Source organism: Manis javanica, chromosome 7, assembly GCF_040802235.1.
Source record: "Manis javanica isolate MJ-LG chromosome 7, MJ_LKY, whole genome shotgun sequence".
Lineage (NCBI taxonomy): Eukaryota > Metazoa > Chordata > Mammalia > Pholidota > Manidae > Manis > Manis javanica.
This window is the reverse complement of record NC_133162.1, coordinates 41,115,474-42,155,056: the sequence shown is the minus strand read 5'-3', so window position 1 is coordinate 42,155,056 and position 1,039,583 is coordinate 41,115,474. Positions and strand designations below refer to the sequence as shown.

The following is a 1,039,583-nucleotide window of genomic DNA, read 5'->3' as shown; positions in this document are numbered from 1 at the left end:
TGAGAGACGGTTGAACTAGGATATGGTTGTCCATCAAGTGAACTCTGGGATCAGACTGCCTGGCTTGGATTTCCGGGCAACTCATTGACCCAACTGTGTGACTTTAGGCAAGTCACTTAATCTTTCTGTGTTTCAGTTACCTTATCTGACAATGGAAAAGAATAATGGTATCTACCTCACAAGCGTGTGAGTATTAAGTGGGCTGAATCACATAAAACACTTAGACTAGTACCTGGCACCTAATTAGAACTGTTAGCTGTTATTATTTGTTTAATATTTGCCTTCCTACTAAATTGTAGGTTTCAATAGGGTAGGGCCTCTGTCTCCTTTGTTCACCATTGTATTCTTAGCCCCAGACCCTCAGAGAATATCTGTGGGATGGAGAGATTCCTTGGGGTCCTGGCAGAGGGCCTTCCTTTGCCTTCCTCTGTCCGTCCTCTGTCCCCACTGCCAGTGGATAGTAGGACTGAAACACATAACTGTCTCCATGGAGGAGAAACAGGCTGTGCAGGTTCCTGACCTGCCCAGGCAGCTGTATCCCAAGTCAGTGGCCAGCCCCAACTGGGCAGGGCAGAGCACAGCCAACTGCTGCAGCTCAGTCTTGATTACAGCAGGATGCCCACTGGGAGTTAGGCTTCCATTGTCAGCAAGCTGGCTTGCCTGGAGAAGGCAGCTGAGAGACTGAGAGGCATCCCAGCCTCCCAGGCTGTCTCCCTGAGGGGGTGGGTGAAGCAAAGTTCCTAGAGAGGTCTCCCCTCCTTTCCTTACCCAACAGCCCAGAGAGCTGGTCCAAGAACCAGATTGCCCAGTGGGGGTCATTAAGGGAATAGAAGAGGAAAAGCATTAACAGATTGCCTGAGAAGAGGGGAGAGAGGGCCAAAGGAGAGGACTGAGGTGACAAAACACCACTCCCCACGCTTCCCCAGGGCAGCAGGAAGTAAGGTTCTGGGGAGTAAGACTGCTTCCTATCTAGAAGCACCAGGTGAGAGCCTGACTCCGAGTCCGGGCGTGGGGCGGGGCAGTGAGAATGTACACAAATGACAGAAGGGCTGAGTTTTGTTTCCACCTTAAAGGCAGAAGTGACAGCTGGCATGCCCTCCAGAAATAGGGGCTGCATATTAGTTAATCCTCACTGTGCCCTTCCTGAGCCCTCAAGGAGGCTTAGTTCTTGACCTCCAGATGCTAAAACTTTATATTCATTAATGGAAGGTGGGTTGAGAAGATGGAGAGGCCAGAACTAGCACAGACTAGGGTTGCCATGGAGTCCCTAGGGTATCCCAGGGGAAAATGTAAAAACAGGACAACCCTGACCTTTCTCATATGCCCAGTGTGAGAGGGGATCTCTTCCTGGCCGAGGGTTCTACACTGGGTATTTTAGGGTAACCATATAAAGGACTTTGAGTCTATGGTTAAAAGAAAGAGAGGCAAGAAAAATATTGGGATGAAGCCTTGGTGATAGCTCAGGATACTGTGTAAGTGGAACTAGCTGCCTTTCAACAGATATTTATCAACTGCTTACTGTGTTTGGCACTGCCTCTCACTTTTCGAAACATCCAAATAAAGTGGAAAATTAGACTTTACACAATTAGAGTTGTTTAATTATTCTCTCCCTTTTCCTTTCTGTGTCTACCTCACTTCTTCCTCACTCTCTCACTGCTTGTCTCCACAGCTCAGACTCTGATGTGATTACAGTGGCTCTTTGGAACCTAAGGACACTTCTATGTGCACATACAAATACACACCCTTGCACACACCCTCCTTGATCCCCACTGCTATAGCACCCACACAACCTCCAGCTACCCCACAGCAATTAGTGGGAAGATACACATAAATAATAAAGAGTTCACCAGTTCCCTGTGCATCAGTACCTATGGCAACCTCATGGGGTCCGCTATCTGCGCTGTTCCGGTTGCAGCAGGTCCCCTGGGCAGCGCCTGCACTCTGGCTTTGCCCACAGCACAGGGAATGGAGTTAATGGGGAATTACACAGGAAATTGATGCCCTGATAATCACCAGCGGGGCCCCACTGGGTGGGAACCTCTATCATTCTGCTGAACTTTCTCTTTGAAGGCTCTGAAAATTACACCATGGGTCTGCTCCCTGAATAAGAGAACCTTCCCTACATAATTCTGGAATGCAATTTTAGAGTATAAAGATACTTATTCTTCAGACCGAAGGAAAATGGGACAGTTGAAAGAGAGGTATTTAAATGCAAGGAGGATGATGCTCTTGGAAACAAAGAATAGTTACCTGCTTCTTAGGGGATGTTGTAAAATACATTTGAAGAGAATTCAGTCTTGTGTCCATGAGGAGTTTTCAATTCATATTCCACAGAACCTTGTAGGTTATATGGTCAACCCCAGTAACTGCTCAACATATATATAGATATTCCACATAAGATTTTGTTGAAGAAAAGATTCCCTGACTAAAAATAGTCCTTGAAAATAAGTTTGAAACCCACTAGACCAGTGGCTTATGAGGTACCCTCCAATTTGAAGATTATATGACTGGTTTTGGAGAATTGGGGGCGATGAGGTCATGGCCTCTCTCCAAGGATTCTGAGAGATTATTAGTGGTGAGGCTTTTGAAACTAGTGAGAAGATGTGATAATGGGGATAGGAAAGAGTGAGAAAGACAAATGGAAACATTTAAATAAGCAATCCTCAAACTAGAAGGGGGTGAAAGGTATTCTCCTCCCCTGAAAGACACATCAAATCACAACAATACACAGAAAAGTTCATATGCCCTGTCAGTAGTGAGAGCCACTCCCAACCAAGCCATTGTCCTTAGCGGGAGTGTCTGAGAGCCACCCATCCCTCCCATGTCTAAGAGCTGAAAAGAGGATTAAGCACCACAGATTAAATTAATGACTATGATATTTCTTCTTTTTTTTATTAAAGTATCATTGATAAACAATTTTATGATGGTTTCACATAAACAACACAGTGGTTTCAACATTTACCCATATTGTCAAGTCCTCACCCCCTCTATTGTGGTCACTGTCTATCAACCTACTTAGATGTTATAGAGTCATTATATATGTTATATATATGTTATAAAGTCTTCTCCATACTGTACCTATATTGTGATTGTGAATTATAGAGCCCCTTAATCCCCTTCTCCCTCCCCACCCGCCCTCTCCCAGCCCTCCCTTTTGGTAACCACTAGTCCCTTCTCAGTGTCTGTGAGTCCACTGCTTTTTGTCCTTTCAGTTTTGGTTTGTTTTCATACTCCACAAATAAGTGAAATCATTTGGTATTTGTCTTTCTGACTATGGCATTTCTTAAAAGAGGAGCTGAAATGTTTAAGGTGAGGAGCTAAGTTCCTAAAGGACTGGGCAATAGGGGATGAGATTTTGAGGTGAGAGGCTAAGAACATTTGGGGTGAGGGCTGAAGCATTTGGGGTGAGGAACTAAGCTGTTTGGAATAGGGTCTGAAGTGCTGCGGATGAGCTGAGTTCAGAGTGTCAGGTGAGTTATAAGAGCGTGTAATGTGAGGAGCTAGGATATTTGGAGTGAGTGGTGGAGGGGCTCGCAGGGAGGAACTCCCTTCCAATTTCCAGCTAGACGGCTGGTTCCAAAGGGCATTCTGATTCCTGCCTTCCCACCCTCAAGTCCAGGTCAGGGCTCACTCTGCCTCCCCACCCCTTCACCATCCCCTTAAACACTGTGTGTTCCACGAAGACAGAAGGCACCTGATCTTTCCCCTTGTATCTTGAAAACCTCGCATGAAGCCTTGCATATAGTAGGCACTCAATAATTATTTGTGGGATGAATGAAGTATTGGGGGCGAGAGGCTGAGATATTTGGGATGAAGAGAGTACCAGTGGAGAGGTGACAGCTGTCATCAGAGGAAAACAGGTACTGAGGTCAGAGCGGGCTGCCTGCACCAGCGGGTTGGCCGGAGCAGGAATAGCGGAGTATGGGGCCCCCTGGTGGGCAGGTCTGAGGCTCACAGGGTGCTGGGAGTAGGGATGAGACCGTTAAGAGGAATGTGAATGGCAAAGGGAGAAGATGTTAAAAACCACAATTGCAGCTAAGAGTTAGAAAGAGCTTGTTGCTGGAAAGGCAAAGGCACTAAGTCCTCTACGTAAGCTGTTCCATTTCACTCTCACCACCACACTGTGTGTGTAGGAGCCATCAGCCCCATTTTACAGAAGAGGAAACTGAGTTTAGAAAAGTAAAATAGCTGGCCTAAGGGCAAACAGCTAATATGTGGTAGAGCTGGAATGATGTGATTGGAGGGAAATGAATAGAAATGGGTATGGGGGGGCAGTAAATGGCAGTGGTGTATGTTGGGGGGTAGAAATGGATATGGGAGTAATAAATGGCAGTGGTGTATGTTGGGGAGTTCAGTTCAGATGTGCTTATGTCACCACTGGGATCTAGATTGGAATCTTAAACCCAATGTGGACTTCCCCAAACTAGTTGCAGTCTGGATTCCAGGCACTTAATAGAGAAGACCCTCATTCATTCACTTCTCTATTTTATTGAGCACCTCCTCTGATTCAGTCACTTGGGAAATAGAGAACAATCTGACAAAATTTCTGCCCTCAGGGAACTCACATTCTTGTAGACAGGCAATGAACCTAAAAAGGCATTTTAGCTTACAGTAAATTCTACAGAGAAAATAAAATAAAGCCATGAGATAAGAAATCAGGGAGGCGGATAGAGAATTCAGTTAACAGAGGTGCTTAGACATGGCTGCCCTTAGAAAGTAATTTTTAAGGGAGACCTAAATGATGACAGGAGGTAGTCATTTAAAGATCTTGGACAAGAGCATTCCTGGTATAAGGAACTGCAGCAAAGGCTTGAGATAAAAATGGTCACGGTATATTTGAGGGGTAGAAAGAAGTTGGTGTGGCAGGACAAGAGTGGACAAGGTGGGAAGCAGTAGGAGAAGAGGACCTAGAAGCCCTAATAAATCCCACTGTTCTGGTACAACCACCCTAGCACTCCAACCAAACCCTATAGGTCACAGGGAGTCCACAAAGGCAGGCTGCCTCTATGCTCAAAACGGCACCCCAGTTCAATGCCAGAAGATACCTTCACCAAGGGCAGACATAAATCTGGGCCTGAAGCTGGAGGTGACGCTGTTCCTTATCTACCACAAAGCTGGGTGTTGCAGATGGACTCAGGATGACCTCTCAGAGAACCAGGGGCTCTGGAGATGGTGTAATGAGGGTTCTGCAGAAACAGCCAATGTCCCCTCGGTGTATTTAGACAACTCTCTGCCCTGGGTAAGCTTCAGGTCTAACTCTTATAGGGGATAGAAAGATTGGCCAGAAATAGGCAAGAAGAAAAGCATGGCAATAAAAACAATGATATAAAACATATGATTAGTATCGTTGTACAAATAGCTGCCTGAATCGCATTTCCCTCCCCTCTGCCAGTTCCCTCCTATCTGCCACTTCTCTGTTAAGAGTAAGAGTTTTTCCAGCAGCAGACTCACAGAACCCAAGAATGGACTAACAGTTACCAAAGGGAAAGGGACTGGGGAGGGTGGGTGGGAAGGGAGAGATAAGGGGATTAAGAGCATTATGATTAGCACACATAATATACGGGGGAGCACGGGGAAGAAAGTATAGCACAGAGAAGACAAGTAGTGACTCTATAGCATCTTACTAATGCTGATGGGCAGTGATTGAAATGGGGTATATAGTAGGGACTTGATAATAGGGGGGATGAAGTAACCACAATGTTGCTCATGTGAAATCTGAGCATAAGATTGTATATCAATGATACCTTAATAAAAAAAAAAGAGTAAGAGTTTTCCTGGACTCTTGACCAGATCAAATCCCTGTAATGGCAGCTCTGAAAGTTCCATCCCCCACTTCTTCAGAGCACTTGTCCCAAGTGTAGTCTTCCAGATGTTTGTGTGACTGTAGACCTCATGAAGGTAGGGTCTGTTTTTGTTTATGTTCATCTGGGTATCCTCAGTGTCTAAGGTACCTGGGCATTGTAGGTACTCAATAAATGCATGGAAGGTAAAAGCAAAGTATGCTATGGGACTTTTAAGGGGAAACAATCAGATCAGATGGAACAATCAGAAAAGACCTGGAGGAGATGGAAGGAGGGGAAGGATGTTGGCAGATGGAGATGGAGGTAAGAAGGCACTAGAGGCAGAAAAGAAAGTGTGACTCAAGCCCTGAAGCACTGTGGGCTTGGCAGATGTTTGAGAAACTGGGTAGTCAGGTGAGCTGGAGGGTCAGGTGGAGAAGGGAGAAACAGGACATAAAGCTCAGGACCAGCTGGAACTAAATACTGTCTGGTGGTGGGTGGGTTTAAAGGCCCGGCAGGTGTGGCCCTCAGGAAAGACCAATGTCCAACTTTTTGGACTCTTGAGCAGCACTTAGATCCCAGACCTGGGCTACCAATGATTACCCATCAGATATTCCCATTTGAATGTCCTGCTGTCCTCCCCAAATTCAACATGATCCAAAAACAAATTAGATTGAGAGGCAGTCTAACATGGTGGTCTGGAACACTGAGGCCAAATCCTGGCTCTGCCTCTTACTAACTGTGGGAGGCTGCAAGTTTTATAACTTCTATGTGCCTCAGTTTACTCATTTGCAAAATAGCGCTCACCTCAGAGGGTTTTATGATGAGTAAATTATTAGTACATAAGAAAAATAAAACGGTGCCTTGCATAGTAAGGACTCAATAAATATCGACTATTATAATTATTCTCCTTGCCACCCTTAACCAGTTTTCTCAGTTTCTTTGGCTCTGACAGTGACATGACTCTCCAGCCAATGATCTAGGTTCAGAATCTTGAAGTCAACTTTGACTCATCCCTTAACTCACTTAGGGGTCAGAGCTAAGTTTGCATTCTACCATTTACTAGTTGTGTGACCTTGGGCAAGTTACTTAAAACTTGATGAGCTTCATCGTCCTCGTTGGTAAAATAAAGATGTCATAGCTTCCACTGCAGTGTTTGTTTTAGTAATTTAATGATAATATTTGCAGGTTAATGGCTCAATGCCTGATGCTAACTAAATGGTAGTTGTTTATTATAATCCTGTGTGTTATCAGGAACCAACATCGGTATACTTTCCCTTTTAAATGTCTTTATCCATCCCTTCTTTTCCATTCCCCTCTCACCATCCTAGATTAGGTCTACCTCACCCTCCATAGTTATTGCAGTAGCCCTGCTAACTTTGCCAACTCCATTTTATAGTCCTCGTTCTTTTCTTTCTGAAATATTATTTGAACATTTACTCTTTTTCAGGCCACTGTCTAAGTACTGGGGGTAAAGCAGTGAACAAAATATATGTTATCCCTGCCCTCAGGAAGGCTACCTTCTGGTGAGAAGGACAAAGTATGCACAAAGAAGCAACTAAATATTTACTATGTCAGGAGGTCATCAGTGCTATGAAGAAAATTAAACCAGGGAAAGAGGATGGAGGTGCTATTTAATATGAAATGGTCAGGGAAGGCTCCTTTGCTGATGTGAACATATATGCAGAGATCTGCAGGAAAAACATTGCTTTTAGTAGGATACATCTTTGCCGAAAAGCTATCCCCTTCAGAATTAAGTATGAATGCTCAGGTATGACTGTCTAAATCCTGTGTAATTGTTGTCAGTCTTGTGATTTCATACCATTCCCAGAATGCCTCTGCTTCTACAGGCTTGCTCAACATGCTCAAGAATCTAGATCATTAGATTAATAGCACTTATCTTTTAGTGGTATTAATGTGTACTTTCCCTCTTCCTTAAATGTGATTTCTAAATGTTTTACGATGAACACAGATTACTTGAATAACAGCAACAACAATAATGAGGTATTTTCTCCCCATCATCTTATTTTAATCTTCATATAACCCTAAAGTAAATTTTATTATCCCCATGTTACAGATGAGGAGACTGAGGCACACAGAGCAGTTACACTAATCCTCTGAACTCAGCTCTTGAAATACTTGGCACCTAATTGTATGTTCCCTGCTTGCTTTTTTAAAATGTTGGTTTTGCCTTCTCAGTTAGATCATCGGTTTCTTAAGGGCAGAACCTTGTTTTATTCTATATCTTCCTTTCCCCTCTCCCTATGCTTTCATCAGAGTACTATGTACTGTACATAATGAGTGCTTTTTTAATGGATTAATCTGTTGAATGACTGGTCTATTGTTCTGATATAGTCTATTGCTGTGGTGCCATTTTGTATGTTCTGGACCATGGGACTAAGAATGGAGAAGCTGGAGATCCTGGGGGCAGAGATGAGGAAGCTGGACCTCTACCCCAAAAAGGCAGTGATTCCGCTATCCACTAGAGGCCGCGGTAGGCCCGGTTTTAGAGAGCCAGCAAGGCTGTGGATTACTCGGCGGACCCCGCCCCAAGAGTCATTTCCAACACCAAGTCTCCCAGAAACAAAGGCCCCGGAGGCAGCTTATCAGTGTCCCTGGCTTCAGTTTCTTCCAATAGATCAGACTTGGAATGAGTTAGCTCCAGAATAAAAGTGGCTGATGGCAGCTAAATAGCAGGAGTGTACTGGCAGGTTCCAGATGCCCCTCAATTAGCCAGATCAACAAACATGTATGGAGCACTTCACTGAGCACCTGCTGTGTATCAGGAAGTGTGCTAGACTCTGGGACTAGCTCAGTGAACAGGACAGACTCTGTTCCTGCCCTCCCAGCTCTTACCATCTAAGGAGGAATGCAGATAATTAAACCTAAAATTATTATATTGTGTGATAAGCTGCTGACATGATTTCTTTTCCAGGGTAGTTCTCCTTGGGTCTCATTTCACTGTGGATTATCCCATGGGATATCTACCTGCTTTCAAGAAAGAAAAAAAAACAAAAGAAAGAAAGGTAGGAGGCAGAGCAAAGAACATTTGCCCACATTTGGAGAGTCACTGCAGAGCCCCCTCCTCTCTCGAGGTGGAAGGATTCCCAGTGGCTCCTGGTAGATCTGAGGGCATCTGGTGCTGGGGCGGGTGCTGGCGTCAAAGGAAGTGCCAGACTACCTCACCATCGATTTGCTGTCCTTCGTCCAAGTGGCCTTGGAACTGGGAGGGGAAGCAAATTCCCCAGATTTTGGAGTGTGACTCAGATCACTGGCTTTCTGAGTGATTTCTCTTGCCTCTTTCTTTTCTTAGTTCTTTTTTCTCAGAGTATCAGTCAATAAATATGTTTATCAAATGTATGTTATGATTAGGGCACCCATTTTCACACAGAAGCATGAAGTCAAGGTAGTTACAACAGAGTTAGGGAGATAACTAGACAGGAGTAGAGACAGACACCCACGCAATGCAGCATTTCGGTAAGTGCAAATCGGTAGCTGTAGACAATCATTGCTGGGGTTGATCCCTGGAAGTTGAAGTGGTCTGGGGTGGCTTCCTCCCTGGACAAGGTGACCAGGGTCTTCCAGGGTGGGCCCTTAATCTGCCCCATGGTGGGGTTTCTCTGGAAGAGGTGTCCTCAGAGAAGAGAGAGGACATCCCCCACACCCCAGCTGTTCATTCCACTGTGCCTGGACAAGGGGCTCAGAGGCCCATTGGCTTCACATTCCTGAGAAGCAGCTTCTGAGTCAGAGCCCCAGAAACAGCTGAGGCAGCTTCATGCTGGAGTCTTGGCTCTCTTTCCCAGATTTCTGTCCAAAAGCAACTCCCTCCCCAGCTATTTGGATGTGACCAGAAACCCAAGTCAGTCTCTGGGATAGCAGTCTGGATTGGCAGTCTGTAAAATGTATTTTCCCTGCATCCTCTCTTGGTAAAAGTGTGTGCCCAATGCTACCTGTGCCAGGAAATCCAGGGGGTGAGGGAGACGACCTATGCCTACAAGTAGAAGCTCCCAATGCAGCCATTGTTGGGCTGCTTCCTGGAAGGGGGTCCTAACTAGGACTTGGCTTGAGTTAAGACAGCAGTATTCCCTGGGCAATCTGCCAGAGCCGCCTCACTGCCTGGGCGTGGCGCCCAGGACATGCCAGGACAATGCTAGAGGGCTGACTCAGGGGGCTGCCTAAGGGGAACTGAAAAATCCTTAGCACCCACCAGCTAAGCGAGGAGACAAAGCTGCCCTGAGGCCCTCTGTGATTGCCCTGTAGTGCCAGACCACCAACAGGCTCTGTGGGTGGGTCCAATCCTTGGCCACTGATCTATGAAGCCCGACATTTCCCGGGGCTGCCCACAGAAGTCCAAGCCTTCCCCTCTCTCCCTGAGCTCCTCTCTTCCAATGAAGACCTCTAGACATGCAGAGCTAGGTTCCCCGACCCCCTTCTGCAACCGATTCAGGCACTGACATTGTCACTTCCTCATGACTGTGACCTTGGGCAAGTCACTTGCTTTGGTGAGACTTAGACTCCTTATATTTAAGGTAGGACAAATACTACCTGCCTGCCTCATAGGGCTGCACCAAGGATAAAATGAGATCATGTCTATGAAGGTACCTTATATACTATAAAGCACATTTGTAAGAAAGTATTACTACTGTCATGGTTATTTCTGATATAGGAATTAAAGCTGCTGGTCCCTGAATGTCAAAGTCCTCCCCTTTGTTTCTTTTGTCTGATACATTGCTCTGAAGCCAGTGCTGGAATCCTAACCCAGTCCTGAACCTCAGAACACTGATACAAGGTCCTTCTACCTGGAGCTATGGGGCCACCTCAGGGAAGCACCCCCCACCTCCTCTGCTCTGTTAAACCGGTTCTTTCCTTTCTAATCAGACTCCTCCAGCCCAGTCGTCTGCAGTGATGACAAAAGAACCTAAAATAGCACAGGCTCTGCAAACACTGCTGGAGACAGCTTAGGGCATAACGTGCTGCCTGTCCACCATGGACCTGTCTGGGCATCCCAGCCAGGTGCAGCCCTCTACCCTCCAGGCCTGGTGTGTCTTCCTCTGAACTGCACCAGGATGACAGTGCCTCTTGTCAGCACTTTGGATGACTGCCTAGAAAGCTGGCTTGGCTAGAGGTGCCAGGGGAGGAGGCTCATGGCTCTCCCACAGTACCTCACACCCACACTCTCCGTGGACCAAAAGGCTAGGCAAGCTGGGCTAAGATCACGCAGAACAGTAGCTGTCTGGTGACTCTTGGAGGGTGGCTGACTGAGAACCAGAAAAGTCTGATCTGAGGACCGTGCAGCCAGCAGGCCCTGGCTTGTCTCTCTTGCTGCAGAGCCAGTTTGGAGCAGGCAGCTGCTGGGCCTGCCTTGGCTCTGAGATCCCCACAGGGCCTTAGCGTGACTTACCCTGATGGGGTTGGTGGCTGCCCAGGCCCGAGAGGAAGAGGCTTGAGCAGAGAGCCAGAGGGAGGAACTGCCATTCCGGTAGCAGCATTCATCACTGCTGAGCCCGTCTCTCGTTGCCTGTATTTTAAGCAGTCACTTCCACACAGCAAGTCAGCCAATTCTTTCTTAAACACTTTTCTTTAGCCAATGTGTTCCTTTCCTGGGTGATTGCTGTTAGAAAGACAGACGAAGTCTTAGTTTATGTTAGGAATCCCAAACTGATGATCTTCTAGCTAAATCCAGTTGACATGCACAATTTTGATTGGGAAGATTCAACATTAAAAAAGTCCAGATTTTTCAAATATTTCTTAACGTTTTGCGTGCTTAGGTTGGTTTCTTTCAGAGGCAGACCCTGAGACAAGGGTTCAGTTACAAGTAGTTTATTTGAAAGAGGATCCTAAAAAACTCCAGTTAGGAAGTGGGGAAGTGGGGCAGGGAAGGGAAGGGATAAGTAAGTTATCAAGGAAGTTACTGGAGCTTCTCTTGGGGAACTCAGGACAACAGTGGAGAACATCTGTCTTAAAGTTATCTCACCTGAGAGGCAAGGCATTAGCATATTTCTCTACCAAGCCCATCAGTCACTGGCCAGGAGCTGTTATGGTGTGGGGACAGAGCAGACATGGTAGTGTTAATTCCTGAGGAACATCCAGCCTGCTGTGCAGTAAGAAAGAGTGAGCTCCAAAGGCCAGAGGAAGCTGGAAGTGATAGCATTTGCTACGTATGGAAGACCTAGTGAAATGGGTCCTCGGTTCCCACTTGGCAACAATTAGCAAGAGCTGCCAAATAGCAGTTGCCCCTTTAAACCAGACAAGAGCTCTCCAATCTGCCATAATCCCTATCCACCCTCCCCACCCACTGTCCTGCATTCAGCCTGCTTTACTTTTTATATTACCTGCTTAGTCTCTGGGGTGTCTGCATTTGTGACCCTTGGTTTATACCTATGTGCAGGCTCTTCCACTATAGTTGTAAATCTCACTGTGTCTGTTTCCAATGACTTGTTTCTTATTCTTTTTTGAACCCTATAAGGCAGCTAGTCTGGTGATTGCAAAAAATGATGACTGATTACTTCTGTTTCTCTAGTCCGTTACTCTGAATTTAAAACAATTCTCCGAGTCTCACATTTCCTTAACTCCATGCTGTTATATACACTGCATCAAATTGTGTAAAAGGCCCTTGGTGTGGGGACAGACTTGGGGAAGCCCTTTGCTATCTCTTCAACATATCCAGCCTTATTGGCTTTCATTTCCTAGGATGCACTGAACTCCTTTTTGCCTAATTTCAACTCCTCTGCCTGGGAAGTTCTTTTTCCCTTTGGGACAGGCTAACTCATATTCACCCTTTAGGACTCAGCTTAAATGTCACCTGCTTAGTGAAGGTTTCCATATCAGTCACTTGACCCCTTACTAGGTTATGTCTCTCCACTGTTCATTCTCACAGTGCACTGTATTCCTTCTTAATGTATTTATGTAATTATATACATAGTGGTATAATTTGTATTTAGACTAGAGTGCCATCATTAATGCAATTAATATATGCAAACCCAACCATTCACACTGAGTTGAAAGAGCAAGAAACAATGGAAATTCCATTATTTAAAGTCACATTCCACCATTAAAGCCAAATCTGGACATCTACTGCCCCAGGGTCACACCCAAAGTACAAAGAGAAATAAATGTTATTTCTTGGCTTCTAAATGCCAAGGTCCTGGTGACTTAATGTATTTTCAAGAATAATTTTGCAATCTCTGCTTTGTGAACTGATTTTAGAATGCCTCATCACCCCCACAAACACACACAATGCAGAAGATGGAAATCCACTGTATTATTGGTCTCTCTCTCTAGACTGCAGCCCCATGAGGAGAGACAACATGCTTGCCTCCATCAATGCTGTATCCTCAGGGTCTAGCAAAGTGCTGTGCTGGACACATAGTAAGTGTCCATCAGTAAAACTTTGTTGCATGGATGATGATGGATGGATGGTGGAGAAGGGTCGATCAGAGCTGTGAGAACTAACACTGTGCAGAAGGTACCTAGAAATAGGCTGGTACTTAATATGACATTGCTACCTACCAGGCTGGGGGCAGAAGGCTGAAGGGAATGAGGTGGCTGCACTACTGCAATCGGACTGTGTCTTTCAAGGGCTGCACTTGTACAGATCTCTCAGGGTTTGCTAAGTCCCATACTCTACTTTCCCCAAAGCCAAGATCTCTGAATTAGAGCCTTATCCCCAGCAGTACAGCTGCCTCTGAGTCACCGCCTAGCACTGCTGTGTCCCTCGGGGCCCAGACAGTGCACACCATCCTGCGTGGATTCCCAGCCTAAACCAAAACTCCACCCAACCCCCTACTGTGACCTTGCTCATGACTCCCTCCCTATCCTAGCCCAAAACTCTACTTTGACCCAATGCCAACCCTGATCTTGATCACAGTTGTTTTTCAGACCTGTTGCCAATCCCTGCCTTGATTTATATCTTGATTCTAACCTTGGCCCAGCCCATCCTTGCTTTTGATCCTGAGTACGTTATACACCAGTGCCTTTTTGGTTATTGTATAAAGCTTCTACATATATTATTGAACTTGATATTTATGACTCTATGTAATCCTCTTCATTTTACAAATAAGAAAACTGAGACTCAGTGTGAAAAATACCTAATGTCACACAGCTAGCATAGCGGGATGCCCAGACCAAATTCAGGTCTTCCCACTCTAAACCCAGGGCTCCAGGAGTCTGGGTTACTGAAGCTCCAGATACAGGTCCTCATTGCCCATGTGGCAAAGTGATCCTAGGTAATTAAAGACCTCAGAATAAGTGGTGAGAATAACAATAACCTTAATTTACTGGGTAATTTCTTTGTGACATGCAAAGTGCTACAAATCTCTTTATATATTCGCTCATCTAATCCCCAGTATGAGGCTCTGCAGTCCCATTTTACAAGTGAGGAAACCGTGTCTTTTGGAGGTTAAGTAATTTGCCCAAGGTCACACAGCTAGTAAGCAGCAAACCAGAATTTGTCCCCAAGTCTCTCTGACTTTAAATGCAGTTCACTTCAACATTTACAAAGAAATAGGATGGCAACAGGAAGCACTTAGGAGCCTGGGTCTTGCAATCATGTTCCCAACATACCTTTTGAGCTATAGTGCCAAATTCCAGGGTATTGTGTTTGATCACCAAACTGGGTCAAAAATGAGTCAAGCTTTGGTAGGACTGACTCACTGTGGTGTCTGCCAGTTCTAAAAGGAGACAGGAAGCCTCAGAAGGCAATAGCCAGCTGACCACTGCAGAGTGGACCACTGTAGAGTCCCAGAAGTATCCGCCACAAGCCCTGTGGTGGTTAAACATGGAAACCCATGTGCCTGCCAAAGAAAAGATCCAGACTCAAGACTCATTTTAAAATCAGACATGCCAATCCCCTTTTTTTTTCTCCATACTCAGCCTTACCCCCAATAGGGCTGCGTTTTGGTCAGCATCTCTGTCTTTCATCTCTGACTCTCACACTTTGTCCTTTTTCTTCATGGACAGGTTTCTGTGTCTCCATTCCCAGTCCCCACCCTCATCTCAGTTCACAACTCTGAATATCTGTGCTGTCACCTTCTCATGTCCTGTTTTCTCCAAGTCTTATTCTCAGGGCCTGGTAGATCCCTGGAGTTGCTCAATCGTATGGTATTCTATGCTTAACTTTTGAGGACCTGCCAAACTGTTTTCCACAGTGACTACTTCATTTTACATTTCCTTCAGCAAAGCACAAGGGTTTCAATATCTCCACAGCCTCACCAACCCTTGTTATTTTCCACTTTTTTGATAATAGCCATCTTAATGGGTGTGAAGGGGTATGTAAGGTCCCTCTGAACACAGTACTCCACAAGTCCAAGTGTTCCAGATTTCCTGGGTCTGTTCCCCCTTTTGGGCACCCCATGAACCTCCCTGGCTCTGAGGGTTGGCATTTTCCTGTAGCACAGGAACCACCGTTGCTGATGAGCAGCTAATACGCTTCTTTCTCCCTGTAGCCTATAGTATCTCTGAGAAATAATACAGATTTTTGGAAGAATACAAATTCAATTTCTTTAGGCCCATAATCTTCTGAGCTCCTTTTTCCCTGTAGCCTTCCAGACCAGAGACAACTGTGCTGACTCCATGGGGACTGGCTTTATAGCTTTGAACTGCCACTGACCTCAGAACTAGAACAGCATCCAAAGCCTCGGGAAAAATTGTTCCTTAGTCAAATCAGAACCCAAGGGAACAGCCTATATTCTAGTTACAGCCCCCAGGCTATTTCAGTCAAACCTTCTGTTTGCCCCTTCCTTTGCTGAGGCTCATATTTGGTGGTTTAGGTCTCCAAGACAGATCCTGGGTGTGGTGATTCACCTCCTGTATGAGCCTCATGACTCCTTGAGGGGAACTTGGAGACCTGGAATTTTGGTCAGGATTCCCTGTTCATATTCCCAGAACCCATGCTCTCTGGGGCAACATTTGTTTATGTTGTTGAACACTTACGTCCTCTCCATGGACTTCTGATGTCAAGAAGAGGGCATGTCAAAACCTGGCCACCATGTCCTCATACGTCCTGGGCTTTGCTATAGCCCAGGCCTCAACCCTTTGCTTAAGAGTGCCCGATGGAAATTTCTTTTTCTTTCAGCTATTTCTGTCCTCTGCAAAAGCAGGTGGAAAAATGTCCTTCTACATTCCACAAAAGAGAAAATGGAGGCCTAAAGAGGGAAGTGACTTACCCAGGTTCACAGATGCAGTCAGTGACCCATCTTAGAATGGAGCACCATTTTCTGACTCTTAAACCACAGCCCTCAGCCTGGGCAGTCACCTCCTTCCTCAAGAGGAAGCCCTCAGCAACTCCTCAGAGACAGGGCCTTTGTACTAAATAGGTGCCACAGCGATTGGGCAGTGGGGGGGTGTCCACCCTCAGTCTTCCCACTCCAGTCCATGAGACTGTTGTATTCACAGTACTTTCAAATGCAGATTGCATAGAACATCCCTTTAAAGGAACTTTCTAAGGCTCATTCTGAAGCAAAACATGACCCTGTAGGTATGGAAAAACAAAAGCTCCTAAAGAATAGGAAAAAATGCAGCGGTATATGAGTCCTCATCTCTGTCCTTGCACTTTCCCTTTCCCTCTGGTATCCTCTCATTTCAAACCTCTCTTCCGCTATGCACCCAGAACTTGGGATTTGTCATTATTCCATTCCTTTCCGTCCAAGCCCAGGTAAAATCCAGGTTACCGCTTTTGCTTCTTATTTCAGGTGAGACCAGTAGGAATTTTCAGCTTCACTAAAAGCCTTAAACACATCCTTGTTCAAGAACATGCAGTGCCTTCCTGGAGTCTATGGTATCCTACAGACTTCCACCTGGTTTTTAAGTTTTTACAACCTTTTATAATCAGACCTCACCCTACCTAGCTGTACTTAGTTCTCACTGGTTTTCAATATTAACTCTCCCTAAGAGGGCCAGATTTCTCACTGCTTGTGTACATGTGTACACACATGCACACGCACCCCCCCCACACAGTTAACGACATACAAAGTTTACATTCCACGATACATACAGAGTTTTGTTTATTCCTGTTCCTGTTTTTTTCCAGGACTCTTGTTTGAAACTACCAACCCAGCATGACCCATCCTTTAAGACATATTCAGTTCCAGGAAATCTCTCAGCTTCTACTTCTAGTTCTTCATGCTTCTATTGCAATTATGGTCAGTGGTCAGACTGTTTAACGTTAACAGTTTTTCTTAACTGTGGTAAAAAAACATGCAACAGAAAATTTACCATGTTAATTCATTTTTAAGGGACAATTCAGTGGTATTAAATATATTCATTTTTCTCTGCAACAGATCTCCAGAACTTCTTCATCTTGCAAAACTGGAGCTCTGAACCATTAAATTACAGCTCCCCAGTTTCCCCTCACCCAATCCTCTGATCACCACTGTTCATTGTTTCTATGAATTTGACTACTTTGGACACTTCTATATCTAAAAATACATGTGGAATCATGTAGTATTTGCCTTTTTGTGACTGACTTATTTCACTTAGCATAATGTCCTCAAGGTTCATCCATATACTGTAGCATGTAACAAGATTTCCTTCTTTTTTAAAACTGACTAATATTCCACTGTACATATAGGCCAAATTTTGTTTATCCATTCATCTGTCCACGGACACTTTGGTTGCTTCCCTCTCTGGGCTACCATGAATAATGTCGCTGTGACATAGTGCGGGAATATCTGAGACGCTGCCTTCAATTCTTTTGGATATACACCCAGAAGTGGGATTGCTGGGTCACTTGACAGTTCTGTGTTTAATTTTGAGGAGCCACCCTCCTGTTTTCCACAGCAGTTTGTGCCATTTTATAATCCCAACAACAGTGCACAAGGGTTCCAGTTTCTCCTCATTCACCCATTTTTCTTGCCAACACTTGTTATTTTCTGTTTGTTTGTTTTTTAATTGAACCATCCTGCTTAATGTCTCTTTAGTTGTTTCTTGTGTATTCATTTTGTCTTCCTTACCAGATTTTACACTTGTTTGGGGCGGGGTCAGTTGGCTCTGTGTGCCCTCAGGAGTGAGCGTCATAACGCACACCTTAGGTATTAGAAAGTAATTTTTGGTTGGTTGAGTAAAGTTAAGTCTGAGTTGAGCTCAAGTCTTTTATTTTTAGAATATGGGGTAGAATTTTCTTTGTAAATAGAATAGGCTGACTGTCATGATGAGGCTGAATAAACCTTTAGGATATGATGCCATGGAGCTTGGGGTCTGCACCGGGAAAAGGTCACTGTTGCTTCCTTCATGACTAAAAATACAAGCATTGTGGGCATCCCACAAGCTGCTGGGTCCATTGTTGCTGGGGTAGTTCCCACCCTCACTGAAGAGGGACCATGCCCTGGAAACTCAGGTCTATTCGGGTGGAACCAGAAGGTCCTAGGAAAACAGGCAGCAGCAAAACAATTGACCTTGAGAGGCTCAGAGGGGCAGAGCAGGAACAGTGAGGACGGTCACAGCTAGGAAGGGCCTCGTAAGGACAGGTGTCCTCAGTTCTGTCTTCTCTCACCTCTGCTCAGTTCGTCCCAAGTTTCCTGAGGTCTTAGGGAGCCAGTTTCTCCCTTATGACTGAGGATTACCCAAGCTCTTTTTGTCTGTATGTGGAAAAGTCCCTCTATTAGCCACTCATTTGGCATTTTAAAAATGAAACTATCACTAGGATCTAAGGGGAAAAAAAAGAACTACAAAAGCGTTGAAGCAATGAACTTCCTGAGATTCTTTAGAAAAGTGGCCTCGGGGCAGCTGGATCAGCACCAGGTTTTCAGGTGTACATCCCCTCCTTGATTCATTCCTGTGTGGGGAACTGCCCGAAAGTCGGCCTCCAGCCTGGACCTTTCCACCTCTATGTTCTCCTCTGGCCCCCATCTCAAAGGATAGAGTTGGAGTAGAAGCCCTATTAGATCAAAACTTTGTAATTTAACTGGGCATTCCAAAATGATCAAAATAAACTAATACTCCCTAGATATGCATTGGCTAATGTTACCCCCAAATTTCTTTCATGGACCTAAGAAATCAGAATTTCCAGGGAAATAACCTGAATTTCTGTATTTTTTAAACTTTCAAGCCAGGTGATTCTTATCATCAGACAAGATTGGAAACCATAACATTAGTGAATATTTATTATTATAGATTGCTGGGCACCCACTCACAGGGTACTGTTTTTTCCTCAGGAAGGGCTAAAGAGATAACACTTTTGTAGTGATAATCAGTACAGGCTTTGGAGTCAGGCACCTGGGTTTGACCTGCCAGGTATTGGCTTGGCTGTGTGACCTTAACTTCTCAGAGCCTCAGTTTCCTTGTCCATAAAGTAGGGCTGATAGTGCATCTCCCTCACTGAGGATTAAATGAGATACTGCATACAGAACTGTTACCCAATGCCTGCTAAGTAAAATGCATGCTCAAGAATTGATAGTTATTCCCCTACAGAAAAATATTAGGGTATCCCCAACATAACAATATGGGTGAATAATAACTGTGCAAAAGGAAAACTGGCCATTGATGTTTCCAGGGATCCACATAATAAATAGGCACAGCCAGAAACCCAGTGATCAATTCTCTGACTAGACCCAGCAGACACAACTGTAGATGGCTATGTCAAGCAAAATGAAAAACATTTTGGTAAAAATCTGGCTCGAGCTGGGTAGGCAAGGACCAATGCAGATGTGACTTGAACAGCTGGGGCTACCCTGGAAGGGCACCATGGCTCAGAAGTAGGAAAATTCCCAGGCATAAGGATAGGTACCCTCACCTTCCTGACTGAATGCAATACTGCTTCAGAAATCATTCTCCATGCTGGAATAAACCTGGCCTTGGTGTGAGCTGCACCTCTACCATTTACCCATAGCGTGACCTGGGTAAACTGTTTAAACTCTGTGAGCCTTAGTTTTCTCACCCATAAAATGTATTATTAAAAGTATGTTCCTTAAAGTTTGTTGCCAAGATTGAAAAAGAAAATGAATGTGAAGCAAATAAAGTGGGCTATTATTATCTACTTTAACAAGGGATAGGTTATAATATCCCTTTGGAGAGGACAGATTTCTTTAGTTCGGGCCACACTTCCTGCCATCACTGCTCTTAGAGTAAACAGGAGCCTGGTTAGGTAATCTAGATACTGTTCCTCCTACTCACTCTGCACACACATCTATCTCAGGGGCCCCCTGCCGTATCCTGCTGCTTTTTCTCATAGACATCCATGTATTTCATCCTAGAGTGCTTTCTAAAAGGAGACCGACCTCTCCCTAGGACTTGGCTTCCTCACACACTGTTATCAATCACTTTCTGGAGAAAGAAGTACCTTCTGCAGGTGGGTAGGGAGACAAAGAGACTGAGGGTGGGGATTGAAGGTGGTCAGGAAGGGAGGATTCAGAATAGGAGGGGAGAGGTTGGAAATGTGTCATGAAGTTCCTCACTATCAGTGAATTCTGAATACCATCATTTTCAGCGAATGAACTCAGATGATTCACTTCCCTTCATTAGTCCTCTATTTTCCTCTCTGTGTAATGGAAAGGGAAGTGCTTGCACTTGCTTTAAAGACAGAGAAACACATAGAATCCAGCTTGGGAGAGACAAGAGCATGTGGAATTGTGCATCATATTGGCAATGGCTGTAAGGTGGTTTTCCTCTGAAACAATATTTTTGAATATATTAGCTCCTGGCTGAACGTATTTCTTTAAATGTCATCGACTTGGAAGTTTTCAGCAAAGGCACCAGTCTGATTTCCCATTCTAGGCTCTTCTCCCTGGGTATCCCCTGCAGCTTCCAGGTTAGCAGCCATTGCCATCCAACATGGTAACCTGGGCTCTAAGCAAAAGTTCTAGGACCAGGGCTAGCTTTGGTTCCTGGTGCGGGACTCAGAATCTAAGTTTGGAAAGCCAGGACCAACACTCCTTTAAGGTAATAAGTTCCTGGCTCAGGAAGTAACTGGGTTTAGGTTAGAAACAAAGAAAAATTTGGCCAGTGCTCAAAATATTCATGTAGTGGTCTGAGCTGATTGGCCTGGGTGGGGTTAGAAATTGGGCCAGAGATGGTGAGGCAGTAAAGGGAGAGAAAGGGTAGGGGATTGGGGGCTAAAGCAGAGGGACCTACTTGGTCCCTCTGGCCATGTTGCTATTGGTGACAGAGTTAATACCTCAGAGTGCAGCCCCTGGGCTCTTTGCTTTCCATGAGTAAGGGAGCAAGTATGTGGCTTTCCCCCGCCTTTCCACAGGCCACTAAGGGCCTATCATGTTACAGGCAAAGACGCAGCTTTCAGTGGCTGCTGTGACAAGCAGCATCTTTACCATTAGCACAAAACACATAAGGAGAAGGAGTCCTCAGACCCAAGGAAGCTCTGTGACCAGCATTCAGTACCTCCTTCCCAGAACTGAAGAGGAGTCTGTTTCCCTTTGTATGCGAAAGAGAAGAGCTACAGTCACAGACAACAGAGGGGAGGGGAAAGGAGTGGGGGTTGAGCAGCACATGCAGCTGGCCAGTTGCTGGGAACTGTTGGCTAAGGACATAGCATCTCCATTTAACTGGAATGCTGGGATGGACTCCAGAGAATGGCCTGGTCTTCTGAGCCAGGGTAGCCATAATCAGGAAGGCAAGGCAGGTACTCCGTGTATGGTAGGTGCATGATAAATATTGGATGAATGAATATAGGAATGAATGAATGTTTTTGCATGCAAGCATGACATCATTCAATCTGCAAAGTGAGGCACATTTAAGGCAGGCATTCCCTCATTTTGCAGATAGGGAACTGAGATCAAGAGAGACAAGTGTCTTACCTAAGGTCATTCATCTTGGATGTCACAAGTCTGAGGCTAGACACTATACTCCATAGTACCATGCCCAGGAATACATCTTGTGACTTGATGTGAACTTCCTTCTGGGTCCTGCTGATCAAAAAATAGCCCTTCAAAGGCCTAGTTTCCTGGACATAGTCTCAGGGTCAAGTTTGGACATCCTGGTTCTCCTTGCAAACCTGGCATCTGCCTGCTCCAGGAAAGGGGGCCCCTCCATTAGTCTCTATTGCCACATCTGACTCAGGAGGTCTGGCCCCATGAGACACAGAGGCGGGGGGCTGGTGGCTGGGAATCAGCAGCAGACTGAAATCACACACATTCAGTTCCTTATTCTCTCACCCTTGATAGAAACTTCAGATACCCTCGACCACCAAGTTAGTTTCTAGAACTCAGGCAAGCAACTAACTCATATTACAGTGAGGGCCTCCTAGGAGCCCAGAGGCCACAGCCCAAATAAGTGTTTCTGGAAGGAGGTCTCCAAAGCCATCAGGAGGGCTCTGCTGAGGGAACATCTTATATCATCTGGCCCTTCTCTTCACAACATTGTCTCGAATCTTATGGAGGCAGTGAAGAGCATGGGAACAAGGATCAGAAAACCTAGGTTCTCGTGCTGGCTTTGCTACTCATCAAGTATGAATCTTCTCTCTACCTCATTTTTCTCATCTGCAAAATGGGAATAATAATTCCCAGCCATGTTATGAGGCAGTTGTGAGTTAAAAGAGAAATGGTTTGTATCAAAGTGCTTTTTAGCACAAGGCAGAAATGATAACAGTACTATGTTTTTTAAAATTAAGATATCATTGATATACAATCTTATGAAGGTTTCACATGAGCAGCATTGTGGCTACAACATTCATGCATATTATCAAGTCCCCCCAACAACACCCCTTTGCAGTCACTGTCCATCAGCATAGTAAGATGCTGTAGAATCACTACTGGTCTTCTCTGTGCTATTGCCAGTACTACTTTTTATGGCAAGCAAAAAAAAAAAAAAAAAGAAAGGAGGGAAAACTTCCAGGGTGCCTCAGAGCTCTCTCTTCTTACTTGTTCACTGATTCATTCATAATAAAGCAACTATACAAACAGGCATGTACCAGGTATGAAGGGAGAGACGAAGATATTTCAGATGTGGCTTCTGCTCTCAAAGAATTAAAAGGTTAGTACAGACTCTGCCCCAAAAGATGGCCACAGATTTCAGAGATCACTGAAGATTACAGAATGGAAAGGAAGTTCTGTGAAGCATTGGAGGCGTTAGAATTGTTCAACCAGGTGAAGAAGCCGCAGGGGGAAGGAAGAGGAAGAGGGGTGTCAAACTGTATAACGGTCTCCAAGCCTCTTTGTCCGGGAGGAAATGAGGTCATCCTGCTCTCAGAATCAGCATGACAGCCTCCAGCCAAGTAATCTGGAGTCATGAGAGTTGCTGGGGGAGCTCTGTGAATCACTACAGCAGGCTGGGAATTTCCTGATAACTAACCCAGCAGTTTCGGGGTAAGTCCTCAGGCTGCAACATTTCTGTTTACATTTTGATCACGTTTATTTACAATTAATGGGTTCTAAATCCAAACAAAATATGCACCGTCTTCTAGAGGAGGTAGCCAAGCTGACACTGAGGACTATAGCGCCTGTGACTCAGTCCATCCCCAGGAAGGCTGGCAGGTCAGCTGGGCACAGAAAAGCTCTCCCAGGCAATATGGGTCACCCGTCTCCTGAAAGCTGAATGGTTGACTTGCACTTTTCCCAGGCAGAGGCGAACATCCTGAGACCTCTATGTAGAGCACAGCAAAGAGCTGTCCTCCTTCCTACCCTTCTGGTACCCTCCCTGCCCTCCTCCCGCTCCTCTCAAGTGGACTCAGATCCAAGGTCCACGTTTGCTGGACAACAATGGGCCTAGGCAGGAAGAAGGACCAAGCCTTGGGTCTCTAGACAGTTACAGGGACTCAGCCCCTCCCCTCCCCTTAAGGGAGACAGCCCTGCTGGGTGGGATCAGAGTGACTCTAAGTCCAGGTTCCCAGCACTAGGGGAGATGGAGGAGGATGACTGAACCTCAGAGACCCTCCTGTGTTTCTTCAACTATGCCTGAGGGACATGTGAACGAGCATGCGAGCATGCGTGTGTGTCCTCAACTGTGTGTGCTAGCCTTCAGGCAGAAGGATGGGCGGAGTGCTTTACACGTTGTCTTTCTGGAGGTCAGTTTTATTTGACAAGCAAGTATTTTATCTTATTGGAAACTAGGATCTATGATGAAGTGTACTAAATACACATGCATTAAAAAATCTGTATCTTTTTGGAATGGATGATACAAGCACGAATTTTAAAAAATTTAAATGTCTAAAAGGGCATACAGTGAAAAATAAATCTCGTTTTGTTCTCTGATTCCCCGATTCCTCTCCTCAGGGATGAAAACAGAACTTCCTACCCCTCCACAGCTTGCTATCAACATTAATAAGGCTTTACTACTCCATTGTCTTTATTAACTATACTCTGGTCCAGGCAAATAAATGGATTGTTCATAATAGGAACTTTCTGAAAGACCCATTCATACTTCAATAGGAAGCATCAACGGTTGTGCCCTAAGACTTTGTTTTCCTATCCTACAATATTGTATCATAACCCTTTATCAAGTCCCCACTTTCAAAGACCGCCCTTAAACCAAACTGCAAATTATTAATAAAATCCCACTCCACTCCGCCATCCCCTACCAAACTCCCTTACAGAGGTAAGCAATGAACTCAGTTCTATCTTGTCCACTGGTGGTGGTGATGATTTTTGGGGAGGCAACAGAGACAGCACCTGTTAGGAGGTTTTGTCTATGTTTCAGTGAGCATGTGTCACACGCATTTTCATGTTGAGAAAACAGCTTCACAGCCATATGAGCTGCAGATGATGCCCCTACACCCAGGGGGTCTGAGTCGCTCTCCTACGCCGCTGGGGTCCGAGGGTGGAAAGACTGCAGAAGAGCTGATTTAGGGAACCTGGAAGGAGACATCAGAGCTAGAGGGAGGAGAGGGTCTGCAATTCGGGAGGATCCTCTGTGCTGGGGAGAGACCCAGGCCAGGTGAATGCGAAGAGGGGATGGGGACTTTAGATAACTCTTCATCCCTCAGTTCATTAGTCCTCTCCTCAGGGGACTGCCCGTCAATCTCAGCCAAGGTCGAGGAAGTACAGGGGGTGCAGATCGCGGCGAGCGCCAGGGACCGGCAGGGAAGGGAGTGGACGCGGTGATGGCGGTGGGGCGGGGCCAGGGCCAGGACCGGTCCTAATATAGAGCCCGCGCCTCAGGCTCGAAGCACAGCGGACGAGCAGCACAGCTCGGAGGCTGGGACCCCGGAAACCCGCCGAGTGTCAGTGTCCACCTGCCGCCGCCGGTGAGTGCAGGCCACCCGAAGAGCGCGGGGCCGCCCGCTGCTGCCGGCTTCCCTCCCGCTTCCCGGGCCGCCCGCGCTCCGCCGCGGCGGCGCGCCAGTCACTGCCGCGGTGCCCCTGGGAGCCCTGCTGAGCCCTCAGAGGAGCGACGGCCGGGCCCGCGGAGCCTGGGCACAGCGGGCTTGCCCCTCAGGGGGCCTAGGATCTCCTGCCCTGAAACCCCGCACAGCCCCGGCCCTCCTTCTCGATCCTCCGCGGCTTCCTCTGACTTCTACTTCCCTTGCAGAGCCTCTGTCTAGAGCGCCAGCCTCGCCACCATGAGAAACCTGCTGATGTGCCTGCTCTTCTGTGCCGCTGTCGTGAACGACTCTAAAGTGAGCGGCTTCCCGACTTGACTTATGGCGGTGGGAGGGGGCTTGCACGTCCCGGGACAGCGCCAGAGGACGGAGGGGGCTGCAAAGGCAGCTGGAGTCCTCGGGACTGGGTTAACAGCAGGGCCAGACTCTCCCGGGGAAATGGAACAGGTGTGGCAGTGGGGACCTTGAGAACCAAGGCAGTCTGCACTGCCAGCAAAGTAGGAAGAAGCCGCAAGGACTCTCAGCCTGCCGGCACCTGATGTTTGTGAAGCTTGTTTGAGGCCATCCATTTCTCCCTGTTGGAAACCTGTGATCTTCCATTTGAGGGCTATTTAGATGTGAACAGGATGAGGAGAGAGGGAGCTGGAGGGAAGGGTGAGTTTCGGAATTAGGGCCAGTTTATCCTCACCCTTAACTTTCCCCCTCCTCCCCATATCTTCCAGGGCAGCAATGAACTTCATGGAGTGTCTGGTGCATGTGAGTATTCACCCCTTGCACAATATCTGCTGCACAGACATTTTGGATAAGCCTCAGGGGGTAGCCCCTCCCTGTGCCTGCTGCAGGGCTGACTCCGCCTTTGCCTCCTCCCACACTCCTTGCTCACCCGCACCCCTTGTGCTCTCCAGCAAACTGTGGCTGTCTGAATGGAGGAACATGTGTGTCATACAAGTACTTCTCCAACATTCGGCGATGCAATTGCCCAAAGAAATTCCAAGGGGAACACTGTGAGATAGGTATGACCATCCTGACTCCAGCTAGGGGAGAGGGGGCACCAGCGATTTGGGGGCAGGGAGAGATGGGTGGGGTGAAAGGGCAGTCAGGAGCTGGGAGCTGAAGGTGGGGAGGGGGACATCTTCATTCCTATGTGATATACACAGTCAAATGTAAACACACACTGTCTCATGAAGCTGTGGCTGCACAAATGTGAGGTGGGGATGGAAGGAGAGCCCTCTTCTATTTGTCTTCTGGCGGGCCTAAAATCACGTGAGGCCTGGAAGGATCTCTAAAATGCCTACCCAAACTTCCTCCTCTTTCTAATACTGTCTCATCCTCATATCCATCCATAGATACATCAAAAACCTGCTTTCAGGGGAATGGCCACTCTTACCGAGGGAAGGCCAACACTGACACCATGGGCCGGCCCTGCCTGGCCTGGAACTCTGCTGTCATCCTTCTGAAAACATACCATGCCCACAGACCTGATGCTCTTCACCTGGGCCTGGGGAAACACAATTATTGCAGGTGAGGTGGGGGCATCAAGGACCCTCCCCATGGCCTCCCATAGGCCCTTGTTACATCCCCTTCTGCTTTCAGAGTGCTGGCCGTAGCATGAGAAAAGCAAGGCCTCTGGAGGGGAGGATGCCAGAAATGCATTCTGGGTTGGACTGACACCCCTGCCCCTCTGTGTTGCCAGGAACCCCGACAACCGGAAGCGGCCCTGGTGCTATGTGCAGGTTGGCTTCAAGCAGCAAATAGAAGAGTGCATGGTGCATGACTGCTCTTTTGGTGAGTGAAACTGACCTGTTTATGACATGGGGGGTAAGGGGACAAACTCATATGTCTCCTTATCTCATCACAGGAGGGATGAGGAGGGAGGCTTGCCTGGCCTCAAAAAGCTGGGAGGTCAGAGGCTAAGGAGAGGGACGCTTTAACCCTACCTGCCTCCCTAAGACAGCCCTATCTTTCTCCTACAGGAAAAAATCCCTTATCTCCTCCAGAAAAAACAGAGTTTCAATGTGGCCAGAAGGCTCTGAGGCCCCGCTTTAAGATCATTGGGGGGGAAACCACCACCATTGAGAACCAGCCCTGGTTTGCAGCCATCTACAGGAAGCACCGTGGAGGCTCTGTCACCTACGTGTGCGGTGGCAGCCTCATCAGTCCTTGCTGGGTGGTCAGCGCCACGCACTGCTTCATGTACGTCCCTGTCTCTTCTGCCTGGCCCTCCTGCCCTACTGAAATGCATCCTTTCTCTTTCCCAGTAAACAACTCCACTTCAATTCTACCCCTGTGGTGGGGAGGGGGAAGTGACAGGATCTCAGGAGACCATCTGACACTGTCTCCCCTCCCACAGTAATTACCAAAAGAAGGAGGACTACGTAGTCTACCTGGGTCGATCAAAGCTTAACTCCGTCACACCTGGGGAGATGAAGTTCGAGGTGGAAAAGCTCATTTTGCATGAGAACTATAGTGCTGACACACTCGCTCACCACAATGATATTGGTGAGTGCAAAACAAACCTGCCATAATGTTGATGCTAGGGAAGAGGGGTCCCAGGTGGGAGGTTGAGATTGTAGGGGAACTTGAAGACCCCTCTTTATACAGCAAAGGAAGTGGTGGGGGAGGGTTCAGAGTGACATATGTGAGGGGCCTGTTGCTCCTCTGTAGAGTCCCTGCATTTCCAACAGTTAGCCTCCTCTGATGGCAAAGCCCTGTGGGCATGTGGCTTGGGCTGGGATGCTCCTTCCTCTGTTGGATGCAACTTCTGTCTGTCCCAGGATAAAGAACTTGGAGAGAGCATTAGGCTGGATTTCAGCCTAGCTAACCTCAGCCAGGGCTTCTTGCAGAAAAAGCCATATAGCTTTTGCGGCAGCCCTGGCTCTCCAAGCCTTTGTCAGCAGCTGGAACAAAGCCCTTGAAGCATGGGACTGGGGAGGCTTGTTTCAGGTGACAAGCCACCAGTGGACCCCCAGCATGACCTCTTTCCTAACTGACCTAGGGAAGGACAGCCACTCCCTCAGCATTTGGAGGGGAGAAGTAGTGACCATCTGATCAGGTGCTGATCTTTCCCCTCTGATCCCTCCCCTCTTTCCACAGCCTTGCTGAAGATCAAGTCCACCCAGGGCCAGTGTGCACAGCCATCCCGGTCCATACAGACCATCTGCCTTCCCCCAGCATATGATGATGCCCGTTTTGGCACAAGCTGTGAGATAACTGGCTTTGGAAAAGAGAATTCCAGTAAGTGGCCTTTGAGCCTGGCTGAGAGCGTCCTGGAGGAGTGTTGTGCCCTGGAAGTGAGCTCAGTTTGATCAAGGGAGGACTGTGGAGATAGAGATAGGGACACTGTGGAGGCAACAGATGGCTTCAGGGATAGAGCATGGAGCATTGTTTAGGGTAAGATGGGGGATGAGGAACTATAGATGGGGGAAAAGCTCAGATTTAGATGGAGTAAGGGCTTTCCCTACTAGGGACATTTTTATTGGTCCCCTCCCTGTCAGAGAGTCCCAGTGGGAGGGCTGGAGAGCACATCTTAACATAAATTCCTTCCTCTTTCCTCCCTTTAGCTGATTATTTCTACCCAGAGCAGCTGAAAATGACTGTTGTGAGATTGGTCTCCCACCAGGAATGTCAGCAGCCCCACTACTATGGCTCTGAAGTCACCAACAAAATGCTGTGTGCTGCTGACCCACAGTGGGAAACGGATTCCTGCCAGGTGAGAGTTCCACACATCTCACCCCATCATCCCCAAATTTCCCCAGGGCTCCTGGGCCTGTATCTGCTGGCTTTGGGGAGCTTCTCTACAGCCAAAGCCCCAGGAAGCCAGAATCAGGAGCTCAGGTCTTAGAATCCTTATGTGTTCACCAGACATCTGTCATGAGCCTGGCTCTGTGCTAGGCACTTCAGACTATGGACTAAAACCATAAGAAAGACAAAACAGTAGAAAATTATACAACTCCATGGTCAGGATGTGGTGTGAATTATAAATGATCAGATGCTTAGGAGAGGGAGATTAGTTCCAAGTAAATGGTCCCAAAGGGAAGGCTTTAAAGAGAATGTGACTCAGTAGGGATCTGAAGAAATAGTGGGAAGAAAGGACAGCATTTCAGCTGAAAGATACAAAACTGAGAATGAGTGTGGCGCATTCCAGAGTGGGGAGGAGCAATAGAGTCCTACTGTGTAGATAGAGTATGTAGTGGCAGATAACAGGGCTTTCAAAGCTTGATGTAGGAAATGGGGAGTCGTGAAGGACTTTGACCCTAGAAAACTCTCCCCTCTCCCTCAGTCATGACCACGTGGAAGCATCAGGTAGCACCCCTCTCACTTCTCCCATGGCTCACCTTTTGTGCCTTTGACTTAACAGGGAGATTCAGGGGGGCCCCTGGTCTGCTCTACACAAGGCCGCCTGACTCTGACTGGGATTGTGAGCTGGGGCCGTGGATGTGCCATGAAGGACAAGCCAGGCGTCTACACAAGGGTCTCACGCTTCCTGCGCTGGATCCGAATTCACACTGCGGAAGCGAATGGCCTAGCCCTCTGAGGGCCCCCAGGGAGCCTCGGGAGCAGAGGGGCACCACCCTCTCCCATGCTGACCGTCACATTTGCCACAGGGCCGTCTGCACGGGCCATAGTAAGGGGCAGCCCGAGGAAGACAGGTTCTGCAGGCCTGGTGTTGTTTGTGCTGCCCACCAGGCTGAGCAACACCCGCTTTGCCTGCAGATACGGGCCTGGGTGCTGGATGCCCAGATACCCACTGTCCAGGATGGAGGCGTGGCCCTGACCCAGGATGGTATTGACCATTATTTTGTCTTTTTCTGGCCTGAAGCCTCCTGGAGTTAGAAATGGCCTCTCCTATGCATCGGTGGAAGGAGAGCTAGCTCCCCCAACAGTGGTCATTCACGCAGGCCACTGTTGGGAAATGAATAATTTCCCAATTAGGAAGTATAAGAGAACTGAGGTCTCTTGAGGGAGGCTAGCCAGTGTGGGAACAGTGGTTTGAGGAATTAGAGACACTAATGACTTGAGGGAAGGGCTCTGACATTCCATGAATGTATCAGGAAATATTATATATGTGTCTGTATGCTTGCACAGTTGTGCGCAGGCTGTGTGTCAGTGTGAGGGAGTAAGAGCTGGGCTCCCTGTGTCTAGTTGCAAGTCTAGATATTTCCCTAAGTTGTATGGACTGTGATGCCCCCTAGAATGATCTGGAGAGGTCATGGTAATTTCTGGGGCACCTTGGGTCTCCCATGTGATGATGCCTATGGATGCATCCTTCCAGGGCATGGCCAAAACTAAATTTTCACTTTCACATACATGTCCCTTTCTTGGCCAGTTATCCTTTTTTGACCGTCCAGCTGAGATCATCCAACCCTCACTGAGTGGGGTGAGGACCACTCTTGTACACTGAATATTTAATAATTATATTCTGCTATTTTTATTTATATCTATTTTTGTAATTTTGAATAAATATGATCAATAAAACATGATTTTTCTGAAGACTTTGGCTTTCTGAAGACTTTTTGGGAAAGCCAGTATTTGTATGGGAGGGACTTGGAGAGCATAAAAAATAGAAAATGGTAATGGTGGCATGTACCCCAGAGTTTATATGTGGGGCTGCATCTCTAGACTTAATGGAGCTTTGGGAAATAGAGGCTAGGAAAATTCTTCCATAGCACATAAAGTACAAAAAGGACCCAAGTTAGGGGCCCACATCTTGGTAAACAGTGTGCAGGCTGGGTGTCAACTCCCAATTCCCCCCTCAGCCTTTGTGCAGTGCACATCTTTGTGCACTGTACATGGTGATCCTCTTTAGGATTAGTTCTACCATATTCTCTTCACTCTGCCCCCCAAAATCCTTGGGCTGACCTCAACTAAAGAGAATAACTGCATGAGTGAAAACTGCTGATTGAAAACCCAGCTCAGCTTGAGTCTGTGGAAAATAATTTCTCATCATCTGTACGTGGGGCTGGTGCTAAGTTTTCTCAGTATGTTAATGGAGCTCATGATCAGCCAGTGCTCTCCTTAATATCAGGGGGCTCAGAATCTAAAGTTGGGTGATAATCCAAATGGGAACATGTATTTCTAATTGAAATATAGTTTATATTCAATATTACATTGGTTTCAGGTATGCAGCAAAGTGATTTCACAATTACATACATTACTAAATGCTCACTATAAGCATAGTTGCTTATCATGTGTGTGACTATATGTTTTGAACCAAACATCAGAAGAACTGGGATATAGAAGGCAGACTGGGAGATACAGTTGGATGTTTAAACATTGGAATTTCCAAGCTATGTTAATGGGTTTTGGCAGTGTTTTTTAGCCAAGTCACCTGAGAACCTTTTAAAAATGTACAGTTGCCTATGTGCCACCCATAGAGTCTGTGATTCAGGTCAGGGCTAGTGCCAGGACTGGTGATTTTCCAGGTATTTCTGGTAAATAAACACCTCTGGCTGGGGTCCTTTGAGGACAATTGGCCAGGTTATGTGAAGTTCTCAGTAAATTCAAGATGTGGTCCCCATGTGCTCTCTTCATGAACAGTTTTCCAAGTCAGGTTTGGGTTTTGGGGATAAAAAGCCTTCCTGATCAGAGGTTCCCTAGACCATGGGCCCCTGAAGGGCAAGGGCCCATAGTATCCAGCTTTTAATCACCATAATCTAGCATGTTGTCTCATTCAGTGTGATGCAGTGGTTCAGAGCACGGGTTTTGAAGCTGAAGGTCCTGGACTAGAATCCTGGCTCTAACTCTAGCTGTGTGCCTTGAGAGACTCTCAGACTCTCCATGTCTCAGTTTCCTCATCTGTAAGAAAAGAGATAATATCTGTCTTCCAGGATCATTACAAGAATTCATGAGTTTACGAATTCATAAGTCTCTTAGCATAATTCTGGCATCTAGAAGACACAAAAATGGCTGCTATTATAAAAAGCTATATAGGATTGTATAGGATTGAATGGGAACCCCCTCCCCTCTTCCACCCCAGGATTACATTGGTGTGTTTTGTGGGAACTGAAACTTGGGAGGAAAGAAAGGCATGATGTGCAACCAAAGGACCCAGCCCAGGCTGAGCTGCTGCTCATCCACTCTGCATTCCCCGCAGGGCCCAGGGAAGATCTTGTTCCAACATGACCAGTTCCAACATGAGCAGTTCTAGCATCAACGGCTCCAGACACTGAAAACAGGAAGTATGAACCCCGCTGGTGGGTTTGAGCAACAACACTCCTAACTCTCAGCCGTCACCCAGAGCCCCAGAAGGCTGCTGCTTCTTCCCTGAATCGTGTAGACTTCCCTTGGGTCACAGCCACTTCTCCAGCAGTTTCATGGCTCCAGATGCTTCCCTGTCACTCACTTTAGGGACTGCCTTCTTCTAGTGCTCACTATATATTGGACACTGTGTTGCATTCTTCACATATTATCTGGTTAAATCCTCACAACAATTCTGTGAGGAAGGGGCTATCATTAGTCCCATTTCACAGTAGATAAAATGGAGGCACAGAGAGACTGAGTGATTTGCTTGAGGCAATGCAGCCGGTAAGTGGCTGAGCCAGGGGATTGGATGCAGGAAGCTGGCTCCAGAGTGCATAGGCCCAGCACTATGACTTAAGATTTCCCAGCAGGGCCCAACCTGGGAAAAGGAGAGCAGCCCACCTTTCAAGCTCACTGCTTCAGGGATGCCGGGTGTCTAGACTAAGTGTAACACAGTTTCAACCTGGCCCAAATTATAATTCTTTCCTTTTCAAAGATTCCCAGGCAAAGTAAGGGGACCACATTCAGCCCAAGAGTTTCAAAGTAAAACACCCTTCTCAAGCTAACCTCAGCCCCTTTCGCTGAAGCATGGTTTCATTGAAGTGGTTTCTGTTTTCCCCAGAACCTCTCCTTCTGAAATATTCTGTGGCCCATTCTATTATCAGGACTCAGCTAGATCTCCATTTAAACAGGGCCTTTCCCAAGCCAATCTCCCATAACGACCACACCCCTCCTGTGCCCCTCCACACTCACCCCCAGGGCAGCCACCTTCCTCCCAGCGGCAAACACTTGAGCCTTCCCTTTGAATCAGGCACAGTGAGAAGAGTTGCTGAGGTGTTTTTGAAATTATAGTACTATTGAGGTTTAATTCTCAAACCGTACAGTTCGCCATTTCAAGTCTAGAACTCAGTGATCTTTAGTATATTTACAGAGTTGTACGACTCTCAACATAACTTTAGAACATTTTCACCGCCTCAGAAAAGCAGCCCAATACACGTTAGCAGTCACTCCTTCCCCTTACCCCGCCCCCGCCGTTCCCTCGGCCCCTAGTTGGCCTTCTGTCTCTATGGGTTTGCCTATGCTAGATATTTCATATAAATAGAATCATATATGACTTACTTTTTTTGGGAATGACTTCTGTCACTTATGGTAATGTTTTCTAGTTTCATCCACGTTGCAGCGTGTGTCAGTACTGTTTCTGAGTCTTAAATAGCAAATTGGGAGAAAAGACAGTTTGGGCCTCTTTTTGACCTCGCAGTCCCATCGAGAGTCATTCAACAATCTTTGAAAAAAATTTTTTTAAGTACCTTGACATCAGATGCTGTTTTTACATGCTGGGAATGCAAGAAAGAATCCTGGATTCATTGGGATGTAGTCCCAATCCTTAAGAAGCTCACAATTTTGCAAAGGAGATAGAAACAGGACCATAATTCGGCGTGATATATGCAATAATGAAAGTATGTGTGAAGTGCATGGAACAAATGAAGCTTCAATTCTGCCTTGGGAACTCAAGGAAGAATTCATAGAAGAGGTAATATTTTACGTGGGCCTTTAAAGATGCAAAGAAATTTGCCAAATGAGGAGGAAATAGGCATTCTAGGCATAGGGAAGATCATAAAGGCATGAAAAGGCAAGGCACCCTCAAGATATGATGAATGAACTGCTGTGGTAGAAAAAAGAGTTCGGCAGTCAGTGAGCAGGCAGAGTGCAGACAGGAACGGAGCTCCAGCTGGTAAGCACCCTCAGGCAGGGCTGATTCTCAGCAGCAGCTACTGGTACTTCTCAATTGCTACACAGCTGCTGTCCCAAGGTCCCCTCCATGTGGCGCCCCGCCACCCAGACTCTCTCTACTTCCTCATGATCCAGCAGCCATAGGGTTAATGCCTGGCAGAGGGACCCTAACAGCAGCCTGACATCCCTCCCTCCTCCAGCTGCCATCAAAGTGTGGGTACTCTGAAGTCCTGCTAGTTAAATATTTTGAATGTCACCTCTTGCCCTCAGGTACTGTTTTTCAAAATCTACACAGTTAATCAAGGTCAAGGGCCCATAAACAGTTTTTTTTTCCCCTTCACTAAAAATTTCCACCCCGTTGTAAAAGTAAGTATAAAATTAAAATGCTTGCACTGCGTTTCTCAGCCATTAACATCTCTGGCTTCTTGAGTCTCCTTTGCAACCTCAACCTCCTCTACTAGGTCATGAATATTGGGTTTCCCAAGGCCTGATCCTAGACCTTCTCCTCTTCCTATCCTGAACTTTCTCCCACACAGCCTCATTCACACCCAGGCATAAATTACCCCCAATAAAATAGTTTTTATAATTTACAAGTGCATATCTTCAGCCAGACCTCTCCTCTGAGATCCAGGCCCTTATTTTTCATTATCTACTTGACACCTTTTGGTTGTCACACATAGGGCACCTCAAACTCAATCTGCCCCAAACTGGCCCCATCTTCAGGCCCCAAAGTGACGGACGTCTTCTATCACTCTCTGTCTCAGATGATGGCATCACTTCCACTCACATCCCCAAACCTAGGAATCCTCCTGATGCTTCTCTCCTCTCACCCCAGGCTCCCATCTCACCCATCACAAAATCTTGGCAATTTGCCTAAAAGCTTTCGAAGTCATCCAGTTCTCTCCATTTTCACCACCACCATGAGCTGAGCCCTCGCCACCATCAGCTCTTGCCTGGAATACCAAACAGCTTCCCAACTGGCCTCCCCCATTGACTCTAGCCTCTCTCTCCATCCCCTCCCACATCCTCACCAGTTCAATCTGCTCACAAGTGAGAAGTCTTTTGAAAATGCAAATGTGCGTGATGACTTCCCTGCTCCCAGCTGGCTAGCTTGGGCACTGTCTAGCCCCTGCCTCTTCTCTAACCCCACCTGGCACCAACTTCTTCCAGTCTTGCCTACTCAGCCTTTCTCCTATTTTCCAGTCCCTCATTCTTCACAGAGCCTTCATTTGTAGTATTCCTTCTGCCTAGGTCTTTCTTCCTAACTTTTCTTTGACTACTTAAGTCCTTCCTCATGCTTCAAACGTCATTTCTTCAGGGAAGTCTTTCCTGGGTTGCCTATATCTGTATAAGATCCTGCTATTTTGTCTACAGTCTCATTGCATTATGTACTACCTCTTTGACAAACTTGTCCCTGTTGCAATTTTACCTTGCTGCATCATTATTTGATTAATGTTTGCTTTTTCCCACGGAATTCTAACCTTCATGAAGGACAATGTGTTCTTGATCACTGTATCCCGAGCACCTAGCATGGTGAGTACAATATGATAGATGGTTAATAAATATTTATTAAATGAATGAATTCTGATATATTCCTTTCCATTTTCTTTTTCCCTGCTTCTTTCTTACATAGTTGATATTCACACTCTATACATGATTTTTTTATCTAGTCCTTTTCCTTTGTTTTGTCATTAGCCTTGTCTTATGGTATTACAAATCTCTCCAAGCCTTATATCTGTAACATAGTTAATAATAAAACTCACCCAACCTACCTTTCTGGATTGAGGCATAATAAAGTATGTGAAAGTTCTTTGTAAACTAAATGTCTGTATGAGAGAGCATTATTTGCTCTTAAAAGGAAATGTGGGTGGAGTTTGTCTCCGGTGTCCTCCCACTCTTGCCTTTATATCTGTTTACTTTGGGGATATTTTTTGGTGCCCTTGTTCTCCCTGATCATCTAGTGAAGGTCTAAAATAACTCATTAACTTTAAAATGCTGTCTACCTAAGTAGGTTTGCATTTTTTAAAAGGACTTCTGAAAAAGGGCACTCGGGTCAAGGTAATGAACTTTTGGGGCTAGTTGAGGACTCAAGATGTTCATTGATTTACCCTTCACTCATCATTTAACAAATGCTTATTGACAATTGGTCATGGCCTGGCCTTGTGCTGTGTGCTGGTGTACAGATGAAAGCCCTAGTCTCACCTTCAGTGAGCTAACGGTCAAGTGGAGGAACAGAGACGCAAATGCATAGGGTACAGTGAGAACATAGGTGTGAGGAAGATGGACAAGGAGGGCTAAGAGTGGAGTCTCGGAGGGCAAATATAGAAGGGAGAGATGAAAGTCTGAGCAGAGAAAACAGCAATGTGCAAAGGTAAGGGGGAAGCATGGGGCATTCAAGAAATTGCAGGTAGTTCAAAAGGATGGGGTATAGGGCCAGCTTTGGAAAGGCAACCTGGCTGGAGGGATTGGCAAGAACTGGAAACTAAGGGCCTAGAGGGCCCTGCCTGCCACCTGAAGGACTTTGCACTTTATTGTGATAGAAAATCTAAACATTTGGAAGATGTGATAACACTGTGAAAAATAGATTAAAAGAAAATTCTTGGTATTAGATGAAACTATGGGCTGGGAAAACCAGTTTACAGACTACTACAATTAGCCAGGCAGTTGTTGAAGAGTGTCTGAACCCAGGCGGTGGCCATGGGGTAGGAGAGGAGGGTATAGCTATGGGAGATTTTTGTGGAGATAGGATAGAATTGGCACCTGGCTAGGGGTGGCAGGAGAAGGAGGTTTTAGCCTCCTGCCTTCAGGCAGGTGAGATACTGCATAATTTTACAGGTGAGAAGCTGAGGTTCCAGCCTAAGTGATTTTCCTAAAGCCATATTTAGTAAGTAGTTGACCAAACTAGAGTTACTACTGGTGGAATTTGGGTGATCAGTATCTACAGGTCAAACTAGACCTGCTGATGACCTCTGTGACTCTGCCCACTCAGTTGGAGAACTTCCCCATAATCACCAGGTGGTGATGTCATTCAAATCTGCAGGGGTTGGTGCTTATTTCCTAAACACCCAGGTCTCTTCAGTCCTGTGACCGTGATTCTGATTCTAGGAACTTCCAAACCTCCCAGTACTGTGATGCACTGTCAGTGAACTAGTGGATGGGTCTGTGATGTGTATAGGGGGATCTGAAGATGCTGGATCTAGCTGTCTGCCTCCTGGCTTCCTAGAACTGAGACCTAACTCTGGTGTTTGAGCAGATCAGACACGCTTAGTACATAACCACAGTCTGCATGCAGGGTGTGAAAATGAAGTGGATTTTGTTAGAACTCTGGCTGGTGGGTGGGGTTCCCAGCCTAATCCCTCCACCCCCGCTTTTTCTGTGGTCTGCCAATTGACCTTGATTTCTCACTCCCTCTTAATGTAAAGTAAAGGGAATGACTTTCCTCTCTCACCTGGCTCTTCCCATCTCCAGAGCATGTGGATAAGCTGGGGCCAATGCCTTTGGAGAGCAGGTCTTTACAGTTCCAGCTTGGCTTTCCTCCTATTAGCTTGCTGACAAGGGTCAGCCTCAACCTCAGATTTTCTCTGATTCCTCACTGTGCCTGCATACCAGCCACCGCCACCGGCTGAGGGGCTCTGTCAGGGAAATTCTAAGCTCTTGAGTCCCACTGGGGCTGGATGTATATGTGGAGTTAACACCTATTGCTCAGATCTTTTTTTCTCTCCACTGGAATTTGGGCACCATCCCTGGCCTTGGAGAGCTCTTAGAATTATGCCAGGATGGCCCAGCGATAAGCTTACCAGACGCCCATGTCTAACAATTCCCTCTCACAGCTCCCTCAAGTCAGGACTCCCTTGGGCACTTACCTCAGTCCTTTCTCCTCGGCTGGACCCTTTTCAGGGCTGAAAGAATGAGGAGAAAGGATGGAGACAACATATGGGATAAACACTGCTTAGAATATCAGTCTAAAACGGTGGCTCACCGAATATGATCCTCAAATCAGCAACTTCAGCATCACTTGGCACTTGCTAAAAGTGCAAATTGTCAGACACCACTGCAGACCTACTGAATCAGAAACTGGAGAGGTAGAGCCCAGTCATTTGTGTTTTAACAAGCCCTCCAGGTGGCTTTGTTACATACTTAACTTTGAGAACTACTGATGTAAGGCATTGTTTCCCAGACTTCAGTATGCATTTGAACCACCTGCGGAGCTTGATAACCATAACCTGGTTACATAAAAATGGATTGGTGTCTGGGTGACTATTTTTAGCAAGCTCCTTAGGTGATTCTGATATTCATCAAAAATTGAGACTCATTGATCCAAAGAATTCATTCTATCAATTAGCTGAGTCTCTTGGGGAAGGAGCAGACCGAAGACTATGGACATGTCTCTCAAAATTCCAAATGCCACCTGCATCTGAATCTCTGGGGAGGTTGTTAGAAAAGCAGGATGTGAGTATCGGATGTACTGAACCAGACTCTTTGGGCCGGAGGCTCTGGCATTTACAGTCAGAGTTCTCCAGGTGATTCTTATGCATGTGAAAATTTGACAATTAACAGGTTGGCAGGTGTTCTCAATGATAGATGCACATTAGTCACCTGGGGAGTTTTAACAGTTACCTGATACCTGAGTCCCACCTCCAGAGAATCTGATTTAATTGGTCTGGGCTGGGGCTTTAATATTTTTTGCAAGTCATCCCCCCCCTCACCTCCACCCAAGTGATTTTAATGTGTAGTTAGGGTTAAGGATCACCAGGTTAAAGGATGATGCAAATGTGGGAAGGGTCAAGAAACAGCAGGAAGAGAAGGGTGCCAAGGAAACAACTGGTGGAGCCTGTGGGGGAGTTTAGTTAGCAATGTCAAGTTCAGAGGAGATAGAAAAGTGGAAGAGGCCTCAGGTGGAAGGGAGAGTAGGTTGGCTTGAGTGGTGAGGAGCTTGGTGTGGGCAGATGTTTAGTGTATTAGTTTCCTCTTACTACTATAACTAATTATCACAAATTTAGTGACTTAAAATAACACAAGTGTATTATTTTACAGAACTGGAAGTCAGCAGGGCTGCATTCCTCCTGGAGGATCTAGGGGAGCAGAACACATTTCCTTGTCTTCTCTGACTTCCAGAGGCTCATGACTTCATATCACGCTGACTTTTGCTAATGTCATCACATCTCGTTCTCTCCCTTTGGCCCTGCTGTTCCTTCTTATAGGCATCCCCTTATACACTGTGATTACATTGGCTCCATCCAGATGATCTAGAATAATCTCCCCATTTCAAGATCCTTAACTTAATCACATCTGCAAAGTCCCTTTGGCCATGTGAGATACCATAGTCATGGAGCCCAAGGATTAGGATGTGGATATTCTCCAGGTCATTATTCAGCCTACCACCATCTGCCCTCTGGTCCCCAAGGATTATCATGTACAAAATAACACTCACCCCATTCAATACCCCAAAAATCTCAACCCCTTAGAACTGAACTCAAGGTCTAAAAATCTCATCTAAATCCCATCAGCTTGAAAGCCCCAAATCTCATCATATAAATATTTCAAATAATGTATGGGTGAGGTGCTAGATACAATCCATATTGAGGTCTATTTTTTCTCTACCTGTGAACCTATGAAACTCAAAACCAGTATCTGCTCCCAGGGTGTGGATAAAGTGAAGGTTCCTATGGCCAGGATTCTCACCTGGCCATGGTCGTCTAGCTCACTACACACATGTAGGCAATACATTGCTATTGACTCTACATAAAGAGCTCCACCCGGTGCTCTGGGCAATACGGTGGCATGGCTGCAGGAAAGCAGAGATCAGACTTGAGTGGTGGCAGCAGACAGAGGCAGAAACTGGCTTGCTGCATGCAGACTCTCTCTGAGTGGACGGGATTCTAGTGATTGACCTGCCACTATGGGAATAAAGCTGGGTATAACCCTTTCACCCCAAGAACATTCCACTGTCATTTATTTGGTCTCATTGAATCCATAGTGAACTTGTCTGGGGCTGAAACCCATTGGCAAGACACAAGGACAGGCCCAGGATCATAGTTATAGACATTTTCATTCAAAAAGGGAGAAAGTGGAAGAAAAAAAGAAGTCACTGGTGCTAAGAAATTTCAAAATGAAGCTAGGCAAATTCCTTTAGCTTTCAAGGTCTGGGAATAATTCTTTGTGGCTCAAGGCTCTGCCCCTCCTCTTTCTGTGTCATTCTTCGTTTTTCTTTAAGGGTAACTCATGTTTGCAGCTGAGTAATTTTTCATCCTGTTTCTTGCCTGTAGAATGTTGGGAGTCAGTCAGCCTTCTTTCATTTTGTTTCCTCTATACCCCTTCCAGTCCAAGCTGGCATTGTTCTTGCTAATACAGAATTCTCGAGAATCTTATAGATTTCCTATGTATGTTACAGGTATTCATTCCATTAGACAAGAGGCTCCTCCACAGATTGTTCCTGGATAATCCCATCTCTACTGCAAGATTCTGTCAAGATGTTTGTGGAGACCCATGTGACTCATGTAATCTCCTCTAAAAGCCCTCTGTATGAATGAATACTCTGACCTTTTGATTCTTCCCAGGCATTAGCAAAAAGGTGTCCACCCACACCTTTGGCTCCAGGATATTCTTGCCTGATAGGGAATTGTCTAATTTTAGCATCTTTTCCGATCTGGATAGACTGAGAATCTCCCAGATCACTATCCTGGTTCTTTTTTATTTACAGTTCTTTCTTCAATGTATCTCTTTCCTCTCACTTTTTACCATAAGATTTATTAATAAGTGAGGTTTTACTATAAGGGTTACTAACAAACCAGGGTGCACCTTCAACACTCTGCTTGGAAATCTCCTAAGCTAAATATCCAAGTTCATTCCTCACGAGTTTTGTTTTCCATATACAATGGATATAATTCAGCTAAATTTTCTGTCACTATATAACAAAGACCATTCTTTCCTCCAGTTTCCAGTAAAATATTCCTCACTTCAAAGTCTACCAGCAGCACTCTTTAATGTCCATTTTCTACTGACATTCTGTTTTTGATGATTTAGATATTCTTGAAGACAGTATAGTTTTCTCTGCTGCACTCCTAACTTCCTTCTCATCTCTCACCAGCAAGTTTCTAAAAAGCATAGTTCTACTACCAGTCTGTTCAGGACAATATAGGCTTTTTCTATCATGCTTCTTAAAATCCCTCCATCCACTGCCTACTGCCCAATTCCAAAGCAACTTGGTTTTTAAGGTATTTGTTACACCAGCACCCTATTCCTTGTACCAAAATCTGATTAGTTTCTGACGTCCAAAATGAGTTGGCAGAACTGGAGGCTTTAGGGAGAATCTGTTTCCTTGTCTTTTCTAGCTCCTAAAGGCCTCTCACAGTCCCTGGCTCATGGTCCCATGTCACTCTGACCTCTGCTTCCATCATGGCATCACCTCCTCTCACTCTGGCCCCTCAGTTTTCCTCTTATAAGGACCATTGTGATTATATTAGGCCCACCTGGATAATCCAAGAAAATCTCCCCATTTCAAGATCCTTAACTTAATCATACCCACAAAGTCTCCTTTGTCATGTGAGGTGCATGTGCATGTGTGTGTCCCAGGGATGAGGACGTAGGTCCCAGGGATTAGGATGTAGACATTTTGGGGAGGCCATTATTTAGCCTACTATAGTTAGTTCAGCTTAATGGGAGTGTAATCAGTTGCTACAGGGACAGTAGAAGTCAAGCATAGGTAAAGCTCCCAGTCTTAAGTCTAGCATCTCACAAGGGTTAAGTCGGTCTCCTATGGCCAGCTCTAGGAAGCACCTGGCATGGCTGAGATGTTTGGTCAACCATTGAGGCTGCCTTGGGATTAGCATGCTTATTGGTGCTTCCCAGGCCCTGGACTTTCTCCTCAACTTAGAGAGAAGAGAAGGGAATTAATATTTGTTAAAGGTCCAGCAAGTGCCTGTGTCTGTGGGGACCTTTACCCACACCATCTCAGGAGGTCTATGGCTTTGCTTACAGAAGGCCAGGGTAGCTGGTTCCCCTTGAGAAGAGAGGGATGAGAGGGGAGAAAGGAAAAGGTGTCAGACCAGCAAAGGAGCTCCAGATTCTCTCTTCTCCACCCTAAGGCCTTGCTCATGGCCTGGGACTCCAAAGTCCCTCACAGAGCCGCAGGGGTTCTCCGTCTCCAGGGCCATGCCTGTGGTGGCCCCTGTAGCCCCCAGCAGCCAGCCTCCTCCTTAGGTAGGCAGATGTGTCATGCTGGCAGTACCACTCCTTCCCTGGCACCTGTGCAGTGACTCAGACCCCCAGGTAAAGCCCAACCCAGTGGGAAATGACTAAGCATTGAAGTTTGCTTCCTCTTATTGGGGAGGCAGGAGGAAGCCTGAAGCTGGGCCTGGCCCTCCTCCTCCTTCAGATTTCTCAAGGTAGTGAGGGAGAGGGTGAGGCTTTGCAGGTGACAGCGCTGTGGGGGATGTCCCTTGCAGTGTCCCCACAGCTTCTGCTTTCACTCTTGTGCATGTGCGTGTGAGTGTGCGCATGCATGTCGTGTGGGGGGGGGCAGTTTAGGAGATTTGGGGATGGTGGACCTACCAGAGATCTACCAGATTTTCCCCTTGCCATCACCTCTGTCCTCTGCCACCTCCTACCTTGGTGTCTTTGAGGACAGTCAAAAGTTTGTTTCCTATTCCAATTAGTCCATTTTCTTGAGTATGGAAAGTGGGATTTGGGGAGTGGGAAGGACTCTTGCAGACTACCCAGACTGGACTCCTGACAGCAGCACTTAGGAAAACCTACTACTAAATCACTACAAAGGCTACATTTAAAATGTATAGTTGTGCCTCTCTGAAAGGTTGCATGGTACTGTAGTTGCCTCTAGGAAGATAAACTGGGTGGCCGGAGGATGGGAAAGGGAACCTCATTCCTCTCCATATACCCTTTGAGAACTTACACATTTTGTTTGATTTGCAAGAATGGGGAGAATAATACATGGGAAGGAAGAGAAAATGAGAGTCTTTTTTCATATTAGTGCTAAAGCAGTGACTGGACAAACATTACAGAGTCCCTGTTGGATATCAGGCACCATTCTGGGTTCTAGAGACTTGTCATAGAGCAACACAGCATCCCTCACCATCTAGAGATCCCAGTGAGGAGAGCAATTCAGACAGAGAATAGGCAATGACCACTCAGTCTCAGAAGCCTGATGATGGGGAAGTAGAGAGACCAGGAGGTTCCTCTGCCCAGACTCAGAGAGGTGAAGCCTTCCTGGACCTAGTACTTTCCAAATGGAGACTTGATGGGTATGTAGGAGCCATGGAGGGGGAAAGAGTTCCAGGCACAGGAAACAACAGAACATGTGCAAAGCCCACAGGCCACGAGAAACTTGGCTGCTTCCCTGGAACTGCAAGCAGTTGGTAGGTCTGGAGTATTGAGTTTAGAGGGGTTTGGGGGAAGTGAGGTTGGAGAAGTAAGGTGAGATCATGAAGTGCTGTATAAGCAAGTTGAAGGTCAGTTAGTGGTCACTTTGGAGGAGCCCTGGGGACAGAGGCTAATAATAATCCACAGGCATTGGAATAGTCTTTTGTGCCAAGCACTGTAACCTTTTTACATGAGTTACCTCATTTAATCCTCCCCACAAGCCTGTGAAATATTTACTATCATATTTTGATGAAACTGAGGCTTAGAGAAGTTAAATTCAGCAGGATATATTACAGGGTCACATAAGCAAGAGTATAGATGTCTAGGCACACAGCTAGCCCAGGGCAGAGCTGGGGTCTCACCCAGGTACTCAGTCTGCCACGCTAACTCCTCATGCAGTCAGAGCAATGGTTCTCAACAGGCACTGGTGCTTTTGGCCCCTAGGAGATACTTGGCAGTGTGTAGGAGCATATATGGTCGTCACAACTTGGGGATGCTACTGGCATCTAGTGGGTAATTAACATCTTACAACACACAGGATAGTTACCCACAGCAAAGAATAATCTGTCTCCAAATGTCAGTCATGCTGAGGTTGAAAACTCTTGAGATAGAGAAAAAGCTGTAGAGGACAGACACAGGGAGGTAGCCAGAAGTAAGTGGGAGAGTTTTGGAAGGACCATATTTAAAAAGGGCCGTGTATATACTCTAGTTACAGCAGCAAGAGACAGGGGTCAGCTACAACCGAGCCCAGATGGATCCAGCACATCTTTTTTCCAGTGCATTTCCATTGCTCCCGAGCACCAGTCCTAAGAGCTCAGAGAAAACTGTTAATGATTTATCCTAGAGTTACCCTGAGCTAACTGAAGTTTCCTGTCACCTAACTAAACCAGGACTGTTAAGGGGTACAAGCCACGGTGGCCACCTCCACACAAGCATGTTCTGACAGGCCAGGATTCCCAGCTCTGGTCCTGCTGATACACAGTAACTGAGCCCAACAATTTTGTTAAATTAAAGTATCATTGATATATAATCTTATGTTGATTTCAAATATACAACACAGTGGTTCAACAGTTACCCATATTATTAAATCCTCACCCCCTCTACTGCAGTTACTATCTATCAACATCGTAGGATGTTACAGAATCATTGACTGTATTCTGCATGCTGTGCTACCATCCCCATGACAAATTTATATTGTGACGGAATATTATTGTGCCCCTTTATCCCCTTCACCCTTCCCCAGCAGATCTGCCCCAACCCCTCCCCTTCGGTAACCACTAGTCACTTCTCTATGAGTCTACTGCTATTATGCTCTTTCTGTTTTGCTTTGTTTTTATACTCCACAAATAAGTGAAATCATAATGGTGTTTATCTTTTTCCGCCTGGCTTATTTCACTGAGCATAATACCCTCTAGGTCCATCCATGTTGTTGCAAATGGCAGGATTTCTTTTCTTTTTATGAACCATTTTTGGACATTGTATAATTTCAGTGAATGATAACACCCAGCAGAGAGACCAGAGATACAAAAAGTGTGCTGGAAACACTATTGCCTGAATCTGCTCTTCTCACAAGTCCCTTAATATCCCTTTGCCTGGGTCAAGAGAGGATATTAGGTGGATTAGCTGCCTGCTCACTGATTTAACACACTGGCCAGATTTACTTGTAAATCCCAGAATGGGTGCAGTTCTTCAGAGGAGGCACATAAAATCTCATAAGATGAAGCAAAAATTTGCCTTGGTTTCCAGGATTTCTTGTGTTGGGAACTTAAGACTCCCAAGTGCTTTTATATTCTGTATATCACTTGGTTTCTGACGTTTAGTTGAACTTTTAACTGTTTGCCTCCTGGTTCTTGTCTGGCTCTCTGGTTTGACTTGACATATGCATCTGTCCTAATTGGGTTTACCAGCAGCCCTGTCCCTGTGCCCAGACTGACACGAGTCATCAAAGTCTTGCCTCAGTCTTCCCTATTCTAGCTTTTGTATCCATTCCTAGCCCTGAGTAAGCAAAAACTGTCCCTAGGACTTAGGATCTAGGAGTTCTCAAGAAGATTCACCCTTTTCCTACATCTGAGAGTCCACTGTTAGCTTAATTCTTCTCAACATCTTGAGTTTCCCAAAGGCACCATATGGAAATTCTGTAAAGTGTTAATAGGTGTTAATTAAGTGGAACAAAGAGTTTTGTAGTCCAATAAATTCGGGGAATGCTCTGTAAGATTTAGTTTCCTGTCTGCAGCAGGGCTTCTCAGAGCCCTTGACATGCTACGGACAGGATAAATGTTCAGTGCAGGGATTTGTATAGTTCACCATCCAGTATCCAAAATCCCTGTAGCCAGATATATTTGGAATTGAGAAGTGTCCAGATGTTAATAAGATAATGTGGTAAATGTGCTATTTATTCCACAGCATCCCCAGCAGAGTGGGACAGGCCCTGTAATCACATACTACTGCAGCAAAACATATGGATATTCACACTAAGTAGGTTAAATAAAGAACTTGAAAAACTGTGCATCAATTTAGGTCAGGTTTTGCTTCTGAGTTATGAAAAAACTAAGTTTTCAGAACTTTTTGGACTCCAACATTGTGGATAAAAGGACCTGTATATGATGTTCCCCCAAACGTATGTGACCATAGGACCCTCCTTTCCAGGAGCATCCTGCAGGACTAGCATTCCAGAGGCTCCTGAGCTGTTGGTCTATAATGCAACTGTCCCAGCAGAGGGAACACACTGCGGTCCTTCCAGTCATTCACATTAGCCTTATCTGCTGTGACAACTAGATGAGAATGCAGATTCTGACAGTTGAACAAGGAGGAAGTGGTTGAAAGCACCGGGCACTGACCAGAAACCACAGATCTGGTTGGGGAGTCACTGCTCAGCCTTCAGGCCCTAGGTGAAGAAAAGGGGCATGGCAATATGGGTTACTGTTTTCTTAGCACTCTTCCACATGTTCCAAAAATTATAAAATGGCAATATGGGTTACTGTTTTCTTCTTAGCACTCTTCCATATGTTCCAAATTTTCTTTAAAAACTTACGTTTTTTTCCCCCTTAACTGTTGTTTCTACTGCAAGAAGTTGTGGTTCTGAGTGTTGCTGAGGAGGGCAGGCAGGCCCAGGACTGATCTTCACCCAGAGCAAGTAGCTGTGTCCCCTGGAGGATGGCTTCCTGATGTTCTGGTCTCAGTGTCCCAGCCCAGAGCTGAGGTGGGGTGGGCCGGGTGGGGTACATGCCTAAGGCCCGTGTCTTCTGGGTAAGGAGGAGAATGCCGGATTTCTGGAGGATTTCCAGGAAGACTTCCTGCTCTGACAAAAAAAGAACACAAACACAGGAAAAGGCTCTGGGGTCAAAGGGGAGGGAATAATGGATCAGAGTGGAGACTTTGGGGATAGAAGCTTGTTAGAGGAGAGCTGGGGGCAGAGAAGTCTCCCTCTTGTCATCCAGATATATTACTCAAGCCAGATGAGAGCAGTTTTCCACTGAGGGTAACAGGTTGGGAGGTGCAAGAGGGGGAACAGTAATTTTTGAACCCCCTCTTCTTTTTCACTTAGCATTTTGTGTAATATTTCACTGTGGCCTGGTCCATGGAGGGTGGGGTGGAGACTGGAGCACATACTAGGAGGGCCCTCTGGCTAGGGATTTCCATTTATGAAAAGCCTCAAATAGAGACCGTAATTATATGGGGTTATGTATTCATCACAGAACTATACTCAACCTCACTCACTGAGATGAGCAGAAGATATGCAACCCTAACTCGTTCCATTACCAGACCATGCCAGCTGTAGTGTGCTGTAAATTATTATTTTCATACAGGTATGAATTGAACCATCGTGTTGCACTATATGTGTATGCGTGTGTATGTGTGTGCGTGGGCGGTGGTCACAAGGTTTAATTTGCCAAGTATAAAAATTTGAAATAGACCACAATTTTAATAACTTTTTTTGGCATTTAAAAAAATGTCAGGAGCTGTAACAATGAAAGTAGTAAACATACTTTTTAAAATTATAAAATGACAATAGTCTGGCCCTATCTTCACCTCTGAGAAGGATAAGAGCAGCTCCAAGCAGGGGGCTCAGAGCGCCTGTTCCCCGGCTGGGGTCTGGACTCAGAGCTCCTGAAGGATGGGCTATTGCCAGCCCGTAGGCCCTATGGGAGCCCTTCCCCTGGCTCCTGCCCGCTCTGGCTTCATCTGCATCGCTCTAGCGGCCTCTGCTGGGCTGGGGGTGAAAGGCCAACAAGGACGGGGTGGCGCCCAGAACTCTGTCCAGGAAAGGAAACGCTGGGTGCGATGGCCTGATGGGCAGTGTGAGGACCTTGGTGTGAGAAGGGACTCAAAGAAGCTAAGCTCTGACTACCTCCAGGTTGGTTAAAAGAAATTGTTCTGATAATGGTGCTGAAGAAGGGAGCCAAGTCCAGGTTTAAAGGGAAAGTTGGCTGAGCCCAGGAAGAGAAGTGGTCTATTGCTGGGTGGGGATTAATGACCCAATTTCTTCTCTTCTGATTCCTGCCTGCATATGGTGACCACACAGGATCTGCCCTCTCTGGAGGGCAGCCACCCTCCTGCATGCAGCTGGGTGGGTCATGAACTCTCCAATTTAGAGAGAGGAAACAGGAAGCCTTGCTGAGGCCTCCTGGCAACAGCTGAGTTCTCTGATCCAGCTTTGACTAAGGAACCTTGTTCGGAGGGCATGCAGGACACTTACTCAGCCAGTTAATAAGGATGCTTCTTCTTGCCCATGTGGCATTTATTCCTGTAGGGTAAATGGTAGCATTCAGACCCCCAAACCCTTCTTTGAACATAGTGGTGACCAAGTAGGTCCCAGTAAGTATTTGGGATAAAAATAACACACAGGAGCCCATAGCTTAGTGCAGCTGCCGTGGCTAGTGACAGAAGCTGGTATCAGGTTATTGAGAAAATTGAGCCTTTTAGGTCTAGCAAAAGCTCACTTCAAACAGAGGTTTTAGTCATCATGCATAAAACAATTTATACCACCACAGCTTGCTTTTCCCACTTCACCCTGTTTCTCACCCAATATTGCAGGTGGAAACTTACACTGTAGAAAAAGCGTTTAGTTACATATGGACTAAGAATACTTATAGTGAAGTTTGGTGCCCATAAGTCAGTAGTAAGAGCAGCCTCTGCCAATTCTGTCTTCTTTCTCTTGTTTTGTGTATTACTCAGGGTCTAAGAGCTAACCATAAGGCAGGTTCCAAGATTCCTGAAATCATGCCCTCCTCTACTCATATGCCCAGGTCAGCCCTGGCTGGTTGATTGCACAGGCCCTTGTCGTAGTTGTGGATTTCATAGGACAGAGACTACAGCTCAACCATAATAGGGTAGTTGATTTTATCAATGGACAGCAAAGAGGAAAAGCATATTTGTAATACTTGAAAAAACCCATTTCTGGAGCAGCCTGTGTCTAGGAATCAGGTGTGTACAGACTCAGGATTGCTATCTGGAATGTACTACAGGAAACTGCTGCAGGTTAACAAGAGAAAGACCAGACATCCAATGGAAAAGCAAGCCATGGGTAGATTGGGAAATCACAGAAGGGAAGTCAGAACAGCTAGCAAGTAGGTGAAGAGATGCTTAACCTAAGACACATTCTGAGTGATGCAAACTAATGCATGATACCACTTTGTGTCAGACTGGCAAGAGTTAGACAAGTCATATATTACCTACCAAGTGCTGGCAAGGATGTGGAGAAAAGGAAACCATTGTTGGGGGGAGTGCAAACTTGCAGAACCATTCCAGAAGCCATCTGACTCTATTTCACAAATTTAAATATGTTATACATACCCAAAGAGCCAGCAATCCCACTTCAAGGTATATTGCCCTGGAAAAACTCTTAAATAGGTCCCTAAAGGAAAAGCATATTTGTAGAACATAAACAAGCATTTTGTCAGAGAATTAGGTGTGGAGGCAACCTAGGTGTTCATCACCAGAGAAATGGAGAAGTGTAATACGTGGACTCATGCTTTCCAGTTATGTGCAGCAGTCAGATGTGATGAACCACATGGACTTAGAACCACACAACAATCTTGAAAACACATGTCACGTCAAGAAGAAATACACTAAGATCTATGGTATAATACCATTTATATAGGCTAAAGCCACATCTGTCCACAACAACATTATGTATCTTTTAGGAATCTGTATATGTCAGAAGACATATGAGGATATACATTAAACATACTACACAGTGAGTGCCCCTCATGGGGTGGGTTAAAGGATGAATGGATAGGGAGATGAATGGGAAAAAAAACAAAAGCAGACACCTACCTACCAATAAAGAAGTGATGTGCCATCAACTGAGGAGATTTGTCTGACTCTCTGTACCAGAGACCCAAAAAGAAAGAAAGAAAGAAAAAATTACCCTCAAAAAGTTTTACACAGACGGTCAGTAACAAGGGCATCTGGAATGTCCCCTAATGCTTGGAATAGTTGGTGACTATATAACATTTGGGTGAACATTTCAAAAGGACCACGAAAATCATCACAAAATCTTGGAGGCATTTCAAGGTGTCCCAGAGATTATATAAGTGAGAAAGCAGATAAAGCCTTCTGTGCTCAGGTGACACGCCCAGGAAAATTGTGGGGCTGGAATTAAAGTGGAAGGTACAGGGAAGACGCAGACCGAGGGAAGCCAGAATGCGATGGATCCAGAAACTGAGTTCCGGGTGAGATGTCTCCCAATGGGGGAACCTCCCAGGGAATTACCCTGCTCAAAGAGGGCGTATTGAGCAAGATTTGTTTGACAAAAGGAGTCATTAGGGAGACCTCATATCTGGGGGTCCTCAAACACTGCCTATGCAGAAGCACAAAGGAGAGAAAACATTTAACCTAAAAACAATGAGATAGAAAAATGAAGGAAGGCACTCTGACCCCATGTTAGCACTATATGTGGTAAGGAAAGAAAAGGAGCAACTTAAAAAGCAGGGGAAATTCATGAAAATTTATTTGTCTCAATGCAGTGTGTATCCTGGGATAGAAAAAGGACGTAATTGAAAAAACTGGTAAAATATTCATTATGTCTGAGTAGTACTACACTAATGTGAATTTTTTAGTTTTGACAAATGAACCATTTTTAGGTGCATGTAAGGTGTTAATATTAGGGCAAGCTGGGTGAAGGTTATTTAGGAACTCTGTACTATTTTTGCAAGTTTTCTGTAAATCTAAAATTATTCCAAGATAAAAAGTTAAAAAAAAGTCAAAATCAGCTCCAGTCTAAAAGCATTTAAAAAGAAATAAAACAAGGTAGATATATCAATCAGGATTATTACCAGGATGAGCAGCTATAGGTTATTGATTCTTCCCTTCACACATTTTTGTATTGTCTGAATGTTTTACAATAAAAATGTGTAAATATTATAATTAGGAGAAAAAACCCTGTAGGCCTGCCTGAAAGAATAGGGCGCCAGGCTCAGAAGACCTCTCCCTAGATGTCTTGCACAGATTCCAACCCCCACCGGGCCCAGGTCCATCCTCTCTCAAGGTCAGGTTTAAGCAAATCTGGAGATTGGCAGCTTTCCTCTCCCTCTGCAAGGTCCACAGTCAATGAAAATGTGTGGCCCTCCGAGTGTTCAGGGAAAAGTATGGATGCTCTTATTGGTGGTCAGACAGCTCTGAGTTTGTGTGCATGTCTGCCTGTTACTGTGCAGATGCACAGATGTACAGTATGGACTGTATGTATAGACTGACAGTACTTATTCTTCCTTACTTTTTGATCTTTAGGATTTCTTAATTACAAAAATAATGTATGTGCACTGTAACAGATTCAGAAAACATAAATGTGTTAATTAAAAAAATAGAAACCCCCCCTGTGTGGCTCAAGGACTTTTTAAAAGAAGTTTGAGGTTGACAGAAAAATTGAGTGGAAGGTACAGAGATTTCCTATATACTCCTTGACTCCACCCACACAATTCCCCCACTATCAATACACCAGAGCTGTACATCTGCTGCCATCTGTGAACCTGCATTGACACATCACTACCATCCAAAGTCTATAGTTTACATTAGGGTTCACTTTTGGTTTTGAACCCTTCTATGGGTTTTGACAAATGTATCCATTGTTTTAGTATTATACAGAATAGTGTCACTGCCATAAAAATTCTTTCTGCGCTTTCTATTCATTCCACCCTTGACATTTTTCCCATCAGTGAATGTAAACATTTGTCATTTCTTTGAATGGTTACACAGTATCTCATTAGCTAGATCATCATGGAGACATTTTCTAAACCTCTCCTATACACATGATGCATCCACAATACACTTGCACCTACACCTCAGTGCAGTTGTGCTATTTCTGTAAGATAATTCTTTCAGTAAGATGGCTGAGTCACACAGTATCATATTTACAGTTCTGTGAGGGATACCCCTTTGAAAGCATTCATTCATTCAACAAATACTTATTGGGTACTATTTTGTTTCAGACATTTACGAGATCCTAGGAATTCAGCTATGAACAAAATGGACACAGTTTCATGTGGAGGACATTATCACTAAACAGATAATCACACAAATCAATGTATTACTGCAATTGTGGTAATGTCTCTGAAGGGAAAGGAGGTTGTTGGAGAATGTAGACAGAGGAGCTTAATTTATACTGGGGGTTCAGAGGCAGCCTCCATTAAGCTAAGAATTAAAGGCTGACTAGGAATAGACTAGGAGGACTGGAGGGCAGGAGGATGACTGGAGGAGAAGGAGCCTTCCAGAGAAAGGAAAGACCTATTTGGATGACCTCAAGTGGGCAGAGTGCTGAGTTGAAGGAACACCAGGGCCAGTGTGGCAGAGAAAATCTGGAAGCAAAGCTAAAGGGGAGGGCTAGGCCAGGCTGTGCTTGGTCCTCTAGGCTGCCTAATTTACAGTCTCCCCAACAGAGCAAGAAAGTTCCATTTACTGCAACTTTAAGACCAGCAATACTTAGAGGTGTTTTCTTCCCTCCATTCTTCTACAGGTGAGCATTCCTTGTTTATGGCCATTTCATAATTTTCAGTAAAACTCTTTTTGAGAAATGTGTGAGAGCTCACAATAAGATTATCAGATTCAAAATGCACATCAAATTTATTTCACAACATTCACCAAATTCTCAAAGTCCCTGTGCATCTCAGCATATTTCTTCTATTTTAGGACTTAAAGTATGAGAGAAATTTCCTGTTTCTGTAAAACCAATTTGTTCATGTGAAACAAACTGTGTTTACTCTATTCAGCTCATGTTCTGGAAGCTCCCTCTGGGGGTCTTGAATCCTGCCTTGTTCTGGCCAATGAAATGCAAGGTCTGGGTAGGAGTGCTGGACAGCTGGTCTTTAGAATTCACACGTTCCATTCCATTCTTGCTGCTGTGGGTAATGTCAAGAACAGGCCTCCCAGTCTGTGTGTCTCCTCTGGGCTCTCACAGCAACCTGGGATAAACCTGGCATTATGAGCCCCATATAGTTATTTGATTTTCCCTACTGGTGCTCAGTAAATATTTATTGAATGGATATACTGTATTAGCAAAGGTTAGAAAACATCTAAGTCAAGGTCATTCAATGAAATAGTATGCAAGCATCAAAAAGAATGAGGTAGATATATTTACTGATATAGAAAGATGTCCATGAACTATTAAGGGAAAAAAGCAAGTTAAAGAACATATATAGTATAATCTTCCTTTTCTTTTTAAAAATTGTATACACACATATATGCATACATATATGGAAAGCATCTACCTTTTTGTTTATTTCTCTCTTCTGAATTTGTTACATTGCACACACATTACTTTTGTAATTAAAGTGAATGAAGGAATCAATGAATAAAGAACTTACTAAGGTTCTCAGAGGGGTGAATGGAGAAAGAATCTCAGTCCTTAAGTTTCTTTCCTTGACCTATTTACTAAGTCTGAGACTTGTTATTTCAACTTACATTTGAATAATTAAACAAAAATTTCCAAAGGCTTTTCATGATGTAATAAGTAAAAAACAGGTTCAGAACAGCATGGTACCATTTTTGGAACAAAAATTTGTATTTTTATGGAAAAAAGTCTGAAACAAATTGCTGATAGGGCTGTCCCTGGTGTGGGGTGCATTAGGGGACCTTTACTTCTATTGCTTGAATATTTTACAATTTGTATATATTTATTTTGCTGAGTCAATAATGAAGGCTTAGTTTCCTTCTTTACTATTTCCATATTTCTTTTTCAGTCAAAATGTATTAATTCATTCAATAAATGCTTACTGAGCAACTGCTATCAGCCTGACACAGTGCTAGGAGTTTTTCTTCTTAAGGAACACACAATCTGGTGGGGAAGACTCACAAGAAAACAACATAATGTGAGAAGATGTATAACACCAAGGGTTATGGGGCTATCTATCTGCCAGGAAAGTCAAGGAACAACCAGGAAAGGCTTCACAGAGAAGATACTACTTACACTGAGTCTTGAAAAATGAGGAGGAGTTTGCCAGTTGGACTAGGTGAGGAAGGTTATTCCAGAGAAAGAGAAAACCTTGTGTAAAACATCATTTTTCATAAAAATGTAGAAGAGTAAAAGAGGATATCCTGTTCATGAACATTAAATAGATCAATGTAGAAGAAGCATAAGGTACATGGAAGAAGATAGGCTGAAGAAACAGATACCCTAGAAACAGTAAGAAGCCTTTGAAGAACCTTGTGTGAGATACAGTGCAGACATTATTGCTCCATTTAATAGTTAGAAAATTGAGTCGCAGAAAAGTTAAATCATTTGCCCAAGGCCACATTATGGGATAAGGCCAAGCTGCATCTAGAGTCTTTATGCTTCAGGCTACAGTGCTTTTGGGGCCAGTGCCCATTCTTGAGAATCTTCTGATGTTCTGGCTTGAAGCACTCCAAGTTGTTAGCAATGGAGAACAGGGCTGTCTTCACAGTAGGCTTGGACCACACTAGCCACACATTGGGCATACCCTTGTACCACAAGAGTGCTTTCTTCAAGAGAGCTTTTCCTAGAAAATGGCAGGTACACTCTCAAATCTTGAAGTTGATGAGCACCCTTCAAAAATGATGGAGGAGGCAGATTTCCTGGCACCTAGATGTCTCAAGGAGCCAGCTCTCCATCCTTGCTGGCAGCATATAAATGGTACTTAGGTTACTTTTTCCCACCCAAGACAGAGAGCCATGGATGTAGCAGGAGCTCAGACCCAGAGCCTCATAACATTGTATAGGCTTTGGAATCAGAAAGAGGTAATTCTCATAGTCACTCTAATGGCTACCCCGAAGGCTGACAATTCCATGTGTTGACAAGTATGTGGAGCAACTAAACTGTTTGACAGTATTTAATAAAGTTAAACATATTCCTGCCTAAGATGAATGTTCAAGGCAGTGTTACTCAAAATGGCCTAAAACCAGAAGCTACCTAAATATTCATCAACAAGAGGAGGGATAGATAAATTGAGTGTCATACTCGTAAAATCCAGTACTGTTCAGCAATAAAAGTAACTGCTGATATACACAACGATGAGGACAAATCCTAGACATACATTATACTGAAGAAAAGAAACCAGATGGGAGTATGATTCTATTCATATGAAGTTCAAGAATAGGTAAAATGAATCTATGAGGATAGAAATCTGAATATTGGCTATCTTGGGAGTTAGGGAGAGTGGGTATTTACTAGAAAGGGGCATGAGGGAACTTTTAGAGAGTGATGGAAACATTCTAATCTTGATCTGGATGGTGGCCACATAGGTGTATACGTATTAAGCGTATGTGAGTGATAGCTCAATAAAGTATTGTGTGTATGGGCGTGTATGTGTATAAGTGAGAAAAAAAGGAGAGTTAGAGAAACAAGTCTTGATTCTGGTTCCCACTTCCTACCACTATGATTCCTGGGTAAATTACTTAACATTTATGATCCCCTTGCTTCATCTATAAAATGAGGATAATAATAGTACCCACTCATAGGGTGGTTTTTTAATTAGATTTTTATTTTATTGTGGTAGGAGCACTTAACATGAAATCTACTCTCTTAAAAGATTTTTAAGTGTGCAATATAATATTGTTAACTAGACACAATATTGTACAGCAAATCTCTAGAACTTATTACTTTTATAGTACTGAAGCTTTACAACTAGATTAGCAACTCCCCATTTCCCCCTCCAGCCTGCCCCTGCAATCACTGTTCTGCTCTCTTCTTCTATGAATTTGACTATTTAGGTACCTCATATATGTATAATCATACAGTATTTGTCCTTCTTTAACTGGCTTGTTTCACTTAGCATATTGCTCTTGAGATTCAACTATGTCTCATTTTTTTAATGATTTCTTTCATTTTAAGACTGAATTAGATTCCTTTGTATGTATATATCATGTTTCCTTTACCCACTCATCCTTCACTGGACATACAGGTTGCTTCCATATCTTGGTTATTGTAAATAGGCCATGACAGAAGTACTAGTATCTCTTCAAGATTGTGATTTCAATTCTTTTGGATAAATACCCAGAAGTGGGATTGCTGGATCATATGTAATTGTATTTTTAATTTTTTGAGGAACTTTCACACCACTTTTCTGTGGTGGCTGCATCATTTTGCATTTCCACCAGCAGTGTACAAGAGTTCTAATTTCTCCATGTCCTCACCAACACTTGTCCTTCGCATAAGGTGGTTTTAAGAGTTAAATGAGATAGTGAACAAACATTTCTTAGTCCAAGAGCCTGAAAAACACAAAGAATTTGGCAAAAGTCACCCTCACTGTTGACCCCCCCTCACCTGCTCTGCCAGGAAGAGGCCCCTGAAGCCTCACCCTGAGAGTGACAGTTCCACCACTTCTGGGTTATGTCAGATCCCCAGCAGCACTCTCAAGCCCACATCCCTAAATGCTGTCATGCTCACAGAATCCATGAAGCTCCAGTGACTAAAAGAAGTTTCATCAAATCCTGAACAGGAAGCAACAATGGCAGTTGATAAGCTGTGGCCTGAATATAGCTATCCATTATCTCACTGTGGTTTCCAGCTCCCCTGACAGAGGAACGCCCACGACTTCCTTGAAGTTATTCTAAACACTCAGTTCCTTGTTTAGCTCTGACAGGATAATGTTACCCCTGGGCACTCCTGTGCTTTGGGCTGTGGCCTCCCTGCACAGCAGCCCCATGTGGGGTAGCTGTCCTCTCTTCTCGGGGGCTGGTTATAGGAGCATAGGAGGAAAGAGGCCAAGTATCTATAGCTGTTGGAAGAGAAAAGAAAACAAAGCAAGAAACCTTAACTACAACATCCACGTTTTGTTCATCTTCAAGGAACCAGCCCGGCAGAACTGACAGGCTGGGAGAGAGTGTTCACCAGTTTCTTCCCTTCATCACTAGTTTCTGAAATGCCCTTCTTATCCAGGTGCTTCTTTCTGTTCTGTTCTTCTCAGGAAAGAAAATCTGCCCTTCTAGGGGGGTCTACCCTCCACATGCAGGGCAAAGCTTAGGCCCAAGTCTCAGGTTTGAGCAGAAAAGCCCTGTTGACTTTTGTTCTTATAAAACTCAGAGTCCAGGAGGTTCTCAGCCAAACTGCAAAGGAGACAAAGTTTATTTTGGCTGCTCTTCCCCCTGGCTACCCCCTGCCCAGCCTGCTCTCTACCAAAGCTTTTCTGATACCACATCACTGATCACGGCATCTGGGAGATCATTCATTCTGAAGAGTTAAGGATTTCATGTGTTACCTCTCAGGAGTACTTATATTCTTTTTTTAAAAAATTAAAGTACCATTGATATACAATCTTATGATGGTTTCACATAAACAACACAGTGGTTTCAACATTCACCCATATTATCAAGTCCTCATGACCTCTATTGCAGTCACTGTCAGCGTGGTAAGATGTTAGAGAGTCATTAATTGTCTTCTCTGTGCTAGGAGTACTTATATTCTGAAAGAGAACCCTTGAGATAGTAATACTTAAATCAGAGGACTACATTTCTAATAGACATCAGGGAGCTGTATCTGCGGGGAGGGGAAGGACTCAGGACTCTCTCTGGCCCTCTGGTGGCCAGCACTTCTAGGTCAGTTCTCTAGATGGAGAGGACACAGCATGACTCTACTGTTAAGACTTTTTTTCTGAAAAGGAACAGGAAAGTGGAACTCCTGCAATTTGGTTAGAACAAAATGGGAAAGCTGTAAAAGCAGGTGGCTGCAAAGCCAGGAAAATGTGTTCAAAAGCAGCTCTCACAGGTCCAGAGGTGTGCTCAGAGCTAGAGGGTCCCCAGGAAGGCTGGAGGAGTAAGGGGTCACGCAGAGATTCTGAGACACAGGGGCAACAGCACCAGAGTAGCAGCGATGAAACCAGCCTTCCAAAGGCTCAGCTCTGCCACCAGCTAGATGAAGCCTAAACAATCCTTAACCTCTTGGGGACCCATTTTTTTCTATTAAAATATCTCAGGCAGGAGAATACACACTGAGATGTTGATAGTGGTCCCATCTGAGTATAGAATTACAGATAAATTTGGTTTTCTGAATGCCTGTATCAGTCAGGGCTTAATCAGAGAAGTAGAACTACTAAGAATGACATAGAATAAGAGGTTTATTACAGGGACTTAACATTTGGCAATCATGGGAGCTGGTTAAACAGTCGGTGTATGATTGTTGCCTATGCTTCTTGTGCTAGGCCTGAAGTCAGGAGGGCAGGTAGTCAGGAAGAATAAACAGATATGAAGTGTGGAGGGCAAAGACAAACTGGAACCTGGGAGAAAAATAGGGCATGCACAAGGGTCAACTGGAACCTTTGTCAGTCACTGTTTCCAGGCCTCCGGGTTCCATGATGTGGGTGACCTGCAGGAGGAGCTGGGTCCTTTGTCATGGAGCTAAACACACATTTGGCTCAGGAGCTGAAAAACTTGAAGGACAAGATAGGGTGGGAATCCAAGGAGATGTGGGCGCAGATACTATCCTATGCCCATAAGGAAGCCAGCAGATATGAGACAACGTGTGTGAGTTGCAATAGAACCTGGCTCCACACAGGCAGAGGGCTGCTTCCCTTCTGCCCTCAAAATTTTGTGCAAATTTTCTTGTGGCCAGCTTTCACCCAGAACCAAACAAGGAAAGAAACTCTGAAAGACATAGTTCTTTATAAGACACATAGTTAAAGACACAGTTTAGATAAATTGACAAAGCCACTGTGATTCCTTTCTGTATTTGCCAAACATTCTTCAGTTAGCATGTATTACTTTAATAACCAGGAAAGAAAACCTTAAAAAGTCTCTAGAATATCCAAATGACTAACAAATATATGAGAAGGCATTCAATTCACAAATGCAAATTAAAGCACAGAGGATATCCTTACACATCTACCAGAATGGCTAAAATACAAACTATATGGAGGATATGGAGCAACTGAAACTCTTATCCATTGCTAGCGTGAGTATAAATTGGCACAACCACTTCGGAAAAGTGTTTGGCAATATCTGCCAAAGCTGAACATATGCATACCCTATGATAAGCAATTATGTTTCTAGAAATACATATGTTCACCAAAAGATATGTACAAGAATGTTCATAGTGGCGCTATTTGTAATAGCTAAAAAGCCAGAAACAATCCATATGCCTACCAGCAATAGACAGATAAATAAATTGTGGTGAATTCACATAATGGAGTGAATTGTACAACAATGGGAATAAATAGTTTGTAACTACATGCAACAGTATAAGGATCACAATATATAATATTAAGTGGAAGAAGCCAGACATGAAAGAGTACATACTTTTAATTCCATTTATGTCAATTTCAAAAGCAGGAAAAATTAATCTAAGCTTTTAATCTATGATAAGGATTCCCCTCAAAAGATTAGTGACTTGAATGGATTCTGGGGTGCTGATGGTGTTTCTTTAGTTAGGTTTTGGTTACATGGAGGCATTTGCCTTTTGAAAATTTATGGAGCTGTATATTTATGATTTGTGTACTTTACTGTATATTTTTATACTTTCACAAAAAGTTAACAAAAAGAGAAAGAAAAAAGTTAATAATCCCTGGTTTAGGGAACTAAGGATAATCACTCATATCACAAACTGAGGGGATCAAATGCAGTAATATATATTACAGTGCTTGGGAAAAAAGCCCTGAGGAATATACAGACACAGAAATAAGAAGAAAGAATAGAATATTTAATCTGGGTTAGTATCTTTTTTAAGGGGTTGTAAAATATATGTAACATAAAATTGACTACTTTATGATTTTTTTTTAAGAGAATGCATATGGTTGTGTGTGTGGCAGAGGAGGTGCTGGTTAGGTGGAGTGGAAAGGCAAGACAGGTTTCCTGAGTCCTTGGTTAGCTACTGTCATGCCTGCCTTGATGAGACAAGCATTTGTTCCGCTTGCTCAGCTAAGGTCTCATGACCAAGCAGGGAAATGTCACTGGCCCCCGAAGTCAGTCCCTTCTTTGGCTGTGGGTAACTCTCCAGCGCCTGAAGTCAGGGTGGACCAGATGACAGGAGCGCCTATGAGCTCTGGAAGTGCCATTGAATCCAGGGCCCACTCTGTCACTCCCACTCCCACAACACAGTCAGTTTGGCCTGTGACTTTCTCTGCCCCAAAAGTTTCTCTCTTCATTAGTAGCCACGAAAAAGACCAGGATTTCACACTCAGCAGGGGCTTTAAATGGCTGTTCCAGTCCAACAGTAGTGGCGTCAGTCTCCAGAATGATGACATCTCTGCACTTTTAGGCTCATCAGCGAAGCTGGTTTTCTATTTGGCTCCGACACCCATTCTGGCATCATCTGGAGAGGGAAAGAATCCATAGCTTTTAAATCCCTTCACTGGAGCAGAGGCCAAGGATCACAGAAGAATCTGTCCCTGACAATACCACTGCAGAGAAGTGACTGAGTACCTACTGTGTGCTTGGATGATGCCTCCAGCAAGATACCCAAGCCTCCTGGCAACCAGCAGAGGACTTGGGACTCAGCCAAGTGCAGGTTCCCTGAGCTAGAGCTTTTTAAGAGGAAGAGAAATCTGGATAAATAATAGTGGGTGATTCACTTTCTCTCTTCTTGGAAGCCCAACCAACCCCAGATTTTATTGTACTAAAATCAGGTTAAAATAAACACTGCACACAAGTATGTAAAGACAGACCTGGAAGAACAATAAGTGGTTATCTTCAAGTGACAGATTGGAGTTCAAATGTTCTCTTCCTTGTACTTATTAAGGCAGCATATGTAATACTTAAGCACATGGCCTTTGGAGAGCAAGCACTGGGGGTTCCAATTTCAGCTTTGCCATGTACTAGCTCTGGGACTTTGGGCAAGTCACTTTACCTGTGTGGACTTGAGTCTTATCTGTAAATGGGGATGATGATGAATCTACCAGAATAAAATTATGCACACTGGGTTTTAAAACAGTGTCTTATGCAAAGAAAACACTCCACACATGGGAGCTGTTGTTGTTGCATTTCTATATTGCTTGATTTTTTTTTCAACAAATGTATTTTTTTAATAAACACAATAAAGATTTTTTAAAAAGAAGAACAAAGACTGCCCTCAGTGGGAAGAGAGTTGGCAAGAGGGCATGTGGAGCCTGAGGAGGATGTGTGCGCAGGAGGGAGGTGCTCAGCCCTGAAAATGGGAGGGGAGGACTCTGAAGAGGACCATGAACCTTTTTTTGGCCTCCAGCTGAGGAGCCATCTCCTTCTGTTCTGGGGTACTGCCCCCTGCACCCTCAGCTCAGAGACAAGAGTGATTGCCCCACTTAGACCTACCCTGGCAACATCTGTGATTCCCAGAGACTCCTGGGACACACTGGCTGCCAGAGGGTTTCTGGCCATGATCTGGGTCCAGGGTGACCTGACCAGCTCATCACAAGGCTCGTATCATTTCATCTCCTGTTCTGACATGCTGAGTCTGTGAGCACTGCTCTAAAAGCCTGTAAAGATTGGCCCCTTCAAGATGCTCCTTTTTAGATCCCCGTACTGGGGATTCATTGTACTTTTAACAAGACATTCACTGCCATGACATCATCAGGATAACTTAGAAGAGAGACACTGTCCTTAGGGGTGACAGCCTCCCTCTCCTTTCCTGCAGTTGTCCCTTTTCCTTTAAGTGGGTGCCTGGCCTGGTGCTTGGCACACATTGTGGGTTTTGCTTTTTGTCATACTGAGCCTGCCTCCTGCAGCTGCAGCTGGGGCACACATTCTCCCATATTTGGGAGTAAGCGGGAGACTTGGAGGCATGTGGGTTTCTGTTTAAAATTCCAAAGCCAGCGGGGCGTATATTATCCATTTCCTCAAATCCAACATGCTGTAAAGCATGAGTCAGAGTCGGATCAGCTTCTTCCCAGGGGAAATTGTGTCAGTTGGCTAGTGCAGGTAATTAAACAAGGATAATGTTCACTGGCATTAGCTGCAAATTAATGCAGAGAAAAGCAAAATCTCCATCTTGAGTTTACAATATTCCTGCCAAGACAAAACAACTTCACCAAGTGTCACTGATCAGAGAAGGCAATCCCACCTTAATGCAATTTGAGGGGCACATGAAGGCCCCTCCATCAATACTCTCTTTTCACATAAATGAATAATGCAGATGTTAGGACTTTTGAGGGGAGAGATGCATATTCTGATTATTTTTAAGGTATTTTTGTGAGGGGGTTACATGCTAGCAAATATCAATGACAATTATTTTATCTAATTTAATCCATCATCACCTAGGGTCAGGTGCTCGAGAAGAGACTGGGGGACTGGAAAATGGGGCAGAGAACGTTTGATAAGCAGTGGGGTGGTGGGGTGTGGGTGGGGTGGGATGATATCCAGGTTATTGTGCCTTGCATACCAATGTCCTTTGGGAGGTCTTTCTAGGAAGTCAGGAAGCAACACTAAGGCCCTGGGCTCCGGAAGAGCTGACAGGGTGAGGGTACCAGCAGGGAAGTTAGAAAATGAGGAGTGGGTCTACAGGGCATCAGAAACTCATGGTTTCTATTGCACACTTGAGTCTAGACAAGCCCTTCCCACAATCATGGAAATCATAAAATAGCAAGTCAGTTCTGGAAAGACCATTGGAAGAGGTCTTTTAGTTCAACCCCTCTTCAGAAAAAAGCAAACTGATATTCACTCAGAGAGGTTAAGTAATTCGCCCAAGGTCACAAAGCAAGTTCGTGGCAGAGTTAAGATTTGACTTAAGTCTCCTCTTTTCATCTTTCAACCAAGCTATTCTGGCAATGACAGGAGCTTATAAACAGACTGACCTCACTGGTCCATACTGCAAATATCGGCTTGGTCCACCTTTTCAAATAAAACCTCTGCTCAGAGTGAGAAGAGAAAGGCTAAACCATATCTGAGAAAGTAGAGTCTCTTACCAGGTCCCTCTCAGCTTCGACAGCATAAACAATTTCAAAATGCATTTTATTTTGACTCCAGCAAAAAGTTTGCTAAATTTCCTACAACTGAGAGTCAAAGTCTATTATTAACTAGAACAACATCTGGGGTTAAAGAAAGAGGGATTCATGAATGTTTTTTAAACTCTCCCATGAAGCATTCCTACCCATACCCCTACCCCCTCTACCTTCCACTTGAGCAAAGTATTTAGAAATATGCTTGATCTTTTTGGCATTTCTCTGTGTTTTAGTGTTTTCAAGTGCTCCTTCTGATGTAGGTCAAAACATTTTGTTTTTTTAAATATGAGATTGTATTCTTTCTGCCCAAATAGGATGGAAAAGACTTTTCCAAATAAGGAAATTTTGCTGGGATGTGTGTGGCCCAGGCAGAAACAGTTGCTGGAGTCCTAACTTAATCAAATACAGTAGCTCCACTAAGCTGGTAAGCATTCAGGGACTCATTAGCACTTCTGTGCAGCAGAAGCATTGGGGGTCAACAAATGGTTATGGCAACCAGGGCATGAAAAGAATTGCAGGGACTGCAAAGTTTGGTTTTGGCTCTCCCCATTCCCTCCTTCCCAGTCCAGAGTCCCACTCCATTTAGAATAGAAAGAGGATGCTCTGATTCTTTGGAATCAGATTTGAGTTAAAAATTCCAGCTTTCCACATGTAGTCTGTATGAACTTCAGTAAATTATTTAACTTTATGACCCTTTTCTTTTCTTTTGAAGTATATAATAGTGCTTATCTCATGGTGTTGTTATGAGGAGTAATGTATGTGTATGTTCTAAATTCCCCTTTTTAGTCTCTATAATTACTCCTCCAACCTTTTTAAAGTGCTCCTCCACTATGAGAACACCTTAGTTTGAGCTAACTGTACTTAACCAGGGATTAGGAGGAAAAGTGTGGATATTAAAGTAATTTGTGCTAAGGTGTGAGTGACTACAGTAAAAATTTATTAGCCTATATGAACTTACGACTTTCGTAACCAGGGATGTTGTGCTAAGTGAGATGAAGACTTTCCTTGCAATAATGGGGACATATTTTCTTTTATAACATCTCTTATTAATACCACCATGCCTTGCTCTACCTGCCCCTAAAGCCTGCTCAGCCTCTTAGGTGAGAAGAGGCAAGTGCTCTGTAAGAGCCTATAGAATTCTGGAGACTTAATAAATGGGACCATTCTTTTTCTTTCTAGACAGTAGAATGCTAACCATCTTATTTTAAAAATGGTTGAAAAACACATACTTATGTAGATTGCTAAATTCAGATCATAATATAATGAGAATCTTTGACAAAAGTTTCTTCTCTGCACTGAAAAGACCTGTCCCCGAGGCCTTTGTTCCCAAATGGAACAGCAATGAACCCCTGATCACATACATCTTAAGATAGTCTTAATGTAAAATTGTGCAGTCCCTTTGGAAAACTGTCTGGCAGTTTCTCAAAAGTTAAACATAGAGCTGCCATATTACCCAGCAATTCCACTCCTAGGTATATACCCAAGAGAAATGAAAACATATGTTTACACAAAACTTGCACATGGGTGTTCATAACAGCATTACTCGCAGTAGTTAAGCAGAAACAATCCAAATACCCATCAACTGATGAATGGATAAACAAAATGTGGTACATACATACTATGGGCAATTACTCAGCCATGAAAGGGAACAACACGGATGAACCCTGAAAGCATTATGCTAAATGCAAGAAGTCTGACACAAAAGGTCATGTATTAAATGATGCCATTTATATGAAATTTCTAAAATAGGAAAATTCATAGAGACAGAGAATAGATTAGTGGTTAACTAGGGCTGGGGAAGAAAAGGGTGTGGGGTTTCTATTTGTGGTGATGAAAATGTCCTAAAATTGTGGTGATGGTTGCACAGCTCTGTGAATATACTTAAAACCATTGAACTACACATTTTAAATGGGCAAATTGCACAGTATATAAGTTATATCTCAATAAAGCTATTACATACACAAAGATATCCTTAAGCACAGTATTTGTTAATTTGCAGGTACTTACAGGTTGGTGGGTTAAAAAGCTACAGGTCTCCTGGAGTTTGAAAAATAGCCCTGGTATTCTGTTTGGAGATACTAGCGAACAGCCACTAGTTGAGTCCAAGCTTGGGGGCAGGAACCAGGATGAGGCCCTCACAAACTTCTCATTCTGTGTTCCTGTTCTTCTGGCCAGAGCATGAATAACGCAGTAGAAAACAGGCCAGAAAATGGTTTCTACAGTACATTTTGACAGTTATTTCTAATATTGCTGCTGTTTTCTCTTAAAAATTTAATTTCTCTTTAAGCTCTATAAATAGAACAAGACTTATTAGAGGGATGTGATTATTTAAGATTGGAGTCACTAGAGAAATCATATAATTACTAATTCCACAGGTAATGAATTAAAGTGGAATGCTCACATCAGCTATAGGGAGATGAGACAGGATCTTCGGTAAGATGCTAGATTATTAACAGAGTTCTTTTCCACATAAACAAAAAGCCTTAGGCATCAAAAAGAAATTTAGTTAGAATGGCTTTGCTTCAAATATCCAAATGATCAGTGGAATAATAAAAGTAACTCTTTGTAGATAGGAAATTTAATATTGTTTGTATTTGTTTCAGGATCAATTTTGGTAAAAATGGCGTAACAGCTTCGGAACTTTTTTGGCTAGGAAATTCTCCCTCCTTGATTTATAAAACAGAAAAGAACAACTAAAGCACAATGCAGACTTTAAGTCAGCAGTCTCCATTTCCTTAGTTAATCTACAACACAGACCCCAAGGAAGCAGGGTTAAATCTCTATTTTCCAGTTTAAAGCATGATTTGATCATGTAAGAATGCATTTGAATTAGTAAACATGCAAAATTAACATTGACATCGCACATTTTTATATTGTTTTTAAAATTTCAAAAGCAATGCCTGTTCTTTATTAAAATGTAAAAAGGCAGCAGTATATAAATTGGTAATGATAATTACTAACAATATCAATACATACTTACAATGTGTCCAACCCTAGGTTTAAAGGTAACTGATTTAACTTTCACAACAATCATATCAGGATTTGCAGATGAGGAAACTGAAGTCAAGAGGTTACTTGCCTAAGATCACACATCTCATAAATGGTAGATTCAGAATTTTAAACCTTGCAGTTCCACTTCAACATTAAGCTCTTAAATTCCTTTATACTTTGAATAAAGTTCCCATCAACTTCTCTAATCTTCTTCCCCCAAATTAACTATTATTTGCAGTTTACTATATATTAGAAAGATAAAGTTTAATAACTGGAAAATAATCATTAAACTTTCTCATAAAAATATCAATGGATACAGGTATATCATAAAATATATAAAATTAATTAAACATATAACTGTAATTAAATACAATAAATTTTAATTGACTTTATTAATTTATTAAATTTATAAAATTAATACATTATAAAATATTTTAAAATACTCAGATTGATTCAGATATCAAACCAAGAGAAATGAAAACACATGTTCTAACAAAGATGTGTACATGAATGTTCACAGCAGCATTATTCATAGTAGCCAAAAAGTGGAAACAATCCAAATGCCCATGAACAGCTGATTGATAAACAAAATGTGGTATACCCAAGCAATGGGGCATTATTCAGCAATAAAAAGGAGTGAAGTGCTGATACAAGCTATAACATGGATAACCTTGAAAAAATGCTAATTAAAAGAAGCCAGTCACAAAGGACCACATATTGTATCACTAAATTTATATAGATTGTCCAGAATAGGAAAATCAGTAGAGACAGAAAGTAGATTAGTAGTGCCTAGCATTGAGATTGGGGATGGTGGAATAGGGAGTGACTGAAAGAGGGTAGCATGTTTTTCTTTGGGGTGATGAAAATATTCTAAAATTGATCGTGGTGATGGTTACATAACTCTGTATATATACTAAAAACCATTGAACTGTATACTTCAAATGTATAAATTTTATTGTATTTAAATTATATTCCAATAAAGCTGCTAAAATGTCAATTCATGATAGTGAAAAAACATGATCAAAATCCATTTAGGTAGTCCAACTTGTCCTTAAAATCTAAAGAATTATAATGGTATAATCAAGAACACCTTCATAAATCAAGGTGGTTTGCTGCTCAGATATAACAAGGTTATAATGAGAAGAGAAAGCAGATTTTTAAAAACCACAAGAAACAACCACAGAGCTATGTACTGGTTAGACAGAAGGAAGAAGAGATGACTTATACAGAGTCTCTAGGATTAATCTATTTTGCTTTGGTTCACATTTGGCTTTTAAAGACTACTTATTTAACGTGATTTTAAAATAGAACAATTTCTGGCAAGGAGACAGGTAAATCAGCTATGATGGCACTGTAGCTAAGCTCCAAAGACAGCTTCTCTTATAACCTCTTGTATTCATGCTTTTGTGTAGTTCCTCCCACATAGAATCTGGATCGACCCTGTGACTCATTTTTTTAAATGATTAATACTTTAAGTCAGATTTAAAATGTCATATGAACTTTTGAAGCTAGATGATGTGTACATGAAAGCTTACGTGCCTTTTGTAGTTTGAACATTTCCCTGCTTTTTTGTTTTGTTTTGTTTCATTTTAACCAATAGAATACAGGGAAAGTGACATTGGGCCTGTTTTAGACCTATGCCTTAAGAATACTGGACAATTTCTCCTGTTGCACTTTTAAAGAGTCTTGAACTATCATGTAAGAAGTCCAGCCCTGCTTGAGATACCACGTGGAGCAGTGACTTAGAAGAGGCCATGTAGAAAGGGAGATACACTGAGACATCACGGAGAAAGGGGCCCAGCCATCCCAGCAGCCTGTCTGAGCCCAGCCTTCCAACCATTTTCACCAAGGCACCAGACATGTGCGGGTGCACCTTGGATGTCCCAGCTTAATGGAACCCCCAGATGACTACAGCCCCATCTGACATCACATGGAGCAGAACTGCCCGGGGAAGCCAATCCACCGACGGAGTCACGACAGATAATACAATGAAGCCACTGAATCTTGGAGAGCTCTATTTTGAAGCCATAAATAACTGAAATGAATATTTTTATTTTTATTTTCCTTAAATCCTCCAGTCCCTCTGGTGTTTGGGGGCTTTGGTATTCTTAAAGCTCTTTGGGGAATAAATTGCCCTAGTTTTTCATTTTAAAAACTTTTCATTTGGAAATAATTTAAATTTACCAAAAAAATAAGTTGCAAAACCATACAATGAACTTCCATATACTCCTTACCTTGATCCTCCACTTACTATTTCTGAATCATTCGAGAACAGGTTGCAGACACAATGCCCCATTAGACTTTAATATTTCACTTTGTATTTCTTGAATACAACCAAAATCAGGAAAGTAACATTGATCCAGTAATATCATCCAGTCTATGGGCCCTACTCAAATCTCACCTATTGTCTCAATAATGTCCCTTACAGGTCCAGGAGTCAATCTAGGATCACGTGTTGCATTTAGCTGTTATGGCTCTTCAGCCTTCTTCAATATGGAAGAGTTTCTCAGTTGCTTAGTTATCTTTCATGATCTTGATAGTTTTGAAAAGCCCAAGATAATTACTTTTGAGACTGTCCCACATTTATGGGTGTTTGTCTGATGTTTCTTTATAATATGCATTTTGGCAGGAATATCACAGAAGTGATGCTGTGCTCTCCAGGAATCATATGAGGAGGCACATGATTTGATTTGTTCTATTAATGGTGATGTTAATTTTTATAACTTAGTTAAGGTGGTGTTTGCCAGCTTCTCCATTGTAATGTAATAATTATTTTGTAGCAAGAATCTTTGATTTGCTTGTTTAATATCTTGTTTTTTATTAAGTTTTCACCAGTGTTAGCATCAATTAATGATTTTACCTGAATAAATTATTACTCTAATGATTACCAAGTGGGGATTTCATATCCTATCATTCTTTTTAGATTTATTAGACAGGATAGTTTTCCTTTCTCCCCAGTTAACTGATTAATTAGCTAATATCAGTAGGGACTCAGGATTCTCTTTTACTCACAGGGTTAATCTGTTATTATTGATTTATTTTGACGTTCAAATTGTCCCAGACTTGACCAGCAGGAACCCCTTCAGGCTGGTTACTGTGTTTTATAGACATGTCCTCATCATTTTTTGAGCACTTCTGTTCTTTCTGGTGTTATAAAATGTTGCAAACACATCTTATATTTTCTCTGTCCCAGTCCTGGAGTCAGCCATTTTGTCAAGGAGACCTGGTTTCTTTTAGCAGATAAATGGTATCTAGAAACAAGATCTAAATGTGCTTTGTTATAGGAATGCCATTCCTTTTAGATCCTCTCAGTGAATAGAACTAGAACACACATACACACTCACATATAACTGTATCTGTCTATCTAATCAGACCATGATACTGATAACTCAAATTCTTATGCAACCCTCCAGGGTATATTCTAGACTTCCTAGTTTCCATAATTTCTCTGACAGTGAGAAATCTGTATTTATTTATTTGCTTAACCCTGGACATGCCGACCTCCACCTCTTTCTATGTGCCAGTGGAAAGCTCAGCTCCAGCAAAGGGAAGAAGAGAAAAGGTTCTTTTTTTAAAAATGTGTCAGAAACTTAAGCAACATATACAGCAAACATTTATGTATATTCAATTATTTTGACCAAGCAGTTCACAGACTATTCATTTTCTTAAGTAACAAAAAAGACATGCAAATTTGCTTAAAGCTCCCTGTATTATCATTAATAAAGATTTTGGCAAACTAGATTTTCTGCAGCATCTCTGAAAGCAGTAGAAAGTCTTGAGATTGTGAGCTAGAAGGAACTGGGTCTAATTTCTGTCTCTAAGACTTAGTGGAGCAACCTTGGGTAAATTTCCTAATGTCTTTGAAATGCAGTTCCTCTTCTGTAAAATGGAGTTGAATAAAAGACATTATTGCCTTTAGGATTAAATGAGACAATGCATGTGCAGTGGATTGTCTTGATAGAAATTGGGTCTTGATATTTTTAAAGGGGAATAAAAACTTAGAAGTTACAAGAAGTTTCTTCTTGCTAAGAAGTAAAGATTTGGAGTTACATTGAGACTTGATTGCCTTCTCTTCTGGAAAAGCCATCACTCTGTTTTTAAATTATGCAAATAAATACAAAGTATCCACCCACCGTTCTTGGGAGAAAAATTGAATACAGTAAAGGAGCTAAAATATAGTGATTTTTTAATCAAGAAATTATGGGCTTGATAATGTAAATTGGATATACCTTTTAGTGACCTCAAAGAGACTTGTTCTTTCCTCTATGAATCTAGGTTGCCCTATGCCTATAAATTATTGCTCACTTTTGGAGAGGCATGTAATTTTTTTTCCAGTTTTTTTTTTTTTTCAGTGGTGGGAACTGAGCTAAGGGAAAGGTATTGTGTGTGTGTGTGTGTGTGTGTGTGGGTGGGTGTGGGTGTGGGTGTGTGTGAGATTCTGGTATCTCCAGTTGTTTTTTTATGAGGGAACCCTGAGGACTGTAGGAGGGACTGCAGGCATAAACTTCACTTTACATTCTAGGAGACTGTACACAGTGACAGCTCTGTGCTACTGCTGCCTTTCATATGATAGTTTTTAAGACTGAACATTCCAGAATGTATTGATGCTAAGTGTGTTAGTCTGAGTGCTCTGAATGGCTTTTTTGTTTAAGTTCATTGGATTCCTAAGACTGTCACATGTGGGGTAGAGTGTCTAAGGGGAAAGCAGCACTCCTTCCCTGACACAGACTGCGGGTAAACATGGAGGGAACCAGTGGGGGGCAGAGGTGACCCTGCAGTGGTGATCTTGTCAGGGACTGTGAGAGACGCCAGAGGTGAGATGGCCGGAGCAGCAGAATCTTACAGACCTATTCCTGATTCCTTAATAGACAGCTGCCTCCCACCAGATCACTCTGAAGAGGTGACTTCTGGCAATTAGAGCAATGACTTTTGAGAATTTGATTTAGTATTAATGAATACATGGCTGAAATTTGTAGTCTTAGGCTTATGAAGCTCAAGCATTTGGGTTACCTAGGTAAAATGATTCACAACAGGCCTGTAGTTAATGTTAATTACTTCTTATCACCTTTCCAAGGTTCTCTGTCATACTATAAAATACCATGCTCCAAGGTTACTTTATCTATGACTCCATTCTAATTTCTGAAGCAATCACTCTTGAGCATGTAAAAAATATTGCAACTCCTCATTGCTTAGAATAAATTGTGTTTTAGGAATTTTGCTGCTATATGGCTTGCATTCTTTCATTGACTTCCATTAATAATTACCAGATTGGGGGTTCTAAAAATGCACTGATGATAAGTATCTTTAGAATATGTAATAATATAAAAACAAAACCTCTTTTTTTTTTGAGAGGGCACCTCTCATATTTATTCATCATATGGTTGTTAACAACAATAAAATTCTGTATAGGGGACTCAATGCACAATCATTAATCAACCCCAAGCCTAATTCTCAACAGTCTCCAATTGTCTGAAGCATAACGAACAAGTTTTTACATGGTGAACAAGTTCTTACACAGTGAATAAGTTCTTACATGGTGAACAGTGCAAGGGCAGTCATCACAGAAACTCGGTTTTGATCACGCATCATGAACTATAAACAATCAGGTCAATTATGATTATTCGTTTGATTTTTATACTTGATTTATATGTGAATCCCACATTTCTCCTTTGTTATTATTATTATTATTATTATTGTTATTATTTTTAATAAAATGCTGAAGTGGTAGGTAGATGCAAGATAAAGGTAGAAAAACATAGTTTAGTGCTCTAAGAGGGCAAATGTAGATGATCAGGTGTGTGCCTATAGACTAAGTATTAATCCAGGCTAGACAAGGGCAACAAAACATCCACGGATGCAGAAGATTTCTCTCAAAACAGGGGGGGTGAGGTTCTAAGCCTCACTTCTGTTGATCTCCAATTTCTCGCCTGATGGCCCCCCTGTGACTGTGCCTGTCTTAGGTTGCAAAACCTCTTTTTTAAAAGCAAAGTTTGTAAAGGTCACACACTGGAGAGAATACAAGAGCTCTCAAGAAAAGTTAGTAATATAATTATACGCAATACCCCAAACTATAATAGTTGACACTTGAACAATGCTAGCATGCCAGTCCCCATGCAGTGGAAGATCTGGGTATTACTTTTGACTCCCCTAAAACTTAACTACTAATAGCCTACTATATGTAAAATCGGTCAATTAACCTCAGATGCAGCAAAGTGTAGAAAAGTAAAAAAGAAATGGGAGGGTTGTTGGGTTCAACAAAGAAAAGAGAGCAAGCAGCAGGGGAATTAGCTCTCTCCTGGTCCTTGCCAGGGTTGACACGGGCCTGTGGGTGGATCAGGCCAGGGCTGGGAGGCACTTTGAAGGGGCAAAGGTTTCCACCTCCTTTCTCTAAGTTGCCCCACTGGGGCCTTGGCTCCTCTGTTCTCTTCAGGTTCCAGAGTTTCTATCTGGTCCAGACAGCAAGAGACTCTACCAAAAAATAAACCTTATTTATAGTTCAAAAGAGAATTTATCAAGAAATTTAAAAATACCTTTCCTTTAAACTATAAATAACTTACTGGAAAGGGTAATTTAAAAAAAAAATTCCAGTTACCAACAAACTATGACTACCTGGATATACATTTAATGAAATAGGGGCCTCTCTATTTGAAAAAACAAACAATACATTTTATTGAAGGAACATAAAACAAAACCTTTATAATTATTATATACAAAATCCTTATTTGGAAACACCATTTCCAAATATTTCTGAGGATGAGAACTTGAAGAGTTTCTCTCAGAATCTACCTGACAACTTTAGATCAGAGAAAATCTGACAATGATCAGTTAGTTAGAAAGTTGTGCCTGAGTTTCATAGATTTTGCTTTGGTACCCAGCTTAATACTGCTCAAGTTGATGTCCTCATTTAGTAGCTTTTAGCACATTTGAATGATGTCTGCTGAGATTGGCAAAATGCTGAGTTACGAGATACTGTGGGAGTAGGGCTGTGTGACACATACACATGTTAACATTTTAGTTGGCAAAGATGTAGACATGATAGAAATTTAAAGAAGATTCTAAGAAGCCCTCAAATGATGTTGGCTGAAGGGGGCTGGGAAGTACATGGGTGCTATGTTTGTGTGAAGATTTTACTGAATTCATAAATTTCAGGATTTCTCTTAGGTGAATTTCTGAAAATCATGATATTCCTATACTATCCAAGGACTTTTCTTTATTGAGGCATAGTAATCCACACTAGAGTAAGTATTGTTCTTACAGATGGAATGGGATGCTTCCTAGATTAATGTTTACTGAATGCCAGATCTTGGACTGATTGTGTCAGGATCACCAAGAGGCCTTACTTAACACAGATTCTTTGGCCCCATCACAGACCTACTGAGTCAGAGTATTCTGAACAGGGCCTAGAAATTTGTATTTTGGAAAAGCTCCCTTAGTTGATTCTCAGGTGTAGGCAAATTTTAGAACTACAGACCTAAATGTCTAGAAGACTCCATGCCCTAAATATTTTGCCTATTGTCCTACCACAATGCCTGAAATTCCCATGTTACACTTAAATATTGAAGATTAACTGATGTGCAAATGTTATTGATGTGTATTTAAGGCTCCTCAGTTGCAGTGACAGAAACCCAATTCCTTCAGCTGCCAGTGACAGAAAGCAAACTGACTAACACAATGGAGAAGAGAGAGGAGAGATTTCTCAGTTCACAGCTTTGCTCCGATGATTCAAATGACATCATCAGCGATTGGGTCCCTCCATCTCTTAGAAGAATTCTCTCCACTTGATAGGGAAGAAAGCTGTTGTCAGGCCACAATTCACAATCTGGGAGTAGAAAGGAAGAGAGAGGTTGAGAGAGAGAGAGAGAGAGGAGAGAGAGAGAGAGAGAGAGAGAACTTTCTTATAGTTCAGCCTGAGAATTCCCAAGAATCTCTGGCCAATCATGGGTCACAAGCTTATTACTCAGTGGAAAAAGGGATGTAGTCAGCCTCATGTGAACCATCTTGAATATCTTCTCTTTAGGGAAGAAGGGCTTTGTCACTAAACAAAGATGGATGTGATGCTGGAAAGTCAAAATAAGAGATGATTGCTACAAAATGGTTTGATAGGGGCAAGGAACTCATCAGGTTCTCCAAGTATAGTCTAGGGAGTGCTTTGAGTCTCTAAGATATTTCAGGGGATTCACACTATTTTTCATAAAAGTATGTTATTTATCTTATTACATGAATTAATAAATATGTAAAAGTTTTATCAATTTCCTTAAAGCATGAATATTGATATATAAAATCAGATAAATGAAAGAAACTTGGGGACCTCAATAATTTTTAGGAGTGCGTAGAGGTCCTAAGACCAAGGAGTTTAAGAACTGACAGCATATGCAAAAAATCAGCCATTCAGCAATTTTGTTGTGTAGTAGCTTTACTCGCTAAGGTTAATCTGGGATCTGGAAATTCTCTGCACATAAAAATCTACAAGGCTAAGTCATGAAACCATAAAACTCTTGGAGGAAAATATAGGCAAAAATCTCTTGGACATAAATATGAGTGACTTCTGCATGAACATATCTCCCTGGGCAAGGGAAACAAAAGCAAAAATGAACAAGTGGGACTATATCAAGCTGAAAAGCTTCTGTACAGCAAAGGACACCACCAAGAGAACAGAAAGGTATCCTACAGTATGGGAGAATATATTCATAAATGACAGATCCAATAAAGGGTTGACATCCAAAATACATAGAGCTCATGCACCTCAACAAACAAAAAGCAAAAAATCCAATTAAAAAATGGGCAGAGGAGCTGAACAGACACTTCTCCAAAGAAGAAATTCAGATGGCCAACAGGCACATGAAAAGATGCTCCACATCGCTAATCATTAGAGAAATGCAAATTAAAAGCACAATGAAATATCACCTCACACTACTAAGGATCGCCACCATCCAAAAGACAAGCAACAACAAATGTTGGTGAGGTTGTGGAGAAAGGGGAACCCTCCTACACTGCTGGTGGGAATGTAAACTAGTTCAACCACTGTGGAAAGCAGTATGGAGGTTCCTCAAAAAGCTCAAAATAGAAATACCATTTGACCCAGGAATCCCACTTCTAGGAATTTACCCTAAGAATGCAGCAGCCCAATTTGAAAAAGACAGATGCACCCCTATGTTTATCGCAGTACTATTTACAATAGCCAAGAAATGGAAGCAACCTAAGTGTCCATCAGTAGATGAATGGATAAAGAAGATGTGGTACATATATACAATGGAGTATTATTCAGCCATAAGAAGAAAACAAATCCTACCATTTGCAAGAACATGGATGGAGCTAGAGGGTATTATGCTCAGTGAAATAAGCCAGGCAGAGAAACACAAATACCAAATGATTTCACTCATCTGTGGAGTATAAGAACAAAGAAAAAACTGAAGGAACAAAACAACAGCAGAAACACAGAACCCAAGAATGGACTAACAGTTACCAAAGGGAAAGGGACTGGGAAGGATGGGTGGAAAGGGGGGGAAAAGAAAGGGGGCATTATGAATAGCATGTATAATGTTGCAGGGGAGCACAGGGAGGGTTGTGCAACACAGAGAAGACAAGTAGTGATTTTACAACATCTTACTATGCTAATGGACAGTGACTGTAATGGGGTTTGTCGGGGGGACTTGGTGATGGGGGGAGTCTAGTAAGCATAATGTTCCTCATGTAATTGTAGATTAATTATACAAAAAAAAAATCAGCAAGTTTAATCACTGAAACTGTAGAGTGCTTTACAGCTTATTAGAATAAAGAAACCAAAATTTATTGAAAAAAAAAATCTACAAGCCTGGAATTTCCATTTGCTGGATTAAGAAAACCCAAGGGAATGAGAGAGATATGAAGAAATCTTCTGTACAGCTGAGAAAACAGAATGTCCTCTGATTATTCCTTTACCATTGGAAGTACTTAAAATGTACAAATTAAAGATTGTTTGAAAGTGTTTAAAAGGTGATTGAGTTTGCAGTCATTTTTGAAAGAATAGCAGGATGAGCTAATAAGTAAAACATCAGAGTAGGCAGTAGCATGCAAAAGTTAGAAGAGGCAAGAAATATTACATTTAAAAAATGGCTTCCAAGAAAAATGAGCATGTGCTCAACCAAAACTACATATGAGTATTCATAGAAGTTTTATTCATATAGCCATCATTTGGAAAATAAATCAAACATCTACCAGAAGTAGAAAGGATAAATCTTTGTATGTTCATGAAACAAAATACATACAACAATAATGAAGAATAGACTACTGCTATATGTAAGCATATGGACGAATTTTGCAGATACAATGAGTGGAAGAAGCCAGGCACAGAAGAGTGCAATACTGTATGATTGCATTCATATAAATTTCAAGAACAATCAAAGCTAATCTATGATGATGATAGAAATAAGATTAGTAGATGCCTCAGTGGAGGGGCTTGTTAGAGATCTAATCCTAAATTACCCAATATCTTAGTGACATAATACAACAAAAAAGTTGTCTCACATACATTTTTGTAGGTGAGGGATTCTGAAACAGCTTTTCTGGGTGGTTCTCTTGAGGTTGCAGTCAAGATGTCAACTAGGTTGTAGTCATCTGAATGTTATGCTTTAATAACATTTTTCAAAAAAAGTAATGGCCTTCCTATACATGTTGCTAGATTGGAAGCTCTTTCTTATTTACCACTTCTGTCCACTTCTGGGCACAGTATGACACATAGTAGGTGGCCTGCACCAATTTAGTTTCTTTTGGTTGCAAGTGAAAGAGAAATCAAATCAAACCAGCTTAAACTACAAGAGGTATTAATTTGCTCAGGGTACTTTAAATTAATTTTATGTCTAGAAATTGTGTGTATAGACTGGGCCATGGAATGCCCAGATATTTGGTCACACATTACTCTGGGTATAAGGTTGTTTTGGGGTGAGATTACCATTTAAATAGGCAGACTTAAAAAGAAAAGTAGATTGCTCTCCCCCATTTTTAGTGGGCTTCATCCAATCTCTTGAAGACCTGAATAGAACAAAGAAGGGTGACCTTCTCCCGAGTAAGAGAGAATTCTTTCCTGCCTGCCTGACTACCTTCCAACTGGGCCATTGGCTTTTTTCCTGCTTTTAGACTAGAACTGAAACACGGGCTCTTCTTGGGGTTTGAGCCTGCCAGCCTTTGACAGGAATTACATCATCAACTCTCCTGATTCTCAGGCCTTTGGGGGTGGACTAGAACTAAACCACCACTCTCCTGGGTCTTCCGATTGGCAGTTCACCCTGCAGATCTTGGAACTTGCCCTCCTCCATAATGGCATGAGCCAAATCCTTATAATAAATCTCTTTGGTTCCTAGTTACAGTTCCTACTGGTTCTGTTTCTCCAGAGAACCCTGACTAAACTACACAGCAACTGAAAAATCCTGACGTCAGTCTGGTTTAGGTGAGGATTGAGTCCAAAATAAAAATTTTACTGAAGACACATTTCTCTCCCGCATCCCCACAGTGCTCCTGCAAACTCAAGTTCCCTGTGGTGGTCCTCAGAGCCCCAGACTTTTCCATCATGAAAGCAAAGTGGCTGCAGATGCTTCTCGTGTTCACATCGCACCTTGGTGGGAAGAAAACTTGTCTTTGGTAGCTCCTTTACCTGAGAGACACTTTTTCTCATGTTGGACCAAATCGAATTACTTGCTCATTCTTGAATCAGTTACTATGAGCAGGTGGGTAGACTGCATTGATTGGCTCCTTACTATCAAGGACTACTGGAGCTGTGTTCCCATGCAGCAGAAAGGGGCAAGTATCTACATCCTCAAAATGAAAGGTTTCTTAGATCTCTTAGCTTAGTTTCATTGGGCAGAACTTACCACTTGGCTGTCTACTTGCAAGAGAGCCTAGGTAATTCAGTTTATTTATCTGGGTTCTGATTAGAGGACAGAGAAATAAATTATGGGTTGACAACTAGCAGTGTCTTTCATAGTAACAGCAAAGTGTGGCTTTACCACACTTGGTTCAGACAAGACATGATTCATCCCTTAGGTTTGGGGAGGGGCCCACCTTCTCTGATCATATTTGCCTCTCTGGCAGATTATATTTTCCAAATGTTCTCCTTAAATGTGACATTGATACTGCTCCTTCAAGGAGTGGGGGCTATGTTTCCTTCCTGGAATCTGGGCTGGCCTAGGTATGACTTGGATGGGAAGTTGTATTTGTGACTTGCAAGGTGAGGTTGGAAAAGGTGATAGAGTTTCTGTCTAGCCCTTGATCTCTTGGAAGATGTGTCTTTGGAGTTCTGAGCCTTATATAAACCTGACTATATTGAAGCTGGCATGCTTGAGAGACACAGGACGGACCACATAGAAATAGAAAGAAATGCTTGAAGGTCTCCATTATTTAAGCCCTCATCTCTTTGAGTCTTCCCCATCCAGGCATCAGACATGTGATTGAAGAAGCTTTAGGTATGACACAGCCGTGGCTACCATCTGACGGCAACCTAGAACCTCCCAGCCAAGCCACTTCCAAATTCCTGAGCCACAAAAAGTATGACAGAGAGAATAAAGGGTTATTGTTCCGGAGTAATTTATATGTAACAATCGATAACTAATAGGTCTGTCCAAAATATTAGATTATATAAATGAAGGATGAAGGAGAGAATGCCCATTGAGTAGGGACCCAATGGTGTTTACTTCTGTCATAAAGTAATAAATGTGTTAAAACAACAATTAAATGCTTATAAAAATAAAAGCTCAGGGTAATTTTTCAAAGCATTATTTACAATTATGAAAAATTGGAAACAATCTAAATGTTCAATAATACAGAGATCAATTATGATTCTTGATACTTCAAACATCATGTGGCTATAACTTGACTATAAAAATCAAGTTTTAAAAAATATTCAATGTCATGGGCATATGTTCTTGATATAATAATGTTAAGGTGAAAATAGCAGAAATAAAAATTGAACACTATGCTTTAAAAGGGTGAATTTTATGGCATGTAAATTATCAGGAAAAAATCTGGGAAAAAAATTGAACACACCTATAAAAATACATATGAATAGAAAAAGGCTGAAGGGGAATATATTAAAATATTATTAGTAGTTATTTCTGGGAGCTGGGATTTTGTATGATATTTAATAGCCTTCTTTGTAGCTTTTTCATACAATGTGGAAAGTTGAAATGCAATAAAAAAGTGATAACACTGGAAAAGTTGTAAAGCTGAAAATGATTTAAATCCACATTGAATTTTTAAAAAATTGGTCAAGAAAGAAGAGCAGGTCAAAGGACATCATCAACAGAACAAAAGGCATCCTACAGTATGGGAGAATATATTTGTAAATGATATATCCAACAAGGGGTTAACATCCAAAATATATAAAGAACTTAACATGCCTCAACACCCAAAAAGCAAATAACCCAATTAACAAATGGGCAGAGGATATGGAGAGACAGTCCTCCAAAGAAGAAATTCAGATGGCCAGCAGACACATGAAAAGATGCTCCACATTACTAATCATCAGGGAAATGCAAATTAAAACCACAATGAGATATCACCTTGCACCAGTAAGGATAGCCAGCATCGAAAAGACTAAGAATAACAAATGTTGGCGAGGATGTGGAGAAAGAGGAACCCTCCTACACTGCTGGTGGGAATGTAAGATAGTTCAACCATTGTGGAAAGCAATATGGAGGTTCCTCAGAAAACTAAAAACAGAAATACTATTTGACCCGGGAATCCCACTCCTTGGAATTTACCCAAAGAATACAACTTCTCACATTCAAAAAGACATATGCACCCCTATGTTTATTGCAGCACTTTTTACAATAGCCAAGATATGGAAGCAACCTAAGTGTCCATCAGTAGATGAATGGATAAAGAAGAGGTGGTACATATACACAATGGAATACTATTTGGCCATGAGAAAGAAAGAAATCCTACCATTTGCAACAATATGGATGGAGCTGGAGGACATTATGCTCAGTGAAATAAGCCAGGCAGAGAAAGACAAGTGCTAAATTATTTCCCTCATTTGTGGAGTATAACAACAAAGTAAAACTGAAGGAACAAAATAGCAGCAAACTCACAGACTCCAAGAACGAACTAGTGGTTACAAAAGGGGAGGGGTGTGGGACAAAGGGTAGGGAGAGAGGGAGAAGAGAATTGAGGGGTATTATGTTTAGTACACATGGTGTGGGGGATCACGGGGAGAACAGTGTAGCACAGAGAAGGCACATAGTGGATCTGTGGCATCTTGCTGCACTGATGGACAGTGACTGCATTGGGGTATGGTTGGGGACATGATAATATGGGTAAATGTAGTAACCACATTGTTTTTTCATGTGAAACCTTCATAAGAGTGTATATCAATAATACCTTAATAAAAATTTTTTTAAAAAAAGAAAGAAGAGCAGGATCATATGGTAGTTAATTTTTAATTTTTTGAGGAACCTCCTTACTGTTTTCCATAATGGCTGTCCCAATTTACATTCTCAACAGTGTATCGGGATCCACTTTCCCCCACGTACTTGTCAATACTTGCTGTTTTTTGACTTTTTTATAATATCTATCCTAACAGATGTAAGGTGATATCTCAGTGTGGTTTTGATATGCATTTCTCTGATGATTAGTGATTCTGAGCACATTTTCAATACTTGTTGGTCACGTGGATATTGTCTTTGGAAAATGCAGTCCTGCCTCTGGGTATACATCCAAAGGAAATAAAATCCAAAGATCCTGAAGAGATAGCTGCACTCCTATGTCCATTGCAGCATGATTCGTAATAGCTGAGACATGGAAACAACCTAAGTGTATGTTGAAGGATAAAGAAAATGTGTTATACATATACAGAGGAGGAATATTCTTTAACCTGAATAAAGAAGGAAATTCTGCTATTTGCAGCAAACATGGATGAAACTGGAGGGCATTACGCTAGGTGAAATAAGCCCAACACAGAAAGATAAATACTGCATGGTCTCACTTACATGTGGAATCTAAAAAAGTTAAACTCACAGAAACAAAGAGAAGGGTAGTTAACAGGGGATTGTGTGAGCACAGGATGAGAGAAATGGGGAGTGTTGGTCAAAGGGTACAAAATTTTAGTTATAAGGTAAGTTTTAGAGATCTACTATATAGCATCTTGAAATTTTCTAAGAGTGTCGATCTTAGGTATTCTCACTACACATACAAAAAATTTTTTTACTATATGAGGTGATATATGTGCTAATTAGCTTGATTGTGGTAATCATTGCACAATGTTATACATATCAAAACATCATGTTGTACATCAGGTGTGTGTGAGCGCATATGTGTATGTGCACGCATATATTTTTTTGTTTTGTTTTGTCCTGTTAATTATACCTCAAAAACGCTGGGGTCTAAAAAAAATGAGAAGAGCCAAATTGTTTTCAAAGTGATGGGGGATGTGGTTGTGGTTTTGGGTGGGGTGGAGGTGGGGTTTGGTGTACTTGCAGCATGTGGGGAAGGGAAGGAAGAGCTATTGATTGAGCCACCGTGTGGTTCTGAAGTGGGGAAAGTGTGGGGAAGAGGATGGTGAGGTGGTCTAGATAAAGAATGTACATCTGTGTTGAGTTGAGGGACTGCAGTGTGTGTGTAAGTTGTAGATTCACCCGGTGGGCACTGGACTATATTGAGAAAGTGTAAGTAAATCCTTAGACACATAACTGATATACGGAAGTCCAAAAACTAATCAGAAGGAGAGCACAGAAACATACAGTAAAACCGAGCATCACAACTAAATATGGAAGACTCAGTTTTTTTCTTTTTGTTATTTTTTTTTATTAAGGTATTATTCATATACAATCTTATGAAGGTTTCACATGAGCGACATTGTGGTTACTACGTTCGCCCATATGATCAAGTCCCCCACCCCCACCCCATTGCAATCACTGTCCATCAGCATAGTAAGATGCTATAGAGTCACTACTTGTGGAAGACTGAGTTTTATATCCAGCTCTATTCTTGACTGAAATTTTCATAAATTGTACTCACACTGACAGTTGCTACTATGTTTCAATTTCCTAATCTGTGTAAAAAAGAATGCTGTACTTCTTGTTTTTCCCCTACCTTAGAGAATTGTTATGGACTTAAAAAAAATCTAAAGCTTCCCATATCATGGGGCACTATGTAAAATAATTGCCACTGTCAAAAAGTGTTCCCCAGTTTTTAAAACTGAGAAATACTAAATTTTTACATATTTCACAATGTTCTCTATCAGTAGTGGCCTTCAAAATAATTACATGGCAAAGAGAATGTTGAGCTAGCCACAAGCTCAGGCAAGTGTCAGCAATCCTTCACTTGTGTAGGTTATAATCCTGTGGAAATTTACCGTTTCATCTTTATCTTTGAGTTGTGTGAACATTTACTTCAGTCTGACTACAGTAGTCTCCCTGTATCCATGGTTTCAGTTACCTCAGTTCAATAGTGGTCTTCCTTTTGACTTACTGTCAGAGGGTCAATAGTAACCTATCGCTGTATATCACAATGCCTGTGTCGTTCACCTCACTTCATCTCGTCATGTAGGCATTCCATCATCTCACATCATCTGGAGAAGAGTGAGTACTCTATACTAAGATATTTTGAGAGAGAGACAGACCACATTCACATAACTTTTATTACAGTATATTGTTATAATTGTTTTATTACTATTAGTCTCTTACTGTGCCTAATTTACAAGTTAAACCTTATCACAGGTATGTGTGTATAGGAAAAAACATAGTAAATATAGGATTTGGTGTTATCCTTGGTTTCAGGCTTCCACTGGGGTTCTTGGAATGAGTCCTCTCAGATGAAGAGGGCAGGGTGCACTTTTGTCATCTAATCACTGTTCTAGAACATGCTTCTACCTCCAGGCCTTGCTCATTCTGGACTATTGCCCTTTTGCCTGCCTAACCAAAACATTATTCTTTTTTTGAGGTTAGATTTAGTTCCACATCCATAAATTCTTTCTTACTCTCAGCCCATGTGATCATCTCTTGTTTGGAACTTGACCACATGGTCTTCACTACATAATATTTTTGACATAGTTTCATGGAGTCTCTTAGCCTACCACAGGCTATGAAGTGACCTCTCTTCCTCTGGTAACATTTTTTGAGTGCTTATAATGTGCTAAGTCCTTTGTATTTAGGGAGATTGAAAACATTATTATCCCTGTTTTAGAGCTGAGAAAACTGAAGCTTTGTAACTTGTCAAGTATCAAATTGGAACCATGTAACTAAGTGCCCAGCTTTAAATCTGGGGTTTTATTACTATGGAGGAAGAGCAGAACAGGTATTGGGGGATATTTAGAAGCCTGTTGTAGATAGGAGAGAAATGTAAAATGGTCATGTAATAAAAGGACAATTGAGAAGTTCTGTGAAGGAGAAAGGATTTGTATAAACAGTTCACATGAGCACTTTGTAGAGGGAAGACATAGAGAAAGGACTGGAAGTGGGCTTTGAAGGTAGGCTCATTACTGTATTATTGTTATATAACAAATGATCTCCTAACACCCATTTATTATCTCACGATCGTATATGTTAGAAGTCCTGTCTGGCGTGGTTGTGTTCTCCACTCAGCATCACAGGGTTGAAATCAGTATGTTTCCAAGATCATTCCTGTTGGAAGAATTCAGCACCTTGCAGCTGTGGAGGTCCGTGTTTCCCTGCTATCTGTCAGCCAGGGGACACTCTCAGCTCCTGGAGTTTGTCCGAATTTCTTGACGAGTGGCCTCCTGCATCTTGAAAGCACCAACAGCTTGTCAAATCCTTCTATTTTTTTACTTTCTTTTCTGTGACCAGCTGGAGAAAACTTCCTGCTCTAAAGGGGCTAATGGGAATAGTTCAGGCCTGCCCTGATAATCTCCCTATCTTAAGGTCAACTACATTATAGAACAGTCACCTCATCATGGAAGTAAAATCCATTATATTCACAGTCCTGAGGATTAGCCTAGGGGTGCGAAATCTAGGGAGACATCTTAGAATTTTACCTACCAAAGTAAAGACAAGCAGACAAGTAGACAAAGCTTTTTAGGTGGGGAAATAAATGTAGGTAAAAGCTTAAAAGTGAAAGTTCACCAGTGATTTTTGGAGATTGTAAACATGTCTGTTTATGACTGCTCCAGTAATAATAATAGCTCCCTGTTACTGGGGGGTCTCCTGGGTGCTTTACACAAAAATTCATTTACCAATCCTTACATCAGCTCTCAGAGGGAGTTATTATTTCACTTTTACAAAGAAACACATTTAGGCAGAGAGAAGAAAAGCCACTTGCTTTTGGAATAGAGATCTATCCCAATCAAGTTGTAAAGCTGGGCTTATGGCTTGAGCTCTGGATGACTCTGAGTCTGTGCCCTTTGTACTATTTAACCCACCCATTTGTGGATCAGTCACGGTGGGGAAGCAGAAAGAAGTAAGGTTGATCTGAGCCCTGACTGCGGAGGGATTGATGTTATCATGAGTTAACAGGTATCTTGGAAGATTTTAGTGGGTACATGTGAATGTAGGGGAGAGGGGAACTGAAGTGATGTGGATGTGGATGGAGGGGAGCACATGGGCTGGATATGCAATGTAGTATTTTAGAGAGGTCAGTACAACCAGTCAGGAGTAGCCTGGAGTACAAGATTAGAAGCAGGGATGATATATTACAGTTAAAATACTGCTGAATGATCAAGCCTCTGAATCTTGCTGCCAGTTTGCAGGAAATATATAGGATGCAAGAACATGTTAAACCATCCATAAGTATACAGTTAGCAAAGTGAGGCAGACTACAGAAAAAATCATATATAATTCCATTATCCAAATATTACTATTGCTAATGTGAAATAGTGAGCAGAGAAAGCAGCTTTGGTAGCTGTGGTACACTACACAAAATTTTTTTAGTTTTGATGAGACAATCAGTATAGTTACACAGGGTCCTGCACCAGAAGAGCCTCACTTTTGGGGTCTGGGGCTCTGAGGTCACTGTCTTGGTTCTTAATTTTATCTTCGCATTTGTATTTTAGAACAGAAGTTCAGTGGGACCATGGAGCATGACCAGGGGCTTGGAGCCTCAGCTTTTGCATGTTCTCAGCACCTCTCTTAAAAGGGTTTTCCGCTGCCTGCATTCCCAACTTCTGGCCCCTTAGCCCCACCGAACCTTCCCTCCCCTTCCCTGTCCAGCAGGGTTCTGTGTGTGCTCCCCATAGTGTCTAGGGGTGAGGCATTGTAGTGGCCATTCCCAATCTGAGCTATCAATGGCACAGTGTTTTGGCAGTTGACTTGGTAGGAGGGACGCTCTTGTCCTCCCTCAGTCCAGTTATTGAGTGAGTCTCAGCGTAGAGGTTACAATAGCTTTTGAGTTTACCCATCTGCTGTGGGTTGGGGAGGCAAGCCTGTGGGACGGGGAGATGCCTGGCGGGCCTTCCTTGCCCCTAGCTGGGAAGAGTATGTCAGTTCAACTGCTGGCAGGAGGGGCTAAAGGCAGCCAGTGGGTTGCATGGGCCCCCAAGCTCCTCTGGGGTGGTCTATATTCACCCCAAATATATCCCTCTGCTCAGGCAGTGTGGTGTTGAATGGAAAAAAAGAAAAAGTGCCATTACTAGTTGAGAGGGAGACTGCTAAAGAAAGGAATGAGCTTTATATTTCACTGTCTTTAACAGCATTTTTCCCTGCTTTTTGAACAAGGATCCACATTTTCACTTTGCACTGGGCCCCACAAATTGAGTAGCTTGTCCTATGTGAAATTTTAGACAAACAACAGAGCTTTAATTTCCTCATCTGCAAAATAGGGGAGAATAAAACAGTATATATTGCATATACCTCAATTTAAATAAGGTCTTATACAGTGCCTAGAACTTATAAAGTACTAAACAAATGTTAGCTTAAAGATGTAGAATTCCATTGCTTATGAGGATATGGAAGCAGTAACAAAAAAGTGAAGGTATGAGAAGGAAAAGGGCAGTATTTGGCAACATGCACAGCAGAAATGGGGTATATATTACTAGACAAACACAACTTTGAAATTTGCACAGGACAACCCATGCATAGTTTATTCTCTTGTAAACTGTGGGACCTGGAGAAATATTTTCTTGACTTGAGAAACTTCTGTTTGGAGGTATTAGTCAAAGTGCTTCATCTGGGCATGAAGCTTGGGCAAAGGAGAATTTCAAGTGAGGAAGACATTCAGATGATGTCTTGTACAAAGTACACTATGAGAGGATTAGGTAATTTAGTTCTATTTATCAAAATGAAAATGTACATATTTTATTTTCACTTCATTTCTAGGTATTGGTCTCACATAAAAACATATATGGACTTTGTTCACCATGTAAGAACTTGTTTGTTATGCTTCAGAAGATTGGAGACTGTTGAGATATAGGCTTGGGGTTGATTAATGACTGTGCATTGAGTCCCCTATACAGAATTTTATTGTTGTTAACAACCATTTGATCAATAAATATGAGAGATGCCCTCTCAAAAAACAAAACAAAACATATGAACAACAGGCAAGCACAAGGATGTTCATGCAGAATTGCTTTTTATTAGTGAAAAACAATCCAATAATTTCTTATATAAATTTTTGATTTCATGCATGGAATAGCACACAGATTTTAAAAAAAATGAGGTGGACCTTTATTTACCACTGGTGAAAGATGACCAGAGAATTTTAATTAAGAGGAAAAATATCAACTTCCAGGAAAATGTTTAATCTCAATTATTTAAAAAATACGTATGTACAAGAAAATGAGTAGAGAAAGGTCTGGAAGGCTGCCCACGAAACTGTTAACAGCGACTATCTCTGAGGAAGGGATTGGGTGGGGTGTATGTGAATGAATGGGACACTCATGTTTCCCTGTACACTTCTGTTTGAATGTTTTACCAAAAACATTTCCATGTATTCCTGAAAGGGAATGGAAAGAGGATTTGGAGGGCGTCGTGTGAAGGGAAAAATTGGGGAGGGGCGGGGAGACCTATAGCTCCCTGATTTCGTCAGACTCCAGCACCCCCTGAGTTGAGGGGACGCGGGACGCCGGGACGCCCGCCCGCCCGACAGAGGTGATTCTGCAGAGGGGCGGAGCTCTGCAGAGCCCAGGCTGGAGGCGGCCCCGGGGGCGGGGCCACCGATTCCAACCACACACTCCTCTCCCACTATGTCCTTATAAGGAGCGCCCGGCGTTAGGGCTCGGGAATCCGGTCGCAATCCCTGAGGCGCAGCCCCAATCCCAGGCCCCTCCCTTGGGAATGGGGGCGGGGAGGGGCGGGGTCTTGGCGGCGCGGTGGTGGAGGCGGAGCCTCTCGAAGCGGAACCAATAAGAGTGGCGGCCTAGGTCTGAGCCGCGCTGCCATTGGGCGCGGCGACGCGAGGAGGCGGGGCGCCCCCGAGGCTGGTTACGCCGAGGGAAGCCCAGACTTGGCAGTCACTGCTCCGAGCACCGACTCTTCGCGGGTTCCCGACCCCGCTGTTCCCCGTTCTCTGTAGCCTGCGGCTCGCCGCCCCACTCGCCGCCGCGATGCCGGTGTTTCATACGCGCACTATCGAGAGCATCCTGGAGCCGGTAGCGCAGCAGATATCGCACCTGGTGATCATGCACGAGGAAGGCGAGGTGGACGGCAAAGCCATTCCTGATCTCACTGCGCCCGTGGCCGCCGTGCAGGCGGCGGTCAGCAACCTGGTCCGGGTGAGCGCACTGGGCCTGGGGTGGGGAGACTGGGCAGGAGAACTCCCTGTGGTCCTGGTGGTTCTCGTGGCCCCCACTCGCCCGCTCTCTGCTTGTGGGTTTGCGCGTGGGCGCCAGAGCCAGCTGACCATGGGTTCGAATCCCGATTCCCCAGATCTCTGACCTTGAGCAAACCCCTGAGCCTCTGTGGGCCTCAATTTCCTCATCTATAAAATGGGGCAATCATAATAATGCTTGCTTTTACGGGTTTGTTGTGAGATTCACCGAAGTAGCGTTTGTAAAGTGCCTAGCGCCGCGTATGACCCACAGTAGACACTCCTTAAATGTTAGTTGTTAAGGACGTCTGATGGCTCCTTTCTCTCAGCAGGGTGTCACTCCTCTCGTTGACAGCCTTGTTCTCAGCTCCTTTTTAGGCCTCCCCAGTCTGGCCTATCGGCTGGCGGGCTCCCCTAATGATTCCTTGCCTTTTCCTTGCAGGGATTCTGTTTGAGCCACGTTGCTCACCTATCTAATACTTCTGCCCCTCTCCCCGAGACCTGCCTTACTCAACAGCTCTCCCCGAGTCTGGCCCTTTTGTCCCCTTGTCTTACCGGCCACTCGTCTGTCTCCTCCTCCCTTCCTGGGCATTTCTACTTGTGCACACCTCCGGCACTCTCAAACCCGGTTATTTCTTTATGCAGTAATTCATGACCACGAGATTCTTCTCCCCTTTCGCCTAACTTCATTTTATTCCCTGCTATGGATTCCTGACTACCTGCTGTCAAACGGCTTCCTCCTGCTGGGGCCTTTCCAGATTCAGGGGCCCTCCTCCTTGGCCCCTCCTCCTGGCAGGAAGCAAGATGGAGCTGCTGGGAGAGGCCTGCGAAATCTGGGATCTGCAGCCCCTGCCGGAGCAGGACGGGGAGTCTCCTCCCCAATTCACAACTTTCCGGGGTGGCCGAGTGGCTCTGCAGACCCCTGTAGCCCATAGCTGTGACTAAGAACTGAGGCGATTCCTGGAGGAGGCAGAGCCCTCTTCTGAAATGGGAAAAGAGGTGCTGTGACCAATCTCCTAACACTCCCCTGGCTAAAATCACACTTTTCTTTCCCACCCTGAGTCAGTGACTCAGACTGCTGCTGCCTGTGAGGAACAACTTTGGAAAGTTCATGCTGCTCTCCCACTGAGCTGTGTAAATAGTGCCGTGTCAGGGTAGCTGGGAGGTTGGGAGGCAACTGTGGATCTGGGTGGGGCTTGGGTTACTTATCTGATTAAAGCACTTTAACGTACTAGAGGCACTTCAGCTGCTGAAAAGCCTTCCTCAGTCTTCAGGGGCCCCTCAGTTGTCTCAGGCAGTTCAGAAGACTGGTAACTAGGAAGACGAGGAGACACACTACTTAACTCCTGATCTTCCTTCTGTATAGATTTAGTAAGAATCTATTCAGTCAGAATGCTGTACTCATTCAGAATGTCTAGTTGTAGGGTTCTTGTACCTTTTATAACTAATTTTAATCTGAGGCTCCAGAGTACATTCTTATGTGCTGTTGTCTAACGTGGCTGCATTCCAAGCCTCCATTTTTCATCAAATAGGAAACAATGTAAAGAGACAAGGTAATAATGTCCCTCCATGGAGTACTTCAGGAAATGAAATCTTAAAACCACATGTTGCACTTGGAACAGAGCTAGTGTAGTTTAGGGGTTGCTATCTGGTTAAGCTATTTAGGGAAAAGTTATTTATGAGCTTCAATGCATGAATTAATAAGAGTAGAATGTCCGTTGTATAGGGAACATTGTACTAAATCAGGGGTTTTCAGGTTGGCATATGCATCACAGTTGCCAGTGGGGCTTTTTAGAAATAAAGATGTCCAGTTCCCACCCACACGTACAGAGGGGCTCTTCAGGGGTCGGATCAAGGCCCTTGTATTTTTAAGAAGCACCGTAGGTGGTTGTGATATATACCCTTACTTAGGGAACTGTATGTAATATGTACTGTGAAACAAATACAAAAGAAATACGGCCAGTCATAAAATGAAAAAAATTGCATAAAGTTACATACTTCCCAGTAGATACAAAAGAAATGACTTGAGATTAGTTGTAGATAGGAATTAGTAGAGAGTAAGTGGGGAGGATTGTGCTGATAAATAGTCAAGAACAAAGGTATTCCTGAGTAATTCATTTCCAGGTTACAGCAGGTAGACTGCCTTGATTAGCTCAGGAGTTAAATTGGGCAGAGATTAGAGGCGAAACGTCAGCGCCGGATGTTTAAGAGAAGGCCTTATCCAATATGATGAAAAAGGAAAAGTGGGAGGGAGAGGATGAGAATAGCATGTGAGGGAGACTGCAGGTTGTGTTCTGGGAAGGCCAGATGATTCCATTGCTTGGAATTCTCAGTGCCAGCATATATGCTGCTGGTTATTGTGAAGAATTGTGTATGTGTGTTAAATTCCTAACTAGGTTGAGTTTGGAGAACAGGTCTCATTTGGTACTTCGTGTGCTCCCAGTTCCTATCTTCAACATTGGCACAGAGGATGGTGCTGTAAGTAATGCTAAAGGAAAGAAAGAACTATGCGAAGGAAGATAAATTAGGAGACTTTTAAATTGGTTGGTTATGAAGAAAATGAGGCCTTGGACTTTGAGTGTGGCAGGGAAAATGGAGAAGGAATTAATTCGAAATAGAGTAGAAGAATTAGTAGAACTTGTTAATAGAATTGTCAGTTTTTGCTAGGAAAAAAAACGTGGTATTACCATAAAATAATGAAATCGAATTATGAACAAATATTCTGGAGTTTATATGATTCATGTTTTTCTCAGTTTCCTTCAGTTACCTGGGGAAATTATATCCTATTCCAGTGCTTCCCCTTGGGGAATTTCTTTCAGATTATTTATATACATGTCAAATTAGTGTTATTTTGGTCAAGAAAGTTTTTTCTGAAGTGGGCACTCCTCAGCCCTACTACTTTATGTACCATTCTTGAATCTAAGTGACAGATATTTTCGAAATTAAAATTTACCAGATGAAGATGGATTTCTCAATTGTTAAGCATAGTCATTCAATTATCAAATAGCAATTTATTGAGCCCCCCTTTTAATGTCAAAGCAATAAGGATGATACTGGGCAGAATGAATATAATATTTGATTACAAGGCATAAGTGGCCCCAAGTAAGTGAAGTACGATGGAATTCAGAGGAAAGTGAGATTACTTTTGATGGGAGCATTGGGAAGGCTTCATGGAGGATATAATATTTGAGCAGTCCTTAAAGATAGGTAGGATTAAACATTTAAAGATGTGCTAAGAAAGGGGTTACAAATGGAAAGAACTACCCAAACAGAGGCACAGATTTACTGAGAATCTTAAGACCAAGTTTTGACTCAGGGCAGCATTAAGGTAACTACTTTTTGGGAGGCAGGACTCATTTGGATTTCTAGTGTCCTGTATATTTGTTAAACAAAAAGTTTGGTCACTTTATATACATACCATATGTATACATATAAAAAAATGAGTCATCACTTTTACTTTACCCTTAAGGAGGAGGTGGGATGGGAATATTTGTTTACATGCCCTTGTTTCAACTCAGGAAAAAAAGCTTTGTTGAGATTTAATTCACATACCATATTCACCCATTTAAAATGTACAGTGAAATGTTCTTTAGTGTATTGACTGAGTTGTGCAACATCACTACAATCTAATTTTGGGGCTTTTTTGTCCCTTCAAAAAGAAACCTTCCCATCAACAGTCACTCATTCTCTCCCATCCCCCACCTTGCCAGTCCTCGGCAACCACCGGTCTATTTTCTGTCTCTGGGCTTGTCTACTCTGGACATTTCATATAAATGGAATCATAAAATATGTGGCCTTTTGTGTCTGACTTCTTTCACTTGGCATAATGTTTTCAAGGTTCATCAATGGTGTAGTAGGTATCAGAACTTCATTCCTTGTAGTTGCTCAGTGATACTCCACTGAATGGTCACTTTATATACATAACATATGTATACAGAGTGACTAACACAATAATAAAATGAGGAAGGGGGCTAGGAGAAAGAAGGGTGGGAAAAGAAAAATAGTTCTAACAAGTTCTAAGGGTGGGTTTAGTAAGAAGTATGAAAAAGTCAGAAATCTTAGACTGCCTGTGGTGCGGTACATAAATTTTTTTTTCTATTGAAGTAGGCCACAGAAATCTGTCAGTCTTTGTGGCCATACAATGATGCTGGTTTTATTAATGGGGATCCAGACATTTTGCCTTCTCCATTGCATCTGAGGGCATGTGTTGTACATCTCCTTCGGTTCATGAAATATTTATTTTGGGAGTTTTTGTGTCCTTGACTTTTATGAGCCTCACCCATATATCATACCCTGTTGGGACCAGCTCTGGGACAAATAGCAGCATTGTGTTTATTTTAAACTGCTTTAGATGGAAAAGAGTGCTCTGCTTTTAATAAGAGATCAGCAGTGAGTTTTGCTATTTGTAAATTATCAGCATTAACATCTGAAATTATTTTTGCTTTAATTTCTTTTCATTGATGTAGGACTTCAGTTTAAGTGAGTAATAAACAATTTTGGGGTGATAACCCTGTTTTTCTCTTCTGTGTTCTCCAGTTTTAAAATGAATATGTAATTCCTATAGTAATAAGGAAAAATTAATAAGCTAATAAGAACATTTGTATAATCCTTTATAGTTTATAAAATATTTTCAAGTATATGATCTCATAGCAATTCTTTAAGGTAGGTATTGCTATGATCCCAGTTTTATAGATCAGAGAAATTAAATAACCTGCCTACAGTTGCACAGCTAGTTAGCGGTGCAGCTTGGATTCAAACTCTCTTTCTTTTACTCTGGATCCTCTTTTTCCTCTTTGCCATTATACATACACTAGAGCAAAATTGTTAAATATCTGGAGTTTTTCCATTTAGAATCAGAAGCAACAAGAATGCTGTTAGTCATAGAGTTTCCATTTGTCCTAGGCCTGGCAAGATTATCTTTTTAAAGCCTGGCTTTGGCATGGCCTATATGAAGGGCCTATATGAAAAGAAAGATGTGAAGGTAGGGTTCTGTTTCACAGACACATTCAGTTTTGCAACTTTTTTTTCTAACTCTCTTTCTTTTTATAAGAGTAGATATAGATCAGCACAGAAGTATTTATGTATGCAGCTATATATATATATATATATGGTTACTTAGCTTGAAGCCTATTAGAACTAAATAGTATTTAAAATAGGTAGGTAGGATTTCTGTATTTATAGGTTTGTGGGTTCTTTGGAGAATCATGCATTTCCTTTGAAAAAATTTGTTTCTAGATCAAAAGAGATGTAAGGATGGGACAGATGTGAACTTTGTTCCAATAACTCTTAACATATACTCGTATGGTTGAGAGAATGGAAGCGTTTTGGAGATTGTATGTTTCTATGTTTACAATTTTAATGAAACCCCAATTTATATATTGGTTTATATATATCTGCACAGTGGAAAGCTGGGCTTTTCTAAAGCTGTTTTCTAAATAGCACTGGCGTAATTGCTAAGTGGACAAAGTACAAGTTAAAGTCCTGTAGTCTTAACTACAGGATTGTAAGTTGGCTCTTTCTTTTGCCATCTAGAAGTAAAGGTAGCACTAAGGCAGTTGCTTTTATGGGGATGGGAATTAATTGGATTTTAATATTTCTTTGCATATTTGTTAAAGTAGGTCATTTTGTATATTTATTTAATTACAACTCATTTATTGTGTTTATATAAAATGCTTATGTTTTATGTTTATCACAACTGAGGAGGTCATTATTTTGAAAGCCTTCTGACAAATTCCTCATCTTTTGCTGCACACTTAGGAAGGGGGTAGGGTGGTGGTATCCTCATGATCCAGCATAGCATGTATAGGGTCTCTTGTGACAGTCATCCCACTTGGTTGGCGTTTGTCTTCTCCCACTAGACTGTAAGTTTCTTAGTGGCCAGGATTATGTCTGATGTGTTCTCTGCTTCATTTCCAGTGTCAGGCTGGTCATAGGTGTGTAATTTTTTTTGACTAAATGAACGAATACATAACATTCATTTTTTATGTACAAATTATTGTAGTAGGAATTTTTGTGCAATGAATATATTCCATCCCCAGCTTTCAAACATCTGGTATAGCCAAATTTGAATGGTCCCATAGAATTTATAATGAGCTTTGTCTGAAACAAGCAGAATATTTATTAAGAGAGTGGAATGAATGGCTAACTGCCCATTGTTTAAGATAACAAAAGTGTTCAGGCTATTTTGGGTTGTGGTTCTCTGTTTCACAGTCATTTCAACTATGCATGCCACTTACTAAATTTATAATGTGAGAATATGTTACCTTCTTTCTGAAAGTGGCACTGGGATTTTGCATTCTTTTTCAATTGTGAGTCTTTTTTAAATTTTAACAATTCAGACCAGGTGTTAATACTTTCTTTGAAGCTCTGCTGGCTATACCATGAGTCATAAATTCCTCGTGAAAAGATCCATATTTCCTTAAACCATATGGCAGGAGACAAAGAGATCATAAAATTGATATGTTTAATTTTTGCTTTCTGGCTTTTGTGTCCTTGATCTAGGCCCAGCCTTTTCATCAAAACTTATGTCATGGTAGTAACAGTGGAGTATATTTGTCATAAAAAACCAGCATTAGAGCAGTGTCAAAAGAAGTAGCAGTCCTTAGTGAGCAAATGTCAGAAATTAGCTGGTATCACAGCAAGGTTTCTCTCTAGAATAATGTTCTATGCTCAGGACTCTTGCTGAGGGAGGGTCATTCTGTCAGTTCATGTTGCTTTCAGGCAAGTCTACCCTTAAACCTTCCTATATAGACAGGACTAGAAGAAAAGATAAATTTCAGCCTTGGCTTTTTAAAGCCTCAGTGCTTATAAATACTCAGTGGTATAAATACTTGAGAGTGAGCTTTCAGGAGTAAATTACAAATCTGTAATAAGACTCTGAAACACTCATTAAGAAAGTTGGTAAACTGGAGGAAGGACCTTTAATTGGTGGCTTTTGTCTGTCTTTCTGTTCCTTGTACACTGGACCTGTAGAGTTCTTGTAATATGTGTTTACATGTATTTGGCCAGACATACACAGCTCAGTTCAGATAATGTAAGTTTTGAATTGTCTAAGTGGCTGCTTCTGTTTTTTTCAGCTACTTCAGTACTTACTTAGTTTCCATTGGTTATGGTTATGGAGAGCCTGTCTGTTTTTTCTTAAAAAACGTAGAAACAGGTTTATTAGGGAAGGAAGTTGAGATAAATATGTAAGTAGGGGATTTTTGTTCATTTGTATTTTTATCATAATTAAAGTGTTTTATCTTTAACACAAAATAATACTATTGAACAGTATACAAATCACTTTGTCATGTTGAGCCTTCATATAGTCTTTCAAAAATTTTTTTCTCATTATGAAAGTATTACATTTTTGTTGAAATTTACAAAATCTATCTTTAATCACAATCTTTACAAGTTGAAAAGTTTTTCAGCCTTTTTCAACTTGAACTTTGAACTTGAACTTTTACTCTGTGTTTTCTGTCTTCTCCAAACCACTTGTGTTTCCCTGGATGTAAATACAAACTTAACTGTATAAAGATGAATCAGGTCTTACTCTTTTTCACCATTAAAAAACCCTCTCCAAACCCTTTAATTTACTTTCCTGCTCAAGAATTTACAAAGAAATGTTAGAAAACCCAGTCTGTTACATCATCCCAGCACTTTCTCTGTCATGGGCTGTTTAGGGAGCCATGTTTTATTTAGCTAACTGCTGTTTCAGTAAGTGTGGAATGAAATAACTTTCAAATAATGGGGTAGATCCTGAAAGAGCTTCTAATCTCCACATACTTATTAAAAATATGGGTTCTTTAAAGTGATTAAATCTATTTAACTATGTGCATTGTGTACAAAGGGATAGAGTTTGACAGTAATAGATAAAGGGGCTTGTATAACCAGACAGAGGAAGTTCGGGGTTCATTGCCTTCTTTCGATTCCCTTGGTAAAAACTTCATAGGCTTTGTCCTTGTATGCTGGGCCATCAGTCTTTGGCTGATTCATTTGAATGGGGTTTTCCTTTCCCCTTCCTTCCTATTCCCTTAGGGTTGTCTCCCTTTTAGACTCTTGATTTCTGGAGGGCAAGAACTGGGGTATATTCTTAATCCTGGTGCTGTGTTTATCCCACTCCATTGCTCATGGTATTCCTTTGATAAGTGTGCTGTGCTTTGACACTGTACTAGCTAGTCACAAAGAGGAAAGCTCACTATCTTTTGCCTCCACTGCAAGGCATGGTGATTCTCTTTTCCTGCCCTGTGTATTTATATACACAAATGCCTATGTAAGGACAGAGAGATACAAAGTTTCCCAAATGATTTTATATTGCGTTAGTCACGTATTTGGACTTTCAGATACCAAAAAGTTAAATATCATTTCTGTCAGAAGTCAGCTCAGTGGATTGGCTAGGAGTGTGGGATGTGTGTGTGTGTGTAGAGAGGATGAGAGGTAGTGACTCTTAGAATTAAAATGTTTTATAAATATCATTAAGTTGCAGAAAATAGAGTCTGGCCTTTAGAGCATTTCTCACTGATAAGATTTCCAGTTGAATGACTTTTAAGGGGAAAATGGCTGAGTTTCATTGCAGCTGGCCCCAATCCAAGTCAAAGTCATTCCTTCTTTGAAATAAGCTTAACTTATTCCCACAAATAAGCTTTCTGTGAAGAAAGAGAAATGGCACATTTGTTCTTCGAGTTGAGAGATGAGGGACCTCTATTATCTTGCTTCCTTGTATTTCCACCTTCTCTCTTTCCCCACTCTATCTCTGGAGAACTGGCTCATCTTTTATATGTAAGGTAGAGAACATGTTTTTGTATATACAATTAAAGTAGATGAGGATATATGAATGGGCTAATGAATTTTATATAGAAAAAAAATCTAGACTAGTGCAGTGTTGTGCTTAACTCCGTTCAGGTTCTCGGACCCAATTCCGGTGTGTGTGTTGGGGGAGGAGGAATCTTCCCCCACATACAACACCAAGCAATTCTACACCAGCAGGGTGAGTCTGAGAACTCAACTCAATTATGATGCTATCTGCCCAGAGGCAGCACCAGGATTCCCCTGGTTAAGGGCTCTGTCCTACAAGACTGCACTCTACCCCCTACTCCAGATGCAGGTCACAAGCCCAGGCTGTTACCTGTGCTTTTGACCTGCCAGCTACAGATTGGAGGTTCCCACGAGGTCCCTCTTAGATTGGATTAATTTGCTAGAGCGGCTCACAGAACTGAGGAAAACACTTAGGTTTACCAGTTTAATAAAGGATACCATAAAGGATCCAAGTAAGAGCCAGATGAAGAGATACATAGGGCAGGGTCCCAAATAAAGGCGCTTCTATCCTCATGGAGCTTGGGGCCTGGCTCGGGGGCCTGCGGAGGGGTTCTGATTCTGGTTCCTCAAGCGTAGAAGCTCTCTCTCTGACAGAGAAGCAGGATCCAACGGAGCAGAGAGCAGATAAGCTCTTTTCATGGTTTTTGTGAGAGCTTCATTGCATAGTCATGACTGACTAAATCATTGGCTGATTCAACCTCCAGCCCCTGCCCTTGCATGGGGTCCAAAAGGCTCATTAACATGACAAAACACCTGTGTCCCCTTCAAGACTGCAGTGTTTTCAGGAACTGGATGAAGACCAAACATACCTGGGAAATAAATGACCAAATATGTATTTCTTGTAACTCATTATATTGTAGCTAGTAACCCTTAAATTTCTTATCCTGCCACTCTTCTCCCCAAATAGTAAAATTAGCCTGTTGCTAGGTGTTCTGAATGATAGTGGGATATATAAGATAATGGTCTCTGGCCTCAGGTTGATAAAATGCAGATGCAGTTTATGATCTTATAAAAGTATCTCATCCACATCCTCTCCAACAATGAACTTGTTACAGAATTTAAATTATTCATTTTGAAAGGTTGTACACTAGTACTGTAAGTACAGTTTTTATCCCTGGGAGCCATGGAGAACATGTGAGTGGGTCTGCAGCAGAGTGAGCAGCTGGAGGGTCCCAGCCTTGGCCTCAGCCGCCCTCTGCTTGTGGTACTGCAGGTGCACCCGGGTTTTGTTTCCTGCAAAGCACATGCTGCTTGTGGGCTTTTGCATGTGCTGTTTCATTGGCCTGAACTACTCTCCTGTATTTCATTACTTGGGTAATTTCTACTAATCCTCAGTTTCCATATTCAATGTCAATTTTTTAGGGACACCTTCCCTGACTCTTACCTCCAAAACAAAGTTAGGTCCCTCTATCATATGATTTTTATGTAGTCCCTCTGTCATATGATTTTTACATATTTTTTCCTATTTATGTTAATCACTGTTGTAATTATTTGTGTGATTATTACTTGTTTAACATTTTTTTCCCCACTGGAGCCCTGGGGGCAGACACTGGCCTTGCTGTGTTTGCCCCTGAGTTTTCAGCTCCCATCGTAGTAATTGGCTCGTAATAGAGTCTCAGGGACTTTTGTTGAGTGAACAAATGGGAAGACTGTTTGCTGCATCCCTACCAAAAGCTTTTCATGCTCTTTGGAAAAATACCTACCATGATGTCGGTGAATTTTGGTGAAATTTAACTGCCAGTTAGGAAAGTAGCTGTAAATCATTGCTTAGCACAGGGCTTTACATTCAGTAGGACCATCCAGTTCATTTTACCTGAATACGTAGATTCCAGGCACACAGTCGTGGGGTGCAGATGAAGATAATGCTGCCCAACACAGGAATATGCAGAATATGTAAATATAAATAAAAATATAACATGGATTTGGAGTTCTCTCTTAGTTTTGATCCTTTGCAAATGAACAGAATAGCCAACTTAGACAAAATGTGTCTATTGTGAGTTGCAAATACCAAAGTCAGTCTTTAGATATAGATACAAAGTAAGTCAGCGCACCAAAGTGACAAGAATCTTCAGAGGCAGTAGAGTGAACAGGTGGTTTAGAGTAAAGGCTCCAGAGCTAAACTTGTGTTCAAATCCAACCATTGATTGACATCTGCTAGGTATGTAACACTGGAGAAAATATTTAATCTCTATTTCTTATTGTCCTCTGTAAAGTAAAGCTAATCATAGTACCTGATTCAGTGTATATTATTATGAGGATTAATGAGTTCATAAAAATGTTTAGAACTATGCCTGACACACAGCAAAGAGGTATCTATGAGTGATAGATACCTTAATGTATTTTTCCATGATTTTTAAGGCATACTTTAAATGTTAGTCCAATGAAAAGGCAGTTTTTTGTTTTTTTTTTAACGTCTAAGCATAACTTGTAACTTTTATTCAGTGAGGCAAAGTGCCAGTAAAAGCTTTCAGTAGAATTCCATATGTTATGGAATATACAGTTTTACCAACTGTGGGGAAAACATCACTCAGTTTGAGCCTTTGATTGCCAGTTTCCCATGATTAAAATCAAACATCTCCATTTTTGTTGATATCTCCTTTGTCTGAATCAACAGTGGGGGGGAAAAAGATATACTTTTTTTTAGGGACACCTTCCCTGACTCTTACCTCCAAAACAAAGTTAGGTCCCTCTATCATATGATTTTTATATATTTTTTCCTATATACTTTTCCTCCCACTTTAGGGGAAAATGGGGCTCAGGATTTGGATTTTATTCCAAGCATTCATTATCATCTTACTTTCTAAAAAAGAAAAAAATTGAAGGGGTAAAACAGGCCAATCACTAAAATGGTAAAATGGGATCAGCCTTCCACAGAAAGTTGAGAAGTATGATGCATTTGTGAAATAGAATTCATCTTATTCTGGAACAGCCAAATTAATTTAACAAATATTTAATGACTATATACTATGCCAGGTACTGGATGAGCTTAGTATCTCTTGCCTGGAAGGAGGGCTAGAATCTCTTTCAGATGTCGTATCAACACAGAGTAATAAGAGTTGAACATGTCAGGCAGGGGACTCTGTCAGTTTGGAAGGAATACCTAGTTTTTCTAGTCTTTCAGTGGTTTTCTGAAAAATTTTTAACATACATTTTTAACAAAGTCTTAAATTAATTAGCATCTTTATTGCCTCCTGAGTAATGTAGAGATTTTAAAATACTTCTAATTCTGTTGTTTCCTTATATACAGTTGTCTAAGATATCGTTTCTATTGTGATTCTTTGCCCCATAAATTAGATACTGTTGTTGTCTTATACACTTTTTCCCCCCATTTACCCATGTTTACCATTTTCCTTTGAGATGTAAGAGAAGTGATGAACAGACCTTCCTTCTGGAGACCCTTCTTCCTGATGTCCATCATTCACTAGTAACTTTTTTTTTTCCCATTTCTTTTTTTTATTAAGGTATCATTGATACACAATCTTATGAAGGTTTCACATAAGCAACATTATGGTTACTACATTCACCCCTATTATCAAGTCCCCCCCCAACACCATTCACTAGTATCTTTAGTAGGGTCTTTGGGCTGTATATACTCTTTATATGTATTTGTCTCAAAATATTTTTATTTGTCCTCTTTTTTGAAAGATAATTTCATTGGATTAAAAAATCTAGGCTGATTGATATTACATATAATGTGTATGTATATCATACATATATATTAGTCTGATAATATTTGAAAACACTATTCCAGTGTTTCTGCATTCGAATCAGCCATCAGTCTAATTGCTGTTTTGCTGTAGATTATGACTTTTCTCCCTGGGTTTTTTAAGACCTTATTTATCTTTCTTGGGATTTTTTGGGCTCCTTGATTTTGAAAGTTGATTTCTTTTATCAATCCTAGAAAATTCTTTGCAATTATCTCTTTGAATTTTTGCCTCTTCCCTCATTTTATTCTCCCTTTGGAACTCTAACTAGAAAAATGTTGGACTTTCTCATTCTATTTTCCATTTGGTAACTTCTTCACTTCTTCAGCTGATGCTCATGCAGCTGTGTCTAATATGGCATTTAATCCATCCACTGAATTTTTAATTTAAAGTTTTACTTCTAGAAGTCTGTAAATTTGCTTGTCAGTTTTGGTAGTCTTTTGTTCTTTCATCATAACTTTTTAAGAAGATTGTTATAACTCTTACTTTTTTGGTTTGATTAAAAACCTTTAAGTATAGAAACCAAGAGCTTAATATCAGGATGAGAATAAAAAGGCGCTTTTACAATCTGGCAAAATGCTAGGATGTTACTGTTTTGAGACTGTAAGACTGATTCTTTTCTTTATTTTTTTTATTTCAGTAAAACATACATAAAATTTACAATTTTAACTATTGTTAAGTATAGTCTGTGACATTAAGCACATTAACATTATTGTGTTACTATCACTATCATCTACCTCTAGAACCTTTTCATTTCTGGTGAAACTCTGTACTCATTAAACCCTCTCATTTCTCTCTTCTGAGTCCCTGACAACTACCATTCTACTTTATATCTCTGTGAATTTGACTTCTTTAGGTAACTCTAAACAGAATCATAAAGTATTTGTCCTTTTGTGATTGGCTTATTTTACTTAGCATAATGTTTTCAAGTTTCTTCCATGTTGTAGCATGTCAGAATTTCCTTCCTTTTTAAGGCTGAATAATACTCCATTTGTGTATATACCACATTTTGTTTATCCATTCATCCCTCAGAGGTCTTGATTTGCTTCCACCTTTTGCTGTTGTGAATAATGCTATTTCGTCATTCTTTGTAATGCCATCTGAGGTGTGTTTTCCCTCAGAGGTATAAGCATCTTTGGACTCACGTTGGACTGAACCTATCCACAATGCCAGGGAGCAAACATAATTGAAGACAGCCAAAGGCCCTTTGCACAATATGGTGGTGTTTTCCACAGTATAGCTCCTTTCTGTTACCGGACCTGATTCCAAAGTGGGCGTGTGTGTGTGTTTTCCCAAGCACCAAGCAATTCTCGAACACCAGCAGGGTGTCTGAGAACTCAATTCTGACACTATCTGTCCTAAGACAGCACCAGATTCCCCAGGTTAAGAGCTCCATCCTCCCAAGACTGCCCTACACCCCCAACTCACAAGCCCCAGACAGTTACTTGTGCTTCTAACCTGCAGGCTACAGATTGGCGGTTCCAGTGACCGCCCCCTTACTTTTGATTAATTTGCTAGAGCAGCTCACAGAACTCAAGAAAACACTTATATTTACTGGTTTAATAAAGGGTACTGTAAAGGATATAAAGTAACAACCAGAGGAAGAGATACTTTTGGCAAGGTCCCAAATAAAGGAGCTTCTATCCTTGTGGAGCGTGGGGCTGGCTCAGTGGCATGTGGACGCGTTCTGGTTTCCCAAGCTTGGAGGCTCTCTCCAACAGAGAAGCAGGATGCAAGAGAGATGGGTTTTTCTCCTGGGTTTTTGTGACGACTTCATTGCATAGTCATGATTGACTTAATCTTTGGCCATTGGCTGATTCAACCTCCAACCCCTGCCTTGGGTGGGTCCAAAAGTCTCTCATTAACATGACAAGACCCCCATTTCACTTTAAGGCTCTGCAATATCTTCAGGAACTGTGGATGAAGACCAAATATAGCTGGGAAATATATATTTGGTCATATGAATGACCAAATATGTATTTCTTATAACTCATTTTATCACAGGCAGGAAAACAGGAGGGGAAATTCCTTCTATCTTACAGAGGCAGGGTTTGAAGCACAGGGAAGTTTGCCAGGCAGAGAAAAATGGTTAGACCTTCTGTGCAGAAGAATGCAAAGATAAAACACGGGTTTGAATGTGCAGGTAGGGAGTTGGGAAGCTTTTAGTGATAAGACCACTAAGGTAGATTGTGCTAGTTTGTGAAGGGACTTATATGCCATATTAATCAATAAAAAAAAAAGCTAATTTTTTCAATTTCTGAATAAGTGAAAAATTCACATGGTTCAAAATTTAAAAGTTTCAGCAGGGTATATAATGAATAGTCTCCCTCCTACCCTTGAACTTCAGCCACCTGGTTTCTCTCCTCATAGGAAACCAGTGGACACAAGAAACCTAGTGTCTTGGGTATAATTCTAGAGAAAGTTTATGCATATTCAGGCAATATATATTCACTTTTTACACAGTGGTGACTTAGTGTATTGTCCTATTCTTGATTTTTTCCCCCTGAGCATATTCTTACCAGTATATTTGGAGCTTGCTCTTCTTCTAACAGTTAGATGACTGATGGTTGTAAAGTAATTTATTTAACTAGACTTTTTATGGAAGGACCTTAGGTTATTTGTGATCTTTTGCTATTTCCAACATTGTTGCAATGAATGACACAGATGTGATTTTATGAATATGCAAGTACATTTATAGGATCATTTCTGGAAGGGGAACATTCTAAGCTCTGGATATTAGGCAATGGGAGGATTTTAAGCTGAGGTGTAACATGGGCAGTTTTGGGTTTTGGTAAGATAACCCTAGTAACAATGAGGAAGATAGATTGGAGAGTGAGACACAGCTATTGGAGAGCTACCCATCCAAGAGATATTAAAGGCTGCCTTCAAGCAGTGGGAGAAGTGCAGATAGGGGGGACAAATTCTAAATACAACCTCTTTAGTACTTAGTTTGGATACATTGTATTACATTTGGATACACTGCACTCAATTTTGAAAATGCACCAGCGAAACAATGAATTTTTTAAATTACTAATTATTTTTTAGTAATAAAATAGGGCAACGCTGTGTGGTTATTCCCATTTTACAGGTAAGGAAGCAAAGGCTCCTAGAGCCCACAGCTAGTAAATGGCAGGACCAGAGCTTAAGTATTTAAGTTATGCAAATGAGCTTGCTTTGAATGTAGGACAGAACTAGAATCCATATCAAATGTAAAAGCTGTCAACAGTGATTTTATTGAAGTTGTATATTAAATATCCTACCCATACCTTTTTGATCTTATATGGAAGAAGGAAGAATGCAGTGGCTAGTAGCATGGATCCACCTACAGAGATCTTGGAAGAAAACTGAAAAAAGGTCAAGGTGAAGTGGGAGCTTAAAGGAATACCTATAAGGGAAGGGTTATCCTTGCTCTTAACTCAGAAATGCCTATGGGTTTTTAATCACTCGAATATGTATTCCAAGCTGTCATGGACAGATATGTTTTTAAGGTGTTATGGAAAAAGCAGTAGGGGGTTTATATTTAGATGATTCCGTTTTATATTATCCTATATGGAAGAGCATATACTAAAATGTGATGGGATTGAGTGAGACTAATACCTTACCATAATTATGTTTTTCCGCTAACAATGACTAGTGCTAGTTTTGAAGTAAAAAAGGTAAGTCCAGTATTTCCCTACATCATTTTGTTACTCTTTGCAATGTTCTCACTGCTTAGAATTACTCTTCCTCTCTTGTTAAAATGGCACCAATGTTGATGTCACTTTCTCCATGAAGCTCTTTCCAGGCTGCTGAGTTAAAATTAATATTAAAGTTAAATTAATTTAACTTTGCTGTGTTTGCACAAGGCTTGATTATGTTTCTTACCAGATACTATCATGAATTAGAGCTACTTAAGTACACATCTGTTGGCGTCCCTCCTTCCTCCAACTCTACCCAGTTTACATATTTGAGTTCTAGAAAGCATGGTGTTCCCAGAGTGGGATTACTTGCACTTGGTAGGTACTCTAATATTAAATTGGTTGTATTTGTGGTATTGCTTTTTTTTCCTCTGTCAGAGCAAGAACAAATAGATATAAATTCTGAGTCACAGTGAGCAAAGTGATTTTAAAATTCTGAGGGCATGACATATCTATGTACACCACATGAATACTCCTTTTTCCTAATTTGAGAAGGCTGCTAAAAATTCTCTGAAGTAAAAGGAGCCATAAATAAATAAACCTCATCTGTAAAACTGCTGTATCTGTTGCTTCTCTAAAACCAAAGCATGAATGCTGCATTTTACCTGATATATATAAAAAAACTCATATCTTTGAACTGGAAGCTCCAGCTTGGGTTCCAACTTTAAACTTTCCTAAAAAGGCAAATTCCTCAGTAAGTCTACTGCAGTCATATACTATCCTGCTGGCACTGAGGAATGGGAATGCACAATCACCTTTTTTCCTCTCTCTTGTCCAGAAATTGACCTCTATTATGTTTGTCAGATAAATAAAGTTTTACCCTCTTCTTTTTTTTAAGTAGTAAGTATTCTGTTGAGCTTTCCTTCCATATCTTGTTTCTCCTTGTGCTTCCTCAAAGCTACCTGTACAGATTGTATTTTAATATTTTTCTTCTTTGATAGTTATCTGCTGGTCTCATTCCCATCCATTATTGCCAAGTAAATCTTCCTAAGTTCAGCTCCGGTGTCAACACTTTCTTGCTCAGAAACCTGTACCTCTTCCCATTGTCTTCTAAATTAATCAGATTCCTTATTCTCACTCTTAAGGTCTATCACACCCTACCCTGTTTCTGTTCTGATGGAATGAAGAAGTCAGAAAACTGGTGAAAAAGCCTGTGGGCCAAATTTTGTACTACCCAGGAGCTAAGAATAGGATTTACATTTTTAAGTGTTTGAAAAAAAAAATTGAAAAAGAGTGATACTTCATGACACATGAAATAGTATAACATTAAAGTTTCAATATTTATAAATAAAGCCCTATTGGAACACAGCCATGCCCTCTCATTTACATATTTTGTATGACTGCTTTCACACTACAACAGCACTGAGAAACTGTGACAGAGACCATATGGCCCACAAAGCCTAAAATTTTTACTCTCCGGCCCTTTATAGAAAAAGTTAGCCACCCCCAACCTTAAGTTATAGATTAATAATGTTGGAAATAGACCTCAGAGATGTTCTAATTCAATTCTCTCATTTTAAAAATGAGAAAGTGTATTCTCAGATATAATCAACAATGTGTCTGTCTAAGGCAGGTACCTTTGGCAGTGGAAAAGCCCAAGTCAGAATCCAGTGCTGCTCCTGCCCCCCAGAGTGCCCCTCCTGCAAGCCTGCCCTCACCCAGTGAGACTGCTTGTCATTTCAAGAACAATCTCCAGTCCTCACTTCTGCATCTATGCACATACTGCATTTCCTTCCATCTGAGCTGTCTTCTTCCCTCCAGAAATTATATCCACGCTTTAAGACTCACTCAGATACTAAAGATTACCTTAATCTCAACGGCTGGTTGAGCTCTGTGTCCAGTAGTGCTAAGTTATAACTGCCTGTTGGCATCCACCAGAGTCATTTATGTAGCCCTGATGCTATCTGAGGACATAAACTCCCTAACTACATCTTTGTGTGACCTCAGGAAGCATTACCTGCATATTGCCTTATACACAGAATTCTCAAGACATAAAAAATGAAGTAATCTAAAAATGTCAGGATTCAAGAGATGCCTTCAACATCTCTAGTGACTTAACTTCTATTAAAAAAGAAAATACAGCTCTGCTAATATTTTTAGTGGCATCAGCTATATAGAAGGAGGATTACCTCATTGTGTGATAATAATTTAAGCCTTTTAGGATATTTATTGATTACTAGGCCTATAGAAACTTGCCTGATAAGGCAGGAATTCACACTTTAAGATCAAGTTCAACAGTGAAAACGTTCCACATTCTCAATCTCCAGGGATTCTCTGCTGTTTTATTTTCCATTTAAACTCTGTTTGGGAAGGTCTTCATTCATGAGCAAAATACAGAGTTGGGTTGTTCTGTAATGAACCATTACGATTGAACCTTATATTTAATAAGGACTGAAGATAAAAGAATTGTAGTTTTGTGTATAGGTGCTTTGCCAGCATTGTTTTTGATAACTTTCCTTAAAACAACAACAACAACAAAAAACCTAGATAGACAAATGGACTGTCATTATAGTGTAATTCTCTTGTTTCTGGCTAATTCTGTTCCTTCCTTTTGCCCCACTGGGAATAAGTTATCTAAAATGGAAGAGTCAGAATTTACTAATGGGTTTAGTTGTCCATGGCAGCTGTTTAACTTTTAGGCTGCGGTACCGATATTTTATATTAGTAAGCAAGTGAAACAAAAGAAGTTAAGTATTCTTTAATGTGCCTGTAAAAGTTTTTCTGCTGATTTAGACCAAATTTGTTTCTAATCTATAAATGTTGTATGAAGAGCAGTGATGAGATACAACCTGCAAAAGGCACAAAGACAAATAGTATCGCTGAGGATAGTTGCCAGCTTTTTTCTGTCTATACGTCTCGGCCAGTTTGGTCTGGATATGCTGTAACTGTGCTTATTTCATTTTTCAGGAAGTTTAGAACTGAGTCTATGCTCAGCCCATATGGAGTCACTAAATTATGTTTGTGGTAGTTGAGAAGAAAAGGTGAAAAATATTAGGAAGAAAAGCCTAATGGTAAAACTTAGGGAGTTTATTTAGTATATGTATCATAAAACAAGAGTCTTTTCTATAGGCATTTTAAATTGGCAGCCTTAACCATTTTATACATTAATATTACAAAATATTGAATTTCCAGTCCTGGCTGTTTGTAAGAAATGTGGTTATAGTTTGAGCTAAGAAATGGAAAAATTTTGCTTATGACCCTAATTTAATGGGTCAGATTATCTATTACAGCCTGGAGCCAAATTCAGTTACTGTAGTGTCCAAGTGACTCTGAATGATCTTCAGTTAGCAAGTAGGATGGCTCACAACATTAATAAAGACACTTAAAAAGACACTTTTAACATTGGGTTACTATTTCAAATTTTGACCACAACTGCAATAAAAAAGAAAAAAATTGAAAGCCTACCTCATTGGTTGGTGTGGTTTAATTTTAAAAACTTGCTGAGGCCAAGTTGACTCAGTTGATCATTCCTAAGCAAATAGCAGTAACAGAGCTGAAGCTGCTGAAGCCCTAGTGAGTCTGACTGATCCTGGCTGTGGAAACCTTCCAGCTTCTTGGGAGGAAAACCAGAACAATGGGACGTCAGTTGGTTAGATTGCATCCTGATGATTTACCTTTGACCATTGTGAGCTTGAAGTTTTTCTTGTCCTTCTTACCATATGATAGCTCCATAGAATTATAGAATCATGCAATGTTATAAATAGTAGACAACATTAGACATTACTGAATTCTCTCCTATACTTTTAAAAAACACAGTATAGTAATTTAGGATTAGAGCATGGGTGTGTTGAAGTCCACACCACTATATGATTAGGCAAATCAGTTAACCTCTCTCTACCTCTATTCTTTATCTGTAAAGTGAGATAGTTATGTTTTTTACTTTTTAGTGTTGTTTTAAGTATTTAATGAGCTAATAAAGAGCTCCTGACTTACAGCATGTATTCAATCAAAAAAAAATAATTATTATTTTATTTTATTTTATTTTTATTTTGATATCATTAATGTACAATTACTTGAACAACATTATGGTTACTAGACTCCCCCTATTATCAAGTGCCCCCCACATACCCCATTACAGTCACTGTCCATCAGCCTAGTAAGATCCTATAGAATCATTACTTGTCTTCTCTGTATATACTGCCTTCCCCATGTTCCCACCCCCCTACATTATGTGTGCTAATTGTAATGCCCCATTTTCCCCCTTATGCCTCCCTTCCCACCCATCCTCCCCAGTCCCTTACCCCTTGGTAACTGTTAGTCCATTCTTGAGTTCTGTGAGTCTGCTGCTGTTTTGTTCCTTCAGTTTTTGCTTTGTTCTTATACTCCACAAATGAGTGAAATCATTTGATACTTATCTTTCTCCGCCTGGCTTATTTCACTGAGCATAATACCCTCTATAAAAAAATTATTTTAAAAGGAGAAAACAGAAGTCACAAATGCATGCTGCAATGGTAGAGAGAAAGAAAAAGAGACTGTTTATTTAGCACCTGTTATCTTCCAGGCCCTGGAAGTTATATATGTATTAGGTGCTTTACATATTTTACATTTGTGAGCCATGAGAGAGATTTTACTTTTCCCATTTTATTGATGGGAAGACTGAGATTCAAAGAGATTAAGTTACTTGCCCAAGGACACAGAGCTAGTAATAGCAGAGCAAGGTGAGATTTATTCTAGAGCCCCAATTCTTTTCCCACTACTCTGTATTACCTTCTAGGATGGGGACTGAGTCCCAGTTTCTCTAACATAAAAGTGGGTTGTATTTCAAAAACCATTTACAAATTGGTTTGGAATTATTTTTCTTTAGGGACAATATTGCAAATTGTGGTTACATAACCAGACTTTCTGCATAATATAGTGTTATTGAAATTATACATACTTGTGAACTGAAACTACTAAAATTATCTGGCTATTAAAGTAGAAAAACTATAGCAGAAAAAAATAAAGAGTATATTTTAAATTCTGTGGGATGATAGTTCTTTAATAAATAGATTTGGTTAGAGGGCAGTGAGGAAGGAGATGGAGACTGTTTTGTTGCTGGTAGGGCCTCTAGAATACTTTAAGGGGCTTAACTTTTATACCACGGAGACATCCTACATTTGATAACACTTTGATGGTACACAAAGCACATTCATATGTATTATTTCCTTATAATCCTGTCTGAGACAGGTAGGACAGGTGGTAGAGTTGACTTAATTTCCTTTAGCAATATTTAGCTTCTTTTACATGGTTTTATCCATTTTTTCTTAATTAAATTATCATTAATATACAATCATATTGGTTTCAAATGTACAACACAGTGGTTCAAGTTACCCATATTATTAAATCCTTACTCTCTCTAGTGCAGTTACTATCTGTCAACGTAGAAAGATTTTACAAATCATTGACTATATTCTCCATGCTGTACTACTTTCCCTGTGACCAACTTGTATTGTGGTTGCGAATCATTGTGCTCCTTTATCTCTTTCACCCTCCCCCTGCCACCTGCCAATCCCTCCCCCTTGATAACCTCTAGTCAGTTCTCAGTGTCTATGAGTCTACTGCTGTTCTGTTCATTTTGTTTTGCTTTGTTTATATATTCCACAAATAAGTGAAGTCATATGGTATTTGTCTTTTCTCTACCTGCCTTATTTCACTGAACGCAATACCCTCTAGATCCATCCATGTTGTTGCAAATGGCAGGAATTCTTTTCTTTTTTGGCTGAATAATATTCCATTGGGTGGGTATATGTGCTGCCTCTTCTTTATCCATTCATCTGTTGATGACACTTAAGTTGCTTCCCTATCTTGGCTATTGGAAATAGTGTGGCGATAAACATAGGGGTGCATATATCTTTTCAAATCAGGGATTTTGTTTTCTTCAGGTAAATTCCTAGAAGTTCAATTACTGGAGCAAATGGTATTTCTTTTTTTAGTTTTTTGAAGAACCTCCATACTGCTTTCCATAGCGGTTGCACCAATTTATATTCCTACCAACAGTGTGGGAGGGTTCACATTTCTCCATATCCTCACCAACATTTGTCATTTCTTGTCTTTTGCATAGTGGCCATCCTAACTGGTATGAGGTGATATCTCACTGAGTTTTAATTTGCATTTCCCTGATAATTAGTGATGTGGAGCATCTTTTCATGTGCCTGCTGGACATATGTATTTCTTCTTTAGAGAAATGTCTATTCAGGTCCTCTGCCCAGTTTTTAATTGGGTTATTGTGTTTATTTTTGGTGTTGAGGCATATGAGTTTTTTGTATATTTTGTATATTAACTCCTTATCAGATGAGTCATTTACAACCATGTTCCCCATACTGTAGAATGCCTTTTTGTTCTGCTGATGGTGTCCTTTGCTATACAGAAGCTTTTTAGTTTGATGTAGTCCTATTTGTTCATTTTTTATTTTGTTTCCCTTGCCTGAGGAGATGTGTCCAGGAAAAAAATTGCTCATACTTATGTTCAAGAGATTTTCACCTATGTTTTTTTCTAAGAGTTTTATAGTTTCATGACTTACTATGGTTTCATGACTTACATTCAAGTCTTGATTCTGAGTTTACTTTTGTGCATGGAGTTAGACAATAATCCATTTTCATTCTTTTACACGTGGCTGTCCAGTTTTCCCAGCACCAGTTGTTAAAGAGGCTTTTACCCATTGTATATTCATGGCTCCTTTATCATTTATTAATTGTCCATATATGCATGGGTTTATATCTGGGCTCTCTAGTCTGTTCCATTGATCTATGGGTCTGTTCTGTCAGTACCAAACTCTTTTGTTTACTGTAGCTTTGTAGTAAGTAGAGCTTGAACTCAGGGTGTGTAATCCCCAGCTTTGTTCTCCTTTCTCAGGATTGCTTTGGCTATTTGGGGTCTTTTGTTGTTTATATACATTTTAAAACTATTTGTTCTAGTTAATTGAAAAATACTATTGGAATTTTGATAGGTATTGCACTGAATCTGTAAATTGCTTTGGGCAGGATGGCTATTTTGACAATATTAATTCTTCCTATCTGTGAGCATGGGATAGATTTACGTTTATTGTTGTCTTCTTTAATTTCTCTCATAAGTGTCTTATAGTTTTCCATACATTTTTTTTTTAATGACCTGTGGGAGCCTAGCTGGTCACCTTACTAGTCATGGATGATTAGTTTATAGGTGTATTGAATAAATAATGAATATAAAATAATGAGGGTCTTCCTGAGTTAATTGTGTGGGAATAGGAAGAATTAGAGTGGAGTAAAAAGTATATGTGGGCAGGTATGAAAATGATAGAATTAAATGTTAACTTTTTTGAAGTTAATTATCTTTCTTCATCATTTTACTTATTTCAGTTGGCATTTATGTTTTGAGCACTTATTATGTGCCACTCACAGTGTGTCATGGCTGTGAAGGAAAAAACAGTCCAGATCTTACCCCTATGGAATTTGTTCTCTGCCTGAAGCATCTACTAAATATTACATGCAGATCATGCAATAATCTTTTCTTCCCCACCAGTATTTATGAACATGTGATAATTATTTAATTATAAATCTAGTGGGACTAATACTGAATCCCCACTTAAGTAATTTTTTATATTCATTTTATTATCATTAATCTACAATTACATGAAGAAAATTATGGTTACTAGACTCCCCCCTTCATCAAGTCCCCCGCCACAAACCCCATTACAGTCACTGTCCATCAGCGTAGTAAGATGCTGTAGACTCACTACTTGTCTTAGTGTTGCACATCCCTCCCTATGCACACATTATACATGCTAATTGTAAGGCCCCCTTTCTTTTTCCCTGCCCTTATCCCTCCCTTCCCACCCCTCCTTCCCAGTCCCTTTCCCTTTGGTAACCGTTAGTCCATTCTTGGGTTCTGTGATTCTGCTGCTATTTTGTTCCTTCAGTTTTTCTTTGTTCTTATACTCCACATATGAGTGAAATCATTTGGTACTTGTCTTTCTCCGCCTTTAAGTAATCTTTTTAATAACTAAAAAAATTAGAGAAACTAAAGGAGATTGAATGAAAACCAGTCCTTTTATTTTCCTATTATTATAGCTTGTTTTCCTGTTTGTAGAGAAAATGAAAGTTCCTATGGTGAGGATTCTTACCTGACCCAGGTTGGCTTGCTCACTACACATGTGTGTGCCATATGTTATTATTACTGGCTCTATATAAAGAGCTCTGACTGGTACTCTGGGCTGCATGGCTGCAGCAGAGCAGAGGCTGGAGCCATGGCAGCGCCTAGGACAGAGACTGAGACAGCTGTGGGGGTGGAGAGGCCCAGAGGCAGGGACCCACTTGCTGCACGCAGACTTGCTCTGAGGTGAATGGAATTCTAGCACTTGACCTGCCACCATGGGAATGAACTTGATTATAAACCCTTTCACCCCAAGAGCATTCCATTGTCATTTTTCAGTCTCACCTGATCTTGGTTAACTTGTCCGGGGTTGAAACCCATTGGCAAGACAGTGTCGCAGAAGGCAGGACAAAAGGGTGAAAAACAGGGGGAAAACTTCAAACAGGTATGTTAGAAAACAAAGTAGAAATCACTTTAAGCAGGATTTGATATTCTTAGTGTAGGAATATTTGTCATTTAACAATGACTGGCTTGCAAGTTAGCGGTTATGCAGGAAACACAAGAAAGGGAGCCAAGAGGCCTGGATTCAAATTCAAGTTCTGCAACTTTTTAGAAATATGAGCTTTGTAAGCCTCATATCTAAACTGAATAATTTGGATTAGATTGTCAAAATCTTGTTCACAGTGAAAGTTCTCTGTGACTGAGCATATTTTATGTTCCTTTGAGAGTGTTGGGGAGAAAGTTGGGTGGTGGAAGAAGTTCCTTGTGCTGAGGACCTGCTTTATTATTAGACTAGTGGCCATCCAAAACACAAGTGTAAACAGTTATGAAGTCTACAGAAGAATACCGAATTGAGGGAGAGAATGAAATATCTGCAAATTGGAAGCCTGACCACCAGATATTCATAAGTAGGAATCTGATGAGCAAGGCTACTTTCCTAACATTTATCTAGTTCTAATTGATAAACTCAAGCTCAGGTTGGGTTAAAATAAACAGCTGCTTAACACTAGTTCTAAGGAAAGTGTGTTGCATCAAATGAGCTTGCTTGACATTAGAACTTGCTGCTAACATGGTTCATCTGCTGTTTAACCCCTATTTGATTGTTCTCATTGATGCACATTTAAATGAAGTTTTTGGCATTTGGTCAAATTTGGCACTGGTGATTTCTCATCACTTTATTACCAAGAATATTATGTAATTTAGAAATTTTGTTTATATTTTTCTGATTATGAAGGCAGTGCATACTTATTTTTTTTAATCTGGAAAGTACAAAAAAGGATTAAGAAGAAAATAAAAATTAACTGAAATTCAACTTTCATGTTTTGTTTCCTTCCAGTTACTTTTTTGTTGAAGATATATATTTGGGGGAGAGTGGGACATTTCATTATTAGTGAAATAGCCGAGGCATAAGTAGAATTTCATGTAACACTAATGATATTAGGGTGCTTGACTCATGTACTATGCTAATTAAGAACTGAATCTTTTTGTCATATCAGGTGGCACAAACTGCAGATGCCTGCAGGGACAAACAGGTAATGGGTGAATAAGGCCAGTTATAAGACACTGGGAGCAGTAGAGACTCGTCAACTGAAAAATCATGCCCTGATTGAAGAAAACTGTTGCTATCTCCAGCTTAATGTTGCCATATGGAAACAGGGCCTAGTGTTACCAGATCTTCCTTATATTCAAATCTGCAAATCTTTATTTCTTTTTAATGTGAAATTTCCCATAAAAAAATACTGTGCCGGTCAAACAAAATCGGTGGCACTTGGCTCATACACTGCCATTTTGTCATTCTTGACAGAAATTCTTCTCAGTCTTTCTCACAGCTCTCACAAGAAAATAACTTTTATAAAAGGAAATATTTACAGAGGTGTTGGATAAAGAATTTCTAAATGGCTTCAGGAACTCTTCACTCTGTATAGATACTGAGAGGATAGTCTAGTGTCTCACCTGAGGGGAATTGTCCCTGGGCAAGTTCATTCTGGATTCTGTGAGACCAAATAACAGTAACGGAAGTTAGGGGTAAAAGGGTTTATACCAAGTTTTATTCTCACGGTGGCAGGTTGAATGCTGGAATCATCTCTGTTTCTGGGGCAGTCTGCTTGCAGCAAGCCCATCTCATTCTCTGCCTCTGGGCAGAGCACTGGTTGAAGCTCTTTATATAGTAACACCAACAATAATGGCTCATTGCGGAGGTGTGTGTAAGCATTAGCCTAGCAGTAGGCCAGTTATATCATCAAGTAGTTCAGGGTCAGGTGAGGATCCTGGCCGTAGGAACTTTCATTTTCCCTATGTCTTGTATAGGAATAATTAACCCAGATGCCCACAGGGACCAGGTGGTGACATAAATGAAGTGAAAAGGTCTGAATGTTAAGATTATATAGAATGAAGCGGAGAGTATATTCCCCATATGGGACATTTGGGTTCCAGCAAATTGTTTCCTTGCTGGATTGCAGGTTTAATGTGGCCAAATCTTTTGCTATTTCAGAAGATGTCAGAAATCAGATCTTTGTGAAATGTCTTGATTAAAAGTGTGGATCAAACAAAAATCACAGTTGGTTCAAATTCTGCTCAAAGGTCACTAGTTTGGAACTCCTGGCCTAGATCACTATTTCCCTAAGTATGTTTTATAAATACTAATTCCATCGTAGGTTACTAGCTAAATTAGTTTCCCTCTCAGATCTGGTGTTCCTCCTATATTACCTGTATTGCCAAGTCACTTGATTCAGGAGCCTGGAAGTCATCTTAGATTTCTCTCTCTTATATAGTTGCATCTCTTACATCTGCCCTCATATCCATCCATACTGCTGCTGCTTTAGTTCATCTATTGTTTATCTGTCATGAAGACTCTAAGCTCAGTGAGATCAGGGCTCATGTGTATTTTCTTCCTCACTGTCTATAATACCTGGCACATGGTATGTTATATAAATATTTGGTTGAATGAATGAACTAACAAGTGAACTTGTCAACCTTGTTTTCTTGCTCTGGTTCATTCTTGCTGCTGAATTTTTCTTGTTGAAATGCAAACCTAATAATGTCTTTTGCTTAGAACCATTGAATAATTTCCCATCACTTAGACCATACAGCCTAAGCCCATTGCATACAAGGGCTTGCTTGATGTGGCCCCTTTCTGCTTCTCCAACTTATTTCCCTCTTTCCACCCAATACCCTGTGTTCCAGCCATGTGGATGTTTGTTCCCTCACTGGCCATGCTTTCATGTATGCATACCCACTACTGGGAAGCTCTCCTGTCTTCCCAGGATCCTGTTACTCCTAGAGAACTTTTACCAGCTTTCCTAGAGTTTCTTTTCCACTGTGAAACTACCGCTACCTCACTGATTGCATAGGTGAAACTTGATGTAACTATTAGAGCATGCATTACACTGTGTTACAATGATTTGTTTAAGCATTTGTTTTGTCTGTGAAGGTCAATGACTGAGCCTCACTTATTTTTGTATTTCCAGCACATATGGTGTTGTACATAGCGCCTACTACATAGGAAGTACTCAGTAAGTGCTTGGTTAAATGAATGAGTTGGCTATCAGAGTAGGTTAGAGAGTCCCATTTTTTGGATATATGGCTTTTAAAATGCCTAACTTTGGTGTATTATCTGTGAATGATATAAAAGGTACCAGTAAGGGGGTAGATGGATTACTGGCCCATCACCACTGTTGGAAAACAATCAAAATTGTTGCTGATGGTGGGTCAGATACATTAAGGTATCTGGTGTAGGACCCAGGTGTGGTACTGGACATGGCTGCATATTAGAATGGCTGTTCAGTATAATGAATCGATCAACATGATACTTAAGCCATAAAAAGCATTGATTAGAGCCAAACTAAGTAGAGGCAGATTGGGTGCACATTCCCTTGTCTTTTCAAAATCAGTTAGTCTCAGTCATTGGGCCTGTAGCTTGGCCAACTGTAATTTTAACTTGTAATTTTAGGTTTACATTTTCATCATTTGTATCTTCTTGTCTAAATTAAGAATATCTCTTGATCACCATTTCCCTGCCACCTTTTTAATATGGTGCACTAATACTATACAAATCAGTAACACAAGTGCTCCCTGCTGTGTTTTGTCTTCCTGTTTTCTTATACTTAGTCTAGCTAAAGGAGACATCTACAGTAACCTTTTTTAGTTGGGTAATGACTTGAACCAGTCATTCTTTTTTTTTGCTGGAAAGAAACCAAATCTTCGCATTACTGAGCCAAATGGAGTAGATTGTGATAAAAGGGAGTAGTAAGAACAACAGCAGAAGACAAAAGGCCTCTCACATAGAATTTTGAACCAAAGTCATATATTGAACAAAAGATATTTAAATTAACTACTGAACAAAGTAAGAGCTCTTCAAAAGAAACAGGGCTTTCTGCCAAGCCCCCTAAAAATGCCCTCAGGCCTCTCACTCATTCAATACCATTATTTCAGTTTATATGTCTAAGGATGCTTTATTTCTTATCTCGTTCTCTTCCCACCACCTAGCAGACACATAGTTGGCACTTACTGCCTATTTATTGAATTGAGTGGAACTGGGTCTCAAGAGTTAGAGGCAATTCTCTGAAGAAGAAAATAAAAGAGAAATAATTTTACCAGTGAAAAGAACTAACAAATCTAAGTTTCAGCAATGGAATGAAGTTTGGAAGCATTAAAATGTATTTAAAGCTAGATTACTCTGAAAGGGCTGTTTTAAGTGCTGATCTAGAAAACCTGCTCAGAACTTAGACTGTAACTAAGACTTATTTGACATTCTTCTCTCTGCTTTTTTTTTTTCCTTAACCTTTCACATATAGGGTTTTTTCCCCCCCAGAGGGAATAAAATTTAATGTTAAAAAATATGGCAACTACTTTAATCTCGTAATCATAAAACATCCAGATGAAGTATACAGGAAGTAAAAACTTAAAAATTTTGTATTTACCAATCATTTTATACTTTGTCTTATTCCCAAAAAGAATTCGAAGTAGTAAATGAGGACTTAATGTCAGAAAGATAAATTTAATTTTTCTTTATAAGAGAGCTAAAAGGGAGTTTAGCCAACCCACAGTAACAAGTAAGGGGGACCCTTAAAGAGATCACATAGTGTAGAAGAAATATTTGAGTAATTACATGATTTGAGGTCACATAGCCATTTATTACCTAAGCTGGAACTAGAGACCAAGTCACCAAATTCCCATGCATGTGCTTTTAATATGTATGTAGCAAAAACATTGGGCTTAACCAGCCAAGTGTTTTGATGACCTGTGCTGCACAGATTCAAGAAGCGTTTGTCAGGATTATTACTGACCTGCTTGTTTACAACGATGTAGCTTATATTAGAAATCATATGCTTCCTCATATTAATGTTGACCTCCAGGAAAAATGTTTTTTCACAAGCCGTGACAATTCCTGCTAGTAAACAAAGAGCATTTTGTGTATTAATCCCTTTCTTAATTGTTCTGTTCTTTTTATTTGGAAAAAATGAGTATTATAGAAACTGTTTTGATAGTGTTGGAAGAGAAGAGGAAAGTGCATTTCCTTTCATCTCTTGGTTGATGGCTTAAAAATACAGAGCTTTGTCTTTGGCTCTCCTAGATAGGCTTTGTCATATCTAGTTGTTCGTAAATAGAAGATGCCTGTCTGGCCTGCATATCTTTAGAAACTGGCTTCCTTGGAAGTTCTTGTCTTGATACTTCAGTGATAGGACACTGAACTGGAAAGATCTAGAATAGAGAATGACAGCCTTTGAATAAATGGGCAGTTTAAATTACATAATCCTCTGCCTTCACTTGGCATCCAAAGCCCTTCCCAGGCTGACTCGAGCTTTCCTTTCTAGTCTCATTTCCTTTGCGGAGGTCACACCAGCCTGTTTTTCTTGTCTAGTCAACCATGTGCTCAAACATGTCTGAGGCTTTGCCTGTGCTCTTCTTTCTGCTTGGGCTGTCTAATCCCTCTTTTGTACTTGGCAATGTCTGCCTTTCCAGGCCCAGCTCCTTTCTTCTGCGAAGAGACCATGTACTGAAGGCAATAGTGAAGGTTGATCTAGCAGCTGTGTGAAGAGTGAATTAGAGGGAGGAAGTCTGGAGGTAGGAGGACCAGTTTAGGAGACATTGAAAGTTTCATAGACCTGAGCTGTCCAATAGCCACATATGGCAATTTAAGTTAAAATTAATTGAAAGAAGTCAATCTGGAAAGGCTACAAACTGTATGATTCTAACTATATGACATTCTGGAAAAGGAGAATTGTCTCCAAAACTATGGAGACAATAAAAAGATCAGTGTTTGTCAGGGGCTTTGGGGTGGGGAGGTCTAAATAGGTGGAGCACAGGATTTTAAGGGCAATTCTCTGTATGATACCATAATGATGGATATGTGTCATTATATATTTGTCAAACCTATAGAATATACAACAACAAGAGGGAACCATAAGTAAACTATGAATTTTGGGTGCTTGTGATGTGTCAATGGTAGGTTCTTCAGTTGTAACAAATGTACCACTCTGGTGGGGGATGTTGATAATGGGGGAAGCTATTAATGTCTGGGGGCAGAGAGTATATGGGAAATCTGTATCTTCCCCTCAATTTTACTATGGACCTAAAACTACCATTAAAAAATAGTCTTAATAAAAAAAATTAAAAGTAAGTAAACGTACATAATAGTTCAGTTTCTCAGTTGCACTAACCATACATCAAGTGCTCAGTGGCTACTATATTGGGTAGCACGGTTTAAATAAAACTTAATAGAACATTTTCTATTATGACAAAGTTCTGTTGGATAGTGTTGCCAAAAATCGATTCCTCAAGTGAAAATAGAATTCATTCTACATATATGTATTGTACCTTGAAAACTGCACCGTTCATTGTACCTAACCTTCTAGACTGAGCGTATTGAAGATCAGAATGATTGTGGATACTATCACTGCAAGTGTGAATGTAGCTTAGAACAGTAAATCAGATTTAGTGCCTGTCACTTAAATACTTAAAATAGCTTTTAAATAAGTTGTCCTTGGGAATTTTTCTTTCCTCCCCTACCCAGCCTGCCTGAAAAGAAACATAAAGCAATTAAATAACATTCATTCTTTAGTAACTACCTCTAGTGGGGTGAGAATATTTGCTGTTTACAAAACTGGTTTAATGGCTTTGCCTGGTGTACTCATGAATGTTTTACCTTTGATGATAAATCTTTGCCATATATCAGCCTCCTAGCATTGCTGCATTTGAAGACAGCTCGCTTACTTGATCTAGAAGTCATTTGCTATTATTTTTCTGTACCTCAGTCTACTCCCCATGCTCCATTCCACGCAGCCCAAGAGCAAATTCTACTAGTTCTTCCTCTGGAAGAACGAATTCTCCATTTCTACTTTCATATCTTATTTTAGGTCACTACCATCTCTCCCTCCCATAGATGACTACAGCAGCCACTCACTGGACACCCTGCTAACCCTTGCCCACTAACATCACTTCTCCATATAATAGGCAAAAGGATCTTTTAAAGAGAAAAATCAGATCATATTAGTCTCTTGTTTATTAGCACACTTGCTTCTTACGGTACTTAGAAAAGTTTCTACACGCCTTAACTTAGCCTGGCCTAAAAGGCTCTTTGTGATCTGGTTCTTGTCTTCTTATCCATCTTCATTACCTTTCTTGTTTACTGAGCTCCAGCCACTCTGGCCTGCTTAGGGTTCTTTGAAATACCTAAACTCTCCTCCCTTGGGGCCTTTTTCTTGCTTCTCTCTGGTTTGTTCTCTCCCAGTTCTTGAGTGGTTCCTACTCAGCTTCAGAGTCTCAGCTCCAATGTTACTTCCTCAGAGAAGCTTTCTCTATCCACTCTTTAAAGTAGGGTCCCTCTATGCCTACTATATACTTTTTATAGTGTCACCCTTATTAGTAACTGGAGTGATTTTGTTTGTTTATTTATTTACTGGTGTATTCTCTGTCTACTTCCACTAGAACATATGTTCTACAAGGGCGGTAAACTTATTTTTGTTCCCTCCTCTATTTCCAGGACCTAGAAGAGTACCTGGAACATTTAGTTGTACTCAATACATGTTTAATACACCGAATAACTGAACACTTTGTGAAGGAGGTGTAAAAGGAACTCATTCTCTCTCCCTCCCTTTTCCTCTCTCTGCCTTGTCTCTGTCTTTCTCCCTCTCTGACTCTGTCTCTGTCTCTCATCATTGTCTGTCTCTCTCTGTATGTGTGTGTGTATGTATGTGCAGAATTAAATCTCCATGCGTCTAAATGTGAATATCTTTTGAGGCCCTTTTTTATTTAGTATGAACCAGTGACTGTTGCTGAACTTCATATTTTACTTCGTAAAGTCATGGCCCACAGCTTTTTGAATGGTTGATTTTAGTTGGAAAATATAGTGAACAATACATCTGGAAATATTCTGTCATGTTTTGATCTGGGAAACTCTAGAGAACCAGCTGCTGACTTGAAAGGCGTTTTTTCTGGTACAGACGGTCTATTGTCTACAGAAGCACTGGCTGCTTCACAGTGGTTCATGTGCTGTGCTTTTTTCTGAGCTATTAACTTGAGAGAAAAAACTGTATTCATTAACTTATGTTAGACTTGTATTCCTTGAGAATAGTTTATTGTATTATTATCTTTAGCTGGTTTAATATGCAGTTAGGGATTTTTCTTTCTCATTTTTCTTCAAACTCATTCAAAAATTAAATTGTGAAATAGTGGAATTGAGATTCCATTGTGGGTTTTAAAAACTTCACAGATTTCTCATTATAATGTTTTATGTTTATTATTTAGCATTCCTTGGTGGCTTTATATTGATAAAATGGGTGAATTTCACCATTCATCACATTGTTTATTTCTTCTAGAGTATTTTATAATATATGATATAAGTGAGAGAAACATTGGCATCCAAGCCCTACATAGGAATAATTTTGAAGAAAGTTGACTATGCGTACCATTTGTTGCATAATAAGTACATACATAATCTGGTTATTGTGACTTTTAATTTTTGATATTTAAAAACATTTTTAGCCATTACTATTTGAAATATTTATGTAACAGACAGATTACTACCATCACTAGATAGAAAATCACTGCACTTAAATAACCCAAAATAACATTTTAATACTACTTTTTAAACAACAGCCACTGTTAACATTTTGTTTTGTATTCTCTTGGTGTTTTTGCCTTATACATACTGGATTTTTTGGTTTGTTATAATCATAGTGTGTTTATTATTTTTTATTCTTCCTTTTAAATGAAATATAATATCATAAACATTTTCTGTAGTGCTGAGTCTTTATAACCATTGTCTTAATGGCCCTGTTAGTACTCAATACTAAAATACATCTTAATTTACTTAACTGTTCCTTTTTGTTGGGTAAGTTATTTAAAAATGTTTTAGCTTTTATAACTAACATGATAGTGAATACTTCTGTGAATATTCTTATTACCACATTTGGTATTATTGCTTATAGTGTATATTCTCTTAAGTGGAATTCCTAGATATGTCATTTCTTATGTCCCTTAATACATACATATTAGCAAATGATTTTCCAAAGAGAGTATATCAGTTTACATTGTTACCAGCGGGTATAAAACTATTCAGTTTTAGCACTCAACATTATATATTACTTCTTTTTAAGTTGCTTTATAATTAAGGAAAAAAGTCATGTTGTGTTAATTTGAATTTATTTGATTATTGGTGAAGTTGTTTATTTACACGTTTAGTTTCTAGTTTCACAGTCATAATTGTTTCACGTATTTTTCCCAGTTCCAGTAACATCTCTTTTTTCTGTATTGTAGCCTGCCTACCTTGATTCATGTGCTTCATGTAGCCTTTTAGAGATATTGCAGTTTGTCAGTTAAACATACACACATATTATCTCAATGAGGAATTTCTGTTTTTCTCTCTGTGCTCAGTGATGACTTTGTATTAATGACTTCATATTAATTAAGAGGTAATACATTTTGTTTATACTCCATATTGTTATCCAAGTTTATTATAGAAGCAAAAATGGAAGAAATCGTGATGATTTCAAAAATTGTAGAAATTCTCTTTGAATCCAGAAACTTTTATGTTAGATCCTGGTTAAAGTATATGTTTCAAGTATGTTTAAGTAATGATTTTTAAAAGCCTGAGAATTTATTTTTGAATTGTGAATCTTTTCCCCCTTTAGGTTGGAAAAGAGACTGTTCAAACCACTGAGGATCAAATTTTGAAGAGAGATATGCCACCAGCATTTATTAAGTGAGTGATTAAAACATTCTTCTGCTGCAAAGCAGAAAAATCCTCTTTTTAGGAAAGAAAAATAACTGATTCAAGGAGCAACTTTTTTTTAAAATATAGAAGTGTTTATAATTGAAATTGCAACTTTTCATCTTTCAACACTCAGGTTTCCTACCTTTGACTTTATCAACATAGGCATTTTTGACATAATAATTTTTAATAAAACCATTGTTTCTGAGTTTTGTTTTCCAGAATGGAGAGGATTCAGAAAAATTCTGATTTAGCAGGCATGAATCTGATAGTATAGCAAATGCCTTTGCTTGGAGATAAGGGAATAACAATAGATCCAAACTTTAAAAAAATTACTGTAATGTATTTCAGTATTATTTTAGATTTAACTTATACTTACATATGGCTAATATTCCTACATTTAATTTCCAGACATTTTGCCTTTCCTGAATAAATGCAGAATACTATTGATTAGTTAAAATTTCTGAGGTTCTTGATTATATTGTCTTTGATTAATGGCTTTGTTCCGTGTGCCAGTGAAGTCACTAAGTGAAAGTAAAGGTGGATGCATAAGACAGTAAAAAAAAATGTAGAACCTCTATAAGTCAGTAAGAATAAGATAAATCTATTCAATTAAAAAAAAAAGGTCAAGGGATTTGAAGAGGCACTTTGAAAGAGGGGAAATCCAACTGCCACTAAATCTGTGAAAAGGTGCTATATCTCATTAGTCATCAGAGAAGTGCAAATTATTGTATTATAAACTCCAAATTAAGAAGTCTGATAATATCCATTGTTGATGAGGATGTGAAGCAATTGGAACTCTCATCTGCTGCTGTTGGGAATGTAAATTGATATAGCCACTTTGGGAAACAGTTTTGTATTAGAAAAGTAGAAGGACATACTCCAAGGTGTATTCCCTAGAGAAATTTATGCTCACACACACTAGCATCCATATATAAAAATATTGCTGTTTACATTTTTCTTGAACCTACTGGTCTATCTGCAGTAGAATGGATAAAAACAATCATGGAATAATCTAAATTAGAATATTAATCAGTAACAAAAAGGCATGAGAATTTTTCAATTTAAAAATTGTATGTCATGAATTTCACCTCAATTAAAAAAAAAGAATGAGTGAATCTCAAATAATTAAGAGGAATGAATGATACATACATAGGTTATATTTATTTACAGTTCAAAAACATGTTGAAGTAAAACTGTGGTTTAAGGATGCCTGTTTATGTGATCAAAATACAAAGAGGAATAAGGAACTAATGATCACAAGAGTTCAGGGTATCAGTACCTCTGGGAGGAAGGAAGAGGATTATACTTCGGGAGAGGCATGCAGGAGTTTCTAAAGGGGTAATAATACTGTATTTCTTTACTTAAGCATTGAGTTACATGGGGTGGTTGTTTTATAATTACTCATGCATATGTTTTATACAATTTTTTACATCTGTGTTATATATCACAATTTAAAATAAAGTGAGAAATGTTCCTTTATTTTTATCTTCCTTATGTTCTATTATTTTCATTGAACAGATGCAAAATTTCACCCATATTGATGTCTTCTTATTTCTAACTTACTTGAGTGGGTGGGTGCTTCTACATAACTATGTTTCTGTTAATTCTACAAAATGTTCATGTGTCAGGAAGTAAGGGACCAGAAGCATCTGTTTTTTGTAGAGCCTGTTTCGTGGGAGTATCTTCTTTTGATTTGCCTTTGTTGGACTGGGTAATCTCCAAGGCTTCTTCCAGCTCTAACCAATATGAGCCTACTTCATGTGCCATTCTCTCTGCATGGTGATATTAAGAGGAGTCCTGTGCTGTCAGTTTAACATGCTATACTTAAACTTGCATTTACCTTACATTAAAAAACATAGCTGTAGCTTGTACCTATTTGCCCTTCACTTCCTGGAAGGTACAGAGCATGGTGAGATAGTATAAAGGTGTTTCAACATCAAGTAGAGAGTTGGACTAGATGACTCTACAGAAAGTTTCTTTCAACTCTGACATTCACGTCAATAAGTATCATTTGATTGGTGAGTGAATTTCTTCAGGGAACTCATTAATGTCATTCCCAGAGATATATCCTTGAAATATGCTCTGTGTTCTTACAAGCCTCCTTCAGGACTAAGAAAAACTAAGGAGTGTGCCCTAGTTGTGATAATATTTTTTTAAAAAAATAGGTAATTTTAAAACAGAACAAAACTGCATTGATCACTCCTGGTGGTAACGAGGATATCAACTCCTTACTTTAGTAATTGATAATTTAAAGAAAAGAACTAATTATTTATCCTGCCTTTCCAGAGGTTCCTCAACTACCATGTGATCCAGCAATTCCACTTGTAGGCATTTATCTGAAGGAAGCAAAATCATTGTCTCAAAAAGATACTCACTTGCATGTTCATTGCAGCATTATTTACAATAGCAAAGACATGGAAACCACCTAAGTGTCCCTCAACAAATGGATGGATAAAGAAAATGTGTATACATACACACACACACAAAATGGAATGCTATTCAGCCATAGCAACGAAGGAAATCCTTGCCATTTGTGACAGTGTGGATGGATTTCAGGGCATTATGTTAAGTGAAATAGCTGACAGAGAAAGACAAATACTGATGATTTCACTTACATGTGACATTGAAAAAAAACTGAACTCATAGATACAGAGAACAGATTGGTGGCTACCAGAATAGGGGAGTGGAGTGGGGAATGGGTGAAGATGGTCTAAAGATACAAACTTTGAGTTATAAGATGAGTAAGTTCTGGGATGTAGTGTGCAGCATGGTGACAGTAGTTAACTTACTGTGTTATGTATTTGAAAGTTGCTAAGAGATCAGATCTTTACAGTTGTGATCACAAGAAAAAAAATGTTTTGTAACTATGCTGCCTTTCCTTTATAGACTTTTTCTCAGAGTAGCCTACTCATTCTAGTTGATGAGGGGAATTTTAATGAATAAATGAGGAATAAATGACAGATTTAGAAAGTCATCATTATATAACTTTTAATGAAACAATCAATTTAGGCAAGAAACATCAATGGATAAAAGCATTGAGACATTTTAACCTTTATCACATATCACACCATTGGGAAAAACCTGGTCTCTGTGAGGAATCAGTGAGAAGCATTGTGATATGAACAACTGAAAAATTTAATGAGCAGTGTTTAAAAAGCACACAACTTAATATGCCACACTCTGAAATGTTACTTTAAAATAGCCTATGATCCTAGGTTGGTTGTCAAATTTTGGGGCAAATAAATATTCCACAATTTAAAACATGATGGCTCTTTATGCTTTCTCTAGAATGTAGAATGAAGCAGAAAGTAATTTCAGTTAGATGCCATGTTTTGAAGGGGAGGGACGGAGAGGGAAACAGATGGAAGCAATTAATGACATCCTTGGAACTGTTGAGTCGGACATTCTTTGGGGCTGTTTGGCTGATGTTTAGAAGTTTCCAGGGTATGACAGAGTTTCCTCTGTCATCCACTTTACAAGGATTTCTAAAGAGCATCAGCTTAGACAAAACTAAAGGATATGTTTTAAAAATTTATTCTTAAATGAATCTCTACTCCTAGAATGGGAGAATGTCAAGGCTAGAGAAGAGAAGACTTGTTCTGCAGATAGATTTAAAACTAAGCAATTGATATATGTTTACAGATTTTTCAGGGAGTGATATGACATTTTCAGTATTTGGGGGTCTCAAGTCATAGTTTATTTGTGTGACTGGCATTTAAGGGGCTTTTGGAATGTTGGAGAATGGGTTCGATATTGGTTAAAGATTACATATTTGAGTTCTAACTGTCAATGAAGGACTCTAATGCTTAGGCAATTTCTTTGTTGAACAAACAAAAACCATTTTATAGTACAGAACAAAATTTGCACTGTCACAGGAGAGCTTTCTTCTGGGTAGAGCACAAGTTATCTGATTCCTGACTGCATTGGTAGATAGAGTTTACAATTTACTAATTTTACCCAAGATTGCAGTAATAGCCACACTGTTGTACAAGCAGTGTAGGGTTGCATCGTGATTGCAGTAGAAACTGCCACAATCTTCATAGAAAACTTCAGGAGTTCAATGGCCATGCTGTACTGTTAAAATACTGGTTAGATTCACCCTATAAGAAGTCATTTGTTTCTTTAGACTGTCAGCAGAAATTTCAGCTGCTATCCTCCATGTCTGTATTTTGTATCTTTGTCAATCATCATCATCAGCAGGCAGCAGTATCAGTATTTATGTGTAATTGATTGATTAATAGACTAGACACACTAATTGGCTAATTAAGTATTTATTGATTGCCTTCTATATTCAGCATGCTAAGTGCTACATAGAATAGCAGTTCTCTCCAGTGTTATGAGTGATCACTTGTAAGATATATTACAAATTATTTATTAATAGTAATAAAGTACAACATTTGCACATGCTTTACTTTTTAAAAAGTAAATTGAGCATATTCAAGGTCACATGTATAACAGCATCCTTCTCATTCCTGCTCACTAGGTTTTTTTTTTCCCTTTTAATTTTTATTAAAATATATATTCACTTGCTTTTTATTTTGCTTTCTTTAGTGTGAGAGAAATTAGTGCAATTACAGCTGTTGTGGCTGGATATTGTGCATAATCCCAGATATACCTGGGGGTATGATATGAGGACATATCATATATATGGGAGATATATCCTTCTAAGTATCATTGATGAACAAAGATGGAAAATGGCTCCTGCAGGGAAACTCCTAAAAATTGCTTTAAGAAGTTGCAAATTAAAGAGCAGTAATACATATTGACTTTAATAGTAATTCTGAGAAAGAGTGTGATCATTTAGGTAGGAATAGTAGAAAGAGGGTTTGTGTAGCAGTATGACTTGGGAGGAGAGGGGTAGGGGAAAAGGAAATTACTGGATGGAGATAGGTGTGGGGAGAAAGGCATGAATATTAGAGCAAGTCGTGGGGGTCTGTGACAAGGGGAAGAATCATGTTGGGAGTGAAATTAAGATAGTTTGACCAGGTGGCAAAAGGCCCTTGAGAGCCAGGCAGAGGAATTCGGAATTGGGCAGCAGAGCGGCTTTGGGATTCTTGAGCAGTAAATGATAACATGAAGGTGATGTTTCAGGAAGATTCGTAGCCAAATATGGGATGAATAATAATCATGCTAGCAAAGGAAGGTGAGCTGTATTTCAACCTGATCGCCTTCATTTTCTGTCAGTGTGAATTTACTTCAGATTGGTTCCTTATAGGTAAAAAATGTGATGGCAAACTATTTTATATTTGCCTTGGAAAAATTGTTACTGCAGTATACAATGGAATTTCATTCCTATTCCTGCAGTAGAGCAGAAATGAATAAGGAAGGTGGTTTTTGGACCCAATCCAAATGTGTCAGTATCTGAATGTATCAGAAAGCATCCCTTGTGAGGGTCTTGTGATGTGATCTCCTTAAAAGGAGCCTAGTGGGCTTTGTCAGCTGGCAGGCAAATGATAGTTTCATTTAGAACCGTGAAGTGTTGTCGTTTCTGTCTCAGTGCTGCTCTGAACAGTCTGCTTGAAATAACCAAAACTTGGATTGATTCACCAGTTTGGACTATTTTTGAAACATATTGTAATGTCTAGGCTTACTGAATACAAGAATGTTCCTAAAATGCTATGTGAAAGGGTGTATGTACTATTGGCAAGTCTACATGATTGCCTTAATCATATTTCCTAGAAAATTGCCTTGTTTTAATCTTTAGATGTTATTAGTTAAGCACAATTACAGTATATATTTGTATGATTTTACCTTGATTAATACTCATTTATAAAGAAGAAATTTGAAAAGGATTAAAACATGTTTGTCCTAAGTTAGATCTCCTTTGGTTTAAAGTGGTAATGTCATATTTTTAGATCACCAGGCCTTATATTTAGTCTTTTCTTTGCTTATGATCTTGAGCACTCATAATAATCTGTGATGAAATTTCTATTTTTAAACATGCTTTGTGGTGGAAGTACTCAGCATATCTCTTTTTAGTATGAATTGTTTGATCATTCCACTCAATGCTTGTCTGGGGCTAATGTGTGATATTAATGTTCTGCTTTTTTGACTCAAGTTTTTTGTGAGCCTTTTTAAATGCTATTTTAAGAGAAGATTCTGTCTCAACATAGATGACCAGGTTTCTGTGAAATGATCATTCACATCTGCCAGCTGACTTGCTGCATTTCTGACCTAGAGCAAGCACTCAAACTTAAAATAGTTCACCTTTGAACTCACCACATGAAACATAGTTGGGTAGGACTTTCTCAAACAAAAATGATGTGTTAAATTTTGAGTCTCCTCAGTAAAGAACTCTGAGTCATTTTACCAACTTGCAGAAGAGTTCTAAACAGCTTGGCAGGGATTTAATCCTTGGTTTACTTGTATGTCCTTCGTGGTTAAGAAATTTAAAAAATGTTCAACATGTAATACTTTGGTTTCCATTGTCTACAGAATAATCCAAAAATCACATGATTGAAAAAACTAAAGGGGCCAAGGGAACTCATATTTATTAAGTACATATTATTGAGTACATATTGTAAGTACCTGGGCCAGGTACTTCTATATTCTCATTTTCTCATGTAATTCTGAGAACACCAACTTCAAGATATTAATATATTCATTTTACAGATAAGAAAGCTGAGGTTTGACAAACTAACTCAGAAAGGTTGCTCAGCTACTAAGTGGCAGGACACTTTTGCTATCGGTGGTCTCGGCTTCCAAGTCCATTTTCTTTCCACAGTCTGACCTTCTAAGAAGTCATGTAGGCCATTCTTTCTCTCCAGGCAGTACTAACTTTATACAAGTCTTTTATCCTCTAAGTATTTCCAAAGAAGTGCTATTACAGATATAATTTGTGATGTACTTTACAGTATCTTGCAACTCTTAAGCTGTAAAGAAGTGAAAGTCATAACATTTTAAAGTTAGAAGGAATCATTGAGATTTTTAATCCACCTGCTTTATTTATAGATGAATAGAGGTCATTGGCTGCCCCAACTCTACTGTGCAAAAACAAACAGAAACACTAGAAGTAATTAGCCATGAGTATTCCATTATTTATTACCTTGACTGTTCCTATATAGGTCCAGGTCCAAATGAAGAAATTTTCAAGATTAAAATTTTTTCCCACATCTATTTAAAACATTTATTCTTCTTTCCTTAGGAGAAGCAAAAGAACCTTATAAAAATAGCCCCATTTCAAAGGCATCCTATAGTATGGGAGAATATATTTGTAAATGACATATCCGACAAGGGGTTAACATCCAAAATATATGAAGAATTTATACACCTCAACACCCAAAAAGCAAATAACCCGATTAACAAACGGGCAGAGGATATTAAGAGACAGTCCTCCAAAGAAGAAATTCAGATGGCCAACAGACACATGAAAAGATGCTCCACACGACTAATCATCAGGGAAATGCAAATTAAAACCACAATGAGATATCACCTCACAACAGTAAGGAAGGCCAGCATTGAAAAGACTAAGAACAACAAATGCTGGCAAGGATGCAGAGAAAGGGGAGCCCTCCTACACTGTGGTGGGAATGTAAGCTAGTTCAACCGTTGTGGAAAGCAATATGGAGGTTCCTCAAAACACTAAAAATAGAAACACCATTTGAGTCGGGAATCCCACTCCTTGGAATTTACCCAAAGAATACAACTTCTCAGATTCAAAAAGTCATATGCACCCCTATGTTTATTGCAGCACTTTTTACAATAGCCAGGATATGGAAGCAACCTAAGTGTCCATCAGCAGGTGAATGGATAAAGAAGTGGTACTTATACACTATGGAATACTATTTGGCCATAAGAAAGAAACAAATCCTACCATTTGCAGCAACATGGATGGAGCTGGAGGACATTATGCTCAGTGAAATAAGCCAGGCAGAGAAAGACAAATGCCAAATGATTTCCCTCATTTGTGGAGTGTAACAATGAAGCAAAACTGAAGGAACAAAATAGCAGCAAACTCACAGACTCCAAGAATGAACTAGTGGTTACCAAAGGGGAGGGGTGTGGGAAGGTGGGTGGGGAGGGAGGGAGAAGGGGATTGAGGAGTATTATGTTTAGTACACATGGTGTGGGGGATCACGGGGAGAACAGTGTAGCACAGAGAAGGCACATAGTGGATCTGTGGCATCTTGCTGCACTGATGGACAGTGACTGCATTGGGGTATGGGTGGGAACTTGGTAATATGGGTAAATGTAGTAACCACATTGTTTTTTCATGTGAAACCTTCGCAAGAGTGTATATCAATCATACCTTAATAAAAAATTAAAAGAAAATATAGCCCCATTTCTTGAATACGTGTTAAGAGCTGGTTACTTCAAGTTGTGTTATTCATTTCACCTCATATTGCAGGTGAAGAAGCTGAGACTAAGTTCAGTAACTTGTTGAAAGTTGCCCAGTATGTAGATGGCAGAGAGGATTCAAATCCCAAACTGACTCTGAGGCCTGTGTTCATTCCAGTATGCTAAGATTCGTTCTCACTCATTATAGAAATTTCTTCTTACAATGTGATAGTTATTGTGAGGCTAAATGAGTCAGGTAATGTTTGTGAAAGCACCTGGAAGTAAAAAAAAGAAGACATTTGGTGATTATTAGCTTCCTTCTTTATTAGCTTCTCAATCTTTTTTTCTTAATCATTTTCTTTACATAAACTCAGTTACTTTTTTGAGCATTTCTCACAGAAAAATTTCCCCTAATTTATTGTCTCTTGTAGTAAGACATTCCTTTTTTCTTTTAAATCATGATTGCTTGTTTTTATTTAATGCTCTTTCTGTGTCTGTCGAGATGGTCACATAATTTTTGTCCTTTATAATATTGTCTCTGGTCTGCTGTATGAATGTAGAGTTTCTGATGGTGGACCATCTTTGCATATCTAGGATACAACTTACTTGGTTGTATTTAAAAAAGAAAATACAGTGTTATTTCAATTTGCTAATATTTTTATTTATTTATTTTATTAAGGTATCATTGATATACAATCTTATGCTCAGATTTCACATGAGCAACATTGTGGTTACTACATTCCCCCTTATTTAGTCCCCACCATATACCCCATCACAGTCACTGCCCATCATCATAGTAATCCTCTCTGTGCTATACTTCCTTCCCCATGCCCTCCCCATATTATACTTTGCTAATATTTTTAAAGGATTTTGAAGAATCTTGATCTCTAATTTTCTTGTTCTGCTTCTACCCAGTTTTGGAATCAAGGTTATTTTAATTTCATACAATAAGATCTTTTCTAGTCTTTGAAACAGTTTATGTAAGATAAAGATTATCTGTTCTTGAAAGTTTGGTAAAACTTGCACCTAAACCTTCTGGGTCTCATGTCTTTTGCAGGAAAAGAAACTTTATTACTCATTCATTAATTGATATGAAGAGAACTCTATACCTAAGCAAAAGAGAATATACTTTTCTTTTCATGCACACATATACATTTATCAAAACCAACCACTTACGTCACAAAAGAATTTCCAAGAATTGATAAACCAACCATATTTTGGGCACAATGCAATTAAATTAGAAATACAACAAGAAAAAGATAGTACAAGATTTTTTTGAAATCTTTAAAATGTACTTCTAAATAATGCATATAGTCAAAGAGGACTTGCCAAAATTATAAAACATGCAGAGGTGAACAACTATTAAAGTACTTATAACTAGAAAATTCACAATCCCATTTACAATTTAGCCAAAAAGAACAAAATACCCAGGAATAAATTTAACCAAGGAGGTGAAAGACCTGTATATTTTGTTAACTACCCTTTTTAGAATGACTGTTAGCCTATTGTCGACTTGTATTTCCAGATTTTTTTTTTTTGAACCATATCCTAGTTTTTGGCAGTTTTCTTCATAAGTAAAAATATTCTTTTATTGTGTCTATTCCATTTCATTTGCATTTTGGTATTTACATCTCTAACTCATATGCTGCATGTATGATGTCATCATTTCAGATGTCATCATTTTCAGAATAAGGACCTTCAAATAATAATAGTGAGACTTTTTTTTATTAGTTGATTAAGAATGTAAAATGACTTAAGATTCGATGAATTTGTAATATTTTAAGATACATTTTTGAATTGAGCAGAGTGGCGCAATGGAAGCGTGCTGGGCCCATAAAAAAGTTTTGTTTTATTCATCACACTTGTCACAGCATCAACATACCTTTGAAATCTGTAAGACACACTTACTTATACATTGATCTGTTGCTGCTGTAATTCTAGCATGAAATGGAGGAAGGACCATAGGAGCTGATGGGCCTGTAGGTGGTAGAGTTCTTGACTGAACCTTGCAGGCTCAGAATCTCCTCTTGCCTCTCAGGTGCCAGATTTAAACATGGGGAGAAAGTTTGGACTAGTCATTGAGGCTTTGAGATTCAAAGGTTGTAGCTCTGCTGTTCCTTTCAAATAAGCTGCTTACCAAGATTCATGGATCATATAGCTTGTGCAGCTGTGACACTCTGAACCTTCCTCTGACCACATGCAGATTTGCCTTCAGGTATCCCTTAGCTCTGGCAGAGTCCTGTTTTGTTTGGAGGCAGAGTCAATCTAAGCTCATCTGAAGTAAAATCATTTTTTGTCCCTGTGGTGTTTATGTGTATGTTTTAGCTTTGTTATCTCAAGATACATGTAGCAAAAAAAGAGTTTGCTGTTGCCTTTAAAGGGTTTTGAGTGTTTTGAGTATGACTCAGTGTGGTTTTTAACTTTGCTTTTGGGTGTCCACAAAAGTGTCATAGTGTTCTGTACTAAGTTAGGAAAGGGGTAGGATTAATTTGTGGATGAGGCTGGTTGGATCTTTAAATCTGGGAGCACAGGATTGGAACAGTATGTTTTAGTGCTATCACACGCTGCGCACATGGGTGAGTTGCTGCTCTGCACTTGCCACTTGACCTAGATTAAAACTGGTCACTGTACTCTGTGTTCCTGCCTCCCTCCTAAAAACTGTTACTAAGCTTGTAGCCTTCACTCAGGCTTCTAGATGACTAATATAAAGGCTGAGCATCCTTGACCTTTCTCAAAATGGCAATGCCAGAAGCAAAGCATATTGGCTAGTGCCAGGATGCCACAAAATGAATCTATTTTTTGCTATTTTAAAGTAAAATTCATGCCGGATGGCTAATATGTGAAAAAAAGGTCTATTTTCACATTATCTCCCTGAGTCTTTTACAATCTTCACATCTATTATTTTGTAAATCATATATATATATTTAATACATATATGCTCTCATATATAATTATATATATATTTTTCTACACAGAAAGATTTGAGGACAGAATGAATTGATTATAGAGGCCGTACTTAATATTTGAGGGATACTAGAAAGGCTGAATTACCAGTTGTTGATGCCTGAAATTTAAGTGGAGCTCATTCCTCAGATTAACAATTTAAAGCATAAAGTACCTAGTGAAGGGAGAATTCTTTGAGGTCTCAGCAGTTTTTTCACTTAATTAGACCTTGGCTAATGGTGGGTTCTAAATATGGGGAGGCAGAGAGAGTTTGAGGCCCCCTCTGAACCTCTCACTCAGGCTTATATTTATGAAGGGTCTGGACTTTAAAATTATTTTCAAATATACCACATATAGTCATAGAGAAAAAGAGGAATCTTAAAAGAACATGTTTGTCTTGCAATTAAAATTATTAAGTATAACCCCTTAAATATATACCACTGTTTTTATGACCCTGTTTTGGCATTTCTTTATTTTTATGTATAATGGGCTTCTCAGACTTAGAAAGTAATCTGGATCTTGATCTCTGAGAGAGCCTGCCTAGGTGGGAAGGGAAGAAAAGTCTTAACAAACTGTAAGAAGGGAGCACGAAGATCCCTGACAGTCAGTGTTGGCTGTCACATAATTATGGCAGGGCCAGTCAGGTTGGAAGTGGCAGTGACAGAGATTCTGGGTGCAGTGGCTATAGTGGGCAAAGCCTCACTGACCAGCCGTTCTCTTCCTTCCTTCCAACTGTTCCCTTCCCATCTCCATGTGTTGTCTGTGCTTTGTGTGAGGGAATATGTCTGTGGGCTGATCCACTCTTTCTCTTGAAAGGACAGGTCCTAAGATGTAAACATCTGCTTCCTTAGGTGAGCTCTAGGGAAATATGACTTAACAAAAATGAGATTTTCAGGTGCTGTGCTCCATAGCACTTCATTCTTTAGCAAACGATACATTTTTGGTGACAGTATTTAAAACTGAAATGGCTGTACCATCTAAAGTCAGGTTTTTAAGGTTAAAACAGTGAATTTAATATAGGATAGTTGCCCCCCTTTCTGACATGTTTTTGGGGGTGGGGCTAAGGTTTAACTTGTTGAATGTTTTAGAGTTTTTCAGTTTTAACTTATGGCACAGTATATGTCTAATTAGGCCCATCAGACTGTCTCCTTTGTATTATTGTCCCAAGTACTCTCTTCTTTCCTCAGCTAAATCAGTGAGCTGGGATGTGATGATTGAGTTCTACAAAAGCAGTAGAGATTACTTAGCCTCAGGATGAGTGAGGTACCTGCATTTTGTGATAGTAGACTGCTCTCCCTAGCCAGACTAGGCCTATTGCAAATGCATGTTGTTCTTCACAGAAAGGATTCTAGAGTGTGTATGTGTGAGTGAGAGAGAGAGCAAGAGAGAGAGAATATAGTCCATTGGAAAAACAACTCAAAGAGATATTGTGAAAAGAATCATCTTTATAAGCAGTGCTAAACCTCTGAGGGCAGGAGCAATGTTTTCTTCACTTTCTCCATCACAGCTTTCCTAACCTCTCAGGTCAAAGTGACTACTCCCATTTTTATGTCCTCTCAGCATGTGCTGGACATAATTCTAAATACTAATTTGTATTTGTTTACATGTATGTTTCCTCCTACTAAAGTGGTAGCCCTTAAAGGTAGGGACTTAAAAATCTTTCTATTTCTGGGACTCATACAGCATGTGGTAGGTAGGTCCTCAGTAAGTTAGGTGAACAAATATATGAAAGAATTAAACTAAAGGAATTTAAGATTAGTAACTCACTTCTGGATACAGTCTAGAAGAAGTTTTAAAAATGGCTTGTGTTAATCAATCTTTATAATCTCTGAATCTGTTTTCCTCTTATGCTTCTTAAAAAATTCAGCATATACATAAGCTTCTTGATTAGTGATCATTGAAATCACATGAAACTGGGTGGTTTGGAGCCTTTACAGCTCTTAAATTGTATCAAATTATATTGTATGTAATTCTGGAAAGAATGATTAGTGGCTTATGACTGAAATATATTTTGGGTCCTTTGAGGCTGTCACTGGTCCATTGATTAAAAGCATAAGAATTTTGTATTAATTTAGGTTAAAGACTCCAGGTGGGGAGAAGCCTTAAACCTGTGCTAGTTGATTGATTTAAGGTATCCAAATCAATATTACTAATATATAGTTAAGATATATAATTATTTAGGAAATAGACCTCATCTCTGCTGTCATTTTCTAAAGTGCTTTTTAAAAAATTCATATTTGTATTAAAAAGTAGAAGATCACTTTAAGAAGCCAGGCAGCTTGAATGTTTGAATAAAATCTCATTTTCTCCAGACAAGACAGACTTCTTCCTGTTTCTGACTCTGGTTAGTCATGGTGGGATTTGTTTGGCTTCTATGAATGCCATTAAGTTTTAATGTACAGATCAGATGTCTTTTTATAGAAAAAAAATGGTACAGTCTCTGTTTTGGACCTATCATTTTGCCTCACAAGGGAACCATTAGTGGAGAATCAAATTGATTCCTGCAAAGCTTTTCCATTTCATCCTTTTTTTTTTTTTTGGTTTCTTTTCTCCATAATGGTTATTTCTGACTTTCATTTTGTTGTTGTTGTTTTTTATTCCAAATTTGAAACATATGCAGTGACTAGATTCTTGAAAATAGGTGTGGCACAGCAGTTGTGTTCTGTGATACTTACGTTTGTTTGCTGTAATTTTGTCAAGGTTCACTATTACCTAGAAATAAAAAGAAGTTTGTGACTTTTTAAAGTTAATGATTTCTGTGGGTCAGATGATTTCATGACTGCCTGTGTTTGATGAAAATTCATTTAGCAGGTTTTTATGGAGTATTTATCATGTGTCATGCATTCTATCTGGGAATACATTAATGCACAAGATAGATGAGGTCCTTGGCCCTGCTGAGCTTCTAGTCTTGGAGATGGAGAAAGCTAAACTGAGAGGGCGTGGTAAGTCTCATGGGAGCACATAGGAGACGTGCTTACTGATTTGGGGTGGTTACCTGAAAGAGTCACTTAAAGGCAGAGTCTCAGAGAACAAGTAGGGTTAGTTAGTCAAGCAAAAGATGGGGGAGAGAAAGAAAGAGATGTGTTTCAGTTAGAGGGAATGGCTGTAAAAGACCTTGAAGCAAGAGATCTGTGCTCTTCAGCTAGTCATCTTCAGTGAGTCATTGGCTAGCCTAAAAATCTTCCGAAATACTTGGTTTGAATATTTTTAAGTTTTCATTTAAGTATTTTTTTAATCACAAGTTTAGTTGCAAAAACATATGTTTTCTGCCATACTGTGTTATACACATGTCTTAAATATGTTTCCATGTACATTTAACTCATTTAATTTATGGAAAATCTCTGCCCTAATCATTGGCAAAGTAAGTCCTCGGTGTCTACCTAGCCCCCTGAATAAAACTTACTTTTTTTAGCTTCCTTTTTAAAAAAGTTCTTGCTTTAGTCAGTTGTCTTTTAGATGTGTTTAAATAATAAGAAAAAAAATATTTTTGTGTTTGACTACACAATTACCATTTTGCGTTCTTCATTTTTCTCTATAAACCCAAATTTCCAACTGTTATAGTTTTCCTTCTTCCTTTTAAAAGACTTCCTTTAACATTTCTTATAGTTCAGGTCTGTTGGTAAATTTCAGTTGGATGTCAGTGTCAAACACAACATGATATTTTATTGTACAGGTCTGAAGGTCAGGAGTCCATGATGGGTTAGCAGAGTTGTCTTCCTTCTGGAGATTTTAGGAAAGGATCTGTTTCTTTGCCTTTTCCAGCTTCTAGAATCTGCCCAAATTCCTTAGCTTGTAGCCCTGCATCACTCCAACTCTGCTTCATTATCACCTTTCTTTTTGCTTTCGTAGTCAAATCATAGTGAAAATATCTTCAGTGTGCTGTTAAAATAACTATCAACCTAGAATTCTATACTACTGAAATACCCTTTGAAGAATGAGAACAAAATAGGCATTTTCAAACAAACAAAAATGGATATATTTTGTCACCAGCAGACTCTTAGTAGAAGAAATTCTAAAGAATGTACTTCAGACGGAAGTCAGATGATTCTAGATGTAAGGCCTGAGATACAAGAGGGAATGATTAGTCAAGATACTGGACAATTTGTTAGTAAATATAAACAAACTTTGACTTATGTAACATAATAAGATAATACCTAACAAGATTTAGAGGTCTAAAATAAAAGTTACAACATTTTATATATGAAAACAATCACAAACATGAGACAAAACTTGAAAGCAATGGTATGAAGGTCAGGAAAGCTGAGTGGGAATTAAGTATCCTAAGATCATTCTGCTGTTTGCGAAGGAGGTAAAAATATTGACTCTTTTTAGGCTTTTATGATGCAAGTACGCATGCTTAAAATATTTCAAATAACCACAAAAATAGTAGAAATAAAGTATATAGCCTATAAAATAGGAAAAGGAATAAGAAAAAGATAGGAAAAAACCCTCAGTCTAAAAAAATGGGAAAAGGAGGATAAGGAAAGAAGAAAAAATAAATAGAAATGACAGGAACATACAGAAAATAAATACTAAGAAAAGAAAATACTATAAATATATCAGTAGTATCAATACATTTAAGTGGGCTAAATTGTTAAAAGTTGCTAAGATGGATTAAAAATAAGTGGCTATATGGTGTTTATACAATACACAACTGAAACATATGGACACAGAGAGATTGAAAATGATACACCTGTCAAATAAAATAGAGCAAGCTGGTTTGCAATGCTAATATTAGATGAAATAGACATTAATAAAACAGATAAAACAAACATTACTTGAGATTTAAGAGAGGTGATACATAATGGTAAATAGGTTAGGTCACGAAAAATATAGTACTTATAAATTTATATATACCTAATAAACCTCGGTATATGTAAAACAAAAATTAACTACAAGGAGATATGGAAAAATCTTGTTGTTTTGTTGGGAGATCTTATTATTCAGTAATTGATAGATAAAACACAAAAAAATTAGCAAGGATATAGAAGACTTGAACAGCATTATTAACAAGCTTTAGCTAATGGAATATGTAAAATATTTCACCTAAACATTGGAGCATACTCATTCTTTTCAAGTACATATAGAAAACTTATAAAAATTGATCATGTGTTAAACCATTAAGCTAGCCTCAACACGTTTCAAAGCCTTGTTATCATACAGATCATTTGCTCTGGCACAGTGCATTTGAGTGATAAATCAATAATGAAGAAATAACTACAAAAGCCCCTTGTGTTTTGAAGTCTCTTATATTTTAAAATTTGCAAACAATTCCTTGTCAAAGAAATCATAATGAAAATTATTGGAAGCCGAATAGTAAAAATGCTGTCAAAATTCATGGGACCCATAAATATGAAAAAACCCCCACATACAGCAGTTTTATGAGTAACAGGGAAATGAACATTAAACTCACAATAATTTATCATTTCACAATGACCAAATTGGCAAATTAAAAATTCACAATGCCAGTTGTTTGTGAGGTTTGGAGCAATTGTGAACACTGTTGGTAGCAGTATTAAATTGTACATTCATTTTGGGAAACTGGCTCTCCTTGGTAAAGTTGAACATATGCATTTTCTGTAACCCAGTATTTCTACTACTAGATATATGACTTAAACAGTGCATGTGAATCAGAAGCCAGTACAAGAATGTTCATAGTATTATTATTGGTACTAGTTTTAGTATATAATAGTAGTAGTAGTGTTGATATAAATACCAGTAAAAATTACAATAACCTAGAATACCTCTAATGTCAATCAGAAGTTGAATGGGTGAATAAATTGTGATATATCCATACAGTGGAATATGATGCAGTAGTTATAGTCATCAACACTAGGGGTCTCAAAATCATAACACTGAACAAAAGAACAGTCACAGAAGCACACATAATAGTATGATTCCACTTTTTTAAGATTTTAGTGCAGGCAAAACTGAATCATATATTGCCTAGGTATGTCAATATATGTAGGTGGTAAAGGAATAAAGAAAGTCAAGGAAATAATTAACATAAAATTCAGGATAAAGATTACTTCCAAAAATAAGGAGGAGAATTTAGTTAGGGTGGGGCTTCTAAAGTATGTGGTAATGTTTCATTTCTGAAGTATGATTGTTGGATACATGGTATTGAATATAAAGTGTGTTATGAGTGTGATTTAATTTTGCAATTTAAAAAATGAAATATCCTTAACCTCATTAGTAATGCAAATTATTAATGCAAAGAGGAATGCAAATTAAAACTAAATAGAGTGAAAAGGATTTACAGAATAGGAAAATATATTTATAAATTATATATCTGATAAGGACTTAATATCCAGAGTATATAAAGAATTCTAACAACTCAACAACAAAAAAGACAAACATCCTAACTAAAAACTGATCAAAGGCTTGAATAAACTTTTCTCCAAAGAAGATATACAAATAGCCCACAAGCATGTGAAAAGATGTACATTTTTGGTTATTAAATCAAATCAGAATCACAATGGATATCACTTCTCACCAAGTTGGGTGGCCTTAGCCAAAAACAAAAACAAAAAATAGCAAGTATTGATAAGGACATGAAGAAATAGGAACCCTCATACAATGCTTGTGGGAATGTAAAATGGTATGATGGGTGTGGAAAACAGTTGGGCAGTTCCTCAAAAAGTTAAACATAGAATTCCACTCCTAGGTGTATATACAGGAGAAATGAAAATGTATGTTCATGTAGAAATTTGTGATGAATGTGTTTTTAGCAGCATTATTCGTAATTGTCAAAAGGTGGAAACACCCTAGATGTCCATCATCACATGGCTGGATAAGCACGCCATCAAATTTTCTTATATACATACAATGGAATATTATTAAGCTATAAAAAAAGAGCAGGCTACTCTTATGTGATGGAAACTGGATGAACCTTGAAAATATTATGCTAAGTGAAAGAAGTCGGACACAGAAAGTCGCATAGTAAATCATTCCTTTTTTTTTTATGGTGTATACAGAATAAGTCAATCCTTAAATCAGAATAGTAGTTTCCAATGGAGAGGGGAAAAGGGGAAAAGGGACTGATTACTTAATGGGTACAGGGTGTTTTTTTGAGGGAATGAGAAAGTTTTGACAGAGAGAGGTGGTGGCTGTCCAAATTGTATATACACTAAATATATACATTTAGTTGTACCTTTAAAATAACTCATTGTATGTTATGTGAATTTCACCTTAATTAAAAAACTATATTGAGATTCAGTTTATTTTATTGGTGAAGATATTTAAGTTTAATTACACTGAATTGTTGAGACTGAGGACATAGGCACTCTCATCAATTGTTGTGGGAATATAAATTAATAACTTGTGAATGGCAGTATGGCAACATTGGTCAAAAATATGAATGTCTACACCTTTGACTCAGCAATTTCATATCTAGACTCTATCCTAGATGTATACAAACATACACATTTAAAAATTACATGTATTCAAAGTGATACATTGCAGCAGGTTAATAAATTATGGGCTGTAACTATACCAAAGGATGGAAGCTCTTTCTGTGCTTTTATTAGAACATCTCCAAGTTAAATAAAGTGAAAAAAACACAGAATGCAGAGGTTATGCATAGCGTGATCCTACTTGTGTAAAAAGGATGGAAGCCTGTGTTTTTGTTTCTGTATGCATACAGTGGTGTCTTTTTGGAGAGTATAGAGGAAACAACAACATTGGTTGCAAGTAGATAGATGATGGAATTTCAATCATCTATTGAGGGAGATAGAAGGAAGGAGATTTTTGGCTGTATGGCCTTTTAGTTTTACATATGTGTATATTTTGTGTCATATGTGAATATACATATGTAACTTAAAATTAAATTAAAATTTTAATTAAAAAGTTAAAAATGAACAGAAAACAACTAGTCTTCTAAGAGTAATCAAAAGCCACATCAATGAAGTCTTGCTTTTCACTGGTACTTTATTGTGTACTGTCTTATGTTTGTGACTTAGCTCAGTAAAGTATGCTTCTTGAGAGTTAAAACAGTGCTTTTTGCATCTTTATATACCTACTTGTGTTTCTACTACATAAAGCTCTTTACATAGTTGAAATTCATATGTTGGTTTAATTCTCTTTATTGACAACAATACTGCTTTGTACATGTGGAGTTTTATATTATTTCATTTGATCCTCAGAATAACCCTGTGAAGTGGCTTTTATTTGCATGTGACATTTTCTGTTTTCAAATATGAATGTAGAATTTTGTAATATTTTAACTTTAATATGTTCCATATCTTTATGTAAGTTATTTATTGATAACATAATGGCTTATTAAATATGAGATTAGAGGAGATGATCTGTTGGGTCCTTTTTAGCTTTTTATGGATGAATAATTGAATGAAAGAATACATTTTAGTTGTACAGTGGGGTAAAGGAGAGTACTTGGTTTATGCGTTTCTGGGTTCCTCTTTTCAATGAGTTCTCTGAATTCCCCCCTCCAAACAAACAAACAAAAACTCCTGGGCTGATCAGGTTGCCTATATTAAACTATTAGTAACTGGTTCAGTTATGAATACCAGTGACATTTTAATTAACATAGTTTTCTAGAGCTATTTTCAAACAGTCCAATGGATTTGTTCCATTTAGCTAGATGAATGAGAAATGTGTGCATTACCTCATACTTTTTCTTTGTGTTTCTTCCTATTCCTTTGCTTGATCTGATTATCAAATTTCACTTAACACAGTGCTTTGGCATTTTATTTCCAGATGTTAAATCTGAAACTATTGTTAAGGATTTCAGTTCTCTGTGTACTGTCTTTTAATGACAATATGTATAAGGTGATGAGTAAGGAAACCAAGGAGTTACAGAGATATAGCAACCTGAAGTAAAAGGTGTGAGACATTTTCTCATCATTTTTTGTTGTGAAAACAATAACAAAGAACAGGGCTTAGTGTGGTGAACGAATAATGAATGTGCTGCCCTTAATTGTAGCTTTTAAAAGCTAAAGGATCAGTTATAAGTTGGTCTTGGCTATTTACCATATAGGAAAAAAGAAGTGAATTTATGTCCACTTTCATTCTTTGCATTTGCATGTGCTATTCTTCTGCTTGGTTCTGCCAGTAAGGTTACTCCCTATTCTTCCTCACAGGGTTGAGAATGCTTGCACCAAGCTTGTTCAGGCAGCCCAAATGCTTCAGTCAGACCCTTACTCAGTCCCTGCTCGAGATTATCTAATCGACGGGTCAAGGGGCATCCTCTCCGGCACATCGGACCTGCTCCTTACCTTTGACGAGGCTGAGGTAGGCAATCTGAGGCCCATGCAGGTCTCTTCCAGAAAAAGCCTATTCTTAAAGATAATAATAGATGTTGATGATTGTTTAGGATAAAAAAAATGTTGAATAGCTACACATCTGATTTTCTATTTTTACTGCTTATTATCATTCACTTGACAGAATACTCTGAAATGTATTTTCAGGTTCGTAAGATTATTAGAGTTTGCAAAGGAATTTTGGAATATCTTACAGTGGCAGAGGTGGTGGAAACTATGGAAGACTTGGTCACCTATACAAAGAATCTCGGACCAGGTTAGTTATCTCCACTTTTTACAGTAAAATTATGGATTGTTCATGTTTGACCAAGAGAAAAGGGACATTCCCCCCTACTCTGTACAGAAGATAGACGCACTAGGTTTTTAGGTGTCTGTACTCTGTTGATGGAGCTGACACTGTGCTTCTACTAAGATTATCATTGTCCCTGGAAGCTGAATCTGCTTTCTACAAATCCTGGCCCTGTCTAATGAATTAAACTAAACATTGCAAATGTTGCTGGAGAAAGTAGGAAATACTTCTCTATTACTGTAATGCTTAAGGCCACCCTAAATTCTGACCTCTCCATTCCACATTACACAACATTCCTTCACAGTCTGCCAGCTGGCTTGTAGCTCTTTATTACCTCTTGGCTTGTTAATTAGCCCGCCTCCTATTATGGATTCATGCCCTAGCCCCAGGCTGCATAATATAATCAGACCAAGGAGAAAAGAGCTGCTGTGGCTGAATCTCATCCTGAAATGATTGTTCAGTCACCTGAGAATTTAATATTCAAAATACATGAACAGATACCAGCTTTTGATGTTCTAGACCTATAACATGAGCCTGAGGGTCCTAGAACTTGAGAGAACTAGAGCTAATGACAGACAACACACATCAGATGTTTAACTTGTCAGTATTAAAGATCACTATCACTTTATAAAATTCTTTTGTTTTCTCTGAAATGATTTTTAATTAACAGCCTCTTCATGAGGTTCCAGTGCAGTCATTCTGTAAGCTTATGGTAGTTCAGAATTTATCTGAGTCATCACTGAAGATAATCAAGAAATGGCTTTAGATCACTGCTCTTTAAATTTCCTCATGGCACTGGGAAAGTTTTTTATTTCTTCAAATGAAATCTTATGCAGAATCCCCAAAATATAGAAGACAAAAATGGGGCTACTTTGGAAGAAGCAGGGGCAGCCCTACCTTTTCTACCTCCCTTGAGTACCTTTTGACGATCTGTGTAACTACTTAAGAAATCTTTTTAAAAATCAAAGCTTTAGAGAATCACATAGCACCTTTGAATAGCAATCAAAGTAAGCAAAAAGTGCTAGCAGGCCGATTCCAAAATACCAGGTGCTTTCACATGCTGTCATCACTATACTTATTTTTGTAATATTTCTATTTGTTTTTAATTATAAAAGTAGTATATGCTTATTTTGGACAAATTGAAAACTACAGAAAAATAAAAAGATGAAAACAAAACACATTATTGTAGTTCTTAAGATTTTTTTCAGCCACTGTTTTTTCAGCGCTAGGCTCACATGAGATTCTTACATAGGTAGGCACAGTGGCCTGGCACAAAGCATGAAACCTGTACCTGGTAGACAGACAAGATATTTTTCCCCACTTGTGAATTAATTTTTATAAGTATATACTTACTCATTTCAATATTTTGAAGTATTTGAATGTATTTGTCAAACATGTGAAAATTATGTCACGTTTAGGGTTTACATTTACTATATTACTTTTAAGGAAAATAATAAAGTTGCATAAAGTTAGGGCTGTCATGGAAAATCATGTATCTTGAATGCTAGAGAGTTCAGTGATGTATCTATTGATTAAATAAGGCAGTCAGTTTGGACTTGCATAGTAGTTTATAATGGATTTAGGCTCAGAAAGTCAGACTCTGGTTGTCTCACCACTCCCCCTGCACAATTTATCCCTCGTGCTCCAGGAATGACTAAGATGGCCAAGATGATCGACGAGAGGCAGCAGGAGCTGACGCACCAGGAGCACCGAGTGATGTTGGTGAACTCCATGAACACCGTCAAAGAGTTGCTGCCAGTTCTCATTTCAGGTATTTTCTGCCTATACTTTATCTCACAGAGGAAAAAAAGTTCACATGTTCCAAACCCTGATGTTCATTTTCTTTTGCTGCTGAGTTGTGTGTCTTTCAGCCTGGGTGACAGTGAGACCTGATTGATTGGGTGTGACTTGATGATGACCACCGATTGGCTAAGAACCAGTATTTACCTTCTCTGAGGCTCTCTCTCTGCTGCTGTTTGTTGGACACTGACATTGCTATTGTCCAGTTCTGTTTTCCTGAAGTCTAATAGGCCCTTTATCTGCGAGGTGGAATCCCCTCTAGAAGCTTTAGTTTGGACATAGGAATTTTGACGCCTTCATTTGTGTTATGAAAAAAACAGGAGCTGGACTGGATATTATGGAGCATTGTATGATAAAGAAGTGAATCCAGAGCCCTTTCCAGTGTTATGTTAACAGTTCTTTCTAAAAGTTATGTAACTGTTTTCTACACTGTAGAGTGGGTCTCCACCAACTGGGACCACTTTCCCATTGGGCAGAGCCCAGAAATACAAACATTGTGGATGTTCTCTCAATTAGCAAAAGGGATTTGTACTTACTGAGTATCTAGTATATACCAGACACCTCATGGTTTATGTAAGTTATCTTGGTCAAGTTGCGGGTTAAGTAATTTAACTCTCAGAGGGCAGCTTTATTTTCAAAATCTTAATGAAACCTGTCACTGATTACCATCTCCTGCCTGTCTGCTTTGGCATTTCAGGTAGTAGCTGAAAAAGGAGATTTGAGTGTAAGAGTTCAGAAAGCCCTTACATGGACTAGAAAACAAAAATTTGTTAGTAGAGTGTTATAATCTTTATGGGAAACATGTTTTTGAGGCCAACCATTCTATGTGACAGGGTGTTTGGAAGAGGATTTCTGTCTGATCTTGGTAACTCAATAGGGTGTTGACTAATTTGTGTTTTTAGAATTTTAATTATTCTATGGCAAGATACTCTCTCTAATGCTTCATATTGTTATTATTATTGTTATTATTTCTTCTTCTTCACTTTTGGGGGTTAGAAAGGTCCTGCGACATGTTGAGAGAAATCCTGGAAGGTAAACTCAACGGTTTGGGGTCTTCATTAGGATTGGTGGCAGCAGGATACAGCATTAGGGTTTTGCTGACCATTTTTATCTTGTCCCAGTAGGTACATTTTTTAGATGGGGCCAGTGTTAGGGCCGAAGCAATACCTGATTTAGAAGAGTTTTGGATATTTCGTGATTGTAGGTCATCACTATATGCATGTTAAATTAGTTCTCTGATCATGTTGTGGTGACGTTTTGTACATTGAGTTTTCTTTACAGTGAAGGTTGCTGGTACTGGAACTTTACTGGCAGACCTGCAGTGTTTGTTTCTATATTCTTTTTAAGACCTTAGAAGCCCCAAATCTGTTCAAAGTGTAGCACATCTTGTGTGAATGTTGTCACACATCAAGATTAAATTCCAAGCTTAGTTTCTGATTTGTTGGGTTTTTTTACAGCTATGAAGATTTTTGTAACAACTAAAAACTCAAAAAACCAAGGAATAGAAGAAGCTTTGAAAAATCGCAATTTTACTGTAGAAAAGATGAGTGCTGAAATTAATGAGATCATTCGTGTATTACAACTCACTTCTTGGGATGAAGACGCCTGGGCCAGCAAGGTAAGTATTCCTGGAGGAGAAAAAGCAAAATTATGAATTCTCCCCTCCTGGGGGCTTGATAGTCTCACATTTTATTTTGTAATTATGTGTAGCATAAGACTAGTCAGATATTATGAGAGTAATTTCTTTTTTGCTTTTGTGTCATGGGTTACTTACTGCTTTTGCAAATTTCCTTTGCTTCAAGGTAAGCACAATGAATAGGTATGTGGGGTGAATGTTGGTTGAAGGCTGAGATATGTGGCTTTTCCTTCAGGCTGTAGTCTCACTGCTCCAGCTGGTGGAGGAATTCTGGTGTGGTGTGTACTCCCCTGGGTGGGAGTCCTGCCTTGTATGTGGGCGGTTGTTGCTAGGTGACTAAATAGATACAGAATATGCCTGTGACTGAATTTCATAGAAAACTTTTCCGTAACCAACCTTTGACCCAATATATCTACAAAGGAGACTTTGCATTTCTAGGTGTGTCCCTACGTCATTACATTTTCCTTAAGGAAAGCTTAACTAAAATATTAGGTTTCACATTTTTAGTTAGTTTGAGGGGGTTCCTTCATCCTTTGTCTAGAATGTCTAGAATTTCTTCTTGGATTCCAGAATGGGTTGGTGGCTTCCTTCTGGAGCCCAGCAGTGTCAGTTTTGCGTGCTGCGGCTCTGGTCTGCTTCTCCTTGTCCAGTGACAGTCTGGGGAAACAGACACCGGGTGTATACTTGCCTTGTAGAAGCCCAAGATACAGGCAGTAGTGGGGGGACACTGCATCCAGGATCCAGCTTCCCCACACATCACCCAGTTGTCTCCAGGGCCACCCCACAGGCTGGTAGGAGGCTAAAGAGGGGCTTGTGTTGTCTGACTTCCAGGGGGCGCCCAGTAGGAGAAGGGCTGTGTGTGTTCTCCAGAACACCTTAAGGTAAGGTCAAAGCTGGGGCCTAAAGTCACTAGCCCTCTCTCTTATTGCCCAGAAAGGACATCCAAATATTCTGAAAGAGATGAGTCACCTTATCTGAATTATGGATTTGTTTACACAGGCATGAAGTTCTTGAACAAGTTCTAAGACTGTATTTTAAATCTATATGATAAAATCATTTTAAGTCTTTGATAACTTACTCAGTTTTGCTTTTGCATTTTTGACAACTTTTACTTCCCTGTTATGACTTCTTTATCCATCTTTTTTTTTGTTCTCTTGTTTGTTTTATTCTTTTTCTCACGTTTAGAAGGTAAGCTTTTTCTTGCCCTGTAGTTTCTTTTTTGCTTATAAAGAGAAAAAGCATGTCTGTGAGGTTTTCCTGTGCTGTGTGCCATGCCTTATTCTGTGTGCCGGTGTGTAACACTGTGCTCGGATATGCGTCAGAATGTGATTTAATATGGGGCCGGGGCTCTGCTGGGCAGACTGTTAGGCTCTGGCTCATACTGAGCTATTTCTTGGGGGAAAGCGAAAGGGAAGATGGCACTGTGGGCTGCCAGGCTTCCTCATCTGTGGGTGCTGCTCTCTCTCTCTCTAACTAGGCCCCTAAGAACTATTTTGGCCTTGTCATTCCCACTGGCATCATTTGAGGGGCAAATTTCCCCAGGTAGCTGGGTGACCCCTAAGTTATCTTGTGGCCCCTGCTCGTGGGAAGGGAAATTTCGAGCTGCTGCTGTCTGTTTTGCTTCTCCTACCGGCCTCCTTTGCAGGCTCTGGAATTTTGCTGTTGGAGATGTGTCATCGAGGTTTTATACCATAATGAAAATGGGAAGGCTGGAAAGTTTAGACAGACACTTGTCCTTCACAATAATCCTAGACTTCAAAATCAAAAAAGAAAAAAGTTAGGTGTATCTAAAAGTTTTTCCTAACTTCAGTCCGTGACTCACTGCATGTTCTGCTGTCTAAGCTGTGAATCAGCTTTCGTTCTCCATGACCTCGTGTTCCTCTAACTTGATCACTTTCCATATTTTCTCTCCTTTGTTCTAGAAGATGAGCAATAGTAAAAAGGAGCAGGCATTGCAACTTTAATGTTTCTCTGTTTTGGGAGGGGAAAAGTCACCATTTAGTAATAAATAAGTGTTAGTGAGCTTTATTTTATGCAAGTGCTGTTTAGAGCTGCTGCTTTAAAAAGAAAACGTGGTCAGTTGAGGTTTTCAGGATGAGGCTCTTGGGAAGAGGTACAAGGGAAACAGATCTGGTCCGCACTGTGTACGGCCTTGTAGCTGTGTCAGTTTTATGCTGATCTGGAAGGAAACTGCGAAACTATCAGGATGAGAGAAAGTACATAAAATTAGTTCAGCCAAGAGAAGCTCAAGTACACAATGACATCAGAATGAGCAAGAAATGTTTATCTTTTCTTTCGCATTTACCTGGTTCAAAAGTCAAAATTCTATAAAAAGATATACAAGACAAATCTCAGTTTTATTTCCATCCCTAACCAATTTACCCCCCACTTCCCATGAAGAGTAATTAATTTTTTTTAAATTATAAGAGTATTAAAAAAAATTTCTTTACCTTGGAAATGGAAATTGGTGACTAGGACTTTGGTTATTTTTCAGTTTAGTGGCATTGTGCATCTTTCATTGCTCAGCTATAAGCAGTGAATCAATCAAACCTTGCTTCTGTCTGTGACCACTGAGTCCCCATTCTGTTTAATACATACGGTATCTTTTACCTCCTCTTGACCCTACCAGTAAAGAATTAACTTTGTCTTACCATACTTGTTTCATGCTTCCCCATTGGTGCAGTTTTCTCCTGGAAAGTGATGGTTCCTCTAGAAAAGTGGGGGAAGAAAGTAAGTGGAAAAAATTCTTGGTAAAAGTACATCTTGCCAGATAAGATTTTAAAGAGGCAATGCAATAGCCGATGATTTTACCTTTTACACCTACATTCAAATTGTAGATTAACAATTTTAATGTATTTTGACTTTAAGCACTTCATTTTATTTTGAAAATAAAAATCTTCCCCTCTTTAAATCAATAGTTTTTTATAGTGATCATTAAAAATTAATTTAGCATTTTTCCTGGAATACATTATGAAACAAAAGAATTTGTGAGGTAAACATTTCTAATTCTACCCTTTGTAAATTTAGTTATCTGTAGCCTTATTTTTGCATTTATATGACTTGTATTTTGATGCATGCTGAGAATTAAAAGGAAGTGAGAAAAATTTTAAAAGCATTTCATTGTTAAGGATTTTTGAACTCTACATCGGCATTCTAGCAACTGCACATTGTGTCATTAGATATTATCATTCAGAATTAGCTCCTGTGATGGGTCTCCTGTCACCGTGGGCCTGAGCTGCTGGTGGGTAAATGTATCGACAGACTCAAATGTCTCATACAGAAGATTGCTGTATTCTACCAAAGAAGGAAATATTGATTAGAACATGGGATGCTGTAATATTTGCCCTTACTGTAGTCTATTTTAGGGTTGATTTTATTTCATTAAAAAAAAATTAGGTTGTGAGCTTTTTATGAGTCTTCTAATATTTTTCTTTAGGAGCTAATACAATGAAACATTTCTCTCTTAGTGTTTGAGATAGTTAATTCATGCATTTATGATATTTTATCCCCTCCCCCTCAAAAGAGAAAAGTCCAAAATGTTAGTGGATTTGACGTTTCCCTTGCGATCCAAGTGGTCTTTTAGTTGGTCCCTCTGATTGTGTGTGTGTAAGTGGCATAGAGCTTTAGAGCTGGAAAGATATTCTTAGAGATGAGGAACTGAAGCCTGTCAGGATAACTTGCCTGAAGCCTCAGGGCTAGATGCCTTTCTTGCATTGCTTAAATGTAGTTTTTGTAAGACTGTTTTACTGTCCCGCCTTTTCTTTCCAGGAACATCTTTGTTTAAAACAGTGATTTGGGGGTGGAAATGTGGTCAGGAATGGAATAGAGTGGGAAGGGGAGGTGTAAATGGAAAGGGGAAAGCAGGTTGGGAAGTGAATGAGAGAGGGTTCTGCCCCATATTTAAAATTTTCAAGAGCCTGGTATTGCAGGACCTCACTTTTCCTGCTGCAGTTCCTCTTGATTGTCTGTAGGAAGGACTTAGTGGCTCACAGTAGTATTCAGTGTTCTTTATATCCAAATCTATGTTAAATTTTAGGAGTGTTTCAGTTCCTGGAAAAGCACGTAAAAAGGAGTTCTTTTAGATTGTGCTTCCACTTTTTGGTGTGTGTGTGTGGGAAGGCCAAGGCACTGTTCTTTTTTAATTTAAAATCTGATCTCATATGAGTTTTATGGTAAAAGGGACCCCAGCAGGAGGGGACCAGGCCCCTGTCTCTGTCCTTGCTGGGTGACTGCTCTTTTTCACACACACTCATTAAAAAACAAAACAAAACAGAAAAACCCAGAGAAGAGATTCGTGGAGACTTTTCTTTTTCCCAGATTTAAGAGATTTATAGAGAAAAGTACTCAAATGCAGGGGTAGTTTTTTTTCTCTTCTATTTCATACCCACGTGGTACTCTGGGTATTTAGGCTTACGTGACAAGGTTTAACTAAAAGCTTTGGGGTACACAGTATGGCTGACCACAAGTTTTCACTCTTCATAAATACATCTCAAAATTGACTTTTAGTTTTCATTGTTCAGTGAATTTGTTTGTATCATATCCAGTGTTAATATACTTCTCATATTGCTTATGACAATTCTGTCAATTCCATAATAAATCCTGCCTTTCAAAGGAAATATATATGAGATTCTTAGGAGACAAAAATATTTGTTCTCATAGATATTTTTGTTTTTAATAACACGTTAAAATACATTGTATTTAAATAATTATTTGAAACTTGCCCTATTCCAGAAGGCATATAAGGTGGCCTTTTCAGTGACTTTTAAATATGCAAAATTATATAAAATCCATGCTAAAACTTTGGTAACTACTAAAATTCACAGTTTAAAAATGGAGCCTCATTTCAGATTTACCATTGATTCTTTTTAGGGGAAAATGAACATGTCTTAATTTTAATTTCTTGATCTTGTCACCTTGCCCACTCAGAAAGTAAATTATTTACTTTCTGATAATTAGATTCTTTCCTTGAAGTGTGGTGGCCATTCATGTTTTAATTAGGGAGAAAAAAACAATGTTTTTGAGGATATGGAAGAGAATAAAGCCAGTTTTTCCATTGCGTTTGAAGTCATTTTTGGGCAATGGAGAAAAAAGTCATTTAGGTTAGTGAGGATTGTGAATTTGGTTTCTAGAGCTTATATTCCGGGGTAGTATTAACCAAAGTCAAAATTGGCAAGGCAAAGATTTGCTGACTATTATAGAAGGTATTAATGGACATTTTGGCAACTCTCTTTGGTAAAAGAAAAAAAATTATTGAATTTCATCTAATATAAAATAATGAGGTTTGATGTCAACTGAGATCAGATTGGGTTTCTAGGACTGAGCCCATATTTCTTAATTTGTAAAATTAATTACACTTAAATTTGAGGTTCAGTGAAGTAATGAGGGGAAAAAATGCTTAAAACAGAACCTAACATGCAGGAAATGCTGTTTCCTAGCTAGTAGCCTTAAGTTAGGGTAGACAATAAAAATTTTCTGATCTTTGTTCTTGAATTTAGATTTTTGAAATGTAGTAAGTATTTTTTTTCACTGAAAATGTAAGTGTGTTATGGCTGTTAGCAGATGTTAAATTAAGTATTTTTACTTAGATATAATTTCTCTTCTTCAGAGTATGCACAGACTTCCTAGGTGAGAGACTCTGATTTTTTTTTTTTTAATCTGTACCTACACAAAAGTCCTGTAACTTTGTTAGACCCTAAATGGCTAACCAGCTCTCTGAGGTTGGTAGTTGCCTGAAACTCTCTTTAAAAAGGTATTGATTTGGGCCTTCCTAATTTGGAATTAAGCTAAGGCTGACTTTTGAAGACAGGATTTGCTGTACAGATTAATGTAGAACAAGATGGAGGAGGACCAGATATTTAAACCGTTTGAGAATCAAAGCATTTTAAAAGATGCCACTTACCTATTTGCACTAATTATAAACGCATTTTGAAATAGATCCTCTTACCCCTCTGCCATTTATTGATAGCTACCATTATTCCATATAACTTGATAATAAAAATTTTATTTCAAATTTTTCATAATTTAGTTCACTTCTCCTTAGTTACTGTGGCTGAGATTTTGCTATTTAGACCCTTAGGTAGCTATGGTTACAACAGAACAATGTGTATCTGTTTAGATGGGGAAGTAGGGAATCCTAAAGTTCAAAGTCCAGTAATTTGAATAGGTAGTTTGGAAAAGCTTGGGACCAGGCTGCGGACCTTAAGCCTGAGTGCCCCCAGGGCTTACTTGTGACCCTAGCTTCTAGCCGGGTCTTCTTTGAATTGGAAGTGGGGGATGCTCCTGATGCCCTCATGTGGAAAAGTGGTAGTATAACACCTTAAGGAACCTCAGTTTTTCAGGATTGGAAACTGAAAAAAGTTGGAGATTTAGGACATGGTCTAGAATTATGGAGGTTAACTCTGTGCTTTGATGGAAGACTCTGTACGAGCCAGTTCCCTAGAGCGAAAGGGAGTTAAGCTGTCTTTTCAGGTATTAAGTAAAGACTTAAGAGGTGGCCAGTGTGTCAGTTGTTAGGATGGGTACAGGGGTATTCATTATATTGTTCTCTGCATTTTTCTATGTTTATTTTAAAATAAATGTATATTTTTAAAGTGATTAGTCTGTTGTTGCAACTTCTCATGCTATATGGAGGGATATTTTATGCTAGTTGTTATGAATCTTGATTGTAAACCTACTTACTTTATCCTGCCTCTTCTTCCAGGTTAGGGATGGTAAGGGAACTAAGGATGGAGAAGATGAGGAAAGGAAGATGGCAGCAGAGGCCAGAAAAGCATGTCTTTCTTGTGTTACATTTAGTGGTTTATTTGTAGAATTAAAACTAAATTGCTAGATTAATAGTTTCAACTTTTTTCCAATCAGTAATTTCAGGCTTTTCAGATTATTACGTATAGTGAAGCATAATCCATTGTGTGTGTATTTCAAAACTAGATGTAAAAGAACTGGTTTGTGAGGTTTTCCTGAAGCTGGGAGGGCTTCGCCAAGGTTATAGTAGATGAGTATTGAGGGGTGGAAAGGCTGGTAATGAGGCATGTGATAACAGGGCTTTTTCTGCTGAAGATATTAAAACATCTTTTGGCTTGAGTGACTTTACCAGTTTTCACAGTTAAGCAAGAGGGAGATCTGGAAGCAGAATAGAATTAACTGAAGAGCTGCATGCAAGGGGCTGCATTTTGACAGAAATAAGCATTATGGTGTGATTAGAGTATTTTTAAGGCTGTTGCAGGACTACATTAGTTATTGTATGTTAATGCTATAACTTCTCTCTGTCTTACTTTGATTCACGGTATCTCAATTTTTGCAAAGAGAATAATTGTGGTACTTCTCTTCAAAAGGACACTGAAGCCATGAAGAGAGCACTGGCCTCCATAGACTCAAAACTGAACCAGGCCAAAGGTTGGCTCCGTGATCCCAGTGCGTCTCCAGGTAACCCTCTGGTTCTGCTTTTCTGATTGATACAACAGAAAACTAAAAACTACACAAACAAAAGGAAAAAAGGAAGCTTCCCATAATCTTATATTCTAAGATTATCTACTATGACATTTAGGGGCATACTCCATTAATTATTATAGTTTTGACTATGTGAAGCATAACTGGTCCTGTAAAGGATGAAGGGCATAGACTTACCACCTCTCATCATGGAGGAGTAAATCAAGCGGACCTGAGCATTCTTTGCCATATTATTGGTTTACCTCTAACCTGAGTCAGAAAAGTAATTATTTTGAATAAGAGCTCTTCTCTTCTAGTTCCCATTGGGCATATTTCCATTTATGTCAACAAAGTACTAAATTAAGCAGATTAAATGATGATGTCAATAAGAATTAGAAAGCAAAGTTGACATATAAAGATAAGACCCAAATGAGTTATTGGAAGTAGGCTTTATGGATTTTCTAGTCTAATATTCATTCAGTTCTACATTAATATTTGAATGAATGTGAAAAGCCTAATGGAGGTTGGAGATGCTAAATACTATCAAATTGTTAGGATCTGTCTTCACCATCCATATTCTAACCATAAGCTGCTTGTTATCTCCAGATGGATATGGTTCCAGCTATCTTTTTTAGCAATATCTGTGGTTGAAACCTCACCCTGTGGTTGTAAGGGCATTGCTTGGCTACTAGCTATCAGATGTATTGCTTTCTATTCACTTGTCTTGTTCAAAATCACCCAGTCCTTCATGAATGAAATGACTTGTAAAGCATCCTCTCTAAATAATGAATGTTATCAACTATGTAGATATTGAATATCTCTTTATTTTAGGGGATGCTGGTGAGCAGGCCATCCGGCAGATCTTAGATGAAGCTGGAAAAGTTGGTGAACTCTGTGCAGGCAAAGAACGCAGGGAGATCCTGGGAACCTGCAAAATGCTAGGACAGATGACTGATCAAGTGGCTGACCTCCGAGCCAGGTAAAGTTCCTCTGCTTTTACCTGAGCAGTAGTGGGTAACAGGACCTCATTCCTGACCGATTGATTCAGAAAGCAAGTCTCTGCTAATTTTACTGTGCTCTCTTTGTTAATATGTAAGAGATGTTATATTCTATTAATTCTTTTGAGATTGAAGTGAACTTTGTCTTCACTGAACTTTTAAAATATGCAGATTGCCCTGTAATAAAGTTGAAATAGAAATAGAAACCTGGTACCTTAGTTTCTAGCCATAGGCTTATGAAAAATAAAGATCAGTAGAGAAATGTGACATGGGTAGATATCTTTTTTTGAAGGATCAGTAGACAGAAACACGAGGAGTGAAACACTGGAATTATTGCATGTTATTTTAAAAGTCAGTTCATTAGGTTATCCTTTAAGTTGTTTTTTTTTCCTAGGCTTTTTTGAGTTTCTGTTTCAGCATTATTCATTTGGTTTCATAATTCTTTTACCCACCTCAAGTCTTGGCTTTTAGAACTTTTCCCCCATAAGTGAAAATATATTTTGATACTAAGAAAACTCAGTATAATATAGGGTTGTTTGGAACTCATCCATAATGTAAATGACATTCTAGAAGATCCTCATTTTTATGGAATTTTATGGTATGGACATTGAGTAAAATTGAAGTATGATATGAGGTATTAATATAGATGAAGTTTAACTTTGCTCTGAGGATGTCATGAAACATCTTGAGATAATTGGAATGTACAGTTTGTCCATACAAAGGGGCCTCAGAAACACTCCCTGACATGTTACACACCATTCCGTCTGGTCGCAGATGTATTAACATAATAAGACTTAAGAATTTAGTTCTTAAAAGAATGGTTCTTAACCTTCTTTGGATAAAGATAATTTTTATAATCTGATGAAAGCCATTAATGTCTACCTAAAAAGATGCACGTAAGCATGTCCATATTCTATTCCAGAGGTTTGGGGATTCACTGTAGCCCTAGAAGCCCTAGGGGCTTTGGGCTCAGAGGCTTCACCTTGAAAGGAAGAAGGAGAGTCTTAAATAAATGTAATCTCATTGTGCTCAGTGAGTCTTTCCCCCTGCTTTGAAGGAGTCTCCCCTGTCATGAGCATGACAAGAACTTTATGGAAAAGACAGAAAGAAGCTCTGTTCCTGTTCGGAGAAATGCCAGTGCAGTTTGACACAATTCTTGGCGCTCCTGATTTCTCACTGCTGGCTCTTTTGTCTGCAGCCTTTTCACAGTGTGGTAGACAGTTTTCACTTGAAATTCTCAATACACAGTTGTATGTGTTTAGGGAAAGATGCATTTGAGCAAGAGAATTAGGTGGTTGCTATAAGGGACTGACGATCAGTCTGTAAAGGGAAAAGGCCAGAACAGTGATGAGCAGCAATGGTCTGCTTCACTGGGGAGCTTGCGGTACCCTTTCATGGAAAAAGATCAGAAGGCTCTCCATGTCATCCGCTTTTAAATATGGATGGCTATTTAACACTTTAGTGGCTGAAGTTCAACCATGTCCTCATTGATACTCTTCTAATCAGTCACCTAGGGTTTCTAGGTTGTAAGTATATATTTTTACCTCCATGGGACTTCATGTTCACCCCTCATTTTTTAAGTTAGAAAACTGAAGCCCAATGAGGTTAAACATCATAAATAAGGTTCCACAGGTCCCAGGAGCTGGGATTTGAAGACAGATCTGCCTGGTCCCAGTGTGGTATGCTTTCAGTAATACGCCTGCTGCCTCCTGAAACATTTCAATGTATTCTTGCTCATATGTAAGATAATCTAATGGGCTGTTTATTTCTAAAACACACATTACTATGGTAACAAAACCCTCCAGAGCAAGAAGATCACAGGCACATTTTCCCTCTGAAGTTCAGCTTTGGTTATGTAATCCCCACCAAGAGGAGAATCATTATCAAAATTTGCAGGTTGGTCTTAAAGTGATCACATGGTACCATGAAGTTAATGTGTGTTCTTAAAAAGCAAAGGAGAAAGTAGACAGTTTGGGTGTTTTGCTTTGTTTATCTCTGTGTTTTCTTATGCTATCCTAGATTTACTGGGAAAAAGGGAAAAGAGAAGCATGTTAACAAAAATGACATATTTGTGCTTTTAGTGATATTTTGCTGTTAAGTATTTGAGAGAGTACAATGACAGCCTCTGTCTGTTTCGAGCAGAGGACAAGGAGCTTCCCCAGTGGCCATGCAGAAAGCCCAGCAGGTGTCTCAGGGTCTGGATGTGCTCACAGCAAAAGTGGAGAATGCAGCCCGCAAGCTGGAAGCCATGACCAACTCAAAGCAGAGCATCGCGAAGAAGGTCGATGCTGCTCAGGTAGGAAGGATGGTTTCAGGAGGGCGAGGGAATAACAGAGAAAGCGAGATGGTCCATAAATAACGTGCATCTCTCTCCTTTACTGTGGGTGGATAGTGGGTGTTTCCAGGTGATAACCGATTCCCAGCATTTACCAATGTTAACACTTCCCCAGCCACCACCGGTTCAGATGAACATTTATCTATATTTTGAAATAGAAATCTTTATTTTGAATACTTTGATTAGTTAAGAGAAAATACTCTTGAGTACTAAGAGAATCCTAGTTCCTTGTGTAGACTACAGTATATATAAACTCTTATCAGAATTTACAACTATATTTGCTCATAGCAATGTTAAAGGGTCATTAAAGTTTTCTGATAGTATACTGTAAAATGATTTTCAAGCATTTCACAAAGAAACACAAATGTATGAGAAACTGAAGAATTAGGTGTGATTAACTCAAAGTTAGATAACACTTGCGAAAATATTTTATTCTAATGAGGATAAAAAAGCATTTTTAAAAGAGGAGGGATTAATTTGATTTTACCTGAGCTAAGAACCTATGTAAAACAAAAATGATCAGCATTATAAAAATGATTACTGGTTGCCTTGGGATTACTTTTGAGCTTTCTCTGATGGTCTTGTTAAGTTTAACAAAGTGTGTTTCCTTTCCATTTCTGTGTGTGTAGAATTGGCTTGCAGATCCAAATGGTGGACCAGAGGGAGAAGAACAGATTCGAGGGGCTTTGGCTGAAGCTCGGAAAATAGCAGAATTATGTGATGATCCTAAAGAGAGAGATGACATTTTACGTTCTCTTGGAGAAATATCTGCTCTGACTTCTAAATTAGGAGATATACGAAGACAGTAAGTATTTAATCCTTTAAATTGGATTAATATATTTAATCTTTTTAATCTCTTTTTTGCCCTAAGTACATGTATTATTGAATGCCAAGGGTTAAATGCACGAATGGTGCTCTTTTACCATATTCTAACTGATTCTGTGTGACATGGCTAGGCCAGATATTACCTGCTTTATTATTGACATAACTGAGGTTTAATGATTTATTGCTGACCACATAGTTTTAAATTAATAAATTCAGGATGCTAAGGACTCCTTTACTTAGCTTTGTTTTTTAATTTCTAAGCTAGGACTTTACCTGCTACATTATGTTTGTGACATACCTGTTTCCAGAAATATGAGGAAAATTAATTTTGTGGCTAGCTATGAAAAGATTCCATGTGTGTGGGAGTGGGTGTGGGGGTGTGGTGAGGGAGTGGCATAAGGGGGAGGCATAAGAAGATTCTTCTTTCCCCAGCAATGATCTTTCTTATGTAGCAGTTATAAAAGACCCTTAAATACAACATCCTCATCACAGCTTCTTCCCTTAAAGGCTTTCATGGCATATACTTCGACTATATAGAAAAGAGGTCTGGCTTCCTCTCTCGATTAGGTATTTTTCCCTCAGAAACAATAGCAAACTAAAGCACATAATAAAAGAATGTTAAGAAAGGGCACAAGGTCAGAAGTAGAAATTCTTTCCCACCCTAGACCTTCAGCTGCCTGTTCAGGGATAACTAGTCAAGTCTCTGGTGAGATTTGGCTTTTCATTTAACTTGCATGTTTCAGTTTCTGTTCTTCCATGGGAGAGTGCCTAACATTTTTTCAGTGGTAGGTACTTTATAGAGTTCCTTCAAGTCTTATATTGACTAAGAAAACAAACTCGTGTGTAGGACCATAAAACAGAAAATGGGTAGGAGCAGGGTAGACATACTTCAGGCAGGAGGTTGTGATAGAGACCAACTTAAGGAACAACTCAAATTTTGTCATATATCAAGTTCAGTCATTTGAGGATCAATGTTTTATACCTCAAATTTTGAATAATTTAAGTGGAAAAAATATATAGTTTGACAATTGTAAAATGTTATGTCAACATAGTCAGGTGTGTGTTCATTAACATTAGCTCATTGATGTAGCCTGTTTTCATTTTTATTAGATTTAAAAATACTCAAAGGAGGAAACTGTTTTCAGGACCCTAACGTAAGTCTACATACATAGCAGACACTCATGTTCCTTAATAATGAAGAGAGAAGTAATGGTAATGATGATAATAGCAGACTTTCATGTGTGGTTGGTCACATGCCATAATTACTTGTTACTGTAACATACACATACATACAACCTCCTGGCAGCAAGACTAGCCATGATCAGAACTGAGGTAAATACCTTCTTTGTCCATCTTCATAATGGAAAAGATATAGAAATTTAGAATCATAAAGAGCTCTTACAAGTATCTAAATCAGTCATTTGGCAGGCTAATATTTTCATTTTTTATGGGTGAGACAGATAAGATTAGCCCAAAATTTACTTTTCTATGACTGAAAATGTACTTGAGATCTAAAATAAGTCAGATTCTTTATATATTCATAATGGTTAGAATGTTAAGCCTGGAGTTTTGGGGGCAGTTATCTCCCTTTGTGATGTGATTGTGGTTGTCCTTTGATTTCTGTGTTGAGGTTCTTTGGTTGCAAGGAACTAACTCAAGTAAAAAGTGGACGTTTATTGACAGTGGAGGCATCTGATGGAACCCAGTATCTTGAAGTATGGCCAGGTCTGTGGCACCTGGAAGGTCCTCCCTCCATCTCTTTGAAGCTTTGTGCTGTGCTCTATTTGTTTCACTCTCTGTTGACTGTTGTGTGCTTCTTCCAGCTTTAACATAACATTTCCAGGCTTTGTATGATTTTCTAGCTCCAGATCATACCACTAGTTCACTTTGCAGTGTTTTTATAGTATGGGCTAAGTATTACCTCTCTCAGAATCATCTGGGATGGTTGTTAAAAATGTAAATCCCTGGACCAACCCCAGGCATACTTAATCAGAATCTCTTTTGAAGGTGAGTTTTAACAGTGTTCATTTAAAAATGAGATCCCAGGTGATTTATATGCACACTAGACTTTGAGAACCACCAGAATTGAATCGGGTACCTTGCCTTCCTGTAAGCATGATAATGTCTTTGAGTTAGATAACCACCCAGTCTAATCAGTTCTGGCAAGGATTAGGGAAGTACTGGATCCCAACATAAGGTAATGTGTATAGTTTCTAGGAGTACAGCTGTGAAGTCAGACAAAGTGCCTGCCTTTAATCTTGGTTGCACCAAAGTAAGTGATGGGACTTTTGGTAAGTCATGCAACCTTTTTGTGTCTCTTATGTTTTGAATAATCAGGATAATACTGGTATCTACCTCATGTTATTGTGAGAATTAAGTAATATAAGCATGTTTGTAACAGTACCTAGCAGAAAAAACTGTACTACTACTAGTTATACTGTAACTACTTCAGTTACTGCTACACAACAAACACAGCTGCTAGGGCACCCCCAGTTCCTAGGGAAACCAGTGTTTTCAGAGATGGCAGGCCTAAGGAGTCAGCTAACCTAGTGATTACTGATTGAGCTCAGCTAATAGTTGAGTTTGATTGAGTTAGACTGGCCCAAATTCATATTTAATGTTTTAACTGGGAAAAAATCTGAATGAAAATAATTTCTTATTTAAGGGCCAAATAAATAAACCACTCTTCTTTCAAACCAAGTTAATAATAATCATTAGCCATTTGTCATCTCATTAGCATTTGTATAGCAATTAAGTCATCTCAATGTAAATAGTGTCTGTGTGACAGGAAGCTGTTTTTTTTTTTCTGCAGAGGGAAAGGAGATTCTCCAGAGGCCAGAGCGTTGGCCAAACAGGTGGCCACGGCCCTGCAGAATTTACAAACCAAAACCAACAGGGCTGTGGCCAACAGCAGGCCCGCCAAGGCAGCTGTCCACCTGGAGGGCAAGATTGAGCAAGCACAGAGGTGGATTGATAATCCCACAGTGGATGACCGAGGAGTGGGTAAGGCCATCATTGCACTTAACCCTCCTTAAGCTGATCTCAGTGAAAATAAGCATGTTGTTGATAGAGATTATGTATCATCTGTAATTGGGCCCAGATGGTTCTACAGCCACTGGTGCGTAAGTCATTCTTCAATGTGACTCCATAGCTAAGTGTAGCCAATAAGATTCCTATGATTTAATCAAGCAGAATTAATGGATAAATGATTTTGCTGTGGGCAAATAGAAAGGTTCTCAGGTTGGAACTGAAACTTTGAATGAATTATTTCCAGTCTGTGTATACTTCCATTCTATTGTACTCTGTTACTACAATCCTTATCAAGTACCCAGTTAAATAATATTTTTGAAAATAAGTAAAAGGCACTTAACTACAAAGGTTATTTTCAGCTGTGAGGGCTCCTGTATCATGTAGTCTCCAGTAGAGGTGGTGACCTAAAATTCTATATTTTGGGAGATTTTAGAAATGGATCTATAAGAGTTTAGGTCATACTATGATAGCAAGCCTGCTGAAGCTACAAGATCTATTTACCTTCTTTGCTGTATTAGTAAAAAAAATAATTTTTAAATCGGTTATTACCAGTGTTTGGGGACTCAAACAGATATATAACTTACTAGAGGAGGAATAAATTGGTACAAACTTTCTGAATGGCAGTTTGGTATTATATATAAGAGCTTTAAAAAAGTTCATATCCATTGACTCAGCAATTTGACTTACAGAAAATTTTTGTCAATAGAGATGTTTCTAAGGAGTTAAACACAAGAATGTATATAAACAGCATAAATGTTTAATAATAAGTATATGGTCAATAATAATGATTAATAATACAATATTACAAAAATTTTAGATCATGATTTTTGAAGAATATTTAATGATATGGAAAATGCTCACATTTAATAAAAAGAAACAAAGAATAAAAGTTAATGTATAGTATGATCCCAATTTTGCAAAAGAGAAATATGTGTGTGTCTAGGAGCATGCAGTGCATTAAAAGAGACTGGAAGGAAATGTGCAAATATATCAATCTCTGAGTGATGGGATTATAGGTAGTTTATCTATTCTTATTTATACTTATAATTTTCTGTGTTTTTCAGATTTTTTTTCTATCATTAGGGACAAAATATCCCCCTTATATGTTACTTTAAAAAAAATTTTTTTTTACCAGAATGGCACTGCAGTTGCCTTCTCTGGGTCTGTGTGAATTTCAGTGTTTTCCTATTGATCCAGGACAAGCTGCCATCCGAGGGCTTGTGGCCGAAGGCCATCGTCTGGCTAATGTCATGATGGGGCCTTACCGCCAAGATCTCCTTGCAAAGTGTGACCGAGTGGACCAGCTGACCGCCCAGCTGGCTGACCTGGCTGCCAGAGGGGAAGGGGAGAGTCCCCAGGCGAGGGCGCTTGCTTCTCAACTCCAAGACTCCTTAAAGGTAGAACTCAGGAGCGTGTATCTTGCATTTCTATGCCTACTAATAGAAACTAGGGAGGAAAAGTTTTTTTTTAAATATATGTAATTTCTTGAGTCTAGAGAAAGTAAAAAAAAGTGTGATCAGGGATATAAGAAAATACAGAGCTTGTTTGGAAAAAGCTTGCCAGTGTGTGACAGCAACTAAAGTTGTGTGCTCTAGGTTTCAGTGAGACAACAACTCTTATATATTTGCTCTGCCATGTATCACTTGTACTTTTCTATTTAGTCAATATTTTTAAAAAAACAGACTCTTTTTAAAAACTGATATAAGTTTATTTAAAAGGAAACTATAATCCTGAAATCTTGATCTTGATAAACTGTATTTTTTCTAATATTTAAAAGAAACACATAATTACTAAAATACAAATGTTTGTCTGTGTAAAAACTAAACATCTCAGGTATCACCAGCCAGTATATGCCACTCACCTTGAGAAACACTGGGGGATGATTGAGACTTGTTTGTATGAATTCAGAAAACTTAGATTGGACTAAGTGTCGTAGCTATGAAAAAGACTATGACTTCTAAGAATCCTCTTCTTTAGACCCATGTTAAGAAATGGATACATGTATTGGTTATCACATTTTTCTAGAAACTTAATTGAAAAACGTATCAAAAAAATCCCCATTCTTTATTTCTTTATTCTTAATGTGAGAAAATGCTTAGAAATTTGGTACTGCATCTACCAAACAATCCTTACCATTTTTATGGTTGTTGTTAATCCCCTCCAGCAATTGAGATTGAGGAACTCTGTCTCATCTCAGTGTCTTCTTTGGGTTCCACCCAATGATTCTCAGTATTGTTTCTTAGAGGTTACCTAGAAATGAAGTAAGATTTCTTCATTAGGTGGAATAGTCTCAAGAGAAATGTGGGTCATATCTTACCTCTCCTACTATACACTAATCTCTTAGAGGGTAGGATTCATATCTTAAACCTGTTCCATGCTAGCTCCATGCTTTGTACATAGTTGATGCTCAATAGTATCTATTGATGCTCAATAGATTAAAGACGAACTGTCTGAGTGAATGAATGTGTCAGTGAATTGAGGACATTGGCAGATGTGCTTTTCGATATTTCTGGAATTTTCATTTGTAAATAATGTTTTTAAGGATCTGAAAGCCCGGATGCAGGAGGCCATGACTCAGGAGGTGTCAGATGTTTTCAGTGATACCACAACTCCCATCAAGCTGTTGGCAGTGGCGGCCACTGCACCTCCTGATGCTCCCAATAGGGAAGAAGTAGGTATCTGCGGCCTTGCATTTCTTCGATGGCCAGTTACACACACACACATGCATATATATATACACACACACACACATATAATTATATATTTGTAAAGGTAAAATGTGTTTATAGTATCTATCAGGGGCAGTGGTTGGGAAATTGTAGATGAAGGGTGGAGGGTAGAAGAGGGAAGACCTTGCCACCTCTTCTCTTAGTCACAAAATGTATCAGATAGGAATGTCTTTATGACATGTCTTTAGTTGCAAACTGTAGGAGACCTGACCATCAGAGGTGAAAACAAATGGGTTTTATTTTTATCATATAACAAGAAATATGGAGGTAGGTGGTCTTGGCATCAGTTCAGCAGCTTGAACCACAAAGGCTGGCACTTCTGTGATTGTCTTGGTCTTTCCTTCATGGTGTGAGATGGTTGCTGCAGCCCTAGGTATCACGTTCGAGGCAGTGAGAAGTGAGAGATGGGGCCATTCCAGTCACAACTATCCCTTTTATTAGGGCATTTTATTCTCAACACAGAAGTCAGGGTGATCTTTTAAGCCAGTTGATGTCATTCTTCTCCTCAATCCCTTCTGATGACTTCCCTATCCTAGATGAAGCCAGAGACCTTGCAGTGAACACTAGTGCCAGTGATGTGCCGGTAGACCAGCTCTCCAGGGGAAAACCAACAAAACAAAAGCCCTGATTTGTAATGCTTGTTGGTTTCTATGAAGTGACTGCTCCCATCACAGCTGTTTCAATGTAGGCACTGAGAGCAGAGTTGGGAAGGGATGGGTGCATTTGGCTCCTGTGAGTTGGTGCAAGGAGCTTCAGCAAACTACTGTGTCTGGGCCCCGTCCACTTCTCTGACCTCACATGGTACCTCTCTTCTCCCTGATGTTCCTTTTTACGTAGACCTTGTTTTATTATATTCCCAGTATTCCTTCCTTGTGTTTATATGTTCTAACCTTGCGGCTGTTGCGCTTGTTAATCTCTCTGGTCTTCCCATGGATAACCAAATGTGTTACTCACCTTCTTCCACTGTCTACTGAAATGTCACTTTTGGGGCACCGCCTAAGACAACAATTCTACCTTTATTCCCAGGATTTCCTAATACCTGTGTCCTACTTTTCTCCTTGGTATTATCAACATTTGACATATTTGACTCATTTTCTGTTTGTTTTTCTCCTTCACATTAGCATGAATACTCGAGGCAGTCAGGACTTTGTTTTGTCTTTACTTTATTCCCAGTTCTTAGAACAATGCCTGGCACATTGCTGGTGCTGAATGAATGAAAGTAGAGGCTTTCCCAGAAGTCCCCCAGGAGACTTGCATAGGTCTCATTGGCTAGAACTCTTCACATGGCTATTCTAGCTGCAGAGCAATCTAGGAAAGCAAATATTTGGTATTCTAGTCTCTATAGTGTTGGCAGCAAAGGAGAAGGGGTTGCATCAGACAGCCAAAGCTGTACAGAGCTCTGGTATTCACACTTGCAAATACTGTTTTCTTTTTCTAGCCTAGATAACTGGGTAGTTCACCTCATGGATTCCCTTAGGCTGGGGTGATTTGCTATTTTTTCATTTCAGACTTCTCTGAGTTTCGTATGAGTAGATCCAGCCATCTGCTGGCCATCCCCACCTAGGTGCTTTCTGGGTACCCCAGCATGTGTTGTCCTTCCCCCATTCTCTCTCTCAGAAATTTGTAAGTCACCTTTGACTCTTCCCTTCCCTTCCTCTTCCCACATCAGTAAATAACTAAGGCCGGCTAATTGGATCTCACAAATATCTCTTGAATCCTTATATTTTCCATTCATGTTGCCACAGCTCTAGTTCTGATCCTTGTCCCCTGCTGCCTGTATGCCTGCATGGCTGTGACTGTTCTTTGAATCTGTCACTAGGCTACCAATAAAATAAAAATACAGATCTGACCCTGATATATTACTGCTTAAACCTTTCAGTGGGCCTTCCCTTCACATAAGAGAAAGCCAGAGCTCTGTGATCTGGTTTCTGAGACTCTTGTCTATACCAGTTTCCAACAAGCTCCTGCCTCTTAGTTGATGCCTCAGCAATACTACTGAATTGCTTATAGTTTCCTGCAGACTCTGTCCTTTCTCCCTTCCGTGTCTTTTTTCTTTCTGTCTCTCTGCCTAATTATCTCGCCCTTCTTTTTTGGCTAATTCCTATTTACCCTTTATCCTAATATCCTCTACTTCCCGGACAGGTTTAAGTGCCTTTCCTTTTGTTCCCATGATATCGGTGCCTTGCTTTATTATTATTACACACAGCACACTCTAAGTATCTGTTCCTGGGCCTTTTTTTACATCTTAAGGATGTGAGCTCCTTGAGTTGCAAAAGCTGTGTCCTATTAATTTTTGTATCAGTACCTACTCCAGGGTCTGGCACATAGTAGGTGCTCAGCAAATTTTGATGGAGTGACAAGAAAAGTAAGCTAAGCAGTTAATTAAATCAAAGGGAGTCGGAGACCTGGGCTAGAATTGAGATGGTCACCCAAGGCAGGCAAAAAGCCCTGTAGATCCAGAGTGTGGGAAACAAGCCAAGGCAAGAAACAAGGGCTAGAGCCAGGAGAAGGGGACTAGATGATCATAGGCATAGGCAGAGATTCTGAGCATTAAATAGTGAGAACCCAGGTAGCTGAGTCCAAATAAGAGGTTAGGCTGGGGAAGAGACTTAAGTGGGTAAACACAAAACACGGGCAATGAGATTAGAGGCTGCTCTTGAACCAGGAGACCTTTAGAGATTGTCTGCGAGGAGCCACACCTGGTCTCGAAGAATGGGCAGTTGGACCCCTTTGGGGGAGGCCAAGAAGAGGTATGTATTCTGTCAGTAGTTCCTGACATGCTGTGTGTATAGTACAAACCTGACCCTGTGCTGTTCAGTATACCTTCTTTTTTCAAGCATCAATTCTAATAATGTTATCCAAACAAATGACAGAAAAGCTTTTGTCATTTTAGCTAAGTTAAATATCTATGTGCCCTTCATGGCATGCAACCTTGTGTAATATCCATGTTGAAGGAAAAGTTCTTCAAAATTGGAGACCTGAATGAACAATTCAGCAGATGGTTTTGCATTGGAGTAATAAAAGTCAGCCTTCCTTGCCCTTGTGTCAGTCCTGAGTGTGACCTGTCATTTTTCCCTTGGAGGTCAGGGGCAGAGTTTTTAAGACATTAATGGTAATGAGATCTTGTGAGGGATGCTACCCTGAGGAGGCCAGAGTTCAACTTAGGACTCTGTGGAAATTCTTGGCTTTTAATGTACCCAGCCACCTCCACTGGAGCCTGAAATGGGTTTGTCTGTCTTCTTTAACCTAGAGGATAATCCTTGTGGGAATGGGGATTATTGGAGTCTTTATGTTCTGTTAACTGCTTGTTGCAGAGTACATGGTACTGCATGTCCTGTCTGCACTTGGTAAGCAGGGGTTGAACTGAAATTCAAGGGTATGTGTGGGTGCGCACATGCATGCACATGATGTTGTGTGGAGATGCACATGGCAGGGCCGAGACTTGGCATTTGACTGTTGTCTTATTAATTAGGGTTTGATGTCATCTCTGAAGTCTTTATTGAGCAGTTGCTGCCTCTGCTTAAAGAGAGACTTTGTCAGAGTTGGCCTGAACCCCCTGTTTTATTGAAATACATTTTCTTAATGTCTTTGTTTTTCCTCAAGGTGTTTGATGAGAGGGCAGCTAACTTTGAAAACCATTCAGGAAGGCTTGGAGCCACGGCAGAGAAGGCGGCTGCTGTTGGAACTGCTAATAAATCAACGGTGGAAGGCATTCAGGCATCAGTAAAGACAGCCCGAGAGCTCACACCCCAGGTTGAGTTTTGCTCACTCTTCATTTCAATACTCACCATATAGTATTGAGTAAAGAAGGTTAATTACAGAATAGTTTATATGTTTTTGAACACTTAACTATAAAACAGCACAAAAGAAACACAGACCAACAGTGTCAAAATCATTTTTATAGTGTTTGAATTTTTACAATGATTGTAGACTAGTTTTGAAAGTAAAACCCCTTCCCTCCCCAACATAATTAGGGAAATATTTGGAAAATCTTAAGAGGTGAGTTTTGATTTTAGAGCTTATGCCTTTCCCCACCTCTTTGAGGGTATTTAAAAAAATTCAGTTCTGTCCATAACTTGTTTTCTTTTTTCTACATAGGTATATAACGAAAACATAGCTAGTATGATGTGAACAGTATATTGGAAGAAAACAAACTGAGCAGGAATTCAAGTTCTAATAAGTGATAGATTGTCTCCAAAATATCCATTCAACATCATTTAGTGTGATGTTTGCATGATTTTTCTTCCAATCAAATTATGGAAAGTTCATTATTTTATTCATTTATTCAGCAGATATTTTATTGAGTATCTGTTATATTAGGAACTGTTAGGCTTTACAAATCTATGATACTGGCTTTAATGGGAACTTGCAGGGAGAGACAGGTAAAAGCACATCTCTGAATGTTCAACTTTTGCCCATATGGTATGTCAACAAGTTAAATTCTCTTGAAAAATCATACTTCTTCAACTTAAAAAAAAACTTCCATAAAATACGAACATGTCCAACTTTCTTTAAAAACTTTCATAAAAATGGAACATGAAACAGAATTTCTGTGTTAAAAAAAGAAACAGAAAACTAGACATAGAGCAAGGACACTGGAGACAGAACTGGACTTGAAACTGAGTTTCCTCGTCTGTAAAACAGAGTTAAACTTCCTAAGGGATTGTTTTAAGAGGATGCATGTACAGCCCGTAACTCAACAATTGTAAGTGTTAGTTCCTTCCCAAGTGCTGTAACAGATTAGCTGGAAACTTTTGAGCAATTGAAAAAACTACATTTTCTGAGTCTCAGTTTTTGTATATATAAAGCAGAGAAATTACCTCTTTATTTTTTATAAATATTCACCAATCAATTCTCAGTAATTTTTATTATCTTTTTTAATGGTGCTTTATGAGATGGAAGAGTTCATATCAATGGCTTAAATATATGTCAGTTTTTGTATATTCTAAAGTATCAGGTGAGCACCCACTTACTCTATTACCTTCTTAAAATCAGGTTGTGAATGTAAAACCTTTTGTGAGGACCCATTCTGGGGAGCTTATTTACGAGACTAAGCCTATTTTGTTCAAGAGACTTGCCGATTTTTGGCTTCATAGTGCCATCTGCAGGTAGAGAGGAGAAAGCTTCACTGAAGGTTTGCATTGAAGTGAGACAGTACCCTGGTGGTTAAAGGTTGTTTTCGTCATTGGCAGGTCGTCTCAGCGGCTCGTATCTTACTTAGGAATCCTGGGAATCAAGCTGCTTATGAACATTTTGAGACCATGAAGAACCAGTGGATCGATAATGTTGAAAAAATGACAGGTAGATTTGTGTGCAAAGTTGTTACAGTCTAATCATTGAGGAATGAGTTCTGAGAAACATGAGCAGGACCTGTTGTGTTACTCAGCTGTAATTGGATAAGGGGACAGTCATGTGCTCCACAGCCTACTTGGCCCTGATTAAGGCTGCTGAGCAGCAGCGGCTTCCCATTCAAGCCTTGCATCTTTGTCTGAAGAGAGACTCTTTGAGTCTCTTATTTTAATGCTGCCCTCCTGGTGTGATGTTTATTGTTACAGCTCCTATCTTCCCTTTGAATAGTGTCTTTGCCCAGTCTGAGCCAGAGTTTGGTTTCAGAGGCTGGGGGGTGGTGTTTGTGGATACCGTAAGTGTCCCTGTCATTTTCAGTGGGTTCACATTTCAAGGAGCCACAATAGCTACCATTTAATACAACTTGCCTCAGAGTTTCCTCCAACTTATCAACTTCGTAGTTCAAAAAAAAAGAAGAAATCAGCCTCCAACAAGCCTGTGTCGGTGCAGAAGTGGCATCTCTGAATCTTCTTCCTTTTCTGAGGGGGGAGGGAGTGGAGAGGAGGGAAGAAGTGAGGAATGTAGGCTTTCGGCTTCCCTGCATCACCTGCTACAACAGGGTCCATAGCAGCCAGAGATGAAAGTGGAGCGCCTGAGGTGTCTGAAGAGAGGTAACAGAAACAAGAAACAGGCTGTTAGGTTATTGGAATCCTCCATGTGGCTCCTGTTGGGCCCTGTAGGCTGCCAACAAGCAACAGATGGCCAGGGAGTGAGACGGGAAGGGAGAAAATATTAACAGATGAAGTGGTGAAGGTTTCAGACGCAATCCTTGCTTCTCCCTGATGTCGTTGCCTTTCTGGTTGTCTGTGGTAGAGACAAGGCCAGTGATCACGGGGTCGGTGTCAGTGCTGTGAGTTTATACGGCCCGCTGGGCTGCGTCCTCACTTCTCTTTGCTATGGAATTCACCTGGAAGTGTTTGATTGTATAACAGGGTCTTTGAGCCGAGGGAGAGAATTCTGGATGTTGTACTTTCATGTGAGAAACTTGAGCGGACAACAGGGTTTTGGAGTCTCTTTTGTTCTGAAATTGCAACTAAATTCCATTTCTGTTCTCCTGACAGGGCTGGTGGACGAAGCCATTGATACCAAATCTCTGTTGGATGCTTCTGAAGAAGCAATTAAGAAAGACCTGGACAAGTGTAAAGTAGCCATGGCCAACATTCAACCTCAGATGCTGGTCGCTGGGGCAACCAGTATAGCTCGGCGGGCCAACCGAATCCTGCTGGTGGCTAAGAGGGAGGTGGAAAACTCTGAGGATCCCAAGTTCCGAGAGGCCGTGAAAGCTGCCTCTGATGAACTGAGCAAAACCATCTCCCCAATGGTGATGGATGCCAAGGCTGTGGCTGGAAACATTTCTGACCCTGGTAAGCAATGCATGGTGTGGTTCACCTCAGCTGCAAGGTTAACTTAGGAAGCTGACAGGGTGGTGAGAAATTATGCACCCCACAGTAACCACATACAAAGTCTGGGAGCAAAAACTACAGACACTTAGTTTAGAAATGCTGTATTAATCTCTTTGCTGTCTAAAAAAATGCTGGACTGAAATTTTCTGCAGTATTGGCAAGTTTTTGTAAGTTAGTTTCTCTGGACCAACTTCTTGCTTTCTTAATATTGTCTGATTCACTAGGTTTTGAACGTGTTTTGTCATTGTTTGGAAACTTCTCAAAAGATGTACAAGAACCATTTAACAACTATTTAGCTTATATAACTGGCTTAACTTCTGCTTTTCTTAAAATGCTTTTTCTCTATAAAATATTCTCTGTTTCTGTCAAATCTAGGGGGCTTAAGTCAACCTGTAGGTTTCTTAGGTGATTATCCTGGTCCCACACCAAAGACTCTGGGTTTTCTTTAGCTGAATTTTGATCATGTTTTCAGTACTGCTAAAGACGTTACCACTTCTGTAGTTGGAAACCTCTGAATTCCTTCTGGTTCCAGCATCCAGTGTGCTGGCCTCTTCTGTGAGTGGAATCTAGTCAGTGTGAGAGTGTGGGAAGGAGGGGCTGCCTTATTCATCCTTCACCCGGACAGAATCTTCCTAGTATCCTCAAACCAGCATCACTAAGAACATGCTTAGTTTCCTAACTGGAGTTGCTAATAGTTTGAGTAGATTCCTGAATTCTCAGTGACTGGGTATGGTGGCAGGAGCAGTGCAGGGGTTAAGATGCTTGATGCCAAGTGGAGCAGTGGAGTAGGGAGCAAGGTGAGAAGTGCCCTGGGGAAGGTGTGCACAGCCTGAAGCTGACATCTCCCTTTTCTGAGGTGGGCAGGCTTACTTCTTGACTGCTTCATCACAAGAGGCGATGAGCACCATCTGAGCCCAAAGTGTTCACATCCGGGGATGCCCTGAGTGCTTGTTAGCTGTGCAGGCAGAAGGCACCTTGATCACTACAGGGAGAGCTGGTTGGTGATTTTAGGCTCTTTGCAGGGCTCTGGCCTCTGCCCTGCCTACCCCTCCCTTCCCCTTCAATCACTGCCTCTGATGCCTGCTGGCAGCTTTATATCCAGCTTTTATTAATGGAAACCAGTTCTTCTGCTGGGTAGACAGTGCTCCAGAGCCCTGACCTGCCTGGCTGAAAGTGAGGGCATCTTGTCTTTAGGCCTGCAGAAGAGCTTCCTGGACTCAGGATATCGGATCCTGGGAGCTGTGGCCAAAGTCAGAGAAGCCTTCCAACCGCAGGAGCCTGACTTCCCGCCTCCCCCACCAGACCTTGAACAGCTCCGCGTAAGTAAATTCAGAGATGGGAAGAACTGAGCAGCAGGGTTTTGGCACTGTAGCCAGAGAAAGGTAGACTAGTTTGGAGCCATAATCACTAGGTGGCTTGTTTAGCTTCTACGTGAAGCTTTGGCTGAAGTACGACTTGCCTTTGATTCCTAAATCTCATGCAGTCCGAAGCTGGTGCTTATGCATGGGGCATGCTGGGCGGGTGGGAGTCTCTGATGTTGGGCCCCCGTGGTGGGGCCTGACTGGAGCAGGACAGTGGGCTGTGATAAGTGCAGGCATTTTGAGTGATGAGTTAATGGGGCAGGTTAAGAGGGTGAGAATAATCTGCACAGCTGTCCTGAGGAGTGCGTATGTGTTCCAGTTGACAATGGGAAAACTGAATGGTTTTACTCTTGTGTACATTCCTTTCTTTGACTTTTTTTCAGTAACAAATGTAATACAATTCTTTAAAGTTAATTTTCCCCCAACTGTAAAATCTTTTGATGCCCCCCAAAGTACCATGAATTTATTTGGTAAATGGTTTAGGTTTAGGAGGAGGTAGCTGGGCGTTATCTTACAGATAGAAATCCTAGAATCAGAAACTGATTATTTTTAGACATTTCCTCTAGCTAATAGTATTGCAAAGAGATTTACTTTTGGACTAGCTTGTCAAGGCAACAATTCGATTTACTTTCCTTGATTTTCTTTCCCATATCTGATGTCAGTAAAAGATATGTTTTAAGTCGGTTGAGGACAAAATTGGGTCATTGTGTCTAGGTAAAGAACAGTGCTTCCTGGCCTCTTGTGCTTCGTTTGATTCTCTTCAGCTGGGCTGTTGGCAGGTGGTTAATGGCCCAAGAGAGGGCTGTTCTGGGGAATGGCTCCTTACTTAAGTCATAGAATCATGGCATTTAGAATCAAGATTTTAAAGGCTATTTGGTCTAGCTACCCCTTATTGACAGATGAGAAAACTGAGGTCCAAGGAAGGTACTTGCCTTTGCAGCTGCCGCTCAAGAGAGTCAGGACCAGAACTTAGCTCTTGAGAATCTTGGTCTGACAGTGCTGTACGTGCCTCCCTGAGGTGTGTCCCAAACAGTAGCTGCTAGCTTTTTGTGGAGGAAAAAAAGTAAGAAAGTATGTTTCTCTTGAGATTGAAGCAGGTGGTCTTATGCTCACTGTTGGTGGTCTTCTGTGGAGTGAATGTGGGTGGCTTTTCTGGAGGTGCTTTTAGAGGAAAATAGAGGATTTTGGCAGGGAGTAGTTTCTAGGGCTTTACTCACAACCTGGTTATTCTTTTTTAGCTGACAGATGAGCTCGCTCCTCCCAAACCACCTCTGCCTGAGGGTGAAGTCCCTCCGCCCAGACCCCCACCACCGGAAGAAAAGGATGAAGAGTTCCCTGAGCAGAAAGCCGGGGAGGTGATTAACCAACCAATGATGATGGCTGCCAGGCAGCTCCATGATGAAGCTCGCAAATGGTCCAGCAAGGTAAGTAATGAAACTTTTCTTGGGGAGAAAGGATAAAGAACCATGCACACAGCCCAGAAAGAATCTGTTAGGAAAGTCATGCCCTCTCTGCCTTGACTCCTGTCATTGCCAATAGCATGATCCTCTTCTGGTGGTTTTGTGAGATGTTTCTGGTACTCGATGGTTTCTTCTCACCCCAAAAGTGAGAGCTAGGGCGCCTGTGGTTTGAGAGAAGGACTCCTCTCCGCTGCCCTGACCCCAGACATTTGGGGTTGCTTAGAAATCGCTTTTCTTTCTTGGGATTATTGTATGTTTTTAGAGGCTCTCTTGTAAATCATCAGCACTCCATACATGAAACTGTCTTCTGTCGGCTCTGCTGCAGCGAGATAAAATCTTTGCGTTTTCCTTCTATTTTTTCACAGAAGCAAGTAGTGTCTTGGAAGCCACTTGCCTTTCCCTTTTCTCAGAATTGTCTTACCCCTCAACTCAAGACAGCTCCAGGCTAATTCCAACTCAACCAGTCTGAATGTGTAAATATTTATGTGGTTGGTGAAAATTTGGATGCTGCAGCAGTCCTGTGAATAACTTTTGCCTGTTTTCTCCCTAAATGATGAAACATGAGTGGTAGCTTTTCCAGAGAAGAGCTAAATATTATTGCTAACCTTGTAGTGAAATGTAGTTCCAACTCAGTTCTAAACTGTTTCCAATGGGACCTGAGATCTTTATTCCCACCATCTATTTGACTTTGTTCTTTTCACACCCTCATCCCTCTCAGGCTCTTGTAATGCATATCGTTCCCCAGGGACCTCATGCTTATGCAGCTGATCTTGTTTTTTTCAGATTGGGAAACTGACCTTGGTTTTTCACCTCTGTGTTTTTCTGAAACTGCTAGCTGTGAGCCCAAGTTCTAAGAAGGAACGGTAACCTTGCTATAATCATCTCTCTCCAACTGGCACATACACATCCCTGGGATCATTAGCAGAGTCTTGGTGTGTAGGGGGAGTGGGGTGGGAGTGACACTGGAGGTTGGTTTTACTCAAAGATTTTAAAGGAAATATAAATTCCATTTCCATAAACCCAGATACATTGTGCAGCAGTAGACAAAATACACATGAATTATAAAGGTAAAACTGCAGCAAAGGAGCAGGCAGCATTGGCCTACATACTTACCCTGCTCTGCCATTTGTTGCCAGAAGCCCTTAGGTCTGTCTCTGGGGGGTTGAAGCATTGGGATTATTGGCTGTGAGCCATGTGCAGTCAGGAGCTACTTGAACCGTGTGTGTTTAGGGGGTGGTAATGGTATGTTGTTGTGCATCTCTCAGTCTGTCTTTGCACACTGAGGTACTCTAAACCCCAGCAGCAGTGAGCTAGCCTCTTCTCTAAGGAATGGGGTTGAATCCTGGTTGAGATAAGAGTTTAGGCAAAAGGAGTCATTGGTACCTGAACTCCTTGTTTGCCCTGAATCCTCCAACTTCATTGTCACCTTTTGGAGACAGGTTTGGAGACAGGTTTTGGGGCCATTTAAGCCTCTCGGGGAGCTGTGGATGCATCTCTCAATGACTTGCAGGTCAGGAACCATTGTAAACCATTAAGCAGTCATCTGGCCTGACCTCTGATCTTCGCCTGCCACCCCGTTCCCTTGCTGACCTCTCACCGATGGCTCAGGCAGAGCTGTTCAGGGTGTGTGCAGGGTAAGACTTTTAGGAGTGATAGCATTCTCAAATAAAATTCCACACCAACTCCTACTTACTCCTAGTAAGAGATGTTTGACACAAAGACCCTGTGTGACCATTCTTCATATATATGGTTTGGCTTTGAGGCAATTCCTTTTATTTTCCTTTCCCTGGGCCTATTTTCAGCATTTGATCCCCTTGTCTCCTCCCCTGGCCTTTTGGAATCCCCATCCCTGGTATTAAATTCATTCTCTCCCTCTCATGGGCACCAGTTTTGGGCTCCTCTGAGCTCAGTCTTACCAGTTGCCAAGTTCATGCATTATCTTATCTGTGAAATACATAAATTGAGGTTGCGGGGAGAACCCTATTTTGCCACAGGAGAGATTTAGGTTGTACCCAGAGAACAGCTTTCTGAGTTGGTACTAGTGATGGATGCAACATGAGATTGTGGAGGCATTGTCTCTGAAGACCTCGAGGGGATAGAGTGAGCTGGTTTGACATGTGGATTCTCCCTAAGGGGGAGCCTGGAGGAGGCGTCCTCTGGAGGCTCCTTCCAGCTGGGCGATTGTGGGATGTTTGGTAAATCCTCTTTGCTCACCATTGTGTTTGTTTTCTTGCCTTTTTCCTAGTTTGATATCTGTTGCCCCTGATGTAGTTTTAATTCTGGCACTTTTAACTCCTGAAGGAAATAACGTGTCTGGCAGCTGCAGAGCTGACCCAAGTCACTTCATGTGTCCAGGTGGAGCAGTGTCCATGTGAGCCAGCTGGGTGTTGTTCACTTTGTTCTGTTCAAAGCAGGTTGTGTGGCTGCATTTACTTTTCCCCCCAGGATTCCTTCTAAAGGTAATCAGCTCCTGTTTGGCTGTTAGACTCCTCAAAATGTTCTGACATTAAGTACTACTACTCTTGGCAAATTTAACTCTGGTAGTAGGTGTATAAAAAAGGAATGCCCCTTGCTTTCATGGTATATTTCTGTGGAAACCCTTTGCATTAGGGTGAGTCTCTTCACTTGCTGTGAACAGGGTGGTCTGGGCTGGTGCTGGAGGCAGAGAATTCCCCATGTGGAGCCTGGTCACCTGTTGCCTGGAGATTGTGCCATTTTCTTTCCCATCCTAGGCAAGCTTTGGTTACTAAACCAGCTGAAGCCCAATTTCCCAAGTCCTACTGCTCTTACTAACACTGTCCCTGTTTCTTATCCTTCCTGCTGTCAACAAAGCTGGGTAACCCAGCTGCTGAGGTGGGGAGAGGTGCTGTAGCTGAGGCAGATGTGGCTGATGCTGTTGGGTTCCCTGTCCCCCCTGACATGGAAGACGATTACGAACCTGAGCTGCTGTTAATGCCATCCAATCAGCCGGTCAACCAGCCCATTCTGGCTGCTGCTCAGTCATTGCATCGGGAAGCTACGAAGTGGTCTAGTAAGGTACTGATTAGCACCCCCCAGTCGGGGCTGCTCCATATGCATCTGGCCATGTGCAGCCTTGACACATTGCATCACTCATGATCTGTGCGGGTCCTGTGAGTCTGGGCAGGGTGGGCATCTGTCTGTCTGCACCTTGTTGTTAGGACTGGCTTCACAACTTTGATAGGTCTGCTAATGCCAGATAAATTGGACTGCATTTATGTTTGGGGCATATAGGGAGATGGGGTCACTTTTTGAAATGATTCCTTTTCTTGCCGACCTTGTGGCCACTATTGGGACCTTAAACCTCTTGGGAAGCTGTGGATGCCTCCCTCAATGACTTGCAGGTCAGGAACCACTGAAGACCATTAAGAGGTTACCCTGCCTGACTATTGAGCTTTGCCTGCCACCTGCTGTCCCTGCTGACCTCTCACTGATGGCTCAGGCAGAGCTGATCAGGGAGAGAAGCAGCTTTATAGTGCAGGGCCTTGGGGGAGAACTGCTTGCTGCCCTGCACTTGGCTGTGTGGCAGATGCTGGCCTTAGTGGGAATCCACAGGGAAAGGGGTCACTGACTGCTTGTCCAGGTGTTTTGGTGGGTGGGGGTGGGAGTGGGGAACAAAGAGCACTCATGGCTGCAGGTCAGGTGGCAACAGAGCTTTGGCCTCAGAGACTGAGGAGTGAAGGGTGGGTGTAATCACTTTTTCCCTTTGAAGGTGGCATGCTGCAAGAAGAAAGGGTTTGACGAGTGATGGGTAATAACTAACCTGGGCACCACACTGTCTTCTAATCAAGGTCATGAAATCCGGGCATGATCCCAGGTCTGCACTGGAATAGGTGGGCCCAGATGGCCTAACATGCTCCTGTTCTCAAGACTTTTTCCTGTACCTGTTCTTTCCAGCCTCAATTACTGCCTGAGATGTTACCCACTTCCCACCGTGAATGATCAGCCACTTCAGGAAGCCTGTGGAGGTGCTCAGAGTGCCCCGCAGTGGCGTGGTCTGTGTATGCCTCACTGCATTATTAAGAATCATGAGGGGAAAAATCAGTAGGGCCTGGTCTTTTAGGTAGTTTTGAACATTGCAGTTGTTATTTTTGCTTGTTATCAGCCAAAAGATGAGCCTTTTGAGGGCATAATGTAAACTGTATCTTTTGTTATTATGGCCAATGAGGGTTTTAATGAACCAAAATGCCAAATCTAAACAAACTGCTGTTAGTTGGGGTGGAGATTCCATTTACAACTTGACTCATGATTTTTATTTTCCTGGTGCATCTCCAGCATCCTCTTAGCTGAAGGTTTCTTTAATTGAAGCCACTTAGCTGAGGGGACTGAAAAATTGATTACTGGCCTTTTTTAAATGTGAAAAATTAACATGTTCGTTTAGGTTGACAGGACAAACAAGAGGCAGTAGAGAGAGGGCAGGAGCAGTCTACGTCAGAAAATATCTTTTCTCACCAAGGCTGGAAAGAGATTCTTGGTTCAAATTCCAAGTACAGCAGTGACAGTCCTTGCTGCTATCTTTAACAAGGGTGAGGATAAGGAGGAGGATTTCAGCAACTGGAAAGGCTCCTCTGTATTCTTCCCCTCAGGCCAGCTCTACTGCTTTCCCCCTATAGAAAGAAAAATGCCTGTTTAACCAACCTCTTGGCCCCATCCACATTTTATTGACATGATTAACCTGGAGATGCCGAAGTGCTTGTTCAGTGCTGTGCCTGGGGCGCACATGTTGCCCTTTCAGACTAATATCCAGGTCTTCCTTTTTGCAATCCGGTGGCCCTCTCTTTGCTGAGGCGAGTGCCCTGGCTCACTCTTCTCTCTCTCTCTCTCTCTGTTCCTCCTGTGCTATTCATATCACTCACGAATAATCCTGTTATCCTCTTCTCACCCTTCCAGAGGGCTGCTAGATCAGGCTCCCTCCTCTTTTCTCTGTGTTTCTGCTTCCTTCGAACTTGGCCAGTGTGTGGGCTGAGCTCACACTGTATCTTTGCTTCTCTCTAGGGTAATGACATCATTGCAGCAGCCAAGCGCATGGCTCTGCTGATGGCTGAGATGTCTCGGCTGGTAAGAGGAGGCAGTGGTACCAAGCGGGCACTGATTCAGTGTGCTAAGGACATCGCCAAGGCCTCAGATGAGGTAACACGATTGGCCAAGGAGGTTGCCAAGCAGTGCACAGATAAGCGGATCAGAACCAACCTCTTACAGGTACTCAGGAGTGTGAATGTGTGTGTGTGTCTATGTGTGTGAGAATTGGAGGTGGGGTATGGGAAGAAGAAAGCAGCAGAGAAAATTGGGTGAACAAGGTGGAGGCACTTCAGAGTGGAAATAGCAGAAAGGGGAAATACATGTGTATCTGGGACAGATTTAGTAAAGTTTTTTCCTATTCAAGTGAAGGAATTTTAATGCTTCCATTTCTGGGTGAAGAGACTCCACTGATTCTAGGGAGAAAATTAAGTGCAATCCTAACTTACTGAATGCTTTCTGCATGCCAGCCACTAGGAATGCAGCAGTGGGTAAGTCTTGCCCCAAAGATGCTTGTGGGATAGAAACATACTAAATTTTCCTTTTAGGTATGTGAGCGAATTCCAACCATAAGCACCCAGCTCAAAATCCTGTCCACAGTGAAGGCCACCATGCTGGGCCGGACCAACATCAGTGACGAGGAGTCTGAGCAGGTACGTGTCTGCTGCTTCTGGTTTCTTGCCAGCAGCTCTGTGCCACTTTGTAGCAATGTAATTCAGCTTTGGGGAAATTTTACCTGTGAATATTCAGTATGAGGGATGGAGTCTTCGACTCTCCTAGACCACATTTGTGTTGGAGATGCATCCAAAATGTGAAGGTGAAGTAAAGCTCTTGGGCAGCTTTTGTCATTTTACAGGTGGGAGATTGAGGCCTTGTGAGGCTAAGTGTCTGAGTCAGTAGTAGTTAGGACTCCACTCAGTTCTTGTCCTCCCTGGAATAGGTTTGGCTTTCTCGAGGTCTCCAGTGCCTGTTCACTTCCACCCATGTATCTTTTTGGCTGGAGAGAATTTCTCCATTCTAGCTCTGAGGTGGTAAGTACCTCAGTGAGGATGAATAGAATAGGCTTCTCAGGGACCTGTGCTAAAGCTGCGGTGACAGCTCAAAGGAGGTGCTTCTCTTTTGGTTTCTTTGATAGGAGATTGAAATAAAGATGGTGGGAGGGTTCTCTTATGTATGCTTCTTGTGTATGTATCTTGGCAACCACTTGCTGGGAGTTTGTCCTCCTTTCCTGCTTCCTGGAAATGTGGCCCAGTTCTTTTAGAAAACCCTCATTTGAGCACCTCTTCCTCTCCTTGCCTTCCCTCTAGTAGCCCCTGCCCAGAGTTCCTATTTCTTCTTGGTGTAGGTAGCATTATCTTTTATTGAACTGCCAGACAAGGCTCATCATATGTGGTCTCTGTAACTGGCACTGTATTAGGTCCCATAAAAAAATCACACAGTCTCTCCCCATGGGAAACTCAGGGTTTGGGAGTCTGTGTCCAACTTCTAGACCAGGAGACAGGGGCACTTCAGAGGAGATAAGACCAGTTCCCTTCACGCCAGTACTACTACTTTCACTACCAAGTTTTAATACCAACAGCTCTCAAGCTGCCCTGCTCTTCTCTCAAACCATGGGAACTAGATCTTGATCCCTGACTTCCAAGTATTCTAGACAGGATTTGGGCACTGGACTATTTCCTGTCATGTGATCTGTTCTGTCCCAAGAAAAGGAAGTGGAAAAAAAACAGGATAAGTAAGACTCAGTTTCTGACCTTATCATTTAGTAAATCAATTATCAAAAATGTATCTTGGCAATATCTATGTTCTATTAAATATCCTAATAAAAAAGGTAGAAACTGACTGTGGTAGAATGGAAGAAACATAGGACTACAAGTCTGAAGTTTTGAGTCCTCATCCTGACTATTTTGAGTGTGGTTGGCAAGTCTCCCTCTGGGCCTCAGCCTCTTTGTTGACTAAGTGAAAGATAAACTGACCAGGAATTCAAGCCCCTAGTTATGTCTCAGACTCAATGAAGCCTCTGAAAGTAAATGCTTAAAATTTGCACACATGAGCATTTTTCTGGGGAGAATCCACAGCCTTCATTAAATCCTCAAAAGTCTGTGGCTCAAAAATAGTTAAGAATTAAAAAAAAAAGATTACTGGGCTAACGGATTGGTAAGTTCCTTGAGCTTCTGTGGTGGAGTACCAGTGTAATCCCTAGTCCTGTAAGTTTGTGTATTAGAACATTTATGTATTTGGATTTTCATGGATTTATAAGGTAGTTGGCTCTTTTTAAAACTCAGCAATTAAATGTTTATGAAATATCTCTTATGTGCCAGGCACAGTCCTAATACTGGAGTAGAGCAGTAAACAGAACTGATGAAAATCTCTGCCCCTATAGAACTGAAAGTTTAGAGAAAACCAGGTAAAACCACCAACCTAGGTAAAACATCACTTAGTATATATGGGCTCTACCAGGGAAAACCTGGATGATGAGTGCTGGGAGCTGGGAAGGTGTTTGTGATTACATAAGGTGAGCAGGGAAAAGCCTCACCAAGGTGACAGTTGAGCAAAAATCTGAAGGAGGTGAGGGCAAGCCATGGGATACCTGAGGGAAGGACATTCCAGGTAGAGGGAATAGCAAGAGCCCAAGGCGGGAGCTTGTTTGAAGGCCAGGAAGCTTATATGCCAGAGGTGGACTGAGGGTACAGGAAAAAATCAATGATGCTCCTCTTTTGGGTTTTTTGGTGATCTTCCTAAACCAGCAGTGATGTGACAAGTATAAGGAATGTGACAAGTACAGGGTGAACGGTGGTCCACTCCTGTCTTAAGCCTGTTTTGGAGGCAGGGCTACGTCAGGCACTGAGTAACGGAAAGCTCCTTTTTCCTTGCAGGCCACAGAGATGCTGGTTCACAATGCCCAGAACCTCATGCAGTCTGTGAAGGAGACCGTTCGAGAAGCAGAAGCTGCTTCAATCAAAATTCGAACAGATGCTGGATTTACACTGCGCTGGGTTAGAAAGACTCCCTGGTACCAGTAGGTACCTGGTTGAACCTGGATGGCACAGAAACCCCTACTAAATAGAAAAATTATCTGAGCCCCAGAAGTGCCCAGGATTGCCAGGGGGTGGAAAGCCACATCGTGGCCTGACAAAACAGAAAGGAATGGGGCCTCTTCACATTAGAAAACATTTATGCTATTATCACGGATACTCTGAAATCTGTCTCCGTATAAAGCCTGTATTTTCAAACACAGTTACACTTGTGCACACTCTGTCCCAATAGGCAGACTGGGTTTCTAGCCCATGGACTTCACATAAGCTCAGAATCCAAGAGTGAACACTAGCCAGGCACCGTGCTCCACCCTTGTCCGCCAGCGGACAGTTCCGTCTGCTCTCCTTTTTCTTGCTCCCATTGTTTCTGCCAGGCTCTCAAGATTCAGGGTCCAGGCAGGTCAGTTAAGGAAATCACTGTTGCTTCCAAAATTTGTTCTGGGCTCTTCATGTTGCTGCTGACCCTGCCTATGCTACCTGGGTCCTTTTCAGAAGTGAGCTTTGCTGCTTCAGGGGAAGGTGGCCTCTGGGGAGCCCCAATATCTGGGGCCTGGATTCTCTTTCTGTCCTTCCCTAGTTTAATCCTCTAGTTTCCCACAGTACAGTACAAAACCACATTTCACTGTCAGGTGGAAATCACAGAATCACATGATTGGTTCTGTGTTTACTATGCCCCTGAGCAGTGTCTGTGCTTGGGAAACTGCCCACCCCACATCCCACCTCGGCCTGCCAGGGCAGCTGTCCCACGCACACACTGTGTGTCCTGGTGCGCTCTGCCACTGGAGAGGCAGGGCAGCCAGGCATGGTGCTGCCTGTGCTCTCAGCAGGGCCACTCCCAGGCACTCCATGCTTTGTCACTGCCTGCAGAGGTCTGTGCTGAGGCCTTATCATTCATTCTTAGCTTGTACTGTTCTGAGCTGAGATGCTGCATTTAATTTTTTACCAAATCATGTCTCCTAACTTTTGTATTCTTCCCTCATCTTAAATCTTCCTAAACAAGATTTTAAGATAGGTATTTGTTCATCCTGTAATTTTTTTTTTTTTGGTATCATTAATCTACAGTTACATGAGGAACATTATGTTTACTCATCTTGTAATTTTGAACAATCCTTTTTATTCATTTGAAATTGAGTCCTAAGAATTGGTGCTTGTCCTCCAGGAGTGTTTACCAGAAAGGCAATCCTGTCTGAAAGACACTCCTGCCTAAGGGAGAGTGGTACTTGCAGACTGCAATTCTGGCACTGGGGAGACTCAATGGGAAAGAGTCCTCAGTAATTTCTACCTCCCTCAACTAACTACAGCTAAGACTCCTGCATCCTCTTCTCCCTCCCAAGTATGACTGTTGAAGAGAGTAATGGGTATATTTAATTATCACCATAAAACTTGTAGTAAAGTGAGAGAGAAGGCAGTTTCGCCTTTTTTGCACGTATCACTGCTGTCTAAGTATTCCCCAGCACATGAAACCAGATTTCTTCCCAAAGCCAGAACTGGATGAGTAAAAGTAAGAACCCTTGCCTGAATGTCCTTTCTTCCTACCTTCCCTGTGTTAGATCCTAACATTGAATGTGTAAAACTTAAGTTGGTACTGTACTCTCAGGCTTCCTCTATTTCCTTTACTGATTATTTTCAAGGCCCTCAGCTTATGTGTATAGTTGCTTACCTGATATAAATGCAATATCAATGCCTTTAAAGTATCAATCTATGCCAAAGATCTCCTTTTGTTTTTTACTAAAGATTAATTGGAAATAAGAGAAATCCTGTTTGCTCTCCAAGTTCTTCTGGTGTTTTGAGACACTGGTTTATACTGTGTGCCAATGTGCTTTTCACTAATATCAGTGCTGTAGACACAGTGAAGCAAATAAAAAAAATTCCCTGAATGCAGATTACAGACATCACCACTAAAAAACATTTATAAGCAGAATTTGTTATATGTAAATATTTTCTGCCTCTTCTTCTGTTTAAAACAATAAAGTACATTTATATAGATAATGCTTTAAATAATGCGTATGTTATTTCAGCAAGAACTTTTCAGTCAGGTTTCTCCTTTGTTTTGAAGAATAGCCACTGAAACTAATCCTCAAGATCTGTAAACTAAAGATTTTTATTTAATCTAATGTACTGGTATTAGTTGAAACCACTGGTTGTATATTTCCTTAACAAGGATCTGTGTAATAAAAGACAACTTTGGGGATTATATACTAGAAGGAGCAGAAGTGACAACGGTTAACAAAAGGAGGAAAGTAGCCAGATGAAGTGGATCATCTCCTGGTTGAAGTAATCTGTCTTCCTCTTAGAAGATTCTAGCTGTTATGGAGACCATCACTATCCCCTAAAAGAAGCTGAAGCTGTTAGACGTGCAGGATTACCACAAGTCTGTTTTCCATATTCTAAAGCCTAATACAGAACAATAGGGTTGTCAGGGATCTACCAGGGCAATGAGGCAGAGCTAGCTTTTGGGGACATACTCTACTTGCTTGAGGGGCTGGAAGGATGATGCTTAGAGAAAGTACATACATGGCTATTAACTTCCTGATGTTAAGGAAGGAGCAGTTGGAATTGCTTTGCAGCAACCCATACATCTTGTGTGATGATACAAGACAAAATCTGATTATGTTCAGCCTGCTGGCACTGAGGCATGCCCATCTGAAAATGCTCAATCACTAGTCAAGCTTAAAAAGCTTGCTGCTTTCATCTTTTTATTGACAGTTTAGTTAGAGTCAGAGAAAGGATTTACTGGATTCAATCAAATTAATAAAAAATATAATTTAATTGTAAAAGGAAAGTATACTTGTAAGTTTGAGCAGAAATTGCTAGAAGCAAGGGATTCTTGGCATATAATCTGCTTACATATGAGAAACAGCACAGAAATAAAACTGGACAGTCCAGATATGATATGGATCGTTGAGATCAGAGATTCTGCAGAAAGAAAAGCAATATACTGACTACTCTCTTGAGATATTAACTCTGAAGAGTAAGACATTAAAAATGAAAAGCAACTGAACTGGTTAAGCAGCCTTAGGCAACGGGAATAATTTTTTGGTAACATCTTGATATTGGTTCCCAAGCGGATACTGGTTACCTCCAAAATTTCAAATTTGCGAGTGACCTTTCCTATTAGATGGGTGTCCTGGGCAAGCAAAGGTAAGAATGCTGCTGTATGGAGGGCTTCCTGTACCAGCCCCATCCACTAACCCTTGACAGTAGAATGGAATGAATTTAAGGGCTGGCCTTAGTATGACAAGGAAAAGGGAGTTAGAAGCTGAGAAGAATGAAAAGAATGGGAGTCACAAGGAGAAGAAAACTAACAGAATAAGAACAAGAAGGAAAGAACAAGCGCATATTCTTAACTTTCAGCCTGTCATCATTCTTCATGTCTAAAGAGGCAAGATAACTGGGCAAAGGCTTCTAAGCCTATGAAGATGGGTGAAATGATTCAACTGTAAACTGACTTCCTAGCCATGATGATGAACACGGCTGCATCAGTGTCCCTGAAGATGTTGTTTTTGCCTCAATATAATGTTCTTCTGTCTACTTCGTCAGTATAAAAGAGAAAACTATTCCAGTGACAATTACAACAATAACTTCAGGAAGGAATTTATTGACTACATAGTTGGGAAACACCTAGGAAAAAGGAACTCTCCCTGAAGACAAGGGACACAGGTAAATTCAAGCCCTTAAGAACTACAACAAAAACAAGATTAAAAAAGATTAACAACAGTGAGGCAGGCACATTTTCCTACCTAAGCTGAACAGAGCATGAGACTGTTAGGCTAACTATGGTTTAAATGGTGTTGGATAAGCTTTATAAAACATGACCATGGCAAAGATTCACTTGTTTCTTTTACTACTTTAATTTGCTTAAAATCTCAAATGCTTGTGCTTGCAATAACTTTTTAAAAGCAGAAGTAGTAGTGTTTCCTTTTATTACCTTAAAGCATTCACTCCTTTCATACAAATGATTTTTACTGTGCTATCTTACAGCTGAACCAGTGGCACAAAACTGAGATGGTATTTACTGCAGCAAGGTCCCTGTAAATCAAAATCTGAGCTTTACATAAAAATCTTATTTATAAAAAATACAATACCGAGTGCAGTGAGCATGGAGCATGGAGCAGTAGGGCTCCCAGCCAGGGCCATGTGGAAGTGGCCTTTGCTACAGTGCTTGCTTAATGGCACAAGTGAAAAGCTGAATAAGGCAAACACTTGAAGAGGCAGTTTCTTGTAAACTTCTCAGGGTGGGGGGGATTTCTTTTGTTGGGACAGATGCTGATTTGAGATAGCTAAGATCTGCTGTGACATTTAGCTGCACTTGACATATACATCCCATTACAGATTAAGACGGCTCCTGCTTGCTGAGACCAGTTCACTTGTTATAGGAGAGAGGTTATCACTGTAGCCGTCTGCTTTTACTGTTAAAAAGTGCAGCCTTCAGTTGGTGCCCCTCTATGGAGGAAACTGCCTCCAAAATCTTCCTAAGTGAAAAGACAGAAAATTAGCTAAATCATTCAAAGTTTCCTTAGCTTAAAGCTCCTTAAGAACCCTACATTGATAGTAGCAATTTTGTTCGCAGTGTGTAGCTCAATACGAATGCTTTAAGTAAAATACGTATTCCCACCCTCTTGGTACCTATAGTAATAAACTGTAATGACACTTGGAAAACACAGATCTTGAGGAATTTTGGCCTCTTCTCATGTCCTCACTTGGAACTTTCCAGCTTTTGTGACATATTTGACACCTTTAAATGGCTTATATTTCTCCCCATACATGTCCAAGCGGTTTACTTTTAAGCCTGTGTCAAAAAGAATAGGTAAGGAAAGAATAAATTATTACATTAGTCACACCAACCAATATGATACTTGTTTATCAGTTAGCACCACATAGTACATCTGACATTAACCTGCGTCCCTTCCACCATTTGGAAGCAAAGTCCATTCTACTGTTCACAGATGATAGCACTGTGGGAATATAGTTTTAGTTCAGATTCCTATGTGGTCAAGAAATGTCTTTAAAGGATAATTCTACTTTCTGTGGGTATGAATGACTCCTTCTTTTGTGATTGAATGAGGGTGGGGCTGAGGGAAAGCTGTGTGAAATCAGGTGCTCTCCAAAAGTCATCGTTCCAAGACACTGGCCCCATAGTACAGTGTGAAAGGCAAACTGGAACTGTTGCTCTTTCTAGAGAGGGAGTGTCGGTTACCCTTTTAAGCTCCTAATAAATCAAACTCAGAGCTTCACATAATAATCTTATTTATAAAAAAATAAAATACCAACAGTGAGTGTGGAGCAGTAGGGCTCCCAGCCAGGGCCATGTGGAAGTGGCTTTTGCTACAGTGCTTGCTTAATGGCACAAGTGAAAAACTGCAAAACTCATTTACCCTTAAACACAGGTCAAACTTATCCTTACCTGAAATAGCAAGCTGCTGGATCTTGAACTGTATGTTGAGGCTTGGGTTTTCTTCTGGCTTGGGTGCTCCAGACTGTAAATTTACCAGTCCTTTAAGACTTGGGAGCTTTTGTGGAGTAATTTTTCCCACATCCCATGTTAGTACCTTAAAAAGACAAAAACAGAAACAATCTGAACCATTTACTAAAGACATGTTTTAAGACAAGGTTCAAAGACACCACAAGCTTTTGGAAACAAGACCTAGGACCTTAATGAGTTTTGTCACTCATTAGTTCTGTGACTTTGGAGAGTGAGGGTAGAGAACCAACATTTGTTGAGCCCCTACTTCTGGATATAGCACTATGCTTAGCACTTGTCATTTATTATCTCATGGAAGTCTACAATGTAGATTTTGAGTTCTTCTTACAAATAAGGAAGCTAAGGCTCAGAGGTCGAATGACTAGGTCACACAGCTAGTTAGAGGCAAGGTTGGGATTTGAACTTAAGACTATTTGATTTCAATGTTCTTTACACCATACCACCTTCATTGATTTTGTCTGGGCCTCAGTTTATTTTTCTGTAAAATGAGAAGACAGACTTAAATTGGTGTTTTTTAAACTTTTAGCTATGGAATCTCATTCAAATGGAAACTTTAGTGTGGAAGCTCAGTAATACATAAGAAAGTGAAGCTGTAATGCCTGATGTTGGGGTGAAGGTCCAGAGATCTGGAACTCTCCCTTTACTTCTCAGCATTGTGTGGTTTCTGGGGTAGTTCTTTGAATCCTTATGATTGGACTAGGTCATCTTTATCATTCTATGATTTTATTAAAAACCATGCCTTTTCATTTAAAGGCAACTTCATGACTGTGCTACTGAAAAGATCATATTCTTTACCCAAGCAATAAGCTGAGACAAAACCAGTTTTTATAGTTTCTCTGAAAACTCTGCTAAAAGCACACTTATGTAGGGTGAGGAAGCAGCTTTCCAAACATCCCTTGTGGAAGAATATGAAACAATGCTTATAAAAACAATGCTTTTAAATTAAAAAGGAAGAGAAAGGTCTTAATAATCACTTTCTACAGAAAATTTAACAATTAGTAGACTAAAATAACATCTTATATCCACATAATGCTGTACTCTTTTTGAAAATCTTTTATGTTTTCCTCATCAGTGAGTGAGTCTTAGGGTTATGAATGGATGAGTAAAAGCACACTGAAGAAAAGTCTCACTTTTCTGTTCATCTCACAGCAGATGTAGGATTTTGTCCACAGCCAGTGGCAAAAACACAGCCTGGTATGCTCTCTAGGTTTTGTTAGGAATCTGAGTTTTAACCAAGACATTAAACCCTTGCCTTTGCCCCACCTACCCTCCTGCAGTCATGAAATGAAGACTGCATTAACACTTGCTCACTCTTGACTTGAGTGGGCTGTACCTTGGTAACAGGATCAAATGTATAGCTGCCTTGTGTTGGTGTCAGGTTCATATTCAGCACAACTTTTGGCATGTGAACTGTCACTGTGATTCCTTCAATAGTTTTTCCCATATTCTGCTTTGGTCCAATTGTAATATCAAATCTGCCACAAGAACTGTTCTCCTTAAAGCTGATGCTATGTTTCACATACACTGGTATTGCCACTAGACTAAAAAAGAGAAAAAAAGACAAAACCACAAACATACTTGATCAGTGTTGTCAGACAGCTAGAGATGGCCTGAAAACCTCAGTCTAGAGAATCCTACCTTGCCTCTAACTCCACTATAGGGGCCACATAGCCCAGAATGGCAGATTCAGCATCTGTACCGGTGGGGGCTGAATACAACACAGGTTATGGTACCACTGCACTAGGAATTACACAATTTCTGAGAAGTAAGTAAATGAAGACAGAAATCTGAGGTTTAATTATAGTATAAACAATTAAGGAAAATAGCCTTAGTTTAAGAAAATCAATTAAGATCCCATATAAAGGTAACTTAAAATGATACGAACTAAATATAGCAGCTGTTGCATGGTTAAGAGCCAAGAAATAATTCCTTTGCTTTTGAATCCTTTTCTGATGTTACCCAAATACCGTCTGATATTTTCAAGGGACAAGCCAACTAACCCACACTGCTAAATCATTCTTTTAAATCTCAGCACAGAAAGAGTGGCTTGAAGCTAGCTAGCTAGGAAAATGTCCTGGGGATATACAGGTAGGTCTGTCTCCTTCTGTCAGCCATGAAGTCTACAGACCACGGTACAATTATGGCATGGGCTCAAGGTTTTGCCCACGTCATACATGGGCCAAAATGCTTGCTCTCGGGTATGTACTTTACTATATAGTCTCATTTTACTACTATCTATACTCTTTGATTCAAGGTACACTGATTATTTTAGACACTTATTTTCACCAGTTCTTCCTGGGTCTCCTGGTGAGCCACGGCTGAAGGGAGCAATGATGAATTCAAGTATCCAACTGTCAGAATGAAACAGGGAAAGGGGAGTTCTACCCAGGACATGGATATATGATGGCAGATCCCAGTTGATGTATTAACATACTTTTGTGAACTGACACGATATGATATGAGTCGGAAATTTCCATCTGGAGGAATAAATGACAAAACTCTTTCAGATTCCCAACGCTTGAACCGGATGCAGGGATGGAAACTGACATCATCTAGAAGCCTTGGGTTCTGCCAGGAAAACAGAAGACAGTCATATTCATAGAGTATAATGAATACAGCAACTCAGGTATTATGGGAAATTAACGTGCTCCCTAAAGATAAAGCTGTCACGTAAGAGTTCGTTATAATGACCACATCAATATAACCTTACAGTTTCACAATGCTTTGAAGTTCACTTCATTATTTGAATTTCAATAGCTCAATGAGGTAGAAAACATGAGTAGTTTCATTTTATTTCAGATGAAAAAACAGGTTCTGAAGAACTCAAGGTCAGGACAATTTCCTGGCAGAGAGCACCAGAACTCAGTTCTCTCGATTGTTCTTACTAGTATATCATGCCAAGTCTAAAAAGATCAATGTCCTTTCACATCAGCAAAGCAGTATTTCAGTAAAAGTGACACTACAGATCTGCAGAAGCCAGCCCGCCATTTAAGCCACTTCTGGCACACTTGGTAAAGACCTCTCTTCAGCCTTTCCATAAAGGACATGTTCATCATGTGAGCTTTTTTTTTTTGTCTTAGTGTGCTATGAATATTTCTGAGATAATCTTTTGCAATCCAGTATACAAACATGTCTCAGTATTATTTCATTCAGTACTTCATGTGTATTAGCCACGCAAGGAAATACAGAAAGGAGAATAAAACTTACCATGAAAGAAAGGGAAAGGTCAGGCATTCCAGATAGCTTAATGCAAGCATCAATGACCCCCTGAATTTCTGCAAACACTGTGGATCCTGAAGAAAGAAAGAAGGGTGATAACATCATTGGAGTCTCCATTTCTACCAGAGCTATCCCTGTATATGAGGTGATGGAGATGCCTCCTGAGTGTCAGACATGCTGAAGATTTGCACATTGACTAACAGGTTAGTGGACAGAGGATCCATTATAGCAGTTAAGACAGTTTCTTCACTGATGCCTTGGCCAGTACTTAACTCTGGTTGAAATATGACAGTTGTAAGGAAAAGCAAACCTGTCTCTAACTTTAGAAATCAACCACGCAAGACTTCTGGATAGAAATTTAAAATATTTTTATTTAAAATGAGATAAGTTTCTCACGAAATGGACTAAGCAACCTGTTGACTTTTAAGAAACAGGAGCCATTATTCTGTAATAATACAGCTACTATTCTGTATAATGGAATTTTTATAATGAAAAGACAACTTACTGAAGATACTGGCTATAATTTACAGTCACTCATTTTCACACACCAACTAGCTGTGTGACTTTGAGCAGATTACTTAACTCTTCTGAGCCTGTTTCTTATGTACAAAATGTGAGGGCTGAACTATGGACTAGATATTTTTAATGAAATTGTATGATTCTAGTAGGGTACTATTTTGTGTGGGGGTCTTTTGTAGAAGTAAAGTGGCAGCGAAAGCATGGTATATAATAGGTATAGAGTAAATGTTAGAATGAATACATGGCAAGAGGGAAAGGTATACTGGGTAATAAATAGCTTAAAGTCAGGCAGCATGAGATCTGTTTGGCAGATCTCAACTAGTGGTTATGAAAATTTCATGTAATCTCTGGGCAAAATAAATAGATTTTTAATTAGAAAATGAATGGCTTTCCCCTGAAACCTGTATTGCCAAGGGATTTCAATTTTCTATTCAGCTTACATCAGCTGAACTGTTTTCTCCAAAATAAGACCACATGCACACAATTACCTGATTTATCTATAATTGCATCTATTTCTTCAACGACATCAAAATAGGCTTCATTGTTTGTATACTTCACCCCTGCTCGGCGCCATGGGATGTTGGACAGCTGCCCAGTGGGGAGTGTGTCCCCAACATTACTACTGCCTAGAAATTGGAAAAGAGAAAGAGCTACGCATAAAATGGTCATGAGACAATCTATTAGCAGAAAAAAAAAAAGAGAATGCTTTAGCTCCTTCTTTAATGTATGGGTTTTTCTTCACTGAAGTTGTGGAAGGTTTCCAGAATTGTTGGAGACATATCCATACCAACATGATCAAATTTCTGGAAGACAGAAATAGGCCATGAGGTCCTCTATCTGCCAAACCAGGTTAAATTCTTTTACTTATCTTTTGCTTCCTGTGTGTTAACAGTAACCTAACCTATTTCTGTGGATCAACAACAGAATCTCATCCTGTTGCCACTGATGAAAAAAGAGGCTGGTTGTTTAAAAATCTTCTGCTGATAAAATGTCTCCACTGAGAATAAAATGTGACTAACTAGCCCTTTGGTATTCAGCTTAAATTCTACATGTGTTGCTGCCAAGCAGGCCTCAGTGGAGTAACTGGATGAACACACCTTGGCCTTCTCCCCTTTTAAGGTCAGCACACCCATATGGTGGCACTGTGGCTAACATTCAATATCTGAGTAATTTCCTGATAAAAAAATTGACTTAAGTCTGAAAATAAGTCTGGTTATCCAAAACATATTCTTGAGCTGTGACACATTTTTACATTTTGGTTAATTTACATTTCCAATTCAAAAGCAGTACATGCTTAACAACAATAGTAAATGGAAAATTCTAAAAAGACACTAAAAAAATCTCTCTCTTACCAAAATATAATTACTATTAAAATTCTGGTATATTTCTTTAAACATTTCTCTCATAAATAGGTTGCATTATATTTTTTTCTATTTTGATAATTTTGCCTTTTTCTGATTGTACTTTAAAATATAGTTGCAGTCATACTATACATATAATTTTGTAGTCTAATTATGGGTGGTATTCCTACCTCCAATCTGTTGCCCTCCAGAATTTGCTAAAAATACTGCTTTAATCTTACTTTTTCTTGAACTTGTCCTGACACTCAGCCTTGTATAGAGGATGACTAAAGAGTTGTTGAATGATCACTTTCTTCTCTCCTCTGTTGTCCCATTTTTTAGGTCAGTGAACTTGGGCAGGGGTTTACAATGGTGAACAGTATGGTTGGACTAGCATAAAAAATCTTTCTCCAGAGGACTTTAATACTTTCAAAGGAATATTGTCATCTGGATGTACCTAATTTTTAGCTGTAAGCAAGAATTAAATCAAAATTAGAAGTTTATAACATATGTACAAGGCCCATAACACATGAGATCTCACAAATAGACTAATTTCCTATCTCATTTTGTTTCAAAATATCTTCTGCATGTATAGAACAAAGACTTGGAGTAGATAGTACTTACTCTTTGGTGGAGAGTCTTAAATTTTCTATCCTCTAATACTCTTTCTAATTCTCTAATACTCTAATTGTTGGGTAGTAGCATAATACCAGTGTTATAATGCTATTTTTAATTTAATATGTTCCCTGGCTTTTTGATATAATTGATATAAACATTGTGTTAAGTTTAAGATGTTAAATTGAATTTACAATGTTTAATATGTTGATTTGATACACTGATATAAAATAATTACCACTATAGCATTAACAACTTAAGATGTTAACTGAAATTACAATGTTTAATGTTTATTTGATACACTTACATATTGCAAAATGATCACCACTATAGCATTAGTTAACACTTGCATCACATCACATAGAATGCCATTTTAAATATTAAAATGCCAGTGTATAGATTAGATGCTCTTCTAAGTGGCCTTAGATATTGGCTCATTCTCTTATTTTTTCCAGTTTTATTGAGATAATTAGCATGTAACATTATATTAGTTGAAAGTTATAACATAATGATTTGATATATGTCTATACTGCAAAATGATATCCATAATAAGTTTAGTTAATATTTATCACTATATTGGTTTCTTTAGGATTAACTGGGATAATTTATTCAGGGTTACTGTTACTATTTAGTATTAAATGACAGTAATAATATTGTTGTGGTCTTGTAGAAAAACCTGTAAGAGTAATAACCAAAAGTTCTTTTATCATTTGAGAGCTAGACTTTTTTCATGGAAAGAAATACACATCTGTTTAAACAAATCCACTAACCTTAATTTTGGCCAAATTGGACAATGTTAACAATCTGCCAGATCATAAACAACAATTTTTCTGTTTATACACTTTTAATTGCTCAGTTCCTAATGGAGCATATTTTCACTTACCTGTAATAGAGTTGACGACAGACCGTAGAATTGTTGGTGGTTTAATCAGTTCTTTCAAAATGTTAGATTCAGTAGCCAGTGGAAATCCATTGTCTAACATTTCTTCCAAGAGCTCATATACTATGACCACATTATCCTTAATTGCAGCTTCTGAACACTCACCAAAGTAGTCCTAAAAAGTGTACATGATATTGTACAATGGAAGGCAAGAAGGCTTACTAAATACTTTTTGTTCTGATGGATAAACTTATAGTAGCATAATTCATTAAGATGTTGAAAACATGTAAAACAGAGGAAAAAAAGAACCCTCTATAATTCTATGTACTATTCTTCAATATTTTCTTAATATTTTCATATTGAATTCCTATTACATATTATGCCAGAAAGTACACTGGAACATTAAACCAGAATATGAACTATAAACTTCATTTGCCCTGGTTAGGTACCCCAAAACACCCAGATAAATTTTGCATTATTTTGTATAGTCAGAAGGGTAAGAGAAAATAAATATAAATATTAGAAGATTTTGTATCAGTAAAAATCTTGGGACCATTTGTATGCAGAGGGCACTGTTGTTTCCTGATGATATAATTTGTAGTACATATAGAAAGTAATGGCTCCCATGACCATAAAGTTGTGCTGTTCTAGTGACTGGAGTAGCCAGCTATGTATACTACTATATATCCTAAAAAAAGGTTTATGAACCCGTGCTTAGTTGAAAAGAAGAGATAGACAGCAGACTATACATCAAAGCTGGATAATTAAAGAATATAATCATGTGTCCCACTTCCAACTAACTTGGGTAATTTAAGTTCAAAGGCCTGATGAACACCAACCTGAAAAGTGTCAGCAACTCGATGTAGGAACTCAATTACAAAGAGAGGTGGCACTTCAGACTGTATGACAGACACAAAGAAGAGCTTATCCCGGTAGATACTGATGAGGTAGTGGTGAGGTGTTGAAATGACAGGTGGTACATTTTCAACATCAGCAGCTTTCTCTTGAGCTTCAAAGAAATAATCACAGACAGATTGGCTCACAACACTCTTCCAGTGCTTCTCTAGAAATATGTCACCGGAACAGTTTATGAGGAATAGACTGTGGATCATTTTCTGGGAGGGAAAAAAGTTTAAATTTAGTATACATCAAAAAGTATCCTTTTATTATCCTGACACCAAAATCAGACAAGGGCAAAACAAGAAACTACAGACCAATATCACTTAAGAAAATAGATGTAAAATTCTTCAAAAAACTCTAGCAAACTGAATACAGTAAAATTTTAAAAAGATTATACATCTTGACAAAGTGGGATTTATTCCAAAAATGCAAGGTTAGTTCAACATATAAAAAAATCAATCAACATTAGACAATATTCATGAAATAAGAAAACATGTAATTGTTTCAAAAGATGCAGAAAAATCATCTGATAAAATCTAACCCTCTTTTATGATAAAAATACTAAACAAATTAGGAAGAGAAAGAAAATTATTCAACTTGATAAAGAGAATCTATGAAAATCCCATAGCTAACATCATATTTAATGGTTAAAGACCAAAGCTTTCCCCTTAATATCAAGAACAATGATGTCCACTCTCATCACTTTTATTCAACATGGTACTGGAGATTCTAGTCAGGGCAACAGGCAAGAAAATGAAACAAAAGGCTTCTAAAATAGAAAGGAAGAAGTAAAACTATCTCTATTTCCAGATGATACAATTTTGTATACAGAAAATGTTAAAGAACACACACACACACACACACAATCAGAGCTAATGAGTTCAGCCAAGTTGCAGACACAAGATTAACATAAAAAAACTATATTTCTACACATCAGCAATGAATAATCTGAAAATAAAATTGAAAAAATAATTCCATTTATAAGACCATCAAGATCAAAATACTTAGAATTAAAATTATTTTTATTTATTAGTGATGTTCTATAATGTACAAGCTATATGCTTTTGTTAATTTTAGTCCTAAGGATATTATGCTCAGTGAAATAAGCCAGGCAGAGGACAAATACCAAATGATTTCCCTCATTTGTGGAGTATAGCAACGAAGCAAAACTGAAGGAACAAAACAGCAGCAGACTCACAGACTCCAAGAAGGGACTAGGGGTTACCAAAGGGGAGGGGTGGGAGAGGGAGGAAGAAGGGGATTGAGGGGTATTATGATTGGCACACATGGTGGGGGGATCATGGGGAACACAGTATAGCACAGAGAAGGCAAACAGTGACTCTGTGTGGCATCTTACTACACTGATGGACAGTGACTGCAATGGGGTATGGGGGGGACTCAATATATATGGGTGAATGTAGTAACCACATTGTTTTTCATGTGAAACCTTCATAAAAGTGTGTATCAATAATACCTTAATTTAAAATAATAAAAAAGACCTAAAAAATGGGAGGACATTTTATGTTCATGGATTGGAAAACAATATTATTACAATCAAATACACAGCAAAGAAAATGAATCAACTATTGCTACGTGAAACAAGTATGGTCAAATCTTACAAACACAATATTAAACAAAGCCAGATACAGAAGGATACACACAGCATGATTCCATTTATACGAAGTTCTAGAATAGGCAAAACTATAATCCAAGAAATCAAATGGCTGATTTATGGAGATGGGTGGTGACTGAGTGTGGCTCAAGGGCAGTCTTCAAAGGTAATATTATTTCTTGATCTAGATGATGGTGACATTTTGTGACAATTCACTCAGCTTTATGTTACAACTTGTATATTTTCTGAGTGTTATTATGCTTCATATAAAAAGTTCATTGTCCTTGCAATATGGAGGAATGTGGAAGAATGTTAACTAACTTGTTCCTGTCTTTTATATGGTTAATATCAGTATTAGGAGTTTAGTTTACTGGTCCATTTATAATCTCCGAGTACAGTTTCTATGCATGAAGATAAATCCCAAAGAGGAAAGGAAGACTTTCCAGAATGTTTCTACTCAAATCTGTTGATATAGAAAACAAGAATATCAACCTGACCAATTCTTTTTAAAGGAAATAATTTATTTTATGAAAGCAGTTGACATTTAAAGACTCTTTGGTGATAATTTCCCATTCCCATTTGGCACCTGTTCAATAGTTATCAAGCAAATAAAACAAATTACTAAGATGTATTTTTAATAATTACTGTATTAATCAAGTATGAAAGTTACTAATAGTTTAGGGTCCCTGTTAATTAGAAATGAAAAAATGTTTCTTTGGGGCTTTATGATTAGCACACATAAAGTAGTGGGTGGGAGGGGGGACACAGGAAAGGCAGTACATACAGAGAAGACAAGTAATGAATGATTCTGTAGCATCTTACTATGCTGATGGACAATGACTGTAATGGGGTATGTGGGAGGGACTTGACAATAGGGGAAGTCTAGTAACCATAATGTTGTTTAAGTAACTGTACATTAATGATACCAAAAAAAAAATGTTTTTTTGTTCAAAGCTATCTCTATTAAGCAAAGCAACCAACTTGAGTTGGCAACAATAAACCATGACACTTTGGGCTTCCTAATTTTTTTCGGATTAACATCCGAAGCCTGCTGGATTTTCCTACTTTATCTAGTCAGATGCTTTAACAGGTCTGCTTTATGTTAGCCATGTATTTCTCTTTTGGTGTTAAAATAGGACGATTGTAATTCACAGACTAATTATAATTTCTGCTGATATTCTTTTCTTTTTAAAAATGAAACAGGATATCCAGTGATAAGATGTACAAAAAAATTTCTATTAGGACACAATGGAATACAATCTTTATTTGAAACAAAGTGTGGCTTAAAGTGGAACACTGCAATCAACTCAAGGAGACCCAGATTTATGTACTTCAGGTTAGCAAGCTATGGAACATGGCATCCTCTGCAAAAATTAATCTTCAGTTCCATTCAAAGTGTTTTATTCATTAAGGAAAAATGAATAAATAGTACTGAAAAAGTACTGAGTACTTACTGTGGGCCAGAATCTATGTTAGACACTTACGTACATTATCACACTTAATCTTCACAACTCAGTGCTATAAATGATGGTTTTATCCCCACTTTATAGATGACAATGTCTTGGAAATGTTAAGTCAGTTATCTAAGATCATACAGTAAGTAATCTGAGTTAGGATTCAAACCCAGACCCAGCAAAGTCTAGAGCTCCTATTCTTACTCTACTCTTAGAGCCTAATTTTAGCAGCATGTTCTAATGTAGCACTGTCCAGTAAGCTTCCCTGCAATGATGGACATTTCCTATATATGTGCTGTCCAATATAGTAGCCACTACTCATATGTAGCTGTCGAGCACTTGAAATGTGGCTAATGCAGCTGATGTGGTTATACTACACTGGGCAGTAAATGTGCTGTTTCAGGTTATAATTTAACAGAAAGAGTTGAAGGATACGCTTCTGGTTTAGTTAGAATCCAAAATGTGTTCTAATAAATTATTTGAACAGAAATTGTATTTAAAAGAGCAGACATAGGTTATCCTCTTAGACCATTAATCCAATAGAAAAGTATAGTTCACAAAGATCTGTGGTACTTTACTGCCATCATACACCCCAAAAGAGCTGCTTGTTCTTAAAGCAAGTGACTTTGCAGCTTATTTTAAGGGCCAGGTTTCTACTCATCCTCTTAAGCGCTGAAAAATTCTTTCCAGGACAATTTTCCATGAAAGTTGTTTTCATTGGCAGTAGCTAAAGTCTTAGAAGAATACAATAACTTAAACAGGCCATCTGGATTTATTATTGTTATCCCTATGCTGAGATGAAAGCGTAACACTTGTAGCTCTCAATAGTGCTTAGCTTTAAACTCATCTTAACTTTCTATTATGGGAAAAGACAGCTTATTTCTTCTATCCATATTATGACCAAGGGCCTAATGCATGTAACAAACACCACACATGCAGCCATGTAAATTAGCCTGTTTCTTTAAACTTATCTTTTTAGTGGCTGCAGTTGCTTCTCTCATTATTTCAATAAACTTTTAGGGAAAGCTACAGACTCACCAGCACCACAACTATCTTAGAGTTCCTTGTGATTTTTGAGTCTGAAGACAGAATCCTCCCAGCTTATTTTAAAGCCATTTGAGAAACTTTGTCCAGAAACAGTTCCATTAGAGCTTTTAGAGCTTGACTGCAGCTGAAATACTTCATAAGTCCTCTTTACCAAATGTTGAAAACATTCATCCTGATGATTCACAAGCAATGCAATTACAATACAAACAGTCCCTGACTTATTGATCATTCAATTCAATGATTTTTCAACTTTTTGAGGGTGGAAAAGTGATACAAATTCAGTAGAAACTGTCTTTGAATTTTGTATTGTGTTCTTTTCCTGGGCTAGCAATGAGGTATGATGTTCTCTTGTGATGCTGCAGCAGCAGTGAGCTGCAGCTCCCAGTCAGAAGCATAAACAACTGATAACACCTGAAACCATTTTGTAGCATACAACCATTCTGTTTTTCACTTTTAGTACATATTCAATAAATTACATGAAATACTTAACACTTTGCTAGAAAATAGTCTTTGTTAGAAGATTTTGCCCAACTGTAGGCTAATGTAAGCATTTGGAGCACATTTAAGGTAGGTTAGGCTAAGCTATGAAGTTTGGGAGGGTAGGTCTATTAATGCATTTTCGACCTAATGATATTTTCAACTTACAAGGGGGTTTAACAGGATATACCCGACTGCACATTGAGGAAGATCTGTAGTCAAAATATTTTTGGAAGATAATGTCTAAAAAAGAAAACATATTCCTTCTATATACAACAGAATAGAGGCATAGAAGGGCCTATATCCAAGATGAGAGAATGAGACCAGAAAAGAATCTAGTTCTTCTAATTCTCATTCAATATTTTGACCATTTATTCATTCAACAAGTAGTTGTGAATATGTTTTATATATTAAGCAATGGAGATACAAGGCTGAGCAAAATAGAGTCCGTGAACTTCCAGCGTTTAGAATTCAGCAAAGAAGGCAAACACCTTAATACAATAAGATGTAACTCCTACTATGATAGGAGAAATACAATATGCTATAGAAATCTGTAAGGTTTCGAGGGAGAGGGAACACAAGGCAAAGAAACCCAGTACAAATGAACAACTTTAGAAGGTAGAGGGAAGTGGTGAAATGAGACTGGAGAAGGAGATAAGCAGAAATTGGTTCACTTTATTCTCAGTGAAATATAAAGACATTTTTTATGTTTTTTTGCAGGGGATTTATGTAACCCAATTGACAGTTTTCAGAAAGACTACACTGTGGAAATCAGATAATACATCAATTGGATATCATGACACCAGTTGAGAGATGAATCATGGTGTTTGCCTGGTTTAAAGTGTTGACAGTAGGGAAGGAATAAAATGAAAAGATAAGAGAACATTTGAGCTTGAGCAAAGATTAGGTGGAGATGGGTTAGAGATGAGGGGAAAATCAGGCATTTAGCCCTGGTACTTTATAACCTGACAGAATCTGGATATATTTGACCCAAAGGGATATATTCAAAGGCTATTGTATATATGGGTCTGGTGCTTCAGAGAAACTGGGTTGGAGATAAGATTTATGAGTGATCACATTTTTTATTAATGGGAATTGTAACAAGAACGAGAATACAATTACAAAGCGAGAATGTGCATAGAAAGAAGAGAGTCTACAGAACTCCATCATCTGAGTGGCAGGTTGATCAAGGAAGTGGGCCTAAATGAGACTAAGATGTGGTTTCAGAGGGATAAGAAAAAATGGGGAAGGGTAATGGTTTTTAGTAACAAGACTGTTAGTGTGTTTCCAGAAGAATGGAGTAGTAAACATTATAAACATCACAAAGAGGTCAATCTACAAGAAGAAACAAAACTATTTCTTTAAAGGTGTTTCTCAGCTTTCTTTTTATTAGTATGTGCTATGGGACCTTTTCAGATTCCCCTTCAGTCACTCTCCCATAAAATTTTAATACTGTATATGTATCTGTATATCTCTTTTATACTGTAAATACACTTGTGCCTTATACATTTAAAAAGTATGATTTTTTGGCCTCTCAAGAGGCAAATTTGTCCCCATTGAGAATGTATGATTTAACACATAGAGAACACTAGGGATTTTAGTAAAAGTACTTTCAATGGTAGTTCAGTGGAATGCTGGAAACAAGACAGACTGCATTCAACAAGAAATAAATAGCAAGTGTAAAAAACAGAGGTAAGGAAAGTAGATGTGAAGGGGATAAAAAGACAAGAAAGTAAGTGGGAGTGGTTCATAAAGTTAAGGAAGAACATTCTTTAAATGCTGAAAGAAAAGTGTGAACAGACGGGGAAGGCTGATGATGTAGGAGAGGGAGTAAGTGAAAAAGAGGACCCTAGGAAGGTAGGAGAGGATGTTATTGGGAGACTAGGTGAATGGATTTGCCTTCCTTAAAAGCAGAAGGGACACTTTTTCCTCTAAACAAAATGGAGAAAGATTTGTGTATTTGGCTGCGGGAAGATGATGGCTTTTATTTTCTCTGTGTAATGGGAGAGACCGTTTGTAGACAGAGAATTCCTCTTCTTTACAACTACCATATGCTACTCATAAATTAGGATATTATTGAGCTACTTAAAATATATCTAACCTGCAAGGAACTCCAATAGTATGTTCAATGTTTAGAAACAAATAGTAAAAATCCTAAGATTAAGTAAGAAAAGCTAACCTCATTGCAGAAAGCTTTCCTACTAAAAATATGTAAATTCCAGGCAATTCTTTATTCACCTCGTTCCTCACATTTCCTATGGTCTCAATTCAATGTCATCCTTTCTTTACAAAAGTAATCCTTCTGCTTGTAATTTTTATCCCATTCCTTCCCTCTCTTCCTGGGTCTTACCTCCTCTTTCTTCAATCTTTAACCTTACACATTAGTCACTTGCTTTCTGCCTCAAAACGTTATGTATCTTGTATTCTTTAAAACAAACAAACGCCAAACTTTTCGGGGATCTTGCCATCATCAATAATCTTTTGTTTCATGCTCCAAATGAAGGATTAGTCTACACTTGCAGTTCCTCCTCACAGTAAAGGACTTCATTAAAGAATCTTTCTCAAATGGCCTAATGACTTTCTAATCATTAAATCCAGCGACCTTTTTCCAGACAACTTCCTTCTTTGACCCCTGCAGCATTTCAGGTCACTGATACCTTTCCCCAAAAGAAAATAAATACTTCTTACTTTATTATATGTATCATCACCTGTCTTGGTTCTCACCTTTAAAGGTTTTTTCCAGTTTACCTCCCAGACTTTTTTCTTTTAATTTTTCTACCATCTCCACCTAAGCCCCTGTTTCAAACTAAGGTATCTTTAATAAGATCACAAAATTCTTCTTTCTCATGTGAGGTCTTCTAATTTTATAGTGGCATCACCTTCTTCTCATATAGACTATAAGCTTCAGCTTCTGCTTCAATCGAAATCCACCAAATCCGACCAGCCGCATCGCTCATCCCTTTCCCACACTCACTGCCACCTCCGCAGTTTGGATTACCGTCACCTCTCTCCTGAATAACTTCAACACCTCATTGTGTTCACCACTCCAGGCTCTTACAGGTGCCACCCTAACAGGACGATCGCTCAGGCCAATCAGGGATTTTGTCCCCCAAAGGAGACACCTGTGAGGCTGAGGTCCGAGTCGTCGGTCCTCCAGCTCACTGTGGTGACAAGACCTTTCTCCCGCGCTGGAGCACGGAGACAAACCTTAGTGAGCCTGAACCTCTTGGGCGTGGGACCTGAGGCCACTGGGCTGCAGGTGCACCGCTCCCTTCCGGCCCTGGGGGCCAGAACGCCAGGAAGGCCGAGAGGGAGGCGCGGCCCCGGACCACAGCAGCGGAGACACGCCTGCAGCTCAGGCTGCAGACCCAAGAGCCTCCGCTACTTGGCCTGCTCCCCAGTTTTTGAGCTGTCCCCAGTCCGCAGACTCCCCGCCCCTCACACTCACCCCGACACCTGGGCCAGGTAGTGATTCGGCGCCGGGTCCTCTCCGGACCGAAGCTGAGAGCAGCGGAGAAGGCCGTGAGGGCCCCGCTGCTGGAGTGTCCAGTAGAATGCCTGACTAGCAGCTTCAAAGGAACCTACTCGGTCTACAGTATTGGAAAGGTTAATTAAGCAGGAAGACGTTGAACGAGAAGAAAGGCGATTGTTCAAGATTAGGATCTAAGTGTTAGATCGCCCTGAATCTATATGAGTTTTTCTTTTCCACACCATCTGGACTCAGGCGTTCGGCGCGCGGCCTAACTCAGTCTTGGGTCCCCCTACAGCCGGCCGGGCGGGGCCCGGAAGAAGGGTATATTAAAGAGTGGGTGGGGCCTGCGGGCTGAGCCAATGACTGGAGATGGAAGAGGCAGGGAGGACCCGGGGGAGTGGGGCTAGGGGAAAAGGAGGCAGTGATGAGGGCAGCGGGTGGGGCCAAGAGTCGAAGGGGCGGGGCGCGCGCTGGATCCTAGGTTGGGTGGGAGAGTGAAGATGGCAGCTGCTGAGGAGCCGAAGCCCAAAAAGCTGAAGGTGGAGGCGTCGCGAGCGCTGAGGTGAGCGCTACCCGACGTAGGGTGGAGGGTTACGGCGCCCGCCACTAACCAGGGCCACGTGTGGTTGCGCGGCCCCGCGCAGCATGGTGTCCTCGCTGCCCTCTTGGGCCGTCGCGCAGAGCCGGCCGCCCGGGCACCTGCCCGCACAGCCGTGATTCTCGCCCGGCGCCCGCCCAGTTTGGTGGAGTAGCCGAAGGTTCCGGAGCGGCTCCGGTCGCGCTTGGCCAATCAGAGTGCTGGCCTGGGGAGCGCAGGCCGCAGGCTGCGGGCGCCACGTGGGAGCCGTCCCACGGTGGGCTCTCGCGACCTCGGAGGACCAGACCCCACCAGAGCTGAGTCACACGCGGCCGCCTCCTCTTTCCTGGGGGATAGCGAGAAGGAGGCTCAGCAACTGCCCCGGGGCAAAGACGGAATTCTTGGGGATTTTTTTTGGTAAAGGTCAAGGGCGCCTTGACCCTCCTTTTCGTACACACGCTGAAAGAGTCACTCTGGTGAAGACCCTCTGCCAGGGACCCAGACCCCTCCTTCTAGGCTTTGCCGGGGCGGGATTTGGCCGAACGGATGGGACAGGCTGATTTTTATTTTTTTTGTCTGCACATTTTGGCAACAGTGGAGACAGTTCTGCCGCTGGCACATGGCTCACGTGTGATTGATGTTGCAACTTTTACTTATAAAACGTTAAAATATTCTTAACTAGTAAGTATAAATGCAGCATCGAGGTATAGTCCTCGATGATTTTCAAATGTTCATCGGAAGGCAGTAATTTTTATATCTAAAAATAGATTAAATTGCTTTAAAGCTACCGGGACACTCCTCGTTATACAAATCACATTTTTTCCAGCATCACTCTTTTTCACTTCGGAAAAAAATGAATCATTCATAAATGAAAAAAAAAAAAACCAAGTCACCTAGGGGCCTGTTAGTGTTTTAGGCTGTTTTGAATGGATGGTGGCTAAATCCCTGTCAGTATTAATGTTTTCCTACTACCCTCAGAGGGTTAGTGTGCCTCCCTTGTATGAAGAATATTACTTTTTTTTTTAAACAACTCATGATGTGCTATATTTGAAGATTTCAAATTACAGAATATAATAAGGGCCTTTGAGTCAGAACTACTATGTTCAAGGCATGTGCTTTTCCTACTTGGCCCGTTATTGGAGTATTTCCTTAAAAGGCACCTCCACAAGTTTCCTCTACCAAATTGGAAAACAGATGCAACTTTTCCTTACTGTTCTACTAAACATATACAGCTCTTAGATTTTCTCTTATGTTAATCCATTTTCAGAGCACTTTTCTATTTTACAGATGAGAAAGTTGAAACCCAAATGAAACCCATAAGGACCTTAATTATGAACCTAGAGTTATGTGGGTGCAGGTCCTTTGTTGTTTGACTCTACTATGCCTGCTTTTTTACAGCCACCCAAGATAAATTTCCTTTCTGCTCATTCATACTTGAAAAGAAAAAAATTTAATGCTTGAGTTTGTTTGTGCCAGGCACTGTGTTCAGCACTTCACCTATTTTAATTCATTCAATCCCACAACAACCCTACAAGGTGGATACTATAATTATCTCTATTTTACCAAGTAGGAAACAGGCATAGAGGTTAAGTAACTTGATCAAGGTACCTACCTATTCTAGTAAGTGATGGGGTTGGGATTTTAATCCAGGTAGTCTGATTCCAAGTGTGTACTCTTAATTACCATACTATACTTACTACTAACTTCAAGCAGTTTATCCAAAACCCCAGTGAACTGTTAACTCAGTTTGTGTTTCTCTACTTTCACTTGTTTTTTTTTGTTAGTGTACATAACTTTTTAGATCGTTACAACATACAGGCATATGATACGTTTAATTCTTAAATATAGTGTATTTTCTATGTCATAAGTTTCTGTTTAAAATGTATTAAAGTCCTTAGGCAATTAAAACTCATTTTATTCAATATCTACTTAGTACCACCTGTAGACATGAAATTAAAAGACACTTGAATACTGGGACAAATCTCTTAATTTTGTGTGAAGACCTTTTGGGATTGGCTACTCCTTTCACTGTGCTAGTTTGGCTTTAAGGTGTGCAGCATGAAAATGCACTGAGGGGTTAGTTGTGTGCAGTGTCTCTGATGACTTGTTTGGCAGTTAAGGGGCTAGCTAGGTGCCAGTTCTGGTTAACTTTTAGAGAGAATGGCTTATATAGTTAAGCATAATTTGATGTGTTCCCTACTGATTCTTCAGTAGGGAACAAATAAATATTATCAGGTATGTTTGTGGATGTCAGAGAAAGGACTTAAGGCATGAAAATTTCAGTTAGCCTTAGGGTAGTTCTCAACCAGGGGAATTTTGTCCCCTCCAGGGAATGTTTTTGGTGTGGTGTCAGAGTTCAGGGATGCTGCTGAGTACCCTACAAAGCATAGGAAGTCCCTACAGCAACGATTTAGCCCAAATTGGCGATAGTGTTGAGATTGAAGAATTGTGTGTAGGAAGAGCATCTGGCAAACCTAACCTCCCTTTCTCCAATATCCATTATTTTTCTAGGCTGGATTGCTTTTCAGGTTATAACAATTACTAAAGTTGCGAAGAAATAAGCAGGTTATAACATGTTCACACATGAGGGATCAGTAATGAGTGCTAGGCCTTATACTAGGTGCTTTATCTACTGTCTCATTTAATCTTCCCAGAAATTTGGGAGGTAGGAGTGATGATCTCTGTGTTACTGATGAGGTATTGGGCTGAAAGAACTGGAGAAGCATTTTTTGGGAACTTATCCCTAGATAAAGATGTTCCACGATAACTAACTTTATTTAGGATCACTTAGTTTTCTTTTCTCTCCTTTGGAAATCTCATCCAAGTGCATTTCTTCAGTAGTCACCTCTAAGAGATTACAGTTCCTTCCACGGCTTGTTGAGCAATGCCGTCTTTTCAGTCAGTCTTTTAAGCACCTGCTATTTTAGACATTTTACTAAAAATTAGGTACATATATAGAGAGGTAAGACCCAGGTACCATCCTCCTGATGAGAGATGATTAGGTTTGGGGAAACTACCTGAGCATTCTGAAAGATGACAAGGAGTTAATCAGGTATTAAGTAGGGTGTTTGGCTTTATAGGAAAATTTTTTTGGAGGTAGAAATGGGAGAGAGCTGCCTCTGTAAGGGAACTGCAGATAGTTTTGTCTGACTGAAGCAGTAAGTATAGGGGGTCCAGGCTTTGTGCTGGATGCTTTTATATGTGTGGCCTTTATATATCTTTCAACTCTCAGACCCTAATTTTAACTGCTGAGTATTTCCTTCTGAGTGTTGTACTCACAGTTCAAAGTTATATATATCAAACTAAATCCATCTGTTGTCCTAAATCTGCACCTTCTTCTATGGTTCCTGAATCTGTTAATGGCACCACTAACTTCTCCTTCTCCAAAGTTTGAAACCTAGATACTTGATTCATTTTCCTACACATACCATTATCAAAGTTGGTCTTTTCTTCTTCTGTACTTTCTCACAAATGACTTTCATTTTCCATTCCTGCTGCCACACTCAAGTTTAGACTTTATCTTGCTTAGTCTTTCTTTATATTAGCTTCCTAACTAATCTTTCACCTTCAGTGTCAAGCAGGCATAGCTCTACTTATTTGTCATAGTAAATATTTGTGAGCTCTGAAGTTGATGTTGGGAAGGGTTAGATCCCAAGAGCCCACATCATAATTCTGTTTGACATTAGCAATTAAAAATTGTTCTGGGTCATGACTTTATTAATATTAAAAAGTAAACTGTAATTCTCCAGTTAGCAATACTGAATTTTTCTCAAATCATTGCTCCCTAAACATTTTCACTTGCATGGGCTTCTTTGATTCTTTTCCTCCACCTCCTATATCACTAAGGACCCTGTGCTTCAAAATTATATAGTAAACCTAGGAAGAAAAGTCTACAAGTATCTTAGGTAACCAAGCAACAGCTTCAGTAGCCCCTTCTTTTTTTTTCCTCTTTCAGAGAATTCTCTGAAAGACTATTTTTATTAACTGAGCACACTGTTCCAGGAATGGTCTGTTGTGAGGATTAAGTAAGGAAAATATATGCAGACTGGAAAAGAGAAAGGGTGGTTGCTGGTCCATAGGAGCTATTCCATTCATGTTGAATGAATTGTTAGCACAACATAGAGTGGGATTGATAATCTTCACTTTTCTAGACCTTACATTTTTTTTTTTGAGAGGGCATCTCTCATATTTATTGATCAAATGGTTGTTAACAACAATAAAATTCAGTATAGGGGGGTCGATGCTCAATGTACAATCATTAATCCATCTCAAGTCTAATTCTCGTCAGTCTCCAATCTTCTGAAGCATAACGAACAAGTTCTTACATGGTGAACGAATTCTTACATAGTGAATAAGTTCTTACATGGTGAACAGTACAAGGGCATTCATCACAGAAACTTTCGGTTTTGATTACGCATTATGAATTATAAACAATCAGGTCAGATATGAATATTCATTTGATTTTTATACTTGATTTATATGTGGATCCCACATTTCTCCCTTTATTATTATTATTTTTTTTATTTTTAATAAAATGCTGAAGTGGTAGGTAGATGCAAGATAAAGGTAAAAAACATAGTTTAGTGTTGTAAGAGAGCAAATGTAGATGATCAGGTGTGTGCCTGTAGACTATGTGTTAATCCAAGCTAGACAAGGGCCTTAAAACATCCATGGATGCAGATTTCTCTCAAAACAGAGGGGGTGAGGTTCTAAGCCTCACCACTGTTGATCCCCAATTTCTCATCTGATGGCCCCCCTGCGACTGTGCCTGTCTTAGGTTGTTCCTCCCTTGAGGAATCTTACCCGTCTCTGGCTAACCAGTCATCTTCCGGGGCCATACAGGGAAATGTAAAGTTGGTAAGTGAGAGAGAAGCCATATTGTTTGAGAAGGTTAGCTTTTTACTTCTTTGCAGATTTATGCCCTGTGGCTTCTATGCCCAGCACTTGTCTTGAGGTATCTTTACCACCTGGAGGAATTATGATGCTTGGTAGATTCGATATGAGGCACGAATTCTATTTAAGGGTTGTAATTAGGAAGAAAGAAGAAAAGCTATAGAAGTAGCATATGGAAGAAAACCTGGGAGGATTGATTATTTCTTTGCCATATCTTCTTGTAGACCTTACATTTTTAATAATGCAACCTAAAATTGAGTATAGCTCTTGTGGATGATATTGCACATTCCTCACTAATATTCACAAGCTTAACTCTGTAAAGCTTTGGGCTATGAAGGGAAAATGGAAAACAAATTCTTCTGGGATACTTCATGTAAATGTCCTAATAAGGTCCTTTCTTGGGCATTATATACTAGAGCAGAGTAAGAGTGGTGAAGAGAGGGAACCAGAGGAAAGCCTGTGTGGATAGTCCTGGGAATTTAGGGACAAGCATGGCCTTAGAGGCCAGGGAAAGTGGGAAGAGATGTAGAAAAAAGATAGGCATTGAAAACTGTGTCTCTGATTTTAGGTGTAGCCCTAAACTGAATAACATTAAATAAAGCATGAGGCTGATACGCTGCTTTCTACCTGGAATATGACTCTACTTCCCTCCCATAGATTACAGTCCTACCTGTGTGCAAAATGTTCACAGTTAAGTGGAAAAAAAAAAAGAGACTCGAAATTACGATGAACATTTTGGTCAGGATGGAAGTTAGTAGAGAGCAGTGGTTAAGAGCATGGGCTGTGGAATCAGACATCTGGTTTGACTCTTGGTCTTACTAGCTGGTTATCTTGGGAAGATTACTTACTGGCCTGTGCTTCTCTATTCTCACTTGTGAAGTGGATGTAATAATACTACCTACTTCAAAAGATTGTTGAGAGGATTTCGTGAGAAAATAAAGCAAGTCTTCAATAAATGTTAGGTGTTGTTTTTATGGTACTGTTTATCCTGCTGTTGGTTCCTTACTCTGCTCCAAATGCAGCAATTACAAATAAAAGAAGAAAACAAGAAGAAATGGGTGTACTCAAAAACAAGAAACATCCCCAGAGACTAACATAGAAAGGAAACAAGCAGTTAGACTCTGAGTCAGGACTGGTGGAAATTACTCTGTGTGGGGGAACTAGACTCAGATACCCTGAATAAGACTGGGAGCTGGGCTGGGCTGGATGAAAAAAAGGCTGAAAGCCTCTGCTTTCAGCTGTTGCTTTAAAAAGCTGTGGACCTGAAGTGTCTGAGTTGCCAGGTGGCTGAGAGTTGGGAACTGTGATTTCCCCACCATCACAAGAGCTCCAAGCTTGGAGGTTATGGGCTCTGGAAGAGGGATGCCCTACCTTAAAACCACTGGGAAAAGGAAGGGAGAGTCTAAGCCTGCAAACCTGAGGAAGACCATTACTTAGAAAATAAACACAGCCAACCATGAGATACACTGACTCAAAATCTAATGGAATTATTAGAGCAATTTTAGAATGACTAAGTATTTTAAAGATCCTTAAAAGGATAAAAGAAGTAATAGACATTAAAAACAATGTGTTAAGAATCAAAAATAGGTAAGAAGTGAATGCCCATGTAAAAGAGAAAAATGGAACTATTGAAATCAAATGGTTAAATTCTAGACCAAACATATTTGAAGGGAAAAATCAGTGAATTGAAAGATAGTACTGATTAATTCACCCAGATGTAACACAGAGGAGAAATTAAGAGTGACGAATGTAAATTGAGAGGTGCCAACTTTAACTGGGAGTTCCAAAAAGAAGAAATAATGTGCCAGGGGTAGAGAGACCATAATAGAAGAGATGATGGCTGAGAATTTCCCAGAATTTAAAAAACATCAAAGTCCTCAGGTTGGAAGGGTGTTCAGGTACATGGTAAGATTAAAAACAAATCCACACTAAACCTGTAGAGATTTTGATCCTAATTATTGTATTAATGTGTACAGAAAGAATCTGAGAATTTTGTCACAATTTAATAGTTATCTCCAGGTGGAAAGACGGTTATTTTTTATTTCTTTATTCTTTTTTTGCATTTTCCAGCTTTTCTACACTAACGTGTATCAGAACTCTTGATTTTAAGCTGGAGAAACTTGATGTGTAATGAATACATATTTTGGCTGAGTGCTGGGTGACTAAATAGCACCATTGCAGAATGGACCTCTGGGATACTAAATAAACCTGCAACTTTGTGAAATAACTATTATGATTTTATTTTAGGTTGTAATCTTTTCATCTGTGTTTTCTGAAATCCCAAAAGCTCTGAAAACAAAGTTTTAAAAAAAAAGTTTGAGTTGAGTTAATTTGGCAGCAAAACTTGAACTGATATGTAGCTCTCTGTAGTATTTATTTGTCTGACACAAATGTGTATGTTTTGCTGTAGAATTAATAATATGTTAATGGCATGCTGCATGAAACCCTCCTGGGCGGCTTACAAAATATATAGTACATACAATGTATTACCTTCATAAAATCCATAAACTTCTAAAACTCATAAAATTCTGGCCCCAAAACATATTTTGCCCCAAGGATTCAACGAAAGGATTGTAGACCTTTAATACAATTTTAAATAATCAGTTTTTAAAAGTTGGCTGTTGTGGAGAAGTAATAATTTCTCATCAGTGTCAGTTGCTATATTTTTTCCTGCATCCCTGTTCTACATGTCTGTGATACTGAATAGATGCTGTTTCAAAGATCTCTTCTGGTTAGCCGTGACCATAATACTGGTACTGCTTATGTCATTGAGTCTTTGGTCTTTTCTTCCTCCTTAATTGTCACTAAGGTAAATACTTCTTTTTAACTTTAAGACTTCGAGATTTGCAAGGCTTCACTGATGTGGTCTCACAAACTGAAGGTTCACATACTGCTTGGAGAAGATACTTCTTAAAATACTTTTCAAAGTAGATTTAAAGTTGTTGCCCTTACTTAGAGTGTTTTATTTCTGATGTTTTGATTGTACTTGTTTGTACTTGTGACTTCATACGATTTCTTAAAAAAAAGTCTGTATAAAAGCAATGTAATGAACTTTCAACCTAAGAACTTAAGAGTTTCCATTTGTATTTTGGCTTTTATTTCATGGATGCTGATTACAGCATCTCTAGAATAGGACAAGAAAGTAAGTACAAGAATTATATAAGAAATTCTTATCTTCTCAAGGTAGATCAGTTTTGTTATTGTAAATAACAGGATCTTGTTACTTTGTCAGGAAGCAAGTTACTTGAGAGCCCTGCTTTTTGCTGTTACCTGCAAATGCAGGATTGTAGATATGGAGGTAGCCTGTGATCATCGATCACTGACAAAATTAGGGATTACCAAAAATGATATTGAAGTGATTACTTGTTTTTTTGCCTTCTAGAGGTTGAGGTCCCTAGTAGAACCATTTGAAGTATCCAAGAGATTGAGTGGACTAACGTAACTGGGAAGTCCAACCAAGTATGACTCATTCTAGGAGTACATTTCTTGCTTTTGTTGGCCTTTGGTATGGGATTTATTTCTCAGAAAGACTGTTCCAGTGTATACGAAAGATGGCATTTCTCAACCCCAAATCAAAATCTTTCGAGACCAAATGGAGGAGACTTCCTGTATACATCCCTGTATCAGTTTTGAGAATACTCTGATAGGTCCTGCATGGGTTACATAACTACCATGGAACTAATTACTGTATCAGAGATGGGGATTTGGACCAGCCTTAGCTGTGTTTGTACTCTTCATTCCATGTATATGTGTGTGTTTTTGCATGCCAGTGGTTGTGCATGGGTGTGAGTGGGTGTGTTGAGTCAGTGTTTATATATGTGGAGCTGTGGACGGATGTTGAGGGGAAACTCTAAATCAACACTTCCACCAGGACTTTGTAAAGTGAGGGAGGTGGTGTCATTCCCTCAGCAAAAGAAAAGCCCATTGTAGCATGTATAGAAAATATTTATGAAAACAATCCCCCAGCTCAAAACCTCATTCCTCAGGGTCCAGCCAAAGTCTCTCTTCTCTGTAAAGCTTTTTTGATTACTCAGCTTGGAAATGGCTCCTTCTCTGGCTGCTTGTAGTTTTTACTTTGCATTATTACTTTGTACAGTATGTGCGTGTTGTGCATGTTTTATCTTGTCTACTGCTACTTGAAGTCAGGAAACTTTGAATAACTCTGAATGCCTCATAACTACTTACTGCAACATAACAGGCTCCAAATTTTTGTTGAATGAAGGAATTCTTAACTTTTTAAAGATGTCTTAAGGTTATATTTGTGGTGTTCACTGGTGAAAAATGGATTCATATATCAGCTATAAATTCTTATTTATATTAAAAATTCATAGAACCCTTGCCTTTAAACCCTTCATGGTTCTTGGGCACTCTTATTACGTGGAGTGAGCTTGTATATGGAATAAATCTGATACTGGAGGACAGTAGAGGCAAGAGAAGCACTCCTAGACTGCATTGCTATTTTTTCTGGTGATTGTAGCAAGTTCTAACTGTAACAGTCATTTTCTGGGTTTGTCTATGCTAAAAATTCCCTCAGAATACATATACTTCCCCTATATAAACAGTAACATTTTATTAAGGCTCTGTGGTCTCTCTTTCTTCCTTCCTTCCCTCCCTCTCTTTCTCTCTCTCTCTCTCTTTCCCTTCTTCCTTTCTTCCATCCTTTCTTTCTTTCTTAGAATTACTTATTTGATGGAGGAATAACTATTCTGAACAAGTGAATTTACAAAGAGGATCTCAGTGGCTTATCAGAATGATGAATCTTTTTCCTCTGGGTTAGCAAGTCCTTAATTACTGAGACTGTTTGCGGTGTATGGTAATTAGAACTCCAAAAGTAGTGGAGGTCAGAAATTTTTAATATTTTAATATCTTAATTTTATGAAATAAAACAAATTTTATAAATAAAATATTTTAATATTTAAATTTTATAGCAGGCTGTGTAACATAATATACTGTGTAACCAGTAGATAATACCACAAAACAGTCTTTTAAGAAATTTGTTTTTGTTGACTCATCCAAGAGGGGTCACTTGAAAATAAAATATAGCAAAAGAATCACATTCAGATGTCCTAGGTTTTCTCAAATTATTTTAAGTTTGATATAGCAGAATACTGTTTTACTCTCTTGAGTCCTGGAGCCACAGTAAAAACAAACAATCACATATGTTTTTGAGTAAATAGATTGACATACAAGAAAATTATCACCTTTAAAAATAAGCAGTTTAAATCTGTTGTCTTTGAAGTTAGCTACATTAGAGATGTGAACATTTTCTTGTTTTATAGGAATAATGGAGGGAAGTCCTAGGTTCCTCTTAGAGATTTTAAAAAACTGTTCTTCCTAAACAGAGCATAGACCTTAGTTATCATTTATAGTTTTCAATTTTGTTGAAGATTAAAGATACTAAGCTATAGAAGTGATGCAGACTTACACCCTTGGTTATGTGTCTATTTTCACACACTCAAGATGAACTGGTGACATTGCATTTTAGCATGGATAGCATGTTGATGCACATTAAAGTATGTTGACAAAATTTTACTTTGTCTTGTTTTACTTAGTGTTTGCTTATCGAGATGTATAGATCTGGTTGGTTTAGATTTGAAGTGTTAAAATAAAAATAGTTAAAGCAGTTATATTATTAGATTCAGTAAGTAGTACTAAATATTTAGTATTAAAAATAGTATGTTAGTAAAAAAGACTTAAAAAGATTTGACTTTTTGGAGGGACTGTGGGTCCTCTGTGTGGCAAGTTTGTCTTCTTTGGGTGTGTTCATTCCTGTTTGAATATATTGTAAGGGTGCTCTATAGAGAAATAAATAAATTTCTAGACTTACACTCACAGATCATTAGAATTGAGAGGCATCTTAAGTTATCTTTGCCTAGCCTCCTACATTAGACAGGAATCCCACCTTTAGCACTCCCCTTACCCTATTTGTGTACCATTCCTCCCCTAGTTTTAGCACAAAGAAGGGAAGAGGAGTACATTTGTTCACCAGTGGAAACACACACACACACACACACACACACACACACACACACACACATCAGAGACCTTTGACCTCAGTTCTATGTGAAAACTGAATAAACTACATTCCTGAGAAAACTTATTAGTATCCTGTCTCTATCAAGTCAGATTCAGAGCTCTTTAAATGATTTCTTGTTGACCAGGATGTTGCTCTCTATACTAATAAGACAGGCTGTCTTTTCTGTTCTATTTGGGAACCTACTTTGGTATTTCCAAAGGCTGTTTGGAAATGCTGGTGGGAGTGGGGGCGGGAGCTGGGGTGGGAAGAGATGTCAATGAGTGCAAATTCCCAGGTGGGGTAGGACCTCCCAGAGCCAAGGTTTCCTGCAAATCATGGAGATGGGGTGTGAAAACAGTAAATTTCAGTATGAGTCAGATGTGGCTTTAAAATAGTAGTTCACAATTTCATGTGATTTTTGAAAACTCTTTGAATATGCTTTAGAATCTTTAGATTGCTAGTGCCTGGTGAGGTACTTAGAACCAAAATCTAGTATTTATATTTTACAGTTGAAAGGACTGAAGCCCATAGAGGTTAAGTGGTATCAGTTAAGTTTCTAAGGTAAGATTGGTCCCAAGTTGTGTAACTTCCTATTGTACTACCCTCTGAAACAAGAAATGAAATTATTAATTTCCTTTGAAATTTTTTTAGGGTAAGAATAAAATATTTAAAGACTGTCAAGCACTTTCACTTACCTTTTCTTAGTGATCCTCAGAAGGCGGCTACCAGGTAACTTACTGTCTTCAGCTGAGGAAATAGACCCAGAGAGGTTAAGAGTCTCTACCTATGAAGTGAGCTGTCATTTCACATGCAGGACCTCTGACTCGTATATCTTGCTGTTTTTTATTACACTTGAAGATACAAATTGAGAACTTGTCAAAGTGAATTCTGTGTATGCTAGATGAGAACAATAATTTCTGAGCTAATGTGTTTAGTAATGTTTAGATTTTTGTCTTTCAAGTTCTCTCACAATGAGAGAACACGAATTCCCAAATTCAACAATTTGTACAATATACAATTTGTTCAAACATGTAGTATTTCCCTCCAAGAATAAATATTCCCTTGGGGGATGATATACTTATTAGATGCTTTGCAAATGGATTAACTCATTGAACTCTAATTTTGAGCAGATTGTGTTTTATGATTAAAAGCATAGACAAACCAATTTTCCTTATGTATAAAAATTAAAATGTTCCAATTAAGAGAACAATTTCTAGTAAGTTTTAATTTACTCTGGAGATTTGGCATTTTTCCCTGATAGTAATAATTTGAACCTTATGACTTTAGTGTTGATATAGTAATATGAATTAACTGTCACTGTTCAGAGAGAGTTTAATGTGCCCAATATTACACAGTAAGTGGCAGAGATAGGATTCAAATCTGAATCTGTCTTTTTCTAAGATTTTTAATAATTAGTTGCAATATTCAGGTATTATGTAAACAGCAACAGGAGTCAAAAATGATTTGTATGATTGAAAAAAATAAGCAGGCCCTTCGCTTCAAAAGTATTCGTGAATTATCCATGGAGTTTAGGGTAATCCTCTAAAAAGCTATTTCTCCTTTAATAATCATAGTGATTTAAAATCCTACAAAAATATTCTATCAGATATGAGATGGCAGTGATAAGAATTCTTACTAAAAGTGACCTGCGGTCCCAATTAACCTTGGATCTCACACACACACACAGCAGCCTTTTAAAAGGAATGATGAAATGTTCAGTTGTCCTACTTTTAAGACTAGAACTACAGCATTTTGTTAAATTCAAGTGACACTTAAACATCTCAATTTCATAATACTTGCTAATTATAAGAAAAAGGAAGTAGGGGGAGGGAAATAAATGTGATAGGAAGGGGGCTGTAAAAGGAAGTGATAAGAAAGGAAAAGACTCAGTTCCTCTTTGGCTTTTATGATTTCAACAGCATCTCTAGCCTCAGGTATCTCAGCTTTTCAGCTTTTCACTCAGCTCTGAGGTATGTATGCTTGTGAGAAACTTCTTGTTACAATACCTATGGGCTGTTAGCATGGTGCAAGGAAAAGAGCTTTGGATTAGGAATCAGGACATTTGGGTCCTATTAAGTATTCTGTCTAGATTTGTGTATGCAATAGAGTAATAGAGAGTAAAATGCTTTTCATACTAGATCATGAATGAGTTTGGGTGTAGCACAACTGGTGTTTTATAAAAGGAAAATAAAATGGAAAATATCAGTGCTTTGAATGTGGTTAAGGGTAAGTATTGCTTGGTGAACTGTTTTGGTTAGATGTATGTACAGAATACTAGGTTGCACTGCAAAATAGATTTTCCAATAGGGAGTTTGGCTTTCTCTCCCAAGATTTAGTGGCTTAAAATAATCATTTCATTAGAGTTCTCAATTTGATTCTTCTGCTTCAGGTGGTATAGACTAGGATCACTTGTAGGTATTTAGCTGACAACAGGTCTGGTCTGCAGGGTACAAGTTGTTGTTACTCAGTTTTGTGGTGAGGATGGCTGAAAAGTTTGGCTTAAATGGGCACCTTTCCTTCTCCATGTAGTTTGAGGGCCTTTCCATGTGGTTTATTCAGCTTGGTAGTTGGACTTCCTAAATGGCAGCTGAGGGTTCCAAGAGACGAAGGAAGCAGCTGAAAGTCTTGTTAAGGCCAGCCTGGAATCTGGCAAAGCTTCACTTCACATACCCTGTTCCTCAAAGAAGTCATACGGTAGCCTAAATTTAAGGGAAAGGGACATAGATTCTTTCTCCATAAATTGTAGCTGTTTTTAATCTGTCACAATTATGGTAAAACACTTTTGAAAAACATGACTGAATTATATTTCTGTTTTTAATTCTGTTTTTGTCCTTTGAAAGTTAGTTACTTTTAATAGTCCCCCCTGCCCATTTGGAAAATGTGTTCATTTTTGGTTTCAGAGTTTAGCTTAAATATGTATATTATTTTTCCACAGAGTACTGAGTTTTTAGGTTTCTGAAGAAATGATTTAAGGTTTAAAAATTTCTGTGGGGTCTTAAGTTTGCTATCTAACACTATCTAAAAAAGTCTATTTGGCATGCAAAAGGAGCTGCCTTCTTATAATTCCTGAAGATTACATTGGACTTAGTTACTTCCCCACTTCACATACAGGCATTGTGAGGCTTTTATGTTTTGTTGAAAACTGAAAGAGTGAGAAATGTACTCCCAGGCTTCCCCATCCCTTTAGTCATGAAAACAAAAAAAGTGAATTAAAAAACTTAGAAGGAACCAGATCAAGTATTTATTTATAAAACAACCAGGTAGAAATGATTATTTCCTAGGACATTTTTCAGATAAAACTGCATATTCAATTTGAGACCACATTTATTTTTAATCTTCTATAGAAAATGGTAGGCATTAGGCATTAGAAAAAGGATATATCTAAGGACCATATTAGTCAATTTTTTCTTCCAGTAGAACCTTTTATGAACATTTGTGGTTTCAACTTATGAGTCATAAAAGATCTTGATAAATAATTTATAATTTGCTGAAGCCTAAATTTGATTCACACAAAGTAAATGTCTAGGATTGGGGGTTTACTTAGCTTGATAATAAATTTAGCCACTACATTTTTGTAGAGTGATACAAAAAAATACTCTTGTGTTTTGATAGAAATGAAATTATAGTGGGAGGTTTTTAAAAATGAAAAGATCTAAGAAATGATTATTGATGACAATTAGGAGTCTTGGCTAAATTAAAGACAAATGGCAGATTCATCGGCTGCTCAGATTTAATCCATTTAAGCATATCTGGAAATAAAAGAAGCAGTTTCTAAACATATTTTATATACAGTGCTCCAGCTAATCAGAGAGCTGCCCCTGGATTACTGCATTTTATGGGTGAAATCTTATTATGGTATTCTGAAATTTGCATATTTATAAAAGTTTTAGACTTATGTCAGACTATTCTGGGTTTACTCTAGTGACAGTAAGCATAGTAATTAGCTCTAGTTCTGGAGTCAGACTACCAGAGTTTGGATTTCTGTACTGTGATGTGTAACTTTGGAAAAGTTATTTAACCTCTTTGAACTTTAATTTATTCATCAGTAAAATGATGATAATAAAATTACTTCTGATATTTGGGAGATAATATGGGTTAGTTCTTGAAAGATTATAGAGTGTTAGTGTACAGCACATATTAAGTATGCAGTAATTTTTACCTATACATAACCTGTGGCTGATAGCAGCTGACTGCTAAAGTAGAATGGTTCCTTTTTTTGGGTGCTGTTCAAATGAAACTGCATATGTAATTATGGACATTTATTTTAAGTCTATCAATAGAAAACAGTAGGGACTATGGAGTAAGAAAGACCAGAATAATCTGTTTACCAAGTCTCTGTCTCCACCCCAACCTTTCCCAGAATGCCAGTCTTCTGAGCTTATCTTATGCCTTTTCCATTTATTTCAGTAAACAGTAGCACCATTTACCCAATTTAGTCCACATTTATCCAAATTAGTCCAAAATTTAGTTGCTCTTGATTACTTTCTTTTCCTCAGCTCTCCCTCCCCACTAGTCTGCCAGAAAGTCTTCAAAATGCCCATCTAGTAATATGTTCACCACTATTATTTGTCATTCATAATACTATAATAGGCTTCTAATTTGTTGTTTCTGCTTTCATAATCTTATAGTCCATTCTTTATACTCTAACCAGGGTGATCTTTTAGAACAAAATCAGATCATGCCATTCCTCTGTGTAAACTTAGTAACACTGGCTTCCTGTCATTAGTATAAAAAAATCAAAACTGATTAGCCTCAAAAAATCTAAGGTGATTTGTTTCTTGCACTGTCCGTAAACCTTTGTTCCCTCCCTCATCTTTTTTTCACCTTGGCCTTTCAGTTATCACTTCAATGCTGTCTGTCTGGAATGCACTTCCTCCACTTGGCTTTTCCTTGTCACTCATTTCCCTCCTGCTGTAGGCCTTCCCTGACTACCCAGTCTAAAGGAGCGTTTCTCTATGTTATCTGCTAGTTTTAATTCTTTGCACTGCACTTATGATCATCTAATGTTCTTATTTATTTGATTACTCCTCCCCTAACTAGAATATAAGTTCCATAAGGGCAGGACATGATCTTGATTTTTGCTGAATAGTAGTTGAATTGTCTTGAGTAGTAGAGTAGATGCTCAGTAAATATGTATCGAGTTAATGAATGAATGATTTCCTAAAAAATTGTGAAGTACCATTTATCAGATCTGTGGTGAAATAAAAATAGGAAAAATCTTTTATATAGAAAATACACTTCTTGGATTCTCAAGATGGCAGTGTGAGTAGTGTGGTGGAAATCTCCTCCCCAAACTGTAGATATTTTGAAAACACAGTGAATACAACTATCCTAAAAGAGTGACTGGAAGATACTGTACATGATCCAAGCTACATCTGCAAGAGCCCAACATCTCACAGGAAAAGGGTAGGATACAAAGCCGTGACCTGGCAGTACCCAAGCACTCCCCCCACCCCAGGTCACGAGCGAGAGGAAGGCAATCAGAATGGAGACTGGGTGGAAGCACAGGACTGCTAACTAACCAGCCCTGGTGATCTGCCCTGGGAGCAAAGACATACATTGCATGGTGCACTGGATACTGGAGGAGCCGAAAAGCAAGGTCCAAGATTGAGACTGAATAGGTTCCCACAGCCAGCTGCCCTGGGACAAAAGAAAAGTGGGTGCTTTAAAAGTCTTAAAGGGACAAGGGTTTAACAGGTGAACAAAATCGTCCTAGTACATTCAGCCCAGCAGGCTGGGAACTTTAAGGAACTCCAGGCACCCTAAATTCCTGGGTGGCATCGCAGCTCTAAAGTTCCTCATGGTGATAGGCAGCCTGCCATTCCTTCACCTCCACCGGCACTGCAAGCAAACTGGCAGACCCGCCATTGCTGCGGAACAGCCGGGGAGCAGCCCTCCCTATAGCAATCACACACCTTAGCACAGAGGCTTCTCCCTGTGTGCAGCTAATTGGGCCAGACCCAAAGGCTGGTCCCTGCGTGTGGTTGACCGGCACAGACAGCGGAGACCGGCACTGAGTTCAGGAGGGACAAAGGGGTTTGTTCTTGCGGCAGAATACATGGTGCTTGCCTGAGAACCCTGCCAGTTCCCTAGGCCATTGCCAGGGTCATCCTGCCCACAGCATCTCTGGGGATTAACCAGAGGCTGTTCCTGTGCGCGGTGGAACAGTGCAGACAGTGGAGACAGGTGCAGAGTCTGTAAGGGATGAAGGGGCTCTGTTCTTGTGGCAGAACACATGCCACTTGCCTGTGACCCCCGCCAGTGCCCTAGGTCATCCTGAGGGACACCTCGCCTGTGGCAGGTCAGGGGATTAACCCAGAGGCTGCTCCCTGGGCGCAGTGACTGGCACAGACAGCAGAGACGGGCGCGGAGACTAGGAGGCAAAAAGCGGCTTTGCTCTTGGGGCAGAACACGCCCTACTGCCTGTGACCCCCGCTATTGCCCTAGGCCATCTTGAAGGCCGCCCTGCCCATGGCAGTTCAGGGGATTAACTCAGGCTGCTCCCTGTTTCCAGTTAACTGGCACAGACAGTGGAGACAGGAAGGGGGACCAACAAGCAGGAAGGGACTTTGTTCTCCCAGCTGACACATGTGCCACTTGCTGGCAACCACTCCCATTGCCATGAAAAGGCCGAAGAACCTTGTTCAGTTCAGAATCCCTCAAACACCAGACAGAAGGCTTGGTGAAACTGAAATCTCCAATCTTCCTGAAAAAGAATTCAAAATAAAAGTCATAAGCATGCTGATGGAGCTATAGAGAAATATTTAAGAGCTAAGGGATAAATTGAGGAGGGAGATAACAGAAATGAAACAAACAATGGAAGGATTTAAGAGCAGACTGGATGAGGTAGAAGAGACTGTTAATGGAATAGAAATCAAACAACAGGAATACAGAGAAGCTGAGGCAGAGAGAGAAAAGGATCTCTAGGAATGAAAGAATATTAAGAGAACTGTGTGACGAATCCAAACAGAACAATATTTGCATTATAGGGGTATCAGAAGAAGAGAGAAAAAGGGATAGAAAGTGTCTTTGAAGAAATAATTGCTGAAAACTCCTCCAATCTGGGGGAGAAAATAGTCTCTCACATTATGGAAGCCCACAGATCTCCCAACACAAGGGACCCAAGGAGGACAACACCAAGACATATAATAATTAAAATAGCAAAGGTCAAAGACAAGGACAGAGTATTAAAAGCAGCCAGAGAGAGAAAAAAGATCACCTACAAAGGAAAACCCATCAGGCTATCATCAGACTTCTCAGCAGAAACCTTACAGGCCAGAAGCGTATGGCATGATATAGTCAATGCAATGAAACAGAAGGGCCTCAAACCATGAATACTGTATCCAGCAGGATTATCATTTAAATTTGAAGGAGGGATTAAGCCATTCCCAGACAAGCAAAAGTTGAGGGACTTTACCTCCCACAAACCATCTCTACAATGTATTTTAAAGGGACTGCTCTAGATGGGAGCACTCCTAAGGCTAAATAGCTGTCACCAGAGAACATAAAACTACAGCAAAGAAAGCAGACCAACCAAATATTAACTAAAGGCAAATAAGCTATCCACAAAATCAGTCAAGGGAAACACAAAGAGTAAACAATAAAACACCTAACATAAAGAGTGGAGGAGGAAGAAAAAGAAGGGAGAGAAAGAATCATCAGACTGTGTATATTATAGCGTAATAGGTGAGTTAAGTTAGATGGTTATATAGTAAAGAAGCTGCCCTTGAACCTTTGGTAACCATGAATCCACAGCCTGCAATGGCAATAAGCACATGTCTATAGATAATCACCCTAAATGTAAATGGACTGAATGCACCAATCAAAAGACACAGTAATAGAATGGACAAAAAAGCAAGACCCATCTATATGGTCCCCACAGGAGACTCAGCTCAAACCCAAAGACATATACAGACTAAAAGTGAAGGAATGGAAAAAGATATTTCATGCAAACAATAGGGAGAAAAAAGCAGGTGTTACAGTACTTGTATCGGACAAAATAGACTTCAAAACAAAGAAATTCACAAGAGACAAAAGAAGGACATTATATAATGATAAAGGGGTCAGTTCAACAAGAGGATATAACCATTGTAAATATCTATGCACCCAACACAGGAGCACCTACATATGTAAAACAAATACTAACATAATTAAAGGAGGAAATAGAATGCAATGCATTCATTCTAGGTGACTTCAACAGAACACTCACTCCAAAGGACAGATCCACCAGGCAGAAAATAAGTAAGGACACAGAGGCACTGAACACACATTAGAACAGATGGACCTAACGGACCTCTACAGAACTCTACACCCAAAAGCTGCAGGATACACATTTTTCTCAAGTGCACATGGAACGTTTTCCAGAATAGACCACATACTAGACCACAAAAAAAGCCTCAGTAAATTCAAAATGATTGAAATACTAATGGCCAACTTCTCAGATCACAAAGGTATAAAACTAGAAATAAATTGTACAAAGAAAACAAAAAGGCTCACAAACACATGGAGGCTCAATAACATGCTCCTAAATAATCAGTGGGTCAATGACCAAATTAAAACAGATCAAGCAATATGTGGAGACAAATGAAAACAACAGCACAACACCCCAACTTCTGTGGGATGCAGCCAAGGCAGTTCTAAGAGGACAGTATACTGCAGTCCAGGCCTATTTAAAGAAGGAAGAGCAATCCCAAATGAATAGTCTAAATTCACAATTATTGAAACTGGAAAAAGAACAAATGAGGCCCAAAGTGAGCAGAAGGAGGGATGCAATGAAGATCAGAGAAGAAATAAATAAAATTGAGAAGAATAAAACAATAGAAAAAAAATCGATGAAACCAAGAGCTGGTTCTTCAAGAAAATAAACAAAATAGATAAACCCCTAGCCAGACTTTTTAAGAAAAAAAGAGAATCTACACACTTAAACAGAATCAGAAATGAGAAAGGAAAAATCATGATGGACACCACAGAAATACAAAGAATTACTAGAGAATACTATGAAAATCTATGTGCTAAAAAACTGGATAACCTAGAAGAAATGGACAACTTTCTAGAAAAATACAACCTTACAAGACTGACAAAGGAAAAAACAGAATATCTAAACAGACCAATTACCAGCAACGAAATTGAATCAGTAATCAAAAAACTACCCAAGAACAAAACCCCCGGGCCAGATGAATTTACCTCAGAATTTTATCAGACATACAGAGAAGACATAATACCCATTCTCCTTAATGTTTTCCAAAAAATAGAAGAGGAGGGAATACTCCGAAACTCATTCTATGAAGCCAACATCACCCTAATACCAAAACGAGGCAAAGACCCCACCAAAAAGGAAAACTACAGACCGATATTCCTGATGAACATAGATGCAAAAATACTCAACAAAATATTAGCAAACCAAATTCAAAAATACATCAAGAGGATCATACACCATGATCAAGTCGGATTCATCCCAGGGATGCAAGGATGGTACAACATTCGAAAATCCATCAACATCATCCACCACATCAACAAAAAGAAGGATAAAAACCACATGATCATCTCCACAGATGTTGAAAAAGCATTTGACAAAATTCAACATCCCTTCATGATAAAAACTCTCAACAAAATGGGTATAGAGGGCAAGTACCTCAACATAATAAAGGCCATATATGACAGACCCACAGCCAACATTATAATTAACAGTGAGAAGCTGAAATATTTTCCCCTAAGATAGGGAACAGGACAAGGATGCCCACTTTCCCCACTTATTCAACATAGTACTGCAGGTCCCAGCCATGGCAGTCAGACAACACAAAGAAATAAAAGGCATCCAGACTGGTAAGGAAGAGGTTAAACTGTCCCTGTTTGCAGATGACATGATATTGTACATAAAAAACCCTAAAGAATCCATTCCAAAACTACTAGAACTAATATCGGAATTCAGCAAAGTTGCAGGATACAAAATTAATATACAGAAATCTGTTGTATTCCTATACACTAATGATGAACTATCAGAAAGAGAAATCAGGAAAACAGTTCCATTCACAATTGCATCAAAAAGAATAAAATACCTAGGAATAAACCTAACCAAGGAAGCGAAAGACCTATACCCTGAAAACTACAAGACACTCTTAGGAGAAATTAAAGAGGACACTAATAAATGGAAGTTCATTACATGCTCTTGGCTAGGAAGAATTAATATTGTTAAAATGGTCATTCTGCCTAAAGCAATCTACAGGTTCAATGCAGTCCCTATCAAAATACCGACAGCATTCTTCAACAAATGAACAAATCGTCCTAAAATTCATATGGAACCACAAAAGTCTACAAATAGCCAAAGCAATCCTGAGAAGGAAGAATAAAGCAGGGAGTATCTCGCTTCCCAACTTCAAGCTCTATACAAAGCCACAGTATCAAGACAGTTTGGTACTGGCAGAAGAACAGATCCATAGACCAGTGGAACAGAATAGAGAGTCCAGATATTAGCCCAAGCATATATGGTCAATTAATATATGATAAAGGAGCCATGGATATACAGTGGGGAAATGACAGTCTCTTCAACAGCTGGTGTTGGAAAACTGGACAGCTACATGTAAGAGAATGAAACTGGATTACTGCCTAACTCTATATACAAAAGTAAACTCAAATGGATCAAAGACCTGAACGTAAGTCATGAAAGCATAAAACTCTTAGAAGAAAACATAGGCAAAACTCTCTTGGATATCAGCATGAGCAACTTCTTCATGAACATATGTCCACGGGCAAGGGTAACAAAAGCAAAAATGAACAAGTGGGACTGTATCAAGCTGAAAAGCTTCTGTACAGCAAAGGACACCATCGGTAGAACAAAAAGCCATTCTATAATATGGGAAATTATATTCATAAATGACATATCTGATAAGGTGTTGACATCTAAAATATGTAAAGAGCTCATGCACCTCAACAAACAAAAAGCAAATAACCCAATTCAAAAATGGGCAGAGGATCTGAACAGACACTTCTGCAAAGAAGAAATTCACATGGCCAACAAGCACATGAAAAGATGCTCCACATCCCTAATCATCAGAGAAACACAAATTAAAACCACAATGAGATATCACCTCACGCCAGTTAGGAGGGCCACCATCTAAAAAACAAACAACAACAAATTTTGGCGAGGTTGTGGAGAAAGGGGAACTCTCCTGCACTGCTGGTGGGAATGTAAATTAGTTCAACCATTGTGGAAAGCAGTATGGAGGTTCCTCAAAAAAGCTCAAAATAGAAATACCATTAGACCCATGAATTCCACTCCTAGGGATTTATCCTAAGAATGCAGCAGCCCAGTTTGAAAAAGACATATGTAGCCCTATGTTTATTGCAGCACTATTTACAATAGCCAAGAAATGGAAGCAACCTAAGTGTCTATCAGTAGATGAGTGGATAAAGAAGATGTGTAACATATATGCAATGGAATATTATTCAGCCATAAGAAGAAAACAAACCCTAGCATTTGCAACAACATGGATGGAGCTAGAAGGTATTGTGGTCAGTGAAATAAGCCAGGTGGAAAAGACAAGTATCAAATGATTTCACTAATCTGTGGAGTATAAGAACAAAGGAAAACTGAAGGAACCAAACAGCAGCAGACACGGAATCCAAGAATGCACTAACAGTTACCAAAGGGAAAGGCACTAGGGTGGGTGGATGGGAAGGGAGGGAGAAGGGGAATAAGGGGCATTACGATTAGGACACATAATGTAGTGGGGCTGGGGATGTGGGGAAGGCAGTATAGCACAGAGAAGACAAGTAGTGACTTTATTTTATCTTATGCTGATGGACAGTGACTATAATGGGGTATGTGGTGGGGACTTGATAATGGAGGAATCTAGTAACCACAATATTGCTCATGTAAGTGCATATTAATGATACAAAAAAATCCACTTAATAAGTTTACCAAGAATACTTTGGGACGGGCTATTTATTCTGTGATGTGCTTCGTACATTTCTAAATTCCCTTTTATGGAATGATAGTGATAATTCAATTGGATAGATTAAAAATGTTTTTGGAAGCATAAATAATTGGGAAACACTGTTATCCTGTACTTTTAGTTTAGAGGTTTTCTTTGAGTTTCAGAGATTTGTAGTTCACTGGAAATGAAGCTTTGTGTGGGTGTTCCTGGTAAGAAGTTTTGCTAAGAATGCTTACTAAATAAAGTTCAGTCAATCAAATGTCATATTCTTCAAATTCTCCTGGGAAGTAGTCAGGTTCTATTTAAAGATTTTATTCTGTTTGAATATGTAATGTTAAAGTGAAATTAAGAATCTACAGATAATAGTAACCCAAGTAAAATGAGTATACCTCTTATAATGTCTTTTGGGGAGAAGAATGAATACATTTAGTAATGTTTCTTTGAATAACCTTGTCCATAATAAAAGCTAAATAAAACTGTATGCATTTTATTTCATTAAAAAAAACCCAGTAAGTCCTTTAAAAAACAACCCAATGTATATTGAGAAACAATTAGATATTTTTTTCTTTCATTGTTCAGTAAGAACCAGAAGGGACCTGAAATGTCACCTATAATAAACTTCTTTGTGTTTCAGATAAGGAAACAGATGGTCAAAGGGCATAACGTTTTTTTGGTAGGATTAAGGATTAGAATTACTGTCTCCTTAGTCCCAGGCTCCTGAACTTTACACTATGGCATGCTACTTTTTTTAAAGGAGACAAGTCTTAAGAAATTTCTCTTTATGGAGTATGATAAAGACTGCTTTAAAAATATTATTCTGTCAGTATTTTAATTCATATGAAGAGAGGAGATGTATTTTTAAATAAAATGTGGGGAAGATAATCCACATTCATTATTGTGACAGTTTAGAGGCTAGGCAAAGCTCTAAAATTAGTATTTACGCTTTTAACTTTTGTCAAGTTAAGATTTAAAATTAACCAAGAAAATCAGAAAGACATTTTATTTGTTATTCCTGCCTTAAAGAATCTTTACACATGTAAGGATGAGACATTTATAAAATAAGCCTAATTCCTCTAACAATAAGGGTAGTTTTGATGGTTGTGATTTAAAAAAAAACAAGTTTAAAAAAGGTGGGAGTAGATTTTGTATTTTTAAATAATTTCAGGAAGGTAATTAAAATTTAATAATAATTACAGAAAATTTTGTGCTAATATAGTAGAACATTTATAAGATATATCAATATAAATAAGAAAGTAAAAATTACACATAATCCCACTTTCCAGAAAATCCAATAATGGCATTTTGGTGTGTTTCTTTCCAATCTTTTTTCTGTGCATATATGGCATGTATTTTTTTTTTAAATACAGTCAAGATCATACTCTATTCTTTTTTTTTGCTTTTATCATTTAACATTCTATCATGAGCATTTTTCTACCTCCTTTAAAAAGTCTATGGAAACATTTTACGATAGCTCTATAATAGTCTTCTGTAATTTACTTAAGCATTACTCTTATTTTGGTTTTGTAGGATATAATACATATTTGCTATTATTAATGCTGAAATGAATGGGTAAACAAGTCTGTTCACATTGTTCTATTTTATTCATAATTGCCTAAAAAATGGAGTTGGTGACACATATTGCCAAAAAGCTTTCTAGAAACATACAGGCATACCTCATTTTATTGTGCTTTGCTTTATTGCATTTTATGGATACTGTGTTTTACAAATTGAAGGTTTGTGGCAACCCTGTGTGGAGCAAGCCTATCGGTGCCATTTTTCTAACAGCATTTTCTTGCTTCATGTCTCTGTACATTTTGGTAATTCTTGGAATATTTCAAACTTTTTTCATTATTTATCTTTCATGGTGATCTGTGATCAGTGATTAGGACTTGCTGAAATTTACTCAGATGATGGTTAGCAATTTTTAACAGTAAAGTGTTTTTTAGTTGAATGTGTACTTTTTTTAGACATAATGTCATAGCACACTTAACTACAGTTTAGTGTAAACATAACTTTTATATTCACTGGAAGACCAAAAATTCATTTGTTTCACTTTATGTGATACTTTATTGCAGTGATCTGGAACTAAACCCATAATATCTCTGAGGTATGCCTGTACTTATTTACACTCCCATTAACAGTGTATGAAAGTGCTTGTTTTATTTCAGCCTTAACAATAAACTGGTTGTGTTTGAAGAGAACTTTGCTATTATTTTGGGACTTAAAGCATTTGTTGAAAAATTAGTAGGGTGAATCTGCATATATGTTCCGGTGTTCACAGGCACTTAGCTATTTGGAGTTAATAGTTTGCTTTTATAGTGGCAGACTAACCATGTGATAAGATAAAGTAGATAGAATATTTGCTTATCTATATCCCAAAAGCAAATTGTTCTGACACACTTACATTGATGCAACTATTTAAATTTTAAGGAGGTTAATGAAGGTTAATAATTTCAATTGACTGCTTTTTCCCTAAAGTGAAAAGAATGAGTTTGAAATAAATTACTTTAAAAAACTGATCAAAAGAGTTTAAGTATTTGTTACTCAGTAGCTAACTCAGTGTGTGTGTGTGTGTGTGTGTGTGCGCGTGCGCGCGCGTGCGCGCGCGTTGAGAGAGTGGGTAGAAGAGAGGGTAGGGAAAGACTAAAAAAAGAGCATGAAAGGTTGAGGAAAGAAAGAATAAAGAGAATTTCTGCCTTTACCTGGAAAACATGGCTTTACTTTTGTGCCTATGTGATTGACTCTGAAAGAACAATCATACAAGCCTGTTTGCTGAAATAACATTTTTGTGTCTATACCTGATGAAATGAACTAGTACTTAAATGTTAAAAGATAAACTTCTTAAAGGTTGTGTTGACTGATAATGTATACAAAACATGTAAAGTTTTGATTATTAGATGCCATGTGTGACTTATCAAAAGTAACTTGTTTTTCATCTTTGAATGTGATACAGTTTTAATTTGATTAAATACTTACTTAAATATTATAGATCATTGTCTTCCCTTAATGACATAGACTTTAGTATATTTGTTAAAAACATAGTTTCGTATCTAGCTGTTTTGGTACCAAAAATTAGTTTAAGAAAACTTTACCATTAAAAATCAAAGTGGGAGTTACTTTGGGAGTTAATTAAAGTATTTTAGGCATGAGCAAAAATTCATTTCATTTTTCACAGGGCCAAGTTCATGTGAACTTTCCTATCATGCTGCCCAGAGATGTAATTTTAACTAGTGTGTTAATAACAAAGTAACCATGCCATGTGCCAAGTACTTTACTAGGCACTTCACTAGAATTAATTTTTAATCTCCACAGTGCTCTGAAAAAACTGAGGGACAGATAGGTTAAGAACCAGCCCAAAGTCATCAAGTTAGTAGGAAGCCAAGCAGGCATTCCAAATCACATCTGTCTTGCACAATTGTGAGATGTGGGAACATAATGTATTGTAAAATCTTGGTCACAGAGACCTACTGAGTCAAACCCTTATTTTAAAAAGATCCCTCAAATGACATATGTATGCTTACTAAAGTTTGAGAAGCACCATTATTACATCCCATATTAAAAGTTACATTGAGGTTCTGAAATCCTTTCTAAGGATTATTCCTGGTTTGACTTAAGTTCATGTGGTTATCTATTAACAGTTTTATCCAGAGGAGGGAAACCATTGAATTGGTAGTATCTCTCCCACTTCAAATTGCTATGGTGTTGCTTCTCTGATTCAGATCCTGTTTAATACAGGGGAAGAGTTGACCAACTCTGCTTGTGAACATTTGATCAAAGTCTCTTATCAGCCAAATACAGCTGTTTTTAACAGCCTTTACCCAGGGCCTAAATGCATCAGATTTATAGTCCATGGCTTCACTCCAGAGAGATATTTCCCAAATTAAAGAGAACAATGCTAAAGAAACATTTTTGAATAAAACTTGAAATCTTTTGGAATATTTGATGTTTTAGAATATTTGATGTTCTATCTACCTAGGGTAAGGAACCACAGATCTGTATAAACTGGTCTCCCTACTAATTTCATTTTGTGAACATGATTATAGTCTGTCACAGGGGCAATGATAGGTAAGAAAAGAAGCAAATCTAACTTGGGACAGTAGAATAGCACTGTCCAGTAGAAATATAATGCAAGATGCATGTAAGCTAAAACTTTCTAGTTGCCACATGAATAAAAGAAACTGTTTACATTAATCTTAACAACACATTAACCCAACATAGCAGATATTTCAACATGTAATCAATATAAAAATTATTACTGAGATATTTAATGTTTTTGTACTAAGTCTCAAAAAATCCAGTGTTTTATATATACAGTGTCTCAATTTGGAGGCTAAACTTTAAACAGTTAAAAGGTGAAATAAAGTCCAATGAGAACAAAATTGTATTTAATAGAAAAATATTTTACATTTCTTTGGTTTTAAATTTTAAATTAATTAAAATATAAAATGGAAAATTTAGTACTTTCAGTAACATTAGCTACATTTCAATATCATACCATGTTGGGTTGTGTTTCTAATATAACTGATTTCAGACCTATGTATTGATCACCATCCTGTATGGTCAGTAAGTGAATGCCAGTGGAAGTTGTAGCCTGTTAGTAAGTATTATTATACTAAGAAGAGGAAATAAAAACTAGGTCATAAAGCGTTTACTGTTTTTTTTTTTAACCCTCTTCTGTCCCTGCATTTGGAATTAATTCACCTTTTTTTGTTTTGAGTGGTTCTGAATCAGTTCTTAACTCTATTCCTGTTAAATTGTAAGGTTGCAACCAGGAGTTAGGGTACTTCCAATTTTTTCCCCATGTTGTTAGATGTTTCGTACAGGTACAGAGCGCTACACACTTTTCAGAAAAGTAAGGTAAATTGACAATTAAGTGCGGTAAGCAGGATAGTGCGAGTGGGCTAATTTGACACAGAGGTTTTAAACCTTTTTATGTGTACCTGGATCACCTGGGAACTTGCTAAAAATACCTATGTCCGGGCCTCCCTCTTGATTCTGATTCACAAAGTTTACAGTAAACCCTGGACTCCTACATACTAAACTATTTTAAGTGTCTCTGGAGTCCAAGAACGTTTGGGGTCCACTGGACTCAGCCATTCTATCTTAAAAGCTGCCATTCGAATTTAACATACGCTAATGCTGCCACGCGTCCGATTTTCCCCAGACTTGAGGATTCCTAGGAGGTTGCTGCTTTTCTTCTTCAGGTGGGTTTTGAAGGTTGTTAAACCACATCGCTGTAGACTATCCTGACAACGTCCCTGTCCCAAGCCCTGTTAACGCGACCTGAGCTTGCCAAGGTAGACCGTGGCCATGTGTCAGATAAACCGGTCGCCAATCGCGGCGGCCATTTTTGAGGCGGGCATCCAACCTCATGCCCCGTAAGCCGGGAGCGCGGGCAACGCTGTTACCAGGACTCAAAATGGCCACCGAGCCCGCTAGCCAGCTCACTAGCCCTCCCACTAGCCCGGGCGCCAGCGAGCCCCCGGCCCGAGTCGCACCAGCTCTTCGCCCCTGCGGGCGGTGCCCGGGCTGGTCAGCGGCTGCCGGCCTGGGGCGGAGCGCTCGCGGGGCTCGGCCAATCAGCGCGCGAGGGCGGCTCGGCGGGGACGCCCGCGAGCGGGTGTGTGAGGACGCGCTCAGTCGCTGAGAGCCGGAGCCGAGGTGCGATTGCTGTGATACCTGCAGCCACTGCCAGGGCGGACGCAGAGCATCAGACGCGAGCGCTGTTGGTGTGGTGCAGGAAGGTGAAGCCATGACGTCCGTCAGGTAATCACAGGGGGTGGCAGCCTAAACTGCTGGCTTGCCGGGCGTTAGCTTCTCTGCTGACCGCGAACAGTCGCCCAATCTCGGGTGGTCCGGAGCCTCCCAGGGCCACCGATCCCCGTCATGTTGGAGGTTCTGCCCGCACTTTTCATTTGCTCATTTCTGCTTTCCTCAGAAGTTTTTGGGTCTGTTGCACAAGGCGGATCCCTGAGTAGCCGCCCCGCCGAGGTCACCCTTGCTCGGATTCCAGGGCATGAAGTAGTGGATTTCTCGGAAAAAATGCAGCTACCTTTCCCCCCAGGGGTGACCTAGGGCCCGAGGAAGTGTGACGTGAACCGTGTGTGACTGTGCCCTCGTGTCATGCCTTCTGACAGAAACTTCGTTGGCGGAGAGCAGACCTGCAAAGTTGGCCCTTCCCTAATAGGGTAGATTGCTTCCAACTTGTGAAATTGTCCCTGAAATGATTGCTTATTCCTGGAATTGGTATTCTGGTTCCCCAAGGCACCATCCGTTTACCGACTTTTATCTCATACTCACAAATGAATTGAGTTTTGTAAGATAGTGGTTACGTAATGAAAGCAACAAACGGGAGACTTCCCCCGCAGTTGGTCTTCCAGAGTTTTTGAAGGTTCTCCTTTGTTAATGGCGGCAGGATAATGGGCCTGTCCATTTGCTGCGTGTAGTGTTGACTGTTTATCCTACGCCAATGCAACTATTTATTAAAAAAAGATAAAATGCTTTGTTTACTCAGTGTTCTGAAATGCCTTTTTAAAAGTAGACCTTGGCCTTCATTGTCCCAGTGAGAGGGAGGCCCCAGCACACATGTGAAGAGAATAAAATGAGTTTATTTTTGGTCTGTGAGCTTCCAGCAGCCTAAATCCTGGTGATTTAACGGTTTCTCAGTGATGGTTTTGGCTACACAGTATTTAAGAGATGACTTGAGAACCTAATCTTCAGTTAAATTGGTAAAATGCAACTGTATTGAAATTGGATGCAGTTTCTGTGTCTTAAATTGCATAATTCTATACTAACATAGAAACAGAGTGCTTACCTCATTATGCAGAAGGAGAAATTCTTGTGCTGAAACATGAAGACCCATAGTCAGTTTTCATAGTAAATTATATCGGGGCATAGAAGTCCAATTTTTAATGCTAACAGTATTTTAGGGTGAATTACTATTATGCTTTAATCCAAGTTAATCCCCCCTCTTCCCACTCCTACTTCCATTCCCACTGTCACAGCCTGCTGCTAATTAAGAGTATGAGTCTAATACTCCCTATGTTAAACTTCTTATATGGATTCAATTTTAATTGGCCATTGCCTTCTTTGCTACTCTTCAGTGGAGAAATAGCCAAATCTAAAGCTTTTGCTTCTTGGCAAGTGACAAGGGGGTGCATTTTTTAATGTAGGTAGTTGAATGATGGTTGTGTTAAGACTGATTTCAAGTTGACACCAGCCTTACCTGACTTATGGAAGGTTACATAACTGTTAATAGTTACATTTATGCTTGTTTCTTCAGATGTTTGTCTGCATTTTACATGATAGTGAACTATAGTGACAAGACTGAAACAAAGGTTTTTAGATGTTATCTAACCAGTTAACACATTATGCACCTGAAGAAACGGAGACCAAGAAAATTTGAGTGCCTTGTGCAAAATCACAGTTAGGAACTGAATCCAGATATCCATGGTCTAGTACTCTTCAGATGCTTGTATAGAAACAGTGTACATTTCCTGAAAAAACTGTTTCTTGGACAAAAGTTGTAAAGTATTGTGAGAGTTAACTACTTTCCTCTAGTCTTCCAAGAACTTTAGATAACAGATTCGGGAGTAGTCAGGGAGACTACTGAGGTTGAAGCAACTCTGTATATATTGGGACAGTATTGAATGAGTTGGTAATCCTACAGATACCAGGCAGTTCCCAGTGAGGACTGTATTTAGTGCATTTTGTCATATCTTCAGTTTTCACAGTCACAGGTAGGCATGTTCCCATTTTGGGTCCAGTGTAATAGGAACCCAAAAGATACGTATTATTGACCTACTTTTACTAGTGAGGAGAGTGATCAAGGTCACCAGTTATCAAAATCTGACTTCATGTTCAATGTTGTTTTTTATACCACACTTAAGATACCTTTGTTTTTAAACACAGTAATATGTAACTCTTCAATAACTGCCAGATGTAGAATTGGTAACCAATGAGGACCTGCAGTCAACATACCTGGATTCTAATTGAGGGTCTTTTTATCTGAGTTACTGATCTTCCTTTTCTGTTTTTTTCTTCTCTGGACATCTGTTTAATGAAATAGTGATTGTGATACTGTGTCCCCCACAGCATTGTTCTATAGATATGAAAGTGGTTTAAAATTTTTAAGGTATTTCATAAGTGTATTCTCTTCTTGTTAAAAGCAGTTTGAGCTGTGATGTGATTTGAAAAGAAGTGTTTAAATCTTAAATTTTTATACAGGAAGCAAACTTACTTATCTAATTTCTTCATTTTAAAACTGAAAATGAAGCCAAGAGACTGTGCTTTGTTCAAGTTCACAAAAATAGTTGGAATATCTTGAACTAGAACCCAGATTTCCAGACACCTGGGTCAGTGCCCTTTCCAGTGTGGTATTCAACTAATAGGAATTTCTAAATAATGAATTAAATAAAAAAAAATTTTTTTAACTTAAGATCTGTGAATGAATTTCACTGGACATATATAGTCTCTTTGACTTTCATTATTTGTATTCTATGCTACTATGTCATTACTGATGAAGAGTCTAAATTTACAGCTTCTAAAACCAATTATCCTTGAAGAACAACTTTTATCTTTTGTTCTTTGTATCAATTCCAGCTGGTCTTCATTTGGGAAATGATGGAACATACAGCTGACCCTTGAAAACATGGGCAGGATGAACACCTTCCCCACACACAGTTGAAAATCTGAGTATAACTTTTGACTCCCCCCAAAATTAATTGATAGTAATCTATTTTATATAAAGTGGGTCATTTAACTTGAGATGCAACAAAGAGTAGATAGAAAAGTAGAAAAGAAATGGGAGGGTTGTTGGGTTCAACAGAGAAAAGAGAGCAAGCAGAGGGAGAGTTAGCTACTCTCCTGGTCCCTGCCAGGGTTGACATCCAACTGAGGTAGATTAGGATGGGGCTGGGAGGGGCACACTTCTAAGGGGGCAAAGGTTTCCACCTCCTTTCTCTGAGTTGCTCTCCTGGGGCCTTGGCTCCTCTGTTCCTCTCATATCCCTGCATCTCTCTGTGGTCCAGATAGCAGCCAGCTAGTTCAGTTGGTGTGATGTTAATAATGCCAAGGTTCCAGGTTTGGACATTTATATGTATTTTTTCATTTTTCCTTTTTCATTCCTATCTACCACATCACATTTCTATGCATGTGGAACCTGCTGCCTTACATCCAGTTACAGATACTGTATTGAAAAAAACCCACCCATGAGTGGACCTGCACAATTCAAACCTGTGTTGTTTAAGGGTCAACAATACTTCGTAAATTGATGCTTTGTCATTTTTAATTGGCTCAGTAGGAAAGTTGGTGCTTGAGTTAAATTCAGGATATATATAAAATATAAGAGAGAGATATATATGCACACACATACATAATATATAAAATGTAGAATGTCAAGACTAGAAGAGAATCGTAGAGAACATTTTACTCTTTATCTTTCTTTATACTGGACCTTTAGGTCCACAGTGAAGTGATACATTCTAGTTAGGTAGTGGTAGAGCTTAAAATACAATTCAGGTGTTCCTATTCCTACTTAATGCACTTTTCACTGAGCAATGCTATTTCAAATGCTCTTATGAATATTGCCTTGTTTTCCTCACACCAATGTCTAGTCTGGTTTGGGACATTGCTTATAGCTTAAGTTTGTGCCAGGGTAGACTGGGAAAATGAGATACGGAGACAGAAGAGTGTTTGCTGGAGAGCAGAGGAGCCCTGTTCTTTGGCCTGCCCAGACAGGTTAGATTTGGTTGAAGACTATTCTGGGACTCAACATTGACTATTCGCTATATGATGATTCTGGAACCACTTCTGTGGGTTAGGCCTGCATTGGAAAATTTTTGTGGTCTGTGGGTGGGGTCATGGGATATTTTTCTTCTACAGTCAAAACTTTTTGAGGTACGTCCAATGGGATCTGCCAAGCCACTCAAGTGAGAACATTCATATGAAGACTAAAATCTAAGATCGAAACTGCCTTATTTGTTGAGTTGGTTTCTTTCGACCATTTAAACAGAATTTTCTAACTCATTTCAGGAACTTATAAAAATTGTAAATTTCAGATTACTGCATAAACTCTTTCATGCTGTGGGACTCTTAGGCAAATGAGCTTTTAAAATAAAATGAAATTGCTCATTTGTGAAATATTTTGAATAACTAAAACAGGAATCTTTCTCTTACAGAATGGTGCAATGTTGTCAGTTGTTAATGCTCATATGTATAAATAGGTCATGTTTGTTTGAGAAAGTATACAAGATTTTCTAAGTCCAAATCTTCCCAACCACAATATTGCTACAGTAAGCAGAATATCAAAGATAAAACATAATCAAAGTGATTGTCTAGGTTTTTGAATGTTAACTGTTTCCTGTAACATTGGTTAACAATCATGTCTCTTTACCTCTTCATACCTACTCTGTTTTATATTGTTATTTAAAAACACTGTAATAAGACTTAAGTATGGATTCTTATTTTCAAATAGCAAAGCAAATAGGTGACCATATGTCCTAGTTTGCCTAGGATAATCCTGGGTCATGCCAGTTATCCTGGCATAATTATTAATAGCTTCCTTTATTCTCAAAAATGTCCTATTTGGATAATAAATTATCTGTTCACCTACTTATACACTACAATAATTTGTTGTAGTAGATTTTGCTCATTGAAATGCTATTTGAAATAAAACAAGATAATAAAATAAGACAGTTGAATAATAACCTCTTTTGGGTAGATTTGGTTAATTTTCGTTGGTCAGACATTTTTATTAAGAGAGTTCTGAGTGCTAAATGTAATATATTGAACAAGAAAGCACATGATTCCAAGTTAGGAATCATTTATTTGTTTTCTGACCTTTGGCAGGTTATAGAATTGTTCTGAACCTTTTTTTCTATTAAATAGAGGTAATAGGAATACCCATCCTGTAGGGTTATTATGAGGATTTGAAGGCAGTAGCATATATAAAAATGCTTTATAAGTTGCAAATTGTTATGTAAGTGTTAGTTATTATGATGTCACCCAAGTACTCCTGAAAATGAAATTTAAAATGTATTTTATCTAATTTAGGGGAACTTGCTACTTAACAGGGCATAAACAATCTTTTAAAAGTGTTTTACTGTAATGGGAAGCAGGAAATAATAGTAGTTGGAAATACCTGTGGAATTTTGGGATTTTTTGGGGGTGGTGGTGGAAGGGAGTGAAATTTCAACATATTTGTATGCTGAAAAGAATTTTCTAATAGAAAGCAAAAAAGTAGATGGTGCTGGAGAGAGAGAAGAGATCATGTCCTTGAATGTGTAGGACCTGAATATAAATGGAAGGATTGGCTTTACATAGCCTAAGGGACACAAATATTTCCCTAGTCTGTTGTTGCTGATTTGTGTTTTTGTTTTTTTGTTTTTTTTTATGTTCTGGTTATAAGTTACTTGTTAGATTTTAGGCACATACTTATGTATATATAAGTAGAAAATATTTTCTTCTTGTCTGAGCCATGCCATTGTATTTTGTTAATGTCTGTTTACTTAAAAAGTGCCAACTGATAGAATCTGGACCTGAGTACCACCTTTCGAATAAGCCCACCCACCATCACAGAGACATCTAGGTGTCATCTCTCCTAGGCTACAAGCATTCTCCAGAGGACACGTCAGCAAGTTACAAGCCCACCTTTCCCCTGACCCCTCCCCTCAAAGAGCCCACCAAAAACCCTGGCCATAAAAAGCCTCTTGACTTTTTAGAGATTCTCTTTCCTTTGTTCTGCTGGCTAGAACAGAGGGGTCCCTCTCAGGTTGAGGAATAAACCTACTTGGACTGTTGAGTTCACATCCCCCCTCTTCTTTCACTAACAGTATAATTTATCTACAGTAAAATCACAGATCCTAAGTTACCTGAATTTTAACTGTGTGTGTGTGTGTGTGGTGTGTGTAAATATCACCCAATTAAACGTACAGAACATATTAATTTCCCCAGGAAGTTCTCCCCTGCCTCTTCTCTCAATCAATCCCATTCCCTGTCCCATCTAGGCAACCATTTTCTGACTTCTCTCAGTAGAGATTAGTTTTGGCTGGTCTAGAACTTCATTAATGGAATCATACAGTAAGTACTATTTATGTTTGATTACTTTTATTTAATTACTTTTGGGTAATAATTTTGAGATTCATTCACTGTGTGTTTATCAGTAACTTGTTCCTTTTCATTGCTGAGTAATACTCCATTGTATTAATATAGCCAAGTTTTTCTCTTAATGGACACTGAGTTGTTCCTAGTTTTTGGTTATTATAAATAAAGCTGCTATGAACATTTTTGTATAAGTCTTTGTGTAGCTGTTATGAACATTTTTGTATAAGTCTAGCTGTGTAATTGCTGTCCTAAGGTAAATGTATGTAACTTTAGACATCACCACACTGTTTTCCAGAATGGTAAACTGAAGACATTTGACATTTCCACCAGTGGTGCTATAAGAGTTTCAGTTGTTCTACATTTTTGACAGTGATTGGCATTTTTTATTTTAGACATTATGGTGTGTGTGTGTGGTTATATTTCATTGTGGTTTTAGTTTGTAGTTCCTCATTGGTTAATGGTATTGTGCTTATAATCCATTTGCTTGTATTTTCTTTTGATTTGTCAATTCAAATCTTTTACCTGTACAATTGACTGTACCCCTGACAATGAGGGGATTAGTGGCATTGACCTTCCCCACAGGAAAAAATCTACATATAGCTTTTGACTCCCCCTAAACTTAACAACTTATAGCCTACTCTTGACTGGAAGCTTTACCAATAATATAAATAGTTGATTAACATTTATTTTGTATGTTCATATTTACTTTATACTGTACTCTTATTACATAGTAAGCTAAAGAAAAGAAAATGTTTTCAAATTTAAAAATTTTTCCAATATATTTATTGAAAAATATCTATATAAGTGGACCTGTGTTGTTCAAGGGTCAACTGTATTTTTTTAAATAAAAGTCTGTTTTTATTTTTATATATTAACATTAAACAATTAGAAAACAGTATTTAAGGAAAATAATTCTTAACATAGTAATAAATTCAGTAACAGAAATAAAAATACCTCAATATAAATTAATAAAAGATGCACAAGACCTCCACACTGAAATCTTCAAATATTACTGAGATAAATTAAATGTACATAACTCAAAATTATTGAGCTGTCCATTCCAGAAGGCATTTTTTTAGTAGAAATTAAACAATTCTACAATTTAAATGGAAATAGAGCCTAAAATAGCCACGACAATTTTTAGAAAAAGAAGTTAAGGATATGTATTACCTGATTTCAAGAGCAACTGTATTTTTTTTAATTGAACTATTATTGATATGCAATCTTGTATTGCTTTCAAATATACAACACAGTGGTTCAACAGTTACCTATATTATTAAATCCTTACCCCCCACTAGTGCAGTTACTATCTGTCTACATAGAAAGATGTTACAGAACCATTGGCTATATTCTCAATTCTGTACTAGTATCCCTTTGGCCAATTTATATTATGACAGAATTTTGAAGGGTCAGCTGTATATTGATTGGTTTATCTTTTTGTTGCTGATTTGTAGGTTTTTCTCTTTCTTAAAAATCTGGATACAAGTTATTTGTCAGATTTTGCACACGCACTTACATATGTAGCAGATATATTCTCCTGTCTCCTATTTTCTTAATGTCTTTTTGCAGCAGAAATTTTAAAAAATGATGAAGTTGAATTCATTAATTTGATTTGTTTTATGGTTATTATCTTTTGTGTTCTTAAAACTCTTCCTTACCCTTACTTATCCCAAGGCTGTGAAACTACTCTCTTGTTTTCCTCTAGAAGCTTTATAGCTTTAGTTCCACATTTAGGTCTATGTTCCATCTTAAATTAATTTCTTGCTGTGGTGTTAGGTTTTCTAAGAAGAGTTCTCAAACTGTTGATTAGATTAGGTATAGGTCTTTTCCTGGACGTACTTTTTTGATTCACTGATCTAGTTATATACTGTTATGCCAGTACTAGACTATCTTAATCACTGTAGCTTTGTAAGATTGTTATAATTTTCTGAATTTTTGATAGAATTCAGCAGTGAAGCCAGCTGGTCCTGGAATGCTTTTTGGGTAAAGGTGTAAAAGGTTTTAAATTACAAATTCTATTTCTGTAACTGATAAATGGTTATTCAGATTGTCCATTTGTTCCTGTGTCAGTTTTGGGAGATTGCTTCCTTAAAGGTATTTATTCTAAATTGTTGAGTTGTTATAAAGTTGCTCATAATATTCCCTTAATACCCTATTAGTGGCTCTAGGAATGTGTTTTCTGTCCCCCTTTTCATTCCGGATATTGCTACCCTCTTTTTTTAATAAAATTTTTTTGGATCAGCCTTTCTAAGGCTTTAGCAGTTGCACTAATTTTTTCAAACACTCAGATTTTGGTTTTGTTCAACTTCTGTTGTAGAATTTTTTTCTATTTCATTGATTTTTATAGTCATTTTTTTCCCATTTTCAGTTTAATTTTTATCAAAACAAAATAACTTAACCATATAAAGAGGAAATAAACATTAACCACTAACCAGGAAGACAATTGCTTCCCTGGTTATGAACAATTGTTAGAGTAGTAAGTTCTGAACAGTTGACTGTGTATCTAAGATAGTGAGTCATTCTTTTTATAATTTTTAAATTTTTAAATTTTGCTATCATTAATCTACAATTACATGAACAACATTATGGTTACTAGACTCCCCTATTGTCAAGTCTCCACCACATACCCCATTACAGTCACTGTCCATCAGCCTAGTAAGATGCTATAGAATCACTACTTGTCTTCTCTGTTATACTGCCTTCCCTGTGTCCCCCCCTACATTATACATGCTAACTGTAATACCCCTTTGTCCCCCTTATGCCTTCCTTCCCACCCATCCTCACCAGTCCCTTTCCCTTTGGTAACTGTTAGTCCATTCTTGGGTTCTGTAAGTCTGCTGCTGTTTTGTTCCTTCAGTTTTTTCTTTGTTCTTATACTCCACATATGAGTGAAAGCATTTGGTATTTGTCTTTCTCTGCCTGGCATATTTCACTGAGCATAATGCCCTCTAGCTCCATCCATGTTGCTGCAAATGGTAGGATTTGTCTTCTTATGGTTGAATAATATTCCATTTTGTATATGTACTACATCTTTATCCATTCATCTACTGATGGACACTTAGGTTGCTTCCATTTCTTGGCTATTTTAAATAGTACTGCGATAAACATAGGGGTGCATCTGTCATTTTCAAACTGGAGTGCTGCATTCTTAGGGTAAATTCCTAGGAGTGGAATTCCTGGGTCAAATGCTATTTCTATTTTGAGCATTTTGAGGAACCTCCATACTGCTTTCCACAATGGTTGAAGTAATTTACATTCTCACCAGCAGTGTAGGAAGGTTCCCCTTTCTCCACAATCTCACCAACATTTGTTGTTGATTGTCTTTTCAATGATGGTGATCCTTTCTGGTGTGAGGTGATATCTCATTGTGGTTTTAATTTGCATTTCTCTGATGGCAAGCGATGTGGAACATCTTTTCATGTGTCTGTTGGCCATCTGAATTTCTTCTTTAGAGAACTGTCTATTCAGCTCCTCTGCCCATTTTTTAATTGGATTATTTGCTTTTTGTTTGTTGAGGTGTGTGAGCTCTTTATATATTTTGGATGTCAACCCTTTATTGGATCTGTCATTTATGAATATATTCTCCCATACTGAAGGATACTTTTTGTTCTATTGATAGTGTCCTTTGCTGTACAGAAGCTTTTTAGCTTGATATAGTCCCACTTGTTCATTTTTATTTTTGATTCCCTTGCCCGGGAAGATATGTTCATGAAGAAGTCACTCATGTTTATGTCCATAAGATTTTTGCCTATGTTTTTTCTAAGAGTTTTATGATTTCATGACTTAAATTCAGGTCTTTGATCCATTTTGAATTTACTTTTGTGTATGGGGTTAGACAGTGATCCAGTTTCATAATCCTACATATAGCTGTCCAGTTTTGCCAGCACCATCTGTTGAAGATACTGTCATTTCCCCATTGTATGTCCATGGCTCCTTTATCGTATATTAGTTGGCCATATATGTTTGGGTTAATGTTTGGAGTCTCTATTCTGTTCCACTGGTCTGTGGCTCTGTTCTTGTGCCAGTACCAAATTGTCTTGATTACTGTGGCTTTGTAGTAGAGCTTGAAGTTGAGGAGCAAGATCCCCCCCAGTTTATTCTTCCTTCTCAGGATTGCTTTGGCTATTTGTGGTCTTTGCTGGTTCCATATGAATTTTTGAACTATTTGTTCCAGTTCATTGAAGAATGCTGTTGGTAATTTGATAGGGATTGCATCGAATCTGTATATTGCTTTGGGCAGGATGACCATTTTGACTATATTAATTCTTCCTAGCCAGGAGCATGGGATGAGTTTCCATTTGTTAGTGACCTCTTTAATTTCTCTTAAGAGTGTCTTGTAGTTTTCAGGGTATAAGTCTTTCACTTCCTTGGTTAGGTTTATTCCTAGGTATTTTATTCTTTTTGATGCAATTGTGAATGGAATTGTCTTCCTGATTTCTCTTTCTATTAGTTCATTGTTAGTGTATAGGAAAGCCACAGATTTCTGTGTGTTAATTTTGTATCCTGCAACTTTGCTGAATTCCGATATCAGTTCTAGTAGTTTTGGAGTGGAGTCTCTAGGGTTTTTTATGTACAATATCATGTCATCTGCAAATAGTGACAGTTTGACTTCTTTTTTACTAATCTGGATTCCTTGTATTTGTTTTGTCTAATTGCTGTGGCTAGGACTTCCAGTACTATGTTGAATAGCAGTGGGGAGAGTGGGCATCCCTGTCTTGTTCCTGATCTTAAAGGAAAAGCGTTCAGCCTCTCACTGTTCAGTATGATGTTAGCTGTGGGTTTGTCATATATGGCCTTTATTATGTTGAGGTACTTGCCCTCTATGCCCATTTTGTTGAGAGTTTCTATCATGAGTGGATGTTGAATTTTGTCAAATGCTTTTTCAACATCTATGGAGATAATCATTTGGTTTTTGTCTTTCTTTTTGTTGATGTGGTGGATGATGTTGATGGATTTTCTAATGTTGTACCATCCTTGCATCCCTGGGATGAATCCCACTTGGTCATGGTGTATGATCCTTTTGATGTATTTTTGAATTTGGTGCTAGTATTCTGTTGAGTATTTTTTCATCAGGTAAATTGGTCTGTAGTTTTCCTTTCCGTGGGGTCTTTGCCTCGTTTTGGTATTAGGGTGATGTTGGCTTCATAGAATGAGCTTGGGAGTATTCCCTCCTCTTCTATTTTTTGGAAAACTCTAAGGAGAATGGGTATTATGACTTCTCTGTATGTCTGATAAAATTCCAAGGTAAATCCATCTGTCCCAGGAGTTTTGTTCTTGGGTAGTTTTTTGATTACTGATTTAATTTTGTTGCTGGTAATTGGTCCGTTTAGATTTTCTGTTTCTTTCTGGGTCAGTCTTGGAAGGTTGTATTTTTCTAGGAAGTCATCCACTTCTCCTAGGTTTTCCAACTTGTTAGCATATAGGTTTTCATAGTATTCTGTAATAATTCTTTGTATTTCTGTGGGGTCCATCATGATTTTTCCTTTCTCGTTTCTGATTCTGTTGATGTGTGTTCATTCTCTTTTTCTCTTAATAAGTCTGGCTAGAGGCTTATCTATTCTGTTTATTTTCTTGAAGAACCAGCTCTTGGTTTCATCGATTTTTTTTCTATTTTATTCTTCTCAATTTTATTTATTTCTTCTCTTATCTTCATGATGTCCCTCTGTCTGCTGACCTTAGGCCTCATTTGTTCTTTTTCCAATTTTGATAATTGTGATGTTAGACTATTCATTTGGGATTGTTCTTCCTTCTTTAAATATGTCTGGATTGCTATATACTTTCCTCTTAGACTGCTTTCGCTGCATCTCACAGATGTTGGGGCTTTGTGTTGTTGTTGTCATTTGTTTCCATATATTGCTGGATCTCCATTTTAATTTGTTCGTTGATCCATTGATTATTTAGGAGCATGTTGTTAAGCCTCCATGTGTTTGTGAGCCTTTTTGCTTTCTTTGTACAGTTTATTTCTAGTTTTATACCTTTGTGGTCTGAAAAGTTGGTTGGTAGGATTTCAATCTTGTGGAATTTACTGAGGCTCTTCTTGTGGCCTAGTATGTGATCTGTTCTGGAAAATGTTCCATGTGCACTTGAGAAGAATGTGTATCCTGTTGCTTTTGGATGTAGAGTTCTATAGATGTCTATTAGGTCCATCTGTTCTAGTGTGTTGTTTAGTGCCTCTGTGTCCTTACTTATTTTCTTGTCTGGTGGATCTGTCCTTTGGAGTGAGTGGTATGTTAAAGTCTCCCAAAATGAATGCATTGCATTGTATTTCCTCCTTTAATTCTGTTAGTATTTATCACACATATGCTGGTGCTCCTGTGTTGGGTGCATATATATTTATAATGGTTATATCCTCTTGTTGGACTGAGCCCTTTATCATTATGTAGTGTCCTTCTTTATCTCTTGTTACTTTCTTTGTTTTGAAGTCTATTTTGTCTGATACTAGTATTGCAACACCTGCTTTTTTCTCCCTATTGTTTGCATGAATATCTTTTTCCATCCCTTGACTTTTAATCTGTGCATGTATTTGGGTTTGAGGTGAGTCTTTTGTAAGCAGCATATAGATGGGTCTTGCTTTTGTATCCATTCTGTTACTCTGTTTCTTTTGATTGGTGTATTCAGTCCATTTACATTTAGGGTGATTACTGAAAGATATGTACTTATTGCCATTGCAGGCTTTAGATTCGTGGTTACCAAAGGTTCAAGGTTAGCTTGTTTACTACCTTACTGTCTAACTTAACTCATTGAGCTATTATAAATACAGTCTGATGATTATTTCTCTCCCTCCTTATTCCTCCTCCTCCATTCTTCATATGTTGGGTGTTTTGTTCTGTGCTCTTTTTAGGAGTGCTCCCATCTAGAGCAGTCCCTCTAAGATACCCTATAGAGGTGGTTTGTGGGAGGCAAATTCCCTCAACTTTTGCTTGTCTGGGAATTGTTTAATCCCTCCTTTATATTTAAATGATAATCGTGCTGGATACTGTATCCTTGTTTCAAGGCCCTTCTGTTTCATTGCATTAAATATATCATGCCATTCTCTTCTGGCCTGTAAGGTTTCTGTCGAGAAGTCTGATGATAGCCTGATGGGTTTTCCTTTGTAGGTGATGTTTTTTCTCTCTGGCTACCTTTAATACTTTGTCCTTGTCCTTGATCTTTGCCATTTTAATTATTATGTGTCTTGGTGTTGTCCTCTTTGGGTCCCTTCTGTTGGGAGTTCTCTGTGCTTCCATAGTCTGAGCAATTATTTCCTCCCCCAGTTTGGGGAAGTTCTCAGCAATTATTTCTTCAAGACACTTTCTATCGCTGTTTCTGTCTTCTTCTTCTTCTGTTACCCCTACTATATGGATATTGTTCCTTTTGAATTGGTCACACAGTTCTCTTAATGTTGTTTCATTCCTGGAGATCCTTTTATCTCTCTCTGCATCAGTTTCTATGCATTCTTGTTCTCTGGTTTCTATTCCATCAATGGCATCTTGCATCTTATTCATTCTGCTTATAAATTCTCCCAGAGTTTTTTTTACTTCTGTAATCTCCCTCTGGACATCATCCCTTAGCTCTTGTATATTTCTCTGCAGCTCCATCAGCATGTTTATGATTTTTATTTTGAATTCTTTTTCAGGAAGACTGATTAGGTCTATGTCCTTCTCAGGGGTTGTGATTTTGGTCTGTATCAAATTATTCTGCCTTTTCATGGCGATAGAGATAGTTTGTGGAGCTGGCGCAAGTGTTGGCTGGAAGAACGTCCCTTCTTGTTAGTTTGTGGCCTTCCTCTCCTGGGGGAACAGCGGCCTCCAGCGGCTTGTGCTGGGCAGCTGCGCGCAGACGGGGCTTCTGATTCTTGCCCGGCCGCTATGGAGTTTAGCTCTGCGGTTGCTGTTGGCGTGGCCGGTCTCTGGGTGCTACTCTGATATGGCGGAGTCGCGTTGGAAGGGAAATGGCTGGGAGGCTGTTTATCTCCGTGTGGGGACTCTAAGTTGCCCTGCTGCCCAGGGGGTTAGGGTGCCCAGAGTTCCCTGGGAATCCCAGCTGTTGGGCTAAGTGTCCCAGGTTGCTTCCATCCAGGTGTGGGGTCCCTGTCCCTTTAAGACTTTCAAAAAGCACTCGCTTTTCTTTGTCCCAGGGCTGCTGGTTGTGGGGACCCACTCACAGGTCTTACTGTCCTGTTCCCCTAGTATCCAGCACCCCACGCATGCACTGTGTCTGTGCTCTGGTGCGGTTGGCTAGGGCTAGGTATTTAGCAGTCCTGGGCTCTCTCCCTCCCCGCTCTGACTCCTCTCCTCCTGCCGAGAGCTGGGGTGAGGGGTGGTCGGGTCCCACCGGGCCGCTGCTTGTATCTTACCCCCTTTGCGGGGTGCTGGGTTCTTGCCGGTGTGGATGTAGTCTGGCTGTTGTCCTGTGTCTTCTGGTCTCTCTTGCAGGAAGAGTTGTATTTGTTATATTTTCAAAAATATATGTGGTTTTGAGAGGAGATTTCCACTGCTCTACTCATGCCACCATCTTGGCTCTGCCTCACTGCTGCATTCTTAGGGTAAATTCCTAGAGGTGGAATTCCTGGGTCAAATGGTATTTCTATTTTGAGCTTTTTGAGGAACCTCCATACTGCTTTCCACAATGTTTGAACTAGTTTACATTCCCACCAGCAGTGTAGGAGGGTTCTCCTTTCCCCACAACTTTGCCAACATTTGTTGTTGTTTGTCTTTTGGATGGTGGCCATCTTTACTGGTGCGAGGTGATAGCTCATTGCAGTTTTAATTTGCATTTCTCTGATGACTGGCAATGTGGACCATCTTTTCATGTGTCTGTTGGCCATCTGAATTTCTTCTTTGGAGAACTGTCTATTCAGCTCCTCTGCCCATTTTTTAATTGGATTATTTACTTTTTGTTTGTTGAGGTGCATGAGCTCTTTATATATTTTGGATGTCAACCCTTTATTGGACGTGTCATTTATGAATATATTCTCCCTTACTGTAGGATACCTTTTTCTTCTATTGGTGGTGTCTTTTGCTGTACAGAACCTTTTCAGCTTGATATAGTTCCACTTGTTCATTTTTGCTTTGTTTCCCTTGCATGCGGAGATATGTTGCTCATGTTTCTGTCCAAGAGATTTTTGCCTATGTTTTTTTCTAAGAGTTTTATGGTTTCATGACTTACATTCAGGTCTTTGATCCATTTTGAATTTACTTTTGTGTATGGTGTTAGACAATGATCCAGGTTCATTCTCTTACATGTAGCTGTCCAGTTTTGCCAACACCAGCTACTTAAGAGGCTGTCATTTCCTCATTATATGTCCATGGCTCCTTTATCATATATTAATTGGCCATATATGTTTGGGTTAATGATTGGAGTCTCTATTGTGTTCCACTGGTCTGTGGCTCTGTTTTTGTGCCTGTACCAAATTGCTTTATTACTGTGTTTTGTAGTAGACCTTGAAGTTGAGAAGCGTGATGCTCCCTGCTTTATTCTTCCTTCTCAGGATTTCATTGGCTATTAGTGGTCTTTTTTGGTTCCATATGAATCTTAAAACTCTTTGTTGCAGTTCGTTGAAGAATGTTGTTGGTAGTTTGATAGGCATTGCATTGAATATGTAGATTGCTTTAGGCAGGATGGCCATTTTGACAATATTAATTCTTCCTAGCCAAGAGCATGTGATGAATTTCTATTTGTTAGTGTCCTCTTTAATTTCTCTTAAGAGTGTCTTGTAGTTTTCAGAGTATAGGTCTTTCACTTCCTTGGGTAGGTTTATTCCTAGATATTTTATTCTTTTTGATGCTATTGTGAATGGAATTGTTTTCTTGATTTCTCTTTCTATTAGTTCATTGTTAGTGTATAGGAAAGCCACAGATTTCTGTGTGTTAATTTTGTATCCTGCAACTTTGCTGAATTCAGATATTACATCTAGTAGTTTTGGAGTGGATTCTTTAGGGTTTTTTATATACAATATCATGTTATCTGCAAACAGGGACAGTTTGACTTCTTCTTTGCCAATCTGGATGCCTTTGTTTTGTTTCTTTGTGCTGTGTGATTGCCATGGCTAGGAACTCCAGAACTATGATGAAAAGAAGTGGGGAAAGTGGACATCCTTGTCTTGTTCCTGATCTTAAAAGAAAAGCTTTCAGCTTCTCTCTGTGAAATATGATGTTGGCTGTGGGTTTGTCATATATGGCCTTTAATATGTGGAGGTACTTGCTCTCTGTACCCATTTTGTTGAGAGTTCTTATTATGAATGAATGTTGAATTTTGTCAAATGCTTTTTCAGCATCTGTTGGGATAATCATGTGGTTTTTGTGCTTTTTATTTTTGTGGTGGATGATGTTGATGGATTTTCGAATGTTGTACCATCCTTGCATCCCTGGGATGAATCCCACGTGATCATTGATGGATGATTATTTTGATGTATTTTTGAATTCGGTTTGCTAATATTTTGTTGAGTATTTTTGCATCTATGTTTATGAGGGATCTTGGTCTGTATTTTTCTTTTTTTGTGGTGTCTTTGCCTGGTTTTGGTATTAGAGTGATGTTGGCCTCGTAAGATGAGTTTGGGAATATTCCCTCCTCTTCTACTTTTTGGAAAACTTTAAGGAGGATGAGTAGGTCTTCACTGAATGATAAAATTCAGCCCTGAAACCATCTGGTCCAGGAGTTTTTTTCTTAGGTACTTTTTTGACTACCAGTTCAATTTCTTTGCTGGTAATTATTCTATTCAGTTTTTCTGTTTCTTCCTGGGTCAGCTTTGGAAGGTTGTATTTTTCTAGAAAGTTCTCCATTTCTTACAGGTTATCCAGTTTGTTAGCATATTTCATAGTATTCTTGTGTAATTCTTTGTATTTCTTTGTTGTCCACGGTGATTTTTCCTTTCTCTTTTCTCATTCTTTTTATGTGTGTAGACTCTCTCTTTTTCTTGATTAGTCTGGCTAGAGGTTTATCTATTTTGTTTATTTTCTCAAAGAACCAGCTCCTGCTTTCATTGTTTCTTTCTATTGTTTATTCTTCTCGATTTTATTTATTTCTGCCTTACTCTTTATTATGTCCCTCCTTCTACTGACTTTGGGCCTCATTTGTTCTTCCTTTTCTAGTTTCATTAATTGTGAGTTTAGACTTCTCATATGGGATTGTTCTTATTTCTTGATGTAGGCCTGTATTGCAATATACTTTTTTCTTAGCATGTCCTTGGCTGCATTCCACAGATTTTGTGGTGTTGAATTATTGTTGTCATTTGTCTCTCTATATTGCTTGATCTCTATTTTTATTTGGTCATTGATCCTTAGGAGCATGTTGTGAAGCCTCCATGTGTTTGTGGGATTTTTCATTTTCTTTGTGTAATTTATTTCTAGTTTCATACTTTTGTGGTCTGAGAAACTGGTTGGTATGATTTCAATATTTTTGAATTTACTGAGGCTCTTTTTGTGACCTAGTATATGATCTATTCTTGAAAATGTTCCATGTGTAGTTGAGAAGAAGGTATTCTGCTGCTTTTGGGTGTAGAGTTCTCTAGATGTCTGTTAGGTCCACCTGTTCTATTGTGTTGTTCAGTGCCTCTGTCTCTTATCTTCTGTCTGGTTGATCTGTCTTTCAGCATTAGTGGAGTGTTGAAATCTCCTAGAATGAATGCATTGCATTCTATTTCCCCTTTAATTCTGTTAGTATTTGTTTCACATATGTGAGTGCTCCTGTGTTGGGAGCATAGATATTTATAATGGTTGTATCTTCTTGTTGAATTGACCTCTTTGTCCTTATGTAATGTCCTTCTTTGTCTCTTTTGACTTTCTTTGTTTTGAAGTCTATTTTGTCTGATACCAGTAGTGCAACTCCTGCTTTTTTCTCTCTATTAGTTGCATGAAATATCTTTTTCCATCCCTTTACTTTTAGTCTATGTATGTCTTTGGGTTTAAAGTGAGTCTCTTGTAGGCAGCATATAGATAGGTCTTGTTTTTTTATCCATTCATTGACTCTATGTCTTTTGATTGGTGCATTCAGTCCATTTAAATTTAGGGTGATTATCGATAGGTATGTACTTATTGCCTTTGCAGGCTTCAGATCCATGGTTACCAAAGGTTCACGGTTAACTTCCTTATTGTCTAAGAGTCTAACCTAACTCACTTAATATGCTATTACAAACACAATCTAAATGTTCTGTTCTTTCTCTCCTCGTTTTTCTTCCTCCTCTATTCTTTATATATTAGGTATCCTATTCCATACTCTTTTTGTCTATCCCTTGATTGACTTTGGGGATAATTTCATTTTGTGTTTGCTCAGTAATTAGCTGTACTACTTTCTTTACTGATGTTTTATTACCTCTGGTTACAGCTATTATACCTAGGAACACTTTCATCTATAGCAGTCCCTCCAAAATAGACTGTAGAGATGGTTTGTGGGAGGTAAATTCTCTCAGCTTTGGTTATCTGGAAATTGTTTAATTCCTCCTTCAAATTTAAATGATAATCTTCCAGATAAAGTAATCTTGGTTACAGGCCCTTCTGTTTTCATGGCGTTAAATACATCATGCCACTCCCTTCTGGCCTGTAAGGTTTCTGCTGAGAAGTCTGATGTTAGCCTGATGGGCTTTCCTTTGTAGGTGATCTTATTTCTCTCTCTGGTTGCTTTTAATAGTCTGTCCTTATGTTTGATCTTTGCCATTGTAATTACTATATATCTTGATGTTGTCTTCCTTGTGTTCCTTGTGTTGGGAGATCTGTGGATCTCCATGGCCTGGGAGAGTATCTCCTTTCCCAGATTGGGGAAGTTTTCTGCAATTACCTCTTCAAAGACACTTTCTATCCCTTTCTCTCTCTCTTCTTCTTCTTCTGGTATCCCTATAATGTGAATATTGTTCCATTTGGATTGGTCACACATTTCTCTCAATAGTCTCTCATTCTTAGGGATCCTTTTTCTCTCTGTGCCTCAGCTTCTCTGTATTCTTCTTCTCTAGTTTCTATTTCATTTATTGTCTCCTCCACCATATCCAATCTGCTTTTAATACCCTGCATTGTGCTCTTCAACATTTGGATCTCCTACTGGAATTGCTTCCTGAGTTCTTGAATATCTTTCCATACCTCCATTAGCATGTTAATGATTTTTATTTTGAACTCCCTTTCAGGAAGAGTCATTAGGTCCATATCATTTTTCTCAGGAGTTGTATTAATAATTTTACTCTGTAACAGGTTCCTTTCTTTGGTGTTTCATATTTGTATATGGCACCTTCTAGTGCCCAGAAGGTCTACTCTCTGGATCTGCTCAGTCCCTGAAGCAATGTCAGGGGTTGCAGGGGAGTGGTATTGGTGCCTGTGGGGAGGAAAGAGCTGTTTCCTGCTTCTCAGCTACTATGCGTGTCTCCACTGCCTGAACTTGTGAGCCGAACACACAAGTGTGAGCCTCTATACTTTGCATTTGTAGTTGCTGTAGACAGTTCTTCCCTCTGGCTGGTCTAACACCAGGGTAGGGTTTTCTGGTTTGCAAGCCGGGTGGGGCTGGCCGGGGAAAAAGGCGCAGTAGGCTGCCTATCATGGAGGGGGTCCTTGGAGGTGTGTAGACAGCCAGGGAGCTGGAGCACCTGGAAATCATGAAAGCTCCCAGCTTGCTGGGCAGAGTGCACCCAAACAATTTTTTTATCTACCTGTCCTTTCTCCCGAGCAGTAAATTCTGTGAAATTCCTGCCCCTTTAGCAGCCCTCTTGCTAAGGGCTTCCTTGTTAGGAAGTCTCTCAGACTGCCCACCTTTCTTTTGTCCCAGAGCAGCTGGATATGGATCCCTGCTTTCCACAAGCAGCTGAAATCTCATTCTCTCCAGGAATTCTGCCTGTCTTAGCTTTACAATCCCCTAATTACAAGAGTATCATGAGAGCCCTTTGGAATGTAGGTTTGTGCCCCCAGAGCAGATCTCTGGAGCTTGGTATTCAGCAGTCTCAGGCCTTCCACTCCCTCCCTGTTCCATCTCTCTTCCTCCAGCCAGTGAGCTGAGGTGGGGGAAGGGCTTGGGTCCCGCTGGGCCACAGCTTTGGTATGTTATCCTGCTCTGTGAGGTCTGCCCTTTTCTCCAGGTGTATGCAGTCTGATGCAGCCCTCTTTCCTGTTGCTCTTTCAGGATCAGTTGTATTAATTATATTTTCATATTATATGTGGTTTTAGGGGGAAGCCTCTGTCTCTCCTCTCACGCTGCCATCTTTAATCTCTCTACCCTCAATGACACTTTCTATCCTTTTTCTCTGTCTTCTTCTCTGGTATCCCTATAATGCGAATATTGTTCTGATTGGGTTGATCACGCAGTTCTCTTAATACTCTTTCATTCTTAGAGATTTTTTTTTCTCTCTGTGCCTCAGCTGCTTTGTATTCCTCTTCTCTTAATTTGTATTCCATTTACTGTGTCTTCTACTACATATAATTTGCTTTTAAATCCCTCCACTGTATGTTTCATTTCAGATATGGAATTTCTTAATGATTGAATCTCCATCTTAAATTCGTTCCTGAGTTCTTGAATATTTTTCTGTACCTCTATAAGCATCTTTATGATTTTTATTTTGAACTCTCTTTCAGGAAGATTGTTGAGTTCAGTTTCATTTGGCCCTTTTTCTGGGGTTTGTGAGATTTTGGTCTAAACCGGTTTCTTTTGACATTTCATATTTCTATGTGGTGCCCTCCAGTGCCCTGAAGCTCCAGTCTCTGGAGCTGCTCAGCCCCTAGAGTGAGGCTTGGGGTCATTGGGGAGTGGAGCTGGTGCCTGTGGGGAGGAAAGATGTGTTTTCTGATTCCCATCTGCAGTGCCTGTTTTCAGTGTCAGAGCCAGTGGGCCAACCACACCAGGTGTAAGCCTCTGTGCTCAGCGTCACTAGGTGTTGTACGCCGGGCCTCCCTCTGGCTGGCCTGATGCCAGTGCAGTGGGTTTGTGAACCAGTGTTGTCAGGCCAGGAGGAAGGCTCCGCACGCTGCTTGTCACAGTGGGGGGCCTCGGAGCTGAGCAGCCAGCCAGGGGAATGGAGCGCCTGAAACTCCTCAAAGTTCCCAACCTGCTGGGCAGAGCCCGCTCAGACAACCATGTCCAGCTCTCCCTTCTCCCACGCAGCAAGCTCCCTTGGAAACCCCGCCCCTTCAGCAGCCCTCTTGCTGCTAGGGAGCCTCTCAGACCACCTCCCTTTCCTCTGTCACAGAGCGGTGAGGTGTGGATCCCATCCTCCAGAAACAGCTGGATTGTCAGTCTGTCAGGCACTCTGCCTGTCCCAGCTCCCCAACCTCCAGAGCATCACACAGTGTAGGTTTTTGCTTGCAAAGCAGATCTCCACGACTAGGTTTTCAGCAGTCCCAGGCTTCCACCCCCTCCCAGCCCCATTTCTCTTCCTTCCACCTGTGAGCTGGGGTGCGGCAAGGGCTTGTGTCCCCCTGGGTCAAGGCTTTGGTCTGTTACTCTGTTTCGTGAGGTCTGCTCTGTTCGTGATGTCTGTATGCAGTGTGGTTCAGCCTTCTTTCCTGTTGCTGTTTTAGAGTTATTTGTATTAATTAACTGTATTTTCCTACTATTTGTGGTTTTGGGAGGAGTTCTCTGTCTCACCTCTCACAACGCCATCTTGAATCACCTATATAGTGAGTCTTTTATAGTCATTTTTATTGCTTTTACTCTTGAGTGTAATGTGCTCTTTTCCAGTTTGAGTTAGAAGTTTAAATAATTGATTTTAAACCTTTCCTTTCTAATGCATGCATTTTATGTATAAAATGTTCCTTTCTAATTACTTAATTTAACTACATCATACAAAATTGATGTGTGTTCAGTTCAAATTATTTTTGAATTTCTATTGTGACTTCTCTCATTTGCCGATCATTTAGCTTATTGTTTAACTTCCAAATATTTGGGGATTTTTAAGTCATATCTAAAATTTTATTTTTAATTGAATTCTGTGATGCTTAGAGAATACATTGTTTATACATTGTAAACATATTTGTATTATACAGAAAATCTGTTGTTTATGATTTCAGTACTTTGAAATCAACAGGGATTAGTTAGATTAGTTTTATGGCCCAGCTTTTGATCTGTTTTGGTGAATGTTATGTATGTTTGAAAGTCTTTAATTTCCTCAGCAATATTATGAAGTTTTCAGTATAGATGTTTTACACATCTTTCATTAAATAAATGAACAGTATTGCAGTTGTTATGTGTAGTGTTCTATGAATGTTGATTAGGTCAAATAGTTTGTTTTGTTTTATTATTATTTAATTGAGAAATAATCTACATACCTAAAATCTACCATTTTAAACTGTATAGCTCAGTGGTTTTAGTATATTTACAGAGTTGTACAACTGTCACCACCATCTAATTCCAGAACATTTTTATCATCCCAAAATGGAACCTCATACCTGTTAGCTATAACTTTCCATTTCCCCTGCACATCCCTTGGCAATCAGGAATCTACTTTGTCTTTGTGAATTTGCAATGTTCTAGACATTTCATAAGTGGGGAATCATAATATTTGGGCTTTTGTGTCTAGCTTCTTTCACTGAATGTATTTTCAAAGTCAATCTCTATTGCATGTAAGTGGAATTGCTGGGTCATATGATAATTTTACATTTACTTTTTGAAGAACTGCCAGACTTTTTTTGAAGCTGACTGCATCATTTTACATTTCCAGCAGCAATGTATGAGGATCCCATTTTTTCCACACTCTTGCCAATACTTGCTGTTGTCTCCTGGTCTTTGTTGAGAGGCTGTGTGTGCTTGTTGAGACATATCTTCAGCACTCAGCTAGGCTTACAACTCTGCACTAGACTTCATTTCCTGCTTGTACAGAGTCTCATGCTCAGAGGTGATAGTTTGGGATCTCTTCAGATCTTTCTTGAGCATGCCCCCCAGCCCTGGGCACATGCAAGTGGACTTTCAGATTCCAAGGAATATTCAGAATTTTTCAAAACCCCTTGTGGACACCTCAGATTTGCCCACTTTTCCTTTTAGGTTTTTTGGTTAGCTTGTTTTTTGTCCTAACTGCTTCAAATGCTGGAATGTTAAACAATTGCAGCTGATTGTTTTTGACAAATGTTCCTTGGGGAAAAGACTTAGCACTGGGCTAGCTCTGAGGTCTAATAATGAGAAGCCTTGGCAGTGAGGTTTTTCAGGGGCCTGCCACTAAGCTCAAATAGCAGTTCTTTGAAAGTGTGGCTTTTAAAGAGCTTCAGTACTGTTCTGACCCCTCCAGTAGCTAGTAGACGCATGGTTTCCACTCTGTTGGTGGCTGTTTCTCTTTAAGGCTATCACTGAGCTGAGGAGAGTGAAGTGGGAATGGCGCAAGTTAAAACGCCACAAAGCTTGCTATTTTTACTGAGATTCAGCCATTTAAAAATAAATAAATGCTTTTTGGATCTTTGCAGGTTAATATTTTGAGTTAATATTAGAGTATGGTTAACATTTAGAGTTTTGAAAAAATTGATTTTGGCAATTTTTGCTAGTATTTTTGCTGCTTTTATGAAAGAATTTTTGGAGGCCCTTATTCTGTTTTCCTGGTGATGTCGTTGTAATTGTTTTTTAAACATTTTTAAATATCCTTTCTTTTGAAATACTTTAAGATTTACAAGAAGAGATGATAGTACAGAGAGTTTCTGTGCAGTCTTCACCTTCCTTTCCACAATGATAAATCTTATATGACCATGGTATATTACCAAAACCAGAAAATTGATGTTTGTATACTAGTAAGTTAACTACAAATGTTATTAGAATTTCACCAGTTTTTGCATATACCTTTTTTTATTGATGTGTTGATGGTATATAGTTCCATAAAATTTTATCATGTCCAGATTTGTGTAACCATTGACACAATTATGGTACTAAGCTGTTGTAGCCCCACAAAGAAACTCTTTTGTGTTATTCCTTTATGGTGACCCCCCAAGCCTTCCAATCTTAACCCCTGGCAACTGCTGATCTGTTTTCCATCAATGTAATTTTTTCATTTTGAGAGTTATAACACTCTCACTTATACAACAAGTGGAATTATATAGTATGTAGCACATAGATATGGCTTTTATTTTCACTGTCCATAATGCATTTGAGATCCATCTGAGTTGTGTCATAGTTAATTCCTTTTCATTGCTGAATATTGTCCACTGTACAGATATATCAGTTTGTTTACTCATTTACCTATTGAAGGACATTGGAATTGTTTCCAGCTTTTTACTATTACAAATAAAGCTGTTATGAACATTTGTGTACAGGTTTCTGTGTGAACTTAAGTTTTTGCTTTCTAGGGTAAAAAGCCAATAGTGCCATTCCTTATTTATTACTCTTGTGTCTGTTTTACCAGCTACTGAAAGAAGGGTATTAAAATTAACTAAGATTGTGTGTTTGCTTATTACTTTAGTTTCTCTTTTTTTTTGGTATTTTGAAGCCATTTATTTTTCTTTTCTTGATGAAGTGACCTATTTATTTTTATGAAATCTTTTTATATCTGGAGATACTCCTTGTTTTACAGTCTGCCTTGTCTGATATTAAAATAGCCACTTCAGGTTTCTTATGATTTAGTGTTTGCATGGTGTATCTTTTTATCCAATCTTCTATTTTCGAACACTGTATGTCCTTATATTTAAAGTGTATCTCTAGTAAATAGCATTTAATTTGGCTTTTTAAATCTAGTGTGATAATCTTTACCTTTTAATTGGAATGTTGAATCCATTTACATTTACCAATATGGTTGGTAAGTAAACCATCTTTTTGTTTTCCTTTATCCTGTATGTTCTTTTTTTCTAAGTCGAATACATTTCATTTTTCAATTTATATCCTCTGTTGGATTTTTTTATACATTATTGTATTATCACTTAATAATTGCTGTAGGAAGTGCAATATTCATTTTTAACTTTTCACAAACCTGTCTTGAATTAGTTTTCTGTCTTTTTACCTTTGATGCTAAGTACCTTTATAATCTACCTTTACCCTGCCCTTATCTAGGGAAGCCCGAGAGAAGCAGAAGTTTCTTTGACAGAAAAGGTCAGAACTTAGAATTGCAAGATTGCTCAAAGCCTTGTTGATTATCTTAGGCTAGTAATTGAGAATACAAATGTAATTAAAGTTAAAAAAAATCTTTACCCTTTACGTCTAGCTTACTGAGATAAGTTGATTGAGATAAAGTACAAAGGAACACCTAAATCAATTAAAAAGTTCATCAAAGAACTTACAGAACCCCGGGGGAGAGAATAAATAAAACTTTGGGAGGAAGGGCAACAGACACAACTCCAGGAGCTATTATTCCACATTGTGGACAGCATCTTCTGGAGTTATGCAGGGGACAGACAGATCCAGCTGTTCTTACTTGAGAACCCTTGAGTACGAGTTGAGCAGAGAAGGTTTCCCAAGAGAGGTGGCATATAAGAAATTTTAAAAAGATGAATGGGGGTTTTCTAAGAAAAGAAATAGGGGAAGGACTTTATAGTCATACTTTTTCAGGTAATAGTGAAGTATTATGATTAGAAAATAGATTGTATGCTTCAGAATGGTAAGAGGTAAAGTTTAGGCACTGTATTTCAGTTATTTCAGTATGCTCTGAATTTAGAATGCATCTTTCAATTGAGTGGGTTTTGTCATCACCATGAGAAATTGGAATGTATCTTATGATTAATGGCATCTTAGATTTGATGAAATGTGGTAGGTTTCAGCTAGATTCAATGTCCTTTATATTAAAAAAGCTAAGGCTTTTGAACTTTATCCTGTACGTAATTGGGAGCTAGGCTGATTTTAAGTAGAAAAAGACCATAGTCAAAAATTTGCTAGCTGTCCAACAAAATAATAATTGTAGTTTAGGTTTATGTTGGCTGGGAGCCTGAATTAGGAGACATTTAAAAGTTACTGATCAAAAAAAGGTCATTCAGAATCTTTCATCCTAGCCTCCATTCCAGGAAAAAGACATTGCTAACATTTAAAGCAAAATACTAATCTCAGTATGGGGCAGTCATTGTTTTTGGCCATAGATCAGAGCCCTATCTTGTTCACATTTGTAGAACAAGATAAAAGTAAGTACTTACTTATACAGTATCTTTGTCATTTAAGAAAAGTAATACATGTATATACTGGCCTGGCCACTAGTTCATGTGTATTTAAGAAATTAGTCATTTAAAAAAATTAAGTGTTTTTAGCAGAGTTAATTTGTCATATTGGAATTGTCATATAATAGTTTCTAGTTATGTACAATGATAGAGAAGAAAATGTGACATGAGTAAAGTCATCTGCTTTTGGAAATAATTGTATAGTTTTTCTTACTGTATGAAAATACCACCTAAGTGCTACTTGAAATTCTGTTGTTCCCACCTCTTATACTAGGCACTGTTGCTGCAGCAGGTTCCACACTGGCTTCGGAAAATTGCAACCTGACAGCATCTCTCATCAGTGCACTTCTTGAAGTGTATAAATTCACTGTATAAATTCTTCCTCTTTTGTCCTTTAGACAAGGCACTCTGAATCACATATCATAAGGCTTCCTGAAAATTTTGAGCAACAGTCACCGGTAGTGGTGGAATTGAACAATTTCATCTGTAGTCATGGCCAACTCAATAACACATATTTATAGGCTTTTCTTCCTTGTTTTACTGCCTAATTCATCACTCCTGCCTTGTGGAATCACTTTTCAAATAAATTCTGTGCTTATAAGGCTCTGTGTCAGGCTCTGCTTTTAGGAGATCCTATCTTAAGATGCCATTTAAAAAAAAAGTTCACCCATTTGTTATAAAGGCTACAACTCAGGAACAGCCAAATGGAAGAGATGCATAGGGCAGGTTCAGTATGTGGATTTTTCAATACTGCCAAGCAGTTAATTAAATTCTGACATCATCTACCTGGAGATTCTTTAGTCCCACAAAACTGCTTCCTCTCCCACTTCAGATGCCAGTCACAAGTCCAGGTTTTCCCCTGTGCTTCTGACTAACTGACTGACTGACTGTTGATTCCCCATGACCCCATTCTTTTTACTTACTAGAATTTACTTACTAGGTTACTGGTTTATTATTATCAAATGACAAAACTAAAACAATTTAATATTGAGTTTGATGTTCTTCATTCAAGGGAAAACAATGCATGGATTGGGGAGTCCAGCACTTCACAAGCAGTGGGGTTTTGAGCAAGGTTGACTTTTAATAGATTGTTAGAAGTGGCGGTGGGGAAACAGCACGATGGGGGTTGTCTATCTGACTTTGTTTAGAAAGGTGAGGCAGCAAGGAAATAAGTATAGAGTATACAGTTGACATCTGGAGACTAGCTGACTAGATATACTGCAGATAGTGTATTCCTGGTCAACTGGACTATTATCGGAACATGAAAGTTTGGTTTGCAGATGGGGCACCCTGGGCAGAAGTGGCTCCATCTTGGGCCTAGAAATTTATTTCAACATTGTAAAAGGATATAACTCAGGAAAAGTCAAATATAAGAGATACATAGGACAAAGTATGTGGGAAGGGATGGGAGCTGCCATACTCTGTGTGTGAGCCATTTTCCCCAGCTCTCCACATGTTCACTAACCTGGAAGCTCTTAACCCTATCCTTTTAGGTTTTTATGGAGGCTTCTTTACATTGATACACTTGATTAAATCTTTAGCCATTAGTGATTGAACTCAGTCTCCAGCCCTTATTCCCTCCCTGGGGCTTGGTACTTGAAAGTTCTAATCCTCTGATTGCCTGGTTGGTTCCCCTTGCAACCAGCCTCTCATTAATATGACAAAAGACACCTTTACAGGACTAGCTCAGACCACAGAAGCCTGGCCCTGCTGCCAGGAGTGCTTTATCACACTGGCAAGGGAGGGCAGGACTGCCTCCAAGGAGCCCCATCTCAGTGCATGAAGACGGTGGGAGACCAGCTCTTCTGTTCTAGTCTTTCACGGAAGGGAGAGAATTCCATTCTGCCAACATTTGTAAAAGAGGCTCCCTGCACAGAGATAAGCTCCATTCCCAAGAGAGAAGCGGAGTTCCTACATTTAGGGGCAAGAGTCAAATCGCAGTGAGGTGCCAGACCTGCATGTATGGCTGGGTGCCAGCCTGCCCATGTTACTCCATGGGGTCAGAGTCTAGGATTTCCACCTTATTATTTGACCTTGTTAAAGAGCCTGGTCTGTCCTCTACCCTCAGAGTGGCCTGTGTGTCACACTAGGCTTCTCCCTGGATCATCTGTCCTGCTTTCCCATTAAGAATTCTTTCTTCTCTAGAAAAAAAAACAACAACTTAACTTTGGGTTGCTTTCCAACTATGCTGTTATATTAAAAAAAAAAATTGGAGAATAAAGAAAAAGGATTAAAAAAAAAAAAGACACCTTTATCCCTTTCCTCACTTACAGAATTCCAAGGAGCTCTGTGCCAGAAATCAGGAACTAAATGAAGTCTGAATATGTATTTCTTATCATAAATCCCAGTATCACAGAAAGGTGTAGGAATTGGGGCACAAAGCTTCCCTGCCCTCTCTAGGTGTGCCACCCTCCCAGCATCAGATGTATTCACTACTTAGGAAGCTTCTACACCCTCTTAATTTATTATTATTATTTTTTAAGGTTTATGTTAAATTTTTGATTTGTATTTTCGAATATATTTGTTGAGTTATTCTTGGGGAAGTAGTCTATAGGTATACAACTCAAAGAATTAGAAATAACTTTGTAAGTTAAGACAAAAAGCAGCCTATATGTATGAATAAGAAGGAATTTAAGTGTATGAAACTAATATTACCATTTATTGGAGGTATGCAAACAAAATGTCAAGTGTTGGCTGAACACATTTTTTTCAAGCTCTGTATTTTTATGATGGCAAAACTGTCACATAACCCTCCCCACAAAGGGAAGGAAAAGGGAACTAAGAAATCTGTTTGAGAATTAATAAATTGAAGACTTTAACCTCAGTAGAACTTAAATTAGTAAAATAAAGATTCAGAAGACAAATATTAACAACTTTGTCTATATTACAACATTGTAAAAGGATATAACTCAGGAAAAGCCAAATGTAAGAGATACATGGACAAAGTATGTGGAAAGGAATGGGAGCTGCCATGCTCTGTGCATGAGCCATTTTCCCCAGCTCTCCACATATTCACCAACCTAGAAGCTCTGAATTGCATTACAGAAATAAATTAAAGCAGATTTGTGAAATGAAATATGGTAATTTACATCTGTTAGTAATAGAAAACCATCCTGAATTGGAATAAACAAAATTATTAACCTATATGTCTTAAAAAGTCCACAGAGGGCATAGGTTTCAGGTAAAGCTTAATTTAGTGATCCGACAACTTAATGGCCCAGTTTTTTTTTTGTGGTTTTCCGTTCTGCCTTCTTGTGGTGTCAAATTTATCCCAGCCACCTTGGGACCTTGAGATGCTTCAGGCTGCCAGTACCTTCTGCATTTATATGTATTAAGAAGGAAGATGTTCTGTCTCTGAACATTCCTAGAAAAAAATCTTTTTTGGCTTAGGTTACATGCCCATCTTTGATCACTAAGGCTAGAGAAGTATATTGTGGCTGTGACTGATTAGCTTAGGCTTTGCTCTACCCGAGAGTTAAGCCAATCAGACCCATGAACTGGGGTGGATCAATTCCACCCAGATCTCTTGAGTGAGGAAAGAGGGGTGAAAGAAGGAGGATGGTAAGTAACAGATGACAAGCACACAATTCTAGTTTATTATAAGAATGGCTTTAAATTACCCTAACTGAACCTTGTAATTATTATGTACTTATTTTGTTAACAACAAATAATAAAAGAAGAGTTACTGGTAAATTTTTTCCCAATGATTATTCCTAATAATTCATAAAACATTATTTCCAGCAGTTCAATTCCAGTATATTCTTGTTCTTTGTATAAATGTATTTTCGTCATTTACATTCAAGAAAAAATTTTTGCTGGACAAATAAGTTTAGGGATATGAGTTTAAACGTGGTTACCGTGATTCATTGTGCTCATCTTTCCCCCATACTTCTTTGACCATAAAAACCATTGGCCCAGAGAGAGGATACATTAATTTAGTAATGCTGTCTTCACTAAATTTTCAAATGGAGTGTACTAAACTATTTTGGGAATGCAGGAGATCTTCAAAGGATTGACTCCTTAAAAAGAAGTGTCACTATTATAGTTCTTGAACCAAAGAGGGGACCAGTTGGGGTAGAGAGATTGACATGGGACAGCAGGATACTTGTTTTGTGGTGGTGGAGGTGTTTCATTGTTTGATTATGCGGGTGGTTACATGATTGGGTATATTAAACCGGATACTTAAGAAAGGTGAATAAAAAGAAACAACCAAGTAACCCAGTAACATTTTGTCCAAATGCTTATCTTTTTTTTTTTTTTGAGTTTTTGAGTAACAATACACAGATGAGACAGAGAAGTCCCTAATGAAATGGTTAAGTCTTACTATATCTGCCTGTTGATCCTTCATCTTCTAAGCATTTATTTTCTTTTTATTTAAGACTTTTATGTTGATCATAAATGCAACTTAAATGTTAATAAATAAATGTGTTATCCTCTAACCCTCCCCCATCCATCTTTCTTTAAGTAGAAAAAGAGACCAATATCTCTTTATTATATATTCAACTGTAGTTCTCCAGTCTGTGGTTTTAATAAGACACTGTAATTCAGTCATCTAAATTATTATAGACTGTAATTGTGGGATATACCTCCTTCTCTTCAACTCTGGGTTATGGATCCTAATGATTCTACTCATAGTCTCCAAGTGGTGAAGATAGTAAACTGGTTTGGAGGCAACTAGAAGAGATCTTCAGCAAACTGGAGCCAATGGGAAATTACACAGGCATATTTTATTGAATAAACTAGAAAAATAACTCCCATTGAGGCTGACCCAACCATGGCCACTAGTCCATTTCTTGCTGTCTGTTGGACCCACCCACTTGAGGAGTTCTGTTTTTAACCTTTGTTTTGAGCCATATTTTGATCAGTTATGGAAAACAGACTTCTTCAAAGTCTGTTAAATGTAATTGAAAATTGCACAACCTTTGCTACCCATTGCAAAGGCCCCAACTATAGTCATGCACAGTTTGTCAAGGGTAGGGTTTGTGCCTGGACTCCTCTAGGACTTGCTGCCTGCTCCCTAACAACCCTCAGTAATTGGGTATCTTACTAGCTAGAGAGAATTCGTTATCTGTCATGTTTGTTGAGTATTGAACTTTGTTGCAGTAGACCTTTTAAAAAGAACATTGAAATTAATTAGCTTCAGTCATTAGCTATTGAATATTATGGGAAAAAAATCACATGACCTCATTTCTTCTTTTGTTATATTTTATTCCATCCCATTTAAAAGTCATTCTTTCTAAATGACTTTGTGCTGCCTCTAAGATGTCCTACATGTAACAGGCAAATTAAAGGTTTAATAAACTAGTATGTTAGGTTTATTTTCAAGGTAAAGTGAAGATACTTATTTTTATAATTTGTTTGCATTTTACACATCAACTTACCTTCAGTAGTATTTCTAACTTGTGCTTGTATTTTGTCTGTCTCTTTTTTAGTGAAAATACTCTCTTTGGAATGGGAAATCCCCTTCTTGACATCACTGCTATAGTGGATAAAGATTTCCTTGATAAGTAAGTATTAAATTCTGTGTACTTTGTGAAACTTATATCTAAAGAAAAACTGATGAAAACTTTAGAATTGGATTTACTAACACCTTCAATTTGAGGAAAACTCAGGCAATTTAAACGTGTTAATAGCAAGTGCATTGTCATTATATATTGAGTAAGTGACCACAGTTTTCCCTTGGAAAATTTAGGTATATTTGTCCATTCCTATTGCTATTTTCACTTAAAATTTATTTTTTTATTCTTTGCAAGGAAGAGAGATATGTGATTTACATAATGATTTAATTCCTTGATTTTTAAAGTACTATCAACCACATCTGTAATGGTACCATAACATTAATGATAGAAGAAATTGTATTAGAGAAGATAAGAAGAATATGCAGGACATAATTCAAAGGCCACAAATATGACCTTCTGAGAACTTTGCTTTTGCCTTTCTTGCCAGAATTTTTATAGTCTCTCTTGATGTTTTTTTAGTTGTTTAAGAGTATCTGGTTACTCACCTTCTTCCTGGCCAGGTTCTAGTGACCGATTAAAAAAACTCTGTACATTTCTGCATGTTTACTGTGAGACTAGGTAAATTGAAGTTTAATTTCTCATGTATAGCACCTTAGCAGTCCCAAGCTTAGGGGCTATCTGAGGTCTGTATCTGTAACTATTTCTTAGTTTGTCAATTTTAGATATTATATATTGATTCCCTACTATGATAGCTAAGGAATTAGCTCTCTTTCACCTATCACCATTTCTTCTTCTTCATCTTCATGGTATTGCAATAAAACAAATCAGTAATCATTGTGAACAAAATTGTGGATTAATGAATACTTGTAAAACTTGTTGGTTCTCTTGTAGTTACTTACTGTATTCTTTGTCCATTTGCACCATATCCTATACCCTTCTTCAAATTTTCAGACCATTCTGTGAAGTCTGTGTTATGTGCCTATTAACCTCTTCTCTCTCCTCCTCCCACTCCTTGATTTTGGTAAGTCTGTCAACCTCTTTTCCTCTGGTGACCTCCCTTCTAGAATTCTCCCATGTTTGTGCTCCAAACTGAACTGGTTGTGTTGTTAGAATGTATTTTTTTTTAATAGCAGTCTTCCAGAACTTCCTTTTGATTTTCTCCTGTTTAGGATCTCTTGTTTCTGTATCTCATATCTTCTTTGTTGGTTTCTGGTGTGTGTATGTGTAGCATAAGTAGCTTCCTAAGAGAAAGAGTGTCTGAGTACATAGATAGAATATTTTTTGATGATGTCTTATATATGTCTGATGATCTTAAAAAATTTATTTTCCTCTCACACCTTGTTGATTGGTTAGTAGAGAATTTTCTTTGAGAATTTTGAAGTCATGTGCCCTTGTCTTCCAATATCAAGTGCATCTCCTTCTTTTGTAGATAACCAGTTTTTTCTTTATTGAAGCTTTTAGGATTATTTTATTGTCCTTGGTGTTAGTAAATTATTATTATGTAACATTGTATTCTTGTGTTATGGATTCGGGTTTTTCTCTTGTCTGTGTATCATATTATAGATGGTTTTGTTTGTTTTTTGAAGATTTCTCTTTCCTGTTTTATCTCTGTTTCCTGTCAATTGCTCTTCTGATTGTTTATTGTGGTCTTTCTGTTTCATGATGGAGACTATCTTGCACTCATAATACTGACCAGCTTCAGTTTATTAAGAGCTGTTGGACTGAGGGCCTCAGTTCCTCATCTTGTAGGCCTCTGAGTGTCCTACAGACATGGCACCTGTTTGCCCTATTGCTAGTGATTGTTAGGTAATTTTTGGCTGTCTTTTCTGACTTAAGGGTAAGATATTAAAAAGCTCATTTCATTTACTTGCATAGGAATAAGAAAAAGTCTGTAAGGATATATTCTAAACTCCATCAGTTGTGGGCTAGGTTGGCTGGGGTGGGTACTTTTATTTCAACATTCTGTACAGTTTAAGATTTTTGTAACAATCTTGAATTGTTTTTTAGTTTTTAAAACTACAATAATCTATTGCTGTGTAATAATATTTATTTAAACTATAATAATCTATTGCTGTATAATAATACTTATTTATTGCTGTGTTACAATTTACCCCAAAACTTGCTTGATATAACATTTAGTATCTCACACAATTTCTGAGGGTTAGGAATTTGAGAGTATGGCATAACCAGGTGGTTCTGGCTTAGGGTCTCCTATGAAGTTGCAGTCAGTTTGTTGGCCAGGGTGGTAGTCATTTCAAGGCTCAACTGTGGCTGAAGCATTTGCTTCCAAGGTCACTCATAATACTGACCAGCTTCAGTTTATTAAGAGCTGTTGGACTGAGGGCCTCAGTTCCTCATCTTGTAGGCCTCTGAGTGTCGTACAGACATGGCACCTGTTTGCTCTATTGCCAGTGATTTGAGACAGAGTTGTTTTCCCTAGATGGAAACTATAGTGTTTTTAATAATGTAATCTTGGAAGTGACATGCCATCAATTTTGCCACACACTATTGGTCATACAGACCAAATAAGTATACTGTGGGAGGGTACTACACATGGTTGTGAAAACAGGATGCAGGGATCTGGGGACCAGAGGGCAGACTGTGACAGCCAGCTTCCCAATGATCAATACCTCCTCCTGGTATTCTCTTGAGTAGTCCCCTCCCATATTACACCAGGGCTGATCTATGTAACCAGTGACATATGGCAGTAGTGATTGTATTCTGCTTTAGTGATTCGGTTGTAGAAGACTGTGGCTTCCATTGTGGGTGACCTCTCACTCGTTTGTGCTATCTTTCTCTCTTTCATTTTGACTACACCTGGGGGAAGCTAGTTGCCATGTCTTGAGAATATTCAGAGACAATATGGACAGATCCAAGAGGCTGGACATAGGAGGCCTTGTGGCCTATAGATGGTGAGGAAATGAGACTTACGGTCATGTATGTGAGCTGTTAAATGGATTCTCCATCTTCTGTTGAGTCCTGCAGCTCTGACTGACTCCTTACTGCAACCTCCTGAGAGAGCTTGAGCAAAAATCAAGTCAGTTAAGTCACTTGGATTTCAGATCCTCCAAAAGTGTGGGGTAATGAGTGTTGACCAAGTTTTGGGTGAGTTTTTTACATAGCTAAAGAGCACTAATCAATAGAGAAAAAATTTTTTTTCAAACACACAGCCACCCCCCCCGCCCCCCCACATACCCCATACCCCACATTCAAAAACCTCATTAGAAAGTTGGTATGTATGGGTTGGGTGTTTTACTGGTGGGACTTTACTATGGCTTGATTATGCTAAAAGCTTATTTTGGGGGGGAATGACCCCTCATATTAGTATGTGGAAGTCTGTTTTCTGAGTTCTGTTTAGTTTCTTTACAGAAAGGTCCTCCAATTTCCTTGCTGAAGGTATAAGCCTGACTGCTTAAAACTGGCCAGGAAAAGGGGCTAGTGGTACCTTAATTAAGTAGGCAGTTTCTTCTGTCTCTCCTATTTCCCCTGTTTTGCCTACTTTGCCCAACTTCTAATTTACTTTAGGAGTTGTGAGTTGTTTTCGTGAGATGTTAAGTCAGTTCCCCTACTTTTAGCTCCATGCCTTACCCATTTGCTCTGGAATTTTGGGCTTCTCTTGGTGGACTAGGCTTGCTTATCATATGTAGCCTCTTTCAGTTGCAATTGAGATTTCAGTTTCTAAAATATCTTGAATCTAAAATAGGGCCATGGAGAAATCATCTGAAAACTTAAGAATAAAGAGAAAATTATTACTATTACTATTTAGCATGTATTAGTTGTGCTTTTTATAGTATCAGTTTAGTCTTATGACAAGTTTATGAGGTAAATATATCCTCATAAAGAATAACTTAGAGCTTAAGTTATTATAATTAGAGAAAGCTCTATCAAGTTCCTCATCCACTCTCCTTTTTCTAAAAATTTGTGGAAACCTCTTGACCATTAATGCTTATATTACCATTCTTTTTGATCCTGTAGATGTTTACTTTTTTTTTTTTTTTTTGGTGTCTTTATTATTTTAACAGCCTTGGAAGGAAGAGTAGATAATCTTTCTGCCATATTTAAGTGGAAGTCCAAGGGCTGTGTGTGTGTTCCATTATTATATGTACTGTAGCAGGAAATACATAACTGTAGACTTATAGAATTTTTGAGGTGGTCTGGAAGTTGAAGATAATTTAATCATGTTTAGTCATTTTATAACATAGGAGCAGTCTCAGAGAAGTTTTGCCCATGATTATAATTAGCAGTGCAAGCCTGAGATGTAATCTGTATCTCCTGACTCTTATTTGTTTCCTCTTCTGCTACTCCATACTGCCTTTATTTCTCAATAAAATCATTAAGTTACTGATAATTAAAACATATTGTACAAGCTAATAATAATAACTGCATGCCAGATTTTGGGATTCAAAGTGAGGGAGCCTGGTTTCTACCTCAGAGCAATTGCTAGATAAATAAATGATTATCTTATTTTCCTTTTGTTAAAATCTTTTGTTAATTGTTGGCTGGCCTAATTCTTTCAAGTATTTAACAATTGATATAACATGTTATGATCTTAATTTATCATTTCTGAAAGCAGTGTTTAAAATAAAATTTTTTTCCCTTAATTTACAATTTCCTTAGACTTCCTTGGCTCTCATTTACTTATTTCTGCTTTCTAATCTCTTACTTGAAAGGTAGCTCTCTTTTGAACTGGGTTTATAATTGAATATCAATAGTAGAAGCCTTGCATGCAGTACTAATAAACATTGCTGGAGAGAAAGACAATTAGAGAAAGTATCTTAGTTTTTGGTGCAAAGGAACTGCATTGTTCTTCTGCCATGTGACTCAGCATAGTGCTGAGGACATGTTAGGTAATTGGTAAATAGTGTCTGACAAATTTTTTTTTTTTAATGTGAAGTCTCTTTTAAAGTGAAATTTAAGTGTAGTGTTTAAAGTTAATAAGGGAATTGATACTTTCTTCTTTTATCTTTAGATCTATTTTTCACATGGTATGTTTGTCAAGCTTTTCAGAGCAGATTTTTTAAGAACAAGAACCATCATATACTAGTGATCTTTGCAAATTGGACTGGTGTACCACCAAGAGTTGAATCTAAAATAGGGCCATGGAGAATTCATCTGAAAACTTAAGAATAAAGAGAAAATTATTATTATTACTATTTAGCATGTATTAGTTGTGCTTTTTATGGTATCAGTTTAGTCTTATGACAAGTTTATGAGGTAAGTATGTCCTCATAAATAACTTAGAGCTTAAGAAATTTGTTAATGACCAAAATGTACATTTATTTTAACTGTAAAATATGTATTCCTTTTTTGTTGTTACCTTACTGTGGAAGTATTAATTTGAAAATGAAAAACTCAATTACATACTCAGATGTTTTTTGGTATAAATTATGGTAGATATGTAAAAGTCTAGAACTTAATGAAATTTTATTTTCTTTGAAGTATAGGTATAATGTAGGTGAGAAAAATGTGTGTAATTTGCTCCAAAAATTGTTAATATTTAGTTTTATTAGTGTATTAGAGTAGATTAACAAATCCTTTATGAGAGATTTAAAGACAGCAATTTTTTCTTGATGAAGTTTTCCAAACAATGCACTTCTTGTATTGGGAGGTTGGAGTGCTGCCTGCAATTGACTTGTTTTCAGAATAGAACAGGCATTGCCATGATTAAGAAATATCAATTAGGTAATTATTTGATATTCAAACATTAATTTCTTCTAGAATATCCTATTGTTTATTTGAAGATTGTAAAACTAGTTTTTCCCTGAAATAAGAAAAATTTAGGATCTTTACCTAGTTGAAAGAAAAGCAGAATTAAGTTAGTCAGTTTTGATGAGTCCAATTTGCCAAAATATAACAACTGAAAATAAGTAGGAACACTTGTGGCAGGAAGTTGACTATTGAAAACAGTTTTTTCTAGTACATTAAGAGACACTGTGGGTGTGAAGGGTGGAGGAAATGTGGAACCTGTAAATACTTCCAGAGGAGTGGTGATGTAATTATGGAGAGAAAAGGAAGACACATGTATTAGTAGGGATGGAAAGGGAGTGAGGGAATAGAGAAGACAGGCTTGCCTTAATTTTCCTTGACACAATATAAATACCACAGAAATAAGAGGAATGAGAGAGTTAATGAAATGATAACTGGAAAATAAAAATCATGATTAGAAATGAAAATGCTCTGTTTTAAGAAGGAAAGTTAGAATAGTTGAGGAAATACATGTTTTCTCATAGATCTAAATCTTTAATAATATAATTATACAAACCTTAGGTGAGTTTTGTTTAAGCCTGCATGGAAGATATTATGTGATGTTTACTCCAAAAATACTCAAAGTAATAAGATTTGGTCATAAACTCCTGTGCTGATTATTCAATGCCAAAAATTTCAAACTGAATCATATAAATCAAGATGGATTACTTCTATAAATGAATGGTTAAGTTTGAAAGTGAAATAGTATTTGGAATGTCAACTGACCCTCATATGTAAGGTTAAAAGATGTAATTGTTTTGTTTTACATGTAAGTGTGAAATGCTCTGACACTTGTGTAGTTAATTCTTCAGAAAGCTATTTTGCAATATTTTCTTCTACAGATTTTAACATTATGCTTTGTATATTTAAATCTAAGTTGGTTCAATTTACCTAAATTGATTTTTATATATGATGTGAGGTAGGAATCCAGTTTAAAATTTTTATCCTTATGGGGAATCAAATATTATATCACTGTATTGTGAGTAGTCCAATCTTTATTCACTCATCAGTAATGTTGATTTTTGTCTATAGCTTGGTTTTTAGGTTTCCAATTCTCTTCTGCTGGTCTGTTTGTCCTTGAACCTAATGCAGCCCTATCTTTAGTTTATTACTAAAGCTTTACAATAAGTCTCAACGTCTGAGGGGGCAAGTCCCTATACTTTGTTCTAATTCAAGAATTTTCTTAGTTATTCTTGGCTCTTTTTTTGTACATAAATTTTAGATTGAGCTTGTCAAGTTCTACAAAATTCCTTCTGGGATTTTTTTTAGAATTGTATTATTGGAATTCATGGATTAATTTGGAAAAATGAGATCTTTACCATATGAGGTTTTCTATCTGTACATATATTTCTCCATTTATTTTGTATATTCTTTTATATATTTCAATAACATAGGTTCTAAGTTTCTAAGTACATTAAAAATAGTTACAAAATGGTTACTGTTTTTAGACAAACATCCTATGGTAGTGATCATTGCTAAATTTAGCATAAAAAATTATAAAAATAAAAATTTTTTGGAAAAATTCAAACCATGTGGTAGTTGATTAAATTAAAGATGAAATCTATGATAAGTTATTATATCTACAGTAATGCTGTCCAGTAGAACTCTCTGTGATGATAGAAATGTGTGCTGCCAGTATGGTAACCAGTCGTTACATTTAACTTTAAACATTTGATGTATGTTGAATGGAAGTGAGGTGAATTCAATTTAAAAATTTTAAGTTTGTAGAATTTAAATAGTCATGTGATTAGTGCAGCTTAGGTCTTTCACAAAATTTGAGTTTTCTTCATAGGTGTATATTTTTTGTTAGGTTTATTCTATGTATTTTAAAAATAAACTAGTTATTGTGAGTAGAATATTTTTTCAATAACATTTTCTAGATTTTCTTGGTATTTGGAAATTTTGAATATTTTCTTTTAACTCGGTTATCTTGTGACCTGCCTTAAAAGAAAGATTTGTTTTGGCTGTGCTGATTCTTTCTATTGGAATTCTAGATTCTTAGATTTTGAAATATTCTGATATTCGATTCTGATTCTTTCTATCATTTCACTTATTAAGTGATTGGTCATGAGTTGCTCAAATAAGATCTACATTACAGAAACTAAATGAACACAGACTTATTTATAAAGCCTTCATTTTGCCCCAAATACTGTAAGATGGTGCTCCCTGGGGGTTCTTTGTTGTTCAGACCGGACTTTGAATATTGAAGAAATGGTATTCCTAAAGTTTGCCTCAACATGGATTTGTTTTTAACAGTTCATTTCTGCTCAGTACAAACTTTTTGGAGCACTTGCTTTTTGGTCAGCATTTTGTTTGGTCGGCAGATATTGGGGATACAATAAGTTTTTTGCCTTTAAGCATCCAGTAGTCTAATTGAGGAGGCAAATGTAGAAAGAGCTCACTTGATTATTGTGTTATACAGATTAAGAGTGTGCTCTGGAGCCACTTAGTTATACGACCTTAGTTATGTTTCTAAATCTATGTAAGGTCAGTTTCCTCATGGATAAAATTTGGAAATAAAAAATAGGAAGATTGTAATAGTAATATTGTGAAGATTGAGATAATTTATGCATTTGCCTCATGTTAGCTGATAGTATTGGCTACTAAGATGCTTGGATGTCTCTCACGTCCTTGTTACTGGCAATGGAGAAAACTTGGAGTTTAAGGTGAAGGATAACTGGTTGGATATACGATTTAAATAACTGTCTGCAGCAGAGCAGTGAATTTGAAGAGGCAAATTAGATGACACTATAGCGATAGACCTGTTATAAGAGATGATGACCTCATCAATACAGTTAGAAAAGAATGGTTGGGAGAAAGTTCAATAAGATTTTAGTGTTGTAAAGGTTAAGACTTAATGATTGGTTAATGAAGAGGGCAGAGGAGTCAGGGATGACATTCCAACTTTTAGTTTTGGTGACTGAGTAGATGGTGGAATTTACAACTGAGTTAGGGAGTATGGGAGAACAACATTTTAGAGGAGGCAGAGAGACAGTTCAATTTTGTTCATGAATGAGATGAATATGTGATATCTAGGTGGGCATACTTAGGAAAAAGTTTGATTTATGTTCTGGTGGGTAGATGATTCATGGCTGGAGCGATGTGTGATAAATACATATTATAATTAATTGTACTTTGATACAATGCCATTCAGTAAATATTAGCTGTTATTGCTGACATCAGCAGCAGCATTATATAGGTGGGTATTTAAAGCAACCAATAATGATCCTTCTAGAGAACAGGTAGAAAGTAAAAGAAGAGGGTTCTAAGAACATTTAATGGGTGGGTAGATGAAGCAGAATTATGGAAGGAGATGAGGAAGAAATAGTGAGCTTTTAGTAGAAGTTAGGTAGGGTCTCATGAAGTATAGTGAGTGTGTCTGACAGGGTGGCTAATAATATCAGATGTAACAGATTTCTAGTAGCATAAATCCTACAAAAGTCCACTGAATTTGACAGTATGATTTCAGTGATGACCTCAGCTAGGTAAATCACAGTGGAAGATAGGACAAGAAGCCAGATTAAACCATTTAGAAGTAAATGGAGGGTATGATATAAAGTGGTCCAGTTTTGTTGATGTGGCCCAAGAACCAAGCAGTGGCATTTTACAAATACCAAATTTAAAAAATTTCCTTCAATGAAAATATGTAGCTAGTCATTTTGAATAACTGTCAATGATTTTTAAAATAAAAGGCCTAAGTAAAGAAAAATTTAAGAGTACAAAGAGTATAGTTATATTTGTTTAGGTTTAAATTTATTTTAATTCTTTTCCCTTCAGCTTTCTGTTATTGAGCTTTAATTCTCATCTAGTTTACTAATAAGAATTTAAAAAATTATTTTCATAAACATTATAACTTTGTGCTTTTATTTTCATTCTAACCTTAACCTTGTGGTTTATTCTTAATCTCTTTATAAGCCTCTTAAATTTCAGCTTTCCTCCAAATATTGTGATAGTCATTAACACTTTTGACCTCCCTTTTCTTTCTTTCTAATATGTTTTAACCAACCTTTAGTTTTTAATTGCTAGAGTTAATTAAACATGTTAAATTGTTTAAAATTTCACCATACCCACAATGTCCATCTGGTTGATTTTACCGGTTCTACAAAACTGGTTGCTACTCTTAGGATCCTTTGAACTATGTGGTAATATTTGTAGATTTCTTGAAATTCTACTTTAATTCTTAGAGGGAAATCTTAGTTGCAAGTGTTTATGGAATATTTTATTTTCATCTAATGTAGCAAGTCATAGCTTGGCATTAACTTTCTGTCTAACATTGTGTTGGACATTTCATTTATGACTGGACTGTTTCTGAACTTAACAGTCTCTTCAAGGAGCTTTCTAAGTCTGAAAGTCTGTTATGCTAATCTTCAGGGAAAGAGCACATTTGAGTAAATAATATTTGTTTCAGTCTCTTAGAAAAGGCCCAACTTTTGTTTTATTACTGTTAGTTTTATGCTACTGCTGTTCTGGCATATTTTAATAGTCATCTGTAATGTATTAATATTTATGTGTTCTGATATTTAATTATAAATCTGAATAACAATACCATTTCCCCTTTGCCCAGGTGGAAATCCCATTACTGGATTTTATTCTTTTTTTTGCTTCAAGTGTGTCTTACTTTGACAACTCAGACAAGATTGAAGGAAAGTACCCTCCTTTCCTACTTTTCTCCTACTTTTCCTTCTCCCCTACTTTGTCTTCCCCTCATCCCTTCTTCTCTCCATTCCCTTTCCTCCCTCTCTCCTTCTTCCTAGCTACTTGATACCTGTTGTTGTCTATATTTATACAATAAAAATACTTAAACTTATGTAAAATTTTTGTAAATACTGTAAATTTATGTAAAAGTTTTGAACTGATTTTTGGAGGCTTACTGTTCATTGAAAAGTTTAAGTGAGAACTACATGCAGATAAATATCAATAACCACATCCTTAAGTGTTATATATTACTTGTTTTTAATGTATTTTTTTCTAATTTCCAACAATATGCTTATTATTTACATTTGAAAAAGCACAAAGAAAATAAAAATCACCCATAATGCTATATAATATTTTGATATATATTTTTTCTGTTTCTTTTTGGGATTATATTGCCATCTTCTGTTTTTCTTAAAGTTAAGACTAAATCATTTCCCCTTGTTTGTATGTAATATGTTGATATAGTCTGGTACTTTTTGGATGGTGTAATTGTCTACAATTTTACTTTTCCATAAGTAATCCTTTAATTGACATTCTTGTACATAACTTTGATGTTTCTTTAATGGAAATTTCTAGTCATGCAATTGTTTCAAAACATGTGAACACTTTAAATTGCTTCCCCTTTCCTGCTCCCACACTTTTTGTGCTAATTGAATTAGTCATTTTATAGAGGAAGCTTTCCAGAAAAGTGGGGAGGGATGAGTATTTACTATGTGTTAAATGATGAGCTGGACACTTTTCATGTATTATCTTATTTGATCAACATAGCAATCCTCTGACATAGGTAGTTTCATGCTCCATAGAAAAATAATTGGCTTGCCCACTTTGAAAAGCTAACTGATGGCAGAATCAGGATAATAACAGAGATGCCTTAGATGTTCAGTCTAATGCTCTTTCACTCACTCAAGAGTTCCTTTTTGTGGAGGCTTGAGTTGGATTAAGAGGGCCCTTACCTGTGTGCTCTTTCTTCCTCATCTTCTGAGGGGTGGAGAGTATGTATTTTTCCCACCAGTAAATTCAAGCAAAAAAAGTTGAGAATTACTACTATCCATTTTGCTTTTTCTGGCTTTTCAGGGACTATATTCATGTTTGAATCTCAGCAATGGACATAAGAGCAGAACATCTATCTAATCATGTCTTGAGGAAACAAACCCCAACTAAAAAACAGGCTATATTTAGTATCATTCTGGATAAAAAGACATGGTAGAAAGTTGAGGTCTACTAAGTTGAATTTTCCCCTTGAAGTTTATTAATTTAAAACATTGAATATTCAAAGAATAAATTTAATGTGATAGATTAAAAAGCTTGTATATCATCTGTTCTGCCAACAGCAGTTAGGTTGGCAGAATAGGACATGTAAATGAAAGTAAGACATATATATAATTATAACCCTACATTTAAACATTTAATTATACATTTTAATAAGAAAAAGCTCCATTTATTAGTAAGGATTATGATCCTGTTGGCATATTTACCTTTACATTTATAACTAAATGCTTTGCCTACTTTTCAAAATGAATTTGAAGCACCACTTTTAGTTTATAACATAATTTGTACAATTATAGGTATGTACTATTTTTTTTGTGTACATGTTTAAGGTGTTTTGTAAAGTCTTTATTCCCTTACAAGTAATTATGTATGAATAGAGTTTAGTTGTAGCTTATGAACTTTGGGAATGTATTTAAGTTGCTTGGAGAAACAAATCACCTCTCTCTAATAGTACCTTTTTATCTAATTTGCAAACTAAATCAATGTATTCTTTTAGGCAACAAGATAGATATTTACTAACTATATGTTACTTGCATGGCATTTCAGTTAGTTATTAACCTAACTAAAATTGGGTAAAGTGGGTGTTTAAAAGGGAGAGTTCTATGAAAAATGCCAATTTAGAGGTAAGTTAAAGAAATATACACATGTTAACATCAGTATATTTATAGACATATGTAAACAAACAAACACACACATAATATATGTGTAGTAAAGAGTTTGTGCTTGCCCAGAGACATCTGGCTTTTGCCCTAGGTTTCTGGGAGGTAATTGACATCATACTTGATCAAAGTGCCTTTTTGTTTAGGACAGGGGCTGGCCACACCCAACAGTATGACCAATTATGTGATGTAGGGTGAGGATTTTGGGTCATATATGTTATCAGTCTACCTGGTGACTGGGTTAAACCACTTAGGCAATCATTTGATCAATCTTACCTACATAATAAAGCCCCAATAAAAATTCTGGACCTTGAAGCTTGGGTGAGCCTCTCTGGCTGGCAGTACTCCTTGCCACATTGTCATGTATCAACAATGTGCCATGTGTTGTCACATACTGATATTGAGAGAGTAACATATCCTAACTCCATGGGGAGGAAACAGTGGCAAATTTGCGTTTGCAACCCTCCAGACACACTGCCCTATGTGTCTTGTCCCTTGGCTGATTGACCTGGGTCCTTTTGTGATTTGCAACCACAAGTGTAGTAGCTCTCAGTGAGTTCTCTGAGTCCTTTTACTGAATTATTGAACCCTAGTGTGGTTTTGGGAACCCTCTGAACTTGCATATGTTGTCAATAGTGAGGACAGTCTTGGGTCTTCAAATCTTGCTGTTTGACTAACTCTGGGTAATATATGTACAGGCCAGTTTCCTAAGGAACAGTGTGCAAGAGTCAAGGAAGAAATAAGGAAGATTAAATTGGTAAAAAATAGCAAAGATAAAAATAAATGTTATTGAGATCTGATGGAAAGTTACCTGTTTGGGGCAGTGGAAAAGAAGATCAGAAAAGGCAATATTATTGTAAGAGTGACCACTTTGAAGTTTGTTTGGTATTGGAGAATTAATTTGCCTGTAGAATTGTTCAAAATTGATCTCTCAGATTTATTACTGAGATCTGGAGATGTACTCTGTGAATTAGAGAACACTTTCCCTTTGGTGATATAAAACCACCCTGTCCTTACCTGCATATTGCCTCTGTGGACCCTTTTTTCTGGCCTCCTTCACTATTCCCTTCAAATTCTTACCCGGAGACTTTCAAAGGGAAGATTGTTTATAGGGCAGGAGTAAAGAAGAGAGATGAAGTAGGGAAGGAAGAGAAAACTGGGAAAGAGATAAAAGCTGTCTCTTTTTTGACTCTCTTGAGAAGGAAACATCCCTCTTTAAAATGGACATTATACATTGTACTTAACTTTATTTTAACACTTATCCCACTATGAGCACTTATTTTTATTCTGATTTGTTTACTGAATTATGAGATCCTTAAGGGCAAGAAATGTTTATTTATCACTAGCCAGCTAGAGAAGGAAGGAAAGTAACAGACTGGGTTCTTATTGTATGTACCAAGCAACTTGCTAATAATATAAAGCCACTGCTTTCAAGCTTACTTTCATAAAAATGTTTTGATAAACTTCCTTACTCATTAAGTTAATATTTATAATTTCTTAGTGCAACATTAAATACAACTAATGAGTCATTCTTTCAGTGGATTCTAAGTACAGTAGTGGTTTGATACCTACATCATGCATTTATAAAAATATAAATAAGCTTTTTTTGTGACATTTAAAAATTTTATATTCCTTTCTGTGTAAATTTTTATTTCTTTCTATTATACTTTTACCCACCAGATTTTATCCTTATGTAATGTATTTTTATGCATGAATTATATTTTGCAAGTGATATATTGTGCATACATTATGAAGGCAATATATCTTATGCATTAAAGTCTTTCATGCATATTGCTAATCCTATCATGTCTCTGGAACAAAAATCTGTATGTAAATTGAATTTTTAAAAATCTCCTACCCATTAAATTATAATTAACATACAGTTAGTAAAACAATATATTAAAATGTTGTTTTAAATAGAAAGGAAATAAAGTATTATTGGAAATGCATCTTTTAATGAGATAGGTGAAGCTGATCTTTAATTTTTTTTAACCACTTACAGATAAATGATACTTATTGCTGCAGATAAATGATACTTATTGCTGCAGTAAGACAGTGTTCAACATCAATTTTATTTCCCTTTTTTTCTTTTAGAGATGTACATGCTGAGAAGTCTGTTCATGTAATTAATTGGAAGGTAACAGTTTATTTTCAGCAGTGTCACTCAACTATTTGAACTTATATCTATTTATCATTAAAACTATCTATCATTAAACATTATTTTTATTTATCAGCTGATAATTTGATTAGGTCCTTCTACATTTTTGTTGGAAGCAAAGAATTAGAAATCACCTTTCTTGTCAGCTTTAAAGTCATTAGAGACACACAGTTCTGGGACGTATACCAAAAAAGGGTTTATTGAGGCTCTCAAAAATAGCTGGTAATTATATATATGAGTGTTTACTTATAGGTGTATGGGTACCTTAACATTTCAGGAGGTGTTGGGAAAAGTTAAATATTGTTAATTTCCATATACCTGTCAAAAGGATATTTTTTTGATAAAATGTGTTTGAGTGCCTTAAAAATGCTTTAGTCAAAGCCATTCATTCAGGTTAGAGCTGTTGTCTGCCTTGGAACCTTATTGGGAAAACAGTTTTTCATTGTCAAACCAATCTGATTTACTTTCATGATGGAAGAAGTCTGCTTCACTTTTCAATTCAAGTAAATGATTTGATTTGTGTTTCTATTACAACCATCCTCTGATATTTAATCCTCTATAGATAAATAGAAAGCAAGGAGCCTTGTTTTAAATTTGTTGTCTGGAGGAAATAAGTTGACACTGTCTGTCTTGTTTCTTATTGGAAACTCTCTTAGCTTTACTTCATAGGATTCTTCCTGAAAAGAAATACATTCTTTCATGATGAATATAGAATGGAAAAGGATAAACTTTTTAAATGAAAGTTATCAACTTCAGCCTCATTGCATAAATATATCTGAAAATAGAACATCCTATCACAATTTCCCATTTATAATTTGTAGCTTCAGTCTTTATAGAAATAATGTAAAAACAGGAATTCCTGTAGTCAATTCATGGTACTTTATTTATTTATTTATTTATTTTCTTACTGTATTTTTTAAAATTTTGGTGTCATTAATATATAATTACATGAGCAACATTGTGGTTACTAGATTTCCCCCTTAATCAAGTTTCCACCACATATCCCATTACAGTCACTGTCCATCAGTGTGGTAAGATGCTGTAGAATCACTGCATGTCTTCTCTGTGCTATACTGCCTTCCCCGTGCCCCACACCGCTACATTATGTGTACTAATCATAATGCCACTTATTCCCCTTCTCCCTCCATTCCTATACCCCTGCTCCCCACCCAGTCCCTTTCTGTTTGGTAACTGTTAGTCCATTTTTGGGTTCTGTGAGTCTGCTGCTGTTTTGTACCTTCAGTTTTTGCTTTGTTCTTATGCTCCACAGATGAGTGAAATCATTTGGTACTTGTCTTTCTCTACCTGGCTTATTTCACTGAGCATAATACCGTCTAGCTCCATCCATGTTGTTGCAAGTGGTAGGATTTGTTTTCTTCTTATGGCTAAATAATACTCCATTGTGTATATGTACCACATCCTCTTTATCCATTTACCTATTGATGGACAGAAACTTAGGTTGCTTCAATTTCTTGGCTATTGTAAATAGTGCTGTGATAAACATAGGGGTGCACGTGTCTTTTCGAGACTGGGAAACTGCATTCTTAGGGTAAATTCCTAGGAGTGGAATTCCTGGGTGAAATGGTATTTCTATTTTGAGTTTTTTGAGAAACCTCCATACTGCTTTCCACAATGGTTGAACTAGTTTACATTCCCACCAGCAGTGTAGGAGGGTTCCCCTTTCTCTGCATCCTTGCCAGCGTTTGTTGTTCCTATTCTTTTCTATGTTGGCCATCTTAACTGGCGTGAGATGATATCTCATTGTGGCTTTAATTGGCATTTCCCTGATAATTAGCAATGTGGAACATCTTTTCATCTGTCTGCTGGCCATCTGAATTTCTTCTTTGGACAAGTGTCTGTTCTTATCCTCCACCCATTTTTTAATAGGGTTATTTGCTTTTTGGGTGTTGAGGCATATTAGTTCTTTATATATTTTGGATGTCAACCCCTTGTCAGATATATCATTTACAAATATATTCTCCCATACTGTAGGATGCCTTTTTGTTCTGCTGATAGTGTCCTTTGCTGTACAGAAGCTTTTTAGCATTATGTAGTCCTATTTGTTCATTTTTTATTTGATTTCCCTTGCCTGAGGAGAAGCGTTCAGGAAAAAGTTGCTCATGTTTATATTCAAGAGATTTTTGCCTATGTTTTCTTCTAAGAGTTTTATCATTTCTTGACTTACACTCAGGTCTTTGATCCATTTTGAGTTTACTTTTGTGTATGGGGTTAGACAGTAATCCAGTTTCATTCTCTTACATGTAGCTGTCCAGTTTGGCAACACCAGCTGTTGAAGAGGCTGTCATTTCCCCATTGTATTGAAGTCAGGGAGCATAATTCTCCCTGCTTTATTCCTCCTTTTCAGGATTGCTTTGGCTATTTGGGATCTTTTGTGGTTCCATATGAATTTTAGAACTATTTGCTCTAGCTCATTGAAGAATGCTTTTTGGTATTTCTTTTTAATTTTTTTAAAATTTTGGTATCATTAATGTACAATTACATGAGCAACATTATGTTTACTAGACTCCTCGCATCATCAAGTCCCCCCTACAGACCCCATTACAGTCACTGTCCATCAGTATAAGATGCTATAGAATCACTACTTGTCTTCTCTGTGTTGTACAGCCCTCCCTGTGCCCCCCCAAAAACATTATGTCTGCTAGAAGTAATGCCCCTTTTTTCTCCCCTAATCCCTCCCTTCCCACCCATCCTCCCCAGTCCCTTTCCCTTTGGTAACTGTTAGTCCATTCTTGGTTCTGTGAGTCTGCTGCTGTTTTATTCCTTCAGTTTTTTCTTTGTTCTTATGCTCCACAGATGAGTGAAATCATTTGATACTTGTCTTTTTCCACCTGACTTGTTTCACTGAGCAATACCCTCTAGCTCCATCCATGTTGTTTTAAGTGGTAGGATTTGTTTTCTTCTTATGGCTAAATAATACTCCATTGTGTACATGTACCACATCTTCTTTATCCATTTACCTATTGATGGACAGACCCTTAGGTTGCTTCCATTTCTTGGTTATTGTAAATAGTGCTGTGATAAACATAGGGGTGCATATGTCTTTTTGAGACTGGGAAACTGCATTCTTAGGGTAAATTCCTAGGAATGGAATTCCTGGGTGAAATGGTATTTCTATTTTGAGTTTTTTGAGAAACCTCCATACTGCTTTCCACAATGGTTGACCTATTTTACATTCTCACCAACAGTGTAAGAGGGTTCCCCTTTCTCCACAACCTCGCCAACATTTGTTGTTGTTTGTCTTTTGTATGGGGGTGATCCTTACTGGTGGGAGGTAATATCTCATTGTGGTCTTAATTTGCACTTCTCTGATGATTAGTGATGTGGAGCATCTTTTCATGTGTCTGTTGGCTATCTGAATTTCTTCTTTGGAGAAGTGTCTCTTCAGACCCTGTGCCCATTTTTTCATTGGATTATTTGCTTTTTGTTTGTTGAGGTACATGAGCTCTTTATATATGTCAACCCTTTATCAGATCTGTCCTTTATGAATATATTCTCCCATACTGTAGGATGCCTTTTTGTCATATTGATGGTGTCCTTTGTTGTACAGAAGCTTTTCAGCTTGATATAGTTCCACTTGTTCATTTTTGCTTTTGTTTCCCTTGCCCAGGGAGATATGTTCATGAACAGGGCACTCATGTTAATGTCCAAGAGATTTTTGCCTATGTTTTCTTCTAAGAGTTTTATGATTTCATGGCTTACATTCAGGTCTTTGATACAGTTCCAATTTACTTTTGTGTATGCGGTTAGACAGTGGTTCAGGTTCATTCTCTTACATGTAGCTGTCCAGTTTTGCCAACACCAGCTGTTGAAGAGGCTGTCATTTCCCCATTGTATGTCTGTGGCTCCTTTATCATATATTAATTGACCATATATGTTTGGGTTAATATCTGGACTCTCTATCCTTTTCCACTGGTCTGTGGCTCTGTTCTTGTGCCAGTACCAAATTGTCTTGATTACTGTGGCTTTGTAGTAGAGCTTGAAGTTGGGGTGTGAGATCCCCCCCACTTTATTCTTCCTTCTCAGGATTGCTTTGGCTGTTCCGGTCTTTGGTGGTTCCATATGAATTTTTGAACTATTTGTTCCAGTTCGTTGAAGAATGTTGTTGGTATTTTGGTAGGGATTGCACCGTATCTGTAGATTGCTTTAAGCAGGATAGCCATTTTGACAATATTAATTCTTCTTAGCCAAGAGCATGGGCTGAGTTTCTGTTTGTTAGTGTCCTCTTTAATTTCTCTTAAGAGTGTCTTATAGTTTTCAGGGTATAGGTCTTTCACTTCTTGGTTAGGTTTATTCCTAGGTATTTTATTCTTTTTGATGCAATTGTGAATGGAATTGTTTTCCTGATCTCTCTTTCTATTAGTTCATTGTTAGTGTATAGGAAAGCAAAAGATTTCTGTGTGTTAATTTTGTATCCTGCAACTTTGCTGAATTTAGATATTAGTTCTAGTAGTTTTGGAGTGGAGTCTTTAGGGTTTTTTATGTACAGTATCATATCATCTGCAAATAGTGACAGTTTGACTTCTTTACCAATCTGGATGCCTTGTATTTCTTTGTTTTGCCTGAATCCTGTGGCTAGGACCTCCAGTACTATGTTGAATAACAGTGGGGAGAGTGGGCATCCCTGTCTTGTTCCTGATCTTAGGTGAAAAGCTTTCAGCTTCTCTCTGTGAAGTATGATGTTGGCTGTGGGTTTGTCATATATGGCCTTTAATATGTTGAGGTACTTTCCCTCTATACCCATTTTGTTGAGAGTTTTTATCATGAATGGATGTTGAATTTTGTCAAATGCTTTTTCAGCATCTATGGAGATGATCATGTGGTTTTTGTCCTTCTTTTTGTTGATGTGGTGAATCATGTTGATGGATTTTCGAATGTTGTACCATCCTTGCATCCCTGAGATGAATCCCACTTGATCATGGTGTATGATCCTCTTGGTGTATTTTTTAATTTGGTTTGCTAATATTTTGTTGAGTATTTTTTCATCTGTGTTCATCAGGGATATTGGTCTGTAATTTTCTTTTTTTGTTGGTGTCTGCCTGATTTTGGTATTAGAGTAATGTTGGCCTCATAGAATGAGTTTGGCAGTATTCCCTCCTCTTCTACTTTTTGGAAAACTTTAAGGAGAATGGGTATTAGATCTTCACTAAGTATTTGATAAAATTCAGCAGTGAAATGATCTAGTCCAGTGGTTTTGTTCTTAAGTAGTTTTTTGATTACCAGTTCAATTTCCTTGCTGGTAATTGGTCTATTCAGATTTTCTGTTTCTTCCTTGGTCTGCCTTGGAAGGTTGTATTTTTCTAGAAATTTGTCCATTTCTTGTAGGTTATCCAGTTTGTTAGCATATGATTTTTCATAGTATTCTCTAATAATTCTTTGTATTTCTGTGGTGTCCGTAGTGATTTTTCCTTTTTCATTTCTGATTCTGTTTAGGTGTGATTCTCTTTTTTTCTTGATAAGTCTGGCTAGGGATTTACCCATTTTGTTTATTTTCTTGAAGAACCAGCTCCTGCTTTCATTGATTCTTTCTCTTGTTTTATTCTTCTCAATTTTATTTATTTTTGCTCTAGTCTTTATTATGTCCCTTCTTCTACTGAATTTGGGCCTAATTTATTCTTCCTGTTCTAGTTTCATTAATTGTGAGTTTAGACTGTTCATTTGGGATTGCTCTTCTTTCCTAAGGTAGGCCTGTATTGCAATATACTTTCCTCTTAGCACGGCCTTTGCTGCATCCCACAGATTTTTGCGGCATTGAATTATGTCATTTGTCTCCATATATTGCTTGATCTCTGTTTTCATTTGGTCATTGATCCATTGATTATTTAGGACCATGTTGTGAATCCTGCATGTGTTAGTGGGTTTTTTTGTTTTCTTTGTGTAATTTATTTCTAGTTTCATACCTTTGTGATCTGAGAGGCTGGTTGGTACAATTTCAATCTTTTTAAATTTACTGAGGTTCTTTTTGTGGCCTAGTATATGATCTGTTCTTGAAAATGTTCCGTGTGCACTTGAGAAGAGTGTGTATCCTGTTGCTTTTAGATGGAGTGTTCTGTAGATGTCCGTTAGGTCCATATCTTTTAATATGTTGTTTGGTGCCTCTGTCTCTTTACTTATTTTCTGTCTGGTTGTTTGTCTTCTGAGTGAGTGGTGTGTTGAAGTCTGCTAAAATAAATGCGTTGCATTCTATTTTCACCTTTAATTCTGTTAGTATTTGTTTCACATATGTTGGTGATCCTGTGTTGGGTGCATAGATATTTATAATAGTTATATCCTCTTGTTGGACTTACCCCTTTATCATTATGTAATGTCCTTATTTGTCTCTTGTGACTTTCCTTGTTTTGAAGTCTATTTTGTATCATACAAGTACTGCAACTCCTGCTTTTTTCTCCTTATTAGTTGCATGAAATATCTTTTTCCATCCCTTTACTTTCAGTCTGTGTATGTCTTTGGGTTTAAAGTGAGTCTTTTGTAGGTAGCATATAGATGGGTTTTGTTTTTTATCCATTCAGTGACTCTGTGTCTTTTGATTGGTGCATTTAGGCCTTTTACATTTAGGGTGATTATCAATAGGTATGTGCTTATTGCCATTGCAGGCTTTGGATTTGTGGTTACCAAAGGTTCAAGGGTAATTCTCTTACTATCTAACAGTCTAATTTAACTCACTTAGTATGCTGTTACAAACACATCCTAGAGGTTCTTTTTTTTTTCCTCCTTTTTCTTCCTCCTCCATTCTGTATATGTTAGGTATCATATTCTGTACTCTGTCTATCCCTTGATTGCCTTTGGGGGTAGTTGATTTGATTTTGCTTCTGCTTAGTAATTAATTGTTCTACTTTGCTGTGGTTTTCTTTCCCTTGGTGACATCTATTTAGTTTTAGGAATACTTCCATCTATAGCAGTCCCTCCAAAATACACTATAAAGGTGATTTATGGGAGGCAGATTCTCTCAGCTGTTGCTTATCTGAAAATTGTTTAATCCCTGCTTCAAATTTAAATGATAACCTTACCGGGTCGAGTATTCTTGGTTCGAGGCCCTTCTTTTTCATTGCATTAAGTATATCATGCCGTCCCCTTTTGGCCTTTAAAGTTTCTGTTGTGAAATCTGATGATAGCCTGGTAGGTTTTTCTTTGTATGTGATCTTTTTTCTCTCTCTAGCTGCTTTTAAAGGTCTGTCTTTATCCTTGATCTCTGCCATTTTAATTATTATATGTCTTGATGTTGTCTTCCTTGAGTCCCTTGTGTTGGGAGATCTGTGCACCTCCATGGCCTGAGATACTATCTCCTTCCCTGGATTGGGGAATTTTTCACCAATTACCTTCTCACTGACACTTTCTATCCCTTTTTCTCTCTTTTTCTTCTGGTACCCTTATAATAGAAAGATTTTTCTGTTTGGATTGTTCACACAGTTCTCTCAATATTCTTTCATTCTTAGAGATCCTTTTTACTCTCTGTACCTCAGCTTCTTTGTATTCCTATTTTCTAATTTCTATTCCATTTGCCATCTCTTCTACTACTTCTAATCTCCTTTTAAATCCCTCCATTGTATGTTTCATTTCAGATATGGAATTTCTTAATGATTGAATCTCTATCTTAAATCTATTCCTGAGTTCTTGAATATTTTTCTGTACCTCCATGAGCATGTTTATGATTTTTATTTTGAACTCTCAGGAAGATTGTTGAGTTCAGTTTCATTTGGCCCTTTTTCTGGGGTTTGTGAGATTTTGGTCTGAACCAGGTTCCTTTGACATTTCGTATTTCTATGTAGTGCCCTGTAGTGCCCAGAAGCTAGTCTCTGGAGCTGCTCAGCCCCTGGAGTGAGGTTGGGGGTTGCAGGGGAGTGCTGCTGGTGCCTTGTGGGAGGAAAAAGCCATATTCTGTTTTCCAGCTACAGTGTCTGTCTCCTGTGTCAGAGCCATTGGGCCAAGGACACAGGTGTAAGCCTCTGTCTTTGCCTTGCCTCTCTAGCTGTTGTTGGCAGGGCCTCTCTCTGGCTGGCCTGACACCAGCAGTTACTGCAGGTTTGTGAGCCGGAGCCGGCAGGCCAGGAGGATGGCGCAGCAGGCTGCATTTCACAGTGGAGGCCCTTGGAGCTGAGTAGCCAGCCAGGGCGATGGAGCGCCTGAAGATCCTCAAAGTTCCCAACCTGTTGGGCAGAGCGCACCTGGACTTCCTTGTCCACGTATCCCTTTTCCTGTGCAGCAAGCTCCGTGCAAACCCTGCCCCTTCAGCAGCCCTCTCTCTGCTAGGAAGCATCTCAGACCACCCGCCTTTCCTTTTAACCCCAAGCAGCTGGATATGGATCCCCATCCTCCACAACAGCTGGAATTTCAGTCTCTCAAGCACTCTGCTTGTCCCAGCTCCCCAACACCACCAACCTCCAGAGCATCACACAATGTAGGTTTGTGCTCCAAAGCAGATCTCCAGGGCTGGGTGTTCAGCAGTTCTAGGTTTCCACCCCATCCCCTCTCTGTTTCTCTTCCTCCCGCTGGTGAGCTGGGGTGGGGGAAGGGCTTGGGTTTCACTGCATCAAGGCTTTGGTATGTCATCCTGTTTCATGAGGTCTGCTCTGTTCTCCAGGTGTATGCAGTCTGGTGCCCCCTTCTTTCCTGTTTTAGGATTAGTTGTATTAACTATACTTTCATACTATATGTGGTTTTGGGAGGAGTTCTCTGTCTCACCTCTCACGCTGCCATCTTGAATCCTCTCAATTCATGGTACTTTAATTAAAGAAACTTTTGCAGACAAAGTATTATGAATCATTCTTTGTTTAGCACTTCAGAAGTTTTTACCCCCAAGGCAGTGCAGTACAGTTCCATTGATGATGGGTGGGAGGTATGCTGTTCTTTCTATTGTGAAAGGGAAGGCAAGAAAGGAGAATTTACTTGACCTCTCCACTTGGTGTTTGTCAGGCACATTAATTTTAGGAAAGAGCTGAATACAGGTGGAAATTGAAGACCTGGGAATTGCTGTCTAATTTTATTTATTTCTTTGTTTCTCATAAAGTCTGTTTACCCTCAGCAGTAGAAATATACATTAATTTGAACGATCCCTATTCTTATATTTATAGTAGCCTCTATTTATGAAAAGGGAAACTGAGGCTTTAAGAGATGAAATAATTGCCTGTGTCATAAAGCTAGTAAATGATTAAAGAGCTCCAAATGTACTTTCCTCCTCTGTCACACTATCTAGTATGTGGTCTTGTGCACAGGTGTTTACTATGTATTTAAAGAATGAATAACTGTATATTGTTTTGTGAACTCTTAAACACTTGAAGTATTTTCTTGAATTTTTAACTGCTAAGTGAATGTAACATTGCAGCTGATAACAAAGAAGAATACTGAAGATACCTTGTGTTTTCAAAGCATGGTCAAGTTAATTTCCCTTCAATTCTTGGGGTGGTTCTTTGGAAGTGACTGCTAGAATAGTAAAGAACTTGGGCATTTAAAAATTTTTTATCAACTAAGACAGAGACCTATAACAATGTATAGGCATACCTCTGAAATACTGCAGGTTTGGTTCCAGACTACTGCAATAAAGCAAGTATCACAATAAAGAAAGCAAGTTAATTTTTTGGTTTCCTAGCACATATAAAATTCATGTTTATGCTGTGTGTAGTCTGTTAAGTGTGCAGTAGCATTATGTCTAAAAGAACAATATGCATACCTTAAAAAAAAAACGCTTTATTGGTAAAAGTGCTAATTAACCATCAGCTCAGCTTTCAGCAAGTTGTAATCATTCTGCTGGTCTTGCTAAGATATTGATGGCTACTGATTGATCAGGGTGATGATTGCTGAAGGTTGGGGTGGCTGTGGAATTTTGTCACATAAGGCAGCAATGAAGTTTGTTTTGCCACACCAATGAACTCTTCCTTTAATGAATGATTTCTGTATAGCAGGCAGTGCTGTTTGATGGCATTTTATGTACAGTAGAACTTCTTTCAAAAGTGGAATCATTTCAAACAATATGGCTTCTCTCTCAGTTACCAACTTTACATTTCCCTGTATGGCCCCGGAAGATGACTGGTTAGCCAGAGACGGGTAAGATTTCTCAAGGGAGGAACAACCTAAGACAGGCACAGTTGCAGGGGGACCATCAGGTGAGAAATTAGGGATCAACAGAGGTGAGGCTTAGAATCTCACCCCCCCTGTTTTGAGAGAAATCTTCTGCATCCGTGGATGTTTTAATGCCCTTGTCTAGCTTGGATTAACACATAGTCTACAGGCACACACCTGATCATCTACATTTGCTCTCTGACAACACTAAACTATGTTTTCTACCTTTATCTTGCATCTACCTACCACTTCAGCATTTTATTTAAAAAAAAAATAATAATAATAAAGGGAGAAATGTGGGATTCACATATAAATCAAGTATAAAAATCAAACGAATATTCATATTTGACCTGATTGTTTATAGTTCATAATGAGTGATCAAAACCGGAAGTTTTTGTGACGACTGCCTTTGTACTGTTCACCATGTAAGAACTTATTCACTATGTAAGAATTTGTTCACCATGTAAGAACTTGTTCGTTATGCTTCAGAAGATTGGAGACTGACGAGAATTAGGCTTGGGGTGGATTAATGATTGTGCATTGAGCATTGACTCCCCTATACAGAATTTTATTGTTGTTAACAACCATTTGATCAATAAATATGAGAGATGCCCTCTCAAAAAAAAAAAAAGTGGAATCAGTCCTCTCAAACTCTGCTGCTGCTTTATCAACTTAAGTTTACAAAAGATTCTAAATCATTTCAACAGTCTTTGCAGCATCTTCACCATTCCATCTCAAGAAACTGCTTTCTTTATTCATCATGAGAAGCAGCTCCTCATATGTTAAAAGTTTTATCATGAGATTGCAGCAATTCAGTCACATCCTCAGCTCCACTTCCAATTCTAGTTCCCTTGCTATTGCCACCACATCTTCAGTTATTTCCTCCACTGAAGTCTTGAACTGCTTAGAGTCATGCATGAGGATTGGAATCAGCTTCTTTCAAACCTGTTAATTTTGATATTTTGACCTCCTCCCATGAATCTCAAATGATCTTAATGGCGTCTAGAATGGTAGATTCTTTCCAAAAAGTTTTCAACTTAACTTTGCACAGGTCCATTAGAGGAATCACTACCTTTGCCAGCTCTAGCCTTATGAAATGTTTCTTAAAGACTAGAAGGTCAAAATGACTCCTTGACCTGTGGGCTGCACAATGGATATTGTGTTAGTAGACATAAAAGCAACATTAATCTTGTACATCCCCATAAGAGCTCTGGGGTGATCAGGTGTACTGTCAGTGAGCAGTCATAGCTTTAAGAGAATCTTTTTTGCTGAGCAGTAGGTCTCAATAGTGGGTCTAAAATGTTCAGTAAACCATGTTGTAAGCATATGTGCTGTCATCCAAGCTTTGTTGTTCCATTTATGGAGCACAGGGAGAGTAGATCCAACATAATTCTGAAGGACCCTAGGATTTTCAGAATGGCCAGTGAGGACTGCCTGCAACTGAAAGTCACCAGCTGCATTAGCACCTAAGAAGAAAGTCAGCCTCTCCTTTGAAGCTTTGAAGCCAAGTACTGACTTCTCCTTCCTAGCTATTTTTTATTCTCATTTGATATAATCTGCAAAGATGGCATCTTATTCCAAAGAAGGCTGTTCGATCTACATTGAAGATCTGTTGTTTAATGCAGCCACTTTCATTAATGATCTTAGCTAAATCTTTAAATAACATTCCAGCTTCTACATCAGCACTGGCTGTTTCACCTTGCACTTTTATGTTATAGAGATGGTTTGTTTCCTTAAATTTCATAAACAAACCTGCTGTCTTCAGACTTTTCTACTGCTTCTTCTTCACCTTTCAGCCTTCATAGAATTGAAGAGAGTTAGGGCCTTGCTCTGAATAAGGCTTTGACTTAAGGGAATGTTTTGGCTTACAAGAATGTTGATCTATCCAGACTTCTAAAAGTACATATCAGCAATAGGCTAATTCACTTTCTTATCCTTTGTGTGTTCACTGGAGTAGCACTTTAAATTTCCTTCAAGCATTTTTCCTTTGCATTCACAACTCAGCAAACGGTTTGACACAAGAGGTATAGCTTTTGGCTTGCTCTCCTCAGCTTAATCATTTCTAGCTTTTAATTTTAAAGTGAGAGATATGTGACTCTTCCTTTCACTTGAACACCTAGAGTCCATTTTAGTGTTGTTAATTGGCCTAAATTCAATATTGTTGTGTCTCAGGGAATAGGCAGGCCCTTGGAGAGGGAGAGAGATCACAGATTGCTATAGTAAATATAATAATGAAAAACTATGAAATATTGTGAGAAAATGTGACACAGAGACACAAAGTGAACAAATGCTGTTAGAAAAATGGTACCAATAGACTTGCCTCACGGAGGGTTGCCACAGAGCTTCATTGTGTGAAAAACACAGTATTTACAAGGTGCAATAAGGGAAGTGCAATACATCGAGGTATTTTTGTAGTAGTGCTTGTTTGGTGTAGGGGTTGGCTGACTCTGTATTGGTACCATCAGATATCTCTGAGGCAAATCTACTTGTATGTTTATATGACCAGTATATTTTTATTTCTGTGTTATAGGTATTCTCTTAAACCAAATGACCAAATCCTGGCTGAAGACAAACACAAGGAATTGTAAGTACACAAAACCCTAGGTTACTCTATGGAGTAGAGATATACATAAACAATCTGATTCTTTTAATAATATAAAATATAAAGATATGATTAACACCATGACCTTCATCCTAATAGTATTGATAATTTACATTACATAGGGTTAACATAGGGAATAATTATTCCTTTATTACATTAAAATATACAACATTGTATTCTATTTGGACTAAGGGCATATTGGAAAATATATCATTCAATATTTTTTCCCCAGATAAAATACTAAATTGTTGATTATTGGCTCTTACTCAGTTGACTTCTACACCTTCATGCTTACAATGAAGAAATATAATTTGTTTCTTTATGAAAGAGTTAAATGCCTAGCTGTTGTTAAATATAAGATAAATGATTTAAGTGTAAAGTTTGAAATATGAAAAATAACTGTATAAATGATTTTGAGATATCTCCATTGCTTTTCCTATGGTAGTATTTAAAAGATTACTACCTCGCAGGAACTGAGTTTTTTAGTTAAAGATGACAGGTTTTGGAATTTTTAAAATTTGCCTCAACCTTTTCAGTATCATAAGATTGTTCAGTGAGGGAAGTTAAAAAAAACTTATATGCCTCTATTTTTTAACTGTCTACTTTTTTTTCCCCATTCTGTATTAAGGAAGTTCTGATAACCATAGTCATGGGCGAACATTTCACATCAAATAATATAGTACTAAGAATTTGAGGCTAACTATACCTTCAGGTTAAACCACTCTTATTCCTAATAATAGTAAAGGGTCTATCCTTTTTGTAAATAATGTTCATGAATTTTACAGACTTTCTTGGGAGTTTCCCTAATGTTTGACATTCCCTAACATTAAAGGTACCAGATTTATTTTAACATCTGACTCAGGTCCCTTTGGTTTAGTTTAATGTAATCTTCATCTGTAGCCATCTGTTTGGGAACAGTTTTTTTGTAGCTGGAGTACTTCAAGTTTGTTTTCTTCTCAAGATTAAGTACTAATATTTTGAAGTACTTTTAAACTGCTTAAATATTTTATTGTATTATTATGTCTGTCATAAAGGATAACTCATTACAGGAGATAATTTTAGAATTAAACATGGTCTCCTATCCATGCATGTATCATAGGTGAATAAATATGTATGTCATTAGTGGTAAAATCTTAAAATCTGTGATGGATTAATCCTAAATTGCCACCTTGTGCTTTTGAAGAATGTGCAGTGCCCTGGCTTTAACATTAGAAGAAACTTAGTTTATGTATGAGTTTTTACCATGACTGTTAACGTTGGTATATCAGTTAGCTTTGAGCCTGGTTGGGAGGTGGGCAGGAGTGGAGTGGACTGTTTTTCACTATCTCTAACCATTAACTACCTTTACAGTGAAATGGATGTTTGATGCGTCACTTGCACACACACCCCTCAAACTGTACACAAGTTTTTCTTGTGCTTAATCCTAATCTGAAACCACATAGAAAAGGAAATTCTGGGAAATAGTTCTAGTTGGCACAGTATAGAACTACCACATTTGGGTTAATAACTTATTTTATGTCCTCATTTGTAAAATGGTGATAATTTCATTTTTATCTTACTGGATTTAGTGAAGATTAGATGAAATTGTATATGTGAAAAGGTTTTGAAATAGGAAAAGGTAATATAAAGGTTCATTGTGATGTAGGTTTTTGCCAGTATCATGATATTCATGATAACTTTTTGAACTGGCTTTTGCTCTTAGAGAAGCTATCAGATATCATTATGGGTTTAGATTACTGCTTTGCTATTTTATTATTATCCATTAAGCAACTGATGTAATTAATTAGCAATTTCTCTTGTGATCTATTCAGTAATAACCTCTGGGTATAGTTTTTGAGTTTCCATCATAAAATCTTCAGGAAAATAAATGGTAATAGTCTTCTTTACACTCTAACTCTGATTTTTTGGGTGGAGGGGTAAGATGTTTCCTGAAACTTTATACAGAGGTTTTCAGTCCAAGTGTGGTTCATTGATCCTTTGCTACAAACAATGTACTTGACATTATTTCACTATGTAATACTGTGGGGTGAATAATCATTGGGGACAACATAGTATGGAGAAAGGTATGTTAAATTCTTTTTCTCCTTGGTCTATTACAAACAGGAATATTTTGAGAAACTATGACAGTTATCTGCCTGAAAGATAAAGGAAAGGTTTTGCCAACACTGTCTATAGCCCCTTACGGATTGATTTGGAGTTTTTTGGAATGATACGGATTTAGGAGTTTTGGGGAACTTTTAATTTCTATTAGCAGGTTATCTAATCCTTGAAAATACTTTCTTTACTATTATCAATTTCTTTTTGGAAAGTCTTGAACAATTGAGTAACACGTGTATTAAAGAACAAGCAAGGAGGGCACCATTTCAATTACTTTTATGCTGTAATCCTCACAACAACCCTATGAGGCAGATATTATAATCATTCCCATTTTATGGGAAACTGAGGTTTCGAGAGATTCCATAACTTGTCTTATAGTAGAAAAGGATAGATTGATTTGATTTCTGATCTTTATTGCTTTCTTTTTTGCTAAGTTCAGTGACTTAGGGAAGAATACTTATTTACTCTTTTTGGGAGGAATATTATTTAAAAGAACATAACTACTTCACAAAGTGTTCAAAGATATTTATGATGGATTTTAGTTTTACTATGGTTTATTATAAATATACCATAGTTTGTAGGTAATACCGGTTTTTTGGGTTATTTGATGTCAATATAAAAATCTTAGCGGATAATCTCAGGTCCTATTGATGAATAGAAATTAGATACTTCCAAAAGACTAGGTTGTTCTTGAAGTTCAGTGTATTATATTTATTCTTTGTGTTGCTGGCTCCCTCTGTAGAACATCATTAGGATTGCAACTTGACTTTCTCAGTTATTTAGCAAAGTGATTGAAACATTTAAAAGAGATTTAAAATTTTTCTTGTAAAATCTTAGTTTATATCCTAGTATCTTCCAGGTATTTTCGCTTGTGAAAATGTTCCCTTTATAGAAATGTCTCATTTTGTATATACTAAATTTTAATAGCATATATGAAATGAGACCACCTTCCTCAAACATTTTTACTACTTTATTGCTCTTTTGTTTGGGAAGACCAGACAGACTTGTAATTTCTAGATCTGTAGTTCTGTGTTGGGTAAGACCAAGAAGAAGTAGGAAAAAAAGCCTGATGGAAGATTTGAGGAAAAGAAAAAAGTATTGGAGTTATTTGGATTCGATATATGACATTTGAAATTATCCTGTTTTAGAGTTTTTTAAAAATATTGAATTGGATGAGCAAATTTTCATTAAAATATTTGGTTTTTTTCTTATGAAAAGAGACAAACAAAACTTTTGATAGTAGAAAGAACAAAGAGGAATATTTTAGCAAGATCCCAAAATTCAACAGAAATGTAGAAAATATGTGTTACATATACAATTCCCATAATTTTATGCTCTTCTAGGTAAAATCCTTTATTATCAAATCCTAGCTCCAGTTTCCCTTTGCAGGAATGTGGTTACTACTTTCATACCACTTTTTCTCCTTTCTTCCCCAAACCATTTTATATGTAATTATTAAATTGTATAATTAGCTTTTCAAAGATGTTTCCCTACCAGACTGAGGGCAGAGGGAATGTGATTGGCTTCCAAGATGGAATTTAGAAAAAGGGGCAAACTGATGCCGTAAAGCTAGGGACTGAAGTGTAATAATGAAAATGGGAAAGAACTAAATAAAACATACAGGTTCTTTCAATTTATACAAATTTATATACTCTTCTAAGTAGAAATGAAGGATGTTACCTGGACCACGCACAAATGGGCTTTTAAATAATTTTGTAGGATAATTACCTTTTTCTTTGTTAACACTAAACATTTGTTATTCTATTAAAAATGTAGTTGACACAAACATAGGCATGCATTATGGTGGCACAAAGAAATTCAAAGATTATTATTCTTTTTATATTTGTTGACCTTGACTGAATTTGATGTCAGAATTATAAGAATAGAATTGAATCAGTTTTATTCATATAACAAATCCATCCTTCATTATCTTCAAAATATATATTATGCCTTAGAGTTTTTGTTTTTCTGTATCAATAAAAAGTTGGCATCAATATATGAATATTTTGTTGGGGTTCTTATAGTTTTATTTATATATATATATATTTTTCCATTTTATTTATTTATTTATTTTTTTGAGAGGGCATCTCTCATATTTATTGATCAAATGGTTGTTAACAACAATAAAATTCAGTATAGGGGGGTCAACGCTCAATGTACAATCATTAATCCATCTCAAGCCTAATTCTCGTCAGTCTCCAATCTTCTGAAGCATAACAAACAAGTTCTTACATGGTGAACGAATTCTTACATAGTGAATAAATTCTTACATGGTGAACAGTACAAGAGCATTCATCACAGAAACTTTCGGTTTTGATCATGCATTATGACCTATAAACAATCAGGTCAAATATGAATATTCGTTTGATTTTTGTACTTGATTTATATGTTGATTCCACATTTCTCCTCTTATTATTATTATTTTTATTTTTAATAAAATGCTGAAGTGGTAGGTAGATGCAAGATAAAGGTAGAAAACATAGTTTAGTGCTGTAAGAAGGCAAATGTAGATGATCAGATGATCAGGTGTGTGCCTATGGACTAAGTATTAATCCAGGCTAGACAAGGGCAGCAAGACATCCACGGATGCAGAAGATTTCTCTCAAAGCAGGGGGGGTGAGGTTCTGAGCCTCACCTCTGTTGATCCCCAAATTCTCACCTGATGGCCCCCCTGCGACTGTGCCTGTCTTAGGTTGTTCCTCCCTTGAGGAATCTTACCCGTCTCTGGCTAACCAGTCATCTTCCGGGGCCATACAGGGAAATGTAAAGTTGGTAAGTGAGAGAGAAGCCATATTGTTTGCAAAGGTTAGCTTTTTACTTCTTTGCAGATTTATGCCCTGTGGCTTCTATGCCCAGCACTTGTCTCGAGGTATCTTTACCACCTGGAGGAATTATGATACTCGGTAAATTCGATATGAGGCACGAATTCTATTTAAGGGTTGTAATTAGGAAGGAAGAAGAAAAGCTATAGATGTAGCATACGAAGGAAACTTGGGAGGATTGATTATTTCTTTGACATATCTTCTTGTATAGTACCTTAAGTATGTATAGGTTTTAAACTACTAACTAATTTGCACACATATATTAACATAATAGGAATACGGTGACATAAACAAAGCAAATCTATAATTACCATCCATCTCCAGTGAAGCCAAGAAAACCATTTAGGCACCCTAGGCATTTGTGAAAATTTATCTATGATATGATGGATATTGTCCAACTGTACTTGAACCATCAGACAAATTAAAGCAGCCCTTTTCTGGGATCTGTTCACATCCCATATGTTCTTTTAACCATAGATAGTCTATAGTCATGAGATTTTGGAGTGCTACAACTTGCACCCCTACCAACTCCTGGTTGAGTTCCAACAGTACAGATCCGGTCAAATTCGTTGTCTCACTGTATGCACATGCCAGCCTAGACATCTCCCTTCTCATTCCAATGGCAAGTCCAGGAGACGGTGGGCTGGATGCAGCCACAACCGCAGCATCGTCCGGATCCCTGTGGAGGCTTTTTGATGATCATCCCCTGGCACAAGTCCTCCAGAGAGTGCTGATGCCGGAAGCTCCTCCTCATATCGTATCTTAGTTCATTTTCTGGGTATCCAAGCTAGGCCTTGATCTTCTGCATAGAAACAAACAGACCCTTTGCCCACACTTTGACATGCCCTCTATACCACTGTGCAGAACTCATTGGAGGTCAGCACACAGTAACTGCTTTTTTTTTTTTTTTTTTTTTTAATTAAGAGAAAGGAATATTATCAGAAAAGAGTACCTCCATAGCTGATCATCTGACACCCTTTAAGTGATCAACATTAAGGATATTTAAAGCATGCGTTGATCTTTGATTTACCAATAGTTTTATCCTGTTAAGGAGTAATCCCCCTTTTCTTTCTTTCTTTCTTTTTTGTGTCTTTTTTTTTTTTTTAATTTTTAATCTACACTTACATGAAGAATACTATGTTTACTATGCTCTCCCCTATATCAGGTCCCCCCTAACAACCACATTACGGTTACTGTCCATCAGCTTAGCAAAATGTTGTAGAGTCACTACTTGTCCTCTCTGTGTTGTGCAGCCCACCCTCCCCTTTCTCCCTCCCCCCCATGCATGCTAATTTTAATACCCCCCTTCTTCTTCCCCCCCTTATCCCTCCCTGCCCACCCATCCTCCTCAGTTCCTTTCCCTTTGGTACCTGTTAGTCCATTTTTGGGTTCTGTAATTCTGCTGCTGTTTTGTTCCTTCAGTTTTTCCTTTGTTCCTATACTCCTCAGATGAGTGAAATCATTTGGTATTTCTCTTTCTCCGCTTGGCTTATTTCACTGAGCATAATACTCTCCAGCTCCATCCATGTTGCTGCAAATGGTTGGATTTTTCCACTTCTTATGGCTGAGTAGTATTCCATTGTGTATATGTACCACATCTTCTTTATCCATTCATCTACCGATGGACATTTAGGTCGCTTCCAATTCTTGGCTATTGTAAATAGTGCTGCGATAAACATAGGAGTGCATCTGTCTTTCTCAAATTTGATTGCTGCGTTCTTAGGGTAAATTCCTAGGAGTGGAATTCCTGGGTCAAATGGTAGGTCTGTTTTGAGCATTTTGATGAACCTCCATACTGCTTTCCACAATGGTTGAACTAATTTACATTCCCACCAGCAGTGTAGGAGGGTTCCCCTTTCTCCACAGCCTCGCCAACATTTGTTGTTGTTTGTCTTTTAGATGGCAGCTATCCTTACTGGTGTGAAGTGATACCTCATTGTAGTTTTAATTTGCATTTCTCTGATAATTAGCGATGTGGAGCATCTTTTCATGTGTCTCTTGGCCATCTGTATTTCTTTTTTGGAGAACTGTCTGTTCAGTTCCTCTGCCCATTTTTTAATTGGGTTATTTGTTTTTTGTTTGTTGAGGCATGTGAGCTCTTTATATATTCTGGACGTCAAGCCTTTATCGGATCTGTCATTTTCAAATATATTCTCCCATACTGTAGGGTTCCTTTTTGTTCTATTGATGGTGTCTTTCGCTGTACAGAAGCTTTTCAGCTTAATGTAGTCCCACTTGCTCATTTTTGCTGTTGTTTTTCTTGCCCAGGGAGATATGTTCAAGAAGAGATCACTCATGTTTATGTCTAAGAGGTTTTTGCCTATGTTTTTTTCCAAGAGTTTAATGGTTTCATGACTTACATTCAGGTCTTTGATCCATTTTGAGTTTACCTTTATATATGGGGTTAGACAATGGTCCATTTTCATTCTCCTACATGTAGCTGTCCAGTTTTGCCAGCACCATCTGTTGAAGAGACTGTCATTTTGCCATTGTATGTCTATGGCTCCTTTATCAAATATTAATTGACCATATATGTTTGGGTTAATTTCTGGGGTCTCTAATCTGTTCCACTGGTCTGTGGCTCTGTTCTTGTGCCAGTACCAAATTGTCTTGATTACTATGGCTTTGTAGTAGAGCTTGAAGTTGGGGAGTGAGATCCCCCCTACTTTATTCTTCTTTTTCAGGATTGCTTTGGCTATTCGGGGTCTTTGGTGTTTCCATATGAATTTTTGAATTATTTGTTCCAATTCATTGAAGAATGTTGCTGGTAATTTGAGAGGGATTGCATCAAATCTGTATATTGCTTTGGGCAGGATGGCCATTTTGACGATATTAATTCTTCCTAGCCATGAGTATGGGATGAGTTTCCATTTATTAGTGTCCCCTTTAATTTCTCTTAAGAGTGACTTGTAGTTTTCAGAGTATAAGTCTTTCACTTCTTTGGTTAGGTTTATTCCTAGGTATTTTATTCTTTTTGATGCAATGGTGAATGGAATTGTTTTCCTGATTTCTCTTTCTATTGATTTGTTGTTAGTGTATAGGAAAGCTACAGATTTCTGTGTGTTAATTTTGTATCCTGCAACTTTGCTGTATTCCGATATCAGTTCTAGTAGTTTTGGAGTGGAGTCTTTACGGTTTTTTATGTACAGTATCATATCATCTGCAAATAGTGACAGTTTAACTTCTTCTTTACCAATCTGGATTCCTTGTATTTCTTTGTTTTGTCTGATTGCCGTGGCTAGGACCTCCAGTACTATGTTAAATAACAGTGGGGAGAGTGGGCATCCCTGTCTGGTTCCCGATCTCAGAGGAAATGCTTTCAGCTTCTCGCTGTTCAGTATAATGCTTGCGGTGGGTTTATCATATATGGCCTTTATTATGTTGAGGTACTTGCCCTCTATTCCCATTTTGCTGAGAGTTTTTATCATGAATGGATGTTGAATTTTGTCAAATGCTTTTTCAGCATCTATGGAGATGATCATGTGGTTTTTGTCTTTCTTTTTGTTGATGTGGTGGATGATGTTGATGGATTTTCGAATGTTGTACCATCCTTGCATCCCTGGGATGAACCCCACTTGGTCATGGTGTATGATCCTTTTGATATACTGTTGAATTCTGTTTGCTAATATTTTATTGAGTATTTTTGCATCTACATTCATCAGGGATATTGGTCTGTAATTTTCTTTTTTGGTGGGGTCTTTGCCTGGTTTTGGTATTAGGGTGATGTTGGCCTCATAGAATGAGTTTGGGAGTATTCCCTCTTCTTCTCTTTTGTGGAACACTTTAAGGAGAATGGGTATTATGTCTTCTCTGTGTGTCTGATAAAATTCTGAGGTAAATCCGTCCGGCCCCGGGGTTTTGTTCTTGGGTAGTTTTCTGATTACTGTTTCAATTTCTTTGCTTGTAATTGGTTTGTTTACCTTTTGTGTTTCTTCCTTGGTCAGTCTTGGGAGGTTGTATTTTTCTAGGAAGTTGTCCATTTCTTCTAGGTTTTCCAGCTTGTTGGCATATAGGTTTTCATAGTAGTCTTTAATAATTCTTTGTATTTCTGTGGAGTCTGTTGTGATTATTCCATTCTCATTTCTGATTATGTTGATTTGTGTTGACTCTCTTTTTCTCTTAATAAGTTGGGCTAGAGGCTTATCTATTTTGTTTATTTTCTCAAAGAACCAGCTCTTGGTTTCGTTGATTTTTGCTATTGTTTTATTCTTCTCAATTTTGTTTATTTCTTCTCTGATCTTTATTATGTCCCTCCTTCTGCTGACTTTAGGCCTCATTTGTTCTTCTTTTTCCAGTTTTAATAATTGTGATGTTAGACTATTCATTTGGGATTGTTCTTCCTTCTTCAAGTGTGCCTGGATTGCTATATACTTTCCTCTTAAGACTGCTTTCGCTGCATCCCACAGAAGTTGGGGCTTAGTGTTGTTGTTGTCATTTGTTTCTATATATTCCTTGATCTCTGTTTTGATTTGTTCATTGATCCATTGATTATTTAGTAGCATGTTGTTAAGCCTCCATGTGTTTGTGAGCCTTTTTGTTTTCTTTGTAGAATTTATTTCTAGTTTCATACCTTTGTGGTCTGAAAAATTGGTTGGTAGAATTTCAATATTTTGGAATTTACTGAGGCTCTTTTTGTGAGCTAGTATGTGGTCTATTCTGGAGAATGTTCCATGTGCACTTGAGAAGAATGTATATCCTGTTGCTTTTGGATGTAGAGTTCTATAGATGTCTATTAGGTCCATCTGTTCTAGTGTGTTGTTCAGTGCCTGTGTGTCTTTACTTATTTTCTGCCCGGTGGATCTATCCTTTGGGGTGAGTGGTGTGTTGAAGTCTCCTACAATGAATGCATTGCAGTCTATTTCCCTCTTTAGTTCTGTTAGTATTTGCTTCATATATGCTGGTGCTCCTGTATTGGGTGCATATATATTTAGAATGGTTATATCCTCTTGTTGGACTGAGCCCTTTATCATTATGTAGTATCCTTCTTTATCTCTTGTTACTTTCTTTGTTTTGAAGTCTATTTTGTCTGGTATTAGTACTGCAACCCCTGCTTTCTTCTCACTGTTGTTTGCCTGAAATATGTTTTTCCATCCCTTGACTTTTAGTCTATGCTTATCTTTGGGTTTAAGGTGAGTTTCTTGTAAGCAGCATATAGATGGGTCTTGCTTTTTTATCCATTCTATTACTCTAAGTCTTTTGATTGGTGCATTAAGTCCATTTACATTTAGGGTGACTATTGAGAGATATGTACTTATTGCCATTGCAGGCTTTAGATTTGTGGTTACCAAAGGTTCAAGGTTAGCCTCTTTAGTATCTTAGTGCCTAACTTAGCTCACTTATTGAGCTGTTATATACACTGTCTGGAGATTCTTTTCTTCTCTCCCTTCTTATTCCTCCTCCTCCATTCTTCATATGTTGTGTGTTTTGTTCTGTGCTCTTTTTAGGGGTGCTCCCATCTAGAGCAGTCCCTGTAGGATGCCCTGTAGAGGTGGTTTGTGCGAAGCAAATTCCCTCAGCTTTTGCTTGTCTGGGAATTGTTTAATCCCACCATCATATTTCAATGATAGTCGTGCTGGATACAGTATCCTTGGTTCAAGGCCCTTCTGTTTCATTGCATTAAGTATATCATGCCATTCTCTTCTGGCCTGTAGGGTTTCTGTTGAGAAGTCTGATGTTAGCCTGATGGGTTTTCCTTTATAGGTGACCTTTTTCTCTCTAGCTGCCTTTAAAACTCTTTCCTTGTCCTTGATCCTTGCCATTTTAATTACTATGTGTCTTGGTGTTGTCCTCCTTGGATCCTTTCTGTTGGGAGTTCTGTGTAATTCCATGGTCTGTTCGATTATTTCCTCCCCCATTGTGGGGAAGTTTTCAGCAATTATTTCTTCCAAGAGACTTTCTATCCCTTTTCCTCTTTCTTCTTCTTCTGGTATCCCTATAATACGAATATTATTCCTTTTGTGTTGGTCACATATTTCTCTTAGTGTTGTTTCATTCCTGGAGATCCTTTTATCTCTCTCTATGTCAGCTTCTATACGTTCCTGTTCTCTGGCTTCTATTCCTTCAATGGCCTCTTGCATCTTATCCATTCTGCTTATAAATCCTTCCAGGGATAGTTTCACTTCTGTGATCTCCTTCCTGACCTCTGTGATCTGCTTCCGGACTTCATCCCACTGCTCTTGCACTTTTCTCTGCATCTCATCCCACTGCTCTTGCATTTTTCTCTGCATCTCATCCCATTGCTCTTGCATTTTTCTCTGCATCCCTGTCAGCATGTTCATGATTTTTATTTTGAATTCTTTTTCAGGAGGACTAGTTAGGTCTGTCTCCCTCTCAGGTGTTGTCTCTGTGATCTTTGTCTGCCTGTAGTTTTGCCTTTTCATGGTGATAGAGAGAGTTTGCAGAGCTGTACAAGTGACCGCTGGAAGAGCTTCCTTTCTTGTTGGTTTGTGGCCTTTTCCTGGGAGAATAGCGACCTCTAGTGGCTTGTGCTGGGCAGCTGTGCGCAGACCGGGCTTCTGCTTCCTTCCCAGTTGCTTTGGGGTTTGTCTCCGCTGTTGCTGTGGGCTTGGCCTGGCTGGGGCTGTTCCTTCAAAATGGTGGAGCCCCGTTGGAGGGGGAGCGGCCAGGGGGCTATTTATCTCCATAAGGGGCCTCTGTGCTCCCTGCTGCCCAGGGGGTTAGAGTGCCCAGAGATCCCCAGATTCCCTGCCTCTGGTCTAAGTGACCTGTCCTGCCCCTTTAAGACTTCCAAAAAGCACTCTCTAAACCAAAACAACAACAGCAACAGTGAGAGAGGGAACAGAAAGAAAAAAAAAAGGAAAAAACACGCGATTTTTTTTTTTTTTTGTCCTCAGGTGCTGGTCCCAGGCACCCGCTCACTGGTCCTGCTGCCCTGTCTCCCTAGCACCAGGGTCCCTGTCCTTTCAAGGATTCCAAAAAGCACCCACCCACCGGTCCCGCAGGGAAGGACGCTCGATATTCTTTGTCCTCAGGCTCTGGTCCCAGGCACCCGCTCACCAGTCCTGCCGCCCTGCCTCCCTAGCACCGGGGTCCCTGTCCCTTTAAGGCTTCCAAAAAGCACTCGCCAAAAAGAGAGAAAAAAAGGGGAAAAATGCGCGATTTCCTCCGTGCCGGTCTCAGGCACCCGCCCACCGGTCCTACAGGGAAAAACGCGCGATATTCTTTGTCCTCAGGCGCCGGTCCCAGGCACCCGCTCACCAGTCCCACCGCCCTGCCTCCCTAGCACTGTGGTCCCTGTCCCTTTTAGGCTTCCAAAAAGCACTCGCAAAAAAGAGAAAAAAAAAAGGGGGAAAAACACGCGATTTCCTCTGTCCTCAAGTGCCGGTCTCAGGCACCCGCCCCCCGGTCCCGCAGGGAAAAACGTGGGATATTCTTTGTCCTCAGGTGCCGGTTCCAGGCACCCGCTCACCAGTCCCGCCACCCTGCCTCCCTAGCACCGGGGTCCCTGTCACTTTAAGGCTTCCAAAAAGCGCTCGCCAAAAAGAGAAAAAAAAAGGGGAAAAACACTTGATTTCCTCTGTCCTCAGGTGCCAGTCTCAGGCACCCGCCCGCCGATCCCACAGGGAGAAACGCGGGATATTCTTTGTCCTCAGGCGCCGGTCCCAGGCACCTGCTCACCGGTCCCGCCACCCTGCCTCCCTAGCAACGGGGGCCCGTCCCTTTAAGGCTTCCAAAAAGCACTCGCCAAAGAAAAACCGCTCTGGTTTCTTTCCACCCGCCGGGAGCCGGGGGGAGGGGCGCTCGGGTCCCGCTGGGCCTGGGCTTGTATCTTACCCCCTTCCCAAGGCGCTGGGTTCTTGCAGGTGTGGATGTGGTCTGGATGTTGTCCTGTGTCCTGTGATCTCTATTTTAGGAAGATTTTTCTTTGTTATATTTTCATAGCTCTATGTGTTTTTGGGAGGAGATTTCCACTGCTCTACTCACGCCGCCATCCTGGCTCCACCCCCCTCAGTTTTATATTTTTTAATCAGTTACCTTCTTATGATCCTTAAGGTTTACTAACCTACTTTCTGTTCATCTCTGGAAGAAATCTGGAATGGACTTCCTTTACATTATTATCAACTACTTCAGTCTATGTCATTCCGAATTTGTTTTAACCTGTGTGTCGCAGTCGAATAGTGCTTTCCAATGTTAGTACTTCCTATATTACATATGTAAATTTTTCTTCATGTTAATTTAAAAAATAAGACTCATCTTATTGATACCTGTGAACCAATGAGTTTTATACATTTAAATATAGAATTTCTAAAAAATGTTCGCCACTTAAAATTGTCTCAAATACAAGTTGACGTTCTGTGGTTCCTGACGTGCCTCACAGAGGGCACAATATCCCATGGATAGTGTTCCTACAAAAAAAAGCACAAATCTGATTGTGAGGGAAACTTCAGAAAAACTGAAATTCAACAGAACATCTGGCCTGTACTCTTTAAAAGTCAGTGTTGTGAAAGATAAAGACTGATAAACTTTTCTAGATTAAGAAATACCAAAGGAACATAACTAGTTGTAAAGCATGATTCAGGATTGTGTGCTAGAAAGGAAGGAGGGATGTTATAAGGACATCACTGGGTAAAATCGTTGAATATGAACTGTAGGTTATAGTATTGTGGCAGTGTTAAATATCCTGAATTAATAAATGTTCTGTGGTTATGAAAGACAGTGGCCTTGCTTTAGAAAATAATATACTTATCAAATTGTGTTATAATGTTAATATTAACTAAATGTAGGTGAAGAGTATTAAGTAGTTATTTGTACAATTCTTGCAATTGTAAATTTGAAATTATTTTAAGATAAGTTAAAAAAAATACTGTCTCAGTTATCACCAGAGGTACACATACTAACTATATACTTTGGGAATGACTTGACCCTATGGATCAGCAGTGACTATGCTAAGTATTTTATGTATTTATTTTCTCATATAGGTAAAACATTTTAAAAGGAAAACCATGGAACTTCCTTTATCCTCATTGAATAACTCCTATTCTTCTTCTAAGACTTGCCTCAGATACTCAGTTTTTCTGGTTGTGTTCTCTATTGTACTCTCTTCCTGAATGATGCAAAGCATTCAGAGTCCTCAGTACTTTGAGCACAGGATTCACATTTTATTCATCTTTGCATTCCTAGTGCCTGGCACATAGTAGGTACTTAATAAATATTTGCGGATATTGAAAATTATTTTAAAAGAAAATCTTCAGAGTATCTGTGATGTTTTCAATTCATGTATTTATATATTTAACCATTAAAATTTTGTATATTTTCACCAATTCATATATTTATTTGTATATTTCACCATTAATTATTCACACTAATTTTGGTTATCCTGGTCTTACTATGAAGTTGATGGTTCATTAAACACTTTTGTTTTTTGTATCTAAATGATGTCTTAATGAATGTTATCAAATTTAACAGTAGGGTCCTTTAAGAAAGTCAGATAGACTCTTAAGACACCACTAGGTGTCTCTCATTATTCTTTAAATATTACCAACTTAAATTTTTTCACAGGGAGCAAAAAACATTGTTTTTTCTCTTCCATTTGGATTGACTTTGTATATAAATACTTCTAATTCTGGTAGCCAGCTAGTGTTGGTGATTAAGTTTGGAGAAATTTTTGTTACTGCCTCCTTAGGTCTGGATTCTGAGAGAATTTTTTAATGCTGATTTTTGGTTTCTTTAGTTAGAATTCTTTTCTTCTTTTTAAATATGGTCAATGAGAGCATAAACTTTTCCAGAACTTGTTCTCTCTGAAGTCAGGATGTTTATATACTACTTATATTATGATGCCTTAGTTGTAACACGCACTCAAAACAAAATGAGTTAATGCATAAATGGAAAAATTTATTATTTAACACAATATATCTGGAGGTAAGGTTAATTCAGTGCTTCACCAGGAACATCACCAGGTAGCCCTTTTTGTTTGGACATAATTTTCAGCCCCTTGATTTCATCTTCAGTAACCCAGCAAGATACTTTTAAAAATAAACAAAATTATTTGCTATCTCTAAATCAGGGAAGGTAGGAAAATACACTCAGAAGAATGGTGTATGGTGTGAGTTGCTGCCTTGGTTAGTGTTTTATATTTGAGAAGATATGCTGCATATTTTTAGGGGATTGCAATGGGGAAGCTGATCACATTTTTTTCTACGGCCTCCTTAAAACATTATAGTATAGTTTCCTTTATTCTTTTTCTTTGGTTTAAATTCGTAGTAATTTGTTAATTTTATTCCAGACTACTATAAATCACTCAGGTTTTTTTTTGTTTAAAATTATTTTAACTCATTCATTCAACAAAGGTAGGATTAGATCTTTTCTATAAAATGAAGAATATTATCTCCTGTGAAAAGAGATGTAGATTAGCCATGGATGAAAGGGATGACTGTGGGTTCAATCCACCTTGAAGAAAGAGTAAAAATAGAATTGAATAATTTCTGGAAATTTAATATTATATGCAAGAATGTTTATATGTAAAGTGGTATATAATTTAAAAATATTCTAATTTAGGTGTCTTTGAATTAGTTTGTAATAACAAGCCACAAAAATTAAATTTACTTTGCATGTGAAGAACTTTTCAAATAGAAAGTTCTGCCTTCATTTTCAAGTTTGTATTTTTATACTTTTTATTTTTCTGCAAAGCTTTTTGTTGTTGTTAATGTGAGACTTGGGAAATAATAGTAATAATGTTGCAGTTCCTTAAAAATTATAGTATTATTTAATTTTATAATATTCCTGAGAAGTGGATTATTTTCAGCCTGTCTTCAAAACTTCCATATTATTATTATTTTTTAAATTATTAAAGTATCATTGATATACAATCTTATGTTGGTTTCAAATATACAACACAGTGGTTAAGCAGTTACCCATATTATTAAATCCTCACCTCCTCTAGTCCAGTTATTATCTATCAACATAGTAAGATGTTACAGAACCATTAACTGTATTCTCTGTGCTGTACTACCTTCCCCATGACCAACCTATATTGTGATTGTGAATTATTGTGTCCCTTAATCCCTTTCCCTTTCCCTCTGTCCCTCCCCCTCTTCAACCTCTCCCCCTTGGTAACCACTAGTCACTTCTCAGTGTCTATGAGTTTACTGCTATTTTGTTCCTTCTGATTTGCTTTGTTTTTATACTCCACAAATAAATGAAATCATCTGGTATTTTTATTTCTACACTTGGCTTATTTCACTGAGCATAATACCCTCTAGATCCATCCATGTTGTTGCAAATGGGAGAATTTCTTTTCTTTTTATGGCTGGATAATATTCCATTGTGTATATGTACCACATTGTCTTTATCCATTCATCTGTCGATGGATACTTAGGTTGCTTCCATATCTTGGCTATTGTAAATAGGGCAGCAATAAACGGGGTGCATATCTCTTTTTGAATGTAGGATCTTGAGAAACTTCCAAATTATTTTTAACTGTTACTGTTATCATTTATATCTTTCTAATTTGTTTCCCTTGTTAGTTCTAATAATGACCTCAGGGGTTAGCTAGTATAAGTTTATTATGTTTTCTGTAGGATACCTCATCAGATGTTTGAAAAATTAAATACTTTTTAGGGGTAGAAGCTGTCATTTATATTTTCATGACTCAGTAGGCCTTATATTTGTTGAGTGACTTGCTTGAGAACTTAATGTGTAATGTTTCATTGTCTTCCATTTGTTTGAGTAATTGAGGGAATTTTTTGTTGTTGTTACTTTAGATTTGTGGTCTATAAAGTGTATTCCAAAAGTATGTACTTTCATAATTGTTTTACCTGAGTCTGCATAAAGCAAGTATTTAATTCAAAACTGTAATGATTTTGCCTTGTAAACCCATTGTTAGTTATTTAGAAAACCAAATATTGTATGAGGTGAAGCACTTCTTTTTATTGCTAATACCTGGTTTCACTGGGAAACTCTTATGTGAAAGTTTAGGTCTGTTGACTATCTTCTGTCTGGAATGATTTATTGATATCATAAAACAAAGTTTATCAGTAAGACTGTAGGATTCTGGGGATTCTCATTGACTTTGTAACTGATATTGTTTATAGCATTGTCACTTATTAATCATTATCCTTTGAATGTCCACATTTGTAAGGCAGAGTAAATAAACCTATTACACAGGTTTCATTCCAGTAATGATTCAGCATAAAGTTAAATGTCAATCTGTAGGAATTATATTTAAATCCCCTTGCAACCCTTTTTTTTTTTTTAAGACTTAGGGTGTTCTGGTTCTAAGGCCCTCTGCTCATGACCATTTTGCATGCAAAATTTTTTGGTGGTAAATACTGTGTTTTATCAGCTTAAAATGAATTATTCCATTTCCCATCTACAAAGTTATTCATAGGTTGTTACTTAATGCTTAACATGCCTTTCTCTTCTCCTAACAAGAATGAAAGTGTCCTTCCAGTTCCTGAATATTTTCAGCTATAGAAAACATTTGGTACCATTCCTTAATTTCAGTAATGAATAAACTGAGGCATAGAAATCAGAATTGTCAGGGAAAAGACTGTGTAAGTCCAGGGAAAGGAAATCCTGTGGCAAAATACCTCTAAAAACCAAAATCAGTCAAAAGGAGAAATAAAGTTTAAAACCTGTTTATTGCTTACAAAACTGCAGTCCGGCCCATCTCTCTCTCCTGCTCAAGCAGCCACAACACTGGTCCTCCCCTCACCTCTCAGGTACAGATAAGCCCTCTGTTGCCCAGGTAATTACCCATTGATATGGAGATGAACTTCTCCACCCCTGAGGAAAGATGCAAATGCACTAAAGCCTACTTGTTTACACCTCTGAATGCCTGTTGATATGCAGATGTACTAAACCCAGGAGAGATATTATGGAAATGTTACAATTTTACCCACAGTCCACCCCTCCAGAAATCTCGCCTTACAGTTTACTCGATCCCCCTCTTCCGACCAATCTAGTAACATCCAATAGCAACAGCAATAAAATCTTGATAATCTTCAAGCCAGAGGAGTCAGCCTATACAGATTAAGTAAATGTACTTTACAGCACAATCTCTCACTAAGCACAAAATACGTTTTTACACTTGTTTACTCATTTCTAACAATCATGCTAGGTTGCTCACAAAACTTTTACCAAACATTAGACAGAGTCAAGCCTCTCTTTAAACATTATTTTCTTGACAACAGCAACACAATCATAATTTTCAAGCTAGAGGATTCAGCTAGGTTCAAAGTCCCATGCAGATTAAGTTTAAAGCTCGTTCATTCCAGCCATCACGTGGCAGCTGCAGCCAGGGGGCGCATCCAGGACACAAAGACTGTAGAAGCAAATAACCATGATTGCCAGGGGCCAATTTGCTGTTATTACAGGAATACACAGAAGGCCAGCTTCTAGGCCTTTTCTTCAAGGTGCCAGAAGAACCAGCCATCGCCAGTCTATGTGTTGAAATGTCCAGGGCCATGTCCATTTTACTCCTGATTGCTGCACTTATCCTTGCAACACATGTCCAATTAAGTGGGTACCTCAATCGCTCTCAGTAACTGGTGACTAACAATAGGCTGCAGAGAGATGCTCTAGGCCCCTCCTGGTGGTTTGCTGATCTGCAGAATGTGCAGGGCACTCCTTCCGGGCTCAGCTGACTTCTTCAAAGGTGAAAGACAAGCCACACTGATGGCCCTACATCGTCTTTTGAGGTATCTGTGCCACACCACTATGTGGCCTTTGGGTTCAGTCTTGTACCCACCCTGTGATGGGATAGGAGGTTATTACCTTGGTCGGAGCTGTTCTGGCGATGGACTCTGTAGCCAGCAAGGTCTGGTACACAGCAGCCAGTTGCTTCAAGGTGACCTGGACCTCTCCTCTTTTCTATGGTTGTGGCCAGGCTCTGGCCAGCAGCAAGAGCAGCAGCAATGGCAGAAGCAGTAGCCCTAGGCTTGGGCCACGGGCCAGGTTCAGCATGTTCAGCAGTGGTGGTGGTGCCTCCATGACCACACAAGTGTAGACATATGTCCCTCGGCGTGAGCGCTGCTTCTCCCTATCATTTCTAGGGGCGGCCCTCCCAAAGGTCGCACCCATTATGACAGGTTTCGGGTTCACAGGAATCCTGCCAACTATGCCAATTCTAAGTCCGGGGAAAGGAAATCCTGTGGCAAAATACCTCTAAAAACCAAAATCAGTCAAAGGGAGAAATAAAGTTTAAAATATGTTTATTGCTTACAAAACTGCAGTCTGGCCCATCTCTCTCTCTCTCTCCTGCTCAAGCAGCCACAACACTGGCCCTCCCCCTCACCTCTCAGGTACAGATAAGCCCTCTGTTGCCCAGGTAATTACCCATTGATATGGAGATGAACTTCTCCACCCCTGAGGAAAGATGCAAATACACTAAAGCCTACTTGTTTACACCTCTGAATGCCTGTTGATATGCAGATGTACTAAACCCAGGAGAGATATTATGGAAATGTTACAATTTTACCCACAGACTGTTACTCAGGTTTTCTTTTTAGTCCATTGTTCTTTCCATTTTACCAAATTAGATTCATCTTCTCAATATATGTATAATGAAACACTGAATTCTGAATTGATGCCCTTTCAGAAAAGAAGCAGATTTGTTTTTATTTTTAAACTGTGGATTTTTAGTTTGAATACAGGTTGAGGAAGCTCATGTTGAATAGAATTACCAGTGATGAAGTGTTCTATCCTTTACTGTCTTGACCTCTTTTGAAGTGCTAGTAATGTTTTCTCCCATGAAGAATAGGGGTCTTGAAATTAAAATACTTGTCAAGGTCACAGTGTATTTGTTGAATTGAGAATACTCTTAAATCAATCACAGCTCTTTGGCTCTTTTGTCACTATTAGCTTTTGTATTGTTAATGTAAGGTAATTCATGTGGATTATCTAAGTAGTTCCCATGCATGAGGACACTCAAATGTGAACTTCATTTACATTTGGCCTATTACAATTTTTCTAAACTGATAATCTGATCTTGTTTCTCCGAGATTTAAAACCTTTAAATGACTTTTCTTTGTCTGCACAGTGAAGCCCAAATAACCTTCGCTTTGTACTTCCTAGTTCTGGCATCATTTGCTGTTTATTGAACATGCCCCTCCTGCCCACACTGTACACACTGCTCCCTCTGAAACCCTCCTCCTTGTAGGCCATCTCTCAGCACTCCAAATCCTTGTCAAGATTCAGATCTTTATCTGGAAAACTCTGACCTCTTTAAACACAAAATTCAACCAAGTTTTGAAGTTCTTACTGGCTTTATTTAGTGATTCATTAATTGGGCAGCATCCAGGTTAGTAGATAGAACTCTGAGGAGCTGTACAAAAATGAAAGACTTTTATGGGCAGAAAGTAGTGGGAACAAGGACATTTTACTGGGCAAAAAGCAGTTTGGTTATTGCAAAGTTAACTTTCCTTTAGGGCATTGAAGGGTCCCCACCAGTAAGATGGCAAACTTCCGGCTTCTCTTCAGGGTCCTCAGTTCCCGCTGGCGCCACCTGAAGCCCAATCACCTCTCACCCCCCTCCCAATCCCAGCACCTAGCCAACAGCCAACAGCCCCGTAGAAGTGACACCTCAATCAATTCATGCCCCTTCCTATATAACCCAGCACCTTTCCCTAATAAAGCGGAACTCTCCGGTGAATTGCTGCTATGTGTCGCTCCTTTCCTTTCATTGGTGCCGAAACCCGGGAGACGGGACACCCCAACTGGGCCCCGTCTTCCCCCCGACAACAGCAGCAGCTTGCCCTCGTCCTCTTTTTCCGGCACTAGCTCATCACACTCACCACTCCTCTCTGGCCTTTAGGTAAGTTTTCCCCCCGGAGCGGGCCACTCTTCTCCGAGCTATCGCAGTGCCATTGACTGTGATGGTCCGGCAAGGCCGTGACGCTCAGGGATGAGGAGGGAACGCTCCCCGCCTCAGGCCTTCATGGCTGCGGCGGACACTCAGGCCCTTCCTCCAACAGCCATAAATCCCTGCCTCAAGCCTTTACGGCTGCGGCGGACGCTCAGGCCCCTCCTCCGACAGTCATAAATCCCCGCCTCAGGCCTTCACGGCTGCGGCCGACTCTCAGGCACCCCCCTCCAACAGCCATAAACGAGGTGACTCCTTTGTGGATGAGAACGCTCCCTTTTCCCCCCTCCTTCTGCTCCGTCCGCTGAAAACGCCTAGCGCTAGGTACCTCGTGACTCCGGCACTCTGCCTTCTCAGGGAAGTCTGGGTGACGACCCACACTTCCTAAGAAATTCCGACTCGTATACGAGTTTCCGCAGACCACCAAGGATCATCGGGGACGCCCTTTGTCTCCTTGTGGTCTGCTTCCAGTCCGAGGATCTCCGTTCGTCTTCCCCTGTTTGTCTCCTTCTCTGTCCTTTAGCCATGGGAGCCTCCTCATCCCTCCCTGAAGGTTCACCTCTTGAATGCCTGCTTAAGCATCTGGCTACCCTCTCCCTGACGCCTGATATAAAACCAAAACTTCTCCATAAATATTGCTCCCAAGATTGGCCGACATACCCCCTAGACAATAACAACCAATGGCCCGCAGGGGGAACTCTTGATCCTAACATCACTCGCGATCTTTTTAACTACTGCCAGCGCCTGAAAAAATGGAAGGAGATTCCCTATATCGAAGCTTTCCGCCTCCTCCTCCCCCAGCCCCCTCCCAAGTTCTCCTAGCCTGCAAGCCGCTGCCCCTGCAGAAGCCTCCCGTTCACTCCCTTCCTCTTCTTCTCCTACAACAGCCCTTCTCCCTTCCTCCCCCACCATCTCCTCCCCCATCTCACCTCCTCCGCCTTCGTCCCTCGCAGATTAAGCCTGAGCCTTTCAGCCCCCCCTTTAACTAGGTCCCAAGGGCCTCCTTGGTCTTTGCCCTCATCACCTGTTTCTCCCCTGTTAGGGACCGCCTTTGTCTTCTCACATGTTTGTAGGGAGAATGGGAAAGCACCTTTCCCCATGTCTGAACGCAGCATGGGAAAGCACAAGCTAGAGAACAACCAGTGCAGTCCTTAGAAGTTATCTGTCCACAAAAACATATCTTGCCAAGACTCCTCACTCTGAAAATAGGGAGACCTTAAAGATGTGTAGAAACACCGCCCCTGCTTCTAGCTATGCCCTTCCCCCACTTGCCGATGTGGCAGGAATAGAAAACAACGCATTCCATAAGCAATTAACTGGAGCCCTGCTGTAGCTCAATTAGTAGAGCATGGGACTCTTAACCTCAGAGTCATGAGTTCAAGCCCAACTAAAGCAGCAGAGGCAAGCAGCTGGGCTGCTAGCTGGCGACACATGGGTCTGATTCTATCTTACTTTATTTTCTTTGCCCCCCCTTCTGTACTTCAGGACCTGCTCGACTAGGCATGGCTAGACCACGTCACTCCCCCACAGACTGAGCCAGATCCCTTCAGTCTCCCTCAGACTCGGTCCCCAGGGCCTCCCAAAATTATCGCCCCCCTCTGGGAAGTAGCAAGATCCGAAGGCATCGTGCGCGTTCACATCCCTTTCTCCTTAGGAGATTTAGCCCAACTAGAGAAACGCCTAAGTTCCTTTTCCACTGATCCCACGACATACATCAGGGAGTTTCAATGGACCCTCCAGTCTTACAGCCTCACACATCATGACATTTTCATGCTCCTGGCCAATACTCTCCTCACTAAAGAGCGTAGATGAGTTTGGGACTTCGCCCAAACGCACGCTACCAAAACCCACAAGACTGACCCCACCTATCCCCCTGGCCCCACTGCTGTCCCTGAACAAGACCCACACTGAGATTATAACACCGCCATGAGTCTCTGCTCTCGAAATATTTTTGCCTCCTGCTTAATAGCAGGTCTGAAAAAGGCAGCTCGTAAAGTAGTCAATTTTCAAAAGCTCCAAGACATAATTCAAAAGAGAGATGAAACCCCCTCCGAGTTCTTAGACAGACTCACTCAAGCCCTATTACAGTATACCAGCCTAGACCCAGAAACACCTAAAGGAAGACATGTCCTTATGACATACTTCCTAGCTCAAAGCTACCCCGACATTAAAGCTAAACTCAAAAAGTTAGAACAGGGCCCCGCTACCCGACAGACTGAGATCCTAGCAGTAGCCTTTAAAGTCTTCCATAACCGGAAGGAGGAGAAAGAACGCGGTAAACAAAAGGCTGATCAGGCCAATTTCCAGATGTTGGCCCAGCTGATAAAACCACAACCTGGGTGCCCCTCTACAGACAAGCCCCCCCCCAGGAGCTTGTTTCAAGTGCGGAAAAGAGGGACATTGGTCAAGGGCGTGCCCCTCCCCCAGATCTCCTACCACCCCATGCCCCAGATGCCATAAAAAGGGCCACTGGGGGTCTGATTGCCCAACCACCCGAAGGGGAGGCTGGACGAACAACCCCCATCCTAAGCCCGCCGTAGTGGGACTGGCAGAAGAAGATTGACGGGGCCCGGGGGCTTCTCGCCCGACCATTTCCATCACCAAACAGGAGCCCAGGGTTACTTTAAGAGTAGACGGTCGCCCCATCTCCTTCCTCCTAGATACAGGAGCCACCTTCTCAGTCTTGTGAGAATACCGGGGTTTTCTCCTACCACGCCAGCCATTACTCCTATAGTCGGGATAGGAGGTAAACAGATTTTCCCATTAAAACCCGCCCCCTTTTATGCACAATCCTAGACAGTCCCATACCTTTCTCCCACTCCTTCCTGGTTATGCCCCAGTGTCCCATCCCTTTACTAGGACGAGACATCCTTTCCCTCCTCCACGTTTCCATAACTATCCACTCCCACAGCCCCCAGTACTCCCTTTCTGATGGCCCTCATAGCTGACGACCCCCCTCTACCCAATGAAAGCTCTGGTTCTGCCCTCATACACTCTGTAAATCCCAAAGTTTGAGACATTACAAGCCCCTCCATGGCCCTATGTCCCCCTGCCTCTATCAAATTATGTGACCCCTCTCAGTATATCTGTCAGGCCCAATACCCCCTAACCACTTCAGCCCTCATAGGCCTCCAACCCATCATTCAAGATCTCTTAAACAAAAATTACCTCAGACCCACTCACTCCCCATTTAATACCCCCATATTAGCTGTTAAAAAAAACCAACGGATCTTTCCGCCTTGTCCAAGACCTTCGCCTCATCAACATAGCCATTGTCCCTATCCATCCCTTAGTTCCAAATCCATACAGCCTCAGCATCCCACTTCTCAGTCCTAGATTTCAAGGACCCATTTTTCTATCCCTCTAGACCCCTGCTCCCAAGATTTTTTCATCTTCACCTGGACGGACCCATACACAAGACATTCTGAACAACTCACTTAGACAGTTTTGCCACAAAGCTTCCGAGATAGTCCCCATATTTTTAGACAGGTCCTAGCTCAGGACCTCAAACAGTTTCATCATGATCACTCCAAGTCCACCTTATAATACATAGACAATCTTCTACTCTGCAGTCTCTTGTGGGAACAGTCTCAACTTGACACTGCCTCCCTACTTAACCTTCTAGCTTCCAGAAATTACCGAGTATCCCCTGTCAAAGCTCAAATCTCTTCCCCTCCTGTCACTTACCTCAGATTCCTTCTATCTCAACAAAGAAAGTCCATTACCTTAGACAGAAAATGGCTCCTCTCTGACCTGCCCATTCCCAAAACCAAGACAGAAATCCTTTCCTTTCTAGGCCCTTTCTAAGCCTGGCTAGATATTTTAAAACGTAGATCCCTAACTTCTCCCTGCTCCCTGTTGGCAAGACCCCTATACGACCTCAGCAAGAGCCCCCCCCTAAAAAACCATTATCCTCTTCACCCCGACACTCCTTCATTAAGCTCTGTCAAGCCCTTGTAGAAGCCCCAGCTCTCCATCTTCCTGATTTGTCGAAGCCCTTCTCATTATACATTCATGAGAGGTCCAGTCAAGCTCTAAGAGTCCTAGGCCAATATTATGGCCCATCCTTTGCCCCAGTAGCTTATCTCTCCAAGCAATTAGACCCCACAGTTTGGAGATGGGCCCCCTGCCTACGAGCATTAGCCGCTAGACAGGTCTTGCAGAAGGCAGCTCATAAACTGACATTCAGGGCGCCCCTTACCATTCTGTCCCCACATCACCTAAAAGATCTCTTAACCTACAAAAGTTTATAGACTCTCCCTCCCTCCAGACTCCTGACCTTACTGTCTTGTTTCCTCCAAAATCCCATTCACCCCTTTGCCATCCATACCTGAATCATGACTTTTTCCTCCTTTACTGCTCTCTCACTTTTTTTCCTCATTCCTATTGTCTTCCCTGCCACCCCAGCCTCCTTTGTATGGCGATTCAAAGTCAGACAGACTTACACACAGCATCAAACAAAAGTTACTGCCCTCATTGCCACACCAGACTGCCCTCTGAAAAGCTGCTCTGAGCCTTTATACCTCCACTTTCCTCCCTCCACTGAAGTGTTCACTAGCAGCTACCCTTATTCTCCCTACCTCTGCTTCCTCTGTGACCAAAAACAAGCCTATCGCAGGCGATGGCCAGACACCTACAGGAGATGTCCCTACTAGTCTTGTGCCATTCACTACATGCGTAACTTCCAGTACCCACAGTATTATTCCTCCAACCGTTTCATGAAATATCCCAACGGCTCATTCTCCTTATCAATCTCAGATCCCTGGGACTCTTGATGAGCTGCCAGAGTCACATCCTCAGTTTACTATGGGGGGGGGAGTCCTCGACCCCCCACGGTACCCTTCATATCTCTCAAAAGTATGTTCCCTCTCATTCCCAGATCTCTCAAGTTGCATCAGATAGCAGACATTCCGAAAAAGTCATTATCCAAACTCTTGATGGCGCCTCTTCATCTTCTTATCCCCGCCCCTCTTCCCATTTCTCCTACTCTTCATTACAGCTCATTCAGGATACCACCATCTTTCTCAACCACACCCTTAACACCGCCAATTGTTTCTTGTGTGCATCACTACAGCGTCCACTGCTGGCCGCCTTGCCCCTTAATATTTCCAACTACTCCTTCCATGCAGAAAGACAACCCCTCTGCCCCCTGGCCGACATACCCCTATGGGAACCAGAATACGCAGATAATCTCACCATCCACCACTGTGTAGGCCCAACTCCACCCCCCTCCAGTGCACTTCACTGCCTCTCTATCTACACCCCTACCTCCGGCTCTAAGACTTTTATGCAACCAGGACACTTCTTTTGGTGTAATGGCAGTCTTTTCAACTCACTGCCTGTCAACTCCGATACACCCTGCATTCTCGTCACCCTAATCCCACAGTTAACACTTTACAGCATGGCAGAATTTCTTGAGCTCCAACCTCCCTTGCCCTCGCGCACAAAAAGAGCTGCTTTCCTTCCCATCATGGTCAGTAGCTCTTTGATCACCTCAGCCATTGGGGCAGGTTTTTCGAGAGAAGGCTTGGGTCACTCTCTATAGGCAGTTAGAGATCTCAATGCCAAACTTGAGGGAGCCCTGACATCCACTGCCTATTCCCTAGCCTCTCTCCAAAGACAGGTCACTTTGCTAGCTAAAGTCACCCTTCAAAACTGGCGGGCCCTAGATCTGCTTACAGCCGAGAAGGGCGGCACCTGCGTCTTCCTCTGGGAAGAGTGCTGCTATTACATCAACGAATCCGGCATTGTAGAAACTGACATCACCAAACTCACTGACCTTGCCTCCAGTCTCCACTCTGCTTCCAATTCCAACCCATTCTCTTCAATACTAACAAATCCCCTCCTCACCTAGCTCTGGCCCATTGCAGGCCCCATAATAATCATTCTTCTCGCCTGTCTCTTCTTACCCTGTATAATAAAATTCATCAAATCCCAAGTCAGAAAAATCTCTAATCAAGCTTTCAACCAGCTTTTACTCAGGAACTACCAGCTTCTGGCCACAGAAGATCCCTCACCCTCACGTGACCTCACCACACGCTGAGATGGACCCCTCTCTCCACTGGAAACTGTTCCTGGAAACAGTGGCCGCAGACGCCTGGCTCCTGACACCCATATCCTCTTGGCCAACCTATGGTTACAGGGAACCTTCACTGATTTCCAAACCTGAAGAAGTCCACATCTACTCATCCTTACTGTGGGGAGTCCTATCAACCCTTTCCTCCCAATCCTCAAGCCCTCACTCCCTTCTCTGCCCCTGTTCAGCAGGAAGCAGCCAGAGAGAAAGCAATGTCCACAACCCCATAGAGGAGAAAGGGGGGAATGAAGGGTCCCCACCAGTAAGATGGCAAACTTCCGGCTTCTCTTCGGGGTCCTCAGTTCCCGCCGGCGCCACCTGAAGCCCAATCACCTCTCGCCCCCCTCCCAATCCCAGCACCTAGCCAACAGCCACCAGCCCCGTAGAAGTGACACCTCAATCAATTCATGCCCCTTCCTATATAACCCAGCACCTTTCCCTAATAAAGCGAACTCTCTGGTGAATTGCTGCTATGTGTCGCTCCTTTCCTTTCAGGCATGACAAGGGTGTGGCAGGCAGACACCTAACTAATGCTCATCAGGTGTTTCCTGATTGACTGGTTGAAGATTCCATTTTGGGTAGAGGGGACAAGGGCCAAAACTGTAATTATGTCTTAGTTTGGTGGCATGGTGCTTAGCATAAGTGACTCCATTTTGGGCCTCTTGTCTTGTTTTTCGTACTTCCTAAATCTGGGTTATGCTCAGACTTTGTTACTAGAGTTATGAGATCATTTCTTAATTCCCTGTTTACTTTTATTTAGTCTCCTCTAGATTATGAACAACCCAAAGGTAAGGATACTTGTCTCTTTGTATCATCAGGCTTTGGCACTGTAACCACACAGGTTGCCCCCTTTTGATAAAGTCTCTTGGCTTTTCATTAACAAAGAGAAGCCTGAATCCCTCAAATATGACCCAGAATGTAGGATTTAGACTGAGTAGAGATTAAAGAAGATAGGAGTTTGCAAACCAAGGTAAAGGAAACTGAACAGACACAGGACTCTTAGTTCCCCCTTAAGGCTATAGATAAACTCTTGACTCGTATTCTTGAGTGGCTTTACAGGAATTTAGACCCCCACCAAATGGGCCACCTCTTGAAAATAAGCACACAGACCAGAAGACTGATAGCTAAGATTCGTGAAACAGTCCCCTATCACTTCACCACTGGCTGGTCAGAAGAATGGGCATGAGCTGATCACATACCCTGCAACCCTTTCATGTAATTTTGCCTTTAAAAAATCTTTTGCTTATAAGCCAATGGTTTGTTCAGGGCCTTAAGTATTAGCTACTCATTCTCTTTGTATGGTGCCCAGATGTAAATACCCATTTTCTTTAACTGCATCCTAATAATGTTTGGCACTGTTGTGCATCAGGAAGATGGACCTAGGTTTGTTTGGTTTGGTAACAGCACTATGCCAAGCATATTCTAGGAGTTCAGTATGTTTTAATGAATAAATATCATGTTGAAATATCTCCAATTCTATCCATTCTTCTTTTCATAATTTTTGCCCAGAATGTTACAGTTCCACCTCATATTATCTCCCTGCTTCCAGTTTCACCCCTTCTCCTGTCCATACTTCACATTCTTCTTTTAATATTTGTTGTACTTTTGTCTTTGTCTTACTGATTGTACACCTTTTGTTCTGTCATTTAACTTGTTATTAAAACACTTTAATGGGTCTCCATTGCCTACAGGATGAATTTCAAGTTATTAAGCATGCTACTGGAGGCAGATCTACTCTGGGTTTCCCCATTAGCACTCTCCTATGCCAACAACCTTCCTTAGGCCCTAGTAAGATATAACTGCTTGTTTTTGTATGTGTCTTTGCCCATGCTGTTCTATACCTCCCCAATCTTATTATGCCTGGTAACTTTCAAATTTAGCTGTTTCCTCCAGAAAGCTCCCTCTTCATCTCTAATACATTTACTTCTGTTGTTGTATTATAATTTATCTGTGTTGTCTTCCATATAAGACTGAGATTCTTGAGGCCTGTGATTTTCCCATAGAGTTCTTTTTGTATGTAGTTGATAGGTCTGCTTATTAAGTGCTGTTGAATTGAATTAAATGCCTGCAGGTCATGGAGTATGTATTACTTGAATTGGAAGTTAAATTTTAACAAAGTGATGCTTTAGGAGTTTTAGGAAAATTATATTAGTTTTTAAAGCATAATCCAAAATGATAGTATTTTTGTTTATAGAAATATAATTTAAAAATGATTCTGATTCTGATTTCTTTGTATTGAATGTTATAGGAAAATAAAAAAAGATTTTGATCCATAATTTAAACCTTTTAAAAATAGAGTTAATTATCAAAGTATTTTATAGCATAACTTTATTCCTATGCTGATTTCATCTTTCCATCTTATTTGTTGTCAAGGGGGACAAAAAAAAAGTATGAAGTGAAGTGGGGAGGATGAGAGGGAGAGAGATTGAGTTAGGAAAGAGGGAAGCAAAAGGGAGGAAGTAGGGACATATGTGTATATGACAAGGTTTATTTTACCATTCAGTGTGTGCAGACTTTTAAAAATCTCTCTGCTTTTTAATAAGGATGCATATGCCCTGTCTACAGAAATTTCTGAATCTTTTAACAATTCCACAGATAAATCAATTTGCTTCAGATTTGTTCCTTCCCTTCCTTCTCCTCAGGCTTTGGTTTTAAATTTTCTCTGGTGTGTTCTGCTTCAGCCATCAGTATTTCTGTTACTTTAAATACTTCAATATATTATGGACATTACACCAAAAATTTTGTTCTTGTGAGTTTATTGTCATGTAAGTGTAAGGATCAGGGATGAACTTTGCTTTTTTTTTTCTTTGTCTTTTTTGTTGAAGTAAAAGTTACTAATAGCCAGCATATTTTAAATATAAAAGTTGTATAAATTGAGGGGTTCAATTCCTTTACATTAGGGAACAGCAGCATAGCTAAAACAGAAGAAATTGCTGCATCTGGAAGGTGCTCAGATAGGGGAAAATGACAGCTATATTGAAAGCTTCATGAGGGAGTGGGTTTATATATTTATTTGTATGTTGTGTTTGCTTTCCATTCTATATGCAGTGCTTAGTGTAACAGTGTATAGTTAACCAATAGTTACTGGAAAAATATAGTATTTAATTTTAATCATTTTAGATAAAAGTGCATTTAAGAAATATGCTGCCTTGTTGTTTGACTTTAGTTCCTGCTCTCCTTGTACATTTCACTTTTAAAAGCCTAACAAGAAAATTATCAAAATAAGTAATCACATAGTATTTCTGATTTTTGTCTTCATTTATATTCCTTTCCATACTTGTTATATGTCAATTTAGGTAAATTATGCTTTGGACCATTATCCAGCACACCATTAGGACTCAGATAGTTTTTATTGCTAATAAACTTGAGATCAGCCTTACTAATTTCAGTTGATTATATAGATGCACCAGGTTTTTAAAAAAATCAACACTAAAAATAACAGACAACACTATCTTTTATGTTCTTATGTTCACATCTCACCCTCTTCATTGAATAGAGTAGATGTATTATATCAAAAATATAAATTATTTTTATTAAAAATTGACATTTATTAAGCCAAGATCACAAGGCTAAATTCTGAGATTTTATCATTAATGATATTACAATAACAACTTTTTAGTAACTAAAAAAACAACAGTGCCACAACCTTGGTTCAATTTTTTGCTTGCTAGTCAAGCTACTTTCCATTTTTCATTTGCAGTATTTTATCCCCTGTTCAGTTTTTTTCAGAGTATTACTATGGTAAATGTAGATTATTTTAAAATTAATGTAATACCCACCAGGTGGTGCTGTTCCACCTATTTTGTCTGTGGAAATAAGGAGAATAGAACTTTGAAAAATATATGGAAGATTTCCTAATGTTTTGGAGATAGAGGAGCTCAGTGGAAAGAAGTATACAAACATTGTAAACTTATATTCAGTACTGTTCATCTATTTCTAGAGTCAACATGGCAGATAACCTTCTATTTAGTCAAAATTAAGTCGATATCCTTCTAAGGTTGACATAATATAAATCCTGTCAATTATCATAACTCCATATGCATGAGAAATGTAATTATTTATAAAAGCAGGTGTGTATTAATGAAAATTTATGTTTCAGTTTCTTTACATTTTCAAGTAAACTATTATTATCTGAGTTTACATAGTTATTTACACATTAAGGGAAACATTTTGATTATTTTGTGTTTTTTAATATTTCTCAAATAAAGGAGAGGTAATTAGGTTTGAATTTATTATTTTAACAGGAAAAAGATGAGTTTGAAATTAATTTGCATGTTAGGAAAAAAGCAACTATGGTTCACTATTCATTTAGATGCTGCAGTAGAATGTTACAGTTAAAATGGCTGGCTAATGGAATATAGATACTTCTAAGTGAATTGTTTAAGATTCAAAGATTTAAAATACTTGACTTTTTCTATCTTACTATTATCACCCTATATTTGTGTCTGGCAATGAGATTGAAGCATAAAGGTGTGCAGGTGCTATTACAAGTACTTGCCAAAGTCATTGTTGATTATGCCAACAGTGATTTTATGAGCATGTGTGAATTAAGAGATTAAATTTGCTTTTGTTTCTTACACTTGAATTTTTTCTCTGGAAAGGTTTATGTATTACTTTGAATTCAGTGGATGAAACATATCTAGAATCTAGTCAATAGAGATAGTAGATTTTCTTATATTCCTAGATTTGTGAACAAAGACTTTAGTTGTAATTATATTAACATCCTCATAATACCCTTAAGATTGTGAACCACCATACTGCTTTTTCTTGTTTCATAGTATATGTCATTTATTTTAATTTTGTGTCTAGTTTTAGAGTATACATTAGTTATCTCCTGTGAGAGTATGTAGTTCTTCCTGCTTACTTTCCTTCATTCTGCTTAGCACAGTGCTTTACATATAGTAGATGATCTGTTTATATGTTACATAAAAAAGTAATTTTGTTATGCCAGATATTATTAGCAGTATTAAAATACAAAGGAAATGATGTAGATAGCTTTTCTTCTTTGTAGGAATTTCCATAATAAAAAGAGAATTCTGTATTTTACTGTTTTTATCTTATACTTTTCTGAGATGTCTTTTTTGTAGTTGGTTAAAAAGGAACTTCTAACTGAATTCTCTTAGAATCATAATGGTGATACATTCTGTTATGATGATGATAAGTGTATTTTCAGTTTCTTAAAGAATAAAAAAATCTTGTCATCAGTCTGGTTTCATGTGGACCTTGAGAATTAGAGATAGTCTACTTCTAGTGCAGTTCAGGGCCTCTTGGGAGGGTTCGTAAGACCTTTCCAGGAGGTCAGTTGGGGGCAGAGAAATTTTCAAAATGATACTAAGATGTTGTTTGCCCTTTTCATTCTCATTAGCTCATGAATATATTTTTCCAGAGGTTACATGACATGTGATATTGATCGAATGTATAAGCATATGACAATCTAGCTATCTTCTATTAAGGCAGACATTAAAGAGATATGCAAAAATTATAAAACAATGTTACACTCCTCACTAAATTTTTTTAGTTTTGATCTGGTTTTCAAAAATGTTACTTATGGTGACATGTAGTGGTTCTCTTAAAAAACATATTAATAAACATTTAAAAAATGAATTTTCTAATGTAAGAAGTATAGATATAAAAGCTCTTTGAAATACACAATACTTTTTATGAAGTATAAAGAGGTCCACAGATCAAAGTGTATGAGAACTTCTGATTCTAATGCTTTATCTTCATTTCACAGATAACAGTACTCTGAGGCCCAAAGAAGTTAACTGGTTTTGTCATGTACACTCAGTTTTTGTCCTACGGGATACTTGTATCACTGATTTCTGACTGCTTTAATTAAAAAAAAAAATAAAGTATTGATACACAATCTTTTTATTTTATTTTATTTGGGTATCATTAATCTACAATTACAAGAGCAACATAATGGTTACTACACTCCCCCCATCATCAAGCCCCCACTGCATACCCCAGTACAGTCACTGTCCATCATTATAGTAAGATGCTATAGAATCACTACTTGTCTTCTTTGTGTTGTACAACCCACCCTTCCCCCCCAACCCCCACATTATGCCTGCTAATCATAATGTCTGTTTTTCCCCCTTATCCCTCCCTTCCCACCCATCCTCCCAGTCTCTTTCCCTTTGGTAACTGTTAGTCTATTCTTCGGTTCTGTGATTCTGCTGCTGTTTTGTTCCTTCAGTTTTTCTTAGTTCTCATACTCCACAGATGAGTGAAATCATTTGATACTTGTCTTTCTCCGCCTGGCTTATTTCACTGAGCATAATACCCTCTAGCTCCATCCATGTTATTGAAAATGGTAGGATTTGTTTTCTTCTTATGGCTGAATAATATTCCACTGTGTATATGTACCACATTTTCTTTATCCATTCATCTACTGATGGATACTTAGGTTGCTTCCATTTCTTGGCTATTGTAAATAGTGCTGTGATAAACATAGGGATACATCTGTCTTTTTCAAACTGGAGTGCTTCATTCTTAGGGTAAATTCCTAGAAATGGACTTCCTGGGTCAAATGGTATGTCTATTTTGACTTTTTGAGGAACCTCCATACTGCTTACCACAATGGTTGAACTAATTTACATTCCCACCAGCAGTGTAGGAGGGCTCCCCTTTCTCCACAACCTTGCCAACATTTGTTGTTGTCTTTTTGATGATGGCAATCCTTACTGGTGTGAGGTGATATCTCATTGTGGTTTTAATTTGCATTTCTCTGATGATTAGTGATATGGAGCATCTTTTCATGTGTCTGTTGGCCATCTGAATTTCTTCTTTGGAGAACTGTCTATTCAGCTCCTCTGCGCATTTTTTAATTGAATTATTCGCTTTTTGTGTGTTGAGGTGTGTGAGCTCTTTATATATTTTGGATGTCAATCCTTTATCAGATCTGTCATTGTCATTTATGAATATATTGGATCTGTCATTGTCATTTATGAATATATTCTCCCATACTGTAGGATACCTTTTTGTTCTATTGATGGTGTCCTTTGCTGTACAGAAGCTTTTTAGCTTGATATAGTCCCACTTGTTCATTTTAGCTTTTGTTTCCCTTGCTCAGGGAGATATGTTCATGAAGAAGTCACTCATGTTTATGTCCATGAGATTTTTGCCTGTGTTTTTTCTAAGAGTTTTATGGTTTCATGACTTACATTCAGGTCTTTGATCCATTTTGAATTTACTTTTGTGTATGGGGTTAGACAGTGATCCAGTTTCATTCTCTTATATGGAGCTGTCCAGTTTTGCCAGCACCATCTGTTGAAGAGACTGTCATTTCCCCATTGTATGTCCATGGCTCCTTTATTGTATATTAATTGGCCATATATGTTTGGATTAATGTTTGGAGTCTCTATTCTGTTCCACTGGTCTGTGGCTCTGTTCTTGTGCCAGTACCAAATTGTCTTGATTACTGTGGCTTTGTAGTAGAGCTTGAAGTTGGGGAGCGAGATCCCCCCCACTTTATTCTTCCTTCTCAGGATTGCTTTGGCTATTTGTGGTCTTTGCTGGTTCCATATGAATTTTTGAACTATTTGTTCCAGTTCATTGAAGAATGCTGTTGGTAATTTGATAGGGATTGCATCAAATCTGTATATTGCTTTGGGCAGGATGGCCATTTTGGTTATATTAATTCTTCCTAGCCAGGAGCATGGGAAAAGTTTCCATTTGTTAGTGTGCTTTTTAATTTCTCTTAAGAGTGTCTTGTAGTTTTCAGGGCATAGGTCTTTCACTTCCTTGGTTAGGTTTATTCCTAGGTATTTTATTCTTTTTGATGCTATTGTGAATGGAATTGTCTTCCTGATTTCTCTTTCTATTAGTTCATTGTTAGTGTATAGGAAAGCCACAGATTTCTATGTGTTAATTTTGTATCCTGCAACTTTGCTGAATTCCGATACTAGTTCTAGTAGTTTTGGAGTGGAGTCTTTGGGGTTTTTTATGTATAATATCATGTCATCTGCAAATAGTGACAGTTTAATTTCTTCTTTACCAATCTGGATTCCTTGTATTTATTTGTTTTGTCTAATTGCCGTGGCTAGAACCTCCAGTATCACGTTGAATAACAGTAGGGAGAGTGGGTATCCCTGTCCTGTTCCTGATCTCAGAGGAAAAGCTTTCAGCCTCTCGCTGTTCAGTATGATGTTAGCTGTGGGTCTATCATATATGGCCTTAATTATGTTGAGGTACTTGGCCTCTATGCCCATTTTGTTGAGAGTTTTTATCATGAATGGATGTTGAATTTTGTCAAATGCTTTTTCAGTGTCTAAGGAGATGATCGTGTGGTTTTTGTCCTTTTGTTGATGTGGTGGATGATGTTGATGGATTTTCCAATGTTGTACCATCCTTGCATCCCTGGGATGAATCCCACTTGTTCATGGTGTATGATCCTTTTGATGTATTTTTGAATTTGGTTTGCTAATATTTTGTTGAGTATTTTTGTACCTATGTTCATCAAGGACATTGGTCTGTAGTTTTCTTTTTTGGTGGGGTTTTTGCCTGGTTTTGGTACTACGGTGATGTTGGCTTCATAGAATGAGCTTGGGAGTATTCTCTCTTCTAGTTTTTGGAAAACTTTAAGGAGAATGGGTATTATGGCTTCTCTGTATGTCTGATAAAATTCCGAGCTAAATCCGTCTGGCCCGGGGGTTTTGTTCTTCAGTAGTTTTTTGATTACTGATGAAATTTCGTTGCTGGTAATTGGTCTGTTTAGATTTTCTGTTTCTTTCTGGGTCTGTCTTGGAAGGTTGTATTTTTCTAGGGAGTTGTCCATTTCTCCTAGGTTTTCCAAGGAGAAATATAGGTTAGCATATAGGTTAGCATAGTATTCTCTAATAATTCTTTGTATTTCTGTGGGGGTCTGTCATGATTTTTCCTTTCTCATTTCTGATTCTGTTGATGTGTGTTGACTCTCTTTTTCTTTTAATAAGTCTGGCTAGGGGCTTATCTATTTTGTTTATTTTCTCAAAAAACCAGCTCTTGGTTTCATTGATTTTTTTCTATTGTTTTATTCTTCTCAATTTTATTTATTTCCTCTCTAATCTTTATTATATCCCTCTGTCTGCTGACCTTAGGCCTCATTTATTCTTCTTTTTCCAATTTCGATAATTGTGACATTAGGCTATTCATTTGGAATTGTTCTTCCTTCTTTAAATATGCCTGGATTGCTATACACTTTCCTCTTAAGACTGCTTTTGCTGCATCCCACAGAAGTTGGGGCTTTGTGTTGTTGTCATTTTTTTCCATATATTGCTGGATCTCCATTTTAATTTGGTCGTTGATCCATTGATTATTTAGGAGCATGTTGTTATGCCTCCATGTGTTTATGAGCCTTTTTGCTTTCTTTGTACAGTTTATTTCTAGTTTTATACCTTTGTGGTCTGAAAAGTTGGTTGGTAAGATTTCAATCTTTTGGAATTTACTGAGGCTCTTTTTGTGGCCTAGTATGTGGACTATTCTGGAAAATGTTCCATGTGCACTTGAGAAGAATGTGTATCCTGTTGCTTTGGATGTAGAGTTCTATAGATCTCTGTTAGGTCCATCTGTTCTAGTGTGTTGTTCAGTGCCTGTGTGTCCTTACTTATTTTCTGTCTGGTGGATCTGTCCTTTGGAATGAGTGGTGTGTTAAAGTCTCCCAAAATGAATGCATTGCATTCTATTTCCTCCTTTAATTCTGTTAGTATTTGTTTCACATATATTGATGGTCCTGTATTTGGTACATATATGTTTATAATGGTTGTATCCTCTTGTTGGACTGAGCCCTTTATCATTATGTAATGTCCTTCTTTATCTCTTGTTACTTTCTTTATTTTGAAGTCTATTTTGTCTGATACTAGTATTGCAACACCTGCTTTTTTCTTTTTTTTGTTTGCATGAAATAACTTTTTCTATCCCGTGACTTTTAATCTGTGCATGTCTTTGGGTTTGGGGTGAGTCTCTTGTAAGCAGCATATAGATGGGTCTTGCTTTTTTATCCATTCTGTTACTCTGTGTGTTTTGATTGGTGCATTCAGGCCATTTACATTTAGTGTGATTATCGATAGATATGTATTTACTGTCATTGCAGGCTTTGGATTTGTGGTTACCAAAGGTTCAAGGGTAGCTTCTTTACTATCTAACCATCTAACTTAACTCTTATTAATCTATTATGAACACAGTCTGATGATTCTTTATTTCTCTCCCTTCTTCTTCTTCCTCCTTCATTGTTTATATGTTAGGTCTTTTATTCTGTACTATTTTGTGTGTCCTTTGACTGCTTTTGTTGTTAGTTGATTTTATTTTATTTTTTTGCCTTTAGTTAGTATTTGGTTGGTCTGCTTTCTTTGCTGTGATTTTGTTTTCTCTGGTGACATCTGTTTAGCCTTAGGAGTTCATCCATCTAGAGCAGTCCCTTTAAAATATTCTCTAGAGGTGGTTTGTGGGATCCAAATTCCCTCAACTTTTGCTAGTCTGTTAATTGTTTAATCCCTCCTTCAAATTTAAATGATAATCCTGCTGGATACAGTATTCTTGGTTTAAGGCCCTTCTGTTTCATTGCATTAAATATATCATGCCATTCTCTTCTGGCCTGTAAGGTTTCTGTTGAGAAGTCTGATGATAGCGTAATGGGTTTTCCTTTGTAGGTGATCTTTTTTCTCTCTGTGGCTGCCTTTAGTTCTCTGTCCTTGTCTTTGATCTTTGCCATTTTAATCATTATATGTCTTGGTGTTGTCCTCCTTGGGTCCCTTGTTTTGAGAGATCTGTGGTCTTCCATGGTCTGAGAGACTGTTTCCTTCCCCAGCTTGGGGAAGTTTTCAGCAATTATTTCTTCAAAGACACTTTCTATCCATTTTTCTCTCTCTTCTTCTTCTGGTACCCCTATAATGCGAATATTGTTCTATTTGGATTCATCATGCAGTTCTCTTAATATCCTTTCATTCCTGGAGATCCTTTTATCTCTCTCTGCCTCAGCTTCTCTGTATTCCTGTTCTCTGATTTCTGTTCCTTTAACAGCCTCTTGCATCTTGTCCAGTCTGCTCTTATGACCTTCTGTTAATTGTTTCATTTCTGTTACCTCCGTCTGGACTTCATCCCTTAGCTCTTGCATATTTCTCTGCAGGTCCATCAGCATGGTTATGACTTTTATTTTGAATTCTTTTTCAGGAAGATTGGGTATGTCTATCTCATCAGGCCCTCTCTCTGGGATTGTCTGAGTGATTTGTGACTAGACTAGATTCTTCTGCCTTTTCATGGCGGTAGAAGTTGTCACAGGCATGTGGCGTGTGTGTCAGCTGGGAGAACAAAGTCCATTCCTGCTTGCTGGTTGCCTTGCCCTTCTCCGCTGCCTGTGCCAGTTCCTCGCACACTGGGAACAGCCTCTGGGATAATCTCCTGAGCCTCCGTTGTTGGGGCGGTCCTCGGGATAGCCTTGGGTCCTGTTGGGGGTCACAGATATGCTGGGTGTGTTTTCCTGCTAGAACAGTGCCCCTTCGTGCCTTCCAGATCTTACTCTGGCTTCCTGTGTCTGTACCAGGCAGTTGTGCACTGGCGGCAGCCTCTGTGTCTGTCCCGGTTAGCTGGGTGCTGGGAGAAGACTGTGTGGTTGCTGTGGGCAGAGCTGTTCTTCCGCTGCTCCACAGCTGTCACGTGTTAGCCAGTTTGCGTGCAGCGCCGGCCGGGGGGAATGAATGGCAGTTTACTTATCGCCGTGCAGGGCTTTGGGACTGGGTTACCCCCCCAGGGGGTGAGGGTACTGGAAGTTCCTTAAGATTCCCACCTTGCTAGGCTGAGTGTGTCAGGACAATTTTGTCTAGCTGTTCAGCCCTTGTTCCTTTAAGACTTTTAAAAAGAGCCTGCTTTTCTTTTGTCCCAGGGGAGCCAGCTGTGAGGACCCACTCATGGTCTCCATCTTGGATTTACTTTTACATTTCCCTAATATCCAGTACACCATGCAATGTGTGTCTGTGCTCCTGATGCAGATTACTAGGGCTGGTTATTTAGCGGTACTGTACTTCTATTCCCTCCCCACTCTGATTGTTTTTCCACAGCCGGTGAGCTGGGGCGGGAGTGCTCGGGTTTTTCCAGGTCATGGCTTTTTGTATCCTACCCTTTTCATGAGATGCTGAGTTCTTGCAGATGTAGATGTAGCCTGACTATTGTACTGTATCTTCTGGTCTCTCTTTTAGGAATTGTTGTATTTTCCTAAAGATGTATTGTTTTGGGAAGAGATTTCCACTGCCCTACTCACGCTGCCATCTTGAGCCCCTCCCTTGATATGCAATCTTATATTGGTTTCAGGTCTTCAACACAGTGATTCAACAGTTACCGATATCATTAAATACTTACTGTCAACTAGTGCAGTTACTGTCTGTCAATATAGAAACATGTTACAGAATCATTGGCTGTATTCTCTGTGCTGTACTAACATCCCCATGACTAACTTACATTATGATTGAGAATTTTGGTGCTCATTTATACCCTTCACCCTCCCCACCCACGTCAATTCCTCCCCCATAGTAACCACCTGTCATTTCTTAGTGTCTATGAGTCTACTGCTGTTTTGTTTATTTTGTTTTCTTCTGTTTGTTTTCATATTCCACAAGTAAGTAGTATCATATGGTATTTGTCTTTCTCTGCCTGGCTTATTTCATTTAGCATAATACCTTGTAGGTTCATTCATGTGGTTTCAAATGAACGGATTTCTTTTTTTAATGGCTGAATATTATTCCATTGTGTATGTTTACCACATCTTCTTTATCCATTCATCTGTTGATGGACTATTAGATTGCTTGTATAACTAGGCTATTGTAAATACTGCAGTGATGAACATAGGGGTACATATATCTTTTAGAATCAGGGATTTTGTTTTCTTTGGGTATATTCCTAGAAATGGAATTGCTGGGTCAAATGGTTTTTCTGTTTCTGTTTTTTTGAGGAACCTCCATACTACTTTCCACATTGGCTACACCAATTTACATTCCCACCAGCAGTGCAGCAGGGCCCCTTTTTTCCACATTCTCACCAATACTTGTTATTTCTTATCTTTTACATAGAGGCCATTCTAACTGGTGTGAGGTGATATCTCATTGTGATTTGATTTGCATTTTCCTGATGATTAGTAATGTGGAGGATCTTTTCTTGTGCCTGTTGGCCATCAGTATTTCTTCTTTGGAGAAATGTCTGTTCAGGTCCTCTGCCCATTTTTTAATTGGGCTATTTGTTTTTTTTTTATGTTGAGACATATGAGTTCTTTATATATTTTGGATTTTAACCCCTTACCAGATAAATTGTTTACAAATATATTCCCCCTTACTATCGGTTACCTTTTTGTTCTGCTGATGGTATCCTTTGCTGTACATAAGCTTTTTAGTTTTATGTAGTCCCACTTGTTTTTTTTTTGTTTGTTTGTTTCCTTTGCCCAGGGAGATGTGTCCAGGAAAAACTTTCTCATGCTTATGCTCAAGAGATTTTTTCCTATGTTTTCATCTAAGAGTTTTATGGTTTCATGTCTTATATTCAGGTCTTTGATCCATTTTGAGTTTACTTTTGTGTATGGAGTTAGACAATAATTTAGTTTCATTCTCTTGCAGGTAGCTCTTTGGTTTTCAGAGCACCAGTTGTTGAAGAGGCTGTCTTTTCCCCATTGTGTATTCATGGCTCCTTTATCCTGTATTAATTGACAGTGTATGTGCGGGTTTTTAGCTGGGCTCTCTCTTCTGTTCCATTGATGTATGGGTCTGTTCTTGTGCCAGTACTAAACTGTTTTGATTCCTGTAACTTTGCAGTATAGCTTGAAGTCAGGCAATGTAATACACCCAGTTTTGTTCTTTCTCAGGATTACTTTGCCAATTCGGGGTCTTTTATAGTTCCATGTGGATTTTAGGATTATTTGTTCTAGTTCATTGAAAAATGCTGTTGATATTTTGATAGGGATTGCATTGAATCTGTAACTTATTTTAGGCAGGATGGCCTTTTTGACAATATTAATTCTTCCTATCCATGAGCATGGGATAGATTTCCATTTATTTGTGTGTTCTTTAATTTCTCTCATGAATATCTTACAGTTTTCAGAGAAGAGGTCTTTCACCTCCTTGGTTAGGTTTATTCTTAGGTATTTTATTCTTTTTGGTGCAACTGTAAATGGAATTATTTTCCCGATTTGTCTTTCTGCTGGTTTGTTGTTAGTATATAGGAATGCAACAGATTTCTGTGTATTAATTCTGTATCCTGCAACTTGGCTGAATCCAGGTATTAGTTCTAATAGTTTTTTTTTGTGGAATCTCTAGGGTTTTCTATGTATAATATCATGTCATCTGCAAATAGTGACAGTTTAACTTCTTCCTTACCAATCTGGATGTGTTTTGTCTCTTTGTATCTGATTGCCATGGCTAGAACTTCCTGTATTATGTTGAATAAAAGTTCTTAGAGTGGGAGTCCTTATCTTATTCCTGATCTTAGAGGAAAAACTTCCAGCTTTTCACCATTAAGTATGATGTAAACTGTGAGTTTGTAGAATATAGCCTTTATTATGTTGAGGTGCATACCCTCTATACCCATTTTGTTGTGATTTTTTTTTATCATGAATGCATGTTGAACTTTGTTAAATGCTTTTTCAGCAACTATTGAGAAGATAATGTGTTTTTTTATTCTTTTTGTTTATGTTGTATATGATGTTGATTGATTTACAAATATTTTACCATCCTTTCATCCCTGGAATAAAAACCACTTGATCATGATGGATGAACCTTCTGATATATTTTTGAGTTTGGTTTACTAATAGTTTGTTGAGGATTTTTGCATCTCGGTTCATCAGGGATGTTGGTTCAAATTTTTCTTTTTTGTGGTGTCTTTGTCTGGTTTTGGTATTAGAGTGATGCTGGCCTCAGAGAATGAGTTTGGAAGTATTCCCTTGTTTTCTACTTTTTGAAATACTTTAAGAAGGGTGGGTATTATCTCTTCTTTAAATATTTGGTAGAATTCAGCTGTGAATCCATGTGGTCCTGGACTTTTGTTTGTTGGGAGTGTTTTGATTACCAATTCAATTTCATTACTGGTAATTGATCTATTCAAATTTTTCTCTTTCTAAGTGGGTCAGTCTTGGAAGGTTGTATTTTTGTAGGAATTTGTCTATTTCATCTAGGTTGTCCAATTGATAGGTATTTTATGGATTTCTCTAATAATTCTTTGTATTTCTGTGGTATCCATTGCAACTATTCCTTTTTTTGTTTCTGGTTTTATTTATTTGTGTCCTCTATCTTTTTTTCTCAATATGCCTGGCTAGGGGTTTGTCTGTTTTGTATTTTCTCAAAGAACCAGCTCCTGGTTTTATTGATTTTTTTCCTATTGTTTTATTCTTCTCTATTTATTTCTGCTCTGATCTTTATTATGTCCCTCCTTGTACTAACTTTGGGTTTCATTTGTTCTTTTTTTAGTTTCTTTAATTGTGAGTTTAGACTGTTTATTTGAGATTGTTCTTATTTCTTGAGGTAGGCCTGTATTGCTATGAACATATCCCTTAGAACTGCTTTTCCAGTGTCCCACAGATTTTGAACTGTTGTACTTTTGTTTTCATTTGTCTCCGTGTATGCTTGATTTCTAGTTTGATTTGTTCATTGATACATGATTATTTAGAAGCATATTGTTTGGTCTTCATGTGTATGTGGGCTTTTTTGTTTGCTTTGTGTACTTCTAGTTTCACACCACTGTGGTCTGAGAAGTTGCTTGATACAATTTCAAGTCTTTCTGAATTTATTGAGGCTCTTTCTGTGGCCTAGTAGTTGTTCTGTTCTAGATAGCATTCCATGTACACTTGAGAAAAGTGTGTATCGTGCTTCTTTTGGGTGGAATGTTTGTTCTGTAGATATCTGTAAAGTCCATCTGATCTAATATTTTGTTTATTGCCTCTGTTTCTTATTTATTTGCTGTATGGTTAATCTATTGATGTGAGTGCTGTGTTGAAGTCTGCTAAAATGAATCAGTTCAGTCCATTTCCCCTTGAATTATGTTACTATTTGTTTTACATATTTATGTCCTATGTTGAATGCATAGATATTTATAAGGATTATATCCTCTTGGTGGACTGACCCTTTTATGATTATGTATGTCTTTCTTGGTCTCTTGTTACTTTGTTTTGAAGTCTATTTTGTCTGATATAAATACTGCTACTCCTGTTTTTTTCTCTATCTGTTTTTGGCTTAAGGTTTGTGGTTACCATAAGGTTCATGAATAGCCTCCTATACAGCAGTCTATATTAAGTTGACGATTGCTGTGTTTCAAACACAATCTAAAAGTACTTCTTTTTTGTTTGTCTTCCTCCTCCATACTTTATATATTAGATGTCATAATGTGCATTTTTTGTGTGTATCCCTTGACTGATTTTATGTATAGTTGGTTTTACTACTTTTGTTTTGTTTAACTTCATACTTGCTTGGTAAGTAATTGGTCTACTAATTTTATTGTGGGTTTATTTTCACTGCTAAAGCTAATTAGGCTTAAGAACATTTCCACCTACAGAAGTCCCTTTAACATATCCAGTAATGTCAGTTTAGTGATTATAAATTCCTTCAGCCTTCATTTATCTGGGAAATGTAATCTCAGCTTCAAATTTGAATGGTAATCATGCTGGGCAAAGGATTCTTGGTTGAAGATCCTTCTGTTTCAATACATGAAATATTTTATGCCACTACATTCTGACCTGTAAAGTTTCTGCTGAGAAGTCTGCTGATACTGAATGATTTGATTTAATTGATCAGCTGTTTCACTATTAGATATTCCCCAACACATTACCAACTCTGAACCTGTTAAAGTGTTTTTAGTTCGATATTTTAACCAACTTTATTTAGTATATGAGTAAGTTGAAATATTGATTTGATTATTCGCCTATAATTAAATGGTGTGTATTTTTTTTAACACATAAAATGTCTAGTATAACATTGCTATAAATTATGAACTTTCTATCAGGAGAAAGGAATTCATACATGAAATAATGTAGCCTTAGTTTCATAAATAAAGTTGAGAGGAAAGATGTAGACTCTCATATTTTAGAAACTCTTTTGCCATCTTCTTTATTGTTTTTTTCCCCTCATTACCAATAAAACATTGGTTACAGGCTTCTCTGGACATTTGTGACAGTCTGTTCATAGAAGAACAAGGTATTCTATTCTTTAGGTTTCAAAATTAATAGATAATTTCATATTGTTCTTCTGGTGAATGATTTGTTATGTTGATACTATTAGGGTGGATTTGAAAACATTCCCTTTTAAAAAATTGTTGAAGGAATTTAAAATCATGTCATGAAGATGTATTGAAAACCTGGATAGTTTTAACTTGAAAGAGAATCAGGATACATATGATAACCTTCTTCATTTCAAGGGCTTTCTTCCTGTAAAAGTGAGATTTGATCTGTTGATTTATTTGTGAAGCTCAAGGATTGAAAAACCAATGAGTGAATATTACAGACCAAATCATTTTTGCTCAATAAAGGAATTCTTTCTAGTGGTAAAGAAATAAAATATAATTAGCTTGTATTTTGAAGTAATGAGTTCCCTCTGAGGAATTGTTAAAATATAGGTCAGATTTCTTTGTAGGAATATTGGCAAATGAATCAAGGAGATATTGTTAATTGGGTTAGATGACCTTGAAAATCCAATTATTTTGTGTTTGGGTATACTTGTTGAAAATAAAGTTGTTTTAATAATGAGTTTATTTTAAATAGTCAGTAGTTTAGCAGATATATTCTATTTCTATATCAACTAGTCAATAACCCCAAAGACATTATGGACCTGTGGTGGTCTTGCCATGAGCACTGTAATTGGTTTTCCCAAGAGGAGTCTGTATTTTATTTGTTCCTTATATTGCATTTGAAAAGATTATGGATTTGTAGCAGAAATTTGTAAGAGAAAGGGGTGATAAATGTTAGGAAGGAAAATAAAAGCCATTTTGAAGATGTATATTGAATCTGTGATATTTTGGTATTTATTTTCCAATTTGCTAATGATCACAAATATTTGCTGCCTGTTATCACTCTTTTCCTGTCTGTTCCATATTCTAATAAAGTAAACTATTCCATAACCAATATTTGTGTGAAATTCTCCTAAGTAGTTGGTAGTTTTGTAAGTAGTTAGGGTCCTTTGTAATATAATCACTAAATGATGATGTCTTTAAACATACTGTATTAATTTAACATGGTATTTGGGAAGAGGAGGGAAGGATCTAGCTTAATACTTTTAATCTTTTTCTTGGCATACTAGTGGGAAATACATATTCTTACTATTACTAGAAGTAAATGGATTATAGAAAAAAATTTGGTTTTATTTTCATTTGTGAGTGGGTGTTGTTTCTTTGTCTATATGTGTATCTTCATATATCACTTATATTCTTAATACTTCCTAAAAGAATTTAGATCTTTTTTTTCACAGACTAAAGGTTTGTAAATTTAAATTTATCATTATAAAGGGAGAAAATTTTGGGAAATTTAGACATAGGCAAAAAATAACTTAAAAATTTTAAAAAGGTTATTTTATTTTATTTTTTTTGAGGAACATTATGTTTACTAGACTTGTCCCATCTCCAAGCCCCCTCCACATACCCCATTACAGTGACTGTGCATCAGCGTAGTAAGGTGCTGCAGAAATACTACTTGTCTTCTCTGTGTTGCACAGCCCTCCCCGTGACCTCCCCCCCACATTATACATGCTAATCGTAATGTCCCCTTTCTTTTCTTCCCCCCTTATCCATCCCTTCCCACCCATCCTCCCTGGTCCCTTTCCCTTTGGTAACTCTTAGTCCATTCTTGGGTTCTGTGAGTCTGCTGCTGTTTTGTTCCTTCCATTTTTTCTTTGTTCTTATACTCCACATATGAGTGAAAGCATTTGGTATTTGTCTTTCTCTGCCTGGCTTATTTCACTGAGCATAATACCCTCTAGCTCCATCCATGTTGTTGCAAATGGTAGGATTTGTTTTCTTCTTATGGCTGAATAATATTCCATTGTGTATATGTACTACCTCTTCTTTATTCATTCATCTACTGGTGGACACTTAGGTTGCTTCCATTTCTTGGCTATTGTAAATAGTGCTGTGATAAACATAGGGGTGCATCTGTCTTTTTCAAACTGGAGTACTGCATTCTTAGGGTAAATTCCTAGAAGTGGAATTCCTGGGTCAAATGGTATTTCTATTTTGAGCTTTTTGAGGAACCTCCATACTTCTTTCCACAATGGTTGAACTAGTTTACATCCCTACCAGCAGTGTAGGAGGGTTCCCCTTTCTCCAGAACCTCACCAACATTTGTTGTTGTTTGTCTTTTGGATGGCGATGATCCTTACTGGTGTGAGGTGATATCTCATTGTGGTTTTAATTTGCATTTCTCTGATGACTAGTGATATGGAGCATCTTTTCATGTGTCTGTTGGCCATCTGAAGTTCTTTGGAGAACTGTCTGTTCAGCTCCTCTGCCCACTTTTTAATTGGATTATTCACTTTTTGTTTGTTGAGGTGCATGAGCTCTTTATATATTTTGGATGTCAAACCTTTATCGGATCTGTCATTTATGAATATATGCTCCCATACTCCCAATTTGTTCTATTGGTGGTGTCCTTTGCTGTGCAGAAGCTTTTCAGCTTGATATAGTTCTACTTGTTCATTTTTGCTTTTGTTTCCCTTGCCTGGGGAGATATGTTCATGAAGAAGTCACTCATGTTTATGTCCAAGAGATTTTTGCCTGTGTTTTTTTCTAAGAGTTTTATGGTTTCATGACTTACATTCAGGTCTTTGATCCATTTTGAATTTACTTTTGTGTATGGGGTTAGACAATTATCCAGTTTCATTCTCTTACATGTAGCTGTCCGGTTTTGCCACCACCACTGTTGAAGAGGCTGTCATTTCCGCATTGTATGCCCATGGCTCCTTTATCATATATTAATTGACCATATATGTTTGGCTTAATATCTGGACTCTCTATCCTTTTCCACTGGTCTGTGGGTCTGTTCTTGTGCCAGTACCAAATTGTCTTGATTACTGTGGCTTTGTAGTAGAGCTTGAAGTTGGAAAGCAAGATCCCCCTATTTTATTCTTCCTTCTCAGGATTGCTTTGGGTATTTGGGGTCTTCATTGGTTCCATATGAATTTTACAGCTATTTGTTCCAGTTTGTTGAAGAATGCTGTCAGTATTTTGATAGGCATTGCATTGAATCTGTAGATTGCTTTAGGCAGGATGACCATTTTGACAATATTAATTCTTCCTAGCCAAGAGCATGGGCTGAGTTTCCATTTGTTAGTGTCCCTTTTCATTTCTCTTAAGAGAGTCTTGTAGTTTTGAGGGTATAGGTCTTTCACTTCCTTGGTTAGGTTTATTCCTAGATATTTTATTCTTTTTGATGCAATTGTGAATGGAATTGTTTTCCTGATTTCTCTTTCTGCTAGTTCATTGTTAGTGTAGAGGAAAGCCACAGATTTCTGTGTATGAATTTTGTATCCTGCAACTTTGCTGAATTAATTCCGATATTAATTCTAGTAGTTTTGGAGTGGTGTCTTTAGGGTTTTTATGTACAATATCACGTCATCTGCAAATAGTGACAGTTCAACTTCTTCTTTACCCATCTGGATGCTTTGTTTTGTCTGATTGCTGTAGCGAGGACCTTCAGTACTATGTTGAATAACAGTGGGGAGAGTGGGCATCCCTGTCTTGTTCCTCATCTTAGAGGAAAAGCTTTCAGCTTCTCGCTGTTCAGGATAATGTTGGCTGTGGGTTTATCATATATGGCCTTTATTATGTTGAGGTACTTGCCCTGTATACCCATTTTGTTGGGAGTTTTTATCATGAATGGATGTTGAATTTTGTCAAATGCTTTTTCAGTGTCTAAGGAGATGATTGTGTGGTTTTTGTCCTTTTTGTTGATGTGGTGGATGATTTTGATGGATTTTCCAATGTTGTACCATCCTTGCATCCCTCAGATTAATCTCACTTGGTCATGGTGTATGATCCTCTTCATGTATTTTTGAATTCAGTTTGCTAATATTTTATTGAGTATTTTTGCATCTATGTTCATCAGGGATATTGGTCTGTGATTTTCTTTTTTTGTGGTGTCTTTGCCTGGTTTTGGTATTAGAGTGATGCTGGCTTCATAGAATGAGTTTGGGAGTATTCCCTCCTCTTCTATTTTTTGGAAAACTTTAAGGAGAATTTGTATTATGTCTTCTCTGTATGTCTGATCAAATTCTGAGGTAAATCCACCTGGCCTGGGGGCTTTGCTCTTAGGTAGTTTTTTGATTACTGTTTCAATTTCATTGCTGGTAATTAGTCTGTTTAGATTTTCTGTTTCTTCCTTGGTGAGTCTTGTAATGTATTTTTCTATGAAGTTGTCCATTTCTTTTAGGTTTTCCAGCTTGCTAGTATATAGATTCTCATAGTATTCTCTAATGATTCTTTGTATTTCTGTGGGTTCATCATCCATTGTGATTATTTCTTGTTTCTGATTCTGTTGATGTGTGTAGATTCTCTTTTTCTCTTAATTTGGTTTATTTTCTCAAAGAACCAGCTCTTGGTTTCATTGATTTTTTTCTATTGTTTTATTCTTCTCAATTTTATTTATTTCTTCTCTGGTCTTTATTATGTCCCTCCTTCCACTGACTTTAGGCCTCATTTGTTCTTCTTTTTCTAATTTTGGTAATTGTGACATTAGACTATTCATTTGAGATTGTTCTTCCTTCTTTGAAAAGGCCTGGATTGCTGTATACTTTCCTCTTAGAACTGCCTTCGCTGCATCCTATGCAAGTTGGGGCTTTGTGGTATTGTTGTCATTTGTCTCCATATATTGCTTGATCTCTATTTTAATTTAGTCATTGATCCATTGATTATTTAGGAGCATGCTGTTAAGCCTCCATGTGTTTGTGAGCCTTTTTGCTTTCTTAGTACAATTTGTTTCTAGTTTTAGACCTTTCTAGTGATCTCAGAAGTTGGATAGTAGAATTTCAATATTTTTCAATTTACCGAGGCTCTTTTTGTGGCCCAGTATGTGGTCTATTCTGGGGAATGTTCCATGTGCACCTGAGAAGAATGTGTATTCTGTTGCTTTTGGGTGTAGAGTTCTATAGATGTCTGTTAGGTCCATCTGTTCTAGTGTGTTGTTCAGTGCCTCTGTGTCTTACTTATTTTCTGTCTGGTGGATCTGTCCTTTGGAGTGAGTGGTGTGTTGAAGTCTCCTAAAATGAATGCATTGAATTCTATTTCCTCCTTTAATTCTGTTAGTATTTGTTTCACATATGTTGGTGCTCCTGTGTTGGGTGCATATATATTTATAATGGTTATTTCCTCTTATTGGCCTGACCCCTTTATCATCATATAATGCCCTTCTTTATCTCTTGTTACTTTCTTTGTTTTGAAGTCTATTTTGTCTTATACTAGTACTGCAATACCTGATTTTTTCTCCCTATTGTTTGCATGAAATAATCTTTTTCCATTCCTAGACTTTTAGTCTGTGTACGTCTTTGGGTTTGAGGTGGGTCTCTTATAAGCAGCATATAGATTGGTCTTGCTTTTTTATCCATTCTATTACTCTGTGTCTTTTGATTGGCACATTGAGTTCATTTACATTTAGGGTGATTATTGAAAGATACGTACTTATTGCCATTACAGGCTTTAGATTCATGGTTACCAAAGGTTCAAGGGTAGCTTCTTTACTATCTAACTGTCTAACTTCACTCACCTATTAAACTACTATAAACACAGTGTGATGATTCTTTATTTCTCTCCCTTCTTATTCCTTCTCCTCCATTCTTTATATGTTCAGTGTTTTATTCTGTTGTCTTTTATGTTTCCTTTGACTGCTTTTGTGAGTGCTTGATTTTATTTTTTGTCTTTCGTTAGTATTTGATTGGTCTGTTTTCTTTGCATTGATTTTATTTTTTCTTGTGACATCTATTTAGCCTTAGTAGTGCTTCCATCTAGAGCAGTACCTTTAAAAATCCTTTAGAGGTGGTTTGTGGGATCCAAATTCCCTCAGCTTTTGCTTGTCTGGGAATTGTTTAATCCCTCCTTCATATTTAAATGATAGTTGTGCTAGATACAGTATTCTTGGTTTAAGGCCCTTCTGTTTCATTGCATTAAATATATCATGCCATTCTTTTCTGACTTGAAAGGTTTCTGTTGAGAAGTCTGATGATAGCTTGATGGGTTTTCCTTTGTAGGTGACCTTTTTCCTCTCTCTGGCTGCCTTTAATACTCTGTCCTTGTCCATGATCTTTGTCATTTTAATTATTATGTGTCTTGGTGTTGTCCTCCTTGGGTCCCTTGTGTTGGGAGCTCTGTGGTCTTCCATGGTCTGAGAGACTGTTTCCTTCCCCAGCTTGGGGAAATTTTCAGCGGTTATTTCTTCAAAGACACTTTCTATCCCTTTTTCTCTGTCTTCTTCTTCTGGTACCCCTATAATGCTAATATTGTTCCATTTGGATTCGTCACATAGTTCTGTTAATATCCTTTCATTCCTGGAGATCCTTTTATCTCTCTCTGCCTCATCTTCTCTATGTTCCTGTTCTCTGATGTCTATTCCATTAATGGCCTCTTGCTCCTCATCCAGTCTGCTCTTAAGTCCTTCCAGAGATTGTTTCATTTCTGTATTCTCCCTCCTACCTTGATCCTTTAGTTCTTGCATATTTCTCTGCAGGTTCATCAGCATGGTTATGACCTTTATTTTGAATTCTTTTTCAGGAAGATTGGTTAAATCTATCTCCCCAGGCTCCCTCTCGGGGGTTTTCTGGGTAATTCTGGACTGGTTCAAATTCTTCTGCCTTTTTATGGTGATAGAGGTAGTCGTAGGCGGTTGGCGCGTGTGTCAGCTAGGAGAACAATATCCGTTCCTGCGCCTTGCCTTTTTCCGCTGCCTGTGCCGATTACCCACATATGGGGAGCAGCTTCTGGTTTTATTTCCTGCTCAGTTGTGGGCGGGGCAGCTGTCGGTGCATCTCATTGCCCTGCGGGGAGAGATGGGTGTGCTGGGTGTGCTCTCTTGCGAGAGAGCTACCCTTTGTGCCCTGTCCCGGCTTCCCCTGTCTTTGCTGGGCTGCTGCGCGCTGGACGGTCCTCTGAGTCTTGTCCAGGCATTTGCAGAGGAGGCTCTGGGTGGCCTCTGTGGGTGCAGCCGCTCTCTGGCTGCTCCCCTGTTGCGGTGGGGCCACGCAGCAGCGGGAATGGATGGGAGGCTATTTATCATCATGAGGGTCTTTAGAGCTGCATTGCCTCCCAGGGGGCTGGGATGCCTGAAATTTTCCAGGATTCCCAGCTCCTGGGGTGAGTGTGCCGTGACGGTTCCATCCAGCTGTGGAGTCCCTATCTGTTTAAAACTTTCAAAAAACTCTCGCTTTTCTTTTGTTCCAGGGTTGCTGGCTTTGGGGATCCACTTGCAGGTTTTACTGTTCCGTTTCCCTAATATCCAGTATCGCATCCCGCCACCTAGGGCGATGGCAGAAAAACGATCACCGAAGGCCTGGTTCGTTAGGCATCTTTATTATGGGCGTCCGAGCATCCATCTAGCGAAAGGCAAAAGCAAAAAACAACAACCACTTCCTCCAGGGCAGCAGCTTATATAGCATTTCCCAACCAATCAGCTGACTGATCATGCGCCAGGTTCAGTCTTTTTGGAAGCCTGTGAAAAGCATGCTATGAGCACGAGCACGGAAATGGGGACAAGCCAATCATGGAGACTTCCTTATGCGCTGAGCTGTAGGGCCAGGAAGGGTGGTGTCTAGGAAGCAGGCACCATCTTTAGGGCGTTGTCCAGCTAGAGTGGGGCTCAGCCTCGGCCGTAGGCTGGACCCCCACATCTCCCCCTTTATTGTTTTATAACCAAAGGGCTGTAGGCATCATGCCTGTCTTAGGTCGTCCAGAGTCTGCGGTATTCTTACCCATCCTCAGGCAACAGACAACTTAGGTCTGCGCCCTGTCTTAGGTTGATATGCGCAGCTCCTGATCTTACCCGTCCTTGACTACTGACCCAGCATATTAAGCCATACTCTAGGGGAGATGTCTTCCTCTAGCGCTGCCATGGCCTGCAACAGGACCTTCTGTTCTCCCCGTTGCTATTTTTGTATGGAACAGACTTTCCTCCCAAGCAGGAGGAGGCCCACAATTAGGAATATTCCTATGACACCTACACCTGACCAGGCTTTGGTGGCGTTTAACACAGCTTCAGCTATTTGAGCTACAGAGAGCATCTCTACCTTCTTGGAGCTAACATTCAAAATTTCTAACCATAGCTGAGTGGTGAGCTTGTCAAGCTCACTGGACCAATTTGTGGTTAACACCTTGCCTAACTGTCTGGACAAGTTGGCAGCTTTAGAATAATTATGAAAAGGAATACCAGTAATACACCCCCGTATACGCAGCCCACAGACAAAATCTCCTCCAAGAGGTCCAATTGTTCTTGAAGAAGGTTCATGCATTGATTGACCAAGGCCATCCCATTCTTAAAATGGCCGTTGATGACGTTCTGCATTGTCATTGCTGAGGCAGTGGCCTGGGACAGACCATTCAGCGTCTCTACCATAGGAATGGTGATAGCGCGGCGGTGGCTGCAGCTGCAGCTCGGCTCCGCCGTCACCTGCTGTAGGGTCCACGGCAGGAGCAGAAGCAGTGCGATCATCTTGTACCTCCGCTCCGGGGTTTTCCACTCTGCGTATCAGACGTTCAAGCACCCAAATGGGGTTCTGCTGGTCCTGTGGAAAAACACAAACCGAGCCTCGGGTCCAGATTATCACTGGGTCTGGGCCTTTCCATGTTCCTTCCAACACATCCTTCCACAAAACTTTAGGCATGTGTTTTGGATTGGATTGTTGGCCGTGCCGCTGTGCTGCACTGCGGCCATTTTTGTCCAGTGTTAAAAAGTTTAAAATGAATAATATGATGTTTAATTTGTCTCTGGGGGATCTAAAGTCTTCTCCTATTCCCCCTTTTTGTTTATATAAGGCAATTTTTAGGGTGAGGTGGGTGCGTTCCACCATACCCTGACCCTGAGGGTTGTCTCTAGCTCCCTGCTGCTCTCATGACACAAAAGGATGTCATCCATATAATGATAGATGCCTTAGGCAGGGCCATGGGCAGTGGCAAACCCAGTTGTATTGAGCCCATAAGCACCATCTGCTTATTTACAGCTCTAAGGTCATGTAAAAGCCTCCACTTCCCTGTTTTCTTTCTTATCACAAAAATAGGTGTGTTTCAGGGGGTGGTAGAGGCCTGTATATGCTTGGCAGCAAGCTGCTCCTGTACTAAAGTGTGGGCTGCTTCCTTCTTCTCTTTAGTAAGGGGCCACTGAGGAACCCACACAGGATTCTCAGATCGCCACTGAATCTTTATTTGCTGTTCTCCTTCAGTGGCCCCGAGGAAAAACCCAGCCCGGGCCCTCCAAATCAACTGGGCATCATGTTAGACAAAGGAATGGGCTTTTCTCGACCTGACAAGTTCTTCCCAAGTCCACCTGTCCCGGGGTAGCCCTGTCTTTTCAGAATGCAGTTAGACTGTTCGCTGTAGAAAGTTTCCGTGGTCAATTTGAGATTCATTTGGGTTAGTACATCTCTTCCCCAGAGGGACACGGGTATGTTTAGCACGAAGGGTTGAATTATCCCCTCGTGCCCTTCTTGGTCCATCCAAGACAGTGAAGCAGCACTACATAGGGGCGCTTGGGCTATCCCAAGTCCTCTTAAGGTTTGTGCAGCTCGATTTAAAGGCCATTCCTTCAGCCATTCATCTTCCTTTATGATACTACGGTCTGCTCCTGTGTCCAGCAATCCTGAGAAATGCCTACCTCTGATCTCTAAGGTGTGCATGTGCCTGGTTCCCAAATCCAATGTAAGACAAGCCAGCAGAGCCCCAGAAGACCCAAACCCTTGCTGTCCTCAAACAGCATTTTTATGAGCATACAAATCATGCTTGCTAGGAAGCATAAGAATTTGAGCAATGCGATCTCCTGGGCTAATAGCCATGATTCCTCGTTGGGAGGAGACCATAATTTTAACTATTCCTTCATAGTCTGGATCTATAACTCCTGGGTGTACTATTAACCCTGCTTTAGTAGTGGAGCTCCGGCCCAATAAGAGACCCACTACTCCTTTTGCCAAAGGTCCCTTAAAATCTGACTCTACAACTTGAATTCCCATCTCAGGGGTCAATACGAGTCTAGCGGCAGCACAGATGTCCACTCCTGCGCTTCCTGTTGTTGCTCTCCATGATCCCTCCGTGCTGGGTGAACTCCCTGATCTGTCAAAGGGTGGTGAGTTCTGGGTATCTGTTGAACCACCCCATACATTTGCGGGCCCTGAGGTGGAGGGCCCCTCCTCCCGTTTTTTGGCTCTTGAGGGGGCAGCGGTCGGCCTTCCACATCCACCACTGACCTACACTCACTGGCCCAGTGATTTCCTTTTCTACATCTCGGGCATAATCTTGGTTTGGGCCTGCTAGCAGGTTCGTTGGCTTCCTTCAACTTGGGACAATCTCTTTTCAAATGACCCATTTGTTTGCAGTAGAAACAGGCCCCAGGAGGGGTTGACCTGCCACGAGCATCTCTCAATCCCTGAGTTATGGCTGTGGCCATAACCTGTCCTTGCACCACGCTGTCATTAATGTCCCTACAAACCTTAATATATGTACTCAGATCTTTGTTCTTCCAGGGTCTTATGGCCTCCCTACACCATTTGTTGGCCTGCTCATAGGCCAGCTGCTTCACAAGGGGCATGGCAGTATCAACATCACCAAATATGCGACCGGCTGTTTGCATCAGTCTGGCTAGAAAGTCTGCATATGGCTCATTAGATCCTTGCAACACCTTTGACAGCTGACCCTGTAGGTCATCTGTGCCTTGCAGCGTCTTCCAGGCCCTCACTGCTGCCATGGCTATTTGCATATATACCGCTGGGGGGAATCCTACCTGATTCTGTTGACCCAAATATGGACCCGTGCCCATCAACATGTCTAAGTTCCATTGATGATTACCTGCTGCGGCATTACGCCGAGCCGTGTCCTGTGAAAATTCTTGCCAGGCTGTCTTAAATGTCAGGTACTGACCTCCAGAGAGGGCTGCTCTTGCTACATTGGCCCAATCATCCGGCATCAGATTAAGAGAAGCTACTGACTCCACTAAAGAAACAGTGAAAGCTGCCTGGGGGCCATACGTTGTGGATGCTTCCTTCAGACTTTTAATGACCTTGAAATCTAGGGCTTGATGATACCTCTTGTGTATTAGGGTCTTCAAATACAGGGAAAGTGGCACTTCCTTGTTCTCTCAGCCACTCCCTCCACCCCCCTTCTTTCTAGTCCTTGATTGCAATAACACGTATGATGACAGGGCTGTATGTGATACAGGGGCGGTTCTGCAAATGAAGCCGGAGGAAGAGGGGGGGCTGACAGCACCATTTTCAAGGACGGTTTCAGGGTTGTTGAGAGGGGGGTGTCCTCCGACTCCTCTTCCTCTTTCTGTTGCCTCAACTGCGTTAGGGAGGGATAACTGCGGGGGATAGGGCATTCCTTCCTCTGGGCGATTCTAAGTCTCCTTATATGCTTTCCTAATTCCTCCCCCGATAGCTCTCCTTCCTCATCTGTAGATCCTCCTCGCTTGGAACCCCTCTCTGAGGTCCTAGCGGAGGATCTTTCCACCCGGACATCTTCCAGGACTTCCTCCCCCTCTCCATTAGCCCTTAGGAGTGCCCAGAGTGGTTCCTCCGCCTGCATCCTAGACACCTCTGAACCCATAGTGCGGAGGAAAGGAGGTTGACTCTATTCTAAGTTGAGGTTACGTGCGCCCGCGCTCGTACCCCTGAATTGAGTCTCCTTACAGCCTGAGAGTCCTCGCTAACTGGTTTTCGTCGCTTCCCGCGAACTTTAGTCTACGTTGCTTTAACTGCGAACTTTCCACAGCGCTCTTATTCTTTCGTGAGGAAACGCAGAAACATATACAGACTAAGACAGAACATGACAAGGAACACAAAGGCTAAACACACACACCACAATTGCTTGCATTTGCACGACCTGATGTTGCTTTCACTTTGTCCCTGACCATACTCACCACTCTACAAAATGTCAGTCACTCGTGTAACTCTTCCAAAGGGTGTCCACTCAGATCGCCGCAGGGTGAGAAGTTCCGCTCCATCCTCGGACGCCAGATTTTCGTCCCGGGTTTCGGCAACAGCTATTGCGTCCCGCCACCTAGGGCGATGGCAGGAGAACGATCACTGAAGGCCTGGTTCATTAGGAATCTTTATTATGGGCGTCCGAGCATCCATCTAGCAAAAGGCAAAAGCAAAAAACAACAACCACTTCCTCCAGGGCAGCAGCTTATATAGCATATCCCAACCAATCAGCTGACTGATCACGTGCCAGGTTCAGTCTTATTGGAAGCATGTGAAAAGCATGCTATGAGCACGAGCACGGAAATGGGGACAAGCCAATCATGGAGACTTCCTTATGCGCTGAGCTGTAGGGCCAGGAAGGGTGGTGTCTAGGAAGCAGGCACCATCTTTAGGGTGTTGTCCAGCTAGAGTGGGGCTCAGCCTCGGCCGTAGGCCGGGCCCTCACAATCCAGCACACCTTGCACTGTGTCTGCGCTCCCAGTGCGCATGAGTAGGACTGGGTATTTAGCAGTCCTGAGCTTCCACTCCTCCTTGCTCCAACTCCTCTCCTTATGTTGGTGGGCTGGGGTCGGGGGAGCGCTTGGGTCCCGCTGGGTTGTGGCTTGTATCTTACCCCCTTAGTGAGGTGCTGCATTCTCGCAGATGTAGATGTGGCCTGACCATTGTATTGTATATTCTGGCCTCTCTTTTAGGAATAGTTGTATTTGTTGTATTTTCAAAAATAGATATGGTGTTTTTTTTTAATTTTGCTATCATTAATCTACAATTACATGAAGAACATTATGTTTACTAGGCTCCCCCCTTCACCAGGTTCCCCCCACACCCCATTACAGTCACTGTCCATCAGCGTAGTAAGATGCTGTAGAATCACTACTTGTCTTCTGTGTGTTGCACAGCCCTCCCCATGCCCCCCACTACTTTATACATGCTGACCGTAATGCCCCCTTTTTTTTTCCCTGCGCTTATCCCTCCCTAGTCCCTTTCCCTTTGGTAACTGTTAGTCCATTCTTGGGTTCTGTGATTCTGCTGCTGTTTTGTTCCTTCAGTTTTTCTTTGTTCTTATACTCCACAGATGAGTGAAATCATTTGATACTTGTCTTTCTCTGCCTGGCTTATTTCACTGAGCATAATACCCTCTAGCTCCATCCATGTTATTGAAAATGGTAGGATTTGTTTTCTTCTTATGGCTGAATAATATTCCACTGTGTATATGTACCACATTTTCTTTATCCATTCATCTACTGATGGACACTTAGGTTGCTTCCATTTCTTGGCTATTGTAAATAGTGCTGCGATAAACATAGGGATGCATCTGTCTTTTTCAAACTGGAATGCTGCATTCTTAGGGTAAATTCCTAGATGTGGAATTCCTGAGTCAAATGGTATGTCTATTTTGAACTTTTTGAGGAACCTCCATACTTCTTTTCACAATGGTTGAACTAATTTACATTCCCACCAGCAGTGTAGGAGGGTTCCCCATTCTCCACAACCTCACCAACATTTGTTGTTGTTTGTCTTTTGGATGGCGGTGATCCTTACCGGTGTGAGGTAATATCTTATTGTGGTTTTAATTTGAATTTCTCTGGTGACTAGTAATGTGGAGCATCTTTTCATGTGTCTGTTGGCCATCTGAATTTCTTCTTTAGAGAGCTATCTATTCAGCTCCTCTGCCCATTTTTTAATTGGATTAGATATGGTTTTGGGAGGAGATTTCCTCTGCCCTACTCACACCACTATCTTGGCTCCTCCTATGTGAGATCTTTTTATATAAACACACTCGCGTGCACACACACACACACACACACACACACACATACGCACGCAGTTTTATTTGTTCCCAGACATTTATTGAAGGCCTGGCATAGAACTTAAGTTAAATTACTGTGGTGTTCAGATAGGAAAAGTATTAAATGAGCCAAATTGAAGCAGTAGATATTGATTAATAGATTATAACCTCTTTATTAGATAATATCTGTGGCACTATAGAATCTTGCCCTCAGATATATGGTGTAAATAAGATAGCTATATGTGGGGAAATATTTAAGCAGTTAAACCAGAAATGGAGTCAGGGCTTCCTGGTGAATCCCCCATTTGTGGTATAATGAGTAATGAGAAACACATATTTGGTCATTCAGATGACCAAATACATATTTCCCAGGTATATTTGATCTTTATCCACAGTTCCCAAAAATATTTAGAGCCTTAAAGGTGAAATGAGTGTCTAGTCATGTTAATGAGAAACTTTTGGACCCTGATCAAGGGCAGGGTGCTGGAGGTTGAATTTCTTGTATCATGCTTCCCTGTTGGAAGGAGCTTTCACACTTGGGGAGCCAGAAAGCCTCCAAGTGCCACTGAGCCAGGCCCCAAGCTCCATGAGGATTGAAGCTCCTTTTTTTGGGAATTTGCCCTATCTATCTTTTCATCTGGCAGTTAGCTTGTATCTTTTATGACATCCTTTATTAAACTAGTAAACTTGAGTGTTTTCTTGAGTTCTGTGAGCCCCTTTACCAAATTAATTGAATCTAATGGGGATGTCATTGGAATCTTCAATTGGTATCCAGTTGGTCTGAAACTGCCTAGGGCTTGCTACTCTCATGGGGTGTGGGGTGTGGGGTGTGGTGTGGACAGCAGTAATATAGGATGGAGCCCTTAAGCTGGGGAATCTGATACTGTCTCAGGGCAGTTAGTGTCAGAATTTAGTTGAGTTTTCAGACATCCTGCTGGTGTTTGAGACTTGCTTGGTGTGGTGTGTGGGAAACCCCCTCCCCCTGACATGCACATTGGAATTGGGTCTGGGAAACCGAAAGGAGTTATACTGCTGTGTATGTTATTGCTATATGAGAAAACCCCCACCATCTGTAAATTAAGTGATCATCCCATTTTCCAAAAATGCTCAAGATTTCTTTCATTTATTGACTCATGCATTTATTCATTTAATTAATATTTATTAATATTTTACTATATGTAAAGCCCTACTAGAGACATTGTATACAGTGTCAATTTTCCTTCACTCATAGAATTTACAGTCTAATGAGAAGACAGATTTGACCATAAATTTCTTATTTAGTAAGGACTTTTAATAAAATGTAAAGTAAAAATGCTTAGAACTTGTAGTCTAAAGACTTGAGTTCTTATTCTGCCACTGTTATTTATTAAGTTAACACTTATTATCAAATGTTTATTAATTTATTAATTATTAAACATGTAAATGTTTATTACATATGTACATATTAGAAATGTGGAGGTTAGTGAGATATAAGCCTGCCCTGAAAAATTCAGTCTTTCTAGGATTACAGATTTGCTGTGGCTAACTACACTCAGCTCGATAAAACTGCTATGATTGAATTATGTATAAAACCCTACAAGAGCAGTAAATTCCTTCAGCTGTGAGGGGTGCAAGAAGGTATCTCAAAGAGGTGATATTTGAGCTAAAACTTGAGACAGGAGTGGAAATCAGTTGGGAATGGAGGAATGAATCAACATGAACAAAGGAGGAGGTTACTTGGTGCCCCAAACAGAGGGATCTACATGAACACCCAGAAGCATGAATGAGCAAGGTGCATTTGAAGAATGATGAGGTATTGTATAGTTTGGCTAAAACACTAGATATGTCATGGAAGAAGTGAGAGAAGATGTTACACATGTAAGTAGGAGCCAATTGTGAGAGGCCTTATGTAGTAGGCTAAAGTTGGGTTTTTATATCAAGTAGTTTGGAACTGCAGAAGGTTTTTAAGCTGTTAACATGTTAGTCAGCATTTTACAAAGATAATTGAAAGAAGATAGGATGAAATTAAGAGAAGTTGAGGCTGGAGGCAGGTATACTAGTTTGAAAACTTTATAATACATATGAGCTAATGAGGATCTCATAAGGTACTAGAAGAGACTTCGGAACACAGGGCATAGATTCAAAATATAATTCACAGGTTGAATTGGTAGGATTTAGTGACTGATCAATGAGGAGACAGGACATCCAGGAAGATTTTGATGTTTTGTCATTGTCATCTATATAAATAAATGGGGATGCTATTAACTTTGAGTAAGTGGAAGAAAGGCCTATTAAAGAGAAAGAAGAATTAGGAGAGAGAGAGCTGTTAGGTATGTCACTAAATCTCTTAAATTCTTAGCTTGTTATTTGTAAAATATGGGAGGTGGAATCAGTAATTTTTCTGGTTTGGAAATAAGCAGTGCTTTAGTTGTCACAAATTGTAAACGAGTGGTGCAAAAATCATAATAATTATGTATGTTATAGACTAACAATATTAGTTAACATTTATTGAGTGAGTTAAAATTTATTGAGTGCTTCCTATGAAGCTTAGCCAAAATGCTAGGCATTTTGTATTCATCCTATTCAGTAGCATGAGTTAAATATTACTACTGTGTGGATTTTCAGAAGGGAGGGTATCTGGACCAAGATTTTATAACAAGTTAAGTAGCGAATGGGTATTCAAATCCAGGGCAGTCTGCCTTTAAAACCCAGGCTCTTAACCACTATGTTATTTATTTGTCATACAGAACATGAGAGCTGTAATAGATCTAAAGATATCATCTAGCCCTGCCCTATAATCAAATATATGTCATAACTAAAATCTGTAATGTTAAGATTAGCTATCCAGTTTACTTAATAAAAAGCTTACCCAGCAGCTATTCATTCCTGTTGTTGTCCTTGTGGCAGTGTGTGTGTGTGTTCACCCCTCTACCATGTGACTTGAGTAAATCCTGCTCAGTCTAGGACAATAACTGTCCCATTTCTTTGTGCTAGTTATTAGTTAAGTCATGGGCATGTGAATCATATCTGGCCAATGAGAGATAAGGGGAGGTTGATGAGGGTCTTCTGGGAAAGGTTTTTTTTGTTTTTCCTATTTATGGATGTTATCAATCTGGATGGGTGCTTGGAATTGTGGGAGTTATTTTCTGACCATATGAGGGGCTAGTTGAGTGAAAAATCAAAACGTGTTATGGTAGACTGAAAACAGCAAGGGAACCTGGATTCTTAGTGATCTTGGCAGCTGATAAATTACCCAATCCTGAAGCTACTCTGCCTCAGGTTTAAGTCTTATGTGAAATTAGAGGAAATTTCTTAGTCTAGTAAAATAAAGAAATTTAGGCCATTTTGAATTGTTTTTTTTTTTCATATTTACCACTGAAAGAAACCTAATTGGGGTCTAATGTGTTTATCCTTGATCTGAAGTACAATAAAAAGCCATTATAAGACTTGCATTAATATGGTACAATTAAAACAAATGGTAGGTAATTTTAGTGTCAATGTGCCTCATTTATTTGGCATAGAAGCTAGTAAATATATGTTATGTGTTAAAGTAGCAAAGTGTCATTGAGGAAATAAGTGATTATTTTGATAGTTTCTTTAGGCAAAAGGAATAAAAAATAGGTTTTCAAATTAGGGTAGGAAGTAGAAATGAATTTATATTGTAGTCAGCTAAGTTTCAGAGTCTCTCATCTGCCCTTCCAAGGCCCTGGGAGGATTCCAAGCAAAGTGTTTGCATAGTTACAGTATTTTTTGGTAAAATTTGCAAAAGTTAGATATAACCAGTTAAAACTTTTGTCCCTTTTCATTTTAACTTTCCCTCTATCATACCCTCATGTTGAGTGACATTAGAAGTGCTGAGGCATTTTTGGGGTCTGATTAAGGGGAAGCTTACTAGGGGATACACTTCGATGGAATATATAGTTTGCAGTTGTTTCTGTGTATAGTTAAGTTATTACTAGCCATTACAGCATAGGTATTACTTCCAGGGAAATTTTATCATCCACTGTGTGAAAGGCTTTGTGATACATAGATGCAGGACCAGGGGTCTTAAAGCAATATGAATATGTTCTTGTGTCTGCAAAGAGAAGGGAAACATGCTGTAAGTATATAGAATCAGAGGCTAGTCTGGAAAACTATTCTAAATATTAGAGCTCATCTATGAAAGAAATGGGGTTTTTCTTAAATCTTACATTCCTAAGAATGTATGTGATCTTTCACTAATAAGTTGTAAAGTTGATATAAACTTTTCTAAACTATCACTAATAAAAATTGATCAAACAGATTAGCAGAAAGACTGATTTATCTGTTTTCCTAATATTAAAAAATTGTTATATGAAGAGGCAATCAAAATTGGACAATCAGAATTGTAGGAAAAAGAATATTACAGAGGTTGGACAAACAGTTGATAAAAATATGCCATTCTTTCTGAAATTATTGTCTATGGTACTTGTCAGCTTTAAAAAATTTGTATTTTGTTTTAATTTATTTCCACATTCTATAAAATTATTAACTTCACACCTAATTTCATATTCTTTTACTTAGAGAGAGTTCTTCAGGTTGTAAAATTCTATCCCAGAAAACTTGGGATCCATTCCTCATAGGAAAGAAAAACTAAGATTTGTTTTGTGTAAGTGTTGAAATAGGTAAGTCAGATGACAGTTATGTGAGTACTGTGTTCCAGTATTATGATAGAAGATACAGGTAAAAAGTTTGAAATTAACAGAGAGAATTGGGGTGTGAAATACAATGTAATTATTTTAATAGTTACAGTGGATTAGAGTGGTAGTATCTTCTCAACACGTTATCAGGTTATTTCTGGTACCTAGCTATGACAGCTTTGATGATATTTCCTTCATTAATGTTCTTCGGGAATTGGAATGGGAGAGACCTGATGGGAGGAAGAAGGCCCCTACTGTGTGTCAGCTAATGAACAGACAGAATCTGTCTGTTGTATAATAAAGAATTTGTCTGTTTTTTTACCCTGGGTTCCTAGTACAAAGTAGCTAAAAATCCTTGGAATTTTCCAAGTGACGGAAGTGTCTTTGTTACTCTTCAGCTGTTTGGATCACTGTGCTATCACTATAATTATGCCAATGAGGTGACTCATGGTGGGCCCTAGATAGCTTCAGGATTGGGGATGGTCAGCCAGGAAGACCAAACCATGTGATTAGAGGGTTGGGACTTTGAGCCAGTCCAAATTCTGGAAAGGGAAAATTTGGAGACTGAGTTCAGTCATGTGGCCAATGATTTAATCAGTCGTTGTAAAGGAGTCCCAATAAAAACTCTGGACATTAGAGCTCAGTGGAACTTCCTTGTTAATGAACAGAATACATGCCCGGAATGTGTTGTGCCCTGATTTCGTGGGGAGAGTGCCTGGAGGCTCTGTTTTTGGGAACCTTCCAAATCTTAGCTTATTTGTCTCTTCATTTGGCTGTTTCTGAATTGTATAATTTATAAAAGAACTATAATTGTATGTGTAGCTCTTTTCCTGAGTTATGGAACTCATTTCAGTGTATTACTGAACCTGAGGGGATAATGAAAACCCCCAAATTTCATCAGTCATAGGTGTGGGTGGTGTGTGGTGTTGAGGGAGTCATGTGAACCATGTCCTTTCACTTATGGGATCCATAAGTTTAACATAGGTCCAGTAACTCTGGGTGGTTAGTGCTAAAACTGAACTGCAGTATACCAGTTGAGGTTGGAAGAATATACCTCCAGAAAGACAAATTCTAAAATGAAGTGCCAAAATACTGAACACAATTTAGGACTTGGTACTTTGCAGCAGCAAAACAAAAAATGAACAGACAGTTCACAGAATGTTCAACTTCATCCACAAGAGATGGAACAATATTTTGTTATGGTTTTTATTTATTATTTGGTTTTGAAAATATGTTTCAGTGTTTTATTATCAGGAGATGTTAATTATCAGTTCACTTGTTGTGTCAGTTAGGATTGAGTTTGCATACACTGGAAAGTCCAAATCACAGTGACATAAACAAGATAGAACTTTATTTTTCTCTCAAATAAAAGAAGTCTGGAAGTAGGTAGTTCAGGTTGGTATAAGAGCTTTACAGTCATCAGGAACTTAAGCTCTTATTTTCTCTGTGCTCTCTTATATTTTCAGGGTCTCTTTATGGTGACTGTTACTTGAAGACATGTTAGGTCTTATAGTAGGTCTTGTACTTAAGAGTAATCAATAAAACAGATCCAGTCTCTGAACTTTTTGGATTTTATGAGTGAAGAAGCAGCTTGTAAAAGTGAAGGTGTAATAGGCATCATGCAGTGGCTTCTCTTGGGGGAAGGGTGGAGGGAGCTGAGGAGAATACAATTTCTGAATAGATTAAATTAGAAGCAAAAGTAGTGATAATTAATATAATCAAAGAACTATGAGTAAACTTAAACAAACAACAGTAAGATAATCATATAGTAAGCTAAAGGAAATAATAAAGGAAACTGTTTAAGGCACAGTAAGCTTAGAGAAGGGAGCGATTAACTTTGGGTACGGTCAGTGATTCAAGATCAACAGGACAGTCTTTCAATTGACTTAAATATCCCTATCTAGTTTCCCCCTAAAACTCCTTTTTTTTTTTAGGCTTTAGTTTCCTGATTAGTCTTAGATTTTCTATTTGCAGTTTCTTGATTGTACTCTGACTTAAGTGCTTATTATAATTCTCTGCCTGGAAGTTCTTCTTCCTAGAAGCCTAATTTCTTTTGTTCCTTGAAAGTTCAGGATTCATTAAAGGGTTACCCATTCCCTTCCTGCTATCATGCTAACTTTTCCTGCACTCCCACAACATTTTAGTACTCTTTGCTTTGTATTGAAGTTTTTTTTGGTTTTCCACTTCCTATAAATTGTATATTATTTGAAGACAGAAAATGTGTTTTTAAAATTCTTGTATCTCTTCTTAAAAATAATAAAACATTTGCATGCAAAAAATTTAAATATGCTGTGCTCTCCTGCACATGCTCTTTCTCTATTGCTATGTGCATAAATATATACAGAACTCCTGTAATCTTTAAATATTTAAAAGTATAATTTTCCAAAAAAATCTGGACTTTTAGGCCTCCTTAGTTTCTCATAATTGTAAGTTATATAATTTTATAAAATGTATTTTGAATGCATTTGTACTGAACATGTACATGAAAGTTGTGTTCTATGTTTGAAAAATACTAGCATAACCAAGTTATTAACAGCTTTCTAAGTGTAGTAACTCTTCTATTTCTTATTTATTATTATAAATTATAATTGCAAAATTATGCAAATTCATCATTTTTCAGTTCCTAACAGGTATATTGCATGTTCCTTGTGAAAGATCAAAGTGATTTATAAATATGTAAAAAGCAAAAGATCACAGTTCCTTAGCCATGAGATAACCAATGCTAATAATTTGGTATATATATTTACAACATATTCCTTGAAGAATATTTGATGTAAACAAAAGAATATGTATCATGTTGTGATGTATACTAATGAAACTAATCTTCATGAACCCTCACCCAATTTAAGAAATATATTATTAGTAGCTTTGAGCAGTCCCTGTGTACTCCTCTTAGAGCTCATTCTCCCAAATCCCCCACAGAAATAACATTTTCCTGGATATAGGTGTTTTTTAAAATTTTTTAAAATTTTGGTATCATTAATCTACAATTACATGAAGAACATTATGTTTACTAGGCTCCCCCCTTCACCAAGTCCCCCCCACATACCCCTACATAGTCACTGTCCATCTGCGAAGTAAGATGCTGTAAAATCACTACTTGTCTTTGATGTGTTGCACAGCCCTCCCCGTGCCAACCACGCACTGTACATGCTAATCGTAATGCCCTCTTTCTTTTTCTCCACCCTTATCCCTCCCTTCCCTCCCAACCTCCCCAGTCCCTTTCCCTTTGGTAACTATTAGTCCATTCTTGAGTTCTGTGATTCTGCTGTTGTTTTGTTCCTTCAGTTTTCCTTTGTTCTTATTCTCCACATATGAGTGAAATCATTTTGCACTTGTCTTTCTTTGCCTGGCTTATTTCACTGAGCATAATACCCTCTAGCTCCATCCATGTTGTTGCGAATGGTAGGATCTGTTTTTTTCTTATGGCTGAGTAATATTCCATTGTGTATATGTACCACATCTTCTTTATCCATTCATCTACTGATGGACATTTACGTTGCTTCCATATCTTGGCTATTATAAATAGTGCAGCAATAAACATAGGGGTGCATCTGTCTTTTTCAAACTGGAGTGCTGCATTCTTAGGGTAAATTCCTAGAAGTGGAATTCCTCGGTCAAATGGTATTTCTATTTTGAGCTTTTTGAGGAACCTCCATACTGCTTTCCACAATGGTTGAACTAATTTACATTCCCAGCAGCAGTGTAAGAGGGTTCCCCTTTCTCCACAGCCTCACCAACATTTGTTGTTGTTTGTCTTTTCGATGATGGCAATCCTTACTGGTGTGAGGTTTTATCTCATTGTGGTATTAATTTGCATTTCTCTGATGATTAGCAATGTGGAGCATCTTTTCGTGTGTCTGTTGGCCACCTGGATTTCTTCTATAGAGAACTGTCTATTCAGCTCTTCTGCCAATTTTTTAATTGGATTATTTGCTTTTTGTTTGTTAAGGCATGTGAACTCTTTGTATATTTTGGATGTCAATCCTTTATCGGATCTGTCATTTATGAATATATTCTCCCATACTATAGGATACCTTTTTGTTCTATTGATGGTATCCTTTGCCGTACAGAAGCTTTTTAGCTTGATATAGTCCCACTTGTTCATTTTTGCCTTTGTTTCCCTTGCCCGGGGAGATATGTTCATGAAGAAGTCACTCATGTTTATGTCCATGAGATTTTTGCCTATGTTTTTTTCTAAGAGTTTTATGGTTTCATGACTTAAATTCAGGTCTTTGATCCATTTGTAGTTTACTTTTGTGTATGGGGTTAGACAGTGATCTAGTTTAATTCTCTTACATGTAGCTGTCCAGTTTTGCCAGCCCCATCTGTTGAAGAGACTGTCATTCCCCCATTGTATGTCCATGGCTCCTTTATCATATATTAATTGGCCATATATGTTTGGATTAATGTTTGGAGTCTCTATTCTGTTCCACTGGTCTGTGGCTCTGTTCTTGTGCCAGTACCAAATTGTCTTGATTACTGTGGCTTTGTAGTAGAGCTTGAAGTTGGGGAGCGAGATCCCCCCCACTTTATTCTTCCTTCTCAGGATTGCTTTGGCTATTCGGGGTCTTTTGGGGTTCCATATGAATTTTTGAACTATTTATTCCAGTTCTTTGAAGAATGCTGTTGGTAATTTGATAGGGATTGCATCGAATCTGTATATTGCTTTGGGCAGGATGGCCATTTTGACGATGTTGATTCTTCCTAGCCAGGAGCATGGGATGAGTTTCCATTTGTGAGTGACCTCTTTAATTTCTCGTAAGAGTGTCTTGTAGTTTTCAGGGTATAGGTCTTTCACTTCCTTGGTTAGGTTTATTCCTAGGTATTTTATTCTTTTTGATGCAATTGTGAATGGAATTGTTTTCCTGATTTCTCTTTCTGCTAGTTCATTGTTAGTGTATAGGAAAGCAACAGATTTCTGTGTATTAATTTTGTATCCTGCAACTTTGCTGAATTCTGATATTAGTTCTAGTAGTTTTGGAGTGGAGTCTTTAGGGTTTTTCATGTACAGTATCATGTCATCTGCAATTAGTGACAGTTTGACTTCTTCTTTACCAATCTGGATTCCTTGTATTTCTTTGTTTTGTCTAATTGCCGTGGCTAGGACCTCCAGTACTATGTTGAGTAACAGTGGGATGAGTGCATCCCTGTCTTGTTCCTGATCTTAGAGGATAAGCTTTCAGCTTCTTTCTGTTATGTATGATGTTGGCTTTGGGTTTGTCATATATGGCCTTTATTATATTGATGTACTTGCCCTCTATACCCATTTTATTGAGAGTTTTTATTATGAATGGATGTTGAATTTTGTCAAATGCTTTTTCAGCATCTATGGAAATGATCATGTGGTTTTTGTCTTTCTTTTTGTTGATGTGGTGGATGATGTTGAAGGATTTTCGAATGTTGCACCATCCTTGCATCCCTGGGATGAATCCCACTTGGTCGTGGTGTATGATCCTTTTGATGTATTTTTGAATTCGGTTTGCTAATATTTTGTTGAGTATTTTTGCATCTATGTTTATCAGGGATATTGGTCTGTAGTTTTCTTTTTTGGTGGGGTCTTTGCCTGGTTTTGGTATTAGGGTGCTGCTGGCTTTATAGAATGAGTTTGGAAGTATTCCCTCCTCTTCTATTTTTTTGAAAACTTTAAGGAGAATGGGTATTATATATTCTCTGTATGTCTGATAAAATTCCAAGGTAAATCATTCTGGCCTGGGGTTTTTACTCTTGGGTAGTTTTTTGATTACCGCTTCAATTTCGTTGCTGGTAATTGGTCTGTTTAGATTTTCTGTTTCTTTCTGGGTCAGTCTTGGAAGGTTGTATTTTTCTAGGGAGTTGTCCATTTCTCCTAGGCTTTCCAGCTTGTTAGCATATAGGTTTTCATAGTATTCTCTAATAGTTCTTTGTATTTCTGTTGGGTCCGTCGTGATTTTTCCTTTCTCGTTTCTGATTCTGTTGATGTGTGTTGACTCTCTTTTTCTTTTAATACGTCTGGCTTTTTTCTCTTTGTTGTTTGCATGAAATATCTTTCTCCATCCCTTGACTTTTAATCTGTGCATGGCTTTGGGTTTGAGGTGAGACTCTTGTAAGCAGCATATAGATTGGTCTTGCTTTTTTGTCCATTCTATTACTCTTTACATTTAGGGTGATTACTGAAAGATATGTACTTATTGCCATTGCAGGCTTTAGATTTGTGGTTACCAAAGGTTCAAGGTTAGCTTCTTTACTACCTTACACTCTAACTTAACTCGCTTATTGTGCTGTTATAAACACCGTCTGATGATTATTTCTTTCCCTTCTTTTTTGTCCTCCTCCATTCTTCATATGTTGGGTGTTTTGTTCTGTGCTCTTTTTAGGAGTGCTCCCATCTAGAGCAGTCCCTCTAAGATACACTGTAGAGGTGGTTTGTGGGAGGCAAATTCCCTCAACTTTTGCTTGCCTGGGAATTGTTTAATCCCTCCTTCATATTTAAATGATAATCGTGCTGGATACAGTATCATTGGTTCAAGGCCCTTCTGTTTCATTGCATTAAATATATCATGCCATTCTCTTCTGGCCTGTAAGGTTTCTGTTGAGAAGTCTGATGATAGTCTGATGGTTTTTCCTTTGTAGGTGACCTTTTTTCTCTCTCTGGCATCCTTTAATACTCTGTGCTTGTCCTTGATCTTTGCCATTTTAGTTATTATGTGTCTTGGTGTTGACCTCTTTGGATCCCGCCTCTCGGGAGTTCTGTGTGCCTCCGTAGTCTGAGCAAACTATTTCCTTCCCCAGTTTGGGGAAGTTCTCAGCAATTATTTCTTCAAAGACACTTTTTATCCCATTTTTCTCTCTCTTCTTCCTCTGGTAACCCTCTAATGCAGATATTGTTCCTTTTGGATTGGTCACACAGTTCTCTTAATATTGTTTCATCCCTGGAGATCCTTTTATCTTTCTCTGTATCAGCTTCTATGCATTCCTGTTCTCTGGTTTCTATTTAGTCAATGGCCTCTTGCAACTTACCATTCTGCTTATAAATCCTTTCAGAGTTGTTTCACTTCTGTAATCTCCCTCTGGACGTCTGTAATCTCCCTCCAGACATCTGTAATCTCCCTCCAGAGTTCATCCCTTAGCTCTTGTATATTTCTCTGCAGCTCTGTGAGCATGTTTATGATTTTTATTTTGAATTCTTTTTCAGGGAGACTGGTTAGGTCGGCCTCTGTAGATACTTTCTCAGGTGTTGTTTCAGGTGTCTTGGACTGGACCAAATTTTTTTGCCTTTTATGGTGATAGCAGTGGCTGTAGGCATGTTGCGGGTGTGTCATTTGGGAGAAGAAAGTCCTTTCCTGCTTGCTGGAAGCCTCGCCCTTCTCCACTGCCTGTGACAGTTACCCGCACTCCTGGAGCTGCCACTGGGTTAGTCCCCTAAGCTTCTGTGTGTGGGGTTTCCGTCAGAGCAGTGCCGAGCCCTGTGGGGAGTGGCAGGCATGCCAGGTGCGCTCCTCCGTGCTAGTGGCGCCCCTGCTGGGCAGCTCTGTGCCAGCAGTGGCCTTTGGGTCTGGTCTGGGTGGCTGTGCATTGGGCTGGGATTCTGGTCGGCTCCTGGGAGTGCACCTGCTCCCTCTGTCTCCGCTGCAGGTGCACACTGGCCTCTACCGGGCTCCTCTGGCTCCCCTGCCACCGGTGTGCATGAGCCACGCCCAGGCTGTTTGGTTGTGCTGCTGCAGGCTCGCACAAGCATCTCCTTGTCTGCTCTGGTGCCGGTGGCACACGGATCTGCTCTCGGTCCCTTCCGGCACCACCATCCCCGGCACCCGCTGCCACTCTCCCACTACTGGGCCAGTGTGTCGGAGTCTGTGCCAGTTGGAGGAACGAGTGGCAGGCTGTTTAGTGCCATGAGGGGCTTCAGAACTGCACTGCCTCCCCGGGGTTTGGGGCGCCTAAGTTTCCCCGAGATTCCTAGCTGCTGGCTATGTGTGCCACGACAACTTCGTCCAGCTCTGCGGTCCGTCTCTTTAAGACTTGCAGAAAGCACTCACTTTTCTTTTGTCTCATGGGTGCTGGTTGTGGGGACCTGCCCACAGGTTTTGCTTTTCCGTTTCTCTAATATCCAGCTCCCTGTGCACCTTGTGTCTGTGTTCCAGGTGCGGATTTCTACAGCTGGTTGTTTAGCAGTCCTGGGCTTTCACTCCCTCCCCGTTGCGACTCCTTTCTTCCCGCCGGGTTTTGGGGTGGGGGAGCATTCGGGTCCCGCCTGGCTGCGGCTTTTATCTTACCCCTTTCATGTGATGCTGAGTTCTCGCCATCCTGGCTGTAGTACTGTATCCACTGGTGTCTCTTTCAGGAGTAGTTGTATTTATTGTATTTTCATAAATATATATGTTTTGGGGAGGAGATTTCCTCTGAACTACTCACCCTGCCATCTTCCCTTTGGTCCTGGATATAGGTGTTTTTTTAATAACTCCTTTTCTCTATAGTTTTATCATAAATATGCATTGCTAAACCACATGTTCCTTAGTTTTGTTTGTAACTATGTGAAGTTAATATATTTTTGTGTATTTTTATGATTTATCCTTGTTGATACATGTGACATTCATTGATTTTCATTGTTAAATAACTAGTATTCCATTGCATGAATGTTACTTTATTTTTCTATTCATCTCTTGATGGACATTTGTGTCATTTCCAGTTGTTTTGTGATCATGAGCAATACTGTTATGAACATTCTTATATGTGCTTCCTCTTGTCCATATATGCAAGAATTAAGGTAGTGCTTACCAAAATGCTGTCAACTAGAACTTACAGCAAGAAATACATTTTACATTGAAGTGTGTGCAGAGACCCATACACATGCCTATAACTGAAAGTAACATTTCATGAAATAGCACTGTTTCTTTCTAAATATACTAAAATAAAAATATAAGAAAGTTAATGACAAATATGATTTTTAAATCTCCAAAATGGGTAATTTAAAGTATTTAGAAATATTTTGCTTTGGAAATATTCATGCAGTTTTTGAAATATTAATGATGGATATTCTTGCCAATTCATAACTCATTTCAACTCACTGTATATAAGAACATTGCAGTTTGTTTTTTTGGTACACTGTTGAGCCTGTTGCTTTGCTATATTTTTAATGGAGTCAAAGTTGAAATCCTAGTTCATACTATTAGGTTGTTGTCAATGGTAATAACTCGGTTTCTATGTAGCAATAGAAATTTATTTTTGGTCATAATCTAAGCTCATTCTGTTTGGGCATCAAATTTAATGATGAAATTATTGATTAATGGTTTTAAAAATGGATCTTTTATCCAAAGATTTCCTTTACTGTTTCATATTTCTCTTTCGGAAATTAATCATGAAATGTTTTACACAGAAAAGTAAGAAGCTACAATATATTTCCTTTAGTTCAAAATTTTCTACATTAAAAATGTTCTCTTCAATAAGCTTGGGAACATACAGTAAGTGGGAACATTTAAGGTTTGTTTATTATAACATTAATGTTTTTGGTATCCTCAGATGTGTCTTATGTATTAAATAATGTGGTAGATCATTATTTTTTCCTATATTTTAGCATTTATTTCTTTAAGAGTGTTGAAAATAATTAAATATACTTGTTTTATCCCTTACTTTTTCAACAGTTTTTGCCAGACGAAATTTGAATTCACTTGAATAAAAAAGGATATCTTATTAGTGCATTTCGTACCATCTTCTCTGGTTAGTGGTATCTTTCTCAACAACCAATAAATGCTCTTCAGCATTGTATTCTAAGAGGGTATCGTTAATTTCAATCTCTGAACAAAATATTTTAGAAAGTCAGCTATTCAGTGAGCTTCCTTTCATTACATTAACAGCTTTTATTACATTTTACCCATGAGATTCGGTGAAATTTCTGTGCTAAAATTATATAGAACAATGATTTCAACTAATTCTTTGTTTTAGTAGCCTCCTAATTTTTAAGAATAATTCTGCTCCTTCCCTGTCATAGTTGCTCTTCCATCACTTATAATTCTTTTAAACTTTATTTTATATTGAGCAGGAATGCACTTTATACTTGTATAAATATATTTAAGCCACTTATGAGGTTAAAATTCCTACAATATAAAAATTTTACATTAGATGGTCTTCCCACATGTATCTGATGTAAATTGAAAGAATTCTTTTCAAGTTGTGTCATGAAATTTGTGCCAGATTGAAACTGAGAAATAAATACTGTTTCTTGATATATCTGCAATAGTACAACTTTATGTAAGAGTGTATCATCACCAAAAGACCTTGCTTTTATTTACCTGCTTGTAAGTCTGGGAAAAGGAAATCCCGGGGCAAAATACCTCTAAAAACCAAAATCAGTCAAAAGGAGAAATAAAGTTTAAAACCCATTTATTGCTCACAAACTGCATTCCCAGGCTGTCTTTCTTCTCTATTCAAGCAGCCAAAACACGGGCGCCCCCCTCACCTCTCAGGTACAGATAAGCCCTCTGTTGCTCAGGTAATTACCCATTGATATGGAGATGATCTTCTCCACCCCTGAGGAAAGATGCAAATGTGCTAAAGCCTACTTGTTTACACCTCTGAAGGCCTGTTGATAATGCAGATGAACTAAAGCCAGGTGAGAAATTCTGGAAATGTTTCAATTTTATCCACACTGCTCTTTTAATATTAAAACAAATATGCTGTCAAAAATACATTCTGTGTGCAATGCTAAAAGTAAAAAAAATGTTTAGTGGTATGTGAGTCACTTTTGCCATGAGTTTGGCAAATATAAATGATGATAGCAAGAACGACTAAGAATTTGGTTGGTAACTCCCTTTTCCTTTTCTCTGAAAATATTTCAGGAATGTAGGGCATGTTGTTTTTCTAAGTATCTTTTTACTTTTGAAGATTTTAATCTTTCATTTAAAAAATATCATTACAAATAATGCTTGGGGTTTATCACCTTTATTAATTCTTTTTGCACAGCATTTTCAATATTTACCCTTCCAGATTGAGCAAGAAGTTAGAATATGCCTCCATTTTTTACTTCCTCATTTTTTTCTAAAAATAAAGCCTTTTATTTTAATGTCATTTTGCTTTTGACTGTTTAAAGTTAAAATTGTGAACTTGAAAAATGGTATTCTATAATCCAAAAAAGATTTCCAAGCCAAACAGTTGACACTCTTATGGCCATTGGATAATATTTGTTCCAAACTTTTTCACAACTAGAGTGAATCATGTTAATATAAAATTATACTGTACATTATTAACCTTCCTAATATGGCAGTGGTAAAAATGAACAATCAGAAAACTAGATGACACTTTCGGTGTCATGGTGATCAGAGTCAAGAAAAGCTTCACAGTGGAGATGGACTCAAGTTTAGTTGAAGGAAGAGTAAAATTTCATCAGGTGGAGGTGTCAGAAAAAGTATTCTGACATGGACAGCATGCAAAAAGACAGAGAAGCCTGAGTGCAGCATATTTATTAGCTTTGTCTCCCTGGAGCATTTTGTAAGTTGTATTGAGTATTCTGAGATGACACAGAAGCAGGCAGGCAGTGTTCATATCATGGAGGGTGATACTAAGATTATTTTAGGCAGGTGATGTGTTCAAATTTGAGGGGTTTTTTTTGAGAGGGCATCTCTCATATTTATTGATCAAATGGTTGTTAACAATAAAATTCTGTATAGGGGAGTCAATGCTCAATGCACAATCATTAATCCACCCCAAGCCTAATTCTCGTCAGTCTCCAATCTTCTGAAGCATAACGAACAAGTTCTTACATGGTGAACAAATTCTTACATAGTGAATAAGTTCTTACATGGTGAACAGTACAAGGGCAGTCATCACAGAAACTTTTGGTTTTGATCACGCATTATGAACTATAAACAATTAGGTCAAATATGAATATTCGTTTGATTTTTATACTTGATTTATATGTGGATCCCACATTTCTCCCTTTATTATTATTATTATTTTTATTTTTAATAAAATGCTGAAGTGGTAGGTAGATGCAAGATAAAGGTAGAAAACATAGTTTAGTGTTGTAAGAGAACAAATGTAGATGATCAGGTGTGTGCCTGTAGACTATGTGTTAATCCAAGCTAGACAAGGGCATTAAAACATCCATGGATGCAGAAGATTTCTCTCAGAATGGGGGGGGGGTGAGGTTCTAAGCCTCACCACTGTTGATCCCCAATTTCTCACCTGATGGCCCCCCTGCGACTGTGCCTGTATTAGGTTGTTCCTCCCTTGAGGAATCATACCCGTCTCTGGCTAACCAGTCATCTTCCGGGGCCATCAAATTTGAGGTTTTGAAGGGGTGCTTGATATCTTGGTTAACTTTTGGTAGATTTGACAAGAACTGATTATTTTGATACGATGATGAATTAATACAAAAAGGAATTTAGGATGCTATTTGTCTTCAAAGACCTTCATGAACATTATCTAACCTATCTTCTAACCTATTTAGTGATGTAGATGTCTTGGAGATTATTTTTTTTGAAATTTTAAATATTTACCTTTTCCCAGGTTTAACTTCTCAGATAATTGGACTAATGAATTATGAGCAGAAGTAAAATATGTTTTTCTGGGCCGAAGCATTTAATTACCAATGAAAGACTGTCCAGAGCTCTCTTTTCTTCTGCTATGACGACCGGCAGAATGGAGATGAGGCTTGCTCTGTCTTGGGCACTGAAATGAAAGGACATGGAGTAGAACCCTTAGATGACCCATGAACATCTAGTGTAAGTGAGAAAAAGTGGTTTATGTTTTAATCCACTGGGATTTTATAGTTTTAACTGACACATTGCCTGAGGTTACCTGAACCTTACCCTACCCTGTTTTCACTGGTGCAACTTGCATATTAAAACTTAGTTTAGACATAAAATTATTTTAGAAGGAATCGTTATAGAAATTTAAAAGTTTACAGCAAAACTTTTACCTACTTGATTTAGAGATAGTGAAATCAACAATAGTTAATGTACATAGTAACAAAAGTTTTCAAATTGTATGGAGACTGTGAAATGAGTTATTATTACAAGTGTCTGTAATAAAGTCAAATTTTGAAGGAGCTTCAAATGACCTTATCTTTAATTTGTTAACATACATACAGCAAGACTGATATTAATCCATCAAGTAATTGGGTAAAAATTGAAGACAGCTACATGTTTACAGGTGAATTGAACCTTACACTTGATATTATTTTACAATAAGTATTTACATAATAAGTCACACTTAAGTGTTTTTTGTACTTTGATATTCCACATTCCAAAATAATCCATATGCATGTTTTAAAATGAGTGTAGTGACGTTAATATTCATTTGAAAATGTAAGTTATTAAAGCATTTCATAATTTCTTGATGTAATTATTTTGGGTAATCATCCAATATTATTAGAATAATCATCTATACAGGTGATACATAGGTGATCTATAAAGGTGATAATTTTCTATAAGACATTCTTATGGTGTTTTATTATCATAACTAATTATGAATGAGTAAAAATTATACTACAAACATAGAAAGCAACATATGCTTAAGATTGTTATAATTTAGTGGTAATAAATTAGATTTTTACACTAAATGATTCCTGTTTAGGCAATAAGTTTAAACTGTAGAAAAAATGTAGTGTAAGTTGTACTGTAAATAAACTATTAGCAGTGAGCATCACAGTGAGAGCTGGTAGTATATGAATTATTCACTGCAAACTTATTATCTCTTGTCATTAGCATGTAAGATAATAAACCTAATTACCATGGCTTTAAACTCAGGGGAGTTAGCAATTTATGTGGGCTGTAGTTACTGAGACAGGGACCATGGATGTAGTCAGAGTAGGGTGAGAGCCTCCGGAAGGGGCAGGGCGGGATATTTGCTGTCAGAGCAATGTAACTACATGCACGGAAACCCCCCCTGCTAAAACTCTATGATAACATTGAGCTCTAGAATCATTGTTCAGTGAGATCAGTTAATGTTCCCCAGATAAAGAAGGGTAGCACATGTTTTATCATGCCAATAATCATTTGTAACCATGTGTAAGATTCACTTTAGCATACTGAAAGGCCCAGGCCTATGTGCTGTCTTTCCTCCTTCAGATCTGACTAGGTAATTCTGCAAACTGAGCAACTAACTTAGCATGCAGACCCAGCTGTAAACAGCGTAGTTAAAGGTAGGAGGAATTCCATCTTAAAGATAAGATTGCACTTTGGCACCCAGGAAGTTCAAGAGGCAAAATTCTTTAGCAAGTAGACAATACCTTAGCCCACCTTGGGAGCTGGGCAGGCAGCCTTTTGATATGCTCCCAGACCAAGGCACCGGTGTCCCAGAGAGAAATCAAGGCTGGAGATTCCTTACAGTTAAGTTTTAATATTCAGGGACCACTTAACAAGTCCCCACCCCTAAGTTTTCTCATGTTCTCGAAAAATCCTCAACTGCCTATAAATCCCCCTAGACAATGCACCACTATGGACTCTTGTTAGGGTCTAGGACTCCGGGGTTTCCCAGAGAACAAGACACACGGACACGGAGATGAAAATCTAAGCAAAGTCTTTATTCAGCCAGCAAGCTGGGGTCGACAGTGCCTCCCCTGACACGCAGGCCGAGTCCGAGCTGCCGACCTCCAAGCAACTTTAGGTATGGTTTATATGGGATTTCTATAGTCATTGCACCAGAGCCTGCACATTACCCCAATCAGTGAATTTGAAACACATTCTATACTTTGGCCAATAAAATCGGAACAGGGATACACCAGGTGCCTGACCTTTGCACAAGCATTCTTATGTGACTTATCACGAGTTTCGACCCCAGGGGGGTCGTTTACTTCTAGTTATCTAACTTAGGGCAGGGTCCAGGAATGTTAGCCTCAGGTAGTTTCTACGAAAACTGGGTGGCTCAGCCCTGTTCCCTGCATTCTTCTACATTCTCCCCTTTTCTTGATTAAACTGAGGAATCTTCTACAGTGGCATCCAGGGCTTGATATCTCTGTCGAAGGACCAGAAGTAGGATGGCGTTAACTTTTTCCTGCACAAACTTAAGCAGCCTATTTACTATGCACGGACCAATCGTAAGCAATAACAGCAGGATGACCAGTGGCCCTGTAACAGCCAAGAGTAGGGTAGTGAACTAAAGTTTGTATTTGAACCAAGAGTCAAACTAGCTTTCGCTACTGTCATATTCTTTACGCCTCTTCTCTAGATCTTTTTTTAGTTTGGCCAGGGAATCTCTGACTGCACTTGTTTTGTCTACATAGAAGCAATACTCTTCTTTTAATACTGCGCACAGTCCACTTTCTTTTAAGAACAGGAGGTCCAGGCCCCTTCTGTTTTGTAGGACCACCTCAGCTAAGGAGGTAAGAGATTGTTCTAAGTCTGATATTGTCTGTCGAAGTTGTTCTAGGTTCCTGTCGACAGCCCGCCTCAGAGCTGTGAGCCTCTGTTCTCGAGTTATAAGGGCTGCGACCCCTGTGCCAGCCCCTGCCATTCCTAGGGCAAAAAGGGCTTCAATGGTCAAGGCGGTAATAAATTCTCTTTTTTCCCTGTGGGGGTTTGGCCATTCTTCTCAATAAGAAAGGAGGGTCTCATGAGAACGATATACTAGGCGTGGTAGAATGGCCACAAGTACACAAAACTCACTGTTAGCATTAAACACAGAGGTGCATATGGCCGGGGTGAGGCCTGTCTTTAAACAGAGCCACCAACCTGAGGAGGGTATAATCTACTTGTCCTGCTTCTATGTATTGTACGTGTAGGACGAGCATAACTGGCTCCGGACTATTGGGACTGAGCTTACACACGTTCCCACTACTGAGACTTGAGCGATTGTAAGTCCCCTCGGCCCCCTGTCCCAATAAGTGGGATAGGAGTTGTTAATGGTATAGGAGCTATTTATCTCGATTGCCTCATAGAAGGGGGGTGAACTTGGATAGCATAACTAACAGGGATCGGTGAGGGAGGGAGTGGTGCGGTTCAGAGTCTCTGCGAATGCCTGCACCATTTCTCATAAGGGGTTACCTAACCCGGAGAGACCCAAACCCGGTTTTCTTGCGGGCCCTGGAATCAGCTTCACCGAGGTAGCTTCCTCGAGAGTCCATACGAAGGCACTTATCAGCAGGATCTCCTTCATCTTCGGCTTAGGTGTATTTTCAGGGGATTCACAGGATGCTGCTTTCCTGGTTTTACTTCAGTGAAGTCTATTTCCCAGTTCCTCCCTGGAGCCCTCCCCCTTCCCGGGTACCTGCCGGGTACAGCCCTCTTGGGGTGTATTTTCAGGGGATTCACAGGATGCTGCTGCACTTTCCACTCTTCCTCGTGATCACCCGGGTTTTTGTGAGGCAGGATTTTCCGAATGTGGGTGTGATGCACCCAAGGAGCGATACCGTCAACTTTGAGAGCAGTGGGAGTGGTAAACAATACAACGTAAGGTCCCTTCCACCTGGGTTCAAGAGTCCTTACTTGGTGTCTTTTGACCCATACCATATCCCCTGGGACTATGCCATGTTCTGGGCTCGGAATTTTCCTGCCTTTGTAATATGCTCTGATCAGGGGCCAGATTTCCTGCTGCACTTTGGCAAGAGCTTGCAACACATTCAGATAGTCAGGGGCCGGGTTCTCTCCACCGGGAAGCTGCACTCGCCAAATTATGGGTGGAGGAGCCCCATACATTATCTCAAATGGAGTTAAACCATGTACATAGGGGGAGTTCCGAGCACGGAAGATGGCTAAGGGAAGGAGGGTCACCCAGTCCCTGCCAGTCTCTAATACCAATTTAGAAAGGGTCTCTTTTAGGGTCCGATTCATTCTTTCTACTTGCCCAGAGCTTTGTGGGTTATAAGCACAGTGTAACTTCTAATCTATTCTCAAAGCTCGGGCTAATCCTTGCAGGATTTTGCTTACGAAAGCCGGGCCGTTATCGGAACCTATAGCTTCAGGGACCCCATACCTGGGGATGATTTCTTCAATTAATCTTTTTGCTACTACCTTGCTAGTCTCATGCTTGGTTGGAAAAGCCTCCACCCACTCAGAGAAGGTATCTACCATAACCAGCAAATACTTATATCTGTACTTTCCTGGTTTTACTTCAGTGAAGTCTATTTCCCAGTTCCTCCCTGGAGCCCTCCCCCTTCCCGGGTACCTGCCGGGTACAGCCCTCTTGGGGCTGGTCTTAGTATTGCACAGCTACCACATTCTTTTGTGATCTGACGAGCTGCCTCATTTTGGTGGGGAAACACCAACTGCGCAGACTGAAAAAGGCTGAGCAGCTTTTTCCAGCCTAGATGGGTGGACTTATGCAGATTAGCAAGCATGTACTGTCTTAATGCTTCTGGCAGGATCAACTTACCTTCTTGGTCTCTACTCCAGTTTCCCTCCCCAGACACTTCTCCCGATACTTTTTCTTAATCTACTCAAGATCCTGGGGGGAATACTCAGGTTTGGGTGGCAAGGCGGGCAGTTCAGGTATGGGTATTTCGAGGACTGCAAGTACAAGGGAGTCCGAGAGGGCTGCCCTCTTAGCTTCTGCATCAGCATGGCTGTTGCTGATGGCCTCAGGTGTCTTCTTTGATTGGTGGCCTGGTACATGTATAACTGCTACTGCTTTGGGGTTTTCGACAGCAGCTAGTAGTCTTTGGACTTCTTGCAGATTCTTCAGTCCCTTCCCTTCCGCGGAACGGAATCTTCTTTCTCGGTAGATGGCACCATGGACATGGACAGTGCCAATTATCTGCTATCTGTGTAAATGTTGGCCCGCTTGCCTTCTGCTCTTTCCAGGGCCTCAGCAAGAGCAATAAGTTCTGCCTTCTGTGCTGAGGTGCCAGGGGGCAGAGCTGCGCTCCAGACAACTTCTCCATCGTGGGTTACTACTGCTGCCCCTGCTCTCCTGACCCTCTCCTGCACAAAGCTGCTCCCATCCGTATACCAATTTAGCTCACAGTTTGGTAACGGTGTGTCTTTCAGGTCTGCTCGCACCTGGATAATTTTGGAAAGGATGTCTCTACAGTCGTGGGTGGGGGTCAACAGATCTGGGTCCGGCAGAAGGGTGGCAGGATTTAGGGTTACCAGGTCAGAGAAGGCGATTTGTGGAGAATCTAGTAGGAGCCCTTGGTAGTGGGTGAGTCTTGCGTTCATCATCCATTTTCCTGGAGGATGCCTGAGGATGTCCTCTACAGTATGTGGGGCTGTTACTCTCAGGTTCTGGCCAAAAGTCAGCTTGTCTGCCTCCTTTACCAGTAGAGCGATAGCTGCTAGGATACGCAGACAAGGTGGCCACCTAGAGGCCACTGGGTCTAGCCAGTTGGACAAATAGGCCACAGGTCTCTTCCACCAGTCCAGCTGCTGAGCCAGGACTCCTTTAGCCACTCTCTTCTTTTCATCTATAAACAGGATAAAGGGTTTTTCTGGGTCTGGCAGAGATAGGGCGGGGGCCCGGAGGAGAGCTTCTTTTAGTCTGTCAAAAGCCTCTTGTTGTTCCTGAGTCTGTTGCCAGCCTGGCCCTTCTTTGGTCGCTTCATATAGCAGTCGGGCTATTTCTGCGTACCCTGGAATCCAGAGCTTGCAAAACCCGGCTGAGCCAAGAAATTCTTTCACTCTCCAGGGTGAGGAAGGGACGGGGATAGTCAGGATAGTTTGTTTCATGGCCTGCGTTAGCCACCTGGCCCCATTAGATATTTTGTACTCTAAGTAGAGCACTGACTTCTGACAGATGTGGGCTTTCTTGGCGCTGGCTCGATATCTTAGTTTGCCCAGTTCAGCCAGCAAGTTCCCCGTGGCTTCTTCGCACTCTTCATGGGTTTCTGTGGCCAGCAACAGGTCATCCACATACTGCAGCAGTGTCACATGGGGGTGGCTCCTGCGAAAGGGCTCCAGGTCCTGGCTTAGGGCTTCATTGAATAAGGTGGGAGAGTTCTTGAAGCCCTGTGGCAGTCTAGTCCAGGTAAGCTGCTCTTTTCTTCCCCCCACTGGCTCTTGCCACTCAAAGGCAAACAAAGGCTGACTAACTTCAGAGAGTGGGATACTAAAGAAGGCGTCTTTCAGGTCTTGAGTAGTATACCACACATGTGTAGGTGGCAGGTGGCTGAGTAGGGTGTAAGGGTTGGGCACTGTAGGATGGATGTCTTCTACTTTCTCATTGACTTTTCGCAAGTCCTGCACCAGTCTGTAATCTCTACTGCCAGGCTTCTTCACTGGAAGCAGGGGCGTATTCTATGCAGATTGGCAGGTTTTAAGGATTCCTGCCTCCAACAGTCTATGGATATGGGGTGCTATCCCTTTCTTAGCTTCTTCTGGCATTGGATATTGCCAGACCTGGATGGGTAGAGCTGCGGCTTTGAGTTGAACAACAACCAGGGATAGGTGTTTAGCGAGACCAATTCTTCTGGTCTCGGCCCATGCAGAAGGAAACTTCTGCAACTAAGAGTCCATTTCTCCCTGGCCCCCGTTTTCTTGATCTGCCTGAAACAGATGATGTTCGTCGGCCAGGGACAGAGTTAACACATGCGCCGGTTGTAGGGGCTGCCCTTCTTTGTCCATGATTTTTATCCCTTCAGGTTCAAAATGAATGCGCGCCCCAACCTTGGTTAGTAAGTCTCTACCTAACAACGGCGCGGGGCTCTCAGGTACGACCAGAAATGAGTGAGAGACCTGATGCCTTCCTAAGTCCACTTTTCTGCTAGTGGTCCAGGCACATTTCTTGGACCCTGTCACTCCCTGGACTATACTTGTGTGTCCTGGGTTCAGGGGACCGTGGGCCTGGTTGAGAACTGAATATTGTGCCCCAGTATCTACCATGAACCCAATGGGAGTCCCTTCCACGCACATGGTTACCCAGGACTCGGGGAGGGGTGCCGAGCCCCATCCCCGTCAATCCTTCTCTCCTAGATGCAGGGTTTTAATGGGGTTCCCTCCTCCTTGTTCCCCCCTTTGGGGGCACTCCCTCTTCCAATGTCCATATCTCTTACACAGGGCGCATTGATCTCGTCTTAGTCGGGATTGACGGGGTCCTGTTCCTCGAGGTGGCCTAGGGCCCTCCTTCACCCCGGCCAGGAATATCCTGGCCATCTCTTCCCTCTGCTTCTTGTTCTCCCTCTTCTGAAATTCTCTGTCTTCCTTCCTATTTTTCTCTTGCATTACCCATTTCTCTTTCCTCAACCTTTCCTCTCTATCCTCCGGAGTTTCCCTAGCATTGAAGACCTTCTCCGCCTGCTGCAGCAGTTCCCTAATAGAGATCTCCCCCAGGTCTTCCCGCTTGTGGAGTTTTCTCCGGATACCGGGGGCTGCCTGGTTGATGAATGAGAGGACTACAGCTGATCTATGTTCATCTGCATCCGGGTTTATGGGGGTATACTGCCTGTAAGCGTCAAACAGCTGTTCCAGATACACGGCTGGGCTTTCCATTTCCCCCTGAACAATAGTTTTTACCTTAGCCAGGTTAGTGGGCCGTCTGGCGGCCGCCCGGAGACCGGTCATCAGAGTCTGGCAGTAGACCCGGAGACGCTCCCTACCTTCTGCAGTCCCGAAGTCCCAGTCCGGGCATGTAAGTGGGAACACCTCATCGATGATGGGCTGGAGGGTAGTGGGTCTTCCATTCTCTCCGAGGACATTTCTCCTGGCCTCATTGAGGATACGCTCTCGCTCTTCCGTCGTGAAGAGAGTGCTGAGCAATTGCTGGCAGTCGTCCCATGTGGGACAATGGCTAAACATAGTGGACTCCACTAGACCTATAAGACACTTGGGGTCCTCTGAGAAGGGAGGGTTCTGAGTCCTCCAATTATAGAGGTCACTAGATGAAAAGGGCCAGTATTGATATTGTTGAGCGATGCCTGTACCGATGGCACGCACAGGCAGAACCGGCACTGCTCCTTCTGAGGTGGAGGAGGGAGCCTCCGCTTCTTGTTCCCTGGCCCCCTGAGGCCTTAACTGCATTCCTCCTGCTTTACCTGGCGCCCAGCTTGGGCCCAGGGCGGGGGAGTGTGGGGAAGCTCTTTCCGGCCTCCTGCCTTCCTCTGCTGAAGAGTCTGGGGAAGCTGCGGCCGCCTGGTTCCCGCTGGGTTCCCCAGCCTCGTTTTCTATCTTCCCGGCAGCTTCACCCCTCTCCTCTGCATACGGGGGTGGCTGCTCAATCGGCAGAAGGGGGTAAGGAGGAGAACTGTCAGGGAGGACAGGCGGCGCACTCGGGTTTTTGGCCCTGCGATTAGAGGACTTTAAATCTTCCTGGGTAACTAGGACGGAGGCTCTTGGTGGGTCGGTGTGAGGTTTCTCCACCAAAAAGGGCCTCAGCCAGGAAGGGGAATTCTTAGCCAAATTTTCCCAAACAAGGATATAGGGAAGTTGGTCAGGGTGGCCCTCAGGGTTTGGCAGGGAGATAACGGCTTTGACCTTGTCAATAAGGTCCATGGAAAGAGACCCCTGGGTTGGCCAGCCTACTCCAAAGGAAGGCCACTTGGCCGAGCAAAAAGCATTGAGCCTACTTTTCTCGATGTTAAAACCCATATTCAGGGCCTGTTTCTTAACCTTCGGAAAGTGGGAAAGGTTCAGACCTTTAGGAGTAGTCTGAGTCTGGCCCATAGTGAAAAATACGAGGAAGACAAGGGTAAAAGGTAGAGATGCCACTCTAACAAGATGACTGGTGTATGTGCTTGTGAACGGGTGCCTGTTGTTGCACAGTTTTTCTTCTACGGGGGATGCGAATTTATCTGGGATTCGTGGCTGTGACCCCCTTATCCTGTCATGGGAGTCTCCTAGTGGCGGGCGCCCTAATGGCTCTTAATTGCCCGACCCGTGCCCGCGGGGAATGATTTAGTGGCAGAGAGGAGGAACGGAAAGAACAGGGAACCTTAGAACAGGGAGACTTATAATAAAAAGCACAGAAAGAAATATAAACCGAAACCAAAACACAATAAAACAGTCAATGATAACACTAAGCACACACAGCACAACTGATCGCACTCGTTCGGACCGGTCCTTCTTTCACTCTGGTGCGCACCACACTCACCACTTTCAGGATCCTCAAAAACTCTCATGATTCTCCCGAAAGGCGTCCACTTGGACTGCCGCAGGGTGACGAGCACGATACCTTCCTCCTTGGGTGCCAGGTTCCTGCCGATCGGACTTGCTTTCCTAAGGCCGAGTCACTCAGTCCCTAGGGCCAGGATTAGTCACCTGGACTTCACCCAGGGTCACTAACCCGGGGGCCGGGACTTTCTCACTCGGGGTCACTAACCCGAGACCATACACAGGATGGCGACTCCCACTTTATAATGGATTTATGCAGACACGAGGGGGCGGCCCTCGAATTACACCACCCCGTCCAGACAATTAGACCTTGCCTCTAGCCGTCCTTTGTTCTCAGGGAAGCTGCACGGATCCCGGACGAGCCCCCAAATGTTAGGGTCTAGGACTCCGGGGTTTCCCAGAGTACAAGACACACGGACACAGAGATGAAAATCCAAGCAAAGTCTTTATTCAGCCAGCAAGCTGGGGTCGACAGCACCTCCCCTGACACACAGGCCGAGTCCGAGCTGCCGACCCCCAAACAACTTTAGGTATGGTTTATATGGGATTTCTATAGTCATTCCACCAGAGCCTGCACATTACCCCAATCAATGAATTTGAAACACATTCTATACTTTGGCCAATAAAATCGGAACAGGGATACACCAGGTGCCTGACCTTTGCACAAGCATTCCTATGTGACTTATCACAAGTTTCGACCCCAGGGGGATCGTTTACTTCTAGTTATCTAACGTAGGATAGGGTCCAGGAATGTTAGCCTCATGTAGTTTCTGGCTTCTAGTTATCTGACTTAGGGCAGGGTCCAGGAATGTTAGCCTCACGTAGTTTCTACAAAAACTGGGTGGCTCAGCCCTGTTCCCTGCATTCCTCTACACTCTCTTGTCCCCTCCTGGCGTGAGCCGTGAGCTCTGTCCTTTCACTTTATCTCTAAATAAAAGCCTGTATCTTGCTCTCCTGCCTTGACTGTTTGTGAAGCTCATTCTTCGGCTTCGCAAACAAGAACCCCGGCATCATTACCACTCACAAGGGTATTGAGAGACCTGCAGACACTACTTCTGTGTTCTGTTGCTGAGATATTCTTTCTCTTATTTGCACCTTTGGTCGTAAATTAGGGTTTGTCTATTTTTAGGGTTAGACAGGATTTTCTCTTGCTTGAATACCTTTTAAAGGAGTTATGAGAACTATTTAAGTATTTTAATATTTTTTTAGTGTAATTTAGTATTACTGGTAGACAAGATATTGGTATGTATTCTTTTGTTCACAGTAAGTTAGCATCACCTATTGTAGTAGATTACCATATATAATGTAATTACTTGAAAAATCTAGGCTAAATGGTTAATCAATTTTGTCCTTTTAAAGGATTTGTACTGAAATGATTTACTTTCAAAGTACTTGGTATTAGCATGTAGCCCTTTCTAATGTATAATATTGTATCTCTGATTTTAAAATTTTGATGAACTTCTTGCTTTTATTTTCTCTTACAGTGTAAATTATCTGTAATAAGGCATCCTAATTAAAGTTGGTAAATCTACAACTGCTTCAATTTTACACTAATCAATTGTATACTAATTAAATTATACTTATCACGGTACAGCACATCATTAATTAGTTTCAGACTTAATACAACAGATTAGAAGTAATCAGAATTTGAATCATTTTATTTAGCTGGGAAAGGTGAAGGATCATAATGTCAAGTAATTCACATATCAACTCTTAAAAACTAAGAAGATCATCTTTTTGAAAATGAAGGTGTGCAGCTGCCATTTATACTCATTGAGTCCTTTAGATTGAAATGGTGATAATATAATATCTTTGGAATTATTAATATAATATTCTACTTTTTTCCTTGAATATGTACCTTTTTTAATGGTGTCAAATTATTTTGTATAGCATGGTTGTTATATATATATATATATACACACACACACATACATACATATATAACTTCATTCATTGCTTTTCAACCTTCTTGTCATGGCCCACACAGAATATTTATTAGCAGTTTTATTTTAACATATAAGCATGTGCTCAGATGTATTTTTTTTTCAGAAATATGTTAAATAAATTGATTAGATGTAGCTAATTTGAAAACCCTTAGCAAAGTGATCATCTCTTAAGGTTTTATTCTTGTTGAGCTCGTGATTTAAGTGTGTCTTAGAATTTTTTGAACTGACTTAGGGTTCAGTGTAATAAATTTTTTCAATTAACTGCTCTTTCAATTAAATGATTAAGATTAAATTTCATTACTTAGTCTTTCTCTATATTCTTTCCCTGCCCAGCATTCTTCCCAATAAATTAGTATTTCTTTGTTCCCCTATCTTGTATTTCTTTATAAGAGTGTTCTAGATAGGGGTTTTCTAGGTCATGAAAACTATATTAAATGCATTTCACCCTTTTGAGAAAGTAATTTTGGTAACAAGTTTCAGGAAACCCCATGGGCCTTTGATACATTATCTCTCAAAGCCACTTTTTAAAAACACGAAGGTAATAAATATATGCATATGGTTAGAAATCAAAGAACAGATGGTCTTATAATGAAAGACAATAGAAATCCTGCCCCACATTTCCCCTTGCCACTCCCCCAAAGGCAGCCACTTTTAACTAATTCTGTTCTGAGTTCTTTCTTTGGTTATCTCTACATATAGTAGTATTATATATTATTTCTTGATATTTCTGTTCTTCCACGTTCTTCTATGATTAGAAGAATCTTTATCTCACATCACCTCTACCTTTTCTACACCTTCCTAGTTCTAATCATTGTTTCAGTTCCTAAATTGGTTATATTGTATATCTAAATAAAGAGAAATATATTTCATGTTTTCATTTTAATTCTTTTAATTTTAACATCATCAAAGTTGATAATACTAGAACTTTCTTGTATTTAAGTAATCCTTGCACATGGGTTAAAAAAACATATTACTGCCAAAAGATTTATGATAAAATATAGCAGTCTTCTGCCCTCCTTTTAGTTCTTTAGTAGCAGCCACTTTCAAAACTGTTAGCTTCTTCTTTCTGATACTACCTTATCACTAAATAAGCTTATTCAACTTTACTTGATTAACCAATTTTAGATGTTACCTATTGTTCTTTCTATGATGATTTGGGATTCAGATCATATTACATACCTAGTCCTTGAATTTTGAAAACATATACAATTTTGGTTAAATCTATAAAAAGTCTATACTTGGTATTCACATTGTAATGATCATGTAAGTATTGAATAAAGTATGCACTATATTACATTCGTTTACTTAGATAAGTTTTTTGTCCTTCCCACTCCTGTAGTATTTATTGCCTTTTGTTTAGTTTCTTATGGCCTAAATTGCTTATTTGTCCTCTGTTTCAACAGATCTCTCAAGTACTGCTCATTAATTTATTTTTCAGATGTTTTATTATAGGTCCAAAAATCTCAAATATTTTTTTCCTAGAGTCTTCTCTCCCTCAACTCTCTGCTTGGCTTCAATAATGTTTTTTTGGTTTGTTTTGTAAACTCTATATGGTCTGATCCTGTGTCTTCCTTTAGTTACTCTTTTGGCAGATAATTTGTTTTTTGGTTGTTTTCCCTCTGAATTTATCCCTTTGTTTTACAGAAGCATATCCTCCAGAGATTCCTGAAAAAAGAATGGATGGAAAATTAAACTTTTGAGTACTTGAAAGTTTAAAATGTCTTTATTCTACCTTCACATTAGATTGGTATTTCAACTAGGTGTAGTATTGTAGGTTGAAAATAAATTTTCCTCAAAATTTGAAGGTCTTACCATCAACAAAACCAAAAGGCAACCTATAGTATGGGAGGTATTCATAATGATTCATCTGATAAGGGGTTAACATTCAAAATATTTAAAGAGTTCATACACCTCAACACCAAAAAGCCCACAAATAACCTGATTAAAAAATGGGCAGAAGACCTGAAAAGACATTTCTCCAAAGAAGAAATACACAAGGCCAACAGGCACATGAAAAGATGCTCCAGGTGGAGCCAAGATGGTGGCATGAGTAGAGCAGCAGAAATCTCCTCCCAAAACCACATATATTTATGAAAATATAACAAAGACAACTCTTCCTAGAACAGAGACCAGAGGACACAGGACAACTTCCAGACCACATCCACACCTGCAAGAACCCAGTGCCTCGTGAAGGGGGTAAGATACAAGCCCCGGCCCGGCGGGACCCGAGTGCCTCTCCCCTCAGCTCCCAGCGGGAGGAAAGGAGTCAAAGCAAGGAGGGAGAGGGAGCCCAGGACTGCTGAACACCCAGCCCCAGCCATCTGCACCAGAGTGCAGACACAGTGCATGTGGGGGGTCCTGGATACTAGGGAAACAGGGCAGCAAGACCGGTGAGCGGGTCCCTGAGGCCAGTGCCCAAGGACAAAGAAAAACAAGTGGCTTTTTTTTTTTGGCGAGTGCTTTTTGGAAGTCTTAAAGGGACAGGGACCCCAAAACCGGATGGAAGTGTCCCGGGTCACTTAGTCCAGAGGCAGGGAATGTGGGGACCTCTGGGCACTCTAACCCCCTGGGCAGCAGGGAGCATGGAGGCCCCTCACGGAGATAAATAGCCTTGCGGCCGCTCCCCCTCCAGTGCGGCTCCACCATTTTGGAACAGCAGCCTGAGCCAGGCTATGCCCATAGCAACAATGGAGATAAACTCCATAGCAGCCAGGCAGAAATCAGAAGCCCTTTCTGCGTGCAGCTAGCCAGCACAAGCCACTAGAGGTCGCTGTTCTCCCAGGAGAGGAAGGCCACAAACCAACAAGAAGGGAAGTCCTTCCAGCCATCACTCATCCCAGCTCTGCAAACTATTTCTATCACCATGAAAAGGCAAAATTACAGGCAAACCAAGATCACAGAGACAACACCAGAGAAGGAGACAGACCTAACCAGTCTTCCTGAAAAAGAATTCAAAATAAAAATCATAAACATGCTGACAGAGAGGCAGAAAAATATGCAAGAGCAATGGGATGAAGTCTGGAGGGAGATCACAGATGCCAGGAAGGAGATTACAGAAGTGAAACAAACTCTGGAAGGATTTATAAGCAGAATGGATAAGATGCAAGAGGCCATTGATGGAATAGAAATCAGAGAACAGGAATGCATAGAAGCTGACATAGAGACAAAAGGATCTCCAGGAATGAAACAATATTAAGAGAACTGTGTGACCAATCCAAAAGGAACAATATCCATATTATAGGTGTACCAGAAGAAGGAGAGAAAAAGGGATAGAAAGTGTCTTTGAAGAAATAGTTGCTGAAAACTTCCCCAAACTGGGGGAGGAAATAATCAAACAGACCACGGAAATACACAGAATTCCCAACAGAAAGGACCCAAGGAGGACAACACCAAGACACATAATAATTAAAATGGCAAAGATCAAGGACAAGGAAAGAGTTTTAAAGGCAGCTAGAGAGAAAAAGGTCACCTATAAAGGAAAACCCATCAGGCTAACATCAGACTTCTCAACAGAAACCCTACAGGCCAGAAGAGAATGGCATGATATATTTAATGCAATGAAACAGAAAGGCTTTGAACCAAGGATACTGTATCCAGCACGATTATCATTTAAATATGATGGAGGGATTAAACAATTCCAAGACAAGCAAAAGTTGAGGGAATTTGCCTCCCACAAACCACCTCTACAGGGCATCTTACAGGGACTGCTCTAGATGGGAGCACTCCTAAAAAGCACAGAACAAAACACCCAATATATGAAGAATGGAGGAGGAGGAATAAGAAGGGAGAGAAGAAAAGAATCTCCACACAGTGTATATAACAGCTCAATAAGTGAGCTAAGTTAGGCAGTAAGATTCTAAAGAGGCTAACCTTGAACCTTTGGTAACCACAAATTTAAAGCCTGCAATGGCAATAAGTACATATCTTTCAATAATCACCCTAAATGTAAATGGACTTAATGCACCAATCAAAAGACACAGAGTTATAGAATGGATAAAAAGGCAAGACCTATCTATATGCTGCTTACAAGAAACTCACCTCAAACCCAAAGACATGCACAGACTAAAAGTCAAGGGATGGAAAAACATATTTCAGACAAACAGCAGAGAGAAGAAAGCAGGGGTTGCAGTACTAATATCAGACAAAATGGACTTCAAAACAAAGAAAGTAACAAGAGATAAAGAAGGACACCACATAATGATAAAGGGCTCAGTCCAACAAGAGGATATAACCATACTAAATATATATGCATCCAACACAGGAGCACCAGCATATGTGAAACAAATATTAACAGAACTAAAGGGGGAAATAGACTGCAATGCATTCATTTTAGGAGACTTCAACATGCCACTTACCCCAAAGGATAGATCCACCGGGCAGAAAATAAGTGAGGACACGGAGGCACTGAACAACACAGTAGAGCAGATGGACCTAATAGACATCTATAGAACTCTACATCCAAAAGCAGCAGGATATACATTCTTCTCAAGTGCCAATGAAACATTCTCCAGAATAGTCCACATACTAGGCCACAAAAAGAGCCTCAGTAAATTCCAAAAGATTGAAATTCTACCAACCAACTTTTCAGACCACAAAGGTATAAAACTAGAAATAAATTCTACGAAGAAAACAAAAAGGCTCACAAACACATGGAGGCTTGACAACATGCTCCTAAATAATCAATGGGTCAATGAACAAATTAAAATAGAGATCAAGGTATCGCATCACGCGACCTAGGGCGATGGCAGGAGAACGATCACAGAAGGCCTGGTTCGTTAGGAATCTTTATTATGGGCGTCCGAGCATCCATCTAGCGAAAGGCAAAAGCAAAAAACAACAACCACAACCACACCCACTTCCTCCAGGGCAGCAGCTTATATAGCATATTCCAACCAATCAGCTGACTGATCACGCGCCAGGTTCAGTCTTATTGGAAACATGTGAAAAGCATGCTATGAGCACGAGCACGGAAATGGGGACAAGCCAATCATGGAGACTTCCTTATGCGCTGAGCTGTAGGGCCAGGAAGGGTGGTGTCTAGGAAGCAGGTGCCATCTTTAGGGCGTTGTCCAGCTAGAGTGGGGCTCAGCCACGGCCGTAGGCCGGGCCCCCACATCAAGGAATATATGGAAACAAATGACATCAACAACACAAAGCCCCAACTTCTGTGGGACGCAGCGAAAGCATTCTTAAGAGGAAAGTATATAGCGATCCAGGCACACTTTAAGAAGGAAGAACAATCCCAAATGAATAGTCTAACATCACAATTATCGAAACTGGAAAAAGAAGAACAAATGAGGCCTAAAGTCAGCAGAAGGAGGGACATAATAAAGATCAGAGAAGAAATAAACAAAATTGAGAAGTGTAAAACAATAGCAAAAATCAATGAAACGAAGAGCTGGTTCTTTGAGAAAATAAACAAAATAGATAAGCCTCTAGCCAAACTTATTAAGAGAAAAAGAGAATCAACACAAATCAACAGAATCAGAAATGAGAATGGAAAAGTCATGACAGACTCCACAGAAATACAAAGAATTATTAAAGATTACTATGAAAATGTATGTGCCAACAAGCTGGAAAACCTAGAAGAAATGGACAACTTCCTAGAAAAATACAACCTTCCAAGACTGACCAAGGAAGAAACACAAAAGTTAAACCAATTATGAGCAAGGAAATTGAAACGGTACTCAAAAACCTACTCGAGAACAAAACCCCGGGGCCGGACGAATTTACCTCGGAATTTTATCAGACACACAGAGAAGACATAATACCCATTCTCCTTAAAGTGTTCCAAAAAATAGAAGAGGAGGGAATACTCCCAAACTCATTCTATAAAGCCAACATCACCCTAATACCAAAACCAGGCAAAGACCGCACCAAAAAAGAAAATTACAGACCAATATCTCTGATGAATGTAGATGCAAAAATACTCAATAAAATATTAGCAAACAGAATTCAAAAATATATCAAAATATATACCATGACCAAGTGGGATTCATCCCAGGGATGCAAGGATGGTACAACATTAAAAAATCCATCAACATCATCCACCACATCAACAAAAAGAAAGACAAAAACCACACGATCATCTCCATAGATGCTGAGAAAGCATTTGACAAAATTCAACATCCATTAATGATAAAAACTCTCAGAAAAATGGGTATAGAGGGCAAGTACCTCAACATAATAAAGGCCACATATGATAAACCCACAGCCAACATCATTCTTAACAGAGAGAAGCTGAAATCTCTTCACCTAAGATCAGGAACAAGACAGGGATGCCCACTCTCCCCACTGTTATTTAACATAATACTGGAGGTCCTAGCCACGGTAATCAGACAAAACAAAGAAATACAAGGAATCCAGATTGGTAAAGAAGAAGTTAAACTGTCACTATTTGCAGATGACGTGATTTTGTACATAAAAATCCCTAAAGACACCACTCCAAAACTACTAGAACTGCTATCGGAATACAGCAAAGTTGCAGGATACAAAATTAACACACAGAAATCTGTGGCTTTCCTATACACTAACAATGAACCAATAGAAAGAGAAATCAGGAAAACAACTCCATTCACAATTGCATCAAAAATAATAAAATACCTAGGAATAAACCTAACGAAGGAAGGGAAAGACCTATACCCTGAAAACTACAAGTCACTCTTAAGAGAAATTAAAGGGGACACTAACAAATGGAAACTCATCCCATGCTCGTGGCTAGTAGGAATTAATATAGTCAAAATGGCCATCCTGCCCAAAGCAATGTACAGATTTGATGCAATCCCTATCAAATTACCAGCAACATTCTTCAACGAACTGGAACAAATAGGTCAAAAATTCATATGGAAACACCAAAGACCCCGAATAGCCAAAGCAATCCTGAGAAAGAAGAATAAAGTAGGGGGGATCTCACTCCCCATCTTCAAGCTCTACTACAAAGCCATAGTAATCAAGACAATTTGGTACTGGCACAAGAACAGAGCCACAGACCAGTGGAACAGAATAGAGGCTCCAGACATTAACCCAAACATATATGGTCAATTAATATTTGATAAAAGAGCCATGGACATACCGTGGCAAAATGACAGTCTCTTCAACAGATGGTGCTGGCAAAACTGGACAGCTACATGCAGGAGAATGAATCTGGACCATTGTCTAACCCCATACACAAAAGTAAATTCAAAGTGGATCAAAGACCTGAATGTAAGTCATGAAACCATTAAACTCTTAGAAAAAAACATAGGCAAAAACCTCTTAGACATAAACATGAGTGACCTCTTCTTGAACATATCTCCCCAGGCTAGGAAAATAAGAGCAGAAATGAACAAGTGGGACTATATTAAGCTGAAAAGCTTCTCTACAGCAAAAGACACCATCAATAGAACAAAAAGGTACCCTACAGTATGGGAGAATATATTTGTAAATGACAGATCCGATAAAGGCTTGACGTCCAAAATATATAAAGAGCTCACCCACCTCAACAAACAACAAATAATCCAATTAAAAAATGGGCAGAGGTACTGAACAGACAGTTCTCCATAAAAGAAATACAGATGGCCAACAGACACATGAAAAGATGCTCCACATCACTAATTATCAGAGAAATGCAAATTAAAACCACAATAAGGTATCACCTCACACCAGTAAGGGTGACTGCCATCCAGAAGACAAACAGCAACAGTTGTTGGCAAGGTTGTGGAGAAAGTGGAACCCTCTTATGCTGCTGGTGGGAATGTAAATTAGTTTAACCATTGTGGAAAGCAGTATGCAGGTTCATCAAAATGCTCAAAACAGACTTACATTTGACCCAGGAATTCCACTCCTAGGAATTTACCAAAAGAACGCAGCACTCAAGTTTGAAGAAGACATATGCACCCCTATGTTTATCGCAGCACTATTTACAATAGCCAAGAATTGGAAGCAACCTAAGTGTCCATCAGTAGATGAATGGATAAAGAAGAGGTCGTACATATACACAATGGAATATTACTCAGCCATAAGAAGAAAACAAATCCTACCATTTGCAACAACATGGATGGAGCTAGAGGGTATTATGCTCAGTGAAATAAGCCAAGCGGAGAAAGAGAAATGCCTAATGATTTCACTCATCTGTAGAGTATAAGAACAAAGGAAAAACTGAAGTAAGAAAACAGCAGCAGAATCACAGAACCCAAGAATGGACTAACAGGTACCAAAGGGAAAGGGACTGGGGAGGATGGGTGGGTAGGGACGGATAAGGGGGGGAGAAGAATGTGGGTATTATGATTAGCATGCATAAGTGGGGAGGTGGGAGATAGGGGAGGGCTGTACAACACAGAGGAGACAAGTAGTGATTCTGCAGCATTTTGCTATGCTGATGGACAGTGACTGTAAAGAGGTTCGTGGGGGGGACCTGGTATAGGGGAGGGCCTAGTAAACATAATATTCTTCATGTAATTGTAGATTAATGATAACAAAAAAAAAAACAGTTCTTGTGTGGTGATCTCCAATAAGTTTTTCACAATGGTATAAAGGGCGTATCAAAGTGTGGGCAAAGGGTTTGTTTGTGTTTATACAGAGGATCAAAGCCTAATTTGACTACCCAGGAAACAAATTAAGGTACAATAGGAAGAAGAACTTCCAACATCAACATTCTCTGGAAGAGTCATTCCAGAAGATGATCATCAAAAAAAACAACAAAGATCCTGGTGCTGTTGCAGTTAGAGCTGCATTCATCCCACCGGTTCCTGGAATGAAAAAGGAGATATCTAAGCTGGCCTGTGCATACAGTAAAACAACAAATTTGAGTGGATCTGTAGTGTCAGAACTCAACCAAGAATTAGGAGAAGTGCAAGTTGCAGCGCTCCAATATCTTGCGACTATAGACTATCTACTGTTAAAAGAACATATGGGATGTGAACACTTCCCAGGAATGTGTTATTTTAATTTGTCTGATTTTTCTCAAACTATTCAAATTCAGTTAGACAATATCCATAATATCATTGATAAGTTTTCACAAATGCCTAGGGTGCCTAACTGGTTTTTTTTGGTTTCACTGGAGATGGCTGGTAGTTGTAGGTCTGCTTTGGTTATGTAGCTATATTCCTATTATGTTAATGTGTGCACACAATTTAATTAGTAGTTTAAAACCTATACATGCTTATGGTACTCTACAAGAAGATATGTCAAAGAAATAATCAATCTTCCCATGTTTTCTTCCATCTGCTACTTCTATAGCTTTTCTTCTTCCTTCCTAATTACAACCCTTAAGTAGAATTTGTACCTCATATCGGAATTACTGAGTATCATAATTCTTCCAAGTGGTAAAGATACCTGAAGACAAATGCTGGGCATAGAAGCCACAGGGCATAAATCTGCAAAGAAGTAAAAAGCTAACCTTTTCAAACAATATTGCTTCTCTCTCACTTACCAACTTTACATTTCCCTGTATGGCCCCGTAAGATGACTGGTTAGCTAGAGTTGGGTAAGATTCCTCAAGGGAGGAACGACCTAAGACAGGCACAGTCGCAGGGGGGCCATCAGGTGAGAAATTGGGGATCAACAGAGGTGAGGCTTAGAACCTCACCCCCCTGTTTTGAAAGAAATCTTCTGCATCCATGGATGTTTTGTTGCCCTTGTCTAGCTTGGATTAATACTTAGTCTATAGGCACAGACCTGATCATCTACATTTGCCCTCTTACAGCACTAAATTATGTTTTCTACCTTTATCTTGCATCTACCTACCACTTCAGCATTTTATTAAAAATAAAAAAAATAATAGTAATAAGGGAGAAATGTGGGATTCACATATAAATCAAGTATAAAAATCAAACAAATAATCATATCTGACTTGATTGTTTATAGTTCATGATGCGTGACCAAAACCGAAAGTTTCTGTGATGACTGCCCTTGTACTGTTCACCATGTAAGAACTTATTCACTATGTAAGAACTTGTTCACCATGTAAGAACTTGTTCATTATGCTTCAGAAGATTGGAGACTGTTGAGAATTAGGCTTGGGTTTGATTAATGATTGTGCATTGTGTCCCCTATATAGAATTTTATTGTTGTTAACAACCATTTGATCAATAAATATGAGAGATGCCCTCACAATAAAAAAAAAAAGGAAAAGATGCTCCACATCGCTCATCATCAGGGAAATGCAAATCAAAAACCACAATGAGATATCATCTCACACCAGTCTGAATGGCTACCATCCAAAATGGAATATTATTCAGCCATAAGAAAGAAACAAATCCTACCTTTTGCAACAACATGGATGGAGCTGGAGGATATTATGCTCAGTGAAATAAGCCAGGAAGAGAAAGATAAATATCATATTATTTCACTTACTTGTGGAATCTAAAAGCAAAAAACCAAAATGAACTGAACAGCAGTAGACTCAGAAACACTGGTAAGTGACTGGTGCTTTCCATGGGGGAGGGTTTGGGGTGGGTGGATGAGAAGTGTGAGGGTAATAAGGAGGCACAAAATCTAAATCAGTATATAAGTTGGTCACAGGGATGGAAGTGCCGCATGGAGAATATAGTCAATGATTCTGTAACATCTTTCTATGTTCACAGATAGTAACTGCACTAATTAGGGTGAGGATTTAATAATGGGTTTAACTGTTAAATAACTGTGTTGTATACTTGAAATCAGTATAATATTGTATATCTACTATACTTCAATAAAGATAAAAATGTTGAGCATAAATAATTGAAGGTCTTGATTTATTAGCAACCATTGTTGCCTAAGGGAAGACTGATAAACTATTTCTGAGCTTTTATAGAGACCTACTTTTTGCTCTTTGGAAACTCTTGAATAGGATCTTCTCTTTCCCCCTGGTATTCTGAAATATCTTCATGTGATTTTCTTAGTCTGGCTCTTTTTTTTTCATTTTACTGAGCATGTGATTGACCCTTATAATCTAGAGACTTTTTTTTTTGTTACCCATTTTTGGTAATTTCCTGTTAATGAACACTTTGGGTTTTTCTAGTTCTTCAGTGCCCAAACTACTCATATTTACCATCTTTTTGCAAGTAGTTTTATAGAATTGTGCTAGTTTTTAAATGAATTATAACTAAAAAGAATACACTTTAATTTTTGAGAGATGCCAAATTGTGTTTCATGAAGATTGTATCAGTTACTTATGATAGAGTGTAATAGTGTTTTTTTATATGGTACCAATGTAATAGGTGAAAATGTGACATAACAATTCTAATCTTTCTTTCCCCTGATTATTGCTGTGGTTGAGAGCATTTTTTTTTTAATTGGCTTTTTGTATTATATTTTGGAAAGTCTCTTTTTGTACTCATTCTGCAGGTCAACCTTTCTGGCCATTTTCTTCTGCATTCAAAGGGTGATACTGGTCTCTAGAATCTTAGCATTCTAGTGGGGAGAAATAGCATGGGAGAATCATTTCAGATTAATGAGTGAAGGAAAAGATCCTCTTCCTTTCGGCTGAGAGTGCTTGGCCTAAATGATCCACTCCAGGCCTTTCTCATGGTTTTGTCATTTTTCAGACACAGGAATTGTACCTAAGTGTAAGTGCAGTAGCCAAGTGGAGCACTGATGGAAGACTTTACCTCTTATAAGACATTAGATTTTAATCTTAAAATCAGTGTCTGGCCTTGATCCTGTTTATCAGTGCTTCCTTTGAGAGGTGGAGAATGGGGTGCATGCAGGGAAGGGAGAAGAGGCTTTGAGATTCTTCTACTTGAACCTCAAATTCTGGCATGAAGCTCTAACATTGAGTTAGAATTGCTTTTTTCAAGCATCTTTATTTACAGTTTTTCATATTATTTTGTCTTACCAAGTCATTAAGCATAATAAACCAACATGGAACACATTTGATAGTGATGATAAATAGGTAATTTCATTCATTGATTATTCATTTAATAATTCAATTGTATTGTGTTAGTCTTTGGAGATACAGTAGTGGCATTGTCCTTGCTATAGAACTTAAAGTCTAAGGGATTGGTAGGAGTTTAATCGATAAAACATGTATTTTGTATTTCTCAACAGTAGAACTGACTAATTCAGGAAAAATTTTGAATTAGGAGACAAGCTTTCTTTAAATGCAAAGTGATGTTTGCTTGTTTCTATTTTCATGAATGCGTTTATTATCTTCTAATTTTTAAGACTACGAGAAAGCATATTGTCTTGGCAGAAAGACCTAATATGTGATCTTTATGAGTTTTTCAATTGTTGCAAAATGTAAACATTTAATAAGGGGTTCAGCAAAGTAGATTAAATGTTATTTAAAACATATGTTGTAGTTGACCTCATGGCTAAATGGCCTGGTTCAGGAATCCATGAATTATCCCAAGGATAATTCTTATACAGCTGAATTTTTTGTTTTGTTTTGTTTTGTTTTTCATGCTGAAATACTTGATTTCTACAAATACTACACTGGGGAATTAAATAAGTCAAAAAATCATAAGAAAAAGAGAAACCTTGCTATTTTACTCCTGTTACTAGGATGTGGAAAATATTTTTACTGACAGGCTGTGCTTCATCATGAAAATACAATTGGGTATTTTGGCCCTCACAAATTTGATTTTGTTTTGTTTAGTGATGGATGTTAATAAGCTAAATGAGATGGGGGAGAAGTTAAAGAATAAATAGAACTCTCAGACTTTCAGATGGTTGTGTTTCTATAGTCTGTAGCATGAGTTTTCTTGTTTTTAGATTTTCCTTATGAAATATTTTAAGTATATAGGAAAATTTAACAATACTAAAACAAATACCCATTTATCCAATATCTTAACATTGTGCTATATTTGTTGAAGTTTTGAATGTGATAGGGGAAAGGAATAAAACATTACAGATACAGTTTGGGCACTCTGTATAACTCTCTGCAATCCTATTCTCCCTCTTATCCCGAAGGTAATTGACATTTTCAGCTGTATTATCTTTCTTACTGCTTAATGTGTATGTGTGGATTCACACACACCTTATATATATACATATATATAGCCATAAATAATATGGGATTGATTTGCAGGTTCTAAAACGTGTAAATGCTATTTTACTGTATCTCTCAAGTTGCTTTTTTATGCAGTATTATATTTTTGAGATTTATATATGTTAACATTACTTATATAAGTAATTTAGTTTCTCCTATATAGTACTGTAGGATTATGTTTATTTTCTCATTGAGGACTTACAAGTTTTTCAGTATTAGAAACACTGCTGAAATTAAGGCTCTTGTGTTTATCTGTTATTCATGTGTGAAAGATTCTTTAGGGCTCTACTGTCCAATACAGTAGCTCTAGGCACATGTGGATATTTCAATTTGAAATAATTAAAATTTAATGACATTAATTCAGTTTTTTGGTTGCACTAGCCACATTTCAAGTGTTCAATAGACATATTATGTAACTAGTGGCTAATGTATTCGATATTGTAGATACAGAATATTTTCATTATTCCACAAAGCTCTGCAGGACAGTGCTGCCTGCAGTTTTATACCTGTATATGGAATTATTGGTCATGCACATCTTGCAATTTACTAGATACTGCTGAACTGCTCGTGCCAGCAGTATCTGAGCATTCCTTTTCTCAGTTGTCTTGCTAAGAATTGGTATCAGTAGAAATTTTAATTTATTTCTGTGTTGTGTGTGAAATGTATCTCATTGTGGTTTTAACTTGCACTTTAAAAGTGTCTGGTGAGGTTGAGCATATTTTCCTATGTTTAGTTTATTTGTATAAAGGTCCCTATTTTGTGATTGCCTCTTAGCTTCCTTTGCTCATTTTTTTCTGTGGGGATATTTAAAATTATTTTATATAAGTTTTTATATTTTATCAATACTAATTCTTTGATTTTATTTGTTGCATGTATCTGTGCCCTGTGTATGTAACTTGTCTTTAACTTTGTGGCACCTTTCGTTTCATACAAGTTTTAAAATTTGGTGTAATCAAATTTATGAGTCTTTTTATTTTATGCTCTTACTCCCTATTTAAGAAATTTTTTCCTACCCCAAGGTCAGATACTTTCCTACACGTATTCTACAGTGTTCGATCTTTCATCCACTTGAATGTAATTGTTGTCTGAGTTGTGGGAGTTTGAGACTGAATTTCTTTACATGTGGATAACCAATTATTCTAGCAATTTTTTTAGATGACTGTCACATATTGAGTTTTATGTGTATGTGTGTCTATTTCAGGTTCTAATTCTATTTCATTCATCTTTTTCTGCCTATACCAATATGTCATTTGAATTTTATTACAATAAAAAGCATGATGATGGAGGTTAAGTCTAAGTCTTCCCCCCCAAAATTGATTTAACTGATGATATGCTAGAAGTTTGTAATTCATTATATGAAATGTTAGAAAACGATATTGGTACAACCAGCAGAAGTGAAAAAAAAATTTTTTTTCTTGTGAAATGTGGTATTTATGGGAAGGTTGGTTTAACTTTCAAAGATTTTAAAAAAGGATGATTACTTCTTCAAAGAACTAGCTAGACACTTCCAAGTGGTGAATTAAGACTAATTTTAAAAATCTAATTTTCACTTTTAATGCCTCTTGTTTTCTTCTGAGATATAGCTGAATCACCACCAATTTTATAAATTGGGGTGTGGTTTGGTCATAGTTGAAAAAAATTAAGAAAAAGCAGTATGAGCTTTGTGAGTAGTAATTAAGCAGATAGGTTTTGGAGTCTCTGCTGTCCAATGATCTGTGATCTTGGGCATGTGCTGGGGATACTCTTAGCAGTCACTTAACAAAGTGCTTGTGATGATTGCCTACATTAAATAGCAAGCACCTGGCAGAGAGCAAAGGCATATTAAATAGTTGTTCCTAAAGTAACTGGAAAGTAGTTGAGAGAGGAGTAAGAGGAGACTTAGGACAATGTGGGTGTACATACGAATAAGAAAGAAATGGATTTTGGAAGAATTATTAAAGAGAGTAACCATGGGAGACTAATCTGTGTTCCTTAGCAGCAAAAAGAAGTGGAAATCTGAGTCAGATAGTGACCAGTATGGGACACTAGGTGGTGCCATTAGCCTAGACTGCTAATTTGATGTCTCAGGAGGCTGAAGAGCCTCAGAGTAGATAGAGAGGCAATCCCAAATTAAGGAGTTAGTCAGGAATTGCTTGTATATTAAAGGTGTGAATTGTTTTATGGAGTATATTTCAAAGTAATATGACAGTTCTTGATATTTTCACCTTCAGTATCATTTTGAAAAAATGTCCTGTTTTAGAGCAGATTGTCCACCAAATAAGCTGTATTTTAAAAGTAACTTTCTAATTTTAAAATAAAGATTATATATAACAGTGTATTTCTACTTAGAACTTGTATTAAAACAAGATAACTGAAGTTTTCATATTGAAATGATTTAGTCAGAAGGAACTTGGTATTTTAATAAGTTTTGCTGGCCTTATCCCAGGTCACTGTACAACTCCATTAAACTTTTTAAAATACTGAAAATAGTTCATTGGTTCCTGTTAATTTTTTTCTTAAGATCCAGATTGAAAATAATTAAACGCTACTTGACTTCTGGAGATGATTTATGCCATTAAATTTTTATTTGATAGATGCTCAAACTAGCTTAAGCAAATGGTAATTAATGGGTCACATAATTCAAGAGATCTTGATAGGGCTGAATTTGAGTGAAGCTTAATCCAGCAGCTCAAATAATGTCATTTGTATGCTCTTCAACTGTTAGCTCTGTTTCTCTTGGTATTGACTTATTTTGCAAACAGGTTCTCATCTCCTGAACATAAGGCAGCTGCTTACAATAACATCGTTGCTTGTATCCTTCTCATTATTTTGCACCATTCGAGTGGTTCCAAGAGAAGTGGTCATATTACATCATATTAAGTCTGTTTGGCTTGGACTGAGCTGCATACCTACTCCTGCAATTGGAGATAGAATTAACACTGCTGGAAATTTTATGAATTTAGAGTGTTGGAGCAGGGAAGAGAGGATGGGTGAAATAGGTAAAGGAAAAAAATTAGTGAGAATGTTCGATATCTTGATCTGGGTGATGATTACATGAGTATATACACATGCCAGAATTCATCAAGCTGTATACTAAGATTTGTGTATTTTGTTGTATGTTACCTTAACATAAAAAAAGAATGTGTTGAAGGAATGGTTCCCCAAAAGCAAATTCGAGTCTTGTTATGGGAATAAAGAATTGGTGGTAAAGTGATGGTCATTCCTGTAAGAAAGTTGTCTTAAAATTGTTTATATTCTTTTCATTTTATTTCACTAGAATTTGTTTTTACTTTAATCCCATCTCTGCTAACTATTAGATGTGTGATTTCTCAGAATCTATTTCTTCATTGGCAGAAGTGGGGATATAACACCTATTGATATAGTTATTGTGATGATGAAATAAGATAATGCATATGAAATGCCTAGTTTAGGGCCTGGCATGTATTAGATATTCCAGAATGTTATTTTGTCTCTAAGCATGTTATTAGCCAGACACTTTGGGTTTTATCAACACTTGCTGTATGTTCTATATTAGTCTATAATCTGAATATTACAAATATAGTAGCTTTATAAAAACTTTAAAATAAAAATTATTAATTCAACAGTTGATAGGTACTGTCCTATTCATGACTTACCTATGTTTTTATACCTGTACTGAATGTCTAGATTTAGCTCATGCAAAATTTTTGTAATTAATCTATGTTGAGAAATATAAATTATGTTTAAAGATAGCAGTAAATATGGTGAAATTATTATAAATGGTTTTATTGTTTGGGGAAATAATATAAAACTGCTTCATGTGTTTGAAGAACAGAAGGAAGTTGGCAGCAAGAGAGAAAGATGAATGATTAAATATGGTTTAAACATGTTTTTTAATTAAAGTGCTTCATTGCTGTATATAGTATTCAGAAATGTATTTTAACTGTAATGTAAAATTTTCAGTTACTATTCATCTTTATTAGAAAATATTGCTTATATTTATCATAATTTTCTTTTTACTAACTGTAAGGCTTTTACAGTCCATTTTAGTTAACTGGTGTGTAGTCTCAGGAAAAGAACCTCTATAATAATTTTTAAAAAACTATTTGAATATTAGATTTTTGGTAACTCACATTTCCAGTAACTGGCAATACACATGAAACTCTTGATAGTGGTGGAATAGAACTAATAATTTTCCTTATAAAATAATATAGCAGTACATCATTATTTGATTTATGGTGTGTTACAATGTGGTTAGCTACAAGCTGTGATATATTGGTATCTTTTATTCAGAATTGATAAATATAAATGTAAAATATTAATAAGTTGTTTTTACCAATTTTCACCATATAAAATTTTGTAAACAAAAATAAAGAGCCACATCAGACCAAAGGATGTTGTAAATTGATGGAGCCTGTCATTTTATCATTGGTTATTGTATTCATTATTCTGTACTATGTTTGCTTTGTGTTGCAACTTATTTTTAAGAATACCATATTATGTAGATGTAAAAGCTGTAAGAATATGAAATGCTAATAAGAAAGGAAGCATCTATCTGATAGTAATTAAAAGTAGAGAATTGTTTTAAAAAACTGATAGTGGAATATTGGTTGCTAGGATAACAGGAATTCTTTTGAAGACAAATCCAGTGATTAAATATCTGTAGTGTGCCTAGACCCCAGAAAGCTATTGCTTAGTGGGTTAAATATATCTGTTTGTATTTGCCATATGAGAAATTAAAATGGAGATGTTTGAAAATATTTCTTGATATGTTCAAATAAAATTATAAAAAACTATTATATGTTAACATAACACATTTTTGTGAAAAATTTATTTCCAAAACAAAAGTAATGTAAAAAGAGTGCTGTTGTTCTACAACTTTGCAAATCTCTTTCATGTCTGATGTGATAGAAGGCAGGTGGAGTATCATCTGCTTCTGCATTCAGTCTATTGCAATATATTGTTTTGATTGAAGTATACACATGAAATATGACTTCAAACAGATTTATAGATTATAGCAGGTATAGCTGCTAGAAGTACTGAGAATAAACTTAATCTCTGAAAATGTACATATGAATACCCCAGATCTTTTTATCTTAAAAAATTCTCAAAACAAAACAAAATACACAAATACCCATTCCATTAGCCACTGGAGTGATGCCATCACATCATTTAGCTTTTGGAAAATGTCACTATACAGTCATTCACGAATAACCTTGATAAAAGTAAATAGGTAGTTTTAATCTGTGAATTCCCTGAAAGAATTTTAGAGATACCTGTAATCCATGGCCCATGCTTTGAGAACAGCTAGCCTATGCAATTGAAAGTAATCACTAAGAGACATTGGTAGAAATTCTTTTGAATTTATAGCAGTCTGAGCATCAGTGTCAGATGTCTATTGACCTTATGTTAAAAGACTGAGTTTGAGAATTTAAAGTCTAAAGCAATATGTAAGTTCTACTGATCAAACTTGTCATAGCCAAAGATAGTTCTGTAGGTTTAAGACCCTTTAAATCCATTTGATATCCAAGTAAGTGGCAGGGGCAGCAATTGTGAATATCATAGCTGCTAAAAATTTCTTATGACACGTGCAGAGATCATCAAGAGAATTATCTCTCATGACCAATTTTCAGTGTAGACAAAACTGGAATATTTTGGAGACAGAAGCCCAATAGAATACATGTACTAGCAAATTAGGAGTAGAGGATAACAGTGTAATCTTCTATTTGATAGGACTTTATGTTAGATTAAGGGACTGGTCATGTTAGATTGTCATATTAGATTAAGGAACAAATAGGACTTAACCTACTTATAAATAGGGGCTTCTGTATTGAGAATTTTTTTTAGTATAATATATCCCAATATCAAGTTTTGAGATTTTTTTTTCCACACAAAACTTGTATTTAACAGGTTTTAAATATTGAATTGATATTAAATTTTCATACAGTAGATGCTTAATAGGTGTTAATAAAAAAATTAATCTTAGTCATTTAGTTATTTTAATGTTGTTTTGAACTCCCTGAACTTGTTAATATTGAATGATTTTGAGATAGCCTGTAAGTCTTCATGCTGAGTATTAGTTATTTCATTCACTCAATTGATATTTACATTTACATGGAAATACTGCAGTGATTCAAATGTAAAATAAAATGTTTCTGGTCTTATAACTTGTAGCACCTGGGTGGGTTCTGATCATATTTTAAATGATTGATCCAACCAGAAAAATACAGCATGATGTCTAATTTCCTATCAAGTCTGTCAGTATAGAGTAGGAAAATGAGTATGCAGCAGTGATGGGGTTGAGCTGAATCACTGGGCTTCCACTTAAAAATACATATTGTGAAGTCGTTTGGAAGTTTCTTTGAGACCTTAGAATTTTTTTTTTTTTACGTGAAGAACATTATGTTTACTGGGCTCCCCCCTTCACCAAGTCCCCCCTACAAACTGCATTACAGTCACTGTTCATCAGCGTAGTAAGATGCTGTAGAATCACTACTTGTCTTCTCTGTGTTGCACAGCCCTCCCTGTGCCCCCCCCACACACTGTACATGCTAATCGTAATGCCCCCTTTCTTTTTCTCTGCCCTTATCCCTCCCTTCCCACCCATCCTCCCCAGTCTCTTTCCCTTTGGTAACTGTTAGTCCATTCTTGGGTTCTGTGATTCTGCTGCTGTTTTGTTCCTTCAGTTTTTCTTTGTTCTTATACTCCACATATAAGTGAAATCATTTGGTACTTGTCTTTCTCCACCTGGCTTATTTAACTGAGCATAATACCCTCTAGCTCCATCCATGTTGTTGCAAATGGTAGGATTTGTTTTCTTCTTATGGCTGAATAATATTCCGTTGTGTATATTACCACATCTTCTTTATACATTCATCTACTGATGGACACTTAGGTTGCTTCCATTTCTTGGCTATTGTAAATAGTGCTGCCATAAACATAGGGGTGCATCTTAAGGTTTTTTTGATACTGCCAAATTGGCAATTGTTCAGGCGAAGCAGGGAGATAGGACAAACTGGTTAATATTTTGCATTAATTGTCATTTCTCATGTTGGAAGTTTTGGCTCTAATGGTACTGATTAAGCACTTTAGCCACTTGTATTTTCATATTTAGATATTAATATTTGTTTTTTATGTTTTTATTCAGGTATATTTTAAGGTAGTTTTACTCTAAATATATCATTTGTTTTCTTTCTAGTAGTGTTTACAAAATTGTAATTATTTGGTATGACAAAGACATTTGACATTGTCATATTAGTTTAAGGTCTTCTTTGGTAAGTCCAGCAAACAAGTACTTGTTTTTCCTGAATAAACCCAACTATACTGCAAATCCATTGATACTAAGTTATTTGCAGAGATTTACAATGTTTAATTCTAGTTGGATTTGGTGGAAAAGTCTTTTGCTTATAGAAGTTTTCTGTTAGGTCATTTTGTCAGTTATTCCTATGTAATTACTTATTTCATGTAGGAAAACTTCAATTATTCAGAATATATTTATGATGTGTAGATTTGTTTACTGTCTTTAAATGTGACTCAGTCGAAATATATGTAGATATTTGCACAAAAGGGAAGTACTGCTAATGTCTTCTGCATTACTGAATATAAAATTAATACATATAAAATCAATCTTCCTTGTAAGGGACGTGAGTATTTTTTCATTTCTTGTTTCTTCTCTTCAGTTTCTATGAAAATGCAGATTTAACCTTTTTATAAGTAACTCCTCTTATAGTTAACTGGCAAGATCTGAAAGTGCTTATCCGGGCTGTCTCAAGCCTTTACATAACTCTATAATAAACAGCAGATTAAGTAGGAAGAAGGATGATGTGTCCTGACAATGACACTTGGAGTATGATTCTTACCTTATGTGAGAGCACTTTTGCTCAGATTGCTTCAGTGCTACTGGTACTTGTTTTGTTTCTTGAACCAGGTATGCATTCTTACGTTGGGACCTTTATACATGTTTCCTCTTTCTCGAATGTTCTTCCTTAGGTTTTTTTTGGATTTCTTTGTTCTTAGTTCAAATGACACTTTTCATAGCACATGTCATAATCTGAAGTGACTTTATTTGTTTTCTTGTTTATTTTCTAATTAGAAATGTGAGTTTGTTTCCTTGTTCATTTTCTAACTAGAAATGTAAGCTCCTTGAACGCAGGAGTGTTGTCCTGTTGACTTCTATCTCCAGCTTCTAGGAAGTGGCTGGCACACAGTAGGAATTTAAATATTGTTATATGAAGGAAAGTTACAAAGTACAGTGTTTGATGAAAACATTAAAAGTAGGCCTTGTTTTCTACTTCTGATTATAATTTAAAAGATAGTATTATATAAATGCTTAATTTTATAGCCCAGAAATAGTGATATTTTACTGCTTCTTTTTGTGGTGGATAAATTGTAAGTCACCCTGTGTTTAATTCTAGCTGGGTTTGGTGGAAAAGTATTTTGCTTACAGAAGTTTTCTGTTAGGTCATTTTGTCAGTTACTTCTATGTAATTACTTATTTCATTTACAGCCTTAGCTAGCAACTTAGACAAATAAACTTAGGTCAGCAGGGCTTCTTATTGCTCTGAGTGGGGCTCTTTCTATCCACATCTAGCTTCAGTCTGCCCATGGCGTATAGTGTACCTCTTGTGAGGTCTTTACAGTACAGATCTTCTCTATTCCAGATGCTTGGGCTTTTGCCTTAAGAGAACACTCTGGTATAATTGAAAGTAGTAGCAAAAAGTAGAAGTTGAACATATGAGAGAGGAGAGGGATTTTAGAATGGATGAAAGTGTGACATAAATAAATAACAGTAGATTCGTGCAGCCCAGATCCTCCTTCAAGGAAGACTTGCAGCCCAGTTGTGGGGAGGAAGGTAATCAGAAAGGTGTCAGCTGTCAGCTCCTTCAAGGTCTGCCCCTGCTATGTAGAAGGCCTCCTTGCCTAAGATCCAGCCCTTCCCAGGGCACCTCTCATCCAGCAACTGATCAAAATGGAAGTATAAAGGCCCAGCCATTTTGTTCTTACCGGAGACAACTCTGACAAGTAACATGCCTCCCCGGATCCCTGTCACCTTGCCTGAGCTTGTGATCCCTGTATCATAATTTGACTTCCTGCTTTGCTATCCTGCTTAGCCCCCCTCCCCACCCTTTTCTTTTCACAGGGATTGATCCCTAATAAACCTTTTACACCCCAAACTATCTCAGTGTCTGTTTTCAGAGAATTCAGGGAGGTGTATGGGCTTCATGTTGTCTTTGAAGCTTTTGTAAAATTCTGTACAGATTTTTTGTTGATGTGCATTATTCTGAGAAGGTCTATAACTTTCACTGTATTCTTAAAGAGAGATTGAGAACCACAGGTCTTTTTTTATCAAGGACTTAGGTAGGAAAGCCTTTTGATTATTTATTTATTTTGGATTCAGGGTCAGACTGAATATTGTGAACCTTTGATTTTGGTTAACATACAGGCCAAAGCTCTGTTGATAAGGGAGCATTCTCCAGTGACACAACAATTAATACCTTGGCAAAGGTCACTGGAGCTGGTTCTAACAGACTGTTTTAATGGCTTTTGGAAGCTTGGAAAAAGTGATGGCCCATATTAAATGAAGTAGAAATATCAGAGCTCCATGGCAGACTGTGAAGCAAGGGATCAAAAGGCTCAGAGAAGTGAATGCTAGAATGGATCTCCTGTATAAAGACCAAAAGACACTATCAATAACACAATAAGGATATGCTGTACTGAGGGGAGCACCAGCATCATAGAGAAACCTTAGGAGTGACTATTTACTGTAGGTGGGAGTTGATAGTGGAAGACGCATTTACAAAACTGGACTCTATTAGTGAGGGGCGTGATAGGATCCTGGAAGCTAGGGAGCAATGCTATATGTCAAGCAAGGAGGGTGTATTCATTTTCTGTTGCTGCCCTACAAATTGCCACAAATTTAGCAGCTTAAAATACACCCATTTATTATCTCATAGTTCTGGAGGTCAAAACTGGCACAGTATGTCTCACTCAGCTGGTTTTCTGTTTCAGGTTTCACAAGGCTAAAATAAAAATGTTGGCAGAGCTGCATTTCTCTCTGGGGGCTCTAAAGATAAATGTTTCCACACTCATTCAAGTTGTTGGCCAAATTCAGTTATTAGGAGTTATACCACTGAGGTCCCTGTTGCCTGCTTGCTATTGGATGTGGGTCTTTTACCTGTTTAATCTCTGCTGTATCTGTAGTTATATGTGTCTATATTAAAAATTGATCTCTGTTTTGCCTGTGCTTTCTATTTCATTGATTTTTGCTCTTTTTTACTTTCTTTGTGTATCCCTGTTGTTCATTTTCTAATATTTTAATATGAACACCTAGCATACTCATTTTCAGCTTTTTTCCTTTTCAGAGATTTGACATTAAGACTATACATTTTTCTAAAAATACATTCTGTGTTGTATCATTGAGATTTTGAAAGATAGTGTTTTAGTTTTAATTCATTTCCTAGTATTTCAAATGTCCCGTAAGATTTCTTTTTGATCTGTTAATTATTTGGAAATTGTTTGAAAATTTGAAATAATGGGCTTTTAAAAAGTTATCTATTTGTTTTTTAAATTTAATTGCACATTGTGGTTAGACAATAAGTTCCATATGATATCTTCTCTTAGAAATATTTGATATTTGTCTTAGGTACCAGTCTATGATTACTTTTGTAATGTTTTATGTATACTCGATAAGAATATATATTAACTATTTGTTGGATGAAAAATTCCATATATTCCATGTCATTATATGAACCACTCATGATCTGGCTTGTTAATTGTTATTTCTTGCATATACTTTTTGTTGATTTTTATGCTTTACTGGTCAAAAAGAAAGAGGTTTGTAGAAATCTACTGTGATGATAGATTTGTCATTTCCTTTTCTACATTTATTTATTTTTGCTTAATATAATTTGAGACTAGTTTATTAAACACACATTCTTTTAGAATTACTATGTCTTCCAGGCATACTAGACTTCAGTGACCCTTTTTATCCTAATTAATATTTTTTATTTTGAAGTTTATATGATAATTATAGTTCAACTTCTTTCTTTCTGTTAACATTTGACAAGTATATCCTTTTCCTCCTTTTGCTATAGGACATTGCGTATCCTTATACTGATGTATCTTTTATAACAGCCATTACTTATTTTTCTTTATCTAATCTTAAAATCTTTTAGCATTATTGTCATTTTTTAAATTTTTCCTATTTCTTTTTTTACTCTTCTTGACCTTTTTAAAACAATTGAGTACCTTTTACCTAGAGTGTCTTTTACCTAGTTCAGCCAAAGTGTTGTTCAACTTTTGATTTTTTTTTATGCCGACTTGATCACTTAATAACAGTGTTTCAGCCTACCTCTAATTTTTTGTTAATAAGTAAACTGAAGGACTTATTTTAAAACCATTTGCTTTTCTCTTTCTGTGAATGTCTGTTCCTATATTCTGTATCACTGTTCCTTTTTGGGGGAATTCTTAGTCTTTTTAGTGATTTCTGGTAGCTTTTTATACATTAGGAACATAAGCTCTTTGTGATGTGAGTTGCAAACATTTTTACAATGTTATAATTTGGGTTTTTTGGCTAATTTCATTTTTATTTTTGTAGAATAGAATTTATTTCTTTTAAGAATTTTAAATTCAGTTTTTTACTCTTAAATATTTGATCAATTTATAATTTATTCTCATACAAAGTATGGGCTATAGACCCTACTTCGTTTTTTATAGCTGGTTATTTAATTGTTCCATGCTTTTTATTGACTATTCCATCATTTCCTCATTATTTTAAGATATCACTTTAACTATATATTACTGTCTTATCTAAATTTACATGTTTTTTCTGGTTTGCTTTTGAACTTCCGTCATGTTCCATTGGTATGGCTCATTATTCATGTGCCAGTTTAATTACTGAAGCATTGTAATAGTTTCTTTCTTAGTTGGTCTATTTCCCCTCATATCTTTAATTTTTTAGAGCTTCCCAGTTTCTCTTTGTTTGTTTATTTTTAAAAATTTTATGATGTCATCTCATCTGCACCACTCAGCTCACAAAACCGAAAACCTGAAACCTGTTGCTCTTGATATGTTTTATATGTTAAAGTTAGAGATTAACCTAAGGTAAATTGACATCTTAATATTGAGTTTTCCTAAGCAAGAGCATGGTTTGTCCTTTCATTACTTCAAGTCTTCTGTTAATGCCTTTAGGAGTGATTTAAATTTATTTTCATATAGAAATTATAACCTTTTAAAGTCCTTTTGTTGGTTTTATGAATCAAGATCTTTTTAAACTGGTTTTGCTTTGTATAAATGAAAGTTACTGGCTTTTATATATTACTATGTTTTTACCTATCTACCATACTACCTTCTTTTATTTGTAAGTTTTCTGTTAATTTTTTTGGAATTTTTTTTTTTAGTCTCTTCAATAGTAATAGCTACAATAATAATAACCTGTCAAGTTCCCAATGTCTATATCTCTAATTTCCTTTATTTAATGGTGTTGATTAGTATTCCAGTATGATGTTAACTGGTAGTGGTGATAATGGGCTTTCTTGTATTTTTCGCAAATCAGTGGTATATTTATGCATTTTGTTGTACTCCTCTCACTTTCAAAAAATTACATTTCATACACATTTTTAGTGAATTTCTACACTGAACCCTGTTGCCACTCTGTACTTTTCTTCCTACTACATGGCAGCTGCTTTGACAGAGCTTACAGCCTACATTTATAGTTCTATACCATCGTTGATTACTCCATATTTTTCTAATTAACTTGCAGTACCAGTTGACTATTTTGTCTTCTAATTTTAGTGAAAATAAAGTGCTATTTTCATTATCCTTGATTTTTGCATGGTTTCCAATAGGACTAAAAGTGTTCCATGAACATTAGAAGTCCTAGTCAGAAGTTTATACTGAGAGTTGGGAGCATCCTAAATTGAACCACAACTCCATTTTTCTTGTTCTTTGTAAAGAATCGAAATATTTAGAGTTGCTCAGATTTGAGTGATCTAACAACTCCTGGCTTGGGGTCCTGGCCATTGTAAAACTAGCTTGGTTAAAGCAGGCATTTTTGGTGGAAAGCTATTCTAAGTCTTAGTAGTGTGTTTCAGTTTTGTTATTTGTCAAAATTGCTTTTGCTTTTGTATTTTCAAGACAGTGTTCCATTGTCTCCTGGCCAGTAGTGAAATCTGGTGTCATTCTGATTCTTGATCCTTTGAAACATTTGTATTTTTGTCCTGATAATGTCTTTGTAAGGATCTCTTTTTACCCACATTGCTGTATGTGTTGGTAGTGGATTCTTTTAATATAAATCATATCCATTATGTTAGTTGAGAGAAATTTTCTTGAATCATTTATTTGATTTCTTCCTGTTTCTTTTGTTCTCTCTCTTTTTTTTAACTCCAGTTATTTGGATATTGGACATCATACACTCATGCTCTAAATTATCTTTCTAATTTTTTCTTCTTTTTGAGCAATTTTGATTTTTACTGTAATTTTTAATTTTGAAGGGTTCTTATTTATTCTGATCCTTTTGTTTGTAGCATCTGTTCTAGTCTCATATCTTATTTTCTCTCTGAGGATACTAATAAGAAAAGGTAGGTTTTTTTCTCATGCTGTTTTTCCAATGTGTGTCTCCCTTTCCTCCAAGTTGTCATTTAAAATTTTTGTTTATTTTGGCCCCCTTCACAGTAGAGTTTTTCTTCTTGTCTGGTGATATTTACTTCTTTGCTTATTTTTAAGAGTGGGAAATTGAAGGACAGTAACTATAGGTAGGAGCTGTCAACTCTGTCATTGTTAAATGATCTGGTTGGGCTGTTTTGTAGCAGAATTCCATGTTGATATCTTTAGAGTGTTTATTAGACTAGTTGGATTATAGGAATGTTCCTTTTCCAACTTCCTCCTGCCTTCTGGAACCAAGAAGGAAAAGAAAATTGGAATCCCAAAGTTTAGTATGTCAATGTTCCATTAATCCTCCTGTTTTCAGTATGTTTTTCAGGCCACTTCTTATTCTCTCTAGAAAATCGACCTATAGTTTTCTGCCTGCGTGAGAAAGATGGGGTATTTGTCCAGATGTGCAGAGTACAGGATGTGGGATCTGGAAGTCTAGGGACATCTTAAACTTTTTTTATGACCTACTTGTATTCCCCTTCCTAGAGATTCCTAATGCCAACCTGTGTGGTGCCTTTGGTGGTTTGGCAGTGTAAATTTGATTGCTTCTCACTTTTCTTCTGCTAGCTCCACCGCTGTTTAGGATTCAGTTTTGTGGGGGGGGGGGTCTCTTGAGTTAATCTGTACTCCATACTCTTCTTTCCAGATTTGCATCACCATTGTTTCCTTTTGTACTGTTTTTGTTTTGAGAGTAGTTTAAATGGGGTTCAGGAGAAATGAAAAGTTACATTTTTTTCAATCCATTGGTTTTTAAAAGTCTCACACATATTTTGAATTTTTGCTTTTATTCTATTTTGTCTTTTTAGATGTAAATAGAAAATTATTGTAGTATATAGTCACGTTTTCTAATAAGATATTCAGTTAATCAGAATTGAAGATATTAAGGGTTTCAAAAAAGAGTTTGCCACATTGGTATATAGGATGTAAAAGAAATATTGACTGTTGTATATTATTGTATACAGTGTATGAAAATAGTGTTAACTTGATGCTTCACTTTTGATACAGTTGATTTGATACTTCAGTTTTCAATCACTCATCAGATGCCCATCTGCTGTATGGGAAGCTGGGTTTTTCTTTACCTTTAGGGTCTGAATCTGAATTAATTAATCTAAGCCAATCATGGTTGTTTCAGTCCCTTGGCCAGTGATTGGTTTAGTAATGAGTGGCCAGTAACACTTGAGAAGTTTTTATTGGAAAAGTTTTCCTTCTTTTTTTTTCCTTTTTGTTATAGAGACACAAAGAAAGGGTGGTGTCTCTTCTGATCTTTGGACATGGGATAAAATGAAACTTGAAACTATTGCAGCTATTTTGGAGCATTAAGGAATAAAAATCATCACACTAAAGATGATGACACAGGGAAAACATGTAAAGAACCTAGGCCTATGACAATGAGTTGAATCATAAGTTAATTCTGGAGTCGTTCTAGCTTTGGATGTTTTGTTACATGAGGTTATAATTCTTCTGATTGTCTTAAAAACCAATCAAAATAGACTTATTTGTAAATAGCTAAAAAAATCCTAAGCAAACACTCCAAAGTTTAAATTATATAAATATTAAAGCTCAAAACTGCAAATTTCTGAGAGGTTAGTGATTTTTTTTTTCATTAAAATAAGCTGAATTGGAAATTTATATCATGTCCTTTCATTATTGTTGCCTTTGCCCATAGCTTATATGGATCTGACATTTCAGTTGTTTGGTAAAACTAGTAATTTTAATCTTTCATTTTGGTATGATTCAGGTTGACCTGACATTTTAATAAATCTGGTCCTACTACTGATTAAAGAAACATCTTTTTTGTTGAAATATGTACATTTTCTTCATGAAATTGGTTTTCTTTTTTATCTGACTTGTCTTGACAAAGCTTTTGAAGCATATGTTTTTGATGCTGGCATTATATTTTTAATTAATATTTTAGATGCAAAAGGTGACAGTTTGAAAGATTGTTTTGTTAGTGACTTATCCTTAAAAGCAAGTAGCATTTGGTTTTATTTTACAATAGAATTTAATCTTACATGTTTTTTGTTAAAGTAATGTTAACCAAAAAATCTCTTATTGAACTATTTGTGGTGAGCTTTTTAAGGATGTTTAAGATTTCACATGCAGTTTAACTGATCACAGATGAAGTTGTAAATTAATACCTCATGAGTGTATTTGACTACAGGGCATTGTTTGTGAATCAAAACTGCTTTGTTCCTGTTAACTGTGAAAGAGGTTTAAGCATATGGATTAAAATTGCATGGTGATACCAATGTATGATACCAACTTTATGAAAAGGCACTGTAGTTTGATCATTTAATATGTACTAAAATATTATAAATAGCCATATATTGTAACAATTCCCTTAGCTTGTAAGAGTTGTAAGATTTAGTTTTACTCCTTGCTTGGATTTTGTTACCTTAATAAGAAATTGTTTTTGTTTTTAAAGCTGTACATAGCAATAAGAATTGCCATTGATATAGTATGTTGCTAAGAACAGTTGAAGTTTCCCTGAAAACGTATATTTTTACAGAAGCATTCACAGTTGTATAAGATATATGTATGAAGTGTTTTTCTTAATTTCATTTAGGTTATTCTCTGAGCAGAACCTGTAAAATGAATATTGTTGATTGATATCTTTTCATAATAAGGTTGTTAAGTGAGTGTTGTTTAGTGTAAAATCAGATTTTTTTGCTGTTATTTTTGTTTTACAATATGTGAAAGTCACCTGATGTAGAATGTACTCTTCTGGCCATGACGAACTAGGAAGTATCTTCAAAAAAAAAAAAAAGAAAGAAAGAAAATAGGGAAGTCTTGTTCCAGAAGGCAGTGGTAAGTTAGAGAAAGCAGAAGCAATTTTTAATTAACATCTTTAGTTAAAAAGTCGGACACTACATCACACTAAGGCAAGGTTGTTGGGAAGCTTTTGGAATGTGACCCTTTTACACCCCTTCACATTCTATGAAAACTTTGGTACTTGTTTTACAAATATTCTGTTTTCTGCTATCTTCCTAGTTCCCATGTGGATGACATTTCTAGCACCAATTATCACAATTTCTTAAAGGCATCTGTTATAACTACCTTTATCTCCATTCTATTTGAGCAAACCTCTTTTCATACTCAGAATCTAGTTCCTGCCCAGAGCTTCTTTAAAAAATAAATCCATATATCAGTTTTCTATGTCGCTCCTTCCTATTTTCACTTTATTCTCTTTACCCAGCTGAGTGGTATGATCATTTATTTCAACTACATTTTACCATTACCTTCAATTCTCTGTCCCTTTTTGCCCTGCCAGTTTCTAAACTTGAGTGAGTTTAATTGTGTGCTTTGCTTCCTGACTTTTTATCACAGTTAACTTATTTTGTCATAGTAGATATTTTTATCCATCTTTGATCCTACTCCTTAAAGCTTCATAAGCAAAATTTTCACCAGCTCTTATTACCATCTGAAACAGCTCTCAAATCTCACTCCTCTTTGCCACTTTCATGTTTGTTTCCCATATCCTCATCTCTTGCTGTAAGTACTGTAGCCCTCTATTCTCTGGCTGGTTTCTCTGGCTTATTTCTCCAACGGTTCTGTCTTTGTACCTTTGCTATCCCAACAACACGAGGGATTGGGTCCCATCCACCCCCTTTCCCTCTTAATTAAGATAAGCTCCTTTCAGTAGTAATTCTAGCTGAGGTGCCAAATCTTCTGGGTGTCTGTGTAGTGTGTACTTGATTTGAAATTACCCTAAAAATGATTCTCTTCCTTCTTTCTGATGTCCTGAAAGGCTTATTGCCGGACTTCCTCAATTCCATCTTCTATAGTGCCACAGGAATCATCTTTCTGAAATACAGATTTATTTACTCTACAAATGTGTAGCAACTTGTTTTTTGCTAAGTAATGAATTAGCTGCTGGAATAAGGAAAGATAAATACTAAGGTGAATTTGCCTTTGAGAAATGTATTAATGACACAGTACGTGTATCATTTACTGGAACTTTTATGAAGTGCTGGGCACTTACTGTACTTATCCTTGTAGTAGTCCTTCAGTGTAGATACTAGTAGTCCCTGTACAGATGAGCAAACTGAGTCTCAGAATTCTCAGTAGTCACAGAGCTAGTAATTTGATAAACAAGTAATAAGTATAATTATAAATACTTGAAGAGTTAACCTCTGAGAGCATAGAGAAGACATATTTTGTTCAGGATTAGAAGATTGACAGTCAAAGTAGGCTTCATGGAGAAGGTGATGCCTTAATCTGAGTCTAAAGGCAAATGTGAAGTTAGAGAAAGTTATAGGTAGATAGGTATGTGTGTGGCCTGGTTCTACTTATGAACAGTCTGTAAGAGACATGCAGAGACATGATAAAGCATTTTATGGGAACACCTCAATATGACTGAGGCATAATGTGTATGTTGGGTAATTGAGTCATGTTAGCAGATATAAAGGTATTAAACCAGGTTGTATTATATATATTCTCCCTAATAAGTTTAGATTTGTTTTTAGAAGGTCATGGGAATGATTTAAAATAGTTAATTGATTAAATTGTGGGAAATGGTTTAGAGGAAGTCCTTTCTGCAATCATGAAGACATTAGATTGTTGGAAAAGTTCAAATAAGAAATAAGGCCTAGAAATGTGGCAATGAGATTGAAGAGGGGAAAGGTGGAACTGAAGGCTATTTAGGAGTGGAATTGAGAGACTTAGTGGTGTAAAAAGTAGGAGTAATGATTTCTCAGGTTATACTCAGCTTGGGAGAGTGGTTGTGTCAATCTGAGGTAAAGCATATCAATAATAATATAGTACATAATGTAGGACATTGTTAAGGCTTTAATAGGCTCTAAGTATTGGTATAAGCTGCTTCCTAAATTGTCTCCTAGTTTTTTATTGAAGTGTGTTTTTTAAATACTTCAGTTAGCTGTGGGTATTGAGACCTTTTTATTTATCAAGCCTTAACTGAATGCCCAAGGGCCCAGTTACATTCTGCATCTGGAAAGAGGCACAGTGGAAGTTCTAGGACTTGCACATTTTGTTGAAGTTCTTGAGTTTAAACAGTTTTTGAACTTCTGTTTATCATAATCTCTAGCACTGAAAACAAACTTTTACTAGAAGTCAAGTAAATCAGTATTGTGGTTTAAAAAAATACCTAACAATATACAGAAGTACACTTTTAAAACTTCACTATAGTAGTTTACCTGAAAGTCTTGTTTTTTGCCCAAATTTATAGACTACTAAAATATTATGGTAAAGTTGAGCTACATCAGAGATATCTCTTTACACTGTTTTGGAGTGGAACCTTGGTAACTATTTAATAGAGTAGAAAATGAATCTACAAAGGTAACATTGTTACCTCACTTTTCTTTCTTAATATCCATGAAAGTTATTAGTTAAGAGATTATTTATATGAAAAATAAGTTATGTTTTATAAGCCTGTATTTATTACAGCTGATTGAGGGAGGGCAGGTACTCTGAAATTTATGGCAGTGGGTAGGAAATGAAAATACTAAAATGAAGAAGCTCATACTTTATGTTGCATTGAGCCAATGTTGTGATGTAAAGTCTGGAGTAAACCTTTATTGTAACTTAACATCACACATCACATAAAACTATTTAAACAAACGTACATTCACTGAAGTCTTCTTTTATGGTGTCTTCCATGATCTGCGTATCATTTTTGTTATAACATTCTGCTTCACACGTAGTAGGTATTTGATAAGTATTGGTTGAATTGAATTAAGTAAACATTTTACCTTTCAAAACTATGTGCAAATTAAACCTAAGCAGAGATGTTCTTGAAGCATGGTGGTTAAAATTACTTAATTTGTACCCTTATTTAAAAAGTAATATGTTTTTAATTGTTGAGAATTGAGAAATACATAAAAAAATGATAAATATAAAGATCATCAGAAATTCCATCATGAATAGAATACTTCTGTTCCCATTTTGTATTACCTTTCAAATAAATGTTCTGTTAAAAACAGTACTACATTTTTTTTAATAGGCAAGTACTTCAGGAAAGTTGCTATCAGTCTACTTTCTTAAATTGATGCTTTTCAAAAAATTGGGCTCTGAAGTAGTCTGCTGTAGTGAATCTTACTTTGATGATTTAACAAAGCTCCCCTTCTCCCAAATAAAGAAAAGAAAATTCTCCCCTGTGGAGGAAGTAGAGATGATGGAATGTAGGGTGTCATAGTGAACCCCCAAATTGATACATTTCTGTAGATGTGAGGACGATAGTAGTTTACTCTTAAAATAATATTTCTGCCCTCTATTAGGATTCATGACTACATGTGACAGGAAAACTAGTACTAGCTTAGGCTAAAATGGAATTTAGTAACTCAAGTCACTAAACTTCCCACACACAAAGGTATGGGTACCTAGGGCCTTAGGCATTACTAAATCTAAGCACTGAAAAACTGTCAGATTTTTCTTCTTTCAGTTCTTTCCTTTATCCATCTCTGAGAGTTACCTTCAATTTGTCAGACTGCCTCTTTTACTTCTTTTTTCCTTTGACTTACTGTGTTTGTAATCGTCTCATGCTTGCTTTTCTTTTTGCTTATTTGAAAAGCTATTAGTACTGTTGATTAGTAATTTCAGATATTATTTATACATTTTCATTTTGTATGTAAGATAAATACCCAGAGAAAAATAGTTTGGTTTAATATTTTTGTAAGATTTACAATATATTTCACTGTCCTTCCTCAAAAGAATAATTTCAAATGAAATAACTGTGATTGGATTCTCAATTATTTAATGGAAGACAAAGCCTTTCAGTTTATACTAGAGACCACTAGAGAAACTTTAGTGTTTGTGATCATTATTCATATTGTGAGGTGTTAAATGATTTTATGAAAGAGGTAAGTCTTTTTTTACATAAAGAGAAAAAATTAAATTTCAGTTTTTTTATGATTTACAGTTTTCCCCATTTTTTGCTGAATGACTTTTAAAAAGTTACTGTTCAGATTTTTCTTCTTACTGATCACCTAATGTGCTTAAAGTGTTTTGCTAAGGTGACCCTTTACGATTGCTCTTATAGACTACAGAAGGGCACTGAATTTTCTGCTGTTGTGGAAGAGGTTATATTTAGCTGTTGGTATTTCAAGTTGGAACACTTCATTCTACTGTGCCTTTAGTTAATGAGTCATCTGGAGAAAATGGGCTGCCTCTTCCTTTTAGGATGAGTCTGTACCAAATAATAATAATAACTTAAACGCTATGGGAGACTTTCTGCCAAATAGCAAATTTAAAACGAAAAATGTTTGTAATACATTTTATTGCCCATATGTGTAATACATGCTAAAGGAAACAGAAGCATTTTGTTTATTATTATCTTCAGCTGATAAAACCAACAAAAAATCCTGTTAACAAAAAGGAAGTATTTTCTGTCAAACCTTTGTGTGAATTGTTATGAGTTACAGACAACTGGGAAGCTAGGATAAACTCTGTGAAATTTTTTTTATGTACAGGGTATACAGCAGTGATCAAATCTTGATAATTGTTTCAGTAACAGGTAATTATTGTGATTACTGAGGTATTGATTTTTTAAAAGTATTTTTATATTGTAACTCCTTAATTTTTACCTGGTTTTTTATTGCAGTAAAATACACATAATAAAATTTACCATTTTAGCCATTTTTTTAATGGTATTAAATACATCCATAATGTTGTGCAACAACCAGCACCATCCATCTCATAACTCTGTGTCTTGTAAAACTCAATCTCTGTACCCATTAAACAGTAATTACTCTTTCTGCCTATTTTCCAGCCCTGACAACTACCATTCTACTTTCAGTCTTTGTGATTTTGTCTACTCTAAGTACCTCATAGAAATGAAATTATACAATACTTGTCTTTTTTGTGTTTGGCTTATTCGACTTCACATAGTATTCTCAAGGTTTATCCATGTTGTAGTATATGTCAGAATTTCCTTCCTTTTGAGTCTGAATAATTTTATGTTGAATGTATATACCACATTTTGCTTATCCATCCATCTGTCCATGGACACTTGAGTTGCTTCCATAGTTTAGCTATTGTGAATAATGCTGCTATGAACATGGATGTATAAATACCTCTTTGAGATGCTCCTTTCAGTTCTTTTGGGTATATGCCCAGAAGTCGAATTGCTGGATCGTATGGTAATTCTATTTTTAATTTTTTGAGAAACCACTATATTGTTTTCTATAGTGGCTGTACCATTTTAATTCCCACCAACAGGGCGCAAGATTTCCAGTTTCTCCATATCCATTAACACTTGTTATTTCTGTTTTTTGATAGTAGTCATGTTGATAAATGTGAGTTAGTGTTACATAATTTTGACTTGCATTTTCCTAATCAGTAGTGATGTTGAACATCTTTTCTTGTGCTTATTGGTCATTTGTGTATATTTTTTGGAGAAATGTTTATTCAAGTCCACCTACTTTTGAATCAGGCTGTTTATTTTTTTGTTGTTGAGCTTTAGGAGTTCTTTGTATGTTCTGGATGTTAATCTCTCATCAGATATAGGATTTGTAAATGTTTTTTCCCATTCTACATGTTATCTTTTTACCCTATTGATACTATCTTTTGATGCATAAAGGTTTTAATTTTCATAAAGTTCAATTTGTCTATTTTTGTTGTTGCCTGTGTTTTGGTGTTATATCCAACAAGTCATTGTTAAATCCAATGTCGTGAAGCATTTACCTTATGTGTTTTTCTAAGAGTTGCATAGCTTTACCTCTTAATTTTAGGTCTCTGATACATTTTGAGTTAGCTTTTGTATATAGTGTTCGATAAGGGTTCAACTTTATTTTTTTTGCATGTAGATATAGTTTTTCCAGCACCATTTGTTGAAAAGACTGTCCTTTCCCTATTGTGTGGTCTTGGCACACTTGTCAAAAATCATTTGAGCATATATGTGAGGGTTCTCTATACTATTTCATTGGTCTGTGTGTCTGTCTGTATGCAGTTACACACCATTTTAATGTATCTTTGCAGGAAGTTTTAAGGAAATGTGAGTCCTCTAGCTTTGTTTTTCTTTTTCAGGATTTTTTAGCTATTTGGGATCCCTTGAGATTCCACATGAATTTTAAGATGAGGTTTTTATTTCTGCAAGAAAAGTCATTGAAATTTAGATAAATGCTAAATTTTTACAGTTTTCTTTGCTACTTCATTTAATGTATGATAGCTTTATAATATTTGAAAGTTTTTCAGAGTGGATAGTTGGCAAAGAATGTAGAAGTTACTTATTCTAATATATTCTAATACTCTAGTCATATAAAACATGTACGTCATTTACAATTGCATCAAAAATAATAAAATACCTAGGAATAAATCTAACCAAGGTGAAAGACCTATACCCTGAAAACTATAAGACTCTCATGAGAGAAATTCAAGAAGACACCAATAAATAGAAACACATCCCATCCCATGCCCATGGTTAGGAAGAATTAATATTGTCAGAATGGCCATACTGCCTAAATCAGTATTACAGATTAAGTACAATCCCTATCAAAATACCAACAGCATTCTTCAACGAACTGGAACAAATAGTTCTAAAATTCAAATAGTCAAAAGACCCTGAATAACCAAAGCAATCCTGAGAAGGAAGAATAAAATGGAGGGGATTATGCTCTCCAACTTCAGACTCTACTATAAAGCCACAGTAATCAAAACAATTTGGTACTGGCACAAGAGCAGAGACATAAATCAATGGAACAGAATAGAGAGCCCAGATATAAACCCAAACATATATGGCCAATTAATATACAATAAAGGAGCCACAGATATGCAATGGGGAAATGACGGCCTCTTGAACAACTGCTGTTGGCAAAACTGGACAGCTACATGTAAGAGACTGAAACTAGATTATTGTCTGAATCCATACACAAAAGTAAACTTGAAATGGATCAAAGACCTGAATGTAAGTCATGAAACCATAAAACTCTTAGAAGAAAGCATAGACAAAAATCTCTTGAACATAAGTATGAGCAACTTTTTCCTGAACACATCTCCTCGGGCAAGGGAAAAAGCAAAAATGAACAAGTAGGATTACATCAAACTAAAAGCTTCTGTACAGCAAAGGACACCATTAGTGGAACAAAAAGGTATCATACAATATGGGAGAATATATTTTTAAATGACATATCTGATAAGGGGTTAACATCCAAAATATATAAAGAACTCACAAGCCTCAACACCCAAAAGCAAATAAACCGATTAAAAAATGGGCAGAGTTTCTGAACAGACACTTCTCCAAAGAAGAAATTCAGATAGCCAACAGGCACATGAAAAGATGCTCCACATTGCTAATTATCAGGGAAATGCAAATTAAAGCCACAATGAGATATCACCTCACACCAGTTAGGATGGCCAACATTGAAAAGACAAGGAAAACAAATGTTGGTGAGGATGAGGAGAAAGGGAAACCCTCCTACATTGCTGGTGGGAATGTAAATTGTTTCAACCATTGTGGAAAGCAATATGGAGGTTCTTCAAAAAACTAAAAACAGAAATACCATTTGACCCAGTCATTCCACTCCTAGGAATTTACCCAAAGAAAACTAGATCCCTGATTAAAAAAGACCTGCACCCCTATGTTTATCGCAGCACTATTTACAATAGCCAAGATAGGGAAACAACCTAAGTGTCCATCAGTAGATGAATGGATAAAGAAGAGGTGGTACATATACACAATGGAATATTATTCAGCCATAAGAAGAAAACAAATCCTACCATTTGCAGCAACATGGATGGAGCTAGAGGGTATTATGCTCAGTGAAATAAGTCAGCAGAGAAAGACAAGTACCAAATGATTTCACTCATTTGTGGAGTATAACAACAAAGTAAAACTGAAGGAAGAAAACAGCTACAGACTCGCAGGCTCCAAGAAGGGACTAGCAGTTATCAAAGGGAAGGGGTTGGGGAGGGTGGGTTGGGAGGGAGGGTGAAGGGGATTAAGGGCATTATGATTAGCACATTATGTAGTTGGGTCACAGAGAAGGCAGTATAGCACAGAGAAGACAACTAGTGACTCTATAGCATCTTACTACACTGATGGACAGTGACTGCAATGGGTTGTGTGGGGGGATTTGATAATATGGGTGAATGTTGTAACCACAATGTTGCTCATGTGAAAGCTTCATAAGATTGCGTGTCAGTGATACCTTAATAAAAAAAATATTTACAGATCCCACCAAAAAAAAATGTATGTCACAATGATTGCAATACTCCAGTTTTCTTATGTACACACTATTTTGTTTCTCATGACTTTCCTTGCAGGAATGAAAGAAGGTAGCATGGAATAAAGTGTATCATATTGAAAAGTAGGAAATTTTAAGATCATAGAGTTCAAATATTGACCCAAGATGTTTCTTTTGAAGTAGACTTTCCAGATCTTCCTTGGGGGCACAGACTGAGTATATTACTAGCACCATGAACTGTGGGATTTTTCCCCCCTTATTCTCAAATTTTTCTGCTTAACATGAATCTCTTTCTCTCAGTCTCTCTGTCTCTGTCTATCTAGAACTGTTGTGAGGTTAGTTTTGTCTGCTATTATCAGTCCTTTTCTCATTTTATTCCATTTACAAAGGTCATATGGAATATACCAGATGGAGGGGAATTGGGGCTTTTTTGTTCTTCCTTAGTAAAGTCTGCCTTTTTGGTTCTCCCTGTGCATGGCAGTCAGTATATAAGCCATGGGAAGACAGCACTTGTTGTGAAGTTTCTATCCTTTCTGCCGGTCTCAAGGAATCCTTTCTTTGCTGTGAAGTAGAGTGCATTCCATGATATAACTCGTGTGCCTGTAATTGTAACAACTTTGGAATATTGGAAGAAACAGTCATATTTGAGAGATTGGTTAAGTCATTTGTTCTCTCAGCATTTATTTAATGAATGTGCTTGTATTTTTGATATCCTAAACTCAGCATGTCTAAAAATGAACTCCTATTCTTTCCCCCCAAACGTGTTCCACCTATAGCCTCCCCTATTTCACTTGATGGCAATTGTGTCCTCTGGTTGTTCAGACTAACAACATCAGTTATTCTTGCTTCTTGTCTTTTTCTCATAGTATGCATCCAGTCCTTCTCACATTCTACTGGACCACCTTTGAAATATGTCTTGAATGATCACTTCTTACTATCTACACTATAGCAGTCATCTGTCTCCTGCTTTGTGCCTCTATCCTCTTTTGCCTGAATTACTGCAACAGCTGCTTAACTAGTCTCTCTTCTTCCTTACTGCCTTCATTATACTCTCAACACAGCAGAAAGGTTGACTTTTTAAATACATAGGTCAATCATTATAGTCTGGTAAAAATAAGTAAGGTATAGAAATAGTAAAGAAAGGAAATATTTACAGGTGAAATGATTGTATTTTTTGTAAAACTCAAAAGGTATCAAGAGAAAGATAATTAGAAATGAATATTTACTTGGGTGATTATAGAATTAATATACAAAAACATATTTTACACTTCTCTTTATACCGAGAGCCACAAATGATAAATTTACAGCAATATAAACAGAATACAGCCACATATCAAGATACTAGTACAAATGGCATTTTTCCCAAAATGAAAGGATAGTTCAGAATTAGAGAATCTATTAATATGGTTTACCAGGCTCCCCCAACTGCTTCCCAAGTGGTTTCTACTGCCTAGTTAGCAAGTCCAGACCAGCTAAGACAATGAACTCTGCTAACTGGTGGCTAAACTACACCTTTTCAAATGAGGTCTGATCCTTAATAAGTTTTTCCTTCCTTCCTTGGGTACTCTTCAATCAATCATAGAGTGCCATATGGAATTTTCTTATATATTTTACTCTTTTATCATAGTTAATAATTTTTTTATGTTAAACTTTCACTCTTTAACTTACTGTGTGGTTTTAATCTTTTGATTGGACCCAAAACAATGTACCATGTCAACCCATTTTGGGGAAATTTTCATAGATGCTAAAAATGCATTTGCAAAATTCAAAATTTGTTTTCTTATTAGCTTTTCATGAATTGAAGTATAACACACATAGGAAAGTATACATATATATTGTAAGTGTATAGCTGAAAGAATTACTTCAAAGTAAACACACTTGTTTAACCCACTATCCCCGGCCCTCCTTCTCCTTCCCCAAAGGTATCCACTATCCTGACTTAAAACACCAGAGATTAGATTTGTCATTTTTGAACTTTAAATAAATGGAATCATATAGTGTATATTTTTTGTCTTGGCTTCTCTGGCTCATCTTTGTGTGATTTATCTGCATCTTTGCATGTAGTAGTACTTTGTTCTTATTGTGCCTTATTGTACTGAATAAATCCATTTTAATTTACTTTTATATTCTGTTTTTTATGGGTATTTGGGTTGTTTCTAGCTTGGCTCTATTATAAATAATGCTTGTAAAGATGAACATTCTTGTATGTTTCTTTTGGTGTTCATGTACACACATTTCTGTTGGAATTATGTGTAGAAATAGAAATACTGGACCACTGGGTATGTTTTATATTTGCACTAGCAGGACTGATAGTTCCAGTTGTTCCACTGGTATTTTCAGTCTTTATCATTTTTGTTTTAGCTATACTGGTGGGTGAATAGTGGTATCTCATTATATTTGAATGATTATTTCCTCAAATGAAGTTAAGCATTGTTTATTGACCATTTGGATATACTAATTTGGGAACTGCAAGTCCTTTTTTGCCATTTTCTGTTGGGTATTTAATTATTTTTGGTCAAGTCATAGGAATTCTCTGTATATTCAGGTCATGATTCATTTTGGTTGGCAATGCCTTCTCCGACCTGGAAACTTGCTTTTTTCACTCTCTTAATAGTATATTTTCATGAATAGACTTCTTCATTTTAATGTGCTCTGGATGTAACCAGCAATCATCTCTGGATGATTTTGCCTATTGTTTGCCTATGCCTTAAATATTTGGTAGACTTCACCAATAATGCTATCTAGACCTGGAGTTTTCTTTGTGAGAGCACTCCATTAAAAAATAGTTAAAAGAAGTTTTGAAATTTTCCACTTTTTCTTGTATTGACTTTACTAAGATTTGTATTTATAAGTGTTTGTGCATTGTGTCTAAATGTTAAAGTGCATTAACACACTGCTCATATCTTTCTGTGATCTTTTAATATTTATGTGGTCTATGGAAGTGTATCCTTTTGCATTTCTTCTAATGGTTATTTGTTTCTTCTTTATAGATGCTCATCAGTTTTATTAGCTTTTTCAAAGGACCAACTTTGGCTTTGTTGTTCCCATTTAGACCATGCCTCTTTTCTATTTTTACGTATTCAGCTCTTCTGTTTGCTATTTTCTTCTTTCTACTTTCTTTGGGTTTAATTTGCAGTTCTTTTTTTTTTTTTTTTTTTTACATTCTTACAGTGGATGCTCGACCATATAAAAATATATCTTATTAATGGCAAAAAACTTTGCGTAAAGTCAGAAGACAATTTACAAACTTATAAAAATAATTGCTGATTGTATCAGAGTCTAATTCCTCCTGCCTCTGTGTAAAGAGCTTCTAGAAATCAATAAGTAAAGAGCAACAATTACATATTAATAATGAACAATGTCTGTAAACAGATGATGGATGGAAAAGTTAGTATTAATGGCCCTTAGACCTATGAAAGGATTTTCATGCTCTCTCATAAGAGGAATTCAAAATAAACCTGTTATGGTAATTCCTATATATTAAATTGGCAAAGATATAGAGAACTGTGAACTGTATATATGAGTAGGAATATTTATTCCCATATTACCTGTAATGCAAAAAATTAAAACTTATATGTTTATTCTAGAGATTAGGTTGTAGCTATATAATGAAAAACTATGAAGCCACTGAAAAGAGGTAGACTGTCAGTACTAGTTGTTATAGAACAAGCTCTCTAAGAGATTGATTGCTGAAATACATATTTTATTAAAAGTTTGTGGGTGAAGTATTTGTGTTCTGTATGTACATAGTGAATTTCTGAAGTGCCTTTGTATCTTGAACAAGATAAAGGCTTAGTGTTTGTTTCATGATGCTTATGGAATTGGATTGACTTCATCTAGTATTTAACATAAGCATTCAGTATTTCTTTTGATTATGTTGTAATTCCTCACTTATATTGCAAAGTCATAGAAAATACTAGATATGGTCCATGTTATACATTCATTGTGTGTTCTACTCTGGCATAGTATACTGAATGTTGTACAATCAATATTTTGTGAATGCAAGGTAGAATTAGTTGACACTCATGTATTTGTTTTACAGTTTCAGAACCTGTTCACATTATCTTTGATGAACTTTTTCATTGAATCCTCTAGGTAGATAGGTACAACAATCATTATTTTATTTACATGTAACAGAAAAGTGAACTGAAGCCCAAGTTTGTTCTTGGGCTTCAGTTTCCAAGTGAGTAAGTGACTTCTTTAGAGCAGGGGTTGGCAAACTATAGTCTGTGGCTCAATCTGTCACAACACCTGTTTTTTGAATGGTCTCTAGGCTAAGAATGGTTTTTATATTTTTTAATGATTAAAAAAATTATTTTATGATGTGAAAGTTACATGAAATTCAAATTTCAATGTCCATAATTAAAGTTTATTTGAAGACACTCATGCTCACTCATTTATGTATTGGCTATGGCTGCTTTCCCACCACTATGGCAGAATTGAATAGTTGCAACAGAGATTTGATATGACCTACTCATTGCTCGACTCTGCTGCTTACGACACTACACATCTTAGTGATGCAGTTGTAATTCAGCAGTGTTTCATGTGTCACATGTATTGCTGTACCATAACACTTTATTTTTTATTACCAGTGCATACCCATCATGTCAAAACAAGAAAAGGAGACTGAATCTCATGGTTTTAAGATAGTGGACTGTGGATCATTTTATGAAATTAGATGGTAAAATATAAAGTTTATTATGCTCTATTAGAATACAATATACATTGCTGTTAACAGGCTAAGTTCTTAGAGTATTCCAAAGTCACAGAAAAGTGACTCTCATTAAAATTAGAAAATTTAAAGTATAATGTTTCATCACAGCAGAATTTTTTCACACATAAACAAACAAACAAAAAAAGTGAAAATAAAGCTGCACCCAAAGTAAGCTTTGGAGTGTATCATTTGTTAGGCAAGACTGAGAGCCATTTGTCAATGATGAGTTGATTAAACTATATTTTGTTGTGATAGCTGAAGAAATGTGTTCAGAGAAAATAAGTTTGACTGTTAGCCTTTTATTAACAATAGTTATTTTAATAATTGAGGACAGTGGTAGCAACAATAGTCAATGAAAGATAATGATTTAGAGTGTTTTTTCCTTAACTCTTGATAATTCAGTAAATGTTTACTGACACTGCTCAGTAGTTGTTTATTTTAAAGAGGTAGTGCAGAGTTTCCAGTGATTAAAGAATTAATTAGTCACCATGAAAAGTTAGTAAAACAACTGCAGGCAGAATTATTTTCAGAGAAGTTAAGAACTGTATTTCAGAATAGTCTGAAGTAGAATCTGTTAAGATGTGTTGCAACTGATGATGTTGAAAGTATGTGTGGAACACAAAGAGTTAATTGGGTACATGTACAAAGTTTGTGAAAATATGTTTTTCAAGGCCTATTGTTATTCATTGTATTATTACAGTAACAAAATTGTGGAAAATATTTGATCTGTCATTTATTATTGAACTAGTAATATAAACAGTGAACTTTATTTGATCTCATGAAGAGAGAGCTCCATAAGTTTTAGTCAGAAATTTGAGCTATTTGCTTGCCCATTGCTTTGATTATTGCAGTTAGTCAAGATTCAAATTTTTCTAGACAAGAATAAACTTCTTTAACTACTTTTATGGAACATTGAATGCCTTTGAAAGCACCTTCTGCTTCAGTCTTTATGTTGTTACTTAATGATATTGGCACCATCTCTTAATTGTGAGGCAAAACAGCATGTATATGTGAAAGTTACGGTAGTCATTTGACAGCTACCACTGTAGTTTGAGTCACAAGCAATGCCAAGCTACTTTATATGTATCTCATTCTATATGTCAGAAGTTAAAACAAGAAGTGATATCTCCATTCCTATACACATTTGTATCAGATATATTTTCCAGGTTAAAACTATAGTTCCAGGAGTAGTTTTTAGACCATGAGGAAATGCAAAGGAAACTTTCTTATTTTAAAATACTCTAACAATGCAATTGAAGAGCCTTCACCTAATCTTGAGTTGGAAATGAGTAATCTACAATGTGGTGACATGCTAAAAAAAAGGCAAATATCAAGGGAGCACTGTAATTAAATTCTATGAATGCCATCTAAAGGATGAATATGCTCAATTAAAATTATATGCTTGTAGACTGATATCAATATTTGGCAGTATCTATCTGTGTGAAAAAACATTTCCATATTATTAAAGATCAGTATTAACAGATGAACATTTGCAATCAGTTGTGATGATAGGTAACAGTAACTTCAAATACCAGTTAAATGAAACATTATTCCCTCCAAAAGAATTATATTCATATTATAATATAGAAATACAGAATGTAGACTTAAATTATAAAGAGTCACTTTTTTATAATTTTTAATTTAATAAAAAACTTCTTAAAATTGTTTTCTCTTTTGTTTAACCACTACCTAATTAATATCCTTGAGTTTTTTCTTTACCTACAAAGCCTAAAATATTTACTACCTGGCCTTTCTCCTTTTATAAAAAGCTTTCTGAGCCCTCTTCCTTCCTCAAAGATTGATAGTGTCTTTTAGAAATCAGCTATGCATTGGATTTATTGTCCTTTATTCTCATTTTAGGGTTCTTACATTTACAAAATAACTAAAAATGCTCAAATTTGAAAAAGCTTTTTGTTTACATAGTGTAATTTAAATCTTTTAATTTTTAAGTCTTGGGAAAGAGATTCTCCCATAAATTACATGTTAGTAGAGTGTATTCTGTAGCATATCCTGCAACAAACACTCTTTTCCTGTAGTAGTAGCTGAATCACTTTGGAATTCAGGGCTTTGCCTTTTTTACCTTTTTTTGTTTGCTTCCAAATTGACTGAGGATGATTTGCTCAAGGTATTTTATTTTTGAAGTCCAGTATGTACTGAAGAGGTTTATATTCTACTGAGTGGTAAAACACATTATACCAGTGTTTGCGGTGGTTTAAAAAAACAAAACAGAGCAGCATTGTTTACCGTCGCCGAGATAGGATGCAACCTAAGTGTCCACCAACAGATTAAGTGGTTGAAGATGTGGTATATATGTACAATGGAATATCACTTAGCTATAAAAAGAATGAAATCTTCCCATTTGTGACAACATGGTTGGACCTAAAAGGTATGCTAAGTGAAATAAGGCAGGCAGAGAAAGACAAATACCATACGAATTCACTTAAGTATATGTGGACTCTAAAATACAAAGCAAAACAGAAATAGGCTCATAAACACTGAAAATAGTCTAGTGGTTGTCATAGGGGAGGGATGATAGGGCAATGGGTAAAATAGAAACCAATGTGAATACTTCCTTCAAATTAATAAGCTTCGTAGGCAGTTTTATTGTAAATTCTGTGAGGAATAGGAATATTAGTATCTTACATACCATGCATTGATGCAATCTATATTTTATATTTTGGCAAATAATCCTTTTTATGAAACACATTTACATTAATATTATGTTAATTTGAATCAAAAGAAAGATATATTTCAGACTTCTAAATATAAATTAGCCCATTTGTTCCTTAGAGTAGTTTCTGACAGTTTATTGTTGTCCCATGAAAATTCACAGCTGGGGAGACATCTTTCAGAAAAGAATATTTGTAATCTGAAACCATCAGCCAATATTTTTCAGTTAGTAATTACAAAGGGTTATTGACAGATACCTTCTGATTGCTTCATATCTTTAGTCATTATATTCTCATGATTATAATTAATTTCTGTGTATTTTATAATTGAACCAAAATGTTTATTTTTAAAACTTCCTTTCATGGAACATTTTTGTCTCTCGGCACTTTGCTTCAGAATTGTAATTTCTTTTTTTTCCCCTTTCTTTCTTTCTTTTTTCTGAAGTCTATTTATATTCAGTGGGATTAAAAACATACTTCCACTTTTAGAGCAGATTTATCATCTACCCTTCAGGCTGTTCTTTAACGTGGAGCACTTAAGAATTAATATCTTAAGATATTCCCCAGATGTTTTAAACTTCAGCAGAGTTGTGGTTTTCTTTATTGGAATCTGTTTGTAGTATTCAGAAGATGAAAGAAAACATGTCCTCAGTATCTAAACACTTTTCATATTCATTTTAATGTCTTTTGCTGCAAAGACATGCATAAAATAAAACATATACTGGTAATTTTTCAAAATCCTGGCTTTTAAAAAGTAATATCAAAGTGCAAGTTGCATTAACAATAATGTAAAAAGTAATATTGTGTGTTGTATAGGCTTTTGAATCATCATTGTTATGTGGTTAGTATTTGTTTTGTATAGTGATAACATTTGGTTAATTGTTTAATGGGTTGTGCAACAAATTTTATTCTTCAATACTTAGTAAAGCAGGGATTGAAAACGTTTTACTTTGTGTTTTACAAAATGTTGGGAAGTTTGAATTTTGATTTTTCAAGATGTCGATCATTTAGGTTTTTTTTTAGAGCCTAGCCTAATTGAACATTCTCTGCAGAACCAGCAACTAAGTTATTCCTCCACAATTATAAAAATGATTGGTAACATTTTTTGAGTGCTTTCTGTGTTCAAGGCATTGACATAATCCTCACAACAGAGTGGTAATGTTTTGTATTAGTTGTAAGAGGATAAGAAGTTAATAAATGAAAGAGTGAAAAAGTACACTACACATACACACACACACTTTTTTTTCTCATCTTGAGCCTATTTTAAGGGAAGCAAGTAGGAACACCTTATGTGATTTCACTTGTTAAGAAATAATTTGATTTTCTTCTCACCAAGTAACATTATATCTAAGTGCTAACCTAAAGTTTATGTCTTACAGTTAAACTTCTTCCCAGCTGCAATGTTCTGTGTTCTCATTTCTTTGAGTTCTTTTGCCTTGATATTCTTACCTAGTGTGTAGTGGGTATCCAGGACACAGGCAAAATCCAAATAAATGTCAAATTCTTTTAAAAAATATTTGGGAAAAACTTAATTTTGTTAAATTGTGTATAGATTGGTAGTCAACACTCTTAACAATGAACAATACCAACAATAGCAATAAGATTCTCATTTTTATTCCTTCCACAGTTCCTCCATCCACCCATCCGTTTATCAGTTTTTGTGTGTGTGTATGTATGCAGTGTCTGTCAGTCACGATGCCTAAAATTACGGAATGCAAAAACAGATACAGTCTTCAGTGCCGTGTTTTACAAGTGAGGAAATCTAATCTCAGAGAATTTAAATTACTTGTCCCATGTGAGACAATTGGATGCACATGAAATTAAAGCCAGGTCTGTCTCACACCAGAGCCTTTCCTTTCAACCAGTAAGGAGTGCTGCCTGCCCTGATGACTTGCAATGTCAAATCATGTTTTAAGCATATTGATGTCAAATTTGTCTGATATGTCTTAGTAAGGAATTTGGCTATGCTGGATATTCCTTCCTTCCTTCCTTCTTGAAATCTCACTCTCTCTTGGCCTTCTTATTTTTAGTAAATTGGTGTTTAACCTTTCTCTCTTGCTGGTACCTTTTCCTCTTAAATATTGATATTCCAAGTTTGTGGGTTCTTCTCATGTGTCTGGGCATGGATTTCTTTGGGTTTATCCTATTTGGGGTCTCTGAGCTTCTTAAGCCAATCACAGAAGTGTGTTTTAATAAAATTTGGGAAGTTTTAAGCCATTATTTCTTCAAGATATTTTTCTGCACTGCATTTTTTCTTTTCTCCTGGTCTTCTGATGACGTAAATGTTAGATCTTTTAGTATTGTCTCAGAGGTATCTGGCTGAGTCTTTGATCACTTTTTAGGAGTAATTTTTCTTTCTGTTATTCAGGTTGGGACATTTTTATCGTCCTATCTTCAAGTATGCTGAGTCTTAATTCTGTCTTTTCCATTTTACTATTGAGCCCACCTAGGGAGCTTTAAAATTTCAGTTACTGAATTTCTATTTGGTCTTCTTTATATCTTCTGTTTATTTGCAGAGTCTTTCACTTTTTCCAGATGTTTCAAGAGTCCTAGTACTTTGTAGTTCCTTGGAGTTCTCCTTTTTGGTTCTCTAGACAGAGAACTGGAGCTTTATTTTTCCAGTTCTGTCACACTTCCATGACTGAGCAAATGTCTGGGGTTAAGTGGTAAGAAAATAGAGAATAGTCTGACTTATTCAGTTAATTCTTAAACTCACGTATCAAATTATTCAATTCAAGATATTTATTCTTTTTGTAATTTCAGTTCTCTTTTGAAATTTTCTATTCTTTCATCTAGTTTATGCATTTTTTCCTTTGATTCCTTAAAAATATTAATCATAGTTATTTTGAAGTTCCTTTTGTCTTTCATTGTCTGAATCGCTTCTGAAACTTTTTCTCTTGTCTTTTTTCTTTTGTTTTTAGTCAAATTATTTTGCCTCTTTGCCTAACCACCAGTTGTTTATTATTTGCCAAGCACAGTTTGTGTAAGAACTGTAGATTTTATCTCCTATCAGAATGTTTTTCCATTTCTCTATGAGGCTGATACGGAGTGCCTTGAGGGCTGATTGCCTTAATAAAATCAAGGATTAAACTAGTTCAAAGTTGATTTCTAGCGTTGATTTCAACACTTCAGTCTACCCTGTTTGTCTTTCTGGAGTTTGAACCTCTAGACCTTTTAATTGAGACTTTTGGGTCTTCTCTCTCATTAGCTCTGAAATAGTCCACAAGAACAAGGATACCAAAACTGATCTCAGAGGTTTCAGTTAAATTTTTTTTCTTTTTCTGGATCCACCTTCAAAATTTAGCAAAAATTGGCAAATATCTCAAGTGGGAAACTGACCTTTTGTTTTATTCCCCAGTTTCCAGTTTTATCACTTTAGTATTATTAATGACTGAAATTCCCACTTTTTTTTTTTTTACCCTCTTGCCCTCCACCCCCATCCCAGAGTTCTGCTAAGCCCAAGTCTGAATTTTCACTGTCTAGTATGGCCAGTATAGGTATGTCTGTTCCCAGTGCTCAGAGAAAAAGTGTTTGTGTATCTTTAGCTTTTATTCTCTTTTCCTCCAAAGGATTTAATTTCTTGCCTGTTCTGTTTTTAGTTCATTCCTTCTCTCCTTTTTCTCCTGGCCTGTTTTGTTAGCACTGCCAGACTCTTAAGAACTTTTGCTTTTCAGGTGATTTTGGTTAACCTTCTTGGCTTACCATTCAGTTGCAGAATTCACAGAGTTACAAGACAAACCAGCTGTATGTTTGAGGTTCCCAAAATGTCATGTTTTGACTCTCTAGTCCCTTGCTACTGACTACAAATTCGGACAGGTTGGACAAACATCTGTCAGTTCTAGCCTGCCCTCTGAACAGTTTTCACCTCCTTGGGAATTTATTCATTTGGTCTTTGTTGTTTTTTAGTACTTTTAACAGATTTATGATTTATATAACTTACCTAGTTATTGTCAGTAGGAATGCTGACTATGACCCACTCTATGTTACGTAGAACCAGAAGTTCCACATGTTATGTTTTGATAACCTATTTAAATGTTTGCTGGGTGTTTCCAATGAGTGATATTTTTTTTAAGTTTGGAAGAGAAAAATGCTTAATTATTGCTTGACTACTTTCTCTCCATGTCTGTTACATATTTTTCTAGAATTTTTCTGTGATCAGAGAAACCAAGGCCCCATTACAAACCAAGGGTTCTGTGATAGAAGTAACAGCTAAAACCAGTAAAGGAGGGAAAAATATAATTATTATAATTTGTGTTTTGGAACTGCCTGTGGACATATGAACGACACTGTAGGCTTACCAGGAGGCTACACATCTCATTTTGAGAGCCACTGTCCTGCAGTGTATCTCTTTTTTCTTATATGGGGCTTTTTCTTGTGTGGCTTAAAATTAAGTGTCAGTTTACTATTTAACAAATAATTGTAGATTGGTTTAGTGAAATTCTGTTGTGTGATTTTATAATGGATAAAAATCATATCATATCATGCACTTGAATTTAGGAATAATTCATTTTATTTTAATCATCTAAACTTACAGGGTGCTTTTCAATAGTATATTTTATTATCTCACATGCAAAAAATGTCATTCATATTCAGAATTATACATAGGAAAAACTAAACCTTTAAATGTTTTAGAATTGAATAAGGACTTATGTAAGCAGCACATGCTTTAAACTGCTTTCTTATCAAAGAAAATAAAATTAGAAGTTGGAGAAATACCTTTAAATTACAATCCTTGTGAACTAATAGCTTAACCTTAGTTTTGAATGACTGACTTTTTCCATCTTTTAAAAATATGCTTAAATATAAACACATGTGGGAAATGTTCTTTTGGCTTTTATCAAACTGACATTTAAGTGAATTTTTTTCAACCTCACTAAACATTTGTGGTAAAAGATTTCAAAGCTTTGAATCTTACAGTTTGCCTATGGATCCCCCCACTCCCTCTATCGTGCATTATTCTATTAACATTTGGTCTTAATAAGTGTAACCTGTTTAGAATTAATTATGTTTTTTTATTTATTATTTGTTTAGTTGAGAAGTTTAGGAAAGAACTTCATCAAAAACCCTACTTAGCAGTTTTGAATGCTTTCTTAAGGAAGTTAAATTTTTTGAATTTCACTGTAAAGATTTTATGTGTCTTATCCTTTGTATGTCTTTCTTTATGGGATATTGACATTTTCTGTTTCTTTTGTTTGTTTCTATGCTGTGGTGATGTTAGTACAATGTCAGATCTTCTTTATTCTCTGATGTATGCTGAGCACTTTTTCCCCCCCAAAACTGGGATAAAAAAGGCTTTAGTTATGGTGCAAGTGGGAAGCAATTGCCCTAAAATAGAACTAGAAATTGTAAAGAATGGTTTTGTGGACACTTTCCTATTCATAATTCTTCTCATATTTATAAGACTTTTTTTTCCATTTAAGAATGATTGGGTCTTTGTTGTAGGGTATAATCATGAAATCGTTCTCATTTTTAGTAGTATTTGCTTCATATCAGAAAACTAGAAAAATTTAAAATTTAAAGAGCTATTTTTCTTCAATTTCTTCTCTTTTTTCCTTCCTTAATCATTCTCTTTTTCTTCTGTTTTTCTGGCTTTTTAGGATACATCATCTAGATTCTTCTTAAAAATAATTAGCCATGACTGCCTTTTGTTAAAAAGTACTTCATTTAATTTTGGGCCATAATAGTTGTTTTATTTTAAATAATCTTTTTTAAATTATATGGTTTTATTGTTTTCTTAATTATTGGATGAATGTCCCAGTCCTGAGTCTGCAATTTAGTAATTGTGTGAAATCCATAAAAGAAATCATTTAAGCTGGGCTAGAATAGTGAACTTGAATTCCCTCATCCATCTTAAGCAAGGGACACAAATAGAATCATGTATAACCTGCACCTTCAGATTGGAGATAGAACATCGTAAGAATACAAATTTCTTATAGTAAGAAACATCGTATTGCAATAGAGCTCTTACTGCTTCTACATGTCCATATCTTTAGAGAAGAGGCGTTGAGGCATTGTGAGAAGGGGAAGTGTGGAGAATATAGTTCAAGAACAGATACAATCAGTCCTGGAAAGAAAAAGTGCAACACAGGTCTGAGACCTGTTGTTTTGGCCATAAGCATTATCAGGTGGGCCCTCTTGCCAGTGCACCATCCCGTCCATTCCAGTTAGAGTACTCCTTTTTTGCCTTATTAAGGGGTTTGTTTAGTAGGGGCATTAATCCCTGTTTTGGGCCTCTAAGCAAGGGATTTCACTGTGGAAGAAGAGAGATATATAAGGGGAAGGGAAATAACAAGAAATGGGAAAAGATAGTGGCTGTGGATTGTATTGAATTGGAATTGGAGATATCCATATGAACCCAAAAAATAAAATGATTTCGTAGATAAAAACTTCATCTTAGGAAGTTTTCAGTGAGGTATTATAAATAATACAAGTGCATTATATACAACCTTTTTAAAAAGGATTTGGAAAAGCTAAATATTCATTTATGTATCTGTAGAGAAAAAGGGAGAATGTGAAAAATGATAAGAATTGGTGAATCTTGGTTAAAGGTGTGTAGGTGTTCTCACTGTTATTGCAGCTTTTTCATCGTTTGAAATTATTTTAAAAGCGAAAGTTTTAAAAAGTTACTAAAACTGAATTTGTGTCTTTACATAGAAAATAGGGATAATTGTATTAATCTCACTTGTCTTGCAGGATTGTTTTGAATTTCAAATATGCTTCATGTGTATCTCTGTGTGCCTATGTGGTTTTTTTTCTATATAAGTAGGTAAGCAGATACATACATATGTATATACATACACAGAGAGAAACAGTCTTTTGGAATTTCCTTGATTGGTTCCCTACATAGTATATATTTTTGCTTTAATAAGTCAGGTTCATTGAGATATGTTGAGGTATAATCTCACATAGAGTAAAACCATCTTTTTCATGTGATTCTATGAGTTTTTTTTTATGTCAAAATTCTGTGAGTTTTGACAAATTTATCCAGTTGTGTAACCATCACCAAAATAGAACATTTCCATTGCCCCCAAAAATCATACTTTTTTTTTTAACTCATACATCTTTTTCTCCTCTCTACCTTCAGTTCCTAACAACCACTATTCTGATTTCTGTCCCTATAGATTTGTCTTATCCAGCATGCCAAATAAGTGGAATTATTGTATGTAGCCTCTTTATGTCTGGCTTCTTTCACATAACGTTTTTAAAATTCATCCATGTTCTTGAATGTATTAGCGGTTTGTTTCTTTTTATCGCTTAATAGTATTCCTTGCATGGATGTACCACAATTTGTTTACCCATTCAGTAACTGGTGGACGTTTAGGTTGTTTCAAGTTTTTGGTGATGATAAATAAAGCTGGTTAAGTAGTCATGTTCCTGAGCTGTCTGGTGAGTATATGCTTAATTTTGTAAGAAATTACCAAATTTTTTTCTAAAACATCTGTACCGTTTTCCATTTCCATCAGCAATGTATAACAGTTTTAGTTGATCCACACAGCCTCATCAGCACTTCTTATCACGAGTTTTTTTAAGCCATTCTAATAGATATGTTTCCTTATTTTTTAAATTTGGATTTCCTAATGACCAATGATGTTATAATACATGCTGTTTTGCCATCTGTATCTTTTCTTTGATAGTGTTTTTATTAATCTTTGGCCAAATTTTTTATTGGATTGTTTTCTTGTTACTGAGTTTTGACAGTTCTTTTTATGTTATGGGTAGTATATCCTTCTCAAAGTTAAAATTTACAGTAACTACTTAAAAGTCTGTTTCTGTAACAATATTTTTGAAATAGTAGATCAATCATGTATAATAAGTCAGAAATTGAGAAAAATGTTTTAGTAGCCTAGTTACTAGATTCACCATAACATATTCAGACTGAGCATAGGCTATCAGACTTACTAGGGATTAATGTTATGTAATGTAAAAAAATATTATAGCTTGGTAGGTCACTTAGTTTTTTCAGGAATGTCAGAAAATAAAAAGTTACTTTCCTATTAGAGTTCTCACTTTTATATACCTTTTACATTTATCTTGCCAGTTTATTTCATTGGTTGGGTAATTTATTTGGGGTTAAAAAAATAATATAGTGCTTGTATCTTAGAAGAAATTTCTTAACCTAAAACTGAATGAAATTAAGAATTCAAAATGCCCTGTGTCTACAAATTTTCCTTGAATTGAACTAGACGATACCTGATTCTCAGAATTTGTGGGTGAGACTTTTGCATTCAGATCCTTATGTGTGGATCACAGTTTGTGGAATTAGAAGTCCTGAGATTGTTTTTCTTTGGCATAATGAATATACCTTGTAATTTCATCTTCCAACAAATCCTGTTCTTACTCTTCACATTTGTGATTGTCTTTACTTTTTTTTGTTTTGGTATTCTTTACTCTTGAGTACTAAATTTTCTAAGAAGAACAGGCTTATTTATCACATTGGAAATATTGTGTTAGACCACATGTGTCTCTACTATTATTAATATACCTCTTAAAACTCATTGAAAAATCATTTACTCCTTGTTCCTAACACTAACTTTATAACATAGAAACTAGTTCAATTTTATGAAACAATCATTACACTTTAATGACAAGCAGCAAAATCTAGCTACTCTCTTCAGTATAGTATCATAATTATCTTGATTAAAATGTTCAGAAACTGACCTTCCTGTAGCCTATCTGCCCAGGTGGTTTTCATACAGTACAAATGTTCATGTCTTACATTTTATGTTCTTTTAATTTCATTTTAATTTCCTAGTTTTATTTTTAATGTCATTTTTGTACATTTATTTAATGTGTTTATTCACTATATATTACTCACATCTTCATAAGCTGTCATAATTCCTTCCTAGAATAAAGCAGTATATAAATAATTATATGAGCTTTACTATATTTCCTCCAATGATAATTACTATAACTTATTAATCATTCCCCTATTTTGGGGTTATTTCCCTAAGGTAGAGTCCTAGAAATGGAATTTTATGATAATACGATATAAACAGTTTTATATTGTTGGTATATTTTGCTAAATTACTTTCCAAAAGAGTTCTGTTACTAATGTTGCATGGTTATGTCAGCTTTTCCACATCTCTGCTAATGCTGAGTATTATAATTTTGACTATATATAATCTTGACCAATTTAATGTGTGGAAATCTGTATTTGATTACTAGTGAACAAGGATGGTTGCTTTTTGACTTTTATCATTTTTCTTATGTTCAGTGTTCATTTGTCCATTTATCTGAGACTGTATTTTTATTTCTCATTATAAGAATATTAATGTCTAAAAATATTGGATTAACAAATTCATTAAAATTAATGTTAAAACATAAACTAATGTTTTAAGTGAATACAATAACCATTTTTTGTATTAACATTTCTTCTCCTTTATATTAATTTTTTGTTTAATTTTGGTTTTCTATAGAAAAGCTTTAAATATCTTATATATTATCAAATTTGTTCTTATTCTGTTTGCTTCTGTCAACTGGAAATTCTAATCCAGAGGTTTGATAAACACTGAGTCCAATTTTTCTCTAGCATTTTATTTAAGTAACATTCTTCCTGGAATTTCTTTAGCATCATAACAGCTGTATGCTTAATTAGTTTGTGCTTCACATATAAATTGCTAGTAGAAAAATGAATCAGTTGCTGTTCTTTCAATTCTGTCAGTCTTTTGATTGATGTATTTGATACACCCACCCCATTCAGACAAAGCTCAACCAAAAGGAGAAAGTAAGAATGAATCTGTAAAGTATTAAAATTACTACACTTAACTTCCTGTAAAAAAAATATAGTCACAGAATGGGCATATATAGAAGTTTCCCATAAAATGTAAAGATACCATAAACTCTTTTGTTCCTTAAACAAGTCAGAAAATATTTAATATCTTTAAATAGTTGAGTATTTCCCTATAAAGTTATAATAATAATTTTGAGGCTTATTAATCTTTTTAGCCTGAGCTTCTTTGCTTTTTTTTTTTAAAGAGAGACAGCCCTTCATCTTTTCCTGGCATTTTCCACTGGTTATTGATAAATTTGACACAGACAAGGCATACCATTCATAGACAAACAGAAAATTTTGTATCAACTAGAAAAGTATATAGAGAAAACACGTCACATATGACTTGTGTGCCCAATCCTTCTAAGAAATTAAAAGGAACTAATCTTGCCTCATTGTAATCAGCTCCCTCAACAGAAATGTTTCTTGGTTCAACTACTTAGAAGTTCCCTTTGCTCCATGTGTGTTCTGTCCTGTATTTCCTTTCCTAACACCATCAAAACTGAAATCTCAGAATTGTCATCCCTCTGCCATATCTTTCACTCCCAGTTATTTATCATATGCTATCTGTCTTCCACTTCAGAAACGATTCCTGAGTTTGATCACTTCTCTCTAGTCCCTTAGTTCAGCATCTGATATTTGATAAGAACTATTCTAAAGGCAGTTGATCTGCCTCTCTTTGTTTTACCCTATCCTCCAAAGAGTGCTATCATCATTTCTTTTTAAATGTACTTTTCACACTATTAGTAAACAGATTTAATAATTCCTAGTTGCCTACTGAATAATGTCTAAATTTGTTGGTGTGACAGAGAGTTACTTTTTCTTTGTCAGTTTTTACTACTTTGATTTTACTACTATATTTTAGTCTGTGTTTAACTTGTTTCTCTGAATATGTTGTATTTTTTGTTTTACCTTTAGCCCTGAATAATTTTTCTCCCTTAACTGTCAAATTCCAGTTCAAATGTTAAACTCAAGCTGCCTCTTTCAATTAGAGTCACTTAGTTCTCTGTGCTGTGCTTTTTATTTGGCTTTATTCTGTAAGTTCTTCTTTTTAGATAATTGTGTGGAAAATTGCTACATTCTTCCATTATAAAATGAAGGAAATTTAAAAATGTTTTTTATTATAAAACAGTTTATATGCTTATTATACAATCAAAATAAATGTATATAAGATTCTTATTTCCTTGGTTGAATTTTTCCACATGTATAATTTTTGGTACACATGTATATTGGGTAATTTGTTTGCAATATACAAGTGTATGTTGAAATTTTGTTTGATTATTTGTGCATATGCTTCAGTAATTTAATATTTCTGAATTGATATATATGAAAAATATAAGTAGAGACAGGTCTATAAGATTTTTAAAAGTTTGACTCTTCAGAAAAGTTTATATTGTATGCACATAGTAAAAAATAAATAAGAGTGAAATATTAAACACTTCTCTTTAAGATTTCTAGTTTTTGGAATTAATGTGGATATACAGGATATATCATTCATCAGGATATATCAGGACAAAATTTGGAATAAGACTAACTTTGCCCATTATCACTCACTATTTTTTTAAATTTTGCTATCATTAATATACAATCACATGAGTAACATTGTGGTTACTAGATTCCCACCATTATCAGGTCCCCCCCATATACCCCATTACAGTCACTGTCCATCAGCTTAGTAAGACGCTATAGAATCACTGCTTGTCTTCTCTGTGCTATTCTGCCTTCCCCATATCACTCACTGTTTATTTTGTATGCATGTCATGCTGGAGGTCCTAGTTTCTGGACTAAGTCAAGAAAAAAGGAGAAAAAAATTGTCAGTATTCTCAAAGATGATTATGTATGTATGTCAAAAACAGATTAATTATTAGAATTTATTAGAGATGTTAGCAACTTGTATGGATAAAAGAATTGATATAAAGAATTATATTTCCAAATATCAGCAAGAAATAAAAATTAGGTTTGAACAAATATGACTTACAATAGCATTAAAACATTAAGTGTGAAGTAGTGACTCTAATTAAGATGTGTAGGATTTATGGCAGAAATTATGAAACTGAGAGATATTAAAGATCCAAATAAATATACTGTGATATATACTGCTATCATTAATTGGACTATTTAATATTGGAAAGATATCACATTTCCCTGTATAGATATATAGAATTAACGCAATCCTAGTAAAAAATCCCAACAGGTTATTTTTTGGCATTGACACGGTACATTTAATTGGAGGTGCAGAAGGACTAAGTTAGTCAAAGCATTCATGAAGAATAAGGTGAGGGTACTTGTCCTTTTGTTAAGACTTAAAAGCAATAGTAATTAAGATAAAAATGAAGTTTGTGCAGGGGTTAGGCATACAGATTATTGAGTAAAGAGACAAAAAATGTTAATGATATATATAGTTATCTGTGGTGGTTACACAGGTGTTCACTTTATGACTATTTTTAAAATTCCACACTTATTTTAGATACCCTTAAGAAACTTATAAAAAACAAAACTAAAAACAGAAATATTCTCTTCCTTTCCTCTCCATAGAGCTGCAAACACTAACAGATTTTAGTTTAACATTGTCAGTCTGCATAATGAGTCATGCCCTATTTCTTGAATTAACAAATTTGAATGTCTATTAACTCTCATCTGGAAGATGAAGATTATTTCATCTTTTTCCTTCCTCACTGTCTTATTTATGTTAGTCTATGTATTTAGATTTTTCTACTGATTGACTTTATGACTTTAAACAATATACACACAACCTCTTTTTAAAAACTTCGTTATTAACATTTGAGGTACTTATAGACTCTTCAATTAAAGGAGAGAGAATTAGAAAGCTTTTCATCTCTCTACTTCCCTCTGCTATCTTCAGAATGTCAATGTTATACGTAAAGTTTTTATATCCTGTTTTGCAACTATAAAAATGTTAATGTTTTCTCTCTGCATAGATTCTAAAATTGAAAACCAAACAAAAGATCATTGCCAAATCATTAGGTAAATCTTATTCTCTTCTTATTGTCTGTAGAACCAAGTAGTGTGATTGGATAGATTCATAGAAGAGAAAATGTAATCCTTTGTTGTTACAATTTTTGTTTAAGGGAGAATTTTACATGTAATAAAGTGTATTGGCCTTCTTTTAATTTCTTTCTGGATTCCTTTACTTTTCCAAAGTTATACCCAGTTCTCACATTTTCTTTTCTTTTCTTTCTAAACCTTATGCCATCTTCTATCTTGTTTCTTTTCGATTAGTGTACTTCCTTCTTAGTAATTAATTTTTTTCATAATTTTGAGGCATAATAGCACTTATATTTGTGAAATTTATATTTTTCCTTAACATTGAGTTTACAATCTGAGTGGAATTTGAATTCTATTTTGAAAATAATTTTTTCTTCCAGTATAGAAGACAACATTCACTTGTCTTTAAGATATTGGTGTTACTCTGATTCTTATTCCTTTCTGGGTAATCTGTTAGTTTTCACTGTAGTAGCCTTTCAGGTTTTCTCTTAATATGAGAGTTCTAAAATTTTACAAGGTATGTCCAAGTATGAATCCTACTACCTACTCCGTAGTAGAATTGCTTTTTTTTTTTTTTCACAAATCTGAAAATCATATATATGTTTTCTCTTTTGAAGCTTTTTTTTCTCGTATTTCTTTCTTACCCTTCATTTATCTCTATTCTTACTTTCTGTCAGTCTTGTTAACTGGATATTGGGTCGGTCACCCAATCCATTCTATGTGACTTTTAATTTTCCCTTCATACCTTTCATTTGTTATATTTTCTATCCAATTTCTGAGTATTTTCGTTATCTTGTTTTTTATCTATGTTCATTTTTATTGCTCAGGTCATCTACACAACTATTGATTTAAAAAAATTTGAAGTTAATTTAAAGAAACAAATTACTCTCTAGTTGCTCCTTTTTCATGAAATTAGACAGACAGTGGTTTCCCTATATTGCCTCTGAGGAAAAACTAAGGCAGGTAGTAAAAACAGTATGGCAGTTCGGTAAAAAGTCTGAGTTACCATTTGACCCAGCAGTTCTTCTCCTAAATATATACCCAAGAGAAATGAAAATACTGTGTCTTCACAAATGTTATACATCAGTGTTCATAACATTATTCACATAGCAAACCCAACAAGTAATTCTGAGACACAAGTAATTCTGAGGTTCTAATTTTGACTTACTAGTGTGTCATGTGTGACTTTTGTTTGGAAATCTGCTCAGATACTTCATGCCTCACTTTCCCATTTGTTGAATGAAGGCATTCTATTAGGTTCCTGTCAGCTCTAAAATTGATTATGTTTACTCTGCTTTTTTACTTTGTTTTTGTTATTGAACTTCCTATACCATCCAATAGAACTTTATTGTAATAATGGGAATGTTCTGTATTTGTACCTCCAGTATGATAGCAACTAGCCACACATGGCTGTTGAGCACTTGAAATGTGGCTAGTGTGACTGATTAGCTGCATTTTGAATTTTTTTAACTTTTTTAGCTTAAATTTTAATGTCTATAGCTACGTCAGGCTAGTAGTCACCTTATTGAACCAATATGGTTCTAGACTATTATTGTTTAAAAAATTATTTTTGCTAGATGGTCTAGAGAAAAAGGTTACATGACCAAATAAGCTTAGGAAATGTGTGTACTCTCAATCTTGAATTTTCACAGTGTGTATCAGCATATTAAAGGTCTTGAGGTGTTCTGAAACAAAGAAATATTTTAATTATCACTCCTTTTTTTTTCTAAAACTTTTGGGATCTCAGACCCTCTGAGGTTTTAGTTAGGTTCCATAGCCATCATAGTCGTATTTACTATATGCCTAAAGTAACTGTTTAAAACATTTTATCTAATCTAAATAATCATTTTTTGTGTGCTTTTATAAGTTTATGACATGGGTATTATTAGCTGCGATTTACCAGTGAGGAAAATGAAATACTGAAGGATTCATTGATGTGGCCAAGGTCACACAGGAAGTGGTGCAACTAGCCTTCCAATCTCTGATCAAATTGCTATTGAGCCCTATGCTGTATGCCTTCTAAACAGATGTTTCATTTTACATTTGTCTTTATATTTTCTTAAGTTTTTAGAAATACAGTTGTTTTACTGTAATTTTATTATCTATAACAAATTTAGGCCTATCTACTTCTTCCTGGGGAAGTTGTTTGATAGACTAGGGAAAGTTATGATTTAAGGAAAGAGATTCTTGAGAAAGTGAGAAAGGATGGTGTTGCTGTAACAGCCGCAAACTGGGATGGCTTGCAGCAACAGAAATTTATTCTTTCACTGTTCTGGAGGGTAGAAGTCTGAAATCAAGGTGTAGGCATGGTTGCACTTATCTTCCATCAAGAGAATCCTTCCTTGTCTCTTCCAGTTTTTGGTGGGTGTTGGCATGCCTTGGCTTCCTTGACTTATGGCCACATCATTCTAGTCTCGGCCTTCATCTTCACGTGATCTCCTCCTCTGTGTTTTCCCTTCTGTTTGTTAGAAGACTTGTCCTTTTATTTAGGGCCCACCTGGACAATGCAGGAGGGAGGATCTTACCTCAAGATCCTTAACTTAATATCTGCAAAGACCTTTTTTCCAAATAAGGTTATATTCACAGGTTCTGGTGGGACATCATTTTGGAGACCACCATTCAATCTACTACAAATGTGCCCCAAAACCTTTGGAGGAATTGGCTTTTGAAAGTGGGGGACCTCAAATTATCCTAGCAACTGATCACTCACTCTTTGTTTACTTTGTCCATTCACCCTCCTGTTCTCCTTCAATCTTTAACATCACTCTTACCTGATAACCTAGTTCAGAAAGTAATTAGAACTTCTGTAAAACTACCACAAACTACACACCTATCTGTATCTGTACCTATGTAGTTTGCTTTCTTTAATGATATTATTACATTAGTGTTATTAGTGGTATACAAGTATTGTCAGAGTTCTGAGCAGGTTTGCTAATTATGGTCATTGGCTCTCAAGGTTTTATAGATGGAACCCTAAGACAATTGGAGGTATGGGAGTCAGTTAGCCCCATTCTTCCTACTCCTAATATAACAATATGTACATTTACTTCTTTTTTATATTTTGAAGTTCTGTGAAATGTTTCATTTGAATAAAAGGATCGTTTTCTATACTTAGGCTTGGAAGTACTTTCCAAGACTGAAATCTTTGAATACTCTGCACACATCTCAAGCTCTCTGTTTTTTGACTGGCCTCCTGTAACCCTTGTCAATATTACATACATTTTGTTATTGAATAACTTGGTATTTTCTAATTTTCTCTATTTTTTCATGTGTATTCATCCTTTAGTCCCTCCAAAGCTTGTAAATCCTTTAAAATTAAAGTACATACCTATGCCAGTTGGATTTCCTCCCCAGCATCTAACATGTTAGAGACATGTAGTAGGGAATATTGACTTGTGATCCATAGTAATAGATGATAATCTAATTTGAGACTTACTGAAATATTCATGGTCCTTTGGTTGGGTGTGTATAATAAGAGGACTGTACATGGATCATCAGATCATCTTCTGTGAAAAGTTTCATGTGTAGTGAATGTACGTATCTTCCTGGAGAGAAGTTCTATAGCTTTAATCAGATGACAAAATTCAAAACTTTAAATTATCCCTTTCTGTGCCTTTATTTTGCGGCTACAGAAATTGTGTCACTAAGCAACTTGCCTACAATCATACAGCCCAGTATAGTTTCAGAATTCTATGAATTATAAGTCAGTAGTTTTTATGGAACCTAAAACTTTTAAAACTGATTAGAATATATATAAGGATTCTAGAGATCAGTAATATAGGAGAATATGAATTGCTTATAAGTAATTTATACATTTTGATTTTTACCTTCTGTTTAGTTTAATTGTTAATTATGGGCAGCTTATATATTTTAAATTCTTATAGTTGTACATTTGTGTGGAAAAAATTTCTTAAGTATGGAAATTTAATTAAGTTTTTCATACAATATTTTAATTCATTTATTTCATATAGTTATATAACAGAAAATTCCACTAATTGTGATTTAATGCACTTCTCATCAGAAAAATTTGCATTGTGACAACTGACAGATGCTAACTTACTTTTTTCTACTGTGATTTCCTTATAGGTTTGATGAACTTGTTAAGAAATTCAAAGTCGAGTATCATGCTGGTGGCTCTACCCAGAATTCAATTAAAGTGGCTCAGGTTGGTTAATTATTTTAAAAGTTATAAAGAAATGGTTTCAAAATAATTCTAGACTTTTGGTTATTATCCAAAATTGTTCCTACTATATTTTTTTGCTATAGAATAGTTTTGTTGGTCTTGAATTGTGACTTTAGCAGTTGTTGCTTTTCTAATCAACAAATATTGCTTTATTTTAATTGGTATTCTTTTGGTTATTGGTAAGTTCAAACATTCCTTAATATGTTTATTGTTCATCCCAATTTCTTATTGAATCCTTTGACTTTATTATTTTATAATTTTTCATGTTATTGATTTGTAGAAATTCCTCATTTTATGGATAGTGTTCCTTTTTATTCTCTAAATTGAAAGTATTTATTCCTTATTTATTATTTGTACTTTAAGTCTCTTTATAGTATCTTTTACTGTACCCGAGTTCTTATTTTTCTTAATATAATTAGACCTCATGGCTTCTGCATTGCGTATAGTACTTAGAAAGGACATTGCAATAACAAGATACTAGCTTATCCTTATATACAAATATATACACATATAATTGTGTATATATGTTTATATAAATTTATGTATCTATACCCATATTTATATCTTCCAGTGAGTATATGGATAAATTTATTATTTCTGCCAATCTTTTATATTGAAGTACAGTTTATATACAATATTATATTAGTTTCAGATGAACATCTTAGTGATTCATCAGTCATATACATTATTAAATGCTTACCAAAAATGCAGTGCCATAAGTACCATCTGTCACCATACAAATATATTCTATAATATGAACTATATTCCCTATGCTATACTTCGATCCCTGTGACTAAATTATTTTATAATTTGAAGTTTGTACCTCTTTATCCCTTTCACCTGTTTCACCCATCCTTCCACACCTTTCTATGGTAACCACCAGTCCATTCTCTGTACATGAGTCTATTTCTGTTTTGTTTTTTAGATTCCACATAACAGTGAATGCATATGGTATTTGACCACTGACTTATTTCACTTAGCATAATAGCCTCTAAGCCCATCCATTTTGTCACAAATGACAAGATTGCCTTCTTTTTTATGGCTGAGTAATACTCCATTGTACGTAGGTACCACATCTCTTTATCCATTCATCTACCAGTGCACTAGACATAAGAGTGTATACATCTTTTCAAATTAGTGATTTTGCTTTCTTCCCAGAAGTGGAAATACTGGATCATAGGGTATTTCTATTTTTAGTTTTTTGAGGAGCCCTGGCTGTGTATGAGTGTTCCCTTTTCTCCACATCCTCACCAACACTTGTTATTTCTTGTCTTGATACTAGCCATTCTGACTGGTGTGAGGTGATATCTCACTGTAGTTTTAATTTGCATTTCCCTGATATTTAGTGATGTTGAACAGCTTTTCATGTGCTTGTTGGCTATCTGTATGTCTTCTTTAGAAAAATATCTGTTCAGGTCTTCTGCTCATTTTTTAAATTGGATTATTTGGGTTTTTGGTGTTGAGTTGCATGAGTTCTTTATACATTTTGGATATTAGCCCCTTATCAGATATATCATTTGCAAATATATTCCCCCATACAGTAGGTTGCCTTTTCATTTTGTTGAGAGTTTTCTTGGCTGTGCAGAAGTGTTTTAGATGTTGTCTGCTTGTTTATTTTTGTTTATTTTTTTCTGGGAAGATATACTTAGAAAAAACTTTGTGAAGTTGATGTTTAAGAGTTTATTGCCTATATTTTCTTCTAGGAATCTTATGGTTTCAGGTCTTATATTTAGTTTTTTAATCCATTTCAGGTTTATTTTGGTATATGGTATAAGACAGTTATCCAGTTTTCCCAATACCATTTATTAAAGAGACTGTTTTTTTTTAATTGCATATTCTTGCCTTCTTTATCATATATTAATTGACCACATAGGCATGAGTTTAGTTCTGGACTTTCTATTCTGTTCCATTTGTCTATGTATCTGTTCTTGTGTCAGTACTATGCTGTTTTGACTACTGTAGCTTTGTAGTGCAGTTTGAAATCAGGGAGGATAATACCTCCAGCTTTGTTCTTTCTCAAGATTGCTTTGGTTATTTGGAGTCTTTTGTGGTCCATAAAAATTTTAGGATTCTTTGCTTGTTCAGTGAAAAATGTTATTGGTATTTTGATAGATACTGCATTGAATCTGTGAATTGCTTTCAGCATTATGCCCTTCTTAACACTATCAATGCTTCCTGTCCATGAGCATGGAATAGCTTTACATTTATTTCTGTCCATTTCAGTTTGTTTTATCAATATCTTTATAGTTTTCAGAGTATAGGTCTTTTACCTCATTGGTTAGATTTATTCCTAGGTATTTTATTATTTTTTGTTGCAATTGTAAATGGAATTTATTTCTTAATTTATCTTCCTGTTCATTATTTATATATAGAAATGCAACAGATTTCTGTACATGGATTTTTTTATCCTGTGGCTTTACTGAACTCATTTGTTAATTCAAATAGATTTTTGTGGAGTCTTTAGGGTCTTGTGTATATGGTATCATGTCATCTGCAAATAGTGACAGTTTTACTTCTTCCTTTCCAATTTGGATCCCTTCTATTTCTTTTCCTTGTCTGATTGCTATAGCTAGGACTTCTAGTACTGCATTGAATAAAAGTGGTAAGAGTGGGCATCCTTGTCTTGTTCCTGATCTTAGAGGCAAATCTTTCAGCTTTTCACCACTGAGAATGATGTTATTATCTGTGGGTTTGTCATATATGGCCTTTATGTTGAGATATGGGCCCTCTGCAGTCACTTTGAGAGTTTTTAATCACTAATGAATGTTGAACTTTGTTAAATGCTTTTTCAGCACCTTTGAAATAATCATTTGTTTTATCCTTTTTTTTTTTTAATGTGGTGGCTCACATTCAGTTGTGGAAATTGAGCCATCCGTGTATCCCTGGGATAAATCCTACTTGGTCATGGTGAATGACCTTTTTAAAGTATTTCTAAATATGTTTTGCTAATATTTTGTTGAGGATTTTGCATCTATGTTCATCAGAGTTATTGATCTCTGATTTTCTTTTTTTATAGCATCCTTGTCTGGTTTTGATAGCAGGGTAGTGCTTGCCTCATAGAATGACATTGGAAGCCTTCCTTCCTCTTCGATTTTTTAAATAGTTTGAGTAGGAGAAATACTACCTCTTTTTTGAATGTTTGGTAGAATTCACCTGTGAAGCCATCTGAGATTTTGTTAGTTTTTTGATTACTGATTAAATTTCTTTACTAATTAAATAATTGTAGTAATTGGTCTAATAATTATAATAATCTCTAGTAATTGGTCTGTTCAGATTTTCTATTTCTTCCTGGTTCAGTCTTGGAAGATTGTACTAAGTTGTCCAATTTGTTGACATATAATTTTTCATAATACTCTTAGAAGAATCATTTGTATTTCTGTGGTATAAGTTGTAATTTCTCTTTCATTTCGGATTTTATTTATTTGGTCCTCTCTTTTTATTGATGAGTCTAGCTAAAGGTTTATCAACTTTATCTTTTCAAAGAAAAAGCTCTTAGTTTTGTTGATTTTTTTTTTAGTCTCTATTTCATTTATTTCTGCCCTGATCTGTGATATTTCATTTCTTCTACTAGAAAGGGCTTTGTTTTTCTTTTTCTAGTTTGTTTAGGTATTGGGTTAGATTGTTTGAGTAATTGCTTGCTTCTTGAAGTAGGCCTGTATTGCTATAAACATCCCTCTTAGGGCTGCTTTCCCTACATCCCAAAATTTTTGAGCCATTGTATTTCTATATTCATTATTCTCCAAGTATTTTTTATTTCTTTTTTTCTTTCTTTGGTAAGCCATTGGTTGTTTAGTAGCATGCTCTTTAGCCATTAAGTATTTGTGCTTTTTCCATTTTTTTTTTCTTGTAATTGATTTCCAGTTTCATACTGTTGTGGTCAGAAAACATGCTTAGCATGATTTCAGTCTTCTTAAGTTTATTGAGACTAGCTTTGTGGCCTAACATGTGATGATCTGTTCTGGAGAATGTTCCCTGTGCACTTGAAAAAAATGTATTCTAATGCTTTGGGATGTAATGTTCTGTATATGTCTGTTAATTCCATTTTGTCTAATGTATTATTAAAATCCACTGTTTTTGTATTGATTTTCTGTCTGGATTATGTATCCATTGATATAGGTGGGGTGTTAAAGTCCCCTTCTATTATTGTATTACTATAGATGTCTCCCTTTATGTCTATAATATTGGCATTATATGTTTAGGTGCTCCTCTATTGGGTGCATAGATATTTACAATTGTTCTGTCTTCTTGCTGGATTGTGCCAGTAATTATTATAATGTCCTTCTTTTTCTCTTGTTATAACCTTTGTTTTAAAGTGTATTTTGTCTGATATGAGTGTTTCCATTCAACTTATTTTTTTCATTCCTACTTTAATGGAATATTTTTTTCCATCCCTTTAGTTTCAGTCTGTGTGCATGTTTAGGTCTAAAGTGGGTCTCTTGTAGGCTGCAAATAGATGGGTCATGTTTTTTTTTTATCCACTCAGTTGCTCTCTGTCTTTTGATTGGTGCATTTAGTTCATTTACATTTAAAGTAAATATTGATATGTATGTTGTTATTGCCATTTTGTTATTTCTTTTCTGTTTTTTTTTTCTGATCCATTCTTCCTCTTGTTCTCTCCTTGTATATTATGATTTTCTTCAGTGTTATGTTTGGATTCCCTTCTTTGTTTTTGTATATCCATTACAGGTTTTTGGCTTGTGGTGACCTTGGGGTTCTTATATGACATCCTACATATATAGCAATCTATGATAAGTTGGTAGTCACTCAAGTCTGAATGAATTCTAACAACAGTACATATATTTTTCCCCTACCCGCCCACATTTTATCTATATGATGCCTTCTTTTATACCTTTTTATTTAGTGATTCACTTTACTAATTTTTAGATGTAATTAATCATACTACTTTTGGTTTTTTGACCTTCATACTAGCTTTTAAGTGATCTACTACCTCTGATACATGTTTGCTTTTACCTATGGAATTTTTGCTTTGATATTTTTCTTTATTCTAGTTAGGTACTTCTCCTTTCCTCTTAAAAAAGACCCTTTAACATATCTTGTAAGGCCAAGTTAGTGGTAGTGAACTCTTTTAACTTATGTTTATCTGTGAAGCTCATTATCTCCCCTTCCATTCTGAATGATTATCTTCCTGGGTAGAGTATTCTTAGTTAGAGGTTTCTCTCTTTCAGCCCACCGAATGCATCATGCCACTCCCTTCTGGCCTGTAGAGTTTTGGCTAAAAAAATAAGATGATGATAGCCTTATGGAGTTTTCCTCTTAGGTAATTTATTGCTTTTCTCTTTTTGCTTTTAAAATTCCCCCTTTGCCTTTAATCTTTGACATTTTTACTATAATATGTCTTAGTGTGGACCTTGTTTAGGGTTCTCTCTGCATCTTGTACCTGGGTTAGGGAAGTTTTCAGCCATTATTTCTTCAAATAAGTTTTCTACTCCTTTCTCTCTCTCCTTTTAAGACTTCTACAATGCAAGTGTTTGGATGTTTCATACTGTCTTAGAGCTCTGTTCACCTATCCTCATTCCTTTTCATTTTTTTCTTTCTGCTGAGTGTTTTGCATTACTCTGTTTCCAAATTACTGATCCATTCCTCATCCTTTAATCTGCTGTTGGTTCGCTTCAGTGTATTTTTCATTTTGTATATTTTTGTATTCATCTCTGGTTCTTTTTTATATTTTCTATCTTTTTGTAGATGTTCTTACTGATTTCTTCCACTCTTATCTCAGGTCTGCTGAACATATGTATAATCATTAATTTGATTTCTTTAACTGGTAGATTGCTTAACTCTGTTTCATTTAGTTCTTTTTCTGAAGTTTTGTCATGTTCTTTTGTTTGGAGCATATTCCCCTCCTCATTTTGTTTGACTTTCTGTGCTAGATTCTATGACGTAATAGAAAGAGCTACTTCACCTAGTCTTAAAGGATTGGCCTTACATAGAGAAGGTCCCCTGGATAGACTGTGTATACCTGGAGGTTTTTGTTGGCTGGCTAGAGGCCTACTAAGTATGAGCCAGGGGTATCTTGGTGTCAGGGCTCTCTGGCATGGTTGGAGGCACAGAGGGGCCTAATTGAAGGGTTCTTGAGTGGATACCAATTGGGTCCACACTGATGGGAAGGCAGTGGGCCCAGGCACAGTCTCCAGGAAAGCCCCACCTCTGCACCTATCAGGTCTGCACCTGTGGTGCAACAATGGCTTAGGGGAGCTCTCCAGCAGTGGGCAGCAACTGGCTGTGCTCCTGCAGTGTAGTCCTGGGCCAGGCACAACCTCTGGGGAAGTCTTGTCTTTATGACTACTGGATCTGAGTCCATGGTGCAGCAGCAGCTCCGGCATGAAGTGACTGCTGGCTACAGAGAAGCTCCACCTCCACAGCTACTGGGTCAGTGCTTGTGGCACAGTGCTGGCCAGGGTTCATTCTCTAGGGGCTGGTGGCAACTGTTTCTGGGGCTGCTGTGACCCAAATGCATTGGGGCTGCTGTGGCCCAAATGCACCTGCTGGCTAAGGAAGTCACCTAGACCAAATCTGAAATTGGTGTGTGTGCCCTAACCCTATTTCCCACATCAATATCAATGAGTGCAAACTGTGGTGCTCCCCAGACCTCCAATCCAGAGAGAGTTCAGCCATTCCCCCACCAAATAATAGGCACTTTAATTCTGTAAGTTGGGTTTTTTCACTTTCGTCTAGAAGAACTATCAAGTGTGGCTTTTATTCTGTGCCCCAGGGCAGGAAATCTGTCCAGGTCCCTCAGCATTATCCCTTCCATGGCAGAGACTAGCTCTGCACCCTCAGAACATCTGTAGCCCCAATGTGCTCTCCAGCTGATACATCTGGGTGTGGGCAGGGGCTGGGAAGCTGGCTAGACCAAGTCTGAAATTGATGTTTGCACCCCAGCCCTGCTCCCCACATCACTCTCAATTTGGGGAATGAATGCAAAAAATAGTGGTCGCCAGACCTCTGATCTGGAGAGAGTTCCAGCTGTTACCCTGCCAAACAGTGGCTACTTTAGTTTTATAAATCAGGTTTCTTCTCTTACAGTCTAGGTGCTCTTTAAAGCATGGCCTTTTTTCTGTGCCCCAGGACAGGGAATCTATGTCCAGGTCCCTCAGGATGTCCCTCTCCACTGTGGGTTGTTGCCCTGGGAGTGGGGTTCCCTCTTTTACTGTGTCTCCATATCCCCTGCTGTTTTTTCCTTTTTAACTTCAAAAAAATTTTTTTTTATTTTGGTTTCATTAATATACAATTACATGAGAAACACTGTGGTGACTAGACTCCACCGATTATCAAGTCCCCACCACAAACCCCATTAAAGTCACTGTCCATCAGCATAGTGAGATGCTATAAAATCACTACTTGTCTTCTCTGTGTTATACTGCCTTCCCTGTGCCCTGCCCCCTACGTTATGTGTACTAATCATAATCACCCCTTTTCCCCTTATCCCTCCCTTCCCACCCATCCTCTCTAGTCCCTTTCTCTTTGGTAACTGTTAGTCCATTCTTGGGCACTGTGAGTCTGCTGCTGTTTTGTTCCTTCAGTTTTTGCTTTGTGCTTATACTCCACAGATGAGTGAAATCATATGATACTTGTCTTTCTCCGCCTACCTTATTTCACTGAGAGTAATACCCTCTAGCTCCATCCATGCTGTTGCAAATGGTAGGATTTGTTTTCTTCTTATGGCTGAATAATATTCCATTGTGTATATGTACCACATCTTCTTTATCCATTCATCTACTGATGGACACTAAGGTTGTTTCCATTTCTTGGCTATTGTAAATAGTGCTACGATAAACATAGAGGTGCATCTGTCTTTTTCAAACTGGGCTGCTGCATTCTTAGGGTAAATTCCTAGGAGTGGAATTCCTGGGTCAAATGCTGTTTCTATTTTGAGCTTTTTGAGGAAACTTCATACTGCTTTCCACAATGGTTGAACTAATTTACATTCCCACCAGCAGTGTAGGAGGGTTCCCCTTTCTCCACAACCTCACCAACATTTGTTGTTGTTTGTCTTTTGGATGGTGGTGATCCTAACTGGTGTGAGGTGATATCTCATTGTGGTTTTAATTTGCATTTCTCTGATGACTAGCGACGTGGAGAATCTTTTAATGTGTCTGTTGGCCATCTGAATTTCTTCTTTGGAGAAGTGTCTGTTCAGATCCTCTGCCCATTTTTTAATAGGGTTATTTGCTTTTTGTTTGTTGAAGTACCTGAGCTCTTTATATATTTTGGATGTCAACCCCTTATCGGATATGTCATTTGTGAATATATTCTCCCATACTATAGGATGCCTTTTCATTCTACTGATGTTGTCCATTGCTGTACAGAAGTTTTTCAGCTTGATATAGTCCCACTTGTTCATTTTTGCTTTTCTTTCCCTTGCCCAGGGAGATATGTTTATGAAGAAGTTGCTCATGTTTATGTCCAAGAGATTTTTGCAATGTTTTTTGCTAAGAGTTTTATGGTTTTATGACTTACATTCAGGTCTTTGATCCATTTCAAATTTACTTTTGTGTATGAGGTTAGACAGTGTTCCAGTTCCATTCTCTTACATGTAGCTGTGCAGTTTTGCCAACAGCAGCTGTTGAAGAGGCTGTCATTTCCCCATTGTATATCCATGGCTCCTTTAACATGTATTAATTTACCATATATGTTTGGGTTAATATCTGGACTCTCTATTCTGTTCCACTGGTCTGTGGATCTGTTCTTGTGCCAATACCAAATTGTCTTGATACTGTGGCTTTGTAGTAGAGTTTGAAGTTGGGGAGCGAGATCCGGCTCACTTTATTCTTCTTCTCAGGATTGCTTTGGCCATTCGGGGTCTTTGGTGGTTCCATATGAATTTTTGAACTATTTGTTCCAGTTCATTGAAGAATGCTGTTGGTAATTTGATAGGGATTGCATCAAATCTGTATATTGCTTTGGGCAGCATGGCCATTTTGACGATACTAATTCTTCCTAGCCAGGAGCATGGGATGAGTTTCCATTTGTTAGTGTCCTCTTTAATTTCTCTTAAGAGTTTCTTGTAGTTTTCAGGGTATAGGTCTTTCACTTCCTTGGTTAGGTTTATTCCCAGGTATCTTATTCTTTTTGATGCAGTTGTGAATGGAATTATTTTCCTGATTTCTCTTTCTGCTAGTTCCTCATTAGAATATAGGAAAGGAACTGATTACTGTGTATTAATTTTGTATCCTGCGACTTTGCTGAATTCAGATATTAGTTCTAGTAGTTATGGAGTGGATTCTTTAGGGTTTTTTTCTGTACAATATCATGTCATCTGCAAATAGTGAGAGTTTGACTTCTTCTTTACCAATCTGGATGCCTTTTATTTCTTTGTTTTGTCTGATTGCCATGACTAGGACCTCCAGTACTATGTTGAATTAAAGTGAGGAGAGTGGGCATCCCTGTCATGTTCCTGATCTTAGGTGAAAAGCTTTCAGCTTCTTGTTGTTAAGTATGATGTTGGCTGTGGGTTTGTCATATATGGCCTTTATTATGTTGAGGTACTTGCCCTCTATACCCACAAAATATATATATGTTTTTATGGTACTTCACTCAATATGGTGTGTTGTAAGAATTAAATGATATAATGTGAATACACTTACCTCAGTACTTGCACATAGTGAGAACTCAACAAATTGTAGCTATTTTTTACATTCTGCAAAATGTATGTTCCTGACAAATTCCATTTATTAAATTAAGCTGAAACTTTAATTCCAGCAATTTGATGAGAATGTGTTTAAAGCAATAAAATATTCCAGGCATTTTTCCTTCACAACTATTTATCTCAAAACAAATTCTCTGAAAAATAGAAAATAAATTAATGGGCCTAAAACTGTTCAGTAGATTGGTTCTTAGGTTATTAACAAGTTTTTAGTTAGTTTAATCTTGTTCTAAGCTCCTGAATGTTTCATTGGTTAGGTATTTTATTTTAGTTAGTGGCTTAGAAACTCTTTGTTGTTTTCTGCTAGTGGAAGATTTATTACGTTCATTGGAATCAATAAAACTTATTGATAGTTAATTGCAGAAGAAGAGAAATATGTCTTCATACTGAGTTTGGTATTTATATAAAGATACAGTTACATTCATTTCATGATAATTACATGCTACTTTAAATCCTCTAAATAAATTTTTATTTAAGGAAATTCATAGTAAATTCCTTTGTAGAACAACAGTTTTTTAAGAAGAGGTACAAATAGTTCAAGTAATCACTTATAAGGCAATTTAGAGGGTCTGTATCTGAACGGTAAACAGGAGGTGCATCATGGGTCTTACCTGCTCATATGGGAAAGAATAGTTCATTGCAATAAACCATTTCAGGAGCACAAAGGGGTGGGATTTCTTGAACTATACCTGATTGCTAGGGTTTGGGGTAAAGTTTAACATTCAGAGGGGGATTTGGAAACATGTTTCTAACCCGGTTGTTTTGGTCATTTCCTCTTTATTCTCAGCCCCAGTGCCCCCCTGCCCGTAAGAAAAGTTAGAAATCTCTCTGATTCAGAAAGTCTTAATTATTGCTGAAATATTTAGTCCAGGTAGTTGCTGAAATTATTTTTGCCACAAAATTTCGTTTCCTATTTTTGTTTAGTTTCTCCTCAGGATGATCTTTAGAATCATTTTATGTATATATTTTTAAAAATCCTCTTGAGGTTTTCTTGGAATTTTATACAATTTATAAATTAACTTGGAGATAGCAGACATTTTTATGGTAAGGTTTTGCTCTAGTAGAATGACGTACCTCTACTGGCTCAAATATTATGTTCAATTACCCAACAGAGTTTTTAAAAGAGATCCTAACACTTTTGTGTATATTCTAAATATTGTGTGATATGCTGTCATTCTTATTCTTGTTATTCTGACAATTTTTAAACAAATCTCTTTTTTACCATGCTTTCCAGGTGATTATTTCTGGCATAGAGAGGTACATAATTATTTTATATTCAGATAGATCATCCTTTACTGATTCTGTTATGTTCTAGCTGTTACCATCCTTTTAATTTCTAGATATTTGTTCATATTACCTGAAAATTGCATTTGTTTTCTCTTCCTTTCTCTAACTTATTCCTTTTTTATATGCTAATATTTCATATTATGAAGAATATGAAAACTCTTTGAAGAGTTTCAAATATTAGCTGTTGGTTAAAGGTATGTGTTCCATATTAGGGAAAAAGTATTCTAATCTTTGTATTTTCACAATTTAAATGAAGAATAGGTGTTGAGTTGATTACACATTTGTTTTCCCTTTGTAGTCTATTGCTAAAATATGTTATTTTAAGATTTTTCCTTTTATTACCTTTGCATTTACTAAAATATATGCATGAGGGCAGACACTTTGTTTTCTTCTGTGCTCTTTATCTTCAGCATCTCCAATGATCTCTTACTTAGAACATTTTTTATTGAATGAATTGATTAATAGATATAACCATATATAAGAAAGCTTTTTCTTTACTGCTTGATTCTGTGGTGTCAGTTTTTTTTATATGTATGCATATATTTTATTGTAATATAGTTGATATACAATATTGTATTGGTTTTAAGTGTCCAACATAGTGATTTGACAGTTATCTGCATTATTAAATGCTCATCACAACTGGTATTAATTTTGTTTAGTTTTTCACAGGTCAAAAACATAACTTTTTGTACAAACATAAGTATTTATTTTAATCTGTTTATTACTTTTCTTTGAATGTTATGCATCATATATTTTGACAAGCAATACAAACAAAGCTGTAAAGACTTTGGAGGCAAAGACCTGGATTCTCCTCATGTTTTCTCCACTTACATACTAGTGACCGTAAACTCTTTGAACAGTAGGTTACTCAGAGGTAAAATGAGATGGTAACTCATAATAGTACCAGCCTTGTAGTTTGTTAATAAGATAATTAAATGTGATAATACATGTAAATTACTTAGAATAGCACCTGGCACATAGTAAATGATCAAAAAAGCTTAACTGTATTGTTTCATCATTATTTTAGTTGGGTTTGGTTTTTGGTGTATTATGTCATAGAGTTGTAAAATTTTATTTTTATTCTGTAGAAACAATCATTTCAGTGGTATCCTACAAGTCTGCACTGTCTGTACTTATATAACTATCTCTGATTTGATAAACTCACATGTATAATGCAACATAATGATAATATATCACCTAATTAATAGATATGATAAAATGTAGGGCCCTGATGAATTTCCTTTTATAAGTTGGTATTCACAATGTTTACAGGATACAAAATCAATACACACAAATCTTTTGCATTTCTAATAGTAATAACAAACTATCAGAGAAATTAAGAAAGAATCCCATTAAAATTGCATCAAAAGAATAAAATACCTAGGAATAAATTTAAGCAAGTAGGTGAAAGACCTGTACACTAAAAACCATAAGACATTAATGAAGGAAATTAAAGAAGACACACATAAATGAAAAGATAATCCATGCACATTGAGCAGAAGAATGAATATTGTTAAAATGTCCAAACTACCCAAAGGTATCTATAGATTCAGTGCAATCCCTATTAAAATACTGTTGGCATTTTTTCACAGAAGTAGAACAATCGATCCTAAAATTTGTATGGAACCACAAAAGACCCTGAATAACTAAAGCAATCCTGAGAAAGAAGAACAAATCTGGCAGCATCACATTCCCTGATTTCAAACTGTATTACAAAGCTATAGTAAAACAGTATGGTATTAGCATTAAAAAGGAACACATAGATAAACAAAAACAAAATATAGAGCATAGAAATAAACTCACACATATATTGTCAATTAACTTATGATGAAGGAGGCAAAACTATACAATGGAGAAAGGATAACCTCTTCAATAAATGGTGTTCGGAAAACTGGATTACTTTCTTACACCTATACAAAACACAACTCAAAATGGATTAAAAATTTGAAATTAAAATTAAAACATGGATTAAAGACTTGAAAATAAGACTAAAACCATGAAGTTTCTGGAAGAAAACACAGGCTGTAAGCTCCTTGACATAGGTCTTGGCAATGATTTTTTTAATCTGACATCAAAAATAAAAAAGTTTAATAAACATTAAACTAAAAAGCTTCTGGACAGCAAAGGACACCATCAACAAAATGAAGAGACACCTTACTGAGTGGGAGAATAATTTGCAAATCTGTATCTGATAAGAGGTTAATACCCAAAATATATAAAGAACTCCTACAATTCAGTAGCAAAAAAATCCAATTAAAAAGTGAGTAGAAGATCTGAATAGATATTTTTTTCCAAAGAAGACATACAAATGACCAACAGGTACATGAAAAATTCTACATGAAAAAATTGTCAGGGAAATGCAAAGCAAAACCACAGTGATGTATCACCTCACATCTGTTAGAGTGGCTTTTATCAAACAGACAAGTACTGGCATGTGTTGGTAAGGATGTGGAGAAAAGGAAACCTTCATGCCCTCTTAGTGGGAATGAAAACGAGTGCAGCCGCTATAGAAAACACTATGGAAGTTCCTCAAAAAATTGCACATAGAACTACCATATGATGTGGTGATTCTACTTCTGGGTATTCAAAGAAAATGAAAACACTAATTCAAATAGATATAAGCACCTTCATGTTCATTGCAACATTATTAACCATAGCAAGGCATGAAAACAACCTAACTGTTCAATAGTGGATCAATCGACAAAGAAAATGTGGTATTTATAGTTATACCTGAAATATTATTCAGCCACAAAAAATGAAAGTTTGCCATCTGTAATATCGGTAGATCTTGAGGGTATTATGCTAAGGGAAATAAGAGAAAGACAAGTACCATATGATTTCACTTGTATGTGGAATCTAAAACATTTTTTTAAAAACCCCAAACTCATAGATAGAACAGATTTGTGGTTGCCAGCATCAGGGATGGGTGTGAAATGGGTAAATAGGGTCAAAAGGTATAAACTTCCAGTTATTTTAAATAAGTCAAGGAAATACAATGTACAGCATGGTAACTATAGTTAATAATAGTGTATTGCATATTAGAAAGTCACTGAGAGTAGGTATTAAAGGTTTTCACCACAAGAAAAAATTGTGAGTATGTATGGTGATGGATGTTAACTAGACTTACTGTGGTGATGATTTCCCAAATGGTGAGTTAGTACACTGTACACCTGAAACTAATGTTATATGTCAGTTATGCACTAAAAAATAATTCTACCCCATGCAGTCTGCACTTTGTTTCATTGTCTCAAATTTTAAGTATGTAAACTCCAAATGGTCACAAAGAAAAAAATTGTTTACATTCTTTTGAATACATGCTATCATAAGGTATTCATCATACGTAGGAAAATAATGTCATGATTCAGTTTGTTACTTAGAACAATGGTCAGATTAGCTAACTTCTGAGAGTTCAGTCAAGGTTTGATTTTGTTTAACAACACATTTTGTGCTATATAAATTAGAAATTTTGAAACATTTCTAAGATTTATTCATTCAAGGTCATTGTCAAACCACTGAGTTCAATTGATAGTATCCAGGACAAAGTGTATAGGAAAACAATGTTTTTCTAATTATAAACTGAGTATTATTACAAAAACTTGTGATTTCACTGGGGAAGAAATTCCAAGTATATAAAGAAAAAATTTTTAGACATGGTTTTTATTATAATAGTACTTTGTGATTAGACTTTAGAGTATAATCTCATGGATAGATATCTTGAATAGTAAATGAATTGTGCATCTTTTAAAATATGTTTTCTCTTAAATCTTAGGAAATTGTTCTTCATTTTTCATAGATATAGTCTGGACATTGTAGTACCGTATCAAATTTTGCAGTCTATAATAATGAATTATCTGATTGAGAGCCTGTGATTACTTTCCAGTTTCTACCAATTTACCTGTGAGAAAGTGAGCCAAAATGTTGCCCTCCTAGGCACTAACCTGTGCATTGCTGTTTAGAGGTAACTGGACACTTAAGATCCCCATCCTTTATTTGTCTCTCCGTCTCACCCTCAGAGGCATTGTTGCCTTCCATTTAGAACCAGCAACTTCCTGTTTTCTAATTTCACTCCTTTACAAATCAGGTCTCATTCTATCATTGGCTTTTCACGAGAATGTATTCACATTTATTTATTTATTTATTTACTTATTTATTAATTATTATTATTATTTTTTGGTATCATTAATCTACAATTACATGAAGAACATTATGTTTACTAGGCTCCCCCCTTCACCAAGTCCCCCGCCACATACCCCTTCACAGTCACTGTCCATCAGCGTAGTAAGATGCTGTAAAATCACTACTTGTCTTCTCTTCACATTGATTTTTAAGCTTATTTAAATATGTACCTGTTTAACATTTATATTTTTATGAAATGAGAGGCCTGACTTTTTGTTAATTGAATTTATAATAATTACAAAAGGTAAAGTAAGCCTAGGTACCTTTTCCGTGGTTTTAAAATTAAACTCTGCATATGTTTGGCCATAAAGATAAATATATGTGCATATATACACAACAGTTGGTGAGTAAAATGAACAATTGACCTAAGGAGCCCTACCTCATTCTACTCTCCTTCCTGAATCCCTCCCAATAAAGCATTTATTAGCCAGTATGTAATAGTATAATCCTTTGCTTCATTGTCATAGGCCTTACCTGGTAGTAATTGCTCTTCATCCCATCATGAGCCAAAATTTTCTTCTTTCTCAAAAATCTACATGAAAACCAGTCCCTATGCAGCACTTTTCAAATAATGGAGATTAGTAGAATGTGTGGATATTAGCTGACCACGAGAAACTGTTGTTGGTAGGAGTAGCAGGTGGGTTGCAGGTGATATGTGGTTAAAGAATTTGCCATTTGCTATTTGTGTATTTAGAAATGATTTTAATAACATGTAACAGAAATCTATGAAAATTTTGAGAATTTTATAAATTGGAGATGTGATAAAATAAGAACGGAACTTAGATTTGATTTTGTAAAAGCAATACCAGTTACAGTCATTGATGAAGATGGCATACCACCTATGCAAATATGAACAACTACACTATATTTCATTAAGTAGATCAGATTGCTTTCCAGTTTGTTAAGAATAGTAATTAGTTGTTCATATCTGTTGACTAGTAGGAGTTTTTGCTTTATGTAACAGTTGTCATCTATATTAAAAATCAAATGAAATGTTCATCAGATATACTAACAGAAAGCTAAAATTTGAAATAATGTAAATTATTTCAAAATATTGAGAACTGAAAATAATACCTCTGTAAAGCATTTAAAGAAATGCGTCATATGTCTTAAATGACGAATTTTTAAACTTTAAATATGTAGAGTATATTAAATTATTTAAATGGGCCATTTTTCCTTCCCTAAACTGACAGATTTAATCCTACCCCGAGGAAAATTTTACTAAATGTGGAAGGTCATAGTCACTAATAGGGTAGTCAGTGTTGCAATTTTTTAAAAACAAGAACTATCAATTCTTAACCACCTCCTTTAAACCTCCAAGGGGTGAATCTTAATTTTTTAGTGGCAATGGATGCAAGTAATGTACAGGGCTTGGAACATGTGCAAAGCTCTGGTTTGACAGGGCTTATACTTTTGGAGAGGCTCTACCATAGGTGAGCTCAGCTTTTGGACTCACCTATATAGGCAAGTAAACCTGGCATCTAGGAAGTTGTGGCAGATGTAACACTTTATCTTCACACCCCTGCATCTGTAGGATTCCTTAAAAATTCTTAAACAAGTGGCTTTGATTATTAAACTTCCAACATGTTAGAAAATCAGAAAGTAGAGAAATAAAAAATGACAATAACCTCTTTTTATTTTCTCAGTTGAATGTGAGTCACTGTGTGTTTACATAATTCTGCAATTTTATATTTGGGGGAGAAAATGCTTTGTTTTTAAAAGTAAACTCAGTTTGTGTCATGTAGTTTTACAGAGCCTTCAAAACCCAATCTTAGAAAAAATAGTACTCCAAATAAAGGAAAACAGACTAAATATGGTATATTTCTTGAGTGTGCTGCTTAGTTCTGGGAACCATGTATTTAGAGTGCATGACAAACTTCTTAGTTGCTGCATATGACCTTGGGCAAGTTTAATTAGCTTTCCTGTGCTTCAGTTTTTTCATTTGTACACCGTAATGTACATTGTACATTTGGAGGTGGGCAGAAAAAGTATAAAAGATATGAATAGTAAGTACTAGTAGGTAAAGTGCTGGGTCAGAGAAGCATTATTATGATAGATGGTATTAGATTTCAGTGTCATCATTAAATATGTGATTTAATTTCTCAGTATTTTCATGAAACATTTATATGAAGTAGATGGTGACATTGATAAATTGCACTGGACAAAGTCAGTTTTGAAATAGTCCTATATTTATATTCCCAGACACTTCTAAAGTTAATTTTAGTTATATATTTATTAAATTGCTGCTCTGCCTACTGTCACTTCTCAGAAGTATAGTATTATGGGTGAGTTGAAGTTTAGATGTCAGCATACATTCATCTTAGATTGAAATGTGTGTTGTCAGTTCTTAAAAGTTAAATCTGTGAATACTCTCCACAGTATTGATTAATGATAAACACTTGTTTTTCACAGAATTAAGTGAATCTTTTGATTTACTTCAGTAAAATTATTCTCTCCATATTTTCTAAAATACAAATATGCACAATGTGGTTATTTAAATGTGTATCTATAAGTACTTTGACATTCTTTCATTTAAAAGGTTGAGCCTCATTTCCTTGCTCCCGAATATGGTCCAGACTTAGTGAATTGCTTCCAACAAATACAATATGTGGCAATGATGGTGTGCTGTTTCTGAAACAAGATCATCAAAAGCACTGTTGGTTCCACATTATTTTCTAGGAAAGTCAACCAGCATATCATGAGGACATTCAGTCAGCCTATGGAGAGGCCCACATTGGGAGGAATTAAAGCTTTCTACCATCAACCAGCACCAACATGCTAGCCATATAAAGAAACCAACCCCAATAAAATCTTCAGACAATTGGAGCCCTGGCTGACTTAACTCACTGCAGTCTAATGAGATGCCCTATTAGGACTGCTCTCCTAAGCCACTCCCAAATTCCTGACCCAATAGAAACTATGTAAAATTGTGTTTCTTATTCTATACCATTATGTTTGGCAGAAACAGATAACTAATATGCACAAAGTCCAAGTTTTAAAATGTAGAGTGTATAGTGAAAAGTAGGTTTTTTTCCTATGCCCATATTCTACTCTCCCAGTTCATTTCATTAGATGTGACCCCTGTAACAAGTTTCGTGTGCATCCTTCCAAAAATACTCCATTCTTTTACAGCTATTACATATCTGTTAGTGTGTGTTTTATGTCTGTGTTATACTATTTACAGTTTTATATCTTGGATTGTTTTTTTTTTCCTTAATAACACATCTTAGAAATTGTTCCATATCAGTAACAAAATAGATCTGGCTGATTCTTTTTAATGGCTATGATGATCCATTGTGTGACAATATTATGATTTGTTTAATGAATCTCCTATCTTTGTATATTTATATGGTTTACAAAGATACTTCACTGTGTACCTTAATATACATGTCATTTTCTATCTGTGTAAGTATATCTTTATAATTTATTGCTAGAAATAGAATTGTTGGCTCAAAGAGCATAGGCTTGGTAAGTTTTTATAGAAATTGCCAAATTTGTCCACATAAACATTTTACTAATTTTTATTTCCACCTGAACTAATTGAATGTGTTTGTTTTAATACATCCTCACTAATTCAGGGTATATTCAGGGTTCTTTAGCAATGTGATATGTGAAAAATAATATCCCTTGGAAAATTTACATTTCCATTTCTATTGATGAAATTAATTACTTGGAGTGAACTATTTTCTACATGAAATAAATTGCCAAAATACACTCCAAAAAGAGATGGAAACTCTGAGTGAAATAATGCTCATATAATAAATAGAGCCAAATTATCAAAGAGCTTCCCTCCACAAGAGTAATAGTCCCAGGTGGCTTCACTGGAAAAACACCAAACCTATGAGAAGCAGATAATTCTAAGATATTTCTAAACCATTCAGCAGCATAGAAGAAAAAAAGCTTTCAGATTCTTTTTTTTTCAAGTTGGTCTCACAGTGATACTGTAACCCAAAAAGGATAGCGGAAAGAAAAAGAAAAAAGTAAACATAGAACTAAAAGAAATGTACAGATTAATACTATTTATGACTATGGTAAAAAAATCTCAAAATATTTGGAAATAGAATCTAGTACCATATTAATAATAGTCAATGACCAAGTTGGGAAGTATGGTTCATTCTGGGAATGCAAGGATGGTTCAGTACTACAAAATCTGTTATCTTGGTAACATACCAATAAAACAAAAGAGGGAATAGAATCTCTGGACATGCTAAAACAGCATACATTCATGATAATAGCTACATTCTTCTTAACATGATAGATCTCTCTCTCTCTCTCTCAATTCCAATGTCATCATCATACTTTATATAAAGATGGAAATAAATTAACTGTCTTTGTTGCTTCTATTGTAGAAACCCCAGTAGAATGAAGTGATAATTTATAAACAGAATCAATAAATAAGATGGATTTAAAATTAAAGTATTAAGGCACTTAATAGACTACACAGATATACATACACACACACACACACACACAAATACCACACAAACTATAAACCTCATTTAGAATAGCAAACAAAAGATAAAATGTCTCTTGGACTGATACTCTTTTTAATCCCAGTTTTCTGTAATCTCTGCCCTCTCTCCTTTATATTTCCTGTTTCTATTTAAACTTTCTTTTTCTCTCCTCTCATTTTATTTCTTTGTTTTATCTATCTTCCCAGTGCCATGAAATTTTATATATTTATTTTGTTTTGAGCTATAAGAATAATGTAATACCAGAAACATTACAGATTACAATGAATACTGAAAATACTTCTGATATTATACATTAATATCAGATTAAATTACAAGTACAAAATAAGCTACTCTTTGGCTAACATTTTTTACAGATGCAGGAAAATGCCTAAAATTTAATTACATATGTAACATAATGTATTTTGAATGTTTTGAATCAGGCTTCTAGTTTTGAGGACCACTCTTGATTTTTATTTCTCATAAGCACAGTGTTTTTAAATAGGGTGATAGGTTATTAAAGAAGTCATTTTACTTCAATTGAAATATCATGGCCAGAATAATTTGGTTATGTTTCCCAGAAGAATAACAAAATAAAAATCAGTGGCAATTCTATATAATATTAGTCTTTCTATTTCTTTAACCTCAAAGCATTTGCTGCCATTTAGCTCTATGATATTTCTTGAGTTTTACTTTAGTAGTAATTTTGCTTATGTAATAATCACATAATGGGATTAGTAATGCATAATACTCTTACCAAGCTGATGGCCTCTTAAAATTGTTGATAACAATTTGAGGGATGTGTGTAGTTATTAAAGACTCTGACATGATTGTATATCTTTTTTTTAAGTATAAAGTATACTCATATTGTTTCTATCACCAGTGTTTTTTAAATGGCATAGCACAAAGAACTGCATTATGATGGTGAGACTATGAAAAGGTAAATTTATGATTAGCTTCCAGATCTGCTCTAGAGTTTATTACCATCTGGTCTTTTTGGAGACTATTATAATTATTCATGGGAATGTTTTCAACACAAAAAAATGTGGTTTATATATTGGCAGAAAGTAAAAAATACCAGTGGTTTAAACCGTATGTAGTTGTCTTTGAGGTAGGAACGGAAAAGTAAGTGAACTCAAGAACTAATTGAGAGTCATCAGTAGTGATGTGGCTTGTTTCAACTTTATCAGAATCCATTTGTAATGAACAAAATATTGCACAAGAAAAACTGACGGTAGTAATCAACAATAAATCCATCTTGCATATTATTTTACCATCATTTTAATCAATGAAATGTAAGATGGTCTCAGGTAAATCTTGGTGTAAATCTCAGAAATAAAAAGGAATATATGTCAGATTTTGAGGATTTTTATAAATAAAAACAAACACATACTCATGTTAAAGTAATTCTAGAGTTGAATACTGGAAGAATGCCTTTGTTAAAGGCATTTGTCTTGCATTTAATGCGAACATATTATTTAAAATAATTTTATGTGTATCCTGGACTTATTTATATCACTCTTACGAAGAACTAGTTTATGATGTTTCTTAAGCTTATGTTGATTTAATAGTAAAAGAAATAATCTATTTTTTTTTTTGTTTTTTTGTTTTTTTTTTTTTTTTTTTGAGAGGGCATCTCTCATATTTATTGATCAAATGGTTGTTAACAACAATAAAATTCAGTATAGGGGGGTCAATGCTCAATGTACAATCATTAATCCATCTCAAGCCTAATTCTCGTCAGTCTCCAGTCTTCTGAAGCATAACGAACAAGTTCTTACATGGTGAACGAATTCTTACAGAGTGAATAAATTCTTACATGGTGAACAGTACAAGGGCAGTCATCACAGAAACTTTCGGTTTTGATCATGCAATATGACCTATAAACCATCAGGTCAAATATGAATATTCATTTGATTTTTGTACTTGATTTATATGTTGATCCCACATTTCTCCTATTATTATTATTATTTTTATTTTTAATAAAATGCTGAAGTGGTAGGTAGATGCAAGATAAAGGTAGAAAACATAGTTTAGTGCTGTAAGAAGGCAAATGTAGATGATCAGATGATCAGGTGTGTGCCTATGGACTAAGTATTAATCCAGGCTAGACAAGGGCAGCAAGACATCCACGGATGCAGAAGATTTCTCTCAAAGCAGGGGGGGTGAGGTTCTGAGCCTCACCTCTGTTGATCCCCAAATTCTCACCTGATGGCCCCCCTGCGACTGTGCCTGTCTTAGGTTGTTCCTCCCTTGAGGAATCTTACCCGTCTCTGGCTAACCAGTCATCTTCCGGGGCCATACAGGGAAATGTAAAGTTGGTAAGTGAGAGAGAAGCCATATTGTTTGAGAAGGTTAGCTTTTTACTTCTTTGCAGATTTATGCCCTGTGGCTTCTATGCCCAGCACTTGTCTCGAGGTATCTTTACCACCTGGAGGAATTATGATACTCGGTAAATTCGATATGAGGCACGAATTCTATTTAAAGTTTGTAATTAGGAAGGAAGAAGAAAAGCTATAGATGTAGCATATGAAGGAAACTTGGGAGGATTGATTATTTCTTTGACATATCTTCTTGTATAGTACCTTAAGTATGTATAGGTTTTAAACTACTAACTAATTTGCACACACATATTAACATAATAGGAATACGGTGACATAAACAAAGCAAATCTATAATTACCAGCCATCTCCAGTGAAGCCAAGAAAACCATTTAGGCACCCTAGGCATTTGTGAAAATTTATCTATGATATGATGGATATTTTCCAACTGTACTTGAACCATCAGACAAATTAAAGCAGCCCATTTCTGGGATCTGTTCACATCCCATATGTTCTTTTAACCATAGATAGTCTATAGTCATGAGATTTTGGGGTGCTACAACTTGCACCCCTCCCAACTCCTGGTTGAGTTCCAACAGTACAGATCCAGTCAAATTCGTTGTCTCACTGTATGCACATGCCAGCCTAGACATCTCCCTCCTCCTTCTTATGGCAAGTCCAGGAGATGGTGGGCTGGATGCAGCCACAACCGCAGCATCGTCCGGATCCCTGTGGAGGCTTTTTGATGATCATCCCCCGGCACGAGTCCTCCAGAGAGTGCTGATGCCGGAAGCTCCTCCTCATATCGTATCTTAGTTCATTTTCTGGGTATCCAAGCTAGGCCTTGATCTTCTGCGTAGAAACAAACAGACCCTTTGCCCACACTTTGACATGCCCTCTATACCACTGTGCAGAACTCATTGGAGGTCAGCACACAGTAACTGCTTTTTTTTTTTTTTTTTTTTAATTAAGAGAAAGGAATATTATCAGAAAAGAGTACCTCCATAGCTGATCATCTGACACCCTTTAAGTGATCAACATTAAGGATATTTAAAGCATGCGTTGATCTTTGATTTACCAATAGTTTTATCCTGTTAAGGAGTAATCCCCCTTTTCTTTCTTTCTTTCTCTTTTTTTTTTTTTAAATTTTTAATCTACACTTACCTGAAGAATACTATGTTTACTATGCTCTCCCCTATATCAGGTCCCCCCTAACAACCACATTACGGTTACTGTCCATCAGCTTAGCAAAATGTTGTAGAGTCACTACTTGTCCTCTCTGTGTTGTGCAGCCCACCCTCCCCTATCTCCCTCCCCCCCATGCATGCTAATCTTAATACCCCCCTTCTTCTTCCCCCCCCCTATCCCTCCCTGCCCACCCATCCTCCCCAGTTCCTTTCCCTTTGGTACCTGTTAGTCCATTTTTGGGTTCTGTAATTCTGCTGCTGTTTTGTTCCTTCAGTTTTTCCTTTGTTCCTATACTCCTCAGATGAGTGAAATCATTTGGTATTTCTCTTTCTCCGCTTGGCTTATTTCACTGAGCATAATACTCTCCAGCTCCATCCATGTTGCTACAAATGGTTGGATTTTTCCACTTCTTATGGCTGAGTAGTATTCCATTGTGTATATGTACCACATCTTCTTTATCCATTCATCTACAGATGGACATTTAGGTTGCTTCCAATTCTTGGCTATTGTAAATAGTGCTGCGATAAACATAGGAGTGCATCTGTCTTTCTCAAACTTGATTGCTGCGTTCTTAGGGTAAATTCCTAGGAGTGGAATTCCTGGGTCAAATGGTAGGTCTGTTTTGAGCATTTTGATGCACCTCCATACTGCTTTCCACAATGGTTGAACTAATTTACATTCCCACCAGCAGTGTAGGAGGGTTCCCCTTTCTCCACAGCCTCGCCAACATTTGTTGTTGTTTGTCTTTTGGATGGCAGCTATCCTTACTGGTGTGAGGTGATACCTCATTGTAGTTTTAATTTGCATTTCTCTGATAATTAGCGATGTGGAGCATCTTTTCATGTGTCTCTTGGCCATCTGTATTTCTTTTTTGGAGAACTGTCTGTTCAGTTCCTCTGCCCATTTTTTAATTGGGTTATTTGTTTTTTGTTTGTTGAGGCGTGTGAGCTCGTTATATATTCTGGACGTCAAGCCTTTATCAGATCTGTCATTTTCAAATATATTCTCCCATACTGTAGGGTTCCTTTTTGTTCTATTGATGGTGTCTTTCGCTGTACAGAAGCTTTTCAGCTTAATGTAGTCCCACTTGCTCATTTTTGCTGTTGTTTTCCTTGCCCGGGGAGATATGTTCAAGAAGAGATCACTCATGTTTATGTCTAAGAGGTTTTTGCCTATGTTTTTTTCCAAGAGTTTAATGGTTTCGTGACTTACATTCAGGTCTTTGATCCATTTTGAGTTTACCTTTGTATATGGGGTTAGACAATGGTCCAGTTTCATTCTCCTACATGTAGCTGTCCAGTTTTGCCAGCACCATCTGTTGAAGAGACTGTCATTTTGCCATTGTATGTCCATGGCTCCTTTATCAAATATTAATTGACCATATATGTTTGGGTTAATTTCTGGGGTCTCTAATCTGTTCCACTGGTCTGTGGCTCTGTTCTTGTGCCAGTTGAAATAATCTATTTTTATTCAGCTGTTTTGAAAGAAAAATGCCTGGTGGACTGGGAATATACAGGAAATTTTAATTTGTGATTGAGAATAAGAAATGCATTTGTGGTTTAAAAAAGAAATACCATCATGTCACATTAAAATTATAGTATCTACAGTATTATACAGTTAGCAGGAAAATATATTACATCAGGGGGTATGCTGCACTTTAGAGAGCTAGTGTGGAGATGCTAAATGAAGAGAATAACTCCATAGAAGGCATGAAAATTAATAATCTAGTCAGAAAGGAAGAATTTTGCTGTCTCCCATGTAACATAAAACAGATGTTACATTCTATTAAAAACCTCAACTAAAATGAATGTTTAGATCACTGGTCAATAGGAGAGCCACGAACAATGGCATTTTAATGATTTCAAAATTTATTCTGCTTGTAAGTTAATGTTGGTAGGGAGGGTTGAAGAGAAGCTTGCTAAATATTGTATTTCAGATATTTTAATTTAGAAAGCTGAAGTCAACAGCAAGCTATATTAATTTTTGTATTTGTTTTGTTTTGCAAAATTAAGCTATTTTCTTTCTCAAAAATTCTAAAAACCAAGAGATTAAGGAATTATGAGTCCTGATTTAATGAGTTTGAATAGGTAGTTTAAGTATATTCAAAAATGTAATCAATTAATTTTAAATGAATGCTGGAAACATTAAGTAGTTGGCAACTAAAAATCGACATATGCAGAAAGGGCCACTGGGAATGTAAACACAAGGTCCTAAGTATCTTTTTCTTTTTTTTTCAAGATTTGCTTTTTTTCTCAGTATTTGTTACTATTTTAAAAAACCTAGGTATAATTTACATACAGTTAAATTGACCTTTTACATGTATTGTAGCATGATGCACATGCGCACAGTCATGTAAACAATACCAGAAACAAGATACAGACTAGTTCCATCACCACCAAACTTCCCCATTCCCCTTTGTAGTCAGCCTTTCCCCCCTCTTAGCTCCCAGCAATCACTGCTCTGTTTTTTCTGGCAAAGGCAGCCTTTACTTGGTGTGCCAAGACTGTAAAGCTCTGACTGCTCTTTTTCCTGGGACATTTCTGAGCATTATTTACACAGCTGGTGGATTTAAAATATGAAGTAACTGTCTCTCCCCAGACAAAGAACAGAATCCATTACTGTTTGCTATAAAATTGGTGGATTCCCCAAGCTTGATGTTCCTCACCTGCCCATGCAAACCCCTGCATACATAGCATCTATCTGAACCATATCGTCTTGCCCCATAGGACTTGAGGGAAAGGAAACTGGTGCAAATATGTTTATGTTCTCATGCTTTGTCATGAGTAATGAAGTCCTTTGTCTTTGACCCAAGAGTCTCATGTATTCTGCCCTGGTTCATGAATTAGTAACAGTCTTTTTTGTTAGCTTTTAAACAGGGTAAAATCAAATCTCATATCTCATAATTTTCTGTCCCTATAGTTTTGTCTTTTCCAGTGTTTCATAATGAGGAATCCAGTTCCTGACTGAAAAACTGTGATTTTTCAGTACCACTCATAGACATTTACAAACATTTCACCTGGTGTTCTTCATGTAGGAAAGCTGCTTCCCCATACCAGGTTTAGTGCAAAGCCAGGACATTTCAGTCTCTGAAGGGAGTTGCAGTCAAGGACTCAGCCACCAGCCAGATATCTTATACATGCTCTTACACATGCCTGCATTCCTAGCCCGTACACCTGCATGAAGAGGCCTCTTCACTGAGGCTTTCAGCAAGGCCTGTCTAAGATGCTTCTGTCAAGACTTTCTCATTGGGGAAGTAAGAGGGAACTTTGAAGACACCCTTCTCTACTATGGCTTAGTACTCAGTACTTTTGCATTCCTAGCTGTTGTCCCTCTATCTTCCCTTGGACTCAGGATCATAAAACTGCAGAAACCTTTTGTTAGGGGCTCGCTTGACAATGAAACAACCCCCTCATCTGTGCTGGTCCACCTTACCTTCACCAGTGTGCTGTGCTGTTCTTTGTAGGACAGTGGAACAGTAAAGACCTTACACTTTCTCCACTGTAACCTCTTATATATCACAGTAAGTGATTAAAGACTTGACTGTTATTTTCATTTGGGTTGTAGTTTTAGCAAACTACTCTGAAATTTGATAGCTCAGTTCTTTCCAGCTCACCTGAGTTCCTGACACATATAAAATGGAATCATACATTGCACAGCTTTTGAATCTGGCTTCCTTCAGTTGCAATAAGTTCATCTGAGAATCATACATTTTGTTTATAAGTAGGTTGTTTCGTTTATGGCTGAGTAATATTCTATCATTTTGTATATACATCTGCAGTAGAGGAATATTTAGTCATTATGAATAAAGGTGATATAAATGTTTGTGCATCAGTATATAAGTCAACACAAATTTTTATTTAACTAGAAGTGGGATTGCTGGGTCACATGGTAAGAAACTGTGAAACTGTTCGCCAAATTAACTGTACCATTTTACATTCCCATGGTGTAAGAGTTTTAGTGGCTCCACATTCCTGTCATCACTTGGTACTGTTAGGCTTTGTTATTTATTCATTATAATGGGGTAGAGTACTACTCAACAATCTCATTGTTTTAATTTAGACTTTCCTAATGATGAGTGTGTGTGTGTGTGTGTGTTGCTATCTCTATATCTTGTTTGGAGGAGTATCTGTTCAGATCTCTTTCCCTTTTAAAAAAATTGTGTCTATTTCCATTATTATTGAGTTTTGAGAATTCTTTATATGTTTGAATACCAGTCTTTTATCAAATATGTGATTTGCAAATACTTTTCTTTCAGCTTGTTATTGCCTTTTTCATTTTCTGAACAGTATCTTTCAATGAGCAGAAGTTCTTCCCAATTTACCAGTTTGTTTTTTGTGGATTATGCTATTGTGTGATACCTAAGAATTCTTTGCCTAATCCAGGGTCAGAAAAAATATCTTCCAGAAATGTTTAGTTTTTCTTTCTACATTTATCTGTGACCCATTTTGAGTTAATTTTTTGTATGTAGGATGAGCTATGGAACAAGGTTTTCTCCCACTCCTCTTTGTCATACAGATATCCAATTTTTCTAGCAGTACCCTTTCCTGAAGTCTTTTTAAATTGCTTTAATTGCCTTTGTACTTTTTTCAAAAGTCAATTATATGGTTATATTTCTGTATTCTATATTCTGTTCCATTGATCTGTATGTTTATTTTTTCTCCAGTATCATGCTGTAGTGATTACTGCAGCTTTATAGTACCCTTAATGTGTTTGTTTCTTGTGGTCTTTATAACCATGCTAAATTGAATCTGAAAGTCTAAATTATTGCATTTTACAGGTTGAAAAATTTCTTAAATTTAAAGTTATAGACATAAATTTTCCCTGTTGAGTTTTGATGTAATGTACATAATAGAAATTATCTTTTCAATATGCAGGGGAAAGTGCTCTTAACTTACAGTTAAAGAGAGTTTTGAAATAAGAGTAGCTAATAAGTAGAAAAACTAAATAGATGGAAAAAGGAAACCTTATACATCTTATTGTTACTTTTTTCTTTATATTTTTAAGGAGACTTATTTTGTTGTGATAAGTGGCTTAATTTATATAGATTTTCTCAGCAGCAGAACCTAGGACAAGGATTTTAGAGCAAACGGTCAATGTAGGAGATATAAAGAACACTGGCAGTGGTGGCAGGAGGTAAATCAGGGAAGACAATGCAGCTAATATATACACAAGGGACTACTATTCAGCCATAAGAAAAAAACAAATCCTACCATTTGCAATAACATGGATGGAGCTGGAGGACATTATGCTCAGTGAAATAAGCCAGGTGGATAAAGACAAATGCCAAATGATTTCCCTCATTTTTGGAGTATAACAATGAAGCAAAACTGAAGGAACAAAATGGCAGCAGACTCAGAGACTCCAAGAATGAACTAGTGGTTACCAAAGGGGAGGGGTGTGGGAGGATGGGTGGGGAGGGACGGAGAAGGGGATTGAGGGGTATTGTATTTAGTACACATGGTGTGGGGGATCACGGGGAGAACAGTGTAGCACAGAGAAGGCACATAGTGAATTTGTGGCATCTTGCTGCCCTGATGGACAGTGACTGCATTGGGGTATGGGTGGGGATTGGTAATATGGGTAAATGTAGTAACCACGTTATTTTTTCATGTGAAACCTTCATAAGAGTGTATATCGTACCTTAATAAAAAAAACTAAATTAAAAAAAAGTTACTAAGCCAGCTACCATGATAGGCTGCTGAAGCCTTATCCTGTGGGGAGATTTTGGGAAAAATCACCATCAAAATTGGTTTCAGAATTAATTGTCAGAAAGTGTGAGTGTATTTCCTGTTATTGCTTGTAGAATGCAATCCAGAGAGCTGTGCACCTGCCTACTGCTCAGGTGGGTATAGCAGCTTTCACTGGTTCAGGAGAAAAGCCTTCAGGCATATAGAGGAAGGTACTAGTTGTTGGAGGTAATCTGGAGCAAGGGAAAATGGTTAGGTCCAAAGGGGCATTCACAGCATATGATGCATGTCCTTTGACTTTTAAGTGCCTTTCCTGGGTTATCATAGTAGCTTTAATCAAATCATCCCTATAATGCCATTTTCTAAATAAGTTAGGTTATTTTTTCTATACTTAGGCTTCCTATACTTTTTATTCATACAGCTTCTTTAACTACTTGTATTTTTATCCCTGTTACCATACTATTTAATTGTCTAAAAGTCTAGCTTACTAAATGTCCACTTGGAGGTGTTATTGTATATTCATGCATTTTAAAATGTTAAATGATGAAAGAGGATATATAAGGTGGCAAGTAAGCATACAAAATATCTTCTGTGTAACTCCAGTCATCAGAGAGGTGCAAATTAAAACCAAGAGAAACCCCTGCATGTATCTTCGAATAGCTAAAATTTAAAAATGCTGACAGTAACAAACAAGTGCTGGTAAGAATGCAGAATGACTAGATCTCTCATACATTGCTAGTGGGAATGTAAAATGACACAACTACTCTGGAAAACAGTTTGACAGTTCTTATAAAATTAAATGTATGTTCCCATATGACTCAGCAGTCACATTCCTGATTATTTATCATAGGTGGAAACTTATGATCACACAAGAAGTTGCTACACAATTATTTATAGCAGCTTTTCTTTGTAACTGCCCCAAACTGGAAACATTCCAAAAACCTTAGGCAAATGGATAAGCAAACTGATGTATCTATGTAATGGAATACTACTTAGTTTTAAAATGGAATAAAGAATTGATAAGACAGTTCACATAGATAATCAAGGGTATCATACTGTGTGGAAAAAAAATTTTCAAAAAGTTACATTCTGTATGATTTCAATTATATAACATTCTTGAAAAAAAAAAAACTTAAAATTTAGGAAGCAAAATTGCTGCCCAAGGTTAGGGATGAAGGGGAAAGGGACATAGTGTGAATACAATGTTGTTGCACAAGGGGGTCTTTTGGTGGTAATGGAAATGTATGTTGATTCTGGTAGTGGTTGTACAAATCCATAGTTGATAAGATTTCATAGACTGCACATACACTCACATAAACAACACTCACATAAACAAGAGTTCCTGTAAAACTAGTGAAATCTGGGTAAGGCCTGTAGTATTTTACCAGTGCCAAATGTCTGGATTTGAAAATGGACTATGGCTGTGTAATATGTTATCATTAGGGGGAGCTGAAAGAAGGCCACATGGGAGCCTTCTGTACTGTTTTTGCAACTTGTGAGTCTAAAATTAGTATTTGGTCATTCAGTACTCCTATTTATTCACATCCTTTGCATCTTATATCTAAGGTAATTCTGTCTTCACGACAGAATAATCCCATGATATGTATTTTTTTTTAAAGGAAAAGCAAGGGCTTAAACGACTACAAAACTAAGTGCATGAAAATAAATTTTGTGAACTGTTTTCCTTGTATTACTTTTTTTTATTGAAGTATCATTGATACACAATCTTATATTGCTTTCAAACATACAACACAGTGGTTCAACAGTTACCCATATTATTAAATCCTCACTCTCCCCAGTGCAGTTACCATCAATGTAGAAAATGTTACAAAATTATTGACTATATTCTCAATGCTCTGTTACCATCTCCATGACCAGCTTATATTGTGATTGTGAATTACTGTGCCCCTTTATCCCCTTCCCCATCCCCTACGATCCATCCCAACCCCTACCCCTTCCTTGGTAACGGCTAGTCACCTCTCAGTGTCTATGAGGTCTACTGTTGTTTTGTTCCCTCTGTTTTGCTTTGTATTTATATTCTATGAAAAAGTAAAATCACATGGTATTTGTCTTTCTCTGCCTGGCTTATTTCACTGAGCATAATAGCCTCTAGATCCATCCATGTTATTGCAAATCACAGGATTCTTTTCTTTTTATGGCTGAATAATATTCCATTGTGTATATGTACCACATATTTATGCATTCATCTGTTGATGGACACTTTGGTTGCTTCCATATCATGGCTATTGCAAATAGTATGGCAGTAAACATAGGATGTATATGTCTTTTTGAATCAGGGATTTTGCTTTCTTTGGGTAAATCCTAGAAGTGGAATTACTGGGTCAAATGGTATTAATAATTACAGTTTTCTGAGGAACCTCCATACTGCTTTCCACAGCAGTTTCACCAATTGACAGTCCCACCAACAATGTAGGAGGATTCCAATTTTTTCTCATCATTGGTAACATTTGTTATTGTCTTTTGGATAGTGACCATTCCAATTGGTGTGAGATGATACCTCATTGTGGTTTTGATTTGCATTTTCCTGATGATTAGCCATGTTGAGCATCTTTTCATGTGCCTATTGGCCATTTGTATTTCTTCTTTGGATAAATGTCTATTCAAGTCCTCTGCCCATTTTTTAATCAGGTTATTTGTGTTTTGGGTGTTGAGATATATGAATTCTTTATATATTTTAAATGTTAAACTGTTATCAGATAAATTGTTATGAATATATTCTCACATACTATAAGATGTCTTTTTGTTCTGCTGATAGTGTCCATAGTGTCCTTTGCTGTACAGATTGTTCAATGTAGTCCCACTTGTTCATTTTTTATTTTCCTTCCCGTGTCCAAGGAGATGTGTGCAGGAAGAAAAATTGTTCATACTTACATTCAAGAGATTTTTGCCTTTGTTTTCTTCTAAGAGCTTTATGGTTTCATATCTTACATTCAGGTCTTTGATCCATTTCGAGTTTACTTTTGTGTGTGGAATTAGACAATAATCTAGTTTCATTCTCTTGCATGTAGTGTCCAGTTTTCCCAACACCAGTTGTTAAGAGGCTGTCTTTTCCCCATTGTATATTCATGGCTTCTTTATTGTATAGTAAAGGACCATATACGTGTAGGCTTATATCTGGTCTCTCTATTCTGTTCCATTGACCTATGGGTCTGTTCTTGTGCCAGTATCAAACTGTTTTGATTACTCTAACTTTGTAGTATAGCTTGAAAGCAACAAGCATAATAACCCCAGCTTTGTTCTTCTTTCTTAAGATTACCTTGGTTACTCAGGGTCTTTTGTGGTTCCATATGAATTTTAGGATTTTCTGTCTTAGTTTGTTGAAAAATGCTGTTGATATTTTAATAGGGATTACACTGAATCTGTAAATTGCTTTAGGTAGGATGGCCATTTTGGCAATTCTAATTCTTCCTATCCTTGAGCACAGGATAGAGTTCCATTTATTTGTGTCTTCTTTAATTTCTTTCATAAATGTCTTAAGTTTTCAGAGTACAGGTCTTTCACCACCTTGGTTAGGTTTATTCCTAGGTATTTTATTATTTTTGACACAACTGTAAATGAGTTTTTTTCCTGATTTATCTTTCTGCTAGATCATAGTATATAGGAACACAACAGATTTCTGTGTGTTAATTTTGTCTCCTGCAACTTGTCTGAATCCAGTTATTAGTTCTAATAGATTTTTGGTGGAGTCTGTAAGGTTTCCTGTGTATAATATCATGTCATCTGCAAATAGTGATAGTTTAACTTCTTGCTTACCAGTGTTGGATTCCTTTTATGTTTTATTGTGTCTGATTGCTGTGACTAGGACCTCCAGTACTATGTTGAACACAAGTGGTGAGAGTGGTCATCCTTGTCTTGTTCCTGATCTTAAAGGAAAAGCTTTCAGCTTTTCACCATTGAGTATGATATTAGCTGTGAGTTTGTCATATATGGCCTTTGTTATATTGTGGTATATACCCTCTAAAGCCATTTTGTTGAGAGTTTTTATTATGAATGGATATTGAATTTTGTCAAATGCTTTTTCAACATCTATAGAGATGATCATGTGGTTTTTATCCTCTTTGTTAACATGGTGTATGATATTGATTGATGAATATTGCATCATCCTTACATCCCTGGAATAAATCCCACTTGATCATTATTGTTGATCTTTTTTATGTATTTTTTATTTCAGTTTGCTAATATTTTGTTGAAGATTTTTGCATCTATGTTCATCAGGGATATTGGTCTTTAATTTTCTTATTTTGTTTTGTCTTTGTCTGATTTTGGTATTAGAGTGATGCTGGCCTTAATAGAATGAGTTTGGAAGAATTCCCTCTTCTTCTACTTTTTGGAATACTTTAAGAAGGATGGGTATTAGCTCTTCTTTAAATGTCTGTTAGAATTCAGCTGTGAAGCCAGGTGGTTGTGGACTTCTGTTTGTTAGGAGTTTTTTGATTACCAGTTCAATCTCATTGATGGTAATTGGTGTGCTCAGATTTTCTGTTTCTTCCTGAGTGGGTCTTGGAAGGTTGTATTTTTCTGGGAATTTGTCCATTTCTTCTGGGTTGTCCAATTTTTTGGCATATAATTTTCATAGAATTCTCTATAATAATTCTTTGTGTTTCTGTGGTATCCATTGTGGCTATTCCTTTTTTGTTTCTGAATTTTTTGTTCATGTGCTCTCTTTTTCTTAATAAGTTTGGCTAGGGGTTTGTCTATGTTGTTTATTTTCTCAAAGAACCAACTCTTGGTTTCATTGATTTTTTTTTCTATTGTTTATTCTCTATTAATTTCTGGTCTGATGTTTATTATGTCTCTCCTATAACTTTGGGTTTCATTTGTTTTTCTAGTTTCTTTAATTGTGAGTTTAGATTGTTTATTTGGGATTGTTCTTGTTTCTTGAGTAAGTCTGTATTTGTATTATCCCATTCCTCCTAGAACTACTTTTGCAGCATCTCACAGATTTTGCACTGTTGTATTTTTGTTTTCATTTGTCAACATATATTGCATGATTTCTGTTTTGATTTGTTCATCAATCTGTTGATTGTTTAGAAGCATGTTGTTTAGCCACCATGTGTTTTTGGGTTTTTTGTTTTCTTTCCATTGCTTACTTCTTGTTTCATACCATTGTGACCTGAGAAGTTGGTTGAGACAATTTTAATCTTTTTGAATTTATTGAGGCTCTCTTTATGGCCTAGTATGGGATCTATTCTGGAGAACTTTCCATGTACACTGGAGAAAAATGTGTATCCATCTTGCTTTTGGGTGGAATGTTCTTTAGATATCTGTTAAGTCCATCTGATCTAATGTGTTGTTTGGTTCCTCTGTTTCCTTATTTTTTCTGTCTGGTTGATCTGTCTATTGATGTGAGTGGTCTGTATAGTCTCCTGAGATGAATGAAATCCAGTCTTTTTCCTTCTTTAATTCTGTTAGTATTTGTTTTACATATTCAGGTGCCCCTAGGTTGGGTGCATAGATATTTATAACAGTTATAGCCTATTGTTGGACTGATCCCTTTATAATTTTGTAATGTCCTTTTGTTAGGGCACATTCCATTGTGTATATGTACCACATCATCTTTATCCATTCTTCTATTGATGGACACTTAGGTTGCTTCCATAACTACACTATTGTAAATAATGCAGCCGTAAACATAAGGGAGCATATATCTTTTCGAATCAGAGATTTTGTTTCTTCAGGTAATTTCCTAGAAGTGGAATTACTGGGTCAAATGGAATTTCTATTTTTAGTTTTTTGAGGAATCTCCATACTGCTTTCCACAGTGGTTGCACCAATTGACATTCCAACTAATCTATTTACTTTTAAGATAAATTATTCATAGGTATGTACTTATTGCTATTTCGTTAATTGTCTCCTGGTTGTTTTTGTAGTTCTTTTCTGTTCCTTTTTTCCTCTCTTATATTCTTGTTATCTTATGGTTTTCTTTGGTGTTGTGATTGGATTTCTCTTTTTTAATTGTTTGTGTATCTATTATAGGCCTTAGGTTTTTGGATATCATAAGGTTCATGGATAACTTCCTGTTTTCTTTTTGATCATTTTTATAGTGCTGTGTGTTACTAATTTTAAGTAAGTATGTAATTTTGGAAAATTAAAATGGCAAATTTATACAGGAGCAATTTATTTAATCAATATTTAATTAGTACCCATTTGCAATATATAATTATACCAGGAATAGCACAGTATATAGAATATTGGATATTATCTTTCAAGTACTTTTTTAAAAAACCACAAACTTAATTCTTAAGAAATATTTCTTACTAAGTATTTAGATTAACTTTATTCATACACATATACTGTTATCCTTTATGTTAGAAATTTAGAGGGGAATTTTATTGCTGGCCTGTTTGATGAACACTTGTCCTTATTTACTTTTATTACAGCCTTGGTGACACCCAAAATTAGGGTTTCATTCTTAGAGTTACTGTTCTTGATGGAATACTACCACAAGTACATTCAATGTGATGTCCTAGATTTGATTTTTTTACATTAAAATTTCCATTTTTACTATGCTTTTACCAAAATTCCATATATTTGCTATACAGTATATCACATATATTGAAAGGATTTTAGAAATCATTACTTTTACTTCTTACTGTGTCTGCTTTTGTTTGTTCATTTGAGTTTTTTTGCTGTTTATGTCTTCCTTAAAGTTTTCTATGATTGGACTTCTTTAATCCAAAATTCATTATGTGTTGGTTCTCATGATAGTTTCTCATGTCATGTAGTTGCTTACATAAAACAAATAACTATTCTTGGAGTTCTGTATTTTTTTTTGGCTTTCATTGTGTTGAAAATTATTTTGATAATTGTTCATTTATGAGCTTCCTTAGTACAGCAATATGCAATGTAAGATCAGCATAATCAGGTTTGTCCTATTGTGGTTAATTATTGTTATATGTATATTTTTGAATTTTTAAAGACTTAAAGAATAGTAAAATGTATACTTGCATAAATGTCATTATTTATTGATAACTTCCTATGAAATCCCCTCTCCTTACGGTAATTAACCTTTTCTTTAACTTTCCCCTCATGCTGCTTTTAAAAAGTACTACTTTTTATTGAGCTATAATTCTCATGCAGTATAATTCATCCATTGAAAGGATACAATTTCATTGTTTCTATTATAGTCATAGATATTTGTGACCACTACCATTGTCAATTTTACTACAATTTCATCACCTCAAAAAGAAACTTTGTAGTTATCACAACCTGATTCTCACCCATGGCTATTCTGGTTCCCTTGCAATTTCATGTAAGTTTTAGAATCAGATTGTCAGCTTCTACAAAGAATGTAGTTAGGATTCTGATAGGGATTGATATGGGCAGTATTGGCTATGTTATCAGTATTAAGTCTTCCAATCCATAAACATGGGTTGTGTTTCCATTTTTTAAGTCTTTAAATTCTTATAACAGTGTCTTATATTTTTCAGTGTTAGTTTTGCACTTAAAAAGAATCTGTTCCCAAATATTTTTTCTTTTTGATACTATTGTAAATTTAATTTTTTTCTTAACTTCATTTGTATCCTGCAGACTTTCTGAATTCATTTATTGTAATATTTTTCAGCAGATTCCCTAGGATTTTTTAATATATATATATATGTATCATATATATGATATCTGCAAATAGAGGTAGTTTTACTTCTTCATTTCCAATTTGGAAGCCATTTACCTTTTTTTTTTTCCTTTTAATCAATTCCCTTGTCTAGCACCTCTAGTGTAATGCTGAGGAGAAGTGGTGAGAGCAAACATGCTCGTCTTGTCACTCATATGAGGGCAAAAGCAAACATTCGCTGTGATGTTCACTATGAGTTTTTCATAGATGCCCTTTATCAAATTGAGCAAATTCCCTTCAGTTCTAATTTGTTGAGTGTTTTTAACTTGAAACAATATTAGGTTTTGCCAGATGCTTTTTCTACATCTATTGTGATGATTTTGTGATTTTTATTTTCTATTCTATTGTTGTGATACATTACTTGATTTTTTTTTGTTAAACCAATCTTGTATTTCTGGGATAAATCTCACTTGATTATGTTATATAATTCTTCTAATATGTTGAGGAGAGGGTTTTTGCGTTATATTCGTAAGAGTTAATTGATCTGTAGTTGTGTTTTGTTGCAATTTCTGTGCTGGTTTTGATATGGTAATATTGGCCTCATAAAATGAGTTGGGATGTATTCCTTCTATTTTTTTTTACAAGCGTTTGAGGAGAATTGGTATCAATTCTTCTTTAAATATCCACTAGTACTTGGGAGTAAAGCCTCCTGGACCTGGATTTTGCTTTGTGGGTAGGTTTTTGATTACTAATTCAGTCTCTACACTTCTTTAGATCTATTCAGATTACCTGTTTATTTTTTAGTCAATTTCAGTAGTTTGTTTCATTCTAGGAATTTGTCCATTTCATGTAAGTTACCTGATTTTTTAATGTCTGTTTTGTCTAATATTAGCATATTAGCTCTGTTATGGTTGTTTGCATGATACAGATACTTCCCACTTTCCAGAAGGTTGTAGTTATGCCACTTCATTTCATGAAAGCCCTGGCTTAGTAGTGTAAGAGTTTTTTTTTTTTTTGGAAAGGGATAATTCCTCTTTGGATTTCTTTCAGTTAGCAAAAACAGGCACTAATATAGGTCTTTGGTAAAAAGCAAAGCGCCATAATGAGAACTTTCAGAAAGTGGGAGATATTCTTTACTTTATGTCATTTTGGCTTGCAAAAGCTTTCATTAGGAATGCTCTACTTTTGTATAGTGGGTGACACCTGTATATCTTTTCCCACTCTTATTTACAGTCTATTTGTAACTTTTAATCTAAAATGTGTCTCCTCTAGACACATATAAATGTCATTTATATATAATTATCAGAAATATTGATATGGAAATGTGAAAGTTGTCCCAGTATCTTATTTGCCTGGAGTCACAGTGTGCTATTCCATAAAGCATCTTTAATTCTTTATATAAAACCCAGCTTGTTTTTACTAAGGCCTTTGATAAAAACATTTGAATAAGCTTTTTTCATTGTATTTAAAAATTTCTATTGTCTGTTTAGTCAAAAGGTCATGTTTATTTCCCTTATTTTCATGCCATGATACCTATCACTAAAAACAAAAATAGTGATTAGTATTTACATGAGTATCGCATTTTAATTTTTTTACTAATGAGTATAATTGTATTATATAAGGTTATCTTGTGTTGTGGAGATTTAATATTAAATATAAGTGTCACATAGATTTTTCTCAGTAAATCAAGTTTTTATACTGATAATTTATTGCAGTTTAGAATCATGTACTCCACTAATGATATCGATAGGTGCTTTTCAATTATAATAGAATGTAATTATTACATGGGTGAACCTCATTGAGTATAATTGATTAATTAGCTTATAAATAATGCAAGCTAGTCTAAATTTTCACTGATTTACAGTTTCTAATCAGTCTGACTTTTGAATTACATTTCTTGTATTTTGGGTTTTTGTTTCCTAAAACATTGCTTAGAAGTGGAAAGAAAACACTCAAATCATTTCAATGCAAACTTAGAAGTGTTTCATAATGTAAAAAAAAGTAATCTTGTTTTTGAAATGTTTAGTTTATTTAATTTTGTGTATGAGTTCCTTAGAGATTTAAAAAATGCTTTTCTGAATTAAGAAAAAAACATGAAACAGATATAAAGCTCTAAGTATCCTGAATCTTTCTGCATTAATAAAGTTTTTCATTTTAAAGACAGTTGAAAACAGCATTTAAAAATATATATTCAACATTCAAAAATATATAATCCAATATATATTGGATTATAATACAAGCAACTAAACCTCTGGCTTTGGTTAATCTCTTTACTGATCACTACTGTTGAGTAGAAGTTTCACATGGGAATAGGAAAAAGTGAACTCACCATTCTCAAGAGCATCTGTAATAAGTTCCTGTCAGAGGCAAGATAGTAATTTTATCTTCTTAACAGTATAGCAAATCCTATATTGCACTGAAATGAACCACATACACAGACTCATTGACTCTCCCAGAAATATTCCAGTATCTGTGTGAAATTTTTGCTGCAGAAATTGCATCTCTGTGACTTCTACACAATTCCTTTATAAATGGTAAAAATTTCCCTGCAACACAATTCCTTCAACCTAAATTATATTTGATAATTACCCATAAAGTCCTTAACAGTTACTACTTTTGAATGAGTATCAGCTCTTGAATATTGCTTATAGAAAACATAATGAACTTTAATTCTTTTGTGTTTATTTACAGGGAGATATTTGCAAAGTCTTCAGGAAAACTATATAAGCATCTTGGATGATAGAAACAATCATAGCAAATGACAGATAGGTATGATGAGAGTTCATGAGATAAAAGGTCTACTCTCTGCCCTGCCCCCAAGTAGGTGAATGATCTTGGGCAAATGATTGACCTTTATCAATTAATGATTATTTTAGTCTTGATTACTAGGGTCCATTATAGCTCTAGTATTTCATGGCATCTCTCCATTTTTACTAATATTGCTTTTTATTTAAGTAAAACACCTGTATCAGATTTTTTTTCCTCACATTTCACTCATTTCTTCCATTGTGTATGATTATGATTATTTAAGCCATATGCATTTGTAATGCATAGATTAAGTCCAAACAGAAGACTGTGGGAAATCACTAAAATTTCAGTATAAGTGCTCATTCCATAGATTTGGTTTTACTGAAAATCTTTAGAAGATTTTCAAATCTTTTCTAATTTTATATGCTTAACTTGAGAGTTTGTTATCTGGCCAAGCTCAAATGACTAGATTGTGGTATGTAAGGCTAACATGTTCAACAAAGTTTTCCTGACTAAATTTATTCTTACAGGGTAAACCACCTATTATTTAAGTATTTGCCTTTTCATCATTTCACTTCTTAGAATAATTAACCAAGTATGTATAAGCTGATCTTTTAAGAACTTCTCTGTTACCTGGAGGAATAATGAAATCATCCAAAGGAATTAAAAAAATACATTTTAGGTAATGCATAAAGTACATACTTACCCCAATGCAATAAAGAATTAATGATAAATGTGTATGTACTAAGGCTTAGTTATGTTTTACTGTAAGCCTTTTTCAGGTAGTAGCTGTTTAATATGTCTTTTATCATCTTTAATATTTAGGATATTGCTAGGAATGTAGGGACCAGATGAGTTGGAAAAAATTTACAGATAGTAATTTTAAAAGTTGAACAGAAAGGCATATTGTCCTTAGAAGGTGTTTTAACATTGTCCAACTTCTTTATTAAGATATTTAACCTGTCTCACACAGGAACACCCAATTTTTTAAATTAAGGCATCATTGATATATACTCTTATGAAGGTTTCACAAGAAAAACAATGTGGTTATTACATTCACCCTTATTATCAAGTCCCCCCCCACCCCATTGCAGTCAGTGTCCATCAGTGTAGTAAGATGCCACAGAGTCACTATTTGTCTTCTCTGACCTATACTGTCTTCCCTGTGACCTCACACACACCGTGTGCACCAATTATGATACCCCACAATCCTCTTTTCCCTCCCTTCCCCACCCCTCCCCTTTGGTTACCACTAGTCCCTTCTTGGAGTCTCTGTGTCTGCCTGTTTTGTTCCTTCAGTTTTGCTTTGTTGTTATACTCCACAAATGAGGGAAATCATTTGGTATTTGTCTTTCTCTGCCTGACTTATTTCACTGAGCATAATACCATCTAGCTCCATCCATGTTGTTGCAAATGGTAGGATTTGTTTCTTTCTTATGGCTGAATAGTATTCCATTGTGTATAAGTACCACATCTACTTTATCCATTCATCTGCTGATGGACACTTTAGGTTGCTGCCATGTCTTGGCTATTGTAAATAGTGCTGCAATAAACATAGGGATGCATATGTCTTTTTGAATCTGAGAACTTTTTTTCTTTGGGTAAATTCCTAGGAGTGGAATTCCTGGGTTGAATGGTATTTCTATTTTTGGTTTTTTGAGGAACCTCCATATTGCTTTCCACAATGGTTGAATTAATTTACACTCCCACCAGCAGTGTAGGAGGGTTCCCCTTTTTCCACATCCTAACCAACATTTGTAGGAACACCTAATTTTTTTTTATAGTCAATTCCTTTTGTCTTCAGTTAAAATTTGGACAATTATCCTTTCTAATTTTCATTATATTTAAAACTAAGTTTTCTTCAATTTTATTTTCATAAGCATGTATTTGTCAGAATATGCTAGACACCATTTATAAATTCCCAATTCTTGGATATACTGCTAGTTATTTATATAATTCAGTGCATCTCTGCCAATCCATGTTAATATGCAGTTTTCATTATTGAAAATACACAAGATGCCTGTGTATATGTGTGTATGTGTATATATAACTGAAAATATTTTCATTAAATAATTCTTACCCTTATCACCTTGCAATACACTTTTATTTTTTGTTCTATTCTGTTAGATATAAAAATGATGGTTGTGACCAATTACAATTAATGTTATCCATTAGTGCATCCAGACTACAGTTTGAAATTCACTGCAAAAGAGGCTAATTACTGTAAAAGAATATAAATGGAGGAATCTTCTTCATCTTGTTTGTATAGTAGATATTATTGGACTATTTTGTGATTCTCATTTCATAGGTGGTTGTATCTTATTTATAAACAGTACAGTTTTCCCATTTTTTTCATTTTGTACAAGTGAGTCAAGAGCACTTCCATTCACTATGTTTCTACCAAGTCTATTCTAAGTCTTCCTGTCTCAAACAGTTACTGTGTATGCTAATCACTTTATTAGGCATCTGGCATCTAACCTTATAATACTTTGATGTAACTTCATTGTATCTTTTATTACCTCCATTCAGATGAGAAAATTAGTATTAGGATGTAGTTCATAGATTTTTCTCATTCCTCCATTGTCTGAGTCTTTTAAACAATTACATTTACAAGTGCCAATGTTTATATAAGGAGAAATTCCTGGATAGTAAAACTAGTGACGTGTCCCTTCTTAGAGATATCACAAGTAATTAAAAATAAAAGACCTCACCTTTCCTTTCCCAGAGGAGATTTACTTATATATTAATGAGTAATTTTTCTTTCTGGAGTACAGTAGAGTAGAAACCAGGTAGAAAATTGGAGTTTCTTAATTTTGGGATTACTTTCCTGTGATGCCCTCTGCTGCATGCACATCCAGCCTTTGCTGCATTGCCACATGAGGACTTGAGATCAGGGAAGCAGCACTAAATAAGGCTATCGCTGCTGTTTTTGCCATGGGTAATAAGTAATAAATTGTTTTTGTCTCTGATGTAAAGGTCTCATGTCCTTGTGCGTGTGTGGGTGTGGGTGTGGGTGTACAGAGAGAGTGAGAAACAGTGGCTGAATAATTTGTTAGCATGTAAATAGGGTTAAATATCAGACCTTGATGGTTTGTGAATTAATTCTTGTTTATAGAAGTGCAGGGCTTCAGGGTGAGTAATTAGCAGAACCTAGGCCTTACAAAGGGGATAATATAACCAGAAAATATAGTGCTAATGACTAGAATTTGGTATATGCAGATAAAGTAAATATTTTATATTATCATATTTGCATGTTTATAATCTAAGGCTTATGAGCAGTCTGAATGTTTTTCTCCCCATCCCTGTATATTAAGCTAAAAAAGTGATAGGCTGAGACTAGGATATCTAGGAGTGAATTTTATTTATGTAAATGAAGCTTTGTATAAATACATGCATATATTGAAAAGTAAAATGACTGAGTGAGAAAGACAGAGAAAAGATGGCGGCATGAGAAGTGAGGCAGAAACCTACTCCCAAAGAAACATATAACATGAAAAGACAGCAAGTACAACTAATCCTGAAAGAACAACCCAAAGACTGCAGAACAGACTGCCTACATCTGGGGAAAAGAGAAGGCCTCACAGAAAAAGATATAGTAGCAAAACTGCTATCTGGTGGGACCCAAGCACTCCCCATCCTTCCCCAGCTCACAGGTAGGATGAAGAGAAATTGAGCAGAGAGGGAGTAGAAGCCCAGGACTGCTGAACACCCACTTAGCCGTGGAGAGCTGCTCCAGGAGCATGGACACACATTACATTGTGCTCTGGAGATTGTTGGGGTTGGAAAGCAAAGACAGGTGGAATATTGGTAGAGACCAAGATTCCAGCCACTTGTAGAGAACAGGTACACACAACTGGCTCCATGAGACAAAAAGAAAGGCAGGCACTTTGAAAGACTTCCCAACAGCAAGGGGGGTGCTAAAAGGGCAATGCTTACACAGAGCTCGCTGATCAGGAGAAAGGGCAGGTGGACAAAATCATCCTGGTACAATCAGCCCAGCAGGTTGGGAAATCTCAGGAGCTTCAGACATTCCATTCCCCTGGCTGGCAGCATAGCCCTGAGGCCCCCCAACTGCCATATGTAGCCTGCTGCTCCTTCCTTCTGGCAGGCACTGGTCCACGCCTGCTGCTTCTGCCATCATGCCAGATTAGCTGGAAGGGGGTTCTTCTATGGCAGCTAGAGCCATAGCACAGGGGCTCCATCTTATGAGCTTGGCCCACTGGACTTGGCAGTGGAGGCAGGTACAACAGCAGGAAGCAGGAAAGAGCTCTTTCCTCCCGGCAGGCACCAGTTCCACTTGCCTGTGAACCTTGCCATTGCTACAGGTGATCAACAGCTCCAGAGAGTAGAGCTTCTGGGCACTAGTAGGTGCAGCCTTACAAAAAAGTTATTATTCCATAAAATCACTAAATAAGTGAAATGGCAAAAAAATTTTGTACAAAAATAGAGCAGGCACCAGAAAGAGGGCTCAGTGAAACTGAGATCACCAATTTTCTTGATAAAGATTTTAAAATAAAAAGGTTAGACATGCTTACAGAACTACAGAAAAATATTCAAGATCTCAGGGAGAACTTCTAGAAAGAGGAAGAAACCCAGAAAAATATAGTATCTGAAATGAAACATACAATGGAGAGATTTATAAGTAGATTAGAGGTAAAGGAGACAGTAAATGAAACAGAAATTAGAGAACAGAAAAACAAAGAAGCTGAGGCACAGAGAGAAAAAAGGGATCTCTAGGACTGAAAGAATAATAAGAACTGTGTGACCAATGCAAATGGAATAATATTCACATTATAGGGATACCAGAAGAAGAAGAGAGAAAAAAGAAACAAAGAACCTTTAGATTGTATTTGAATTGGAGTAATAAGTGAGTCAAGTTAGACTGTTACATAGTAAGGAAGCTCCCCTTGAACCTTTGGTAACCAAAAATCTAAATCCTGCCATGTCAATCACTACATATCTGTGGATAATCACCCTAAATGTAAATGGATTGAATGAACCGTTCAAAAGACATAGACTTAAAGAATGGATAAAAAATAAGACCCATCTATATGCTGTCTAAGAGTGACTCACTTCAAACCTAAAGACATACACAGACTAAAAGTGATGGGATGGGAAAAGGATATTTCATGCAAATTATAGGGAGAAGAAAGCAGGAGTAGCAGTACTTAGACAAAACAGCTTTCAAAACACAGAAAGTAAAAGACAGAGAAGGATATTACATAATGATACAAGAGTCAGTCCAACAAGATGATATAACCATTAAACATATCTATGCACCCAATATAGGAGCACCTATATATGTGAAACAAATACTAACAGAATTAAAGGGAGAAACAATGCAATGCATTCATTTTAGGAGACTTCAACAGACCATTCACCCCAAAAGACAGATCAACCAGATGAAAGATAAATAAGGAGACAGAGGCACTAAACAACACATTAGAACAGATGGACCTAATAAGACATCTACAGAACACTCCGCCCAAAGCAGCAGGCTACATATTTTTCTCAAGTGTACATGGAATGTTTTCCAGAATAGATCACATACTAGGCCACAGAAAGAGCCACAGTAAATTCAGAAAGATTGAAATTGTACCAACCAACTTCTCAAACCACAAAGGTATAAAACTAAAAATAAATTATGCAAAGAAAACAAGAAGGCCCACAAACACATGGAGGCTTAACAACATGGTACTAAATAATCAGTGGATCAATGAACAAGTAAAAACAGAGATCAAGCAATATATGGAGACAAATGAAAAGAGCAACTCAACACCCCAAAACCTGTGGGATGCAGCAAAGGCAGTCCTAACAGGAAAGTATATTGCAATACAGGCTTATTTGCTTCAAGGAAGTACATTCCCAAATGAACAGTCTAAACTCAAAAGTAATGAAACTAAAAGAAGAAGAACAAATGAGGCTCAAAGTCAGGGAGGAACGTAAGAAATATTAGAGTAGAAGTTTAAAAATTGAGAAGAACAAAACAATAGAAAGAATTGATGAAACCAGGAGCTGGTTCATCAAGAAAATAAACAAAATAGAAAAACCCCTAGCCAGACTTATCAAGAAAAAAAGGTCTACACACATAAAAAGAATCAGAAATGAGAATGGAAAAATCACTACACACACCACAGAAATTTAAAGAATTATTAGAAAATACTATTAAAAATTATATGCTAACAAATTGGATAACCTAGAGAGAATGGACAACTTTCTAGAAAAATACCCATTCTCCTTAGAGTATTCCAAAAAGCAGAGGAAAGAATACTTCCAAACTCATTCTATGAGGCCAACATCACTGTAATACAAAAACCAGACAAAGGCACCAAAAAAAAAAAAAAAGATAATTACTCACTAGTATTCCTAATGAACATAGATGCAAAAATATACAACAAAATATTAGCAAAACAAATTCAAAAATACATAAAAAAGACCATCCATCATGATCAAGTGGTATTTATTCCAGGGATGCAAGGATTGTACAACATTTGAAAATCCATCAACATCATCCACTGTATCAATAAAAAGAGGGACAAAAATCACATAATCATCTCAATAGATGCTGAAAAGTATTTGAAAAATTCAACATCCATTCATGATAAAAACTCGCATCAAAATGGACATAGAGAGCAAGTACATCAACATAATAAAGGCCATGAATGACAGAACCACAGTTAACATCATACTTAACAGTGAAAAGCTAAAAGCTTTTCCTCTAAGATCAGGAGCAAGACAAGATGCCCACTCTCACCACTTTTCTTCAACATAGTACTGGATGCCCTAACAATGGAAATCAGACAACACAAAGAAATAAAAGGCATCCACACTGGAAAGGAAGAAGTTGAACTGTCACTGTTTGCAGATGACATGATATTGTACATAAAAAACCCTAAAGAATCCACCCAAAAACTACTAGAAAAATTGAATTCAGCAAAGCTCCAGGATACAAAATTAATACAGAGAAATCTGTTGTGTTCCTATATACTAACAATGAACTAGCAGAAAGACATCAGGAAAACAACTCCATTTACAATTGCACCAAAAAGAATAAAATACCTGGAATGAGCCTAACCAAGGAGGTGAAAGACCTATACCCTGAAAACTACAAGAAACTCATGAAAGAAATTAAAGAAGACACCAATAACTGGAAATACATCCCGTGCCCATGGATATGAAGAATTAATATTGTCAAAATGGCCATCCTGCCTAAAGCAATTTACAGATTCAATGTGATCCCTATCAAAATACCAGCAGCATTGTTCAATGAACTAGAACAAATAGTTCCAAATTCATATGGAATCACCAAAGACCCTGAATAGCCAAAGCAATCCTGAGAATAAGAACTAAGCTGGGGGGGATTACTCTCCCTAACTTCAAGCTTTACTACTACACAGCCACAGTAATCAAGACAATTTGGTACTGGCACAAGAACAGAACCACAGATCAGTGAACAAAATAGAGAGTCCAGATATAAACCTGTGCATATATGTCCAATTAATATACAATAAAGGAGCCATGGATATACAGTGGGAAATGACAGACTCTTGAACAAGTGCTGTTGGCAAAACTGGACATCTACATGTAAGAGAATGAAACTGGATTATTGTCTAACTCCATACACAAAAGTAAAATTGAAGTGGATCAAAGTCCTGAATGTAAGTTGTCAAACCATAAAACTCAGAAGAAAAAAGGCAAAAATCTCTTGAACATAAGTATGAGCAACTTTTTTCTGAACGTATCTCCTTAGACAAGGGAAACAAAAACAAAAATTAACAAATGGGACTACATCAAGCTAAAATCTTCTCTACAGCAAAGGACACCATCAGCAGAACAAAAAGACACCCATCTGTATAGGAAAATATATTTGTAAATAACATAGCTGGTATGGGATTAACATGCAAAATATATAAAGAACTCACATGCCTCAACACCCAAAAAGCAAATAATCCGATTAAAAAACGAGCGGAGGATCTGAACAGACACTTCTCCAAAGAAGATATTCATGTGCCAAATAGGGACATGAAAAGATGCTCCACATCACTAATCATCAGAGAAATGCAAATTAAAACCACAATGAGATATCACCTCACACCAGTTAGGATGGCCACCATCCAAAAGACAAACGGATGTGGAGAAATAGGAACCCTCCTACATAGCTGGTGGGAATGTAAATTAGTTCAACCATTGTGGAAAGCAGTATGGAGTTTCCTCAAAAAGCTCAAAATAGAAACACCATTTGACCCAGGAATTCCACTTTTAGGAATTTACCCTAAGAATGCAACAGCCCAGTTTGAAAAAGACATATGCACCCCTATGTTTATCGCGGCACTATTTACAATAGCCAAGATAGGGAAACAACCTAAGTGTCCATCAGTAGATGAATGGATAAAGAAGATGTGGTACATATACACAATGGAATATTATTCAGCCATAAGAAGAAAAATCCTACCATTTGCAACAACATGGATGGAGCTAGAGGGTATTATGCTCAGTGAAATAAGCCAGATAGAGAAAGACAAGTATAAATGATTTCACTCATCTATGGAGTCTAAGAACAAAGCAAAAACTGAAGGAACAAAACAGCAGTAGACTCACAGAACCCCAGAATGGACTAACAATTACCAAAGGGACAGGACTGGGGAGGATGGATGGGAAGGGAGGGAGAAGGGGAAAAAGGGGCATTATGATTAGCACATGTATGTAGCAGGAGGGACACGGGGAAGGCAGTCTGGCACAGAGAAGAGAAATAGTGATTCTATAGCATCTTACTATGCTGATGGACAGTGACTATAATGGGGTATGTCATGTGGACTTGATAATGGGGGGAATCTAGTAAACGTAATGTTGCTCATGTAATTGTATATTAATGATACCAAAATTTAAAAAAATAATTTTTTAATGTTGGATATGTGCATAGATCATATGTGACTATATTGAGCCAATATTTATAATATAGGAAACTTAAGACAGTCCTTATAAGTGTTCAGTGGTAGGGGAACAATTATAGCCATTGATATACCTATGTATGGATTGCTAAGTAGCCAATGATAGAAAGTTATAGCTCCATATCATTTACTGAATGTCAGTTATACATCTTAAATCTACATTTAGAAATCCACTGGTTGACCAAAGTTGACTCAAGATCACAAAGATTTTCTCACATGTTCTTTTGAAAGTTTTATAGCTTTAGATTTTACAGTTGGATCTATGACCCATTTTGTTTGTATTATTTTTATTGAAGATTTTTATTTTTTGCATATGAGTATTCAATAATTCTAACACCCTTTGTTGAAAATGCCATTCTTTCTCTAGTGGAAGCCTTCACACTGAAGTCAAGTTTCACTGTCATAAGATTTGAGAGTCCAGATATAAATCCATTTATTTATGGTCAGTTGATTTTGACAAGAATATTAAGGCAATCCAGTAAAGAATGGCTTTTCAACAAATGATGCTGAGATAGTTAGATATCTACTTAAAAAAAATGAAGTTCTACACCTACCTCACGTAATATACAGAAAGTTTTTTAAGGTTATTGAGAAATTGTGGTGGTGCTATTGTAAAATTGTACGGTTGCTTTGGGATATAGTCTGGCAGTTCCTCAGAAAAGCTGAAGACAGAGTTATGATATGACCAATCAATTCTAGATATATAACCAAGAGAAACGAAAACATATGTTTGCATAAAAACTTGTAAATGAATATTCATTGCAATATTCTTCATAATAGTAAATATATGGAAACTCCCAAATATCCATCAACTGTTGAATGGTTAATCAAAATGTGGAATATGCATACAGTAGAAAGTTCACAATAAAAAATGAGGGCTCATTTATGGTATAATATGGATGATCCCTGAAAATGTTACGATAATTGACATTCAATCTCTGTGAAATGTCCTGAATATGGATATTTATAGTGAAAGAAAATACATTAGTTGTTGCTTTGGACTTGTATGGGAATGTGGGATTAAGGGTATGTTAGCTAAATGATGAGAGGTTATTTTGGAGGTGTTTAAAATGTTCTATAATGGATGTGATGTTTGCATAACTCTGAATATAATAAATGCCATCAAATTGCACACTTTAAGTGTGAATTTTATAGTATCTGGCCTGTATCTCAACAAAGCTTTTATGTGAAAGAATAATCCTTTGGTTTGTAACTTTTTTAACAAGTCATCTGCCCATATGTGACTTCTACTATGATACATTGGTCATTTAGAAAGTTTTTATTCATTATATTGTACAGATCTTGCAAATATTGTGAAATGTCTCATTTGTCAATATCACTACCAATTTCAAGAGACTAGTCTTTTATGTATTGGAAATCTCACTCTGGTGAATATGAGTTTTACTCATGATTATAATCAGTGAAATAAGCCAGACAGAGAAAGACAAGTATCAAATGATTTAACTCTATTGTTATAATTTTCCGTTGAAAGCTCAAATTTTATTATTTGCAATAAATTCTGACAGTTACTTTTTTAAGTGAGAGACTTACTTTTTTTCATTTTCAAGAAAATGTCTGCCAGATACCCAGTCTGAGTATCATTTGTCTGTCAATCATTATTTCAAATAAGAATAGTTTTCCATAGAAAAGGCAACTCATTCACATAGAAACTCAACTGCACAAGTGCTTTCCTCAGGAAACCATTGTATTTCATTCATAATTCCCATTTCCTGACGCATGAATTAAAAGATGTGTATTTAAGGGTCTCTTTTTTTTGGTATCATTAATCTACAATTATATGAGGAACATTATGTTTACTAGACTCCCCCCATCACCAAGTCCCCCCCCACAAACCCCATTACAATCACTCTATCAGCATAGTAAGATGCTGTAGAATCACTACGTGTCTTCTCTGTGTTGTACAGCCCTCCCCGTGCCCCCCCACATTATACATGCTAATCATAATGCCTCCTTTCTTCCCCCCCTTATCCCTCCCTTCCCACCCATCCTCCCCAGGCCCTTTCCCTTTGGTAACTGTTAGTCCATTCTTGGGTTCTGTGAGTCTACTGCTGTTTTGTTCCTTCCGTTTTTGCTTTGTTCTTACACTCCACAGATGAGTGAAATCATTTATACTTGTCTTTCTCCATTTGACTTATTTCACTGAGCACAATACCCTCTAGCTCCATCCATGTTGTTGCAAATGGTAGGATTTTTCTTCTTAGGGCTGAATAATATTCCATTGTGTATATGTACCACATGTACCACATCTTCTTTATCCATTCATCTACTGATGGACACTTAGGTTGCTTCCATTTCTTGGCTATTGTAAATAGTGCTGCGATAAACATGGGGGTGCATATGTCTTTTTCAAACTGGGCTGCTGCATTCTTAGGGTAAATTCCTAGAAGTGGAATTCCTGGGTCAAATGGTATTTCTATTTTGAGCTTTTTGAGGAAACTCCATACTGCTTTCCACAATGGTTGAACTAATTTACATTCCCACCAGCAGTGTAGGAGGGTTCCCCTTTCTCCACAATCTTGCCAACATTTGTTGTTGTTTGTCTTTTGGATGGTGGCGATCCTAACTGGTGTGAGGTGATATCTCATTGTGGTTTTAATTTGCATTTCTCTGATGATTAGCAATGTGGAGAATCTTTTAATGTGTCTGTTGGCCATCTGAATTTCTTCTTTGGAGAACTGTCTGTGCAGCTCCTCTGCCCACTTTTTAATTGGATTATTTGCTTTTTCTTTGTTTAGGTGTGTGAACTCCTTATATATTTTCGATGTCAACCCTTTATCGGATCTGTCATTTATGAATATATTTTCCCATACTATAGGATGCCTTCTTGTTCTATTGGTGGTGTCCTTTGCTGTACAGAAGCGTTTCAGCTTGATCATTTTTGCTTTTGTTTCCCTTTCCTGGGGAGATATGTTTATGAAGAAGTCACTCATGTTTATGTCCATGAGATTTTTGCCTATATTTTTTCTAAGAGTTTTATGGTTTCATCACTTACATTCAAGTCTTTGATCCCTTTTGAGTTTACTTTTGTATATGGGATTCGACAGTGGTTCAGGTTCATTCTCTTACACGTAGCTGTCCAGTTTTGCCAACACCAGCTGTTGAAGAGGCTGTCATTTCTGCATTGTATGTCCATGGCTCCTTTATCATATATTAATTGACCATATATGTTTGGGTTAATGTTTGGAGTCTCTATTCTGTTCCACTGGTCTGTGGCTCTGTTCTTGTACCATTACCAAATTGTCTTGCTTACTGTGTCTTTGTAGTAGAGCTTGAAGTTGAGGAGCGAGATCCCCCCTACTTTATTCTTCCTTCTCAGGATTGCTTTGGCTATTCGGGGTCTTTGGTGTTTCCATATGAATTTTAGAACTATTTGTTCCACTTTGTTGAAGAATGCTGTTGGTATATTGATAGGGATCACATTGAATCTGTAGATTGCTTTAGGCAGGATGGCCATTTTGGCAATATTAATTCTTCCTAGCCAAGAGCATGGGATGAGTTTCCATTTGTTAGTGTCCTCTTTAATTTCTCTTAAGAGTGTCTTGTAGTTTTGAGGGTATAGGTCTTTCACTTCCTTGGTTAGGTTTATTCCTAGGTATTTATTCTTTTTGATGCAATTGTGAATGAAATTCCTGATTTCTCTTTCTGCTACTACATTGTTAGTGTTCAGGAAAGCAACAGATTTCTGTGTATTAATTTTGTGTCCTGCAACTTTGCTGAATTCTGATATTAGTTCTTGTAGTTTTGGAGTGGAGTGTTTTGGGTTTTTTCTGTCATCTGCAATATCATGTCATCTGCAAATAGTGACAGTTTGACTTCTTCTTTACCAATTTGGATTCCTTGTATTTCTTGTTTTTTCCGATTGCTGTGGCTAGAACCTCCAGTATTGTGTTGAATAACAGTGGGGAGAGTGGGCATCCCTGTCTTGTTCTCTCTTAGGTGAAAAGCTTTCAGCTTCTCGCTGTTAAGTATGATGTTGGGAGTGGGTTTATCATATATGGCCTTTATTATGTTGAGGTACTTACCCTCTATACCCATTTTGTTGAGAGTTTTTATCATGAATGGATGTTGAATTTTGTTGAACTGCTTTCACTGCATCCCACAGATGTTGGGGCTTTATGCTGTTGTTGTCATTTGTCTCCATATATTGCTTGATCTCTATTTTAATTGGGTCATTGATCCATTGATTATTTAGGAGCATGTTGTTAAGCCTCCATGTGTTTGTGAGCCTTTTTTGCTTTCTTTGTACAATTTATTTCTAGTTTTATCCCTTTTTGGTCTGAGAAGTTGGTTGGTAGAATTTCAATCTTTTTGAATTTTCTGAGGCTCTTTTTGTGGCCTTGTATGTGGTCTATTCTGGAGAATGTTCCATGTGCAGATGTCTATTAGGTCCATCTGTTCTTGTGTGTTTTTCAGTGCCTCTGTGTCCTTACTTATTTTCTGTCGGGTGGATCTGTCCTTTGGGGTGAGTGGTGTGTTGAAGTCACCTAAAATGAATGCATTGCATTCTATTTCCTCCTTTAATTCTGTTAGTATTTGTTTCACATATAATGGTGCTCCTGTATTGGGTGCATATATATTTATAACGGTTATATCCTCTTGTTGGACAGACCCCTTTATCATTATGTAATATCCTTCTTTATCTCTTGTTACTTCTTTGTGTTCAAGTCTATTTTGTCTGATACTAGTATTGTAACACCTGCTTTTTTCTCCCTATTGTTTGCATGAAATATCTTTTTCCATCCCTTGACTTTTAGTCTGTGTGTGTCTTTGAGTTTGAGGTGAGTCTCTTGTAGGCAGCATATAGATGGGTCTTGCTTTTTTATCCATTGTATTACTCTGTGTATTTTGATTGGTGAATTCAGTCCATTTACATTTAGGGTGATTATTGAAAGATATGTACTTATTGCCATTGCAAGTTTGCGAATCGTGGTTACCAAGGTTCAAGGATAGCTTCTTTACTATCTAACCATCTGACTTAATTCGTGTATTAAGCTGTTATAAATACAATCTGATGATTCTTTAATTCTCTCCCTTCTTATTCTTCCTCCTCCTTTCTTTATATGTTTGGTGTTTTTTTCTGTGCTCTTTTGTGTTTCCTTTGACTGCTTTTGTGAATAGTTGTTTTTATTTTTTGCCTTTAGTTAGTATTTGGTTGACCTGCTTTCTTTGGTGTGATTTTATTTTCTCTGGTGACATCTATTTAGCCTTAGGAGTACTTCCATCTAGAGCTGTCCCTTTAAAATATCCTGTAGAAGTGGTTTGTGGGAGGCAAATTGCCTCAGCTTTTGCTTGTCTGGGAATTGTTTAATCTCCCCTTCATATTTAAATGATAGTTTTGCTGGATATAGTATTCTTGGTTCAAGGCCCATCTGTTTCATTGCATTAAATATATTGTGCCATTCTCTTATAGCCTGTAAGGTTACTGTTGAGAAGTATGATGATAGCCTGATGGGTTTTCCTTTGTAGGTGACCTTTTTTCTCTACCTATCTGCCTTTAATACTCTGTCCTTGATCTTTGCCATTTTAATTATTATATGTCCTGGTGTTGTCCTCCTTGGGTTCCTTGTGTTGGGAGTTCTCTGGGCTTCCATGGTCTGAGAGACTATTTCCTCCTCCAGTTTGGGGAAGTTTTTAGCAATTATTTCTTCAAAAACACTTTGTATCTCTTTTTCTCTCTCTTCTTCTTCTGGTACCCCTGTAATGCGAATATTGTTCCTTTTGCATTGGTCACACAGTTCTCTTAGTAGTCTTTCATTTCTGGAGATCCTTTTATCTCTCTCTGCTTCAGCTTCTCTGTGTTCCTGTTCTCTGATTTCTATTCCATTAATGGCCTCTTGTACCTCATCCAGTCTGCTCTTAAGTCCTTCCAGAGATTGTGTTGTTTCTGTATTCTCCCTCCAGACTTCACCCTTTAGCTCTTGCATATTTCTGTACAGGTCCATCAGCCTGCTTATGACCTTTCTTTTGAATTCTTTTTCAGGAAGATTGGTTAAATCTGTCTCCCCGGGCTCCCTCTCAGGGGTTTCTGGGTGATTCTGGGCTGGATCAGATTCTTCTGTCTTTTCATGGCCATAAAGGTAGTCATGGGCATTGTGTGCATATGTTAGCTGGGAGAACAAAGTCCAGTCCTGCTTGCTGGTCACTTCACCCTTGGAGCCACTTCCAGTTTTATTTCATGAGCCACTGCGGTGGGGCAGCTATCTGGGCAGCCCAGAGCCCTGCAGGGAGGTGCAGGCGTGCCAGGTGTGCTCTCCTTCAAGAACAGCGACTCTTTGCATCCTGTCCTGGATTTCTCTGTCTGTGCACACCGGCGGGGCCTCTGAGTGGTTGCAGAGGAGGTTCTGTGTGGTTGCTGTTAGCATGGCCTCACTGAGGCTGCTCCCCTGCTATGGTGGGGCTGCGCTGGAGGGGGAATGGATGGGAGGCTGTTGTTTGCCGTGAGGGGCTTCAGTGCTGCGCTGCCTCCCTGGGGGCTGGAGTGCCTGAATTTCCCTCAGATTTCCAGCTGCTGAGGTGTGTGTGCCAGGATGCTTCCGTCCAGCTGTTAGGCCCCTGTCACTTTAAGACTTTCAAGAACTACTTGCTTTTCTTTTGTCCCAGGGGTGCTGGCTCCAGTGACCCACTCACAGATTTTACTGTTCCGTTTCCCTAATATCCAGCACACCATGCAATGTCTGTCTACACTTCTGGTGCAAATGACTAGGGCTGAGTATTTAGCAGTCCTGGGCTTCCACTCCCTCCCTGCTGCAACTCCTTTCCTCCCACCGAGGAGCTGGGGTTGGGGAGGCGCTCAGATCCTGCCAGGTCGCGGCTTGTATCTTACCCCCTTCTTGAGGCACTGAGTTCCCGCAGATGTAGATGTAGCCTGGCTGTTGTACTGTATCTTCTGGTCTCTCTTTTAGGAATAGTTGTATTTGTTGTATTTTCAAAAATATGTGTGGTTTTGGGAGGAGATTTCCGGTGCCCTACTCACACTGCCATCTTGGCTCCTCCCCTTTAAGGGTCAGTATTTAATAAAATTCGATGATTTTTGCATCTGCTTCAAAAAATTCTTAAATTGATGTTTTTTGAGTATGATCACAGGGTTTTGAAGAATTCAGTGACTACTAATACAGGTTGGTTCCCTTGGCTTTTTTTGTCTTTAGGTACCAACAGTTTTACCTGCATTGAATTTGCACTGTGAAAGCAAATGTCAACACAGAAAGAAATGCAAATAACATCTTAATATTATTGTGAAAATTTAGTTGATTTTGTAGAGCCCCTGACAGGTTCTCAGGGTCTTCCAAGGGTCTGCAGACCATTCTTCTATAAAAGCTCATACTCAAAGCTTTTTCTCTATATTCCTGACTCTTTCTGGAGCTACAACTCCATTTCCAATGTTTCAGTAGGAATCTCTACATGAATATCCTTGCATTCTGTATGTTCAGACCCAGCTTATGGTTCTCTCGCTTTTCACATTGTACTTGCTCCTATGTTCTTACATTATTTTTCCCTATAAACGATATAATCATCATTGGTCATCCAATTGGAATATTATAGTCATACTTATCCAGTACTCCATGCCTCCCACTCCTAGTCATTCCCAAGGCTTGTCTTTTTTGCCCACAAGAAATGTGTCTTACATCAGTTTCCTACTTTTCTTGGCATCCTTATGGTTGAGATCCTTGTCTCTTTTCTATAATACTGCATGGCCTGATAATGGGTCTTCTTGTCTTCTCTCCTGGTCTTCTTTTTCTTTTTGTCAGTAACTGTGACATGTCTTGGATTTTATCCCACTTGCAAGCTAACAAATTAGTCTGCCACAGTTTCATAGACATTGTTCTCAGCCTGGTCAAATCTTCAACCTTCAACAACCAGATTATTTGTTATTTTCCTTCTGACTTCTTTTTTTTCTCCCCATATTTCTGAATGTTCTCAGAATATTTTGTGCATACCTCTATTATAATACTCATTATATTTTGTTCCATGCTGTCTCTTCCACTACACTGTGGACTCCTCAAGGGCTTACTGAGTTTGTATTCCCTTACAGAGCACTTTACATATAATAAGAGATTAACAGAAGTCTATTGGTTTAATAAGTGTATAATTCCATGGTGGGTACCCATTAAAAAAACATTTTTATTTTGATGAGCTACAATAAGATTTTCCTTGAACTCTTTGCATAAATGTCTCTTTCCTTAAAGAACTGTATACATAATTTTAATTATCTGATGGTACACTGCAAAAAATACAAAGAAGTGTTGTTCATTGCTATTTATTTCATTTTAAGAATAGATACGGGTGGGCTAAGGGATGGTTCCTCAAAAAATACAGATATATGTGGAAAACTGCCCTTCAATTCATTTGACCTCACACATCAGCACTTAGGACTGTGAAATGTTTTCACCACTTATTTATCCCTGGTGGATAGGCAGGCTCAACATTAAAGTCTCTTAATAGAGTCAGTTTGGAGAGGCCCGAAAGGAATAAGCACTTGAGCAGTGTGTTGAGCATGGCAAAGGAACTTCTTGAAAGACCTTATGGTATCCTCACTCAGACCAGGAAATAGCACTAACACATCCTCAATCCAGATCTGAAAACCAATGCAGATCACTCTTGTATTTGCAGATACTGCTGTTTCACCCTGTTGGTATTTTAAATGCTTGTATTCTCTACCTATATTAAAAGAGCGTATGTATTACTGCTGTAACTGTGGGTATTACTCTATCAAGCACTACTATCATTGTGATAAACTTGCAGATCTTTTGCCTTTGATGTTTGAGAGTGCTTCCTACATTAATACTGACCTCCTCCCATCCTCCACCACATATACACACTTCTTTTTCCTGCATAGTGATCTTAAGTTTATATCTAGTCACAGTTATCAGTATTTTCCTTTGTACTATTTGGCATTCATGCCAAGGTTAGGAAATCTGTCTCTGTCTTAAAGTTAATGAAATAAGTAGCTGAATTTTCTGTCTTTCTGTTCTTTTACATTTTGGTTCAAGTGTGAGGGGAAAGAGGTTTTTTCTCCCAAAATCGTTATATAATTATTCTAACTCAGTGTACTGAATGATTCCTCTTTTGCCATCTCATGAAATGTCAGCTGCATCCTAATGCTGTATTGCTGTAGGTAATTGGGTCTGTATTTGAACTTTATTTTTTCCTATTGATTTCTTTTTGTGTCAGTACCGAGTTGTTTTGGTTTACAGTTGCCAAATAGTACATTTTAATACCTTGTAGTTAATCCTCCCCTTTACTCCCCATCATTGTTACTCATCTTTTTCAGAATGTTCTTTTCCTATTATTCTTTCAGGTGAATGTTTTCAAAATATCACATAGGAATTTATAGGTTCACAGTGGAGAAATAACAGTTGTATAATTAATTTTTAGGGTAATTGTTTGTCTTCTTTTTTGTCCTACATCAAGATTTTCATTTTAATTTCCCATTTAAAAAATTTCATTATAGAGAACTTTAAACCTACACAGAAGAGAATAGTGTAATGAACCCCATGTACCTATTTTCTAGCTTCAGTAGTTATCAACATTTTGCCAAAGTTCTTCTCTTACGTAGCAAATTCCGTACATCTTGTTATTTCATCTATAAATTCTTCAGATTACCTTTCCAAAAAGGACACTTAAAAAAAAAAACCAACCATACTATTACCTTAAAATATTTTCTTAGTGTTATTTACTGAACTGTAGTCACACTGATTTTCAGGAGAATATCAAAGTAACAAAATTGAATTGAATTGAACTTGATTATGGGCCTACCTCTTATGGGCCTCAGAAGCTATGCACTTGCTGCTCTTTTTGTTTGGAAAACTCTAACCTCCACCTCACTCTTTGCTTGGTTAGCTCATTTGCATATTTTGTCTCAATTTTAATGTCCTTAGTCCTATTTAAAGTCGTTTCTTTCCTTGCCCTTTTCTCCCACCCATTATTCTTCTCAGCCATTATATTCCTTCATAACATTTTTTACAATCATTTTATTTCTCTGTTTAATGTTTTTGTTTTGTTTGCTTGCATTTTGTTTCATTTGGGATCTCCATGAGGTAGAGACATGTCTGACTTGCTCAACTTTGTGTTCCAGTGCCAACATGGAGCCTGGCCCATATCCAGTAAGTAACTTTAGATGGGATTGACTGACTAAACTCATGGACAAATGAATAAGCAATATATTTACATGGTATGCTTGAGTAGCAGCCCTGAACCTTGCATTTAACAGATTTCAGTTCAGTCTTGTTACTCTGATATTCTCCCATCTTAATACATGCTTATTATAAGACTGTTATAAGTGATTCTTTATGATTAGAAGAATCTTGCCTCATGGAAATTCATTTAGTAACATCTATGCAAATGCTTATTTTTCAGAAGACAACTATACTTACATAGTTATACCACCCATCAGAGAGGAGGAAAGTAAAACAGTCAGGAGGAAAGTAAAACAGTAGCTTTAAAGATGTTCCCTACCCCATCATATCTTCCCCTTGAAGCTATTAACTTAAAAGGAAGAAAGGGCGAAAGAGAAAACTATGGTGTGAGTTCAGGTTTACTACCATAAGTGTTTAAGAAAGGGCCCTGTTACCATGACAACAAATGCATGAATTTCAAGTGGAAAATTTTCAGCATATGGAACTGATAAAATTGTAGCATCCCTGTTCTTTAATATGGAGTTGCTTGTTGTCAAGTTAGAAAAAAATCTGAAAAACCTGTTAAAATTAATTTTTAAATATTACCATTTTATTGTTTTCAAGTCATTTATTATAACTTAAAATTATACCAAAAGAAAATACTTTCATTGTTCTGTCATAAAGTTAAGCATTTGATTTGGCATTAAAAATTACTTTTTTTAACCTGTTCTTGATCTTTGCTTAAATAGTAAATAAAATGGTAAGTAATTTAATGTGTTGGGAGTTTTCAACAATAGAAAACAACCTGCCACTTCATAGATTCCTTTGCCTTAAATGCTTTCCAGCTCCAGTGGAGGAAAGCTGTTAAGCTTTAAATGATCTGTCATATTTGCAGGCTTTTATAGTAGAAGAGAACAGCAGTGAGCAATGATGATGGAAAACGATGGCAGGTAGACTTAAAACATCATAAAGCACAGACAATTGTGTGTAATGCCTTGAACTGAATCCTTTTTCAATGAAATCATCAGCCATATGTGCCACCCTTATGGACCTCTAAGAACAGGAGAAGAAATGTGCCCTAATGCTAACTGTGCATGAAATTGCAGTGTTAAGAGATATTGACCAGATGTTTCAATCTCAACAAATAGCTTGTTATGTGACGGAGTGAAAATATCTTTGCTGCTTTGATCACATACACCTTGAAGGAAAGGGTAATTTAATAGAAGCTGTCATAGTTCATCAGTGTCAATAAACTTTGACTTGACCTTTGCCTTATGTTTTTGATGTTGCTGCTGATAGGTGTTGAACTGCCTCGAGGGATTTTTCTTTTTATAACGTGTATGTTAGAAATAGTAAGAGAGAAGGAGTTTTTTTCCCTCAATTCTCTTGCTCTTCAGCTGTCCAGTTGGCATTCTTCTCTGTGGATTTTGTAGGTTTTCTGGGTCAGTGCATGTGAGTGACATTCTTACCTCTAAAGACCACTGTGGTTTTTCTCTAAATGTTTCTAACTCACCTCACGTCTCTGTTCCAGGTTTAATTGGCCACAATAAAGTTCTGTGGTGATTTTTTTTTAATAGCTTGAAGTGTTGGATCTCTTATAAAAGCACCGTAATTTCCTGTCTTTTACAATTTAGGACTGTGATAGTTAGAGAGGTTAAGTTACTTATCCATGGTCACACAGTTACTCTTTTCTAAGTCAGCTCTATGTCTGAGGTCTGATGACACTCATTCTGGTATGATTTTCTTCTATTTACTTTCTTCTTATGTACAGTAATGATTGTAAATATACCTTCTAAAATCAAACTGACTTGAGCTCTGCCACTGACTATCCTCTCTGTTTATTAGACTAGTGTTTACCTCATGCTTGGTGGTTCAGATTAACTAAGATAACATAATAGGTAAAGAACTGACATAATGTGCAACATATAGTAAGTACTCAAAATTTTGCTGTAAACAGTATTGTTTCTAACTTATCTTTGTCTAATTATAGTGGGGGTTTTTAGCTGAACATTTGGTTTATATTTTGTTTCAATGCAGTTTTTCTTATCAGTGGAAACTGAAATATATGGGGTAAATGATAAAATGATTTTAGAAATTATTTTTAAATTAAATAAAGAGTATGGATGAACAAAAATGTCCTTTAAATTCCAGAGCAACTATTGTTACAATCTCCTTTAATTTGAAGTTGCTTGAGGGTTGTAGAGGAGGAAAAACTTTTCCTCAACTCTCTTAGGGTCTGGAAATTAGACTGCCAAAGCATACTGATATATTTAATACAAGTTTTATGTGACATGGTAGCCTTCATTAGGAAACAAAGACCAGAAAAGAACAGTTTGACCTGAGTTATTTTTATGCTAGGTGAGAGTATGAGGCAAGTGTGGTAAACTGGGGGAAACGTAGCAAGGCCTTTTTGTTAGCATTCTTCTGGGTTTCCCTTTGTCTTTGAGGGATGCTCTTTTTATCAAGGGAAGGCACCACTCACTTTGGATTTTATGACCTATTTCATGGGAGAAGGGAGGGAAGGTCACATTGACCTTCCTGTTTCTGTCGTTTTCTCAAATTCCCTCAGTCAGTGTGCCATAATTTGGAATACTGTGTCCTTAACACTACCCCAGTGTACTGTCATATAGATTTACAACATGATTTCACTATGCAAGGGAATGTAACAAGTTCAATTAATGTTGTGGAAATGCCATATTGGATTCTGTTTCTGAAGACATTTTCCAGAAGTTTTTTTTAAAGGATCCTGTTTCTCCTTAAGAGATCTCTTTTTATGCCAACCTAAAAGAAAGACTTCATTGTGCGTAAGCAAGAAACTAAAAGTAAAAAGTAGTCATGATTTTTTAAATCTTGAGAGAATGTAGAAGTAGAATATATGTTATCCATTTGATAGAAATCTTGTTGCTTAAAGGCTTCTGGTGAAACTCAGATTGAATAAAAACCTAAAGCCTGTTATAACACATACTAAAGCCACTATTATATATTTTTTGTCACCTAGTTTTGGAGACCTATAGAAATAAATCTAAGCTACTTAATTTTGAAAATTAAAGAAATTAACTGATAACAGTTTCAAGTAAGTTATTTTTTTAATACTGTATTTTTTAATTTCGATAAATAACTTTGGGTTAAGTAGTTTTCTTGGCTAATTTAGTGCAGTCAGGTAGACTTGTTACTCTTCTGCTTAAAAAGAAAAAGGCTTCTTCCCTGTCTATAGCTGTGTTTTCCCTATACCTTCCCCCATTCTTCTCTGTGGATTTTGTAGGATTTCTGAGCCAATGCATCTGAGCGACATTCTTCTAAAGACCACTGTGGTTTTTCTCTAAACATTTCTAACTCACCTCACCTCTCTGTTCCAGGTTTAATTGGCCACAATAAAGTTCTGTGGTGATTTTTTTTTAATAGCTTGAAGTGATGGGTGTCTTCTAACAGCACCATAATTTCCTGTCTTTTACAGTTACGGACTATGATAGCTAGAGAGGTTAAGTTATATTAATTAATAAGTAATAATTATAATAGTAGCTAAAATTTGTTCTGTGCCAATGTTATGCCCGATCCTATGCTGAACCTTTAAACTGGACTAATGGTTACATTATTAATGATATCCTTTAGTAGGATATAAATGTATTCAGTATGCATTTATTGTGTACTTTAGAAAAGCTTTCGAATACAAATTTAAGGCACCAAAATCCTTTTGGAATACTGAATTTACTTTTAGTTCTCTAATTCCAATGGTCTCTTTTTTGCTTCTGAGTCTCTTTCATCCTTCTTTGAAAATGAACTGTTCCCTCCAAGATCAGACATACCCCTTTGTTACTATAAGTTTCAGCTTAGATACAGATTCTCTTATTTCCCTTGGGAAATCTTTGGCTATTCTTCAGCGTCTAAGGTAGATGCTGCTCCCATTTGCTGCAATAGCTTGCTCTCTATATATATGTCTTATAAATAGTAATGTACTTTGGTTTGTAATTTTTATATAATCCTTAACTGTAAGCTTTGTGAAGAGAGAATTATGGCTTTCCTGTTCATTCATTTATTTGACAATTATTTATTAAACACATAGAATATGGCAGGCACTCCTCTAAATATAGAAATGTACCCTATAGCTCTTTCAAATAAGCCAGAAAAATAGTGTGTTGAATAGGAAATTATAATTGGGTGGAATTAATTTTATGATGGGATTGATACAATTTGCTGTGGCAACATAAAATATGAGCACATAGTCTAGTGTTCAGGAAGAGCTTGCCCAAGAAAATGAGGCCTAAAACCTAAGTAGAAAGCTAGAAAGAACACAAGAAAGAATATGAATGGAATGAGAATGTGAATGGAATGGTGCTGAAACCATTCAACAGAGTGACTACCATAAGATGAACTTGGAGAGGCAGCTGATGGTTCAGTCATAAAGCTGTTTATGTTTGAATTTTGCTTAAGAGAAATGGATAACTGAAAGACATTTTGGAAACTCAAAGTGTGGTGGATTGGAGGAAAGCAGAACTGAAAACAGGAAGATGGGTTAAGGAGCTACTGCAAATGGTTGTGACAAGTAGGGTGAAGTTAGACTAACAGTAATTTTTATCATATCTCAGTGCCCTGCTACCATCATTGTCAGTACTCTAAAAGGCATTAATTCTCTAGGCACTTACACTTTGCTTACATTATCTTATTCATTTCTCACAAGAGTTCTGCAAGAAATGTAATCTCTGATAGAGTATGTAATTTACTATCACAAATTAGGTGGATATATATATACACACACACACATATGTATCTTAGTCAGACGTTTATGCTTTCTTCCTACTAGGCCAAAGTTTCTCAAAATCTCTTAGGAGAAATAGATGTTAATATGTATTTAAGAAAAAAAATAACTAAAGAATCATTGTTGGGGATAATAGGATTATTGAGAATGAATTTTTGTTAATGGGATGCATGCCAACGGGGGATGTAGGGCAATTTTGGCAGGAAAGATGTCTAGCATAATAGTTATTGAGGGAGAATGATTCTTAATGATATTTATGAAAATTTTACCCTATCTCAGTCATCTGCGAGAATCAGTCCTTCAAGTTACATGATATATGCTGTTTTTCCTAACCAACTACTTAAATTTTGATATCTTCATTACCCTTTGCAATTTGTTTGTTGCTGTTATTCCCAGTTTTGACATTTAATTTCTTTTAGTTGTGCTTTACAGTTTTCCTGAAATGCTTTTTTGGGTTTTCTGATATAAAATTTCTTATCTTTGGTATTTAGGTAACATTCTTCATCATTCTATTATGAAATGAATTATAGTATATTGTGTTATCTTAGAAGTGACAGGCTCTTGAGGATCATTTTCAATTATATTGCCCTAAATATTGTATTTAGGTGACATTCATCTGGAAGGTGAAGTTACTGCTACAGAAGTGTTTCCGTATGTTGTTACACTTTGATGTGAAGCTTGATAGTTAATTTATTTAGCCCCTATTTAAATTCAGTTATAAGTTTTCTCCTGGTTCCTTACCTTAATGAGGCATCAAAGCCCTCACGTGCACCCTTCTACCCACAGAATGCTGCCTAAGTTCTTAGAGTGGCATCTCATGATCTGGCCTAAATCTACTTTTCCCATTAGTCTCTTCCCTCCCTCAAAGTGCTCTGTTATGTTCCTGCTGCATAGTTTTTTATTTCTCTTTTTCATTGCTTTTGTTAACACTATACTCCTTTTTCCCCAAATGGGTGCTGTAATAAACCTACATTGGATCTGCAGAATATTTTTAATTTTCTAGGGAAATAGTGACATCTATCAGAGACAGCATGACCCATTAGTTCTAGATATTTGTGTTAGTTGCTACATTTTTTTTGATGGTTTCATATACTTTGCATAATTGGATTTTTGGCAGTTTCTGTGATAAAAAAAAACAAAACAAAACAAGTACTGCACAAAAGTCACTGTGAAACAGTAAATGAGGGTAGTGGTCATCTGATTTCAAGGTTTGGGAATTTTGCAGTGTGCAACAGGTACTAAATTTTAGGAATAAATACTAAGTTGTTTGGAACTAACTACTTAATAAATAAAATTATTTTTGCTTAGGGACACCATGATAAAATTTCTAAGACAGGAAAGGAAAGGAGGCATATACTATATGCCTCTACTTGCTTTTCAGTTCATAGCCATTTTTGAAAATTATACCCATCCTTCAAAGTTGATAGTTGACTAGTTGGTATTGTCACCCATCTCTAGAAGTCTTTCTGATACCTTCAGCTGCAATTAATCTCCCACTGGGGTGTTTTCTGGTAACATTCTGCCTTTACTATTGCTCTTAAAATTGAATTAAATGAATTCACATACCTATTTGAAATGATCAGTTTCTTTTTCTCCAGTTAGGTGTAGTTACTTTCAGTGTAGTGATAGCCCTTTCATTCTGTGTATAAAAGTGACTCTACTGTAATAAAATGTATCATTTGCTGAACTACAGTACATGTCTTATTAGTCTATTTCTAATTCTTAAAACATCCTTACAAGATCATACATTACATTATTCACATTTTTTAATAAATTAGGGTTTAGCAATGTTGGTTCCCATCACACTGACATACTTCCCAACCTTTGGCTATTTTAGTTCTTGTTCCTATTAATTATAGAATCAGCTTTTTGATATCTTTAAAAACCCTGTTGAGATTTTGATTGTAGCTGCAGTGAATCTCTGAATCAATTTGGGGAGAATTGCTGTCTTAAGAATATTGAGTTTTCTAATCCATGCATACAGTATAGCTCTGCATTTGTATAGAGTTTTTTTTTTCCCTGTCAGCAAACTTGTGTAGTATTCTATCTATAGATCTTACACATGTTTTCTTAAATTTTGTTCTGATATGTTTCAATTTTTTATGCTGTTGTAAAGGACATGGTTTTCTTAATTTTAATTTTCAGCTGTTCCTTGGTAATATGTAGAATTATATTAGGTTTTTGCATATTGATCTTCAATCCTGAGATCTTGATAAACTCACTTTTAATTGTAGAGCATTTATGTAGATTCCTTATGATTTCATATGTTCCTTAAGCATGCATAGATTGGTATCCAGCCAAAACCTCAAGAGTTACGGTTTTAGCACATTCCTCTCTGAAACTCTTTTTCACAATTTCTAGGCTTCTGGCTGTTCTTGAACACTTACCTGTCCCCTCATTTCACTGAGAATGCCAGCTCTTTGGCTTCTTCCTTCCTTCCAAACCCTAGTCTGGAAATTGCCTCCGGGCAGAAAGCCTGCATAATGTTAGGCCTCACCTTGTTTCTTTTCTATCAGAGATCACAGTCCTGCTCTGTCTGTTGTCCAATGCCTGAAAATTCTGTAGTTTTCTTTTGGTTGGTTTTGTTTTGTAGTTATTCATGGCACAAGTGTAATTCAGGACCCTGCTACTCCCTCAGGGCTAGAGTGAAACTTAGGATGTACAATACATATATAAACAAAGAGAAGCTGGGGGATTTGTTTCAGATAAAAGTAGCAGCATAATAAGTTTACAACAAGGCTGAATCTCTTTCCTAGAAAATCTGAAAATATAGTGGTTATGACTAAAGTAGGGACACAGTCATTTCATCTTATCCTCTAGTAGACATGCATTAAATGTTTATTGATTGGATGTCAGAATGGTAGGAAAAGTAGTTGGGTGTTGTGAACATACTGTATTTCAGATAAAATTAGAGATATACTTAAACCTTTAACTCTCAGCAAATTAATTTATAATCTTTTAAAAAATTGATATTTTTAAATCTATTTCAGCTTTCTTAATTGTAACATCTTACTCAGCTAGGTTGTTAAGTGCTTTGAAGCAATAAATGTGGCTTCAATTTCTTTTGTGTTTCTACTTTGGCTTACAAATAATCATTTTATATTGGCAAATTTTTTAGTGGAAATCACTCGTCAAAATTAAAGTTCTAAAATTTTCTCAGTGTCCTGATACACTGATATCAGAAATAACCAGAATGTTAGCCAGTTTCTTGTAATGAAGTATTCAATAGTGAAACCATAACAAAACCTGATGAATATTTTTATTATTTGTCCATTTTTGGCTTGCAGTTTTAAGTAATATTGATTTGTAATAGAGACATTACAATTCTGATTAGGGGAGATTTATAGGTCAGATTTAAGTCTGGTAGTGAGTTGATACAGCCATTTTTCAGACTGTAGTTTGAACATGTGAACTTTATAATTAGGCTGTATTACATTTTAATGACTTCATTTTCACTGAAGTTTCCTATTATTTTGATGGTATATTAAGTTATTTAAATAATTATAGTAATATATTATTGACTTTAAATTTTACCAAATAAAACAGATATGGTTGGTCATTTAACCATTTTTTCTATGAGAATAAAACTAATTTATAGAACACCACTCAGTTATTAATTGCTGTTAAACTTATACTTCCTTCACTAAGTGTGGTTTAAAGTTTTGAAATCTGTTAGGCATTGATACTGATCAGTGACATTTTAAGATGCTAACTGCTTCATATAATTTATTCATTTGAATAAATGGATTGATAATATCAGATTGAACAAATAAATTTTGAATTATTATTATTCTTTAAATTGAATGACTGGTTTAGTTACAATATCTTTGGCCCACCTGTAATTTTGAAAATTTTCTAACAGAAAAGTAGGAATAATAGTGAAATGTACTTCTCTATACCTTTCACATAGATCTACGAATTAACATTTCAACATATTTGTTTTCTCTTTACATAAATATAAATATGTATATGTTTATATATATGTATTTTTTTCCCTGAACCTTTTAAAATTATCCCCATTCAAGAAATTTATAATTGATAGAATTCTCATATAAAACAGGTATTCCAATTTCAGCTATTTTTCTAATAGTATCTTATTTATAGGTGTTTAATTTTATTATCAATCCAGGACCCAATAAGGATGACATATTGCATATATTTGCTATATTACTTTCATTTATTTTTATCTACAACAGTCCTTCCTCCCACCCTTTTTTGGGGGCTGGGGGTCATCTTTCAAGGCCTCCTTTAAGAATCCAAGCCACATTTTATAAAATGTGCCATTGTCTGGACTTACCTAATTTGTCCTGTGTAATTAGATTCAGGTTAAACATTTTTGGCAAGGATACTACATAAGTGATACTGTGTATTTCTCATTGCATCATGCAGGAGGCATATGATAGTTTTTTGCCTTATTGATGATGGATGCTAAGTTAAATAATTTGGTATAGATGATATCCCTCAGATTTCTTACTTGGAAACTTCTTTCCTTGCCTCATCCATCTTTATATACAGTGCAGGCCTAATTCTCAACAGCATGGTATCTGTATGCTTTGACTTATTTATCATGTTCTTTTATGTAATTACTGCAAGTTTTTCCCTTGTGGTTACCATGAGGTGTACATAGAATATCTTAAAATTATAACATCCTATATTAAGCTGATAACACCTTAACTTCATTAGAATTCCTAAATTTTACACTTGTACTTCTCCTCCCCCTCAGAATTTAGGTTATTACTGTTACAATGTACATTATTTTTATATTGTGTAACTGAAAACAGATTATTGTAGTTTTGGTTATTTTCACTATGTTCATTTTTTAACCTTAAACTGCAATTGTAAGTGATTTATACATAATCATTCCATATTACAGAATCTAACTTTGACTGTGTATTTATCATTACCAGTGAGCTTTATGCAATATTTGTATGTTAATTACTGTCATTTTACTTCCACTCAAGGAACTCCTTTATTATTTCTTGCACAGTAGGCCTAGTGGTAATGAACTCCCTCACTTTTTATTTGTTCAGGAATGTCTGTATCTCTCCTTTGTTTCTGCAGGACAGCTTCACCGGGTATAGAATTCTTGGTTGACCTTTTTTTTTCTTTCAGTATTTTGAATATGTTATCTCATTCTCTGGTGGCCTGAAAAGTTTCTGTTGAGAAATATGCCCATAGTCATATGGGAGTTCCTATTTTTGTCTGTTAACTTCTCTCTTTTCTCTTCCTTCCTGCCTTTAAAAATCTCACTTTGTCTTTCTCTTTTGACAATTTGATTATATGTTGCAGTGTAGCCCTATTTGTATTCAACCTATTTGGAGTCCTTTGGCCTATTAGAATAAGGATTTCCATTTCTCTTCTCAGGTTTGGGAAGTTTCTGGCTATTTTTGCTTTAAATATACTTACTGTCCCTTTCTGTTTCTCTTTCTGGAATTCCCACAAGGTGAATATTGTTTCTTTTCTTTGTGTCCTCTTATTGACTTTGGCTTTTATTACTCTCACTTCTTTTTTCATTTTAATCCTCTAACTGGAAAATGTCAAATGTTCTATCCGACAAGATTTTTGTTTTTGTTCCATCTATTATTATATTGAAAAGTTACAATACATTGAGAAGTTATTTGCATTTTTTCTATGTGGTTATAATTTGATATTTCTTTCATTACTTTGTTTCTGTTTTAGTCAACTGTAACATTTTTTCTAATTGAATTTGAAATTCAAGTTGAACTTTATTTTCAAAAATGTGAAATTTTAACATTTCAAAGGCAACTTTATTTAAAATAGTACAGAGAAGTCTTTTTACTATCCCTATTCATCTTCCATTTCCATCTACCCTTATATAAAACTATTTTCTTTAGTTCATTGTTTCTTTTCTTCTTCATCTTCTTTTTTCTTTAAAATAATTTTTTATTGCCTAGGATATTTTTCTTCTGTGTCTTGTTTTTGTTTGTTTTCTTTTTAAATAACTATAAATTCAAGCTTAGGAAAGCTTGCCTTGGTATTGAAAAACAAAACAAAACAAACTTTTTTTATCATTTGCTAACCTGATCTCATTTTAACAGACAGATGGAAGTTATCTTGCAAGAATAAAACTTATACAGGTCTAAGTCTGGTGGTACTAAAAGGAGACAATAGCTTTGTTGACAAATTTATAGTTTGCTGGAGGCATTTGCAGAAGAGAAGACCTTGCAAATTACTTTTTATTTTTTGGTTTTTGTTTTTTATTTCTTTGAAATACATTTTTTAATTGATATACAGTCGTATTTTAGTTTCAGGTATATAAAACAGTAGTTCAGCCATTACCCATACCATATTATTAAATCTTCATCTCCACTAGTACAGCTAATATCTGTCAACATAGGAAAATGCTACAGACTCATTGGCTATATTCTCCATGTTGTATTACTCTCCCTGTGACCAACCTATATTATGACTGAGAATTTTTCTACCTCTTTATTCCCCACACCCTCCCCACCCACCCACCCCAGAACCTCCCTGGTGGTAACCACTGGCCACTTCTCAGTGTCTTTGAGTATAATGCTGTTTTGTTCCTTCTGTTTTGCTTTGTTTCTGTGTTCCACAAATAAGTGAAATTGTATGGTATTTATCATTCTCCACCTGGCTTATTTCACTTAGCATAATACCCTCTAGGTCCATCCATGTTGTTGCAAATGGCAGGCTTTCTTTTCTTTTTATGGCTGAATAATATTCTCTTGTGTATATGTGCCACATCTTCTTTGTCCATTGATCTACTGATGGACACTCAGGTTGCTTCCTTATCATGACTATTGTGAATAATGCAACAATAAACACAGGTGTGCATATCTTTTCAGATCACAGACTTTGTTTTCTTCAGATAAAATCCTAGGATGGAATTACGGGGTTTAATGGTATTTCTAAATTTAGTGTTTTGAGGAACCTCCGTCCTGCATCCCGCAGTTGCTGCAGCAATTGACACTCCCAACAACAGCGTAGGAGGGGTCCCCATTCTCTGTATCATCGCCAGCACTTGTTGTTATTTATCTTTTGGGTAGTGACCATTCTGACTGGTGTGAGGTGATATCTCATCATTGTGGTTTTGATTTGTATTTCCTTGGTAATTAACGGTGTGCAGAATCTTTTCATGTGGCTGTTGGCCATTTGTATTTCTTCATTGGAGAAGTGTCTGTTCAGGTTCTCTGTTCATTTTTTAATCAGATTATTTGTGTTTTTGGTGTTGAGGCTTATGAATTCTTTATATATGGTTTTTTATGTTAACTCCTTATCAGATAAATCATTTACAAATATATTCCTTCATACTTTAGGTTGCCTTTTTTGTTCTGCTGATGGTGTCCTTTGCTGTACAGAAGCTTTTTAGTTTGGTATAGTCCCACTTTTTCATTTTTTGGCTATATTCTCCATGCTGTATTACTCTCCCTTCCCCAAGGAGATACGTCCAGGAAAAAATTGCTCATACTTATGTTCAGGAGATTTTTGCCTATGTTTTCTTCTAAGAGTTTTATCATTTCATGACTTACATTCAGGTCTTTGATCCATTTCAAGTTTACTTTTGTGTATGGAGTTAGACAGTAATCCAGTTTCATTCTCTTGCATGTAGCTCTCCAGTTTTCCAAGTACCAGTTATTGAGGAGGCTGTCTTTTCCCCATTGTACACTCGTGGCACCTTTATTAATTGACCATATATGCGTGGGTTTATATCTGGCTTTCTATTCTGTTCCATTAATCTATGGGTCTGTTCTTATGTTAGTACCGTATTGCTTTGATTACTGTGCCTTTGTAGTAGAGCTTGAAGTGAGGGGATGTAATTCCCCCAGTTTTGTTCTTCCTTCTCAGGATTGTTTTGGCTATTCAGGGTCTTTTGTGGTTCCATATGAATTTTAGAACTATTTGTTCTAGTTCATTGAAGAATGCTATTGGAATTTTGATAGGGATTGCATTGAATCTGTAAATTGCTATAGGCAGGATGGCCATTTTGATAATATTAATTCTATCTGTTAGCATGGGGTAGATTTCTATTTATTTGTGTCTTTACTTTCTCTCATGAGTGTCTTATAATTTTCAGAGTATTATAGGTCTTTCACTTCCTTGATTAGGTTTATTCCTAAGTATTTTATTCTTTTTGATGCAATTGTAAATGAAGTTGTTTTCCTAATTTCTCTTTCTGCTACTTCATGGTTAGTATATAGGAACACAACAGATTTCTGTGTATTAATTTTCTATCCTGCAACTTGCCTGAATAGTTATTAATTTTAATAGTTTTCTGGTGCAGTCTATAGGGTTTCCTATGTATAATATCATATCATCTGCAAATAGTGATAGTTTAACTTCTTCCTTACCACTGTGGATGCCTTTTATCTTTTACTGTGTCTGATTGCCATGGCTAGACCTCCAATACTATGTTGAATTCAACTGGTGAGAGTGAACATGCTTGTCTTGTTCCTGGTCTTAGAGGAAAAGCTTTCAGCATTTCACCATTGAGTATGATGTTAACTGTGAGTTTGTCATATATGGTCCTTTATTATGGGGCAATGCATACCCTCTATAGCTCTGGGGGAGGGGCTTTCTTGCCCAGTGAAAGTTCGCTATGAATTTGTTGAGACCGAAGGACAACAAGGGCAAGGAGTTGGGAATTAAAGGGCTTATTCTCATGGCAAAGTCTCTCCTGGCTCACACCAGCAGCTCTTGCCAGCACCCCTTGGTCCTCCCTCATGTATGGCTCCCAAGCTCACTTGCTCTCTCTGCCACACTCATGGCTCTGAAACCTGGCTCCCCTGTTGTCCCTTTCTGGTGTGCTCAGCCCCTCTACCACAGCAGGAGGAACTCTGTGGGTGGGTCCCTGGTAACTGGCAGCAGCTGACCAACTACGTGTCAGGAACGAGGGGAAGGAGTGAATGGGTGTTTCCTTTCAACCCTACCATAGACTGGCAGTCCTCTTGACTGATCAGCAGCTCTATAAACTTCCCATAAATGTGAAAACATGTTCTTATTATATATACAGTGCACAATATTAATCAGACAGGAATCCTGGTCAGAAAGCACCATTTTCCCCACACCCTCTATGCCCATGTTGTTGAGTTTTTATCATGAATGGATGTTGAATTTTGTCAAATGCTTTCTCAGCATTTATTGAGATTATTGTGTGGTTTTTATCCTTTTTGTTAATGTAGTCTGTCATGTTCATTGATTTACAATCATGCCATCTTTTCATCCCTGAAATCAATTCCACTTGGTCATGTGTTTTTGAATTTGGTTTGCCAATTTTTTTTTGAGGATTTTGCATCTGTGTTTATCAGGGATATTGGTCTATAATTTTTTTTTTGTAGTGTCTTTGCCTGATTTTGATATTAGAGTGTTACTGGCCTCATAGAATGAGTTTGGAAGTATTCCCTCTTCTACATTTTGGAATACTTTAAGAAGGATGGGTTTGGCTCTTCTTGAAATATTTGGTAGAACTCAGCTATGAAGCAGTCTGGTGCTTGGATTTTGTTTATTGGGAGTGTTTTGATTGCTAATCTCATTGATGGTCATTGGTCTCTTCAGATTTTCTGTTTCTTCCTGGGTCAGTCTTGGAAGGTTGTATTTTTCTAGGAAGTTGCTCATTTCTTCTAAGTTGTCTATTTAATTGGCATATAGTTTCTCATAGAACTCTGTAATAATTCTTTGCTGTAGAATCCATTGTGACTATTCATTCTTCATTTCTGATTTTGTTTATTTGTGTACTATCTCCTTGTTTTTTTCGATAAGTGCATCTAGGGGTTTATCTATTTTCTTTATTTTCTGAGAAAACCAGCTCTTAGTTTAATTAATTTTTTCTCTTGTTTTATTCTTCTTTATATTATCCATTTCTGCTCTGATCTATATTATGTCCCTCTTTCTCCTTTGTGTTTCATTTCTACTTCTTTTTCTATTTTCTTGAATTGTGAGTTTAGACTGTTTATTTGGGATTATTCTTGTGTCTTGAGGTAGGGCTGTATTCCATATACTTCCCTCTTATAACAGCCTTTGCAGCTTCCTACAAATATTGGACTGTGATATTTTTGTTTTTACTTGTTTCCATGTACTGCTTGATTTCTGTTTTAATTTGTTCATCAATCCATTGATTATTTAAAAGCGTGTTGTTTGGCCTCCATGTGTTTGTAGGCTTTTTTGTTTCCTTTGCATAATTTATTTCTAGTTTCATACCATTGTGGTCTGAGAAGTTGGTTAATGCAATTTCCATCTTTTTTAATTTATTGAGGCTGTTTTTGTGGCCTAGTATGTAATCTATTCTGGAGGATTTTCAGTATACACTTGATAAAAAAGTGTATCCTGCTGCTTTTGGGAGGAATCCTCTGTAGATGTCTGTTAAGTCCCTCTGATCTATGTATTGTTCAGTGCCTCTGTTTCCTCATTTGTTTTATGTCTGGCTGATCTATCAATGTAGGTGGTGTGTTAAAGTCTCCTACAATAAATGTTTATAATGCATTTCCCCCTTTAATTCGGTTCATTTTTTTTTCTTTTTTTCAGTATTTAGTTGTTCCTGTGTTGGGTGCATAGATATTTATAGTGGCTATATCCTCTTGTTGGACTGAACACCTTTATCATTATGTAATGTCCTTCTTTGTCCCTTGTTACTTTCCTTGTTTTGAAGTCTGCTTCATCTGATATAAGTACTGCATCACCTGCTTTTCTCTCCCTATTGTTTGCATGAAATATCTTCTTCCATCCTTCCACTTTTAGCCTGTGTATTTTTTTCGGTCTGAAACGAGTCTCCTCTAGACAGCATACAGATGGGACTTGTTTCTTTCTCCATTCTGCCACTCTATGTCTTCTTTAAATTTATTTTAAATTTATTTATTTTTTATTTTGGTATCATTAATCTACAATTACATGAGGAACATTATGTTTACTAGACTCCCCCCATCACCAAGTGTCCCCACATACCCCATTAGAGTCAATGTCCATCAGCATAGTAAGACGCTATAGAATCACTACTTGTCTTCTCTGTGTTGTACAACCCTCCCATGCCCCCCCAACTGCATTATGTCTGCTAATAGTAATACACCCCTTTTTTTTCCCTCCTTATAACTCCCTTCCCAACCATCCTCCCCAGTCCTTTTCCCGTTGGTTAACTGTTAGTCCGTTCTTGGGTTCTATGAGTCTGCTGCTGTTTTCTTCTTCAGTTTTTTTCTTTGTTCTTATACTCCACAGATGAGTGAAATCATTTGATACTTATCTTATTCCACCTGGCTTATTTTGCTGAGCATAATACCCTCTAGCTCCATCCATATGGTTGCAAATGGTAGGATTTGTTTTCTTCTTATGGCTGAATAATATTCCATTGTGCATTGTACCACCTCTTTATCCATTCATCTACTGATGGACATTTGGTTGCTTCCGTTTCTTGGCTATTGTAAATAGTGCTGTGATAAACATAGGGGTGCATATGTCTTTTTCAAACTGGGCTGCTGCATTCTTGGGGTAAATTCCTAGAAGTGGAATTCCTGGGTGAAATGGTATTTCTGTTTTGAGTTTTTTGAGAAAACTTCATACTGCTTTCCACAATGGTTGAACTAATTTACATTCCCACAAGCAGTGTAGGAGGGTTCCCCTTTCTCCACAGCCATACCAACATTTGTTGTTTGTCTTTTGGATGGTGGTGATCCTTACTGGTGTGAGGTGATATCTCATTGTACTTTTAATTTGCATTTCTCTGATGATTAGTGATGTGGAGCATCTTTTCATGTGCCTGTTGGCCATCTGACTTTCTTGGGGAAGTGTCTGTTCAGCTCCTCTGCCCATTTATTAATGGGATTATTTGCTTTTTGTTTGTTGAGGTGCGTGAGCTCTTTATATATTTTGGATGTCATCCCTTTATCAGCTCTGTCATTTATGAATATATTCTCCCATACTGTAGGATGCCTTTTTGTTCTATTGATGGTGTCCTTTGCTGTACAGAAGCTTTCATCTTGATCTAGTCCCACTTGTTCACTTTTGCTTTTGTTTTCCTTGCCCAGGGAGATATGTTCATGAAGAAGTCGCTCATGTTTATGTCCAAGAGATTTTTGCCTATGTTTTTTTCTAAGAGTTTTATGGTTTCATAACTTATCTTCAGGTCTTTGATCCATTTTGAATTTACTTTTGTGTATGGGGTTAGACAATGATCCAGTATCATTCTCTTACATGTAGCTCTCCAGTTTTGCCAACAGCAGCTGTTGAAGAGGCTGTCATTTCCCCATTGTATATCCATGGCTCCTTTATCGTATATTAATTGACCATATATGTTTGGGTTAATATCTGGACTCTCTATTCTCTTCCATTGGTCTGTGGATCTGTTCTTGTGCCAGTACCAAATTGTCTTGTTTACTGTGGCTTTGTAGTAGAGCTTGAAGTAGCAGAGCAAGATCCCACCTGCTTTATTCTTCCTTCTCAGGATTGCTTTGGCTATTCAGGGTCTTTTGTGGTTCCATATGAATTTTAAAACTATTTGTTCCAGTTCAATGAAGAATGCTCTTGATATTTTGATAGGGACCACATTGTATCTGTAGATTGCTTTAGGCAGGATGGCCATTTTGACAATATTAATGCTTCCTAGCCAAGAGCATGGGATGAGTTTCCATTTGTTAGTGTCCTCTTTAATTTCTCTTAAGAGTGTCTTGTAGGTTTGAGGGTATAGGTCTTTCACTTCCTTGGTTAGGTTTATTCCTAGGTATTTTATTCTTTTTGATGCAATTGTGAATGGAATTGTTTTCCTGATTTCTCTTTTTGCTACTTCATCGTTAGTGTATAGGAAGGCAAAAGATTTCTGTGTATTAATTTTGTATCCTGCAACTTTGCTGAATTTCAGATAGTAGTTCTAATAGTTTTGGAGTGGAGTCTTTAGGGTTTTTATGTACAATATCCTGTCATCTCCAAATAGTCACAGTTTGACTTCTTCTTTACCTATCTAGATGCATTGTATTTCTTTGTTTTGTCTAATTGCCATGGCTAGGACCTCCAGTACTATATTGAGTAACAGTGGGAAGAGTGGGCATCCCTGTCTTGTCCCCGATCTTAGGTGAAAATCTTTCAGCTTCTCGCTGTTAAGTATGATGTTGGCAGTGGGTTTGTCATATATGAACTTTATTATGTTCAGGTATTATCCTCTATACCCATTTTGTTGAGAGTTTTTATCATGAATAGATGTTGAATTTCATCAAATGCTTTTTCAGCATCTATGGAGATGATCATGTGATTTTTGTCCTTCTTTTTGTTTATGTGATGGATGATGTTAATGGATTCTCGAATGTTGTACCATCTTTGCATCCCTGATGTGAATCCCACTTGATCATGGTGTATGATCCTCTTGATGTATTTTTGAATTCGGTTTGCTAATATTTTGTTGAGTATTTTTTCATCTATGTTCATCAGGGATATTGGTCTGTAATTTTCTTTTTGGTGGGGTCTTTGCCTGGTTTTGTTATTTGAGTGATGCTGGCTTCATAGAATGAGACTGGAAGTATTCCCTCCTCTTCTATTTTTTGGAAAACTTTAAGGAGAATGGATATTATGTCTCCTGTACGTGTCTGATAAAATTCAGCAGTGAATACATCTGGCCTGGAGGTTTTGTTATTGGGTAGTTTTTTGATTATCGATTCAATGTCATTGCTGGTAATTGGTCTGTTTAGATTTTCTGTTTCTTCCTTGGTCAGTCTTGGAAGGTTATATCTTTCAAGGAAGTTGTCTGTTTCTTCTAGGTTTTCCGGCTTGTTAGTGTACATATTTTCATAGTATTCTGTAATAATTCTTTGTATTTCTGTGGGGTCCATCGTGATTTTTCCTTTCTCATTTCTGATTCTGTTTGTGTGTATATATTCTCTTTTTCTCTTAATAAGTCTGGCTAGGGGTTTATCTATTTTGTTTATTTTCTCAAAGAACCAGCTCTTGGTTTCATTGATTTTTTCTGTTGTTTTATTCTTCTCAATTTTATTTATTTCTTCTCTGATCTTTATTATGTCCCTCCTTCTGCTGACTTTGGGCCTCATTTGTTATTCTTTTTCCAATTTCAATAATTGTGACTTTATACTATTCATTTGGGATTCTTCTTCCTTCTTTAAATAGGCCTGGATTGCTATATACGTTCCTCTTAGAACTGCCTTTGCTGCATCCCACAGAAGTTGGGGTTTTATCCTGTTGTTGTCATTTGTCTCCATATATTGGTTGATCTCTATTTTAATTTGGTCATTGATCCGTTGATTATTTAGGAGCATGTTGTTAAGCTTCCATTTGTTTGTGAGCCTTTTTTTTTTTGTACAATTTATTTCTAGTTTTATCCCTTTGTGGTCTGAGTAGTTGGGTGGTACAATTTCAATCTTTTTAAATTTACTGAGGCTCTTTTTGTGGCCTAGTATGTGGTCTATATTGGTAAATGTTCCATGTGCACTTGAGAAGATTGTGTATCCTGCTGCTTTTGGGTGTAGAGTTCTGTAGATGTCTATTATGTCCATCTGTTCTAGTGTGTTGTTCAGTGCCTCTGTGTTCTTACTTATTTTCTGTCTGGTGGATCTGTCCTTTGGAGTGAGTGGTGTGTTGCAGTCTCCTAAAATGAATGCATTGCATTTTATTTCCTCCTTTAATTCTGTTGGTATTTGTTTCACATATGTTGGTGCTCCTGTATTGGGTGCATATGTATTTATAATGCTTATATCCTCTTGTTGAACTGCACCCTTTATCATTATGTAATGTCCTTCTTTATCTCTTATTACTCTCTTTGTTTTGAAGTCTATTTTGTCTGATACAAGTTCTGCAACACCTGCTTTTTTCTCCCTATTGTTTGCATGAAATATCCCTTTCCATCCCTTGACTTTTAGTCTGTGTATGTCTTTGAGTTTGAGGTGAGTCTCTTGTAAGCAGCATATACATGGGTCTTGCTTTTTTATCCATTGTATTACTCTGTGTCTTTTGATTGGTGCATTCAGTCCATTTACATTTAGGGTGATTATTGAAAGATATGTACTTATTGTCATTGCAGGCTTTAGATTCGTGGTTACCAAAGGTTCAAGGTTAGCTTCTTTACTATGTAACCATTTTACTTAGCTCTCTTATTAATCTATTATAAACACAGTCTGAGGATTCTTTGTTTCTCTCCCTTCTTATTCTTCCTTCTCCATTCTTTATGTGTTAGGTGTTTTATTCTGTACTCTTGTGTTTCCTTTGACTGCTTTTGTGAATAGTTGATTTTGTTTTTTGTCTTTAGTTAGTATTTTGGTGGTCTCCTTTCTTTGGTGTGATTTTATTTTCCCTAGTATCATCTATTTAGCCTTAGGAGTGCTTCCATCTAGAGCAGTCCCTTTAAAATATCCTGTAGAGGTGGTTTGTGGGAGGCAGATTTCCTCAACTTTTGCATGTCTGGGAATTGTTTAATCCCTCCTTCATATTTAAATGATAATCGTGCTGGATACAGTATTCTTGGTTCAAGGCCCATCTGTTTCATTGCATTAAATATATCATGCCATTCTCTTCTGGTCTATAAGGTTTCTGTTGAGAAGTCTGGTGATAGCCTGGTGGTTTTTCCTTTGTATATGATCTTTTTTCTCACTCTGGCTGCCTTTAATACTCTGTCCTTGTCTTTAATCTTTGCCATTTTAATTATTATATTTCTTGGTGTAGTCTTCCTTGGGTCTCTTGTGTAGGGAGATCTGTGGGCTTCCATGGTCTGAGAGACTATTTCCTCCCCCAGTTTGGGGAAGTTTTCAGCAATTATTTCTTCAAAGACATTTTCTATCCCTTTTTCTCTCTCTTCTTCTTCTGGTACCCCTATAATGTGAATATTGTTCTGTTTGGATTGGTCACACAGTTCTCTTAGTATTCTTTCATTCCTGGAGATCCTTTTATCTCTCTCTCTGCCTCAGCTTCTCTGTGTTCCTGTTCTGTGATTTCTAGTCCATTCATAGTCTCTTGCACCTCATCCAGTCTGCTCTTAAGTCCTTCCAGAGATGGTTTCATTTCTTTAATCTCCCTCCTGACTTCATCCCTTTGCTCTTGCATATTTCTGTGCAGGTCCGTCAGCATGATTATGACCTTTATTTTGAATTCTTTTTCAGGAAGATTGGTTATATCTATCTCCCCAGTCCCTCTCTTGGGGGTTGTCTGTGTGATCGCTGACTGTACCAGATTCTTCTGCCTTTTCATGGTGGTAGAGGTGGTCATAGGCAAGTGTCTCTGTGTCATCTGGGAGAACAGAGTCCCTTCCTGTTTGCTGGTTGCCTTGCCCTTCTTCGCTGCCTGTGTCGATTACCTGCACAGCAGGGATAGCCTTCGGGTTAATCCCATGAGCTGTCGTGGGAGGGGCAGCCCTCGGGGTAGCCCAGAGCCCTGTGGGGATGGGAAAGTGTGCCCGTTGTGCTCTCCTGCGAGAGCAGCACCCCTTCATGCCTTGCCTTAGTTTCCTCTGTCTATTCCAGGCAGCTGCACGCTGTTAGCAGCCTCTGGGTCTGCTCTGATTATCTGCGTGCTCGGACAAGACTCTGGGAGGTTGCTGTGGGCAGGGCCATTCTCCAGCTGCTTTGCTGCTGTGGCAGGGCAGCACTGGCTAGGGGGAGCAAATCGCAGGCTATTTATCACTGTGAGGGGCTTCAAAGCTGTGTTGCCACCCTCGGAATTAGGACGCCTGATGTTCCTTAGGATTCCCAGCTTGCTGTGCTGAGTGTGCCAGGACAATTCCGTCCAGCTGTTGAGCCCCTGTCCCTTTAAGACTTTCAAGAAGCACTCCCTTTTCTTTTGTCCAAGGGGATCTGGCTGTGGGGACCCACTCACAGATTTTACCTTTCCGTTTCCCTAATATCCAGCACACCATGCACTGTGTGTCTGCGCTCCCAGTGCAGATGACTAGGGCTGGTTATTTAGCAGTCCTGCACTTCCACTTCCTCCCCACTCCAACTCCTTCCCTCCTGCCGATGAGCTGGGGTTGTGGGAGTGCTCAGGTCCGCTGGGCCACAGCTTTGTATCTTACCCCCTTCATGAGATGCTGAGTTCTTGCAGATGTACATGTATCCTGGCTGTTGTACTGTATCTTCTGGTTTCTCCATTAGGGGTAATTGTATTTGTTGCATTTTCAAAAATATGTATGGTTTTGCCCTGCTTATGCCGCCATCTTGGCTCCTCCTCTCCACTCTATGTCTTTTGATTAGTGCATTCAGTCCATTTACGTTTAAGGAAATTATTAGTAGGTATATACTTTGTTTATTATTTTCTGTTTGTAATTATAGCTCCTCTCTATTCCTTTCTTCTCTTTTTCAATTTTTTTGTGTATCTATACGCTGTGGGATTGTTGTTACCAAAGGTTCATGGATAACTACCTGACTATATCACACTCTATAGTAAGTTGCTGATTGCTCTATTTCAAACACAATCTATAAGTACTTAACTTCTTCTCTCTTCTACACTTTATATTTTAGATGTCATAATCAAGATTATTTAACCTTAGGAATGTTTCTATCTACTTCCATCCCTTTGACATGTCTTATATTACTGGTTTTGTAATAAATGCTGGATTTGTTATAAATTCTTTGAACCTTTGTTTATCTGGAAATTGTTTAATCCCTGATTCAAGTTAAAATGATAATATTCCTGGGTAGAGAATTCTTCATCAAAGGTCCTTCTGTTTCAGTACATTAAATGTTTCATGCCACTTCCTTCTGGCCTGTAAAGTTTCTTCTGAGAAGTCTGCTGACAGCCTATTGTCATTTCCCTTATAAGTAATCGTATTTCTCTCTCTCCTTTCAGTACTCTCTCCTTATCCTTAATTTTTGTCATTTTAATTATTGTATGTCTTGCTGATTTTTTCCTATCATTACTTTTTGTTAGGGGTTTTCCTCACTTCCATGCCTGAGTGTCTATTTCCTTCCCCGACTGGGGACATATTCAATGCTTATTTCCTCTGTGAGACTTTGTATCCCTTTGTCTGTCTCTTCTCCTTCTGGTACCCCTATTATGTGAATATTGTGTCATTTGGATTGGTCACACAGCTTGCTTATCATTCTTTCCTAGAGATTCTTTTTTCTCTCAGTTCCATAGTTTGTTCTGTTCTTGTTCTCTAATTTCCATCTCATTGATTGTCTCCTCTACCTGCAGCAATCTATTATTCTTTCTCTCTATTTTGTGTTTCATTTCAGTTACTGTATCTTTCAGCTCGTGTATATCTTTGTTGAAGTCCTCCCTGATATCTTTAATAGGTTTCTGCAGATCAGTGAGCATATTTATGACTTTTACTTTGAAATCTGTATCAAGAAGATTGGTGGTCTCTATTTCATTTAGCCCTCTTTCTGGTGTCTCATTCTGTAGCTTTGTTTGGAACATGTTCCTCTGTCTCCTCATTTTGTCAGAATTTCTGTGTTTCTTCCCTTGTATTAGATGGCTCTGCTATGCTTCTTGGTCTAGATAGTAATGGCTTTATGAAGAACACATCCTGCGTGTCCAGAAGCTCAGGACTCTTTCCTCTCCAGTACCTGGTTCTCCTTTGCTGTGGAACCTCATTTGATGTTGGTGGGCAATGTGCAGGGTCACCTTTCTGTCTCTTTGCAGGCAGTGGTTTGTCTCAGTCTGCTGAGGCTGGTAGTTTTCCTCAGCTAGCCCTTTGTAATAAGAGCAGTGGCACTTCTGCTCTGGTCATTATGGGCAGGGCTTCCCTCTTTCTGCCCTGCAGCAATGGTGGGGCTGCTGAGTTAATGAGGTGGTGGGGTGGTTGCAGGGTGTACTGCACAGTGACATGATGCACAGGCTTACCGGAGGCAAGTCACCTGACTGCAGATCCCTGAAGTGCTTAGCACTGGTTGCAGTGGGAGGGCGCACAGGAGCAATGAGGCAGCAACTGGCATTGTGGAAAGGCTTGCAGGCTCATGTTGGTGGCATGACATGTGCAGTGGAGAGATGAGTGGGCAAGCAGTGGTAGCTAGTTGGGCAGTGGGAGGCCCTGCCCATGGTAGAGGTAGTCAAGCCGCAGCTGCTGCAGCAGCTATTACTGTGGCATCACCTAGCAGCAGTGAGGCATGCAACACCAGGCTTCGCCACCCATGGGGAGGAAGGAGCTCTCAGAGCTGGCTCCTGCAAGCATCCCCTCCCCTCACCCTGTTGGGCCAAAATCAGGGCTGGGAAAGCTGGGAGAGTCCCCCTTTGCCTGCCAGGCAACAAAGTCTGATGTTGCTGGGCCCAGTGGAGTATTGGTATGTCTGGTATGGAGGGAAGCACCTTAGGGCTGAGCTGCCAGCAAGGGGAATGGAGCATCTGTGGCTCCTGAGAGTGCTCTACCTGCTAAGCCAAGGGAGGGCTCCAGAGGTATTGTCCACCTGTCCTTCCTCCTGCAGAGACTGCCCCATCCAACCCTCACCCCTCTGGCTCCCTTCCTACTGCTGGCAAGTCTTTCAAACTGCTCAGTCTGTCAGGTCTCACCAGGACCAGTGGAGCATTACTGTCCTCTATAGAGTGCTCGTGTCTCAGCCTCCCAGAATGCTCCAACTGTCCTGGTGTCCAGTCTTATTAATCACCAGAACCCAATACAATGTGGACCTGTGTTCTCAGAGCAGATTTCCAGGGCTCGGTGTGCAGAGTTCTTGGGAACCTTTCGCTCCCCGCTCCATTCCTCTTCCTCCTGCTGTGGGCTGGGGATAGGGCAAGGCCTGGGGTCTCACCTGGTCAAGGCTCTGCCACTTTATCCCCAGGTGGAGATGGTGTGTTCTGCAGTCTTCAGTTCATTTTTTAGGCTTAGTTGTATTTGCTGTAGTTGCTCCCTTTGTGTGCATGTGGACTAGGTTTCAAACTAGGTTTGCCTCGCTATTCCAACATCTTCGCAAATTTCTAAATAACAATAAACTCTGTTAGGAAATTCTGAAGTGTCTTACAGTCCAAAAAGGGAATGAGGTTAGTAAAGTGCCTCATCAGAGTTTGAATAAAATACTGGATTTGAGAGTTACTGGAACTTGCATATGTAAAAATAGGGTGGGTGGTTGGGTAATGCTTACAATGGCCTCATGTTCAAATAAACTACTGTGACAGTGCACCACTTCACAGGTCACATGCTTTTCCAGGGCCTTTTCTTTCCTCAGTAGCTGCTGGCAGAATGTGCACTCTGTCATTTTCCAATGTAGATGCCTATCCCTAAAGCCAAAACATTAGAAAGGAAGAGAGATGGAATGAGCACCTTAAGAAATTCTGTGAAGAAAATACTCCCTTTATTGATGGCTTCACTTTTTGTCATGCTCAGAGAAATAGAGCATTTGGGGTACCTGAAGTGGAACTTCCTTAGGTAGAATGTTTTCACAGTGACTGGATGAGATGGACACCCAGTCTATACTTTGCTTCAAAGCATCAACCCCTCTCCCTCCTTGTACAGCTTTTTCTTCAGACTGAGGTGTATGGTCCCTGCTAGTATGTATTTCCATATCAAACAATCTGCCCATCTTCTTGTGGGGAAAGGCTGTCACAGTGAGAACTGCTTCTTGAACTATTATGGCCCGATTCATTTTGTGCATTCAAAAGAATCTTCTCCATGTCTCCATTTTGATAGCTGAGGATGGTATATGTTCCAGCCCCCTATTTTTCCCATTGTCATTTTCATTGCCATTGCTGCTGTTTATGGGTTGCTCCATCCAGAAACTGTTGAGGCCAGCTGGTGAGTGGGGAGGGGGGTGGGGGTGAAGGCTGGTCACCTTCTTCACAGTTGTTTTTGTTGTGCATGGCTGGCAGCTGTTCTACTAAATGAAATGACATTGTCAAGACTCAGCCCCAACAGGACTGTCTCTGGATCTCTGGCAGTAACACCTCTGTTTATTCTACTTGTTTCATTTTATGAAATAAGCAAATTTAAAATTATATATATATATAACATCTAAAAGATGCATATATACTAAAAGGATATATGTGTTCCTAATTCTCATTTTTTCTTAAAGCTAATAAGTGGCAGGGTTAAGATTTGAACTCAAGTCTCCAATAAAGATTCTGCTCTTTTTTTTTTTTTTTTTGAGAGGGCATCTCTCATATTTATTGATCAAATGGTTGTTAACAACAATAAAATTCAGTATAGGGGGGTCAATGCTCAATGTACAATCATTAATCCATCTCAAGCCTAATTCTCGTCAGTCTCCAATCTTCTGAAGCATAACGAACAAGTTCTTACATGGTGAACGAATTCTTACATAGTGAATACATTCTTACATGGTGAACAGTACAAGGGCATTCATCACAGAAACTTTCGGTTTTGATCACGCATTATGACCTATAAACAATCAGGTCAAATATGAATATTCGATTTTTGTACTTGATTTGTATGTTGATCCCACATTTCTCCCTCTATTATTATTATTATTTTTATTTTTAATAAAATGCTGAAGTGGTAGGTAGATGCAAGATAAAGGTAGAAAACATAGTTTAGTGCTGTAAGAGGACAAATGTAGATGATCAGGTGTGTGCCTATGGACTAAGTATTAATCCAGGCTAGACAAGGGCAGCAAGACATCCACGGATGCAGAAGATTCTACTCTTTTAATGACAGTGCTATGCCACTTCTGGCTGGGACTCACTGTTATTTTCCTGAATCAAGCTAGCATTGACCTAAGGTTTATATGACCAAATTCTGGGTTCTTAACCAGTATACTTTATTTCTTTCCCCAAACATAGCATAAGAAGATGTTATATGGTTGTTACATCATATTTCTTATTATAAATGTTAGTAAAGGATTGAAAATGCATTCATAACATCCACAGCTTCTAACAAAGCATCACTTTTATTCCACTCTCCATGGCGTAATACTGAACTATGTGTAGCATACTTCTGACTCATTAAAATTATTCATGTTTCTATTTTCCAGTGGATGATTCAGCAGCCGCACAAAATAGCAACATTTTTTGGATCCATTGGGATAGATAAATTTGGGGAGATACTGAAGAAGAAAGCTGCTGAAGCCCATGTGGATGCTTATTACTATGAGCAGACAGAACAACCAACAGGAACTTGTGCTGTTTGCATCACTGGTGACAATAGGTCAGTGTAATTCCAAGGGAAGCCCTGTTCTAACTGGCTATTTAAGCAATAGTAAAATCTGAATTTCAGTCTGAATTTGCAATCCAGATCTCATGTTTAAACTGCTTTAATAAAGTCCTCCCTTATATCATTTTTCCTTTAAAAAAAATTACCTTTGTTGAACCTTCTTTTGTATTCATGAGAAGTATGCAGTGAAAGTTTTGAGATTCTCCAATCCAATCTTTACTCTTTGTAGTTGGGATCAGAAAAGTAAAACATTTTATTCAGTGTCTTTTAGCTAGTTTCTTGCTGAAACTGGGATCAGAAAGAATGTCCTTTCACCATAGCCTGAGATTGGAATATTCAAATACATAAATATATATACAGTATACGTAAGTATTTCTTAACATCTATAAAATACATTATATCCAGTGTCATATGACTTAGGTCATCTAAAGCATTTCTGACAAATAGTCATTTATTCATATGAAACAACTCCAGTCATGGGTAACACACCACTCAAAAATCAGCTCATTACATTTCTATACAACTTTACTTATTAGAAAATCCTTCTTTATGTGAACTTGAAATGTAATTCTCAGGACTTTCCATGAATTGATTGTATTCATGCCTTTTACATGTACACTGAGGTTTTCCTTCAGTACTTTCATGCATTGCCAATATCATTATTACCATATTGTTCATCAGCATAGGCTTTTTCCTCATTTGTAGGGGAAAATCAAAGTAACTTTCCTAGCTAGTCTATTTTTAGAGTCACTGAAGAATATATATCTCTTTTAAAATAGTGAATTGCTAGACATTTTACATTTCATATAGCTAGAAATATTTAGTTTGTCCTCCTCTATTCCCTGTCTTCCTTCCTTTTCCTTCTTTGCCCTTGCTGCATTCCCATTTCTTACCCACTTTATTTTCACTTACTCCTTGACCTTTAAAAACCTGACACTACTCTATTGAGTGGTCATTAAATAACCAAAATATAACTATCACAATTAATTAGGGTGCCAAAGCCATCTTCAAACCTTTTATGTGTAAGAGAAGAAATTTATGATTTTAAGGTTTCAATAAATAAGACCACCCATTGTTCAAACATTGAAATATACTTATTTAGACCTTTCCCATTTTCTGTTTTCCTAAAACCAACTTTAATATGCAGGTGCAGTTTTCCCTTAATGAGAAATAAGTCAAGTTTTTTTTGCCTCTGATACCACTCAGGCTAGAGTAAAAATTGCTAAATTGTTTTTGCATACTAAATTGCTATCTTACACAACAGTTATGATAATATTAAGTCTCCCAGATGTCAAAAGCTTAATTTATATGCAAATATTATGGTTATGGTGGTCAGTATTGTTTAGATGATATTGAAAGTCAGAAACTAGGGGAAACTCTCACTAACTAATTCAGTATCCAAATTGTGGAACCTAATAGATTTGGATAAATTGTTTTAGATAGGGCTGGTAATGTTTACCACCACTATCCAAAATATATGAGATGCTGAAAAATCAGTTCTACATAGCAATACAGGCCTACCTCAAGACACAAGAACAATACCAAATAAATAGTCAAAATTCACAAAGAAACCAGAAAAAGAAGAACCAAATGAAACCCAAAGTTAGTAGAAGGAGAGACATAATAAAAATCAGAGCAGAAATAAATAAAATGGAAAAGAATAAAACAATAGAAAAAATAAACAAAACTAAGAGCTCATTATTTGAGAAAATAAACAAAATAGACAAACCTCCCCAGACTTATTAAGAAAAAAAGAGAAATAGCACAAATATACAAAATTAGAAACAAAAAAGTAGTAGTCGTAACAGATTCCACAGAAATACAAAAAATTATTAGAGAATTCTATGAAAAATTATATGCCAGCAAATTGGACAACCTAGAAGAAATGGACAAATTCCTTCAAGACTGGACAAATGTTAGCCTTCAAGACTGACACAGGAAGAAACAGAAATCTGGACAAACCAGTGACCAGCAGTGAAATTGAACTGGCAGTCAAAAAATCCCAGAACTACATGGATTCACAGCTGAATTCTAGCAAACATTTGAAGAACTTAAACCCATCCTTCTTCAAGTATTCCAAAAGGTAGAAGAGGAGGGAATACTACTAAAATTCCATGAGGCCAGCATCACTTTAATACCAAAACCAGACAAAGACACTACAAAAAAAAATTACAGTCCAATATCCCTAAAGAACATAGATGCAAAAGTCCTCAACAAAATATTAGCAAACCAAATTCAAAAGTACTTCAAAAGGATCATCCATCAGGACCAAGTGGGGCTTAATCCAGGCATGCAAGGATGGTACAATATTCATAAATCAATCATGATACACCACATTAACAATAGAATAAAAACCACATGATCATCTCAATAGAAGCTGAAAAAGCATTTGACAAAATTCATTTATTCATGATAAAGACTCTCATCAAAAAGGGTACAGAGGGTATGTACCTCAACATAATGCAAGCCATATATGACAGACCTTCAGCTAACATCATACTGAATGGCAAAAAGCTGAAAGTTTTTCTTCTAAAATAAGAACAACACAAGGATGTCCACTTTCACCACTTGTATTCAACATAGTACTGGAGGTCCTAGCCACAACAATCAGACACACATAAAAAGATACTCCGTATCACTAATCATCAGGGAAATGCAAATCAAAACTACAATAGGATGTCACTTCACACTAGTCAGAATGGTCACTGTCCAAAAGACAAGAAATAATAAGTGTTGGCAACGAAATGGCAAAAAGGGAACCCTCCTACACTGTTGGTAGAAATGTCAATTGGTGCAGCCACTGTGGAATGCAGTGTGGAGGTTCCTCAAAAAACTAAATATAGAAATACTGTTAGACCCCATAATTCTACTCCTAGAAATTTACCCAAAGAAAACAAAATTCCTGATTCAAAGAGATATATGCACCCCGTGTTTATCACCACAGTATTTACAATAGCCGAGTTATGGAAGCAACCAAAGTGTCCATCAATAGATGAATGGATAAAGAAGATGTGGTACATATATGCAATGGAATATTATTCAGCCATAAAATGGAAGGAAATCCTGCCATTTGCAACAACATGGATGGACCTAGAGTGTATTATGCTGAGTGAAATAAGCCAGGCAAGAAAGACAAATACCATATTATTTCACTTATTTGTGGATTCCAAAAACAAAGCAAAACAAAATGAACAGAACAGAGGTGGCCTCTGAGAAGTGATTGGTAGTTACTATATGGGGGACAATGGGACACAAAAATTCTCAATCATAATATAAGTTGGTTATGGGGATAGTAGTATGGCATGGAGGATATAGCCAGTGATTCTGTAACATCTTCCTATGTTGACAGATAGTAACAGCACTAGTTGAGGGTAAGGATTTAATGAAGTGAATAACTGCTGATCCACTTGAAACCAATATAAGATTGTATAGCAATGATACTTCAATAAAAAAAATGACCATAAAGAGGAAATTTCACAGATGCTTTGTAATTCCCTAAGTAAACAAAATTCAGCCTTAATAAAAAAGAGGAATGATTTGCAAATAATCCCTCATAGTAAATATAGTCTACATTTATTTTGTGTTTTGCAAAATTATTCCCATACTTGGCTTTTAAAGTATTAGACTAAATATCAATGTCTAGAATGCTGATATTTAAAAACAGAAATTTTTAGTTGTATGTATATGTATATATATATTTTTTGCATAATGGCATAGTACCTTTGTTTCTTAACTGAACTTTTAACTATTAAAATGTAGAAAGTAGATAATTTATCATTTTATCATCAAAAGGAAATATAAATTGCAGTTTCAAAATGCCATTTGGTATTTTAGGACAATCTGTTTATCTCAAAGGTAACATGGAACTATCAAAAAGTTCTCAAAACAATTTTATTTACATTTGTTAAAATCGATATACAGCAATTTGAAGAATTAATTAAAATATAACACAATTTACAAAATATTGTGTTAATTATCTAGAAATACAAGAGAAATTCAGCTATAGTATAAGTAAAACCTGTTTGCTTTTTGTTTTTCTTTTAGGTCCCTTGTAGCTAATCTTGCTGCTGCCAATTGCTACAAAAAGGAAAAACATCTTGATATGGAGAAAAACTGGATGTTAGTAGAAAAAGCAAGAGTTTATTATATAGCAGTAAGTATTTACCTAACTTAAATTCTGGTACATATTTACACACTATATTTTAGTTTTGGCTGATGGTATTTTACGTAATTGTCTTATACTTAGCCTGTAAATTATTTACCCATCTCAAACCCTATGTTATTTTCACTAATATAAATGCAGAATAGAAATACTATCATTCTATGGTAACAAAATTTATATTATTTACCTTCATGTCTGCCTCTTTTTGAATACATTATACATAGATGTTTCTTAACCAAGTATTGAATTATATATTAAATCATTTTCTTAAGACCTTTTGAAGTAATTCTGCACATTTTTATTTTATATTTTTAGGCTATTTGTGAATGATACATACATTGTGTGGGAAAATTAGTAGTATAAATATTCACTGCAAACAGTTTGAGCTTATTTGCCTAAAAAATCTTAATTGCTATTTATTCCATAGTAATTACCATGACACCTTTTAATTTAATATTTCAGAAGCATTGGTCCTGACGAATCTCTTAAATCTGGGAATAAGAGCAGCATGTAATTTGAATTATTAAATCTTCTGACATAAAAATAATTGGTTAAGAATTCATTTCTAAAATAAGACCATTCTAAATACCCTCCTGAATTAATCACCACATGAATACCTTATTTTTATTTAATATGAGTTAAATGTGGCTGATCAGAAATAAGTAGATACCCATGAAAAATTAAAAGTACTTCATATGCATATAGTACATGTTTTTGATATAACAGCTGTTGCCATTCACTACCTGTGCTGTGAAACAGCTGGTAAGACATGTACAGAATTGATTATCCAGTAGAAACACGTTTATTCAAAATATAATTATTTCTTTTAGCTTAGTGCTAATGTCTCATACAGCATGTTTGTGTGCACTGCTTTAGGCTTTACAAGATTACTGATTCCTCTATATAGCAAATCCCAGTCCTTTAAACTGTCAAATAAATGCTTACATTTAGAGGGTTATATAGAGGAAAGTCATGTTACCTCTTCTACCAGGATATGAGAAAAAAATTTTCCCCTCTTGACTCTCCTTCTATTTTATTTCCCAAAATGGTCTCATTTTTTTATTACTTTCTTATTAGTATATTTATGTAGTGTGAGTCTTTAGGTGGGATTTATGCACTGTTCCAAGCCATATTATATTTGAACACCTGATTTTCATAGAACACATGCTTAAAGTTTGGGATTGTTTATATTGATGATGAAATATGACAGTATATTGTGATGAAAATGTATTTTTAACTGGACAATTACAATTCTATTTCAATATACAGTAACAGGACCCCAAATTATAAGCGAACTTGGAACTGCTCGTACTTTTAACAGTTATGCACATGTAATGCATCTAGCCAACTTTGGGGAAATGGAATTTTTATAGTAGTATAGACCCAACTTGAAAACAACTCATAGTTTTAACAATTATGTACTATAACACATCCAGCCAACTTTGGGTGAATGGAATTTATATGTAATATTAACTACTCATATACGTTCAGTTTTATATAAAGTGTAGAATGATCAGTTTGGGCCACTAATAAAGAAAACACTTACTTTTGACATTTGGTATATTCAGACACAAATATCAGAAACAAATATTAAATATATTCCAGATAATATCACTTAGCTTATATTTCAGCAATTTCAAAAAGGAACGCTCTTTGACATTGCCAGGTAAATCTATACTTTGCTCAGAGTTTGTCTGTTTTTGAGTAGTTCTGAAAATAGTGGACTCATTAGGTGCCTGGGATGCTGTATATTCTTGGTGAACATTCAATGAGTATTTATTTTGCAAACAACTAAGAGCAGAATTCTTACTAAAACCTGTGAAATCTCTTCTGAAATATGTCATTTCCACAGACATTCTGTAGCGTGCAGAACATCCAGTGTAGTGTTTTCTTACATGTGCTCAAACCACAAGTTTAGATTAAGTAGATACATCTATGCTTATGTTGATAGATCAGGTAAACTCCTCCATACTGGTTCCATAGGGTCAGCAATCTTCTCACATCATCATCATAAACTACTGAGGTTTAACAAGTTGAAATACTGGGAGCTCTTTAATTCCAAAATTCCTTGATCTAAGGAAGAAACTCGGTATCTATTCAACAAATTTCCATAACTAAGAAATCTGCATTACATAAATTAAACCAGCTGTACATATTCAGCTCTTCTCACTATTCTATTAATTAGTAATGGTCATGAGCATTTAGAAAATTAAAACCATGATCATTTTCTCTGTCACATAATGCAGTGAACTTACAATGCAAAGTTCATATCAGAAACTCCTGATAAAAAGCTGAAATGGAATATGCGTTCTGTTTTGATTTAAATAAAATATTGACATCTTTTTTTAAATCTTCACAGCAGATATACTGCTTATAGCATGTGAACTCTGTTTTTCCTTGTTTAAACCAAATTCCCAAATTCCTTGTTAGTAAGTATTTAGGGCTTACTGGTTATGGTGAGAGCTAATTGCATTTTTTTAAAACATGTATCTCAGGTACCCTTCACATTAGCATCAGATTAACATATAACTGTTTCTTCCCTTACAAAATATATTTCTTAAAATGGCTGTCTAAGACTATGATATTTAGGAAAGGTTTATGAAAAAGATAAGGAAGTTGGGGCCATTTACTTTTCTAAACTATGTATTTACTTTTTTTTTGTATCATTAATCTACAGTTACATGAAGAACATTATGTGTACTAGGCTCCCCCCTTCACCAAGTCCCCCTCACAAACCCCATTACAGTCACTGTCCATCAGCGTAGTAAGATGCTGCAGAATCCCTACTCGTCTTCTCTGTGTTGTACAGCCCTCCCCATGCCCCCCCCCATTACACATGCTAATCGTAATGCCCCCTTTCTTTTTCCCCTCCCTTATCCCTCCCTTCCCACCCCTCCTCCTCAGTTCCTTTCCCCTTGGTAACTGTTAGTCCATTCTTGGGTTCTGTGATTGTGCTACTATTTTGTCTTTCAGTTTTTCTTTGTTCTTATACTCCACATATGAGTGAAATCATTTGGTACTTGTCTCTCTCCACTGGGGTTATTTCACTGAGCATAGTACCCTCTAGCTCCCATCCATGTTGTTGCAAATAGTAGGATTTGTTTTCTTATGGCTGAATAATATTCCATTGTGTATATGTACTACGTCTTCTTTATCCATTCATCTACTGATGGACACTTAAGTTGCTTCCATTTCTTGGCTATTGTAAATAGTGCTGTGATAAACATAGGGGTGCATCTGTCTTTTTCAGACTGGGCTCCTGCATTTTTAGGGTAAATTCCTAGAAGTGGAATTCCTGGGTCAAATGGTATTTCTATTTTGAGCATTTTGAGGAATCTCCATACTGCTTTCCATAGTGGTTGAACTAATTTACATTCCCACCAGCAGTGTAGGATGGTTCCCCTTTCTCCACATCCTCACCAACATTTGTTGTTGTTTGTCTTTTGGATGGTGGCGATCCTTACTGGTGTGAGGTGATATCTAATTGTGGTTTTAATTTGCATTTCTCTGATGATTAGTGATGTGGAGCATCTTTTCATGTGTCTGTTGGCCATCTGAATTTCTTCTTTAGAGAACTGTTTATTCAGCTCCTCTGCCCATTTTTTAATTGGATTATTTGCTTTTTTTTTTTTTGAGGTATGTGAGCTCTTTATATATTTTGGATGTCAGCCCTTTATTGGATCTGTCATTTATGAATATATTCTCCTATACTGTAGGATACCTTTTTGGTCCATTAATGGTGTCCTTTGCTGTACAGAAGCTTTTCAGCGTGATATAGTCCCACTTGTTCATTTTTGCTTTTGTTTCCCTTGCCTGGGGAGATATGTTCATGAAGAAGTCACTCATGTTTATGTCTAAAAGATTTTTGCCCATGGTTTTTTCTAAGAGTTTTATGGTTTCATGACTTACATTCAGGTCTTTGATCCACTTTGAATTTACTTTTGTGTATGGGGTTAGACAATGATCCAGTTTCATTCTCTTACATGTAGCTGTCCAGTTTTGCCAGCACCATCTGTTGAAGAGACTGTCATTTCTCCATTGTATGTCCATGGCTCCTTTATCAAATATTAATTGACCATATATGTTTGGGTTAATGTGTGGAGTCTCTATTCTGTTCCACTGGTCTGTGGCTCTGTTCTTGTGCCAGTACCAAATTGTCTTGATGACTGTGTCTTTGTAGTAGAGCTTGAAGTTGGGAAGTGAGATCCCCCCCACTTTATTCTTCCTTCTCAGGATTGCTTTGGTTATTGGGGTCTTTGGTGGTTCCATATGAATTTTAGAACTATTTGTTCCAGTTCGTTGAAAAATGCTGTTGGTAATTTGATAGGGATTGCATCGAATCTGTATATTGCTTTGGGCAGGATGGCCATTTTGACGATATTAATTCTTCTTAGCCAAGAGCATGGGATGAGTTTCCATTTGTTAGTGTCCTCTGTATTTACTTTTTTCAAACAATATCAATATGCTATGAAAAATGAGAAAATTAAGACTGTGTTTCAACCTACTTCTTGATTTTTCAGTTTTATTTTTATGTTATTTTTGCATTTTTGGTGTTTGAAAATTTACCTTCTATTCTAGAACCGTAATTCTTAGTCTTAATTATATATTTAAATGACGTAAATTCTTAACACCAATCACTTTACTCCATTTTCCCCATTCTTTTATTTTTTCTCACCTTTATATGCCCTGACCTGTTATACCTGTCCCTTCTTTCATTATTTATTTATTTACCCATTTATTTATTTTTGTTGAAGTATCATTGATAAACAATCTTATATTGGTTTCAAGTATATAACATAGCGCTTCAACAGTTACCCTTATTATTAAATCCTCACCCCTACTAGTATACTTTTTATCTGTCAAAATAGGAAGATGTTGCAGAATCACTGACTGTATGTTCCATGCCATACTACTATCCCTGTGACCAGCTTTTGTTTGAGAATCTTTTTATCCTGTTCAACCTTCCCATCCAACTACCCTACCGCCTCCCCTACGGTAACCACCAGTCACTTCTCAGTGTCTGTGAGTCTTCTATTTGTTTTGTTTTTATATTCCACAAATAAGTGAAATCATATGGTGCAAAGCACAACTCTCAGTCAGTCAAAAAGTGAATGATACTATTCACCCTACATCCCAAAGGCACAGGAGCCAGGTTGATACGGACTCTGAGGATTTCTGCTGAAACCAGGAGCCCAAATCCACCAGCTCCACCTGTGTATAAGGGCATAGCATACAGTGCTCCATGACCTGGGAAGGGGACTGCACCTCTCCCAGAGAAACCCACGTTTGCTGTGTCTTTATTTCCTTGAATACAATGGAATGATTTCAGTAGAGAGGGTTTGATGCCTCTTGCACCCCCTCCTTGTTTTCCTCCAGTGTATCCTCCACCACATCTGGGGCTGATGGCAACTCTCACTGTTCCACACAGCGTCTCTACCTCTACATCCTTTCCCCTTCTCCACAGCACCTCACAGTGATGCTATCTCAATCTTCAACATATCTCTTACCTTTTCCACAGCACCTCACAGCTTGCATTCTTGTGCTGCCTCTTCTCATGCTTCTCGCAGGAGTATGTCCTTCATGGCCTTTACTTCTTCCACAGGACTTCGTAGTGTTGCCATCTCAATCTTCAACAAACAAATCTCTTATCTCCTCCGCAGCACTTGCAGCTTACATTCTTGTGATGCCTTTTCTCATGCTCCTCACAGGAGTACATCCTCCTCCTTCAAGGCCTTTACCCTTTCCACAGAATCTCACAGATCGCATTCTTGCACTGCCTCCTCACACTTCTCACAGGAGTGCAACCTCATCCACAGCTTTTTTTAACACTGTGATAAGTAGCCAATCCATGGCTTCTACTGCCATGCAGCCACTCTGTTTCTCCAAGGACCTCCCAATCTTGTGGAGGGCATCTATCACTGCCTCAGGCATCATCTCCAGTCCCAGGAAGGGGCCCACTCCTCTAGGAAGAAAGCCACCTTAGTCTGCATGTCCACTGGGGGTAGATACCTTCTCCTCCATATAGGTTTTTGCAGCATTCCCCAACCCATAAAGCAGCCTGCTGAAATCCCCCTCCAATTAGGGCAGATTATTCTGTTTTTTTCAGTCTTCACTTAATCCTGTCAGCTATACCCAAATGTCATGCTGGAGGGGAATTTCAGCTACAGGCAAGTTCACTCTGGATTCATTGAGACCAAGTGGTGACAATGGAACATTGGGGGTAAAAGCTTTATTCTCATGGTGGCAGGTTGCCTGCTAGAATTACATCTGCATCCAGCAGGTCTACAATCCACAATTTGCCTCCACCTCCACCTCCAGGAAGAGCACTGGATGCAGCTCTTTATATAGCAACACAGATAGTAATGGCTGATTGCCAACACATGTGTAAGCATGCGCCTATGCAGTAGGCCAAATACATCATTGCATGTGCATAGTGGGCAAATAGATTAGGGTCAGGGAGCTTCCATGGAACTGGGAACTTCCATTTTCCCTATAGTCTTCCTTTGCCTGCCAGGCAGCAAATTCTGATGTTGCTGGGCTGATTTTATGGTGCACAGGGAAGTTTCTCAGGGCTGAGCCTCCAGCAAGGGGAATGGAGTGCCTGGGGCTCCTTCAGGTGCCTGACTCACCAACCTGAGGGAGGTCTGGGAAAATGCCATCCACACACCCCCTGTCCTTTGGAGAGAGCTCCTTCCAACCCCTGTCCCTCCAGCACCCCTCCCACTGCTGGCAAATCCCTCAAACTGCCACCTCTGTTTTATATCCCAGCAGGACCACTAGTGCATGCCTGTTCTCCACAAGTAGCCAGTCTCAGCCTCCCATAGTGCTCCAACTCTCCCTGGTGTCCAGCCCTGCTAATCACCAATACCCAATGAAAGTGGACTTATGTTCCCAGAGCAGATCTCTAGGGCCAGGCATGCAGAGCTCCTGAGCACCCATCCCCGCACCTCCCCACTCCTCCTCCTCCCTCTTGTGGGCTGAGGTCAGGGAAGGGCTTGGGTCCTCTTTGATGTGGCTCTGCCACTTTACCCTTCTCTGTGCTCTTCTCTTCACCAAGTGTAGGTGTTCTGTTCTCTAGTCTTCAGGTCATTTTCAGGATTAGTTCTATTTGCTGCAGTTGCTTCCTTGGTGTGTGTGAAAAGGGGTTTCTGCCTTGCCCTCCTATTCTACCATCTTTTTCCCCCTTCATCTGTTTATTTTGATTATCCCTCTATTGGCCGCATTTTGTCATCAATCATTTTCCCCCCAAGAAAGGATTCAGAGTTTCTCTCTCTTTAAGCTTTTATTTACTTATTGTTGCTTTATACATAAATGACAACTTCTTTGGAGTAATTTTGAGAAACAGAGTACTTTGTAGACATTATTTTCTAGCACTTTTTATAGGAAACCTAAACCTGGGTTCATTTTTTTTTTTTTTTGACATGGGGAAGTTTCCAATATATTTTAAAATAAAATGCTCTTTACACAAGAATATAAAGCAATGATCTAATTTTTTGTAAAAAAATCATACATGGCTCCAAAGGGTATAAAGACAAATGTAAAAAGCAAATACAGGAATAAAATTGAACCAAAAAATTAAAAATTACTTTACTCTCATTCATAACAATAGAGCAGTTTATACAATAATTTGTTTATAAAGACCTGGAAAAACTCAAAACCTTCATCGTTGAATATTAACATCCCCACGGGAGTAGATGTAGAATAAGAATGCATTCTCAGGGAGCATAAATTTACATCCATTGTGGAATGTACCTAATGCTGCCTTTTTTTTTTTTTTTTTTTGAGAGGGCATCTCTCATATTTATTGATCAAATGGTTGTTAACAACAATAAAATTCAGTATAGGGGGGTCAACGCTCAATGTACAATCATTAATCCATCTCAAGCCTAATTCTCTTCATTCTCCAATCTTCTGAAGCATAACGAACAAGTTCTTACATGGTGAACGAATTCTTACATAGTGAATAAATTCTTACATGGTGAACAGTACAAGGGCATTCATCACAGAAACTTTCAGTTTTGATCATGCATTATGACCTATAAACAATCAGGTCAAATATGAATATTCGTTTGATTTTTGTACTTGATTTATATGTTGATCCGACATTTCTCCTATTATTATTATTATTTTTATTTTTAATAAAATGCTGAAGTGGTAGGTAGATGCAAGATAAAGGTAGAAGACATAGTTTAGTGCTGTAAGAAAGCAAATGTAGATGATCAGATGATCAGGTGTGTGCCTATGGACTAAGTATTAATCCAGGCTAGACAAGGGCAGCAAGACATCCACGGATGCAGAAGATTTCTCTCAAAGCAGGGGGGGTGAGGTTCTGAGCCTCACCTCTGTTGATCCCCAAATTCTCACCTGATGGCCCTCCTGCGACTGTGCCTGTCTTAGGTTGTTCCTCCCTTGAGGAATCTTACCCGTCTCTGGCTAACCAGTCATCTTCCGGGGCCATACAGGGAAATGTAAAGTTGGTAAGTGAGAGAGAAGCCATATTGTTTGCAAAGGTTAGCTTTTTACTTCTTTGCAGATTTATGCCCTGTGGCTTCTATGCCCGGCACTTGTCTCGAGGTATCTTTACCACCTGGAGGAATTATGATACTCGGTAAATTCGATATGAGGCACGAATTCTATTTAAGGGTTGTAATTAGGAAGGAAGAAGAAAAGCTATAGATGTAGCATATGAAGGAAACATGGGAGGATTGATTATTTCTTTGACATATCTTCTTGTAGAGTACCTTAAGTATGTATAGGTTTTAAACTACTAACTAATTTGCACACACATATTAACATAATAGGAATACGGTGACATAAACAAAGCAAATCTATAATTACCATCCATCTCCAGTGAAGCCAAGAAAACCATTTAGGCACCCTAAGCATTTGTGAAAATTTATCTGTGATATGATGGATATTGTCCAACTGTACTTGAACCATCAGACAAATTAAAGCAGCCCATTTCTGGGATCTGTTCACATCCCATATGTTCTTTTAACCATAGATAGTCTATAGTCATGAGATTTTGGAGTGCTACAACTTGCACCCTCCCAACTCCTGGTTGAGTTCCAACAGTACAGATCCGGTCAAATTCGTTGTCTCACTGTATGCACATGCCAGCCTAGACATCTCCCTCCTCATTCCTATGGCAAGTCCAGGAGACGGTGGGCTGGATGCAGCCACAACCGCAGCATCGTCCGGATCCCTGTGGAGGCTTTTTGATGATCATCCCCCGGCACAAGTCCTCCAGAGAGTGCTGATGCCGGAAGCTCCTCCTCATATCGTATCTTAGTTCATTTTCTGGGTATCCAAGCTAGGCCTTGATCTTCTGCATAGAAACAAACAGACCCTTTGCCCACACTTTGACATGCCCTCTATACCACTGTGCAGAACTCACTGGAGGTCAGCACACAGTAACTGCCTTTTTATTTTTTTTTTAATTAAGAGAAAGGAATATTATCAGAAAAGAGTACCTCCATAGCTGATCATCTGACACCCTTTAAGTGATCAACATTAAGGATATTTAAAGCATGCGTTGATCTTTGATTTACCAATAGTTTTATCCTGTTAAGGAGTAATCCTCCTTTTCTTTCTTTCTTTCTTTTTTTTTTTTTTTTAACTTTTAATCTACACTTACATGAAGAATACTATGTTTACTATGCTCTCCCCTATATCAGGTCCCCCCTAACAACCACATTACGGTTACTGTCCATCAGCTTAGCAAAATGTTGTAGAGTCACTACTTGTCCTCTCTGTGTTGTGCAGCCCACCCTCCCCTTTCTCCCTCCCCCCCATGCATGCTAATCTTAATACCCCCCTTCTTCTTCCCCCCCCTTATCCCTCCCTGCCCACCCATCCTCCCCAGTTCCTTTCCCTTTGGTACCTGTTAGTCCATTTTTGGGTTCTGTAATTCCGCTGCTGTTTTCTTCCTTCAGTTTTTCCTTTGTTCCTATACTCCTCAGATGAGTGAAATCATTTGGTATTTCTCTTTCTCCGCTTGGCTTATTTCACTGAGCATAATACTCTCCAGCTCCATCCATGTTGCTGCAAATGGTTGGATTTTTCCACTTCTTATGGCTGAGTAGTATTCCATTGTGTATATGTACCACATCTTCTTTATCCATTCATCTACCGATGGACATTTAGGTTGCTTCCAATTCTTGGCTATTGTAAATAGTGCTGCGATAAACATAGGAGTGCATCTGTCTTTCTCAAACTTGATTGCTGCGTTCTTAGGGTAAATTCCTAGGAGTGGAATTCCTGGGTCAAATGGTAGGTCTGTTTTGAGCATTTTGATGCAACTCCATACTGCTTTCCACAATGGTTGAACTAATTTACATTCCCACCAGCAGTGTAGGAGGGTTCCCCTTTCTCCACAGCCTCGCCAACATTTGTTGTTGTTTGTCTTTTGGATGGCAGCTATCCTTACTGGTGTGAGGTGATACCTCATTGTAGTTTTAATTTGCATTTCTCTGATAATTAGCGATGTGGAGCATCTTTTCATGTGTCTCTTGGCCATCTGTATTTCTTTTTTGGAGAACTGTCTGTTCAGTTCCTCTGCCCATTTTTTAATTGGGTTATTTGTTTTTTGTTTGTTGAGGCGTGTGAGCTCTTTATATATTCTGGACGTCAAGCCTTTATCGGATCTGTCATTTTCAAATATATTCTCCTGTACTGAAGGGTTCCTTTTTGTTCTATTGATGGTGTCTTTCGCTGTACAGAAGCTTTTCAGCTTAATGTAGTCCCACTTGCTCATTTTTGCTGTTGTTTTCCTTGCCTGGGGAGATATGTTCAAGAAGAGATCACTCATGTTTATGTCTAAGAGGTTTTTGCCTATGTTTTTTTCCAAGAGTTTAATGGTTTCATGACTTACATTCAGGTCTTTGATCCATTTTGAGTTTACCTTTGTATATGGGGTTAGACAATGGTCCACTTCCATTCTCCTACATGTAGCTGTCCAGTTTTGCCAGCACCATCTGTTGGAAGAGACTGTCATTTTGCCATTGTATGTCCATGGCTCCTTTATCAAATATTAATTGACCATATATGTTTGGGTTAATTTCTGGGGTCTCTAATCTGTTCCACTGGTCTGTGGCTCTGTTCTTGTGCCAGTACCAAATTGTCTTGATTACTATGGCTTTGTAGTAGAGCTTGAAGTTGGGGAGTGAGATCCCCCCTACTTTATTCTTCTTTTTCAGGATTGCTTTGGCTATTCGGGGTCTTTGGTGTTTCCATATGAATTTTTGAATTATTTGTTCCAATTCATTGAAGAATGTTGCTGGTAATTTGAGAGGGATTGCATCAAATCTGTATATTGCTTTGGGCAGGATGGCCATTTTGACGATATTAATTCTTCCTAGCCATGAGCATGGGATGAGTTTCCATTTGTTAGTGTCCCCTTTAATTTCTCTTAAGAGTGACTTGTAGTTTTCAGAGTATAAGTCTTTCACTTCTTTGGTTAGGTTTATTCCTAGGTATTTTATTCTTTTTGATGCAATGGTGAATGGAATTGTTTTCCTGATTTCTCTTTCTATTGATTCGTTGTTAGTGTATAGGAAAGCTACAGATTTCTGTGTGTTAATTTTGTATCCTGCAACTTTGCTGTATTCCGATATCAGTTCTAGTAGTTTTGGAGTGGAGTCTTTAGAGTTTTTTATGTACAGTATCATATCATCTGCAAATAGTGACAGTTTAACTTCTTCTTTACCAATCTGGATTCCTTGTATTTCTTTGTTTTGTCTGATTGCTGTGGCTAGGACCTCCAGTACTATGTTAAATAACAGTGGGGAGAGTGGGCATCCCTGTCTGGTTCCCGATCTCAGAGGAAATGCTTTCAGCTTCTTGCTGTTCAGTATAATGCTTGCTGTGGGTTTATCATATATGGCCTTTATTATGTTGAGGTACTTGCCCTCTATTCCCATTTTGCTGAGAGTTTTTATCATGAATGGATGTTGAATTTTGTCAAATGCTTTTTCAGCATCTATGGAGATGATCATGTGGTTTTTGTCTTTCTTTTTGTTGATGTGGTGGATGATGTTGATGGATTTTCGAATGTTGTACCATCCTTGCATCCCTGGGATGAACTCCACTTGGTCATGGTGTATGATCCTTTTGATATACTGTTGAATTCTGTTTGCTAATATTTTATTGAGTATTTTTGCATCTACATTCATCAGGGATATTGGTCTGTAATGTTCTTTTTTGGTAGGGTCTTTGCCTGGTTTTGGTATTAGGGTGATGTTGGCCTCATAGAATGAGTTTGGGAGTATTCCCTCTTCTTCTATTTTGTGGAACACTTTAAGGAGAATGGGTATTATGTCTTCTCTGTGTCTGATAAAATTCCGAGGTAAATCCGTCCGGCCCCGGGGTTTTGTTCTTGGGTAGTTTTTTGATTACTGTTTCAGTTTCTTTGCTTGTAATTGGTTTGTTTAACTTTTGTGTTTCTTCGTTGGTCAGTCTTGGGAGGTTGTATTTTTCTAGGAAGTTGTTCATTTCTTCTAGGTTTTCCAGCTTGTTGGCATATAGGTTTTCATAGTAGTCTTTAATAATTCTTTGTATTTCTGTGGAGTCTGTTGTGATTTTTCCATTCTCATTTCTGATTATGTTGATTTGTGTTGATTCTCTTTTTCTCTTAATAAGTTGGGCTAGAGGCTTATCTATTTTGTTTATTTTCTCAAAGAACCAGCTCTTGGTTTCGTTGATTTTTGCTATTGTTTTATTCTTCTCAATTTTGTTTATTTCTTCTCTGATCTTTATTATGTCCCTCCTTCTGTAGACTTTAGGCCTCATTTGTTCTTCTTTTTCCAGTTTTAATAATTGTGATGTTAGACTATTCATTTGGGATTGTTCTTCCTTCTTCAAGTGTGCCTGGATTGCTATATACTTTCCTCTTAAGACTGCTTTCGCTGCATCCCACAGAAGTTGGGGCTTAGTGTTGTTGTTGTCATTTGTTTCTATATATTCCTTGATCTCTATTTTGATTTGTTCATTGATCCATTGATTATTTAGTAGCATGTTGTTAAGCCCCCATGTGTTTGTGAGCCTTTTTGTTTTCTTTGTAGAATTTATTTCTAGTTTCATACCTTTGTGGTCTGAAAAATTGGTTGGTAGAATTTCAATATTTTGGAATTTACTGAGGCTCTTTTTGTGAGCTAGTATGTGGTCTATTCTGGAGAATCTTCCATGTGCACTTGAGAAGAATGTATATCCTGTTGCTTTTGGATGTAGAGTTCTATAGATGTCTATTAGGTCCATCTGTTCTAGTGTGTTGTTCAGTGCCTGTGTGTCTTTACTTATTTTCTGCCCGGTGGATCTATCCTTTTGGGTGAGTGGTGTGTTGAAGTCTCCTAAAATGAATGCACTGCAGTCTATTTCCTTCTTTAGTTCTGTTAGTATTTGCTTCACATATGCTGGTGCTCCTGTATTGGGTGCATATATATTTAGAATGGTTATATCCTCTTGTTGGACTGAGCCCTTTATCATTATGTAATATCCTTCTTTATCTCTTGTTACTTTCTTTGTTTTGAAGTCTATTTTGTCTGATATTAGTACTGCAACCCCTGCTTTCTTCTCACTGTTGTTTGCCTGAAATATGTTTTTCCATCCCTTGACTTTTAGTCTATGCTTATCTTTGGGTTTAAGGTGAGTTTCTTGTAAGCAGCATATAGATGGATCTTGCTTTTTTATCCATTCTATTACTGTATGTCTTTTGATTGGTGCATTAAGTCCATTTACATTTAGGGTGACTATTGAGAGATATGTACTTATTGCCATTGCAGGCTTTAGATTTGTGGTTACCAAAGGTTCAAGGTTAGCCTCTTTAGTATCTTAGTGCCTAACTTAGCTCACTTATTGAGCTGTTATATACACTGTCTGGAGATTCTTTTCTTCTCTCCCTTCTTATTCCTCCTCCTCCATTCTTCATATGTTGTGTGTTTTGTTCTGTGCTCTTTTTACGGGTGCTCCCATCTAGAGCAGTCCCTGTAGGATGCCCTGTAGAGGTGGTTTGTGTGAAGCAAATTCCCTCAGCTTTTGCTTGTCTGGGAATTGTTTAATCCCACCATCATATTTAAATGATAGTCGTGCTGGATACAGTATCCTTGGTTCAAGGCCCTTCTGTTTCATTGCATTAAGTATATCATGCCATTCTCTTCTGGCCTGTAGGGTTTCTGTTGAGAAGTCTGATGTTAGCCTGATGGGTTTTCCTTTATAGGTGACCTTTTTCTCTCTAGCTGCCTTTAAAACTCTTTCCTTGTCCTTGATCCTTGCCATTTTAATTACTATGTGTCTTGGTGTTGTCCTCCTTGGATCCTTTCTGTTGGGAGTTCTGTGTAATTCCATGGTCTGTTCGATTATTTCCTCCCCATTTTGGGGAAGTTTTCAGCAGTTATTTCTTCAAAGAGACTTTGTATCCCTTTTCCTCTTTCTTCTTCTTCTGGTTTCCCTATAATACGAATATTATTCCTTTTGTATTGGTCACATATTTCTCTTAGTGTTGTTTCATTCCTGGAGATCCTTTTATCTCTCTCTATGTCAACTTCTATACGTTCCTGTTCTCTGGCTTCTATTCCTTCAGTGGCCTCTTGCATCTTATCCATTCTGCTTATAAATCCTTCCAGGGATTGTTTCACTTCTCTGATCTCCTTCCTGACCTCTGTGATCTGCTTCCGGACTTCATCCCACTGCTCTTGCATTTTTCTCTGCATCTCATCCCACTGCTCTTGCATTTTTCTCTGCATCTCATCCCATTGCTCTTGCATTTTTCTCTGCATCTCTGTCAGCATGTTCATGATTTTTATTTTGAATTCTTTTTCAGGAGGACTAGTTAGGTCTGTCTCCCTCTCAGGTGTTGTCTCTGTGATCTTTGTCTGCCTGTAGTTTTGCCTTTTCATGGTGATAGAGAGAGTTTGCAGAGCTGTACAAGTGACCACTGGAAGAGCTTCCCTTCTTGTTGGTTTGTGGCCTTTTCCTGGGAGAATAGCGACCTCTAGTGGCTTGTGCTGGGCAGCTGTGCACAGACAGGGCTTCTGCTTCCTGCCCAGTTGCTTTGGGGTTTATCTCCGCTGTTGCTGTGGGCTTGGCCTGGCTGGGGCTGTTCCTCCAAAATGGTGGAGCCCCGTTGGAGGGGGAGCGGCCAGGGGGCTATCTCCGTAAGGGACCTCTGTGCTCCCTGCTGCCCAGGGGGTTAGAGTGCCCAGAGATCCCCAGATTCCCTGCCTCTGGTCTAAGTGACCTGTCCTGCCCCTTTAAGACTTCCAAAAAGCACTCTCCAAACCAAAACAACAACAGCAACAATGAGAGAGGGAACAGAAAGAAAAAAAGAGGAAAAAACACGCGATTTTTTTTTTTTTGTCCTCAGGTGCCGGTCCCAGGCACTCGCTCACTGGTCCTGCTGCCCTGTCTCCCTAGCACCAGGGTCCCTGTCCTTTCAAGGCTTCCAAAATGCACCCACCCACCAGTCCTGCAGGGAAGGAATGCTCGATATTCTTTGTCCTCAGGCGCTGGTCCCAGGCACCCGCTCACCAGTCCTACCACCCTGCCTCCCTAGCACCGGGGTCTCTGTCCCTTTAAGGCTTCCAAAAAGCACTCGCCAAAAAGAGAGAAAAAAAGGGGAAAAACGCGCGATTTCCTCCATCCTCAGGTGCCGGTCTCAGGCACCCGCCCCCCGGTCCCACAGGGAAAAATGCGCAATATTCTTTGTCCTCAGGCGCCGGTTCCAGGCACCCTTCACCAGTCCCGCCGCCCTGCCTCCCTAGCACCGGTGTCCCTGTCCCTTTTAGGCTTCCAAAAAGCACTTGCAAAAAAGAGGGGAAAAAAAGGGGAAAATACGCGCGATTTCCTCTGTCCTCAAGTGCCGGTCTCAGGCACCCGCCCCCCGGTCCAGCAGGGAAAAACGTGGGATATTCTTTGTCCTCAGGCGCCGGTCCCAGGCACCCGCTCACCAGTCCCGCCACCCTGCCTCCCTAGCACCGGGGTCCCTGTCCCTTTAAGGCTTCCTAAAAGCGCTCGCCAAAAAGAGAAAAAAAAGAGGGGAAAAACGCGCAATTTCCTCCGTCCTCGGGCGACGGTCTCAGGCACCCGCCCGCTGGTCCCGCAGGGAGAAACGCGGGATATTCTTTGTCCTCAGGCGCCGGTCCCAGGCACCTGCTCACCGGTCCCACCACCCTGCCTCCGTAGCAATGGGGGCCCATCCCTTTAAGGCTTCCAAAAAGCACTCGCCAAAAAAAAACCGCTCTGGTTTCTTTCCACCCGCCGGGAGCCGTGGGGAGGGGCGCTCGGGTCCCTCCGGGCCGGGGCTTGTATCTTACCCCCTTCGCAAGGCGCTGGGTTCTTGCAGGTGTGGATGTGGTCTGGATGTTGTCCTGTGTCCTGTGGTCTCTATTTTAGGAAGATTTTTCTTTGTTACATTTTCATAGCTCTATGTGTTTTTGGGAGGAGATTTCCACTGCTCTACTCATGCCGCCATCCTGGCTCCGCCCCTCCTGGGTTCATTTTTATTTGTATTTTAGTATTTACTCTTTCTGCTTACTTTAGATTTCATATGTTCCTTTTCTTCTCCTCCTCTTCGTCCTCTTAACACCATCCTCCTGCTATGTTTCTTAAGGTGGAGAAGAATTCATTGGTTTGAAACTTTGCTTTTCTACTGTAGACATTTAATAATATAGAATTCTCTCTAAGCATTGGTTTTGCTCTCTCCCACAAATTTTGGTATGTCATGTTTTCATTTTCATTCAGTTTGTAATACGTTCTTTCTCTTTTGCTTTCATCTTTGACTCGAGTTATTTAGAAGTGTGTTTTTTACTTTCTAAATATGGAGACTTTCAGGAGAGATATTTCTACTACTGCTATGGAACTGTATACTCCTCTTTGTAATTCTCAGATTTTTTTTCCCATATATTTTGAGATTCTGTTGTTAAGTTCATAAAGGTGTAGGATTGATTATTTGACTCATTTATGATTTTGAAATATTTATCCATGATAATATATTTTGCTCCAAAAGTAGTCTGGTACTCTGATGTTAATATAGCCAATCCAACTTTCTTTTGACTGTTAATATCATGGTATATCTTTTTCCAGTGTTTTCTTTATAATACATTTATGTCTTTAAAGTACACATCTTGTAGGCAACATATTATTGGATCTTATTTTTTTGTTCAGCCTTACAATGTCTACCTTTTATTTGGAAGTTTGTACCCATTTAATGTGATTATTAATATGGTTATATTTGAGTTCATCATCTTAATATTTTCCATTTTCCTATTCTTCATTCTATTTTTTCTCTTTCCTGTCTTCTTTTGGATTAATCTGGTATTTTTATTTCTATTGTTGGCTTAATCTCTCTTTTTTTGTTGTTATTTTAGTGATTGCATTAGAGTTTATAGTGTACATCTTTAGTTCATCAAAATCTGTCTTCAAATAATACTTATATGATTCCATGTATAGTATAAGAACTTAAATAGCATGCTTTAATTTCACCTCTTCTAGCCTTTATGCTATCATTGTCACATATTTTAATTTTTTTAATTTCAATTTATATTTTAAACAGCTTTATTTATATATGATTTACATACTATACAACAAACACATTTTACTTCTATGTAAGTTAAACATTATTTTTGTTTAAATTGTCAAACATCTTTTACAAAGACTTAAATAATCTTTTTTAATTACTAATTTAATTACCATTGCCAGTGTTCTCCATTCCTTTTGCTTAGAATTAGATTTCCATCTCATATCATTTTCCTTCTGATTGAAGAGTTTTTTTTAGCATTTCATGTATTTGGGTCTATTTGTGATGAATGCTGGCAGTTTTTTCATGTTTGAGAACATCTTTTTTCACCTTTATTTTTAAGAGATTTTTGCCAGGTATTTAATTCTAGGTTGACAGTTTTTTTGTATTTCAGTACTTGAAAAACATTGCTGTACTGTCTTCTCACTTGCATTGTTTTTAATAAGAAACCTCACACCCTTACCTTTGTTCCACTGGATGTAGCATGCCACACACCCCCAACCTTGGCTACAGTTAAGATTTTCTATTTATTACTGGTTTTATCAGTTTAACTATATTGTGCTTAAGTGTATTCTTTTTTATATTTTTTATTCTTGGGGTTTGTTTAATATCTTAAAGCTGTGGGTTTATAGTTTTTATTATATTTGGAATATTTTCAGCCATATTTCTTTCATATTTCTTTCAATTGTTTTCTGCTGCACTGCCACCTTTTGTGTCTCAAATTACCCATATGTTATGTTACTTGAAGGTGTCTCATAGCTCACTTATTCCACCCTCTTCATTTTTGTGGGTTTCTTTTCTATGTTTCATTTTGGATAGTTTCTTTTACTATGTCTTCTAGTTTACTAATATTTTCTTCTATAATATCTGAACTGTCATTAATCCCAGGCAGTGAATTTTTCATCTCATTCATTTTCATATCTAGAAGATTGATTCTTGTCTTTCATCTCTTTCTTGTCTCTACTTAACTTTGGACATATAAAATACAGTTAAAGAACTGTTTTAAGTCTTTCTGTGTTAATTTTTATTATTTGTGATAATTCTAGGGTAGCTTTGAGTGTTTAATTATCCTCCTCATTAAAAGCTGTGTTGTCCTTCCTCTTAGTGTATCTAGTAATTGTTGGCCATCAAACATCATGCATTTCACCTTTTAATATAAACATTCTTGAGGTTTATTTTGGATACGGTTATGTTGTCAGGTGGGTCCATAATAGTGCTCATTCAGTGGCAGTGGTTCTTAACCAGGAATGATTGGCAAATCATCCTTAGGGATATTTGGCAAAATGAGGAGACAATTTTCATTGTGATGACTGAGAGTTGTGAGTGGGAGGTATAAGACAGGAATGTTGGTAAGCATCTTACAATGCATAGGACAGTACCATATAACAAGGATTAGCCATTTCAAAGTATCAGTGAAGCCAAGGTTAAGAAACCATGATCTAAAGCTAAATATTCCCTACTACTGAGGTAAGACATGCCTGAACTCTATGCAATGCCACATCACTTACTAGTTTTTCTGTTCTAGATGATGAAAGAGGTACTATTCCCAGACTTAATGTGTGCCCCAGGTACTGTTCCCCCTAAATCTTTTAGATGGTTCTTCCCCAGGCTCTGATCTGGGGTGAATATTCAAGGGGAACCCTCTGTAGATTTCTGGGTCCTCTGTAAAGATTTCTCTTCTCTGGTATTCTGCTCTAACTGCTCTGATCTTCCCAGACTCTCATCTCTATCTCCTTATCTGACCGGGCTCTGTTCTAGGTCCCACTTCTTGTGCTATAGCCAGGAGCTCTCTCAAGACAGTAAGGTGATTCAGTCTTAGGGTCCATCTGGATTGTTTCCCATGTTTCAAAGATCACTGATTTTCATCCTTGATATGCACTATCATAAAAACCATTGTTTGATGCATTGTGTCTGTTTTTTGTTGTTGTTTTAGACTGGAGGATAAATCCAGTTCCTGTTCCTTCACTGTCTTCTACCTTGTGCTGTTGTTTGAAAGGAAGTCTGTTCCTCCTTATCTAATATATCTTTTTTTCTTCTTTTAAGATTTTACCATTATCCCTGGTTTTAGGCAATTTCATTATGATGCACCTTGGTATCATTTTATGTTTCTCTGAAAGGAGTCTTTTCAATATAGAAAGCTTTCTGTATCTGACTTTTCTCTCCCCATCCCCATCCACCCTTGGGGTCTCCCAGTTAATGTTAAGCCACTTGAAGTTGTCTCACTGCTCAGTGATGTACATTTCTTTTTTTAATTTTTTTTCTCTGTCCTTCATTTTATTTGATTTGTAGTGCTGTATCTTAAAGTTTACTCATTGTTTCTATTACAATGTCTACTATGCCATTAATCCAATCTAGTATTTTTTTTATCTCAGACAGTACAGTTTTTATCTCTGGAAATTTGATTTGGGCCTCTTTCTCCTGCCATATTTACTTTACATACTCATGTTGCCATGTGCCATATTCAAGTTAGGAAATATAGTTGAAACAAGTATTTTAATGTTCTTGTCTACTTATTCTATCCCATGTGGGTTTTTTTTCTGGTTCTTACCATGGCATTGGGTTGTTTCTGCTTGCACGTGTGCTAAAGATTTGATGGAAACCTCTGCAGATCTCCTTATTTCTTATTTTGTACCTCTTTATTCAAGCAGCTCTCTCCTGTCCAGTATTCCACCCAGTGTGTGCTGGCTACCAGAGCCTCCCCAATGGAAGATTTATGAACTATATTTATATTCTCTCTGCTTTTCCTTGCTCTCTGGAGAAAACAATAACTGACATCCTTAAAATGATGTGTTGTGGTAAATTGTAAGAAATCTAGTCTAAGAGATGATTTATTTGAAATTTTTCATGTTAGAAATGTTTTCTATGAATGTTGGATAACAAATTAGGATGACTGTAAATGAAGTGTGTAATTGCTATTTTCTTAGCAGTATTTGTGTTTACTGAAAGTTATGTTTACAGTAAAACAATTACAAATTTTAGAAGATCATTTTGATTATCTCCAGAATTTATTATGTGTCAGCTAGTATTCTTAGCTCTGCTGTGAAAAGATTTTAAACAGGTTCAAATGGAAGCATATGAGTTTATCTTACAATAGTAACCTAATAGAAATTGGACTAATGTAAAAGGAAGTGAATATAACTATTCCTTTAATATACATATTTGAGACTTAACTCTCTGCCCTTTCCCCTTCAAATCTGGACAGTTGAAGATGGAAAAGTTTTACTAACTTAGGACTCATTAACATACAAGCTTACTCACCACCTTATTAGACCATTGAAAAACCCTTTGTAATATCATCCTTTGAAAGCTGCACTGTTGTAATTAATATACTTTGGCAGAGTAAGTAAACTAATGGATTTTTTTTAATTTAAACAATTTGTGAATGACAGTTGACTTAATGATAAGTCAGTTCTTTATAAAAACATTTAGATAGAATTCAAAGTACTTTTTGGAAGCTTTATAATGTTTTTCTGAGATTATTAGGTAAGGAGGTGGGATTATTGAACCTACCTCTAACTTTTCATTTTATCAGTGTTCTAAATGAAGATTTTGAACTTTTATTTATTAGAATTCCCATTATATTGGTCAAGTCAGTAATTATCATTTGCTTTATTCCTGTATTTTTTGCTCAGTGTTTTTAACTGCTTATTCTAAACTTCATTATTTATACTAAAGTCATTGACTTCATTAAGGGTTAACTATAAATTGTTAAACTTTTATTTGAAAATATTCTTGCAGGTGACCTTAAGTATTACATTTATAAATTTAAAAAGAAAATGAGAAGGAATAGTTAGAGGTCCCTCCCCCCGCCCACCTTATCTGGTGCATTTCGTGTTTGTGTATAATTCCTGACACTTAGTATATATAAATCTGTCATATAGGTGTTTAGAATTTTACATGCTAATTTGCCATTCCTTCAAAGGCCAAAATGCATTAAAAATATCTTTCTTTAACTCAGATATAATGTGGAGAGAAATAATAAAAAGACAATTATGTTGCCTCTTAAGCATTAGCATTAGAATTCAATTTTTAACTTAAAAAAATTTTCCATATGTGTATTGATGTTCAGTGAGTTACGCAAATGATTTCTCTTCTTCCTTAATAGAGAAAATCTTTGATTCTTGCTAGAAGAATTTTCAAATAATAGTGTGATTGTAGCATCCTGTTTGTATTCATTTCTAATTATAACAGTATTATTTTTTTAGATTAATACTTCATGATTTTTATAGTAAATATTTTATCCAAGTTGGACAATTTACTCCTATATTCCTCTATTTTTGTTAAGTCTTATTTTTGGCTGCTATCAAAAGTAAAACTCTCTAAGAAGGGGGAGTATTAAAGTAAGGTTATTTTTAAACAGAACTATCTTAGTAGAAATAAGTATTGGTTAAAGAAGCTCTGACTTCTAAAGATAAAGATTGGGTGTTTTGTGTTTTGGACTTGTGTTATAATGAAGCTTTTGAATTTTATGAGTTTGGAAACCACACTATGTGCTAATTGCCTTAGAATGATAAGAGTATAAACATATGTATAGCACTTAGCTGTTATGACAGTAGGCCTTGTACAGCCCCAAATGAATTAACAAACCATCTACTAAAATGTTTCCACTGCCATTTCCTTTATATATTTCAGACCAATCAGCAATTGCTTGGGAAGATGATTTACTAAAACTGTTTCATAAACATGATTAAGAAAGGGGAAATTTATAAACATTATGACGGCAGTGTACATTTTTATGTGCTAGTTGTGATATCTTTGAAATTGTATGCAACTGGACATAAACAGGCTAGTAGTATCTGTAGTAGTGTATCTGTTTTTAAGCATATTTTACTCTACATATTATAGAATCTTAATAGCTTAATATGATTTAATCCATATGTTCTGTTGTCTCTATCCTTCTAGATTAATAAAATAGAATTTAATCTTTTTAATAGCTTTATTGAGATATTTATATACCAGAAACTTTGCCCTTTTAAAATGTACAATTCAATGACTGTTAGTATATTTAGAGTTCTGCAACCATCACCATAATCTAATTTTAGAACATTCACATCAACACACACAAAAATACTACCCATTAGCAGTTATTCCCCATGGCCCCTGGATTCAATTTTATGTTCACATCCTTTATAGTAGTTTCAATGATACCCAGGTATTATGGCTACAAATGCTATAATTGTTCCTAATTAGACAAATATGTCTTTGTTCTTGGACATATGTAATGGAAGTTGTAATAAGTCTATTTTTATTTCTTCCTGTTACACATTTCTCTTTTGCAGGTGTCTAAAGAGAATCCTTTAAGATTTTGTTGTCATTTGTTTGCTCTAGATGTGTTACCATGTTTGGGGGTCATTTAAAATATCATTTAGCGGTTTGTTTGTTTTTAGATCAATGACATGCAGTAGATGGAGTTTTTCAAAAGTTATATTCGGTAAAGTGGAATGAGTAAATGAGAAAACAGGTTTCTTCCCGTCTATTACTTACTCAGGAGGGCAAGTTTATATATAAATCCATACTTGCCATTACCTAATTTCAGACCAATATAGGTTTCTCAGCTATATAATAGGGCTTATTTGACTGACCTCTTCTGTCTTGCATGTGTTTTCTCTCTACCCCATGGAAATAGCTTCTGGAAGCTGGAGGGGAGGAATGCTCTAAATTTCTTAAATATATTCATATTATCTTTTTCTCTGACATTGTCTTGATATAATTAGGAGCATTAGCAAGTCTTAAATAGTTGAAGATGTTCTGAAACATAGATTGCTGCTTTTCCAACCTGCATTCCTCTTGTCGTCTATACAGATTTCTGGCATCAGTTTTTCTTTAAATGGTGATAAATCCTTGAATGCTTTTCTCTCTAACTCTTTCCCATCTTCCCTTGTAATTCCCTTACCCCAAACATCTTATTTTTGTCCAAACTTCCACCCTTCCTCTGCTGTCCTGACTACTCATTTTCTATATCCATTTTTCTTTTCTTTTTTCTTTTTAGCTATCATGTGATTTATTTTTATTGAAGCATCATTGATATACAATCTCATGTTGGTTTCAAATGTACAGCACAGTGGTTCTACAGTTACCGATATTATTAAATCCTCACCCCCTCTAGTGCAGTTACTATCTATCAATGTAGAAAGATGTTTCTGTATTTGTTTTTCAGTGTAGTTCATTCTTTCTTCATTCTGTAAAGAATTTAAGGCCATGTATTTTATATTATTGCTAAGTTTAAGGGACATCACAGAAACAGTCACAATCAAATAAGATACAAAGTTTACAATAACCCACCAAAAATATTTTAGTTCATCTTTTCCAGAAAAATAAACATAATAAAGTAGAAGAGCACTGTGTAGTCCATTATTCATTCCTCAAAAATAACTATTTTTACAGATATGCAGTTTCTTGTAAGGTTAACATTTGTTTAATTTGACAGCTATGATAAACTAAGTTGAATCTATAAAATAATATTTTACTTAAAAATATCGACTAGTATTTCTCAGGTAGGTTAATATGATTGGAGTAGTGGTTTTAATCTTTCCTGAGTTTTAAAACTTTACAGAAGAATATATTTACTTCTACAGTTTTCATGTAATTTTTCATAAATTTCAAAAGACTTTTTCCTAATTTATGGAGCCCAGATCAAGAACCTCTGTTATAGTAAATAGTGAACTAAAATGATATATAATTCTAGTTATAGTTCCATATTAGAAAATATTCATTCTTGATTTCTATAACTTTTCTGATTGTAAAATATATTTGCTTTCTTATATCAATCAAGAGTTGTTTTTTGTAAAAACCTATTAAAGTGAGGAATCAGACTGTGGTTTAGTGCTACTGATAAGCAGAATTCCAAAAAAATCATTCAAATATCTTTATTTCATTTGCTTTCTTTAAGAATATCTGTATATTTTAACTACCTTAATATAACTTAAAACCTTTTAATAGTGCTCCTTTATATATATTCTCTAATGTTATTTTTATTTCAGTCTGTGGAAGTATTCATTGTGATGTGCTCAGGTAAGCTGTAGCATTTTCACTTCCTCAGATTAGCTGATTTGGGGCTATAGTTTTTAATGCATTATGGAGACATTGGTAAGAGTTGGAATGTCCATTGACTTAACTAGTTTCACAGATGCTTCCATAATACTTAGTGTACTCTTGGGTATATTAAATTATTATAGCCTTGACAGCAACCCTGAAACATGCCAGTCTTATAAAGCCATATTTCTGAGAACTGAAGCAAGGTATCAGTGAACCATATCTGACATGCCATGTTAATTTCCATAACTATCATTACTGGGGGTGGTAGTATTTCTTAGGCATGGAAAATCTCAATAACTCTGCCAAGTAAAAAATGGCAAAAATATCCACCTTATTACTAGGTTCCCATATATAAGGTCTGATTTCCTTCAATCCAAATGGAATCATTTCAAAAATAATGATAGCATCTTTTTTCTCTTACTGATTATACCATGTTATTTAAGTGTACAATATATCAAAACAATATTTTGAATTGTTCTATTTTCATCTTGTCTGGTATTCATGTTGTGAATGAAAACGTCATTCTGCCATATCATAGCTTATTTACATATACACATGATTTTTCCCTTAGGTAGAAAAAGAAATAGCTGACAAATACTTAGGTTAATTTGCTTTTTAAAATTGCAGCAAACTGCTCTGTTATTCTTTTGTGTGTTTGGGGGTGATCTTGTAGAGAAAAAATTTGTCAAGCAGTATTTGAGGGACATTGGCCCTTTGTATCCTTTCCTAAATAAACTTCAACAAAAACATGTCAACTGAAGAATAAAGTATTTCTTGGTAAGTTCTCACCTGCAAATTATTGATAATGGAAAGAGCACCTTTTTAATCCTTATATACCCCTTCTCCTCAACACAGCTTTTAGACTGTAGATAAACTTCCCAGCTCAGTAATTAACTGAGCTCAGTCATTGCACCCCATATCATGTGATTTTTTTTTTCCAGTGGAATACATTATTAGAGCACTTACACAGCCAGTCTAGCTGCAGCAGCCCAGGCGGCAACAGCAGTGCCATTTTTCACAAAGAAAATGTTGAACAGGAGCCAAATGTTTGGTGGCAGTCTGTTGCTAGGAAATCAAGGCCCTGAGGCGATTAATGACAAAGCAAGCAATAACAAGAAGGCAGAATTACAGATTTAAAAGAGAAAAAAGTGGTTGGTGTTATAATTACCCAAAGAAATCCGCACTCATTAAATTGGCTGTTTTTATGATTGACTTTAATTGGAGGTTAGCTCAGATATTTAGCTCCTTTCCCACCCCTTTAAACACACACAGGCACATAATCTGTAGAACTGCAGACTTGTTTTTCTAAGCATTGAGAGGAGCTTGCCCTGTAATTTGATCCCCACTGACAGATGCATTTTCTATGCTGCCATTTTGAATTAACCTATTGTAGAACAATTTTCTTCAGCCCTGTTGAATAAAACATCCAGTCTGATTACCTCCGATGAATTTGATAGAGTAAAAGAATGTACTTCTCATTGAAGTAGATTGTTTGCATAGACTATACTGATTTTGAACCCTGCCAATATGCACAATCATTTGTAATAAATTTTCAAAGAAATTTGTGGGGAGAAAGTAGTGATTCACCCTTTTTAGTTTAATGTTTGGGCCCTTGCATCAAAATCATATTAATCTTAAAAGACTGTTATTTTTCCAATAAGATGTTTATATGCATTTTTTTAAATTTCTGAATTTTCATTTAGACTGTTGATATTTTTAGAAACAGAAGCTTGTATGTATGTACTCTAAAATGACCCCTCCTCCTGCCCACCAACAGTATTTTAATTATAGGACTGAATATGACTCCAAGTACCCTATTGTGAAAGTATTTTTAACACATAAAATATTTAACTAAAGTGATTTTAAGATCTGCCTGTTTCAGTCAATCTTTGGTATGCCTTTCAAATAAAAACCCAATTCCTTTATTTAAATTTTCTAACGTTTAGTAAGCATGTTACCAGAAAAGCATTGATCAGTCCTTTATTTACAATACCAAAGGAAGCATCATAGTTTATTTACCTTTCAGTACCCTTAAGAGTAAAGTTAACATGATGCCACTGCTCTCCAGATTTCTAATCAAACCCTGGAACAAAAGAGCCAAGCACATTCTGTCTGACAATACACACACTGCTAATCAGATGCCAATGCCAAGCTGTCTGCTTTGTTAAATACTTAGCTTCCTAGAGGCAGGAAGACAGCTGCTATAAGTATGATGAAATTTGGTAGTTCAATCTATTTTTACTACCCTTGGGCTACTAAGATACAGTTAATTTAGACCACCCCAATTGGTACACTTTAGGGAGTTTTTTAAAGTTTGTAATTAAAATGATAAAACATCATTATTACATTGAAGACCTTCTGTAAGTTTTACATTTGGCAGATACCTACTGAGATAACCCCAGCATGTAATTTACAATGATGTAATGGTTGTAATTGCATTTTGGGGGAAAAAAAGAGGAACTATAGGAGACAAGTGCTTCCTTTAGAAGTGTTTTGATATCTGCTTCTATTCATTTAAATCTACTTCTATCCCCAGACTGCCTGTCTATAATTGACTGTAGCAGCCATAAACATTAAGATACTATTTGAATATTTTTAAAAACATTAGCACAGACACTACCACCAGGGGGAGAAAGCCAAACTTATACTCCTTAACTAATGATACTGCCAGCAAGTAGATTGTGCTGCTTAGACCTATATAGTTAACCACTTTCCCAGATGACCCTGCCTTTGGGAACATGAATCTCAAATGGTATGTGAAATCTGTACAAATTTAACACATTATTTAAATGTAAATAAATGGAAACTTCCATATCTTGTGTGTTTTTTTAAAGAGAGAGAGTACAAATAAGCAACCTGAAGATTTTAATTTTTCTTCTCTTATCTGTCAAGCTATCCTTCTGAAATTGAATGCTTTAGGTCTTTGACACTGGGCAGCTATCATAGCATATCTAGTAAGACCAAATAATCACATAATTGATACAGATAATTGAATGACCTGTAAGATAGCTTTCTAGTTTATTGTCACTACAATGTAGTTTTGTTTTTAACCATTTCTCTTTTAAACAGTTCTTTCCTATACATTTGTGTGAAGAAGGCTTGCAGTTTCCTTCCTTGCAGAATATTTTATAAGGCAGCAATTAGGTGCTTGGCACTAGAACCCATCTCTCAACCATGAACAACATCAAAATTAATCTTATAGTCTCTCATGTTTTAGAAAAACACCATGGAAAAGCTAATTAAAGAATTTAGGTGTCTTTTCTCCAGTCTGGAACTATGAAGTGATAGATTATAAGCTGTTATTTATACATGCATACTCAGGTTGAGCATGCATATAAATATATGATGGATGGTGGGATTCAAGTTTCCTACTGTCAGAGAGGGATATTGCAGCTAAACAAGATAAGCAAGTGAGGAAAACTATAATAAACCCTGTTGTATTGGATTAGAGTTGGAGATAATAGTATGAACTCGTATTTAGCTTAATATGTATAAATGGGTAAATGCAGAAATAATTGCAGATATGTGTGTATACACAGATTAGATGCATACAAATATTTCCTACCTGCCCACTGAGAAGGCTTAGAAGCAGCAATACACCAGTATTAACAAATACATCCCACACCCAGATCTGGGTTTGTGAATAACATTCTCCAATAAAAGGATTCAGGCTTCATTGGAGAAATGGCTGATTCTAGAGTGGGGCAGAGAAAATACAGCACGAGCAGGGAGTATCTTGTATTCTCCCCCCAAATTCATAGCTTCAGTCTAATCATGAGGAAAATATCAGACAAACCCAAAATAATGTACTTTCTACAAAACCTAAAGAGTACACCTCAGAATTGTCAAGGTCATAAAAAACGCAGAAAGATGAGAATTTGCCACTGACAAGAGGAAACTAAGGAGACATTACTAAATACAAGGTGGTTTCCTGGATTAGATCCAGAACCAAAAAAGGACATTAATGTAAAAACTGGTGAAATCTGAATTAAGTCTGAACTTTAGTTAATAGTAATGCACCAAAGTTGATTTCTTAGTTTGGTTAAATGTACCACGGTAATATAAGATGTTAAGGTTAGGGCAAAATTGGATGCGGGATATATGGGAACTCTCTTATTAAATCTTTGGACTTTTTCTGTAAATCTAACATTATTTCCAAATAAAAACTTTGCTTAAAAATAAGAAAACCTGTGTATCCACCACCTATCTTAAGAAACAGAACATTACCAATATCCTTGAATCTCTGTGTGCCCCTCATGATCCCAAGTCTCTCTCTACCCCAAAGGTAAACTGTTGCCTTGAATTTTATGATTATTATTCCTAGGCTTTTCTTTATAGCTTAAGCACATATATCTCCCTAATCATTGTACCACATCTCTTCATCTCTTCGTAGTTCCCCTATCTTTGTCTTCTTTGCTACAACAAAAAGGACATTAGTATAAAACTAATTAGTCTGGATAATTTCTTCAGCTTTACCTTCTGATATTTCTAAATGTATCTTCAGTGGTGTCTAATATATTCTGTTTTATCTGTCCTTTGAGTTTTAATATCCATTATTTTTCATTTTACTTCTTTCAAATCTGCTGCTTTCATCATTTTGGTAAGCTCTCATTCCTTTCTCCAATTTATGATCCTTTATTTCTTTAAATATATTAAACTTGCCTAATTATCTATTCTGTGCCTACCCTAATATTTAAAACTTTCACAGTTCTGATTTTTCACAGCCTATTGATTCTGCTGTCTCTTACTCAAGCTGCCTTATTTTTTGTACACACATTCTGAAACTGAAGTGAAGATAATGTTTCTAAAGAGTGTGTGTATTTGAATCTGCCAAAAGCCTGGGATACTGTTGGCCTAAGAACATATAAATAGATTTTAGGTGTAAAGTTTTGTGGGCTGCATAGGCAGGCTAAAGTCCAGATCCATAAACTTTCACAAGGGTGGGCTTGTGGTTAAATTTTCAGGAAAGGTATTTTTATCTTCACCCAGCATCAAATTCAAAACAGGCAAATTTCTGCATTGATTCTTTCTGGGATAAAGCATAATTCTCTTTCATTCTTAACACTAAACATGCAGCTCTTTAGAGTCTCAGCTTTGTGTAGAGATCTCCAATTAGACTCCCTATCTTTGATATACTTAAGATTTCTCTCCTAAAACTTGGGCTCAGTATGGTGGTAAATATTTTAAAATTGACACTCCAGAGGAAAAGGAAGTCCTGATTTGTAATATTCTCCTATTTCATATTATGATTGATTTCAAGCTACCAATGTGAAGTCACTGAACGTGGATTTGGGAAAAGATAACATATCATTAGTTTTCACAAGCTGGCTCCATAACACCAGTGCTAGCTCTGTAAATGGCTGTGAAAACTGAAGCTCAATTCATGGGGGTTGGCATATCTGCAGAATGAAAGACATTTGAGTGTTTGCTTACATTTCTGAATTTCCATTTTTACTTTGTTTTAGCCAACTGAGTTATCTGTGTCAACCCTGCAATGTATTTCAATGAAAAAAGATTCTTTTGTTTTCTTTTTGACTCATCATTTGTTACTGTTTTGAGCAAAAGGAATGTGTTATGATAACCAAAATCAGCTTGAGTGCCAGAAATAGAAGTCCTCCTCTTTGTTTGCAAATATGACTTACTGTTTTTATTTTTTATAGTAATCTTAATAAACAATGATTGAAGTTAAGAAATATAAAAAAATACAGAACATATTAAAACCCTCCATAATCCCATCACATGTTTATTTTTGTGCATATGTGTGTCTCTTTGAGTTTTTTTATTTGCATCATACTGTATCTATTATTTCATAGTGTGATTTCTTTATATTAATTTCTTAATGTTTGCTCATATCATTAAATAGTCCTCCATAATATGCCCCATTCTCAATTACAAATGAGAGTGAAGTTTAAAAATCTGCCCAGATACGAATTATTTTAATCCAGGAATCTAATCCTTGTGGCATGAAAAGTTAATTTTACTAATATTATTCATTTTAGCATTATTAATAGTGAATATTAGAAACTACATAAGCAGTCATGGGAGATTGGTTGAACAAACTATAGTACAAACAGTAGAATACTGTGTACCTTTTTATAAACAGATATGGAGTGATTTCTAGGAAATATTACCTGAAAAGTAAAGCACAGATGACCATACGTATGGTCACCTATTATGTAAGAAAAAAAGAAAAGAAAACATACATATATGCAGAAAAGATAAAGCAGAAAGCGATAAAATCATTAACTTATGCATGTCAGAAAAGAAAGTGTGGTGGAAGAGATATAGGAAGAGATGACACTTCTTGGAGTATGTTATTTTGGTATAACAAATTTTGATAACATGTTAATATCCTATTCAAAAGGTTAAATAAAAATGATAGCAGTAGGTAAGGGACCTAAAATTGAGCAAAGTGAAACAAATGAACTTAACTGTCAAAAGTCAAATGAATACCATAACCACACTGAAGACAAAAAAGAAGTAAGTGAAGGAATAAGGGAAGACTAATCCAAGTAATACAGGTTTGTAATATTGGATGATTTATCTTCAGTTTGGGGCAGAATAGGAGAGGAGGAATGTCTTACAAACAAATCCTGAACTCTTTTTAGTAGGTTTGTTTATGTTAGTGGTATGGGCAAACTGATTCTGAAACTATTTTGAGCAAATGAGTTGATATTGTTAGGAACCTGTGTTCTCACTTTGGAAAAAAAGACATATACATATTAATGGGAGAAGACAGGAAAGAACAGTATCAGGATGGACTCGATTAGAAGTATCTGTGTAAATATGTACATTTATGTGTATATATTTTTGTATGTGTATTTTATATACGTGAATGTGTATGTGTATATTTCCTGGCTCTATTGCCAAATGGGCAAAGGAGCAAAGTCACTTAAGTAGTAATTACACAGCCAGCAACATTTCCCACTGTATTAGTTTCCTAGGGCTGCCATAACAAATTAAAACAACAGAAATTTATTCTTTCATAGTTTCGGGGTCCAGATGTTCAAAAATCAGTGTATTCGCAGGGTTGGCTAATTCTTGAAGGGACAGAGGGAGAATTTGTTCCATGCCTCTCCAAACTTCTGGTGGTTGCCTACAATCCTCGGTGTTCCTTGGATTATAGCAGCATAACTGTAATCTCTGCCTCAATTGTCACATGGCATGGTCTTTGTGTGTCTGTGTTCAAATTTCCTTCTTATTATAAGAATACTAGTTATCAGATTAGGGCTCACCCTAATCCATTGTGATCTCATCTTGATTATATCTTCAAAAATACTATTTCCAAATAAACCTACATTCACAGATATTATGGGTAGGCTTTAACCATATCTCTGTGTGACACAATTCAATCCACAATATCCATTAAAAGCAACCAGAAGTCCTTGTTGAAACGGTTGGCTCAAACCGAGGGCCATGTAATACAAGATACATCTTGTAATGTCACAAAATGCTCAAAAGGAATGATGGGAGGTTTATCATAATATATGGGAGCTAGCCTGAAGGGTCTCCCATTGGTCAAATGTGGGACAATTTGGACATTGAAATAATTAAATATAATAATGAATTATAGATCATTGGAGGAAAAAAAGTTTTATGAGACTGTACCAGTAATAGATGGGAAGAAAGAAAACGAAGTTATCTTCTTACAGTAGAATGCCCAAAGTTTATAAATAGCTATGGAGTAATTTCCAGGAAATATTATATAAAAAGAAAAGCACAAATGAGCATATGTTGTGCTACCTTTTATGGTGGCAAATGGGGAGGGTGTGCTAGAGTTGAGAAAAACACATTATTTTTGCAGCTACCAAGGTAAAGATTAGATCAGGTGAAAACATCAATGGATGCAACCTCTAAGAGAACATGTTGATGAAGAGCAGGGTGTTTGCGTGGTTTTCAACTGTCTTTCCATACATTGCTTATTGGTTCTCAGGAAGAAGAGAAAATACTAATAAGGCAATGGAGAAGTTAGGCAACACCTAGTGATCAAAATTGTCATCACTAGTAAGGGTCACATGGCCATTGTATGCCTCCTGATGTGGTTTCCTGAGAAGGACACAACATTGCCTACACAGTATTCTGGTTCCGAATGAATAATCTCAACCTTATCATAGGGAAATTTTAGAAAAATATAAACATAAAAAGACAGACTACTAGCAAATGAAAATAATACATGGGGTAAAAATGTTAACAGGGAATCTGGGTATAGGGCACATATATATGGGTATTCTTATTTTCTAATTGAAAATTTAGATACATTGTCCTTTAGCTGCAAAGGGAAAGTTGAAGGAAAAAAATCTCAAAGTTGACTCATAGTGGAGAGCTCCAAATAACACTTAGCCAACCTTTTTTTTCTTTTTTGCAGGCTTAACAATTTTAATGTTTTCCATTAACTAGCATTTTAATGGTATTTACCTATTCTCTCTTATTTTATTATTTATCATTTTTTATTGAGGTGTAATTGACATACAACATTATATTACTTTCAAGTATACAGCATAGTCATTTAACACTTGTGTATACTGCAAAATAGTCACTACAATAAGTTTAGTCACCACCCATCACCCTAAAAAGTTATGAAAATTTTCTTTCTGTTTTTCCCTTGTGATGAGAACTTTAAAGATCTATTCTCCTAGCTATCTACAAATATGTACTACAGTACCATCGACTATGGTCACATTTGTGCTTTACACCACATACCCATGTCATATTCATTTCATAACTGGAAGTCTGTACCTCCTGACCCCCTTCACCCATTTTGCCCATTCCCCAACCCCTCTTCCACCTGGCACCACCACTTTGTTTTCCATATCCATGACTTTTGTTTTGCTTATTTTGTTTTTTTAGATTCCACGTAAATGAGACCATTGTGGGGTATTCAAGTCCCCTACTATTATTGTATTTCTATCAATTTGTACCTTTAGGTCTGTTAATATTGCTTTATATATTTGGTACTCCAGTGCTGGGTGCATATGTTTACAAATGTTATATCCCCTTTTTGGATTGACCCCTTTATCATTATGTAATGCCCATCTTTGTCTTTTATTACAATCTTTGTTTGAAAGTCTATTTTGTCTCATAGAAGTATAGCTACACTAGCTTTCTTTCTTTTGGTTTCCTGGCATGGAACATGTTTTTCCATCCATTCACCTTCAATCTGTATATATCCTTGTATCTGAATTCGGTCTCTTATAGACAGCATATGGATGGATCTTGATTTTTGTTTATCCATTCAGACACTCTGCCTTTTGATTGGAAAATTTAGTCCATTTACATTTAAAGTAATTATGTATGTGCTGTTCCCATTTTGTTAATTGTTTTGTAGTTACTCTCTGTTCCTTCTCTTGCTTTGCTCATTTGTAGTGTGATGACTTTCTTTAGTGTTATGCTTAGATTCCTTTCTTACTATTCTGTGTGTATCTCCTGTAGGTTTTTACTTTGTAGTTACCATGAGATGCACATAGTATAGCCTATATTTTGAACTCATTCTAAAACTCTACATTTTACCGCTCCCCCATGGTTTATATTTTTTGTATGTCACATTTGACAACTTTTTTTATTTTGTGTATCACTTAACTGATTATTATAGTTATTTTTACTACTTTTGTCTTTTAACGTTCATCCTAACTTTGTAAGTGATTAATCCACTGCCTTTACTATATATTTACCTTTACCAATTTAGATTTATACTTTCATATGTTTTCTTGTTACTAATGTCCTTTCTTCATCTTAAAGAAGTCTTTTTAACATTTCTTGTGAGGCCAGTTTAGTGGTGATGAATTCCTTTTAGCCTTTGCTTGTTTGGAAAACTCTTACCTCTCCTTCAGTTCTAAATGATAATCTTGCTGGGTAGAGTATTCTTGGTTTGAAGTTTTTGTCCTTTCAGTTCTGTGAATATATTGTGCCATTCCCTTCTGGCTTGCAGTTTCTTCTAAAAAATCTAATGGTCTTATGGGGGTTTACTTGTATATAACAAGTCATTTTTCTCTTGGTATTTTTAAGATTCTCTCTTTAACTTTTAGTGTTTTAATTATGTATCCTGGTGTGGGTCTCTTTAGGTTCACATTATTTGGAACTCCATGGGTATGAATATTTCTTTCCTTCCCCAGCTGAAAGAAATTTCCAGACATTATTTCTTCAAATAAGTTTTCTGCTCCTTTCTCTCTTCTCCTTCTGGGACTCCTGTGATGTGAGTGTATTCCACTTGATGTTGTCCCATAGGTCCTTTAAGCTATCTTTACTTTTATAAATTCTTTTTTCTTTTTTATTGATCTGCATGAGTTCTACTGCCCAATCTTCTAAATCACTGACCCTTTCCTCTGCTTCATATAGTTATTTTTCAGTTCAGTTATTATATTCTTCAGCTCTGTGACTTCTGTTTGGTACTTTCTTCTATTTTCTTTCTCTTTGTTGAAGTTCTCACTATGTTTATGCATTCTTCTCCACAGTTCAGTGAGCATTTCTCTATGACCATACTTTGAACTCTTTATTAGGTAAATTACTTATCTCTGTTTAATTAAGATGTTTTTCCTGAGGTTCTATCTTGTTCTTTCATTTGAAACATATTCCTCTGTTTACTCATTTTGTTTGACATTGTGTTTCCATGTATTATGTGAAACAGCTACCTCTTCTAGTCTTGAAGGAGTGGCCTTCAAGATATGGTCAGAGATGAACCATATCTTTCAAACTTACATGAGTTCTTGGTTGTCTCTCAAACATTTGTGATTGTCTAGGCAGCCGGATTTATTCTTTATAAGTCCCAGTTGTTGAGGGTGTGCCAAGAGCTGCTAGTGTTCCAAATGTAGGGATCTTGATTAGTACCATGTTTCAGGCTGATTAGAAGGCATCGGCTTGTAGAGTATGCAAATATATACAATCCTGCGGGACCACAGTTGTAAACCTTGCTGGCCTCCAGACCAGGCAATCTGGAGGTGTTCCCTGGTGACAGCTGCAAATATTGGGACTTCAAATGAGTATATAATTTCCTTTTTGGGAAGTACAGATGAGCCATAGTGAGACTGAGGGAGAGTGCAAAGGTGGTATCCCCAGCCTTTCTTCCTTGAGACCACCTCTGTAGCCTTAAGCATCTCTGGCAAATCTCAGGTCTTCCCTTCATGCTGAAGCTCTTGGACAAGTAAATAGGTTTTTACATGGGAAGACAAGTGGTGTGTTTCAGTCTGCTGTCTGTGTAGTGCCCTGGGTGTGGTTGTCACCTAAGAACAGTCTCTCCTAGTGTTATAGTCCTCCTGTGGGACCCAGGAACACAAGCCCTTCTATCCCCAAAGCCAGGCAAATCAAAGAGCATTTCCAGTATGGACTGCATATACCCACCAGCTTTAGCAATGTGGCAGCAGAGCACAGGACCTGGGAGCACCTGCTAGCACTATCAAAGTAGAGGGAAAGCACAAATATGGTGTCTTCCAGTTCCTCCATCCCTTTAGAGGCCCATGCAGAGGCCCCTGCCCATCTGGCAGACGCTATGATTAACAAATGAATCTCTTCACATACAGTCTAGTCTCTTTTGAAACTGTTGCTTATGTGTTGGTCTCAGGTACAAGTGAGTCTGTGTGAGAGCCCTTTAAAAGAAGTATCTCAGTTCCCTACAGCCCTTTAGGTCTCCTGGATGTGAGCTGTATTGCTTTTCAAAGATATTTTGGGAGCTTATCTCTCCATTGCAGGTCACAGGAGTTGGAGTGCCTAATGTCAGACACTTACTCCTCACTCCTCAGTGAGATGCTCTAGATTTGTGAGATCCCTTCCAGTTTGTGGGATGCTGCCCCAGGGGTGGGGGTTTTCATGAGTGTGTATCTCTGCCTCTTCTACCTGTCTCAATGTGTCCTTTTTTACTGTTTGTTGTAAAGAAGCTGTTCAGCTAGTGTTCAGGTCTTTTTCAGAGAGAACTGTTCCATATGTAGATTTCATGTGTCCATGGGAAGAGGTGAGTTCAGGATCTTCCTATGCCACCATGTGGAATGGCACACCCTTATTCCCAAGCCAGTTTTCCAAGGGAATATTATTCAAACTATTCAGTTAGGAAACCAATTTTGTATTAATTGTGAAATGTCCTATTACAATGACTTTAATATCTCTTACAGCATTGTTACCTAAAATCTCCTTGAGACTTAACACAACAGTTTAATAGGTAGTCAATATAAATATTTTATATATATATATTTAATATATAGTTATATATATAGCTCATATACATTTATCATATAGTTGTATATATAGTTAATATATAGTTACAAGTTGCAACAAGTTATTTCAATTAACTCTGAACAGTTTTTTTATATGCATGAAAAAAATGTTTAGAATTATTTGAAGATCCCTGCAGATTCTTCAGACAAGTGACTTTATTACCAGAATTTTTATCTGTAGTAGAATTAGGGAAGTAGGAGTTCAAAAAATATATCCATCAGCTCTTTCAATCAAGGTGAATGTTATATTAATAGAGTTTTTATAAGAAGGGAAGAAAGAGGAGAAGGAGGAACTCACTAGTACAGAGGTAAAATTTTCTGGTCAACTATAATCAATTATACAAATATAAAAAGAAAGAAAGTTTGGCTAGTGGTGTTCTCAAACTTGGAGATTCAGGAGTGATTTTATCAGTGTACTGAAAGCACATGCATTCCCAGAAGCGTTCATATGTTCATTCAACAAATATTTATTTCAAGTGCTTATAATGTGCCAAAAGTTTTATGCATTAAGAACAAAGCTGTGAATAAGGATCATATACTATAAATAGATATTATTCTCTGAAGAATTGTTACTATTAATAGATAATATTTCTATAGCACTTACTCTGTGCCACATGCCATTCTAAGTTTTTTTTTACATATATTAATTTACCTCAAATAACCCTATGAGGGTAGGCACTATTATCATTTCCATTTCATAGATGAAGAAACAAAGGCACAGAGATGTTAATTAACTTGCTTTATGTCTCACAGCTAGTAAGTGACCAGCCCAGGATTGGAACCCATCAGGTTGGATACTGTGTCAAATCCTTTTTTTTTTTTTTTTAACTTTTATTTTGAGTTAATTGAAAATTCATGTACAGTAAGAAATAATACAGAAATTTCATGTACCCTTTAGTTTCCCCCAAAGGTAACCTCTTACAAAACTGTAGTACAATATCACAACCATCATATTGACATTGATATAATCTAGATACCAAACTCATCTATCACAAGGATCCCTCATTGTCTTAGTTCAGGCTACTATAACAAAATACCATAAACTAGCTGGCTTTAACAATAGAAATTTCTTTCTTACAATTCTGGAGGCTGGTGCAGCATGGCTGAGTTCTGATGAGGGCCCTTTTCCTGGCTTGCAGACTGCTGTCTTCTTACTGTACTTACAGTGGAGAGAAAAGATCATCTTTCTTGTCTCTTCTAAGGGCAATAATGCCATTTATGAGGGCTCTACCTTCATAACCTAATTACTTTCAAAGAACCCCACCTTCAAAAACATCACATTGGGGATTAGGATTTCAACATAATGAATTTTGGGGGGACATAAGCATTCAGTCCATAGTATTTATGTTGCCTGTTTATAGCCATACCCACTTCCTTTCTAACCCAAACCCCCTGACCCTTAATCTCTGGCCACTACTAATCTGTCCTCCGTTTATATATTTTTATCTTTTCAAGAATGTTGTATAAATGGAATCATGCAGTATGTCACTTTTTGAGATTGGCTTTTTTTGCACAGTATAGTCCTCTGGAGATTCATCCTGATTGTTGCATGTATCAATAGTCATCTTTTCTATTAATAAATAGTATTTATTTCTAATAATCTTTATAACAAATAGTATTCCATGGTATGGAAATGCTACAGTTGTTTAAGTATCACTCAGTGAAGGATATCTAGGTTGTTTCTTGTTTCAGGCTATTACAAATAAGCTGCTATAAACATTCATTTTTATTTGTTCTCATTTTTCTGGTCTACTTCTCAGCTTCATCTATCACATTCTACCCTATCTCAATACATAAAATAGGGAATGACTTGCTGGTAAGGTGACATTTAGAAGAGGTCTGAAGCAAGTGAGAGAAAAAGCCATTTAAGTATTTGGGGAAGCATGTTTCAAGAAGAAGGAACAAGGGGAGAGGCCTTGAGGTGGGAATATGCTTGGAGTGTTTGAGTACTTGACACAGCAAGTGGGGCAGAGGCACCAGCAAGGAGAATGGAAAGAGAAGAGTTCAGAGATCTAAAACACACGTAAGGTTTTAAATTTTCCCAAAGTGAGACAAGCAACCATAGGCGAATTTGAGTTAAGGGAGTGACATATTTGTATAATATTTTTATAATAATTTGTATAATATTTTTAAATCACTATAGCTGCTGTATAGAAAATAGATGGTTCTTGGGCAAGAGAGAACAATTAGGAGGCTGTTAATAGTACTGCAGTACACAATCGTGGCTTACACTAATGGTGGAGGTGTTAAAGATGGATCAGTTTCTGGATATATTTTGAAAGAGATCTCACAAAAATTTTTGATGGCTTGATTGTTAGATGTGAAAGGAGAGAAGGCAAGGATCATTAAATTTTCAAAGTTCAGAATGATATGAAAACCAATAGGACACCTTATTCATTTATAGTAGGAAATATAATTATCACATTAATCTGAATGTTTATATCTGCCTAATCTGTGTTTATATCTGCCTAATCTGTATATTCTCTACAGACAAATTTGCATTAATATTTTCTCTGCAGTGACATGAAATCAGAGTAAGGGGACTTGAATAAATTAATCTTTAATAGCATCTGGGTACATCTCATTAGTAGGTACCTAAATAAAGTCCATTGACCAAGGCTTCCTGAATTCTTCTTTAATAGGTAATATTAAATTTGCCTTTGTCCATTTCACAACCTATCAGTACTAACACAACTCTTAACCTCAACATAATCTTTATCTATATTTGTTAATATATTTAAACAGGCCATATTGTATATCTAATCCTACTTTGTTTCATGGTTGGCTGGAGAGCAGTATTAATATTCCTTATTCCATGTTATTGGTATCTCACATTGCATCCTTGTGCTAAGAGCAGTGATAAATGGCTGTAGACCACTTTTTTTATTTCATTTGGATAAATTCAGCACTACTATTAGTATTATTGAAACCTTAATTAGTGATATATCATTTATCCAGAATCATTAAATACAGTAGTGACTCTAAGTAAAATATTGAATAGAACCTTCTTTAAATTTTCTTTCAGATATAGATGTAGCTGTATAGAAATGTTTCAGATTTATAGTCATCTTCCTTCATTAATTCCATGAATGTAATTCAGTTTTTCTGCATGTCTCAAGATCATCATCTACAATATCTATTATTTATTGGACTACTGTATAGGTCTATTTTATGGTACATTTATTTGCTTTTATTTTAAGTGGCTCCAAATTGCTATGTATTTTGAGTACATACAGATACTTTGTAATAATTTTACTGCTTCTTCAGCTGGCAATGTATCATCCTCAAACAACCTCCTTTTTGAATTATTTCTAATTTTTTAGGGTGTAAAAAGTCTAATTGGGTAGGTAGAATTTTTAGAAAAGAGTAAATTGAGTACTAAATAATTAGGTGTTTGACCACTCAGGTACATTTTCTGCTTCCTGATTCTCATTTGTACTCTGCAGTCCTGAGGTTTCCTTTCATTAAGTGTAAGGCTCTACCCTTCAAGGTGACTCAGCAATAGCTCCTTGTATCTTTTAGTTGTTAGTCCTTTAGTTAAGTGCAAGCAAACACTGCCCATTAATCAGAAAACTAAAGTAGAGTTATTCTGTTGATGAGGAAATTAGTGAAATGGATCATCCCTAAGTGTTTATACAGCAAACAGTGCATCACAAATGTCATAATCTCATTTCATTAAGAAATTTACATACACATCAGATTTTAGAGTGCTATTCATGATGAAAGTCTATTTTCACACTGTTTGTGTTTGGAAACATTCAATAGCCAGTCTTGAATTTAAAAATTTAATTGAATGCTTAAAGAATTACAAGTGTTCCTTTCCTTAGCTCTAATGCTAACCAGAGTGCTTTTCTAAACTGCTGAGAATGGACTGAAGATTCTGCTGAGGGCTGTAGATGCTTATCTGCCTAATTGAGCCATCATTTGTTGACATGAGGAAAACCATGTGACCTGCTTTAATGCATTTCTCAGTAACAGCAGGAGGTTAGAATGTAGCTCATCCAAGAATAAAACCAGCAGCAATATTATTAGACGTGTGAAAATAGCATTGGATATGGAAAGATGTAGTAAAAGAATAGTAATATAAAAGCATATAATCATTTAAACAGTGTAGGAAGTGATCCTTTTTATTTTCAAAATTATTTTTAATCTAAATATTTTAATTATTTAAGTTAGTCATTCAGCAACTGCTGATGTTTGCAATTGCTAAATATGTTAAGGGTATTGCTGACTTGGCAAAATTGATTCATGTAAGTGAGCGGTAAGATTTGAAATTGGTGCTGTATCATGGAGTGCTAAAGCAGTGAAGAGTTATTGGTAGTTTTTGAGTAGGTAGGGAAGTAATATGATCAAAACTGTGCTGGCTACTTAACCTGACCTGGGGTAAGAGAGATTAGCTGTAGACACATTAATTAGGAAAGTGTTATTTAATCTAGGTCAAGGCAAGAGAGTAGTAGAAGAAACTTAACTAATTAAGCAGGAGAGAATGCACGTGCCTTTGGAGAAGAATGCATGAGGCAGACTAAAATAAGTTAGACATTACCCTCTTGAATGACATGAAAGAATCATGGCCCCATTAGTAAATCTATAGGAAGAAATGATTGCTACATACATACATAATGAGTTTAGTTTAGGACATGTTGAAATATAGAAATGCCAATAAGATACTCATAAGTAATCTAAAATTTAACTTTAATTCTTGAGAAAGTAGGTCAGTGCTAAGGGTACAAATTTGGGAGTCTGCCATAATGAAGGATTTGGTAAAGCTTCTAGGAGTATTGAAATTATCGGGAGAAAGATAAGAATATCAAAAACACCATTTTGAGGAATGCTTCCTTGAATGGTGAAGAAATCAAAACCATTAGAGGGGATAGAAAAGGATGGTTCTGAAAGGTGAGGTCATTGCTGAGTAAGCTAATAGACTTCAGTTAGACCACTGTGAATTGAAAAATCATCATCACTGCAGCAAAGTGTGGGCTGGGAACATTTGATTCCAGTCTGCAGTGAGTTAAATACAGTAATTGAGAGTGAGTATTTAGAAAGTCTTTAGCAGGCTCACATTGCCCCCAACGTCCAGATACATAATCACAGCATTCCTCATCAAACAGGGAATGGACAATTTTAAATGTTGTGAAGCACCTGTGATGTGTTTCTTGTGTACAATCTGTAAATGAGTCACACACAGTAGTGCCACATATGGGTCCATGTTGGACTGAGTTAAAAGACCCAATTTGTTCTTCACCACAGAGTTTGAGAAGCACTACACTGAGAAATGATGATAGTAGGCAGATGATATAGAAGTAAAGAATGTTCAGTGAGAGGAAAGATTGCTTAAAGACGTAAGAGATTTGAGTTTTGTATATTGTCTGAAGAAGATATAAAATAGAAGAGTGTGATGATGCAATATGGACGAATGATAACTAATGGATGGAATGAAATCAAAGACAGAGATGAAGGCTTTATTTCTGGGGAAAAAGTACACTCATTTAGTATTTTTGGTGTTGTTTTTACTAGGTACCATTCAATTTGGTCCTCATAGGAATCCTGTGAGTTAGGTGGAGTGTAATTGGTAAAAGATATTATCCCTTTACATATAAGGAAATTGAGACAAATTTTAAGTGTCTTATCCATGACTTATATATATAGATCTATACTATAACTACTATAATGTCTGAAATTAAAGACAGAAAGATATTTGAAGAAATAATAGCTGAAAACTTCCAAAATTTATTGATAAATATTAGTCTATACATCCCAGAACCTCACTGAATGCCAAGTTGAATAAATGCAGAGCAGATAAATGCAAAGACACATAATAGTCAAAATGTTGAAAGATAACAACAAAGAGGAAACTGACAGCAGCAAGAAAAAAAAAGTCATCACATAAAAGGGAGCACCAATAAGATTTTTAGCTGACTTCTCATCAGAGTCAGTGGAGACCAGAAGGCAGTGAGATGACATAAACTGCTTAAAGAAAAATTATCAACAAATAATCTTGTTCAGCAAAAATATCTCAAAAATGAAGGTGAAATACTTTCTTAGATAAACAAATCCAAGACACTATGTTGCTAGCAGATCTGCCTTCAAGAAGTACTAAAAAAAAATTGTTCAGGCTGAAAGTGACAACAGACAGTAATTCAAATTACATATAAAACAAAACAAAGAGCACCAATAAAAGTAATTGATTATAAAAGACAATATAATTGCATATTGATTTTTTATTCATTTAAAGGCCAAGGCATACAACAATATGCATATTAATTGTACAATTAACCTATAACATCAGAATATATATATCACAATAACAGCACAAAGGAGGTACATAGCAACAAAGCTGTATTACAGTAAGAAAGTGACACCAGGTACTAACTTAAACCCACAGGAAAAAATGAAGAGAACCTGAAAGAAAAAGTCAATATAACGAACTATAAATACATACTTTCTCGCCTTTCTTCTCCCAAAGACATACAATTATGTAAAGTAATATATATATAAATGTATTGCTGAGTTGGTAACATACATATAGACTTGATACATATAATAGCATAAGTGGGAGGAGGGAATAGAGCTATGTAGGAATAAAGTTTCTATACTTTACTGAAATCATATGAATCTGAAGTAGGTTATGGTAAGTTAAGATGTATATATTGTAAGCCTTAGAACAACCAATAAGAAAATAAAAAGTTATAGTTAAAAAACATTAAAGGGTCCTTACAAATATGCTCAGCTGATTTTTGTCAAAGGTATAAGACCATTTCAGTAGAAGAAGGATAACCTTTTCAAAATATTGCTTGAGGAGTTCAACATCCATAGGCCAAAAAATTGTACCTCAACCTAAACACCACCCATTGTACAAAAGTCAAATCAAAATGGATCACAGAATAAAATGTAAAATGCAAACTATAAAATTTTCATAAAGAAAGGAGAAAATCTTCAGGATATATACGCTAAGCAGATTTCTGTTCTACATTGTCCTAGAGGTTCTAGCCACAGCAATTAAGCAAAAACAATAAGAGGCATCTAGATTAGAATGGAAGAAATAAAACTATCTGCTGTAGACTGTGTCCCTCAAAAATTCATATGTTAAAACCTAATCCCCACTATTAGAGTATTTATAGGCCTTTAGGAGGTGGTTAGATCTTGAGGGCAGAGCCCTCACAAGTGGAGTTAGTGCTCTTAAGAAAGAGGCAACAGAGGATGCCTTGCCCCTTCTGCCAGGTTAGGAGACAGTTAAAAAATGGCCAGCTATGAAATAGGAAGCAGGCCCTCCCCAAACTCTTGATCTTGGTCTCCCCAGACTCCAAACTGTGAGAAATAAGTTTCTGTTGTTTATAAGCCACCAGTCTATGGTATTTTTGTTATAGCAGCCTGAAGGAACTGAAACACTGTTTTTGCAGATAAACATGATTTTGCTTTGTAAAAATCTTCAGGCATCCACTAAGAAAAAAGAGGGAAGGCAAATGACAAATATAAATACAGAAAGTAATGAAACTACAAAAAAAAAAGAAAAGAATGAAATGGAAAATCAAAGAAATCTAAAACCTGACTTTTAAAATTAAATGAATAGACAAAGTGCTGGTAAGATTAGCAAGTGAAAAAAAGAAAAGGCAATATGTCTAATCAGTAAACAATTCTAGGAAGAAATTTTGGCTAAAAAATTTAGAAACTTGACACATTCTGAAGTTTTCTCCTTCATTCATGCAGTATCATCATAAGTGATCTTAGCCATACTCATGGCTCTAACCACCATTTGTAGGGTTATGATTTCCAAATTTTTTTTTAGTACATCTGTTCTGACCTCCAAATGTAATGCCCAACTGGTTACTTGATTAAACATATGCAAACAGAAGTCTTGATGTGCAGCATTCATCCTGTTTCTCCTTCATGTCTAATATATCTCTGTATATGGCATCACTGTAGGGTTTGGCTCAGGGCTCTCTGGTCCAGCCCTAGGAGTAATCCTTGATTATTCCTTTTCCTCCAGGAAGTCTCTATCTTTAAAATATATCTGGGATCCATCTTTTTCTTCTTTTTCAGCAGTTGCCATCCTATTCTAAGATATTATTATTTTACTCCTGGCCTATTGCAATAACTGGTCCCCTTACATTTTAACTCTTAATCAAACCATTCTCCACAGAATAGTTGGAGTTATCTTTTTTAAAATGGAAGTTAATATAAGACACTTTGGTCTTATATTACCCTGTAAGTTGCCAGTGCTCATAGAATAAAGCCCAAACTTCATGCACTGCATTACGGGTCTTATATATCATCCATTTCATTCTACTCCCTTGCTCATTGCCCATTCCTTAAACATCCAAGCTCTTTTCTTTCTTCCTGGAATGCTCTTGACCCGAGTTTTCTAAGGGCTGGCTCTTTGACAGCCTTTAGCTTTCAACTCAAATATCATCCTCTCAGCAAGACTTTTTATGGTCACTTACCTGAAATTACTTACCTTTTTCTTCTATAAACTGCTTCCATTGTTCACTTCCAAACCTGTTCCCGGCTGTTATATAAACATGTTGGTTGCCTTTATTGAGTTATCTCGATTGGTAGTTACCTTGACTAATCCCTCCTAGAATTCTGGCTAGATAAGAAGGTAAACAAAGTCATTGTCTGTCTTAATAACCACGTTATTCTAGCTACTCTAGAGTAGTTGGTAATAACCACCTTACTCTAGCACTCTAGCATTGTGCCTAGTATTTAACATATTTTCAGTGTCTATCTGTAGATTCTTATATTTCTTTTGTATATTCTGTAATGCTGAGCACATTGTAAGCAGCCAGGTATATATAAATTGATAGATGATGTATTTCTCATGATTTTCTTTATTGTTTTCATAGTGGGCCATTTTCTTCTTTTTTAGATCACATAATCATTTGTTTTGTTGTGGTCTTCACTTTCATATGGGCATGTTCAAATGCATACCTATAGCTAGTATTATTTTTTCTCTAATTATGTGACTTCTGCATAAAACTCATCTTCATATCATGATCACCTTTTTAAAAACCATTTTATATGTTCCACATAATGCCTTCTATTTTTTATGTCAGATTAGGCTGCTCAATTAGGTGCCAACTGGATGTGCTGCCTTTGCTATGTGCTCTGTCCGAACCAAAATTTAATTCTAGAGCTCAGGGTCAGCATTTTTCCAAATACGTTAAACTCTAATCCTTCATAAAATGTTATATGTAAGATATTGAACAAGTTTGTACTAAAAGCTGAGAAAATTATTGCTTTAGCTTTCACCAAGATGACTTAAAGAAAGTTTATCAGAGAGGATTATAGAAATAACAGATTTATAGCATCTGTCTGATATATGACCAGAATCCCCATGTTCAACTAAAACAGACTTGCCTTAGGCTTTCTAGAGCATAATGCCCTTAGCAAGTAGCTTTCAACAGCTTTTCCAAGAAGCAATATTTTCCTTCAGTAAAAGGGTCACTGTACTGTTTTTCTTTTTCCTTCTTCTGTCTTATCTTTTTAGTTCAGGAAGTACTTTAAATTTACAGGCAGCTTTGAAGGCATGAAGCAAGTTCAGCCCCAGAAGTATTTCCTGTTATGGCATTAATCTAATTGCATGAAAGTAGAGCTGATTTTTCATCTGTAAAGTAGATAAAGTGCCTAGACAGCCAACCATTATTCTGGGTTATCATGATAAAGAGGTTTAGTTTTGACATGAAAGAGTTTATCAGCCTTACCAGTGGAAGATTTCATCCTTTTTGTTGAAAGATAAATTAATGGATTATAATCTGTCTTGGCTTCTAAAAGAAAGTTTGCCTTTGTATTAAAAATGTTTACTTAAATCAGCAAATACAGTTTTCATGTTTATAAAATGTATAATACACAATAAATCAAGCAAAAAGGGGCATCACATAAAATTAAATCTCTAATGTTAAATCATTTTATGTTCAATGCCCCAGTTTGAAATAATCACAAATTTGCTTTGTAAATCAATATGACTTAATTTCACTATATAGACATGCATAATTTCCTGTTAGCCTACATGTTTGGTGTTAGTAGGCCGTACAAAGTCTTCTATAAACTTAAAATATAGAAATAGTTTTCTCATAATAACATATTCCTTCTAATACTCATAATTTGGTTATTTATGTTTTGTTTATTTGGAATATATAATATATGTAAATAATGTGTAATTCAAAAGGTACAATTTCATCTCTTTCCCATCTTGTCACCTAGTTCCCCACCAAGCTAAGGCATTTAGATTAATCCTGGTGGCTTGGTGTAGGTTAAAGAATTTTTTTATTTGAAAATTGTGGACATATTTGCAATGTTTCCTTGAATAATAACTTACTTTAATACATGCTTACTATATGCTGATACATTACATATTTAGTAATATGTAGTAGCCCTCAATAGCCCTCTGAGTCAAATGCTGTTACCTACTTGTAAAATGCAGAAAGGGTTCATAATAGCATTATTCATAAAAGCCAAAGAGTAGAAACAACTCAAATGCCCATCGACTGATGGATAAATAAAATGTGTTATATCCATACAATCGAGTATTATTCAGCAATAGAGGATGAAGTACTGACGTGCTAAACCTTGTAAACATTAATGCTAGGTAAAAGAAGCCATTTACAAAGTTCAGAGAGGTTAAATAGTGTGCTCAAGGTCAGCCAACTCCTAAGTGATAGATTTGAGACTGGAACTCAGGACCTCATTATGGGTTCATAGAAGTAAACAGTATTCCCCAATTCTGCCTCTTACACTTGAGAGGAACAAAAGACCTCATTGATCACTTATTTCACAGTTAGTGAGAAAATTATTTAAGCTTTAACATATCCTAATGAGATGATACCTAGTTTTATGTTCATTTTGTTTAAAATAAGTGAAATGTGTATTCATGTTCATAAGCCAAATACAGACTATGAATCTCTTAAAACTTAGGTGATCTGAACCTGAAAAAATCTCTGGCTTAATCAAAGGCATACCAAATACTAAATTGGAGATTAGAATATTTGGAATTTTGTAATGGCCTTACTAATTCAAAGCATAATTACATTTGATCATCATTTTTCAGAAGGGGATTGAATATTATCAGTTCATTCTATCTTAGAGAAGGATTTGTGAAGGTAATATGAGGTCAGACCTCAAATTTATTAATTTAAACGTCATTCATTGAGTCTGCTTACTGAGTGTATCCTGTTAAGTAATGGACAAGTACAAAGATGAAGAAAACATGCTGTCTTTATTGAATTACCTATCTTTTAGAAAAGATAAGATTTATTATAATATAAATTAGAGTAATGAGTGCTTACTTAAGTATGTGTGAGGGTCTCTCCAGCTAAGTTGTCAAAGTAACAAGTTAACTAATATTTCACTACCTTTGTACCTATCTTACAGCTGTATAAACTGTAGTCCTTACACCCACACATAAGCAGATATATATAAAACAGAGCTGTTTAAGCACACGGGGGGAAAAGACACTCAACATCATTAGCCATAAAGAGAAATGCAAATCAAAACCAGAATGAAATTTCCACTTCACACTCACCAGGATAGCTATTACAAAAGTACAGAGAATAACAACTGTTAACACCAATGTGGAGAAGGTGGAACCCTCATGCCCTGTGAGCAGGAATATTGGCAGGTCCTCAAAAGCCTAAATGTAGAGTTACCATATGACCCAGCAATTCCACACCTGGGTATACACTCAAGAAAATGAAAGCCTATGTCTACTCAAATTGTACATGAATGTTCATAATAGCATTATTCATAATAGCTGAAGACTAGAAACAAATACCCATCACTGACCAATGGGTAAATGTGTTATATCCATACAGTAGAATATTATTCAGCAATAGAGGATGAAGTACTGACATATGCTAAATCTTGAAAACATTAATGCTAAGAGAAGCTATTTACAAAGGACCACATATATAATCCCGTTTATGTGAAAAGTCCCAAATAGTTCATCGCTCATAGTTAATTGTTAACTAATCCAGAAGTTAGATTGTTAGTTGCCTGGGGCTAGAAATATTGTAAAAGGGAGTATGGTTGGGGAGTGACTACTAATGAATACAGAATTTCTTTCTAGGGTTAGGAAAGTGTTCTAAAATTGATCATGGTGATGATTGTGAATATACATTTCTGTGAATATACTGACAACCACTGAACCGTGTACTCTAAATGTGTGCATTGTATGGTATGATAGATCTTACTACAGCGTTGTATTAAAAAACAGGTGGTATTACAGAACTTTTAGACTATTTCGACCACTTAGAAAACCTAGAACAAAGCATCCAAGAGATTAACATTTAGAAGTATATTTATTTGTTTTATTAAAGATGTAGATGTAGAGAGATGTAGAGAGGGGCACACTGAAGTCTATAACATAAAAGTATTATTGCTCTTTTATTTATTATTTTCATCAGACATCATGGTGATATCGATTTATTTATTCCACTGTAGTCACTATTGGTTAAATACATTATAATATTTATAATAAAACTCAAATGTTGGTAATCCAGTGACGACAACTCCATATCAGAATTTCATAGATCACTACCACTTGCCTCTCCACTTCAGGTATATGCAACTGACTTATCTATTAATATGATTATCTTTTCAGCACTTCATCAGCCCTTTGTCACACCATCCATTTTGAACAAATGAGAGATGTGCCCAAAGTTTATTGGTAATTTGGAGCTTAAAATGCATTTCCTCACAGAAATTAACCCCAAGTACAAATGCTGATCAGTTTCTCACAGTATTACAAAATGCTTAACACTTAATGTAGCTAAATTGAAGCATTAATTAGGTTGGAAACAGGGGAGCTTTAGTGAAAGCAGAGGAAGAAAAGTCTCTTTCTTGAAGATAAATCCTTATCTGAGGTTTTGCATTTTTAATGGGGCTTATTTGTTTTGTAATGAACATGTTCTAGGGAGTTATAGACTTGCTCATCTTCTGTCTGATTGCTATCATATAACCATGTGAACCTTTAAGAGTAAACATCTTTAAAGTGTTCTCTAGTTTTCCCTGTTAAAAATGAAGTGGTTTTTATTTTCTGGAGTATGTTGAATGTTTATTAAAATAAATAGACATGAAAAATAGCAAGGCATGCAGGGAATATAAGGCAGCTTCTCCCTGCAGCAACATCTCTCTTATGTCTAGTATAGACATGTAATTTATAACATGGAAAAAAAGGTTTGGACTTTTGAAGAAGCCATTCCTTTTTAATTCGGAGTTAAAGGGTGTAGCTACTTTTTCATCAGCATCCTCAGTGAGTTCAGGAGGTGATGGTCATTAATATCTTGATCCATTACTTTTCATAAAAAGTTTTTTTCTGTAATGGTTCATTTGTCTAACTGCTTTATTTCTCACCAGAAATCACAAAATCCATTTTTTGTGACAGTATAATAATTTTTACAACATCTGATTATAGTGGTACATACACATGGAAGATTAAAGATATAGATTAGAAAAGAAGTAATAAGAAGACATTGAGAATAAACGTCCCGATAGAATTCATCTTTTTAATGTCATAATCACTAATTAGAAAACATGTAAACAATGAGTTGTAAATAGATTTTTCAATATTTTCATGAAGAGTTAATCATTACATCGAAGATTAGTTTTCATACATTTGCTCAGTTTTTACAAAAAAATGTTTTCTCTATTCCCATATGAAATTTACAGATGTTATGCCCAGCCTCTGTTGGAAAGACCTTTTGTTAAAATCACTTGTCCCTATCTTGACAAATCTTGAGTACTTAGTGATTAACATGTTAATAACAATTGTGAATGTCATTAATGTATTTATAAATAATTTCATTATTAACATCTTATGTTTCTTATTATTCATTCCTCAAATGAAGAATTTTCCAGCCTATAACTAAGTGGCAATTATTATATGATTTTTATTTCATAAAGTAAAGAATTAAAGTGCTGCTGGTAATAATAATTCTTGTATTTGTCTATAAATTGCTTTCATATCCTTTTTCTCATATATTTCTCTACTGTTGTACCATACTTTTTACGTGCCTTTGAGTGAAAGAAATCAATTGAAATGTAAAGGAAGCTACTTGGAATGTCTGTAATATCACGTCTTAGTATGTTTACACCTGCCTAAAGGAAAGAGTAAATTATTTCCTGAGAACCCCACAGTTATATAGCTAGTTTCACCTCTGATCTGCTCTAAGGCATTTAACCTCTTTTAACCTTGGTTTCCTTATTTAGAGGAAGTGGCTTTAGAGCCTTACCTAAATCATAAAGTGAGTGCAAGTAATTGTTTACTGAGAATTCTAAGAAAGGGTAATGGAAAATGTCAAGTATAAATGAGAGTTATAACTGTTCTCTTCTCTCAAAGGAATTCCAGTTCATGCATTGAACCTGTATCATTTTAAAAACTTCTACCTTTTAAAAAATCCATTTAAATATAAATACATAAATGAATATATATAGTATTTTGATTTGTTCAATAGCTATTTTGAATTAATTGGAACATACAGTTTGAACATTTTTTATTTAAATAGTAGGTTAGCCAAAACCCAATAAATAATTTGGGCATAGATTCTGCCAGGTGAATGCTGAAATGAATGGTATATACTTTAAAGGGCTTGAACTTTTTCTTTCATACTGATTTAAGACTGATAATTTATCTCCTTACTCATTCTAATTACTTGAACTTTTTTGAGGGGGCCGGGGATGGCTGCCACTAACTGTGTAATCCTTGTCTAATTTACTTACTTTCTCACAAATCCTTCCTAATCTGCCCCCTCCCCTTAATTGCTGATGTTCATTATGAATTTCCAAGAAGGAGCTATGCAGCTTTTAAAAATCTATTTGCCACTTAAGCCTTTTTTTCTAATAGAGTTTAATAAACTCCCCTCTGAAACAGCTTGTGAAATACTAAGCTAGGTTGCATATGGAAGAGTGGTGAGATACAATGGTGAAAAAGTAGATTATGGTAGAAAAGTAAAAAATCAAAAGGACCTTATATTCCATGTTTAGTTGGAAATATATATAAGCACTTTTGAACCATGAAGTAATTTTTAAGAAAGAGTAATAAGACTGTAATTTGGAAGTGAACTAGCGAGAGGGTGGATAATTGTACATTTGCGATTAACCCCTTATGCAGGGTTCCCAGATACATAACGTTAAAGAAATATAGAAGACAAAGATCTTCAAATAGTCTTCGGTTTCTTGTTGCTTTTAGAGCTCGGAAATATGTTGAAACGTGTATACATTTGTTTCATCAATACATTTGTCATCAGCTGTATATGCTCTAGATCATATATTACAGTGATTTTAAGTACTCCTTTACATTGATTTTTCAAAACACCTCATGTTCCTCACCCATTGGTTTCCATTGATAAAGATTTGGGACTTGTTTTTTAATGCTTTACTGAAACCATTTCAAATCTTCTACCCTCCCAGTAATGATTTCAATTGAACATATTGCATTTCACTCATGCTATTGTTAAATTAGCAACTATACTATTGCTATATTTACTTAACTATCCTTCCACTCCAGTGTTTCCCCAGAAGAGGGTAGATTGGCTACAGACTACTCCCAGATACCAAGGTGCTGAATTAAGATGATTCTTAGGTTTTGGCTAATATCCTGCTATTCTGTGTCAATTTCCCACCTTAGTTTCCTCTTCTGCAAAATGGAGGTTATAATAGCACTTACCTTGAAGAGTTGTAAAAGTCAATTAAAAAAGTGATCCAACACATAGTAAGTGCTCAATGTATGAGTCATTATTCTGTTAAAGAATCATTGCCTACTAAGAGTCTATCGCGCAGAAGCAGAAGTTGGAGCTTTATAGTTAGATAGGCTTGTGTTTAATTCTGATTCTACCACCTATTAGCTATATAACTTTGGACAACTTGGAGCCTTAGCTTCCCCATTTGGAAATAGGAATAATACTATTTACTTCATTAGATTATGAGGATTAAATGGCACAGCACATATATACATATATATACTGTCTGGTATATGGTATGGATTCATTTTATGCCACTTCTTTTTACACTTTTTAGGCCTCTTTCCTTGCTCCAGGATGTTAAGCAACTTTTCATAAAACTATGTCTTCTCTTTCTTCATGACACTTCTCAATGCCTAGTGAAGTGCTATGTTCACAAAGAAAACAAAGTATATGTTAACAGACTGTTTAGTAACTCCTGGTCAATTTTTCTTTCTAACTGTACATCTAATTGAATGCTGAAGTTAAGACCAAGAATTGTTAGAAAACTATATTTGAATTTATACTAGTTCTCACATTCACCTCGATTCAAACTTGTATATACGTCTTATTTTATATACTCACATAAAATAATATATACTAGCTTCCTTAATCAATAATTTGCCCCTTTTCCAATTAAAAGATAGAGACACACATTCTTTAAATATGTATTAGTATAATTATATTTTGGAAAAATGAGATTGTATCATCCCAACCAAAGAAGCAGAACAAATAGGTGAGATACACACAGTACACAGATTTCAAGGAGTTGACCTACATCATTGTAATATAGGAAACAGACTAAGCAGTCCAAAAACCACAAGGAAGGCAGCCAGGAAGTGAGATTACCAGCAGGTCCAAACTTCACAGGCATAGGCTGAAGCTGTCCTCCATTGTTAGAACTTACCCTGTTAGGGAAACCTTCAGCTGATTCAATCTGGCCCTTCCAAACTGTCCACTATGCTCCCTTGCTAGATGGTAACTGAGTAGGGGTTTTAACTACATCTGAGAAATACCTTCATTGCAACAACTCATTTTGTGTTTGGTCGAATAACTGAAGTCTATAACCTAGCCAAGTTGTCACCTCAGAAACACCATTACAGAAGACAAATTTTTGTGAAAGAAATAGCAAATTCAAGATATTTAGTCTTTATTTTTATGTATTATGCATGTTATATCATGTTGGATTTTTTCTTAAACTTTCAGTGTGTTTTTTAACCTGCCTCTGCCCCTAAACTTTTAATTTTTTGAGAATCTGTTATATGCCTAGTATTTTGCTAAGAACTTGAAGGAAACAGAAGGTGTTTTAAGATTTTTCAGATCTTAACATCTTAAAGTTCATTCCAACACTATCTGAAATCATTGTAAGGACTGATGAAAGAGGTAGAACTTGAATCATAAATATGATTTAGACTGACAGAAATGGAGTGCTCTGTTCCAGTGTGATATGATTAAGCATAGATTGAGGCAGGAATATGTAGGGTGACTAATAGGATAAAAAGATGATAATTTTAAGAGTACAACTAGACTGTGAACTTTGTAAAAGCTGGTATTATGTGTTATTTATCTTTGTATCCCCACAGCCTGGCAGAATACATAGAAAAAAATCATCAACAATTATTATTTAAGTGGATTAAGTAATGAACAAAAATATAACTTAAAACCTGTGTTATAGTGTGCTCAGTCATAGGCAACTAGATCTGATTGTACTTGAAGTCAAAGTACCATATCTAAATTAGTATTAAGAATCACTATAGTCCCAATTGCTAAGTCAGAGAAATTCATTTTCTAACTCATCTACTCACACAGAATATAAACCTTTTGAGGGCAAGAATTATTATTCAATTAATTTTGAATCTCTTCTCAGTGCTTTTTTGCTTTACACTGAGAAGATACTTAATAAAGATTGCTTGCTAAATTAATTGAAAACAACTTAAGAAATGCAAACTTAGTTTTGTAATACACCTCCTTTGAGACTAAGAGAAACCAAAATATTTTAAATACGTCATATAACTGAATAAGGAATATGCACTGATTTTTTTTCAGTCTTTTATGTATTTAAAGTTTATGTTGAGTCTTAAAACATTATAAAATGTCTCTAGCTTGGTATCTTTCAGTGAACAAGACATCTTTATAGCTTTTCTGTGGAACAAGGCAAAGCAATTGAATATAAAGGAAAACTGCTATAGTTCATCCTACTGATTACAAATATTTGTTTGAGGATTAAAGGTTTATTAGCTAAATGGCTTAAAGATTAATTAACTATGCTATTTTTTTACCTTTCTAGCTCATTTGTATGTAGGTCAGTGGCCTAGTAATACAGAGAAATTGCTTTACTTCCCACTGTGTTTCTACTTCTGAGTACTAGAAGAATGTCAATGGAACAACAGAACATCCTTTCCATTAGTACTTATAAAACTTTTAAGAATTATGACTCTATTGCTTTTTTTTTCTTCATAGTTAAATTAATTTTTTCCTGGAATTTTGTGAAAAAGTGAAATAACAGTTCTATTTATTTTGTAATTTTTCTTTTCAATTTATTCTGATTTTATAATATCCAGTCAACCAATGACATTCAGTGATTTCTTTGTAAGGAGTAGGAAGGAAAAAGGTGTATCTTACTCTGATGGTTTTTTAATTATTTTATTGCTAGAAAGAAAAACATTGCTTTTTTGTTTATTTTAGCCAATTAAGTTGTCTGCAAACTAGGGAACAAAATGGAAAGCAATGTATTTACTTTTCCACTTTTTCCCAAAGAGACAATAAAAGTAGTGTTCCAATGAAACAGTTCGCTAACTGTGCTCTTTCTTAGGGAGTACTGGTAGCTTTTATCACATGATAATAGATATACTGAAAAATGTTAATGATGAAAGGTGAATATAACTTCTATTCCTTGAAATGTGAACAGTTCTAAAAAGTTAGAAGTGAAACCTATTTTTCTAAAATGATATCCAGATTTGTGGTTCATTTTCATCAAATGACCTAATCTACTTTTTCCAGCAATTCAGGAAAAAGGTGGGAGTCAGAGGGCTAATATTCAGCAGAGCTACTATAGTGAGTGAGTATTTCGTTCCATCTGTCAAAGCTTCTCAGGGATTAAAAATTTGGCACAAAGGGATGTAACTCATTCTCTTTTCATAAAACAGTAAATGATAGGACAAAACTATTCTAAATGCTAGAAAGAGTGAAAGGGAGGAGAAATACAGATTCTTTAAAAGGATATTAACATAATTACTAATGTAAAAATGATTATATTAATAATTATTTGCTTATTCTTTCCTGTATTTGGGAAAAAGGCACTTGAAAGAACTTGATCGGAACCAATATATTAATTAAACATCTTAATTGTCTGCTTTACTTGTTCTTGATGGACCAGCTATAATTAATTGCTCAGAGTGTAAACATATGTGATACAAGAATTAAGCTACCTATAATTACACATGATTAAAGGAGAGATATACTGACCTTGAACAAATAGTAGTTATTTTAATAAATTTGCAACTAAAAAATAAACTTGGTTGACAAGAAAAATATACCAAAGGTATATTTTAGATAAATAAATTTGGAGTATTCAGATTAACATCTAATTTTATCTGCATTTAGATTATGTCATTAGCTAGAATGTGGAAGTAAGCATTCATTCTACTTATTGACTTTTTCTAAAGTACTGAATTTATAGTAAAAAGCTGTGGTGCTGACTTCTTCAGAACTAAGTGATTTGCTGTGTCTTAAAAAAATTTTGAAGTCAGTATGTAATTGATCAATACACATGAATGTGGTGGGAAGAAATGAAGTTACGTAAAACCATGGATTTATAAATAGATATAGAAACAATCCCTTGGATATATACCAGGAATTTCATAGATGCGAGCTTTATACAACTACAAAACAATAATAATAAGAATTCTATTCTGTTATTTTTCAGAACAATCGTTCCTGTCAAGTTGGTTCTGGTTGAACATTTTCATATTGATTCTAGCTTATGATTGATTGACCACAAATTTTTAATATAGACAATTTGATTTTAACTAGTAGTTAGTGGTTATAATTAGAATAGCTCTTAAGTGAAAAAAACCATTTTGAATAAGTAATAGACTTATTCTGGTTTGCTTTAGATAAATAAACTTAAAGTGTTCAGATTAACCTCTACTTTTATCTGCAATGGACTAAATTTCTAATTTTATCTGCAATAGACAAAATTTCTGGTTTGCTTCTTGCCATAGACCATTAGGAATTATTTCCAATTTGGGGGGGGGTTACTATAACCTCTAAAGTTTCAACAGTGATAGTGGTAATATCCTCAAAAAAGGAAGTGTCTAGATTTTATAATAAAAATTAGAAAAGTTCATATAAGTTTCATGCTTTATAGATGTGTATAGCTAATCAGATGTATTAACTTTTAAGTTGTCTTCATTTTACACTTACTTTACTTTCTGATTATTTAGGCAGTCCATGATTTAACATGGGCAATGATTAGTCTCATTGTAATAGTAATAGGTTTAACTAAAATTCAAGCAAATCTTATAAACCTTTCTAAAAATCACACAAATGAGATGATTTCATAAAGGGTCAAGAAGTTACTATGTTTTAAATATGTAAATACTGGGTACCATCCAGATGTTTTACTGATATTTTTTAACAGAAATCCAACTAGTGAGTGGCTAATTTCCTCAACATTCAGGATGTATTTCTCTAGGAGTAAGACCATGCATCCCATCTCCTTGGCCATGGCTCTAATTACCTCAGCTTGGACTGATCAATATTTGATCTTTTTCCCACCCTGCAAACATGTTACTTTGACTCTGTCTCTCTTCCTTTTGGATAATTTTGTAGCCATGTGAGAATGGTTCATTTTGTTTGTTCTCTTTGGCTGGAGGCCAGGGGTCTCTTATTAGTATAATGCAGTTCATTGATGTGAATTTGTTGATCTCCTGGATAGTTTTTCACAAATTTAAGGCAATTACAAGCTTTTATATGGCATTTCACTTGACATTATTAGTGGTCTTTCCCATGATTTTGCTTTTAAAAATTACTTCATCATTTTATGATTATTTCCTTTCCTTCTCATTTCTCTCCCCTCCCCAGCCTATAAAATTCTAGAAAAAACAACCTTTTCATTGATTGATTTCGTAAAAAGTAACAACTTACAAACCTGTAATTCAGTAACTCAGTATTTTAATTAACACAGTTTTTAAATGACTAATGAAATTTTTGGTTTTGTTTTATAAGGCTTGTTTGCTTTAAGCTTATGGATATTCATGATAGAAGCCATAATGAATTTGGAAAACAGTAACAAGAATTGAATCTAAAAATTATTTAGTAATTGCTAAAAGAAACTTTGGAAGAAGAACACATAAAAGAAACTTTATGTGTTATACATATATATGACTTCAAGCTTTTGTGTTTTAGTGGGACAGAACTCTTTCTGAATTGGAGCTTTATTGCTATCATAAAATGTTCTCATACCTAGCAAATGCCCTTATTTTTGGTTCCTTGACTTTTGCAGTGAATGGGCCTTTTCTTTACATCAGAACTAAGGATGTTAAACAAATACCACTTAAGTCTTTAGGAATGCTACACAACCTTGATTAGATAAAAATCATTTAGCTTTTTTTATACATATATGGAAATCATTGGTACCATTTCTCTATTCTTTCCCCATCTAAAAAAAAATTGCTTATGAGATCTATTTTCCTAGTGTTTTGTCAATGGAACAGTTTCAGTTATGGTACTTGATTGTGTTTGTTTCATTAGCTAAATTGATTATTGTGTAGAAACCATCAGTAGAGTGCATTTGAGGTAACTTGTAAAAGTTTTAAAGTATTGCAATGAGTATAGAAATGTCATTTATAGAAACATATTTGATGTTTTAAACTTTCATACTTTTTTACTTGAAAATATATGTAAAAATAACAAATATTTCTTAGGAACTTAACTTCATACTATTTTAAGGCAAGAACATTGTATCTATTGGCCTTGGAATTACACTATCAGGAAATAAGTCCAAGTTTCACTGCTTACTAGGTGTGTGATTTGGAGCAAGTTAACTTTTGATTTAACTTCCCATTTTCTTCCTCTACAAAATGGGGATGATAACACCTTTCATATAAGGATAAAATGAAATAATATGTGTAAGTTGTGAGAACAGTGTGTGGCCCACAAGAAACACTCAGCAGATGTTTCCTATGAAGATAATTTGATCATTTGCCAGACTCTGTGTTAAATTTTATGCGTGTTTGTTCTAAAGTTAGTCAAGGGAATGCCAAAGAGAGAAGTTGGATTCCAATTTAAAAATTTATACATTAAACAAATAGCATATTTGACAAGTAGCTTATTTGGCATAATAAAAGCAGTTCTTTATAGTTCATTAGTAAAGCTATGTACAAAGCAACCTCCTAATTTAGAAAAGGTAGTTAACTCTTGCATTTATGGTCGGGTTGTATTGAGTAACTAGCATCTGCCTATTATTCTTCGATGTTCAGGAACACCTTAGAGAGCTGACATTCTTACATAAGAAATAAAGTAATCTGTTAATTCAAATGATATCAGAAGCTTCAGGTTTGATTTTTTAATTAGTAAGTGACTTATTTGTTTAGCATAAGAAATATTTAACTTTCTTGTTGAAAATATTGCTTCATCTAAATTCAGAAAATATTTCTGAAATGATTTTTATTATTGTACATTGTAATGGCCTGGCTTTAAGATACAGAAAACTATTCTCTGCCTCTTCCACTAAGCAAATCTTTAAGTGAGAATTTGATTTAAAAACCCTTTTGACTTTCAAAAAAGGCCTTTGCTTGTCTGTTCTCTACCAGCCTCTCTTTCCTGTCCTCATATAGAGTTTCTGAGCTCCTGCCACACTAGACTGTTTTCAGGTTTTATTCTTCTCTGCTGGAACAACTCTCTCATATTCCCACCTTCCTTTACATAGTTAACTCTACAGATCCATTTTTATCTCAGTCATCACTTCCCGAGTTGGTCAGTTTCATTTAATATACTCTCTCTCTTAAGTCCATGTGGCATTCATAGGCTCAGCAACCATTGAGCGAGTCCATACTATATGCTAGATACCATGCATACCACAAGGGCGAAAATCCTTGCCTCCAGGAACCTTTCATTCTAGAGAGGCAGGGTAGGTAAATAGGGCATAAATAGAGTGTAAATAGTAAACAATTATATAGTATATATATTCAGGTAGGAGTAAGTACTTTTTGGAAGTCAGGTGGCAGTAAATACTTTATAGAAGGGAAATCAGAGCTTGCTTGGGAGGGATTGGGGTTGTTAAACAGGGTGTTCTTGGAAGATCTCTTTAAAGAAAAGATTTCTCTGTGGTATTCACATATAAATCAAGTATAAAAATCAAACGAATATTCATATTTGAACTGATTGTTTATAGTTCATAATGCATGATCAAGACCAAAAGTTTCTGTGATGACTGCCCTTGTACTGTTCACCATGTAACTTATTCACTATGTAAGAATTTGTTCTCCATGTAAGAACTTGTTCGTTATGCTTCAGAAGATTGGAGACTGACGAAAATTAGGCTTGGGGTGGATTAATGATTGTGCATTGAGCATTGACTCCCCTATACAGAATTTTATTGTTGTTAACAACCATTTGATCAATAAATATGAGAGATGCCCTCTCAAAAAAAAAAAAAGAAAAGATTTCTCATACAGACAGATTATTTGAGGGGCAAGTCACGTATATATCTGAAATACCAGTGTTCCAGTTAGATGGAACAGAGAATACAATATGCTTGATATTTTTGAGGACCAGGAAGCCTTTGTGATGAGAAGGGAATATTTTGTGGCCATAATAAGAGAGGTTAGCACATAATGTGATCAGTAAATATTTGTTAAATGACAGGCTATTTGAAACATTGGCCCAGATCATTGTGTTATTTTCCTAGCAAAACTATTTATTAACAGTTCTCTTGATTAACTTCTAAGTCCCTGCCCTTCAGTCTGGCTTGAAAAATATCAGGGGTATGTCGCATCTTCTTCCATATAAAGTAAGGAGTAATTTTTAAAATTTTGTGTAAAAATATTTTAATGCAATATTCCCATGACTTTTTTTAAATGGATGACCAGGAAGTTTTAACTTCTGATTTATCCCTCAGATCCCTATGTTCCCACCTCCACCACACCCCAGTTTGAAGTTAGTACTCTTTTCCATCATTCAAGAATGATACTTGAGACCTAGTCCAAAGAAAGTTGTATATTATTCAGTTTAGTTTTGGAAATTTTATTATTGCCCCATACTTTTAGTAAGATGATACAGATCCAGTTTGCAATAGAACATTATGTACACACCTGCACTACCAGGTCCCACTTGTCTCAGCCCCAACAAAAACAAAGTAAGTAGTTTTCTTTTCCATTCTGCTTTCTGAAATACTTACACCTACCTTACCTTTAGGACCGGCCTGCAGACCCACTAGTGGTTCTTCCCTAACCATAGAGTTCTTTTGATCAGTTAAAGTTTAATATGAAAAAGAACAAGAAATAATTATGCAAAACTTGACTAAAGGATTTTTTCTTTAAACATATATACCATACCTTAACATATGATGAAAGGCAATTTTTCCCTAAGTATATTCCATAAGAAAATAATTTCACTTCCAAATTAGCTGGGAAATGTAACGATAGGCAAAAGTTTAACAAATTTCTTTACTGTGAGACAAAATCCTTTTTTTCATTGAACATCCTTTTACATCTCAAGAGACATCAGGCATAGTTTGGAAAATACTTGTACAAAAAAATCAGGTCTCTTCAGTCAATAGTCAAATGTTTTCACTGCTAAAATAATTTTTTTTCTCCTTGTTTAATTGCCATACCAATTTTTATTGTCCTTTCTGCCTCTCAATGATCTAAAGAAGAAAAAATATCTAAATATGTCCCCTCATCCCCACTCCCATGATCGCTTCCTATTTTTATAGCTTCCTTCCCCATAATTATACTCACACTTTAAGTAATAGAAGACAGTCTGTTTTATTTTCAAATTTCAGATTAGAAAGAGATTGAGGTTTGGAAGCTTGTTTCTGTCTCTGGCTATCTAACTGTTCCTCTAACTCAAGGGGAAAATACTGTGCAAGAACACCTGCTATTGAGTGCTCTTTGAAAATTATTCTCCCAAGCTTACCCCAGATAAAGCAGTTTTTGATGGAAAAAACAAAAAAGTCCTTGTTATGTGTCTGTGTACCAAAAGGTTCTTTTGATACAAGCTATGTAATACTAATACACAGACACACACACTTAATTCCTTTTGGTTGTTTGCAATGAGACTGGTAAAGCTTGTGCTTATGAGTCTACTATTCTGCAATTGTGAAATTTCAGACATTAGCATATCCAATTTGTGGGTTGTATTTTTATTTCTTACACAGATATATAGTATTGTTGGTATAACAAAAGTTGCATGAATATAAAGAGATTGAGTTTTTTTAGATGTTTATTAGCTCCATTAGATTTTTTTATAATACAAATAACAGAGAGATTCCTATATAAAAATCTTTAGTTTTTTCCTAAAATTTCAGTTGTGTTTTTATATTCAATGTAATTGTTTCCATCTCACTCAGAGTGCCAGATTATCCTGTTTGCCTTATCCCCACCATGTACACTTTAGATAGTCTGCTGCAAACAACCATAGTATAAGCAAAATTGTCCCTAACAAACATGAAATCTGCAATGTTTTTTTTTTGTGTCTTTTCCTCTGTGAAGTTGTCCCTTCAGGGTGAAATGTTCCTTTTATTCCTTGAATTATAAACAGCTTGAGAAAATACTTAAAGTTAAACTACAATGATTAGTCCTGTAGTCTCAATTTTATTGAGAGTGCCTTTGTCAGAAATGATGTCATCACAATGGACTGTTAACCAGGAAGTTCTGCCTAGCAGATGAATGAATTAGGAGTACTGAATTTATAATAAAAGACACTATTGTAATACTGAAGTACTGCTGATGTGGGTTGCCAGTTTTCTGTATTTAAATTTACAGAACATATTCTGTGATTAAAGTAAGGAATACTTAGAGTTAGTTCTTAGAGTAAACCAACTATAAACTTGGGAAACCAGAAATAGAAAATGATATTCCCTTTTAACAATGCCATTTAAGTTCCCAACTTCAGACACTTGTTCCTTTGTCTCAAAAACTGTTAGAAAAAAACAAACAATAAATACACCCTTTTCTTTACTCTGTAATGTCTGATTTTATCTGTACATTGATTCCATTTTAAAACTTTTTCACCTTCTAGTCCAAATGTCTTATGTAGCCCCCTATTGTTATGATTATTAGAACAAAGACTTTGATTCTTTATGTTGGAAAGGAAAGAATTTCTGACTTTTTTGCACTTCATTTAATTGCGTCCTTCTGATTTAAAACAGAATATTTTAGATATTGATCTCTGATCCTTTCCTATCTCAATAATTTTTTGATAATTACTATTGCAGTAAGCATAACCTCTTGCAATCATGTATTCCCTTTATGACTGACATAGAGCTTTACATATAGTAGGTATTCAATATAATGAATGAGGATTTGGAACTCATACACATTCTAGGCTAAATATAACTCTCCTATTGTTTCATCTACTTTTTTAGCTAGATTTATTTTAACAGTTACTAGACAACCATTTTTTCTAGTAGTAAATTCAGTATGCATTATCTTCTGTAGTAAACAAAAAGGTTTTTGCAATATTGCTCCCAAATCTCAGCTTCCTGACTAATAACAAAATATCTATACTAGGGTTTTATTTTACAGTAATTACACCATTTTCATGTGCTACATCATAGCCAGTTAACTAAAAATAAATGGGTACTTCAAATGGAAAATGAAATTTTCCTGTTGCTTGAAATATCTTCACTCGGCTTTTATTACAGGTTGCATATGGTATCTGTTAGAACTTTGAACCTATCTTGGTTGTTGAATTATTATGTGGATTAGCTGTTGCATTTGAAAGTTCTTGACTTTAAAAGCGTATGTCTGTTTTAAATCTTATACAAATGCTTTACAGTTCTTAGGAACAGTCTAATCTCTTTGTTGTGTGTCTTTTTTGTTTATTTTGTTTATATACCAAAACCCCAGGTCCTAAGCACCAGAAAATTTAGAATTTAGAAAAAAATATCATTGCTTTGGATAGTTTTATGGCATCATTAATATATTCTAAAAATTAGGTAAAAGTCTAAATTATCATTATTGTAGGGAACATTAAAATGTTTTCTAACAACTTGGGAAAATCAGAAAGTATACAGCGTATTAAGAAAAAAACTCTTCTATTGTGGTACTTCCAGGAAAAATAAAACTTTTTTTTAAGAGTATATTTGAAGAGCTTTTCTGAAGTTCTGTAAATCTACCTAAAAAGAAAAAAAGTATAAGAAAAAAGTTTTAAAAAAATAGAGAGACCACATTTTCTCCTAAAACTAAATATTGAAGTGTCAGAAAGTAATTCAATAGCTGTTTCATGTTTAATTTCAAAAATCCAGATAATTTAGGGGTTTGCTCATCAGGTATAGTCTTATAATTTAGTCATCCACTCCAAAATGAAAGAACAAGATATTTCCTTGCCATTCACAAATTTAGCTTTCATAGTCTGACTCACATTTGCCATGTTCTTAGGTAGTAAATTTGTCTAGTTCACTATATAGCATCCAATGTGACATATTTTGTTCTCCCATGTTATCAAATACCAGTTGCTATTCTGAAATGATAAGAACTTGAATTGTTTCCAGAAAATTCCTTTTAAATGAGAGAGAAGACTATAGTAGGAATAAAAAACTGATTAGCTTTAAGTTTAGTGATACCCATAAAAATGATTCTCACATAAAATTTAAAATATAAATACATTTTAATTAGCATATCCATAATTCATAGATATAACATTTGTGATGATCTCAAAGCCATCTTCTAGAACTCCAAGATAGTGATGACTCATTTCATCAACAAACATGGAAAACTACAACTAAAATTCTCAGGAAATTTCTGTTGATTATTTTATCTTTGTATATTTTTTAAACAAAGAACTTCTCTAAACTGTTTACCCAGACTTGCCAATCTTTTGCATGTTTTCAGTTGTATCATGACATTTTTCTTTTTTTTCATATGGTTATTAGAAGGCTAAAGGCAAATCTCTGTTGTGCAGCTTATGGTATCACTTAAAGTTTATTCTGTTTTTTTTCTTCTTTACCACCAACTTTTAGTCATGGTCTTATCTTTTTTACATCCTCCTAAACCACCTTAATCCTCAAGGAATTAGGCAAAGTGTAAATAAAATGCTAATAATATTCAGAGAAATGTTCTTAGAAAGAAATTAGGTTATTATTTGAGGACATATCCTAAATAGAAGTCATAAGCAAAAAAAGGAATGTTGCTGAATTAGAAAGGACTGTTGCTTTTATGATTAATCTAAATTGGTGTATTCTTGGACCCCCAAATACATACATGACACTTAACTTCTCCCATGTTCTTTGTGTTCTAGTTTCTAGAAATTTTTGTCTTTGTAAGAACAACGTGTGAGGGTGTTCTTAGTCTATTTAAATAAGAATCTATGAACAATTTTATAGAATGGAATATTATTTTAGAGTTTTACTGTATATTTGTTTCCATCAGACCTTGAAAAAATACTGGATGAACTTTTAATCATTTTTACTCAAGAGATACTGAAACAGAAGTTCCAAAGATACCTTACCTTTAGAAATGTACTCAAATTTGAATGTTGTTTTGTATGCTTAATTCATTCCTATGGTTTACTATGTGTCTGACAATTTTCTAGTTGCTAAAAATACAGCAGTGACCAAAACAGATAAAAATTGTTGCTCCCAAGAAGCTTGCATTTTAGTAGATAAAGACTTTAAACAAAATGTACGTTATATAAGAACTACCAAGAAAAATAAAATAGGATTTTAAGGAGTGCTGGGGGCTGAAGGAGAGGGTTAACACTTTCAAGTAGGACCACTAGGGAAAGTCTCACCAAAGAAGGTAACATTTAAATAAAGTTTTGAAGGAACTAAAGGAGCCAGTTATGCACATATTAGGAAGTAAAACAATATAGTCACAGAATAAATAGCAAGTATAGAGGCATACTTGAGAAACAGGGAGGCTAATATGGCTGGAGTGGAATGAGCAGTGAGAAAAGTAGTAGAAGATACAGTTACAGAGGTAAAGAGTTGAGGGACATATTGAATAAGACTTTTTGGGCCATTGTAAAGACTTTAATTTTTTAGTCTCATGAAATAAAAAGCCATCACCGAGTTTTATGTAGAGAAGATACATAACCTGACATTTTAGTAGGGTTATTCTGACTCCTCTGTGGACAAGGAATGGAATGGGGCAAAGATAGAAGTATAGAGATCAATTTGGAGGCTATTGAAGTAATCCGGATTAGAGATAAATTGGTTTGGACTAGGTCATTGGCAGTTGAGGTGGTGAGAAGTGACCAGGTTCTGAATATAGTTTCCAGGCAGATATAATAGAATTTTCTGTTGGTTTGGAAGTAAGATATGAGAGAAAGAAATGAGTCAAGAATGAAACTTCCGTTAACTGAGATGGGGAAAATGGGGAGAATTTGGTCTCATTTTATATAAAGTATGGATAATTTTAGTTTCATAGCCCATTATTTAATGGCTAATATAATCCCTTGTCCACAGTGTATGAATGATAGTATGATTGACTAATTTAATATTTCTCTGTCTCAGACTTGATTTAGACTTAGACTGACAAATGTCTATGTTTATGAGTGAATTGTTTACTTTTTAAGTTCACTGATTTCATTATTTATATTTTATAATGGATTGTGAAGCACATTAATGGAACACAACTTGAAGTTCCTTTCTTTCCTTACTAACATTATTTTTAAAAGCCTATATAATGTTTTTTGTCTCACTACATATTTGCACACCCTCCCCCTTCTTGGCAAACTTGTTTGAAAGTATAGTGTTACACGTTATGTCATGGGTATACTAGAGCACATGTGTTCAGTACAGTTCATAAATGAAAGCAGCTGGTTTCCTGTGCAGTTAAGAGAAGGCATGCACACAGCTGAGATCCTCAAACTTCAGAATTCATTGTATTCCGTTTCTTTCTTATATAATCATGCTGTGATTTCAGTTAATACAAATGTGTAACAAGCTACCTTAATGGCTTAAAAAATTACTTTGTTTCAATAGTTGAACTGCTAAACTTAGTTAACATTATTCCCCCTGCCCTGTCTCCGCCCACTCATCCTACCTCTTAAAAAAGAAAATTACACCTACAGTCCTAGTTTTTATACTGGATTCTGAAAAGACCTTGGCAAGGGAAAAAAGTTACCATCTCAAAGGGAAAAGCTGAATTCAAACACAGGAACTGCAGGATTACTTTGGCGTTTTACTAGTCCCTTGTAACACTAGCAAGTCCCATAAATACCTAATGGAAAAACAGCAGAAAATGAGATCTGCAGGAGCCTTTTGAGATCAATTTTATGTTGCTGAACATTTTTGGCGGGTTGAGTGTAAAGGTCAAAAGAAAGTGGATGGATTAAAGTTGCTGATTTTTGCAAACTTAAGGCCACATTTAAAGGTTTCTCTTTCTATAGCAAGAAAATTTCAAGATAAATGGCTTTGATTCATTAGTTGAAATGCCATGTCTTCATTTAATATCTGTTACATGAACATTTAATGATTTAGTAGTATTTACATGCAATAAATAAAATCCTCACTCCAGTTTAACAAATCTAGACAAATTAATTTGCAGATCTTCCCAAAAAGATTAAGATAATAAATGAATATATATGCTTTTATTACTGTGTGTGTATGTATGTATGTATATATTGTAATGGTTAATTTTATATATTTTTGGAAAATATAAAGGAAAAGATAGAAATCAAGGTTTTCTTTTTTGTAAGTAGAGGTTATTGAACCAACAATTTAATTACCCACCTTTTTTTTTCAATTATTTTATCTATTACACTATTTCATTGAAAGTAAATGACCTCAAAGAAAGAACAACATCTTTTCTCATTGAAATAAAATTCATGAATGTTTTTACTGGTCCCTTTACTGTGAATAACCTTCTGACCCTATATCGCTTTTGTAAGTCTTTATCAAGAAACTGAGTTACGAGGATACTTCAGACTTGGTACAGTGAAAAACAATGAGCTGCCATTTTTGGACACTCTGTCTTGAGTTGATAGTACAGGAAGCCATAAGTGGTAACCTAAAGTTATGAATTATTTAAGTATTTCCAGGGCTTTAATCCATATTGCCAATCATTAATACATAGAATCCAAAATAATAGGATAAAATGTATTGACTTGCTACAGTCAGTGCTTGATTACAGTAAAAATTTTTCATTGGAAGTTATCCATATAATTTCTTAGTAGAATGATAATATATTAAATCTTTTCTTTTTTATGATAGTTAAGAATTAACAGTTAAACTTCATTTTTACCTCTACAAAGTGGGATTATGAGTGACTTTTCATTTTGTTTTTCTCTATTTGAATTTTTTGTAACATTTCTTTCATAAAGATATTTTCATTATTTATTTTTGTTTACAAGTGTATATTAAACATCAAATGATCTTGCAGTACCCCGAAATCACAATTTATATAAAAAGTTATTTTTGTATGATAGTTTGCAATCTAAATTCATTTCTATTAAGTAAGGTAAGTATCATCTTTATGGAACTACATAGAGAGAGGTCATATATCTCTTTAGACACCAACAGCCAGTTCTCAAACCCAGGTGTCCTATCTTTTTTTCCTTTATACCACATTTCTTCATTAGTTCTCACTATACTGTATAGGCAATTTCCTCTTACCTTCTTTTATTTTACTATACTGTTAAAGTACACCTATAGTTATCGAGTGCCCTTTTCCATTTAGTATCATTTCTATTCAAGGGTCCCAGGTGGTCAGTGATTCTGCCTGAGGAGAGGGAGAAAGTAGTGTTGTAGCTAGTGGTATTAAAAGGCCCCTAGTAGAGTTAGGTGTACAGTTATGACTCTTAAAGGGAGTCTCCCTGCTCCTTCTCCTCAAGACAAAGGCTGTGCCTTAACTAATTTATTGCCATTTTTATTTTTGCGGCCAACCATTAGTGATGTCTTTGGACTAATTTTTGATGTTAATTGAGGTTGAGGAACTCAATAATGAGCCAGTAAGTAATGTCTAGTGATCCTTTCAAAAATGACATTGCTGTCATGTCAGCTTCTAATTATAATTGTTAGTAGAATGATTTTTAATATTTTAGCTAACTACAGAGGCAGTCTGTAAATTCATTACATACTATATGTTCATTAATAGAACTTGTATAAAGGAGTCTCGGTTGTATACTAGTTAGAACATTAGATGGCAAATTGGGTTTCAAATATTAATCATAGTTTTGTCACTAATTTATATAATATGCAAGCTTAATAAACTTCCTGGGTCTACAGTTCTCCTCATAAAATTGGAAGATGAATAGGAGTATCTTTAAAGTCCCTTCTAGCTCTAAACTATAATTTTTTAAACATTTTATTATAAAACATTTGAAATCATACACAAAAATACATAGAGTAGCATATTGAACCCCTATGTACCCATTGTTGATTTTCGTATCTTATCAACATTAACAGTAATCCCTTAGTATATTTGCAATATAATGATCTATAAGGAATATATATTTGGTCATTCAGATACATATTTCTCAGATATATTTGGTCTTCAGTATATTTCTTAGATGTATTTGGTCTTCATCCATAGTTCCTGAAAATACTTCAGAGCCATAAAGGTGAAATGGGTCTTGTTATTAATGAAGGTGAATTTTAGACCCCACCCACAGGTGGGGCTAGTTGCCAGGAGGACCAGCCATTGATTAAAGCTTGGAATTTTCATCTGATCCCTCTGCTCTCCCACCCACTACTTCCCTGGAGGGGAGAGGATCTGAAAGTTGAATTAGCCAATGGCCAGTGATTTAAGCCAGTCATGACTATGTAATAAAGGCCCCATAAAAATCCAAGAGGGCAACTTTTTGGAGAACTTCCATGCTTGGGAAATTAGAATGCTTCCACACATAAAACTGAAACTCTATATCCATTAAACAACAGCTTCTCTTTTTATTTTTCTTCTAGCCCCTGGCAACCATTCTACTTTCTATTTCTAAGAGTTTGGCTATTTTAGATATATAAGTGGATTCATGCAGCATTTGTCTTTTTGTGACTGGCTGATTTCATTTACAGAATGTTCTCATGGTTCACCCATTTATGGCATAAGATGGGACTTCCTTTTTAATGCTGAATAATACTCCATTTAATGTGTATACCACATTTTGTTTATCCATTTATTTGTTGGTTGGAATTTTGGTTGCTTCACCTCTTGGCTGTTGTGAATAATGTTTCAACAAAAAAGGATGTGCATATATCTCAATATCTTGCTTTCAATTCTTTTGGATAGATATTCAGAAATGGGATTGATTGATCATATAGTAATTCAGTTTTTAATTTTTTAAGGAGTCTCAATACCGTTTTTCATAGTGGCTACACCATTTTATATTCCTACCAACAGTGTCCAGGGGTTCTGATTTCTCCTCATCCTTATCAACGCTTGTTATTTGGGTGTTTTGTTTTGTTTTGTCTTCATATTAATCATCCTAACAAGTGTGAGGCGATACTTCATTATGATTTTGAGTTGCATTTCCCTACTGACTAGGCATGTTGAACATTATTTCAGATTTTTTTTTGTCCATTTCTCTATTTTCTTTGGAAAATGCCTATTCAACTCATTTGCTCATCTTTAAATTGGACTTTTGTTGTTGTTAAATAGCAAGATTTCTTTATATATTCTGGATATCAGTGACTATCAGATATATGGTATGAAGTTTGATGTCATCCCATTTGTCTATTTTTGCTTTGTTGCCTGTGCTTTTCTTGTCATATACAGGAAATAATTGCCAAGTCCAGTGTCATGAAGCTTTCCCTGTGTTTTCTTATAGGAGTTTTGTGATTTAGGTTTTATGTTTAACCCATTTTGAGTTAATTTATAGTCTTTAATCCATTTTGAGTTAATTGTATATAGTATGTTAAGGGTCCAACTTCATTCTTTTGCATGTATATATCCAGTTTTCATTTGTTGAAGAAACTATCCTTTCCTCATTGGGTAGACTTGGCACCTTTGTCCAAGATCATTTAATGATATACATGAGGGTTTATTGGTGGGTTCTCTGTTCTGTTCCATGGTCTATATGTCTGTCTTTCTGCCAGTACCATATTATTTTGATTACTGTAGCTTTGTGACATGTTCTAAAATTAGAAAGTGTGAGGCCATCAACTGTGTTTTTCTTTCTCAAGATTATTTTGACTATTCAAGAGACCTTTAAGGTTCCATGTGAATTTTAGGATTTTTTTTTCTTTTTCTACAAAAAATGCCATTGGAATTCTGATAGAAATTGCATGGAATCTATAGATCACTTTGGGTAGTATGGACATTGTGATAATATTAAGTCTTCCAATCCATTAAAATTAGATATGTAATCATTTATTTGTGTCTTTTTTATACTTCTTTCAGCAATGTTTTGTAGATTTCAGTGTACAAGTCTTTCACCTTCTTTGCAGAGTTCATTTCTAAGTGTTCTTTTTTCTGCTTTTGGAAATGAGATTATTTTCTTAATGTCCTTGTTGAATTGTTATTATATAAAAACAGAATTTGTCGTTGGTTTTGTATCTTGCAACTTTACTGAATTCATTTATTAGTTCTAACAGTTTTTCTGTGGACCCTTTTGGGTTTTCTCCATAGAAGATCATGTCATCTGGAAACAGATAATTGTACTTTTTCCTTTCCTATTTAGATGACTTCTCTCTTTTTTTCACCTCACTATCCTGGTAAAGACATCCAGTACTATTTTTAATAGAATTAGATAGAGTGGGCATCCTTACTTTGCTCCTGATCTTAGTGGGAAATATATCAATTTTTCAATATTGAGTATGTTGGGCTTTTCATAGATGACTTTTATTATGTTGAGGTAATTTCTTTCTCTTCCTAGTTGGTTAAGTGCTTTTATCATGAATGGATATTGAATTTTGTCAAATGTTTTTTCAGCATCAATTGAGATGTCATATAGTCTCGATGTCTCATAAAACTCATTTCTGTAACCTTCCTTTTTCTCTTTCCTTCCCCTACTTTTTTTTTTGCATTCTACTGATTTATCAGAAAGTCAAGTAATTTCTCCTATATAATGTTCCATGTTCTGAATTTGGCTCTGTGCTTTCCTGTGGTATTGTTTCTCTATCTCCTGATGTGCACTGTCCAGTATGGTTGTCAATATCTACATATGGCTGTTTTTACATAAAAATTTTTTAATTAAAAATTAAATCCCTCCTTCACAGTAGTCACATTTTAAGTGCTCAGCAGCCACATTTGGCTAGTAGCTAACTGTACTGGACAGGGAAGAGGAACATGTTCACCATTCCAAGAAGTAGAATGATGTAAGAAACTGATACAGTAGTGTCTTTTTCCATATCCCATTGTCATTTTCTTCCATGTTCTTGCTATCTTAATACTATTTTTAGGTATTTTTAGCTTTTAAATTTTATCCAGTTCAATGAGTGTTTAGTGGTATCTAATTGTGAATATTTTTTCTTCAATAGTTTGATTTTGAAATAATTTGAGATGTACAAAAGAGTTCAAAGTGCAGAGAGGTCCCATGCATTCTTCACCCAGCTTCTTCTAATGTTAGCATGTTACATAACTATGGGACCTTTGTCAAAATTACATTAACATTGGTGCAATACTATAACTAAACTCCAAAGCCTTGTTTCCTGAATTTTTCAACTTACATCCTTTTTCTGTTCCAGGGTCCAATCAAGGTTAATAACTGGCATTTAGTGGTCATGTTTTCTTAGTCTCTTCCAATCTAGGACAGTTGTTCTGTCTTGTCTTGTTTCTTATGATTTGGAATCTTGTAAAGAGTATTGGTCTGGTATTTTGTAGAATATCCTTCAATTTGGGTTTGTCTGTTATTTTCTTTTGATTAGACTGACATTATAGATTTGGGGGAAGAATCCAAGTTGCTTTATCAGTGTATTACATCACTGTATATGTCAAATCAACCTGACTTGTTACTATTAATGTTAACCTTGATCACCTGCTTACGATGGTGTCTGTCAGGTTTCTGCACTATAGAGAAATGAGTCCAGCCCACACTCAGGGGAAGGGCACTTAAGTACCACCTCATGGAGGAAGTAGTATTAAAAGATTTGTGGATATATATGTTAAAACCACCACAGTGATTATTAAATATTTGGAGGTAGATATTGTGAAAATAATAATCTTGTTTCTTTTTTAAAGTTTTACTCACTGGTTTTAGCATTTATCATTGGATTCTGTCTACAGCAATTATAATTATGGTATTCTGAGGGAATTCTTTTTTAAGGAAGATTTATCTCTTTGCTCCCAGTTGTAACTTTATTAAATCATTATTTAATAATAGTACTTGAAAATGTTCTCACCACATTAAGAAAAAAAAAGGTAACTGGGAGGCAATAGATGTGTTAACTAACATTATTTTAGTCATCATTTCATAATGTATACTTACATCAATTCTTCACATTGTGCACCTTAAACTTTCACAGTGTTATGTGCCAATTATATCTCAAAAAGTTGGAAAAAATCATTATATCAATATGGACTCAGAGATATTTGTGTCATTCTTTGGGTTGTAATCCAATACTATATCAGTTTTTTAGCTCAAATTCTGGCTTTAACCATTGGAGTTCTTTCAGATTGGCTTCTGTATCTTTGTGACAGACCTCCTATCCTTTTTAGTACTTGCTTACTTTATGACACTACAAGATACCCTCAGGTTGCCATACCCTGGCTTATTTTTCCAAGGAACCCTGGTTCCATTTATTGAAAAACAGTGTTTAGAAATAAACATTTGGACACTAGGTGTGTACTTTGCCTACTGGCTGTTATTGCTTCCCTTAGGAAATAGAGCTAAGGAAATAATATGGATGTCTTCTTGCTCATGTATGCACACATAATGTATTTATTCCTATCTGTGTGTGCATGCTCGTGTGTGTAGCATGAGTTCATAATGGTATCTCTGACTAATCCAGAACCAGAGTTCATTGTTGCATTTCTCTTTCTGCTTACTTGGAACTTCTTTCTCTGATAGTTAGAAAGCTGATGCTCATTATTTGAAATACACTTACTTGCTCAACCCTGCTATACTTGTAGTTGCAAAATTGCTAAATCATACTCCACAGATAAACAAATATAGTGGTTATACAGTTTATACAGTTGACCCTTGAACATTGTAGGTTTGAACTACATGGGTCCACTTACACACAGATTATTTTTCAGTAAATATTTTTTGGAGATACACAACAATTGGAAAAAAATCTTTTCTCTAGCTTACTTTATTGTAAGAATATAGTATGTAATACATACACAAAACACATGTTGTTTATGTTATCAGTAAGGCATCCAATCAACAGGCTATTAAGTAGTTAAGTTGTAGGGCTATCAAAAGCTATATGCAGTTCTCAAATGCACAGGGGCTTAACACCCAACTCCCACATTGTTCAAGGGTCAATTGTATACAGTTCTTTTTGTCTTTCCCTTACAAACAAAACAAAGTATCTAAACAAAGTACCCTTTGCCCAATGTAAGTTAGCCCCTTTCTTCCCTACCACCTTCAGTAACATTGTATCATACATATGTAATACACTTAGACTAATTTAGCATTCCATGCTAGATTTCCCTAGCATTCTGATTGATATTTTAAAATTTGCATTCCTTAAGAGTGTACAATTCTCTAGATTTTGACAAATACAAAAAGCCATGAACAACTGGTATAGAACCATACAGAATAATCCTGTCACTCTAAAAATTGAAGGATATGACTCCTTTATAGACAGACCTTCCCCCTATCCTTGGGAAACATTAATCTGTTTTTCATCTCTATAGTTTTACATTTCCTAGAGTGTCACTTAAATGGATTCCTACAATATGTAGTGAATTAGATCTGGCGTCTTTCACTTAGCAAAATGCACTTTAGATTCATTCATGTTGTATGAATCAATACTTCATGTTTATTATGTAAAATAATGTAGTTAAAACAGATATTTGGGTGCTGAGTTCTGTCATTTTATCTTATACTTTCTGTTTTATGAGGTTTTTTGTTTTTGTCTCAATATGTTTGCATCTCTGTTTCTTCCAATAATTTGTAAGGCTTGTGTTTTTATTCTAATGACTATTTTAGAACTGTGACCTCTTATAAAATCTCTTTTTTAGATATTAAGTATTGATTCCAAAGAGTCATTCTTTATTCCATTTTCATACAAACTGATTCTTTCTCTTTGTATTTTTAAGTATACTTAGACTGCAATCACATGATTTATCAGCTTTTCAGATTGTCTTTAACCCCTGGCTATGAAAAATAAGGAAATCTCATAGTCTCTCACCTTCCTCCCTCAATTACTATATTTTGTATTTATCTTTATTGCCAGGGCTTATAACATTTACATTATGTTCTATTATCAAAACCACTCCCTCCCACCCACAATGTTTGGTCTTATTCTTATTGCCAAACCTTTCATAATAGTTAATTAAACTCTGGTTTGCTAAAGTTTATTCTCAGTGATTTCTTCAGAAAGTCACATAGAAACTATATTCCTCATGTTCTTTTATATTCAAAAGTTGTGTCATTTCATTTATACTTATGTAACAGTTTAGTCAGATACAAAATTCTTTAGCTAGACTTTTTTTCCTTGAGGAGATGATAGGCTTCATTGTTTTGTGGCTTTAGATGATGCTTTGAACAGTCTGGCACTCATGTATTTCTTCCCTCTTCATTGGTAACTCTGTTCCCTTATCTAGCTTTATTTTTCCCGCTTGGCATATATATTCCTTGGCTTAACTGTTTTTTGTCTCTGTATTCAGTAGAAGCAAACAGCATTCTAAAGGGATTTGGTCTAATTTGTTCACTGCTGAATTCCAGAAGCCTAGGTTAGTGCTTACTTAGTATATGTCAATAAACATTTGTTGAATTAGTGAGACCAGACTGATTCTCTCCCATAGTCCAATTTTATAAGTACCTTGATCTTTTTGCTGGTTCACCAAAGCATCTTTTTAAAAATTTAAATTCCCATACCTTTCTTAGGGTATAGATTGTTCTTAACTATTACATGTCAGTGTTGCACTCTTTTCAGCTACAGATTTAGCTTTTACTTCTAGAAAGTTTTTTCAAATATATATCTTTATATCAAGATTGCAACTTCTGTGTTTCCTTTTGTTGTTCCCATAGGCCTGGCAGTTTATCTTTTCTATCCCTTTTAGCCACTTTTAATCACTCTGTTTCACTGTGTCTTTACTATATAGCAGGAAGTTTAGTTTCGCTTCCTGAAGCAATTTAAAAATTATTTTCTCTTCAGTGGGATGCTCATATGTTTGCCTCACCCTGTCATGTTATTTTTTTTATAATCACTGAATGTGTCATGTATACTATTTTTATTTCTATGTAGTATTTCTCTCTGTTCAATTCTTTTTTATTTTGGTATTTTGGAAGGTTTATATTTCTTCTCTTGCAATAGCTTTTTGTTTACCTCTTATTGTGCCCTTATTCCTCCTTCTTAGTATTTTACTATCTGGTCTACCAATGTTAAATGGTATCCTTTCATTCCTTCTGAACAACAGTCAGTGACTTTTATCTTTCTCCCTTCTTTCAGTTTTTCAACTGCAGTGTTTATACTTTGTCAGAATATATAATGTTTATAAACTATTCTTACTTCCATCATTTTAATTTATAATTATATAAATTAAGTATAGTGAATCCTCAGTGGTAGTCCTTTGTTTGAGTTTTTCCCAGTTACCCCTTGCTTAGATGAAGCTCATCTTTTAATTCCTCTGCAGGGGCACATGTGTGTAGTATTCCCTGTGTTCACTTTTTTTTTCCCCGATAGCTTTGGTACTTGAAGGATAGCTTTACTAGACATAAAATTTTTGAATTTATTTCTTGAAAAACTGCTCCACTATTGCCTTACTTTGTATATGGCTCTTGTGAAGTTTAGTGCCTTCTTACCTTACAAGAAATTTTCTTAGCCTTTTAAGTAATTTTTCTTTTTGTCTGGAGGCCCTGAAAATATTTTCTTTGTTGTTAAAGTCTAAAAATTTTACCAGAATATGTCTCACATTTTATTCTTTGTGGTCAGTTTTCCCAGATGTACAGTAAGTCTTTTAAATATGTAGATTCAAATTGCCTTTTCCTCGTTGCAATTTTTTTTCCTACTTTAAAATTATTTCTATTTGGTTGTTTAAAATTTCTTCTTCCAGGGCTCTAATTGTACATACATTCTGTCTTTTTGCCTGTCTTCCATTTCATCCACTTTATCTGTGACCCTTTTTCTTTTTTACCTCATTATTCTCTTTGTTCTTTGCCATAATTTCTTCAGTGTCTCCTATTTTATTTTCATTTGAATGTGTTCTCTGACACTTTGAAATTTATCTCCGGAATGATTTTTATCTTTTTCTTACATTTCTTACCTTAATTCTGTGCCCTACTAATGCTAAAGACATTGTCATGTGTGTGTTTTATTTAACTTCTTGTTAGTGTGCTTTATTGGGAGGATATGAATAGAGATTTGATTTAAGGTAAGTGCTCTTCTCTCCAAATACATTGTAAACTATTTTTCTGTTCTCTTTTATTACTCTAACTTAGGAACATCATTACACTATCTTAGATTTACTTGTTTTTCTTTGTATAATTTTTTTGTAAATTCTGGACTTATTTTAAAGATTTTGTTTTTTAAAAAATAATTTTGGGTTATAGCAAGATTGGGAGAAAGCTGCAGGGATTTCCCACGTATGCCCTGCCCCCACACATGCATAACCTCCATTATCAACATCCCCCCCGTAGAGTGGTTCCTTTGTTACAATTGATGGACGTACATTGAAAAATCATAATGACCCAAGTGCAGAGTTTGCATTAAGATTCCCTCTTGGTTTTGTACATTCTGTAGGTTTGGACAAATGAATAAGGTTATCCATCATTATAATATCATATAGGTATTTTCACTGCCCTAAAAATCCTGTGTTTTTCTATGATTTTCTTACTATTATATTTCATTGCTTTCATTAATTCCCAAATCATTTTGCTTACTTTACTCAATGCTGACCTCTATTTCATTTGCTACATTGTTATCAATATCTTTTGTCCATTTCTGTGATGATTATGTTTCTTTTACATTTCTCCTTTGAACCCAGCCAGTTTATATTTTCACCTTATATTAATATCTTTAATCATATCTTCTCCATGCTTTCATATCTCTGATTAATAGAGATATTTGCTTCATGAAATTTGTGTATTTAGTTATAATTCTTTTTCATTGCTATTTATTTGTTAAATGTGTTTCATGTGTCATTTACTTTGACAGTTTATTTTTTCTTTTACCTGTGTACAGATTCTAAGATGGTCCCCTTTTGATTTCTCATGTGTGAATAAAGTATGTTTTTCTAAGCCAGCTATTTTGTAGGAAGTTCAAATAAGGAAGATCTTAGGGATGTGTTCCATAAAAGCAGGAATTTTTCTTATGAAATATATGTACCGATTTCTTTAATGATCTGAACTTGGTAAAATACTAATAGGAAGTAGCTATGTTTTCTTACTTCTCTCCTCAAGGACTTATATCCAAAAGGATATCACATTCCTTTTTGTTAAGCCTTGGTGACATCTAGGGAAAATTCACCATAGTTATTAGTCACTTCCAGTTATGAAGAAAATGCTTATTTTGATTATAAAGAATTTAAATCTAATATTAAAATATCAGTCATACCATGTTCATAAATTGAAAATGTTAATGTTATTAAAATATCAGTATCCCCATAATGAGCCATAGAGTCAATGCCATTCCAATCAAAATGCAAATAAGATTCTTAGAAACTTTACTGTAAGTTTACATGGGATAGCAAAAAGCCAAAAATAATCAGTATACTCCAGAAGCACAGTACAGGAAGGTGGGACATATCTTACCCTATATCCTAACCTGTTATGATTTTGTGATTTAGGCAATAATACACTATTGGTACAGTGATATAGCATTGAAATAGGATAAGAGAAGACGGTGTAGACAGGCCCCTCATATTTAGTAACTTAATTTATAAAAGAACTGGCATTGCATCTCATGGAGGAAATGGTTGTTTATTCATTAAGTGGTACTGTGGTAATTATTTTTTCATAAAGAAAATAAACCAAATTCCTGTTTTATACTACACAAAAAACAGTTTCAAATGGATTGTAGATCTAAATATTTAAGTTCAAATAATGGTGCTTCTAGAATATAACGTTGAAGAAAATCTGTGTGACTTTGGGGGTAAAAAATTATTTCTTGATCAAGACACAAAAAGCATAAAGGAAAAGACACTTTTAAAGTTTAACAATTCCAAATGCTGCCCAGGAGTTGGATTAATAACTCTTACGTACTTTGGAAAACACTATTGCATTATTTGTTAAAGTTGAACATATGAATTCCCTACAACCCAAAATGTTGTTATTTTTGGACAATAATTGTATGTGATATCTAGAACTTTATCTCATGAACTGTGTACAAGACTTCTGTACAGACAATTGTAAAAATATTGAGAGATCTTAAAGAACATTTAAACAATGTTTATGGATTAGAATACTCATTATCGTAAAGATTCAATATTGTCAGTTCTCAAACTGACCTGTAGATTTAAAGCAATTCTAGTAAAACTCCTAACAAGTACACATGTCTTTGTGTGTAACTTGACAAACTGATTCTTAAATGTTTTTGAAAATTCAAAGCATCAGTAGTGTCCAAGACCCTGTTAAAGATGAACAAGATGGAAGAAGTTAATTACTGGGACATAAAGTTGTAATAATGAAGATATCGGTGTGATGATAAATAATGCAAGAGAATAAGAGAATCCGGAAATATACCAACAGATAGGCTTCCATTTTGATTAGTGTGTTGAAGCTAATGATACATGTTTTAAACATGTGGTGCTTTCAATAAATGTTAAAACTTTATCATAAATATGTGTATATTCTTTTAAATCAAAATCTGTTTCCTCGAGAGACAGAATGCTGTGCATTATAGCCTGTGAGATCAGATCTGAGTTTAGTTCCCAGTTTAGTTATGCACTTTAGTTATTTGTCTGAAGGAAGTTATTTGACTGTTGTGGTCTTTAGTTTCTTTATCTATAACATGAAATAATAAAATTTTTCTCTTAGGATTTTGGTGACAATTAGAAATAACAAATGTACTCCTGCCAGCAATATGTTATGCCCTTGATGGTGGGTACTTGCTATTATGCTATTCAGGAATAATAAACATTTTTCCTTTTATTCCTGATAACAATTCATGTTTTGTCAATCTGGATATACTGTTTATTATATTTAAGCATATCAAATTGTGTCATTTGTTTTGGTTGCCATTGGAGTTTTTTATTATTATAGGAACTCCTTGCAGTAGCTTTCTGATCATAAGTTTTGTGGTTTTAGAAGAGCCCTATTGTTGCCTTATATTTGTGAAATGCTTTTGTAAACATTATCATAGCATGAAAAATTAAAAGCCCTAAAAATCATTAATATTCTTTAAAATAATGCAGTTAAATGTAAAAAAAAGGTTAGCTGTATTTTATAGTAAGCCTTTTTTATAGTAATTAAACTAAATGATTAGAACCTCATTTTTTGTACTTGCTAAAGGTAATAATTGCTATTAAACATTTTTTTCTTGTGTGGATTGATGCTTCAGTTTAGGAGTGAATAGTTGCCAGGATAATAACAAAAATATATAGACTCATAAACACTAAGAAGTAACTAGTGTTTACCAATGGGGAGGGGTTGAGGTGGATAGGTGGGGAGGATAAGGGTGATAAAGGGACACAATAATTCACAATCAGAGTATAAGCTGGTCACAGGGACAGTAGTATAGCATGGAGAATACAGTCACTGTTTCTGTAACATCTTTCTATGTTGATAGATAGTAACCACACTAGAGGGGGTAAGGATTTAATAATATGGGTAACTTGAACCACTGTGTTATACATTTGATACCAGTATAAGGTTGTATATCAATGATACGTCAATAAAATGTTTTAAAAATAAATAGAATAAAAAATGAAATAAAAAAATACAGCACTTGTATTACATTTTTGTGTGTTAAGTTTTAAATGGTTAAAGTGAATTTTAGTCCTAAAATCTTTAGATTTATTTTATGAAAAACTCCATTTTGGGTTTTTTCTGGGCACTTTAAAGTTAGGTAAAACGTGGTAGGTTAGATCAATTTTATTTTTTGGCTATTTCTTTTTAACCTATCTGATTTTGTAAACTAGTTGAGTAATATTCTCCTGAAAATCCTGAAATTGTATTACCTGTATAGAATTTCCACAATCTTTTTCACTTTATTTGTAAATACCACATTAAATATAGGATAAATAAGTTACATATTTTCTTTATCAAAATGTAATCTTTCATTTAGTTTTCCATCACATCTGTTGGGAATGACTCTGAGTATTACACAATGTCCCACACTAAAAAAGTATCAGACCTCTCATAATGAAAATGAGGGAGATGTCAGAGAAAATTAGAAGAAATAGTAGAACAGGTAACAAGACCATATTGAAGCCCCTAACAGAAAATTATCTTTTATACTCAGCATATATTATTTGGCTTATCTAAAAATCATATATTTCTAGCCAGCCAGGACTTGTAGTCATTACATTTAATCATTTAAAAAGGGGACATAATCTACTCTAACTGATTCAGTATAACATCCTAACTAATAATAACTTAATGTCTCCTAGTGACATGCAATGAGAAGTACAAAATATCACCTATTTACATTCTTGATTAAAATACTAAAGTTCCAGATCAGTCTTGATTGTGGAACATTATATAAGTGATGGCCAGGAGTCTTTAAAAATGCCACTTATTGGGAAAGACAGTGTGGAAAGGGTAGATAGAGACTGTTTCAGATTAAGGGAGACTAAAGAGACTTGACAAGCGAATATAATACTTGGTCCTTCTTTGAAACTGCATCCAAAATTTTTTCAATGGAAGAAAGCAACTTGCTACAAAGAATATTTTTGAGAAATTTTAAATGTGGATTTTATATTAGATAATATTGTATCATTGTTATATTTTGTGTTTATTTAGGAAAATGTCCGTGATCTTAGGAAGTACATACTTATGACCTCAAGGGTCATGATGTTTATAACATATTTTCATGGGAAAAAAAAGATGTATGGAAAATGTTTCAATTGGTAAATATAGGTAAATTAATAGTATTTCCTGCATTCAACTTTTTCTGTAACTTTGTTATGTTTCAGAATAAAAAGTGAAGGCAAAGCCTACAAGGAAAAAATCACATTTTTAAATACGGTAATAATAATAATAATAAAATCACACACCAATCATCTTTTTACAACTTTCATTCTCCTTTTCAGAAATCTTGTTAATTAGATGCAAAATTTTTTTCCCTCTTGGTGACTTTTTAAAAAATGCTTTCCAAACTTTGAATAGTGGACGTCAAGGAATCTTTACGGATGTTTTCCATTTCACTTCTCAATGCCAACACAAACAAACCTTTTAAAATATTAAAGACATTTAATTGATCTAACTGGGGTTCAGTGTTTAACTTAGTTCAACAGATATATATTGAACATTTAGGTTCTATAGTAAACTGGCTAATCTTACAGGTTCTCTCAGATTGTCCATATTTATACCTTCACTCCACCACTTACCAACTGTGTGATCTTGGACGAGTCATTGACGCTATCAGTGCCTCAGGCCCCTCAAATATCAAATGGGGTAATAATAGTACCTACATGTAGGACACCCAGTAGACTAGAGCGTGTGTGTGTGTGTGTGTGTGTGTGTGTGTGTGTGTGTGTGTTTACGTATGTGTACATATCTGAAAGAAATCTTTGGAATGTTTAGATTTGAATTAAATCTAATTAGGGTTTATGAGCTAATGATTAAATGAGCTGATATATTTGGAGCACTTAGGAAAGAGCCTGGTATATGTAACATTCTAAAAAGTATAGCAGCTGCTGCTACTGTTGTTATGACCTGGATTCTTTGCTGAGAAAGGGTGAATAAGACTGGAAGACTGGACTACCATTGAGGAGCTCACAGTGTGTTAATTTGACTTGCAGAGAAGGTAAGTACACATTTTACATTAAAAGAAAATTAATATAAAACACTTTGCTCATATGCTTAGTCATCTTTTCAATCAGATACTGAGTTCAATCAGATAATGAGTTCTAGATTTCAGCTCAAAAGACACCTAAGGATATATTTAGAGAGTTTATGTGATAAATGTCAAAAAAAAAAAAAAAAAACACTACTCAGAGCAGTTAAATAAAGGAAGGTCGTGAATTTTGGGAAGAGATTAGAAAAGTGAGGAGAGAAGACTTATTCCCAGCTGGGATAATGACTTGAGGAAGGGTGCAGATACATGTAGGACATCAGTAGACTAGAGCGTGTGTGTGTGTCTGTGTGTTTATGTATGTGTACATATATGAAAGAAATCTTTGGAACATTTAGATTTGAATTAAATTCTGATTTTAAGAATTCATTTTCCCTCTGCATCCTGTTTCCTAAGGCCTACTTTGAAACAAGGATATATCTAGTCCTAAAAATGCTGCTGTTACTGTGCCAAACTCAGATCAGGATGGGATTGTTTTCTGATTACTCTCCAATTGGTTCATAGTAAGATGGCTCACCCTAAGTTCTGTGTATAACTACTAAGTGCGAACTCACAGAATTAAGCCAATTTGCATTTTATCCAGTTAAAATGAAATGCACAGGTTTTTTTTTTTAGACCTGAGGTACAATATTATATCTATTTTAGTGAAACCACCAAATGGCAGGGAGAAAAAAAGTATTGTGTAAATAGGAATAATATACTGGAGTTTGAATTGCTTTTTAAAGAGATTCTTTAAAATTATGTAAAATGATTTGAGTATTACGAGTTTGCTAAATCACAAATAGCCCACATAAATTTTATCTTAATATAATAATAATTTGAGCCTATGTTTTTTAAAACAGCGCATTTAACCAATAGTTCTGAAAATGAGTCATTTTGTCAATCATAATCTATGTACCTAAAAATTCCTCCCCTTTATTCCTTCTTTTCAAATTCATGCCATCTGAATTTGGAAAATATTTTAATAAGGAAGAAAATAGCATGTTTTTTGAATGTTTTAGTAAAGATTTTCTGAATTAGATAAAAATGTTTGAGGAAATAAAAACTTCACGCATTCATTGCAATATTGATTTTATCAATGTGTTTCTGTAAAGATACTTATATAATAACTTTGAATAAGTTCAACATATGGTATATATTATGTAATTAATGATAGTGTAGAAATATGTTAACCCACAAAATATTGCCAGGGATTTACCAACAGCCACAAATTTGATTAAGCAAAAGAAAACTGCAGTTGAAAATGCAGTCTTTTGTCTTTTTTACATTCTTTCTTCATATCTAGATGGTATCAGAGATACTATATCTCAATGCAGTATATGATCTCCAGAATATATTACCACAATTAGAACAAAGCTTCAGATCCTAACTTAAGCTTTAATAGTTAGTTTCTTCATAGTGCTGTTAAATAAGAGAAAAAATCTTTGACCCAGTGTCTTAGTCTAGGTCTTATAACTGAAATGATCCAAAAGCCCAAAGATTTCAGTACCATTCATCTTTACCTAATAACCAATTTTTTATTGTTCTTTTCTTTTCTTTTTTATCCTTGGACAAGTTAGCTAGGTGTTCATCTTAAGTTTCTCCTGTTAGAATTGAACAAGATGATCTCAAGAGCTCTTCTAGCTTGAAACTTATGTTGATTTTTTTGCTCAGTAGCTCACAGAATTGCTTTCCAAGATGGAAATAGTGTTGTACACACTGAGATATTAGGTATTAGATCAGAAAATAGGAGATACTCAGTGAATGCTTGTTGAGTGAATTATCTACTTCATGCATCCCATTTCCTTAAACTTTATTACGAAAGTTTCAAACACACTGCAAGTAGCAAAAATAGTATAATGAATCCCCATCTACCCATTACTGGGATTCAGCAGTTATTAGGATTTTACCATCTTACCTTTATATTTTTCCACTGAGAGATTTGCTCTAATATTTGACCTCTTGCCTTTTTACCCTATATATATGCTTTGTAATTTAAAGAAACTAGCAGTAATGTTTACCTTTTTTTTACTTTTCAAGAAGACCTTGCTTCTAAGGCCCTTGCTTTTTCTGCCCCAAGCTTTTACCTGGGACTTTCTTAACAATCATCTTGAAATCCCCTTCAAAACTTACATATTTGTTCCTGATAAATAATAATGCTGTGGTCTCTTCATTCATTGTGTTAATTATTGGTCCCTGTAAGTCCAAACAATAAGAAAGGTCTGGTGAATTTTTAATGTAATTTATCCTATAATTTCCTTCCTAAAGTTTTCCTGTCCTTTTTTTCTGGAATTTATATTAGTCAGAAGGTTGACTAATAAACTGTATCTGAATGACCCTGAATGGCAGGGCAAAAACATCTTTATTTCTTATTGCCCTGTGAATTGCCCTCCAACCCTTTGAAGCCCTAGGCCCTTATCCCATTCCTTAACTCAGGATGGCATGTATACCTCATTTTACCTTTCTGTCTTTGAACCTCTCATGTATGTGGGGTTCTTGTACATACAAAATTAAATTTGATTTTCTCCTGTAATCTGTCTTATATCAATAATTCTTAGAGCAGCCAGAGGAACCTTTGAATGATAGAGGAAAATTTTTCTTTCCCAATACTCTTCTCCCTATTTTTATTTTAATCATAGATGTATATGTATATATTTTTTAAATGCTCACCATTATTTAAAAACTCCTCCTCTAATAGATTCCTCAAAAAAACTCAATGGGCAGATAATTTTTTAAATTCTGTATGTTGAAAGTTCTTTTTCTATAGTCTTGATATTTAAAAGCTTGGTTGGATATAAAAATCTTTCAGGGAATTCTTTAAAATTTTCTGCTCCATTGTTGCCTTCCTTTGTATGTTACTATTGAAAAGTCTGGTACCAAGTCTGATTCTTTGGCCTTTTTAAGTTATTTTACTGTTGTACCTGGAGGCCTACATGATTTCATCTTTATCCTTGAAATTTAATCATTTTACTCCAATATATTTCCCAGATGCTCATTGTAGGCTAATTTTCTCAGGTGTCCAGTGACCCTTTCAGTGTCTAGGTTCACGTCCTTTCTGTTTTTTCAAAGTTTTCTGGGATTTTAGTTTTAAATATTAATTCAGTTACACAGTTCCCTCATATTATCTTTCTAAGGGAACAAACAATATGAATATTATTCCTCCTTTCACTGACTTTTATGTCCATTATTCTTCTTTTTACTTCCTTTTTTTTTTTTTTCCTTCTCTTTTAGTTTCCTGCCTTTCTTCAGTGTCCCTTATTACCTTTTCATTTCAGTTTATTCTTCCTTGGGTGCCCTGTAATTTTTTTCTTCATTTCTGAGATTATGTTATCTGTCTTCATTTTTTTTTTCCCTGAGTTCAGCCAACTCTCTTTTTGTTGTTTTGGTAATTTCTGTTCTTAGTTTCAGAATTTCAGATTTATGGTAGGTTTTCATATCTTGAAATGCTTCTTTGGGTACATTTAATTCCATTTGTGGTATTGTCTTATTATTTTCTTTTGCTTTATTGTTGATTTTTGTTGGCAGTTTTCTTCAGTGGATAGTGTATTGATTTTCATTTTTGATGTTTGCTTGCTGTTACTCTTTATCATGTTAATTTTGTGTGTGTGCATGTATGGTATTATGGTAGTTCAAATGATCCCTAACGTAACAGTACCCTCTTCCGTTAGTCTATCAAAGCAGATTCTTTAGTGGATTTTGGGTGTGCGTGGGAGGTGGTTCGTGGCTTTTTTTCAGGGAGAAGTTAGGGATTTTGAAATCTCCCTAAAATTTCTCGTCTTTTCTTTTTCATGAATCAATCGCTAAAGGGGTTTCTTTTTTTGCTTTTTTTCTCCTTCCTGAAATGTGCATTTCAAAGCATGCCCATTCAAATTTGTGTACTTTTAACTTCCTCCCCTTTTCTACCTGGATAGCTACTTAACATCTTCATATTTAGAATGAATATCTTTCTGACAGTGGTTTTAGAGTGTGCTTAGGCCCAGTTACCAGCTTCCTTCTCTTTAATCAACAATTTTTCTCAAACTACCTTTGCTCTTCGTAAGGCCTCATATTAAAGTAGGAGTGGAGCATGAATGTAGAGATCTTGCAGTAGAGTTTAGTGATTTTTCTCATTTTACTTATAGTTATTTTGAAGTTTGAGCACTCTTTTTGTCTTCAAGTTATGCTGAAGCCATGGTATTTTTGTAGATTTATTTTTAGATCTTTGTTCTGTATTGTTTTGGAGAGAGAGATAGGATTTAGATATTAACCATAGCTTTAGCTACCTGGTATTCTTAAATTAATTGGTTTTACTTTTATACACCATCTCTTCTTCCACTCTTCTCTCCTGTCTAAGTAGACTCATTCATTCAATAAAATATTTAAAATATTTTTCTCTGTATATGCCAGGCATTGTTCTAGGGATGCAATAATAAAACAGATGTTCTTGTCCTAGATATACATTCCAATAGTAGAGAGAAGAAATAAAATAAATAAGTGGATGTAGAGATAATGTTAGGTAGTGATAAAAACTAGTTTAAAAATAAAGCCAGATAGAAATGACAATGTTGAGGAGGTTTTAGTGCTACCTAGAATGGGTAATAAAGACCTCTTTGGGGAAGTATTAGTTGAACAATTGGGTTACACAACAATAACGTACATACCTTGTATTAACATTTACCTTATATTAATCTTACATTAAAGGTTTACCTTTAATACCACTAATCATATTTCCATGATAAATAAACTGATTAATTCTAAAACTTCTAAAATAGAGTGGGTGACTCAGTATTATGAGACATGTAGCAAATAAGACTCTTACAGAAACTACAGCCCCAAATTGTCCATTATTCAACTAGATTATTTGAATAAATACATAGTCTGTCTTTTCTCTAAAAACTCCACATAATGTACATCGACTGTCACAGAGCTATTTACTTTACCACCAACTGCATTGCTTTTACAGAGTTTTTTTGATATCAGGGCCTTACTCTTCCATTGAGGCATGTTACATAAATGAACAGTAGAGTGAATTTGCTGCTGAAGTAGTTGGGACAGTATAGTCCTCTGTTTCAATGAGTGTTCAGTGTGTGTTAAATATGAGAAGTATATTTTAGAACCAAATGTTTCTCACACAAAAGTGGTATTTTTCATCTCTTCAAGAATGAAAACCGGGTACCTGGATGTCTTATTTTTAGCTTTGGCTGTCAAGAAACTTAGAACTAAATCCAGAGCTAATTCAAGACCCCTATGCCATGTATTTCTTTTTCCCCCAGACTTAATGAATTCTGAGGTATATTCTGAGCATGTTTTAAACTTGCCTCATTAACTGGGTAACATGGTATTATGGGTGTATATAAATAAGTATGCAGGCATGCGAGTCAGTAGACTAGAATTCGAGTGCCTCCTCAAATTATTAGTGGTATGATCTTAGGCAAGTAGAGGCTTTAATTTCTTCATCTGCAAAAAAATGGGTTAATCAAATAATTTTAACTGCAAAACCCTGTCTTCATAGAAAACAACTTGGAAGCCTAATATACCACCCAAATAAAAAACAGAATGGCTATGTTCAGGCTGATGCCATGGTTGCAGGGAAACTAACTCTTTTTTTATCTAGATGCTATTAGAGCTGCCTTGTGGAACAAAGAACCATTTTTTCCTCCACTGTAGTCCAGTTTTATATGTTGGGCCCCTATTTTGCTATCTATAAAGATTTTGAGTTCTCTATGTTGGATATGTCTTTTTTTGACATTAAAAACTTAATTTTTAATAAAATACAATGTGTTCAAATTAAAAAAATTTTCATTTGTTTTTGTTTAGTATCATTAATCTACAATTACATGAAGAACATTATGTTTACTAGGCTCCCCCATTCACCAAGTCCCCCCCAGATACCCCTTCACAGTCACTGTCCATCTGTGTAGTAAGATGCTGTAAAATCACTACTTGTCTTCTCTGTGTTGCACAGCCCTCCCCGTGTCCCCCACGTACTATACATGCTAATCATAATGTCCTCTTTCTTTTTCCCCACCCTTACCCCTCCCTTCCCACCCGTCCTCCCCAGTCCCTTTCCCTTTGGTAACTATTAGTCCATTCTTGGGTTCTGTGCTTCTGCTGCTCTTTTGTTCCTTCAGTTTTCTTTTGTTCTTATACTCCACATATGAACACATAGAATTCTGTGAAATCATTTGGTACTTGTCTTTCTCCGCCTGGCTTATTTCACTGAGCATAATACCCTCTAGCTCCATCCATGTTGTTGCAAATGGTAGGATCTGTTTTTTTCTTATGGCTGAGCAATATTCCATTGTGTATATGTACCACATCTTCTTTATCCAGATGGACATTTAGGTTGCTTCCATATCTTGGCTATTGTAAATAGTGCAGCAATAAACATAGGGGTGCATCTGTCTTTTTCAAACTGGAGTGCTGCATTCTTAGGGTAAATTCCTAGAAGTGGAATTCCTGGGTCAAATGGTATTTCTATTTTGAGCATTCTGAGGAACCTCCATACTGCCTTCCACAATGATTGAACTAATTTACATTCCCATCAGCAGTGTAGAAGGGTTCCCCTTTCTCCACAACCTTGCCAACATTTGTTGTTGTTTGTCTTTTCAATGATGGCGATCCTTACTGGTGTGAGGTGATATCTCATTGTGGTTTTAATTTGCATTTCTCTGATGATTAGCGATGTGGAGCATCTTTTCATGGGCCTGTTGGCCATCTGGATTTCTTCTTTAGAGACCTGTCTATTCACTCCTCTGTCCATTTTTTAATTGGATTATTTGCTTTTTGTTTGTTGAGGCATGTGAGCTCTTTGTATATTTTGGATGTCAATCCTTTATCGGACCTGTCATTTATGAATATGTTCTTCCATACTGTAGGATACCTTTTTGTTCTATTGATGGTGTCCTTTGCCGTACAGAAGCTTTTTAGCTTGATATAGTCCCACTTGTTCATTTTTGCCGTGTTTCCCTTGCCCAGGGAGAGATGTTCATGAAGAAGTCCCTCATGTTTATGTCCATGAGATTTTTGCCTATGTTTTTTTCTAAGAGTTTTATGGTTTCATGACTTACATTCAGGTCTTTGGTCTATTTGGAGTTTACTTTTGTGTATGGGGTTAGACAGTGATCCACTCTCATTCTCTTACTTGATGTGGTGGATGATGTTGATGGACGTTCGAATGTTGTACCATCCTTGCATCCCTGGGATGAATCCCACTTGGTCATGGTGTATGATCCTCTTAATGTAATTTTGAATTTGATTTGCTAATATTTTGTTGAGTATTTTTGCATCTACGTTCATCGGGGATATTGGTCTGTAGTTTTCTTTTTTAGTGGGGTCTTTGCCTGGTTTTGGTGTTAAGGTGATGTTGGCTTCATAGAATGAGATTGGGAGTATTCCCCCCTCTTCTATTTTTTGGAAAACTTTAAGGAGAATGGGTGTTATGTCTTCTCTGTATGTCTTATAAAATTCTGAGGTAAATCCATCTGGCCCGGGGGTTTTGTTCTTTGGTAGTTTTTTGATTACCACTTCAATTTCGTTGCTGGTAATTGGTCTGTTCAGATTTTCTGTTTCTTTCTGGATCAGTCTGGGAAGGTTGTATTTTTCTAGGAAGTTGTCCATTTTTCCTAGGTTTTCCAGCTTGTTAGCATATAGGTTTTCATAGTATTCTCTAATAATTCTTTGTATTTCTGTGGGGTCCGTCATGATTTTTCCTTTCTTGTTTCTGATTCTGTTGATATGTGTTGAATCTCTTTTTCTTTAAATAAGTCTGGCTAGAGGCTTATCTATTTTGTTTATTTTCTTAAAGAACCAGCTCTTGGTTTCACTGATTTTTTTTCTATTGTTTTATTCTTCTCAATTTTGTTTATTTCTTCTCTAATCTATTATGTCCCTCTGTCTGCTGACCTTAAGCCTCATTTGTTCTTCTTTTTCCAATTTTGATAATTGTAACATTAGACTATTCATTTGGAATTGTTCTTCCTTCTTTAAATATGCCTGGATTGCTATATACTTTCCTCTTAAGACTGCTTTTGCTGCATCCCACAGATGTTGGGGCTTTGTGTTGTTGTTGTCATTTGTTTCCATATATTGCTGGATCTCCATTTTAATTTGGTCGTTGATGCATTGATTATTTAGGAGCATGTTGTTAAGCCTCCATGTGTTTGTGAGCCTTTTTGCTTTCTTTGTACAATTTATTTCCAGTTTTATACCTTTGTGGTCTGAAAAGTTGCTTGGTAGGATTTCAGTCTTTTGGAATTTACTGAGGCTCTTTTTGTGGGCTAGTATGTGGTCTATTCTGGAAAATGTTCCATGTGCACTTGAGAAGAGTGTGTATCCTGTTGCTTTTGAATGTAGAGTTTTATAGATTTCTATTAGGTCCATCTGTTCTAGTGTGTTGTTCAGTGCCTCTGTGTCCTTATTTATTTTCTGTCTGGTGGATCTGTCCTTTGGAGTGAGTGGTGTGTTAAAGTCTCCCAAAATGCATTGCATTCTATTTCCTCCTTTAATTCTGTTAGTATTTGTTTCACATATATTGGTACTCCTGTATTGGGTGCATATATATTTATAATGGTTATATCCTCTTGTTGGACTGAGCCCTTTATCATTATGTAATGTCCTTCTTTATCTCTTGTTACTTTCTTTATTTTGAAGTCTATTTTGTCTGATACTAGTATTGCAACACCTGCTTTTTTCTCTCTGTTGTTTGCATGAAATATCTTTCTCCATCCCTTGACTTTTAATCTGTGCATGTCTTTGGGTTTGAGGTGAGTCTCTTGTAAGCAGCATATAGATGGGTCTTGCTTTTTTATCTATTCTCTTACTCTGTGTCTTTTCATTGGTGCATTCAGTCCATTTACATTTAGGGTGATTATTGAAAGATATGTACTTATTGCCATTGCAGGCTTTAGATTTGTGGTTACCGAAGGTTCAAGGTAGCTTGTTAACTACCTTACTGTCTGACTTAACTCATTTATTGAGCTGTTATAAACACAGTCTGATAATTATTTCTTTCCCTTCTTTTTCCTCCTCCTTCATTCTTCATATGTTGGGTGTTTTGTTCCGTGGTCTTTTTAGGAGTGCTCCCATCTATAGCAGTCCCTGTAAGATACCCTGTAGAGGTGGTTTGTGGGAGGCAAATTCCCTCAACTTTTGCTTGTCTGGGAATTGTTTAATCCCTCCTTTATATTTAAATGATAATCGTGCTGGATACAGTATCCTTGGTTCAAGGCCCTTCTGTTTCATTGCATTAAATATATCATGCCATTCTCTTCTGGCCTGTAAGGTTTCTGTTGAGAAGTCTGATGATAGCCTGATGAGTTTTCCTTTGTAAGTGACGTTTTTTCTCTCTCTGGCTGCCTTTAATACACTCTCCTTGTCCTTGATCTTTGCCGTTTTAATTATCGTGTGTCTTGGAGTTCTGTGTGCCTCCGTAGTCTGAGCAACTATTTCCTCCCCCAGTTTGGGGAAGTTCTCAGCAATTATTTCTTCATAGACACTTTCTATCCCTTTTTCTCTCTCTTCTTCCTCTGGTACCCCTATAATGAGGATATTGTTCCTTTTGCATTGGTCACACAGTTTTCTTAATATTGTTTCATTCCTGGAGATCCTTTTATCTCTCTCTGCATCAGCTTCTATGCGTTCCTGTTCTCTGGTTTCTATTCCATCAATGGCCTCTTGCATGCATCTTATCCATTCTGCTTATAAATCCTTCCAGAGTCTGTTTCACTTCTGTAATCTCCCTCCGGACATCTGTAATCTCCCTCCGGACTTCATCCCTTAGCTCTTGCATATTTCTCTGTAGCTCTGTCAGCATGTTTATGATTTTTATTTTGAATTCTGTTTCAGGGAGACTGGTTAGGTCTGCCTCTGCAGATCATTTCTCAGTTGTAGCTTGAACTATCTTGGACTGGATAAATTTTTTTGCCTTTTCATGGTGATAGCGGAGGCTGTAGGCAGGTTGCAGGTGTGTCAGCTGGGAGAAGAAAGTCCTTTCCTGCTTGCTGGATGCCTTGCCCTTCTCCGCTGCCTGTGATGGTTACCCGCACTCCTGGAGCAGCCATCGGGTTAGTCCCCTAAGCTGCTGTGGGCGGGGTGTCCGTCAGAGCTGCGCAGAGCCCTGTGGGGAGTGGCACGCATGCCAGATGCACTCCTCCGTGTTAGCAGCACCCCTGCAGGGCAGCTCTGTGCCAGTAGCAGCCTTTGGGTCTGACTCGGGCAGCTGTGCCTTGGGCTGGGATTCCAGTGGCTGCTGGGAGCGCCCCTGCTCCTTCTGGCTCTGTTGCAGGTGTGTGCAGGCCTCTACCGGGCTCCTCTGGCTCCACTGCCCCCAGTGCGCGCGAGCCACTCCCAGGCTGTTCGGTCGCACCGCTGTGGGCTCACACAAGCCTCTCCTGGTCTCCTCTGGTGCCATTGGTGCACGGATCTGCTCCCGGTCCCTTCCGGTGCCGCCATCCCCGGGCCGCTACTGGGGCCAGTGTGTCGGGATCCATGCCAGTTGGAGGAATGACTGGCAGGCTGCTTAGCGCCATGTGGGGCTTCAGAGCTGCACTGCCTCCCCAGGGTTTAGGGCATCTAAGTTTCCCCGGGATTTCCAGCTGCTAGCTAATTGTGCCGGGACAACTTCGTCCAGCCATGGGGTCCCTGTCTCTTTAAGACTTGCAGAAAGCACTCACTTTTCTTTGTCTCAGGGGTGCCGGTTGCAGGGAACTGCCCACAGATTTTGCTTTTCCGTTTCTCTAATATCCAGCACCCCATGCACCTTGTGTCTGCATTCTGGGTGCGGATTTCTAGAGCTGGTTGTTTAGCAGTCGTGGGCTTTTACTCTCTTCCCGTTCCGACTCCTTTCTTTCCACCGGGTTTTGGGGTGGGGGATTGTTCGGGTCCCGCCTGGCCATGGCTTGTATCTTACCCCCTTTGTGTGATGTTGTGTTCTCACAGATGTAGGTGTATCCTAGCTGTTGTAATGCATCCACTGGTGTCTCTTTTAGGAATAGTTGTATTTATCGTATTTTCATAAATATATATGTTTTTGGGTAGGAGATTTCCTCTGAACTACTCACGCCACCATCTTCCCATGATTCTCCTGGATATAAGTCTTAATGGATATTTCTGTATTCTAGATCAGTGGTTTTCATACTTTAACATGCATCAGACTCACCTGGGAGGCTTGTGAAAACAGAGTACTGTGTCACACCCAGTTTCTGATTCATTTTTACCAAGTTTCTGATGATTCTATAGTTGCTGATTCAGGAACTATTCTTCAAGCACTACTGCAGTGTTAAAAGTACATTTTAGTCACTTTTCTTTTTTTAAAAATTATATCAAATCATATAACCTAATAGCCCAGAAGACAATGTTTGAATAATATGTGAACTGAAAAATAATACTTAGTTAACATAGAAAGCTTCTGACATCATCAAGTTTTCATATGTAGTGTCAAAGGCTATCTAAACCTTTTTGACTTCTTGTGCTACTGTTGTGAGCAGCTAGATACTAATCTGGCAGCAGTCAGGATTGGCTTCAGCAGTAAAGAAATTATTCAAGTCTAAATGCAATCCTTTCCTTCTGACATGCTGGCAGCACCTAAGAAGAAAATGTCAGGGTCAGTATAAGTGCACACACAGTTTAGTTCTTCGTTGTGTCCCAGAAAATGGCTTGAAATTTGGCTTTTACCAAACTAGGAATAATGACCACTTAGAATGATAAAACATTAGCTTTCAGCTTAGTTATTTTCCATTTATAAAGTATGCTTTTATAAAAACAAACAATGTAAACTTAAAGCCAAAACAATCAGAAAAATAGTTGTATTTTTGCCATCCTTGAACTCAGATTTAAAACAATTGTGTCCAGTAGTAGTGGGGATAAATCACTGTGTTTTATATTCCTTTAAGTAATTAAGATCACTTTAAGATAAAATATGTCCAAAAAGAACAACCTTCTCAGTGTACATGCTTAAAGATTATTTGTGTTCTCTATTATTCCTCTTTCAGAGCCTGACCTTTGTATTTCATCAATTTTTCCCCTGTAGGTAGAATTTTGTTTTTGTTTTTGTTTTTGTTTTTTCACCAAAATGTCAATTAATTATATGAATCACAAGTTAAAATTAGTTGCATTTCTGACTCACTAAGATCTGTCCATTTCTGAATAAAAGAGACCCATCCCTTCAGAATATCCCCCTTAAGTATTTTTTTAAAGTGCATTCTTTAATACATACATGTATTTGTTATTTATTCCTTCTAAAAATATTTTGCCAAAAAAATCAGTTATATAAATAAGCCTAATGTCCATAACCAGACAGATAGGTAAACATATTATGATATACCCATGCAATGGAATATTATTGGCCATAAAAAGGAATCAAATATCTACATACTCCAACTTGAATGAACTTCAAAAATGTTATGCTAAGTGAAAGAACCCAGACATAAAAACTCACATAATGTGTGATTCCCTTTATATGAAATATCCAGAATAGGTAAATCTATAGAAATAAAAGCATGTTGGTGGTTGCCAGGGGCTACAGGCAATGTGGAGTAACTGTTAATGAGTAGGGGGTTTCTTTTTGGGGTGAAAAAAATGTTTTGAAACCAGATAAATGTGATCATTGCTCTACATTTTGAATGTACTAAACAGTATTGAATTGTTCACTTTAAAATGATTAATTTTGTTATGTGAATTTCATTCCAATTGAAGAAATATTTTCAAGCTTAACTGAATTCTAAAATTTTCAAGATGGAAGTGATGCAGAAGATCATTGACCTGATCTCCTGTGTGCTTTTTATAAATGGGGACACTGAAGTTTAGCAAGATTAAATGTATCACTCAAATCTTTCAAAGTAGTTTATCTAAAATCTACACCAGAATTTGGGTATCTAAATTTCTAGTTCAGTCATTCTTTAAAAATTATCACATCATGAGAAATTCAAGAAGAAACCAATAAATGGAAACACATCCCATGCCCATGGATAGGAAGAATTAATATTGTCAAAATGGCCATCCTGCCTAAAGCAATCTATAGGTTCAATGCAATCCCTATCAAAATACCAACAGCATTCTTCAATGAACTAGAGCAAATAGTTCTAAAATTCATATGGAACCACAAAAGACCCTGAATAGCCAAAGCAATCCTGAGAAGGAAGAATAAAGCAGGGGCAATTATGCTCCCTGACTTCAAGCTCTACTACAAAGCCACAGTAATCAAGATAATTTGGCACTGGCACAAGAACAGACCCATAGACCAATGGAACAGACTGAAAGCCCAGATATAAACCCAAGCGTATATGGTCAATTAATATAAGATAAAGGAGCCATGTATATACATTGGGGAAATGGCAGCCTCTTCAACAGCTGCTGGTGGCAAAACTGGACAGCTACATGTAAGAGAATGAAACCGGATTATTGTCTAACTCCATAAACAAAAGTAAACTCAAAATGGATCAAAGACCTGAATGTAAGTCATGAAACCATAAAATTCTTAGAAAAAAACATAGGCAAAAATCTCTTGGACATAAACATGAGCAACTTCTTCATGAATATATCTCCCCGAGCAAGGGAAACAAAAGCAAAATGAACAAGTTAGGATGGCCACCATCCAAAAGACAAACAACAACAAATGTTGACGAGGATGTGGAGAAAGGGGAACCCTCCTACACTGCTGGTGGGAATGTAAATTAGTTCAACCATTGTGGAAAGAAGTATGGAGGTTCCTCAAAAAACTCAAAATAGAAATACCATTTGACCCAGCAATTCCGCTCCTAGGGAGCGGAATTTACCCTAAGAATGCAGTTTCCCAGTCTCAAAAAGACATATGCACCCCCATGTTTATCGCAGCACTATTTACAATAGCCAAGAAATGGAAGCAACCTAAGTGTCCATCAGTAGATGAATGTATAAAGAAGATGTGGTACATATACACAATGGAATATTATTCAGCCATAAGAAGAAAACAAATCCTACCATTTGCAACAACATAGATGGAGCTAGAGGGTATTATGCTCAGAGTAAAAGAAGCCAGGCAGAGAAAGACAAGTATTAAATGATTTCACTCATCTGTGGAGTATAAGAACAAAGCAAAAACTGGAGGAACAAAGCAGCAGCAGACTCACAGTACCCAAGAATGGACTAACAGTTACCAAAGGGAAAGGGACTAGGTAAAATGGATGGGAAGGGAGGGATAAGGGGGGAAAAGGGGTATTATGATTAGCACACATAATGTAGCAGTGGTGAGAGGAATAAGGGGAGGGCTGTACAACACAGAGAAGACAAGTAGTGATTCTATAGCATCTTACTATGCTGACAGACAGTGACTGTAATGGGGTATGTGGTGGGGACTTGATAATAGGGCGAGTCTAGTAACCATAATGTTTCTTATGTAATTGTACATTAATAATACCAAAAAAATGATCACATCCTGCTTTATTATCTGTTGATATTTTTGATATTTTATATAAAAATAAAGACAAACCTCAATCATTTTGGCCACTTACTTTAAAATATGGGAATAGTGGTGTTTATTTCAATAATCTGCCAAAAAAACAGGCCAATGTTTGAATTAGAAGAGTATTATTCACTGTATTATTTTGGCAATCAAAGAAGCTACCCTATATTCTAAGTCTACTCCAGAGTTGCCTGATTAGTGAACCCTAAGCTTCTACAGTGATTGTGTTTTTAATTCAAAAACTGTCTTAAAAAAAATTGTTTAGTTTTATTAGCACATCCCATCACTTGACAATGTATGTTTCTTCTAATAGTCAAGAACTCACAGGGTATAAAAGTTATATAAATGATCCTGTCCTGTTTATGGAAACTTGAGGGTCTATTTTCAACAGTTCTTTTCAGAGGTATCAAGGAGAAACGCTGAGTAGGACTGAGGGTTGGAGATGGAGAAGAACAACAACTAAAACAAGATAATATAGTACCCTATGGAAATGGAGTGTTATAATTAAATATAAGGGACTTGTGTTGATTTAGGGCTAGCCTCAGAAAACAGTCATATGTCCTTATTTCAAGAAAGGATATTAGGAAATGTAACTATATAGTTTTCTTCTATCTCTAAACATGCTTTAACTTTCAATTTCTTCATGCCTTTTATTATTAATAGGAAGCAAACTCTCAGTACCACCCTACATTGGATTTCCTGTTAATATTCTCTCCACCATTCTTTTTAACTTTCTGGTTGTTTTCATTTCCACTTAGTTCTATGTCTTTCCAAGTTTTCTTTTAGCTCAGGGGTTAACAAAGTATGTCGGGTGGGCCAGATTAGGCCCCCACTTCCTGTTCTTGTGAATAAAGTTTTATTGTAATACAACCATCCTCACTTTTTTTATGTGTTGTCTATAGCTTTAGTGCTACAACAGCAGAGTTGAGTACTTGCAATAGAGATCATATGGCCTACAAATCTAAAATATTTATTATTGACCTTTAACAGAAAACATTTGCCAACTCTTGCTTTTGTTGACCAAGTACAAGATGAAGAACAGATTCTAGAGAGTGAACGAGTATCATCAGCAAAGGAAAGGATATAGGAACATGTAAGATTTCTACTTAGGGTAGCTGGAAGCCTTTTGTGGTCAGATTAAGAGTTTCATGAAGGTGAATTATCAGAGATAGCATAGGAAATATAGATAGATGACTGTCAGATTTAGAAGACTTTTAATGCCATTTCAGGAACTTGAGATATATTGTTTAGGAAACGAGCCATTTAAGCTTTTTGAGTAAAAAAATTTTGTCAAAATAGGAAACTTGCAGTAGTGTTTAAAAAGTAATAAGAGTTGTAGTAACTGGAAATTAATACAAATGTTATTAATAGGAAAGATGGCAGTTACTAGAGTTACTATAGAGTTAAAATTGATGGGGCATAAGATATTGGATTTAGGGACAAAGAGATAAAAATAATTCTTAGATTCAAACTTCATTAAAAGTAGAAAAATTTATATATATTTGGGAGGTGAAGTGCTAATTTTTATGGAATGTTTAAGTTAATGGAGAGATATTATAATACTACATAGGATAGGAAACAAAAGTTACTACTAGGTAAGAGCATTACTGAAGTTGTTAGGCAAATTTTCATTGGCTGTACTTTACCTTCAGGGCACCGTGCTGCCTTCATCTAATTAGGGTTCATCTCTTTATAAAATTCTCTCATCTCTGCTCTCCACAATGCCACCATTATACTCAGATTACTTCTACTACCTCATACAGAGTAAATTACTTCCATTTTCTAAGTACTCTGAATCATGCCCAAGAAGGGCTTTAACTATCTCAAATAATGCTTATCAAGGTATTTTCTTCAACTCGGGCCACAGTTCCCAAACTGTGTACTAAGATACCCCAGGGTACTGTGGCAAACTCACACGATATTTTATCTCAAGGTAATGCACAGTTTCAACAATAGATTGCAATACATTCCTTTGGGATGTCCTATCTGTGGAAATAGTTGCTGTGATTTAAGAAAAAACAAGTACTTCCTGAAAATCAGTGCAACACAGGAAACAAGGGTTGTACTATTCAATTCAAATCCAAGATTTCAAGAGTAGTGCAGTACCCAAAAGCATCTAACCCATTAAATATTGTGGTTATTTTGAATGAAGTAAAAAGTATATATTTCTTTCAATTTATATGTATTATTTTTTCAGAGTAGGTATTTGGTTAGATTATCAGTACTTAATGAAGATGGTTGGACCTGACTGTTAAAAAAGAGAACTCTTAGCAACATGAAAAAATTACTTACACCAAGGGTGCTTGCTATAACTGAGAAAGTTTCAGACCCTCTGAACCAGAGAATTGTCTGACCCAAATGAATATACTCTTCCCTTAATGTGAAAATGAAGCAGTCCTTTTTTCTTTTTTCAAAATAGCATTTCAGTTACTTGAGAATTCACTTTTAATAAAAGTTTAATCCGATTTTTTTGAATTAACTATACACTGTACTTTGTAGCAAACATAAAAAGTACTCTTGCTGTTAAGATTACAGTCAAGTTAGGAAAGTAAGACAAATGTAAGTTGCTTATAAAGTAAAATAAAATATTCTTGGTTATTTATTTCAAAGTATCACATAATATGGAGGTTCAAAGAGGAATGAGTATATCTGTTGGTGGAAATGCAGTAAGTCTGGGATGAAAGTTAGATTTTAAATGGACCTTGGGTAAAATTCCAACAGGTTAGATGTACTAAACATTTCAGATGAAGGAAGATCATAAAGACTCAGAAGATTTATTTTGGGAGAAGCAAATCATTCTGTGTTACTGAAGCAAGGACATGTGGAGTAGTAGAGGTTACAGCTGGCTTACTATGTCAGTTGGAGTACTGCTGTAGAGAGCTTTGGAAACTGGGGTGTGAGGCATTTGGATTTAATTTACTAGGAAAAGAAGAGTGATTAGGATGATTAATCCGTCAGCAGGATATAGGATGATTAAATCAAGGCGAGGAGGCAGGGAGAGCTTTTGGAAATGGAATGATGGATTTTGCTTTATGTATTTGTCTTTCAAAGGAAATACCAAACTGTTCTGAAGTTCAAGAAATACTTCTGTTCAGCATTGTAACTGGTAGCTATAACCTAGAACTCACTATTCATGGAAAAACACAACAAAATGTTCTAATTTCTTGATATTACCACAGATAATATTAACAAAATGTAAATATTTATGGAGTGTGTACAACATGTCAGATACGTGTATTAAGCATTCATTTAATTCTCCCAACACACCTTGTTAGGTATCACTATTCCCATTTTTCTGTTGATGACAGTGGGGCCTTAGGAAATAATGTAGCCCAAAATCACATAGTTAATAAGTAGTCATATTAGCAAAACTGTTAAAAGTAAGTATACTAGTTTATTTAAACTGTCTAGTGCTGCGAATTGAGTGAATCCTTCCCAGATCTCATCAAATTATTGTAATTAGGCTTAGGCATGACTCCTCTCTTAGTATGTTATTTTTCATATCAGTCCTGGTCCCTAATCCCTTACCTCTCCCCACCATGGGTACTCTAATGTGTTTGATATGAGTCCTGTGTCCTTGAAAAATGTAGCATATTGTTTTAGAGGTATGTACATGTGTTTATATTACATTATATTTACAATAATAAAAGTATGAACTATAAAGTTTATCCAATCTGATATATGTATTTCTAGTTCATTTCTTTTAATCTCTACATAATGGTGTACATTCACATTTTCCTTACCTTTTCCCCTAGAAATGGACTTCCAAAATGGTTCACACTACCTTTCACTTTCAGCAAAGCTGTGAAAAATACCTGCTATGTGTCCCCCTAAATTCCATCTTCTTTCTGCCCTATCTTGTTGCCTCCTATTACATGCTTTTTGAGGGGATTATTTCAGATGGAAGAAAAGCTAACTTCTTTGTTAATGGTACAGTTACAATTACAGGTATTTAATCCTTAAAAAGATTAAAATGTCCGTGGAATGGGTGATTTAATTGATGCTTCCAAAAGGAGCACATAGGGAGGAAGATCGTGGGTGAATTATTCTATTCCATTGATGCATTACATTCAGTTAGTGTTGATAGCTTTACAGCATTTACTAGTATATTTGTTTTGTTTTTCTTCTTTAGTGATTCTGTTGTCATTGGTATGAAGTACTGTATATCATAACATTGTAATAAATGGTTGTAAAAGTCAGTATTTTCCTCACAAGCAGGTAGGAACTATGCTTTGTTAGAATTCATATGTTTTCTTCCCACTCCTGCAAGAAAATACATTTCACACTTTCTGGGAGATTCACAAACCATGTAGGACCCACGAAGAGAAAGAAAACATGCTATATGGTTGTTGTTATTTTTGGCTTCTAATTTATTCATTCTCTCAAACCCAGTTCTCTGACTAGTGTTACTATGGCACCTTTGTTATGGCATGGAAAACAGACTAATTATGTTCTTTAGAACAGACAACTTGAGACATCTTGAGACAGCATCTGGTATTCTTAGCCCTCCTTCATCAGTGCTAGTCTTTGGTGTGGCTTTCTAGTTGTCCAAATATTTTTCTGCTACCACACATCCTTCTTTATTTCCTCTTTTGCTTTCTATGAATAAAGATTTATATTTACCAGAGTCACTAATATCATATTTTTTTTTCCTTTTTCAACCATCAGTCTACTCAAACAAGTAATGTAGATTCACTCTCAGCTGTTTATCTGCTCTTAGTCTTGTTTATTGAATTAAGCTTCTTACTATTTATAAACATCTGTTTGTGCAGAGATTTACTTCAAGTGAACAAAACATTGTATCTTTTAAGCAGTTTTTATCAGAAGGATAATTGAACCACATCACAAAATTTTGAAAAATAAAAAATATTAAAATTAACCATAAGTTTTCTACACAAATTTAATCATTTTTAATTTTGGTGTATTCTCTCATTTTTTTCCTATTGATTTAATATAGTTTATAGCCATATTTTCACACACTATTTGTATGTCATGTTTCATTTAACATGTATGTTATAAGCATTTTCTACCGTACCACTTAGTTGTCATAGTCATAATTTTTAATATCTTTCACACCTCCTGAGCAACACTGTTCAATGGAAATATAATGCAAGCCACATATACGATTCTAAAATTTCTAGTAGCCACATTAAAAAGTAAAAAGAAACAGGTAAAATTGATATTAATAATATATTTTATTTAACTTATCTAAAATATTTCTTATTTCAACATATAATCATATAAAATTATTAACTATATTTGTAAGTATATTTTTTTCATACTGAGTCTTTGAGATCGGTGCCTATTTTACCTTTATAATATAGTTCAGCCACTAAATTGTCAACAGTCAAAATGAAAGTTAGTTCTACCAAAACACTAAAATTGTGTTTAGCAGAAAAAGATTTTGCACTATTTTCATTTTTAATTTTAACTAAATTAAAAATTCAGTTCCACAGCCACATAAACCACATTGCATGAGTTCATTAGCTATATGTGACTCTTAGATTTAAATTAAAATTAAATAAAATTTGAAATTCAGGTCTTAAGTTGCACTAGCCACCTTTTATATATCAATAGCCATATTTAGAGTGGGTATATATGCCAGTTCTTACTTGACTATTCCTCTATCATTGAATATTTACATTGTTCCCAGGTTTTCAGTGAAGTAACCAGTATACTGAATGGTCATGAATGTTCTCTCTTATTTTGGATTATTACTTTAATCTCTGAAGTAGAATTATTGGGACAAAGAGTATGAATTTGCTTATGGTTCCTCATGTGTATTTTCAAATTATTTTCTGAAAAACACTCAGTTTCCTTCCCAGCAGCAATATTAATTTATTAATTTCACTAACCTTCCTTCATCATTATTACCATGTTGTTTCTTTAGTTGATAGAGAGGAATATTTGTCTATATATTTATTCAGTAGTATATTTCTCTTTCTCTTTCAAAGGAATTTTTTCTCGGATTATTGGCTCATTTATCTATTGGTGTACTAATGTTTGTTTAATCAATTTTTTAAGTTCTTGATAGACTTGATAGAGATATTAATGCTTCATCATATTTATTGTATACATTTTTCCTTGTCTTTTCTTTCATTTTATTTTCCCCACCTGGTATTGCAACTGCAGGTTTTAATTTTTCTATAGTAAATCTTTAGATAATCTTCTCTCTTTAAACTTGAAAGTCATCCTCACTCCAGAAGTTTGATATTTACTTCTGTTTTATTACAGATTGTCTATGTTTTTTAAAAAAGAAAAAGAAAGCTTAAGTTTAATCAAACTTTTTGTGGCTCTGTATTTGCAAGAAAAGAAACTAAATTAACAAGTTCTTAACCTTCTCTCAGACCTAATGCTTACCCATTATTTATAGATGAGCCTCAAGGGTAACTAACTCCCCCCTGTTGCCACTGCATATAAAATTCTATGCATATATATGTGGATAGGCCCAAATAGGTTAAAATCCACTGGTCTGAATGTTTTAAAATAATCTAATCTATTTCTGCTCTGTTATATTCAATCAGAGTTTTTTTTTTTTTAAACAAAGGCCTTTGGGTTTTTGGGGTTTTTTATACATCAGTATGTATTCACAATTGATAATTAGAAGGCATGGTTACTTTGCATAGCTTTATTTCATTTTGAATCAATATTCTTATACTTCCAAGAGTTATAAGTCCCTAAAATTTACATAGATGTGTATGTACATACACACAACACACATATTCCTCACATAATTGTTAATGGAAATAATAAAAGGAGTTTATACTCTTTTGTAAAGACAACTAAAAAAAATGTCAAATAATTGCCCGGGATTAAGGTAAACACTGATAAATAATATAAAGAGCAAAAGGAGTAATTTATTTTCTTATCTCTTAGTATATGGAACAGTTTAATTTCTTAATTCCCCTGTGTTTAAACTATCCTGAGAAATCCTTAGACTGGATGAATGACCAATCTATTTGAGACTTCAAAGCAGTAAGTCTGGCCCTGCTAAGTGGTTCTTTGGCTCTGCCTTAAGTCTTTCCCCATCCTTCCTACCTCTGTTTTTTGTTTTCTTTTCCATATTAGTAGATAAAATTTTCTCCCTTCACTCTCAATTCTGATTAGTTTTATCCAACCTCTAAATATTAGAATCTACTTTGCTTTTGGTTGCTCATAGGGACAAAGATTAGTAGGGTTAGCTGTTATGTAGACTGAAATCCCTAATTAGAAAACCCAAGATTTTCCTGATTATATCGAGTATTTTTCTCAACTATAACCATATAAACTATTGGCCTGTTTGTATTGCAAACCTGACACATGAAAAAAAAGAATTTTTATAATAACACTGTTTTTCTTTTTGGTGATACTACAGTCTGGAATATGTGGCCTAGAAAAGGATATAAATCCAGGAAGAAAAATTATGGTTGGCATCAATTTTAAGACTTTGCACTCTAACAGAGCACAAATCCTAAATTGTTTAAATACTAAATATTTACTTAAGGAAAAACAAGAGAGCATTCAAAAATGGGATTAATTTAAATTGTGAATTTGCCTCATTTAAAAGCTGATAGTATTTTGTACATTCTCTATAAAATTAATAAAATATAAGTTATGCAATCCACATCACAATACTTTTGTGTCCCATTTTGGAGTAAAACACAAGTACAACTTACGCATATTTGGAAAGAGGCCAAATTTAGACTCCAGGGGCATAGTGTTCTGTACCTTAAATTACAATCAGATGTATTTTAGCCCAGATCAAATTTTCAGTCTGAAGTTGGTGAGAAGCCTAATTATTTGACCAGGTTACTATTTATGTAGACCATTCTATGGCTGTCTGGTTAATCCACAGCTGGCAGAATGCTAGCTCTGGAAGTTTTCATTACATGCTGGAACAGTTTGGGGAGAAATGGGGAGGGGATGCTTTAAACTCATAAATGAAAGACTAAAAAGCAAGCACATACTATTACTATGGAGACAAGATGCTATATAAACTGTTCATTTTAATTCTCCAAATGACAGAAATAGCAAAGGAAGCAGCTTGGATGCTCACAGTTTGCAAATGACATGGTAGTTAGTTAAAAAAATAAGATGGAAACATTTAAAAAATAATGTTACCTAGGACTAAGACTTGTTACCTTCTGGAATAGTTGAATACCTGTAAAGAACTAAAGGAATTTTTAAATGAGAAAATGTTATGTTACTGTAAAAGGAAAACATTTTTTTTAGAAATTCACTAGCCAAATTTTAAATAAGAGACAATTACACTGTTAAATTTTCTCTTAATATCTCAGAGTTTATAAAGGCAATAAACCCTTCAGAGATGAATCTCAGCATACATGGCTTCAGCCACAAAATTAATTTTTTATCATTCATTTAATACTCAATTTGAAATTTGAAAGTAATAGAAAAAACTATTTTTTCTCTTTAAACTTTAAGCTTGCATTATGGAAGTGCTTATTTAGTCCCTCAGTTGTAAGTATTCCAACATATTTTTTTTGTAACTTTAAAGGAAATTTCCTTTAATTTCCAAGGTTATTTCTTCCATTTGTTAACTTGCTCTTCTCCCCTCTGGCTCCCATTGCCCTCACTTCCTTTGGTTCCTTTCTCTAATTATCCTCCTGCTCTTGCTTCTTCATTTTGTATCCTCCACTAGATGCTTTTTTTTTTTTGGTATCATTAATCTACAATTACATGAAGAACATTATGTTTACTAGGTTCCCCCCTTAACCAAGTCCCCACAAACCCCATCACAGTCACTGTCCATCAGCGTAGTAAGATGCTGCAGAATCACTACTTGTCTTCTCTGTGTTGCGCAGCCCTCCCTGTGCCTCCCCCCACACTATGCATGCTAATGGTAAGGCCCCCTTTCTTTTTCCCCACCCTTATCCCTCCCTTCCCACCCATCTTCCCCAGTCCCTTTCCCTTTGGTAACTGTTAGTTCATTCTTGGGTTCTGTGATTCTGATACTGTTTTGTTCCTTCAGTTTTTCTTTGTTCTTATACTCCACATACAAGTGAAATCATTTGGTACTTGTCTTTCTCCGCCTGGCTACTTTCACTGAGCATAATACCCTCTAGCTCCATCCATGTTGTTGCAAATGGTAAGAATTGTTTTCTTATGGCTGAATAATATTCCATTGTGTATATGTACCACATCTTCTTTATCCATTCATCTACTGTTGGACACTTAGGTCACTAGATCTTTTGGTTGAAAAGCAAAAATGCTCAAACTTTCCCTGTTCTTAAAATAACTCTCCCACTCACCTTCTCCCACTAAAAATATCTTTATGCCCTTTTATTCACTGATACCTGCTCAAACAAGGGGCTCTATCCCTGGAGTCATTTGAATCCAGCCTCCATCACATACAAGCTGTATGACTTGGGAACATTTCTTACCTTTCCAGTCTTGCCTTCTTTATTCATAAAATGAGAATAACAATAACCACCTCGTAGGTTTGATATAAGGAAAAAAAATGACCATGGAGTTAATGCACATAAAGCTTTTAGCATAGTGCCTGCAACACAATAATTGCTTAGTAAATTTCAGATGATTCTATTATTAATCACAGATTAAGCTTCCAAAGTAATTTATTATCCTCACCCTTACTTTCTCTCCATTCTTTCTTAACAACTGTCTGTTTTTACCTTTACACCATAAGTACTTTCTTCTAATCATCAAATCCTGTGGCTTTTGCTCAGTTCTTTTTTTCTCTCCCCATTGATAGCATTGGGTACCTTTAACTATCTTTTTGGAATTTCTCTTGTCACATTTCTCTAAAACTACTGCTATCCTCATTTGCCTTCCTGTTGTTCTCTTCCTCACTGTTTTGTTTTCCTGTTCTCTGAGTTTTGTTCTTCTCCATTCTTTCCTTTACCCTCTTCTTCATCTATATTCTCTTCCTTGGTAATTACAACCCCTCTTTTACCTTCACCTTATTCCATGGTCATTCTCTGAATCCAGCTTTCTGGTATATATTTGGAGATCCCTTAACGCCTCAAATGAAGTATGATCACAAGTAAACACTCCATTACCTAAGCTTGGTCTTGTTTTGGATTTTTCTATTCTGTTAATGGTGGGACCAGAATCAAAATCTTCATCATCTTTTGGCACTTTTCTCCTTTGTCTCCCACATCTTAAACAATTGCTAAGAAACTCCCAGTGTGACTTCCTTTTTACAGAGACAAGGGCCAGCTTTTATTGACTGTGCTGAATTGTTGCTGTTCAGATAAACTTTCCTTTAAATTTTCATACATGCTTGTTATTCCTTTATTTCAAGGAAGACTTTATTACCCATCATCCATTTCCACTCCACCTACCACACTCCTAACCTGCCAAGGCCCTTTGTGTTCTTCACTCGTGCACCATTCAAACCAATTTCCTATGTAAACATCCATACCTTTACTTATACTTTCATCTAGAAAGCATAAATACATTTTTTAAAGATTTTTATTAATGTTTAAGATACAGATAAATAGCATTTTAAAATATACCTTTCCTGACAAGGTATTTCAATAAAAATATTTTTCTGTTTCATTATGGAATTATTTTCTCATTTGAAAATTCTAATTTGGAAAATTCCTAAAAATTTCAGTTAGGTGCTTCATGTGGTAACAAGCTATGATCTTAATAAACTAATTCCATTTTTAAATAAATGCCATGTTACTTACAAGAATCCAAACTATTTATAAGAAGCTAGAAGGATCTAATCTACCTTCACTATTTCTCTAATTTAAAGGTAATTACTGTCTTGAATGAGACCTTTGAAATATTTTTTATGTAGATTCCCAGAATTCTTTCAGTATTGAATATACAAATCTAATATTAAATAAGTGACGTTATACTCTGATGTAATGGCACATATTGAGCATATTGTACTCATAAAACAAATTTTTCTCTTAATCAAATACTGCTATTTTCTGCCTTGCATTTACAATTGTATTTTAAAGTTTATATTAATTAGGCTTTTGTATGTTGTATATATTTTTGTTCTCACTGAGAGTGACTCTGTGGGGATGGCATTTCTCATTTTTGCTCCTTATTTTTGTTTTGCAGGGCTTTTTTCTTACAGTTTCCCCAGAATCAGTACTAAAAGTGGCTCACCATGCTTCTGAAAGCAACAGAATTTTCACATTGAATCTGTCTGCACCATTTATTAGTCAGTTCTACAAGGACTCATTGATGAAAATCATGCCTTATATTGACATACTTTTTGGAAATGAGACAGTGAGTTACTTTTTTTTTTAGTACCTGGTCTTTTTTGGATTGTCAGTGGTGTATAAGTTTGCAAGTATATAAATAAAACTGAAATATTTGCATAAATATACTTGAGAATTACACAACAAAAGTGCCTCAATTTGGATTGCTCTATTTCAGTTATCTCCAGTATTTCTTCAGCATATACTAATTTCTTACATAGTTAAAAATTGGTTTTTTAGAGGATTAGGTTGTTGAGGTTTATAATTTGCATATGGTAAAATTCAGTCTTTTTACTTGACATTTCTGTGAGCTTTTGCAAATGCCTACTTGGCATGTAACCAAGACCACAGGCAGGATAAAAAACTTCCAAAACCCCTTTCAGTCAACCTTTCCCCCTGATCCCTTGACATCAACTAATTTCTTTTCTCACCAGTAAAATAACATTTTCCTCTGAAATTTCTGTGGATTAAGGTAAGGGACATCTAGTCTAAAATAAATGTTTTATGAAGCTAAGGAGCTCTTCAAAGTTTGAGTCTAATAAATTATGAGTAATATTGGTAAATTGTAATTTTTATTAAATTTATTAATAATATCATTGTTGCTAATATTTGTACATTATATTTGAAAGTGATGAAATGGGATTCATTTAAACTTTCACAACGTTTTCTTTTTACCAAGAATATGTTTTCTTTCATTCTACATTAGTGGAAAATTTTTTTCTCACTTAGTATTTATAGCTCCTATTTAAACTATAGATTTTCAAAATTCATGAAATGGAAAAAAAAGACTGTAGGTGTATCTTCATTTGACCTGGGCAGTATCACAGAACTTTAATGAATCTCAGGGTTTTTGTGTGTAAAGTAGTGAAGATGTTATTAATTATGGCAGAAGTCCATTCTGATTCTAATTCTGTGGTTCTAACATAATTTGATTGTATTAACTGATGTTGTATGTGAATAAGATAACTGTGGGTAGCCTAGAATAATATAAAATTTGACCTGGTAATAATTTATGAGATCACCGTCATGATTGGTAGGAATAATATAATGTGAATATCTTCAAAGGCACTAACCATTTGAAGGAAATGCTACACTGTTTACGATTCACAAACTGACACAATGGCAAGAAATAGTGGTAAAGTCTTGAACTCCTAGGTATCTGCTGGAAGTCCCATTTGACTAAAATCCACATTTTAGATTTTCACTATCGCCTGTTTTATTTTCTAGAGGATAAAGGAATTAAATAGGGAAAGTACTACTCTAGCCCTTTAAATAACATGAAATAATAGTCAGCAGTATGGTAGTCTAAGAATCCTCTGGAGAAATTAATACTTTAAGAATTCTTTATAGTCAAGAAAGATCAGACTGGCAATACTTAAATATATGCTCTAGGCTTTAACAAGACAAGCTTTTAAACTTTTAAAGAGGTAAATATGATTCCAAAGAATGAGACTTTGGAAGTAAAGACAATTTGAGAGGATTGAATATAATAAAAAACTCACTTCTGACTTTATAATCTCAAATGACTTTGATTAGGAAGAAAATGAAGTGGAGCCTTTAAAAAAAAACATTGTGTAGCACACAGAAAACTCTTTAATAAGAGCTTATATTTATAAAAAAGATGAAAAGCATTTATACAAACAGGGAACAATGCTGAAAGTTTGACAGAGACTTAGAAGTATAGGAAACAATAGAGGCCCAAGAATGATCAGATTTGAAAAAAAAATGCTGATTGAAACAAAATGGTCTTCATTAAAAAAAAAAGGACTCCAAATACACAGGCAACAACAAAAAATAATTGCACTTCATCAAAAATAAAAATTTTTCTACATTATAGGACACTATCATGAAAGTGGGAAACAAGCCATGAATTGGAGAAAATATTTGCAAATGATATATCTGATAAGGTGTTAATATCCAGAATATATATATCAAAAACAAGAAAACATCAACCCAACTCAAAAATGGTCAAAGGGCTCAAATAAATATTTCTCCAGAGAAGATATAGATGGCCAACACCATCACTAATCATTAGGGAAATACATATGAAAACCAAAATGAGATATCACTTAATACCCATTAGGATGGCTGCTATCAAAAATATGAAAAAAAACAAGTGTTGACAAAGATGTGGAGTAATTAGAACCCTTGTGGTGCATTGCTGGTGGGAATGCAAAACGGCACAGGTACTGTGGAAAACAATTTGATGGTTCCTTAAAAATTTTTTTTAAATTATTACCATATAATCCAGCGATTCCACTAGGCATGTACCCAGAAGACCTGAAAGCAGGGATTCAATACTTGTACACCAATGTTTATAGAAGCTTTATGCATAATAGCAAAGGTTGTAAGCAAATTAAATATTCCTCAACAAATTAATAGATAAAATTTGGTATATACATACATTGGGATATTATTCAGCCTTAAAAAGTAAAGAAATTCTGATACATGATACAACATGAATAATTTTTGAAAACATTATGTTAAATGGAGTAAGCCATACACAAATACTTAACAGAACAGATATGGTGGCATTCACAATTGAGAGAAATGTAAAAAAAAGTAAAGATGCCATATTAAATCATAACTCTAAAATTAAGAGTGGTACATAATGTTGTATACTACTGTAATAATTTTGCAGCCACCTCCCTTTGTGGTGAGCTCAAGTGTTGCAAGTATATGCTTAAGATGCCATGTGACACTAATCATGTCTGCAACAGTAGTTCACCTCTCAAGTGAATTACATATCATAGTAAAAAGGGATCTCTCCCAGTTCTCCTGTATTTTTCAGAGTATTTAATGCAATACCTTAAATGAGTAACACCATGGGGATCCATACGAAGTGCACCAGTGATGCTAGAAGAGCTCCCAAGAAGCAGAGAAAAGTCATGGCATGATAAGGAAAAGTTGAGTTGCTTGATGTGTACCATAGGTTGAGGTCTGCAGCCACAGTTGCCTGCCATTTCCAGATAAATGAATCCAGCATATGAACCACTGCTGCTGCTTTTTAAAAAAGGAAATTTGTGAAGCTATCACTGCAGCTGCTCTAGCAGGCACAAAATAACTTGCACGTTTTGCAAAAATTTCTTATCTTATATTGAAAATGCAGCTTTTATATGGGTGTAGGATTGCTATAAAAAGACATACCTATGGACTCTAATATGATTCAAGAAACAGTGGTCATTATATCACAACTTAAAGATAAAAGAAGGTGAAGGATCTAAAGCTGGGGAACTTAATGCCAAGAAAGGATGGTTTGATTATTTTAAAGGTTTGGCTTTAAAAAGGTTTAGATAATAGGAGAAGCAGCATCCAACCAAGAGGCAGCAGACAAGTTCCCAGTTGCCATTAAGAAAATCATTAAGGGGAAAGGATATCTGCCTGAACAGATTTTTAGTGTAGATGAAAGTGCCCTATGCTGAAGGAAATTGCTACAAAGGACACTAAAGAAGAGAAGTAAAGAGCAAGATTTAAGGCAGGACGGGTTAAGCTAACTCTACTGTTTTGTGCAAATTTGGTCAGGTTTATGAACAGCACTGTCCTTATAAAGCTGCTAATCTTTGAGCCTTGAAGGGAAAACATAAACACCAGCATCTCTACCCCTTTGGCTGTACAGCAAAGCCAGGGTGAGAACTCCTTTTCTGCATTGGTTCTACTGATGCTTTCTTTCTTAAGTCAGCAAGTACCTTGTCAGTCAGGGACTGTCTTTTAAAGTTCTTTTGATGTTGGTCTATGCCCATGGCCACCCAGAACCTGGTAAGTTCACCAACAAAGGTGTTGATGTCATCTACATGGTCCCAAACACAACATCTCTAATTCAGCCTCCTGATCAGGGGATCGTAAGGACCTTTAAGGCTCATTACACGTGGTACTCTATGGAAAGGATCATCAACACTGTGGAAGATAAGAGAACATCATTGTTAACAGAAAATACCATGAAAGCTATCAAGCCCAAAACAATAAATTTCTGCTGGAGAAAACTGTCCAGATGTTGTGCATGACTTCACAGGATTTATGACAGAGCCAGTCATGAAGGAAATTGTGGATATAGTTTAAAAAAAAAAGTGAGCAGGGTAAAGGATTTTCAGGATGTGGATCTTGGGAAATTCAGGAGCTAATAGCCACCACCCCAGAGGAATTAACAGATGACTTGATGGAGATGAGTACTTCCAAACCAGTGCCAGACAGTGAGGAAGAAGACATAGAAGAAACAATGGCAGAAAACAAATCGACATTGGACAATCTGGCAGAAGCATTCTAGATCATTTGAGACTACTTTTGACTTCTTTTATGACATGGACCCTTCTGTGATATAGACAATGAAAGTAAAGCAAACAGTGGAAGAAGAATTGGTACTGTATAGAAACATTTTTCAAGAAATGAAAAAACAAAAGGTCAGACAGAAATTATGTTTTTCCATAGTTACACAAAGTGTGCCTGCCTTCCCTTCTATCTCTTCCACCTCTGCCACCCCTGAAACAGCAGGACCAACCCCTCTTCCTCCTCTTCCTCAGCCTACTTAGCTGAAGACAGTGAGGATGAAGGCCTTTATGATGAGCCATTGCCACTTAATGAATAGTAAATAATTATCATGCTGCACAGTACATAAACTTTTCTGTTGTATATGTATATATCTTCATGTGAAAATCTAATAACTGTACGGCAAGAACTATATGAGACATTTTTATGTCATCATCATTATCATGGCCTAAATACTCATCATGTAGAACATCATGTGCAAGACTTAACATGAAGTGAATAGCCTATCCTTATAAAGACATAAGGTAAGTGATTTTAATATAAAATTAATAATTGTTAGTTTTCTTAATGTTTTATGACTTTGCTTTCAAAGAGTTACATTACTATATCTTATGCCTCTATCTTAATTGGAGAAACAGCATATCATCCTATCATCACAGGTAAATGACTTTTTTTTTAATGTAACAATGTTTCCAGTACTATGATATGAATATGACCATAATACTGTATGCCATAAAACTTCATAATGATTAATTCATTAGTGTATAGTCTAGGCAACCATGAATAAATTGTATGGATTACATTAGATTACCATAAAGCAATCCTATTGCTGCTGCTTCATTATAAATGTGTGAATCATTGTAACTGTAAATAAATATGAATTTTTTTTCACAATATCTTTTCATTTTTGATGTTTAGTGTTAATACATATAATATCTATGGTGTTTTCTTTCATATAAGATAGTATTGACATAAATACTGACAGATGATTCACCTAGTAAACAGAAGATATGAACTTACAGTATTGATAAATATAGTACAGTACTGTAAATGTATTCCTCTTCCTTACTATTTTCTTAAGTACATTTTATTTTGCATACTTTATTGTAAATAGAGTCAATAATACATACACAAAATGTGTATTAATCAATTATGTTAATCATGAAGGCTTCTGATCTATAGTAGGCTGTTAGAAGTTAAGTTTGGGGGCAGTCAAAAGTTATACATGGATTTTCAACTGCACGGGGGTTCAGCATTCCTAACCTGTGCATTAGTCAAAGGTCAACTGTACTATTTATGATAGCATAAAAATATATGACATACATTGGAGTAAATCTGACAAAAGATGTGCAAAACTTATATGCTAAATGCTATAAAACGTTGAGAAAAATTAAGTAAATAAATATGAATGGCATGTTCATGGATTTCAAGACTTTATTGTTAAAGTGTCAGTTCTCCTCAGATGGGTCTATAGATTCAATATAACTTAATCAGAATCCCAGCAGGGTTTTTGGGGGTTTTTTTTGGCAGAAGTCTGTAAGATTATTCTAAAATTTATATGGAAGAGAACTAGACTGGAATAGCCAAACCAACTTTAAAAAAAATAGAAATGAGAGGACCTTATACAATACAGTTTCAAGACTAATTATACAGCTACAGTAACCAGTACAATATGGCATTATCCTAAAGATAAATGCATAGATCCATGGAACAGAGGACCTAGTCCAGAAATAGATACATAAATGATTTTTTAACAAAATTTAAGAGGTCATTCCATGAAAAATAGTATTTTTAACAAATTATTCTGTAACAATTGAATATCCATATCCAAAAAAATCAAACTTCAATCTACACAACATACACCTGTACAGTTATTTGAGAGTCCAAACTTCAAAAGCATGGCCCTACCAAAAACTGGCAGGACATAGAGCTACTAGAACTGTCATATACAGCTAGTGAGTATATAAAATGGTACAACTTCTTTGAAAAAATAGTTTTCCGGTTTCTTACAAAGTTACATATACACCCACCAAATGACCTACTTATCCCACTCCAAGGTATTTATCCAAGAGAAATGAAAGCATATGTCCATGTAAAGACATGCACAAATGCTTCTAGCAGTTTTATTTGTAATAAACAATGTCTGGAAACAACTCAAATTGTCCATCAACTGGTAACTTGATAAACAAATTGTTATATATCCATATAGTAGAATAATACTCAAATATAAAAGAAGTGAACTATTTTTACATGCCTCAACATGAGTGAGCTCAGAATATTTATTCTGAGTAAAAGATGAGATGTCAGATAAAAGTACATTTTGTATGACTCTATTTGAATTAAATTCTAGAAGATCCAAATTAATCTATAGTGACCAAAAGCAGATCTGTGGTCGCCTAGTGATGGAGATGTACTTTGAGGCAGTGATCACAAATAGACGTGAGGAAACTTTGAAGTAATGGATGTGCTTTTTACCTTGATTGTGGTTGTGGTTTCAGGACTTCACACATTGTCAGAGCTTATATAATTATATGCTTAATGTGTATAGATTATTACATGTCAATTATATCTCATAAAGCTTTTTTAGAAGAATATATACTGTGGGATTCTATTTATGTAAATTTAAAAATAGGTAAAGTTAATCTAGAATCATTCAATAAAAAGTTCCAAAGAATTAATGTTAAAATGATTAAGTGCCAACTTATTTTTTTGTTTACCTTGTCTCAGATTTTTATTTCCATGAAAGACCCCCTTAGATTCCAATCATAATATCAAGCCAGAGGAGAGTACTTTGATAGTTCTGGGTTTTAATTTTGACAGACTATTAAAAGTTATGAAATCTGTTAAAAAAATATTCAGCCAAGTAAATTTGAAGATTTAATTGGCTTTATTAAATAACTCGTGAGTTAAGCAGCCTCCCATACAGCAAGTAGAAAGATGCTCCAAAGGGCTACAGAAAGGGAGAGGTTTTTAAACGCAGGACAAGGAAATTATGAACAGAAAAAGAGATAATTTTGGGTGAGGTTACCTTCATTTTGGGACAAGAATGTCTTATTAGATGGATTCCTTTGGGGAATGGAGAGGGCACAGGTTACAGATTATCTTATCTATGATGAAAATTCCTAACTGACTACTTCTGGGGGTGATTGAAACTGCAATTAGGTTAGGTATTAAGCCCCCCTAATTTTGTGACTTTTCTAGCAGAAATGACCCCCATGTGGAGCCTGCATTTTCAACATTTCTTACCATTGAATAATGCTTTAAAGTTACAAAGGGTTTCCACAAAACCATCATTTAATCTATACAGCAATTCTATGGCTGGTTTTACCTCATGTGAAGTTTCAGCTTTATTCATAGAAAGTACTCAGTTTTTGTTCGGTAGTGTAAGTAGTGTTACTAGGAGTGTTGATGTTATTCCTTTCTTACTTACATTTTACTTAACTAGCTTGCTGGGATAACATGCACTCTCCATTCCTTTGATTAGACAATGAATAGTATGTGTGAATGAGGAAAAGCTCATAGCTATTAGGCTATTCTCTGGTATACCACCTTACTTCTCTTCCCACAAGTTGTTTACCAATAGTCTATTTATTTGTTCATAAACCTTTTTTATGCCATTTATCATCATCATATAATTATTTAATTATAATCTGATAAAATGTTTATATTTTATCTGATAAAATTATTATAAAATATGACAAAATGCATTAGAATGAGAATTTAATGAATAAAGTTGAGTACAAAATGCAATGAAGACAAATTGCTTTAAAAAGTTGTGCTTGACAACCTAAATGTCCATCAATAGATGAATGGATAAAGAAGATGTGGTACATATACACAATGGAATATTATGCAGCCATAAGAAAAAAACAGATCCTACCATTCGCAACAACATGGATGGAACTAGAGGGTATTATGCTCAGTGAAATAAGCCAAGCGGAGAAGGACAAGTACCAAATGATTTCACTCATATGTGGAGTGTAAGAACAAAGGAAAACTGAAGGAATGAAACAGCAGCAGAATCACAGAACCCAAGAATGGACTAATAGTTACCAAAGGGAAAGGGACTGGAGAGGACGGGTGGGAAGGGAGGGGTAAGGGCGGGGAAAAAGAAAGAGGGCATTACGATTAGCATGTATAGTGCATGGGGGACACAGGGAGGGCTGCGCAACACAGAGAAGACAAGTAGTGATTTTACAGCATCTTACTACGCAGATGGACAGTGACTGAAGGGGTATGTGGGGGGGACTTGGTGAAGGGGGGAACCTAATAAACATAATGTTCTTACTGTAATTGTAGATTAATGATACCAAAATAAAAATTAAATTTAAAAAAATTTTTTAAAAGTTGTGCTTGAATTACATGTGGGCTGGCCAGTTGTTTTGTAGAATGTCCTTCAGTATAGGATTGACTGATATTTCCTCATAAACTGTAAATACGTGCACTTCATAGATGTCTTCATGTTTTCACTCTGCTTCAAAGAAACTGAGACTAAAATTCATAAAGTATGAATTATGGGTGTGGTTCTGTAAGAAAGACTGTAGAATTACTCAGTCATCAAACACTGGAAGTCTTGACCCTACCTTAAATATCAGTAAATGATGTATCTTTATATATTAGTAAAATGTTTAGATTTTTCCATAATTTAATCAGTTTGTTGACTTACTAGCCAACTAATGTTGCTTCTGTTTCTTCATGTTTAAAGAGAGCAATTTGTGTACAAATACTATGTGATCTTTTAAACTTTTTCTTACGTTTAAAAAATGATTTTTAAAAAACTAAGAATGTATTTACTCACACATCCTAATATTCAGTAACATTGAGCAATTTTATTATAAATCAGAAAAGTCCTTGGTCTGAAATCTAAAATAATACTGTGCCTAAAATGTTAACTTTATATAGTTGTTCTTTTTCATTGTTAAGTGTTACAGGCTTAACAGTAGTACCTTTCAAGCTTGATTTTACCAGTCTCTCACTTCCACTATCTTTCCTCTGATTTGTCCAGGGTAAAAGATATTCTTCTCCAAGGAATATCTGAAAATATTTTGTTGGGCATATTCTGAGACAAAAATAGAAGTGTCCACAAGAATACCATGGCTGAGTTAGTGTGATAAAAGCAAAGTATAACTATTAAATGATGTAATTTACTTTTTTTTTCTTGTCTTTCATTGTGGTAAAAAGCACATAACAAAATTTACCATTTGTAAGTGTACATACAATTCAGTGGCATTACGTACACTCATGATATTGTACAACTATTGCCACTATCTTTTTCCAGAACCTTTTCATCATTCCAAACAGAAGCTCTGTACACATTAAACAATAACTCCGCATCTGCTCTTCTGTGTCCCTGATAAACCACTATTCTATTGCCTGTCTCTGCAAATTTGACCATTCTAGGTACCTCATATAAGTTGGATCATATAACTGCTGTGTGTTTGTGTCTGTCATATTTCACTTAACAGAATGTTTTCAACCTTGAAATGTAACCTCAGAATGTTACATCTATCAGTGTTTCACCTTTGTTTATCCACTCATCTGTTGATGGACATTTAGTTTGTTGTCACCATAAAGCTTTTGTGAATAATGTTGCTATGAACACTGATATACAAGTATCTGTTTGAGTGCCTGCTCTCAGGACTTTGGGATATATACCTAGAAATGGAATTCCTGGGTCATATGATAATAATTCTATGTTTAGCTTTTTGAAGAACCACCAAATTATTTTCCACAGTAGTTACACCATTTTACATTGCAGGTATGCACAATGGTCCCAATTGCTCTGATTCCTTGCTACCACTTGCTATTTTCCATTTTTTAACAATAGTCATCCTAGTGGGTGTGAAGTCATCCTAGTGTCTCATTGTAATTTTAATTTGGGTGGTTTACTTTTAACTGAGATTCAAAAATGCGTAGAAGCAAATTTCTGTGTTGCCTCTACTGTTTGCAACCTGTTAAATTATATTTTGTACTTTAAACTGTGCATCTGAATTTATTACTTGTTCTTGTTAAGATAGTTTTAAAACTACTGTATTAATTCTTTAGATGTACATTGTATTTTTAATTTATTTCTGACATCTTCAAAGTTTAAAACAATTCCCTTCAGTGACAACCATTTGTTAGCTGGATTCACATGTAATCAGCTTAATATAGGACATTCTCCATGCAGGTCATTATATCCATTGGCGCCTGCTAATGCAAGCTGCTTTGTAGTCATTATCTAGCAATACATGACTGAAAAAGTTAATGATTCTTCTTGTTTTTCATTTTTAGTAGGATGTTTTTTTGAATAGTGACATCTTGCAAACAGTTCTTAAGAATAATACCTTTCAAGGCTCCATAATCACTAGATAATTAACCTGCCAGGATTAAGTACACTCAACTTTGCCTTGGGATGTTTAACTCTCAAATAAGGTCAATTATCTTATGATAGTAACTGCTTTGTCAAGAGTTACCGCTGAATTCCACAGTGAAATATCACATCACCCATACAGGGCACTTTAAAATAGTTTAAATAATAAAAATAATAAAATAGAGCTGGAAAATTGGCAGGAGAATTCCATTTAATTATTTCAGATGGATTAAGAATAATATGTTTTTGATAAAAATCCCCCTCATAGGTCTAGTATTTTGACTCTCAGATGATTTCTATTTATAAAGATTACATGTTCCTCTGTTTCATCAGTCCTTTTATTGGTAATATTCCCTCATTATATGTCTTCTTAGAAAGAAATCCATTTACACCTATGGACCCTACAGAGGATTTCGTATACTAAAATCTTTACTACAGATCAGTAAAATTTAAATTGCTGTCTCTTTCCTGAGTGATGATTTAACTTTTTAAAAATACATATTTTTTTATCAATAAGTGAATTACAAAATGTAAGAAATTCTAGCCGAAATAAGCAGGCAATGAGAGGTAACAAAGGGCCAGGCAGTTTATTTGAGCACAATTCCTAGGTGATGTTCCCCGGTCTGGGTATTACAGGCTGGGGAAGACACACCCGGTCAGGGAGGTGGGGGCTTATAAGGGGTTAGGAGGGGGCGGAGTGAGCAAGCTATCTTAGGGGGCGTGGAGAGGTATGATTGGCTAAAGGTGGCATAATAGACAACTAGAAACTTTTTTCCTTCCAAGAGGGAGGAGGCTGACATCTGGGTCTTAGTTGGCACATCAGAAGGATGGAATTCAGGAGGAGCTGTCCCCTTTCCATATAAGGCACGGACCTTGGGGTCTGGTCTGTTCTCCTTTTATATCTCTCTGTTCTGTTTGCATGTCCTTGTTTTTCCTTCCTCCAGCCTAACACGAAACAGTGAACAAAACTCTGCAGTTTGTTTGTTCTTGCTGAGTTACTCAGTCATGTTAGGACCGTGATGTCCCCCCGAAACCATGAATGTTGCTTGACACATCAGGACATTTTTAAAGAAATGTAAAAGTGGCTTTAGGTATTTGAATTTGTATCTTCTAAACCTGAATAATGGCTGTACCTCCGTATAAGTAAACTCTAGAGACCTTTTTACCAAAACAGATGCAATAGGTTAGCATTTCTTTTACATATTTTGCTTGGAGGTGGGGGAGGGAGACTTCATTGATACTTATTTTTACACTGTTAAATCCATTTTAATCTTTCTAATAGCCACTGATTTTTTTAAAAATACAAAAATCAGCGTTTGAAAACAGCAATAATGTTTTTAATTGTAAATAACCTTTGACAACCTCCATCTGAATTATTTTGTCAGTTTCTGTACATCTAAAAAATGGAGGTCATTTGCTATTTTAATATAAAAATCTGTGTAAATCTTTAAATTATGTGTACCAAATATGATAAGTGCTATATGTGCATATATCTTCACTGAGATATTCTCTCTTTGGTTAGGAGACTTTTCCATTCTTTATAAAGTTATTAGTTTTAATTTTTAGATATTTTTGTTTATTTTTCTTTCATGTCTGTGCATATCATACCCTCAGAGAATTCTTTTTTGAACTTTTACATCTCTTTGTCAGATCTAATTCCTTAAGATACATGTTTTCTAAACATATTCAGAGAGCAAGGTTGTCACAGATCCATATTCTGACTGTAGAAGATACGGTCTTTCCTTTCCTCATATCAAGGTGTTCCCAACATGAATGTTGGGGAATAGCGCTATATCTAAAATGGTCATTATACCTTTTTAAGAATTCAAAAGCATTGTGTTTTGTTATGGAAATTGGACCCCGCACGGAAAGAGACAAAGGGCACTCAATCAGGGTTCAGAAAAAACTGGTTTATTACGGTGCCAGTGCCGACTCAGCAGAGTAACCTCCAAAGGCTGAGCATGCGTGATGCAGAGAGCAAGGCTTTTGTACAGGCAGTCGTCTGGGATGGGCAGGGCCTTTGGGCAGTTAAGTGGGCCCCTGGTCAGGGAACCTCCCAAGGAACGTTCCTTAGGTTTAGTGGGAGCAGGGGTCATTCCTTCAGTTTCTTCCAAGGAAAGATGAAAGTCACCCTCCTGAGATTCTCATATAGATCTTTCCAGTCCCCTTTCTTTGTTATAAGCAGTGAAAGGGGAGCATATGCTATAGACAAAATCTAAGATTGCTATGAATCAAGGAAGGTGGAAAGAGTTGTTTTTAGAAAAGACACAGCACCTTAAAAAGAAAAAATGTTCAGTGCTCTTATAAAATCCTGACATATTTATATTTTACACTAAAGATAATGAACTTTCAGTTAAAACAGGGATATGTCATCATGAGATTGCTGTTTAGCTCCTGGATTTAAATTTCTCCTTAGGGTCTTTCTGATATAATTTACTCATCTGAAAGCAGTGAAATTCACTGTAGCACGAGGAAGGTTTGTAATATCAGTGGCATGTTTCATATATGCTGTGGGAAGGATTCAGAAAGAGCCAAGGGCTATTTAATTATGTACTTTACGTCTCTCTTCCTTCCATTTGACTTAACTCTCTCCTTTCTTCCTTTTCTCTTCTGATCCACACCAACATGCCCTTCCTTTTCTACTCCTTTCATCCCCCCCTTACCAACTATATCACAATCCAAAGATGAAAGGTTTTTAATTCATTCCCAAACTAAAAAGCCCAGTAATTTGAAATGGTTTGAATTGCTATGGAGATAATCATATTTTATGCAGCAGTGCTTTCCCATGTTACTCAGAATTTCAATTGATCTTTTTAATTGATTGTTTCAGTTAATGTATTACAGTATCGTGACTGTTTTAATACGATTTGTCTAATATGCGGTGATGTAAAAGTAATGGGTTGATATTTAAAGTTCTTATTTAACGTATTGTAAAATTTCTTAATAAAATTATTTAATGAAATTGATTTATCCTTATAAATAAAAAGTGTAAATTTATGAGAGTAGAAGGAACACCAGACTATATTTAGAAAATCTGGTTTTTGACTCAGCTTGATTCTTTTCTGAGCTTTTCTTCTTTGACATTAGGAGGCTTGTTAGTAAAATTTAAATAGGTTCTATAGATTAGTTAATAGTATTTTAGCAGCAGTAATTTCCTAGCCTTGATGATTCTATAATGGTTATGTAAAATGTTCACATTTGGAAACCTTGTCTTTTTTCTGATCCAGATCCAGTCCAGGATCCTGTATTGCATTTAGTTGTCATGTTTCCTTAGTCTCTTTACTCTGAAACAATTCCTTGATTTTTGTCTTTCATGACTGTGACACTATTGAAGAGTACTAGCCAATTATTTTGTAAAATGTCCTTCAGTGTAAGATTGACCAATATTTCCTCATAATGCTTTTTTGATAAGAATACCTCAAATGCTGTTATTACTTTTTTCATACAGTATATCAAGATTTCAACTTTTCTTATTACTGATGATATTAATTTTGATCACTTGGTTAAGGAGAGGTTGACTCAGTTTATATACTTCGAAGTCATTATTTTTCCCTTTGTAATTTAATTAGTGAGTATCTTGTGGGGAAATAACAAGAGACTTTGTTAATATATTTTACATTAATTATATTTCCCCCACTACTTTTAGCATCCATCGATGATATCGATGATGCTTACTCCAGCAATTGTTGTAGTATTTGACAAATGAAAACTTTTCTATTTCCAGTATTTCTTCTGCATTTATTAATTGGAATTCTGTGTAATGAAAAACTGCCCCCTCTCCCCCATTTAATTAATTTATTTGTTTATATCAGTAAATTTATGGGTATTTTATTCTGTGAGCTACAATTCATTGCAGTCATTATATTGTTTCTCCAATTGTCCCAATTTTGGCCATTGGGAGCTTCTTCATGTTGGCTCCTCTGTTCTTTTGATGTGCCATGATTTATTTTGCCCTTCTTTACTTTCTGGCACCACAAGTTGCTCCAAGTTCATCTTGTATTTTCTTTGGAGACTAGTTTATTAGAAATTGACATTTAGAAACTAAGAGCTGCCAGGCTTGATGGCTCATACCTATGGTCCCAGCTACTAGGGAGGCTTGAGCCCAGGAGTTCTGGGCTGTAGTGTGCCCTGCCATTTGGGTGTCTGCACTAGGTTCAGCATCAATATGGTGACCTCCTGGGAGCTGGGTACCACCAGGTTGCCTAAAGAGGGGTGAACCAGCCCAGGTCCAAAACATAACAGGTCAAAACTTCTGTGGTGATCAACAGAAACCAAGAGCTGGTTTCTAGATGTGCTCAGTGCTACTGGATATCTTTACTTCTGGACATCTCAGCAAACAGATATAAGAAATAGATATACATAGAAATATAGACATCTTTATTTATATCAAAAAACATAAGGCCATAATGATACCTCTGATTGCAATTTGGAACCACAGGGTTAAAACTAACTTTCCTTCTTTCCTTACTCATATTTCTTCTTTGGCAGTTAGAAACCTGGCTTTCATTATCTATAATTTAATTACTTATTTACTTAAAAACTAAAATACCTACTAAGTAGTTTCAGAATTACTAAACCACCCTAGTGAGAAGTTGGGTATATTTTGCATATGGGAGAGACTTGAAATGGGGGCTAGAAGATAGATTGAAACGCAGCCTATAAAATGTTGCCCACTGATACCTTCCTCTTTATCTTCATGATCATATATAGTTCCCTCTCCTTGACCGTGGGACTGGATCTAGAGACTTGTAACAAATATAGTATGGCAAAAGTAATGATATGTCATTTCCAAAATTTGATTACAAAAGTATTGTGGCATCTGTCTCATCTTACCTCTCTTGCTCTCTTTCTTGGAGCCCTTATTCTGGGAAGAGCAAGCTGCCATGTTTTGAGTAAAGAGAGACTAAACTAAAGGGAGACTCACATGGTAAGGAACAGATGTCCCCAGTCAGTAGCAATTGAGAACATTAGGGCAACGAATATCCATGAGTGAGCTTGAAAGCAAATGCTCCCTTAATCAAATATGAATGAGACCACTGCAGCCCTGGCCTACAACTTGGTTGCAGCCTTGTGAAAGACCATGATCAAGAGACACCTAGCTAAGCCAAGCCTGGATTCCTTATCCAGAGAATCTGTGACGTGAGTGTTTGTTGTTTCATGCCACTAAGTTTTGGAGTAATTTATCATGCAATAATAGTTGACTAATATTTGCTATGAAAAATAAATTTCTGAACTAGAGTTCAGTATTGTATACAGCTCTTTTTGTCTTTAGCTTTAGAATACATAGTCAAAATACTTTTTTACAACAAGTTCCTCCCCACCAACCTTTCAGGATAGTTGTGTTATTCAGTTACAGCTGGTCTCATTTATTACTGTTTGCATACCCTTTGGATTCACCAGCATTCTGAATTACTTTAATATTATTTTTAGTATGTGGAATATTTACGTGGTTCTAAATGTCAAAACTATGCTAAAAAGTTTTCTTAGAAATGTCACTTCCCAGGACCTTGTCTCTCATCTACTTCTTTCCTCATTCTCTCATTCTTCCTGCCCTGTTTATTCCTACCTGTCCTCTGCCCTGTAAGTAATCTCATTAGTTTCCATTTAGGCTCACATTCCTATACTTCTTTAGCACAAATTAGCAGCAAAATTTGTATTTTCTTATATCTTCTTTGTTACATGAAATGTCACAAACTGTAGGTTCTCTGTGGTCAGTTTTTTTTTTTTTGGTTCGGTTTTGCTTAATTGTATCTTGGAAATCATTCCATTAAGATCTTCCTCATTTTTTTATAGCTGCATTTTACCCCATTGTGTGAAGCCACCATAGTTTATTCAATCACAGTCTTCTAAGTGGGCATTTGTGTTGTTTCCAAAATTTTGTAATTAAAAATAATCTTTCAATGAATAACCTTATACACACATACATTTTTGTTGTTAGAGGTATTTCTTCAGGATAAATTCCTGAAAGTGATATTGTTGGATCAAAGGGTAAGTGCAGTAGCAGTTTTGTTAGATTTTGCCAAATTCCTCTCCACAGAATTATGACTGTTTTCATTCCGAACAGCAATGCATTTGAATGCCTGCTTCTAATGGGTTATTTTAATGTTCATAAGGCATTGCAAACAAATGGAATTCATTAGAAGGCTAAAATTCTAGTCGTTTTTCAAAACTTTAGTTGCTGCAAGAATTAAACTGAATTAAGATTATAACATGATTCAGCCCTTAACATTACAGTAAAAAAATCCAAGAAATAAAAAGTAACCATTCTTTAAGGTATAAACGTTAAAGGCTTTTCATTTGGTTTGTTCCTTGTTTAAAAACATTAGATGAATACAAATTAATCCCTATTATATACTCTTCAGTCTTATTTCCTGGCCCTATATTTTTATCTTTATTTCCTATTTCTCTCCTACAAACACCTCTTTCTCCTGTACTACATAACCTTTTTTGTTTTCCAGAACCTACCATGTTATTTTTACCTTGATGTCTTTCCATATGCCAATCCTGATGTACTAGTCCAATTAAACTCAATTCAAATATAACTCCCCATCACACCTCCCAGGCTTCTCCTAACCCTTCTACCCCCATTTACTTAGTCATTTTTCAAATGAGATTCTTTGATATTTTGTGTCTCACTGTTGCCAGGAAGCTGTGTCTGGGGAGGTAACTCCCTGTGTACTAAGTGAAGCATTAGGAGAAACCTCAACCTGGATGGGGGACGGTTCTTGACTCTTGACGAGAAAGAATTCTCAAACAGGTCTAATGGGTACAGGCAATGAAGGAATTCATTAAGGCAAGAGTGGCAGTGAATGACAGTGGCCATACAGGCAGCAGAGAGCAAGGAAGAGCAGAGGGATGCTTAAGTCTAGAAAATAGAATGAAATAGCAAAGTAACAAAGACGCTTACCACTGGAAGAGTACAGAGACAAAACTCAGTAAGTTGAGCAGTGAGAAGGTTTTATTTAAAAAGTACACACTCAATGAGGAGAGGCATAAAGATGACGGCATGAGAAGTGAGACAGAAACTTCCTTGCAAGACCACATATAATACGAAAATACAGCAAATACAGCTAATCCTGAAAGAGCAACCAGAAAGAAGACTGAAACAGACTGCCTACATCTGGGGAAAAGAGAAGACCTCACAGAAAAGAGTAAAGTAGCAAAGCTGCAATCCAGCGGCCCTTCTGCCATCCCAGCTCACCAGTGGGAGGAAGAGAAACAGAGTGGGGAGGAGCCAGAAGCCTAAGACTGCTGAACACCCAGCCCTGGAGATCTGCTTGGGGGGCACGAACCTACATTTCATGGTATTCTGGAGATTAGTGGAGTTGGAAAGCAAGACAAGTGGAATACTCAGAGAGACTGAGATTCCTGTGGAAATTAAGTACCCACAACCAACTGCTATGGGACAAAAGGCAGAGACATTGAAAGACTTCCCAACAGTGAGAGGGCTCCTAAGGGGCAAGGATTGCACAGAGCTTGCTGCTCAGGAGAAAGGAGAGGTGGATAGATTCATTCTGGCACACTCATCCCAGCAAGTTGGGAACTTTCAGGAGCTTCAGGTGATCCATCCTTCTGGCTGGGAACGCATGCTGAGGCCCCACCACCACAATTCTGCACCCTGCCGCTACTTCCGCCCTGCCGGCATCAGATCAAAAATCTGCCCTTGCCATTGCACCAGACCAGCCAAAGGGTGGCCACACCTATAGCAGCTACAGGAGCATAACACAGAGGCTTCTCCCTGTGCTCAGCCCACTGGCCCTGGCAGTGGAGACAGGCACTGCAGCTGGGAAGCAGGAAAGCTCTTTCCTTCTGTCAGCTACTGGCCCTACTTTCCTGCAACCCCTGCCATCGCTCTAGGTGTTGGACAGCTCCAGAGAGTAGAGCTTCTGGACACAACAGGGTACTACCTACACAAAGTTATTATTCCATATTATTCATTACAAATATGAAACAACAAAAGAACCGGGTACAAAGCAAAATCCCACAAACACCAGAAAGGTGTAAAAGTGAAACTGAAATCACCAATCTTGCTGATAAAAGATTTCAAAATAAAATACATAAACATGCTAATGGAGCTACAGAAAAATATTCAAGATCTCAGGGAGGACTTCAAGAAAGAGATACAAACTTTGAAAAATACAGTATCCAAAATGAAACATACAATTGAGGGATTTAAAAGTAGATGAGATGAGGTAGAGGAGACAGTAAATGAAAAATAAGAGAACAGGAATACAAAGAAGTTGAGGCATAGAGAGAAAAAAGGATCTCTAGAAATGAAAAAATATTAAGAGAACTCTGCCACCAATCCAAATGGAGTAATATTCACATTATAAGTGTACCAGAAGAAGAAGAGAGAGAAAAAGGGATAGAAAGTGTCTTTGAGGAAATAATTGCTGAAAACTTCCCCAATCTGGGGGAGGAAATAGTCTCTTAGGCCATGGAAGTCCACAGACCTCCCAACACAAGGGACCAAGGAAGACAACACCAAGACATATAATAATTAAAACAGCAAAGATCAAGGATAAGGACAGAGTATTAAAAGCAGCCAGAGAGAGAGAAAAGACCACATAAAAAGGAAAACCCATCAGGCTCTCATCAGACTTTTCAGCAGAAACCTTGCAGGCCAGAGGGAACGGCATGATATATTTAATTCAATGAAACAGAAGGGCCTCGAACCACGAATAGTCTGCCTGGCAAGATTATCATTTAAATTTGAAGCAGGGATTAAAGAATTTCCAGAGAAGCAAAAGTTGCAGGAATTTACCTCCCACAAACCAACTCTACATTGTATTTTGGAGGGACTGCTGTAGATGGAAGTGCTCCTAAGGCTAAATAGCTCTCACCAGAGAAAATAAAACTGCAGTAAAGGAAGTAGACCAATTAAATACCAAGCAAATGCAAAATTAAACCAAATCCCCACAAAGTCAGTCAAGGAATACACAGAGTACAGAATATGATACCTAATATACAAAGAGTGGAGGAGGACAAAAAAGAAGAGAAAGGGAAAAAAGAACCTTTAGATTTGGTTTGAAATAGCATACTAAGTGAGTTAAGTTAGATAGTACAGAAGCTATCTTTGAACCTTTGATAACCATGAATTGAAAGCCTATAATGGCAATAAGTACATATCTATTGATAATCACCCTAGCTGAATGTACTAATCAAAAGACATAGAATTACAGAATGGATTAAAAAACATGACCCGTCTCAAAAAACTTCAACAAAGATCCTGGTGCTGTTGCAGTTGTAGCTGCATTCATCCCACCGGTTCCTGGACTTGCCATGGGAATGAAGAAGGAAATATCTAAGCTGGCCTGTGCATACAGTAAAACAACAAATTTGACTGGATCTATACTGTCAGAACTCAACCAAGAATTAGGAGAAGTGCAAGTTGCAGTGCTCCAAAATCTTGCAACTATAGACTATCTACTGTTCAAAGAACATATGGGATATGAACAGTTCCCAGGAATGTGTTGTTCTAATTTGTCTGATTTTTCTCAAAATACTCAAATTCAGTTAGACAATATCCATCATATCATTGATAAGTTTTCACAAATGCCTAGGGTGCATTGGTTTCACTGGATATGGCTGGTAATTGTAGGTCTGCTTTGGTTATGTAGCTGTATTCCTATTATGTTAATGTGTGCACGCAATTTAATTAGTAATTTAAAACCTATACATGCTTATGTTACACTACAAGAAGACATGTGAAAGAAATAATCAATCTTCCCATGTTTTCTTCCGTCTGCTACTTCTATAGCTTCTCTTCTTCCTTCATAATTACAACCCCTAAGTAGAATTCATGCCTCATATCGAAATTACCAAGTATCATAATTCTTCCAAGTGGTAAAGATACCTGAAGATAAATGCTGGGCATAGAAGCCACAGGGCATAAATCTGCAAAGAAGTAAAAAGCTAACCTTTTCAAACAATATTGCTTCTCTCTCACTTACCAACTTTACATTTCCCTGTATGGTCCCGGAAGATGACTGGTTAGCCAGAGACGGGTAAGATTCCTCAAGGGAGGAACAACCTAAGACAGGCACAGTCACAGGGGGGCCATCAGGTGAGAAATTGGGGATCAACAGAGGTGAGGCTTAGAACCTCAGCCCCCACTGTTTTGAGAGAAATCTTCTGCATCTATGGATGTTTTGTTGCCCTTGTCTAGCTTGGATTAATACTTAGTCTATAGGCACAGACCTGATCATCTACATTTGCCCTCTTACAGCACTAAACTATGTTTTCTACCTTTATCTTGCATCTACCTACCACTTCAGCATTTTATTAAAAATAGTAATAATAATAATAAGGGAGAAATGTGGGATTCATATATTAATCAAGTATAAAAATCATATGAATAATCATAATTGACCTGATTGTTTACAGTTCATGATGCGTGATCAAAACCAAAAGTTTCTGTGATGACTGCCCTTGCACTCTTCACCATGTAAGAACTTATTCACTATGTAAGAACTTGTTCACCATGTAAAAACTTGTTCGTTATGCTTCAGAAGATTGGAGACTGTTGAGAATTAGGCTTGGGTTTGATTAATGATTGTGCATTGAGTCCCCTATACAGAATTTTATTGTTGTTAACAACCATATGATCAATAAATATGAGAGATGCCCCCTCAAAAAAAAAAAACATGACCCATCTACATGCTGCCTACAAATGACTCACTTCAAACCCAATGACATATGCAGACTAAAAGTGAAGGGATGGAAGAAGATATTTCATGCAAATAATGGGGAGAAAAAAGTAGGAGTTGACATACTTGTGTCAGACAAAACAGACTTCAAAACAAAGAAAGTAACAAGAGATAAAGAAGAGCATTACATAATGATAAAGGAGTCAGTCCAACAAGAAGATATAACCACTATAAATATCTACACACCCAAAACAGGATCACCTACATATGTGAAACAAATACTAACAGAATTAAAGGGGGAAATAGAATTCAATGCATTCATTGTAGGAGACTTCAACGCACCACTCACTCCAAAGCACAGATGAACCAGACAGAAAATAAGTAAGAAGACAGAGGCACTGAACAACACATTAGAACCGATGGACCTAACAGACATCTACAGAACACTCCACCCAAAAGCAGCATGATAAATTCTTCTCAAGTGCACCTGGAACATTTTCAAGAATATATCAATACTAGACCACAGAAAGAGCCTCAGTAAATTTAGAATGATTGAAATTGTACCAACCAGCTTCTCAGACTATAAAGGTGTGAAACTAGAAATAAATTACTCAAAGAAAGCAAAAAGGCCCACAAATACATGGAGGCTTAACAACATGCTCCTTAATAATCAATGGATCAGTGACCAAATAAAAACATATCAAGCAATATATGGAGACAAATGAAAACAATAACTCAATACCACAAAATCTGTGGGACACAGTGAAGGCTGTGCTGAGAGGGAAGTATATGGCAATACAGGCCTACCTTAGGAAAGAAGAATAATCCCAAATGAACAGTCTAAACTCACCATTAATGAAACTTGAAAAAGAAGAACAAATAAGGCCCAAAGTCAGTAGAAGGAGGCACATTATAAAGATCGGAGCAGAAATTAATAAAATCAAGAACAATAAAGCAGTAGAATCAGTAAAACCAGAAGCTTGTTCTTTGAGAAAATAAACAAAATAGATAAACCCCTAGCGAGACTTATCAAGAAAAAAAGAGAGTCTATACACATAAACAGAATCAGAAATGAGAAAGGAAAAATCACTATGGACACCACTGAAATACAAAGAATTATTAGAGAATACTGTGAAAAATTATATGCTAATGAATTGGATAATCTAGAAAAAATTGACAACTTTCTAGAAAAATACAACCTTCCAAGACTGACCCAGAAAGTAACAGAAAATCCAAAGAGACCAATTACCAGCAATGAAATTGAATTGGTAATCAAAAACTACCAAAGAACAAAACTCCTGGACCAGATGGCTTCACCACTGAATTTTATCAAACATTTAGTGAAGACAATACCCATTCTCCTTAACGTTTTCCAAAAAGTGGAAGAGGAGGGAATACTTCCAAACTCATTATATGATGCTAGCAGCACTCTAATACCAAAACCAAGCAAAGACACCACAAAAATAGAAAACTACAGACCAATATCCCTGATAAATATAGATGCAAAAATGCTCAACAAAATATTAGGAAACCCAATTCAAAAATACTTCAAAAAGATCATACATCATGATCAAACAGATTTATTCCAGGGATGCAAGGATGGTACAATATTCGAAAATCCATCAACATCATCTACCACATCAACAAAAAGGACAAAAACTACATGATCATCTCCATAGATGCTGAAAAAGCATTTGACAAAATTCAATATCCATCATGATGAAAACTCTCAGCAAAATGTGTATAGAGGGCAAGTACCTCAACATTATAAAGGCCATATACAACAAACCCACAGCCAACATCATACTTAACAGTGAAAAGCTGAAAGCTCCTCCTTTAAGATCAGGAACAAGACAAGGATGCCCACTCTCCCCACTTTTACTTAACATAGTACTGGAGGTTCTCGCCACGGCAATTAGACAACACAAAGAAATAAAACACATCCAGATTAGTAAGGAAGAAGTTAAACTGTCACTGTTTGCAGATGACATGGTATTGTACATAAAAAACCCTAAAGAGTGCACCCCAAAACTACTAGAACTAATAACTGAATTCAGCAAAGTTGCAGGGTACAAAATTAATACACAGAAATCTGTTGCATTGCAAATGTTTGTTTTTAAATTTTCTTTTTACCTTCAGTTTTTCTTAAGACAAAAATTGTATTCTATTCTATACTCATTCTAGTTTACTCTTCATTTTTGAAATATTTTTTTAAAACTTTATTCCTCCCTAAGTTCTGTTACTTTATTTCTGAATTTTTCTCATTGTAATGTGTTTTTTGTTTCATGCTTTGTGTCATTAATCTCTTTTAGCTTCCTTTTGAATAATAGTTTACAATCTTAGTCTATTTTGTGAGCAGTCTTTCTGGCATGCTCTTGTTGTATGCAGGTATTATATTCAGTCATTTTGTACCTTTTCTTGGAACTACATAATACCACCTGTTAAGTCCCAGGGAAGAAAAGCAAAAATAAAAATTCTTGAACCTGAATCTATAAGCTCTCTAAATCTAACTACCATGGGAAATATAAGAAGTAGAGAAGTGTGTTAAATACCATCACAGAGGTACTTTTAGCAAAATCTAGACTGAGTGACATTGTATGAGACAAATAACTCCAATTTTTTAAACCAAAATATTAGAGAAAACCTATAGATTAAAAGAATCCTAATAGATCTGTCAGCCAGTGACAAAGCATATCCCTTATTTGGGCCCAGATATAGGTTGAAACAAATTGAAAAAATAAAACTGGTAAGGCATTGAGTGAGATTTGAATAGTGTTTGGATTATTTCTTGCTATTAAGGAAAAGCTGTTAGATTTTTTAAGTGCATAGTGGTTTCATGGTTATTTTAAAAAATAATCTTTATCAGAACAATTGAAAACTTGTGATATGCAGCACCTTCCGTTCATGTGTCTCACTGGCCTCCATACATAAAATGACTATGGATATTGCCAGTATATGTGTATGTTTATAAAGAAATAGAAATAAACAAAATAGGAAAAAAATAATAATAATCTTTTTCTTTTATACATTAAAAATGTATCTAAAGATATATATATATATATGATGAGCAGAGAATACCCGAATTGTGTGATTTGGTAAAGCAATCTTTATTTTTAAAAACTATTGAGTAATAAGTTTTTCAAAAGAGTAGAATTGAAAGTTTATTTTTTAAAAAAAGAAAGAATAAAAAGTTTATTTTAGCTTTCTCCATTCAGTTTAGAGCACTTTTCTGGAAATTTAATGTCCTTCAATTTGACCACAATTTATTGAGAGCGTATTCCTTGTCAGTTACTGTGTTCTATACTAGGTATTCTAAGATCTCTTAAGACTGTTAACACTGCTATTGTACAGTTAGTTATTTATCACAGGCTCTTTTCTCTCTGCCTTTTTCAAAATAGGAATATGCAGTGTGTTTTCCCATATGTAATTCATGTTTAGCTTAGAGGTGTACACTTTAAGTCAGTTGGGTCTGCTTGCTTGATACACAGCAAAGCCAAACACTGATGTCATGATATAGTGAAAGAAAGAAGGCATTTATTTCAGGGCTTCATGCTAGAAGAATACATGGTTAAGGCCCCAAGTCCTTGTACCTGAGGTTGCAAGCAGGGGGTCATAAGGGCAAAAGTGTTGCAGGGTGTGTGAATATTCATGACCATTCTTCTGATTGGTCATTGGTGAGGTGAGGGGATTGTTTCAGGAATCTTAGCTATCAGTCTTCTGGCCTATGTACTAGGGTCTTGGGTCTATGTGTTTATTGTTTGGGAAGTGGCCCATCTGGTGGGAGTCTAAATTCTTATAAAACATCTCGATTTACAAGAGACAATAGTTTATCTATATACTTGAGGAACCAAGAGTACTATGTCTGTGTAGTTGGCTTTATCTTGGTTTGCAAACTCCCATTCAATTACTCTAATTTCCATATTCTGAGTCATTATTGAGGAACTCAAGTTTCCCTTTGTTACCGAGAAGTATGAGGAGCTTCATCAAAAGGGGCCTACCTGTGCAGTTACAGTTTTAAGGGCCTTAGTTTTGTGGTAACCCTGTAGTAATTTAACAAACCCAAGAACTCTGGTTTCCACCAACAACATTTTGTTAACCCCTTTCCTCTTTGATTTCAGTCAGTTATGTAGAGAGGAAAGACTGGGAGACTGGGACTTAAACTCCCCTACTGTCAAATTTTGCTACCTTACAAACAGAAGTCTTAAATATACCATCTTTTCCTATATTCAAAAGCTTATTGGCTCCTCCTATTTTTAATTCCTTTTCCTTGGAAGGATGATCTAATAATGTTCATTCAGAAGTATGACTGCTCATAGGATTTGTGTTAGATACTTTCAAGGCCAAATAGATAAGGTGTTTCCATTACTGTTGTTTTATTGTTAAACTACTATTCCTTTTGAGCTATAATAAATGATTCATTTTGAGAGGCAGTGTACATTTTCAGTAATTGCCCTGAGTGAAACTAAACATTAAACATGAAGACATTAGTTAATAGAGTGGATATTTAAACTATTCAAATTAAGATAGGATTATTTCGTAAATAGAATTATTTTTTTATAGCATCAAGCCAACTTGGATTGATAGTTTGTAGAAAATTTCTTACAACATGAGGAAATACACAATTTCTTTCTCTCAGTATGGTATTAATTAAAATATGACCTCTTTCAGGAGGGAAATTCTGTTTACTCGTTCATAATCAAACTTCACATTTGTTATGCCAACGTCAGAGTTTGTATTTCCTGTTATGTGGAACCCAGAAGTGCACCACAAGGAATACTGCAAAATAAATTAGTAGAGCTTATACTTATTGTTGAGGACATTTAGACAGCTACAGAATGGGTGATAAAGATGTAAACCTACCCAGCAATGTTATCACAACTGAATGATACTTAGTATAATTTTTCAAATAACAAATGAAAGAAGTGGAAGATTTACGAGACTGGATTGCCTTGAAAAACATGATTTTAAACATTAATTACTATGTGACTGAGGAATGGGAAGATGTAGGCCTTTTCTAGAAATAGTCTCATCTCTGTTTCTTAAGATATTCGCACTTAGATTTATATTAACTGAGCTGAGGATTTTCATCTCTCTTTTATTCTAAGCAATTGGGAAAATTATTCTCAAGATGTCATGATTTTAGTTATCACATTCCCTTTATCTCTATGTATAGTAGGTAACTTGAGTATAGGTGGTATTTTTTTTTTATTAAGGTATCATTGATATACACTCTTATGAAGGTTTCACGTGACCAACATTGTGGTTTCAACATTCACCCATATTATCAAGTCCCTCCCCATACTCCATTGAAGTCACTGTCCATCAGTATAGTAAGATGCCACAGAGTTATTGCCTGTCTTCTCTGTGCTACACTGTCTTCCTCGTGATGCCCCCTATACCATGTTTATTAATCATAATACCCCTCAATCCCCTTCTCCCTCCCTCCTCACCTGCCCTCTCCCACCCCTCCCCTTTGGTAACCACTAGTCCCTTCTTAGGTGATATTTCTAGACAGGTTTCTCATACCTAGATCAATTTCAAGTTAGAGCCTTTAAAAATTACCCATATTATAAGGCAATAGAATGTTCTGGCTAATAGGGTAGAAGAGTAGAAGTGGAATGGTAGATAGACAAACTGATTTGTTACTCACCTTTTAGTACATCTAATTCTTAAGAAAGTAGTTGAGAATGTATTCAGTCTTCTAATTTATTCCATAATGATCATTTAATAAAATGTTTAAAGTAATTTCTTATCCCAGAGATTTATAAGATCTCTATCAATGTGGGACATCAAAATAGAATGATCTGACAAATTAAGTCATGGATTATGTTTTATCAAAGTACCTTTAAGTTTTTTTTTAATTCCTAGCTATATTTATAATGCATGCTCATGTAAAGAATGAAAAATATTTAAACATGCAAAGTAAAAATTAAAATCAATACTCATTGTATTATCCAGCACTACTATAAATTTTTTTCTTTTTTTCCTTGCAGTATTTTTTCTATACACATTTTTTAACTTTTTAGTTTGAAATGATTTCCAACTTAGATAAGAGTTGGAAGAAGAGTGCTATGATTTGCAAGCACACACATACCCTTTCCCACACATATGCTTGCTCACACTCACTCTCTCCCCATATATACATGCCTAACCACAGTACATATTCAGATTTTGTTTGCCCACCCCAAGATCCAATCCAGGATCATGAATTACCTTTACTTGTCATAACTCTTTGGTTTTCTTTAATCTGAAACAGTTCCTTGGTCTTTCTTTTCCTTTCGTGACATTGGCATTTTTAAAGGATAGAGCTAACTGTTCTATACATATCAAGTTTTAACAAATTGAAATTATTTTCATTATTATAATTTTATATTCTTTTCCCACTTAATATTATATTTTCATCATTTTCCAATGTCATTAATTATTTTTTCAATTATCAGTTTGGGTTGCTGTATGCTCCCATTTATTTTCATTAGTCATGTATTGTTGGACATTTTTAATACAGTTGGGCAGAACATATCTTCATTGTAATTTTAATTTCTGAATCCATCTATCAAGTATTTGTTAAATGCTTATAACATGAAGCAACAAAACAAATCCTATAGAAGACAGTAATTAAATGTTAATCTCTATGATTCTGAATATAATTAGAATGGAAATTTGGAAAAGGTGAAAATTACCACATAATGAGGCTCCCAGATTTAGCATATAGAAATACAGGATATCCATATAAATTTGAATTTCAGATGGGACACACAATATTTGGGACATATTACACCAGAAAATTATTCATTGTGAATCTGGAATTCAAATTTAATTCAGCATCTTGAATTTTTCTAGCAACCCTACTGGAAGATTCAGTGTTCAAGACAACTTCAGAGAGAAGGAGAGGTGATGGAAGGGAGTAAAAAAATGTTTTACGTGGAAGGAATGGCTTAAGAATGCCACTGAAACAAGAGTCACTTTAGTTTGTGTGAAGTATGCTCCATAAGGATAAATATTTTGTGTGTCATTGCTACTCTATCCCCACCCCCTTAAACAGTGCCTGTGAACTGGAGACACTTCATTAAATATATTATGAATGAATAAATGAATTTGTACTCTGAATAAAACCAGGCCTTTTGGAACAAATGTTACCTGTTGTAACTAAGTAGATAAGGATCAAATTCCCATGAGGGTGAAAAACCTGGCAGTGGAATTTGTTCTTGCTGCTTTTCTTTATTCATTTATTTCATAATGATTTATTAAGTATCTATTATGTATCAGATGTTGGGCATACCTCAGTGAACAAGAATGGACGTGTTCCCTTCCCTAAGGGATTTTACAATCTAGCGGGAGTGACAGACATTATTTAAGGCACTTATTAAATCATAATTGCAGATGAATATTATACGCAAAGTACTTTGTTCTGAAATCATATAAAATAAGGCTGTATTCTTAAAAGCCTAAGTTGAGGATGGTGTATATTGTGTCATGAAGGGTAGATCCATGATCAGTTTTCTTCTATGAAATATTCATTCATTCACTAATTTCCCCAATGAGTTTATAGAACACTCTTTGGGCTTTCATACTAGGTTTTTATACAGCATTGGTTATCTTTTTATATGTGTGATTTAGTTTATTTGGCAAATGGTGTATTCTTTGAGAAAGGAGAGATTAGGGTAGGCAAAACTGTTTAGATTTATTTTTATCCTCTGCTGTTTCATGTATATAATAAGTATAAGTTACTTATATGTTGACTCATTTGAATTATAATGGAGCTTTTGATAGCTGTAGATATGCCGTGTACATCTCAGAGACTATTTCAGGATCCTTTGAGAATCTTGAAGTTTATGGTGTCTAGTTGTCATTCTTAGATTACAGGCCTTTAATGATAATTTTAGGTCAGGGATGTATGCCCAGTGATTTGCAGTCAAGGAGGTTTAATAACTATTGTCACATTTTAACTTTAATCAAAACAATCACTTTTGAATCTACCTTCAATATATTGAAAATCTGACTACTTCTTACCACCTCTACTGCTTTCCTTCTAGTTCATGAACCCATTATCACTTGCACAGATTATTACAGCCTCATAATTGCTCTTTTTTCCTCCCTTTGCAACAGTAAAATATTGGAGGTTTTTTAAGCAGCTGTGGTAACACTAAATCTATGCTTTGACATAGCAATGTTGTGTTTAATAGATTGGAATAAGTGCATAGTAAATGTAGATTGACTTGGTAAATTGGCAGAACAGAGTCAGGAGTCTAGTAATCAATTCTTAAGGACCTTTTATTTTCTGGGTAGTTAAATAAAATATACCTAGCAATATTAATATTTTTAATTAATTTAAATCATTTTACTTATTAATATCCATCTGAATCTTAGCTTATAATGTGCTATACTCATACATTATACTCAAATATAATTGAATTATTTTTAAGTAAATTTTTTATTATGCAAGAATCATAACAAGAGTAAGACAATGTGGAATGACTTAAGCATAAGCTAATAGACAAAAGATATGAGTTCAGAAATAGACCCACATACGTACAATCACATAATTTACAACAAAGTTACCACTGGTGAATAGAGGAAAGAGGATGCTGTGCGTCAGTTGCATGTTCTTATGGAAAAAATTAACCTTGACCCCTACCTTACATCATACACAAAAATCAATTCTGTATGGATTATGCATAACTATAAAATATGAAACATTATAGCTTCTAAAAGAATTCATAGGAAAATATCATCATGGTCTTGAGTAGGTAAAATTTCTTATGAAGCACACAAAATGATAACAATAAAGAAAATTAATTGGAATCATTAAATTTTTGGATTTCTTTTCACATCAAAAGACATCATTATGTATGTAAACAGGCAAGATACAAAGTAAGCTTAAGCATTACTAGAGGTTCAGCAGGGAAGACTAGTAAAAAGAAATATGATTATGCATAATTTTTTCCCTACACTGTAACAAATATACAGAGTAGAGAATCCTGCATTCAGCTAAAGCCAGAAAATATTTTGAGGTCATATTTGTTCTGATGTTATCCCATTTATTTAGTAAATATAAAACCTTAAACTTACAGATTCAGGCATCTGCATATATATATTAGGCATATATGTATTAGGGTCTTTTTAGTGGGTTGAAAAACTTGTTTTTTTTCCCTAACTCTTTAATTCACAACTATGAGATATGACACAGTTATCCTGATGAAACAGTGAAATGTCTTAGCCCTTTACACTATTTTTTTTACATTGATAGAAAAGATTAAAAAGCAAGGTGGTAATGGTAGATAAAAAAAATTTGTTTTCCTAAGCCACTGCAATCAGCTGTTATTTGAGATTTTAAAATATTTTGTACTTCTTTAATTTTTATATTATGTCCTTCCATTTTAAAAAATGGCTCATTACTTCAATGTCTCCTATGCCTAAAACAGTGGACTGCGAGTAGAAGAGGAACTGACTATAAATAGACACAGATGTATCTTTTTAGGGGTGATGGAAATGTTCTGAAACCGGATTATAATAATGTTTGCACAAAAATCATTGAATTATGCACTGAGAACAGATGATTTCTGTACTACGTAAATTAGTACATTAATAAGTCTGCTTTTTCTTCTTTTTAAGGATGCTATTAAGATAAAGAATAGGCCAACCACAGATTAGGACTAAGGCACTTACAATTCATCTGACAAAAGATTCTATACAGAATAATCTAAGTAATTCCTACAAATCAATAATAAGACAAACAGCACAATTTTAAAAACTGGGCAAAACACTTGAACACTTCATAAAGGGACATGATAAAATGGCTAATCACATGAACTGCGTCTCAACATCATTAATAATTAGGGAAATACAAGTTAACACCACAATGAAATACCATCACCCACCCACTTCATTGGTTAAAATTAAAAGGGCTACTGAGTGTTAGCAAGGATGTGGAATAACTGGAGTTCTCATTCTTTGCTGGTGAGACCACAGATTTGGAAAATAATTTGGTAGTTGTTTTGTTCTTTTTAATAAAGTTAATCATACTTCTACCCTATGACCCAGCAAGTCATTCACCCAAGAGAAGCAAAAACCTATGTCTACAAAAAGACCTGTGCAAACATGTTCATAGCAGGAAACAGAATTCTATCAACAGGACAGTTTGTCTGCAAATTGTAGTATATTCATACAATAGTAAACTACTAAACCGTAAAAAGGAAACTGATACCCCTAACACAGGGATAAATCTCAAAGACATTATGTTGAGAAAAAAAAAGTAAACTACAAAAGAATATAAGTGTTCTATATTATTCCACTGAAACAAGCAAAAACAATCCATGATAAAAATCAGAAGGTTGTAGAGATGAGACAGAGACTTCCTCCTAAAACCACATATACTAACTACAAAAATATAATTTAATACAACTAATCCTGAAAAAAAAAATCAGAAGGTTGTTACCTCTTTGTTAAGGAGGCATAAGGATTGACTGGTATGGGTTGTTAGAGAACTTCCTGGAGTGATGGAAAAGTTCTGTATCTTCTTTTGGGTGAACACTTAAGATCTGTGCATCATACTGTATGTAAATTATACCTCAATAATTGTTACAATACACAATGCTATAAATATATATATATATATATATATATAGCCAATTGCAAGCCAACCAAGCATCTCTACTAATCTTGTCATTTTTTAACAAGAAAAATAAATCTTTCCTCTGTTTCTAGAAGAAGAAAACTTTTATTTATTCTCTTTTACATATGATTATATATGACATACAAATTATGAAAAGATTATCTACACAAATTGACTAAAGATCTTCTATGCAAAAGGGTGGATCTTTTGCCTTATTGCATATGCTTTTATGTTTAGTGAAACAAGGTGATTTTCCATCATAGCCTCTTGTACTCTGTTTTTTTACGCTCTCTGTGGTAAAATGTGAATTGCTATGTTCTCCTCAGGGAAGGGTAATTATACATCAGTCTATTCTTTTTCTCTTGTTTTTTCTCTTTTTTCTTTTATATGAAATATGTAATGTATATATCAAATAATATATGTAATATGTAATACATATTTGTTACAAAGCAGATACCTCTGCCTCCCTTCTCATTTGAAGTACTTAAGGCTCTTGCAAATACTCTGCAGATCTAATGCCTAATCTGACTTCCATATTTTCATTTCCTTGAGTGTGTGTGCATATACATGTATACATGTATAGTCCTTGAGTATATACATGTAAACATGCAAGTATGTATTCATACATGTTTTTATACAATATATTGTGCTTCTCCTTTAACTTTATAAAAATAGTATTATACAGTGTATATAGTCTTCTGAATTCTGATCTTTTCATTCAGTAATAGGTTTATTAGATTTATTCATGTTCCTATATATAGCTGACATTTATTAATTTGCGCTCTGTAATATTCTGTTGTTTAAAAATTATTTTTATCCCTTTTCCTTTCTCATCATTTGATCCCACCTGTAGCAGTACTTAAATCAGTGGTCATCATTGACTTAACATGTATGGAATGCATCTAACAAAGAGTTGGAATTATGACTTGGAAATATAGATACCATTAGAAATCCCTTCTAATTCTATAAGCATAGTAAGCTATTATGATTTGCATTTTTATAGTAGAGTATGAATTATATAGTTATGACAGCTGCAAGGTAGAAAGTTTTAACATACTAGAATGAAATGTATCTCGGAGACAATTTTGGTATCTGAAGATTAGCATGAAATCTAATGGTGCCATGAAATCAATGAGTTTTAAGAATATATTCCTGTTGCTGAAACAGTGCAAAGTATGAATAACTCTTTGTATACAAATTTATTGTCTTTCCAGCTTAATTTCTATATGAATAGTTGTAAGTATACAAGTATTGATTGTAAATATAACCAGCTTTAACATGTACTTTTCTTCCAAGTTCCAATAAAATGATACTATGTTTTCTAAATTAGAAAGCTATTACAATAAAAATAACTTTCTTAGTTAGATTAGTTGAAGTTATAAGATAGAGTAAGGCTTAGAACATGGTTATTCACTATAAATAATAACCATAATTCTGACATGTTTGTTTTTCAGTAGCCCCATTGATACTAATATTTGTTGTTGTGAGTGTTGTTGTGAGAGGAACAAATAGTTCAGAAATTCATATGGAAACACCAAAGACCCCGAATAGCCAAAGCAGCCTGAGAAGGAAGAATAAAGTGGGGAATCTTGCTCCCCAACTTCAAGCTCTACTACAAAGCCACAGTCATCAAGATAATTTGGTACTGGCACAAGAACAGAGCCACAGACCAGTGGAACATAATAGAGACTCCAAACATTAACCCAAACATATATGGTCAATTAATATATGATAAAGGAGCCATGGACATACAATGGGGAAATGACAGTCTCTTCAACAGATGGTGCTGGTAAAACTGGACAGCTCCATATAAGAGAATGAAACTGGATCACTGTCTAACCCCATACACAAAAGTAAATTCGAAATGGATCAAAGACCTGAATGTAAGTCATGAAACCATAAAACTCTTAGAAAAAAACATAGGCAAAAATCTCTTAGACATAAACATGAGTGACTTCTTCATGAACATATCTCCCCAGGCAAGGGAAACAAAAGCAAAAATGAACAAGTGGGACTATGTAAAGCTGAAAAGCTTCTGTACAGCAAAGGACACCATCAATAGAACAGGAAGGCATCCTACAGTATGGGAGAATATATTCATAAATGATAGATCTGATAAAGGGTTGACATCCAAAATATATAAAGAGCTCACTCCCCTCAACAAACAAAAAGCAAATAATCCAATTAAAAAATGGGCAGAGGAGCTGAACAGACAGTTCTCCAAAGAAGAAATTCAAATGGCCAACAGACACATGAAAAGATGCTCCACATCACTAGTCATCAGAGAAATGCAAATTAAAACCACAATGAGATATCACCTCACACCAGTAAGGATTGCTACCATCCAAAAGACAAACAACAAATGTTGGTGAGAATGTGGAGAAAGGGGAACCTCCTACACTGCTGGTGGGAATGTAAATTAGTTCAACCATTGTGGAAAGCAGTATGGAGGTTCCTCAAAAGGCTCAAAATAGACATATCATTTGACCCAGGGATTCCACTTCTAGGAATTTACCCTAAGAATGCAGCACTCCAGTTTGAAGACAGATGCACCCCTATGTTTATCGCAGCACTATTTACAGTAGCCAAGAAATGGAAGCAACTTAAGTGTCCATCAGTAGATGAATGGACAATGGAATATTATTCAGCCATAAGAAGAAAACAAATCCTACCATTTGCAACAACATGGATGAAGCTAGAGGGTATTATGCTCAGTGAAATAAGCCAGACAGAGAAAGACAATTACCAAATGATTTCACTCATATGTGGAGTATAAGAACAAAGAAAAACTGAAGGAACAAAACAGCAGCAGAATCATAGAACCCAAGAATGGACTAACAGTTACCAAAGAGAAAGGGACTGGGGAGGATGGGTGGGAAAGGAGGGATAAGGGTGGGGAAAAAGAAAGGGGGCATTACGATTAGCATTTATAATGTAGAGGGGCATGAAGAGGGCTGTGCAACACAGAGAAGACAAGTAGTGATTCTACAGCATCTTACTACACTGATGGACAGTGACTGTAATGGGGTTTGTGGGGGGGACTTGGTGAAGGGGGGAGCCTAGTAAACATGTTTTTCATGTAACTGTAGATTAATAATAACAGCAACAAAAAAAAACGTAACTGTACTTGCAGATGTAGCTTATCTGGCATAATCATAATCATAATAGCATAGTCATTGTGGTAACCTTTTTATTAATGTGACCACAAATTTAAAACAATATGAAATTGGGTATAGATTTTAACTTTGAAAAATAATTTATTTTAGGGACTGACCTTTGTCTTTACATTTTTAACTCATTAACTTTCTTTTTAAGTCAGTGGTGTGAGGTCCCTTTAGCTGCCCATAAGTCATAAGTGTGGATGAAAGGGCAGGAGAGAGAGAGAGGCAGGGATTGGGAGCAAGAATTGTCAGAGAAATTTGTTATAATTTCTATTCCTAAGTGGCAACATATAGAAAGTTTAAATCAGATATACAATATTATAAGTATCTCATTAAAATACAAGACAGAGACTGATCTAAAAGTAATCAAAGATAATCAAGTCTTGGAAGAATTTTGTTTCTGGTTTTCTCTGGTGAGAAAGCACCTAGAAGACTGAAATAACTGGTACCAAATCAGAGATTTCTTCCCTGTAGTCAACCTAAATGTGTGACTGAGTTGGTTGTAATAATAGACTCAAACCCCTAGAAAAGAGAGGCAGAGCATTTTTCCTGTTGACCCAGACCAAGAGTTCAGTCATCCTTGTATCACATAGGACATTGCATATTCTTTTTTGGAGGCCAAAATCTCTAATGATGATAATAGCAATACTACTACTAATAATAGTTTTCTATGAAGAAACTGAAACTCTGGGATAAAAGACACATTAATTTGTTTTCTTGAATAGGGAAGGTGTTATGGGCAGTGTAGGCTTATTAACCTCATTTAAAAAAATAGAAGGGTAGAATTTTATTCTAATAAGTAATGCAACAAGGAAATTTAAGGTATTATAGCTCCAGGGAAGCAGTTACTTATATACTGACAACTTATACATGTTTTACATGCCCGTTTTTGCTCCTGTTCACTACTGAAATGTAGTTACCATGGCAATGAACACATCACATGGTTCCTGTGCTAGTTCTAAAATAGAGAACAGCAATATGCCATATGAGCCATACTAATTTCTACGTAAGAACTGCATATACAACTTGAGGCTCTTCCATAATTCTTCTCAGTGCAAATAGCTTATCATTGATTTGGAAAGCTTTCAAAGTAAAAAGCAATTGGCAGGTATATTTCAAATTTCCAACCTCTCTCGTTTTATATGGTTTGTATTCTTTGCCACTGAACTAAAAGAACAGCTTCACTAGCTTTAACCAGCAGGGATTCTATTATTCTATATTTAACCAAATATCTCCTATTGGATTATCATTACCATTCAGGAGATTAGGCAGGAAGGGCTAGGTATATAGCATTCATGGAAACATTTTCTCAATCTTACTGACCAATCCTTAACCAATCTTAGCTTTTTACTGTCTTCTTCTATTTATCATGTTTAAAAAATAAATAGGAGTCTGTTTTAAAATTTGAGGAGAGGAGGATGGATGCCAGGCACAACTGGAGGCATGCTATTAGCTCCTCTTTAGGACCATTATTGCTCTGTAAGATTTAAGTTTGAGTTACACAGCAGTGTATCTGTAGAAAAGGACTTGGGTTATCTGTGATTGATGTTGTCACGTCCCTACTTCTGCCTTACTCCTGGATTCTTTAGAGTATGTAGTAGGCGATCAGAACTCAAGAAATAAAATAGCACACCCCTTGAATGTTGTAACCACAATGTTGTTCATGTGAAACTTTCATAAGATTGTATATCAATGATACCTTAATAATAAAAAATAGCACACCCTTGTTTCTGTGGATCTTACATATTTATTTTGAAACAGCCCAAAGTGCTGACATATTAGAGAATGGTGCTACACTGCAGCCATTTCCAACATGTATACAATAAGCAAAATAATTTTCAGTTTTAGTTGTGAGTAACATTCCACCTAATGCCACTGGAGCTTCAAATTAAAAATTTTAAATATTATTTACAGAAACTACCAGGAACAATTATGCTATCAGTCATGGAGGACACTCGTACTTTATTTCCTCATTACTTTTCACTCTTGACTGGAATTTGTACAAGGTGAATCATAGATCTTCAAACACAAATTAGTAAATTTAAGAAACTAAGTGGGCATATGTATTTTATTGGTTACTACTGATGGAGATGTATGATATCGAGTGTATAATATTTGTGCTTGCCTTTTCAACCCCTTTATAGTTAAAAAAACATGTAATTTAGTATTATATAAACTGTGATAGCAGAGTTTTCCGTATGCAACGAAGTAGAAGAAATGACCAGAAATATCATTGTAATCTTGTACTCAAATATTTTTCTTGGTCATTGTTTAAAAATTGGACATTACAAAAATAGATAATGCAGAAAGAAAACTTTCATAATCACACCACAGTTCATAGTGAGATAGGCTCATTAGTTTTGAGTATGCCCTTCCATGTTATTTTTAATGTAAAAAGTATCAAACATCCATTTTAACAAGGTCATACTGTAATTTTGCTTTACAGCTTTTTATCTACCAAAATATCTATACCTCTTTTCCTGTTAGTACAGGCTTAACTTCCTTATTTTTCTATCTTCCTTATTTTTATAGTAACTATTATTGTATGAATACACCATAGTTTATTTTATTGAAGGCTATAGAGTTCTCTGGGGTTTTTGTTGTTATAAATATTTCTGTAATGAATATAAAATGTACTATTGTGTAAATTTTTGTATAGGCTCAAACTCTAGAAGTAAAACTGTGGATTCTTAGGAAATTAATATTTTAAGTTTTGATAAATTTTGCCAATTTCCTTCCTGAAAGTTTCTACCAAATCATATTCCAATTTAAATGTTTTTCTAAGATTTGCAATAAATTTTAAATAACATCACATAGTTTTAATTTGCATTCCTACAGTTATTGTTGAAGCTTCACATCTTTTCACATGTTTACAAACCATTTGTATTTTTGTCTTCTGTTGGCTTCTTAATTCTTTGCACATGTTTTTTTTTGGATGGTTCATTTTTTTCCTACTAACTTTTTGCTTGTGTTTTTCTCTTCATTGAGGAAATAAGTCCCTAGTTGACTTGTAAATATTTCTTCCAGTTTGTCTTTTAACTTCATTTTTGGTGCTTTCTTATATGTGGAAGTTTTTAATTTAGGTATAGTCAAATTTGTTAGTCTTGCCCTTTATATCTTCTGACCTTTATTTATTAATATCAAATGGAACATTTCATATGGATCTAATGTACTCATTCACTTATTTACAAAACCTAACCATTTGAGTCCTACAGTGTACCAAGTAGTCTACTAGTTGATGGATCAATACTGCAAGTACAATCTAAGAATGTAATCATATTTGCAACAAAGATGCTTTAACCTAGCAACAGACCAAATTCTCTAGGAAGGTTAGCAGCTACTTCTGAATATTGCCATAAAGTGAAAGTAACATGTACCATGTAAAACAAAAATTAAAAGCTTCATGTAACATACAATTAGTTTGTCTTTTTCTGACTAAATTTAGTTAGTTTAGTCTTTCATGTGTCTTTATATTTACTATTACTTTTATGGCTAATATATGTACATCTTCCCAAGTTACGGTATTATTATGAAGGGCAGAGCTACTGGTCTTTCACACAGACCAGAAAAAATTCCTTTAGATAAAAGCCAAACCACAATTATCTTCACTTTAAATACTGTTATACAAATTATCAAATCCATAAATATTTATTGGGTACCTGTTCTTTTTCCAAACTCTTACAAGAAAAAGAGGTGGTGGAATTGTTTTTTTAAGAAGGTGTGAGTTACTTGCCTGTCTTCAAAGAGTTCATGATCTAGTTTGGAATACATGACATAAGTACATCGAAAGCTAAATGATAACTAGCCAATGATGTATGAAGATGCCCTCCCAAAATTAAAAAAGTATCAGTCTCTTCTGTAGCAGTAGTATCTGCTAAGAAAACTTTACTCGTGTGGAAACTGGCTGCAATCATTTCTAGAATGTAAAATGAAGAAATCAAAACTGAAAGTTTACAAGTAGACAGAATAAGTGGTGAACTGAGGGTTTGTGAATTTAAGTGTGCCAAAATACACTCATTTCCTTGCTTTTTCCACTATTGCCAGTTACTCTTTTGTGTTAAAACTTTTACTCTTATTAAAGTTAGAAGTACCTTCTGGAAATTTCAACAAACTAAATGTTGTCAAATATTAATACCACAGTATGAATAAGTCTAAGATCCTTTCTTCATCTCAGTTTTGGATAGGAAAGGAAATAATGAGAAGACTTGGGAGTTTGAAGGGGAAATGAACAGTATGATTCTGGGGATAGGGCATCAGAGGTGACCTTTGCATACCTCGAAGTTTCTTCTGAACATAGACTTTATCTGCTCAATATACATGTGTCTACTCCTTTATCTACTCATTTCATTGAAATTGATGGAAACAGTTAAAATATTTTTAAATGGTCACTGTTTATAACTTACAATAGCATTATTATACGCTACAGTTAAAGAAGCAGGACCAGTTAAAATACATAGAGATAGATATGGGGATTTAGTACAGGGAATTGATTTATGCACTTCTGGAGGCTGGCTAAGCAAGTCCAGAGTCTAGTCAGGAAGGGAAGATTATGAGCAGGTTGAAATCCTGTGGAATAAGCTGGTTAGCTTCTCTCAGCTTGGGAAAAGCTCACCTAACTAAGTCAGGCCAACCGGGGATGATCTCCCTCTGATTAACTTAAAGCCAACTGATTAGAGGCTCTCTTTACATCTGCAAAATTCATCACAGAAGCAATTGAATAACTGAATAATTGATTAAGTAATTGAGGAAGGTAATTCAGCCTAACAAAGTTGACACTTCATAAAAAAGCCATCATAATCATTTAGACATAATTGAAACAACTTTTTTTTACTGTAATTCACTAAAAATATTTCCCTACAAGGGGTAACTCTACAAATAATTTTCATTTATTATAATAATTCTACAATTTAAGTGTGCCAAAATACACTTATTTCCTTGCTTATTCCACTATTGCCAGTTACTCTTTTGTGTTAAAATTTTTACTCTTATTAAAGTGCCAGTCACACTCAGAAAATAAGCTTTTTCACTGGTTAAAAAATAGGGTTTAGTACTAGAAGGGTCTCCTTAAGAGGCTATCTGAATTAATCCCTTCATCTTACAGATATAAAACCTGAAGCCCAGAAAGGCTGTGAAAGTTATTTCTGTCTTTTTTTTTTTTTTTATCAAAAAGGGAAATACCTCATTTAAGGACGTATTTTATTTGACTTAGTCTTTCACCCTGAGGCCCTGTAAGATTTATTTAAGAAAGTAAGTAGATAGAACACTGAAAGTACTCCAGTTTTAGCTCAAATACGCTAGTTGCCTCTTCATTTATAGATAAAGATCTGCTATTTATAGATAAGAGATCTGGATATGTAGAAATACATTTCTTAGGGTGCAAAACTGAAAATCTGAATATATAAGGAACTTCGTGCAGATGGCTTTTACAAGAATGAATTTTGTCCTCTTTGGAGGTTCAAAACATATTCTCAGAGGTCTCTCTAGGATTATGACATGGTTTTACTATTTCTCCATTATCTTGCCTCCTGACTTTACTTTGTAATTATTTATAATGGATCCTGAATTTTTGCCCTCTAATATTATGGTCTAGAGTTAAGTTTAAGTGAAATTTGGTTATGAGCATTTTTTTATGCTCAATTGTTTATATCTGATGTTCTTGAGCATTTGCACAACCTTCACATCATTAAAGTCATCTTTTTTCCCTAAAAATCATTTATTAATTCAAAAAAAATGTAAATGCCTACTATATGCCAAGCATTTCTTTTGATACAATGGTGAGACAGACAGTCCAGAAGAAAAGTAAGACAGGAAAACAACTAACATTAATTTTTTAAAGTATCATTAGTGGGGAATATAAGTACATGATTCATATTTTTACTTTATGGCCTACTGCCTGACACATAATAGAAACTTAAATGCATTTTTAATAAGTAAAGCCTACATGGCATTTTTAAAGGAATGTAGACTTTTAAGAAATATATATCTGTAGGGTGCTTGGTATAGAACTAGGGTAACTGGAGCAGGTAGAAAAGAAAAAGTGGAGCAGGTTGTTATTTGGGGATAGATTCAAGGACCAGAGTATATTGTAATAGGAGCAAATACACATTCACTGACTAGCAATTTGTTTCATTTTCTTAAGAGTAGTCTTATTCCCCTTGTTCCTGATCTTTAACCTTTGTTTGAAATGAGTACATCAGTTTGTACTAATTGGAATTGCCAGTGACAAAGTGAATATGACATATCTATAAAAGAACAGAGAAAATGAGGTCCTTATTATGTTACTGCATCACTAATCCAGGCTTCCAGCTAAATGCCAGAATATAAATTAGATCCCTTATCAATTGTGGCACATAAAATTTTAGGATCGTTTTTAGTGTAGTACATGTGCTTTCAATAAATGCCTGCTTTGGCAAGAAATTAAATCAGTGTTCTTTGTGTCAAGTACACTTGCATTATATTTTATGCTGTATAACTTTAAAACTGTCCTTGTGAAGCAGGTCAAGGGCAAAATTAAATTTGGTTCTGGGTTTGGTTTTACATTCAATAAATATCATTCTTTCTTTAGTTATGTTGTGTTATGGATATTTATTTTGTATTTTCCCTTAGAACAAAATTCAGAATCCATAACACTCTCTCTCCACTAAATGTTCTCCTGTAACACTGGCCTATTTTCAGTTTTTAGAAACCATTGAACTCTTTCTTGTCTCTCAGGCTCTTTGCACATGCACTTGCCTCTGTCTTGACCTATTTATACCCATTATTCAGTAGTATTTTTTCCCAGCTAACTTTTATTCATTCTTTAAATCTGAACTTAAATATCATTCCCATAGAGTTTCCTTCTTCATTCACACCACCAGGTCTGTTAGATCCCCCTTAATAGTCTCCTCTGTATTTTTAGTTCCTAATAGGGCCTGGCACATAGTGAGTGCTTGGGAAGTGAAAAAGATAGGTTAATATACTGAGCACTTACAATTTCTGTCACTATAAAATGCCCTCAAGGAACTTCTTTAAAAATATTTTTATTGAAGGATAGTAGATTATGTAATATTATATTGGTTTCAAGAGCACATCATAGTGATTCAACAGTTATCTACATTATTAAATGCTCACCCCAATAAATTTAGTTATGGTCTGTCAGCATAGAAAGATATTACATTATTATTAACTATATTCTCTATGCTGTACTTTTATCCCTGTGACTAATTTATAATATGATTGAGATTTTGTGCCTTTTTAACCCCTTCACCTATTTCACACGTCCTTCTACTCTCTACCCTGTGGTAATCAGCAGTCTGTTGTCTGTACTTGTGGGTCTGTTTCTTTTTTGCTTGTTTGTTTTTCTTTTTAGATTCCATATGTAAGTGAAATCATATGGTATTTGTCTTTCTCTTCCTGGCTTATTTCACCTATCATGATACCTTCTAGGTCCATCCATGTTGCAAATAGCAAGATTTCCTCTTTTATGAAGTAATATTCCATTGTATATATGTACCACATCTTCTTTATCCATTCACCTATCAGTGGGCATTTGGGTTGCTTCCATATCTTTACTATTGTAAATAATGCTGCAGTGAACATAGATATGCCTATATCTTTTTGAATTAGTGATTTTGTTTTCTTTGGGTAAATTGCTAGAAGTGGATTTGCTGGGTTGTATGGTGTTTCTATTTTTAGTTTTTTGAGGAACATCCATATTGTTTTCCACTGTGGCTGGACCAGTTTACATTTCTACCAACTGTGTAGAAGGGTTCCCGTTTCTCCACATACTCACCAACACTTGTTTTTCTTGTCTTCTGGATAGTGGCCATTCTCACTGGTGTGAGATTACCTTATTGTGGTTTTGATTCTCATTTCCCTGATGATTAGTATTATGGATCTGCTTTTCATGTGTGTGTTGGCCATCTGTCTTTCTTCTTTGGAAAAATGTCTGTTCAAGTCTTCTGCCCATTTTTTAATTAGATTATTTCTTTTTGGGGGGTTGAATCATATGAGTTCATTATGTATTTTGGATACATCATTTGCAAATATATCTCTCCTATTTTTTTGCCTTTTCATTTTGTTGATAGTTTCCTTTACTGTGCAGAGCTTTTTAGTTTGATGTAGTCCCACTTGTTTATTTTTGTTTTTGTTTCCCTTGCCTAGGGAGACATTTCCAGAAAAAAATCGCTCATACTAATGTTCAAGAGATTCATGCCTGTTTTCTTGTAAGAGTTTTATAGTTTTTTGTCTTATAAAAGTAAGTCCATCTTGAGTTCACTTTTGTGTGTGATAAAAGACAGTGATCTAGTTTCATTGTCTTGCCTGTGCCTGTCCAGGTTTCCCAACACCATTTATTGAAGAGATTGTTTTTTCCCTATTATATATTCTTGCCTCCTTTGTCATATATTAATTGACCATATGTAAGTGGGTTTATTTCTGGGCTCTCTGTTCTGTTCCATTGATCTATGAGTCTGTTCTTGGGCCAGTACCATACTATTTTAATCACTGTAGCTTTGTAGTATAGCTTGAAATCAGGGAGCATGATACTCAAGGAACTTTCTTAAGTCTGAGTTCCAAAGGACTGTGTTACATTATAAATGACATCTTTAGCTTCACTTGGGGGACAAAATAAGCAATGCTGAGTGAAGTATGTAAGATAAAAGAATATACATTTATATAAATACATGTATACATATGTCTGTGTACAGCAAGTTGTAAAGTCAAGTCACTGTTTCACTGTGGTTGCTGTCAAGAAACCTTGAGCTGTAGTGGATACTGCTGGATAATAATTTCCTAACAGATAGGTCTAGAAAAACAACCTGTTTCACTTATCAACTTCCCCAAGCATCTCTCTACTGTCTGCGTATTTGACTTCTAACAGTTCTTTGCTTAAGAGTCAAAAGCCAAAATCTCAGAAATTTTGGAAAAGTTTATTTAAATTAAATGACCCCACTCAGATTTGGAGGAAAGCCACTTGAAAAAATAAAACACTGTATTCATTATACCTTTAATTTTCAAAACTACAAGACCTTCTCAAGCCCAGGAAAACTGTGTTTCATCTGTCTTTTTTAATGGTCCATGTGATTTTCTTAGCATCCTGTAATACTTTTTGCTTCTATGCTTTCACTCTGTTTTTCTTTCCAGGATCCTCTTTAAAGTACAACAGAAATCTCTTTTCTCCACAAAACTTTCCTGACTAACCCTATTCCATTTTTTTAAAACTCTGAATTTTTCTCATCATTTTGGGATATATTTCTCAACTTTTGTATATTATACTATCATGTACTTGGTCATATGTACATTGTTTTGTATTGGGAGTAGGCTTTTGTGTGCATGTGTGTTGTGTTCTTACTCCTTAATCTCACGTATGCCCTCCACCAGAAGTCACTTTGACCTAATTTTCCTTAAATTAAATGAAATACGATTTCATTTATACAATGTACAATTATACAATTCCCTTTCCTGGGAAATTACATATATATCATTATTGGTGTACTTTTCTTCACCTTCCCAGAGTTCTCAGCAAAGTGAAACATTTAGGGCATCACCATACCCCATCCATCATCTGTCTACTTTGACTCTACTGAAACACCTACTGTTAGCCCTTTCAAGTTCATTGGCTCTGCTGCTTTCTGGGGCATGAGAATATTGGCCCAATCTGATTAGCTTAGATGTAACTTCCTGTGTTGGATATTTTCTGTGGCCCTTCAGGACTGACTTTTACTCATTTCCTTCTCTATTCTGTGCCCTAAGAAAATTGCTGAGTATTAGTAGCATGGAGAAAAAAAATGTATATAGACCTTGTGGGGCCCTTCATTATTTAAAATATGGTTTTAAAGCCCTGGGAGCCCAAAGGTCAGGTGAAAGTAAAAGAATTCAGAAAGGGGGAATTAGCACGTTTTGGAATCCAGTGTAGCCCCAAAAGTGCTTCAGGAACATTACTGTATCCTTAACTGTGCTTATTGAGTTGATGAAACAATATTTGCATAACTATTCCCTAACAACTGAATGAGAGAGTTAAAGATTTTAACAACCAGAGAACAGACTGGTAGTTGCAGGGGAGGGGAGTGGGGAATGGGTGAAATAGATGAAGTGGGAGGCAGCGGGTAGGGGGATAGGAGGGCGGAGGTTGGGAGAATTTAGAATGTTTGATATCATAATCTGAGCGATGGTTACATGAATGTATATGTATGTCAAAATTCATCAAGTTGAACACTAAGATTTGTGCATTTCATTGTAGGTACCTCAATATAAAAAAAGATTTTAACAATTCAAGATTGCTGCCTAGGATATTGGTGATTTTTAAACAAGTGGTCATATCAAAAAAGCATAAACCTTCTTTTAGGAAGGGAAACAATGTTAGGACTCCACTTATAATTCTATTTTTTTGGGTTAATGAATATGATTAAAATTAAGATGAAATAAAAATTTTAGAAGACAGTTAAATAAAATCCAAATTGGATGTGGAATAAAGGCCAAATTGTTATTTTCAGTCATGTGGTGTATATTTCCATATGTTCTAAAAATCCTTAAGAACTTGGCACCAAACTTCTGCTAAAATGATTTCTGCCTCTTAAATGACAGGTGTCTCATCTTTTATTGTGGTATTAATTGAGAATACCATCAAGTAAAAATATGCATAATACAAAAGATAAATTTATAAGCATTTGCCTCCTAACTTTAACCACAAAATTACTATTACTACTAGAGCACATTCACTTTCAGCCTATTTGTATATCCTTTCTCTTCTTCACCTTCTGGCCTCCTTATGTCTTTATTTTCTCCTTTTCATTTCAACCAGTTACTTCTCTATCAGATGGTTCTTGTTTCTACTCCTGAATACATTTAAATACCATTTATAAAATCATAAATTCTTATGAATTTATGTTTAAACCTAATGGGATTCAGCATTAGTTTGAAACTGCACCATAATTATTAAATCTGGCTTTTAATACTTGTGATGATTCACATTTTCCAACCTCTATATTTAACAGTTTGTTTTTCTTGGCAAGGGGTCGTTTTAAATATCCATGAATAAGGTGAAAGGTTTTTTGAATTTTGGCTTTTAAAGAGGGATGAATCTTTCCTGTCTTCTAAAAAGTTAGTTTACCTTTTACAAAAAGACTTAAGCAATAAAAAAATGACAGATACTTAAATCTACTCACTGATTTAGGCCAGTCTTTTCTTCACAGACTCTGGACTTTTTGCTTAAGACACCCACCCTATTAGTTGGCTCTTTGTGGTGGTTAGGTACCTTTCAAAAAAATAATTTTTCTGGTAATCGAATTTTAGAGTCAGAACTTTAGAAAGTGTTATAAGCCTCTCATTTTTCAGACGAGTAAACTAAGAAAGAGAGCTCATGTTTTGCCCAAAGTCACTCTAGAGGTAGAGTAAGCACTGGAATCTCAGTTGCTTGATTCCAAGACTAGGGCTCTTTGTTTTTATACCATTATTTTATGGAAATGGAAAGCATGCTGATTGTTAACCTAAAATTCATTACATTGTGCTTATCTTAGAACCTGTCATTTCTGTACTTCATTCTTCTTCAAAATATTTCTATTTATCACCATCTTTCCTGATCTGCTGTCTAAGAATTTTCACCTTTCTTTTTTTAAATCTAGTCTGCATACTGCTGCTAGATAAATTACCTTTCTAAAATGTAGTCCTAATTATGTAATTTGCCTGCTTAAAACCTTATTATCTCTCACCTTCTCTGTCTACCACATAGCTAAATCAATTCAATCCAAACTCCTAATTCACTGCAGACTTAATCCACCTTCCAAATTTTACTGCTTTCCACTCCTCTACTCATCCCTTATGATCCAACTACTTGCCATTTTCAGGACATGCCTATCATCTTCCATATCTATGTGCCCTTCCTTATATATACCTTCACATAAGGTATCTATCTTTCTAGAATTATATCAAATTGTGCTTCCACCCTAAAGCCTTTTTTCTTTTGTTCTCTTTCCTTTTAATTTCAATTGCAACATACTATATTCTGACTTTAATTTTTTCTTTCATCTTAATTCTTCTTTCCTTATTTTTGATTACTCAGATGAGTCTAGCAGAGTGCCATATAACTATATAAATAGGTGGTATATAATATGTTCATTTGTTGCTAAAATTCTTGAAGCAGATGGAAGACAGTTATTGCTACCCCCTTTTATCTCTAGAACAGATGCTTAAAAATCTGTCCAGGTCATCACAACCAAAAGAAGTCCTGAAATTGCCGTGCACTCAGCAGTGTCTGACTAACATCAGCAGTGAGTGGTTACATGGAGACTAGAGATATTCAACTATTAAACGCCTGTCCTGAATCTATTATAGTTACCAAATCTCACAATTTAGGCAATACCTATAGGATATACACTGTATAAATTTTGCTTTGCAGATCTACTGAGAATGCTATTTTTCTTACACAGTTACACGGAGAACTATGCCATTTTATGTTGCAGTTATTTTCGGATGCTATGACTGATAAAATGCTCATCAATTTAGGTTGTACCAGAAAAACCTTAGATAGACCTTGACACTGTTAGCATTCTTATATATACAATTATATAGTTTTCTTCTAAGAATGTGCCATTGCTTTCTTGAGGCTTTTACCTTTCTTTGCTATTCTTTAAAAAAAAAATATTACCATCCCCTATTGATTAGCAGGGGGTAATGTAAAGGTCACAGAGCAGAAAGAAAAGTTACTGAAAACTGAAAATCTCTATGATGAAAAAACCACTACTAAATATTGGTTGTCCAGGTGAAGGTTAGCCAAGGTAAATTATAGTGAGCTATTCTGTTTGAAGTGGAAGTGGGAGACATAGCACCCTACCCCACAGCAACCCACTCCTAAATCCAGGCCCCTTCCCTTCATCCCTGCTACTACTAATCCAGTCTGCCTAATTACCAGGCTCTACTGGGTTGATGAGCACATCTCAGGCCCTTATTGTGTCTAGACCATCTCTAATCTACTCTGGGTAAGTAAGAATGGACTTTCCTTGTTTGTGAGGTGCAGTGCATATTAATTAGAGAAGTAACTCAGATCATTCCTTTTACAACAAAGTTTTTAGGATTGTCACCATTGCTCCTAGCTTCTATTTCCATGGGGTTTACTATCTGAATCAGATCTTGTCCGTAGAACACTTAACACAAAAGATCAACTTATTATGTATGGTCTCTTCTTTTGAAAAAAGAATTAGGGTTTTGAGCTACACATGTTGTAGAGTATAATCATGTATACACTGACAATGAAAAAATGACATAGATTACATTGGATGTATATTAGCTATATATATATTTGCTAGAGAAAAAAGGTGTCATTTTAAAACTGTTTAAGTGTACCATATTGGGTTAATGTTGGTTATAAACCCATTTAGACTTATGTTTCTATACCACATGCTGTAAATTTTCTAACCTTGAATGTCAGCAAAGTAAAATAGTAGCTTGTCATAAAATTGCTCTTCGTTGATAACTTAGCAAAACTGAGTTGGGGCTTACTATTTACCCATTATTTAATCTGTATGTAGGGTATTGTTTTATAGTTTTTGCTTCGTTATTGTTGCTTTGGTTTTTGCTGTTCTTGCTACTTCAACATAAATCTTTTTGCACTTATCTTTGTTATTGTGCTATATTTTATATTGTACTCTTTGATAGCCAGTATCTGCCAGTAATGTCTGGACTGTATATATCTTTGAAAATACATTTATAATTTCAAAATCTAGAGTAACATAATCTCTCAGGAACAACTATTTCCCTGATTATTTGTGTGACATTTGGAAATTAGACAATTGTGAAAATATTTATGGTAACTTCCCAGAGCAGGACAACTGCAGATGAAACACAGGATATGAATTGTATAAATACTCTCATGGAACACATCAGACCGTCAATTTACTAAGTTTTTAGCCCCAATTCTTAGTTCTCATTCTTGAAAATCTGAGTACACATAGGTAGAAAGATCTTTCACATTTTTAATAAGATTCTTTTAAGTTAATCAGTTTAACTCATTCCAGTGCACATTTAATTTATACTATGTGTCAGGTACAGATCTAAGATATGATATAAAACTCCTCAAGAAGCTCATAAACTAGGGGAGGAAACAGACCATATAAATAAGTTATAATGCAATGCAAGAAGTAGCATAATAGAGGCATATACAGAGCACTAAGTCAGTCAACTCTGATCCCAAAGATAAAGTCAGAAGCATAAGAAATCAAGTCATTGTTCATGTAATGCAGAGTTATTTCTTCTTTGCTTAATGTAGATGAGTGTTTGTCTTTATCATTTGGTGAATCAGGGAAGATTTATTATCTCCTCTATGCGGAGCAATATGTTAGGTGCTTTGAGGATACAAAATGAGTTTCTGCACTAAGAATTTATAATCTAGTAGGAGAGATAAGCTGTCTGTACAAAAGGGTTGTGTTTCCAGTCTGTACATAATTGCCATAAGAAAAACCCTTACAAATTGAGCAAAACTCTTCTGCAATGCAGAAAACTACTTCTGTAGGTAGGGAAAGGAGATACCATGAACAATTCAAGACGGCTCCCCTTAATCGGAAGATGGCTGAACTAACGCTGAAGGGATTGGTAGGATTTTGACAAGGCTGGTTGAAGGGTATTCTAATTCATTTAGTGCCTACATGTGCAAGGTAGCATGAAGGCAAAAAAGCCTGGGGCATGCTCAGAGAATAGCAAATATTTTAGTTTGAGTGGCATCTGGTACATATATAAGGGAATAGTGAAAGATTGGGCTAGAAGTGAAAGTAGGAGTACTTTATGGAGGACCTTTGAAAGTCGAACGAGGGAACCGGGACTTTTATCAGGAAGCAGTAGGTAGCTTTTTGAGCAAAGACTAATCAGAGTTGATATTTAGGAATGTAAATCTAATGATCATATGCAAGGATGCATTCAAACTGAGTGTTACTGGTACCAGAGACTGGTTAAGAGACTACAGCAGTAATCTAGGCCAGAGGTAGTACAGACCTGATCTAGGTTTGTTTAAGTAGGAATGGAAAAGCTGTAGATGGTATAGCTTTTATGCTGATAAAATGTGCATGGCAGAATGTGGAAGCTGTCAGATGCAAAGAGAAAGAAAGTGTCAAAGGGATTGTGGAAGTGAGGCAGAATAGCTGATATTATCTAATGAAAGGAATAAAGGAAATTACCCCCAAAAAATGTAGAGGGAGCAGATTGGAAAGTTGACAACTGAATAGCTAAAGGAAGACTGTTATTTAGGATATTTAACAAATGAGAAAGAAGATAAGCAACAAAAAGATGAGAGATAAAGGGAAAGAAGATATGCAACAGGAAAATAGGGAAGAGAGTTTCTAGTGGAGGGTGGGAATATTCAGACTCTAAAGTATCAGTAAAGTCTTATCTCTCACTTATTAAATTATCCAGTGGAATACTAAGACCTAAACAAGAGAGCTGCAATGTGCAGGAGTTAAGTGGGGGAAATTGAGTAAAGACCCAAAGGAGGGAAAATATTTACTCAGGAAATGAAGGGTAATTGGCAATGCAAAGAAATCTGGAGAGGGATTGAAATTACACCTCTAAAAGAACAGAAGGAAATGAACACTCATTTTATTACTTAAAATAATTATTCCTAAACTTTACAGATTGCAGAAGTCCTCCTTTGCTTGAGAAAGGAGATCGTGTCCTATTCAAAAAGCTCAAGAAGAAAGGCTTAGATTAGTGACCAATGAGGAAACAGTTTCTCAGATGGATGTAGTTGGGAGCCAACTTTTAATGTGTACAATAAGTCAAAATTGCTGTTAACAAGATCCTGTCTATTATCCCATTCACTTTATAATGATCAGTGCAATAAAAATGCCAGTAATTTTTTAAAAATTTTTATTAAGGTATTACTGATATACACTCTTATGAAGGTTTCGCATGAAAAAACAATGTGGTTAACTACATTTATCCATATTGTCAAGTCCCCACCCATACCCCAATGCAGTCACTGTCCATCAGTGCAGCAAGATGCCACAGATCCACTATTTGCCTTCTCTGTGCTACACTGTTCTCCCCGTGATCCCCCACACCATGTGTACTGAACATAATACCCCTCAGTCCCCTCCTCCCTCCCTCCCCACCTGCCCTTCCACACCCCTCTCCTTTGGTAACCACTAGTTCCTTTTGGAGTCTCTGAGTCCGCTGCTATTTTGTTCCTTCAGTTTCAGTTTGCTTCGTTGTTATACTCCACAAATGAGGGAAATCATTTGACACTTGTCTTTCTCCCCCTGCCTTATTTCACTGAGCATAATGTCCTCCAGCTCCATCCATGTTGCTGCAAATGGTAGGATTTGTTTCTTTTTTATGGCCGAATAGTATCCATTGTGTATATGTACCACATCTTCTTTATCCATTCATTTACCAATGGACACTTAGGTTGCTTCCATATCTTGGCTATTTTAAAAAGTGCTGCGATAAACATAGGGGTGCATATGTCTTTTTGAATCTGAGAAGTTGTATTCTTTGGGTAAATTCCAAGGAGTGGGATTCCCTGGTCAAATGGTATTTCTATTTTTAGTTTTTTGACGAACCTCCATATTCTTTCTCTGGATCCTCACCAGCATTTGTTGTTCTTAGTCTTTTCGATGCTGGCCATCCTTACTGGTGTGAGGTGATATCTCATTGTGGTTTTAATTTGCATTTCTCTGATGATTAGGGATGTGGAGCATCTTTTCATGTGTCTGTTGGCCATCTGAATTTCTTCTTTGGAGAAGTGTCTCTTCATATCCTCCGCCCATTTGTTAATCGGGTTATTTGCTCTTTGGGTGTTGAGGTGTGTGACTTCTTTATGTATTTTGAATGTTAACCCCTTGTCGGATATGTCATTTGCAAATATATTCTCCCATACTCTAGGATGCCTTTTTGTTCTGTTGATGGTGTCCTTTGCCATACAGAAACTTTTTTAGTTTGATGTAGTCCCATGAGTTAATTTTTGCTTTTGTTTCCCTTGCTTAAGGAGATGTGTTCAGGAAGAAGTTGCTCATGCTTATATTCAGGAGATATTTGCCTATGTTTTCTTCTAAGAGTTTTATCATTTCATGACTTACGTTCAGGTCTTTGATCCATTTTGAGTTTACCTTTGTGTATGGGGTTAGACAGTAATCCAGTTTTATTCTCTTACAGGTAACTGTCCAGTTTTGCCAACACCAGCTGTTGAAGAGGCTGTCATTTCCCCATTGTATCTCCATGGCTCCTTTATTGTATATTTATTGACCATATATGCTTGAGTTTATATCTGGGATTTCTAGTCTGTTCCCTTGGACTTTGGGTCTGTTCTTGTGCCAGTACCAAATTGTCTTGATTACTGTGGCTTTGTAGTAGAGCTTGAAGTTGGGGAGCATAATCCCCCCAGCTTTATTCTTCCTTTTCAGAATTGCTTTGGCTATTCAAGGTCTTTTGTGGTTCCATATGAATTTTAGAGCAATTTTCTCTAGTTCGTTGAAGAATGCTGTTCGTATTTTGATAGGAATTGCATTGAATCTGTAGATTGCTTTAAGTTGGATGGCCATTTTGACAATATTAATTCTTCCTATCCATGAGCACGAGATGTATTTCCATTTATTGGTATCTTCTCTAATTTCTCTCATGAGTGTCTTGTAGTTTTCAGAGTATAGGTCTTTTACTTCCTTGGTTAGGTTTATTCCTAGGTATTTTATTCTTTTTGATGCAATTGTGAATGGAATTGTTTTCCTGCTTTCTCTCTCTGCTAGTTCATTGTTAGTGTATAGGAATGCCACTGATTTCTGTGTATTAATTTTGTATCCTGCAACTTTGCTGAATTTAGATATTAGATCTAGTAGTTTTGGAATGGATTCTTTAGGGTTTTTTATGTACAATATGATGTCATCTGCAAACAGGGACAGTTTAACTTCTTCCTTGCCAATCTGGATGCCTTTCATTTCTTTGTTTTGTCTGATTGCTGTGGCTAGGACCTGCAGTACTATGTTGAATAGAAGTGGGGAAAGTAGGCATCCTTTTCTTGTTCCCAATCTTAAAGGAAAAGCTTTCAGCTTCTCGCTGTTAAGTATAATGTTGACTGTGGGTTTGTCATATATGGCCCTTATTATGTTGAGGTACTTGCCCTCTATACCCATTTTGTTGAGAGTTTTTATCATGAACAGATGTTAAATTTTGTCAAATGCTTTTTCATCATCTATGGAGATGATCATGTGGTTTTTGTCCTTCTTTTTGTTAATGTTGTGGATGATGTTGATGGATTTTCGAATGTTGTACCATCCTTGCATCCCTGGAATAAATCCTATTTGATCATGATGGATGATCTTTTTGATATATTTTTTGATTCGGTTAGCTAATATTTTGTTGAGTATTTTTGCATCTATGTTCATCAGGGATATTGGTCTGTAATTTTCTCTTTTTTTGGTGTCTTTGCCTGGTTTTGGTATTAGAGTGATACTGGCCTCACAGAATGAGTTTGGAAGTATTCCCTCTTCTTCTACTCTTTGGAAAACTTTAAGGAGGGTGGGTATTAGGTCTTCACTAAATGTTTGATAAAATTCAGTGGTGAAGCCATCTGGTCCAGGAGTTTTGTTCTTAGGTAGTTTTTTGATTACCAGTCAATTTCGTTTCTGGTAATTGGTCTGTTCAGATTTTCTGTTTCTTCCTTGGTCAGCCTTGGAAAGTTGTATTTTTCTAGAAAGTTGTCCATTTCTTCTAGGTTATCCAGTTTGTTGGCATATAATTTTTCATAGTATTCTCTAATAATCTTTGCATTTCTGTTGTGTCCATAGTGATTTTCCTTTCTCATTTCTAATTCTGTTTATGTGTGTAGACTCTCTTTTTTCCTTGATAAGTCTGAAAATGCCAGTATTTTGTTACTCCCAGTACACTGTATTATCTTCAGTTCCCAAAGTGTTGTTAATACCTAATGAACACTCACTCATCCTTTGTCATGAAGATTACAAAACACCACAGGCAAACGCTACGATTGGGTAAAGTGTTATCTGTGATTCTGTCAAGAGGTTTGTGAGGTAGAATGATAGACATTTCTTGATCCTGATTTGTAGACTAAAATGATTGGCTCCCATTTCATTATCAAATGTAGTATGAGCTTTTCAGAAAAATTCTGTATCTTGTACCTGCTACATGCTTTGTTGAGTGTTCTCTGTCATTTTTGCATGTGTGTGTGTTTTAATAGCCTGTCTTGTCCATTTGGCTGATTTCTTTTTCATGCATATTAGATATTTTCCTTCTACTTCTTTGTAGTTTCATTTTGGGTTTTTTTGGTTTTTCTTAAAATACCTGGGTTGATTGTTATTTCCGCAGATGTCCTTACTACTTCTACTGACATTGTGAAAGTTTTAAGTTTGCTTTATTGGACTTATTCCTAAGATAGCAGCGTTACAGTATATAATTACACATACACATATGTATTTTTTCTCTGTGTACATAATTATTGTGAGTCAGCTGGCAAGAATGAAGAAAATAATACTGGTTATTGGTGATATTTGGATGTGATGTGTTATATATATATCCATAGGTTAAAAATTCTGACCTGGGAAGAAATTCTTTTTGTTCCCCATTAGAGATAGACTAGATGCTTCTCTGTTTCTATTATATATTTTTATGTTAATAAATCACAATATAGTCCTATAAATTCCTTTTCTTATTTAGTCCAACAATATACTGGGATTTCCAACTCTACTGCCATTTCTCCCACAAAATACCAAGAGACCCAAGGCATAGGGAAACTTTGTATTAGGTTCTGCAGTTAGACTGAAAACAGCTTATTATTCTACTGTATCTCGTACCTTACCCTTGCCACTTCCCTCACAGTAAAGTTTAGAAAAAAAATTTCCCTGTGTACTTGTCTATTTCTGTGTTTTATATATTATTTGTTTTCATTTTATTTTTACCTTATTTTCTAGAATAAGATTAAATAAGTTAGAGCCATTAGAGTGGCCCTGGAGGGTGGGATTTATAGTGACAGTAATTATCACACATTTACATTGTGCGTGGAATGTGGAAAATGTAAAGGACATTAGTGTACATTTGAACTGAGAGAAAGAAATTATTAGGAAGGCACTTAACAAGAATGCTGATCTCTCCCCTTCTGAAATCTTCCCTTCCTCTTCTTATCTAATGTTTAACACTCGTCAGTAATGCCTGTCTCATTGTATCTCGTAACCGTGTATCTAAATTCACAAGAATTGGTTATTTATCTTGTCTTTTACTGTCTTTTTATTACTATGATTTGGTTTTTAGATTCTTTTTGCCAGTTATTGAGGGAAATAAGATCTGTCAAAAGATATAAAGTTTACTTATCTTAAAGCTAATATGCCTGCTTTCCATAAGGCCTTCAGTTCTTCATTGGTACTCAGTAATAAAGGAAAAAGTCTGTTTTGAAACATACATATCTACTAGTAGCATAATGCAGGGATTGGCAAACTTGTTCTTTAAAAGTCCAGTTAGTATGATGTTTGTTGAACTATTCAGTTCTGTCATGGTAGCATGAAAGCAAATATAAACAATATGTAAATGAATGAGCATTACTGTGTTCCAGTAAAGCTTTATTCATAAAACAGGTAGTGAATTTGACCTGCAGTTGCCAACCCTGGGCATAATGTACTGATCATACATTGTAATAGAGCCCTCTTTTGGCTGAAAGAGAGGATCAGGGGAAAGAAAAAAATGGAATGTTATTATCTACCTGGAGCTTCCTAGTTGGTAAGACAAAAAGCAAGAAAATGGCAGTAATATAGAATATATAAAGTAAAAGAGGGTTTAGAACTGAGTAGAGTTATTCTTCAGAGGCTTTCAATCTTAGAATGCTGGTAAAGTAGAGAGTTAATGATTTAGTGCAGCAGCTGTAATAGGAACTGTATCTTTTGTACAGTAAGATGTAAAAGCAATGTACAAGATGCTTCAGATGAATGGTCAATCTGTTTTAACCTAATAAGCTTTGTTTTTAACCAATAAATACAGTTAAAGGTTTGTTCAATGTGCCAGGATGCTTTAGGATATATACTTTAAGATGTATTTACACTGAATTTCTGCTGAAAGTAATGGAGTAAGAGAGACCAGATTTATCTTCCCTCCCTAAACAATGTAAAACCATACATAATATGTAAACAACAATTTCCAGACACTAGACAACAGGCAGCACAGGACAGTGATCCCTGAGAGAAGGGAAGCAAATGAGGGAATTCCCTGCAATTAACACAGCTTTCTGCTTAAACACAGTTTCCATTCTGCACTGTAGGAAGGGGGAATCTCAAACACAGTGGTCCAATTGAATTGAAACAGAATTCAAAATTGAAGGAGGCCAACATGGCTACAATTTGCAAGAGAGTACCAAACAAGAAAGCTGCACAGAAACAGGGTAAACATTTTAGATACCAGCAGAAGTCTTCAGGTGAATACTGATCAGCAGGTTATGTGTGTGAGGAAACTATGCAAAGTCATAGGTAAAACTATTGGAAAAGAGCAGGCAGAAAATTTCCCTAAATTCACACAGGCTGATAATAGTTGATATCATTAATAGCCAGAGTGGAGAAACCGCTAATAAACAGGACATTTTACATAGTACTCAAAAAGATACTACATCAGTAGGTTACGAGATTTGCTCTAGATTAAAGGCTGTTCTCATCTCACCTAACAAAACCTAAAAATAAGCCTGGAAAAAATCAAACTGTTTTTAAAGTAACCTAACTGAATTTAAAGACCTCAAAAATGTGTAAAGAAATGCAAAAAATCCAGCACCCAAAAATAAAATTCTTAATGTCTGGCAGCCAGTCAATTATCAAGTATGCAAAGAAGCAAGAAAATATAATGCATAATGAGGGAAAACATCAATCAATAAACATGGCACAGATGTTAGAATTATTTGGCAAGGATTGACATTCTAAATATATCCTGTATTTCAAGAAGGTAAAGGTAAGCGTAATCCTGTTGAGAGATACAGAAAATATTAAAACAAATGAACTTCTAGAGATGAAAAATATGCTGGATGAGGTTAAATACTGCAGAAAAAATATAATTAGTGATCTTGAAGACATGGCAGAAGCTTTCCAAAATTAAACACTGAGAGAAAAAAAAAAGACTTGGAAAAACAATAAACAGTGTGTCAACAAATTCTGGGACAACTTCAGTGACCTAACGTACATATTTGGAGCCCTGGGAAGGGAGAGGAGGATTAGGAAAATATATAGATCAGTAAAGGCTGAAGATGTCCCAAGTTTGATGAAAATATAACTCCACAAATCCAAGTAGCTCAATGAACTGCAAGCAGAAGAGACAAGGAAAAAAATATATCAATGAACATCATAATCAAACTAAATAAAGTCAGTGATAAAAAAAGAAATCTTAAAAAAGGAGCCAGGTTTTCTCTTTTAAAGACACATTATACACAGAGGAGCAAAGATAAGAATGACAGCATTCTTATCATATAAAACAATGCAAGACAGAGAATGAAACTGGATTGCTATCTAACTCCATAGACAAAAGTAAACTCGAAATGGATCAAGATCTGAATGTAACTCATGAAACCATAAAACTCTTAGAAAAAAACATAGGCAAAACTCTCTTGAATATAAACATGAACAACTTCTTCATGAATATATCTGCACAGGTAAGGGAAACAAAAGCAAAAATGAACAAGTGAGACTATATCAAACTAAAAAGCTTCTGTACAGCAAAGGACAACATCAGTAGAACAAAAAGGCATCCTACAGTATGGGAGAATATATTCATAAATGACGTATCCGATAAGCGGTTGACATCCAAAATATATAAAGAGTTCACGCACCTCAACAAACAAAAAGCAAATAATCCAATTAAAAAATGGGCAGAGGATCTGAACAGACACTTCTCCAAAGAAGAAGTTCAGATGGCCAACAGGCACATGAAAAGATGCTCCACATCACTAATCATCAGAGAAATGCAAATTAAAACCACAATAAGATATCACCTCACACCAGTAAGGATGGCCAGCATGGAAAAGACTAAGAACAACAAATGCTGGCGAGGATCCAGAGAAAGGGGTACCCTCCTACACTGCTGGTGGGAATGTAAGCTAGTTCAACCATTGTGGGAAGCAATATGGAGGTTCATCAAAAAACTAAAAATAGAAATGCCATTTGACCTGGGAATTCCACTCCTAGGAATTTACCCTAAGAATGCAGGAGCCTAGTTTGAAACAGACATATGCACCCCTATTGTTATCGCAGCACTATCTGCAATAGCCAAGAAATGGAAGCAACCTAAGTGTCCATAAGTAGTTGATGAATGGATAAAGAAGATGTGGTACATATATACACAATGGAATATTATTGAGCCATAAGAAGAAAACAGATCCTACCATTTGCAACAACATGGATGGATCTAGAGGGTATTATGCTCAGTGAAATAAACCAGGTGGAGGAAGACAAGTACCAAATGATTTCACTCATCTGCGGAGTACAAGAACAAAGCAGAAACTGAAGGAACAAAACAGCAGCAGACTCACAGAACCCAAGAATGGACTAACAGTTACCAAAAGGAAAGGGACTGGGGAGGATGGGTGGGAAAGGAAGGATAAGGGGTAAAAGGGGCATTATGATTAGCATACGTAATGTAGTAGGGGGACACGGGGAGGGCAGTATAGCACAGAGAAGACAAGTGACTCTGTAGCATCTTACAACTCTGATGCACAGTGAGTGTAATGGGGTATGTGATGGGGACCTTGATAATGGGGGGAATCTAGTAACCACAGTGTTCATGTAACTGTCTATTAATGATACCAAAACAATTAATTAATTAATTAATTAATTAATGAAATATAATGAAACAATGCAAGACAGACCTTGGAGCATTGAAAGGAAAAAATGTCAACCTAGAATTCTATACCCAGCAAAAATAATCTTTCAAAATGAAAACAAAGCACAGACTTTGTCAGACACATAGAAGATGAACAAGTTTATCAGTAATAGACCATCACAGACCATTAAGAAAGCCTCAATGCTAATGCAAGCTATAACAGTTACATGTGGTCTAGTCTTGGATATATACAGTCATACTTAGACAAAACCTCTCTGAATCTTTAGATTTTCATCTGTGAGGCGAGAAAAATATCTGTTTTATGGGATTTTTATGAGGATCGAATGAGATAAGGAAAATAATTTACATTCGATGTTGAGTCATTCCTTTGTGCCAAGCACATGAGTTATGTCATTTAAAATGGAAGTAAAATACCAGTAAGAGGCCTACTACTCTGAGAATTTTCTTATGCTCTCATCTTTCTTCTTTCTTCAGTAACTGAAAAATTTGGGTTGTTGCAGAAGTTGACCAAATAGCTAATCAATCAAATTTTGATAAACTTCATTTTCTTTTAGTTACCCCTTTTTATATGCTTAAAGGTGAGAACGAACAACTCTCCTTGCTAAAATAGACATATCAGCCAATAAATCACTTTGTGAAAGGATTAAGTATGTCCTAATCTAAACCTAATTTTTTTGGTTTGTGTTTTGTCTGCCTAATTTTTTTTAGTCATGTTTATTGAGGCATAATTTATATTCTGTCTAATTTTTATTATAAACTTATTGGATAGGGGCCATGAGTGTCTTTATAGCTTATACATTGCCAACAAAATTTTTGGCACTCAATAAATATTAAAAAAGATTTCTATTCAGCATTCTGCAGACAGGAAGCATATGGTAATAAATGTCAGAGCACAGGTTGAAAACCTCCATAAGTTATATGTTATATCCCTTAGAAAAGCCAGTACAGATACTTTCTTGAATGAAACTTATTTTAAAAAAAGGTTCCCATGCTCATATTTTACTTCCTATGATCATATTTTACTTCCCATGCTCATATTTTACTTACAAATTTCTCTACCCTTAATTTACTTTACCTAAAAATGAAAATCTTTCCTCTGCAGGAATAAGATAATATTGAAAATAGTGTAACATTAATGCAGTCTCATAAAAAAGTATATAAATGATTTTGTAGATAGCATAAAGAAAAGGCAATTCATAGTCTGAAGGGCAACATGAGGAAATATTTAGAGGCTTAAGCAACATAATTTTTTATGATATATGAGGCAAAATAAATAGCAGGTAGTTCTTTATCATTAAGTATCAACATGACTTAGACTTGTATCACTGCTACAACTGTTGCAGACCTTAGAATGGTATTAGATTTTGATTCCATATTTTCCTTACTGCAAAATTCTAGCAATTTTTACATATCTTAACTCTAATCTCAGTAAAGTAACCATTGCTTCAGAATAACAAGACATTGTAAATTGAAACTTAACTTGGTACCAAAAACTGAATTTCATGCAAAAGATAATATATCCCAGTTTATCTGTGGTTTTCTATGTTAAATAAATGGGCCATCATAATCAGTTACACAACCCATTTTGATAGTAGTTATCTAAGTTATTTTTCCATAATTTGCTGTGATTGATCTTTTGACCACACTTGCTTTGATTTGATTTTTGTGAGGATTTTTTAAGGGTTAATATAGACTGAATGAAAAAATGTCTGATTTTGGCCATGTTACTTAACCTTTCTAAGGCCTAGTTCCTCATGTATAACATGTGGATGGTGGGGTTCCAGGCACAGCTTAGCTGGGTACCTCTAATTTTGAGTCTTTTCTTAAGACTGTAATCAGGATGCCAGCCATGGCTGAAGTCATAGCACTGCTGGGGGACAATCCACTTCCAGATGCACTCACATGGCTGTTGGGAAACCTCAGATCTTCATTGGTTGTTAACCATGGGCCTCTCCATAGGGGTATTCACAACATGGCAGCTTATTTCCCCTAGAGTGAAGGCTCAGAATAAGCGTGTGAGCAGAGGATGGATGAGCAAGACATGCCATCACTTTTATCATATGAAAGAAACCAATCACTAGGTCTAGCCCATACTCAAGTGGAGGGAATTATATAGGGGTTTGAATACCAGCAATCAGGGTCAGTGGAAGCCAGTTGGAGGCTGCCTACTACACATGTGATCTACAGGACAAATCACTGAATGTATGTACTCTGGTTGCTCTGGAACTCATTGTATGATTTTACAGTTTCATATTAAATATTTAATTTATTCCTAGCAATGATCCAGTGAAATAGTTACTGTTGACTTCAATTTTATTGTGATGTACTTAGTGACTTGCTCAAGATTATATAACAAATGAGTCATCAAACTGTGACCTAATATAATTCTTCTGATTCTGAGCCCTGTTCTCTTTAAATCTGGCTGTAACTGCCTCCTGACAAGTACTGTCTTATATTTAAAGCCATTGAAAGAGAGCATCATGCATCTAAATGCATATACAATTATATGAATTTTACATTACAAAGAATTTCATACAAAGAATTATTTAGAGACAGACAGATAACATTCTGACTTAGACTCTCATCTACATAGTAGATTTACATCATTGCTTCAGATATTACTGAGTCAAAGTCTAATACCATTCAGAGGCCCCCAACAGCTGGAGCAGTGATGCACCTCTAGGACAATTATATACTTAGAGGGTAAATGTTGGATGGAAAGATGAGCAAAGTAAAACAGCAGAATTGGTTTGGTGGTTCTGGTCTCCTTTGGCTTTTCCCAAAACTCTGGGCTCCCCTAACTTGAGTGAGGATCATAGGGACTCCCAGTAAATTTTCTGCTTCCTCCATGCGTTGGAGCAAAAAAGTAGTTTGTTTTAGATGGATATGCTGCTTTCTGTGTATAGTGAGAAGTACCTTTCTTTGGTTCTAAGTTGGACCTTTTACCATTTTGTTCACTCCATGAAGTTTCAGCCTACCTCAGAACCCCTCCTGTCTGAGATTAAAAAGATAGTGGTAACATAAGCCAGCAGATAATAAATAGTTCTAACTGGGTTCAAGGCCATGAAGTGCAGAACAGGAAATGGGAGGGCAAGGGTTATGAGCTATCATAGTAGTGATAGTAGCTAGTAGCATACCCTTCAGATTACCCTGGAGAAAAGAGAGGTGAATTTTTTTTAAGACATTTGCTACCTTCTCAAAATAACTTTGTGATATGGTTAGTAGGAATACAGACAGCTATCTTTCTTTACAGAAGTAAAATAATAGCTCCTACAGCTAACAAGTGAATTTGGCAGCCACAATACAAGGTCAATATACAGAAGTCATTTATATATCTATATAATTTATAACACATAATTGGAATTGAAATAAGAATATGGGCAAGTTATGGTTTTAGTTTAATATTGAATACAGATAACTCTACAAATTAAAACTGGGTTGTTATCAGACAAAATGCAGAGAAAATAGTTTTCTCCTCTATTGAATGTAAAGGAGGTAGTTTTCTCATACACACAAACACTCTTGAATTTCTCCTTCCTTTCCTGTGTAGTCTGAGGATTGTGCTTTTTAATAGTGGCTTGCTAATCCCTTTAAGTAGCTCTTATTGTAAGTATTCCATAGTTTTGTTAACAATGAATTTCAGCTTTTTTCTTAAACCACCACTCAAAAAACCATATTTGGTGCTGGTTTCACTAACATCCTTTTTTAGCAGCAAGCCTACAGCAAATCCTAAATAGCATGGTGTAGATGAGAGTCTAAGACTTTAATTATATGTGATTTTATTCACAACACTCATTTCCAGGAAGAAAAAAAATGACTTTATTGCTGTAAAAGACATATTATGTGAGTATCATTCATTGTAAACCAAAAATGATACTGTATTATAGCATAGATAACAATGGGAACTAATTCTGAAAATAACCTGTCTGAGAAATCGAATAATAGTGGAAGTTATCAAAATGGAAAGAAGTGTTAATGTGAAATCCAGCCTCCTCAGAAATACTCTTTCCTAGCCTGTTTGGTTTGCTTTTGTTGCTTGTCATGCATGAATGAAAGTGCTACACTCTCAGGGGAGCAGGAAAGCCTCTGTGTCCGTTGTTTATTTCCTTAATCCCTCCTCCTTTGTGATTTTTGATGTCAGATCTAAAATGGAAAGCCTATAAATATAATGATTATCACATGGATAATCACCTGCATTAGGAACCGCCCTGCTTCTCTATTCTAACCCTAGCTGTTCTCCACATGTCACATCCACTCTGCAGTTGGATTTTAACCTGACTGCTTCATTAGATTTGTGAAACTCAGTACGTGGCGCCCTGGGGCAGCACAGATGGGGACTTGGCTTGTTTTCTTTTCTCACTTTTACTGCAAAGGCACACTAAAAAGTCCTTTTCAATTTAGTGTGATCAGTTCACTTAGAATCACCCCTGATATTGGGAAGTTGTCTTACTCTTCTGCCCACAGTCTATGTTTCTTTTTTATTTCCTACTTTCTGACCTAATGCCTTTTCTTTCTGTCCCTCCATGCAGTAAATCTGAGGACTAAGAGTCTGCTTAAAATTCTTACTGGGTCAAACTGTTCCCCTATGTTGTTTTATTTGTGTTGCTGAGAGGGAAAAATAAATGTTGTTCTATCATTGTATCTACAAACACCTTCAGATCAGAGGTTAGCTGTGGGAAAGTCTACGGTGATGTGAGCCAGCTGCCTTCTCTAATGGAGTGATTGGGAGCACCAGTCCAAGATCAAAGGAAGGTGGGAGGAAGTGAGGAGATAAGATCTTTTTAAGCCATGGAACAAGTGCTTTGCCTTCAGTGATAGGGCACACAGCTCTACAAACCTGTGTGAGGGGCCCCTAAGATAAAAAATTGAGTTGACTTTTCTTCAGCATGTCCTTCCTCAGTCAGAAATATGTTGGCACTTGGAATAGTTTACAGATGTGGAAGTGTCCTAGGGCCCGGTTTCCTTAAAGAATAATGATCTGACATTTATATATGTGTCTTCTGGCAATTGGTCAGTTCTACTATACCATAACAGAACACAGTAAATTGCATCTTACATTTGTGTGAGCAAAACTGGATATGAAAAAAGCAATTTACTGTATGTGAATTTTTAGTTTTTATGTCTTGGTGCAATTTTAGTCAGAGAGAGTCTTCACATTAACTCTTACAGTCATCTGGAGTTCTTTCATGCTCTGATGAAGCTCCATATAAATATGTAGTCCTAGCAGAGCTTTTCAGTTGTTTTTTTCATATAGAATTAGCTTGGTTAATTCTTGGATTAGACACCTTGGAAAAGTACTGCATTGATATATTTTGAACCTTAACCTTTTCCTTGACATCCAGGCCAGCAAATATTGACTATGTGGTGTGCAAAACTCTATTGTAAGTAAACTATCAAAGAGGTTAACCTGGCTTGCACCAATTGTCAAGATCATAATTCATTTTTTAAAATTTATATCACTAAGGCCATCTTGATCAACCTTATGCTTCTCTAGTGAACAGCCCTAAGGAATTGTACTTTCATTTTATCACTTTCTATTAATTTCACTGTTCAGCTATAATCATCCATTTCAGCTATTTCAAACCCTCAAAATGGTTGTTTAAATCTGTAAGTTATTAGTGTATTAGGCCATAAGCACTTACATACTTTTTTCCCCCATGTAGATAGTACCCATATTTGTGCTGGAGACACTGACTGTACTTTCTGCCTTACATGGTTTGGTATAGCAGTCGTTTTTGTTGAGTTGGATCTGCTCACTACTTAGGCTCAAATCCCATCCTTCTATTAATATCTCTTGGCAAAGATAATTTTGGAGGAATGTAAGTTAAGATGTAGAGGCTCTTGACAGTTGTCTGCAATTTTTTCATTTTCAAGAGGGAAGTGGAGTTGAAACGTAATATTGCCTCCATTTTCTGTATCAGTTCTAAAATTAAAATATATGCACAAAGGAGAGTTTAAAAAGACAGGAAAGTTTCGATTATACAGAGTGTTTTTGTTACTTGATAACCTTTTGTAAGAGCATCAGTGTATATAATAATGTTCCAGGTTGTGCCCTTAAGATATTTAATATCTAGAAAAACCTTAAAAAATGTAATGTCTAGAAAAAATTATGTATTGAAATTTTTAACTTTTTTAATCTTCAACTTTTATTACCCTGTCATCTGATATCAAAGAGAATAGGGGGTATTTTTAGACTGTTATAAAAAAAGTAGAAATACTAAATCACCTAGATTTAATAGTTGTTAGCACTTTGCCATTTTTTCTTCACTTTAAATTTTTTTAAGTATTCTGAAGTAAATTAAATACACCATGCCAGTTTAGCCCTAAATATTTCAGGATAAATCTCTAAAATTAAAGATATTTCCTTTAATCAAACTAATAACTTCTAGTGTTATCTAATTTACATTTCATATTCAAATTTTTCCAGTTGTCCCCATGGTGGTTTTTTTATAGCTGGTTTGTTCAAAACAAAATCCAGTTAAGGTGTGTACATCACTCTTGGTCATTTCCCCTCTCCCCAACTTTATCAAGAGATTGCCTTTCTGAAGAAACAAGCAATGTCCTACCTTATGAATTGTCCATTTGCTTTCTTAGTGTATCATTTAACTTGTTCTCCTATCCTCTATATTTCCTGTAGACTGTAAGTTACTGAGTTAAAGTTTGATTATTTTATGTTGAAAATTTGGTCAGAGAACTGTATGGATGATCCTTTTTACTTCATGCATCATTAGAACACACAGAATATTTGGTAATCCCACAATTATGAATAATAAGTGAAAGGATTGATTGCTGTGTTAAGGTGATGACAGCTTGATCCTTCTATTATAAAGTTATACTTCGCTCCTGTGACCAGCACATAATCTGTGATATTTTGATTCCATGAAATATGCAGTTCCCCATCATCTTTTCACCTAATGAATTTAGCATCCACTGATGATCCTTGCCTGGATAAATTTCATTAGGGATTGCAAAATGGTGATTTTTCTGAATCCATACATTTTTTAGCAGACATTCTTCTCTACAGAAGAGCTTTCTGAAAGGTATTGTTTTAAAGACATAACCACCAGTATGTTCTTAGGTTTCAAATGATTGTCTTTTCTTTGCTGTGGTCAAAACACCTGAACTCATTGTGACAGCTACAGTAAAAACATGCACTACATCTTCTTTATTCCAACTTGTGAAGTGTGTTGACATTATACTGCCTTTTTTTATGCCAAGGAAAAAAGAAATCTTTTTTGGTATAAGAATCAAAATTGAACTATGTGAGTACATTGAGATAATTGTGTAAAAAGAAGACTGCTTGAATGAGTTTCAAAATGGATTATTTCTTCATTACCTAGCACTTTATAATTAACTGTTCTTTTTTTTTTATATTCAGGAAGCTGCCACTTTTGGTAGAGAGCAAGGCTTTGAGGTGAGTTAACCCACAATTGTACACTAAACAGATCCTAAAGGTTTTTTCTAGCTGATAATGAAGTTCTTTTGGACAGTGATTGATGTGCTATTATACTCTCAGAGTCTCACAGCAGTTGCCATGGAAACTTGGCAGTCGTCATGGTTTCTTTGTTCTGCCAGCACAGTGTTATGACGCACTCCGCTAGGTCTGCACCCAACATCGCCTACAGATGTTATTTATTGAATTTTGAAAAGCCTCTTGGGAAGCCAAGAGGTTGGGCACGGTTTCAAGCTGCCTCTGAAGATATGGGGCCTGTCAGTTTGTTCAGTTAAAAAGCTACCTCATTAGCTGCATTACATTTCATAAGGATTCACTGCTAAAGCAGTGGAAGAGCAAGACTAAGTAGTGAAATATAATGTTGTTTAAATAATTCCAACCCTACTACATGTAGATTATCATTGTGCAAATTAATTTCCAAAAGGTACTTCACAGTTGTTGGGAACAGATTCATTTAAATCCTGCTTATATAAACTTCCCGGTTGAATCTTTTTTTTATGAAAGCATAAAACATATAAATTTTCTGAAGCTAAACGATGATAATTGGCTTTACTTTCAGGTCCTGATTCTGTTTTCCTGATAGAAGTGTTATCCCGTAGAGATTCAAAACCCCATGTGGTGGTTGTTGGCAAAATTAAGATAACAGACAAGATCTTGTTTTTATCTATATAATATCCATTTTCCAATCGACTGTCAAAAAAACACTGACTTTAATCTAAACCCAGGCTAATTGACAGAGATTTAACTGAGTTTATGGGCTTTATGGCTATCATATTTATTGAACCAGAACTATGTAGAATGCTGTGTTCTGTACAGTGATTTGGAATGTTGCATGGTAGTAATTTTTTAAAATGTAATCTGACTAAATCTGGAATATAGAAACTCTATTTCATACTCAGTATTGTCTACCATCTATTAAAGCTGTGAGCGTTGATTGAATATACTAGTAATCTCTCTCTGAACTCTTTAGAGAAAGGTATTGTATGAGTTCATGATGGAACTACTATTTAAATGTACTAAAGGCAGTACCAAAGTAATATGCATGCATGTTATCTGTCTCATAGAACTTGACAGCCAGATATTGAGCTTCCTCTTCTTGGAGGAAGACAGTGAACATATGGTATAAGCATTCTATTCTCAAGATCCCCAAAAAAAAATATATCAGAGTAGGAAACCTTACATCATCATACTTGATTATTGGGAATTACAATTGTTTCTTAGGAGGTCCCTTATTTTTTGTTTTTCTGTATTCCTGTGAATATAGGATTGAGTCACATGTAGAAAAAGGAATAAAATTTTCCAAGTATTTTTTAATCTAAGTTTAGCTTTATAATTTCCCAAACTGGCAATTGATATTATAGGACTAAATGTAATCAAGGGAATATTCAATTTTAAAGTCAAATGTTTTCTGCAAACATGACAAGAGACTTTAATAGACTTTAATTACATGATGTTTCTACTGGTGATTACATTATGTTTTATATACATATAAAATTGAATAAATAAAACTGAGAAATAGTTACAGTAAAAAAAAATTTTAATATGACTCATATGTTTTGATCATGAGAATATAAGTAAATGTTTTAATCATGCTTTAACATTTCATTGTTGTTAAATTTAAATATTAACAATTGATATTCTATATTGTTACATCAAAATTCTCCATAGATAGACAGGAGCTTGTAGAACATGAATTGTGTCCTATTTTCTGTGCTAACATAAAAAATGTACTTTGGTTCTAGAAATAACTTATTTTATAGATGTTCAGAAATACAACATGTTGCATAACAAATTATGATTTTGTAGTACCTAAATAATAATTTTAAATAGTTTATTAAACTTATTCATGCTTTTATTGTCCCTTTGAACTACATGTTTTGAATAAACCTGCTTTAAATTCAGTCTCAGCAACAAACTACTTTTTCAATTTTCTAATAACCAGCAGCATATTAACCTTTGCATTAGTTCTAAATTTCTTTCTATTTACCATAAATCTACCATAATTGATTATGGCATATAAAACAAAATGAAGATTATAATAGTGTTTCTTATTACCTCCTGACTTAACAAAACTGCTCTATTGGTGATGTTGACAGTGATGTTAGATTGGATAAAGCACACACTGTCTGGTGTGTCACTTCATGGGTTCCCTAAAATATTATAAGCATTGCAAAATATATAAAATCCATGAGTAGAATAAACTCAAGTAAATATTGTTAATAATCCATGTAAGGAATGCTTTCTAGAGAAATTCAGTGATTCTAAAATATTATTAAAGTTGTCCTTAGCCATTAGAAAGTAATGTGAAAGCATAGATTTGAAACTTTGTATTTTTAAAGAATGAAACAAGAATAAAGCACTTTAACTGAACAGTTTAATGTCTAGAAATGTGTCAGTGTTCTCAAGTCTAGTGTGACAAACTAGACAAAATCTGCATTTTATCCCTCTCAACTTCAATTTTACCTCTAAATTTAGTGCATGAATGAGAGGAGAGGGGGGAAAAAAGATTACTAATAAAGAAAAGGTGAACATTTTTTCTTCCCACCAACTCTGCTGTCCTACCCTCATTTTCTGTTATAAATCCCAGTCAGTTCCCAAAGCTACTGAATATTGCCCCTAGTGATCTGTCTGCTAAAAGACCAATCCAAATGCCTCTAAAAATAACCGGTGTTTATTCATCAGGAAATATCCTCAATAGCATTGTTTATGATATTCTGGGTAGCTTCTCTGCAAATTTTAGATAATCTTTTTTTTTTAATCTTTAATCTTTAAAATGAATTGGGCATTTTCAGTAAGAAGAGGCAGCTTAGGAGGGCACTGGAGAATGAGATAAAAACTGGAGCTGGGCAGAGCACAAAGCAGAAGAGAGAGGATATATATGTATATATGACAGAAAATTGCATAGTGCCTGATTTAAATGACAACCTGCTAAGAATTTAAAATGACAATTCTTGGGGTAAAAAGTTTCATGAGGCCTTTTATTATTCTGGAAAATCAGTTCAGACTGCAATGTATTTTTAAAGCTACCTTATCTTGTACTAAACTGATTTATCGGTTTATATTTTTAGAACCTAAATAATACTAAGGTACTTAAAAGCATGTTTCATTATGAAGCCTTTTAAAAGCTGTCTTGCAAATTGATTTGAATTAAATAAAGTGAAGAAAATACCTCCAAAACCTAAATATGAGTATTCCTCATATTTTTCATTCTCTGTGTAATAGAGTATGTACCAAATGGTGGAGAGAATTCGTACCTTCTCCACTGGATCATTTAGCTCAGTGTTACTCTAAGCAACAAATTTTAATTTTCTTACTTTAGATCTCTAAGATATAATACTTCTGATCATAGATGAAACAAAGCAATGACTTTCCCTTTTCCAACTTTACCCTCAGCCCCTGACTCTACCCAGAGGATTCACAGACTTGTCTTTCTTTGACCAATGACTACTCTATGATCTTATACCACTGAGAGAGGAAAGTATTGAATTCTGCTATCCAGTATGACATCTGCTAGCTACAGATGGGTATTTAAATTAAAATTTAATAAAATTCAGTTCTTTAGTCTCACTAGGCACACTTCAAATTTGGTATGGCCTATGTAGATATGTACTACCACACTGGACAGTGCAGATTTAGAACATACACTTCATCACAGAGACTTGTGTTAATCAACACTGGATATAGAAAGCCTCAATACAGAGAGTATTCAGATGGTACTGATTCCCAAAGAATTCTCCAAGTGTTCCTCACAAATAAAAAGGATGCAATGAATGAATGATCACTCAGTTTCTGGAAATCAGGTCCTGCTGGCTACAAAATGCAAGGCTGCTTTTCTTAGTGACTAGAGTCCCAAAGGAGAACAATTTTAAAACAGTAGGTTAACAGAAAGAGATTAGATAGTCTTCTGATTCTCTGCATTTAGTCATTTATTCATTCAACAAATATTCCATGAGCACTATGTATCTAGCACTTTGATAAACTTGGAAGACAAGATAGAACTAACCAGAGAGTACTTGGTGAAAGAGAATTTTTTCAAATTTCAAAAAATTGGAGGGGATCCAATTTTAAATATGATGGTCATGGAGTGACCTTCTAAGGAAGTAAAACTTGAAAAATATGAATATCCATGACAAAAAAGTCAAAGCAAACAAACAACAGAGAAACAAATTTCAAACCGAGGGAACAAGAATACACAGGCACGCAAACTAAGAGCATAATGTATTGAGTATTCCAGGAACTGACAGAAGGCCAATGGGACAGGAACAGAGCGAGGGAGAAGGAGGTAGTATGAGATAAAACTGAAGACTGACACATCATATGAACACCATAATTATTACAGGAGTTTCTATTTGGAAAACAATAGTGTATGGTTAAGTGGTGCAATGTGTGGGAACACCACAATTGGTGTCTTACAGGATTAGGTAGATTGTGGCAGTACTGTTTAACATTTATATCATCAGCTTATTAAAAATGGAATGAAGAGAGTATATTCTTTAATTGGGAAGACAAGTCTAAATTTAAGGTGTGTGATCAATCACCAGTGACAATAAAAGAGTAATTTGACATTTATAAAATGCTTCACAGTTTATAAAACCTTTTCCTACATATCATTAATACATTAACATTCACACAAATCTTTTGGGGTAGGAAGGTCATGTATTACCACTTCAGTTTAATAGATAAAAAATAGACTGCATAATATTTTTCAAGTTCAAGGTCACATAGCTAATATGTAATAGAGCCAGACCATAGCTCAGCTCTCCAAGTCTGATTCTTTACTGTATTAACTACACTTTTTTGTCTCTTGATTCTAACATATTGGAGGAGGAGATTAGATTTCCAAATGTCCTTGGAAAATGAGAAATATCTTGAATTTCAAAAATTGGAATTCACTGTGGTAAATACACATCAGAATAAATAGCAAACAAATGCAAAATTAGCAATAACTTGTGAATGTGGCAGAAAAATGACTTAGGCTAAACATGCTGTAATTTTGTAATAACCACAGAAAGCACATTGTTAGAATTCATAGAAGCCGTAAAATCTGTGGATAGCATGGAATAGCAGTTAAAAGTGTCATCCATGGAGTCAGACTTTGCGGGTTCTAGTCCTAACTCTACCACTTAGTATACTCATAACATAAGGAAGTTACTCAACCTCTCTCTGACTCAGTTTCTTCATTTATAACATAAGGATATAGTAACAGTACCTATGCCTGGAGTAGTTAACATTTTTTTTTATTGAAGTATCATTGATGTACAAGTACACAACACAGTGATTCAACAGTTACCCATATTATTAAATCCTCACTCCACTAGTACAGTACAGTTACTATCTGTGAACACAGGAAGATGTTGCAGAATCATTGACTGTATGCCCCATGCTGTACTCCCATCCACATGACCAACTTATGTATTATGACTGAAAATTTTGTGCCCCTTTATCCCCCTCACCCTTCCTATCCATCCACCTTCAACCCTCCCCTGAGGTAACCACCAGTAACTTCTCAGTGTCTATGAGTTTACAGATATTTTGTTCATTTTGTTTTGTTTTGTTTTTATGTTCCACAAATAAGTGACATCATATGATATTTCTCTTTCTCCCCCTGACTTATTTCACTTGGCATAGTACTGTCAGGTCCATCCATTAAAGTAGTCAAGGTTTAATGAGCACTTTAGAGCTAAATACCTGGCTCTTAGTTTCTTCATCTATAAAATGGGGATGTAGTAATAATACCTACTGCATAAAGAAGTTAAGATTTAATGAGCACTTTAGAGCTAAATACTTGGCTCATATGAGCTCATATATATGAGCTTTCTTCCAAATCTCCTCCTCCTTTTTCTTTTTCTCCTCCGTTCTTAAATACCATAATCGAATTCTCAATACTCAAAACTCTTGATGCCTTTTTACAGATTTGGGGGCAACCTCAGGATATGAAAGTTTTAGACAATATTAAAATGACAGTCATTAGAAGAAAGAAATTAATATTTATTAAGTACTTAGCATGTGCTAAATATTGCACTAAGCTTTTACTTACCTGATCCTCCTTCATCTTTACAACTATTTTTAACTTTTTATATTGAAATAACTTAAGAACTTAAAATTTGCAAAACCAGTACACTCAACTTCTCCTAATGTTAACATCTTACATAATGGAGGTATAAAGATCAAAACCAGGAAATTAGCACTGATATAATACCAATAACTGAATTATAATCTTTATTCTGATTTCACTAGTTTTTCCTCTAATTTCCTTGTTCTGCTTAAGACTCTAATCCAGGATCACATATTGCAATTGTCATGTCTCCTTAGTCTCTTCCTGTCTGTGGCAGTTTCTTGCTCTTTCCTTGTTATTCATTATCTTGTTACTTTTGAAGAGTGAATGTCAATCATTCTGTAGAATGTCCCCGAATTGGAGTTTGATATTTTCTCATAATTAAGTGGAAGTTGTGCATTTTTGGCAGATTTACCAAAGAAGTATTGTGCCCTTCTCAGTGCATCATATCACAGACATACATAATGTCGCAATGTCTTTGTTGGTGATGTTAACCTTGACTACTCAGTTAAGGTGGTGTTTGCCAGCTTATCTTCTGTGAAGTTACTCTTTTCCCATTATAGTTAATAAATATCTTTGGGGCAATATTTTGGAACATGCAAATATCCTATTTTGCCCACTAATTTTAATAGCATTAAATTTGGTCACTGGGGCAAAGTGATGTCCGTCAACTTTCTCCACTGTAACATTACTATTTTTCATTTTGTAATGAATAAGTATCTTTGGGGAAATACTTTGAGACTATACAAATATTCTGATTCTCTTCCAACTTTTGTCCATTAATATTAGCATACTTCTCTCCCAACATCTTTTAACAAAAACATATATTTTTTCTTGGTTTTATAATAAAGAAAATGGCACCTCCGAGAGATTTATTTACCTGCCGAAGGTACACAAATCCAAGTGTGTCATACTATAATTTCATTATTCTGTTAAGATATGTTAGCCCAAGTATAAAGGAGAAGAAATATCCTACGGGATGGAGAGTACTGCAAAACTAGAAATATGTAGCTTTGGGCAAAAAAAATTGAGGTCTTAAGAAAAGTTTTTATGCTAGATGAGGATCATCTATTGAAGACAAAGCAATATTTCTCAAGATACAGTGATACATTTTGATTTGATGCTCACTGACAGTGATCCCAGAGTGACAGAGTGGTTTTAAATGAACTGTGGATGTGGATACAAATAGAATAAAGTTTAACCATTCAGTAAAGGTTTATGTTTTGTATTTGGAAAGTTTACTTCAACCTTTAATTGTCATTTTGATAAGATCTAATTTGAGACACAAAAGTTTCTTCATTTGGTTACCAAAGTTCCCATAAAAACTGTATATTCCTATGGGGTTGGTGGAAGACAACCATGGAATCTCACTCTTAATTTATTCCTCATACCACCTTGAACAAAGACTTCTGTTTTAAAAACTTCCAGTACATATCTACCAGGATGATAAAGTGAATCTGTTTCTGGAATTTGCCTCTTATCTTTATTAAATACAAACTGTACTCAATCATAAGCAAAATTCCTACAGTGGTAAAATACATTTGTTGGTAGAGATCAGGAGGGTATATGTGAGTCACTTTAATTAAATGTGTACATTTATTTGAGGGAGTGAAAACATTTTGATTACATGGCTTTTTTTTCTGTCCTTTCAGCTGTTATGAGTCATTTCTAATAGTCTTTCCCCCAAAACAGAGGGGCTTTTCACATCTTATCAGAGTTTAGACTTAGTTCTCTTCTAAAATAAGTACCCAAAAGAAAAATAGCATGTTTGAAAGGTTAGCAGCATTGTCCTACCAGAATGGCTATTCTTTTCAAAAACAGTTCTCCAGAATCATCATGTTAGATGTATTAGAAGCTCAGCCACATATATCACCTGGAATTTCTCAAATATTTAGTGAACAAACAACATAAAAATATTTCATTTAAAAATCTCATGGTTTCTCATGTTACTTGTAACCATTATGACTTGTCTGTCTTGCTTACCTAAGTTTTTCTGACCTGTCTATCCCAATAAACTTCCTTTGTACCCTCAGATGTATTTCCCCACTGGTATGTGTTTCTCTCTCCATAACTGTTCGAAAGTTAGCAAAGTGATAGAGTAAACTACCAGCAAAGCCCAAACCATGGACAGTTTTAGGCCTACTGAATTCAGACATGGATTTGTAAATTATCTAAAATTATTGAAAATATGATTCTAAAATCCTACCTTTACCTCAAGAGTTGGATTTAAAATTAGAACATTTATGATGTAAAACTTCATGGCCTCTGTGATATGAACAACAGCAACAGGGTTTCTAAAAATAACAGGCTTGTTAACTTTTAAAACAAAAATTAAATCTGTAGGAAATGGTTAGCATCTCTTTCTCTCATTTTAGTTCCTTGAAAAATTTGGCATTGTAACAACTGCATTGTTTCCAATTCAGCATAATTACACTCTGTAAATCTCTACAGTAATTTGATACCCCTCTTTTTAAAAATCTCTCTTTAATTAAAAATCTGAAAACTGACTGGATACTTGCTGATACTAAGGAATTACTGTTAATTTTTAAAAATATAATAATAGTTATATGGTTATGTTTAAGTTGTTACCTTTCAGATATATAAACTAAAACATTTACAGATGACATTATGTGGTATCTGGGATGTGATCCAGGGTATGGGAGGGAAGTAGATGACAGTATAAATGAAATAAAATTTGTCATTCATTTTAAATTGTTGCAGCTCGCTGGTGGGTTTCTTGGAGGTTATTGTAATATTCTATTTACTTTTGTAAGTGGTTGAAATTTTAAAATAACTCTTAATGTTAAACCCTCTTTTATTTGGAACATGAAAAGCTAAATCCTTAATCTATTAATAAAGTTTTCCTTTATTGTACTGGTTATGAGAATTTTTTCATCCTTTCCATTAATAGATTGAGGATATTAAAGAGATAGCCAAAATGACTCAGGCTTTGCCAAAGGTGAACTCGAAGAGGCAGCGAATCGTGATTTTCACCCAAGGGAGAGAAGATACTATAGTGGCTACAGGTATGTATGGAAACTGTGTAAGACACCCAGTAATATGGAGATTAATTATTTATAACTAAATCTGTATTCTTTCTATTGTAATTTACTCAAAACAATGTACTTCCTTTTCTTTACCACCTTTACACATTTTGATCCCACCCCTACCAACCACCAATCTGTTCTCTGTATCTGTGAATTTTTTTCTTTAGATTCCACAGGTGAGATCAGTTTTATCTTTCTCTGTCTGACTTATTTCACCTAGCATAATGCCCTTAGATCGATCCATATTGTTGCAAATAGCAGGATTTCCTTCTTTTTTATGGTTGAATAATTCCACTTATATGTATGTGTATACAGATAACTTTTAAAGTGTTTTCCTTTCCTTTGGATAAATAAATACGCTGAAGTAGAATTGGTAGATCATATGGTAGTTCTATTTTTAATTTTTTGAGGAATCTCCATACTGTTTTCCATATTGGCTGCACCAGTTTAAATTCTCACCAACAGTGCACATATTCCTTGTCCTCACCCCATGCTTATTTCTTGTCTTTTTGAGATGTCATTCTAACAGGTGTGACATAATATCTCATTGTGATTTTGATTTTGTTTTACCTGATGATTAGTTATATTAAGCACTTTTCATGTACATGTTGGCTATCTGTATGACTCCTTTGGTAAAATGTCTATTCAGATCCTCTACCCATTTTTTAATTAGGTTATTCAGGTTTTTTGCTATTGAATTATGAGTTCTTTATATATTTTGGAAATTAACCTCTTGTCAGATATATGATTTGCAAATATTTTCTCTCCTTCAGTAGGTTCTGTATCATTTTGTTGATGGTTTCCTTTGTTGTACAGAAGTTTTTTGTTTGATATTGGCCCACTTGTTTATTTTTGCTTTTGTGGCTTTCGCTTTTGATGCCACATCCAAAAAATCATCACCAAAACCAATGTCAAGGAATTTACTTCCCAGCTTTTCTTCTAGAAACTTTATGATTTAAAACTTATGTTCAAGTCTTATATCCATTTTAAAGTGATTTCTATGTATGATGTATGATACTGGCATGGTTTCATTCTTTTGCTTGTGGCTATCCAGTTTTCCTACTACCATTTAAGAGACTGTCCTTGCCCATTATGTGTTCTTCGTTCCCTTGTTATAAATTAATTGACAGTGTATGTGTAGGTATATTTTAGGGCTCTCTTCCATTGATCTGTGTGTCTGCCCATTTTTATGCCAGTACCATTCTGTTTCAATTATATTTCTTTATAATATACATTGAAATCTGGAAGTGTAATACCTCCAGCCTTGTTCTTCTTTCTCAAGATTGCTTTGGCTATTCAGGGTCTTTTGTGGTTCCATACAAATTTTGGAATTGTTCTATTTCTGTTAAAATGTACCTTTTATAGTTTTTAAAATTTTAACAAACTTTTTCATCTTGCAAATCTGAAACTCTAGTTATTCCCTTTCCCTTTCTCTCCAGTCCCTTGGAAATACGATTCTACTTTCTATTTCTATGAATTTGACAACTTCAGATACCTTATACAAATAGAATTTTGCAGTGTTTGTCTTTCTGACTTATTCATCCAGCATGGTGTCTTCAAGTTTTCACCCATTTTGTGGCATGTGACAGGATTTCCTTCCTTTTTAAAGCTGAATAGTGTTCCATAGTATGTATGTGCCGCGTTTTATTTGTCCATTCGTCCATCGGTGGATATTTGGGTTGCTTCTAACTATTGGCTATTGTGAATGGTGTTGCTATGAATATAGATATGCAAAAACCTCTTCAAGATCCCACTTTCAATTCTTTTGGGTATATATAAGTGGGACTACTGGATCATATGGTACTACTGTTTTTAGTTTTTTGGGGGGCCGCGTGCTGTTTTCCCTAGTGGCTGAGCCGTTTTGCAATCCCACAGCAGACAGAAGTGCAAATTTCTCCATATCCCCACCAACTATTTTCTGTTTCTTTTTTAATAATAGCCATCTTAATAGGTATGACCTGATGTATCATGGTTTTGATTTGCATTTCTTGGTTGATTTTTGATGATGAGCGTTCTTTATGTGTTTTTTGGCCATTTGTACAAATGTCTATTCAAGTCTCCCATTTTTTGATCGGATTATTGGTTTTTTGTTGTTGAGTTGTAGGAGTTTTTTTATATGTTCTGTTTATGAACTCCTTATCAGATATATCATTTGCATTTTATGAAGCTATTCTATGTTTTCTTCTAGGAGTTTTATAGTTTTAGGCCTTTAATCCTTAAACCTGAGTTAATTTTTGTATATGATTTAACATAAGGGTCCAGTTTTATTCTTTTGCATGTGGATATCCAGTTTTCCCAACAACACTTGTTGAAGACCACTGTCTTTTCCCCAGTGCATCTATAACCTTGATGTAGATCATTTGATTATATAAATAAAGGTTATTTCTGGGCTCATTAAAAAAAAATTTTTTTTAACAAACATACCTACCTTCTATCTCAGTAGAAAAGTTTCCATTTTTCATAAAGATAACTTATTAAAATTCAGTTGAATAAATCCACTTTGATTTAGTTTATTTACTTTAATATTTTAGAGATATTGGCAATCTCTAAATGTTGTTCCTGAGGGAAAAAATACATTTTACTTACCAAGTTCCTATGCTCAAATAAAATTAATTTATCCAATTATGAACAAATAAAAGCCAGAAAGAAGTTACTTCTTCAGTTTTAAACTTCAGAAAGAGAAACTCATTTCTATTTTTACTCAACCATCTATTTTATAGTACTTGGGCAAATAAAATAGAAATTCCATCCCATAAACTAACATTTTGTTGGTTAAAAATTATTAATATTGTCAAATATGATGCTACCTGCTATGAAAGCCAAAATAGAAACCTTTTCATTATGTCTGACACATGAAGGTTAAAACCAGTCAGTTAATAATTATTACAAACAGTAACAATTATCACAAATAGTGACAATTCAAATTATCTTTGAACAAATTATTGTTTGTTCGATATTCTGCTGAACACTTAAATTTACAATATGAGCCTTAAAGGTCTAACTGGGAAATAAAATTGATACACATTAAAATATATGGGTTGTATTGACTCAAAAAGAGATCAGTAAAGCTTGAAGAAAGCTCTTATAGTGAATATGAATTAAATTTTTCCTGAGTTAAATATATAAGCCTGAAACAGGTCAAAGAAGAAATTCTTGTCAAATCCCGGGGAGAAGGGACCCTAGAATTAATTCATTACAACTTTTGTTATTTTAGAATTATCAAAAGCAAGATTCAAAGACTTACTTCAAAAAACATTTGTTTCAAAACAAGTCAATGAGTGATAAAGGGTGAACTGGGGTTGTAGATGAGATGAGATTCATGAGTTAATTATTGTGGGAGCTGTGTCATGGATATATGGGGGGGTGGTCAGTATGCTCTTACCCCCACTTCTGTATGTTAAAATTTTTCCATAATTAAAAGTATAAAGAACATAAAGACAGAAAAGTAAAACATAATTTTTCAAACAAGATTCAGAGATATTAAGTGATTTTCCCAGGATATATTGAAAGCCTTGCTAAGCTTTGAATTCTAGGAAGGATTTAAAGAAAGAAGGGCAATCTAGTCAAAGAGGATCATGTGAACAAAGGCACCAGGTATTATGTAAATCTTTTATTGTTGTGACAGAAAAAGCCATGTGGTTAATTTGTGCAAGAGGGAAAAGTAAGTCATGAAAAGATATTCCTGCATTGATAATAACTATCTGAATTGCTGTCTACCTATATAGTATGTGACCTGTCCCTATCTTAGCAATGAACAATGTTTGAAAAAGTGAAAAACATGCAGACCTCTTCTAGAAACTGTAGTACTGCCTTCACATTCATAAAATGCTCTATGTTTGCTATTTATGGAGACTTTTAACGCTTTATAAATTCCATTTATACATATAATACAAATGTATTTCTCATTGTGAATTTGCACAATTTTCCCAAAATTGAAACCTTTAAAGTTAGCCTCCCCTTCCTCTGACCAAATTTCCTTGTCAGCTCATTTTGTTCCTTATTAAAGCTATTAAACCTTTCTTAGGAATGCTTACCAGCAGGAATTTATTTGAGGAAAGATACTAGCTAATCTTTGCCATTCCTGCTATATGAAAATGAACTTAAATTAGAGGATGTAATATATCTGCAATGCATGATAAATACAAGATGGATAGAGAATCTGTTCAGTGGTGTCAGCTACAAAAGCAAACATGATAAATGTTAATGCAGTTTTGAGCCCTGGGATAAGCTATTCAGTGCACAAGCATAGCTGAATTTCTTTGCTATGTTGTTATTCATGGCAGCCAAATAAATGTCAATAATAAAAGAGAATTAAAGATTTTCATTTCCCAGAGGCAATCCTCTAATGCGGCTTGATCTTTCATTTCATTTGTAATTCGTTCTCATGTCAGGATGCAATCATTCGCCAGGCTCTGGGTGTCATGTTAAGTCATTTAATAATGATTAAGAACATAAAAATGCTTGGCCTGTGGGGCAATTCACAGAAGAGATGCCAATTTGTTATTGTTTTTCCTTCTTTCCTCTTGAATATGGATCAGCTCTTTCCCACCTCCTAGCAGTAAAATACTAATGGAAGATGGGGAGGGAAAATGTCCCTTAATTTACCATAAGTGACATTCCAGAATGGCACAAGGCAGTGCTAACACACTTATTAAAACACTAATTAGGAATCATTGTTCCTTAAACCTCACACTGTGGAGTATTTTTAAGTGATCACTGGTAAGTTTGTGGCATTTAGCAATAATGTAACAAAATCAGTCCTTAATTCTAGAAACCTTTCACCTTTTGAGACATGATGCCTATAAACCACTTTCTCTTATTTTATAAATGTAATTCTTTGGGTTCCTCTTCTCTAAGTTGCCTGTGAATCTATTTTTTGGGGTCACCTCTATTTGAGTTTGGTATCTATCCTCTTTATCCATCCAGCCTAGGGGCTTTGTATATATCAATCATTGCTTCATTGCTTGCAGACTAATTGAGTTTCAAACTTTTGGGAGGCTATTATAGGGTTGGGAAAGTAATGAGTAAGAGGTTGGGAATGAAGGACAGGAAAGAAAAGATGATTTGGTCCATTTTAATCCTTTTAATGAATGTTGAATGAACTTATTAGATAGCACGGGAGTCAGGTCAAGGAAATGATTTTTGTGTCTATAAGCTTCAGAAAAACTAAGACTAAAGATTTCCATTATCTGCTAGACAGGAGCTACAAATGAGGCCTTCATATAAAGGGTTGTAGAAAAAAATTATATATATATACACACACATACAAAGATTTACATATATGCACACATATATATTTCTTTATAGAAAGTTTATATTTTTCCAAGTTTCTGTCCTAAATATATAATTAAAAATTGGAGAAAGCAATAGAACTTCTGGTCTAAATTGAGAATAACGCATTTCACACAGTAGCTGTTATGAGACAGTGAGATAGGTCCACTGAATAATAAATTGTAGATGCTTCTGAATTCTTTCTGGGCTGTTTGAATTTAATTTTGCCCAACAGGAGGAAATTGATTAGATCAGAGATTTTCAGCTGCAAGACTAGTGCTATCATATCAAAATCACCTAGTTGACTTTTGGTAAATATAGCCCTGCCTTCATAAAATCACCTTTCCCTTAATCTGATACATCTTTGTGAGGAGCACTAGACTATACCTCCTCAAGAAGATGCATGAGAATGTGGGTGGTGGAGTTTGGGGTAAGAGAAGCGTGAGGTTGTGTATTTGTTGAAAACTCTCTATTAAGTGATAGAGCAATGCTGTCTATCCTCCATCTAGTACTTTGAGAACCATTGGATTAGGTGATTTATAATGTTGTTTCAAGTTCTGTGATCCTGTGGAATGATGGAAGCAGAATCTTTTAGCAGCTAAGCATCTAACTCTTCAGTAAGTTCGGCCTTAGTGAATGCTTCTTTCTTGATCTATCACAAAATATCAAGGACCCATCCACTATTATAAGCAATCTACATATTACTTTAAACGGTCTCTTTCCTTCAAGGATCTTATAATTTAAGAGTCATATCATAGTGCCTTTTGTCATTTCATTATAAGTAAATGAGATTATTGAAGTTACTTATCTTCATGTTCCTGAATCCTTAAAGAAATTTGTCACAGTTTTCTTGTTCTTTGAAAACCCTCAATGCTGTCCATTACTCTATAAGAAAAGGTCAATGTGATTTGTAATTTGGCTAGGCATAAAGCACAGAAAGTGTGCAATAGAAAATGCGAACTCTAAAGGAAAACAATCTCAGCAGCTAGAAGAATAATGTCAGCACATCACAACTCCTACTGCTACAAAATATTATTATAAATCATTTTGAAAATGTTATCTCTCCTACAACCAAACCAATTTTAAATGGTTATGTTGTTGGCATAGGTTGGTGATGGTGTGGATAGAATAAATTAAGTGGCATTCTTTCAGAATGTCTGTAGGGCATTCATAGAAAAAAATTCTTACCAGACCAGTTTTTAAAGAATCTGTGTTTCTTAAGTATGAATATAAACAATTAAGTCACTGACTCATGTTCCATTTTTAGATTTATGTAACCATAAAAGACTAAGTCTTTTAATTAGCCAAGAGGTCAAAAATAATTTAGAATAACATATGCAGAACTGCCACATTCCTGACAAAGTAGTATCTTTGCGGCACAGTTTGTATTGTTTAGAGATCTTAGGCCTGTCAATAAATGAGACTTTTTTCAACTCCCAACTTTCTAACAAAGCTGGAAAGCAAAATGACAGACAGCATACACTAGGTAAATGTTAGCTCTGTCATAGCATTTATTTCTGGAAGGACCACTAAGTCAGATTTATTGAGGTATAGGTTACAGATAGTAAAAGGCACATACATTTTACTAAATAACATGTAACAACCACAATAATCAAAATATAGAACATCTTGTATTATTTGTTTTGAAGCATAATATGCATATACTACTGGCATTACCTTTCATTAAGTAAACACACCTGTGTAACTACCACCAGATCAAGAAATAGAACACTTGTAGCACTTTTAGAAGTCACCCTGTGTGCTCGCCTCCTAATTATTCCCACCAAAGTTAACCATTATTTTGGCTTCTACTCCTAACAGTTAGTTATGCCTCTTTTTGAGATAGAATCACCCAGGATATAGACTTTTTATCTTGCTCTATCACCATCCTTTTCAAATAGTCTCTTACTTTTTGACAGTACTCTAGCTTTTTGTATTTCCCTGTCTCAGTCCTGGAATCAACCACTCCTTCAAAAAACCCCAGTTCCTTTTATTGGCAAATGGTATTTAGAAACCCAGATAGATCTGTGTGCTAGATATGCTCATTGTTATGGGAGTATCATTGCCTCTAGGCCCCTTTCACAAATAGATTGGCTTTATATGTATGTGTGTATGATATATGTATATACAGTAACCCATGCATACACACCCATCTGTATTTCTATTTATCCTTCTGTGTCTATATTTAAATTATATAAGTTCAAACTGATACTTTTAATTCAATTCCAATAACACACAGTTCATTCTGGCCTTCACACTTTCCTTACATAACTTCTCCCTCTGACAGCAAAAGTTGTAGCTCTCATTATCCAAAGTAAATTAACTTATTTGTTCCATCCCGAAGTGGTTTTGAATTACTTACCCACACCCTTGTGAGAAACATGTTTACTTACTAGAGTACTGTGTGTGTTTACAGTTTTCTTTTTCTTTAACTGTATAGTGTCTAGTCAAAACACTGTTATCCAAAGTAACATTATGTTCTTTTATGTTATCCACTTCAGTGTGGTTACATTATTCATTTGTAATGCAGTTAGGTTCATCTGTTAAGAGTTTGTTTTCCAGTTTGGTTTCCTTTCATAGCTGGGTTGGATTTTTTAATAAGTAAAATTCACTTTCATGGTGTCAAGTTCTGGGTGCTTTGGCAAATGCATAAATTATGCAACGACAACCATAATTGTGATACAGAAGAATTTTACTTTTCAGTTACTTTTCCAAAGTGGTGGTACCAATTTATACTCCCACCATATATAGGGTGGCTCTTATTTTTCCACATCTTCACCAGCATTTGCTAGTATTCATGTCTTTAATTGTAGATTTTCTGATGACTTTGTACTGTATCTCATTGTGGTTTTAATTGTAATTTTCATATTATTATGAGGTAGGCTACCTTTACCTGCTTATTAGTATTTGAATATCTTCTGTGAAGTTTCTGTTGAAGTCTTTTGCCCAATATTAGACTGTCTTAATTAATTATTTTTGTAGTCTGCATACAAGTCTTTTGTTAGATACATGTATTGCATGTATATTCTTCACTCTATAGCTTGCATTTTTACTCCCTTCATGGTATCTTTTGATAAATAAAAACTCTTAATTTTTATATAGTCCAATTCATAATGTTTCCCCTTACAAATAGTGCTTTTCATGTTCTTTTAAAGAAAAACCTTGCATATACCAAGCTCATAAACTATTTTCCTACTATTGTTCTTTTTTTCCAAAAACATTTTTTTTTACTCTTTTCATTGAGACCCACAGTCCATCTAAAATTAGGATTAACTTTGATACATGATATGGGTTGAAGGCATGACTCATTATTTTGCCCATTTGAATAACTAGTTGACTCATCATCCTTTATTGAAAGGAATATCCTTTCCCTAACTGCACCCAAAATTGACATCTTTGCCACATTTCATATGACCTTATATCCATGAGACTTTTTCTGAACTATTATATTCCATTTTTCTCTTTATCCTTGTACCAGTTTACATTCTCTTAATTACTTAGTTTATAATCAGTCTTTTTATCCAATAGTGTCAGTCTTCCAACTTTTTCTTGAAGATTGTCCTAGCTTTTCTTGGCCCTTTGCATTTCTACATAAATTCTAGAGTTGGTTTATTGTCACCACTCTCCCCCCAATTCTTTTAAGTCCTTACTAGAATATTTATTCAGATTACATTGAATTTAAAAATCAATTTGGAGAGAACTGGCATCTTTATAACATTGCATCTTCCAATCCGTAGAGTATTTCCATTAATTTAGATAATTAATTTTTCTCAAAATGTTTGTTTTTATGTGATTGTCTAGTATATATACCTTTTGTAATATTCCTAGTGATTTGTTGTCTGATACTGTCCATTTTTAAGTGGCATCCTTTTAGATTTCAGTTTCTATTTGTGTTTTACTGGTATATGGATTTTTTCATAATGACGTTTCACTTATTAATTGTTGTAATGTATCCTGATTTTTTTGGATTTTCTATGTGTATGATGATATAATCTGTGAATAATGACAGTTTCATCTCTTCTTTCCCAATCCTTGTACTCCCTTTTCTTTTCTTTTCCTACTACACAAGCTAGCACAGTAAGGCACACTGAATATGAGTACAATTGAAATGGTTGTAGTGAGTATCTTTGTCTCATTCCGAATCTCAGGTGGAAAACCTTTGATATTTCATCAAAAAGGGTAATGTTTGCTGTAGTATCTTGTACATATTCTTTATCAGATAAGGAAGTTTTCTTCCATTAATAGTTTGCTAAAAGTTTTGTTGTTAAGATTTTTTGTAGTCATGAAAGGATGTTGAATTTTATCAAATAACCTTTCTGCATGTAGTAAGGTTATATGGTTTTCTTCCTCTTTTTCTTTTAATATGTGAATTACAACTTGATTTTGGAGTGGTAAATAACCTTTGCATTATTGGGAAAATCCCAGTATAGTCATGATATTCTTTAAATATATCATTGGCTTTGATCTGATTATGTTTTGTTTCAGATTTTTCAGTGTTGTTTAAGAGTCTGGTAATTTCACTCTCTTGTAACATCCTTAATTGTTTGGTTAGGAACATTATAATAACCTTATAATGTGAATTTGAAAGAGTTCAAACTCTTTTTCTGGTGTGAAAGAGTTCTAAAAGATTGATAAAGATTGATGTTATTTTTACGTAAATATTTGAAAGAGCCCACCCATTGCATGGAGAAGACAAGTAATGACTCTATAGCATCTTACTAGGCTGATGAACAGTGACTGCAATGGGGTCAGGGTGAGGACTTGATAATATGAGTGAATGTTGAAACCACAATGTTCATGTGAAATCTTCATAAGATTATATATCAATGATACTTTAATTTTAGAAAAATTATTCTTCTGAAGAATAATAAGAATCAATGATACCTTAATTAAAAAAAAGAGCCCACCCATCAAAATATCTGTGCCTAGAGAATACTTTTTGTCAGGTACTTTTTAGTTACAGATTTAGTTTCTTTAATTGAACAGGAATGTTCAGGGTTTTTTTTCTTTCTCCCTATTCCATCTTCGATAAATTGTATTTTTCAGTAATGTATCTATTTCTTCTAAATATTCATTGAGACCCACAGTCCATCTAAAATTAGGATTAACTTTGATACATGATCTCTTACATTCAAACACATACTAAAATCACATTTTTACTGTCCCCAACATAGTATGCATTTGATATCATATTTTACATGTTTGTGTATCCCTTAACTAATTATTGGAGATATAGGTGATTTTACTACTTTTGTCTTTTATTCTTCATACTAGCTTTATAAGCGATTGATCTACGACCTTTACTATATGTTTGTTTTTACCAGTGAAATATTTTCTTTCATAATTTTCTTACTTCTAGTAATGGCCTTTTCTTTTCCACTTAAAGAAGTCCCTTTAACATTTCTTACAGTGTTGGTTTAGTTGTGATGAACTCCTTTAATTGTTTGTCTGAGAAACTCTATCTGTCCTTCAGTTCTGAATGATAAACTTGCTAGGTATTGTATTCTTGGTTATAGATTTTTTTTTTCCTTTCAGCACTTTATCATGTTACTCCCTTCTGGCCTGCTGAAAAACCAGCTTATAGCTTATGTGTTATATATAATTAGTTTCTTTTCTCTTGCTGCTTATAAGATTTTTTTCTTTATGTTTAATTTTTTACATTTTAATTATTATGTGTCTTAGTGTGGACTTCTTTGGGATTTTCCTTTTTGGAGCTCTCTGTGCTTCCTAAATCTGTATGTCTGTTTCCTTCCCCGGGTTAGGGAAGTTTTCAGCTTTTATGTCTTTAAATAAGTTTTCTGCCTATTTTTTTCTCTATTCTCCTTTTGGGGCCCCTATAACACAAGTGTTTGTACACTTGATGTTGTTCCAGTCCTCATTTTTTAAATTCTTTTTTCATTTTGCTGTGTCACTTGGATGATTTTCACTATCCTGTCTTCCAGATTGCTGATTTGCTGTTCTGCATACTCTAATTTGATGTTGATTCCCTCTAGTGTATTTTTTATTTCAGTTATTGTATTGTTTAGCTCTGATTGGTCCATTTTTCTATTTTCTATCTCTTTCTTGAAGTTCTCACTGAGTTCATCCACTCTTCTCTCAAGTTCAGTGAGCATCTTTATGACCATTACTTTGAACTCTTTATCAGGTTAATTGCTTGTCTCCATTTCCTTTAGTTCTTTTTCTGATGTTTTTGTCTTGTTTTTTTCATTTGGAACATAGTCCTCTGTCCCCTCATTTTATGTGATTCTCAGTGTTTATTTCTTTATTAGGTAGGTCACTCGCCTCTCCTTGTCGTGAAGATAGTGACTTTATGTGTAAGGCATCCTGTGGGGCTCAGAAGCACAATACTCCCTAGTCACCAGAAACAGGTACTCCAAGGGTGTCACCTGTCTTGGCTGTATGTGCCCTCCTGTTGTGACTAGACTGTGTCTATAGTCAGTGCACTGGTGTGCAAGTCAGGTGGCCCCAAGTTCAGCTTGCTGAGAGGCCCAGCTGTAGCTGCAGTAGGCATGCTGGTGGGTAGGCATGATTAGCACCTCATGTGGCTGACTGCAAGGACTGGTCACAGCTGTTGTGGGTGTGCTGATAGGCAGGGTTCCGACACACACACTGGAATCACTTTGGAAGAGCATTCTCCCTGGCCAAGTTGGGCAGGGCAGGTCCACAGAGTAATTGCTGGGGGCAGGGCAAGCACTGATAGCAAAGTAGATGGAGAGTATGAGAACTGTCAGCATCAGGTCAGCTAGGTTGAAAGAGGACAAGAAAAATGACATCTGCCAGAACTTCTGTTCCCACAAAAGGACTGTACAGATCCCTGCCCCTCCAGAACACACCTCAAATTTAGTTAATAAATCTCCAATATGGCCCAAGCACTTTTCAACCTACTGCCTCTGTGCTGGGTTTTGGAGCAAGTGCAGTTTTGCACAGGCCCTTTAAGAGTGGAGTCTCAGGTTCCTATAGCACTCCAGCTTTCCCACAGTTAAATCCTGATGATTTTCAAAGACAGACATTATGGGGGCTCTTCTTCCTGGTGTGGAACCCCAGGGCATGGAATCCTTGAACCCCTTGCTCTTCAGGGAGAACCTCTGCATCTGTGATATTCCTCCCACTTGTGGGTCACTGCACTGGGGTTTTGGTTCCTGACCAGACTGTATCTCCGCCCCTCCTGCTCTTCTCAATGTGGCTTTTTTGTTGTTGTTGTTATTTGCTGTGGAAGAACTGTTCTGCTAATCTCCAGGTCATTCTCAGAGCAAGTTACTCTGTGTATAGTTGTAGCCTTGGTGCCTGCAGGGGAGGAGATGAGCTCCAGATCTTCCTACTGCACCATCTACCTAGAACATCTTCATTATCTAGATATTACATCCTTTTATTTCCAACTGAGATACCCACTACCCATATCTTAGGATTTTTCATTGTGTCCTAACTGTCTTTCATGCTCTATTTTTCATCCTTTTTCCTCCTGAAGTTTCAGCTTGTGTTTATGCACTGACCTGGTATTTTGGTTCACCAATCCTCTCTTTTGTTTTGTCCAATCTGTATTTTGACACATCTACTGAGTTCTTTATTTTAGTGAATACATTTTTCATTTCCTAAATTATTCTTTTTTTATTGATGCCAGTTCTACACTGTATTCATCTATTTTGTCAGTTATTTTTTGAATGTGTTAATCACAGTAAAAATATATTGCCTTCAAAAAACTATAATATCTCAGTCATCTATGGGTCTGTTTCTTTTTTTTTCTTTTCTCTTTGGTTTCTTTCTTTGTTTTTCTGATAATTTTTCATTCAATGCTAGACATTGTCCATAATTATTTCTTTTGACATTGTTTTACTATAAAATGCAGCTAGAGTAAAGATCAATCAAGGACTGAGCCATATCAAGCTTGGAGAGCAGTTTTTGTAAGGTTCATTCTGCTTCTCATTTGCCTGCATTCCTATACTATAGCTCTCCTGAAATCTCAACTAAAATTCTAGGTATTTACTAAGATCTCTACTTCCAAGCAGGTTCTCTTTGGCACCATACAACTGCCAAAAATATTACTATGACTTTTAGAAGTCTTCTGCTTAGTGTCTTTATCTCTTGTCCTGCTACCTTACAAATTTGGCAAATACCTCAAAGGAGAAAAATCCCTGAGTGTCAAGCTAACTCCACTATGTTCCTCTTCTCTTCAGGATCGTAACGTCTCAATTCTGACTGCCTTGGCAGCCTCAAACTTCAGTTTTTGTCTTACCAACCCTGGAGTTTGCCAAAAGTTCTGTTGGCTTCTCTGCCTTTTAGTAAGAGCCCTTTGCTTAGATTCTTGGCCTCTCTCACCCAGCACCAAGAATTTGAGAATGAAGAGAAAATCAACTTTTAGAAATCAGCATAGCTCTTTAAGGTTCTCCAGTCTCAAGAATCTTGTCCCATTAAAACTTGGTTACTTGAGCAGCTCTCTCAGATTTTCATTTATTTTTTTAAATTCTTATTTGTGCAGCTTTTCTAGCTGTTTGTAATATAGAAGTTGGGTTGTTAGATAAAGTCTAAGCTATAGCATTAGAGCCTAAATAAAGTCCCTCATCAATATTTTTCATTATAAAATAGAAAATACATGGCACAAGAAATTTGACTGGACTCATTTATTTGTTACATAAGGTTCTTAGCTGATTTGGCAATACCACCATCAATAACCCACATTGAGAACTGCTGGGTTAGGTCATTTCTCCAAGATCACAAAGTTAGAGACAAAAAGCTGGATTACAACCTAGCCTCTTGAATCGCAGTCTAGCCTAATTTGTTCTATATCATGTTGCCTGATTTATTTACATCAGTAGTTCTCCACCAGGAGCAGTTTTTCCTGTCACTTTTGGTTGTCCTAACTGGTTATACAATGGAGGGTAGAGGACTTCCTCTGGCATCTAGAGGATAGAGGCCAGAGATGTTACTGTACATCATATAAAACCACCCACAAAAAAGAATTATCTGGTCCAAAATATCAGGAGCACCAAGGTTAGATAAAACCCTGTCTTACAGTATACCCCAGAATGTATATTTGAAGTATCACTCTCTGCTTCCTCATTACACTTTACCATAAGATCAATGCCAAAAAACTTTTAGTAGGGTAAATATTGTAGGAATACATCCTGAGGCCCCTTGACCCGAGAAAGCATCCATGTATGATCTAGTTGATACTTGGTTCACTATTTCTCAGAGCTTCTGCCAAATAATCTCCACTTCTGACTTCTCTTTAGTTAGCATTTGTTACAGCTGGAAAACATTCTGATATGGAGGTACATATACATATCTTATAAATGCGTTTTGTACATGTGATTTGATATATAAATAATAGCTACATTTACCTACACATTTTTAGATATATACTTGCATATTAGTTTAAATGGTTCTTAGACAATGTATCCATCTCTTTTAAAACTCCATATAATCAGTTTCTACAATTGAAAGCTCTTGAAAATACAATACAAATAAATATTTATCCAAGAGATATATTACCAAGTATTTTCCAGAGTATTGTTTGTACCCAATGAATGAGTCTTCTAAAATTCAATTAGACTCCAAAATTCATTTTTCAGAGCATTACAACTTGGTGGCAAAATTTTATTTTGACTGAAAAGCTGCATGCAAGTTTTTAGCTCAGATAAAAAACTTTGGAGGTATAGCTGAAAATTCTAATTCAGATAACAGAACAGCTAAAATTTCCCTCAGTTAAGCAGAATAATGTGTTTGCACATTGAATATTAAAGACTGTACTTAAATGAAGACTTAACTTGCCTTATTTCTTTTAAGCTTTATCTAAAACAGTTTATCCTAATTAAATTTCTTCCAAAGTTCACATCATTTTGATTCATTGATTTTTAAGATAGTCCAATAGAAACCAGCATTTCCTAAGGATTTTCCCTCCTTTGTTTAATCCTGGCCCGTAAAGTTTATTTGGCTTTTTTCTGCTTCTATTAAGCTGTTTTAAGTTCTTATAGCCTTTCTGTTTTAATAAACAATCTAAAGTCTCAAGACAATGTCCTGATTTTGTCATATTATTTTGTACTTAACCTTCTATTTATTTATCATAGTAAAGTTTGCCTCTACTCTTAATTATTTCCTTTAGTCCTAGAAGGGGAAATTTTTAAAATATTTTGTGGATAGGCAATACATTTGCATGACTCAGAAATCCAAAGATGCAGTAATTAGGCTGTTCAGCCATCTAGTACTTGTGAGAAAGTAAGTAGTTTTTCACTATTAAGATGACCATAAAATTTATCATGAAAACCCAGATACCTTTGTGAATGAAAGGGTTGCTATTAATTATACTAGGACTATCCTGAGAAAACCAGTCCATATTGTCACACTAATCATAGATAGTTAAACAAAGGTATTTTGGTAAAATGAATTCTTATATTGGTTGAGGTTTTACACTGTATTATTTCTAACATTTCTTCCAACTCAAGGATTCTTATCATGTGCTAAAAATATGCCAGGTAATATAGAATTCAGACAAGTCTGAGAATCTGTAACCTTAAGCAGAACAATTTGAAGAGGTAAGACACTGATAGATAAAACCAGAAAATAACGTACAAATGAATACAAATCAATATGGTTTTATTGAAAGCCTATGATGTGTCAAGAATTGTGAGTATAAAGATAAATAAGACAAAAATCTCCTTTTCTTGAAATCTAGGAGAGGCATATTCCACTATTAAGTGAGAAGTATTATATATTTTTATGAACTAATTTCTTTAAGAGAACAGAAGGAACAAGAAGTTGAGGGAAGTTTAATAAAGGCAGTGATGTTTGCTAAGTTTTAGAGAATACGTACAGTTTTGGCAAGTCAAGATTACAAAGGAATGTGAATTAATGGAATGATGAGATCAAAAAGCAAAGAGACCTTAAAGTGTATACAATGTATCACAAAGAATGTCAAATATTGGGAAGAGAGGTGTGGATAAGCATGAAATGGTAAATTGTGATAGGCCTTTGAATGCTCTGCTGGGCAGTACATGATTAAGTGCTTAAAGTATGTACAGAGAAGGAAGAGATCACTTAGGCTGAGAAATACCCTGTGGTCAGTTTATCATAATTCCATAAAAGAGAGGAACTATACTTCTATTTGTTTATAAACCCATGTTTCACAGGGATGAACAAATACTAAAGGTGAAAGTCTTTTTTATTTTTTTAGTTGAATACCAAATAATAAAAGCTGTAATAATCTCTCTACAAAGTATTAGTAATGAACAATTCCATGGGTTATAATGAGAAACATTTGATAGGGTTAGAAAAATAGTAGAGGAAAAAGAGCTGTATTTAAATTGTGGTCAAAGCACTAGGGAAAATGCCTTAGAAAATTAATAAAGATTGGCTTGGTATAAAGATGATAAACAAAGACTAATGCAAAAGGCTAATGAATTCAGTCATGGAGAAAGTTTATCCTACTATCCTTTCTAAAAGAATTGCTTCTGGACTTGCTCTTAAGCATTTTTTTTCTTAAGGAAAAAGCAGAAATAGCCTATTAATAAAACTTGCAAATTGATTCTAAATTGGGAGACACTGTAGCTGTTAATAAAATTATAGAAATTCCAATGTATACTGGAAGTTAGAAGTTTAAAATAGTGTTTAAAATAAACTATTTTCATCCCATTTTTACATCTAAATAAATAAGGTAACAGTTCAGTTGCCAGGATTAATTAATGCAAAAGACAATTAAGGTAAACAAAAGCTTTGTGGTCATAATTGGGCCACTGCAGCTTCTATCTGGATGCCTAAAGTAATTCCATGGCCTACTCTTATAATTCCTGCTTGTATTAGGACTAGCAGTTGGTATCCACCTCTGCGAGTGTAGCCTGAACTGTAAAGACCTGGAAAAGATATAAGCAGGGCAAAATGGAGAAGGAGCTCATGCAAGCAAAATTAGGACTTGAAATGTCAGCTGATAAGGTATTTGAACATGTCCATGTTATGAAGCAGGTTGCACCTTGTTTTAACTACTGCAGTACTAAATTGAACTGAGTGCTGCTATGTGTAACAAACTGTGCTAGGGTAATATTGGAAACAAAGATACATGGCCCTTACTTTAAAGAGCTTTTATTTAAATAAGGCAGATGAGATATATGCTAGAAAGGATTATGTGAATTTTACCAAAAAATGTACCATAGAAAATAATGCAAGCATGATGCTAGTGATCAGGGAAACAGTGTATTTTAAAAGTGACATGTAAACTAGTTTGTGGAATGTAAGTGAGATTTTGAAGCCAATAAGAACTAGAAATGACTTTAGAGTACATCTTGGAAATTAGAAAAATAATTGAGACCCACTGCTGGTGGGAGAAATTTTGAGAATTTTGAGGTGACAGCTTGAGAATACATATCAAAAGCCTATAGAATTTGCATATCTTTTGACTCAGTAATTTTACTTACAAGAATTAATCCTATGGAATAATTTAGCATATACACACAAGGATGTTGTATCTTAAATTTTTTATTATTTTAACTACTCATTTTGCAGCAAAGTTGCAAAAATAGTAGAGATCTTCCATATATCCTTCACCCAGCTTCCCTAAACATTAACATTTTATATAACCGCAGTACAATTTTCAAAACCAGGGAATTAATATTGATAGAATACTATTAATAAAGCTACAGATCTTATTCAGATGTTGCCAGTGATCTCATAAATGTTCTTTTTCTGGCCTAGGATACAATCCAGAATCCTTCATTGCATTAGTAGTAGTTAGTCAGTTCCTCTTATTGTCTAACAGTCTGGCATAGTTCTTCAGTCTTTCCTTTATCTTTCATAACTTTTACTATTTTGAAGAGTACTGCCTGGTTATTTTGTAGAATATTCCACAATTTGCGTTGACTAATGTTTTCCCATGATTAAATTCAGTTTATGCATTTTAAGAAAGAATACCACAGAAATAATACTATGCTCTTCTCAGTGCATCATATAAGGAGACATATTATATCAATTTGCCTAATTAGTGATGATATAAACTTTGATCACTTATGAAAGTGGTGCCATATTCATTTCTCCATTGTAATTAGTGTGTTTCCCTTCCTAATAAATATCTTAGAGGAAGATACTTTGAAATTATATGTCTTTCATCTTTTTTTTGTTCTTATCATACTTTTACCCTCTAATTTTAACATCCATTGACTAATCATTAATAATTATTACTGTGGTGTTAGCCAAATAATAATTTTCAATTTTTATGATTCTTCATGAGTTTATTAATTGGAATTCTACTGTCAGGAATAGCTTTCTCTTTCCCCATTTATTTGTTACTCATTTGCTTTTGTCACTAGAGACTCAAATATTTATTTTGTTCTAGGATTAGAATTGATTATTATCATTGTTTAGTTTTTGCTCAGATTGTCATAGATTTCGCCATTAGAGGTGCCTTCCAGTTGACTCTTCTGCCCTCTCAACATGCTCCTGTCATTTTTTGACTTTATTGTATTCTGGTACAAGATGCTCGAGGTTCGTCTTGTACTTTCCCTGCCCTAACATGGAATCAGCCATTTCTCCAAGAAGTCTCAGTTCCTTCTGTTCTCACTAGCTATCCTCATTACTGATGGATTGTCTTTACCTCCAGGCTTCTCTGGAGATGGAATTAGGAAATATATGAATGTATACACAGATATATAGCTATTTCTATATCTACCTATATGCCTGCATCTATTTGTGTACATATTTTAAAAATATGAGTTCATACTGATATCGCCTATTCCAGTACATTATAGAGCTCCTCCCACATCCCAGTTTATTTTAACTGCTTAATGGAATATAGAAAGTTATGTGGTTCTATAGATACCATGTATCTATTCACAAAGATATACTCAGTAAAATGTCATTCTCTCTTCATCCCTTCTTCCCCATTCCTATTTTCCCATCTTTCTATCCTTTTTCTAACCATCTCTTGTAGGCAACTGAACTCATTAGTTTCTGATTTATTCTTCCAGTATTTCATCTTTTATTCCCTTAACAGCTTTATTGAGATATAAGTCATATACCATACAGTTTACTCATTTAAGGATGTGGGAAGTTATTAAAGGGTTTTGAGCAGAGGAATAATATCCAGGATAGTAGTTGAGGAGATATAATTACACACTAGTATATAAAATCAACTGGAGGAGAGGTTATAATCAGGAAGACCCATTTGGACATGCTGTAATAGGGGTTTGAATTGGTAGAAAGCTAATGGAAAAGAAGGTAATAGAATTTATTCAACTTGTACTCAACATATATGTAGGGATTAAGGGGCTACTATGTTCCAGACAATGGGTAATATACTGTATATGTGGTGGTCTCTATATTTAAGGAACTCAGGATAACTGAAATAGAGACAAGGGTAAATAAATAATCACAGCTTGTAATAAGAGCTATAATAGGTAAATGTTTTGGGTGTTAAGCACCCAAGAAAAGGGAGCAACTAACTGTATGGGAGTGTAACAGGTGCTTTATGTAAGATTTAATATTAGGTGGATATTTGAGGTTCACCAAGCAAGGAATATTTTAGGCAGAAGAAATGGCATGTGCAAAGGAATAGGCAAAAAATAATAGAGCATCATGCATTCAGGAGCATAATCCATTATGTCTACATGTACAAGCTAAGTATAGGTACAAGAAACTAGAAAGTTAATAAGGATCACATTACTCAAGGCAAAAGATATCATTGAAGGTTTAATATGATTTACTGACAATATAAAAAGATAAATTGTGACCCTAAGGTTTTGAATTTAAGTGACTAGAAGAATGATATATAAAAAATTGGGAACTCAATATTAGGAATTATATAGCCTACAGCTATTTTTCATCTATGGACATGAAATACCTAGGAGGTATTTTCTATGTATGTGTGAAGAATAATACTTAATGTGCTTCACCAATGAAATTCTGAGTATCAAATGCTCATCATAGGTTCTTAAAAAGCCAACTTGACAATCTAAAATTCATTATTGACGATTGGCACAGCTTGTTTTTCAAAATTAAAATAGAATATAAAAATCGTTTGAATAACATTTCTTAACTCTTAAAGAAAGAAGTCTTTGAATACCTATAGAATTACTGAAGAAGAAACAGAATGGCTATGAATGTTTCAAAGATTTGGTTCTAAATAATCAAATTAATTCCTCTTTCATTTGTTTTAAAATAACTGTTGTTTCAAGAACTGCCAAGTATCAGCTAATGCTGGAAATCTGTAATACATGTTAATATATGACAAGGTTGGCATTCTCCACAAAAGACTGACACTTAGCAAAATGCTGGAAGCTGCTGTTAGCCCAATGAGTCTGTAGCTCAGAAATTTTCTTAGAAAATTACTCTGTTATCCAAATTACATATCTATTTATGGAGAAACCTGTAGAATATAAGCAGCATTACCTTAATGATTACAGAATAATTGATTAGAAATCCAAATCAAACTTTGATATTGTGGATCCAGATGAATAGTTGCCTAGGGACTGAGGGCCAGAAAGAGATGGGAGATTACTGAGAAGCACAAGGAAATTTATTTATTTTTGCCTGATGAGAGTATTTTTTTTAATATAGTTGATATACAATATTATATTGGTTTCAAATATACAACACTGGTTCGACAGTTACACATTATTAAATACTTACCCCAACTAGTGCAGTTACTATCTGTTAACATAAAAAGATGTTATAGTAGTAAAAAAAAAGTAGTTCATAAAAAGAACTACTGGCTATATTCTCCATGATGTATTACCCTCCCCAGAAGCACAATAAAAATTTTAGGAGTAATAGATACATTCATTATCTTGATTGTGTTGACGGCTTCATGGGTGTATACATATTTAAACTTGTCAAATTGTACACTTTAAATATATGCAGTTTATTATATGTCAGTCACACCTCAATAAAGCTGTTAATCAAAGAAATCAATTCAGTCTTAGAATGATCAAATATTTTGAGCCCTGAACCATAATCCATATTTAAAAGTTAGCCATTTTTAAATATATATATACACAACTTGAAACAATCTAGACTACCTGAGTTGTGATGAGTTGAGTGTAGTGATTTTTAACTGTAGTCTTAAAGTAATATACTTCATTAAGATGTAGGTTTGTGTACGTGTGTTTGTAATCTGTGCAGATTCTGGATGTTTATTTTTCTGGAGAGTTGGTATCTACAGACTGGATGTTAAACTGGCTTTAAAGCAGCCTTTAGAATACATCATATACTACATTAGATTAGAATACATCAATACCACATCAGTGTGAATATTTTTTGCTTATGAGAAATGTAGAAAGGTCAATGTTTCAGATCATAATAAATACTTTCAATAAAACTTTTTTTAACCTTTGCATACTTTTGCTTTAATAATGAGCTTTTCTTTTAGAATCAGACTATTAATAACTTTCTGATAGTGTCATCCTGGCTACTGAGACCAATGTGAACTCTAGTTGTTAAAGATTAATTCTACATAGGGACTTTAATAAAGAAGTTCAAATTGGGATATGTGATATAGGAGAATCTTTTAAAAGAATCAGTATTTGATGCTTAAGGTATAATCAGATACCCTTATAATATTATGAGAGTATAAATAGCTGGCAGTATTCATGCCCTTTGATATAGTAATCTCAGATCTTGGAATTTAAATTAACTAATAAAAATATGGGAGCGACTATGTGTGAAGATATTCATGCCATTTTTATGTATTATAATAAAAATTAAAAGCAAATTTAATATAATGGGTAAAGTATGTTATTTACTTGATGCTACTATTAAAAATAATACAGCAATTTAAGAGTATATCTGTTATGTTAGATGGAAAATAAACCAACACAATGGGTTCATTCATTTTGTTAAACTTCATTACTTAAAATTTGAGGGCTTTTCTAGAAGCATTAAAAAATCAAAATATAAGGTTGCCTGCCATTACAATCAAAATAGCAAGAGTGATTATGTTGGGAGTAATATGATAAATACTATGTGCTTTCCATATCTTATTTTCATATTTAAAAATTATTAGTTGTTTTTAAAAGATCATACCCCTTTAAATTAACTGTAAAAATTTACCTATCCTAAAGTAGCATAGACTACTAGTGGCTGAAGCTCTGGGGTTTCATTAGTACAGTGATGACTTAATTAGAAAATTCTCTATGAACAAAACCCCTTTTCCCAAGACTGGTCTTGGTGCAGCAGGCTTAAGGGAAGGATCAATTTTCTCTGAGCTAGTTTGGTGGCAGCAGGGACTAATGAGGCAGGGCCTTGAAAGTGGCTCTCTCTCAGATCTAACTCCTTAGGGGTTGGCTGGAGCTGATGCTGAGGGCACTGCTGCACTCTTGGGACATACACAGCCTGGTTACCCAGGTGTTGAAAAAACAATTTCTAGGCCAAGACCATATGTGGCTTTTAAGAGACTCTGCAGGACTCTTGCTTTAGGCAGAGCATTCCTAGGGTGGAATGAGGAGGCTAGAAAATAGCAGAGGGAATCCCATGTGCTAGGAAGCTTCCATTTGTCTTCTGTGTTCTCCGTGTACTGCTTTTTCCATTCTCTGGCCTTCATTTTATTCAACTGTAAGTTGAAAGGACTGACTAGAAAATCTCTAATGTATCTTTCAGTTCTAATGAACTATGTGTCTAGATCAGGAGTCAGCAAACTTTATATAAAGGGCCAAATAATAAATATTTTCAGCTTTGAGGGACTCATGATCTCAGTCACAACTGCTCAACTCTCTGCCTCTGTAGTGTGAAAGCAGCCCTATGTAACAATATAAGCAAATGGGTGTGTATATTCCAGTAAAGCTCTATTTATAAAAAATAAGCAGGTAGTTAGATTTTTCCCACAGGCCATAGTTGGACTGCCCCTGGTCTATATAGTAATGTAATGGGAGTGTCATTAAAAGAAATCTTTGGGGCATAGGATGTAAAACTTATTTCAGAAGGACCATTCTCTCAGACCTTACTTTTAAAGATTAGTCAAATATGAAATGATATTCACTGTCAGAGTTTAGCACCATGAGGAAAAGGATAAAAACACTCTGTCACCAAACTGTTGTAAATTCTCTGCAATAGAGGAGCCTTGTGCTTTCCCAATAAAGAAAGAAAATTGTGTCTACAACACTTGTGTTGTGATTCTTTTAAGTTTTCAAGACTCTTCAAGCCTAGTAGGAAAGTACATTGGCCTGTGAATTTTATTCCTGATAAAATAGACTAAATCATCCCTTTAAAGGTAGAGTATGGGCTGCAAATCTTCTGTGGGTGTTCGTGTGTGTGTATGCGTGTGTGTGTATTCCAGTAAGGGGCAGCTGCCCTGCTAGGCAGGCTTGAGATCTCCATCTATCTTGAGTTAGGTTTATATCTTGGTCTTAAGTTAGCAGGATTCTAATGTACAAATCAGTCTTCACTTTGGAGACTTTTGTTAGTTCTCTCACACCAGGCCTCAGCTCCTCTACTTCATCTAGTGCATTACATCAGGCTTCACTTCTGTTTGCTGTAACAAGAAAGCGGTCATATGTTCGAATACTTAATTTGTGCCTATTGTTACATAAAGGGATCAACACCATGGCTGGTACTTTACCTGCCTCAAGAAGTTTAAAATGTTTGTGTTGACCAGCTTGCCTTCTCTAAGCATTGTTTGGAATCTTTACTTTCTAAGGTGCAGAGCATTAAATCTTTACTGATCTATTCCACTAAAACCAGCTATGAGCCCAGCAGAACTGACAGATTCTTACAATACAGCTTGTCTAATGTGAGCAGGTCCACCATCCTAGTGTAGTGACAACTATAGTCCTTACTTTAATGCAGCAATTTTCAAAATGGACCCACTTTGGTCTTAGAGACTCCTTCAAGTCATCTCTTCCATGAAATCAAAACTATTTACAATAATGGTAAGATATTATTTGTCTATTTTACTCTCAATTTCAGTGGGGTTTTCCAGAGACTACAAAATGTATCATATAGCAACAGATTGAATATTGGAACAGACATGAAAAATCCAACTGTTTTTTTATTAAACCAGACATTAAAGAACCCAGCAAAACTATAAATGCTACTCTTTTCATTAATATTTTTATTTGGAATATATCATTTTTCATAAAAATATGTTAAAATATAATAGGTTTATTAATTCTTTAAGTTCTCTTTTAATTTCTAATACAGTAAATATTGATAAATATAACTCACATAAACAAAAGCTATTTAGAGTCCTCAGTCCTTAAGAATATAACAAAGGTCCTAGAACCAAAATGTTTGAGATTTTGGTTCTCTATTACTCTAATGTAATACCCTTAGTTGCAATGGTCTGAACTTATGGTTATTAATACCATCTTCAGCATATTCCCATATATAAAATATCCACTGAAATTCCTCTGTTCAGAGATAACAAATCTTAACAACTTATTGATTATCCTTCTAGACATCTTTCAACTGAGTGCTTGTATGCACACATTACATAATTTTACATATGGGATTATACTAGATTACTTTTCCAAACTTTATCTCATGAGACACTTGCATTTAATTAAAAACTTTCTGAATCCTTACAAACTCCTAAGTTCTTGAAAAGAGAATAAACTCAATTTTAGAGGCCTCTTACTACCTAGCAGATCTATTTGTTTCAGTTTTATAAACCCCAAATTGTTAGAAAGGTTTTCCTTCTCTTGAGCGGAAAATTTCCATCTTATAACTTATATCCATTAGTCCTAAACCCATTTTCAGGAACTGTGTAGCATACATTTTTTCCATCTGCATTGTGCTTCTTTCTGGATATTTTCTTCTGATCTATCTTCCAGTTCACTAATTCTTTTCTAAGCTAATCTATCTAACTTTCTGTTTCCATTTAAACCTATCAACTTCTTAATTTCAGTTTCCATTTTTTTTATAATTTGTCATGAAATTCTGCTGAAATACTCAATTTTATTTTTAACTCTTGATCAGTAAGCATAATTACTTAAGAATTTCTGTTTTATAAGTTCAATTTATGACATCCCATTGGGCTACTTTCTATTTATTTTAACTTCTTGCTTTCCTCCTTATATTACTATTTTGTGTTGTGAGCAAAACACTGTATTTGAAAAATTCTTTGTAGAAGTAATTTGAAGCATCAGATGATTCATATTTGCTTTTGGCATGCATGGGACCACTACACACTGAAGTCATTTTGGCCTAAGTTTAGGAACTTCGATGGTTAGAAGCTAAGCTATAGTCCATTGCCTAGGCTTGTCTATTTTCCATTCACATTACTCCTAAGTGTAGCCCTTTAGGTTCCCAATGTAAGATGAGGAGGTTTTACCAGACTTTTCTCTAAACAGGCTATAGATTACAAATTTCATCCTCCTAGCAGTATCAAACACCAGTGTGACCTCTCTGGGCTGCATCATCCTTTATATCCTACCCTGGTAATTCTTCACTCTTTTTAGGGCTTCAATGCCTTCAAGCACATTTTTAAAAATATATTTTGTCTGGATGTTCTCATTGTTTTTCATGAGACAGCTGGTCTAAATTACCTAGTCTGCCATTATCAAAATCCCTTAGAACTTACTTAAATTCATATTAACATTTCTGTGTCCTGGGTTGCTTATAAAGCTGTTAAGAGAGCAGGGTCAGCTATTAAAAAATGGGTGGAGGATATGAACAGACAGTTCTCCAAAAAAGAAATTCAGATGGCCAACCAGCACATGAAAAGATGCTCCACATCGCTAATTATCAGGGAAATGCAAATTAAAACCACAATGAGATATCACCTCATGCCAGTTAGGATGGCCAACATAGAAAAGAATAAGAACAACAAATGCTGGTGAGGATGCGGAGAAAGGGGAACCCTCCTACACTGCTGGTCGGAATGTAAACTAGTTCAACCATTGTGGAAAGCAGTATGGAGGTTCCTCAAGAAACTCAAAATAGAAATATCATTCGACCCAGGAATTCCACTTCTAGGAATTTACCCTAAGAATGCACTTTCCCAGTCTCAAAAAGACATATGCACTCCTGTGTTTATTGCAGCACTATTTACAATAGCCAAGATACGGAAGCAACCTAAGTGTCCATCAGTAAATGAATGAATAAAGAAGATGTGGTACATATACACAATGGAATATTATTCAGCCATAAGAAGAAAACAAATCCTACCATTTGCAACAACATGGATGGAGCTAGAGGGTATTATGCTCAGTGAAATAAGCCAGGCAGAGAAAGACAAGTACCAAATGATTTCAGTCATATGTGGAACATAAGAACAAAGCAAAAACTGAAGGAACAAAACAGCAGCAGAATCACAGAACCCAAGAATGGACTAACAGTTGCCAAAGGGAAAGGGACTGAGGGAGGTGAGTGGGAAGGGAGGGAGAAGGGGAATAAGGGGCATTATGATTAGCACACATAATGTAGTGGTGGGGGAGGGTGCAGGGAAGGCAGTATAGCACAGAGAAGACAAGTACTGATTCTATCGCATCTTACAATGCTGATGGACAGTGACTGTAATGGAGTATGTGGTGGGGACTTGATAATGGGGGGAATCTAGTAACCACAGTGTTGCTCATGTAATTGTATATTAATGATACCAAAATAAATAAATAAATATAAATAAAAATTACAAAAAAGAGAGCAGGGTCCGGGATGCCTTACAAGGGCACACTCGTAGGCACATTTTATCACGTGTACTACAAACATCAGATGCTCTTAAGGGCACCTCTTGAATGTTCAGTCTGATATTTTATTTTGGTTCAGACAAATTGAATGCATTGTCAAATTCAAATAACCAGTTGTTCTCTATCCTTCATCTCATAATTTTGAATTCTGTTAGGATTAAAAGTCACAGTACTGCCTTTTCTAATAAGTTTATTAACCAGGCTAGGCTAAGGTATTAGCCTAAAAACTATTTCCATAATAGATTTTTTTCCTTACATTCTTGCTCTTCACTGAGTTCTTTGATGCACTATTTCATGTTTTCTTCATTTTAGGACCAATTTTAAAGGACAGCCCTTATCGGGCACATGTTAATTGTATTAAAAGGGAAAAGATGTAATGAAAGAACTACACAGTAGTTCTTACAACTCTTGCGTCACTTCCCTCTCATTTCATTAGCTGAAGTAAGTCATGGCCAAGCCGGATTTAATCGGATAGAATGTACAGTCTATATTAACAGATAACAGTTTTCCCACAGGGATGAGCCCAGTAAGGAGGGGTAGTGACTGTAGTATACAGTGGCACCATTTTCCTTCCCAGTTTTATGCTCTTGTCTTCTTGAAATAAAACTAATGCTCAGAATAAAAGGTCTCATTGTACTTTAGTATTTAAATCAACTAAAAACAAAACATGAGAACAAACTATCGTTTAAACCTTGAATTAACCTATAGAATTGGATTTGTTTTAAAAACCACTCTTGTTGCCCTTATTTAAAACATTAATTCCATGTATGCAAAGTTTCTTTCATCTGATATTTCTCTAAATTCCTTTATCCTATCTCTTATCCAGCTAGTTGTATGGGAATTGCCTCTTTGGGGAGTTCAATCTGTAATATTGACCTCTAGGTATTATAGGGCAGCCCAGTTGTGTTTCCCATTTTATATTACACCTTCATTAACACTTAATTTTCCATACTAGCTTTTCTTACTTATTTTCCATACTTATTTTAACATTTTAATTTTTTTACTCTAAATTACGTTTTTCACAGTTTTTGTAATTCTTCTAATTGTTTAATTGCCAACCTACCAAAGGTATGTTTACTATTTGTTTAACTCTAAACTCAGAGATTCTCAGTTCTCCATTGTATTTGTGGTATTTTTCTACTTGTTCTATTACTGTTCAAAATGTTTTTATAATGTATTGGGATTTTCTTCAATGTTTGATGTTTTCTAGTGGGTCATTTAATTTTCATGCATCAGAATTCCTACTGTTCTTACATGGAGTCTCATAGGATTTTTTTTCTTCAGTAAAGTGCTATGTTAAGCAACATTGAAGATTTATTATTTTGTAATCTAAAACATAATATTTATTTAGTAATGAGATGGAAATGCAGGTTTTGTGAAAGGAAGAGCGGTATACAAAACAAAACTGAAGGAACAAAATATCAACAGACCCACAGACTCCGAGAAGGGGCTAGTGGTTACTGAAGGGGAGGAGTGTGGGAGGGTTGGTAGGGAGGGAGAAGGGGATTAAGGGGCACTATAATTCACTATCACAATATAGGTAGATCACGGGGAAAGCAGTACAGCATGGAGAAGACAAGTAATGACTCTATAGCATCTTACTATGCTGAGAGACAGTGACTGCAATGGTGGGGGTGAGGGTTTGATAATATGGGTGAATGTTGAAACCACAATGTTGTTCATGTGAAACCTTCATAAGACTATATCAATGATACTTTAACTTTTTTTAAAAGGAACAGGGATATTTCTCTAAATATAATTCCTATGTCAAAAAGCTAGAAGTACTATGACTGTTTTGTGACCCCTGAATGATGTCTGCTGTCTTGGTAATAAATCTAATAGTAATTGATCCCAAAGAAGATCACAAAATTCCCTATTGTTGGCTTTAGAAATGCATTGCTGGGTAGCTTGTTTGATAAGATAAAAGCTTCAATAAGTGATACCCCCACCTGAGTGGTTAACTTCAAAATATTATTTGTCTAACACATTGCTGTCAGTGACAACTGAACAAGAACTTTTAGGAGCAGTTGGCTGTCCAATAATGGCAAATTTCAAGGCTATGCAAATTGTGCCAGTTCAGCCCAGCTCTTTTCTCTATTATCATATCAATTGAGTCAGTTCACAGTAGACAAAGCAAGGTTATGGGAACCACCTAGAGCATCATGCACCATTTAACATCAATGCAGCATACATGAACATCTGCAACTTCAATCTTATTAACAGAGGATAGAATAGAAGGCTATAAACAGCTTTCTTCACCATTTAATTGCAGAAGAGTATTTCCTAATGTTTGCATTGTTTATCAACAGGAACTTCATCAATAATTGTATAATTATGGTTGCCTAGATTACAGTGCTGTCATGCATCTTGTCATTTAATGCAGGGGTCTGAATTTGAACATACAATTCAAAAATAATATAAGTCCCTTGAAATGTGGGTTGCATAGTACAGATATTTTGTACGGTAGGAGAATGAGTTTACAATTCCTCAGGTCACTTCAGGGATTAAGTTACAGGGAAAAGAAAGAAAAGCAGTGAGAAATGAGAGGAAGCCACTAGTTAAATTCAAACACAGACCCATTGAACATGAGAGTAGGTTATGTACTTGAGAATTAATCATGAGTAATTAGATGTTTGCTTTAGCCAAATCTGGGCTGAATTAAATGAGAATTATTAGGCTGAGATCTTCCTCAGTGTCTGTATTTAAAAAGAGAAAGTGGCAGAAAACTACAGTTGTAATGAGAAAAAAGCTGTGGTGGCCACAGTTAAAAATTACAAATGCAGAGGAAAGATTTGACATATCTGTTCAGCTTTTACCTCTGTTGCTTTTGAAGCCTGATAATGCCACTACTCCTAACTAGCACAATGTTAGCATCTACAAGAAGCAGTCAAGTACATTCTTCAGGCTGTGTGGCAGTAGTGAGTTTCTTTTGGCACACAGTGCAAAATACCCAAGAAAAAATGAAGGACATAATATGACCTCAGTAACAGTTATTGTTATAGTCAGTGGGAGTTGTCTCACAATAGAACAGGAATAGGAAAATGTGTGTTTAAAGCAAGTAAGGCAAGGGGCTTGTCTAAAAATGTTGTGTCTTTTAAACATGAAAATCCCATACTTTCACTTAAATCCATTTTATATTTAAGAAAAATCTGTGGTCTGTTCATAAAATTGCATTTGAAACATTTTAATTAGTAGTTAGGGTTCCTCCCCACCAACAAAAAAAAGTACTAAACTGCACCCCATTTGAACTGGGCTGTTTCTTCCCAATTGAGTAACATAGTAATTTCCTTTTTTTAAAATAAAATGCTCGAGTTAGAGTATTTTCTCCTCCTGATTAGTCTGTGTTTGTGGCTTTAGTAGTTCTCCTTTCATTTTCTAGCAGCAATTTTTTCTTTCCTTCACAGATTTTTTTAAGACCACATAAGGAAGAAGAAAAAAAAACAGCTGCTATAGTAAAGTATCCACAAAGTAGAGGAAAATATAGAGTTTTACCCTTTTTTATGGTTCTTTGGTATAATAAATACAGCAGAAGTATTCTTAACATGATAGCTAACCTATCCTTTCCTCTATCCAAGAGATGCTAAGAACTGGTTTCTTAAAGGTAATAATTTGACCTGTAATTATTTAACATTATGCTAAAAGACTCCTTTTTATAAAAGTAATTACAGCCTCTACTATAAACTTGTAAAAGTTCTAGCTCTGTACAGAATAAGGGTAGAGATTTTATAGGCATACATAGCATTGGTAGACCTCTTACCTGAATACCTCAAGGAGCATTCTTCTAAGCTTGGGCTTTGCAGTAAATGTTTGTGCAGTACCAATTCTGATACATGTATATGTTTCCTTTAGAGAACTTACATGCAGACATTATTCAGGAACCTTTTCTAGAAGTTTTTTATCAAAACTGCAGTGATAATTACCATGTCCTAATGTTTAGGGAGTAATTGATAAACTACAAATTAAATGTTCATAATTCATATTATAATGCACATGTAATTATTTTGAGATGAGGCAAAATCTATGCATTTAATTTACATCTGTAATTAAACACATTTGATACTAATTAGGTAGGCCTAAAAGGATCATAGGTATGTGTATTTAATTCTCAAAGTACAATAAGCAACCAATTTCTGAAAAGCTTTCCTATCCTTAGCTCAATGCTGGTGTTTGGCCACACTACAATTTTATCTTTTTGGACCTTCAATAAATTAAAATGTATTGTGAAATGTGGAGGCTCTACTTGGTGAGTTAGCTTTTTGGATAATTATACTTGTAATTCACCCATCTGAAAAAAATGGGCTTAAGAACACAGAAGTTACATATCTGACAAAACTATCCATCAGAAATGAAGGAGAAACTAAGACATTTCCAATTAAACAAAAGCTAAAGAAGTTCATTGCTAGTAGACCTGCCATAAAAAAATGTTAAGGGGAGCTATTCAGACTGAAATGAAAGGATGATACACAGTAACTCAAAGCCAGATGAAAAAATAACTCCAGTAAAGGTAACTACATAGGTAAATGTAATTGCCAGTATTAATGTATTTTTGGTTTGTGACTCCTTTTTGTTTCATACATGATTTAAAAGACAAATGCATTAAATAGTGATTAGAAATATATGTTAATGGGCACACATGTGTGAAGATGTAATGTATAACAGCAACATAAGCCAGTGAAGGAGCTGTACAGGGGCAGCACTTTTGTATGCTGTTGAAGCTCAATTGGTATTAATCTAAACTAGATTGTTATATATTTAGGATGTTAATTTAATCCCCATGGAAACCACCAAGAAAATATCTACAGAATACAGAAATTTTATATTTTGTTAAGATAGTATAGAGAGCTGCTCAAATGGCAGAATAGGAACGCAAGATGGAGACTTCCTCCGACTCACACACACCAAGGAAGCAACTACAGTAAATACAGCTAAACCTGAAAGCAAACTGAAGACTGCAGAACAGACCACCTGCACCTGGGGAAGAAGAAAAGACCACACAGAAAAGGGTAAAATGGCAGAGCCATGACAAAGCAGGACCCAGGCTCTTCCCCAATCTCAGCCCATAGGCGGGAGGAAGAAGAATGGAGCAGGGAGGGGATAGGCATCCAAGAATTCTGTACACCTGGCCCTGGAGATCTGCTCTGGGAACACAAGCCCACATTTCATTGGGTTTTGGTGATTGGCAGAACTGGATACCAGGGACAGTTGAAACACTGTGGGAGGCTGAGACACCAGCCACCTGTGGAGAACAGTCGTGCTCTGCTAGTCCCTCTGTGATCCAAACAGAAGCAGCAGTTAGGGAGACTTGCCAGGTGTGAGAAGAGAGTCAAAGGGGCAAGGGTTGGACAGAACTATCTCTGCAGGAGAAAAGGCAGGTGGACAATACCTCCTTAGCCCTCCCTTGGCCCAACAGGTTGGGCATTCTCGGGAGCCCCATACAATCCATCCCCCAACTGGCAGCTCAGCCCTGAGGCATCAACCAACTAGACCTAGCAATGTCAAATTTTGCTGCATGGCAGGAAAAGGGAGACTCTCCCAGCTTTGGCAGCACTGTTTCTGCCCAACTGCGGGGTGCCTGCTGGAGCCAGTTCAGAGATCTCCTTCCTCCCTGCAGGGGTTGAGGGCAGGGTGCCAAGCCCAGTGCATATCTCACTGCTGCTGGGAGTGCCTGTGCAACTCACTGCAGCAGCTACATGTCTCCCTGGCGCAGCCTCCCACTGTAGGACTAGCTACCACAGCTTGCTGGAATGCCCTCTCATTGCACACATTGAGCAATCTCCACGACCATGCAACTTGCTGTCTCCATGCCTGTAAACCCACCCAGCACACAACTTGAAACCACTTCCAAGGGCCTGAGGCTCCACAGCCAGCAACTTACCACTGCTTTGATCTCATACACCCTGCCATTGTGCAACTGGCTGTGTGACCATCCTGTCCACCCTGTTAGCCCAGCAGCCCCACCATCACTGCAGGACCCACAATGATCCCAGTAGAAGAGCCATTGCTCTGGTTACAAAGGGCTGGCTGAGACAAACTTCCAGCCTCAGCAGATGGAGATAAACCACTGCCAGCAGATAGACAGAAAGGTGACCCTGCACATTGCCCACCAACAGCAACTGGGGTTCCACAACAGAAGAGAACCAGGTACTGGAAAGGAAAGAGTCCTGAGCTTCTGGGCACCACAGGGTGTGTTTTTCATAAAGCCATTACTCTCTAGGCCAAGAAGCATAGCAGAGCCATCTAATACAAAGGAAGAAACACAGAAATTCTGACAAAATGAGGAGACAGAGGAACATGTTCCAAACAAAGCTACAGAATAAGACACCAGAAAGAGAACTAACTGAAATAGAGATCACCAGTCTTCTTGATAAAGATTCTCAAGTAAAAGACATAAATATGCTCACTGATTTGCAGAAATCACAGATATCAGGGAGGACTTCAGCAAAGACATTCAAGAGCTAAAGAATACAGTAACTGAACTGGAACATGCAATGGACGGAAGAAATAATAGAGTGCTGCAAGTAGGGGAGACAATGAAATGGAAATTAAGAGACCAGGAACACAACAAAGCTGGGGGATGGGGAAAAAAAGGATCTCTAGGAATGAAGGAATAATAACAGCTGTCTGACCAATCCTACTGAAACAATATTCACATAATAGGGGTACTAGAAGGAAAAGAGAGAGACAAAGGGAAAGAAATTCTCCTTGAGGAAATAATTATTGAAAACTTCCCCAATCTGGGGAAAGAATAGATACTAAAGTCATGGAAGCACAGAGAGCCCCTAACAAAAGGAACTCCAGGAAGACAACACCAAGACATACAATAATTAAAATAGGAAAGATTAAGGATAAGGAGAGAGTATTGAAAGCAGCTAGAGAGAGAAAAAAAGATTACTTATAAGGGAAACCCCATCAGGCTATAAGCAGACTTCTAAGCAGAAACTTTACAAGCCAGAAGGGAGTAGAATAAAATATTTAATGTACTGAAACAGAAGGACCTTCAACCAAGAATCCTCTACCCAGCAAGACTATCATTCAAATTAGAAGGGATTAAACAATTTCCAGGAAAATGAAGGCTCAAAGAATTTATAACAACTAAACCAGCATAATAGTATATGTTAAAGAGACTACTGTAGATGGAAAGCATATAATGAATACATAAAAAATTAAAAGAGGGGCGGAGCCAGGATGGCGGCGTGAGTAGAGCAGTGGAAATCTCCTCCCAAAAACACATAGAGCTATGAAAATATAACAAAGAAAAATCTTCCTAAAATAGAGACCACAGGACACAGGACAACATCCAGACCACATCCACACCTGCAAGAACCCAGCGCCTTGCGAAGGGGGTAAGATACAAGCCCCGGCCCGGCGGGACCCGAGCGCCCCTCCCCCCGGCTCCCGGCGGGTGGAAAGAAACCGGAGCGGTTTTTTTTTTTTGGCGAGCGCTTTTTGGAAGCCTTAAAGGGACGGGCCCCCGTTGCTAGGGAGGCAGGGTGGCGGGACCGGTGAGCAGGTGCCTGGGACCGGCGCCTGAGGACAAAGAATATCCCTCGTTTCTCCCTGCGGGACCGGCAGGCAGGTGCCTGAGAGCGGTGCCTGAGGACAGAGGAAATCGCGCGTTTTTCCCCTTTTTTTTTCTCTTTTTGGCGAGCACTTTTTGGAAGCCTTAAAGGGACAGGGACCCCAGTGCTAGGGAGGCAGGGTGGCGGGACTGGTGAGAGGGTGCCTGGGACCGGCGCCTGAGGACAAAGAATATCCCACGTTTTTCCCTGCGGGACCGGTGGGCAGGTGCCTGAGACCGGCACTTGAGGACGGAGGAAATCGCGCGTTTTTCCCCTTTTTTTCTCTCTTTTTGGCGAGGGCTTTTTGGAAGCCTTAAAGGGACAGGGACCCCGGTGCTAGGGAGGCAGGGCGGCGGGACTGGTGAGCAGGTGCCTGGGACCAGCGCCTGAGGACAAAGAATATCGAGCGTTCTTTCCCTGCGGGACCGGTGGGTGGGTGCTTTTTGGAAGCCTTGAAAGAACAGGGACCCTGGTGCTAGGGAGACAGGGCAGCAGGACCAGTGAGCGGGTGCCTGGGACCAGCACCTGAGGATAAAAAAAAAAAAAATCGCGTGTTTTTTCCTTTTTTTTTCTTTCTGTTCCCTCTCTCATTGTTGCTGTTGTTGTTTTGGTTTGGAGAGTGCTTTTTGGAAGTCTTAAAGGGGCAGGACAGGTCACTTAGACCAGAGGCAGGGAATCTGGGGATCTCTGGGCACTCTAACCCCCTGGGCAGCAGGGAGCACAGAGGCCCCTTACGGAGATAAATAGCCTCCCGGCCGCTCCCCCTCCAACGGGGCTCCACCATTTTGGAGGAACAGCCCCAGCCAGGCCAAGCCCACAGCAACAGCAGAGATAAACCCCATAGCAACTGGGCAGGAAGCAGAAGCCCTGTCTGTGCACAGCTGCCCAGCACAAGCCACTAGAGGTTGCTATTCTCCCAGGAGAAGGCCACAAACCAACAAGAAGGGAAGCTCTTCCAGCGGTCACTTGTACCAGCTCTGCAAACTATCTCTATCACCGTGAAAAGGCAAAACTACAGGCAGACAAAGATCACAGAGACAACACCTGAGAGGGAGACAGACCTAACTAGTCCTCCTGAGAAAGAATTCAAAATAAAAATCATGAACATGCTGACAGACATGCAGAGAAAAATGCAAGAGCAATGGGATGAGATGCAGAGAAAAATGCAAGAGCAGTGGGATGAGATGCAGAGAAAAATGCAAGAGCAGTGGGATGAAGTCCGGAAGGAGATCACAGATGTCAGGAAAGAGATCACAGAAGTGAAACAATCCCTGGAAGGATTTATAAGCAGAATGGATAAGATGCAAGAGGCCATTGAAGGAATAGAAGCCAGAGAACAGGAACGTATACAAGCTGACATAGAGAGAGATAAAAGGATCTCCAGGAATGAAATAACACTAAGAGAAATATGTGACCAATACAAAAGGAATAACATTCGTATTATAGGGATACCAGAAGAGGAAGAAAGAGGAAAAGGGATAGAAAGTGTCTTTGAAGAAATAATTGCTGAAAACTTCCCCAAACTGGGGGAGGAAATAATCGAACAGACCATGGAATTACACAGAACCCCCAACAGAAAGGATCCAAGAAGGACAACACCAAGACACATAGTAATTAAAATGGCAAGGATCAAGGACAAGGAAAGAGTTTTAAAGGCAGCTAGAGAGAAAAAGGTCACCTATAAAGGAAAACCAATCAGGCTAACATCAGACTTCTCGACAGAAACCCTACAGGCCAGAAGAGAATGGCATGATATACTTAATGCAATGAAACAGAAGGGCCTTGAACCAAGGATACTGTATCCAGCATGACTATCATTTAAATATGATGGTGGGATTAAACAATTCCCAGACAAGCAAAAGCTGAGGGAATTTGCTTCCCACAAACCACCTCTACAGGGCATCCTACAGGGACTGCTCTAGATGGGAGCACCCCTAAAAAGAGCACAGAACAAAACACACAACATATGAAGAATGGAGGAGGAGGAATAAGAAGGGAGAGAAGAAAAGAATCTCCAGACAGTGTATATAACAGCTCAATAAGCGAGCTAAGTTAGGCAGTAAGATACTAAAGAAGCTAACCTTGAACCTTTGGTAACCACGAATCTAAAGCCTGAAATGGCAATAAGTACATATCTCTCAATAGTCACCCTAAATGTAAATGGACTTAATGCACCAATCAAAAGACAGAGTAATAGAATGGATAAAAAAGCAAGACCCATCTATATGCTGCTTACAAGAAACTCACCTTAAACCCAAAGATAAGCATAGACTAAAAGTCAAGGGATGGAAAAACATATTTCAGGCAAACAACAGTGAGAAGAAAGCAGGGGTTGCAGTACTAATATCAGACAAAATAGACTTCAAAACAAAGAAAGTAACAAGAGATAAAGAAGGACACTACATAATGATAAAGGGCTCAGTCCAACAAGAGGATATAACCATTCTAAATATATATGCACCCAATACAGGAGCACCAGCATATGTGAAGCAAATACTAACAGAATTAAAGAGGGAAATAGACTGCAATGCATTCATTGTAGGAGACTTCAACACACCACTCACCCCAAAGGATAGATCCACCGGGCAGAAAATAAGTAAAGACACACAGGCACTGAACAACACACTAGAACAGATGGACCTAATAGACATCTATAGAACTCTACATCCAAAAGCAACAGGATATACATTCTTCTCAAGTGCACATGGAACATTCTCCAGAATAGACCACATACTAGCTCACAAAAAGAGCCTCAGTAAATTCCAAAATATTGAAATTCTACCAACCAATTTTTCAGACCACAAAGGTATGAAAGTAGAAATAAATTCTACAAAGAAAACAAAAAGGCTCACAAACACATGGAGGCTTAACAACATGCTACTAAATAATCAATGGATCAATGAACAAATCAAAATAGAGATCAAGGAATATATAGAAACAAATGACAACAACAACACTAAGCCCCAACTTCTGTGGGATGCAGCGAAAGCAATCTTAAGAGGAAAGTATATAGCAATCCAGGCACACTTGAAGAAGGAAGAACAATCCCAAATGAATAGTCTAACATCACAATTATTAAAACTGGAAAAAGAAGAACAAAGGAGGCCTAAAGTCAGCAGAAGGAGGGACATAATAAAGATCAGAGAAGAAATAAACAAAATTGAGAAGAATAAAACAATAGCAAAAATCAACGAAACCAAGAGCTGGTTCTTTGAGAAAATAAACAAAATAGATAAGCCTCTAGCCCAACTTATTAAGAGAAAAAGAGAGTCAACACAAATCAACATAATCAGAAATGAGAATGGAAAAATCACGACAGACTCCACAGAAATACAAAGAATTATTAAAGACTACTATGAAAACCTATATGCCAACAAGCTGGAAAACCTAGAAGAAATGGACAACTTCCTAGAAAAATACAACCTCCCAAGACTGACCAAGGAAGAAACACAAAAGTTAAACAAACCAATTACAAGCAAAGAAATTGAAACAATAATCAAAAAACTACCCAAGAACAAAACCCCGAGGCCGGACGGATTTACCTCGGAATTTTATCAGACACACAGAGAAGACATAATACCCATTCTCCTTAAAGTGTTCCACAAAATAGAAGGAGAGGGAATACTCCCAAACTCATTCTATGAGGCCAACATCACCCTAATACCAAAACCAGGCAAAGACCCCACCAAAAAAGAAAATTACAGACCAATATCCCTGATGAATGTAGATGCAAAAATACTCAATAAAATATTAGCAAACAGAATTCAACAGTTTATCAAAAGGATCATACACCATGACCAAGTGGGGTTCATCCCAGGGATGCAAGGATGGTACAACATTCGAAAATCCATCAACATCATCCACCACATCAACAAAAAGAAAGACAAAAACCACATGATCATCTCCATAGATGCTGAAAAAGCATTTGACAAAATTCAACATCCATTCATGATAAAAACTCTCAGCAAAATGGGAATAGAGGGCAAGTACCTCAACATAATAAAGGCCATATATGATAAACCCACAGCAAGCATTATACTGAACAGCGAGAAGCTGAAAGCATTTCCACTGAGATTGGGAACCAGACAGGGATGCCCACTCTCCCCACTGTTATTTAACATAGTACTGGAGGTCCTAGCCACGGCAATCAGACAAAACAAAGAAATACATGGAATCCAGATTGGTAAAGAAGAAGTTAAACTGTCACTATTTGCAGATGATATGATACTGTACATAAAAAACCCTAAAGACTCCACTCCAAAACTACTAGAACTGATATCGGAATGCAGCAAAGTTGCAGGATACAAAATTAACACACAGAAATCTGTAGCTTTCCTATACACTAACAACGAATCAATAGAAAGAGAAATCAGGAAAACAATTCCATTCACCATTGCATCAAAAAGAATAAAATACCTAGGAATAAACCTAACCAAAGAAGTGAAAGACTTATACTCTGAAAACTACAAGTCACTCTTAAGAGAAATTAAAGGGGACACTAATAAATGGAAACTCATCCCATGCTCATGGCTAGGAAGAATTAATATCGTCAAAATGGCCATCCTGCCCAAAGCAATATAGAGATTTGATGCAATCCCTCTCAAATTACCAGCAACATTCTTCAATGAATTGGAACAAATAATTCAAAAATTCATATGGAAACACCAAAGACCCCGAATAGCCAAAGCAATCCTGAAAAAGAAGAATAAAGAAGGGGGGATCTCACTCCCCAACTTCAAGCTCTACTACAAAGCCATAGTAATCAAGACAATTTGGTACTGGCACAAGAACAGAGCCACAGACCAGTGGAACAGATTAGAGACCCCAGAAATTAACCCAAACATATATGGTCAATTAATATTTGATAAAGGAGCCATGGACATACAATGGCAAAATGACAGTCTCTTCAACAGATGGTGCTGGCAAAACTGGACAGCTACATGTAGGAGAATGAAACTGGACCATTGTCTAACCCCATATACAAAGGTAAACTCAAAATGGATCAAAGACCTGAATGTAAGGCATGAAACCATTAAACTCTTGGAAAAAAACATAGGCAAAAACCTCTTAGACATAAACATGAGTGATCTCTTCTTGAACATATCTCCCCGGGCAAGGAAAACAACAGCAAAAATGAGCAAGTGGGACTACATTAAGCAGAAAAGCTTCTGTACAGCGAAAGACACCATCAATAGAACAAAAAGGAACCCTACAGTATGGGAGAATATATTTGAAAATGACAGATCCGATAAAGGCTTGACGTCCAGAATATATAAAGAGCTCACACGCCTCAACAAACAAAAAACAAATAACCCAATTAAAAAATGGGCAGAGGAACTGAACAGACAGTTCTCCAAAAAAGAAATACAGATGGCCAAGAGACACATGAAAAGATGCTCCACATCGCTAATTATCAGAGAAATGCAAATTAAAACTACAATGAGGTATCACCTCACACCAGTAAGGATAGCTGCCATCCAAAAGACAAACAACAACAAATGTTGGCAAGGCTGTGGAGAAAGGGGAACCCTCCTACACTGCTGGTGGGAATGTAAATTAGTTCAACCATTGTGGAAAGCAGTATGGAGGTGCATCAAAATGCTCAAAACAGACCTACCATTTGACCCAGGAATTCCACTCCTAGGAATTTACCCTAAGAACGCAGCAATCAAGTTTGAGAAAGACAGATGCACTCCTATGTTTATCGCAGCACTATTTACAATAGCCAAGAATTGGAAGCAACCTAAATGTCCATCGGTAGATGAATGGATAAAGAAGATGTGGTACATATACACAATGGAATACTACTCAGCCATAAGAAGTGGAAAAATCCAACCATTTGCAGCAACATGGATGGAGTTGGAAAGTATTATGCTCAGTGAAATAAGCCAAGCGGAGAAAGAGAAATACCAAATGATTTCACTCATCTGAGGAGTATAGGAACAAAGGAAAAACTGAAAGAACAAAACAGCAGCAGAATTACAGAACCCAAAAATGGACTAACAGGTACCAAAGGGAAAGGAACTGGGGAGGATGGGTGAGCAGGGAGGGATAAGGGGGGGGAAGAAGAAGGGGGGTATTAAGATTAGCATGCATGGGGGGGAGGGAGAAAGGGGAGGGTGGGCTGCACAACACAGAGAGGACAAGTAGTGACTCTACAACATTTTGCTAAGCTGATGGACAGTAACCATAATGTGGTTGTTAGGGGGGACCTGATATAGGGGAGAGCATAGTAAACATAGTATTCTTCATGTAAGTGTAGATTAAAAATTAAAAAAAAAAAAAGAAAGAAAGAAAGAAAGAAAAGGGGGATTACTCCTTAACAGGATAAAACTATTGGTAAATCAAAGATCAACGCATGCTTTAAATATCCTTAATGTTGATCACTTAAAGGGTGTCAGATGATCAGCTATGGAGGTACTCTTTTCTGATAATATTCCTTTCTCTTAATTAAAAAAAAAAAAAAAAAGCAGTTACTGTGTGCTGACCTCCAATGAGTTCTGCACAGTGGTATAGAGGGCAAGTCAAAGTGTGGGCAAAGGGTCTGTTTGTTTCTATGCAGAAGATCAAGGCCTAGCTTGGATACCCAGAAAATGAACTAAGATACGATATGAGGAGGAGCTTCCGGCATCAGCACTCTCTGGAGGACTTGTGCCGGGGGATGATCATCAAAAAGCCTCTACAGGGATCCGGACGATGCTGTGGTTGTGGCTGCATCCAGCCCACCGTCTCCTGGACTTGCCATAGGAATGAGGAGGGAGATGTCTAGGCTGGCATTTGCATACAGTGAGACAACGAATTTGACCGGATCTGTACTGTTGGAACTCAACCAGGAGTTGGGAGGGGTGCAAGTTGTAGCACTCCAAAATCTCATGACTATAGACTATCTATGGTTAAAAGAACATATGGGATGTGAACAGATCCCAGAAATGGGCTGCTTTAATTTGTCTGATGGTTCAAGTACAGTTGGACAATATCCATCATATCACAGATAAATTTTCACAAATGCCTAGGGTGCCTAAATGATTTTCTTGGCTTCACTGGAGATGGATAGTAATTATAGATTTGCTTTGTTTATGTCACCGTATTCCTATTATGTTAATATGTGTGTGCAAATTAGTTAGTAGTTTAAAACCTATACATACCTAAGGTACTATACAAGAAGATATGTCAAAGAAATAATCAATCCTCCCATGTTTCCTTCATATGCTACATCTATAGCTTTTCTTCTTCCTTCCTAATTACAACCCTTAAATAGAATTCGTGCCTCATATCGAATTTACCGAGTATCATAATTCCTCCAGGTGGTAAAGATACCTCGAGACAAGTGCTGGGCATAGAAGCCACAAGGCATAAATCTGCAAAGAAGTAAAAAAGCTAACCTTTGCAAACAATATGGCTTCTCTCTCACTTACCAACTTTACATTTCCCTGTATGGCCCCGGAAGATGACTGGTTAGCCAGAGACGGGTAAGATTCCTCAAGGGAGGAACAACCTAAGACAGGCACAGTCGCAGGGGGGCCATCAGGTGAGAATTTGGGGATCAACAGAGGTGAGGCTCAGAACCTCACCCCCCCTGCTTTGAGAGAAATCTTCTGCATCCGTGGATGTCCTGCTGCCCTTGTCTAGCCTGGATTAATACTTAGTCCATAGGCACACACCTGATCATCTGATCATCTACATTTGCCTTCTTACAGCACTAAACTATGTTTTCTACCTTTATCTTGCATCTACCTACCACTTCAGCATTTTATTAAAAATAAAAATAATAATAACAATAGGAGAAATGTGGGATCAACATATAAATCAAGTACAAAAATCAAACGAATATTCATATTTGACCTGATTGTTTATAGGTCATAATGCATGATCAAAACCGAAAGTTTCTGTGATGAATGCCCTTTTACTGTTCACCATGTAAGAATTTATTCACTATGTAAGAATTCGTTCACCATATAAGAACTTGTTCATTATGCTTCAGAAGATTGGAGACTGACGAGAATTAGGCTTGAGATGGATTAATGATTGTACATTGAGCGTTGACCCCCCTATACTGAATTTTATTGTTGTTAACAACCATTTGATCAATAAATATGAGAGATGCCCTCTCAAAAAAAAAAAAATAAATAAAAAATTAAAAGATATCCAACCAAACACTAAAGAAAGTCATCAGATAACAAGGCAAAGTATAAGAGAGGAAGAAAGGAGCAGAGAGGAGCTATAAAAACAAACAGCAATTAATAAAATGGCAATTAATACATACTTATCAATAATTACCTTAAATGTAAATGCACTGAATGCAGCAATCAAAAGACAAAGAGTGGCAAAATGGATAAAGAAACAAGACCCATCTATATGCTGCCTACAGGAGACTCATTTCAGACCCAAAGACATACACAGACTAAAAGTGAAGGGATGGAAGAAGATATTTCATGCAAACAATAGGGAGAAAAAAGCAGGAGTAGCAGTACTTATATCAGATAAAACAGACTTCAAAACCAAGAAAGTAACAAGAAACAAAGATAGACATTGCACAATGGTAAAGAGGTCAGTCCAAGAAGAAGATACAACCATTGTAAATATCTTTGCGCCCAACATAGGAGCAACCAAATATGTATAACAAATACTAACAGAATTAAAGGAGGAAATAGAATACAGTACATTCATTGAAAGAGATTTTAACACAACACTCACATCAATAGACAGATCAACTAGACAGAAAATAAATAAGGAAAGAGAGGCATTGAACAACATATTAGATCAGATGGATTTAACAGATATCAACAGAACACTCCACCCAAAAGCAGCAGAATATACATTTATATCAAATGTACACAGAACATTCTCCAAAACAGATCACATACTAGGCCACAAAAAGAGCCTCAATAAATTCAAGAAGATTGAAATTGTATCAAGAAACTTCTCAGGCCACAGTGGTATGAAACTAGAAATAAATTATACAGAGAAAACAAAAAAGAATACACACATGTGGAGGCTAACCAACATGCTTTTAAATAATCAATGGATCAATGACCAAATTAAAACAGAAATAAAGCTATACATTGGAGACAAATGAAGACAAAAATACAATAGTCCAATATTTGTGGGATGCCACAAAGGCCATTCTAAGGGGGAAGTACATTGCAATATAGGCCTTCCTCAAGCAACAAGAACAATCACAAATTAACAGTGTAAATTCACAAAGAAACTAGAAAATGAAGAAAAAATGAAACCCCAAGTTAGTAGAGGGAAGGCCATAATAACAATCAGAGCAGTTGTAAATAAAACAGAATAAAACAATAGAAAAGAATCAGTGAAACCAAGAGCTGATTCTTTGAGAAAATTAAAAAAATAGATAAACCCCTAGTCAGACTTATGAAGAAAAAAGAGCACACAAAAATCAAAGTCAGAAACGAATAGTCAAAACAGATACCACAGAAATACAAAGAATTATTAGAGAATACTATGAAAAATTATATGCCAATAAATTGGACAACCTAGAAGAAATAGACAAATTCCTAGAAAATTACTACCTTCCAAGACTGACCCATGAAGAAAGAAAATCTGAACAGACCAATCACCAGCAATGAAATAGAATTGGTAATCAAAAAACTCCCAACACATGACATAAACAAAAGTCCGTAACCACATGACTTCGCAGCTGAATTCTACCAGACATTTAAATAACAGCTAATACCTATCCTTCCAAAAAATAGAAGAGAAGGTAATACTTCCAAATTCATTCTATGAGGCCACTATCACTCTAATGCCAAAACCAGACAGACACTACAAAAAAAGAAAATTATAGACCAATATCCCTGATGAGCATAGATGCAAAATCCTCAACAAAAATACTAGCAAACCAAATTCTAAAATATATCAAAAGGATCATCCATCATGACCAAGTGGTATTTATTCCAGGGATGCAAAGATGGTATAACATTTGTAAATCAATCAATATCATATACCACATCAACAAAAAGGATAAAACCACATGATCATCTCAATAGATGCTGAGAAAGCATTTGACAAAATTCAACATCCATTCATGATAAAACTCTCAACAAAATGGGTATAGAGGGAAATTACCTCAACATGATAAAGGCCAAATACAGCAAATCAACAACTAAAATACTCAGTCACAAAAAAGCTGAAAGCTTTTTCTTGAAGATCAAGAACAAAACAAGGATGTCCACTCTCACCACTTTTATTCAACATAGTACTGGAGGTCCTAGCCACAACAATCAGACAAGACAAAGAGACAAAAAGAATAAAATACCTAGGAATAAACCTAACCTAGGAGGTGAAAGACTTGTACTCTGAAAACTGTAAGATACTCACAAGAGAAATTAAGGAAGACACAAATAAGTGGAAATCCATCCCATGCTCATAGATAGGGTGAATTAATATTGCCAAAATGACCATCCTGCCCATAGCAGTTTATAGATTCAATGCAATCCCTATCAAAATTCCAACAACATTTTTCAGGTAACTAAAACAAATAGTTCTAAAATTCATATGGAACCATAAAACAGCCTGAATAAACAAAGCAGTCCCGAGAAAGAAGAACAGAGCTGGGGGTGTTAACACTCCCTGACCTCAAGCTATACTAAAAAGCTACAGTAATCAACAATATGGTACTGGCAAAAGGATAGACTCATAGATCAATGGAACAGAATAGAGAGCCCAGATATAAACCCACATACATATAGTCAATTAATACATGATAAAAGAGCCATGAATATACAATGGGGAAAAGACAGCCTCTTCAATAACTGGTATTGGGGAAACTGGACACCTACATGCAAGAGAGTGAAGCTAGATTAATGCCTACCTCTGTACACAAAAGTAAACATGAAATGGATCAAAGACCTAAATGTAAGACATGAAGCCATAAAACTTTTAGAAGAAAACATAAGCAAAAATCACTTGAACATAAGCATGAGCAAGTTTTCTCTCGATATTTCTCCCTGGTCAAGGGAAATAAAATAAAAAATGAGCAAGAGGGACTAAATCAAACTAAAAAGCTTCTGTTCAGCAATGGACACCATCAGCAGAACAAAAAGGCCACCTACAGTATGGGAGAATATATTCTTAAAGGATTTATTCAATAAGGGGTTAACAGTGAAAATATATAAAGAACTCATATGCCTCAACACCAAGAAAAATAAAACCAAATAATCCAGTTAAAAAATGGGCAGAGGACATGAACAGACATTTCTCCAAAAAAGAAATGCAGATAGCCAACAGGCACATGAAAAGGTGCTCCACATTGCTAACCATCAGGGAAATGCAAATCAAAACCACAATGAGCTATCACCTCACACCAGTTAGAATGGCCACCATCCAAGAGACAAGACATAACAAGTGTTGACAAGGATGTGGAGAAAAGGGGCCCCTTTTACACTGGTGGTGTGAATGTAAATTGGTGCAGCTGCTGTGGAAAGCAGTATGGGGGTTCCTCAAAAAACTAGAAATAGAAATACCATATAACCCAATAATCCTACTTCTAGGAATTTACCCAAAGAAAACAAAGGCCCTGATTCCAAAGATATATGCACCCCCATGTTTACTGCTTCATTATTTGCAGTAACCAAGATATGAAAGCAACCTAAGTGTCCTTCAATAGATGAATGGATAAAGATGTGGTATATACACAAGGGAATTAATTCAGCTATAAGAAAAAAAAACCCTGCCATTTGCAACAACATGGTTGGACCTATAGGGTATTATGCTAAGTGAAATAAGCCAGGAAGAGAAAGACAAATACCATATGATTTCACTTATTTGTGGAATATAAATACAAAGCAAAATAGAATGAATAAAACAGCAGTAGATTCACAGACACTGAGAAGTGACTGGTGGTTACCATGAGGTAGGGGTTGAGGTGGGTGTGTCTAGAGGTTGAGGGGGATAAAGGGCCATAAAAATTCTCAGTCATAATGTAGGTTGGTCACAGGCATAGTAGTATAGGATGGAGAATATAGTCAATGATTCTGTAACATCTTCCTATGTTGACGTAAAGTTGCTGTACTAGTCGAGGGGAGGATTTAATAATAAGGATAACTGTTGAACTGCTGTGTTGTATACTTGAAACTAATATAAGATTGTATATTAATTATACTTCAATTTTTTAAAAAGGTAGTATATAAAAATTAGTTTAACAGCAAATATAAAGTCTTAAATTCTGTCAGTCAATCACCAAGTATTAATTAAGTACCTAATATAATGGGCTTTTTGCTAGGTTTCAATAATTACCCTATTTGTTTCCACTAAATGTATAGATGTATAATCAAGAAAAAAGAATTATCTGTTGTCTAGTGTGATTTCCTATTCTTGGAATACGCTAGATAAAATGTTCACGTTTTTGTATTTCCAGCTACATTTAAGCTCTAAAGAATGTGAGAGCTTGTGCTCATGACTTTTCCTGAAGGTAAAAGTGTTTCTGTCTAAATGCCTTTAAAACCAAGATCATGAATGTAAGGAGTAGAAGGTACCTATCTATATGGTCCCAAGTATGTCACCTTACTCTCAAACTATTTAGGGTCATCACTATCAGAAAATGTAAATCGTACCCTCACATATGCAAATTTCAGGCTTTCAGAATGAGCCAATCAGAATGTTGCATTTTTCCCCCTGTCCTTATCAGCAGCCACTATAGTAAAATTAAAAAGTAATCACTGATAGTTACGTTGTGTATTATAGCTCACATGGGACATTTACTTATACTATCTGAAATGGGGTATTAAAATAGATGAACAAATTTATATCTGGCCTGTGAGGCCACTGTTGCTTCTTTTATATCTTCGGGAGTTACTAATGTAATTTGGCAGTACATTAAAAATGGAGCCTTTTTTTTTTTTTTATATTACTTTGGTTTTTCAAAGAATTCACTAGCATGGCACAAATTTCTTCTGTTCAGATATAATGAACATCAAAACTTCACATACAACACAATTAATGACACCAGTCTTGCTGAACTAACTTCTATGGCCTGACCGGTTTGTATATTGTCTCTGGGTTGTCTGAGGAAGTATAAATAGAATTGTGATTCTATGAACAAGCCAAGTCTAGCAGGTACCATTTACATAGACTAGAATATAAATAGTATCCTCTGAAGCTATATAATGTGGTGTTCTTAAATTGAGTTTTCTCCATCTTTTTCCAGTCTCAAAAACAAAGATACTGATTCTTATATCATATGATAGAAAACTATTAATAGTTCAACACAACTAACAAAGTATAAAGACTTAAACCTAATAGCTTCCATTCTATATGAGGGTGAGGATGTGGTGGCTGGAGAAGATATTTAAAATAACACTTTAGGGAGAGAAAAGAAGCATCAGCTAGGGATCATTAGTAGGACCAGTTCTGAGAGGAATTAACAGTAAATGCACAGTATTGGATGACAAACACTAGCCTGCTTTGACACAGGGTCTTTATCATTTTTTATAGGGTTGTGCCATTCTTCTTAATCTCCTGATAGGCATAGGTATGATTGTTAAACTATTCCTACAGCTTTTGAAAAATCCTGTCTTTAATTTCTGTTCATAAAGAATGATGAGTCATATAACCTTTAAAAGTAATGTAAAATATTGTACTTGAGAGGGTTTTTTTAAAACAGGTAATTAACCATACATTTACATATTTTAATCTACTTTTAAGTACAAGAGACATTGGCAAATGACTCAGTAAAGAAAAGTGTTCTATTTAAATTGGATAAAATGATTGTCTACTGGTGTTTATTGCTGTATTCCAAGAAGGCAACTATTTGTGAATCCAATTTAGTTTACTGGATGGTAAATAGTACTCAAAGCTTTTATCATTGTTTGTCAGGGCACCCATTGAAATTGACTCCATAACTTTGAGAAACTTTAATTTTACACCATACAGAATGTTTAAAAAATCTTTTTCTTTCAGTCTAAACCTATGACATTACCTTGAGGCATTATCATTCCTGAAAACCTGATTGCATTAAGCGTCAATGATATTTCAGCAACACTTTCCTGCTCTAACATTTCTTCCAATCCATAGGGAGCAAAAAGGAGCCAATGATCTTTTCATATCTAATACTTTTCCTATATAAACTTTATAAACATTTGCCATTTCCAGCATCAACAATTCAAATAGATATCTTACTGATGGAAAGTCCATGATTAGAAGTAGTGACCTCAATACCTTCTTCTTTAATAACAGAGAGCAACTTCGTATATGTATATCCATTTTGAAAACCTTTACTGTTGTACTCAGAAGAAAATATATGATTTTTAAAAGTGGTACATTTAAAATACTAATAATATCCTGTACGCTACTACTGCAATGATTAGGCTAAATCACAAAATATTAAGAAGGCTGTTGACATTTGCTCACTCATTTTTTTTCCATAACAATGATGCCTTTGTCTAAATTATCTAATAAATGCCTCTTCCTGTTCTTACAGTCTTAAGAGCCTATGGTCTCATTATAAGGAGCAATCATGCACATATAGATGTTAATTGAACTTACATGGTATCCTCATGAGGAGAGCCCCACCCATATCACTAGGATCCATTTGATTACTCTTGTTTAATCTGATCCAAGTGTTACCTCCAAGTCCCCATATCAGAGCCTTCTATCTTTAAACATGATCTCAACCAAGGTTCATTGAGTCATAAAAATATCTTCATTTCTGAGTGATGGAAAGCGACTTGCTTGAAGGCACCAGTCAAATCATATTTTCATTATTTTTCCTAGATATCTTCCGCAATTAGATCTAGAAAGCTTTTTAGAGTAAGTTGTGCAAGGTTGAATTTATTCACCACTGAAATAGCACACTGCCCTCTGATTTTCAAGCAGTTGTATGATATCCTTTCATAGAAGCATATAGAATGCTAAATTAAATCCTAACAGTTCTAAAAAGCAAGATCATTGACAACTAGAATCTACTTGAATTTCCCTGATGATAGTAATCTTGAGCATCTTTTGATTTGTCTGTTGGCCATCTGTATGTTTTCTTTAGAAAAATGCCTATTCAAGTCCTCTGCTCATTTCTTAATGAGATTATTTGGTTTTTGGTATTGAGTTGTATGAGTTCTTTATATACTTTGTATATTAATCCCTTATCAGGTACATCATATGCAAATATCTTCGCCCATTCAATAAGTTGTCTTTTTGTCTTGTTGATGGTTTCCTTCACTGTGCAAAAGCTTTTCAGTTTGATGTAGTCCTAATTGTTTATCTTTGCTTTTTTTGCCCTTGCCTAATGAGACAGATCCAGAAAAATATTGCTAAGATTGATGTCCAAAATATTACTGCCTATATTTTCTTTAAGGAATTTTATGACTTCAAGTGTTACATTTAGGTCTTTAATCCATTTTGAGTTATTTTGTGTATTGTGTAAGAAATTGGTCCAGTTTCATTCTTTTGCATGTAGCTGTTCAATTTTCCCCACACTATTTATTGAAGAAACTGTCTTTTCCCCCCCATTGTATATCCTTAACTTCTTTGTCATAGATTGATTGGCCATATAAGGGATTATTTCTGGGCTCACTATTTCTTTCCATTGATCTGTGTCTGTTTTTTTGTGCCAGTGCCAGTACCATACTGCTTTGATTACTATTGCTTTGAAATCTGAGATTGTGATACCTCTAGCTTTGTTCTTCTTTATCAAGACTGCTTTAGCTATTTGGGGTCTTTAGAGGTTCCATATAAATATTAGGATTATTTGTTCTGTGAAAAAAAATGCTATTTGTATTTTGATAGGGATTGCATTGAATCTGTAGATTGCTTTGCATATTATGGACTTTTAAAAATATTGATTCTTCCTATCCATGAGCATAGTATACCTTTCCATTTATTTGTATCTTCTTCAGTTTCTTTCATCAATGTCTTATAGTTTTCAGTCTTTCAAGTCTTTCACCTCCTTGTTTAAATTTATTACTAGGTATTTTGTTCTACTTGATGCAATTGTAAGTGGAATTGTTTTCTTAATTTCTCTTTCTGCTAGTTTGTTATAGTGTATAGAAATGTAGCAGATTTATGTATATAATTTTATATCCTACATGAATTACTAAATTCATTCATTAGTTCTAATAATTTTTTGATGGAGTCTTTAGGATTTTCTATTTTTAGTACCATATCATCTGCAGCATGGCGATCAGAATAATCTTTTTAAATCAAAGATGGGATCATGTCACTCCTCTGTTTTTCCCATTTTATATAGAATGAAATTTTACCAACACCCGCCCCCAACCACACATCTGCACACACACACACACACACACACACACACACACACACACACAATCTCCTCAGAGTCACTATAGTATAGTTGCAGTGGTCTTCTCAAACTACACAGGCTTAGTTCACCAAGTTTGTTGATAGAGCACAGCCTCTGCTCTTGAACATTCTAGCCCTGGATCTTCATATGGCTGGCTCCTTCTTATTACTGAGGTCTTAATTTAAACATCACTTCCTCAAAGAGAAAGTAACTAACACCAATCCAAATGAGCTCTCCTCCCCAGTCATACTTCATCATACATCATACCATCCTGTTTTCTTTTATTCATGGAATTTATTATTATCTCAAACTATCTTGCTCAATTTTTATTATTTATGTATTGTCCCTCCTCAATAGAATGTAGTTCCCATGAAAGCAAGGTCCTTGTTTGTCCTATGCACATCTGTATTTCCAGTCTCTAATAGAATGCCTGATACATGACAAGGTCTTAATAAGTATTTGTTGAATAAAGTAGCTGAGCCAAAACCAGACTAAATCCATGAATCATTTGGGTCCTAATCCAGAGTATTCCCCACCATTCCATTTATCCTGCCTTCCATGAAAGCACTTATACCATTGTAACTCCAATAAAAATTGATGTCCAGAATAATGGTATTACCATGTGCTGTAGGGTTCTCTTATCAAAGAAAAATTTCATTTAGCTCAATAAACTAAACTAATTAAAGCAGATATGTCATGGTATGTTATTATATTATGTTAATACATTTAGAAAGATTTCCAACTAAAAAGACTTTGTGCTTTTTCTTTAGTTAATCAGAAAATTAAATTAACCCACAGGTATTCATTCCCCAAAAGTCCTTGTTAATTAGAATAGTTCTGTAAATCTCTATTATTAGCAGAATTTGTCATCTGTTTCATTACCATGTTTATTAGAGCAGTCTGAGCAGGGTGTCTTTGCTTATATCCTGGTATGTGTGTCCCAGTAAAAAGAAAAGCATTTCCTGAATTCTCGGTTTTTCCCTATTCTTTGACACAGGCATATTTCATGCAGTTATGTAACAACTTAGTTTTCTTGTGTCAGTTCCCTGTATAACGTAGTAATGATATTACTGACTTGGCTATTAAGTAAAATAATTAAATTTAGGATCTATTTAAAATGAAAGCATTAGTCCATTGCAACATTGTGATAACAGAAAATTGAAAACTTAAAAGTCCATCAATAAAGGACTACTTAAATATAGTATATCCGTACAATGGACTGTTATGCAGCAATAAAAAATAATGAGGATATTCTCTGTTTACCAACATAGAAAGATCTCCAAGTGAAGAAACTTGGTCCAGAATAGCCTGCATAGTATGATACTTTTTACAAAAACAAAATAAATAGAAAAAAATGAATGTATTTTGCTTATATACACATACAGAAATTCTGGAAGGATATGCAAGAAAGCAGTAATAGTGATAACCAGATTGGAAAGTTGTAGGACTAAAAACTGGATGAATGGGAGATAAGAAGTAAGAGGGAGTTTTTTATAGCATACCTTTTCATATACTTATATTTTTGGACTATATGTATGTATTACCTATTCAAAAAGTTAAATTAAAAAAAAACAAGCACAACTAAAAGTGATGTGTGATGCTGGACTAGACCCCATACTGGATGAAAATGCCATAAAAGACATTAGGATAAATAGCAAAATTGGAATATGAAGTACAGATTAGAGAAAATAACAATATTAAGTTTTTTAACTTATCAAATATACCATGTTACCTAAAAGAATGTCCTTGTTCTTAGGAAATACACACTGAATTATTAAGGAGGAGAGGGCATAATAGATGCAACTTATGTTCAAAATGCCTGAAAGAACAAATAATAATATGTGTATATATACATGGGAGGAATGATAAAGAAATTGTAGCAAAATGTTTAAAACTTGTAAATCTGGAGAAACAGTGTATGGGAGTTCTGTTCTTTTCAAACTTTTCTGTTAGTTTAAAATTGTCTCCAAGTAAGAAGTTAATTTTTTTTTTTAATTAGCACTCTGGAAATTACTTAATTACAAGGAAGACCACAGTGCAAGAGCCTCTTCTATGAATCTTAAAAGAGTTCTGGTTTTTACCTAGTCATACTTTTCACTTTGTGGTGAAGTTTTTGCAATCAGTTTTCTGTATTTTTTATGCCTGGTAATACTTAGCCAGAGGCAGTGGCAAAGATGGTAAACGCTGTCCACCTTGAGGTTGAAAAACACCTGCCTTCCTGCCTCTCATCCTGCTATGTATCTTCTTCAATTGTATCTACTCTGCAATCTAGAGATGACATCAATAAAACAATGACAAAACATGACATTTAAAAAATACCTTGAACATAATTTTCTAAGGATATTAATTATCATGAGGTTGTTCTGTATAGTGTATAGTTAATTTAGTAGCAGTAAGGCTACAGAGATATTTAATCTAGTTGTTTGACATTGAGTGACAGAATTTCTGATTATTAGTTTTCAGTTAGATATGGTGCCAATTGTATGAATTAACCATCTCTACTATAATTGATTTATCATTATAGATGTATGAAGATGTTTTGATTCTAGCCAGACTGGCCTCTTAAGGGATTAGGTAATGAAGCTATGTCATAATAAAGTGAAGAGCAGATTATGTGTTTTGTATAAACTGTCCAGAGAAACTTTGAATTTTATTAATTTGTATTTTAAGTAAGCTAAATTTCGTGGTTCTGGATGAAGTTACCCCTAAGGTCTTACCTAACAAATAACACCAAACAAATGTGGTATCAACTGAATTGTTAGTGTTTGTTTCTTTTCTGCTTAGGGAAGCTCATGATTTTGTGATTTTTTAGAAATCTGGAATATAGGAATAGTAATTATTCCCAGCCCTTTAACTTCTCACTTTACAAAAAGTTTGGGAAGAATTGAGAAAAAATGGCTCTGATTTATCTTAAGCTCTTAAGTAGAAGTACTTGATTAGCATTAACAGTGTCTTTTTCTGCAACTAAGACAGAAAGCTGTATTTGCTATTTCTTCCCACAGCTTCTCCACCTATTTCACACCTACGAAAACTAGGTCCCAGTGAGAGTCATGTGAGTGTCTTGGGCCTCATTGGCTGAATAATGCCCATGCCTATAAGTGCCTCTTAAGATTTAGTGAGGTACTTCATATGTTCATACAATAAATTGTTTGAAAGGCTATGGAATAGGTTATGCTCGTGAATACTGTTAGTTGTGAAGAGTGTTTTTAAAGGGTCTGTAAACCACTTAGATCATCACATTTCAAAAACTCTGAAAATACCAAAAATATAAGTGCACTTCAATATTATTGAACATTGTTCAATACTTTTTTGATGATTTAGAAAACATTTCAGAATCTTGCAGTTTTTCAAGGTCATTATTTTGAGAACAGTTCTCATAACTCTCTAGATAAAGAAGATAGAAACTAGACTGTCTATACTGATTCATGATAGCTCTTCTACATTCTCAATACAATTACATATTTATTTGTATTAATAAATACAAAAAGTGGAAAACAATTTTTTTATTTTTCAGAAAGTTGAGCTTCATATGATACCTAAGAATAAAGTATCTCAAGGATCTACAGATATATCCAAAAAAAAGTGTAGTAAAACTGCATTCACTTAGGATTTTCAGTAATTTATACCACAAAGTTGTGATTCTTTAGAATAAAGCTCAAAATAATCTCTTCTATTGTAAATCATTTATTCATAAACAAAGATTTTTTCAACCAAAAATAAATTACTTTTTCAAACAGGAAACCCAAGGAATTATATCTAATTGTGGTTTACTTACCATTTATATATAATTATTTTCAAATTTTCAATCCAGTTAATTCTTATATTAATTCTTATATTACCTAAAATGTTTATAGACATATTATATTGTTGCATAATGTTATCCTATTATAAATGGTAATGGTATCACTAACTTAGCTCATTTTACTTATTTAGCACCTGTTTGTTCTTAGTTTATAGTTAACTCCCTTTATAGTACAACTTGTACTTGGAAGTAATAAAATCAGATTTCTTTATAAATATTTATGGTATAGACCTTTTCCTAAATAAGACTGTAACCCTTTCCTAGTTATTCCTAATAAAGTCTGCTTACATCTCTATTTTTCCTATGTAGCAGTGTGTACTGCATACTCCCTAGGAAATATAATTCTAGGTATTTATGCCCTAACTCCCAATTAATCAAAATCCTGTTAACTGCCATATAGGTCCTGGGGTTACAAAGTATGGAAAGTTAGTTATTTAAAGAGGTAAGAAGATGGTTCTGGTATGAAGCCTTCTTAGCATCTATAGTCATATGGTCAGAAGGGATCATTAAGTGAATGAGTGATGCTCATTCTGGGTTGATACTGGTATCTTCTTGAATATCAATCTTTCCAGGAAGGGTCTTCTTTTTTGTTATCATATCTATGGTTGTCTCTTGTTGAAAGTATCTGTTAGGTAGCAGAAGGCAGAACATGCTTTTTGAGATTCTTAGACTCTTTAAGACCTTAAAGTTCAAGATCTCCCTTTTCCCTCTTTCTTGATCTTAGATGAGATTGAAGTTTGTAAGTCTTCAGCCACATCTGTCCCCATAAAGGTACAAACTTATGGTTTCAGAAGTTCTAGCCCTTATTAAAAAGCACTATCCAATCTTTTGCAGATGTTCTGTAGGCCAGTTTTCATCACAAAAAACTTAATTCCACTGTCATGTGCCAAATTTAAAGTACCATATTAGGTTACTCTGTAGTCAAAACAACCAAGCCCTGATCCGGACTGCTGTAAGACAAGAGCCCATTGCACTGTCCCCTTCGTTCTGCGCATGCATTCTGTGGTAGCTTTCCCTTTTGCCAGCTGACAGATAGTCTAGAGGAAATAGTGGCTCCTTTGTGAAAAGTAACCAGATTAGGTTATTTGTAACAAGCCAACTAAAATCAGTAATTCTTGACATTGGCATGAAGTATTGTAACAGAATAGTCGTTACATTTTTATTGTGCTATTGTAATTTTCTGTAGTGAAACACCCAAGACTCATTATTTATATTTTTCAAATTTATGGCTATTTAACTGTATCCAAGATATCACTGCCAGGAATGCAGTCAGACTTGAAGCTTTATTAAAGATCCATGATCCAGTCCTCACAAACACTTCCTTTAGCTCATAGTTTTCTGCGCAAGTATTTGTACTGTCCAAAAAGGTAGTGCTGCCATTTACATTCATTCCCAAAAAAATGTGAACAACCTAGCTGTAACTCTAACAAAACTCAAATATGCTAAAATTTATCAAAAAAAGTGTGGTTTTTTTTGCAATGACTTTGCACCTTGATTCCCAAGTGCTCATTTACAGAATATGGAACTCATGGTCTGTCTCTCTTTGGATGATGAAAAAGGAAAGAACTTCAAACTTTACTGAGTAAGCTTGTATACTGAGTGTTACAAAGAGGAGTCAGTTTGCCTATCTTTGGCTCTAATTGCAGAAAGTGAAGTCACTGCTTTTCCTGTCTTGGATCAAAAACAAGAAGAAATTGTTGATACCAATGGAGCTGGAGATGCATTTGTTGGAGGTACAGACTCATTTATTTAATACTATTTTATAAGTTAAACATTTCCTTTAACCCTGTCTCTACCATATAGCCAAGATTTAAGAGTTTAATAACTTTAATTTCTTCTTTTAAATAATTAACTCTCTAATGTTCTTTCCATATGCTACTGTCATTGTATTATGAAGTTATTTTCTACAGGAAAAATACTTATTTTTGGCTTAAAGATAACTTGCTCTTATGCTATACCCCAGTCATTTTCACAAGATTATGTCTGTCAGCATATTGCATAAACAAGCTGCATCAAGTACAATATATAGTATATTTATAGCCCTTCAGGCTTAAATGTTAACACGTTGTTCTTTAAAACAAGTTATAGTGAATATTAAACAGTATGCTAATAACCAAGGATAATGTCTTTAGATTATATCATTTGGTTAAAACATCTGTTTCTAACACAATAGTTGGATATTATATTTATACTAGAAAGGATTAAATTTTTGTCTGGTTCAGGCTCCATAAGAACTGGCAGAATTTATAAGGACTAATCATTTTTGGAATGAGTGCTCAAAAATAAGATAAGACAGTTGGAATATTCTTGGCTTGCTGACTTATATTGATCTAAAATCTGAATCAAAGGTTCTTTTGATATGTGTAAGCTCCTTCTAGTTAAGTACAGTTAAGCTAGGTTATGGTCTCTAGAAAGCTTTAGATTCTGAATTATAACCCGGAATAGTCCCTCCTGATCCCTGTTTATTTCTCATAAGATCAAAGAAGAAAAGGACAAAAAGGCAAATGGAGCTGACCATTTTCCTCTTTTCCTTAGAAGATAATTTGAATCATAGAAAACTTATTTAAGATAGTGTGATAGTTTTAAAGAATTATTTAAAATACATTCTTTTATTTTAATGGTCTTTTTCACCAATGTAAATTTTTCATATTTCCTTCTTTAAAACTTTCCATGCTTCATCTTTAATGAGCTGTTAACCATTAGACTGGTAGCGTGCCCCATGTCCTATTCTTTGGAAAGAGTATGTATCACAGATAACATTCTACTTTACTGTAATACTTGCATCTTTTATTTCTTTGCTTTGAAAGACTCCATATTGATTAAACTAAAGTACTTTTCAGCTATTTTTCCTATTCCATACTGCTTAAAAGTTATAAATTCATGTAGGTTAAAAATAAATTATCCAGAATTATGCCAAATTCTGTAATACATTAAGGAAACAATTGATTTCCTGGTTAGGGATTTGTTAAGCCAAGAATCTTAGCACTGAAACTTTTTAACTTCTACCCTGTGCATGCATTATTTAAGTACTTTAAAATGTCTTAAACAGTAAATATTCTATTTCTTTGATATGTAGTAGGACACATGATGAGGCCATCATAGAAAGGATATTAACTTAATTAGCCACTGTGTCTGACCTTGGGGCCCTGGTCTTCCTGGCCCTGCAACACAGAGTCCCTTACAGACACCTGTAATGCTTCCAGGACCGGGTAGGAACATACACAGACTTTTGAGGGAGAAGTAAGCCATTCTTAGGATACTGAAATAAGAACAGTTAGCTACCCATTTGTATTGTGGTTAGGCTACTTCAAAGCATTTGGGGCCTTTGTTAAAGGATTTTCAGCCTCTTTTTTTAATCTCACTCTACTCACCTAGTCTCATTATATACTTATAGTTGGGGTACAGTATATTAAGTAAAAAGGGTAGAGTGTAGATAGGGGATCCATACACTTTTTGTGCAAGGCCAGATAGTGAGAATTTTAGGTTTCACGAGCCATATACAGTCTGTATTACATATTCTTCTTGCTTGTTTGTTTGCTTGCTTTTTTTTTGTTGGGGTTTAGTTCTGGTTTTTACAACACTTTATAAACATGAAAACCTTTCTTAGCTTTCCATCTGTACAAAAACAGGCCATTGGCTGGATTTGGGCTTCAGGCTGTACTTTGCCAACCCCTTGTGTAATACATTGGCAGCTTACTTACTTTATTCACTTTCATCATACCCCGGATCCAAACCTTGGATTTCACTACATGCTGTTGAAATCACTCTAGAGAGAGTGGAATGCCAGCTCAAACTAGACAGGTCTTTACTGGTGATACCTCAATTAAGTAGCCATTTTTCTCACTTTAACTCTACTCTGATCAATTCCCACGATGACCAGATCCTACAAGAGTAAGTCATGGAGTGAGGTGAATACTCTAATGCCATTTTAACACTGAAATGCTTATGTTGGCATGTTCATCGCATTGTCTCTAAGTCAGGTTATATAGTAATAAGCAATAGGTATTATAGCCTCTTCTAGCCAACCAGTATCAAAAGCACTTTGAAGTAAATTATTGTTAAACCTATTTTACTCATCAGAAAACTGAGACACAGAGGGGTTAGGTAACTTGTCCAAAGTCTCATAACTAGAAAGTAGCAGAGCCAGGATTCAAATCCAGGCAGTCTGGTTTCAGAGTCAGGGCTCTTACTTACTGCATTATATTCTCTAAACATTTAGGGAAACCTCATCATTAGGAGTGAGAATCACATTCCAGCCTTAACAAAAGCCAGTTTTGCCAAAGAGAATCTTCCTATTATCTGAATAGATGACTTCACTTACTGAACAGGAACTTTTGTTATCTGATAGGAATGTGAGGGCTCTAGGGTAAGACTGTGGCAGAAAAGAAAGAGAAAGGGAAAGGGAAGATAATTGAAAGAATCAAAGTACTCTAGTCCCATGCAAATTTGAACCAGGAGCTTTTTGCTAAGCAGTAGAATTGATTACACTACAGAGATAGAGAAAACCAGATCATAAACTTACTTAGCAGCATGGAATCTGAATACAAGGCATTATATGAATCAACTGCTTATTAGCACCAGGCTAATGGATCCATCTTACAGTGGAGTTGGTCTTGTTAGTTGGAAATAATCAAAAGTCCATTGGTTAAACCCTCTAGTCCTATCTCTACCAGGGAAAGCCTTTTTACTAGGATTGGAAATACTCCAGCTGTTGAAGCATACTCCTCTACTTCAAACATAAATGGACAGGCAATGGCAACTTTGACATTTACGATGTTGTTCCTTTTTCTTTGCTTTTCTTTGCTTTATTGCCTGATTAATGTATCTCCTTTCTGATTGACATATTCTATCTTTAGATAGATAATATATTCCTCCTATTGCTTTCAAGTTTTGCTGGATTAAGAGTATTTCTGTCTTTTGTGACTTTGCATAACTATATCTGAGTTCCAGTTTCAAGTCCTTAGATAAGGCATCATCACTTCACCTACCATGTGCTAATTATATATCCCAGGACCAGAGTGCCATGTGTTCTTATTAGTCACACAAGAGATATATGACTACATCATATTTTCAGGTATCATTTTTAAATGATTACCCCAAAGGTACATAAATTAAATTTGTAGTTCCATCCCAAGGGTTTAGTAACAGTGACAAATCACTCTAGCCTTTATAAGCATACCCCCCTGTTCTATTTGGAGATCTTAGGCACTTTGTAACATTTGCCCTTTATTTGTCCCTAGCCAGCCCTGATGGAACTATCCTCTTCACATTCTCCCTCAAAAGCCCAAGTGCTACCATTGCGCCCTTGGAAATGGAGACAATTCCATAATCTCTAAGTATGATTTCCTGATTTCCCAGGTCAGGAGAAATTTTCTTCCTGTTGTCCTGCTGTGCTTTGTCACAGCAGGTCTGCCTTTTCGTTCAAAACCCTCTTTGTCACTGCCATAGTAACAAATGGAAACATTAAGAACATTTTGTGACAGACACTGTCATTGTTCCCAGTGAAATCTCTTCCCCTGTGTCTCCCCAGTAAATTAAACTGAGAAGAAAAATCATAACAAATAACCTAAAAGAGGACCTAATCAATATGTTCTTGGGGGCTGTCAATACCAGCCTGTGTTAATCTAATGTGATTTAGTCATATGTTTTATAGCAGCTGTAGGAAAATGGACTAAACCCTACAAATCATCCTTAGACTGAAAGTGAGTATACTTTTGACAGATTATATACCCAGGCACATATATATAACTCTCAGGTAAGAAACTATAGACCTCACCCAAAGACCAACATTCTTAGGATTTAAAAAGCTTCATTAAATGTGGTTAAGAGCCATATATAGCTTAAAATAGTTTATTTTGAATGAGAATGAAATAATTGTGATGCAAATAACTTTAAAGCCACTTAGCAATCGTAAATAATTATCCTCTAATAAAAAGGGGCATTAATTTCAGTTTTGAATTCATGTTCAGAAAAGAATTTTGGTTTAAAAAAAAAATTTAAAATTTCCAGAACCAGGGATGCTACTTGTTTTTCATGTAGTCCTTGTCTATACCTCTACAACTATTAAGATTCTCTAAATTATCCTCATATTTTCTGTTCTCACCTTTTTTGTTTGTTCCCAAACATTTCTAGCTTTCTCTCCCACTCTTCTAAATTACTGTTTCATTGTACTATGTAAAGAAGTGTTGCAGAATTTTTGTGATCTCTTTTTCTGCACTACCTCCTTCCTTTGCTTTCCAACTAAGAGAACTAGAAAATAACTTAGTGAGTGTTAAGTATATCATTTCTCACACTCCTTCACTCAAAAACCAAAAGCCTTCACATGACCCACTGTGTGCAGAGGATTTCCTTGATGGTGACCAAGATGAGATTTGCACACTCCTAGCCCTCCCCTCTGCCACCAGCAACAATGCTTGTCCCTGTCTTTTAACTCTAGTGGGACATCTTTGGTGTTTTATTTCTTAAGTAGCAATTTTCCTTAAAACCATCAAATGAAGTATGGAGTTGACTTGGTTATTAGGAGTGTGAAATTCACCACAGATAGCTTAAGCTCATGCAAGGGGAAGAAAAAGATTCCCACCTTGCACAATCATAGAATGCTTAATAACACGCTAGTGCTGTACACCCAGAGAGTTAGATGAGCTGATGTTGGACCGTTACCAAAGTTTAAGAACCTTGCCTAAGGTTCTCTAAGCCTTTATAAGTTAAAAATGGTAAAGATGATCTGCAAGCCACAACAAAAAGGAGAAATAACCTTGGTTCACATAGAATACAGGATGATTTTACTGTGATGTCTAGAATTTCTCACAAACATGAATGGTGGCTCAAAATTCTAGAATCCTGGATGGCCTCCAGCTAGAAGCAATTAAAACAGATAATGGAATTCAAAAGACTTTGTCTTCTGAAGATTTGGATAAGACAGACACAGTCTGACCCATGTAGGCTATCAGTACGCAAAGCTCAAATATGAACCTCAGGTTTCCTGTATTTGAAGATTATTGAGAAATGTTTATTCCAAGGCAACAATGTTGGTATTTATTATAAGATTTTATTTAATGGCAGCAGGCCACAGGATATGTCATAAGCAAAGTTTCTGAAGTTAATTTTCTTAGACAGATTTCCAACATGACAAAATATATATGTATCAGTTTCCTGGCCTAGAATATTTAGGATCTGGATGGAACTAATTTGGATCCAGTAGTACTCCCAGCTGCTATTTGGATTTGGTCAATTTTACCTACCATATCTATCTGATTCAGACAATATATATCAGTTAGCTTTTGCTGCATAACAGACTACCCCCAAAACTTAGTGGCTTAAAAACAACAACCATTTATTAGCTCCACAAATCTGTGGATTAGCATCTGGGCCAAGTCTCAGCTAAACAGTTCCTCTGGTCTCAAAGATTTGAGATACTAAGTAATTTGCCCAAGGTCACAGTGAAAAACAGGATTCAAACTCTTTGACCCCAAAGTTCTTACTGCTACTCATTTTGTTATACTACACTCCATTAGTATATCATCTTATCTTCCCTTCCAAGTGAGGAGAAATGGCAAAAGTGTTTTTCTAAACACTAGTCTGTAGACTAGTGCCAGTCTCTGACCTAACAGAGATTCCATCAGTTAGTAGGAAAATGAAAAAAGGTAGTAGGAGCAATATAGTAAGTTTTCATAAAGCTCAGTGTATGAAATTTTAAATCTTATCTCAAATGGGTATGAATTTTTTACAGTGTACCTTAATTGGCTTTGTAATTAATAATCAAAATAAACAAAGTCACACGTTGGCAGTATTGATGGATAGCCTGGCCAACCTTAGGGTCTAGCAGAAATCTTAGTCATGGTGTATAAGTCATAAGAAACTTTCCAAACTATATAAAAATATGTATGAATTATAACCTCTGAAGTTCCAAGGTTGTATATTATCAACAGAGGTCTGAGGAAAACAAGATTAGCAATATGATTATCAATTCACAGCTATTCTCACTTCAGACATGTGAGTTCCCAAACTTGGGGTGTGAACATAGGCTCTTAGTTTATTTTTCATTTAATTGTATAGTTCACATTGGCACTTTATAGAGTTGATAAGTATGTTGTATTTCCAGCCCATGAAATAGATAACAAATTAAAAAAACAGCATCTGTCATCAAATGCTCTTAGTTTTAGAACCACCCCACTATGAGGAACTGTCAGTTGATCAAATAGTCTTTTTAATTGAATTAAATACTAATAACATTAGTTATATAATTTGATAAGTTATCAAAATTAGGGCTTGAATTCATATAAATAAGCTTACTATCATCTTTTTATTCCAGCTACTATGACTTTGTCCTAATGAGTATTTTTGCTTTTAACTAACTATATTACTTAAAGTGTTAGTGCTGAAGGGGAGTATTTTTTTAAATCACATTTCATGGTTTTCAGGTTTTCAAACTGTTTTCAGTAGTGAAACTATGTTCAGATAGAGTCTTATCAGACTCAGATTAAAATGAGATTATATGAATCCACACTTAGCCTTATCACATTTTATTTGGTGGCTCATAAAACAACTCCCTGCAATGAGTTGACGTTAGGTATGAAAACGATGATCTGTTCAAAAGCCCCCATTTAATGGATAAGGAAAATGAGGCCCAAAGAGAGTTAATGGTAAATAAGCAATACTAGAAGCCATATCTCCTGACTCATTAATTTATGATCCAGAATTACACTTATCCATAAGCCAAATGAAAGTTGACATTTAAGCAGTCTTTTACATAGGCCTCTTGGAAATACATATGTCAAGAGTCAATATCCCAAATGGATAGAAGTCTTTGATGTATCTTTTCTTGGCATGTGGGTATCCAAGATGTTTGACTTTAACAATAAACAGAAGCATATGCTAAACTTTTATTTCGGGAATCACATCAAGAGATTATTAGGTTTAAAGTTCACATTCTAACCTGACCTGGTACATTTTTGTTGCATGAAGGGGAATGATCTTTTTTTTTTTTTAAGGTATTATTGATGCACACTCTTATGGAGGTTTCACATGAAAAACATTGTGGTTACTATATTCACCCGTATTATCAAGTCCCCTGCATGCCCCATTGCAATCACTGTCCATAGTGTAGTAAGATGCCACAGAGACACTACTTGTCTTCTCTAAGCTACACTGTCTTCCTCATGACCACCCCCCAACACCATGTCTACTAATCGTAATGCCCCTCAATCCCTTTTTCCCTCCTTCCCCACCCACTCTCTCGTACCCATCCCCTTTGGTAATTGCTAGTCCCTTCTAGGAGTCTGTGAGGCTGCTGTTATTTTGTTGCTTCAGTTTTTCTTCATTGTTCTTCTCCACAAATGAGGGAAATCATTTGATACTTGTCTTTCTCCACCTGGCTTATTTCATTGAGCATAATATCCTCTAGCTCCATCCATGTTGTTGCAAATGGTAGGGTTTGTTTTCTTCTTATGGCTGAATAATATTCCATTGTGTATATGTACCACATCTTCTTTATCCATTTATCTACTGATGGACACTTAGATTGCTTCCATATCTTGGCTATTGTAGATAGTGCTGCAATAAACATAGGGGTGAATATGTCTTTTTGAATCTGAGAACTTGTTTTCTTTGGGTGAATTCCTAGGAGTGGAATGCCTGGGTCAAATGATATTTCTATTTTTAGTTTTTTGAGAAACCTCCATATTGCTTTTCACAATGGTTGAACTAGCTTACATTCCCACCAGCAGTGTAGGAGGTTTCAAGGGGAATGATCTTTAAGGCAGCATTTTGAAAGGGATTTGGGTAAAAGGACACCTTACCTATACAAGTAAAACATGCTGCTTAATTAGTGGTACTCTTCAGGAGCTTCCTTCCTGAATTAGGAACATTTAAAAGTTGGGGTTTTTTTTTTTTAATTCAGAGGCAATGGCCCATGTTGTGTCAATAGAATTTGACAGGTTTCCATTTCAGCCACCAGAAAAAGGAAATAAGTTATCCTTAGCACTGACCACTTGTCTATATATTTTACTATGCTTGATCCTGCTCAGTGGCTCACTTGGCATGGGAGGAAGTGTGCCCAGCTTTTGTGGAGGAACCTTTGCTCTGAATGGGCTTCCTGTCCGTGTCAGTCACTGCACTGTCTGACACCCCTTAGGCTCTGGTTTTCACTATGCAAAACCTGCTAGGTCAGATCTTACCCTTGCAGGCACAGTAGCCTTTAAATTTATTTAAAAATTCAGTGTTTGTTGATTTCCTTTTTCCAGAAAAATCTGTTTTCTAACATATGAGTCACAAGTTGAGTTTGTGACTAGTTGGTAATAAATATGAAGTGAAAAGAAAATGAAACAAAATTTTACTTACTAGATGACATAGAAAATGAAAGAAAAGAACATTTACATCTGAGCACTTTTCAGCTAGGGAAAAACATTACTTTGTCACATCTGGGTAGTTGAAGCTAGCCAAACTGAAGTCGGAATTTCCTATTAGACGTTAGTTCTTTGAGCAACCTGTGAACATCTGAAAGAGGGTGTATGAGTTCTTGTTAGGTAGAGTTTTAGCCACTGTGGATGTTCACTCCTAATAGATAATAGACATTTTTATGTACTACCACTAGTCAGGAGGTTGTGCAGCCTGTTTAAAGCTAACACTGTGTGCTCTTATTAAATGCATAAATATGAAAGACCTAATTTGAAAGTTACAATATCAGGTCTCACAGATATAGCAAGAGTGAGCACTGCTTTGAAATGACTTCCTAAATATAGATGACAAAAGCTTTGTTTCATTAATGAAAAGAAGGTCAGCTTGAGTCACTACAGGTATCCAGATAACCTGAATAAGGTTATTTTATAAAGTCAGTGAAGACCAAAATAAGTCTCTAAATATGAAGAAAGATAAAGCATCTGAAATAGCAGGGAAAGTACCAAATATTTACATCAGCTTCCTGTTCCAGATGTCCAGGGGAATTGGGAAGCAAAATTTGCATTCAGAAGAGTTGTGCACAAAATGTAGAAATGCTTTATCCAGTTGAAACAAGAAACATTTTTAAGGGGGAAAAAAAAGACTTGCCACATGATCTCACTGTCTTTGTCATCCTCTGTAAAGGAAAATATTGACATTTACCAGACTGTTTGCTCCAGCTTTCTGATCTCCTGCAGTTTATTTTTATAACAACCTTATCGATGGGCCTCTTACTCAGCTCTCTAGGTTTAACTGAGTTGAGTCGATTTGTTACCACAGCTTCAAGTAGCTGTTACAGAACAAGCAAGACATCCTAATAAAGCTGTAAATGTGTTTACTCAAACAGAGTATTGATTTTACTTGGAGAGGGAGAATCTGGTACTTAGCACAGTGTCAGGGTGGATGAATTTCACTGCAGTTTTTCATTGTCATCTGTCATGGTTGTGAAGCACTAAGTAAAGCCATCAGAGGATAATTAGAAGTACCAGAAATTTAGCCCCTAAAATCAGTTAACCGCTTGGGAGTTTTTTAGCTTAATTAGCTTTTATTAAAAATTTCCTCTAGTAGTAATAGTCAAGCACTTTTAATGGTGCTTTCAGGTAGAGCAAGATTTCAAGGTCATGACTTGTTAAATATATGAATGTCATGGCTAAAGATCTCACAGACTTTCTCTCCCTCTAGTAATTAGGCTAACACTAGAATACAATGTAAAGAGACAGTGATCTGTGCTCATCCCAGCACAAATACGTGATTTTTCTGAAAAAAAAAATCTATTTCAAGGAGGTAGCAAAGCAATTATAAAATATTTAAAACACATGTCTTTGTGGAAAAATTATCCAGTTAGTATCTTTATTAAATTTAAATATTTTTATAGCACTACATGACCTAGACACGTAAAACTGTCAGTGCCACCCTCATGTCTAAATACCATCTTTCATTAGAGAAGTATCTAAAATATTCTAGCCTGTGATAAATTAGTCACCATCTTAAAGATAGAAGTTGATGCACATCTGTGCAAAAGCCAAAGGCCAGACTGAGGAGTTGCTTACCTTCTATGAAAACTGAATTAGCTATTAAACTTGATGAAAGGTATTTATATAAACACTCTACCTGCCTTCTTGCAAATGACTAGGAAAATGTTACCATTGGAAAAAAATCACTCACCTAGGATGATGAACACAAAACTGAAAATCTATTCAAAATAAGTTTCAACACTATATTTAAAATTAGTCTTCTTCCCATGTCTAAAATCATTTATTCAGTGCCTTACAATAAACTTCTCATGCCTTCTTACACTATTGTCCCAGCCTGCCTAAGTGACTAATAACAACAGTGATATCTGAGGGATGACCAATTTTAAAGCCTGGGAGTAACAGACTCTGTCGGAAAGGACAGTGAAAGATGTTGGGGGTTTTCTTTACCTTCAAAATGTTATCTAGTTATAAGCTAAATTCTACCCTGAGTTAAGTCTTTAAGCCATGAAGTAGCTGGTCATAAAATTTTGTTACCTAAGAGGGCATCATCAGAGCTCTTCTAATTTTTCAGAAGGTAGAGGAGGAAATCAGTTTTTTACAGTTCTATTTAGATCTTTATTCTATTATTAAAGTATTCGAAGGCAGAGGAAAAAGAGAAGATATGGATTTGTGATTATAGCATCATATTGTTTATATATGCATTTCAGAATTCCCATACAGTGATATGCTTTGTTCTATTTAATTTTCTTAAGAATGACAACACTGTGAGGGAGCTTGTTGACATGGAGGAGTGGGCAAGATACAGTAAGGCAGCCATACCTTTAACTTTAAGACACTGTTTGATCTGACTCCTTTGGTCAAAAGGAACAGAAACCCATTTCATCTAGCTCAGGATAAAGAATTTTTTTTAAGGAATCTCACAAGCATTAAGGGAGACATTATAACATAGTGGTAAAGACAATAGGTCAAAAGATGTGCTTTTGAATCCTTGGCACAGCCATAAATTAGTTATGGGACTATGAACAATTTACTTAACATCTCTAAGCCTCAGTTTCCTCATCTATAAAGATGATAATGAGTACCTATTCCATTTGTGTTATTGTGAAAGTCAAATTAAATAACATTTGTAAAACACAGTGACTAACACATAGTAAGTGTTCATTAAGTGTTACTTATTTTAAAAGGAATCTCAAACAAGAGCCAAAATTGGACATGTTTTCACTGAGAGTGAAGCCAGATGGTGATTCTAGATTCAAATCTGTTCTAGAGACCCCAGCAGCAGATATTCGTGGATCTTCACTTCAGTGTTAATATTACATGTCTGTTCTTCCTACCTTACAATGAGCTTCCTGGTGTTTCTTTCCTTTCCATTCTGGCCCCTGAAAGGGAACCCTAGGTTTACTGTGGGGTCAGATGCCCTCCCCTTCCTCCAATTAGTAGTAAGGGTTAATTTACATGCATATAACATATAGACTGACTCCTCAACAATGCTGGACATGAGGCAATTTTTCTTAAAAGGGTAATGAATGTGTGGACTCCATAAACATGTATATTTACCCACTTGTCTACACCTCTTTTGTCATACTTCCAGTTCTGAAAATGTTCCTACAACATGATCCATCTATCACACATAACATGTAACATCAAACATTCTATATCTCCTCCAGTTAGAAACCTAGAAGTCAGTCTCAGTATCTTCCTTTCCCTCCGTCCAAATCTTCAGTGAGTTCTTTTGACCAATTTTAAGGAGATATCTGATCTTATCTCAAATGCCTTGCCAGTGGGTTTCAGCACCAGGCAAGTTCACTATGGATTCAATGTGCAAAGAAAAGACATTCTTGAGGTGAAAGGGTTTATACCCAACTTTATTTCCACAGTGGCAGGTCAATCACTAGAATCCCGTCTACTCAGAGCGAGTCTGCATGCAGCAAGCCAGTGTCTGCCTCTGGGTCTCTCTAACCTGTGCAGCTGTCTCAGTCTCTGTTCTCGGCGCTGCCTCCACTCCAGCCTCTGCTCTGCTCTCCCATAGCCTTGTAGCCTTGCAGCTGTGCCACCGTGTTGCCCAGAGCACTGGGCAGAGCTTTTTATATAAAGTCAATAACAATGTATTGCTCACACGTGTGTGGTGAGCTAGCTGCCCAGGCCCAGGTGAGAATCCTGGCCACAGAAAAGGATCTATATAATCTGCTATCCCTGCATCTGTATTTCATGCTGCTCTCACCTTTGCTTGTGTGCTCTAGCTCTATTGGTCTTCTTTGAAACCTTAGACACTTTGCACACAGAGTTGCCTTTCCCTACAATGCTCTTCCCCTACTCTTTATATGGCTATCTCCTTCTCATCCTCAGTCTCAACTTTAAAGTCACTTTTCTCTAATCATCCTAATGTGGGTCCCTTCACTATTCTTCTGTGCTGCTCTACAAAGTCCTTTTCCTGAATAGAACTTATCACTCTCTGGAATTATCCTATTATCTTAATTACAACTTCATTACTTTTTTTTAAATCTCCACCATTAAAATATAAGCTTCAAGAGAACAGAGACTGCATGTGTTTTATTCACCAATGTTCCCTGGACCCAACATAGTGCCTGGCAAAGACTAGATAATCAGTAAATATTCATCATATGAATAAATAACTAAATCAGTCACATGCCCAGGTGCAAACTGACTTGCTCCCTACATTCAAATAAGAACTATTCTAGTCATTATATCTAAGAAATTGATTATTGAAGGATGTTGTCAGTAAGTGTGAAGTGAGTCAGGAAGCAGCAGAGTAGGCTATTCTTTGGCATCAGGTCATCTTAATTTAAGCTTAACCCCTGCTACCATGTGTATGTGACTAATTCAGTGACACAGAGACTGATGACAGCTAACTTTTTCTTACTGTTACTTAAGTTAGATCTCTAAATTTGGTGTGCCAAAATGCCTGGTGCATCAAATAACAGCACCCTTGTCCTGTCCTAGCTAAGGTATTTATTGCTATTCCTCCATTGACAGGTTGAGATGGGGAGAAAGTAGCTCCTCCACAGAAAAGACAATGAGAATCTCTGGTGAAGAGCACTTGACATGAACTAGGCCTAGGACATATGCCTTGTTTCATATTCCACACAGTTTCCTAAGCTTTAAGTCACAGAATTTTTCCTAACTTTTAAGAATTTAATTAGTACCCACATCAAATCATTAAACCTGTTTATTCTCTTTCCAGTCCTTATTATCCATCACCCAGAAGAGTGGTTCTCAAACTCAACTATGTAACAGGATCACCTGAAGGACTTGTTAAAAGACAAGTTGCTGGGCTGAGGCTGTGGGTCGGTGGGGCTCTACTCAGAGTTCCAACTCAATAGGTCTGGAGTGGGGTGATGCTGGACCTGCTGGTCCGGGGACCCCACACTTTGAGAACCATTCTTAGATACTGCAATAGTCTCCTATTTGATCTGTCAATAATCTCTTTCCTAGGAAGTCCATATTTCACATTTCTGCCAAGATTATTTTTAAGTATTTACATGGCTTTCTCTCCTAAAACTATAAAATCCTCAATGACAAACACTATGTTTTATCCATCTTAGAATCCTTGATTTCTAGCACAGTACCTAGTAATGGTAGGCATTTGAAAGCTGTTGGCTGATTGAGTAAATCTCGGTTTTTACTTTCTTTTCATTTGCTTTTTAAAAAGCAGATGTAGGACTGGTAATAGCATGAGTCTAGCGAATTGAGGACTCAGGCTACTCAGAGGTTTAACTTATATCTTATGCTCTTCACTAAAGCAGATATAGGTAATAAAAACAGGGGCCTTTAAAAAATATGCATATCTTTTAAGTTGACTATTTTGTGCTATGTGGCAGCATGTATCTGGTAACTATTGGTATAGAAGGTAGAGCAGGCCAGTTTAAGAGAGCATGTAAATCATCACTAAAGTATAGATATCTAAGAAAGATTGGAATATAAACAAAGAATTAAAAAATCAAACCAAACTATAAACGACTGAGAGTGAAACTTTTACAGGAAAGAAGATTGAGGAAATATAGAATTTAGCAGCGTTAGTTGCTGTAAAATAGTATATCAGGTTTGCTTTAATTACATGGTAATACCTCTGAGAACAAAGGTAATTACATGATAACTTATGTTACTACTCCCACGTTATCTCTTAATAACTATCTAATTAACTTGTCACTACTATACACTATGTAGCTTGATATTACTCATGTATAAAGAACATTGATAACTTAAATGAGTGAGTTGGAATGGGGCAGTGGATGGAGACAGTAGGGTATTACAGAGTACTACAGCAATCAGGAATACAAATGATTGATTAGATCATTGACCCAGTCATCAGGGATCTAAACCAAAGCTGTGGAGTATACCAACAGAGCCCTAGGCAAATCATGTATCTTTCTGGAAACAACAAACATGTAGTAGTCAATATGTTTACCAAGCAGTAGAATAGAGAAATAAGTTTAGGATATAATGTATATACTTTTAAACAGTTCATTTTGTTTGGGGAGGTTGTTCTTTTTAACTAAATATTGCAAATTTTTTTAAAGAATGGAAAAACTATTCTTTAACCCTTATCATTGTACCAACAGCAATATCTTGAGTTTATATGTGGCTCATGTGGTGAGGATGTACAGCACCAGAAACTCTCACTGATTGCCTACAGGGATATAAAATAGTTCAGCCACTTTGGAAAACAGCTTATCAGTTTCTTAGAAAACACACTCTTACCATGTGACCCAGCAATTATGCTCCTTGGTTGCCCAACTGAGTCGAAAACTTATGGCCACATAAAAACCTGCACACAAATGTTTAGTCAGCTTTATTCACAATTGAAAAAACTCTGAAGCAAGCAAGATGTCCTTCTGGATATCTGGATAAATGGATAAACAAATGGTACCTCTGTGCAATGGAATATTACTCAACCATAAAAAGAAATGAGCTATCAAGCCATGCAAAGATCCAGAGGAAACTTAAACTATAGTACTAAATGAAAGAAGCCAATCTGAAAAGGCTACATACTGTATGATTCCAATTATATGGAAGAGCAAAACTATGGAGACAGTAAAAATATCAGTGGCTGTCAAGTGCTCAGGGTGAGGGATAGGGAGAGACACATAGATGGAGTACAGGGGTTTCTTTAGGGCAGTGAAACTTTTCTGTATGGTGTTACAATGGTGAATAACAGATAATTATACATTTTTCAGATCCCATAGAATGGAAAACACAAAGAGTAAGCCCTAATATAAACTATGGACTTTAGTTGTTAACAAGGAATCAATACTGGTTCATCAGTTCTAACAAATGTGCTATACTAATGCAAGATATTAATGATAACTTATGTTACTACTCCCACATTATCTCTTAATAATTATCTAATTAACTTGTCACTACTATACACTGTGTGGCTTGATATTACTCATGTATAAAGAACATTGATAACTTAAATGAGGGATGGGGGATGAGAGAGAATATGGGAACTCTGTATTTTGTTTACTTTTTCTGTAAATTTAAAACTGTTCCAAAAACAGTCTGTTAATTTAAAAAGAATAAACCAAAGTGTAAAAAGGTTTCCTCCACCCATCTCATTTTACCAATATCTTAGATTTGCATGTCTGTGCCCTGTGTTTCTCAAGTTCATCAATTACAGTGCCCTAAGGTGCCAAGGCTGAGACCTCCATCTTACGGCCAGTGACCTCACAGTTTTTACCAATAAGTGTGCTTCATTGATACTGCATAATAGCCACTCTATCCAAATACAGTGATGCTTTCTGCTTCACTCTGTAAGGAACTGTCCCTGCTGAGGAAGCAGAACTGATTTGCCTGGCATACAGCTCCTGCAGATGAAGACTTCATCTGGGGAAGAAAGACCCTGCTAAGGTTTCATCAGAAACTCCCCCAGATGCCTCCTCTAGCACTACCTCTATGGTATTCCCCTGAGCACAGGAGTACAAAAAGTAGTGAGGTCCATTAGGGCCTTGAGGAATCTTCTAAGAAGAGTGTCCAGTTTCATTGTTCTTACACTGATTTACTTTGTGGAAAGCTTTGTTCACAGCGACTACAAGTACTAGTGAATGCTCAAGCCAGGAGCGGAAAACTGTGAGAACAAACATCCCTTAGCCGAAATTCTTGAATAAGTAGTTCTTAACCAGTTTTCTGAATACTTAAGTGTTCTCATGTTATTCTTTAAAATAATGTTTACTGGCTTTTTTGTGATTGCAAATTTTTTTTATTTTAATTATTTTTAAAAAATTTAATGGAATACTGAAATTTGCTTATTGTAGACTATTTGGGAGATTTAAAAAAAATAGACAGAGAAAATAAAAATCCCATCTCTGAAATCTGGAAATGATAATGTGTCTTTTTAGACATACAAATTTTTGCTTATTAACTATTTTGAATAAACGTGTCTAAAACATATATCTGACCAAAGACTAAAAATGGAAGGGAACACGCATAAGAGTTTAATAAACTCAGGATGAGTACAGGAGCACTCTGTATTATCTTTGCAACTCTTTTGTAAATCTAAAATCATTTCAAAATAAATATTTAAAGACAAAGGAACAGCATGGATTACTTAAGATACAGCAAGTCAAACAAAAATAAAACTCTTTGGGAAATAGGAAGGTTTATCGCTACCAATCATCATACTCAGATAACTTCCAGATGGAGTCAAGAGTTAAATGACCATAAAAGAATTAAAAGAAATACAGACTAATATTTATCTGATCTCATGATATGGGAGAACTTTCTCAGTGTAAATTCAGTGGAAAAATTATTGAAAAGATAAATATATAACAAGAATAAAAGGGAAATCACAAAGGGGAAGTATTTGCAACATATATAATAGACAAACTAGGAATGTCTCTTACAAATCAATAGAGGAAAACTACCCCAGTAGAAAAAATAAGTAAAAGTTGTCATCAGACAGTTCATAAAAAGAAGTACAAATCATCAGTAGGCATATGAACAAAAGTTTTCAGACTTCTCTAATAAATAACTAAATTAAAACAAGATTCTGCCTTTCACTTTTCAAATTACCAAATAATATTCTTATAGCAGGAATGCTATTGAGAGTGTACATTGAGACATTTTTTAAAAGAAGTTTGGCAATATGGATATTGTTTTTAGTTACCCTTAAAGAAATTTTTCCTAAAGAAATTTAAAAGGTGCGCAGTTATTAGTGGTATTGACTGTTATAAAGTCAATACCACTAATTCATCACAGTGTCATTTATAGTAGTAAAAACAGTTAGAAACAACCTAAATATCCAATAATAGGATTAATTGTGCTATATCCATATTTTAAAAACATGGTTTCTAAGGATATTTAAAGATAAGGGAAAACGTTACCAACAGTATTTTATTACAGAAATAATATCTGTAAGCAATAGAATTTACAACAGTACAAAAAGGATATGTGTATGCATATAATAGGAGTAATAGTCACATGAGAAGTGAACATCACTCCTACCCCAATCCTCTAATTCTCCTCCCTGAGGCAGCTTTGGTTGCTAGTTCCTGTTGAATCCATCCAGAAATAACCTGTGCCTGTACAATTTTGTGTATGTATGTATGTATATATATTCCAGTTTCTCATCAAATGAGAGTATACTGAACACACTTCTATACCCTTGATTTTTCATTTATTCATATCTTGGAGATTGTTTCATAGCTATACCTAAAGATCTACCTCATTCTGGTTAACTGCTTTATATATATATATATATATATGCATGGATTTAATTGGTCACCTCATCAAATTGTCAGATTTTTTTTTAGCATAAACCATGTAAGGAGAAATATGGCAGACATTACCTTAACCAATGATCAAACTTAACATCAGCAAGGTTGGGACAAACGCCATGTGCCCCCTTTTGGGGAACTCTATGTCCTGAGAAGGACATAGCATCACTTCTGTTATACTCCCACCAAATTGTTAAACCTGAATTTAATCACAAGGAAACATCAGAGAAACCCAAACTGAAGGACATTACACAAAACAACCTACCTGAACTCCTCAAAAATGCCTAAGTCTTGAAATATTAAAGACTTTTCTAGAAGACTTCTAAAATAAGGGAGACTTTTACAGATTAAATGAGACTTTAAAGAGCTTGACAACTAAATGGAATCCATGGTACTAGGTTAGATTCCATTTTCATTAGATTTATTAATGAAGAAAATATCTGTAAGGGATCTTATTGGCATAATTGGGGATATTTTAATATAGATTGTATAATAGTAATATGGGATTAATATTAAATTGTGCTGCAATGAATGTGTTTATACATATGCCTTTGTTCACATATATGCATATATGTGGCTTAGAGGCCTCTTCCAGTTCTTAGAGGTAGAATTGCTGGGTGAAAGGCTGTATGTACTCATAATTTTTATAGATATTGATAAAGTGCCCTTCAAAAAGAGTGCTAATTTCAGAGAAGACAAGTAGTGACTCCATCGCATCTTACTGTGCTGATGGACAGTGGCTGTAATGGTGTATGTGTTGGGGACTTGAAAATAGGGGGGAATATAGTAACCACAATGTTACTCATGTGAAACCTTCATACAATTGTGTATCAATGATACCTTAATTAATAAATAAATAAATAAAAAGAGTGCTAACTTACACTCCAGTGTATAAAAATGTTAATTTCTCTTTGATGATACTCTGTATTAAATATTTTTGTCTTTGCTAATCTCCTAAGTGAACAATGGTATCACATTGCTTAGATAATACAAGTGAAAAAAGTAGGCTACAAGACAATGTATATAGTATGACATCAAGATATGTATGTATATTTATATATACACTATATACACATAGAGACACATACACATATATATACATATATATATATATGCATATATGTTTTCATATATATATATATATATATATATATATATGAGAAGCCTGGAAGAATATACAGAGAAATGTTAAATGTAATTATTTCCTAATTTTATGAAAATTTGAAGTGACATGTTTTATAAATAGAATACTGTGTATAATATATAATCAAATACAAATAATAGTAAAATGATCAAGCCTCTATCTACAATCTAGGTTGAGAAGTAGAACATTTACTAATACCTTGGAGCCCCTTTACTAATACCTTTCAAGTCCCTGTATACTCCACTAACTGGTCCCCCTTCACCAAAGTAATTGTTTCCTAATTATTGTTTTCTTACTTCTCTTTTGAATTTATCACATATTTATGTGTTCCTAAACAATGTGAGAACTCACCCATCCTCACATATATAACCATAATCTATTAAATTCCATTTAGGAATATGCTACAATTAATCCAATTTCCAACTGATGGACACTTAAGTTGTTTCTAGCTTTTTGCTATTATTACCAACGTGCCTATGAACATTCTTATACATGTGTCCTAGTGGCAATGAGAGTTTCTCTAGGATGTAAAAATATGAAAAATAGTTGTGGAAAATGTTCAGTACTAGGTAATGGCAAATTGTTCACCTAATTCACTGTACCAATTAAGCTCCTGATACCAGCTCTTCATAAAGATTACAAAGCCTCCTCATCATCAGATGGCATTGTCAGATTTAAATTTTTGCTAAGCCAGTGGATTTATAGTAGAATCTCAAGGTGGTTTTAATTTGTATTTTCCCTCATTATTAGAAGTTGAACATCTTATGTTTCCTCTTGAAATTTCTGGTAAGGATGTCTGCCTATTTTCTGTGGGGTTATTTTCTTAAATTATAAAATTTCTTTATATGTTCTGGAAACTAATCTTTGTTAGTATCCAGAAAACAAACTTGATTTGTTTTTCCCCCCTTCTTTAAAGGTATCTTTTGAGGAAAAAAGTTTTCATTTTAACATAGTTGAATTTTTTTATCTTTTACTTTATAGTGTATCCTTTCTGTGTCTTAAGAAATCGTTCTTACCTCTACAACATTAATATATTATTTATTTTCTTCTAAAAGTCTTATAGTTTTGCCATTCACATTTAATTCCTTGATATCCCTGGAATTGTTTTCTTTTTATTATGGAATGAGGTAATTTTATTTTTCCAAATTGAAAACTAGTTGCCTAAACACTTTTCTAATAAGCCTTCCTTTCCCCACGGATTCACAATGCTAAGTCTTTTGTAGCATAGGTTTCCCTATTTGCATAGATCTATTTGAAGACTATTTCTTCTTTTCCTTTGCACTATTTATCTATACCTATGCTAATACGATACTGTATGTATAATCATAATTTTATAATAAGTGTTCAATCATAAGATAAGTCTTTCCTACCTTGTTTTTCTTCAGTAGTATGTTTGTTCTTGATCCTTTGCTCTTTCAAACCAATTTTAGAATCAACTTGTCAGGTTCCCCAAAACCTTGTTGAGACTTTGAATTTACATTAATGAATATTCTCACACAAGAATCTGGCATCTCTCTCTATGTTTACTTAGGTCCTTTATAATGTTTCTCAGTAAGGTTTTATTATTTTCTTCATTAGGAACAGGAATAATTTGTATTGTTCTTGTATCTTTTTTCAAATTCCCTTTGTTTTGATGTTGCTGATATATATATATATATGAGAATAATATACTTTTCTGTATTCCTCTTATAGCCATCAGTCTTTCCAAGCTCACTTAAATCCCACAATTGATAGATTCTTTAGAGTTTTCTATGTACAATCCTCCTAACTGAAAATAATGAGAAAAATCATTCCTTTTTTGATACTTCCTAATTTTTTTCTTAGTCTTATTGCTCATTAGGATTTCCATGCTGTATCAAATAGCATTGACTATTCTTTGTAATGGAAGTACATATGTGTTTTATACATTTATTAAATCTGCTTTACTTTTTCCACTTTTTATGTAGTTATTGAGTATTATTTTAAAATCAGAAAAGAACTGTTTTCTTGCTTTTTAAAACATAAACTAAACATTAGGCCTGAGGGGTCACTGTAGGTATAATATGCATGACCATGAAACCTGCTGTTGCTGCAAGTCTCATATGTGAGGATTTACTTCTATTTCAGTGTTAGTTTTCTCTGACCTTTAAATTATATGACTTAAAATCCATTTTCAACATAAATACGTTTGCATATGTTTCCACATTAAAAAATGCTATACTACCTAAATATATAATAATTTAAATTTATCATAAAATGAAATTTTTAAAGCAAATTTGATATAACCAAAAATGCTTTAAAATATTTTATGCTGCATATACATAATTTGGTCTATTAAATATTAAAAGTCTTTGGGGACTATGTAAGAAATAAAGACATAGAACTGATATGTACTTATGTAGTATCATTGGGGAAACATTTGAGAATAAGATACTAACTCTTGTAAAAAGTTAATTATTAAAACTTCATTCTTCCAAGAAAGTTTATAAAGTTATCATGGCACAGCTTTCTTAGCTGATGACACATAAAAGTTAAGTCTGCTTTTTTCCTCTGAATGTTGAATGAACAATAATGGAGTGTACTGAGTTTTTAGTTCCATCCACCAGGAAAACTATTAGTAAAGGAAATATATATGCAAAAGAAAAATTAACTTACAGACTTGGTTTACTTCCTTCTAAAACATCCCGATCTATTTTTTTTATTGAAGTACAGTTAATACACAATCTTATATTCGTTTCAAGTATACAACACAGTGGTTCAAATGTTAGCCAGATTATTAAATCCTCACCTTAACTAGTGCAGTTACTGTCTGTCAACACAGAAAGATGTTACAGAATCATTGGCTATATTCTCCATGTTGTGCTACCATCCCCATGACCAATTTATATTATGATTGGGAATTTTTGTGCCCCTTTATCCCCCTCACCCTCTGCACCCACCCACTCCAACCCCTCCCCTATGGTAACCACCAGTCCCTTCTCAGTGTCTGTGAGTCTACTGCTATTCTGTCCATTCTATTTTGCTTTGTTTTTGGATTTGACAAATAAGTGAAATCATATGGTATTTGTCTTTCTCCATGTGACTTATTTCACTTAGCATAATGTCCTCTAGATCCATCCATGTTGTTGCAAATAGCAGGATTTCTTTTCTTTTTATGGATGAATAATATTCCATTGTATATGTACCACATCTTCCTTATCCATTCATCTATTGATGGACACTTTGGTTGCTTTCATATCTTGTCTATTATAAATAATGCAGCAATAAACATAGGGTGCATATATATTTTTGACTCAGGTATTTTCTTTTCTTCAGGTAAATTCCTAGAAGTGGGATTACTGGGTCATATTGTATTTCTATTTTTAGTTTTTGAGGAACCTCCATACTGCTTTCCACAGTGGCTGCACAACTAATTTACATTCCCACCACATCCTTGCCAACACTTGTTATTCTTGTCTTTTGAATAGTGGCCATTCTAACTGGTGTGAGGTGATATCTGTTGTGGTTTTGATTTGCATTTCTCTGATGATTAGCACTATGGAGCATCTTTTTATGTGCCTATATGTATGTCTTCTTTGGAAAAATGTCTATTCAGGTCCTCTGCCCATTTTTCAATTGGTATATTTGTTTTTTTTGGTGTTGAGTTGTATGAGTTCTTTATATATTTCAGATGTTAAACCCTTATCAGATAAATCATGTACGAATGTATTCTCCCATACTATAGAGTGACTTTTTATTCTGTTGATGGCGTCCATTGCTGTACAGAAGCTTTTTAGTTTGATGTAGTCCCACTTGTTTAATTTTTATTTTGTTTCTCTTGCCTGGAGAGATATGTCTAGAAAAAATTGCTCATGCTTATGTTTTAAAATATCCCTAGCTCTTTAGTGACTCCACTAAGGCTTCGATACCTACTGACAATATTGCTCAATTACCTGTAAATGACAAATTTCTCCACAGAAAATTCTAGATATTGTATCTCTTCTATCATAACTACATGAAATGAACAACTTCAATTAGGAAATCACATTGCATTTTGCCCTCACCAGCTATCCCACCTCTATGACTTTGAGGAAACTAGCTTAGCATCTCTTTTCTCTAAATGGTCTAAATGTATGTTTCAGGACTATCTCAGACACTGGATTCGGTTATGCTAAAATTGATCGCTATTTTTAACATCAGTGAAAGAAAAGTCCAAATGAAATAAACCAGAAGATAATTAGCTGTATAAATTGCTCATGGACAGAGGTTTTTTTCTAAGAGTTCTGGATCTATGATTATTCCAAGACTCAGAGCCAGCCAACACTAGCCCTAGGAACTAAATTCAGGGTCAGTGAGAAGACTTTACCCACCCCGTCCATTGCCTCAACAGCTAGAGACTGAAGGTCAACAATATGGCCTAACATGGGGAAGTCTAAGAGGCCTGTGCATAAGCCTGTCTGTGAAAGAGTCAGAGAGGAGTTAGAGGTCACAGAGAGGAGGAACCTAGGTAGGAAGGCCTCTGCAACTTACAGACCTTAGCATATGAGTTCTTGATTTGGAAACCTGTATTTATGTTTCTTGTTCTCCAGTGTTGTGCCTCCTGTTCCTGTTCTCTTGGCCATGTTGAAAAGCATAAATACTTAGCCTTACCCTTCATTTTCAAGATGATGGACTGACAAGTACCATAAGCTAGTGGCACCTGCAAAAAGGGTTCCTAAAGGACTTCTTCATATTGAGCACACATGCCAAGTCATTGATAGGCCCAAAATCATTAGTGAAAGAGAGCAAACTTATTTTTATATGTGTGTATGTATATATATATCTGCAAATCATATTTATCTACTATAGTTTTTGCCAACCACTCTTTATAATTCACCACATTCAGTGAATGAAATATGAATAAGCATTTTGTTTACTTTCTGACCAAGTATTTTTATATATTAATAGCATATTATTATTGTTGGTATTTTTTCCTATCTAAAAAATACTTTAATGGACTAATATCCAAAAAAAATGTGAAGAACTTTTTGACATGTATATAGAGGCAAAAATCCTATAGAAAAATAAGCAAACAATAATGCAATTTATAGAAAGAGATTTGTTCTTTAAATATATAAAATGATGTTCAGTCTCAGTCATAATAAGGGAAATGCAAATTAAACTCATACTGAGATATCATTTCCAACCCATCAGACTGGAAAATATTCAAAAGTTACAGTACACTCTGTTGGTGAGAATGTGGGGAAATGTAATTTTTGGCGGGGGGAGGATAGGGGAAATGTACTCTTAAACATTACTTGTGGAAATAAAAAATGGTCCAACTCCTATAATGGGAAGCTTGGCAATATCTAAAAAACTACTTATGTGTTTACCTGTTGAACCAGAAATTCTACCTCTGAAATTTATCCTAAAGGTACACCCCCCACAATACAAAACTACATATGCAAAATGTTACTCATTGCAGCATTACTTGTAATTGCAAAACACTGAGAACTCGTTCTGAGCATCCACACTTAAAAGACAGAGTCAGTGAACTACAGTATATCCATACAGTAAGGTGCAATGCAACTGTAAAAAAGAATGAGGAAGATCTCTGTTAATTGATAGGCAGTGATTTCAAAAGATATTTTTAGGTGGATATTTTTAAAAGCAAAGCACAGAATAGCATATATACTGCTTAAAAATCAAGAAAATGAGAAATGCACATATATCTGTTACCTTTACAAAAAGAAACACAGGAAGACAAACCAGAAAATAGTAAAATTGGGTACTTGCAGGGGTGGGGGAAGAGGCACAGGGTAAAAGTAGGTGACAGTTCTCTTTATTAGAGTTTTTACTTTTGGAAACATGTTAATGTACATTTTTTTAAAAAATGAACAAGGATAGAAGGAAGGGAGTAAAACTGAAAGCAAGCCAAAACACACAAACTCAACATTGTTTTCAATCTTCACTAAAATGAGCCACCCTGAAGTGGGGTAAAAAAAAAAGAACTAATCTAGGTAACATACTGAACATGTATTTGAGTGAATGGGAGAACAGCAGACCAATTCTGAACTCCTTTTAGTAGATTTGTTGTTTTATGGAGCTAGAGGTGAAGCAATTCTGAAGCTGTTTTAGATGTATTGTAAAACTGAAAAGTGTGTTGATATTGTTGAGAGCCAGGGTTCTCACTGTAGAAGCAAGAAAATAATAAATAATAATAATAATGGAATGGGGAAAGGTAAGAAGGAACCCTGTGGGGATGAATTAGAATTGGTGTCAACTCAGTTTCTAAAATAGGTCTCTGTATACATTTATACATATGTACACATTTATGTATGTAAGTGTGTATGTATATCCATGAGTGTGGGTACATGCATACTTCCTAGCTCTATTGACTGGCAGGATCCAAAAGCAAAGAACACACCTTTACCCACATCTTGGTCTCTAATACCATTCCATGTTAATGGGGACCAGGTATCCTTGGAGAAATGGCTGATCCCAGGGCTGGTGTAGGGTGAGTATAAGGTGAACCCAGAATATTATGCCAGACAGTAAGGAAGTGCTCAAAGAAAGTGTGAGGTCAGGTCCAAGGACACCAGAACCCAACTTGATGGGACTCCCACTGATAAAACTGGGACATTTTGAGCACCAAACTAATTAAGAACTATAATAGATTATAAACCATTGATAAAAAGAATCTGTGTCTCCTTATTGTAATAAATAGATCAACAATAATAAATGAGAGGGAGTAAGCTATCACATAGAGTAGAATGACAAGAGTTAACTAGTAAATGTGACAAGAGGGCTGGAGCTGGAAAATCATCATGGTGTAAGTTACATGAGTTAGGAATCCCAGGTGGACACTGAATCTGCAAGAGGTGGTGGGGATGTCTGATGAGAAATAGAATGTTTACATGGTCTTAAAGTCTCTATCAACAGACTGCTTGTTAGACTGTAGGGAAAAAAATAGTAACCACACATGGAGAAATAAGACAGCACCTTCATCAGGTTGATCAAAATCAATATCACCAGTGAAAAGCTAGACATAATGTAATTCTAACCATAATACCCTGAGAAGGACACATCATCATTTTTCTAGTGTTCTGGCCACTAATACATCATCTGAATTTGATCAGAGGAAATACCAGGCAAACAAAAAATGAAAATCACTCTTTTAAATATGGAGTAGGGGAAGGCTGTGTTCTTCAAAAACGTCCCTGTCACAAAAGTAAAAGAAAGACTGGGGAAATGTTCAAGAATGAGGAAAACTAAAAATACAAATCCTAGACTAGATTCTATCCTGGAAGGAAAAAACTGCTATCACGGGTCGACAAAACTGGAATATGGGGGGGTGGAGCCAAGATGGCGGCGTGAGTAGAGCAGCAGAAATCTCCTCCCAAAACCACATATATTTATGAAAATATAACAAAGACAACTCTTCTAGAATAAAGACCAGAGGACACAGGACAACATCCAGACCACATCCACACCTGCGAGAACCCAGCGCGTCGCAAAGGGGTGCTTTTTGGAAGTCTTATAGGGACAGGGACCTCAAAACCGGACAGAAGCATCCCAGGACACTTAGTCCAGCAGCAGGGAATCTGGGGATCTCTGGGCACTCTAACCCCCTGGGCAGCAGGGAGCACGGAGGACCCTCACGGAGATAAATAGCCTCCCAGCCGCTCCCCTTCCAACGCGGCTCCACCATATCGGAGTAGCGGCCCGAGGCAAGCCATGCCCACAGCAACAGCGGAGATAAACTCCATAGCAGCCAGGCAGGAATCAGAAGCCCTGTCTGCGTGGAACTGCCCAACACAAGCCACTAGAGGTTGCTGTTCTCCCAGGAGAGGAAGGCCACAAACCAACAAGAAGGAAAGTTCTTCCAGCCGTCATTTGTGCCAGCTCTGCAAACTATCTCTATCACCATGAAAAGGCAAAATTACAGGCAGACAAAGATTACAGAGACAACACCTGAGAAGGAGACAGACCTAACCAGTCCTCCTGAAAAAGAACTCAAAATAAAAATCATAAACATGCTGACAGAGATGGAGAGAAATATACAAGAGCTAAGGGATGAAGTCCGGAGGGAAATTACAGATGCCCGGAAAGAGATTACCGAAGTGAAACAAACTCTGGAAGGATTTATGAGCAGAATGGATAAGATACAAGAGACCATTGATGGAATTGAAACCAGAGAACAGGAACGCATAGAAGCTGATGCAGAGAGAGATAAAAGGAGCTCCAGGAATGAAACAATATTAAGAGAGCTGTGTGACCAATCCAAAAGGAACAACATGCGTATTATAGGGGTACCAGAAGAAGAAGAGAGAGAAAAAGGGATAGAAAGTGTCTTTGAAGAAATAATTGCTGAAAACTTCCCAAAACTGGGGGAGGAAATAATCGAACAGACCATGGAAATACACAGAACTCCCAACAGAAAGGACCCAAGGAGGACAATACCAAGACACATGATAATTAAAATGACAAAGATCAAGGACAAGGAAAGAGTTTTAAAGGCAGCTAGAGAGAAAAAGGTCACCTATAAAGGAAAACCCATCAGGCTATCATCAGACTTCTCGACAGAAACCTTAAAGGCCAGAAGAGAATGGCATGATATATTTAATGCAATAAAACAGAAGGGCCTTGAACCAAGGATACTGTTTCCAGCATGATTATCATTTAAATATGATGGAGGGATTAAACAATTCCCAGACAAGCAAAAGTTGAGGGAATTTGCCTCCCACAAACCACCTCTACAGGGAATTTTAGAGGGACTGTTCTGGATGGGAGCACTCCTAAAACTAAACAGATGTCACCAGAGAAAATAAAATCACAGCAAAGAAAGCAGACCAACCAAATACTAACTAAAGACAAAATAAAATAAAATCAATTACCCACTAAAAGCAGTTAAACGAAACATGAAAGAGCACAGAATAAAACAACCAACATATAAAGAATGGAGGAGGAATAAGAAGGGAGAGAAGAAAAGAATCTCCAGACAGTGTATATAACAGCTCAATAAGTGAGCTAAGTTAGGCAGTAAGATACTAAAGAGGGTAACCTTGAACCTTTGGTAACCACGAATCTAAAGCCTGCAATGGCAATAAGTACATATCTTTCAGTAGTCACCCTGAATGTAAATGGACTGAATGCACCAATCAACAGACACAGAGTAATAGAATGGATAAAAAAGCAAGATCCATCTATATGCTGCTTACAAGAAACTCACCTCAAACCCAAAGACATGTACAGACTAAAAGTCAAGGGATGGAAAAATATATTTCAGGCAAACAACAGAGAGAAGAAAGCAGGGGTTGCAGTACTAATATCAGACAAAATAGACTTCAAAACAAAGAAAGTAACAAGAGATAAAGAAGGACACTACATAATGATAAAGGGCTCAGTCCAACAAGAGGATATAACCATTCTAAATATATATGCACCCAACACAGGAGCACCAGCATATGTGAAACAAATACTAACAGAACTAAAGGGGGAAATAGACTGCAATGCATTTATTTTAGGAGACTTCAACACGCCACTCACCCCAAAGGATAGATCCACCGGGCAGAAAATAAGTAAGAACATGGAGGCACTGAACAACACAGTAGAATAGATGGACCTAATAGACATCTATAGAACTCTACATCCAAAAGCAACAGGATATACATTCTTCTCAAGTGCACATGGAACATTCTCCAGAACAGACCACACACTAGCTCACAAAAAGAGCCTCAGTAAATTCCAAAATATTGAAATTTTACCAACCAACTTTTCAGACCACAGAGGTATAAAACTAGAAATAAATTCTACAAAGAAAACAAAAAGGCTCACAAACACATGGAGGCTTAACAACATGCCACTAAATAATCACTGGATCAACGAACAAATTAAAATAGAGATCAAGGAATATATGGAAACAAATGACAACAACAACACAAAGCCCTAACTTCTGTGGAATGCAGCGAAAGCAGTCTTAAGAGGAAAGTATATAGCGATCCAGGCACACTTGAAGAAGGAAAAACAATCCCAAATGAATAGTCTGACATCACAATTATCGAAACTGGAAAAAGAAGAACAAATGAGGCCTAAAGTCAGCAGAAGGAGAGACATAATAAAGATCAGAGAAGAAATAAACAAAATTGAGAAGAATAAAACAATAGCAAAAATCAATGAAACCAAGAGCTGGTTCTTTGAGAAAATAGACAAAATAGATAAGCCTCTAGCCAAATTTATTAAGAGAAAAAGAGAATCAACACAAATCAACAGAATCAGAAATGAGAACAGAAAAATCACGACAGACTCCACAGAAATACAAAGAATTATTAAAGACTACTATGAAAACCTATATGCCAACAAGCTGGAAAACCTAGAAGAAATGGACAACTTCCTAGAAAAATACAACCTTCCAAGACTGACCAAGGAAGAAACACAAAAGTTAAACAAACCAATTACAAGCAAAGAAATTGAAATGGTAATCAAAAACCTACCCAAGAACAAAACACCCGGGCCGGACGGATTTACCTCAGAATTTTATCAGACACGCAGAGAAGACATAATACCCATTCTCTCTTAAAGTTTTCCAAAAAATAGAAGAGGAGGGAATACTCCTAAACTCATTCTATGAAGCGAACATCACCCTAATACTAAAACCAGACAAAGACCCCACCAAAAAAGAAAATTACAGACCAATATCTCTGATGAATGTAGATGCAAAAATATCAATAAAATATTAGCAAACCGAATTGAAAAATACATCAAAATATACACCATGACCAAGTGGGATTCATCCCAGGGATGCAAGGATGGTACAACATTCAAAAATCCATCAACATCATCCACCACATCAACAAAAAGAAAGACAAAAACCACACGATCATGTCCATAGATGCTGAGAAAGCATTTGACAAAATTCAACATCCATTAATGATAAAAACTCTCAGCAAAATGGGTATAGAGGGCAAGTACCTCAACATAACAAAGGCCATATATGATAAACCCACAGCCAACATTATACTGAACAGCGAGAAGCTGAAAGCTTTTCCTCTGTGATCGGGAACAAGACAGGGATGCCCACTCTCCCCACTGTTATTTAACATAGTACTGGAGGTCCTAGCCACAGCAATCAGACAAAACAAAGAAATACAAGGAATCCAGATTGGTAAAGAAGAAGTTAAACTGTCACTATTTGCAGATGACATGATATTGTACATAAAAAACCCTAAAGACACCACTCCAAAACTACTAGAACTGATATCAGAATACAGCAAAGTTGCAGGATACAAAATTAACACACAGAAATCTGTGGCTTTTCTATACACTAACAATGAAACAATAGAAAGAGAAATCAGGAAAACAACTCCATTCACAATTGCATCAAAAAGAATAAAATACCTAGGAATAAACCTAACCAAAGAAGTGAAAGACCTATACCCTGAAAACTACAAGTCACTCTTAAGAGAAATTAAAGGGGACACTAATAAATGGAAACTCATCCCATGCTCATGGCTAGGAAGAATTAATATCGTCAAAATGGCCGTCCTGCCCAAAGCAATATATGGATTTGATGCAATCCCTATCAAATTACCAGCAACATTCTTCAACGAACTGGAACAAATAGTTCAAAAATTCATATGGAAACACCAAAGACCCCGAATAGCCAAAGTAATCCTGAGAAAGAAGAATAAAGTAGGGGGGATCTCACTCCCCAACTTCAAGCTCTACTACAAAGCCATAGTAATAAAGACAATTTGGTACTGGCACAAGAACAGAGCTACAGACCAGTGGAAGAGATTAGAGACTCCAAACATTAACCCAAACATATATGGTCAATTAATATTTGATAAAGGAGCCATGGACATACAATGGCGAAATGACAGTCTCTTCAACAGATGGTGCTGGCAAAACTGGACAGCTACATGTAGGAGAATGAAACTGGACCATTGTCTAACCTCAAACACAAAAGTAAATTCAAAATGGATCAAAGACCTGAATGTAAGTCATGAAACCATAAAACTCTTAGAAAAAAACATAGGCAAAAACCTCTTAGACATAAACATGAGTGACCTCTTCTTGGACATATCTCCCTGAACAAGGAAAACAGCAGCAAAAATGAACAAGTGGGACTATATTAAACTGAAAAGCTTCTGTACAGCAAAAGACACCATCAATAGAACAAAAAGGTACCCTACAGTATGGGAGAATATATTTGTAAATGACAGATCCAATAAAGGCTTGACGTCCAAAACATATAAAGAGCTCACCCACCTCAACAAACAAAAAACAAATAATCCAATTAAAAAATGGGCAGAGGAACTGAACAGACAGTTCTCTAAAAAAGAAATACAGATGGCCAACAGACACATGAAAAGATGCTCCACATCGCTAATTATCAGAGAAATGCAAATTAAAACCACAATGAGGTATCACCTCACACCAGTAAGGATGGCTGCCATCCAAAAGACAAACAACAAAAAATGTTGGCGAGGTTGTGGAGAAAGGGGAACCCTCCTACACTGCTGGTGGAAATGTAAATTAGTTCAACCATTGTGGAAAGCAGTATGGAGTTTCCTCAAAATCCTCAAAATAGACTTACCATGTGACCCAGGAATTCCACTCCTAAGAATTTACCTGAAGAATGCAGCACTCAAGTTTGAGAAAGACAGATGCACCCCCATGTTTATCGCAGCACTATTTACAATAGCCAAGAATTGGAAGCAACCTAAGTTTCCATCAGTAGATGAATGGATAAAGAAGATGTGGTACATATACACAATGGAATATTATTCAGCCATAAGAAGAAAACAAATCCTACCATTTGCAACAACACAGATGGAGCTAGAGGGTATTATGCTCAGTGAAATAACCCAAGCGGAGAAAGAGAAATACCAAATGATTTCACTCATCTGTGGAGTATTAAGAACAAAGGAAAAACTGAAGTAACAAAACAGCAGCAGAATCACAGAACCCAGGAATGGACTAACAGGTACCAAAGGGAAAGGGACTGGGGAGGATGGGTGGGTAGGGAGGGATAAGTGGGGGGAGAATAAAGGGGGTATTATGATTAGCATGCATAATGGGGGGGTGGGAGAAAGGGGAGGGCTGTACAACACAAAGAAGACAAGTAGTGATTATACAACATTTTGCTATGCTGATGGACAGTGACTGTAAGGGGCTTTGTGAGGGGGACCTGGTATAGAGGAGAGCCTAGTAAACATACTGTTCTTCATGTAATTGTAGATTAATGGTAACAAAAAAAAAAGAAAGAAAGAAAAGGGGGATTACTCCCTGATAGGATAAAACTAACTGCAAATCACCAATTAATGCATGCTTTAAATATCCTTAATTTTGATCATTTAAAGGGTGTCAGATGATCAGCTATGGAAGTACATTTTTCTGATAATATTCCTTTCTCTTAAAAAAAAAAAAACAGTTCCTGTGTGGTGATCTCCAATAAGTTCTTGACAGTGATATAAAGGGCATATCAAAGTGTGGGCAAAGGGTTTGTTTGTCTTTATACAGAGGATCAAAGCCTAATTTGGCCAGCCAGAAAACGAATTAAGATACGATATGAAGAAGAACTTCCAACATCAACATTCTCTGGAAGAGTCATTCCAGAAGATGATCATCAAAAAACTTCAACAAAGATCCTGGCGCTGTTGCAGTTGTAGCTGCATTCATCCCACCAGTTCCTGGACTTGCCATTGGAATGAAGAAGGAGATATCTAAGCTGGCCTGCGCATACAGTAAAACAACAAATTAGACTGGATCTATACTGTCGGAACTCAACCAAGAATTAGGAGAAGTGCAAGTTGCAGCGCTCCAAAATCTTGCGACTATAGACTATCTACTGTTCAAAGAACATATGGGATGTGAACAGTTCCCAGGAATGTGTTGTTTTAATTTGTCTGATTTTTCTCAAAATATTCAAATTCAGTTAAACAATATCCATCATATCATTGATAAGTTTTCACAAATGCCTAGGGTGCCTAACCAGTTTTCTTGGTTTCACTGGATATGGCTGGTAATTGTAGGTCTGCTTTGGTTATGTAGCTGTATTCCTATTATGTTAATGTGTGCACGCAATTTAATTAATAATTTAAAACCTATACATGCTTATGTTACACTACAAGAAGATATGTCAAAGAAATAATCAATCTTCCCATGTTTTCTTCCATCTACTACTTCTATAGCTTCTCTTCTTCCTTCATAATTACAACCCCTAAGTAGAATTCGTGCCTCATATCAAAATTATCGAGTATCATAATTCTTCCAAGTGGTAAAGATACCTCAAGACAAATGCTGGGCATAGAAGCCACAGGGCATAAATCTGCAAAGAAGTAAAAAGCTAACCTTTTCAAACAATATTGCTTCTCTCTCACTTACCAACTTTACATTTCCCTGTATGGCCCCGGTTAGCAAGAGATGGGTAAGATTCCTCAAGGGAGGAACAACCTAAGACAGGCACAGTCACAGGGGGGCCATCAGGTGAGAAATTGGGGATCAACAGAGGTGAGGCTTAGAACCTCACCCCCCACTGTTTTGAAAGAAATCTTCTGCATCCATGGATGTTTTGTTGCCCTTGTCTAGCTTGGATTAATACTTAGTCTGTAGGCACAGACCTGATCATCTACATTTGCCCTCTTACAGCACTAAACTATGTTTTCTACCTTTATCTTGCATCTACCTACCACTTCAGCATTTTATTAAAAATAGTAATAATAATAATAAGGGAGAAATGTGGTATCCACATATAAATCAAGTATAAAAATCAAACGAATATTCATATTTGAACTGATTGTTTATAGTTCATAATGCGTGATCAAAACCGAAAGTTTCTGTGATGACTGCCCTTGTACTGTTCACCATGTAAGAACTTATTCACTATGTAAGAACTTGTTCACCATGTAAGAACTTATTCGTTATGCTTCAGAAGATTGGAGACTGTTGAGAATTAGGCTTGGGGTTGATTAATGATTGTGCATTGAGCCCTCTGTACAGAATTTTATTGTTGTTTACAACCATATGATCAATAAATATGAGAGATGCCCTCTCAAAAAAAAAAAAAAAAACTGGAATATGGACAGTAGGTTAGATAACAGTATTCTAACAGTGTACTGAAGTTAATGACTGCAGTTATGTATGAGAAAAGCCTTATTAGGAAAGACACACTGATTTAAAGTAACTCAGAGGTAAGAAAGTAAAACTTACTTTCAAACAGTTCAGGGAAAAAGTTGTATAAAGAAAGATTATGCATAAAAGGAGCAAAGTGTAAATAAAAAATGCATCTGGACAAAGGACATATGGGTGATTTTCACATTATTTTTATTCTTGCAATTTTTCTCTGAATTGAAAATCATTTCCAAATAAGGTTTTTTAAAAATGCACTTTAAGCCAGCTAATAATTAAAAATCTAAACTTAAAAAATTGTATAGGGAAACATTATGCAATGTGAAATAAGCCAGACACACCACAGGACAAATGTTGTGTTCTAGCTACTCAGTAGCTAGAATAGACAAATTCAGAGTCAGAAAGTAGAATAGCAGTTACCAGAGGTCAGGAGTAGGGTTGGGAATGGAGAGTTACTGTTTAATAGGTATAGTTTCTGTGGAAGTAATGAAAACTTCTGGAAGTCAAGAGAGGTGATGATTACACAGCACTGCAAAATGTTCTTAATGCTGTGAATTGTGCTGTATTGTATTATGTCTTAATGTTATGTATTACATGAATTCTAATAAAAATGGTTAAAATGACAAGTTTTAGGTTATGTTATTCTTTGGTGGGAAATAGGTTATATTTTATACAATAAAAAATTATCTTGAAATGTTTATTTATGCTATGAAAGAATTCCCTATGATTCTTTAAATATAAATTCCCTTTGTTTATTTAAACCATTTTATACAACTTTTAAGATTCACATCAACTACTTTATGAAGGTTCCAATTATAATTGATTATGTAACATCTGTAGTTTATCTCAGTTGGCTTTTAAAAATAGATTATTGAAAAATTGATATCACCTGGGGCAGAGGTCTTAGCTTTCCTCCACATCCAGGTTTTCCACTTGTCAAAGCAGATGTCTTTTCAGAGTTCTTCACTTCACTCATCAGCTAGCTCTTCTCTTAGAAAGAGGATGCCTGGTACTTACGCTTCACCAAAATATTTCATAAACATAAGCTTTTCTTTTTCTCGCAAAGATCATACCAGAAGGCATGAGGAAAACAGATGTTACTTATGAGGCTTCTAATAGACGTGTTTCCATTGTAAGCTGATCTCACTGAATTTGGCATCTGCTCCATTCACCATGAGCTGAGCGTTTTAGTCTCACAGTCTGGCTGAAAGATAATATTGACCTTTGTTACCTGAAAACTCAATGATAAAATATTCTTACTAAACCTCTTGAGAGAGTGATTTCATGTTCTAAGCAAACATCTTCAAAATACATCACTCCATTAACCAAATTAATTTTATTCTTTGGCTGGGAATACTTATTTTATCAGATACAGAACATTCCCCAAATCTGTCAGAGGAAAGCCTGTGTGGTCAGAATGGTAGGGGGAAAAAGAGACATAAATCTCTTATAGTGCTCTCTACAGATCATTATACCACAACTTCTCAATTAATCTTCACCCCCCAGGCTGCCCAGGGCCTAAGGGAAGGCCTAGAAGTCTGTCTACAGAACAGTTTCTCATTATCATCTGTTCTTCTAAGTATTTGAGTATACAGCTACAGCAGCTCAGGTTTCCCCTAGAGGGCACATAGCCCCAGATACTTCTGTTTCGACCTATCTTATTTGTAACTACAGCACTTTTCTTTTTCTTTTTTTTTTCATAGTTTAATTGCAGTATAGTTGACAAACAATAAACTGCACACATTTGAAGTGTACAATTTGACAAATGTCAACATACGTATACACACATGAAACCATCACTGGGGACATATCCACTGCTCCCATGCTCCTTTGTAATCCTGCCTTCTTGTCCCTTCTCATCTCCATTTGGATTGTTTCCTGTTTGGGGCTATTACAAATAAAGTCACTGTGAATGTTCATCTACAAATCTTTGTGTGGATATGTGCTTTCATTTACCTTGGGTTAAATACCTGGAAATAGAATGACTGACTGGGTCATATGGTAGGTATATCCTTAACTTTTTAAGACACTGATAAATGGTTTTCCAAAGTAGTCTTACCATTTTATATTCCCATAATCAGTATAGAGAGTTCCAATCAATTACAGCCTTGACAGCATTTGGTATGTTCAGCCTTTTTAATTTTAGCCATTCTAGTGGGTTGGCAGTGGTATCTAATTGGGGTTTTCATGTGCATTTCTCTTGAATGAATGATGGTGTTGAACATCTTCATGTGCTTATTTGGCATCTGTTTATCTTTTTTGCTTAAGTGTTTATTCAATACTTTGCCCAATCATTATTGGGATGTTTCTTGTTATTGAGGTATAAAAGTGTTTAATTTGGTAATGTCCAATTATTTTTTTCTTTTATAAAAGCTTGTACTTTCTATGTCTTAAGAGATCTTTGGCATATTCAAAATCAGTAGGGTTTTCTCTTATGTTTTCAGAGTTTTGTAGTTTTAGCTCTTAGAATTAGATCTATGATCCATTTCAAATTAATTTTTGTAGATAATGTGAGGTAAAGATTGAAGTGGTTTGTTTGTTTTTCACATATGCCTTCTAGCTGTTCTGAGACCATGTTTCAAAGATTATCCTTTCTCCATTGAATTGCTTTGATACCTTTGTCAAAAATCAGTTGACCGCACAGAAGTAGGTTATTTTGAGACTCTCTATTCGATTTCATTGTTGTATTTGTCTATCTTTATGCCAATACCATAGTACCTTCATTATTTTAGTTCTATAATAAGTTTAAGTCAAGTAGTCTTCTTTTTCAAATTTGTGTTTTGACTAAGTTCTTTCCATTTCCACATAAATTTTAGAATCAGCTTGTCAGTTACCTTTCCATTTCCACGTAAGTTTTAGAATCAGTTATCAGTTTCTATAAGAAAAGCTTGCTGGAATTTTGATTGGTATCACATTAAATCAATAGAAAAATTTCTGCAGAGCTGATAACAATATTGAATCTTCCAATCTATCAGCACTTGATATCTCTCCACTTATGTAGGTCTTTTTTATTTCTCACAGCTTTGTTGTGTCATTTTCAGTGTGCAGGGTCCAAACAGTTTTGTCAGATTTATCTCTAGGTATTTCACATATTTGATGGTATGGTACATAGTATTTTTAATATCAACTTCTAATTATTCATTGCTAATACATACAATCACTATGTATACACACATTACTAATATGGAAAGTCAGTTGGTTTTTGTATAGCAGTATTGTATCCTGCAACTTTACTAACTCATTTAGTAGGTCTAGTAATGTTTTTCTGGATTCCATGGGATTTTCTACATAGATTAGGATTTCTGCATTTCAGCATTATTGACATTGGAGGATATTTAGCAGCATCCCTGGATTCTACCCAGTGAATGTCAGTAACACCCCCTGCCCCATTGTGAAAACCAGAATTGTCTCCAGACATTGCCAAACGTCCTCAGGGGGCAGAACTACCCGCTGTGAGGACCATAAACATGGGTCATCATGCCCGCTACCAATAAAGTATGTTTTACTTCTTTTTTAATCTTGATGCCTTTTATGTATTTATTTTGTTTGTCTTAAACTCTGGCTAAAATCTCTAGTACAGTTTTTAAAAACAAGCATTCTTGCTTTGAATTTTTGTTTTGTCTTGTTTTGTTTTTTCAATTGAAGTATAGTTGACGTACTAGTTTCAGGTGTACAAAGTGATTTGACATTTGTATACATTACAAGTGTGCACCACTTGTAGTTATCGTCTGTCTCAATACAAAGCTAGTATAACATTATTGACCATATTCCCTATGCTGTACTGCTCATCTCTATGAATTACTTATTTTATAACAGTGTGTTTGTACCTTTTAATCCCCTTTACCTATTCATCTGCTGCCCCCACCCCCATTCTCCTCCCCTCCAGCAACCACCAGTTTTTTTTTTTTTGTATTTATGAATCTCTCTGTGGTGGGGGCCAGGAAGGTTATTTGTTTTATTGTTGTTTAGATTCCACAGCTCAGTGAAATCATATGATATTTGTCTTTCTCTGACTTACCTCAGTTAGCATAATACCCTCTAGGTCCATCTACTGTCACAAATGGCATTGATCATTTCCTTGTTCTTGACCCTAAGGGAAAAAAAAGCATTCCATCATCACCACTAATAGTAAAGTCTTGGACATTGGTCTTGGCAAAATTTTTGTATCTGTCTACTCAAGCAAGGGCAAAAAAAGGAAAAATAAACAATTGGGACTACATCAAACTAAAAAGCTTTTGCACAGTAAAGGAAACTGTCAACAAAATTAAAAGACAACCTACTGAATGGGAGAAGATAAGGGGTTAATATCCAAACTATGTAAAGAACTTTACAACTCGACACCCCAAAAATTAATTAAGTAAAAAATGGTCAGAGGACCTGGATAAACATTTTTCCAAAAAAGAAATACAGATGGACAACAGACACTTGAAAAGATGCTCAACATAGCTAAATAGAAGGGAAGTGCAAGTCAAAACCACAGTGAGGTACTACCTTAAACCTGTCAGATTGGCCACTATACAAAAGGCAAGAAATAATTTTGTTAGCAAGGATGTGGAGAAAAGGGAACCCTTGTATACTATTGATTGGAAACTAAATTGATACAGGCAATGTGGAAAACAGTATGGAACTTCATCAAAAAATTAAAAATAGAAATATATGGTCCAGTTCCACTTTGGGTATTAACTCAAAGAAAATGACAACACTAATTTGAAAAGATATATGCATCCTTGTGTTCATTGCTTCATTATTTACAATTGCCAAGATATGGAAGCAACTGAAGCATTATTGGTAGATGAATGGATAAAGATGCAGTACATATACAATGGAATATTATTCAGCCACAGAAGAGAAAGAAATCCTGCCATCTGCAACATGGATGGAAATTCTAAGTGAAATAAGTCAAAGAAAGACAAATACCATAGATTTTACTTATATGTGGAATCTAAAAAAAACAAAACAAACTGACTCATAAATACAGAGAACAAACTAGTGAGGCAGGGGAATGGGTGAAATAAATAAAGGGAATTAAAAGGTACAGTTATAACTTCCAGTTATAAAATAAATAAGTCACAGGGATATGAAGTACAGCATAGGATATATAGTCAATAGGGTTACAATAACTTTGTGAAGATGGTAACTATACTTATCATGGTGTATGTTTCATAATACATATTAATGTCAAATTGCTATGTTTTATATCTGAAACTAATATGTCAATTATACTTAAGTAAAGTAAACTGATATTAACTACAAGTTTTTAATAAATGACCTTCATCAGGTTAGGGAACTTCCCTTCTGTTCCTAGTTTGCCCATAGTTTTTATTAGGAATGTATGTTAGATTTTGTGAAGTGCTTTCTGTGTTTCTATTAAGATCATCGGTCTTATGGTTGTCTTAGTTAATATGGTAAATTACACTGATAATTTTTAGATTTTAACCAACCATGCATTTCTGGATAAAACCCACCTGATCATGATTTATTGTCTTTTTTAAAAACTACTGGACTTGATTTGCTAAAATTTTCTTCAGAGTATTTGCATCTTTTCTGGCCTAAAAAAATGAGTTGAGAAGTATTCCCTCCTTCTCAGTTTTCTGAAGAGTTTGTATAGCATTGGTATTATTTTCATTCCATAAATATTGGGTAGAATTCACAAGTGACACCATCTGAACCCAGAATTTTCTTTATGGGAAGTTTTTAACTGTAAAAATCAATCTCTTTAATAGCTACAAGACTATTTGGGTTATCTACTTCTTCCTGAGGAAGCTTTGATAGTTTGTTCCCTTCCCGGAATTTGTCCAGTTCATCTAACTTCTCAAATCTATCAGCATAAAGTTATTAACAATGTTTCCTTACTATCCTTTTAGTGTGTATAGATCCTATAGTGATATCACCTCTCATTCCTAATATTGGTAATTTATGTCTTTTCTCATTTTTTCCCTAATCAGTCAGTCTAAATGTTTAATTCTGTCCTATGTGGACTCCCAGTTCCATCTTCTTAACTCAGTGAGACTATCGGGCTCTGCCTCGCTTGTCCCTCCATGTGTTGTATGGTAATACTAGGTAATTCTAGGCAGTTAGCTACAGCAATTGTGCAGTTTACCTAATTTGCTTCCCTGTTTTTATTAATCTTTTGATGTATGCCATAGCTGATGTACAATATTTTTAAAACTTTGTTCACATACTTTGTCTTTATTTTAGTTGTTTCTGAAGAAAGGGTAGATCTGGTTCATCTCATCTTGGTCAGAAGCAGAAGTCCTCAACACTATTTATTCCTTATTAATTTTTATATTAAGCTAGCCAATGATGTTTGACTCTAGAAATTATTTCACTGTTACTTCTTGTAGTGAAAGAGAAATGTGAGGTCCTTCATAACTTTTCAGTGCTCAGATTTGTACTTGGAGAAACATCCAGATGAATAGAATTTTATCCAAGTAACAATATGCTAGGAATAACAACAATACAGCAGGAACACATAAAGACAGGGAGAGGGATAACAACTTTTCAGCTGTAAAGATCCAAGATAATATTATTTGGCCAATATTTCTTACCACTTATTTCAACCAAAGCTAAAGGTGGATGGCATGATAGTTTAGGCTTAAAAAGACTAGACTGACTTGATGATGAGTTGTCATGTCCCAGTGAGCTCTTTAAAAGATATAAGGGCAGCTTGTGATGTTAGAGGAAGATCTTTCTAACGCTTGAGGTTTAACACTGTTGAGACTGAAGAAAGAAATAGGTGCGTAGACCATTTTTTGTTTGGATTCAATATGACATTTCTGATGCTGTTACATAATACTCATGTTCTTCCTTTTGTCCTGTACTCCCAGGTTTTCTGTCTCAACTGATCACTGACAAGCCCCTGACTGAATGCATCCGTGGTGGCCACTATGCAGCAAGTGTCATAATTAGGCGGACTGGCTGCACCTTTCCTGAAAAGCCAGACTTCCACTGATGAGAAAGCAGGAAGCCCAAGCCCAGGAGTACAGACACTGCCATGACTGCTTCCGAGAATTCCCATATTAATAAAGAAGAAAATCATCTGTTGTCTTTTCCTACTATAATAGTGTTCATTCTTAATTTAGAGGGTGCAGTGATACTCAGTAGAATCTTTATTCTCTCAACAATCTAAAAAATGATGTTTATTTCCATAGTTTAATAGTGTGCTTAAATGTCAATTAACAGGACTTTCACATCTCAATGGAAATTTTTATTTCATTTTCAATTACTGGGTAAATTCATGTGTATTTGGTAAATTAATGTCTTTTTACATTTCTGCTTTGAATGCAGATGTAATTTAAATATAGATTTTTAAAAAGAAATTAATCCTAACACATTACTCTAGCTTTTTATACAAGTATATTTAATTTAGGAATGTATACATGTGTGTGTGTGTGTGTGTGTGTGAATGTACACATATACACATACATTTATATACTACATATATACATGATAAGTGGTTAAATAAGGTTCAAAAATATTTATCTTGCCAAATTATGCCAAATAATCTCTTCAGTGCATACTCAAATATGTAATAAAATTTTTGGATAATAATTTGCCAAGTTATATGTTACATTACAATATTCAAATCATAATCTTATATTTACTTACAATACTGTGTAATTTGATACAAATAAAAACTTGTCATATCAGAATTTTTTTCTGTCTTTGCCCTGTGTTCAACAAACTGAACAAGAAAAATCATTATTTAATATTGGGTCATGAAATGGTGTCTAATTTGTTGATGGAGATAAAAAGAATATGGCAACATTGAAAAATAGTTTAAGATTGAAGACCAATAAGTCACTGTTGTAAGAAAGACAAAGTTGAATAATAGAGCCTCTGGAGTCAGACTTAAATATCTTCATATAACATTGGGCATGTCACTCAGCCTCTGTGAGCTACAGTTCCCTTTCTATACAATGGGATAATGACCCCTATGTACAAGATCATTGAGATGATTTGAGAGACAATACCAAATATAAAACACTTGGTATAATTCCTAAAAAGTACTTAATAAGTATCTGCTATTTTCATCATTATGATTATAGTTGTTGAAGAAGAAAGATAATAGTCATAAAACTAAGTTCAAACTATAGAAAAGGGAGAAAGGGTTCAAGTTTGAAGTCTTTTATGTTTAGGGAAACTTTACATTCTCATGTTTGCTTGCCTTTTTCTTTTTTTTAATATTCATACACCATAAAATTTTCCATTTTAAAGTGTAGAGTTCAGTGGGTTTTTTTTAGTATACTCACAAGACTGTGCAGCCATCACCATTATCTAAATCAAGAACAGTTTCATCACCCCAAAGAAACCCTATAACCTCCGGATTCACCCCACTCCCCATCCCTTGGCAACTACTGATGTATTTTCTATATAAATTTGCCTATTTCAAACATTCATAAAAATGGAGTCATATAATGTGCATTCTTTTGTGTCTAGCTTCTTTAAGTTAGCTGTTTCAAGTTTCACCATCTTGTAATATATTAGTACTTTTTTTTGCCAAATAATATTCCATTGTATGACTGTTTCATACAGCCTCTGGGTTGTATGAAACAACCCTATTTTGTTTATCCATTCATCAGTTAATGGACATTTGAGTTGCAAACACTTTTTGGTTATTATGAATAATGCTGCTATAAAAATTCACATACAAGTTTTTGTGTAGATACATGTTTTCAGTTCTTTTGAGAATATACCTAAGAGTGGAATTGCTGGGTCACAAAGTAACATAGATTTTATATACCTTGTTTAACTTTTTGAGAAAGTGCCAAACTTTTTACCAATTTGCATTCTGACCAGCAAGGTTCGAAGGTTTCAATTTCTTCACACCCTTGTCAACTTTTGCTCTTATCGCTTTGTTTGATTATAACCATCTTGATGGGTGTGAAGTGGTATATCATTGTTTTGATTGCATTTCCTTAATGACTAATGATACTAAGCACCTTTTCATGTACTTATTGGCAATTTATATTTTTTCTTTGGAGAAATGTCTGCTCAGGTCAGTTACTCATTTTTTTAATTGAGTGATTTGTTCTTTTATTATTGGGTTGTAAGAGTTCCTTATATATTCTAGACATGTCTCTTATCAGATACATAATTTACAAAGATTTTCTTCTCTCCCTTCTGGGGCTTGTGTTTCATGTCCTTCATGATTCTTTAAAGCTCAGATTTTTTTTAATTTGTATGAAGTCCATTTTATCACTTGTGCTTTGGTGTCATACGTAAGAAACCATTGCTTAATCCAAAATCACAAAGAATTATACCTGTGTTCTCTTAGAAGAATTTTATAGTTTTTCTCTTACATTTAAATCTTTGATCCATTTTGAGTTTATTTTTGTATGTATATGTGAGGTAGGGTGTCTAAATTGATTTCTTGTATGTGGATATCCAGTTGTCTCAGCACCTCACTGAAAAGACTATTTTCTCCACTGTTGAATTGTCTTGGTACCCTCATCAAAAAAAGCTGACCATAAATGTAAGGTTTTATTTCTGGACTCTCAGTTTTATATATTTATATGTTGATCCTTATGCCAATCTAGGCATCTTGATAACTAGAGCTTTGATTCTGAAATCAGGAAGTGTGAGTCCTCCAACTTTGTCTCTCAGGAACAGTTAGTTTGAGTACTGGGGTATGTTTATCACATTAAAACTAATACAGAATGCAATCCTCCTAGATAATTTAGAGGGACAAACTTAGATAAGAAAGAGTGATAAACCTTTGCTCTACCCTTTTGATGAGAAAATCTCTTACTCCAAAAGGCTATTGATCAAATACCATTTACCAACTAGGCTTTTCTGATAATCACTATTTATAGTAGGTTCCAAAGTATGCCATTTGGTAGTACTTAAACATGCACAGATTACATAACTTTCTTGCAATAAAACATAGTTATCAGGATATGTGTATTCTGTCCCTGAGTTTACAGCATACTCTTAGTTCTGTGTTTTAGCAAAGGACAAAGCCTTTGCTGGTAGACTGGGTCTCAGAAAGCCAGCCTCTGCTAGTTGTTAAGCATTCCCCGCTGTGGCCTATGTTTTTCCATCTTGGAATGAGGAGTAGTTAACCTAGTCCCACTTTATGGCATCATGGTTTAACAGGTAGTTGAAGGGGATGTAGAATGGGGAAAGAATAATGAAGTCAAGAGGATACAAGCTCTGGCCCCAGGTTGGTTGCAAATAGCTGTGTGGCCCTCCTACTCATATGTAATTCACAAGTAGGTGCCTTAGTTGTGACATATCTGAAGTATAGCGTGGGAAAAATTGCAATATTTTCCAGAATCTCTCCCCTGGTTTTCGTGCATCTGCATTATCAATAGGTGTTTCCAAGAGGTGGAGAGAATTAGGCCATCTACATATCAATAGGTATTACACGGGCGTCAGAGGGTTTATCTGGACCAGAGAGATTGAGTGGAGTTCTTTTCTGCTGCAGCCAGGTCAAGAGAGAGACGGGGACTACTGCTTGTAAGAAATAAAAGGGTTTCTTAATTGTATTGCTCCCTTTGACTGATTTTGGTTTTAGAGATATTTTGCCCCGGGATTTCCCCCCGGAGTGCGCGCGCGCTGGCCGACCAACCTTCGAACGCCAGCTGCCTGTGGGACCCTGCCCTCGGGCAGAGGGGCGGAGCGAAGCGGAAGTCTGGACTCTCCTGCAACGCTCCGTGCCCAGGCTGCCCCGAGGCTGGATGCGGAAACGGAGTAGTTACATGTGGTTGTAGTATGGACCAGTGGTTACAACAAGGTTGCCTTGTTGTGTGTGGGAAAAGGCGTTCTTACCTGAGGAGTAAGACTGAGTGCCTGAATATTAATACAGCAGGACTCACACTTCCAGAAGAGAAAGAAAAAAGAGCAAGAGTAGCTACTGTGTTTTCTTACTTTTTACATCTTTTCATGATATGTACCTTCAAATACTGTTTTATTTCTCTGAGAGAATATCTTTAGATCCAGAGTGAGAGAAATATTTTGTCTTAAATAAACCCCAGGCAACTTGGCTAAAACTATTATTTTTACTAAATCTGTAAAGCAAGTATTATAATTTTTTACCCTTTTAAAATAGAAATGCACATTTTAAAGATTGTTTCTGACATACATAAGCCAACCAGGGAAGCATGTGTTTGGCTGGCAGTCTAAAAATACCAGTGTTGAAATATAAAAATATGCACTAATTCATTTCTGTTACTCCATCACCCCCCAAAAACTCTACTTAGTAATATCTCCACTGGATTAAATAGATTTAAAATGTAAATAATTTTTTTTATGATTCAGTAGTAGTTCTCTAGTTCTATGTTCAATCCTCAGCTGTGTGTACCCTTGGACTAGTTCTTGAACTGATCTGAGGGTTGGTTTTCTCACTTGTTAAGTGAAGATAATACATCCACCCCAGTGAGAGAGCATTAAGAGAATATGTAAGTAAAAACACTTTATAAATAATAAGAAAAGTTTAAATATGAAGGTTTGATATTTCACAAAGCACCCAAGCAACCCAATGGGGAAAGGAAAATCTTTCAATAGACATTGCTGTAACAACTAGATATCATATGGGAAAAAAGATGAACCTTTGACTCTTACCTCACACCATACATAAAAATTAGCAATAGATCGTGGCCATAACATAAAGCTAAAACTATTATACTTCTAGAAGGAAACATAGGAAAAATATTTTCACAGCTTGGGGGCAGGCTACAGTTTCTTGTAAAAGACTTTGAAAGCACTACCCATAAAAGAAAAAATATTGATAAATTGAGCTCCAAAAAAGTTTACACATTTTGTTTACTAAGACACTATTGAGAATATGAATAAACAAGGCACAGGCTAGGATAAAATATTCACAACACGTATATCTGACAAAAGCCTAATTTATATCAAGAATATATTTAAAACTTGTACAACTCAATAATGAAAAGACAAACAGATGACCTTACAAAAGAAAATCTACAAATGGCCAATAAGCACATGATAAAGTATTTAACATTATTGGTCATGAGAGAAATGAACATTAAAACCTCAGTGAAATACTATTGCATTAGAATGACTAAAATTTAAATGACAACAAATATTGGAGAGGATGAGAAGCAACATTGTTAATGGAAGTGTAAAATGTGAACAACCACTTTGGAGGAAGACTTGGAAGTTTGCAAGAAACTTCAAACCTATTGTTTGAGCCAGGTGTTTCATTCCTGGTATTTACCCAAGAGAAATGGAGGCATATGTCCACAAAATACTTGGATTAGCCTGTTTATAGCAGTTTTATTCATTGTAGCCAAAACCTGGAAACAGGGTAATTATCCAACAGCAGAAGAATAAATAAAATGGTGGTATATTCAAACAATGGAACAATATTCAACAAAAGAAAGAAATTAACCACTGATGAAACAATATGAATCAATCCCAAAGACATTTTACTGAGTGGAAGAAGCCAGACCTGAAATACTGCAAGCTGTAAGATTCCATATATATGAAGTTCTAGAACAGATAAAACCAACCAATAGAGAAAAAAACTAGAACAAGAATTGGATGTGTAGAGAGAGAAGTGGAAATGAGGGCATTTTTCTAAGCTGACAGTGATGTTCCATAGGGTAACAGGAGTCACATAGGTGTATGCATTTGTCAAAACTCAAAAGAATGTCTCACTTAAGTTGCAAGAATTTTTTTAAATCTCACACACACATAGGACCCTAAGCAAATATTGAACTATAGTTAATGATAAGTATATTGATAGAGATGAAGTGTATTGATATCTTCAACTTACAATGAAGTGCCTCGAAAACTAGGATGAATGGAAAGAGGGATGGATAGATGAGTAGATAAGTGGTAAGACAAATAGAGCAAAATGTTAATTGTAGAATCTACGTAGTAAATAGATGAATGTTTGCTATATAATACTTTTCAACATTTTTGTAGGGTTGAAATTTTTCCAAATGTCGGTAAAAATATAAAGTACTTAGGAAAACCTGTTAAACTTGATTGATAGCAGCATCTCATAAGATAAGACAATACATAATACAAAACCATATACAGATCTTCCTCGGCTTACAATGGGGTTACATGCTGATAAGCCCATCAGAAATTTTAAATATCCTAAGTCAAAAATACATTTAATACACCTAACCTACCAAACATCATAGCTTAGCTTAGCCTAGCCTACCTTAAATGTGTTCAGAGTACTTAACATTAGCCTACAGTTGGGCAAAATCATCTAACACAAAAACTATTTTATAATATAGTTGAATATCTCATGTAATTTGTTGAATACTGTACTGAAAGTGAAAACCCTCATGATCCCAGGGCTGACCAGGAGCTACAGGTCACTGCTGCCACACAACATCATGAGAGAGTATTTGTAAAGAAAATGAGAAACTTCCGATAGCCAGGATTCTCACCTGGTGTGCTTACATACGTGTGGGCAATACGCTGTTATTGACTCTATATGAAGAGCTCTGCCCAGTGCCCTGGGCTGCATGGCTGCAGGAGAGCAGAGGCTGGAGTGGTGACAGCACCAAGGACAGAGCCAGAGATGGCTGTAGGGGCAGAGAGGCCCAGAGGCAGAGACCGGCTTGCTGCATACAGACTGTCTCTGAGTGGACGGGATTCTAGTGATTGACTTGCCACCATGGGAATAAACTTGGGTATAACCCTTTTTCCCCTAGAACGTTCCATTGTCATTCCTCAGTCTCACTGAATCAAGAGTGAACTTGCCAGGGCTGAACACCTAGGGCAACACAGTAGTGTACCACACAGGTCACTAGCCCCAGGGGAAAAAATCAAAACTCAAAATTCAAAGTTCAGTTTCTTCTAAATGCCTATTGCTTTTCCACCATTGTGAAGTCCAAAAATTGTTAAGTTGAACCATAGTAAGTTAAGGACCATCTATATATTATCTACTACAAAATGTAATTTTTTTACATCAACTCCATGACAAAACTAGCCAGTCTTGGGCTGCTGCAAGCCTTCTTGATGCTGCCAAAGTCTTCTTCTGGGTATAGAACACCCTGTCCTCATCCCACAACCGAGCTGGTAATGGGAATATTCGTGAAATACCTTGGCAAACACCAACCAGACAGACCTCTTCCCACCCAGACCCCTGAACTCACTGCTTTCTGCTCTGCCCTCTGAAGCATCCCTTCTCCTGATCACCGGAAAATTCCTAATTTTCCAATCCAATGGCTAGTTTTCAGTCCTTACCCTACCTCACCTCTTCTCAGCATCAAGAGGACCACACCCTCTTGAAAATTCTTCTTCCCTTGGTTTTTACACAACTGCTTTTTCCCCTTATTATCTCACCTCCTCTACAACTTCTTCTTAGTCTGTTTAGGAGCACCTCTCTGTCCTCTTTGGAGTTAAGAAGCCTCCATCCCCACAAGCCCTTTGTCACCTATAATCTCCTCCTAGGTGACCAGTTTAACTCCCATGAATTCATCTATCACCTAATTAGTCTCAAATCTCTATTTCTAACCCTGATCCCCTCCTGAACTTTAGGCTTGAAACCTACAGGTCAGCCCTTTGGGATATTCTGCAGACCCTTTGACTGTCAGAACAAAACTTACCTTCTTTTGAATGCCTAGGCCCAGTCTATTCCTCCCACTTTTTCTGTCCCCATTAGTAGAAATAATTCTTCATGACTTTTTCCCTTCTTCACCCACATATCTACATGAACACCAAGATCTGTCAGTTTGCTCTTAAATCACTTCCTTGCCTCTTCATCCCCCCAGATGTAATTTAGACTTCATCAAGTCTAATTAAGTTCTCCAACTCCAGTTCTTCCCCTTTCTCAGTCAGCACCCCCTTACCGTGGGGGATACCTTGCTACAAAAGAAACACAAGCACAGTCCCTGGTCTTGTTATGTTCCTTGATCATTTTAACAACTTTCTTACTGCCTTTGCTCTTTATAACACTTCACTCCAGCTCAAACATCTTATAACTATGCTCATGCCTCTATCTGGATTAATGTTTTCCTTCTACAACTTCTCGTTTATAGATCCAATATAAAAGACATGTCATTTAAAAATTTTTCTCTAAACTTCCCAGATAAGAAGTTGCTGCTCCATTCATTTTTCCTCTTACAGTATTTTTTACATTTCCTTATTATAGTTTATATATTCATATGTATCATATAATTGTTTATTGATGTGTATATCACCTTCTAAGGCAGAAATGTCCTTTGTTACATAGTAGATGATGAATAAATGTTTGCCCAGTGAATGCCTTACTTCTCCAGATCTCTATAATAATGAGTTAGAGTCTTGGGGATGTCAGGGTCATCAAGGATTTTAGCTGCCAGAATAGCTATAATTGTTCATATTTTTTCATTATACTTGTGCTCACAATCTCCATACTGGAACACTTCTTTCTTCCCTATTCAGCTCCATTCTTAGAAGTCTGCCCCCTCAAGGAGCAAGAAAAAGATTACCATAGCTGAACTACCTTCTCTCCCCCTGCTAACCACATAATCTACATATAAGTGAAATGCGATCATGTGGTATAGTGTCAACTTTTATCCATTGTGACTTTGATCCTTTCTCAACTCAGAAAAAAGCTATGGTACAGGGGACCTGGAACTTAAGTACTGGACTCTAGTCTAATCTTTGTGTAACTAGTTATTAAAAGAGTCAGTGATTCCACCATTCCAAGTTTCAGTTTCTCCTCTTTAAAATGACTTGGTGTGAAACGTTTGTGAAGACCTAGCACAGTGTATAAATTCCCAAGAGTCATTCATTCATCAAACAAACATTCACTGCTTACTAAATATCAAGGAATGTGCTAGGTGCAGGGATATAGCACTCAATAAAAATGTGAGTTTGTTTTTTTGCAAGTGTTCTTATGCTTTTATTATTCTGAATAGTGCTGTTTCTTTCCTACCCAATTATTCCTTGACCAAAACAATTTTTCTCTGGATCCCTCCTTTAAGGTCTGCTAGGTAACAGAGTGGTGATATACAGCATGCATGGGCTTAAGCCAGACTTTCAAGGTTTGAATCCAGACTCCGCCACTTCTTAGCTGTGAGACACTGGGTAAGTTGCTTAACTTGGTGTTTTGCTTTTTTCATTGTTAAAGCTCAGTAATACCTATCACATCAGGTTGTTGTAAATAATAAAAGTGTTAATACATGTTAAGTCTTAAAATGTATCTGGCATTAAGTAAAGTGCTTAAGAAGTGGTAGCTACTATTTGCTATCTACAGTTCATAGGATACTTACCTGACCATGAAAACCAGTTCTGGCCCAGGTATAAGAAAGCAGTTAGATTAGAGACCATGTTTCTCATTTAAATTCATTAAAAACTTTGCTTGGAAATTTTCTCATGGGGCTACTTTGTATGGTATGGTAGCTACTGGCCCTGGGTGGCTATTGAGCATTTGAAACGTGGCTAGCTGGAAGAGTAGTGCTCAAGTAAGGAGTGCCTCAGATTTTTAAAGCTTAGAAAAGAGATATCAGTGAAAATAATAGGGTAAGGAATGCCAAAAGTCTACCACTCTATAAAAGCAGCTAAAAAAATAGTATAAACTGTCAGAATCAACTTTTTCAGAATTCTGGAAAATAATCAAAAACTTGAAGCAACTTGGGGGGCAGTTTTTTAAGAAAGATGGCTATATTTTGATAAAACACTGAGCTTTGTGACATTTTAACTTGCCCTAGTCTCATCCCCCACACTCAAAGGAATGCAAGTAACAAGACAATATGGCCTATACATGGGAAAAAAGCAACCAGTATAAGACCATTCCTGAAGAAGCCCAGATATTAGACTTACTGGACAAAGAGTTTAATTAATCCATTTTAAGTATGTGCAAACAGCTAAAAGAAAACATGTCTAAAGAACTAAAGGAAAGCATGTTGTCTCATCAGAGTATGTCAATAAGGGGAAAATATAAAAAGGAACTAAATAGATACTCTGGAGTTGAAATTACAATAACTCAAATGAAAAATTCACTAGAGGGGCTTAATAGAAGATTTGAACAGACAGAAGAAAGATTAAGAGAACTTGAAGGGAGGTCAATTAAGATTACTTAATCTGAGGAACAGAAAGAATCGAAATACAAATAAATAGTTCCTAAGAGACCCATAGAACACCATCAAGCATACCAACATGCACGTAATAGGAATCTCAGGTGGAAGAAGAGAAAGAATATGTGAATAAATAATGGCTGAAAATTCCCAAATTTGATGGCAAACATTAAGCTACACATCCAGTAAGATCAATAATCTCCAAGTAGGGTAAAATTTCAACTTTAAACATTTTAAATCAAACTGTCAAAGCACAAAGACAAAGAAAGAATCCCGAAAGCAACAAGAGAGAAGTGACTCACATACAAGGAATCCTCAGTAAGATTAACTGCTTGAGGAGGAGCTTCCGGAATCAGCACTCTCTGGAGGACTTGTGCCGGGGGATGATCATCAAAAAGCCTCTACAGGGATCCGGACGATGCTGCGGTTGTGGCTGCATCCAGCCCACCGTCTCCTGGACTTGCCATAGGAATGAGGAGGGAGATGTCTAGGCTGGCATGTGCATACAGTGAGACAACGAATTTGACCGGATCTGTACTGTTGGAACTCAACCAGGAGTTGGGAGGGGTGCAAGTTGTAGCACTCCAAAATCTCATGACTATAGACTATCTATGGTTAAAAGAACATATGGGATGTGAACAGATCCCAGAAATGGGCTGCTTTAATTTGTCTGATGGTTCAAGTACAGTTGGACAATATCCATCATATCATAGATAAATTTTCACAAATACCTAGGGTGCCTAAATGGTTTTCTTGGCTTCACTGGAGATGGATGGTAATTATAGATTTGCTTTGTTTATGTCACCGTATTCCTATTATGTTAATATGTGTGTGCAAATTAGTTAGTAGTTTAAAACCCATACATACTTAAGGTACTATACAAGAAGATATGTCAAAGAAATAATCAATCCTCCCATGTTTCCTTCATATGCTACATCTATAGCTTTTCTTCTTCCTTCCTAATTACAACCCTTAAATAGAATTCGTGCCTCATATCGAATTTACCAAGTATCATAATTCCTCCAGGTGGTAAAGATACCTCGAGACAAGTGCTGGGCATAGAAGCCACAGGGCATAAATCTGCAAAGAAGTAAAAAGCTAACCTTTGCAAACAATATGGCTTCTCTCTCACTTACCAACTTTACATTTCCCTGTATGGCCCTGGAAGATGACTGGTTAGCCAGAGACGGGTAAGATTCCTCAAGGGAGGAACAACCTAAGACAGGCACAGTCGCAGGGGGGCCATCAGGTGAGAATTTGGGGATCAACAGAGGTGAGGCTCAGAACCTCACCCCCCTGCTTTGAGAGAAATCTTCTGCATCCGTGGATGTCTTGCTGCCCTTGTCTAGCCTGGATTAATACTTAGTCCATAGGCACACACCTGATCATCTGATCATCTACATTTGCCTTCTTACAGCACTAAACTATGTTTTCTACCTTTATCTTGCATCTACCTACCACTTCAGCATTTTATTAAAAATAAAAATAATAATAATAATAGGAGAAATGTGGGATCAACATATAAATCAAGTACAAAAATCAAATGAATATTCATATTTGACCTGATGGTTTATAGGTCATATTGCATGATCAAAACCGAAAGTTTCTGTGATGACTGCCCTTGTACTGTTCACCATGTAAGAATTTATTCACTCTGTAAGAATTCGTTCACCATGTAAGAACTTGTTCGTTATGCTTCAGAAGATTGGAGACTGACGAGAATTAGGCTTGAGATGGATTAATGATTGTACATTGAGCATTGACCCCCCTATACTGAATTTTATTGTTGTTAACAACCATTTGATCAATAAATATGAGAGATGCCCTCTCAAAAAAATAAAAATAAAAATAATAATAATAATAATAATAATAGGAGAAATGTGGGATCAACATATAAATCAAGTACAAAAATCAAACGAATATTCATATTTGACCTGATTGTTTATAGGTCATATTGCATGATCAAAACCAAAATTTTCTGTGATGAATGCCCTTGTACTGTTCACCATGTAAGAATTTATTCACTATGTAAGAATTCGTTCACCATGTAAGAACTTGTTCGTTATGCTTCAGAAGATTGGAGACTGACGAGAATTAGGCTTGAGATGGATTAATGATTGTACATTGAGCGTTGACCCCCCTATACTGAATTTTATTGTTGTTAACAACCATTTGATCAATAAATATGAGAGATGCCCTCTCAAAAAAAAAAAAAAAAGATTAACTGCTGATTTCTCATGAGAAATCAGGGAATCCAAATGGCAGTGGGTCAAGAGGATAAGAACCCCAGCCACAGACTGGGAGAAAATATTTGCAAAAAAACTTATCTGACAAAGACCTGTTCTCTAAAATATACTAAGAACTCTTAAAAACAAACAGTGAGAAAACAAACAGCTTGGTTTTAAAGTATGACAACTACCTGGCTGTATAACTTCCAAACCAGGGGCCCCAGTGCTCCTGGACATGCTGTGAGCTGCCCAGTGTCTTAATAAATTCTCTCTCTACTTAAATAAATAATTGAGCCAAAGACCTGAATGGACATCTCACCAAAGAAGTTACACATATGAAATATAATTATATGAAAAGATGTTCAACATCATATGTCATTAGGGAACTGCAAATTAAAATAACTTCACACCTATTAAAATGGCCAAAACCAAGAACACCAACAACACGAAATGCTGGTGAGAATGTAGAGAGACAGGAGCCTCGTTTGTTGCTGATGAGAATGCAAAATGGTACAGCCACTTTGGAAGACAGTTTGGTGGTTTCTTCCAAACTAAACACACTGTTATCATATGATTCAGCAATCATGCTCCTTGGTATTCACCCAAAGGAGCTGAAAACTTACGTCCACAAAAAACCTACACACAGATCTTTATAGCAGCTTTATTCATAATTGTCAAAACCTGGAGACAATCAAGATGTCCTTCAATAGGTGAATGAATAAACAAACTATAGTATATACAGACAATGGAATATTATTCAGCACTAAAACAAGCTATCAAGCCATGAAAAGACACTCAGGAAACTTAAGTACATATTACTAAGTGAAAGAAGCCAATCTGAAAAGTCTATGTATGACTCCAAATATGACATTTTAGAAAAGGCAAAATTATGGACCCAGTGAAAAGATCAGTGGTTGCCAGAAGTTGAGGGCAGGTATGGATGAACAGGAATAACACAGATAATTTTTAGGAAAGTAAAACTATTCTGTACGATACTATAAGTGAGTACATGTCATTATATGTTTGTCCAAACCCACAATGTAAACTATGGCTTTGGGGTGACAATAACGTGTCACTGTGGGTACATCAATCCTACCACTCGGGCATGGAAGCTTGATAGGGGAGAAGGCAGTGCATGGAGGGGAGGCAGGGAGTATATGATAATTCCCTGTACTTTTTTTATCATAGTATCATTGATATACAATCTTATGAAGGTTTCACTTGAACAACATTGTGGTTTCAACATTCACCCATATTATCAAGTCCTCACCACCCCCCCAACTAAGGTCACTATCAGCATACTAAGATGCTCTCATGGTAATTCCCTGTACTTTCTATTCAGTTTTCTGTAAACCTAAACTACTTTTAAAAAATTATGTCTATTAAAAATTTTAAAGCCATGGAATGACATATTCAAAGTGCTGACAGAAAAAAGACTATTGACCAAGAGTCCAGTAAAAATATCCTTCAAAACTGAAGGTGAAATTGAGATTTCCCAGATAAAAGCTGAGGGTGTTCATTGCTGGCCAACCTACCCTAAAGATATGTTAATGTTGTCCTTCAGGCTGAAATGAAAGATGGTGACTCAAATCCACACAAAGAAATAACACTGGTAGGGGTGACTACATGGGTAAATATAAAAAACTGCATGGGTAAGTATTTTTCGTTATGTATTTTTTTGGTAACTCTTCTGTTATCCTATCTGATTTAAAAGACAATTGCATGAATGTATACACATGTCAAAATTCATTAAACTACACACTAAAAATTTTTTCTGCATAAAGCAATAATTATAAATATATATTGATGGCTACACAATGTATAAAAATATAATTTGTGACAATAAAAACATAAAGGAGAACAAAGCTTTGTAGGAGCAAATATTTTGTAAACTATTGACATAAAATTGATAATGATCCAAATCAGGGAGACAAAAAGTAGAAGGAATGGGGAGTGACTGCTAATGGTTATAGAATATCTCCTTGGGTTGACAAAAATATTTTGGAATTAGTGGGAGTGGTTGCACAACCTGAATATATTAAAAATCACTGAATTGTACACTTTAATAGGTGAATTTTATGATATGTGAATGATATCTCAATAAAAAATTACTTTGAAACAAAAAAAAAGACAACATGAATTGCTCTCTCTCTATATATATATAGATTATGGACAATGAATTTGTAGTTAAAAACACCTTCCCACAAAGATAACTCCAGGCCAATATGACTTCACTCATGAATTCTACCAAACATATAAAGAAGAAAGAACACCATTCTACATATATTTTTCTTAAAAAGTTGAAGGCAGTGGAATTCTTCCCAACTCATTCTATGAGGCAAATGCAAAAAGTAGATAAAGACAGAAGAAAATAACAAACAATACTCCATGAACTTTCACTTAAAATATTTAAAGAAAATTTTTCAGCAAACTGATCTAATAACATATTAAAAATTAGTACATCATGATCAAGTAAGGTTTATCCCAGGAATAAAAGATTGGTTTAACATTAAAAATCAATCTGTGTAATTTACCATATTAACAAACTAAAAAAGAAAACCATATGCTCATCTTAATCAACAGAGGAAAAGCATTTGACAAAATCCAATACCCACTCCTGATAAAAAATTTAAAAAAAACTCAATAAATTTTGAATAGATAGGAACTTCCTCAACATGAAAAAGGGAATTTGAAACTCTACAGCCAGCATCATACATAGTAGGAGAAAACTGAATAACTTCCCAAGTTCAGGAACAAGACAGGTTATCTGTTCTCCCCCATTTCTATTTAGCACTCTACTGGAAGTTCTGCCCACTGTTGCCAGGCAAGAAAAAGGAAAATAACCAGCCAGAATGGAGAGGTAAAACTGTCTCTATTTGCAGATGACACAATTATCTATGTAGAAATCCAATGAAATCTAGAAAAATGCAACTAGAGCTAATAAGGGAGGTTAGCAAGATTGAAGGATACAAGCTCAACATATAAAAATTGTGTTTCTAAATTCTAATAGTGAAAAATCAGGAATTAAAATTAATAAAATGCCATTTATAATAGCATCAAAGATATGAAATACTTAGGGATAAATCTGACAAAATATGTGAAGGTCCTTTCCACTAGAAACTACAAAGAGCTGCTGAGAGAAATTAAAGAAGACCTAAACAAATAAATAGATTTACCTTCTTCCGAGGTTGGAAACTCAGCAATGCTATGATATCAATTGTCCCAAAACAATTACAGTCAAAATTCCAGCAGGTTTTCTTTTTTGTGAAAATTGGAAAGCTAATTCCAAAATTCATGTGGAAGTGCACAGGACCTAGAATAGCCAAAATAATTTTGAAAAGGAAGAGCAAGATCAGAGTAATTACATTACCTGATTCAAAACATATTATAAAGCCATAGTAATCAAAACGGCATGGCATCAACCTAAAGATAGGTAGATAATTGAAACATAATAGAGTCTAGAAATAGACCCACATATATAGGGACAAGTGATTCCTTAACAGTTTTAAAAGATATAACTTACAAATCTACTATTCACCCATGTAAATGTACAATTCAAATCTGTTTTATAGTAGTTCTCAGAGTTCTGCAACAATCACCACAATCTACAGAACATTTTTGCCTACCCTAAAACAAACCCTGTACTTATTAACAGTCTCTCCCATCTTCCCTCTTACCTCCTCCACAGCCCTAAGCAACCATTAATCTCCTTTCTGTCTTTACAGATTTCTTATTCTGGACACTTGTTATACAGGAAACAGAATCATCCAATGTTTCATCTCCTGTGCTTGGCTTCTTTCACCTAGCATAATTTCTTCAAGTTTCAACTATATTGTAGCATGCACTGTACTCCATTCCTTTTGATTGCCAAATAATATTACATCATAAGGATATATCACTTGTTTATTCATTCATCAGTGGATGGAGAATGGGGTTGTTCCCACTTTTTGGCTACTATGAATAATGTTGCTATGGACATTTGTGTATAAATTTTTGTGTGAACATAAATTTTCCTTTATTTTGGAGAGATACATAGAAGTGGAATTATTGGATCATAAACTCTTTTATTTTTTAAGGAACTGCAAAACTCTTTCCCAAAACAGCCACAAAGTTTTACATCCTGCCAGAAGTTAAGGTTCCAATTTTCCCACATTCTTGCCAACACCTGTTATTGTTTGTCTTTTTTATTATATCCATCCTAGTGAATGTTAAGTACTATCACATTACAGATTTTTTTATTGTGGTTAAATACATATAACATAAAATATACCATTTCATATATACAGTTTAGTGGCTCTAATTATATTCAATTATATTCTAATTATATTGTGCAACCATCACCACTATCTATTTCATAAAGCTTTCCATCACCACAAGCAGAAACTCTGTACCCTTTAAGCCATAAAACCTTCTCTCTCTCCTCCCAGCCCCTGGTAACTGATAACCTATTTTCTGTTGCTATTTGCTCACTCTAGGTACTTCATATAAGTGAAATCATACATTATTTTTTCTTCAAAAAATGGTGTTGAGACAAGTAGTAATCCTATGCCAAAATATGAAAAAAAAACACCTTCAATCCATATCTCACAATCTGTATCTTGTGTATCTCATATACAAACGTTACCTCAAAATGGGCCATGAGCATAAATATAAAGCCTAAAACTATACAACTTCTATTAAAAAAATAGTAGAAAATCTTTATGGTCTATTAGACAAAAAAAAAAAAGTAGTTATGACACCAAAAGCATAATCTCAAAAAAGAAAACTGATCATTTGGACCTTGTCAATATTAAAAAGTTCTGCTCTTCAAAAGACACTGTTAGACACTGTTAAGAGAATGAAAAGATAAGCCCCAGAATGTGAAAATACATTTGCAAAACACATCTCTGATAAAGGTCTTGTAGCAAAAATATATAACAAACTCTCAAAACTCAATTTTAAAAGAAACAGTTTTATAAATAGACATATATTTGAACACATACTTCACCAAATAAGCACATGAGAAGATGCTCAGTGTCACTGGTCATTTGGTATATGCAAATTACATCATTCAAAATAACCAAGATATGGAAACAACCCCAAGGCTCATCAATAGATGAACAGATAAAAAACGTGTACTTACACAATAATGGAATGTTACTCAGCCCTGAGAAAAGAAGACATCCTTCTATTTGCAAGAATATGGACCTTGAGCACATTATGCTAAGCAAGGTGAGTCAGACAAAGACAAGTACTGTATGATGTCACTTACATCTGGGATCTAAAAAAATTTAAGCCTGTAAAAAACAGTAAATAGTGGTTACCAGGGGATTGGAGTGAGGAAGTAAGAGTAATAGTATTTAAGAGAACAAACTTGTAATGAGTAGTAAATAAGCCATAGAGAACTAATGCATAGTATAATGAATAGAGACAATAATATTGTACTATAATCATGTAATATTACATATGCCATATCCATAAAATAGAATATTATGTTCAGCCATAAGAAGGAATCAAATACTGATACATGCTACAACATGAATGAACCTCAAAAATGTTACCCTAAGTGGAAGAGCCGTAACAGAACACCACATATTGTATGATCCCATTTATATAAAACGTCCAGAATAGGAAAATCTAGAGACAAAAGTAGATTAGTGGTTTGCCTTGGCCTCCTGAGGGCAGGAGAGAATGGCAGGTGACTCCAAAGGGGCACAAGCTGTCCTTTGGGGATGATGGAAAAGTTCTAAAATTAGATTGTGATGATGGTTGCACAACTCTATAAATATACTAAAAAACATCGAATCATATGCTTTAAACAGGTGAACTTTATGGTATGTAAATTGTATCTCAAAAATGCTGTTAAAAATTACATTTATGGCTGGAATTATATTTTTGTTGGACAGAGCTGTTTCAGAGAAACACAGCTTGGTGCAAAACACGGCCCAGAGGTAAGGAGGAGGCCATAGTGGTGCTCACTCTATGCCTTCCCTGCATATAATAAGTGCCCCATGAACATTTGCTCATTGTTAACATAAAACGACTGTCACAGCCAATAAAAATGTGCTTGAGATCTTTGGACCCCAGCAATTTTTTAAACTATCATGTGCAAAAGATTTTAAATAGTCCATCAACATTTGCTAAGTGTTCATTAAATTCCCTGATGTTAGCTTGAATGTAAAAATTGCGTTCGCATCTTGGATAGTGTTTGCCTTTAAGGATCTTCCTGTAATCTCTAAGGATACCCCCATTCCCCACCCCATTTATGTCAGAGTTTCCTTTCCATCTTGTCGAATTGCTGCCTTGGGAAAGTTCAGACAGACGCAAGCTTTCTAATCAAGTGCCACCTAATGGTGTGTCAACATTCATCTGTCTCAAATCTTAAATCCACCAAATGTATTTTACTGAGTTTGATGCCAAGAATCAAACAATATTATGGTCATGAGCTGAAAGAATGATGTCTGCATGAATCTGGGGACATAATGGTGATTGGCAATTTATTTTTTCCAAAAAGATGGTGCTGCCTTCCATTTCCTCTTCAGGGGAAAAGATGATCCTAAAATATCCTGTGTAGAAAATAAAGAGATGAAAGTTTTAATAAGCATAATGGTCCCATAAAGATGTCCATGCCCTAATCTTTGAAACCTGTGAATGTATTATATAACCTGACAAAAGGGACATTGCGGATATAATTAAGGTTACACACTTTAAAGTAAAATTATTCTGAACGATCTGGGTGAACCCAGTGTAATCACATGAGCCTTTAAAAGCAGAGAACTTTCTCCAGTAGGAGGCAAGAGAGATGAGGCAGAAGGAGTCAGATTCGAAGCTTGGAAAGAACTCAGCACAGCACTGCTGGCTTTGAAGCTGTAGAAACTACATGACAAGGACTATGGAAACCTTGAGGAGCTGCAGGGAGCTTCAGGCTGATAGCCAGAAAGCAAACAGGACCTGCCCTACGACCACAAGGACCTGAATTTGACCAACAACCAGAGCGAGCCTGTTACTGGAATCTTCCCCAGAGCCTCAGTAAGGAACAAAGCCCTGGTGACCCCTCGGTTTTGGCATTTTGAGATCTGAAGGAGGGTACCTCGCCAAGCCCTCCCAACTTCTGACTACAGAACTGTGAGATCATAAATGAATGATGATGTTTTCTGTGAAGATTTGTTACATGACAATAAAAAACTGATACAAAAGCTATTAGAAAGAGATTGAGGATCCCCATGGCTTAACAGGTTCTTAGGAAAGGTAAAGCAGATGGTGCTTAAATTTAAAAATCGGAAAACACACTCGTGGATATAAACAAAAAACATTATGAGAGGGATTATATGATATCACAGAAACAGGGCTTTTGGCTCACAGGTTGGCCCTGAGGGACTCTGAGGCAGGTGTGGCACTGACCAGAGAGATTTAAGTACAGGCTACAAATTCTGAAAGATGCAGAGGATGAAGACAAGAAGTGGGAGATACTGGACTTTTATTTGCGTCTGGTGTATGCAGCTTCCATGAGAAAGGAACAGCGAGGGCGCTACTTTTGTCCCCGGCTTGCTGTCCCTGGAATGATGATCTGGGTGGGCATCATGCAAAGCCAATCCCTACAAAGGCAGTCACGCCTGCCTCTAGGCATCAGTTCAGTCACGTGCAGGCCAGCAGTATTGAACAGCTCTAGAATGGGGGCGTGCTTGGTGTCCTCCCTGGAAAAAAAGCCAGTCGTTTGAAGAAGTGAACATACAAGGTCACTGTTCCCGTGAGGGGACAGGACCAAAACAAGAAATACATTTGTTGTCATCTCACTTGTGCTTGTGTAAATCTCCAATCTGTTCCATTTCCATAAGTTATTTCGAAGGTCTGAGATTCAGGACGCTAGGGCCCTTACTCAGTTCTAGTCTTACAGTTTGAACTTTATGATTTAATGTGATTTTCAAGGAATAAGAATGAAACACTTGACTCCAATGTTATATAAACTATAGAAATAATGAGCAAGGTTTCCAATTTATTTTACAAAGCTAACATGTACACACACACAGACAGGTCAGACCAGACTAGTCTCACTTAAGCTATTTTATGAAATTTATAAATATACATCCTAAATGCAATACTAACAAATCTAATCCATCAGGGCTGTATTTAAAAACAATAATATTCCGTTACCAAGCAGGGCTTGGCCCAGCAAAGCAAAGATGATCAATATTTTGGAATTTACTAATACTATACACAGACTGTGTTTGTTTTGCACATTAGTATAGTCCTGGTACCTAACATTGTGCTTAGCACACAGTAGACAAGTATTTGCTGAATAACTAAGTGAATATTTACTATCAATAATCTATTTGAAAGTAAAATGGGAAAAAGATCCCATTTAGTAATTATAGCAATTTTACATAAATATATAAAATGTGTATGTGTGTATATGTATGTGTGTGTTGTACATGTGCGTGTATATATATATCACTCAGCAATAAACTTAACAAAGTGTATGTAAGATCTATTGGGAGGAAAGAGTAAAATTTTACCAAAATACATAAAAGAGGAGAAATATATGTACAACAGTATGGCTACAGGCTAAAAATACTGTATCGTATACTTGAAAATCTTAAGTGTTCTTGCCACAAAAAAGAAAAACAAAAGTGAATTATGTAAAGTGATGGATATGTTAATTACCTTGACTGTGGTCATTATTTCACAGTATATATATATATGTATATATATCACATCATCAAGCTGTATGCCTTAAACATGTACAATTTAAACTTGTCAATTCTACTTCAGTAAAGCTGGAAAAATAGAAGAAAATGTTTCTGAAATGTTCTTGAAAATAGGTATAGTGCTAAAAAAAAAATGATGAATATATGATACATGTTATATCCCTGGATTAGAAAATGCAATATTATAAAGATTTCAGTTTTTCTCAAATTAATTTATAAATGTAGAGCTATTCCACCAAAATCCCCAGAAAAGATTTTGGGAGAGGTGAGTCAATTAATTTGGGGGGAAAAAAAAGAAATATGACTGGATAGTTGCATAATTAAGTATCAAAACCTATTATAAAGCCAGAGTCATTAAAACAAGATTTGGCATAGAATAAACATCAACAAAATTAACTTTGAAACCCTGAAACAGATCCAAGTATATACAAGTATTTAGTATATGATAAAAGTAGCATTTTAAATCAGAGGGGTTGGGGGTAGGCAAAGTGAGTGAAAGGAGTCAAAAAATACAAACTTCCAGTTATCAAATAAGTAAGTCATGGGATGACTTTAGTGCTATAGGTAATGACATAGTGGCTATAGTGGCTATAGTTAATGACACTTTATTGCATGTTTGAAAGTTGCTAGAGTAAATCTTAAAAGTTCTGACCCCAAGAAAAAAAATGTGCCTGTGGTGACAGATGTTAATTATATTGTGGTGATCATTGGTAACTTATTACAGTGGCTATTCCACAATATTTATAAATATCAAATCATTATGTTGCACACCTAAAACTAATGTTATATGTCAATTATATCACATTAAAAGAAAATCAGAAGTAGAAAATATTATATTATTCAAGTAAATAGTGCTGGGATAGTTGATATCTGCTTGGGAAGTTGAAGCTAGAGTTCCCACTGCATACCAGTTATCAAGGTGAAGTTCCAAACACATGAATCATGTTTTAAAATACTTTAAACAGAGGAACTAGAGAATATAGAAAGTGTTCATGTATTCTTGAATCATAAAGATCTTTCAAAGCATAACACCTAAAGTGAAAATCATTAAAAGATGCATAAATTTGCCTACATTGTTTTAAAACATATTTGATTTTTTTAAAATGAAAAGGCAAACCACAAACAAGGATGAAATATTGGCAGAATGAAAGGTAGACAAAGGCTTAATATCCTTAATTTAAAAAACACTCTTGCAAAGCAGAAGGAAAAAAGCTTACATCCTATTAGAAAAAATGAAGAAAAGCTAATTTACAAAAGAATACAAATCACAAAAAGAAATGTTTATCATCACTATTAAGCGTGGAAATATAAATCAAAATAAGATAGATTTTTTTTCAACCTATCTTTTCATAATCATATTATTCTTGAGGGCAAATACTATATATTTTTTTCTTTCTGTCTTTTTTTAATTTTTAATTTTGATATCATTAATAGACAATTACATAAGGAACATTGTGATTATTAGATTCCCCCCATTATCAAGTCCCCCCTACATACCCCATTACAGTCACTGTCCATCAGTGTAGTAAGATGCTATAGAGTCACTACTTGTCTTCTCTGTGCTATACTGCATTCCCCTTGCCCCCACCCCCACATTATGTGTGCTTATCATAATGCCCCTTATTCCCCTTCTCCTTCCCTTCCAACCCACCCTCCCCAGTCCCTTTCCCTTTGGTAACTGTTAGTCCATTCTTGGGTTCTGTGAGTCTGCTGCTGTTTTGTTCCTTCAGTTTTTTTCTTTGTTCTTATGCTCCACAGATAAGTGAAATCATTTGGTACTTGTCTTTCTCCGCCTGGCTTATTGCACTGAGCATAATACCCTCTACCTCCATCCATGTTGTTGCAAATGGTAGAATTTGTTTTCTTCTTATGGCTGAATAATATTCCATTGTGTATATGTACCACATCTTCTTTATCCATTCATCTACTGATGGACACTTAGGTTGCTTCCGTTTCTTGGCTATTGTAAATAGTGCTGCGATAAACATAGGTGTGCATATGTCTTTTTCAAACTGGGATCCTACATTCTTAGGATAAATTCCTAGGAGTGGAATTCCTGGGTGCTAGGTCAAATGGTATTTCTATTTTTAGTTTTTTGAGGAACCTCCATACTGTTTTCCACCATGGTTAAAGTGGTTTATGTTCCCACCAGCAGTACAGGAGGGTTCCCCTTTCTCTGCATCCTCACCAGCATTGGTTGTTCCTATTCTTTTCTATGTTGGCCATCCTAACTGGTGTGAGGTGATATCTCATTGTGGTTTTAATTTGCATTTCCCTGATAATTAGCAGTGTGGAGTATCTTTTCATGTGCCTGTTGGCCAGCTGAATTTCTTCTTTGGAGAACTGTCTGTTCAGATTCCCCACCCATTTTTTAATAGGGTTATTTGCTTTTGGGTGTTGAGGCTTGTGAGTTCTTTATATATTTTGGATGTTAACCCCTTGTCAGATATGTCATTTACAAATATATTCTCCCATACTGTAGGATGCCTTTTTGTTCTGTTGATGATGTCCTTTTCTGTACAGAAGCTATTTAGCATGATATAGTCCCATTTGTTTATTTTTTATTTTGTTTCCCTTGCCTGAGGAGATACATTCAGGAAAAAGTTGCTCATGTTTATATTCAAGAGATTTTTGCCTATGTTTTCTTCTAAGAGTTTTATGGTTTCATGACTTACATTCAGGTCATTGATCCATTTTGAGTTTACTTTTGTGTATGGGGTTAGACAATGATCCACTTTCACTCTCTTGCATGTAGCTGTCCAGTTTTGCCAACACCAGCTGTTAAAGAGGCTGTCATTTCCCCATTGTATATCCATGACTCCTTTATCATATATTAATTAACCATATATGTTTGGGTTTATATCTGGGCTCTCTAGTCTGTCCATTGGTCTATGGATTTGTTCTTGTGCCAGCACAAATTGTCTAGATTACTGTGGCTTTGTAGTGGAGCTTGAAGTCAGGGAGCGTAATCACCCCCGCTTTATTCTTCCTTCTCAGGATTGCTTTGGCTATTCGGTGTCTTTTGTGGTTCCATATGAATTTTAGAACTATTTGCTCTAGTTCATTGAGAAATGCTGTTGGTATTTTGATAGGGATTGTATTGAATCTGTAGATTGCTTTAGGCAGGATGGCCATTTAGACAATATTAATTCTTCCTATCCAAGAGCATAGGATGTGTTTCCATTTATTGGTATCTTCTTTAATTTCTCTCATTAGTGTCATACTGTTTCAGGGTATAGGTCTTTCACTTCATTGGTTAGGTTTATTCCTAGGCATTTTATTCTTTTTGATGCAATTGTGAATGGAATTGTTTTCCTGATTTCTCTTTCTGCTGGTTCATTGTTAGTGTATAGGAATGCAACAGATTTCTGTGTATTAATTTTGTATCCTGCAACTTTGCTGAATTCAGATATTAGATCTAGTAGTTTTAGAGTGGATTCTTTGGGATTTTTTATGTACAATATCATGTCATCTACAAACAGGGACAGTTTGACTTCTTCCTTGCCAATCTGGATGCCTTTTATTTCTTTGCATTGTCTGATTGTCATGGCGAGGACCTCCAGAACTATGTTGAATTAAAGTGGAGAGAGTGGGCATCCTTGTCTTGTTCCTGATCTTAAAGGAAAAGCTTTCAGCTTCTTGCTGTTAAGTATGATGTTGGCTGTGGGTTTGTCATATATGGCCTTTATTATGTTGAGGTACTTGTCCTCTATACCCATTTTTTTTGGGGAAGCAAATGTTTTGTTTTGTTTTGTTTTTTGTATCATTAATCTATAATTACATCAGGAACATTATGTTTACTAGATTCTCCCCTTCACCAAGTCCCCCCCACATACCCCATTAGTCACTGTCCATCAGCGTAGTGAGATGCTGTAAAATCACTATTTTTCCTCTCTGTGTTGCACAGCCCTCCCTGTGCCCCCCCCACATTATACATGCTAATCATAAGGCCCCCTTTCTTCTTCCTTCCCCTTCTCCCTCCCTTCCCACCCATCCTCCCCAGTCCCTTTCCCTTTGGTAACTGTTAGTCCATTCTTGGGTTCTGTAAGTCTGCTGTTGTTTTGTTCCTTCAGTTTTTCCTTGTTCTTATACTCCACAGATGAGTGAAATCATTTGGTACTTGTCTTTCTCTGCCTGGCTTATTTCACTGAGCATAATACCCTCCAGCTCCATCCATGTTGTTATAAATGGTAGGATTTATTTTCTTCTTATGGCTGAATAATATTCCATTGTGTATATGTACCACCTCTTCTTTATCCATCCATTCATCTACTGATGGACACCTAGGTTGCTTCCATTTCTTGGCTATTGTAAATAGTGCTGCGATAAACATAGGGGTGCATGTGTCTTTATCAAACTGGGCTGCTGCATTCTTAGGGTAAATTCCTAGAAGTGGGATTCCTCAGTCAAATGGTATTTCTTTTTTGTGTGTTTTGAGGAACCTCCATACTGCTTTCCACAATGGTTGAACTAATTTACATTCCCACCAGCAGTGTAGGAGGGTTCCCCTTTCTCCACAACCTCACCAACATTTGTTGTTGTTTGTCTTTTGGAAGGCAGCGATCCTTACTGGTATGAGGTGATATCTCATTGTGGTTTTAATTTGCATTTCTCTGATGACTGGCGATGCAGAGCATCTTTTCATGTGTCTGTTGGCCATCTGAATTTCTTTTTTGGAAAACTGTCTGTTCAGCTCCTCTGCCCATCTTTTAATTGGATTGTTCACTTTTTGTTTGTTGAGGTACGTGAGCTCTTTATATATTTTGGATGTCAACCCTTTATTGGATCTGTCATTTATGAATATATTCTCCCATTCTGTAGGATGCCTTTTTGTTCTATTGATGGTGTCCTTTGCTGTACAGAAGCTTTTCAGCTTAATATTGTCCCACTTGTTCAATTTTGCTTTTGTTTCTCTATACCCATTTTATTGAGAGTTTTTGTCATGAATGGATGTTGAATTTTGTCAAATGCTTTTTCAGCATTTATGGAGATGATCATGTGGTTTTTGTCCTTTTTGTTGATGTGGTGGATGATGTTGATGGATTTTTTAATGTTGTACCATCCTTGCATCCGTGGAATAAATCCTACTTGAACATGATGGATGATCTTTTTGATGTATTTTTGGATTCAGTTTGCTAATATTTTGTTGAGCATTTTTGCATCTATGTTCTTCAGGGATATTGGTCTGTAATTTTCTTTTTTTGTGGTGTCTTTGCCTGGTTTTGGTATTAGAGTGATGCTGGCCTTGTATAATGAGTTTGGGAGTATTCCCTCCTCTTCTACTTTTTGGAAAAAATAAGAGGGTTTTTTATTCCTCCAGTTTGGCAATTATTTAAATAATAATAATATAAGTACTGGCAAGGAAGGGCTTCATATAATTTAGGAGGTGATTAAAAGCCTTAAAAAATGACCTGGAAATGCTATGTCTAGAATTTTTTGGAAGAAAAAATCAAGCAACATATGTAAAGGTTTATGTCCAAGGATGTTCATTACTGAAATCCTTTTAAAATATTTTTGATAGAAGTAATTGAAATGTTCTGCAATAATAGACCGCTTTGCTGAGTTGTGGTCTGTGTATATAATGGGATATCACGGAGCCCTTAAAGATCATGGTGAAGAGTATTTCAGACTTGGTAAATATCAGAAAGTTCAGAGTACTGGGCTCTGAAATCAGACCTGGATTCTAACCTATCTCTTTCCCAGTTTTGTGTCATGGGGCAATCTGTTTAACCTCTCTAAGCCCCGATTTCAATACCTACCTATTAAGGTGGTGGCAGTGATTAAATAAATCATTTTCTGAGTGCTTATAAACACAGTGCCTGGAATTCAATGAATAGTCACTGCTTATATATGTAGTATGATTGGATTCTAAATCTTGAAGTCAGTAGTGCTGGCATACAAAAGACATTTCATGAACATATCAGAAATAATATATGATGAATATGGTGGGGAATTTGATTGAGAAGTTGTGTTTAGGTCAAAAAGAAGATATGAGTATAAAGTAATGAGACTTTGGTTTTGTACGCCTTAACTTAGCAGGAAATGCCTAAAGAGGACTTTCAAAAGTATTTTGAACAGGGAACAGCATATTGAAATTAATGTATATAGCCTCGAATGGTGAATTATCTGGAAGACAACACTCATTTAGATGTAAATGTTCTGTTAAAATATATGTCGTTTACTTATGCTATAACTTTATAGCCGTTCTGTACATGGACCACCTCAAAATGCCTCTAGTATTTCATTCATTCAACAAATCCTTTCTGAGCTCCAATGTGTGCTAAACATGGCCACATGTTCAAGGTGTTTGCCCTTGGGAGTGTTCTACTCTGGTTGGGTAACTCGGTCTCACCTCCTCAGGGGCACTTCTTCAGGTTCCCAGTGCTCTGGAGAACCTGGCGCTTGTTCACCCATGAAAACCCCAGGCTTAGCTCCCAAGGCATAAGGAGACCCTGGCTCTGCAGGCCTCATACCCGAATGTGTCACCCAGGATTTGGCAAGGAAGCAAAAGCCCTAGTTGTGGGTGACTGCCAGCCCATAGGGATCCAGGCAAATTATTTCACCTCTTCAGGCTCTCCTCTATGCAATCACATTCTTAGCCTAGATCTCTGAAGTCTTCTCCCTATTTCTAAAATTCTCTTCTGTGATCATTCAATTCTATTAAATAATCATTGTCAAGCATCCTGTGCCAGGCACTCTCTGGGCCCAGGAGAATGACTTATAGGCCCCACCATTTAAGGACCCACTATCTTACTGAGTTAGCCAGGGTAGATAGCCCCAAAGATGGAAATGGGTATGTATATGCTCATTCCAGAGTTGCCTTATAACATGCCTGAAGGTCCTTCATAAAAGACCATGATTTCTGCCTCTCTCCTACCTGAGCCTCAGCCACTTTTGATGTCCAGTAAATAGGCAATGAATATGCTAGGAGTCACCAAAAACATACTTTCACCACATTTCCACCCCCCCCCACAAATCCTGAAGGAAAGGAGCATCAAGGGGGAGCCTCTGTCCATGCTCTGTGGCCAGTGACAGTTCACAGCAAGCTCTGGTGACAAGGATAAACGCTGCATATGCTGCATGTGTGACATGTTATTAAGGACAAACGCAGAATACAAAATATAGCTAATTGCCAAGTTTATTATCTTACTGAAGTCTAAATGTTGTTTTTAAGTCCTTACTCCCCAACTCTGTGACTTGTTTACTTTTATCAGTTAGATTTTTTTGAAATCAATGTCATGCAAAACATAATTATATTCATAGTAATCCAAAAATGTTTACTCGTTTAAAACCTGCACCATATTGCCACTTCCCGTGAGAAGATACTATTTGAATTGTCAGCTCAAAAGCTCTCACTGCCCAACACAGCCAAGTGCCAACACAAAAAATCCCCTCCCAAGTTTATTTCTAATGCCAAACACAGCTTTGAAATACAGGTCAGACAGCTTGTGAACTGCTGATGAATAATGGCTTCAACAGGATCAGCCCTTTAGAAGCTAAAGGACTAAACATATCTTCCATGTGAATAAAAAGCAATGGTGTGTGCAGATGAGCGATATTAAAGGTTTACCTTCAGCTGCACAGTCAGAAGTAGACTCTTTCCTTCTTCAAGTGTGAAAGCTCCTCTACAAACAGCTTCAGCAGCTCTGTGGTGCCAGACAATTGGCCTATTCAAAGACAGGACTGGTAAGTGTCACCCATTTCCAGGGATTATTCTGCACAGCTCAGGAGAAGTGGGGCACTTTGTCCTGCTTCTGCGTTATGTGCGTAAATGTCTCACTCTTCCGGGAGCCCCGGCTCCTGCTCTCAGTCTCTTACTGTTTGTTTAACCTTCTCAGCAGAAGGGAAGCAAAAGGTCTAGAGGAGCTGACCACAAACAGACCCGTCCCGGGGCCAGGAAGTACCATTCTCTCTAGAAACTGCTGTTTGCCCACAGACCCATTACTCAGAGTGAACTCAGAATGGTTTGGGGGTACAGTTTTTCTGGGGGAGCAATAGAATCAAACAGAAAGCCACTGTAAGCTACACAGTCCAAAGCTGTTCACTGAGCCCTGCCATGCCCAGCAGGTTTCCTGGCCCTGGGGAAAGAGCTCTGTTTACCAAGTCCTGGCGCTCGTGGAGCACACGTTCAGCGAGGCAAGAAAGATAATGGATGATTACACCACATGTCAGGTGGTGTTTGGGGCAAGGCAGGTGAGTCAGGACAAGGGGAAAGATGTTATTCTAGATGTGCAGTTCAGGAAATTTCCTCTAATAAAGTAATATTTGAGTGAAGAAAGAGATTGAGTCCTGCACATACCTGAGACAAGAGAGTTTCGGGCAAGAGAAACAGCAAGCAAAAGGCCCCAGCTGGGCGTGGGCTGGGTGTGTTTGAGGACCCACAGGTGGCACTTAGGGGGCTGGTGGCCGGAGTTTCTCCTGGGGGCATCTTATAGGATATTCTGAATTAGATGGCAAACAAGGGCCTTCTTATTAAAACTGCAAGTGATGATCTCCTCCTGTGAATGGTGGGTTGACCCTGCCCATAACTGGGACTCACACTTTCTAATCCCTCCAGCCAGTCTCTCTTTAAAGGGCCAAGGCCGCCGAGATCCAAGTAGCCTCATAAGCAAAGCCACAGTACGATGAAAACAAGAAAAGTAAGTCTGGTCTTAAAAATATTTGTAAAGAAAAATAAATCTTTGGTTATCCTCTGTTGATCATCTACTAAGTTATAAATGCTTCATATGTTATCTTGTATGGAGGTGTTATTATCCTCATTTTACACTTGAGTAACCAGGTCAGTATGTGAACCCAACCTGACTCCAGAGCCTGTGTTATTTTCTACTACAGAGAGTTGCCCCCTGTGTGCTGTGACATGCACACTGGACACTGCCAACCCCCTGCCAGCCCCGTGGTTACAAAGTGTTGTCGGGGAACAGACTTCCAGATTTGCTTTGAGACTACACAGGGACCCCGGATAACTGGAAATTGTATATAATGAATGTCAATTCCTTAAAGCCCATGTTTCTCCTAAATGTGTGCCATGGTTCCTTTGCAAGTTTAGCCATGCCACAAACCTAGGAGGTGTTTCTAAATGCCATTTTTCGCCCAGCTTACATCTGAAGCACCACAGTGGGCCCTCAGACGATGAGACTCAGGCAGCGAGGACTAAGCATTCAGGGATATCGCCATGTGCTGGCACAGTTAAGCAGGGCTTTCTTTTAAATCAACACCTGAAGTGTAGCTCTCACGGGTGAAATGGCACAGAGAGGTTAATACTCATTTCTTTCTCTCCAGAAACACTTCTAGTACATGGAATCACAGACTGTGAAGGTGAAAAGGGACCTAAAGTTCTTCGAGAAACAGTTGCCCTCTAATCATTCTCATCTACTACTCCTTCTTTTTGCCATCCAGTCCATGGCAAAAAGTGGTCATCCAGTCCATGCTTGAGCACTCCCGTGTCCAGGGAATGCACCACCTCCTGAGCAGCCATTCTGTCTCTGGGTGGTTCTGGGCAGCCTCCTTACACTGTGCCAACATCTGTCTTCCCCTGAGTCTCGACTCTGTGAAACTCATTAATACTCTCCCCAGGAGGCTATGTAGTACACCTCTAATCCCTGTTATATAGAAGCCAACATTTGCTAAATAGTTCTCTTTATATAGCCTAAAGTCACAGTTTTTTTTGACACTCACATCATACTGTTGACTCATGTTGAGGTTTTTATCAACTAAAACTTGTGCGTCTGTTTTTCTTTTTTTGTTTTACTGTTAAGCCTGTATCCCTGTGTCCCGACTAATACAGTTGACTTAATGGACAATTACAAGACTTTACATTTATCTCATTAAACTCACTTAGCTGCAAATCTGTTGACTAAATCTTTCTGGATCTTAATGTTATGCATTTTCTTGCTATTCCTCTTACTTTCACTTCACCTGTGATTGTTTGGGGAAGTATCTCTCAATAGGGTCTCAAAATCAAATACCTATAGAGACTAAGAAGGTAACATAAAAGGATCAATGGGGCTGGATGTGAGTGGCCACTCTGGTGAGTGATGTTGGCTCTGTGAAAAAGGGAGCAGAAGTTCCTTGGCCTGGGGGCAGGTCTGCTTACTCGGGCTGACTGTTGCTCTGCAGGAATGAAATTGCACTATTGCCAGATCTCCAACTTCTATAAGAGAATCTAGAATTTGCATTTTCTTTTAATCACCTAATCTTAAAACATTGACTCTATGTTTTGTTTTATTTTAAACAGCATGTGGGACAAAAATGCCTGTAGAACAGATGTCCTATGGGCCACCAGTTAGCAATTCTCTTAGGTTTCCTAGACTCAATTCCTGTGTGTGTGTGTGTGTGTGTGTGGTTCTCACACATAGCACCAAGCAATTCTTGGACACCAGCCGGGTGTCTAAGAATTCAACTCAATTCTGATACTATCTACCCAGAAATAGCGTCAGATTCCATAGGTTAAGGGTTCAGTAGTATAAAACTGTTCCTCTTCCGTCCACCCCATTTCAGACACCAGTTACAAGCCCCAGGCTGTTACCTGAGCTTCTGACAGACCTGCTACAGATTGGAGGTTCCACCAATCTCCTCCTGAGGTTCAATTACTTTTCTAGAGCAGCTCACAGAACTCAGGAAAACACATTTACCATTTATTACTGAATATGAATCAACAGCCAGATAGAGAGATACATTAGGCGAGGTATCAAGTAAAGAAATTTCTGTCTTCATGGAACTTGAGACCCAGCTTGGCGACATGTAGAAGCATTCTGGTTCCCCAAGCCTGGAAGCTTTCCCCAAAAAAGAACTGAAAAGCTTTCCTCTTGGGTTTTTATGGGGCTCACTGGATTTCATGCCAGCCCCTGGACGTATCCTGGGCCCCACCCCACCCATCCCGTTAGCTCTTCTCCCCACTGAGGTGCCCTCACCTTGCTCTTCACTGACCAGATCCCATTCATCTTTCAAACCCTAGTGAACTCAAGGCCACTACGAATTTCTCCTTTGATATTCTTTAGCATTTTCCATTTCTATTACTTATTCCTATTTGGCATTTAGCATACTCTGCTTTCTGTTGTTGCTTGACTGGTAAACTACAGAAGAGGGATGCAGTCTTGGTCTATTTTTGTGACTCTCCCTCAACACACACACACACACACACACACACACACACACACACACACACACATAGCACAAGGCTAAGAACACTGAGAATGCTCAATAAAGAAACATTTTTGGCCTGAGTGAGTGGCCTGAAGGACTGTTCCTTTCAACAATTATGGCCTAATAAATTATACCAGCAGTGCCTATGGGAGACAAGGCCACACCAGGCCCCCACAGATAGGGAAACTGCGCTGTCTGCCAAAACCCAGCTGCAGGGCAGACTCGGCCCCATTTGGCTGTCTACCTGAATCTGGGTTTAACAACTTGGCCTGCAGTTTTACAGCCTGAGTCCCCAGGATCAGCATGAGTTCTTTGTCCACATGCCGGTGCCAGGTGTTAAGGGAACTGACTGTAGCCATTCGCCAGGCTCCAGGAGACCTGCATGCTGAGGAGGGGGTGCCTGTGAGGCCACCAACTGTCTGCAAAAGAAGCCTTCGTCTGGGCCCTGAACAGGAGAAAAGAAATGAGGAAAGTTTATAGCACAAGGGTTCCGAGCTGGATGTTGTGGGGGTGTGCACGGGGTGGCTAGTTGAGATGGGGGCATATAGAAAGACCTTGAAGGTCATGACTGAACTGGACAAAGCTGAGAAAGAGGGCCTAGAATCAGTCAGGTTTATTTCCATGGTTGCAAGAGTCATGTGGTCCTAGAAAGGTAAAAATGCAAGAACCCATCAAATTTAAATCTTTAGAATTGAGATTACATGTCTTAAGAGCCAAAGAAATGCAGCACCCAAACAAATGATACAAGGCCTGAAGACTTCTGGGAGTAGAGGTTAAAAGGATCTCTGGTGAAGTGAACACTCCCTTTTTGGGTTATGAAGTCATGGGTACAGCTATAAATAGTGTTCATGGGAGGGGAGTGCTGGTTAAGGTTTAACAACCAATTCTCCAAAAGATCCCTGACTGGTAGTATTTGCAGATTTCCATAGTGTAACTATATCCACCAAGACCAATTTCAAAGTACTAATATGAGGCCCAGAATGTAAGGTTGGGAAGAGATTGCACAGCCATCTCTTGTGAGCCTGGGGGGATGGCTGTGGCACACACTGATTCAACAAATCCTGGTCACCAACAGAATCTGATCAGCAGCCCACTTTTCTGGCAGTTTTGCAACCTTATGTAAGTCAATGAGGCTACTTCAAAAATTGTATGAGAAGATAACTCCAAAATTTTGTGAGATAATATAATATTCCTTTAACAAGTAAGTATCTTTCAAACCTGGGACAATTTAGAATTAAGTATGGAATGAAGAAAACGCACAGCATTTATATGTTTGAGTTAAGATATTTGTACATATTCAGGGGTTTTTAATATATTTATAATGCATAAAAGAACTTGGCCTGTTAGTGTAACAGCTCAGCCTTGGGATTTCAAGTTCTCCCTCTCTCTTTTCTTCCCCTTTCTTTCCATGGCATTCTGAAAGCCATTAGGTGAGGCTGAGCAAAGTAGACTCAGTCAATTCTCTATATTTGTGGATCTCATATTTTCAAATTTGCCTACTCACTAAAACTTATTTGTAGCCTCAAAATTGATGCTCAGGACACTTTTGCACTCATTCATGGATATGCACAGCACACCTGCCCACCAGAGATCGAACAAGGTGACACTCTGACTCGTTTCAGCTCTCATATTGTAAACAAGTATCCTTTTTCTGGTCTGTTTAGTGACATGTCTTTCACATGTTTTTCCTATTTGTTACTGATTTCACTGTTGAAGTGGTCCCCAAGTATAGTCCTGAAGTGCTGTCTACTGTTCCTAAGTGTGACAAGGCTGTGATGTGCCTTACAGAGAAAATATGTGTGTTAAATAAGGTTCATTCAGGTATGGGTTAGAGTGCTACTGACTGTGAGTTCAGTGTGATTGAATCAACAATACTTATTAAATCAGATACTTTAAACCGAAATACACATGAAACGAAGTATGAATTGACCAGTGGACAAAAATATTATGACCAAAGGCTCTTAGGAACCTAACTCTATTTCCCTTAGAAGCAGTGGTTCAGTATTCACTAATTCAGTGTCTGCATCAACTTTGCAGAACATAACTACCTCAAATGAGAATTTACGGTATCTTCATAAAGGGTGAGGTGCTGCAGTGGCCCAGGGCAGAGTGTCGGACCCCAAGCAGGATGCAGAAGGGACCCATTCAGGGAAGGCTCATAGCAGAGAGAATTCAAGCAGGGGAAAGAGGATGGCAGCCCCGGTGGGAGATTAATTTTGTACATAGGTATGTATCAAATAAGTAAACATATGAAAGATAATGGAAACCAGGTTTCTCCTGTCCTGTCCACTGGATGGGCCAGGGAACAACATCACCCCAATGGCATTGTGTGCACCTAATGGCCAGGGCCTGGATTCTAAATGCTATTCCCCATGGCTCCTTGGAGAAATGAATGATTTCAGAGCTAAGGAAGGGAAGATGCAATATAAACTTGAAACATCTTACTGTGCCAGAAAGCAAACAAGTGCTCAAGTAATTATGGGGGCATGTCCAAAGGAACGGGCCAGCTTGATTAGAGATCACATGAGAATCAGAATAAAGGATGATATTAATGGATTATAACTCATTGAACAAAATGGGGACAGACATAAATAAATGAATATATTGAAAGTTTTATTATAACTTTTACAAAATGGGATTTTTATATAGCATCAAAATACTCTTTAGTTACAAAGGGATTAAAAAGTTAAATTTATAGTGAAGGTAAGAAGACACCACCTTAATCAAATGATCAAGGTGAACATGATCAGTAATGAGAAAAACTGACCACAAATCAATTGATATAATACAGTAAGAAGAACACAACATTCCTTCCATGATATTTCTGCTAAAGATGTATGTAGCCTGAACCTAATTGTGAGAATCAAACATACCCAAAGCAGGGATATTCTGCAAAATAACTGGCCTACAACCTTCAAGGACAATGAAAGTCAGAGAAAGGCTACGGAACTGTTCCAGACCGAAGGAGAAAAAAGAAACAGGACAATTAAATGAACACAATTCTGAACAGGATCTTTTTGCTATAGAGGACATCATTAGGATTAGAGACAAAACTTCAATGGTATCTGAGGAGTTAATATTAGTAATGTATCAGTGTTAATTTCCTCATTTTAATAGGTGTGCTGTAATTATATAGGAGAATGTCCTTGTTTATAAACACACACTAAAACACACACTAAAATATTCAAGGGTCATGATACATCAGACTGGCAACTTATTCTCAAATGGGTCAGTAGAAAAAGTTCTTTGTGCTGTACTTTCAAATTTTCTATAAGTTTATGTTTGTGCCAAAACTATGTAATCAGGTAATTGAGTTAGATTTATTATTTTTAAGTAGAAATCTAACAAATTTATACATAGTAGTGAAACATTTCAGAAAAATTAGGTTGACCATATCTATATGTTAATTTATTAGGTTTATAAAAATAACTTCTGTACTTGAGAGGGTTTGTCAATTTAAGTACTTTTAAAAGGAAAAAGGATACTTATAAATAGTTTAAAATGGTTAAAGTATTTAACTAAATCTATAAATGGGTCCAAATTATTACTTTAAATGTCCTTAAAAATAATTAGTAACACTTCCTAGGCTTATAAATAGAATAGAGTCTTCAATTGAATTTAAAATTCTAACAAATGTTAACTTTTTTAAACCAGGGTACATACAAATACTTTTTTGGGGATAATAGATTCAACTGTTAAACTAGCATTGCTTCAGCACCAAATTTATGCCTAGAGCTACTAGGATAAAGATGAAATATAAAATTATGTCTAACCTGCTAAGGAGATCATAATTAATCAGTGCGATGAGATCAACACATAGGAGACAATAATAAATAAATTGTTTTTATGGCAAGTGTCAGAAATTCAGATTATCTAGCATATCCTTGTGCATAGCCCTAGAAGGCAGAACTCCAATCAAGAGGAAAATAAAAGGAGACAATTAATATTCCAGCTTTAAAACTCAGGATGGAATAGCCTACATTGCAAAATAAGCAAACCTTGAGCTCTCAGAAGGTTACCACATGAATTTGTATCTTGATCACACAAAGTTAAATGCAGGCCAGGATAGCTATTTGCCATGCACTGATGTAGGGATCCAGGCACCTTTCTTCTTGGAGCTTTACCATCTCCAACCATTTCTTCCAGGGTTCCTGCAGCAGGCAAAAAAGAGAGTGGAGAACTCACACCTGCTCTTAAATGTCTTATCCTGAAAGTTCTACTCACAACCCATTGTCAAGAAATGGTAACATCATCCCGCCTAATCACAAATACTTGGAAATGTGGCCATCCTGCGTGCTCAGACAGAAGTGAACTAAATATGTTCTCTACCACAACAGCATACCTGCAAAGGGTATAGTAACAGGGAATACAAGCTTTGAAGTCAGATGAAGCTGGTTTGAACCTAGATCCACACAGTGGAAGTATGTATGATTTTGAACAAATAACTTACCTGTGCTTCTCTGGAAAGATGGGAACAGTTGGCCATAGCCTCCATCAGCACTTGCCTGCAGAACGGCTCTTGGTCCGGTGGCCCCAAAGGAAGTCATGGAGTCAGAAGACCTACCTGAAGAAGCTGTCTTCTGCCTCTTTTGAATGCAAAATAAGCTTCTTCATTAAAGCCTGTGTACTGACATTTCAACAAATGGTGCTGGAATTACTGGATATCCACATTCAAAAAAAATAAGTTGGGCCACTTCTTCACAGCAACCATTTGCAAAAACTAACTCAAAATGGATCAAAGACATAAATGTAAGAACTAAAGCTCTAAAACTCTTAGAAGAAAACGTAGATATTAATCTTCATGACCTTGGATTAGGCAGTAATTGCTTAGATATAGTACCTAAGGCACAAGCAACAAAAAGAAAACTGATAAATAAGACATCTTCAAAATTAAAAACTTTTGTGCTTCACAGAACACTATCAAGAAAGAGGAAAGACAACCCATCAAATAGGAGGAAATATTTCTAAGTTATATATCACATAAGGGTCTAGTGTCCAGAATATAAAAAGAACTCTTACAAGTAAACAACAAAAAGAAAAATAACTCAATTTAAAAATTGGCAAAGGATCAGAAGAGACATTTCTCCAAAGAAGACATACAAATGGTGAATAAGCACATGAAAAGATGGTCAACATTATTAGTCATTAGGGAAATGCAAATCAAAACCACAATGAGGTACCACTTCACACCCACTAATATGACCATAGTCAAAAAGATTCACAATAAGAATTATTGAGGAGAATGTGGAGAAATTGGAATCCTCAGTACATTGCAAGTGGCTATGTAGAATTGTGCCACTATTTTGGAAAACAGTTTGGTAGTTTCTCAAGAAGTTAAACATAGCGTTACCATATATGACCCAGCAGTTACACTCTAAGGTATATGCCCAAGAGAAATGAAAACATAAGTCCGCACAAAAATTTGTACACAAATGTACACAGCAATAGTATTCATAATAGCCAAAAAGTGGAAATAATTCAAATGTCCATCAACTGAGGAATGAATAAACAAAATATGTTACCCCCATACAAGGGAATATTATTCAGTGAAATGAAGAAATTAAGTATTGATAAAAGCTACAACACATATGAACCTTGAAAAATTATGCTAAATGAAAGAAGCCAGTCACAAAAGATCACATGTTACATGATTCCATTTGCATGCACCACCCAGAATAGTCAAGTATATAAAAACAGAAAGTAAATTAGTGGTTGCCTAGGGCTAGAGGTGTTAGGAGGAAATAGGGAGAGACTGCTATTAGGCATGAGTTTCTTTTTGAGGTGAGGAGTATGTTCTAAAATTGTGGTTATATTTGCACAACTCTGGATATACTAAACATTTTAAAGTATATAGTTTAAAATGTTGAATTGTATAGTGTGTGAATTATATCTCAATAAAGCTCCTATATTTTTAAAAATTGAAAAACACATACCTGATAAAGGAATTATATCCAGAAAAAAAAGAGCTCTTACAACTCAACAGTAAGAAAACAAGCAACCATGGGCAAAAGATCTGAACAGACCTTCATCAAAGAAGTTAGGTAGATGTCAAGTAAACATATAAAAGATGCTCAACATCAAATGTGATTAGGGAATTGCAAATTAGACAACTACATGCCTGTTAAAATGACCAAAATCCAAAGAACAGACAATACCAAATATTTGTAAGGATGTGGAGCAACAAGAATTCTGATTCATTGCTAGTGGGAATGCAAAATGGTATAGCCACTTCAGGATACAATTTGGCAGTTTCTTACAAAGCTTAACATATGATTCAGCATGACTCTGCAAGGTATTTACCCAAATGAGTTTAAAACTTATGTCCACACAGAAAACTGCACATAAATGTTTACAGCAGCTTTATTCCTAATTGCTAAAAACTGGAAGCAATCAAGATGTTTTTTAAAAGGTGAATGGATAAACAAGTTGTGGTAATCCATACAATGGAACATTATTCAATGATAAACGGAAATGAACTGTCAAGCCTTGAAAAGCCAGGAAGGAGCCCTAAATACACAGTACTGAGTAAGAGATGCCAGTGGGAGAAGGCTACATACTCTATGATTCCAACTATATGACATTCTGGAAAAGGTTGCCAGGAGTTCAAGGGAGAAAGAGAGATGAATAGGTGGAGTACAAAGGATTTTTAAGGCAATGAAACTATTCCATATGAAACTGTAATAGTGGATACATGACACTGTGTGCTTGTCAAAACCCACAGAAAATATGCAACACAGAGAGTGAACTCTAATGTAAACTGTGGACTTTAGTTAATAATAATGCATCACTACTGGTTTCTCAGTTTTAACAAATATACCACGTTAATGCAAGTTGTCAATAACAGGGGAGACTGTGTGTTGGGAGGGGATAAATGGGAATGCTCAGTATTGTCTTTTCAATTTATTATAAACCTAACACTGCTCAAAAATTATTCTCTTGGTTATAAAAGAAAACTAAGGAAAATAATTGGGCAAGCAGAAGGCAGATTAAAAAAAAAACACAAGACCATGACACAAATCAGGCAAAATATTATAAACAAATGGTACTCTTTAAATAAAAAGAATTTTTAAAGTTTTGTAAAGAGTCTGTGTGCTTGCCAACTATGATGTTTCCCCTCTTGCAAAGGACAATGTCCTGGCACTGCCTGTGCCTGCTGCTACTCCAAACCTTCAGAGCAAGACCAAAGCCACCACAGGCGTTAGACACTCTCCTGACCGCCCCAGGGAGCCAGGAGGACCTCTGCCCTAAAAGTTTAATTAGGGGAGAAAAAAAACATGTCCTCTACTTCCATCCAAAATGTAATAGTCACTAAAAATGATTCTGTATCACCATGATTTCTGTTCATTTTGGGGATGTGCCCATTAAAATATGAGCACTTTGGGAAGCAGGCATCATGAGCTCACACAGAGCCAGCTCCACGGCCTTGCTCTGCCAAGGCTACAGGAGGGATGCTGTCCCTGACAGGCAGGAAGAGACCAGAGTGTGTGCAGTCACTTAGGCCCAGGCTGAGACAAGAGTGAGAACTACATGCACCATGTGTGAACTAGGGATTATGAGGCAGTGGTTCTCCACTCTGCTCTGCTCAGACTCGCTGAGGGAGCCTGTAAGAGTCACCGATGCCTGGCCCTACCCTGCCCTAAAAATTAACAAATATTTATTAAGCATTTTTGTGTGTGTGTGTGTGTGTGTGCCCGGCACTATTCTGTTTACTTGGAATATGAGACTGGCAAAGAAGACAAAATTCCCTGCTTTTGTGGAACTCATACTGTAGAGGAGAGAAATAAGAAATAAACACAATAAACTAGTAAATGATATGGAGTTGAGTGCAATGCCACTTACAGATGGTCCCACCTGACTGATCTTTCTCTATCCTGAGATTTGAGAGTTGGGTATATGACTGCTAAGGGCTCTTCTAACTTGAAACTCGGGTGGCAGTTTGGAACAAGTATGAGAAAGATCAGAGGGGTTGACACCAGTGGAAACACCATTTCTGACTTGTCAACATGAGTGACTGTGGAAACCAAGGAGCCCAAAGCCACTGCACGCTGGGTCCAGTGGATGCAGTCAGAGCTGAGCAGCGGGCCAAGTGTGTGGCGTGACAGCAGAGGCAGCCATAGTTTAAGGAAAACTCGATAGTAAGTGTGGTCCACTGCTTAGGTCGCACAGGTTAGGTTTGTACAAAAAATACATGTTATCCATGTGTATGTATTTTCAACCATTGCCTAAAGAGATACCTACTGCTTTTTGAGAATTTCATCTACAAAGTGCATGGACATGGTTGTCAGCTATTCACTTACAGAAACCCAGGGCACACTTGAAATATAAAAGTTGCTAAGTATAACTTCACACTAATAGGGTGCTTGTCCCGATAAGGTATGTTACAAAGGACCCAAACATTAGTGGTTTATGACAATGAAGGTTAATTTCTCACTAGAGTTATGTATCTATCCTGAGCTGGCTGGGGCCATTGCTCCATGTTTCCTCATTCTAGGGCCCAGCTGGGGAAGCAGCTGTCACCACAAACATCGCCAGTAACCATGGCAACGGGAAAGACAACTCTAAAGGAGTTGGAATGGCACTTGGAATGGCACTTGGAATCAAATGTTCCAGCCCAGGCAGGCACAGGACCTCCACTCAGGACTCATGAGTTTACATGCAAGGAGTTAAGCTGATGTGGGAGCTTACATGGAATGAGTTTCCTGGCCCCATTCAACCACAGGAGGGCCCTGGAATGCAGTTCTGTGTCCCAGGAAGGCAGAGAGCTGGAAGTATTTGGTGAATAGATGGAATGGCCACCGAAAACTATCAGCGCTGTCTCGTATTCAGACGACAGGCCACAAGCAAACCCAGCCAACTGTAGTTCAGCCCACAGTCGTCCCTCATGGTTGTTGGACCACATCTGGGAAATAAACTACTAGCAGGGGCTTCTTGATGTAGCAGGGCAGAAATGCTGACCCATGAATAGAGACAAATAATAAAGTAGGATGGTTATACTTGCCACAGAAGAATATCCATCCACAAGGGGAGAGAACATGACAAGGGTAGACTTTGTATCTGGTTATGTAAAAAGACAAAAGCAAGTGATAGCCTGCCTCCTACCCAGCTCCAGCCTAAGACCTCTGGAGAATAACCACACTCACCCGAATGTCTCAGGAGTGAGAACTCAGAAGAAAAACACATAGTTTTGCTCTGGATGTGCCGAAGTTTGAGGAAAGAGCAGACTGTCTATAGAAGGCTGGACCCAGCAGATAGGCAGCCATGTATCTCAGGCGAGGAACCAAAACTTTGAGACACACATCAAGAACTCAGTCATCTGCATCGAGGTGAGGACCAAACCAGGAAGAACAGGAAAGGTCAGCGATAAAACCTTGCCAGAGTGGATGGCCACCGAGTGAAAGAGAACAGCCTGTCAGGAGACCAGGAGTGTGGCCCCCTGAGAGAGGAGACCACCTCCAGGAGGAGGCTTTGGGAGAGGGGAGCCATATGGATTTGGTCTCAGGGGTTGGCAGGGTCCATCCAGGCAGAGGGAACACATGAGCAGACGCGGGGGATCTCAGCTTAGACCTCACAGCCCTGGACAGCCTCCCTGACTTCCCGAAACCACATCGGCTGCCCCCCTCGCAGCACACCCTTCCCTCTTCCCCCTCCCTCCCCTTGGACTAGGGCTTCTGGGCACCAGGGACAGTGTTTTGCTGTGACCTTTCTAGTGCCTAGTTCAGTGCCTGACACTTGGAAAGCACCCAGTAAATGTTCAACAGATGAAGAGATGAATGAATACAGGAGAGGGTAAATCCAGAATTAGTGAAGACTGGAGCTAAGAGTTCAAATGGGGGAAAATAAAGATGAAAGGATGGATACAATTTGATTTAATTTAACAAATAATGTACTTGGCCCCTCTAGAGGGTGTTGGGGGTGGATACAGGAAGTGAGATGACACAAGTTTCACAGTTCAAGGAACACAAGGTTCCTGTTCAAGGTTCACACAGCCCTTGTGTGGGTAGAGACCACAGGCCACACAGAGCTCCAATATCACAGAGTGAGGGAAGCTCTAGAAGAAATGCAAAAAGTGATATGGGGACTTAAAGTAGGGGGGATGGAAAAGCAACCTGAATAAGATGGCATGTGAGATGGGCCATTGAAAACAGCCATAGGTTTTCCAGGTAGATGAAGCAGAATGATGAAATGCATCCACCCAGGAAACTGTGGCCTCAGCCTGCATAGGACATTGGCATCTAGAGTTGGGAGGAGCAGGCATCACTGGTGTATTCACAGTGGAGAATGGAGAGTGAGTTCTTCACAGGAATCACCCTGTGTGCGCATGAACATGTGAGCACAGGGGAATGACTCGCACCAAAGGCAGAGGCTCGGCTGTCCTCTGTGTGGCCACTGCACTGCTCTCACAGAGGAAGAAAGATGCTCAAAGAGATAAATGCAAACAGAAGTTGTCAAGAGGCACCTTCTTTCCCCTTCACACCCACTTGAGAAGACCTAAATAAGGGAGGCAGAAAACCACTTTATCATTGACTTCACTGGAGCCCTTAGAGGAAAAACTTCTGGCTCATATGCTTTCAGAGAGCATGGATAGAATTTTTAGGTTTTATGTTTCAAAACTAGTAACTGATTTAGTTGCCATAGTCACTAGTCAGGTTGGGATACTGGAGAAGTAACCAGCCACTTGGAATGCCCAGAGGACGTGTCCCTTTCACCAGGGCCCCTAAAGTCCTTCTATCTCTTCAGGCAGCAAGGACCAAAGATACAAGAGTCTGGAGGCCTGCCCAGCCTGCAGACACTCACGGCCGCTGCATGCCAGGACTGACTTGCTGTGACCACGTCAGAGAGCAGGGGCAGAGCTGTGGTGGGGCCTGCAGGGGGGCTCACTGGTGGGCAGGCTTTGTCTCTCCCCTGGCAAAGCACAGGAAAACTGCTTCCCAGCTCCCTATCACATGGCAGCGCTGCCCCTCGGTGTACCAGGAGAGAGGCCTTCCTGTTTTCCACAGTCCTCACCCATGTGAACCAAGGAGAACCTCCCCAGTTTCTCCTTGTAAAGCAGCTGTAGCTGTGGGAAGTGGCAGGATCAAAATGTGTGTGTACCCTCTCCAAAAAAAAGATCAGAATCCCTACTTAATCCAAATAAAGTGACTTAACAAGTTTTCACTTAATTTAGAGAGGAATTTGTATCCAACAAACTACCTTGCCAAAAAGGCACTTTATGGAAACTAAAGCAAAATTATGAACCTCTCAGAAAACTTGTTTATAATGGAAGTTACAAATCATCAGTAATGATAGAATTATGAAGGATACTTCACAAGAAAATATTTCTCCTAGCAAGTTTAGAGATACTTCATATTCCACAACATAAAACACTAATCCTGGATTAATTGGAAACAATGACATGGTATATAATGACATGTTTCTTTTTCTTGGTGGGTCTCAGTATTCACCTGGGCCCTTATCTTGATCTTTCCGGGTAATCAGATTTACAAATCATAAAATACCTAATGCCTGTGCTTGGAGGCAAGTCATGGCAGCCTCACCCTGGAGTGGGCACCAAAGGGATGCAATGAAATAGGAACAATCAAGGGCCATACCCCAGGGCAGCGGAGTACATGCCTAGGCACCAAAGCTCAATGGGCTCCGCTGGACCCTCCTCAGATGACCCCAGGTAAATTCAAATTAAGTGAAACCAAAGACATTTAATTTTCTATAGTACACAGCCTATCAGCCCTTGGGAAGGGAAAGCTCAGGGAAAAATCAGAAATTCCCGCATGCCAAGTAAATGACCAGTGTATTGGATGGCAAATGTTGATTGAGAAATGATGTTTCCCAAAGCATGGCACCCAAGGTTACTTTAGGGGATATACATAGGAATCTTCCTAAAATTTGGACATTAATATGTATATTTTAATATACAAAGGCAAGTGACACTGGCTTTTCTACCTATGATATTTTCTACTTATTATATATATTTCCCTTTTGACTACATTCAAGTAAAACAGCAAGTTCATTTAAGTAAACTTTTTGGTAATAACACAGTTGGCTCTCAATTAAAGGTAGAACAGTGATTCTGATGCCACTACATTGTGAGTCTGGAAAACATTTTTCCAGGCTGAGTAATGACAGGTGTCCTGGGCCTGCCACTCCTTTCTGTCCAGGGTAGAAAGAGGTCCATTCATTTGGCTTTTATCAAATGTTATTGGGTCTCTGTCATGTGCCAGACAGTGTCTAAGTCCCTGACATCTGACAGTGAACAAGACATGGTCCTGCCTTCGAGGAGCTAGACATCAACCGGGATACAGACACTGATAAGCAATAAGGGAATAGAAGAATTGAACAACATTATAAATCAACTAACAGACTTCGACAGAATAATAACAGCAGAACACACTTTCTTCTCAAGTGCACATAGAATATTTTCTTGGATAGACCATATGTTAAACCACACAATTTTTTTTCAATAAGTTTTAAAAGACTGAAATCAGACAAATATGCCTCTGATCACAGTGAAATTGTAAGTACAAATCTATAACAGAAGGAAACTTAGGAAATTTGCAAATATATGGAAATTACACAGCACACACTTAACAGTCAGTGGGTCAAAGAAATCACAGGGGAAATTACAAAATACTTTGAGATGAATGAAAATGAAAACCCAAAATACCAAAACTTATGGAATGCAGTGCTTAGAAGGAAATATATGGGTTTAAACACCTATATTAAAAAGAAGATCTCAAATTAATAACCTAACCTTTCATCTTAAGAAATGCGAAAAAAGAACTAAAACTCTAAGCAAGCAGAAGGAAAGAAATAATAACAATTACAGCAGAAATAAATGAAATAAAGAATATGGAAAAAATAGAGAATATTAGCAACCCCAAAATTGGTTCTTTGAAAAACATTTTTTTAATTTACAAAAATTTAACTAGACTGATCTAGAAAAAAAGAAATGACACTCAGATCATTAAAAGCAGAAATGAAAGACAGGATATCATTGATACCTGTACCAGAAAAAATAAGTATTTTATAAATAATCGCCTCCCAACAAATCAGACAAACTAGATGAAATTGACTAATTCCTAGAAAGAATAAATAACTGAAACTAATTCAAGGAAAAATAGAAAATCTAAATAAACATACCAGTCAAGAACCCAAATCAGTTATCAAAAACTCCCCAACAAAGCAAATGCTAGAACCAGATGGCTTCACTTGTGAATTCTACAAAATGTTTAAAGAATTAATGCCAATCCTTCACAGTCTTCCAAGAAATAAAAGAGAAGGGATTACCTCCCAAACAATTCTATCAGACCTCTAATACCCTCATACCACAACCAACATAAAGTAAACTGTACACCAATATCTCTTAAGAATATAGATGCAAAAATCAACAAAGTACTAACAAACCAAATTTAGCAACATATCAGGATTATACTCCACAACAAGTAGGATTAATCCTAGGTGCCCAAGGCTGGTTTAATGTACAAAACTCAGTCAATGTCACTCACCATATTTATAGAACAAAAGACAAAAAGCAAATGACAATATCCATCATATTTTTATGACACAAACACTCTCCAACTAGGAACTTCCTCAACCTGATAAAGGGCATCTGTCAAAAACTCATACTTATTGGTAAAAGATTGAAAGTTCTTTCCTCTTACATCAGAAACAAAACAAAGACATCTGTTCTTGCCACTTGTGTTCAACATTGTACTGGAGGTTTCAGCCAGGACAATTAGGCAAGAAAATAAATAAAAGGCATCCAGATTTAGAAAGGAAGAACTAAAACTCACTCTTTCACAGATGACATAATCTTATATATAGAAAATCCTGTGGAATCCACCCAAAAACTGTTAGAACTAATAAACAAGTCAGTAAGGTTGCAGAAAACAAGATCAATACACTAAAATCAATTGTATTTTCTATATATTGGCACTGACCAATCCAAAAATGAAATTAATAAAACAATTAAATTTACAACTTACAATTTTATTCAAAAAGAATAAAATACTTAGGAATAAATAACAAAAAAAGTGCAACATGGTACATTGAAAACTATGTAATATTATTGACTTAACAGTAAAAAGGCAAATAACATAATTAAAAGTAAGCACAAGGATCTGAATAGATATTTTTCCAAAGAAGTTATACACATGGCCAATAAGCACATGAAAAGATGCTTAGCATCATTAGCCATCATTTCCATCACATGGAAATGTGAATCAAAACCACAATGCATTACCACTTTACACCCCCTATGATGGCTATAATAAAAAAAAACAGATAATAACAAATGTGGGCAAGAATGTGGAGAAATTGGTACTCTTGTACATTGCTGATGGGAGTGTAAATGATGCAGCTGCTTTAGAAAACAGTCTTGCAGATCCTCCAAAGATTCACGTAGTTACTATATGACACAGCCACTCTAGGCAGATAACAAGAGAAATGAGAACATATGTTCACACAAAAAGCCTGCACAGGAGCTTCATAACAACATTCTCCATCACAGCCAAAAGCCAGTCTATGTATTTAGTATAAAAAACAGTGCTCTTTCTGTGAGTGTTTCATTAGCACTGCCTATAGCATGACTCTACAAGCCCCGTAAATGCCAAGTACTATATCTGATTTTGTTCATCACTATATGTTGTCCATGTAGCAGAGGGCTCAACACAGGGGAGGCAGTCAAAAATAGTTGTTGAATTAATGAATGAATAACTAGGAAAGAATGGAACACCCAAATAATATGGCTAGCACTTTCTCTCCCTTCAGAAATTAAATCATATTCAGAAAGTTGGTTGGTGGACTAAGAACAAGGGAAATTAGTTAAGTAAATCAAATATTCTATTAAAAATTTTTTAATTGATATGTATATATACAGATGCACTTGGATAGAACATAAATGAAAGTTGAAACAATACAGATTAGCATAGTCCCTGCCAAACTCAAGGAACATACATACCTATAAATGTGAAATTCATAAGGGTACAACTCACTGAACTGTCACAAAGTGAACATAACTTTGGAACCATCATCACCCCACCCAACCCCCACAAGAAATCCAACACTCCTGTTTCCAGGAAGCCCCCCACCAAACCATGTCCCTTCCCAATAAGTACCACCCCCACTGCACACTAAACATTTTCATGGCTTTTAACTCCACAGATTTGTTTTGTTAGTTTTTAACTGCTCATAAATGAAATCATACAGTACATACTTTTTTGGTGTCTGGCTTTCTGATTCAACATTAACCTGTGGTGTGTATGTAGCTGTAGTTAATTGGTTTTCATTGCCACATAGTACTCCAATGTGAATACACTGCAGCTTATGTATCTGTTCTTCTCTTGATGGACATTTGGATTGTTACCTGTATAAGACTATTATGAATAATGCTGCTATGAATATCCTTATACATGTCTTTTGATGTCTTTTATATACATTTCTGTTAGTTATATCACTGAGAGAGGAATTGCTGCATCATAAGACATGATCTGTTCAGTTTTATTAGTGTGACAGAGAGTTTTCCAGCATGTAGGAGAGTACCAGTCACTCCATATCGTCACCAGCACTTAGTGGCCTTTAGTAGCTCGTTATTCAGAAGCTGACCTCTCCTTTTCAAAATAGCATGGTCTTAGCTAATGAACCACAATGATTTCCTGGCAGCACAGTTTCTCTCTAGCACTCATCCCTACATAGGTAAGCATGACCAACCTAAGATTTTGGGGGTCATTTATTATTTCTTTCTTCTAAAGTTATTAAATATTTCAAGGCTGCACAAAGAAAACAGTAGAACTGATACCACACCTTATCCCTCAGCGTTGTCAAGCCTCAGGATTTTGTCATGTTTGTTTCAGATTTTTTAAGACAAGATTTATTGCAATCCCTCTCCCTCACCCCCAAAATCAGAGAAAATTACTGTACTAAATTTATAATTCCCTTAGGTTTTTACACTTTTACTACATATGTATATATAAACAATATGTAGTATTGCTTTACATGTCTTTAAACTTTATGTAAATGATATCATACCATAAATATCCTTCTGTACCATGATTTCATTGGCTAACATGATTTTGATTTAGCCATGCTCATTCATTCTCAGTGTGTGGGATAAACAAAGCTGACAAAGCACTCTGCCTTGTGTGACTTATATTCTAGCAGGAAAGACAGCAAGTAAATATTAAATATCTTATGTGAATTAAATTGTATGTGTGAAAAGAGATCACGCTAGAGAGAATGGAAAAGCAGAGCTGGCAGGTGGGCTCCGGAGCACCAAGGGCAAAGGCATTTGCAGGTATGAATTGCAAACTGAGCATCTGGGGAGGGCCCCACATCAAAGGCGCCATGAGCCAGGACTTGGTGGAGGTGATGCAGAGAGCCATGGAGATTATTCCAGGTAATGGCAGAAAAATAATAGGTGGGATAGGGGATGCCAGTCAAGGTGGAGCTTGTAGGCCATCGTGAGGATTTGTTTTCACTGGATTGAAATGGGGAGCCAGTGAAAGGTTTGGAGCAGAGGAAGGCTGTGACCTGACCTACATTTTTAAATGATGATACATGTTAATCTGGTTAATTTATTTTAACTTTTGCATCATGTTCTCTTATAGGATCATCCACGTATTTATTCACTCTCCTGTTAATGGACATTTAAATTGTCTCCGTTTTTATTACATACAATGCGGCAATGGACATTTCTGTATTTGTCCCCTGGAACATACATGGGAGAATTTTTCTAGGAGGGGGATTACTGAATTGTGGGGCACTTGCCTCTTAAAATGTTATTAGCTATTGTCCAATTGCTTCGCAATGATCGTGGCCCACTTTTTTCAGGCAGCAGTGTGTGTACAAGCTGTACCAGTTCTTGAAATATCTCTTTGTGGTTTTAATTTGCATTTCTCCATCCCTGGTAAAGTTGAACACCTTTTCACATGTTTATTTGCAGCTTGGGCTTTTCTTCTAATTGCCTGTTCATGTCCTTTGAACATTAGTCTAAGGGGATAGTTCTGCCTTTTTAAAATGGATTTTTTTGGAGTTATTTGTATATTTGGATACTGATCTTTTGTTGATTGTACACAATCTGTTGTTGATTTTACAAAACGCACACATATCTTCTCCCCTTCTCTGGCTTGTCTTCATTTTTTTTTGTTATGACATCTTTTTTTGTTCAGGAGCTTTTTACTTTTACAGAGTTGAGTATTTGAATCCTTTCTTTTAAGGCTTGTGCTTTTTGCAACTTGTTTAAGAAATGCTACTCTATGCCAAGGTCACAATATTTTGTCCTATTCATTCTTTCTTTATGTTTGTTAATACAATCAGTCTGGTTAGTGTTAAGAGGGACAGGGACAGAGGGGACTTTGCATACCTTACCTGGATTCCTTAATGCTGATTTCACAGTTTAACTCTGCGGACAGTTATAGTCCCCTCATTTCTAGGCTCCAGTTACAGCTTTACTGAGATGTGAGAATACTAGGCAGATTTGTATTTAATGGGCCTGGGGTGGGGCCCAGGAATCTGCATTTTGCTGTGTAACCCAGATGGTTTTAATGCAAGAGTTCTCCTTTTAAACTACTAAGCCATGTTTAACCACCTTTCCAGGTGTCTGGTGACTTGAGAATGAACCCACTTTTTGCTAACTGATGATTTAGCTTCACTCTGCCTCCCATTCCTCTTTGGAAAAATTCCCTCCCTGGAAGATTTCTTCCAGGAATGGTGAATCCCATGATAAATCCCACATGTAAAGGCTTAGCTGGGACCTGGCATGGAGCAGGGCTCAGTAAATGGCAGATGTTCATTAATGCTGAAGTTCTCAAGCTCTGGGATGAGCTGGCTCTACGTCCTTCCTTCCCATCATGTGCGCCATCTTGGGCAAGTCACTTAACCCCTCAGAGCTTCAAGTTCATCATTTGTAAACTGGTATTGATCTCTGCTTTATAAGGTTGTGGGCAGATTAGAAATGGCATATCAAAATGCCCAGGACAGTGCCCAGCATGTGGTGCTGTCACAGGGTCTGTGCAAACTGAGCAGTTGTGGTTTTAATCCTAAAGAAGCTGAACCTTGAAATTCAGAAGCTGTTCTCCCTGGGGGGCCACAGCCCCGGGCAGTGCTGGAGCATCTCCTCTGTCCTCTCCCAGTGTCTCCAACAATTCTGGACACACAGGCTTTCAGTAAGGTTTGATAAATTCATGTTTCTTTCCAGTGTAATACACAATTCTTACTTTCCTTCAGCACCTCCAAAGAAGCCATAGATCTAGAAAAACCTTTTAATTATTTTATTTAACAGGTGCTTACACACACAGTTTACAATATGTCAGTACCTGTTCTAAGTACTTTATAGTAATTAACTCATTTAATTTTCATAACAATCCTATGAGGTAGACACTATTATTCCCATTTTATAAATGGGGAAACTGATCTAAGAAGCAACTTGGAAAGGAGATTCAACTGCTGGTCCTTCCCAAAGCTTTTTGCTTCTGATTGCTGTGGTATAATATGAGGGAAAAAGAACTGTTTGAATTGAAAATCATATGTCCTTGAGCTATATTAGCTGTAAATAAATCTTATATTTAAAAACCCATCCTACCACGTCACACTGATCAGGATTGCTACTACAACAGACAATATAACAAGTTTTGGTGATGATGTGGAGAAATTGGAAGCCTTATAGTGCATTGCCGGTGAGAATGGAAAATAGTGGAGTCACTATGGAAAACAGCAGGATAGCTCCTCAAAAAATTAAAAATATAAATATCATATGATCCAGCAATTCCACTTCTGGGTATATACTCAAATACTTGAAAGCAGGGATTCAAAGAAATATTTATACACCCATGTTTATAGCAGCATTATCACAATGCCCAAGAAATGGAATGTTAATTTAGCCTTAAAAAGGAAGAAGATTCTGACACATGCTACAACATGGTTGAGGACTAATATGTTAAGGGAAATACACCCATCACAAAAAGACCCTGTATAATTCCACTTATATAATTACCCAGTGTAATGAAATTTATAGAGACAGAAAGCCAAATAGTTATTGCTAGGAGAAGGGGAAAAGGATGCAGAAGAGCAGTGGAGTAGGCTGTTATTACTTAATAGGTACAGAGTTTCAGTGTCTCAAGATAGGAATTAATTAATGCCACAAATGGAATAAAAATGGCTAGGATAGTAAATTTTATGTTACATGTATTTTACCACGATAACACTAATAATTTTTTTAAAGGGGAAACACATAAACAAAACTGTGTTGGTAGAAGGATGGACTGTAGGCTTCAGATCAGTGACTTGTCTACTCTATTCATTATCGCATGTACTCAGTCAATGCCTGTGCTTGCAGTACTTAAAGATATTGATTAAATAAATGAACATTAAAAAAAGAAAATCCTCCTGCTAACTCCTATAGCCAAACAGGGAACCCTACAAAACATGGGAAATGTGTTGGGAGGAACAGAGGAAAAAGTAGAATCAAGGTAGAGGCCGGTTGTTTAAGCTCCATTTGAGCTGGGCAAGAGCCGGCTGGCTGCAGAGGCCAGCTTCCTGCTGGGGAAGCTGATGGAATGTGGCACTCAGGAAACTAATCTCTGTCTAAGTCTGTTGATGGCTCCACCAGCCTTCAGGTCCTCTGAAGAAGGGCTGTGATGTCACCTGGGACTCCTCTCTCCCCTTCCCACTCCTCAGCCCTAGCTCTGACTTTTCTTTTCATTTATTTATTTATTTATTTTTATTTATTTATTTTTATTTTGGTATCATTAATCTACAATTACATGAAAGACATTATGTTTACTAGGCTCCCCCCTTCACCAAGTTCCCCCCACATACCCCTTCACGGTCACTGTCCATCAGTGTAGTAAGATGCTGTAAAATCACTGCTTGTCTTCTCTGGGTTACACAGCCCTCCCCGTGCCCCCCCCCCACTATACATGCTAATCATAATGCCCCCTTTCTTTTTCCCCACCCTTATCCCTCCCTTCCCACACATCCTCCCCAGTCCCTTTCCCTTTGGTAACTGTTAGTCCATTCTTGGGTTCTGTGATTCTGCTGCTGTTTTGTTCCTTCAGTTTTCCTTTGTTCTTATACTCCACATATGAGTGAAATCATTTGGTACTTGTCTTTCTCTGCCTGCCTTATTTCACTGAGCATAATACCCTCTAGCTCCATCCATGTTGTTGCAAATGGTAGGATCTGTTTTTTTCTTATGGCTGAGTAATATTCCATTGTGTATATGTACCACATCTCTTTATCCATTCATCTACTGATGGACACTTAGGTTGCTTCCATATCTTGGCTATTGTAAATAGTGCAGTGATAAACATAAGGGGTGCATCTGTCTTTTTCGAACTGGAGTGCTGCATTCTTAGGGTAAATTCCTAGAAGTGGAATTCCTGTGTCAAATGGTATTTCTATTTTGCTAGCTCTGACTTTTCTATGTGACCTCCAATCCACCTCTAACCGACCCCACCAAATTGCTGCTGGATGTAGCAAAGTGACTTCTAGTTGGTCTCCTTGCTCCTCAACCTTCTCTCCTCCAACTCAAATTATGTGAAGTAATCTTTCTAAAAAGCAGTTTCCATACTTTCAAGTCATCAATAGTAAGCCTCATTCTCTACAACTAAAATCTAAATTTAGATGTTCAAAGAATCCCATAGAATTCTATCCTTTCACAACCAACATACAGGTGTGCTTGCTCTTTGCTGCCTGTCCGAAGTTTCTCTATGTTTGATTTTTTTTTGATTTATGGAATACTCAAACATACACAAAATTAAAGCATACCGGAAGTTCCCATGGGCTCCTCCCATAGCCTCACTGTTGCCAACATGTGGTCGATCTTGTTGCATCCTGGGCCCTCACCAACTCCCTGACCTCAGCCACTATCACTTTTTTTACTCATGGGCTTTTTTAACCTTTGATTTTCAAATTTAAAAAATTTCCAATATCACAAATATACAGAACAAAGAATGAAAGCTTCCCATAACCCCACATTCCTGAGGTAATCATCATTCATAATTTATGGAGTCTTTTTTCAGATTTTTTGCTGTGTGTATATTAATATATAAACTAATTAGTATTTTCACAATATTAATAACTTTATTTAATCTTCTTTACAAATTACTTTTTCCATTTAACAATGTATGTTGGACATGTTCCATATTAGATCATGCAGATCTACCTTGCTCTTTTAACAGCTGGATTGTATTACGCTGTGTAATCTATTTAACCAGCCCCTATTGGTGGACAGTTGAAAGAGCAGTTTCCATCTTTTCATTGTTATGAAAAGGTTACAGGGAACATGCTTTTACATGTTTCTTTTTGTACTTGTGCAAGTTTTTCTATAGGAAAAAAATCCCAGAAGTGGAATTGCTTGATCCACAGATAAAGGCATCTAAAATTTAAACAGATGCTGTAAAATGTATGAAAAGTGTATAAAAGTACTTCTTTTGTCACATTCCTGAGAATATTTAATCTCTCTAATATTTGCCAATCTGATCAGCTTAAACTGATGTTTCATTATGGTTGAAATTTGTTTAATTCTTTGTTAGTTTGAGCCTCTTTCCAACTATTAATCAAACATCAGAACTCCAGGGATGGGCGTTCAGGCAGAGGAGCAATGGAGGAGGGGCTGGAGCCTGGAGAGGTGGTGAGGCTCTAGATGACTAAGTGCCTTGAGCATCATGCTGGCACAGCTGGGCTGTACTACAAGCTAGGAGGTTTAACCAAGTAGTGAATAGGTCAAAATCCTCTGCCTTCTGATTAAGGGTCGTTTAGCAGGACCTGAAAGCTCAGTCTTTCTCTGCCTTCATTTCTGGGAGGAGACTTTCCCCAGAGAAGCCAGTCTTCAGACCAGCCAACTCCCACTCCACTCACCCATCCAGGCTTCCCCTTCCAAAATGCAGTAATGCAGGCTGCTCATCTCTGGAGCATAGACAGATGAAAAAAACAGACTGAGAAAAAGAGAGCGAGCCAGCACTAGAGACACCCTGATCTGTTTTCAAAATAATAAACACTACATGCAAAAAAATTATTTTACCATGTTTAAAGATTACCAGAGGAGAAAGGACAACAATGTAGAAAATAACGTATTGGAAGGTAAGCGGCAAATGAATATGAAGTGAAATGGAAAGACCTGCTTCAAATTGTGACTCATATGATAAGTTGACTATAATATACAAGAATCATGAGTGATCAAAAAGATTTTTATCAAAGGGTAAAAATCTGAATCTAATCATGAGGAAACATCAGACCAACCCAAAATAAAGGAAACTCTACAAACAACTGGTGGGCAATCTTTAAAAACATCGAGATCATAAAGACAAGATTGAGGAACTCCTCCAGATTCAAGGAAATTAAGAAGACAAAAACAACTAAACGTGAGCAGGATTGGATCCTGGTCTGGGAAAGAAAAAGGTGTAGAAGGCTTTATTGGGACAATTAGTGAAATTTGAATATTAATTACAGATTAGATAACAGTAACTTAACAACGTTAAAATGATACTCATACTGTGATTATTTAAGAGGAGGTCCTTAATGTTAGCAGTGAAGATGAAAATATTGAGGAGTAAAAGTCTACAATTTGCTCTCAAACTGTTCAGATCATGAAGCAGATAATGAGAATAGTATATATTGTATAGAGAATGATAAAGCACATTGGAAAGTAACAGTGAGCCTAGGTGAGGAGTGTGTGGGAGCTCCTTTAATTGTTTTTGCAATTTTTCTGTAAATTTGACATGTTTTTCAAAGTATTTTAGATACATAAGATAGAAAGATTTCACCAGTAGTATGGTTGGAGTGCTTGTTTAGAGTGGCTCCATGATGCCTTCTGGGAGAGGGGCTAGCCATGTGAATAGAGCAGTGTTGGACGCCTGAACAGAGCCCTCATAGTGTCCCACTGATGTCCCTTGCTCATGCAATGTGGCTCTTAGAGAAAGCAATACCTATGGTCAAGCTCCAAAATGAATGAGCTTTGGGGACAAGGCTTAATTTTGTAACGTCTGCCCAATTTTGATCCTGAACAGCAAGCAATATATGAGATCCTGGCAGCAATGCCTAGCCCGGCCCATCTCTGCTAAAGGCTGTAAATTGTTCTGTACTCTCCTCCTTTTCCTTTTTTTAAATTTGAATTTTCTTGGTTCTACCTGTTGACACCAGGAATGCTCTGAAGGTCACACTGATTAGAGTTAATCATTTTCATGACACAATCTGGGCCACCCTATTCTTTGCTGTTAGAAAAGAACTTCCCTTTTCTTCTTGGGCTTCTGACCAGACAAGTTGAGAGTCTTCTGAAGCTGCCCCAGGCCCTGGATAGGGGTTTGCCTGTCCTCCGGCTCAGTGGGGAGCCAAAGCACACAGTCTACTGGGCTGGGAAAGTAAGTTAGACAGGGGCTGGGCTGGGCTGGGGCTGGATTGTCCACTCACATGTCCTTGAATGTTGAGAATACTGACCTCTGAAGCTGAAAATTCACTACATTTTGTCACAAATTGAACATGACTGTTTCATGGCAGAAGTTGATAGAACATGAGAATGTTTTTCCCTGGTGTACTATGTCGATTTACCTACGAGGCCACAGGTTCTTAGCACTCATTCACAAAATGGAACTACAGTCACTGAACAAGTATCTATTGGGTGCCTACTAGGGTTCGGGTGGTGAACTAGGAAGTCATGGTCCCTGCCTGGGAGCTCAGAGAGAGTGACAAGAGTCAGTGGGTTAGGACAACACAGTGTGTCACAGTGAGACATGGACCATGGGCTTAGAGTAGGGTGAGGGCCTCCGGAAAAAGCAAGGCAGGATATTTACAGTCAAAGCAATGTAACAATGTAAAGTCCCTATCAAAACTCTGTGTTCAGTATTATGCAAAGTCAAGGTCACACTAATTCTCTAGGGTAAAGATGCTAGACTAGGAATACAGACATCTTGATTGAGATCAGTTAAAGGTCAAAAGGCCAGGAGCAACTGGGCCTGGAACGTTTGAGTGTTCTACAACGTGAATTCACTGTAAACAGCTCTAGCAAACAGACAACAACCCAGCCCACCTCGAGGGCAAGGCAGGTAATACAAGTCCATACCTTAATCCCTCAATTCCCAAAAGTCCTCAACTGCCTATAAATCCCCTAGACAATGCACCACCCGGGGCTCTCTTGACCTCTCCTGGCTTAAGCCAGGAGCTCTGTCTGTCTTCTCACTGTATCTCTCAGTAAAAGTCTCCCTTGCTCTCCTACCTTGAGTGTTTGTGAAACTCTTTCTTTGGCTCCGCAAACAAGAACCCCAGCATCAACAGCACAGGAAGAGGATTTGCCTGGAACCTAGACAATATATATATATATTTCTAAGATGAATGGCAAAGACCAAAAGAAGTTAAAAGATAAATGATAAACTGGAGGCAAAAAACACCAGCTGAAGGGCTAAAACAATGCAAAAAAAAAAAAAAGACCTACTACCCAATAGAAACTGAGGCCAAACATACTTGAGCAGACAATTCAGTGAAAAGGAAATACAAATGGTTCTTAAACATATGTAAAGGTGCTCAACCTCATGCTTAATAAGAGAAATGCAAATTGAAATTTCAGTGGGATACCACTTTCACCTGAGCCAAGAACAAAGGTTGCTAACACTGTTGTGGAGAGCTGGGGATAGAGAAGCTCTCTCTTATCTCTGCTAGGAGTGTGCCTTGGAACAATTTACCACCCTGGGGCAAGTTGGCCACAGTTGTCAAAATTTAAAACCACATCCTTTGACCCAACAATTCCAAAGTTAGGCATTCATCCTTCAAACACACTTAAAACTTGCAAAATGTCATAATGTTAAGTGAAAAAAAAGGGGGGGGATGGGGGATGAAGAACAGTGTGTATCAGCATGGAGAATGTAGTCTGATTCTGTAACATCTTTCTACATCGATAGTAACTGCACTAGGGGTGGTGAGGATTTGATAATGTGCTTAACTGTTGAACCACTGTGTTTTACATTAGAAACCATCATAAAATTGCATGTCAATGATATTTCAATAAAAAAAGAACAGTGTATATCATATGCTATTGAGTTTATCTATAAAACCATGTGGCTGTACCAGACTTTTCTTACCTTTCCCCCAATGCTGGGTGTGTTCTTTCCATGTTTTTTTATTATAAGTAATGCTGGAAAGATATCAAATCTTTGTCCATATCTCAGATTATTTCCTTGGAACAGTCCGGATTACTAGGCCAAAGAGAATTTATGGTAGCAGTGCAGCAACCATCACTATTTGTTAAGCAGCCTGTTTTTTTTCTCTTCACTCTCACAACAGCCCTGTGAAATAGGCAGGAGCACCCCCAATTGAGGAAAAGTGTTTAAAGGAGGCAAAGAGACTTGTCCTCGGGTGCACAGCTGGAATGATGAGGTCCAGAACCCATATCTGCTTGGCTCCCAAGCCCCTGCTTTAGATCCCACTCATCTGTATGGGGCATTTTTAAGGCTATTCATATACACTGTCAAATTACTTTTGTGGGGTTGAAGGGCAGGCCTCCCCAAGATGTACCCTTGTGGCATGCTGATTATATCAAGAGCTGAAAACAGCCAAGGCCCAAAAGACAGATACTTTGACTACCCCCACCCCTCCCCCAACTGCATAAAAAGGATTTAGATGGAATTGCTCCAAGAGGAGACTATCACCATAGATAAGTACTTTATAATATGACCTAGGTGTGGTAGACAGATAAGAATGCTGAAAATTCCTATGTCCTATTGTTTCTGCATAGCCCCATCAAACATTTGTTTACCAAATATTTACTCCGTCATACTCCTATGAATAGCTTCCTTTTTCCTTTGAAGTCCCAGACCCCTACCCTCTTCTAGTTAGTTTGGGATGATGTATATACCTCACTCAACCTGTGTTTGGATGTTTGGAATCTATGTCTATGGATTTCCCATATGCATGTAATTAATTCGGTTTTTTTTTCTTCTGTTAATCTGTCTCATGACGATTTGATTTTTAGATCAGCTAGAACATCAAGGGATAGGGGAAGTTTCTTCCTCCCCAACCCTTTTAAGAAACCTCATGCCAGCTCCGCCCACTGAGAGCTGGAAACTTGCCACACCCACCCAGGCCAGTGTGGGGGATTCCGTATTTGCCTTTTGCTAATTTGGAAGGGAAAAAATACCAAATAGCATCTCACAAGGTATTAGATAAAGAGTGAATTTTCCATACTAGCTGTATTTTTCCTCTTGTTAAGTGTTCATGTTGGACTATATATATACTTAAATATATAAAACTTTCTTAAAAATGTAACACTGCCAATTCTTATCTAGTCTCAGTAAGAAAGACACTGGCTCATGTGGGCAAAAGCAACAGTCTAGGAAGCCAGATATGTTGTTCCAGCTCCCAGGTCCTTGGCTTTAGGCTGGAGATCCAAGTTCAGGAGGCCTAAAACTGCTATGGGAGAAATCGAGCACATTCAGATTGAGAAAGGAGTTGTGTGTGATGCTTATAAACAAAACCAACACAAAGATGTACCATGTACTGCTTTCTGCTAGATCAACAAATGTATGGGGCCATCATCCCAGGGCCAGCCCTTTCCTTCTGCTCCATGTCTGGCTGGTGATGGACTCAGGACTCGGGGGCTGGGATGCCCATTGGCGGGCAAATTTGCAGAGCAGAGCTTGTCCAGGAGCGAGCCTGTTCGTTTCCAGAACCTTCTGCGCAATTTCCTCGCTTCCTTCTGCGCAGGCTGTGAGGTTGTGCCCGGGAGGAGGAGAAAGGCCGACTGCCGGCTCCCCTACTGCGAGGGCGCACAGACCACCCCAATCCTGGCTGGCCTGCCTTTCCGGGCTGGAAGGGAGTGGGGCTGCGGTCCCAGAAAGGCCGGGGACACGGTGGCCTCGAGGCCCGGGCTCTGGCGGGGAGGGGAAGCCAAGTAAGCCACGTGGACAGGGCGATAAGGAGGCTTCTGTCAAAGCCTGCTGCTCTCTGCGAGTTTGGAACTCCTGACAGCGGTCTGTCAGTAAGGTGAATTCTTTCGGAAATGGCCTCATTCACACGCTGCCAAGACGTCCGCGACCTCCCCTTGAATACACAAAAATTAAAAGCAAAACAGCAGCCCTGCTAATTTAGTAACTTGAGAGATCCAGCTGGTGCTCCTTTGCTCGGAGAAACTGCGGGGCCTTCCGGCCCCCGCCCCCGCCTCGGGGAGGTCTCCCCGGAGTTATTTTGTATCCTGCAGCTCCAGGCCTGATTGTGACAGCTGAGTGACTTAGCTGGCACCGTGGGACGCGGAATGACAAAGGCGCAGAGCATTGCCCAGTGGTGGGGGCTGGCAGGGCTGGCGGGGGAGGGTGCGGTGTGCAGGAGCCCTTCTCTCCAGCAGCCGCCTGGGGGAAACATTCGTGTCCGTGCCCCATCCGCCCCGCTCTGTAAACTGAATCTTGTAGAAATTAAGTGAGAACGCTTTGCAAGCCCCAAGTGGATATTCAAGTGTCTTTGCGGCCTGGAAGTGGTTTGGGCCTCAGGTCTCCCCAAGGCCCGGGGCCGTTCTTGTCACTGCCGCTGCCAGCAGCACCTTCTCTTTCTCTTTTCCAAGTGCCAGGTGTCCGTTGTTCTGCCCCAGAGGCCGCTTTGCCCTCCCTGCCCCGTACCTTCATGTCTTCTGATCCGTGGCACCAGTTTTGTTTCTGGTCACGGGCGTGGGGCTTCGTGCCTGGGTGTGGTTGCGGACGCCTCCGGTTGCTTCTGGTCTCCACAGGCACCATCTGGGCAGTGCACGGAGGACAGGTTTGTCCGTGCCTGCCTGGACTCGGGAGCAGCCCAACAGAGCCACCGCCGTGGAGCAGCAGGCTTCAGGCCTGGGCTTTGCGTGCAGACCTCACTGACCCATAGGTCGCGTGTAATGAGAATTCGACCTCCTCCCAACTGCTCAACAGCTCAGGGCCCCAGTTTCCTTGTCTGTAAAATGGGGGATAATAGTATTTAAAAAGGATTTTTGTGAGGATCAAGTGAGCCAATTCAGGGAAATCACTTAGTGCTGTAAGTACTACGTAAGTGGTAGCTATTATTAATAATATTGTTACACCAAGCACTCAAAGCCATGTTCAGCAAACATGCTGCCTCAGTCCACTTCAGCATCCTGAGTTCCCTCACTGTTTATCCTTAGGGGTTTTGAGTGGAGCCACAGAATTACACAACACCATGTCTAATGTGAGGCCCCTACTCCTTTAATTGACAGAAATAAAATGCACTTCTCCTAGCCACATTGCAAATGAGTTCCTAGGTCATTTGTCATTTTTACATGCTCAATAAGTTTGAGAGGCTGCAAAGAGAGCACCGAATGGACCAGGGCAGAATTTCTCTCTTAAGTAGCAGCTGTATTGCCAAGAAGCATCCATATTTAAAAAAAACTCAACTTATAGTAGTGAGAAAGTTCATTATTTGGCAGCCAGCAAAGTCACATTGAAGTACTAAGGTGATTTTGACTTATTTTTCTCCCTTTCAGGGCAAAGCACAGTAGCTAGCCTGAGAATGACACTACTGGCCCAGGCTTTCATAGCTTTTATTCACAAGGAGAAACTAATCCACTCTTTAATTCTTTCCATCTCATCAGTAGTTTTACTAAAGTACTGTGGGGAAGGTCCAACATAATATATCTGATATATATCACAACCACGACCAAAGGGCAGTCACCTAGGGGGTTTGGAGAAAAGGATAATGAGTGGGGAGGAAGTTCTTTTACCTCAATGACACAGTTCCTGAGATTTGAGAGAAGTATTTACAAGTATTGCATTTAGGAAATACATTAATTCAGGTTATGCAACACTACTTACCTGCTAGTAATAGACAAACTTCAACATCTCTTTGGCTTAACAACAAAACATATTTCTCCTCTTACATGTCAAAACAAGTGGTGGCAGTGTGGGGGGAGTGTGCTCCATCTGATACTCAGGATTCTGGGGCGTAGGGGCTCCACCAACTTAAAGCTACTCATCTGGAAAACATGGCTTCTGAGGTGCTTTGGAAGAGAAAGAGGAATGGAGAATGACCACTGTAATTCTTAACTTCCTCGACCTGGAAGTAATACCTACCCTTCTCCTCATCATCCATTGGCTGACTCTAGCCACATGGTTCTAACCTTATTGAAAAAAGTCTGTGAAATGTAGGGAGCACAAGAAATAGTTGGTGAACGCTAATCTCTCTGCCACAGATTGAGAGATTCCAAACTACAAATAAACTGAACTTGCAGTTGTTATTTCAGGTCATCAGTTATAATTCAAGAAACAAAATCAGGAGCCATTAAAGATTGTTTACTAAAAGGTTATCACTTGATCTGTGGCATTGCAATGGAAAGAAAACAGATCTCAGTCCCAGCTAGTAGATATGCTGTCACATTAGCCACTGAAGTAAGGCACATGGAACAGATTAATAGGCTGTAAACTCTAGAAAGGGGCAGCTAAAACAGTTGTGGGAGTAGAGAGGAGTGCCTCAAAGTACGGTGCTCTTGATCTTAGAGAGAGACTGATATGGGAGTGGTTCCAAGTCTGTGTGTGTGTGTGTGTGTATGTGTGGCAAATAGCAAATGTATATAATAAATAAAATACGCCCATTGGTCAAATGTCAAAATGTGAAATATTTAACAACACTCCCCAACAAACATACATAGCTTAGAAAAAGTGATTTTAGACTGGGAAACAGGAAGTACTATTTTACAGTGGTTAGGAAATGTGTTTATCCGACCTTCCTATATTTAATGAATGCCTATGATGTATAAGACACTATACAAGAAATCTTTAAGTTTTGACAGTCTTAAATATTTTATCTTAAATCTTTTACAGTCTAATTTGTGAAATATGAAATAATAGGCTTTAGATCAGCGGATAACAGATCCTTAACCTTTTATTTTACTCAACATCATTTATTACTAACACGTGCAGTGCAATTTGGGGAATATAAAGGTGAATCAAACCCACTCCCAACCCTGAAGGAGTTTCTGGCTGAGGTTATGATCAAACTCAACCATGTTCTCCCACAATCAGTTTTTCGTTACTAATACTAGGAATGGGGATTCAAGCTGATATAATTGTCACCAGGTTGATCCCTTGGCTTTCTTTGGGATGTTTTAGACTTGCTAACTTGAATGATGGGATGTTGACTGTATTGAGCATCTTATAGCTGGAAAAGCGAATTCAGGCCCTCTGTCTTCAATTTTGTTGAAAAACTGGATTAGTTCCAGACATGGAATGATTATGATATATGCAAACCCTCTGAGGCTCAACATTCCAGTAAGTTACTAATTACTACTCTAGTTACCTCAGCTGAAAATTTTAGCCCAACCTTCAGTCACAATAAGAATACTGAAGTAAAAAATTAGGAAAAAAGTCAAAATACTATCTTTTCAGTGTCACGACCTAACTTTTCTCCTTTCCCCTCCTCTTTCTCTTTATTATTCACACTTCCTATGACAAATATGTATACAAATTTTATAATTTACAAATATGGGAAAAAAGTTATTCAGAAGTTTCATTCTCATCAATTCCTTAGGTACTTTATATCCAAGAATAGTGACCTTTTGGGCATCACAGGGTAAGTTAATAATAAATTACTGAGGGCAGAGATTTGTAGTTTATTGTTTAAATAAGTTGTAGGATTTGGGGCCTGGCTAAGACTTTAGAGATGATGTAAAATAACTCCTTTGTTTTAACCTATTCATTACTTTAACAACTATTGAGCATCTACTATAAACCAGGCACTATGCTAGGCTCAGAGCACACAGCCCCCCACATGGGCTTAGTGTCTCATAGAAAACCCAAGTTTTAAGACAATGCCACTCTGTGACTTGTCCAAGGACACACATTTGTTGGTGGCAGAGTTGAATAAAAATCTGGTGTCCTACTTTTTATTTGGTGCTCTCTTTCATATTCCTTTGCCATTGGCTCTCTGAACTGTGTGTTTTCTTTCTGTATTGAAGATAAAATGAGAGAAAACCGCCTTTAGTTGAGCACATTGGATTGGGCATATTGAATAACCTATACTTCCTTACCCCTGGAAAAGTGTTAAATAGTCTGGTGATTTCTAAATTTACTCTGGTCAGGTCGTCAGACTCAGAGATAAAGCTTCACTGTCTGTCTTGAAATGGGGGAAAAAAGGGGAGAGGAAAGAAAATGTACATGTTGATGTAAAGTTACCCACTTTCCTTTCATGGGATGGGCTATCCCTTATTAACAGAGTATGTTCTTATTGTTTTGAGGGTTAAAATGTCCTTTTTTCTATGACATGATGCAGATAGTAGATGGAAGTTAGTTCTTTTTTAAAATGTCCTATTATCAAAATTAAAAGTTGGCAACTCTGTCAGTTTCCCCAAAATTTCAAAATCCAAATGACTGGGAATCATTAAATTAAATATTGAAATAGTTCAGATTTCTTTGATATAGCCTGGTACTAAAAACTGAGTCCTTATTACGACTCTTATGATTAATGAAAAGCCACCACACCTTTGAGTCTCAAAACAGAAACAGAAAGATCCCTGAGAAATGTCCTCTCAGCAACAGTAGCTGATTTTCCCATTTTTTGCCACTCTCTGTCTTCTTCAGAATTTCTCACCTGATACTGAGGCATCCTCCTGGTTTATATAAATCAATGGTTCTCTACTTTGATTGCTCAAGTGCTTTAAAACAAGTTTGATGAATGGGCCCCACCCCTGATATTCTTATTTTTAAATGGGGCCTCAGGTAGGACTTAAGTGCTAGGCTGGTTCAGAAGTTTTCAGGTGATCATAATGTGTGGGGAGAGATGGGAACACAGATATGGATGGTGTCAGGCACTAGGGCAATTACACAGATGAACAAGCCTGTCTGTGCAGTAGGAAAGCTAATTAGGAAAACCGATGAGCAAAATGTGACACCAGTGTAGTAAGTGCTTTTATTTATTCCATAATTCAACAAATAATAACAGAGCACTTAACAAATGCTGGGGTTGGTGTAAAAGTGTCCTCAGAGACCTGTGAGCTACCTGCAAAGACCAGGAAAACTTCACAGAGGAGGAAGCAGCCTAGCAGGGATTTGGCAGAATGTTTCAAGAGCTTCATCAGGTTGGGTAGGGATGGTGGGCATGGCTGCCAAGGGAACAGCATATACATAGAGGAGTGTGTTGGGCTGGGAGAAGCTAGAGAGTTGAGTGCAGATGTGCATAGCCTTAGAAGTAGACTAAAGAGTTTAGACTTGATCCAGAATGCATTTAAAAGATATTAGAGGTTTTTAAGTGGGAACGCACAAATGGGGTATGGATGCAGAATACCAGTATTTTTCTTCCACAGAACAATAGATTGAATTTGCTAACCTATTTAAAACTAGTGGTTGACTGATCATCCCACACCCTTCTGCCCTTGACTGACATAACCAGACATTGTGACCTTGTGGGGAATGAAGCCAATGAAGAGAGAGGATTCCATGTGGCCACTGGAAGGGCAGGGTGTAGACCAGTGTTTTTTAAGTGACTAATTGCATGCAGATAGAATGAGCTGAGGCCTGGACATATCAGTTTAGGGTCCCTGGTGGCTGCCTCCTTACTCACTTTACTTCAGAAGGACTTGTTTGTACATCTGTGGATGGGATACTTTTTATCAGGCTGTTTGACTTGCCTTGGAGCAAGTAAACAAGCCTGAAAGATCAAACCTTCCAGGTTCCCTTCAGTTCCTGAACGTACTCTGGGCTCTTTTTTTTATCCTTATTCATGACTCAAGGACAAATAGATAAGAACACAGAATCATCCCAGCACAGGGGATTTCAAGCATCTGGCTAAGACATTGACATAAGAAATATTCCTTTCCAGTTAGGGGAGAAGAGAATTCAGCCTACGCTGGCGGTTCTCAAATTTAGTGATCATAAACTTCAAATGCAGATTTGGGAGCCCCATTCAAGACCTACTGAATCAGCATTTCTGGGATTAGGCCAAGGAGCCTATGTTTTAAGCACTCATTCCCAAGTCATTCTGATGCTAGTGATCTGTGGACCAGACTGAGCAGTATAATTGTAGTTATCAGTAGTTCTGGCCAGTTGTGGCTGTTGGCAGCTGTCTTTGCGGAGGCAGGACTAGTCAGATGAGCCCCTGGATTCATAATCTTTCAGCCCAGTCATCTTGCAAATTTTGCATGATGCTTGATTTTCAATTCAAGTTATATCTAGGCTAACTTCATAATTGAGCTGTTTAGCTCAGCAGAGGGCTTGAGATACCAAACAGATAAGAGAGGTTTAGGAGTAAGCATTAAGTATCTCTGGCTGTGTCTGTTATCCTTTCTAGTCCTACTTATCTCAAGAGCCAGGATTTCTCAAAGGAAGAGTAACCTTAAAGGGGTGTATCAATGGGAAAGCAACAGATTGCCTTTCCTTGCCATGTGCTTTAGAGAGCTGTATTTGTGAAGAAAACCTGAAAAAACACATCAAGATGTTGGATAAAGATATCTCTCTCTTCTGTGTTCATCAACTTCTGGGGTGACAGGAGCACAATTTTAGGCAAACAAGGCTTATTTCTCTCTAAGGTGTCTCTTCACTTCTTGATGCCCTGGAAATTCATATGGCTAACTCATTAATGATGACGAGTGCTAGATGCTCATAAATCTCCACAATTCATTGGCTAAAGCCATCTTAAATGTGGACTTCAGGGCTTTTATTGTGTTTGGTTGCTTCATTTGCATACTTTAGTTTGAGTGTACAGATTTGGGGTTTTGAAACTTGTTTTTAATTAACACAAGGTTTATTTTTAGTGCTTGAGATAAAATGCAGTCTGGGGAACTCAAATCTAAGTTACAAAATGAAGTGCATCTGGGTAGACTATAAGAAAAAAAATAGAACATAATGGATAATGTGTTTGCCAGGATTCTTAAATTTACTTAGTAACTTCTTGGAGAATAAAAATCCCAGCACCTGCATTATAAAAAATGCACACCTTCTAACTGTCCTACTCTTTGAAATACCTAAATGAACTAGACTGAATTATGAATTAATAGCTTGTAAAAGTTCACCTTGAGCCAGCTACTGAAGATACTAAATAAAAGAGACAGTCTGAGGAAACCCAACCTGCTGTTTGTTTTATCTGTAATGTAACTCAAAAGTAGCCAAGCCAATGGCGGATCACAGAGCTTTCCCTGTGTTTTGTTTCCCTGAGCGGAGTTTGTGAATGCCCAGATTTCATCTAAAGAGGTTTGTGTTTTTAAAACTAACAAGCAAGTAATAAAACACCTATAAAAGGGTTTATAATGGAACCAGTGACAGTTTTGAGTGTAGCATTCCAGCTCTTTGCTCCCCTTCTCTCTCTTTTCTATCCTTTCATCCAACTCTGTGCCCTTTGTCTTAGTTCCTTTCTCACCTGCTGCCAAGCAGCACACACGTAGGGGCAGCTCACACCCCACAGGGGCAGACCATCTTTAAAAAGTGAGGTGTGTACTGTGCTCTGCATTTACCACAAGCTGTGAAGCTTGTTTTGTTTGTCTGAGATAAGGCGGTCTAACAAAGTACCTCCTTAGTTTGCACAGGGGTTTCTCGGGGAACTGGGGATGCTGCCGCGGCAGTGTCAGTGGCATAAGGCATGCTGGAGTCAACCAGGGCAGGAAGCCGGGGCCGTCTCTCCGTGGCGCCCTGCCTCGCCCTGCCTCACCCTGCCAGGGCCCAAGATCGCCGGGACTCCAGGGGCAGACTTAACAACAGGTGGTTTCCCACCGAGGCCACCATGCCTGAAACTTGGTTTTCTTTTACAAAGCCACAGTTCTCCCCCTCCTGATGAAATGGCGCCTCGTAAGGAAAACTTCGTACTCAAAACTCTGTAGGATGCATTTCTCAAACCTACTTTTTCTATTTCCTGAATTCTCCCCTGCCAGCATCCTACTCATCTCCCGGGAGAATGAGGGACGCTTTCCTCAAAGTCTTGAGGGCGCTGAAAGATAATGTGGGCAGCGTCAGAGTGGCTTCGTCTGGGCGGCCGGCGGAGCCCCCAGCCTCCCTCATGTGGGCCTCAGGAACTCGGGGGGCCCAGGGGAAGCCTGGAAAACCGAACTTCGCCATCAGCTTTCCTTCGAGCGCTAGCTGGAGGAGAGGGGGGAAGGGCCCCCCAGCGGTCTTACCCCGACTCCCCCGCCCCTCAGCACCTCTGCCATCGTGCTGCACGGCCCAAGAAAGTACTCAGAACGCAGCGCAGAGCGCTCCAGCTCCTCACAGGCAGAGAGAGGGCATCCTGAGGGCCAGCTTCCCCTCCAGTCCGCGTCAGGCAACCCCAGTCCCACCCAAGGATGCCGCCGCCGTGCCCTGTCCGCAGTCGCTGAATGTCACTGCTCCCTCTTCCTCTTGATCAGGGTAGACAGTTCCCAGGCATCCTGCTCCTCAAATCTGCCGTGATCGCCCGAGGGTGCAAAGCACGGGAGGAGGACGAAGTTTGGGGCCCACAGCACCGGGAGGGGGGGCGCGTTGGCGAGGACCTCACCTCTCAGTCCCAGCCCTGGCGGGCACACTCCCCGCCCCAAACGGCCCAGGCGTCCCCATCCTCCCGCGGACACCGGCATCCCCGCCCTCCCCAGAGGGCGGTGAGCGGAGCCCCCCAGGGCGGAGGCAGGTACCCCCGGGGCGGGGTCTAGGGCGGGCGGGGTCCAGGCTGCGCCCCCGGCCGGGCCGGGCGGGCTAGCTGGCGGCGCGGGGGGAGCGGGGCTGGGCGGCGCTGCCTCGGGCTCTGTGCGCTGCAGCCCGGAGCCGAGGAGGAGGAGGCGGAGGAGGAGAAGGAGGCGGCGGCGGTGGGTCCCAGGCGGGGGGAGCGCGGCGCTGCGGACCCGGGCGGCTGGCAAAGGACGAGGCGGAGGCTGAGAAGGCAGCGGGGAGACCCAGGCTGCAGCAACAAAGGGCAGCAAGCGATTGGCCGGGCTGCAGGCGAGGTTAGCCGGGGACCCGGGTGGCTGGAGGCAGCGGCGAACGGTGCACGTGCTTGCAGACACGGGCGAGTGTGGAGCTGCGGGGGGTTGGGGGGGTGCACGCCCGGCGGGTACGGTCTTGCTCCCTCTGGGCATGAGATTGCGAGGAGGCTGCAGCGACAACGTTCTGCCTGCACCCGGCCTGGGGCTGGCAGGGTATGGGTGTTGTGGGGGGTTAGGATGCAAGCCAGGGGGCGGGCGAGTAGTCGCCCGGGACGGGACGAGAGGGTGGAGGAGGGGGCGGGATGGAACGCTCCGGGCGGCGCGCCCGTCCGCGCGCTCCACCGCGGGAGCTGGCGACTGTGAACCTCGAATTTTAACTTCGCGTGCCCGCCCGCGCGCTCCCGCCCGCGCCCACCCCTAAATCCTGCGGCCGTCGCCAGCGATCAGCTCTCACACAAACTTTAGCTGCGGGCTAGGGGATTTGGGGTTGAGTGGGTGAGGGGAGAGAGAAAAGGCCCTCTGATTGGCGTTGTTGCGGCCAATAAGGCCAAGCGCTTCTCCAGCGGCTAGACCCAATCCATTTCTAGAGGTAGAGGGGGCGGGTACGTGGAAGTAGAGATGGCGCGGCGTCTGGGAGAGAGAAAACGGCCTGGGCCAATAGGTGCCCAGAAGAGGCGGGCCCAGCGGTCCTTTGATTGGTACTGGCAGTGGACCCACCCTAGGGGTGGTTCTGGAATGGGGGGTGGGAATGATGGGTCGAGAGGTGTGTCTTTGCGGAGGCGAGATGACCGGCAGGAACCTGCCCCAATGGGCTGCAGAGTGGTTAGTGTGTGGGTGACGGACAGAGCCGTAGGCCAACGGATGGCCCTAAGTGTCAGCGTTCTCGTCCAATGGAGCAGTGCCGGGGCGGGGCCGCGGCTCGGGTTTAATGAGACTCCATTGGGCTGTAATCAGTGTCATGTCGGATTCATGTCAACGACAACAACAGGGGGACACAAAATGGCGGCGGCTTAGCTCCTACCCCTGGCGGCGGCGGCAGCGGTGGCGGAGGCGACGGCACCTCCTTCAGGCGGCAGCAGCAGCTTTTTTCTCAGGCAGTGGCAGCGCCCCCGGCAGGCGCGACGGCGGTGGCGCGCGGCCAGGTCTGTCATCCACCCCTCGCGTTCCCAGGGGGAGGAGACTGGGCGGGAGGGGGGCGGAAGGTGGCGGGGGGGGGGGGTTCGGGGGCTTGTGATGCCCCTCCCACAGGCCTCTGCGCGAGGGTCACCGCGGGGCCGCTCGGGGTCAGGCTGCCCGTGAGCGTGACGGCAGGGGGCGGGAGAAAGGGGAGGAGGGATAGGCTCCGCCCCTCGACGGGCCTCCAGGGCAAGGGGCGGGGCTTGAGGTGGAGGGGAGGGGCAATACAGGGGTGGGGCGTGGCTCGGGTGGTCGGAAGGCGGGGGCTTGGAGGGATTTTCTGAGTAGGAGTGACATGGTAGTTTTCTGGCAGGAAAGGCGTGGGGCCAGCGAGTATCTGGGAAGGACTGATGAGGGGGTGGATGGGATGGGATATGGAGGTGTGCAACCGGGTGCAGGAGGGAGAGTAAGGAGAAGGCAATGTTGGAAATTTGGAAGGGGTCCCAGGGGTAGGTGAGGGCAGGTGAAGTGCTGCGGAAGAGTAGATTGCTGTTATCTGGGGGCAGAGTAAGAATGGGTTTGGGTGTGGTGGATGTGGTGTAGAGTTGAGAGCAAAGCAGAGAAGATATTGGATTGGGGCAGTGTGAGGAGAGGTACAATTGCTGTAGTGGGAAGAAGGTATAATATGGGTGAATTGGCGTGTTGGAATCGAAAGGTTTGCTAGCTGTGGGGTATATAAAGCAATAAGAAAGACATGGGAAGATGGGATGGATATGCTTGGAAGAGACTCTGAAGGATAAAACAGCAGATTTAAATGTGAAGGGAGGCTAACAACTTTTAATAGATGTCTGCTCTAGAAAATCTCATGGGGATGGGGTTTCAGAAGGACGGGGAAAAGGCAGTAGGTGTGAAGAAAGATGGGTGGGGCTGGGCAGTAGATCTGGGTGAATGTGATTTGGTGGATTCCACCAGGACTGGGGATGGGACAAAGAAAGGCATTAAGATGGGGGACAGGGTTGTTTGATATGCTTGGGTGAAATTTGAGCTGAAGTCTTGAAGGTGGGCCCAGAGATGGGGAGAGCAGGTTATTTGTCTTAGGAAGAGAGGTTTTGGTCCTTTATTTGGAAAGGATATTGTGTGATTTTGAATTTGTAAGTACTTTGATGTGGGCAGGGTGCAGGAAGTGGTGGGAGACAAGGGGCAAGGCAGGGGAACGGCTAGATTACAAAATTGTCTCCTATGCCCCACCAAGGAGTTGAAGCCCAGCAATTTGGAGAGGGTATTGAGATGTTACAGAGAGAATTGGACCGAGGTTGTGAAGTGGTAATGATAATTGCAGATGTGGAAAGTAGGAAAAGAGAACCAATGAACCAAGTGTGTTTGACTGGGAGGTACCAGGGAATTCAAGGTGGAGTACCTGAAGACTCTTTGTATATGGACAGGAGGTGGAAGTAGAAATGGGAATTAGTTATGTTGGGATAGTGTTAGTTTGTTAGTTCTGTGGTGCTCCAAAAAAGATGAATTTTTTTATTGTTTTTTTTTTTTTTTTACAGCTGTAGGTAAAGTGCATTCTCCTGTCTTAACTTGTGTACCCTTGGTTTCCTGGAATAGCGCTGAAATAAAATATTCCTATTACTACTCTTTTATACATGTATCAAAAGTGAATTGGGGCAATCTTTTTACATTATTAAGAAGGAAAGGATAATATCGCATCTTTCAGTAAAAGATAAGATTCTTACCTGACAACTTCTACTTATGGTTGAGTGTTGGGGAGGTGAAGTGATGGTTTAAAAAAAAAATAGAGACAGAGAAAGGCTTTAACATTAAAAGAGGAACTTAGGGGAATGATGGTTGGTGGTGGTGACATGGTCAGTAGAAGTTTTGCCTACTAGCCATACCCAGGGTTCATTGTGTCATTGAGTGGATGTTGTGTTATTGTTGTTACACCAAATGTTCATCTCATGCACTGTTTGTGAAGATAGGGTGGAAACTGCCAGTCTTAAGGATTAATATGAATGAAAGGTGAAATAGTGTGAGTATTGGAAGGTATCTGATGTTTGATAAGTAATATTAATGTACTTAAGAAACTTCCATGGACTTTCACATACCAGTTAGAAGACTTAACTAACTGATCTGCCTTTATTATTTATGCCTGGATTCCTGACAGGTGACTTTTTAGCCTCTCAGGTGGTTATCTCTACAAAATACCTTCAGTTTTCCACATGCATATGCATGAATGTATTTGTATGAAGTGACAGGAAAGGAAATAGTTTTATGAAAGTAGGAATATGTGAGCTATAGCGATCAGTCTTTGCTTGCAGCATAGTAAGATGCATGGATGGAAAAAGTGTGATGAAGAAGAATTTCTTCCCAATAATGCTTTAATTTGCATCTCCAAAGCACCATGAAGCACTTTTTTATAGGACTTCCACAGTCTTATGAAATTTTTGTATCACCATTCCACTGTTGCTGGATATTTGAGTTGTTTTCAGTTGGAGAAATTGTGGACAAAACTGCTAGGAGTGTTCCCAAACCTGTCATCTGGTGCAAATATGTACAAGTTTCTCTAAGGTGTAAAATCAGGAATGGAATTGCTTGTTCACAGGCAGGGTGACCATTTATCTCAGCTTACGTCTTAGTGTGATTATTAATGTAACACCTTTAATTCTCAATTAGTATTAATCTAAAGATGGATTCCATGATGAGTTGTACGGCTGCCCTAGTCAGGGTATGCTTGTTCTCAGCTTTACTAGGTAGCAGTCAAACTTTGCCAGAGTGTTATATCTGGCTATTATACTCTCTCCATGGTATATGAGAGCTCCCATTGGTTTTCATTCTCTCCAATTCTGTCTTGTTAGCCTTTCAAAGTAGCTAATCTGGTAAACTTTGCATTTACCTGATTGGTAATCAGGTTGAACAATTTTTCCTATAATTTTTGGCTATGTGGATTTCCTCACTTCTAAAATTACTGTTCAAGTCTGCCACCTATTTTTTTTTACTTTTTAATTGGGCCTTGTGTCTTTTGTTGCTATTTAGAAGTTCTTTTTTTACTCTGAATACAAATCCTTGTCGTGTATATGTTGCCAGTGCCGCCTTTCCATCTGTGGTCTGCCTTTTCACTCTCTTTATGGTGTCTTTTAATGAACAGAAGTTCTTAATTTTAATGGGATCAAATTTATTGGTCTTTTCTTTATGGTTTTGTTTTAAGACTCTTTTCCTACCCTCGGGTCAAGAAGATAATTCTAGGCAGTATTAATCTTCCAAAAGCCTTTATTGACTTTAAAAGATGTAAGATTATGAGTAAAATACACTTTTCTTGACCCTATTCTCACCATTAGAAAGCTACTTTTGCTTTACTTCACTTTCTTCTGTTCTGTCTTGAATTTTTACTTGTCTGCAGCTGTAACTAAGAGCCAGGTGCTGACTTCCCCTGTTTCTTAGGAGAAAATGGTCATATAGACAGAAGTTCAGCCAGATTCGATTTTACAGGTCTCCAGCCGACTGTATTGCTCTTTTTCTTTTATGAACTAACATTTTATTGTGTTCTTGCTATGTGTCTGCCACCATTCTTGGTTCTTTCATATTTGTTATCTTAATCATCTGCTTAACAGTTCTGCAAACAGGGATATATTCTCATTTTTACAGATGAGAAAACCTAGACTTAGACTGATTAAGTAACATGTCCCATATCCCACAGTTTAGGTAGCTGGCAGAGTGGGGACTTGAACCCTGAACTCTCTAGGTATGTCCAGTCACAGCACACCTCCTTGTGATACAAGGTTGCTAATATCCAAAATGAATGAGAATAACTTTCTTACTTTTAAGGTAATATGTTCTAATTAAAGCACACACAGCTAACTATTGTAAAACTGGATAAGATTATCGACCGCTCTATGTATGATAAACTAAGTAGAGTAGCCAGTAGAGCTTGGAGAGGCCCTTGCATGGGCAAAAGAGGTTCTGTAAAGCCTTGAAACTATATGCAAATGTCTGTGTGTACTAATGTTCACTTAAAAAAATAGATCTTTAATTTTCTTTAGATTCTTAAAGGGAAACCCTAATTGGTTTTCTAGCAATACTGGATATCTTGTTTGAAGACATCTGTGATAAAGTTAATGCAGAATTCTGAAATGATCTGTATTTTCAAAATAATCTTAAAAATTCAGATGTCAGATTTTTTTTTTTAATATGTTGTTCTTAGTCTTTGTTATTAAAACCTGGCTAAAGCTAGTTTTTCATTAGGAAGAACCCTAGGACTGAATAGGAATTTTTAAGTGCCAAAAAAGGACATTCTAAACTTTGTTGATTATTTCGTAAGTGAAAGTACTTAGTTATAATATCATCATTTGTAATCAGTGTACCCTGGCTCCAAAGGCCTGATGACTACAAATGACTTTTCATCTTGTCTCCAAAATCCTCTGTTTTATGAGGGATCAAATTTCCTGTGAGGTTCCTAACAGTGTGATTAAAGTTTAGAGACTGAAACTATTGAGCACATAAAAATGCAGGGATGACTGTGCAAACCTAATTCATGGGCTTCACCAGGAGATTTAGGGCATATCTCGACTAATTTATGATGATGTTGAAACTAATCTTTGCTAGGGATTATGGAAGCCATAATAGTTTATTGATGGTTCAGTTATTGTTTGTTGAAGCAGATTTACACAATTATAGTTTAATGACATAACAAGGATATTGTCAACTAGGAGAGCATGACATGAAAAATTAAACTTTCAATTAATATAATATGTATTAGTTGAAATGATAATTTTCATCATGATTTGGCCTCTTAGAAATCCTTGGAAAACATTATTAGCTTATGAATTGAAAACTATGTTAATGAGTAGTGAGAAAGAACTTGGTATTATTCTAAAAAGATGGGAAATTAAATATTCAATTCAACTAACATTTATTGAGTGCCTGCTCTGGGCTTGCTGCTGAGTTCAACTCATAAATATGTAAGTTGAACAAGGCTTATTTGGGAGAGATGAAATACTGGTTGCTTTACTTTGTTCCTTCAGTCATCCTTCCCTCCTGCCTATATTGGATGGATACTATTGCCAGTGATTCAACCATTCAGCAAATTTGTGAATGTGTGTGGTGCACTCCACTGTGCTGTATTGTGTCACTAGTCCTGCAGTGGCTTCCTGTTCCTTCATCTGTCAACTTTATTTCTTATCCTCTTCAACACATACCCACTCCAGGAATGCACATGAACTTGGTGTCCCCTTTGTTTGATAACTTATTCTTAGCTCTGTGCCTTCTGCTGATGGATCCGTTTCCTTCATTCACTGGTGCATTCATATAACAAACAGGCATTGAGCCCCTGTCATGTTCAAGTTATGGTCCTAGAAATCTTGGGGCATACAAAGATGAATCAGATATGAATCCTCTTCTTAAGAATTTTAGTCTAGTAGAGAGAGGTCAGTACACAAATAAGCGTAACGTAAAGTGGAAAACAAATGCCAGCATAGTAAGAAAGCTAAAAACTTCCTATTAAGAGCTGTAGGGCTTCTGAGAAGATGTCGTTTGCACTGGGCCATAAAAAATTTGAATTTGGGTGGAGAGACCCAGCAGTTATCCAAGTTCTGCCTTGTCTTTCAAGGTCCAGTTTAAGTCCATCCATCTAAGGGGTATCCTACCTGTCACCTGTCATGCTCAGCAAGGTTTAGTCATAGTTGTTTCCTGACTTGTTAGCTTCTGCTATCAGAACCCTTTCTTTGAAGTAAATCTTAAGGAGAAGCTCACTTTGTAGAGAACAGTTAAGGAGGAGCTGCTTTGTTGGGTGCAAGGGGTTCAGGTGGCCCAGCAGGGGTGGTGACACAGTATGGCAGAGTGCGCTGCACTGTGCACACGAGGAACTTTCTTGCAAGAGCTCCCGGGAGCCTACTTGGAAAACCAATGGAGAGACAGGAAAGCATTTAGGTTTTGGCATCTGAATTACTTCCTGTGTTGGTCTGAAATCTTCACCAGGTCACATCTCAGTTTTCTTTAAGCAAAACGAGGCAATAATACTACCTTAACAGGGTTGTTTTAAGGTTTACTGATAATCTGTGTAAAATTCTTTGCCAACAGTCCCTGTCAGAAAATGGTTGGTATGATTATAGTTTAGTTTTATTTATTTTTTAATGATTTATTGAGGTGAAATTCATATAACATAAAATTAACCATTTTATTATTTATTTATGTCAATCTGGCTTAAAGTTTGTACTGTTCAGTACACCATATCCACTAGGTAATAAACCAAGTGAAAAACAAACCATTTTAAAGTGAGTAATTCGGTGACATTTAGTACATTCACATTGTTATGTGACCACCGCCTCTGTGTCTAGTTCCAAAACTCTTATCAATTCAAAGTAAGACCCCTTACCCAATTAAATAGTTTCCTCCTCAGCACCCTCACCCACCAGGCCCCAGCAGTTTTTATTCTATCTGTGGATTTATCTCTTCTTGATCTTCATATAAATGGAATTATATGAAACATGACCTTTTGGGTCTGGCTTCTTTTAACTACATGTTTTGAGGCTCATCCACACATTAGCACATGTCAGTACTTTATTCTTTTTCATGACTGAATAATATTCTAGCATATAGATGAACCACATTTTGTCAATATATTCATCTTTTGATGGACATTTGGTTTGTGCTGTTGTGAATAGTTCTGTTACGAACATGTGTGTACCTATTTGAGTACCTGTTTACAGTCTTTTGGGGGTATATACCTAGAAGTGGAATTATGAGGTCGTGTGGTACTCTTATCTTTAACTTTTTGAGGAATTGCCAAACAGTGCTTTGTTACTTCTCAATTGCTTTGTATTCTCTAAACACTGACCATAAGGCTGCATACATGGAACAATATCTTGATAAATATTTTTTGGTTGTTCTTCAGTTAGTATTTGTAACCTCACCTCCCAATTCACATGTTTTGGGCCTCATGCATTAATTTTAGGGTAAATAGATGCATCCAGGACTTGAAAGTTAACAAGTACCACCATATGGATGATGTTTAATGTTGCCACACAGCAGATATTTGTTAACCAAGGACACTATTTTGAGCAACTGTGCCAGTAGTCTTTGCTGGGTGGTTATAGAAGAAAAGAAGTAAAGGTCCCTTCCTTTAAGTAGTGTATGTTTTGTTTCAGAAAATACTGTTAAGATTTGTGGATCCTCAGTTACACAATAGGCTATGAAGAAATCCAGGAGCATATAAAGTGAGAGAGCTAAAAATAACTGTTAGCAAGTAAAACTCAGTATGACAGAAGAGTAAACTCTATTATTAATCTTTTTTTTTTTTTAAACCACTGTTTTTGGCTCATCTATAATCTCATGACTCAAATGTTATGACATAGATTTTGAAACAACACACAGCTTTGGTAAAAGCTTAGAGGAGGCTTCACATAATATTTATGATCCAGGATATTTTGATTGTTCTTATGCTGACATGCATATTTCTGAATAGTGTTGATATTTATATAATACTAACGAAGCCAAAAGCTCAGTGTTGGACTAAGCATTTCTCTAGATCTGTTTGGGATGGTTTATAATGAATGATGTAAATAATGTTTTATTATAAGACTGTCTGATACAACCATGTAGTTTACTGATACTATTTTATAGATAAAAATAAAATGATTCAAAACCTTAGGAAGTAGAATAATTTGATTTGCTGTAGCATGAGTACCCAGAATTAATTTGGAATGACTCACTCCCTTTTGATAGCCTTGTAGTCTAACTTTGAGGTGTTTATAGAAAACAATGAAAAGAGAAAAATGATTTTTGGGGTTGTGCTTGTGATAGACTGTTCTATCTGCATAAGAAACAAACCCTAGTGCTCTGAAAAAGAGAAGTGGTATGGATAATTCTGACTTAAGCATTTCTATTTGAATTAATTACACATTTTTTTTCCTGTAGGTTTGTCTTTCTGGTTAGATACTGCTTAGACTAAAACTAAATTGTTTTTTTAAATCTATTCTCTTAGGGTACCAGTTTACAGTGGGACTAGTGAGAGGTCAGAAACAAACCTGCCTAAGATTTAAAAATTTGCAGTCAATAATGTATAAAGTGATAATATGCATGTGTTTAGTTGAGAATTGGCTACAGATAAGAGACTTCTGATTTTGTTTCTCTCCTAGCTTTATGTGTGTGTGTATTTTCACACTGATTCTCCTTGTAGCAAAGGGCTGCTGAGTTACATCTGCTTCTGCCAAATTAACTCTGTTGGTTGGTGTCAGATGAGAGCTAATTTTGAGATTAAATTGAGGAGTGGGGTGTGTGTCTGTGACTGGGAAGGAGGGTCTAAGGTTGCTTCGTTTTATATAAGATCAAAATTTGGTTATTCACAATGTTGTTTTAAATGTATCTTTTGCCTTTTAAGTAAAATTATCACTACTGTCCTAAAGTGTGACCTGTGTCAACACGGACTTACTATTGTAGAAACTGGTCCATCCTTCTCTTAGGTGCTGTCTGTTATCGGCCATGTCTTGATAGCCCAATCAGTACCTAGATGTCAGGTGACCTTTGGGACAAATAGTGTTTCCTGGGGAAGTTAATACTGACCTTTAAACATTTGACTTTTTCTCCCCCCCCAGACAAAATGATATACATGCCTATTTGAGTAATAGTGGGATTTTTTTTTTCCTAGTCTAATGATGGGATCATTTAGACTCTGTTGCACACATGATTTTTAAAATTTGGAGACTAACCTGGCCTTCAAGAAGAGTGACATGTACTTCTTTAGGCAGTTGTTTTGAGGCTTCATGTCCTTTCCCTAGGGGTATGAAAGAATTAACATGTCACCAATTATAATGTACTAATAAACTCATTGCTGCTGCTCTTTGTATTGAATAGTTGTGGAGCTCCATAGATGGTTGTTGAATTTAAGGTATGTCTTTATGCCCAAGTTAACGTTTACTTTTCTTCTCTTTTGGCAGATTTGTCTGAAGATCTGGACAATCTTTTTTGTCATGGACTGTTAAAACATTTGGAGTTCCAATTCTGGTATTTTTCCTTATTTCATTATATTTTTAAGATTAAAATGTCAGTTTTACTGAAATGTGTTGGTAATGGATATGAATGATTCTTTTGATTGTGGGTAAGGGTTTTGGTAATAGCTTGTCATGGAAGTATATTTTGAGTATTTATTAGTTATGAAGTGCATTTTGTTTTAATATATGTTCATTTGCTTGTGTAACCAGAATGCCTGAAAGCAACTTTGCAATATTGTATACTTTTCTGTGACCTCTCCTCCTGCTTCCTGCAGTTGTACTCTGTGCAATCAAATTAAATTATATGATTCATCCTGAATAAATGATGAAAGATGAAATGATTATTTGGACACACTGAAATGTCTTCTAATGAAATTTTGCCCCAAACCATTTTACTTTGTAAAGATCAGTTTCCTGTTCTAAACTTACTAACAGAATGATTCCTGTGTTCTATCGTGAAAGTGGTTACACTGTGAAAGCCAGTGATTTCATTCCTAAACATACCCCATTCCAAGTCTAACATTTTTGTCAATGATTTATATATTGGCACAAAGAGGAGTGCTTATTAGATTTGCAGATGACATAGATGACAGAAACAAGATTCAAAACAATCTTTTAATAGGTTGGAAGATAGACTCAAACCAAGAAGATGAACTGTAATACATTTTAAATCCTAGCATTTAAATTTGCACAAGGCAGGGAATGGAAAGACTCAGTTTGACAGCATTTTTGAAAAGTAGATCTGGCATTTTTAGTTGTACTGTCTGCTTAGCATGAGCCACTTGTGTGGCAGGGTTGTTAAGAAAGTTATGTAACCTTGGATTGCATTTATAATTGGATAATGCCTGGACTATCAGATTTTAAGATGGATATTAGCCAAACTAGTCAGCAACCAAGAAAAAGGGGGTGTTTGGAAACCATGTGATGAGCAAATGTTTAAGGAACTGGGATGTGGATGGTCTCAGGGCTGGAAGTAGAATGGGGTTTGATTGTGGTGGTTTTCAAAAAATACTTGTTTTCAAATATTTGAAGGCCTGTCATACTAAAGAATTAGTAAGAATTTCTTGAGATTGTTCTAGAGGAAGTAGAATTAGTGGGTAGAAGTTAGGGGAAGGCAGATTTTGGTTCCTGTGAGCAAGAAATTTATTACAGTTAGAGCTGTCCAACAGTGGAGTGAGCTGCCTCAAAAAGTGACAAATTCTCGATCACTGGAAGTGTTTTGAGACTTGGTGGCCATCTGTTGGTGCTCTATTGGATCTTTTACTGGAGAACTAGAGAATGGATTGGCTGGTGTCTAAGGTCCCTTGAGCCCCAAGTTTCTGAATCTGAGGGGGAAAAAATTGAGTAAATCTACAGTTTACTGATTGCAAAGAGGATAATCCTTTTTATTTTAATTTTTAATTAATTTATATTGAGGTAGGTTCATACAGTAAAATACAGATTTGGTGTACAGCTGGATGATTTTTGACATGTATGTACAGTCATGTAACCATCAGCTTCACCCATCCCCCACTCCCCTCCTCTGTGGTGACCACCAATCTGTTCTCTGTGAGGACAATTCTTCTTAAACTGCCTTTTTCAAGCTGATTGAATAAGTATAGTTCAGTGGCCCATGTTGTTTTTCAGCAGCAGAATCTTTCAGGGCAAACGTTATGTTCTTCAGTATAATCTGGCTAAAGTTTTAAGGAAAGATATTATTTTTCTCTTAGGTACATTAAATCTAAATAACCAGAAGTCACTAGTCTTCTCTGTGTTACGCTATCTTCCCCGTGCCCCCCCCACACCATGTGTGCCTACCATATTGCACCTTAATCCCTTCTCCCTCCCTCCTCAACTCCTCCCCTTTGTCCTTTGGAGTCTGTGAGTCTGCTGCTGTTTTGTTCCTTCAGTTTTGCTTTGTAGTTATACTCCGTAAATGAGTGAAATCACTTGGTACTTGTCTTTCTCCATCTGGCTTGTCAGAAATAACTTTAACTTTGTATTTTATGAGATGTTTTCAGACATCTCATAAAATGCCAGTGTGTAAGACATGGCATTTGATGGAAGTGGTGATGGTTACTGTATATGGAATATTAGATACTGTGTTTACTTAATTCTTTCAATAGTCCTGTGAGGGATATACTAGTATTGCTCTAGTAGTAAAGTGTCTGAAACTTAGTTACTTACCCAGAGTTTCTCACTAGACATTGGCAGAGCTGCCATTCATTCCATTAGTCTTGACTACAGGGGCTGAGCTGGCTGGAGCAGGCAGTTGTGGCTCAGGTGAAGCTAGTGCCGGACTTGGATTTTAGAATAATGGCATTTGAGCCTTAAGTTTACTATTGGCTTGTTACCTTGAGTGAGTTCCATCTTCCCCTGACCTTCACTTTACCCAAAGATTGTCCTGCAGATTAAGTGGTAAGTTACATGTGAGTACACTCTATAAACTTTCAACTATAGAAAGAGTTAAGGTGTGATATCAGCAGAGAGCAAGATTAGAGCCCAGATCTGACCCAAGCTCCCAGGCCCGGTGCTCCTGGTGCTCTTTGCAGGTGTTTTCAGTATCAGAATGAAGGTCTGGGGTGGTTTAGGTGTGTACCAGGAATCCAGAGAGCAATACTGCTGTCTACCTAAAACTAGATTTATACGAACCTTCCTGTATTGAGCTGTTTCATGAGCTAAACCAGTACTAAGATACCTAGACTGCTACATTAGTTAGAAGGTGAAGAATTAATGTTACTATGTTAGTTTCAGTTTGTCTAGCCAGTGGGTTTGAGAATATGGACCCTTCCCAAAAGGATGGGAGGTTCTGATTCCAAAGAAGTGGTTAAGTGGGAAATTTTCTTATGTGTAAGACTTGGGAAAATCAGGATATAGCTGAAATAGAAGAATAGGGATTATTGCTTTTTTATTTATTTTTTTAAGTTTAAGATTTCTTAAAGTAAGTTTAATGTACTTCCATCAGATTTTTTTGTATCAGACTTATTTTTCGATGTCAATTTTATGATAGACATAATCTTGAATCACTTTCATGTGTAATTTTACTAATTTCAATAAAGGTTATCCATTAAATATGTAATTTAGGTATCATCTCTTAAATGTCCCACAGGTGACTTCATATAAATAACAACAACAAAAAAATCCCTCTCAGACTGTGACCCAATTTATGGTTGGAAAATATAGTCACTATGGCTTTTGTTACATAACACCTGCCTTTCATTACTTCTATGGTTCTTTTGCATCTGAAAAAGTAATGCTAAAGAGTCTTTTAAATCATTTTTAGAAGTTCCATTATTAAGAGCCTTTCCCCCCTTTTTATCCTTTAAGGTCTTGATTTCCTAGTTAAAGATGTTCTTCACTTGAATGCAGTCTTTCCTGTTGGTCAAAAAAGACAACTATCAACATTGCCTGTGTGTCATCTTGTTAATCTCTTAAGGATGGATGTTTGTAAGGTGTTGCTTTATATAGTCTGGAATAATCTGCCCATTTGTTGAATTGTAAATGACTTTTAAATGTTCAAGTTCTGTTAAATACAAGGAAAACCTCTATGGGTAACTTTTGTATTGAAGAAGTCATTTGTCAACCATGGTAAAACTTGCAAACCCACTTTATACAGAGTGGATTCTTGAAGCTATACAGAAAATAAAAAAGCAAAAGCAAAGGCCCTCTGAAGAAAGAATCTGCCATGCAGTCAGCACTTCCCATGGGTTGGATAAGAAGACAGTCTCTGAACAGCTGGAACTCAGTGTTCAGGATGGCTCAGTTCTCAAAGTCACCAACAAAGGCCTTGCCTCCTATAAGGACCCAGACAACCCTGGGCGCTTTTCATCAGTTAAACCAGGCACTTTTCCGAAGTCAACCAAGGGGTCTAGAGGATCATGTAATGATCTTCGCAATGTGGATTGGAATAAACTTTTAAGGAGAGCAATTGAAGGACTTGAGGAGCCAAATGGCTCCTCCCTGAAGAGCATAGAGAAGTATCTCCGAAGTCAAAGTGACCTCACCAGCACCACCACCAGCCCAGCCTTTCAGCAACGGCTGCGACTGGGGGCCAAACGCGCCGTGAACAATGGGAGGTTACTGAAAGATGGACCGCAGTACAGGGTCAATTATGGAAGCTTCGATGGCAAAGGGGCCCCCAAGTACCCCAGTGCTTTCCCATCCTCGCTCCCTCCCGTCAGCCTTCTGCCCCATGAGAAAGACCAGGTAAGTGAAGGAAGAATGCTAAGTGTAAGTACTGCCCATTTGACTTGTATAGATTCAATTAACTTGTATATGGACAAAAGTTCTGCGTAAAGTTTGATAAAATCAGAGGTTTTGCCTTAGAGCAGACTTTTATATTTTAAAATATATGTACTGCTTTACAATAAAAATTATTCTGTATTGCTTTACAGTGTATTGAGGGCTTCCACACTGGTTGACTGAGAATTTAATGTGATGATTTTGTGATTTGTTTTTTGAACCCTGCTGTTTGGTGAGTGCTTGAACGGACCAGGAGAGAGAACTTTGATTCTCCTTCCTCAAGGCAGGATCATATATATTTTAAAAATCTAAGAAAGGCTATTGTATATTTTTCTCTATTTAGATCTGTTATTATTTATACTTATTTTTTCAGCTTTTTAAGTATAAGTGATGTATTTTTCTCTTTATTATTTTCAGAGAAGAAGAATCTGTAGACTAGTTAGTTTAATAATGATAGTCCCTACATTCCTGCAGTTGTTTTACTTTGAGACCTAAATTCTTCCTGTTTTAATTTAAAGTCAGTTTATTGTCCACCTCTCAGCGGGTGAAAGCGAATGTTTATTTTGTCTCATGCTGTATCTTACATTCTTTGGTTTCTGTGCGCCTTACATTGTTTCTATAGTATTTATATATATATGGCAGATTTCTCCTTAAGTTACTTCTGTAATTTTAAGTCATGGCTTGATAGGATTTTCTTTTGTTTTGTTTCAAAGCTACTGAAGTTACCTCCCAAACTAAAACCAAAGTAGAGCAAAACCAAATTGTTTATAATAATTCAGGCCATCCAGTTTGGGGGCTTCTTGTCTGTCCTTTGGGTGAGTGGATATATTGATATCAGTTAACTTTATAAAATCTTGTAAACCATTAACCATTATTGATAGAAAGGGTGGTACTATGTGTTAACTACATTTTTAGAGATTATGGGAACACAAGTGTTAGGAAAAGATGTGCTCCTCATGGCTTGTTTTCCGTCTTTGGATACTGCCAGCCCTTGAGATAGACCCTGCTTCTCTCAATACTTCAAGCTGAGAGACACCCAGCTCTAGAAACTGGGTAGGACTAGGTGGTTTGCCTTCCTATAGACTAATTAAACTCTAGCATTTATTTATTAACTATTTGTATTTTACTAGTTTTCCTCAACATTAATTTTGCTCTTTGGTGGTATTTGTATTTGTGTAATCAACTCCCAATTCTTTGTGAGAGAATGTGGGCATTAAAAAAGAAAGTAAACCTGTGAAATATTCTTTTTTATAATATTTATTTTTAAAAAAGTACAGCAAGTGACTCAAATCCTAATTCCCATGTCTGACACATCTGTATTAAGCTCTTTCTTCTCATTAAATGTTTTTATAAAAGCTTATAGCATGAGGAAATTCTTTAAGGGAATATGGAAGCATTTCCTGATCGACTTGGATACCTTTGTTTTTAAAATATACTCATTCCCCTAAGCTATATTAAGGTTTTATAATATACGGTATGTGGACTGATTCAAGCAGCTTTCGACAGTTTGATACTATGTTTCAATAATTTTGAGATCCAAGGAATGTCCTTGCTTGTGATAGAGGAGTCACTACAGATTTTCCACGGTCCCTTTCTTACCCTTCTCTTTAACCTTATGCATCATTTCTTGCTAACCTTACATTTTTTTTCATACGGCATCTGTATGGCAGGATTTTTAGTCCAAAGGAAAATTGATGTCTGGAAGTGTCTAGGGTTGAGAACCGAGTAATTTATTGCTGAGTGTGTAATTGTTACTGCTTTTTGATGATGATGATCTTTCAATTGTATGTCATGATATAACAAGGAAAGTGTCCTAGAATTTTTGCTTGATGAAATTTGGAGATCATTTGTGTATTGTGTAATCAAAATCTAATTCTTAAAAAAGAACAAATAAAAATCAGGTCAAGTCAGTTTAGCCACAATGTATTGTTTTGGATATTACATTAGCATTTTTCATTAAAATGTAATAAAAACTACATCATTATATATTGCCCTTTGAGATTACAGGTGGTAAATAGTTTAAAACCATATAAACTTGCTAAGTAAATATTATAGAAATTCTTAACTTGGGTCCATGAATGATCTTGGGGTAGGTAGGTCACAAATTCCCTGAAATCAGATGTAAAGTTGTGTGTTATATCCACATGTTTTTCTAGGGTCAGGGTCTGTAGTGTTTATCAGATTCTCAGAGGTATCCAAAAATGTCACATAGCCAGTATGAACATTTCTGTACTGTAGAAAATATTTTGAGTGTCTGTGTATATTAAAATCATACCATGCTAATTTTTGGCTTTTGATTATTCTTATTTCAGCTGTTAAACTTCAGTCTATGTAGATTGGCTGTATATATAGGACTTTTTCTAATATATTTGAAAGGACAGATTGTCATTTTTTTGATGTGCTAGAAGTCTGTAGAGTTAGCATTGTGGGAGGGGATTATGATAAATGGCAATTGTACAGAGATGGAGTTACATCAGTTGTAATTTAGTTAACTGATGTCTTTCAAAGAAGTTGTTTTTCTAGTTTCTTTGGCTGAGCAGTTTCATTTAATTGTAAAAAGGAAAATAGAAATAGTAAAAATAATAGCATTTAATTGTTAAATGGTGGCACTCTTCCAAGTGCTTTAGACTTTATTATCTACTTGATTTATCACAATAACTGTGAGGGCCATAGATTATTATCCTTATTTTACAGATGAAAAACTGAGGCTCAAAGCCCAAGTAATTTGCCCAAGGTCACTTACAGAAGTGCTAAGTGATGAAGCCAAGATTGTAACAGGAAGTCTGAGCAGACTTCTCTGCTGGTCTCTATACCCTTCAACAGTCGTAGCTTTTCATTAATAGTAAAAGTATTTCTTCCACTTCCTCAAATGCTTAGAAGCAGTTTTCCCCCAACAAGTAGATTTCTGATATTTTAAGTTTAAATGCCATGAGCTTATTACACTTTTTAGGGCAGGGACTATTTATAATATTAGCAATATGGGAAAGCAGTAGGGAAAGTAGTAAATCTGTGTCTAGAGTTACCGTCGTCATTCCTGTGCATCACTGCTAGGAGGAATACAATGCAAGTTAAAATAGAAGGGCTTCTTCCTTTCTGAAATGTAATTGCACATCTTCTGATAGTCTAGAATTCAAATTGGATATTACCACACTGGCTCCTTAGCATAACTTCTTTGTATTTATTTAAGAAAGCTCTCTTTGGTGAGGTGATATGGAAATGAATTAAACCACTGGAGATAAACTTTATCTTTGACTTGGTGAGGGAACTCCTGAAGGATAGCATTAGTGTTTCTCATTAAAAGTGGTAAAGCTCAATTAGGTCAGATTATGAGGACTTTGAAAAGTCAAATATTAAAAGAGAGACTTCAGTTATCACCACACACTTTGTAGCATTAAGATTCCATTTGAACATTTTGGATTTAGCATTTTTTATAAAATTAGTTTAGTTCAATTTTAAACAGATTCTTTTGTATTTCATTTTATTGAGAGTATCTTCCTAAAATTTATTGAGTATCAAATATCGGATGTTTCCAGTGTAGTACACAATATGGGCACTCTCATTCTAGGCTGCTGTAGTTGGAAAGGGAAACACTTCTAATAACAGGTAGGGCTTTTGATACATGAAGAAATGAAATAACTATTAATATCTTATGAAAACCTTCAAACATAATTACAAAAACAGTGATAGTATCAATAAGAAAAAAATATAGGTGAGTTTACAAAGGAGCACAGATGATCAGAAATGAGGCTGATTAAAACTGTTAAAAGTCATTTATTGTGGTCCTGACTTGTTCAGTTGTTTATTCAGTTTGTCTCCTAACCCCTTATAGGGAGATAATTTTTATTAGGGCTTTTGGCAGTAATATTAATATGAAATATTTACATAAATATAAGGTTAATGTACATCCTATATCAGTTTGTATAAATGCCATAAATTAAAGAACTTTATTTTTAGATTTTCCTTTCTTCTGTTTTCTGCACTCTGTCCTCTCCTTTCCAGTCCCATCATCCCTGCCCTAGAGAGACCCTTCTCCATTGCTCTTTGGGACTTTGCCAATTGCCTGTGCTTTGTGGATGACTATTCACTAGTCCATATTGTTCTTTGATGTGGCAGGCTTCCAGAAGTCTCTCATCCCTAGGGGAGCTGTTCAAGGTCTCAGATGACTGGATTTTTTTGGTAGAAATGTGTGACTTGACTTTTTTGTCTGCTAATTATAGAGTCTCCAAATGTCCTTCTCACTCTTGTCTTTCTTAGTTTTCCTTTGAGTTGGTGTCCTTTGTATTGCAGATGTCATATTTCTCAGGAAGTGCTTATCTCTGTGTATTCTACCAAAAGTTGGAAAAGTCCTTAAATATTGCAAAATGTACTCTCCCATAAACATGAATTTTGGAATAGGTATGGATGAAAGTCAGTTTTAGAATAAGTCAAGTCAGACAGATACCTGTTATAGTGTGAAAGACCAGATGGATCAAATACTTGCTGTTTCCAGTCAGGGAAGAAAGAAAAAACTGTAGTTAATGTTGTGCCTATAATTTGAGCTTTAGATGTTCCTCAAAATAGAGTATCTGAGGACTACTTTTGTGGTAGTAGTGCCAGTTGTTGAGGCATTGTTGAGAGCACTTGGATTGTTTCAAACTAGTTTGTTGGGTTGAGGGTAAAGAAGATGAAGAGTGAGTCTTTCTATTGCAATCTGAGTTTGTTCCACTTTTGAGCTTTTTTCAAGATGGGACTTGTCTAGACTTATAATGAAACAGGCTTCAGGTTAAGTAGAAACATTATGCCAGAGGATTTTTGACTGTTAAAATTAGTCTTAAACATTCTTTTTAACCATTTGGATCTTAGAGGTATTTGATATGGTAGCTGCCTCTTTTACAACACATGATCCCGTCCTATATGATACATACATAGATCAGTCTGTATTCTTCCAAGCATTAAGGATGCTAAGGGTGTGGATTTTTGACCAGTTTTGGATATTTTCAGCAGGTTTTAGTTCACTGTTGTATTCCATGTGTGTTTGGCTTATATCAGCTCCATTTATTATATTTTCAATGCTAAGAAAATCTGTATTTTATAGCTTTGAAGTTATTTAACAGTTACTTAAAGGTACTGTTGTTGATTTATCCTGATAATGGCAAAATTTTTATTCATCCTTTCCCTTCAAACGTTATTTAATAGTGCATTTTAATGTTGCTCAGAATGAAGGTCTATTTTTTATGTTTTTTTATGAAGGTCTTCTTATGTATTTTATCTTTGTGTGTGATAATGTACAAAGGATATGTGAGAAAATGATTGTTTTATCATTGCAATAGCAAATTTTGATGGTAAAATTCATGGCTTCTTGTTTTGTTTATATACTTAATTTCTCTTGGCCTGTACATTAACTACAGTAGATTTGATGAAATTGTTCTTTCTTATACCAGCATTTAAAATGTGAATGTGTATCTTCTCAGGTACTTTGATCTCTCCAATGTATTAATGTTTCTAAGCACATAAACATCAATTAGCTCACTAAATGGAAGTTAGCAAGTGAGTCAGCCATATAATTTGTTCGTGACATTTTGAGTTAGCAGGGCCAGGAGGAAAATGTGTTTTTATTTGTGTGTGGGTTGCTCTTACCTTGCTGTCTTCAGGTGGTGATGGGGAGTTTACATGTGGGAGAAAGGGAGTGTGTGTGGCAGTGCACCCTGTGAAATGCTAATCACTGATGTTATGTGGCTGTACCACTGTCCTGGAGAAGTCAGCAGTAGTTAGTTGCAAACTGTATACACTTGTTTTTCCTTTTATAAGTGAGCCTTTTAATTAGCAGAATATTAATGTAGAGTATAATTTGTTGTTTTGTTTTATAAAAGGTACTATTTTGAAAAATTTGGAAAATGAGCTATATAGACAAAGTTCTAGTGTGAACAGTACTAGATTTAAGCTGTGAGGCTGGTCTCTTCCAAGATAGGAATAAATACTAATCAGTGGTCTCAGCAAAATCCAGGAAGGATTTGTGTTAATTTGACAAGTGGGTTTAGAATTCTTTAGCCTTTATTTTTTAGAAACAGCTTTGTTCCTACATCCTTTCTCTAATTTGCTTCACTTTTGATCTTTGATAAAACCAGCTGCAATTTTTTTTCATTAACAAACTTAACTGGTTAACAGATGTTTGTTTTGGCTTGATTGTGTCCTTTCTATTAGAAACAGCATAACATACATAGAAACCATGCTGAGCTCTTTCCTGCCTGTAGCTAAACAGGCAGTTCAGAGGAGCAACTTAATTTTATTGACAAGTTCAATTTTTGTTCCTCTGTACTATTATTGGAGGTATGCAAACATTTTAACTCTTGTTTCCCCTTTCACGGAGGTCTTTTGTTCCTAATTCTCCATCTGTTAATCCAGTATACATCCCCACCCCCACACTTTTTTTTAAAGCATTTAGCAGGAAAGAAGGTATTGCAGAAGAGGTAATTGAGATATCAGTGATTCTTCCACAGTTTGAGGGAGGGAATGGGACCAGCCTGGTGAATTTAGATAATTTCCATCTTCTTTGATGTCTGTAAGCTGTCTTAGGGAAAGCCAGGAGGTCTGCAGGAAGGAGGTGTACTTTGTTCTGGGCTGCCTGTGATCCTGAGTGGGCTGGGAGCCAGTGGCAGTACTTGAATGTTTTCTGCAGTCGCTTCTGATACTACCAGTCCTGAGTTTTGTTCATGGTTTACTGTCATGCATGTGACCCTCTTAGATCATAAATGGGAATCAAGTTTAAGAAACGGAGAGTAAAGGTCATCTGGGGTAAGAGAAGCAAGGAATGCTCAAACTAAAATCCAGCATTAAGGACATCAAGTGATGATTCCTATTTGATATAGGCAAGTTGAAAAAGTAGTACAGTAAGTGCTGTATTTCTTTTACTGTTACTGGTTAGCATTTTGCCACATTTGTTCTTTCTTTTCGCTGTATGTGTTTGTGTATGTTTTTAAATGTGTGTGTGTATCACAGTGTGTATACACACACACATGCAAAAATTGTTTTTGGCTGAATTATTTGACAAATAGCATTAATTATATTAACTTATAATAGTAATGTATCAAGGAGTATTCTTATAAAACCACAACATTATTATCTCATGTAAGAAATTAAAAGTGAAACGAGTTATCTAATACACAGTCCGTATTTTCCCAAATGGCCCCAAAATGCAGCTGTAGCTTTTGTTTTTCATCTAGGATCCAGTTCAGGATCATGCATTACATTTGGATGTCATGTCTCCTCTAACAGAGAACAGTTGTCCCTCTTTGCTTCTCACGTCAGTGACATTTTTTTGAGAGTATAGGCCACTTGTCTTGTAGAATGTCCCACAGTTAGTGCTTGTCTGATTGTGTCCTCCTGATTGTATTCAGGATGACTATTTTTGGCAAAAATACTGCAGTGGTGGTGTGTATTTCCTCTTTTGTTATATCAGGAGATGCTTCCTTCCATGTTGTCTGTTTACTGGCAGTGCTTATTTGGTCAGTTTGGTAGGGTGGCATTTGCCAGTTATGTTTATATAGGCACCTTTCCCTTTTCTAGTTATAAGTAATCTGTAGAGTGATACTTGGAGACCGTGTGAATAACCTTTCATCCAGTGTGTATTAGTTTTCTATTATTGCTGTAGCTAATCACCGCTTAGTGATTTAAAACTGCAAATGTATTGTCTGCAGTTCTGTAAGTTCGAAGTCCTACACTGGTCTTACAGGTTAAAAATCAAGGTGTCTGCAGGGCCATGTTCCTTTCTGGAGGGTGTAGGGGGTAATCTGTTTCCTCACCTTCTCTAGCTTCCAGGGGCTGCCTGCATTCCTTGGCTCACAGTCACTTCCTCCTTCTCAAAGCTGGCAACATTTAATCTCTCTGACCTTTTTCCCATACGCACATCTCTCTGACTACAACTTGGACAGCTTTTAAAGGACCTGTGACTAGATAGGACCACTTAGATAATCTCCCCATCTCAAAGCCCTTAATCTAATCACAGCTGAAAGGTCATTTTGCTGTGTAAGGCAATGATTCACAGGTTCTTGGCGTTAGAAAGTGAACATTTGGGTGGGAAGCATTATTCTGCCTGCCACACAGTGGCTTCAGTATCCTCATCTAAATTAGTTTTTACATTGGAGGTTGCAAATCTTTGAAGGTCTCAGGGCTGTGGTGTAAGATGGTCTAAATTTGTGTAGAAAGGAATGAATCACAGTGTATGGGAGTAATGCTAGCTGCAGGCTGGGAGTCAGGAGGCCTGTGCTGTAGGTCTGATGGTACAGCCTAAATCATTTCCCTGAGGGCCAGGAGTAGGGACTGCCTCCTGCTTCCCACTTAGTGTTTCTTTACTCACAAGTCGAAGAAATAAAGAATGGACTTGGCAGTAATAGTATGAGAGTTTCTAACAATAGGACTTTGGATATCCAAAATGTTTTCTGAGAAGTGCATTTAAAGTTGTAGAAAAGGTCTCCCATTTAAATAAACACAGAATGCATGAAAATATATAAGGCAACTTAATAAGATGGTAGGCTCTTTGGTGACATTTTAAAAACTGACATCTGAAGAATTTTGTCTGTTACTTAAATTTGAATCCTCAATTAGAGAACTCTGTAAGCTGAAAAAGAAACTGACTTAGAAGAGAATGACATGCTCACAATGTTATGTCAATTGTATCTCATTGGAAAAAATATCTTGCAGGTGTGTGTATAGTATATTCTGTCAGTTCTTAGTAAAAATTTGGAGAAAATAAATATAAAATCAAGATTCAGAAAGGCAGTTAACCTCAATAATCCTTTAGCTCCTTTCATTTCACAGTTAATAGTAGAATCTTCTGCAGTCACTGCACTTAGTTGGAATGCTTTGAAAATACTGTTTCAGCTGCTGAAGAATAACTGTTTAGTTATCAGTCCATAAATGTGCTTTCTAGAGCTGATAAAAAAAGATGATCTCACCTGATGGGCCCTGACCTTCTGTAAACCTTCCAGCTTATCTCATTTTCCACCAGCTACTGAAATATAACAAGATGCCAACAATTAACATCCTCACAAAGCATTTATACAACTTATAAAATCACCTCTTTATTGGAAAATTGTGTAATATCTTGATTTCAATTTAGCATGACATGTTGTTCATCAATAAATCTTGCTAGGTTATGAACACAAGCCTTCAGGCAGTTTGCAGAACATTGATCAGGTACAAATTGTATGTATTTTTCTAGCTTCTAAAAATTTCAAAACAGAATGAAATAGTTACCACTGAGACTACCACCTTTTAGGTCATTTTAAAACCTGATATAGTAGAATATCACTGTATCCTGTGGGAAGTGCCTTGACTCTCTAGAAATCTGTGATTTGTGTTTGACCATTTCAGTTCTTCATTTTGTTTGTGATATACAACAAAAGCAAAAGAACATGATTAAAACATGTACTTGTGCCTTATAAAGTGTGCCTCATAAACAGTTCCTATTAGATTGAAAGGCTCAACAGAACACATGCTAGAAGGTATTAATATTGAACATTTAGTGCTTACTGTGTGCCAGGGAATGTTCAAAATATTTAATATATACAAAATAATTTTACATGAACTGTTACTGATGGAATTTTACAGATGAAGAAACAGGCCAGAGAAGGAAACCTTGCCGATGAGTACATAGGAAGTGTTGGAGCTGGTGTTTCAATCCTGGCATACAAGTTGAAGCACAGCCACCTCACCACCTTCTAGGCCTCTCATTGATTTGGATGAAATTACGTACCTGTTGAATTCTTGTAACATATAAAGCACTGTACTAGGCACTAAAGAAGTTATAAAATTGAAACCATATTCAAATGGTAATTAAAACTACCGATTGAAACATGCCAAGACATGTAGCTTGTGAATCCTTCTCAAATGGCTAGTGGGGTGATCTTCATTTTCAGAGTGAGTGAAAATTTCTTTTCTTTAGGAATGAATAATAACAGACAACACTTAGATTTTGCTTACTATGAGGCAGGCACTGCTAAAGTGCTTTAAATACAGTATCTTACTTGTGAGAAGTAACTAGTACTTCTTTTCATTTTTAGTTTACAAAGGGGAGAACTGAGGCACGTGAGGTTAAAGGACTTGCCCAGGGTCACTTAGAGCAGGATTCAAACCTAGGCATCTTGACTTCAAAGACTATTCACTTAACTAGCAAGCACATTGCCTCTTTTTTTCCTTATGAAGGAAAACTTCTTTCAAAGAAAAGTTATTGGAAAGAGTCACGCATTGGGCTCTTATAAACCTGGAGCTCTAGGTTCCTTTTTAGTGATTGTAATAGGAGTCATTGAAAAGACTGTTAAAACTTACAGTGTGGCATCATTTAAAGTGGGTTTTCCCAAATGATGTGCTAGGTAGAAAGAAGTGCTCTTTAAGATGTTAATGACACTAATAATGCTCTGAGATTTAAAGTTCCTGAGAAGTTCTGAAATTTAACTTGCTTACAGTTTCCCAAGATGATTTGATGATGGGTCCTTTCTTCTCCCTTTCTCCTCACAACAGCCATCTACTTATTTAGGAATCTTTGCATTTGGTTAAACTCCATTCAGATAGTGCTGACGTGAGGTTGTACTGCTTATCCCTTTCCTCATTTCTCCCAGTGTATGTTCCAAAGGAAATCATTGGTGAATTGAACTTGGAGTTTGTGTTTCAGAATAGAAAATAAAAAATTATCAAATTCATCCTCTATTATGAATTAATTTGGTAGAACTGTTGTATGGTAGTTCTCCAGCTGTAGAATAACATTTCAGAACTGCAGGCAACCTTTGAGATCACCAAATTCAGGAGTTTTAAGTTTAAGTCCAAAGACACTTTTCAGGAGGTTGTGAATTCCTGAAATTGTATGCAAAATGTTGGGCTTACTCTTCATGAATATTTTTCTGGTGCCTCTCATCTCTTTCCTTCAACAGGTCAGTTGACTTAGGCCAGTGGTTCCCAGACTTCGCTGAATGTTTGAATCATCTGAAGAGCTTTTAAAAATTCTGATGCCCAGGTCACACCCCACACCTGTTAAATCAGAATGTCAGGGGTGGAAACCAGGTATTAATTAGAACTTTCTGAAGATCTCCTGGTAATGCCAATAGAAATCACTGCCCAAGGCTAACTTTCTTCTGTTACAAATGTGCAAACAGGGTCTACTTAATGTGGTCTAGATGTTTTAGTTGAGTAGGGCCCTAGTTCTTGCCAAAAGAGATCTTGGAGATCATTGTAAAGGAGTTTTATGAAGAAGTGGTTCCGGAGCCAGAATGCTTTGGTTCAAATATTGACATTTCCACTGGGCAAGTACAATCTATGTCTCAGTTTCCTCAGCTGACAGATGGAGATAATAGCAGAGACTGCATAGGGCTACTTTGCTACAACCACATGGCCCTGAGGTAGTGAGCTAGAGAGCTTTTCCTGGGATAGAAAGGGCAGCTGAGCAGAGTTCGGGGGCACGGGAGGGGCAGCCAGCCACCGACAACACTCCCTCCCTGGCCGTCCTGCTCTTGAAGGAAAAGTGTAAATTGATGTCCTTACCACCTGATGAAGACCTCCTCTCCTATTGGAAACTTGCCCTAGTCACAGGCTAAAGTCCATGAGTCTTTTGTTTTTCTCCCCTCTTCTTGGTACTTAAATAATCAGTCTTATGTTTTCAGGAGTTTTAAGTAACACATGCTCATTGTTTTGGCTGAAAAAGCCAGAAAGGTTTGGATGACACATAATGACTGCAAATTTCACTCCAAAGATAAATACTGTTAAAAGGTTTTGTTTTCTTCATTTTTTTCTAGATGTATATATTTGTTATATTTAAAAAGGAATATGCTAGCTATGTAATTATATATTTTGCTTTCTACATTTAAAATATATGTGGGTCTTTCCCCCATTCTTACTTATGCTTTGAAGCATGATTTTAAATGGCCGGTTGTATTACTTGTGTCTTTGTTGTTCATCATTTAGGATGTTCCTAGCTTTTGTGCTATTAGAAATAATATTGTTACTAAAAATTTGTGTGTGCATGGGTAATTGTTCTGGTAGGATAGATTGTTAGAGGAGGTATACTGGGGCATAAACATAAATTATTTTTCTGAAACTTTTGGGACATATTGTCAAAAAACGTTCTAAAACGTACCATCAGTTTATACTCCTATGCAGAATATGAGAGCCTTGGGCATGTGCTTGGTTCCTAACCCTTACTTTTTTTCTTGCTTATGTGGTGGAGGGAAGAGTGGATCCCTGTACTTTACTTGCATTTTTTTATTACAAATAACTTGCACATTTTTTATGTTTAATGGTCATTTCTCAGTAACTATAGTGTTGAGGCCATCTTCCCCATTCTTCATTCCTGTGCCGGGAGGCAACTATCTTCAACTCTTTCAACCATATTTAGTAATTTCTTCTGAAAGTTAGAGTTCTGTATTTTTAAGCAACATTCTTGTAATGCTATTTCTTGAATTTCAATTTTAGACGTTTCCTATTGATTTCTTGCCAGGGAAAATACAGATAAAGGTCTCATATACATACACCCTTCCCTTTCCCATTGCCCTTCTCATCTTAATGTAATTCAGTCTTTGTTTTTGCCTAGGTCAGTATCCGTATTCAGTGTTAATATTTTTATGAGTATATGCAAATACTCAGTTGAACAAATATTATGAAGTATACTATTATCAATTTTTATGATCATTGTCTTGTTATTTTTAGAAAGTTCTTCCCCATCCTGAGATCAGAGAGGTATATCCTAATACTTGTAGTTTTTTATTTGTCTTTAGTGGTGTTATCACTTAAATCCTTAAAATCATCTGTAGTGTTTATTTTGGTAAATGATATAAGGATCTGTTTTGGTGTGGTTGTTTTCAATAGCTGAGTGTTCAGGGGTCATGTATGAAAATTCTTATTTTCCCCCACTAATTTATGATGCCTTTAAAAAATAACTTTTCCTCTATTAGTAATCTAGATCTTAGATCTCTCTTAATATTCATCTTCACTTTTACCTTTGAGAATTTTAACTCAGTTAACTTTCCAACTTTTATTTTGCTTAACCTCATTTAAGCTGTGGAGCTGTCTCCAGTTTTGCTTTGGAATGTTGCCAGGGAGGAGGGAGAGGGCAAGAGACAATTGGCCTCCATAGTACAGTATACCCATTTCCAAGGATTTCTGGAATACATAGATCACTGCAAAACATTTGTCCCTTAAACTCTGCATGTCTCTAGAGGGTCTTAGCTAACCCTATATGTTAGGCTGTGTTTTACTAACTCTTTGTGTTCGTTTTGTGAATCTTGAGGGTTCAGAAAAAGACTTATTTTAGCTGGCTAGCTATTGGCTTTTAATGATGTAAAAAGTGCATTTGTCAGAGAGATCCTTGCTGTATTAAATCTGATACAACTGGAAGAGAGTGGGTTTCCTCTTGGGCACACCTTGAGCTGTTGCCCATCAGACTCTGATCCCTGCCCTGCCATCTGACCTCTCCAGCTACCTGATTCCCTTTCAGTATTGCCCAGATGTTTACACTGGGCTGTGGATTTCCTAAATTTACTTGTTTTTGATTTCTGATTTCATTCTCTGTAGTCAGAGAACATAGTTGGTATGATTTCACATTTATATTGAGGCTGGCATTGTTAATGGCTTAATATGCGGTTGACCCTGAAAAATGTTCCATGTGCACTTGAGAAGAATATGTATTCTGCTGTTGTTAGGTGGAGACATGTATAGATACCTCTTACGTTAGTTGGTTTGTAGTGCTGTTCGAGATTTCTGTTTTCAACTCATAAACACAAGAGAACAGACTGATGGTTTCCATAGAGGAGTGGGGTGGGAGAATGGGTAAAATAGGTAAAGGGGATAAAGAAGTAAAAATATCCAATTGTAAAATGAATTAGTCATGGGAATGAAAGGAAATATAGTCAGTAATATTGTAATATCTTTGTATTTTGATGGACAGCAACTATACTTACTGTGGTGAACATTTAGTAATTTATATAATTGTCAAATCACTGTGTTATACACCTGAAACCAATACATTGTATATCAACTACGTTTCAGTTAAAAAAAAAAAGACTCCTATTTCCTTGCTGATCTCCTAATATTGAAGATTCCAACAGTTATTGTTTGTGTTTCTTCTTTCAGTATTGTCACTTTTTAAAAATATATTTTGAGGCTCTGTAGTTAGGTATATGCATATTTATAATTGTTATGTTTTTTGATGTATTGACCCTCTCATGATTATACTATGACCTTTTTTGTTACTAGTAACAACTTTTTATCTTGAAGTCTTTTTTTTTTATACTAATTTAGCCACTTTACCTTTCTTTGGTTACTGCTTACATGGTATATCTTTTTCCATTCTTTTTTTTATTTATGTCTTTGAATCTAAAGTGTATTTCTTTTAGACAGCATAAATAGTATTGCTGTGAACACATGTGTAAAAGTATTAGTTTGAATATGTGTTTTCATTTATTTTGGATATAAACCTAAGAGTGGAATTGTTGGGACGTAATTCTGTTTAACTTTTTGAGGAAGTCCATAATTGCTTTCAGCAGTAGCTGCACTGTTTTACATTCCTATCAGCAATGGATGAGGGTTCCGACTTCTTGATATTCCCACCAACACCTGTTAGTTTTCTCCCCCTCCCCACCCCTTCTTGGTAGGCTAATGTGTTCTTATTTTCTTTTCCAGAATCTTCATGGCCAATTATACTTGCTTATTTTTCCACACAGACTTTAGAATCAGCTGCTTAGTACTCAAAAGATCTTGTAATTTTATTGGGGTTTTTAGTGTATAGAATAGTATTCTTATAATACTGAGTCTTATTAAAAAACAGGTATATCTTTCCACTTTTTAAATCTATTCTTTTACTTAATTTATTTTTATTGTGGAAAAATTTAAGCATACATACAAATAAAGAGCAATGTTCACTTATTACCAGCTATGACAGTAATTACTTGAGGACCTTTCTTGTGTCAGTTATATCCCTACCACTCTCCCAGGCCCCTGCCACTACTGAATTATTATTATATCATTTTTACTATAAATATTTCTGTAATATAACCATTATCATCAATTTAAAGTCTTTTGTATGTGTAGAGTATTGAGTATGGCTGGTATGTACTTAAGGATTTTAAATTTTCTGGTGATTAATTCCTAGATATTATCTTTTTCAGGTTGCTATTATAAATGGAATCTTTATAATTGGGTTTTTTTCTAAAACAGGAAAGCTATTTATTTTTATATATTAATTTTGTGCCCAGATACCTTACTGAATTCCCTGTGCCTGTAATGATTTTTTAGTTTATTATCTTGGGTTTTCCAGGTATGTAATGCTGTGATCTGCAAATAACTTTAATTTTACTTCCTCCTTTCTAATTTCTAAATCTTAAGTCTTGCCTGATTTTTATCAGCTGTAGTACATCCTTAATGCTGTTAAAGAATACTAGTGATAGTGGATATGTTTTTGGGTAATACTTCACTACCTCCCCATTAAACATGATGCAGGCTTATATATTTATCATGTTAAAGAAGTTTCATCAGATACAGATTTTTAATTTTTATCAGATGTCTTTTCAGGATTTATGGAAATGAGACTTTTCTCCTTTGGTTTTTAATATGATTAATCATAATAACTGATTTCCTAATATTCAGCCATCCTTGCTTTCTGAACACTACCTATTCGTTGTGTATTATTCATTTAATGAGTGACATTCCATTGAACAGTACATTTTCCTGGCATATTTAAAAATTTTAGTTTTAATAAATTCATTCCAACATTTTTTTAAAAAGTCTATTCAATAAAGATATGTTTTCTTATTAGTAAGCTTATTCTGTTGGCTGTTCTGTTATGCTTGTATTAGGGGATCAGATTGCACGTGTGTGTGCATGTGTGTATCTTCATGTGTGTGTATGAAAGAGGAAAAGAGAGGGAGAGGGGAAGGAGGAAGAGAGAACACAACTTTATCCAAGAGAGAGAAAACACAGTATTGGATTTTAGAAGATATGATATAATATGTTGTAATGTGTGGTATATCCAAATCTGTGTTGTAACACAGTATATATAATTTTTTACTAAAATAACTTAAATATTTTACTATTAAATTAAAACCAAATATGTTCAATGGGTTGAAGTACTTAAAACATACTTATGGCAGAATAGTATGATTAAAAGAATATGGACATTTAAAATTTTAAATTTGCATTTTTTAGCTTTTAAAAAGTTATAAAGATAATATATACCTAATGTTAAAAGTTTAAACATATAAAGTAAAAAGTAAAAGTTATTCTTCATTGGCCCTGATGTTATTCCCCTAAAACAGCTTTCCAAGACAACCACAGTTAGTGATGTGTATGTATTCTTCCAAGCCCTTTTAAAACACTTGTAAATAAATATTATACATATAGTTGTACACATATTTTTAACAAAAAGTAGATTCAGACTTTTGGTAGTTTTTGTTCTTAAAAAAATTTTTTTCCCTTAGATGTAGAAGAAATGTATGAGTACATTCTTCTTGAGAAAATTCTAATAACAGAAATCAAAGGCCTGTAAAAACCCCCTGAGTCTCAGTCATCTAATCTATAAAGTAGAATAATAAAATACTTAAGCATTTAATCACCTAATACTGTGTCTGTTTAATTAAAGAGATGAGGTAGTTATTTTGAACATGTATCAGCTCTGGAATTTTTAATGAAGCACATTTTGGCATGTAAGTATGGTTTGACAGAGAGATCTTTTGACTTGCTCTGTCCTCTTTCAAGTCCTTATAAACAAAGTTCCTAAATGTATGCTCTAAATATGAACTTAGTTTAGTAGCAGAGGATTTTCTTTTTCTTTTCCATTATTAATCATTTTGGTTACTTCCCCTTAATCCCCTCCAGCTGTTGGTTAGTTTTTCAAACCAGAATGTGCCTCCATCACAGTTTTTGCTGGTTTCATGTACTGTCTATATTATTTACTTACTATTTTCTCTCAGGTTGTCCCACTAAAGAGGCATAACAACCAAATGCCATGTATGAGCCTTCACTGGATTCTGTACCAGAACTTGGGGGATAATTAGGCACATTTGAATTTGGACCAGATATTAGGGGAAATTGAGGCATTAACATTAAAGTTCTCCATATGATGATGGCATTTTGGCTATCTAAGATGATTTTATTATGAGTGAGGAGATGTATTCTCAGGTATTTAATGGTGAAGCGTCATACTTCTGCAGCTTACTTTCAAATGATTCAGCAACCATAACAAAAGTGTGTGTGTATAAATATATATGTGTGAGTATAGATAAATACAGCTACAAAGATTTGAGGCAAAATTGTTAACAACTGGTAAATCTAAGTGAAAGGTATATAAGCACTCATTGTACTACTTCAGCTTTTCTGTAGGTTTGAAGTTTTTTCAAAATGTAAATTTGGAAAATTTAATGTAATCGAGTATTCATTAATAATTAAATTGTTTCACTTTCTTAAATAGAGCTATGGAAAAAGGAAATTATCATTTATTTTAAGTGTAAAATAAGCATTCCCTGTCTTAGAGACAAGGTAGCCAAAAGTTATTTTGAAAAGTTTTATTGAAATATGGCTGGATACTATTATCCACCAGGGCTCTGAGCCCGAGGCCTGCTCTCTGAATGGAAGATTAGCAAACATTAGAGAGCTGTTAAAGTTATATTAACACCAAACTGAGATTCTCCTAGACTTAATGAGAAGATATGAAAAAAATGAAAAGGGAACAGCTTTCTCATGCTTGTGTGATTCAGATAACCTCAGATTATCTCAGTCTAAGCATCTTGAATCCTAACTTTGGGGAATACTGCATCCCTTGATTTAAGTGTAATATGTTAGAAAGTAAACTTCTATGTTGAATGCTGTTTATAGTGCCCTTCTATGTTGAATTTTCATCATCATCATTTGGTTATTTTGATAGCTGTAGATGTATGTTTAGGTGAATGGTATCCTGGCCTAAATAAGGCAGATGTCAGATTTTGCAGTCTAAATTGTTACTGGTTTTTTGCTCTAAAGTTGCTCTTGTAGTTGGATTTTTGCTGGGGTATTTTCCTTTCTTTCTTTTTCTTTTTCCTGCTACATTGTTTGCGCTGTTATTTGGAAGCCACTAGGTCACTTTGCCTCCTGAGCAATGAGAGGATCCAGATCGTGTATGTCTCACATTTTGTATCCCAGTACAAGACTCAATTGAATAAAACATATTACCCATCTGGCCTGGAAATCTCAGTGGCACTCAAAATAACTTACTAACAAGTTGTTGGATCATGATATCTTGAAATTTTCTGAAAGTTCAGCTTCTTTTTAGCTGTTGCTAAGAGAGAGATTTCATTGACATGAGGGACACGAGGACATGTCTGCATGCTGCCAGTTGTTTTATAGGCATTTGGCTCTGCCGCCTTGCAGATGGTTAGACTCTGGGTGGTGGGTATATGTGTGCTGATTATCTTACTGAATTAAGGTAACCTTTTGTCATTCACTGAGTTCTGCAGACCAGTTGGTCAGTGAGCAGCTGCTCTTTGTGGCTTGGTTTGGGTTTTATAATACACAAAGACTATCTTAAAGGGTGGTCAGTCTAATCCAGGTATTCAACAAAGCCATAGTGAAAACCTTCCTCTTTGGACACTGTTTTCTGTTCCAATGGAAGTGAATGAACGAAAGTGTTTTTTACCTTTTGCTCAATTAACTAAATGATTAAAACAATAGTTTATTGAGTGTTTGAATGCTTGAGAATGTTTTTTATCTAACATTCTAAGTTGAAGAAAATATGCTATCATAATATTTGATGTTAGCAGCATTCTAGTTTTACGGCAGAGTCTATGTTTGAAGATGCATGATAGACTAATGGAGGCTTTTTTTTTTTTTAAGTTTCACAAATATCCTGGAAACTAAAGCATGCCTTAGTGATTACCATCTCAGCAATTTCCAGCTTTATAGATTACTATATTTTTATATGGACTCATCTCAATTTCTGGAATTGTTTTAGGAGGCCTCATTTTTAATAAAGGGGTTCTTGTTTCTAGTAAAATGCTAAAATTGTGGCTCTTAACTCCTTTTGGATAATGTTTCTTGGATTTGTCGTTTTGGTTTTATGTAGGGTGCAGTGTGGGTGGCCTCAGAGAATATGACTACAATCACTGGTTGATTTGCTTATTGTCAGAGAGAAATCATTTAACAGTGATTAATGAGAAGCCATCTGATTTCTCTAGTTTTGTCATCTGTTGGCTCAGGACACTTGATTCAAAGCCCACATTTTCATTCAGATTTGTATACTAGTGATGATTGTAATGTCTACCAACATTTATTAAGCACATATTCTATTCTGGGCACTGGACTTGACCCTTTACGTTACATTCTTTCATTTTGTACTCACAACAACTTTATGAGGCAGATCTTATTAGTTCCATCTCAGAGGTGATAAAACAGCCTCCCAGGGAGGGTAAGTATTGGTCCGGTGTCACACAGCTAATCAGTGCCTGAGCCATATTGGAGCCCAGGGCTCTCAACCTCCAAGGCTTATGCTCCATGCTGCGCTACTGCTGTTGCAGTGAATATCAGTCCTGTTACTGAGCCATGGTTTTTTAGTCAAGCCTAAAAGTAAACTGAAAGTTTTTTAGGGCTTCAGATTCTATATCTGTGCTAGTTAATTATGGTAAAAAATAATATAACAACATTAAAGAAAAATTTTAAATTGTGAGCAGTGTCCATCGTCTTACTACCCTAACACAATGATTTTGTTTTTGTTTTTGTCTTCCAGATTTGTCTGTGTGCAACGTCCTTTTCCATAACTGTAATCCAAGCATATCTGCAGCTGAGGCATTCTGTTTTTTTAAAAAACATGCTATTATTTCATAAATATTTTCCATTCTAAATGTCATTCTTTAAAAAAGGCTTTTTCGTAATCTCTTTGAACCTCTCAATTTAAATGAAGTCCCTTGAGTAATTCCTTACCTTATCTCTTTGCTCACCTCTGTTGAATGAGTACAAGTAAATATATTATTTATTAGCTAAAATTAAGCTTCTGTTTGTCTCCATCACAGAAACATACAATCTGTCCAGAAACAGCTGGACAGATTTTCACCAAACTTGAAGGACGTTTGGAGAATGCTTTTAGGATGATCAGAAGACATGTCTATGGATGATCAGAAGACATGTCGTATGTTTCCTGGTCCTGTGTCAGAGTTAGCATACAGAGATTTTAAATGACCCCTAAATTAAAAGTGCTAAGGGTAGGTTATTGGAATTGCAGACCTTGGTTTGTATTTTAGAGTTGAGTAGCTTATTACTTGGGCTACTCCATATCTTAATTCAGGATGAGTGTCAACACACTCTGTTTAATGATGAGCAGTGAATCTCCCAGTCAGTGACGTCAAGTAGATCTATTTTATCTTTTCATTTTCATTTTGCTTACTTGAACATACATTGTCTATTGAAAGATCATTTTTAATTGTTATTTCACTTCTGCAGAGCACTTGTGAGCTAAGGAAACAAATTAAATAATACAAATGTTTGTAATTTAAGACATAATCTGTCACTGTCTGAGCCTAGAATTTGGTGAAAAGAAGAGACTACATGTTATACATAACCCTGTGTGTTATATGGTGATTATTGGGAAGGTCTAAAATAAAATGCAGTTCAGGTATGTAAGAAAGCCAACTGCCTGGTATTACAAAAATATTACTAAAATAATCTGAAGACAGGCAGATGGAAAAGAGTAGAAAGAGTAAAATGAAAACAAAAGTCATTTTCAGTATCTGACATTTTAAAAATAGTTTTGAATTAGGGGTAGAAGAATAGTCATTGAGTCTTTGGAGAGCAAATGGAAACTGGAGTTCCTTTCATCCACCACTCCCCTCTTTAATTCTGCAGACTTTGTTCTGTGTACACTCTGCTGCTGGAGCCTTGTTTCTCCTCTAGGCTCACCCCTCTCCTGCTCCCTGAAGGTTTCTTCCAATCCTTCTCCTCTCCGTGCTATGCCTTCATCTTGCTTTGCAGAGCAGAGTGTTTGCAAAGTAACCACATGCTCTGGAACCTGTGCTGGATGTTAAATCAATAAGTAGACATGCCTCCTGTCCCAGAGGTGCCAGTACATGGCAGTGTATGTCAGGGCCAGAAACAGCAGCACAAGAAGAGCACTGCCACTCATGTTAATTAGCAGAGGATACATTCCCCAAGAAGCCATTTGTTACACAGCCTACGTACACTAGCAGACTTTCCAGCTCTGTTTTTTATTGGGGTATGATTGACGTACAACATTACTTTAGTTTCAGATGTACAACTTGATTGGGTATTTTTATATAGTGTGAAGTGATCACCCCAGTCAGTCTGGTTAACATCTGCCACCATACATAGTTACAAAAGTTCTTTTTTTTTCTTGTGATAAGAACGTTTTTACCTCTTCTTGGCTAGTCTGCTAGCCTCTAATAATTTCTCTTCCTCTGAACCATGGTAGCATTATTTCGTCCATCTTACTCTTTAGTATTGTCTGTAACTCTTCAATTCCATAGGCCTTGACATTCTAGGCTGGTTGTAAGCTCCTTAGAGATAGAGACTATGTCTTAAACTTATTTTTATCATCCATGCTGCTTACCACAGGGACATACTCAATTCAGTTTTTTAAAAATTACAGAGTATCAGAGTTGAAAGAGACCCTACAGGCCATGTAGTTGAATCTGTGCTTGGATTGCTTCTGCAGAATCCTCACAAGTGGTTGTGCAGCCTCTACTCCAACTGCTCCAAGCAAGCATAGGAGACCATGTGCTGAGAAGCACCTTTTGTCTTTAGGTTCTATTAGCACCTATTTGCATATTTTGATCTGCTCTCTGCTCTGGGTCAACAGAGGGAGACAGGAACTCAAGGAACATTGAGTACCTAGACTGTGCCAGACCCGATGCCAGGCATTTCACTGAGGTTATTGTTAATAAAGGATAATTGACTGTTGTTCAGTTGTGTGTCATAATTTGCTTCCTTCTCACTTCTCTTCAGAAGCCCATTTTCCTTTCAGTTTGAAAGGCCCTGTCATCTATTATCTTTCTGGCAGAAAGGGTCTCACTGACTTGGATCTATTGGTATGCAGCCTCACATTACACAGTTATGTCATTAACATGACCACCCTTTTTTCTTTTTTAAGCAGCTTGCTTGTTTATTCTCTCAATTATTCATTCAAAAATAATACTTATTGAGTGTGTAACTCTGAGCCAAGCAGTGTTCTCAGAGACAGCCCTGCTTTCATGGAATTTATATTCTACTGGGAGAGGTGATGATAAGCAAATAAACCAACAAGGTAATTACAGATTGTGCTAAGTGACATGAAAGAAATCAAGAGCAAAGTGAGAGAGAAACACCAGGGAGTACAGCTATACACACTGTGCTCTGGAAAGTTCCTGAGGAGAGATGAAGGGTGAGAAAAGGGGTGAGTGTGGGAAGAGCTGAAGGATTCAGAGAGGAACTGGCCCAGGACTTGCGGTGGGGGAAGAAAAAGGCAGCTCATGTAGGTAAAGCAGAGAGACCCAGGGAAGAGCAGTGGAGAGTTCAGAGTTGGGGAACAAGACAGTCTGGTTTGTGTTTATAAAATCATTGAGAATTATGATAATTACATGAAATGTAAGATCCTGGATTAGAAAAAAAAGTTACTGTAAAGGTATGGGAACAAATGGCAGAATTTGACAATGGACTGAATATTAGATAATATTGTTATGTCAGTGTTAAATTTCCTGAATTTAATAACCCATTGTGGTTATGGAGAGAATGTCTTTGTTCTTAAGGGGGTGAAGGGTAGTGATCTTTGTAGCTTATTCTCAAATGGTTCTGAAAAAAAAAAAACAGAATCAAAGATGGCAAATTGTGTATGGTATTTATTGTAATATTCTTGCAACTTAGGCTTGAAAGTTTTTCAAAACAAAGCTGTAAGTCACTGAGGCTGCTCTGCGTGGGAAAGACTATAGGGGGCGATAGAAGTGGGCAGGCCTGGTGGAGGTTGTTGGGGTGATGGAGGCTTGGCCTGGGGTATGCCAGTGAGGATGGAGAGGAGGACGTATCTAAAATAGTTTCAGAGGTGAAACTAATGGAACTTGCTGTTGGCTTGGATGTGGTGGCCAAGGAGAAGAGAGGGAAGTAGAGGTGCCCCCGTGGAGGACCTGATGGTTGCAGACTGAATTCTTAAAGAATCCTTTCCTTCCTTAGGTGTTCTTCCCCCGGTCTGTTCTCCTCAAGCCAACCACTCTATGAATAGTTAACACAGGGATTTATTTTACAGGTGAGGTGAGGCTCAGGGAGATGAAGTGACTGATTTAAAGTTATCAGATGAGACAGAAACTTTACTTTCTTTACCCAGAACACCAAAATACATGCATGAGATCAGTGTTCTTCAAAACAAATTCTCTCCCATTAGCTGGCTGTGAATCAATGTAGTGAATTACTACTAGCGTTGAAGAAAAAAACCCAAACAAACAGAATAAACAGCATGTCCCATGTAGAAAAACTAAGTAAGGTCTCATGGAACTTCTATTTTAGTTAAGTTTATTTGTATGTATATACTAGGTCATAATCTAAAATATATTTTTCACTTGAGTTACCATCAAGAGTTGGAAAGCCATTGTGGGATTCTTGTAAACAGAGGTCTTGCAGTTCCATGGGTATAAGAAAGCAGAAGACTCGCTTGGGTGGCTCCTGCTGGCTGGCTGTCTTATGTTGTTTGTTTCTTTAATGATTGATGGGCTGGCTGTAAGTCAGAGTTTCCTCTTAGTCGGCTTCACAGTCACCCTCTCCTTCCAGTACTGAAATCACCAAATATGGAGTCCTTGTTGTGTGCCAGCCTTGCTAGGCAGCAGCCCTGAGCGGGATGGACAGGACCCTCAAGGAGCTTACTAAGTAATGCCGTAAGATTCCTTCAGTTCTGTTAAGTGATAGGTGTTCTAAAGATTCAGCATGACTGGCCTGGGAAAACTCTCTGAGAAGGTGGCACTTGAGTTCAGACCTGAGTGGAATTGAAAGTGCAGCTTTGCCTCAGGGCACGCTGTCCTAAGCAGAAGCCCAGGCAAAAGCCATGAGCCAAAAACAGGCCAAGGGTGTTGGAGTGACAGCAAGACCGCTGCAGTATAACTATAGTATGAGTGTTAGGATGAGTGTTGGGATTTAGAGTAATTTTTGGGGAAGGAAAGAAGTTGGGATTTAGAGTAATTTTTGGAGATACAAACAACAGGACTTAAGACTAGATTGGATGCGGGGTGTAGAGGGAAGGACTTAAAGCTGAATCTGGGTAGATGATGGTGCTGTTTACTGGGAGAGAAGGCTAGAGTCTGATGTGGAAACGTGATGTGAGAGGAAAAGAAATCTGTAGTTCTGTTCCTGGCCATGAATTTGAAAGGCCTATTGAACATCCAAATAGAGATACCAGAGTGGTCAGTTGAATAGTCAAGATCTCCGGTGAGAGGTCTGAGCTGGAGATACAAATTTGAGACCCATCAGTGTATATTTGGTATTTAAATGAATGGGGCGGGATAGCTTCCCTGGGGGAGAGTGTGGATCTCTGTGCCAGAGCACAGACCAGGGATCAGATTCCCAAGGCCGTTAAGAAGACAGAAGGAGCTCATTGAGAACAGAGGAAAGCCCTGTGGGATCCTAGAGATGTGTGAGGGAGCTGGAGGGGAGGGCCTGATCTCAAATTATATACACTTGACTCCCTATTCTTGAGCTCTGGCCCTACTAACATTAAGGGAAGTTACTTATCTTATTACTTCTCTGTGTAAGATAATGTGTTTCTTAAATTAAAAAAATTTTTTATTTGATAAATTGAGGGTAATAGAACTCATTTCACAGAGCTGTTTGGTAAATTAAATTAGTTAATTCTCACAGAGTGCTTCAAACAGTCCCAGAAGAACTCAATAACTGTTAGTTGTTTGTGGCAGTGGTGCTTTTTATAAGAAATCAGTTCAGGCTTCAGGTCTAGATTCCAGTTTAGTATTGAAGTAAATAGTCAGTCATAGTGCTGGCTGTTCATCTGAATGTGCTGTGTGATAATTTTGTTTAGCTAGTTAGCTCTGAGTAGCATATTAATGCAATCTTGGATACTGAAGGGACCTTGTTATTAGATTGCCATTAAATAGTGATATCACCCTAAAATCAAAGTAATGGAAAATTGTCTTCCTCTCTCTTAAACATTTACTTTGCTGTTTCTTAGCACACATTATCCTTTCTTACTCTCAAGTCAGGGGAGATAGTAATTTTTGCCCTACTGCTGTGTCTTCCTTCACACAGATTACCATCTGAAGGAGCTTCTTAGATTTGACAAATGAAATCTCTTTTCCTTCCCAGGAGGAACATGTTAAACCATTAAAGTTCGAAATTCTAATTCTCATTCCTTTCTAGTGTACACCATTTTATTCATCTCGAATAAACATACAACCTCAAGCATCCTACAAGGCAAATAGATTCCTTTTTAATTAGTAGCTCTATATACAGAATTTTATCATGGTGAAATATATAAACCAAGAAAGGAACAAATATTTACACTTGTAACTTCATGTCAACATTGCCCACTATTTGAAGAGCTCTGAAAATGTAAATGTATCTCCCATGTTTTTACTGTGGCAATAGAAAAATAGGCTTCAACTTTTTAGGAGCATGTCTTCTTTGTTACGTGAGGAATGTGGGGTGTGTGTTCTCTCTTTGTGACTGGCAGTTCTTTTCATACAAAGACTTGTTTTGATTAAAAGCTAACTTAACTTTTATTTTTCTGTTGCTTTTTGTAGTATTATTTCTTAGGCACCTCCAAATACTAAGGCACAATTTTATTTTGAAGAGTTACTGCTTTGGTAGTTATCTTCCAGGATTATTTCTCAGTTTAAGAAGACCTTTTATTCCAAGGTAAAACTAAGCCAACCACAAGGTTATTCTGGGAGCAGACTAATGTAGAGCTAAGGTTTTGTGTGTCAATGTGGGCAGTGTAATGCTTTACAAAAGATTTTTAATGACACTTAAATATGCGATGGCTTAAAGATCCCAGTTGAAATGAAAAAGCTCATTAAAATGTATTGGAATAATTTAGAAAAGGGGGGATGATTTTACAGAGATTTTGGAGACTTAAAACTTTTTTCAAGGCTTTACTGCAGTTTTGATGCTACAGAAAGTGGATTTGCCTAATTGAAGCTATTCCACATCGGTTTTATTATGCTTGCATACAAAATTGATTTTAGGTCACTTAGTTTATTAAAATTCATTTAATATACTAGTCTTTTCTTCAAGACACTAAAAATAATTAAGATAAAAGAACAGATAAACACCACATCTAAAATGAATAATTCCGTTCTAAACATCCTGGGAAGCTAAGGAGAAAAGAGAAAGATGTGGTTTATAAGATTCTCATTGTCAGATGTGGAAGCATAGAAGTTTGAAGAGAGAGTATTTTTTCCTCAGATGTTCCTGAATTTCAGGGTGATTTATTTTGGAGTCTGATCCTATCCACAGTGAGTAATAACATTGACAATCTTTCTTTCCATTGTTCTTTCTCCTTTCCTCCAAAAGGGAAATACCTGATTGTAAAAATATTGCCTGTTGGTTGTACAAAGAAAACTTTCAAACAAGTTAGAAATACAGGTATTGGAATGAAGTTTCCTGAATGATAATTAAACCTCTGTCCAAGTAGACATATCTCATTTCTTAGTTCACAGAAAAGGATGGCATGAAACCACTACTCAGTGGAGACACTTTTGTAAGGAGCTGTGATGATAACTAAGTTGAGCAAAAATTTATTGGGCATCTTAGATTTGCTGGTGCTGGGGATACAGAAATGAGCAAGACACCACTGTTTCCCTTAAGAAATTCCAGGATTAATGCAGTCCACTCGTAGTCAGTGACTCATCAAATGCTTTGTATGCATTCATTCACCGAGTACCTATTGTGGGTGTAGTACAGAGTGGTCAATCAGGGAGGCTCTAGTGGGGTGCATCAGTAACTAACCATACAAGTAATGCTAATGTTGTGTGCTAAATGCTTGAGCTTGGGGTGACATGTTACTTTGAGAGCACAAAGATGAGCAATTTGTTTGCTGGGGAAGGCTTTGCAGAAGGAAGAATTTTAGGATGAGATTTAGTGTCAGTGCACCAGACAGCTCCAAAAAGGGGAAGATGTTCTCTTCTAGGCAGAAGGAATAGCAAGCCAGAGTGTTGGAGATGTGATCAAGAATCCATGGATGGGGCAGTGGTAAGTAGTGGATGGCTGAACAAAGTGTATGGCTCAGGGTATGGGAAGTGTGTTGGAAGATGAAGCCAGGAAGGCTGGAGAGTAGTGTCCAGTGAAGAAATTTGGACTTTATTCTGTATGTAGGCTTTTAGCAGGGGAGGAGAGTTCATGTTTTAGATACATCATAGGTGGAACTGTGAAATGTTGACTATTGGGTAGAGAGATTGGAGGCAGGGAGTGATATTGCTAGTTGAGGTAAGGGAGAACCAGAGTCTGTGAGGGCTGAGAGGATGGGTGGAATGGTTGAGACATTTCCAAGTATAAGTTGTGTGGGATGAGAGAGGAGCCTATGAGGGAGGATAGGTGCAGAGGAGAGAACAGGTACCTGGGAATACCTGCATTCAAGGATTAGCCAGGAAGGGGGCTTATTTTTCATGTTAGTAGGTATTCTGAGCCCTTTCATTTCTCAGTTTGTTTTCTTTAATAAATAATAATTGTATTAGCAAATATCTAAAGTAATAATTGTATTAGCTAAAAATTGTATTAGCAAAGATACCTTATTATTGAATACATATAAACCTTTAAGGGTGAAGGCTCTTTACAATTAAATCAGACCTCTTTAAATCTTTTTTTTTTTTTAAGAAATCATGATGAAGTCATGTGCCACAATGCAGAGCCTCCACTGGTCCTCTTCTCTTTTAGGCAGGATGGTGCATCTTTTAAGGTGTGCGGTTCTATTCTCCACCCACATCTCTGGGGCAGAGGCAGGGAGAGTGGTTGGGCTGATGATGTTTGAAAACTGGCTTCCTCACCTTTTCACTATGTGGCTTTGGGCCTTTTACTTCATCTCCAAGCCATAGACTTCTCATTTGTTAAGTGGAAAGATTAGTATCTATTGAAGCTTTAAAAGAAAAAACAATTGTTGATTCAAAACAGAGTATCTCCAAGAAAGCTACATGACATTTTAAAGAGGCCATTTTGACATTGTAGACTTAACAATCACTTCACACCTATTTCCTGACAGTGGAAAACAAACTATCAACCTTTCAGCTTTAAAAGCAAATATCCTTATTCCATGTATGACCTAAGCCTTATTCTGTCCTTGAACTTTTCTTAATTTGTAAAATGTACATACCTGCTAATAAAAAGCTAAAAAAAAGTGAGAACAGTTTGTTTCCCACTTTTGAGCCTGGAGTGGCTGGCTGGCTCTTTCTTAAGAAGTTTCACAGATGATATGTTAGGGGTATGTTCAACTCAGATATTAGAGAGCTTCAGTGGAGGGTGGGTGAACAGGGAGTTGTCTCTTGCAGTGCTTGGGGGTAGGCTCTCCAAGGCTGGTGCAGCCAGCTTCCCGTGATGCCACAACGCCATCAGGACCCAAGTGGTTTGTGTCTTCCTGCTTCACTATCCTTAACATAGAGGCCTTCTTCATGTTCTTCTCATTCTCACAAAATAGCTTCCTCCTGTCTAGGCATTACTTCTTTGTTCCAGTGGGAAAAGAGGGTAAGGGCCAAGCATAACAACAAAAGCTTTCTCCTAGTGAGGCTTTTCCTTATCATTCAGGAAATGAGGCACCTCCCTTCCTTGAGCTGAGTCACATGGCCATCACTAGCTTCAAGTAGTCCAGGAGATCAAGAATTTAGTTTTCCAATGTCTTTGGTTAGAAGACAAAGGAGAAGGTGGTGGGAATGGGTTTGTGTCAGTCAGTTTACACAGTAACTGCCCTTGTTAGAGCAACATTATCTTGGCATAGTGACCAACCTTAGTGTCTTATCTAGGTTGAGCAATTGTCCCGGTTTGCCTGGGACTGAGGGATTTCCCAGGATGCAGGACTTTCAGTGCTATAACCTGGACAGTCATAGGAAAACCAGGATGATTGTCATCCTAGTCTTGCCATGTTCTCTTTGGTCTAAAAATAGGAATGTGATTCATCTCTTGAGGATGGAGTCACCTTGACTAGGTTTACAAAGATCGAAAGGCAGCTTAATAATTTTAATAATATGTAATAATTCAAATAGTAATTTAATTATGAATCGTACAAAATAATGAAAATAACATAATTACAATGACAAATAAGTGATACTGGATTAATGGAGCATAGTGGAAGCAGAAGTCTGTGGAGCTGCGTAGTGCATGCGGTTTTGACAAGGGGTCTCAGGGCTACGGTGTTACCCAACTCCAGGGGGCTGTGTTCACAGCAGCGTGGGATAAATCCTGTAGTGCTAGTGCTGCTCAGAAAAGCTTTCCCATGGGACTGAACTCAGTGTTCCTAATCCTCTGCCATGAAGCTTTTCCTCTAGATGTGTCATTCCCCACTCCCACCCCCCTTTCTGAGCGTCTGTTGCTGACAAGTCCCCCCTTCTGATGGACAGTCTGGATATGTTACTGGCTTCAGGCAAATCTGTTTTTTAAATTAAGGTATAATTCACATATCATGAAATTCTCCCTTTTAAGGTGTGCAGTTCAGTGGGTTTTTAGTATATTCATCACATCATGCAACCATCACCATTACTTAATTCCAGAACATTTTTATTACCCCAGAATAAAATGTTGCACCCATTAGCAGCCACTGCTTCCCTCTGCCCTGGCAACCACTACTCAACATTACAGATTTACCCCTTCTGGTCATTTTATTTAAATGGAATCATAGGTATTTGGCCTTCTGTGTCTGGCTTCTTTCACTTAGCATAATGTTTTCAAGTCATTCAAGTTGTATCATATATTGGTAGTTGATTCCCTTCATTGCCAAAATATACCATATTTTGTTTATCCATACATGAGTTAATAGATCCATTCAAGTTGATGGACTTCTAGGTTTTTTCTACTTTCTGGCTCTTGAATAATGCTGTTTTGGACATTTACATGTAAGTTTTTGGGTGGACACATGTTTTTAAATCTCTTAGAATATACCTATATTCTCTTGGAATATACCTAGGAGTGGAATTTCTGGTTTTCAGACAAATCTTACTTTGATTCTTTAAGAAGACTTTGTATCTTTGATATCATTTGTTAGTTTTTTAGTTTGACTCTCACAAGACAGCTTTAGTTTACCAAGATTTGGTGAGTGTATACACCAGAGTTGTCCTGAGTTGACTGTGCACTTCAAGCCATAGGGTTAGTGAGATAAACTTGTTTAAAGTGAGATGCTGGCCCATAGCTGCACATCACTTCGTGGTGGCATTTCCTCTGCCCTTCCTGCTGTTGCCTTCTGGCCAGTTCCAAGCACCCCATACCTTCTGTTCTCTGCCTTTCCCTCCTTGTGTCAAAACTGAAGAATCTAACACTATTCACTGATACTTTTAATTAATTGACTGGTTATACAGAAAACAGTTGTATGTTTTATTAGGCAGAAGTTACATGTTAAACCTTATGTTGCAGGCATGCACTGGCTAGCACACAGGTCAGGGAGGAGTATTAGATACGGGAGGCCCTCTTGTCACACCAGGCCTCCTTCTGAGGTTGACCTTGAAAAGAGTCTTGATATAGACCCTTGGTGGTTGACACGATGGGAGAACAGGGTCAGAAAGAACCTTTTCTCCCCTTCCCCGGTCCTCTGCCTGAAGCTGAGACCTGGGCTGGATGTATCTGCTGGGGCCACTGGAGTCCGGATCCTCCCCTTCCATTCACTTACCTCGGCCCCTGCTGTCCCTACTTCCCTGTTCCAACAGAGATTGTTCTTCTTTCTCCTCTTATTGTTAATAATAGTAATCTTGCCCACTGCATCTTTTTTTTAACCTCATCCTACAACTGTCTGATGCATATTTTATATTTTCTTGCATGTTTGACTTTTAGTTAATATTTAATGAAAATTTCATTCTGCAGCCATCTTCTTGTCTGATGTCCTGGAACCTCATCCCTGTGCCTTTCAATTCTAGCGTCTGATAATTAAGCTTTCTAAAAAAGAAGTATGATATTTGGACCTATTATTAGTAAAGATATTACCGAATATGAGACTAATGCTATGCATCTATAACAAGTTGTTCTACCTTGTGAATACAAATATAATTTAGAAAGACACCTTTCTTTGTTAAAGACTTCTACATGGCTCTCATGTTTCCAGACCTATTTCATAGTAGTTTGTGGTTTTTTAGGTATGTCAGTAGAGATGCTGTAGCCAGCATGCCTGGATTCTGTTTTAGATAAAAATTTTGTAAGATTTCTTACTTTTAAAAGTTATCTTTGTTTAAAAAGTTAGTTTCTTCTCTAATTTCAGTAAAGAGATTTTTTAATAAATCAGATGTTCTAGTTCAGACATTTTGTTTTTAATGTTTTAAAGCTTTTAAACCTTTCTGCGGGTTGGTCTGTTCATGCTTTTTTGATCCACATACTTCCCTCTGAATTTTAAGAAATCTGTACCAGAATCTGTAACATGTTTATAATATGTGTTTGATGACTATATGGGTGTTCTTTATTAGAAACAGCTAAATAAAAATTTCAGTGAATGATAGTGTGCTATGGTAATGTGTTCTTCATCATTTCTACACTGTTGGGAGAGTGACTAATGTACTCTTTTTTTCTTGAGTTTCTGAGAATTTATAAAAAGACTACAAGCAGTTGGCAACAGAATTGAAATCATGAATGTGTAAAATGGAAGGGAATTTTTCTCATTTGTTCCTCTCTTACCTTACACATAAAATTTCCCAGTAAAATCAAGGTTAGTATGCAAGCACAATGTGGTTCTACCCACCATGGTCCAAGGATTTCCAGTCTTGTCACAGAATATGTCTGTTTTTCAAGTCAGGTATAAAGGATGATCACTGTTCAGGACTGTGAGATGGTATGGAGAGGAAAGGATGAGAGGAAAGTTAAAGTTGACATCACCAAGCTACCAGTTACTGACTACTCCCAGTATCTCCAGCTGCCCTCCTGGTAGTATTTTAGGAATGTATTTCCTTTGACCTTTCCATTAGTAGGAATTCATAGGCCTTAGGATCCAGCAGAAAACTAGCCTGAAAGTCAAATTTGTGACCAGCTTGAGTGGTCCTTAAGGTAGAGCACATCTCAGTTAAGAACTGGTGGATGACCTTGGGTAATTAAAGCTCAGCTTTTTAGACAGTGTGATCATGGACAGCCCAATGAAAATGTTACAGATGCTTAGCAAAAATATGTGAAATTCAGCCTCTAACTCACTAACCTTGACATTCCTGGATAAGTTGTTACCCTGTCTTTTACCTCCGGGCCTCCTCTTCTGGCCACCATTACCCACTTGGGTGTTATTTCTCATTGGCATTTACTGTTCCTCTCATTGCTTCACTTATGTGTTGGGGAGGGGGACTTCTCCGTTGCAGTGCTGTGACTTTGCTGCCTGGAACTTTTACGTTGAAGTCTCAGTGTTCCTAGAAATCTGTGAAAGAAACCAAAGATTCCTTTTCTCTTCACTCCCTCTGTGTGCTATTTTCTCTGTTAAGGAATATTGGCCTTGTGGGGGCACGTGGAGGCTTCCTTTGTTTTAATTTACATACTTAACATATTCATGTTTACCTTTCTGCCAGCTTCAAATTCTGAATGAACTCTTGAGTTAGATATTTTAGTTTGGTATATATACATTTTGAAATCCCCAGGTTGAAAATTTTCTAGATGCTTGCACATTCTACTCAGCTTAGGACATTAAAGGTTGTATCAAAATTAATTCCCTAAATAACCATTAACCAGAAATTTTATCTGTCCACAGAGAGGATTCAGGCAGCTTCAGGTACACATTGCCCTCTGCATAGCATATTAATTTTGTCAACCAGAGATAGATGAGGATTATGCTGTCTTTAAATTTTTCAGTGTGATGAGACAACTCTATTATTATAAAAGCTCTACTCATCAGTGAGAGTGTTTCCTTCTGTTGTTTTAATTAAAGGAGCAATGTATTTTAAATTTAATTATGACACTAATGATCTGATACGTGCTTCAAGCTAAGAATTCTTTGGATTTTCAAGATTTATAATGTACCTAGAGCAGTGTTGATCAAAAGAATGATAGAAATATTCTATATCTACACTGTCCAATATGGTAGCCTCATGTGGCTGTTGAGTACTTAAATGTGGCTAATGAGATCAAGGAATTAAATTTTAAATTTCCTTTAAAATAAAATTTAAGTAGTCATGTGTGACTAGGGATTCCCATATTAGACAGCACAGATCTAGAGCATGGAGAAAATCCCCATTTAGTGTAATGGCATCCTGGACTTCCCAAGATTCCTTGTCTTTAATTGGGAAGTTGAGGCTGATTAAATTTGAAATTGAAAATGGACTGTATGACTGTTAGCCATAGGAAGAGACTTCTTTAACAAAAGATGTAAGTTTACCAGACTTCAATATATTAGAAGTGAACTTTTTTGAGAAGGCAGTAGTCATTCAAAAAAAGAATCCCAATATAATTAATTGAAAAATATTTAGAAATATCTTCCACATATGAAGAATTGTGCTAAGTGTGGAGCCAGAAGTGAATGGAACTTAGGTGGTCCCCTCAAAGAGCTTTGTATTTGAGTCTTCTTTGGGAGGCTTTGATAGGCCCCGGGGCAAGCTCTGTCCAAGGGGGTACCTTCTAGAGCACAGAATGCCAAGTGGGGCATTATCATCAAGCTGTTAACATTAGGATTGGGCTTTGGTGCTTTGCAAGATAGCTGGAGCTGTAATAACACGAGGAAGAACTTTTTACATCTGGAAACATTAAGTTGCGTATCAACTCTGGCATACAAGATTAATTTGGGGTGAGAGAGGGTTGATGTGGAATTGGGATTTCCCCAGGTGTGTGCTGAGAGAAGTTCTGCTGTGTTCCAGATGTGTTTGAGCAGGCCCCTCGTGTCTTCACCACTTCTGAGAGATGGACTATACCGAAACTTTAGAAATTGGAGTCAGAGACTTTGGACATATACCTTTCCCCATATATACTCCCTCTCACCTAGGTGAGTAGGAATTCTTGATAATGCTAAGTTTGGCTTAACAACCAGGAGTGTCTAAAGTATATAAATACCCCTTAAACGGAAGTACAGAGATTATTAGGTAAGCCAGCTTTTTGAAAAGTCACAGTACGAATTCAGCCCCACCACAAAGAGGGGCAAGATCCCACTAAGTTCAGTTGGCTGTGCTCTTAAAGGAAATCCAAGGGCAAAGGAAAAGCCACAGAAAAACAGGCTATTCTGTTCTTTCTCTGTGTAGGCTATCTTACTTGCCTGTTAAGTTCTGTGTTGTTAGCTAAGTAAATCATGAATTTACAGCAGAGGGGTATGTGTTGCCACAGTTCTGTGACCCATCTACCATCTCATGTCTTCCTTCTGAGCCACTAACCATAGCTCACTTAGTGTTCCTCGGAGTCAGGGAACTCAGAACCTAACTGCCCTGAGCCCTCTTCCTGGCAGATTAGTGAGTCATGAGGGCCTGAAGGGTAAAGCTCAGACAGGCCGGGAGCGGTGGGTTATAGAGTAAGAGAGGGAGACTGTGTAAACAGTGGTGAGCTGGACACAGAGAAATTAATGATCTGATCCTCACGGTGCAGATGTGGAGGGAGAAGAGCCAGCTTTTCCCCCTCGGCTCCCTGGGGACAGGGGATATCACATGGACTTTGTCTTGGCAGCTGGGCCGCCAGGATCCAGTCACCAGTTACCCAGAGCTCTGGGATTTGTTTTTGCCAGGCCAAGGATACAATTCTGCAGGCAGTCTGTTACATCTGAGACAGAGAGGGTGGAGATGGGTTGAAAATCTCCACATGAGGTAGCCAGACACTCCTCGCTCAGGAACTCAGCCATGGATAGTGGGATGTTTGCCTCTGTGTGTGCCTGGGCCTTGGTCTCTGGCCTTTGGCCATGATGTCAGGCTGACCAGATTTGTACATGTAGTCTGGAATGGGTTAGGCTTCTGCCTCAGACGTTAAAGGAGGGAACTTGCTGAAATAGTGCCCACTGGCTGGCAGAGCACTGACTGGCACCTGCCCCTTTCAGAGGTGGGCTCGGGATGACCGTGTGGAAATTCTCCAGTGTGGGAGTTGTGGAAGTGTATCCCATCTCCCTCTAAGCACTGCGAGGCCAGAACCAGTGGAATGGGTCACCTATTAGAAGAAAATAAATTACCAAAAGTAAGTAAGTAATCTTGGGTACAGATGGGAAATGATGAGTAAGTTTTACCTTTTAAAAGACTTGAACTATCCATGTCACCAGAGACAAAGCCACAAATATAAATAAAAGACAAATAGGAGATGAGGAGAAAATAGGCCATGTATAATACACAGAGGATAAAAATAGAGAATATAAGAAACCTGTGAAACAATCATGAGATTTTTCTCCCATTAGCAGCCATTAAAAAATTATAATGTATTTCTGTTTTGGCAACAGTGAGAAAAATGGGTATACTTTACATACAGTGAGTGTATAAATTTTTCAGATCTTTTTAGAGGGCACTTGTCAGTTTCTTTGAAAATGAGGTCACATACTTGCGATTCAGTAATTTTGTGTTTAGTGAAATACATATGTGCACACACTCCCATCATTTTTAGTAATACTAAAATATTAGAATAAGTGCACAGTGGTACAACTGGCATATGGAATATTATGCAGCAGCTAAAAAGGTATAGTAGATCTATGTACAACTGGTGTGGGAAACTCCCCCAGATACATTTTTTAGTGAGAAAAATAAAATACAAAATTATCACATTTATATAAAAAACTCCTCAAAACTATATCTATATGTTTATATATCTATATGTTTATATGTATTGCATTTTATAGATTCTTTGTGTATTGTGCATATGAAATCTCCATATAAAATTAATTCATTTTGATTCTAGATGAATTTAATGGATTCTAAAACATGCCTTTAACATTTTAACATTTCTGAGATTAGTGTACCTAGCAATTGGTGACATAGTATATTTTTTCTTTCTTGGTGGAGTATAATACATATTATAAGTGATAAAATCTTAGGTTTAATGAAAGATGTTACATAAATACATTGATAAAGGACTGTAGGGAGGAATGGGATGGGATTGAGGAAGTGTCAGTAAAGACTACATCTTTGTCATGTCTATTATTTGAATTTTTTTAAACAATGAAAATATATTCACTCATTGTGTAATGAAAAATTATATATATCTGAGGAGATAGAGTTGCCTGGGTATCTTGTTATCTGAGCCATTTCTCTACCTCTGCCATTATACTTGATACTCAGCTTCATCTGAGAACTTAAGTCCTGGATGGCTGAGATATTGTTTAGCTCCATTAAAAAGTGAGTAGCTGTGACGATTCAATGGGAGAGAAGTGTGTGAGGGCCCAAAGGGCAGAGCAGGACTCCAGAGCCCAGTGCCAGTTGCTCTCTTGTAACCTTTACTGTCTATGTGAAGAAGACGAAGGTCTCAGTCGACAGTAGGCTCCAGATTAGCCAGGGGTAATTGCTGCAGGGTTACCCATCCAGCAGCAGAGACCCACCAGTTTGGGGGGTCTCTGGGGCTAGTCTGATCAGTGGTGTCCCATCCACTGTGTTAGGATAAGGGAATCGGATGGTGAGGCAGAAAATATGTCAGACCCAGGAGCATTACCCAGTGCCATTGAGAGGCAAATGCATTGTCTGGGTAGAGAACCAAGCGCTAATGGGAAAGTGGGCTTTTACATCTGAGGAGTGTAACAAGGCAGGAGATGACCTGCTATAGGTGGAGGCTGTGTCTGCTCTGCTCTGCAGACCTGGCCAGAGGGGGAATCCTTTTATGTAAACTGGGCATAGTGCAGGTATATCTCCATGCTTAAAAGCTACGTTGTGAAGATAAACACAGAGTTTAGTAGTGATGCTATGAACAAAGATGACTGTTAAAAAGGTACAGAGTGTAGTTCATTGTAAGAAGACAGCCAGGGCTCCAGTAGCCAGAGGAAGGACAGCACACTCCCTGAGAAATCCAGGAAGACTTCTTGGCCAAGATATCATCTGGGCTGGAAGATCTTGGACCTCTGATTTTTAAGGAGGGATACAGAAGGAAAGGAAGGAGGTCTTACCATGCAAGAAAAGGCATAAAGGAGAATATTAGGAGCTGTGAGCAGTGCAGCTTCCTTGGTACAGGCATGTGGACAGGCATATAGAACAGGTATATATAAAAGAGAAGCAGTAGGAAATAAGATTTTAAAAGGTAAGTTCTGGCTAGATCATGAAGAGCTGAGAATGTCAGGTTTAGGAGTTTGACCTTGATTCAGTAGGCTCATGTTTTATCTTTTGGTAACCAAGTATTTTTGCACCATCACTGATTTGATTTTTTAAAATTCAGCGAAGTTTATTTTCTAAGGGTTTTATGAAATACGTTTAAATCTTGTCTTAAAAGTATGTAGAGCACAGGAGTTTTTTGGCATGTAAATGGTTGATTTCAAAATTACATTTACGCTACAAAATTGTTTTTACTGTCTGCCTGCCAGCATTTGCAAATAACTACTTCACTTTCTTAAAAGATCATAGGAGACCCTAGTATTTTTTCCCATCCAGTGAAAGCAAAGAACTGAGCCCTGTATGAAGTGGTGAAATTCAACATGAAAGATTTACAGAGGAAGATTAGTGGGAGATGAAAATGGGTGAATATGGTTTGGGCAAGGCTGTGATCCTTGTTACCTTTGCCAGGAGAGCAGACGCAGCCTGCACTCTTGCCCTGGCAATTCCTTACAGCCTTTCTTTTAAACCTGGCCACCTTTCCACTGCCAGCTCAACCAGGTGTTAGCTGTGGCTGCTGCTCCAAGCTCTGCATTTGGCAGGAAACCTCCAGTCAATTTCTGGATTCTGGTTTGGGCTCCCCAAGTGCCTTGCTGAGCTAAGCTGACCTTAGGAATCTGAAAATTAGTCAGTTTGTGATAGGGAAAGGTGCTAGCAACTCTTGCCTTTTCTGCCACAGTGTAACTTAATCAGATCCTCTTATTTTTTCCTAAAGGGTGCAAGGAATTGTGCTGAAGTGTGTCTTCCTCTGTGTGTCTGTGGTGCTTTAGAAAGTAATAATTTCACTAACATGTCACAACATGCATTATTTATTATTATAGTAGATGAATTTTTTAATAAGCAACAATTTACAAATTTAAACATGATAAGTAACATGATATGACATAACAAATTAAATAATCTCTTGGCGTCTTTGTAGTAATGATTTTAGCCCTTCAGGGAGCTTTCATTTTTTGTTGGCTCTGACTGATGATGGCAAGTTGTCGTAGTGATATGCTTTTATAATTTTTTAAGTCAGGATGATATGGGCAGGTAATGTGGTCTGGCAGAAATAACATTGTTTAAAGTGCGAGTGTTGTTTTGGCTTAACATTCTGGGTTCTTTTAGGAGGACAATAGGTAATGTGTGATGCGCATTTGTTCTCCATTATAGGTTGCCCACTGGTGAGCTGAGCTGGGATTTACCTTCTGCTTGGAAGTCAGTGCAGGTCACATGGCCATTTCCTGTTCTTGTCTCCTAGAAGTGACAGGGCCTGTGGATTCACTCCTTAGGCTCAAGCTTTCTCAGTTTGAATCTAGAGAGAATGTTACACAGTGCAGGGACAGTTAGTAGTGGTAATCAAGTTACTAAAGTTATCAAGATTTCCTTCTTGAATTTTCCTAGTGGACACATTGGTGTTAATATAGGTGAGCTTAGTCTTTTCTTTTGTACATTTTGCCCTGATACCTCTAACTGCCTGTTGTGTACATACTCAGAACCTTGAGCACTGGGTGACAGTTCAGGTTATTGCATGGTGACACTACACCCGTCAGCAGTTTGGGTTCAGTAGTCTTGACATTTTTTCCTTTGCAATAGTGCTATTTGTGCAGTTGTCTTAATATTTAATGGAGTTGAGTTGCAAACTGTCCTCCGAGGAATTTTAGACCTCATGGAGGTACCTAGGGCACCTCATAACAGAGTACCTCAGTTTGATACTATCCTTATTATTTTTCTATCAGGTTACTGTGCAGATATATACAGTGAGTTAAATGGGAGTTTTCCTGTTGTCTAAAATTTTGACCAGTGCCCCAAAGCTGCCCGTAAGTGGAAAGTAGCCGCACAGTCTGAAGAGAGATTCTGAAAGCATCCATCACAGAGCTTGTCAAGAGGTGGCCAAGTGGGTCTAGAAACTATTAATTCACTCCACCCTCTAGCCCAGTCGGCTTCAGGAAGACTAGAATGGATTCCATGCAAGGAACTCCTAGGAGTAGAGAGTATTCTTCTCTGGGGACAGTGAGTTTCCCTCTGTCTATCTTGCCCCCAATAATTAGAGAGAGGCCCCAGGAAAACAGTGCAGAGATTGGGACTGATTGCTTAAGAGGAGAATGACTTCTTACTGAACTGCAGTCATTAGCCAGGTGCTGCCCTGGGATTAGAATGGAATACCAAAGAGAGTTCCTCAGAGAGTGTAGTGTGCTTCTCCTGGAGTTCAGAGATGCCTGTGAGCATGAGGGATGTCTTCCTGTCTCCTGAAAGGAGCCACGCGGCTGGAGCTACCCCAGGTTGGTGGTGGTGGAGGTGGTGGCAGTGCATAGAGAAGGGGCAGTGAATCCTTGACATTTTTCGCTAGCCAGGAGGTCTGCCTGGAGGGCAGCAGCTGTAAGTCATCTTGAAAGCCCACTTCCCGCCAAGGATAGGACCCTAGCAGAAAGAGGCTGTGGGTGAACCACAGGGACAGGAACTGAGAAGAGGCTGTGAGAGATGGACCAAAGGGCCCCTTTACTGGCATCAGGCAACCATGGAGCCCTAGCAAAGGGGTCTCACTAGAGAGAGCTGGCATTTGGACTACTGCAATTGGCAGGTGTTTCCTAGACCAGAGGACCGCAGATAAGAGGGATAGACTTACCTTTCCTTTTCCTCACATTTACCTCTTTTCAATGCATCCCCACTCCCTGGCCCCCTTCATTGCTGGCCTCAGGGGAAAAATTTTCCATTGGGTGAAACTGGTTTTGTCATAGACTAGATTGGACTTTTTGGTTCCTGACATTTGGGCTTTATTTAAAATAAAGATTTCTTTTTTTAAACCCTAGCTACAAATCAGTGGTTCTAAGTTATTGAATCCTGAAAAATCCTTCCATGAGTCCACAAGCAACAGTCTCAGCACTGGTGGACTAGAGCTGGGTTGTATAATTAAGCGTATTTTCATTTATTTTGTGCCCCCCAGATTTCAAGCAAACATTTCAGGCATCCAGCTTGCCAGCAGTTACTGTGTCATCTGAGGAAGTTGAAATTTCACTAAAAATTGAGTACTGTAAATGTACTAACTCAGGATAACCTAATTCAGGTCATGTCCCAGTATGATGCAGCCTTTATTGAAATTGTCTGCTTTTGTTGTTACTGGTTTATTTATTTTATATTGGTGAAAAACATAATGTTAAAAAAACCATCTTAACCATTTTTAAAGTGTAAAGTAAGTGGTACAGTACATTTGAAAGTGTGTAGTGTGATATAACTATATGCATGTTGTTGTACAACAGATCTCTAATACTTTTCATCTTGTAAAACAAACTCAATACCCATTAAACGCTAATTCCTCCTTCCCTTTTCCTCCTCCCCCCAAAGCCTTGGCAGCTACTATTTTGCTTTCTAAGAGTTTGATACTTCATATAAGTGGAATCATGCAATGCAATATTTGCCTTTTCGTGGCTGCATTTAGCATAATATCCACAAGGTTCATTCATATTGTAGCATGTGACAGGACTGCCTCCTTTTTTAAGGCTGAATAACATTCCATTGTGTGTGTATACCACTATACCACATTTTTCTTAACTCACTCATCCAGTGATGGACATTCCACTTCTTGGCTATTGTGAATAGTGCTGCAATGAACATGGGTGTGCAAATATCTCTTTGAGATTCTGTTTTCAGTTATTTTGGATAAATACTCAAAAGTGGAATTGCTTGATTATATGATAATTCTATTTTTAATTTTTTGAGGAACCTGCATACTGTTTCTATAATAGCCGTACCATTTTATATTTCTATCAACAGTGCACAAGAGTTCTGATTTCTCCACATCCTTGTCAACACTTGTTATTTTCTGTTCATTTGATAGTGGCCATCCTGAGGTGTGTGAGGGAATTTCCCATTGTGGTTTTAATGTGCACTTCTCTAATTATTGGTGATATTGAGTATTTTTTCATATACAGGCTGGCCATTTGTGTAACTTTGAAGAAATGTCTACTCAAGTCCATTGCCTATTTTTAAATCAGATTATTTGGTTTTTGAGCAAGTCTTCAGTATCTTTCCAAAAGGTCCCACTGAGGAAGGCATAAAGCTTGAATTAATTCCATAGTTTGACTAAAATGCTCTTCTTCTGTAATCTTGTTCCCATCAATCTTTTGAGCTTTGGGCACCCCATCACCCCTCCCTCCCTCATCTAAAGATTTCCTGAAGGAATTCTGTTTCATCCTTTTGTGTCCTTTCACGTGCTCTTGTTGCCTTTGTGTGGAATATGAAGTGCTTTACTTGCCCTTTTGTTTTACCTTGTTTTTCAGGCTCATTCGCCTTTCCTTTAAGACTCAGCTGACATGAGATTTTCCAGTCAGTCAGGGCAGGCAGCAGCTTCCTTTTCCATTGCTTCTTACTTATAGCCCAGGTTAGAACACTTGTTCGGGGGTATTGTGAGGATTTTTAAAGCTCTTCTCTCCTCCACCCTAGCACTGTAAGTTTCTGGAGCACCCAGCTTGGTCTTGTCTTTTTATTCCTTTATTCCTGTGGTCCTACCATAATATCTGGCTCATAGTGTGTCTACTTTAAATGATTAGAGGTAGAAAGAAAGAGCAAGTGCCTTTTTAAAGTATAACAGAACTTTTTACCAATTGTGCTTCTAAATATCCTTTTTCTTCTAATTTTATCTGGTAAGATTTTGGCAGCTAATTGTAGATTTTATGAACTTACATTGGATTGCCTTTGTCTTCTGTTATAAAAGCAATAATTAGAGGAAATGATCCTTTTGAGAGGTTGCTTAATGAATTCCGCTGCTTTAAATCTTGTTCCAAGTAACTCTACTAATGCCCAAATTATTTCACTGTAGATCAGTATTGAACCATAGTATTATGAAGATTAATTTCCGTCTTTAAATTCCATGTAGTCTTGTTTGTTGGTTGTGGAGGGGCTCAACAATCAAAAAGGGATTTATTGACTTTACATTTAGTATGGTTTACTCGATTATATCATTCAAGTGTGAGTTTGTGTGTGGTATAAGATTGTGCTATATTGGAATTCTATTTTCTGTTAAACAAATTCCTTTGTATTTTGTTAACTATTACTGTTTAAACTTAATGGTTTAAGATTTGAAAAGCCTTTTTCCTAAGTATTCAAGATGCTTTGATTATAATCCTGCATCCTTCTCCACCCGTGAAACAAGCCCAGGCACAGACATGCTCTCTGGCGTTCACCCCAGGAGTCCTTCCTCCTCCTCACCCCTCACCCCAGCACCACCTGAAATGTCTGTACCAGAGATAATCTGACTGTGTACCTGGAGTAGTGCCCCTACAGTGGGGGCCCAAGCCTTTGTGTTGCCGCTCCTCTGGCTCTGCGGTGGCCCTCAGGAGTACTTCTTCCCCTTAGTCCATTGTGATAAATTCCTTTTACTTCCATTAAGCCTGGAGGGCAGGGAAAATCTCTTAGGTGATGAGTACCTGTAGATTTTCTTTTTTCTGTTGCTTGTGTGCATCCTACAGAACCTAAAAGATGTGGCTAGCATCTATTTTGTGTCTTAAGAGCTAACTTCATCCAAGATGGACTTGATATCTAAGTGATTTCAACTTGCATCATGACTGAAATCAGTAGTCAGGAAGTTTCAGCATTTCTATAAAAACTACATTCTGTTAAAAATTTAAATGTATTTGTCACAGTTTACATTCAGTAAATGAACACTATGAACCTATGAGCAGAGATCTGTGTTGCTGTTTTGGTTCTGAAAATGGAAAATATGGGAGCTATTTTGTTTCTTAGAACTTTGAGAACTCCATAGGAAATTAACTATAGTTCAGTTGCAGATATTTTTGCCTTGTTAAATTAGCTTTTTAACCATACCAAGCATAGCAAACACACCCTTTATTTTCATCAAATCACAGAAGACCCTTATGTATTGTGGGTAAAATTGTAACATTTCCAGAATATCTCGCTTGGCTTTAGTATATCTGCATATCAATAGGCGTTCAGAGGTGGAAAGAAGTGTGGCTTTAGTGCATTTGCATCTTTCCTCAGGGGTGGAGAAGTTCATCTCCATATAATGGGTGATTACCTGGGCAACAGAGGACTTATCTGTACCTGAGAGGTCAGCGGGGGTGTGGTATTGTGGCTGCTTGAGCGGGAGAGAGAGATGGCCCAAACTGTAATTTTGTAAGCAATAAATGGGTTTTAAACTTTATTTCTCCCTTTGACTGATTTTGGTTTTTAGAGGTATTTTGACCCAGGATTTCCTTTCCCCAGACTTACAAGTATATTTGTTGGACCTTTTCTTTGTTAATAATAAGCTATATGTTTGTTTAGTAAAAAACAATAATGAAGTATTTATTATAGGACCTTTCTCTTCTCAGTAAATGTAAAATGCCTTTGTCAACCAGACAAAGCCACCTAGAATTTAGATCCTCATGATCTGGGGTATTAGCTTCCTTGTTCTGTGGTCACTGGAGGCAGGACTGTGATACAAGGATGCGGGCTGTGAACAGATCTGCTGCTTGTACCCGCTCTGTGGCTTTGTGCAAGTTAGGATTAACCTCTTTGAGCTCTGTTTTCTCATTTATATAGTTGGAAGAGGATAAAGATCATGTTTGCACGTAGCACATGATATTAACTTGTTTATTTTTTCTAGACAACAACTTATGTTTGTGTATTGCTTTCAGATGAACATTTATTTATTTATTTATTTTGCTTCATCTCAGTGGGTTTACAGCCTCATTGTGCAGCTAAGAAAACATTTTCAGGGGAAGTTTTGTGCCTTGTATGTTTCATCTTCACATAGCCAGTCGGTGACTGCAAGAACTCCAGCTTGGGTCTCCCATCTCCCTGCCCCGTGGTTTTCCCCCTGAGATGCTGTCTAATACTGTGCTACAGCAGAAAAAAGGAACACTCAACAGTTCTTTACTTATAGTCACCTTCATTTTCCAGTCTAATTATTTGGGGAAGAAAATGAATCTTTGATATTTCATCTCATAAATCATTCCTTTATTTATAGTAAGTTAATCCAAAGAAAGAAAATATTTTTCATATATTTATGGAAATACCTGCTATTTCTATGAAAAATTAGACACTATACCACCATTTTAAGTGGATTTGAAAAGCTCCATAATCCAACATATGGTTCTTGTATCACTTTTCCTTAGCCTTAAGTGTGTAAGATTGTGAAGGTTTTATCACTCAGGGACACTATGCACTGTGTTCACTCTGTGTGTATGAAGTTGACCTCTACTGCTGAAGAAGTGATCACCTGTTTTCCTGAAAAGAAATCTGAATGTGTGAGGCATGGCAATATCACAATGAAACAGACTCCATAATTAATACATCAATACCAGTGTGGTTATTTTTTGTCAAATATTACATAGCTGGAATTTGTCATTCTTATCCTAGTCCATGTTGAACTAACTAATTTAAAATATCTTAGATTTAAGCAGCCTATATATTCTTCTAAATATACAGCCACAAGGAATTTAAAATCTTAAGTCAGTTACACGTATGAAACAGTAAGAAAGCAGTACAAGATAAAATCTCTAGGTAATAAAGAAAGTGAAGTTTTGTGGAACTTCAGAAAGAGAGATGAGTAGGATTTCCTAGGGGAAATGTGAGTTTAGTTGTCCCTTGGGTCAGAAGAGCAATTTTTGTGTTATTGCCAGTATCCAAACCCAGATAAGTCTGACATTAACTAATGTTAATATTATCTAGAAACATCTAACGTTTAAAACAGAAAGTAGAGATGGATTAGGCTCCTGTTCCTCGGAGGATGTGGTTAGGGCTGTTTCTCTGCATCGCTCTGTTCCCTCTGTTCATGTGCTCGTTTTGCTTATTGGCTCTCTCCGTGGGGATGGGAAAAGGGCCACTCACATATTCTGCTAGGTGAGCAATTCCAGCCCCAAAGACTTTCTCCCACAGCACACATATGGAAATGGCCTACCTGAGGCATGTGTCCACCTCTTAGACCAGCCACTGTCACTGGAGGCCTGGGGACTGTAGTTGGGGGAATGTGCCCATCCATATGGCTAGGAGGTAGGACACTGTGATCGACAGTTTTCTAGGGTCGGGAGTGGAAGTAGGGTTTCCGAGAAGAACAGAGGGTGATGTTCGAGGAGAGGAGAGGGTGGAAAATGTACACAGCAGCCACAAAAAGCGGCTGTCCCGTCTATGATGTAGTAGGTAGTACTGCAAAACCTTTTAAAATTGTTCACTGGACTCAAGGGTGGGGGTGTTAAACACAGAGAAATACTCTACGTGATTCTAGGCTGTTTGTCCCTGAGTCATTCTTGTTAGAGGAGTTTTTAAAATAGGAAATCTTCAACTGCTCTTTTACCTAGTACACTGTGAAAGTATATGCTCTGAGTCCCAAGTGTTTGTGCTTTGAAATATTTTTGTGTCCCTTTTATATCTGTGCTTTTTGTAAGTTAGAAAATGTAATCACCATAGCCATCTATTTGGATGTCACAACCCTCCATTTTGTAAAATAATTACTGTTGAATCAAAATTTTTGCTCAATGTGTACTATCACGTTACCTATCAAAGCCAACTGAATGAATGATTAAAAGGTCCAGATCAAAGCAACTGGCTTAACTTAATGGAGGTTTTCATACTCTAATTTAAAATGTGTCTATGTCTAACTGATTATCTCTCACATTTTATAAAGAAGTATTGATGTCCTGTAAAGTATGCAGTGACCTCACTTCTGGCTTTGTGGGCAGGTTTCACTGCAGGCCTCTGAAGCATTGATATTCCTGCAACCTTTGAGGCAAGATGTGTGTATAGTGTATTAATGAGCTGGTTGAAGTGATGTACAGTAATTTCATCCTTGGGTAAAAACAGATGTGAAAGATTCTGTTTTAATATTTAATCAGGCTCGAACCCTCTGTTGGCTTGTTTAAGTTGACCTGACAGCATTATACCTGGAAACACTTTGAATTAAACTCGGAGTGCTTGACCTTGTTCAAACAGTTGTAATTTGATAAGGCTGCTGTCATGGTGGAGATAGCGTGGCTAATAGGCAAATCCTTTTCTGGCTGGGATTGTTCTGTTTGTGAGTGCTGGGGATGGGAGAGTCAGAGATTCCCAGATTCCCAGCAGCTTCTGGGAGGAACTAGATTTGAAGAGGTAAAAAAATCTAAATTAATACATTGTCTTTTGGAAGACCTTTTAAAACTTGTGTTTCATTTCAATTTTTAGTGTTATGGAAGTAATGTTTTTAAAATCATTTTCGTTGGGCTCATTCTGGTTGAGAGGACTGAAAAATCATTTATTAGAAAGGGAGGGTGGAAAATTCTTAGAAATCAGAGGGAGCCCCAGGACAACTGGATGGCAGCGCTGGCTCTCTGTCCAGTGTCTGCCCCCCACCCACTCCCCTCTCATCCTCTCTGGTCTGCCTCTGTTCTTGCTTTCCTTGGCACATTGCTTGCTCTGTTCTCTGCTCTCTCATCTCTTGCTTCTTCACTTTCCATATTCCATATCTTTTCCTCTACCCCATAGCTTCTGTTTACTCATCATTTCTGTTTGCCCCAGTTTGTTGTGGTCCTTACTAATTTGAACTCTCTTGCATCTTTTCAGCTGTAGGTCGTACTTTCCTATTATTTCCTTGTTCAGGTTCCAGACAGTAGGGTCTCTGCTGATCTTTTTGTGTCATGTCAAAACTTCCTGTGTTTTCTAGAGCCAGAGGCTATGCATAGGACAGGTTTTATCTAGAAGGAAGGGTTGGTTGGACCAAATGGCCTGATTTGCTCAATATATATATATATGCATGTGTGTATGTTGTTTATATATATATATATACACACACATGTATACACATATAACAACATATATATAAAAACATTTATTGGTTATAAAAGTGTTATATTTGAAAAAATGGGAAAATTAAAAAATGAATAAAAATGCAATTAAAATCTCCTCTAATTCCAATATTCAAATAGTTTACTAAGTAAGCACTTTGGTGTATTTCCTCTTATAGTTTTTCATTTACACACAGAAATTATATGTACATTAAACACCCCCAAAATTTAGAATCATTTTGGCAGTATTTAAAAGTTTTTCATTCCTACTTGTCACCAGTGACATTTGTAAGAATACTCTGGCTATGAGGCTTATATTAAAAGCTGTGCGGTTTGGTGTGAATATTTTATTAATTCTTGGCTTTCTGACCAATATTGAGTATGGTATCATTAATCAGTTTATATTATCTTCTCTTTGACTTGCATTATTTATCAGCCTCTTTAAGAGGAGTTAACTTGTATGTATTTCCATCTTTCACAGTGCTTAACATAGTGCTTCATACTCAGTAGATGTCCAGTAAGTATTTGGTTTATGCTTTTTGCTCAATTTTTTGAAAATGTTGCACTTAAAATACATTGATAAGATTCCAGCTCAGAAAAATAAAAACTAAAAATATGTATGCATATGCTGACACGCTGAGGATATGGAAAAGGAATAGGGAAATATCCTAATTGCTTTAAAACAAATAGGAATTTTGACAGTCCATGTGGTGTATGAGGTGTCTTCTGTAGGAAGCTGGCTGGTTCTATTCCAGGAGCCCTCCCAGGGTAGCATTCATTATCTTGTTGGATTTGCCATGGTCCAGTGTAGTAGGTAGAATTCTAAGAATGACCTCCACTGACCCTTGCCTTTTGTATAATGCCTCCCCTTTGAGAATGGTTGGAACCTGTGAATGTGCTGAAATGGTACTTCTATGATTATATTACCTTCTATGGCAAAAGAGACAATATCCAGGTGGGCACATCTAATCACATGCGCCCACTAAAGACAAGTTTTTTCTGGCCAGTGAGAAGAAGAAGATGTTTGAAGCAGAGTAGGATTCAATTCAACATGTTGTTGCTAGCTCTGAAGATGGAGGGGACATGTGCCAAGGAATGTGCGTAGCTTCTAAAAACTGAAGGTGACCCCCAGCTGGCAACCAGCAAAGAATCAGAGACCTCAGTTCTACAGCCATTGAGAACTGAATCCTGTCAACAACCTGAACTAGCTTGGAAGTATATTCCTCACCAGAGGCTCCAGGTAAGAACCCAGCCTTGCCCACACCTTCATTTTGGCTCTGCCAGACCTTTAGAGAATCTAGTCATGCCTGCCTGAACTTATGAACTAAAGAACCGTGAACTGAAAAAAAGGGGGGGGGCATTGTTTTAAAACACTGTGGCAATGTAAAATTAATACAGTCCAGGATCTGGCTGATCCTTAGCTTTGCCAAGTTTTTAAAAATCCTTATTTTCTCTGGGTATCAAGGGCAGAGCTCTCTTTTAGGGACAGACTCACATTAGCCTATCTAAAGAAATTGATACATGAAGCCAAGGGCCAACATATTTATTTGCTTATTTGTCTGGGAAGTAACTGTCTCAAGACAGTCATTTGAATGGTCAGTATATTATCTCCCTGAAGGCAGACCTATGTGGGAAGCTAAGCTTGTATCAGTGAGCATGGCATCTAACCAGGAGAACTAGATGATCAGAGTTTTTCTCTCTGACAACAGGATGCCTTCCCTACATCCTGGACAGTGTTTAGATGGGCACTGCCAACTTATCTGGAGACTTGCTACATTAGCTTCAAATTGCTGTTAACAAATCATCACAATTTAACAGGCTTGAAACACATTTATTATCTCACAGTTTCTATGGGTCAGGAGTCTAGACATAGATTAGTTGGCTCCTCTGTGTAGGGTCACTCCAGACTGAAATCAAGATGTCAGCTGGGGCTGTGATCTCATCTGAGAGTTGGGATCCTCTTCCAAGCTCACTGGCTGTGGGCAGTGTTCAGTTCCTTGTGGTTGTAGGACTGAGGACCTCTACTCCTAGAGGCTGCGCTCCTACATGGCCCTCTCCACAACCTAGCTTTTTGCTTCTTCAAGGTCAGTTTGAGAATCTCTTACCTACTTCCATCTTTACAAGCTCTAATCCTTTAAAAACAAAAACAAAAACAACCCTCCACCTGTTCAAGTAAGTAAGGCCCAGCCTGGATGATCTTCCTCTTGATGAACTCAAAATCAGTGATTTGGGACTGTAATTCCATCTGCAAAATCCCCTTACCTTGGTCATATATATATATTATAACCTAATCATAAGGGTGAAATCTGTCATATTCATGGTCTTGCCCACACTCACAGGGAGGGAATTGTAGAGGATGTATATACTAGGGAACCATCTCAGAATTCTGCCTACCATTACATTAGTCTCTGCATTCCATTGCTGACTGACCACTTAACTGACTTCTTTCTTTAGAAGTGTTAATACATCCAGCATCTGGAAGTCCATACTTGGAAGCTATTTTACATCTCTCATGCTACTAGGTAGTTCTACTCATATTAAGTATGTGTTGATATTAAAGTTTAAATTTGTGAAGGCAATTTTATTTATCTTATCTTTCTCCCTTTTGTAGTTGGGAGATGGAATGAGGGGGAATGTCTTCACTGTAATTTCCAAGCTCCTGACAGTAGTGGCCTTTGTGGTTTCATGGTTGAAAGATGTTTGATTATTAGAGAAATCCTACCCTCACTGAAATTGTGAGGATTGTGACTTAACGTTCTACTTAATAAATGGAGAAACTGAGAAAACGAAATGGTTGTTCGCACAGTTAAATTATTAATCACTGGAGAAATTCAAGTACATTGTTTCTTATTTATATCTTGCATTCTCTCAATGTGATGACTTCCAGTAAAAGGCATAGTCTAGAGTTAAAGCAATTAAGAAAAGACATTTCTAGTATGGGGATTTAGACAGTACATAAATATAGATGTCCTTGCCCATTAAAATGAATGCTAAGGAGTCCAAAATGTTTTCATGAGGTAGAGTTTTACCATTGCCTGGCTGTCTTGAGAGATCATTGCCTCAGGCCACAGTGGCCAGGGATGTGGCAGAATTAACCTGCCTAACTCTCTAGGGAAACTGCAAGAACTGGGCAATGATTAATAAGTAAAAAGTGTTCTCTGAGCCATAGGCAGTCAGTTGTTGATTGACTGATGGAAAAGGTAGGAGGTAGGCTAATGGAAGATGACATTCAAATTCAGCTGATGACTCTCTCAGCTGCGCTGAACTGGGGGTATCTGTTGTCTTTTGCTTATTTTCCCTGAATGGTAGTGGCTTGTATGTTAAACAGTTTCTATGGGTCAGGAGTCTAGACATAGATTAGTTAGCTCCTCTGTGTAGGGTCACTCTATTAGCCTATCTAAAGAAATTGACCGCGGTGAAATCAAACTACCTACCTGTGCCAAACATACAGACCTGGGGTACATCCTCCTCCTCCTACTCAGTCTCCTGAGCCTCTCTCTTCTAGTCTGTGAAATACTTAATACAATGCTGAGCACTAGTACTATTAGTGGACCAAGAAGAGGTGGTTGGTGGGAGCCATCAACCCCAGCAGGGAGGAGTTAGAATTGTTTAGAATTGCCAGTGCAAAGTGATAATAAGCAGACTGACTTTCAGTCAGTTTATTACTGTTTTTAAATTCTCTACATAGAAGTAACCCCTTATTGCCCGCACCCTGGGTGGACCACTCCTTCCATCTACTCCTTGAAATGCCACTGCCTTACACATAAGTGCTCAAAAAATGTACACTGTTTTTGTTCTCACATTTGAGCTGAGGTGTTCATTGGATAGGAAATGATAGATGAACCTGGTCTAATAACATTTGTGATAGAAGTGTGTGGAAAAATTTTTGCAGAAAAATAACAAGACATTTTTGGTATGGTTTATAAACCATTAAAAGTAAAGTGTAGCAAAATCTGACCTGAAAAACAGAAAAACAAAGCAACAACTGATGTACCAAAACATGTTTTTGCCTTTTTCTTTCTTGGATGGCAAGCATTGTGATATTTCAGACATGTACGTGACTCCATGAAATGTCCTCTTCACTTTTGACTTAAGTCTTTCGTTTTGCCTATAAACTATGCTTAAAAGACTAAAGTGAACAGAGTGTAAACCTGAGCATGGTAGTCAGTGGTTCCCAGTCTTGGCACACTTTCCCTGATATCACCCTGGACTCTTGTTCCACCTAAATTTATTGTCTCCTGCTCTGCAGGCTGCTTCTTGAGCTTTAGCTCCTGGCGTGCATGTTCTCTAAGTCTGCCTGTCTCAAACTACCTACCTGTGCCAAGCCGACCTAGCCACAGTTTTGCAGTTTAAGTCTGTCTCAGTGGAACCTTCTATTCCAGACCTCTTCACTAAATTTTAGTGGTGCTAACCTCTTCCTTTAAATTTATAGCATGTGCTTAATAGGGTGTATTCTTCCTGCCTGCAGATACAGGCTGAGATTTCACCGTGGTCAAGGCAGGATGATCTCTAGGTTTTGCAGAGGTGGGCTGAAAGAAGTGGAAAGGGTGATTTTCTTCCTTCCTGAATTTCTCTGTCCTGTTGTCTTTTCAGGACACATTCTTTTTACAGTTGTTCTGTCCTCTCTACTCTTAGTACAGACAAATCAACCCCATCAGAATTTGCTTAGTCTAAGTGGACAAGAACTTTCAGGATATTTCAGAAGGGATCTTAGAGATCAGACACTACAGAAATCTCTTGAGAGGAGGGTGGTTGCTCTATTCTGTTTGCACACCTCCAGTTCCCAGTTTGGTTGCCCTGTTTGTCAGGGTGCCTTCTGAATTCATATTGAACCTCTTCATTCTGGTGCTCTCCAGTGCAGTCACACTGAAGGTCTTTTCCAGTGCAAAATACTTTATAAACTCATTTGAACATTGTAAAATCCCTGATACTGTATTGTTTTTGACCTATAAAAACAGCAATTTTATATGGGTCAACCATAATATATTCCTCCTGATAATCTGTTTTTCCAATTTATATATTCTTCTAGTTTAAATAACCTCCTAACACTTAAGTCCTTAATATAAACTCTTAGTTCCTTTTTCTTTTTATCTATGTGTGTGTGTGTGTGTGTGTGTGTGTGTGTGCATAAAATATATATAGTTGAATGTTTATCCTTACTCTGGTAGATTGCAGGGACCTGGCCCATGAGGCTCAAATTCTTCCCTGGCTCCTCTTCCCCTTGGGAACTGAGAATTCTTCCCCAGCTTCTCTCCTTTTTGGATACCAAATCAAGGTTACTTAATAATGATACCCACAAGAATATATATATGATGAGGTTGGGGGAGTAGTAAGTAATAGGGACATGAGAAATCTGAATAGTAGAAGATGGTTGTTCTGGCCTCATTAAAATGTAAATGAGGCCAGGTCTGTTCCCTAAAATCAGTTCTAAGATCGTATGGAAGGGTGATTGCATGTCCAGCTCTTTACTGGCTGGATACTGAGCTGAACTACTCAGATTTGGGTTAGCATTGCACCAGAACTAGAGTTCCACATCTTTCCTGGCTAACTTCCCCACTTTGTGCATAAGCTCGGAGCCCACTTCCTCTCACTCTTGGCTGTATGCTTCTTCCCCTCTTGGGTTTGTATGGATACTGGCCTTCTGGATGAGGAGCAGAGTCTAGGGCCAAAGGTGCTTTTTGACTTAACGTTTGGACCACTTGGGTTCTACAGTAGGCCTGAATCTCTTCCAAGTTCTTTGTGTGTGTTTCTTGGGTGCTCAATGCTCTTGACCTGTTCTTTGTTTCATGGGAAATGTTGTGGAGCAATTACAATATTTGTAGGATAAGCAGAGTGTTTGGTGTCCAACCCTACTCCATACTAGTTAGATCCCAAACTACTTGAAGGGAGCAGTGATTGAATACACTTTTGTTTTTGGCTGTCACTTTTTCCCCTTAATGTTCTCTTTTACTTTCCTGCTTTGTTGAGGTCCTGTATCTGTTGAGTAGGATGGGACAGAGGAAAGACCTCCCATTGTCGTTGTTGTATTAATCAGTCTGCTTTGGTTTTACTGTGGTTTTTCAGCCAATTAGTGAATTCACCTGTCATTAAACTAATTTTCTTTCTTCTCCATAATCATATCATGACAGCAATTTCCTGCCTATTTTGTTTGTGACATAATAGACTACCTATTTTGTTTGTGACATCTGTGACTAAGTACCCAACCACCTTCTCAAGAGGAGAAATGAACTTGGTTTTTGAGGTTTAGTGCTTAGTGACTCTGTTTTGGCTTCTAAAAGATGCTTTACTTCTGGGTACTGAGAAATAATGTTTAATTTTTCTAAAGTTTTTGCTGAGGGTGAATGTACTGTTTTCTTATCTGTTATTTTCTGAAATTTTTTACCTAATTTTTTTTCTTTTGGTGGCATTTGCTTGTATTCGGACCTCTGGTAGCATCTCAGACAGTATCCCTGACTTTTCAGACTTAATGGAATACAGATCAACAACCTGTCTGGTAAGTCCTCTTAGATTTAAAAGGAATTTTTTCTAAGCCTGAAAACTTGAACTTGTATAAAGCAGATATCGCTCATCTTTTATGGATGAAGACAGGAAGTAAAAACTATATACACAGAAGCTATGTCCTCTCTTACCATTTCTTCTCTGAACTTAGGCTTGAGTTGTTGTTTATCTTGTCTAGTCTATCCCTTGCCATTTTCATAATCCTTTTCTTTGATTCTTGATAGAGAATCTTGTGTTCTTCCTTCATTCTTGAAAGAATATATTTTTAAAAATGTATTTTGATATTGAGTGCTTTATTTTGTAAAAGATCTTGCCTCTAAAGTCTTCAAAGTAACTGTTTTTCTTGTATTTCCATGGGAACCTAGCAGAGTATGATATGTGAACATATTTGATAAACACTGTTTGTATTCCTCTAGTATTCATTTTCTTAAATGACAGCATATATGTGTGTGTGGCTGTATGTGTGAACATTTTTTCAATTGACTAAACACAATTTATTACTGTCTTCACTCACTTTAGACCTTAGTCCACTTGCTGTTCCATGCCTTTTTTATAGAACGATGTCATTAGTTTCTCTTGATGCCTTCCCTGTCTTCTTATCATGACTTTTCATTACTATTTTTGTAATATTTGAGATTTTGATATCCACTTCAAATTATCTTTCCTTCAAAAATATTTTGATAGATTTTGTAGACTTTGTATTATGTCCATAATCTGGGGGGAAAAGACAATTGAGTGTTCATAATTACTTTTTAAAAAGTATATTTTTTTCCCCAATTATTATATTCCCTTTTACATTACAGAGGATTTCTAGAGTGGTTTCCCTCTAAGCATATCTTCAGTTGCTAATGATTTTAGTCTATAAATATCCTAATTCCTAGGCTATTTAGGCATGTTACTCAACTCTGGCATATATGTGATAAAGGATGAAGGAGAGAGGACTGAAGGAGGAATTCCAACTTTCAGTAGGTTTTCTAATTGTCATTAAATAATATAACTTCCTAGAAGGTGAACCTATTTATGCAGAAGTTCAGCCATATTTCTCTCTGCCTATATTGTAGAAGGGTTATTTGTTATGTGAGCATTTTGTTTTTTCCTCTTTCTCCCTCTTTAACCTCAGTTTTAATAGCTGTGAATGCAGCATATAACATGGGCAGCCATATCCAAGTTTTAGGCATTCAAAATTCCAAGTACAAAGGAATTTCCAAGTACAAAGGCTTTCAAAATTCCAAATACAAAGGAATACACATACTGGGACACTTTTCTTCATCTCTTGTTCTATGGCATTTCCTAATTATGATCAAGTTCATTAATGACCCATATGATTTAGTGCTCTATCTAATATCACTGTCCCTGAGGAGCACAGTGATCACCTTACATTGTGCCAGCCTGCAGGGCTCTCTAACATGGTTCCCCAGTAGCAGCCCCAGGGGAGCCAGCAGCTGGAGCAGCTGTCTGCTTTTGACAGCGTAGTGTCCTTGTTACTATCAATTGGGTCATTAAGTCAAGTGTAAAAGAAGAGTCTTCTCTGGAGATAAATAAGTGGCGTGAAATATTACTTGAATTTGGAGTGTGAAAAGAGGGAAAGGGGTAGGTGAGTAGTTTGAGGGAGAGTTTTGGTGTTAGAAGCTATTCAGTGTAGTTATTTTGAATGTTAGGGAACTCTGCAGATATCGTTTGTTAGGAAATCTGAAATTAAGCATCCCCCTGGTAAACTTTGAAATAGATTTTTAAGTACTCTCATAATGTTAATTGCTTCTAGAATTTATAAGGATTGAACTAGACTTGAATCTTGCTAAAGAAGCATATTAGCTGACATTAGTCAAGCAACAACTTGTATTTTAGAGATTTGTCCTTTTCAAAGAGTGCACAGAGGTGAACGAAAACTCATATGCCCAAGGCCTGCTTAATGGATCTGCTTCCGAGAGCGGTGAAGGGACCTGACCTGTGGAAATCACCCAGGGCTTCCCCAACGGAGTCATGCCTCCTCCTCATACAGTTCCCAGGCGAGGGCAGACCTGTCCTCCAGCCTCCCGTGAGCTTCGGTGTTAACCTACTTAGTGAGTCTGCCGCATATTCTTCATACGGTGTATCACTATGCTTTCTCAAAGTGTAATTAGCTAATCTAGAAATTAGAAGTCCTATGACAGAAAGCAGATGCTGGTCTCAGAAAAAATGAGAAATAAAATTAAATCAGATGCATTATTTAAATGATTTCCTTTTAAACCAAAGAATTACATGAGTAGTTTTCAACACAATTTTCTCAATATTAGATGCTTACACAACCATCTTGGATTTAGCTGACTTGGTATTTATTATGTTTAACTTTTACTTAATGCAAAGGTTAATGCAATTTATTTCTTCTGGAAAATTTTAGGATTTTATGAGTAAGAGACTTGAGCCAAAATTGATAACTTTTCAAGCAGCTGGCTCAACAAATTAGTAATTTCTTTAATAAAGAGCCTTTTTTTAAAATTCAACAATTTGAAAGGCCTACTTAGGTTATGATTTCAGTACAAATTGATTTTTTCCTGTTGACACATACTTTGTTTTCAAAGTCTATAGTTTCCTTAAAAGCAGAGAAAACATCTTAAAAATACAGCTTTTCACTAAAACATGATCTTACTTTGGCAAATGTAGTGATAATCATAATGATAAGCTATTACTATATGTAGCTTAAGAGAATCAGTTTAAAGCATCCATGTAAGTCTTATGTTTTTGAGAGTCATGGCTACAGTCTGATAAATGCTTATTTTGTAGTGTCCTGCTGTACATTGTAGCATTCCAAATTTACCTCACTTTCTTGAATATGCCATGTTCCATAAACTTCCAGATCTTCCTTTGTATAAGGTGCCTCATTTGCCGAGAACCCCACTTCACACCTCTACGTCCTTTGTCTAGCTGGTGCTCACTCATCATGTAGATCTCTCTGTCAGTGTAACTGAAATCTTTGAGGCCTCTAGGTTCTGGGCTTCCATTGCCTTCTGTTTCTCACTGACATCATCACAGTATTGTCTAATTGTAAACATCAATAAGGGAGGGACTGTATCTTTCTGTATCCTCAATACCACCACAGTGACACGTACTAAGTTGCAGTAAGTATCTGTAGAATGAGAATATTTCCTTTTTCATAAGTCTTTGAGATAAAGAATTACCTAGTTACCTCTGTCTTAAATAGAAAAAATTTCAAAATGTTACATGTGCTGGTGGGTGAGTTCAAGTACACCAGTCCAATATTGCTGCCCAGTGCCACTGTTATCCATGTTGCAACAGTGATTTAAAATTCACTTTCATTGCATGTAATGGTGGTATTTAAAAATCTATAATTTTTTATACTGGTGTTGCCATTGTAGTGACTCTGTGAGACATCATAATGCCTTAATGGTAACTTGTCTTGTAGATCACTTTTGTATTATCACTTATATCTGTAGTTCTAAATGTCTTATTGAACTGGTGCTCTCTTTGATAATTTGCCTTTTTCTCTAAGTTAAACTGACCTTCTCCTACATTTGTATTTTTACAATCTCAACAGTTTTACCAGGGGCATATTTTTCTATTCTACTCTGTAGTATAGCACAATATTATAGAAAGCTGGGTTTCATATTTCAGTGAAATACGTGTCAGAATGAAATATCTGTCTACTAGTACTGGATTCCTTGTATTATGATTTACATATTCTTCTGTACATCACCAAGTTCCATATTATCCAGAGAGTGCTTATAGTGGTGGTTCAGAATAACGTGTTTTTATTGATGCACTGGCCATAGGCACATTGCAGGTATAAATTTGCTTTGTACTTCTCACATAATTTATTTGCTTGGCTTTTTTTTAAAAATTATACTTGAAACAGTGTACATAAATTCATTCTTGGTAATAATTCAGGTAGTATAGATATGACAGTGGTTCCTTTGACCTGTCCCATTATTTATTTACATTGTGTTTCTAAGCACTTTGTACAAAAGTAGACATTTTGTGACATTCCCACAGTAGGATAAAATAATTCAATCCAGCAAGCACTTAAAAAAATTATTTTGAAAATAAACACAGAAAAGGTACAAAATAGTAGTTTATATGTACTGTTTACCAGCTTACCCTGATGTTGATCACTTGTTAACCAGTTGTTACCATAGTACAGTTATCAGTACCAGAAATTCATTGGTACAATGCTGTTAACTAAACTACAGTCATTATTTGAATTTCACCCAGTTTTTTACCTGCAGTATTTTTTCTATCCCAGAATCCGATCCAAGATCCCATATTGCCTTTAGTTATTTATTTTTTGTCTCTTCCAATCTGTTATACTTCCTCATTCTTTTCTTTGTCTTTCATCACCTTAGTGAACAGTTGTGGATACTTACTATGTCCCTAGTCACTAAAATTGGAGTGAGGGGTAGAGAGATAAAAGAATGGAAAAAACATGGCTCTTACCTTCTAGTTCTAATGAGATAGAAAACATGTATACAATTGTAGCACAATGTAGTACCTTCTATAAAAGGCCTTTGTACTGTATGAATAGAGAGGAGAGAGTTACTAACTTACTGGGTCACAGTGTTGAAGCAGCCTTTTCAGAAGAAATGACATTTGATCTGGGTCTTAAAGAATGAGAGAACTTTTCTTTGTGGAGAACTGGCATGGAAGTGGAGGACATTGTAGACAGAGGCAATAGTATTTGGCATGAATGCATGAAAAACTGGTGACTTTGTAGACTGACAAATCACGTAATAAGAGTGGAGGATAGAGCATGTGGAGAGCCTAGTGAGAGGAGAAAGTAGAAATGTAGTTAGGAACCACCTTTTTGTAATAATACTTTCTCAAGAGGTAAGTTTTAGCCTTTTAAAAAAATTTCAAGTTACATCTTTATGAGCATTTTCTTTGTAATCAGTTTAGAATACACATTAAAATTTTATTGTCTTTTTGGAGAAACAAAGGGAAGAAATAATTATGGTCAGCTCTTGTAGTATAGCATCTAATATTTTAATTCTGTTAATAATAAGAATACATTTTATAATATCTATTAATACTTAACTATGTACAGATGCTGGTTTAGGTGAGGGACATAACAGCAAAGAAAATAGAAAAATTCTTGCTCTGTTCTAATACACCGTAGTGGTTCTAGGTGTATTAAATGTGAGCTAACCTGGCAGTTCAGTTCATTAAGCATTTGTTTACTGCCTACTATGTATGTGTAATGTTTTATATTTGGATGACTGGGGTATAAAAAAATAAATAGATGACTGGATCTTGGAAAAGAATTTATTGAATACATGTTTGCTGGCACAAATAATTTTCTTTTTATTTCACATTAATTTTTGAAGACTATTTTTTGCTATGGAATTCTGGGTTGTTTTCTTTGAACACACTGAAGATATTCCATTGTATTATGACTTTGTCAATCTTAGACATTTAGACAATTCTTCATGGTCAATCTAAGGCAACTGCCTTTTTTCTGGTTGCTTTTTCAACTATTTTCTTTGATTTTTATCTTCGAGGCTTTGCTGTGATATGTCTAAGTATGGGTATCATTTTGTTTATTCTGCTAGGGACCTGAGGATTAATACCTTTTTGTTGAGGAAAATCCTCAGCCATTATTTTTTCAGATTGCTTCCACTTTATCCTCTTCTTCTCTCATTTTGGGTTTCCAATTAAACATATGTTGTAATTTCTCACTTTATGCTCTATGCTCTTACCTTCTCTTCTGTATTCTTCATCTTTTTCTCTCTGGCTGTACTCAGAATAATTCTTCTCAATTGCAGTTTACTAATTCTCTCTTCTTTTTACCTAATCTGCCATGAAACTCATCCACTGAGTTCCTAATTTCAGTATTGTATATTTCAGGTATAGAATTTCTATTGTTATTTTTCAAATTTGCCACAGTTTCCTGACAGATCTTTAAGCTTGGTTTTTATCTCTTGAATATAGTAAATGTAATTGTTTAGTAATCTTTGCTTGTATTTTCAATAACTGAAATTTCTTTGGGTCTGATTCCGATGTTTTTGTTTCTTCTAGTTCTGATTCATGGTATCTTTTCTCTTCATGTACTGATCATAATATTGGATATTGTTTTTGGATAAATATTTATAGAAATAATTTGAGGTCTAGAATTTTTATGTGCTTCGGCCTTAAGCCTAGGTTGAGCAGCTTAAGGCCTCCTCAAACCAGGTTCACGATTCAGGTGTTATGAGTTGGGCTGCAAATCCGTGTGTAGACTGGTTACTTAGAGTTACTTGAAGTTTACTTCTCCCCTTAGGTATGGCTCAACTTATAGTAGAACTGGCCTGTTAAAGACCCCAAACTTTTTAGGCCGAGAGGCCCCCACAGTTTCATCTCAGCTTGTCTTCCTGTATTGGTGAATAAATTTGGGACAAAAAATGGCTCTGAGTGTTGGTCTCTGGCCTTCTGCCTTCACCAAATCTTGGACAGATAATTCACCCCTGTCTCATTAGCCCTTTGACACTTGTATGAAGGCATATTGATATTGTCTAGCTTTTTACATTGTCTTTAGCAGGAAGATTGGTATGACTTGCATATTTTGCCATCACAAGAAGAATGCCTCCAGCACTTACTGCCCAAACTATACAGTTCAGTATTTTAGTTGGATTTTTTGTTTTTTAATGTGTGTTAATCTTAGGTTTTCAACCAGATTATATGCTTTGTGGATGAGCACTTTGACATTTCTTATCTCTCTCACATAGCATTTAATATAATGGTGACTGGGTAGTTGGTTCTCTGCAACTATCTTTTGGTTTATTAACTGATTTAAGGGGCAGTTTTCCAAACTCTGGTGTTTCTCCTTTGTTCATAAGGCTGCTTTGTCCCTCAAAGAGAGATTTTTTATAATTTAAAAATAGCCATGTCCGTTTTCTTCCATTCCCTTGCTGTTCCACCTCAAGGTGGGATAACCCCAATTAAACTAACCACTAAAATGCTAGCATGAAATGGTATGCAGGGAACTTTTCTTAATATTAACTTCTGTGTATTCTAAAAGGAAAGATTGTTAGGATGTTTTGGAAATCCAAACTTTTGGCAATGGAAATACTCATATAATGATCTCTTTTGAGCTTGATTTGCTATGGATTTGTTTTTGTTTCTTCATTTTGCCTCATATCAATGGTTTCCTAATGTAAATGGACTATTGTAGTCTAAGTATTTTTAGACAAGATTTTTTTAACCCTGCAATTCCTGAGTATAGACTTCTTCTTTTTTTGTGTGCTTATATCAAGTATTTTCTAACTACTGAGAAAGAAGGGTATCATTTAAGAAGTTGTAGAGGTGCTTTTCTTCTGTTACTATCTTTCATTAACATGCACTGAATACTTGGTATTTCTTATTATATACTTACTCCCCTTCCAAATTCATCCTTGCTTTGGAGGAGAACCCTAAAACAAGGACTGCAGGAGCCCCATGAGGAAGAATTACGGTTGGTTCTTCTGTACTTTTGGCAGTTCTCTGGTGGCTGCTTGAACTATTGGTTGTCAGACTGACCTGATTTGTTTCACTTGTAAACAAAATGGCTTAAGCCACTATTGATTTTTGTGGCAGCTCAGTTGCTTGGAGCAAGGTGCTAATGAGACACGGGTCATAGGTCCAGGCCCTGAGTGGGTTGGTAAGCTTTACTCTGGCCCATGGCCACAGACCCTGACTCCCCTTGCCAGCTGTCTTGCACATGTATGGCATGGCTCATTATGGGGACAGAGCAGGGGGTGTAGATAAGACAAGGCAAATCTATCATCTCTGCCAGAAAAGACAACTCCTACTGATAGGTCAGTAACCTTTTTGTTGGAAGAACAGCACATTAGTATTAGCCTCTGTTGACATGTCTATCTAAGTCTTTTTCCTAAAATAACTTGTGATTGTGTGGGTTGTCGGAAGTAAGTTTAGAATACTGCTCACATTTAAAAACATGTTTGAATATAGGATGGCTTTTTAGTTTGCGAAAGATCATTGTTCTCAATCGAGAGTCTGAATATTCTCTAAAATAGAAAAGTAAGCGTTAGGAGTCAAATTTGATAAAGTACCCAAAATAAACTGCAAAATTGCTATTATGAAGAAATCTATCAAGTTTAGGAAATGTCTCCTTACCCTGAAAAGAAAGGCCCCTTCACCTTTCTTTTTGAAAATCCTCAAAGGAAAGGAAAGGAAGACAGGATGTTAGGAAGAAGGAAAAGAAGGGAGAAGGGAGGAAGGAAGAAAGAATGGGTAAATGGATGGAGTAGTGCTCAAACAAGAAAGAATAACTTTTCTAGAAAAGCATACCAGTTTGCTCTTTAAAACCAGAACATTTTAGCAGATAATATCTTACAAAAGAACCCAGCAGATAATTGGAAATATTTTCCCTTTAGGAGCTTAGTTTGTTGGTCTTAATCAATCTGATCAGAAATTTAGACAATTCTTCATGGTATCGTTCAAATCCATAGATCTGATTCTGTTGTGACTTGAATTCTTACCTGGTGTAAAGCAAAGGGGTATGTGTTGTATATATTATGAAAGGTATTGCAGGCTGCAGATCCCATGGTAAAACTCTTTGGCTTATGTCAGTGAATCCTAGAGTATGGTATTGTACCACTGGCAGTGGATCATGAACAACCATTTCATTTCTGTAGTCATACTTTTATTTTAATACATGTGGGGCAGGGGGAACCTAATTCAAACCTGTAATTTCATGGATATTATTGCTTAAGCTGAGTTTCTTTTCACATACCTTTTAAAAAGAACAAAAGTGAGCCAAGTTAAAATTACTAAAAAAATAATAGTACAGGTGATGTGTGAATGAAGTAGAACTACTGAGGATGTTCTAGGAATGCCTAAGGACTGGGAAACACTGCTGAATTACATACTGTGGCAGAAGAAACTGCAGGCCCTCAGAAGCAGGCAGAAGTTATTGGAAAGATTCAAGTTCCTAATGTTTAGGTAAGTAAGTTACTTTCTCAGTTCCTGTTCATTTATTGGGAATAGGCTCAAGTAGGATGATGAGAGTTGTATATGAAACAGACCTTTAAGAAATGAATTCAGGACAATTTTATTTGATGAATGATAGGCATATAATTCCGTTGTTAGAAATATTGTAGAAAGGAACGTAAGAAGTTTGGTATTTCATCACTGATTATCAGGGAAATGCAAAATAAAAAGCAACAATGAGATATCACCTCACAACAGTTAGGATGGCCAATATAGAAAAGACTAGGAGCAACTAATGCTGGCGAGAATGCGGAGAAAGGGGAACCCTCCTCCTGCACTGCTGGTGGGAATGTAAACTAGTTCAGCCATTGTGGAAAGCAGTATGGAGGTTCCTCAAAAAACTAAAAATAGAAATACCATTTGACCCAGGAATTCCACTGCTAGGAATTTACCCTAAGAATGTAGGATCGCAGTTTCAAAAAGACATATGCACCCCTATGTTTATCACAGCACTATTTACAATAGCCAAGACATGGAAGCAACCTAAGTGTCTATCAGTAGATGAATGGATAAAGAAGAGGTGGTACACATATACAATGGAATATTATTCAGCCATAAAAAAAACACATCCTACCATTTGCAACAACATGGATGGAGCTAGAGAGAATTATGCTCAGTGAAATAAGCCAGGTGGAGAAAGACAAATACCAAATGATTTCATTCATCTGTGGAGCATAAGAACAAAGCAAAAACTGAAGGTACAAAACAGCAGCAGACTCACAGAACCCAAGAATGGACTAACAGTAATCAAAGGGAAAGGGACTGGAGAGGGTGAAGCGGAATAAGAGACATTACGATTAGCGCACATAACATGGGGGGGAAGCATGGGGAATGCAGTATAGCCGAGAGAAGACATGTAGTGACTCTGTAGCATTGTACTACACTGATGGACAGTGACTGTAATGGGTATGTGGTGGGGACTTGATAATGGGGGGAATCTAGTGATGTTGCTCATGTGATTTTATATTAATGATACCAAAAAAAATCCAGAGATTAAAAAAAAGTTTGGCATTAATTCATTTATTTATTCCTTAATTCAGCCTGTACTTCCTGAGCAAATGCTGTATGTCAGGTACGGTCGTAGGCATGGCAGATATAGGAAAGAACAAAAGAGACAGGACTGTGCCCCGGTGAAATTCATTTACATTCTAATGGGAAGAGGCAGCTAATAACCAAGTGAATATATAGCATGTCATCTGGTGATAAATATTATAGAGATAAATAAAGTAGACTTAGTGAGTAATGTGTCAGGGAGGCAAGATAGCTATTTTAATTAGCTTGTTTAGAAAAGGCCCTCCTGAGAAAGGGACATTTGATTCTGAAGGAAGTGAGGGAGCATGCCATGCAATGGGAAGGAGTGTTCTAGAGGGAGGGAATAACAAGTAGAAAGACCCCAATGAAGAGAGTGTTCTCTGACATGTTCTAGAAATAGAAAGGAGGTCAGTGGAGTGTGAGGGGAGATTAGTAAGAGATGAGGTCAGAGAGGAGAAGGAAGGCCTCTCGCTTTGCTGGAAGATGGGAAGCATTTGTGGTTTTAAGCAGATGGGGGACATGATCTGACTGACTTACATTTCATCAAGATGTTCTAGCTGCCATGTTGATCATAAACTGGAGGATGGTACCCAGGAGGCCAGCTAGGAGGGTATTACTATAAATCAAGCAAGAGATAATGATGGCTTAGACTAGCTGATGGTGGAGAGAGTGGTGACAAGTGGACAGATTGTGTATATATTCTGAAGTAGAGCCAACAGAATTTATAAATAGACTTTGATGTCCAATGTTAGAAAAAGAGAAGCTTTCAAGGTTATTGGCCTGAGTAACTGCAAGGATGAAGGTATCATATACTGAGATGAACAGAGATAGAGATAAGAGAGTGAAGAGGAAAGAAAGATGGCGCATGATTAGAGGTGGACCATACCTTTAAATTTTTGAACTTTTTAAATTTAAAATGGCCCCACTCCCTAACCCAGTACACACAAAGGACCTGTACTTGCTTTTATTCTGGATTCATTACTGTAGTCCTACTTCCTGGAATACTTTCTGATAAACTATAAATAAAGTAGTCATAGCTCATTTTGCTCAGATTTTTTTTAAAGCTTCCTTCTTAAGCCGTTGGCTTCCCAACAGCAGTGTATTCTGCCAATTCCGTGACTAACTGGGTTAGAGGTTAATAGCACAACATTCTTATAAACATCAATGGGAGTGGCGTATCCAAATGAAAGCTTGTATTAGGCAAAGATTCAAAGAATGGGAATGACCAAAAAAAATATTCCAAGCCAAGTAAATTTTAAACTTTGAAAGGAAGGGACATTTTTCTTGGAAATAACTATCTTAGTAGGATGTTCCCTTTTTAATTCTCATGGTCAGGTTTTAAAGATGAAAAGGTATTCATCACCATCAAGCATCACCTCTTAACCATGCAATTGACTTTTTAAAATTAGAAAGTTCTGTATGAGGTGCTTACCTATGCTGACTGGATAATCCTCCTTTTGCCCTAAAGACGGAAAGTTGGATTTTGTGCTTTCTAGCCAAAAGAACTACTCTTCTGTTTCTCCATAGGCCAGTTAAATGCTTCCTTTTTCTCTGTGATGAAATCAGATGATGAAATCTGTCAGTTTACTCTGTTGAATTGTTTTCTTCAACTTGGTTTTAATTGAGCCTTTGGGGCATAAACTGTTTCTTAGCATCTCTGACAGCTAAAGGTCTAATACTGGAATTTGTGGAATGTTAGAGGAGGTCTTTTAGCCAGTGTATCCAAGCTAAAATGTAAAATCTCTTTTTTTTATTGTGGGATAATCATCCTTCACTTCCCTTCTCCTTTAGCCTCCCTATCTCCAATCCCCCTTGCAACCCATGAAAATTTCAATGAAGAGGATTTTCTTAGTAGGTCTAGGGTTAGTTTTATTTCACTCTTTCTTTTTAATAACATTTCTTCTTCATAATCCTCACAAAGGCACTGGTAATCACAGTGGTTGGCAGATAATAAAGCATTTTGTGAAACCTATACCTGGAAATTGAGTCACTCTTATTGCTTAAATCGCCTTCACAGAATAACATAGGTTCTGTTGGATGAATATTAGTTATAAGAGGAAATTATTAAGGGGTGGAAATTGTCTATACAGGGTATAATGTTTAAGAGGATATCTGAACTGGATTTTTTGTTCCTTTATATGTGTTTTCAAAGCTCTTTGATAATAATGGTATTTCTTGTAATACTCATTACATAGTGTTATTAATTTTTAGGTGTCATTTTATTCTATAGAGTGGGGAATCTTTTATAGCACAGTGCCTGATATATATTGATTAATTCATTGAAAGAATGTATTGAATGCTTATTATGTGCTGGTCATGGGTAAAGCTTATGTGGAGGAGATAGATATGCTTATGTAAGCAGAACAAAACAGTTTGTATCCATGGAGCATATAGCCCATGACATGGTGGAGGGCAGGGGGCCAGTAAACAAATAATCACACAGATAATTACAGTGGTGATAGGCGCAGGACATAATAAGTATGCAACTAGGTACCTAATATGTACATTAGTATGTATAGTTAGGACACTCAGTAAATAACTTGTGAATTTGATTTTGAAATTGAATAGACACTTAAGGTTTTAGACTAGTCAGAAATGGAATAGGTTATTTAAGAAAAACCAAACATCATCTGTGTATTACCTATACAAGGAAATGTAAATTACTTATTTTATGTATTTTTAAAAAATAACCAGACCTGAGTCCTTTCTTGGGTTCGTGCCTCTGGACATGTTGCACATGCTCTAGTCTTCTTCACTTAGCAACACCCACTCATCCTTCAAGACCCAGCTAAATGCTACCTTGTTCCTTCCGTGTCATCTCATAACTCCTTTAGAACAAGAGTCCTGTTCTGTTTATCTGTGAAATCCTGGAGCTTGGTCCACCACTTCACATGGCAGTATCAGACTGAGGTTTGTTAATTGGATGAATGTATCGGTTTCTGTACCTTCCTCAGTGTACACTGGAGACCTCTGGTTAGGCTCTCCCAGGAGGGAGTGACCTCTGATCAAATCAGTTCTGTGGCCATTCCTTCAATTTGGGTATTTATTTTTATTCAACACAGGGTTGTGAGGATTAAATGTGAAAATGAATTAAGCATATTCAATAAATGTAAGGCAGTGGAATCATCATATTCAACATTAATTATTACTACATTAATGTTCCTTAGAGTACACATTCCAGAAATATATTACAAAATCTTTGTCAGTGTTCTAGGTTTGACCTAGATGTAATAAACAGTTCTCAACCAATTGGTGTTGGTCTAGTGTAGATGCTTGACAAGATCCCTTCCAGGCTTCTGTATATCGTTTCAACCCCCTACCCCATAGTACAAACTGCTGATGAATTTGGAATCATATCTGTCAACTGGCAAGGGACTGCCTAGAGCAGATCCCTGCAGAGTGAGACCTCAATGTTTCTGTGGGTATAAAGAAACCTCTCAGGAGAGCCTGAATGATTCAGGAAACCTGAACTGGGGAGCCAGCAGCTCAGCAGGAGGCACCTCTCCTTGGCTGACTAAAGCCTGCTGTAAGAAACCTTTTTTTTTTTTCTCTGCCAGACTTGGGGAAATTGAAAATCTCCTTTTGAAAAATAGACAATTTAAAATCCTTACTGATACAGAATCTCAGCAAGTATGATAGGCTGGATTATTTACTGGTGGAGCTGTGGGGAGGAGGAAGCCTCAGGAACCTGTGGGTTTTCCCCATAGCCCTTCTCCCCAGCCCCTCACCCCTCACCCTTTACCCTTCACCCTTCCTCAGGCATCTTTCTCATGCAGGCTTGAAGTGGGCACTATGTTGCCTTTGCTGAAGTCCTTTGCCATTTACAAACATCCAGCAGCACTATAGTGCTGTTGAGAGATGGGCAGTTTCCATAGTGCTCTTTTTGCCCTTGGCCTATATGCCCTTTAACTTAGGAAGTAAGTGGAAGTTAAGTGTGCAGGACCCCCCTCCCCCCCGCACGTGCACACACACACACACACACACACACACACAAGTGGTCAGGTGGTGGTTTCCAGTGCTCTGAGTTATCTAAATGTGAGAGGACTTAACAGGCTATTTATGCAAGCTAACCTGGATCAAGAGCATAACCTGAATCTGAACTTGTCAGCAGAGTGCTCTAGGAAAAGGAAATGGTCTACCTGGCATCTTATTATTGGCAAATTTCTTTTAACTGGTAGACTTCTATTTCGTCAAGCATAATAATGCAAGAATGTACAGTGAAAAATTCAAGGGAAAGTAAATTGTGTTTTGTGTAGCTGTAATACCAGATTTTTTTACTTTGCAAAATTGTTAATATTCCTCTGTGTACCAGGATATTTGAATAAAGCAAGTAATTATTGCTTGTCAGATGAAAGTGTTTACTTTCTTTTTCATCAGTTATCACTTGTTTGAAAAGTAATTTTTTGAAAGTCTCTTACATCCTAATGGTGTATTAGGCCCAAAAGAGGATATAAAAAGTGTAAGACCCTCTCTCAAGAATTTAATAGTATGATTAAATGGCTAAGATGTATACATGTGAAACAGGGAATGTTAGATATTTTGAGTAGTAATCAAGTGTAATACTATATGTTTTCAGTTTTGAGTGCTGTGGATTCAGGAAGGGAGATGAAAAACATTACTTGGTAAAATATTACTTGGTAAAATCCACTACTACAGAAGAATAAATATTTGTAGTATTTCCTGTTTTCCCATCAGGAAGAACAACTTGAATCACCGATTTAATCTCTGGGGGAAAGCTTGGTTTTTATTCTGTACCTCAAAATTCTTAGCTCATTTGTATCATCTTACATATTAACTTAATTTTTGGAGAAAGAAATCTTTTGTTTGCATATACAGTTGTTAAAACTTTAAAGGTTTCATAGCTCCTTTCTTGAAAAATTAAGATATCAAGTCAACAACTATTTATTGAGCACTGACCTTGGGTCAGTGTATGTACATTTTTTAGTTTTTAGGCAGCAGTAGAGTAACCCTGGAATAATGCCTCCTAAGATGACTTTAATTTAGAGTATAAGATGGGGAGTTGAGCTTTTAGCCAAGAATCTTTGTTTTCTCTTGCTGAATATTTTTCTCTTTGTTGTGGTAGAACTTGGAGTTAGAAATGTTCAGACTTTCTGTCCAAGCTGCATTCTCACCACTGTCAGGATTTGTTTAGTGACTTATTATTAATTAGATACAAATTTACAAAGCCTTTGGGGCTCTATAATTGTGATTGTTACATAATACAAGGTGGTGGTGGTTTGGGTCTCATCTCTAATATCTGATATGTCTTTCATGATTTTGCCTATCTCTATCGAACAGAGATTCTTTCCTCTTAATAGAATTTGAAAATAATCATTTATCTTGAATGAAATTGGTTTTGTCTACCTATTGCTGGGGAATTTAGTTTTCTAACCAGAAAGTCTCATTTCTTTTATGTGCCTGCCAAAAAAAATCCCCAAATACTGGCTGCCTGAGTCCTGGCTAATGTTTCCAGGCACTCTACTCTGTTTTGAAAACATTCCGTTTCTACCCGGTGTTACAGATGCTCTTGCATACAGTGAAACACTGTAATAAATATTTTTTAGTGAACATAAAGTATTTGAAAAATAAACAAATGGCAGTGTTATCATTAGTCATACATTGACTGAGTGCCACCAGTGCTTATTCATCATCATCATGTACAGGACATAGTCCAAGACACAATCCCTATTTAGTGGTTTTATAGTGTAATTATCTGTGAAATGGTCATGTCAGGAAACCAAGGAGCCATCAGTGGGCAAATTGTTTGCAATTAATGATTAATAACCTGCTCTGGTTAATTAATGGGAAAAGCTATGTGGCTCCTACAGGGCTCCTGGTTTCAGATATATAAGTAGTAAGTGGTATTCAAAATGATTCACAATAAATAAAATAATTCTTATTAATACATCCTAGGTTTAGTTCTTACCTGTGTTTTAACCCACTCAAGAAAAAAAGTGGGCCCCAGTAGGTGGTATCTGCCATTCTTTGTGATAATATCATTTAGGTCTTAAAATCAGTCATTAGCAAATGATATTACTTGAAAAATGATTGCTTTTCACAGACTAATTATCCTTGCAGTATTTATCCTTAATTATTGAAAGATATTTTGAAGATACTTAATATCTAATTAGACTTTGTGCTAGATATAAAGTATTTTGCATTAGATAAAATGAAAACATCTGAAGATTGGGCCTATACAATGCAAAATAATCTATTTAAATTCAATATTCAGAGTGGAGTTTTATGGGCAAAATATTTAACAAGGTTTGTGTTTAATTTCCTTGTTATTTTGACTCACAGAGACTTAGTTAGCTGAAATGAGACATAGTGAATATAGATTTAAACATACATGTATTTGAATAGGATTTTTCCCCACCTGTGTGCAGGTATAGTTTTTTGGTAATTTTCAAGAATGATCATGTGGTCCACTTGATTTCATTATAGTAGAAACTTTCTTATTTAATTTGATAAGAATTGGTTGTTTAATCAAAAAAGTTGGTTAAAAGTAAAGAATAAAAATGGTATATATAAACATTTTATTAATTAATATTTTCTCTTAAAAGATATTTACTGTGTATATATGTTTGCCAGTTGTTTGCTGAAGGCTCCAGGCTTTCCTTTGAGACTGGGTTGGAGTTTCCCATCTTCTTTCTCAAGTTTTAGTCTGTTTCCTTAAAGGCACTTATGAAGCAATCTGAAAGCAGAATTCTTCTAGATTGTAATTTCCTGCAAGTTTTCTAACAGTTTTTTTCCACTGTCAGTCAGATCTGTCTAAAAACATTCAACTAAGTGTTCATAGAGACTAAACCCTTTTTTTGTATACATAGTTCATTAGATGTTGGATAGCAGGTTTAATTAAAGTACTTAATTATAGTAACAGGCATAAATGGATAAGCAGATTTAAAAAAACAAACACAATTAAGCACAGAGCTCAACAGGTGGAAGCAGAAATGCACACGTGTCCTAGTCAGTAGCTTATTAGCCATTTGTGCTGAGCATTTTGTGGAGAAATAAAGAGCTCTGGACTGGTGAGGCTATTACATAGTGATCAGTTTGGACAGCTTTGTTTTTTTTAATTTGAGGCTCTTGCCAAGTTGGCTTCTCCATCTAAAGGACCCCCTTTCTTTTCCTGTCCCTGCATCCTTGCTCAAGTGCATGTTATTTTAATTGTCACAGCCACCACCCCTCCCCTTTCCAGCCATGTCTACTGCCTTGAACCTCTGCCGGTTGTTTTTAACTGAAATCTCTCCCACCCTCCATTTTAAAATTTGCAACAAAATTTACCTTATAGAAGCCCCATGGATTGACTCTACCCAACTTTTATGCTTCTGCTGATAATATATGTTCTGTCTATACAGCTTTAATGAAATTAACTTTGAAAAACTTAATTTTTAGTATTAAATACAGTGTCCTGTATATAAGTGCTTGAATATCTCTTTAGCCACATGAGATGTTGAAAATGTTTGATTTCCTTGACATGTTTAATTTTCAGAAGTGTTTACTATACCTTTCTTTTTAAAAGGACTTTTAAAATGTGACTTGCCAGCTTTCCATAGAATAAACTATTGAAGGAAGCAACAAGCATGTGTTTGTGGGATTATGTTGGCTGAAAGCATGTTCTTGAATTGTATTTGTATGCTCTTTCTCCATGTAATTTGTAAGCTCTTTAGGGCACTGGTTATAAGTTCTCATTCCTTGCTTCTCCTGTGGCAGTAGAAAGAGACTGTGTTCTTGTACAGTTGAAGTAAGTAGCAGGACCTGAAAAAATGTTGACTGACCAGCATACATCAAATACAGTAATAACTCATAGCTGCTAACATCTTTTGAGCAGTTACCACATGCTGTACACTGTAATAACCACTGTATATATGTGATGTCATGTAATTCACACAATTTTCATTATCCTCAATTTACAGATGTAGAAACTGAAGGAGGGGCCAAATACTTGGCTGAGTTCACACAACTGGAAAGTAGTAGAGCTAGAAACCAAATCCAGGAAGTCTTATTTCAGATTGTATGCCTTTAATTCCTTCACTTAAATGTTATGTGGGTCTACAACATTTCAGAAACTTTCAGTAATAAGTCCTGAAAACTTAGATAAAATATGAATTTTCTCTTAACCAAACTAAATAGGAAACTGAAAAATAATGCATAGATGAAATAGATTTATACTAAATAGGAAGCCTTGGGAAGGCCTCGCTAGAAAATGAGAGACTGGGAGACCACAAACAGTATATCGCCTGCTGCCCAATGAGAAAAACAATCTACTTACACTGTGAACCCTTTCATTTACAGTGAGGATGGTGTATTTATCAGGCTCTCACATCTCATTGCTGGGCCACATCAGGGAGCTCTTTTTTTAGGATAGCTGTCCATCTGTTCTGCTCCAGGAACTCTTGGATCTTTGCCACTGCCACTTGGAGCCTGAATCTGTGAGCTGCTCACACCAGAGAACAAACAGACCCTTCTCCTTAAAGTGTCTGTAATTATATGACCGTAACTAGAAATGAAACCTTTATATCTTTGCAGCTCACGACGAAAAACTTCCTCCTTACACACCATTTTCCCCCCTATTGTTTCCCGCGCTGAGTGGGAATAGGTTACTTGGCCTGACAACAGACCACTGAATGAAGGGAAGAGGTCCAGATTCCCCACACTCCCTAATGTAGCTGTGTTTGCCTTGGGGTTATCCCTTGCCTTCCTCAGCTTCTGGTTTGTAGTGTTGTACAATGTGGCTACCACAGCAAAATATTGGAAGTGTTGCACATAACAACCTTAATTCCTGCTATTAGATCTTTTATAAGAAGAGATAATCTAGGAATAAATAACTCATGAATAGAGATACTTGTTTTGGTGCTTGCTATTAGGGTTTGAGTTTGCTGTTATTATTGTAAACCGTGTAACATTGTTTGGGTGGTTCTACAGTGTTCTAAGAGATGCAGTTCACTGTTGATTTTTGCCTGACTGTTTGAGTTTGAGTAGATGCTGATTAATTCATGAGTTCTTAACCACAAGGTAGATGTTCAGTATTGATTAGACATATGCCCCTGGTTGTATGCTGTTTAAAAGGCCTTCAGTTGTGAAGTATTCCTAAAATTAAGTCAATAAACTACTAAAGTTGTTTTTACTCCATAAATGTTTGTATTTTATCTCTTTAACTAAATGAGAAGGACTGTTAGGAATTTCTGTGATCTGGAGTATTAAGAAAAGCAGCTGTGTCTTTGGAACATGTTCATATGCTAACCATTCCAGGTGAATATAAATTATTCATATGTATATCTTAGCTCAGGATAACTCTGGCAGTGGAGGAGACAACATAACAATTTACTTTGGAAAATTATCATTTTTATTCTGGTGACATGGATAGAGAACTTAGCTCAGAGCAAACCCAAATACTAATAAAAATTTCAAGCGCTTTGAAACAGTTCCTCACAGTATAAGAGTTTTTAAATGTCTACAATTTCTGTTATGATCTTGGCCAGTAAATGCTAAGCAATTAACTGTACTGGCAGAGGCAGTAGGAAGTTTCATGCTTTGGCAGTTTTTTTCTAAAGACTTTGAATTTAGAGCAATTTCTGGCCGACTCTTGTCCCTTCAACAGGGAGACTTAACAGAATAACACCAGTCTTTATGAAATCATCATGAAATCCACTAAACTCAATAGCTTCTGGGCCTGTTTTTCTCCTCTCTTTGCCTTCCAAATTCCTAGAATGGGCTATTAACTCCTGCTGTGTGGACTTCCTGAGAATGCCAGCCACTTCCTTACATCTTTATAGTGAGTGGCCTCTCATTTCCTTTTGAATCTCCTCTAACTATTTGCCCCATGCATCAAAGCCAGTCAGCAGCAGGCTCTGGTCTCATTTCCCTCATCTGCTCTTTCTGTCCCAGCCTTCTCAGCTCTCTTCCATTCATTTTTAGTTCATCTAGGTAGCACCTTGTGAAATCTTTACATTAGTCTTTTGAGCAATCTCCCAAGCACTACCATTTTCTTATAATTCTCTCTTCTCATAAAACTGGTCTTTTTTCTTCTGCTCCACCTAACTCCTAAAATTCCATCTTCTGTAAAAGTCATTTTGAATTAAGTGGAGACTTTCTGATGGCCTCTTCTTCATCTACTGTGACCAAAATGGACCTCCCATAACCTCTTCCTCTAACATCCGCCCCCATTATAAACTCACCTGTGCTTCCTACTTCTAAAATGACACTTGCCCTTGACTTATGTGTAATAGCAGTAGATCCCATACCCATTCTGGTTACCATTTCTAAGTTAGAGACTCACACGGGCTTGAGGAAAGCAGTGAGGTCAGCTGCCTGACTTGGAATCTGAGCTCTACCACTTGTAGCTGGGCTCCTTTAGGCGCATGGTTTAACCTCTACCACAGTTTCCTCCTCAGTGAGACTGAAGTGATAGTAACACCACCTCAGATTGTTGAAATAATTTAGATGCTTCTTGCAGTACTTGGCATATAGTAAGCATGCAATAAATATTAGCTGGTATTACTGGGAATGGGGAGAGAATGAGGTACACACCCCCATATTTTATATGCACATACATACAGACATACACACATGCACACACTTGAATCTACATGCACATACACAGTTACATAATTTGGAAAAACATTCATAGTTGTGATATGATTTCTTTTTTAGAAAACAAAAAATTCAAAACACACACAGTCTAGCAAAATCCTAGCTGCTGAGGCAAGCGTTTAAACAAGGGTGGGAAAGCACTGCACCAAATTATTTCTGCATACCTGTGAAGGATGTGGCATTAGTGATCTGGTCTTTGAAAACACCAGAGCCCCATATGTATGTATGGGTTCTTGCATTCTTTAGAGTGATAGTGAATAAGGTAACAGATTTTCCTTAGGAAAGTTTCAAAAGCAGGCACTAGTCCATTCAACTCAATGTTAAGTAAATGAGAGAGAAATTGATTTTTTAAAAAAGGACGGTGTGAAGGAGAACCCCTTTTTCAAAATGACTGAAGACTATTCAAATAAATCTGTCATGAGTTTATGAATATCCCCTTTTAAAATCAGATATATCTTCAGTACAGCCATTACTTGGCATGAGGATAATTACTTTTGTTTTCTTAGTTTTGTTGCTTGTAAATATTCTGTTAGAGGATTTTATAAACATGCTGAAGGTAATCCTGGACTGATGGATGTCTTTTCTAAATAGAGTACTTAGGAGACTTATATTGGTTATATTGGAAAATGTTGACTGTAGGTATTAGTGGATTGCTTTCAAATTAATCACTTATTCCTGATTTACTAGGGGAATATCAGTGAAACATTTATTTAGAGAACAAATAATTTTTGATAGCAAAATGGAATCTTTAAAAAATACCAGATGATTTAATATAACAGTGTTTTTTATTGAAGGATCTGAAAGTATGCAGTGTGCTTATGACCTCAATGCATGTATTTTAAGTGCCATTAATTTTATCTTAGAGGCTGCTACTCTTACAGGTATACAAATTAATTGTATTTCCCTATTTCCATTTATTTTTGTAACTTTACAGCTTATATCATTTTAGGTTGTTTTATTAAAGCCGGTTTTGTAAAATAAAATTACTAGAGAAATTATGAGAGGGGGTGGCATAAAAGAGGTGACCAGAGTTGCACTGTTTTGTGTTTGTAGTTTTCATTTCTAATCCAGTGCAGATTTATTCCTAATGATACAAATTGCTGTTTTCTTTGGCAGGCATTAGAAGCAAGTCCATGTGAAATTATGTAATGTCTGAAAAGTTATATTCATGATTAATTGGCTTATCCTAGAATGGTATTTGTGTGTGTGGAATAAGGCGATCATGCTTTTTATTTGGCGGCAAGTTAAAGTGCATGGATCAGGTTACTCTACAGGGCTTTTTGACTGAAAACTATGTTTAGCTCGATCTCTTAAAAGTGTAAAATGTAGCTCTGAAGCCAAATATGCTGGAATTCGCACTGTAACCAAAGTTAGTCCTTGAATAACTTCAGAAGCAAGTCATTCTGTTCTGTCACACAAAGGTTTTGTTAAAGCCAAGAGATTTAAAACAACAATATTATCATCTCTAGGGCCTCTGACAGCAGCCAGTCTTGATTATCCAAGGGGAGACTGTTGTGTCAAGCAGTAGTTTTACATTCTTCTTGACCTTGACCCAGACTGATCTGTTAGGATGATCTGTTTATTTATCTAAGCTGGACTTTACAGGACCTAGAAAATAAGGCCTTTAAACAATTGCCCCCTCCTACATGTCAGCTTGAGAAATGAAGACATCCATTACTAACAGCACCGTGATGTTTGACTGATAACTGGCCACAGACCTATCTCGGGAAAGCTAACTTCAGTTTTCTCATCGATAATGTGGAGGTAGTACTACCTTCTGCATTTTATTGGTTAATTAAGTGCCTACCTGAAGTTCTGCTCACAGTTTAAGTGCTTCAGATGTTTGCTGCTGCTATTACAGCTGCCACCACACTGACTACTATTAATTCCTATTATATTAACTCCAGAGTTACATTCTTCAGTGAATCCTCATATTGAAATAGTAAAACACATCCCAGAGTTGCAGATGAGTAATAATTTTTTCTAAGTATTTATATTCTTATTGCTCAAAGGTGTGGACCACAGATCAGCAGCATTACCAGGGAGCTGGTTAGAAATGCAGACTCTCTGACCCCTTCCTAGAACCGCTGAATCAGACCCTGCATTTCAGATGAGATCTCGAGGTGTTTGGTTTGTGTACTAAAGTTTGCGAAGCACTTATCTACTTCATTCCCTAACCTCCTCCTCCCCTTATCTCCAACTATCCTCAAAACCAGCTGAATAACTTGTAGATGACTGCCAGCGGAGGACAACCAGCAGTGTCATGTGAACCGGACACTCAGAACAGAAGTATGGCCAGTCATTGGAAAGAAGGGAAGATCGAAAGGGGGTAGTAGCAGCAAGAAAATCCATGCCTTACAGTACTGATACAATTAACAAAGATAGGTATTGTACCATTTGCAACAACATGGATGGAGCTAGAGGGTATTATGCTCAGTGAAATAAGTCAAGTGGAGAAAGACAAGTACCAAATGATTTCACTCATCCTTGGAGTATAAAAACAAAGCAAAAACTGAAGGAACAAAACAGTAACAGACTCACAGACGCTAAGAAGGGACTAGGAGTTACCAAAGGGGAGGGGTGGGGAGGGAGGGAGAAGGGGATTGAGGGGCATTATGATTGGCATACGTGGTGTGTGTGTGGGGGGGGGGTTCACAGGGAAGACGGTGCATCATGGAGAAGATAACTAGTGACTCTGGCATCTTGCTATGCTCATGGACAGTGACTGGTGGGGTGTAGGGGGAACTCAATAATATGGGTGAATGTAGTAACCACAATGTTGCTCATGTGAAACCTTTATATGATTGTGTATCAATGATACCTTAATAAAAAAAAAGACTTTAAGAGATATTTCCAAAAAAAAAAAAAAGATAGGTGTTGTAGGTTGTGTTCCTCAGAAAGCAGGCACTCAGATAAAGTTTTGAGTGTAGAATATTCAGAGATGCCCTTAGTATTATCCGTCTTTTGGGAGGAAGGAGAGCAAAGCAGCCTTGGGCAGGAGTTGTCGAGCAGTGGTGCAGCTCTGTAACAGCCTTGGCTGATTTCATATACAGCTCTGGGGCTGGATTGGTCCTTCAGTGTTGGAACAAAAGCTGGGACAAGATGACCAGGCCATTATATTTCTGTATTACTCAGTGATAAGGACCTGTACCACTTGGATTTGGGCCCCTGGAGGAAGGGGTGTGTCCTTGGGTGACCTGACTCTGTAGCTGAAGCAAGCCCCTTGGAAGGGAGTGACAACTGGAAACTAAATGCATGTAGCATTCCCAGTAACTGGGGCAACAGGTGTTTTGACTAAGAGAGGGTCTGGCAATTTATTGCAGTAGACCATGATGATGGGTAGAAATTCTAAGAGAAACTGTACAAAAGAAAGATACAAGAATAGCCATTAAGCACACAAAAACATGCACTATCATTAGCCATCAGAGATAAGCAAATTAAAACAAGTCACTCCTACACTCTCTAGAATGGTTAAAACTAAAAAGACTGGCAATTATCAGTTGGAAGTGGGAGCATAAATGGTGCATTTATTTTGAAAAACACTGACGATTTCTTACTACTCTTACTATATAATCCAGTTAAACATACTCTTACTATATAATCCAGCAGCTCCACTCCTAGGTATTTACCAAAGAGAAATGAAAACGTATATGCAAAAGAACTTTTACACAAACGTTCATATTAACATTATTCATATAGCTCAAAACTGTAAAGAGCACACATGCAACAACATGGATGAACTCCAAAAAATGCTGAGCATAAAGAAGCCACAGAAGAGTACATACTGTCTAATATAATCTATGAAATTCTAGAACAGGCAAAATAAGCTATAGTCATAGAGAGCAGATCATTAATTGCCCAAGAGGGAATGGGACCACAGAAGGGCTTGAGGGAACTTTCAGAGGTGATAAAAAGGTTACATAGACATAATAATTATATGGATATATGTATTTGTCCAAACTTTAAAAGGGCACACACATTTTATTATCTGTTAATTATACCTCAGCAAGTTTTTGGGTTTTTTTTAAGGAAAATTTAAGACTATATTTTCCTGAGGGGTATAAGTTGTTTCTCTAACTTAATTTTCTTGTAATGTTTTCATCAGATTTGGTATCAGAATTAAGCTGGCCTTTTAAAATCAGTGAGAAATATTTATTTCTCTGTTTTTTGAAATAGATCGTTTAAGATTGGTATTATACTTCTCTTAAATCTTTGAAAGACTTTACTAGCAAGAACTGTCTGGGCCTGGGGTTCTTTGTAGGATGATTTTAAGCTATGAATCATTTTCATTGATGGATTTAGAGTTATTCAGATTTTCTATTTCCTCTTCTGTTAGTTTTGTTAATCTCATCTATCAACAAAGTTGTCCATTTTAAATAAGTTGTCTAGTGTATTGGCGTAAAGCAACTCACAATATTTCCTATCATTTTAATGTCTTCAGTTGGTAATATCCCAATCTTGGTAATTAGCATTTTTATTTTTCCTGATTAATCTAGCTATAGGTTTCTAACTGTACATTTCCTTGCCTGCAAAATATACCTTAACTTGTGCAGTAGTGTGAATGTACTTAGTGCCACTGAACTTTATTTTTAAAAATCATTAGAACAGTACGTTTTGTTACATATATTTTACAATTTAAGAAATGTAAGTGGATGGATGTGAAGGTTCTAAATGGGCAAACATTTAAAGTGTTTACTTTCTCCCATAACCTTGTGCTGCTCTGTTATTATTTACCATTTATATGCTAAAGTAATAATAAAATTTAGAAAATGAGAAAGTGCCAAGTATGAGAAATAGTGTTACACCACACACTTAGCAAATATTTATCAAACATCTACAGTGTGTATAATTCTTCATTATATATGACGAGATAAACCAAAGATCTCCTTCAGAGAGCTTACAGGGAGCTAAACTTTGACATCAAAATACGTAAAAAAAAAGCTTTCGCAAAAATAAAGAGCTTTCTTACACCTACTGTATACCTTTCAGTAGACTTCTGTAGACTCTAATAAAATTCCAGGAAATTGAGCTTCAACATCTTTGTCTTGGGGACAAAACCTGTCACATCTGGTGTTTCTCTTCCTGCCCTTGCTGTAGCTTGCATTTGGTAGGAGAGGGGCTATGTTTTGTGTCGTTCCCACACCATCTGCAGTGATGTGGAGCACCAGAGAGCAGTGTTGCCAATAAGGTTCATGTAGGTGCTTAGGGTGGTGAAAGCATTAGTACATCTAGAACCCCTACCACAAAGAGTTTAGGTAGAGTCCAAAAAACAAGGTCAGCAATCAGGTAGTAATTATTCTGAGCAGTCCTCTTTTCCTACTGCTTATGACTACTGTAATTGAAAAAGTCTGAAAGTGAGGAAAACAAAAGCAAAAAAGTCAGGGGAATGGAATTACTATACACCAGATGGTTTATGTGCCCATAGGGCAATTGAGAATTGTGTGATAATGGAATTACAGTATTTTTATTGGTTCTGTAAGGAAAAGCACTTGGAGTACCAATTATATTCTACTTGGCATACTTGGGTACTGAGTAAACGTTAGTAATATATTGAATGGTGCATAGCATCTCAGTTGACATCTAAGTTTCTGTGAAAGTAGAACATTGTCAAGGATGATGGTGGTGGGGATGATATCATTATTCAGAAAGTGACTAATGTGACTTTTCTAGCTTGTTAATATCCACCTACGTGTGTCTCACCTCTTCATGTTGCTTTCCTGTTTGTACCTAATCACAATCAATTCAGTTGCCTGAGCAGTTAATTCAGTCCTCTGAGCAGTTAATGCAGGTTTTTCTTGGTGGAATTGGTAATGAGAATGTCTAGATTCACTGTGCTTAAGTGCGGTTGTACGAAACATGTCTAGATTAAAACAGATGCTTTGGGGCAACCAAGGAAGCCAGCCATATGACTGCAACTATATGACCTTTTGGGAAGGGCAAAATCTACAGATCCAGTAAAAAAAAAAAAAAAAAAAAAAAAAAAATCAGTGCTTGCAAGTGGTTAGCGAGGAGAGAAACATAAATAAGTGGAACATGAGGATTTTTTAGGGCAGTGAAAATGCTCTGTATGATACTATAATGATAGATATATGTCATCCAAAATTTGTCCAAACCCATAAAATGTCCCACCAAGACAGACTCATTAAGAGGGAACCCTAATGTAAACTGTGGACTTTGGGTGACAATGATGTGTCCTGTGGCTTCATCAGTAGTAACAATTCTACCATTTTGGTGGGGGATGTGATAAAAGGGAGGCTTATGTGTGTGGGAGGACAAGGAGGTATGTGGGAAATTTCTGTACCTTCCCCTCAATTTTGTTGTGAACCTAAAATTGCTCTGAAAAAAAAAAGTCTTTAAAGAAAAGAAATGATTAAAGATTTGTGACACTTGAATATGAATTGATTTTAAAATTCCATTTTTCAAAACCTAGAGTAGGGTTTATATTCTATTGCTAATATTATGACATGCTTGCTGAAGAGAACAGTTTGTAAATCCTAAGCAGACTTCCTGTAACCACGTGTTGAATTTCCAGCTGTGTTGAATCAGACTTTGATCCTTCTTAAGAAGATAAATGGAATATCTGCAGTTTCTAATGGTAGGGGTGGAGGAGAGACTTTCAGATGAAATCTTAAAAGCCAAGTCCCTGTCCAGATAAGAAATTTAAAATCCTGCTGGAAGGCAGTTGCTTCATTGCTACCCACCTCGCCACAACACACACACTCCCCACCCTCAATTTGTAGGTTTCATCAGAAAAAAAAAAACAACCCAAAAAACAAATCAGATGCTATTGTTAAATGCATTGTGCAGGATCAGATTTGTTTCCTTCCAATAGAATCACTTTACTTAATCAGCACTCCTACAAATGGCACACCTGCCTAATTAGAACAAGTTCTGGACTAAGGGATACAGTGTGAGCATTTCAATTAGCTCCACGCAGTTGTTAACTGTTGTGGCTCATGTTCTTAGAAAGTCTTCTCTTCTCTCTTCTTATTCCTTTGTGGGGAAGTTTTTATCGTTACACTTTTGAATCAGCTTTAGATTTTGGGAATTTCCCCGGTATTGTTTATTGATACTGTTTTAATTTCTGAGTGATTCTTTAAATGAAAAAAGAAGTGATGTATTTATGGATACACATAGGGATGCTTTTTAAATATTTTTATTTTATTAGATTTAATTTACTTGTCACTTTTAAAATACAGGCAACTCTCTTCACTGTGACAGGGAGGTAAAATACAGCAGTCACATTCAAGATCTCCATACATTAGCAATAATAAATCCTTTTGCCCAGGGTAATACAGAAACTCAACCTGGAGCTTGTGGGAATGATGTGCTCCCTCACAGAACCAATTACCCACAGAGAAGTATAATGAGCAGGGGAAGTGATACAATAAAAAATCTATATGGCAAGAGTAAAATTACGGTAAAATTGTTGCCTGTGAAGTCTTATAAGCATATCTCCAATTATCTTCTGGAAAAAAAATTATTTAGTTGTCTATTCAGGTAAAAATTCATGATAGAATTGCAGGAAGAGCCTTAGAATAAAAGAGAAGGGTATATGAGTGTAGAGCAAATGCCGATAGACCTGTTGTAAGCAGTTGTGTGAAGGAGCCTGGGTGCCGCATGAGGGTATGTGGGTCACCAAACCTACCTGCGGAGGCATGGCTGCACTGACCACAGTTAAGCATGTATCAGCGGAATAAGATAATACGCTTAAAAAGTAAGGTGACTTAGATCATCACTGGAAGTCTCTATTTTAGAGTTAGTATATTTCCAAAGACCACATCTTAAGCAAATTACCCTAAAGGAAAATCCTGAGTGTGTGTGGTTTGTGTCCTAATTAGGAGAGGGCTTGAACTGTTCAGACATAAATTGAATAAGTGGGTTGAGTGGCAGGAAATGAAGTCTAGTGCTTTATTAGGTAAGTGTCAAGTAGATTGCTGAAGTGCCCCCTCACTCCCCAAAAAAGTTATCCTAAAAACAGCATGGACAGTTTTCAACCTCTCTTGTCCCAGTGCACAGCTGTGTAGTTTGTGGGAAATAATTCATTACCACTAATAAAGCACCAAAATTCATAAAATATTTTATTTTCAGTAGATTGAAGAGATTCATGCTCTTATAAGTTTGTTACTCTCACTGTAGTGTATTGTCTTCTTTTTTAAAAAAATTGGCATCTTTCTTGATAGTGAAAGAACGGGGGTTACAGAAAAGGTACTGGTAACTAGGCATGGCCCCCAAGTCTATCTTACATACAACCTATCATGACTATTACTGAGTGAGCCTTAATAGTTAATACTTGTGACAGTGGCAAGAGAATCTTCCTCCTAAAAGATTTTTGAATTTTGGTTCTTTCTTGTGAGATTACACCCAGGGAATTACAATTATACCCAAATGTAAGTGTCATTCATTATAAATAGAGCAGAAAAAAGCCTTCAGATTAGACAGTGATGGAACCCACCTGGCCATCAGTGGTTGCTTTAGATGTCCTTTTATAATCATAAAAGATATGCATTAAAATAAAGAACAGTAGTCAATATTTGGGACCTGCTGAACCGGAGGAACCAGTTCCTAACCTGAAAACAGGTTGTTCATTTGTTCATTGATATATTCAACAAATATACCTTGAGGCTGGAGCTATAGCAATAAACAAAATCTCTGCCCTCAGGGTGGGATTTTTGTAGTTTAGTAAGTGAAATAAAATAGACAAATGATACATGATATGTTGGGTAGTGATGAGTGTCATGCAGATAAATAGAGGAAGGCCTAGAGGTTCCAGAGTGGTCCTGGTGAAATGCAATTTCAGAGAGAATGGTCAGGGGCAGTTTCTCTGATAGGTCATTATCTGAATTAAGCTTCCCAGGAAATGAGGGACCACGTTTGGGAAAGTATGAGCAAAGAGCTTGCAGTCAATGGACTGGGGTCCCTCTGTCTTAATAGCTATGTGACCAAAGGGAGGCATTTAACTTACCTGTAAAATGGAGACAGAGCCACCAGGCCTGTCTCACAGGGTTGTGTTCAGCACAAGTGAGACACCTGAGAAATGCATCTTGGTAAAAGGCAAAGCGCTACATAAGCTTCAAATTTCAGTACAAAACGATAAAGGGATGCATACAGAAGAGCTTTAAAACAGCCCTTTCATACAGCCTGTTTGGGAGTTACTGAATTGAGTTGTCTGAGCTAAAGTGTAGAGAAAACTCTCCAAGGATGAACTGCTTGATATTTGGTTGTAAAGGACTTGTATTCATCTTTGTTCACTCTTGTGGTATTACTCATTTATTTTTATGTTTTTTTCCCTTTGACGTCTTTTTCTTTTAATTTGAGCTTTCCTTTTATTAAACTAGTTCACAGGCCTCTTGGCTCTCAGTGGAGGCATTTTCTGCCCTGTTCCTGTACTCCCTGATTAATTCATTCAGACAAAAAAAGAAACCCTCTATGATTAATATTTATCATGCAGACCCACAGAATCAAAGTTTTTCATAGAGTAATTCCACATTCCACAATAATTCATCTGTACTGATGTTTATTAAGGACTTAAAGTTGTTCTTTTTGTTTTTATAGCCAAAGTAAGTTTTGCAATAATTATTATAATATTTGAAAAGAACTTTATGGTTTACAAAATACTTTCACATACTTAACTCACACTGAACTTTAGTAATCCGAGACTAGACAACATGGACACTGTTCTGTGCCCTTTTACAAATGAGGAAACCTGAGGCTCAGAGAACAAAATTTAAATCCAGGTCTTACCATGATACGAGTATGAATATATGAATGAAAAATACTGAATCATTTTATCTATCTATCTATCTATTTATTATTTTATTTTGGTATCATTAATCTACAATTACATGAGTAACATTGTTTACTAGGTTTCCCCCTTCACCAAGTCCCCCCACATACAACCCCATTACAGTCACTGTGCATCAGTGCAGTAAGATGCTGTAGAATCACTACTTGTCTTCTCTGTGTTGCACAGCCCTCCCCGTGCACCCCCCCCCCAACATTATACATGCTAATGGTAATGCCCTCTTTCTTCCCCACCCTTCCCCTTATCCCTCCCTACCCACCCATCCTCCCCAGTCCCTTTCCCTTTGGTAACTGTTAGTCTATCCATTCTTGGGTTCTGTGATAACGATTTATTCCTTCAGTTTTTTCTTTGTACTCCACAGATGAGTGAAATCATTTGGTACTTGTCTTTCTCCGCCTGGCTTATTTCACTGAGCATAATACCCTCTAGCTCCATCCATGTTGTTGCAAATGGTAGGATTTGTTTTCTTCTTATGGCTAAATAATACTCCATTGTGTATATGTACCACATCTTTATCCATTCATCTACTGATGGACACCTAGGTTGCTTCCATTTCTTGGCTATTGTAAATAGTGCTGCGATAAACATAGGAGTGCATCTGTCTTTCTCAAACTGGGCTGCTGCATTCTTAGGGTAAATTCCTAGAAGTGGAATTCCTGGGTCAAATGGTATTTCTATTTTGAGCTTTTTGAGGAACCTCCATACTGTTTCCACAATGGTTGAACGAATTTACATTCCCACCAGCAGTGTAGGAGGGTTCCCCTTTCTCCACAACCTCATCAACATTTGTTGTTGTTTGTCTTTTGGACAGTGGCAATCCTTACTGGTGTGAGGTGATACCTCGTTGTAGTTTTAATTTGATTTTCTCTGATGACTAGCAATGTGGAGCATCTGCCCATTTTTTTATTGGATTATTTGCTTTTTGTTTGTTGAGGTGCGTGAGCTGTTTGTATTTTTTGGATGTCAACCCTTTATTGGATCTGTCATTTATGAATATATTCTCCCTGAATTGTTTTTAACACTCAAAATTACTAAAATTCTGTTTTGTAAGGAGATTTGACAAAGTTGTGGATGACTTAGGATGAATCCATAGGGAATTATGTGGAGAGAGCAGTATCCCTGGTCTTGTGAACATAGATCATGGAGACTGTAACTAGGGGGGGGAAATCCTGGGGCAAAATACCTTTGAAACTGAAACCAGTCAAGAGGATAAATAAAGTGGGAGGAACCCTTTTATTTGTTACAAGCAGTCATCCCCTTCTGCTGTCCCGTGTCTCTTGTAACCCAGCTGGTGATCTACCCAACCTCTCTGATCCAGATAAGCCTCCCCTCGCCCTTGTAATTACCTATTGATAAGGAGGTGGTCTTCTTGTCACCCCCTTGGAAACACCTGTAGAAAGGGAGATGCCCTAAGGCCAGGTGAGAGATTCTGGAAATACTGCAATTATACTCACAGAGACAAAACCCCTTTTTGTGTCATTGTCAGAAAGAGGATGTGAGCCCAGATACCCCTGGCACTCATCTGGTGCATGAGCTTTCATTTCTTTTTGTCCAGTTACTTAGATTAACAAGACTAACAAATATGTTTTTTCCTTCAAGGCTAAAACAAAAGTAACCATAAGCAAATATAAAACTGAAGAACACATTGTCTTGGATTTAAAGAATGTTTCCTCAAAAAACAAACAAAAAAAGAGGCTATTTTATTTTGAGGTCAAGGCTCCTGAAGATTCTTAAAATGTCTTTTTAAGTGTAATAGTCAATGAAGTATTAGCCTGATTAAGTATTTGATTTGGAAAAGACCTTTGAAGAATCTCAGACTCCCCAAATTGTGTGAGGCTGCTTTGTCCATGCGGCATCCTCACCATCCTGACCTGGCCCACCAGACTCTCCATGGTCTCTTCTGATTATGGGGGCCCTCCGCCCACCTCAGGAATAATCTATTCTACCAAGACTGTATGATTCCACCTACATGAGGTACCTAAAGCAGTTAGACTCATAGAGAGAAGGTAGAAGGGTGGTTGTCTGGGGGTGGGAGGAACAGTAAATGGGGAACTTGTGCTTATTGGGGACTTTGGGAAGATGACAATGTTCTGGAGATGGATAGTGGTGCTGCTTGTACAATAATGTGCATGTACTTAATGCCACTGAACTGCATACTTAAAAATGGTTAAGTATGTAATTTAATACTACATATACAATGGTATTAAAAATTAAATAAGCAGGAAAAATAATCCACTCAGTTGCTGGATAGCTCTGTTGGAAAGTTGAACTCTGTACAACTCCTGTTGGTCTAACAGGATCCACAGAAGAAACGTAACCCTTGCCCTGGATGAAGACACCTAGTTTACCCCTCCCAGCCATCTCTTCAAGGCAAAGTAGCTCTAGTTCCTTCAGTAGATCATCCTATTTTGTTTTATTTTACAATTTATTTGAATCATGATCAAGATAAGGACTATATATTGGGATTGGCAGACAAGCTTCTTATATGTCTTCGTCTACTGGTTCTTATACCATATCTATTCCCCTCTCTTCCTTGCTCACTCACTGTCTCTCTTTTAATTAATTTAGTTTATTTGTTGAAGAATTTGGGTCATTTGTCCTTGAGAGTTTTGGCACTTGCATCCTCCTGCTATACAGATAGATTATCATGTTCCTCTGTCGTCTGTATTGTCTGTGAATTGGTAATCAGATTGAGATATTTATTTTATAAATGCTTGTGATCCAGTTATATAATAATTCATTCTAGATCTCTTGAGAGCATAAGGGGAACTATAGTTGTACCCCCAACTTTGTTTGGAAAATTGTAAACATACAAAAAATTAGAAGAATAACATATGAACACCCATGCACCCTTCACATAGATTCACCAGCTATTAACATTTTGCCACATTCACTTTCTCTCTCTCTGCACCCACATTGGTAATGGAGAAATTGAATGGAAGGGATTATGAACACAGTAGTAAAGAGTTACTGCCACTTGTGGAAGGATAATTTTTAAACATTTGTTTTTCCTAGAGAGGAGGGAAGAGGAGGGGAGGTGTAGTAAAGGTGACAAATGGGCTTTAGTGAAGGCAGACTTGGGTTTAAATCCCAGCTCCACAGTTGAACCTGTGCAGCGTTAGAAAAGTTACCTAATTTCTCAGATCCTCAATTTCCTCCTTAAAGGGGGCATAATAGTATACATTTCTGGCAGGCATGTTAACCTGATTAAATGAGAGAGTGTGTGTGGCCCTAACCTAGCAGCTATCCCAGGGTTATTATGTGGGAGGTGAGGAGGTGCTTCCTGAGAAGTTTGCAGAGTTGAAACCTATCCATGGTTGTTAATTGTCAAGATTAGTTTGACATATTCAGGCATGCTGATAAGAAAATGTGATCAACGGGTTAGGTGCCTTTGTGAAATTTCAAAGAAAGGAATTAGTAGATGTTTGGTTTCCATTTTCAGACCTCCTAAATATGCTTTGTCTGTAGTGGACTTGTGTGCAATCGAGTTGCCATTTATTCACTCTTTCTGACAGCGATGCACTTTAATCTATCACTAAGGATTATTTTTTGAAGCAGTTTATACATAGTCTGATTGAGAATAGTGAATCATAATAATTCTGTGACCCATTTACATGCATTACTGTAAAAGTTTCATTTCATACAAGTGACAATTTTTTAAAGTTAATTAGACTCGGCTACACTGAGGTTAGCAAAAAGTGCTTTGAATTATCAATAATTCAGCAGGGCAGACATTTCTGTATAATGCAGTGGTTTTATAGAGTGTTGTGAGATAGTTACACCTAAAATAAATGGTTGTGAGCTACATCAGCATGGTGAGGTTCACTTGGATGTAGTGTGAAGTGAGAGCATCTATGCTTTCTGTTATTGGGCAGAGTGGGGCATCAGTCTTTCTGGCCATGAACTACTAGCAACCTTTGTCCTTTGTGTTACCTTTAGTTAAGAACGAAAAATGAACATGAATGCTGGCTGATGGCCATGTCTTTCTTATAGCTAAAAATTCATCCGGGAAAGAAAAATGGGATTGCAGATTTGGATTTGTTTCATTGCATGAATGATATGTGACATTTTGTAAATTATTTATCATTGCAAGGATGGCAGCTATGGCTTGAGTATTGTTATATCAAATGAAAGCAAGAATCCCATTAGCACAAGGACTGGGTTTTAGCTAGAATCTATCAGGGGAATGTTGTCACTTTAAAACCAGATTGTTCCTTTAATTGCTATTTAAAGGAACAAAAGTGTTCCCAAGGTACTGCAGTAGAGCAGTTGCAAGTAATAACTGTGGATCCATAATTATGCAGTGCTGATTATCTGGCATTTAAAAAACTGTGGCTGGAGTCAGTGACCAATTTGTTGTGGCTTGTCTTTCTTGTTTTTTTCTAGTAGAGTGTTTTATACTTGGCTTTTTCACTAGGGCTACAAAAATTATATTTGCAAAGCTACCTCAGAAAGTAAAGCCTGTACATGTTAAAGGAACAAATTAAACTGAAAATAAGGGCAAGATAATGAACACTCATACTGTAAGATGAAATTAACAGTCATATTGAACAATTTTTCAAATGCTTGATCATAAGATAAATTCTATTTTTTGATAACATGTTGTCACAGTGACCCAAGGCATGTGTTGGAATCATTCTAACCATTTGAAATATTATCTTATAGATGAGGGATTTTTTTTTCTTTTAACTGGCATATGATTCTTTCATTTATTCAGTTAGCATATATTTTGAATGCCTACTGTGTGCATCAGGCAATGTATTAGGCATTTTGGAGTAGAGTAGCTGAACAAATGAGATTTATTCTATACTGATGTGTATTTAGAATAAAGCTAGACCTAGCAAAATCTTGAGTTTAATTTACATTAAAAATTTTGTGATTACACTGTTTCCTTGCTCTGAATTTTTGATTCATGGCATTCAAATACAAATACATTCTAGTTACATTCAGATGGCTAACAGACATGTGTGAAGGCTTAGAATATACAATAAAATTTTAGTTTTCATACAGTTTGGCTGTTCAAAATAAACGTGACCAGATCTGTAGGCACAGTCAACTATTCATATGAATGGGCATACTAGCACTGCTGGTAGTCGTAAATATAACAATGGGGACACTGAAATATATGCAGATTTATACATTGTTAAAAGCAATTTCTTTAGTGAGAGCTAAAAGGTGCTAGGGGTTAGACAAATGTTTTTTTTCTTTCTTTTACTGAAGTGGGAATGCCAGGGATTGAGAGTTGTTTATCTCCTTTGTGTGGCATGGTGTGGTTTACCTTTGAAAACCTTGGTGCCTGGAATGTCTTCTTAATGTTCTTTTGCTCTTCTCATGTGGTCCTACAGAATTTTAAATTAGTTTTAACTCAGTTATCATGTCACCTAAAAACGTACCAGTATTTTCAAATATTTAATAGATGAGTAATAGTAACCTGCACTAAAACATGATAAAATTTAAATAATCTGATTTAACTAGATGATATTCATAGACTACAATACTGAATAGATTATTATAGGAATATAGATTATGAGAATGATTGAGATTTCAAGTGAATCTTTAATAATGTTCATTTCAGGAAGGTTTTATATATGAAGGTCTTAAGATTTCATTGGCTTAATAAAAATTACTTCTGAATCTTATATATTACATTTAAATGCATTATTCAAGTAATACTTATTAGTATCAAATACTTTGAGATTTTTTAAAACAAAATGTGGACTTGAATACCTTATTCAGCAGCTTTCTTTGTTAAAGAAATATGTAAGAAGCTTTTGATGTTAATGTCTTGTTTTTAATTTTAAAGTGGAAAACTAACAATATTTTTCATTTTAATTTTTCAGCCCCGTGCCGATCCCATTCCAATATGTAGCTTCTGTTTGGGAACTAAAGAATCAAATCGTGAAAAGAAGCCAGAAGAACTCCTCTCTTGTGCAGATTGTGGCAGTAGTGGTAAGTTGGTACTTTCTGTATGCATGTACAGTAACTCCCCATTAATAGCTCATGTTCTTTAACTCTCCATCAAAGCTGTATTTGTTATTTCAAACAATTATTTGATAATAGCATAGGTTTTAAATTTAAGAAGTAAATGCAGGTAGTGGTTAAAACAAGCGTTATTAGTACTGACATAAAGATACAAATGTTTATATAATACTGTATGTTAATGTTTACAATTAAGCTTTGATTTTGTGACAGCATTGATAATTCAGGGTGGAATATTCTACATTGCAGGTAAATCCAGTGAACAGAATTTTAAGTTATCAAATTGAATACAACTAGAATCACTTGTGTTTTATAACTTCAAGTTTCAATTTAAGAGATATGGAATATATAATGTTTGTGGTCATGACACCTACTGTTGAAATATAATATTACAGCCCAGCTCTGTGTGACTCCAAATAAAAGGGACAGTATTCTGGGAAGTGCACTAACAGAATCAAGAAATTTAAAATACCTAAAATAAGAAAGGAGAAGAGTGGCCTACATAGAAGGTGATGTTGAAATCAGGGAATTGCTGGGTAGAGACAATGGGCTATTGGCAAGTTGCCATACCAGAAATGCTTCCAAGATGGGTGTCACCTCTGCTTTTTTCTCAGCACACCATTTTAAGACCACACCTCCAGTTTTATAATGGAAATAAAATTCAGATTATGCTTGCATTGAAAGAATTTGTCTTACCAAGCCAGTCTTCCTTCTTACTAAGCAGGTGATAGTTGTCTAGGTGAGGTACACACATGGTTATATGTATGTATGCTTGTGTGTACATACATACACATACGAACAGATTGACTGGTAGTTACTGGATTTTTAAAAATTAATCTCTGTGTTAATCTTTAAATATTCTTCTCCTAGCCTTCTGAAACTTTTCCTCCCAAAGTTTTGTTTTAAATTTCATGACCAAGTATTTCTCCAGTTATCTTTAAAAACAGCAGCAAACCTGCAAAACTCCACAGTATACTCCCCTTCAGGAAGCTGGTATAGTGTGATGGTTAAGAGCAAACCCAAGAGCCAGCCAGAGCCCAGCCCTTCTTCCTTGAATTAGTTATTTAATCTTTCTGGGCCTCAGTTTTCCTCATTAGAGTTAGATAATGATAGCACATACCACTTGGGTTTTCTGGGAGTCAGATGAGAGAACACAAGTAAACACCCTAGTACAGGTTCCACAGCAACTGCGGTATAAGTGTACTGTAAATGTCAGCCGTTGTTATTTGACATGTTTGGTATTGTTGTCCTTGATTGCTGCAAGTAATTAAAAATCTTATCACCACTTGTGACAGCTGCTTGATGGTTGGGTAGAGGAGCTGTGTCACACTGAGGAATGACAGTGCTGTATAATGATTCATTCTCCTTCTATGAAGGTTTAACTTAATAGGTCCTACACATAGGGGCCGTATCACAGCTTCCATACCTGACTAGGAGGGAAGAACCTTGCAAATAAGACATTTCAAACTCTGCTTGAGAAATGCATTCTGACAGTGTTTCTGATGGGCTTTACAGATTGATTAAAATGCTTACATGCCCATGGTAGCATAGATAGTGACAAAAGGGCTTGGAAACATTATCTGTATGTTCAACTTAATAAATTTCAACCCCACAATCTCCCCATTCTATCCTAGTGAGTGCCTCACTCATCAGTTCTGACTCTGTAGTTACCTTTTGGGCTTTCTCACAAGGCTTATTCTGAATGAATTATTCTTTTGTTTAACTGCCTGATCAGTTCCATGGTGTCACTTGTCTAGGGTTTACCCTTTGTGATTTTTAAGGTGGTATTTTAAAAATACCCTTCACTGTATTATTTCTTGAATATCTATTTGTCTGGGTGCGTAGACAGATTAAAGATGCACTTAAATGTGGGAAGAAAAGTTCTCTTCATATATTTCTTTACCTCTGCTGATACACTTACTTGAGTTGATAAGGAATTTGAGATCATTATCTCTTAGATCATAACTTCAAGGCCTCCTTCAAAGGTGTAATTCTAAACAGGCAGATCTCAGATTTTCTGATGTAATCAATCGCCATTCGCCTTTCCCAGATTGAAGACCTGCCAAAGGAGAAGTTTGATCTCCTTTGTACTGTGAGGTCACTGAAGTTTTTTTGCCTTAAAGTTTCTTACTTTTCCAGGGCATATAGTATAGTGTTATGTTTTCTCTTTTCAAAACCACTGCCTTGTTTGCTCATTTAAAAAATGGAGAAGAATGGATTGAGAATACTGTCTAGAAAGCTCACACAGCTAGAGTCATTTTATGAGCCAGTTTTTCCTACTTTCTTCAGGTAGAAAGAGCCAGAGGCTTTGGAGTCAAGGATGGGTCATGACAGAAATTCAAGCCCTGGGGTCATCATACCCTTTGTTTAGGACAGAGGATGGCTCAGAGCACTTCTCTGGACTCCGAAATGGGATCCAACTCTACTATGGAGGTTCACTTAATCTTTGCTTGTACTGGGCCAGTCTGGATCTAGGTACTTTAGTCAAAAATACCATTGTTCCTGACTGGGGGAGATGCATTAGAGACATTTTACTTCATATGGTAGATCAGATGAGTGGACTTTGTCACTGCTAATCTTTAAATAGAAGGGCTAAAATAAAATATGGTTCTTCTTAGAGAGCTTGCGGTGGGTGGGGGAGGGTTCTTACAGTTATAATGCTCTGTTGTGACAGCTTGGTAATTATAGGGGAAAAAAAGTAAAACAGGCTGGGCTCAAAAGTGCCCTCTGGTAAATGGCAGAAGCCCTGGTGTATGGTGCAGTTCAGTTTCTCAGGCAGGAATCATAGAGTGGCCGGTCACCCTAGTTGGCATCAGGGAAGGGGTCTCTGTCTCACACTCAAGAAGAGTCTACTGGTTCCCAGATTGAATTGAAGCTGTTTCCAATGATCAAAGGAATCCCTAATGTAAGAAGTTTATGTGAAAGGAAAAAAAAAAACATAGCAATATAAAACAAAAAAGGGAAATATAGATGGCAGCCCATAAAGAGGATCATTCTTAAATGTGTTTCCCATATGTGCCTGTTGGGTTTTAGTCGCCTCTGTCTGAAGTACCCTTTGTGAGGTGTCACATTTAGACTGCTTCTATTTCAGAGACATGAGTAAAAAATGTTATCTTCTGCTTACATCATAAAGTAAAGCCAATTAGTTTCTCTATTTTTAAGATGGCTCATTGCTGCAAATGGGCAGTACTTTCTTGACTATATTTTTCCTGTTAAAAGTTGTTTTGAAACAATAATTCAAGTTTGCAGGTAGTAAAAATGCAAGGTGCTCCAAAAGTGATGTTCCCCTTCTCTTTTGCTTGCCGACTATGTAGCTGTAGTTTTCCGTGTCTGTAAAATGTGGAGGGTGATATCTGCACCCTGAATCCACAGGGCTGTTGTGAAGATCCAGTAGATAATGATATGAAGATTATCAGTAACTATAAAACATTATACAAACATGAAGGATTTGTCTAACCAGTAATATGAATGTGGGAATCATTAGATAGTCTTCAGGCCCGTGGAACTGTTGGGACTAGGAAGTGATTTTACTTGACTTTCACGGATCAGCCTACTTTGAAATTAACACTGTTACATTCTCTTTGCCTCATTAAGACCAAATTATCTTTAATTAGCTTCACATAAGTATTAGATATTATACCAAATGAAATTTTGTGTCTGCTGCTCAGATTGCTGGGTGGTTAAATCTTACTTACAGATGAGTTGTGTGCATGTGTGTTTTCAAATTAGCAAATCTGAGATAAGTGTACAGTTCAAAATTACAGCATCTTTCTAAGTGGAAGCTCATTGAAACTGGAGACGGAGAGAGGCTCTGTGATGCAGCTGGGAGAGTAAGAAAAAACACCTTTGTACAGTACAGGGAGCAAGAGCTACAGGATCGAATATCAGTCTGCCCTCACTCCAAGTCTCTCCTGGGTTTCTCTTTATTTATGTGTTAACACCAAGCAAAACTTGCCTGCCTTGGAGTTGGTATGTGCAATATATGGATATAAATGTATATACAAAAGATGACTAGTTTCTTAAGGTCACTGTGAGAAAATGCCCCGGGGATTGGCTGGTTAGTCATCCAGTTTCACACTAAGTAGACACAGATTAAATAATTAGGTTGGGAAGGAGAGCCTTGAGTAGAAAGAAACCTAAAATGGGAATCCAAACAGGATTAGAAGAGGAAGGATTGTTGGGCCCCAATCCTCCACAAGCCCAAAGCTTGATTGACCATCCAAGTGGAGAAATAAGAAGATGAACCTTGCCTCTGGTCTCTTATTTTACTAAAATTGTGCTTCTCAGGATTAACAGTGACCCCCATGCAGCAAAATCTAAAGGGTACTTTTCAGTCTTTGTCAGACTCTAATAAACATCTTCTAGTTCACACCAAGTACTCCTCTTGGCCATATTTGACCTATTGAGAAAAATGTTCTTTTCCTTTGGCTTTTGTGATAACCATATTCTCCACATTTTCTCTCTACTGTTTCTTTCCATGTCCCATTTAGCTCCTTGGCCTCTCTCCATCCCATAATGTTTCTTGAGGCTTCTGTCCTTGGCCCTGTGTTTTTTAAGTTGTTTCATAGCTTTTCCTGAGCCCTAGAACCTTGGACATCAGTGCCTCCAGAAATTCTCCACTTGGATGTCTCATAGAGTCCTCAGAGTTAACATCCAAAATGGCTTATCAGCCTTGCACTGCTTCCTCCACCCAAAAACAACCACAACAGTGTCAGTAGAAATGACAGCAAACAAATAACGTCTGGCTTCTCCTCAGGGATTTCCCATTTCAGCAAATGGCATGCCACTGGCTACTCAGTCAGTTCCACAAGTCATCCTCCATTCTATTCTCTCACACTAGGGAATTGCCTAAAATACATTGATTCTATGTCCTAATATATATCCTACATCCTCAATATACCCACAAACCCCCCTCAAGCCTACTCAAATCTACCATTATAATAACCTTAGTCTAATCTTAACCATCTTTCTCTGCATCAGTTTTCCATACTGCAGCCTGAGTTACTCTTAAAAGCTGTAAATCTAATCACAGAATTTTTTAGTGACTACCAGTTGCCTTTAGGAAAAACAAATTCTTTAATATAGCTCAAAAAACTCTTCCAAATTAGGCTCATGTTAACTCTGTCCCACATCACTATCCACTTTCTCATTCATACTATGTACACTAGTTATAATGAGCCATTTTTATGTCCTTGAATGTACTGTGTTCTTCTCTCCCTCTGCACATGCTAGCTTCTCCTGCCCTGCCCCTTCTCTGGTCTAGTCTAACCCCACTCATTCCTGGAGTCTGTTCTTTAGGAGGGCCTTCCTCTAACCTACTGCTAGACTGAGTCTTCCATACCTCTGAGCCATCCCATCAAATTGCAATAATCCTAATTCTTATTTAATGGATGTCTTCCCTGTACATTATATGATCTGAGATGTCTGTCCTTTTCTTCATTGTGTCTCAAGTGGACAGATGGTTGGTCACGTAGCCAGTCGAAAGAACCCAGTGTCTAATTCTTTATTAGTTTTACATTGCTGCTGTAACAAATCACCACGAATTGTTGGCAGAATTCAGTTCCTTGTGTTTGTAGGACTGAGATCCCCATTTTCTTGCCAGCTGCCAGGTGAACATTGTTCCCTGCTTCTAAAGGCCACTCATATTCCTTGCATACCCCTGCCCCTGCCAGCTTAAGAACTAGCAAAGCTGGATGGGGTCCTGCTTTGACCCTCTCCTCCTCCTTTCATCTCCTTTTACTAACCCAGCTGGAAAAGATTCTCCACTTTTAAAAACATGGTTAAATTGGGCCTACCCAGATAATCAGGATAATCTTCCTGTCTCAAGGCCTATACCCTTAGTCCTATCTGAAAGTCCCTTTTTGGCATGTCAGGTAATGTATTTATAGGTCACAGGGATTACAGCATACCTGTCTTTGGGGCATGTAATTCTGTCTACCACAGAGCCCATGGTTTCTCCCCCACAGTACCTCCTCCAAAAATCATTCCTCCAATTATTGGTACTCGTTTAGTTTTAAACAGTATTCTTTTGGTTTTCCTAGATAAAATTAGTATGAGTTACTAGTGCTTAATAAGTGTTTGTAATATGAATGAGTGAATGAATATATAGTATGTTCCTAAATCTGGTAAATTGCAAACTGCAAAAGTAAAACAAACTCCAGAAAGACAACATGAGTTGTGTCAGCAGAGAACCAGAGTTTTAGGGGGAATTGTTGAGTTTACAGAATGGCTAAAATGGGAGGAATTGCATTGTTGCCCTTTATCTATTTACTATAGATTGTGTAGCGGTATGTCAAGACTCAGAGTCTTCTGTTATTTTTAAGTTGGCTGTGAGAAAATAAAATGGAAATGTTTCTTCATCTCTCAGCATCCTTAACAGAATCATAGAAATTTAGAGCTAGAAGGGATCTATTGTCAATTCTCTTGAGCTAAATAAAGGTAAGATTGCTTCCTAAAGGAAAGATACGTTGAAGATTTTAGAATTTGATAGGGTAGCTTAAATAGTAGTCTGAGATATAATGTTGCTTAAAGTGAAAGGAAGACTTCCTTGATCTTGATTGAAAGTGGCTAGAATCCATTAATTTTCAAAATGTGTAGTTATTAAAAAGCATTTTTCATAGGATATCTGTGAGAATAAAGAGTAAGCTATAATATGATATGAATTACCTTCGTTACTGAATATTAAGCTACAAAGTATAAGCACAGATTTTAATGTAGAGAAAAATGTAGTGCATGAAATTGAGGTCATATGTGCTAGTGATGTATGACTTACAGGAAGTAATAAAAAGGGGGAAAAAAGAGAAGTAAATGGTATACTTTTAAGCTGATGGGACCCATTTAAAGGGTGGAATTTAAATTGCTGTTCTTTAAAACTTGAGTTTTTACCCCTTCACTATATAAGGGAGGAAAAAAGCCCTGATCAAAGTAGACCTCTCCCCTCCCCCTTCTGAGTATACTTAAAGTCGACAAGCAGGCTTTCTTTGTTTGCTGTTCTTCAGCAGAAAGAGGTGATTGATACCATTTTTATATATTTAGACTTTCCTGTAGTCCATGTGCCCCCCACCCCCACATTATAAAAGAATAATGTCATAGGTTAAATTCATCTACCTGGGTGTCTCTCCTGCCTAAGGTTGTAATCCTATGATAACACTTTATTTGCTCAACACCTTAAATACAGACGTTTAGTTTTTGGTTTTATTTTGTTTTAAACTTGAATAGTGTGCTTTTATGAATGGTATTGATGATTGATTTTGAATGTTTTTACTTCAAAAAGCTAAATCTCCTAGTGGGTGGAATTTTACGAAGCACCTGTTAAGCTTCAGGGAGGAGGACCTTTTTTGGCAGCAACCCAAAATACATATTTAAACAATGAGCCTGCCAAAGACAGGAAATTATAAAACAGTTATGAAATTGCAGAATCTGCTTTTTTTTATTACCCCTCAGGTTTCTTTCAGCTTGGTTATAAGTTCTTTCACATGGGATTTGCTAATGTTCTTACTATTTTAAGACCAGATTTGGAAAAATAAAATCAAGTTTGGCGATCTCAAGTTTACGTGTGGTAAAAGACCATCAGGTTTTAAACTGAACCGCCTCCCGAAGAGTCGAGGCTCACCCTCCCCCAACCTTTTGGAGGAACCTCTTGGTTTCGCCCAGGTAGCTCCTTGAATGGTGCTGCCCCTCAGGGTTTCCAGGTTTCCTCTGTGCTTCGAGAGTCTCTAGGTGAAAGGTGTGCCCAGAACAGTGTAGAGAGCTGAACAAACACTCAGGAAAATGGGGAAGCCTGTTGGGAGTCTGCTTCTGGGTATATTCCATGTGACCTGGATCTTTCACCTTCTGAACTCTCAAATTCACTGGTTCTATTTCTAGAATAAACCCAGGAACCCAGGGGCAAGATGACAATAGTATCTTCTTTGTATACCCCAGCAATGGGATATTCCTCGTGTACTATCGGGTTTTTTTTTTTTTGTTTGTTTGTTTTTTTGCTTGGGGGTGCATTTGTAGTTTTGTATGATGTGAAGCAGCCTCAGGTTTTTTTGTTTGTTTTTTTTTAAGCTTACTGTTGTTTTAGTCGTATGATTTAATTACACCCAGAGAGCAGGAATTGTGTGAACCTCGGCACTCCCTTCACAGTCCGGCATACCAGAAAACTGGGTAAATAGTAGTTGATGAAGATGGCGAGGACAGGAGATTTATTTAGCAGAGGGCACAGGAGTGAGAACAGTATCTGAGCACACATTTTCTTCAAGTTGTCCAGGACTTGGAAACTAGAATTGTTATAAATTTTCCAAATTTCTCTTAGGGGAAACATTCATACAATCACTCTGTTACATACAGAGGGGGAAAAAAAAGGCAGAAAAGAGAGAATAATTTAGATTCTCTGATCTCTTTGTATTTTCAAGTTCCTAAGGTTCTCTGGCTGGCATTATCCCTATCTATTAAATATTCAGGAATGGGAGTTTAAAAATATCTAAGGCACCATTCCCATAGGCAATTTGCTTTTTATTCTTATAGGACACCCATCCTGTTTGAAATTTTGTCCTGAATTAACAACAAATGTAAAGGCCTTAAGGTGGCAGTGCATCGAATGCAAGACATGCAGTGCATGTAGAATCCAAGGCAAGAATGCAGTAAGTATGGCTCTCAGTAGTCCATCTCCAGGTAAATTGTTAGTGTTCAGTGTTAAGGCTTTTCATTTTTGTAGACTGTTGCTATTTTCTCTTTCAAGTTTTAAATACACTTGATGTCAGATTTCAACAGGGATTCATGGTGCTCCTTCATTACATTTTTTTTGGCATCATCAATCTACAATTACGTGAGCAACATTATGGTTACTAGACTCCCCCCATCATCAAGTCCCCACCACATACCCCATTACAGTCACTGTCCATCAGCATAGTAAGATGGCATAGAGTCACTACTTGTCTTTTCTGTGTTGTACAGCCCTCCCCGTGCCCCCCCCACATTATGTCTGCTAATCGTAATGCCCCCTTTCCCCCCTTGTCCCTCCCTTCCCACACATCCTCCCCAGTCCTCCATTACATTCTATTGTTAATTGGATAACATTAAGAATTTGTGGCCTTTTGTAGTTGATTTCAGTTTTAGTCTCTAATATGTTATATTACAGGATAATATGCTTTTTTGTGACTCCTGTGATAGAGGATTCCATATGGAGTGCTGTGACCCCCCACTTTCCAGAATGCCAAAAGGTGAACTTTTAAACCATATTAAAAATGTGTTTTATTGCATACTCATTAGCCTTGTCCTCATGTGTGACAGCTGAGACATATACAAGTTCCTTAAGCATTTTTTCATCCCTTTCACCCTCGTTCTTGTGGGTTTGGCACAGGTATGAACAGAGGAGTGTAAAAGCATTTAGTTTTGGGATAGTGTGTATAATAAAGACTCTAATTCAGACATGGGGGTACAAAAGACCATTCCTCTCCTGAAACTACTCCCCTATTAGAATAAGTTTAGATTAGGCAGGTCAAAAGTTTAGAACACTCCCCACATTATTCAGTACTTGGGCAGAAAAAAGACATTACCTATTTTCAATGATGGGGATAGTGATGACCCCAAGTCCTTTGACAGGCACCATCCCCATTTTCTTGGCCATTGGTTGGTAGTTTGAGCATGAGCATCTGAACTATCTACCTATGTCCACATAAAATACAGATTTTAGCCCCTATTGTGTAAGTAAGCTTAGCTCAGCCTCCTTTTTCTCATTTTATAATATATTAAACGTTAAAACCAAATTTGCCTTCTTAAAACAAGAATTTATACCATTTCATTGTGAAAGATTTAGAAGTACAAATTGACAACAAGGAATAAAAAGAACAATCAATTGAAAATTCCTTCTGTGCCCCCCACACATCTTTTTAAAAAGAAATGGAACATTCCGCACATGTTTTTGTAGTCTTATGTTTTTTTTCCTCATTAACAATAGGTTCTAGCATTCCCACATCATTGAATGTTCTCCTAACAGTGTGTAGAACTTCACAGTATAGAGCAGGGTTTACAAACCTGGTAACTGTAACACTTTGTTGATACTACATATACATATTTCTAAGACCTCTGCAAATGCATTACAGATGAGCTGGTATATTTTCAAAATTTTGGATTTGAGTCCTTCAGATAGAGCATGCATGCGCCTATTTTCCCCAATCTCACTACTCCTTCTTGTCTTGCATTCCAGTTTGCTTCAGTCACATATGTTATACCTGGGTGGTTCCTGAACATATTTGATTTTGCAACCCCATGTATAAACAAACCATAACTTGTTTAACTAATCCCCTATGGCTGACATTACAAATGTTTCCAATTTTTTCCATCCACAACTATTTCCTTAAGATAAATTTCTGGGGGAGGAATTGCTGGATCAAAGGCTGTGTGCATGAAAGGTGGTATCAGTTTTCAGACCAACCACTAGTCTCTGAGAATACCTGTTTGCCTGTATTATGACGAACACTCATCATTACTTATTTCATTGAGTCTAAGACAACATTTTTAAACCAGATGCATTTACTATTACTAGTCCATAGTTTCTTAGATTCAATAAAATACAATTTTACTATTTTAAATTTTTACCAATTTGATAATAGAAAAAAGATGTCTGATAATTTTTTAACTAGTGAGATTGAACATTATTTTGTGTTTGATTATTGGCTGTTTGTATATCATCTTGTAGAAGTGCCTGTTTTTATCCATTATTATATTTCTATTGGGGTTCTCATCTTTTTCTTACTGATTTGCAGGAGCTCTTTATATTTTTACATAGTCAAATCCATGAATCCTTTTCTTTATAGCTTCAGTGTTAAATGTCCATCATGTGTAGATTATATAAATATCCACAGATTTTTCCTGTACTTGTAACATAATTTATCATATTATAATATTCATCTGCATAGAATTTATTTTTGTAAAGGATAGGAAATAATCATTTTCCTACCAGATAGCTCCTTGTTGTGTTGTCACTGACTGTGAATGAATTCATTCTTTACCACTGATGAGAAATATGACCTTTTTGATATGCTAACCTTCCTATAGGCTTCAGTTGTTCTGTCCTTTCCGTTCTCAGCCACAGGTTCTTGACCTGTTTTCCTATGCCAGATGTATAATTTTAATTATTATAACTCCATGGTATTTAAGGTTTTTAAGTTTTAGTTTAAAATTTATATTTCACAGTGATTTTTTTAAGTGTTGAAAACTTCTAGAAAGAGATGACAAAGCAAATTTTTTCCCCAAGAAGTTTCAAAAACTGATTGACTTGAAAATTTCTCCCTCAAATCAAAAGATACATAATATTTGACAGAATCAGGTTTCATGTGTGTTTACATGGTGGAGGGAGGCTTGATGACATTTTGGGAAAAGCCTTATGGAAGGGTTCTGAGATAGGGGCAGCCCTCTGCTCTCACCACCTTGACCCTGGGGAAATTGACCTTTAATGATGGTTTCCTGAGGAGAATGACAGAAGGGACTGACCCACCTTCTGGAATGACGTTCTGCATACAGGCATCCTTGGGCAGCTTATTATAGCTGCAGTTTATATTTAATATCTCTCCTAAAATGAAACATTAAAATATTTTTCTCATATATATATTAATTCAGGGATGTGGATTTGCCAAGTCTGCAGACCAAAGAAAAAGGGAAGAAAACTACTTCATGAGAAAGCTGCACAAATAAAACGACGATATGCAAAACCCATTGGACGACCGAAAAATAAATTAAAGCAACGATTGTTGTAGGTTGAGATCTAATCCAAAGAAATATTTTTGTTGTACTTTAAAATATAGGTGATTGTAACCCCTTAGATTCTGTTAACTTTTTAGCATCGTTTTTACAAACTCGAGAGCTGAAGAATATTTCTCCTTTTGCAAAAGCTGTGTAATTCTTTGAAAGTAACATTTTTAATTACAACTGGCAATTTGGGGTCTTTTGTGGGCAGTATTTGTGATGCTCAGCAGGATGGGAGCAGAATGAGAATTGGAAACAAATCATTCTGCCTACTTTACTGGCTAAGCATTCGAAGAGCTTAATTATATAAGTATTTTTATGGGAATTTTTAAACAAGACAACAATTTTGTCCACATCTATAATGAATCTCTGTTGTGGCCCCAGATGTTTTTGGAAAATACTTGTTTTTACTGGTGCTAATTTAGTAGTATAACATTTTAAGATACCTCTTATGAGCTTCTGAGAATCCTGCAAATGACTGTCCTCATGTGTGCCCCCAGTTAGAACCATTCGATATTTACACATGTGAGCAGACATATATACAAAATAACGTTTGCAGCAGCCTGCAGATATAGTATGATAACCTCATTTCCACTGGGCTTTTGCCATATAGTTGCCTTTAAACCCCAGTAGAACATTTAGCAGGAGTTAGTTGGAAAAGTAAAGATATGAGGTTAAATGGAGGTGACTTTTTTTTTAAACCTGAATAGAGTTTCAACTTGACTCTCAGCATGGAGTAATGCTTCAGCACTAAGCAGTACAAATGAAATCAGTAGGCTTGCATTTCAGAAGCAGTTTTATCAATAAACATTGCCTGACTTGTTAGGCTTAGTGAAAGGATCATTGTGATGTAGAAAGAATAGGAGCTCAACACACTTGGTGAACACCAAGTGTATCTTACTCACTTACTCTTTCCCCTAAATTTTATCTGAAGCAGTGCACGATATTACCTGTGCTCAGAAGGGTCTCCACCTCAGTCTCCCAAAGGAGAGAGAGTTTCCTCTGCAACTTTATGAAAAACTCTTTAACTGGTAGATATGTTTAAATGGAATTTTTGTTAACTTGTAGAGACAAACATGAAATATTTATGAATAAAGTATTTCATATTAACATCATTTGAAAGTAGAAATTATATGTTTTTGCATTCATCCTGTTGTAAGCATTGTTCTCAAAATGGGACTGTATCCTCAGGGCCCAATTAAAAAAACGAAATTAGGATATAAACTTTCTAAACAAAGGACACAGCTGAAAATTGCATCTGGCACCAGTCCTAACTTTTTGTTTGTCCAAAATTGTCCTTTGAGCTTAGGAATTTTTAAGACAGTCTAGGGAGTTTTCCTTTTTCCATGCTTTATAAGCATATTATCCGTTCTGGGCAATCGATTCCAGATACAGTCCAAATGCAGCATTTTAATGCGGAATGTTTTAGCCTGGATGAGTTGTTTATTGGTAATCCTCATTGTGACACTGGAGATCTCCAGTATTAACCTGATTTGGCTGAATCAGTGGCGTCGGGCAAAGCTCCTGACAGCCGAGCTGCCTCAGATGAGCGTGGTAGCTCACCCTGGTGGTCTGCACCAGCCTGCCCTTCAGCTGACTGCCGAAACTGTTCGTTAAATCTTCATGGACGAGATAACCACTAAAATGTGCTGTGCTATTTGTAATTATTTAAGATATTTTTGAAATTAAGTATCATTATTTTCAGGCTTCCATTTCTTCATTATTAGCCCTCAGCTAAATTGATAATTTTTAAAGTGCATTCTTGGACCCCAGCACAGCCATAATTCACATGCAGATGTTTCTATTGTATACAGTTCTGCTGCAAAATGGGTAGCCTTCCAAGCCCTAGCCTGAGGTGAAGGCAGGCAGCTGCTGTTCCTGTAAGCAGCTGTGCTAGTGGAGTGACCTCCAGTCTTGTTGACCACACAGCTGTGAGGGCAGATCCACCATCAAATGAATTCAAATAGCAGTCAGAACCAGTGTATAAAGATTCTGATGCCAGGTGTCTGATAATGACCATGGTAAATGTGCTGCTTCTTCACCAGACTTTCCATGTCATGTCTGACCTGCTATAGCTTTTCTTTAATTATTTCTTCAGTTTTTTGCTATTGTCCTTTTTTCAGCAATATTTTATGCTGTAAGTAATTGTCTCCTCTACTTAGAGAGTATTATTGGCTGTCTTACCATTCTAAGCATAAACTGCTGAGAGGAACAGGGTGTCTCTTAATGTTTTCTTTTTTTTTAAAGTACTAATTTACAGACATACACAAATTCTATTTGTATAAATTTTCCAATTGAGTGAAAATTGCTTCTAACTAGAGATAAGCTTATTCTTTCACTTCTAGATAATACTATGGCTTACTTCCTTTAATACTTTAAAAAAGACATTTCAGGAAATCATAATTGTTTATGATAACACAAGGGGTAACATTTTTATTTCGTTAGAATTAAAGTAGTGTATTCTCTTAGTCTCTTCAAAATGTTCTTATATTACCCTTGGGTCCATAATGGATTCTTCCAGTATCTATTGGGTGGGCCCTGGGAGAATGACACGCAGATGTAGTTGCTGCTACCTTTTTCAACAGAAACATCTAGGTGGAGGCACACACACACACATACACATAAATAGTTCCTAGGTTTGCAATTCGGTTTCTTAAGTTTAAGCACATTTAATGCATCTAGGTGCTATAGATTTGTTTTAGATACCTTTTATAATTCTAATATTGAATGCTGATACTATTCTCTAAATTTTTGCCTAGGTCTGTAACCAGTGATGAAGGATCCATGAATGCATTCACAGGAAGGGGGTCACCTGGTAGGGGTCAAAAGACTAAAGTCTGTACCACACCTTCATCTGGTCATGCTGCATCTGGGAAGGACTCAAGCAGCAGATTGGCTGTTACAGACCCCACTCGGCCTGGTGCCACCACCAAAATCACCACCACCTCCACCTACATTTCCGCCTCTACACTTAAAGTTAACAAGAAAACCAAAGGGCTCATTGATGGCCTTACTAAGTTTTTTACACCATCACCTGATGGTCGCAGATCACGAGGTGAAATAATAGACTTTTCAAAGCACTATCGTCCAAGGAAAAAGGTCTCTCAGAAACAGTCATGCACTTCTCATGTGTTGGCTACAGGTACCACACAAAAGCTAAAACCTCCACCTTCACTCCCACCCCCAACCCCCATCTCTGGTCAGAGCCCCAGTTCACAAAAGTCCAGCACTTCCACTTCTTCTACCTCTCCCCAGAGTTCTTCCAGCCAGTCCAGTGTGCCCTCCTTGAGCAGTCTTACTAATAACAGCCAGCTGAAGGCACTCTTTGATGGACTTTCTCATATCTATACCACTCAGGGACAGTCTCGAAAAAAGGGACACCCAAGTTATGCACCACCCAAACGTATGCGTCGTAAAACTGAATTATCTTCCACAGCAAAAGCTAAAGCCCATTTCTTTGGAAAAAGAGATATTAGAAGTAGGTTTATTTCGCACTCCTCCTCCTCCAGCTGGGGGATGGCTAGAGGACGTATTTTTAAAGCAATTGCTCACTTCAAGCGAACAACTTTCCTTAAAAAGCACAGGATGCTAGGCAGATTAAAATATAAAGTGACCCCTCAGATGGGGACCCCCTCACCAGGGAAGGGGAGCTTGACAGACGGAAGGATTAAACCTGATCAGGATGATGGTAAGCAAAAGGTCAAAGCTCCAACCAAACCTGCGTCCCATCCCTTTCTCCCCAACCCCGAAAAAAAATAAGTAAATCAGTTCCTATTTGTCACATAGGTCTCAGCTATTTCTCTTTCTCACTTCACTTTCATACAGAAGCAGTGAAACTTTGACCTTTTTCTAATGCTGACTAAACCTCCAAAATGTTGTTTTTCTAACTAATACTCTCCCACCTTTTATTATTTATTTCCATTTGTAACAACACTAGGACCCCCAGATGCCTTCATAGTGTTGCTTATGGCTTTGTAGTCCCGCATGAGTAGCGACTGTCACGCTTTTGCCGTGTTCTGTCCCGTACCGTCGCCTCAGCCACAGCGCTGTTTGGGGTGCCTGCCTGTCAGTGCTTCCAATGGGGGTTTTGGCTCCTCATTTCCCTCCGCTCCATTGCTCTCTCATGGCAAAGTTCATCCTGCTTCCTTCTCAACAGTGTCTGATCTGTGATTCTGTGAAGTATGCTTTGGGATGTGAGCGTGTCTGTGTGTGTTCACCTCAGGGAGAAAACTGATTTCATAACTTCATTTAGCAAATTGACCCGTTATTACATTTGCTACCCTTTATAAAACAAAAACCAGAAATGTGTCATTTGGACAAAGTGGTAGATTTTATTATCTCAAGAGGGATAATGGGAAATCTATAACTAGACATTAATATAACTTTTAATCTTGGCTGAAAAATATGATTTTGCTTTGTATTGCTGTTACTTTCCCTCTATCAATGCTGCAAAAAGATGACTGATAATCCAAATAAAAATTGGTATACCAGGGAAAGGATACTGCTGGATCTTTGAGCAGTGCTTAGATGTAAAAGCTTATAAAGCTTAAAAAAAAAGATCCCTATTTGCCCTTTATGTTAATTTGGTACCATTTTGGTAATATATAGTGGTTACTCATGATTCAAGTCAGTGAATACACTTTCTGCTGGTTTCAAATGACAGATACTGAAATCAAAATAAGCATCAAACAAGAAAGTACAGATATAAATGTGATTGGAAACAAGGATACCGTTACTGAAGAGGATTTGGATGTTTTTAAGCAGGCCCAGGAGCTTTCTTGGGAGGTAAGGCCAGGATACCACATTACAGTAACAAGGATAATAACATGTGACCTAGATTTATATGACTATTATGAAAGTACTGATTTGATTTTATAGAGAATCCTCACAGTCTTTTCTGGTTCTTTAACTGTCTTCACAATCATTTTTGTTGACTGTACGTTGAAACACTATGACTTTGTTGAGTTGCCTCGGATCTTAAAAGTTGGCAAGGCCTCAGCTGGTCTCACAAAATAGACCAGAGTTAACAGTAGTTGAGGCAGATTTGGAAAAATGCTTCTAGGTGTGAAGAAATGGATTTTAATTATTTTTGCTTAAATTTAGAAAATTAAAGTTTTCAATCGTTAACAAAAAGAACATCGCCTTTAAATTTACCGATGCTTCTTCCAACACAGATGGCCAACCAGATGAAAAATGTCTCTTAACTTTTAACTCGCTGGCATTGGTGAAGGCAGTATTGTGTTGCATGATTGGTTATAGTCACTTTTATTTTCATTGTCCAATAATTTCTTAATGATTCCACTGAAAATATTAACTTGTTGTCACCAAAACGTTGAAAGGTAAGGCTATAGGACTTTCCAAAGACAGATTTTTATGGATTGCAAATTTTTTTATGTCAGTAAACCACATGCAGTTTCTATGGCAAAGTGTTCACAGACAAACTCCCTACCTCCACCTCACTTCCCTATTTTGGGGGAAGGGGACTGTATAGTCTCTTAAACTTTATCTTTAGTAAAAGCCATTTGGGCTTAATACTTCTGATGGTTTCTACTTTAGGGCTATTGGATATTTCCATTCCTCCCCTGCCCCATCAGTATAGTTCGTACTGTTTTGTTAAGATAAATTTCAGTCTTTCAGATTTGAAGTCTTAAAATACTCAGGCCATTATCTGAAACACACTGTTAAATCTGAAGCCCTTTCTTTGTAACACAATAACCCTGGCTTTTTCATTCAAGATCATTTCTTGTCTGTGTCAGCCACTGTGCTAGACATAAGAATGACCCCAGTGATTCAGGCAAAATTCTTAACCTAGTGTAGCTTACTGCACTAGAGTAAGGGGAGTAAGAGGAGATGGATATTAAACTAGAGCCTTTACAACTGATTATTTAATTACAATTGGTATAAACAGTACTTCATGGAGGAACAGGGGACTGACTATAAGAATGTATAACGGCCACATCATCTTATAATTTCCACAATTTTAATACATTGCGACAGATTGTTACGTTCAGTTCAGTAGGCATTTGTATGTAGTTACATCACACTAATTTCCTGTCTTGGTCATACTGTTTCTTAGGGTATTAGTTTGTTTACACATGAATCTTGTACAAACCTGATTATTATTTCACAAGGACCTATAATGTTTTTTCAACAACATGAAGATTCACAGGTAAGATTTGAGTCATAGTGGGTAGGTTTTCATGTCCACTGGTAAAAGAACCAAAATGTATGTGAAGAAATCCTCTTCTAATATATATATATATCGACATTTTATTTTTTTCTTCTCTTTTTCCCTGACAGAAAATAGAGTGTGAAAGTGGAGTGGAAGACTGTGGCCGGTACCCTTCTGTAATCGAATTTGGGAAATATGAAATCCAAACCTGGTACTCCTCGCCTTACCCACAGGAATATGCAAGGTAATGGAATAATTTGGCAGGTATATAACTTTAATGTGATATATGTGAGGGAGGAAAATTCTCAATTCTAAGCAGGAGTCAGGTGATTTTGGGGACACAAGTTTTGGTAATGGAGCCCAAACTATTATTTGCCAGCGCCTTTTTGTAGTATTCACTGTTCTGTATGAAGTCCCTACACTCACTCCTTGGTTACACGGCTTGGTAAATCTTGTCCTTTATATGCTTTTTCTCATGGTTAATTGGGCAAATGTTATTTGTATATGAAACCAAAGCAGGGGAATAAAATTAGCCATTATAAAATATGTGGTAGTTTCTTTTCAGTTGCCTTTTGCATTTTCCTAATTAGGCCTCTTAATTTTATCTCTGATGTCTGACATTAATTTTCAGGTTTTTTACAGAAATGTAGCAAAATAAGGAGAAAGGGAAGAGAATAAGTGGGAGTGGGTAGCCTTAAGAGACTGTTTTCCAAACCTTTGTGACTAACTTGTTAAAAATGAAGAGAAAATAATGGTACTAGAGTTTTCTTTTGTCTTGAACTAAGATTAGCTGTGAAATTGTCTTGAACTAATATTTCTAAAAACAGGTATCTTGTGAACAGATTTCTTCCTACAGGTACATCAGGGTACATTTTATTGATATCTTCTCAAATGCTTTAGCCTGCAAAGTTTCTGGTAATCACAAACTTGCTTTTCTTCTAGAATAGATATTTTCCTTTTCTCTACTATGTGGGTGTCTTACCAATCATAGAGAAAATGGGGAAGGTAGTCTAGAAGTTAAGTGACAAACTAAGAGTTAGGAATCTTGGTTTCTCTTCCCAGCTTATATCATTGGCTGTATGTTCTTGAACAATTTTTAAAAACCATCTCTGAGCTTTAGTTTGTATAAGTAATCACAAGTCATGTGTTCTGAGAACTTTGAGTAAAATTTGCATCTAAGTCCAAGATTTGAAATTACTCTTATCTGAGTCTGTATCTAACTTCCCCCCAAACCTTTGTCTCCGTTCTTATACTCCAAAGACCTTAAAAGTGCTTCTAAACATTTTCTTGTAAATACTAGCAATGTATTTCAGTATGAAAGTATGTAAGTAAAAAAAAAGCTATAATTTTAAAGGTGGAGAAAAAGTCAGCAGGAGAAAGGCACGGGCAGCTAATATTATTCAGTGAGTCTGTGGAATTAGCAGAAACAAGAAGGTCTTTTGACTTTGCCTACATTTACTGCTTTGGGCCATATATAACTATGACAATAACTTTAAAGTTACCTCATCCATAATGAGAAACGGAAATAAAATTCTAGGAATTTTCTGCCTTATAAGTACACAGAGCATTTTTAAAAATAATTAACTTGTCTCTGGAGTAAAAGATCATTACAGTTATACCACTGACCATATATATATGTACTATTAAAACTATGACATTAAATCTGAAATTTGAAAAATATACATGGTTACCTGACAGGATGTGCCATCCTTATTATTTATTGTTACAGTAGTGATTCCAAATCTGAAAACCTTTATTTCTGTATGGCATTGCTAAGGAAACAAATTATTTGTCCACAAAATAAAGACAGTTAATATTATTATACTGAAAAATAATGTAAGGTTTGTACATTCTCTTTATGACTGGTTTTCTTTTTACTTTTTTTGAAACTACTTCTTTCAAATACTATTGTACAGCCTTTTTATGACTTAGAGAAAAGTTGAACAGTATTTACTATTTTTCCCCTGAATAATATAATCAATCTGATATATTCTTCGATTTTTAAATTTTAACAGATTACCAAAGCTTTACCTGTGTGAATTCTGTCTTAAATATATGAAAAGTAAAAATATTTTGTTAAGACACTCAAAGAAATGTGGATGGTTTCATCCTCCAGCAAATGAAATTTATCGAAGGAAAGACCTTTCAGTATTTGAGGTAAGCATGTATAAATAAAAAACTCAGCTTTCAAAACCTGGTACTTCTAATTGTTGACTATGTCCTGATTTGTTTCTAGAAGGTGAAAATTATTTTCAGTTTTGACATTGAGATTCAGGCTGCTCTTGAAAATATCTCCATGTTTGCACTGTTTAGCTAACCATATTAAGCAACCATTTAGGTTGATGATGAATTTGTACTTTATCACATTAACTTTTTTGTCTTCTCCCAAATCCCTGTCTGCACCAGATATATTTACCAGTGAATTTATGATCTCCTCAGCTCTTTGTAAATTCTACTTTCTTTGGCAGGAAAAATTAGCTTTGTTCAGCTGTTCCAGCCAATATCTGGCAGGTGCTCACTCTTCCAGGGAATTGAGCAGCTGTACATATCTCTTCAATATACAACCACCTGTGTTTCCATCCATTTCTTGGCAGGGTGGATAATCCTTTTGGTGAGACCCCAAAATCCAGGGAGTCTTCTCAGTAGTAAGAGAACTACCTAGGACTCCCCCCTATCTGAGTAGATGGCTGCCCCTGGACAACTGTACTGTTCACAGGAACCCCTGTGGCCATGTGCCTTTTATTATGGGTTCTTGAAGACATTTTGTGTTTTCAGGATTGATGTAGTAACAGGTCTTTGCCTCTGTATTGTTTCATTGTTTAATCCTGTTCTGTTGTCAGTTTCAGGGATCCAGGTGAGCTGTCAGTTGTATCTTGAGGATCCCAAGCCTGCCTTCATGTTATTGTCTATTTGTGGGTCTTCTTAATTCCTTCTGTGCTCTTCACTCCAGTTGAGTGCTTCCATCGCCCTGCCTTGCTTTCTTTGTTTTTTCCCATCTTGGTGCATTGTTTTTGTTCCTGGTTGTGCAGAACAAGCCTTCTTTGTGCAACAGACATGATAGTGTCTTTCTCCAAAATACAGGTTTACATTAGGATTCTCTTTTTCTGAGCTGTTTAGACTAAAATTACTATTCTGCCCCACATTTCTCTTTAGGTCTGTTCTATAATGTCTTGCATTGTGTTTAATATAGGGCAAGGTCTTACGTAGGTTTCTCTCGCAGATCAGGCTCCCTCTTCCCTCTCAGACAAGCTTGGCCCCACTGCTTTTTCCCAAGACTGAACAGAGAACACAGGTAACTCCAGCTGTGTCTTAGGATTTTTTTAACACCTTTTCCTATTTAATATCAGGGTCTCTGGGCAAGCTTGAAGGAGGAAGGGTATTAATTGCTTAAGATTTGATTATATGTTAATTTTTACTAAATGTTAGGCACAGGGTTTCTCAACCTAGGCGCTATTCACATTTGAGGATAATTCTAGATCATTCTTTGGTGTAGTGCATCCTGTACATTGTAGGATATTCAGCAGCATCCCACTAGGTGCCACACCACACCCCCTCCAGTTGTAACAACCAAAAGTGCCTTCAGACAAAGCAAGTGTCCCTCAGGGGGGCAAAATCGCCTCCACTGAGGACCACTGGATTTGAGGGAAAGCTGGATGCAAGTTGCTTATTCTTCCTGTTGTTAGTCTTGGGATGCTAGCCAGCCACCCCCAGCCAGGTGAGACAATAGCTGTTGAGGCTCAGCTAATGTCACAAATTCAGCTTTCCTAGTGGTTCCTTCCTTGATGCCTTGGATCCTTTCTTCTAACCAAACTAAAATTAAAATCACCATCTCATTCTTTCCCAAAGGACAAAACACATTGTTGTCTTTGAGTAATTGTTCAGTAAATCAGCATGAATCTGCCTGTCCAGTTGAAGCTCCCATAAATCCAGGGAGTCTCCTCAGTAGTAAGAGAATCCGTTTTGTTAAGCTGATAAGAATGGTCTGCTGTTTCAGAGCAGGTGCTTTTGGGCCATACAGAGATGCGAGGGAAAAAATGAGAAGCAGATTTGTAAAATTAATTCAGAAAATAATTGAAGGAATTGGGCTGAATAAGTGCCAAGCTCCCTATTCTGGAATCTGAGTTAATACTCAGAGTATAGTATGTTGGACCTAAGTAACATAAAATAAATGAAGATCATCATCACAGATTACTACTTCCCTATCTTTATCCATTGCTCTTGAAAGCATGCGGTATTAGACCTTTCACTACTGAGAAGAATTTTGCTTCAACATTGTCATCAGTGTGTTTTTTTGGTTCACAGATACTACCATCTCTGTCTTTTCTTTTTGTAACATATGACCATTTCCTAAAGGGCCATACTGCCAAATACATAAAACCTTCCTTTTATTAAAGGTAGAATTGTGTCCTGTGTGCCTATTGTCCATATTTGATTATGTTGCTATGTGTGGGACCTAGGCTTCATCTAAGGGAAATAGTTATATGAAGTCTAAAAATAATTTGTGCAATATGAGAATCTGTATCGTCCACTAGAGACTTGAGAATGGTCATGTTCATTGTTAAAGAGCTCTAGGTAGCAAATATCCATTTTCCCTAAGAAAAATGCTAGGGAAATTCTTGAATTTGCTGTGCTTTCTGTTTTCAACAAGTAACTAACTACATTTGATCAAAGAAACTGGCATCTGTGCCTAGCCTCCTGTCTATAACCATCAGTATCACAGCTTGATTCTTTTATTTTGAAGAGAAGTAGACTGTAATCATGGTACTTATTATAGGTTGAAATTCATCTCACTTTCTCTGTAAGTATTCCCAACGTAGAAATTTTATCTTTTCCAATTATATTTAAAATGATGCTTGGGATAAAACCAAAATGGAAGCCTCTTTTGCTAATCCACACTTCTGAGGAATCAGAATTTATTTCATTTTTATGTGAAGCCCTTTTGAAACAGTTTAGATTTTAACTTACTTGAGCAGTATTTTGATCTATTTACATTTAAGTCAGATTTACTTGGTTCCAAGTAGAGAGGACATACATGCCTGATCATTTTTTTCACTCATAATAAATTGCAAATAAAAATTACTCCTTTGTTAGTGGGTTAGCCTTTCTTCAGGTAGCTTGAAGAGAAATTTAAGCTACTGTAAATTTACCTTAATTTAAGAAAATTGGTGGAATTCCAATTTGCCAAGTGACAGCTGCTTTCTGTTTGACTTTTTACCTGCTTAGTGGAGTGTTTTAATCTCTCAGTTCGGGATTTGAAAATAAAATTATATACTTTCCAAAATACCGTATGAAACAAATATAAAAAATATATATATAAATTTTATGTTAAGTGTTATTTTTATGTTAAATAATGTTGTCTGTTTCTCTTGCTAGGTTGATGGGAATATGAGCAAAATTTATTGCCAAAACCTTTGCTTGTTAGCCAAGCTCTTCCTGGACCACAAAACATTGTATTATGATGTCGAGCCATTCCTTTTTTATGTCCTTACAAAAAATGATGAAAAGGGCTGTCATCTGGTTGGATACTTCTCTAAGGTAAAACAAGAGCCAGTATGACCTTCATTTTCTTTTTCAAAATGTTTTTGGTAAAGCCTAGTTCTTTCAACAGGGCTTTTTTATGCCTATAATTTGAATAAGTGGCACACATTTATGAAAAGCTCAGGTTCTTGGTCAGAGCTCATTTTTAAAAAAAGCAAGGACAATAAATATCGTGCCTAGGAAGTGTGTAAAGAACCTCAGCATTGTTTGTGGTCTCGACTATCAGCATCCACATAACGTTGTAATTGCTGCCTTGCAAACCACCTAGCATCTTTGGTTTTCTAAATGATAAGCCTATTTCTCTTTTCCCTCTAAGTTGTGTCAACATGAAGATTTCAGTGTAATGTAGCATTTAAGAGAGTTCTCATTTCTTCTTGCTGCATTCCCTCTGTGGGTGTCAGTATCTCAGCGAGTTGGAACATTGGCATTTGGACACTCAAGCTGATATAATGACTGGTTTTACTCTTCATCTCTTATTCTCTGTGCTATTGTTTTAAGATCTAAAGCAGCCTTACCTTTAAAAAGCCTAACTATCTCCAGCTGTTAACGTAAGAAGCCTTGACATATTTAGCGGATATAGTTTATCTTTTTCACTGGTCCAGAGTGATTCTCACATTCTTCTGTTTGGAGGCTTCTAAGAAACAATAACTCATTTGCAGTAAAGCATCACTGAGTTTGGAGATATTTATGACCTTAACTTTTCTTAGGCATCAGCGAAGCAGTTTAATGTGCCAGGGTGGTAATTATAAGACTTCCAGGCAGAAGGTAAATGATATGAACTGTGTATTTTATTTATTTTATATTTTTGCACATTAGATGATGAGTGAATTTTAATGAATCTACCCTTGCATAATGTAAATAGAATGCCTTATAGAAGTGTATTTTCATGGAAGATCAATAAATAGAGTATATCTGAAGGCCCGTTGCAAACTATAATTTCTTAAATTTAATAGTCAACCCAGAGACCATAAACAAAAATAGGAGTAAGTGACAGCACTCATGGAAAACAGCCTTAATGTTTTAATCCACATATTTGATAAGGCTCTCAAATGAAAAAGAAGAAAGTTAATTTGCACATTAAAGGTGTAAAAGATGACAATTAACACAAAATAAAACAATAAATAGGAAGTCTATTAGAACTTTTAAGACATGTATATAGGTGTAAAGATCTGTTTCCTCAAAGAGTTGAAAAGAGTAGTGGTCATGATTGTCTTTTTTGTTGAAGAATGGTGTCTCTTAAATGTATCTGAGCTTAAACGTAGGGGCTTAATGATGTCTACTGCCCTTGTCCTGCCTTGTTTCAAGTTGGCCTCTGGGCCTGTGGTTGCTGGTGACCATTGTGGTTTGGGTCTCTGTCTCTCTTCCTCCGAGAGGGCCCAACATTTTACTTAGAACAAGCTAAACTTTACTTATTTGATAGCAGTTTCTTTTATAGTATGGCAGCAACTACTGTCATTTCTTACTAGACCTTTGGCAGTGTAGTCAAACAAAAATTAATCTGAACAATGACCATGTTATATGACTAGATGCAAGTTAAATCATATTCCAGAGTGTCAATTGGAGTGTGAAGGACTGTGGTCCTTTGGGGTTATACTTAACCCAAATGTTGGAAGTTACAGCTAGAGAATGGGCTAAAATAACCTAGAAAAGTTCAGTGTAAATCATCACATGTGTATGACTTTCCCAGCACATGTGCTGGGAAAGGAAGAGGGAGCAGTTATTTTATCCACAGATTAGAATTTAACTGTAGTAACATGTGTTAAAGGGTAGAAGGTGGGGAGGGGAAGACCACTCTTAGATTCCAAAATATCCAAAGGTAGAATTAGTTTGGAACAAAGAAAAGAATGGCATCAAGAATTAATCTTTTTAACCCAGAGAACATCTCCTTTTTGGTAGAGGGACCCATTTCATCTAACTTTGCAAAATAGACTAATTATTTGAACTGTTGCCATTGATTTGAATATCTAATGATGGACAATCCAGTTTCTTAGGAAAACTGCCACACATTATTCTTCACTTCAATTCTTAGAGACTCCACAGACAGTTACAAATGTGCATAAGTTGGGAGCAAATCTTTTTCACAAAGAAATCTTTAATTCTGCCATATTGGGTTTTTTCCACAGCCATTTCCTGTGATCTTTCACATAGGTTCATTAAAGATCTGGGTGTTCTGAAGTAATTCTTTGATGGGGTTTGTATCATTTGTGGTCAGTCTTATTTGTGGTTTATATTTGGCCAGAGCATTCACAACCTCAAAAGGTTTTTCCATATCTCCTCTGTATAGGTTTTGGCTGCTTCTATGCACTGTGAATAATATATTGCTGCTCTGATGCCACATCCCATGAATATTGCAGATTTTCCCTTAACTATCAGAACTGTTTCCCACCATACTCTTCCCAGTCTTCCTCCCGGTTTCATACTGTTGGTAATAGCTGACCTCCTTTTTTCTTTGGAGGCTTTGGGGTTTGTTGCTCCTGTCTTTTTTTGTTGTTGTTTTGATTTGTTTTTCTGGTTTGAAATGCAGATTATTTCCCTAGCATTTTACTTTGACTTTTTATTCATAAGGGAAATGTATTTGTGCAAATCTACCCACACATACACTATTTTGGTTTCACTGGGGCGTTTGGTCAAAGGCAGAAGACAGACTTCTGTTGCAAGCTCTAAGTTACTTAGCAAGATAGCTGGCTAAGATCAAACTTGCCCAGCTGGGTGACTCTCTGGATCTGTTTTTTTTTTCCATCTCCCAAGTTGTTTAAGCAAGGAAAGCATTTCTTCCATACTGTCTGTGTTCTGTCTCATTTAATTGATTTCCTTGGATTCTTTATTCATATTTTATGGTACCTACTTTCAAGAGTAAAGATGTAACTGAAAGGCATGCCTGGAATTGATAGTTTGTCATTAGCTGATAGTTTGATCACCATAGGATTGTTCTGCTTGATCTTGACCTAACCCTTTGGCTCACCTTAGTGGACTGTTGTACAGGGACAGTGGCAGTACAGGAAATTGTCCACTTCAGCAGAGCTTTTACATACTTGATCTGTTTCTCCTTCCCTCAGGAAAAGCTTTGCCAGCAGAAGTATAATGTCTCCTGCATAATGATCATGCCCCAGCACCAAAGGCAAGGATTTGGACGGTTTCTCATTGATTTCAGTAAGTGAAGTGCTTTATCTACTTTCATGATCCAGGGATCTGATGGCTGTTAAAGAAAAGAGTAACCCATAAAACATTATTTAACTTACTTTGTTGTTTTATCAATAGATAATGGGTTTTCTATTTATATTTGCATAGGTTAGAAAAATCTTCCTCAAGTGAAAAATTTACTGCAGCTCACTTATTGTACTCTAGGAAATTGAGACTGGCTCTCTCAGCAGTGTCACTGGCTCACAAAGCCATTACCCTGAATGAACTGGTAGAATTACGTTCCCTTCTGTGGTGTTCACACTCATTAGCACCGAGAGGCAATTATTTGCAATTAAAGCTAAAGGAAGTATTATTTAAAAGGATTTTCAGCTTTCTAAAATTTCACCTGTGATGTTATATAGAACAGAGCAGGAATGGGATATTTCTATTAAGAAAAACAATTCTTTAGGTAACCTAACCTTTGAGCCTCTCCAATAGAAATAACTGTCTTGTTTTGTTAATTTCCCTTTTCTATTGTGGAAATTATAATAATGTTTGTATCTAGAGGTTGCCCAAGGAATATTTTTTATACATATTTGTATCTTCTGAGTCTCCTCAATTAAAATCAGAATTATATATGAAGATATGTATGGGTTAATATAAAAAAAGATTGGTAGTTTCTTTCTCCTTGTTTATTAATAGATGTTTAAATGCAGTGTTAAGGCTACATTTGGAGAATTGATGCAAAATACCCAGAGAACATGAAGGCCAGGTATCCCATGATAATATTTCTAGCCATGTAAAAATTTGTCCATAAGACCTGTGTGCTTCTTTATTACCAGATGGTAGTTTGTCTGATTTTAAGCTGAAAGGAAAACTTAGGAATTTGCATAATCTTTACAAGATACTTCAAATGCAAAAACCAAAATGTGAATGTGCTTAAGGAAAACCATGAAGCAGTATTTTGAGTCTAAATCTGTATTAATAGATACTGAAATATAAAGTCTGGGTGTAAAGTAACTTGGTTTGAACTGATTTCTGTAATTTATTAACATTGAAAGATATTATTATTCTGAATTTTTTTTATTGATTGTTTTTATATTTCAGGTAACATTTCTAGTTATTAATTCATTATCTTAGCCTTACCTACTCTCCCCTGATCTAGTTATCCCACAGAAGGCCATCTTACCAGGAGTTCCACATTTTTATTTTACAGAGTCCTAGTTGTAATCAGTTCTAAAGGCAAATCCAGCTGTCTTGGTCTGCGTTTTTGTAGTCACCATTCATAAGTTGTTCATAAATATAATGTCTGGTATGCATAACAGCTACTCAAGCTTTAAACTTTTCATAACATCTGCGTGCCTACAGACTAAGGTAAACTCCTTAGTTCAGTATGCAACACCTAGTTCCAGCCTTTCTCTTAAGCTTGTTCATCTACTAGCCTCATTTTCCTCAAATATTCTGAGCATGTTCCTATACTTCCATTATTTATCTACACAATCCCTTCCCTGAAATGACCACCTCCTCCTTCCCAGCCTCTCTGTTCAGAACCCTATCCATTGCTAAGAGCCAGCTCAAGAGCCTCTTCTTTTTGATCCCAGCTCCTTGGAGTTTCTTCTCATCTTTTCTTGCCTCCATATCTCTGTGGTATTACAGTTAGACTCATTTCACCCTTTTGTGATAATTATTGCTGTAAGGATCATACTTCCAACTTACTGTAAACTATTTTCTTTGTATTCTATAGGGCAGTATACTAGATGTATTTCTGTCAATTTTATTGACTCTATACAGTGATATCATCACTGCCCTCAATAATTGTCTACCTAAAATAAAAAGGGACTGGTACCTTACCAGGTAAAAATGCAAGGCTCTAAATACAGTAGCATCTTTATTTGTACAGCATGACCTGGTTCTGAGGCCTTCTGCATAACAGAACAACCCAGGAACAAAGACATTCCCTTCAAATGCTAAATCTTTATGTTAACCCTTTGAATACAAACTATTAGAGTCTACCTGTATTTTTAAAGATGAACCATGAAACACAGTGGAACCTTTTTGGATAGCTCAGGTCTGTCATGATGAATGCCATCCATGAGGGTGTGTCCAGGCAGTGCATTGTTGAGGGTATACTTGTAAGTTTTCTCTTTCCTGTACTTTCTATACCCTTGGCATTGCCCCGACACTGGAGTGGGTTTAGAATATGGTGAGTGATTTGAATAAAATTGAAAGGGGATGGGCGTTATTCTTTAAGAGTGAGGAGACTTTTATAAGGGGAAGAATTTTATAACACTCAAAGAAAATGGGAACTGGTTAAAAACCCAGTGAAGTTCAATTTCAAACCAAAAAAATTCCTTCGCTACAAAGGTTTTAAAGAAGATAGAGTAGGCTGCTGAAAAAATTGATAGCATCTCCTCCTTTGGAATTACTTTAAATAATAGTAGATAAATCTCTTTCTCGATCTATTTAGCTCCAGTCTTTTGCAGAGTAAGGAGATAAACCTCATGACCTCATAATCCTTGTTGAACCTCACAGTTCAAAACTCAGAGCAAAACATAACCAAGGTTATGGGTTGTCTTAAGATCTGTTTTTCTAAGGGATCTCTTAATGGTTAGATTTAGTTTATTTTTATTTTGACATGAGCCTGAGGGTCTTTTGGTCTGGGATGTTATTTTCAGTGATTCAAGTAAAATTGTAAGGCAGCAAAATCTTAATTTTGTCTTTAATAACTGCTGGTTTAGGAAGCTGAAACAAGGTACTAGCAGGAGGAAGGCTGCGGCTGCCCAGCTGCCCCCGTGCATACCAGGTCACAGACATAGGTGGAATAAAATGTGTGGTGTAAAATACAAAGAACTACCAACCCCAAGTTTTGAACACTGTTCTGCAGGACAGTCAGGAGAGGTGGAGTGGTCATCCATGGGACCAAGTTCTGCCCTTGGAATGTGTTGCTGCCTCTCTCTGCCTGGAGCTTGTCAGAGTAGGGCTCCCCAGGAGGTCACTGGCTCGAGTTACTACAAGGCACCACCTCCCAGCCTTGTTCATAAACCACCTTGTGGGTTTTGTGACTCTGCTCAAACCTAAGTGGGTAGAGGAAGGAGTGACGGTCATGAGCTAAAGCTGATACCACATTTCTTCCTGTGAGATTTTCCTCTCTCCCTCAGTTAGAAAATGTTAAAGTACCCCATCTCTGTCTACACACACACACACCCTTTCAATCCCCACCAGACGGGAAACCTTGTGTGATTCCTGCTTCAGAGCCTCCCAGGGCAAGGCAAGTAGCTGCTCTCCCTCAGGTTACTGCTGGGTACCGGGGTAATAGAGTGTCCCTCCCAGGCCATCGCCTGCTCCTGCTCCCAGAGCTGCCCGCCAGCTCACTATTTTTCCCTTTAAATTTGAAGTAATTTCAGACTTAGGGAAAGTTACCAAAATAGTACAAAGAATTCCTAGGTACTCTCCACCCAGATTCCCTAGATGTTAACTAGCATTTTGTTACGTGTGCTTCCTGTTTATCATTCTCAATCTCCTTCCCTCTCTCTCTTGTCTTCCCTCTATCCCATGATATACATGTTACACCTTTACCTCTAAATATTTCACTGTGTATTTCTAAAAACAAAGATGCTATATCAAATATAACCATAAATTATCAAAATCAAGAAATTAATGTTGATTCAGTACCTACTATATATAGCGTACCCACCTTGTTCAAATTTCAAATTTTGCCAGTTTTCACTAATGCCCCTTCTAGGAAATAAAAACTTTCCCCTAGTCTAGGATCACATGTTGAATTTAGTTACTGTGTCTGTTGAGAATTGTGGAATAGTGTCATTTTTGTGTGTTGTGATGTTTTTTGTTACCTTGACATTTTTTAAGTATACAGACCACATGTCTTGTGCAGTGTTGCTCAGTTAGGGCTTCTCTAATGTTTCCTCTGATTAGATTGAAGTTACACATTTTTTTGGCAGGAACACCACAGACGTGATACTGTGTCCTCAGTACATCTTTCCAAGATCACATGACAAACTTATTTGTTCCATTACTGGCCTAAGGTGGTGCCTGCCAGGTTTCTTCATTGTAAAACAACTCTTTTCCCTTTTGCCAGTAAGTAACTGGCAAGAAGATATTTGAGATTATGTAAATATCCCTATTTCCTACCCAGTTTTCACCTATACTTTTAGCACTGATTTATGATTCTTGTCTAAAGTAGTTATTGCTGTGGTAGTTACCAAATGGTGATTTTCCAATTCTGTTGTTTCTTCTATTTACCAGTAGATATTTACTCTAGGGAGGAGCTTCCTTTATGAGTTTTAATTAAATAATTGCTTCATTTATCTAATCATTTATTTATATACTTATGGACTCCTGGATTTTTATCTGACTCTGTGGATTATAACTTCTTGTTGCCATTATTTATTTTGATGTTCAGATTGTCCCAGATTTATTCTCTGGTAACTGCTTCAAGCAGGCTTCTGTGTCTTTCCAACACGTCCCATCCTTTGAACATTTCCTTCCTTTGTGGTACAACGTGATGTTCCACAGTCATCTTCTTCTTTGTCGACCTAGCCCTTGAATCACCCATTTCTCCTAAGGGCCTTCATAATTTATGACGGAAAACAACATAGAAACCAAGATCTGGGTACTTACTTAGGTGTACTTACTGCTACTGGTGTGTCACTGCTTCTAGGACCTCTCGGGGCAGAACTAGGAAAGAATGAGAAACACACACACCGTCATCAGTTCACACTGTAACCTTGCATTCCAGATCAGCACCACTGCAAGGTTTTATTCTAACCTTCTACATTTCCATATTTGTATCTTTATGGAAGTGAGAAACATGACTTCCATTATGCAAAAGAACAGAAAGTGACATTTGGATGGGTTTGTTTATTACAAATTTAGAAAATGCATATGATGAAATTCAACATTCTTTCTTAATTTCAAATAATCAAACATACCTACTAGAATTATAAGAATTCTCAATCTTTTATCAACATTTTCATCTTTCTTTCAGCTTTGGCTTAACCTTGTGGGAGCCAGAAAGTATAGATGACTGTTGGGCCCACAAGTCTGCAAACTTGTATCTGTAGTTTTTTGAGAGTAGTATACAGATAACAAGCTTATAAATTATCAGATAACTATATATTCAGGCATTTTTTTTAGTGTCTTAATTTATAGATTAATCATAAAAGTTTGTGAGCAGGTTCAATTCTTGGCCTTCTTTATTCAATATTTAAAAATTTTACCATGTCTCAGGGTTGTCCTTCATGGAACCGAACTCTAACTAGTAGAAGTCAGAGTGAATGCATTAGGCGCTTACGCCAGGAAATCCCTTTGCTGACCTTTCTGTGATCTTGTATATGGAGGGATTTCACCTTGGCTTTTGTGAGGAATGTGTAGTATTTAAAGACTGCATCTGTAATTACTGTGTGCTGTGACAATACGGGTGAAGAATACTCAGTTTTGTGCTTACAACTTAGAAACTTGGTTATGTCTTAAGTGTGGTTGGCAGTATCCTTTCATTTGTTCCCTTTTCTTAAAAATGGCATGTGTGTGTGCGCACATACACACACACACTCAAACCGGGATTTAAGGAAAATAGGGAAACAATAAACTTTTAAGGAGAGATGGTTCTGGATACAATTTAATACCTAGCTTCCTTAACAGCTTAATTTTCCACACCTTCGTTCTTATCCTCTTCTGGTTCCGATAACAGAGATCTCTTAGGTGCCTAGAGAGTCCCAGGCCTATCTTTCCTTTTTAGCCTCTTTGTAACTCTTGGCTGGTTTTGGAGGAAGCACCACCCAGGACAAGAAAGCATCTTGTCTCGAGTTTCCTGCTCCCTATTTCTCTGACCTTCTAGGTCCATCAAGCAGAAATAGAAAGCCACATGATCCATCTGTACCTGAAAGTGTGATATTCACTCTCTCAAAGAGGAAACTACTACTTCCATATCTTAGATGCTAGCTGCTGGCTGAACTGTTGCATTATATGATATCCAAATATAGGAATACATTTCGTAGTATTTCAGGTTGCCAACAAGTAACTCCAAATTTAACAGTCTACCTTTAAGAGGCTACTTTAAAGAGCTGTCCCTTACAAACTTTTCAAAACAAAATTTAAGTAAAATTTAAGAATTTAGAGTGGTTTCATTCTACTCTAAAAATCTCTTTTTTGGAACAAATATTTGGTAGAAAGTAGGAGTTTTTATTTTAGGAATTGGTTGATCGGCTTTGATCTGTCAGTTAGTAAACTCTGAAGAACCAAGACTGTATGCAAGCTCCTCTCTGAGGCCAAGTTGAATACAGTTTCAGGGGAAGCACATTCTCCTCGGGAGCTGGGGTCCTGAGACATCCCACTTCTCCAGTGAGGTTATCTAGGCATCTCTGCACTGTTTTGATTGCCTTAAGGCTGTACCTCCCAACAGGTGACCCAAGAGTGGGTACCGGTAAGCAGAGATAGTACTGCCTTCATCCCCAGGGTGGCCAGAACTCCGGCGCCTGTCTCCTTCCCCCGGCAGCCTTATCCTTTTAACAGAAGTGAGACATGTGAATTCTGTCTTATCCATGATTTGGGGGGAGGGTTCAGGTCATGAAGTGCTTACTTGGGGTATAAACTCCCTTGGGTAGGCTGCAGGGTAATAATTGCATTTCACTTTCCCCCATTTATAAGCCCCACAAGTCAAGCATTAAAAATGTGTTTGAGGAGCTGTGACAGTGTCTCTTAAGGACATGTTAAATGACAGTCTCACTCCTTGTGAGGAGTTAGGCAAATTGAATGAGAGAGCTATAAATCCGACATGTGGTGTTAACTTATATTTAATAGTCTTTAATTTTTTACTAATAGTTTTCTCTTCTTTCATGGCACTGACCATTAAAAAAAATTGCTCTAGGCTGAGCAAGTGCAAAGTCATTTAGAAAGTTGAGTATGTCTTTTATATATTTATTGTTGATTGTCTCTCTCCTTCGCCAAAAGCGAGCTTCATGAGATAGACTTTGTTTTCTGCTTCTGTCTTACCTTCTGGAAGAACCTGGCACTTAGTAGGTTCTTATTATTTGTTGAACAAATGTTAAATGAATTACCATGTGAAGAGCTCCTTAATGTACTCTCTCCTCACACATGTGATTCTTGGGAAGAAGAAATTTTGTTTTATTAGAACAGAGTCAATCAGCTATGGTTTACTTCCAGATGATGTCAGGTATGTCCTGCCCTCTTTTGAGGTCTGGTATTTTTTGTTCAAGTGCAGCCTCTATCTTAGCATCATTTAAGTTGCATCACAAAGAAAGTTGTCATTATCTGTTACAAACCTTGGGCAGAGAAATGAGAGCTGTGACAAAATTCACATTTACACACAGTTGGTTGAAAAGACATTTAGTTTACTTTTATCAGATCATTCATTGCCTCATTTATTTTGGAAGGAAAATTCCAACTGTGGTCTTCAGAAACTGTCAAGAAAGCTTCTCTCTTTGCATTACTTCCCCAGCAGCTGTCCTCCTTGAGTGAGCACAGTCAAGGCCATCATCAAAGAATAGTAAATTATGCTTTTGAAATGATGCTTGAACCCTTTACAGTCTTTTCTAAGATAGGACCCCTACTTCCGTCTCCACTGTGACACTTGGTGGAAGATAGGATCAGCAGCTGTATCCTCAGACTTTCCCTGGGTTTTGGAAGGCATGTTTTGACCTGTGTAATCAAGTAGTGATACCATATATTTTAATAGGATTCTAGCTTATAATATAATAAGGAAGATGCTATTTTTCCTTATTTTTTCATTATAATATGTTGCACTGAAAGCCGGTGTCATGACTGTTCTATTACATTGGGTTGAAGTACAATGTATTTTAATATGCTAAAGATATCATCAAGATTGGAAATTGAGCTCTTAGAGATTTATTCAGAGGTTGACTGTTACAGAATGCATTGAAATGAGCCCATGAGCCAGTGCAACTAACGATATATTTATGTATCTTTTTTTAACTAAGCTTATCATAAATAAGAGCAAATAAATAGCTCTTATAGAATAGTTTGTATTCATCGCTTCAATGAAAACATTGTAAATATAAAACATACAGGTCTGAAGCTACCATTTTGCCATATATAGCTCATAATTTTTTCAAGCTTTGGCATGTAGGTGGATTTTTCTTCTTTTTTTTTTAACAAATCTTTTTTGTCTGTTTGGATTTCTGTGACCAGGATTTGCAGTGAGTTATTTTGAAACCCATTTCTGGGCAAATTCCATTCAGATAATTAGTATGAGAAAACTTACTCTTCAGCAGTAAATGGAACCTTAATAACACCATCCTGAGGGCCAGGACTTGTTCACCACTGACTTCTAAGCCATGGACACATTGTCATACACATAGTGGGTATACACAAAAAAGGTGTGTTGATATAAGATGAATAAATGAATGCCCAGATCTAGTCCGTCCTTTTCTTTGTCACTGGCAACACCTGCTGGATTCACCCAGCCAACTTATGACACTTGGTGCTTTATCTGAGATCTCCTCTAAGGCTTTGTTTTTGTTTTGTTTTGTCTCACTTCTTTATCCCTCCATCCCTTCCTTCAGCAAACGTACTTTACATAGACTGTCCAGGGTTGGATTAGGTGATGAGACCATAAGGATGGGTGATTGATCCAGTCTTTGCCCACAGGGTGTAGGATTCCTCCAAGCTGCACAGGGGGCTCTGCCCTTGTAGAGGAGGAAATGCTTCCAACTCTCTCTTCCATGTTACCTGTTAAGATATAAGCAAAGGAAGCATTTTGCATCATTAAAACAAGATCAAGAAAGATTTTGTTCTGGTTGGTTGAAATTAGTACTACACCTGGTTTTGGTTTCAAGGGAACTGTCGCCTTAAACGTATTTTCCAGCTTGTAGTGCTATGTTAGAAGGAGAATATTTTAAGGTAATAAATAGTTTGATACCATTCTCTCAGGATGTTGTTTCTAAACAGCACATAATTTCAGCTGATTTTAAGGTACTGTTTTTTTTAACATCAGTTTGTTTTGGGTAAAGCAAAAGATTTTCATTTGTTCAGAATTCTATTAGGAAAATACTACGTAGGAATCCGATTTTTTTTCTCCTCCATAGATTGGTGATTAACATGTTTTTGCTCTAGTATTAGTGCAACATTTTCACGTTTACCAATCAATGTAAAGACCTCTGTTTTATAATTAATTTATATCGAATCCTGCTTTGGGTCAACATCATAGAGGAGCTCCTTTTTTCAACAAAATTGTTTTAAATCAGTGTTTATAAAGTACTTAAAAATAGTTAAGTGGATTAAAAGTAACTTAGGTCTGCATGTAACTTTTTGTCTACCTTGAGAAAAATATGCAGTGTGATTATAGAGGAGGACAGTAAATATAATAATAAGCAGTAGCAATACTGAAACTCATCAAATGTTTAAATGCACATGTTCTTACTGGCATTAAAAAACAAATTATGAAGGTAATAAGAACCAGTTCATTATCTTAAAAGCTAGTAAATAAAACATTTAACCTGCCTCTCTCTCCTATATGAACTATGCCACTAGGTAACCAAATAGTAAGTGAGGGGAAGCATTTTTTTTAATAAAGTATTACAGCTAACAAATGAAATTACATGAAATGATAGAATTGAAATAATGGAATTAAGACATTACCATTTTGCAGTTCTGCCAATGAATTTATGGATCTAGACATTGAACATCAACAGCAGCAAACATTGCAAAAAGGGGGACAACCAGAAGTTATGTGCCTACTAATCAAGGAACACACTCTGTAGTTTTACCAAATGATTGAACCCAAGTCTAATGAGGCCTCTGGATCCAGCTGCCGTTTTGCAGGAACACAGAGCAAAGATGAACAAATTTCATTGTGTTGTGTGTTTACAATTGCAAAATCCAGATTGTGGAAACCCTCTAAGTCAAATGGCCCCAGTTCATCAACAGATAAATAATAAGGAAAAGAAAGGGGTGAAGGGAGAAACCCATAGGTTAAGAGAGACTTAAAAGACATTTATTAATATTATTTTTTTAATGGGCAAAACTGTACTGTAGAGCCTGGGGATATTTTGGTGATAAAAGTATAAAGAAACACAAGGGATTCCTATGTAAGTCAGGATAGTGGTTACTTACAAGGGAGAAAGGAGGGTGACTGGGCTGGGGCAAGTGGAAGGTTTGTCAGGGTAGCCAGCAAACTTCTTGTTCTTAATACTGGATGATGGCAAAAAGGGTGGTTGCCTTATAATAATCCATTAAGCTATATGGTTGTTTAGTGTAGTTTTCTATATCTGTGTTTTATTTTTGCTTTTTTTTTAAAGTAATGGCCTTAAAATGGGAAGTCACACCCTATGGTATCTGTTATAGAGCTGAGATTTTCTAACTTTTAAAACTGGAAATGCTTTTGATTTACTGGTGGTATTATATTCGTGATGTTTTTGTTAAAAGAGATACAGTGTTTCACCTTTCCTGCTTTAAGATCAAAACAGGAGTACACTGGTGTTTGATGTACTGGTATCAACTCCATGTCACACTTTGTAGGATCATTTTTATGTGAAGGAAATGTACTAAAAATTTACTGGAATTATATCTTATCAAGTGTTGGGTCCATTAGAAAGCAGCATTCCTGGAGATCATGCTTCTACTCTTAAACCTAGAGAAACGTAATTGAAGGATTGTGTGTTAACAGAAAGGTGATCAGATAGAGACAGACAAGGAATGGCTGTAGAATAGGAGCGGACTAAAGAGAAAAAGCCGAAAGTTCTCAAGAAGAGGTACATACAGTCTTGGAGCTTTTTTTGTTTTCTTTGTTTCTCTTTCCTTCCTTTTTTACTTTCTTTCCTTTTCTCCTTTTTCCTCCCCTCCCTTCCCCTCCTCTCTTCTCTTTTCTCTTCTTTTCCTCCCTTCTTTTCTTTTTTTACTTTTTTTGATCCACAATGAGGGAAAACAATACTGGCAGACCCTGTGACTACAGGAAATTGCCCTTCCTTCTTCCTAGGATGCTGGGGGTTCAGCAGTTGTAATATTTGGGACTGATCTTTAGCACTGGAAACATTGCTCACAGAAGATAAAAGATATTAAAGTTAGATTTTAAGACAGGGGAAGAAGAAGGGCCAGAATGTCTTAAAATAGGCTGAAACAAGTTTCTGATTATTTATTGCCAAACATACTGCCTTCTTAAGAAAATGATTTTCTGTTTATGGGTTAGAAGTCCTGCCCTGTCGTTTGCCCAGTGTTGGAGGTTTCTACTTGAATTTAAGGAAGTTAATGAGATTTTTTTCCCTATTGAAGCAGAAGACACATCTGAGGACTCTGACAGCCTCTCCCCCTGCCAGTTTTCAGTTGCATCCAGTTAAAAACTTGCAGACCATAATGAATGTTTTTACAGAGGAAATAAAAATGAATGACACCAGTGAATTTGTTTTAAATGTTGTTTATTTTACCAAATAATTTAGATAGATCTTTCTTGAGAAAGAAAGAGAAAACAAGTTTCATTAATAATCTGGAGCTTTTCAGGGGATTACTTTGAAATACTTTCCTGCCAACTTTTCCTAAGTTAAGCATAAATTTTCTTTGACCTCATCACACATAATTAAATAGCTAGTTAAGGGTTAAAACCCACTGAAAAATGATTCTGTACATCAGTTCCCCATTCTCCAGCAAAATTATACAAGAACTTTCTTTTGGTTCTCAAGCAGGGTAATTACAAGAGACAGTTACATAATTTACAGTTTCGATCTGCTCGCCCATAATGACACACTCCACCTAGTTGTATATACTCCCATGAATATCTGCGTTGTACTTCGATTTGTAAATGATGATTGCAGTATGATTGATTGCATACATGTAGCATATTGAATTGATTCTTTTAAACATGAACTTTAGCCATTAACATGTCTATTTGAGTTCCTGTTATTTACATAGTTTGTGTTCTCCTGTTGAGCAGTTGCATACTAGTTAACAAATTAAACTCCCAGAGCTCTTTTCCTTATTAAGTTTGGAAAATAGAGTGTCTGTATACAACCTAACTAGAAAAGTGATTAGGACACAGTAGGCCCTCACTGTTGAACGCACTACTGAACCATTCTGGTCCTCTGTAATCTGAATCGAGATTCTTTGATTAACAGACCACACAGTGTGTGGCTTATGGAGATAACATCAGTACATTGTGGCAAAAGCTTCGCTAGTGTTAATGTTTGTGACCGAAGTCTCAGTACTAAGTACTGCTAGTATTAGGGAGCCGATGTGAATAGTGGACTTTGAGAAAGTTTTCACCTCCTAACTCAAGGAGAAGTAGTTGATGTCTTTTAATACTGATAGTGGTAATAACTTCATATGTTTTTGTTTTTCTAACAGCTAACATCTAACTGTAGCAATTTGGACTTTCAGATTCCTGTAGGATGAGAGGCTAGATACCTGTCAGACACCAAACCCACTAGTCACTAATGGAACCCCTCCTGCGCGAGCCTGCATGTGGGCTGCTTGTCTGTCAGGTGGCTCAGCAGTAACCCTGTGCAGACAACCACCACTTATTGCCAGAGGCTTTTTTACCTCAACTCCTGTTTGAAACCTTCTGGGAGACAAATCAAAAAATATGTGAGAAGAGGTTTTTGATTTCTGTAGACAGCAGAACAGGACTGTTTGTCTAGATGACCAGAGGACAACTAGAACTTGAGTTTCTCTACCTTAACGTTTTTCAGCATGAGTTGATTCATCAGATTGGGTGATGGACTGTGCTTTGATTTTAGAAAGTTATCTCAAACACTGAAAATTTCCTTTCGAAATATACTTTGAAAACAAAAATGTTAGAGACATTTGTATTGCCGCTTTTTTCTTTCTTTGGGCTTGATGGGAACTTGTGTTTGCTGTGTGAAAACTCATCACCCAGAATTGGAATCACAACATACTTTGTCCTGTTTTTGAAAATTACTGCTGGTGCACATACACACACTGTGTTTTAAGGGGTTGCTGGAGAGCAAACAGAAAGGCAAGTTGCTCTTCTAACCACCCTGTTTCCCTATTTCCCAAGACTTGGTTCCCAGATCCGTGGCAGTGTCCAAGCTGTAGTAAACTCTCTCCCACTCCGTCTGCAGTCAGGATTAGAGCAGATGACTAGATACTAGAATGGACTCTCTCAGCTGCCTCCACAGAACCTCAGACCTATAAAAGTGGGCAAAAAAAACTCCAGTTTTTGCTTTTAGGAGTTTATTTAAGGAAAAGTTCAATTTAACATTTTACAACAAGGTTGTAAGTCCATGTAGTCATCTGCTTGCAGCAGTGCTTTAATTGAAGTATTTATTTAATGCAATGTTTAAAATCTTTAACTTTTCATTAGCAAATTCTTGTTACTGGGATTTTGTAATTTAGATGGGGACATTTTATCCAGGTTTTAACTTAATAAGAATTAAATTAGTTACTGAAACGGTTTTTCAGATTGAATATCTAATGTGGACTTTTGCCTATTTCTAACAGAAGAAATAGTTTAAAAATGTCAAGTTACTTCATCTTTAAAATTTTTTTTATAAATTGGTTTTTCCTAAAACCAGAATTTAAAAGTACTTTGAACTTTGGGAAATAAAAAAAGGTCAAAGAACAGAGCATTATTCTGACACATTTTTTCTAATTTCTGTCACTTTGAAGGCCATGGTCCTCGTACTTTATCATTACCTAACTAGAAGTGCCTCTGAGTGATGAATCTGAACCTTTCTTAGATTTGTAATAGGCATGGGCTTCATGAAGAATGTGGTTACTTCTCAAATTATTTAAGGGAAGGTATTTAAAAAAATTCTTGCCTTCCCCAAATGACTTTGGTTTGGGAATAAGTGATACTGACAAAGTATAATGTCTTTCATTCCATGATCATTTTAACCTTTGTCATAGGTACTCATTTTCCTAAGAAGGAAATTGAGAGCTTAATCTATTTCATACAATATCATCTTCTTTGAAAGAAAACTAATGTTCTAATACACCAGACCAGGGCCTTGCTCGTGTGGTGACATGCCATATAAAGACAAATATTCCTCAGTTAAATGTTTAAACAAATCTGTGAAGTCTATCAGAGCTCTCTTTAGTGAGTGACCATTTCCTCCCTAGCTTCAGCTCCTAGGTGTCTCCATTTCCCCCAAGGTATACCTTCTACTTGGATCTTTCGTTAGGCCCCACTGGTGCTACCACAGTCCTGTGGGGTGGGGTGGAGATGGGGGATTGGTGTTGGAGCCCCCACTCAACATTCTGGCCCAAGACCCTTTACTTAATATAACCCATAATACTTCTGAAACCAGACTGACCTGAGATAGTCAAGAGATGAGACTGGGTAGCATATAAGTTTTTAAAGGCCCCTAAATGATTCTAATGTGCAGCCAGGATTGAGAACCACTGGGCTAGACTAGAGAATAGAAAAAAGAGAAATAAAGAGAAGCTCCTCACTGAACTAGATTATCAGTTATAAATTTCCATTGACTCATCTTTGGCCTGTGGCCATCTCACAGGGGCTTTCTCTGGCTCTCCTCACCTCCCAACTCAGGAGCTCATTCACAGATGTTCACCTTTCTTAACACAAGGGCTCCTCAGAGGAGGGGAGACCCCTTCCCTGCCACCTGGTGCCATCTTTGTGAGTTCATATAAGCCTACCCTTTCCCTAGGTGACTGACACAGAATGACCACCCCCTTCAAGGGAGTCCATGGCTACTCAGAGAATCATGGAACTCATCCTGTAAATTCTGGCTTGGTCTATAGGTTTACACATACAAACACACACTCACCCACCACAGCAACAAGGGAGTCATGCTCCTACCATACACTTTCCACTGGGGGGAGTCGAAGGAACACCATTCCTCTCCTAAGTGGATTTGGGGGTGGGGAGGAGGTGAGTAAGAAAACCGGTGACCCCTCTGTATAACTGAGAAAGAAGTCAGCACCAGAGTGGTCTGCTGAAGAGCTGTGAGGAGAGAGATCTGAACAAGGGGCTTAGAGAAACAGTGATGTGTGACCCAGGACAGCCATCCTTCTTTCCCCAAAGACCCACTGTCTCCATTCTGTGGGTTTCACCAGCTCAGGCCAATTTCCCAAGGACATGCTCAAGTCTTCTAGAACATTAGGATCTTTGTTCATCTGTCCTGGGACTGTCTCTGGGTTCTCCAGAAGCCCTCAAGCAGTCATTGTTATTGTGGTTTGATGGGTTTGCTGTCCTGACAGTGGTCCTTGAAGTTCAAGGACTTAAGGACCAGAGGGAATTTGCGGGGAATACAACTGTGCTTGCTGGGAATTTTCAATTGCCAGTTTCTTGAGATCATTTCTGAGGTAGAATGGTTTTTTTCCCATGGCTTCTTCCCTTAATTAAATTTACATTTGGGTGGTTAGCTGCGGAGGTGGGGGAGAACTTCTGTGGGAGGCAGTGGAGTGTATGGAGTAGTTTTCAGGTGCCTCAGGCAAAAGTAGTAGAAGAAAGGTGGCTTTTCTCAATCTGCGTCAAGAGCAGTTTTTCTCCTTCCTTCTGTCCAAATTTTCCCTTTCCCCTACATTAAAGATATCCTGTCACCAAATGATCACCTTGAGATTTCATTCAACTACTATGTTGAATAATAATAGCCAACACTGAAATAGGGTTTCTGTAATATGCCAAGCACTGTTCTGCATGCTTTATTTCATTTAATTCTTAATGACAATCCTAAGAGACAGGTATTATTCTCTACAGTTTATGGATGAGGAATCTGAAGCACAGAAAGATTAACTTGCCCAAGATCCCACAGCTGGTGCATAGTGGACCCTGGATTCCATTCCAAGCAGTATGACTCTAGAACCCTTGCTCTTAACCAACCTGTAGTGCCTCTTATGATCTGTCTTACTGTATTCAGAAAATGCCATATTGTTTAAAATATGTGTGGCCTTATTGCCTACCTATTAAAAATTCTTGTCATCTTTTACGGAATGCACATCATCTCAAGAATGGTCCAGGGACTCCTGGGATCCTTAGGCCCTTTCAAGGAGTCTGCAAAGTTACAGCTGTTTTCAAAGTAATACTGAGATCGTCTTGGTTCTTTTTACTCTTATATTTTCATGAGTGTACACTGGAGTTCTCAAGAAATTTTAATGACCTGTGGTATCACAATAGATTGAATACCAAAGCAGAAATGAGAATCTAGCTATTTTTTCTTAAACCAGACATTGAAGAGATTTGCAAAAATGTAAAATACCACTCTTCCTTTTTTTTTGTATTTTAGAAAATGTAATTTTTTCATAAAAAGTTATGTTGACACATAATGGGTTTATTGGTTTTTTAATGAATTAATAAATATTAGATTTCTCAATAAAATTAATAGGTGTAGCTTTTATAAACCAAAACTCTTAAGTATTTTTTTTAATTTAAATAAGTCCTGAGACCAAAAAGTTTGAGAACCACTGATTTAATGTATAAACCCTTCTTTACTCAAGCATAGTCCATGGTATAAGAACTTGTTAGAAATGCAGAATCTCAGGCCCTACCCCAGACCTACCTATAGGAAGTAGACTAAGAAGTCTGTTGAAAAGTCAAGCAATATTTATTCATGTTGTATAATTATTTCATGCCCAAAGAATTATGGGAGTGATGTTTTAAACCTCCACATTTTCAAAACCAATCTCTTAAAATACAAAATACCTCAGGATCTGTAAATTTCCATTTTTGTGAGAGGGGCATCTGTATCTTTTAAAGAATGGAAAGCAGCAGAATTCAGGCAGGTCACAGGTCATTTAAAACATTCCTTTTCTTTTTAAACAATGGGAAGGCTAAGATTCAGCGTGCTTCTTTACTAATTGCAAAATCACCACAAAATTTCAGCAAGGAGACGTAAATAGCCTGTCAAAGTCAAGTTCATTTAACACTTTAAATGATAACTTGCCTTTCATCTACTTGGTCACAGAGCTGTATAGCCCCCAAAATCAGTGACAGATAAGAGTAGACTGGTGAATTTCTACCCCCAATCACAAGATACATGGTTAGAGCCATCAGGTTTCCCCTGTTCAAGAGCTACCATAAATCCCTGGCCTGTTGTCAGTTGCTGGGCTCACAGACCCTGTGCTGTCTACAGACAGGAACTTCAGCAGGGTTTGCTGAGCTGAGCAGGTGTCTGATGAAAGGTGTGTAATCCTTGAAGATTATCTTCCCCTAAAAGCAGCTAGTTACCCCAAACTCACATAATCCAGACAGATGGGAGTTGGGAGTAGCTTGCCAGAGTTTACACTTTGGTATCTGAAGGAGTTCATATGGCTTGGTTCCCAGGGGCAGAAGATGAAGGTGCATAAGGGTAAGGGGTGGCCACCTTTGTGGGCGTAAATCCTTACCCATGTTCACACCCTTGCCTAGGAACATTATTCCACTTCTGGTCAAGTTACAGTGTTGAAATATTACTAGTTTAAAAAGGAATGTTTCATATTAAGCAAGAGTAAACCTTGCAGTTAATACACTAGGAGTACAGTTAATTTGGGAATTTAGGTCTGCAGATACGTCTTGGCCTCGTCAAGATTGTTCCTTCCTTATTTCAATGGATCTGTCTACAATGAAGCAGCTCTACCACTTTTTTTCTCCCCGTAGGAGGGAGTTAACCATTTTAAATGCAAGGGATCAGGGCTAGTTAACAGGAGAACTGATTCGCTAAGTACAAGTAGGTCAGCCTTAACAGGTGAGGTAAATTTGGGTTTCCTGCAGTACCGCTTAGAAATGCTTGCTGTTTGCAGACATCACATTGTTCTTATTTTTCCTTTAAGCAAACATCTTGGTAATCTTTTGAATTAATTGTCTGATCCATACACAGAAACCCAGACCTCACCTTCCCCTAGGTAAGTAAGGTTAAGCTAAAGAGGAAGCCAACTGGTGCTAATATCAAGATAGTTGGTGTGGGTGAGGGGTTTATGGGCTAGTCAGCTTTCAATTACAAGTCTCCCAAACACAGAGTAAGTGCTGTTCCCCAGCACCTCTGGCTCAGAGACAGTTTAAAGGGAATAATTTCACCAGCAATTAATTATACCACAGCTACTGGGATTTGTCCTCCAAACATCACTTTGTGTTCAGTCTCAACAGCCAGGTTTCCCCAGGAAGAATTAAGGTTTTCTGATGAAAGTATCCTGAGTTAAGGAAAAGTGTTAGAGCACCATGGGAATCTATTCACCAGGGGTGTATTGTACTTGTTTCAGATGCTTCAGGATAATACACCGGCTTCCAAGATAAGTGCTTTTTATTTCCCTGCATCTTAGATCAATTATTTGGAATCTTTTTGGTAAGTTAAATTTAAGAGCTGTAACTTAAACCACCACATCTCTATAATTATTCAATAAGTAAATGTTCTTACCAAAAATTATCCTGTCTTACCAATAATTATTCTGTTCTTACCAAAAATCATACAGTAACTATGATTTGAGGAGCCTCGAAAAAAGTAGAAGGAAACAAAAGATGGCAAGAAATCCATTATTTAAAACAATCCATATTGTGAAATTAAGAGTAGTGAAGCACCACCAGCTATAGGTTTTTTGAGTGAAAGTGCCTGCTGCAATTAAAATTTCCATTCTTTGTTATATCAACATAGTGCACAAATAGAGTAGAGTAGATACGCTTTTCTACAAAGCTGTGTATTTTCATGTATTACAAGTGGTTTAACTAGTAAGGAATCAAATGTATCCTTGGTCATTTTGATTACTGAAATGGATTCCCTTGAAACCAAAGATTTCTCCTTCAGGAGGAGACTTTGTGGACTTACAAATGGCTCTCAGCATGCGTTTGAGTTTCTCCTATTGGTGAAAGCTCCTCGCAGGTCTCATGAGTCAGACAGAGAAGAAAAAAGCAACTGTAGGCTATACAATGACACCTCTGGACAGCAGCGTTGTGAGGTCTGAAATTGTTGCATATCATCCCTGAAAACCTGGATGTTTTCTGGTTGGAGATTTGGTTACACACTTTTTCTCCCAGCACTCAGGAAAAGTGTCTCTTTTGGCGGGTGTAAGTGCCTTCCTGCTTTGTCGTCTGTGCTAGTGCAATATGGAAGTGCTTGCAGTGGAAGCCTGGTGGGCTCGGTGTGCCTGTGCTCGTCGGGGCTCACAGCCCCACTGCCACCTCCCCTGCCACCTTGGGCCCTGGTACTCTTCTGTGGCAGTGGCAGTGACAGACTGTAGACTGCATCCAAGGGAGTGTCCCAGGAGACAGCCACTTAGCATGGTGGGAGTAGCAGATGCTGAAAGATTTCTGCCTAAATGCTCTCCGCAGACCCGCAACTTGCCTGATTGTGTTCCAGTGGCCTCGCCGGCTCAGGCGCGGGCCCTGATAAAGTGAATCGTGCCACCTCAGGGTGTGAAAACATGAAACATCTGTGTAAAATATGTTCTGGGGGATTCTGGCTGCTTCCCGTCAGTCCAGAGTAGGGATTGTGGGAAGAGAAGATAGAACAAAGAAATGCATGTGCCTCCTGGGTAAAACTGCTCATCATAGTGGGGGACATGAGGTAGGGAGGGCACATACCACCTTCTGACCACTTTGGTTGTACAGAAATCTTTCTGTTAGACTGTGGGGGGCTTTCTGTCCCCGACTGTGGGGTTCAGATAAGAACCAGTGAGGGGCTAGGGAATTTCACAGCCACTGCAGGGGACTTTTAATTGTGGGGTCTCATGGACAAAAGGGGGATAGTTTCATATCCACAATGCTCTGGTTCTCTCCCCCCACAGGAGTACAGAGCTGGGACCTCCAGCTGACCGAGTACATTTCTCAGCATGTGCCAAGCACTTAGGAGGCAGGTGACGGATGTGCCAATTATCTGTGTTCTGAGACTGGGCACCCTTTGTACTATGGCAACAGAGAGCTCTTCTCCGTATTGACAGGGTATGATCTGGGCTGGATTCAGCACAGCGGCCATCACTGTTAGCATTTCTGACGCCCTGCTCTTGAAAGCCTCTGTGTGCAGCCGAGTGACGGTATCGACAGTGGTCTGACTGTAAAATTTTGTGGTGCATGTTTGCATTCAGTCAAGTACTTTGCACTTAAACATTAGTTAAAGAGACAAATAAGTCAAAAGACTTCAGCAAAACCTGAAGTCAAATATATGCCTATTCTTTATAATGGCATTCAGAGTAAAACCATCGAAATGCAAAATGCTGTGGTTATTCCTCTCTAGGGTCAGATTAAATTTCTTGTTCTATATTTCTGCATTATTTACTGTGATTTTGAGAGGCAGGAAAATGTATAGGAGGCATTGATTTCTCCTTCTGACCAAAAATCCAAAAGTGAGAGAATTCTCGAGAATGCAGCCATTTTGGAAATGTAGATAAAGAAGAAAAATGCTGAAGATCTGGGTGGTTTATAGAGCAGCATGATTTTGTAATTGCTGCCACCTACCGTATGTGGTTGATGTTTGTTTAAATTTAGGAAGCTCATGACGATAAGGCTGTTGAAATGGATAATTAGAGCAAGGTAGACATCATTAGCTTATAGCATTTCTTCTCTACTTCATAAGTGGCTCTTAATTACCAAGACAGCTGCCAGCTTTCATTCATTACCTTCAAGTGGATTTAAAGTTTTCCTCATTTTAAAGTCCCTCTGCCAAGGAACCTTCACAGTAATGCTGTAGGATACACATTCACAAGCTTACCATGCTCAGGGATTTTCCGAGTATACATCAAACAGTTTGTTTTAAGGAGGTTGTTTGTTTTGTTTTAATTTAATTGTAGGGGGACTGTTCTGGGTTTGGATTATAAATTAATTTCTATGAAAGAGTTGAAAATAGAGGTTAGTGGAGCTGATGTGAGTTGCAGCACTTGACTTAAAAGACATTCTTTTATTAGTCCTCATACAAAGCTTCAGATCAGCCTGCCAGTTAAATGTAACAAGCAGTATACAGTCTAAGTCAACAGAGGCCCTTCTTTTTTATTAAGACCCAGCTGTCAGAGGGTCATTAGGTCCTTCCTGCGGAAAACAACTTGCCCATTAAAGTTTGGGGTGGTCCCTTGATGACAGGATTTCTGAGTACATGCCTGATACTTAGTTTTTTTAAAGAATCTAAAGTGCATGGGAGACTTGTCAGAAGTAACGTGCCACGATGCATGTTTAGAATGCTGCTACTAGCTGTGTGGATTGACTTAGAGTGGCCCTGCAAAATATTCAGAAGCATAGACTTCTTGGAGATGAAATCACTATAACCGGGAAGGGACCACATACATAAAATTAATTAGTGTACTTCTCTGATGAGATGTTTTTTACCTTGTTGCTACTTTGATTATTTTGAGTGGCCCCTGGTCCAATGTTTGAAAACAACCACAGTGAGGTCACCTTTTGCTTTTCTGCCTAGGCTATTTGCTTTCTAGAAAAGAAGGGCAAGCAGGGTCTCCTGAAAAGCCTCTGTCTGATCTGGGCCGCCTGTCCTACCTGGCCTATTGGAAGAGCGTCATCTTAGAGTATCTGTACCACCACCACGACAGGCACATCAGCATCAAGGCAATCAGCAGAGCTACAGGCATGTGCCCACATGACATTGCCACCACCTTGCAGCACCTCCACATGATTGACAAGAGGGATGGCAGGTGAGTACTGATGCTTTGGGCAACCCTGGCTGCCCCTCAAGCATCCCATACCAGAAAAGGTCCCTGGAGTTAGGTGGGTTCATTCCATTTAAAGAGAAGAGGTTCCCCAAAGATACTGTCAAAACCTTTCTCCTAAAGAGAAAACAGGAAGTGACATTTTTTTTTACTAGCCAAATTTCATTTTGCTATACTTTTTCATTACTGAGCTTTTCTGATTTTTCCTGACGCATGTACTAGTTAGTGCTAGCATATGTCAGTACAGGAAGGGGAAATGAAATTTCACCTTTTGATTACAGTTCGTTCTGCCTCATCACATTACAGATTTGTCATTATTAGAAGGGAAAAGTTGATATTGGGCCACATGGAAAAGCTGAAAACCTGTTCCCGGACCAATGAACTTGATCCAGAGAGTCTGCGGTGGACCCCAATTTTAATTTCTAATGCTGCAGTTGTTGAAGAAGAGCGAGAGGCAGAAAAAGAGGTAATGATTGGCTTCATCAGCCTGAGTTGTGTAACTTCAATCTTGTAGCATTCTTAAGCTAAGACAGTCATTAACATGATTGTCAAAGCTTCGTTATGTAGATGGAGCTTGTGAAATGATATGGCACTAATTTATCCTAACTGAGGTTGTATGGTAAGACACGATAATTTTATTGAATTGAGTATGAAAAATGAAACATTTATCATTGATCACAAAGCAGCATTAGTCACTACTGACAGCATGTAATCAGATCACATTTGGTGCTGAGCTCCAGGCTGCAATGTCAATCGATTCTTTGTGTTTATGAACTTGCTTAAAGTGCTCCATGCCAGTGAGCATGTAATGTAGTGATAAAGGACTCAAATCAATTCGCTGCATCATTAATACTGGTAAATATCCCATGAAACACAATCTTCTTTGATTTGTTATCCTAACTGATGCAAAAGAGTCCTGAGATAATGCAGCTGTAATATTGCGTGGCTGGTGAACCGTCCTGGTCATAAACGACTTAGAGATCCTCTGCCTTTGATCCTTAGAAGCTCTGGCTGTGTAACTGCCCTCTCACTGGCTCACCATTTTTACCCTCCCTGCATAGGCTGAGCAGCTAATGGAACAAGCTAGCTGCTGGGAAAAGGAGGAGCAAGAAGTCCTGTCATCTAGAGCTAACAGTAGGCAATCACCTGCAAAAGTACAATCGAAAAATAAATATTTGCATTCCCCGGAGAGCCGGCCAGTGGCAGGGGAGCGAGGGCAGCTGACGGAGCTGTCTAAAGACAGCAGTGAAGAAGAGGAGGAGGAAGAAGAGGAAGAGGAGGAGGAGGAGGAGGAGGAAGAGGAGGAGGAGGACGACGACGACGAAGAGGAAGAAGAAGAAGAAAACATTCAAAGTTCTCCTCCAAGATTGACTAAACCACAGTCAGTTGCCATAAAGAGAAAGGTGTGTGTCCGTTTAGATTTTCAGTGAGGGAGTCAGTTTCAATCAAATCTTTGTCATGGCAGACATTCTGTTAATATTCGTTTCACTCTCTGTTCTTTAGATGTAGCTTATTTTGTGTCCAGTCCCATTAAGCATGTATCTTTATCGTACCAACATAGTTTATCTTACAGTCACGTTTGTGTTCCCCTTTTGAGGTTTGTTAGTGCTGTGACAGGAAGCCAGGGACAGGCAGCCTCCTGGTTTAGTAGTTACTGCCACCTGCTGGTTTGTGGGACTAGAGTCACTCAGACTATGGGAACAGAGAAGGGCTCTGGAAAGCATGTTGAAACCACCCTTTGATGAATTTCAATGAAAACACCAAGACCTGGAGAGGCTAGGAGACTTGTCCAAGGTCACACAACTCCATAGAGATGGAGCCAGAACCCAACAAGTGCTCAGGCTCCAAGCCCCCCTCTCCTGATGCTGTTTCTTTTTCTTGTTCTTGGCATAGAATTGTTAGAAGGTATGTTAGGCCCTTCATTTTGATACTGGTATTTTGCATTTGGAGGCAAGTACACATTACTGAAATGTCTCACATCTTAGTAGCCTTCTGTTTTCTCTAGAAGTACCCTACGCAGAAGGTAAAAAAAGTTAATTTTGTCTTTAGGTAACTGTTGAACCCTAAGTTGGTGACGTAGAGAGGGTTAAAATATTATTAATATAGCCAAGACTACTAGAGATAACCCAGGTTAAGGCTCTGCCCCCAGGCCATCCTTTGCGGTGTCTGTTAAAGACCCTGCTGTTCTAACTGCCATCTCAGCGCACTTTCCTCTAAGCCTGGCCATCTTCTAGTAGAAGAGCAGCTGCAGGGAGGTGGTGGGAAGGAGCATCTCTAAAGAGCCTGAAATCCCTGCAGGCTTCTGGATAATGTTTTCGTTTCTTACAAGGCAAATGTATTATGTGTTAGGTATATAACAAAAGAAATTTGTTTTAAAAACATCAAAAACCAGAACCATCCAAGGTATGATAAGGACTAGTGTTGTGTAAAGGGACTCAACCTAAAGACAACCAGGTTTTTATATTAGCTATACTTGTGTTCGGGAAACTTCTAGTGGATTAGGGAGGACAAGCTGACCAGGCATTAGTGATCATAAATGTTAAATTACAGAATATGATTATCAGGCTTATGTGTACATTTCAGTGAGCATTCAGAGTTAAAAATGTAAGACAGTTATTCTTGGATATAGTTTACAGAGAGTTTGAGTTTTAACCAAGAATATTGAACCTTTCTTTTTAACATATTTTCAGTAATTTTCCAGGCCCATTATTGACATATTACATTTAGTGGCAAATCTCCCTGTTACCCTATTGTTGAATATTGTATCATTAAATACTTTTTGCTTGAGAAAAAGTATTTTATAATTGCAGTTGTGGAGAGTCATTTGTGCCAACCTTTACTGCAGTCAGAAAAAAAATGTTTTATATAAATAAGACAGATCATACAAGTCTTTAAGTTTCTTAGAGGCCTTCTATAATAAAATATTTTGTAAAATTACCAGTTGCTGATATCCCTGCAGCCCCCAATACATGGTGACACTGTAAAGATTTGAACAATACAGTAATCCTTTCTTTAAGTACCTTTTCCACTTCCCTTTGCATCATTGCTGAAGTCCTGTGCTAGTCTTGTACACCTTCCTATTTCCTGTAGGGCTTTGCCTGTAGTAGATGCTTCTTGAACAGATACCAAGGATTGAATGAGTGACCCAGTAATCAGTTAATTACTGCAACTATGTTTATAGAATGATGACTTAATAGCCACCATGTACAGGATATTGATGCCAGCAAGGATATTGAAGCCAGCAAGTACCACTGGAAAATAGGCTAGACAAGCAAACCTTTGCTTTTAAGAATCTACAGTTAAGCTGCTGAGATGTTCCCTTTCAAAGCATCTGCTTGAGTAAACAACTGTTTTATTTGGAAAACACTTGCCTCTGTAGTTGGAGCCCGAGAGGGATGTTAAACATCAGATCTGAGGTTAAGTACAAAGGCATTACAGAAGTCTTCACGTGTAGGATTCTCAGACACGCTTTCAGTACTTGTTTGCAGCATATTGACTCAACCATTTAATTTCTCGTGAGCTCTTATGTACTATGTTTGGAATTAATTTCAGAGGCCTTTTGTACTGAAGAAGAAAAGGGGTCGTAAACGCCGGAGGATCAACAGCAGTGTAACAACTGAGACCATTTCTGAGACAACAGAAGTACTGAATGAGCCCTTTGACAACTCAGACGAGGAGAGGCCAATGCCGCAGCTGGAGCCTACCTGTGAGATTGAAGTGGAGGAAGGTGGTGGGAAGCCAGTCTTGAGAAAAGCGTTCCAACATCAGTCTGGGAAGAAAAGACAAACAGAGGAAGAGGAAGGAAAAGACAATCATTGCTTTAAGAATGCCGACCCTTGTAGAAGTAAGTGGAGGAATTACAAAAATCTTACCCTTGTGAATGTCTGTGTATTACTGCCAAAAAGCAGGCACCCAAAGTTAACACCCAGAGGCATCTCTGAGATTGTGCCCACCCACCAGAAATAAGTGCTCGTTTGTCCTTTCTCATTCATAAAAGGTTCTTTCTCCTTCCTGGAATTGGATTTTATGTTAAACAACTTATAAGGCCAGAACATTCCTCTGCATGAGTTTGAGGGATTTGGCTTATCCTCAAAAACTGAAGTCTCTCAATAAGAAACGCAGTGCATTTCCTTGATTTCTAATATGTGCTTTTATTTAAACAATATTTCTGAAATCAGGGTGTAATGATAAATGTGAGCATTGAATGCAATCATTTATTTTCTCTGAAAAACAAGTATTAGTAAACTGATGGTGCATTTTATATCAGTGGTGTCTTAGGATATATTATCAAGAAGTATCTAAACTCACCCACACCATCAGTATTAGCTTTGACAATATAGGATAATGTAGAAATCGGCAAATTATCCTTCCTTTAAAATATTTATAGTTTGCTATTGACAGGGACACCCCATCCTCAAAAAAACACTGAACACCAGTGACCTGACTTTGCTGCCCTGTTTAAAAGCCGCCATTCCTTGCATGTTGGGCTGGGAACTTAAGCTCCCAGCTGCATCACGAGGGTTTGTGGGACAGTCTCTCCACTCTGCAGCTGACATGAGTCTATATTCAAAATTTTACCTTATTCCAACCTAAGAACAGGCCACCTCTGGGAACTGCAGGTGTCACTCTTGCTTTTGAAAAGCCACAATTCTAAAAACGTGAACGAGCATCTGCATGACTTCCTTAGTTAACAGGAATACCGGGCTGCCGAAAGTGCTCCTCTGCGGTTGACGTCTCACCCTGGGTGTAGGGAATCCAGGCCTCATTCTTTAGTTTCGTTAAACATACAAACATACAAACAACAACAGACTGCACCAAGAGATCATTTTTTTGTGGACATTGAGCCTTATTTCCACTTAGCTGTCTTAGGAGCCTGTAAATGAATCATCACTGCCATAATTTTCCACTTTATGCCCTTTGCTTTTAAATTTTTTCAGTGGCCATGTTATGCCTGATTCTTTTGAGGATCATCTTTCTTAAAAAATAATTATTAGAAAACTCATTTTCTAATTTCGAGAGGTGTTCCTACAAAAGCTGGTAGGTCCAATGGCATATGGGATAAGAGTGTGGAATCCCAGGGTGCTGGCCTAGCTATGCCTGCCTGTGTGAACAGAGATGAAACCACTGAGATGACTCTGAACTGTGTATTGTACTTTGCACTCTGAAGGAATCCATCTCCATCATACGCACATTCTTTTCAGCTAGCCAGTTTGAATGTAATATTTGGCAGGTAAGTTTATGTGTAATCCTTTTATTATGTAAATGAGCTAAGAGCTTACCTTGCTCCGTACTGATTGAATTAGAAATCACTCCATTCTGGCAAGAGGGGCTCTCTGTTCCACAGTGATGGTGAGATCTTATTTTCATTCTCCAAAATAGTGTTTCTAATAAAGCTATTTCTCCTTGTAAAGCTTTTCTTTTAAATGACCCCTCTGGGAGAGCAGTGTGAGCTTTAATTTTCTAAAGATCTTAAGAAGACTTAGGTGTTCTATATTTGTATCTACTCATATATTTGTTTGCTTGCTTATATTTATATAAATATATTTACATAAATGTTTACATTTATGTGCATAGAGGTACAGTAAAAATTAGATTAACTGAATTAAAATGAGCCTGACACTTAGAGTTTGTCTCTTATTCAGTTTAATATTCAAACCTTACATTTAAGCAGCAAATTGATCCAAAATACAGTGTGGACGGAATTGGTGATAAAAAGAATACCTGTATTTTAAAAGTTCAGTATTTCATAGTAAATATACTACAGTTTGTTTCATACAAAAATGAGTAGCCTGCAGTAGATCACAGGTGCATTTGTATTTTGAGTATTTAGTTGTTTATTCGTTGGTTTCTGAGATCATTTAAATGTAGTAAATGTTCACAAACAGAAGTTCACTTTCTCAGGATAGATATGTGAGTTAGGCCTCTATTCATTGCCCCAGTATAGTAATGTTTGGGTATGAGCTAGTATTAACCTCTTACCCCTGTAGTTCCTAATTTATACATGTTCAAATTGATTTTAGATTGTGGAATTCTGGGATTTTCATCAGAGAATATCTTGTTTGTTAAATTCAAATAAGTTTCTTCTAGTTGCCAGTATCCATGTGCTTCCTATAAGAAGTACAGCTTTCTGTTGAAAGAATAGGAAGGAGAGAGTGTGTGGGTGTGTAGAATATATTGTTTCCCAGGCCTGTGTTATTTACTCTCTTTATACCACAATATTATTTTATATTAGTTTTGATTGTGTCTTTAGGATCAACTCTTAACATGCTAAATTGAAAGCAGTTTTGCTAATTAATTTGGAAGAATGAATTCAAGTTGTTCATGTTTGTGCTCTCTAAGACTGTCTCTCTTCCCCTTTCTGTCTCCTAAGACAATATGGGTGATGATGCAAATAACTTGAAAGAAGGCAGCAGAGACAATCCTGAACCTCTAAAGTGCAAACAAGCATGGCCGAAAGGAACAAAGCGTGGTCTGTCTAAGTGGAGGCCAAGCAAAGAGAGGAGGACTGGATTTAAACTGAACTTGTACACGCCGCCAGAAACACCCATGGAACCTGAGGCCCAGCTAGCAGTGGAGGAGCAGAGGGAGACTGCAGATGGCAGGCCCTGCCCCGCCCCCTCCGGGACTGAGGGGGAGGCTGGGGAGGCCGGGGAACCCCTGCTGCCTCGGGATGAAAACAGAAGGGAGGAAACCTGCGTGCCTGGAAGTCCAAGCAAATCACCAGGTGACAAACCGGAAGGCAATCTGGTCAAACCTGAGGAGGAGGAAGAGGAAGAGGAGGCAGATGACGATGAGGAGGAAGAAGGAGGAAATGTAGAGAAGGCCTTTGGTGGTGCTGAGAGTCAGAGGAAAGAGGAACCAGATGCCCGCACAGACGGAGGGCACCCTGGGCTCTTGGATGACCAGGAAGAGGAGGAGGAAGAGGATGAAGAGCCGTCACACGCTGAGGGCCACGATGCGGATGATGAAGATGACGGGCATGCGGAGCCCGCGGAAGGGGAGAGAGAAGAGCGCCCGAGAGAGACCTTCACAGGAGTACTAGAAAGCCCGGGGGCTTTTTTAGACCTTAGCGTCCAGCCTAGTCACGTGGACCCAGAGGTCTTAATGCACTGTGGTGCTGACCTTGCAGCTCCATGTACCAGCGAGCCCGAGGAGCTGGCTGGAGACACTGACGCGGCTCCGGAATCTGATGAGGAACCCGCAGGAGGGCAGGCACAGGTGCAGGGCCAAAAGAACAGTGAAGGCGTAGACCCTGAGTTCAAAGAAGGAAACGCGGCGACCATAGAGATCGACTCTGAGACTGTCCAGGCAGTTCAGTCTTTGACCCAGGAGAACAGTGAACAGGAAGACACCCTTCAGGATTGTGCTGAGACTCAAGAAGCCTGTAGAAGCCTACAGAGCTACACCCATGCAGACCAAAGTCCACAGATCGCCACCGCCCTGGACGATTGCCAGCAGTCAGACCACAGTAGCCCAGTCTCATCCGTCCATTCCCATCCTAGCCAGTCAGTACGTTCCGTCAGCAGCCCAAGTGTCCCTGCCCTGGAGAACAGCTATGCCCAAATAAGCCCAGATCAAAGTGCCATCTCAGTGCCATCTTTGCAGAACATGGAGACCAGTCCAATGATGGATGTCCCATCAGTTTCCGATCATTCACAGCAAGTCGTAGACAGCGGATTTAGTGACCTGGGCAGTATTGAGAGCACAACCGAGAACTATGAAAACCCAAGCAGCTATGATTCCACCATGGGCGGCAGCATTTGCGGAAACGGCTCCTCGCAGAATAGCTGCTCCTATAGCAACCTCACGTCTAGCAGTCTGACACAGAGCAGCTGTGCTGTCACCCAGCAGATGTCCAACATCAGCGGGAGCTGCAGCATGCTGCAGCAGGCAAGCATCAGCTCTCCCCCGACCTGCAGCGTCAAGTCTCCTCAAGGCTGCGTGGCCGAGAGGCCTCCGAGCAGCAGTCAGCAGCTGGCTCAGTGCAGCATGGCCGCCAGCTTCTCGCCACCGATGCAGCTGGCCGAGATCCCTGAGGCCAGCAACGCCAGCCTGGGCCTGTATGAACGAATGGGGCAGAGCGACTTTGGGGCTGGGCACTACCCACAGCCATCAGCCACCTTCAGCCTTGCCAAACTACAGCAGTTAACTAATACACTTATTGATCATTCATTGCCTTACAGCCATTCCGCTGCTGTAACTTCCTATGCAAATAGTGCCTCTTTGTCCACACCACTAAGTAACACAGGGCTTGTTCAGCTTTCTCAGTCTCCGCACTCCGTCCCTGGGGGACCCCAAGCACAAGCGACCATGACCCCACCCCCCAACTTAACTCCTCCTCCGATGAATCTGCCACCGCCTCTTTTGCAACGGAACATGGCTGCATCAAATATTGGCATCTCCCACAGCCAAAGACTGCAAACCCAGATCGCCAGCAAGGGCCACGTCTCCATGAGAACCAAAGCGGCGTCTCTGTCACAGGCTGCTGCCACCCATCAGTCGCAAATCTATGGGCGCTCTCAGACTGTAGCCATGCAGGGTCCTACACGGACTTTAACGATGCAAAGAGGCATGAACATGAGTGTGAACCTGATGCCAGCCCCGGCCTACAATGTCAACTCTGTGAACATGAACATGAACACGCTCAATGCCATGAACGGGTACGGCATGTCCCAGCCAATGATGAACAGCGGCTACCATGGCAACCATGGCTACATGAATCAAACACCCCAGTACCCTATGCAAATGCAGATGGGCATGATGGGAACCCAGCCGTATGCCCAGCAGCCCATGCAGACCCCACCCCATGGCAACATGGTGTACACGGCCCCTGGGCATCACGGTTACATGAACACAGGCATGTCCAAACAGTCTCTCAATGGGTCCTACATGAGAAGGTAGGCAACGTGGGCAGTCACAGAACTCCCTGGGCACCACTATTGGACTGATCTGCACAAATACCTTCGAAGAGTACGATTTCAAAACCAGCAATTGGTGTGAATGCAAAAACATTTGTTGGCACCATTTATTAAAAAAAAAAAAGCTGTATGCAGCAGAAAGCCTTATACAAGTTTTTCTTTCTTTTTTCTTTTTTGGTACCGTTGTTTCTGTTACTTTTATATAAAATTCTCTGCAAAGGAAGGCCTCTCTTTGGACTACAATTTGGAGACAGCCACTTGTTGTGCCTGCTTCCATTAAACAATGTGGATATCAAGCCCCTCCCCACCAAATTATCTGTTTTAATACTGAACCTAGAGCTTTTTTTTCTTCCCTGTCCACTCCATGTAAATGCCTTTAGCATTTCAGTTATTGTATATTTTGTTTAAGGTGACACTTCAGCATGCCGCTAATGTCTTTGTTAGTGACAGTGCATTTTGTAGTACTGTACAAGTGTTGTGCTAACGGTAAGCCATTTCTTAAGTTTTTTGCCTTGATTAGGGTGCCCTAATTTGAGGGTTTAAAAAAAACTATATTTTTGTTAATTATAAAACTGTAAAGAGCTATAAAAGCTATTCCCATTTGGTTAGTCAAAAGGGTTTTATTGCTAAATGTTTGGTGTAAAGTTGAGACCCTTTTCCATTTTGGTGACAGATTTCTTTGGGGAAAAAAGGCAGCTTTCTGTTTTATAAATGCAGACTTCTGTTTATTGAATGAAGCATATCTCAGTGTTTATCTGTCAGGTTTTGAAACATTTCATATATGTCCAAATACTTGGCAGGATTTAAAAAAAAATAGTGAATTTGGTGTAAAGTTGCTATTTTATGGAAATGCCTCTAACTTTACATTTTCATTCCATCTGTAGATTTTTCTATCTTTATAAAATATTGGAGTTATTTTTTAAGGAAAAATAGAAAAGTAGCTTGTGAATAGCTCAAACTAAGCTGACAAATCGCATGTAAAAAAGCAAAAAAGTTATTTGTGTCTGTTTATATTGCTTCCTTTTTGTAGCCTTTGTACCTGTACAGGGTGACTGTAAGGGCCAAGCAGGAGAGGCGTAATCCTTGTATAAAATAGGAGCCAGCAACACTCTTGTATTTATCTGTTCTCTTTTTAGTCAGTCACTTCAAGGAAAAAAAAACAAACAAAAAAAAGCTGTACATTTTAACATAAAATAAATTATGATGAGCCATTTTTAGCCTCTTGTGTCCTGTCATATTATGATTGCTAGAGAATGACCAATTGAACTGTATCGTGTGTCACATCTCAGAACACATACACATTTTGGGAAAATAAATTATTTAGTGTAAATTGGAGTTATGAGATTTTCTGATTTGTTTTGACTTTTGGGGGAGGGGTTGGCAATAAATAAGAGTAATATCTAATAAAACCATCACATATACCAAATACCTATTTAATAAATTAATTTATAATGGATTTTAATGCTTTTCATGAAAGTTTATTTTATGCTAGTGCATACCTTCTGTATGCCAATCATTGTCTTTAAAATAAAGTGAATTTGTTTTTTTCTTTTTGACTTTGATCTTCATTTGCAAAGGGATCCTGCACAGATGTTCAGTTGCCTCATTTGTACAGTCTATATAAATACCCCTCAGGGCTTAGTACAAACTTAGCAGTAGCAAACTTCAGTTTTATAGAGACTAATACCAAAAAAACACCCAATTTGGGATTGTATGTTTGAAAAATCGTTTTCTTAAAAAAAAAGTGTGAAAGTTTTGCTATGTTGTGAATGAGTGATTGGATGTTTTCTTTAGAATCTATAAAGTTCAGGGGAAAAAGACTCAATGTTCACAAACATTTTACGGCATTCTGAGAAAGTTCTGTCTGACTTAAAACATTGGGTTACTCAAGCGACAAGCCTAGAAATGAACACTTGCCTTCGCGCCCATGTGGAACTGGTCCGTTAAGCTCTCAAAGTGTCTAAATGTGGGTGCTCCCAACTCTCCCTTGAAGCCAGTTGCTACTTTTACACCTCTTGGAGGATGAATGTTGCTTTTCCGCCAGTGGTTTGACAAAAAAATCAGGGATCATACAGCTCACAGACACAAACCTTAAAGCAGACTCAGACTGGAACTCTGAGAAGGGAGGGTAGTGCTGGCCCCCGAGGAACAGGCCACATGGGGAGAGGACACCCAGCCGTATTTTGCC

At 37.3% G+C, this 1,039,583-nt stretch overlaps 6 protein-coding genes, 1 long non-coding RNA gene and 1 pseudogene across 20 annotated transcripts; 5 read left to right on the top strand and 3 right to left on the bottom strand.

Moving 5' to 3' along the window:
- Window positions 1-24,758: 24,758 nt before the first annotated feature.
- PLAU (plasminogen activator, urokinase) lies at window positions 24,759-30,471 on the top strand. The gene is made up of 11 exons (XM_017663029.3): window positions 24,759-24,906; window positions 25,191-25,278; window positions 25,704-25,737; window positions 25,887-25,994; window positions 26,328-26,502; window positions 26,675-26,766; window positions 26,955-27,174; window positions 27,332-27,480; window positions 28,075-28,215; window positions 28,542-28,690; window positions 29,339-30,471. The coding sequence occupies exons 2-11, from the start codon at window positions 25,222-25,224 to the stop codon at window positions 29,513-29,515; spliced, it is 1,302 nt and encodes a 433-aa protein (XP_017518518.1). The 5' UTR covers window positions 24,759-24,906; window positions 25,191-25,221; the 3' UTR covers window positions 29,516-30,471.
- A 56,481-nt stretch (window positions 30,472-86,952) lies between these two features.
- Window positions 86,953-182,892, top strand: VCL (vinculin). 4 transcript variants are annotated; one of them, XM_017663016.3, is made up of 22 exons: window positions 86,953-87,234; window positions 121,620-121,690; window positions 142,021-142,171; window positions 142,348-142,456; window positions 144,138-144,260; window positions 145,747-145,907; window positions 153,254-153,347; window positions 154,182-154,329; window positions 156,491-156,644; window positions 157,313-157,488; window positions 160,321-160,511; window positions 161,736-161,935; window positions 163,081-163,209; window positions 166,871-167,020; window positions 168,460-168,568; window positions 169,675-169,977; window positions 171,211-171,335; window positions 172,616-172,801; window positions 175,670-175,873; window positions 177,851-178,054; window positions 178,420-178,524; window positions 180,745-182,892. In XM_017663016.3, exons 1-22 carry the CDS (start codon window positions 87,067-87,069, stop codon window positions 180,889-180,891), a joined length of 3,408 nt encoding a protein of 1,135 aa, XP_017518505.1. In that variant the 5' UTR covers window positions 86,953-87,066; the 3' UTR covers window positions 180,892-182,892. The 4 variants fall into 4 exon arrangements, with proteins under 4 accessions (XP_017518505.1, XP_017518507.1, XP_017518509.1 ...); XM_017663018.3 differs by having other exon boundaries at window positions 86,954-87,234; window positions 153,257-153,347; XM_017663020.3 differs by lacking the exon at window positions 175,670-175,873 and having other exon boundaries at window positions 86,955-87,234; window positions 153,257-153,347.
- A 1,593-nt stretch (window positions 182,893-184,485) lies between these two features.
- AP3M1 (adaptor related protein complex 3 subunit mu 1) lies at window positions 184,486-202,198 on the bottom strand. The gene is made up of 9 exons (XM_017663028.3): window positions 201,897-202,198; window positions 193,798-194,073; window positions 192,962-193,133; window positions 190,612-190,749; window positions 189,593-189,678; window positions 188,820-188,953; window positions 187,719-187,926; window positions 186,308-186,452; window positions 184,486-185,692 (listed from the first exon to the last, which is right to left on the bottom strand). Exons 2-9 carry the CDS (start codon window positions 194,068-194,070, stop codon window positions 185,592-185,594), a joined length of 1,257 nt encoding a protein of 418 aa, XP_017518517.1. The 5' UTR covers window positions 194,071-194,073; window positions 201,897-202,198; the 3' UTR covers window positions 184,486-185,591.
- A 143-nt stretch (window positions 202,199-202,341) lies between these two features.
- Window positions 202,342-808,972, top strand: ADK (adenosine kinase). Of its 4 annotated transcripts, none has more exons than XM_037013268.2 (11): window positions 202,342-202,482; window positions 262,868-262,942; window positions 290,022-290,075; window positions 438,254-438,332; window positions 523,095-523,267; window positions 527,318-527,426; window positions 635,485-635,655; window positions 701,806-701,841; window positions 710,847-710,961; window positions 767,112-767,198; window positions 808,148-808,972. In XM_037013268.2, exons 1-11 carry the CDS (start codon window positions 202,421-202,423, stop codon window positions 808,270-808,272), a joined length of 1,086 nt encoding a protein of 361 aa, XP_036869163.1. In that variant the 5' UTR covers window positions 202,342-202,420; the 3' UTR covers window positions 808,273-808,972. The 4 variants fall into 4 exon arrangements, with proteins under 4 accessions (XP_036869163.1, XP_036869167.1, XP_036869165.1 ...); XM_037013269.2 differs by lacking the exon at window positions 202,342-202,482 and adding an exon at window positions 230,782-231,105; XM_037013272.2 differs by lacking the exon at window positions 635,485-635,655.
- Window positions 355,025-368,526, top strand: LOC140850388 (uncharacterized). Its single transcript, XM_073240804.1, has 2 exons — window positions 355,025-363,006; window positions 364,902-368,526. The coding sequence occupies exon 1, from the start codon at window positions 359,885-359,887 to the stop codon at window positions 360,872-360,874; it is 990 nt and encodes a 329-aa protein (XP_073096905.1). The 5' UTR covers window positions 355,025-359,884; the 3' UTR covers window positions 360,875-363,006; window positions 364,902-368,526.
- LOC140850389 (BCL2/adenovirus E1B 19 kDa protein-interacting protein 3-like pseudogene) lies at window positions 520,644-523,070 on the bottom strand (annotated as a pseudogene).
- Window positions 799,293-837,059, bottom strand: LOC118971514 (uncharacterized). Of its 2 annotated transcripts, XR_012133166.1 has the most exons (5): window positions 836,797-837,059; window positions 825,665-825,818; window positions 823,719-823,855; window positions 805,339-805,410; window positions 799,293-802,524 (listed from the first exon to the last, which is right to left on the bottom strand). It is a non-coding gene; the product is annotated as an uncharacterized lncRNA (long non-coding RNA). The 2 variants fall into 2 exon arrangements; XR_005059948.2 differs by lacking the exon at window positions 825,665-825,818.
- A 38,901-nt stretch (window positions 837,060-875,960) lies between these two features.
- On the top strand, window positions 875,961-1,038,948 carry KAT6B (lysine acetyltransferase 6B). 7 transcript variants are annotated; one of them, XM_073240797.1, is made up of 19 exons: window positions 875,961-876,213; window positions 877,181-877,334; window positions 886,239-886,305; window positions 889,599-890,477; window positions 980,260-980,368; window positions 988,910-989,025; window positions 989,523-989,604; window positions 992,003-992,135; window positions 994,888-995,816; window positions 996,792-996,913; window positions 998,429-998,544; window positions 1,000,316-1,000,457; window positions 1,003,674-1,003,835; window positions 1,006,895-1,006,988; window positions 1,028,231-1,028,462; window positions 1,028,784-1,028,943; window positions 1,029,539-1,029,880; window positions 1,032,030-1,032,321; window positions 1,034,848-1,038,948. In XM_073240797.1, the coding sequence occupies exons 4-19, from the start codon at window positions 889,857-889,859 to the stop codon at window positions 1,037,376-1,037,378; spliced, it is 6,183 nt and encodes a 2,060-aa protein (XP_073096898.1). In that variant the 5' UTR covers window positions 875,961-876,213; window positions 877,181-877,334; window positions 886,239-886,305; window positions 889,599-889,856; the 3' UTR covers window positions 1,037,379-1,038,948. The 7 variants fall into 7 exon arrangements, with proteins under 7 accessions (XP_073096898.1, XP_073096899.1, XP_036869162.2 ...); XM_073240798.1 differs by lacking the exon at window positions 877,181-877,334; XM_037013267.2 differs by lacking the exon at window positions 875,961-876,213 and having other exon boundaries at window positions 876,965-877,334.
- The last annotated feature ends 635 nt before the right edge of the window (window positions 1,038,949-1,039,583 follow it).

Coding starts and splice junctions, on each gene's coding strand:
- PLAU (XM_017663029.3), top strand. CDS start 25,222: ATGAGAAACCTGCTGATGTGCCTGCTCTTCTGTGCCGCTGTCGTGAAC. Junction 28,216..28,541: donor CTTTGGAAAAGAGAATTCCA/GTAAGTGGCCTT, acceptor TCCTCCCTTTAG/CTGATTATTTCTACCCAGAG. Junction 28,691..29,338: donor GGGAAACGGATTCCTGCCAG/GTGAGAGTTCCA, acceptor TTGACTTAACAG/GGAGATTCAGGGGGGCCCCT.
- VCL (XM_017663016.3), top strand. CDS start 87,067: ATGCCGGTGTTTCATACGCGCACTATCGAGAGCATCCTGGAGCCGGTA. Junction 142,457..144,137: donor TACAAAGAATCTCGGACCAG/GTTAGTTATCTC, acceptor CTCGTGCTCCAG/GAATGACTAAGATGGCCAAG. Junction 163,210..166,870: donor ATGCTCCCAATAGGGAAGAA/GTAGGTATCTGC, acceptor TTTTTCCTCAAG/GTGTTTGATGAGAGGGCAGC.
- AP3M1 (XM_017663028.3), bottom strand. CDS start 194,070: ATGATCCACAGTCTATTCCTCATAAACTGTTCCGGTGACATATTTCTA. Junction 188,954..189,592: donor ACCTTTCCCTTTCTTTCATG/GTAAGTTTTATT, acceptor TTTTCCTGGCAG/AACCCAAGGCTTCTAGATGA. Junction 185,693..186,307: donor CCAGCAGCTTGCTATTTCAG/GTAAGGATAAGT, acceptor TTTTTGACACAG/GCTTAAAAGTAAACCGCTTG.
- ADK (XM_037013268.2), top strand. CDS start 202,421: ATGGCAGCTGCTGAGGAGCCGAAGCCCAAAAAGCTGAAGGTGGAGGCG. Junction 438,333..523,094: donor ATTCAATTAAAGTGGCTCAG/GTTGGTTAATTA, acceptor TCTATTTTCCAG/TGGATGATTCAGCAGCCGCA. Junction 710,962..767,111: donor AGATACTATAGTGGCTACAG/GTATGTATGGAA, acceptor CTCTAATTGCAG/AAAGTGAAGTCACTGCTTTT.
- LOC140850388 (XM_073240804.1), top strand. CDS start 359,885: ATGCCAGGTGCGCTCCTCCGTGCTAGTGGCGCCCCTGCTGGGCAGCTC.
- KAT6B (XM_073240798.1), top strand. CDS start 889,857: ATGGTAAAACTTGCAAACCCACTTTATACAGAGTGGATTCTTGAAGCT. Junction 989,026..989,522: donor GAATCCAAGGCAAGAATGCA/GTAAGTATGGCT, acceptor GTTATATTACAG/GATAATATGCTTTTTTGTGA. Junction 1,000,458..1,003,673: donor AAGACCTTTCAGTATTTGAG/GTAAGCATGTAT, acceptor TTCTCTTGCTAG/GTTGATGGGAATATGAGCAA.